The sequence below is a fragment of the Corvus moneduloides genome, chromosome 6 (assembly GCF_009650955.1).
Source record: "Corvus moneduloides isolate bCorMon1 chromosome 6, bCorMon1.pri, whole genome shotgun sequence".
Classification (NCBI taxonomy): domain Eukaryota; kingdom Metazoa; phylum Chordata; class Aves; order Passeriformes; family Corvidae; genus Corvus; species Corvus moneduloides.
Window position 1 is genome coordinate 36,894,515 of NC_045481.1, and position 1,036,756 is coordinate 37,931,270.

Sequence of the window (1,036,756 nt, forward strand, 5' to 3'; positions counted from 1 at the left end):
GAAGAATTTCACAGTTCTTTCATACTACAAAACATGGGCCATCACATGGGGTTATTCATCTTTTTAAGGATAAGTTATTTTGGCCTGCACACAGAGGCTTTTCTTCGCCACAAGTCTCTAACAGCCTCTCACTACTTCTATATAGCCTGACATAGGCACTCTTCACAAACTTCATAGGCACACGAGGATACTCCATCCCCCCATGTTCTTCAAATGGATTAAAGAGACAAACAGTTTGTGGTATTACGGTTTCTTACCACGGCATGCAAGAAGGTTTCTTTTAAGCTGCGCGCCAGAATCGCGGCACCGCCCTCTTCTCTCCTGTCGCCATTTCCAGCTCCGTCCCACGTGACTCACTTCTCTTTCTCTGACTCTGAAACTGCCATGTTGAAGGGTGTTCTTGTTCGGGCTTTACGGTGGGGAAAGCCTCGCTCCCTCTGTGCTGCTGGCTGCACGGTGTCCTCTTCAGTTCAGCACGAAGTGTGCTGGCTGCAGACAGGAGGCTCTGCCGGCTCCCGCTGGCTCCGCCGGCTCCGCATGGAGAGGAGAGGGACCCGCCTGTCCCCAGAAGCTGCGCTGGATGGGTTTAGCTGTGAGCAGTCCATGGCTGGTTTGAGCTGCCTGCGGCTCTGGGACAGTCCCCCCCAGTGATCCAGGGTCCGTGCCGTGGTGCTGAGAAAGGGGGAAAGGGGCAGTGGCCCCGGCCCGGCCCAGCGGGGCCGGGAGGCTCGGAGCCCCCCCACCTTCCAGCAGCCGAGCTCCGACCAAAAAGGGGAAGTCCCGCCTTTCTGTGCGGTTTAAATATGTAAATTGTGAGAAGCGTAATTGGTCTTAAAGACTGTCCATCAACTCAGGGTCAACCCAACACACCTTCTTTGTTAGGTTGCTCAGGACAGCAGCAGATAAACAGGAAATCCAGGGCAAAGGAGGGAGCAGAATCTTGTGATGGGGTAGCAGAGAGGGCAAACCCCTGGTGCCCTGCTGTTTAGTGTGTTTAAGCCAGCTCTGTGGAACAGAAGTCTTTGTAAAGGTCTCAGTGTCCTAGAAAAAGCATTCCCTGGGAAAATGCAGGAGCACAGAACAAAAGGTTGCAGTGTTTGCTTAAGGGTGCTGTACTTTGGAATAGGATGGTTGAAGAAATTTTTCCATTTCTCCAATAAATCTGTTCATAGCCAAGCAATGCGGTTACGTAAAACTTTACTTCTTTACGGTTCTGTGCAAAATCTTCAGAGTTTATTTCTAGGTATGGCTTATCTGGAGCCACACCTAGAAATCTTAAACTGGGACTGAAGTATTGCTTTCAATGTGGCAAATATTACACCAGGCTAGACTTTTAATCACACGTTTGTGTTCAGTTGCTGGTTGAGGCACTTTAATCGACAAAGAAGAACAAATACAGGAAGCAAAGTTTAATCAGAAATGTTTAAAGCAATGTTTAATGGTATTGATATGACTTGGATTTGAAAAAGGTAAGGAGATCTAGAGGTGATGGAGGTTGAAACATTTCCAGTGGAAAAAGGGAAATACTAATACTGTCAAACAAAGTTCTGAGATGGTTTTGTATATAACAGTTTTATGTTGACTGGTCACCCATGTTTGAGGAAAATTAACTCATAGCAGATGTATGGGTGAAGGAGGATGTATGGGAAAGGGAAAACCTGCCATTTGAGAGGACACTGGATGACCGTAGGTTAATTTACTTGTCATGGCAACAGTTGAGACTGGACCTGGCTGTTCCACATGAAAGCAACCTAGAGAAGGGAGATAAAGCTAGAAGGCCAGTGGTGATGTGAGAACAAGTATGTTAGGGAATAAACTGAGGCTGAACTTGAAAAGAATGTTTCAGAGTTTTGTGAAATCTATGGAAAACTTGGCAATGGGTAAGCTAACTTACTGGTGGACATCTAAAGTAGAAGCTGATGAACTGATAGAATAAATGATTTATGCAAAGGTATGTCAATGTAATTAAGAAGTGTTCTTTTGTTTCACATCTCTGTGATCAGGGCTCAACAAACCTGCTGATACCTCCTTAGGCTCCGTACAAGCAAAGGAAGCCTGTATTGTTTTCCCCTTAGAATAAAATCTACTGCAGGAGCTGGAGTACAGTCTGTGCACTGGCACACATACTTGGATGCTTTTTCATACTTGTCACATGTTTCAAATCCTCTAAAGGTAGTAGTGCCTTCTTACATGACACTGCAATGACTCTCCATCTCGTCCTCAACAAGGCATCACTTGCTGCATTTATAACCTTAAAATATCATAAGACAAGACCTTGAGCTAGAGTAAACTGCTGCATTTAGCAGGCTTGCTATGAAATGGTATTTGGTACTAACTTATTTCCTGCAAATGTATCCAACAGAAAGACTTTTCAATTTCAGGGCAAAATACATCGGTTAGAATTGGGTTTATTAATATGGGAAACATATGGGAACATGTTCTGTTAAAAATTAAAAGATTTGTAAATTATTATTATTACTATGTAAATAATATACATTACATAGATAAGACATGAATTATTAATTATATGTAACCCCATCTTTCTTTTTGTAGTTTTGCGGGTTTGTAATCATGCCGATGTTTTTGACTATTGCACTTTTTTATCCATGCTTGCAGATAAGCTCAACAGTGCATCCAGGTGGTGGATTTTGTGATTGTGGTTGTTGTTTTTTGTTTGTTTTCTGAACTGGTTATTGCCTTGCTGATCATCACAGTTAAGTCAGCTAAGAGTTGTATAATGTCACACAAACCAGAAATTGTGTTGAGAATTCCACAGCAACTATGATTCATGCCTTATGTGCTTTCAACCAAGGGTGTTGATGGAAATATCAGGCTGAGTTTACCTTAGGGGTAAACACAAAGAACTGCAAAGGTTGATTAGCTAGGTGTGGTTAAAAAATGCTGCTCAGAAAATTATGGTCAAAAATTCAAATTATTTTCTCTTAAAAAAGAAAATCTCACAATATCATAGGTAATTAAATTTTACATGAGACCTTCAGCTATAAAACAAAAAACCAAATCATTACATAACCCCAGTGGGGGAAAAATATCTTTATAAAAGGCTAATTATGGTTGCTGGTCCCTGCCCAATTTGACCGTCACAAGCATTTCCTTCTGCTTTGTAACAAGTAGAAATTAAAGTGGGTTTTTGCAGTACTGCTGTGAAGTTAACCAGGCTCTGTACCTTTGCAATATGGTCTTTTCCATCTCCAGTGCTAAAGGTTCTTATTGAAAAGCAGCTGTACACCTCCAAATCTAAACTGTAGTGTAACCACTGTACAGCTGTAGCAGTGTTGTGCCCTAGTCAGAATTAGTAGACTCATTGCAGGCACATCCATGACTTAAATGTAGGGTGTGGGGATATTTTTCCTTTAGCATTCCACCACAGTGCTAGTCACCAATGTGGTAGAGCAATGGAGGTTCCATGCTGTTAAGATTATTTCCCAGCTCACTGGGGTTTTTTTTTTTGCTGTTTTGTTTTGTTTTTTTAAGGATGTGTTTGTGGTTTTTGTTCTTGTTTTTGCTCTTTTGTTTTTTGTGTGTGTGTTTGTTTTTTTCCTGTTAGACAATTGTGGCAGTTGAAAAGCAGAGCTGGAACTGAGAAGCTTGGAAGAGATCAGAGTACATGGGACTGTATTTTTCAAGTGCTTTGTGAACGCTTTGCTTGCGAAAGCTAGCCCCTCTTTGTAATGGGGTGTGCTGGAAAATGGCATCTGGACAGCTGCCTTCACTAGTCCATTGTGAAACATGGCAAGTTTAAGCAAGTTTTATCTGCAAATTTCACCTTGGGCTTTTCTGTGGAACCATTCCTGGAATCTGCATAATGATGCATATGATGCTTTAAGGATTATATTACACCAGAGGTTGATTTATAATGTGTCAACAGTATTAAAGCAATATGTCAGGAAGAAATGAGGGTGAAAAAAGTCAGAAAAACATGTATTCTGGTTGAACCCAAGCCATTCTATGATTTTATGGTACTTGGGGTTACATGTGGAGATTGTTGTAGAGTTCACAGTATGCATCAGGAAATGGAAGTCAGCTGCATTCAATTTGCAGCTATTTCAAGTTTTCTTTCCTTTTGCTGTTTTCTATCTGAGTCTCATAGGGTATTTATTATTTGGTCAGGCATTGAAGGCAAAATCCCCTATGTCTCTTAACTGTCAGAGAATCAGGTACTGGCTGCTAATTGAAATGTAACTATTATAGAGACATAATTGTGTCAGTATTCCAAGAAGGCATATTTTGTTAACTCTGTTTTCTTTAGGAAAACAGGTAGGATTATTTGGAAGAATAAATTTCCAAGAAATGGTAATGTTTTTTTCTCTTCTTTTTTCATGGCCTTTTTTTTAAGGCATCAAGACTTAGGAGATCTTATTCCCTATGTATGTGTATCATACTCTAATATTTTTTTAACCTATGGCTAATAACAGAATTTGACTTATTTATCAAAGAAATATCCTTAGAGGTCTGTATAAAAAGATAGCTGGATAGACAATTGAGGTTTTTATTAGTGCCCCTCTCACTCATAGTGACACACACCCAAGGAGATCACTACGGTCTTTGCACCGTTCTGAAATACTGGTAAATCCACTGATTATCAAATTTTTTTTCAACCCAATGAAATCGCTTCATTAATTATTTAAGTAATTCCGTAGGATCTCTGAGGCCCACAGAAATCCTTGTGTTTCTGAGTGCTCTTTCTCTTCCTACAGTCAGCCCTCAGGGGGCAGTGGCACTCTGTCATGGAGAGTTCTGCACCTGGGTACCTGCACCTGAGCTTCATGCTCGACACCACCCTGGAGGCACCGCTTTCTGTTTGGAGGTCTGATGCGCCTGCTTGTCCACAGCATCTGGTCCAGATGCTCCTCCTCTGTAGTCTCCTTCAGTTCTGTAAAGCTGGGGTATTTGGTGATCAAAGAGATAGAGGTTTGCCTCTCCCAAGAATTATTTAAGAGAAAAGTAAAATTAATGAGATGTTACAGTGTGAGTTCATTAAGGAAACTCCGGTTGATCTGGGGCTGAAGCATGGTAATCCTTTAGCAAATGAAGAAAACACGCTTCTGTAATTGGAAAGATTCTTTACATAGAAAAGGTAAAATGTCATTTTCTGTTATGATCCCAGAGAAACTTATGAACATACTAAACACTAATTATTGCTTAGTGGAATCATGGGAAAAACTCTGTGGTATTTTGGAAATTCTCCACGGCTTTTGTTTTTTTGCAAGGTGGAATTGTAGAACTACTGGAGTTTATCTGAAAGTCTGAATTTTTTCTTAAGTCCCACTTTTATGGGACTTATTCCACTGTGGTAGAATTTAAATTGGTCAAAGCCTCTTTTTTACTTTAAGGAGATATTCTAGGGTGCAGTAGAGGGATAGTAATGGAGATAGATCAGTTCATGGAGTTCATGGCTCCTTGCATCTGGAGGACTGACATCTCTCCACTTCCTTGCACAAAGAAGATAAGTACAACCCAATGTTTCCTTCTCCCTTTGGTAGGTGCAGAGCAAAGTTCTGCAGGTGTGGGCAGAAGGAGTGGTCCTTCTCACTGGCAGCTGTTTTTTGTCTGAGGAAACGAATATGATGCACTGTAAGGATTACTTTGACAAGCTACTTCTTGTAAGTACAATAACCCAGACTAACAGACCAGGTACTCCAGGCTTTTTGCATGGCTTTTGAATGGAAGAAATATGCCAATAACTGAAATTAGTACTGTAAGACTTGAATCTTCCTGAGTGATGTATTTTCTTCATTTTGACCTAAAGCAGAAGGTCTAAATGTTCCAAGTCCTAATTCCCTCTGTTTGAGACCATGACCAACCACAGATCATGTGGTCCAACTGTTAGCATAATGCATCCAAATCCAGCACTAAACCATGTCCCTAAGCACCATGGCTATGTGTCTTAAATACCGCCAGGGATGGTGGCTCAACCACTTCCCTGGCAGCCTGTTCTGGTGCTTGACAACCCTTTCAGTGAAAATTTTTCCTAGAATCCAATCTAAACCTGCCCTGGAACAACTTGCAGCCATTTCCTCTTGCTCTGTTGTGTGTTACTTGGGAGAAGAGTCCGACCCCCACCTTGCTACAACCTCCTCTTAGGCAGTTGTAGAGAGCAAAAAGGTCCCCCCTGAGCCTCCTGTTCTCCAGGCTAAACAATCCCAGCTCCCTCAGCTGCTCTTCATCTGACTTGTGCTCCAGACCCTTCACTACCTCTGTTGTCTTTCTCTAGACCTACTCCAGCACCTCAATGTCCTTTTTTTAGTGAGGGGCCCAAAACTCAAGGTTTGGTCTCACCAGAACCAAGTACAAGGAGGCAATCACTGCCCTGGTCCTGCTGGCCCCACTGTTTCTGATACAGGCCCGGAAGCCTTTGGCTTTCTTGGCCACCAGGGCGTACAACCAGTCATGCATATGTAAGAGTCCAGATAAAGTGTGTGAAGAGTTAGAGCATTGTTAATGGGCATTTTTAGACACTCTGTAGACATACTAGCTGCCTTCCTTTGCTGCACTGTGTACAAGTGCTTTCCAAAAAAAACTGGACAAAAGAATAATGCTTCTAATTGTAAATATCTGTCAGAGTGGTGTAGGATAATAATCATAGTCACTGGAGAGAGCTGGGCCCTTCCAAAGGGCAGTTCATCCCTTAGGTGCTATCAGAGAACCTTTCAGCCTGTTTCTTTTCATGAACTAGGGATGGTGACTCAGCTGCAATTACAAACTCATACTCAATACTTACCTCTGTCTTCCCATGTCTTTGTAGGAAAACCCCACAGCTGTAATTAAAAAAGAGTAGTAACAGTGAGTGCCTATAAAAAAAAAGCACTGGAGATGTCTTGAGGTCTTTTGCTTCAGGACCATGATAAATTGCATGGCCTGGAGGCTGTTAACCCATGCACACAATCACATGCTTGACTGGTGGTGTAGGTCCAACTCTAGAGCTTCTAACGTGATAAAGAGGTGATATCTTCTGGTCTGAGCTGAAGGTCAAAGTGGATTCTGGGTGCTGTGACTTGACATTCCTTCAGTGATGCTTGGGGTCACCCCAGTAGCATCGTTTGAGAGGAAGGTGCTGTTGAGTAATTCAGTCCTTGGGAGTTGTCTCCTCAGCAGTAACACAAAGCAGCTCGTTCGTTTGCTGTTGTTGTCACTCGTGTCAACTGGCCTCAGATTGTGTTGATGTACTTACGGAATAACCTGAGAAAATTGATGTAATTGCTTTGTAAATGAGGCCTACATTTGCAATGTGAATGTGAATATTTTTAATAGCCATACTGAATCAGGTATTAGAACAAAACTTTAACAGGATATGAGTACAATTGTGCAACTGTTGTACAGCAGACAATATTAAGTCAAACAGTTTATTTGTTATCGTCTCACTAGAAAGATGTTTCCTGTGGAATTTTCTGTATTATCAAAGCAGGAAATGTTGTTTAATGCCTCTGTTCTTCATTTTACCCAAACACTTTATACTGAAGAATGCATGAAGATTTAATTTCTTAAGGATTTAATTTGATGTCACTTCTGCTTTTGTCAGAATCTAGGTCAAAAAGGATTACTATTAAGGTGTGGGATGGCTTATTTGGGTCATGTAAATGAAGTTTGATATTTAGAGATGGTGCCCAACAGCTTTGCTTTGGCAGGTTATGAAGAACAGAGCACAAGTATTTCTATAAATGAAGTTGGACCTTGTGACTCCACTGGTGCATCAGAGCTCAGATCAAGAGGTCTCTTTGTCACAGCACCTTTCTCTCAGAAGTTACCAGACTTGTGAGGCTTGGGAGCCAGACTCCAAAGGCTTTTCCCCCTTTGCTTTATATTAGATATTAAATATTTGATGTCAAATTACTGTAGAAAGCCTGTGAGAATTTGGAGAAATGATTATCAGTTTCCATTTTCTGTGAGAGGAAAGTGATTCTGAGCCCGTGTCAAAAGCCATCTGGGATCTTGGCGGCAAATGGGCATCTCCAGCTCTTGCAGCCGTCTCTCAAGAGGATGCAGAGCCTGTGCTGGTCCTGCTGCAAGCTTCTGCTCCTCTGCCATCCCAGGCACCCTGCTGCAAGTTATGTGGCCCAGCCCAAGGACCTGTGTGACTCCAGACCCCCTATCACCACACAGCCAATACTGCTGCGGGCTGCTGTTGTTATGAGGGCATTGGTGAAATACCACCTTGTCTTCCTGTGGCTTCCTGACTGTGACTCACCTGCACCATGGTTTGTGATGCACATTATCAAGTCATTTACTATTATTGCTGGGCTACATCTGCTTTTGGGTAAGAGAGTTCTTTAGTTGCATTATTTTTTTCTAAATATATGCAGAGTAAGCAGGGGCAGTGTAGTGACACAGCAGCTTCAGCAGTTAATATTGCTTAATTTGATCTATGAAATCCACAGAAGGCCCAAGTGTGGACATTGTGGAAAGGGTGCATGTTAAGTGGGGAGCATGGCATGTTATCTAACTGGATGGCTGACTTTTGTCCCTAAAGAGCTGAGGAGAATCCACTGTCGTTTAACTGAGACATAAAATGACTTCAGAGCCTCAGCTGAGTGATGTAATGGCTATTGTGTTCAGTCTCTTGTAACCCTGTGAGCTGAATCTCTTGTTTTAAATTAGAGCGTTACTTCAAAAACGTTATTACATGAACAAAGTGAAATAGTTCTCTATTGTAATAACTGTTCCACAATAGAACAAAACAGCCCAACAAAAACCCTTTTTTTGCATAAGTGGTAGTACAACCTAAAGCAGTAACATTCATGTATTGAATGCTTGAGTCTATGAAAGGCAAGACTAATTATAATAATAATTTGAAACTTTATCCAAGGCAGTTCTCATCTAAGGCAGCTCATCTCTACAGGACAGTTTGAATACTCAAATACTTTCATTAGAAATGCTTGAAAAATCAGATTTTTATTTTTTCCTAAGAAGTCCTGCTTTTAAAAAGGGTTTTCAGTCTGACTTAGAAATTTGAGAATTCTAAAAAGTAAAGTTTTAAAAAAACTTATTTCAACTGCAACTTCTTAGTATTGCATAACACCTATTTTTAGTGATTTTAATAATATTTATTGCAATAGCTGGCTTCTGTGCTATTTTTGTATTTTAGTAATAGTACTAGGTCCTTTTGTTTTTATGTGTTGAGTGCTGTTACAGAAAAATAATGGGGAATTATTATAAAATTAAAAGGAAATCAGACTTGACAATTTTAACAGGGATCTTTAAAGACTGAAAAACCTGTAGGTAGCTATTTTTCTTAAAGCTTCTGAGATTCTAATATCATTTAACAGAAAGCAGCACTTCAGCTAAATAACATTTCCATAAGAAAAGTTCCGGCTGGTTCTGCTGACCTCTTAACATCCTCTATGCAATGGAAATAAAAGAGAAGAAAAGCTACAAAGTGATTTCTTTAACTATTTGCCAATGCCTGTGAGATCCAGCCTCCACTTTGTGGCTGTAATTTGTAGTGAACTTGGTGAAAATCCTTGCAGTTGTGCATCTGGCTGAAGAAGTTGGTGGGGGCTGGAACTTCCCCCGGACATCTCTCTGATGCCTTGATGGGGCTGCCTGAAAACAGAGGCTAGACAAAATTAAGAGAATAAAAGCAGGTATTTATTGAAGGGCCTTCAAGGTACACTTTGGGCAGTCAAAAGCCTTCAAAGAGGCTATACCCAAAATGGATGACAGGGTCATGGGTTTTTCACACTTTTGTAATTTTGGTCCATTTAATATTGGGGTTAATTCTCCAATTACAATTTCAGGTAATGAAGTCATTACCCCAAGTTTGTTCCCCCCTTTAGAGGCTTTGTGTACATATTTCGGGGCCTGAGACAGTAAGGTGTCCTTGAAGTCCAGGCCTAGAGAGGATTTGTTTTGTCTGACCAGAATGGGAGAACAGGAGCTAATAGTCTATATGGAGTCATAGAGATGCACACTAAAACATTACAGGATATGAAAAATATAAAAGCTAAAATCCTAATAAAAGCTAAATACCTCTGTGTGTACTTATTCAGAGCTTATGGTGGTGGATAATGACTTGATTCTGGGATTAGCCTATGATAAAATGTTTGACCCATCTCCTTTTTCCCCCTAAATCACTGTGGTGTTAAAAAGAAAAAAAAAAAGAAAAAGCAAGTCTTCATGTGGCACAGAACAAGTGCATCATCTGTGCTTTTGAAATCAGTGGGAGGTGGAGCCATGAGTCAATCTATACAACTCTTCTTCTCTGCCACAGCTGCTTGGAAAATACTGTGGTCCAGGAGCACCTACCAGCTGGGAGACACACAGACTGGAGTGTTACTGTGGTGCTTTTTATGAAACAAAGATACTGATGGCATCGTCAGCCTGTTCACCTTTGGTAAGAGAAGATCAGTGGTGGGGCAGAAGAATCTCTTTGGCTTGATTTGAGATTCATCAAAAGGAAATGCTTGGGAAAAACGGATCCTTAAATTTCAAATGTGTCTACAGTAGGCAGATGTATTAGTAAAAGAAGCAGGTAGATGGTCTTGGTGAGATGGATATATCTCATCATGTAGAGGAGAAACGGGAGAAGTGCTAGGGTCTCCTGATACTGCTGTGGTGAATCTGAGTAGAAACTGAAAATGACTGACTGCTGGGTTTCATCACTGGCCCCTCTTTTGGCTCTTTGTCCCCAGGATTGGTTCATCCAAGCAAACCTGCACAGGAAGATTGGAATCAGGAGGAGGGATCATGAAAGACCGTGCAGCGCTGAAGATGAGGTACTGTATAGAAGGCAGTTTTTGGATTGCAAGGAGAGAGCTGCAGGGCATAAAGGATGGCATTGTTACCTGCAGTCTTTGTCAGCCTTTCCAGTCTCTCCCCAAGCTTAACTGTTACTGTGAGAAGTGACATTTATTAACAGTTAGTTAAGTGAATATTTGCTTCTTCTGTGAGTGTGCTCTCTAGAGTGCAAAGCATTCACTGTGACTTAGGGGTTGGGAAGATGATGAACTTGTGGTTTAAATGCTAGGCAAGGAACTGGGAGAGCTGGATTTTAGTCTTGGTTTACTGTGGTATGATTATATGATGGTAGTCATACCTCATAACACCCAAGGCTTAGTTCTTATATTGTTTTTCCTTTACTTTATGGAGGCAGATCAGCAAATAAAATGGCTTACTCCAATGTCTGCCACTTCTGAACACTGATTTTTATGAAGATGAACTGGTTTTGGAAAGTACTGAATATGGTACATACAAGATACGTTACAAATTAATCAGTTTTATGAGTAATGGCTGGTTGAAAAGATATGTAGTAACTTAAAAATGAAAATAGTATGATATGTTTTTTCTCCCCTGGGTTTTCTCAATCTGTTTCCTAGCTGTATTCAGTGCAAAAATATGAAGCTAACTCTTTCTTAGATCTGGGAGACCAGTGAATTAACTAACTGCTAGCACTATGGAATAATAATTGTGTTTGTGTCTGTATAGTTGCTTAGTACTTAAGCCGTCTCATGAATAAGTTTTCTCCAAACTCATGGATATAGATGAGGATGAAAAATTAATCCTCTGTATTTGGGATGAAATGTTGAGCTTGCAGCAATTAGGATCATGTTCTTCTTTCATTCTCCATCTCCAGAAACACTGCTGTCAAAAATTGTGCTGAGGTTGATGGGCTTCTTTCAGACCTTCTGGTTTTGTTCAAAGGACACTTTCTGAGAGAAAAGTGTTGAGTTGAGAATCTTTTCAGTAGGCTGTAAATAACATTTGGCTTGGTGACTTACTGATTTCTAGATGTTCAGTCTGCTTCTGTCTGTCAGGACAGTGGTGTATCAAAATAAGAGGTACACAAGCAGGTCCTAAGCAGGCAGTTTCTCAGAAATCATGATTCTTTGGAGATTTAATTGCTTTTTTCAATTTAATTAATGGAGATACTGCTTCTGCATGTATTATTTTACTTTTGATGCTCTTCAACACTGTCTTGTTTTTCCTGTAACCAAGTGTAGGGTTGCATGTAGCTGTGATGGGGAGTGGAGTGAGAGCAGAAAAAATGGAGAGAGTTGTGGAGCCTTCAAGCTATTCCCCTGTAGAACCCTACACTGTGGGATGTCAATATTGCTATGCCTCAGTGCTTCTCCTTGGTAGATCAATCAGGTCAGCCTAGGTTTGTCCTGATTAAGCCAAGACATTCTGAATCACCTGTTTGTGCCTTTGTGCCTTTGTTTTTTGTGTATGTGCATTCACATACAATTATAGCTTTTCTTGCTTATTAGTGTTTAATTACATAATCCAACACACTGCCAGTTTTACTTTGTGTTCTCAGCTTTCCATTTTCTTACATTGTTTAGAGCTTTATTTAGTGATTCCTGCTTTCTTCACTCCTGGTTCTTTTAAAAACCCTGGTTTATACACATATATCCATTCTGCTTGCTGTGTTAATGAGGTTTCATTTTGATTAATGTAGACCCTAGTTATGAATGACAGGTCATCTTTATGCAATGTCAAATCACAAGAAAGTATTTACTCTCAGAAAACATCTCAGTTAAAATGAAAGCATATTCACTGTGTTAATGACAGAATGCCCTTTGTGGTGTTATAGGATAAGCCATGTTATTTATATCTGAGTTAATTGCTAATAATTAAGGTATTTTTCCCATTATTCTGCAGCCAGAAGTACCTCAGTTGTGCTGGCTTTCTGTAAAAATTATAAGCATGAGAAATCTCCGCAAAGCGGATCTGTGTAAGTATCACTGCTGGCATATTTATAGCTTAGCAAGAAAATTACTGTCACCTGATTTTATTACTCTTGTACACCTGTTGCTTGGATTACAGTAATATTTCAGGAGGTTTTGGGTGAAGAAGTTGTATTTATTTTAATTTTCATTTAAATTCAAAATAACTTAGAAAACACTTAAAACCAGAAAGGAAATAGACTAGAAATTCTTTGTTGGAGAAGAAGTTATCCTTCCCTTTATCAGCTGCTCTGTCGTATTTCCCTTTCTTCTAATTCTTCAGTGCCTCTTTTTCCAGGTTGCCCAATTCCCTTCTGAAAGGAGCATCTTTGTGAAAGATACAGGAAAAATCAGTAGTTGCTTTGGATGTTGCTGTGTTTGTGTCTTCATTGTTCTGTCAGTGTGGATGACTTGTGCATTACAATTAGATGTAAAACTAAAATTTCCATTTAATTTTAAAAAGTGGCATTTCAATAAGTGAAGTAGTATATGAATTTTTTTGGAAACTGCCAAATATTTGAAAACAGGTGTTAAAAAATCACAAGAGCCAGAGTACTTAGTTCAAATAAAATACTGTTGAAATAAAATACTTTGGCTCTTGTTATCATACGGAATTAGTGGCTTAAAATTGACTTTGTTTGAAACAGATATAAATCTAAATAGAAAAGTTAAATAACTCTAAGCTCAGAATATTTTCCTTTGGGTTTAATGAAATATTTAGGACTCCTCAGAGGTTAAGCTTTTCTTTCCCTGACTGGGCAAAAGAAATAATAACAAAGTTCTGCTGTACTAATCATGCAACTTGTTAACACAGGGAGCCAGACTGATTGCTATGTCAAGCTGTGGCTGCCAACAGCTTCATGTCAGGAAGCCCAGACAAGAACTGTACGCAACTGCAGAAACCCTGTCTGGAATGAAACTTTCCACTTCGTGATACAGAGTGAAGTAAAGGTGGGATCTGCTGCTGGGACAGTGAGCAGGTGCTTGCTAAAGAGGGCATCTTCACCTGCTGTGTGCAGGCTCTTTATGAGACCCTTGAGGCTCACACAGACCTTGAACTCAGTTAACATGACTGAAAGAAATAGTTTAAACTCAGAAGGTAGTGGAGTATCTGGAATTAGGTTGAATGCTTCTTCCTGTCCCAGAACAGTTGTAAAAAACTGTTAAAATGTTTATAGAGTTAGCAGAAATAGATGAGCAGTCAGAGTGCAAGTGATACCAAGTCTAGACTCTGAGTCAACTTCTCATGGTTTAATAGCGCTGCATCTTCTCATGCTTCCATGGGCAATCTGAGCCCTGAGGAACTGTGAGGGGAATTGCTATAATTCAGATCTGGTTAAGAGTTTGGTAGTGTGCTTTAACTTCCGTTTGTAAAGGGCTAAGAATTTCCCCTTTATTATTGCTTTTTGATGAAATGCCAAAATTTCTCAAGGTAGTAATTTTGAATCCACAAATGATCTGAGGAATAGCATGTGTAACTCTGCTCTGCCTGGTGCATGTTACCATCATACATGTCACTTATATTTCCTCTTCTCTGGAGCTCTTTTTGGCTGCCAAATGTGATGATTTACCTCTGTTAGGGTTAGTCCCTGGCTCTGCAGTCTGAGCCACACGGGCTGTGAGCTGAGCTCCATGCTGTCACAGGAGTCTGTCCACATGAACAACATGAGGGCTGAATGTTGGCTCTTGCTGGACCTTCCTTTTGGGCTCAGTAGTGCCAGAATGTGTCATTTACATCCTTCTCTGCCTCTCTCAGAACATCCTGGAGCTGACAGTCTGTGATGAGGATACTTTTACACCAGATGACCAGCTTATGACTGTTCGCTTTGATGTGGCTAAAATCCAACCTGGAGAAAAAGTTCGCCTGCATTTTGAGTTGAATCCAGAGGTGAGTGGATAGAAAAAATAATACTCTTGTTTAGAATTTTGTCTCAAGTTACTACCTTTATTAAACATTTAATTGGTGTCACACAGAAACTTTGTTAAAAAAGATGTTACTAAAAAAAGTTAAATGCTTGGGTTTTAGGAGAAGGATCACAAACATCCCCTGTTGTGACTAGAATTAGATGCAAAATGCTTCTCCTATTCTTAATTTTTTTTTCTTTTTTTTTTAAATTTCAAAAATATATTTTGAAAAATCAGAGAATAAGAGTCAAAAATTAAGAAGCTGATGTTTAGGGGGTCTCATCACTTTTGTAGGAGACTGGCAGAGCAGGGGTGGGAACAACCCTGTTCCCCTTTCCAGGCAGTTGCCCTTACCCTTTGGCAAGTAGCTCATAGGGGTATCTCCTCTCAGCTTTACCAGGGATTTTGGCCAGTTATTTCAGATAATGTGCTTTCTTAATGAAGTATTTCATTCTTGTAATAATATATTAGGGTTTTTTCCTCCTCTAATAAACAACTTGAAGAAAAAAAAATCTCAGCAAGTCTGCTTATGCTCCTTCATTACAGCATTACAAATTTATTTTAGAGGGGTTGAGCCAGCACAGAAGGGGCAGGCCTTGACGAATATCATCAGTATTTTATTTTTTTCTAATTGACTGTATGACCTAAGAGTTTTATTTGCTGCATGTGTCTCAAAGAATATTGTATTTGGTTGTATTAAAGAGGAGATAAAGAGTATCTTATGAAACACTGAGTGGATGAAGTTGCTGAGAGGAGAGGTAGAGAAAACGCACTCGTCTTCAAAGAGAGCAGAATATGTACTCAGATTACTTTCTGCAAAATGTAACACCACCTCTGTTTGGAGGGTGTAGTGACAGAACTTCAGGGCTTTTTCACTCTTCTGCCAAGGGCTTCAATCTTCAGTTCCCGGGAACTGATGTGCTCCGTTTATTTCTATATCACTGTGTCAGACAGGCTCTTTGGGAAACACTCTTGTCTGTTTTTCATATTATTACTGCTTTGGAGAGTGTTTATTAGCTACTCTTTTAGAAGGCCAATCCTTACTAAGGACTGCTTTCTAAACCTGTTCCAGCTGGCTACAGCCTTCCTCAGAAAAAGCCTCATGTGACTGAGATAATTCCAGGTGTGATTCAAACCCTGAGTTTGCTCTGAGGCATGTGCAGAGCTGTCTTAGCCTATTAGCAAGGTGGAAGTGGTGGAGGTCAGACTAGGTGAGCTGTTTCTCAGGAACATCCTGGTCAAGATGCCCTTCTTTGGTTTGTGACAAATTAGGCACCCATGAGGCATCGCAGATTATGGTCTGTACATGGATTTTTAGAAGACGTAAGGGTTGGGTTTTTTTTTTTTTTTTGAAAGTTATTTAGTAATGCAACAGCCTGGGCAATGTTAATAATAGGCTGTAGAGCCACCTCTGCCCATAATGATTTCTTTAATCTACCAAGGTATCTCAGAAGGAGGGCTGAGGAGGTCAGATGGGTGATGTCAGAGCAGCAGGATAGCTTTGCCTCCTGCTCTCTGTGGCGTAACAAGTATTTCCATTGCTATGCTCTGGGTTTTTCACCCACAAATATGTGAGCGGGACTTAAATATAATTTGTGTGAGTGTAAAACAGCATAAGAAGGATGGGAACATAAGGCAAGCACAATTAGGCAGATGCTATGAGCCAGGTTGTTCTGAACCTTGTTTCTGCTATTCTTTGGACAAAGGTGGAATAGACCATCAGATAGGGTGGATAGTACAGTCTGGGCACAATCAGATATTTGATACAGTCTGTCTTGCATCTTGTGAGGTGACTGCTTTCTAAAATCTGTGCCTCAGCCTTCTATTACAATCTTATAACCATTGTAATTCTCATGAAATAGAGACTTTGGGAGAAATTAGCAAGCAGAACTACCTACTGCTGGGTTACATGCCACAGATGCAGCTGTAAGAGAAGCCATCAGAGATGTCTTATTTACTGATATGAACTATGAAATACAAAATTGCTCTTTACTTTTACTGTAAAGATAAGTTTACCATGGCAGCTGCATTGTCAGATTTGGCATGTTTTTCAAAGTCATTTCACAAAGTTAAAGTGTGATGTGCAGCCAGACAGAAGTGATATTTTTCAGTGAATGTTAGTTATTCCGAATATGAAAGAAAAAGTATTTCATCACTTGGCCGAAAGAGATTTGTATCATCCAATAACTAGTGTTTTCCTCCCTGTGGTCGATTCAGAAGATCTCTTTGATATAGTTTTTTAGTGTGGTATTTCCTGGATTAGCTGTATCCCGCAGAGCAGCAAGTGGCTGAAGCAATACAGTTATTCAGTCTCTTTTATATGTTGGTTTGCTACTCTGTTGCTGTTCTCATTCTTATACTTTTCCTGTCTCTCTTCCTCTTGATTTGTCTCTCCTGAGCTCTTTCCGTGATTTCCCTTCACAGCTTCAGTCTTCTCTCTTCTTCCCTTCACCCTGGCAGTTTTTATTTTCCAAGTTTGTCCCTCGTCCCACCCTTTTTTAATGTTTAATCATTTTACTTTGAAAGTTCTTTTGTTTTAACCAAGGCATACTCCCTATTTATTCACTGTACTAGGTCCATTCATTCTTAAGTATGTTCTCCTACGTCATTCACCTGCTAGTCTTCCCTTCCTCAGCATCGATTGGCCCATGTCTTATCCTACTAATAAATAAATAATAGGACCCTTGCTCCCTATTCTGTGATACTTAATCTTCTCTTTCTTGGTGGGGACAGCTGGTTTGTAAACAGCAGAGCAGTGGAGAGGTGAAATCAAAGGGTGGCCACAGAAAACTGTATCCATTCATATTATGATGTAGAGGGTGTGGGAACAGAGAGCATTTTAAAAAAATTGTCAGAATTGTATCAGAGGAAAATGTTTTTTCATTCATAAGTTAAAAGTAAATCCTATTTTCAGAATCAGGAAGAACTAGAAGTGGAATTTCTGCTGGAAAACATGTAAGTAAAGCCTAAATGTTAAAGAGGTTCTCATCAGAAAACTGTATTTTAGAGGGAGTGGTAATGCAGCATTGGAGAAGTGGCTCCATGTACCTGCTTTCAGATGCCCCACCTCAACATCTTCTCCATTGTTGCTTTTCTCGCCTGAATTTGAGTGATAGTCTCACTGTTTATGGCTGAGAATGGGCGTTTATTTGTGATTCAGCCTAAGAGAGATGATACTCATCAGGAGCAATAAGAAAGAAGGAGAATCCTTGGGAAGGTGTGGGACTGTGATCTGGCAGAGGATGCAAGACAGAGGGGAAAGATAGAAGTGCTGATGGTACTTGTCAGCTAGAAAAACTGAGCTCAGAGAACTATTTGCTTTTGGAGGTTTATTGCTTATATATGCACTTTTAAATAAACCTTTTTGGTTTTGCTTTTCAGACCAGGTGTATCTGAGAAGATAATTACTAATGGCGTACTAGTGGTAATTATAATTTTTTTATATGCCAATCTTACAGTAAGGCAAAACTGAAGGATGTGGTTGGAAGACAGGGAGAAAAATTTCTTGTGTTAACTGTTGGGGACTGAATGGTATTTAAATGTAATGACAGATCCCCAGTTATTCTGGTGTTCTTGACCACAGTATTATTCACAAGATTTGTACAAGATAATCAGCTTCTACAAATTCTTCGTGCCCACAGACCATCATGGCCAAGCATGGTGTTTCTACAGGACCCCTACAACCTCAGTGATAATCCTGAACTGTTTCTGTGACCAGTGATTTTACTGCTTCTCTCTTCCAGTCTCGTGAAGTTTCCTGTTTGGAAGTACATGTGAATGAAACAAAAATGAAGAGTTCTCACAAAAGTGAGTTTACTGATTTAAATTGTTTGTCACTGCTTTTTTGTGCTATGGGAAATGCAGCTGAATCTGGATAAATATTTGGTCTGTTTTAGTCTATCAGGGCTGCTTGGGGTTTGAAGGGTTTCCTGAATTACCTACTTGCTGATAGTGAGAATCCTCAGAAGAAGGCTTGACTGTGTAGCTTCTCAACTGTGAAGGTGGCTGGGAGACTTGGAAACATCACTGCAGTGTGATGGAACTGAAGTACCTTTAGCTCTGTTTTCTGGTGAAAACAGAAAGTAAAAGAATGGAGACATAACTCTCAGGAGGAGAAAGACTTCAGTGAAAGCTCAGGGGATGTGAATGCCGCTAGCGGCATCCACTGCTGTAACACACACTCTCTGTCACCAGGCAGGGTGTCACAAATGGTTTAGGTCACTTAAAGAATCCCTGGCAAAGACATCAGCAAATGCAGGTTTAATATAAATTTGTAAAAGTGTGACAAAGTTTGATGGCAAGGTTCTATCTGTTATTTACTTCATACCTGAAACATACAAAGAAAAATCAGATTAGAATCAATCTAGAATTGTTTATGTGGAGACTGGGGATGCAAAAAGATAAAGATGGAAAAGGAAAGGGTACCAGGAGTGGAGGAGATCCTCACACTGAGCTGTGAGTTTCAGGGTGGACCCTCTTGCCAAACTTAGCCTCAGACTTGATCGTTTGTCTAAAGGATTCAGAACCACTTAATCATCATGTAATTTAACATTTACAAAGCAATTCAGTGGGATTTCCTATAAGCACAACGATAAGTAACTTAATTAGGGATGTAAGACGGTCACATTCATACTACACCTGCTATGGGGTATTCAAATCAATTCCCACATGCTTTCACACAAAGAATTATGCACAAAGGTGCCTGCAAAAAATTCCCCTCAGTTTAATTCCCCTTAATTTAAGTTGGTGAAATACTCACAACAGATGCCTTTGCATTTCTCAATGGATGAAGGGTTGAGCCTCGAGGAGTCAGGGATGGCAGTCCAGACTCTGCCACTGGCTTTTGGGATCAGTTCTCTGAGTATCACAAGCTTGAGAGCTGGTCAGTTCTGAGGCCCTCCAGTCCAGGGGAGCTCAAAGGGCCAGGTACTGCACACTAGTCACAGGGGAAGAAAAACACTGTGGTCCAAATTAACCTTAGTTAAGGCTGCTGGGCTTAACTTGGGGCACTTTTATTTGCTAATTTCAGGGCTAGGTGCAGTTAACCTCTCCCTGCGGTTTGCTTTTGTTCTTAGGGAGAGATTTCACATTCACAATGAAAGGATCTTATGAAGAAATCCAGGATATTTCCAAAGGTCCTCACTCCAGACCAGGAAGCAGTGAAACCACCAGGTTCCACTATATCAAGCACAGTCAACCCAGACTGCTCATGACTCTGCCAAAGGAGCATTTTTTCTGTTGTGTATGTTTTGCTTATGGATAATGATAACACCTAACATAAATTTTGGGAGAAGAATCATGAGTTAACCCTTATCTGGTGTTTTTGTGTCTAGGGTTTATAAATAATATTCTCCTTATAACATTTTCCCCCTCTTTAAATCAGCATGGCTCAGGTAGGAGGGAAATGGATGTGAGTAATCCCCTGGCTGTGCCTCTCCATTCTCTGGACTTGGGAAAGAAAGTGACAGTGATGAGAGTGAGTATCCTTTGACAGTATTTGGAATTCTTTCAACAAGGTAAACTGTATGTATGTGATATCTGGTCATGTATTAATTTCGTTACTAAAAATGCATTAGTGAGTTATTTGTATGCTTAGCTCTGCCTACATTTAGAAACATAACTATGATTTGGGGGAAAATAGGATATTCAGAATTTCTGGCTGCTTTAAAAGTAGTTTAAAAGCAGGATGTTAGTGAGGATTGTGTGCTGAAGGCCTGAGAAGAGACCAAAAATTTATCATTAGACTATATATGTGAATAATTGCTAGTACTGTAGAACTTGCTTTTACAAAATTTCAATTCTATTTAAAATTTATGGTGTTTTCATTCTTGATTTCCAGGGGGAATCTTATGAAGTTTCTGTGAATGAGGAAAATAGGTAAATCTTTTATTGCTTTTGAATAATTACTTGGGCCACCTCCTTTCATAGTATCACCTTTAGATGAGAGGAAGCTACATCTTAAAGTAGATAATTTCAAAACAGATAATAAAGATGACTAAAATATGGGGAAGGGTTAATAAAATGCTTTAAAGTTTTTAAAGCTTTTAAATTGGTTTGTAAGAATTTAGAATGGAATAGGTGGTAGCTAGTTATGGGGTATAAACCATCACAATGTTTTTCCTACTGTTGACACTTTGTAATTTTGATACTTAAACATCCCTGTCTTGTAACGTTTATCTAGAATACATGCACGTTTATGTGTACCACATTTCTAATATGTTTCTAGCACTGTTATGAATTTACAAGACATCTACAGGTCATTTTTCAAAGAAACGTATGGGCAGTAATTAATTTATTGACTGGCTTGCAGAGATTTTCTGAAGGGCAACATTACCCCCTGTTGATGAGTTAGCTTCATTGCAAGCCTTAGTTTCAGGTGAATGATAAATCAGAGGTTTTTACTGAATGATATTCAGAGGAGAGACTGAGAGCTTTTTTTTTTTTTTCCCTTTCTCTTCTGAAAAAAACCTCTGAAACAGGAGCCCTGTGGGAAAAAAAAGGTTACAGAATGAATCATGCACATGATTTTTGTAATAGTGTGCAGAAGGCATAAATTTAAGAGACACCTCACTCAAATAGAGCACAAATTCTTTGTAAAGATAAGCCTAACTCGGTATTAGGGTCCTTTTAACTAAAGTGTGTTAAGTTTAAATAAGTACTTAAGCCCCCTTTGTGCTTCAGGCAACAAACGCATAGCAAGAGAATGTGAAGAGGTGTCCAAATACCAGAGTTCAATGTGAAACAGCTTGAATCCAGCTTGTTTGCTTGTTTTAAACAAGCAGAATATTTTATTTATGTAACTTCCTTATCGTTGTGTGAAATTGTTCAGGACATAATTCTGGTCTAAAATCTCTACAGGAAGGCACAAACACAGGGTCTGGGATGTGCATACACCTGCTTTCAATTGCGTGGGGGGACTTTCATGTATATGGAAGCATCGTTACTTTAAACTGGTTTACTGTTGTTGGTTTTGCTGAATGTCTCCAGCAGAAATGGCTACAGGCAATGCTTTGTCCTGTTCTTATCCTCCAGTTGCAAGAATTTAGATTTGCGGTTGGGGTTTGATCTGTGTGCAGAGGAAAAGGATTTCATCGGTAAAAGGAAGAAGGTGGTTGCTGCTGCTCTGAAAAATATTCTTCATCTAGATGAAGACCTGCAGGAGGATGAGGTATGTGGGACAGCATCTTGGGAACTTGAAGTATTATGACCCACTTTGGGACAAGCGGCTGTGATGTACTTGCATGACTGCCCATATAGCTCTTCCACATATTCTAGACTAAATTGTATAGGCCAGGTTGTCATTTGCACCTAAGACCATATCCAAGTTTTTGGCACAGAGGATGAAAGAGGAACTGTCAGTAGGTCAGTTATAGCTCCTTTATTCTCTGCCAACCTCTGTCCTCACTCAGGGGCACCTAAAAGCTGTATTTGCTGACGAGCTGGTGTGTGTATAACCAAGCCTGGTGAAATCTGATGGCTCAGACTGAGACCATTTCTCCTCTTTGTCACCTCTTCTCTGCTACCACAAGGCTCACAGAGAAGGCTGCAACTCTCCCACAGCACACTGGTACAGTAGCATCTGTCTTGTGTGTTTTTTGGTGTTACCTCTTGCTTCCTCCTCTCCTGGGGATCCCTGAACTCAGAGGTAGCTGCTCCATTACTGGTGGACAATAATCTGTTATGGGGCTGTGGTGCTTGGAGCAAGAGTCTGGGACAATGTGCCTGTGTGGTGTTTCCTCCACTGCTCTGTTCAGATCCCGTGTGCGCAGGACAGCCTTTGTCAACCAAATTAAAGTGCTCATGAACTTAAATAGCAAGTAGAATAGGACTTGCTGTTATTAAATGAGAATAAAAGGGTTTTGAGCCATATTAATAAAAAAAACCCCCGAAGCAGATGGTAAAATACAGTGAAGACAAGATTAAAGGTAATGGCATCATATATTCCTAAAACTGATTATTTGTTGTATCAGTTTTTAAGTGCTGCCTATACATAAAAGGGAGGATGTAACAGGATTGCTGCATCCCTGAAGAGCGTAAAACCAAATTATATATAGCACTGATATCAGGGAAGGTAGAGGTAATCTGGGTTAGAAAGAGGGTGTTAAAATAGATCTATAATGCTGGGCATCATCTGTCTGGGAAATGGAAAGTCTTGTATATATACATAGAGGAAGAAAAATTATGCAGGCAGGTTTTGTGCTGCTCTTCCGACCTTATACTCAGAACTTTAAAATGTGTTCTGAAGGAGACAGCTGAGGAAAAATTAAATACATTGAGAAAATCTGAAAATACGTTTTCACATACAAGAACTGTACTTACAGCTCCTGACTTTCCAAAGCATCACTGATCAGGAAAATGCTTTTGGTGTACACTAAATTCCACCAAAGTTTACACAACTCAAACACACACCTAGGCACTGCCCGAAGAGGGTGAATTAATCAAAACCTACCTGAATCAGGTGTTGCTGTTACTTTTTGCTGCATTGCCATCACTCATATGTTTCTTCTGGTGATGAGTGGAGTGACTCTGTGCCTTTGTGCGTTGAGCAGGTGCCAGTGGTGGCAGTCGTGACTGCAGCAGGGGGAGTGCGGTCCATGACGGCTATGTTTGGCAGTCTTCTGGCTCTCCAGGAGCTGGGTGTTTTGGACTGTGTGTCATACATCAGTGGCTTATCTGCCACAACATGGTAAGGAGAGTTGGGCTTGTGCTTGCCATTTGTGTTAGCAAAGTGATAACCTGGTGAACAATTTTGCCTTACTGATGAATTTACTCAGCTTGATGCTGGCACTTGGCTTCCTTTTGGCGCTTGTTTCGTGGGACCACTCAGTGCTGTCCTCCTAGAAGAAACAAATCTAATGGGAATTACAGTATTTCTATAACTGCACTGAAGTGTTTACAGAAACAAAAAGAAAAGAGCACAAGCTGGGATGGTTTGCCTTGGTGACTTGTTATCTAGTTGCATGCAACACTTCAAAAGTCCTCTTGTAATATTTTTCTGGCTCAACTCTTACACATCTTTGAAAAACAGACTTTAAAAGAACAGCCCTGAGAAACACAAAATGTCATTCATGCACTCAGTGGTGACTGCCTTGCACAAACCAGGAGGGGTCAAGGGATTTAAAACATTTTTCCTCTGAAGGGCTGCTCTAAAAGTATGTGAGAGAGAACAAGTGGGGTGGGGATGAGAGGGGATGACTGGAGTCTGCTTGAGCTCTGGGAACTGACAGCTCAAGCCTGCCCTTCTGTATGCCAGGAGTCTGAGGTGACCCACCTGCTGCACGCCCAAGGAGGGGGCTCTTGCACTTGCCAGGGCAATATTTGCTGCTAAACTCCAGCTTAACATTTCACGCAAGGTCTGACCCACCTGAGGGAACTGGCCTCAGACAGAAGCTGTGGCTTGGACAAATGGTAATTCTAGTAAAAGCTTGAGTTAAGTTATCAGTGTTGCTTTATTACTCTTCTGATTCTGAGAAAAAACAATTTAGGATGATTTTGAATGTATCTGTGCAGGGAAAAAAGAAAAATCATTATGAAGTCTAAATTCTGCCTCAGCTTTGAAATGCTCTTCCAAGGTAAAAGTTGGAGGGCAAGAACCTCATGTAGCCTGAAACAAAACACTTATGTGTGTTACAAGCCAAATGAATTGTCATGGGCCCTGTGGTGAACCACGGTATCTTTGTTTTATCCAGGACCATGTCAAAGTTATATGAAGATGCAAATTGGTCACAAAAGGATCTCAGTGGGCCAATTGGTGATATCAGGAAACACGTGACCAAGAGCAAGCTGTGCTGTTTCTCTTTGGATCATATGAAATACTATGAAAATAAGCTTTGTGAGAGAAAGCAAGAGGGGCACAAGGTGTCCTTTACAGATTTATGGGGACTCTTCATTGATTGTATGCTACATGATCAGGTATTTTATATTCTCTCTCTCTCTCTCTTATTTCAGAGGATTTCTAACTTCCCATGTCTAAGGTTGTGGATTCAGTTAGAGAAAAGACTCTCAAAACATCTGAAGAACTTATTGTTTGGCTTTTTAGAACAAAGGTAACAAAGTAACCCTAAAATGTAAGCATCTGGAGGAGATGTCTGAGCATGTAAAAATTCAAGATGTTAAGGAAACCAATTTTCCATCTTTAATTTTGGGTCAGGTGATCATTCTAGTAACACACAGAGGAGACAAGGCTCTGACAGAGCTAAGTTCAGGCATAGCAATATACACCCATAAGCTGTGTTAAAGGAAGTGGATCTGGGCTGACTTTTCTCTGCAGCATCTCCAAGACAGCTAAATATCTTTCTTTCCTTAAAGCAAGTCATATCCCTGTGACTGTACAAACACTTTTCTTGCATTTTTGCCATGTCCCCCACGCCAAAACTCTCATAAGCACAATGCCTTGGCGAGGGCTCATGGCAGATAACACATGAACACATTTGTGTGACCAAACTACTGAAGCACACAGAACAAAACCTGCTGAGGTTTAGCAGATACTTCATTGATAGTTCATGTTTAGATACTGTAATAACTCCATACATCATGTTCATCTTTTAACAATGACTTCTGCTCTTTGTAAACAGGAGAGTACTCACAAACTCTCGGATCAGCAACTAGCAGTTAAGCAGGGGCAGAATCCACTCCCTATATACCTGTCCCTCAATGTCAAGGATGATTTCAGCACTTTGGATTTTAAAGGTACAGATTATCATATACCCTCCTATAACCTGAAGAGTCTCCTTTTAAGGCTGATTTATTGCCAAAACTCTTTACTGTAAGTCCAAGCCAATAAATCTTTTAATTGATTTCTTTTCTCCTGTTTTCATATCTGCTTTCTGATTTGGATGAAAAACATGCGTCCTAATACTATGGAACTACCAGTGCTGTAGATACTGCTCGGTGGGGGGATGGAGATGTCTTTTGCTGGCAGCTTTTAGAGCCACTACTTTTCTCACTCATCCCCACCTACTCCCCACAGCCCCTTTCAGCTGCTGGGTCTTCTGCCCAGGAAGCAGTAGTCCAAGAGAGCTGTGAAGAGTGGGGAGGAAGGCAAGGAAGGGAGGAGAAAGGAAAAGATGGAGAGGGGTGTGAGCAGGAGTCAGCTCCCTGCAGCCAGAGAGGGATCTGAGATGGGGCAGTGCCCTGTGCCATGATCAGCGACCTTGATCACTATTCCCATAGTGTTTCCAGCATAAATGAAGCAGGATGTCCTGCAACTGAACCCGGTCATCTGCTCCTAGGCACAGTTGCAAGGTTTCTGTGTGGGGAGGGTGTTTGTTTGGGTTTTTTATCCTCTTGGCAGTGATTATGAGAGTTTTAAGAACGAATAGTAGCTGGTGTCATTGCTGACTCAGGGGAACTAAAAATGCCACACTATGTGCAGGGCCTTTGCAATCAGTGGACTTTCAGCTCCAGGTTTGGCTTCTTAGTGCAGAAATGGACCTGAATCCCAAGATGAATGGATTTTGGTGGAGGAGATGAATTTGGCTTTTGCATTCATGTATGCTGAAGGGCACCTGTTTGTTTCAAAACATGGTGATTTGAACTGGCTGTCACCACCATGGTGAAGCTGTAGGCCTTGTTTTTCCAGCTTCTGATTCTCTAAGCTGATTTTTACATGTGTTTGGGTAGTTGCAATAAACCCACTTTGATGCCTTATTTGCAGAGTGGGTGGAGTTCACACCTTACGAGGTGGGTCTCCTGAAATATGGGGCCTTTGTTCGTTCAGAGGATTTTGGTAGTGAGTTCTTCATGGGTCACCGGATGAAGAAGATCCCAGAATCCCACATCTGCTTCTTGGAAGGTAATTCATTATTGCAAGAAAACGTGACCTTAAGAGCTGGCTACACAGAGGTGCTCTGCAAGTTGGAATACTAGTACACCACAGAATGTATCTGATGCAATTTCAATCTCAAACAAACCAGCCAAAAGTGACAAAAGAGGAAACGAATTCTTGAGACAAATGTGACTAATTTGCTGAATGTGTTAGGTTAGACCTAAATAGAACACCCCCCCCCACACACACACACCCCCACACAAACTGATCATCTGAAGTATTTAAACTCACAGCTTGACTTTTATAGACAGCCAAGATTCAGAAATGGCCTGATTGTAAGCCAGATATCGTGTGGAATGGCATGGCATTTGATATTTATATGAAAATTCATAATATTTCATAACTAAAACAGAGACTGGATCCAAGTATGTTGCCATAGCTGTGCTCTAAAAATTCAAACTAATATTAAGTATGGCACCTTTTCTTTTTTTCTACACTTTCAAGGCACATGGAGCAATATATTTTCCCAGAGTTTTATGGATGCTGTCTACCTCTCAGGTCATTCAGAACACTTCTGGCACAGATGGACTCGAGACACTGAGCGTGACATTGGTTAGTTCTTTAGATTACTTTTCTCTTGCATCTGCATTTTCTTCACACCTCTCTGAAATGTGAAACATGACATTTGGTAAAGGGCTTGTTTTTGTGTCCTATTTCTGGCTTAGGGGACACCAAGCCCTTGAGAGTGAAGGAAAAGCTAGAGACAAACAGTTGTGCTGTAAAACAGGAAAAAACATTGTGCTGCTCATTGTGCTGCTCACTGTGCGACAGCCCTGGGGAGTTTTGTTAGTCATGAGAGGGTTACCAGAGCCCTTTGGGGAGGGAGAGGCCAGACAGAGAACAACAAGGTGATGGTGTGATGCTGAAACCCACTGCCCAGAACACTCTGCATGCACTCAGTCACAGATGGGGTTGGAGGCCACAGTGATTTGGTTGTTATTGTTATCAGAGAAACACTCTGACCAAATGCAGACATATACCCTCTTCTTGTTCTTCCTGCAGGGGACCATCCTGCTCTGCCCAAGAAGCCTCATGAACAGACAACCTGCTTATCCATTCCCAAAGGTTACCTTTCCAAAAGTCTTCGAGAGATGTTGACTGGACGGCCAGTGGTTTCAACTTACCATAATTTTCTCAAGGGCTTGCAGCTACATAACAAATATTTGGACAATGAGAGCTTTTGCATATGGAAAGGTAATTGTAAATTGCTTTAGATATATCTTTGAAGGAGATTCGGGTGCTGATACTTGCTGAGGACAAGTATTTGATAAGTTTTATCATAAAAGCAAAATTTGACTAATACTATCTGATTAACGTGTTTGTGGAATGGGTTTTGCCAAGCCCCAGATGATTTACTCATGGTCTCAATTCTGTCTTGGAGAAAGCACAGCAGCCTTGCTTAAATTCTTTTCTTTCTAGGAAAATCCATAAAAGAGTGATTTGAAACTTCGATGGAAATTAAATATCCACAAATTTACACGTGTTGAAAAAGCAGAGTAATTTATCACTTTGGATGAAGCTGAGTTTCAGAACTGCTCCCTCTTACTGATCTCAGAGTTGATCTGTAGATACTAAAATTGTGTCAAAGACAAATACTTAACTGTGGGCTTTGTGTCAAGCACTAATATACATCATCTGTCTTTTCTTTCTCCTCTTGTTGCGCTAATTCTGAAAAAAATTGACTTGATCCTGCAGTAATTAATAATAAAAGTTTTTTCCTTTCAGACACAGTGCTGGATTCTTCTCCCAACCAGCTGAATGAAATGAGTGACTATCTCAAGCTGATAGATACAGCTTTCTTCATCAACACCAGCTGCCCACCCATTCTGAGGCCAGAGAGGAAAGTGGATGTCATTCTCCATTTAAATTACAGTGGAGGATCACAGACTCTGGTGATGTTTTGAAGAAGTGATTCTTTATCTGTATGACTCCAGCAGCTGAATTGCCACCACAGCTGTCTGTCTCTCTCTCTCTTTTTTTCTTTCTCTCCAGAAAATGGTCTGGTTTTTATTAAGTTAAATGATTGTATCAATGGTACTATTCAATGCTGTGACCATGATGTCACTGCCTTCATCAGGGCTGTTTCAGTGTCTGTCTGGGACAGGCATATGAGCACAGACATATAGAAGATGTCCTGTTCTATGTATCTGTCATCCTGCTACCAAGATCCTCAACAGTTAGTTAAATAACTTTTACAATGTAATTAGTACATGACACATAATTTTGAAATTTTTGGAATGAAAAGTTTTGTTTTTACATTTGACTCTTGGTGTTGGCATGAGTTTTAGTCAGGATTTTTTTTATGCATTTGAAGAAGCCTTGAGGGGCTCATATGATTGAAATTAATGTAATTTATTTGTAAGAGGACATGAAGGCATAGACAGATGCACTGAATGCAAATATTTAAGAACCTTTGATCTGAGAAGCCACACATAATCAAAGTTTCCTTATCCAAATCCTCTACTGTGCCCACTAAATCACAAAAATTATCTGAATGTCATATAAATTTCAGTAAATAGAAACCTTGCTTTAAAAATACAGTGTTAGCAAATCAACCAAATTTCTGTTGCCCAAGATATATCAAAATTAAGATGGTATGTTTGTTCCAGTGCATAGTTAGCATTATTTATAAACATATTAATCAATCTCAGATTGTCTACTGCAGCAAAACATTATGGGGCTTGGTGGTCTCATTTCAACCTCTCTTTGTGTTGCATCTCTCCTCTCTGTTGAGCCAGCCACTGGACCTATTCTCAGAGTACTGTTTGGAGCATGGGATCCCATTCCCCAGCACAGAGCTGAGCCAGGAAGACCGGGAACACCTGAAGGAGTGCTACGTGTTTGAGGATAGCTTAGAGGCACCAATCTTGGCTTATTTTCCACTGGTGTGTGATACCTTCCAAAAATACAAGGCACCGAGTAAGTTGACAGCATTAATAATTTTTTGAGATTGTCTCATCCAGTTTATCCATAGAATTTGTTCCTCTTCCAAAACAAGACACTGGCAAGCTTCTGAGTTGGCTAAGTTATTATATTCCCAGTCCTGTAGTGATGCGTTTAGTATTGGCCAGCTAATCAGGGATTGGAATGAAGGGGTTTAAAAATAAAAGCATGAGTAGCTGTACCTTGAGGGAAACTCCCTCTGGCACTTAAAACAGGTCATGTACCTTTGCTAATAAAGGAGAGGAGACAGCTACTAAGTTATATCCACTGGTAGCTAACACTGTCACCTAACAGTCTCATAAGGAGATATAATGTTTACTTGGTTAACAAATCTAGAATTCTTCAATTACTTTTTTTACATGAAAAAAAATTGAGAATAGAATGTGCTGAAAACATATAATGAAGCAAAGGCTCTGCCAGGGTAACAAGGCTGATTGAGACCTGTAATTTTTAACAAGTTGCCAGATTGTTTTCTTTAGTTCAGCAATAGAAGAAATGCTTGTTTCACCAGAAAAAAACCCCTACTTGGCAAATTGAGTTTCAGTTTACAAATACTTTTACATGCATCAACTCCAATTTTCTTATTGCTAATTTTGTATGATCCAGGAAACTTTCCTCAAAAAAAGAACAAAAATCCATGAACCATCTTATTGGAAAAGACCTCATGCTGTCCATTATCTTATTTGTTCTGCTGCACATGCTTAAAATCTCAGCCGCCTGATAGAGAGGATTCCCAATCCAGGAGCTCTCTGGTGTAATTTTCTAGCAGCTGGTAGATAAGGAGCTGTCATCTCAGAACTCAACTGAAAAGTTAAACGTACAAAATTCAAAATCTTAAAAAATGAAATATTCTGATGCACAACCTTAATTTAGAGAGGAAAGCATTTTGCATGGAAAGTTGTTCTGCCAGTCAATTCTGGACTGCAGCCAAGCAGCGAACTAGTGGATTTTATTAGTGCAGCTGACATAGTTACTATACAGTAATTAAATCTTGAACCATTTTCAGGGGATAATTCATCTCCTTGTATCTGTAACTGTGTATTTTGCACTGCAGTCTTCCACCTCAATCCCATTGCTGTGCTTCGTTCTGATTTCAGATGTGGAGCGTGGTCCCACAGAGATGGAGCAGGGAAGAGTAGACGTGTCCACCTGTGCTGCTCCCTATGGCACTGGCCTGCTTACATACACTGAAGAGAATTTCAACAAACTCCTTAACCTGTGCAGCTACAACATCCTGAATAATAAACATTTAATTCTTCAGGCTTTGCGAACTGCAGTGGAACGAAAGAAGCGACTTAAAAAGTATTCATCACCTAATTCAAGTAAACACTCTTAAAGCAAGTGATTTGAAAAATCTCATCAGAAGGAGATACACAAATGCTTTGGTACTGGACTAATAAATATTCACCTGCTGCAAGCTCACAGATGTTTGTGATGGCAACAGAATTTGTGATACCAACTCCTTTGACTTCTGTAAGAGTGAGATGGTCGGTGTGTAGCTGCTGCTACAATTTTATTCCCCCTGCCATCCAAATAACCGACAGGGTAGTGTTCATGAGATTCTCACACTTGTCTTAGAAAAATGGTTGCTTAAGAAAGTGTATTTAACTGGTCATTTTTAGATCTTGTTTTCTTATTGTTGTATGCAACAATATACATGCAGAGTAGTAGCTACTGTTCAGATACCAAGTACTCATGCATAATCTTATTAAAAATAAGAATTTTAGAGTTGAAGTAATTGAAGTATGGGGGTTTTATTAAGTCCTATGGACTCATCTCAGCTAGTGAGTTTGGGAAAAAGTTACTCTTCCTTCTGATACCGAGAAATCAAATATCGAGGGAACAATGAGCTTTGTTAATAACCTTTGAGGACGGATGAAAGAAAAGCTGTCATTTCAACTGTGGAAGACGAAAACTGGAAGGAAACTCTGCTTTCAAGAGTGCAGGTGACTGGAATGATAATGCAGGAGATAACATTATCTGGTGTTACCTCTAAGACAGTCCTTTTCTGTGCATCGGTTCATTTAACAGGAGATAACACCAGCAGTATCTGTCAAACTGCTGCAATATGAATCAAACCAGTAAGTCACCCTTCATAAGAGGAAACTGTTGGCAGTAACCTTTTCATCTCTTTTTCATGGATCTAAAATGGTCAAGTCTAACAACTTTCCTTTTTCTCAGTTACTGATATTCTGTTTCACCAGCCCTCTTAAGCAGAAAGCCAGTTTTTCACCTTCTTTCCTTGCCCTTGGTTAGGATAATTTGACGTTATGTGTCACCAGTAAGACTGCAATAGTTTTCTGTTAGTAAAGAAGAAAAGAAAGATGTCAGTCTGACAGCTCAGTTATACTCATAAGTCTATTTTTAAACAATAATGAAATGGGGTTTTTAAGATGTGATTATTTTCTTTTGCAAAGCATCTCTTAAGTATTTTAAAGATTTTCAAGTCTCATTACTAGAGCTCCAGGAAGATGGAATATAAGCAATTCAGTGTGTGCCTGGTGTATTCCACCCACTGGTGTTTGGTGGTTGCAACATTTGGCATTGGGCCTTCAGCTTTACTCACCCAAGGTGTGGTGATGATGTGTGTTTTTGGCAGCAGATCTGGAAAATTAGGATGGCTTAGAATGAGTTGTGGAAAGGGGGTCCGTTTTCAGAAGTCAGGGCGTATTTAGAAAGCTTAGGTTGCCTAAATAGTCTAACTTAGCAGCTCAAACCGACTTAAGTCAGACAAATGCTGGTGTTTGTGTTGGGATCTGGCTCCAGGCATCTAACACTGCATGAGACTAATGTTTTAGCTGGGAGAGCCAAGCTTAATGGTCTTGCCATGATGGCTTGTGAGTTTTCTCCAAAATTGACTCATTTTGTTTCTTGTTTGGGGAAGGAAAGCTTCTTTTTCCATTCTACGAAAGACCATTGATGCTGTTCACATTGCAGCCATACTTCAGAATCTTGCCTGTGATGTGATGGTGAAAGGCAGCATAAAAGGACAGGGGAAGAAATGTTTGTTTGAGTGGCTTGCCAGTTATTCATCAAAAATAACAAAGGAGACACATTCATTACTGCTGGTGATATATTTTAAGGATGGAGCTGAGGCTCATGCTCAGTGACATATCAGCTGGATTTTTCTGAGTGATTCAACATTGATGCAATTGTTCTATTTCAGATCCAGCTAGGTCAGCAGCAATTTTTTTTTTTTTTGAAAACACCTGTTTGTGACCTGTCACACAAGCTCTGTTAAATGTAATGCCATGATCCTGGAAACAATTAGCTGTGAATCTTTGTAGTCTCTATTAGGGCTCAAGCATCTCTCAGGCTGACCGCAGATGAAGTTACCCCCTTAATTAGCTGGTAATATGAGGTGACTTCCTGATATTCTGAGAATTGGTTCACGTTGAAATTCACTCTAGATTTCCCTGTAAAGGTCCTGGGCCATGTGTCTTGCCTAATTATTGGATAATTAGCTGACACATGCTGGTGCTGGTATTCCTCACACCTGTGGTCTGATGGGGTTAGGGCAGTGAAATAGCTGCTTGAACAGTGCCTGAAGTGTTGAATGAACCTGGAAAGGTCAGGCAACCTCAGAGTACTCTTGCAAAGGTAAAGAGAGGTGCTGTTGGGTGCTCAGATCTACAGAACACAGGGAGGGGCAGAGATAAAGGTTTTGAGCTACTGCTTTTTTAGATGAGGATTGTATTTGAAATTCTGTTGCAGCAAATCTGAAGGCAGGGTTGCATATATTAACAGATGGGCCAACACTTTAGTGATGATTTTTGAAAGGTAAAGCGCCCAATTACTTCATGTGAGTGAGTAGGAGTGAGATTTTATCTCCCCAAAACATATCAAGGGCATGTGGAGTTGTTTTAATGCAGTTTCTCAATAGTCTTTTGAAAGCAGAAGCCCTTCTTTGTCTATGTCATAATCAGAATAGTGTCTTAAGCAAAAATGCAACCCTCCCCCACTTTGGCTGGTGTGATCTGCCTCTTCAGTGACTGAGAGAATATTGTAGAGTTTTGAAGAATAGGTGTTTTGAAGGTGTGGTACATAGAAACATAAAAATACAATGCCAACATACTAACGTGAACATTCTCTCTCTATATATGGGGGGGGAGGGGCATATTTTTGTTTGGTTTTGGATTTGGGTGTTTTTGTTTGGTTTTTTTTATACCAAAGAGCTCCTTAAAATTAGTGGCAGGCCAAAAAATACCAAACCAAAGTTCAATTTTTCAGAGTCTGAAATCTGACACCTTGGGGTAGGAAAGTGACACTTTTCATCCATGGTAAACCTTGTCTGTGGAGATTATTGAGTTCAGGCCCTTTGTGTAATTAGAATTTAACTTGAACTGCTTGCTCTTGTTTGACTGGCAGGATGACGTCTTTGTAGATTTTGTAGCTTGTGGAAACATTATAAAAAAAAGAAGGAAAACAAACTGAAAGGCAATGCCCAGGGAAAATCCCCAGCTACAGATCTGACACTACGTTTGTTAAATTGCTTAATTGGTTAATACTGAGTAATTATTTTCTAATGTTACATCTGGCTATCATTTTTTAACACCTCTAGCATGTGCTTTGAATATTTACCCTATCTACCCATGTTATGTTCAGGCTGTGTAAATGATGACCACTCCCGTTGTCATCCCAAGGGTGGTACAAGGATACTCTTCTCTTGCAATACGATGAAGTCCCCCATTAGTCATGCATTTCTGTAGTCCTGGATTATCAGAAGGTGACAGAATGGTATATAAGGTAATTGTGGGGTATTGAAAGCAGCTGTTACTCCTACCTGCAACCTTTTGCAGTTAGGTATACAATTATCTGAATGTCATGTTGGGGAAACTAGTGCTTGCAGCAGGCTAGTTTAGATCTGAATGATATATTTTCTCCACCTTGCCTTAATTAATACATAAATGCAAAATCATGTGCACGTAAATGTGCACTTGAAAGTGCATGAAAAGCAGAGGAAAATTACACCTTCCTTTTTACTCTCCTTGTTATTGCTCAGAGCTTTAAAGAGACTGTTGAGTGTTCCCTCATCAGTTACACCATCTCTCTAATCTTCAAAAATCCAAGTATGAGTGTAAGTAGTACGTATATGATGATCTCTGGCAATTTAAAATTATTACTCTGGAAATATGATTGCTAAAAAGAGTCAGTATATGGCTCTTTAGACATTGGGTAACTTCAGACAAGAATTTGCTCAATGCATGCTTTATGATTGTCTTTGAAATTGTCCTTGACTTGTGGAAGAACTGATGAAAATCACAAAAAACTCGATATAATGCATGAGTCCCGAAGCAGTAATCTTTTTGAAATTATAATCCTGGGGACACATTTCTACCTTTAAAAGTCCAGTGGGACAAACTGCAAATTCATTATTTTTTATTTTAAGCAGGTGGTGTAGTAGATGTCAGTGAACAAGCCATCAAGTGTTCTCAGTGCTGACAAGGACTTACTGTCACAGGTGTTGTGAGCATTCAGTGCTTACTTCTATCACGTATTCACTGCATGAATGAGAAACTGTTGAGATCGTTATTCTTGGCTGGCACAAAGATGCCAGGTCTTTAAAAGATACTCTGTTCCAAAGCCTTCTTGTGGGACTTGGACAGGTAGTTGTTAAGGGAGACAATGCCAGGGACAACACTTGATGATGGTCATGAGCAGGAGAGGGAGAATTATTAAGGAACATATTTTGGGTATGGCAGTGATGACATTATTTTGAGATGAGGAAAACAGTCTGTACATCAGGAAACCACTCAGAGGGTAAGATGCACTGACTCTGGAATAATTTTATAAATAGTGAAGTGCTGTCTCACTTACGGATCTTAAAAGTGTGGGAAAGAGAATGTAGTGTCAGGGAGTCTTGTATTGGCTGTGAAGCAGCTGGGATGGTATAAATGTGTATAGGTGTATATATCTGCTGGGACAACTAGGTGAAGTTGAGCTGGATAGCCTACCTTCTTTCATTTGATAGAGGAGGTTTTGCAGATGTTTTTAATGAAAACAGATTCCTACTTTAAATTTAAATACTGGAATATTTCCAGGGAAGCATTCTTCTTTCAGAAGCTGGAAAGAACTAGTTTTGTGAGAGTGCAAGTAAGTGGTTCTCAGGTGTGACTGCTCCACCTGAATTTGTTCCTAAGCGTTTAACACAAAGTCAGAAGTTACAGGAGATATTTTGTCTTTGGGGTAGAGATTCACATGTTCAGTGGAAGTATCTTTCGGTCGTTCCTTCAAGGAGTATTTCAGATGCTGCAGATTCACATTTAGGTGCCATTTCCCTTTGATTCTCAGAAGACAGTGTAAAGTGTGCCTATGGAGCAAGCAGCTAGCCATTAAATACTTCACATGGAAACCAGAAGAGAGTACCACTGCATATTTTGAATAAGATCTTCTGAAGAGGCATCACGTGTATCACACAGACACCAACATAGAAGGAAGCGACTTGTATGTAAAAAGAGGATTTTACTCTAGTGACATTCCTTGGACAACACCTGCTCTCTTCCTCTATGCAGAATTATTTTGATACCAGCCTCCATGGCGCAGGGGAGTGCACTTAGGTGACATCCACTGCAGTTTGCAAGGTGACTTTCTTTGCCTGCATCAGGTGAATTAAACACTGATATAAATAAGATTGATTTAAAATAATCACTTCATGATGCAAGAGTGAGTACTTGCTGCTTCCTATCATCAGTCAGAGAGGCCAGAAAGAGTCTGGCAGAGCCAGAGTCTGATCTTGCATGCTCCAAAATCTACCAGCCTGCACATGTATGCTAGTTTAGGGCTACTCTAATACACTTTATGGGTAGTGAGTCATGGTACACTGGCGTGAAGAGCAGTCAGGGAGGGTTTTGTGTCCTGGAGTTTCTCACAGGGTGTCTGCTGGGCTCACTGTGAGAGCCAGCACACGCAGAACCCGTTGAAGTAAGCTCTGAGGATGAGTGAAGTGCTGTGCTCTCTGGGCCCATGCAGGAGAGCACAAACCTTTCTCCTGCCTCACCCTTCCACTCCCAAGTTTCACCAGCTGCCTATAGCTCCTCCCTTCCCTCTTCTTTGATTTAATATCAAACTGCAAGATTTCTGGACATGGATTAACTTTTTTCCTGCATATACAATGAATATCCAGGCAAAGAATATTCAGCATGTGTTGAGGTTGCTAAATGTAGCACAGAGATGCCCAAAGTAGCTTCAGGGGAGTGTGGGTGCTGCAGCCACTCAGTGGTGGCAGCACAATGGAGTCACCTTGCTGAACTGCAGGGCTTACCTACCTGAACTGTGCTGCTATGGGAAGACTGCTACAGGTATTTGAGTTTATGGTTTGGAAAGAAGCTGTTGGCATGTCTCTCTACTACCCTGCAGCATCATGGTGGCAGTGTAGAGATACTCAGAGAGCTGTGATTTAATGAGTCAAAAGCACTTTGCTTGGGGGCTAGAGCTGCTGCATAAACACAAAACTTTTCGTTACCAGTAGTATTTCAAGAGAGCAATGCCTGGGCTCAGAAAGGGGCTTCAGCATTCCCCCCAAACATCACAGTGGGTAGAAAAGAAATTGCTCTTCATTCTGCTGACTCAGTTGAGGTGTTCTCATAGGCTGCAGGAAGCAGGGAGGGGACTGCCTAATGACTGGAAATAGTCAGGGGGTGGGGCAGGAGAGCCTCGTCATAAAATCCCTATTACTCCACCCCTAACCTGCGTGAGGAGTTCCTGCCGGCTGTACGAGTTGGTAACTTTTAACATTGGACTTACATGCAACTGGGGCTGCAATGGGATCAAATTTAAGTACAAGTGAGGTAAGCAAAAGAAGGTGATAGCAGGTGTAAAGTGGGTAAAATTGTCTGGTATTGCAGTGAAGTTGATCACAGAGGAGAACGAGTGGTTTGAGTTGTATGGACAATCCAGGGAAATGGAGTTTGCTGTTCCTCAGATCTTGGTGCAAGGATAGCTTTCCTAGTCTAGGCTTCTACAGAACCTCATGGCATGCCTGTATTTTCAAGCTACCTTTTAGGGCTAACAGTGTTGTTTATTGTGCTTCCCTCTAAACAAAAAAGGAAATAAGAAGCTGGCAGAGAGTTGTGATGGTGATTGGTAAAGCACCTGATGATGTCGTTAAAGAACCTAGCTCTAAATATGTCCTTGAATGTGGGATGTTTTGATTATCAACCTAAAGTAAGCATTTGACATGCAGTTTAGTTTTCGTAACTTTGCCTTGTGTTGTTTTTCCTAGACTTTTACGAGCACCTCAGCACCAGCGGTGAGAACGGTAGGTAGCAATTAGCTGGCCCTTCATTAAATGCTGTCCAGTGCTGAATGTAGAGTACCAGAAAAAATTTTAGGAATTCAATGGCTTGGGGGAAAACTGTTGCTGAGTTTACTGAGCATTGTGAGCTGTGACTTCAGCTCTGTAGATGAAATATTGCCATGGCTTTCCATAAGCTCTGAATAGTCTGGCCTCTGTTGGTGTCTGATGCTTATGCTGTCAGTGTTGCACTTTATCTGGGCTCGTTTGTATTTCACCTATATTAATTTTTTAATTCCTCCTTTCTTTTGTGTTTTGATTTCTTTGGGTGAAATACTCCCTTTTCTTATATTTTATTTCTTTTTAAGAAGAACTTTTAAATTGGTCTTTCAGTTGTTCTTAGTGCTCTGGTAGTCCTTGCAGCCTTTCTTTGCAGTGTAATGATCAGTCTTAGAGCTTGCTCTGTGCAGCATGGTGTTTACAGGTAAAACTGTGGAATAAACGTGGTGTGTTCAGCCTCCTGACAAGCCTGATCTCATCAGCCTAGTAGGAGTGGGAGTAGTGCCCAAACTCCTCTGAAGGTGAAAAAAGAGCAAAAGGTGTTTTGTAAAGGCTGAATTGAGAATTAATTCTTTGCACAGGCCAATAAAAACTTGCTGGGCAATTAGCAGACATTTATGTTAAGAGGTATTAGCATAAGGGAAAATATATCAGATAAGCTGCTATGAGCCACTGAATGGGAACAATGGCAGTGGCAGCAGGATAGGGCTCTCTTCTGGCACTTGCAGTGGGTTTGGGGCTGCCAGTATCAGTTGCAACTCTCTGGGGATCTGGCTTTTGCCCCTCATTCAGTGATGTGGTGGTTTCCCAGCTTTGCATCCACGTAGGGAAATCAGAGTGGTACAGAGAATCTTTTAAATGGTAGTAAATTCAGTTTGCCTTGTGAAAGTTTGGTGTTATAAATAGTATCTGATGCCTGTTTGTGCCTGAGAGTCACTTGTTTTCTCTGTTCAAAGTGAAATGCTGTGGTAAAGACTTTGCAAAATTTCTTCAAATGCTAGCTTTTAAAATGATGTTTAGGTCTCTGTGTACAGTCGTGCAGCCCTAAGAGATATGCTAGAATCATAAAAATTCTTGAGTCCTAGACTGTGTTTAGAGAATCAATCTGGGGTTTTTTTTATCCGTAGTGCTTTTTACATTGCTAGTAGGTCCCTAGGTGTGAGACCTGTACAATTGCATGGCTTTAGATTGTTACTCTTATCTTTAGGGTATTTAGAGTGGCAGAATCGACCTGAACACAATATCTACAATTTAGAGAAGGACCAAGAGACCCTTTTTTCTGCCCTGAATCTCCAAGGTTTACAGACATAAAATTCAGGAAGGACTTGAACTTTTTTCTTCTTTTTTCCTTTTTTTTTTCCCCATGAAAGTTGATCTTTATGGTAAGTAAATAAGCCTAGTATACCTGAGTTGCTTTTTGTTACTCAGTGGCTCAGTTAAGGAAATGAATTTTCATTGTCAGAGTGACTTTCAGGGCAACTGATAGGATGTGTGGGATTTCAATTTGAGCAGCTTTATTTGGTGAGAAAAAAAATAATTTGTGAGAATAAAAATTTGGTGAGAAAATTTGGGTGTGCCCTTATGCTGACAGTCAAAAAAGTAACACTTTTTATATCACCCAAATTACTGTACCATATCAAACTGATAAAGGCTGGTGTGGTCTTGAGGAAAAAAACCATGCTGAATGGTGGAAATACTTGACCTGGTTTCTCTTATAAGATTTGGATTCATTCTAACACACGCATTCAGCTGTGGAGCTGCAAACAGGAAGAGGGGAAAAAAAAAGCCCCACATGAAAATTGCAGTCTGAAGCCACAGAAATTTTGCATAGCTCTTGGAAAGGAACAGCCATTGAGTCAGTGCTGCTCCATTTGTTTTTATTCTGAAACAAACTCAGGGACTTCTACTGACTTAATAAGACCCAGCTATGGGGTATTTTAAATGGGTGAAATAAAAACAAAATAGCAGTACAAGGAAAAGTGTTTCTTATGCATTTGACCTTGCCTGAGGTGGTAAACATAGTAATGTAATGAAATCCTGCCTGCCTTTGAGGCTCCAAAACTCTTTGAAGTTAAAAGATGCCACATACCTGACCCAGGTCAGAAGCAAGGCAGTGATCTGTGTTTTAAAGCCCTGCCACTCTTTCTGACAGGGTGAGTGATTTCTTTGTTGTTTTTCACAGTTTTTAAAGTAATGATGAGATTTCTATTCCTTTTTGATGAGAAAGTTAAGGGAAGAGTGCTCTGCCCCAAATAGATACGCACTTTGGTAACTGCCTTTTCTCTTGATGTAACTTGGGAATGTTGCATGAGTTTCACTCTCATCTCCTCAAGAAAAAAGTTCTTTGAAAGACTTTTAAGCTTGGAATTTTACTTAAATAGAGCAGTTTTAGAGACCAGTTATATAACTCACTCAAATGGATGAGTACTCATATATGTGGACATTCCTACTGACTTCCCTTGGACTAGATATGTGAGGATTGCACAAGTGTGCCACAGGACTTAATTGAATTTTTATCTGACGTAGGACAGCGTGACCAAGTCTTGCATTTGCAGCCTCATGTATTTAAGTAGTTTCAAAAGTGATTATTAAAATGCCTGGCTTGTGTTTCCGGTTTATGATGTAAGAATCATGTCTCAGATGAAATAAATATAGAAGCTGAAAGTTGAAGTGTATGTAATAACTGGCCTGGGAGGCTTCTGGCCGCAGAACTCACCTAGCCTGTGATATGGACATCATCCCATTAAAGGGAAGGATGTGGAAGTCCTTGCCAATTGCTGGCAGATTATCCTGTTTAGGACAAGTTTTTCTGTGTGACTTTGAGCGAGTTGCTGACAGCTAGACTCGGTAAAGCATTCAGGCACCTAAAAGTTAGGAGTTGTGAGGTCTGACTTCAAAGACTCTAGTATGGGAATGAACTCCACAACCCAGAGTGAAGCAATGAGGATTGATTCTGTAAGTTTGGAGAGTAAGATACGCCAGAATGGAATTATAAGAGCTGAGCAAGGAATTGCATAAATAAGTTCATCCAGGTAACAGGGACAGCTGAGAACAGAAACAATTTTCATAGCTGCTATCTCCATGTGGCACTTGGCTGCAGGGAGATGTCACTCTCCACTTGAGATTCACAAAGTAAAGGTCTACATGTTTGTTTTCCAAGAGCTGAGCCAAGGTTATTCCTTTAAAATGGTGTCAAGCCTAGTAACTAATAGCATTTCCATGGCATGGGGAACTTCTGCTCAAGTCCATTCTTCTCTATTCAATGTCTGCCCCTCCCCTTCCCCTCATGAGGAAGTTGCAGACTGCAATGATGTCTCCCCTCAGTCTCCTCCAGGCTGAACAGACCAAGTGACCTCAGCCGCTCCTCATATGGCTTCCCCTCTAGACCCTTCACCGTCTTTGTAGCCCTCCTTTGCACATTCTCTAACAGTTTAATGTCTTTCTTATGTTGTGGCACCTAAAACTGCCCCCAGCACTCGAGGTGAGGCCCAGTGCAGAACAGATCGGGACAATCCCCTCCCTTGCCTGGCTGGCGATGCTGTGCCTGATGCCCCCAGGGCATGGTTGGCCCTCCTGGCTGCCAGGGCACTGCTGGCTCATGATCAGCTTGCCATAGCACAGGACCCACAGGTCCCATTCCACAGCGCTGCTTTCCAGCCTCTCATTCCCCAGTCTGTATTAGCATCTTGTTCTTACCAGCTAGTACAGATAGAAAGATTAGATAAGTTTTGGGCACAATAAAACCTGTTTCTGTTCTAAAACAGGACCAGTAAGTGCAAAGCTAAGTATCAATTTGAGCAAGTGTTGAGAGAAATGATATCTGTACATACATTGGCTTTAAAATGAAAGATGGTATATATGAAATAGAGGGGATAGTGTGTGAGAGAGAGTAAGATGTTAAACAGTTATCTGCAAGGTGAAATGGGGAAAAGGTTAATTTATAGCCTGGGGAATACGAAGATTCATTAGTATGAGCTGTGGAGGATATGAGTTATTATAGACTTAATGTCTCTGAGCCCAGCGTTTCTGATATCTAGTGGAGTTGTGAGTTAATCCCCAAGATCAGCTCTGGGATGATTTTTGTAGCTTTCTGTTGGGGATCAGAGCTGAAGATCAGAGGTCCACTGGAGTCTTCATGAGAAGTATCTCATTGCTGTCAGCTGCATTTCTGGCTTTTTTGGCTATGTGCAGGAGCTTGTGCTGGTGCATGGCAGACAGCTCTATTTCACAGCTCCTGTGACAGTGTTTGGTGTCCCAGAGACAATCTGTTCCATTGCAGGAACTGTAAGAGGTGAGGACACCCACACGTGTGCTGTAGGGGTATTTGTTGTGATAATAAGGGAGCAATGATAGGAAGACGTGATCTTTATCAAATCAAACTCTTGTCACCTATTGTCAGCTCAAGTGATTTTGAAGTATGTTGCTTCTACTTCAGGCCCGAAGAGAGTTCTGTGCCAAAAATTTTTACAGATTTTTGACTGCTCCACTTGATTTGATAAATTGTATTGGCTCAACCTCGAAAACCTTGTTCTATCTACGTCCTTAGAACTTCAGGGTTACAGTAGTCTGTGACTACAGACTATAATAATAATGTCATCTTTTTCTTCCTTTTTTCCTTTTCTGAATTTTTGTGCAGGCACCAGTATCTCCTTTCAACTTGCTCACTGTAAAAATACTAAGAGTGAGGAATGTCCGGAAGGCAGACTTGCGTGAGTACTTCTACTATTGTTGGGTGGTTCTCATAATTTTTTAAAGAAAATATTTGAGCAGTGTTACTGTTCTCAAATTGTGTAGGAATAAAAGCATGTATTGCTGTAAGCTTGCAAGAATTATTTTTATTTTGATGCTGAAGCATTGCTGTCTCCTCTTAAAGAGATTGACTCAAACAAGGTGATGCATTTGATGTCTTTTTTTCATATCTTACTGTATGAGATATATTTCCTACCCTTCTGATATCAGCTGCTGATCTGAGGTCTGGTCTGTAAACAGTGAAAATCCTTGTATTTTTAGTAAGAAACCTGAGTATTTCCTGCAGAATTTCTGAATGGAAGAAAGGAGGAACTGGTAATGCAGATGTAACATCAGCTGTAGCAGGAAAGCCTATGAAAACAACAGAAGTACAATCAAAAACATTCAATTACTTCTGCAGACTTTGTACATATGCAGGAAGTGACGATAAAATCCAGTGTGTCTTGGAATTTATTTAACCTACAGAATGGAGCTGTTTAAAAGTCAGAAAAAAATTAACAGAGCACTACTCTCAGCACTTGACAGAAGTTTAAGTGAGGGATAGTGAGGGGAAGTGAAGAAGGGCTATCTAGAATAGAGATTTCAAAAGAAAGGTGTCATAGCCAGATCACAGGAGTGAGAATAATAGTGAGAAGAGCCCAGGACAGAAGAAATCTCTGCAGTAGGAAAGTCTACTGAGTCTGGTGATATCCAGTTGAGGAAGCCCTGTAACAATTCACCTTCTCTGCCTCTGCAGACTAGTGGGCAACAGCTCGTTGAACCACAGTGTGTGATAGCAAATTTAAAATTAATATCCTCAGAGGGAGAATGAGACTTGCAAAAGATGGAAAAAACCAGCTTGGTCACTTTTTACATCTGACACTGACTCACCCAGGAGAGGAACCGGTTTAATTTTCCAATTCACTGAAGATCTTCCTCACAATTTCCATTCCACAGATGTGGGTCCTCAGTAACCCACTCTTCTAGGTGCACTGAGACTTGTTCAGGTGCCTTTCAAAATGCAATTATGCCGCTGAATTACTTTCATGGAGAAATACGAATGATGAAACATCTGTTTAAAGAGGTTGGAAAGGCATGAAACAAAAAGGTGAAGTAAAGACAAAAGAGAATAAGAAAAGTAAAGCCTAAAGACCACATGAATAAATCTAAAAGACATAAAGAGAAAACTTCCACACTATGTTTCCCAAAATCTTGCTGAACATGGCTCAAAATAAATTCTCTTTTGGTAAGCTCAGAATTTCATGCAGCACATCATAGTTCCCAACAAAATTTTAGTTAATGTAATCTATATTGTGAGATTTTAACTTGTGTGATGGATCAAGAGTAGAGGGAAAACTTACCAGAGGCTGGATTTGGTGGTTTCTGGCAGGAGGGATGTGGTTAGATCACATGGAAGTTGTGCTTAACAACAGTATTTTTGAAAGACTGATTACTATCAGGGAAAAAATCCCTGCTGCACTTACCTGTAGTATTCTGGGTTGCTTAAGCATCTTCCACAATGTATTACTACTGTGCTTATTTCTCTTTTCCCTGTGGTTCATTAGACAAAGTGAGATCACCTTATAAGGTATAAAACTAGGAGTTTCTTTAAGTCCTATTTTTATGTACAGAAGCACACATTCTGTGAGCTTACAGTTGTATGCACAACTTTTTATTTATCAAAATCCAAATTTTAAAATGCCTAAATGGTGTTTTGCACCAGCCAGATACATGCTCTGACTAGGCCACCAGTGCAATTGCATCCACATGAACAACTGAATGTGCATTTCTGTGTCCCTGTACTTCTATACTGCCTGTTTGTGTTTAATTTCCTTGTGGCTGTCCTTCTCAGGGCAACTTCCCCACAGTCACTCCTTATCACAGAGAATCATGAGGTCTTTTTTTTGCTAAACCTGTTAGCGTATCTGCCACACCATATGGCTTTCTTACTTGGCGTTCTAGTCTCAAGAGCAGATGAATATCATATCTTGATCCCCTTGAGATGCCCCAAATTCAGAACTTGGGCATCACAATAATTTATTTAAAGTGTATCTGGCAGAGAGATTTGTAAGCTTTACAGAAAGCCTGTTTTCTTAACAGAAAATTTATTGTCTGAAGAAACTGATATTATTGTGAAAAAACTGTCCATTTCTTTGCCTGCAGTGGGAAGGCTACTTCATGCAGTGTTTACTTTTTCTGAGGCATCAGAAAGGCAAACACTTCAGCTAGTTTTCCTTGCAACCTCAGTGTTTTCAGCTATGGGAAAATGTCCCTTTTCAACCTGTTTCTAATGCTACAATTCAGAGCTAGCATTTATTTCCTCCACTTGAGATTTCCAATTTTACTGGTTAAATCTTGCTGTTCCCTATGTCAATTTATTTTTTTTCCATGCATTTTCTCATTATTGGTTTTGATTGACTTATTGAAGTGAACCTTTCTTCTTGTTCATTGACTCTCATGTTCCTATTTACTTTACCAGTGAAAAATAAAAATGCTTTAGAAGTATTCCTCCCTACTGGTATTTCAGAACCAGATAATTTTAATAGAATTGAGTAGAGACCTGAAAATCTAGACCATGTTTTGGATCCTGACATGGACTGCATTGTGGGATCTGGGGCAAAGCATAGAATCATAGAATGCTTTGGGTTGGAAGAGACCTTAAAGTTCTGACCCCCCTGCCAGGAGCAGGGACACCTGCCACTAGATCAGGTTGATCAAAGCCGTATCCGGGGTGGGGGATGGTCTTGAACAGTTCCAAGAAATTCAAGTTTTCTCAATGTACTTATTTGCGTAATCCTTATATTGCCACTGTGGAGTAATCGGTGTGTCTCATCCTCTTTGCAAATGGAAACTGTAGCATTTAATCACCATTAACCATTTGCATTTTTATCTGCTTACATTTTGTGCCTCTGCTGAACATCTGATCAGTCACAGTCTTCTGATCAGGTGTGGCTTAGGCCTCTTTCTGGAAATGCTTTCCTTCCCACAGTCATTACCCAGATTTTGCTGATTGTGGTAGCATGGTTAACTACACAATAAAGGCACAATTTGGCTGGTAGGAAAACCTAAATTTGTGATTGTTACTGAAAGACAAAGAGGAAATACATGAAGTAATTGTTCTTAATATGATGTAATAACACTGTTACACGTTTCGAGCATGACGCAGGGATTGACTATGAGCTGAATTATTTGGCTCCTCTGATTCATGAGGTTGTTGTAAGAACCAGGTGATTGGTTGAGCATTGCTAATGTGAAATAGGGAGATTGAATTACAGGTGTGAGAGAAAGGCCATCAGCGCCTGTCTCATCCTTCTGTTAAGTCTCACTCCCTGGAGTTCTCCCTCCAAACTTGAGGACTCAGAATGTAGGAGAAGCTGATGTCTTCATTGGCACTCATGGCTTCCTTTCCCAGATGCAAGTGGCAGCAGCATCTTTCCTGTCTGGAGATAAAATAGTAGGAAGGAATTGAACAATTAATAATTTAATTATAGTGATGAAACTGGTTTTGTTTTCTGAACGAACTGCTGAGAAAGACACAACTTCTAAAAACTTTGTCAAATATATGAATGAATAAGGAATTGGCACTTTCTGATTTGTGATAAGGAAATCAAACTTTTCAGCTTTGATGGGAGAACACCTTTTGTCAAAAAAATCTGTTGTTCTTCACTTAAGCCAACACTTATTAAAGGCTTTCTTTAAGTTAAGACACCAAATCTGAGGAAGAAATTATAGAAGACAAGTCTCTCTATAGCCCAGATTGAAGGATGTGAGGTGTGTTGCCTGTCCCAGCCACTTGGATAATCATGAAGATAAAGCTAAATGCAGCATGTACTGTATGTGGAGGACAGTGCCATTTCAAACCTAAAGCAACATAAAAAAAAAAAGTATGTCTGACTAAGAGTGAAAAGGTGGAAATGGGCATGGCAAACGTGTGAGGATGTCTGTTTCCCCGTAAGTGCTTCATTGTATTATTTACTCCTAATCCTGTGTATTTTAGGAAGAAGGCTCCAGCTGTGCTATCTTTGTCTTACTAGGGTTAAATGGGCACTGTGCAGTAATTCTCCGGATATGTTTTAACTGCACTCATCTTCTCCCTGCACAGTCACCCTTTCAGATTGTTATGTGACACTGTGGCTGCCTACTGCCTCAGCTGAGAAGGTTCGGACCAGGACCATCAGGAACAGCAAAAACCCCGTTTGGAATGAAGCTTTCTGCTACAAGATTGACCGCCGTGTCAAGGTAACAAACATCAATTGTTTTCACCATTTGGTGTCTGCAGGTCGTCATTAGATTACACGGAACCACAGTAAACCAATACATATACAGCCAGTTTCAAACACTGAAGGTGTTAAAGATTCCTCAGGAAAAAGCCCTGTTGCTTACATCCTCATTAGTTGTTCTATTTCTGTTATTTGCTACTTAAACATCTACTATACTGCAATAAGAAGGAATTAAATGCCCTTCAGAATACAGCCTTACTATCCTATTCCCAGTCTTGACATATACAAGTGAAACCCAAGAAAAAGATCACATAAAAAGAATAGCAAAATCACTCAGTTCTACATATTGTGAGAATCCTTTAAACCATCTTTATGTATCTGTGACTGTTTTATACACTTAGAACCAAAGGCTGTAAAATAAATGTAGAAGCACTTGATGCAGTTATTTATCACAAATGCATGAATGTTTTGCATGACCTGCTTGTCTTGTCTGCCTGCTTCTTTTTTGTATATAGAGTTAACAGTAATGTGACATTTAATAATCCCAAATCTCTTTCCCTTTTCTCTTCCCCTTTCTCCTTTTCCCTCCTTCCCATAAAACTGGAGGAGCAAGGGAAGAAATCCTGGTCTTGAGATTTTCCTGCCTTATAGAGCTCTTGGATATAGTAATAACTCCATTATATTCTTAACCTCTTTGTGCAGAATGTGCTGGAGCTGAAGGTCTGTGATGAAGACACGGTCACCAGGGATGATGAACTCTGCACAGTTCTCTTTGACATAGATAAACTCACTGTAGGACGTACTGTCCGCGTCAAGTTTCAGCTGAATCCACAGGTGAGCAATGGAATTGGTGAGAACAAAAGTAAATTCTCTCCTTCCATCTCAATAGATCCTTCTACAGTGTTTCATTACAGGAAACATCTACTTAAACTGTATTTTGCTACTGTTCTAAGAAAGACTTCAATGCTTGCTTTATACTAGCTTTTGTTTGGGAACAAATATCCATGCTAAAAATCTAGGATGGAACCAGCTAGAACTAGTTATCCAGAGTCTTAATTCTGAATATTTCTGGGATGTTTGTTGGCTCTTGGTGTAAATTCTGAATTTTCAGCCCCTGTTAATTGTAATGGTATTAAAGAGGCTAATTCTTTTTGTGTTGGGAATTAAAATCTGTACAAATGTCTGTTTTAGGAGAATAGCAGTTCTTAAGCATGCAGACATGCTTATAAAGCATTTAGATTTCAAAAAACTAGTTTTAGCAACTGCTTTTTCAATATATTAAAATTCAATGTCTGCAGCTGACATTATGGTTTTCTTACATTCTGGGAATTTTCCTAAGTTCTGTTCTAAATGCATATTTAAAACATTATATGTAAGCTGTGAAGAAAAATAAGTAATCAATCTTTCTTTTTTGTTCTCCTCTCTTCAGGCACGTGAGGAGCTGGAAGTGGAGTTCACATTGCAGAACACGTGAGTAGAGTCCTAAATTCTTAATAAAGTGTTATATTCAGTATAAAAATAGTCTGAAAAGCTGGTTCATGTATGATAGTGCTTCTTAAACCTGCAGTCTCTAAAAGCAGTAGCTATATGTTATCATTCAAGTGTAGCAAAATGGAATTTTGGAATACATCTTTTTAGATTTCAAATATATGAAATGTGATTTTTTTTCCCCCCTGTTTGAATTCTGCCTCTTGGGTGCTGACTTCTTCCTGTTCTCTTTTTTCTCATTGAATCAATGAGATGCACAAGGAAGTATGAGGACAATGACAATATTCAGGAATTTTTGACCCTTAGGAGGAATGCCAAGCCAAAGTGCCTTAATTACCCCCTTCTTGGGGAATCTGGTTTTTCAAAGCCATGACATTATAAAACACACTTCCATAAGCTGATCTATTCAATTCATCTGGCTACACATGGGGAGCTGTGGTAGAGAAAGGAACCAAATATTCTGCATAAAGTAAGGTCCGAAGACCACTGTGGGAGTCTGAGGACTGAGGAACCAGGAAAGCTGGAGGAGCCAGCAGCAGCTTCATTTGATAGGCTTGAAAGATGTTGGTGGAGTTTTACTGTTTAGAGGATGTGTTTGTTTCAGGTAATTCATGCTGTGAGTCTGGGAAACTGCCACCTGAACTGGAAAGGGAATCTGTTGCAGGACCCACGGGTATTCTAGTCTGTCTCCAAAATATGGTTCATGACTCTGAGGAAGACACTTGAAAGGATTTCTGTTACTAGTTCAATCCATGTTATTGGACTGAATGTATCGTTAACCTTAGAGAAGGTACTGCTCTTAGATGGTACTGCTGGAACCTTCTGAAGGCATTTGGGGCACTTCAGGAGGCCTAGCAGGATAATATGTGGGTGGACACCTTGAATTCCTGACAGCAGCGGAAATAAGAACTTGCTAGTGAAAGGACAGTAGCTCAGTGTTAAGAATGGAGAAGGAAAGATATCACAGTGTTCACACACAAAACAGCTATCAGAGCCAAAAGAGTCTCCGAATCTCTTATGGAGAGTCATCAGGGTGGATTGTTTGTTGTTTACTGTGCACCAGAACTGGCAAAACGCCCAGAAGCATGAAGGCAAATGGTGCCTGTCACACCTCAGGAGTGTCACAACATCAGTAATGGCAATGGGCAAGCTCTAGTAGGCATCCCAAATATCCTTTCTAGGGTCCTCCTTCCTTTGCAGGTTACAGGATGGCTTATGGAGTTGGTACATAAAATCTTGATAATCCTATCTTTTGATGGGGGAGATCGAGGGAGGTTGTCTGGCTTGGATGTTGTGCACAAATGGGTTTGCATACGGGAATGGTGGCTGGAACTTGTCTTGGAGCATGTGTGCCATCAGCTCTGCACCAAACTCTTCGGTCTGACCTTGTACCCAAGTGCCTTTTCCTGGAGTTGTATTCAATATAGTCAGAAATGGGACAATTTTTTCAAGTGATGCCTGAGTAGGAATTCTACTGGTTGGAAGATGATGGTTGGAACTGTACCAATAAAAAGGATCCTTTGCAGTATCAAGGAAGATGTTTTAAAAAGCATGACAGTCATGGCTCAGTTGCTCCAGCAAGAAGGTGTCTGATCTACTTTTTTTCATTTGTAGTATGATTCCTAAGTGACCAATGTAATAGTTGTGGCCTGAAGAACTCCACATGCAAAGGCAGGAAGTTGCTGCATTAGAAGTGAGGGAATGTCCCTGTAAGGTCACAGTAGGACTGAGAAAATGGGCTTCCTGTCAGAAGGCAGGTAGACCTTTCTCCTACTATCCCTCATTCATACTTCTTGCATTTGTGGGGTGATCAATGCTGTTCTGCCCATCAGCTGAGTCTGGAATAATGGTCTGAGCACATCTGAATTGATTAAATATTGTGATATGGGTAGGATATTGAAAGGGTGTTCTTTTCACTCAGTTTGGAACATGTGATGTCAGGAGTAAGTAATGAAAGGATTTGTCCATTAAAATTGTAGACAATGGATTGCATAGATAAACTAGAGAGCCCTGGAAGGGTCTGAACAACTGAGGTGAAATAGTTGAGATGGATCACCAGAAAGCTATGGACCCAAACCAACCTTTCCATGTTGAACAAGCTCAGCAGGTTTGGGCAAGTTTTTTTTGTCATTGGTGGATGGGAGAAGTGTTGACAGAGGTTAGAGATAATTGGCAGAGGGAGAGAGCCCTCTGGTAACAAGGAGTACAGCATGTGGGATAGTTTCTAGAAATCCTGTATTGTGATGGGAACAATAAGAAAGTATTTTGGCGGGGGGGGGGAGGGTGGGATGTGTTATATGGCAGTTTATTTCTGAAATTAATAATTAATCTCACGAGCAATTTTTCCTGATACTATTTATCTGTAATTTAAAATTTCTTCCTCATCTTCATTCTAGATTTTACTAATTGCAAAATTTACTACTTCAGCTTGTTCTTTCTTTCCAGCATTTCAGATGAATAATATCACACATGAAGTGTAACCCCAGGCCAAGAATGTTTCCTGGGGTGCACCTATAATAGTGGCTTTGCCACTCCTATTTTTGTTTGCCTGTAACCTCACTGCAAAGGTTGTGTTTTGTGTTACTTTTACCAAAAAGAACGTTATAAAAATTACCTCATGATACATTGGAGGGCTGTACAAAATTTTTTCCTGCGTCCATTCCCATTATATTTTATTTAAAATGAAAGAAAAGCTTCATTTTGGTAGTGGGTTTCCACAACTGCAAGATGAATCCCTCTGTAGTTTTGCCTCACCCTTACGCCACTGCTGCAGTACCAGCAAATGCTCGCCTCTGTGCTGCAGAGTGGCAGGCACTGAGGTCCAGATGTTTGATCCTAACGACACAGAGAGGAAGGCATGCTCCTTCCTCCAAGTGCCTTTTCACCACCAACCGAGTCAAGGGATTGCAAATGCCTGCCCAATGTTTTCTGGGCCCATAACATGAGCCCAACTGGCGTGAGAGCTGCTGCACTTGGGCAGCAGTGACAGAAAAGGTAAGGCCGTTGTACACAGGTTGCTGATTCATGTGCTTTAGTGCTTTCTGTGTTATTTTCTGGTGATTATCAGTGGTAACCTGGGCTTTCTCCCCTGTGTCTCCACTGGCAGAGTCCAGCATCAGAATGAGCCTATCCGTGTTGCTACAGGGACGGGGTCCCGCTGGACTCGGTGGCTGCGCTCTCTCAACATCCCTCTCCCCTCCGATTTCTACTGAAGCCCACACCTGACACCGCGGGGCCACAAAGAGGCTTCTGGTGAATTGCAAGGTAATTTAAGTTTCCAAGGAAAGGTCTGAGAGCCCCAGCATATTTGCTGTACCTGCTGATTTTCTTTCTGGCCTCTTTTATCTTTCAGATGTCTCAAGCCGAGGAAGTGCATCTCTAACAACTCTTAGAAGAATGAAGGACCACTCTTACAAAACCTTTCATCTCTGCTCCCTCTCCCTTTTTTTCCAAATGTGAAAGACTATGTTTAAAACAAAGCCCAATTAACACAAATAAATGTAAATAGGTGTATAAAAAGCTGTATAAAAGTTAAATATTAATTATTGAAATATGGCAAAAGCAGGATTTTTAGAAAATAAAAGTATTTTTTTTCCTTTCTGTAGTTCTGCTGTGTTTTTTTGAGAAATACCCCTCATGTGAAGGGGATCCAGCAGACCATGCTAGCCATTTGGTTTAGACACTGCTGAGAAACCCTCAGGCTGAGTCTCCATCCATTGGGGGCCAAATGTACTGTTTGTATTTCTGTGTGGAGGAGCACTGAAGGCAAAAGTTTTCAGTCAAGAAATTACCTTTGAGGTGAATACAGCTTTCTTTACTGAAACAATACCATCCCCCATGCTTCTCTTGGGTTGTCAGAAAGCTCAGAATAGTAGTCTGCATTATTATGGAAGCTACCAAAGGAAGGGAAAGCTGGATCTGACATGAAAGAATTCAAATTTCGTATAGGTATCAAAAAATACAGATTCTCTGGTGAAATGGAGCACAGTTGCCTATTCTAAATGAGAACTGCAATATAAGAACCTGTGTGGCTGTAAGTTCCTGTACAAAAATGCCCATTTCATTTTAAGTCAAGCATAATCCAAAAAGAAGGCAGCAGTTTGATGTTGGTGTTGGGAAATGATCCTTGAGCTCATAGAGTCCACTGCAGCCTTAGGCACTCCTTCAACATACTTTTAGTGAGGATGGATGCCCAGAGTCTCTGTTTCTGTCTTTCCCTGCTGCAGGCCATAATATGCTCCCAATTCTTAGTGAAACTGAGGTCTGCAATAAAAAAAGGCCACAACTCACAAACTGTAATGGAGAAGAGAATGGGAGCATTAGTCTGTGTAATGAGGGCTGTCTAATAGCAGGTTGGTTGTTAGAGAAATTGTCCGCTAATCTCAACAAGTGGAAGTTATTCAGTGCTCCAAACATAGGCAAAATATTCAAAGGTCCTTGACAACCTGAGCTCTTCTGCACCCAGCTCAGCTATGTTTCTAGCCATGGCTGATTTCCTAAAATTCAGAGAAAGATGAGTGCCCTTGCTCTTCTTAAAACAAGGGTATGGATCACCAGGTTGAAAAAAAGTTAAAAAATAAAGCATCTGTCTTTTGCTGTGACTAGCAGAAGCCTTAGAATTTGGGATATAAAAGTTAAAAGAGCAGCATGGGCAGTAACAAACAAGTGGCAGCAGCTGGGCTTCCTTACAGCGGTGGCAGCAGAGGTGACAACCCAATAGAGACATCTCAGCCATTGGTCCTTAATGACTGAGGTGTCCTGGGTCTTCCCACGAGCCTTCCAAGCTCTCTGCTCTGTTCTGTACAACAGTGCAGTTCTCCCACCCTGTTTGAAGGTCATGCCTTGAACCTCCTAACTTTGAGCCTAACTTTATACTTTGCTGATACCAGTACCTCAAATAATACTACACTTTACTGGATGTTTACCTCCCTGAAGAGATATCTTTACCTGTCTTTGCACTTTCATTCCATCAGGCTATGCAGGCTGAGGTCTTTTAATATCTATCATGCTATTTCTTGCTTTCCTTAATTTTTTAATGAAGTATTTGGGGATGGTGACACCGTATGTCCTGTAATGTTACAACTATTTGACACAAAATATAATTAAGTACAAAAATTTATGTTTGAAACAAAACTTGAGTGGCACTTACACCCTTTACCTGTGTGCAGGTGGAAACATTGAGTATATTTTTACCAATTCCTGACCAATGTTCTTTGAACTCTTTTAAAATACATTTCCAAAATAAAATCTTACAAAATTTTTGAGTGTATAACTGGGTTTTTTTTGACGAGAGGTGTTTGCTTGAGTTTTGTTGTTGATGTTTTCTTATAGTGGAAAGTTTTTCCTGAATGTTCTGCACTGTATTTAGCCAGTTCAAATTTTTCTCTTAAAGGAAAATACTGACTTATAAACAAAACTTTGAACTGTTTATGAGCTTTGCAATTTTGAGTGAATACTATCATGTATGTTTATGCTGAAATCTAATTGTTGTGATAAATTTTCACTTTAAGTGGATAAAAACAATGTCATTTATTTAATTTTGAAGGAATTGTAATGTCTGGTTTCAGCTGAGATGAAATACATACATCAAGTACAGAACTAAATGAGACCTCAAAATGTGTAATCCATGACTTGTAAAGTTTGAATAAATAGCTCATACTCTCTGCAGCAGGCTGGGGAGTCAGTGCTCAATCCTTGTGAAGTTACATATATATGTATTCCCTTTGGAGTAATCTGAGTTCTTGAGACTATATGAATTTACATCTTTTAATTTAATGAAATGGTAAATTATAAGATATCCTTAATGAGACAGTGCTTGATTTTTCCAGTGGAAAAATAGTTTAGAATATAAACATTGTTGGCTGCAGTATATGAATTCACCCCTGCCCTTAGATGTGGAAACACATCTATACATGCAGTGATCTGTTACAATCTCATGTGTGATTTGCAGATCATTTAATAGAGGTAAGTACAATTTCTTCTGCCATGATGGTAATTTTTTTATAAGTTGTGGAAAGCTAGGCAGTTGTATTAGTTTTTGAAGTACAAAAAGTTGGATAAAACTCTGTAATGCTTAAAAGAATCAAGATGGATTTAACAGCTGCAGCTGTTCTCAAACTCAGTATGTCACTCATTGCATGGTTTACTAAAGCAAATGTTTAAGACAACAGGAGTAGAAATTCCAGCTTCATGTTTATCATGAGTGGATGGAAAAAATTGCAACTCAGCTCATCACCTAATCCTATGCTTTGAAGTATTTTTGAGTGAGAATATTAAAGTCAGAGATGTCAAAGGTGATGGGGGGGGGAAAAACTAATGTGTTAACCATAGACTTAAATATTTGTCTGAGTTTTCCCACCCATGACATTATCTTCCTTTTTTTTTTTTTTTTTTTTCTAGTCTGGATTATCCTGATGGCATTATTACAAATGGAGTACTAGTGGTAAAATATATTCATTATGATATTTCTTGTGTCTGAATAACAAGTGTTCATGTTTCTAACTCTGGAAACTTTGAGCTGTGTCCCAAAGCCAGTACTGCCACCTACTTTCTTCTATAAACCCATAGGCTCAGCACTATCAGGAGTTAATGAAGAAAGTGTTACAATGCTCATAAAAACAGTCCCATATCTTAAAACACTCATTAATTTGAACACAGCTCATCTTCTTTGCTTAAGTGTCTCTCCAAGTTCAAGCAGCTCATGAGTTGTTCCTCTTTATTTCAGTTTTGGAAAGAAACACCGTATCATTATTGCCCTCATGTTATCTGAAGACATGGATAATAATTGTCTTGCTCATTGATCAGCCAGAGGGGTTGGTTGGGAACAGTATGAGTCACTTGCAATGACATCTACACTTCTCTCAATCATCATTTATCCTCTCTTCCTGCAGGCACGTGAGGTTTCCTGTTTGGAGGTTAGAGTGGATACAGGGAAGCTGAAGCAGCAATCCACAAGTGAGGTTATTGCTTCATTAGCCTATTGTTCTTGTGTTGTGATTCAGTCATTATAACAGACATGGAAAAAAATTAATAATCCATTGTGCATGTTGCTCTCTGTCACATAATACTTAGTTTTGCCATGCCCCACCTTGCAGAAAGATTGTATCTGTCAAAATTCAAGTTCGTCAAGTATTTAGTTATGAGGCAAATCTTAAACTGATGCAAAAACAGAGCCATGCATATTAGAATGAGAAACTTGGAAAAATTACGTTGGTTCTCTTTGTTTATCACTTGTTCAAAACAAATTTTTCTAACTAAGTGGCATCTTTAAAAATTATCTTATAACTCATATGTAGAAATCTTATCCCATATGTTTGATTTGGGCTTGAGCACGTACAAAGTTTCTGCACATTTAGGGTTCTGAAGGAGGCTCTTTCTTTTGCTTCTTTAGCAAAAGTAATACACCTAAGTTTAAATGTAAAGTTGTATCACAGGGGTCTCTGCAAGTTGCAGGAAAGTACTCTGCTACCATAGGATCACCAGAACAGTACTTTGTCTATAAAATGTAGCTCTAACAAATACAGCAGGATTCTTCACTAGTTTTTAAGTTGATTCAAATGAACAGTAGCTTGTGTAAAGCTGCTCCTGGGGCAAATCTCAAAAACTCATGACTGTTCTGGGTTAATTCATGGATGGAAAATTGACTTGTATGAGGAAAATGGTAGCAATGACTGAGTTGCATTATAGGAAGTTTCAGACTGAGATGTAACACAGAGAGGAAAGGTTAGTGACCTAAAATTATATGTTTTTTGGCCCTGATCTTGCAATAGAACAGCATATGATCTGTCTGTAAACATAAAGGCTTTTCTGTACAAGAACACAGCCTTCAGGTTGTTTCAGTTTTGGTGACATGAGGACACATGCCAAGTAGTCTGCTTGAGTTTTGGGTTTATAGAATTATTTGACTATTGATCTTAATATTACAAAATGTATACTATGAACCAGAACAGACTGCCATCAAATAAATGCCTTTAAACTGACAATCCTTTAAATCTAAATCTTGGTTTAATTTACTAATGGACAGCATCTAATAAATAGCAAGGTAGAGTATTTTAAAAATCTGTGAATTCTGTATATTGATTATTTACACAGATTCACCAAGATATTTTATATCAGTTTTCAGTCTGTTTTGGCTACCTGAAGTCTACTTAGTCATTGTGGTATAAGGAAAATTCAACAAAAAAGTGTGCAGAATAGAGGTGGATTGGGTTTTTTTTATTAGATATGTGTGTTTGCTTGTAATAGTTAAAATTCTGCTTGTTCCTTGCCTCTCTGTTTAGACCCTGAGCTCACATTTACAGTGAAAGGATCCCATGAAGGAAGTCAGAAGATTTTGCTGGACTCTGGCCCCAGCCTTCATATAATCATATTTCACTGCATTATAAATGACCAGACAAGACTGGATATCCTATTGCCAGAAGAGGTAAGTTCTCCTTCTGTCTGTTATTATTCAAAATTAGAACAAGAAGTTAATAGAACCAGTAAACTGAACTAGCCTTCTTAGTGGAGAAGTTCTAGAGATGATAAACCTTTCATGTGTTAATACCCAATGCTTTTTACATTTCTTCAGCTGGCTGATGGAAATGAAACAGAGAAATCTGGGGTCCTTTCCTTCCCTCTGAATTCACTCCCTTTGCAGAAGGAAATAATACTAGAAGAGGTGAGTATTTTTAATATGTGCTTAATATTGTCCCGCTGGAAATGAAGTTACCAAGTAAACAAAACCACTGTATAAAATTGTACAGCTATTTATTAGAAATGTTAAAAAAATTTAAGGTTGTCATATTCACTTTTAAGGAAGAAGGTGTTAACAATTACTTCAACAATACAAAAATCGTTGCAAACCTGCATCCCACAGTTAGGATTAAGTGGATTCAAGGAACAAAAAATGACTGTTATATGCACATGCATTCAAAATAACTTTTTTTTTTTTTTTTAAATATTGGTGTAATACTGGAATGGCTAACAACTGAAAAAAGGCCAATCCAGATTATGAGCTTAGTTCAGATTTTAGTTTGTCTAAGTATTGATATTGGGGGTTCTTTTGTGTGTATTTTTTAAAATTTTATTTTAACAAGGTAACTTCTCTCATTCTTGTTCCCCTTCTAAGTGTGCACACTGGGAACTGGTGTAAGAATGCAAGCTTGTGGCATGCTCTCTGCCCCAAACACACAGGCTTATTAGAGAAGAGAAAATTTGATTCCAGGGCAGGGAGTGACGCTTCGGTTAATTGTATAAAAATAATGTCCTTAGCCATATGATTTATTATTTGAGAACCACCTCTCTTAGTCTGAGCATTGCCTGAGCTTGAAGGAAAGAAATGTTTTAAAATTTGGTGGTAATTAGCTTTACCTTTCTCATTTTCTAGGATAATTCATTTCACTTGTGCTTGACAGCAAGAAAATGGTAAGATAGCCTCTTTTTGTCCTATCATCCAGGACTACTGTAAACTAGTTCTGTAGGCTTTTTCTGTGATAGGTGGAGAGATGAACACAGACCGTGTGAGTGCTTTGTGTTGTGCTCACGTGGTGCATGAGGTAAGTGCAAGTCAGCTGCAGTTACAGGACCGTGCAGTTCAGTAGGAGCTCGTGAGCCTCCATTCAGAATAAATGAGCCTGCTCTGTGCCTCTTGTTCTCACACACGAATAAAACTGTACTATTCACTTACTAATTTTATTTCCCATTTATGCCAATAGTCAGATCTGCACAATGACTGAAATAAATTCTATTGGTCTTTAACTTTGCAAAATCACCAAAACAAACATAGGGTAGCCTGGCTTCTGCCCCTTCTGCTTCACTGAGCAGAATGGGGGCTGAGACCTGACTAGCTGCACCTCTGCCAACCCCCTTGCAGGGACAGAATTGCACCAGTGACAGGTAAAGTTGAAGACAATGAGATTTTATGGTACAGCTGAAAACTTCCTATGTTTCACAGCACCCCCACTATTGGGTGATATACAGAAGGGAAGCAAGGTGGATTTTCACAGCATGGGAGAGCTTTGTGTAAATGGAGAGAGCTACCTGTACAACCTCAGCCCATAACAAAATATATTGACATGTAAATTTAACACACAGAGATATAGAAAGAAAGCAAGAAAAATTTTAATCTACTGCTAAAAGAGTTGTTTGGTTTTTGTAACGTAAATCATTTGACCTTATTCTGTTTTCAAAATGACACTGATAAATCAAAATTGCTGGGGAACAGAGGTTAGTAGCATTAATCCTTGAAACATTAATATTTGTGAAATACTGGTGAAAATTATTTTCAGGACAGAGTTTGCAGCCACCAGAGGGTGATATGACCCAGAAGATTTGGTCGATATTTAGTGTTCTTCTCACTGATAAGGGTATTTATGTTGCTGAAGGCACATAACATTAGCTGCCATTTGACTGGGTTTGCACCTTTTTCCTGAATTTTTTTGCTTGTGCTTCACACTTCTCAAGGGAAAAAATTACATGTGTCTGCACATGTGAAAAAAAGAAGTGATGAATGTTCTTGTGTATTTGCAGGATGAAGCTTGCAAATGCTTATCTAGGAATCTGGTCAGGACACAGGTGAAAGGCTGGATTTCCCAAGACAGAGGGTGACCAGGGCATGATGCTTGATTTGAAGTTCAAGCTGCATCACATAACTCATTAGAACTCTCACTTTAAATGCTGCTAGTGGATTGTCAAAACCTGAGAACAAGTGATGATGTCATCACTTGAATTTTCCAGGATGTCATAGTGATAAACAGGAATGGATACAGAAAAAAGTACTTCTGAAATTACTCCTTTTGGTGCTCTTTCCCTGACTTGTGTGTCTTGTCTTTGTCTCCATGTTCACAAGAAATCTAAAGTACCTTGGAAACTCCTCTTCATCCTCACTGCTATTTCTTGCTGGCAGTAGAAATGTTTGTTTTTCTTCCTTCCTTTATCAATATGCAGACTTGGAAATAACTTGTTTTACAGATTATTTGTTTTTTGATTACCTGTCCTACAGATCTTGAAATCAGCTGTAATTGATGTGTGCATTGATTTGTCCCATTGTCTATTCCAGCTCAGGAGACCTGGATGTACGTTTGGGGTTTAGCCTGTGCGTGGAAGAGCAGGCCTTCCTGCGGAAAAGGAAGAAATATGTTGCTGCTGCTCTGAAAAAGATTCTTAATTTGGAGGAGGATCTGAAAGAACATGAGGCAAGCCAATACAGTCCCTGGTAGCAACTACTCTCAGGATATCAAGGCCTGGCTCACAAATTCAAGCAAATAAAATCCCAGTTTAATTAATCCTTCTGGTGTGGGCCAGGCCTGGTCACCTAGGGCAAGAGATGAGCAAGAGAAGCAGGGGCCTGTTAATGTGGCAGAGCAGGGGAGGCAGGATAATGTCTTTACAGACCCAAAAACTTCTCAACAGCTCCTCAAACTGTCCATTCCTGTTTATTCTTGGTATTGCTCATAGGAGGAAAATTTATAGTGGGCAGACATGGAACAGCTGGGGGATGCTTCCTGAGAAACAGAGGGCCTTAACTCAGTGACAGAGACATGGTGGCCATGGCACACGTGTAAAGGGTTTTGAGAGGAAGAAACAAATGTTTTCACACAGACATCTGAATAAAAATTCTTGGAGGGGTTTCTGCAGCAAAAAAGGTGTATTGTTGGGAAAAATGAGGGATAGAATAAAACCATCAAGCTGGCAAAGAAGAGTGGTTCTTACAGCATCACTGAGTTGTAGATGAAATAGCTGATTTTAAGTTTAGCTGTATCACTCTAGATCCTGTTCCTGCCTCTGTAACTGAGTAATAAGTTTTGCAGCTGCTGATGCCTGACTGGGTTGCTGACCATCAGAAAAGTACAAACATACCAATAACAATAACACTCTTTAGCTGACAGTTAACAAAAAGGAGTTCTGTGGAAAATATTATTCAAAAATATTAGTTTGGGTTCAGAGCAGAGAATAATATGGGAAACAGAGTTTTCAAGAAAGCTGGAACAAACGTTTTTACACGGCTAAGATTCTCCTCACACATGGAAAACTATTTTCTAAAAACATCTAATTACTCTGGCTCTCTTGTTCATGTGTTCAACTTCAGATTTATGGGAAAATATCCCCTCTACCTTGTTAGCTAACTTACATTTGAACTGAAAAAAAATCATTAGAGTTTTAACTTAAAATAGATTAGAAAATGTAAACCCCAGAATATAAATTTTGGAGTTTATTCTGATTTTAGTTAAGATTATGAGATTTTCCTCATTATTATTTTATAAAATTTCTTAGATTTAAGATCTTAAAGAGTTTAGGGTAGGAACAACATCTGTTTTCTGGGTTTTCTGTGCTTTTGTTTTTTCGTAGAGCGGGAGAATTATTTTCTTCATGCTCTATTCATTGACTTTAGAACACAGATTCCTTTATGAAATTGGAAGCAAATACTTTAAAGGTATAAATAGACCTTTTCCATGGGGCGTGTAAGCATCCACACTCTGGATGCCATCGGAAGCAAAGGGTGTACTAGATCAGGAAAAGATTAGGAGACAAATAGTCTGTCTCTTCAATTACACTTGGACCGTGGAGGGGGAAACCCTACCAATGACTGTGCTTCAGGACATAAAGTAATTAATGGCCTGGGGCCAGGAAGGCTTTGGCTATTGTGTGGTCTGGCTGATTACAGGGCGATGTGTGTTCCTCTGTGACACTGGTCATTGTTAGAGGCAGAATCATGGATCCATAATCTGCTCCGGTGTGGTAAATCCTGTATTTTCTATGACAGCTTCTAATAATACACTTTGAGAAAAATTCCAGAGTGGTGAGGCTGATTTCCAGTTATATGTTAAGTAAGCAGCTTCCCACCCCATCTGAGTGGGTAAGACATAAGCCTTCCCTCTCACATCAATCAGGCAGCGGCAAACAAGCTTTTTCCAACAATCACATCCTTTTCATGCCAAGTAGCATCCCTGCTTGTATCAATGCCTGCAACCTGTTATCTGATTTCTGCAGTAAGGGTTGTTTGTGTCTAATACGTGCACAGCTTTTGCTCCTTCTGCCTTGCTGTGTTGAACAGGTGCCAGTGGTGGCCATTACGACAACTGGGGGAGGAACGAGATCACTCACAGCGATGTATGGCAGCCTGCTGGGCCTCCAGAAACTCAACCTGTTAGACTGCATTTCCTACATTGGAGGTTTATCGGGTACCACATGGTGAGAATGACCCAAATGAGGTTTATGTGTTCTCTGCTCAATATTGCTGGCTCTGTATAACACCGTTAGCTTATATGGCACTTAGCAAAGAAAAAGCATTTCCATTCTCCCCACAATCTCCTCTCTGTCCACCTGGAGCAAAGAAACAAAACATATGGATTAAGAGATCAATCACCACATTCATTAACTGCTTTTGCCACCCCCCGACTCAGTCTATGCCTGATGTTTTCATCTAAATGCTCTATTGCCTTTTCATATTTTATCAATTATACCTTAGACTAAATGCAATGAATTTGTCTTTAGACTGGAAATTGAAGAAAGATGGGAAGAAGAATTTATGCCTGCCATTTTCTGGTTATTCTCACTTCCATTTTGGATTTACAGTGCATCTCCCTCTGGTAAAAGATGTATTTGGGGCTAGTGGAATTAATACTATCGCAGAAAGTCCAACAAATTACATCAAGTTACTGACCTTGGAGAGACTGCAGCTATGGTGGCTCGTTGTGAAGTGCGCTCTTCCCTCGGAGGGCATAGAGCAGATAATGTCATACTTAAAATAACTGAAGTATTTAATCAAGTAGGTTCTAGGTACCTCCACTCCTCTACACCTGTTTGGAAGAGGAGAATTTTTTTCACTGAGGTGTGTGTCACTTTATGTAAGTCCAAATTTTAATGGTAGGTTTTTCTTTTAACTTCTTTGTTTTATGTGGAGATCTGAGTGTATCTGTCTGTGTTATGATTTCAAGAAGACAAGTAAGAATGGTCATAAAAGGACATGCCCAAAACTGCGCAGTTTTCTTGTTGGCACAAGCCATTAGCAGACATATGGGAACAAACGCAGGACTAGAGCAGAGTAGTAGTGACTGCTCCCTAGATTTCTCCCCACCTTCCAAGAAACTGATTTGATGAATAATTGTGGAACCTTGTTATTTAATAGCCTTGGGTCTTGTTTTCTGCTCTCCCTTGTATTTCAAGATAAGTTTTGAGCCCATTTTATCATATCCAAACCAGCGAAGCTTGGAGGTTTTGTTTGCTCCTGAAATGAGCGTATTTTAAGTGTGTTTACCTTTTAGTTGTGAACCCCGTAAGAATTAAGTTGCACAAAACTTTTCTGAAAACAAACCACAGCATTACTCTTCTTTCATTATTTTCTTCTAATGTTTCTTCAGGACCATGGCAAACTTATATGAAGATGCTAATTGGTCACAAAAATATCTGGAGGACGCAATCAAGGAAGCTCGCAAGCAAGTAACCAAATCCAAGATCTGCTGTTTTTCTTTGGATTGTCTGAAGTACTATTATAATGACCTGATGGAGAGGACTAAAGAAGGACATAACACTTCTTTCATAGACCTTTGGGGTCTTGTCATTGAATCCATGCTACATGATAAGGTACTCCTTTCTTCCATATAACTGCTGAGCTTCTATAGCTACAGTGGAGAAGAAAATAAATCCTGGCATGCCATTCAGTACTACTAATGCAAATAATTAGTTTAGCAGTTGATTAAATATTATATATTCAGACCCATTATTAAAACACTGATCTGGATTTGAAGAGAGGTTGACCTTGAACTGAAGGAGCCATGTCATACCAGTCAAAGGTATTCTTCCTCCTTAAAGAAAGAAGTACCCTGAGAAAAAATACTTTGAATTGTAAATGAATCACTTTGGGCATAAAATATTCTGACTAGAAGAGGCACTTAAAAATTTGAAATAATTTACTTCTCTATCATAAATGAAGATAGATATTTATAAAGTGACCTAGGTATAGACTGCATATGGAGATGGCTCACATAGTAAGAAAGACCATTTTCTAAATACGGTATAAAGTTTTAAGAAATGTTATTACTTTAAAAATAGTGTATCTTAAGTAGTTTCATTCTGGCTTAAGTTTATACAATGAAGTTTTAGATTGTCATGTTCGATAGAATATATTCATGAAAATGCAAAATACCTTAAAATATGATCAATTCTTTGCAAAGACCCAGCCGAGGAAAGAACTTTACCGTTCACTTAGCTGCATCATCTTTCCTGGAAATGTTTTTTTTTTTCTTGCTGAATCTACAATCAACTTCTCTGCATATCTCAAAATCTGAGAACTCATATAGGGTGCAGCTGCTTCTTCTGGGATACTTGCCAAGTTTGGAATATCCCAGATATTTCTCAACAATCCAGTGACCTGGGAATGGATAAAGCTGATAATTCACATTATATTATTTGAAGTGCAAGTTGTTTTTCTCATTCCATTAACCCTTTTTAATCAAAACCAGAAAGACGAGCACAGACTCTCGGACCAACGGCAGGCAGTGGATAATGGCCAGAACCCACTGCCCATCTATGTGGCCATCAACCTCAAGTCCAATTATAGTGCCCAGGCATTCAGAGGTAATGGTTATGATTTAGATTTCTTAAAAAATTTATAATTTCAATGGTCTAAACTAAAATGATATGGATACAATCAGCTTTAATAATAAAATAGTCTTTTCATTCTAATTGCAAGTAATGCCCCAATAAACCATTATGTTTTCAGATAATAGTGACTGAAACAAACAAACAAAAAAAAATCCAAACTTCTCTAGTGTTTAGAATTTGAGTTCTTCATTTTTCTAGAAGTAGAAATGTAATTATACCACAAAACCTGTCAAAGTCACAGTTTATCCTGTCACAAAAACCTTGTAATGAAACAAATTCTTATGATGATTCCACATGGTCTTATTTTAAACAATTAAAGAAAAAACTTTGAATTTTTGGGTCCAGGGTCAGGAAAATCACTATTTCCTCTACTATTAATTTTCACAGTATTTGTTTAACATGAGCAGCTAAGTACATGACACCAAGTGAATGCTAAGCTCTCTGGCACTAGAGCCCTAAAGGAAACAAGTTATGCATGAGCAACACATACTTTGGGGTAAGATTAACTATATTGAGGGAATGCTTGTGGTTTCATTCAGACCAGGGCTTTTTTGCTGGAGGTTGCTGTATCACAGCCTGGGACTGCCCTGCCATGGTGTGGAAGGACCTCATGTCATCGATACTGCTGGCAGTACAGATACAGCCATGGCTGGTGAATGGCGTGCTATGAATGAGCCAGTGTCTTTCTCATTGTTTGCTTCCTGGATCTCCTCTGTTTAGTGTTAGCTAACATGGTATTGCTTTTTCATGATCTGGCTGCTGTTGCCATAGAGTGGCTGGAGTTCACTCCTTATGAAGTTGGTCTCCTGAAATATGGAGCGTCTATTCGCGCAGAACACTTCGGAAGTCAGTTCTTTATGGGAAGGATGGTGAAGAAGCTCTCAGAGACTCGGATCTGCTATATGCAAGGTGACTATTGCCTAGGGGGGAAGGTGGTCTACTGGAAGGACAGCTGGCATGGGCGAGTATGTGGTCTGTGGTGGACAGCACTGGGAAGACACCGACAGACAGGTTGAGCAGGTGTGAGTTTACATTAGCAAGGACATACCTACTAAGTATGCCCACAAAGGTATCCATACAGACAGAAAGGAAGTATCCAATGGGAAGAACTGAAGGTATGTATCAATTAAGATTCTTCCAAGGCTACTCCATCAATCAGCTTCTCTTCCTCTTTCACGTTGCAGGCATGTGGAGTAGTATATTTTCCATAGATGTGATGTATGTCTGGAATTTGGCTGCTGATTCAGAAGATTTTTGGTGCAGATGGACCAGAGACAGAGTAAAAGATATTGGTGAGATTTTTAATTTTTTTGCACCACTGGTATATATTGCTTATGTTCTGTGAAGATGTCTAATGCATAAAGAAATGCTGTCAAAGTGAGAAAGTAAAAGATGAGGAAAGTGAAGCAGAGATGTCAGCTAAGAATTTTTTTCTGCCTGATTTAAAATTAAATTGTGCTTCTTTGGAAAAGCTTTGGAAAAGCTGTACCTTCTTCTGAAGGTCAGACGGACAACAAAACCAGTCTCCAGAAGACATATAAAAGTCATGCTATATCAAGAACACATCTTAAAAGTCATGTTATATCAAGAACACATCTTAAGATTGTTAAATTAGGATATGGTCCTCCTTGGCCAGTAATAACACGGGTAGAGAAAACGGCTCTTGCAGAAGGCTGTTTTCTCCACTGAGCTGCCCATGGAGAAAGCTTACTCTTGCTGTTAATTGCACAGGGAGCCTGGAGTGACTGGTCTCCTAACTAAGCTGGTGTTGCTGCTGGGTGGCACTGACATGCATTCTGAAAGTGTCCTGTTGAAAGGCCAGTGCTGTCCTCCTGTATGTGTTGGGACTTGTCTCTCCCCTCCACCACATGTTACTGTAGAGGTTGGGCATCATTTGAGGAAACTTAGAGTAGAAGGTGGTGCTTACTGCCTGGCAGCCTGCTGCCTGCAGGTAGCTGTCATTTAATTCACTGTCTAATGCTGAATTTTATTTGGTGGCATAGATCTTAAGGGCTTATAACTGTGTTTGGTTTACCTTTGGAGTGGGGGATGGTGATACTCCATTTTTTAAAATACTGATCATTTCAGAAAACTATCCTAAACATAAAATTTCTTCTTTCCATCTTGCAGCAGAAGAACCCTTTCTGTCTGTGAATCCCTATGAGGTAGACACGTGTCTATGCACTCCCTCGAGCATCCTCTCCTCTACTCTGCGAGATGTCTTAACAGGACGCCCAACAATTGCACAGTATCCTAATTTTATCAGAGGCTTCCAGCTGCATAACAAGTATCTGGAGAGTGAAGGATTTTCTACCTGGAAAGGCACAGTAAAACAGCCTGTTTTTCAGTAATATTCTAAGGAGGTTTGGGTTTTGGAATTCACTTAGGATTTCCAACAAAGAGGAAGAGACAAGATTGACTTCTGAAATGCCACTTCTTCCTTTACAAATGGAAAACATTAAAGCCAGATTTGAATAGCATTTCCATTTTGGTGGGGGCTGTTGAGGGGTGAAATTGTATCTGGTGATCTGGGAATTTTGTTCCTGTGGATAAAGTGAGCTCAGCCGAAGGAAGCAGGAGAGATCTCCCCTTTAGGGCTAAAGCAGTCTGCAGTGCCCAGGAAGAAGGGAAGAAAAAAGCAGTAGCATGTCACTTACTCCTGTAAATAAGTGCAACTAGAGTGAAAGGAAGACAGGAACAATAAGGGACAAAATTCTCCATACTTCACTCTCTACCTTCCTTCAGAGGAGAAATCAATCTTGTGCTTTATTTGTTGTAATGAGAAATAATTTTGTTTCAGACACAGTGATAGACTCCTTCCCAAATAAACTGATGGAAACAGCAGACAATGAGCTCTCCCTTGTTGATACTGGCTTTTTCATTAATACCAGCTACCCTCCACTTTTAAGATCAAAGAGGGAGGTGGATGTCATCCTGCATTTGAATTACAGTGGAGGGTCCCAAACACTGGTAAGAAAAGCCATGGTATCTGAGATGTTTTTCCTTCATGGTCTTTTGGTCTCTAGCACTCGTCAGGTAAAACACCTAATTTTTCAGTACTGGAAGGACAATTGGATTATTGTTATCTAATTTATTATTTAGATCATTAGGTGATTTATTTCTCAGTAACTAAGAAAGATATTAGAAGAAAATGATTGATATAGGCATTTTTAAATCATCATGGTCTTCACTGGATTCAAGAATTTTGAAAAACTGATGGATTATATTCTGGATTATATTATAAAATGATAGAGTGTTCTGAAACTCTGTTACTGATTTGTGTTATCCTTGTACTGAACAAATTACAAAGGCAATGGAAAGTCCTGACAATATTTTAACAGATTAAATGAGAAAACCTGTGTCTTGGCCTTTATACCTCATACCAGTCTTAGGGAAATGTAGTGACTAATGCCAGATTGATTAATAATTAAAAGAATATAATTAGTGTTGCATATATAATGATAATAATATAAAATTAAACATAGGTATATAGTAAATATAGCTGTTGAAGGTTTTTGGGTTTTTTATGAGGTCATAAGATGTGTTGATAAGTGTATTTGTTAATAGGGAGTCATTATCAAGCAACACCAATTATGCAGAGGACAGAAAGATTGGGAGAGTGGTAAATAATGAAGAAGTCAAGACAAGGATGCAGAATAATCTGGACTGATGTGTTGCTTCTCCATTCTTGCAGTTTCTTTGCCTTCCCCTTCTGAACTGGTTTCAATGGAATTATAAAATTAGACCTGTGGCTTTTGGATTCATTTTCAAGTTCAGAGAAAGTGACTATTTTCTTGTTTTGCCTAAAGCAATGTGGAAAATAAGATAAGCTACAATGTCTGGTGTGGTTATGATTGTTTCCATCTGAAATTTAGTGTCTTGCCAGAGGAAGATTCAAACCTTAGAATATTCCTGTTAGCTGCTGGAGTTTAAAATATCCAGGTCTCTGGATCAGTTTTGATTGTTATAAGAATTTTATATATTTTTTTTTTTTATTCATCCAGCCTCTGGATCAGATTGCGAAGTACTTCTCAGAGCAAGAAATTCCATTTCCCAAAATTGAGATAAGTGAGGAAGACAGGGAAAACTTGAAGGAGTGCTATGTGTTTGAAGAGGCTGACAGTCCACAAGCTCCAACAGTGCTTTTTTTTCCCCTAGTAAATGACACCTTCAAAAGATATAAAGCTCCTGGTGAGTCATCTTTGATAGCAATTTTAATAAAAAGTTGTTTTCCTAGTGAATCCTTTCTATTTCATAAAGTATCACTGTCATCTCTGAACTTTCCAATGCCAGCACGGGTCTCATCACTGACAAACATAACTGGTCTGTGTCAGCATGTCTGAACTATATGAACACTTGAATCTTTTCTTAAAGCACTTGAGATTAATATAGGCACTTATTTCACAGGAGCTACTAGAGATAGTATGAAGGCAAAAATTTCAATATATGTACACCATGATGGGTAGGTTCTCAAGCTGTTTTACTCTACAGACATGGACTTGTGCACTCCTGCTTGCCAACAAAGATGAGGAAAAACCTTCTGCTGGTTTTGGTGTTAAGTCCATTCATCCAAGCTTTTTTCCACATATTTAAAAGTGATCTCCCAGACTGAGGCCTGAGAGCTTTGGTTTTAATTGAGTAATATGCTCTGTCTGAGTGAAATAATTTCTCCTGAACTTTCAGTGAGATGGTTATTATTTTATCTAGTACAAGAGTATCTGGTTTCCTTTTTGCCTGTGCTTTTCTAGTTTGAGTAACAAAGACTAACTATGTTGTCCCAGCAGTGGTCTAGCATTGCTGCTACAAATGTTGTTCTAACTTCAAGCTATTTGGGTGATGTAAATGTCAAATGGTGTAAAATCATATTTGGACAGAGGCTTGACCCAGATGCACAGAACTTTTACTTCCCTCTGGCAAATTATACCTCTCCTTCCTTCCTTTTCTACCTATAATTATGTAAATACTGATAGGAGCCACATACTGCAATAAAACCTTATTGGTGAATCTCCCTGTGGTTCGTCCCCTTAGGTGTGGAAAGGAGTCCTGAAGAGATGGCTGAAGGCAAAGTTGATGTCTCCAGCATCCTCTCCCCATTTACGACAAGGGAGGTGTGTTTCAGTGAAGAGAATTTTGACAAACTGGTGAAACTGACTGATTACAATGTCCTGAATAATGAGAAGTTGATTATTCAGGCCTTGCGCTTGGCAGTGGCACGGAGGAAGCAGCGGAATTATTAGCCACCACACACTAGCTTCAAATTTTCATGTGGTATTTCTTGGGTTGTCTATGGTTTGGTGAGGTCAAGATGTTTGGTTCTTATTGGTGATACGTGCAGAAATCACATCGTCCTAAGGACATTCTGGACTCCACCCTATTTACATGGCTCTTCAGACAAAAAGATTGGAATTTACCAGTTGTTTAACCCAAAACAAACTTCAAAGCAGAAAATTCATTTTTAGTTTTGTTACCAAGTTACTTTACCAATTGCTATATATATTCAATATAAATTATTACAATGTTGTGTAAGATAATAATGAAATATGTGGCACATTAAAATTTGTATCAAAATAGTATTTATGTGGTGGATTTTCTGTGTGGCAGAACAACAATCCCTTGAAATGAAATTTCTTTGATGAAAAACTAATCCACTGTGCTGGTCTTGCTTATTTAATTATTGAAGGTTATCTTCTCTGATTTGAATGTCTGTCCACTATGAGATTTGTATTTAACTGTCTTCATAAATCTTTGAAAATAAGCTTCTTAAGTTAGTATCAATGTTGTAAAAATTTATACAGTTTTCACCAATAATAAAAAATACCCCTGAATTAGGTCATCTTTGTTTCAGGAGATCAAACATATCCTCTCTGAGCTGCTGTTCACAGAACCACTTATATTCAGCCTAAGTAGTAGACATGTTGCCCAACTTGCCTTCACTTTTCTCTTGGAGTTTCTGCTGACTGTGCTGTCTCACTCATCTTTACCTGCCTTTACTGTTCCTGAAGGATGACCTTGTGATTTCTCCCAGTGTTTCATAAGATGGGAAGTGGCTGCTAGCTGTCTGCATAGAATAGGGCAAAGCAAGAGACCCTTTAGAGATCCTTTCCAGACATACCTCTTACACCTGTTCAACACTTACAGGCAAATGGTCTTTGCAGGGATTGTCCTGAGAGATTGGTTTCTCATTATCAAACATCCTAGAGGTCTTCTGGGGGACAATAGTAGCCAAAGGCTTCTCTCACAACTCTCCAATGGGCAGGTCATAAGCTCAGTCTTTCACAACATCAGCCTTGCACTGTGGAGCTGTGATTCATGAAGAGATTAGTCACAGGAGCTCAGAAAATGTTTTGGATTATCTTCCTTTTGTTAATAAAAGACTCCCACCATTGCAAGGAAATGCAGACAGAGTCAACAGGGCAGAATTAGTGTTGAGATCAGGATAGTCTTGACTATGGTCAGAAGTGACAAACTTGTTTGTATGGAATGAAGTTCTAGGTAATGGATGGAAGAAAAGGATTCTTTGATTTTTTCCTAAAAAACACCCCCAGCTGATGGGGCATCTAAGAGCAATTTGGGTGGAGGAGGAGAAGGAGTGGGCAATGTTTTTCACTTATGAACATGTTCATTGTGTTCATATACCTGAAACTCTTGAAAGAGCATGGTGTAACCCTGTTCTCAGGTACAATGTTGTATGTTTAAATCTAGATTTTTGTCTCTCCATATCTGAGGCAGCTGTAATTAAGGTTCTGCTTCAATACACTAGAACAGCTAACTCATGGGGTGCCTCTGGGTCCTTTCTAGAGATATATTTGGGTTTACTGTCATGGTTTCCTAGACCTTTTTGCCAGGAATGAAACAGAGTAGGATGGAGGATGTTTCACTCTATTTTACAGGGTAAACTTACTCAACAATAGGATGGAAAAAACCCAGGTAGGTGCAATATGCAGCCTGAACCTGATTAACACTGCTTTTCATTGTGTCCTGCTGGCTGATATGGCACCCACCTTTCCCTTTTTGAGAGTTCCTACTACTCTCAAGCTCTTCAATTTCCCCAGTGTTTCAATATTGTCTTTTTGAAACATAGTACCAATTGTGATTGTTTTATATATATATATTTATTTTTTAATTTCAAGATATTCAAGATCACTGATAAAAACATGCAGACTTGTAACTGAGCTTTTGCCATCCTCTAGGAATATCTTCCTTTTGGGTTACCTTCCTTTGACTACTGCTTTTTGTGATCTTTTAGTTACTTATCTTTAATGTGTTCAAAGTTTGTCTGGGTGACATTTGTTGGAGCTAGTTCTTAGGTTAGAATGTCTTAAAATGCCAAATATTTTAGGAAATTATAATTTATATCATGTCATTGAAATTACCTTTATCAACTTGTTCTCAGTTCATTGCAAAGAGAAATGAGATTATTTTGAAATTGATTGATCTGTTAATTTTTATAATAGCAAGGATTATTTTAAAAAGACAAAACCAAAACCCAAACTCTCATTTTTTTATTTCTTGTGTACTAATTTTGCGTACTCCCTCAATGAGGCAGGGACCACCTCACATGATGTGTAGTCTCCTGTGCAGTGAAGTCTTATAAATGTGAAGACATAAAGAATATGTGAGAACATGAGGAGTAATTAACATTGATTTCAACATTAATTTCACCCTCCCTAATATGTCCTCTTAGAGGTTGTTCACTGGAGCATCTTAATTCAGATACACAAAGTAACAAAATTTTTGAGAAAGTGAGTGAGCTTTTAAAGCTTTTTCTTTACAAGGGAAACTCTCTTACATGTTCTACAGGTGACTTGGGAATTGTTTCATGTGATATTTGTCACTGCAAAATCTGCTTGGCTGAAAGACAATTTACTGCCTGAATTTACAGCATTTGTAAATTTACAATTTACAGCAAAATAGAAGGTGAGATGGGGATAACAAAATTTCTTTCAGATGTGTCTTTACTTAGAGACCACGTACCATCTATAAGCAATAAAAGCTACAAAAAGGCTTTTGTATGCCCATTGGTGTGTTTGGATGCCCTTGGCCGAAGAAGTCTTGGGCAACCAGATGGTCCCTGACTGCTGCCAGTCACCTCCCCACAAGGCGCTGCAGTTTGACAGCACACCTGTGGGCAAGAGCATTGTGGCCTCCTCTAAAAGTGATGAGGATGCTTGAAAGTGTAAAACATTTGCTTGGTGCCTATAGCCATGAAGGGAAGATCACTTTTCAGTCTTCATTTCCCTCTAACTACAACTGCAAAGACCATCCATCTGCAGTGCCAGAACCTGGGTGCTTTGGAGAAGGTGTGCAGCCTGCACTCAGCTCCCGGGCAGCGAGGAGGAGGAAGAGGAGGAGGAGCTGGGGATTGCTCAGGTGGCGGTGGCGGGGTGAGGCTGCGCTGAGTCAGGCACTCACACACCTGCCTGCCGGCTCCTGGCCACTTAAAGCACAAGCAGCTGCCCGGCTGAGACTCCTCTGTACACATCCACTACCACATTTCACACCTGGCTCAGACAGGGAAAAGACCACGATGGGGCTGTTCTACAGCAAGAGCCAGGTAAGAAAAGGCAAGAGGAGACCCTGCAATGAGCTGAGCAGGCTGCCCTTGGGGGCAGAGGGGACCTGCTGTAGGAGCTGATGTTCCACCTCTTGTATCTTCAGCTCTGAGATTTATCCTGACCACCAAGAGTTTCTTTCTGGCTGGGTTTTGTGACTGCTTTGTGTTTTCACTTCAGGAATGCAAAAACTTTAGTGATGTAATAATTTACTATTTTGAAAATTCCCAATTAAAAAAAAACCAAACCTTTTTGCTTCCATCCAGCTGGGTTAGGCAAAACAACACACTGAGGAAAAATAAGTAATTATCACTAATGTCAATGAATGCATAGGGAGAGTCAGGAAACTAGTATTATGTGAGGTGTTAAGTATAGCTCTCTCAAAAATTGTGGCAGTTTTGGGGCATAGGGGAATGAATGGTAACATATTGTTTCATACTGATCTACGTATTTGTTGCAGTGATACTCCCTGCTCTATAGGTAGTGTGCATGAGGTGTCTCTCATATGTGCTTGTTGCATCACTACTCAGTTTTGCTCTTTCCCTTTTGCTCCTCTTGGTTTTTGGTGTGCTTTACTGGGAGGTTTTATGGGATTTGTTTGTCTCTTGTTGGTGGGATTTTTGGCTGGGGTTTTGTTGTTGTTTGCTTGATTTAGGTGGTGGCTTTTTGGTTTTTTTTGTCATTTAGAGCATTAAATGTGTAATTTTTCCTCCTTTTATTCTTTTAAGAAGGTAAATTACCTAGGGAAAAAAGTACCTCAACTTTAGTCCCTACATATTAAGTACCTTGTTTGTCTGATCCTTGCTTAAGATGAGAGGATGACAAAATCAAACCAGTTTCCTCACAGGTTTGTTAAATATCTTTCGGTAACCACTTTTAGGTTTAGGTGGTTTCCCAAAATCATAGAATCTTAAAAAGGCTTGGGTTGGAAGGAAGATTAAAAATCATCCAGCTCCAACACCATCCCCAGGGACAGGGATATCACCCATTAGGCCAGGTTGCTCAAGGCCCCATCCAACCTAGCCTTGAACATTTCCAAGGATGGGGCATCCACAACTCCTCTGGGCAACCTGTTACAGTGCTTCAGCATCCTCTGAGTAAAGAATTGCTTCCTAATATCTAATCTAAATATCTTCTTTTTTAGTTTAAAACCATTCCCTCTCATCCTATCACTAGCTGTGTAAAAAGTTGCTCTCCCTCTTGTTTATAAGCCCCCTCTAAGTACTGGAAGGCTGCAAATATTTCCTTCGATACACTCCTGAGAGTTTTAGTTAAGGAAGATTGAGTGAGCTGAATTATTCACAGAGAAATAATTACAGAGTTGTGGCTTTCACTCACTCCTCCTGAGAAGTTTGGGGTAGGTCTCTGGAAGGCACTTTCCAGGTCATTGTTTTTTAAAAGCCAGCACTGCTCCATATCAGACATAAGAATGTAATTATGTAGCTATAAATCAACAGATGAGCAGCATCATTACACCATGATATCATTATTAATTCCTGCCCTGCTAGATTGTTTGCTGTTTGTTGTGAAATATAGTGGATATATATGACATCCTGTGAATTTTCACAGACCAAGATGTGTGTCAGTTGTATTAATAACACAGCAAGGTTCTCTATCACACATTTCTCTGAGGTTGGGTTGCAAGAGTCAGATACTTGAGGGCTGACACAAGTTTCCTCAGTTGAGGGTTAGCACAAGTTTCCTCAGAATGAAAAATGGAGGACATCAGAGGTTTGGTCTGTGGCCACACCTGGCTAAAAACCTTCTGGGAAGAAGACAATGCACAAGGAGGAAGCTCAGTTTAGAAATGTTTTTGATGGTTGGAACTGAAACACTTAATTCAATTCTATCTCTGATTGTGCTTCTGTTCTTCCTTTTTGCACTCTCATCCCATGCATTTTGTGTGCTGTTCAACAGACAGAACCATCGCCATGCAACTTGCTCACCGTAAAAATCATACAGATGAAAAATGCCAGAAAGGCAGACTTGTGTGAGTATCTTTGCTGTATACCCCTGGAGCATCCTCAGGCTTGTAAAACTACTCTGAATATATCAAGTGTCACAAACACTACAGACTATTTATAAAAGGAGAGAGATAGAAGATGTGTGATTCTGGTATGCTGAAGATGAGGTAACACAGAAGATACTATTCTTTGTTTTATCTTTGTTGATATAACACTGAAGTCTAGCCACCAGTTGTAATGCAGAACATGTTTTTATACAGAATGCATAAAATATTTCCCACCTGAATCTGTAAATAAATGTTCTTCTGGTCACAGGAAAGATTGCAATAAGAACTTTCTTTCTATGGTTCCTTCTTAAAGTCTACCCTGTCCATTGTGTAACCCTGGGCCTATCAAAGAGTATTCGACGTGAGCTCAGGAGTGCACACTTGACATCTCTTACAGATTATCAAATTTGATTCAGCAATAGGCATGGCTCACAGTTAGCTTTTTCTATTCTTAAATATTTTTACAAACTGCCCAGGAATTATAGTTACACAAATATTTATGAATGGTCCGTAAGTACCTGAACTGCAAAACATTAGAAAAAACAGCTTGAATGACAACCACCTCCTCCTGTCTGAGGAGATGGCTGATTGTCTTGTGTCTGCTCATTTATACAAAGGTCTGAATGCAAAAAGTTTCTATATGAACAGGCCCAAGCTAAAGTTGTTCACATAAAAAGATCCAGGACAAGAGATTTTTGTGCCTTTCCAACGTTATTTGCTCCAAGTTCTGCAACAGTTTGTCTAGAGACCAAAGGTATGTGAAGAAGAGTTTCTCACTGATTTTTATTGAAGAGCAGTAAGATGCTTTGTTGTTGATGAATGTATGGGGAAGAAGAGTCCATATGAACCTTCCCACTGGACTACTTCTACAGTGTGGAAACCATATTTGAAGCTCAGTTATAGTCTGGAGAGAAATCCCTTCCTACAGCTAAAACCTATTTGAATGTACAAATGTGCATGCTGAACTGAAAAAAGAAGTGTGGAAAACTGCAACCCTTAGATATCTCCCTAGATAATGATGTTTTATTAAAACATCTGCATGATAATGAGTTTACCAAACTTCCTTTCTAACTTTTTCTCATCTAGACCAATGCTTTTCATTTTCATCTTTAAGCTGGTTTTGTTCTGAATGGAGTTTATTATGTTTTGATGCTGTCCTATTCAATACTAGAAAGTTTCTCGGGCATGGGACTGGTAGTGAAATGCTCAGCCTTTTCTGCTTCCCAGTCCAAGCTGTGTCCTGCCAGCCCATAAAGCTTTCTAAAGGAGCACTTTGAATGACAGAGGTGATTTTGGAGGGGAAAAAGTTTTGCATGAAAAAACCAGGACAAATACTTGCAAAAGGTGAATGCTTTGCTTTTTTGTGGACATTCATCATGCAGGAAAAGAAAATCGTATCAGTCAGGCAGCACTGCCTTGCTTATGTTTAAATGTTGAATCGAGTTTTGACTGACAGCTGCTTAATTCCAGTAACACTTGATTTTACTGAGTGTGACATTTGTCAGCTGTATTTATCAGTAAGATTTTCTTTTAAGCTGTTTGAGGACATATTTTTCTATGCAGACAGACTTGTAGAAGTCACAGATTTCAATGACAGGCTCTTTATCATATGAAAAAAACCTATATTTCGAAAGTCTAAATGAATTAATTTAACCTCTGCTTAACTTTGCTGACAGTGTAAAAGCTAGTGCAAATTGCATGTTCGTAACTTTAGAGGCCTTCCACTGAGAAGCAGCAAAATGGGAGTCTTGAGATAAAAAAAAAACGAACAAAATTTTGCTGGTTTGTGTAAAACCAGGGGAGTATTGTTGAGTTGATTCAGTCGTCTTTACAGTTCCCTAAAGATTAGCTTGACACCGCTTTACAAACTCAGAAGCATGTGTCCTCCATCACCAGCAAAGTAGACTTCTGTATAGGACCATTTTCCTAACACTGATTTTTTTCTCATTCTTTCTTTTCTCAGCCCTGTTGTTATTACTTTCTTTTTCCTGCAAACTTTTATAGATAGAACAAGTTGGCAAGTGTCACCTATTTTTCTTTTACCTTACTGACTTTTGACATTTAAAATCAGCTTCTTCTATCTCTTGCCAATTGTGTCTAACCTTGCACTAGGTTTCTGTAGAGTTTTCAGATCACTTTGTCTAATACTCATCTAGTGCTTGAAAGGTCTCCCAACGTGGTGCTGCAGGTTAACTTCATTATTAGTCTATCTGCTCCATTTTCCAGGTAATGGAGATGGGAAAATTAATCCAGAACAAGAGAATCTCAAAACCTCACTAACATCTCTTATGCAATATATAGTAAAAGACCTTTAATGGGAGTTCAGTGCATAAGAGAGTATTTTTAAATAAGATAATTTAAAGTGTTTAATTCTGCTTTTTAAACCCCGAATCTTTCTAATGTACCCTTCCCACTGATCCTTCGGTGTGTAATTTATAAGACTAATTTCCACTTGTGTATTAATGCATATCTGATATCCTTGATAACACATGTGAATTTAGTGCCTTGTTTGTGTTCTCCACATTCCCCTTTCTCACTGAGCACACCCACATCCTCATCAGGCTCACTGGGCTTCTTGATACTCCCGGACCTGTGATTGCTTGCCAGTTCCCAGATTTGGGTGTGTCCCCCATAAGCATCCTGACACCCTAATGGGGTAAGACTTGGATGTGCATCAGTCCAACCCACCCTTAAAAACACAGCTTTGTCTGCTGAGAATTTTCAAATTTCAAGATCAACTGCTCACCTTGGGCAACCACCACAGCTCTGGAACAAACAGAAGGATGTGGCTTTTCACAGCATGAGGTTCAGCTTGGGAATTCCCCATGGCAGGAGATAATGAATGCCAAAAGTTTATGCAGGTTTCAGGCAGAGTCTGGACAAGTTCAGAGAAGAAAAAAATATCATGTTAAAGTAGGATCAGGAAGCGTGTATCTTGAATTTTGAGGGCTGAGAGAGCATTAAATGATGTTTTCTCTCTTATACTCCCCTTAGACACCCATCTCTAAATGTGATGCATAATGTCCTCTGGCACTGATGTCCTTCCTTGATAAGACCAAAGGTCTTTCCCAAAAAAAAAAAAGAAGTCAAAGAGACTAAAGAATAAGATACTGCAGAGAAGTTAAGTCTTTGAGTGGAACTAGCAAATGGAAAAGCAAGGAAACAGAGTGTTAAGGGTTAAACAATGTGAAAGTATAGAGTTAAAAATATTCTTAATCATTTGCTTAGTAAGACTAAAATATTTTTTAAGCTTTTACAATTTTTTTTTAAACTATGCTTTTTAATTTTGGAAACTTCAAATTTTGGATTTTTTTATATAAGACATAAATTTGGGTACTATCCTTTATAAAATTATTAACTATGTTTTATATTTTTAACAAAACTTTTTTTAATGGAATTGCAGTAGCAATTCTGCCACATATGAGATCAATTCATGTAAAAGTCCCTTGAGATCCTGAAAAGAAATATAGTCAGTGAAATACATTATTGTTTGAGGAACTATGTTTCACCACGATACTTATTGCAGGAACATGCAGACTTCCTCTGGTGTTCTGTCCTCGCACGGTTGTTATTGTTTCATTGTTATTTATTGTTTACTTCACCATTTAAGCAGTTGCAATTATGCACCAGCAGCCTATTGTTCTAGGTGCTGCATGAAATACGGTTATAAAATCAGAGGATGTGGACTGATGAAGGCCAACAAGGAAGATTGTTTAGCAACATCTCAACAAAGGGGTGTTTTAGGGAGGGATGTAAATGAGACTCTTAATACTGATTTAGCGATACCTGTAGGGTGCTCCACCCAGTGTGAAGGGCTGGGTGGGAGAAAGTGTGAAAGTGTTTTCTTGAAGTTTACCTATTAGAAGATTAATATTGAATGCTCCCTGGGGACAGGAACTGATCTCCTTGGACAGAACAAATTCTGATAATCTGACTGTAAATAGCCTTTTGGAAGGCCACAGAAGAAGCCCACATTCTTATTTAAAAAAGAATATAAGAAGTTTCAATGACATCAATTATCTAATATTCTACCCTCTAGAAGACAGCAGTGCTGACCTGTCCACCCGCCCTCAGCCAGATACCTACTCAGCTATGAAGTGGGGGAAAAAGAAGAAAAGTACTTCTCTCAGCTGGTGTTGATAGCTTGTATTTTGTGGCTTGGCTGGATCCAAGTGCAGGGTGACCAGGTCAAGGAGATGCTCTGGGCAAACAGTGTTTGAGACCATATTCTTGGTTCAGCACAACAAGAAAAGACTATACCATAAGTGTCATGAATAATCTACCTTCCAGAAACAGTGAGGAGCTAAAGGCAGTCCATGAGGAGAAAGATGCTCAAGGCTTCTGCCCAGGTTACAGGCAGGCTGAAGGTTGCAGCTGTTAACATCAAAAAAGGAGATGGAATTAAAATTAAAATGTTTGGTTTAGCTCTGCTTGAATTTGAGCTCTCTATGAGGCAGGTGAGATTTCAGCTCGAGCCAGATGAGCGGATGCCCTGCTCTTTGGGATGCAGCATGGGGCTATGGCTGTGGTGTTTTTTAGCATGGGTCATGTTGTTGTAATGCTTCCTAATGGTAAAGCACAATTAAGATCCAGTCCTGCCTGCTATTATCGTGGAAGATAATTAGACACTTAGTGTAATAACTGGACGAAGAGACTGTGCTTTCATAAATACCTGCTGCCACACCTGCTTTTGGCCGGATATTGCCCCACAGAAATACCATGGCTGCCATCCCAAGCATGTTTGACAGCTGTTCACGTGTCGTGATCGAGGGGAGAGACCCAACAGGTCACTGGCGTGATGCTGTGCTGTGTGTATCTTGTGAGAGCGTAGTTGCTGTAGTTAGGTGGTGGTTAGGCTTAAGTACCAGGGTGATGGGGGTTTGCTTGCACGTGGCTGGCAATGAGAACCTCATACGTGTGCATGCACAGGCAGTGGGATATTGCAGGGAGACCGACCAGGTAGGGCACAGGGTAGGCTGAGGAGTGCCATTTCACACATACCTGCTTATAGCTGGAGGTGGTCAGGCAGAATACTGGACTGAGGTATCAGAGATGTGTAAAAAAGTTTCCTGGGTGTTGTAAATGCTTCCCTCTTAACACCTGGAAAATACTTTACAAACAAGAGGTAGTCAGCTTTAAGAGGACATTTCTGGAAGTGCAAAGGGCATCACCAAACACATTTTGAAGATGGGAAGAGGGAAGCATGCTTGTTTAGTGGCTGTGTCAGAAGTCTCCCTGAGAAAGTCAGAGATCTAAATGAGAAGTCAGGGCTCTGATGTCTGACAGGTAGTTATTTCTTAAAGGTGTATGATACAGTGTGATAACAGACAGTGATTACTTACAGAGAAAAAATAATTGATGGAGTTTCCAAATAAGACTTTGTTCTTTGCAACAGATGAAGTCAGAGCATGTATTACTAATTGGGAAATGTCAGCAAAATAAGCTTTTGTTCACCCATAGACCTACCCATTTGGATCCTTCTGATCCTTCTCCTAGTGGGGACAAGAGCCAACAGCAATCTGCGCTGATATCAGTCTGGGCTTCCCAAGAGCCAAAAGAGATTTTTATGTGGACATTTCCTGTATGCACACAGAATTTTGGGAGCTATTAGAATTGTTAACAGCTCAGCTGATTTCTATGTATTTTGATGGTTTTTTTAGAAATCATATCTCTTAATATGACAACTACTTCATCAGTCAAAGTTACTCTTCTTCCATTCAGAGTTACTCAGAAAAGATGACTTAAGCCTCAGAGAAGTCAGAGGAGAAAATAAAGGTTGATTTTGTTAATCCTTGAGTTACATGTGGGGAGTCAATAATGGGCCAAGTCAATTATTTTGTGTTTCCCAAAGTCCAGTCTGCCAATAAAACTGAGTGTGACAAGACTTAGGCCTATTCAGATGCTGTTCAGATGAAGGTGTGTCTGTTATGTGATGGCAGGAATGGTTGAGTACATGGCATTACAAACAGAGGAAATACAATTGTACTAATGGGATTGGCATTTATGGCAATACTCCCCATTGCTATCTTTGGCACTTGTGTAGGTTGTCATCCCTAACTAAGAGATCATGTTCTGTAGGGTGATCATCCCTGACTTTTGAGTGTGGGTCTACAAGCTTGTTAATCTAATGATTCATACTTGCCTTCTATTTCCTAGTAATGATGACAAATGTATTTGCAGGTAGATTATTCTGACCTCAGAATGAAAGTGCTTGTTGATGATGCAAGCATTGCAGACTGCTGCTAACCACTGTTTCCCACTAAAAGCTCCTATGATGGATTTGTAAAGCCACAGTTTACAACTGGCCTCTTCAGCTGAGAAAGGAAAACAAAAACACTGAATATGCCCTCCCTACATCTGGTAACATTAGAATTCATAGGTGAAATTTATGACCTGAACACACATCGAATGGAAACCACAGAGCAATGCAATTTTGTGCAGAGAAGCAATGTCAGCTCACTCTGTGCTGGGAACAGCGGACAAGCTTTCACCTGCACATGAAGTGTTGCAAATACCTTTGCCACCCTGGCTGAGGCACAGAGATGCAGGTGAAAACAGTGACATTAAGCAATACCCTTTTTTTATACAGCTTTATTGCTGAAAGCTCTGCCCCAGTATAGCTGCTTCTCAAAGCAAATGTTATCTATCAAACTGTTCAACCTTTCAATGCTTTTCTTATAATCTTCTTCACAGAAGATTAAATTCAACTGATTTCATCTCCACAGGTGATTACTCTTTTCTTGAATTTTTTTCTTTATATTTTTTTTTCTTGAAAAACTGTGTTGTTGAGTGTTTCCTTCTTTAACTTCCATAAGGGAAGAAAGTTAACTGAAAGCAGATGCCTTTGTAGAAGATGTGCCTTCTGTAACAGCAATTTGGCTTCATGGCAACCTTCAATGCAATGAGCTCTTACCTCCTCCACATTGGCAGCCAGAGGTCCTAGAGAAAAGAAACGATGCTCAGACAGTAGACAAGACAGAACTTACAGCCAGAGTTACTCTAGACATATAAAGGCATGTTCATGCTTACCTGTAGAAGCCCCAGTGTGTAGTAGCTGGGCTCTGTCCATGTGCAGCCCCTGTCACAGCTGCTAATGTCCACGGTGCCCAGCTCCGTGAGGCCGCTGTGTTTATGTGCCCCAATGTGTATGGATGGCTCTTCAGCAACACAACTGAGTATTTTGAATATGTTTTTTCTCAGGAATTGAAAAAGAAGTAGTTCTCAAGAAAAGCACACTGACAGGCGTTCACAATAGTAAAGCAAGATGGTTGTCTAGCAGCAGCTTGATGGTACTGAACTCTGTGTATTGCTTTGTGTACAGGGCTAAAAATGCACACAGGGCACCACCTGACAGGGAACTAGATTGTTTCATTGGTCTATTGCTTTCCTGCTTTCCCTGTCTTCAACAGTAAGTCAGTCTGATTGCTACGTGAGCCTGAGCCTGCCAACAGCTTCAGTGCAGCATTTCCGCACCAAGACTGTGAAGAACAACAAGAACCCGACATGGAACGAGACCTTCCATTTCACAATTCAGAGCCAGGTTAAGGTAAGAATGCAGATACCTCCAGCACCTATTCTTACCAAGCATACCATATAGTCCTTCCACTCCACGGGTCTTTCTGAGTTCCCTTGCGAAGTATTCACACTCTCTTACTGTACCTATTTAGATTTTCATGGTTTGATAAGACTGTATCTGCCTGCATATAAGACTGTCAAATAGAGTACACAGAGACCAACTGCAATGTTTTATTTTTTCATTCTGGAGCTTCTTTCCCAAGGTTCTTCAACTCAAATGAAATATCTGTAACATGTTATATTTGTTAAACCTTTCATATTTATTTTTCCCCAGAACATTCTAGAGCTTAAAGTGTGTGATGAGGACAATATAACTCAAGATGACCATCTCCTCACTGTTTTCTTTGACGTCTCCAAAATCCAGCTTGGAGAAAACATTCAGCTAAGTTTCCAGCTGAATCCACAGGTATGGATAAAAACCAAGGACAAAGCAAAGAGGGTGTGGTCAGTGAGAATATGCTTATGTGGAGAGCACACCAAAAGGGAGCAGCCACCAAGAGGCCCTGCAGTACGTATTCCACTTGTCCTGCAAGGCCTACACTAGGAGTCTGCTAAATTAATGGATAAGATGCTAGAAGAATATGATACTAGAAGTATAACACATACAACATGAAGGAAATTAAGTCTGTGGCATGTGCAGTAACAAAAGGTGGACACTGGTTTATAGAGACCACTGAAGAGCATAGATTCCTGTATGGTATCTCTCTTCACAGGAGACCAACCTGCAGTGACTGCCTTTATTTTCTTTTGCAGGGAAAAGAGGAGCTGGAGGTTGAATTCACAATGGAGAGCAGGTGTGTAAGATGAAATAGGTGGAGGTATAAGATGGAAATACAAGGTTACTACTACAAATCAATTCACACTTGCAGCCCCTTAACACTGTCAACATCTGAATAAAACAGAAGCAAGCACGGGTGCTGGTGGGAGCATAGAGACATCCCTGATGGCAGCTGCTCACCAAGCTGAAAAGCACATTCTACATAGGAGGAAGTTTTAAGTTTCCCCTATTGTTCCTTAGTGTGGGATCCCAGATGTTTAGTCTGTCATAAGAATATTTTCTTTCTGTGTTTCTTTGCTGACTGTACAGTTAATGGAGAGAATAAGCATGTAGATCAGTCCTAGTGCTGCTGTGGATTTTTAAGGCAAATGGTATTTTTTCCCCTTTTTTTAATGGCATGTTGGATGAATTCACCAGCTTTTTAGCTCTGATGCCACAGGTTTGAACTGAACAACTTAGGGCAATAATGTAATTATGCCATTCCTGTGTAAATTTTCTTCAGTGTGTCAGAAAATGACCCTGTCTGATACAGTGATGAGTTCCTCTGTTTAGCAGATGTCCACAAACGTTTTAAAGTCCAGACTCTAACCTGTGAGAGGCAAACTGGATTGAATATGCTGGAATATGTGGAATTTCTGATGCTGTTTGTCCATGCTGCCTGTCCAAAGATGGACTTTTAAAGATAAAGATAATGTAATAATGCTTAAAGAAGAATCAAGAAAAGGAGAAAAATAAGAATGTGCTGATTTTGAATTGATTGTTTTCCATTTTGTCTTTCAGTCCAGATCCTCCTGAAAACATTGTTACTAATGGAGTTCTAGTGGTAATTTTTATTTGATAATCCTTTCCCCTGCTGTATAGGAAAGCATGTTGCAAAGCTGGTGTTAAAGGTACCAGGCCATGTGGTGGCATGGAGGCATTGACCAAGACACAGTTGGTGTTGGCATTGGCTTTCCCCTGTGCTCCCAGCTAGAGACTCACACTGGGAGAGGTGAAAGCTGTGAAGACTGTGAGCTGCCGCCAGTGCTCACCTAAACTGAGCTGGCCTCTGGGGTATGACATCCCTCCCTCTGCTCAGGGAGAGCTGGGAAACCTGTTTGGAGAGCCTTCTCCTGTGGCTGATCCTCCCCCCCCCCCACTGTTGCAGGCAGAGCAAGAAGATCCCTTCTCTTTCCTCATCCCTATGCATTCTGCTATTTCCCATGGGAAAGTCCAATGCCATCTCCCTAGACCTAGTAGCGGGGTTGCAGGCTGGCACCACCTGTCCCCTGAGGTGCATGCCCCAAGACCCTGTGGGCATGTGTCCAGTGGACTGGATGAGGCAGAGCTCTCCTGATAGTGAATGCCTTTGTCTCTTGCCCTGCTTGTCTCTTGCAGTCCCGTGAGGTTTCCTGCTTGGACGTGCAGGTGAATGATGGGAGGCTGAGGAAGGACACTATGGGTGAGCATTGCACTGACTTATGGAGCAAATCAGGTTGCCACTTAATGGCAGAAACACTCAGTGTTTTACACTTGAACATCCTGGTTTAAAATTATTTACGATACAAGACAAAATCTGACTGATGCCAGTGGCCTGTGCAGGAGGTTGTACATGATAAAAAATACTCAGATTATTCCTGAATGTGGTGAGATAAGCATGTGGTATCATTTCCCCACAAAATATTTTTCTCTGCAGTAACATCTTGCCAGATACTTAAAATTTTCCAAAGCATTTGTGCAAGGAATTGATGTTTATTGGGTCCTAAACTGAAGCTAACTCCTGTTGTTTCTGGATTCTGGGACAAAGAAAATGGTCAGAATGAGAATTGGGCCTATTTTACCATCTAACTTCATAAAATTTCTTTAAATATAACAATACAAAAATGCCATTAGGTGAAAAACAAGACACAGTATATTAACAAAGACATTTGCTGCACACTTAAAGCAGTGTGTCACTGCCATGTCAAGCCCATACTTGTGGAACTGTGTGCCTCCTAGGCAGTTTTTAAAGTGTCTTGTCCTGACATCTCATGATGACCCCAATCCAGCACACTGCTTAAGCACCTGGATGATCCAGTTGAGCTCAGCTGTCACAGAGAAAAAGTTTGCTAGATGTGACTGAAAATGCTTAAGTCAGGTAATTCTTTTGAAGGCTGACTACATAATTTGGAGTGTGTATCTTTACAGAATATATTTCATCTTGAACCTTGTGGGTTGATATCTTTCTATATAAAGACCATTTTTACTTACTTGAACAGACATATCTGATGCTTTTTACATGAAAGGAAAAAAATCACTAGACATGGCTTTGTAAGTGCCAGAAGTATTTCAAAAGAAATATTACAGGTTGAAGGAAAGAGAAACATGACAGAGGGACTGAGATTTAAGTGATACCAAAGAGAACTGTGGTCTGATACAAAAAACCCATGTTTTTCCTGAAAGTCCAAAATTTTCAAAGTATCTCAGCAACAAGACAGTATGTAATACTAAAACATTATTCTAGTGTAATGATAAGGTATTTTTCACATTTCAGACTTTCAGAAGAGAGTGTCCCCCCAAACTATTATTGGCTGTGAATCATTACCTAATGATCAGAGCTGTAGTCTCAGCTATCAGAAATATATCTAAGTGCAGTGGTACTATAGGAACAATCACTATATGGCACGTTCTGTATACCACCTCTAAAACTGCAACCCCCAGATAAGTCAGTCTATTTATTCTTCCTATAATTTGCGTAACAAAATGACATCGTTACTTTAGAAAAACATTTATTACATTACTGTGCAAACAAATTATCCCCATTTTTTGAAGAACTTAAGTTTGAAACACCTTTGCTTCAGAGAGAAAGTTTGCATTGACTGTGGACGGGTCGTACGAAGGAACCCAGACGCACACGCTGAGCTCCTGCCTGTGCGCGGCGTCCCCGGCCAGGTTCCACTACATCAAGTACAACCAGTCGGCGCTCACTGTGGCTCTGCCGCGGCGGAGGCGGCTCAGCAGGGTACGTGGGCACCACTAACAAGGGCTCTGCGGTGTGCATTCCATTGGGGACCTCTAACGCCCGAGTGTGTGTGCAGGTCTGTGTGTACTGGGAATCGGTAAGTGCATGTATGTGAGACAGGGGAGACTTTTACCTTTTTTTCCTTTTTTACCTTTTTTAAACTTTTTTTCCTCCTTTTTCTTTTTGTAGAAAAGGTAACTTGTTTATTTTTTGTCTTATCATTTCTTTCAGTCTATATCAAGTCAAAATGAAAGGGATATGAATGAATCTGTGATTCTACCTCTGAACTCGCTTCCTATACAAGAGAAAATAACAATAGGAGAGGTGAGAACAAGTCTTTCTTAACAGTAAACAGCCCAACACACATTCAGTTTGGTGGATGATTAGTCTTAGAGCTCAGTGATTCAGTTCCTGTCAGACATGAAGCATGACTACAGTGTAAGGTGTGAATGACAGTCACTCTGCAATTATGCAATAGTTACTTTTTCTTTTGTTCTGCACGTGGTTCCAGGCATGCTCTGTGCAACCCTGTTCTGAGTTTAAACTAACTTCCTGAGGACATGTCTAATATGTAAGTTCATCACATAGTGTGCAAGCTAACAGTAATGGATATGACAATTAGGACTTACATTTGCAAAGGGAATGCCTGAAGTAGAAGATAAAACAGAGATCATTCATATGTGTGTGGTTCAGATGTCCAGCTTTCAACAACCTTCCCACATAATGAATGTTAAGCTATTAGAAGCTGAGGGGCCCTAAACCCACCTAGCTTATGTGAATGGCTTACTTTTATTCAACCCAGACTCTGCTGGAACTTGTGAAGGTCTCTCACAGTCCAGACCATTGCTGGCCAGATTCTCCAGCCACGTTGCTGAACTAAAAGATAGTGAAACTCAGACCCTAGATGGAGTGGGGGAGGAAGGCGCAGGAGTAACGACCTGAGCATGCTTACACTGTTTGTATTGTACTTTTCAGGACAGGACAATTGACTTGTACACAAAGGCAAATGAATGGTAAGTGAGTCTCCAGCAAGGCCTGATCTTGTAACTGGGAGGCATCTGCTCCTACACAAAGCTCATTTGAAATCAGCAGGGGTCAATGCAGGCTCAATTGGGAGCAGATGTGTGAGTTCATTACTGGGTTGTAGGCTTCTATTTGTGAGGTTCTCCTTTTAAATTGATGGCAAGTTAAATCATGGATCTCCTGTCCTCCAAATATCCAAGCTGCTAGTGCATCTCAGCAAAAGGTCTTGATCTGTGCGCACTACTATGCCCACAGATGGAAAGACCAGCTCCACAAATAAATCAGATTTCTGAATTATATAAACAAAATAACTTCAAGGCATAGGTAACTGTTTTTCTAATCTCACGGCTGCAGTGCCTGTTAAGTGGTTATGTAGTTACAGGATGCATGGCAGCACTACTGAAACTTGAAAAATTAATTATATGAGCAAATAAAACCGGAAGTCTGTTGTAGATACCATAACAGGACAGTGTTATGCTCTGCCTTCCCATTTGCATCCTTGTTTTCAGCTACAGCAATTAGCAGAGGCCTGTCTGCGCTGTTGTTGATTCTCATTTATTACATTATACTGTCCCCAAACTGGTCTGTAAACACACATAAGCACAGCTGGAGTTGTCCACAGTGACTAATAATATAACAATATCTGTGCCCTGGTCTCAGGACTCAGGGTCTGTGTTTCAGGCCAAGAAACCTTGATGCCCGCCTGGGGTTTGACCTATGCACAGATGAACAGAATTTCCTGCAAAACCGAAAGAAGGTAGTTGCTGCTGCACTAAAGGATGTTCTTCATCTGGAGGAAGATCTGCAGGAGCATGAGGTAACCAGTTAAGGGCACTGCTGGAGGATTTTTCTCTCTCCTTTCCCTCAAGCCTGGAGATGAGGGGTGATTTTTTTACCTCTATCTGAATAAGGAATGAGGACTGTTAATATCAGCTTGTCCTCCAGGGCACTTTGCTGCTCAGCTAGAGAGTTCAACTGTCTGTTTAGATGAGCAAAATCTCTGTTTCCACTCAGCTTACAAGTGAACCATTTGAAGATGTTTCAAACCAATAGTTTGGTCTGTGTTTCTTAAAAATTCTCCCTGAAGTGCCAAGACCTAGTATATTCCACAGGGATGTATAGCATAGAGCAATGTTGCTTTATCTCTTAATTTATGTGTTTTATTTTACTAGTGTCTGGATGCTGCTTTTGTGTTTCTGTAATATTTTGACATTATTTGCACCTTAATGCCACTCTTTCATCTATGATTTCTGCTCTTTTTTTTGGTGTCAAACAGGTGCCTATAGTGGCTGTGACCACAACAGGATGTGGCATAAGAGCACTCACTGCCATGTATGGCAGCATTTTGGGTCTCCAAAACTTGCGTGTTCTGGATTGTGTTTCATACATCAGTGGTTCGTCTGGCACAACATGGTGAGGAGTCATTTTGATACTGTTGTTTGGATCTTGTTGTGTTAAGAAAAGTCCATGTTTTATCTTAGTTTCCGAAAGGGTAAAGGTGATCAATGGAGTTATTACTTCCATCTTTGGGCTATGAATGCCAAGGTTACCTGTGAAAGGACTACTGTGCATCATGACCTATCCCTAACCAAAAGAGGAGACTTTGTTGGAAGTGTAAACATCCTTAATCCTATGCAAACTGGTCCTTTATTGTTATTTACTGTTTGACAGAAACAGCATTGACAGCTAGTGTAGCTGCTTGTGTTGGATCTCAGATGAAGTGATTTTTGACTGGTTGCCTTTAGACTTGCATTTCTGCTCAAAGAAAGCTCAAAGAGGAGAGCAACTAAAAGATAAAATGATAAGTGCCCAAAATTCTGCAAAGTGTATTCTCTGAGTTTTAAAAGCATCCTGTTCATTTTTCCCTGCATTCCATCATGTTTCCTGTCTCCAGGACAATGACAAAGCTATATGAAGATGCTGATTGGTCACGTAAGGATCTTGGGGAACTAATTATTGAAGCACGGAAGCAAGCAGCCAAGTGCAAGATGGGGGCTTTTTGCTTGAAAAGTCTGAGGAATTATTACAGAGAACTGAGCCAAAGGACCCAAGCAGGACATAAAACCTCTTTTATTGATCTGTGGGGGCTCATGATTGAAGCCATGTTAAATGATGGGGTAATGTCTACACATCTTTCTTCTCATAAAGTTGTTGACTTAATATTTATGACCATTGCAAGAAACTAGAGCCCTAGGAAGAGACACCTGGTCAGTAACACTGTATTTGGTCCACAGCAGAACACCACTTATTTACATTAATAACTTGGAGACACAGTGTATGTCTACACTGGAGCCTGAAGTGTGATTGAATGTAGCAGAAATGCTCAGGCTAGCTCTAAAGTAACCAGAATGATGATTAACACTACAGCTGTGCAAGAAATTTTTAAGGTTCTTAGGTGTTTTTTATAGCCCTATGCTTTTATCTCTCCACTGCTGCATTATTTGCACAAGCTGCACTCATAACTTGAATGTACTGCAGATGTACCCTTTACATCCAGCTGTTTGTGACTTAGTGATAAGGAAGTATATAGATCCAGAGCTGGTGAGATATAGTAGCTGCAGTGGGTGCCTTTCAGCCACTTTGAATTTGACCTCTCAGGATCTTCAATTTCTAATTTTATTGTAATGATACAAGCAAAAACATTCCAGATTTTCTCCAGACTGGTGATAGCTGGAGAAAAAGCTATTTTATTTCAAATTTCTGTAAGCATGGTTTACATTTTGTCTAGATGAAACAGAAAAATTAAATACTCTCATATCGTATTTCACAAAGTGTTTCCAGCCTCAGTGCTACATAGCAAAATTTGCTAGAATTTAATTTGGCCAAAGTATACTCAAAATCTCCATTTCATGTGTATGTTTTCAGTATTGGACAGCTCAAGAACTTTTCCTCTGTGGAAGTTAACTTTCAAAGCAGTATTTAAAAAAAGAAATCTTGATTAGAAGGGTCATTAACATGCTGCCTTGAAGAACTCGTATGATAAACAGATGAAGTATATGGTAACAGCTTTATTACCCAGATATGCCATATATTTTAACTTACATTTAACCATACAATATTAGAACAAAATGTGAAGTGATTCATTGCTGTCATTGTATATTGAAAGCAGAACACAGTTGGTTATCTTAACAGAAATGGTTCCTGCTTTCTTGTCCTCTGTTATTCAAGGACATGGAAGTAAATTTAGGAGCAAATTCAGGAAAATTGTCTTAGAGTTTATAAGATAATGTCTTTAAGGAACTGATTATAATCTAACTCTTTGGGGTTTTTTTTCCAAATCCAGAAAAGCCACCACAGACTTTCTGATCAACGTCAGGCAGTGAACCAAGGTCAGAACCCACTGCCCATCTACCTTGCCCTTAACGTCAAGGACAAAGTTGCCACCAAAGACTTCAGAGGTAATGTTTGAATTCTGAAAAAGAGCTATATTTTCACCCAGGGAGATACATTGTGGGGACACATCATAAATAATGACGAATTGTTTTAAATTCTCACTCCAAGGCCAGAGAAATAGTGTTCAGAAATGTAAAGAGTAACTGGGTTGGCACATGATACACGTCAAGAGTTCAATATTTTACAAGATCTCTTGGCATATGATTGTGTATTTTCAGGTATTTACTTCAGACTAATAATACAATATAATTCTGTGGCACAGTCTCAGAAATTATATGATTTCTTAAAGAAAGTGATTCATTAGATCTTTAAGTTTACTTAATATATGTTTTGGTCCATGACGGGAGTTGGAACTACATGATTTTTAAAGTCCCTTTCAATCCAAACCATTCTATTATTCTGTTTTTCATAGTTGGCTAAAGGCAATAGAAGACAATGTGTGTTTTAGTCCACCTTCCATGAGAAAACTTTGTACTCACTAGATAAAAAAAAAGAATTAAAATTTTCCCCAGCCCTGACATTGTTCATTCACATACCTGCGCACAGTGTGACAGCTGATTCAGCAGTGGCTGTTGGCAGGGTTTGCTCAGGACATGTGCTAAGCCAGTTTTCTTGTGAGAACCAATGCCTGAAAGGCTTATTCCAAGCCTAACAACCGGACTATTTTCTGTAGTGGAGTTAACCTTGTTGGTGCATGTATTGGCAGAGTGGGTGGAGTTCACACCGTATGAGGTGGGCTTCCTGAAGTATGGCGCCTTCATTCGTGCTGAGGATTTTGGCAGTGAGTTCTTCATGGGTCGCTTGATGAAGAAACTCCCTGAGTCACGAATCTGCTTCATGCAAGGTAACTCACCAAGCTGGGGGAGTGACAAGATTTTAATAGAAACATTAATGAGTCAGGAACTCACTCCCAGAAACCGGCTGTCAGCAGGAGGCAGCAGAGGTACTGGGTCAGTCAGCTGACAGGCTCCCCTGGGAAGTGGTCGCAGCACCAACCCTGCCTGAGTTCAGAAAGAGTTTGGACAATGCTCTCAGGCACAGGGTGTGATTCTTGGAGTTGTCCTGTGCAGGGCCAGGAGCTGGCTTGATGATCCTTGTAGATACCTTCCAACTCAGGATGTTCTATGATTCTGTGTTTCCTGAGACTCATTCAACTGTCCTTGCCAGCAGTGGTGGTTTTATCATTTGGTCTAAGATAAAAATAAACTAAAATGACAAAGAAGTTGTCGTACCTTTGTGACTGCTTTTGAAGCATCATCATTTCCTGTAGCTTGCAAAAACTTTTCAAAGTTGGAAATGTATGACACTCTGTGGAAGCCAAATAAAAAGTTGAAAAGAAATCAGTGGGACAAGAGAGAAGAGAATCAGAGAAGCAGCTGGCTGAAAATATTTCCTTATCAAAGGAAAAAGGAAATGAAAATAGGAACATGACAGCTGAAAATAAAATTTAAAAAAAAAGTTCCAGGTAACCAGGTAAAACATGGTGAGAGGGAAAAGACTGAATTTTATTCTGAAATAAGTTTACCTTTGGAGTCTGGCACTGAAATAGATGCCTGAACGTCTGCAAAAATTTGATAGAAATACGAAAAAGTTAGAGAAGAGCTGGGGAAGGAGCAGAAGGCAGTTTTAAAAGAACTTGTGTTTACATCTGCATTGCTTATTATGCCTCTCCCACTTTCTAGGAATGTGGAGTAGTATCTTCTCCAAAAATCTCTTGGATGCCTGGCACGCAGCTGACAATTCAGAGGACTTCTGGAACAGGTGGACCCAAGACAAAGTGACTGAAATAGGTAAACCAAAACACCTTCCTCCAGGCCCCTCTGTCAGGGTAACTGCACTCACATTTCCCATTTTTTAAGCTTTTCTGTCATCCTGTTTCTCTCAGTCTCTGGGTATGGAACATACCAAAAAAATTAAGTTATTTGGTTTTATTGAATAGGCAGTGGTTCGCTAGTGAGATTGTGACAAGAAGGAAAGGCACCATCAGACAGGCCTTGATGTAAAGGAGATAGGGATGGACACATAAGGTGGTCCCTAAAGTATTGTGTTTAAAAGGCTTGGAAAGAAACACTTCTGTCAAAGCCTCATGTCATCTGTTTGTTAGCCAGAAAGAAGCTTCACTGTTTCCATTTCAACATCTCCTTGCCCTGAACAGCACATCCGTCCCTCAAAATCTGACTAAACTGAAAGACTTAGTAGACATCAAAGTCAACGTAGTGGAGATCTTACACCACCTGAGAGAAGCAGCTCCAAACTGAAAGACCATTCCTTGAAAATACTCATGAGCATCCTCATGATAAAATTCAAGAAAAGCCAGTGAACAGACTTGGGTCCCATTTCTGTGGACTATGTTTTCAGAAAAAACCCGCCAAAGTCTTATGTTTGAGTTTATGTAAGTAATTTGCAAGTTTTGTTGAATTCAGGTGTCTACACCTGAACCAAATAGGACAAACTGGCTTTTTAAAAGTAAAAATATTTAGTTTGAAAGCAAAATGCTAAAATTTTTCTATGCTTTTCAAAATAAGCTTTAAATTTAACCTACATGGAATCGAAAAGCAGTAATCCCTTAAAATGTATTAATAAAATTATTTCCCCTGTTTGTTGTTTTCTTGGAGAAGTGAATTACTTCAGTGTGTATCCAAACCATACAGTTTTATGAGAAAAATGTTCTTTTAGTCATGTGTAACCAATCAGAGTTTAGAAAACACAAGTAAGTTTATACTTTTGTCATGAAATTAACTGGAACTCATAGCAGATCATAGGGAAAATAATGCAATGCTGAGCTGTGAACACATGATTACAGAAGACTCATTGACCCTTTCTCCTCTTTGTGTCTTGCCTCTTCTTAATTATGGTTGTAATTCAATGTAATGCCATTTATGCTGTGTATCTCTAGAGGAGCAACCAGACCTGCCTGAGAAGCCATATGAAATGGCTACATGTGTTTTCACTCCTACAAGCGGCCTCTCCACAACGCTCCGGGATATCCTGACGGATCGCCCTGCCGTCTCCAAATACCACAACTTCCTAAGGGGCTTCCAGATGCACAACGAGTACATCCAGCATGAACATTTCATGAAATGGAAAGGTGTGGATGGCTCTCCTGCCTACATGTCTCATTGGGGTAGGCACAGGGGCTGGGAATTAGTGAGGGACGTTTGCATGTCCTGAAGAGAACTAAGCAGGTTTTGTGGTTACCTGTTAGCGTTCACTGAGAGGAGGGAGAATGAAGGAATTCCTCACACCTTTCACTTTCACTAACACAAATGTTCAATTATTGGGTCATTGGGTATTCAAAGTCCTCACAGGAATAAAAATTGCTAGGGTTTGGGTTCTGCACAAAGTCAACATCTGCATAGGTTTTGGTGCAGTTCATGGGTTTAGAAACACCAACAAAATGTGAGTGGAGAGGCTGAAGGAGCCTTAGGATTGCTGCATGCTACCCTAAAGCCAAGGGGAGATACTGCATGGGAGGGGAGCTCACCTTCCTTTTGCTTTCTAACTTGACAGATGTCTTTCTGCAGTTTGCTAATAGCTCTGAATCTCCACTCTTTAGACACTTTGCTAGACACCTCTCCTAATGACCTGAGAGGCAGCTCGGAACACCTGGAGTTGGTGGATGCAGCTTTCTTCTTTGAAACCAGTTACCCACCCCTTATGAGACCAGAGAGGAAAGTGGATGTCATCATACACTTAAATTACACAGGTGGATCGCAGACGTTGGTGAGAAGTCTCAAAACTGGTTTTTTTTTCCTAACGGCTTTTGCTTTGCTTTGCTCAACTTTCAAACAGATGTCTCTGAAACATGGAACTTAGTGGAATTTAGTAACATTCTGTTTTCAAACCTTAGAAGAAAAAGGGAAATTTCTAGAGGGGAAAATATGTCTATTTTTCTCAAACTACTTTTGAAATATCCCTAAGTTCTTCACCAGTGAAATACAGACAGGCAAAGTGAAGTTAAGAAAGTCAAGCTGCAACATCTATTATAGTCTTATATATAATATTTAATAGCACAAATATAGCCAGGAAACTTTTGTGATCCAAGTGCTGAATTTAATCTGCATTTTGCTTTTAAATGTAAGATTTTTTTTGCTTTTTTATTTTAATGTTAATTTTCTAGCTGTCCAGGAACAGCCTAGTGAGTAATGAATTTCTTAATCTTTATTTTTATCTCTCTTAATAAATATATTCTTTCTCCTTAAATAGTGGACTTGGAGCAAGGTATCAAATGCATTTACTGTGTTTGCAGAAATCTGATTTGATTAAAATGGTTATATGGATTTTGAAATCAGTATTTACCACATATATAGACAGTTTTAGACCTCAAAATACAGACTTGAAACTGTAAACCTGTCCCTGTGGGACACCCCAAAACCCACAAGGTTCAGTGGTTAAGGTTCTCTCCGTTTTTCAAGTGGAAGACATTGCAATGGTGCAATTTCACATGAAAAATACTTGTCTTTGTACTTCAGTGGAAATGATAATATCTTCTACTATATTTCTTTCTAGTATTCTGAAATCTTTTGGAAATACTTAATTCAAAATGAGGTGGTACTTTTTTGTTAGATAATTTAAAAAAATTAGTCATCACAAATGAGCTTTCTGATGAATGTTTTTAGTGCTATATTTTGAGGTCTAAAATATGTTATTTGAAAATCTCATGTTATTTCTAAAATTCAAAGTTACAGATATGGGTAGGTTGGTCTCTAAACCCTGCTGAAGTTTATTGAGGTCAACTCACGAGTTATCCTGCTATATAAACAGACAATGGGACTGGGAATCCTACTGTCTTGGACTGCAAATTTAGTTTTGTTTACATCCACATTTTTTCTGACTTAGTCCTCCTTTAATTAATGGTCTATAACATGGTTTGAATTTATCTGTTCTGTTCCTATATCATATTCCCATTTTAGAGACATGCCTTAGTACAGATTTAAACTCTCTTTACCATCTTGATATTAGGTATTTTCCTGGAAAACTATTTCCAAATGGCTCCTTAGGCAACTGAAAACCAGTCCTTGGATCTGCAGGTGTCCGCATTATTTCTGGGTGTCTGCCTCTCAGTCTGTTTTGTGCAACTTTGCATGAACTACTGGGCTTTGGCAGCAATCTGATCTTGGCTATCTTTTCTGTTCCCTGTGCTGCTGCTCTTGACCAGCCCTTGGAGCAGGCTTGCAGATACTTTGCAGAGCAGGAAATTCCATTTCCCTGCATTGGACTGGTGGATGATGAGAAGAACCTGAAAGAGTGCTACATGTTCGATGGTGCAGACACCCCAGGAGCTCCTCTGCTGCTTTATTTTCCATTAGTGAACGACACTTTTCAAAGATATGTAGCACCTGGTAAGTTAACAGTACCCAGCTAACTTTATTGACTCAAGGAACAATCCCAATCCCACTCCCTGGGTGTTTTTTCCTCAACCCAATACAACCCCTCTTTGTTTGTTTGCTTGTTCATACTAGTGAATAGATTGCAAAACGGGATGATTCAAACTGTTTGCAAAATCTGGTGAAGTCTTGTGCATAATTTTATTTGTGTCTTGGTGCAATTCAGGGAAAGAAGAAATGTGTTCCTCAATTAGAGGAATGGAAACTAATCTCTTGTAATTTCCAGAAGTTTACTTTAGTGTATAGAAAAAACCATATTTTTTAAATTATGTGTGGTTTTATGACAGTCAGATCTAGGTGAGAATCACAGTGTAGAACAGTTCTGTGGAGGGTCACTGTGCCTTCTATTTAGACCATTTAATATGCTGGCTGAATATACTGGAATATCAAAGCAATAGTACATGAAGTGTCCTTCTGGATTAGTATTTGAGATGGAGACTTTGCTTTTAAGATCATTTCCAAGCCTACTAATATTCTGCTTCCTCCGGTCTTATATATCTCTATTGTTACTGGTTTGTGTTGTACTGAAGAACCTGTCTGGTAAGACTTGAGCACCAGTGACCATACAAAATGATGTGCCATGAGCTGGCCAGTAGACAGTGCTGATTGCAATGGAAATGGCATTTAGCGACTTGTTTTTTATTCCAATAGGCTTTGTTCAGAAGTAGATTTTTCAGACATCATAGCACTGCACTTATCTTTATAGCAATTGCATCTGTGATCTCTCCAAGTTATTCTTGACCCATTCTATCAAAGTATCGTGTGAGGGACTATACAAACACATTTCTTATTTCCTCTTGACAGGCATGACACGTAGTGCTGCTGAAATGGAACAGGGGAAGGTTGATATCTCCAGTTTCTCCTCTCCATACTCAACCAGGGAGGTCTCACTGAAAGCAGAAGATTTTAACAAGCTTCTGAAGCTGACTAATTACAACATAATGAACAACGAGAACATCATTCTTCAGGCCTTGCGCGTGGCTGTGGCACGAAAGAAACAAGCCCTGAGCCAGCCAGCATCACAGGCACAGCCCTCTGCTTGAACAGCATTATTCTCTCCCTTACTAAGTATTTACCAAGACAGCACATACATGATAAACACTTCACCATATTGGCAGGGGCCATGTCTTTCTAAGTAACCTTCTTAATCTGATCCAGAGTTGTGGTATTAAACTCAGCAGTTTCTGTTAACACCATCTCACTGTTCAAAAGATGAAGATTCAGCTGTGTGTGATAGGGAAACAGCATTAGCTCTCTTTCGCTGCAATCTCTTATGGTCTTGGTGGCTAGTTCCTAATATTTTTTCATATGCAAAATATTTTGGCATTTCACTGGGACTATTGGTAGCAAATCCATAAAGCCCTCTTCAGACACAGAAGGTGATGACCATGCAGTATCAATTTAAGACATTTTACTTTGTTTTGATAACCTGAATTAGATGGCCTTCTACCTTTAAAGATTTTGTTTCCCAGGTGCTTTTTTTTTGGTCATAAATAGTCATGAAATAAATATTTTATGAAGGATGTTTGATTTTTCATATTTGTGTTGGATAACAGAGATATGGATCAGTAGCCATTTAGGTCTTTGATGACACCTGTTCTTATCAATTAAATCAAGTGTACAAATTTGTTTTGAAGGACTACTGCTATTTCCTCTCACAACCATGTCCTGTCCCAGATCACATATGTGTTCTTCAGTTATCTCCCCAAAATGCAATTTTGCTTTAGCATCATCTGGAACTTGTTCAGTATAGTGTATTGAACCATTATGAAAACAGAGAGCATGTGAAAGGGATTGCAGGATGTATGGTAATTGAACACTGGAGACATGCAGTAAGATACCACTTTCCTCTTCACTGCATCACAGCGTATCCCATGCTCAAACACACTTAAGGCCAAAAAAGGTCCAGCAGAGAGAGATGTGGCGCTTATATGCATTCTTCCTTAGAGGTGAGTAACTGGAGAGAGAGAGAGGTATTCTTTTCTATATCTGGAGCTGGTTAAGAGGTTGGTTTTTGCTGGTTTTAGGTAGTAGCCCCACAGAAGCATTGCGAAAGAAAGGCAGATGCTGGCATCTGGGAGTTTGTGAAGGGTCAGCCAAGATGAGACTTACAGGAGTCCCTCAGAGCCTGGCCTAAAACAAATAAGGAAGAGCTATAGGAGAGTACCTTCTTTCCACAAATTTTTCAACAAGGTACACAGACAATTTCTGCCTTATATTCTAAAATCCCGTTCACTGTTTTATCTGAGCAGCCACTCGTGAGCTCAAACTAAGGTACCTGAACTGCCGAAATGGGTATCGTGACTGACTCCTTAATGCCTGCCAGGGAGGGTATCATTATATTTGTCAAAGTCCTCCTCTGATTGCAAAGTTCTGGGCATTCCATCAGCTTTGCAAAGTCTACAGGCTCCCTGAGGAAATCTGGTCCAGTTTCGCTTCCCAGTTGTTGCTCCCTCTTGGGGATATTTTAGTCAGGATTAGATACTCTGTTTGACTTTGCCTGTGAACTTTTTAATAGTAATGGTGAACATCTGCTCCTTCCTAGTTTTACCAGCCTCAGACTGGTTGGAAAACACATATTCCTGAGACAATGGAAACAGTTTTCTGAAGATGTCTTGTACGGCTTGCTTCACCTTTTGTATGTTGCGTCTCAGATTTTGTGATGCACCCTAAAATCTCAGATGATCCCAAGCAAGCCAGAAATAGTAGTTTCTCAGCCACTGGCATGGTGTTTCATATGTTCAAACTAGATGTTTTGTCCCAAGTGCCTTTTCTGGCACTACTACTAGATTCTCTTCAAGCAGAGGCACTTGAGAGCCAATGTTTGGGATAGGGTCTCTCCAGCTCCATGCCCTGCACCACTTATTGTGGAGAAAATTCCTACAGAGGGAGCCCTTGGGTAGGAGAGGTGACAGAGGCCTAGAGACTGGCCTTCCATTTTCTTTCCTTGTACTAAGCTAAGGCAGTGAATACATTTTTTGTATACTTTCGTTATTAACATTTCTGCTGTTACTATGTGTTTTTCCATTGTTTTTTGCTTTCAGTAAATTGTTATCTCAACCCATAAATCTCTCCTTTTGTCCCTCCCTTACTGGATGGGAGGGGGGAGGGGGAGTAGTTTATTTGGAGTTTAATTTCTGGCTGGTATTACACCACCACAGGGTGGCCCAGTCATTCCCTACCTCCGCTGAACACTGCTGGGTTAGGTCTGCATGGCCAGGTTTTGGTAGCAGAGGTCTACAAGGGTGGCCTGTGTGAGAAGCTGCCAGAAGCTTCCCCCAACTCCAACAGCATCAATGCCAGCTGCCTCCAAGAACGACCCACCTCTGGCCAAGGCTGAGCCCATCAGAGACAGTCGTAGTGCCTCTGGGATAATGTATTTAAAAATAGGAAAGAAACCTCTGCAACACCAATTGCAGCGGGAGAGAGGAGAACATGTGAGAAACAGGCCTGCAGATACGAAGGTCAGTGAAGGAGGAGGAGGAGGAAGTGCTCCCGACTTTGGAGCTGAGATTCCCCTGATGCCTGTGCTAAACAATTGTTAAATAACTATTTAACTGGCTGTTAAATGACTATAGTGAGGCAGGCTGTCCCCCTCAGCCCATGTTGGCCCATGGTGGAGCAGATATTCACCTGCAATCCCTGGAGAACCCCATGTGGAGCAAGTGGATGCCTGAAGGAGGCTGTGATGCTGTGGGAAGCCTGTGTTGAAGCGGGTCCTGGCAGGGCCTGTGGAGAGAGGAGGCCACACCGGAGCAGGTTTGCTGGCAGGGACCCATGTGGGAAGGGTGTGTTTCTGAAAGACTGCACCCTAATGGAAAGGACCCACACCGAAGTAGTTTGTGAAGAACTGCAGCCTGTAGGAAGGACTCAGGTTGGAGAAGTTCATGGAGGACTTTCTGAGTAACCTTCTTAATCTGATCCAGAGTTGTGGTATTAAACTCAGCAGTTTCTGTTGTTAGCACCATCTCACTGTTCAAAAGATGAAGATTTAGCTGTAACTGAAAGGTTATTGCTGCATGATTTTCTGCCAGAAATTTGAAGACTTTGCTGTCATTTTTATATCATAATTGGATGGCACTGCATTATGCTTAAAATATCAAGATGTTAACATTTAGAGATGAATCAATATGTGCCTTAATTAGCAGAACTTGTGGGTTTGTCTTGGTTTCCTTAGAAGTTTTGTGGAAGGCTTCTGAAAGCAGGAAAATGTATATCCCTCTGACAAATACACAAATTAAATTTTAGAAACATCTGTCAGTAACCAACTCCAGCCCCCTCTGTCTCCAAGAAAAGGAGAATAAATACAATTTTGTTTAAGAAAAGGCCTTTTAAAGTTATTTCATTCACAATACTTTTGTTTTCTGATTGGAGTGCTGTGTGCCTACATGTAGCTACTATTATCTTCTCTGGTTTGTTCCTTGCTAAGGCTGCTAGAACACAGATATCCATGCATAAGTGCTATGTGTTATCACTCCCTTATCTTGAATTGCTGATGACTCTTGGCACCTTGGTTTGTACAGCCTTTCCCAAATATACACCTCTGGTATTTAGCTATCAAACCAACTCTGCAAACTCCCTCCCCTCCTCTCTTCATACTTTCGCTTTCATGCAATGAGGAAGGTGGGGCTGGGATCAAACACTTGCTCCTCAGCAGGTGCCTCCTTAAATTTTGCAGAGGTAGTTTGTGAATCACAGCTGTTGCCTCTAACAGTGAAGTGACAATTCATCTCTGAATTGTATGCAGCTGGGAGCAGGATGGGCTCATACTGGAGTGCTGGTCAGGTAGGGGTGTGAAAGCTCAAGGAGCTAGAGATGGCCTGGGGTGGATTTGTGGCTGAGATTCTGGTTGGGAGAAGAGGGTTTGTGAGCTTTTATTTCTGATTTCATTTATGTATTTACTTATTTATGTAAGGATGACTTTACTGGTATTAATTGCCTTGGGGCACTAATGGTAGTGAAGGCACTCTTGGTAGTGAAGTGCAGCCATAGGGGGTGATTCAGAGAGAGGCTGGGAAACATTCTGAAGTGCCTAACAGGAGCTTTCTGTGAATTCGGGCTGAATCTGTGGTTTGAATCAAGCGTTAGGTAAGCTGTGCTCTTACACAGTGCAGCATATGCCAGCTATGACTATAAACACATGTGGTGCCCAGGTAGATGTGCTAGCAGACACCTGCTAGTGATGTACACAGGAAAGTCACTGCCTAAAAACAGTGATTAACAGTGATTGTCCTAGTTCTATATTTGTGCATGACTGAGATTTGTTTTGTGCATCAATCTGTCTGGGAAGTTGGCTTTTTTCATATGTGTTTTTGTTTGTTTGTTTGTTGTTTTTTTGTTCTGTGGAACATAAGTGGGAGGGAAAGCCCTGAAACTGTCTCCTGGGTTCCAGGGAATGTAAATACTCTGTCTTCTTCTCAGTTCTGAAATTAATCTTCAGTTTGCTATGAGCGAGCTATTTGATTATTTTGTGCCCTGCTTCCCTGGTTATAAAATGGAGATTATAGAGCTTCTCTCCGTAACATGGATGTGTGTTAACAAAAATGTGCATCGATGCTTGCAGATCTCAAATGGGACATCCCACTGGCTTAAGAAATAACACACGGGAATGTCTAACCAATCTGGTCAAAGAAACACTAAGGATCTACAAGTTCATGCTTCTGAACAGAACCTGGCAATGGTTTTTGTGTGGAAAGTATGCATACAAAACAAGGAAAGAGACTGTCCGCTCTTCCCTTTGCCCTTAACCACTGAAACAGCATCAAGAGTAAAAGCAGAGGTTTCTTAGAGATTGGGGGGGTGAGGGGAGGGACAGGAGACTTTTTCCACCCAGAACCTAAGCCCAGACAGAAGACATAAAAACACATCCTTCTGTTTTGGAGTTAGACATAAAAAACAGACCAAGGTCAGCTTATCATTCCAGAATGATAGGAGAGTTGGTAACTTCTCACCTCAATACATTTCTAACTGGAAAAAGGAGTGATGTAACTTCCTTAAGGAATTTGATGGAGTCATTTTGCTAGCAGAGAATGGGAGAGGAAGTAGGTAATGCTTCCAGTGAAGCAATAGCTAAAGTTTTAGGTAGTAAAAGAATTAATAATAGTTTTGAGTAAGGTCTGTTATTTGTCTTTCCTTCTGCACTTGATATTTCAGCTAATGATCCTTTTGCAAATACCCAGCATCTGGTTTGGGTGAGGAAATTTTGTTAACCTCTCTTCCAAAGCTGTTTTCTTGCATCTGCTTTCTTTCATGTTCTGCTGCATTGTGCTGATGGTGCCTCACTCACCAATCAGTGCCACAAAAAAATTATTTCTTCTGTCAATGACATATATACACAGCAGAATATTCCCTCAAGCTATTTTCATTTTTTTAAATCTACATAGACATGATTTTAACTTCCAAAGCAGTACAAGCAGTTCATCTTCCAATTTTGCTGCGCGGCTTTGAAAATTGCAACAGGAATTTGTGCATGTTTTATAAAGTATAAAACATGCACATAAAGTATGTTTTACGAAGCATAAACAATTTTACATTAATGCAGATAATAAACTTTGTAATTTTTCTGCAGAGTGACGAATGCCCTTGCTGTTCATTCTTTGTGAAAATCATAAGAATGAAAAATCTGAGGAAGGCAGATCTGTGTGAGTATTGCAATCTTTCTTTGCACTCGCTAGTAGTTCAATTCTGAATGCAGAGAACATGTGCTTGCTACCAGCACTGTAACTGGTATCTGTGTATGAAGTGACACCTTGGTTTCAAATATTGATGTAAATTTGAATTTGGACTATGCTTAGAATACAGTTTAACATAAACAATACCTTTTGGTTTATAGCATGTTCCTATTGTTAGTGGAAACATCAAAGGTCTACTGTGGTGTACTGTAAAGTACCTTAACTGCTTACAAGGTTCAGAGCCAGCTTTGATGAACAAATTCAGGTGTTAATTCTCAGTTTCTGTTTTTGAATTTCTTTTTGCTTTAAAGAAAAGATAGAAGGAGCATTATATATCTTATTGTCAAACAACTTCTTTTTCTGTAACACAACTACATTTCACTGAAATGTATTCAAAGTAGACTTTTCAGGATAAACAAGTACCATTGAAACGTTTCTGAGGACTTGGTGGAACGGGTGAAAGTGGAAATGAAGAGAAAAAAATCTCAGCAGTTACTCAGGTAGGAGAAAGAAAGCTCAATATCTCAAATATCTGACTCAGAAAGAAGGAACAAGTCAGGAACAAAATGGAAAGGAAGTGAATATGAAACTGTATATCAAATAAGACCAAGTGAACACAGGAAGTATATTTGCCTCTATGGAGATTACTACTAAATTCTTGCTTTTCTGCCATTGTGTCAAGCACGGGATATTGCCTTTATTTGAAAACAGCGAATCTTCAGAGAAAAGCGAAAGGATGTTTCAATTCCCACTCTGTCATTTCTATCTCAGCTGAACTGTTTTCTGGCATAAATGTTACCAGCCCAAGGGAATTTCTAAGTTGCCCTGACAGGCAATAGCATCAAGACAACCACTTACAGAGCTGATAACCAAACGTGTGCCTCTGGCCTTAAAATTAGAAATGTTTCTCTCTTTCTCAGCATTTTATAATGGTTGGAAATTATGATCTTTACGTTCTTAAGGACAATAGAACTTCCAGAAATCCATAGCTACTTAGCTGTTTATCTTTTATTAGTCTTTATCCTGTATCTTCATTTTGAGCAGATGATTGATTACCTGACTTCAGGTTTGAAGCTGTAACATGAGATTTGCTTCCAATGCCAGGTGTGGAGGAAGGTCTTTGCTAGCAAGAGCCAGAAGAAGCAGTGCTAGGTGACAAGGGTGAGAGAGGAGCTGCTTCTTCCATTCCCCATTCCGATTGCCTTTCTTTATTGTGTGGTACGGAGCACCACATTTTATTTTCCCTCTGAGAATCAGGACCAAGTTACCAGTGTCACAGCAGAGAGTCAGTGAGTTTTTATCTCCCCTGTACCCATACGCTCTCTCAGAGCAAATAATTTTGCTGGTGGAGCCATGCCACATGGTGTGATACACAGCACAAGAAATGGGACTGTGTTAAAAAGCATTACATTGAATGAAAAAACAGTGTGAGAGTATAGTACAGTTTTTATGTAGCTCACATTTATTTGTTTTGATTACTATTTCCATATGATTTAAAGTTGTTAAGAGAGACAGAGATGAGGACAGAGAGTTGAAAGTTGGCACAGAAATAATTCCAGCTGTAAAGAGCAATTGGTGCTCTGTTGGAGTCAAATCTATTTTTGGAAGACTGCCTGTCAAGCATGAGTACACTTTGCTTTCCTTCAGCTGTGGCATTGCACACATAATGAGCCCTCTTTGTGCAGAGGGACCATGACCTGCAGTGTCCATGTCTCCCGACATCTTGCACGTCATGTAACATAGGACTTATTTTTTTATTATAGGTTAGCTGTGGCAGTCACCTGTAATCATCATCTCTTGACCTTTCCCTTTGTATCAGACAAAAGGTTGTGTCTCTACATGGTGTAAGTGTAATAACAAGAATTAGGGTACTAATATATGTTTAAGTCTGTTAGGAATAAGGCTTACTCATGAACCAGAAGGAATTGCTCATTCATTATGTAGGTTATCAGGTAACTATAATCTGAGTAGTTCATATCATGAAGACATAGCTGTTGCAATTTCTAAGCATCTTTGAGTTTGGCTAAATTTTCCTTGTGAAAATTTAAAAGAATAGTGATACCAGACCAGATCAAAATCTCATTTGGATTGAGACTATGTCCGCAGAACTGACATATAATAAATACTTTGGGGTACAACAAATAGTGAACCATGCTTTTCCCTGCCCCATTCTCCCAAGAGCTCTGTGGTTCTTGACGTCTGTAGCTTAGAGATCTGGCTTCTGAGTCAGCAGTAGTGTTTGCATATAATTGTTATATCCCAAATTATTGGCTTCTGGAGGCCATTAGGGGATCTTATTTTGATACTTGTCATCTCACTTTGCTCTGGACAGGAACCCAGATACTCTTTTTCAGTGTCACAAGGAACCACCATTCCGAGTTTCAGGATGTTATTCTTTGGGGAGGTCTGTGTGATTATATTGCTGCCTAAATAGTTACAGGCATTTCTTTTTGCTCTTTGCCTTGCATGGGCAGCAGAAAAGCCTGCATGAGAAAACTTGGTCCTTTTCTGGCTGGTATGAAAAGGCCTTTTTTGCATATTAGATATATCAGCTCTTGCAGCAAGACAACCTCCCCCTTGTATTTATTTCAAGAATTGCAGAATGCTAATCATTATATGATTGCCTCTATCTCTGGCTTTAAAACTGAGTGACAGCTTTGTGGCTGTCACAAATCTTAAAAAATGCAGCATTTCTGCAAAATCTGCCTGGAGGATGCGATTTCTTTGCAACTGTCCAACAGGGTTTGCTTGGGGCACCAGCAAAATGGGGAGACAGTGATAGCATCACGAGCAAAAGTCACAAGCTGAGGTTCCTGGGCTCTCCATGTTTTTGTTTTCCAAAGGCTTGTCCACCAGACAAGATCACTGGAAGAGGGCATCGTTTTTATCTTCATGTCACACAATTATTTCATAGAAGCCAACTTTATGCAGGGCTCTGCATTTCCACCATTTAACCATGGCACAGTTACTTTCTGGAGAGACTTCTCTGCTGCCGAAGTACCACTGCATTTCACCCCATGTGCTGTTTATAACAAGAGCTAGATGGGTGTTGTGTAGATTCCCTAGAGCAGATCTTGTTTACAGCGTGGCTGCCCAGACCTGCTTTGTTGTGCACAGTCCCATTGGAGCACACCTGGCACTCACTGATCCCAGAGGCTGCCACTGCAGTCACAGCAGGCCATGGGCTGGCACAGCTGGCAGATCTGGTTTTACATGCCGCTTTTCCCAGTGGCTGGGTTCACTGATCTTCCAGGAGATAAAATATCTTCTACACTGCAAATTGACATCTATGGAACAGAAACCTGTTTGCTTCATGGGCTACAATTAAAATATAAACTTTTGTACACATGTGTATTTAACACAAATACTCCATTCAGGAAACAAAAAATGTCTTTAAAATTAGTGACTTGTCCTACATGGTATTTAGAAAAGTCCAAGGCTACAAAAAGGTTTTTTGTTTCTTTAGTATTGAAAACTAATCTCAGTTAGCATTCTCATTAGATAAAGCTTTAGGCTTCTCTTTAGCTATAGTACTAAATCTGGGCCTGGTTAAATCTGAGCATGTTGCTATGTAATTTCATAGCAAGCTCACAATGCTGCACTGCCTATTGATTTTAAAATTTTGAAGGCAGTAGTACCAATGTTTTTCCTTATAGCACCTAAATCCTGCATAGCACCGTCAAAATAACAAAACCCCTTTCAATGCCATGTTCTCCAAAGGAAACTGTTGTGTGTGGAAAGTACTGATTGAAGACATGATCACAGCATGCTGTGTATACTTCCTTTTACTTTACCTCTGACTGTAGCACTGGTGTGAGGGGGTAGCAACAGTCTGTGCAAAGAGGGCAGTCAGGCACCATGGGCAGTGCCAATAGGCAGCTGCCTGGGCTGGCCAGTGCTAATGGAACATTCGCTTTGGGGTGAAATTGTTTCCCATGGTCATTGATGTTTGCAATGGTTAAGAGTAATCTTGGGACGTGGTCCTTTCAAAAAGAGCGCTGGTGTCTTTTCAGGGCACATCATTTAGGTTCCTGATGTCACTACCTGCTCAGACAGGCTGCTTCTGCATTAATGGAGAGAAATCCTAAAAGAGACCAAGACAAATGCTTGGCAAGAAGAATCTGCCCAAGGACGGAGAAGTCATTATGTGGATAAATGCCTGCACAAGGACTGAGAAGTCATTATGTGGATAAATGCCAGCGTGCAACAATCCTGTAAACAGGGATTTCCTAACTGGTTAAGAAACTGAAACAGGTATAAAAGCAGCCAGTAATCACAAGAAGATCCTCCCTGTGATGTCATATCCCGGAGTAGGGCTTTTCTTACTGTAATTGTAAGCAGATTAGATCAGTTTCAAGAAGTAATTGCGTAACTACTGAGGTACCTGTTGAAATGGAGGCCTGGTCTTGACTGATGTTTATAATAAAGTCATAACCACAGTTAATAATAGGAGTAACAAATGAATGGATAATCTCAGTGAATATTATGTGAATCAGTTTCATAGCTGCATTTCTTAACAACCTCTGTTTCTTTCTATTCAATCTTCTTTTTGGTTTCATCCGCTCATGCTAACGAAGTCTGCTCATGCTCTTCCTCAGTTTATTGTGACCAAACACATACATAAACCTAGTTTCCCTCAGGTTACCTGTTTTGTATTCTCTAGTCTACAAGATTAATTACATTTTTTTCCCTTTCTCAAGTCTTTGATAGCCATGATGGAGTGTAGTGTATATTGTATTGTATACAATTTTACTGTGTTGTATTCATGGTAAATAGTGTGGAGACAAAAAGCTTCCTCTGTGCCTTGATAGCAGCATAAGCTGCCACTAAAAAGGACAATGCTGTTTATAATCAAGGAGATCCTTACTTGCTCTGCACATTCCCTTACAGCCGTGGAAATAATTGCATCTCTTCTGCTAGATATCAGTGGGTTGTATGTAGGTGTACATGCATCATCTTGCAGCCATGCTGGCTTCTGCGTGCTTCTGTGTGCAAGAACTGAAAGTTGTTCTGGTGGTCAAAGGTATTGTGTGTGATGCTCCTCCCTGGCTTCCTTTAGATTCTTGCTGTAATCTTAAAGAAGAAGAGTTTCTCAAAACCATAGCTCCTCATTTCCAAAGCCAGGGCTTCAGCAAGGACACTAGGAGCCTCACATAGGCATTAGGAGGTTGAACTGGTTGCTGACTGAGATACTGGTGAAAGTAAAGAACCGTAGGTAAATGGTAGGCTCATCTCTGCCTCAAAAGCAAAGGTGAGAGCAGCTACTGTGCTCTAATACCGTACCAGTGCAGGTGGCATTGCAGCTCTTGTCCTTCACTGAGCAGGTATGAACTTAAAGACTGCTGTGATGGTGCTACGTGTTCCTAGTTGACTTCATTATCCTCTTGTTTAGTGGGGGCTTCTAGTTAACAACTGGTTGAAACAGCTTTCAAAATATTTATAATATTTTAAAATGTCAAAACCTGTTTTAAAACAGGTTTGAAAAGGGTGGAGGCAATGGAAATGAACAAGGGAAAAGCTTGGGTGGAGAAGAGAGGCTGGAATGAGTAGGTGGTGATGCCAGCAATGTAGAACCACATGGTGCTTTGAGAGGACACAGATCCACGTGGTGATTCAAGATCCTTCATTCCTCCTCTGCCATTTGGCTTGCAGAGTTAAAAGGCAGTGGCAGACTCTGCTGAGGAAATACCTTTCTAGCTTGGACTCAGAAAACAGATACTTATGAAGAAGCATGTTCTTTGATTCCTGAATAGGATTTCTATGTTTGCACATTTCCTTGGGCTGAACTGTGTAATGACTTCTCACCATTTAAACAAGTGAGCTGAGCATTGCCTTTTCTCATGCTTATACTCTGCCACATCTTCTTTAAAGTTATTGTACATTGGAATATTTGATCATCCTTGATAAGGACCATATTTTACTCTATATCCTGCTTACTGTTGCACAATTTTGTGTTGAGTTTAAGACAGAAGTATACTTTGCTGGACACTAAACCTGAACCACAAATTAAATATCAATAGATCTGTGTTGACAGTACTATTAGTTGCCATTTGGACATCCAAAGAATTCATAAATAACATGAAGATTGGTAACAAAAGTTTACTCATTACAGGAATTGCTTCAGGATTTTTTGAGGTATTTGTTTGATGGTTTAGGAATGGTACTTCCCAATTTAATGCTCCCACTAATACTCTCCCAACAACTTGCTTCTCCCCTGGGCAGGCTGGAGAGGAGAATTGAAGGCACAAAAGGTAAAGATTACGGGTTGAGATAAGAACAATTTACTGGAAACAGCAGAGAGATAAGAAAGGGAGCAGTAAGAGCAATAATATTAATGAAGAGACTCCCTTTGCCCCTCTCCCAGCAATAACCTCTGGGTCCTGACCATGCTGCTCTTGGCTACTGCAAAAATTAACCCTGTTCTGGCTGGAATCAGGACAGGGGGCGAAGGTACAACTTCTCATGATTGGTATTTTATTGTGAAAAATACATTTAAATACCTTTAGATACATTGAATCCCAATAGATTTTCTTACACACCTCAGTGCCTGTTCTGGTTTCATCAAAACAGCAGTATCTGCTTTTCATCCAGTTATGCATTATGCAGTGTGACTGATATCTGTCATTAGTGATTCATTCTCTCTCTGCCCTCTGAGCAGAAACCTGTTTTATTTTATGCATCTGTCTCTCTTAGCATCCTTACCAATGGATGTAGACGAATGCTGCTGAGGTGATTGGTATGATAAAAGCACAATGCAATATGGCCTTCTGTATACTTTGGTCACTGTGGAGGTTTTGAAGACCTGGAACAGTGCCAGGGAAAGCCTTGCCCACAGGCAAGGTTCTCAGAGCTTGAGGACCTTTATCAGTGATGGTCTCTGGAGCTTTGGGCAACCTTTTTTGTAAACCAAGGACACTGATTATGTTGTAGATAAGGACCAAGAACCCAGATGGGATTTGCTATTATGTGGGAAGTCAATGCAAAGTAGAGAGGCTACATTTGGCATGGCTGTGATAGCTTGCACTGCTGAGAAGATACAGGAGAGTGTCCACATGGGACTGTGGCTCCTCTCTTGGGCACTTTCTCTGACTGTACTCTCAGCAGGAGACAATAAAGTAGTGCTGCAGTAGTAGCCAGTGAAAGTTGAAAGTAAGGTTCACTCAAAAGTTTTGGTGCTTTTGTTTGCATCATATTCTGCTAAAAAATTGACCATATTTCTGAATATCTTCCTGAAAAAGGCATCCATCTTTTCTTACTTGTTCAGGACCAATCTTGACTATGTTTTTTTAGGAGTTCCCTTTCAGTTCAAGAATGAAAATTAGACAAAAGAAGTCGAGGTATGAATGTTTCTTGTTACTCAAATATATCTATTCTTAATGCTTTCATTCATTCTTACTCACTGTAGACTGTAGGCTTCTAGACCAGTTGTGAGTCCTGAAGGACTCCAGCCAGAATATAAGATCATTTAATTTCACTGTAAAAATAGGATTAGTTGTGATTAAAAAAAACCCAACCAAAAAACAAAACAACAGTTTGGAGGCTGTGTGTTTTTCTGTGGCTTACTTTGATGTGAAAGAAACTGATGGTGACATCTTCGTAGAAAAGATGTGTAAAATGTGGAGACTTGGCTGTCAAAAGCAAAGTGCACATTGACAATTGCAACTAAATCATAGCATTTATGTCAGGATGACCCACTGCTGCAATGGAAGCTTTTAATCCAGGCTGAATGGATTATTTTCTTATCAAGTAAACCAAAATAACCAAATTTTAATTTTCTCCCTTGTGTTATGCCCGGTAGGTCCAAAATTTAATTCACAAAATGGTGACTGACATTTACGGACTCTAGGCAGAATTCTCAGGCGCACAAGGACCTATTTACATGGTGGTGTAAACACTCCTGCTTCCTGTGAGTTGTTTCAGTCTGTTATGGCATTTTTCTCACCAAACTAATCTATCAGCATCAGTGTCTTTACCTTCATATTTATTACTGCAAACCATCCTGAGAGAAATGAGGTGGCATATTGCATCCTATTTTTGTTACTTAGTTATAATCATGTGCCTTATTATTTTCATGCTGTTTCCTTAGGCATAGCTCCTCCATCTTCACCATAGAAAAAAAGAACATGTCAAAGTATCTATTTTTATTTATGTGCACAGTAAGCTCCTACAGACCATCAAAGCTAGCTTCTTCCTGTAAATGAGATTTTGGGATATTTTAAACCTCCCTCATCATATTTGTAAATATTTTCTGGTTCTCAGAGAGATCAAACACAGCAAAAGGAGAATACCTCGTGCTAGTCAGCCAACCTTGTCTTCACCATTATATTGAGCTACAGCTTTTTGGTAACTTCTATTCAGCACCAAATTTTACTTGAAAGAAAAAATATCTAGAAGAAATGTCCCTGCAATAAAGGTTATTCATTCAGTAGCAAAGTTTTTGTTTCAAAACTGAGTCTCAATAGATAAGTTCAAATCAGAATTCCTTCTGCAGTGCACTGTCAGTGCTGCAGCTTAGTGTCAGTTCCTGCATAAGATTACATCTCCCACGATGTTTTTCAGAAAAACCCTGGAAGACAGTAAAAGTACCATAAGTGCCTGTTTTTATTAAGCATGTCAGAGGCATTTCTGAGTCAAAATAATGATACTTAAGGAAAAAAAGCTTTTAGCTACACCAAAAACCAGTTTTGTTTCTATTCCCTTACTGGTGAACAACATTCTTGTGAACAGTTTCTGAAAAAAAGAAAATTTGTGAGTGTTGATTTGGTGGTTCAGCTCTTTCTGGTATTGATTTTGTTAGCATCTCTGTTTTCTTTGAAATCCAAGGCATTTGTGTGTACTGCTTGCAGCCTGTTTCCAAGTCTGTTTCTACTCTGTTTTCTTTTGATAATGGTTTCTTTAGATGCTGTAACTACCCTCTGTGTCTGCATCAACAGTGTTGATGTCTGACCAAGACTTATACTTTGGCTAGTTTATTTTTAACAGGAAATGGAAGAACCTTCTTAAAAATCTTACCTAGTGATAGAGCTGAGATTGCACCACATATGACCCCTAGATGGTCTAAGGTGGAACAAAGAAAATTTGACTGTTTGATAATACCTCTTTTCCAAAAATATACAACTTTTTGGGTCCTATGGGCTGATTATCTGAGGGTGGGAACAGTGAAATAGTGGTAAGGCTTTAAAAAAGTCTAAAAAGAGTATGCCTATGGAAATGCATGATTTGTAGTTCAGCTGTGCATGGGATTCTCTGCATTACATTGTGTTGCTTTTTGTGTTGTTTCATTTTGATGATTGTATCATATGGATTTAGGCCTTGTTCCTCAGACACTATACCTGTTTGGAATGAAAAGGTGGCAACTCTTCCAAGGAACTTCCAGTTTTATTTCATATGTGTCAAAGAAGGAAGTTTGGAGCTGTTTTGGAGACAGCACCCAGCTATCTGGTAATTGATCTCTTGGCCTAGTGTACCATATAAGTATATCCTATCACTTCTTTCCCTGAGACTCAACCCTGGCAGGGAAATGGCTTAGTTGTTTTCCATGCACTATAATTGATGTGACATGATTATCCTGTTTTCTGCCTTGCAGCGTAAACATGGCAGCAATTCCATATGACAACCTTGTGGGTTCACCTGGGCTGGTCCTCATCTCCTGAAGCAGGATGAAGTTTAGCTTGTCTGTCACTGTTTCATGCATGTCTGGCTACTAATACAGTCCGAAATGAGTTACCTATAAAATTTACCTTTTCTAGTTGCCTAGAAAATTAATAAAATCTCTTTTGTTAGAGGAAATCCTCTAAGAGCTGGAGCAGTCTTCTAATTTTTCCCTCTGGCCACACAGAACCACAGATCATTATCCTCTTTGTATCAATCATTTGGACATCACAGAATTGACTATTTGACAATGTTTTTTGGTGTTGTTTAATTAGCAAACTCAGGTCGTTCAGCTCTTTTTCGTATGCCAGGCTGCCTAAGTCAATCCTCTTCAGTTTGGGTATGTTTCATAGCTGGTAACAGTTAAAGCATTTTATGATGGAGACAGGAAAGAGTGGAAGAGAATGCAACATGGGAGACACTGAGTGAGCATCCGTCTGTTCCTCTCCAGGGCTAAAAGTGTATGCAAAAGGATGTCAGTGCTAAATCTCACCACCTGCACTTATGTTTAACATTGTGTATTTGGGATCTGGTCCAAAATGTAATTAAATTTGAGTTGTATAGGTAAGTTGTCAGATGCATCCTGCAATATTATAGTTCTGGGGTATAATTTGTTATTCTTTGTGCAGTGTCCTGCCTTTAATTGTTTGTTTTCAGAGTCGGATATCTTTGTCTCCATTCTTGTCTTAGGCTATGTTGAGACTGAGACCTCACTGGTTGCTAACCTAGTTGGTGTTAAATGTGATCATCAGATTGTGGGACTCTGTTTTTGCTCTTATTAAGGGTGATCAGCCTTGCTAAAGACTAGATTAGCCTCTCAGGTCGGGTGTAGATTGTGTTCAGAGAGGATGAAGAACTGAACCTACCACAACTCTATCTAGACACATGAATGTAAGTCACAAGTTTAGCACTTCTTTGATACTCTGAAAATAATGAATGCCTTTCTTTGAAATCAGGAGTCATAGCTTGTATGTGTAAGAAAGAGGTATCCCAGACCATAAATGAACAAATTCTCTAAAACACACATACATCATTAGTGAATAACTGCAGATACAGTTGCTGAAGAAACAGCCTGCTTCTCTGGCACCATCTGAGGAAATACCTATGCAAAGTTAGTATTATCTTTTTCAAATGTTAAAAATCAATGAAAGAATTTTTTAAAAATAGTGTGTGGGAGACAGATAAACAAAATGTTTTGTTACCAATAAATTGTTATCAATAGATATATTGCATATATTCTGCATTTTAAAATTGCAAATGCAGATGTCTCTAATTCTTGTATGTAATATTAGGATATTTTTAAACTTATTGCAATGTTGAAGTAATTTCTTACCTACTTTGGGCAGTAAGGGGGAAACTATCAAGTGTATGCTGAAAAAATGGAAGATGTTTCATGTTCAGACAGTATCAGAAGACTTGAAAGATAAATCATACATACCCTGATTGCACAAATTGCTTTAAGCAACACCTATTTATTGCAACATGGTTTACCCCACAAGTTTAAAGAAAATGTGGAATGAGAACCAAGAGACTGGTAGAGAAAGAATTATATAGTTACTGATCAGACACTCTCTTCCTGGGTCACATCCCAGCAGATTACAAAAGAGGAAAGGATAGTTATCACTGTTTTATGCATGGGGAAATGCAGATGGAGAAGCAAGATAAATTTTAAATTAAACCAATTGCCCAGAGTGACTTAGCAGTCTGGAGCAGAGGTGGGACTAGAGCCAACATGTCATGAGACCTTTTCCAGCATGTTACCTGATTGGTCATACTGCTTCTCAGCATTTATCCCACAGTGCCAAACTGCCTGTTATTATACCCAAGTCTGAGCTATACTGTGAATACACAACAAGTTCTTGAAGCTGGAAACACTGAAGACAGCTCTAGTTGTCCAGCAGACAGAAGAAATGTCCATTCCCTAGAAAGGACAGCAGATTTGCTCAACATGGGAGGGCTGGAAAGGGTGGATGACAGTGTAGAGAGACAGTCCCACCATTCTTCACTATATTATCAGGGTCTCAGTTTGTTACCACAGGTTCACAAGGCATCAATTCTTTTATGCTCTAAGGAGCAAATGCCTTGCATTGCTCCCTGCTAAAAATCAATGATCTTCTTAGCAGTATCAGAGAGATTCCTAACCACCACCAAATACTCTACATACATCAGACTGACACACAGAAGGAAAGTTAGTTGCGCAGGTATACAAGTACCCAACCTGCCTCTCACCTGAAAACTCTGGCAACCCACAAGAGACAATTCATCAACACCCTGTGGCAGTGCCCAGCACACAGAACAACCTGGTCTAGTGGGAGGTGCCCCTGCCCACAGCAGGGGGGTTGGAACTAAGTGGACTTTAAGATCCCTTCCAACCCAGGCCATTCTATGATTTTGTGATAGCTGTGCCCACCAAGCCAGGTGTGGGTGTGGTTTCTGGGAGACAGAGCAAACCCAAAGTAACTGCTGTGTATTAAGATTTAATGCCATACTTACAGCTAACTGTGTGACCTTCTGTTACATTACCACCTTTATCAGAAATTAGAATTTTCTTTCAGGGGTCAGAATTTAAATCACAGTAAGACAAAAGTGCACCCCTATTTTTGCATATTGTTTTTCATGGTAAAGGGATGTGATCATATGTTGGGTGAGACAGTCAGCTCGTTACATGGACTGGATTACAGACATGTGGGGGCAGCAGACCAGATGGGGAAGATCCTCTGTACCCATACCCTTTTGAACTCTTCTGTTCCCCTCTCAAAAGCAAAGAACAAAGTCAGCCTCTTGTGTAAGTGCTCAAAGTAAGTGTTTTACCCTTGGAAAAGGTTCTCTTAAAATGTGTAGGCATTTTTCTTCTCTGTCACAGAAATCTCTTCATTTGCAACCAACAGGGGACATACCACTAACAGGTTTGTTACGTAAAACTAGTTCTGTGTACTCTTTTCTTACCAGTTGTTTGAATCTCCATTAATGACTCGAGATCCCACCTGCAGGAGGGAACAAATAGTAGTGAATGGTATTGAATAAGGAGCTGTCAGAAAAGTTATAGAAACAACACCACCTTTTTGCAATGTGCTGTATATATTCAGTGCTATAAGGCTATGCTTTAAGATACTTGTAGTAATTTGTTAGTTACAATACATCTTTTTAAATACAGTTAGCCAAACTGATTGCTATGTAAGCCTGTCCTTGCCCACTGCTTCCCCGGAGACTGTTCGGACCAAAACCATTAAGAACTGCAAAGATCCAGTGTGGAATGAAACATTTTGCTTCAGGATCCAGAGCCAAGTAAAGGTAAGATGCAGAGCGTGCTTGTTTTTCTTTTGGGCAGAGATGTCATTGTGTGATCAATATTTAGGGTAAATAGAAATAAATATGTGTGAAGGACTACAGGGATACGGTTTAAGGGATTTGGAGTAGAATGTAGCAGCAAAATTAAATTTAATTTTCTGATACGTAAAAAATAACCAAGATATTTCATAACTCTTCATATAGTGTTCTATTGCTTTTTGCTTTTTCTTCTTTTCTTTTCTTTTCCTTTTTTCATCACTGCTTTTCAAGAAAAAATGTGAAAATTTCAGGGTAAACTGAATAGTGTAAATATACGTATGAGCTAGGTAGTGAAAGCATCACAGGGCTTTACTCTTTTACTATTCCTTTATAATGACCAGAAATACAAAAAAGTCACAAAGCAACAGTTGAAGTTTGAAAAGAGAACTTGATGAACTTTTATCATGATGATAAATGTTAAAGCTTAAGAAGATTTGCAAGTCCCATTATCTTCTCCCTCCAAAAGACAGCATCAACATCAGGGTTTAGGAGCCTACAAAGATAACTGGTAGGCCAAGTGAACCAAGCTTACTTCACACCAGGGGCAATCAGTCTCTGCTTTACAGCTTGCACCATTCATTTCCTGGTGCTGGTGCCGGATCAGGACTCTCTCAAGTGACAAATCAGTAGGCCAGTCCCCTGGCTCTCTCAAGCATTGATAAATTCCTCCAAAAGAGCATTCAGAGTAGCTCAATGTGCTGCAATACCACAGGGTCTCCAGTGAACAATCCTCTTGCCTTTGACTGCAGAAGTTTTCCATGGTAGGTGTTCTCAGGCTTTCTTCCACTGTTAGGTGGTACTGGCCTTGCTTGGTATAGCTTTCAGCTTTCACATGTCTGCCCATCTGTGGCCTACAGCCAGTGCTTTCCCTGCAAACCTAAAAGAATTCTGACTTCTTTCAAAATGACAGTGAGGCGCAATTTCATGAAGCCCTGAAGGTTTATCAGAGAGGTGAAAGGCAAGGGACAAACATCTCAGCATGGGAACAAACACTCACTGATCTGCAACTCTTGCACACGAGCACCTGCTCCTCCTGAAAGGATTTTTAAAACTGCAATATCACATAGAACAGCTAAAAAAATATCTTGGCCGCAAAAGCTGCTTGAACTAGTCCTTCAGGGAGTAGTGTTTGGGAAGACCTTATGCTTACTTTCAGTAAATTTGCAGCAGGAGACAAGACATGTGGCATTAGCTGCAGTAATTTTCAGTGTGTGGCAACAGCAGCATGGTGGTGGTGGCTGTGGCTTGAGTGTGGGCTGCAAAAATGTATCCTGGGGATCTGGGACAACTAAAGCTCAGCAGTTAAGTTAAGGCTCTCGCAGGTTTCTCTGTACACACTGCAATTCCTCTGCTCATTAGCCTCTGAGCAGAACCAGAGTCTGCTGGTCTGGTTATTTTCTCCTTTCCTGTCTTGTGTTTTGTTGAGGTATTCATCTTCCCAAATCCTGGTAGCCAGAGCTCAGTAAAACCACATCATACACTCCCATTGGGGAAGAAAAGACCAGTTTGGGCATGTTTGTGCTGGTTCTTACCAGGAAAAACAGTGTTTACTGACAGGCATTTGTTTTGATGAATGTCTCACACACAGTTGGCTAGAAAGAGCTTCCCAGGCTTGCACTGTGGGCACAACTCCCACAGCTGCAGGAGGGTGACCCTTCCCAGAGCTGGTGGCACACAGCCCTGCTAAGGGCTGGCTCTGCTCCTTACCTGGCTCCCAGTGATGCTGCTCTCATATCCTCTGTCAGGAGAGATAGATACCGTGAACTGCCCAGACACCCCTGGCTGCTTCCCACGCAGCATCCCAGTGGCACAGCCAGAGATCTCCCTTGGCCAGCCAGCACCCTGTGCATACCTCTCCTGGCTGGCTGGGAGTAACTGGGACTTCGAATCAGTTGGTCACTCCGAAAATAAGTCAGTCATTTTAGCCAGATAAGGACATTCTCTTGCAGTATCACAGCAAGGTAAACTGATCTGCTCTTCAGTGCAAGCCTGCCTTCTACTAACTGCAGACCATTGCTTTTAAGCATATCACCTCCATCACCGTCCATAATCCTTTACAAGCTATTCATGGCTAGCCTGTAAACCAAGTTGCTGTGGCTGTTTGTCTCTGCCTCTTGTCAATATGTTTCTATTAGCAAGTGTCACAGACAGGGCTGACCACAGAGCAGTGCATTTACATAGGTGGCCTTATAGATCAGCAGCATTTCTGTCTTCGGACAGTAAATTGCAAACTCAAGGTCATTTGCCATCTAGAGTGTCTTCCTTTCAGTGTATTTGTCTAGTCAATAACTCATCATATTTAGGTATGGACCTTTCTGAGACACATTATGAACTTCTAAGACAGCAAAGTTCATGCACTCACCCTGTTTTATCTGTGTGTTTGTGTGGAGACCATGAGCCTAACGGTGTGTCTTTAATAAACATCAAGCCTCTTAGCAAGTTCCAGTTAAATCTGATGCGTAAGTAAGAATCTGAGATAAGCGCTCCCTGTAATTTACATGAAAATGAGCTGCTGAATACATTGAGAGAGGCCTGAATTATTGCCCCACTGAGAAAACAGCAGTTAAAGTTCACTTGCTCAGCATTCTGGGAGGCATCTCTGAGCCATCCCGTGTCCAGCTACCAATCAGGCACCGGAGAGGTTGTTACCCTCTCCTGTCCATCCAAACAGACACATGACAGAGGAGAGAGAAGAGGAGATTTATTTAGTGGGATTTGTGCAATATAACAAAAGCATATCCCTTTCTGTAGATTCCATGGTAATTATCTGCATGTGATCTGTTTAATAATTTACAGGATAAAATTATGCAACCATGAAGTAATTATATGGAGCATCCTAATGTATTTTAATTGCTGCTAATATCCAACGATTTCTTATTCTACCAACAGCAACAAAGTCCTGACCACTAGAAGGTTTCCTACAATTCAAGGAAAACCGGTGACCTCAAACCAAATTAGAGGCCAAACATGTTTTTCAATATTCAGTGATTCTACTAGCCTTGTTCATTTAAATTACTTTGCAGGACCATTCAGCAACAAACCCATCTCTGTGTTAGGTTCAGAATATCTTTCTTCCTCTCTGCATGGATGCAAAGTTGCACATGCTCTCTCACTTCTCCCCATCCTTTCTCTGTTTTCCTTAACATGCTGAGTACATCATCTTGTGCCTCTGTAAGGTGTCAAAATAGGATCCTCATTCTGTACCTCTGTTCACAGAATGTTCTTGAGATGAAAGTCTATGATGAAAATGCAGTCACTAAAGATGAGCTCCTCTTCACTGTTCTCCTTGATATTGCTAAAATCCAGCTTGGAGAAACTGTTCACTTGACATTTCAGCTAAATCCAAAGGTGAGTGATAAAACTGCCTTGACCACAGGAAGAAAATACATTTTTTGGTATTACCTCCTAAATAAGTTCTTTTAAAGTAATTGTAGGTAGGAGAGCTTGTTTCCTCTTGGTATGCACTTCATATACCCTGTAAAGAACCTTCCAAACCGTAATCAGCAAAGTAGACAAGGACATGATCCTGAAGGATTTTGCTAGCTCATCAAACTTCTTAACAGGTGGTTTTTTCTGACACTAGAGTTGCCTTTTTCCCCTCTTTCTTGACTCTGTTGCTCAAATAGGTTTTGTTGGAAATACAAAACTTGGTCACCATTGCACAAAGTTTCTCTGTTAGAATTTCCTTTTCTGGCACAAGCACTTATGAGTTTGGGCATACTCTAGCACAGATGTTACTGTATTCACTGATTCCTTGTCCTGTAATTCTTTTGAACATACCTGAAAATAAACCCAAAGATCCATACTGAGGTGCTAAAACCAGTTGATAGCCAGTTGCTCAAACTGTTTCATTATCTCAGTGTGCCTGAACACATACATGATGACTTCAATGTGGGATGTGGGTATTCAATTTAGATACTTCTATAGATTTGCTATTTCACTGACTTTTCTTATAGGGTGTATGTGGGTATTCAGCTCCACAGTGATTTCAGCAGGCAGTCTACCTTAACTTGTCTGGGCACTGGTCAATGTACTGTCCATGTTATAGGAGTCCTTTTGATCAGAAGAATTGAGAATGCTCTCTTCTATACAGCAGTATCAGTCCTCTGATAACATTATACAGTAAAACCCCAAGCCTTTAGACAGTTTTAAGCCACCAGTTATTGCAGGACTTAGGACTGCCTGCCCTTCTACTCTTCCTCACCACCAAACAGAACAGGGCAGTTGGCCTGGGGACTGATGGTTAACAAAGGAGGGAGAAGACTTCCAAAATCACTCTAACTCAAATGCTTTCTCTCCTCATACTATACCTTGGAGTAGGAAAGAAATTTGATTTGATTGAAGAACTCTTTCAGGAGCCAGAATAATAATTGACAACCATAGCCAATGAGAAAGAAAATTAATTCATATGCTTATAACAAATTAATCTTTTACAGACACAGGAGATGCTAGAGGTTGAGTTTACATCGGAGAGCATGTGAGTAACATCCACATGGAACCGTAGAAGTATCCCTTTGCAAGGAGTCAAACACATGCTAGCATTTAGTATAATACAGTTTAAAATGTTCAGTACAACAGCAAGAGCTAGTGTTGATGAAGTTAGTTGCATATTGGCTAAAACTCTGTCTTCCTTATCTACCAAGAATCATCCTGGTTATTAATTTATCCTATTACTTGATGGAAGAGGGAAGATAATAAGAACTGCAGTCATCATACTTATCACAACTATTGTTTACCATTTTCATTAAAAAAAAAAAGGGAAAACACATTTCAAATGTCTCACATTTCAGATCAGTGACATGGTTGAGACTATGCTGGACAAGACAAACATCAAGGAAAGTATTTTTCCTTGGTGTTAATTTAAGGATGTATTTAGGTGATACTAGTTCTGACTGCATTTTTTTTTTTCCTCTTTCAGTCCAGTCCCTCCTGAAAAGCTTGTGACTAATGGTGTATTAGTGGTAATTTTAAACTATTGCTCTTTTATCTTTTTTTTCATGATAGTGATGGGAATCGTGAATGCGGCAGGTGCCCCAACACCTCACTGCAGGCAGGGCTGAAGGGGAGGGAGATGGGGGTCAGACACAGGTAGCCATCCTGTTGTGCTGATCCCTGTGGGAGGATGTGTTAGGAAAGAACGTGCACAGTCATTTGGGATACCCAGAAACCTGTTCACCACCACAGGCTGGTATCAAGCCTATTGACAAAGCCTGAAGTAGTCTTTCATTGACTTACTGCTGCTGTGTCATTCCTTTGGGGAACTTCTTTTGTGACTCCCTCATGGCCATCCTGTTTTCCCCACTTCCACAGGATGATACGGAAGTTGCTTTCTCAGCTTCCCTTATCTCATTACTTAGAGGAGTTGCACTTGACTGTCCAGCTTCACCAAAGCAGGGTGGCAAGGACAGCCCCGTGATTTGGCCAACCCATCAGTATAACCCTCAGGATGTCTCAGCACACTCCCACTGCTCCCCTGTTATTTCCCTCATCTTCCCAGTCCTGTCCAAAACCACCACCATTTTTCTTTCAGTTGAAACCTGTCACATCTTCAGAGTGACAAAATCTTTCTCTTATCAGCCTAACGAACACAGGGTGGACTGTTTTCCAGATCCCAGGGACTCAGGTGACCAGACAGGTAGCAGTGAAGTGACTTGATATTGCATGTTTTATATACTTTAATCTCTCATTGTTCATTCCTGCTACAGTCTCGTGAAATTTCCTGCTTGGAAGTCCTGCTGGACAACAGATGGACAAAGAAAGAACCTTCCGGTTAGACTCCAAAGTAGAAACTAAAACTGCCTTATTTTATGGTTAACTGATTTTTCCTCAGTTGGTTGGTTGGTTTGGGGTTGTTTGTTTGTTTGGGGGGGTTCTTTTTTTTAGGTGGTTTTTTTGTTTGTTTGTTTGGTTTGTTTTTTTTAGGTTTTTTTTTTTTTTGGCTTGTGGTTTGTTTTGTTTTGTCATTTTCTTATCTGGTAATTTTCCTACTTTGTTCTTACAATTAGAGGACAGGAACTGGGTGATTAGGAGTGTATACACAGGTTCACAGATCCAACATAGTGTGTCTGTGCTAACTAACTATAAAAACTGGACTTTGAAATTAAAGGGAATGATTAGAATGACAATGAATCTTATAAATGCTGTAAAGTAGAAGTAAATATATATTTCTCTCTCAACTTACATTTTGTCCAATTTGCCTGTATGTCTGATTTTTTAAAACATCTACTGCAACTTCATAAGCTTTTTGGGGTTTTGTGGTTTGTTTTTGATTTGCTTGTTTGCTTTTCTTCTCCTCCTATTTCCTGTAATGTTCTCTTGTTGCATAAATAGAGTTTGGAAGCTTTTAAGCATTGTTGAATGGTTTATATATACATTTCTGAAAGACCATTTAGTGTTCCATTTCTGGGATCATAGTCACTAATTTCTTTGTATATTTTTGATGCTTGGATTCTTTTTTCAGAAAAAGACTTCTTGTTTTCAGTGAAGGGATCGTACGAGAAGACCCAGACCCTGTCGCTGGGCTCTTTCTGGCAACCTGTGAAGCCCCTGAACTTCCATTGCATCAAGTACAGCCTGTCAGAGCTGTGCATGGCTCTAGCAGAGAAGAAGCCTCATTTCTGCTTGGTATGTGGTCATTAGCTTGAGCAAGCACAGTAAACTCATGGTTTTCTACACTTGACTGAGGCAAATAGAAAGAGTTTGTATTTTTAATTAAGAGCTATCTTTCATGAACTTCAGCTCTGAAACAGCATTGTAACCTCTAAGACATACAAATATTAGATGCCAACTTGAATACTGCTGGACAAGGACCCCATTTGAAAAAAGTAAGTTGGAGACAGTGCTTTTTTATGGTGTATATGTGAAATATTTTTCTACATTATAATTTATTTTTCAGTGTACTTCAAGTGAAGAGAAAAAAGATTGCCATGCATCCCTCACTATTCCTCTGGATTCACTTCCATTCAGTGAGAAAGTGGAAGTAGCAAAGGTGATTGATACAAACTTCTTAGAATAAATATTAAGCTATAGACTAAAGATCAATGGGCACGAGTTAATTAGATCCGTGTGAAGTAGGGGTTTATATATATATATAACTCTTAGTGCCCTTTGATTCCTAACAATTTCTAGCATTATGGACATGTACATTTTCATATGAACCAAACAGAAAAGAAAAATCACAGGCAAACACATGACAAAGGGATTTCTGTGATCACCTGGGGGACTAATGCAGATCAGAGCAAATGTAAATGATGAGGCAGAATGGAACACACTGGCAGAGCTGGTGTTGGGTTTTGCTGCATACTGCTCTCTTTATCTTTAGTATAAAACATTATAAAGAAAATAAAGTGGACTTGGAGAAGTTTTAAGATTTAGATGGATTCTCTGATTCTTATGGCTTTGTGGCTTAATGTAGCTTTTAGAAAAAGAGAAGGGCTTCAGAGCTGATGGTAAAGAAGGAACATAACGTAATCTCCAGTGTTTATATTGTGGTTTTTTTCCTAGGATGAGACAATCAATTTACATGTGAAGTCAAATGACTGGTAAGAAATTCTGTCTTCGGGTTTTGTGGTTGTGAAAAAAAGATGCTTTTTTTGCCTTCTTACCTATTTCTGTATCTAAGGGAGAAAGTATTTTGTCAATTATTATATTACCTATTCACCCTATGTTCATTACTCATGTCCAGAAGCTGGTTAACTGTGCTAGGTGAATTTTCCTGCTATGCTGCTATATACGAGCTCAGTTTAGATGGGGAGAATAATGTTTTCTGGTTGCAACATCTGTAGAGCTATATATTTAGAAAAAGATGTGTTTACACTTCACTTTCCTTACTTGTAAGAAGTACAAGGTGTTTGTATTTATAAAATCTGGAGGTCCTGAGGCAAGAAATCCTAAATATTCCACTGTTTATAGTATCCATATATGGATTGCAGTATTTATGTTAGATGCTTCCTGAAAATTATTGTAGTAATAAAGAATATTTCTTTCTGTAAGATTTTGCTTTTTGCAGTTTATCAGCCTTTTCTCTACTTTATCTATACCATCTGTGATGTGCTTTTATGGGGCCAGAGTAGCAGCTTTTCTAAGCCTAATAATAGAGTTGCAGCTTGTAAGCAGACATTAATTTTAAGTGATTGTGCACACCCTATTTAACCCTGGACTTTGCTTGAGGTCCAGAAACTTAGATGCTCGCTTGGAATTTGATCTGTGTATGGAGGAGAAAAATTTCCTACAGAAAAGGAAGAAGTTTGTGGCCTCTGCTCTGAAAAAAGCACTACATTTAGAGCAAGACCTACAAGATCATGAGGTATGGGGAAGCATCACAGAGACTGTAACATGCTGTGTAACAGGAATATGTTATGTTCATAGCCTTTTGCCTATTGTTTCTTAACTAGCCCTGATACATTCATTGCACCATGTAAAGCATTTTCTACATTTTGTACTTTAGATGAAGCAATGTGAGAGCCAGGGTTGTATCTCTTGTGTACATCCTCTTGATACACATTTTTCCTGAAAACATAATGCTATAAATCAGCATTTTTTCTCTATTTCTTTTTCATCTGTGCATTATAGACCTGGATAGTCTGACTGTTTTAGCTGATCATTCAGTCACCAAGACCCCATAAGGTATTTTATATTATCAGATTTTTGGAGGGACAAAATCTAACAGTTGAAGTGATGCATAATACTGGCTGATGAGAAGGTGTCTTATTATAGACTCTGTCCTCTGGTGCTCATCATCTCAGCTGTAGTTCCTCAAATAGAACAAAGACATTCAACATTTTTTCTCTCATCTGCTTGTCTGAGTTAGGGTTTGTAATGTCCATGCTGGCATGGGGATGGTTGGTGCTTTAGGGAGGGAGAATGGTCTGTGATCAGGAACTTGAGAAATGAAGAACCAACTTGAGAGTTGGTTAATTTTTTTTCACCTGTATTTTCTCCTTTGTCCAGGACAGGTGGGCCAAAGGCATATTAGGTAAAATATGACAGCATGGTTTTAGACATTATAAATGATATCCCTGCTCACAAACTGATAATATTACTACATTGTTTCTTATTGGCACAGTAATTTCTTAAGTATAAGAATTTTTAGGGGAAGTACTTCTAACTATTATTTTCAAATTTTCCAGCAAGAGAATATTTCCTTATAGTCAGGTAAATCCAAATCAGAATACGTTGCTTTGACCTGAAATGTTCAATTTGAATATAGTCAGGTAAATCCAAATCAGAATACGTTGCTTTGACCTGAAATGTTCAATTTGTTGAGTATTTCTTTGATGCAATTTCCTGGAAATGTGTGTGGAAAATGTCAATTGGAACATCTTCTCTCAGTGGGCTCCTTAGAGAAATTTGTCTTCCGGTAACATAATTTAGATTTCCATACAATTAGGCTTCATCACTGCAATTATATACTCTAGGTACTTTGTAGGAGATGTAATCTAGCTATTATGCTTGACTTACAGAGAGGATAAGCTCTGCTCATTATCAAAACAGAGCTCTCATGAGATATTTTGCTAAGGAAAATGCAGTGTAATATTGAAATGCCTTGAAACAATAAGTTTTGAGCTGCTTTGATAAGCCAGCATGTAAAAATTTACAATCAAAAATGATTGATTTTTTATCAAAATCCTCAAAATCAGTTAGTTACTTTTTTTTTCCTGCGCAAAATATGCAGTTTTCATTTGTTTTTCTTCCCTGCCTGGGGAAATGGTGAAATGTTGGAATTTTTTGTGGGACTAAAATACTACATTTCACTCAGCTCTTATCACTTGTGCTGGTAAACAAAGTGTTGCTTACCACTGCTGTGTTGATGATTAAACAGGTACCAGTTGTAGCAGTGATGACAACAGGAGGTGGCACTCGGGCACTGACATCTCTGTTAGGCAACCTGTTGGGTCTTCAAAAATTGGGTCTCTTGGATGCTATTTCATACATCACTGGGTCATCTGGTTCAACATGGTAAGGAGATCCTGAACAAACACATGACTCATCACCTCTATAGTCTGCTGTGTGAGATATTTCTTCTCTTTATTTTGGTAAAGAAAGGCACACTGCTTTAGTCTCAAGGTTTCTTTATTGCTGCATTAGGAGCACATTGCCCAAGCCAGTGTATGGCCTAGGTGCTGCCTACAGGGATCAAGATTTTCCTTGATACTTTGTTTCAGGTCCAGGATCTTTCCTACAGAGTCACCTGGGTGCAAATCACAGCCTTATGCATAAACCTTAGTAGCAAGGAGGGGCTTTTTGCAAGTCCTCATGCTTCACTAGTGATTTTGGAAAGTCCTCTAAATCAAAAAATCTTTTACATAATAAACTAAGCCCAAAAGATGCTTTTAAAGAACCTCAGCTAGTTAATTTGATGTGGACCTTAAATCTAAGTCTGAAAAGTGAAAGTTTCTCTAGCATATGACAATGCACTTCCTTTCTTTTCCCCAGGACTCTGTCACATTTGTATCAGAGTGCTGACTGGTCACAGAAGGATCTATCAAGACCGATTGGTGAAGTCCGCAGACATATGACCAAGTGCAAGCTAAGCTGCTTTTCCCTGGAGAGCTTGAAATACTATGCAAAGGAGCTAAAACTGCGGAAGCAAGAAGGATACCAGATCTCTAGTGTTGATTTTTGGGGGCTTCTGCTGGAAAAAGCATTAGATGATGGGGTAGCGTTTTCCCTACGTTTTCTCTAACAGCTACTGAATACTATTGTATGGAAAATGAAGCTCCAAGGACAGATGCCTGACAGCATGCCAGCATTATCCAGCAGATGATTTCTGCTTACTAACAAAGGGGTTTTAGAACTGTTAAGGTTAGAAAAGACCTTTGTGTCCATCCATGATCACCATCATGTTCACCACTAACCCATGTCCTCAGGTGCCACATCTACACAAGTTTATAGATCGTGATTCCACCACTTCCCTGGGGAACCTGTTCCAATGCTGACCAGCTTTTCAATGAAGAAATTTTTCCTAATATTCAATTTAAACCTCTTCAGGCACAACTTGAGTCCATTTCCTCTTGTCTTATCATTTGTTACTTGGAAAAAGAGACCAATCCCCACTTGTCTACAACCTCCTTTCAGGGAGTTGTAGAGATTGATAGGGTCTCCCCTGAGCCTCCTTTTCTTCAGGCTAAACAACCCCAGCTCCTTCAGCTGCTCCTTGTAAGACTTTTTCTCCAGACCCTTTCCCAGCTCCATTGCCTTTGCTCCATGTCCTTCTCTGGACATGCTCCAGCACCTCAATTTCTTTCTTGTAGTGAGGGGCCGAAAACTGGACAGAGCACTTGAGGTGTGATCCCACCAGTGCCAAGTACAGGGGGTCAGTCACTGCCCTGGCCCTGCTGGCCACACTAGTGCTGATACAGACCAGGATGCCATTGGCCTTCTTGGCCACCTGGGTGCACACTGGATCATGTTCAGCCACTGTTGACCAGCATCCCCAGGTCCTTTTCTGCTGAGCAGCTTTCCAGCCTCCTTCCCCCAGCCTGTAGTGCTGCCTGGGGTTGTTGTGACCCAAGTGCAGGGCCTAGCCCTTGGCCTTATTGAACCTCATATGATTGGCCTTGGCCCATGATCCAGCCTGTCCAGATCCCCCTGCAGAGCCTTCCTGCTCTCCAGCAGGTCAACAACTCCCACCCAGTTTAGTGTCGTCTGCAAACTTGTTGAGAGTTTTATCCCCATGTATCTCTTAATGCATAATTAGCAGCCAAGGGGCTTCTGTAGGCCAGAAAACCTATGTCTCCTTCTTCAAGTATGAGTACCTGAGTACCTAACTAAAGAGTCATACTGTTGGTTTATTTTCCTCTCTTCATCCCTGTGAGAACTTACATTTCCATGCAAAGTGGATGTATTTATGAGAAAGAACAGGAGACCATTTTTTTAAAAAGTGTCCTACAGCTGTACCTGTAATTAAATAAGCCTATGTAGATATGTGAATGTTTAGATCACTCCTTGGTTAAAAAAATGTTTGGACACAAAATGAGTCAAGAGAATGATGAAATTAAGAGGGAAACAGGGTATGTATTTTGCTGTATTTTGGAAGTCATAGAGTATGCCAAGAGGGTCCCTTGATTTTGCTCTGTCTTTTATCAATTCACAGAAAAATAACCACAAACTCTCAGATGAGCAACAGGCATTGAGTCAGGGTCAAAATCCCCTACCTATCTACATGATCCTCAACATCAAAGAAGATTACAGCCTTTCAGAGTTCAAAGGTGATGGCAAAAATGGGCTCATTTGGTGTTTAAACTATCGGCATTAGCAATACTTCAACCTCTTGTACAGCTGACCCATAGCATTTATAAACAGTTTCTTTTCCTCCTTAACTTCCTTTTCCATTTCCAGACTTTGTGCCTAGGTTATGGGAGGAATTCATCTTCTATGGGGCAGGAGAAATCTTGGGGAAGTGTTTAAGGACATCCAAGGTAGTCACAAGCCTTAGCTCCACATGTGGGGTAACTTAGGCTGACCCCTCTTCATATAAACTTCACTTATGTTCTCTCTGTAGAGGGTCATTGGAAAGTTTTGAATGAACAACACTGTAAAACATTACTGAGTGAGTGGCTGACACCAGCTGAATGATAACTCCCTACCCTGAAGAAGGCCAGTCTATGGTCACCTTGCAGATAGGGCTTATCCTGCAGCTGCCTTTTTGCCTTTTTATAGCTCTGCCAGCAGGGAAGTAGGGATAGGATTGAGATTTAAAAGTTTGCTTTATGTCTCTGCAGAATGGGTGGAGTTCACCCCTTATGAGGTTGGGTTCTTAAAATATGGTGCCTTCATTCGTGCAGAGGATTTTGGCAGTGAGTTCTTTGTGGGTCGCCTGATGAGGAAACTTCCTGAGTCCCGAATCTGCTTCATGAAAGGTGATGTGCTCTATTGCAAAAATTTGAATTGCATTAAAATGTGTTTTATTTTTAATATAATGCAAACCCTGCATTGGACTGAAACCAATTTTACACCAGGTTGTTCTCACCTCTGATTGAATTCCTTAGGCAATGGAGATGGGCTGAAAGTACTGAGAGGAAATTTCAACTCACACTATTCATTGTTGCTTTTGTCTTGAATAGTGATGCTCATCCCTGAAGTTTCAGGGCTGCTTGAAGAGGTTAGGTTCATTTTGAACCAACCAGCAGCAGAGTTCCACGTGAAAACTTTGTATTTTGAAACTGATCTTACAATCAAATTTGTCTATGAATGGCATGATCTGAGAAGCCAAAGTAATGTTGTTACAGAGTTTGTTACAAAATACGGCAATTTAGAGTAGTTTTGTGAACTGCTACTGACACTTTTTTCAAGTTTAATAGTATTCTAAATCCTTTGTAATTTTGCTACCGTGATAAATCATTAAAATTTATCATTCTTAATTCAGTAAATTGGATAGCATCCAGTAATATATGAAAAACAGCTTTGCAGTTTTTATTCAATTGTTTTAATTTTGCTTAATACTGGAACTCTCTACTACAACCCTTGTATGTTGGTTCTCTGGGGTAAAGTTTCTGCAGACAAGTCCGTCTGCTCTTAAACAGATATTTGACATGTAAATGAGCATAAGACACAACAGGACACCAAGGATACGGGTCAAAAATTGTTAACTTCTAAAGTGACAAATCCATACAACCAGCAACACCACATGGTACTCCTTATTTAGTGTTCAGAGAAGCTGTGAATGTCTGTATTATACAGGAGGAGTCCAGAATCATATTGTTCAAAACATGAGATAATAGTTGGGCATAAGAAAGAAAAGACTGTGCTTAGTCTCACAAGCACTAAATCTCACAGCTTTATTAGCTATGCTAAGAGCTTTTAGTGATGTCATGAGTTAAGAAAAGAGATGTCTGACAGAAAAGACTCAGAAGAAAACACAGGATCCAAGAGTATGAATAGAACTGCAAATGGCAGGAAAAATTCATGCAAGGTAAATCCCACTGGTGGCTCTGAAACCCAGTACTACAGATGCAGCCACCAGGACTAGAAATCCCAAATCCAGGAGCTTGAGATACTGGAGAATATGCTGAAGAAGAGATCCCTTCATTCTTCCCTTTTTCTTTTACTTTTCCATTAAGCACTCTGTTAGAGGTAGGTCACAAAGCTAGGTGAGACTACAGAGCCTTCTTCTGAGAATGTTGTGCCTCTGTTGCAGTTCCTCAGTAGCAGTGGGGGTAGTGTGTTCATACCGGAGGTGGCCAGGTAGCAAGCACACCCAACATGTCCAGCCTGCACTGAGCTCTGTTCTCGGCCTTGGCACCTGAGCCTGGTGATCCCGCAGCCACGGGTGCGTCTTTAAAAAGGATAAGGTGGCGAGTTAAAGCAATGTTGCCATCTAGTGATGCCACATGCAATGCCCTCTTGGGTTACTATTAAAATGTACTGTTAGTTACAGCATGATAGTTCAAGGATAAAAGCAAGATGTCATTTGCAGGGAGATGAAAGGCCTTTTTAAAGAGCAGTGGCTAGAGCTGGAAAGACTGGATGAGCTTATGGGGATACAAGACCCTCATGTTTCCAGAAGAAAGTCTGGGGTTCATGAGAGCTTGTCTGTTCTTTTCAACTCTGTCAGCCTAGTGAAAGACACCATCCCTCTTCACAGTTCTTACTTCAGCCAATATAGGTACAAAGAAAATTCAGTGCAAGAGGTTAGGGCAATACTGCTATATAATTATAAACAAGTTCTGAGGACACAACAATGTTTGAAACATATTAAAATGCAGGAACAGTGTGTTACTCCCAGGGCTGAGGGAACAGGAAGAGTTACGGAGTGAAAAGGCACCAAGAGAAGACAGGAGAAACCAGAGGAGTTGCCTTCTCGCAGCAGAGTTGGATAGAAGCTTCTCAAGCTGCTGGAAGAGAAGGTTTTCTTGACAGAAACTGGCCAGTAATTATGTGCAAATGAACTCTGGTAGCCAGCTAACTGTAAATCCAGAGAGCCCCCACTGATTTCTTGATTATGCATTTCTAACATATCTTAAGAGAGTCTATTCTTACAAGGACTTCCTGTGAAGCAGAAGGCCTTTGGCTTTCTGTCCCACTCAGAAACATGCCAGGTTTAAAAGGGAACTGTATTTCTGTTAATAATTTATGGGATGAATAACTATTTTATTGTGTAACTCAAATTATTGCATCCTGTACAATGTATGGCTTTTGCAAATCTTTCACTGGTAGAGATTTTCAAGGCAAAGCACAGCACTGCCTACTCTGATTGAGTTCCTCTTGTTGCCTATGACAGAGCCATGGACGAAGAGATACTTTTCAAGATCTAAGGGACTTTTGAAGATTTCTGCACTGTGGAGACATTTTTTGATGTTCTTTAACCTGGGATGGCAAAAGTGGGAGAAAGACTATAGGAATGAGAACAACAAATAGAAGGAGAAGAGTCTCCCTCAAAAGTCCTTGTGCAAAGTGAAATCATAGAGGGACAGCAAAGACGTCTTGTATTAGAGGACTTTTCTGCAGACTATCCCAAACTGTGGTTCTAACCATTTGATTCTTGACTGTCCAGGAGCAGCATCCAAACCTTTAACTGAGTATCCACTTGCATATGACATATTTTGTGGAGCAGACCCTTGTTTTATAGGAAATGGCATGGTTTTGCTTACTTATGACAGTTGATTATAGGATGGAAAATGTTGGTTTGTATGTGGCAATGAATTACAGTGGCTGAAGGCCTCACACAATGTTTTAAACTATTTAGGCTCCTCCTTGAGGACAGAATGCTAGTTGCTGAAATGAACTTCATATAGTTTTTGGTAATAATTTGGAAACCTTGAGGCTTTCCAATACCCCTTGCAAAGCTGAGAAATTATTTTTTTTAAAGGGATGTTTTCCATTAAAATGTTTCTGAAGAAGTTTCCCTGTTCTCTCCATTGCACAGGCCTATGGAGCAATGTCTTTTCATACAACCTCTTGGATGCCTGGCATTCATCAGATCCTACACAAAGGCGCTCACTGAGGTGTACCCAACACAGCACTGTTGATATTGGTTAGTTATGTTTCTGTTTTACCTGTTGCCTCATAAATCCAGAGGTTTCATGTTGTCAGCTGTATCTAACTAGGTTTCCCCTCTGAATTTATTCACAGCAATATTATTTCCATTAATCTCTCTTAGACTGAATTTATGCAAATATAAAACTACTGAAGGTTTTAAACAGACTGTCTTTGCCAGGGGTCCAGCAAACCTCTATGTTGTAACAAACACCCCAGTGCTGTGTTCTGTGTCTGCCTCAGCAGCTGGTACTTTTCATACATTGTTATTGAAGACTTGGATATAACAATTACGTGCAACTCCATTTCAATTTTCTTTGCTCTTGTTGTAAACCTGTCTTTTTCTAAGAGGCCTTAGTTATTCTTCCTGTGTTCGAAGTCAGTTAGTGAGTTTGGTTTATGGGTTTCTATCACTTTCTCCATGGAAGTGTTGCAAAGCCCTAAGCTCAATAAATGCCTGTGATAAAAAGTCATGAGCCCTCTTTGCCAATCTCATGAGGTGCTGTTTAGCACAACTCTTTTTCTCTGCTCTTTTATGGATGTCTAAGTATCCTGACAGCTTTCCCTTTCTCTTTTTTGCGAAGCTGATTTTTATTAATTTTGAAAGGAACAGGTCCAGATTCTGACCTTCACACAGGGAATCAATCTGTGAGTTCTATCAAAGAGCAGATCACTTTTTCCAGCTTCAGCAAGTTTGTTGCCACTCTGTTTCTCATGGAATATGCTTTATTGAAGATTGATTTTCTTCTTATTCCTATTTTGACATCGATTTATTTGTATGTTGCAATGCCTTATTAGGATCTTCTTTTCCCTAGCTAATGAGAGATGTCTTCTGTTATTTTAAGTATTGCAAAGAATTATATCAAAACAACAATTTTTTCACCTCCTCTATCTTTCAGGAGAAGAGCCTTCTCCATCAGACAGGAGACATGAGTTGGAGACTTACTTGGTCACCCCTGAATGTGGCATCATGGGGATCATTCGGCGGATCCTGACGGAGCGGGTGATGGTTTCAAAGTTCTACAACTTCCTGAAGGGGTTCCAGCTGCACAGCGAATACCTTCAGAGCAAAAACTTCTGTATATGGAAAGGTAAACATCCTTGAAGGTAATTTTTTGCCTTCTTAGATGGTTGGTGTTTTCATCAGTAAAGAGAAGGCAGAGGATGAATGTTTGGAAATTAATATTTCAAGATAACTATTTAAATTTCATGCAGTTAAATCAGCTTCAGGAATTCCCTTGACTCCAGGACAAGAAAATTACTTCTCATTTGGGGTGGAAGAATAGCAACATGAGAAATGAAGGAACTCTTTCTCATTGAACAGGTCATTCTTTTATGTGTGAAGGCTGAACTTCTGTAGTGTGTCAGGGTCTTGGAAAGTAAATGTAATGGAGAGCCAAGAGGCATTTTTTTTCCCAATTTTTCCTTATTAGTCAAACAACAGATACACTGTTTCTTCAGTGAATCACTCATTGTAACAAATATTTCCTTCTAGATACCGTACTAGAGAATTTCCCCAACCAGCTGACAGAAACAGCAGAGTTCGTGTGCCTGGCAGACACGGCAGGATACATCGATATTAGCTATCCACCGCTCATGAGGCCAGAGAGGAAAGTGGATGTTGTCCTGCACTTAAACTATTCTTCTGGATCACAGACCTCGGTGTGAAAAACACTCGATTTTCTTTGATAAACAACTGCTGCCTTTTAGCTCTCCTTAACTCCTAAAGATTTAGAATAATTTATGTAGATTTAACTGATTCTGGGAGAAAAGGATCCTTGGTCTACAGTTCCCTGTGCAGATGGCTAGGTCTTGCAAGTGATGCTGGTAAATCCCCTGAGAAAGATGTAATATCAGATTTCTAAATATTTTATTTGAATTAACCCTCTAATAGCTAAATGCTATCTTCTAGACCTGTGTGCTCCTGTGATCTCCATTTGGCTATCCAGATTACACTCATATGGAGTGTTTATCTGGTACTAGTTACCACCACTGATGAACTCATTTTGGTTGTGTTGTGATAGTCATATAAAGTTATCTACATGCAGTATAATTAGGAAAAATTTTTCCAGCTGTCTTTAGAACAGTAACTGGATTTTTTTGTCATCGTTCAAAATTGTGGAAAAGAATTGTCCTTTGACAATCTCTGCTGTTTCAAATACCAGCTAATATTCCTGTTACTAGATATGGATAAGGCAGAAATTCTTGAAGACTAAAATTTTCATACGTGCCAACCAGACTCAGGAAGAAAAATCCTATTTTCAAAAATTGCTAACACACCTGCAAGGTTAACATTCCAGTTAAGGTGATGTTTGCTCCCAGATCACTGTTTGCTTACATCACTTTTCAGAACCATCCTAAGGCATCTAAGACAGAGGCTTTTAAATACTTTATGCCAAGTCAAAAAAATATTTGTAATTTTGCATTTAAAAACTTCACTATTTCAGATTCTTGTCCATTCTACTTGTTTCAGGATTTTCTTCAGAAGAGGTATCTTTCTGTATCATAAGCTGCTAGGCCACCCTTCCCATAATCATGGACATTTTACTTATCTTGTAGATAAAGGCTAATGAGGAGAAGGAGAAGGTAGAACAATAATCAGGAGTGCAAGGTAGAGACTTGAGTCTTGAATTGTTGTTCTGTTAATAGCTAGTAGTTAATATCTCACATAAGAGACAAGGACAAAAGAGATATTGATAGTGAACCCTGCTCTCACATCTTTGTGAAGATCTTTTAATGGATGCATTGTACATTAGGAAAAGTGGTGGCACGTGGCAGAATTTCTGACCTTTTCTTTTCTTCTGTCTGAATTCAGCCTTTGGAGGAAGCCTCCAAATACTTTAAAAAGCAGGGAATCCCATTTCCCAAAATCCACATGAGTGAAGAAGAGAAGAAAAATCTAAAGGAGTGCTACGTCTTTGAAGACACAGAGACTCCAGAGGCACCAACTGTGGTGTTTTTCCCCCTGGTGAATGACTCCTTCAGAAAATACAAAGAACCTGGTAAGACATAGGATGATCCTCCCACCACCTGGCAGCCCTTTGGCTGTGGGATGGGAGACATGGTGTAGTGTGATCTCCTCCCTCCCCTGCTGTGCCTCCCATTGGAGAGAAATGCAAATGCCAAGGGAGCAAGGAGTAATGTTGTGCCCCACCTGGAGAGTGGGAGGTATCTATATCTATACCCCACTGATGATTTTTCTTTATTTTTCAGGTGTGGAACGCAGCCCTGATGAGTTGGCACAGGGTAATGTGGATGTTTCCACCATTTTTTCCCCCTACTGCTTAAACAGCTTTACCTACACAGGGGAGGAGTTTGACAAGCTGATAGAACTGACCAGCTACAACATTCAGAACAACCAACATCTCATCCTTCAGGCTTTGAATTCAGCCATAGAGCAGAAGCGACAGCACAAAAAATAAACATTCTCCTGAGTTTCAGAAAGAAATCTGCATGATTTGTTTTGGTTTGGATTTTATTTTTGATTCTTCTCTAGAGAAGAATCAAGACCTGTCTGTAAACGAGCACAGTAGACTTTGGAAAGTACAGACTTGTCTCAGCCTGTGGTTCCTCTCTACCACATGGTAGAGAGATCAAACAATCAAACAAAATAATGATTAGACTTGTGCTTTATTTATGTTGGGTTTCACTGCCAGTGAACTTTTTTTCATGCATATACATGTATATGAAGTAAATTGAAGATCAGGAAAGATGAGGTTTATTGAGAAGTTTTTAAATGCATGAATCTGGGACAGTAGTACAAATTCCTTCCAAATTTGCTATACTACTAGAAGTTGTATGTGAAGTAAAGACAAATGAGCTATGGATATTTAATTTATTTCAAATCTAGTGCAGCAGGAAAATACATAATAAATGTGGACAATTTCAAAGAACATGAAAACTACACTTTCCTATAATGTCAGCAAGAAATTTTGCTAGAAATAACCTGCCAAGCTAAACATAAAAGAAAATCTGAGACTTCACATGAAAAATACACATTTTCTATACTTCTGAATTTAGAAGTTTTATTACACCAGCAGTATGTCGTTTTTGAAAATCTCTTGGAAACTACTGTTTCAAGCCATATTGTGAGTCAGGATCAGCTCTTCCAGTGCAGGTATAACTATCTAATCCAGGGCTCTACTTTTCAGTGAACGTTCATGGTATTTAGAGGATCCAGCTCAATTATCCACATCCTGTTAATTTCAGTGGTTTTCATAGTATTTCTTGTTATTATAAGATGGGATGCTGTGAGAATTAAAACATCAAAAACAGGGAGAGAGATTTTGTGGTCAGAAGGCAAGCTAAGTGCTTTACATGGATATCCATGGGTAATTCATGGGTAATCACACGATTTTGTCAGTCCCTGCCTGTCTAAAAGCAACATAGGATATAGCACAAGGTAATTTGTTGAAACTGTTTCTTTTTGAGTTGAAGACCAAAATAATTATTTGTTTTAGGAAATATTTTAATAAGACAAATAGTATGTAAACCTGTTTCATTATAACAAAGATCCTAATCTAAAATAAAAAGATACAATGCTTCAGTCAGTATTAGTTGCCCTTAATCACTTCAGATTTAAATAAAACAAAGCAGCTTGTCTGTGCTGAAGTAACATGTATTGGCAAACACAGAGCTATGAATAATGTATCATAGCCAAAACCGAAAATTAATTCAAAATGAAATATGAACTTCTAAAAGGCTGAAAAATTCTCTTCCCTCTTGCTATAATGATCTCTCACCCTTCAATGATTCCTTTATGCCTTGTCTTCCTCTATCCTTTGTTGTCTTTAGTTTCCCATGCTCACCTCAGATGACCTCAGCCCCCTTAGGTGTGCTGTGTCCTTACCCCGGCTGCTCTTCCAGGCCCTCACACCTTCATCCAATTTGCAGCCTGGGTTCAAACCTCTAGTGTGCTGAAATGGCTGTTTACTTGTTGGTGCTCATCAAGGGCTCCCCTCTTTGTGATCTCCATTGCCGAGTCATCTGGTCCCTCTTGGCATTTCCTCTCCTCTGTCCCAGCTCTAACTCCCTCCCAGGCTTCCCTGGTTATCATTATGACAACCCCATTTGTGTGACACATGTGTTTGCTACTTCTCCCAACTGCCCATCTTACAGCTGAGGTTTCAGGCAGCTTCAAGAGCTGCAAATGAAGTTCCTACCCCTGCCATCTGAGACTTTGATGACACCAGAGTTCAAGAAGCCTGCCTCTCTCTTCCCATCCCCACCTTTAACTATGCTTCCCTTGATGTTTTCTGGTTTAAAAGTGGGAAGCCCTATTTACTTTCAGTGGGCCACTGAGGCATTCTCTGCTGCACCTGCCAGGGTGTTTGTCCCACCTCCCAGCAGAACACTTGCAGAAGATCCTTGTCATCTGTTCTTGAAGGCCAGCAGGGAAGTTTTGTGTGGCTTGGTCTGCGGGCATTGTTTCTTTCTGGTTCAGCTTTTAATGGGGTACATTTCCTATGCTCTGACTCTGGGCTGTACTGAAGCATTACAAGAATGTAGGTAACAGCTGCAGATGTGGGCATTTGAAAGTGCTTTTTGGTTTTGCAGGTTGGGAGTGTCCCTTTTTGCAGGAAAGAGGAGTGACTTCATGGAATTATCCCTTCAAGGAAGGAAACTAACTAGAGGGGAGAGAAGCACTGCAAAAATCTAGGTCCATGCTGTATCATGGTGTTAGCACCAGCAGGAGTTAACCTGATTTTTCCTAAATATTTTATGAGATAGAGCTCTTGGTAGATGTGGTAATAGGAACTACAAACACTAACATGCTGACCTCCTTAGTTGTAATTAATATGTTTTGCATCTTTTCTGTGTCTGCCTTTTCCTTCTTACCTATTCATTATCTGTAGTAAGTGAAGGGATTAGCATGCAATTGCACCTGTGCCCCAGCCCTTCCGATTATCACAAAGGTGCATGAAGAACTGGGCAGCTCCCTGAGGTGACTCAGACCACATGAAACTAAGGAAAGCAGCAATGGGATTCTTTAACTCCTCACAAGGTGTATGAGAACTCGGACAGTCCTACTGGGTGAGTGCCACTGAAGAAACAGGAGCTAATGGGATGGTTGGCAGCAGCATTTTGTGCTGCCCTGTAGCGCAAAGAGTGATCAAATGAGATTATTGCAAACATTCTGAGGGAAGTGAGCTAGCCATCCCTGAGACTACAGGTTGCACCATGTGACTGATGGGAAATGTGTTTGCCACAGCAGATACAGGAGAATGTGAGTGGTAGAACAGGGCTCCTGTCTTAGAAACTCTGTGCTAAAACCTGCTCACATGTAAAGCTCTGCTGTGTATGTGCAACATCCACTGCCTTACTAGAGTGATAATACCACAGAGGAGCCCATTAGGGCCTTATTTCCTCATACCTTAGTCAATAGTTAAAACAGCTGAGAGTTCTGTGTCATTCATGCCACTGAAGCTTTGTACCTTCGAGTTCCTCCTGAAAGTCTCTCCCTTGTAGGGCTCCCACTGAAGCCCAGCACTCCTGCAGTGTTGATAAAGTACTTCTCTAGCACTCCTCCCACACCTTCAGCTCATGATATCAAAACTCTGGGATATGATGTCATGTCTCCCGTTTTTTCCTCCTTGGGTCCTGAGGTCTCCTTTGCACTCCCTCCAACCCACTATTGCTTATCCCCTTTTCTCCATGCAGCTGGATGTCTCATCCAGATGTCATAGCTTGATCCCAGCTGCTCTAGTGCTTGTAGTATTCATGCTTGTTCCAAATATGACCAAACCTCCATCATTCAAACCTGAAGCTTCTGGAGGCACAGTTACAGTACAGAGGTGATGTGAGACAAAGGGGAAAGATTAAGAATGATTAAGACAGATTAAGATGGTATAAAACGCAAGGAGGGAGAAACAATAGAAGGAAAAAACCAAATTATAATACCTGAGAAAAGTGAAAAATGGAATTTTAGCTATGATGTATTCAGATGAACAAAGAAAGAAAACACATACTTTGAAATCCAAGAAGTCAATGGTAAAGAAAATATGTCAGGGAATGGAAAGAGGAAAAGAAAGAGGAAATTGAGAACTAAAAGGTCATGGAGATACTTTATCTCCATTTTAAATATATATATCACTATTTTTTTCAAAGCAGTTTTGATAGGCTGGTCCTTTAAAAAGAACAGCAACTAAAAATCTCTAATCTAGAAAATGTCATGGCACTAAGTCTTAATGCTGAGGTTCTGACCATCTGGCCTTACAGATATCTGATATGCACACTGTGAGTACTTCCTAGCTGCCAGCTCTGTCTTCTTTTTTTCTGCCATTAAATACTGGGAAAAGATGGTTCCTTGGCCCCTAGCAGCCTAACTTCCTGCCAACTACTGCTTATTGCAGCCTTCTCCCTCTCAGCTAATAATCTGTATATTAGTTTGCTCCCTTCCTGTTTCCTTTATTCTGCTGAGAAAATGGAGCCTCCTTAGAGACTGATAACTATCAGGTAAGGAGCTGCAAGTTTCTACATATATTAATATGTACTCTTAAATCTTGAGCAAGTTGTTTCTTCAATTTTGCAATTTCTGCTATTCAGCTGGATGACAACCAGTCTTAAAAGCAAGTCATGCTCCAAATTTCTCCTTGAGCTGCATTTCTTTTAACTTAATATCTACTTTGTAAATATAGGCTATAACTTGGTTTTGACATTTAATAGATGATATGATAGCCTAGAATTTGTTGAAGATTAAATGCTTTGGTCCCACATACAGAAAATAATTCAGAAAATCCTTCACAGATGCTTAACAAACACTTTTTCTGGTCATTCTTAATCTCTAGTCCATAATCTCTGCTGGTGCAGGAGCTGATGGCCTGTAACCCACAGCTGGGTTTGGGCACAAGGAGGAAGGACTGTGATGGTCATATTGCACTTGTGCTGGTTTTCAGCTCATGGGGATATGATAAACTTGCCTGTAGTCTGCAGAAATGTGGAGAATGAACAGTGATGCAAAAAACTTTGGGAGCTGCTCTTGTAGAACTGTAGTCCTGGGAAATTTTCTCCAAGTACAGAACAACATCCCATAGTGAGAGATCTCCAGGCACAGAGGACTTTCTCACTCTACAGGTAACCACTGAGGGCTGTACATTTGCAACATGCATAAAATCTGAGAGAGATAAAACACGAGTATAAATTTACACTTCAATTAGGCAGCTCTAAGAGTGGTATGGTAATGCACTGGGCTTTATCCAGTGCATCAGTAACTGTAACATGAAAGAAATGTATACAGGTATTGAACTGTGAGTGCAAAGTTGTACAAAGTCATTAATGATGGTAGCCTCTCTACTGGGACAGGAATACCTCTCAGTATCAGAGGTTTGTTCTAGTTATATGCTAGATGCATACAAATGCTGATGCATCTATACAATGGCTATAAAGTGCCATACTTTTCTCAGTATGATCTTAACAAGAATACATTCTAGTACTTTTAAACTTTTTGGTTTAAAATTTATTTCTCAGAAGATTCATGCTTACTTGTTTCAGGGGTAAGACAACCAACAGCAGTAATGACAGTCTCCTGTCATTTTTACCTCCTGCTCCACATCTCCTTCCTTCACTGACTGCACAAGTGATGGCCTAAGACACCACTCCTCTCCTGCAGGAAGAGGACATAGCTGAGCCAGAACTCCCATCTGACTTTGCTCTCCAGTGCTGGCTTTTTTGTATAGAAGTATTTATATGTCTGAGAGTAGTGAGGTGGTTGCAGCCAGTCCTGGTTGTGCTTCCACCTTTTTAGAATAATCTCAGGCTCACTTTGCTTGGCCTGTTCAAGGCTAGGCAAGCATATATTTTTGCAAGGCATTTAGTGGTACACTGGTTTTCAATGGTTTTGGTCCAGTCCAGGACTGGGATTAAAAGGAATCACAAAGCTACATTTGAACTTGTTGAAAAATTTAAGTTTGTAGTGTAGCTCCATTTCTCCACAGCTTGTCTCTGCAGTCGGATGTTATACAGGTACCTCTGCCAAGTGAGTGATGCTTCTGCAAACCACGTTGTAAGATGAGTAAGAAACCTAAGCAGTAGAGGAAGTACAAGGTTGTGCTGGTTTTGGCACATTGTGTGTGATAAGCAGATAAGACTGTGATACCACTACACTAAAGGAGTAGTGTGCAATTTGTTGCTAGGGCAACTACATTTACATCTTTGAAACAGCTGGGTTATTTTCCTTCACCTATCCTTAAATGACTGAAACATGTAATGTAAAGAAAATACTTCCACTTGAAGCATCTGCTTTTCATTGTCCAAGTTGAAACCATCCAGCTTCGTACATTGAGATTTTAAATGAGATAGCACTAGGTCAGTTGTTAATGAGAACCTTGCAGTTTTCTTTCTTTATGGTGTTCCCTGTGGAGTGACTCAGATGGGAGCAGAGCACTTTGATTTAGCTGAAGGCTGTACAGATCATTATAGATAGCCAAGTGTGCCTGTAATGGGGAATTCACTCTGCAGACATGGAAGTCTGTACACAGAATTAATCTTTCTTCTCCACAGGCTTCCTTGAGGACAGAGAATCACAGCTTTCTTCAGGTTCACCAACTTTAGAGGGATTTCTTTCACTCATCATCAGTTATGCTAATGGTTCTCTGAACTAACCAGCCTTGGGAAAGTTGTTCTGCTCTAATGACAAGTACCCTGGTATTTTTAGTGTCCAATGGCAGGTCTTCCAAGGTCAACCAGGTCTTCTGTTCTGACCAGATTAAAAAAAAAAAAAAAAGAATGATGCTTGTTGTCTAAATTAAGCTGCAAAAGGAGTTCTCCAGGATGTAGCTCAGAGTGTCCATGACCTGAGGCCAAAAGATGCTCCTGTACTTCCAGTGTGGGCAGAACTACTTTTCATGCTGGGAATGCAGATGCTATGACACAGCCTACTGTTACTGGAGCTTCTAGTTTGTTATTCATTTGTTTTTCTGTGTTTGAAGATGGTAATTTTCACTGGGTAAGCCTGAAGATGTTCATCTGCTCTTTTGTTCATGTTCTTTGGTTGAACAAATCTCTGTAAAATAAAAGTGATAAAACTTAACCACTGGATACTGTATGCCATTCATCTTGACGGGAGTTTCCCACAGCTGCCATTTAAAGTTCAACTGCCTTTCTCTGGAAAATGTATAAAAGCATAGCTCTTATCTGCTTTGCACAGCTATTACATATTTTCTTGTGCCTTTTTTGCCGTATTTAAGGTACTGCTGGGTGCAGCAGTAGTCCTGGGTCATGCCTCGAGCCATAGGCACTGACTTCAAGACCTCTGTTACCCTCTGCAAGCATCCACCTCCTTCTTCCCCCCTGTCTTATCACACTCAATCCAGTGCTGCTGCTCCCAGCACATTGATCACCTCCTCTACTTACAGCTCACCTTTGCAAAATGAAGCCCCGGCCCTGTACCCACACCTTGGCCTCTCTCCCCTGGGAAGAAGGAACGGGAGCAGCCCAGGAGGAGCTGGGAGCTGCATGTCCATGCAGTGATCTCTCAGGCGATGGGGGTGGCCCTCTCCAGGGGTTACTCCGTGGCACAGGGCATTGCCCCTTTGCAGGCACTGAGCTCAGGTTGCCCCACCTGTGAGGAGGCTTTCACCAAAGTGCACAGGGCTGTGCCAGCACACAGGAAAGTCACTGCCAGTTATTTACATGCACAGGCCTTTTTCAGGGTCCAGTTTCCCACACAGGAGATGTCCCTGCTCAGGGCAGGGAAGAAGAGGGTTTGAAGGAGCAGGCCTCAGTGGCAGCGCCCTCCATGCTGGGACTCTGCTCACACAGAAAAGGGTGGCATCAGTGCAGGACCTGTGGGGCAGGTGCAGGCTGGGAGAGGTTCCCAGCCAGAGGAAAGCACCACATTCCTTTTGGCTGTTGTGCTTGCGCTGTAAGGTCTTGCCTGGAGTAGTCTATCCTTGGTGCGCCACTGTCTTTGGCAGTGGGAGGGGAGTCCTTCACTTAGAGAGATGAGATGGGTGGGGCCTCAAGTCATTCTATAAAATAACAAGTCATTGACTCCCACAGGAATACATCCTGCAAACATGTCTTGGGAAGTGCTGCCAGTGGAGGTACCAGGAGCAGATACTGAAAATGTGTCTCTAGAACCGCTGCCTACAGAGGTGCCACGAGTAGATCCTGAAAATATATCTCTCGAATTGCTGCCCGTGGAGATGCCAGGAGTAGATCCTGAAAGCATGTCTAAAGGATTCCTGCCCATGGAGGTGCCAAGAGTAGATCCTGAAAACATGTCTAAAGGATTCCTGCCCATGGAGGTGCCAAGAGTAGATCCTGAAAGCATGTCTAAAGGATTCCTGCCCATGGAGGTGCCAAGAGTAGATCCTGAAAACATGTCTAAAGGATTCCTGCCCATGGAGGAGCCAGGAGTATATCCTGAAAACATGTCTAAAGGATTCCTGCCCATGGAGGTGCCAAGAGTATATCCTGAAAGCATGTCTAAAGGATTCCTGCCCATGGAGGAGCCAGGAGTATATCCTGAAAACATGTCTAAAGGATTCCTGCCCATGGAGGTGCCAAGAGTATATCCTGAAAGCATGTCTAAAGGATTCCTGCCCATGGAGGAGCCAGGGGTATATCCTGAAAACATGTCTAAAGGATTCCTGCCCATGGAGGTGCCAGAAACACTCTATTACATGAAATCAGGGAAGACCATGATGCCATCAGATGCACTAGAGGTAAGAAAACAGCTTTAAAGTTTCGCTTAAGGTCCTCTGCATTTGACAGAAAACAAAATCCTGCTTTGTGGGTGTGTTTGTATTCAAGCTAGCGTACAAATTTGCTGTCTGATGGAACTATACAGCAGTTCCTCTGCCTGAAGGAGTTTAAGGTGAAATTTTCACTACAAGGCTGTCAGTGGCAAAAGTCCTCCTGAATCCACTGGAGCCAAAGATCTCATCTTCATAGACAAAATGAGAGAAGTCAGAGTAGTATGGGGACAGAAAAAGATAAGAAAGGGGAAAAAATGAACAGGGAGGGAAACTTGCTCTGGGGGACTGAATTATCAGCCTTTTTTCTTCTGCAGTTAAATATTACTTTTATTAAAAACTTTGTATTTCTGTATAAATAGCAAGATTTTGACATGTATAATAATGTGTCAAACCCATTTTTTTTTGTTATAGAAAATGGGATAAGGGCAGGATAGAGACCAGGAATGGAGAATTGAATTTCACCTACACATTCCCTTTTGGGTTCTGAATTTTTTCATTTTGCTTTGCATTCTCTGTATTGTTTCAAGATTTGCATTTAGTTTTAACTGTTGTATATTATGCATTGTTCTGTGTGCTCCCTGACTGGATGAAGGTGCACCACTTCAGGAAGTGCTTTGGAAACAGAAACAGAATATTTTCAACATTTTCTTGGAGAAACTGTTCTTTAATGGTGCTCTACAAAGTGCTTCAAAAGGGGGCACCCTAAATTGTAGAAGTATTTTGGAACTTCTCTTTCCTGAAAAAGATTAAAACATTAGATCTAAAATTTTGCAACTGCAATGTTTCACATTCTATGTTCAAACTCACAGAAGATACTCTGGGGTATTTTAAACCAAGGTTTAATATTGCTAAGAGCAGAAGCAGATTGCCAAAAGTACACATTCAAAACAAAAAGCAAACCTTTTTCACAGAATAAAGGCAGAGACACCTTCTGGGTATTTTACAGCTGTGATGGTCTTTCTTCACTGACTTACTGAAAGGGTACCCCTTGGGTACACATGGATTTTGTGCCAGTGTGCACATGTGGTGGTTTGTTCATTAATCTGAGTGTGATAACACAGCTGGGTGTAACCAACAGCCCTTCTAATCGAGGTTTCATCAGAAATTGTTGCAAGTAGAAATTAATTATCTATTGTGATAATGCTGCTGCTGTTGTTTTAATGTTACCAATTATTGTTTCTTTCTTTCTTTCTTTCTTCAGGATGAAAACTCAGGCTTCGATCCCTTGGGAGATGGTGAACAGCAAAAAAGGAGAGATGACAGTACTGTGCCAGACCAAGGTGATTTCAAGGTATTAAGAACAAGAGAATTTAGAACCAAAGAGTGCTAAGGGTTTTGTTTCTCTCAAAAGGGGAGAAGGCTCATGTAGATAAAGAATGATGGCAGCAGCTTGAGTGTTGCGAGGGAAATGCCCCTAAGTCTATTGTTTGAATCATTTTATTCCTCTTAACATTTATGATTTTCATAGAATCATAGAATGGTTTGGGTTGGAAGGCACCTTTAAAGGGTCATCTTGTTCCAAATTCCTGCAATGAGCAGGGACACCTTCAAGTAGACCAGGTGGCTCAGTTTCCCTAATTGCTTGTTTTATTTCTCTGTTGCATTTTATTTGGAGCAGGCTGAATATCTAGTATTTTAATCTCTCACTTACTTGTAAAAGAAATCCACTGGTGAACTTTCTGTTCCACAATACTTTTTGTAACTGAAATGGCCAAAAGTGACAGTGAGGCATGCCCTGCTGCAATGGCTTCAGTAGCGTGATCTCCATCCTCGCAATTTATGAGGAAGTCCTGCATTATTGAACCCTGATCCTTCACCAATTCTGTGCTCCATCAGGAGAGAAACTGTAGTGGGATTCGGTAAAAGGAGTGATGCTTATGACGCCATGATGATTTTTTTGCCTTTTCTTTTATACTCCTTTTTTACCTTTTTATAACTTCTGTATTCTTAGTGGATTTTTTGCCTACATTCTTGGACTTGTTTGTCAAGCTAGGAGACTAAACATTTTAGAAGCTTCATAGTTAGGGATCAGAAAGCCCCAGACCCCAAGGTCCTCTCCAGAACACATTCTGTAAACTAAGATAGAGCCGTCCAGGGGAAGGTTCCTTGGGGAGGGGGGCTCATTCAAGCCTCTCATTGGGGAATTTTGGATAGATATGCTAATTAGTAACACCTATAGTGTTATACTCGATCTATCATGGGTGTGCATTGCAGTGTGCATTTCAGTGCATTCGACCTGGACATGTGCACCTGAAGATCCTTAAAATAAATACTGAGGTAAAACCCCTTTTCCCCTTCTACCCGTCTTTGATTCTTGATTTTAAGACCAGGAAAAAGCATCACTTGAATGTGCTAGGGCTATTTCTTGTGCATGAGCATCAGTCAAAGATTTTTTTTTTGTTAGAAATTACTGGTTTGGGTGGGAGTTCTCATTCTGCTACTGTGCAGTGAGTCTGGGCATTATTTCCTATCTGTCAACAGAGAAGTTTAAGAGTGATTAATATAAAAATTTTGTCCCATGAAGTACCTGCTTCTGAGGCAGAGAGTTCTGTGAAAATTCGTGCTATAATCCATGCAGACAAATTCTATTGAGGCAAAATGAAGCTGAAAAGGAGCTTTATCTGAAAGCTGAAGTCATATTGGGAACAGGCAGACAGGTGAGCTTTGTGGTAAGCTGCTTACCAGGTAGTTCTGCTGCAATTTGGGTGCTCACAAATTTAAACAAATTTTTATTCATAGTCACAATACTTTTTGTTTTTTCACATGCACTCTTCGAAGTTTAGCTATTGTGTTTTCCTTTCCCAGCATTAGGATAATTATTATTTTTAAAAAAATTAGTGGTTTTAAAAGATTATACTGTATTTTCACAGAATATATCCTATAATAAGTCTAGGGTCTTTGTGGCATTTCATCTTGCAAATATTTAGGTTACAATGTCTAGTATCTACAGCCTGGGGAGATACTAAAATTCTGGACCATGTCTAGGATGAAGAATTCTGTAGGTAGGATGAAGAATTCTGTAGGTAGTAAAAGCAGGCTGAAAAAAATTATTGATCCATTTTTTGGTATAATATCTGTTCCTTACAAGGAGTCAGGAACTTAAAAGCATGATGAGAGAAAGAAAAAAGATTTAAGCTCCTGGGTTATAATTACTTATGATAATTATACATATGAGAAGTAATTTCTTGTCTCCATTTCTTAATCACACACAGTGATGTGTTTGTTTTTCCTTTGTGTGCTCAGGATATAGACTTAGATGAAAGACATGTAAGGGTCATGAAGTTTCAAGGGGACAGGCATGACAGTAGTGGACCAAAAGAATCATCTGATATATTCACAACCTTCTTCTAGACCACTGTATTGCCCCTGTCTCACACTGAAGGATTATTTTTTACATTTTAAAATTCCAAAATTCATGACAATGCCTTGTTGATGGACTGAGTTGTTCTTGCGTGTGGTTACAGAGGCACTGTTTTTGTCTGTGTTCAGAATACCACACACTGTCCTAGGCACTTGCATGATCATTACTTGACTACATCAACAATCATATGTTCATGTGAAGGATGCAGATACATTTTTCTCTCCTCCTAAATGTTTCTCAAATATTAATTCTTCATCACCAAAACTACCAGAAGGCTTAAATATGGGGGTCTCTGCCTGCTCAGAGGGATTGTCTGTGAGAAAACTATGACAGCATTTGCCAGCAACTGCATATGTCTTTACACCAACATGCTGATTTTTATCTGCATTAAGAAATCTGTGTTATTTGGGCCTTGGCTGGTGCTTAGCCCCATGCTAAAGCAACAGGCAGAGCCAGCTCTGGTGTTTCAAACATCAGTGTTTATACCAAAATATTTGAGGATTGCAGCAGGTCTTGTATAATAATGCATGTGAGGGAAGGGGAGGGGAACAATTGGATGCATAGTTCTAAATTCATCATGACCCATGTTTTAATAAGGCTGAGATGCATCACATATCAGGTCAAGTCATACCTCATTTCCCTGCCAGACATGGGCTTGTTCTTTCAGGGTTTGTGCAGGTGGGAGAGCTGCAGACCTTTAACGGAAGAGGTGCAGGCTAAGCTCTCACCCTTGTGTAAAGCGGGAGCTCTGGCTTCTGCTGGGTTTTGGAAGTTGGAAGCAGCTCTTGAGATCATGGAAAGAGTGGGGAGCTGCCACACGGTAGAGCAAGATTAGGAGCAAGTTGTAACATCTGCTTCTGGTGCAGGTCGGGCTCAGTAATGTGAACAGGAGCTGAGGCAGGCAGGAGGGCTGGGTCCCTGCTGGCACCAGGCTCTTTGGCATGGGCTCCTTGACTGCCAAAAGGGCCAGAGCCTGCTGTCAGGAACAGCTCCAGCCCCAGGCTCAGCAGCAACTGGAAAGGCAGGAGTCAACAGTTCCTGAGCCACCCCCAGCCCCACGGTGCTTGCAGCAGCATGGCTCCAGCAGCAGCTCTGCTCACCTGCAGAAGCTGTTCTGAGCCCAGGCACCTCCTCTGCCACCCCGAGTGGTGGTATGGAGATGCCTAAAGTACAGACTGCTGGAATTACATGTTCCAGCACACCTCCCACTTCAAAAATGAACCTCATAAAATCAAATGAGGCCACTTCCCATCAGGTCAAAACTTTGAAATATGGTTTGTCTAATCCATATTTGACATCAAAAATGCAAAACATCTGTACCTGAGATAGAGATATGTGCCCTTGTGAATCAGTAGTCAGAAACAGAGATTTTCAGAGTGTGATGCATGTCCTGTGGTAATGTCTACCTTAGGATGAGAATCCAGAAATGTTCAATAGCTGTCAGATGTAAACACTAATTTTACAGCTATCTGGAATTAGGTGTAAAGAGTCTCAGCCCTCAGGTGGTTCATGCTCAGGTGGTTCTTTCTGTCATATTTGTTCTGCTTGGAGAGGGCAAAGCACTACAAAAGGGCACTGGTTTTTTTTTACAGATGGACTATCCTATTGCTCTGGATATAGTTTTGCATATCGAAATAATTTTGAACATGCAGTTGAACAGTTTAAGTTTTCAAATAGACCTATTTTTCAAAATCTGGAGAAGTCTGATTGTCAAACATCTGCAAACACTAAAAGGTGAAGGTAATGTAAACAGCACTGGAAGGGCTATGCACGTAGCCTGAGTTATCAAACAAATAAAACATCTCTGCAGATTTATATAAGAACTAATAGAAATAATAAATAAATAATGCATGTATTTATTTATTAAATATAATTATACATCTCTGCATTTATGGGATCACTGTGCAGTGAGAGTATCCATGTTGCGTTGATCATAATTTGAAGTTTTGCTTTTTGGAAATGTCTATCAAGCACAGTATAATGTGCATAGTCTCATTTCTCAAAAGTTTTATGAGTCCCATGATGGATATATGTATGAGGAAACAATTACCTGAAGGATACAATTCTTGTGACCTTGCATATACCTGTCATGCTCCTGTGGACACGGACAAATTTCCCCTGCTGGAACCAGGGTTACTGTGGCTGTATCCCTGAAAGGGGCTTTTCCATCTGGATATGGGCATTTTTAATTCATCGATATCCAACCAAGAATTCTGCTAATCCTGGTGAAAAGGTGGTCAGATTAGAAGAAGAAGATATGCTACTAATAAAACCCATGAAACACACAGCCTGTGAAAATCACCACTGTGGCAGCAGTGGTCACCAGCATCCCCAGCCCACACACAGCCCCACAGCCCTTGGTTGAGGTGCCCAGCCCCAATGCCTGGAGGAGGTGAAGGAAGGAAGCAATTAGAGCATCTTTTCCATCGTGGAGCCTGATTTTGTCAAGAATGAGGAAGCTTCAGAGAGGTGGCCAAGAGCAGCAGGTCTGGGCAGCCTGCCATGGGGGATCCCGGAACATCCCACAGCATCCCACGGCTGTAGCAGGCTGTGGCAGGGATTGGTGAGTGATGTTCACAGCCTGAAGCATCCTGACTGCAACTGTAAAAAACTCACACACAGTCTTCAAGGAGACCTGACTCTCAGACAGCTAGACTTTCACACACCACCAGCTCTAGATGCACCATCGGCAGGGAATGATTTGGTCCCTGGCCACCATCTAGTTAAATTAGCACCTGGAGATGAAGAAAGGAGTGCCCTGCAACATCCTGGGAGTGATTTCATCTCAGCAGAATGCTTCTCCAGGCCAGGAATGCAGGAGTACCTCAGACAAGGCAAGGAAGCTATCTTTGCCAGGAAAGGCTGCTGAGCTAGTAGATGACATAGAAACACAGAGGAATTACTGCGTGATTGCAGGAAAAACGTGGGGATAGAGAGGAAGTTTTTTTTTTTAATCACATAGATAACATACATTTTTTCAGGTTGGTCTGTAGAAATGGCTTTTTCAGCCACTGCAAAAATAAATTGACTGTCCTAAAGGTATTTTTGAATTTGTCTGATCTTCGCAGGATGGTGTCTGGAATAGTATGCAGTGCAGTTGCACTGAAATAGGTAATGGTACCAGCGACTGTGGCACATAGTTTTCTTTGCTTCTTCATCAGTTTTGCACCCAGCATGACAAAGACCATCTACTCATGAGACCAGGTGGAAGATATTCCGCATTTCATGTAGAAAAGCAGCAGCTGAGTATCTGGTTGGAGGACAGCTGCTTATTGATAATGATACAGTTTTCACACACACAAACTGAATATGATTTTCAGGATCTCTGCATTATTCTTCTGTTAGTTTATAACTGCTTTGGAATAAATACCAATCCAAAAAGAGCAACAGTCAAGTCTGAGAATGTGTTGACTGCTCCTGAAGGTTTAAGAGTAAATTCTCTCTGGATCAGTGTTGTTGGATGACGGGTCTCTGTTTTGGGAAGGCAGCTACAATATTCTGCTATCTGATGGAGCATCTATGCTAAACCAAGCACCTAACACTAAAAAAAAAAAAGAAAAGCATTCATCCAGCACACATTTGACTACCACTGTGGAATTGTGTGACTGGGGTAGTCTACAGTAAGTGAAGGGGTGAATGTTCATACTATTGATATCATAAGCTGGAAAGATGTAGCTAGCAATTGTCCATGCTGGAAGAGTCTGTTAGATGAAGAAGCCTGAAGGCTGAAGAAAGAAAGAAAGCTAGTGAGAGAAAAGCAAGTAAAAAAAAAAAGGTAAAGAAGTAGAGTCTGTGGCTGCCTGTTCTGAGCTTCCCCTCCCCCTCCCAAAGACACTTGCTCCTGCCCATGTGCTCCGAGCTCCTTTGTTCTAAGCGCGGGCAAAACCAAATGTAACTCAGACTCTTTAGCAGTGTCTGATTGGCCGCTCACCCCGGGCCCGCCCCCAGTCCTCCCCTTTCCCCTTCTCCGAATAAAAGAGGTCGTGGAGGGAGACCCCGCCCTCTCTTGGCTCAGCTGTCTTTCTGGGAACATCTGTGGTCGTCTGTCTCATTTGAAAGCTTCTAACTGCAGGGAATTGAGCGAGCAGGGAGCTATATTTCTCCCTCTTTGCTTCTGCTGATGGTATTTGCTTTGCAGCTGATACAGGTACCGATTTTAGAGCTACTAAAGTGCTAGATCGCCCTTGCTACCTCTCTAGGCTGCTTGAGGCTTTCTAAGGCATTAAAGTACTAGCCTAGCCGGTATAAAGCTGAAAAGATACCTTCCACGAGAGTCACCCTCTGGTTTCATGGACTCTTGCCTCATTAAGCAGTCCTGCCATTTTAGAGCCGCTTGTGATGTGACAGGATGTATTATACAGCTAAACTAGTGGAGTAATTTACAGCAGTGCTTCTTGAAGTAGATGCATGCCACACATACCTACATCTGAATATGAGCATGACTTTAAAGAGGGCTGGGATAGACCTGCAAAGGCACAAATGTTCCAGGAATGCAGACAGTCTGCATCACCAGAGTATTCATGACGGAGAAATTTCTGTTTCCCAATTCTTACTCCTCAGCTGGGAGAAAGTGGGGATCATTCAGATGACAGAGGAATCCCTTACTTACACCAACATTGTAACTTACTGCCAAGTATCATATCATGTTGTTCTTTTTTATGGGAAGCACAATAAAATCAGAAGAAGAGACTATGAGGTCTGTTCTACATTAGATGGAGCTGCTGTTTGGAAAATCCCAGTAAAACTTCATTTCCCTGAGACTTCAGAGAAACTAGCATTGTACACCCTGCTCATGCACTGGCATCTCAGAGTGCTGTACCACATGCAGCTGTGTTACACACACAGGAGCACAAGTTAGGAAGCACCAAACTGAGGACAAGCTGAGAAATTGACAATTTGCTGTGGCAGAAACCTCTGCATATATGGAACATCATACATAGCAGCAGCCTTTTTTTTTGTTAAAGATCTCAGGTGTTAAGTAAACAGAATAGCAGAACCTCTGTCTTTTGTTTTATACATGCATGACTGCTATTTTCTTTGTCTCTATAACTAGACCCTAGTACCTCATGTTACAGTTATCACAGTTGCTATTTAAATACATTTCTTTTGTTTAAGATGTTGCTGGAATTAATTAAAATAGCATATCCTCCTGGGAGCAGAAGAACTAGCAAGGCCTGATCACCAGGTGAATTCTACTCTCCCTATTGTCTTTGCTACCGCCACTGGCAGGTACCAGGGCTGCCAGGACAACTGATGCCTGGCTCCTGCCTTTTCCTCGGGTAACTGGCTGGTGGCATCTGCATCCCTAGTGCAAGCACAGGTCCTGATTTCTGTAGCTTCTGTTAAGCCACTGATTTTTGGGGGGTTTTTTGGGGTTATCTTTTGGGGAGTTGTTTTTTTTTTTTTTTTGTGAAATTTCAGTAAATCCTTTTGTGAATGCTGCATCTCTGAGAATTGATTTCCCCATGCCAGACAGGGAAAATCTGGCTAACATGTTAGAAAGTCATTGCATGGGAACCAAGAAGGACGTGATCAGATGGCAGAAACCATCTAATACTCCTTAAAAAATCCCAACCCACCTTTTCTCCTATCTAAGAATCTCAAATTGCTTTGCAAATAATGTATTCATTGGTTCTCACTCAAGCAATGCCACTTTTCAGAGGAAGTGTTGCTGGCGATGATCCAGGAGCTGGCAGCACCTTGTGCAGTCTCTGGAGACAAATGTGTTCGAGAATTTCCCCCATGCTTATGCAGATCCTAAGGAGCAATGAGTTTCTGCCTTCTAGGGCATATGCTGAGGTGCCTAAGCTCATTCCTAACATGTGAGTGTGGTGATCCACCTTTGCTAATTACCCAGCTGAGAAGAAGGGTAAATTAACAAGGTGTAGAACTGTATTAACATGGTTATACTGTTTCTAAACTCTGAACCGCTGTCTTTGCACAGGGTAGCTCTGAGGACATAACCTTCCATCAATTGTTTGCAATTTTTGTGGCTTCTGTAAGGTTTTTTCTATTTTGAGAACAATTGAAATAGAAGGTAAATAGATTTCATAGGTTGAATTTCATGAAGAAGCACTAAAAAAAGAAAAAAGCCATAGAATTCTCGAGATACATGTAAGAGTGGTGGAAACAGCACTGGTTTTTAAGAACTCTGTAAAAAGATTTTAACATGATATGTTAGAGGAGAGAATAGAGTATTCTAATCACATGTTGGAAAAGTAATTTGTTGTGATCAAAGAGGCATAATTATCATTCCATCTGTAAACAAGGCCCTTTTCCTCTGTTCTCTTGAAAAAAAAAAATTGGTTTAAGTTCTTCCAGCTTCTCTACTGTCTTAACATCTATTTCATCTACTTGTTTATAATTGTTATAGGAAGTCTCTGAAGTGCTATAGAAATAGAAGGATGCTCCTAAATGAGAGGAAACCTGTTGATAAAAATAGTTATCAAAAAGAATGATTTGTGGGGCTCTGCAGTAACCACTTATGCAGGTGGAAATGTTTCTAGGAGTGTGAGGAAATAACCATGTGTCACAGCCACAGGAAATGCTGATTTATTTATTGGCTTGGTCAAAATAGTCTTTTGCAGATAGCTCTGAGCCAGAGACAGGTTTATGCAATGAGCCAGCAGGAAATCATCTTCCTTAGATGAAGGAACTTACATTTATCTTCTAATAATAAATAGGAAGAGGTCCCTGCAGCCACAAAACCTGGAGAGACTTGTTTTATAGAAGACTAAGGCTGAGATATTCAAAGGGCAAATAGGAAGTTACGCACTTTCAATCCTCAGGGTTTTTTTGGAGGAAGGTAGTATGCTTTATTTTTCTCCAACCCATACCTAACTCTTTAGATCCTAAATCCTCTGGAAACAATTTTCAGCCATTGGCTTATCTCATAGTTGTGATTTACAAAAGCTCATATTACTGTTACTCTTTTCCCCGTACAGTTGTAATTGAAGGAAATCTATATTTTTAAAGCAGAAGGGAAAAGCACCTCTTAAAGTGGTACTTCAGGTTTATCCCATGGGGGTCCACAACAACTGATACTCTCCACAGCACTTTTTTCAATGCTATGGGACCTCATGGGTGGTTACTAAGAAGATTGACTGTAACTTTGACTAAGACTGATGGCATTTTGACAACTTCATCATGGTGCTCACCAGTGCATTTACTCTGTTCAAGAGACTTATTGTAGTTATGTTTTAGACTAGACTCAGCAGTTTCAGAGCAAGAGGTTTTGCAAGCATCTCACAGGCTGTGTAACTTGTCAGGGATTTATCCCTGTTTTTTCTGCTCTGATGAGCAATCTGGAGTCTCAGAGTAACAAAGCAAAAAGACAGTGAAATATATAAAATGTTAAGACATTTTTAACAGCAGAAGCTTCATCTGCAGAATAGTGAGATAGCTGACCAAATTTTACCAACTGTATTTGTGTTTTGTGGCACCTGGTTAGTTTGCACATTTGAATTTTTTTCCCACCAAAGGCTTATTCAGACCCTCTTGTCACTGTTCTTCTCCAGATAGAATCCTCTCCTTGCTTCCTGTTGACCGTAAGGATCATCCGGATGAGAAATCTCCAGCGAGTAGATGCCTGTAAGTATTGCCAGTCTTAGTGGTAACTCAGAGAACAGAAAAATCATATCTTTTATGATTTTATAACAACCTTTTCTTGGTGTTTCTGAAATAACCCAGTGTTTATGTAAATTACTTGTTATAAACCAGGTCAGTCCTTGCTGCTTGCTGCTGTTTCATTGTTCTCCCTGTGCTTTCTGACTGGTTTCAAGACTTGAATGTATTTCTGAAAATAAGTACTTTCTCTCAAAGAAAGGAGAGTTTCTGACATAGGTAGATTAAGAAAGACTGCATTCTGTATTTTCAAAAACAAAGGGTAATTCAGCTGGTGGGCTGTAGCACCTTGGGAAATGTGGCTGGGAGAAGCAAACGTTATCAACCTCCTCAATCTTGGTTCTGACAAAGACGAATTGAAAAGGAAAAGCTTTTTACAGTCATTACCACCAGGCTAATGCCATCATTAATTACCCTGAAACAACAGTAAAAAAGCCATGCTAACTGAGGGCTGGATGCTTGGTCCTTTCTAAGGCTCCTGCAGCAGACTTGCAGTTGTGCAAGAGTGTGAGTCACGTGGCAGGGAAGTGGTGGGAAGGGAGTAAGTGGGAAAGGAAAACACCACAGTTTTGTAAAAGAACATGGACTATCCACATGTGCACTGAGGAGAGGTGTTTCACACAAAATAGGCAAGTTAACAGTTTGTTTTGTTTGAGTAACTAGAGCTACGTGACTACCTGTGAAAGGATGCTGAAACTAGTTCGAGAGTGAGCATGGAAGGGAAATTATGTAACTCTCATGATTCTCGTGATTCTCCTATTTCTCTGTAAGCAGCAGTGATTGGCTCTATAATGTCTTGCACAGGAAGAGTCAGGAAAGATTTTCTGAGAGACAAAGATCTGGATTTACCACGCAGTACCATTCCCGTCTTACCCCGTGGTTGTCACATGTTTTTCTGGAAGGTGTATCAGAGGACTTCCCCGTGTCACAGCTCTCAGTGAGGTCATATCACTGGGCTGCATGCTCTGCACCTCCCTTCTGGTCCATGGCTGTGGCACATGTGTGATGATGCAAGAACACAGAAAGGTCTCATCAGGGACTCAGATCTTCTGTGTGTCAGGCAACAAGGCAAATAACGAGGCTGTAGAAAGAGATTGTGCAAGCAGAACTGAGGTAATATTTTGCATTAAATACACAGCTGACTAGTTTGGCTGCATCTATTCATATAATTAAGGATTGCTTGATATGCTTTGTATCTTAAAGATACAAGAACGATGAATCACATCAGTAGAATAAAGTACTTGCCAGCCAAACAGCCATCAGTCACTGATCTCCAATGATAAATCCAAAGTCATATAGTAGTTAAACAAAATCAGTTTTAATGCATTTTAAAATCAGTAGCATTACTTCTAGGTTCTCCAAATATATTCAAATACGTATTTTTACAGTTTCAAAATTCTTCAAAGCATTCTTGTCTGCCTGGAATTTCCCAGATTGGAAAAAATAAATAAAAACATTTGAGGAAACAGAATAATGACTGAAACAACTTTTACATCCAGAGGGACTGAATAGGCTACAGTCCTTAAGAGTGGAAGTGAAATTATTTAGGAGGACATGGAAGCTCTCACTATAAAAAGGAAGAGGCGAAGAAGGTGAATAAGGAATCATTTTTCACTATTTTTCAGAAGGAGGCTAAGAGACAAGAGTGGTGGGAAGGTAGAATTAAAGCCGATGATATTCTACAGAAGAACAGTGAAACTGCTGTCAGAACCTTATTTTTAAATCCAAACTAAGATATGAAATGTGAAATAGAGTAGGAAATGAAGAAGGCTAGGGCCTACTGAATATTTTCCACAAAAACTTTTCCATCACAGGAATTATTTTTTAAATCAGTAGGAATATGATGATTTCTCCACAACTTTTTTTAGAAAAAAAATTGACAGAATTAAACTTTTTTGTTGTTGTTTCCACATTATAATGTTAAAAAGTAGAAAACCTATAATTAAGGTGTCTATTGACCTATATCATAATTCATATATCATTTTTCAAGCAGTTCTGAATTTCTGTTTTTCCCTCTCACTTGGACAGAAAAGCATCAAGGCTTATTGAACACTTTCAACAGCATAAAATGCAGCGTCCAACCACTTTGAGACAGTCAGTAGCTGTAGGGTGACACTGGGCCAAACCTGGTGGAGAAGGAAAGAAAAGAAGAGAAAAAGGCCTTGTTGCAGACAGGAAAGATTTTGCTTTTCCCCATAGGTCAATGTACAAGCTCTTGTTCCCTTCTCTGCCTGCAGACTCCTTATCTGCTGCTGAAGGACCATCCTCATTCACTGCTGCCATCACTTGTCTCTCTCAAAAGCCTCACATCACAGGACATTCATTCTCAAAGCTAGTTACCTTTTGCATTACATAGTATCTGATCTTTTTACTGCTGAGAACTGTGTCAAGAAAGGTTTTCAGGGTGCTGAAGTACCTTGCATAATCTTCAAGAAGAAACACAGTAAATGGCATTTTTGTATGTGGCTGTTTGAGACATACCTAATTTAGGTGCCTCTGAGAAAGGGGATGTAAAATGCTTCACTAACTTTCTCCTGGTGCCTTTTGGGAGAAAGACATGGTCCCTTTCTTCCTGGAGGTGGCAACTGGTTAAATTCCAATGTCTAACTCAATGAGCTCCTTCTGCAGGAAGCCTCTGCCATCTCATACAGCAGGAGTAGTTCTGCAGCTCCTTTCACAAACCCTCACAAAGAAAATCACTGAGGGCAAGGCAGAGATGAAGACCTTTTGCAGTTGTTCTCAAAAAGTGGAGGAGGATCCCAGCCCCTCTAATCAGACAGCAGCTCAGGGTTAGTGTGTGTGTGCGTGTGTGTGTGCATGCACACATGAGTACAGGAAAGCTTGTTGGCTGAGAAACTGAAGTGCCTGACTAGAAGAAAAAATGCTCACCCTTTTATTTTAATACACAATATCACTGTTGTCTGTAACTCATGCAAGGAGGAACAGAAACGACCTTCTCTTCTAGGCCATCTTGTGATCTGTGCTTTTCCTCTCTCAGAAGGGAATCTTGAGAAGAGTTACATTGCATCAGACATTTCTATTTTTGAATAACTTATGCTTATTGTTGGTACCAGTTGCTGCAGTAACCTTTCCAGTGTCCTGCAGCACTGCTGCCTTTGCCACATTAGCAATAGTTTTGCCTCTCCCCCTCCCCAGTAAGCCAGGCTGATTGCTACGTGTCCTTGTGGCTGCCAACTGCGACGTGTGAAAGGTCACGCACTAAAACTGTGAGAAACTCCGACAATCCAGTGTGGAACGAAACCTTCTACTTCAGAATCCAGAGCCAGGTCAAGGTAAGGAGCCAAAGTTGTCTGCTTGAAGCAGCCTGAAGATTTTGTATATGTATCTCCTGAACTGTGCCCAGGAATTGTTGAAGAGACAGCACATGATAAAGGACTGCTCAAAGCATTTAATAGCAGAGGTGACAGAGTTCCTATGTCTGTTCAATGGTGCTGCATAGGATGGCCAGAAAGTGAGCTCAGTTCTGAAGTTTTAGGGAAACAAGAGACTCTTATGAGTCAGTGCAAGATGGATACAGAATCTGGGAGTTACCTAAGCTGTTGTATAGGTATAGCCAATGCATTTTGTTACAGCAATTAAAATGAACTCGGCAAGAATGAATATGCAGTTCAAGTATATTTTTCTAAAGGGGGGTGATATTTAATTTCTCAGCTTTTCTTCTCAAGCACATCCTCAGCAATACTTTTTGCCTGGAGCTAATGATGTCCAGCCTGAGAAACTATAAAAAACTCTTCTCCCTCTTTTTACAGAATGTGCTGGAGCTCACAGTGTATGATGAGGATTTTGCTACTCCAGATGACCATCTCCTCTGTGCACTCTTTGATACTGCTAAACTTCCACTTGAAAGGACAGTGATCCTGTACTTCAAGCCCAGCCCAAATGTGAGAGCAGCTAAGCAACTAAAGCAACTAAGAAACCAGTGGAGAGTTACAGAACACTTTCAAAATCTTTCTGAACCTGCCATGGATTACGTATCCTAATAATGAGTACATGAATTGCCATTCAAATTACAAGCACAAAAATGTGGTAAAAAATCTGAATTTGAGAGTCTGAACCCCTCTTTCCAATATTTTATAAATTATTAAAGACCATGGTACTGAAACAGTGCAGTAGGGAGGGGAGGGCTCTAATTGCGAGCTACCTCCGAGCAATACCAAGGCCATACAGCTGTTGTAGGGTGAATAATCTGTACATTTTTCCCCCATGAATTTCATAACTTGAATAATTCCCATAGTTCATAACCCCCTACCCCTTTGCTTGTGTCTACTTTCGCCCCGAAAGGCAAAGATGAAGTTGTCCCTATGTGTATCCCACTATGAATGGAAGATGATTCACTCAGTTTACCAGTTTCCCATCTATAAAATGGGAAAAATAATCTTGATTCCCTTTGAGATCTAAGGATGAGATCAGCAAAGTATCTCATATGCAACTTCTTGCTACCAGGGACAGATTCTGGTACCCAAACTAGGTCATTCACAACCAGCTCGTACAGATCAACACTGCCTGGGGTTGCATAACAGCAATTCTGAATCACTCACTTATACTGTCCTCTGTTTATTACAGAAAAATAATGGGTGTAAAGTTTGTTTAATTTCCAAGATAATAGCCAGTACAGTAAGTCATGGCAGGACAGTGCCAGGAATAGCTGGGAGAAAAGGATGGAATTCAGAAAACAAAGGAAGTTGCAAGTTGTCTTTGTGCAGCAGCTTCACACTAAGAAATAGAAGTATAGGTTGTTTTGATGATATCTTGAAGACAGGAGATGAGGCAGGAATCATTTAATCATCTGGCTGAAATGTTGATTCAGACCACCCACCTGAAATATTTATCACAGGCTACTCATTGCAACCAATAACTTCAATATTGCCTATCAGGGACTCGTGTTTAGACAAGGGACAAAGTATTATGTAGCTACTTCATTTGATATCTTGTTCTTGCTTTCAGGCCAAGGAGGAGCTAGAGGTTGAATTCAAATTGGAGGTCGCGTAAGTGATACAGAGACTATTTTAAAAATGCAAAAATCATTAATGATAAAACAAAGAAACAGTACTAGAAGTCATGATTTTTCTGTTAAAAATTGCCAGCCTTCTCCTAAATCATTGCTGCAGTCTCCAACACCAGACTGATTAGCTTGTTCTGTAGCTTAGCTGCTCTCAAAGACACACATACCAGTTACCCAGAGACCTGTGGATGCCCCATCCCCAGAAGTGTTCAAGGTCATGCTGGATGGGGCTTAGAGCCTGGTCTAGTGGAAGGTGTCCCTGCCCATGGCAGGGGATTGGAACTAGATGATCTTTAAGGTCCCTCCCAACCCAAAATATTCTATGATTCTATGACTTGTCTACCTGGGGACATTTCAGAAGGCTTTCTGAGTGTGCAAGCATCCCTGCCTATCAATTTTTCCTTGTCTATTTCAGGTTGTGTATTGGACACACTTCTAGTGTTGAAACATACTGGTTAGGTTTCCAGTGTATCTCCAATTCCTTCAGTTTTCCCTTGCAGTACTGTTTGAATCCTAGTAATTGTGTTTTCCTTCTGCCTGGCACAATCACAATGTGATGGAAACTCTTGTAAGGATGTAAGGCTCTTTCTCCAGCACAGCCATCCTGCCATCCATGAATCACTATTTTTATCTCTGTGTTGCCAAAAGGTAGCTAAGGCATGGCAGAAATAAAGTGACCAGCCTAAGATCAGCTCTCAGACTACTGGGGAGGCAAGGCCAGAAGTCAGGTCACTCCACACCATCTCCTGACTTCACCTGAATGGTCTGGAAAGTTTTTTTTTCCCCATGTAATTGGTACCCGTTGCCCTGTGCCACTTTGAAACAGGCTTCCGGGGAAAGTGGTCACAGCCCTGCCAGAGTTCAAGAAGCCTTTGGACAGTGCTCTCAAGCACATGGTGTGACTCTTGGGGTTGTCCTGTGCAGGGCCAGGAGTTGGACTTGGTGATCCCCATGGGTTCCTCCCAACTCAGGATATCTGCATGCCAGCAAATACATATAACTGGCTTCCCAACAAGGATATGCTGGTTTATCAGCATGTTACTGCTGCAATACATTTATTTTATGTGTTACAGTGAGAAGAATTTGACTGCCTAACAGTAGATTCCATTTCAGATGATCGTGAGATTGCACTGTAAAAAAATAGCCATGATACACATTGCTCAGCTTTGGTACAGAGATGAGTCCCCTCAGAGCAGTGCTCAGTCCAAGCAAGCAAGGAAAGGAGCTTGTTACGTACCTGCTGGAGTCCCTCAGACTGTTGCTTTTTTTAAGCAGGAAGAAAGGGCAACATCCTGGGTAAAGATGAGTGGGATTTGTTTAACTTTAAAAAAACAGTGTTTTTCATTTTGTTTCCCAGATCTGGTCCTCATGAAACAATTGCTACCAATGGAGTGCTGGTGGTATGTGTCTTTCCCAAGATATTTTAAGAGATTGCTTAATGTAAAGGGAAAGGGAGGCTGGGGGTTAGGAAAGCCAGTAGGCAAGTTCTTTATCTTTCTTTCCTCTTTCCTATTTAGATACTTTCAGAATGGGATATTTTATTTACCTGTTCATTGGTGATATCCCATTTGTCCTATACTTCACCACACCACACACCACACACATGCACAATTTTCTTCTGGTACCAGTACTTCAAAAAACGTTATAAGAACACAATGATAAAAAGGCTGTGAAGCCACTTATTGATAATATACCTAGCCCTTTCCTCCCCTTGGAGATGAGCCATGCTCTGTGGGTAAGTTCTGTGTGAAATACTGACTTATCAAAAATACATTATGTGGAAGAAGAGTGACTGCCATAAAATAAAATCCACCCCCAAAATGCAAATAGCAATGCTTCTTCAGAAAGCCCTGCCTACTGCTGACTCTTTATCTCTCAGTAACATATCTTTATTTATTTATTTCCTAGTTTAACCCTTTGTATTTATGCTATTATCCTGAAAACGACAGGATTGATTTTTTTCCTTTGTATATTCCCCTCACTGTGCCAAATCTTACGTCATTGTCACACATGGGATGCCTACAAGTCCCTCCAAAGCTTTTCCTTTTCTTTAGTCAGTGGCTAATGGGAAAAAGCCCAGAGATGCCAGGGAATCCAGAACTCCAAGTGGCTCCAAGCTGAGGGTCCACAGCTCCCTGTAATGAGGATGGGATGTGATGATCTTTCTCACAAATTCCTGCAATCTGTCTTTCACAGTGTCGTGAACTTTGCTGCTTGGAAGTTGAAGTGGCAGAGAAGACGATGCAAAAATCAAGTAAGATTGCCACTTTATTATCTATTTACCAGTAGTTGCATGCTTACTAATGAGAAGATGCCCCTTTCATATAATGTGTTAGTGTAATAAATAGTGCTTACAGTATTCAGTGAAGTTAATGTCAGGTAAATACATTAGGTTATTATAGACTCCAATGACCTCATCTAGATATATGTTAATAAGGCCTATTAAATGCACAATAAAGTTGAAATCCCAGTTCTATATCACAGCAGGAATATTCAGAGTCCCCCTTCTATCAAAAGAACGTCCACTTTGCTCCTTTTCCTTCAGTGCCAGCACTTCCCACTGGGCAAAGCTGTGCTACCTGCACCTCATTTTTAATCAAGCCAGCACATTTTTCTGGTTAATCATATTAACATTTCTCATGATCTATGTTTTGCTACTTTAGAGAAAGAGCTTTCCCTCACTGTGAAGGGCTCCTTTGAGGGGACACAGGATATTGTGCTGGGCCCCAATGGAGTCGTCAGCCCGTCATGTCCCACCGAGTTCCACTACATCAAGTATGCGGAGCCAACGCTGGATGTCATGCTGCCAAAGAAGAGGCACTACCACCCTGTATGTTGGAGTGGCCTCAGTGATGGAGGGATTTTGAGTGTCTCTCAAGAAAGTGGGAGGAAGGAGAGAGGGTAAACCCGTTACTGGTTTTGTCCTAAAGCATGTTGTTTTCCCAGTGGTCCTGTAGGTACAGTACAGAGACAGGCTCCCCAGTCGTGATGCTGAACTCGCTGCCCATGGGAAGGAAAACGACCATTGCAGAGGTAAGCATCACTTCCAGCTGTTGGGAATAAAAGGTCACTCTAATAGAAACCATTCCTCGTAATGTTGTCCCAGATGGCTGCTAAGAGTGTCAGAAATGTTGATTTTTTATTAGACTTAGAGAAAACAGGAGCTTTGTTTCTCCAGATGTTTTCTCCACAGAGGCAGATTGTCCCTGTATTACTCTCCATTACATGCCAGTAGTGGAGACAGAGACCTACAAGGATGTAAGAAAACATCATACTTCCTTCAGTACATCTCTCCCTGTTTACCCAAAGACTCACTGACTCTTCCTTTGCTTAGGATCCAAACTGAAAGTTGCTCTTTGGGCACAAAAGAGGAAAACGCCAATAAACCTGCCCTTAGTCAACCATATGATTAAGAGGCCAATATATTGAAATATGCTGAAAATATTAGTCACAAAGTATGTATTTTAAATAATATAATGAAAATATTACTTTAAAAAGACCATTAAAACATCTCAGAACAAAACACATTTTGTCACTTAATATGAAGATTGAAATAATGATTTTTAAGAGAGGATAAAGTATTGGCAGAAGCAAATGCAGACTTTGCAGTCTCTTCACTGTGAGACTATGGCCAGGATGTCAAAGATGTGCTGTGTACTAGAGCATAAAGAATGGAAAACACACAAAAAATGGTAATTCAGGATGCCGCAGAAAGCTTATGAGTAGCACAGGAAATGGGACCTACTGCATGAGTCTCAGGAACCTCCTACACCAGGATGCTTATGGTTTCTGCAGCCTGGAAGGATTTAGGATCTGTAGATAGGGATGTTCCATTAATGATAAGTGAATGCTTTTGGAATTATGTGCCGAGATCTCAGACATTTAAGTTTGTGATTGGCAGACCTTGCTGGGGTATAAATCAAGCTCTGACCCCAAGACAGAAAGGGAAAATATAAAATTTAAAATAAAAAAATTACACATTCTTGTTTTCCAGGAGAAAAGATTTGATTTGAATGTGACAGCAAAAACTTGGTAAGAGATTTTCTTCTATTCCTTAAGACTTGGTTCATTGATTTTGCTGTTGTTTCAGCCACATGGAAATGACACAAGCAAGCATTCTCAGTCTGAAAACTAGAGTGTGCTTATAATAAAACATAAAATACATGCACAAGGTATACTACATAATTACCCTTAGGAAGATTTGGCTTTAATCAGTAAATATTGATAAAACATTAAAATAAACGCGTTTATTTCAGCATTATCCCTTTCCTTCTGACTACATAATTTTTTTTGGTTAATGTCAGTCTCTGAAATTCACAAAAAGAACAAAGCTAGCCAACAACAACAAAAAAAAGAATAGTCAGAAGTAAACATTAAATTTAATCAGAAATTAAGATTTTTTTTTCTTTACTGTCAGTATTCAGTGGCAATAAAACTTGTATTCTGTTAGTCCAGTTGTACTATATATTGAGTAGAAACTAAGGTAAATAAATTGGCTTGTGGTCTGACATCTATAGACAGGCTCATTAATACTCATCAGTAAACATGGAGATACTTCAGGTTATCTGTAGTTGTATGGAACACACGGAACTGGGCAAACTGGTATTTTTGTGTGTGTGCCTGATTAAGAAAAAAAGGAAAAAAATTTTTTTGAATTCAAACAGACTTTTCTGTTATTCATTTCAAAATGGCAAGTGGTCGGTAATAACAGGAAAATCAGTGTTATTCCACAACAGGAAAAACACCACCTGCTTATTTATTTCACTTTCAGAGCACTTTTGAAACTGTTTGTGTCTTGATTTACAATGGAAACTGGCTTTTGCAGTTCCAATTACCATTGTGCATCTTCATTTACAAATAAGATCATAATAATTTGGCTGATTTTATCCAAATGTGGTGGTGGAGAAACTCATAATTACATTTCTTTACTAGTTTCATTGAAATTATGGACCCAGTAGAAGAGAGAGGTTCTGTCACTGGAAGAAAAAGCAAACCCCTGCCATTTGACAATGCCTGGCCAGGTAGCTCTGACCAGACCATGCCCATCTCTTGCCTATTGGTGTTTTGTAGGAGCAGGGCAGGAAGAGCCAGGAGGGAGATTAGTGAGCAGAAGAGCACAAATGCCCAGGGAAATAAACTACAACCATGAGGTCTTAAGGAATGACTTAATTCAATTTCAAAATAGATGCTAATGAAACCGTTCTCTGGGAGAAGTTGTGCCTTACAATTTTTGAGTCAAGGTTGATGTGGAATAGAACTTCCAGCATTGACCCCTGAAATAGCCTGTGCAAGTGTAGACACAACAGAGCAGCAGGGGTGGAATCCTGTCCAGTGACCCATCTCTGACCATCCAGGAACTGGATGTCACTGAGGTCTCCCCAGCAAGATGGGCTCCGTGGCCACCCTCCCCAGCGGCACTCACCGCTAGAGGGAGATGCGTTCCCACTCCAGTTCCTCAAAAGGAGAATTTTTCCTCCACGTTGAAAATGCCAACCTTTGAAAATCGGGTGTTATTTTAGATTTCGAATGAGAAAATAACCTGTGAAATAGGAATCTATACTTTCACTTTTGACCATTTGCACGGATTTTCTAAACTTGGCAGTCTTTTAGTTGTAGAATATTTAAATATTTTGTTTTATTTGTAAATACTGTACATTGTTTCTTCCAATTAGCAATAATTGGGCATAATGCCACTAGTTAGTCTTACTAATTAACATAATTTTCTTAAATAGTAAAATTATTCTTTCTTGCTCCTGTCATATTGCATCGTCTTGTTTGAAGGGAAGGGTGCTGTAGATTATCTTTGATCAAAGTCCTAAGATTGATATGGGTGTGTTAATATTTAATATATGTGTCTGTTTTTATCTTAGCAATTGTTCATGCCACCAAGACCTGGACATGCGCTTTGGGTTTAACTTATGTTCTGAAGAGATGGCTTTCCTGGGGAAAAGAAAGAGATATGTAGCCAGTGCTCTCAAAAATGTTTTTCACCTACCATGCGATCTGCAGGATCAAGAAGTACGTGTGTGCTGAGGGGATAGAGCTGGAATCTCTAGTGCTTTCGTGTACTCCTGTAAATGAGTGGTCAGCAAAACAGGCCACACATACCTGCTGTGCAGGTACAAGCTTGTCTGTGTGTCTTAAGTACATTTCCTTCTGCTGGCAAGGTTTGTTTTACCGAGAACACTGGTTGCAGTCATCATGCTTCATTACTATCAATTTGGAATTTGTCATGGTTGAGGTGTGTTCATTCCTGCCATGCTGAGCTATAACTGGCTTGGTTCAGAAATACTGAATACATTACACAGCAAAGATTTTTTTCCCCTTGCTCCAATTTCACCGCTTTGTGAGAGTTTAGGACAAACATCTCTGAGTGCTTCTTATATCTTCTGTTCCTTGCAGTTTTGAAATTCCTTAAAATAAATATAATTTATTTTAAAATAACTTCAAGATACAGAAGAATAACTGAGGGTAGCTTAACAACATTGGCTGTGAACGGAGTGTATTTCTTCATGAGATTATCATGCAGGTTTTCATACATTAGTAGCCAGTGTGTGAAATAAGAAGAGTGGTGGAGTGAGAGATGTAGAGAAAATACATCGTTGTTTCCACAGAAGGTTTATTCTTATTCATCTGTGCCCGTATTTGCCCTAGAGATGGGTAAGAACCCAGGTTTGGCCTAATCTCTGAACCCACGTTTATCCAAAGGGAAATAAGTGGCAGTAGCAGTTGTTGCTTGGTTTTGGAGTCTTTCCTTCTGAAAAGGGACCTGGGCTCAGAGCTCAAGACCTGGGCTGGCTGGGGTGACCAGACCGCACTGCAGTTTGGGATGCAATGTTGAATGCTGTCAGTGTGAACGTCCCATCCTCCCTCTGCCCAACAGGTCCCTGTTGTGGCTATCATCACGACAGGTGGAGGACTGAAGTCAATGACAGGATTGTATGGCAGCCTCATGGGACTCAAGAAGTTAAATCTCCTGGACTGTGTAACATACATCAGCGGGCTGTCCGGCACCACATGGTAAGCCAGCTCAAGCAGGAGGCCTGACCAGGCCTTTTGAGGATCACACTTCTGCTGAGAGTAGCTTCTAAGAGCAAACAGGATTGGGAGATTCTCTTCAACCATCATATAAACAAGTTTCTCAGTAATAGGCCATTAAAGATTAGCTTGACTTGGTGCACACTTTTTCTATAAGCAATTCTTTACTGTGCCTATCAACTCCATGTGTGCAGCAGTTAAATGTGCATATGACAAGCACACTCATCAAGATGCTTTCTAGGTAAGTAGTTAGTGTGGATGTAACTGTGGATGCTCATAGCATCATGCCTCTTCCTTTCTCCACTGATGTCCCAGCTGTTGTGGTTCCCATTAACTTCTGAGACTGGCTGTGATTTCTAACTGGAAAAAACTGCTGGATAGTGCACACTTACCCCTGCAACCTGCCAGTTTTATGTTCCCCTGGCCAGAGTTATTCCCTGCTCAGAGGACCTACAGTTGCCTAATGTCTGATTGTCCCATGTAGAGGAGGTTGGTAAAATAGAGGATGATGTTAAAACAAAGCATAGTGATATCATAAGATTAACACTAAGTTAATCAAAGCCAAAAGACAGCAGCTGATATGAATGAATTTAAGGTTCCGAAAAATAAGCAAAGAAATTTTATTATCATTTTCTGCCTAATTTGTGCTTCACAAATGTACCTATGTTCACACCTGGCAGTTTTATCCCTTAAGCAAAGGTCAAGAACAAAAACTGCACTTCATTCTTCAGGGCAATCTGAAGTCGTAGAAACTCTGGAGTGTTCATTCTGCTGAATGGAGTAGCTAAACCAGAGTATGTGTGAGCAGAAGGAAATGCCTAAAGGTAAACTTCTGTTCTGAAAGCACAAAATTTCCAGCCTTTTTTTGCTCCTTTTGACTTTTGCTCTGTATTGTCTTTCTCCAGGACCATGGCCAACTTATACAGAGATGCCTACTGGTCACAGAAGGACCTGGACTCACATATTGGTGAAGCCCAGAAACAAGCAACGAAGTGCAAGATGGGCTGTTTCTCAATGGATCGCATGAAGTACTACAACAAGCAGCTTTGCCAGAGGAAAGAAGAGGGATACAGGACATCATTTATAGACCTTTGGGGTCTCATGATTGAGTACTTACTGAATGATGGGGTACGATGTATATTCCATTTCTTAAAGAACCATGTGTTTTTCCCTTAGTGGATGGAAACAAGTCCATCATTTCAGAGAATGTACCTCCAAGCAGAGCGGAATTCTGTGTGTTAACAAAATACCAGATTTTTAACACTCCTTTAATAGTTTTCCTAGAGAGAAATGCATCCTGTATGCTAATAAATTAGATTGTGGATGCAGCCATTTGAACTCTGGCTGCTATTTAAATGGAAGTGAAGGCAATCTTGGGAAGTGCATCTAAGATGAAAATTACTCATGCAAAACGAGTTCAAAATGCAAAGCAGAGTGAAAACTATCTCAAGCAACCCTGAAACAGCTAGAATGTTCAGTGAATTGCATCCACTGGCAGGTAACTTGATCTGCAAGTACACTGGAGGCAAGTGCATATTTTACTTTTGCTCAAAAGCACTACTCATATGGTTTAAGTGATGCTAATTTTTGTAAGTAATTACAGATTTGCTTCTCTGTTACCTGAAGGGCTTTCTACCCCTACGGTAAAATAGCCTGCTTCCTTGTCTCCCCATGTGGATCACAGTTCCAGGATGTGTGCTTTGGCACTTGGAAAGTGGGAAAGGGTGAGTGGTTGAGGATTGAGCAGAAGTGTCCTCCAGCAGGGGCAGAAGTGCTGCAGTTGTTCTACCATTCATTAGGGATTATTTTTCTATAAGTACATGTATAGCATTATGTATATGTAAACAGAACATAAATGCATACAGAGAGGAATACCAGGTGTTAAATAAAGGTGTGAGCTAAATAGATGCCTCTCTTTTAATCTCGGATAGATGAGGTCCCCCTCAGAATTTAACCAAACATTTTCCCCTTTGAGCAGTGCTGACTATTGCTATGTAACCATTAACTCTCCCTAATTTTCCAGAACTAGCTGCTGTTAAATTTTCCAGTAGTTCATGAGATTGCATGTTTTTTTATAAACCTCTTCAATGACAATATGCTTTTTCAGAAAAGAAAAAGTGGGTGGGGTGCAAATAATTTGCTGCCAAATTTCAGTCCCCTTGCAAGGCTGGACTGTGATAGCTGTTGTGTGGTAGGGCTCACATGCTCAAGGGCTTCCTTCAGATTCAGGAGAGGCAAGGATAGCTCACTACACTCTTCAGCACAAGGAGCAGACCACCCCTCCTCCTACATGTCAGGGCAGTACTTCCTAGGAAATACAGATGTGTAAAGAAATAGTTGCCTCCCTCCTCATCTTTTTGTGAATCCATGCACAGAGCCAGGCTGGAGCCATGCACTGAGCAGTTCAGTGCTGGTTAGTGGGGCTACCTGCAGTGCTCTGTGTGATGGAGCTGCCGGGGTATGTCCTGCATGCTGGGGGTGGAGCTGCCCGGCTCCTCCAGCACCAGGGCCAGTGAATTCACCATGTGTTGTTTCCATCTCCTCTCACATACCACTTTTTCTTCATACCAGAAAGACCCCCACAAGCTTTCAGAGCAGCAAGAAGCACTGTGTGATGGCCAGAACCCACTGCCCATCTATGTGTCAGTCTGCGTCAGGGACAGTTACAGCACCAATGATTTCAAAGGTAAGGATGTTGTTTTGGATCCTTTGAGGCTGAAATTGGCAGCTGAATTCCTGTCATCACTCTTTTCTTCTTGGTAGCACTTTGAGAAAAGAATCCTGATGTGTTATCTGCTTTTTTGAGAAATAACCATCACCTCCATGCCTTACAATGTTACTACAAGGGTTTTGGGGAGCAGCATTTCACTGTCTAGACATACGCACTAGAAATTCTGCCAGAAAGGCCATTTTTGAAGTATCATCACATCCACCTAGAATGAGAAGTATTGGAATTATCCAAGAATTGCTTTTTCTCAATGGCCAGGTATTGTTTCTATATGAAGAATGACCACATAGTTATCGTACAGTTTGGGAAGGCTTCCAACTTTCCAGTCTCCCAACTGAATCTGTTGTTTTTCTCATTGTCCTCTTTGTTTGGGTTTTTTTTCTGTGGAGAATCAGATGGAGGAGAAGGGGAAGAGGAGAATTCAGATCAATTTTTTTGTTGTTGAGGCAAGAAAATGAATCATTTCTGAATGAAAACAAAATTATGGCCCATGACATTTCTGTCCCAGTCTTCACTCACACTGCAGTTACATCAGACAACTGCACTTCACTTGGAGAGGATATCCAGGAAAGCCAAGAACTAATTTTGTCTCCATTAGTACCACACATAGCATAATTGGTCTTAAGTTATAAGTGAGGCTTTGCAAAGGCAACATATTAAACATAACTCAGACCAATGTGTACCTGAGCTTCCCCTCTCCCCGCACCTGCCTGGGAACCCTCAAAGTGTCTCGTTGTGGCTGTATTGCAGAGTGGGTGGAGTTCACTCCCTACGAGGTGGGACTTCTGAAGTACGGCGCGTTCATTCGCACGGAGCACTTCGGAAGCGAGTTCTTCATGGGCCGCTTGTTGAAAAAGCTCCCCGAATCCCGCATCTGCTACCTTCAAGGTGAGATATAGCATTGTCCTGGCACAGAGACACTTTGGAGGGGTGTAATGCTGTTAACCAGTGGGTAGATAGTTCTGTCCTAACGTACTGTCTGCTGGGAAATGGGAGTGGTAGTTTATCCAAAAGAACACAGTAAAAAAACCTGCATATTTTTTCAATTTCTTGTCACTTTCTTGGTAGATGAGTTGTCTGTGTCTTAGACATGGAATAGATGAGGCTCCTTAATTCTTTCATTGTAAGTAATAGCTCCCACTTCTTTGGTTATTCTTCTGATTCTTCTCTGAACTCCAACTTAAGTACAATTCTGATAGTCATATTTAAATTTACAATGACTGGTGAAATGGTGGCACTCTGTTTTGTCAACAAAGCCACCAGTGCCCCTGTGGGGAGGCAGAGAGGGGCAATCCTGGATGGAGAAAAGAGTGCACAGTGGAGCTGGAGCCCACTGCATGTATAAGCCTTTACAAGTTGTGGTGTGAGATCTTGTCTTACAAACCAAACCTCTGAAAAGCCAGTTCATCCCCTTTTGAAACAATTCAGGGTGTTTGAACGAGTTACTGATCAGAGTATGTGCAGAAAAAGATAAAGTGGAGAACGGAAGGTGGGGATGGAAAGGAAGTGTTTGCTATGTATGTTTTATCTGAATTCTTTATTTTGCCTGTTGAGTGAGTGGGTCTTTTTTATTCTTGTCTCACATTCTTTTCTTTCTTTACCATGTGACAGAGCCATGTAGTAGGTTAGGCACAAAGTTGATGGTAGCATGAACTGAAATAATGACACAGAAAGTTAAGAGGAATTTAATAGACTGGAAGTTTAGAAATATTTGCATTAAGCCCATTAAAAAATTAAGCCAGGAGGTCAAAACAGAAGAAAATGGGCATTTTCTTGTTAAAATGTGTCCTTGTGTTCACTAATTCCTTTTCCAGGTATGTGGAGCAGTATATTTTCGGTGAACCTGTTACAAATATGGGGACTGTCGCACAGTTCTGAGGACTTCTGGAAGAGATGGACACAAGACAGAATAGAAGAAGTTGGTGAGAAATTATTAAGCCTTTCATTTATGGTCATTTATTTTCCTGTATGGCTTTTGGCATCATCTTGTCAACTTTGCTGAAGCTGGTATTGACACTGAACTGTGCCGTAAATCAAATCCCTCCTGATGGGAGAGAATTTTCTAAAAGTCCTTGCAAGGAGTTTCAAAGATAAACTGAGACTTTTCCTTGAGTTTCAATGCTGCCAGATGTTTATTAAGTCTTATCAGAGGAACAGTGCCACTAGCGTGACCCAGGTACAGCATAGAGCACAGAAAAGCAGGAGAGAAGTCTCTTGTTATCAAGATTTGCACAGCCTTTTAAAGATAATTTAACCAATAGTTACTAAAAACGTATATTATTTTCACTTTCCTACCAATTATTCAGTAACGCGGGCAGGAACTGCGGAATTCTCTATCCAATCATTCCAAACTACTTTTACTGCAGAACATGAGGTAGTAGAAGAAGAAGGTTTAGAGAACAACAACAATCCTCCATTTTGATATTTTTTATTCTTATCTATTTACTACAAAGAGAAGCCCAAAACCTCTAAATTTTTCACCCTGTGACAATCTTACATAGTAGTCTATCACCTAATTCACACCACTGTATTTTCTAGTTCTTGTCTGACCGTTGGTAATTTTTTCCAAGGTTGGAGGTTAAAACAGTGTTGTTCAGGGGGGTAAGAACCCTTAAAAACAGGCAGAGAAATATTCTCGGCACTCTGGGTTCCTACATGGTATCACAGGATCTTACTAAGCGATAGCAACTTCCCCTCACACTGTATAGACTAAGAGGAAGAAAGTAATCAGAGAAAGGCTGCTGTAGTTACAACACTTACTAAAGCTCTACTGGTTCCTTCAGAGGATGTTTTAGAGGGGTCAGATGTTTCTCAGGAAGTGTTTTGGCATTACCATTCTCACTTATCCATACAGAACCAAGAACCAACAGCAGAGGATATGGTAATTTTTACTGCCTATGTGGAGAATAAACCTTAGTATCAATTGGTTAATCAATATTTCTTGGGGTTTTATTTTATTACTCAGTACAGTAATAACTGCATTGGATTCATACTGATACAAAGATAAATGAGGCCCAGAGGGTATTTTCTGAAGCAATATAGAAACCATGATTTTATTGCTAAATCACTTAATGTGATTGTAACTATAATTACAGACATCCTGAAAAATGCAGAAATACATCTGTGCAATCATGGAAACCACCAGGTCTCTCCTGCTGCACTCTCAGCCTCTTGGGCTGGCAAAGCAGATTGTCATTTCCAGAAACCACACCTTGTGCCATTTCTGCTTTTCACCCACATGCCATCTATCCACCCCCTAAACTACCCGTAGTTTCTGAATGTGAATGTATGCCCCAGGTTTTCCTGGGGTGCTCTCACTCTGCTGATTAAGCATATGCTCATGTAGTGATTATTGGGTAGCAGCTGTCACTGTTGCAATAGACCCTGTGGTTGCTGTTGTTGCCCATCTGACTAAGCAGTAGCGTATTCATCAGCCCCCTTTTCTCCATGCTTGCATCTGTTTCATGCTATCTTCCTGTGAGGATATTTAACTTCTGACTGAACATTTTCTGAATTGCTTGATTTCCTTAAGGTGTCCTTTTCCCAAGACTAAAGATTGCTTCTGATGAACTGTCTTCAGGCCAAAGCTTAAGACCATCTTTTTCCAGCAGCCATTCCTTTCCTTCAGAAGAGTTTGTGTGTGTTTAGTGAATCATCCAAGAATAGCCCCTGAGAACTCCTTTGTAACAGGGCAAACAACAGGGAATATTAGTTAACAAGCAGTTCACCACTTTTTATCCCCTCCTCTAGATGAAGACCCAGTGTTGCCCACAAGACCCCACGAGCTGAGGACTCGCATGTACACCCCCCCTGGCCCCCTGTCCAGCGCCCTTCGGGGAGCACTGACCGACCGCTTCTCTGTCGCCCAGCACCACAATTTCCTGAAGGGCTACCAGCTGCATAACAACTACATGGAGAACCAGCACTTCTGTCGGTGGAAAGGTGATGGCGGCTAATATTTAACTGGCATCATTTTCAGGTGCTTTTGGGGTGGGGAATTTAGGAAAGAAGCCTGTCTGGCTTGGCAGGGGATAAAAATCCTCCCGAGAGAACATTTATTTTCTCAATGGAGAGGACACACTAAGACTTCAGTGTTGCCAGGTATTTAAGACTTAATGTTTGTATTCATTTGCTTCAGCTGAGACCTCTGCAGTTCAGACTGAGAGGGTAGACTTGAAGCTGACAGAACCAAATTTAAAGTGGCAGAGAGCAGAGTGAACATGGGAGGCTTAATTTGGCAAGATTATACCTCTAGCTTCAGAGGCACCTGAAATATCCAAGAAAATATCACCTGTAAGAGAAAACTGGAAAGGAATGGGGCTTTCTAGTCCAAAGAAGTGGGGACTGAGTGGGAGGCATGAGTCTGAATGTATAAAGGATTGAAACTATTTCGTTCTCCAAATCAATGAGAGAGAAGATGAAACAATGACTGAAATGAAGTAAGGCAGATTTAGGTTAATTATTAGACCTAGCTTACTGGCGCTAACAAGCATGACATCTTAATGGAATGCATTGCCTGAAAACTCAACATAGATTTTTCAGAACAGGAGCTTAGGGGTTTTGCAGTCTTTCTCATGCCTGTTTGACAATCTAGTAGTGTGGCAATTAAATTAGACCAGGCCTCTGGAATGGTCAGTTCCACCTTACACTTCTTTTTCCAGTCAAATTATCTGCAGATCTATTCTTACTCAAAAAATATTTTCCTTTTAGACACTGTGTTAGACACACGTCCCAACCAGCTAATGCAAAATTCTGATCACCTGGGCATGATAGATGCTGGATTTTTCATCAATACCAGCAGTGCACCACTTCTAAGGCCACAGAGGGAAGTGGATGTCATCATATATCTAAGTTATACTACTGGATCACATACATCGGTGAGGACGTTCTTGTTACCATGTGTTGTGTCTCCTTTTACTTGTAAATGCCCAACCTGTAGCATCCAGAACTGCTGGTTTTATCAGCTGTTCAGTTTATAACATCTTCCTTCTCCTACATTTTTCACTGCAGTGATTAATATTGTTCCTGTTTCCTGGACTCTTTCTTGCTGGTTTATTCAAGGGGGTGTCAGCATGGTCTCTTCCAGAATGATGGGAGGAGCCTCTTCTGCTTTATGCTGAATCAAGCAGGCTTCCAGACCCTGCACAGGAATATTCATAAAGATGAGGAAGTGATTTCTTCTGACTCAAGTTAGAATATAAAAAGGGTTAAGTGGATATCAACAGCAGATGATTTCTGGGCTGACAAAGAAGATGCTACAAGTAAAATTCAGTGATGAGCATCTTCCTGCAGAAACCCCATTTCATGGAGATAAAGTTAATTAGCTGTCTATAAGGGCTAGCAGAAAAGAAGTTTGGATCTTTTTATGTCAGAAGCTGAGGTTAGTTGAAAACTCACTATTAAGTACTTTGGCCTGCTTAAGTAGAATTACATTTTGAGAATGAGAGCAGCTGTGCTAATGCTAATAAGCTGTATGTTGCATGAGATAGATGTAATGAAGTTTTATTTCAGCCTCATTCATTGTCTAGATAAAACTTACAAAAAAAAAGGCTGCTACAATTTCAAGTACTTTAGTAGAAGCCTTTTTCTGCTTGGTAGTGTTCACTCTTAGGTGGTGCAGAGTAAATAACACAGTGCATATTAGGACATGATATTTTATTAAACATTTCAGGGAAAAGATATAGCATAGCCCAGTACTTCAGGCTTTCTCAGTAGAATATCAGGCTCAATTAACACTGTGACATAATGCCTACACAAGCAGAGACATAATTGCACATTCAAACTTAACTTTCTTATCTCCTGGCTTCCAAGCACAAAGTAAGATACCTTAAACATTTTCTTGCTGTGGTTTTTTTTCTGTTTAATTCTAGACAATATATTAAAGACAGGCTCTTTCATTTGCTGACACTCATGCTTTACCCTAAACTTCTGCAAATTGTTTCAATTTTTTGAAAAAAAGCAGTGTCCTGGGTGAATTCTTTAATTCTGCAACTGGGTTTACAGCTTCTGATTAGCAATGTGGTTACTATGTGTGGTAATTATGTGTAGAGTAACCCTTGATAAGAAGCAACTCACCCTATGGATCTGAGTCACTAAACCTTAATAGTAGATGACAATTTGGGGTCTTTAGACAATGAAGTTGATTTCCAATGCTGACCATTTTTGTGATCCTCCAGTCTCTAGATAAGGCATGTAAATACTACTCAGAACAGAAAATCCCCTTCCCAACAATTTCTTTGACTGATGAAGATAAGAAAAATCTGAAGGAGTGCTACATTTTCCAAGATTCAGATTTGCCAGGATGTCCGATTGTAATTTTTCTTCCCCTTGTGAATGATACCTTCCAAGAGTACAAAGCACCTGGTAAGTTACAAGTAGTGGCAAAGCACTAAACAAAAGACACCACTGCTTCCCTGACTCAGCCAGAGCTTCTTCTTTGCTGCTGGCCATCTTTGCTGGCTGGGTTCATGGGGGAGCACTTTAGCTAATTAAACTTGTTTTCCCCATCCCTGCCAAAGCTATTATGTTCACTCATGTCTTCCTTGTGGCCCTAAGAGAATAGACACAGCCCGTGTCTTTTGGATGGTGTTTACCTTCACCTCTCTTCCATTTGTTACTTGAAGTGTTCCTACCTAACTGAAAAAGCTTTTTTCCTGTGAAAAGTACAGCTCTCTCAGATTATTTCCCCCTGAATATATTGTCTATTGTCTGGGTATTTAATTCTACGCTTGAGGAACCAGAGTGTCACATATGAATGGTGGGGGAGCAAGAACCTGCCTTTCAGGCTGAACTCCTGCAATGTTAAGATCAGTGTGTCTCATTTTGGTACAGCACCAGCCTGGGGATCATTTTATTGACTGTGCTGTACTCAGGGCCTGTCACTCTTTTTCTGCCAGGCCGCCTACTTTGTATTCCTCTTCTTTACTGCAGGTTAGTAGGATGCATTTGCTCTGCTCCTTGGTAGCAGGGAGGTTAAGTCCAAAATGCTGCTGTTGTGGAATTTGCGTGACACAAGAAACAGAAAGGCAGAGATGGATCCTGTTGGCAGGTGCCCTGCACCTTATTCAGCATTGCAGGAACTCTCCGTTTCCCCATGTTTTTATTGCTCCTTTCTTGTTTAAATTCTATTCTCTTACTAGCAATTAATCTTCCTCAGCTGAGGTTCATAGAAATCCCAGCTGCCCACGGTAAGGCCTGCAGCGCATTGACAGTGGCTTTTGGAGTGCCCTTTCAGGCTGACATCCTTGCCTGACCCATGGCTTTAATGAGACAGATGTTTCCGAGTAAGCTGTAGATGAACATTACAATGCCATCCCTCACGTCTCCCTTGTGCCTTCCTCACTTCAGACCCACAACGTTCTCTTGACTAGGGTGGCAATAGATGGACCTGCATTGTGCATTTAAACCCTATGAATTTTCTTCAGGAGAAAAGCCCCACTCTTTGAGCTTTTGTGGACAGTTTGACACTGATTGAGATACACATCGTGTGACGACAACAACAACTCTTTCCCTCCAGGTGTCAAGCGCTGTTGCTCAGAGATGGAGGAAGGCCAACTTGATTTGACCAGCCGCTGTTCCCCGTACTGCATGTTCTCGGTCAGGTACACCGATGAGAACTACCGCAAGCTGCTGAATCTCAGCGAGTACAACATCCTCAACAACTCTCAGATGATTATGCAGGCCTTGCAGACAGCGATGCAAAGGAGAAGGCAGAAAATGTGCTGATCGCCCGTCCAACTGCCCTTATCTTCTCAGAGGAGTTCTTCATGCTCTAGGACCCAGAAGGGACACAGCTTTTTCAAACACTGGCCATTCTGCACTGCAGAAACTACCCCAGCTGGTGCAGGGGCTTGCTGGGGTTTTTCCATTCCCAAGAAGTGGTCTCTATAAGCAAAGACATTGTGTGGGAAATTTTTACATGTTTTGTTCCATAAATTAAGGTTGTCTGTAGAACACTCTTTGCCTAAAATACTTGTTAGATTTTTTAAATAGCATGATTTTAAGCCTAACTTATTATAATACATGACATAAAGGACAACAATTTTTTACCACCACAGTGCTACAGTTATACAACCCAGCCAACACACCTACAGGCCATAAGAAGGGAGTATAAACACTCTGCTCCCACAGTTCTGCTTTGTGGAACACAAGGTGCAACCAGCCCTGGAAAACAAAGAGAACCTAAGACACAACTGGAAGCTGGTATTGGATCCCTGGGCCAACTCTGTTTTGCAAGTGTCCCAAAGAGCAGCCACAGAGGCTGGAAACGTAAGAGGGACAAGTGTGTGCACACAACCAGCCCCATCATTTGCATCCACATCCTGGGCTCTCTTGGGCTGTGAATGAATCATATGTGATGGGAAGGAGCAACTTAGGGGGAAGTGGCGTAAGACTTTTCGCATAAAATTTTTTTTTAAAGCAAAGGGTGTTAATTTGGGCACATCAAAATTCCCTGTTAATTTATGTCAGTTTTAATTGGTTTATACTGAGACAGTATATAAAACCTCAACACTTTAATTTGAAGCTTTCAAAATAAAACACCCTGGATCCTTTTCCCCCTGTTATTTCTTATAATAAAATACCATTCTTAAATTTAAAAAAATAAAAAAGTACTTGAAAATATTTTACTTCCAATAGACAATGAAAATTTGCTGTCTTACTCCATGAAAACAGTTTAGGTCATATGCCTATCAACAAAACTTCTTATTTGTTTGGTTCTGTCTGCACAAACTGAGCAAAAGTGAGTCAGTAGTCTGCAACAACTAAGACCATCTTAAAACAATCCAAAGACTATGCATGGGATCTAGCACAAAACCACCAATTACATTTGTTTGGGCTTGCATTTTTAAACTTCCTTCATTTTCCATTTTATTGAAAGTGCCTTTTTTAACTGTTCTGAACTGTGCTGAGGGTGAGCTGTAAAAATTATTTATAAATCCATAACAACTTTTGCATTCCAGGAGCAAGTCAAATTGAAAACACGCTTTATTAATAAGTTTTACATCCTAAAGACAGCTGGGAAAATTTTGAAGAAAGTGTCTATTCAGTCAGAAAAACATCTATCAACTAGATATTATAATGTGGGACTAAAATAAACCAGGGAAAATGCTTGGGTAAGTTGAAACATTTCATGTTAATATTTTACAAAACATCTTTGTTTTGAAACATAACTTCTTTTTAATAGACTGCCTACCTCGTCAGCCCAGGGAACCCAACCTGAAAATAACAGGTTTCATTCACAGCCAAATAACATGTTTGGCTTGTTACAGAATGATGCTCTGAGGATGTTCAAGGAGAGATGACAAATTATCTTTACAAATTGGTTCACAATGACTTTTCCAACACTTCAGTCATTTATTATATCAAAACAAAACTTGCATTTTTGTGCAACTGTAGCCTAATGTTGCAAGCCTAAAGATCACAGCATAAATATTAACGTTTGAAACTCTTTAGGTTTTGAACAACTACGCACTTCTGCTGGTATTTTTTTGTTTGTTTGTTCTGTGGTAGTTTCACTAGTCATGATCAGAAATATGACGCTATGTGCTCTGCATATAATCCTGGGAATTGCCTCCATTTTTACCTGAAAACCCTCTTGTGAAAAAAACCCCATAGTTTTTAGTGTTAAACTCGTGCCGCCTCCAGTTCTGAAGAAATGTTATTTATGTGTAAAAATTGTGTGTATACACTACCAGACAATAAAGGCTTGTTTGCAAAATGAACATTCTGCCTTGCTCCGCATATTCAGGCATTTCAGTAATATGCTTCAGGTTCACAGTGTGTTCCTTGTTCCTGGAAAACAAAACTGTTTTTATCTCTGCAAAGAGCATACCAAATACTTGCTTGTATCGTGGATAAAGGAATGTCTCAAGGGACAGATTGCAGGCGTACGGAGTGAGCCATGGTCCCTCCCTCCTGCAAGGGCTGTTTCTGATAAAGATTGCAAATGCTGTTCATGAAAATGAGAGTTTTTTGGTCACTGGCACTATGGGAGTGAAAGCCTCAGAGGGCCCATCCTGGTGGACAGTCTGGTTTGTAGCTTTGCCCTCTAAGCAGATGTCATAGTATAGCACTGTCTTTAAACATGACTGACAGATGCCAATGCTGCCAATTTTCTGAGACCTAATGAAAAATGCATTGCATCAAGCTACATCATTGCAGCTGGCACACAGGCGAAACATGCCAGAGTGTAGACACAACCCTTCATGGTGTTATGAAATACTGTAGCCTATGGCAAAAATTTATTCTACCAAGTTGGCTGTGATGACTGTTGATATTATTTTCCAAGGGAATGTGCAGAGGGGACCTGTGCTGGCCGGTGGCAATGTTTGACCGGTAAACTCAAGAATGCTCAGGGAATGAGCACTTTTTTGTTCATAGACAATGTACTGGGGAAGCAGGAAAGCCAAAGGAATCCCTTTCCCCAGAAAGTTCGATCTGTTATGATCTGTGGATGATGCAACAGTCTTCGGCTGCCTTTTCTAATCCTCTTCCCGTGAGCTGCGAGCCGTGCCAGTTCTGATGGCCCAGGTGTCAGCTGTGTGTGGACAGGGGCAGGTGTCCTGCCCCAGGAGTGGTGTCACAGTTGTGCCGAGGACTTTGGAGAGGTCAGGGTGTGTGGGGACAGTGTGAGGTCAGGGCTGAGTTCTGCATCTGGCTGGCAGGTTTCATTGGGTCAGACAGGAGCACTTAAATGCAGCTCGTTTGCAGCCAGAGTCAGTCTGAGCTGGCAAACCATGCAGAAGTATTCACGGGGATGGAGCTAAGCTAAGGAAAGTCATTGCTTCAGGACTCCAGATCTAAACACAAAAATAATAATAACAAGCCATAGGAAAGAAGAGGGAAGGAGTACAATGACTTGAGGAGATACCCAGCCCTGCTGGACCTTGGCTGAGTAGATATAAACCACCAAATGAGTGTGCTGCTCTGCATGCCTAGACCTGGGATTGTAGGGGCATGTGGTTCAGAAAGCCTTAAACTGTTTTTTGCAATAACCAGGTTAGTCTGAGAGCAATAGTGTTGTGTCTCTCATTTGTTTTTTTTTTCTTATTAGCTGTTTTATTGTATCTGCTTACCATCACAGTTAACCTACATTCAATTTATATACTGTTGCTGTATCTTATTACAGAGTATGTATTTCTGTGGGCTTTGAGGGCTTGCTAAGTTGAAAGTTCGGTGCTCAGGTAAGAGGGCATCCTTCTCTAATGTTTAGTTATAAACCTGCCATTGGCCAGTGTAGAGCAAAGTGACTCAAACACAATACTTCCACCTGCTATATAGGCAAAGGTATTTTTTCCTACTTATTTGACCACAGGGTTCAGCTTCCTACCATAAGAAAATGGGAGGGGAATAACTGGTTTTAAGAAACCAGTCAGAGGTGGGGCTCTGAGTCAGTTTATAATATAGTTGCTCACCTGCATATGAGACATTTTGAACTCTTGGTGTCTGTGGAAGCTGGGAGATGTGAGATTGCATTGCCACAGATAACACTGGACGTGTGTGTGAACGCGAGCATGATGGATCAAGATGGCATTTTGTCTCAGGTAAGAAGGGTGCAGAGCAGAGCAAGGCATCTGGGATCTTAAGCAGTTGTGTTGCATGTAGTGCAAAGATGATACTACTTTCTTGACCTACCATTGACTATAATGACTCTATGGAGGATGAAGGAATCAAGGCTTCAAGACCTCAATATCAAAACTTTAAAAACTATAGTAAACCACAGGAAGAAAATGCAAGCTTCTTGGGGAGCAAGAGCTTATTTACAAGAGGAGCATTTTGAATATTTAGAGGGTTTATTAATTTCAGAGACACGATATACGCAACTTTAGAATAAGTATTAAATAACATGGAGGTGTACTTCAAGGCGAAAGATTAATGATAGGGTGTGTTTATGGGAGACAGGTTTGCTGTTCCTTTAACAGCCAGGGCCAGGACCTGCTTCACCTCCCTGTGTGTCATGAAGGGTGGACCTTACCTGGCTGCTACGCCTCTGCTCAGGCTTACTGGGGCAAGCACAGCCCTGGCAATGGCACCGGGCACCGCAGGAAACCCCAGTTCCTGCCAAGGCTCTACAGCCAGCACTGACCATGGGCTCCCTGTCCCTGTGGCTCTGAAATTCCTAATTCCCAATGAGGATTGCCTTTAAGAGACATGATGGTTTTTCCAGGGATAAGGTTGGCCCTTCTTGTTCCAGGACCTGATCTCCCAAACCTCTCAACAAGGAGACGGAACTATGCAGCTGAATCCTGATGGGAAACAGAGGACTTCTCTTATAAAGGTACTGCAAAGGAAAATTTCAAAAGGAAACTGTAAAGGGGACTTTCCTGCTGGGTGGTGGCTGGGTGAAAACAGATAGGGTTCAGCATCTGCCAAACAATGTAATTAGCTACTGTAACCCATCCAGCTCCCTCCATGAAACACTGTCCCGCTTATTGTTTTGATCATCCCACTTACATAGTCTTGCTTCATGTTACATTCTTAGTGTGGTTTCCTGTCCTTGGCACATGGGGAACAACCTCTGTTTAAACAAGACTAATATGTTTAAAAGGATGGGCTTCAATAGGCTTTCTCTACATATGTCTTGCTAAAGCGCAAGTTTACTGCCAGTGTACATGGCAAGAGCTAGGAAATTATGCCATTTATTCTTACAATAGTATGGCAGAATCTTAAAGTTGATTTTCAACACCTGATTTCCTGAATTAACTCCTCTTCTGGCCTCTAGTAAAAACTAGTAGATTCCCAGGAGACTTCAGACATGAAATCTTTCCTCTAGGAAATGAAAGGACTAGATGTGCTAGAAAAGTTTTTTACCCTTCCTCTCTCTAGTTTGAAGCCATTTATTAGTAATTAGGAACTCTCCCTTGTTCTCCTTTGTGATGAGTAAAGCTGCTGAGCAGCAGGCATTGTGCTCTCAGTTTAAGGAACAGCCAACCTTTTCTTGATTAGCTGAATGGAAAACCCAAAGACGAGAAAATATACCCCCAAATACAACTCTTCAGGGGTCACAGCAATTTCAGAAGAACACACCAAACACCTCAGATTTTTTAGGCAAAACTCACAAAGCTGACAGGATTTTGGTCATTTGTTATTTATAGTTCTGTGATGTCTAAGCCAAGGCTCCTTGGTCAGGAAAGGGCACCTCCACATGCCTGAGTATTTTATTCAATCTGCACTGCCTTCTTGGCACATTGGGATCACCATGAAGGTGGCTTCAGGGAATCTGATCCATGGAACTGAGTTAAGCCCTTCCAGGAACTGCCTTCTCCAAAGCCAGCCACTGGCAGCATCAGTTACTGGTTCTGTAATTACTGAGCACTTTCTGTACCTGCCTCATTTCCGTGCCTTTAGGAGTTAGGATTTAGACATGAATTCAAGTGCCCTTGGTGGTCTGATTCACAGCTACTCTTGGGACCCTTTGCAGAGGTTTCACATCCTTGATTTGCACATCCAGTGACCTGCTGTGCAGCTGAATAGTATGAATGTTCTTGGTGCCTTTTCCTATAACAGGATACTTTGGTTACCTGGAGGCTGATTTTACCTGTTTCTTCATTAGCCTATTTGCTAACTGCTGCCAGTCTCAACAACATGTATTCACTAGCCCTGGTTGCCTGCATTGATACACTCAGGTTAAACATTTGGAGCGACATCACATGGACATACATTCCATTAAGCCTATGAATGCTGATGCACTTCACTTTTTATAATACTATTAACACAGTACACACCAAATTGTTCTGCTCACAGTCCAACTAAATTCTTGCTCTCCTTTCCTGCAGTACCTGTGTCACACTTTTATCTCAGTGGTTTTAATGAAGTCAGTGTCATGCTAATGCCACTTCAGGGCTGGCAATGGTCTTTCATAGTCATTTTGCAGTATAGGTGGAGTCTCTACCTGTCCATGGCCCCGTAGTTGTGCTAAGTGACTTTTAGGTCTTTTGAAGCAAAAGTTTCCTGCTGATTTATATTCCAGCATGTTGTATCTTTCCCCTCCCTATCCGCGGTGGTAGAAATAAAAGGTTATATGGAAGTTATTTATTTGTTTATTTCATGGTAAAGGGAGAGCAGATACAAGGTCATGTTTGGACTCCAATGTAAGATCAGAGCAGCAATACGAGAGGCTAAGAAGTCATGCATGAGGTCAGAAACATGGGCTAATATGAAAGAGGGAAGCCAAAGGGAACAAACAAGAGTTTCTTATCAGGTGTAAAACATTGTTTACACTTCTTATGTGGAACAGTGCAAAGAAGCTTGAGATGTGAAGAGTTTACATACTTCAAAACTAGAGATAAACTTTTCACAATAAAAAGTCAGAGGTGACCTTAGCTCACAAGGGCAGCCATATCCCTGTAAATGAAAACCACATGAATAGTAAGTAGCATGGTAGAAGTGCAAAGCAGCAATCTCTTTCTCTGATCCTAAAATCTGTTTTGGGATCAGTGGTCATCATTTAACTCTGCAGAGTACTGTACGTTTAAAAAAGCAGGAATATGAGAAAATCATATCCCATAACCCAGGCGACCAAATATGTGTAATGACTGGATATTGTGGTAATCACCACAATAATACTTTTATCACTTGAAAAAGGTCTGAAGCATCTCTTCATTTTCTACCTTGGAAATTTAAAAAAGCTGGGACTGAATCTTAGCACTTTGTGCAGTAAGATTTTATATAAGAAACAAATAAATGCTCTAATAAGATAAATCCTCAAATCATGCTACAGAATAAATGAAGTATTTCAGTCTAGTCTTGATTTAGATGTTAGCAGGAAAATAAATGTATAGGCCCTTTCATAATCACATAGAAAATTCAACTAAATTGTTCCTGATTTGGGTGTTTATCTCTCTTGATCACTTCTGTCTTCTAAATATGCTGTCTAACATTAGCATTCATTCCTGTCTTTTGTACGGTTTTTTTCCCCTGCAGATAGAATCCTCTCTATGTTACTTACTGACTGTAAGAGTCATAAGAGCAAGAAATATCCACCAGGCAGATGTCTGTGAGTATCTGCAGTGCACTATATAGTCCCTGTCACCTCCATGGGCTAATAGCTAGTCCTGCTCCAAGAAAAGGTGCTTTCTAGATTTCTTCCATGTATGGAGAAATTTCTGTCGTTGGTGTGCTGGTTCCAGCAATGAACACAGAGTGTTCTTCTTTGCATTAGCCCTTGTTCTGCACAGAGGTAACTCCATAAGGTCACAGCTGTGCCTACCACACACATTTCTCTGTGTCCCCAAAGGGAGCAGTAAAAACTCTGCGGTCTGTTGAAAGCAAAAAATGGGGAAAGATCTCCCATGTTTTCCTCTGGAGTATATTTATGTAACAAAGAACACAAAATGGTTGCACTAATTGAGTAAATACTGAAAGCTGAGTAGCCTTATCTCAAATTTAGCTTGTACTCAAAGCTTTCTCAATGCTAAGTAATCCAAACTACCATACCCTAATTCTCTGTGTGCCAGCATTCCCAAATAAAAGCCCATCAGATGTTGTTACATTTTGTAGCTCCTCATATGCCAGCCTGGAACAAAAATATAATAGAAGATTGTATCTTTACTTATGCAGAAATCAGAAAGCTTTTTTTAATGTTCTGTTTGGCTAAAAGAGAAGATATCACTTTGTTTCCTTAACACTTGCTGTATTTGTCCTGGATTTTTTTTTATCCTTGGCTAAACTGATTGTTTGATGACAAAGAAGGAGGAGAAAACCCTTCCCGTTTAATGTATTTATCATATTTCTAATCCCATTTATTTAAAGAGTCATGTCACCCTTCTTTTTTCTCCATTCCTCCCACCTACATGGTAATGTTTATGTTGAACAAATATGCCAATATGTATCATAGCGTCTCTCTTTGAAAACAAGACTTCATATTGTTCAATTCATTCCTTCATCTAGAGCAAATGCTCATTTTAGAGGTGTTTGTGTTTTTAACATACAGTGAGCCATACTGATTGCTACGTGAGCCTTTGGCTGCCAACTGCTTCAAATGAAAAATTTCAGACTAAAGCCATCAAGAATTGCAAAGATCCAGTCTGGAATGAAACCTTCTACTTCAGGATCCAGAGTCAGGTTAAGGTACTGAACTGGGACTTTTCTGGTAACTGACCGAGGGAGCAACTGAGAGGTTTTATCCTTTTGCAAAGGGACATAAGCAGTTTTCTCAAGAGGCAAGGAAAGATGCAGAAAGATGTGAGAATAACTCATATCCTCATGACGGTTTTCCATGCCATGAAAGACAATTGTCTCTCTCAGGCATGGACAGAATGAGGCATTTGAAATGTCTGTGATTTCCTCTCATTCCACCTCATAGGCTGGTGCCAACGGGCAGTTGATTTCCTCTCTACTTCCTTCCCTTCTTGTTCTTTTTCTTTATGTCTTCCCACTTCTCACAGCAGCTGACTAAAACAGTTGTCCCCAAGATATCCTGCTTTGAATAAAACCTTACACATTTCTAAACTCCTTTCTTTCCTTTCCCAGAATGTGCTGGAGCTGGCACTCTATGATAAGGACGTGGTTACTCAGGATGACCACCTCTTCACAGTGTACTTCGACATAGCCAAACTTTCCCTGGGAGAGGAAGTCTTCATGCACTTCAAGTGTGATTCACAGGTGAGGTCTGAAATAAAAATGGAATAGCTTGGCAAGAATGTGTTTGTTAGCTTTTCTGTCTAAAATACTATTTTTAAAATTTTGCCTTTTTTTCTTCCTGTGTGTCAGCTGCATAGCCACATAAAAGTAAGTTGTTTTTCTCCCTGACATGGGAAAACCTCTTCACACCTGGATCTGTAGGCACATGGAAGGGTTTGGTGTTGGCCACAGAGGCTCACAAATTTCAGGTGTCTTGGCCAAATTGTCACTTTGCTGAGCCTGCCCCCATTGAGGGTCAAGGAGGGTGTCCAAGCCTGTACCTGATGATTTTGTCATAACTTATTACTTAGCCTAATAATTAGGAAGCTAAAACTCTGTGATCAGAACTGAATGTCAAACCAGACTAGTTGCTAATTATGGACTGTGACATGGGTGTTGAAATAAAGTCTAAGCCATGCCACCCAGCTTGGCAGAAAGAAATAATCCTATTTTGAATGTTCAGGGAGACTGAAAGTTGTACATCCCACCTCCCAGCATCTTCTATCATTCTCCTTTTCCAGTTCACTTCTAGTTTCTTGTGCATCTGTCGTGCACCATTCAGTTGAGATTACCTTATCTACACACACCCAAGCTCCACACTGCAGTTCATTGTCTTTAAATGCCTTATTTGACAATTTCATTCCTTGCAAAATACCTAAGCAGTGTGTGGACTTCCACTAAACTCTGGTGAAATTAAAACTTTGGCTAGTTGTAACCCAGCTGATTACTTTGAGTGGTTACAGGTGTCATATCCAAGCCTTTTCTTACTGTATTTGCACAGGTACATCAGTTAGAGCTCATACTCTTCAAGCCTTTGTAATTTTTTTTGTCCTATATTATTAACTTCTTGGTGCCTTTAATTCAGTGGGTAATTTGAGCAACTAAGTAGCCTACAGCATGATCTCACTTCACTGTTCATGATCCCTTCTGTCTCCGCTTTTGTCTTCCTCTTGCCTGTGCTTTCTTTCCCCTGGGGATTATACTCTTTTTCACCACTTCACAGACCAGGCCTTAATGTCAAATTTACATTTGTCTGTCCCAAAGCACTCAACTTGTTGCCAGACAAAGATGTTCTCCTCTTCCACAACTGCTTTGCATGTCACCATTTCTCCTCCTGACACCAGAAGGCTTTGATTCTCCCCGTCAGCAGATCCCCTTTCTCTTTTCTGGCAGACTTGGAATGAGACAGCATCTCCTCCTAGGTCTGTCCCTCAGGCCCCTGCAGAAGCAGGCAAGCCAAACAATTTCGGTGTTAAAAACTGCTATGACAGCCATCCACAAGCTTCCTATCAGTAAAGAATCTTGAGGCTCAAGATGTGAGGTGGTGTGTGCCTCTATTTTAAATGCTCTGCCTGTCACAAATGGTGCACGCATACCTAGATTATGAGAATGAGAACTTGCATTATGAGAACTGCCAATAAACCAAAAACATTTTCCTTTCTTTATTTTCCAGAGACAAGAGGAGTTGGAGGTGGGATTTGCCTTGGATAATATGTGAGTAAACATGAAATGCAACATAATCTGGAGCAAAAAGAAACAGCAATTCAGAGGCATGAAAGAATCTGGTCTGATTGTCCAGAGTGCATAATTCCCAAGGAATCTGTGCTATGAGCTGTGTTGACAAATGGGTGCATGCCAGGATGACCTCCCACGAACTTCAAGCAAACAGGGAGAACATCCTAAATCCTTTTCTTTGTCTACTGTAGTGAACATTATTTAAGACCAGAATGTTGCTGGTTTGTTATGCATTTGTGTTTGAGTTCAGCAAGAGGGTCCACCCCTTTGAAACACAATATGGAATAATGCACTGGACTTGTGATCCAGAGCCCTTATTGTTCCATCATTCAGTGAACTGTGGTTTTTTTAAAATTGGATTCTATGTAACCATCCATGGCCTCAGCTTGGGACTCAGAATAAAATCACTACATGGTTTGGCCTCAGAGCACCTTTGGCATTTTTTTTGCTGAGCTCCAGGACTGGATGAGCCAGTAGGATGACAATTGTCCTTTGACATAGTAGAGTGAGGAAAGTTGTACAACAGGTCTCCTGGGACTTTTCTTTCAAATCCAATATGCAGCTAAAAATATGCAAGAGGAAGATCAGGAGAAGGGTGGGGCTTAGGAACTATACTGTAATTTTAATGAGTTATTATAAATGTATTCTCTCTTTCTGTGTCCTAGTTCAGGCCCTCCTGAAACCATCATTACTAATGGAGTGCTAGTGGTGAGTGTTGTATTTCATCATCTTTCTTGTCCTGCTGCCACACTTGTTTCACTTGACTCACAGTCATCATGACAACATACCCCTTGACTGAGAAAGCCAGCACTGAAACATTGCCATTTCCCACTTCACCATGACACATCCTTGTGGGTGGCACCTCTGGAGAGGTGGACATCCTCCATCCCAAAACCCCTTTGCTGTTGCAAAGGAAACATGTGGAAGTGGTTTAGGTCTGAGACATCAGTGCAGCAGTGAATTGTTTCTTAGACATCACTCCTCCCAAATTCCCATATTGCTGAAGTGAGAGGGTTTGTCCTATCCCATGCACGTCATGTCCTGCATTCATAACTGTGGATTTTACACAGCGACTTCTCACCCCTGACATTTTCTCATTTATTATTTTTGCTTGCTCATGAATTTTTTTAAATCAGTCCTCCGCATCTCTGGGATCCTGAAAGCACTTTGTCCTTATCTTCTCCCTTCTGCAAGCCCTGTTCATCCACACTGCACTCCCACCTTGCCCTGGTTGTGTCCTATTTAGACTAGGAAACAGAATGTCATATCAGAAAATTCCCTGCCATGAGGTATTTTACTGTTCATGTCTCTTACAGTCTCGCAAAATCTGCTGCTTAGAAGTTCAGGTGGTTGAGAAGAAGACAAAGAAGAAAAAGGAGAAGAAATCAAGTAAGGTTATTTCTTCATCAGCTATTTTTAACTGATGCGCTAATGTTATGAACACAATTGGTTTAATGTAAGAATTAAAAAACCCCAACAAATCCAAAACATGAGAACAGCCTTGTGATAGACTCTGTAAGAATTTTTGTTGTCAGTTTTGATGAGAAAACTAATCTGTGTCTGCTTTTGTGTCGTTTCTTTAGAAAAAGAATTCTCCTTTAAAGTGCAAGGCTCTTATGAAGGCACCCAGGACATTATGCTGGGATCTAATCTGGTCTTCAGCTCCTCCTCTCCTGCTAAATTCCACTATGCCAGATACAAGCAGCCAATGCTGGATGTTACACTACCAGGGAAGAAACGACCTCCCTCCTCAGTATGTTACAACTGAGCTTTATAAAATATAATAATGGCATGTAAAATATCAAACACCACAAATAGTAACATTAATTTGCATTGTGGGCAGAGAGTAACGCTCCTTACAATATAAACCTGGGTTTATTTGTATTTTTTCAGCAGTCATATGTGTATGATACACGTTCTCCAAATGTGGAACTTCATTCCATTCCAAGTGGAAAAAACATGATCTTAGCAGAGGTGAGTGCCTTTTTGTGGGAGAGGCTGAGAAACCTGAATGTGGAAGTCTGCATCCCCCTGATGATTACCATGGTACTTTCTGACAGTGAAAGCCTGCAGACAAAAACACCACAGCCTAACAGTGGTAGGTCGTTCAGCAGTTGGGCCAGGTTGTGCCCTGTTCTCTTTGAATAGATGTGGGTACATGGGGCATCTTGCTGCTCCATCCTGATCTTACTTCACACTAAATTTTGAAGCTCTGCTCTTCCCCTGCTCACACACCAGTGGGGCACCTGAACTGACCGAGGTAGCGTCAGACTCCTGCTGATGCTGACCATGCTTTACAAAGCACTTTTAGACTCATGGTTAAAAAAATCCATATAGAGTGAAAAGATCATGACTGTTGTGGGGTATAAGCCACAGAAATGGGGGAACAAATGCTGCTGTGTAGAATCATAGTGTGGCTGGAGCCCAGCTGGCTGCCTAAGAGGTACTGTCAGTAGAGATGGGTAAGGCATAAATTATCATTACTCTGTAAACAGCACTTATCCTCAGATGTTACATTTACTAAAAAAGAGTTAGAAATTACTGAACAACTTCCCTTTCAGTGAAACACAACAGTCAATTTGCATAGGCTGCAGGATTATTCAGAGCTCCTGATTTGTACCCACATTGCTAGGATGGCACAAGCTAAAATTCCTCCTCAGGCTGCAGGGAAGAAGCATGTTGTCAGCACTCACACTGCTCACATTCTTGCTTTCCAGGGTAAAGGATTTGATTTATATGCGAAGGCAGAAGACTGGTAAGAGACTTGGCCCCTCTTGGAGGTTAACTTGTACTTAGTTGAACTCATCTCTCTCTAGGCTCTTTCCTGGGGAGGAGGCACTCACAGCAGGACAGTAGGTTGTGTGACCAGGTGATGTGGCATTCACATGAGCTGGAAGCAACTGCATGTAGTGTAGTGTAACACATGTACATAACCCATACTGAGACATGAATAATGAAAAATATCCATAAAATAGAAAAAATAATACTACAAGCCAATTATGGTACCCAGTGTTATGCTCAGCACAGTCTTTTACCTCTTCTTTAACAATGGGCAAGATCACCTGGCATTGTTGATTATGAAGTAGGAAAAATTTCTGCCTAATTCAAGAAAGTATGAGAAGTTTTTCCTACAGCTCTCAGTGAACACTAAAATATGAGAGAATCCAGAGAGCACATATGTCAGAAATTAGCTGCACGAATGTCTTCCCTTTAGGTTTTATTTCGATAGCTGCTTAGAAATTTATCAGTCCCTTTTTCTATCCTTCTTTCATGTAGCATTGTATACCTGCTTGGGAGTGTAGGAAAGGGACCTAAATGTATTTTGTGGATCAGGTTTATTTTATTGCATTGGAAACTCTGAGCTTGTCTACCAATAATAAAATGGAATATTCTTTTTTTCCTGATCTCTGCTCCAGCCCAGACCACCTTGATGTGCGTTTAGGATTTGACCTCTGCATACAAGAGCAAGACTTTCTATGCAAAAGGCAGAATTATGTTATTCCTGCCCTTAAGAAGGTCCTGCATCTGGAACAGGATCTGCTGGACCATGAGGTCTGTAGGGAAAACATTTAAAACATCAGACGAGTGCTTAGCAGTGAGAGCATAATGGCATAACATGACCTCTTTTTCTTCACAGTTAAAATTTTTCCTTATCTTTCCTCAGCTTAAAACTTCTGTACGCCTCCAGTACTGCCCCATCCCTCTAAATTCACCCCGCTGTTTGTGTCCTTTGCAGTTGCTATCCTGATTTTAACCCTTTTCCCGCTACACCTTCCTTGGAAGCCAGACTAGGTATTCCTTATATAAGAATGGATTCTTCCACAGTCTTTACCCTATTATTGTTATCCTTGTTGATAGTTCCTCCTCTCTTTGACCTGTGAGATTTCTTTTTAATTCCTGCTTTTTCAACTGTTTTTTTTCTCTCTTATTGTCTCTTTTGGTTTGAATTAATGCATTTTTATTTGTTTCATACCAAACATCTATGTTGAACACAATGGAAACAAGTGTCAAGATGTCTACGCAAAAATTGTCATTGCTTCTATTCCTGTTCTCCTTTATAAAATAAATGGTAGCTTATATTTCATTAGAAATAATTTAGAAAGAAGCGTGTGCCTAGGCACACATGGTGGTGTCAGGCTTTATGTATCAGGAGGTCTCTGCTGAGAGCCACAGTCGGGTGCAGCCACTGTGTGATGCCGGCCCTTTGTGTCCCTGTGTTGCACAGACCCCGGTGGTGGCCATCATGACCACGGGAGGAGGGATGAGATCCTTGACCGCACTCTATGGCAGTCTGAGGGGCCTCAAGAAACTCAATGTCTTGGACTGTGCCACGTACCTGACTGGCTTGTCTGGTACTACATGGTGAGTAGGAGCGGGCAGCCCTTGGCTGGAGTCTCCCTGATGACACCGACGTGCTGAAGGAGGCTGGGGCTGACATACAGTAGTCTACCTATAATAACTTCTCAGCAGTCCTACTTTTTGATCTTCTTCCAAAATTGACAGAATAAAGTCTTTCCATGGGGGGAAAGTCACATAATTTGCAACTACATGAAGACAAATGTTTTTCTAAGAATGGTTTATGGAAAATTGTTCAAGCTGTTTTGGCAGGGATAATGACTGGGACTTCAAAGGGAACATGACAGTTTCATAGGGAACTGAAGACAGGAAACCTTAATTCCAAATCCAGAACTTAAAATAGAAACATAAGATGTAGCTATTGCCTACCTCAAACCTTGGCGTGCTTTTTTTGCCTCTTCAATATGTATTTCCTCTTCCTAGGACCATGTCAAACTTGTACAGAGATGCTGACTGGTCACAAAAGGATCTCGACAAGCAAATCAGTGAGGCTCGAAAACATATGACAAAATGCAAAATAAATTCATTTTCCTTGGAATATTTGAAGTATTACAAAAAGCAGCTGTGTCAACGGAAAAGAGAGGGCCGCAAAACATCTTTTATAGATCTCTGGGGGCTTGTCCTGGAATCTTTTTTGCATGATGGGGTACAGTATGTCATAAAGCAGCATTTACAGTGGCATGCCAGTTTCTGAAAATTTATTTCTGGTGAAGATATTTATCTGTTTGCTCTGAGAAAAGCAGTTTGTTACGAGACAGTGCATGTAAATGCACAGCCATTTCCAAAACATTTGGTGCCAGCCTTGTAGATACTCATCCATGGTGGAAATCAGCATGCTTGGTTGTGAAATTTTGAATATGTTTTTCCGAGAAAACTCCGAGACTAACATTTTGAAACAATATTACAGTTTAAGAATTGTTTTTCATATTCTGCAAGTTACTTGTTTAGAAATAACAAAATTGCAGACATTATGCATGCCCATGAGAGATGTTAACAAAAGGACCTGCAGACTTTTGAAAGGTATGAGGTCTTACATAAAGTTGCAGCATAATGCAATAACGTCTTTTATATCAAAAGTATTGCTTTCTGTTCCTTATTGTTTCTTTCCATTTTCATCTTAACACATCATCAAATAATCTGGCATCAGATTGGACGTCTGCAGGTATTTCAGTAACAACACTCACGGGAATTTTGAAAAATATGGAATATTTCAGAAGATAAGCCAAGCACACATTATACATTACAGGCAGGAATTTTTCTGCCCTGCAAGCTTAGATGAAGAGAAAATATTGCCATGCTAATTTTTGTCTCAGTGTAACCATATTTCTGGAATCACAGAAAGACAACCACAGACTCTCTGATCAGCAACGAGCCATTGATCACGGTCAGAACCCACTTCCTATCTACACTGCAGTTAATGTCAAGAACAACTATAGCACTATGGATTTCAAAGGTAATTAGGAGACTTCTGAGAGTCGTTTGTCTTTGTATTTATGGTGGTAAATCGTGGAACAGTCTTTTTAGACAGCCTAAAAAACCCCCTCTCATTTGAAGACCATAACCTCAGCTGATGTGTATTCATGTAATATCCTTGTGATCACGTACAAGTTAGACTGTCTATGCAAGACCCAAAAATATTCCAAAGCCTTTTCATGTTCATGAGTTTTCATTTGTAGCATGCTTATAACTCACTGCTATTAGTCCAAAATATTAGACTCAAAAATGGTTTTGAGGGCTGTAATAAAACATTGCTCTCTTCTTCATGTTGTTTTTTACAGAATGGGTGGAGTTCACCCCATATGAGGTTGGATTGCAAAAATACGGAGTTTTTGTTCGCGCTGAGGATTTTGGCAGCGAGTTCTTCATGGGACGATTAATGAAGAAGGTCCCTGAATCCAGGATCTGCTTCTTGGAAGGTACGCTATTAAAAACAGCAAATTATTTTATTGCTTGTTCTGTTTTGAGGGCTTTGTTTTGGGGGTTTTGTTTGGTTGGTTTTTAACATGAGCTTTATAAACTAAACACTAATAAAGTATGGTGCAGGACTAACAGAGCAGTTTCACCAGAGAGGATAAGTATCTCTTTGCTGAATTAATACTTACTATAATGGATTCAGTTTACAGTAAAGAAGAAAATTCAAAGGGACAGTCAAATAGTTATTTACATTTTTAAACCCAGTTTTGAATTAAAATATAGTATGGCCTCCAGTACAACAATAAAATTGAGGTCTCTGGGAATCCATGGTTCAGCTCATGCTATTCCAGCCTATTGCCTGTGTCACAGGTAGTCAGTATTTTGTATGCTCCCAATAAACATTTTACATGAGCCTTCATGCTGATTCTCTTCTCCATCAGGGTGTGTTTGAGCATGCCAGGCCCCCCTGCTCCAGTCTTTAGGCCACATGTCACTGGCTCCAGTTTCCACACTGCCCGGGCAAGGCTGGGGGGAAAACAACACAGCCATCCTTGAAACATTTTTGCTGTTGACTGAAGCTGAGCGTGGATATGTGTTTTCCTGAAAAAGAGAAAAACTGTCAGAATCATGACTGATTTCACTTCTCTTTGACTGGCCACTCCACTGAGCAGGAAGGAGACACTGTACTATTTTAGCCTGAGTCTGTGATGGATTGTCACACATTTGCACTCCCTGAACCAAAAAACAGTGAGAACTTGTGCCCTAATGGATAACCAAAGAAATTGCTTTTCAAGCTCAAAAATGCATGGTCAAAACTGATCCCTTGGTGTGTTAACAGGCTTATTCTCAAAAAAGGAATCCTACAGAAACAGAGGCTGTAAGGTTATGTTGTAGTTATGCCCTTGTCAATATAATTCCACATCAAATCTCTTGGATTGCAAGCTTTCATCCTTTCTTTTTATACAAGCTTCATGATGCTTGGGGTTTTTTCCTAAAAATACAAATTCCATATTAATTCACAAATTAATTCACAAAGATCTCCATCCCTAAGACATAAGACAAAAACTGGATACCAAAAACAAGGTTTAAAAACCAGCAGCCAAATAAAAATGACACATCATGTTTTTAAAACAAAATAACGAAAAACAAACTTCAAAGTTTCATCTCATGATAACAGTTTTGAGATTCATGATATGTGCATGTTTGAGTTAGAAAGCTCTTTCCTTTTACAGGCATGTGGAGTAGTTTATTTTCATTCAATGTGTTATATATCTGGAATTTGTCCCATTCCTCAGAAGATTTCTGGCACAGGTGGACCCGGGACCAAATTGACAATATAGGTAAATGACCATACTTCTTTTCTCACTGTGTATTTATTGTTAGATGGAGTTAGATGTCTCATACTGCAAAGTACAAATCAATAATTTAAAAATCTCTGGTCCTGTGATCTATCAGGGGTCAGCACTGATGTTGGTAGATGATTAAAATGTTCATAAAGAATAAGATTGATCTGTAAATCATTAATAAAGCAAAATGATTTTGACTGCTTCAAGTGGGAGCTACAGTAATACAAAGGAGCACAACAGCTGTCCTTTTCCAAAGCCTGCATTCAGTCTGTTCCACAGATGATGTCTGGAACAGACTCTCATTGCTGTTTGACACTGTATCTTGGGGGCTTTTATCCAAGCCCAGACTGCGTAAGGAAATGGTATTTGTCTAGTAAGAGTAGCTTCTTATTTTCTGTTTTGTTTCGTCTCTCGTGCTTGTTGGTCCTTTTAAAAAGAGAAAGCATCAGGGTTTATTACTTACCTTGACTTCTTGAGGGCTGACGCTGCTCTAGGCAGTGGAATTTACCCGCTTTTCCCCGGGCAGAGGAGGAGCCCCCGCTGCCGGCGAAGCCGCAGGAGCTGCGGACGCGGCTGTTCACGCCCCCCGGGCCCCTGGGCAGCGCCCTGCGCGCCGCCCTCGCCGACCGCGTCTGCATCGCCCAGGAGCACAACTTCCTGAGGGGCTTCCAGGTGCACAACGACTACCTGGAGAACACGCACTTCTGCAGATGGAAGGGTAACAGGAGACCTGTGGGCCTGGGGAGGGAATAAACAAACTGAACAAAACAACCCCCCAAATTTGATATTAAACCAGTTGTCTGAGGTTGGAGGCCAGGTTTGGGCAGAATCTCTGTTAGATCAATCTGTGATTGATCATGCTGCAGGATGTAGCATGGTGTGGTGTTGAGCTACGTGTCAGTGGTTTTGCTGGTGGCACACACCTCCTGAGGCTGGGCCAGCAGGTCCTTCCTCTCTTCAAAGACACACTCAGTGGGGAGGCACAGTAAACACCCGTCATGAATGTTGTTCCTGCAGGTCCAAAACTGCATGTGACTGGAGCTGAGAGGGCAGAAGAGAAGGCATATGGCAAATCTCCCTTCCCCAAGGACTGTAACCAGTTACGGCTCTGTGGACATGGTGTAAGGGTGGAAAACAAGCTAACAAGTTTTTCACTATTGCACTTAGAGCAAAAAAAAATTTTTCTTTCAGATACTGTGTTAGACACATTTCCCAACCAGCTGACACAATCAGATGAATTCCTGTCTCTGGTAGATACTGGATTTTTCATCAATACAAGCGTCATGCCACTGTTAAAACCAGAAAGAAAGGTGGACGTCATCCTGCATTTAAATTACAGCGCAGGATCCCAGATACAGGTGACAGTAATTGAAACAGTCTTTATTTCTTCTTCAGTATGTGTATACCTAAAATTTTTAACAGGTGCTTTTTATATTGGTCCTACTAAAAGTCTTAACCTTTAACATTTTTAGCTTGATGATGAAGTGTGATACATCATTTATAAGCTGCACGTATTCTTGTTTGTTTTTCTTGTACAATAAACTGTATTGTGCTAAGACTCAGCAAAAAAAAAAAACCCAAAGAAACTTCTCTTCAGTGATACAGTGCTTTCCATCGGGTTTAAGAGCTTTTGCACAACAAGCTTAGAAAATGTCCACTTTGTTACTGGACTCCAAGAAATCCTGAGCCTTATTTCAATCCTATTTTAAGTCTTATTACTGCTCTGTTCCCTGATCCAGGCTTTGGACCAGACCTGCAAGTACTGCTCTGAGCAGGGAATCCTTTTTCCTAGGGTGGACTTGAGTGAAGAAGACAGGAAAAAGCTGAAGGAGTGTTACTTCTTTGATGGTGCTGAGACTCCAGGAGCACCAGTACTGCTATTTTTCCCACTAGTTAATGATACCTTCCAAAAATACAAAGCACCAGGCAAGTATTCAAACATGTTAAAAAGAAGGTTTACATCATGGACAGCCTATTAAAAGGAATATATTTAATACTCCAGCTCTTAAACTTCACTGTTGACTCTTTTCAGTACATCAAACCTTTCTGTTGCTCAACGTTAATTTTTTTTAACCATGCCAGATTTGATGCCAGGGCTGTGATGTTTCAATCCCTAAGCTAGTTATCTTGCAGGTAATTAGTTTGCAGGTAACTTTGATGTATCTACTAATATGTACATCCATAGATACATACTGTAGGTACCTTCAGGTACAGCTAAGAACTACACTGCAGACCCATGTAAGAATAATCACCTTTTTTTCTCCCCTCATCCTGTGAAGCCACTGGTATCCACTTGAGCCAGGGACTGAGCTGTCAATTTGAATAGGAACTGTTAGGTTTTTTACAAAAAATAAACCCAAACGAGTAATTGTGAACTCTCTCTGCGGAGAGATACCTCCTTTCCTTCCTCTGTTAAGAGTTTGCTTGTTTATGACCAGAGTGATTTCTCTCAGCAGTGATTTCTCACCCTTTCCTCCTAGGTCAGAAGCGCTCAGAGTCAGAGATGGAGGATGGCAAAGTTGATCTCTATGGCTGCTGTTCCCCATATTCAACATATTCCCTTCAATACACTGAGAAGGCGTATGACCGCCTGGTTCAGCTGGCTGAATACAACATCCTCAATAATGAAGATCTCATTATACAGGCCTTGCACACAGCAGTGGCACGGAAAAGGCAGATAAAGAAATAATGTCAGACAAGAGAGGGTGCTTTTATGTTCCCTAACCTGCCGAGAGACTGAAGGTCTCTTTCTATTAGCCAGCGGGCTTCAAAGCACTCCTGCTCAATCCCACTAAATGGTAATCTCAGGTGAACAAAAAAGACTGAAGAAAACCTTTTTCTCCACAGAATTTCACTGCAGCAAATCATTGCAATTCAGTTACAACAATGGAGTACGAATCGTCGTATGGTACAGAGGACAGGCAGCCACAAAGAAGAAGGTGCTAAAATGATAATAAATATGGTGCTCGTTGCCCTGAGAAAGAGTTTTAAGTGTTTAAGCTTGACATCTTCAGGGCAGACCACATTAAAAGCATATTTTATTAACTCAGCTTGTGTTTTGTATTTGCAAGGTGGCGGTGAGACAAGCAGCAACCTTTGGGATGAGTTTGTGACTGGGATCATGGCACTCTGCATTCTTAGAGAAAAGCACATGCTGTATGGAGAATAGCACTGTGGAAAGGGACCTGCGGGTCCTGGTTGATGGCAAGTTGGATATGAGCCAGCAGTGCCCTGGCAGCCAGGAGGGCCAAGCGTGCACTGGGGCAACCTCACTTGGAATTTTCTGTGTGGTTTTGGATGCTACAATGTGACAAGAAAAATGTTAAGCTATGAGAGAGTTGAAGGGCATTGAAAATGATGAAAAGCATTGAGGGGAAGCCATATGAGGAGTGTCTGAGGTCACTTGGTCTGTTCAGCCTGGAGAAAAGGAGACTGAGGGGAGCCCTCATTACACTCTGCAACTTCCTCTTGAGAGAAAGAGGATGGACAGGCACTGATCTCTTCTCTGTGGTGACCAGTGACAGGACCCGAGGGAATGGAATGAAGCTGAGTCAGGGGAGGTTTAGGTTGCTGTTGCGGTGCATGAGGCGGTGGCCACAGCAGCAGAACATTCGGAGGACTGGTGGACAGGCCTCCAGAACACCAAGGTCTAATCCTCACCACCATGGTTATGGCAAGTTCCCATGTTCCTAGTGGTTCTTAGTACACATGTTTTAAGTTTATTGGTTCAGGAGTTCACCACACAGTTTTATGTACAAGTTTATGTTTATGTATTTCCCCTAGTTGCTTATGTATTAGTTCTGGAAAGTTCTCCCTTCTTCGACGCCCCATTGGTCTACTCATGTAATTCCCTCCCTTAGGTTATTCCTATTGGTTATTCCCCTGTTATCTCCTCCTCCTCAGTCGATCCCCAGTGGTTGTTTCCTTTTGTTCCACCCCCATATAAAATACTGTGTTCTCTCTCACTGCCTTGTCTTTTGTCCCTGGACCCTCCAGCGGCAATAAACCAGCTGGAACCCATACAAAAGACCCTCTCTCATCCTCTGCCTCTGCCAATGCTTTTACATCATCTTTGGGGCTTGCTCCTTGCGAAGGAGCCAGCTTTCCCTGCAAGCTGCAGCTGACAGCTTTCCCTGCTTGCTGCAGCCGACCCCTGCCTGCTGCAGCTGACACCAAGGACGTCTGCAGCTGGACGCTGTGCAGTCCAACAGTGTCAGGTTGCATATTAGGAAAAGGTTCTTCCCCCAGAGGGTGGTTGGGCACTGGAGCAGGGCCCCCAGAGAGCTGGTTACAACATGAAGCCTGACAGAGTTCAAGAAGCAATTGAACAATGCTCTCAGGAGCATGGTGTGATTCTTGGAGTTGTCCTGTGCAGGGCCAGGAGTTGGACTTTGATGATCATTGTGGGTCCCTTTGTACTCAGGATATTCTATGATTCTGTGCCGTCCTGTGGGTGCAGATCACCTCCAAGGGAGTCTTTAAACAGAGGCAGAGGGGACATGGGCCATGGGTACCAGATCAACCAAGAAAGCAAGAGTTTTGATGAAGTTCTTCCCTGCTTGACTATCAAGTTCCTCTGTGCACTTCCTTACTACTTCTTGGCTATTCGTCCCTCTTCACACTCCTGGTGTGAGTCGTAGTAGCATAATAACTGGAAATATAATCTGAACAGAACAACACTCTGTTGGCTTTAAACTCCCTCAAAACAAGAGCAGGTCCTTGAATTCATCAGCTCTGCCTGTCCTTGCTTTTGGATGGGTCCTGCATGAACTCAGCACCTCCAGAATTAGGAGCACCCACATGGGGGAGAAAGGGTTTTACATGGTCAGTGTAAGAAGGAAGATTTTGTGTTTTGCAGTAGGGCATCCTCCTCCTGGAGGATATCATATCCTGCTCCAGAAGTGTTATTTTTCCCTCTTGAGATAGCAGAAATTTATTTTAACTGTAGTGTTTCTGTTAGCCTCGTTTGATCCAAGAAGACAGCAAGGACAGTGCAGATCTATAAAGATCCCAGGAAGTTCTGGAAAGGTTTGCTATACCAAAGACATCATTCTGGATGACAAGCTGCTACAGGATGATCTGTGCCTCCTGAGCTGTAATTTCTCTCGGACTGTCTCTTCATCAAACCCACCACAGATATGCACATATGTAGCAAAATTTGCCTGTTTGGACCAAATGTGTCATAACAAGAGGTTGTCTAATCTGGGATTCCTCACTCTTTTCAGGAGGGAGGACACAGAAGAACAGTTTATTTGCATCTGTAGCAAAGATCCTCCAGCCTCTCACAAAGATCCTCTGCATGCCTCTCACTACCTGCTTTGTTCCTTAGGATTGAAATGCTTTACTTGTTCATTAAAAAAACCACCAACAGTGGAGAAACAGTCTCATGAGATTAAAAGACCCATAGACCTGGATCACACACACAGCAAGTATGCAAGAGCATTTATCTCCAAACATATGGATACGCTTATTTTGATGAAGTTCACTGCAGGTAACCCATGGCCTACTTTGAATCAAAAACATAAAACACATGAACACTTCACAGACCGAATCAGTTACTTTATGTTTCTCCCAGACCATTCATTTCTCAGTTATTAACAGATGGTAGAAATTCCGTAATTCTTTGTAAAAATCTTGTTGGTTTGTCAGCTTTTGGGTTGGTTTGTTGGTTGGTTTTTTGTGGGTTTGTGGGTTTTTGGGGTTTGGGGTTTTTTTGCTGTAGGGCTTTCAGAAGGTTAGGTTGAATGGTTAAACCTAGGTTGTGTTGGGTTTCTCAGTGTATATAACAGTAGACTATCTACAATTTGTAGCCTACTAAAATCACCTGTGATAACATTTAAAATTCTTTGGAATGCAGAGGATATAGAATAGAATATGAAATGCTGTGCTCGATGCATCCCAAGATGCCAGTGCACACTGCTGGCCCATACTAAGTCTGCTGCTGACCAGCACCCCCAGGTCCCTGTTCTGCAGGGCTGCCCTGTTCTCCAGCCACTCCCCTCCCAATTTATACTTGTCTCTGGAGTATCTTGTGTCTCTCTGTGTTGGATTTAACTGGCAGTGTTAGTAGCAGGTTGGGCTGCTGCTGGGGTGGCCTCTGTGGCTGCCAGCCACATTTCAAGGCTAATGTGGAAGATTTTATCTCTGCTTTCCAAACAAGTAGATAAAGATCTCCACAGTGTGCTTGGCTGAGTCGTGTCACTCTGAAGCTTTAAATAGCATCATCAGTCTGGCAGAGGGAGCAGGACACGGTGTTTCTGCAATGACAGGCCAGCCAAGGACAATAGTGCTCTGTGTGCAGCTCTCAGTTTTAGAATACAGAGGAGAAGAAGTGTCAGTGACAGGGAGGGGTGCCTATGAAATACCTGCCTTGTTCCTGAAAGGGAGCTCTCTGGATATAGTCATGCTTTTATTTCTGTACTGCTGGCAAGTTGTAGCTTGCGTAGTGTGGTTTGTCCAGGGTAGATTCTTGGAAGATGTTTTTTGTGGATTATGAACAGGTTCTGTTTCTCAGCAATTTTTGGCTTTGCACTTATACTTCCAGAATTGAAGTCTGAGAATTGGTGGTGTCATCGGGCTGAACTGATTTTCTCATGACCAGTTCACTTTCTTTGCACAGTAAGTGTGCACATCTCAGGGAATGGTTCTTACAGCTTCAAGCAGGGCAGATGTAATTTCCTTACAGAGTATCACTAATGCTTCCAGCTCCAGCCATTCACAACCCAGTGGAGAGCTGGGTATTTCATATGCAGCTCTGTGCTTGCCTTTTCTTCTAGGATGCCCATCAAATGGATAGGCTTTTTGAAATCATTGTGATCATTTAAAAAATGTCTCATTTTAAACATTTTCTGATAGGCCTAAGATTCAGCAAGTTTGAAGGAGGCTTTTTACACCTTTCATTCAGCAAGGACTGTAATAAATAAAGCTGGAAGGTCCTAGGAGAGATGAAGAAGGCCTGCAAAGCTGTTGGATGTTAAAGCTAAACCTGGAGGGATATCTAGCTTGATTGCATCCTTTGCCTTTGCAAGCCTTGTTTGCAAGTACACAGTAAATGTTTAACAGAACACTGAGGGACAGTTTTCTGGGCTTTCCCACTCTTGCTTGCTAAATGGTCCTACCAGCTTGCACTTCTTTAATAAGTCCATTTTATAACACTGTACAGAGCTGTTAAATTTTTTAACCCCGGTCAATTGCTATTAGGCCGTGGAGGAACAAATAAAATAGCAAATGAGCTTTGTATTGTACTAGATTATTCATCTGATTTCTTTCCATGACCTATAAAAGCCAGAAGTACCATCAGATCATCTTCGCAGACTTGTTAGATGTCAGACTGTTACCTGCCATGCAGTTGCTGAAATGCCAGTCTTGGTCATCTGTGGCTGACCAAAGTCTAACTTGAAGAAAAATGATCCCTCTTCTATTATATCAGGAATGGTGAAGTCACCATATTTCATGGAGCTATATTGTGGTCGGTGATCATCTTCCAGCAATGAGCATGTACCTTGTTTCCAGCCTTGTTTAGTTTGGCCAGAGCCCAGACATTAGCACATTACATCTTTTCCTAGCAACTTAAAAGCCATTGCATAACCACTGTTTCTTTATGAGGATCAATTTTATAAAATATACCTTGTTTACATCACAGTCTTCTTTTTGTCAAACCAGTAGATACAACCCCTCAAATTCTGGTTATAAACCCCCCTTTATTTGATGTATTCAGCTGTATCTCTTCTCTTGCACTCCCTCCAAGTCTTCATTGTCCCTCTATCAAATGCAGATTCCAGTACCCTTCCCACTACTGCTATACACTGAGATTAACATTGCTTTGTTATTCTTATAGTCTTACATATAAATGAGTTCCCAGTTTCTATATATAGAATCCAGTTGTGCTCATAGGCCTTTAGAGACTTCCAGTGTTTGTCTTCCATAAGGTGGTTAGTTTTTCCCACACTCCCGTCCTCCCTTTCGTATGGGGGAGTAAATTGTAACATACATTTGGCAGTTCTTTAATCAAAACTCACACTCCAGTGTGTTGGATTTTACCATAGTTAATCAGGACAGTCTATCAAGCAGGTCTGATCATTCTTTATGATTGCCCTGTCCTTAGCAGTACTCCATCAATCTTTGTTCTACTTCAAATCTGGCAAATCAGGGTGCCTTGTTTATTTCCAAAGTATTCATGAGAATGTTCAGCAGAGTTTGAAACTGGTAAACTTTTTTAAATTCCTCAAAAGAAAACTTTTCAGTGATATTTATCACTGAGGACTACTTCTGAAATCAGTTACAAAAAATGTTCTTTACCTTCCTAATATATACTTTCTTTTCAGTCTTTGCGTTAAAAAAACCTTACTATCTTTGCACAATAGACTAAAAAAATGTGATACTACAGAACAGAAAAAAATCTGTTTCTTCATTTTGAAAAACACTATTTCCTACAGACTGGCTTCCAGAGACAGCTCAGGGCTCACCAAAACTGCTCGTCACCTCCCGGGGAACCTCTGGCTAATGCTAACCCCAGAAAGATCTCTTCTCCATGCAGTTACCTTGCATCACCATTTTGCTATCACATGCAACTTTCTGGGAGGACATCCTATAATTGCTTTGACAGTCTTTGCAGCCTTATTGCTCTCTGGCCACTTAAAGACAGCTTCAGTAACCTGCTGTGTGAGACCAGTGCATCCATAGGACAGGGCACATTTTGGTCTCACAGTGGCATCACCTCTGCAACATACCTAAGATAAGGAAATTAAAGAATTTCTGTGCACAGTCCAAATATAAGTAAGACTTTTGCAAAGTTTAATAAAGAAAGAAAAAGAAAAGAAAAAGAAAAAGAGAAAAAGCACAGTTTTATCTCTTTAGAAATACCAACTTCCAACAGCTTTCCTGTCCTTTTTCCCTGTTCTTTTATTTCCCACATGGCTAGGCATTCAGTTCACATACAAGTGGGATAGGTCCCTTACTAGGCCTTCATGCAAAGTGTTTCAAACATAAATTTTTACTCCAAACCTCCCCAGGTGTTTTATACACACACGCGCACACACACAGACATATATATGGAATCTGATTGGGTGGAACCATCTGCTGTCCAGACAGTAAATTGTACAGTTAATGACTGTCCTAAGGACAGCTAATTACACATCAGAATTGTTTTTTGGAAAAACACTCCCTTGTGTGGTGGAGTGCAGTTTTCAGTGTATAATTGCTTTGTAAGCTGAAAGTATATATAATATAAATATGCATACATTAACAAATGCTGTACAAAATGTATGAAGCATAAATGTAAAGAATTTATGCAACTTGAAATCAACTCTTCGTTTAAAAGAGGTATTTCTATCAACTACTTCAGGGATGATGGAGCATTTGACGTGCATGACTACCATTCCACGTTTTGAGGAATAGCAAGAGAACCAAGAGTGGTAATATATGATAATTGATTTTTAATTAGTCAGATATTGTGTTCATTGTGGCAATGGCAGCCAGGATAAACAAAATACTGGCACATTACTACATCCCCCTTGCTATTTTTAAAAATTGGCACAATATTCGTATTTTTTCTGTAGTTCTGCAGTATACCAAGAATTAAAATAGCTGAAGCACAGATAGTCAAGAATCCTAGACTGTTTTAGGAACTAATTGGTAAGAATGATCTCTGTTCTGTCTTATTACATGTTGTATGACTATGTGTTCATTTTCATTATTCATTGATGAAACATGTGAAGTGTCTTGTTTTTGAATAAAGAATATAAGTGTTTTATTATCACCCCTGCTTTAGCTGCATAATTAGTAATTATTTTGCTTTTTATATGAAGTAGTAAGTCCAAACCTTTGATAGCATTTTGCTTTCTCTTTATATACATTTCCTTTTTATTTGCAGATATGAGCTTATCACTGTCTTGGACTCATGGAAATGCAGCGAATAAGTCATTTTCCTTTAATGTCATATCTGTGCAATGTGATCTGAGTAGGTTTTAGTTGTTGCATCATGTAGGGTCAAAATATCAAACCCATGTGAGAGTTTATGCAAGAGCTGTTTGGACAGGTTTCCACATGCTTTAGTAACGTGTGGCTGCCTTACATTTATTGTAATGGATAATCAGCAATGTTTGCCACTAAGAATTTGTTCTTCTTTAATCTGTGTTTTCTTGACCTGACCTAAGAGTCGTGCTTGACTTTGATGTCTGTGAGTTTTAGCACAGTATAATGTTGCAATGGTGATTTAATTTAGCATGTAATAGGATGTACTTACATAGTTGCCTATCTCGATCTCCTGGAGAATGTTTCTTTCCTTACGCATTTCTGAAACACTTCCTTAAGATGTTTTGCAATGGTTTCTTTAAAGCCTTTCCATACCTAGCTGTCAACATAGTTTAATCTTTGTGATCAGCCCTTTTGTGAGTAAGTGGCCACACTAGATTCCTTCACAGATTTGTATTTTATTCAGCTGGAGCATGTGGAATGATGGTGAGACTCTTTTGCTTACCAGTCCCAAATTCTCCCGTACTTGGCTCCACAGACAGTTGTGAAGCCTTTTGGAGTCCCCAAGAAATGGCATTGTTTTGTTAATACCCATGTGGAGTCATGTATATAGCATCACTGAGACCCCATCCCATGGGCAGCTGGCACGAGGCACGGGTGATAGCTCAGATGGCACAAAGGGCAGCTTTGACTCCCAACAGAGCCTGGGTTTGTTAAGCACTGCTTACATGACCTACCAGGTGCCCTGGAAAGGCTATCACTCCATCTTCCAAGTGACAACATGCTGTATATGGGGCAAGATTGGCTGCCATGCGCCCCAGCTCAGGTTGCACAACGAATGAACAAGGCTTCAGCACATGAGGGAGATACTGGATGCAAGAGCTTCTGCAACAGCCAGGCCTTTCTCATACAGGGAAGAGGCACAGGGAATTTCAGCACTTCAAGACGAGCTGGAGTGAGTACATCACCTAACCCTGTGCTTCCTTTTCCTCTTCAGCCTGCAAATGGGATGGGAAATGCCCATGGTGGATGGCAGCCTTTCCTTATCTGGGTATGCCTTACCTAAGGATGTCCTCTTCCCATAGCTTGTGTTTTCTCACCGGGGCTCTCATACCAGAGACATCTGCATCAGATGTGGGCTGTGGTCTCATAGTGCACTGTCCTATTATCTTTTGTAACATAGAAAATGACAGAAAAGTTAGGAATTTCGTTATACCAAATCCTGAGGCATTAGGAAAGCAGTCTCCTGATGTCTGCTGAAACACGCTGGCTGTACATCTCTTGGCGGAAGAGGCAAGGCACTCAGAAAGGTGCTGTGGCCACTTTTACACTGAGGAGGTAAAAGAGACCCTGCTTAACAATAGGGAAGGCTTTGAGGAACTGCCAGAATCAGTGTTGAACCTGTCACCCCTTGATCTTGCCTGGAACTCTCAAATAACAGTTCTCATGGGAAATGGCATTTTTCTCTCTGCAGTCAGGAAATGCACTCTAGTAACCAACAGATTTATGCATGAACTAGTTTTTTGTAATATACTTTATCCCTTGGAGCTAACCGCAATGAACACTGGAAATTTAAAGCTGATGATAGCATATGATGTCACATATGTTGGATGAGGATAGTAAGCTCAAAGGCATACCTCTCCAGCAGTCGCTGATTTTATTAAGATAGCAAGATACCATGAACTTACTACAGCTGAAAAGGTTTGAAGCCAGTTATTTCTGCATAAACAGCTTTAGCAGTCCCAATGTCTTCTAGTGTTTGATAGGATACTACGGTGATGCTGGTAAGAACTAGAACACTCAAGGCAGGGCATGTCTTACAAAGACTAATTTAAGAAATTGATATATAAGCTCCATAATAAAGAGGTATTGCATTTATGCATATGCACAGGTCTTCTATGAGTCAGATCAGAAGAGAGATTATGTTCTGTGAAAGAATAAACAGACCAAATAACCCTGCAAATATGAGGTACTATCAGTATTTGTCCAGGACATTAAATACTTCTTGGAGAGTTTCTGAAATATTTTCTGAATACTCACTTTTTATGCGTCCGAGTAAAGTTAGCATACATGTAACAACAAATATCTATACTCCCTATTTGTCATGGGGAGGAGCATAAAGAGACCTTTTAAAAGCAATTTAATATTTCTAGTGGACAGAAACACTCCTTTTTCTGCTGATTTTACCTTATGGTCCAAATTTTCTCAAGCCATTTCACTTTTTCTATCCTAATGCCTTCATAGTTTAGTGGTAGACTCGGCAATGTTAGATTAACAGTTGGTCTCAATGGTCTTGGAGGTCTTTTCAGACCTAAAATATTCTATTAATCTAAATTTGCATTACAGATGTTTATGTATACCTTTCTCATTATGACACGTATATTTATCTTGTTCCAATAAAGAGCTTATTGGTCACCAGCAGCAACTGTGTGGATCAGGCAAAATTTCACAGCCATTGCCATATTAAAGCCTGATTCTTCTGAGTAATATCCAGCATTGCCCTTGTGGGGATTGTTATGACCTCTTGATTTCTGACTTGGACTTGAACATTTTTGCCTTTATTCAGATGGGCCACAATGTAATAATACTTTTAATGCCTGAAGCATCACACTGATGCACATTAGCTGCATTTTCCTGTATCCCTGAGTAGAACATGGCTGTTTCTAGTAAAGATAATAATCAGAAATAAACCAGAAGGGCTTTCAGTGAAGCTCCCTTTCTCCTATGTTCAGAAAGGTGGTCTGAAAAATCTGAGAGGAACATGTGCTGAAGCACCTGATATCAAAAGCCCATGGTATAAGGATGAGACATAATGAAGAGTCTGTAGACTGCAGAGAAGCTATAAAGGATGGGAAAGAGACTGAAGAGAGCAGTCATGAAGAATGATTGACAAAAGTGGAAAGAAAACAAAATCTATCTGATCTTTTATTTGTCTGTAGCAGTCACTTTAATAAATCTTTGAATAATTAAATCTGACCCAACCCATTTCTTTGAGCATTAATGTTGAATTCCTAACTCAGTTGTAGTTGTAGTTGTAGAATGTGTGTATTGTAGTCTTAGACACCATCAGACTAGTCAGGAGAAAAGAAATCATTGCAGAAAAAAAACCTTAAATGAAAATCATTTCAAGGCAGAGCAACTTTGGGTGAACTATGTCTCACCACTAGCTCATCAGCTGACAGGCAGACCCCAAAATTGCCATAAGTGTGGTATCTAGGGATGGCCCAGCAAAGCTTCTCTGTTCCTTGAGCTGCACTAAATGCATCATTTGACCACTGGGTCTCTGCCCTACAAGTCGGGAGTGCATTTCCTCAGAGAGTTGTTGCACTCCTCTCCTGTCAGTCTTTTCCTCTGACATTTCCCATTTGTCCCAAACTTGTCTCAGATGCTTATAAAGCTGCTGCTGAACTTCCACAGATTTCAGCCTGGGTTTTCACAGGAAACCCAGCTTAATATTAGTCCCTTAATGCACCTGGGCATGAGCTACTGCTGCACAGCCTGTGCTTTATGGACAGCGGTCCCAAGTCAGGCTGTCTGCTCCACCACCACGGGGGCCTTTGGTGATCCTGAAGATGAATAGGGCTGGAAGTTTGTACTGGTGATGCGTTAGGATTTTAGCTTCTATATTTTTCATATGTCTGTAATCCTGCAATTCTTTAGTGTATAACTCTAAACTCCACATAGACTGTTAGCTGCTGTTCTCCCATTTTGGTCAGACAAAACAGTTCCTCTCTAGGTCTGGGAATCAAGGACACCTTGCTGTCTCAGGCCCCAAGAAATGTAAACAAAAGTGAGTTGGTGGGGAGCAAACTTGGGGTAAGTGACTTCATTACCTGAAGCTGTAATTGGAGGATTAACCCCTGATTTGCAAATCGACCAAACTTAAAAAAGTGTGAAAACCCGTGACCTGTCGTCCATTTTTGGGTGTAGCCCCTGGGTGGGTCTGCCCTAAACATACCTGAAGGCCCTTCAATAAATATAACTGCTTTTTATTCTCAATTTTGTCTAGCCTCTGTTTTTAGGTAGTCCCACAAGGCATCACTGGTACTAGCCACGTTGAATTTTGCATTCTCTGCTACCTTGGTAATCACAAAACCTCTTCTTTGTTATTTGATTGGATACCAGAGAGGATTTTAATTTACATGCTAATAGAACTTTTGCCTAAGGGTGTTTTGCAGCTTCACATTGCGCCAGGGTGAATCATGTGCTAACAACAAAACCAAGATCCTCAGTGTCATGTTCCCTCAGCATCAATAACTGTGGAAACAAGTGACTAAAGGGGACGCGCTGATTACCCAAGGTGGGATTCATCTCAGCTACCTTCAGACATTCAGAAGTTAGGTGTCTAGTGTGGTCTGGACGTTTAGACTTCTCCAGAAACATCCATTACAGAGGTGTTTAGTCACTGCTTGCAGTTGCCACGCTCTCTTTTTCGTCCACTCAATACAGAGAAAACACAACCAGTTTCTAGTATAACTTTTAGATGACTTAGGATGTGTTTGCCTCGAAAGGAATAGTCCTTCATAGCAAAAAACAATTTTGAACTTTGATCTAATTTAGGGAATTCAATACCAGTGTTGCCTTTGAGTCAAAGGTACCTTTGGCTACCTATGACTTGAGCTTAAAGAACAGGTATTTCATATAGGGATGGCTTGAGTCAGGAAAGAAAAGTTAGTTGTTGGGCAACAAGCAACTCTTAGTCAGCTTCCTAAGAGATGCTGAAGGCTTCTTCCCCCACTTCATTTCCTTTTGTCTTAAAAGCAAAGGTGCAATACGACAATGTAAATGAAAACAGGATTTCATGCAAAAATCTCACACCCCTTAGCTTCCATATATTTCAGAAGCAAGACCTCTGACAACCTCTGTGTGGCACAATTACAAAGAGGTTGTAACAAATGTTCTCATTCCTTGGTTGTGGTACTGAAACTCTTCTAGACACTTCAACCATGGATACAGGTAGGTTGTAGCAGAAGAAATAGAAAATGTGTGTGCTTTTGTGGATACAGTTAGTTTCTGTCTAAACTGTTTCATGTCACCATTCTTACAGAAAAAAAGATTCTAAAATTTTTTTTACAGAAATTCAAGTTGTCACATTAAGTAAAGCATCAGCCAAGGAATGGGAGAGACTTTGACTCTCCTTAACCTATTGCTGTAGATTATTTAATTCTGGCTTCAGTTAAGCAGTACCAGAAAGTTTAAATACAATGAAGGTGAGAAAGGAAGTTAAAAGCAAACTTCTCACTTGCATTTTGTGATAAAATAAATGTGCTTATTTCAAAAAGCAACAACTAAAAAAGATAATGTAGATAAAAAATTAAACCTAAGAAATCAAACTTTTGGAAAGATGGAATATTGCATGTAAGATGATTGGATTGTCTTAACTTGTTCTTCTTGTAAGGACAATTTTTCATATTGATTCCTCTGTTTGCGTAAGAAAAGTATGTCATGAGGCTTCTAGAAGTCATTGGGTTTGTGTAGTTTCTGTCAGTCAAGATCCCCATACAAACTCATACCACAGTCAGAGTGGCTGTGATTTCACACGTATGCCCATCTCTAAGAGGAAGCAGGATGCTTTGTCATCCTATTAATCTCAAGTTCTTTCATAAGCACTAATTTTAATCATTCAGGAGGACCTTCAGTACAAACGTATGTGCCCAATAATGCTTGCATAATGTCTTAGAAAATTTAATCACTGAGCTTCCTAGAGGTGTGCTGAACCCATGCAGATCCTCATTAGAGTAAAAAAAAATCCAACAACAAAATGTACAGGATCACTCCATTAAATTCCAATAATCTGCTAATAGTGTCCAGCCAGATGATGATTTGAATACAGTTGCTCAGAAATCTGACTATTTTTGCATCAGAAAATAATATTGTAGTTTGTGGAAACATTGAATGATTTTTCAAGATGAAATGTTTGAATCTCATTTAAATTTGTCAAACTGCATACTGTATTAAATGTGAAGCCCAGAAATAAGTAAGACATTTCAAATGGAAAAGTGATACAATGTGGTTTAAAGAGCAAAGAAATGTTGCTTATCATACCTTCTTTAATTTCTTTTGAAATAGAACACTACAAGAAAAACAAATGATGCTACAGCACTGTGCAGGGAAAAATGTTCCTTCAGAAGAATTCTTATTATCTTCATATGTAAAGGTCTTCATTCTAATTATCATCTCCATATCTGTTTTTTAAATTTATTTTTTATTATGGATGCAATCATGTGTGGAATTCAGGTGTTTGCATGGAGAAGAGATGTTGATGTGTTTATTAGGCTATTGCTATCCTCACTTCTAGAATATCACTGTAAGGCTATCTTGCATAGATGATCTCTATCATGTCATCAGTCAGGTTACAGCTGCTACTGCATTTCCTCGAGCCCCAGGTGGGAACGATTTGGTCCCTCAGCATGCTCTGCTCAGCCACAAGACCTGCTCACACCTTACAGCAGCTGCTCTTTGGACAAATAATGTGGGTGGGAAATTTCCCTGTTTCAGAAATCATGGACGGGTGGAGCTCTGACTCAGTGTAATAAAACACCTGTTCAGCAGCTTCTGACACTTCTTCAAGATTGTAAATTTGTTTCAGGAGGCACTGGCACCTGTGGAGCCTGGTACTAAGGTGCCATTCACAGCAGCTGCTTTTAATGTAGCAGTGATCTCGATGGCATCGACCTCTGCCTTACCTCAGGTAAGTGGAAAACAGAACAACACTGGCAGGAGTCTCTTGAGATTTTGTTTTAGATTTTGCTGTGAACTACAACAGATCAAGTCTCCTGTTATCTGTAGGACATAAATTTCCAGGAAAACAAGATTGCCCTTTCTTGGATATTTGCACTTACCAGGACCTGGAGTCAGAATCTTTCCATATAGCACAGATTGTGCTGCCACATTCCTGGCACATTCATTTTATTCACCACAACGAGGAGGTGCAAATTGCCTGTTCCACATTGGAATGTTACACTGAGGAATTGAAATAAGTAAAAAAAATTGATCTTTACTCTCTTTTTCATCCTCTGTTCTTCTTCCCTCAGCATCATTCAAGCAGAAAATCAAGCCCCTTGGAAAATGAAGAAAGAAAATGGATGATGCGCTATGTAGCCCCAAGTGATGATGCTAAGGTACCAACTTCAACAAAGTAAAAATATTGGGGACTAAACCAGTGCTTTTTTTAGCAGGGTAGGACTTTCCCTCTCCCCTCCCCCCCCCGCCCCCCCCCGATTTGATTATTAAAAATTCACATGGTTATATAGAAATAGGAATATTTAATGAAAGAAAATTTTCTTTAGATGCAACATCTGCATAGTATCAGTTTTTTATTCCTTTATCTATTTACACAGAATGTGTTATTTTAATGGTTTTATTCCTTAGAGAAATCCCTTAGTGAAAATGTTCTTGATTTTTTGTTAAAATGAGACTGACTTTGGCCTTCTTGCAATGCCATTTATTGACTTAGTGGAGCTTTAGTCCAGAATGAATGGAAAATGCTGGCAGAGTCGGAAAGTCAGAGCATGGTTGTTGGTGAACCTTTGGGGTTTGGTCATTAATGCTAGTTTTCAAAACAAATGCCCACTTTGATCTCTGTGCACCTCTTTACAATACAGGAACAACTCTAGCAACTTTTGCAGGGCCTCTGACAGAGATATAGTGGCATCAAACACGTAGCATCTCTATCAGTGATGAGTTTTTCAGCTGGCATTGTGTCAAGCTGCCTCAAAGTAAAACCTGGGGGCTACAAACAAAAAGAAATACTTTTGATGACGTCTTAAATGATGAGTGATTCAAGTGCCAATAGCTCATATATGGTTTTTTGTTTGTTTTTTTTATGGAACCAGACTTCAAAATGAATAGAAAACTACAAGCATTGTTTTGCCTATATATGTCACAACCTTATCAGACTGATTGAGCAAACTGATCTCTTGTTAACAGCATGCTGGCAGCTCCTAAAGATGGATATTAGTGTATAAAAAGGTGACAAACTACCAGTGGGGAGTGAAACTTGCTGTAAATGGCAGTGTAACATAACCAAATCTGACATGGCATTTAGGTGTTCCTAATTTGCTCTGTGTGTGTGCTAAAGCTCAGCAGGAGAATGTACTAAAGCAGGAAAAGCAGCTATTGGGGAAAACAATGACCCAATCTCCTTAGCAGTTTTGTAATGATTTAATGTATTCAGACTGAAGTTGTGTTTTGGTTTAGAATATCCATGGCTAAAAGCAACCAACCCTTCTTTACCACTGACATAGTTACATATACGTAAAGATTAATGAATCCAGCATATGTTTTAGAACATACATGAAGTAATATTAAAAAAGAAATCCTGTGGCCATAAACTCCTGCATATAGGGGGCTATGGGACCCTTTCCACAGCTTCAATTCATTATTTGTGCCATAATTTCTCCCTGCCAAATGAACTTCTGAAAGTTGTGTTTGCTGTCCACAGGTGTTAACAACAAAGATATTCTCAGACACTCTTTATTTACCTCCTGGCTTTCAATATGTCTGCTCTCCTCTGTAGTAAATCTTGGCAGAAAACTGGTGTTAAAGGCACAGACTTGTCTCAACTGGCCAATTTCTGCCCCTTACTGCTACTGGGTTTCCTGGGTAGCTTTTGGTAATTGCCTCAATTTTTGCAAGTCATAGCTTGCCATCTTCAACAGGAGGATAATCATTAGTAGAGAGCTATTAGAAAGGATAGCATGCTTGTAGCAGACCTTGAGTTCCAGAAGTAAACAGGTATAAAGCTTTCCTAAATGTAAGTGCTCAAACATTTGCTTAAGAACTCGTTTCAATTTGAGACGACTTTGCGTAGCTGTGTGATAAACTGAATTACTGGATTTGGTTTAGGAAAACATGCCTGGGGCTGTGCATGGAATTTAGCTGTTGCCTACATGTAGTGCAAAGCCAAATATGCTCCACTGCTAAATATTCAGGAAAACGTAACAACAATTCACAATTTTGTGGAGCTGGCTCAGCCTGTGTTCTGATAATGCTGGGATCTTACCTCCCCTGTTTAGAACACAGCCATGTAAAATATCCTGTGTTTTACATATGACTGAGCAACAGGGATTAATTTATTTTTTAGCTTTGGAATACACCCACTCAGAAGCTGAGATATTCTGTTCTTTGTATCCTGATAAAGAGAACTTAGCCCACTTGTTGTTTCGGATGTGCTGCTTCTGCACCTCACAGCAAAAAGTGTTAGCATTTTAACCAGTCATCTCACTGAAGACATTCTGATATGATTCCTCATCACAAGCTTGAGCTTATGGGCAAGCCTTGTGGTTATATTAGGCACTGGCTATCTTCTATTTAACATGCCTTTCAATTACCCAGCATTTTATAAAGACATCAATCTTGCCATTTTACTGGACAACTTCGTAGCCTGGAAATTACTGCATTTTTTGTGCAATTTCCTTTTATGACCTTCATGTCTTTCATTCTTATAAAGATGGAAATTATTTGAGAGGTTAAGCTAAATTTTGTCATGATGGATTCCCCATGGTCCAACACTCTACACACTTCAGCTGATGTACTGTCTTGTCTCACTGATTTCTTACACTTCGATCTTTTTTTCAGTCTTTGACTTTTGTCACAGTAGCAGCACCTCTGTATGTGCTTTCTCTTATTTCACTCCAGTTTCTCCCTGTAATTTTAATTGAAGTTTCTCAGAAAATAGATAACATCTCCTAGTTATTTCATCATCTTCCAGCAGCTCTCCACTATTTCACTGCAGATTATCTTTTCCAGATTTTGGTCATTAGCTTTCATGACACCTTCTTTCTTTGGCCACCCGTTCTTGTTGATGATGTTTCATGTTGTGACTTTACTGAGAATTAGTGATCTGTTTGTCTTCTGCCATTATCTGAACTTCTCCTAGAACTCTTTCTGAATATCAGTGACCACCTACCTACTGGTCACTGAAGTGGCCACCTATTGCTTGACCCAATATATACTGTGCCTTCAGTATTATTTGTCAGTATCTTTTTGCAAATACACAAATGGCATCATAACAAGTTTGGCCATTTTGTAACTTCCACAGACCCTTGCTACTAGAACTGCAAACTAACACTTCCCTGCTCCTAAATCTGCCTCATTTTAATGTTGTAGTATTTTTTTTTCATTAATGCTTTTCTCAGAAGTCCTTAAAAAATTCCTTATTATTTCATAGCCTGACTAACTCAAGGTGACTTTTTTATATGCCTATTATTTATAGATATACTATTTATACCTTCCCCTTTTATTGGAGATACCCAGTTCAGGATCTGCTGATAACATCTTTGTATGCAGATTAAAGCTCTTCACGGAGGAGTAGCAGTCAGACCTCAGGAATTGACAGTTTGCATTTTCTTTCCAGTGCAAAGCCCCATCCTCAGACATTCACTGCAGTCATTTTGTTACTCCTTCTATCTAACAAGACCTGTTACTACTATAATCATACATCAACTCCAGAACTTATTAATACAATTTGAAATGTCTGAAATTCCTTCTTTTCTTCTGCTTCTGTCCCTGAACAGTGATAGAGGGAGCCATCCCCAGTGCTCATTTACCCTTTTCATTCAGTCTCTTTAGTCCAACCGTGATGCAATTCTCTCTCCTTTCTATAAGCCTCAGCTGTTTTGATAATTTTTTTCCCTACTGTTCCCACAGTTGGGGAATCAATATAACCGTGTCTGCTGGAGTCATAGTAAGTATTGTCTATTTTCTCCTTGGTTTTGCTGATACCCTACTTGCTCTAGCTGCTGCTAGGGGACATGATGAGCATGTTCTCTGAAGATGTAAAATCCATCAAGCACACGTGATTGTCACAACTTTTACTGACCCAGATGGTCAGGCCTGGCACCTTCAACAAGGAATTGGAGATAGCTTTCTTTGAAATTAAGGATTTTAGTCAGAACTATTCCATGTCTATCAATCAGATAACCATCCTTGGTAAGGAAAACCTGTGCTCCCAAAAAGCAAGCTAGGAGTGTTTGTCCAAAGCTGTGTGTTGCGTAGTCCTGAGACATTCCCTAAGGTGCTAACACTCATTCTTCGTCATCTCTCTCTTATGGAAATGATTCTTTTAAAAACAAGCAAGAAAACGTAGAAAGACCTTTTCCCCCCCTTCTCTCCAATTATCCAAGCACTGCATTAAAAGTGGAACCTTTTGTATAGGCCTTGATTCTATCTACAGCACAACAGAGGCTCTTGGTCAATAGCCAACTAAATTTGAAGCATCTCTTATTTCTGGATTCACTGAATTTTGTCTTCATATTGGCTGCTGATGGTCATGTGTACAATTTAATGTTACTGGCTAAATGAACTTTGTCAGCTTATTTACCCCATCTTAACTTTGCTATTCATCTTCTCTTTGTGTGCTTAGATAACTACAGGCTTTCGGGGTCAATGAAGTTTGTGGAGAAAAGTGCATTTTGCTGCCTATTTTTGCTGTGATGCCAACTGGAAGAGACAACTTCAGCAGAACCTTCATTCTTTTCAGTGTTTGATTGCATTACAGTCAACACACATATTCAAAACTTTACATCTCCTTTGTTATTTTTTTTTTTCAGCAGGAAGAAATAACACCTTACTCCTTGCTTACTGTAAGAATCATAAAGCTGAAAAATGCTCATCAGGCAGATATTTGTAAGTACCAGATTTTCTTATTGATGTTACACTATTCTCAAATTACTGTATCAGCCCCTGCTTGTGCTAGATACTGCACAAATACAAAACACCAAAGTCATACTAGCTAAGAAATCACAGTTGAAGGCAATTTATGCCACAGAATATTTAATTGCAATTTCAGGGGTTTCTTGGGTTTTTTCCACATTATTTATCTGAGAAGTTGGCTTTTTAGGGGTTTGAAAATATCTTAACATGAGTTTTAACACACAGATGTTTATATAACATGTCCACGACAAATGCACAGAATATAGAGCTGAAATACTTACACACCAGTCTGTCCTGATTCTTTGGTTGTCCTGAGCATCATGACATCAGCTGACTCTTGCCCACCAGTGAAAGACGTCTAACAGAAATCTTTTTAGTACATGGTATGTTACAGCTTACATGCAAAGTGTTCTGAAAATGTGTGATATTTGGCCAGTCCTTGCCTGGTGGCTCACATTCACAGAGGTTTTTCTCTAGAGAATTTTCTCCTGCTGTTCCTACGTGTGTCTCATGAACTTGACACATCACTAATAGCACAGTTTTGCATTTCCCTTTACCGTACTGTTCTTCCTTCCCTTGTTTTGCATTTTCTTTCCTTTTTGGGAGATCATGATGAAGTTTGCTGAATCCATAATATCTTATAGATAAAATTTCTCACCATCTCTTTGTATTTCACTCACTTTGGTGTTTCAAGAGCATGGATGTCACCCTTGTCAGTTTTCCAATCAAGTGGAGAGAAGGGTTCAGTTCATGTTGTCTGTAATATTGGTTTGCAAAGAATAGAAAAAATATTATAGTATAACAAAGAAAGTTGAACTAATTTCTGTTCCTTTTGAGAGCTGTGAAACACTGCATGTGTATGCAAGACCTCACCTTCATTCCTTCGAATTGTTGATTTAACTTCTCTTAGTATCAACTTTGATCTAGAACGAAAATTGAACAAGAGGATAAGAACTATGATTCAGCTGCTTATGCAAAGGGATTGCATGAAGTAAAATGATGCTGCAGTTTCAGAAAATAGTGTTACAGTTGTGACCTTGAGGACAGGGAAATTTCTGAGAAGTCTCACTTAGTGAGATGTAGACATTTTGAAAATTCTGGTTATCACTAAAATGTATACCCCTGATGTAGAGCTCAGGATATGTGGGCTCAGTTTTTAGCTCTGTTCACAGACTTGTTGCATAAGAAGTTTAGGCAAATTTATACATCCAAACATTCTGTGCCTCTGTTGTCCTGTCTACAAAGCATAGAGTATCTTCTCCAACACATTTGGTCTCTCTCTCATCTATTTAGATGTGCTCATATTGAATCTCCTGCTACTGTAGAGAGATTTTAATTTAAGATGTGAGGTAAGGCCTAGAAACAGTGAGAAGTATTCTCAGGTTCTTTTGTTAATTACAGTAAATAAGACTTGGGGACCAGCTGGTGAAGAAAAAGATGTCTTTTCTTTCTGTCAGTAATTCCCAATCTGCTCTGTGAGCCTGTTTGGACCTCTCTGTTAAGGGTGTCATAGAATGAAGCACGGTAGACCAGGATGCTGTTGAACAAGGAAGACAAATATCAGGTAGCTCTTTGTTGACTGAGCAGCAACCTACCTCTGCTTTCAAAGAAGTTAGAGTCTCACAGGAAAAATAGTGTGATACACTGTGATTTAAAAACTTCAGGACAATTCAAGAAAGATATATTGTAGCTTTCAAGTGCTTGATTTTGCACTGCTGTTGATGTTCTTTTAGCTTAGTGTTTTGATTTTAACATTTGAATGCATTTGAAGTATCAGAAAACTGAAATAACTACACATGCTAGCGTGTGCTAATGAGAATAATGAAATTATGTTTACTTAGCCTTTTCTCAGCAATATGATCTTCCCCCTGGAAAACTGATCATAAGCATCTGATACAGATGCTAACTAACTGTGAGATATCTGTAGAAGACTGACAATTTTTGTAATAACGTATTTCAGACTTCCCTAGATTTTCATCCTCCCTGAATCAAATCCAGGAACAAGCCACCTTTTTAATCAACTGCAGACACTTCTATGACTTGCTTTTACTGCCTGCATTCTGGCTTCCCATCTTTTTCAGTATGTGCAGTGCTCCATTCCACAATTTTCTCTCAGTTTGTTGCAAGTGCAGTTACACCAGTTTATTTGGTCATAAAGTTTCTACATTTTTCCTTGACTTACTTGCCAAATCCTGGCTTCAGGGAACACCGCTTCTGTATATTTCCACTGACGTTCCTCATTGTCACGTGCACCCAACTTAATCTTGGCTGTTTTTTTAAATATGCACCTCAGGATCCATGGGATGTGTGTTTCATGAGCCTTGGATGAAATCCAAGCTTATCCTGAAATCTGATGTTACACCTTTGCCTGTAGACAACACATGATGGTGGAGCTTGGCACACAAAGAAAAAAATTAAACCGAAAAGAAAACAGTCCACTCCTCCTCACTGGATCAATTGGCCCCTTTGATATCCCTGCTGTCACCCCACCCCTTTTGTGGTCTCCTCTATACTCCAGTGATGTTTCTCTCCAGCATCTGCTTCATGCTACATATAATTGGTTTCTGTCCTGTCTTATCTTACCATGCAAATGCTCTTGACAGACCTGGGCTAATTATTTTCCACTGTGCTCCTAAATAACCTTTATGCCAATTAGTAATCATGGGTCAGACTCAAATGTTTCTGGCACTCCCTGATTTCACTGTGGGCACTGGAGAGGGCACCCAGATAAGATCACTCACACTCATCCTGCTGCCCTGCAGGCACTGAGTGTCATCACCAGGCTCCAGTGCTCTATTTGGTTTGGCTGTGAAGGTGGTGGGGGTACTAGAAAGGAATAAATTCCATTAAAGTTTGAGTCTCTTGCAGTCTGGCACCTGTTTTGCAGTGATATTCCCCTCCTCAGTCCAAGACTGCATGCAGCCTTGGGTAAAAGAATGACTTTTTGGGTCATTGGTGTGTCTGTTTGCTCCTTTTCAGCTGGAAGTCGCTGCTAGTGCTTTTACAAAAGCTCGTCTTTCCTAACTTTATTAATGGTGCCACTTCTTTTACAGAACTCCCTATGTGTGGGACAGATATCTGGTCAGGATGAGATGGCAGGGAAAATGGTGTATTAGCTTCTTTTCTTGCTGCTGACACCCCTTCCAGTGACTGTTTCCCAAAAGAATGGGAAAGGAGAGGGGTGATGGGAGAGGAGGGCCATGGTGGCACAGACTCTCCAACACCTTCCAGCTGCTCTCCTTAAACAAGTGAGTTACTGGGTGGCCACACAGACCTGCACCAAGCTCCCAGCCTAGCCCGCTTTCACCAGCATTAGCACTTACTTGGTTTATGGCAGCCCCTAAACCCCACAGCTGAAGCTGACACCTTACCCTGCTCCCTGGGCAGACAGGGATCCGTGAGGGGGATCTGCCTCATCTGGCATGCCTGGAGCCTAGGCACCAAGAGAGGGGATTTGCCCTGAGGCAACACAAGTGGAAGCAAACCTCTTTCAGCTCCTTAGCACAGGTGACAGACCTGCAGTGATGTCATCTCTCCACCACTACTTAGTGCCCTGTGAAAGAGCAAAACTCTGCTGGACTCCACTGGATCTCACATAATCCTGAAGACCTGAGTAAAGAGGTCTCTGTGACAGCACTGCTCTCTGAAACTGTGGCAGCCTACATGGGTACCAGCTGATTCCACATTCCAAGAGCTGACCTTTGCTGCTGGAGTGCAGGTTCAGGCTCATTAACACAGATGAGGAGAAGAGTGGTGGTGTCAGGCCTGGTTTGGCATATTTGGCCTCACTGGTGCTGAGTGTTTGCAATGCTCTTCCTGGACTGCAGAGGTGAATTTGAGCTCTGTGTCCCAGTGAGAAATTACTTGGAGCGAGCTTTAGGCTGACAGGTGTTGTTTTTTCTAGGAGATAGTAACTTCTCTGAGAAGACCTGTTTTGCCAGATCAAAAAGCTGTCAGAGCTGAGGTAGGAAAGTTAAAGTCTTGAGTTAAAATGTGACTGCACTTATCAGGTGTATTTTCTACTGTAGGAAAGAGGCACATGTGGAAACTTTCTCAGCTGTGGAAACAAACCTATTAGTCTTAGCTGGGTTGTCAGAACAATCACTCCTCTCCCTCGACTCTTCCTTTTGTTTTCAGAAATTCCTTTGGTTTTCCACCTTTGGATGAAGAGAGACCTTATATTTATAAAAGAGGAGCTCAGAGACTTTGTCCTCTAAGACCTAACGAAATAATTTTCTGGAAGCCTTTGTATTATCCCTTCAGAAGAAATGAGTCAGTTCTGCAGCAGTACACTTGGAGTCTTTGCAAATCAGAGTCGTTCTCCAGAGACATTAGGGGTTATTTTTGCTACAGAAAATAAGTGCAAGCAAATTAGGGAGAGTACAGCTAGTGCTAGTGGTACTAATGGTCCTGTCCCAGGAAAGCAAGTGGTGCTGGTGGGAGCACAGTGGCGCAGGAGCGAGTGGTGATTCAGGATGTGAAACTCTGAGCTGGGACAGCAGCAGGTACTGCACCCGCTGAATCTGCTCCAGGGAGAAAATCCTACTTTGCCACTTGATGTAAATGGCTGGACTGGGTGAAGGGCTCATTCACACGGGGACTCCGTTCATCCCTGGTCAAGGACATCACTGATTAAGCATGGTAGATCTATGAGCTTTTGTTATTTGCACACATAGCAAGCCACAGAGAGTAATATTGTGCTTACAGATGGGTGTTGCACCTGGATGCTGGTAGAGACCTGAGCCAAGTTCAAATCATCTCTTAGATAAACAGCAGTAGGAGGTAAATTCTTAATACTGTTTGTATTGTACTAAGCTGGTGAGGGAAAATGTTCCCAAATATCATGTCCAACAATTGAGAAATGGGAGCGGTGAACTGTAGTAAACTAGGATTCAAGGAGAACCTGTCTGTGCAGGTGGAGAATATTTCACTAGAAGAAAACTATTTCTTCGTTTTGGTGTTACGAAATGCAGTACCAGGACAGGTGGGATTTTGTAGTTTACATTCATTTTTCTTATGAGACTACTTTTTCATATGTGCTTTGGTTTTCAGTGGTGAAATGTTCTCCTTACCTGTGATGCAGATGAGTGATTTTAGCACATTATGGTTCATTTCAGGTACACCTTACAGGACTGTACAGAGTAGCACACATGCCTGAAGTTCTGAACTACTTTTGGTCTTGTATTTTTAACCCCATCTTTAGCTTGAAGACAAAGTTGAGAAGCAGTCTCACCATCATACAAATTAAATCAGTAGTTACAAATTGGAAAAGGACATCAGGGTCACTTAGTGCTGATTTTCAAAGAGACTGAGTTCAGATGTCTCAGTGTTTACATGAGGTGACTTTATGTCATCAGGGAAGTTGCAACACTGAAATAAGGGCCTGGCATGGCATGAAACTGCTAACAAAGCCCAGCAACTGCATTAGAACTAGAGAATGAAGAAAATGCAAGTAGATTTTTTTTTTTTTTTTGGTATTAGCTCTCAGGTAGCAATGAATAAACTGGAACATTTTCAGTAGCTCTCTTGTACACTGTTTTCAGGGATAAGAGGGAGCAATGTAAGCTGACTAGTCATTTCAAGGGCTCCCATGTATGGGTAGTCATCATAGTATTCAGCAGACATTCAACTATCCTATTTTTATTTATCTCATTGTTTGCCTCACAGTTTAGCCTTGGTTCAAGTGAGCTGCCACTTCTACAGAAATACATAAGGTCAGTTAGAGTCCCAGCATGGGGATACTCTCTGTACACTTAAAGGAAAACAGAAAATCACAGGAATCCTATGGAAAACAATAACCTCTCCACGTTGGTAGGGACTGTAGATGAATTGTGGCAAAACCACATGTGGCATAGTCCCCTTTCTTCACAGGAAGGGAATGTATTTTGTCCTAGTGGTATCACCTCACCCCATCTTCAAGGTGAAATTTACATACAGCAGGAGTTACTGACACTACTGTGTAATTTGTCTGTGACCACTGGCCTTGTTACGGTAGAGTCACACAAAGTGGCTGCGGTGTGAAGGCACTTCTGGAGATTGTGTAGTCCAGACCCCTGCCCTAAACAGGAGTAGCTTCAGCAGGTTGCTCAGAGCCATATCCAGTCAGGTTTTGAACATCCCCAAGGGTAGAGGGTTCACAACCTTTCTGGGTAATCTGTGACAGCGTTTGACAGTGTCATGGTAAAAATGAAGTTTTTGCTTATGTGTCAGTGGGATTTCCTGCATTTTGGTTTGTGTCCTTTGCCTTTTACCTTTCACTGGGCACCACTGAGGAGGGTTTGACTCAGACTTCTTTATTTTTCTCTCCCCTGATCAGGTATTTACACAAATTGATAAGACCCTCTAAGCCTTCTCTGTTTCAGGCTGAAGAGTCTCAGCTCTCTCAGCTTCTCCTCATAGAGCAGATGCTCCGTTCCCCCATTTTCTTTCTGGACTTTTTTGTTCAGCTCCCTTCAGCACATCCTTACCTCTCTTGTACTGGGGAGCCCAGAGATGTGGCCTTGTCAGTGCTGAGCTGAGAGGAAGGACCACCTTTCCAGCTGCTGGCAACACTTCCGATGCAGCCTAGGAGGCTGTTGGCCTCGCTTGCCACATCACTGCCCTGTGTTCAACTCAGTGTCCACTAACATGAACAGGTGCCTCTCTGCAGAGCTGTTGTCCAGCTGGTCAGCCCTTAGCCCATCCTGGTGCTGGGGTGTTACCTCCTCATGTGAAGGGTTTTGCATTTCCCTTGGTGAACTTCAGGAGGCTCATGTTGGCTCTGTTCCCCCACCTGTCCAGGTCCTTCTGAATGGCAGCACAGCTTTCTGGTGTGTCAACCACTCCCCCGAGTTTTGCTCCACCTGCAAACTTGCTGAAGCCGAGCTCTGTCTCATCATTAACATTGTTAATACAGATGTTAAACAGCATTGGCCCCACTATCAGCCCCTGGGATACACCAGTAGTGAGTGGCCTCCAGCTGTACTTTGTGCTGCTGATAACAATCACTTGATCCTGGTAGTTAGACCAGTTTTTAATCCACCCCACTTTCCATTTATCTATCCTGTACTTCATCAGTTTGACAAAGAATTGTCAATAGCTGATTTTTGCATAAATATTTATGAAATCAACACACACACTGAAAAGTAATTTTAGAAAGTAGCCTCACTAAGCTATCTTGTCAAAGAAAACACTCCTGAAAATCAGTAAATTCCAGCTAAAACAGTAACAAAAGACATTCATAAATGCTGCACCTGTCCATTCATGCTTGGCTCAGAGATTTAGCAGTGCCAGCTTTCTCAGTTATATCACGAGTCTTATTTTATACAGTGTGTGATGGAAAAAATGGAATTTAAAATAAGGGCAAAGCATTTTTGTTTTCAAGACCATTTTGATTTTCTTTAAGAAGAAGAAAGGAAAAGAAAAAGATATGCTTTTGCAAGTACAGCAAAAATATGGAAATGTGTCCTTCCTGCACCATATGAAAGCTAGAAACTAAAAGGAAGAGAAATTATGTCTTAAATCAGTTCAGAAATGTTGATTTCTGAATTACATCCCACCTTATCCACTTTGGCAATTTTGGGGATGCTGGATTCATGTTTCTGGAACACTTGAGATAGGCAGTGGTACGTGCATTAACAAGAGGAGGAATGGTCCAGATGCCCTGAAGCCACACTTAGTTCTTGGCTATTGTACAGGCTCTGTAGCTCAGAGGCACTGACACCATTTGTCAGGATGAGTACATCACAGCTCAGCAGCCTCACTCCACTCCCTTCATCCACAAGATGCAACTCCTTTCTGCCACTTCACTTTTCCTGAGAAGAGATGTGAAGAAGGGAATTAGATTCCAGGTCTTTCAGGCATCAGCAAAAGCCAGGAAAAGGCTGCAGCTCCTACTGACCTCCTGAAGCAGCAATTGTGCTGCTGGTAGGCCTCTCCCTTCCTACCCCACCTAGGGAGACAAAGATCAAGGTCACTGGAATAATTAATTTTCTGTCATAAAAAGTTAATAACCAGGTATGTCAGTCATTTACTGTCTGAATCAGACTTAAATCTGATTCTTTTGATATTTCTCACAAAGTTAAATTGCTACAGAGACAATTTATGTACAATCCCTCTCAGGGTCTGAAGCTCACACTGTGCTGCCTCTGTCATGGTTTTGCCTGCCAAATTTTGTTGATATGGAGCAATACAAGACTCCTGAATATACACAGTGTTCTATTTGCTAGCTAGGATTGTATTTTTCCTTTTAATGTATAAGATTATGCATAATTGTTTGAATGCACGGCTTATTAAAAATAGTGTTGTGATGAACAACTTAATTTTATCCAGCTGTGTGATTTCTGTCTTCCTCATTTGGCCAGTGTTTATCACGAAGAACTGGCCATCTCTCACCCACGTTGAAGCTGTAGAGCATTTCAATGTCTCCACTGCTTGTATCGTGCTTCCTCTGCCAGATATTTTGTGCCTATGTTTCTACAGTAAGCCAATCTGATTGCTATGTGAGCCTCTGGTTGCCAACAGCTTCAGATGAGATATTCCACACCCAAACCATCCAAAACTGCAGAAATCCTGTGTGGAATGAAACTTTCTATTTCCGGATACAGAGAAAAGTCAAGGTAAACAAACCAAAAACTCTCTTTCTTATCTCATCTCTACACAGTGTCTTTCAGTTTAGCCCCAAACCCCTAAACTAGAAATGTCTTCTCATGCATTTCTGGGTTTACTTAAAATTCCCCATGCAAGTTGAAGCAAAAAAATTCTGGCTTTGCTGGAATCCAGTTTGCTCCTAACAGATATTTATTATTTATTTATGGGTAATGAGAGTCTGACCTCCTTGGGGAAGGCTGGTGGGACCCATGACAGTGACAACACAGAGAAACTGAAATGAAAATACAAAATTACAGTATAACAGAAAAACACATCTTCTTCTGAGAGGACATGAAATAATGGCAGGAGATAATGCTAGGAAGCTGCTAAATTCTAGCATGATTAAGATGTTTACTAAGTTTGCTGCTGATAACTGCACTACACTCAAATACCTCTGAACAGGTGGCTGAAAGCGGAAAGTCCAAGGACCTAGAAAGGTGATGATTGATATGAAGTGTTCTCTATTGCCTGTGTTGATATGAAACAATATAGGACTTTTGGCAATCCATATTCCTCCCTAGAAGACTGCATTTTTTATGAGAGCTACCTAAAAGCATAACAGCTGACCCAAAAGAGATCTCAGTTCAGCTTTAATTGATGAGACTAAGAGCTGGTTCTTTATACTCACTTTCTTACTCTTCCTTCTGACACTTTTTCATCAATACTTTTCTACTTCCTCTCTGTAAAGCAGACATTAAGCCTGGAAGAGCTGCAGAATGTCATACTTCTTGTATGTCATACATGCTAGTGAATTGGATAATTTTCATTTCTTTTCCCAGAATGTTCTAGAAATTACTGTTTCTGACGATGACATCATTCGTGATGATGACCGTGCAATTGTGCTTTTTGATGTAGCTAAAATCCCCCTTGGGGAAAGAGTTTTTACATCATTCCCACTAAACCCAGAGGTAAGAGCTCGGTCAGACATTTAGTGCAGCTTGGTGTCCATTATCTCCCCTCTGTTTAAGGAGGTGTACTGTCTCTTCTGGTTTTTACCACTAGGACCAGCTTGGTGGTAAAAATGTAGCAAAATTTATTAATATCCTGGAAACTGCACATCAGTGACAAAATAGATGGCCTTCTCAAATTCCTGTTGGTTTCCTCTGGCACAGATCATGGCCAAATTCCCAAGCCCCAGAGTAGGTGCAATTTTAGGGAAGCTTTGCACTTTCAATAATCTGATAGAAAATGATAGTTTATCTAATCCTCACAAAGACTATAAAAACCAAAACAATGCAAGCACAGGGAAATGGCCTGTTTCCACAATATTTTTCTTAACACTAAACCTTAACATATCATGTTCAGCTGGCAGAGAAAGAAAGTGTGTTAGTTAGGGAGAAAGGTTTGTTACGGAGATTTATAAGCACCAAACACCTTTCGTTCTGCGAGTAAAATTGAGAACTTTTCCTTGGAGAAGAAACAGCTGCCTCTGTCATTTAATGCTGATAATAGCAAGCACAAACCAGAATATTTTTGCTTACTAAATGTAAAGGACACTGTGCTTGCAAAAATTAAGATCGCTTTGAAAACCTCTGCACATGCTAATTGAGACAGAGTTTTGTTTTATTTTCAGGGGAAGGAGGAGCTGGAAGTTGAGTTTGTATTGGAGAGCATGTGAGTAAAACCCCATTATTATTGGAGTAGTGGCTTGGAGTTATGCATTAGTGCAGGGAAACCTTTTGTAGATGCAGTATCGCCTCAATGGCCAGAAACAAGTTTTTCCAAACTTAATATGTGCATTAAAAAATCATTGTATGAAAGGAAAAAATGCCATGATGTGGAGAGGAGTTGAGAATTTTTAATTCTGTGACTTTCTCTTAAGATTTTTGTCTTACATAGTTCAGAGTTGGCTGGCAAATCCCACTGCAGTAAGTCTACAGATTTACTGGACAGTGTTCTCTGGGAAAGTCATGGCTGAGGAGAATATTGCTACCCAACTTGTGTTATACCATGCCTGTGCTACTAAGGCTGTTGCAATGACTTTCCAGGTGCCTTATGGCAGTTTAATAATTTCTGCTGGGTCATTACGGGGTATCTAGTATCAAGGGAGCATACTTACAGAAACAATAAGAAGGAGCAAAGAAAATAATAGTAATAAAAATTTTGAGAGAATAGTATGTCCTGTTCAGGACCAGTATCCAGAACATATTGTTTATAAAATGCATATTTTTTGTTCTTGTTTTCCAGCCAGGGTCCTCCTGAAACCATCATCACAAATGGGGCAATAGTGGTAAAATAATGTTTTGTTCTTTTGTGTTCTTTCCCACATCATTCCTTACCATAGCTGACTATAATGTCAGTGAGGGAAACAATGCAAATCTTTATTCTTTAGTGATACTTTCTCTTAGGAGCTTTATCTTTAAGGAGGCCAGCATGATCTTAGAGGAGCCTTCTGACTATTATAATTTTCCCTCGTTTTGTCTGCATCCATTGAAATTTACAATGTGTTTAGCATAGCACCATCTTCCCATGTGACAACAAATTAATTCTCACTTTCACTGTGTCTGGCAAAAGTGTCCAACAAAGCTGCCCCCCACATTTAAGCAATGACCTTTTGTACAATGACTCTTCCAACATCTGTCACCACTGGTGGTGAGATAGTGGGATGAGTTATCTAATTCTCTGTCCTCATCACACCTACTGTAGTGTCGTGAAGAAGCCTGTTTGGAAGTTTACTTAGACGGCAGGATGCAAAAGAAGCGTTTTTCAGGTAAGATTATAAAGTCTTAAAATTAATGTTAGTGATTTTACCATCCCTAACAAGGCCTGGACATTGCATCATCAAAGTACTAAGGCTTTAACTGATCACATTTAAGGTGATTTGTAAAAAATTTGCAGTAGGGAATGCCACCAGTCCTGCAGCAGGTATAGATTCAGGATTCTGACTTCATGGAGAGTCTTGTGCCAGACTAGAAATTACTAGAATCAGATGCTTATACAGAAGGTATCTAAAACACAAGCTGAGATTCTGCAAACCTCTGCTGCAGTACTGCTAAACCCTGAAGAAGCTTAATTCCTCAGGCGTTATAGTCCATGATGTTAACTTTGCTCAGGATCTCTGTCACTTCGACTTATGCATATGCACAGAAACACCTCATTTTTTGCAGGGGTTAGCCACTCAGCAGCTGGCTCCTGCCTGACCCTGGTCAAGATCCAGAATCTAGAAGTTCCTCTGCCCACATCCCCTGAGGGGCTGGATCTGGTAGGCAATCTCAGAGCATGCGTAACACACTCTGGCAGGATTAGCTAAGCTGTTTATATTAATAGGGTCATCTGCTGCAGAGTCAGATCTTATTTTAGGGGACTGAGAACTTCTTCAGCTCGTTATTTGTCCTGGGATGAGGATGATTTACCATGCAAAGTACCTGAATGTATTCACTGTGTCATGATGCAACTGCAACAGAAAAGCAGCAGTCTAAAATTCCGTGCCATTCATGTCACATTCCCATCTGACTTCTTGCTCAGCACATTGTAATGATACAGTCACCTGAAATGTTTGTGATTTGGATCACTTTTAGAAGATAGCTTTCCAAGTACAAATGAAGAGGAGAAGGAATTTGCTCAAAGCTACCTTTTGCTTCTTTTTTTTTCTCTCTCTCTTTTCTTTACAATTATAAGTAACTTTGTGTATGCATTTTATCTCATTGTTTTAGAGAATGAGCTAACATTTACAGTGAGAGGATCCTTTGAAGAAACCCAGACAGTTTCAGTGGGCTGTGACTCCCACTCCCCTATCCCAGATCCCACTTTCTTCCACTATGCCAGATACAAGCAACCCTCCCTGGATGTTGCACGCAGAAGGAAGAGGAAGCTTTCCGCCTTTGTACGTTACCCCAGAACATGGTAGACAACACAGACAGTCCTATGACCTGACATTTACGTGTGAGTAGGCAGCAAGAGGAGAACATTTCTGTTTTAACCAAAAAGCACTCCATGCTCCCTTTCAGTGTGCTTGCATGTCATGTGGAGCAAGGAGGAGAAGTGTCCCTCTGACAATCCCTCTGAAGTCACTCCCCTCCGAGCAGGAAGTAGTTGGTGAGGTGAGTGCCTGCTGGCCATGGGGAATCCTTTGCAAGCTTTTTGAAATTCTTTCTGATTTGCAAGAAGCAGAAACCAAGGGCCACTTCTCTTTATACAGAGATAGCTGTTTTCTAACCTCCCTCCAATCTAGGGCAATGCATAGTGAAGTGAATTATTTGGAGCAAAATAAAATGGGAAATCCAAGGGAGAAGGGAGAAGAAGAAAAATGTCTAAACTGTTGCTCATTATCCTTCTACTGTGCATGCACTTAACTAAGCTGGAAGTGACTGGGTGCCACTGGGACAGAGAGGTGAGGCTGCAGCCTGGGCCACTGCCACGGGAGGCAAACCTGAGCCACATGGATGGGGTGCTCTGTCTCTCTGGCTTCCCCTTGTATCTAACATTGTTACGTGAGAGGCTCTGGTTTCAACACCTATCTTCAGTAGTGGATCCTGCCAGAGATCTGAGCTGTAGCACTGCAGCTCTTCTGGTATTTATTTGTGTAGCTAATTAGTAGCAGGCAAGCTACACCTGAGTTTTATGAGAGAGAAGATGTGGACTACAGATGATAGTACTAAAGTCTTAGTCTACTAAATCAGTGCACATCTCTGGGTACTGTTGAAATACTGAGAAGGGATCTCAGTTTTTTGAGATTTGGAGTTTTGTAGGTGTAATGATGACTCAAAAGATCGATATCTGAGCGGGGAAAAGGGACTGTTCTGAACAAAATATTAATATTCATCATTTTACCTTTTCGATTTTCAGCACAGAAAATTTGATTTACTCCTTAAGGTGAAAAAATGGTAAGACATCTCTGGTTTTCCCCTTGCTTCTTTGTATTTAGATAGTTGTCAGACAAGTTCCAATCCCTTTGTTACTGCCTTTGTCCTGAATGCTGGTCCATCCTCATTTCAGACTACAAAATAAAATGCATTCAGTACATAATGTGAAGATTTTCAGTAACCAAGTTTTTGTAATGGGACAGGAAGTTACGAAATTATGAAGAACACACCAATTTTCTATTCATATTGTGCTGCAATCAATATTACATGGTAAGGGCCACTGTACATACTCTGATACCTCTACATTTTGCTGAAAAATGCAGATTTTCAATAAAAGCAACATTTCAGAACTAATTGAAAAAACCCTTTCTGTTTCCCAAAAGGTCTCTTTAACTGTTTTCTTTCACTAAAAGATCAAAATCAGAGTATCTGGGTACTTTAGGATGCCAAAAAAAAAAAAAAAAAGTACCTGCTCTTATTGTTTTAATGTCTGCTCAAAGAGAAAAAAGCAAATAAATTCAATGAAGTGATTGACCATTTCTAGACCAAGGAACCACACTGTGTGTTTTGGAATATCATTCAGGCCTTAGTAAAATTTATAAGGTGAATATGTTACATTATGTACCATATAGTAACAGGAGAGAGCTTCCAGAAAAGCAGGCGTATCTTCTATCATGCTGTTTATTTTCAGTAAATATGCTATGAAACATACATACAGTTTACAGCTGTCATTTAAAAACTTCTTCCTTAGAACGGCTATGCAAGATTTTCATAGCAGCTTTCAAACCCCATATGTACTGCTTAGAAACATCAAAAGAACATCTGATCATGTAAATCTACAACTTCAGTAGAACGTTTCGCGGGTTATCAGTGGAAGTTTGCAGAACTTTTAAAAGCCACCTTTAAAACACTGCCCTCTGCAGGCGCCTGGATTTATGTCTGAAAAGAAACGACTGTTATTTGCAGCTATATTTAATTCCAGGCATCTTTGACAGGGAGAAAAAAAAAAAATTCCTTTCAGTTCAAAGGCAGACGGACTGTTTTTCTCCAAGAACAAACCAGAACATTTAATATCTTCCTGCTTTGCTTTATATAGACCTGGTAGTGAAGGCATGTCTATTTATGAGGTAAAGCAATTAAAATGCTGGCTTAGACTACAGATGTGATGTATGATACCTGATCCGTGTTCCAGCCAGGATGACCTAGATGTACGCCTGGGGTTTGATCTGTGTGTCCAGGAACGGGATTTCATTCGCAAGAGGAAGAAGGTAGTTGCAGCCGCTTTGAAGGACATTCTCCACCTGGAAGAGGACTTGCAGGATGATGAGGTCTCTGAGACATAATTATTCTCTGCTTTCTGCACAGATGAGTGTCCAAATATAGCATTGGTGGTCACATTTTCCTGGAAACCTTGTAGTTTCATGTACAAACTATAGCTGAGTTCTTTTCTCTGTGGCTGACTTCTCTATTCTAGGGAAGAAATGAGTATTCATCAGAAACATTAATAAAAAGCCTGTAGCTCTGAAGCTAAAGAATCTAGCCTTGTGTTCAGTAGTAGCTTGCACCATAATGTAGAGAGAGGCTAGGTGCTCTCAGAACCAAAGCCAAAGTTTCTTTTACGCCAGATCTACACAGTGGATTCAGCGCTTCATTCCCTCATGGCTAAAACTGGACTTTATTTTGTTTATCTTTTGTGCCACCGCTTAGGTTCCCATTGTGTGAGCACAGCACACTTCCAGTCTGACTTTGTCTGCTGTAGCATGTTCTTGCTCAGCAAACAGGTTTGATAACAGAGGTTTAAGGGCAGGGGAAAATCAGGTGTTGTTTTTTTTTTTTTGAATTAGGCACTCATGACTGCGGTGTGAAGCCTAAACTCAAATGCAAACAGGATAAATTTTGCTTGTTTTGACCTAAACTGAGTTCAGCTTTTTTTGCACAGCTGGACCTTTCAAACAGAAGACCTTGCCTTTAAATGCCAGCACTAAGCCATGGGTTGTTCCCTTCCCCTCAGGTATATAGCCACCCATACTTCCCTGCAGAACAATCTCTCTAGATTCTCCTGATGATTTGTACCTGACATTCCTTCACTCCAGTGTACCTGTGTTTACTGTTAAAGGAGCCAATTCATATTTATGAAATAATTCTTTTTCTAAGACTTCCATCCCTATATTTCTATATGATCACAGAAGCAAATAATTGCAGCTCTCTTGCATACCTAGTACTGTATATACATATGTGGTAGGTGGAGTGAGCATGGTTTCTCTTTTCCTCCAGCAACTGTAAAAGGGAATGGTGTCACCAGCCTCTGGTTTCAGGGATTCTGAACTGGCCTGTGCTCTTAAATCCATCAGTCATGACATTTCTAGTATGGCCTGTGGATTAACTGTACAATAGTTTCAGCAAAGTTCAGGATAAAGGAGGTTATCACTGCTTGCATGGAAACCGTGAGACAGCACTGATATTTTCTGGTCTATTGTATCTGATAATAATCTGATTCAGATGAAAGAAGGTGCAATTTCCTCTAGTTTTTTTGCAACTTTTTGTTAATGGTTTTGAAATAGAGCACTGAAAATGTGATAATGGATTTCATGTTCTAATGCAGAGTTGCTTGACAGAGGTAAATATGAAGTATTTCTTACTCCTTACATGCCCCATTATTAGTTCATGTTTTTCTTCACATTGAACTGGTGGCATTTTTTTACTACTTTATCAGTGCTGTCTCTGTGCCTTCTCAGACCATGTCACTAAATGCATGTATTTTGGGATTGAACAGGTACCTGTGGTAGCAATCATGACAACAGGTGGTGGAACCAGAGCTCTGACAGCCATGTATGCTCACCTCCTCAGCGTGCAGGAAATGAATGTCTTGGACTGTGTCTCATATATCACTGGCTTGTCTGGAACAACATGGTAAGACCAAGATAAGTACACAGGAATTTTCCATAGATGACATCAGGAAGTGATCTTGAGTTGTATGATCTTAACTATCAAGAAAAGGCTTTTTCTTTTTCTGCTGTTTTGTTGTTGTTGTTGTTGTTTCTTTTAGTGGGTATTTTCCCCACATTTGGAATTAATTAAATATGTGGATAGTACCAAACACATGGTGTTTTTTCATGTAAATGAAGACATAATACACAAACCTTCATAACTTCCCAAAGCTCTGCTTCAGAACTCACACTTTCCCTGTGGTTTTTTTGTGTGGTTTTTTTTAGGACCATGTCAAACTTGTATGAAGATCCTGACTGGTCCCAAAAGGATCTCAAGGAAACACTCAGTGATGTCCGAAAGCATGTACTTAAAAATAAGTTTGTTACTTGTTTTGCCCCTGATCGTCTGAAATACTATTTGAAAGAGTTGTGCCAGAGGAAACAGGAAGGACATCAGCTGTGTTTCACAGATCTCTGGGGACTCATCATTGAAAACATGTTACATGAAAAGGTACAATAACAGCACCTTTCTCTTCAGATTTGAATATCTAGTGAATACAGCAGTGAGGAAAGACATTAAATCCAAAAAATAGTTGAGATTGGAAGGGACCTCTGGAGTTCATCTTGTCCAAGCAAGATCAGGAATGGCCATCTACCCTGAACTATGGGCTTTGAATATCTCCACAGCTGAAGACTCCACAAATTCTCTGGGTGACACATGCCAACGTTTGGCCACCCCTAGACAAAAGAGGTTTTTTGCTTGTTTGTTTGTTTGTTTTTCTTATAGATGCCTAAAGCATGTGCCTTGGCAGTACCATTCATTATGTTTGTTGGCTGTATTATACAGATCTTAACATCACATCTGGTACAGAAAGGATGGGAATGAAAATAAGTAATAGGAAACTTACAGTATGAACAACTTCTAATTTATTCCTCACAGAATCTAAAAGAGGCTTACAAGAAGGTTGGAGAGGGACTATTCAGAAGGGCATGTAGGATAAGACAAGGGGGAAATGACCTTAAGCTGAAGGAGGGGAGGCTTAGATTTAGGTATTGGGAAGAATTCTTCACTTTAAGGGTAGTGAGGCACTGGAACATGTTCCCAGAGCAGTTGTGGACTCCCTATCCCTGCAGGTGTTTAAGACCAGGTTGGATGGAGAGCATGGTTGATCTCCATCCAACCTGGTCTTGTGGAAGGTGTCCCTGCCTATAGCAGTGGCATTGGAACTAAATGATTTTTAAGGGCCCTTCCAACCCCAACCATTCTGTGATTCTGTGAATTCACACAGAATTCAGGCTCTATTTTAATCTTCATGAATATTTCTTTCCCACTAGGCCATTTATACTTTGGAATGAGAAAACATTCACCCTGTAATATGAATAACCCCACACACATCCACATTTCTACTTCCTGGTCACAGCACAGTGGTAGAGACTCCCTGGGACTCTGTTCAGGAGGGAGCTGCAAGTGTCTCCACAGCCCTGTCCCCTGACCAACAACAGCCCAAGGGAAACCTGGTGGCACTGGTGGCGCAGCCATCCTTCCACAGGCTGCTCTGGTGAGCAGGAATACCTGCAGCTCTGCTTGTAGGATCACACAAACCTTGGTTCTGCTCCCAAACCATCCTACCCTTTCCACCCTGCCTGAGCTCTGCAGCAGAAGGGCCAAGGCTCGCTGAACCTTAACTTTTCATGAGCCTTGTCTCTGTCACAGGTCTGATGAAAAGGCATTTTTCTGGGAAGTCAGGGATGCGTTTACACTTTCATAATGAAATATTTCCTGTCAAGAGTGCTTTTCAAACGTTTCCAGACATTTTTTCTGAAATAAAAAATGTGGATAACAGCATTTTCTCCTTACCATGTTCTTTCAACATGAATTTAGGATTATTTGTGTACTGAAGGGTTGGGGCAGGGGAGGGGCAGGGATAGGGATGTGGCAGCACCTTTCAGAACTAAATGTGTGGGGAGCATCCTAGTTGGAGTCATGTGTGCACTGCGTTGTCAGAACCCAGGTTTAGATGAAGTGGGAGTCTCTTTGTGTCATCCAATTGTCCTCAGCTACTGTCATTCTTCAAAACAGGAGGACTGCCATAAGCTCACAGATCAGCAGCAGGCACTAAATCAGGGTCAAAACCCCCTGCCCATCTACCTCTCTCTCAATGTGAAGGATAAAATCAGCGACCAGGATTTTAGAGGTAACAATATTCCAGAAGTGTATTTAACATTTAATCCCAATTGGAGTCAATTTAGGATTAGATAAGGATATCAATTCAATGTACAAATACTCTCAAAGGCTAATCCACCTCAGAGGAGAAATTTAATAGTTAGTATTTTGAAGACCTTAGTGTAATTCAGTATTCAGGATCTAAAGCAGGACAATGGAAGACATTATGCACTTCTATAGAAAGCGTCAGAAAGTTTACAGAGACATATAGATTTAAGAGGACAATTTGTTCTGCATATTCACCACTGCGAAATGTACAGTAAATAAATGCCTGCTTGCAAAGTGTGTTAATTAGAAACCAGTCTGCCTTAACCTGGCCAATATCGTATTTATTCAAATAATTGTTCCTCTGCTGCTGTAATCAGTCTGTCTTATGCCTTTTCTTTTAGAATGGGTGGAATTCACCCCTTATGAGGTAGGATTTCCAAAATATGGAGCCTTCATTCGTGCAGAAGATTTTGGCAGTGAGTTCTTCATGGGTCGCCTGATGAAGAAAATCCCAGAATCCAGAATCTGCTTTTTGGAAGGTGATTTGTTGTTCTGGGAAAATGTAATATAATATAATATAATCTGCTCCTGCACAAAGCCCTCTTCTGAAATTAAACAGTTAGTGTGTTTTTTATCTGCCTGGAGCACTATATGGTAAAATACTAGGACTGGTAACAGGTCGCTATCTGCAGGATTTTTTATTTTCTCTGTGATCTTATTCATCTTATCAGATGTATTGATTTCATCTATGGTTATGCTTACTGACATGAGACCTTCACAGTACTTATATATCTTTGTCAGCAACAAAAGTTGTGTATCATTGCTGCTGAGTTAAATCATCAGTTTCTTTTGCAGCCTGAGTCTCTAAAATACACCTTTTTATCTACAAAGTTCCTGCCACATCTTGCCCTGATTAATTCTTAAGATAACATTTCCATTTCAGAGTGCAAATAAGTCGGAATGTTTATCTTTTTTTCCGTCTTGCATAAAAAAAGTGAAAGCAGTAAGGAAATCTTTCTTCACTTTGCAAAAGCAATCTCTTGCCTCATTGTTCTTTCTACTTCCACCAACTGCATAAAGGAAAAAGGAAGTTTCAGGGGTTTTTTTGAGAAGTTGAAACTTTTTGCTTGTGTGGAGATTTCACTACAGCTCAGGGTGAGGCATAAGGAAGCAACTCAGAATCTCTCTGTCCCTGGCTGCAATTTCAGATAGGGACCCAGGTCTTCCCTTGCATAATCAGAAGTGCTGTCAGGTCACCAGCCCCTTTCTACACCTTGGCACTTTCTTCCTACCTTCTCTAGAGTGATGCAGGGACATTTCTGTCTCTGTTCCCTGAAGTGTCCAGTGACACAGTTATTTGACAGCAAATGTATTGCAAATTTAGGTTTACAGCAAATTTCTTTGCACCCCATTTATTTTCAAATATGTCACATATATCCTATGCCACAGGGGTCTGGAGCAGTGTATTTTCCTTGAATCTCATGGATGCTTGGTATATATCTGTTAATTCAGAAGACTTCTGGCACAAATGGACCCGAGACAAAATTGCTGACATAGGTGGGTTATTCTTATTATTTGATTATTTTGTTTTATTTTCTCTTTTCTTTTTTATTCTTTTCCTCTGTGCTGCTATTCTCTTACTGAATTTTACAAAGCCCTTTTGGAATGTTCTCTTCAGGGATTTCCATTATCCACATATAAACCAGAAGGAAATTCATGCCATGTATTACATATGGCAATTATTTCAGTTGTATGTGAAAAGAACTCACAGGATCCATCGCAGAAAAATAAAAGAGACAATGGCCCTCTTATGAGATGTTTTCTGAGCACAAGGGTAAAACTAGAGAAAAATATCCCCATAAGTGGAAGATGCTCATGTAGCATTCCACAGTCTTCCAGATCCTCTCTCAGAAGTTGAAGCATCAGGGAAACAAGAGCAAACAACATCTTTTCATCTCTGAAGTCTACAAAGCGTTGATGCAAACTTCAGTACTGTTGGAAGTCATTCCAAACTAGTCATGAGGATGAGATTTGCAAAACATAATAGAAAATTAGGAAAGATATGCAGGGTCAGATTTGAAGGACAAATACACAAGACAAACACATTACAAAGAGAAAAGATGGCAAAGAAGAGAAGTATTTTGAAAAGGCTTATTTGTTTTATCTTCTAGCACTTGTAAGGAAGTAATTTCTGGTTGTTAAAACAAGGAGTCTGTATTTTCTAGCAAGGAACATTAATTATGTTTGTGTGGCTGAGAGATTGTTATTGTGTGGCTTTTCATGTGTCTGAGAGAGAAAGTGTGGCATGGACTAGCAAAGGAAGACAGTTAAGTGCAAGATATTTAATGGATAAAATCATAGCAAAGCAAAGAAATTTCTAGTAGGTGAGGTGAACTCTTTTTGCTGTACAAACAAAGCCTTTATCACTGTGAAGTGAGAAGAAGAAAGGGATTTTTCAAAGCTCAGCCAAAAAAAAAGTTGAGATTTGTGAAAATCCTGGAAGTAAAAAGAGAAAGAAGTTCAAGTTTTCCAAACATATTAAACCAAAGGATGACTGCACAGGTTGACTTCAACAATGAAACAAACCACATACATAAACTGCTTTTCTTTCTTCTGCAGATGATGGAGCCCTATTCCCGACGAGACCAAATGAGCTGGATACTCGAGTGGTTTGTCCTACTGACAGCTTTTCAGAAATTTTCCGAGATGTTGCAATGTTACGTCCAGCAGCCTCAGAAATCCATAACTTCCTGAAAGGCTTCCAGATAAACAACAACTACCTAGAGAGCGAGTTTTCCAAGTGGAAAGGTATGGTAACAGCACCCTGCTTCAAGTTACAGTTTAAACCATCCTTGTGAAAAAAAAAATCCTTAAAAAGTTATCAAGCTAACTGCTTTTTTTGTTTCATTCCGATGTTCTGATAGTATTTGAAGCTGTTTGTCACTGAAAGCTGAAATTAAGTAGCAGGGGAGGCTTCAAAACAAGTTTTTAAAAACAATTCATGAAGTCTCACAACTGGTAGATGAGAAAAATCCCAGTTAGTCACCCAGCACATCTGCTGCTGTGCCAGCCAGCCAGCCTGCATGCCTGCAGCAGGGCACTGGTGCTATCATACACTATCTCTTGCTCGGCCAATACTCAGGGGATGTGGGAGGGAGCTTCGGTTCCTGTTACATTTTTACTTCTAAGTAAGGTACAACCTTTGTAACACTATTCCCTGTTATCCAGGTAGGGAATTTTTTTGTTCAGTCTGGCACCAGATGTTCCACATACGATTGTAGCTGTGGGGCCACTCTCATAGTGAGGAAAGCACACATCATATTTAGTCTTTAGTGTGTTGACAGAGAGAGGTGCCATTTAATTTGTTTCATATTAATAACAAAAAGAAAAGAAAAGGAAACAAAAAAAACCCCACGCCAACATGATCAGAGTCACACACAAGATGCATTAAGTCTGTTCTCCTGTGCCCCAAGTTAATCGCTTTTAGTCAGAGGAAAGCCAAAGAAATTGCAGAGTAAAGATGAAAAGGGGAAGCCAGATGAGGAACTGAGAAATGACTGAACTGCAGCCATCAGCTATATAGGTAGGTCTAGGACCCAAGAGAAGTTGAAGTCTCTTTTTGTTAACAATAGACTTTCCTCAGCACCTCCCTTGCGTTGGGCACCTCCTCTGAAAAAATGTGCTTCTTTCCTAGACTGTGAGCTGGACTCCCAGCCCAACTACCTGACAACAGCAGCAGACTACCTCATCCTGATTGATACTGCATTTGCCTTTGCTACCAGTTACCCACCCCTTATGAGGCCAGAAAGGAAGGTGGATGTCATTTTGCATTTCAATTACAGCTCAGGTTCACAGACAGGGGTGAGTCTTGCACATTCTTCTTTATTGATTTCTCTGTTTCATCACTGAGTTGCCAGAATGGCTGATCCTCTACTCACAGAAACTTTTTTTTTTTCCGAATATCTGGGAAGTGTTAATAAGTTAACAGTCTACTGTTAACTGGGGGTCACATATCTTTATGGAACACTGCAAATGTTTTCAGGAAATAATAAGTTAGTAAACTCTATCTGCTCATTTTTACATATAAGTCGTTTTAGCTGATTTGAAGGCAGTCAGATGCGGAATGAATGAAGCTAATTGTCTTTAAACACTGTCTAATATTTTTCAATGCAATCATACATATTCCTATGCAAGGAAAAATGTACCTTCAGGACAATATAACTGCAACAATAGAAGGGTTTGATGCAAACCCAGAAGACCAGATATGCAAATAAATGCAACAACAGTTTGTGTTTAGGAATGTTAAATTCCTTAGGAATAAAAAGTTGTCTAAGGCAACTTTTTGATGGCCAAATGTGGCATGTAGCTTTTCGAAGACAGGCACATATACTCAGATCCATCTCACTTAACTCTGGCCTTCCAAGTCTTGACTCCATAAACAACCTACACCTAAATTGGGTATGTACCATAATCTGTCAGAACCTGTCACTTACCCCACAAATATTCCCAGTGAAATTAGGTTTTGGTCAAATTCAAAGTTCTTCCCATATGTTCTGATGTTTTCTTTTGTTTTGTTTTCCTCTTGTGGCAACCAGCCCCTGAAAGATGCCTCTAAATACTTTGCAAAACAGGGAATTCCTTTCCCTACAAAGGTGCCAGATGATCAGGAAACTCCACATCTGAAGGAATGCTACATTGTTGGTGATAAAGAGAGCCCAGAAACACCTATTGTGATATTTTTCCCTCTAGTAAATGACACCTTCAGGGAATACAAAGCACCTGGTAAGTTTATGGTTACCCATCACATTAACAGAGGCAGCAGCCACTTTCTTTCTCTTTTTTTACTGGATAATAACTGCTCTTCAGATCATGCTGTAATAACAGACTTGAACCCTCTTTGCTTAGATCTGAACCAGATAAAGAAACTTAAAATATGTGACTTTTCCTAAACAGTAGAGAAGCATCTGGAATCAGCCTTTGGCAAATATTTTCCTCTTCAGATTTTTTTTTTGGCTTTTCATAAGCAGACTGTACTTAATTGAGGAAAAGAATATTCTGTTTATCGGCAGTAGCAGAAGTTAGCAGCGGTAATTTCCTCTCACACTTGTCATCCGCTCCTGTTAGAGAATGCTCTGAGGAGCCTAAGGATTTCATTGTTTGAAATAATTTCCAGGCTTACAGTTAGGCAGATGACCTTGTAAAAAAAAGCATGCAGAAGCAAAGTGATGGAAATGTAACATGGAGGTATAGCGAAGTGATGAAAGTACAACACTGAGCCATTCCAACAGTGTCTGTTCACTTTGAAATTTAAAGAGTTTCAGTAGCAACATTGCCAGTCACTTCTAAACAGGTGAATTCTAAGTTCTGGTACCATATCCCACATGCCATACTACTCTGTTGGCACCAAAGTCTCAGTTACTCCTTCTCCAGATGCTAAAATTCCTAACTCACATTGTGAGTTCACTTCAAAGCCCCACAATGTACTTGAAAGCCAGAAGTTCTAGGTTGGTACATGTACATTAAATTTAAAACCAAAACAAATGCAGAAACTATTGTCCCAATTGTATCAATTCTTATCCTTTTATATTAAGTAAGTTGTAAAAAATAATATGGTACTTTTGCTTTGTTGACTGAGCTCATTTCATGTTTGAGGTGTACAGCTGGGGTTTTGAACAGGACTCAAATAGACCAAGGGTATTTATGGAGGTACACACACCATTCTACTCCAGCTCCTTACCACTGATCAGATAACAGAAAGGTTACTTTCTGCAGTTGCCCTTTGTAGAGAGAATTAAAGAAAGGAGAAAAGAAGAAAGAAGTAGAAGAAGAGCTGAGAATTAGCTCCTGTACTGCTCTTCTATACTGCACTGCTCTTTTGTACTGCTCTGTGAGGGAGTTTGCCTGCCTTCTTTCCCTCAATAATTTCCAGAAACGAGGGATGATGTGCCTAAGTCAGTTATCTACTATCAGGTGTATCTACTATCAGGTGTACATCAGATGATGTGCGGATGTTAAATGTAAGCATATATTATCAGGGAGTCTAAAAAGGGGTGTTGCTAGCTATGAAGAAAATTAATTTGAAGACCTGCATGCTGTCTGCATATTGCATACACTTGAGGCATGCTTGTGTTGCCCAACCGGTTCAGCTGGTAGCTGCACGCTGAGATTAAAGAGGAAGAGAAAGAAGGGGTCCTCCTTGTCATGCCCCCTCAGGCAAAGTGTCAGCTGAGCTGGCATGAAAGGGCTCTGTCCATGCAGCTTTTTGGGAGAACTGACACCTCACAGCTGAGACCTGGCCTCCACAGCAGCAGGATGGATGCCACAGAAGGTCCTGTGAGGCTGGAAAAGGATGTCTGCCCTTTGTTAGTGACAGACAGAGATCAGCTTAATTTATAGTGCTTCAGTACCATGCCCTAGCCCAGATCTAAATTGTACAGCATGTGAAATATTAGTACAATCACATGAACAGGCAAGTTTTTCATAGGCAGCTCATCCATCAGCTCATTCAGAGGGGAATTTAGAGTCTGAGCAGTAAACAAGTAAAACTGACATATTCAAACTGGTTACATGCTGTACTGTTAGGCTATTCCATGATCAAATAGAAAGAGGATTCTCTGTGTAAGATTTACTCTGCTTCAATTGAGTGGTACCAGTTCACTGTAACTCTGTCTGCAAAGCTGAGAGGAGTACAGCTTTTGGACTCAGACAGACCCTTCAAGGAAAATCAGAACCCTTTCTTCAGTGTTGTTAGATCCATGTTGGCAGAGAAGATTCCCCGAATGCATGAGGTCTTATCAGTGAGATGCTGACTTTTCCCAGTGCCTACCCCCTTGCCGTGGTTCAGGTGGTGCTGGTTATCTGTGACTGTGGAGGGTTCTTGTTTGTTACAGTAACACCCTCTTGGGCAGAGTGATGGTCTCACTGGAGGCTGACAGAAAAATTCTCATGTCTCTGATACTTTCTCTGAGAGTATTGCCTACTATTTCTGTGTTGTTAATACTCTCTTTCCCTCATGCCAGCTGTCAGAAAACCAAAGGGTCTGTGGAAATGATGAGGAAGCATAAAAATGTATGTGAACCCTCATGTCAGGCTGTCCTGATTTCATCTGGGAAAGAGTTAATTTTCTTCCTAGCAGCTGGTATAGTGCTGTGTTTGGGATTTAGAATGAAAGTTATGTTGTTCTTCCTTTTCTGTCCCATTAAACTGTCTTTATCTCCACCCACATTTTCTCTCTTTGCTCTTCTGGTTCTCTCCCCATCCCTCAGTCAGGGTGCACTGAGCAAGCAGCTGTGTTGCTTAGCTGTTGGCTGGGGTGAAACTGTGACATGGGAGTACAGACTAACACACAGCACTGGATCTCTGTGTCTTCAGGTCTCTGCCCCAGACAGGGATCTTCAGCCATCCTGTAGCACTCAAAGGCATCTAAATCCAGTAATCTTCAGAATCCAACAAAATTAATTGACCTCTTCCCTTCCAAGAACCTGTTTATTCTATATACTAGCAGATAGATAGAAGTTCAGCCTGCTCGTATGCTGTGTCTCATCGGTGCAAAGTCGAACAAAAAACTAATATAGTTTAGGGTTGTGATGCACTATTTGTGACTGAGAAACACCCAGACCCTAATTGTTCTTTTGCGAATTAACCATATCACTGCTTGTCTGCTAGGTGTGAAGCGTAGTCCCTCAGAGATGGCAGAGGGTGAGGTTGATGTTGCCAATGCCTGTGGCCCATATTACATAAACAATCTGAGCTATTCAGAGGAAAATTTTGACAAACTGGTGAACCTCAGTTACTACAACGTCCAGAACAACAAAGATTTGATTCTTCAGGCCTTGCGTACTGCTGTGGAGCGGAAAAAGCAGTGTAAGAAAGAGCAAGCACTGCAAAAACCACCCGATGGCTGTGGCATGTGTGTGCCTGACAGAGAGGGAACCCAGCACTTGGCTGACTGCCCAGCACCAGGGAATATGAAATAAAGTCTCTATGAGTCCTGTCGATGAAGAAGGAAAGGAATTTTATTAGGAAGTGAAGAAAAGCCAAAGAATGCTAAGAATAGCACTTCATTTGTCATCAAAAATGTTAAAGCCTGTCTGTCAGTGGAGGGAATAAACTCAAAAAACCAGCTCTTCCTTAATGAACTAATGTGCTTCCCTCATTGACAACCTTAGGAGGGCAGCTAGGTGAGGCTGTGCTCCACTGTACTTGCAGAAGTGACCGTCCAGGCCAGGGCGAAACTGCGTGGACAAGGAAGCATGAGGAAGTTTACACTGACTGTATCTGTGTTCTACCTGTGCTATAAAAACAGAGGATTGCCGGTCCAGAAATGCAGCAGAGAACAAAATCCATTGTCTCTAAAACAAAATCAAAAGAACCATTTGTGAACTAAGGAGTCTTTATGTGAATGTAAATAAATATTAAATTTATATAATATACCACTTCTTTTGAGTAGGAGTTAGAGCAAATAAACATTTTTCATACCAAATACATGTTAAGGCCATTTATTTTAGGTGCTTCTTCCTCTACTAGCAAGACAAAGACAATGGGCAGACATTTCATAGCTGCTGAAAAATTATTGAAGAAGAAAGTATATCTGCTCCACACCTAGCTGTAAAGTGCTCTGGGATCCTGGGACCCCTTGAGTTTAGAATTACAACTACGACCCATCTCTACAAGAACCAACTCATGTTAATTTATTTTAGTAATCTGGGTTTAAATGCTATTGATAATACCAAATGTTCTTTAATATTAATAATATTAAAGTCTTTGAGCCTATTACATAGAAATGACACAAGAAACACAGACAAAGCAAAACTGCAATTGTATACCTAATATCATTCATGCAAACGTGATTTTTTTTTAACTTGCTATAGAGTATGGCAACTGAAGTTAACAGAAGATAAACTTTCAGTTTTCTGACACTTCGGTTGTGACATTAACATGGCTCCTTTCCAGTAAGCAGTCTGGGTTTTTGACAGATGGAATCTGTAAAAGTCTACATTTATTCTTCTTCTAAATTTTTTAATTCAATGCTAGTGGTTTATTTATTAGACAGCTTATATCTACAAGCCCATATTTCCTACAGCTTTCCCTGCTCCTCAGTTCTGCTGTAGTATTCTTTGTCAAGAAACCCTGTTATTGTGGGCCAAAAATGGAAGTCTTACAAATTCCTTTGCCCTCAAGGTTGAGGGTCTCCTCCTAGGTGGTGCACAGAGATGTAATCCTTCTGTTTGCCACTTAGGTCAGTGAACACTTTACCTGCACCCTACAGGAGCCCATAGAGCTCCTGGACTGTATGACCAGAGTTTATCTCCCATGGAAACGAGAGAGCAAAGACAGCAGTCCTGCTGATGAATGCTGGATCTCATCACAATATGGGACAGCATGTAGCCAGAGGGCACAGCCAGACCTGGGAATTTGGAAGCGCTCCCAGGTTCCCATATACAGTTAGAGCTTTGTTGTCTGAAGGGCAAAAATTATTTCACCGACAGCAGGAAGCATGTAGGCAGGAAGTCTGAAGACCAGCAGAATGAGGTGTGTGAGTGCAAACACTTCCCTGCCCTTCCTGCTGCTTTCTAGCAGACACGAAAGGGTCATGGAGAACAATGAACACTTTACCCCATTTCAAAAATCTTGCATGGAATACTTACTCAGTATCTCAGTTTTCTCTGTTCAACAAGAATACAGAGGAAAATGTCAGGCCTGATCAAGGAGGTGGAACTGCTTCCACACAAGGCATGAATAGATAAAGAATCTGCCCCCTAGAAAAAGCACAGGAGGAATGAAAGGCAGAGAAGAGAGAGATGCACGAAGTCAGTGCACCTCTCTTCTATCACAAGACCTGGAGGGGATCAGACAAAACTAGCAGGCAGCAGGTTTAAAGAAAGTGAGGTAGTTCTGCACACATGTAATTAAGTTTTCTTGCTGATAAAATTTTATACATTCAAATAACTGATTGATGCGCTCACTGGAAAATTTTTGGGGACTGAAAAAATATAATGCTTCTGCATCTGCCTCAGTCCTGCACTGAATCATAAATTCCCAGAGACTCAGTCTGAGATAGTATTGTACCTGCCCTGTGAGATATGTAAGGTTCTCCAGTCACTAAATACTGGATGTAGCACCACAGACAAGGGGAAAAGGAACCTCACTTCACACCGCAGTACTTAGGTTTTCCACAGCTTAGATATTTTTGCAGATAATTAATAGTTAGGAACAGTCAGACCTCAAAAGTTGAGGTGATACAAGGCTAATTTAAAAGAAATCACTGAAGTAACATGTGATTACTTAATTACCTATGAATTAACCCTCAGAGAAAAGTAATGACAATTAAAGAAATACAAAACCAAACTACGAAAAGGAGATTTTAAAAAATGAGGAAACCAGTCAGCAAGACCCTATGTGAAATGGTATAAAATCTTTAGACTCAGCATGGAAATTGCAACAAAAGAGTTACAAAACATATGTGCAGCCCTAAATAAAATGCAAAGCAAGGAACCAAAAGAAGGCAACGAGGTTAAATGCCCAGAACTGAGCATTGCTAAAGTCTAACATCTGTTCTTTGAGGAACAGTGTAGAGAGGAAGGAGATGAAAAGAGCACATCTAAACCTGCTAATTTATTTAGAAAAGACCTGGACCATACTGAGAAAATGAAGTATTCAATATGGAAATGAGGAGGAAGAAAGGTACATAGATAAAATGTGAAACAGTAGATGTGCTGGACCAGCAAAAGGGGATTTAAATGATACGGATGCTGAGAAGGAGCCATAAGTGTGTAACACAAAAGATACATTTGTAATATAGTGTTTAAATACAGTTTCAGCAAAATTTCCCACTCCTTTTTTTTTTTTAACTGAGATCCCAAGTTTTTTATTTCTATGTAGTTAGCGAGCACAAACTTTAATGTCAGAGGATAAAAAAATATTTGTTTTATTGATTTTCCCAAGGCTGTAGTGAATCTGGTATTATACTCCACTAAAACCTCCTGTAAAATCAATGGGCAAGGTGATCCTCCTACGCGGCTTAACACAATGCAGGACCTAAGGTTAAAACTAGTGGCCGTACCTGCTACACACGTCTCGCAGAAACATTTCCATGTTATACTAAGATTTTTCATTGTGTTTAAAACGGTTGCCTGATGTCGTAGCTAAACACCACGGCGCTTAGTCACACACTTCTTTGGCATCCAAAGACATCAACCATCAACAGAAAAACACGAAAAGCATTTGGGCGGTTCTATCTTCAGATCGGAGCTGTCAAAGTGTTTCCGGATTTCATCGCAAGGGGTTGAGATTTTAGCGCAGAGGACCAGCAGGTACAATTAACCTCCAGAGGCGGACTTTTGGCAAAAAAAAAAAAAAAAAAAAAAAAAAAATCCTCGGATTCTGAAAAAAACTCGGACCAACTTCCTCTTCAGAAAAACCCCAAACCCACCCGGCTCCGAGGGTGTGTGCTGCATGGAGAGGGCCCCCCCCGGCCCCGCCACTGAGCGGAGCGCGGCAGCGCTGCTGGCACCGCCTCTCGCCGGGCCGGGGCGGGTCCGCGCCGGCGGCTGCGTGCGCGGGAGGCGCGGCGGCGGCAGTGGCAGTGCGGCGGGGCGGCAGCGGCGGCGGGATGTTCAGCTGGCTGGGGAAGCAGGGCGGCGGGCGGGAGCGCGGCGGCGGCACCGACGTGGTGCAGACGGTGACCGGCGGGCTGCGGGACCTCTACCTCCGCAAGCTGCTGCCGCTGGAGGAGCACTACCGCTTCCATGAGTTCCATTCGCCCGCCCTGGAGGAGGCCGACTTCGAGAACAAGCCCATGGTGCTGCTGGTGGGGCAGTACAGCACCGGCAAGACCACCTTCATCCGGTAGGTGACCCCCGGCATGCGCGGCCCCTGCTCCCGCGGCCCCGCTCGGGGAACGCCGGCCGGCGCCCTGCCCGCCTCGCCCCCGCCGGCCGCTCGGTCATCCTCGCTCACCTCCTGCCCGGGGTGGTGCTGCCTGCGGTAAATCCCTCCCACGCTCTGGCGGCGCAGCCCGCGGCGAGCCCGCCCGTGCGGGACAGCGCTGCCCCGCGGGTGCGAGCCGAGGCCGGGCAGCGCCGTGCCGGTGACAGGCGGCGGGGCGGCCCCGCAGCGGGGTGACAGGGCTGGCGCCTGCCCGCGGCCGGCGACCCTCCCGGCCAGCGCGGCTTACCGAGAGCCTCCGTGCTGTGTCGAGGATGGTGCCGCTCCCGACCCTGTTACACGCTCTGTAGCTCGCCGCTTGCTTCCTGTTCAAGAATATTATCTCTATTTCATGTTCTGCTGAGAAAGCGTACCCTCGTTGTCTACTTCCTCTTAGTTCTTTTAATCTGTGAGTTGTTTCAAAGGAAAACCAGGAGCTTCGTGTTAAAACGGTATGACTGCACCGGCCATGAGGGATCATTTAACCTTACCTCCTCTCCTTTCTTTCCCGAAAGTAGCTTAATGCACAGATCGGATGTGATGGTAAAAGCGTAACGTGACAAGAGTTTTGGGCAAAAAACACGTGGTATCTGGAAAGTCTCCCCTTCCATGTGCCTTTATTTTGATCAATTAGATTGAAGAAGCAGTATCACTACTAAGGCAGCTTAACAGTGTTGTCCCTGTTGTAGTATTTTCTGTCTTTCCTCTGTTCCTTATTTCTAAGTTTCTTAGTGACTCATTTTCAGGAAGCTGAAGCATATCTCGGGTAAGCACAATATTATAAACCTGCGAATATTTTGCATATGTTTGAGTTTCCCTCTCACCTGCGCCTTACAAATCAGTCTAAGGTTGTGCCCAACTCTGCAAAAGACACTGAGTGGTCACTTGGTTCACATTTTGACGTGCTTATATCTGAAGTTCATTACAGTCCTTCTGTAAAATTTTAAAATATTTCTTTCAGTTCCAAAGACTACCGGCAGCCTTGCCATAACAGTGTTTTCTTCTTGCAGTGCAAAATACCTACCTCCCCTCTCCACTGAAGAGCAATGTTTACCTTTAATCACCTGAGAGCTTTTCAGATGTTTGCAGAACTAATCATGTGTCTTTTCTGGTTTTACAACTAGCTAATTGAAAGCTTGAAGCTGAACATGGTTTCTTTACTGATTATGACTGAATTCCCAGAAACACATAAAGAGGTGTTGCTCAGAGGAATATTTTTAAAATAGAAATAAGGCTGTAATTAAAAGAAAAGAAACTTAGTTTCAGGATCTCCACAGACAGTCACAAGGTGGTGTGTGTGGGGGGTGTTTGATTTGGATTTTTCTAACATTTCTCTAGGCATACTCATTATTTTCTTCTTTAAAATTACAGTTGCCTTGTTAGTCTGTATATATTTCCAGATAAGTGTAGTTACTTGGCTTATGAACAAGGGATGGGGAGAGCGTGGGTAGTACAAAGGGAGGCAGAAAGGTCCCAAATATGTGCATACCAGAACTTGTTCTGCCTGTCAGCAGAGTTGTTCTGTTATTTGCATTTCATAGAAAACTTTATTTCTCCCCTCCTGTAAGAGTTTGCCTTGATTGAGAACACTGGTTCTTGATTTATGAACATTCAACTTTTCTGTCCTTTACAGTTGCCTGCATTTGACTGAAGTGCAAGTCAGTATTGTGCTTAGAAACATTAATATTCCTTGCAGTGCCTTATGTGTCTTTTTGCTACTGTTGCTTTGTGAGTAACTTATTATCACTGTAACAATAAAATACCGAGCAAAAGGGTTGATTGATACTAATGTACAGTCGGAACGAGAAAAGACCTATAATTTATTACAGCTCTTTCCAGCTTTTTTTTTAGCATTTGTTAGTGCTGGATGAAGATGCCCAGACAATTTTGACAAAGATGAAGTTTTCAAATATGGTTTCTCATGTGTTATATTAAAATACCTGACTTGATGCAGGAGGTGGCTTCTACTGTGATATACCCTTCTATTCACCCTCTTACCCTTTCCTCCTGTCCACATTTTAGGTAGCTTGCAAAGCAGTTTAATCTTTACAGAAGGTATTGGAGAAGGCAGGTATTGAGTGTTGAGCCCAAATCAGTGGCAGAATATCTGTTATTGCTTCTAAAGGATCTCACTATGATTAACATTCATTACCTCAGTGTTCTCTATAGTGTAGATAATAATTGGTTGAATCAGCGTGAGAAAATGCTCCATTGAAGATGGGCAGCAACTTAGACAATAGTGTCACAGTGACTGTTACTCAAAATCCAATTTAGAGGAGAAAAAGAAGGGCAAAAAAAGAGAAGTTCTCGTATGCTGTGTGCAAACTTAGAAGAAGACATGGGAAAATATTATAGTGTCCAGATCAGCCAGAAATAAATTTCCCCTCTGGTAGGCTGAATCTCCTATGGAAAAATATCATGCCCTCTCAAGATTGTTTTAATTCAATCTTTGTCGTAGATTATTTTTTCTTAGAATGAAGTAGCGCTACAGGGTTTTTATTCCTGCAAACCTTTTAATAAGCAAACATTATTTTAAATCTTAATTAAAACTGCTTTTTGTTCACATTTCTCCACTTCATAGTCAGGAGGGTATATTAGGTCTGCCTAAGTGTTTACTACTGGGTTTATGTGTGAACATAATAATTCTGTTTAGCTGTCAAATATTCATTTGGGATTTGCTTTAATTTAGACATTATCGTGAGAACTTCACATTTTCATACCTCTGACACATCCATATCCACCCAGTTCCTTCCACTAAGTCTTTATGGAAAGCACGGATCTACCAGTGACTAAAGGTCCCTGGGGATTAAGATATGCAAACAAACACTTCCAGGTTTCTTTCAGCTCTTATGTTTTTTCACTCAGTGCTGTTTATCCGCTTTGGCACTTGGAACAATGCAGTGAAACCTGTCAGTTTTGCTGTCTAAGGTGTAGTGTGGTGATAGTTTTATTCGAGTATTTGACAATGCTGATGATTCAAGCAAATATATCCCAATGTGAATGCTTGTCCAATTGTGTTTAATGAAGTGGGAGCATGGTGAGAGCCAATTGCTTATCTTACTCTGAGCTGCTTGGCCTTGCAGCTTCTGTAATTGTCTCAATTTCTCATGCCTGTTTTGGAAAAGAAATGGGGAAAGGAAGGGGAGGAGAATTGTACTGTATGAAAAAAAGATAGGAGGTAGTCAATGCAAATAGATAGTTTCTTTTCTTCTAACAGTTAATTAAACTTCTAGTCTAATAGTGTTTAACTTGTCATTTATTTTTCTATTTTAAAAGTGTAGGAGACTGTTGTTTTTTTTAAAGAACTTATCAACATGAGACAAACCAGAAGTAAATTCCTCAGAGTGCCAGGCTGTGCCTTTACTTTGCTTGCAGGTATTACTCAGAGGTTAAAAATTGTAAACTTCCTGCGATTTAACTCAGCCAGAGCTGACTTTTATGAAAGCACCCTTTTGCATGCATAATGTCTAGAGTCTGCAAGTGGGTGCAATTACTTGTGCATCTGCATCTGTTTCTTCAGGGGTGAAGTGGGGGGAAGGTCCGTCTTAATTTCTTTGGGTGAAAGCTGTACCTTCTTTGTTACATGAAAGCTTTGACTTGTTTAGAGCAGAATTCTTACACTATAGCGAACATCTGCTAGTTTTGCTGTTTAAAAAAAAGCAGAATATTTGGTGCAGTATGTAGCGTGGAGGTGAGCAGCCCTGTAAAGGAGCCATGAGTTTATCTCCTGATGCATCACAGGGTATCCCCGTTCAGTGCTGCTCTGTCCAGCTCGCATTTGTGCATTAGCGTGGCCTAGCTAATGCATTTAGACTTCAGATGATAATCAGTATTTGCAACTGTGAGTAATATTTTCTGTGTCTGGAACTTTGTAAACTGGTTTCCCATAGTCTGGCTATACATCTTGCAGAGGAACATAGATGAATGTTTATTGGCAAAGCTGAAAGGTTATAGCCCAGGTAAAAACAAAGGGCGAAGAATCAACAGGATGTCTGTTGTTTGATCTAGACTGTCTTTGGGGCATTGGCTATTTTTAAGCATTCTTCCTGTGAACCTTTTTGAACTCCTTCTATGCTGAAAATTCCTGAGAAGAGCATGTAGTTGCTGATGCTGAAAATCCAGGTATTTTCCTTGCTAATGTAGCATTTGGTACAGAAACATTGGCAGCTTTTCAATTTACAGAAGACTGCTCTTACTTTTTGTGTGGGTAAGTAAAACTGTTTATTCATGCTGAGGAGTGTGTTGAGGCTTAGCTCACCCCACAACTCCAGCTTGCAACCAAGCACCACACAGCCACTCACACCCTGCGCAGTGACATGGGGGAGAGAATCAGAATGGTAGAAGTGAGAAAACTCATGGCTTGAGATAAGGATGGTTTAGTAGGTACAGCAAAAGCATCACAAGCAAGGCAAAGCAAGGAATTCATTCACTCCTTTCCATGGGCAGGCAGGTGTTCAGGTATTCCCAGGAAAGCAGGGCTCTGTCATACATATGAGTGACTTGGAAAGAGAAAATGCTATCACTCCAAGCGTCTCCGTCTTCCTTCTTCCCCTAGCTTTATATGCTAAGCACGTTGCCATATGGTACAGGATATCCCTTGGGTCAGTTGGGATCAGCTGTGTCCCATCTTAACTCTTTGTTCACCCCCCGCCACTTGCTGGTGGGGTGGGGTGAGAAGCAGAAAAGGCCTTGATTCTGCCTAAGTGCTGCTCAGCAGTAATGAGGACATCCCTGTATTGCCAACACTTTTCAGCACAGATCCAAAACACAGCCATATAGTAGTTATTGTCCCAGCCAAACCCATCACACTTGAGCACAGCCAGTGCTCAAGAACAGGTTTATTTTAGTCTGTACTAATTCTTGATGTGCAACTGTGAGCCAATCTTAATGGATAATACCTTTGTTGCAAAGCGATTGGTGTGTCTGTTGAATAGTTGTACCAGGCAGAGCATTGTGACTGTTGGGTGGGGCTTGGTATTGGAAGGAGGTCTTGCCTTCCTGGTTTGTTATCGCTGTAAAAGCCTGGTTTTTAACATGACATTATGACATTAACTTGGAAGTATCATTGCAGTTCAGTAGCACTGTATTCTGGTTTAGTCATTTCAATAAACACCTAATCTGAATTTGCGCTATCAGAGCAGCAAATAGAGATGTTGGAAATCCTGAAAGTACTCTGTACTTGTAACTCTTTAATTTTGCAAGTGTTACATGTGCAGCAAATTCATGAGCAGGCCATGAAATTACTTTTTAAGGCATCTAAAAAACTGAATGTCCTTATTCATGCCATGATTTATGAGCTTATGATAGATGGCAATTATCCTGTTACCCTGGAGGTGTCTGCTCCTGTATTCAGATCCCACAATGTAGTTTTCCTTGACCTGGGATGTGGGACTTCACTCCTGGCCATTTGATTCAATATATGTTCTTTACTGCTGCTCTTGCACCATCTTCTTGTATGTGTTGTCTGTCACCTTATGAGTTGCTGCTTCTGTCAGCAGAAGCCTGGGAATGAGAGTTTGTGTCAAGAGAAGAGCTTATTTACGAGTTCTTAGAGATCCCTTTTAAAAGAAGGACAATGAGAAAAAGCAATGTTTGAAGTAGAACATTTTATCATGGCAGGTTAAAAACCTTTTTTTAAAAGACGAAAGTGTAATCGATCTTTCAAAAATCAAAGCCATGGGTAACTCCAATCTGGAAAATTTTAGTGGCTCTTGTGAGTTAGCCTTGGCATCCTGTTTTAGAGAACCCTGGTCTGCAATGATGTTCTGTGAAGAGGCAGGAACACACTTTCGTGTTTCAGGTGTTCCGCTGTTTGCCGCAACACTTGAAAGTCCCGGATTTCCATGAGAGGTTCAACTGGTGAGCAATTAAAGGAGTTTTGTCTTCATTTCATTATGTGATCTAGTTTGTACAGTGAGGGATCTGCTGAATTTTACAGATCTGTGTGGGCAGAGAGGTTTGAGTGTTCTTTCATTTGCTTTTGGAGAGGAGTCAGTTTTATTTCCCTGTTACTGTGCATTAGCTGCAGCTTATTCTAGAGATAAAACAGATTGGCATGTTCTGGCATGATTGTTCTTATGTTCCTCCTTCCTCACAAGTTTTAATATTGGCATTTTTTAAATTTCTTTTTTTTGGAAGCAGAAATCTGCAGGAAATCTCATGTAAATAACTGTTCCATGCTCCCTGGTCATAGGTTGAGCTAGTTGGAGCCAGTTTGCTAAGACTAGTGGAAAACAGTCTTTAAAATATGTAATATATATTTAGTTCCTTAAAATCAGCTTCTGTGCACTGATCTATGAAGTTTGTGAATGCTTGGATACTTTATTTAAAGACAGAGATTGTTCACAAGTATAGGTACTATGTAAAATGTTTTTTGCAGTAAAAGCAGCCAGGAAGTCCTCTCAAATCAGTATTGATTTAGGAAATTATAGCTGAATAAGCATAGCACTGTTGGATTAAGTCCAGAATAAAACTTTATTAAAAGAGCAGCATTAATATAGATGCACTAAAACGTAACTGTAGTTACGTGCTGTAGTTGTATGTAGGACCACCACCTGTGCCTGAAGAAGAATTCTTATGTAAATCCAGTTTTGATTATGTAAATACTTAAATTGTAGTTGATTAAAATTGTGGTGGTTTTTTTTTTTAAGAACTGCAGGGTGACATTGTTTTAGTCTTGAGTGCCAAGATGGTGCTGTTGTGACTGAAGACAATAACGCTCATGCTTTAAAGTTAAGCAGAGTTGTCTGTGTCTCTCTGAACAGTGCCAGTTGTCCTAGAATGTGGCTTGCTCGAAGGACTAGGGGCTGCTTTTACTTCGCACTTGCCATCCATGAAGGGATGCAGACAGGCTTTTTATGTAAATAAATGCCCTGGTTCCATTGTTTTAATACTTAAATACGCACTTAATTAATTTCAAACCTTGTTGTCTGGAAAGTCAAGGCTTGGTCCACTGAGTATGTGCTGTCTGTGTCTTCTGTCAGTAGACTACTCAAAGGGAGATGCAAGATGGTTTCTGGTGGCATAGCACTACCTGACTTGATGCCTTTTGGAAGGTCTTTACTGTTAGGCCTAAAGTTCTGCACATCTGACTTAGTTAACAATTACTTTTTGATATGCAGGTCAAAAGAAAATAAAAATTTCCCAAACAGCTGTAACTTTACTGTCTCATAACAGCTCTCTCTGCCTCTGGTAGGATGAGTTAAAGTTCGTGCGATCATACCAAGTTATTAAAGGGTTAGATCTGTCAGCCAATTGGATCTGCTCACATGCAGTTTCAGACCATTCCCTTCTTGTACCAGCAGCACTGGTATAGGCTTGAAAACACTCAGAAAAGCAGCCATGTCTTGTAGTGTAACCTACAGCACTTGGATCATTGACAGAAGCATCCACTTAAATGGTTGAGGCATTTGAGGGAGTGCTTTCCACACTGTCTTTGTGAAGGGATTTACTTTATCTTTTTACCTAGATGTTGTGAAAAACGAATGCAGTTCTCTTCCTTCTTCCCCAGTTAACAGAAATAATGAAATGCAGGAAAATGTAATCTTCTTATAGAATGTGCTTATCCTTGGGAATTTTCAAGCAAATTATAGGTATTTGCTTTTGCCATGGATCCCAATCATTCATTCTTTTGGAGTATTTATGTATAAATATAGTTATTATGTATAAATACATTTATGTATTCTTCACGTCTAGATATCTGCTCGAGCAAGACTTTCCAGGCATGCGGATTGGTCCAGAGCCTACCACAGATTCCTTTATTGCTGTGATGTATGGAGAAACAGAAGGAAATGTTCCTGGAAATGCCCTGGTTGTTGATCCTAAGAAGCCATTCCGGAAACTCGGCCGCTTTGGAAATGCTTTCCTGAACAGGTGAGATCATCTTGCTTTCTGTCTTCTGATGATTCAGTTTAAATTCTGGCATGTTTTGTTTTGAACAGCATGGAATAAATATTCAAACAGAAGCAGGAGTGGTGGTGGTTCAGGTGAATTATATAAAAAAAGGCGCTACTAGGTAGGGTGGCATTAGGATAGAGATATTCAGTTACCTGAATAGAAAATAGTTGTTAAAACCAGTTCACAGAAAACTGTAGAAATGATCCACTGGGCTACTTGTTTGTGAGGCATTATGCCGGATGGAACAGTTCAGGATCAATTTATGCAAAAATTCTGCTCAATGAAACTGAGAGGTTAGTACTATTATTAAAAACTACCATTCAAAAAAAAAAAAAAAAACCGCAAGCAAATATTTTTCCTTTGATGCTGTCTTGTTCCTTTCCACTGATTTCACTGGATGTCTTGGTATAGCTGTTTAAAATTGTGAATTGTTGGGATATGTAAAAAGACCTACAAGAATGGAAAAGATTTAAATGTGCCCCATGGATAAAATAAAAACTCCAGCTGTTAAGTGTTTAATATCGACTGCCTGGTGTTCAAGTAGTTCCATAGACCAGGGAGATAGTGTTAGCTTCTGCTGTGTATTTGCAAAAAGGGAAGAGTTGTTCAGGGGCTGTGAATATTTTCATAGGAAACTTGAGTAGCATGCTAAATATTTCCAGTTGAGAGTTAGTTACTAATAACTCTGTTCTTATTGTCCGAGCAATCACCTTGTTTTCTTCCTGTATTTGATGGTAGCTTGACATGGAGGCCTCAATTTGCAAGCCAATTAATCTAAATTGGTTCTTTTTAACAATAAACTTTCCTGTTTGGCTGATAAATACTGGCATGCGTGTGAGAAGTTCATCATGTACAGTTTTATCTCTTGCTGTGCTTATTCAAAGGAGAAAGTTTTTAGCTGCTTACAGTTGACTTGGCTATCGCTTTGCAGAGATAAGAATATGTGCTCTGGGAAGCTGTAGTCAAGTCCCTTTTAAATAACAGTTTTGAGATTATTGGCTAAGTTCTGTCTTCCAGATCACTCTTCTGTTTCTCCCTTTCCTCACCATTGTGCTCTGTCTACAAAAAATTAATATACTGTAAATTGTATTTTGCTTAATATTCAAATATTTGCACAGATCATTGCAATGATACGTATTAGGATGAGTGGTGATGTAATTTTTTGCCTGAATCATCTAACTAGCTGTGTGACTATTATGAAAACAAGATTATTGGGTGGCTAAAGAGATGTACTTTCAAAGTAACTGACTAAATTATTCCAGTTCTTTTGGTGACTGTGATATGGCTATGTTGAAGTGCTGTGAGCACCCTTATCTTCCCCAACAGTCACTCTCACTCTTTAGTTGATAAGTACCTAGATCTCTGCTGAATCTTTCCCGAGCATTTTTCAAAACTTACCAACTCCTTTCTCTTTATGACTTCACTTAGATGAAATTGTCTTAGGCTTCAGTATCTTTGAGTTCCTACTAGGTTACCTGTAATCATACTACATATTTTACTTCGCCTTCTCTCATTTGCCATACTGACTTTTCTTTTTATCTGATACTACATTTTTCACTCCTGCCTTAATAGACTTTTCTCTACTTCCCCCCTCCCCTGGCCCCATTCTGTCCCCCCCTTATTTTTTAAGTGGCTTCCCAATCCTAGTGTTTTGTTTTGTGGAGGAACTTAAGACTATGAACACTTAGATGATTAAGTTGAGTGCCCTTTTCATTCAAGTGTAACAATCCAAATGACAGGAAACAGGGACTGAGGTAATGGAAAAAATGAAACAAACAAGAACATGGTATCACAATCAAGGCTTGTACTTAGTAATTAGCTGCATTAATTTATTGATGTTACCTTGCTTTTGTCTTTTTCCATGACCCTTTCTGATTGCCCCCTTTATCTCAGTGCTTGTGAGAGATGTTCCTCTAGCAGTCTCTTATTTCTCCTGTATACTTTTAAAAGAAGTTGGGGAGGAAAGGGAAGGGAGACAGGACCTAGTGTGCCCATGGGTGCTGGTGAGGGAAGAATATTGCATTATACCAGAAAAGCATGTAAATGAATTAGTGCTACTGAGAAAAAATGCATGGTCCTGGTCTATTCTCATGTGTCATAAGCAATTACCGTCCTCTCATTCATACAACTGTTTTTGTAACACTTTTTTTTGGTTTAAGTCTGTTTGTCATTTGGGTGGATAGTATATAGTTCTGGTTTTTATGATGCAGCACTGTCATGACCTGCATGAAGTGAGATGTTAAGAAATAAGTCTCAGTGTTGAAAAGAGATATTTAAATACCACTATCATTACAGTTTTAAGTTGTCTGAAATATTAGTTTGAGGTAAGATTTTTAACCCATCTGTCAGCTTTGTCTTAAAGGCATACTCTAAAAGTTAACAGCCAGTTAATTCTGAGTTCATGCTTCTATTTCACATGTGTTTACCATGTACTTTTTTCCCACCATTGCCACTAATGACTCTGCAAAGATGGCAGTGTCTACATTTCTAGGCCTGTAGTTCTCTATTTTCTTGCATGGTCTTTTCCAGCTGTCCCAGTTTGGGTGGTGCCTGCGTCACGACACTGCTGTATTGTTCTGCTGGCATAACAGTGCCTTTCTTCCCATAAGATAGGTCTAGAAACATCTTGGTGATACTGAACAAGCACTGGGCTTTCTAAGGTTGAATGAGAGTGATAAGAAAAAATATACGTGAAAATTTAGTCTTCACACTTCTAAATTTATGAAGGCATCTTCATGCTGTACATACTAGTGATGTACATATTTTTGTAACAGTTCATGTGATTAAATGTATTTTCTTTGTCACTTATGCACATCCACTATGCTTCCACATAATGTGTTTGCTTTGATATAGCACTGCCTTTAGGTTTTGGCAAGTTCAAATAATGTAATTTTCTCAAAGAGTACCTCACTGCTCTTTCAAAAGTATTTCTCAAGCTAGTAGGAAATTAGCCCTAATGGAAGAATTTCCTTAAGGTATGAGGTATTTTCTATAGCTGGTGTCCCACTAAAACAAACATTTTACATTATGTTTTACATACCCTAAGATTCTATCAGTCTTAGGTGGCTGCTGTTTCCTTATGCCCTCTTGGGTTTCAGAGAGAGGCGTAGATGATGCTGCCATTTCTGTTTCATCCAAGAAGGGACACTGTGTGCTTTTGTTAAAGGCTCATTGCTACAAGGTCTCTTGAAGAACAAGGTGAAGTGAGGTGTTAGGACTTCTTTTCTCCCTATTTCCTTTGAATAATTTATATTGTATAAAATATCATCTAGATTTTGATATAGTTTGCATTTTTTATCTGATGTTTGACTGGCTGAACTCTTCCTCACTCAGATCATCTTTGGCCTTAAAGGTCTTGTTTGACCTTGTCACAGCTACAATTTGCTGTGATACCCTGTGTTTTAAGGAAGTGTGCTTTGTGAACCCATAGGTTGATGTAGGGCAGCCCCATCTTAGAGCCTGAGGCTGCAGCTTAACCCTGTGTGGGGTAGCCTTGCAGGAGGAGGGTGGGTTACTCTCTGTGCTCATTAGTATCTTCAGCTGCTCCCTGATAAGAAGATTAAACTCTTATGCAAGTCTCTTAAAGGCAGGTTATGATGAAGGGCAGTGAAGTTCTTCAGTCATGAACTATCCCAGAAGCATCAGAGTAGCTTGCATGTAACACACCAAGTGTTCTGCACAGCTCTGAGTCCTCGTGAATTATTTATTTTTCCATAATACCACCATTGAACTTGTCTCCTGTTGCAGAGGCAGGAGGTTATTGTTTAGAGCATAATGTGTGTAATTTGATAATTTGAGCTCCTGATTCCGGCAGCATGATAGTTTTGGCTGGGTTTGTGGGAGAAATACTGGTGTTTTTCACTGGTGCCCCAGCTGAGGAGGGTGGTGGGTTAGGGAGTAGGAATCACTCAAACACTGCTGGATCAGGCAAGGGGGAGATATGGCAGGGACTGGAACATAAACATATTGTCAGTATGGCTTTCTGCATGCTCCCCTTTTCAGTCTTTGAGTTTGGGCATAAGCTGGAATACATGAAGAATTTTCTCTTGTGTGTACTTGTTTTGGTCCTAGCAAAATGCTGGTTTGATGGAGTCTTTTTAATGTTGCATTTAAGGCCCAAGTTGTCAGCTCTTGTAAAATTCAGAGTCTTACCAGCACTTAGACATAGAGTTTTACAATGTTTCCCTGTGTTTTCTTTTTTGACACACTCTCTTTTTATTTTTTTTTAAACATGTATGGTTGCCAAACATAGAGGTTTGTCAGGATTCAGCAACTTTTTTGAATCTCACTTGAGTCTTTCTAAAATCAGGTATATAATGGGGAGCGCTCAAGCGACAATCTGTATGTGAGCAAGAGCTATTTTGAATGGGTTTTTCCCTCCTTTCCTGCAGGTTCATGTGTTCTCAGCTACCAAATGAGGTCCTGAAGAGCATCAGTATCATTGACAGCCCTGGCATTCTCTCTGGAGAGAAGCAACGCATCAGCAGAGGTGAGTTGCAGAGCTTTACAATAACCAAGCTTACTAAATTTTTTCTGCTCTACTGGACAAATTAGTATCCTAATCTTTAGGGAGCCTGTTTTAGTGATACTGTATGGTGATCTGTCCCACAATTTCTTACTGCAAGCCCTGTACAACCCATATTTTATGGCTGGATGTAGGGTTTGGAATTTTTTCTCTTGGAAGCTGGTGGGGGTTGGTATTTCTGTCATCCTGCTGCTGTGGCTGCAAATGGCTACAGTTTCATGGTCTGTTGACTAATTCGTGCTTTGTCACTCCTGAGAAAAAGCCTTATTTTCATCATTTTAATTGCTTTCCTTGAAGTAATAATGACTCATATATACCATTGAAGTTCATGAATGAAGAAATGTTTCATAGTAGTTATAGGTTGGTCATGTCTAAAAAATTCGGGGGTGGGGCTATAAATAATGTGGGTTTATTTTGGGGACAGCTGCTAGAGTTGTTTCTTAAGGTTGTTCAGTCATGCCATAATGTAATTCAGTCAAAAGAGGAAGTCAAATGGTAGAAGGAGGAAGAGCGAATGAGAATATTAATACTATGAAAATTCTGCAGAGACCTGAACACTGTTTATAAGCTGTTTTAAACATTAGCCTGTCTTGAGAAACTATTTAAACAGAACAGTGTAATGTAAACAACTTTCTTCCTTGCAGTCTTCAACTGTATTTAAGTGCATGTCACTTTTCTGTGGAGTTGTAAATGGTGGTGATGCAGGGTGTGGCTTATGCTGCCCTCTGTTTTCAGACCTTTGCTTAAGAAGTGGAAACTTGTGTTTCATGCCTCTGTCAGAGGAAATAAACAATTCTTTAACATATCACACCTGGGATTTTTTGAGGAAGTCCTGGTACAAGCACAATATGTGGCAGCTATGCAATGATAGTCTTGGCTTTACAATAAACTGCCAGAATAAGGGACTAGCTTCTTAGGACTGTAATCTAAATTATGCTTACTTAGTAAACTGGTCTACCAGATGCTTCTGGATTCTTTGTTCAGTGATGTTTTGTCCTCTTTATTACTCATAGTCATGTAAAGCATTCATCATGGGCAGAGTGCTGGACTTTCCTTTATGTGATGTGTTGGTGAAATAGTAGAGATGAGCAGCATGAGAGCTCTATGTCTCTACAAGCAAAGGCTGGAATGTTGTGAAACCAGAAATAAAACAAATACTGCCTGTTGGCACTCTTATTTTAGACAGAAAAAAATGAGTGTATAACTAATGATTTTTAGTCCTGAAAAAATCTTTTCATAAAATGCCCACAAAATATTTAGGTCCCAGTTTTCACAGTCTGATAAAATGAGCAGTGGTCTGCTTCTCCATTGCAGATTCCAGCTCCCTTTTTCCTCCTCAAGTTAAAACTAGGCATCTTACCCCTTCTTTGCTTGTTAAATCAAGAGAAAATTATGTTTGGCAGCATTCAAGTATCTGTTGCCACGTTTGTAACAGTGTGGAAGGGAACATGAAATAGGCAGAAAACTAGAATATAATATTAATATGCCACTGAAAAAGTGAGCAATTGTGTAACCAATTCGATACCATTAGGGAATGCTGTGGAGGTCTCAGACTTCCAAGTGCAAGACAGAGTTGTGTTTCTCGCCAGGTTATGTTTCAGTGGTAGTCCTGTGTTGCCTGAAGGACCATGACTCTTCATTACCATCTAGAATTGCTCCTGTGGTTTAACAAAACGTGGCTCTTGCTCCCTTATTGTTCAGAAACTCCTTGGCTTGATGTTATGTGCCTTATCAATTGTTACAGCCTTGCTGGCCTGCCCTTTGATATGATAGACTTTCACCTAATTTCACATGGCTCAGTGATAACCTCAAACTCTTACCTGTTTCATGGGCTTTAACTTGATTAGATTGCATTTCATGAAATTTTTTTCTGTGTTAAAGATTGTCTTGAATGTGTCACTTGTTGTAATTCTTTTATCAAAGTGTGATTCTCCTGTATGCTGTTGGGTTTAATCAGTGTGGTTGTACCAAATATGAGGTTTTGGGAGTTGGCTTTAGAACACTATTCTCTCAGTGTTCCAGGCTTTCAGGGCAGGTTAAATAAAGGTTTCAAATACTTAGGTATCAGCATACATGAAATTATCTACAATGACTATGGATTTATTGCATGTACCTATTCCACACTATCATGATTAGGAAATACTACACTACCTTTGGCTGAAATATTGCATAGTCAGATACATTTCCTGTAAATGGCTTTTGGGCTGCTTATGCATTTGCATATAGGTGGTTTTGTGGAGCACAAACTTGACTTGTCCTGTGATGCTGCACACAGCAAGGTTTATCTGACCTGCTTCCTGAAAGGGTCACTCTGACTTAAACATATTTATGCTAGAAGTCTAATTTAGCACCTTTTGCAGAGTTGCTTTATTGGCTTTCTGAATTATTATGTGCAAATATAAGCAGGATCGTACAAGGTATTTTCTGCTGTTCCTAAATGTGTCTCTGTCAGAGAGGGTTCTGCTTTCTAAAAGTTTAGCTTGTGTTTAACATTGGTAAGCTGCAGCTTTTCTTATTTAAAAATGTTTGATGGAAGAATAACGTTACAGGGCCCTGGTGTAAGACCTTGTCTCTTTGTTGTTGGTGTTTTTTCCCATCTTCTCGCTAGCTACTGCTTAATAATTTACCTATGAATGAATGTAACATCTGTATAATATTCAAATTTGACAGGTATCACTAGGAGTAAATTGAAGCCTTCTGAGACCATGAGAGGACTCAAATGTTAACTCTCATTTTAACACACAGGAAAACCATAAAGGGACTATATAAAATTAGAGAACATGCACCATTTCCCAGCATGCTCTATTTTTAGCTCTGGAAAGCATCCAGGTCACAGATGAAGGAGCTGATTGCTTGAAGGGTCAAAAATATACACAGAGTGCAACATTCAGAGATGTCTCAAGACACACCTTTCCCGCTCCTGTTGTCGGCAGGAGGATGTGCCAGAAGCTTCCTGCCTGTCAGTTCGGGGTCTGTGTAAGTGGCTGGAGGAGAATGTACAGACATGTGCCAGCATTGTCCCCTGGCCAGACAATGCCTGTCCCTGTGCCACTTCTCCAGCATCACTGGTGATGTTCACAGTGGCCTTGGCAGACAGCAATGTCTGTGTGGTCTGCAATATTTGGAAGGAAAAATGAGTGTCTGGCAGGATGTGGGGAGGGGGTGTTTGGTTTATGATTGAGTGGTGTGAAAGCAAGTGTTTCAAAAAGTATGGGGAAAGAGTTCTGGGGAAAATGGATATTAGTTAATTTGCATTGTTTAAAACTGGAGTTACTTAAATACAGTTCATTTTCTCAGTTCAATTTGCTTGTAAAAATGTAGTTATGGATTAGGTAAAGTGGTATATATTTGCAGCCTTGTGCCAGGCTTTCCCTTGCAGTGAGATATTGTACATTCTCCTTATTAGTCCACCAACAGGAGTGTATTAAGATTGTTATCCAAGAGTGCTGGAGTGAGAGAGGCTTTCATTAATAGAACTGGAAACTTGCACTCCTGATAGCAGAAGGTGCATCTTTCTGTATGTGACTGAGCTCTGTTTGAAAGAGTAGGATGTTTAGAAGCTCATTTGTGGCATTAGAAGAACACCAGATTAGGCAGGGAAGAAAGGCTGCACTCGTTCATGTCCAGGTTGTGTTGCAGCTTTGGTTGTGTGGTGCTAAGACAACAGTGGCAGGTGGGAGTGCTCCAGCACCCTGCACACACCTGATTGACCTTTTAAGTGGGTGCTGTTCCCTGAGCCTAGAGGCTCCTCATTGCAGCACTCACCTGAGAGGTACCTCTCTGCTGCTGTGCCAGTGTCATCAGCCCCAGGGGTGTAAGAACTGGGCACTCTGCCTGTCTGTGCTAAAAGAGGATGGGTGGAGCCCATCAAGCCTCCCTAATTGTTTTCAGAATTGCAAAAGCTTTGGAAGATATTAGGGCAAGTCAGAAATTATTTTCCTTGGGCCCACAGGGAAAGACTACCATTTGTTTAAGTCTGTGTCACTGACTGGCACAGACCACTGGCCAGTGCTCATACTGTACGACTGCAGGCTGTGTCTTTGAGTATGGCTGGTGGCTGCCAGGCACAGGGCTGATGCTTTGCTCTGTGCTGCTGACACATGATAGCTCATGATCAGTGTTTCCAAGGCTGGTAACCATGAGCAGTTTCTTGTCCAACTTTTTCATCTCTTCTGCACTGTTTCAGTTTGTTCTCCTCTGTGGTCTCTGCTCAGCCCATTACTGGTGCCCAACAGTTACACCTCTGCCAGAGGCACCAGCTCACTCCCTGCCCACAGCCTGGGACAAAATCAAGAGCTCTGTAGTGCTGCAGTGTCCCTTAGCTGGGTACAAGGGTGACTCGTGACTTTCTAATATACATTTGCAGGTAGGTGTTGCACCTGGTGACACAGAGGTCTTCTCTCTGGATATGGTTGTTGGCATCAGTCATTGGGAACAAACATTTGAAAAATTTTGAAAAAATAGCAGTTAGAGCAACCAGAGGCTGAGAAATATCAGCACCAAACCGTTTTTGGTCAAGTTTTCCAATCTGATCAGTGTTGACCTAGTACTGCTCAACTTGGAAAGGCCTGATCCATACACCTGTATGGAAATACTTAACCATATATTACTTCTCTGTAGTTCAGATACACTCTAGTGGAAAACTGCTGAATCGGTAGATAAATGAGGTTCACTTCTGATGACAAATTTTCATTAAAATCAATATATTTTCAGATTTTTTAAGTCTTTCTTAGCCATTTTCAACAAGCAGACTTCTATCTCAAAGCAAATGCTTCATTAATATTTAATGGACGTTTAAAAGAAAGTCATTTTATTATACACTTATTGGCTGTACAGTTGTTTTTTCAGTTCACAGTCCAGATGTGTGGTGGGAACTTATATGCTTATGTAACCCAACTTTTAAGTCACCTTCTTACATAGCCATTTGTGTAAAAACTTAGTAAAATTTAACCTGCTTCAATTTGCAATTTTATTTAATTTTGACCATATTTCCTTTTATTTGAATGAAATCAGAACAGGCTGTTTTGTAGCTCAGTATTAGTGCCCTGTTGCAACTATGCTGTGACATGCAAATGACATTGGAGATCTTACTTCTCCCTTTCTTTCTTGCTAAATTTTTATAAATTACTCATACTGATTTTGATTAGATTTTTAGGATAAAGTGAGAAGACTTCTCTGCCAGAGATGTTCTGTGCAGCTTTCCTCCTTGTCCCCTCACATTGCATCTCACATCCAGCCCTTCAGGAGCTCGTCACAGGAAAGAATTTATGAAAGCCTCAGAGCAGCATTATCAGCTTTTTAACATACCCCCTCCTTTCAGTTTGATGTGTCTCTGCTGGAATTTTAGCGGCGTTTTATGACTGGTTTTGTTTTTTGGGGGGGGGAGGGAGGCAGGTAATTGGGGATATTTTCTTACTTTTAACTAGAATTTCTGGATTTACTATCATATGCTATTTGTAATTTTTAAACAAAAGGTTTAAGACTGAGTTATTTCCCATGTTGCTAACCATGCACAAGTATGCTCCATGACAAATCTGGAGGGTTGTTTTTCTTGTTACATTCATGTATGCCTGCTTTTCTTGATGTTGGCACCAGTCAGGTTCTATTGGAAAAGAAAAAAAAAAAAAACAAAAAACCAAAAAAAAAACGCAAGCAAACAACCAGCTGATTTGCTTTTGGCTTTCCTGTTGAAGACCAGCAACTTGAAGGTATAATGAGTAATGACTTGACTGAACCAGCATTAAGAAAAGCTAAGCAACTTTACAATGTTCCCTCCTACACCCTTTTATTTACACTGGTTAAAAGATGCTAGGGAGAATGAGGAGTGGTGAGGGATCTTTTGCTGTATCTGGAGTAGGTGTATGAAGTGTTTGTTTCTTGTATGAGTAATCTAATTGGGTTTTCTTGTTTGGAGGATTGGAGATTTAAAGATTTATCTTGCACAGCTGAGAAATAATCAAAGACACTGTGGACGGCTTAGTGGTGGTAACTGAGCTTTCTTTGCTGTTGGCATTTAAATATATGCTGCTGGGATATATTAAATTGTTGATTCTGTGTGTATTACTTTATACCAGTCTTTGAATTGTGACTGCTCCCTCTTTCAGGTCTGATCTGTTTCTGAGAGGAAGAGGAGGGGTGGGATATCAGCTTCCAGTACATGCTTTGCTGTTCCTTACTCATACTAGATGAGTCACATCCACGCCAAACCCAAAGCCAGTGGTTACTCTGTGGAATAGATGTGTCACTTCTGAATGAGGAGTTCCTGGATACTGTTTGTTGTGTGGATTAGGTAGCATCTGAACCTGTAAAAGCATTTAGACAGGTGCTATGAATAGGCTTTCCTTCAGAACATGATAAAGCTTGTTTCAGTCAATCAGAAAGGTCACTGCTCATGTTCTGTAACCTGCCATGTCCTCAAAACCATCAGCAATGCAGTCACGTTACTTGTAAATTGTACTTCTGAGTCTGCTGTGGCAGAAATAACAGCAAGTGTTCCAAGATAAGGAGAGATGAGTTTGAAAATGGTTTTAAAATCCAAATATTTCTGGTTGTTGGCTTGCACTGGAATGCTGCACCTGCACCATTTTCCTTGTTAATTCAGATAAGCAGTGCTACAGAAGTGACCAATATTAGCAGTGATGAAGAGAGATTGTGATCAGAGCCCCACAGTCCTGGTTAGCTTGGGTGCTGTGCTGGAACCAGACTCCTGGGAAGAGGCAAATGTGGATGTGAGACAGAAAAAAGGGCAGTGATAAAAAACAAAAGATGTTAATAGTGAGACTGGTCTAAGGAAATGCAGGATACAGTTTTCCTGACCTCAGTGTCCACAGATACTGTCGTCTGACTGATCAATCTCCTCTTTGCCCCCAGATAGAGGCTATTATCCCCTTGTTCTCTATCCCCAGCCCTACCCTCTCCAAGACTCAGGTTTCTGAATGGTAAGACTGTAACAGTGTGTTCTTCCTTCAGGCTACGACTTCTGCCAAGTCCTCCAGTGGTTTGCTGAGAGGGTCGACCGAATCATCCTCCTTTTTGATGCCCATAAACTGGATATATCTGATGAGTTTTCAGAGGCTATTAAGTCATTCCGGGGCCAGGACGACAAGATTCGAGTGGTGCTTAATAAGGCTGACCAGGTGGACACACAGCAGCTGATGAGGGTCTATGGTGCACTCATGTGGTCCTTGGGAAAGGTGATTGACACGCCAGAGGTCCTGCGGGTCTACATTGGCTCCTTCTGGGCCCATCCTCTCCGAAACACAGACAACCGAAGACTCTTTGAAGCCGAGGCACAGGATCTTTTCAAGGATATCCAGAGTCTCCCACAGAAGGCTGCTGTGAGGAAGCTCAATGATCTCATTAAAAGGGCAAGACTTGCAAAGGTAAGAAAAGATAAGAAAATAAAATTGAATGAGCAGTCTCTGCTGCTCTTTCAGTGTGTCCTTTCTCACCCTTCCCAGTTTTTCTCTTGCCATAAACTGTGTCTTTTTAGCAAATGGATTGAATTGTAATTTTTTCAAGGAAAAGATAGCCATTTGGGGTGAAAGCTATTGGTAGCAGACAGGAATTCTAATTTCCTGTGCAGTTATCAGACAAAGTGCATTTGCCTTGAAACACATTTTAGTGTGAACTTCTAATCAAAAATGAAGAGGACTTGCAATTCCATTGGTATATGAGTAGTTGTTTGGGGATGTGTACAACTTCCTATGTTGGCTTATTTAACTTTCTGAATATGAAGATAGACTTCTGGGGGTTTTTTTTGGTGGGGTTTTTTTTTGAGTTTGAAGGGGGGAGTGGGAGGGGCTCTTTGGGAGTTTTTTGTGGTCTGAGCTTTAGGGCACCCTGTAGAAGTTGCTTCTTTGAAAATTCCAGTTAAAATCACAAAGATGTTGTGTTAAATGTTGCTCTGATCCCAGAGCAACCTCAGATCCAGTCTGTTTTGTAAGTGTTCACAGCATTTTGTTTTCATTTGTTACAATCATTTTGGCATTGAAGGAGTGTCAGTTGAATAATTTTTAGATATTTCTATGAAATGTAAAGTAAAAATGGATCTTTATCCATTCTGTAAATACAGAACTCAGTGCTCTTAGGGATACATTAGACAGTCACAAAGGGGAATAAACTGTTTATCTGCAGGAAAGCAGCAATGTAATCCAGTGTCGTCTTTCTGCCTTCCAAACTGATCTCAAAGTACTGACAGTCAAAAATCACTTTTTACAGCATTGCATGGGGGCTTTCTTTTATCCTCTTTTTCTGTGCTACCCTCTTCTTAATCTCTTCTAAAGCATTTACAGTAACTAGAAACAAACACAAACTCTTAACATGCTGTCAAATTTGGGCATTAGGCTTTTTTCTTTTTTTTCCTCATAAGTCCTGTGACTCACTATGCCATTTTGAAGATGGGGACTGTTCTTATCTACAAGAAACACATGTGCATACTGGCAGACCTTAGGCCACTTAGAATACACATGTGAAACTGTTAACGCTTGTGAATTATAAACATACTTTTCTGGGTTTGATAGAAGTATTATTTTAGACATAAGATCCATAAAATTACTTACAATTATTTATAAACTCTCTTAAAAATACCATTATTGAATCCATTCTGTAATTTGGAGAAAGACTCATATCTATACTCTTAGAAAATGTCATGGGTTTATGCTTCTTTATGCTCGAGTTTTTCTCTCCTCTATAGAAATGTAAATTTATTTGCAATTAAAATGCATACGCTCTTTTTAGATATAAGGAAGTATTGTTGTGTGAAAGTTGTGAACTTAAGATGTGCACATAAAAACTGGTTACATCATCTCTCCTTTAAAAGCAAAGATTTTTTTTCCCAGTTTCCTTCTTAATAAGTAAGGAAATTAATGTGAAAGCAATTGCTGTGTGTAGATTGTGCAAGGTTTGTATAGAATGCTATAATACACATTTGTCATGGTTTGGTAGGTATTAAGTATTATACTTGCACCACACCGAAGCAATAACTTGTTTTACTGATGCTTTTTAATGGTAGTTTGTCTTCCCCCAGTCTTCAAAATTTCACCTGTTTATTGCTCAACATACCTAATTTTTAACTCCTTTTTTCTGTGTGTGTGAAAATTGTAACTTCTGTTTTGTGGACAGCTGCATTCTTTTTAAATGAACAAGGACCTGAGTTCTGTAAAGACATCCTGTTGTGGGGGTCATTTGTCTGCCATGGTCCTGGGTAGGTCAGAGCTTAGGGCAGCAGTTTGATAACATCAAGTTGTGATAGCCATGCATTACTTCTAAAAGAAGGCTGCCCTGGTGCCTTCCCTCTTGTGTGCAAAATGAGTATCAATGTCCACACAATGAGCTGGATAAGTGAACTGACCTCAGTTAGGAAGTGCAGCCATTGTTTCTGTTCAGGACCTGATCACTTGCTCTGTGGCCAAGCAAATCCTTTTGGTGGGGAAAGGTGATGGGAGAGTAGCAAGGGGGAAGAGATGAATGGTTCAGAATAAAGGCATAAGGAAGGTGGCGTGGGCAGGATGGATATTTTGATGGCAATGCAAGAACCAATGTTTTTAAAGACTTGTCATCCTAAATTAATGTCTTTCCTTATAAGCTGAAAAGGCTTTACTTCTCTCCCTAAGGCTTCACAAGGCAGCCATGGCATGCTGTTCCTATTGGAACTGGCTGCTCTGTCATCTGCATAGGTGGCTGCATATAGACTACAGGTACTCACTTTTCAGTGAGTAAATAGGTAGGAATGCAATGTCACTTCAAATAGATAGCCCTGCCACTTAGCATACTTAGATTACTGGAGGAATTATCCCATTGATTCCCATGGGATGGTTGGTGAGGCAAATGAGTTACAAATCATATGGATGGACCAGTATGGCTGGAGCTCTGTGTATTGTGTCAGGACGTGGGCTTGGGGTCTTGCTTTTTCTCTTGCTGTTGGTACTCATAGAATGCGGTACCAGGCTTCTCCTTAAAAATGCAAGTGTGCATCTGTATTTCTATGAAATGTGTTTCCTTTCTCTCTGCCCCTCAAAGGAATGGTGAAAGCAGCAAAAGCTAATAATAACTAACTGATACCTAACTGTTCGTGTAAACACAAAGTTCCAGAAACAGTAGTTGATAATATCTTTTCCTTAGGGAAACATATTTCTGTTTCTTTTTATGACCTAGGTGAGGAGCACTGCTGTTAAGTGTCAATAAACAGTAGTTTTGATTTCAGTTTTGCTTCTTTTCAGGTTCATGCTTATATCATCAGCTATCTGAAAAAAGAGATGCCCTCTGTATTTGGAAAAGAGAGCAAGAAGAAAGAACTGATCAACAAATTGCCAGAGATCTACATCCAGCTGCAAAGGGAATACCATATCTCAGCAGGCGACTTCCCTGAAGTCAAGAAAATGCAGGTAAGATGGTAGCTTACCATTCCACTGAAATAACTTTGTAACAGGATTGCCAAATTGGACAAGGTAGAACAGAGTATCTCAGTGTTATAGCTTAGGGTCTTCAGCAATAGAGCAGTTGAAGTGACAGTCATGTCTGATATGAGATTTGAGTGACTTGGAAGTGGTACAGACCAAACCAAAAAAAAGGGTAACTTGCTTAGTGTGCATTCACTGATACAGGACTACATAAAGAATATGAAAATAAGGAATAAGGAATCTGACCTTCTGTCCTTTTAGTCAGTACTTGGTCCCTTATGGCAGATAGTACTAAAGGCTTTGTGCAAAAAAAATGGCAGTGAGCACTCACAGGTTAAGGGGCTTCTTGTTTTGAATCCTAAATGTGGTTATATTTATCATTTTTGTAATGGTATCAACTATTTGTGTAGGTGAAGATATTCTTATTCATAAGGATATTCATTTTTACTCTACTCTGTTCCTGTTTCTAATGGTACTGTTAGCTGGTGAGTAATAAAGGCAATGTGTTACTTGAAAAGTCCAGCTTAAAACCTATTGCTTCTGAAAATAGCCTTTTGCTTCTTTCCTGTCCTGTTAAGATTATATTCTGTGAAGGAGAGAGAGAGAAGTTCTTGGTTTATACTCACAACTAACTTTTAAATACCTTTTGTCTCTTCCTCTTTTGGACTTTCTGCAGTGTTTCAACCAATTTTCTGTCACTTTCTTGCCTGTTTATTTCTGTTCTCTGATTTGAGATGAGTTGTTTAGAAAGTATCCTAGGGAAAAGCAACTAATATTGTGTTAGCAGTGATTTCAACTTTATTACTCAAGCCTCAATTGGCAATTTTTGGATCTCAGGTCATAGGCTTCTTGGGTGGCCTCTGAATTAGAGGATAATTCAGCTTGGAAGCTGAAGAACAAGAGATCAGGAGCGTGCGGTTTTCTCTGACCGTGGACTAGTCATGAGTGGGATGGAGGATGTTTTCCAGACGTATCGTTCTGGCAGTATATGTGGTACACTTGAATGGCTAATCACCAGGAGTGATGATTGGCGGGTTAGCTATAGGAAGGCACAAGTTTCTTTCGTGAACTGAAATATTTAACTTGGGAATCAACTATTGGCATGAGATAGCAAATCACAGATGAAGCACAAGATGTATTTTAGCTAAGTTTTCACAGACAGGATTGTTGGAAAGGTTTAATGAGTTAGGCTTTGAAAGGGGACTTTGTGGTAAAAGCTGTCTCTTCCTTCCCTTGCTGCTTTTGTTTGGGATGCAAAATGAGAGAATGAGAGATTTGAATATTGAACCAAAATTTGAATGAAACTCTTCCAAACTTATAGTGCATGTCAGTTAAGCCTCAGCAGCAGATGGCAGCAAATATGTAAAGGAGAAATCAGTCACTTCTGTAATGAGGAGCAAAATTGTGTGAAAACAAAATTGTGCCAAAACAGATAGCAAGTTGACCTTTGCTTCCTGAGACTTATTGCACAACATATTCTGATCAGGTGCTGTAAATCAGGTGGTTATGTATAAATGTCACCTGAACAGAGTTGCTGCTTGACTGTTTTTACCCCATGGTCCAGGTTTGGGTTCATGTCATTATCATTTTGATATGTATAGGAGCAGCTCCTTCATCTATCCAGTGATAAATGGGATTTGTTAAAGCAGTTTAACATCACATTACGGAAGGTGGGAAGTGGTAGTGGTGGTGATGTTTGAACAGTTTCCACTGTAACTTTTTCTTCCTGGCAAGCATTTTGCATGTAGAAATAATTTAATAACTGCCTAAAGCATTTTTAATTTTTGAATGCTGTGGTGTAGAACATGCTTGGGCTTGTGTTGGAATAGTGCATATCACCTAGGTAAACATCTCGCTGAGGTTAGTAGGATGAAAACTGCACAAATTCTGCAGGGACCATCTGACTTCATGAGTTCTGGCAGCACTGCTATAGAACACAGCATTTCTTCATTGGTAAAGGACACCTCTTCCTGACCTAACCACCACCAAGAAGTTTAATCTATAGAATCAGATCAGTCCGCAAACATTTGATTTTATTTTTAACTTTAAACACTTGCACAAGTGCTAGCAGGACTGAGGACTTACTTGTATGCTTTCTTTGACATTTGGAAGAAAATCATCAAATGGAAGGTTGCTGGGTAACACTCATCAGCTGCTGTGGTTTAATCCACTCTGCATTTTGAAAATTGTATTGTAAATGTAATTTAATAGTCAAACTCGTACGTTGTTGCAAAATTGTCTTAGTGTGTTTGATCAAATATATTGGTTGTATGGTACATATGTGTCCCTTTTGTTCCTCCTTCAAGAGGAGTTTCAGCTATAGAAACAGCTTGAAAAGATACTTATTTTAATTGAATTATTACTTGATTATTTTAATTTGAAGCCCATTCTTTAAACTTTTCAATGTATTGGAATAGTTTTTAACTGCTGTCACTGTGTCATTCACAGGAGCTGTTGGAGAATTGTGACTTCACTAAATTTCATTCTTTGAAACCAAAGCTAATTGAAGCTGTGGATAACATGCTGGCCAACAAAATTGCCTCCCTGATGAACCTGATCAGCCAGGAAGAGAGCAACATGCCCACAGAGATGGTACATGGTGGAGCATTTGATGGCACCATGGCAGGACCTTTTGGCCATGGATATGGGGAAGGTGCTAAGGAAGGAGCTGATGAAGAGGAATGGGTTGTTGCCAAAGATAAACCTGCTTATGATGAGATTTTCTACACTTTGTCACCAATCAATGGCAAAATATCTGGGATTAGTGCAAAGAAGGAGATGGTGACTTCTAAACTACCCAATAGCGTCTTGGGGAAGATCTGGAAGCTTGCAGACTGTGATGGCGATGGGATGTTGGATGATGAAGAGTTTGCCTTAGCAAAACATCTCATCAAGATTAAACTGGATGGATATGAACTGCCTGGCACGCTACCTTCCCACCTGGTGCCACCATCTCACAGGAAACCTTTCCAGACAGCAGAATGAACAATAAAAGGAGAAGAATGAGGGTTTTGAAAGTCCCACAGGAAGTGTGTTGAAAATACCAAAATTGGAAATGAAGCTTAGATCCTTAAACCTTACAGCACATTTCACGCAAGCTACTGAAGTTGTAAGCATGGCAGCAGGGAAACATTCGTGTAGCTGTCCCTGCTGACCTTCACTCAGACATGCTTATCACAAGTGCCTTATAATAGCTGTCATAAGGTGAAAATGTTTTTGTAGTCCTGTGTCCGTGTCTCACTGCCTTTACAACCATAAAGCAGAAAAGACCATGCATAAAAATTGCTGACCTTCACCAGACCTAAATACTCATCAACCCCAAGCTTCTCCAAACTATTCTAAATAGCACACTGAAGCTCAAAATGTTAAATTCACCTGCCTACGCAAGGAATATTTAGATGCTAAAAATGTACTTAAGCCATTGAGTGAATGTCAGCATCTCTACAGACTAAGAAAAGGCTGATATAAAAGGAAATTTTATTTTTGTTCTTTTTATTATGTAATTGGAGTTAGAAAGAGTGATGAGGAGAGTCATGTAAGTGCTCAGAATATGAGCAAACTTGTTTTAAAACTTAAGATTCTAGCTATAACTGCAAAATACTAAAATTATTTTTTCAATCTGTCATTGTGTCTTATCTGAAGAACAGCTTCTTCAGTTTTACACAGCACTGTATATTCAGTATTATCATTAGAAGAACTGAGATCTCCTTTGTTCCTTGAATTTAGTTTTCTTTGTGGTTTAAGCTTAGCTTCTCTGCAGACAATGAATTCCAGAATGGTTCAGAGTGACAGCAGAATGGTTTCTTAAGCTAAAAAAACCATGTTTGCATTGAAATTAAGCCTCACTTTCTGTTCATAAAAGGTGTGTTGCTCAAAATCAACCTCTTCAAAGCACATCAAATTGTTTTGGGATATTTTTTTTGCTATTTAATTTCTATTTGCAGCTAATTATGCAGTTATGTCTGTGTATTTTTTAATATATAATATATTTAAGAGAAGTTTTTAACTCTTCCTTTTGCCAACCATGTAGCTGACAACCACAAAAGAGAGATTCAGTTCCCATGGTGGCAGAATTGAAGGATGGGGAGGCTAACAGGAACTGTTACATTGACTAATAAGTGATAGACTCATCCCTCCAAATATTACTCCTTTATTGAAAACAATCCTTGAAAAGAATGGATGCTTAACAAACATTTATTTTCCAACAACACACAATCAAAGTTGACCCTACTGTCTGCTTACAACTGATTTTTATCAGTACCTTAAAAGAAGGCAAGTTTTTGGCCCTGTGAACTTGAGTCTTTCAGGGAGGGCCAGTTCTTCCTAAAATCAAATTTGGTAGTCAGTTCTGGTCTATGTGTATGAGCAGGAATCGACTTGTATTGCATTTGTAAGAGGATATACCCTACACATCAAAGGTACTGTAGTTTTGAGCACTTTTTTGTTAAGTCTCAATAAGTGGCAGCAGTAGTGCCTTCTGAGACAGAGCAAGCCAAAGAGTGCTTTAACGTCCTTGCAATGGGGGTGGGGAGGGAAATAATTTGGATATTGTCTCCCAGTTAAGGTTTTAGTCACACTTCTGTCTTCGGTTCTGTGGGTGATCTAAGAAAAGCCTCAGCTTCTTTTTTCAAATCATATATTTGTAGGTTGTCAGGTTTAATACTTCACATCTTTCTGGACCTCTCATCTTTCTGCATCTGTTCTGTTCTGAGGTGCGATTTCCATGAACTTTGTCAGGGCTCTTCCATGGGAAAACTGTGATGCTATTTTAAGTAATGGCAGAACACCACCTTTACCTTGCCAGGTTTCTGGACCTGTATCAAGGACGTCCTGGCATAGCTAAATTGTTCTGAGGACTTGATTTTTTTTTTTTTTTTTAATTCTTAGGTATTTTTCCTGTCATTCAAGCACACCAGCTTCATTTCTGTTAGACCTAAATTAGGAGCCAAATTAACCTTAGTGCACCTCTGTGCACTTTAGTAGAGCTGTGAAACTTGACCCTGAGTCTACCTGTGTGACTGTACATCTGCAGAGTAACTATTTTCTATGTAATTTATTTTTGATTGAACAAAAAGTAGTCTATAGACATTGCAGGTGTTAAGGAAAAGAAAAAAGGCTGCAGAAGTAGTAATGTGTGTTTGTGGGTAGTGTCTGCAGTCAGCACCACTTTATACACTACTGACCAGCTTAGTACTAGTGACTAGCTTAATCAGGAAAGCCACCAGGAGGAAGAATGCTACTGTAGTGTAGGCAAAGCTGAGAGGATCTGGGAAGCTGCTGATCTTCTGACTCTGCCTTACCTTGCTGTGCAGCAGCACAGGGCTACAGAGGTGGACTGTAGCTTCCAGGGGTGATGCTCCAGACATACTGGAGCCATGTGATCCCATGCCATTAGAAATATCCCCCTTCAGTGAGAAGAGCAGGATAGTTTTGGTGGTTTTATTTTTTTAGTTTTATTGATAGTAAAGTGTAGAACACAGCCTTTTCCTCAGTCTCTGTGACAGTATGTTAACTCGGTCTTAAGGCAGACAAATTGAAATGCATCATTTTGATAAATTAAAATATTTTGTCTAGGTGGGATTGTAGCATTTTGCTTTGTGTTCCAGTAGAATTTGGAAGATGAGTGCATGAAGCATGTATAGCAGTAGAGGTGGATTTTCTCTGGCTGTCTGGAGGAATAGAAGTGTTTCATGGTCGGCATCCACAGCTAAATAAATGTATTTCTAGGTATGTGGTACAGTGAACTAGCATCACAGTTAGATGATAGGAATAAAGTACATTTCATATGAACTTTAAACAGCAGCTTCTTGCACAACTAAACTGATGGAGCGGGTTGATGTTGCCCAGGGAAGGGGATCTCTTCTCACTGCATCCTCACAGGTCCATGGACCTCCCCCATTTGCCTTGCTGGCTGTCTGCAAGCCCATTCAGTTAGTTACACCAGCCACACACAACTGTTTGGATGATGTTCTGTGGAGTTAGTGAATCCATGTGCTAAAAGCATGAGAAGTGAGCAGGATTGCCTTCTCTCATGATAGTATGCTCTAAGTAGTTATTGGTAACAGCAGCCTGAGGTAATCTTTGGTGTTCAGTTTGTTACTAATATCAGCTGAAGAGAGGTGGAGATGTTGGATTTATTGAATGTTTTATGCCTAGGATGCTAATAACATTTTCTGCAAGATCGTTCAAAGCTGTCTGTAATTTATCCTGTGAAATCTGTGCCCACTGATGTAGCCTACTGTCTTAAACTAAAGTAGAAACTGCTGCTTTTTATCTTTTCTCCAGCTATTCCACAACACAGTTTTAGTTGGCAACTCTAGTTCTGTTCCTTCAGAAATTATGAGGTTTTGTTGTAGATTGGAGCAGAAAATGTGGGGCTACCACTCATAACCACAATACAGGACACCAAGAGACTTAAAGCTGTGACAGCTTGAAACTGGAGAGTTCATGAAGACTTTTAAGTCAGGGTGAGGTCCCAGTTGTTAGTTGGGTATGGTGTGGATTTGTGTGGAACCTGGTCTCAAAGCAGCAAGTATCTGGTCCCTGGCTTTCAACATTGTTTATTGCCAGCTCTTGAAATGCACCCTCTTTTTCTTTTTGTCACTTCCTTCCCTTCACAATGTGCACTCATTTTGATGGCTCTTTATATTGATGGATCTCAAGCAGAGTTTGAAGTGTATGGTGTGATGGATATGTGTAACTTAGCACTGAGAGAATGAACTTGAACTTCTTTTTCTATTTCACATGCTCATATTTTCTAATATTTTTGTTAAATACTGTTTTCATTTCAATGGCACTCTGATTTTTGAGGAAAGGCTTGATCTGTGCAGTGTGCTTCAGTTTGGCCAACTAGGCAAACAAAGTTGTAAGTTCATTATTGTTGCACTTTTATTACACAGTGAATTCTTTGCAGATACTGTAATATATTTTAATATGCTTTGTAATCATTTTTAGAAAGCGGTGATAAAAATTGCTGATTTAATAAACTAATATTGAACTACCTGAGATTTTGGTTTGTTTGCTTCTTTCTGGAAGATAATCTTTCAGTTACTCAAATTTTGTAATCCTGCCTACTTAAGGTCCATAGGCAGAGTAGCTATTTGGCAAGCTGCTGATTTTCCCACCTCAGTTTGTGTCCATAATAGGTTCTGGCTATTTCTTTTCTGTGCCCTTGAACTTCTTGCTGAAATTACCGCTTGTGGCAGGGCTTGATTCCAGAATTAAATTTATCTGTAAAGAATTAAAAAAAACTTGCACAAACCTCCAGCACCTCTCTGTAATTAGCATGTTATAGCAGAATGTAATTTTGGAGCTTCCTAAATGTGGAAGTTTTGTAAAGTCCAAGTGTGGAAAATAAATCTAAAACTTCCTGTGTGGATTGAAAGTTTGAAACTTGAACTGAGACGTGGTACTATTAACTTCAGTGGGGGTGCTAACCTTGAAATGTAAGAGTAGATTAAATAGCACCTTAGCAAGAAAGCACTTTGATGTGTTTGTCCCAAACAATCAAAAGACATCTTCCACACCATGCTGCCAACTACCTGAGAATAACCAATTGTATCAATAGAACATTCATTGTTACACTGTGTTTAAATGATTTCCTCGTGCCCCTCTCTTTCTCCTCTATGCACACATCTTACTCGAGGCATTTCCAAAGATCCATGTGCGCCATCAGGATGCTACAGTTTAGCTATTGCTCCTGCTGTGGTCAAATGTCACCTGCTGTGGAGTTCATATGTAGCAGTGTTGGCAAACTGGGCTCTGGCTCATGGTGCCATATGTCACATGAAAGCAAGTGTTTCACCTGCAAACAACATGTGGGGGTTCCTGGAGGCTACATAGCTCTTGAGCTGCAGTGACTTGCTGAACTGCTCCTTATGAAAGTGAAAAATAATCTGAAGGTGAGGCTTTAGTGGGGTTTGGATGTGGGAGGGGTTGCTCTTTGGGTTTTGGGGTTTTTTTAATAGAATGTTGTTTTACATGCTCGGCATATAAGACATTTCAGACTTTGAAAAATTTGCAGCACACTTCAGCAGTTGTTCTCTCTAATCCGCAGTTTGCATTTGGATAACATGAAAAGTAGATGAGTGTCGATGCTATCAGTTTATAAGTTTTGCAGTAATTGTTGCTTCTAATATTTGGCACTCTTAAACTGTGAAACATTTATGTTTTAACTCTGGTGGCAGTAGTCACCTTGATAAATAGGAGTGCTGGTGTGCTGCTTAGTTTCTCCAAACCTTATTTGCTCCCACGTCTGGTGCATTTGTAAGGTCTTTGGAGCAGACACTGCTCTGGGTTTCTCTGATCTTGCCATGCTGCAAGTCCTAACTGGAAGTGCAGAGGACCTTTTGAAAGCTTGGTCCTTGGGCTTGCCTGCCTGACCTGGGGAGGAAAACACAGGAGAAAAAGTTGTCTGCCTTGCCCTGCTCAGACAGGTGAAAAAATGCATCTGCTGAAAGTGCCTTCCATCCCTCAGGGACCAGAGCAATGAGCTGGAAATAAATATCCATACCCAATAAACACCTGTTGTGATCAAAACACATCAGGAGGATGAGGTTGTTTTTCACCAATATGTTCAGAAGTCCTGAATCTATGCAGCTTTTCTGATCTGAGGGAAAAATATGGATGGAAACCATGGTTTTGAGGCAGACTCCTCTCCTTTTTCCCATTGGAGGACTTCATGCTAGCACAGATTTGTACCTAGTGATAGACTGTGGACTCTGTTTCTGGCCCAGTGAATACTGGAAGTTCACGAATGCAAGGTTTAACTTATTCTCCCACCTATTCTTTTCTCTGAGATGGAGCTTGTCCATGTCCTTTCCAAAGTCTTGCTAGCTCAGCAACCCATATCCCACTTCAGTCTGGAGCTCTGAAGAATTCATTGTAGTGAAAGTAGCTTGTGAATGGTATGTACCTGGCACCAGGTGCTGTATTTCAGAGATACTGTAAGATTTCTGTGTTCACCATTTTTAACTTTTGTAAACAAGGAACTGCTGAAACATGCTGCTCATGCTTAGTGATTTTCTTTTCAGATAATTCTTTGAGTTTTTCTCAAAATGCATTCATTTTGTGTCTAGTCTGAAAGTAAGAAATTAACAATGTAAGTATAACTGGTAAGCTCAGGGCTTTGCAATTTTTGCCTACAGTGGAGAGTAATTGCCATTTTTCTTTATTTTGTATTACCATGTCCTAGCTCTTGTCTTCTAAAATTCGCACCTCTAACTGTTGATACGTTTTTGTTAAATGTTTATACAATGTTTTTGCCAATGACCTTCAACCATTCCACATAACCTTCACAGGGAAACTGGGATGGCTGGGCTGGTTTGCACTCAGTGATCTGCTGGTCAGGGCAGTGGGGGACCAAAACCTGAGAGCACACCATGGTGTGCACTGCCCCTGAGGGTAGGTGCTGTGCTCTGGCACTAAGGGTGCTGGGAGTCATTTCCATATGTGAATCCCACAGTTTTGTTTCATCAGTAAATGGAGCTAAATGCTTTATCAGCCCAATATACAAACAACCCCCTACAATACAGCTGTGAAGAAGAAGTTTCATGTTCATGCAAGAGTCTTCCTTAGTAGCAATAAAAAAAAAATGGAAATATTGGAATTAAATGATAAAAATACGCTAGTTAGATCTAGCATTGCCAACACAGTGATTTCTAAGGCCCATTTTCAGTTTGATGTTCAAAATATTAAGGATATTCTGTCACTTGAAACCTTTTATCTATGTTTGTATGAAATGGAAAGAGACTGAAAGTCTTTTGTTCCATGTGTTGATCTCAAAAAGCCTTTGAAGCTCTTATGTTAACTATTTGAGGTTCAGAAACAGAAGGGAAATTTCAAGATAATATAAACAGCTCCAAGGAGAAAATGTCTTTAACTCATGACTAAACAAGCAAACATATATTTTCTGTTTCAAAAAGATGGCTGAACTTCTTCATGCCAGGAAAAATAAATCCATCTGATTTTGCTTTAAGCTGTCCTCTTTTTCAAATGCAGCGAGGGGCTCCAGTTCCTTTGGATGATGTAATTCGACTGTTCTGCTTGAGTTCTGCTCCCTGTTGATGTCATGTCGCTGCTAGCCAACTATTCAAAGAGAAAAGCAACTTCTAGTTTAGACTAGAGCATGAGGAGGCTGAGGTTTATAACAACCCAGCATCCTGGGATGCTGGGTTAGATCCTCCCAGGCAGAGCTCAGCTTTAAGAGGAGCTGGGGCTCCATCCACCGTGGACCCCCCTGCCTGCAGGTGGGTGGCACCCCGGGGTGGCTGGTGACAGCAGTGCTCACACAGCAGGTATGTAGGGGGCAGGGAAAGGGGGTGCCTGGGGGTGGTGTGCTGAAGTCCTTCGGGGAAAGAAGCTGAGAGATGTATGTGGCTATTTTGGGACAAAGTTCAGCTGAGAAGCCTGTGAAAGCAGGGGATCTGTGCAGACTGAGCTGGAGATTGCCATGCCTCTCCTCAGCTGCTTTTGACTAACTCCTCCCAACTTTTCTTCAGCTCTAGTATTCCATTCCCAAATGAGTGAACAGCTTCTTGAATAACTTACTGTCTGCTCCTCTCCTTGTTCTTGATATCCAAAGTATATTGCCTCTGTGCCGCAATGATGTCTGAGATTACATGTGAGTACGTGGTTGGAAATGTGGTTAGATGTGGTTAGGAAACATTCTGGGATCATGGTTCGGCTCACCTGTGTCCACACTACGTTGATGAGACTGAACATCAGCTGTTTGCTGGAGCTGGGGAGGGAGGCAGAGGGAAGGGCCACCTGTGGGGCCCAGATTGCTGGCCCCAGGCAGGGGGATAATTTCTGTACTTACTTGGCACATTGTGGGCTACAAGACTGTAGCCCTGGGAGGGGGCTGCCTTTATACCCCATAGAGTCAATGTCCAAATGTTTTGAGACTCTTACATGTGGAAGTAACATGGCTGGAGACACAGCGGGGGATAAAGGGCTGAGCTGTCACGCACGTGTTTACACGTGACATGCTTATTCTCTTTGAGATTTGGGGAACCCTCTCCTTAGCAGGGATCAGACAGGATTTTCATGTACCTTCAGAAAGGTGGGTATGCAAAGCATACATAATGGAGGGCAATGGGCTGTGTCTAGCCTTTCACCTGAGCCGTGTGAATAGACTCGGTCCCCTGCAGCAGCAGGCATGAGTATGGTCACATGGCTTTGAAATCGGAGCTGGCTTTGCTCGGTGGCAGCGCAGAGCACGGCTGTAGCAGCTTGGTACAATGAAGGGCTCATGGAGCTACAGGACTGTCAGCTACAAATGGCCTTAGTGGGGGTGCTTTGGCCCAGGAAGGCGTCTGCACCTTGCTGTGTACGTATATTCGTCTGTGGCAGATCCTCCATCCGCGTGGGCAAGGGCAACGATGAGGGGAAGACAGTGCTGCTGCCTGGAAAAGCTGCCCTGGGAAAGCTCATGGTGATCCACCCTCACTTGAGGTCAGGGGTGGGAGTAGGAGCAGCAAACTCAGCATCTGCAACCCTGTGACTGTCACTTTTATGCTTTTTATGGCAGGGGAGTCAAACATTTCTTCCCATCTTGGAGAGGAGCTGGGAATTCACATGCGTGTTATGAGAGGAGGACAATGATGATATTAAAAAAAAAATTCAAATAGATAGAAATAAGCATCATGTCCCTCTTTGATTTACATGGTGTTGCCAGGAGTGGAGGAGCAGTGGGGGGAGGGCTGGGAACTGTGGAGTTTTGGGGCTGCAAGACAGGCTGCTTGTTCATGAGGTCTGTTTGATCTCCATAGTCTCTGTTTTCCTCTTAAGCAGAACAAGATTGTGGGCAGATAAGAAGGGGTGTTAAAAAAAAATCCTAACACATCTGACTGACAGCTATTTTGCAGAGGGAGATCCTGCATCAGGATCCTTCCTGTTAAGAAACAAAGAAACACATCTTCCATCATGGAAAACCACTTCAGGCAAACAAGACAAGGGAAGGGTACTCTTCAGGCCCTTCTCCTTCCTGAGGTCTGTGGCAAGGCTTCCCTTCTCTGCAAAGGCAGCAAGAGAGGACCCATAATTAGCCTAGAGGGGTGATTTTTTCCTGATCCCTCCAGGAAACTGCACATAAATATTGTTATGCCCTTCCTCTTACTTTGTTAGGATATAAATAACTGAGGAAATGGCTTTATTTATCACTGTCACATAAGTGTCCACCATTTAACTTTGAACCCTAGATAGGTATTCAGGAGTTAGTGAAATTTTATACCATATCTTTGATTGCCTTGTATCATCATAAAAAACAAAGTGACTTGTGCATTTAACCATATAGATAATAATTAACTTGCAGTAGGGAGAAATGCCTACATTCAGGACCCACTGGTCCTCTGCCTTCTATTTGAAAGGAGCAACAATGTTTTCTCAACACACATAACCTAGCCAACCTGTCCCAGATTCAAATCAACAGCTTACAATCCTACCTTTTTAAGAATATGGGTAAAACTGAAAGTTAACAGTGGGTATTTTCTACCTTGACTTCAGCAAGGCTTTTGACACTGTCTCTCATGAAATCCTCATAGACAAACTCCAGAAGTGTGGGTTGGATGAATGGACATTGAGATGGATTGAAAACCAACTGAGTGGAGGATTCCAGACAGTTGTGATCAGTGACACAGGGTCTAGTTGGAGGCTTGTCATTACTGGTGTCTCCCAGTGTTCACTGCACCCAGTGTTGTTTAACTTGTTAATCAGTGACTTGGATGAAGGGGCAGAGGCCTCCTCAGAAAGTTCACCGATGATAGAGAACTGTGAGAAGTTGTCAATACCTCAGAGGGCTGTGTTGCCCTTCAGAAGGACCTCAACAAGTTGGAGAGATGGGCAGGGAAGAACTGTCTGAAATCCAACAAAGGCAAATGCAGGGTCCTGCACCTGGGGAAGAACAACCCCAGGCACCAGCACAGGCTGAGGGCTGACCTGCTGGAGAGCAGCTCTACTGGGAGGGACTTGCAGGTCCTGGTGGACAACAAGCTGTCCCTGAGCCAGCAGTGTCCATGTGGCCAAGAAGGCCAGTGGTGTCCTGGGGTGCATTAGGAAGAGCATTGCCAGCAGGTCCAGGGAGGTGATTCTGCTCTACTCAGCCCTGGTGAGGAGGCCACATCTGGAGTGCTGTGTCCCATTCTGGGCTCCTCAGTACAAGAGAGACATGGAGCTCCTGGAGTGGCTCCAGTGGAGTGCAGTGAGGATGAATGGCCAACTGGAGCATCTCTTTTGTGAGGAAGGACTGAGGGAGCTGGGCCTGTTCAGCCTCAAGAAGAGACAACTGAGAGGGGACTCATCGATGTCTATGAGTATCTGAAGGGAGGGTGTCAGAGGACGGAGCCAGGCTCTGCTCAGTTGTGCCAAGCAACAGGACAAGAGGCAACGGGCAGAAACGGATGCGCAGGAAGTTCCACCTGAACATGAGGAGAAATTTCTTTACTGTGTGGGTGCGCGTGCACTGAAACAGTTCCCCAGAGAGGTTGTGGAGTCTCCTGCACTGGAGATCATCTGGATGCAATCATCTGCCCTGTGCTCTGGGTTGATCTGCTTGAGCAGAGAGGTTGGGCCATTGGACCAGATGATCTACTGTGGTCCCTTCTTACCTGACAGATTCTGTGAAAAACAAGGCAGAAAAGAGCAGAATTACAAGAAGGAAATGAGTTTACAGAAGAGACAGTTGCTGAATTTGTATCTCTATTTTCCGGTTGTCTTATTTGCATTTAATGATGTTTAAGAATTGCGTTGTATTAGTTACATTGTATTTAGATTACAGACGTTGTGATACAATATATTGCATTGTTTTAGTTGGCTAGTCCAGGTCATGAACCAAGGAATTTGGAGGGAATATTTTGAGAAATACCTATAATATAAATATATATTTTTTAGCAGTTTTGTGTGACATTATATATGACATTTCTCTAGGATGCATATGAAGACGCAGATTTTACTGATCAAAGTTTTATCTGTCCTGAGTTTGCAGGGATTCTTAATTTCTTCTTGTGCTTCCTCCTGTCCCTTTTGGGTGCTAGTTAAACTACACTTGCTAAAAGGGAAAAGACTACTATTCCCTTACCTCATCTCTGAGCTTGACATCTTTACTTAAAGCCCCTGATTTCAGATGCCTGCCCATTTTCTAGTACTGATTCCCAGCAGCAACTCTGATTTCTGGCAATGATGCCAGGTAAATGTGTCCTGTGCATGTGTGACCTTGTAAAGGCCAGAAAGGCCTCACTGCTATCTATATAAGTCACCAGAATTATTTCCCCTTTTGTTACTAAAGAAAAGCCCATGAATGATAAACTTTGGAATCAGCTGGCACTGCCAGCTTGACTCCAGTTTGCCCTGCCAGCAGCAGGTATCTGTGCACAAAAGCTTCCTCAAAGCAGTGCTGAGCAAATTCCTAATACTTCACTGTTTCACCTTCTCATTGCTGTATCCCAGTTTAATCACTTGGCTATCACTCTGATCTTTGTACTCTCTACTGTGCTTTCATTTTCAGACTTCATTGTCAGGTTCAATTTTCCAGGGAAGAATTCCTTTAGAAGAGCAGAACCTCCAGTGAAGTTGTGCAAGATGTTCTTTACCAAAGCATCAGAGCTATGCATGACTTTTCAACTGGTTTATAGCAATTTTGGTGAGGTTCATATATTAATTTTGAACGTAAGAATTGAACAAGGCCTGTGACGACCTTTACTCATTGTGTTCTGATGGGTTAGTTTCTCTCAGATCAGGTGAAAGGTTCATAGGTACATCATAAATACTTGGTCTCTGTTCCTGAAATCAAAGGTCGCTTTGCATTAAAGCAGTGAGGTGAATGTAGGAGTGGATCTAGTGGAAGTCATTCTTCAGAAAAACCAGCTACTGAGTGTTAGAAAGGACTTCCTCCAGAACTGGGTAAGTCCCTTTTTTTCCACTTTCTTTGATCTTTTCTTTCCTTGTGATGAAACAATTATGACTAGTTTTGGCTCTTAGCACTGTTTATGCATCCTGCAAATGCAAATAATCTATTACAGATCTGTCTTTAGGTAGTTGTCTACCCATAAAGGGAGAATTTCTAACTTGATGAAAGAGGTGAGCTGTTATATGAGGCCATAGCTCAACAAATAAGCTTCCTTTGTACCTGAATGAAACCAGTTCCATCATTATTCAGGGTGACTGCAGCGTTTGGATAACAATCCTTAAAAAAAAGCCTGCAGATGTTCTGATAAGCATTTGGTAAGCTCCGAAATGGCATTATGATATGGGTTACCTATATGGGTTATTACATGGGAGTGAGTTAATATCACGTCTCCACCAGGGAAAGGCAATTCTTTGAATATCTGCTCTTCAAATGGAGAAAGTAGGCAGTGCTGAACTAGCCCACAACATAAGAAAATATCGTGAGGACGTTCTCCATAACTGTGTCAAACTTTGCTAAATTGTTCCTTCCATTAGGCTTTCATCTACTGTCATGATCTACATGACCTACATCTTCCCTGTGTTGTTGCTGAACTGTCAGGCTTCAATGCTGTCCCTGTTCCGAGGAATTCAAGCACTGAGGGTTAAGAAACATCTGCCCCAGAAAGAAATAATAAAAATGCAGTAACAAATCATTGCTTCTGCACTTTCCATGCCTTTTAACATTGTAAAATGGCAATTTTTTTATACTAAATCAGGGCATGGAAAATTATCAGGCAAGGGATTTCCCATTTGCAGTGGCTGCTGTTGCTGGTTCCTTATTGCTGTCTTCTCATGCTAGGACAGACAAAGTCTTCTTTCCCAGTATTTTATGTTTTATGAATTAAATGAGTACAAAGCCCATAATTGTTCAGAACTTCACCTTTGCAAAAGAAACATGGAATTTTGGGAACTAGGTCACCCTGCTCCATGTCTCAGAGTTTCTCAGATGTTTCAATTTTTCAGTCTCTTCTCTCTTTTTAGTGGGTTGACAGCAATAGACATGTCTCTCCTCTCCCATCGCTACAACAATTTTCTTGGTTTCCCAGCCAGGCTGATACCCAGGTAATACTTATAATTATGGCAGTAGTTCAAGCAGATGATGTTTGGTCACTAAAGGTGTCTGTAGCCACAGATCTTACACTGATTTTTCTCTTTTTTTTTTAAGTGATCCTCTTGCCTTCATAAAAGCAAGGTCACTGCTGTTAGAAATTTACAGTGTAAGCCAAGTGTCTTCAAATGAACTCATCAGTTGAGCTGAAATCTATTTTATTGTGTCACAGACTCTAAAGGGAAGACTCCTCCCTTCTATTCTTTCTGAATATTCAGCTTGGGTGCTATGAGGAATTACAAGCCTGGCTTTTCACTGGTATGGATGAGGTAGACAAGAGTGGGGAAGAGGAATAATGCTTCCTGACACCCAGGCTGGGACCTTGTTCATGTGATTATGGACCTGTGTAACCATCCTTACTGTGATAGATGTGCAAAAACTGAACCTATGTGAGGAAAGAAACAACTTGGTTCCATTTCCTTTCTAAACAGTTCTTTGATTTTTGTTGGGAATACAGTGGTCTGAAAGCCAACAACAGCCTCTCGACCAGTCTTCAGAGAATATAACACATTTTCTTTTTGGAAGCTATTTGCCAATTCCTCCTTCTGGCTGTGTCTAAGACCAGTTCTCTGTGATGTGCTTTCAGCACACACATAGAAGTTATTGATGGCTTTCAGGTAGTGGTGGTCCTCATGAGATCAAGGAGTCTGGGTGGACACCAAGAACAAGAAAGTAAATCTGCATAGATACATGTCACATTTTCATCCTGAAGCTAGAGATTTGTCTTAAAAGGGTCAGCTAAAGTAGGTAAAAAATAAAGTTGGTGAAATTAAAGTGCAAAGTGCAAGCAAAAGGAAATTCAGGTATTACACTGGGTGTGGTATTGAATCTTGTACCTGTTGGTGCTGGGTTTCCTATATGCACTGGGCATGTGATTTTTTGTAGGTGGCCTGGCAGATCTCTTCAGCTCTCAGCAGCCTACTGAGGTTTCTGACTTCCTAGGTGACCATGGATACTGAATATGAAAAAGACCATATCAAAAAGCTGCAGGAGCAGCGTATGTCCATGCAAAAGAAAACCTTCACCAACTGGATGAACAACGTCTTCTCCAGGAATAATGTAGGTAGCTCCTTCAATTTGGAGATTTTTTTTCTGGGGTTTATTTTATTTTATTTCACCCACTGTATCCTTTTTTACATTATTTTTAACGTATTTTTTCTGAATGTTGTCACATGCAAACAAGGAAGACTTTGACTAACCAGAGTGCTCCAGCCTCTATCTTCTACCTCACATCTGTCTCCTTTGTCCATGTTACCAGTCTTCACTGAAATCAAGGTTTACTTTGTAGATCCATCGTATTGTAATGTCCATTGTACATTGGAGATCCTCTCAGAGGAAAATCCTTATTTGCTTCTTTTTCCTGCAAGTAAATTTTCTGCGGATGTCAGGATTTCCCCAAGCGACGCTCAGTTCTTAATTGCCTGGCCAAAAACTCAGACTTTGTGCTTTGCCTGATCAGTTCATTTTGAGTTGCTGCTCACAGGCTCTGAAGAAGTAGCCTTAATTTTAGCAGTTTCAGGCATACTGCCATGCAAGTACAGACTAGTTTGTTTTCAGTGCCTCTCAGACTTCAGAGTTAGCGTGCAGTCGATCTGTGTGTGCAAGGTAACACCAGCATACTCCAGTCTCCAGATTTACTGAAGATAAAGTTTCAGGCACAAATGATGTAGCTGTAGCAGAAGAGAATGACATCATCCAAAGCCAATTCCGCTTTCTAGAGTCTGTAGTTGATGGTAATGAAAATGGACGTTGAGGCCACCAAGCAGGACCCGGTCATTGGGTCCATTGTAGCTCATCACCGTGTTTCAGTGCCAGATGGCTTTTTTCAGTGTAACATTTTAAGTTTGTGATTCATACAAAGGCAGCTGCAGAGCACAACAAACTTTCAAATTTTTTTTTCTTAGCAGGAGAGAACAAATGCAAAATACGTTCGCATTTTGCCATCTGCAGAAGGTTCAGTTTCTATGGTGTAGGAAATTAGTTCTGTTTAGCTATAGACATATACTTTCTCATTTTAAAAATGCCTTCAAGTTCAAAGATAAAAATGTCAGTCTTAAGTTCCTGCAATGTACTTGCTCATGAATCATAAAAGCCTTGGGAGCAAAGCCTGTGAGAGCTTTCCGAACCATATACGGTAGAGGCAGCAGAGCCGGACATCTTATCTAGGTCTGCCTGGCAGTGTAGTCCCAGCTTTCCAAGGCATGCTTTAAGGTGATTGGATCATGCTACAGGGCACTGCAGTGCCCTCAAGTGTACTCTTGACCACTTCAAGTCTAGTACTAAGGATGCTATTGGATTGAATTTGTTAAACTATTTGTGAGTGATGTCTTTATGAGACGAATGAGGCAACAAAGCTATTAAAACAACAGCTGGGTGAGACATAAAGCAGATAAATGAAGTCTGCCTTTTTACGAATTCAAATTGAACTATTCTTCATTTATAGAAGTGTCACAGAATATAACAGCTTTTTTTTTTTTTATTTTAGTACACTATAGGCAGAATTTTAAGTTTTGTTTAATATGCAAAAAGAAATAAAGTTGGCAACTAAACAGGGAGGTTTTTTTGTGGAGGTAAACAGTAGAGCACGTTGTAAATCCTTGTTCCATGCACAATACAGACTTAAAAATTCTCTAAGTTGCTTCTACACTTTTAGTGTTTTTTCCTTTCTTTGGAGAAAAGATCTCTTAAGCTAATTAGTAATTGATCAGAAATTAGAAGGTGCATGCCTGTTGCCTGTCCTTTTTCCTCTTAATATTCCCTGAATTAAAAATATACTGGCTTAGCTTTCTTCTTTCTCGCTCTCTCTCTTTCTCTCTCTCTCTTTCTTTTTCTCTCTTTATTTCTTTCTTTCTTTTTTTGAAGGAAAAAAGATTATTTACTGTAATTTCAAAATCACAGTAAATTATTCTTAGGTGTGTGGTATGGTTTTAATGTCAGTTCTAGACGGTAAGTGGCATAAGGCCAAAAGGAAACACCCAAGGCAAGTTCTTGTTAGGTCAGAGTACAGACTGTGTCATGTTGTATCACCTAAGCACTGGGTGACCTCATTACTGGCAGCAATAAAACATATTTTGTAAATGATCTTAACCTTTCACTTAGTGTGAGACTCTGGCTGAAAATATGGAGACTTTGGGTGGTAGTGCAGGCCTAAGCAGGATATGACAAACTTTGTTGAGACTATGGAGTAAAAGATGAGTCATTGAATGGGATTATCAGCTCAACTTTGAAATGAAATGCATTGCTCAGAATAAAATTATTCTGATAAAATAAAAGGTTCACTTGAATTGAAATAAAAAATGTGAGCATTTCCAAAAGGTTTGATTTTGAAAATGCTCAATTTTTTTTATTTTTCAAAATCTCCTGCTTTTTTCTTTTTGTACTCCATTGTGGGTTTGCATTTTTGCTTTGTTGTTTTTTTTAACTTCAGACTACTTTCATAAATAATGTCAGTCCTCCTGCAAATCCATTTGTTCTGAATTAAGACTTACTACTATGTGTAAATATGCATTGTCATAGAGAAGACTCGGTGAAACATCAAGAAGGCGTTGTTTGTTTCGTTTTAAAAGTAGAGGGTTCTCTGTGCCAAATGTTAAGCTGGAGTCTGTATTGTCTGGCTGGTCTTTACAGGTAAAGATTGAGATAGAAGACATCTACACAGACTTGAAGGATGGCATCTCTCTCATGAAACTCCTGGAGCTGCTCTCTGGAGAAGCTTTGCCCAAACCAAGCCGGGGAAAGATGAGAGTGCATTTTCTAGAGAACAACAGCAAAGCCATCACATTTCTGAAATCCAAGGTATGTTAATACTGATATTAGAGATCACAACTGCTTATGTATGGTACTAATTAATATAGCATCATACTCATTGTAGTTTCTCCGTCTAGTACACAATAACATATCCTCTGAAAGCAGGCCAGGGATTTTATTTAAAGAAAAAAAATTAATCAATTTTTAATTTCTTTGTTATTTGAGTAATATGTTTTAGAAACAGCTAATGTTCCTGTCCTTTGGAGGAAAGGAGCACTGAAATATGTTTCTTTACTCTCCCTAACCACCAGTTTTCAGAATATATATAGGAACTTTAAATCTTTGAGGCCACTATCCCTTTGCCAGGCATTTGCTGAAACTCATCATGAGCAGATATAGGAGCTTGCAGGTCTGTGGACCTATGAAAAGGTGTAAACATAAAACCTTTTTGCTTAAGAAAACAGCCTTAACACCCTCTCCAGCAACAGTTTGTTACACTGAGAGCTGGACACGAGTGCTTTTATGCTGAACAGATACTGGTTTATTAGCAGGTACAAGTAAAAGTTATTGGTCCTGAGAATATTGTAGATGGCGACAGAACCTTAATCCTGGGCCTTATCTGGATCATCATACTTCGATTTCAGATTTCATCTATCAAACTTGATAAGGTAAAACTGTATCTTTGTCTTTTTGCTTGTGCAATTGAATCCACTTTTTTTTCTCGAAGAGACAAAACAGTGACTTGGAGATAGAAAGTACATTCATGTTCTTCACCCTCTCCTACAAATTTTTTACAGACTTTTGACTTCATGTTGAATTTCTCTGTCAACAGTTCTCTCTAGATTTGAGTCCCATGATGCTCCTTTGCTCTTTCTCTGAAGAAGCATCTGCTTTTTTAAATTATTAACATGTACTCTAAGAACATGAAAAACAAGATTCTATAAAGGTATTATGAAATCAAAGTCAATAACTTCTAATAGCACACCTGAATACATCATATTCAGGATCTGTGAACTGGACAAAAGTAAGACAAAGTGATCTTTGGGAACATAAGCTTAAACTCACTGATACTACTTGACACTGATTTTTCTTTTCCCTGCTCTCTCTACAGGAAGAATTTGGAGGCAGAGCTGATGTTCTATTTGCCAATGAAGCCTTATTACTCTGGTGTCAGCATAAAACTGCAAGCTATTCCAATGTGAGTGTGAAGGACTTCTCCAAAAGTTGGAGTGATGGGCTGGCCTTCAATGCACTCATACATGCTCACAGGTAAGATCTGATGGATCAGTTCAGGCAGAGTTGCTCACTGCTGTTTCTAGCTCTGAAACCAGTTGTTCCAAGGTCTGAATTACAGTTTTTGTCAAGAAAATGTCAGATTCTCTCTGCCCTTTCTCACTGAAGACTCTTCTTTCTTAAGTGGATATTCTCTCCTTCTTGGAAGGAAGAACCAAAAGCTCCTGCTTGGTAGCTCCTTTAGTTGGATAAAGAATTGAATTGCCAGGGGAATATCACATATCTGAACAAAGCTGCCCATTTGGTCTTAGCCCCTCAGTCATGTTCCCATTGCTCTTATTCTAAAATCGTTCTTTTAGGCGCTGGTTTTATTGTATGAGCTTTGTGAGCATGTATATCTTCCTGTTCAATTGTAATAGAGTAAGCAACTTCTCAGTCTTTCTCCCTTCTCTTTTCCCTTGAAAAAGTGTGACAAAAGCAGCCAAAAGCAGGAGACAGAAATGACCTATGGTAACCTCAAACACTTCTTTGTCCTCAACAGTTCTGCTACATCTTATACAGGATACCATAGTGGGATTTTGTAACTTCCCAAGCTGGGAGTCACCTCACTTTTCTGGAGGTGCCTCTCTAGTGGGCTTTGGCTTTCACCCATCAGGGAAGAGGAGAAATAAGAGAAAGGCAGAGATTTGCTGGGAATAGTAATTCAATTGCATAAAGGACAATTTTCTTCCTGCTATGTAGGCAAGGGGCAATGCTCTTGAATGAAGTTCAGGGTCAAAGTAATTTCAGCATTAATGTCACATTAACAGTTACATGACTATTAACTTAGTCTCATAAACAGTTTATGATTTATGATCTGAAAGAACTTACTGCAAATATAAATCTTTCTTCATCTCCATGCCCGGTTTTTCTCCCTGCCCAGGCCTGATCTTATCCACTATAGCTCATTGCGGCAGGACCAGCCTATTAAAAACTTGAACAATGCTTTTGATGTTGCTGAGAAAGAGTTTGGAATCAGCAAACTGCTTGATGCTGAGGATGTGGCAGTGCCCTATCCAGATGAGAGATCCATCATGACTTATGTGTCACTCTATTACCACTACTTCTCCAGACTGAAACAAGGCCAGACAATACAAAAGAGACTTACCAAAGTAAGTGTGTGGCTATCTTTGGAAGGTGGAAGTTAAAAACTTAATTTGGAAGTGGGGGCAGTTTTGTGCAAGCTCAGCTTCAGGATCACTTGAACGAATCAAAAGGCACAGCCATCTGAAAGACCTTGTACCTTGAGACTTGTACCTGGAGCCTGTACTCTCTGATCTCCAAGAAGGTTGCAATTATCTCACTGAAAATCAATCCCTTTTTCACCTCAGTTTCTGTTTGAGAGCTGATGGGACTCCAAGGAAGCTTGAGGCATACAGATCTCAATAATATTGGGAGAAGATTAAGACTAGGCAAAAGCAGACCTAGTCAACAATTTTCTCATTTAATAGGAAAGATGATCCCTTATTCTGTGGAACTATGGATTTTGATTTCCTAAGAAAATCCTCATCCTTTCTAACTCCTTAGGTAGAAAATGAAAAACAAAAAAAAGCAACAAACAAACAAGCTAAACAAAACCAAACCAACTCAATACCACCACCAATAACAACAACAAAGAAACCTGAGAGAATGCTAGCTAAATTGGCTAAATTTTTAAAACATTTTTATAAAATGTTTATTAAATTCAGCTAAGCTAAATTTTTTTCTGTTTCCATATACACTTCACCTCACTTAAAATTGTGAGTTATATTAAAAATTACTTGCATCCTGCTGATGGAAAACTAAAGGAATTTTGTAGTTGTTCCACTGATGATGACTTCCCTTGAGAAAATTTCTATCTTCAGAGAAATCTGTTCTTGTTTTGAGAAAAACACAAAAGAAGTAGCCTGCAAAAACCTGCACGTCCAGGATGGGTCCCACATGAACATCTGGACCCGGAGATCTGCCTGTGCAGTTGAGAGGGGGAATACATTGCTTAATGGGAGGCACAAAAATCCAGATGATGCTTCCCTGGTGGTGACAAGGTGAAAAGGTTTTGCAAAGCAGGGTTCAGTGAGCTAAAAATGTGGTCTGGGGCAAGGATTAGATGATCCTGTAACATTGCCCCTCATAGCACCAATGATGGTGTTGAGGGAGTGTCTGGAGGATGCTCTTTGTCAGAAGACTCAATGCAAGGAGCAGGGAGTTGGACTCGATGGTTGTTATGGGACCATCCAACTCGAGATACTCTAGGATTCTATGTATTAGAACAGCATGTTCTCCAAAGAGATGCATTAGATGAGAGCAGGACTTGGGATTCAGTCAAAGTTTGGGCATCAGTGAGGAGAGTGGGCAGTAGGACTTCACTGCCCTACACGAGTCACTGTATTTTGGCCAGGAGACATTATTTATCTTTTGATAAACATGAAATGGTTTTTGAGCCCACAAGCATATATTAGAGGAACTATAAGGAGCAATTAGGCCATAACTTTTGTATTTTATGAATAAACAGTTTGTTTACTCTGTCATTTTTCGATTCTCTTTGTGCTCCACTGTTTTTTTCCATTTTCTCATAGTTATATTTATTCTTTCTTTTCTTTCTCTCCACTTACCTACTTCTTTTTCTCCCTTCGACTCCTTCCCTATTTTTAGCCTGTCTCTAATATTGCGTTCCTGTCTTCCTGCATTTCTGGCACACACAAACATTCAGAAGGAGAAGGAAACAGATGTTAATCTCTTCATGTCCTTAGTCCCCTCAAATAGGCAGCTCTGAATTTACTAATAGGATTGGGAGGGAAGCCTGAATGTATCAAGGAAGCCTTTGAGTTCAGACTAAGTGTGTGACCAGGATGGCAGAGAGAAACAGCTCGGGGAGGCAAATCTCCTTTCCCTCTCCCATCTGAGGTGACCATGCATTTGCTAAGATCTTTCAGCAAGAGCTGGGTACGATGACAGAAAATACAGAAGGGAGCCCAGATGTCACAGGGCTGCTTTTCCTGCACTAAAGGCTGGTGCTATTTTACTCCTGTTACAGGACTGCAGCACTTAGTCATTGCCAAGTGCACTTTCTGGTAGGCAAAAGCAGATTACCACTTGGAAAGTCTGGGTCTTTTCTCAGTGCCGTCTCCCTCACTAATCTGCCTGGCTGGAGCAGGCAAACTCAGCAGCATGATAGAGGCAGGCAACATTGTTCAGTACTAAACCTGACATTTGCAGGAGTAAAGATCTGCATCTTTACTAAATTAGGGTAAAGAAAAAAATAAGAAGAAGTAAAAAGACAAAGACGGAAAAAATGTAAAATGGAAAGAAAGGATGATTTCATTCTAACACCTTTTATTTTATTAGGGATTTCATTCTAGATGTTTGCTCCAGTATTTACTTGAACTTGAAATAAAGGCAGGTCAGGCCCCAAATGAAACAGGTGAATGTCTTGGACTTGAAAAGTTAGTGTTGAATCAGAGTTAACATCTTTACCAAAGCCCTGTTTGGCCATGAAACATTTTCTAAAAATTTTTATAAAGACAAACAGTTCCAATAGAAGAGATTGAGAAGAGGCTGTTTGACCACAGTCTGCTGTGTGCATGTGAGAGAACCAGGATCTTGTCAGATGGTCTCCTAAGATCCTAAGTGGTGAAGCTAAGAGGGTGTAACTTCGTATTAGGATAGAATTGTTTGGGGTTGAGGAATGATACTGGAAAAAAAGTCTGGGTTTTTCGATTGTGAAAAAAAATCTGAACCCTCAGTCTGTGATTCTTGCTTTCTAGTCATCCCACACAGGAATTGCTAACAGTCTCCACATACATGCTGTTAATTCCAAAATTAATGTTTTCTTAAATAAAAACTGATAATGAGACATATGATATTTATTTATCTGTGTTTTATGGAAAGCTGTTTTAGGGTTTCACTTGACCTCAGACGTGACAGCTATCACCACATCACTATAAAAATGTGACCACTTCTGAAGATGCTGCTTTCTGTTCACCCACCTTGCTTCATTCTGTTCCTTATGTGGCTTGTAACTTTATATTCCCACCACAGATTGTGTTCTTCCTGGAGGAGATAGATGACTTGAAGCTTCAGTATGAGCAGATGGTCTCTGACCTCCTGAAATGGATTAAACAGAAGGTGGTGGAGCTGGATGACCGTCATTTCCCCAACTCTCTTCAGGAAATGTGGCTGCTCATGGCCAGCTTTAAAACCTTCCGCACTGTGGAGAAACCCCCCAAATACCAAGAGAAGGGCATGATTGAAGCTCATCTCTTCAACATCAGGACCAAGCAGAGGGCCAATAACCAACGGCCATACTTGCCCCCAGAGGGGAAGATGCTGCAGGATGTGGAAAAGCACTGGATCATCCTGGAAAAGTCAGAGCACAGCCGAGGAAAAGCACTGCAGAAGGAGATGCTGAGGCTAGAAAGGCTGGAACAGCTAGCCCAGAGGTTCCTGAAGAAGGCAGCCCTGCGTGAGTCCTACTTGGAAGACATGAGGAAAGTGATCGGGAAGCAGGACTTCTGGCCAGAGAGTGTGGACAGGATGGAGGCTGCCAGTAAGAAGCTGGAAGCCATTGTGGCAGATGTCCTGCCCAGGAGGGAACGCTTCACAGCTTTAGATGAAATGGCCACCATTATCAGCCAGGAGAACTATCATGGCAAAGATCAAATCTTGCAGAAGTGAGTGATGGTTGTGAGGTTTTGTAGTGGTGGAGGTCAAAATTAGTTGAAATTCTGTGGTGTAGTGGAAGAAAATTAGTTATAACTGTGAATCTTGTCTCTGCTCCTCATGAGTAGAACTGTCAGGAATTTCTTCTACCTGTGAACAGTTTCAGCAGATAAGGCAGACGCTTCATCTTCAAAATTCTGATTTTTTTCCTTGAATGGTCAAGTCCTCAGACTGATTTAGGGCGAGAAATAATTTTGGGTATTTTTGTTATATATGAGAATATACCTAAAAATCTCTACCAAATATTCCATCTGCCATCAAAATGCTTAGAGAGATACTTTTTTTTTCCCCAAATCAACACATTTCTATTTCAGTCTGCAATTTGGGGAGATGCAGATTGGTTAAGGCAATTGGTTAAGTATTCTCAGACTTATTCAATTTTGGAGCAAATCTTGAGAAATTATAAATTCTCTGATTATCTCATGTTATTATGTAACCTGATTTGTGAGTATCTAAGGATGCCATATGAATAACTTCTCTTGTGGCATTTTAGTGGTTTTCTAAATTAAGACAAAAGCAGGACCCTCTGTGAAAACTCAGAAAAAGAGTTATAAAAGAGTAAATCAAACTGTGAGATCAGACTGTGACTTATTATGTGGTTTAGGTTGAAGTCTTACTTTAAGCAGCCATTTCAAGACCACTTCTTTGTTTCCAAGCCTTTCCACTGTATCAAGGAAAAGCACTGTAACAAAGAAAAGGATGTTTTATGAACATTCTTAAAAACAACATCTAAATTTTAAAAAGTCAATGACACTTGATGTGCTAGTCAAACCTCCTATAACAACATTGCTTTGACCTGCTTTGTGTTCCTGGCCTGTCCTCTTGCACTGATGTCAAGAGTCGTGTGTGTTCATTTAGCTCCTCTAAAGCCGCAAGCACTGAGAATCCTCCAGTGCTGCCCAAAATCTTTGGTCCAAACTGGTCATTTCTTTCTCTTCCTTTGTAGGCAAAAGAGCATTTCAAAGCAATGGCAGGATCTCCTGGATCAGCTGCAGAGAAGAGAGCAATCCCTGGGAACAATGCAGGAAATTCTGGGCCTCCTGAGGGACATAGATGCCATTACAGAGGAGCTGAAAGAGCTGCAGGTACAGAGCCCTCTCCACCAGCACACAACTTGCAGTACTGCCAGTGTGTGTCCCCATGTTCCAGGGACTGTCTGGTGCCAACAGGAGATAAGCCTATCAGCTATAGAAAAATACACTATTTTTACCTAGATGCCTAACTGAGCATTTCAGTTCATCATCACAGGTAACTACACAAGAAAAAACCAGGCTTTGCTATAAGGAGTTTCCCTAATCAGAAAGCCAGGTATCCTACTACGTGGAATGCACTACAGGTTCGAGTTACACAGTAAAATAAAGACAGGAAATAATATTTTCTAAATTTACAAGTGCAAAAGCAAAAGTGGAATAAAACCATCTTCTGTTTCCATTCCACGTAATTCTTCTGAATTAGCTTCTGGAAGTACCTGCAGTAATTATACAGATGGGAATTAGCTCAGGCTTACAGGTCCGTAAGATCATGAGAAAGGAAAGTTCCACTGTAAACGCATAGTGATTGCTCTTAGAAAGAATTTCCAACTGTTACCAGAGTGTCAGAGTGCAAATCTTCTCTTTAGCATGAGAAATAACTGGGTTCATATTGATTTTGTAATGAAAGGAAGTATGTATACATCCTTTGCCTTGAAGACAGAAAAATCCTTATGACTACAGGTTGCCTTGTACCCAAGCTGAAAGAGTAACTGTGCTATATGAAGTTGTGAATTTCGAATTAAAGATAAGAGCTATCTCTAAGTTATAAATATTTCTGTCCTAGTGTTAGGAGACAAAGAACATCTAATGGTAATAGTGTCATTGGAACAACAATAGCCTGAGAATATGGGAAAAGATTGGTATGGAAAGATAGTACCCTAGGATTAGTAGTTGTATCCATCGATACAACTAGAAAGAAGACAGACTGGTAAGAGGTTGTCATCAGTAACCAATTAAATACTATAAAGTACTTATTTTCATTATTTAGATAGACAAGTAAGCTCCTCAAATAAAAGAACATTGCAGTTAGGACATACCATAGAATGGGATATTGTAGAATTCTTCAAATACAAACTGTGAATCAATCTGCCTACAGATGGGTCTATAACAAAGGGATATTCATTGTGTCTGCAAATTCTGAGGCCTTGAGTGCTTAATCAGAAGAAATATCTTAGGTGCAAAAACAGATGCTTATTTGATGAGCCTTTTACTTGCACTGAAGCAGATAGAAACTCTGAATTGTTGCCATTAGCTTGTGGAACTGAAAGAAGAGTGTAATTTCTCTAAATAGGCAGCATTTTAGCTTTACCTAACTGACATTCTTGGACATTTAGAAGCTATGAGAGAAAACAGGAACCTTTCAACTGATTTATTTGCACTGAGACCCTGGATGCACTCTCTGAAAATGCCTTTTTTTTCTTCTCACTTTGTTTGTAGGTGCTAGTGAATTCCCAGGACTGTGGGAAGCAGCTCCTGGAAGTAGTAGATTTGCTGCAGAATCACAACTTGGTTGACTCGCAGATCTCTTCCTATGATGGCAGATTGTCACACATCACCCAGAGGACAGCAGAGATCAGCAAGGACAGCACAGTTAAATCAGAATTGCTTTATGCAAAAGTTCAGATGCTTCGTCAGCTGTACCAGAAACTTACAGCTCAGAGCAAGTCACGGTAGGGCTGTAGTTGTGGCTCTGTTCTTCCTGATTAGGTTGCCCAATCTTAATTCTTTAATCAGAAGGCACAGCTCCCCAGCATTTGAAAATTTTTCATTTCTCTAATTATGAAGACATAACAAAAACAACTCGATTGTCTTGACTGCAATTGACTGAAAGGATCGTTCACTTTCATAGATGAAGATTAGCTGAATTCTCAGCATTTATTAAAACTTGCTTTATGAGAAGTCTGAATAGAAAATTATTATCTCCTCATCTCCTGGAGAAAGAAGGAAAAGTAATTTTGTTTCTTTGTCTTATTCCATAAATATGACATAGTATATAACAAAGAGGAACTGAAGGCATTCAAATTCTGGATTTCTAAATTTTTCTTTGATTATTCTACCACTGTCTTCATGGAGTCCTAATTCTGACTGTCATACACTGTTTCCCTCAGTAAATCTCAGCTAGAAGAGGCTTTGAAGCTTTTTGAATTCTTCCGTGACTGCAAAGAAGAAGAATCATGGATCTCTGAGAAATGGAAGCTGGCAAGGATGACAACATTAGGGAAAGATGTCAGCCAGATCACAGCCTCTATTCAGAAGAACAAGGTATTGTACTTTGCTGCTGCTGCCTTGTCTTTGTATTAAAGCGAGATTTTAGAACATCAGTGTCTTTCAGTTCAGTCAGTGCAGCACTTATAAGAAAGCTGTCACACTAATCCTTATCTCAAGTGTCATGATCAGAGTTTTGAATTTTAAAAAAATGTACAGGGTAGGGATTTTTTTCCGAAAGAGGGGAAGGAAGGGGTAGAGAAGGAATATGCTCCGTACTGGACTAGAAGTGGGGTTTCTTGTGAAGACACTGGCTTCCATATTAGCTAACATTTGATGGGTGAAAAAAAAGGTTGCTTGTTTCCATGTTTCTCACCTTCTTTTCCTGGCCAAGAGAGATGAGCGTAAAGAGAGAGACAGTGAAAAGATAAGACATGGGTCTGGTCTCTTGGAAATGTATGCGTGACAGTAGCAGAGAGTAGGATCCACTCTTTTCTCTTGGCTGGTAGGGAATGAGCTGTGCTGACATGTTTCCTGTCCTTGTGCTAGGCTCTTGAAGCAGAGTGCAATTCACACAGGGCCATATGTGCAGATGTGATGAGGAGGGGCTGGGAGCTGAGCCAGAAGAACCCCATGCACCAGGACGACATTCTGAGGCAGACAGACAACCTCCAGAAGCTGTGGCAGCAGCTCCAAGATGAGGTGGCTGATCGCAAAAGCCGCCTGCAGGCAGCAGCCCTCATCAAACAGGTAAGAGGGTTCTGCTGGGGTGTGTGGTAGGGGGGACATGGATGTGGCTTAGTTCTGCCCTGTGCCCCGACCTGGAAGGCAACAGAGGCAGGAAAGCCTTCACCTGTTGCTCTACAAAAAGATCTCTGGCAGTGAAGTCTCAATCCTCTGGCAAGCCAGGCAGGCGGGAGATTTGAGCAGCTGGGAGTTGCTCTAAAGGTAAAAGTGCTAATAGAAATAACTCACATGATAGTGCTAATGCAGAGTCTTTTTAGAGGGTGGGATCAGGTAGCTGTGTGACATATTTCTAAAATGAAAAAAAATTCCAAAGACCACCAACAAAATAATGTGTTGTAAGACTTAGATTGACCATGAATTTCACAAATCCTGCAAAGTGTTTGACACTTCCATTATGACCAATGGTTTTATTCCCGCAAACATTCACACATCTGCAAATAAAGAATTTGTATAAAAGCAGTGTTCTTAAATCTTATCACATTATCTCAGGCATTCTCATTCTCCCCTTCTTAAGAAGATTTTGCTCAGTATGTTGTTTCCATGAAATGTTTGAACAAAACTGAACAGCTTTTCTCTTGAGAAAGTCTAAATTTTCTCTTCTCTCTAGCAAGATTAACACCATTACGGTGTTTAAGTTCTTTCTTTGTCCATCTTTACTATGTGTTTTCTTTTTTTTTCTGTTGTACCTTTATTCTATACCTAAAAACCTTGTTTTACTTTTCTACAACCATAGCCAGGCAGACTGCAAATTCTGGAAAATAGTAAACTTCTGTTGTAGACCAAATTCATTGCTTGTTCCTTAAACATTTAGAAAATATCTGTTGGTATTACATTGTGCCTACTAACATCATACATTGTTATGTATGATGCTGCTGTTATGCACCATGAAGTTTTAGCTAGTTAGGAGTTTTTAAAGAGCTGTATAGGCAATCCTTGAATCTCTTTACTCACTGTGATTCTGTGAATTGTCTGTGTTGTGAGCATGAAATACCTCACAGGTTTAGAGCTACCTTATCCATAGCTTTCACAACACCTGGAATTAGCCTTACAGCTACAGACCTAATGGTGTTTCTCCTTACTCATAATTTTACAAAGAGGAAGGAGCTGGATATGACACTTTCAGGATGAATCCAAGTGTTTTTTTCCCTGTGTTCCTTCAGTACTTTGCTGACATCGATGAAGCAAACTCCTGGTTGCGAGAAAGGCAGCCCCTTCTTGCCAGCAAGGACTATGGCAAAGATGAATCAAGTGCTGAAGCACTGTTGCACCGTCACTTGCGCCTGGAGAAGGAGATTGCAGCCTATTCCTCTGAGATGAGGCGCCTCAAAGAGCAGGCTGACGTTGCAGCACAGCAAGCTCCAGCTGCAGTAAGTAGATGAGGGATTGTGTCACATTGTGTTGAAGAATGTAAACAAAATGGGTTTTCAATTATTTATTTTTTATTTGTTTTGCCAAAATAGAATATTCCAAGTTAAGTTTTTTACTAGAATTGAGGCAAATTTTTAGGTGACAAAGAGGGTCCTTGTCTGCTCATAACACACCTAGTTAGTATTTTTTGAAGCCCTAGAAATATTCTCATATATATTAGTTCCCTCTACTGGTCCTCATAAATACATTCTCAATCTTTATTCTCATAAAATTACTAATTTCAATAATCTTTAAAAGCAGACATTTAACCAAAACATCCCAACAAATTCTTTTGGTACCCTAATGTAGTGAAGAGCTATCCCACAACTCCAGAAGCAATTCATACCATCCCTTATTTTTAAGGCAGATGAGATGAAATCAATCTCTTCAGGTGCCCCTCTTTTTCACTGACTAGAAAGGGAACTTTGGACTTGAGATCAGCTCATTTAATAACAGAATTCAGGGAACATGAATGAATGAATGGCATATTTCATAGCTTGCTTCTTTTAAATGTCTATATTCACTCAATGTTTAGCCCAATAAATTTGAGAGCAGTGGGCATCACTTGTGGTCTTTACTTCATCAATCCAACATTGTTACTAGAAAAAAATTTTATTACTTTGCTATGAAATGTGAAAAAGCACATGACAAGATAGTGTTGATGCACAAATAGAAGTATTGATTCACAGGTTTTGAAACTGGAAGTGTTCAGGTGCTAAAACATCACCACAAAGAGAATCATGAGCATAGTCAATTGTCTTGCTTTGTTGGCACTTCTAAAAATAAAAAAGAGCCCTTACAACCAAGCAAATTTGATTTGGGCAGAAAATGAGAATTTTTACCCAATCCATATATTTTAAAATGAGCTAAATTAAACTTCTTCTTTAAACAAAACCAAAATGTTTTTCAGTTTTTTGATTTATTTTTTCAGAATAGAACAGTGGAAACAGTTTCCAAAAAATACTGGAAGTTTTCAGTTTCAAGGGTCAGAATGTTGTATTTGAGCTATCAAGTCCAAATTTTCCTTCCATGTGAAATTTTTATCCAAATCAGAAATTTACATCCATTGATTTTGTTAACATTTTTTTAACAGATGACAAAGAGGGAAGCCCCAAGTGACTTAAATCAAAAGACAGCTAAGCTGCCATTCAGTCGAACCTGGGCAACATCTGAAACTGCATCCACTGGAACCTCAAGTCCAGATGATCATTTTCTTCCAGAGAACATCTGGAAGACCCAGGAAGAAATAGATTCACTTTACGAACATCTACAGAGCATGGCTGAGGTATAATATCCCCTTCTGCTTTGCAGTTCATGGAAAAGTCAAGTCCAAATCAGTTCAAATTGAAATTAAATGCTGTGCTGGCTTCTGCTTTTCAGTTCAATAATGTGCCTCATCCTCTTAATTCCTGTAGGGCTTCAAGGTTTGAGATTATCATTGAAATTTTATATCAAAACACAATTTATGTCAGCAAATTTTCCATTTACAGCCCAGTATTTTTAGTCCATGAAGAGAAGATTCTTTTGTATAATCTTCCCCCCCCGCATACACCCTTTAATGCTTGCTTGCTGTAGCTCCTAAATCACCGGGCTGTCTTGCGTGACACCAGAAAAAATAAACTGTAACCTGCATTTTCAATTTGCTACTTTTCACTACCAGCTGCTCTAATCATGCCCTAAAGACCAACACAAACATGCTGTATGTGACTTTTACATATTCTAGAGACCACTGCCTTAAGTCTTCAGCCAGCAGCAGCAAGTAGCACAGCAGCCTCCCTGCCTGTCTGGGGGCTGAGCACTCTCCAAATTATTCTCTTATACTTTTAAACCTCTGTTGCTCTGGGAAGAAGAATTGTGATCTTAAAATTTCATGTTCTATTCTCTTCCAGTAGTGTCTGGGAAAACTACTAAGCTACCACCTGTGTATTGTAGCTTAAATGCAAGGATCTTTTTTCTGTTGCTACAAATGGTAAGGAGTTATTACAGCAATAGTTAAGTCTTCATCTGTTTTACAGAGCAGAAAAAAGGCTCTGGAGGAGATGATTGGATATTATCGCTTCTGTAGCTCTTGTGAAGAATTTCAGTCATGGATGAGAGATAAAGAGAACATTTTCCGGACTCTTCAACCTCAAGCAGACAATGTGGAGGTCATGCAGCAGAAATATCAGGTACCCCTTTTTTCCTCTTCACAGATGACACCTTTTAAATCAAATTGGCCTTTAAGAGAAAAGATGAAGTTGAGAAATGATGTTTTGAGAGCCTTTTCATTAATTTCAACTTAGAGAGTCCTGCATAGATCAGATATTTCTTTTGTACAGACTATGCCAAATTACTGAAGCTGATGTGACTCTGTCCCTTTATATTCCTGTGAACATGGTATCCTGTACAAATATCATGGTACAAAAGGATTCTTTCTGTGGTTTATCTTATATCATTTAAAAAAAGTACCCAATTATGAAAAAATCCGTCAGTGCACTTGTGTCCCAGTGGAGTGGGACATATGTTCACAGATGTAATGTGCACACCAGGGAGGTCAGGGGGCTGCATGGGACTTGTGTGCACAGATGTGCATGGAGTCAGCAGGCAGGCAAATGGAGAAGCCAACTGTGAAAGTGGGACATGAGTGGATATAAGAGATTATTGAGAATTGTGTCCACAGAAACGGAAACCCCCCAAGTTCTTGATTCTTGTATTTTTCCATTTTAGAGATTTTTAACAGAACTGGCTGCGGGGAAAGGCCAGCTGGAAGACATTGAAAACTTAGCTTCTAAATACAGAAAGATCAGTCCCAGCAAATATTTTGAGATCCAGACTTGGATGGAAGAGATCAACATCAGGTAAAAGTGCTACAGATAAGCAGAGAGTTGCTCATGGGGGCAATTGGAGAGCTGACCATTCATATCCCTTCTAGACAACAGTGCCACCAGCAGGAAATGGGCAGCCCTCACCTGTCTGTAGTCTGGCCCTGAGCCCAGTGCCATGTCTTCAGGACTGAGGAGTGCTCCTAGGACCCTGACACCAAGTCACTTAAACTGTAGAAATTTGTGTGTGCATGTTAAAGCACAATGTGAATTCGTCCACGGGTGATAGTGATGTATTCAGAGTAGTTCTGCAGCACTGCAGCTGATTTGGTTACTTAAGCATCAGGGTGAGGACACACTTCACAAATCTTGAAAGGAACATCAAACCATGTTTGACTTCACCAGGAGTATTTAGTACCTGTTGTGAATGCATTCCTGGCACCCTGTCACTCAGTGGGCACACCCAGGTCCTTACTTTAACCATAGTTGTTTATTTGCATCATGTTCAGAGTGTCCTGGCCACCTGAGCAAGGTCCCCTTGTTTGAGATGGCACTGATACGAACTTTGCTGTTGTGAGGGAGTGCTAGTTTTCACCCCTGCCCAGCCTACTTAAGTCCTGATAAAATCTTTATACAAGACTTTTTCTGAACAGAAAACAGATATCGTTCATGTATAACAATGGCTATAAATTTTTATCTGTCTTCAAGATGGCAATGCATGGAAACTCTGAAGGAGGAGAAAGGCTCTGAGCTGATTGGAGTGGCTGATGTGAGGACATTTCTTCAGGACTGTCAGAGCATAGGAGTGCTACTGCAAGACAAGATGGTCCAACTCAGGGATCTGGAACCAGGGAACTCTCTTGCTGGACTGGAGTCAGACAAGCGCAAACTGTACACAATTGAGAGAGAGGTCTTGGTGATAGAGAGGAAAATTGAATACTTGAGGAGTGTTGCAAAATCGTAAGAAACATTCTCTTTGTTTCCACTTTCTTTGCTAGTTCTCGAAGATCATGCTGTAAATTATGGCTATAAAGAGAATGAGTAGCTTTTAAAGTTTTTCTTTCTAGAAACCCAAAGAACTCACTTGCCTGCTGGATTGAGCTGATTTCTCTTGAGTGTGGCTGGGTGACTAGGGAGGTGTTTGTTTCCAGACTTCACAGCTATAAGAGGATGAATACCAAAGGATTGTTTGTGGCTCTAAAAAATTATCTTTACTAATGTGAGTTACCTAATTCAAAATGTGGAGGTATCACTTAGGTCCTGAAAGAGGGTAATCAGGGGAAGTAAGGGTGATGGTAGGAAAATAGCAGATAACTGTGCACAGGAGTTCAAATTTGAAATATTAAAGTTTTTTACTTCTTTAAGTTTTCTGCACACTCACAATGGGAATATGTTGCCTTAGCTGACTTTCTTTTTAATGGAACTGTTAATATCCAAATCCATTCCTTTTAAAGAGTCCTGGTTCAAGCTCTAAATAAGTGTTCATACAGTTGAATGTATTTTATTGAAGGATCAAGGACACCAACCCTGCAGAGAGCAGGACCATCACTGAGCAGGTAGAAAACATGGAGAGGCTTCTGGCAAAGCTCAAGCTGGAAATCCAAAAGAAGCGGGACATTCTGCAGTGGGCCCAAAACCGACAGTCCTTCCTGCAAGACAGCCGTAGGCTCCTACTATGGGCAGAGGGCATTCGGGAGAAACTGAGCAGTGAAGAAATGGGTCTGGATGTGGGATCTGCAGAGCAACTGCTGAAGGAACATCAAGACCTGCTGATAGAAATTGGCTCTCAGAATGAAAGGTAGAGAGATTCTGTCAAGGTGGGCAGAGTGTGGTGATATGACAACAGTACTGTGAAAATGAAACATATAAATCATGTATATAAATTGTGCATGAAAGTGATACCGAAATTTTATTCACATGCACTTGAACTTTAGTGACAAAAGGAGACTGCAAACACAAAATCCCATCAGCTTTTGCATACTTATCCTGATGGCTGATGTAGGGGGAGGGAGGAGCTCTATGTTTGCAGTGGTAGAATTCCACAAACTCTCCTGACGCTCTCAGAGAGTGCCATCTGTACTTTATTCCAGTTCCCCCATTTCTTCTCAGGCCTTATACTTCCACTTGCCATCATTTTCAGTTCTTCTTTTGCACTGTTATAAATTTCCAGATACTGTTGGCCCTCTTTTCCGTTTTAACATGAAAACCTGCTTATGTGGGCTTTCAGTCCAGATGGGGAAATCTCACTGCCTCCAGCATGTATCCCTGAGCAATAAAACAGCTGTACTTTGTGGTGCTTAACCAACAGGAAAAAAATGAAAGGGAGGGAAGGAAACTTGGTGTATGGGCACTGCCAAGAGAGCAAAGAGCTGTGATGAAAGAGAATTCATATTCCCTCATGCAGAGAGGTCTCTTTTTTTTTTTTTTTTTTTTTGACTCTGGGAAGATTTCTGCAACTGGAAGAGCTTGGGCGCACAGTAATCCACCAACAACCCAGTAACAGTAGGACCACAGATGTCCACCAGACCATGGAGAGGCTTGCCAAGGAGAACAAAGAGCTGGAGGAAATGTGGGAAAAGCGATGGAAAAAGCTGCAGGATGGCCTGGAATTGCAGAAGTTCAATAGGGAGGGAGACCGTATCAATGCAGCCCTCTCTGGCCATGAGGCCTTTCTCCGGGGGGATGACCTTGGGGTATGTACAGCAGCTGATCTTGTTTTCTCCTACTTCTTCTCCCCATCCAGAGACTAGCAACAATCTTCTTTATTCGATTGGCTTCTTCATTCTTCTGATCACAGCATTTCCATACTTGGGAACCAGATTTTCAGGATCTTATTAACTTCCTTATGTTCTTATTCATCTTAATAAGAACAAAGTTCATTGTCCCTCAAAAAAAAAAAAAAAATTAAAAACAGCTAAAGCTGTGATTTGTTGCTGTTTGTACGTGTCATATGGTTTATATAAAATTGACTCATCCATGGAAAAACAAGGTTTCAGCTTGAACACAGTAATTTTTTTTTCCAGTAAAAATGTAACCTTTTTTTAAATAAAAGCTTTTCCTTTCATTAATTTAAGAACATTAAAGCATACGAAGTGAAAAAACAAATGCACACAATATTCGCAAAATCACTGAAGAAGGAGGTGGCTGTCTCTCACTGCCTATGTTTTCAGCTGAACCCAAAACATTGATATCTTAGGATCAACTGAGTGGAATAAAGTTTTGCTAATTAGTCTTTTGTATTGCTCATCCCTAGATGGGCCAGAGTGCTGGCATAAATTTAGAACACAGATTTTCTTAAAAGGTGAAAATTGAACCATAATGGAAACCTAGAACAGAGCAACCAGATATGTTACAAACCTGCTGCTTGTTTGTAGCCCTTGAACATCCTTGGGCTCATGCAGAATGTACACTGTATCTCCTGCCTGAAAGAGAAGCGGGAAAGTAAGGTCCAATTTTTTTTTCACTGCTACAGAAACAATATGAGCAAGAAAAGTCTTGATCAAATTTTCTTTCTCAAATGCAGGACCATGTAGATGCTGTTCGAAACCTGCTGAAGCAACATCAGGAATTTGAACAACTGCTGATGGCACTGAGGAGACGAGTGGAAGCACTCAATGAAAACGGGGTGAACCTACTAGAGAGCAGGCACTTTGCATCTCATGTGTGAGTCCAAACCTACTCCTCTTTTATTGAGCTTTAATAAATGATCCAGTGTGATCAGGGTGAAGGGAAAAACTTTCTCTGAGGAGAAATTAGTTGACTTCCAATCCACAGTCTGGTGGATGAGGGGGCAAAGGGATTTTTTTTTAAAAATTTAGATTTCCTGTGCTCTCAGAACAAATAGGTGAAATGCTTTAGGTTAAAAGTGACATTTGGCAGACACTAGAATAATTTGTCTTGTATCATAAATTACAGTGATAAAGCTTTCTTAAAGTGAACTCATTAGATGCCTGTAGAAAAAGAATTCCTTCATTCATCAGTATCGTATATCAGAAATATTGTTTGCTTTTAAAAAGTTACTGAAGACTTCACAAGCAAAACTCTTCAGGAGCAGCTCCTTTGTGTTTTTGTCAAAGTTGAACTGTTACCTGTAATTCCTTTTTCTGTGTTAGAGCCACTAGGATCTAGTAAGGGGACCCCTTTGCAAACAAGAATTAGAAATAGAGTATCAAAAGACCATGTTCTTGTGATCATAAGTGATAATGTTTTGAACACTCCCCCCACAAATTTATAAAAATGCCCTTAAGATCTGATTTCTTGCCAGCATTACTACCATCAGAAAGCCATTCCAAAATCTTATTGCACTTACAGCAAAGAGGAAGTTAGTAGTTATTTATAACTGATATAACAATATTGTGGATTATTAGGGGCAGAGGGAGGTTGCAGCATTCCAGTGTATGACTGCAATTCACTAATGTGACACAGCCATACAAGAGGAAAATCCAGAGCAGCTGGTAAGCAATACCTGCTCTCCAGGTAAACCCAACATGGTGATGGGACAGGGCCATATATCCCTTCTTCCTGTCAGCAAAGTTGTTGAAACTAGATTACATTTATATCACAGTCATGACTGCAGCATAAGCAAGGGGAACCAATATTAGTACAGCATTGGAGTTCCTGTTTTTCTTGGTAGTATTGAAGAGAGAATGGTCACTCTCCGGAGAAGGTGGGAGCAGCTGATACAAAGCAACGCCAAGAGAAAACAGAGGTTGTTGGATTCCCTCCAGCTACAGGTAACTGATACAGCACATTCGGTCAGGCATCTGTGAATTTTGAATTTTACCCTTTGTCTTAATATGAGACAAAAACTGCTGAGCATTCCTACTGCAGCTCACTTTCTTTTTGGTTGTGGGACAGAGTTTTGTTCTTCAGAGAGCAGGTGATGCACTGGTGACAAAACTTTAAAAGGTATAACCATAGCAAAATTCCAAAACAAAAATGGAGATTTTGAATGAAATATATCAACAGAATGTTTTTTCTACTGGATAAGTTTATTCTGTTCATTACTTATTACTGTTCTGGGCCTTAATAATGTAGTACAGTTGCTCTGAATTTTGGCACCAAACTTAGCTTTCAGTGGTGAGGTACAAAGTTGTGCTGGAGGATTGGTTCTCTTCTGGTTAAAATATTTTATCCATGATGCAAACCTTCGCTGACAATTACAGGCAACAGATTAGTAAATGTGATAAGAAAGGGATCTATTATGATGTCTTAAAACCTCATCTATGGTTCAAGATCATACTTCTTCATTAGTTAAATCAACTTAATCCTGTTTCTTTTCTGTAAGGAGTTTAATCGTGATGCTGCTGAGCTTTTGATATGGATGGAAGAGAAGTACAAGATAGCGTCAGATGAATCCTATCGTGATCCAACAAATGTTCTACGCAAACTGAAGTGGCATGAGGCTGCTGAGAAGGAAATGTTAGCTAACGAGGAGCACTTTACAACACTGATAAAGGTGAAGGCACTCTGGAGCTAAGTTTTCCATTTTTTACCAGAATTCATAGATGCTGATCTGCTAATAAAGTGATGCACTGTGTTTCTCCAGAAAGGAAATCAATTGATTCAAGACAACCACTATGCTGCAGTTTCTGTCCAGAAGAAGATGTCAGAGCTTCAAAAGAACTGGAAGGAATTGTATGGCAAGATGATAGAGCGAGGTGACAAGCTGAGACAAGCTGGACAGCAGGAACAGCTCATGGAACTGCTGCAGGTCAGGAAGTCATGAGGAACAGAGGGGAGGAATGGTCTAGGAGCCTGGTTTCTCTATTGTGTGTACACCACATAATGGAGGAGAATACTATCCTGATAAAAGTGGTTTTTAAGGTCTCCATTTTGTCTGCAGTCCCAGGAAAGAAACCCCAATATTATGCCATCCAAGCTCACTTCAAAGTTATGATCATGGTAGCAGTGCCAGCAAAGCATCAGGCTGTTGAAGTCGGGCTCAACACTGCATCTTGTGTGCCCATCCAGTACTGGGAAAACAACCCAGACTCTGTAGGGGTCAATGCTGTGCAAACATAACTGCTTGCCTGGAGGCAATCTGGGGCCTGCAGCGATGGCACTGTATTAAGCACATGGTCATCTGGTCAATTTTTTATAACAAGAACAGTATGCTGTGAAGCTGTTTTGAGACCATTATGAATGGAACTGCTGTTGTGTTATAGCTACAATCTGAAGTCTTTGAAGATTGTTTTTTTATATTATGTTGCTGAATATATTTCAAAGAGACTATTCTCAGTGATGTGCTTTAGTGTCTCAGAGAGAAGAATACTCCAAAATAGTTTGCAAAACAAAATATTCCCAGAAGATGTCTCTTAGAGACATCCAGCCATCATATTACCAAGAAAGGACAATTGGATTTAAAAACTGTGTCCAGGAAGCTGTCATAGGAAGGAGTGAGTGAAAGAAAATGTTGTTGAAAGGACAGTATGAGTGTGTAGTAATCTTTTCCTGGCAGGATGCCAAAAAGAAGATTGAAAAAATTGAGAAAATTCTTCAGGAATCTGAGACAGGCCACGATTTGCGCTCCAGCCGTGATCTACTCAAGCAGCACAGACAGCTGGAAAATGAGACACGTGAGCTGGCAGAGAAAATGAATGCCATTGTATCTCATGCAAGGAAAATGGCCACCACTCACTTTGACTCCCAGAGGATTCTGGAAGAAACACAGAAATATCTGAAAAGGTATGGTGTCCGTCTGTTTTTTGTCTCCACCCACCTCCAGTGACAAATAGCATTTTTTATTCTACCTTCTGAACACTTTTCTTGGTTGATTAAGTTTAACCCATACTCAGGAATGATTTCTCCTCCCAGCTGGAGCATAACTATGCTTCGATCTGCACCTACACAGCTGCCTGTTGACCCACCTCAACCTCAATGACTGAACATTGCTCCTTGCTAGCTGCCCTCCTCCTCTAGTCCCTTTCTTATGCACAGGTCATCCACTGCTTTGGAAGAGGTACAGTGATCCAGCATTCAATACATCACAGGACAAACCTAGGACTTTAAAAGTGTAAATAATTTTTTCTCTGCTTACATTTAGTGTTATCATATAGGTCTGCTTGCCAAAGGTAGCCTTCCATAGAAGGGCTCCTTATATGTGCAGCCAGTACTAATCACTGAAATTTAATCGCGAAGAAGTGTCCAGTGTTTTGAAATCTCCACAATGGTATCATAGCCTAATTCCCTCGGCAGAATGAGGACAAAGCTTTGTTTTAACATATATTTAATGGATGATCCATAGGTTTGAGTCTTTGCAAGCACCTCTTTATGAGAGGCGTAAGCTGCTGGAAGCTGCTGTGGATCTTTATGAGTTCTACCATTATCATGACATGGAACTGAACTGGATCAATGAGCGCTTGCCTATTGCCCATTCCACCAACTGTGGGAAGTCCTTGGATGTGGCTCAAAACCTGTTGCAAAAGCACAAGGTAACTCCTTTAATCAAGTGCATTATAGCATGGTGGCACACTGCACTTCACCTCAGCCTGCAAACCTGCACCTGCACGGTCAACACTTCCAATGAGTACATTCACTGATTCCAGCTCTAGCCCAGCTAAAATGGTTCAGTGGGTCGGCACAAATCAGCAGTGTGGTGATGGTTTTCAGAACAAATACAACATTCCTGTGAGAACCGCAAAAATTTGTCATATTATGGAGTATTATTAATCTGAGAAATTGCATAACTCTTCCCATTAAAAGAGGATAAAAAGCTAGTGTATCTGACACTAAATAGAAAAAAAGAGGGGTCTTCCCTATGTAAGTTGAGCTGGGTTGAGTATTTTGACTGTAACATACTCATCCTATTGTAGTTTTCTGCTTGCTGCTTCATTATACATGCAATCTTGAGGTTTGTCCATAGTGGATTTTGTAGGAGAGCATATAACAGGCATTTAAAAAATATTTTAAATCTGTACTGCTTTTAAAATGGTTTGAACAAGATACAGTGACTGTATTTATAAATATAGGTTAATACTGATTTCTGGGGAGTTTGACTCTTTGTAGCAGTTCCTCACAGCCAGAGGGGCACCTCAGCTGTCCTGCACCACAAGCAGTGCTGGATTTTTCAGCACCTTAATTGCAAGTTTCATGAGAAAGGTTATAAGACCAGTGGGGAGGATTCATGGAGCAGTAGTTCAATAATTTTCATGGTACTGATGACAATGTCTTTCTCTGCATCATCCTCAAGACTCTTCATCTTCTTGGATATTTTATTTTTCCATCAGCAGCTCAACACTCTTTTCCGATTCCCCCAGCTTTGTGTCTCACCCTGTGATCTGCTCCATCTCCCAAACCTCCCTGGCTGGACAGGAGAAGGAGCATATTCATGGTAAAGAGAGGACGCCAGGAGGACTTTGGTGTGGGGAAGTTAAGGGATGTGTGCTGCTTCCTTACATACCCTTCCCTCCTCTCTCAATGGCAGTACCAAAAGCAGAGCATTACGTGAGTGGGGCTGGCACCCCAGCAAGTGTGGTAGAAATAAGACAATCCTGGTGTCCACTTGCTGTACTCTGGTCACTGTCACCAGCTGCCAGTTTTGCTTAGGATTAGGAGCACACAGAATTTACTTGTCCTCACATTTCCTTCCTTTATTCCTATTTTCTCTTTCGTCTCATTCCCAGGAACTGCAGGCAGAAGTGAATGCTCACAAACAGCAAGTCCAACGGGTCCTGGATAAAGGAAAGACAATGATTTTAGGCCAGCACCCATCAGCTCAGAAAATAAGTGAGAAATGCCAGGAGCTTGTGACTGCCTGGCAGGGCTTGGAGAAGTCCTGTGAGGAAAGGATGAAGCAGCTGCAGCATTCAGTTGGCTTCCAGGAGGTACAAATTAAAGCAAAGAGTTTACACAGTAGCTTCTTCAGCAAACAAGAGGACCAAAGTGTTAAAGTGAATTAAAAAACCAGCTTTGCTGGGCCTGGTATTCTCTTCAGTTGCTTGAGTCCAGACTCATGGGAATGAATGAAGGGCTGGATTGTATAGTTGAATGTAGCCCCCACTCCAGCCCTGCTGCTCTACAGGCTTCCCTTGGGTTCTATACCCAGCCCCTGTGGCTGTGGACAGAACATGCTTTTCTCCTAGTAGTAGCTCCTTTCTCTGTGTCTTTATACAGTCTCTTTGACTTAATTAATGTAATGGATCCTGAACTGGCCCTTCATACTGGAGAATTATGACATGGAAATCAAAAAAGAGGGTACTTCTTGTGCTAGCTGTTCTTTACCTGTTTCAGGCAATAATGTTGCAGGCAATAAAGTGTTACCGAGGAGCACATAACATTCATTCACCGTCAGAGCAAGTTAGGGATTTTGGCTCTATTCTTTTCTATGAGCTTCTGGACCTTCATGCTTAGCTTGTTAAAAAAAGAAAAAAAAAATTGCACGCAAGTACGTATCCAAATTTTCTGTCATCAGTGGGTCATGTAGGGGTGCAATTATTCAGAGAGCACATGCAGTTTTGTAGGCATAAACAACATTTGCACAGAGTTCACAGGCCCAGCTAAAGTATGTTCCCTGGAGTATTTGATCATCTGGCTCTTATTTCATCTATCTGTAAAAACACTTTTCAATACTCTAGACTTTATGAAGCCTGGTTCTTATAGTGAATTGAACTTCTCAGGCAAGGGAAGGAGAAGTGTAACACTGATATTACACACTTAGTTATCCTGCACTGAAGTCTTTCATCTGTGACCCCTTCATTGTTTCATGTTTTCACAGAGAACAGTGAACTAAATATTTAATAAAACATAAACTTTACAGTGCACCATCTATTTAGAATTTATTAGGTAAAAAAATGACATGAGTGTTTTGAAAGTTGAAGTAAAAGTTCACCTGTTTTCTCTTTAACTCATAGTTTTTAATGAATACTTCAGATCTGGAGGCTTGGATAGCAGAAAAATATCCACTTGTGACAAACAAGGACTATGGTAAAGATGAAGATGGAACACTGAAACTCATCAAGAAACATAAGGTATTTCTCTGCTTAAATTCTGTAGGCTAGCCTGATCTTTTGGTCTCTCTGCTGTCATAAAATTTTTTGTCGCATTGGTAGTTGAGTGCCCAGCCATCTACAAGATATTTTGCATTGATATATGTCTACATATGGATAGACTGATAGAAGAGATCAGTGCAGTTTACTAACATGTTTGGAAAAATGTAGTTTGGGGAAAAAGGAGGATGGTGAATATTTTTATATTTTTCTGAGGCCAAAGCTGAGTATCTGCTTTTCAGTTTCAACAGATGCATGCAGAAGCCTTATAATATTTTCCTAAAATCAAAGATACAGATAAAGTATTAATCCAGGAATGCTTTACTTTTAATTGTCTTAATCCATCTAATTTATTTTGATTTCTGTACTTTTTTTTTTTATGTTGCTAGAAAATACTCTAAAATTGATCAAGTCTTGGAGATGCCACATCCTTCCCAAAAGTACTTCTCTTTCAATGGCTCAATCACTACACCCTAGGCTGTTCACTAATGGTGGATATCTTGGGCACCTGGTTCTCAATTCACTGTTTTACTTTGTCAGGCACTGGAGCACGAGATTGCAGTTTATCAAGATTTGTTGAAAGAACTGAGTGAAAGTGCCCAAACTCTTCCTCTTGAGAGCTCCATCCAGTATGTTGAAGTTGATGCACCAAAGGAACAAGTTCATTCAAGACTCCAGGAGTTACAGGAGTTAGCAGCAGCAAGGTATAAAACAGAACTACCCCTTGGGTCCTAAATTAGATTCAAAGCCCACTGAAATCTATAAAGGATATCTCCAGTTACTTCACTGGAATTTATATTCATTCTATTATAAATAATTTATTAATTATAATTATAATGGGGTTTTATTAATAATTACAATTTTATAATTAAATTCTATTAATTATCTCCTCTTTTTTCAATTTTATTTAGGAAATTGCTTGTTTTTTATTTATAATTCTGTGCATTTATGAGCTTTTCATTTTACTAAGCAAGACCTCTACATTTTATTCAAGGAGTTTTGCTACATATTAAGAATTTGATACCTACAAATTTCCTCTTTACCTTTAATCATCCTCCTGTAAAGTGAGTTGAGGTGCCAGATTCTGACTTGCATTTGTGGGATTTAGACTCTGCTATCAATGGGAAAAAATATTTTAGAAGGTTCCCTTAATGCTATTGAAAACTACTTAATTTTTACATATAGTAAGGGAGACAATAATGGATACACTTATTTATATGCTCAGTGACTGTACTAGTATAGGAAGGCTTTTATTCTTGAATGAATAAATATTCTTGAATGAATGAACTTTTCATTTCACTTTCTTTCAGTTATTATTACAGCAAGATGTTCACAACAGGAGAGTTGGCTTGTACGGAGAGTGTTAACATTTCTAGTTTGTTGTCAGAAAGGAAAAAATGTCTGAACAACTTAGATTGTTTCCCCACAAATATTTCACTCAGAAAAGGAATGGGGCTCTGCAAGCAGAATAACAAATAAATTAATCTGAATACTAGAATAATCGAGCCTAAAGAAAATGCTGGTGTTCCACCTTTCCTTTTTATTCTTGTTTACAGTTGAAAAAGTAAAAGCATCAATAGAAAGCCCTGTGAAAGAAAGGTTCAGAAAAAGAAATAATCTAGAAATATCAAAACATTTGTGCGTGTTGAACACAGAAAGGTTTTGTTTTCATTCTTTCTAAATGTTAAGCTGGGTCTCATGGTGCCTTATTGGTGCTCTGGTTTGTACTGCTGGTCTGCGTTCTCCTTGGGCTGGACTCTTAACAGGTTGCATCTCTTGTGATGAACATTTGGGATTCAAAGTGGGAAGCCAGGTTCTTCTTTCCTGGAATATTTGCACAATGGCCAGGCAGTGCTAGCAGATGAAAAATTGATGTATTATTTGTTGTGGAAGCCCTGTAACATGTCTGGTTGAATTATAAAATAATCTAGACCATTTGAAATATGTGACAGGTTGCAACAATTCTGCCAAACAGGCAATATGAGCAGAATTACAGCAAAAGGCTTTCATAGCATCTGCTTTCCTGATGCACCACCCTCAGAAACATTTCCTTCTTGTTTTCATAAGCAATTCAATAATCTTTAGAAAGACAGATCAGGACAGATCTGGAAAAAAAAATAAAGGGTATACTTTGTCATGGGAAGAAAAAAAACAGCAAAAGCAACAACAAACCCCAACTGAAATCAAAAACAGAACAGGGAAAGAGCTCAGATAGGCACAGTGCTCTTCTGGGAAACCCAGCTAATGAGATGAGCGTCACCTGGCTGACATCTGTCATCCTACAATCATAATTTCCAATTTTGAGAAATAGTCAGCTCTTTCATTAAAGAGAATGAGTCTTGATGGTGAGAGGTTTCAGGGAGTCACTGGAAGAAAGTTACTGACTTCTGTTCTTTTACATTGTTTTGGTCTAATTATATTATCTTGTCTCCTTCCCCCAACAGAGGGAAGAAGCTTGATGAAACTCTTGTCTTGCATGAGTTTCTACGAGAATATGAAGACCTAGAGGACTGGATCACTCAGCAGAAACAAACAGCCAGCTCTGAAGACTGTGGAAATGATTATGAACATGTCTTGGTGAGTTTTTTGAGTAACAGATCAAAAATCAAATGAATTGCATGTAGTGAGACTGTAAATAGATACCAAGGTTGTTCTTGAAAACATAAAAGACAGAATAAGGAGTAAGTATAAATAACTGAAGGACGGGAAGAGATAAGGATGAAGAGTGGGTGGGAAGGATTGAAGAACAGGCAGCACTACATCCTGTTATCATGAGGGCTGAGGTGTCTGAAACAACTGTGTGCTAAAATGTCTACACCTTCAGAGAGCAAATCATTTCTATTTTTAATAAGCAGATATTTCTGTATGGTATTCATTTAGGATTTTATTTTTTAAATTGTGATTGCTGATGTACAGACATCTCTAGGTATACCTTTTCACATGGCGCAGAAACCAATCTAGTGTCAGCCTGTTACAAATCAACAGCCATTCAGAATCTTCATTCTTATAATTTATTTCAAAATATCTTGTGTCCTAAACCTTAAAATCAGACTACATTATCCATTTACAGTACCGAATACACATTTGCATTTGTTAAGTGAAAACACATAATTAATAATTTATATAATATATAATATAATTAATATAATAATTTCATTGCACATAGAATGTTTGTTTCTATTCCTAGTAATAATGTTTCTGCCTCCCATCTGCATCACAAACCTCATCTTTTGCTAAGAGTTTGAAGCTCCTCATGGTCTTTGAAGGTAGAATCCAATCATTCTCTGCAGTTTCTCCATCTCTAAGTATTATCAGCTTATTACCTGGCTGTGCTCTGATAGATGAGCAGGTGTGTTTGGAAAAAGAGAGCACTCAAAAGAGTTTTTTTTGGTTATTCTTGTTTTCCCTTCAAAAGCAACTTTGTGCCAAATACGACACATTCCGACACCAGTTGGAAGCGGCTGGGAAAAGAGTTGTGGCTTTCCAGCAGCTGGCAGACAACTTGCTGAACCAAGGGTATTCTGAGTCATGGGAAATTCGGCAGATGCAGAAACAACTAAGGTAGGAGCCTTGTGTTAGCTCTAAAACGCTTTGTTCTTTCCATTTGCTCTTGAGGAGGAGGCAGTAACAAGAAACTAGACAAGGATAAGTCATGTCCTCCTAATTCTCTAATTGCAAACTATGTGGTTGTCTCACTGGTACAGAGCTGCTGCCAGCCTCACTTAAAATTAGCATCATCTACTTGCTGTTTTGGGTTCTTCTAAATTGCTTTGGAGGTGCTTTACAAGTAAGGATGAGTGAACTTCCTTCGCCTTTTGAAACAAGATCACCAGCTGAAAGACTTGGAGTTTAGATGCTTTTTATTTCTTCTTGTTTTTGAGTTTGAATGCCATGACTGTTCTGCAGAATAACATTAAAATGCTCTGAGCTTCTTAGTTCTGGTATCAGTCCAAACTGGCCCAAAGGAGAAGTATGTCTGCAGGCAGTTGTGGTCACCACAATGTAAAAGAGTTATTAAGCTATTAGAGAGCATCCAAAGGAGGGCCACAAGGATGATGAAGGGCCTTGAGAGGAAGCCATATGAGGAGCGGCTGAGGTCACTTGGTCTGTTCAGCCTGGAGGAATCTGAGAGGGGACATTGCAACCTGCAACTTCCTCATGAAGGGAAGAGGAGGGACAGGCACTGATCTCTTCTCTCTGGTGACCAGTGACAGGACCCGAGGGAATGGCCTGAAACTGTGTCAGGGGAGGTTTAAATTGGATGTTAGGAAAAGATTTTTCACCCAGAGGGTGGTTGGGCACTAGAACAGGCTCCCCAGGGCAGTGGTCACAGCACCAGCCTGACAGAGTTCAAGAAGTGCTTGGACAAGGCTCTCAGATGTATGGTGTGATGCATGGTGTGATGCATGGTCCTGTGCAGGGCCAGGAGTTGGACTTCAATGATCCTTGTGGGTCTTTCCAACTCAGGATATTCTCTGATCCTATGACTCAGTCCTCCAAGTACTGCATAAAAATCCTGAAAAGTGCAATTGAGAGGGGAACTCTTAAATAGGACCATTTCTTTAAGTTCCTAGAGCAAGCAGGAGGACAGAGCAGGGTGAGAGCCATGCTGCCACTCAGAGAATCACTCCAACAGAATTTAATGGCAGGGATGAAAAACAAAGCAATAAGAGGTTTTGTTTTCAGTCTTTCTTCAGACTGTTGGTCTCCTTTGTTCCTAGTTTAATGTTTTACATGGTTCTTTTCCCCATCCTACCTTGAAGGAACTCTTGGGAGGAGTTGTTAGAAATTACCAGATTACGAGGTGAGCGGCTGAGAGATGCTGAGGCGGTTCACAAGAGTTACCAAGATCTGACAGATGCTCTGGCCCATATTGAGGTAAAAATTAATGGGGAAATCTCATATAATGCAAAATTTATTTCAGCTTTTTTTATGGAATATGCTTATGATTCTCAGCACTCTTACTCCTGACTTCAAAAAAATTCTCAGTGAGAAGCCAGTGTGGTTACTCACAGCATTAAAAAAAAATCCTGGATAATCCTTAGACTCTTGACTGGTTACTTTAGGAGAACCATTGGTGAAACAAGATAGAACTGGAGTTGCTGATCTGTGAGAAAAGTTGAGAAGATCAGGGCTTGAACTAAGCTGCCTCACAGTGCAGTGCATACAGTACTGTTGTTTGCAGTCATCGGGCTAAGAAACTACTGCCTTACCGCGGCAGTTCTTTGTACACTGTTGTAATTTTATGTGTGCTGAAGAACTGTCCTGTGAAAAAGGCATTTGTGTGGGTTACAGTGACCATTAGCCTGGAAGGCTGTCAAGCAATCATGTGACCTGATGTGCAAAGCTGGGCCAAAAATCTTTTCCTCTCATGCCAGTGCCCCAGTACTGGCAATAATTTCAAACAGTCCCAGTGTGAAAACTAGGGGCAGAAGTCCCCCAAAATAATCTTCAGCGTTCTGTTTTATCTGAACATCCTGAAGAATTTCACAGAGAAACCACATCCTTGCTGTAATGAGAGGTGTGGTTTCCCTAATGCAGATGTTTATAGGAGGCAGTGATCCAAGGGGTTACACTGTTTGCAAGGCAATAGGGCTTTGTTTGGTTACATGCGATGAATTTTCTACTTGTTTGTGCTGGCAGAGGCTGCCCTATTCAACCATGTTATTCCTGTTTTCTTCCCCTGCCATGAATAGAAATTCAAACATAATATTTCACTGTATACCAGCTGGGATTTTCCGAACCTGGTGCCTATTTAACTTCAGTGATGAAGTAGTTAATGCTGAGACAGTGACAAGTAAGGGTTCAGAAACACTTCACAGATCAGCTGCTGGTTTATCCCCATGCTTCATTTGGTCCAGGCAACGACTACACCCACTACACCCTTCTTGCACTGCATATTGTTAATATCTTCACACCAGGGAGGGAGCGCAGTCATCTCATCCACCCCTTCCTGTGTATGCTGGTCAGAAGTGTATAAGGGAAAGCCCATTCTCACAGGAACATGGTACGAGAAGATCTTGCTTAAGTCACCAACTCCAGTGCCATCATAATATAGGCAACTACAGCATGCATCTCCTTTCATAGCACCTTACCGAGATGTGTTGTTGGTGTCCCAAACTAGTGATTCTGTTGCAGAAATGCTCTTCTCCAATGGTGAGAAACGTTCTGCTAATTTTCTCTAAACTGACCTGGAAAGAGTTTCTAATAATTTTATTCTAGCAACAGTGCTGTTCTCCAGCTGAAATGACTTTTCTTTTTTCATGCATTTCCAGTGCATGTCTGGGTAACAACTAAATCCCCTCAGAACCTTTGCTGAATTAAAAACATGTTGAAGTTTCCATTTATGTAACGGTCCCTCCATTTCTCTCATCTTTACAGTGATCTTTCTTGTGCATCTATAGCTAAAATCTTATCTAAAGATGGTTCATAGGAAGACCACCTGTATCTCAAAGAATGGGCTAAAGCTGTTGCTTTTAAGAATTTGCTGTCACTGCAGTAGCTGTTCAAGATTGATTTCCAACACAAAGCCTCTAAGACATTTTCTTGTATTGTCTGATCAAGAAAAGACACGAACCTTCATTTCTAACCATCCATTTGAATAGCTTAACCATTAAGATATTTAAAAGTGAGTTACTAGGAGAGATTTTTCTGCCTTCCTTTTACCTATCATAGTTGAGTAACTCAATGTCCTCAACTGTGCAGTATGAGTTAGAGTACCCAAAATTATTCATGTAGGCTTGTAGTGATAATTGCTTGGAAGTAGGAAAAAACCAAAGCTTTCTCTAATTGCTTCCTTCTAGGAGAAGTCCAAAAGTATTCCAGATGATGTTGCTAAGGACATGAGAGGTGTGCAAACCCAGCTCCGAAATCATGTAGCCTTGGAGCATGAGCTCTCTGGGAATGAGCAGCAGGTAATGACAGTCACTTGTGGTCTTCAATGTGTAGCCAAAGTTTAGGTTTCCAAGATGAGCATAATAATAATTTGGTATTGTGAACCAAATTATTACTGTCTCTCACAGGAAGGCTGGAAATCTCATGGGATTTTCCTTGATTTTCTGGGGCTTTTCATATATTAAAGGTCTGATGGCAGTGATAAACTAGGTGTTTAAAACTTTTGAAATAAGGCACATACTGTAAAAACTACTGACTATTGAAGTGATTCATGGGGATGTTTTTGAACACGGTTTGAAATGCAGGATTATGCCAGGTTTTGTGATATGCTTATCATCTTCTTCAAAGTGTTCCAAGTGATTACAAGGAAAAATCCAGAAGCAGAGAAAATTAACATTGATACAAATTGGACTGTGAGAAAGAAGGATAGGCATCACAACACAAATATGTAAAGAATTTAGCTCATGAGAACACCTATCTTGTATATGGGAGACTTGATTGTCTTCAACAAGACCAATAAACCTAGTATGAGTTTTCTCTTCACTGCTTTGTTTAATGCATATAAGATTATACAGTAGTATATGCAGTATAAAGCATAGCATGAGTTATATTGAGATTACTGAAATAGTTATCCAAGTATTATTTATCAGTGGCCTCATATATTCTGGCTTTGGGGCAGTAACATTAGACTTGATCCCATCATCTGCTTGTTAGTTTAAAGGGAAAAAAGCATGAGACATGCATGAAGAGAATGTAGTCACAGTTAAGCTATATGGTCAACGAGGAAAAAAGAAATGGTTGGCTATTACTTGCATTATAATAGTAATTATAATACTACTTGTATTATTCATATAATAAATGGTATAGTAAAAATGGAAAACAAAATCTGGCTGCCTCTGAAAAATCACTGTTGTGATGAGCCTTGGCAAACACTGGATGTCACTATTACTCCATAGAACAGAAATTATAGAAGTTTTTGTTTCATATGAGAAAAATTAAGTAAGAAAATGTTGCTTGAATTGTATTTTCATGAACAGAAAAATAGCCCTTATCAGAACTTTTCTAATACTAGCAGGATCTCCGTGACACTCTCCTTCTTACCCTCTTCTTTCACCCCTCTGTACAGCTGCAGGAGCTGATCCACTCTGCAGATCAAGTGCTGCCCCATTGCTCCAAGAAGCAGGTGGAAGACCTGAAGGCAAAGCAGCAGGCAATAGTGACCAACTGGAAGGCCCTGAAGTCCAAAGTGGAGCTGCGCAGGAGACTGCTGGAACAAGCCTACAAGCTTTACGAGTTTCAGGCACATGTAAGTGCTCACTTCTGCCCTCTGTCCCTCGCTGCTCGGGGGAAGGTTGCCTGCAGTGGGTGTGAGTCAGAGGTGCACTTCCAAGCTGCAAAAAGCTGCAGGTGCTCTCTGTGTTATCAGTCAAGCATCCAGTGCTTGTAGATGTTTAGAAGGGTCTTATAGGATAAGGATCTTTTTTATAGGATAAGGATTTTTTACCTTCTGTAAAAATGGAAGCTTACATCTAGATGTGTAAGGAATAATTGTCAGCTTTCAGAAGTGGTCACTGCTTTGCAGGTGTAGCAGTAGTCTTTTCAAAGACTTTTCAATTTCCACTGAGTAAGAGTGACAGAAAGAGATGTTACTTTCCCGCTTATAATGCATAAAAGTTTGTTCTCTCTCTGTCAGGGCATGCAATAACCCTTGGCTAACTTAACTCATGGAATGTATCAAATACAACTCACTGATTTTTACACTAACCTCTCAAGTTGCTCAAACAGTGACATGGGTGTATCAGCATAACATCATAATCAGCAATGCACAGTAGATTTTTCTCCAAAGAACTCAGCAGGTCACTGAGCTATGATTTGCCATGGAATACTCTGCAAATGTCAGTAGTCTCAGTGAAGACACTTGAGCTACACCACTGCAAATCAGTAGATATTGCTGCAAGCACTGCAGGTGCTAAACCAGCAAATGTCCCCTTATATCATGAAGGGAGTTGCTAATGTAGATTTCTAGAATACATTTACATTCTTTTATTCTTGAACTGTTCCAGGTGTAACTACTGTGCTATTTCCAGATACCTCTGGTAGTTCACATTTTGTTTCTATTTTTAGTGGGAAGCAGAGAGTGTCTAGAGTATGTTCACCCGGAAAAAATGTGCTGCAAGTTTGTCTTAGGGCTGTAATCTGGGATCAAGGCCACAACAGAGTGTATGTGGTTCTCTTTTTTAGCATGAAAGGCATCTTCACATTTGATTAATCCACTTTAAGTCTCTTACAAGTGTTTAAATCAGCATTACTTGTCATATTTTATAAAAAGAAATATTATATAGTTAGAGAAAAATTATGTTTATGGCAGTTGGGGGTTTTTGAGGATTTGCTTGGTTTGTTTTTTAACCGTTACAAATTCCATTATCATACGCAGAACTACTGATTGGGAAAATTAGTGTGATTCTACTGATGTAGGTGAAAAGTTCATTTGCCCACTGTCTTTCTAACGTCTCTAGGACTGATAGGAAGAACAAGGCAAACTTTTAGAATGTATTCTTCTATCATAGATTCTTGAAGTCTTCAACCTGGAGGCATCTTCATCAGGAGGTGGATCTTGGTGGATTTAGCCATTAAAATGTAGTCACTCAGAGTTCACTTCTTTATTGATTTACTTCATAACTTACATCATAAATTTAGGTTTTGACTTCAGAGAGAAAATGTCAAGTTGTCCCCATCCTGTGGGAGTGTTATTCTAAGTTTTATTGATAGGATGATGTAAAACACCTTTGGTTTGAATTTTGTCTGAAACGTGTGATGCATCCTGTGATATGAATGACAAATCTACAGCTCATTTCTCACTCTGCCAGTGTGTCCTTTGATCTTCATGACTCTTAACATCATAAAACAAAATGACAAAGCCAGGTGACTGTATTCTCAGTGACATGTCTAGATGGGACTATGCCTCAGGCAAATCCCTGTCTCTTTGATGTCAGTCTGATGGCAAAAAGTATTCCCAATCCTCTCAACTTCCCAACAATAATTCCTGAAGAAGTGAAGAGCTGGTTCTGCAATTTGGTAAGCCTGCCTTTCTGCCCAGATGGGACAAGGCAGAACCATGCAGCCATGGCTAATAACTGTAAGAATTTCAATAACTCTAGGGTAGGTTAAAGCAACTTTGCTGCAGAATATCACCCATACTGCTGAATGCAGAGGCAACTTTGCTACCTTTCCTCTTTCACCTGTGCCAAGAGGTACACAAGCTTAATGTTAGTCACAGCTGTTCAGAGTACTTTTTTTTCATTATATTGTTCACATGCAGTCCACAGTAAAAAAATTATGCACAGATTAAGTGAAACTAACAAACAAAAAAAGAAATTTCCATAAAATGAGAATTCTGCACAATCATCTAGTGTATCTCCTTACACCCCATCAAGTGCAATTTTAATGTGACCAAATAGCAGAGCTGGTCCTAACTTAAAACACACAGCACAACAGAGGGTTTCAAATCTTCCATGGAACTTTGTCAAGGAAGATGAGTGTAGACACAGACTCAAAGTATTTCTGAATGATCTGAGGCTCTTATCCTGAAGTTTGTGCTAGGATCTGCATGATGTCAGTCAGGCTCTGCTTAGGAGTTTCCGGCAGACTGATGCCTACTCTATCCTTAAATATTGCTGGCAGTGGCAGTCTAGTAGCCTCTTATTGGCTCTTGACTTGTTCCATTGCATGGAACAATATATCCTGAGGTTTATGGAATTTTTCCTAATGCTTAGCTTAAAATCTCAGGGAGTTTTAGACATTTGCAGTGCCAAGTGCAATATCAGTGTCTACAGTGACATCCAGCTGTGTGAACGAATTAGTTCCACAAATCAAAATAGTGCCAACACGTGTGCACTACATGGGCCCCTTGAAAAGGACCACAGTCTTTATAAAGTCATTTAGTATCTGTGTTCACTGGCTTTAAAAAAAGCAGTATCTTGGCTTTAAAGCCTAAACTCAGGACCCCAAATTGGCCGGTTTCAATTTTGTGCGGTGCTTTTCCGAATTTATTTTTTCCTGGCTGTCTTTACAAGATTTTGATGATATGAACAAAAATCTATGGGTAAAATGGAGCAGCCAAGAGTCTATTTCCATTACATAGTTTCCTTCAGTGGAAAAGCCAGCAACCATTTAAAAGAGAAAGTTTTTAGTTTTCTACAGTAAAAGAGAGCACTTACTATAAATAATAGTCTTTTAAAATACATTTTAAAAACCTGAAAGACCATTAAATACCTCAAAACTGAATCAACTAATCCAAACATACTTAAACTATAACAAAACTTAAGCATCATATATAATCCCTTGTCTATTCCTTGCAGTCCTAGTTTTTACCAAGAGCAAAACTCCTACTGCAGATTCAAGTACAATGCCTAAAGTAAGCGGCTGTTGAAGGTGTAGAATCAAATGGAGGAAAAGACATACAGAGAACATCAAATTATTTTTACTTGCACAATTTTCTTCAATCACAGTTAGACAATAATCCTCAGGGATTTGTTTTAGAATTTTCTTGCTCATGATTGCTTCATAGCAGTACTCTAAGCACTAATGGAATATTTTATTTCTTATCTATGATTTTATTACCTATTATTCACTTAAAGTTGAGGAGTCAGCCTATGATTTTCCTGCCTGCTAACCTAAGCTTGAGCCCTAACCTCAACTTTCATATTTTCTTGGGTTCCAGGTGTGGGACTATATCTTATGGACAGCAGAAATAATAAGGGAAATGAGAGCCAAGGAGACTATCCGGGACATATCTACTAGCAGCCTGAGACTCACCCAGCATCAGCAGCTGCTGGCAGAGATCGAAGCACGAGAGGAGAAGTTCAGTCATATTGTACAGCTAGGACAGTCCCTCTTGCAAGATGAGGAAATGCCATCAAAAGAGGTAATTGAAACTCCTCTGAGTGCGGTCATACATATTCAGCTACTGGACCCCAACGTAACTACAATTTTATATTGTATCACACTGTGAGATAACAAAACGTGTACACTCACTTGTCCATGTGTATGACCCACATTTGCCTCAGTGTTTTACCTAGCTTGGGCACAAAAACATCTGTTCCATTTCCTACTTCAGCAGTAGATGAGTGGAGGCATCTCCTGAAGGTCCCCTGCAGCAGAGCTGGACTTATTCAAGAAGTTTACGGTGTTCTGAGAAATGGAGTCAATTCTACCAACTTCCCAAACTGGATTTTCACACAAATGCTACACTTCATATTACAGTGGTATATCCACACCAGAACAGTCTGGACAAAAACCTGTCAACCAAAGAATGAAAACACTCAAGCATATGAGAAAGTTTAAAGATTGATTGAAACATTTTCTGTAGTCAAGAATTACACTAGTAAAATATACTCCCTGGAAGTGAAAGATTTAAGTCAAAATGTCAGTTTACTCATGACAAATAGCTTCTGAGATTCTCACAGCATTTATTTCTTTTCCAGTACCTACCAGTTCATTTCTCCCCTGACAATTCATTAACACGTCTCTTGAGTATCTTCAGAAAAATGTAGTTTGTGCAAGTTACTCTCCCATCTCACCAAGCTATTTCCGGAATATTTGCTGAGTATTGCACTGTATGAGTATGGTAACTAGAAATCTTGCTGACTGTAAAGTCCTTTGCCTGTAGAAAAAGGTAGGAAAAATCATTTATAGAAGGCCTGTGATATACAGTGTTTGAAAGCTGAAATTATATGAAGTCTAACCTTGTGGCATGTATTCACTGGCTAGAAGAATATGCTAAGTTGATAATTTTTATTTTAATATCTGTCACATAAAAATTTGAAGTGCTGTAATAGCACACAATGTTTAGCGACAATGAAGAATTAGGATCCGATTCTAGAAGTCACACTTGAGAAACAGTAACCTTTCTTTGCTCTTGGCTTGGACTGCATATGTGCTGTAAGAAGCACTTCTCCATTGTTGAGATGAGGCACCTCTGATTATCCCTCTGCCCAAACAGTAGTGCTAGAACTTGTTCTACTTTTTTTCTGTTTAATAATTCTGTTGCAATTTAAAGGGATTATCCACCACTTCACTTAATCCTTTCTCCTCTCAACTTACCCATATCCATGGAGTATAAAGACCAACATGAGTTTTTAACTGGAAATTTTGTTCAGATTCAGCAGAAGCTACAGGCTTTGTTGGAAGAGAAGAAAAATGTATACAATGCATGGAGACAGAAGAAGGAGTGGCTGGAGAAAATACACCAAGAACAAATGTTCTACAAGGATTGGGATCACCTTGACATGCTCCTGAACTCACAGGAGGTGAGCAATTTATAAACTCGAAATAAGCAGTTAAACTCTTCAAGCATGTAAACTCTTTCAGACTAAAAAGGGCACTACTGCTCACCTCGAGCTTGAAATCCTTGTGTCTGTGTACAGACAAGACAGCCTCTTTGTATTGTTTGTGTTGTGGTATCACTTGGAGACTGTAGCAATGTACGAGATGCTCTCCATTCTCATGGGGCTTAGAAACAAATAGATGAACCTTACCTGAAAGGTAATTCACTGCAAATAAACATAAGAAGGAACATATGAGAGTCACAACAGAAGAGGGAGACAAGAGTCTAATATTAGTTCATTTTATAAGCAGATCTCAGCATGCCAGCTGCTTAACCACTGGCTTCAAAGAGGAAGGAAATTGTAAAGAGGGTTTGAAGGGAGTTTACTTTGCAGGTGTTGCTGGAATTCTCACCTCAGGCTGAGAGTTACACTGGGAAAATGCAACTAGTGGAAAATGGATGTTGGCAGTGTGAGTTAATACAGGAAAGTGAATTGACTTCTCAGTTCTACAAGGGCATTGATATGAGTGTGTAGAACAATAGTGAAAGAGTTTGTAAGGAGTATTAACTTCTGTTCAATGCAACTGAGAAAAACAAGCTAGTGAAATAGGCCCTCTCATGAGAAAAGAGGGCAGATATAATTAATGCAAAGAGACAGAAGGATGTTCTTACTATCATCATTTTGCAGCTCTTGAAATAGATTGATTTTTTCACCATTACTGAATTATATTTTGTATTTCTTGCACTTTCTTTGATTCATGCAACAATTTCAAAAGGTTCCAGTTCGAGGTCTGGCATTTGCTATTACAGAAAAGAGTGCAGTCGCTCTGCAAATTCATGAATTGATAGATTGCTGCAATTGTGCAGAGACTTGGCATGCAAGCCACATCAATGGGTTGCAGGCTGCCAAACTGAAGGATTGACACAACGCTGGAGGAGGTTGCACCTCTGGGTCATTTTTCATTAAGGAAAATAATCCTTGATTCTCCAAGACCACTGACAGCAAAATATAATGGCTCTCATTTCTTGCTGAGCTCTATTTTCCACTAGTGCTTTGCCCCAGCACTAAATCCTTTTGGAAACTGACTCTGTGCTGTGCCATGCAGTGAAACTTAACTCTTTGTGGCACAAAGGAACTTTCTGCTACTCCTTCCTTGAAGGAAATGCATGTTTGCATAATTCCTTGTAATTGGTTCTTCTGGCAAGTGTGACCTGCATTCTGGAGTTTGTGACATGAAACAGAGAGTTTTACCTAGGTTCAGGTTTCTGGAATAAAATATTACACAGTTCTGCCCACTCTTTGTTGCTTATATGGCAAATGACATGATTTGCGTTATATCTATCTCAATTCCCTACCAAGCAGTGGTATATCATTGTTAAGCTCCTGCATAGGAGCTTACCAGGGAAAATTTAAACTCTACAGAAGTTAGGCCACTGTATTTTTTCTCTTTTCATTTAATTGGTATCAGCAAACACACAGAAGCACTCTCACTACAGCATCTGTTTGCTCTATGTAATGCACAGGTAAATGTGTAGGAAGCTGCTGTGGGTAGGTGATTATTTTGCCCCTCAGTTGTGAGTCCTGGTTGCAAAAGTCTGTATTACTCATACATGAAGCAGTAATGCACCTGACACTTCTGGTATGGCCCAGCACATTCTCTACAGGTAAATGGCACTTCATATTACTTCTTTGTACAGATGAATTTGCTATTGCCACAGGCTGTGACGTAGACTGCCACAAAAAGGGTTGGGTGTTCTTCAGAGGCTAGGTAAATTCTCCTGGTGAGATCAGAAACCACAAGTTTCTTTAGCCAAAGCAAAGCCTGAGAATGAAGATTGTGACCTCCAGGACCGTGAAGCGCAGTTCTGTCATCAGAATCATTTTTCCCATAGTATCCTCTCTATGAACTTCCAAGGAGTCTGGTCCTCAGTTTTCCTCACTGACACTGAGCATTCAGAAGGTGGAACTTTTACTATCCAGTAAAGTGTGGATACTCGGCTGCCCCTTCCAACAGCCCTTCACACACTTTACAGTCAAGCTGTCTTCTGCAGCTGCCACTATCTGCTGTGTAGACCAGTATAAACAATTTGATAGTTGAGTGAGGTTCCTTAGTCACTACTTGTGTTTCACTTCTGTGCAGTTGAGCTCTTGGAAGAAAAATCTGCTCCTTTTGGATTGAACTCTGTTACTACTATATGGAGTTAAATGTGGCTGCACAGTGATGCAGACAAGCAGGATGATAGGAAAGCAGTTCTTTGAAACGTTTTCCAAAAAACTCAGCCAAGGCATCAAGTGAAGACACTCAAACCATTTTCCCAATTTCGTCATTTGCTGCTTTCAAGAAGGACGAAAGGAAACACACATTCAAAAAGCATTCCTGTCAGACAAACAAATAGAACCAATGTTTCCACCCTTTGAGTTTCTTCTCACTTTTGTGTTTGGGTCAAGGCTCAGTTACGTGCATTTCACTTCTTATGTCTGCAAAATGTCTGTGTAAGAAAGAATGTCATAATTTTTCAATCCTATTTTGCCAGTACTTCATATGCCACAGACCAGAAGCAAGAAACAGGGGAAGGAAGAAGGTAACAGAGGAATATTTTAAACTAAGAGCTACTACTGAGAATTGCTCTTTCATTCGCTGTCTGTGCCACTGTGACAGGTTTGACTTTAAGCCAGCATCTTATATTACATCCAAGTTACTTAAGCCTTCAAAGGATTTTTGCAGAATATTGTCTACCATTGTTCTGTGCTAAAGAAAATAGAGCAGATGTGAAGAAAATTAGGCAAACATCTATCTTTTATATTTTTTTTATTAATTCAGTTGTGCCATCAAATGGAACTTCTGTAGGAATCTCTTCTAAGACCTGCAAACTGAGATTTCGTCATTCAGAGTGCAGACAATTAACAGCTGAAAAAGGGAAAGAAGGAAAAAAATCATTTTTGCTTCGAGCAGAAACTGTGTCCAGTACTCTCTGCTCTGTTCTGATCTTTTCGCAGCAGCAGATCCATTGCTCAGGTTAGCTGCTTTTCTTTTTTTCACAGACGAAATAACAGCGAGTTTGCAGGCTGTCTCTGGCAGACGCTTTTGGCTCCCTCCTACTCTGTCTGCAGTCTCACTGTCAGAACACTCCGGGAGCAGAGCCGTATGCTCTGTAATTTATCTTTCAGCCCATCCCACGCTCATATCGCTTTGCAGACATGACAAGAAGTGGTAGCAGTTTTAGAAGAGCTGAGACTTTTTATTTTGAATGCGGATTTTTTTAGTTCTTTTTTTTTTCCCCTGAAGAATGTTTATTCATCTCTCATTCCTTTGCTTCAGAGGAAGAATGGAAATTTCCAGTGCCAAAGGAAAAAGGATTAGGACTTGGTTTTAAGCACAGGGGGAAAGGCAAGCTTCTGAGGCTTTGAATTTTGCATCACTTAGGACTAAGCTTCAGAATGTCATACAGGGACCATCGCTGCAAACCTTCATCTGCAACCTATGTCTCCACTGCAGAAGTGCTGCTTTCTTCCTGTAGAGTGAGCCCACCTCCTCCTTTTGAATCTGCTGTGCGGGACAGGCCTTTCCAAAAGATGCCAGCACCAGCTTGGCATCCTCCCACTGGTCAATCGATTGCAGAGCTTGCTCCTGGAAATGCCATCTCACCACCCAGCAGTAAATCTTACTGCTCAAGGCTAGATGTCATCCTGGCACACACAGAGCAGAGGAAAGGTTTTGGGAGCACTATTCACTGTGTCAGTCCTGATGAAACATCCACATGTTCCAGTGCTTGCAAGGATCCTTGGGGCCATGGATATGAGAGGTCTGGCACTCAGTCAACATCTGCATCTTACAAGCAATATTCAAAAAGAGAAAAAAGTGTTCGTCGTATTTCTCGCAGAAAAAGTGATCCCTTGAAGCTTGCTCTATCTTTGCCCTCAGATGTTCTTCCCTGCAAAGCTCCATCAAGCTGGACATCACGCCTAGACGTTGATCTTTCTGCTATTCCAGCTGCTTCTATGCTCCACAGCAAAAATCTGCATGCATCCCTGGACCCCTGTGATTCACTGCCACCCCAACAAGGCTCTAGCCAATGCAGTGTCCAAATGTCAGACCTCCACACTTCAATGAAGCTTTACATTTCAACGTGCAGCTTGACGATAAAGCCTTTTCGAGCAGGTTCCCATGGAAGCAGTCACGCTCATTCAAGTCTGCTCATGCCACAATTAGACAAGGTGCCTGAAACTCCCTCTGCTCTTCCAACACGATCCCAGAAACCAAAACAAGGTTTCCCTTCAGGTGGGTCTCCAGCCCTTCAAATCACAAGATTTCATGTGACTTCCTCGAAGTATCCTGGCCTTCCCCAGCAGACTTTATCCAGAGATATATGGCTGTCCCCAGCTGTACTCACTGGAAGAGAAAGTTCAATCAGTGGGAATGAGGTCGTGAGCAAGGATTTAAGTCCAGAGCTGATTGTCTTTCAGAATTATCCCTCATCTAGGCCAGAGTTTAGGAAGACTCCATGTGATGGTCTAACACCTGCTCACCACAAGGTTTCCAAAATCACCCTGATACTTGCCACACCTTGGACTGCTATGCCTATCCAGGTGGTAAGAGAATTTAGAAGGAGCCCAAATTCAACAGTCTTCATCAAAACACGTGATTCAGATAGAGCTGGTCCACCCTTTCACCCTGTGGAGATTGGGGCTGGCCTCTCTCTATCAGTGAACCCAGTTTGCTGCTCAGGATTGCTTTCTAGCCATTGGACAAGATCTGGTTTGAGACCTTCCCAGGAAGCATGCACTGTGAAAAGTGTTTGCCCTGACAACCTTGTGACAAACATACCAGCTCACACCACAGCTTCAACTCACAGAGGTGCAGAGGGTCCAGGGTGTCCATCTATCGCCGTCAACATTGCATCCTTTGGATCTGGGAGGAGAGTGGTGAAGATTTGCATTCCATTCTAGGAACACTTGCAAACAGAAGATCTACGTTGTGTTTAATCAAGTCATGTGGATTTCTTTTTGTGTGCATCTTGCCATGTTCCAACTCCCTAGAGATGACTAGGAGACAATGAGAAAACTACTTGTGTTCTGCTGTGTCCAAGGCTGCAGCTACAGCTTGATCCATCCTGAGTGAAAATAAGGGCTCTGCTCTGATCAAGCACTTAACAAGAGTTTCATTTTAACCATTAGAATGCTGTTGTTAACACAGCCTGCAAGTGCTTGTGGAGTTTGCATGATTGGCCATAGTGCCCAGCACTTTGAAGATTCAAGACTTCAGAGCCAAAAACTGCTTTTCTCCTCTGCTAGGTTGGACTTGATGATCTCAAAGGTCTTTTCCAACCTACTCAATTCTGTGATTCTGTAGTCAGTCTGGGACCTGGAAAAAATCCTCAGTGTAGTTTTTCTTAGTTCTTTTCTGTTTCACTGTTTTCATTTTCCTACTTGTCGAATTATGTTATATTTCTAAATGATTAATTCCTGGTTTTGTAACTTTAGAAGCAAGGCTTGTTTTCAAAAGCCGAAGTATTTAAGTGTGTAGGAAGACATCACTTTTTTCCCCTCTTAGAAAAGGAGAGGTACCACCCTTTCCTGAGGGAAACAAAGGGAATTTAATGTCCACAGCACATCAAATTTGGATATCCCAGCAAAGTTTCTAGCAGTGAAACTATGGGAAGTTTCAGAGGAATTTAGTCTGCTTTCAGACAAATGTTTCAAAAGTAAATATTTAAATTATGATGTTGTATGGATGTAGGATTCTTGTCTAACACTTAATACTTACAGGGTAGGGATCAAGAGTGTGAATTTTGAAGAAGGAGGAAATAGGTGTGAGGAAGGAACCATAGCGGTTACTGGGAAAACACCAGTTTTATCTCTGTGTTTTTTCCATATACATTTCCAATATGGGATAACTGTATTCTTACGCCAAGGAGAAGCATGCAGTGGGGAGAGGGAAGGAAATTGTAAATATATTCAACATTAGAATTTTGCATATAGATGGTGAGGACAGATGCCAATAATACACGTCAGTATGATAGAAAAAAACGTATGTTTTCTTTTCATAAACAACTTCAGTGTGTTTTATTCCTCTTGTGTTTGTAGTATGATACCTTCTTATAACTTTTACTGAAATGAAGCATAGTAAAACATTTTTGTGAACCTTATATAGTCATGGTATCGAGAACATTTACTTTGCTAAAGCAAATTTCTGATTATTTTCGTTAATTCTTTTTAGTATTTACTTTTATCAGAATTAAGTAAAATCAAACCTTATTCTTCTCTGTCTTGCCAGATAGTTTGGACTTGATTACATGCTTTAATTTTTTAAAACTGGGAATAATTCAGGCTTTTAGTACATGGTTAGAGCAGAAAAATTTTTTGTGGAGTTCCAGCAATCTCAGCAGTAAGTCCATGGCAGGCACTGAGGGGCAAAATCTGTGGAGCTTGTTATACTGTGAAGAGTAAAAGCGGAAGAAGGAAGTGGATTTGCACAAACACCTAAAATATATTTTATTCTAGAGAAATAAAAACTTCTCTTCTTGGAATACGAATTTCTTTTGGGGCTGTGTCATTTTCCAGTGAGTATAAATGCGAGGTTGTGGCATTCAGGGAACATAGTTATGATACTGACTAAAATGTTTCATTCAGTATTTCTCCAAAAGCTTGAATTGGCAGATGCTGTCACATACCTGTGTATATAGTATTGGTTTATTTTAAATGATTTTTTTAAATTGGACTTTGCTTTTAATTCTGCATTAGCTTGTATGAAAGAGGTCTTTCTGGCAAAAACTATGCAATTATCTCAGAAATAGGGGAAAATTCCAGTTCAGTAGGGTTAAAACCTCTGTTTCCATGCTTTAAACTGCTAATAACTTGAAAATTTATTCCAGAAAATCTCAGAAATCTCAAAAACCATTTTGTGGTTTCAAGCATCTTTGGAAGTCTTCATTTAAAAATGAATCTGTTTTATAGTGAGCCGCCAAGTCTTTTGTGCTTTTTGTGGCTGAATATTAAATTTCCAATGATGGGCCATGATTCCTAATAGAAACAATCTTGAGAGAAAGCTTATATCTGCTGTATGCTGTGGGAGACCCTGGTCTGTTGCCTGAGGAGAGCTATGCAGGGTTCTGTACTTGAAATCAATGTGTCTCATTCAAAGCAGGAGTCAGGAGGACTGTCTAAAAATATGCCAAAAAGTGATGTAACTGGTGACAGGCCAGCACTGTGGCATGGGAGCCAATTTTTATTCCGCTTTCAGACTGGTATAACACATGCTTACATGAAAAAAATGTTGTGGTTCTGACAGCAGTGGCTGTCAAAAGATTTCTGTGTAAAAGACAAATGGAAAATTTTTACCTCAGCAGCTCTCCAGGCAGCAGCACTGTTGGTGCTACAGGGGCTGCTCTCCTCTGAGCACATTGCCATTGCCTCACCTGCAATGTATGCAGCCACTTCCCTTTTGCAGCAATTTGCTTTCTGAGCACCCGTTTTCCTACTCAATGTCGAATCTTCGGTTGCCAAGAGCATTGGCACTGACTTCTACTTGGAGGACTTGGTCCCAAGCTTTCAATAGCCAGGAGGACTTCTTCCCACTGCTGTAACCTCCGAAGGAATTGATCTTTGAATGCCCAGTGTCATTTGTGCTTGGTGGATTTCAGCAGGAGCAAGGCACTGAGCTCTCCAGTGGCAGCTGCTTATGAGTCACCACCCCATGCCCCTGCTCTCAGATGTCTCTGTTCTCTTTCTCTAAGGAAAATAACCTCTTTACCAGCAGATGTCCCTTGCCTTTTTCTTCCATCAGAGATATATGAGCAGGAAAACAAATAGCTGAGCCTTTCTTCAGGTATCAGTTTCACTGCTAACAGTTACTAAATAAAAGTCCTGGAGGTAATTCCTTTTTGACCAGAAATGGTAGATAAAGCACAAAATATATCAAGAAGCTACAGTATTTTTAAAGCTGTGTTTAAAAGAGATGCAGCGTGTCTACCCCAAAGAGCAGTGGGCTAGATTCAGCTAACCTTTTATTTCTGTGTTAACAGCAGCAGTGTAAATATAGATGGTAATGATAAGTGTTTTAATAAAGCATTACAGTAGGCAGACCTGGAGCCCACACATTTTTCTTCAAAAGAGAAACTAAATCCAATAACACTCCAAAAAATATATCTCTCATAATTGCATAGACTTGATGAGTAGGATAGATCAAAGGATTAAAGTCTGAATGACAGAGTATCTGCCTTCTGATGGGGGTTGTGGATAACACAGAGGCATAGCAGGGGCATTAATCTATTTCTTTAGACATTCTGGTGATTTATGGGCCGGACTTACTATAAACTTAGGCCTTTTGTACAGTGGCCTTTCTCTCTTCTTGACGGTGATGATTGTGATGGGAATGGATTAGCATAGAGAAGTTTGAAAATCTGGCCTGGGCATGATATTTATCTGTGCATTTTTCTGTATATGCAAAATATTCACACCCCAAAAATGGGCCAGAACATCAGATCAAGTCTGGCTGTCAGTCCTTTTATCCACAGCCACCAAGGAGGGTTGAGAGGTGGCAGCAGTAAAAAAGTCCATCAAGCAGCTGAAGATCAAATCATCAAAGCAAGGTAGTGACTGAAATGAGGGTCTGTCCAAGGCAATCAGGGCAGGATCAGTGCAGCTCAATGCAGCTCAGGAGGCACTGATGTCCAGGGCTGAGCCTCAGAGAGATTCCCACATGGGAGCAGGGGTCCATCCAGGACCTGTTAGTGCAGTCAGATCCTGACAAGTAGGTGTGGATTACCCTGCACATGGGCTTACACTTGGGAAGCCTCTCCTGCAGAAGATGCCCTATGGGATGAAACAGTTGTCCAATACTTCTGTGCAGAAATGAATATCATGACTGGTTTTCTGAAGTAGTTGCCAAAGAATATCTTTTCCCTCTTATAGAAAACACTCTGTAAGACTGCTACAGGACTGTGTTGTTTTTCAAAGCAAGAGTGATCTCTCCAGATGTTTTTTTCCTGTGCACATCTAGGGCTTAAAGGCAGAGATTTATCCATGTCCTTTACTAGCCCTTTTCCAAAACATTTAGCAGTTGTGTTGTTTCACTGATTCTGTTCTGTTTCTTTCCTGCCTCTTAATTCTTTCACACTATATCATTGATCTCAAATTCTTCTTCCATCTCTGTTAATTGCACTTTACCCAGGCAAAGTTACTGATTGGAATTTCTCATCCTTGTCCAAATACTTGTGGTTCCATGAGCTCACAAAATGGATTCCACATTACACACTGCTGATAAATACAATCCCTCACAGCAATGTGATTTCCCAAACTCTGTCCAGCCATAGTCTCTTCAGTGTGAACCTTATCCATGGGTCTTCTTTGCTCATGTCCCATCAGAGCCTGTAACTGGGGATTTTATCCTTCTGTTGTCTCATTGCTGAACAAGAAAAGAGCCTGTGGGCAATTACATCCAATGAAAAAGAATAAATTCCTGCCAACCTGCAGAAAAGCATAGTTTTTTCTTGTTAATAGATGACTATATTCTTTTGCCTTTGGTAAAACTGAGTATAACAGAATCTATGGGACAAGTAATTGGGCAGTCATTTTCCTTAACACCAGAACAGAGTAAGGGAACACTGCAATGCCTTTGAGACGTGTGTGAATTAGTTAGAAAACGTGCACACTTGCACAGTGTTAAAAGGTGCAGAGGTCAGATTCCTTAAAACTGCATTTGTTATTTTAGACTAAAATGTTTCTGCATCAGAGATTGGCAGAACAGACAGTAAATAAAATTAGTGCAGAGAAGCTGGAATGATGGCCTGGAAAATAACAGATGTAATGCACTTGGTACAGGTGCAAGCAATGACATTTTTTCAGGAACAATCAGCTGCATAAATACAGGATAGGGACAAGCTGGTCTGACAGCAGTTCTTCTGAAAAGTTTCTGGAAGCTCATAGTAGACTGCAAGGTGAACTTGAGTTCGTGGTATTGTATAAAAGACAAGCATTACATACAGGCACATGCTTAAGATTGCAGCTTGGAAGGCATTCTGCTGTCTTCACAACCTTCACTCTGGCAGCCTTATTGCTTATTGACACTTGTTACATCAAGTCTCAAAATAAGTGGAAATGGAGAAAACCCAGAGGGGAGCAATAATTGGAATCAAAAAGGCACAGCTGTTGTGGAGTGATTGATCAGATCACTGTTATTTTAACCTAGAGAAGACAGAAATCCCAGTATGCAAAAATCTACAAACATGTTCAAGGCTGAAGCAAACATAAAAGGAATGATCTCCTGAGTGTGATGAAGAGGGCAGTATATAACAAGGTGTACTGATATCTAGCCTGAAAATGCATGGCTATTTAGAAAATCCTGCTAATGGCTGAGGTAATAAAGCACTGGAATAAGTTGCTCAGGCAGGCTGCAAAGTATCTGCTATGGGAACTCTTCTAGGAAGGAATCATATGGACATCTGTCAGACATGACAGTGATCTTGCTTGGGATTACAAGGATAGTTTAGACCTCTGGAATTCACTGCCTTGTGACTTAATGATTGTGATAAGGACTGTCAGGTCACTTTCCTTAGCTAGACCTGTTAATGCTTATCTTTCTTGCACAAGACCATGGACTTTTACTAATTAATTTCCATTTTCAGTTGCCTCCTGTTCCTTTTTTTCCCTCTCAAGTGCACTCTCAGCAGCAGAGTCAATACCTCTTATCCTGTTTATGAATCAAGATTATGGGATAATTGATTCACTGAGAAAAATAATATATATTTTTAATAGGTTTATTTGAAAAGCAGTGACCTCGGGAGGTCTGTAGATGAAGTAGAGCAACTGATAAGGAAACATGAGGCTTTTGAGAAGCTTCTGGCATCACAGGATGAGAAGGTAAAAACATCAACAACTAATATTCTGCCAGCTATAATTCTATGAGATAAAATTATATATATACTTTTTTCTTTTTAATATGGTAACACATTGACTTGGTGACTGGCATGAAATGCCTGATACGCCTGATATGCTTGAACCAAAGATAAAATGGGGAAACTTAGGGAAATAAGATGCAGAGCATTGGAGAACAACAGTCAAAACACTCCATGCCCAAGTCCTGTCTGTATTGTCTTGCAAGAGATAGGAAAACCACTCAGCAAGCAGAATTGGGGGACTTACAAGAAGAAATATTTAAAGCAGGCCATATTGTGTTATGGATATCATAAATTTCTGCTTTATTAATTTAAAAAATAGTGACTTTTAAAGCAAGTAAAATAGAGTAGGCATTTTACAAAATGAAGTAGGTATTTTGACATTAAAATTTGTTTAAGTACTTAAATATGCATTTGGTATACAATGGCTGTACCAAATGGGCAGCCTCTCTGCACCTTTGGAATAGAGACTGAATTGCCTACCTGCATGTAAAGGAATCTGCCTGGCTGGTGGCCACAGCTCTAGCTCACCCAGGCTAGGGCTAAACTTGAACCTGGGACTGTGCCTGGGTTCCCCAGAAGGAATCAAGTCCCAGAACACTTGCCAGCTCTCTGCCAGACTGATTGCTCATTTTGAGAGCTACTTTCCAACACGGTTTCCAGAAAGTAATAAAATCTGAGCACTTGTGGATGTCATGCTTGCTCCATGACTCCTTGCACTGGGTAATCAGTGGCATAGGGATTCCTGGAGCTACAACTTTGATTCATTTATGTAGCCAGGATGCACCATAAAGTCCAATGATAGTAATGTCATAGGTGTAACATAGTACAGGGTGAGGGGGAATGCTGGTTAACTTGTCCCTGCTGCTCTTAGTTCATTACAGAAAAAAGGAGAATCTTTTGTCTATGGAAAGGAACTTGATTTTGTTTCTTTGACATCACTTGGAAGCATAAAAGTAATTTCAGATCTGTTGCCTCCTTAGATGATATCTCTTCAAGAACAGGCAAGAAGGTTGGAAAAGGCTGATGGACTGGAAGGGCAAAAGATTCAGCGCAAACTGAATGTCATTTATGAGCGGAAGCGGCAGATCAAGGATCTGTCCCAGAGCAGGAGAGAGAAGCTGCAGACTGCCCTTCTTCTGGCACTTTTCTACCAAAACTTGGAAGAGGTAAGAGGGTTTTAGACTGGGATGGGGATGTAAAGCAGAGGAACTGCCTACCTCTATTGGATGAAGTGCTCACTCTTGCCAGACATTATTAGGTGGATGTATGATCTACTCTGGTATGGCAACTCCTGCCACACTCATGCAAAAGGATGCTCCAGTGCCATTCCTGTTACTGTACTATTGTTGTGGCATTGTGCCCATTACAGACACTTTACTCATCAAAAGCTCTACCAAAATAAAACAGTTGAAAGGAAAACTGCAAGCTACTATGTATTTTTCCTTTGGTGGTAAAGAAAATATATTTCAAATCAGGGCGAATACAAAGCGGAAAGCATTATGGCCTGGGCACCAAACTTTATTAGTGGATGTTCACTGAAGGCCTTCAAAACACTGCTGTGGCTTAGCATAGCTCTCGAGCTCCTGTGACCTGGCCTCTGCAGAACATGCTGGTCTCTGTTCTGGCCTTAGTCCTGTAACTGAGTAGCTCTGCTCTGTCACTACTGTTGGAAAGACAAACTAGGTCAGCCTTTCAAAGGGCAGCACCACATGTGAGAACTGTGCTGGCATAAACAAGAGCACACAGACCCAGGGGCACTTTTTCAAACACTCTTGCTGGTGTGGTATCCACCCCTTCTGCTGCTGGGTCCCATGGAATGTCCTCAATGGTTTAAGAAAAATCTGCAGGTGTTGGTCACCTCCCAGCCCATGAAAAAGACACATACCCTGACGCAGGTCAAATTATGATTGTCGCCAAAGGAGAATGAATGCCTGTAGTGCAACTGCTGCTGATGGCCAAATATTTCTATTTTCCTTTTATTTTTAATATTTGGGACTCCTCACCACTCCCAAATAGTCAGACATTTAAATATCCTCTTCTTTTTCTTTTTTTTCTCTTTTTCTTTTTCTCTTTTTCTTTTTCTTTTCTTCATCAGAAATTATTTATACACCCAAACATTAATTTGTATTATTTGTTTATACTTTTACTATCACATGACAGAAAAGTAATGAAAATGCACCAGTAATGGCCTGTCCACCTTTTGGACTAGCAGAGGGGAGTGGATGGACTGGATGGTGCATTGCACAGGGCTTATAATTTCAAAAGAGAAATGTATCTCTGACAGAAAATTCACAGGACTGCTAAAATCCTCTTGGTCGAGAAACTGTCTATGTCCTTCTAGAAATACATTCAACCCATTAGGTAGGAATACTTATGCATTTCTTTCCATCTCTCTGTAATTGTCAAATCAGTGCTTGGGCTGGTGTCCCCCTTCATTCTTGAATCACAGAGCAGAAGATTTAGCCCTGCACAGTGAGGAACATTTCCCTATTCTCATCCACTTTCTCCACATAAATTCAGCCAAGAGTTCTTTGGGGAGTTTTTGCTCTCAAGTCATGTGTTCATTTACCTCACCAATCTGGAGTCATTGCCTGCTGCTGTAGAATGCGAATGTCACCAAGGAATTAAAAACAAAAAATCTTACAGTAATATCTTTCTTTCTCTTTGTTGCATAGGATGGAATGTTTAATTTGATTTTAATTATATTCTAGGTGTGTACAAGTTCATGTGTGAGAATGGTTCCCACAGGAATGTTAGATTCAGAGATGAGTTTTGAGTTCAGTTGTGAAATCAATTAGGTCATTGCTTATTCTTACTTATTCAGAGAACAAGACCCATAGCTCAGGTCCCACTCCCCTGAAAACTCTATCCTGCAAGCATGCTAAGTAATTTCTATTGATATAACAGAATTTTTTGTGTCAGCAGAAATTAGTGATCCCTGTCATCATTAAAATTCTCCTAGTTACTCTCTAGAAGCATGGAGAACTACACACATCAGTACAATGACCCACAATGATTAACTCAGGAGATCACACACAGTTTACAAAATAAGACTCACCCTTCTAGAGTAGAAATATGGTGCTTTTGTCTGACTCACAGAAGTCTGACAGATTACCCTATTGCCAAGAAGTCTGTAGCTCAGTGTTAATGTGGAAGGCAAATGTGCAAGTTGCTACTTAAAAATATGTGTATTTAAACTATTGCAGAGAGAATATTATAAAGTTAAAAGTTTTGACTTCTAAAGCTGGCTCTGAGTTTTAACACTGACTCTGAAACTTGCTCATCATAGTAGTAGAACTTCCTTTCCCTTTCACCCTGTACATAAGAATAAAAAACCATTTACATCTTTATCTTAGGGGAGTGTGAGAGAGAATTAGTTGTTATCTCTAGATGTCTGGAGCAGGCACATCCCTTTATATGCTTTACATACTTCTGTCATTAAAAATCAGTTTAATTTACAAACAGTTTGTGCTCACGAGGTTACAGTAACTCATAGTTTGAAAATGTAAGTTTCTAAATTGGTAGTGCCTACATTTTTTATGATTCCCACAGAAATAAGCCTGGTCTTGTGCCTATACTGAGCATAACACTAGTCTTACTGTTGTCTTCAATGAAGTGAAAATGCCTGTCCAGACAACCATTAAATCTTTCCATAGAAAGATCTTGGGAAAACAGATCAGCTTTGCTTCACATCTGAATGTGGGCACGAGGCCAGCATAAGGATCCCTCACTCTCTAGAGCCATCTTAGACAAGACTTAAAATAAACCAAGCCACTAAGAGTGCAGATGTTCAGTCTGTCATTAAAGCCACTGCTTCTAATTAAAAAGTAGGAGAGAAAATGACCTTAAAGTGGCTTTATCCTGGGGATTGGTTTGTTTCTCATTCTGACTGGATGGATGAGCCTCCCATTCAAATGAAGAGTCATGTAAGTGACACTGAAGCACTAATGTGTGGCTGGGAACAGGAGAAGGCCATCAAGGAGGGTGTTGGAAATGAAAGCAGCAGATAGCAGTGTGTAGTCCTGGGCAAGTTTGAGTCTCTAACTGTGCATTGGAGGGAAACAGTTTCTGGAGAGCATGCTGCTAGTGAAAGCTATTTCTGTTATTGTTTATAGAATCTCAGCAGCTGAAACAACATTTCAAATCATTAATTAACAGAGAAAATCCTCCAGCTGACAAGTCTGGTGTGCATGTAGTGCACAGTTCCACAAGGACAGCCAAGATATTTTGAAACTAATAAAGCTGCCCTTCAATTTGCAGCTCTTGTGTTGTCAAAACATTACATTACTTCAGTGCTCTGAGGACAACAGGATCAGTTACAACATTATGTCAAGGGTTCAGTTCCCAGTGTTCTGATGGATAGAAAATATTTCCTTCAGTGCTAAGGGTTAAAGTTCAGCAGAACTTAAGGAAAATTGTGGAAAACTTGCTATCCTATTTTTCATTTTATTCTGCATAATTTTAAATCCCCTAAAAAATAATTTCCTAAGAGAAACACATAACTTTTGCTTTGTTAGTGTTCATAAATCACCTGCTTTTCTGAATCTGATATTCCTGACATTTTGAATTCTACGAAGTATAAAAGCAAATACAGTTGCATTTCCTTTCAAATAATCTGACTAGTGCTTGGGCCCCCAGTAAATCTATATTTGATTTGCATTTTCCATTTACACCTCACAACACCACTGATATGAGGAAATGTTAAGTGCTGTTTTATAGGTGAGGCACTGAGCTCTAAAGAATCTTTACCCAGTTTGCAGGTAGGTCAGTGGCAGAGATATCAGATGAAACTCAGCGCCCTAAACCCTCAGACTCAGTGGTCATAATCTCATTTTAAATGTGTACAGAGTTAAGCCTCAAGGATTCTCTGTATATAATCTAGAAGTTTGTATAATCTGTTTATGCCTTGTGAAAAAGTCTGAGGAATTCAAGGAACTTTTCATTACTCCAGTGGTCAGATAAAAATTAGTTTCTCTTCTACCTGCTTTTAACAAAGTAGAATAAGTTCAGAAACTGAAGAGCTGCCTCAGCTGCCACCTCCCACTCAATCTATCCAGCCCAGGCACAGACACTTGCACAGAATAGTGACATATCCTGGGAGGGGGCCCCAGGCTCCCAGGTAGTTGTTGTGCTGACTTGGGTGTCTCTCACTGCTGCAGGCAGAAGATTGGATCAGTGAACGCATGCAGAAGCTGGAGGATCCTTCCATACAAGACCCCAGCAATCTGCAGGACAAGATGAAGCTGCTGCAGAAACATCAGGTCTTTGAGGCAGAGATTCTAGCAAATGAAGAAATCATCACAGCTGTTAATAAGGTAACCCTCTCACTCTGTTAGTGTTTTTAGAGGTTATTACTGCTCATCTAAAGAAGGACAGATTGATGAAATGTAAAGGAAGAGTAGCTTCGTCATCACTTTTGCATCAATTTTCCTACTTGTGTCACAAGAACACAGTTGCTTTGCCATGGAAATGTAACACTGTTAATTTACAAGCTCCATCCAGGCAGCTTCCATCTTTCCTTATAGCCTAAATAGGAAAATACACACTGACTTATTCCTTGCCTGATGTGATTACTCCCACAAAAGGCAAATAGGATTTCATGCCCAATTTGTGAACATTCTTGTTGGAACTTGGTGAATCATATAGCTAAAGGGCACAGTCATGTGTAATACTTGGTGTTCCCATTCCATGAATACCTATCTTGACAGGGAAATATTAAAATCCCTGTGTTCTATGATTCTAAATTCCCTCCAGATATAAAGCTTTCCAGCTGGCTTTATCATTTGGGTGATAAGAATTTATGTCAGTAATCTATTGTTCAGTCCAGGTTAGGAAGGTGAAAGAGTCCTCCTAGGAAGGTCATGTAACATGGTAATCCCATTAAAAATTAGTGGTAACTTTAATTTCTAATTTCTTCCTCTGCATGTGAAGAAAGGAGAAGCCCTGGTATCAAAAGGCCACCCAAAATCAGGAGAGATCCGTCGCCAAGTCCGCGTGCTTCAGGAGCACTGGGAGAAGTTGAAGAGAGCCGTGGCTGCTCGTGGAAAGATGCTGGAGGACAGTCGGGACTTCCTAGAATTTCTCCAGAAGGTGGACCAGGTGGAAGCCTGGATCAGGGAGAAGGCAAGTGGATTTTGGTATTTAACCCAAGCAGCACACTAAAGACTTGCTATTCAGCAAAGACATTCTGAAAAATGTGTCATCTTCCAGGACATTTGCTTAGTGATTTTTGCCTGGAAGAATCACGACATGTTCTACAAACAATATGAAAGGAATGATTCAACAAATTCTGTGGAGTCTCTCCATGCCAGAGTCAGTCGGGCAGTATTAGCCCAGCTTCTCATGTGAACTATGCACATGAGCAGTTTGTGATTATTTGTGGCCATCTCATGTGTCTCTACTGAAACAGAGAAATGAAAGCAGATTAGAATGGAAGAGACTTGATGAATTTGGCAACTGGCTTTCACTCTCATTGTATATCAAATCTGAAAGTTTCTCTTTGTAGGAGTGAAGGAAGAATCACTTTTATTCAGAGGTTGCTTCCATAGCCAGCAGTAAATCAAAAAGAGAGTTAGGACCAAGTCTCATAAATATTTAAAGATCAGAAGAGACTATTTCAGAAGCTGTAGGTCAGTGATTTATATACACATCATAGAACTTACTGCATCAGGATAAGCACTGTGAGTTGCTGTGTTCTTGTACTCTTCACCTAAATATTTGTCTGTTTCCTGCTTATTTCCCCAGGAGGTCATGATTAATGTAGGTGATGTGGGAAATGACTACGAACACTGCCTGCAGCTCAAGAAAAAGCTGAATGAGTTCCGTGGAGCAACATCAGGGGTAAGAGGTGTTTTCCATGCCCGTGCCTTGTGTGGCTGCAAGCAGCAGTTAATTTTCAGTTCAGTTAGCAAATACAGTTCCAGTACTCTGAGGAGGTGTAAGATCAAAGTGATAGGAAGCATCATTACCTCAAAAGTCATTTAAAAAGACAGAATTTTCACTTATGCCTTCTGCTTTGAAGATGCCTAGGCAGAGCTGTCAGGCCCTCATGACACAACCTAACATTTCAGACTGCATTAAATGGCTGGAAAACTTGCTGTGTGAGCCTGAATTTGTGCAATTTTTTTTTGATTCATGTGGTCTGCAAAGTCCCAGTGATTTCCACCCAAAAGTGGTTTAAAAATGGCTGCTTTAGCCATGCTTGTTTGAATCTGAGGACTGACCTAGACCTCCCATGAACAATCCTAAAAAACAGTTTTCTCCATTTCTATCCTTCATTTCTCCATTTCTCTCCTCCTGAGGAACAGTCTCATTCTCATACTTCTTCATCCAAATTAAGCACATAAATCTGGGGGGCCTTTGTTTATACAGCACACGTGGTTACTCATGAATCATAACATGAATAACCAGACATTTAGTAAAATAGGGAAATGGTTTACACTTCGGACAACAGCCACGTGACAAGACAGCTGCACACTTCACCTTTCAATGCTGTGATCTCTGACCCTCTTTCATGGTGCTGAGTCATGCCAGCTGCCTCTTCTGCCCCCAGTGAGATGTGCTAACTTAGGCACCAAACCTGGGGAACAGGGACCTCCTCGTCATGAGCTCAGTTCCCACCGTAAGACTGTGAGGTTGTATATTGAGGGGGATGCATTTGCAGCAGCCTCTTGTTCCCTCTGTTTGTGTGAACTGCTGCAGATGAGGAGTAAGAGGCCTGTGTGTCACACAGGAAAGATTACTGTGCTGATTTGCTAGTCAGGAAATTGTGAGAAAGATCTGGAAAGAGATGTGTTAGGAATCTGTGAGTGATGTTTACTCTAATGGAGTCTCTTTATCCTTTGTTTGCCTGTTATCTCATTGTTGATTCTTGTTAGGGCAGCTCCTTCTACTTTTGTTGCCTAATAGCAGAAGGAGACAATCCTCTTCTGTGCAAAGTAGCAGTGTAGATATGCCTGACACCAGGGAGAAAACCCTGAGCTCCCTGTTCCAGAGCCCAGCAGGATTTCGTGACCATGCATTCACACTGGATTTGGATAGACAGCCAAGTTACTTGGCTACAGCACCAGGGAATTAGTAAATTGAAGAGGCATTCATTGTACTCACCAGCTGACTGTGAGCTAAGGGATTGAGCAAGGGCTCTTCTACAGCTTGTACCAGCCAAAAGAAGGATGATTAATAGGGCAGAAACAACCCAGTGCTCCAGTCAGCATAAGCCTCTCAATAGGAAATTAAGGTAGATCTTACATGCCACAGGAAACTCTTGGCCTCAGACACTATCAGCTTGTAGCCACCACTCCTGTAACACTCTGAACATGACTCCTGCAGATGAAAAGCTGGGACAGTTATGCAGTTATGCCCTGATAGCTGATGCTCAGTTATGCAGTGCTTCCTAGGGTGATACAAACAGGAGGAGGCAGCTTCCGGCACTGTGTGTGCATCCATCCAGTCTGGGTTTTCCCACCAGAAAAATCTGAGATCAGGGTAGGGAGCAATCATCCTGCATTGATGGCTGCCAGACTTTCTATTCATTGTGCTGCTATTTTTTCCCAGGCGAGGAGACTGCAGGGTTTCTGAAGAATATCTGGCTGTCTTCTGGTTTCTCTTGTTTATTTTATGGCTGTGTATAGTAGGAAAGCATATATGGAAGCACACATATTGGTATGGATGCAGCATGAACAAAATACACAATGGAGTGAATACTTATATTAGCAGTGCACTGGCATCTTGCAGCTGTGCTTCTTTACACCAGTGATTGTCTCCCTGCTAAACTTGTGATTTATTTGTCCCAGAAAAATAAAAAATGTTTTTGAATCTTGGAGCAGTGTTCAGTGTTGGCCATCCGTAGTGCTCCAAAAGAAAAATTATTCCACTGTAGTCCAGATTATATGGGCAATGTGCAAATATTATCCATTCCATGGTATGTGCATGGGAAGCAAGTCACCTTGAAGACTTAGCACATGTTTTAAAATGCACTGATGTTGCCTTAGAAGCAAACACAGTGGCATAGGTTGTCTGGGATTCTCAAGGCTGTGTGGATTTTGAGCCTGTTGTCTACAGTACAGAGGGCACTCCTGGACAGAAGCTCATCAAGATAAAACAGCAAGTATGCCCAGGAGCCCAGGAGCCACAAATCACTACCTGTCTGTCAGAGGAACAATCTGCCACACATCAGCTGTTCCACAGCAGCCACCTGTGTAACCAGCACCTGCACCTGTGTTTCTTCTCCAAATGAACCCCTGCTGGAATATCTGGCTTAGAAATGAGTGTCTGAGGGTCTGAGGGCTCTTACCTAGACCAAGATCATTGTTGCATCTAGAGCTATTAATGTTCCTTCTTGCTTTTACTGTCTTCTCATCAGGGACATGGTAACACCAGCAGTTGTAGTAGAGCAGACTCCATGTGTCTAAAATGTTAGTGAGGTAAAACCCTTTCTTGTTGCTACTTCTGTTGTTTTTCACATTTCAGTGGAATACTCAGTCACAAGCAATTTGAACATGTACCTCTGTTCCCTTTCTCACTTTACAGGAGTCGACAGTGGACGATGCTCACATCAGGGCTATCAACGCCCTGGCCATGAAGCTGGAGAGACAGAACAAGGAAGAAACAAGGACAATCTATGAGCGCCGAAAGCAGCTCAATGAGAAGTGAGTATGCTTTCAAACGTTCTGTGTAAAGCAAAAGGAAGGCTGGAAAATTAGGTGTCTTCAGCTGAGATAAATGGAGGAACTGGAACATTTGTTTACTACTTTAATATCATGACTACCAAATATCAGACACCGCAGTTGTCTTTCAAGACTCCCAGAGCAGGTAGCTTAGAAGGATTTTTAATCCAGAAGTGCCAAAGTAATGTTTCTTGCCTTGGAGGCAAATACTCTGTTTCACATCACTTGGCACACAAGATTCATGAAGCTTAGACACTTCCATCTATTTGCCCAGCTGTCCTGGTGAATTGCCTAGGGCTTTTGCTGCTCCACAGCCCACTATCTAACAAACAAAAACATGAAGGTATTGATGTGAGGTTATCGAGAGTTTAAGGAAACTGCATAAGTACTTTTTAGCTTTTAACCCCCATGCCATCCTGAAAACATGGAATAAATACAACCAGATAGTCTTCTCAGGCTAGTGCTTTATCCCTGTGACGAACCTCCTGTTATGGGGAATTAGGAATCAATACATGAGGTAGTTCAGAAAACCTGTGTTTTTGTTTAAATATGAGCGTCATGAAACTCAGTTGCAGAAATCCTTACCTCTGAAATACATCTCTAAAATATTATTTCCAATTAAAGGTGGAACAGTTTTCATGGTAACCTGAATGCATACAGGAAGAAGTTAGAGGGAGCCCTAGAGATTCATGCCTTAATCAGAGAAATAGATGACATCACAGAAAGAATTATGGAGAAGGTGAGTTTTCTGATTTTGATTAATTCAAAAGGAAAAATGTTCTAGCAATCTTATTCATTCAGAAAATTGAGGTTAAAATGCCTATCCTGAATTATAATTTTGATATTAATGGAATAAAAAGCTATATAAAAACTAATTATTTCATCAATGTAAGTAATTACATTGATGGCAAGTGGTACTACTTAAGGTTACAAGACTGTTGGCTTGAAATTTTTATAACTTTTAAAATATATTTCTTCATTTTATGGGATTAAATTTCTTAGGATCCTGAGGGTCAAATTTATTTTTTATATTTTAATAACACACAACTGACAATTTCTGTGCCACAATTTATTGGGAAATATTTTTCTGGTTTGGGATATGAAAAACAAAAATGAAAAGAAAGATTGAGAAATGCAGGGAGGCACGCCTGTCTTTGTTTTACGTGTGAATGGCCAGAGGCACCTTGAGCAGGATTATGACTGTTCAAAGAGATGTGGATTCTTGTTTCATCTCTGTAAGGGGAGCAGGCACTGTGCTCTACTGACATTTAAAAAGACAATAAGAACATTCAAATGGCAATGCAAAGAGGTGAACGAAGAGACTCTTGGAAATAATTAAGATACAGATCCTTCTGTTTGGTGTCATCTTCACCATTTGCTCATTCTACTGCCTTCTCCAGAGTGTCTTGATACAAGCACTGGATTATGGAAAAGATGTGGAAAGTGTGGAAAACCTGATTCGAAGACATGAAGAAATGGAGAGAGAAATCAGTGTTATTAAGTCCAAAATGGAGGTAAGAAGTAGGGAAGTACAGAGGATACCGAAAAAATTTCACTTTTTCTTCTTGAAAATATGGTGCAAAAATCATTGTTACTCTTCAGATGGATTGGCAGGAATTTTCAGCAGTGCAAGAGCAGCATAAATTTCTTCTCATGACAATACCATGCTACTTAATCCTGCTTTATCTTATCAAATATTATTCTTCCTGATGCACCAAATCTAAGAAGAAAAGTCCCTTTTTAATGTTATCTGATTCTCTGGCCCTCACCTACAAGCCAGACCAGACTGTCCTGTAGACTTTGGAAAGTGTGGACTCCATTTTTCCTCCAGTTCCTGTACTGAGTTGAGCCAAAATCAAAACTTTATTTCTGTTCAGAACTTAAATGCAAGCCCCGCGCTGCAGTAGGTTCCTGATGCAGACATCAAACAGAAATTTTAGGTTATAATAGCCTGCCTGATCCACTCCAGCTTTTTTTTGCATCATTTAGGACTAAACTTGAGCATTAAATATGGGTCTGAGCTCCTTTATACTTGTGTATTTTTAGTAAAAAGAAATACATTCTGTCGAATCACAGTAGTATAAATCCTATGACAGCCTCTCACATTTTTTCACTGTTGGCCAGTGTTAAGCCCTTTCATGTACAAAATATGAAAAACTTTTTCTTCACAATAGTATACAAATAGTGACAATATGTGTGATACCTTCAACACTGCTACTTTGTTAGCTAGTTCTCAAAGGAAACGTGGGTGATTACTAGAAGGCATAAGCAAGGTTGTATGGGGGAGATGGGTGAGGTTTAGGGCTGGGTTCTTAGTATAGTAACTGTACTTTTTATAAGGATTAAAACCAGCCTGGCATATATTCCTTTCTGCATAATTAAAATTCCTAATTTTCATCAACTTGATGGAATTTTGCAAGAAAGTTTTCAACTTTGAACCTGGGTTCATGAGTGTTCATTACTGTTCGCCACACTGCTCACAGAAGTTAGAATCAGCACTTCATTTTCCTATGTTTGTCCATATTCTGCAAAGCTGTTTTCTTAATTGTAAATTAACATTTGTGCATGCAAAGCCATGCACACAGATCTTTCCTCAAACAGATGTTTGCTCACAAATGCATGTGTATTATTTTTTCCATATTACATGTCCCTTTGTATATTTTGTTATCGTAATTTAATTACATGTATTTGAGAGCCAGGGTCTTAAAATGAACTATTTTTCCTGAAAGGCAAACTCAGGAATGAATATAAACCCCACTATAAATCTCTTTCCAGTCATTGGAACGGGAATCTTTCCGCCTTTCCACAAGGAATCCATCCATAAATGACAAACTGACTATGAAGCAACAGGAGATGAAAAACAACTGGCTACGACTCCAGGCGCAGGCCAAACAAAGGTGAAGACTTAGAGTGGTTTGAATATCTCTCAGCAGGAGCAAAGCTGCTCCCTGGGGTCTAGACCCTACTTGCCAGAGGTCTTTTAAAGGTTTTTAAGGATTTTGTACTAAGTTTATAGAGGCAGCTAGACACCTGCATTGGAAAAAGTGCAACTCGATGCACAAAAAGTTCCACTGATGTGACTTTGGGAAAACAAATACAATGTTTTTGTGGTTTATCCCATTAAATAATGTTACTAAAATACCTTCAGACTATCAAATTAAATCTATCATAAAGCCTTTGCGAAAGACTTATTTTTGGATGGTTCTAGAAGATTTTTTTCTCAAATCTTACCAAAACAAGAAAGGCTTAATCCTGATCTGTAATCGCTGTAAGCAACAGCCATGAAGGCTTTTTTACCTCTCTTGTACTAATGAACTGATGTAGAAAAGTTAGTAAGCATATTGTCTCCAAGGCAGTGTGCGTCTCCTGTGGTTTTGGTTAACATGAGGATTCTTAGGAACTGTAGGGGAAAGCTTGAATTTATTTCATTTGGCTTCTGTTAAGACACTTTCCTCTGCAAATGGGGAGGGAGAGGCAACTAGAAAATTCTGTGTCAGATAATGCTGAACTGCACCTTGTGCGGCAGGAAGGAGAAGCTGGCAGCCTCGTATCAGCTGCAGAAGTTTAACTTGGAGATGAAGGAGATACTGGACTGGGCCCAAAACACCAGAGCTTTAATGGAAGCAGGGGGGCTGCCTAAAAGCGCAAATGAAGCCGAAAGTATGATTGAGGAGCATCAGGAGAGAAAGGCAAGTATCTTCTGTGGTTCCAGTTGAACATACTGGGAATCTTTCCCATGGGAATTATTTCCTGCAGACACAGCAGAATTTTGGTGCATACATCTGTCAATAACATGGTGAAAAACTGTTTGCAGTACCAAGCTGGGGCTAGAAGTCATATATACTGACAAAACTGTCTCACGGGTTGTTTGACAGCTTGTGTCTTTTCAAAAAGGCTCAGAAGCCCTATGAGCTCTCACCTGTACTGCTGTCCAAGCCAGATGGTGAAAAACAGGTTCAGTTTCACACCATGCTCACTGCTTATCTCTTTATTCAGATTGCCAAAAAAGTTAATGCCAATTAATCCTTGCTTCGAGCTAGATTTTTTCATGAGAACTTAATTTACCTGAGAAGAAAATAAGAACAGACGTTTGTTTCACACAGTAAAGTAAATTACCACTGAATGCTACACATTCAGCTCTGAAACACTTCAAATCCCAGTAATAATTACCATACTAATGTTTTGGTGGCTAATTTGGCTAATACTTTTGGTTTCTTTTCTAAAAGGAGTGATATTTTAATTAACATTAGGAAAAAAGTCAGTATTTTACTTTTTCCCAAGAATCGCTGTTGAGCAACATTCTCTTTGCAATTAAGTTACTTCTAAAAACCATGAATCATTGCTAATACCCAGTGCTTTGTGGGTCCCATTACTAGCACAAACAGTTTGTAGATTCTGATTAATTTTCTAAACCTGAATTTAGTATGAAGTACCTGAAATCCCCTCCTTCTTTAGAGTCATCCATTTTAACAATAATTTCTCATACCACAGGCTTAACAATGTTTTTGCTAATAATTCTTTGCCATATTAGAAATATCACAAACCACTGATGTAGTGCGTTCCAAATTTAAATGGTAGCAAAATCTAAGTCTTTAATATCTGTTAGTCAAGGAGCCCAAATGCCTCTAAGGAGACAGTCACAGAGAAAAGAAGGAATTCAGGCATTATATTCTTATGTTGACTAAACTAAAATTATAGACAAGACAAGAAAGAGGGGGTTTTTTTATTCAGGTTAGTGGCTCTAACCAAAGTCCTTAAGAGAGACTAGAGCTGAACAAAATATGCTAATATGAATTTTAAAAAAATTTGAATTACTGTTTTATAGCCGTGTTACCTATGATTGGGCAACAACACCACCCCAAAAATCCCTAAAAGCAGCAGTTCTAACTTCAGAAATAGAATAATACATGCCCTAGTGCTCAGTGAAGTCTATGAGTTAACACATGGTATTATTTCAGTACATAGTTATTTTCATTTTCAAATGCATACATTAGAAATTCCACATTCAGTTTGGAGGGGTCATAATTGCTTGTTATACTTTCACCTTCAGGCCAGTATAGGGGTATAACTCATTCCTCAGAACAGCTCCAAAAGTTAAATATGTTTCCTTTTAACAGGACAAAATAAAGTAAAATCATGTATTTAATGTCAAAATCTGATGCCAGCTTATTTGTTGGGAGAGGAAAAATTCTAGGCGCTGTTTCTTGAAAGAACCACTTTTATGTAGGAAGACTGGGGGTAGGGGTGTGATATTATAGATGTTAGAAATTGTGTTCATTTATATCTCAGCATTTTTTAATCTGTTTCTAGCTAAATCCCAATTTCCATTTGTAGGAAAACAGCTGTTCATAGACCAGTAAAGTCATTTATTGTTTATGCTTATCTTCTCTTAGGCAAGTCTATGCTCTTCCAGTAACATAGCTCAAAGATGAATGATTTTCCATAAAAATACTAGTGCCAGAAAGTTACAGCAGAACTCTTCCCCTTAAGGCTTGTATTCTGAATAACTGGCTTTTCATAAACCCTTGACATCAACCTTAGTAATGTATTTTAGGAGGAGATTGAAGCCCGAGTGGAAAGATTCAATGCTCTCAGTGACTATGGTAAAGAACTTGCCAATGCTGGTCACTATGCAACCCCTGAGATTCACCAGTCCCTCTCCAGACTACAGCAAGCCTGGTCTGAACTGATCCAAGCATGGAAAGAGCAATATATAAAATTGTTTCAGGCACAAGATTTACAGGTGAGTAAAAAGACATTCAAGAGAGAACGCACATGCCACTGACAGTTTTTCTTGATATACATAGCAAATTTATGAGATGGTAGGATGAAAGATGTGCTAATAATACCCAGTGTTTAATCTACATTTCACTGGTTTCTGGAAGGCATGCTGAGCGCCAAGCACATTCAGTGGTGACAGGTCTTTGAGAAATTTTACCTCTAGAAATCATAGAAATTTCTGTGGAATATGTGCTCATTTGTTTTTCAAAGACTGTAAAACTTAACAAAATTCAGTCAAACCCTCATACATCTGGAAAAAGACACATACTTATAACGCAACATCACTACTCTTCCAAATTCTATAACCTTCCCAAAAAAACATGGAACCAGACAAGTATTTTAAAAAAAAGAAGAAACATTTAGCATGGACAGAATAATGTATTTTTCCTGGCTTTTTTTTTCCTAATAAAAGAACTATTTTGGCTGCAGTTTTCCAGAATTACTTCCCTGAAACAGTCATCTCACTTTAAAAATTTCTGCTCAGAGATTCTACAACGGAGAATGTCAAATACTTTAAATGAGAGCTGGGCTACTAATCCCATCTAAAACCACCATATACATGAGAACTTAAATTTTATTGTGTGGGCAGTTTCTTTATGTGTTACATTAATTTTTAAAATAGCCATGAATGTTTGGTTTTTTCAGTGTTGTCTGCTGAAGTCAGGTTAGCTTCTATTTTACAGCATTTCAGCATATTTTCATGTTTGTGACTGTTGGTTTTTTTCCCCTATACAGAAATTCTATGGCTACGTGGAACAGATTGAGAGCTGGCTCAGCAGCAAAGAGGCTTTCCTAGCTAATGAGGACTTAGGGGTATGTGCTCTGAGAAATTACAATTTTCTCTGCCATCAGTCTGGAGGAGAGGGGTCTGTGAAGTACAATTATGTGCTCTGAATCTTCCTGTGCTCTTTCTCCATCTGAAGTTACTGCTCTACTGTGTTGGTAGTTTAGAGCCAGATTTCTTTCCTTGATACTTTTCACAGGATGGGAATCTCAGTCCTAAGAGTAATGAAACAATCCAGCTACTCTGATTATAAATGAAAATGAGACTGCATAGACACATAGAACCCTAGAATAGTTTGGATTGGAAGGGACCTGAAAGATCATCCAGTTCCACCCCCCTGCCATGGGTGGGGACACCTCCCACTAGCCCAGGTTGCTCAATGCTCCGTTCAGCCTGACTTGTCTTACCTGACCCAGATGCCTTTGCCAGCAGTGTGCAAGTCATCACTGCTCTCACTGCTGGCATAGCCAGTGTAGCTTAAATTACCTACCACAAATATCAGTAACGCCACAATAACTGAGGCTGCAGACTGATGCCTGGGTTGCAAAAGCTGTGCAGGATGCTGGATATACATTCAGACACTTAGCTCACCCTACACCTGGTGTAGGTAGTGCTACTAAATTAGTTGTCTCTGCAGGAGCTACAATGATATCTGAGTTCAGTGGATTTACAGCCCCTTCATTACAGTATATGAGACTTAGGAGGACTCACCCAATCATATTTAGCTCAGAAATGTGTAGAAAATGCTCTGTGAGTAATTTCCCATCCGATGACTCATGTAAGCACCCAGAAGTTTAGATTTTTTTCTGACACCTTTGATGTGAGCTTTATTGCTTCCTTTAGAATAGTGGAGAAGCAGAGTTTACTGCAGTAACAACATTTTGACACCACTGATTCTATAATTAAAGTGCAGAGGGGTGCTGAAAAGAGAACTCTGAGTCATTAAGCTTGGGATTCACAAACATTACAAGAAGTGTTTCTCTCCAGATTAACTGTAATGTCAGACTTCAGTTCTCAGATTCAAATCTGGATCTGAGCTCTTCCAAATTCTGTGAGTTGAAACTGAGACTCTAATTTTAACGTCTTTCTGTGACATATTTGTTCTCTTAACTCTGATTTCAGTTTGGCATCCCATATTTGCTTTCAACATGGCATCTCTCTTAAGACTGATTTAAAACTGGGTGCTGATGTTTTAATTCTTGAGAAGTTATGTGTTCTATGCAGCACAACAATAAGCATGAGCAGCTAAGCATCCAGCACAGAAATAATGGCCTCAGACCTTGCATGGAACATTATTTAGGTCCCACGTGTCAGATCAATGCAAATCAATTCCAAAGAACAATAAATTTTCTTGACAGCTAATTTGCAAATGTGGGGTAAATGCCATTTACTTCCTGGATTATCAGTGTTTTGGATGGAAAAACTCTGACTGAAAGCAGCTTCCCTTTGTGAATTCTATCTAGGACTCAGTGTCTAGCGTGGAGAGCCTGCAGCGGAAACACGCACAGTTTGAAAAAGCCCTGGAAGCTCAAATGGAGAAAATCAATGAGATGGCTTCATTTGCTCAGCAGCTAACACAGGACAAGCATTATGACTCAGAAAATATCAGCAACAGATGCCAGGCTGTTCTGAGGAGGTGAAGTCAAACCCTTCCCATGCCAGCCACCAATCCCTTCTGCAATGAGACCCTTCTCATGTGATCGTTATCTTTAAATGATTTAAGAGAACTTATAAGCTGGTTTGCATTTGCTCAACTCCATGCTTTGCACAGTGTCTTCCCAAATTGGCCATATTTCATTAGGAGGCTTCCAAAATGCAATTAAGTGGAGGGGGAGCAGGATACAGAAAAAGGCAGTTTCTCTGTAATTCTGTATTCTGGCCTGGCCTTAGGGACAGTGCTGCAAACAGAAGGCCTGCCATGCCATTAAATACCTCATTATCATTAAATACCATCAAGAAAGGTCATTGGCTAGACAACCGCTTTTCTCTGCTCCAATGGGGTTGATCTTTAAGCCCCACTCAAATTATCCATTAGAGCATTTGCAAATTTTCTGATCAGATCTTGCTCTTTCATGTGAATTACTTTATTCCTACTAGCAATTTGCATATTGTTCATCTTAAACAAGCTCTGACAGTAAAAGCAGTTGTATTCACTGCTGTGGTAGATGAAAAGAGCTAGGTAAACGTTATGAAAAGAGACTGGAGATCCCTTATGATTTAAGTGAACATACTGATTTATTAATATGATCAAATTTGATATGATTTATTAATATCTCACATCTGCATTAATACAAATAAAGTGCTGCAGGTCCAAAATTGGAAAAAAAAAATTGAAGGATGGCGTAGCTTTGGTTTATCAGTGACAAACAGCATCATACTTGCAAGGTTTCCTCATAAGAAACATGCTGAGTTTACGTTCTCTTGAACCCTGAAAAACAATAACAGTGATTTCTAGAGGCAGATGTCATATATACAAAATTTGTGTGTAGTTTAAACATATCTATCTGCTAGCAATCTTTCCTATAGTGTCCTTGGCATCTTCTCTGACAGCCCAGATCAAGGGGGTCTTCATATTATGGACATCTCCTTCCTAGGGAATGGAGGATTAGATCATGTGTGTTTTAGAGGTGAAATTTGAAAACCCTTATCTATATAATTCACTCTGTGGCTTTTACTTCACACATCTGTCTTCATCTCAGAAAAGAGAGACTGCTGGAGAATGCTGCTGCTCGCAGACATTTGCTGGAGGAATCAAGGCTTCTGCAGAAATTCCTGAAGAATTCTTTTGAGGTACAATTACACAAAATTCATAATATTCTGGTTTCTTAAAACATACTGTGCTGCATAGATCTGAATCTCCAGACAGATTTACTGTGAGAAAAATCAAGGAACTGAGTCTGGAATGAGATAATATTGGGAAAGATGAGGATAAGAATGGATATTTTTTCATCTTCCCTCTAGTCTAGTCTAGTCAATGAAAGCTCTACTGTACATTGGATTACAGCAAAATACGGAACAAAGAAAGGCATTAAAAGGGAATTAAAAGGGAAAAGTGCCATCATTAAACAAAAACATGAGAAGACATAAATTAGTTCTTTTTTTGTGAGATACTGACAATGGGTTAGAAATAAGGGGATCATTGTGCTCCCCCATGCACACAAGTGCCCATGAATTTTCTCACTACATGGGGCCTGTCTAATGGAGACAGCTCCCTTTCCAGGCAAGAGGACTGGTCAGCAGAGATACAGGGGTGACTTCATGAAGGACAGGAGGAGCTTAGGGAAGCAGAACCTCAGAAGGACAATTCACTTAGGTCCCCACTCACTATTTCCCTGTTTTATACGTATAAGAGGAGAACCTGGCAAGCTGAAGAAACACTGGTGATTTTTTAAAATACTGTTCTTCCCTCCCCCAAGGTGGCTGCCTGGATTAATGAGAAGAACAGCATTGCCCAGGATGATAGCTGGAAGGATCCAAGCAATCTGCAGACCAAACTGCAGAAGCACCAGACTTTCCAAGCAGAGATCATGGCCAACAGAAATCGTCTGGACTCCATCAAATCTGTGAGAGAAACAGGGGTTTTGGCAGGGGTGGGCAACTGGGATGAAAGACTCTGCAGACACTGTGAGTCACAGTGATCTCAAACAAGGGAGGGGGAATCGCTGTACCCTCACTGGCATTGTCCATGTTGCCTCTGAGTATTCTGGGAAGCTTATTCTTTTAGTCCATCAAGAATTTTCTGTGTCCAACTGTTTCTTCACTCTCTTACTATCTAGCGTGATCTTGCTATGCATATTCACTGTGCATGCAATGGAAACAGATGGGTGCTTGCAATAAAAGATTGAATCCACTTTAGGGACATCTCTCTGGGTGAATGACACTTTAGAAGTATCCTTGTTTATTTCCAGCAGAGAACCTACCTGATTGGATGTACAACTTTAACAAGTCTTATAAGATGTATCCAGCAAAAAGGATAAAGAAGAGTTTTCAAGTGCTTCCTTTGCAGAGACATGCTAGTAGGCGAGATATGAAGGAAGCCTGAAGAGATTTTTCAGATATTTGGCAGAAGCTGTGATCAGATGATAAGTTTGGAAGGACAGACTGTTACATGTTTATTAATTTTATTTTCAGCACAGTGCTTACTAGATGTATTTTGCAATAGATTACTACATTAAAGGTAGATTCCCCCTCCAGATTCACCTGCATCCAGTCTTAGAAACGCCTCCTTTTCTCTTCTTTTCTCTTCTTCTCTCCTTTCTCTTTTCTTTTTTTTCTTTTTTCTTTTCTTTTCTTTTCTTTTCTTTTCTTTTCTTTTCTTTTCTTTTCTTTTCTTTTTTCTTTTCTTTTCGTTTCTCTTTTCTTTCTTTTCTTTTCTTTTGTTTTGTTTTCTTTTGTTTTGTTTTGTTTTGTTTTTTGTTTTGTTTTCGTTTCTGTTTTGTTTCTTTTCTTTTCTTTTCTTTTCTTTTCTTTTCTTTTCTTTTCTTTTCTTTTCTTTTCTTTTCTTTTCTTTTTTCTTTTCTTTTCGTTTCTCTTTTCTTTCTTTTCTTTTCTTTTCTTTCTTTTCTTTTCTTTTCTTTTCTTTTCTTTTCTTTTCTTTTCTTTTCTTTTCTTTTCTTTTTTTCCTTTTCCTTTTCCTTTTCCTTTTCCTTTTCCTTTTCCTTTTCCTTTTCCTTTTCTTTCTCCCCTCTGTGTGCAGACACAAAAAGAGGGGGTTAAAGGGTAGAGTTACAATCCTCAGTAAAATTATCTGCCTTCAAAGGCTTGTTTGCACAATCTCTTTCACATTTTTTTATTATGTCCTACCTTCTTTGTTGGGAATAGTCCTAGCAGTTGCTCTTTAGAACACCTACTGACCTGGTACAGCAACTTTCTCTTGCTGTACCTCTTGCTAGCCTTGCTGTGCAGTTTTTGCCCTGATTTCAGTAATCCTTTTGTCTTTATTAGATTTTTCTCTGTTTCTGCAACCTCCATCTGTTATGTCAGGAGGTGGTGGCTGCAGCTGGCCCTTTACATAACAGTGCCAGTAGACTTTGATTATGAAGGCAAAATTGATATATTCTGGTGCATTCAGCAAAGGAAGAATACTTTGCCTGTTCCTTCTGATATAGGAAGGGGAGAAGATGCTCCATGAAAGGCACTATGCCCCAGAAGCCATTCAGTCCAGACTACAAGAAATGGAAGAGCTATGGGAGGAACTGCTAGCAAGTTGCCAGGATAAATGGACCAAACTGCAGGATGCTTACAAGGTAATACAGGGATGCCAGTCGTTTCCAGAGATAGCACAGCTGCCTTGCTATTTGTCTTGCCTACAAGTGTGTCACTTGATACAGTCCAGCTTGATTCCTCAAGACCAGTAGTGCAAAGAAATTACTATGCAGAATGGAATTGGCAGGAGAATTGGAGATCTCTATGAAGGGAAAAGGATTTGTAGGCTGGGCTCCATTCTGCTTTCTGCTGCTGGTTTAGATTCAGATTCCAGAGAGAGATACTGAGGAAAAACGTGTTTATTCATTTGTGTCAACTCTCTGCAACTGTCTCAAGGGCACCTTTTCTCCAGCATATTGAGAAAGAAACCTACAGCTGCTTTTCATTCTTCTAGCTCCAGGCACATGAATTCTCATGACTGTGAGTTATGCTTAGGCTATCAGAAAATATGTGGTTATAAAACAGAGCTCTTCCTTTAAATGGTTTGGGGGTTTTTTAAGATGCTATGTCCATGATCTGCATTTGTGCAACACAAGTAAGATAAACTCTTGATGTTTTATGCATCTGTTATTGTCCTCACCAAGACTGAATTCTCTTCTTCATTTGCACTACCATCATATATGGGAAGAGTTCACTGAGCACTGGGAAGTAACTCCATGTTTCTGTGTAATCTTTACTGAAAGTGACTGAGATTTTTACATCACACTGTCTGTCTTAAAGGTTTGAATTATTTTTTCTTCTTGCTTGTTCTCAGGGTCTTCATTTTCAGCGAAATGTAGAGGATATGGAGAAATGGTTGGAAGGTGTGGAAAATGACCTGAAAGCACCATATAGTGACAATGATCTGGTGGTTTTGAACAGTCACCTGAAGAAACAAGAGGAGCTGGAGGAACACATTGCTGCCCACAGGGACCAGCTGCAAGAGCTTGTGGTCACAGCTCAGCAGTTCCAGAGGGAGAAACATTTCCTTGCTGATGAACTAGAAGAGAAAGTGGATGAACTGGTGCAGAGGTGTGCGATGAACTAGAAGAGAAAGTGGATGAACTAGTGCAGGCCTGGCCTGTCTTCTGCCATCTTTTTCTACTTTTATCAGTTTTTTTCTTCCCTGAATATTCTTTTTTCTTTCCTTCTCTACACTATTCTGAAACGAGTGTTTTGCATTCATTCCTTATCAGTCTGTAGTCCTCATTGGATTATCTTTAAAACCTACAGATACAAAAGGCTACGTGATCCTCTGCAGGAGAGACGTGGAAGTCTGGAGGCAAGCAGACTTCAGTACCAGTTCTTCCGAGATGTTGATCAGGAGTTGGCTTGGGTTCATGAGAAGCTCCCCATGGCTTCCTCCAAGGATTATGGCAAATCCCTGGCAACTGTTCAGAGTCTACAAGAAAAGCACCAGGTAGTGTTATGTGACGATTCACAGTCTTTAGAGTCAAATAGAGAACATTGAATTCAATTTGTCTCTAATAAACTTCATCTGCTGTGCTTTGGCTAACAGGAGTCATGATGCCAGGGATCACTTTTATCCTTTTCTTTTTCAATAATATGTCCATAACTTGGCAATATGTGAGATGCCATCCTGCTTATCATTGCAGTGGTGCAAGTACCACACCATAGGCTCTGCTGTGGACATGTTGGCTCCTTCTGTGAACTGAGCTCAAACCTGGCCCTTTTCAATACAAAATAGACTTGACAAACTTGAGCATATTTTCATAGGTTCTTTGGTCCTAACAAAATGCTTTCAAACTCAGTAAGTACATCCAAGAAAGCTCATTCCTCAGATGTCTCAGGATGAGCTCCCAGGAAAACATTTTTCAAAAAAATTTTTTCTGCTCTGATGGGAGGGAGTTAGCAGGGAATTATTATGCCAGCTGACCTTCATTCCAGTGGTAGCTTTCAAGACAGCTGCTGAATTATTTCACAAGGTTCAGATGGGCCATCAGAGAAAGCAATGCCTGGAATACTGTCATCTCAAATACCAATAAACACCCTCCTGATAGTTCCCCAATAAGGAGCATTGTCTCTTTGCAAACACAAGGTGGAAGAAAAAATGTTCCTGCTAAAAGTTTCCAGCAGCTATAGGTATTTAATATTAATATTAGCATATGACATCCCATTCAAATGCCATGTCAAGTGCCTTTAGGGGAAATCCGTGCAACCTGCATTAGGACTGGGAAAGACAGAAGATCATATAAATTTCCAGTGTGTGTGATACATTACAGTCAGAGAGAGAGAAAGCCCAAGCATCTGGTGCAATCATTGTGCAACAGTAAGAAACGAAAACTTGTTTCATCATGATTAAGTATAAAAGTTGTTAAGTGTGAAATTACTCCTAAAAATTACAAGCTCATTGGCATGGTAAGAAAGTAATTAAGTTCACAGAAGAAAGAATGCTTGAGCTGAATTAATCTGAGAAAATATTTCAAATAACTGAAGGAACAGAGGAGATACTGCTTTAGGCTAAGATTATTTTTTGTCAATTTGCTAAGTCTCAAAATTTTTCAACTAACTGTGAGAATGGGAGATATATACCATAAAATCAGTGCATAATAAAATTCTCTGACATCTTACTTACTATTCTTCTGGAAAGAGGATTAAAATATAAGCTTTTAACTCTCAACATGTTATTAGCTAGAGCCTCTGCACCTTCTTTTTAATGTTGCTTTACAAGCAAGCAAATGTCAGAGCTAACATAACAATCAAGAATTGAATAAGCTATTAGTTCCACCTTCTATTGTTTGTCCTAATGAGCCAGATTTGCAAAATTCAGTCCTTGGTTTTTTATCACAAAAGAGATTGTGTGTGAACTGTATTAACCTAAGAGAAAAAATAAAAAAGCTGTCAAGCAAAACAGAATTTACACACAAATATACTATGCCTGCAAACAGCTGCTTGGCTTGGAACAGATATGGTGTCACTTTTCAACAACATCTTGAAATTAACAGGGGGAAGTTAAAAGCAAGATTAGAATCAGAGCTCTTTTCCAGCCAAGTTTGCCACTTGAATTGAAAAAGCAGCTCCTCTCCTCATAGAGGGCATCTCTTCTACATTAACACAGCACTGCAGTCTAACTCCAAACCTTCTTATTCATAGCTATGAAATTAAACAGAACAATGATAGAATTGTGGGGCTTGTTTCTGCTCAAGGTGCTCAGGCACAGTCAGCCAAAGAATGCATGTATGCTCACAGAAAAATCACTGCATGGGCCTTGCCTACCCAGGCAAATATCTTAGGGGAGGGTATATGGAGGGATGTATATAATTTTTAAAACTACTCAAAAGTGTTCAAAAATTAATTTCAAGTAAAGTCTTTGAGAATTGGTTCAGGTGGTTTTCTTCTCTCCTTGTCCTGTTGGCTGCCTGGTACTCGTGTACCCACAGTGTTTACAGTGGCTGCTATGCAAAGCTGCATCTTCTACAAAGGCATTGGCAAATGATAAATATTAATGTGCAGGCAAATTGGTCATTCTTTTCTAGACATGTTTTAATTCAAGAAATGCCATCTAATGAAATGGAAGTAGGTATATTTCAGTGGAATCTACAAATAAGAAGTTTGTGATTAGAACCTCTTCCCTTGAGACTCTGAGGCAGATATACATCAAAGTTCAAACTTCATGGCTAAATTTGATTTCTATGATCACTCCTTCACCCCCAAAAATTTCTCCACTCCAAGCATGCACTAATACTTTGTACCTCCAATGCACCTTCGTGAATAGAAAGCAAATTTATAATGGGATTACATGACTACATTTTCTGGAATAAAAATTCCATAACTTTAATTTTTGGTCTATTATTTTACTCTTTACTCTTTCCAGAACCTGGAGAATGAGATAAATAGTCGGGATGCTTTGACCAAAGCAGTGCTCAGTACGGGACAGAAACTGGTAAGGGGAGGCCACTCAGCCTCTCGCAAGATTATGGAGCATCTGAAGGAGCTTGAGACTTCTGTAGAGACCTTGAAGGCAGAGGCTCAAGAGAGGAGACAGAGGCTTATGCAGTCCTATGAGGCCCATCTGTTCCTAAATGAGGTAATGGTTCCTGAGGGATTTATTTTGGCCTTTCTTTTTTTAAAACATCTGACACCTACATCGTTGAATGGATGTAAGTGCTGAGAAAGGAGCAGAATTCACACTGCCCTAGTTTTTCATATCTGGTAAATATGGATACAGTGGAGAAATGACAATTATCTTCCCAGCTAATCGCAGTGAGTAACATGTAACTGCAATTACTGGATTCTGGGTACACATTTTTTGGAACAGTGTCTGCTAGATTGCATTACAGGAAGACACCTAAGGTGCTCTCTGTTTTCACTGATGTGTCAGTGCACCACTGCTGTCAGTTTTCTTTGTCTTGACTTAAATGAAGCTGCATTAAAGCTCACCCCTGTATTTTATACAGCTGCTGGAGGTGGAGGCATGGCTGGCAGAGAGGAGTTTCATCCTGGAGACCTCTGATTATGGGAAGAATGAAGAATCCACACAAATTTTACTTCGTAAACTTGAAGCTACCAAACTGGACATGGATAGTTTCGGGTCCCGGATTGAGAAAGTACAGGAGACAGGTGCCAGCCTGATAAACAAAGACAGTCCAGAGAGGTAGGATCTCCTCCAGGTCTAGCAGAAATGCCCAGAGAATGCAAATACAGAAAAGTTCAACTATGTTTGATGGCTCATTCAGAAATAAGACTTCAGGGGACATCCATCCCTGCTTTATCATCATCACACATACTGAGCTCCCCAAAAGCTTTTTGATTGTTTTAATGTTTTCATGAGATTTTTTTTAACAACAGACCAATTAATGCAGATCAGCTTCTTTGTCCATTGTCTTCTCCCAGGAACTGTCATCTACTTCTAATTTACCACAAATGTTCGAAAACCACTGTGTTTGGGAAAGGAAATTAACATTCCTGACTGTTTTTCATTGGAAGTTCATTTTTATATCTGGGGAGGAGGAAGTGAAAAGAGCAGCCATTTGTATGATATACTTTAATTTCCTGAACTAGCTGGCTTTAATGGCACAGCATAACTCACTCCATGATGTTATCTGGTTTATTCTGTATTTTAAAGGTGTAGCAAATTAAATGTGTCAGAAAAAACTGTGTTCAAAAAGAACAATAGGACAAAACCATACCTTCTGGTTCTTATTCTTTGCAGTTCAGTAATACTTTCAAAGCTCCAGGGGATCCTAGCAGACTATCAGTCTCTCCTACAGAAGTCTGACACCCAGAGAAAACGCCTGCAAGAACAATTCCAGCTCTATCAGTTTGAAAGAGAATTCCAGCTGGTGGATGCCTGGCTTTCCAGTAAACTGTCTGTAGCAGAGTCCGATGACTATGGGCAGGACTTAGATGATGTTGAGGTAAAAGAAAATAAAAGGTTCTGCATGTATTTTGTGGCAAGGCAGGGATATATTTGCTGCAATTTTTGTGTAGCTGCTGACAGTGAAGCATGTTACAGTGACAAAAAATAAGCAGACCAGTTATCTCTGCGGCAAGAAATCAGACTGACTTCTGTCTGCTTATACAGACTCTCTGAGATAGCATCCTCCAACAGAAAAGTAGATGGATCAGAAAGTCAGGTTTTTTTGGGATAAGGTGAGGTCAGCACACTTCACTGCTTGCCCTGCTTATAAATTTGACAGGACCAAAAAATTTGATGCCCTTATAACAATTTTGGTCAAAAACACTGGGCTGTGGCATTCATACCTCCAGCTGCTGATTTCATTGGAGCACACAGTGCAGAGAGGTATAATTAGTAGTGTCCACTCCTCAGTAATTGCTGCATATTGTAGACAAGTTCTGTTCATTAGCTTTTGATCTGGGCAACTTCTGCTTGTCAGGATATGGTTAATTTTTCTCTGTGACACAGGATGTTAGATGATCAAGACAACAGATGTCTTCTTCTGACTCCAGATCATTGGGTTTATCAAGCCATTTGCACTTGTAGATTGCAGTGCCTAGCTTTTGTGTTATACAGAGCAGAGAAAGCGATTCCTTCTGTCTCTCTCATAGAGGTAGGCAGAAATTCTTATATCTAAATCTGTGTCCCCATTTATTCTGCAGGTGCTGGAGAAAAAGTTTAAAGATTTTGTAAATGAGATGAAACCTCTGGGACATTCCAAAGTTGTCTCCTTAAATGAGTTAGCATCTAAACTGGATAAGGAAGGCCACAGCAGGATGGATGTTATCCAGACAAGAACTAAGCAAATCAATGAAATGTGGGAGAAACTATGCAATGCCATTCAGATAAAAACAGAGGTAGGAAACACATGAAAAACTGGGACATTGATTTCCCCGAATTCTCCCATTCCCTGCTTTCTTTTCCAAACCAGTGCATTGCTCATGTTGAAACACAAGGTTTACAGGGGCAATGAGTACATTTTGTTCCATTTTTTCTAGATTCATTTCCCTTTTTAGCCACTGCTTACCCTACTGTTCCTGACAAGGCTTAAATTTGAAACATGTTTATCAGCTCCAAATAATTGTTTTCCTTAATTCACTGCTAACTCTGGTTTCCTGAAAAACAAAGCCAATCTAACAGTTTACCACCACTAACAGGACTCTGGCTCTGACACTTATTGGTCTCTTTATGGAACTACTTATTAAATAGTTGGCTAAACAAGATCAAAATTCTCCAGGTTTTTTGCTGAGTTAGCTATTTGAAATCAAAGAAGGCATGTGGGAGAGAATGAGACGGAGGACACAGAGCAAACCCCCTACCTTTAGGCAGCAGTTGGGTGTTAAATCAGCTCATGCCCTCTCAGGAAACTGCAGTTACAGATGTATTTGGAAAAGCAGAGGTGACACACAGAACTCAACTTTTTTTTGTTTTAAGGAGAACATAAAGCATCAGATGTCCTCAACCCTTTTTTTCACTACTGTTTGATATACATGTTCCTTATGAAGCAGCTCAAGCCTACTAATGTCTTTTAGCAGAAATAAATGCATGACAATTGCTTATATAGAGTTTGACTATAAAGTAGTATTAGAACCTTTTTTTTAATCCTCTCATTTCAGAAAAACATTATTTTTGTTCCATTCCTTTTATTTTCACTGTTTGCAGTGTAGACCTTTATTCCAGCAAGTATTTTGGGACACCTTCTGTGGTGTAGAGCGCTACCTTTACAGGGCAATCCATGCTCTCCATTTTGATCATTCTTCTTACATAGGGATAAATTGCTCATTGGAGACATCTGTTTCTTTCCATTGTCCAAGAGAACTTGGGGGAATTAGGGTATCTTAACACCTCACTTTCAGGTGACTTAACGGGAAAGGTGTTTCATTCCCTCTCCTGGTCATTTTGTACTGCATTATGACATATTAAGGTTACCCTTTCCCATGTTGTAGACACAAAATGCTATAGAGTATTACCATTAAATTACTTCTTTACTCCAGAACCTAAGAGCAGCCCGTCAAGTTCACCAGTATGACCACGATGTGGATGAAGTAAAGGGCTGGATGCAGGAGAAAGAGGCAGTGGTGGATATAGAAGATTATGGGTATGATCTTCCAGGTGTACAGACACTTCTCAGCCATCTTGAGGGAGTAGAGGTAAGAGGATCTGTGATGAAGCAGTAACAGAAAAGCACGGAAGGCAAAAAAAAAGAGACTGATGCCTGATGCTTGACTGATGCCTCTCAAGGGCCTTGCTTGCGAGACAAATTTATTGCACCCTTAAATAATCTTTGTGCCTCAGAGAAGAGGGTCTTTTTCTCCTATTTATAACATTGTGATATTATAGTATTAATGCTTTTGCTTCTAAGGATGAACTTCTCTTCTAAAATCTATTCCAAGCTGCTATTAAAATTGCAAAGGTGTCATCTGAACAAAGGAAACTTCAGCACCACATTTACCAAAATAATCTGTGCATCACATCTAAAGTAGCTTCTTTTATGTTTGATAACGAATGTTATAAGGCATTGAAGGAAATCTGAGAGGCATTAATATTTCCAGGCCTTGTACAGCCAGAGGGTAGAAAATCTATGCATCATAGCTAAATCCACTTTTGATAGAGCTAAGTAGTGACTTGGTCTTACAATCCATTCTGTCTCTGTTCCAGAGAGATCTAGGAGTCATCATGAAAGAGCTGGAACGGATTCGAGGAGAGGCTTGGCACCTCTGCCGCACATACCCTCAGGTTAAGGAAAACATCATGGAGAGACTCACGGATGTGGATGAGTGCTGGGAAAACTTGGACAAAAAGTTTCTGGAGAGGAAAGCAAGACTGAGCCAGGCAGAACAAGTCCAGCTCTACTTCAATGACTGCAGGGAGCTGATGTATGTGTTGGGCCTTGAGTTTGGCCCTATTTCTTGTCTTTCCCATATAGGATTTTCTAAATTATACCTGTTAGTTATTTGATCCCTTCCCCAGGTGCTCTGCAGCTTGCTTTCAAACCTCTTTGAATAGTAATCCATGGCATCTCCTCAACAGCACTTCACAGAATTTACCAGATATCAGAGGTGACCACGACACCTCAGCACAGTGTGCATGACAAAGCCACTTTTTTAAACTGTTTCCTAAACAGTCTCGGAGAGTTCAGTCACTGTGGATAAATTTGATAGTTTCACAGTTCCAGTTGAAAATACTGTTGATTCTGTAAGAAGACAGGGTTAGTCTGTGTTAGTGAAGTAACTTGTACACGTGCATAGACACTAGTGCCCCTTTTTCTGAGAGTCAAAGCAGCTGCATTGAAGATAATCTCCTAGAATAGATAATGAAAAAGTTTACCTATGACAGGAGTAGAAATACAAAGACAGTGAAGTGGTTACCACTGACTATTGGACATTTACTGTGCTAAGGGATAGATCCTGAGCTCAGGTAAATCATGCATTAGTTTGTGCCAGTTGAGAGTTATGGAGTAGAAAATGTTTCTTTAAAAGTATCTATCAATATACTTCTTTCCATGAGTGCTCTTTGTGCATATGAAGTACTTTGATGCGTGCTGGTAAGGTTTTGATGGGCATCTGAAAGTCTCTGTGTTCCTGTACAATGTATAGAAATACTGTTACCGTGGGTAGCCTAGTCAGCTGCAGTGAGCTCTTTCTGAGAACTTGAATGCACAACGCTTCAGTACATGCAGATGCTGCAGCTGTCTTTTTAATAGGCTATGTATGGAAACAGCACTGGGAATATTATAAATCCCCTACATGTTTGAACAAACCTTCATCAATGTATTTGTGTATTGCTATGGTTTAACCCCAGTCAGCAGCTAAGAACTCCAGAGCCACTCACTCTCCCTGATTCCCAGTGGGATGGGGAGGAGACTCAGAAATGAAAAACAAGCAAACAAAAAAATACCAACACATCTGTTGAGATAAGAACACTCTAATAACTGAAATAAAGTAAAATATAATAATACTAATAATGAAGATAATACTGTTTAAAAAAAAAGTAAAATAACCCCTCCCCCCCACCCCCCCCAAAAAAAAAAACTATTGATGCACAATACAATTGCTCACCACCCACTCACTGGAGCCCAGACTGTCCCTAAGCAGCCATTGGCCCCTTCTGACCAACTGCCTCCAGTTTATATACCAGGTATGGTGTTCTGTGGTATGGAGTATCCCTTTGGCCAGTTCAGGTCAGCTGTCCTGGCTGTGTTTCCCCCCCTGCCCAGCTGCTTGTGCACCTCCTCACTGGCAGAGCCTGGGAAACTGAGAAGTCCTTGGCTTAGGGTAAGCACTACGCAGCAACAACCAAAACATCAGTGTGTTGTCAACATTATTCTCATACTAAACCCAAAACTCAGCATTGTACCAGTTACTAAGAACATAATTAACTCTATCCCAGGCAAAAAACAGGACAATATTAATACCTTTTCTGAGCAAACGAAAGTCTGTGTGCATGTATCCACAGCCATGGGATGTGTGCATTCCCAAAGGTCCAACAGACTCAGATTCCTTGCCTTTTTACCCTCTGTTCTGTAGGGCCTGGGCCAATGAGATGCATGCTCTGGTGATATCTGAGGAACTGGCAAACGATGTCCTGGGAGCGGAACTGCTCATCAAGCGCCACGAGGAATACAAGCGTGAGATAGAGAAGCAGTGGCTGAAATATGAAGAAATGCAGCGGGCAGGAGGTGACCTGATGAAGAATGGACATTTCATGTCTGTGGAGGTGTGTTGAAGAGTTACATGTTCTACAAACAAGAGTGAACAAAGACATGAAACAGACAGGAGGTGCAGCTTTGTCTCTCAGAACAGAAGGACAGGACAATCAGGTTCTTTACTATTACAAGCTATGTACTTCATGTGATGCATAGAAAAAGAAACACATTTAAAGTTCTTGTGCTACATCACAATCACCTTGCATTGATGATGCCCCTGAGTCCACTAGAAGATACGTAATCCTTCAGAAATGTCCCAAGGGGCAAGAATGTTAAAATTTCTGTGACTCTGTTATCTGTGTATCTTTAGACTGCCCAAGACACTGTCTGTAGATCCAGAGAGCACACCATCAAAAACATCTTCAGAATTTATGCAAGATTACATTACTTCTGTTGTAGAACAAACAAGAAAACTTTCCACAGTTGAAGTCTCTCCATTGCTGCCTTGCCATAAATGGATGTATTTGTTGAATCTTCTGGTTCTCACTAGTTTCATAGTACAAATTGCCTGGGTATAAAGTTTCATCTTGGGAAATCATATGGCAGAATATTTGTCATACAGTATGTGGAATATGCCTAAAATTGTATTATCTAGCTACACAATTTACATGCTAATTCAAGTAGGAAAAATGAGGACTCAGACATTTTTTCTAAATTATGCTAACACCACAAAGTTATCTATAGGTTGTCTTCTAAATCATGAAGGCAGATTACATGATAGTTGACTGTCATGTGAAAGTCTGATTGGATTTTTCAACTTCTGTCATTACATATGTTCTTTTTCTAGATTGAAGAAAAACTGTTAGAGCTGTCAGAGCTGATGAAGAAGGTAAAGGAGAGCTGGGACATGAGGAAAGTGTTGTATGAAGAAAACTGGGAAATCCAATTGCTCCGCAGAGAGCTCGAACAAGCAGAAGCGTGGCTGGCTGCCAAGGAGAGCTTTCTTTCAGATCCCTCCTATGGGGTGAGTAACAACCATGCAGCACTACTGAGCAATGTGTTCCTCTCAGCAAATGCAGAGGGCCATGGATCAGCTCAGGCCTGAAATTAACCACAATCTCAATAGCAATGCATCCTTGAGATTAGAAAGGGCAGGAGCTCTGTCCTCTTGCAGAAGTGAGCCCAGGGCAGTTGCTGCATTTGACATGGTGATGGGCTCCTGGAAGTGAGCCACTCCCTGGTGGCTTCCAGGGAGTGGTAGAAGACTTGGGAGAATTCTAGACCTTTTTTTCACTTTACTTGCTGAGGATTCAACTTTCCCTGTCTTGCTGAAGAGCCTGTTTCAAAAGGAAAAAAGGGATTTTTCCCACCTTGTTCTTCCCATTAAGCAGACAAGGTTTTACACAATTTGATAGCTAGCTTGTAAATTCTTTTTTAAACACCAGCATCCATATTTTTGTTTGTTTTGTTGGGTTCTTTGTCATTGTTGACTGTTTTCTGATAGTTTATAAGGTTGGAAAACAAAGTCATGAACTTGGGTATCAGAAACTAAGCAGAGGACATGACAGAAGTCTCAGATGCATTTGTTGTAGGGCAGGAACAAACTCTGTGTCTAGCACAAGCTAGAATCCAAGTACTTAATCTGCACGTAAACAGTTAGAGTCGGTACTACATGGTACTACATGGCCTTGCAGAAAAGGGAAGGTTGGTATTTGAGCTCTTTTTCTCCTGCACAGCAGACAGACTGCAAGACACAGGCCTTTACTTTAAATGTAAATTCAGATTTTTCATACACTAGCAGGGGTTTAGACATTCAATTACAAAATTTTCAGAAACCTCACTTGGCTAAATGGAATGGATAAATCTGAAAATCTTAGGCATAATCTCTTCTGATGGACTTGATTTTGGACTTCTGTATGTGGTAATTTTTCCACTCAGGATTCAGTGGCTGAAGTAGAGGAATTACTGAAGAAACACCATGATTTTGAGAAGATGCTTGCAGCACAGGAGGAGAAATTTGCTCAGCTCAGCAGGAAAACTAAGGTGAGTAGTTAGTGAGGCTGATGAGCTGTGTATCAAACAGGATGATGTGGGTCTTTGATAGTTTGAATGGCACTCCATGTAACAAGGAACTCCTGTGCTGAGATGGGATAAATGAGTAACCAAAGCTGAGATATTTCAGACAGAGCAAGACCTATATGTGGATCAAAAGAGATCAACTACCTTGAAAAAGCTATAGGTGAGAAGTGGAACTTTTCTTGTGCCTGGACAGTGAAAAGGGTATGAGAAACAGGGGGATCCCTTGCTGCACAAATGGAGAGAGAGATTTTGCTTCATTCAGGATTTCAGAAAGGAGCTGGCACCACCTGAAAGTGATAGAGGATAGCAAAGGGCTGAAAAGAAAGGGAGAACAAGGCACAGATAGGCCTTTTTCCTTCTGGCATAAGATTTTTACAATGGATTGTGTTAAATACCAAAGATATTCAATAACCCTCTCAGATTCTCTTTCATTGTGGGGGAGGTTTTTTAAATTATTTTCCTGAAATAACCAGTAACACATAACAGTTGTGTTTGACTTCAGGCTGAAAATCATTCCATCTTTCGTTCAGTGATTTGCAAATTGGCTAAGTGAAAGGACAAAAGTCCTTCCCTCCAAAATTTTCCACAAGAACAACCCTGGATACTCAGTGTTCTTACAGAAAACTTAAAGAAGCAGTGCCACAAGAGAAGGAGCGCAGTTTCCCTTGAGCTTTTTTTAAAAAATCAGCCTCCAGAGAACTTAGCAAGGGCAGGATTAACCATATTTGACGTTAACTGCCAGGAGTATTCATGATTTGGGCAACAAAATAATGCTTAGCACATAGCAATTAGATTCAGAGCTAACTCTAAGAATGCCAGTGGAAGTACAGGCCTTAAGATTCAATGCCAGGAGACAGTTCATTTGAAAAACTATTCCTGTTTAAAATAACAAAATCTTAGGTAAGTAGTCGTGAATGCAATGAAGGTGATTTTAAAAAATGTAATACTTCTGTCCTACAGAGAGAGATGAATCTTCTGAAACAAGTGGACACAGAAGAGAGTGAGCAGAAGGATAAAAGCAAAGTTGTACGGGTTCCTTCTCTGAAAAGAAAAACATCTGACAGAAGGAATGCACCACCAAAGGTGACAGAGATAAAGAGCACAACGCCACTGCCACCTGTGCCTGTACCCAACGTGTCCTGGAGGGTCCCACTTGAAACTATTTTCTCCCCCGTTGAAAAATCTCCTACAAGGTTCCAAGAATTCACTTCCGGGGAAGTCCCTGAAGTGCTGAGCAGCAACAAAACAGAAATGAAAGCTGAGACGAGGCTTGGTGAGATTATCACTCCAGCTACACCAAAGATGGTGAGCCCACAAGCTGCATCTTTTGAAAGTCACAGTTCTTTAGGCTCTCCTTTATCTCCTACTCCTATAAGCCAGCAACACAGCAGCAGTTTGTCAGAATCACAAGCCACAGACCACACATCTCCTCAAGGAAAAGGTGCAATAGGCTCCTCTTTCTCCAACCTGCAGACCAAGCTACCAGCAACACCACCCACGCCTGGACAAAGGTCACTAGATAACTCACCAAACATATTGCTGTCTAACTCCTCTTGGGAGACATTAAAGAACACATCTTCGGTAAGTGCCAGAAATTCCTGGCTCTCTCTTTACAAAACCACTATCCTGTGCTAGTTAAAGTAAGGCAATAATAGGAGGTTCTGTGAGAAAGTCACAAAGAGCACCATACAGTGGGCATTTCAGTGGGTACACTCCTGGATTCAAACAAGAGGCATTTTATGTGCCTTTGCAGTTCAAACAGTTTCCACAAAGACAGTTGGCTTAAGCAGTTATGTACAGCTTAAAACCATTTTTAATTTGCTAAGCTTTATAGCCTAGGTTTTAACAACTGTATCGGTTTCTGTTTTTCTTTTCCTGAACTAGAGGCTATTCCTGCTGCTCAATATTCAGCAGAGCACTTAACAACAGCCAGGAGATGGTGTCTCCCAAAGAGGATGATTTACCTACACCCTCTGTGTGAGGTGGCAGTGCTTAGTGTCCACTCTGTTTAAAAGTCAGAGAGAGGAAGGACTTCATGGCACACTTGTCAAAGAGCTGACCTGGTACAAGACTGGAACCAGCAACTCCTGTTTGCTCACCCTTGCAGGAAATTCACTTTTAACTCACGGGCAGATAAAATTAGAATTTCTTTTTGCTCCTTTACTCTTGAGAGGAACATGTTTGTCACATACCCAAGTGTACCAGTACAACACCATACATTGGTGTAACTCAGTAACTGTGGAAGTGGTATGAATAACTTGAACAATTTATGTTGTAAAATGTATGTAATAATATAAAAATAATATTAGTTAATTAACACACTATGATAGAGTAATTTCCATAAGCAAATTGTTCAAGAAGGATTTGAATTCTCTTTGTTTAGGGGGTCTAACAGAGATACCATTGCAACCTAGTGAGGATTTCCTGCTGTGCTGTCAATGTAAAGGCTAAAGAAACCAGAGATCAGTCTCTTTGCATGGAGTTTATCTAAAAAAGACCTTCAGAAATTTAACACAGGCCTAAGGGCCATTTTAAAGTTAAGTAGCAATGTTCTTGTATGTCTCAGGTTTCTGCAAGTCTCCAGCACATGGAGGGTTTCCTAGAGAAGCGAGACCAGCTCCTTTCTGGAAGACAACAGGTAGAAATAAATTCCATCATTCTGGGTTATTTAGCTTTTCCTTGAGTTATAGTCCAGATCTGGTCTGACTTCTTCAGGATAAGCTCTTGCTGAAGAGGAGCTGAGTAGTGTGGGTTTGCTTCAGCTATCCATAAAATGCATGGGGAAGTGTCCACTGGCTTTGGCAGTATCTGATCTTTAAGAGAAAGAGACAATGGAATTTTTGCCTGTCATGGGAATCATGCAGAACAGGGTCTGTCTAAAGTTAATGGATTTATAAACCAGAGTCTAGGCTGTATGAACGTGTTAACTACATTTTCCTAATTACAAACACAGGTTTCAATATATCAACTGAATTGGGAAAAACAAACAAACAAAACAACAACAACAAAAAAACCCCAGCAACCAAAAAAACCCCACCACCACAAAAAAAACCCTAAAGCTTCATGATCCTGTAACAGCATGCGATAGTTTGTCAGCAGTGGAATCCCTCAGTCTCATGCCCCCAATATTTGTAATTTCTAACTGTGCTAGAACAGAACTAAGGTTCTGTTTATCTTTGAAGAATTGGTTTGTTAAATAGAGGTTTGAATGAAACTGAAATCTAAATTCTTACACTGGGAAATAACACCACCTCAGGTCAGTAGCCTAATGATCACAACAGGCCAGGAAATTTTCTAATATTCCCTACCAATCTGCAGACATCAGTGTTTCCTGAGTGTTTGCACATAAACATGTTGTCTTGGATTATTTGTCCCATAGAATATTTCCTCTGAAATTTTTAACTTGAAAGACCTCTTTTAAAAAGTGACTCTGGTATGGGCTCCATCTTCTGGAAGAGAAATTTAGTTTTTCTTCACTTCTGGACACACAGAATTTAGTCTTCAGGAATACTGAACTTCCATATTACCAAACAAGAAAAGCTATGACTTATCTTCCTCTAAACTGTTTCCTTCCTTTTCTCTGAATGACCAAATTGTCAACTTGATTCACTGGTATAACAAAATATGAATATAAGTTATAGGATCCTTCATCAAGAAGGGTCTCATGGCACCAGGCTAAGCTTTCAGTGGTACATAGTTAGGGCTGGAAATAGCTGCTACTTTTGCACATTGTTCAGTAGCATTCTACTGGGGTTAGTTCAGCAAATGAAGAATTCAGCAGCCACATTAGATTGTAACCACACACTTGATTTAAGTAACCTGTGACCAGCAGGCAGGGGCTGGTGTTCCAGCTACGGAAAAAAGTGGAGTTTTAGTGGCCAAAAATTAAACAGAACTTTGGTTGTCACCCTCCAAAGATGTTGCTGACCACATGGTGTAGAGCTTGCTTGAACCAGGTTATGTCATTTGTTCAGTCCTGACTCATAGAGACCCTTTCTTGAATCACTCACACAGAAACTATAGTAGGTTCTGTTTCTCTAAGAGATAACAATGACTGTGACAACTTCTGTGATCATAAAATAGACAGGTCCTGGCTTCCTGTGGAAGTTGTATATGAAAGATTTCACTACTCCTATAAAATATATACTTCGTAACTGAATTTTATTACCATTTCTATTCATGTAGCCACACTCAAGGTCTTGGAAATCCTTCTATGTAAAACTTGATGGATTAAAGCTTGATTTCTATAATGATGACAAAGAAGCATCTAAGGTAATTTGGTTTTTTAATCTTTCTAGAAAACTTTGTGTCTACATATGTCAAAAAGAATTTTAAAATGTCACCTTTGGTTTGGGGCTGGGGTGATCTGTTCCCTTTCAAATGTCAGCCGAGTGAAAATTCAGCAATTATTCAACTGATGCAACTAAAAAACAGAATAATAAGCTTCCAGAAAATTTCAAAGATATGCCTTAAAAGAAGTATCTTATTCAAGAATTGCCTTCAAGACATAACGCAATTGTCCATGGTTCCTCTGTGGTTGGTCCTATTCAGTGATCCTAGTTATAAAGTTAGGAGCATAAAGAGATGGGTGTGTAGTCTGCCTGCAGGTTGGTATGGAATTGAATCCTAGCAGAAAAGACATAGAAGACATTTTGTTTTCATTTTATCCCCCTTCAGAACATATCCACAGTCCTGTCCCTCGGCATTTCCGGTGCCAAATGTGAGAGGCTGGTGAATTACATCAGGAAAGAGAACGCCTTCATGCTGCGGTGAGTCTTATGGAGAAGGGCACAAATAAAAGCCTATGCAGTTCCCTGCCCACGTCACCTAAGGCTGAATGTTGTTAGGAGGCATAACTGAAGTGTCTTACACTCACAAGCACAGAAGGTATAAGGCAAAACTGACTAGAATTCACCTTTTCCTATCCTTATTTACAGGCTGAGAGATGGGGCAGAGTATTACTTTGCAGCCCCTTCTCAGACACTGATGGAGGACTGGCTGCAGTCGCTACAGAATAATATAGGTATGTTCTCACTTCCTCCAAGAATGAGCTGTGCTTTTAGCAAGTGACGGTGAGAGAAAGAGAAGAGAATGACAAGGTGTCCTTAGTTTGGGGCATTTTGAGCCATCCTTTTTGGCTCTGTTAGAAAGCAATACACAAGTCACCTGCTACCTTGTGATGTAGTGACCTGGCAGAAGAACATCCAGGGTTATTTGCAAAGCAGTCTTTCAGTTGTACTGTGCCAACATCAGGTTATTGCCTGGGAGAGGCATAGGGCTGTATTCATCCTTCTATTAAGGATCTTTGGATCTTGATCAACAGCTTTTTTTCTGGATCTAGATATCTTTCTAGACATCTCTCTAGGCAGTGGCTTATTGGGAAGGAAGCTATAGCATAATTATAACTATGGTGGTCAGAAAAAAATTGTTATGGGCCCAGAAGTGGAAAACTCTGCCTCTAATATTACTTTTTTGTTGTCGTTTTTTTTTGACTATGTAGGACACGGTAACAGATCTCATTCTGCAGTGATGGTGCAAACTTTCATTTCAAACACAGAGACCTCCCAGAAAAGAGTGTGGGACTTTCCAGACAGGGACTCTGCTGAAAGACTAAGCAGCAAAAGCTCACTCCTGAGGTATGGGCTCTGTGCTGCAAAGCTGAACAGATGTCAGTGCTGTCTGTGCTCAGGTAGCAGTCACCTACAAAGAGACTGCCCTGAGGTCAAAAAGTCCTGCTCCCCTGTTACTAATGTCACAAAAATAATGTGGCCAGCAGGATCAAGGCAGTGATTGTCCCCCTGTACTTGGCACTGGTGAGGCAACACCTCCAGTGCTGTGTTCAGTTCTGAACCTCTCACTTCAAGAAAGCTGGAATGTGTCCAGGGAAGAGCAACGAAGTTGGAGAAGGGTCTGGAGAACAAGCCCTACCAGGAGAGGCCGAGGGAGCTGGGGTTGTTTAGACTGGGGAAAAGGAGGCTCATGGGAGACATATATGGAAAATATAGCACAGCCAAATTCAGAAATTTGGCCTGTTTAAATCAATTTTACTTGGTTTTGTAGTCTGTACAAATCTTACAGGCTATGATGTGAAATCCTAGTCCTGCAGCTGGGCAGACTTCAGCTGCTGAGCTAGAGGCTTAACAAGTCCTTACATATAGACAGTGACTTAAACTCCTCTAGATTATACCTGATTTTCTGATGATGCATTTTGTTGGTAGGAGAACACCCTCCTTCAAAATCAAACCAGAGAGAGAGTCTGCAGAATTTTCCAGAGATTTTAAGGAAGATGGACCTACGGTGATACGAGCCTCAATCACCACCCGAAGTCTAGAACAAAGTGAAAATAAAACAAAACTGCTTCCATCTCTACTAAAAGCAGGAAGAGAAAAATGACATTTGCCTCAATGAATTCCAGACAATTGTAACTTAACTCAGCCCTCTAAAAATGTATTGATACTGTAAGTTAATTGCTTCCCTCTGAACTTTTTAAATAATGTATTAAATCGCATTAAATCTTTAAATATAATTAAACAGGATTCAATCTGGTATACTTTTGTGTGTACGACAACCTTGTCATTTGCCATTATCAGCAAAGTGTTATCTACTCCAAGGGACTAAACCAAAGGGCAGGGGGACCTTTAAGCCAGACAGCTCAAATGAAATGATTCTGTGAGACAGGAATGGAGAGCACTGAGCAGAGCATGAGGTGCAAACCATAAGTGAACTACAGCCATGTATAAATAGATCTGCAGAGACCAACAGAATAGATTTAAGAGGCTTGGGTGGTCTGTGCACCCAAAGGTAATGTTAGATCCTACATCACTTTGTGGTCTTAACAGTCTTTCCTTTTTACAACACATTAACCAACAATTCTCTATTTGCCAATTCTTTCTGGATGAAGCTACCAGGAAAAAAAAGTCCTGCAGTGTTACTCATTTTTAATGGAATCTGAAACTTAAATAAGGCATGAACAATCAGTGTTTCAGTGTAAAAGGAGAAGAAAAGTAGGAGAGCAAGGAGGAAGTCAAGTCCCCAGACAGCAGGCTTCACATGCTAAGGTATGGTGTAATCATGGGAAGGAATATATATTTTCCCCCTACTCATCTCTGTTTCTGAGCCAAAGGAAAGTTACCTAGCATGAAGCTGGAGAGAAATGGCATTTTTTCCCCCAGGACAGTAGCTGGGGGCTCTTCCCTGACAGGTGGAAGATAAAACTTCAAGTCCTTAACTCCTCTGGCAAAGACTTCAGCCTTCATCCCTTTTTAGGCAGTCTGACGCATGACTCTCACTCTCTGAATGCAGTCCTCTCCTCTGCACTGACTGCTTCTCCAGTGGTAGAGAAGGGGAACACTTTACACCAAGTTTACATAAATACTGTATGGGTACATGCAACATCTAGAATTCAAATTTGTGTTCAGTCTGATTCAGATCAGTCACAGGCATCCAACAAGGTGAGGTAATAATTTCATTTTTTTGGCTAGTCCAGTTCTCTCCTCTGTTGTACTCCAGCTGGAGCTGCTGCCTGTCACAAAAAAAACCCCAAAAACCAAAAATCAGCACATCAAAGTAATGGGAAACTGATGCACTTCATTATTGTTGATCATTTTAACTGATTTAAAAAAAAAACGCAAACAAAAGACAAACAAAAGCCAAACCAACTCCAGTATTTTAAACTTACCATTTAACTGAACAAAGCTGTGCCTTGGCTGTGGCTCAGAACAGCTGCCTCCTTGCCCTGACTTGCGCCTTTCCACTGAAGAGAATTTTATCACAGGAGGTAGATTTTGTTCCAGGCTCTCCATACCTTTGTAAACCAGAAGATCTTCTCCCAGATGTCTTTCATTTAATCTTGAAACCAGTAAATGACCTTTGAAGTTCTCAGCAGGCATTTAGCATAATTAGTGCTTATACAACTGGAAAAAACCTTGTCTTGTGTTTAAGCACATAAAGACTTTCATGGGTCTGGTGCTCTTTTGCAATATTTTATTTTTAACGAATATATTACTAAACAGTTAAAAGACACAAGCAAGCGATTTCTATGAAGAGCAGCTAATAGTTATAAGAACAGTCTCATTTCCTTTGTGTTTGGCAGCAGAGAGCAAGCTCTGTACTCGTGGGGGTTTTCCAGCAAAATGTTCAGCAGAGAGCAGTGATCTGGGGCGCATTTTGGACAAGGCTTTGGCGGGCATGCAATCATCTTCAGTGCTTAAGCAAACACAACACCAGACCAGCAAGGCCTGGTTTATAAGTATGGCACATGCCTATTTTCGGTGAGATGCAGAGAGGCAGCTCTCACCTGGAAGAGCCTGCTTTGGTTTGCATGCACTCTGCTCAGTCACAGCATAGCATGTGGCACTAGGCCAGGCAAGAATGGGGCCAAGGAAAAAAAAAAAATCCACACCGTCTAAAGAACAAACATACAGAATTTCAGAGGCCAAAATTTTAGACTCCATGTTTACTCTAGAGGGAATAAGGACCAGTCTTGAGCACAGATTAATGATCAGCCTTATGTCACTGAAACGATGCCCTATATTTCTGTCATTTGGGGGCAGTGCAAATCAGTATGCTCTGAACCAGAGCTCAGGAGTGCTTTGGGGGACAACCTGTGCCAGCCACCACTTCCACAAGCTGCACAGACAAGACTGTGCAAGGTGTAGGTCCCTCCAATCTCCAGAGTTCCCCAGCAGCCTCACAAATGCCCCCCAGGTCCTCCTACTACACCATCAAGCCAGCAACACACTCCTCCAGTGTCATAGAATCATAGAACCATTTAGGTTGGAAAAGACCTCTACAACCATCCAGTCCAACTGTTAGCACTGCCACGTCCACCACTAAACTGTGTTCCCTTGTGCCACACCCACATCATGTTACAAAAACAAAAAGGCAACCAAAATGAAACAAAAAGGCACTCTGATGGGCAATGATACAGCCCTCACATAACTTCAGGCTCTGAAATGCAAAAATATATTTGAAAAAACTGTTATCATTTAAGGCTACAGAGGTACCACATGGGACACCAAGGAGATGAAGGGGCACATCTCTGTGCCTCTGGCTGCAAGATTAGACAGCAGTTCCCAGCCTGACTCTAAGTGTTGGCAAAACCTTTGGTGGCAGTTCTCCTAGCAGAGTCACACCACCTTCCCCACCCACAGATCCCTTCCTCCTACCCTCCTTCCCTTCCTTTATAAAAGGATTTAACAGTCTCTCAGAACAGTAATTCTCCACCAGCTGTGGGTTACCTGAAAACCTTGTGGTTTTGTGGCTCCTTCACATTTTACTGGGCCTTTCTGTTTGCATTAGCAGCACTATGAATGCACCAAACATGCCCCAATTATTGGTCTGTGGAGCATTTTGAGAGACCAAATTTTCTCAATGTGGCTGAGCTGCCTTGCTGCTGGGCATGTGCTGCCAAGGTTCACAAGGATTACAGATGGTTCTCTGTAGACCATGAACACAACAGGGTTATCTTTTCACAGCAGCAGAGCTTTCTAGGACCAGCCAGGGGAGCATGGAAGTGGTGCACACCCTGTGCACATGTGTGCACAGAGCCATGTGGGCTTGTATGTGCTACACATGCTGCTCTCTGTGTGAAGGTAACAGATCCAGCTGGATCAACTCTCAGCTCAAAATGGCTCTTTATGTTTTGTCTTGCAGCCAGAATCGGATTAGTTCTTATCTTCTCATGACCTGAATCCCACAGTACAGTTGCATTCCAGCTGTTAAGACTCCTCAGGTTCTGGATGGTAGTCCTTAGCTCAGCAAGTAAGCATTGTACAAGAAGCATTGCTGAGGCTTAGCATTGACATTGCAGCAGAAGCAGCATTTAGGAGATGCAGGCTTCAGGCAATCGACTCTTTTATAAATGCTCTCCCTTTGAGCTTAAATATTGCCTGTGCATACCAAAAAGGCAGACCCCTCTTTCTCTTTCTTTGTCTAATTTTGGATTTCAAGTACAACTAATTCTAGATCTCAAGTAAATTTCCAGTGCAGAAGAAACATGTAAGATTTTCCTTGGAAGTCCTGATGAATATGCTGTGTTTGGAATAAATAATCCAGAAGCAGGTCCAAATCCTTCAGTGTGAGGAAGTCCACAAACTTCTCTGACTTCTGTGGAGCTCTGTTTTATATTGCTCAGCATCCTTTCCTATCACCTTTTTAATTTAGTAAAAGGCTATAAAGATGTTCCAAGCTTCTAGTTCAAGGCAAAGTCTCTCACTGCATTCCAAAGCAAATGAAAACCAGGTGTCATTTTCCAAATATTTTCCTCCAGCAAGGAGGAAAATGTGTGTCCTATTTTTCTCAATCTGTGCTCTATTTTATGTAGCACCTACTAAAAATACTTTGCCTGTGAAGTTAGGGATGGAAGACTATAAACGGAAAAAATCTTCTGTGTGTGAAAATACAATGGCTATGGACTCTTTTAGTGACTGATGTTGTCCTACATTCAGTTTCCATCTGTGAGGAGAACCAGCTTATATCTCTGTCATTATCACTAAATTGAATGTACTTGAGTCTATGGTAATTATTCCTCTCAAGCTTCTGCTATGAAAAACTTGTTTCAGGCTCTTGACATTTTAATGCATAAAGGCACTGCTGGTATATATCAATACGATCAGTTGTGCTTTATGCAGAACTTTTCCTCCAGCCAACGCTCAAAAGAACTGTGCTCACTCACTGCAGCTACCACCCTCTCTCTCTTGAAATGTAACCTTCCCCTTTGTGGCAGTCTGGAGCAGTGTTTCTGTGCCAAACTCTTGCAGGGCAATGGAAAAAAGGAGTAACTTCTAAACCAGCAAGGGGAATCAGCCAGACAGAGTGCAATTGTACACACTGCAGTTTGGCCACTGTTCACATATATATGCCTGACTTCAAAGCTGAGCCCACCAATTCAGTGCAAATTCTAGTTGCTCAGCCTATCTGAAAATCTGGACATCATTGAATGCAAATGGCCAGGACTTGATTTGTAGTGAAGTATTGAAAGGACACTGACAATGGGCTCAGGGTTGAAGGGACAGGCTCTTACAAAGAAATATCACCACCACCAAACTCTGTAACATCAAGGAGATCCTGGGAGGTCTCCGCTAACCAGGACCTTAATTTCTTCACAAGTAAGAACACATTGTGAGGCTCTTGTGGGCTGAAAATGTGGGGGAAGGAGATTAAATAAACCGTTTTGAAAGCTAGGCGCTTGAACATGGCAAGGTGAGAAATGTACAGGTTTCCTCAGTTTTCTGCAAATAATGAACACTGTGATGTGTGGTAATGTGACTGTGATGTGTTGCAATGTGCTGCCATAGCCTTCAGTGGGGAACAGTACAAAAACCCAGCCTAGGGGTATCCAGAGTAGCGGGAGAAATTCCCAGTCCTTCTGCTTCTCCTTCGTTCTACAGCGCTCCTGATTGCCTGGAGGAGCAGGTCTTTGTTGTTGAGGATGTTGTATTTGCTCAGGTTCACAAGTTTATCAAAATTTTCAGAGGAGTAGATCAGCCTAATGAGGTAGTATGGTGAGCAGTTGTTCTCCAGGTTTACTTTGCCTTCTTCCATCTCTGAGTGGCCACGCTTTACCCCTGCAGAGAAAGACAAAAGCCAGCACAGTGAGCTGAATCTGGAGTACTATCACATGGTGTTGTAGGGGGCTGATCTACCTGGCCAGACCCACTGTTAAAAATAGCCCCCAGGATATACTGCAAACCCACTCCACAGCTTGAAAGAGCCATTCCTGGTCAATTTTCCAAGCTACTCCTCCTCCCCCTCTTGCTAAAGCTCAGACCTGGAAATCCCTCAGTAGAGCTGGCACAAACTCTTACATTCCTTCTTGTCCTGCCCCTGCAGACACCATTCCTGGGCAGCATGTCCATGGGCCCACATCCTTTCCCAAACCCTGTAAGTCTGACTCTCGGACAAAGACACACACCTGGAACACTTTTCAAAATCCATGATCGCCCCTGGATTAGTGGTGACAAGCGCACAGCTGCCAGCTAGAGTGAGTGGACAGCCTAGTCCATACGAGGAGGCCTTGTGGTGCTAACCACAGAGGACTACCTACTGCAGAGTGCAGAGGGGCAGAGGGACCAGAGCATCCTACATCAGACTCTCAGCAAACTCCAGCCTGGCCTCAGGTTATGCCTCTTGGAACTGGCAACATCCACACTCCCTGTTACGTCAATGCTTTTGCTGAAAAGGACCCCCTAATTACCTGCACCAAGGACTTTGGCAGTCTCATATTTATGTTCCTACAAATTTTTTAGCTACATTTCTTTGCTGGTTTTTTTGCCTATCTCCTTGCAGTCTGAACCAAATATGCGCAAAATACTAATGTAATGTGAGATAACTATCAGCAGGTCTACAAACAGACTGCTGAGATATTCCTTATGATGTCAACCAGAACCTCATGAAAAAGACACAAGAATTGTGCTTGAGACACAGCAGGTTTTAGTCTAACAAAGTGGTTTCTGAGCAGTGTGATCTCAGGGTGCTGGGCACAGGCTACCACTAGAAGTGGCTGAATTAAAAATATCCAATGTTGCTTCACTGAGCCTCACAACATTCAGAAAGACGTATTATCTATGCTGTCACATCCATAGCCACATCCATAACTGCTGCACTGCAAATGGGCACTTCACAGGCTGAGTCTTTTTAGAATTTAAATGGTTAAAAACAAGAAAAATAAGTATCCACATTCCACAAGATATCTCTCATCCACCTAGAAACAAAAAGCTCCACTGTTAAACTTGAAATCCATGAAAGCAGGTTGCCAAGGGCCCTCCTCCTCCAACCACCCCCATCCGTTGCTGGTTGTTGAACATGTTGTCAGCTTGATGGATGACTCACTGACTGCTCAGAGACATACAGGTGAGTGTCAACTCTCACCAGTTTGGGCCTGCAGTACTGAGCAGCAGCTGCTCTGCTCTGTACCATCTCATCTATTTTTCATTCAGAGACATTCCAAAATCCTCACCTGCTTTACCTGCCACCCACTGCTCAATGGTTGGATCTCACCACACATTGCCATTTGGACCATTTCCAGCCTCCATTGAACAAGCCTAGTTCCCTCTACAGAGTATCTCCTCTTTTCATCTACAGTTTCTAAATGTGATTTTCTCAATTTGGCTCTTACTGTACATATTCACTGAGCATCACTGAACATCAGAGCAGAAAAGTACCTTTACTTTTTGCTGCTATTCCTACCACTCCCAAATGCTCCCACAGAGACTTCCATTTCGCTCTGGCACCACTCAGGGCCACAACAGAATTTTGGGTAAAGCTGGAAGGAGCTCACCCCAGGCGCTTGAGCAGAGATAACTGCACATCCCAGGCTGGCCCCACATCTCTCTGCTCTGCCCCAGCTCCTACCAAGCACCAGATGGAGCCTCTCCCACCACAGCCACATGTGCTTCCCCTGCCCAGGTCCCTGTGCCCAAGCCTACCATCCCTCGAGGCCTGGGAAGGAGGTTCCCTCCACCCCTCCCTCTCCACCACAGGCAGCCTGCCAGAGGAAGGCAGGGGTGCAGAGCCAACCCTAGGGCTGAATGGCCCAAGGGCCAGCTCCTGCTGCTGCTGCTTTCCAGCCCGCCAGCAGGTCCTTCAGGAGGCCCTTATCTCCCCTGCTCTCTGGGCCTTTCTTTCCAGTGCCAGAAAAGCTCCAGCACCCTGCACATCTCTCTTGGCAGGATGTGGCATCAGGCACAAGTGAGGAAGACCTGCAGCTCTGCTGCAAGGGACAGTGACAAGAGCCATCTGCCACAGACAGGTTGCTCTTCTGCCTGCCATCAGTGGACACATGATACATACCAGGGGTAGAACACAGTGCATAGTTTGGTTGACTGCATTTACCTGGCTCCTTGAATTCCTTAAAGGTGTCATTCACCAGGGGGAAATGGATTACTATGGGTGCTCTGGGGTCCTCTGCATCCGAAAATATGTAACATTCCTTTGGGTTCTTCTGCTCTTCTGGACTTAGCTCCACTTTGGGGAATGGGATATTTTGTACCTTGCAATATTTGTATGTCATCTCTAATTGCTGTGGACACAGAATGTCACGGAGTTAAAGCTCTAAGACAAGAATCAGGTTTACTCAGGTATCCCGGAAATACTATGGCATCTTAACTCCTTCCCTAGAAACACTATGAAATGAATGTGTAGTCCAAAGTAGCCACAGTACAATGTTACTTTTGACCACCACTCAACGTAAGTCAGACAATGCCTCTTATCACCCTAGAATGCTTTTTACAAGCCCAAGTGAATGACCCAAAGTCACACTCAGAATTTGTCATGACAGACCAGGAGAGATCACGGACAGGTCTCCAGCAAACAATTGTTACTGCAATTCCCTGAGGATTCTAGGAAGTATATGATGTAATCCCCTACAGAGAAAAGGGCCTAAGAGTTTCTACAGTTCCATTCTTGAAGGAAGTTTCTTTCCTCCTTCAAGGTACGGTGATATGTGACTAAGATTTAGACAGCCACTTACTTAAAAGTTTTAATAAGACAAGAAGAGTTTTACTTTGCAAGGAGCAGAGTAAGTCAATCTTCTCACCTTGAACACATTCCCCAAACCATAATCAAGGGATATAATGACATCTACATTCCTCTCTGGCTTGAAAAGTGCTGCACCACTGGTGTTGATGAAATAGCCAACATCTATCAGACAAAGATATTTCTGTAGCGGTGTCAGAATGTTAGGGAAACCGTCCAGCACAGTGTCTGAAAAACATTTTGAATATAGTTAGTGGTGCATGGTTAGGAAAGGAGGAGTGAGTAATTCTGTCTGTGCTACATGCTAAGGGCAGCTCCTTGGTTACCCTCAAAACCAGGGTCACCTCCCTCCACAACATGAGCCCACAAACACGGCCCCAGGAGCATGCCCTTCAAACTGCACATCTGGGCACACCTGGCCTGTTTCCACACTCTCCCAGGCACACTCACAAAGGCAGGCTGTGGGGCAGCCAGACAGAGGACAGGTGAGACACAGACTCCACTGACCTCACAGCTGCTCTGGGGAGTCATTTTTCACAGAATACAGACTTCAACAGATTTTTTTCCCCCTAAGAACTGGGAAAAATGCAAACAACAAAAACAATTTCACAGTGTAGCAACACACCTAACAAATGCAATACATCATTGCACTTTTGCATTGCTCTTTTTGCTTTTGCCTTCTCAGGGTTAGACTCCTCTCTCAGGTCTGACTTCAACTCACTTTTAGTGATCTCATATGAACTATCTTAGCCATGCTGTAAAAAAATACCACATCATGCATACAACATTGCCTACCAACAGCTTAAAATACTGCTTGAATTAATTAAACCTCACATAAATGCCAAAAGGGGATTATACCAACCAGTAAGTTGAAATCTAAAGCCAGTTTCTGATAGCTAGACTCTTACTTCTCTGCTAGCAACCTCACCAGCTTGCCCTGTAGACAGCAAGTCCTCTGTTGTTCCTTTAGTATGCTTTCAGTCCCATGGAACAGGGAACATTTTGCCATGGTTTTAGATATCAAAGTAGTGGTTTAAGAGTGTTCCTCAAGTTCACAAAATGAGGTAGCAAAGCCCAGAGCAGAATACTTGAGCCTTAAATCATCGTATTTAGGCATTTTAAGAAACTGTTGGTTACAGAAATACTGCTGGTAAGTTCCAGCATTTCAATTCATTCAATCGCTCTGCTTCCTTGGCCTCATTCTGTAGTGTTGATTTAAACCATGCAGAATAATTCTAGCTTGTTCCATAGCCTGGAATGTTTCACACCAGCTTGAAGTAATAATTTCCAATTTTTCCATTCCCTCACTGTCAAGTCTTCACAAAATGTGCTTATTATTCTCAGCAAGGCTGCTGAGAATTCACAGATTCAACTGTAACAAGAGACATTTTCTTGCAGCCCCTCACAGAAGAAGCAGCATACTTTTTAGTTTTATTTGGCCCGGTGAACATTTTTATTACATGAAATTCCATTACCCCTGTTTTCTTATCACAGAGGTGGAACTTTGCAGCATTTATTCATGGCTGTATATGTGAACTGGAAGTAGATGTTTTCTTGTGAGAATCCCTTCTTCCATCCCCCATCCAAATAGAGACTTTAAAGAAATCCTGTCTCAGAAATACCCTTGAAAGCATGAACTCTACTGTAAATGCATGACACTAATTCCAGACTATTAGTTCAATTTCTAATCAGGAAAATTAGGCATTGAAAGTCTTGTTTTAATGTCAGATAACCTGAGCTGCAGCTCTATTCTCAAGACTTCATCTACCACAAGACTGTCATTTCTGTTCACAGACCTGGCATCTCCTCTTGCTCCTAGAGATGGATCCATACCTGGGTTTAGCTTGGTCTTTTGCAGGCAGCCAAAAGAAGATAGAAAACCTGATAATTTTTCCCACTCCAGACTTCCAGTTTCCCTTTTCCCACTCTGGATTTCATGCTTTCCACAGACTTTACTTTATTTGTAGAGTATCTACCCTGAGATAGTCACTAGTGTTCTTATGCTCACTTCCTCAAAATCCTCCTTGAAATCTCCTTCTACCCATTTGTCTTTACAAAACTGATAGTCAGCAAATGTAATGACAGTTATGTTTTTTAACATTTACTGACTGACAATTTCATCCTTCATCCACCTTCTGAAGCTACTTGCTTGCTCCTTCTCTCACCTACCCTTCTTATGCTGCTTGGTTTTTCTCCTTCTTTCATTTGTTTTCTTAGAGCAGACCATTTTAGGACACAGACTTTTTGCTTACTGAACATTTTAAAAGCAGACAGCACACTGTAGGCTCTGCCTTAATCCACAAAAAAGCACCACCATCTCTCACTATTGTCAGCAAACTGTGTAGCAAGGGTGGAAAGGGACAAAGCACATTGTAACCTGCATAAAATGGGAGAGAAAACACAACTTGCCAAAGAGAGGGGCTCAGAGAAGGCAGAGAACACATGCTTTCTTGCTGAAGTCAGATTAACCTCCATAATGTGGGGTCCTCCCACATTGCTACCTGTTCATGGAATAAATGAAGATGCTGGGATGATAGGAAGGTTTCTGATGCAGAAAACGCTCAGCTTCATCATCTTCCTATCATTTCACAGATTGTTTCATAGGTTTTGAGGTAGAACTATTTTGGCTGTTTACTTTGCCTGCCTACAGAGCACAGGGCACAGAAAATCGCTGTTCAATTTATAGATCAAGTCTATGTGTCTGTTGTTTAATATATACAGTGTAAACCTATGTGACTTTAACTTTCTGTAGTTGGATTTTGGTATTTCTGTTTCTGAGGGGTTAAAGAGAGGTCTCTGGATGGATAATTCATCAGGCAGAAATACCAGACATATGGGCAACCACATGCTTGCAACTAGTCCTTTCCTTCATCTGATCCACATAATAACCTACTATTTTATGCTTCTGGTGTTACCTCTGCTTCTTGACCTCAAAAGATTCTGCCCTTCCTGAATCTTTTGACTACTGTACCTATGCAGGGTGACAAAATTCCTGTAGAAAAGCATTTCTTGACACAAATTACAGGTATCTTCTGCAAGTGAAAGAGCAGATCATGGACTAGTTCATTTTAACCTGTTACCCTAAAGAAACAGACACCATGAACATAGGTCCAACTCAGCTGATTTCCAAACCCTGAAAGAAATATGAGTTTTCCAAAGACTAAAAAAAAAAATCTGAGATGTTACCTGCAAAGTGCAGCTAACTCTTTGTTGCAGTTACCTTTCCATTCAATAAATTTTTTCTGATGAATATAATCCTTATGAAACTCTAAGCCTCTCAGGAAGTTATGCGACTGTCCCAGTAGTGGACGCTTGGTCATAATGTCCTGAAACATTTCATACAACTTTCCTGACAAACAAGATGGAGGCTCAATGACAGTAACATCTTCCTCAGGAGAATGTTTTTCTGAAATAGAGAAGAAACCATGAAATACAGAAAAAAACATCAGCAATCTGCTCCGCCAGACACCTTTGCTGGCTAGCTGCCCTTGTTGTCTTCCTGTGGGTCCCCCCCATCCCTGTTTCTTGCAGGCTGCTGGAAAACATGTGCACATGACCCATGTCATTTTAAAAAAGAGATCCTTGGTTTTCTTTAAAGCAGGCACAGTTTTTGTGTTTTACTCTTTCAAATAACATCCTGGCATTGTACTTTTGCCCACAAGTAAAAGCCACCCTTCTCATTTGCAGTCATGGGCAGTCATTTAACAGACCACAAGGAAATTTTAAATGAAAAACATTTGTACTAACATGAAGCATGCCTCTAGGGAAAAGAGAGAAGAGAGAAGAGGACATAGCAATAATTCTGATACAGATTAACATCATGCTGGAAGATCCACAGTGAGGCAACACTTTAGAAGCTCTTACCTATATCTACCATATCTTGGGACCATCGTTCCCAGAATTCATTTGAATTTGAGGACCAGTACAAGCCATCCAGCAAATTCCTAGTAAAGATGTTTGTCCACAGACCTGCAAGTCAAACCACATGGGAGAAGTACTGCACTACCACATGTTAACCACTGACTATTGCAAATATCCATGCTACACATAATTAGTCCACCCAACCTGACCCCAACGTGACACAACTTAAACAGCAGGTCTCAGAGAGTTCAAACATAGTGGTATCAGCACTTCAGTGCTCTTTCTCAGGAGGTAACTACACACAGAACATTCACTGCATAGTACAGAGTAACAAAATAAGAAGTATCAGTCACCCAAATGATGTTGTAGAAAGTTTCCTGTGTACCTGTGAGAGAAAGTAGGCTTGGAAAGCATGGTGAAGCCATGTAAGTATAAAGGCCTTCTTTAAACTGATTTATTATTTAAATCGACCTAAGACTCATGTTTTCCTTCCAGGCATGTTTTGTTTCTGTGGAGTTCAGCTGGTTGAGGTTCAAAATACAATTGGCTCCATATGTGAGTCTGCTTTTGGAAAAGAAAGAACGATCCTTTCTCATTAAGCTCTATGCCAGGTACTCACATGAGGAACAAACTGAATCTCTAGCAGACTCCACAGTGAGAGAAATATGGGGTTTTTCTCCTCTACCCTTGTTTTTGGTTTCAAAACTAAAACACTTCAAAGGATTTTAAATCTGCCTGGGACAGATGGGTTCCTCTGACTAGCTGCTTTTTCCATTTGCTTCACCTTTGGTGGCAAAATGGCCAGTCAAAGCAGTTGTTGGAGGTCAAAAGGGCTTCCTTCATCCTTATGGGCAGAGAAGATTAGTGACACCATCCTCAGCCTACAAAGCTCAGGTGGCTCCTGCCTTTGTGGGTTGTCCTAGATGACATATTTTATCCTCAGCTCCTTCCAGTTCTACCTCAGTAATGCATTGTCTAGAAATATAGTTTATGAAGAGCTAGAGACTGGTCAGGGAAGGAACACTTACTGTTTCCTCAACTTGCCTCTTCCACCATCTTTTTTGGTTTAGAAAATGGAACAGGAACCATGCTGCAATTTTCCCAAATCTACCCAGGTGAAAATGGACAACAGAAGGAAAAAAGATATACAAAGAGCAGAAGTATATGAAAGGGGTAAAAAGCCCAATGAATTAAGACCTAAAGCAGACCCTCTGGCAAGGAGTGTTGTGCCTGTACCTAGCAAATACCATGCTTTCTACGATGCTGTGATTAACTACATTGCACTGCTATGTCACCTTCCAGATAGCAGATCCGAGATTCTGGCAGCTTCTTCACTCGCCTTCCCATGAAGAACTCGCTGTCGAAATATTCTGAAGGAATGGAGGCTCCGTATTTTGGTATGGCCACTTCATAAGGAGAGAAATCTGCCCACTCTACAAAAGAGTTGACATATGGCATGTTTGCTGCAATAAAAATCAAACCCCAAAACCTTCCCATGTGGATAAAACTACCCACAAGCTCCAAGGATCTTGCTTGTCTCAGCAGCTCTGTACTATCTGTACCTTTGTACTGCAAGCTGCTACTTCCATACAAACTGAGAGACTATGTGCAACCTAAAGGAACTAGCTTTTTCCACTCAGAAAAAGTCTAACATTAGGTTCAAATGCTTAGATATCTATTTCTATATAAAGACTCTGGGATCACACTTGCCTCTCTAAATCAAGAGCATCAACTGTACTACATGCAATAGTGATATGAATTGCAAGGAGTGGTTGGCATGAGAGCTCTACTAACCCAAAACTGCCAGTCTACAAGATACCACAAAGCAGCCTGAAGGCATATCAACATCACACTGGAAATCATCACAGTGTGGCATGGATGTGTGGTTTCCTGGCTCAAGCTATCCTGCACAGGCATTACAGTAGAACAGTAGCTATAAACCTAACCAAATGTAAGGATTAATTGCTTTTCTTTCCAGTATCTGCTGCTTTTAATACCTTCTGTTGAATGTGGCCTGTGTCCATTCAAAGGATGTCATATCACACCCATCACAGCAATCATACTCCACTCCATTTTCATACCTTCATCAGTGTAGTATTTAGGAAGAGACAATTACATTTCACAGCACCCCTAGAAACTAAGGAAGTGTCAAAGCTATTTTATAGGCATGGTAGAAGAAGATCAGATGGTTTGCCCACACTCACTGACAATGTCTGTGGCAAAAATAGGACTTCACCCCAGATTTTTAATTAATGTCCTGTTTATGGCTGAGGATGTTATCCAGCAGATCTGTTCTTTCTAACAAACAGCCAACAGCTTGCAAAAAAGACAAACACTTTATTAAAAGATGAATACTGAGTCAGGGCAACAACTAAGTCAGGGCAAGCAACAGATGCATTCCCCTTTCTTTCTCCACACATACACACCTCCCTCCAAGTTCTCTTCAAGCCATATCCAGAATGAGAAGAAACTCCAGGACACTTACCTCTAAATTTGAAAGTACCAAACTTCTCCTCTTTCACATTGAGGACTGCATAGAAAGGCAAGGGGTTTTGTCCATGCTGCAATGCCTTGCGCTGGTCTGTGAGTTTGTATTTTCTTGGCTAATCAGTGAGATAAAAAAATCACAGTAAACCTCTGTAAGAGCACTGGCACAATCTACCCAAGTAAAGACCAATAACAGATATTTTACAGCACAGAGGAATCTCGAAGTCACATTTTTGCAAGAGACCTTTTCCTTCGTGTTCCTGCATTTTCCTTCCCAGTTGCCTTGTGGATACCTAGTAACTTCTTCATTAGAATATCTAAGAGCCTTAACTGCCTGCATCCCACAGATCTTTACTAAGGCTGAGATTAATATTCACACAAGGACAGATTACTCTAACTTTTAAATGTTGAACTAGAAACAGACTTTAAAAATCTGAGTTTTCAGGGAGGATGGGAGGTGGGAATTCCTCCGTTCTTTCTGGAAGTTTGCCTACTGAAGTTACTAGCTGTTGGGCACCCTAGGACAGAGGCACCTTCAAATTATTATCTACTCTGGAAAATCCTGGCTACAAGATCCCCTGTCATAGTTTACAAACCACACCAGGATGGCTCAGTCTCTTTGGATTTTTTACACACACTACATCATGTCCTCAAAGAATAAAGCTCTAAAGAAAATAAATCGCTGTTTTCCAAATGTGTGGCAGGACCATGTACCTACCTGTTCATGTAAGAACATCTCCTGAACAAGTGACCACAGAGTTGTAAAAGATGACACATGTCCTGCTTTTGCCCTTTCAGCAAGTTCCTTGTGGTAATACTTCAGATGGTCTAGAGACATAAGGTTGAGTTTGCATTTTGTCACTTGTTCTTTTACTGCCTTAAGTGGCCCCTCCAGAGACTTCTGTGACCAGTCAGCATGCTCATACAGATCTGCTAGGGTCCTAAGGAGCAGAAATGTTAGAAAATCATCCTTTTATTTAGATGATTTTGGAAAATTCATACATTTACACAATCACTTTAATCAATGAAAGAGAATCAGTGAGCCTGAACGGAAGTTATAATTGAGAGCCAACAGTAAGAGGTAATTGAGAGCCAACAGTAAGAGCTTAATGAAGGAATCATGTTAACTTATTAACAGTGTAAGCCTCTGAAAGAGATGCATCTCTCACTGTGTGGAAAAGTAGCCACAGTCATTCCAAATCCAATCTCATTTTGTATACGCACCATGTTGAGCCAGAAGCCCCGGTGAGATAGGTGACACAGTCCAACAGATTTAGCTTCTGAAGAGCTAAGAGATGGCCAAACATAGCTGACATTGCTCTGAGACCTCCACCTGTTGCCATAACAGCTATTACTGGGACCTGTTCAAAACACAAGTATTATCCTCAGAGAGTTACTCCCTTGCTACTTGGAAAAATCTGATTACAGCTCTCAGAATTTCTTCAGCAGATTCATTAGAGGACAATGAAATTAAATCACCAGTTAGCCAATCTTTACCATCTTATTTAAATTAACCTCCAGAGTGTCTTAACCCCAAGGCTTGGATGAGTTTGAATATGCAGTCCTTTTAACCTTCCTTCCTATTTTTGATCTTTATAATTGGAATTGCAATGCTTAAAAATAGATAATGATATGATTTTGTTATAAATAACAACAAATTGCAATAAATGCAATTAAAATGGGTCAAGGAAGTTCTTTGAACTCTGCTGATTCTTTGGACAGCATTCATTCAAGAAACATAATTCCAGCAAGAAAACAAGTTTTTCCTTAAAAATTCACCCTGGATCTTGGCAACAAAACATACTTCAGCTTGTTATAAAATGTTCTAATGTTCTTTCTTCACCACAGATAATTTTTACTTTTTGTAAGAAGTGTTCTGAAAATGAAGAAAAAAAAGTAAGCCTAAAGAAGTGACATTATACTGATTTAATAAATATCTATACGAGGTGAATTTCCCATACTCCTGTTTTCCTACTGGTTTGCCTGACTAGGCTGTATCTAACACAATGCCTCATATCTTGCTGACTGATAGCACCATACTGTTGGAAACTGTCTTTGAAGAGTGGTACATTATGTCCTTGGTAATTTGGCCCATTGAAAAGAATGGAGGCATGAATTGCTGAGCTGTAATTTTACATGGGTATGGGATATGTCACACTGAGAGCCTCTGTTCTGCTGCCATTCAAATCAATGGGTTTGTTATCGCATGCAAAAACTATAGAAATTTCGAAGGAAGTTGTGCAAATCCTAATTCAATAGACCCACATCCCATGCTTGGATTCCAATGCACAGACCTCATGTCCATGTAGATCTCTTTCCAAATGAAGAACCCTTTTCAGGGCACCGGCAACAACTCTCTTCCTCTTATGCAAGAACTCTTGCTCTTCTTGGCACAGATCATACCCTAAGCGCACATCTAGTTTTTCTGTGCTGAAACATAAATAAATCCAGAGGCACAGGATTGGTGTTTAAAATGTATATGGATCTATTTTCAGCAACTGCAATCTAATTAATTCATAAAAAATCTTGATTCCTTGTTCAGATTTCTGCAGAAATGCATCTTTCATTTGCAAAGAAATGAACTGCTTTGCTTCTACATGGTCTCTTTATTGTTTCAGTGTAAGACTTACCATCAGCAAAGGATAATAAATATGAAAACCAAAGAAGGGCTTCTGTGACTTTCAGTAGCTTTGTAAGCTGAATCCTTTCTATTTCTGCGCCATATGATTTCTGAGCAAAGGGTGACTTACACCTAACAAAGTCTTTCCTGGGGATTTGCACAGAAGATTTATACAGAAACTGTATAATGAAAAAGATACTTGAATAATTTTTGTTTGTTTCTTGTCTGACGCATTATTTTACAACTCAAAATTTTCTCTTCCCTAGTTTATACTTCTTTCTATTGCTATAACCAGAGCCACAAGTCTGTTTTCTTAAGAGTATGTGGGTCTTTTGGGTAATGTATGGACGCTGATGTTTTGTTATTTCGAATTCTCTTTTCCCTCTGCCTTCTTCCTGTGCCCTTTTTGAAGAAGCCTCCAGTTTTAGTCTTTGGTCCTTTGATGCAAAGGACACTCAGTGACTAAGTTCCTCACCATCTGAAACTCTCCTAATTTTTTTTGCATCTTTGTGGGACTCCTCTGCCCCAAGGACATTTAGCTTTGCTCTGTTGTGGTGACTCTTTAATGGTGACTTAACTATTGTTATATTTTGCCCCTAGTCTTGTGCATTCCTTATATCTAAATAAAGGACACTCTGTTCTAGATTTCACAGTTCAAAGAATAATAAAAACTACAGAAAAAAAAACCAAACCAGTCTTCTTACCAATCATTTAGTTGGAGGTACAACTGTAGTGGCACATTCTGTAAACAAAAAGATGAGAGCAGGAATATGAATGAGTAAGAAAAAGAAAAGTTTTGAATCCAGATTTTCAGTGCCTCCTGGAATGTCCCACCACTACCACTACCCTGCATACGTTGTTTTTTTTTTTTTTCCAAACTGTAGCAGGAAAGACTAAACACCAAACATATTCTACAAAGAAGTAAAAGAGGCAGGAGGGGTCGAAGTGGCTGAACGAATGTGAACGAATGTGAATGAATGTGAACGAATCCTGTGAACCAGGATTTCTCCCCCACTATGAATATTCATCCACAAAACAGCCTAACCCAGCAGCAGTATCACATTGCCACCCTCTGCCCCCAAAGCATTGCTTGCATTTACTGCCACCCAGTAAAATCTACACTGAAACATTCCTGAGGATGAAGATAAAGACAGTGATAGAAGAGGAAATACAAGTCACCACACCCTTCCAAAAAGCTGGTGATAAAAGAGTCCAAAAAGAGGAGGTGGGGAGTCACTGGTGGCAAAACAAACATTCAATCTCCCTTCTCTTTATGGGAAGGGCTGCTAAGAAATCCTTCTCCTCCTTTTGCCTCTCATTTTCAAGGTATGGAAAAGGATGTCTGGCTATATTTAACAGAGATCACATAATATTCTTAGTTGAAATGGATTCTCAAGGAATATCAAGTCCATTTGTCCACACAGCAGCATTACTACTGCCTTTAAAGCAACTTAGAGTTGTATCTCTCCACCAGTTACCGTCACAACTGTACACTTGTAAGAACATGACAGCATTGTTTCCTGAGGGCATAATTCAACACATCTAACTTTAGCCATCTAAAGTTTAGGTACACAGACTGAGCTAGCACCCAGGCTTGATAAAGAGCAGAGAGGCATCCCAAAACCTTGCTAGGGTATAGAATATTCTCCTTTAATTGTAAAAGTACAGCAGAGGTTGATCTGAAATCCATCTCAAACTTGCCAGGTTGAATCCCCAGTCATTGATTTTATTGACAGAAAATTCATATTTCTCTGAGAAAATTAATCTTTTTCACAGAAGACCTATATTTGCCCAAAATTCTCACTCAGATTTACTACCTGGTTTGTTTGGGTCTTTTTTTGATAGTGAGGGTTATTCTACTCTTCTCTCCAGAAGATCATATAAATTATGAAACACTTACATGTCTTATGGGAAGGGTTACTTTCACTTTATGTCCAACGGGGAGAAATTTCAGGGGTACTGTTAAGGTGTCACTTAAATTGTTGCTGTCATCTTCCTTATCAGAAACTTTCTACACAAAACAAAAAATATGGTTTGTATCCACAGAACAGATACAATGCAGTTCTTTGCTGGTTTGGTCACACCGGAAATAAGCAAGCAGTATGAGCAGTACCACTGTATAGTGCCTGTTACCTGCAGCCTGACTTTTAGAACTGGCTCCCAAGCCTTCACACAATGGAAGTAGAAAGTATCGGTGTCCTCTGTCGTCTTCTGTGTTCTCTCATGAGATGCAGGCACCGTAAGTACGAGATTTTTACCCTCTAGTAAAAACAGATTTGTTTAGAGAATAATAGTGCTGTTCAGGCAAAATACCTAACAAAGTTGGCAAGCTTTCTGCTGGAGTAATTTTCTGTGGTAGCTCCTCTGTAATATACCCCACTGGCCAGTCTCCTACAGCACAGGACCTGGTATTCCTGCCTTTACCCCATGGCTTGGAGTGCTCCCAGAGGCAGCACTCTCTCTTACTTCCACCAGCAAAGTCTACTGTGTACAGACTTAATTGCTTCAAGGAAAAGACACAGAGATCAGCTCAGGGCAGTTCAGGGCATTTCAATACATTACATTTTATTGTTTAGATCATATATCATTATCTATATTTAATTTAGAACATTCTTAGCTGTCTCTGTACTTTAAAATGCCTCCATCTGGGTCTGCATGACTATAATAGGGTTGGTTTGGTCATGTCCTCAGTTCACAGAGAAAATGCCATACCTTTCAAGTATTTCCTGCTTTCATTAATGTCCATATGCACTTCCAAGCAACAAACCTCACGGGACTGTAAAAGGGGAATGGAAAAGGGTGAAGAAAGCAAACAACACATCTGCTGCAAATAATGAAACATCATGCAGACAACCACTAACTATAATATAGAGACAACTGAACTGGTCTCAGTGCTGGGAGCAATCGAAGAGAAAATTCAGAGCTCATTATTCCAGGACAGTAGCCCAAGTTGCACTGCTTCAGAGTGTCAATACAGTGGTTCATTGTCAGAGATTTTTAACCCATTCAAATTATCCCAAAATCAGGAAATTCTGTACAACACATAGGTGCCCAAACACATATATCTAGTAATTACTTAGGAAGGGTGGGGGAAAATACCTGACAATGAGTTTCTGTGTATTGTGGCAGTGATTAGTCTACAAAGCATCTCCTTACTGGCCCTGATGTAGGGAAATCATGGATTTATTCCACCCTACACACCACCTGAGTCACTCCAGTTCACCTTTAATAACTCATGCCAGGACACTTTTCCAAGTCATTTCAGGAACAATGCATGCCAATCATTGCAACTCTTACACCTCACACAGAAAATGAGGGGGAAAGAATAAAATATGTGTTACTTTGCCTCAGGGGTATCAAGGGCTAGCATCTGGGAACCATGCACAGGCTTGGAGTTGGCATGAAGTACTTGGTACTCCTTAGCTGCTGGGCCAGCCTGAGGAGACAGGTAGAGTACCACATGCTGACTAATACCAAAACAGGGCTCTATGTTTCAACAACTAAAATAACTCTTTATTAAAAAACTCATTTCCCAAAAAGCTGTTACATAGGTACCCTTCCAGTCATAAGCACACTGAATACCTACTATTGTCTCCTACAGACCTTTTGTAACCTTTGTTTTTCCTGCCAAGTGCCATACTGTGTTACATGAAACACAGTTCTCACTTTGAACACCAACAAATACAGGGTTCTGCAACATTAACAAACCACAACTAGGCAACATATTGACATCTGTAATAGCTGAGGACTTCAAGAAACACAGCTTCTGCATGGAGAGGGCAACAGCTGAGCTGGAATGAAAGGGAACTGTCCCATATCTCTGACTTTAAAATGCACACCATGCTCTTATCTACCATGGTAGTTGTGTTCTCTCTATAAAATGCAAGAAAGAGGGGAGGATCAAAATGAAGCAGAAGTCACTTCAAGATAAATTCTCATGTGAACCTTACCACTAGGACATCATTGGTAATGAGACGCTCTGGAGGGCCGGCACTGAAAAGACAAAAACAAATAACAAACAAAAAAAGCTGTGTTAATATCTGGTTTTTGTTGTGTTTTGTTTAATTTTTTTAAATAGCAGTTTTATGACCTTTCCCACTTAAAATTGAATATAGTTATGTTATCACAATTTGTTTTCTAATAAGGCAAAACACATGATCCCCTGCTAAGCATGTGAACCAAAATATAGCAGCCAAACAAAAAGAAAGATGGGAAAGCCCATAAAAGTACTAATGCTTAAAACTATGTGCCAAGTTACAGCAGAACAAAGGCATATTGAAAATATATACATGAAATCATGTCCTGCTATTAAGAAATGACCATATGACTTGGAGAAAGCAAAGACTAATATTAACATGCAAACATTTATTAAGAAAGACATTTCTGACTAGTCCATATTATAATTTATGGCTGATCACAAATAAATGAAAAATAAGAACTAACTCCCACTGTGCTATATATGTATGACTGCAAAACACAGAGGTAAGCAACAAAATGTCTTTGTCCCAGATATTTTACCTTGTAAGACCTTGGTCTGTCACTGAATGGATGTGGTTATTTAATAATATGAGTAATCTGTAGAGTCTACTAACAGCATCTTTCACTAAGGCAAATATTCCAACACCCCTATGTTACACACATTCATAAACGCTTTCATATATCTGAAAGGACCATTGAAGTTACGTAGTACATAACCTTTGTATGCCCAGGGTATTTTACCAAACACCATTTCCAGCCTTAACACTTCTGTTTCAGCTGTAAAATGTATTTAAATAACTAGGTTTGATTTCCAAGGATGGACATTCCCCACATGCCCCATAACTTGAATGGTGAAAGATGTTCCTCTTATTTCTAGTCTGAATCCAGTTCCAAACCCTGCTCCTCATTCTGACCTTTTTATACATCTGGCTCTGATTACCGAGATGATTACCATCATCATACATGATACCATCTCTTAAGGTACCTCTCACAGGTAAATTAAATACATTTCCTTGAGTTTCACTGTGGGAGAAATTAACCAAGAACACAAGTGATTTTCTTCTGCAGTTTCTTCATGTTTAAGAATAAGAAGTCTTATTTACAGTTCCTTCTCCTGATCATGCCGTTAGCCAGTTTTCACTGGACTACTTTTTTTATTTTTTCACTGATGTTAAGCTTAAATATTCCAGAATGTGTAGTTTAGGGGGTTTTCTTCAACCAAACGTGATAGGATTTAAAAGACATATGAAGTTTAACTTACGGGACTTTTTCTCCTCCAGACAATGCTGATTACCACTTTGAGGGGGATGGTCTTATTTTCATTATTTGTTGATTGTGTTTTTTCAGTTTAACTAAGCTATTGCCTGATGGATGACTTTTCTAATTCTGTCCACATAACTCCATGTATATATTGTTATAATAATACAAGACAAGTTTTATGGTCTCTGAGAGATTCCACAGTGTTCTAGGCATTGTTCAATTAATATCAACAATTTGAAGAGCACTCATGTTAAGTTTCATGTGCATCTTGTGTAAAAGTTATCACATTGTGACAATTTTATTACATTTCCAGGATCTAGATATCCATGTTCAACAGAAGCTTAAGATTTGCATGAAATATACTGAAAGGTGGAATTAGCTAGGGAAGGTAAAAAAAAAAGTTTTAAATTGTAATTTAGGTTCACTGCCTGGACAGAGAGCTGGAAGAAGTTTCTCATCCTCTGAGATATTATTACTCTCTGGTAGATCTATACCTTTTAAATTTGGAATTTTACTCACATTCTTTCCATCCAGAATTCCACTTCCAAACTTTCCCATTTCTTTGAGCACCTTTCTGTCTAAAAAGAAAAGGGTAAAATAAATATATATTATTGGAGGCTGAAAGAATTTGGCAGCACAGACACACTTCGAAAGCACTTTGAGGGCTGACATCTCTTCTGCTAATGATACCAAAAAAAGTTTTGTGTTGTGTCCTTCCAAAGCTGAAATTGCAACAGAAACCACAAACTTCTGAAAGGCACATAAGATTAATAATCTCCCATTGTGTGATATGCAGAATTATACATATTTCCAAAGATACAATCAGAGAGGGAGAGCTTGATTGAAAAGCAAGTATAATGGCTTTCTGCAAGATAGCATGCATGGGGGAAAGGCATTGAAGCCCAGCAACAAATGTGTCTAAGACCAGAGACATTTCCACATACAAATAATCTAAATCACATTTGAACTGAATCCAGAAGAGATGAATTAGGCAAGTGACTGAAGTGGTTATTGAATCATTGTATTTCCCAGTGACTCACCCACTGGCTGAGAAGTGCACAGCACCAGCTGGCAGGGTCACAAGGAAAATCCATGTCAAGAGCTTTCAGCATGTGGGAAGTAGCTGTTTCTATGGACTGTCTCCTTCCTGCAATGAGTGTGTACCAACACCTCAGCCACAGCCCAGACAAGCCCAGGAGTTGTCACAGACCTATCCTGGCTTTGTTTACTGGACAACTCTCTTTCATGGGCTCCTTAATAAAATACCAAAGATGTTAGCAGGACAGACGTTCCTTTACTACGGGCTAGAGAAATCTGAATCACCTAGAAGGAAACCCAGCAGGAACACCAACAGCGAAAAAAGCATGAAAGAATCATTCCATTCAAGTGATAAGTGAATTGTCCTCAAGTTTTTAATAAATAAGTTGTCATTTAAGAGGAAATGTCCCCTAAGCATGGCAAAAGCAGAAAGGTAAGGAAGTATTTATTTGGAACATAAAAGATAAAAACTATTATTTACAGATGCTTCCTGTTAAAATATTTTGTGCTCACAGAGCATGAGAGAAAAGCTGCTTCATTTTCTGAATTTGTAAAAAGAGATTCATGAAGTCACAAAAATACAGCAAAATTGTATCTGTTTTGATGAGGTATTGATAATGATATATAAGGCTACCTGTTCATGAAGATCCAAACCCTACTTAACATGGAAGACAATGTGTACAATGAGGTCTTGTCAATCTCTCCCTGTGTTTTCAGCCCTTACCTCTGATTTCAAGGCAAATGTCTCATGGATTTTCTCCCCAGGTCTGATTCTAGCAACATTAAAAAGAACTGTGAACTGCATGTCATCTTTGGTGAGTGGATCTTCATCACACACTGCCAATTCTAAAACATTCTGGTAGTAGAAAAAATAAATAAGAACACTTATTGAGCTTCTGTTAGGTCAGAAACAAATAAAAATTGTTATAGATTATTGCAGCTGTTTCACTAGCAGAAGAGTAAGAACAGAGAAGCATGTCCTTTCCTTCAGGAGTCTGCTAATGCAGAACACTATTAAATCCAGTCTTGGGAAACTTGTGAAATAGAAAACAACTACCTATAAAAGAGGGTTCCCACTCTCCCAAGAGAGTGCACCACACAGATAACCCACCCAAAGAACACACTTAGTTTCTTCATTCCCAAAGTTCTCCAAATTCCATCATTTAGGGAAGGATTAAATTCATTGCCTATACCACAGCAACTTCTCTACTCTTCCCTTAGAACCAGTAGAGGGAGAGCTCTTTTGAAGCTAGCCATGCCGAAATAGCACAGAAGTATGCTACAACAGTGCTTATTTCACTCAGGTGACAACAAAGGGAGTCTGGACTAGCTTAGATACAGGCATTTATATCACCAATGTCTGTAAATAGCTGAGAAAAACACTACTTATGTCTACTGTTCTGTGCTAACCAGCCTGTTAAGCAAGCATTTTCTTAAGTTATTTAGCACAGCTGATCAACATGGTGTCAACTGAGGATTCACCGCTATTCAAAATGGTGACATTACTATTTTTTTGCTACCTCAACTTCTCTCTGGATCCTAAAGTAGAAAGTCTCATTCCAGACAGGGTTGTCAGAATTCTTGATGGTTTTGGTCTGAAGCTTTCCAGGTGAAGCAGATGGCAGCCACAAGCGTACATAGCAGTCTGATGCAGTCACTGCAGCAGAGAAAAATTAAAAACCTGATGCCAATGTTATAGAGGAACAGTAGGGCTAGGCCACAATCCTGGAGATTAATAAATATTTCTACTTTTATTTTTAATTAGTAAAGAGATCACCATTTGGAAACAACCAAGGAAAACCATCTAATTCTTGAGTAACTACAAACTGCAAGTGTACACATGCACACACAAAGTACACTAAGCACCATGTTTCCCATGTGAAGAGAAAGAGGAAAGTGGACTATGCCCACTGAAAGTGGACTGTGCCCAATGGGAATTCCTTACAATTCCAGTCAATGATGTTAAAAAGTTAAATTGAATCTGCAGCTGGCTCCAAAAAGGGCTGTTAGGATGATTACAGGAGAATGCATATTACAGCAAAGATCAGAGTCTGGCTTGCTCAATCTAGCCCACAAACATGCAGAGGGGACATAATGGCTGTCTAGAGGTGTTAGGCACTAGGGCAGATGATCTGTTGCAGCTCAAGGCCAGCGTGGGCCCAAGAACAGGAAGGCAAGTTGGAAATCTTCATTTCACTTCCAGCCTGTATCTATTCCTTATGGTTAGTGCAGTCAGTGCCTCGAGCAGCCATCCTTTGGGGAGAGCCGGGGTGGGGAAGCACATTTACTTTGTGAAGCTTGACAACGGTGTGAAAGGAAATCTCCAAGGTGATGTCTTTCAGAGCTGGAGTCAGGACTTGACGGAAGATTTCTACTGCAGCCCGAGATGCCTAAATACTTCAGACTGGTATCAAGCAGTGAATAACATTGCCCCGCAAGGTTTTGGCACGAAAGTGGAACTGTCCCTTCAATAGAGTAGATAGAAGAGATCATTGAAATTCAGAAATACAGGCCTTTGCGCACTAACACCTTTCTAGTGTCCACCTCTGGATGGTGCTATGTGGCATTTGCCACTGGAGCACAGGAAGCCTTTGGCAGGCAGTTACTCAACCAACAGGGGATTCACTCCCTCTGGTCTCTCTCACATGCAGGCTTGGCCCTGCATGGCAAGGCACAGATGGTGTCAGCTGTAATTCAAGTAAATCATTGCAAAGTGATGGATTTTTTTGCTGAATGAGTCATTTTTTCACTAGAGGAATACACAGACCAGAAGTTTCAAAACTGACAAAAAGGCAGCTCAAGGTCTCTGTCCTAACTGAGGAACTCATGGGAGACCTCTGCAAAAATGGCAGCTGAATGGCTGGTCCACAGCACACCTGGAGAAGGAGACATAGGAGGCTGTGAAGGGGAGATAATGAGTTAAAGACACTTGAACACAAAAGTACACAGAAAAGTGTTTTGCCTGCATGTTAAGCATGGGCTTAGGGCTGGACCTGCAGAGGTCCTCCTTAACCAAAACTATCAATATAATTTATTGTGACTGGTCATCCAAGAACAGCAAATACCCTGAAAGATAAGGTATTTTAGAAGGCTTAAAATTCTCTAATTTATCTTTTATTATTATGTATATTTGGTACATTTCAATAAAAGGTCCTTAAATTCACAGCCTGCGTGGCAAAATTCCTGCCCAAGCAGATTCAGAGATTATGGTGTCCTAACAAAGTCTACCTTCCCTTCTTGGCCCAGAAAATTAATCTGGGTGTCTTGGTTTATACCAGTACCCTGAAACACCACTCCAATCTAATGATGCATCAGACATATGATCTAATTATAGCCCTGGTATTAGTATTTCTATTGCTGTGCTTTATGTACATTGCTTGCATACCTTCAGAACTTAAGAATATTGCTCACTGTGTAAATTCTGGAGGTGACTAAAAACACAATCAAACCACAACTCACACAGGTCTCTTGACTTGATGTTCTTAGCTTGTATGATTCTTACAGAAAGCATGTGGATGGGGCAAAACTTCATCTGCAGAGAAAACAAATGCAATAATTTTATCAGCTCAGAACACAAAAACAAGATGTATTTTGAACAGTACAGGGGACAGTCTCCCCTTGTCTGAAGTGAGGTGACAGCCCTCAAGTGGAAGTACACCATGCTAAGATGAAAACACAACGTCACACTGCGCTGTTTGCTAAGGAGCCTGAAAATGAACACAGAGAGAGAAAACACGGGCTCAGACAATGGTATGGAAAGCTTTCATAGCCACCCCAGAGGCACTTGTTTTCAGGCTACCTGACACATGTATGGTCACAGTGATGGTTGTACTGCCAACACCCCAAGGGTCCTGTGCCATCGGTAGGTCAGAATGGGGCATTTGGAAGGGGATACTAGGAACTGCAGTTGCCTGCCCAGGCCATGGCACAGCTGACACTAGGCCAGGACATGGTACTTACCAAAATGCTCTATAAACTTCTGACTTTGTATCTGAACTATGACTAAATTTCCATGACACCTGCAAGGAGGGCAAGCTCACCAAAGGGCCTTGCTGACTTTAAAGGAACAAATCACAGATGCTTCAGACAAAATAAAAACTGCCCTGCTTTGCAGGCATGGTATCACAGAATTCCATATCATTATGTATCCTGAAAATACCTAATGGGAATGGAAGCACTTCCCTTCCAGACGTGAGATTTATTTCTATCACAGGCAAGCTATCATTTTTAACACTATTGCAAGTTACTTTGTTCCTAACTCTTAACAGTTAAGCTTTCCACCCTAAGCTGTTCAGAAAATACTTGCCATTTTCAAAAGATGTTCTGATAAGCATGAATGAACACATATGTAAATGTAACAGTCTTAATAATAAAAGCAGGGAAAATACTCAATTATTTTTTCAAATTGATATATTTAAATTTCCTTTTAATTTTCTGTTGGGTTTTTTTTTTTTTTTTTTTTTTTTTGCATGCCATATTAGCATGGCTTGTCAGCAATACTAAGTAACAATAACATGCAGTTATTACAGTCCCACTACCACTAAGAAATTAAAGCTTAAATTACCAACTGAAATATTGTCTCTATTTGCCTAAATGGGAAATTTCATTACACTGTCACTAAATAATTCGAAAATTTTCTTTTGAAAGTTAGCACCATGATTAATTTTCCTGACAAGTAAATTATTAACTTTGTAGATACAAACTGTTGGGGCAGGAAGAACCTCTCTACAGAAGGAGTCACTCACTCCAGTTAATCTGAAATTCTTTTAAAATGACGTGGAGACTATTGGACATGTCTATTAGAGATGAGAATAGCCTGCATTCAGTTTCATTCAGGCTTGTTTAGAAGTAAATTACGTTACATCAGATGGATATCATCTGAACTGTGAACTAGCATGTTCAAATACAGGCCTAATATTAAATTTTATTATGTCACTTAAAAGGTTACATACTTTTTAAATTCAGATTAATATTTAAGAGTTGCCCTGAGCAGAGAAACCCTTATTAAACCTGTAAAATCCCATTAGTCTGTTGCTTGGCTTGTATAAAAACGCGAAACAAATCTGTTCTTGTGTGACAAGAACTCTTTCTAGTATGTCTTCCTCCAAATTTAAAACTGATAAATTTAAAACGTTTTTAGTTTAATGCATTGTGGACATTACAAGTTCCAGTTAGGACACTTCCATATTTTTCCAGTTGCCCAGTGAAAGAATTTGACTTTAATTTTCCCGTGCAAATAGTTATTTAATATAGAACTACAAGCTGGAACACTCATTCAGCATTCCTAGTGGTTTTCATTTACATGAATTATTGGATTATGTAGACAATTACAGAGGTGACTGGGTTTAATTAATATGTTAATTCTCTGTCATTTTGTAATCAACTTCCCCCTTGCTCAACAGAAGCCCAAACCATTTTCAGAATCTGCCTTCACTGAAGAAACAGATGCTGGCATAAATATTCGCTTTGAACCTTTTGTGATGAAAATTTCCTAATTGCTTATAAAAATGGTGCATCAGCAGGTCATCTTCAGAGTACTCTCAGATGGGATCAATGTCATGTTTTCATCCTGTGCCACTACATCCAGAGAGCCTCACTCCTCCTCCCTTTCCCTTCCAACAGCAATCGCTTTCCTTAAACATCTCAGGGTTTGCCAAATGATGGAAACACCATCAAAGATGACTTTTCGCTCCTGATTCGGTGCAGCTTAGTCCTGGTGTTGTTACAGGGTAAAAGGCAAACAGATTCAGGTGGGAAAATGTGGCCATAATAAACCCTGAGGGCTGTGTAAATCCCACAAGGAAGCCAGAAACCATCCCTCTCCCAAGACTGCAGTTACTCCAACCTGTGATAACCATTCAGAAGGGGGCTAATTCCTTTTTTCATCAGATAAAGGCAGAGCTAATTTTCTTCAATAGTCCAGAGCAGACTCCTAGGGTCTGGTTTGGATGGTCTAAAATAACATCTTTGCCTAAAAGTGCTGGTACTCCAGAATACCTTTCTACAAAAAATAATTACAGTTAGAGGTACCATTTGCTATTTTCATAACATGAAAAGCAACATGTAACTTCACAATTAATGCAACTTGATGAACAGAGACACCATACCCAGACAAGCCTTGACAGACTTGCACCTGTATTGGTCTTGCTGGTTTTAGTTTCCTTGGGAGAAACGTGGCTATGGTTTCTTGTACAGCCATGCAGAGAGTAACAAAACTCCTCTGTAAATATCCAGAGTCAAAGGCAGCTTTCCCAGAAGCGCATCATTCTATTTTTGCTGGAAAATTAGTAGTATGACATTGAGGCCAACAACAGAGTGCAGGATTCAGCTACCTGTGTATTGTTGCATCCTAAGCAATAATACTCCAGGCCAATAAATAGTGGCATCTCCAGAGTACTAAAGGGAAGGCTAAAAGTTGGCAAAAAAAAGAAGAAACCAACAAACATCTTTTCACTTGATAGCATTTAGCATTAAACTATATTTCTGTGCTCTCAAACCAAGCTTTGAGAGAGTAATTTCTGTTAAAAATACAGAAGACTCAGTAATCAGGAGATAAAACTAGCATATCAGAATTGCCACACCTGTATCAAACCTTAACAGACTGAAAATTCACATCTGTTGCCAACATCTCACTGATTGTAATAATACACGCTCACTGACTTCCTTCCATAGGAATGTTGATCAGCTTTGGCAGCATAATTCTCTTGTTTACAGCAGTTAGTCTCTTTAGGTTTCATTCCAAAAAGACAAATTTGAGTGTATGAAATCTTCTCAAAGCTCATAAATATTGAGGAGCCCACCAAGACAGTCTATGGATGGCAGTAAAAGAAGAAAAACCTACCAAGAGCTCATATGTTTGATTTCAGTCATTGCCTCTCCACACTGCTCCTAGAACAAGATCTCATGGCTACCTTCACCAGAAAGTTAGTATTCTAGTGAAGTTTCTGCAATCTGTGAACCTCATCCCATAACTACCTCCTCTCTTTTTCTTTTTTTTTTTCAAGTAAGTCCTTGGTTTGTACATGTTAGCAGGCTGATTGGAACGTCAGTGTTTCACTCTCCCTGCACCAAGCCTAAGCAGTTCTCTGAGCAGAGGTATCACCATGGGATAACGCCAAATTATATTAAGCTTTACATGAGGATTTTGCTGTCTTCTGACATTTTGAAAATAGCTATAGGATTTATCACTCAGCTTTATAAATATCTTTCAGACATGAATAATTACTTTCTTTGATGGATTATTTCTTTCTTCAGTGGTGTACTAGAAGCTGTACAGTATCTTGTCTACAAGATCTCATGCCAAATATAGCCATTTGGCATATTCCTACCATTATTTTATGTTAGATACTGAGAATTTGGTCCAACTACAATTTGGAAATCTACCAAATTGAGATTAAATCTATAAATTTATAAACTATAAGAAAGCTTCATTACAAGCCTGTTTCTGAAGCACTCTTTTCCACATGGATCCTCTAACATCTAGTATGGGCTGAGTTTATTAGCCCTTCCATCAGTGAGAACACTGCTAGCAATTTGTCCTTCCAATCTGCTGCCTACTTTCATTAAAATTAAAGGGATGAAAAGTTCTAGTGGAAAAAGTGAATGACTGAAGAAATATAGAAAACTATGAGAGTCTCATTTTGCTTGGGAATCACAATTGTCAAAAATTTTATCATTGGAAGTTGAACAGTTAGTGAGGAAATCTAATTTGTCTTACAAACATATACTGTAATTTCATGTTATCACTGACAGATTACTTCAAGAGTCATTGTGGATTTGGGACGTATCGCCTGCTCATATCTATTACTCACCCTTTTACACATATGAGTGGGTCCCTCAGGACTTTGTATTGACAAAATTTCTGAGTATTTTACCAGATGAAAATTATTCCATAGTCCACAAAATAAAACTTCTAAAGAGGGATTATTCTTGTCTGAGCAGAAGAAAAGACCTTGTTATGAATATGAAAAGTTGCAAATTAATACTGACAATCACTTCTGTGTCAATTTGGTAGCTTTCTTAAAGAGCAAAAAACTAATTGAGAGATTAGGAGGTCTTCCTAGCTAATTCAAAGTATCACACATTTCTAAACATGTGGGGTTTTTAACACAAAAGAAAAAAACCACAAAACACAAAACCACTCTGTTCTTATTTCCATATCTATTTGCCAATTTACACATACTGAAACACACACTTGCCTGACACAAGAGCAGAGCTACCTGCAGTACTGAATTAATCTCTTTCCTTGGGAATGGATGCTTTCTGACCTGAAACTATGCTTCCACTCAAACCTTTTGGCAGCGGTGCCTGTTAACCAGGAGTCTGTCCATATTCACAGAACAGCAGCTGCAGCATTGGGATGAAATGCAAGAACTTTGTCATTGAAACTTTCTAGATAAAATTATACCTGAGCTATCTACCCATCTACCAGCTCCAGAACTGTCTTACTAGATACAACATTGATCTTCGATATTGACAGATAATATTCATATCCACAACAGATAGATACATGTGTATCTAACCTGTAGATGGACTAGATACAACTTTTATCTGGAAAGTACATGACATTTACGACTTATTTTCTTTGCCTGAATGTTTGAATATTTTTAATCTATCCCTTGAGCTATCCATTCAAGCTACTGATATTTTTTTAATCCTTAACTTTTTTCTTTTATTTGCTGCAAAATTTGACACAGCGTTCGATACATAAAGAATTATTATCTGTAAATAATTCATGTCTTGCATTCAGACAGCGCGTCCTTTTTTTTTTAAGATATACACGAGAAAAGAATTTTCAGCTAATAGTTCTGTTGATTTATACTAAAAGCTACCAGTTAAAATCTCTGAATGGAACTTACGATTAGAAAACTCAAGTCCAGACACGAAATACTTCCACTAGAATTGCAAACACCGTAAGTATTATGTTAAAAATAGCTAAATCTAATGAGCCAAACAGCTCATTAGATGTCTCCCCTGCAGCTAAAGGAATATAGATTATGCTTTGTTGCTAGATAAAGCTGTTGGTTTCTTTCAGCTGGGGCAAGCAATGAACATGTGCTATCCAGAGAAAAGCACACAGGAGGGCTAAAGCACTTTCATTTTATGGGAGGTAAACTCTTCAAGACCAGCCTCCTCCTCCTTCACGGACTTCACTCCGGCATGTACACCACAGGAGAAAAGCAAAGGGCCCCATTTTCTCTGTGTTTTCACTGAAGCTCGCCTACACATTAGTTACTGCGCGGTGGAAGGGGAGAGCGGTGAGTCTGCAAAGTTCAGGATGCCCCTGCCACTCCGCACCAGCCTCGGCATCCCAGCACATGCACCGAGGAGGGAGTTTGCTCAGGAGAGCTGGGGCAGAGAGGCCCAACAGCAAGGTGCCAGGCCAGAGCAAAGCGCGGGGCTGCCACTCTCTTACCTTGGCTGGTGGGCTCCCCATGGCACGAAAGATGGCAGCAGCAACCGAAACCCCAATTTGGTTAACAGATCTGTCAGCTGACAAACACGCCAGCAGCTTGTTGTGCTGCTGCTGCTCTGTTGAAATAACCTGAAGGACACATATAATTTATACAGGCGCCGAGCTCCACCCTCTGCCTCCTCTGTGTGGAGAGCCTGCCTACATCTGAGAGGGAAAGATCTGCGATGTCGGAGGTGAGCAGAAAGACTAACACTTTTTTATTATCTCTCACAATGTGCTTGTGCCCCAACATCCTCCCACCAGGTTTTTGGGTTGATTCTGACATGTTCAGAAAGTCTTCCTTCACTCTCAACTCTTCTACGTATCTAGTCAGAAGATTAATTTTTAGTAGCTTTTTAATTCTTCCACAAAATACTCCAGGGAAAAAAAAAAAGCCAAAGGGAGTGGAGAGCTGAATCTCACGTATTAGACTCTCTGATGGGACACCAACCCACTTCCAAGTGCTCTTTTCAACTTTTCCTACAATAGGGACCCAATATATTCCCAATATATCATTGGGAATCTTTCTGACAATCAGTAAATCAAGACTCCTCAATTGAAAGTACCTACTGGCTGATTACCTGGCCAATACAGAGATGCTGGTGAAATTGAGATAAATATTGGCAGAGAAAGGGAAAGCTGCATGCCTTCTGGGCTTTTCCCCTCTACCTGCTTCTTATATGAATGTAAAAACTTGACATCTCCCAGCTTCCCATTCTGTTCTCCCATCAACTTGCTGTTGACAGTGCTGGGTCCTAAGGCATCCCCTGAAGATGGCAGAGGCATGGCTTACTCCACTTCTCCCATACCTACTCTGACCTGCTGACAGGGTGCCTGTCAGGACATTGCTCCAGGCAATCTGCTCTGCCTGTACCTTAATCCACACTTGCAATTCCATGCTGTGCAGACCCAGACTTGGAAAAGGCCTGGAGGCCACCACAGGTTTGCAGTAAGGTATGTTCTCACTGTGGCATAGTAATACCAGATAGGATCAAGCTTCACAAAACAGCCAGTGGACACCTTAAACAGACAGAGAATGTCAAGAGTTAATTTTCATCAAGTAACACTTATGAATTTGGCTTTTGACAAGAGAAGAAAAAATTAATTATAACTACAATAGTTGTTTAGGAAAATAGGTTTACCTGAAATCTAGATTTTTCATGAAACTCAGGTGAACACTGTGGATCATCCTTAAGCCACTTTAAAATATTTTCCACAAAAAAACTGTCACCAGTTAAAATCAGTTTTAGGCAGATGCTTCTGGGCTTCTGCAAGTGACAAACAACCACTCAAACTGACATTTCACAGACTCTGCTGTGGCTGGAAAGGCAGCCACCATGCTCACCACTAGTGAGGACTAGATGCAGGCCCTTGCAGGGTGAGAACCTGAGTGCTTAGCCAGATTGAAATCTTTGAAATACTAAAAAGAAATCTATCTCAAACAAAGGTCTGCTGTTTAAAGGTCTGCAGCAAATCAAAAGGCAGTTAAAACTCACAGAAAAATCAACCAAAACTCATTAGAAACCAATCTGGAGTTCAGAGCAAGCCTGCAGGACTCCTGCCATAACACTGTTTTAACAGCCTCACTTGGGTATTTTTATAGGACCAGTTAAGACTGCAATGCATACATTCATCTTCTTGCTTCCACGGACACAGGAATCTGTAACATCCCATTTCCAGAGATAAGGAAAAAAAGCAGTGAATAAAGGAAAAAAAGCTCTTATTCAGAGTGTTGGTTTTCCACTTTTGTATTGCTGTTGCAGCTTTGATCACACATTCTGCTGCTATAGTGAACTGAGTGTACATCAACAAATTTACCTCCTAAAGAGAAGGCAAGGGGAAAACCAGCCAGAAAACAACAAACTCCACTCAAAGAGTGGTATGTCTGCCTGGAAACAGAGCAATGCATTAAAAACAGAACAGCTGCAGCAAGGAGACCCGCATCTTAATGGAACAGGAAAGAAGAAAAAAAGGTCCCAGAATGCTTTCAAATCAAGGTGCAAAAGTTATTTCGGAGAGCTATGGAACTAATTTTTCCAATAGCCCTTCCAAGAACTTAATGTTTCCAGTAAATCAGCATGGCCAAAATACATAAAACATTTTGTGTTTCTTGTCAACAAGACACGCTGACAAGTACTTCCTCCATTTCCTCCTGGACATCAGGGAGATGGGCTACATGACAAGACATGAAAAATGTACAGCACAGGCAAAGCAAGACAAAGTCAACTGCGTAAGGAAGGAACGACAAAACTAAAGGCTAAACCTGAACCAAAGAGGGCAGAGCAGAGTATGTCAGTGAACTAGCTCATAATCAGGCAATATCTTCAAGGGGATACTGAAACTCCTCCCCCTCCCGCTTTTAGAGGGAGGATATAGTCATGCCAGGCTTATACTAGTAGAGGTAGAAAATATGATACTGTACCTGCAGTATCAGATTGTAAAAGACTGTCCAGGAGACAAAGAGAAGAGGTTTTCTAGAAAGATTTTATGTGTTAATTAGGCCAGTCTCATTCCACATTTGTGACTGAATCTTACTTTTTTTCCAAACTAATATTTTGTAAGTACTTGGAAATAAGCGGGGGGTGGGGGGGGTGGTAAGGGGGAGGGGGAAGGGATAAAAAGACACATCAAATTACACTGAGGTTAAATTAGTTCATACACTACCTGTTGGCACGTGGGTAATGCACACAAGAGACTATGTGAAACAGAATCAGAATGGAAGGAATGCAAGCCCATGCTGCAAGCTCAGCATGAAAGAAATTAAAAGTCAATTAATACAGTGTTCAGCTACATGTAATTTACCCAATGGGCTGCTCACTAACCTACTGAGCTGCCAAAAGCTAAGCAGCAGAGTGGCAGCAACTCCAAATGATTGTGAACTGGACTACCCTGCAGATGGCATAAACTAAAAAGCTAACAGGGACAGAAACTACAAAAAATTCAGATGTCTCATGGAGATCATTATTTGCCCCAGCAATGGCACTGCAAAATTTCCAACTCAGCTTTGGTGTACAAAAACTGCCCTCACCGAGGCACTTGCTTCACAGTTCTTCCACCCCTGGTCCTAAGAGCTTCATGAGGAAGGATAGCAGCTACCAAAACACTCTCATACAAATATAAACCACCCATAACTTTGTTTGATTAAAGATTTTCGTTCATTCCACAAAAGCTTTTAAACTGAGATAAGTGATGGGTCTTTCTAGAGCTAGATGCAGCCACACCACTGAGTAGGTGGAGGTGGAAGACTGTGCATCTTTGAGGAGATGTATTGTTTTGCCAGATAGAGACAATGGGACATAACAGTCACTCTCTTTTTGCCTCATAAGTCAGTTTGTACCTTGTTCAGCTCAGTGCCTAGGTTAGAAAAATTACAGTTATCTAAAAAAATAAATGTGTATAGTCAAATTCAAACCAAATTTTTTCAAAACATTCTCAGAAATTGAGAAAAAAAGTGTTTTTTTCCCTATCTCATCCCCAAAGTATTTTTTCCATATTTATTTTCTTTAACCACTGTAAAAAATAAGCCAAACAACAAAAAATAACACTTTACTAAAATCTATCTCAATTTTTCAATTCAAAATTACCATGTGAAACTAGAAGCTATAAAGCAAGCTTCAGAAATGCCATATTTAGGACATGTAATATTTAATTTTGAAATAAAAGCATTCTAATTTTTCATTTTTCCCCCCTTGCCTCATTCTGAGCAAACAACACAGATAATCTGAAATTATTTTAGATCTTTGAATACTTTTCAAACAACCATTTTCAGTACCTGATGTTAATTAGAACAAAATACCAGATTGTCTATCTGAGCAGCAATCAGGGGGTAACATTTGTAAATGAACTGTCCTTCTGGCTATAATGATCTATACCTGTTTCAGAAAAGTAAAAGGTGTGATATCCTCTTACCTATCTCCTGAACCACTGTAATCTTAAACAAAGACAGCATACAGTAAATCCAGTATCACTGGCTCTTTTTCCTGGCCAGAGTAAGAGAGCTACTAATTTCCTTAGGTGCTTTGCAGGTGTGGTTGTAAACATGGCAAGATAGTGATCTTTGCAGCTTCACGATGGGAGTAAGCTGCTTATTACTTACCTGGGGTATCTGAGGACTGCAGTGTTACCTTTCCAAGACACGTCAATGTAAAGCCACACATTGAAACCTACTGTGTTTATGTTTAGAAATTGTTCTTTTATTTTAAACCAAGTGATTGCAGAGCATCTAATTGAAATAATAATTGAGTAAGATATTTCAATGTCATTCCACTCAAGCCAGTTTCTCAAATCTTTATCTTTAGATCTTATTCAAATAGCCTGACACTGATGTCAGTATAAAATTGCTTGTGCAAAGACCTCAGAAGAGTTAGGTAAGTATTACACTTCACCACTTGGCTGACAGGAACACTTGACTTATGGTTATGGTATTCAGCTTCAAATTATCAAGAGAAAGGTTTCTTTCTTAGTTGCCACCTACCTCTCATATTTATTTAATGGACACGTTTTTAGAATCAAGAGAGTAACTCTTGTTTTCTGTTATTGTTTTTCATTCTTTTTGACTACTTTCGGGCAGGATCTTCTAAGGACATGTTTGCTACTGAAAGTTATTATACTGGGCAAGAGTAATTAAAAAATGAAGTATGATTGTAGTGATTGTATGACACATACAGCAGTACTTCCTTTCTGTTTCTGTCCAATCCTCTTTCAACCCTGTATGTGGGTTTTTACAAGGTTCTACCTTTTACCTGAGCACAGCCATCAGATGTTGGCTGAGAAATAAATAAAATATATACAATAATTTATTTCAAATAATATGGAAGTCATTAAGGGTTGAATTAATGTGCTCCTGCCAGTAATTTATTGTCTAAGTAGCCCTCCAAAAAGGACAAGACTAAAACAGTAGCAGGCATCCTCACTGTGCTGTTCTGTAAGATAGCATTGCCAATGGGTAGGCTTCTTAACTAAAGCTAGCATCAGCCAACCCATGTCCTGGCTTAGGTAACCTGGATGACTTTATTGAAGTGTAAATGTAAGAAAACCACTGAACTGAGCATAGAGACAAGGCAAAAAAAAAAAAATAGAAGCAGCCAATTCAGGGAGAACTGAATACATTCAAGTATATCACCAATAGCTCTGGAAATACCTGCAAATTTATAGAAGGCACACTGATCATGAAGAACAAGTGAATACTGTCACAGAGTCCTTGGTAAATATCTGAAAATGCTCAAGTCTTAAAAATAACTAATGGCAAAGTTTCATGTTGCAGCAGGAAGTCTAAGAGCTAGCTGTTGCTAAAACAGGAGGCTTTTGCTCCAGTCCAACTCCCAAATTTAGAAAGCCCTGCTCCTACATTGCAGAATTGGCTCTGGAACTCCTCTGGCAAAATGCTATGCTCCTTTGAGGGGCTGAAGCAATAGAAAACTACTCTTCTCCTTTTCCTGAGGAATTTCCAGGACTGCCCTTCTGTAGTGGCACGTAGCCATTACCTCAGCTTGAGCTCAGTAGTGGGAATCTGACCATGGATGAACACCATTGTCTGCAAGAGCTGTCTAAAGCATCAGCACTCAAAGGGAAATGAGTATCAGAGGTGGAAAACAGATTAGACAATTCAATTGCACATTCCTGCAAGTGGATCATTACTGTCCACTGACCCCAGTATCAGAAAGTCACAGGGCTTTTCACGCCCCTTTGGAGGCTTCTTCTAAGGTTATTGAAAGATCGTCAAATTTGAAAACTGAATTTTTTCCTTCCTTCACTTTTGTTCTTTTTTTTCCAATACAAAAACTCTAGACTTCAACCAAGCTATATGAACAATTTAAAACAGAATAACCAGAGTTTGACTTAGTCATTAGAGTTATTATGAGCCTTGCAAGCTTATTTACAGCAATTAAGAGCCCTGTGACTCATTTGTGGTGGATTATACCTTCTGACAGCAGAAGACAACTTCAGGGGTTCTACAGAGGATTTTAATACAAAAGCTCCTTCTGCACTGATGCTTATCCCCACAAAAAATATTTCTGATGAGAAATATGTCTCACTTAGGTGTGTCTCTTCTTCTATTCAACTTGTACCATTTCTGTGACAAAAAGAAGTCAAAGTTTTCCTAATAGAGCAACTGGGAATTTGCCTTGCTGAAAGCACTCTCAGCTTAATTCCAGTGGTATGAAAGCATCTTTTTCACCTGCTCCTCTTAAGCCAGTGGAGAAGGCAAACAAGCGTAAGCGGGGAGCCTGGCACTTGAAACACAGTGAGCATCTCAGCTGGTCTCAGGAAAGCTGCTCTAACCTGTGCCAAGGCAGAGTCATCCACGGAGCTTGATATTATCTCTGAATGTCTCTGTGCACGCATATTAGGTCAGGGTTAATTCCTCTGTTTCAGCAGCACATAAAACATGACACTTGCATAACACTGCAATTTTAAATGCTTTCATTATAGTAGAAAAAATATTTTTTACTGGCACAGATCCTTTTTAACCTCTTAACTTATATAATGCCTTGGGAATTCTGAAGCTCCAAAGATTTTTATGAAGTGCTTCTTGAAATCTGAGAACTTAGAATAGAAAATCATACCAAAGCCAAGAGAAATGTATAGCCTTCAGCATCTCAAGGAACTAGGGTGTTTTTAACTGTAGGCCTCCCACATTCATGGTCTATGTGGCAGGTAACACATGATATGGCCAACAAGAGAAAATTTTTGTGTAGGTCATGAAAGGCACTGCATCTGTTCAGAGCAGAACATTAAATTAAGCTACGTACACTGCCTCATTTTCCAGAGGATTCCAGACCTATGTGCTAAAGGCCCAAAATTGGATCTCCTGGACCGAACCAGGGAGAGTCTGGGCTGGGGGAGATGCATTCACTCAGAGACTCTAGCTCCCAAGGGCAGAGATCTGATGGAAGACTAGATTTCAGATGGTCACCTCTTCCATAAACAGGCCCAGGAAGGAAGCCTCACCCACAGCCTGCCAATGCAGCAGAGCACAAACCAGTACTGGTGCCTTCCCTGCAACACACACAATTTGTACTCTGCAACCCCTCCCCATGCAACAGACACATTGCAAAGTGGCAGAGACCCTTGCTTTGTATGATTCAAATCCACTAATTGTTGGTCTTCCCTACTGTGTAGTTACACACATACTGAATGCATTTGTCAGCCAAGTACTAGCAAGTAAACTGTGAACCACAAAAAGGCAAAATGTCCTGCACCAGTGCTGGGAACTGGAATGCTCATCCCACAGAGGAAATCATGTTGGCACAACTCCCTAAAAAGATTTCACTCCCATATATAAGAAAAATTTTGAAAAATTTCTGGGTTGATGCCTCAGCTGGTATGCCAGGACCCTGACTACACAGCTGTTTTGGCTCAGCAGCCACCTGGGCAGGCTGGGAGCTTCAAAGCTAAGAGATCTAGGAAGCTGGAAGCAAAGGAATTGACCAACAGCCTAGGAACATCTAATGGGCATCTCATTCACCTGCTGACCAGCCTAGGGGGTAGCCCCTGGTAAGTGGGAGAAGCCAGCGGTGTCCTGTCATCACAGAATGATGGGTAGCCAGAGGAACAGGCCAGGTGGGTCAACAAGGCGTACAAAAGCATGACAGCTTTCCAAGCAGGTTTCCATGAAGCTGGAGAACCAGCCAACCCAGCAATACTGAATCCAATCAACATTTTTAAACGGAGAAGTGTTGCATCAGAAAACATATGATCAGCTCTGTTCATCAGACACCGCTTCCTCACGTACGCTAAAACTGGGAATGGGAAGTACCTGACTGTTGATAACACACCGCATATTTCCTCCTCCTCAGACTTGATACACAAACAGCTGACAACATGGACAGATATGTGGAGCATGGAATGCCTTGTGCAATGACTTGCTTACAGTAAAAAGAGGAGAGAGGAAATAAGATTTAAAATGGTAATGTAGCCCCTGCTCTTTGACTTTGTCATAAATCCTTTGTACATCTTAGGTAAGTCAGTGAGAAATTTGTAGAGTAAAATGAAAGTAGCAACAACCAGTTCACCTGAGATCACAGAAACTGCTGCAAGTCAGAAGACAAACTGATATTGTAAAGAAAATATATAATGATTATATTGTTGTAGAATACACCTTCAATTTATAAACACAAACATTTTATACTAACACTCTCAATGTTCGGAGAAATTTAGTATATTCCCCATCAAGTGTCTGTATCATGAAAGGCATCAGTTTATCCAAGGTCCAGAAAGCACCAAAAGGTCCAGTAGCCATGGCACAGATCAGAAATGTGTCCCACCCTCTGAATTAATACTTTAAGACGCTTCTTGTTCCACATAGAACATTGTTAAACCTTATGTGGCTCTGAATCAAATGAAATGAATGGTTGCATTACATTATTACAGATGCAGCTAAATGCTCTTCACTTGTCCCAAGCAAAACATCCTTCAGCTCTGGGGGGAATAACCTGGGAGTCAAAGTTAATTAATGGTTTCACATGGCACCAGGGACAGTCTGTAAGAAGAAGTGAGCAGGGCAGCTTAATTTTCATTCAATATACTCATGTACTAGGAAGTCTATATTAATAACTCCAACAGAAGATACTATGGTCTCCATTGCAAAACCGAGAAACAAAGATACCGTAAAGCAATTTGATGCTTTCCTAAATAGCAGTAGATCTTAACAGCTATTAACAACCCCTTCCGTTTGAACATTTGAAAGAACTGTACAGGTGAATCCATGCCAATCCATTTCAGCCTCTAGTGACAGGAATATCTATTTGATATCTTAATTCTAGTTCTGGTCATGATCATTTGAGCTGCACTTCCTTCCTTCTGACATATGTAGTCATCACCATTATGTGGTCTGTCTGTGTCAGGACAGGGTTTAATGAAAAACATACTAACAACAGAGCATCTTGGGGTTTTTATTGCCACCTGTGTAGAGCTCAACACAGGTAAAATCCCCATCCCTTGCACTGTCTCCTGTCCCTCACCACTCCAGATTACTGAGGGAAGCTAGTCAAAATTCAGACAGTCAAAAAACAACCCATAGTAAAATGCTGAAAGTTCAAAGCCATGTCTTTGCTGTTGGAAAAAAGATGTACCAAAAAGATTAAGAGACATCTTCCTGATCTGCAGCCACTGGTAATTCACAAGTAGGTCTTGTGCTTAGACAATTCCAGCTTTTCTGCTATCCATTTAGTAATCATATGCATTTAAAAGCCAAAAGCTTTGATCGTCTCAGACACTTGCACACATTCCTCTCAGGAACAGTGTAATTGATATTAATAGGATAATTCACAGGTGAAGTGCCACCTCAGGTGCACCAGTGCTTTATGAATTGGAGCACAACCAAACAACAAAGGAATAGGCACAAAACAGCAACCCATTTTCCCCTCTCTGCTCCCCATGAAAACCAAACGTATCACATTTCTTCATAGGTTTAATTATTGTTAAACTCCTGTTCCTTTACTTCTATTTTTTCGTATGTGTTGGTGTTTGTGTTGGTGTTCATGTAATCTATTTAGACTACAGATCTTTTTCAGAGCAAGGTCTACACCTTATCTAGGAACTTCTATCACTTTTAATAAATCACTTCTCTCTTGGCTTTTCACTGTGCCACAGTACCATAAATGTCAATAAATTCTATTTCTGATCTTGAAACCTGTGTTAAAGCTAAACTATGTATCTTCCCTCCTACACCTTCCTTTCACATGGTGACCCCTGACTTTTCTCAGCCTCCACACCACATTTCCCTCCCACGTGATAACTAAATTTAAATCAAAACTGGATGATTCTCCTCTATGTGTAGCTCAATCAAACACCAGGAATTACTGGGAAAAATGCATCTATTGGGTACGTCCAACTAAGTATTCATAGATGGCCTCTGTTTTAAAAATCTCTTTTTCTTCCATATTCAAGATTTTCCTTATATATCAAACATATTTTAGAAATCTGTAGTTGACCTAAATCCACAGGCAGTGATGGTCTGTGTGCTTCATAAAAAAGCTTCAGATGAAGAGACAAGCTGTTCCCATTATTTCAAGAAGACTCGCTCTTTAACCTAATAGTGTTAGAAACTAATACTGAAATGCCCTTGGCACTGATATACAGTGCATCTCTTCCAAAAAATATGGAGCACTAGAGCTTCCCAGGTAATACCTTGCACGAGACAACACATACAAGTTTCCTCAGAAGGAGCCTTGGTTCCAGGGCCTGAGGTTCATAAAACCACAAGGGGAGGAAACACCCATCCTGCTACTGTTCCACAGCTTTCTTTCCTGAGCAAACATTTTGAAGGCAGTTCCTGAACACAAACCTTGAAGGATTTCCTCAGCCAGTTTCCACTTCTTATTGGTAATTCCTATAGTAGAGGCACCAGCCCTTCATTTGCATCTCATCTGTGTCAGAGGGTTTCAGTCCTTCCTGTTTATAATTTATATACCATCATGGCAGCAGTGCCATTAGGATAATTATAGTTGTGTTAGGACTTCCCTGCACACCACCAGGAGACGCTTTGTGTCTTAGATAATGAGGTCAGCAATTTCCAAGATTTGCAGAACAAGGACAAATTGTTTTGGCAATAGGCCCAACTTATTCCCAAGTTTGACCTACCACCTTCTCCAACAGGAGACCCCATCTGCTCTTCTCCATTACTGTTCATACCTTCTGCTTGAAGCTCTTCTTCCTCCAGGAGGAACCATACCATGTTTTATCCTCTGCAGAAGCTCCCATACTAAAGGCCACCACCAGCACAGAGGCCAATGGAGAATTCTTCCAGTTAAGATAATCACAGAAGCAATGGTGAGGGGAAATAGGAGATATCATCGGCCAAAATCATATTTTTTCTAAATAAACATCAGTGGAACATACTTCTAAGCTGGTTTTACATTGCAAGTAACAAGAGGAAACACAAAATAATCTGCTGTTCACAAATGTACACACAAATGGACTCACAAATGGTCTTCCAAACCCACCTATTGCACTGTTGCTGTCTCTGCAAGGGACAGGACATTTCAGCTCTACTGTAGCCTGTGGCATCTGACAGTCCAGGTTTTATTTAGCATTTAATCTCAGGTCACATTCAAGACCAGACTAATGCAGCTAATTCCTCAGTTTGTACCATTGCACTGAAATTCATACTGAGGCACCTGAATTTTCAGAGCACTATGCTTTGTAGACCTAACAACTCTAAATATGACTTGACTATGCACTTAAATTGAAGACATGGCCCTCAAAACAGGCACATTACAAGTGAATTCCTGGTCCAAACAGAATTGGTAACAAAACTATCACTAAGAAATACACATTTTAAACCAGTGCTATCACTCTCAGCAGCTATGCAGTGAGTAAGCTCCATACAAAACAGAGCAACTGGCTTAGGGAAAGCATTGCAACTACCTAATGTGCTAACAATCAAAACAAAGCACCGTGCACTCTTCATGGGTGTTAAGCCATTGTCAGACATGTAACCTTCCTATAAAACATTAATCCAACCTACATGGACTGCCAGGGTGTTAGCACAGGGCCTGCTACTCCAGGCTCACTTGCCATTCACAGAAGAAACAGTGCACACCAACACTTAGCACTGCATGAGATTTTGCAGCTTTTCGACACACCCTGAGCCAGATATCATCTGCTCAGCTAAGGCTCCTACTGTATCTGTACACAACTGTTTCTCTCACTGTTGCTATAGCTGCACATTATGAAACTCCTTAAATACGCAATACATCAGTTTTTGGCACAGCTCTCTTGAGCAGGTGGGTTGTGCAATGCATTCTTCAGAGCTATCAGGGATTAAATAGCATTTTGTGGGTCCCAGGAGCTGCAGTTTACATTGCGCTGAGCACCATAAAGCCAAGTTTCCTCTGTTCAGCAGAGCCAAAGGGTGTTGCAAATTCAGATATACAGAGACAGAAGGAGAAAAGAAGAACTATGACTGAAGTTCAGGATGAGTCCAGCACAGATGAATTTTTAAATTTCTAACTTGCAAGAATTTAAGATAAAGCTTTCTATACAAGCATGTTCCCAAATTCAGACATCTGGAGAAAAAGTGCTTCTGGGCTAAAAAATTTCTGATGTATTCCAAGAAGGTACAAGAAGCTGAGAAAGAGATGTTTTGTGTAAAATATCCTCCTAAAACTCTCCTACTGTGAAGCTTTTGTGACCTTGGCACTTTTGCTCAAGTGTCTCCTTAGATAATACCACATGGTTGGGATACTTTGAAGACTTGGATTTGCTAGGCTTTAGTCCTAGAAGGTTTGGTGCCTTAAAACACAGTGACACCATGTGGCCAATTGCTTGGGCTGGAAACGATGTGCTAATGGAAAGAGCAGTGTACAACTTCCTCATTTTTCTTTGGTTTTATTGAATTTGTCTTAAGCATGTTTGCAACTATATTGACTAGTGACAGTAAACTAGGTTAGAATCGTCATCTGGACAGGTAAACAAAGACAAAGCCAATGACTATTTGGGATTTCAGCATATGTTCAAATGTCTAAAGTTTGCAAAATTGTCCAATAAAACCCACCTGTAAGTTCAGCAAGTAAAATACCCAATAAGAACAGTTTGCACGTATGTCAAAACATCATATTCACTTGGCAGATGCAAGAAACTTGTAGAACTATGATCCAACATTCTCAAAAAAGTGCACCTGGAAGTTGCACCTAAATATCTATGGTTTAATTCTGCAGTAATATCACAAAAACTTGCAATTTATTTTGAAAGTGGAGATATATTTGCCTTGCTCTTATGGCTTGTTTTGCTTCCAAGTAGATGCAGACACCCCCATTTATTTTTACAGACATTTCTGAGCTAAGTATTTAAAGTCACAAGTGGGAATATTGCTGCTAGGAATGTTCTCAGTAGTTTGTTACTGCATTATATAATATGGTGACTGATGTGATGAATCATCTCTCACTAGCACAGTCCTTTTTTCCAAATGAGGTGCTGCACATTGAAAAGGTTCAGCTCACAACAAATGGTAAGAATGGCAGATCTCTTTGAAAGACACACAGGCAGGCAAACAGGCAGATGAAAACTGACTATGGAATATCCCTCAAACAGAAAGAAAATAATCATTAATTAGCTCTTCACAGGGAATATATTCACTCAGTAGTACTATCAAAAAATTAATGTTCATTAAGAAATGTGTATTTTGAGGCAGGGTTCAGAACACCTTGCTCTCAAGAGCAGAAAGGAAGTGAAAATACAACGACTCCCAGTTTTACAGGCTTTGCAAAGTCAGTGCCAACATTGCTTTTTTTACTGATTAGTTAGCTAACATGCTGGTGTCATTTTCTTTGTTGTATATTGAACTCCTGGTGAGCAATTTATGTCATTACTATCACAGTGCATCAGAATGCAAATGAAATAGGTTATTTTGCAAGGTGATGTAAAAGGCTATTCACATACATATATAATAGTTTCACCTATATACATAGTAGTTAGAGCCTAGGAAGCACCAGCTAGTTAGATACAGGACTTTCTAACTGTTCAAAACAGGAGTTTGAGTTGAGGAAAATAACTGACCTGACCCTTCAAATTTTGTCACCCTGACTAGTGAGATTATGCTGCCATCTTGTGACCTGTAAATTTTACTTAGCTACAAGTCACAGAATTTTTTCCCCTAGACTGGGAGGATGGTGTACATGATCTGAGGTGCAGTAATAATGCTTTGAGCAGCTGAGCCCTCTTTTATATTCAGATCCACATAGTCTCTCCCTAGCTTTTTTATCTGTCTCTCATGGGCTGCACCCTTCAATGTCAACGTGGTTGCTAGAGGAAGTGCTGTCCATGGACAGGCCTGAGTAGAGAGTAGAGGCAACCCTGCAGAGGGGATGAAACCCACAGTTTAAAGGACTAGGGGTTTGTAATAAAGGCTACAGAATGTCCCCCTGCTGCCAAGAGAATCAATCATCTGTTCTGGAAACCAAAACACCATTTAGCCAGCAGCTGAAAATTACAGTATACACTGAAGAAAAAAAAAAAAAAAAGACATATTCTTTACCGCTGAGAAGCATAATTATAAATGATTACATAGTTTTGTACAATGAGGATAAAATTTTCTTCTCCATCTTCTCAAGCTTGTATATTTATGGTAACATTTTTCATGCTTGAAAAAAACCCGTGTTACAATTCGCTGTATTCTGAATCTAAATAGGGTTGTTCCATCTGGTCACATTAAATAAAATATCTGTAAGTCAAAGTGGGTATGCTGTTCCCTGAACAACACAGACTTCAGCTGCACAGTGACTGCTTACACAGCATTTCAGCATTTTGAAAAACCTGGGAAAAGGTTAGTATGGCTGCAATGACATTGAAAAGCAAGCTGGGATCCCCTCTCCTAGTAACAGCCCATTCTTTCCTTACACCCCAACTACATGGGCTTCCATCAGTGCGTACTCCCAAAGCACTTTCGAATTGAAGACACAAAATGAAACCTCGAGGTGCTGACAATCCAAACTGCATGTGCAAGGCAGGAGCAGGGACATACCAGGAACAAGCAGGCTTGAGGGCTCTGAGCCAACAAGGCAGCTGCTCTGAGCTCAGATACATCGCTTGGGAGAGCCTACAGATGGCATGCATAGCTAAAAGGTTCCCTCAACACCTCTACCTGGAGACAAACCATAGGTCTTTCCTCACCACCAAAGCCTCAACCATCATTATACACCCAAATCATATTTTCCTTCAAATCTTTGTTTGCCAAACTAAACCAAAGCATTCTGCACTTCAGTTCTGATTAGAGTTTTCAGGACATACTGTATTTTCTTCAGAGTATGGCATAGCAGAATAAGAGCTCCCAACTAGCCACTGAAGGTAATGTTTACCCATCCAGTAAACCACAATTCTAGCCTATGGAAAGAGGAAAAATGAATCTCTATACTCACCCAGCATCCATTTTTGTAAGATGTTGATCACTTTGGCACCAATCTAATACTTGTAGATGCGTAAAATCCCACTGATAACAATAGGAAGTCCTTCAGGATATGCGCCATTTTTTCTCATAGTAATCTCGTGGTCAAAAATCCTGGAGACAGTGTTCAGGACTCCACCTAGTGAGCTGAAACAAGAAGTCTTTGGAGCAGACAGATATTGCTAAAGAGACCTTTCCTTTCCTCTGACAGGGGTAGAAGAGCAACTTAAAAGAGCTGAAGATACTCTGTTGTCAGAAAACTTTTATGAATCCAGACTAAAGTTCAGGGATTGCTGATGTTTTTAGTGGTATGGAAGTAAACCAAGGATACATTGGAAATCCACAGCTGGCAAGGACATACCCATTCTCTCTCGCAAACTTAACCCACATACAGAAATGGGCAGCTACATGTTAATGAAAGAGGTAATATTTCCCTGCAGGTCTCCTTGTCATGTCAGCATATGCATCTCCATATTCTTAGAGCCCAGCTCCAGACATACAGATATTTTATTTTTCCGTAACACCCACCTCTGCAACAAGAGTTTGTGCTGAGTCTGCCATTTCTTCCTCATTTCACAAGGAGGGCTTAAGAGCTACCAGAAGCATTGAGCGAGCCCTTCTGCCCTGAACCAAATATAATCTTTCAATCTTTCTAATATATAATCTCCTCTCTGTTGCAGTAACATATCAGGCTCTTCCTTCTCTGATACAGTCTGCTCCCAGAACAGATTTGGGTTGCAGCAGCAGTCCAAACAGTCAGTGGATTAACAGAGGAGTTAAGCCCATATCAGTGCTAAGTGAAGTTGTAGTTTGAAAGTCTACTAATCAAACTAAAGCCTGAGACCTGATAATTAATAACTTTCCTTTCAACTAACTCCATCACAATAATCTGATCACCCGTATCATAGGAGATCCAGAACTCATTTTGCAAAATTTGTCAAGAACTCAGCAAAAAGCTGGCATTCTTCTAAAGAGAGACATGAGGAAAGAAAGAAAAGCAGAATTCAGAAAACCTAATAGAGGAAAATAAACTAAAATAGGAGGAGAATAAAACAAAGGACCGTGAAGAGATAAACTGCAGAAGCTCAGACCTTTGGTTGCCTGGGGGCAACTGCAGAAGAGAATTTTGGTTTGGTCTGTGGCTCTTCCCTGAAAGTGGAGGTAGGTACATGCTGTGCCTGCTGTTTCTATGGTACAGGCAGGAAGACAGAGCTGAGGGTGCTGCAGAATTACCAGCCAAGCAAACAGTATCATGACATCTAAGCTCATCAAAGCATATCTTGTTTCAGAGAAACATTTTTAAGACGATTATTGGCTTTTCAGAAAATAGAGCTTTTTTTTTCTTCTCTTTTTCAGCTGAAAAATCTGTTTGGAGGCACATAACCACATATTATCACTTTCAGAGGCATGAAAATATTGAAAACATCCTCAAATATGCTTTCAGTTTTTACACCTCTTCAGTAAAAACCTAAAACCCATGAAGAAAAATCTTGCAAAGATAAAAGTATTCCTGACTGTCTCCACATGGACTCTTGCACTGGAGAACTGGGGACCACAGCAAGGAGAAACCATCCTTACTGTCCACAAACACTCATCTGCTCCCAGAGCAACTATATTTCACATACTAAGTAACATTCCATCTAGAATCTCCTTGACTCTGGGATCTGTACATGCGGTGACCCTCAGAAAAATCACTCCCTATTTTTCATGGGTAGCAGGAGGCTCTTTCTTCCAGGAATACCACCTCATAAGAAGAATTCTGCACAGACAGAATAGCAGGAAAGCAGCTGAGACATGCACAGGCACTGCTCAAGTCACAACCATATGTACAGTGATTTACCCTGAACAGCTTGCTCAGAGGTCACAAAAGAAATGTGTTTTGCTGCGTGAGTGCTACATGAAATGACCTGGCTGCCAAACCTGGCTAAGAGCTGGAGAGCTGCAGAGTGTACAGAGGATTTATGAAACTAACCTCTGCATTCCTTTCTGAGCCCAGGAAATTGCATTCCTTTGAGGTCTGGACTGATGTTCATTGATAACACAAAATCATGTTCTTCGGAAGGGAGAAAAAAAGCAAAGCAGAAGCACTGGAAAGCCAAATAGCCTTATGTGGAGAACTGAGTGGAATGAAGAAGGATAACAACTGTCTTTAAAAAATTCTACTCTCCTCTCAACCCAGCTGAAAGGAGAACCTGCACATGCAAAGTACTGGGAGCAAATTACTTAAAAATTCAAATGTTCTGAAAAGTTCAAGCTCTCTTTCTTAAATTTGTGAACTGAAAGGGAGAGTAGTATTACCTGCCTCAGCCCATTATCCTCCTCTGTGTGGTGACTGTCATATGGCTAATAGGGCAGACACAAATGATAAAAACACCCAGAAAGTGAATGGAACAAGCAGCAAATGAAGCAGAGAGAGAAGACAGCTCTGGCCTGAGTATGACTGAACTCTCACTGCTTAGTAACTACTAGGCACTAGCACCTTTCAGGTTCAAAGCTTTCTCTCAGGCCTCAGAAGAGGAAAAAGCCATGTAAGGAGATGAATGGGGTTGGCTTTTCCCAAGCAGTTCTTTTGCTAGTGGACAGTGTTTTTTAGGCTATACAAAACACACCTTAGTAGCCAGACACAACTGAAAAAAAAAGAGAAAAAAGTTGTATCTATCTCCAGTCTTCCTCCCCCCTCTTTTGGGCAGAGTATTCCAGATGCATCAGAGGAAACACAGACAAGGCACAGCTTAAGCCATATATCCTAAGGAAGCTAAATTAGCAAATGCCTCACTTTGCTTTGTATTATCTGAAAGGCAGCCCTGACAAAATAGAGCTCTCATCTCATGAAACAATACCAAGACTTAAAAACCTATTGGTCTAATTTGGAATAAAATTTAAGCCTGTCTGCTGAACCCATCATAAGCACTCGTACTAACAAACAACAAGCTGCTGGTCAGAACACTAATCTGGAAAATGGGAGAACCTCATCAGGCATAGCCAAGGCAAGAGTTCCGGCCTTCTAAACCCCATGGAGAACCCCAGCTTTTAGGTTAATGGCTATTTCAAGGAGACTGTTACCACCAGTCCTTAAGAGGATAAAATGGAGTTATGCAACATCGCTAATCTTTTCCCCAGTGGGAGAAAAACTATTTTTTTTAATACCTTTCTTACCTCAGGACTCTCTAGTGGTTAGAGAACAAAAAACTACATTATTTTCAAGTCTGATGAGTGACTGGAAAATCTGAATGGAATCAACAGGAAGTAAAATAAATAAAACTTGTTCCTCCGTTTCTACATTGACCTCAAAGTGAGAGAATTTGAGAAAACTTCTATAACCTGTCACTAGAGCTTCAGCGATGGAAGTTACTACCTCTTCATAAAAGCATTCATTCTCAACGTCCCAAGACAGTAAGTGTACTAATAATAACTGATTACGAAACCTCTTCATTCAGAAAGCAAATAAAACACAGGTTTCAGTGACTTGTTTGTAAGTAGATCCTGTGTCCTGTGTTAGCCAGGGATACCATCACACATTGTCTTACAGAGAAAAGTGGATTCACCTCGTGGCTGAGCAATGGGAGCTGTGCTGATCCCGAGAATCCCAGAGCAGGCAGGGGTCACCGTACGCTCACCTCTGGCTCTGCACAGTGAAACCATCCAGCTGGAACCTGAGCCACGGTGCTTTCACTTGCACATGTCTGGATTCTGCCAGAAGGAGATTTATGCTGGGGACCCTACATTCACAGAAAAAAACAATACAAGTTATTACAAAATAGATTTTTTTAGTCACATAATATCTCTACTTGGAAGTGACCCATAATCTTCTGGTTTTCCTTTGCTTTACACTCTCATTCCTCCCCTCCTTTCCAACAGACTTTTACATGTGCCCACACTCTCACATACTTCCCTTTATGAGGGGGAGAAATTTAAGAATTGTCACTCCTTTAATGCGCACTTTTTCTTTCTTTTCTTTATATGCACAACTTATATCTCTACTTTGGTTAATTTTTGATTTGTCTAGATGGGTTATGATTTTGATTTTGGATATTTCACATACTGAAACTCCACTGCATGTACTGGACTGGAGTGGAATATTTCTACCTATTTTCCCATCATAAAGTAGAAACTAGGAAAAAACCCACTCATGAGACAGTACTGGGCAATGGGACTTGTAATGGATCACTTTTTAAAAGCTACCATGTTTGAGTTGTATATTTTCTTCCACAGAGATAAAGGATGATTATGAAATTATTTGATAAGAAGTATTAAAAATAATTTGTGAGAGTGTAAGGCACAATAAACTAGTGACTACAGGCATTAAACTTTCACTGATCACAAGAACTAGATGTAACTCAGACTGAGATGGACAAGAAGTCTTTCAGGAGCTGTAACAGGAATATCACTATGGCAATCATAATCAATTTTTTTATGGTCACATTTTAACAAAATTACTTTTGTGGTGAGTTTTGATTTAAAAGGCAAAACCCCTGACCCTGATAAAATCTAGACAATTTTGAAATAATTAACTTCCCTTTTCTATGGGGATGTTCCTGACAAATTAAATCTACAGATTCTTCTGCAGGATGCTATTTTGCCCTTTCTCTTTCCTTTTTTTTCTAAGACAATGGGAGTCATAGTCAAACTATCTGATTATTGCAGATGTTACTTTTAATCAAGTACAACCAAAGCTGTCCCATTCATTACTTTTAGTAATGGCAAACTCAACTCGAAATGAAAAATGTGAAAACAACAGCTATCTCAAGGTCTCCTTGGAGTAATTCTCAAAAACTAAACTAGGCCAAAACTTAAACTAACAAAAACTACTTCAAGTTAACCATTAGTCCACACTGAATGACCCATGTAAATGGCCATCCACTCCCCAAATCTCACTTTCTGCTGCTAAGGTGCCACACATGGTGCACTTTTCAGTGTCCCTCATCACACACAAAACATGCTGCATACAGTCATTAGCCATGGTAAATATACTGAGCATGTCCCATTCTCAGTGCTAGTAGCAGAGTTCCTCTATGGTTTTACAACTCTTAGACTGGCAGAGACATTTCATTGTACCCAATCCGCACTGCAGAGCTGTCCTTCTGACCTACCTAGAGGTTGTTTGCTAGAAACAAAACCAATGTGAGGTAATTTCTCAACAAGATGACACAATATTACCTAGTCTTCAGTAAAAGCATCGTGGTTTCTCACTGCCAGTGTTATCACACACCCTTCTGGCTTTGGCCTTAGGTACTGCTGAGAGTGCTCCCCCTCCACCAGCACATCATGCAAAGTGGTTGGAACTGGAATGGCCTGGTTTGTGGTCAGTGGGACAGAAACAAAACTGTCAAAAAGAAAGGGGAAAAAAAGAAAGCAGACCTTATGCCCTCAGGTGAGGGAAGACAGCCATAGAAAGAACAAGGTTCCCTAGAAGACTTGCAAGAGCAGAATTGCCCCTGCACACCACTGATCTAAATGGAGCCTAGGAGGTCTCAGCTTTACAGGGAGTGGTATGCAGACTGCCACGGAAGCAGTAAATTCTGGGCTGTTTCAGCAATTCATTGCGATTATTTCCACCAAAAAGTACAGACCACTGACCTCTTTTCCTTCTGCTACAACACTAGTGACGTTGTTAGGTATCAAAGGAGTCTTCCTGCATCAAGATGATGTATCTCTGATCTGAAATGATCCAGAGATAGGAGAATGGCTGGAGTCAGAGCACTGTGCAGCCAAAATCAATCCATTTTGAGTTAGTGCTGGATGTTTGAAAATGTCAGACTGCCACTGTCCAGGGACAGACTCCTCTAGATGGCATAGGATTATTGATTGAACACTATCTTGCTAAATTCATAGCATATTAAAATTATAGCAGAGCATTTGAACTTGCTCTTATAGATGAAAGCAGAGATATGCACATGCTCTGTTCCTATCCAGGACATTTCCTTTGAACTATCTATCCAGCTCATCTCTAATCTGACATTAGTATTTCACAATTTTCTCTCCACTGTCAAGGATCTCAATCCTTCAGGACACCAGATCCACTGTAAACAGGGGCAGCACACAATGAGCCACCAACCACTCACTTCACTGGATACAGAAATGGATCATGATTTAGAATTAGCTGGACTAGTTATTACAAACATAACTAAAAACTGTACTTACTTATCTTGGCAGGGTATTGCTCACCCCTGTTTCTCTTGATAACCCCCTGCATGCTCCTGCTGTTTCCTTCTTTGAGCCAGCAGAACATTTTAACCTTCTTTTTGTTTTGTTTTGTTTTCCACAGGATTACCTCTTAGTTAGATCATTAATCAGAAAAAAAAGGCAAGGCTGCCCCTCTGTGCAGCACGGTATTCTTAAAAGAATTAAAAAAACATAAACCCACACCTTTCACTGAAATGACTTTAATGCAAACATAAATTTCCAGTCTAAATGCAAAATGTTGAAAGTTCAGCAGCTTAAGTAATTGAAAAGATACAATCCTAAATAAAGAGAATGTAACTAATTTAATTATTTTTCTCTAAGTGCTATCCAGAGTCAGGTTTAATGCAAATTTTGCACAGACAATTTTTTAAGACTCAGCATTTCTAATTTTTATCCCGGACAATGAAAAATAGCAGGGATATTTTGCAATAAATTCTGCAAGGAACACTAGTTCATTGGAAATAGTAATCTTTCTTCTCCCTAAACTTAAACAAAGCATCACTTTCTTTGTGCTTAATACTACATTTGGCTCAGATTCCATTTCTTAATAACATCTACAGAGCACTAAAAAGTGCAGAATAGTGATTTTTTTTTTTTCTGCAATGGTAGAATTATAAAGTTTTTTAGCAAAATACTAATATAGAAAAAATGTTTACTATTTGTATTTTGTCATTAAACATTGTCCCACATCATTATCCCACAGCTTGATAACAAATGATCTGGTAATGTATTGAAGAACTGACTAAGCTTTGAATTTAAACAAAAACCTAAATCTTTAGACTTTCAAACACAAACAGGGAACGGAAACCAGAAATGGAGAAAAGTGACTTCTAAATTACACCACACAACATATATTCTCATCTGTCACTTCATTCCTCCTCTTCTGTGGCCATGAAACAACCTTGCTGGTAGATGCCACCCAGAGACACTGCTTCACCTGAGTCAGAAGCTCTGTCTTAGAGAAGCACATTTGCACTGAAATCTCCTTGCTCAGCACAGGCCCTATTAAAATTCTACTGAAGTCTCAAATACCCACCACTTCTGCAGAGACAGCCACTTTTTCAAAGATGTTTCACCTCTTATGCACCTGTGGTTCACTTTTTGCTAATAAAGGCATTTTGACTACTTTCCTCCTGCAGTTTCCTCCAAGTTATACTGTGTGCATATCAAAATGCTTCAGGGTCGGTTATCAATGCAAAGATGGGAAATTTTACAAATGTATTGGGCAAATCAGCACTTTCCATTGCTGCCTGATTCCATAGTAGCTAAGGAAATCATCCTGCCCTAAAAAAGCATTGCAAGATACACTGCTCCTTTATAGCAAACTTGTTCACAGCAGCTTACATGTGGAGAGATTCTCACTTCTTAAGAGACTTGTCACGAGTTTTTCTTATTCTCATAAAAGCAATGTAGTGCAGAGTGCTAAACAGGGGGTAACAGAATCAAGACGAGATCTTTTAGTTCAAGCTAGTCCTCTGATACTCTATTTTATCTGAAGCACTTTTTAATTACAAGCAAATTACAAGAGTGGCTTTTCCCATCCAATTTCTATTAGATTCATCAGTTGAGCTTGGCAGAGGATCTCTTGCAGCTGAAGGTCTATTATCTTAAATTAAATAATAACTTTCACATTGTTATTGAGTAATGTTGTCTCTATTCAGCAGGCCTGGAGAAACTATACAAAGCACTCTGACTCAACAGCCTGCAATTAGTAGAATATTGTCTTGAAAAAAACCCATGATCTTAGCCCTACTGGTCTAAATCATCTCTTCAGCAGAAGAAACATCTAGTAGTCAAAGTCTTCAGCAAAAGGCTGAAGAACATGCTTAAGAACAAGCAGAAGTGTTTTATTGAAATTAAGCCATTTCCAGTTATTTTGTATTAGTCTGACACCAGTTTCCAGTTTCTATTTCCTGAAGATTAGTTTCAAATTTGAGCTTAATTTTAAAAGTATTCCCAGTGCAACTGAGTTGGCTTGAATATTTTCCTGTATGTGACACAGAGCTGCTCACCTAAATCAGCCTTTTCAGTCTTTCTTGTCAGATGCAATCCAAGTGATAAATAAAGGGCTTTTAAGTGGATAGCAATGCTTTCATTCCAGAGCAACAAAAGAAAGAGGTCCTGTGTGCTGTCGTCGTCGATGGAGTCACCAGTTAGCTCCCTTCATCCTCTATTTTCAACACTGTTTTCCATGAACGTGACTGCTGAATGTGACAACACAACAACTGGATGAAAGCATCACTGACCACACTGTTGGTTTACTGATGGAAAGTATTTTTATTTGTAAGGGTAGTTTCCTATAGATAATGTATTTTCTTGGAAGCTCACAATTTTGTAATTCAACATATAGATCTGTAAACTGCCCATTGAAGGCTAGGAAAGCTCGGTTTCCCCTCAGAAGGGATTAAAATAGACGTGAGTTATCCCACAGACTAGAAGACAGCATACTGTTTTGTATAAACCTCACTGTGTTCAGTAAAAACAAAAGAACATAATTACTCATACCGCAGAGAAACTCACAGCCTAAGGCCCTGAGTCTGAGGAAAATGTGGATGAGCAGCCCAGGGTTTTTTGACTGCTTCAGTAAAACAGAAAAATGAGGGAAAAGAAAATGTCCCTTACTCAGATGGAACTGCTTATATGTGTTTGACTTTCTTTGTTGCTACATGTTAAACTGCTGCCAGGTCCAACCCACTTGCTAAACATCTGGAACAACCACAGTCCATGCAGGACATAGGCACACAAGGGACAGACAGAAATCAAGGAACACGCAACAGCATAAAACTTGATGGAAGACCAGTATGGGTGAGGAGGAGAGGGATATGCCCACTCTAACCTTCAGCTATGTGGTACCCCATGTACCAGTCTGAGGAACAGGGGAGGTAAGAAAAATCAGAAGCACCTGAAGGGGCACAGTCTGTGTTGAACATATTGTATGAGAGAGTCCCCGGCCTGCTGAAGCTCAACATGCTCATTTTGAGTAACCATTGCTCCCTGAAGCAAGAAAACTGAGGACATGGTTCTTCCCTCAGCAGGATCCAGGCTCCTACAGGGCTTTCGTCTCAGCAGGAACTGGAAACCAGGGACTACACTGTGAAAAGCAAAATCTTGCTGTCTCAGTGCAACGCAAGGCTTCCAGTTACTGTTGTCAGGGTGCAAGTCTTGACTGTTGCAGGAGAGAAAATTTGCTCCATGGATGCCATTTGATATATAGCTGCTGTTTGCCACTATCCCACAAAAGCACAAGGTAGATTACAGCCCCCTTAGCAGGTTTGGACACTGGTAAAAAGTGAGAAAATGCACATTCTTCCCAGAAGGTGAGGTCAGTCCTCTCTTGAAGAGTGGCATTTCTTAGCTGTCACTGAGCCCACAGCTGTCTGCTATAGTGGCAGGACCACTGAGAGCCCACCTCACTGAGAATTCAGCAGCAGCTTTATTGTTCCCCCCCAAAATGGAGACAAACTAACTTTCACCATATGAGAGCAAGTACTTGGCATACATGTATCACCCTCATCTTAAGCACTGAGCAAAACTGCAGACTCCATCACTTCTCTTCCCAACAGGAGGTGAGGACTGCTGCTCATGAACTCCTCAGGCGGGTGAAGCAACAGCTTGTGGCTACACCAGGATTGTTCCTTAATGTATTGACAGGTGTAAAGATGGTTGAAAGCTTCATTCAGATAATCTCAAGCAAACAGTGCATACACACATACAGTGCACATTACACTTACTGAGCAGCGCAGCGAAAACTTTACCCCAATATATAACTTACATGGAGTCAGCAGGAGATACAACCAGAGTAACCTGGGTAAGATTCACTTCTGGGTTTTGAGGTACCAGAAAAAAAATGTTACCACTGCACTTCAGATTAAGCCAGAAGAGTGCCTCTTCCCTTAGCTGAGATCAGAACTACTGTGTGGGAACCCAGCGTGCCGAGAATATTTCTCTGCCTATTTTGAAGGGTTCTTACCCCCCTGAACAACACTGTTTTAACCTCCAACCTTGGAAAAAATTACCAACGGTCAGACAAGAACTAGAAAATACAGTGGTGTGAATTAGGTGATAGACTACTATGTAAGATTGTCACAGGGTGAAAAATTTAGAGGTTTTGGGCTTCTCTTTCTAGTAAATAGATAAGAGTAAAAAATATCAAAATGGATGATTGTTGTTGTTCTCTAAACCTTCTTCTCCTTCTTCTACTACTCCATGTTCTGCAGTAAAGTAGTTTGGAATGATTGGATAGAGAATTCTGCAGTTCCTGCCCGTGTTACTGAATAATTGGTAGGAAAGTGAAAATAATATATGTTTTTAGTAACTATTGGTTAAATTATCTTTAAAAGGCTGTGCAAATCTGGATAATGAGAGACCTCACTCCTGCTTTCTGTGCTCTATATACCTGGGTCACACTAGTGGCTCTGTTCCTCTGATAAGACTTAATAAACAACTATCTGGAAGCATTGAAACTCCAGGAAAAGTCTCGGTTTATCTTTGAAACTCCTTGCAAGGACTTTTAGAAAATTCTCTCCCATCAGGAGGGATTTGATTTACGGCACAGTTCAGTGTCATTACTGCAACCTTTTTACTATGAAATGGGAGACAACAATATAGTAGGAGGAAAGGTAAGTGTACTAATGTGTTGTCCAACAAAAGTGCTGTTTGTATCTAGGTTAGTTAAAGGTGCAAGACTAAACAATTCAATGGAAAACTCCTGTGAGAGTACTTCCTTTTATGAAAGGAGAGGGTTGCAGATTGAGGGCAAAGACAGCTCAGCACAAATGCGATACAGATAATGGGATGCTGGGTTTTTTTTAGACTACAGCACACAGAAAGACCAGATGGTGCCAATATACAGTGAAGTTGGGGCCAGAAGTCAACTGAAATTCAACTAAAAACTGGGAAATTATTTGGGGAATGAAAATAAGCAACTATGCAACAGCAGGTTTTACAGGAAGGCAGTCCAGGAAACTTCTGGTGAGTTTTCAAAATCCAGCAAGTGCTGAAATCCCAACCCTGGCCAGCACCTTTGACAGCTTCCACTACAGCTTGCTCTTAGGGATGTCTGAGTCCATCAAATGTTGCCAGAAAAAGGCCTGTATCCTGCACCATGCATCTTCTTGGGCTTTAGCATGCTCTCTCCACTGCCCTCCCCAATGCACCAACATCCCAAGCACCCTGTGGATGGAAACTTTGCACAGAGGCAAGTACGGTGGCTCCAAGAGGTGCCCTGCTCCAGAATAGGAGTAGAACTCCACTTCCCGACCGTGCTGCCGAAGGCGCTGAACAGCATCCCGGCAATAGAGGTCACTTTTCCAGTTCATGTCATCCAGCCCAGACAGGAAGAGGAATTTGGCTAAGGACCTCTCCACGGGAATGCGACAATCCCAAGTTGCTGGGTCCGTGTGATCATCTAAGACATCTGAAAAATCTACTAGTCCAGACTCATCACTGATCTTCATCCTCCCCAGGTCATATGGGTGGACAGGAATAGTGAAGCCATCCCCCTTCAGGGGAATGAAGGAATTAAAACTACTTCCAGATATGCTGACAGCTGCCTTGATGCCAGGTAGAAATGTGGCCATGGAAAGGGCTAGATCGCCTCCTTTAGACAAGCCCAAAACACCAATCCCAGTATCTTTCACCTGAAACAGAATTATGGAAACAGTATTATTAACTACTCTTTATCTCCAGTTCTGCTTTCTCACTCCTTATCCAACAAAGACCACTCAAAATTTGCCCCTTCCCTCTCTCTGTTCAGGTTATATTACTCCCTCATCCATCCCACTGCTGTGCCTCCAGAAGAGTGACCATGAATTCTACAGCTCCTCAATGTTTCTCCTCCTGTAACACATTTCCCTCCTGATGACCTGTATAGACAAAGTGTCTTTGCACCCTCCAGATCCTGGCTTGACCAGCTCTCTGTATGGTGTCTTTTACAGCTCCTCTCTCCAAGCCACCTTTTCCTGGGTTTGCTTGCATTGAATTTCTTTATTGCAGTTTCTTCTATACTCTGCCACAGCTGACCTCTTATTTTCTGTTTTGTCTTGGAAGACATAATGTTCATTATACCTCAGGCTAAGTGAGCCCAATAGCTGTTTAAATCAACTTATTTCTAGTGAAGGCCCTTCACATTGAATTCTAGTTTTTTCAGAGCTCTATGAGGAACAAGACAAACAAGCAAGGCTGAATTCTGCTCTCACACTGCCTACAATCCTGGTGTCCATGTGACAGAAAGTAAATAACTTTGCAAAATAAATACGCTTTAAATAGCATTCCATTAAAATTGATTTCTACTTCATTTCTTTTGGCCACTTTTGGGTTAAGTATGATGATACATTGCCATAAAGTGTCTTTCTTGTCCTACACACTTGTTCAAACACAGCTTCAGCTTCTTAAGATATGCCACGCCTCCAGTGCTACAACTGTAAGGGATTCTGTTGTTATATTACTGTCCTGCAAAACTTACTCAGAATCAAAAGCACGTAATGTCTCAGAAACAGTAGAAAAGCTAATAGATTTTTTTTCCCTTCTAAAATTTTAAAAGATGCAAAACTAGTAAAAAATTACTATTTCCTCCTTAAGCAATTTTGTACTTCTAGTCCAGGAACCAATAAGAAAACTGGAAAATAGTTTCCAACAGGAAGAGCATCATAATTTGTCTATTACCTGCTGCTGCTTCTGCAAAAAGTTCACAGCCTCCTCAAAATAGCTCAGTTCAAGAACTTCTGGCATAGCAGGGATATCTTCAAAGGACATGTAAGCAAGAGCCAGAGTCGCAAAGCCTCTGCTAGCCAGGAGACTTGCTCTGTATTCAATAAGACCTCCTCCAGATCCATACAAATCAATAAGTCCAGGGAATGGGCCAGGTCCTGCAATGAAAGGAGGGTGTATATATAACCAAAAAGTTCCTACAGGTGTCCTTTTGTGGTGCCCCCTCAGCACACATCAGGAGCGTAGATATCAGAAGAAAATCATCCTCTGAAGCTTTCCATGGTGGCTATCATTCTCAGGAACACACAAAATGACTGTAAGGACATGAATTTGCATCTTTCTTTTCTCTCTTAGGACCTCATTATAGGAAGCTCATGTTGGACATTCTTCTCTCATCCTGAATTTCATCTGTCATCGGCCTACAAGTCCTCAGGCCACTGAGGATCAATGAACAAAGAGTATTACTGCACGAGTGGTAATCCATCTTCCTTAGGAACTATGCTAGCAGATATGCCATGGAGGGGGATACTTGGGTTATGAAAGATACTCAAAAAAACACCAGCACCAACCCGTGCCAATTCAGGCTTCAGTAAGATCTGGGTAACTACCCCTGAGCTCCTCAGCTCTCCTGCAGCAATAGGACCTTCCTTTCCTGATGCTGCTCTACCCATTCTCATGGTCAGATTTCCCTTACAAGATGTGACATTGCTGCAGCTGCAAGGGACTGTTTGTTAATTACAAAGCAAGATAGCCATGTTTAAGTTCCATTCAAGGAACAGAAACACTTCAGAGCTTAAAGCAGCTTTGCACAGGATCCATTCTCAGCACTATTTGTGTACAGCGTTGTGAAATATGGCACCTGCTTAATTAAAGATCATGCTTTTCCCATTTGTCTCCCATCTTCCTAAGTATCCCATGCAGTCCAGCTGCTCAATCAGGTCAAAACTTCTTTTTTTTGGCTTTTCCTTAGCTAAAGAGAGACAGAGAGAGAGACAAGTCCAGCGCCTGCAGGAAGATCTGTAGCAGCTGCTGAGCACATGGTTCTTCAGCCTAGGCTGGCTGCAGCCTGAGTCCAGTGCTCCCACCATGCCTCCTTATTCACTCCACGGCCAGAGCTGTCATGCATCACAGCTCTGCCAAGGACCAGGGGCCTCTTTGTCCTGTCAGCTAAACAGAAAAGCTAAGAAATAAACAGAGGTCTCACTGCAGGAGACGTCAAGACACTCAACTAGAACAACCATGAGACACTCTGTGTTAGCACTGCTGCCCTCCCTTCCTCCCTGCACCACCATACCCCCGCCTTGGCCCTTGCCCCGCCGGGCAACACCTGCTCCTCTTTGCTCTGCTGTGAAGATCCAAGTATCTGGACCAAGCACAGGCTGAGGGAAGTGTTAGCTGAGGCTTTGCTCTGGGTTGCTGAGTGCGTTCAGGGACCACGGGGCATAACACATGGTGTCAGTCACACCTGGAAAACTGGAATGGAATTAAAACTCACCAGGAGGGAGGAAGAGGGTTGCTCTGAGACGACCTTCTCTGACGGAAATCCTCTTCACCCCCTCTCCTAAAAACCATCGTTCATTGGTGCATTTTCCCAGCAAGTGGCTCATGTCCCCATGGCCCTCGTACACCTCCAAGTCCACACAGAAAGGAGTCAGGACGTTCCTCTTTGCCAGCCGCTTATGGGGCGTTTTGGACTGCAGAGCCCAGAGCAGCCCCATCGGCTCCACTCCCAAATAGCTGCCCCCCAGCGCTGGGGAGCGGCTGAGGTCGAGCTCCCCGCTGCTCCCAGCTCTGTAGAGCGCGTGGGCTTGGAAAAGCTCCCCGCTCTCGTCCACCAGGCTGGCTCGGAGGGTGACCGCCTGCTGCGGCTGCAGACCGGCCACACGGATCTGCACAGGGTCATCGAACAGGCACCTGGGGGAAGGCAGGACGGACACCCGCACCGCCATCCCAGCTCGGCTGCACGGACAGCTGCGGCCCTTCTCTGGGGCGAGGCACGGGCCGCCGAAACTGCGTGCGACACGACCCGCAGCAGCCCGTCCCTTCTCGGGATTAAAACCTGTGCCCGAAGTCCAGGAGGAATCACCGTCACCACTTCCTTCAGTCGGCCAGCACGGGCTGCTGGGAGACGTAGTTCAGAGCACGCCTGCCTCCAGACCCTCCGGCACGGCGGCACGGTGACACCTGCCACTTGCACGGGCACAAGCTGTCACTTGTTCTTGGCGAGTGCTTTTACTTTTGATTAGAGAGAGAGACTAAATTAGAAACCCCAAGGCAGCAAAAAGAGATATCCAAATTGCTACGTCCCCCCCACCCCCCAGCTGCTGGAAATTCCAGATTTGACTGCAGAACTAGCTTGGGAGCCTTTGCCAAGGCACAGTAAACACAAGCTGGAAAGCCTAAGAAGCATGACATCTTAATCTAGCCACAAAACAAAGCCTGTTCTTAATCCCTCTCGAGCTTTCTGCAATTTTTGGAAAAGCACCACAAGTTCAAATGAAACTTTTTGCTATAACTATGGTTCTTTTAAAAAGCAAAAGAAACAAAGTAAAACAATTACTATATTTTTCTTCCCAATAATTAGTTTCCCCCATACGCTAATGTTTCTAAGGAACTGTTTGAAGATTTGACAATAAACACCAGCTCTTGGTTTTCATAAACAACAATACTACATTTTTGCAATGCCTGTGTATTTAATAGCCTTCTAGTCCTACCCTGGAGGTCTCAGACATGTGAGTAGTCTCATCCCATTCTGTGGAAATTATGTGGAATTATGGCTGTTTGAACCAAACCCCTGGTTCAAACAATTCGCCTGACCATGCGCTAAGCAGCAATTAATGGCAAAAAGAATGAAACAATCAATGAGTTTACAAGCTGCAGAATCACACCTCATGCCATGAGACCACAGATAATACGCAGATTGACTGCAGATCTGGCAAAGCAACTCTAAAATCGTCCCTCAGGATGCAAGAGAATGCAGTTATGATTAAATACAACAGTGAAAATAAATAAAAAACAGCAATAAAAACATGTAGCTTAACACGGAAAATAGCCAACATTGACTTTTACATGTCCTCCAGCCATTATTTACATTGAAAAAAAGAAACAAACTAGTACAGAAATAAGCTTTTAAACTGACCTATTTATTGCAGAAGTTGTAGTTTCTCACCATCAAAACACCACAGCCACTGAACTTAGAGAATTATAACAGGACAAACTTTTGCCTTAAGTAGAATGCATATGTTGGACTGATGCAGTCTGATGCACAGGTGGGTGACAGAGCAGATCCTTCCTTGTCCACTTGGGTTGTTACGAAAACAGTCTGTAGATCTGAACAAATACTCAGGGCTTCCATTTTGGGATTTTCAAAACCTGGATTGCCTCTCTTCAAATTTTATTTTGCTTACCATCACTGAGGCAACATACAAAGGTCTAAAAATCCTATTATCAAAGTTCTACTTACAAGCCAAAAAAATCTGGCCAATTGGTCTGGAGTCTGAAATCAAGCAAAATAGCCATGATGTGTTTGGGAGGCATTGCTGACAATAATTTAATGTTCTGTTCTTTTTGTGGGAATCATGTTTGTACTCCAGTCACAGGTGCTGATGATTGTATCACATCAGAAACAGACATCACAAGCTCAAGTCTCCCACCTTTGCTATAGCATTTTCACAGTTTTTGTGAGACAATCTAGTAGTTGATAGTAGCTGTACTTAATGTCATATTCCATGTCATACCAATAATTCACTGAGGAGACAAGAAAAGGGAAAAACATTTTAAGGCTAGAATGCAATGATTTACGAATGTGTTCATAGAGTGCTTTACACAGTTCAGTTAGCACAGGCTTTTCCTTATTACTGGCTGAACTTTGAAATGAGCAAATCTTTGACTGCAGCCAAAAATAATGTTAGCAAACAATGGAGTTCTTCAGTAATGCTGCCAACACAACTCTGTCTTAACCCAAACCAACTTCAGACTGTGTACTGGAGATTCATTAGAGCAGAAGCTGGAAAAATGCTTAGGTACAGAAAATGTAAGCTTCCATTTAGACAAAAAATACCAAACTGCCAAGTTTAATATCTGGATGGGAACCTCTCTTCTTGTGTAAAGGATGGCAAATTCACCACTAGTTCACAGTGGTCATCAAGTAGACAGTGCTTTAATTCTGCTTCTCGTGTTAATTTTGGGGTATGTCTCCTAGGAAAATTAGGCTATCCACTGTAATATTGTACTGTAATATTGTACCAATGCTTTTTGGAGGAGGATATGCTCTAGCTTCAGACATTCACTGGACCAGACCCAGAGAATATTGATTTTTCAAGACTGTACTGCAGTTAACAGACTAGAGGACAAATAAACTCTGTGATTTCTGATAAACAGAGGAAAAAAAAAAAAGAGTGGCCAGGGGCTTGCAGCTGGAAACAACTCTACTATTTCTAAAAATTCTTGAAGGAAATACTGCTTTACTGCTAGCTTGTCTTTTTATCACAGAATCACGAGAACTGAAAAAAAGTGTTTGCAATATTTGCAGTGTTACACAAATACTGATGTTATGCTGTTCAAAATACTTTTTTTCTTGAACAGCATCATCAGGATTATTCCAGATAAAGGACAAGCAAAAATTCCAGCAAAATCTCTTCCTCAAACCTTGCAAAACTTGCCCAACATAACAATAATACTTCGCACCATCCCCACCCCTCCATATGTACCAAATGAGCAATGCTGGAAATTCTGGAATTCACTCGGGGAGAGAGGGGAAAAAAAGAGATAGGGAGATTATGATAAATCCTACAAAGAAAGCGATAACAAGACTTGTGGTAAGTGCAGGGGGACAGCAACACAAACACAACCTTATCAGCAAGGCAAGAGACTGCGTCAGAGCAGATTTCAGCTCATGAAAACAGAGTATCTGTTGTGTCTATATTCTTGCCTAAGTCGTTCACTTTCTAGTTTCCTTTTCTTCCTGCAGCTTCTCTTTTGCCATATGACAACAGCACATGCAACATGCAGTTTCTTTGCAAAAGGGATGTAGATAACCAGTTGCAGTGAGCAAGCTAGACAGACAAACTGCTTAGCTGCATGTCTCAAACAGAAACTGGATCAGGTTCACTGCATTAGCTATCCTTCTCCAGACTTGACAACTAGAAGACTTTGTCTTCTGCTACATCCCTAGCACTTGTCAACATAGCTACAAATTATAAGCAAAACAGGCTGCAAGAAGGCAGTCCCATGGGACCAGTCAAGATTGTTATTCCCTCCTGCAGAGAGGCAGAAAACCTTAAAGGAACCTTTGGTCCCACTGTTGCTTTGCTGTGAGATACCTAGCTGCACACCCACCATAGTTCAAAAATGGATCTGGAAATTGTGTCTATTTTACCTGCGATACAGCCATGTGATTGCTGAACATGATGGAACCAGAGAGAAGGCAGATACAACACCTCACCAGCTTTCACTGTACACTGCAAAGGTTTTGCCTGAGCATACTCTGGATACAGTTCTAGATCTGGGTTCAAGGGGTCCAGAGGGATCCAGGGCACCTAAAGGCAAAAGATCATGTATATGGTACTGACCCTGACAAAAAATTACAGCAAGCTTCCAGAAAAACAACTGATAATCAAACTCACTAGGTTACAAAATATGTACTTTGTCTAGCAAAACATGTACAGTTACACAGTTTTTCACATTCAACTGGGAATAGGCCAAGGATGCAAAAATGTGCCTCCTTCAGTGACACATTTCTAATTAGGGAAAAGGCAATAAATGTCATCCATGAAATTGCAGTCTCGTGGCATACTTTCAAAACACCTTCAGCCCCTGAAGTTACTTGTTCCTCCTGCATTCAGTACTTAGATATTTTATCTGCACCACTCTTTTTAGAAATTCCTTTCTTCTTCTTAAGCTCTCAGGTCTAATTTTTACTCACAGCAGCTAAAACACCCCTTCTTGCTGGGAAGTCCCTCTAGCCTGCATTAACTTTTTCTCTGCCCTACAAAATTATAAACCTCAGCATTCCAACCTTACTGCATTACAGCAATGAGATTCCATAAGCACCACTCTGGAAACAGAGAACAAGCCCCAGCTCAAGTTCTGTTGTAGCATTACTCATACTTTGCAGAGGGATTAGATTCTAGTGAGGTTTGTAAAGTAAATGTTTAGTCCAGATCTAAACATTTTAATCAAATAAATATTGCTACTAGTAAGAAAATACAGTTTATTCATTCAGAGAGGTATGTTTTATTGCACTGAGTGATTCCACTGTAGACCTGAGTAGAGGGCCAAAAGAAAGTGAATGTAGAGGGGTCTACTTCAGGGATAATGCAATCACTTCCTTTATTGTTGATGCATTCAAAAGTTCTTTAGTGGATCTGTTTAAGTCTGGTGCAAGGCAACACTTTATGATATTAATGGTTTCAGGTGTGCAGTAAAAATTTTTTTCTGGAAGCTGAGTATCCTTTGCTAATAGTAAAATACAAGTGAAATATCTGGGCATTCTCTTTCCAGTAATGAAGTATTTCTAAGTATCAGTCAATATGCTTAGTTTGAGGGCTCAGCAATGCCCCAAACTCTCCCTACTGTATTAACTGCATTCTTTATAAAATTTTTACCTTCTCTGCAGTCTTCTCATCCACAATTTCAAATGAACCATCTTCTGATACGTGGTAGGTTGCTGGCTGATAGAGCTCTGGAACCAGAGAAAGAATTAAATGACACAATTCAGAGCAACAAACGGCAGTGCATGTCACACTTTCGCCAAGTAAAAGAAAAATTAAGACAAAACCATTTTCAACTTACAGTATTCACTATCCTTCCCTTTTTCCATTTCAAATTTTATCTAGTTTCTTAATATACTTTTTTTTTAAGTCAGTCTGTATACTAAGCTGCCTTCCTGTTTGGAACTCTAACCTTCTTTCTTCTCAGAAATTACTCTCTTCCAATCCCATTTGTACCCCAGTCCTATTTTGTTCCAGTAACTGTCTTCTTTCCTTTTCATAAGTCATAAATGCACCCCTGACTTACACATCATTCTATAGTTGGGTATATCTTCTTAGGCCAGTCTACCAAAGAAGAACTCACAAGAGTTATTAGTTGCTTGTGGCCAGCCTTTCACTTCTAATTTTAATTGATAGGGCTCATTAACTCCTTCAGATACTGCCGGTTGCTTTTGTTTCATTGCTTCAGCACATGTGGTTTCCTAAGCCCTCCCTTGGGAGAGTTTCTCTCCATTAATTAACCTAATGCTCAAAAAGATGGAATTCTATTTTTACTACACACTCTGAAATGTAAGCATTATCTCTGTTCTATGCTATAACAGTAATTTGTTTTACAAAGCAGGACTCCTATCACACGCATGGATTTCATACATTCACATATATACGACACCACCTGTCCAAGAAAGACTGCGGAGCTGGGGTTGTTCAGCCTGGAGAAGAGAAGGTACTGGAGAAACCTCCTTGTGGCCTTCCAGTACCTAAAAGCGGCTTATAAGAAAGACAGAAAGACTTTTTACCAAGGCCAGGACAAGGGCTAATGGTATCAAACTGACACAGGGTAGATTTAGATTATATAAGGAAGAATTTTTTTACAATGAGGGTCATGAGGCGCTGGAACAGATTGTCCAGAGAAGTTGTGGATGCCCCGTCCCTGGAAGTGCTCATGGTCAGGCCGGATGGAGCTTTGAGCAATTTGGTCTATTGAATGGCAGGGGCATTGACTCAATGATCTTCAAGGTCCCTTCCAACCTAAACCATTCTGTGATTCAATGACTTCAAGGTTGTAAACAAAATAAAAAGAGTGTAAATAAAATATTGTAGCAGCACAGGTCTAGGCAAAATTATATTTGGGTCATAGAGCACTCTGCATTCACTTAAATCTGATAGTTTGAAAGTCAAGGAATGGGAAAATTAAGGCATAAACTTAAGCTATCTATCTTCTAGACAACACAGCAACAAAAACTACTGCTGTGCACATAGGAAAGCAACATAAAGAAACAGAAAACAGGCAGTGTGAAGCAAGAATGCTGCCACAAGAATCTCTTTTTTCATTTCTCAGTTTTCAGAGATTCAGTTAGTAGCTTGAATATTTCATTAAAATACAGCTAAGTTTTTAGCTTCCTGGCTTTTTTTCCTAGAGAAAAGCAGGCAGGAAGAATCCAAACTTCCAAACCTGTAAAACATCAAAGATGACATGCTACAACACTGACAAAATACTTAAATAATTCAAATATTCTAAAGCTGAAGAGACTGCCATGAGTATCACAGAAACAATTAGGTTGGAAAAGACATCAAGAGATGAGATCTGAGATCACCTGAGATCATCAAGCTATGACTGAACACCACCTTGTCAACTAAACCATGCACTAAGTGCCACCTCCAGGCACATGTCTCCACCACCCCCCTGAGCAGTCCATTTCAATATCTAATCACCCTTCACATGAAAAAATTCCTCCCAATGTCCAATCTAAACCTGCCCTGGGCACAACCTGAGACCATTACCTCTCATTCTGTTACTGGTTGCCTGGGAAAAGAGCCTGACCCCTACCTGACTACAGCCTCCTTTCAGGAAGTTCTAGAGAGAGAAAAGGTCTCCCCTGAGTCTCCTTTCCTCCAGGCTAAACAACTCCAGCTCCCTCAGCTGCCCCTCATAGGACTTACCCTCTGAAACCTTCACCAGCTTTAATGCCCTTGTCTGGATTCGCTTCAGCATCTAAATGTCCTACCTGAATTGAGTGGCCCACAACTGGACATAGAACCCAAGATGTGAATCAATGAGCCCATTACTTTACTGGACTGGAAAACCTAATCTCAGAATAACATTTGTATTACAAACTACCTGCTGCACAGGATAGAAATACACTAGAAAGTGTAAGACTGCATAAACATCAAAATGTTATCACTGCTTCCTTTTTTAACATCTTTCAGTGTTTTAGTCTGTCCTCTTTCCAACCTCCAGACATACTGCACAGCAAAATGCTATACCGTATGGGATGAAGGGACGGTCACTTGGTGGATGCAGCAGAAAATATTTCTCTCCAGATACCACACAGTACAGGTTCTCATAATGATCTTTATGTACTAGGATTGAGAAAAAAAGAGAAACGTGGAGAAAGAAAATCAGTGCTATTTCCTTCTCTGCAGAACCTATAGTAAACTGAAAGTGTCAGCTTCCCCTATTATTATCAGGCTGCTTCGTCCTCTTGCAGCAAGTGGGAGAGGAAAGTCACAATATCATGCTGAAGCAAATTGTCAGTGCCTTGCCTGACACAATGCCAGGTAGATGCACCCAGAGACACAGCAGCAGGAGGCTGCAGAAGGGCGGAATAAAAAATGCAAAAAAAGCATGTTAAAATAGAATTGCCTTGTCAGAAAAACCACACCATCCTCCTGAGCCACTAACTCAAAACATGCCAGCTTAAACCTGTGCTGAAATCACCAGAAGATTTACGGTGCCATAGGATACATACAAGATGTCACAGCAGCTGACTCCCCAAGCCAGAAATTCACAGCATCAGGCTTCTTCCCTGTATGGTTAGGGAAAAGAGATATGACGTCAACAACAATGAAAAATTGTGTCATTTTAAAAAGCTCTTCAAATAATTTTCTGCCAATTTCTGTCCTGTAACTTCATTCATAACTATGACAGGTTTCATTGCAAATAGCGCTCTGTGAACAACAGCAACCTCCTTCTACACTGCAAACACTGAGCCAAAACACAGCTCTAGATCAGAGAAAAGCCACTCCATGTAAAGAAGTGTTACATGATGTTTTTTCAGTTGTGAGGGTCCCAATACACAACAGAGATACTGATTCCAGAGTAATCCAATGCCAAAACTTGGATTACACTATTATGTATTTTACCACTCCTGCTTTCTAAGAGGATGAAACCAAACTGAGCTGTGGCATTCAGAAAGAGAACAAGCATTCACCATGTAGTACATGTAGTGTGGTTGTTTTAAAGTTTCATGCAAACTATTTACTGAATATGTGAGAAATAGAGGGTTTACCCAGTGCCTCACTCATCCATGGTATGTCAGGCTGCACATCACAAACAAGTTCAGGGAACTCCTCGGTGAGGTTTGAACACTGCTTCTGCACATAGAATACGTTGGGAGAAGTCACCTTCTTCTCCACAATGTCCAAAAAGTCCATAAAAGGCATTTGGCGCTCCTCTGGCATGACAAAACGGTCCTGAAACACTGCATCTGCATAACCATTTGGTGTCACTGCCACACTCACCACCTTGGGACCTACTACCTCCCTGCAAAACAAGTCAAGGGTTTATATCCAGACCCACAGTTAGCTCATACAGCACATACTGGTTATTTTAAAAACATGTTTCAAGGGCAGCAAAAATAAGATGCCTGTCTTTCCATGGATGGGTGTGTCTCTAGATTAGATTTTCTGCTGTCTGGTAAGGACTCTGGCATTCTGCTCCAATTTCTCCCTGCACTCAAGGCAACTCTAGTTTCTTTTTCCTCTAAATTCTCTCCTAACAGGACAGTTCACAAAGGAGCTCCCTTTTCCTCCATGCAGACAGAGGGCCGTCTTCAGCTACTTCTTTTCATCAGTCATGGCAGAGCTTGATATTATTGGGGCCATTCAACCCAGCCAAGTCCAAGGGTGCACATTTTCGAAAGCAATTGAGCAGGGGGTGGACAGAAACTGATAGATACAGACCCCATGAGGCTAACACTCCTTAGTTCCTTAAGATCTTTAGCTTTAAACCCCACAGAATTAGATCTGCCCCACAGATTTTAGGTCAAACCATAAATTCTCTCTTAAAGAAGGAATTTTCTTTAAAATTTCAGTCATTGTTAAAATGCTCATCATTTAGTTTTTTGAAGAAAACAAGCCGTGCTCAGTCACAAACAAGCCAGTCTGTTTTTACAGCGTTACAGCCCCACTCCAGCTGGCTGGGTTTCAATAGCTGAGTCTTTTGTCTGCACACAGCCAAAACACCTACCCCACCTGCCAGCATTGGAACTGGTAGGGCAGTAAGTGTGCAAGGAAGACACTTACACCTGATCTTGGGAAGACTGAACACCCTCACACAGAGCCAGGAAGGAATCTGAGCTAATCTTACAAATAAAAGCAAAGATTAACCAAGGGGTTTTTAGTGAGGTCACCTGAAATTGAACACCAGTCCCGCTCCACAGCTCGCTCATACCTGAGGTACACTGAGGTCCATTTCTTCAGAGCTGGCCAGTGGCTGATGGCGTTGCGAATTATACAGGGTTTATTCGGACTCACCCACTCTCGATAAAACTGCAGCGGGGAAGGAGGCCTATCAAGATAGGGTATGGACTCCGGCCAGCCCAGCTCTGTCCAGGCAAACGATAAACAGTGTTACTCAGCATCCCGAGACAAGCACCTCCTGCCAGCACACAAGCTTCATGCGCCACACCACGCTGATACCAAGCAGTGCCCCCCACGGATCCAGAAATCCCTCTGTTAAAACCCAGAGAGTATTAGGGGCGTTTCAAAGCCAGATGGAAACCTCAGGCCAGCGCCTGAGGATAAAGTGATAAAGGGCCTGTGCTATAGGAGGTGCACCTCCCATACAGAGGTGGTACCACAGGATCGTTTTTTGGAAGCTGGAATAGTGCTTTGTTTTGCTATTTTATACTCGAGAAACAACCATTAAAAGACCGTTTTCTCGGGTTTCGCTTTCTTTTTGCGGCAGCCTTTGCTTCACCTTGACCTCGCAGCCATCATGCTGGCAGCGGAGTGGGTGCCGCGGTTCGCCCCCCGCCGCTGCCGCTCGCTGAGGCGGCCGCGCCGAGCTCTGCTCCCATGGGCGGGCGGGCCGGGCCCCGGGGAGGCGGCGGGGCCGGCCCAGCACCACTGCCCGCCCCGGGCGGGGTCACCGCGGCCTCCCCCTCCCCGCTCCGCGCTCCGGCGCTCACCGCGGGCCTCCCGGGGGAAGGCGGCCAGGCAGCCCCTCACGGCCCGCAGCGCCGCGCCCTCCGCCATGCACAGCCCGGCCCCGCAGCAGGCGGCCCCGCCGCCCCCGCCCTCCTGCCCGCCCCTATCCCTGCCCACCCCTTCCCCCGGAAAACGAACCTCGGGCGCAGCTCCGAGGGAGTCCCGCAGCTCGGTAACAAATGGTCACGTTTTTATTGAAACAGTTTAAGACACGAAGTACAAATGGATACAGAGTTAAAAACAGCTCCCGCGGGAGCCTCACAGTGGAAAAAAAAAAAAAAACAACAACAACAACAAAAAAAACCCCAACAAACGGAATTTTTAATTTTTTCCCAAATAATAAGTAAAAAAAAAAAAAAAAGGACAAAGTATTATTTTACCTAAAGCCAAAAGTATAAAAACACGCATTTATAAATAAAGCGGGGGGGGTGGGGGTGGGGTGGGTTGTTTGTTTTGTGTTTTAGAAGAGGGAAGGAAAGGGCAGCGCGGGGGAACAGGGGTGAGGAGGTGCCTGCCTGGAGCGAGGGCGCAGGAAGGACACGCGGGGCGGACATGGCTTGTTCCGAAGGCGGCCGCCCGCGCGTGTCCCCCGTGGTGACACGAACACAGCCCCAGCGCCCCGTGTCATTCACACGCACGATCGCAAACATGGGACACGCCGGACCCACCCAGAGAAGGAAGCACCTGCTCTCTCGGGGGACTGCTAGACCTGTCTACCATTTCAATGAGGTTTTATGTCATTTAGTGTCCTGGATGCTACACATCCAACGGGGTGGGGGGAAGACACTGTATACATGCATGAATTTACCAAGGGTGTTTAAATACCTGCATTTCATTTTTTTTTTTTTCTTATATATAATTATATACATATTTGTTCTTTTTAAAAAATTAAGTTGGTATGTTTCTACTCCCGGAAAGAAACGTCCCAATTCCTCTGAGTCATGATGAAGTCTGCAAAACGGGGAGGCTGGGAAGGGGGCTGCTGTAAGGCCATGCCCCATTCATCACCTGGGAGGTCGCATGGAAAGGAGAGGACAACCTGAGAGAGGAGGTGGAAGAAATGCGGACTCCCATACACACAGCTCCTGGGTGCTGCTGAGGGATGAGGAGGAGGAAGGTGTTACCTGCCTACAGCAGGAAATAAAAGAGTTTGCTGCCCTCTCAGGTTGCAGCCCTTCCTACTGTCCCAGTTCAAGAGAGCCCCAGAACAAACTGAGGCCTTCCACAGGCAAAGCAGTACTACTTACAAGATGGAAAAGAAACCTAAAACTTCTCATATAGATCAGGAGTGTTGGGTTGAAGGGGGAAAAATATATGTAAAGAGGATAGGTAGGTCAAAATTATTTTTTCAGGCTTTATGTTAAACAAATAACTTATCTTAATTACAGGTATCTTGCTGTGCCTATGCTAACACCCACACAAACCAGTAAGAGGGATCATGAACCATTAAGAAGGATAGACTCAAATTTATTACCTCCTCCAACAAACCTCCTCACTTCCCAGGCAGTTACCATTCATTATTTCTCTACCTGGCCCAATGGACAGCCTGTGGTGAAACATGTTCACAAGGTGCAAATGCAATGCATTTATGCTCTCTTTGTTCTGTAAACTAGGGGTTTTAGGAATATTTCCTACTGCCAGCAATAGGAAGTTAGCAGGGAAGAATTAGTTGGATCAGTCTTAAATCATAAAGAGCAACACTATCTCCTCACCCCTCTCAGCAACAAACTTGTGGCACCAGCGTCTCCTTTACTGGGCTTCTACTACTAAATTCAAAACATCAAAGCCTTGAACAAGCAGCTCATGATTTTGCCATTTAAGAAAAAAATAGTTGCTTAGAGAACCACAAGAAGCAAGAGGCTCAATAGAACATATTTTAAAACAAACTCCTTCCAATTCATTCTTCAATTACAGCTCACCATCTCCAAGTCCTATATCTACTTTCCCAAAACCTTTTGGTACTGTATCCTTCACAGGTATTGGCCAAATGGTGTTCCTCGGACCAAGACCATCTCTACTTCTACTCTATTTTCCTAAGTCTTCTACATATACTATTCTAAATTTATTTTAAACTACACAACTATTCTCCAACTGATCTACTTGCCCAATACTTTTCTTGCCATCATTCTGATCAGATTTTACCTCTGGTTTCCTGTATACAGCCATGATCTCAAGTAAAATCCATTCCAGGAAACAAAACCCACTCTGATCAGCTTAAAAATCAGATTTGCTTCACACAACTTATTTCCAAGGAGCTTTGTTTCATATGTCTATGCCAGCTTTGCTGGTTGTTGCCCTTTACCTTCGTGGTAATTTCATTCTCGCCACTGGCTCTTCTGTATCATCTCTGACCTTTTTGTCACTATCTCAAAGTTTAAATTATAAAATGGTATAAAATTGCACAAGGAAGTACTATAAAGAACCCTCAAACCATTATCAACAGTACCGAAATATACCTGGGTTCAAGGGACTGCTATTTTTCCTGAGTGTCTTGTGGCCCCAGTACAGCAAGAAATTTCCTGTATACTAGGACATATGTTCACAGTCTGAAAGTGGAGGAACTGGTCACCTCAAAAGCAAGCTTGACCCACGCTAACTCCCATCACAGATCCAACATGACTGTCATCACACATTCCACTCATGGCATCTCCAGCTCACCTTTTCACTCAGAGAAACTGCCAGAAATTTCCTCTCTGGTTTCCAACTTGCCTTCCTTTGCAAAACCTGTCTGTGCAAGAGAAGCTGCTCATGGGACCAAGCACACCAGCTGATTCAGCACAATACAGTGCAGAGACAGGACTAGAAAATAACCCCTTTAGAGTTTCAGTACAAGACCATGGAAGTAAAGGTTAGCAAGGACACCTGAAACATGATTAGGCAGATTTCAATTACAGGCAGAAGTAGCTGGAAAGCTCTCCAAGAGTTCCCTATACTGCCATGTCCTGAAGCACTCAGTAGTGATCAGGCAGCAAACCTGGGGATCACAGAGAGATCTGGGGAGAGACAGAACTGCAGATTATTCAGCCCTAGAGCTACTCATGAGAAACAGGTTGTCCTATGCCAGCCTGGCCAGACCAGTAGAAAGAAAGGCTGCACTGCAGATCTGCAGTCACAGAAAGACAGAGAAGCCAACAGACCACATTTCCAAGTGCCACAGGATTTCAGACAGAAGCAGCCAGAACAGTAAAATGAAAGAAAACTGCTTCCACCCTGTAACCTGTGCAACCAAATGATGCAGTCTGGCTGCCTCTGACTGACTTCCACAGATGCTAGCGGTCTGTCTCCCACCAAAGGCTTGTTGCTTGCATTAGGTTTATGAACTGGGATTACACTGCTCTGCCTTAAAATAAATGCAAGACAGACTGGAGATGGAAGAAATAAAACATTTTGTGTATTTGCCCCTGTTGTTGAAAGGAGTGGGAGTAAGGGGGAAGGTGCTGAAGAATTTCATTGGTTTAATTTTTTTTTTTCTTAGCTTATATCATTGACCTAAAAACATCACTGGACAATTTTAAGCCACAACAGACACAAGTTAGCATGGGTTTAGAGAAGCTCCACAGGGCAAGAAGAATATTGCACATAAAAATGCAAGAAGAGAAGATTTTCTGTTTCTCAGACCAGAAATTCATGAAAAGCAAAGAGGCTGGAGAAATGGTCTCATTTGAAAATATCTCATTTGAAGTTCTTAGGAAATAATTTTCTGAGGGGATTTGAAACAGCTTTACAAAAGGCAAGAGAATCCCAGCCTTCTTGGGATGTAAATATCCTGTTTTCCTGTAAAGGCAAGGAGAATTCATTTTCCTGTCACAGAGAAATGAACAAATGACACAGATGACCCATGGCACCAAAGATCTCTCAAATTCAGAGTCACACTGTAAGAGATGGAAACCAGCTTTTTCATGTCACTTCTCCACAAATAAATCATAACATCAAAGTCAATATCCAACTCCTAATCATGAAAGGTGGCTGAAACAAACTTTAGTATTGTATCTAATTTCAATTTTTAAAATGTCTGCAGAAAACCCGGTCTGAAGTATCAATGTAACATCAAATTCCAGATTAAAAATACTACTAATGAATTCATAAAGTAATCTCCAAAGCACGGCCCAAGGCATACAGAGCCTTTCCCTGGAGGTGAATGCAGATAAAATACAGTGTGGGGACTGTCTTGACACAAGAGGAAAGCAGACAGGGTTGTCATAACAACAGCAGGATTACTACAGGGAACAAAACTAAGGCAGGAAAAGCAAGAACAGCAAGACAAGATCTAAGCAAAGAACAGTTCATTAATTGCACAGACACTCCAGCCTGTCTCTCTGTTGGGGGTTTATAATACAGATTGTTTCTCGCTGGGATATGGCAAAGGGATTGACAGTTTTTTTAAAGGACAAAGATAACAGCCACAAATGTGGCATAGAACAACAGTCAAGAGAAATAAATTAATAAATAAACCCATTAAAAGTCTGATTCTTGATTCTCATGAAGTCTCGGAGAGGAAGGGATTGGCTTCACATGGACTCCTTTGCTTTTAGTCAGCAGTTCAGAATTTGGATAAACTGGATTTTCTTTGTCTTTTTAGGTGTCAAACATCCTGACCTCCTGGCTATGAAGAAATTTCAAGGCAATTTCTCCAAACTCCTCTTTCAAGACTTTGTTTAGAGACAGGAAGTTGAAGACCATTGGGAAACAAATGCTAAAACTGTGGCCAGCACATTGCTAAGAATTGGAACAAGTCAGTTGTTGGAGCCTGAGGAAATCAATTTATAAAGGTATCCCCACCAGCCCTAGACCAGCTGATGGTAGGTAGCATTGGTCTGAAGCTCTCTCTGTGGTCCTCTCTTGTGATTACTTCTGTGTATTCACAAACACCTGAAAGCCACCCCTCTTAGAGTTTTTTGTCCATGCGCCGTTCCACAGCTTGCAGCAATAGCTCCGAGTACTGTTCCAACAAAGCTAGTGTCTGCTCATCTCCTAAGCTCTTGGGACTCGGTAGATTGGCACCACATCCCTCATTCAGTGGGCTACTGTTATCTTGTGGCTTCACCGGTGCCTCCTTATCTTTTGGAAGCTCTTCTGCATCCTTCAGAGAGTCCAATTCTTTCTTCATTGAGGAGAATGTCTCTGTCAGGAGGCCTGCTATTTTATCTTTGTCAGTAGAAGATTCTGTATCATTTAATACCTGAAAACAAAGAGGGGGGGAAAAAAAAAAGAATGCATTGGGGTTTAGGTAGAGCACCAAGTAAGCCATTTTAGCCCTTTAGGGAAGTGATGCCATAAAGACTTGCAGACCAATCAAATCTACTTTTCTTCAAAATTTGAGATTGCCTATTTAGACATATTAGCAGGATATGCATCCAATAGTCCTAGCTGCAAAAAATCCAAAGGCATTACTCCAATAGGACAGATATGGGAAGCACATTTTTGGGTAGTGTTCCCCTTATAGTGGGCTTAAGGAGGTACTATGTCTCCCAGCTGCAGCACAGGGCCACAGTCTCCAAATGCAGCTGGTCCCAGGAACAGAGCAAGGTCAGAGAGCTGATGCAAGTGCTGTGGCCAGAGCTGCAGAGGACCATGTGGCAGATGCTCACCATCAAAGTCTCACACTCATTACAGGAGACTTGGCAGATCAGTGCTAAGCAAAGAAACAAAGAGCTGTTATATTGCTCTGCATGTAACTGGTCTGGTCGTGACAGGGACAGGCAAATAGCTGCATGTTCCTATCACAGCTGGATTCCCATCATATCCCACATTTGCTAATCCTTTTCCCAGGCATCAAAGACAAAGAACACATGAGGATAATAAAACTCAAAGCTCCTATAATATTTCATATTCCTGAAATACTGTATAACCATTAATTAATTCCCTAATACCCCTTTGAAAAAGAGCATAGTATTATCTTCAGTTTACAGATAGGCTAAACAGACTGAACACTTAATTGATTTGCTCAGAGTACCATAGCAAACCATTGGAAAATCCAAAAGCTGGAAATCAGGAGCTCCTGCATCCCTGGTTCAAGTTGAAGATGCGGTCAAGTGGGCAGCCAGGCAGCATGTGTCACTGAACACACAGTCAAGAGAACACCTTGAGGCAGCAAGCACTCACATTCTGTGTAAGATGTCTGTGGGCTGTACCAGAGCCCGTGTCTGAGGTCACTCACCCTGCGGTAAAGGTGAAGGGCTCTGCGCATGCTGTCCTGGAGCTCGGATACCACGTGCTCACACTGCTCTATGCTGATGCCTGATTCTGGATGGGAGGAAAACATAAAAGCTCAGGTTAATGCACAGACACTCCACTATCTGCAACCTCATAGTTTCATAAGGAAACAGGTTTTTCAGTGCGTATCTGAAAGATCACATGCACACAACTTCTCATTCAATCTTCAGAACTGGTTTGAGCAAATCATTAAACAGGCACATTCTGCATGAGCTTTTCTTCAGACTAACTAGACATGCTGCTTACTTCAAACACCCCTATTTTTCCAGTCTTTAGACTCTCCAAAGTCAGCAATGTTTTTCCTCAAATTGCACATTTTTGTTACAGTCACAGAGAGTCACAGACTACCCATGTGATTTCCAATTACAATTAAAGCCATGTTTGTATGAGGGCTTCCAGTGGCAAGAGGGACTCATCCAAGGGGCCTCTAATTTAGCTTCCACCTAGTGAGAAATCTACAAGCACACCCTCATGCATCCTTCTGCACAGTGGACAACTAAAGCACGGAGGATGATGGATTATACTGAATTATTGCAGTGTTCTCTAGCAAGGACTGAGGTCCAGAGGAGTGGTGAGAAGCAAACTCAATCACAACAGAATTGCACTGCTGAGCAACCCATGACACACACTGCTGATACACCATAATTCAAAAATGAAAAATAAGAACAAGCAACTGAGGGACAGCATCTTCTGCCTGTCCTCACCAGATATTATCTCCAAAACATGAGTTGAAGGCCTGCAATCTTTTATACAGTAAACACTTTCATGAGTTAGACACAAACCACGAACAAAGACACAGACACGCAAACACAATCTTCAATTTGCAAAGGCCTGGACAAAGGCCATTCAACTTCTTTTAGTTACCCAAACCCATTTGACTTCTTTTAGTTACCCAAACCCAATACTTTGTCACATTAGCACTGTAATTTCTGCAATTCTAAGAAAACCATCTTTGAGCAGACTGGAGAGGACCTGAGCTAATTTTATGAATACATCTAGATGATCTATAAACAAATACAGCTTGAAAAACATCTCTTTATACATAAACAAAAACATCTACAAAGAACAAAGGGGTAAGAACAAATCCTTCCATCTGCATTCTTTGATCCTACATCACCCATGGAGTCCGAGCACAGCGGGCTTCAGTGCAATCCAAGATTCTTGCCTTCTGCCCCCCTCCTTTCCTCTTTATGTTTGAAACCCAGCTGTTTCTTATCATGATCATTTCTGGATTTCTCCTCTGATCATTGTTTTTATGCTGGTCTCCAGGTCTGGGAAGTGCCAGTCAGGAGAAAGGTCACAAAACCTAATATAAATGCTTAAGTAACAGGCATTTTCTGCCTCTCGGGTGTGCAGAGCAGAGCTCTTCAGAAACCAGCAGAGAATATTAAACACAGCAACAGTATTAAGCACATCTACAGCATATTAACTGTAGATGTCAAAATGCTTTAACAAGAACAATTAAGTCTCTTTATTTGCAGCCACTACACAAGCAGGAAACAGAAGGACAGAAAAATTAAGTGGAAACCCAAAGTAACAGTGCAAGTCAGAATCAGAATGAGTCTCTATCAACCCTATAGCTTTAATCTAAACTGCCACATTGTGATTTCCAGAAGCCACAGTAAGTTGTTCACAGTGATGGCCAACTTGGATCTAAACAGCTTTGCCAGCATCTACCACTAAAAATTTGGGAAATGTGGTCTGCAAGAAGCTTAAGGCTGACAGCTGCCTACTGAGAAAAAAACATTGGGGATCCACAGTGCTACACCATTCTAACTCACTAAAGGATGCTGTTAAATATTCTGTCAGGGTGTGCTATGTCTTGGGAGCCATTAAAAAAATAAAATCAATACTGAAAAAAACCTTGCTCTTTCTCTGTGCTACCTGTGTTAATTCTGCAAACTGACCAAAAACCATTTGCTATGTAGCCTGATTCCCAAATCTAGAAGAGAAAACTCAGCCTAAAGAGTACAGACAACTACAATTTTGCTGTAGAATGTGATTCCACAGCTTCAGGCTGCATCTGGTGCTGGAAGAAACCTCAGCCCTGTAGGGGGAGTGTCTGAAAATTTCAGATGCACTCACTGTTCCTCAGAGCAGCTACAGTATGGTAACTGCAGGTCCCTTAGCCAAAACATCACATTCCCTGTTTTACATAACAGTGCTTCAATCTTAAGGTGTTTGATCCCTCTAGAAATGCAAAAAGAAAAATAACAATGCATCAAAACTAGATTATCCTTCTACAATGCTTTGGTGCAGAAATATTGTGCTTCCCCATTCCAATGAATGGTGCAGCAGCCTGGCACCACAGAAGGTAATTGATCACAGGATTACAGAGCTATCCCTTCCCAGATATGAGTAAGAACAACATAACAAAGGAAGTAGAAAACTGTATAGCCCCTGAATGTACAAGGTATCAGTGCAGTGGTTAACATACAGCTTTCTAATGCACAACTCAGAAAGGCGTATTTCCTTTCAGATTGTGACTCAACAGAAAAACCTCAGCAGATTATGTGGGACTAAACAGTCTCTTCTCTGCCACTGGAGGTTTTCCTGCCTTGGAGGGCAGGATTTTTGCTTCAATTTGAACTTGCCTGCTAGTTTTCATTTGACTGAAGTACCTTAAACTGAGGCCTGTAACAAATCTTAGAGCTGTTTTCAGCAGATGAAAGTTTTTCAGCTTGTACCTTTTTCTCCAAACTAGAGATAATTCAAAAATTAACCCACATTTTTTAGGTTCAAACCCTGCACATGCACTGCATACTCAGTTTGCAGACATGTCCTCAAAGCAGGGTGATAACATCACAAAGACCTGCTCGCTCTCATAGGCAGCTACAGCAAGGAGCTCACCTCCATCAAGCCTTACCTCAGGGGAGAAAATCGTATGCAAACCCTTCTGGACCCTGTACACTTGCATATTAACAAAGGAAAGTTTGAGCTGCCTGGCATAACTTCACTGTCAGTATTATCTGTGCTTGCTTGGTTCTGCTAGCACATGTTTGCCTGCACCTTTATTTGCTGGCCAAACATGCTCTGAGAGGAGTGTGGGGGATGTGACCTACACACTCAGGGATGTGTAGGGGATTCCCAGCATGTCAGCTTTTAGCATTGACCACAAAGAAGTTTGACCCCCTAGAGGTAATTGTACAGCTAAATCACTAAAAAAACCGTGCTGAGGTCTACAAAACATTCAGCTAAGAAGGACTGTCAGACATAAGACCCAGAGGAAATGGAAACTAAAGATGGAGAAAAAGATGTTAGATTGAAGAAGTGTCTCACCATTGAGGGGATGGTTTATGGAACGAGACAGGTGCAGACAGGACGAGACAGGCCAGAAGCTGGACGTAAAGAAATGTGATGGGATCATGAGGCGGTTCACAAAGACAGGAGACAGAAGGGGGAAGATAAGAGATGGGTATCCATGCACACCTGAGACCTGTGCCAAGGCAGCTACAGATGTAGGAGACCTCGGCCTGATGGGGTCTAGTGGGCAAAGTCCAGGTTGGCTGTCTAGCACACAGGCGATGCCGGTGATCTGCTCCCTGCCCCTGGGCAGTGTGCTCTCAGGAGACCTTAGGGGCTGGCCCTCTGACACCTCCCTCAGTTTTAGACTAGTGACCCCTGGCTCATCCTGGCAATCTGTCCTTGAGACTGGATAATCCACTGGGCTCTCCTTAGCAACTCCTGTTGGGATCTCTCTACCAGGAACCAGAGACCCAGCAGTTTGATTCTCCCTCTTGGAGGCTCGGACCTCAGGAAAAGAGGGTTTCTTTTTAGAGGCCCCAGCAGGTGACTGTGGAGACTGCGGCTCAAGCAGGGCTTTTGTTTTGGTAGTGGGTGAGAAGGAGGCCAGTGTGGGTCTATCAGGCAATGGCTTGGGAATGTCAAGAATCAGATGTGCTCGGTTTGATGATGCCAACTTGCTGTGGAAGGACTTGGGAGATGAGCAGTTTACAACTGGCTGGAGTGCAGGTTTCACTGGAACATTTTCTTTCACTGGTAGCTTAATCTTCTCAGCATCTGGTGTGGAACTAAATTGTGTCTTCTCTGTCACTGGAGGACTAGTCCTCCCATCAGTCAACATTTCAGTGGAGCAACCAAGGTACAGATTTTCCCCTACAGATACGCTCCTTGACATCTTAGCCCGGAAGCTGGTTGTGGGGTTCATGTAGGACTTTGGTTTTGCGGCCCTGACATCTTTGGCCAGCAGAGCACCAGATCCATCCATCTTCAACATACTGGCTGATAACACCCTGCAATTGTTAGGTCTGGGATCCTTCTCAACCACCAAAAGAGTCTGAGGACGCTGCTTGGCAGAGGATATCACTCCAGGACCCTTATCTGTGAAAATTAAACAGACAAACATACCAAAAATAGACAAGAGCCTGTGAATTTAGGAGTGAATTCCTAAATCAGAATTGAATGTGGCTCAGCTCAGCCCTGTGAGATGTGTACAAACATAACCACTCGTTCAGGTTAGTATCACCAAGCCCCAACATCTTTCTTTTTTTTCCCATCCCTCATCCTGCTCACACACTGCTGCTTTCCTCATGAGACAGATTTGTTCTCAAAGTGTATGGTCAGAAGACCTCGGACCACTGTGACTCTTAAGAGAGAGGCCAGAGGAAGCAGGCAAAAACTTATATATGCTGTTGTGGTGATCAGGTGGGGTTTTTTGGTTTTTTAAAAAAACTTATTAATGGTTAGTAGGTTGATTGTTTCAAAAATAGAGTTACTTCACATGGAAGACATGGATACAGTAAAATCCCTGTTACTGTCTCTTCCTTCCCTCTTTCTCTCCTCCTCACCCTGGGGAGCTTCAGTCTTAGCTTGGAGCAACCACCCACAGCAAGAGAGAATTTCTTTGCAAATACATCATTTCACCCTTGCCAGTGCTCCTCCCACAGCTGCCAAACAAATATCAGGGACTGATAATTAGAATACCAGTATCTGCATTACAAATTAAAAATATTAAATTATATTTTAAATTAATACGGTTATAAATATTTTCCCTTGACAGGCTAGGAGTTAGAAGACATGTCAAGCCTGTAGCTCAGAATGCAGAAAGACAAGCTTAATTTAATTCCTCCACTCAAATGTCCATTTCATTCTCAGGTTCATACCATTATTCCAACCTGTGTCCTTACCCTCATGCACGAGGTCATGCACTGACTGTGCCTTTCTCATGACTGCATTCACAGGCCCTTCTGGAAAGGAGGCAATAACCCGTCCAGGAGCCATACCAACTCTGCTGGCCTCCAAAGCTGATCTGCGTTTCTTCTGCACATAAATAGCTCGATTTGAATTTACACTCTCCAGGAGCTGGCTGTTCTCCAATGCATCACCAGGATGGCTGCTGTCATTTTTCAACAGGTTTGGTGTAAACTGACTGGTCTGGGTTGGTGGCTCAATGGGCTTTGAATCCAGTGTCAGATTTGATGAAGAGAGTGACAGTCGTCTAAAGAACACAATAAAGAAATCCCAGTTAAAACAAGTAAGTGTCTTCCCCTGGATAGACAGGAACATGCATTAAGTTTCTCTGGAACAAAGAGCCCCTCCCTGTCTGGACTTTCTTGAGTCAAAAATGCCCTAAGCTGTTACCACTTAATTCTACTCAACCCTGCAAGCTCTGGTCTTCAGGCATTTGACTATAGGCTGCGCAATCACAGATACCATTGGGTTGCTGTTTCCAGGAAGGACACTATAAAAAGTGAAGACAAAAGAGAAGGAAAAATTTCAGGCATAGGAAAGACTAGGCAAAGTCAGGTCAGGTCTTTTCTCTCAGCTCACCTTACTAAAATTTAAATCTCTTCAATTCTAAGATAACCCTAAGAGGAAGTAAATACACTTTCCTAACATTATGAAAGCATAATGACTTGGAAAGCTGGTCAGTATCTTTAAGAGGAAAACCTAATTTCCTCTTCGTCTCCACTTCAGATAAACACAGTGGGCTTACTTCAGAAAGGAGGCAACTTTTAATCTGTCATGTTTAAACATCTGAACAGATTAAAAGCACAGAGGTTTTCATAACCAAACAACTACTTTCCTTGTAACATCTCTAAAGCACCAGTGACTTCCCTCACTCAGCACTGCAACTCTCCAGAAGCTTACACAACAGCTAACCACTGGCTTTCTTCCCAAAAATACAGTCTCAACATGAGACAGACTAAGAGGCGCTCCTGACAGCAGCAACAGCAGCTGAATACAGTAATAACAAACAAATTCCCTAACATGCTGAATCTGGATACAGCTGGTGAACCTTAGAAGATGTATTTGAATCTGCTTAGTCCTACGTAATGAAATTCATTCGAGCTGAGATTTTACGTAGTCATTTTAGAGGAATACAGGAGTACTTTTTGTTTTAAAGACTTATGAACCCAAATCAATAAAACCACTGACCTCATTATTTTTTAATTTGTTTTGTTGGGTTGTTTTTTTTTTTTTTAAATAACAAGGAAAACAGCTTGCAGAGGCCTTTTGGGGTGCTTTAGGGTTGAGGGGGTTTTGGAAGAGTAATATCCCTATGGGGCTTTGTGTGAGACACCAGAACACCCTGTGAAGGCATGGGATCAAGAAACAAAGCTGAGTAAGAAAGGACTGTAAAACAAAGGAAAAGTTGACAAATCTACTTTCATTGTCCAAGCTGAATGAAATGCAAAAGAATAAACAGAGCATAAACAGTGAAGAGTAAATTAGGTTATTAGTAATTCCTCCAACTTAATCAACCAAGGCATTAATCATGAAACAATTAAGCACATTGTTGAAAGAGGAAAAAGAACAAAACAATAGTGTTACATCAGGAAGAAATAGAACAGCTAAAGTGACCCAGGATAGCTTGTCCAAATCACAAGAGTCTGCAAGCAGCCTGCCAGGTGCTGTGCTAACACTTCACTGTGCCTAGGCACACCAAGGCCAGAAGTTTTCTCAACTATTTTCACCCAGGACCTAGCATAAGACCGAATCATATTAGCATAAATAGACAGACAGAAACACTCAAAACAAGCAGAGCCATACCTGAGAGCCGGGGACTGGGAAAGAAAGCGAGAGGAAATGCTGAGGTTTTCGGTTCTTTCCAGATTCCTACATGAGCCACCTAAAAATTTTGGTTAAAGGAGAAAGAAAAATGAGCAGTTTATTTACAGAACATTCTCACACATAGCTTTTCTTATCGTAGAGACTATAAAGTGTTCCCTCATATCCAAAGGGATTTTTTTAAGCTAAAGCCACAGAGAATGAAATAATTATATTTCCTTTGCCTTTAGTGTTCTACTTCGATTACTCTGCCTTAAGCTGCTACTCTCCCTAAGGGTACGCCTCCTCCTTTTTTGCTTCCCTTTGTGTCCTATCCTGCCTGTAGGACTGAGAGGCACTGGCATCAAGCAGAAAACAAACCAATCAAAGAGGAAAAAAAATAAAACGAAAAAAGGAACCCAAACAACTCACATAGATATTGCTGCCTTCAACCATTTTAAATTCTAAAAAGATATGCTTTTTTCTGGAGTTGGTCGATAAAGACAAACCAGCTCCTTTGCCACTCTGATGTCTCCTCTTATTCTCTCTCTCCACCCAGCATTTCAGCCTTTTCTTTTGTGACATTGGCTATGCCTTGATGCACCACTAGAGGCCACTGCGTGTCTCCTATGGGGGGGGTGAACGCGCAGTCAATACCTTCCTTCACAACAGGAAAAGCCAGTCCGGGAAAAACGTAACAGCTCTTCAGGATTCCAAACTGACACAGAGGCCAATCTCGTCACAAACGTACACACAGACCGATGAAGTTAACAGATGTCACTCTTCTTTAGGCCTCTTACGCTGTTTTCCATTTTTGTCCCCCTGCCCATTTACACACATCCACGAAAGCCTAGCAGAACTTGTAGCCTGGTTTGGCTTATACAGGGGAAAAATCAGGACTGACCTTACAAAGTCTCCCCACTGAACATAGAGAAGTACCTTTTCCATCACTGTTGCTCAGGGTCCCAAAATGCTCCTTGAGGAACTTTTCCTGATCAGGTATCTGAGGAATTTCTCCCTCCGGCATGCTAGTACCCACATCCTCTTCTTCTTCTTCTCCATCCAGGTCTGAGACACCATCTACACTTAGAGGTTCAGTGCCTTCAGAATCTGGGAAAAGACAAAAAACCCGCAGTGTTGTAAAAACTTAATGAGAGTAACATTAGCAAAGTTCAAAAAAACCAAAAAATCAACCAAGATGCTAAATTGAACCTAGAATGTTAAAAGTTAATCAGCATTACATGCAATAATTCTCTAATCTACCATATCCCACTAACAGCATAGGCTATGGCATAATCAGTACTAAACCTGCTTCCTTGGCTAGCAAGGTAAGAGAAAGCCAAAGGTGCACAAGGAAAGAAGTAAAGGACATCAATTCCTGCTTCACTGAGGTGTCTGTTCAAATGCTCCAGTACCAGTGTGATTAATAGGAGTGTGACCTCAGGCCAGCTCATGGAGAGCTCACACATAAATACATTTATAAAGTCTTTGCATCTTACCTTCATTTGGATGGTCTGGGCTGGACAGACGACTGCTGCTGTAATCTACAGAGCAGGCACTGTCTGGGCTGTGTTTATCTGGACACCCACTACTGTGATAACCTCTGCAGAGCTTCCCATGGGGCAGTGCTTTTACCTGGAACTCACTACAAGAGAGACAGGAAGATACAGCACTAGAAGAGAGATTTTTTTACATGTAAAGAAGCACATTTTAACTGTTACAAGGCCTTACCTGTGTCAGTAACACCTTTTATTATAAATGTAAGGCTTTAAAGAGAAAAAGAAGTTTATTTCTCTCATCATAATACAGTATATTTTTTGCATTTCATTAAGCTTGGACAGTGAAGTCCCAAGGGGACTGTCTTGATTTTCTGGGTGTTGTCAGTTCCCATGATTACCAGGCACCAGCACCACACTGCCCTGGCTTGATTTCCAGCACAGGTGAGGAACAAATGTACAGGTTTACATAATGAAAAAGGGACTAAAACCACGCCTATACCTGCAGGAGAGAAACCCTAGTTTGCCATAGATTTAAGCTCTAATACACTTTTTTCCCATGTTCATAACCTGCTTCTTTGGGCAAATTCTGTGATGCAAAATATACAAGATTCTGGCTTTGAGAAAGACTAATTTAGTGAAGAACATCATACAAAAATACAATCTTGCATGACAGGGTTACTGATTTCTGTTGTGATCTCATGAATCTTATTTTGTCAAATGTCACCAGCACTGTTCTTTTGCCTGATGCCTAAGGACTTCAGTTTTCCACTTTTTGAAATACTTTGGTTTCCAATGTACTCCAAGGCAAGGTAGGATGCAGAAGACAATCAACAGAACTGAATAGCAACTACCCCTGGCAGCGCCCAAACTCTGTAAACCTTGCCACGTGTCCAGTCTGTATCCAACATCGCCAGAGGGCCTCCCTTTCTCACATGATGGAGCAGCACATGGGTCTACTCTGTCCAAATGTTATCACAAAATTAAAAATGAAAAATAAAGATAAACTAGGCAAAACCTAGCAGCCTCAACTGCAAAATCTTGGCATGCACTCTTGCATAAAAGTCTGTCTAAAGCTATCAGCCCCACTCTCTAAAACATTACAGGAGAAGAGAAAGGAAATCAAACAGCTACTAGCATCAGGTTAAGAGGGAAATGAAAGAATAAAATTCAAGGAAAGGGAAAAAATGGAGCACAGAAAAATTAAATTATATAGAATTAAAACAGAAGAAACAGCAGAGGAATAAAAAAAGGTTTCCACTGTCTCCAGTGTCCTTTTCAATTCCTTCTGTAGCATGCAAGTCATTCTATTTCCCATAAAAGAGTAATCACACACTACATTTGCTAAATTCTTGCCCAGTTTTCATAAGTAAGCATCCTGTCATTTCTCCTGGGTAGGCATTTCACAGCCACATACGTGTCACTGTCAGTGAGTTTTCCAGCTTCCAAGTTTTCCCTTGCTATTTTCAACCCAGATAAGAGAGAAAGCAAAAAGGCTGCTCCCAAGTTGTTTATTCAACAACAAAAAAAAAAAAAAAACTTGAAGGAGACTGCTAATGTGCAGTTTCCTCAGAGGAAAATTATTTTAATGGTGCCTTCTTAGTTTCATATTCCTCTAGCATCCATCTGACATAAAACTCACAACTAAACATGCCTGACATCAATCAGGCAGTAAGTCAATTCAAAGTTACCACACAAGCTGCAAGAAAATCAGAACAGAAACATCTGAGCCATGCACAGCAGAGAGATTATTTTTAACCTGCTAGAGTCTGTGGGATGGATTTCATCTTGCTCAGGATAGATTACACATTCCCCACTCTCAGAAGGTTCCAGTTCCTGAGAGAAAATCCCCTCTTCACAAGACACAAGCCGAATCACTTGGGGTCGCACACAAGACCCGTTATCTTGGGGAGGTATTGAGCTGCCAACCTGGTTTAATTAAAAAGAGAGAAAACTAGATATAACCAGTGTTTTAACTTACATCAGCAAGTGCTGTGCAGGGTTAGAAAGTATGCATTACAGCACAGAATATGATCAGCAATCTGAGATCAGAAAACACAGCAATCCTATGTCTTTTCTGCTCCTTATTTACTAAACTTGTCAGACTACTGCTGTACTTTCCTGTTTTGTTCCTTGTTTGCAATTCCTTAAAATTCTTTGGTAAAGTACTCTTTGACCACACATCAGGAGTGTAAGCCATGTGGCAGCAGGTTCTTCCATTACCTTCTATGGACTGATCAGACAATTCACTAAACTGGCCCACAGCTGAAAAACTGAATTACTGTACACAACAATCTCAATCCTCTTCTCAGTCACACAGTTATAGGGGAAAGAAAACCATTAATGAAGCTAGGCACTGGGACAGACTGCTACTGGAAAACAGGCACTAGCTTTCTGAGGATGAGCACACATTATTTGCTGTGATCCATCGATACAGAGATTAGAGAGAATTTACTAATCTAGCACAGCCCACAACTAAGGGAATCATGAGCCACATTTCAGTGGCTACTGGAGTCAAGAAACTGCATCCCAGGAGAGTGAGCTAACAGTTAACTAGGTTTTTACACACCTGTAATTCCAAGCTCAACTTCTCAGCTTGTTTTTGACATAAGTATTCAAAGAGCTAAAAGAAAACATGAGGTTGTCCTGTCATTGAAGAGAAGCCTTGATCTCATATGGTCTCTGCTGTAAGACAGCAGAATCACACATTGCAGGAGTACTAACTACAAAAGAGTTATCTAATAAAGTTCCTCAGAAGTCACTTAGAAAACCTTTAACAATAAAAAGAATGGCATCAGGTAGTAATAAATGTAGGTAATAACAAACAGATGCAGGACAGACACACTCAGAGTGGGTTCACCTCCTCAGGGTACTACTGTCCTTACTTTGTTGATGTGCACCGGAAGGTCAGTGTGCTCTTCTCTGTCATCCCCATTGCTGTTTTGAGACAGCGAGTCTCGACTTGGAGAACGGGAAACAGAGAAGGACTCCAGCTGGCGCAGGTCAAGCATGGATTTCACAGTCATCTCTATGTTGCTGGTTGGCTGGGACCAGCGACCACGCTGCCGGGGCATCTTGCTCATTGGTGCCTCTGAACGCTGGATTGCTGCTATCTCTTTGGCCTGAAGGAAATTAAGAGACAAACTATCTTAGGGACTGAGTTTTGGTGATGGAAAAACAGGAGAAAAAACACAAGACCCACAGAAAAACACAATTATGTCCATCTCCATAAAAGTCTCAAAACTGAGAGACAGCTTGAAATTGCACCATTAATCATAAAGCATCAAGTAAAAATTATACTTTTGTTGTTGCCTCTTGCACAGTTGAACAGTTAAATGTCTTGCTCAGATCCAAGTATATGAATAGCTTCAGCACCACATGAGATTCAAATCAAAAAGGAAAAGACAAAAGCATAAGATCTGATGGAAAGACACTGATGTAAAAATCCCAAGTGCAACTCTAGATTCTAAACACCCTAGTCTCTTAAACTAGGCTCTATTTTGCCATCTCCAAATCATTCTTCAGAGAGGCTTCTCAATGGTTTCCCACCACAGCTGCACCTTTCCCACACATGCAATGAAGATTTTAATCTCTCTGGGAATTTCTTCTTCAGTTTCCCTATAACAAGAAATACAATCTGAAGGTTTAGTAACTCACCCTCCTCATTTCCCATTGGGAAAGGCTTCTTGAGAGGGTAAGGTCTGGATCTGGAAAGGTAAACAGATATGCACCTAGTTGACATCCTAGCCAGCAGTCTAGCTTTTGAACAAGCTCTTATGTCATCTTTCCATAAAGGCAGTATTCCTACACCTTTTGAACCACTGTCAACACATGCTTTCCCATGGACTGTGCAAATCATTGTATCAAAATTTTAATGGAGACATACAGTTTTATGTAAGATTTTCATTGAATCAGCAGACCACTGCAGAACACTTGCCATAGTGCAGTGCAAAGGCTTGGGAAAAAAGTCTGCTCCAATACACTGTAACATCTGTGGTAAAAATACATCAAATTAATAATAGCAATCTCTAAGTTTTTATCAGACATCTCTAAAATGCTCTCTTTTGAGAAGATTTCTTGATCTCTTTTGGCTTCTGCAGACTTTTAATAGCTTGTGGACCCCAGCCCATGAAACTATTAAAAAACAAATTTTTTAGCCAGTTGGAACTAGCAAGAAACTTGCCAATTTAACAACTGTATTTCTAGACAGAGAACTCTGAAATGTACCCCTCTTCTGATGCAGGCATAGGCAGCTTCACATTACCCACTGGTATCTATCCATCTGCTTCTTTTTTGGTCTCTCTCTTTCTGCCTGTACCTTGTTATCCCCAAGCAAGTCTCTCTCATCTTCTCCCTTCACATCCATGCCATTTTCCTCCATCTCTGCCCACGCCCCTCTCCCATTTATACCTGAGTCTCTCTCAGTGTTGCAGTTGGACTGAATATGGAAAGACTGCAGCCCTCGTAACTCATCTTCATCATTCCCTTCATCTTCACCATCCTTGTCACTGTCTGATGAGAGTGCAGGCACAGAGGACAAGGCAGAGATGGACTCATGCCTGAAAGGTAGGAATTAGGAGGAGTATTATGGTTTATGCAAGAACTGCCCACCATTTCAATCCTTACACCAGTTCTCCACCTTATCTCCATCCGTATTCAGGAGGCTTCCTCAACTCTCTCAAACAGCCCTCGCTCTAGCACAACCCACCTCTGAGAGACTGGGCAAGCTAAACCCTGCACAAGGACGTGCAGAACCTGCCACAGAAACGTTCTCATATGCATGGAAGGTTGACAGAAGTCAGAAGTAAACAAGTCTGAGAAAGACAAGTGGAATGAAACTGGGCCTTCCATTTCAGACTCTGCCAGCTGATAAGGTCAAGATGGTAGATTATATTTGAAAGGCAAATATTTTTCCCACCCTTAAGCATTTCTTCTCTGGAACTGATTTACACATCAAAAATGTCAGAGATAGTCTCTGAAAGTAATTGGGTTTACAGCAAATTATCCCATAACAGAGGTTCATTTCAAGGATTGCTCCAGGCAGAACCTGAAGGCACAGCCCACACACCATAAGAGCACCATGCTGACTATTCTAGCTTTCAAGCACAAGGATCACATAAAACATATCTTGGGCAGATCTTTGATTAAAGTAGATCAAGACAAGTTTTACCACAGACCTCAGAGGCACTCCCAGCACAGAACAGCCCACTACCAATCAAGGACATTCAGTAACACCAAATTTTACCCTCCCTCTTTCTCGTCCTCTTCCCTTTCCTCCACTCACTACTTCAGCCCACAGAACCAAATGAACAAATGAACCTTTGGACAATACTTAAAGAAAGAAAAATCCCCAGCAAACACATTTGAGTAGCTCTCACTCCATGGCCTTGTGCTAGAGTGCCAAATTCATCATTAGTGACATTTATAGGATATCACTGGTGGGTGTTGAGTGCCAAGCATTATTCATGAAATAAAAATAGCTCATCCACCAAATACAGAGCAGTCTGGAGAGGGACCAATTTCTCCAGCAGCTGACAGACAGCAGGCAGTATTGAAACATGGTAAGACACAGCTAAGGTATTTTAATCTTTTCTCTTCCTGTGTAGTGGCAGAACACTAATTTCCATTTTTTTAGGAGTAATAACTACCCAATAATTTCAGATGAGCTTTGAAGTGTTCTAGCAAAAAAAAGTGAAAGTGACTGTAGCCTGCAGAGTTCTCAAGTGAAAAAGTTTCATTTTGGTCATCCACGTCTACTTTTGACATTTGAGTTTGTCAGTCTCTTCATCTTTTCTACTGTCTCCTTATATGCCCATCTTGTCACTCTCAGGTTCCTGTGTCTAAGCAGGGGAGTCCCAACAAAGCCCAAGCACTACAGTATGTTTGAGGTTATGCCATGTTTCATCCTATGACACATATTAATTACGTTTATTTGTGGTAGGCAATATTAACTTTGTATCAGTAACTTTGATAGCATCCATCTGCTTGTATTCATCACGGTTGTTTGAGGAGTTTATTGAGACAGAAGGGTTGGATTATTAGACCTGTAAACATCTAGCTGGTTGAATACCTCACAACAATGAGGTGATATGGCGAGGCAAGATTATGTGTTTGTCAAGCTCCTATGGGAACTGTCATTGGCGCAAATGGAGGAGGGAGGATTGCTATCCATGTCTTTTATGTTACAAATAGAAAGATGGCCCCTGTCCATCAGATGGTGACTGAAAACATTAGCGAGGGGGGAAAAGGTATGTTCTAGTATCCTTAAAGTAGCAGAGTAAGAGAATGCAAAACATATTTTGGAAGCCAGATGGGTGTTTATTCATACCTCACAGGAAGTGATAAACAAGTTATGAAGTAACGTATTCAATACACATAAGGTTATCTTGCATTATCCCAGCAAAAATTCCCGCTCCTCTTTCACATCCTTCTTTTTACAACTCAGGTATGCTTTTCAAACTCAGTTCTGTAACTTGAAGGGAGACAGATGAATGAATGATATTTTCAAAATGATCCTAGGCCCACTGACTTGAAACTGAGATACTCCTGAAATGAAAACTAGGCTCACAAGATCTTGAGTGTTTTAACTGTTGTTCTTGCCCAAGTCAACCCTTCAATTCAGACTTCACTAATTCAGACTTCACTATTTCTCCTTTCTTTCCCTGCCTTCCCCCATGTACTTTGCATTTTCTCCTAAGTCCCCTGTTGCACACATCTCCTCAATACTCTTCCTCAGTTCTTTTTCATGCTTAGATGGGAGTCGGTGTAATGTACAGTGAGTTTTCAAGCACAGAAGCTGTTTCCAAATAAGCACCACATGAGAGCATTTTGAAAATTAAGGAGTAAGACTTCTGGGGTTTGTGGAATTCCTGCTGAGAGCCAAACCCCAAAGCATCATTATATGAGAATGAACGTTTCAGAGTAGCTATTCCAGAACAGCATGTACAGACATGTCCAATTCTCATGATACATGTGACTCAGAGCAAGTGTTTTAATTGTACTTGTTCATCTTCTTTGCTGAGGAATGATCCCATTCTAGCATCATAGAATCATAGAATCATTGAGGTTGAAAAGACCTCCAAGATCATAAAGACCAACATCTGACTGAATATCACCATGCCCACTAAACCATATCATGAAGTGTTATGTCTATTCATTTATTAACACTTCAAGGGGTGGTGACTCAACGATTTTCCCTCGGGACCCTGTTCCAATGCTTAATGACTCTTTCAGTGAAGAAATTTTTCCTAATGTTCAACATGAATTTCCCTTGAACGGGAAAGAGCTTGAGGTCATTTTCCCTTGTTCTATTGTTAGTTGCCAGGGAGAAGATGCAAACTCCCAGCTCACTACAAGCTGGATCTTGTTCTATATGGGGCAGCAGTGTCAGTGGCCCTTCAGCTCCCAGTTTTTGAAGGGTCAGACAGTACAGGGTGAATGGCAAGGAAGAACCTTAAATTAGAAAGTCTTCAGGACATGGTATAGACTTAAAAGCACCAGATGTCATAATGGAGTTCTAATATATCTGATAATAGGTACTGTGTATTATTTTGCATGACCTGAATCCAACCCTGTTTTGTTTTCTCAAAACAAAACAAAGCAGACAAGAATGGCAATTATCCATTTAAAGAGGTATGTTGTCAGCATTCCTACTCTGATCTTGTGCTACTTAAACCCTCAGCTTTAGGGATGTATTTATGAAACTGTAACATCCTGTGTGGTAGGTATCACTGGCAGATTATGTCCTCCTGCTTCCCCTTCAAATGTTGAAGTGTTTTAAAAGGAGTTATTCTGGTTTTCCCCACAGAAGGATCACAGCCCACTGACTTCAGAGTTCACCTAGTGTTATAATTGCAGTAGTTCATCACAGACTGAAGCACCATTTCTGATAAGGCATCAAAAGCCTGCCCCGGGGAACAAGGCAGCTTTCCTGGACTGGACAAGACCCACTGAGAATTTGATAAGGAGCTCTTCTTTCCAAATATATCTGACAGCACACCGTACTTCTTCAGCATACATATATAACTTTTATGCAATTTGCATAGCATTTTTATCTCCTGCTATTTATAATAGAGAGTCGAGGAAAGCTACAAATATAGTGATTTTTAAAATTAATATGAAAAAATAGAAATGCCCAGATAAAAAATTACTATAAGCCTTGCAAACATTCCACAGTAAAATCAGTTTAAAACTTGAGACAAGCTTTTCTAAACTATAAATGCATACTTGGATCAAAACCAAAACCCTGCTAAATGGCCTTTACATGATCCCTTCACTGAAAATATAAAAGCCTTAAAACCAAAATGTACCAGCAATATCAGCGGAGTACAAGTTCTGTTATCCTCAACTATCAAAGCTCCTCACGTTCAGAAAAAAGCACACATCTGCAATGACCACAACCAGAAGCAGAACTCAAAGGCTCTCAGGCACAATATGGAGAACTGTGGGTCATATAGATCAGAGCAGTTCTAAGATAAAACAATATCCCATAAAGGTGAGTCAGAGGAGAAACTTTAGTGTCTAAAATTCTTGGAGGGACTGAAAATGCTGGAGCTCTTCAGTTCAAAGAACAGGCTGGATGAAGAGAGGTTATGAAAAAGGTTTACAAAACCATGGGCACTACCAATAGCTGGCAGCAGAACAAAAGATCACAATATTCAGAATCAGAGGACTTTCAATAAAACTAGTAGGAATGTGTTTTAACAGAGACAAAAAAAGTCCTTTCCACAGAGAGCAGTGAACTCCAGGAACTTGCCACCAAAGAAGGCTGCAGAGGCAGGCAATATTATGAAGTTCAAAAAGAATTTATACAAACTCAATGGACAATGGTCCATGACCAGATAGTAAAGGGAACACATAGAGATGTACCTCCTAACATCCCCGATGTAACAAAGGAGCATGAGGCAAATGGACCACAAAGGCTCATACAGCAAGGCTCACAGAGTGTCTCACTAAATAGCATCTTCCACTGCCACGATCACAGGCAGAATACTGGGCTTTGTGAAGCACTGGTTTTACCCAAAAAGGCACCTTCTGTGTGTTTACACTGCTCATGTTACTCACCTGGGTCAGCTCCTGCCCTGACAGTTGCAACTGGATAGAAAGCACTGTCCTGAATTGGAAATCTTCATCTCCCACTGCCTCCTCAGATCAATTTTGTTACCCCAGTATTATTTTGATTATTCATCCTGTAATACGCTCATACCATGGAACTAGCAGAAAGTGTTACTTCCCCCACCAAATTCTAGCAATACTGTTCTAAAGAAGATCTAGTAGAACAAAGGAATTATCACCAGGCAGGGAACTCTCTCATACTACTGGCAGTCTTTTGAGACAACAACTTTACACCACAAGTTGCAACTCAACTCTCTACTGCAACCTACACAGACAGGCTCTGGAAACAATCAGAACAGATGCAGGGCACCTAGAAAATAAATCTCACTCAAGTTCATTAGTTTTCCTTCTCCCACCTCAATAATGCTGGTCCAATAGGCTCTTCTTCCATCGTCAGTACCAATCCAAAATGCTCTGAAGTTATGTCTTTGCTGATCTCCAGTTACCACAGCAGACAATCAAAACTGAAAACAAGCTTTCAAAGCTGACAAGCAGATTCAAGGCTTGCAAAGAGGCTACCAAACAAGTTTAATAAAGTTCTGGGCTTGGCGTGGCACTAGCACCGCCCTTCAGCAAGCGTCTGTGATGGAAACAAGTATCACCTCACGTGGAACAGGACTGGGATTATCTGTAACAGGCTGAGCTGTGGTAGGGTAAGGCTGCAGCTGCTGGAATAATGGAGAGACTGCTATAAAAAGCACATTGCTTGACAGATCCCGAACTTAATGTAGAAAAAAGGCTTCCTGAGTTTTCCCAGCATCGTTACCAAAAGCACTTACTAGACAGGACTCATTTCAAGAATGAGCAGATCAAGACTTTCCAAAACAAAACTATGCAGACAGACTTGTTACAACATTGCTTGCTCCCAAAGGGGGTGGGACAGTCCTCGTGATACTCAACAACCAGTGTGGTAAATCCTCTAACGCTTTGGGTACTTTTATATCCAGAACTCCATTTGTAGTCATTTGGGACATAGGAACAACAGCAACAAAAAAATCTGTGTTTATCCTTTTTTCCCCCACTGTGATCTCGTATCATTTTGGTCAGGACTCTCCCCTGCATTGCTTACAATCCAACTAGTCTCAGTTACTTACAAACTACAGAGAAACCAAACACATTGCACTAATAATCAAAAATGCCCTATCACTCTTGTTCTGTTTAAAAACAGAAGCACTACTTTTTAAAGAAAGGTCACCAGATAAATTTAGATCTATTTAGCTTGTAGGCTGCAGTAATTTGTTTTTAGATACGTTGTTTACCAAGCAAAAAATAATATTATTTAGCTAGCAAGAGCTTTTTCTATTTAAATTATTTTTGTGTTTATTATTCATATTATAATTATTTTAGCTGGGTTTTTACAAAGCCTCCAGAAAATAGTTAACAAAGAAACAGCAAAACTGTAAGGAATGTTTTAGAATTATGATAAACATAGCCAATTCATACAGCTCACAGGTGTACTTCAGTACTGACACTGCAGAAAGCAGCCTTTAAATTGCATTCAGCTTAGATCTAGAGAACTTTATTCAAGAAGGATCACAGCTTCCCTGGTAGGATTCTGTGTACCATCCTCACTATTCCTAGGTGAACTACTTATTAAAATTTCTGACCACATCATTAAACTAAATTAAGACACGAGAGGCATTGCATACATATTGCAATTAGTGAAGCACACTAAGCCTGTCTGAAGATCCCAGTCTGGTTTCTATATCCAAAGAAGAGGGGTACAAAACCCATGGCAAATTCAACAGAGGAATACGAGAACTTTTGGAAGACACTATCAGTGAAGACAGCAAAAACCTTACAGTTGAATCCCAGTGCCACTCTTTCACATTCCACCCTACAAAGCCAGCCACCTCTTCTCAGTCTGCTCTGCTCACCTCATGAGTCCAGCTGCCTTGTGAGGAGGAGACTTCTCCGCCTGCTTCCCTCTCTGTTTCATGTCAGACAGTCGCTGCCGCATGTTGATGGTCATCTCTGAGCTCAGACGCCAGATGAAGATGCAGCTGAAAGAGGGAAAGGTGAGGCTGGCACCAAGTCTCAGTTAAGTTTATTGGTACTAATTCCCACTGCAGAGACAAACAAGAGCCCTTCTGTCTGCAGCAGAGAGACACACGCAGAAACAGCTTCAAAAAAACTCAATCCCATCACAAGCCTCATGACAAAAGGGTTGAACCTGCCTGTCAAAGACTCTCTATGAGCGAGAGCAACTGCAGAGATATTTACACAGACCTGTCTCTGATCCCATACCTTTATTTGACTATCTGACCAGCTGCTAAAGGAAATGCTGTAACAAGTCCCTCCATGGTCACCAGGGTAAGTGGAGCCTACAGATGTCCCTTGCATCCTCTACCAGTGGATGAAGTCTCTGACTGCCACTACCCCCACAAAGGCAAGGCCTTCCTAATGCCCACCATCCCATGGAGTCTCTGTGCTGTAATAACAGTTAAGCTCATGTGGCAGTACTTTTTGCAGTCAGGGTGCTCCTAATATTTTACTTGGGACTCCATACAGGACACTTGCACAGAATTTACGCAGCCATTAGCTCAGCACGTCAGAGCACAGTGCTAATAACACCAAGGCTATAAATTCAATCCCTGTATGGGCCATTCACTTAAGAGCTGGATTTGATGATCCTTGTGGGCCCCTTCCAATTCAGAATGTTCTGTGAAATTTGACTGAGTTTGGTCAACAGATTCAAAAGCATTTGAGAGAAGGAAACCAACAGTGTGGTCTCATTTCATGAATTTCTTCAGAAATTCAGCTTAAAAAAATATATTCCTCATCACATTAAAGAATACCATATCTCATGTTCAGCTACTAGAAAGTAAAATGACCAGCATTGTCTTTGAAATTTGACCCTAGTGCTAACTAATTCTTTTCATCTCAGTCATCTTTCCTGTCTAGCTGGGTATACCTACACTGATGTAGAAACAGAGATGGTGTTTTGGCTATCACTTATAAAATCCTGCACCCTGCTTTGGAATCCAAAGAGGATTTAATTCAGTTTTTCAAGACCCATCAGTGCCAGTACTCCAATACACAGAAGACTTTTCAATTACTGACTTCTCCCTCTTTTCTTGATAGAATGTAAACATTAATTTGCTTTGCCATTTTGAACAACGACCATGAACTTTGGTCTCCCTGACCTGAGGCAAATGTCAAAAGTGCTAGGATACTGAATACCTGAATGTTCTTCATTTTTTTCTCTCTCATGAGGAAACAATTTAAAAGGTTTTAACCATATCACACCAAAAAAGCCCATAAACCCCTGTCTGCAGTCTGTGGAGATTTTAGAGCAAAACTAAAACTTCCCTTCTTGTCCCCAGTGCCATGCTCAGGAGCACCACTCCCAGCTACTGAAATCACATACAGACACTTCCCCCATTGCCTGTGAACACACTGTCATCCTCCCACTGGAGCTTTTCAACCAGGAGAAAGGGCTGAGGCACTGTGTCTGGGAACCATGGCAACCCAGGGCAGCCAGCTGTTTCCCCTCAAGGAGCAGCTCTCTGCAAGTAACAGCAACCATAATCTGCTGCTGAAAAGGTACTGAAATGGAGGAAACAAAATTCTGAAAGCAAATCTGGCTTGTTCGTTAATCCCACGCCCGCAGTTATCAAACCTAGAGATAAGCAGCAAACAACGTGCACTCAACATAAACTCTACAGAAACGAGCACCCACCTACCCCTTATTTTGCTGGGGTTGGGGAGGGGGTTTTGTTTTGTTTTTTCTTACTTTGCATTACTTTTCTCACATGAATCTCACAGTCCTTGTGTCTTTTCTCATCTCTGTTTTTCTTTCTATTCTCAGCTCTATTCTTTGCACATGCTGCTGTGTGTGAACAGACTATTTTCCCTGTTCTCCTTTGAAAAAGATGCTTTCTCATCTCTTTATAGCAGACTTCTTCATGCATCCTTTCCTCACTTCTCATCCAACTCCTGCATACCCTTAGTGAAGAAAATGACCCTTTTTCTCATGGAAATGTCAACAAAAGAATGTTGCACTAAATCACAAGGATCACTAGGGATTTCAAACCTTCCATGTTTCTGGAATTTGTCAGAAGTTCACAACAAAAGGATTCTCTCTCCTGCAACTTTTTTCCCTAAACTATTTAGCCACATGAAAGGAAAAGAAAGAGGAAATCTAAATAATTTGTTTATTACTGAAAGACAGAAGCAACCAACTGATGAGATTTCATGTGATATATTCTATGTTCTGTAACAACACCCTCTAAAACCCTCTTTCCAATTCAGTTGTGTTTTATTAATTAAAAAAAAAAAAAAAAAAGAGAGAGAGAGAGAATCTGGGTTGCTCTGAACTTGCAATAGCACCCCAGGAACCATCTTTCTCAAAAGAAAAATTTTATCCAGTTCAGCTGATTTAAGCATTCACTGATTCCAGAAATAGTGGCTCCACTCACCTATACAATCATCATACTAGGCACATATTCTCCTTTTTCCCTTGGGCTCAGTCTGGTGATTACTTAAGCTTTTAGTGAACTGATTTAGCTCACTAAATGTGCAGAAACTCATCTCAGGGGAGTAGTGATGTAGTGACCTGAATCAGCTGAATGAGGGGTCAGCTGCACCACTGCTGACTCAGGGGAGCGGGAAGAGGACCATATGGACAGGATCAAAAAGCGGGGACAGGCCTGTCCCTTTTGCTGCTAAACAAGCTCTTTCACCTGGTGAAACCTCACCAACAGGAGTAGTGCAAGAAAAAGTTTCGGCACTACTAGCAAAAATAGCACAAGATGCCTTATATTACAGACCTGAAGGCTGGTCAGGAAACAGGTCACGTCTCTGTCCCCTTTCCAGCAGAGAATAGTATTTACACTTAGAAAAGGAAAATACTTCACATGGGTATTTCATAACATAAACTCTGTGAGCTTTGCCAACAGCACACATTTAGGATTCAGAAAGCTATCAGATTTATTTGGAATTCATAAAACATCCCTAAAAAAAAAAAAAAAATATACCTTTCTTAAGGACATCCTAGATCCAGTATGAGATGGCATGAGCCAGTATTACAAACAAGCAAAACCTCTTACCTGTCACCAGAAACAGAGATCAGATGTTTGCAGTCATTACTGAATTTCATCCCAGTTACAATCTCTGTGTGAAGTAAAGCACAAAAAAACCAATCTTCCCTGAATTATTGAAATGGACAGAAGAGATCATTAGCCAAATAGGCTAGCTATATTCAGTAATTCACACTTCACAGATCAATATGCCCCAATTACTATAACCATTTAACCAAGAATCTAGGCTTGACATAGGAAGGGGACCCCACGGCAAAATATACATGAAGACTGAATTCTCTTTTAGCCTATAATAGAACAGCTCCTGCATGGTAGGAGCTGAGGGTATATCATAATGAAACTGAATACACTGAAAAAAACACAGACTACCTTATAGGCTATTAGAAAAACTGTGTAAGTAAATACATGGCTTGACATTTGTGTGTGTGTGCACTTGTGTGCAAAATGCAAAAATTGAACTTGCAATAAAATAGGCTATTACAATTTCATCCAACTACAACCTACTCAAAAATACCAATTAGGTAAACTTTGGTGGGGAGGAATCTTCAGAAAGCTTTGACTAGTATCAGACCCTACTATATAGTCATCAGCAGAAAAAAATGCATTTCTAGAAGGTTACAAGCCTTACCTGAGTGTCCATACATGGTTGCAACACACTCGCCAGAATAGAAATCAAAGATGGAGAGGTTCTTGTCAGAACAACTGGTTGCAATGTAAAGACCAGAAGGGTCTGTTTGCACCTGGTTTAGGAGACCAGAGGAATGCAAAGATCTGGTGAGAAACTACCTTCAAACTACATGAAAATAGTCCAGAACACCCAAGACAGTCAGAATAAAATGCAAGTAGCGCCCACAGGATTCCAACTGAGTACCACCCTATCCAGCATTCCAGGACAAATCTCCTACCTAATCCTGACTAGACTTCTAGGAGTCTCTCCAACCTAATCAGAGACTGAAGGCACTTAAATTAAATGCCTTCATGACTGTGAAGGCATTGCCACCAGTGGACAGACCTCTACCTCTCTCCTACTTTCTTCTAACCATTGGGGTCTTACTTTCTTCTATGTTAAGATCAAAACAAAACAACAAGAACACCCCCAACCCCAAAACACACACACCATAAAAAAAGAAAAAAAAAATCACATCTGACAGAGTTAAGTGAAATATTACAGGATTCAAGTCTTCAGGAGAGAAAGCAAAAAAGAACTCAACACTGCCAAGGAACTTCAATAATGATGCTGTCACAACTCCAACATTTGCAACTCCCATTTTTCAGCTATTTTGTTCATTGTGTGTTTTTTCATATGCACCTATTTGTTGCTTTATCTTGGATCAAATAGAAAATCCCCTGAAAATGCCTGACCAGGTCTAAAGCAGCACTACACAGCAAATACAGTTACTGTCACCCAATGTCCTGCTCTGTCTTTTATAGAGTTTTAAGGAACTGAGAGGGAAAACTATGTTTTTCAAGGGAGACATGGTATTTAAATAATGGTAATTCTTCTGGTTCCTTATGTTTATTTTGTTGATGTTTGCTTCCAGCATCACTGTTTGGGTTCTACTCATTAAACTGCAATGTGTATTATGATCTCAGAATAACATGCCAAGGAAGTTTAAATTCCAGAGACAACCATAATCCCTTGGTTACATAATTGTCTTAAAAATGAGCAAAACAACAGTAAAAGTAATTGAGATACACATTAAAAAAAAAAAAAAACAACACCAAAAAGGATATTAAAAACAAAAAATCCAGCTCTCAGAACATTTCATGGTTTCTTGTCTGAGAAAGATCTAATCAAGCACCTAAGCTTATCAGCAATTTAAAGTGTAGCATCAATTTTTCATTTTCTTTACTCTGGCTTATAAAAAATTTGTAGGAATTATAATAGGCAAAGAGAAAGAATTTTTCATTCTCTGTAAAACAGAAGAACTGACACTGAACAAAATTGTTTGTTTTCCCCTCCCTTTTTACCCAGTTATTTACACCCATCAATAATTTCAACTAGAAGGGAACTACAACTATCATCTATTCCTGCCTGACCAGTTCAGAGTTGACCAAATTAAAGCTTGTTATTAAGCGCATTGATCAAACACATCTTCAACACTCTCAGGCTTGGGGCATTGACCACCTCTCCAGGACATCTGTCCCAGTGTTTTACCAAACTCTCAGGAAAGAAATGCTTCCTAATGTCCAGACTAAACCTCCCCACTGCAAATTTGAACCATTTCCATATATCCTGTCACTGGATCCCAGGGAGAAGAGCTCAGCACCTCCCTCTCTGTGTCCCCTCCTCAGGAAGCTGTAGAGAGCAATGTGGTCACCCTTCAGCCTCTTCCTCTCCAAACCAGGTAAGCCCAATGTCCTCAGCTGCTCCTCAAAGGACATTCCTTCCAGGCCCTAATAATTATACTACTGCATTATAGCAGTAGAAAAATTATCAGTGAAAAATAAAAATACAATGAAGAAGCTTATTTGGCAACTTAACCTGAGAGATATTTTGATTTTGTCAACTGGTTTTCCCTCTTTATAGATAGACAAGAATGCAGTTCTTCCACTCAACTGTGAATCTTGTACACATCAGATTTACCAGGGTAAGCCCTGGATAGTGGCAGAAACAGGCATGCTATGCTGGCCCAAGGCCTGGATGCACTCAGCAGGTAGAAAACATCCACAGACGCTCTCTAAGAAGTACCAGGCTTGTCCAGAACTCCAAGACCCAAGCTTTTCAGGGCAGATGCTATTTAATTTTATCAACTCAAAGAGTTTCCCTTGTATTTGCCCTCTGAAATCGACTTCACAAACACTGATCAACAGGCATTTCCACTTTAAAAACTAACTAACAAAACTAACTAATTCCACTAACAAAACCAGTCAAGAAACCCAGAATGAGGTCTCTGGAGTAGAAAGTAAAATATCAAATTAAATGGATTAAACCATCTCCTGACAGATATTGGTGCAGTTCCACTTGTTTTTACAGCATGGTCCAGTGACTCACTTCAGAAACAGGACAGAGAGAAAAATCATACATCAGCTTCAGCATTCATTGACTCTTTTCCTGTTTTAGCCTCATGAAACCCAAATACATTACCAGCCCTTAAGGGTGGAAATAGAAAGAAGCAGCAGCAGCAGGGTAAAGGACAGAGTATGGAGCAAGTAAAAAAAAAAAAAAAACAAATTACTGTATTCAGATTTGTATTTCATTTTCTTGCCCCTGAGCTGCATTCAGAGAAGCTGAAAAAAAACTGAAAATGGAAGGAAAAGAAAACAGCTTACTTTGATAAGGGTGCCATCTTCACCTTGGGATCCCTTGTAAAGCTTCTTCTGCTTCCCACTGCTTATGTTGAAAACCCTGAGGGAGTGACATAAGATAACATGGCTCATTTTTGCCCAGGTACTGCTCTGGGGCTCTTGTCACCAGGATCCTTTTCTCTCCCTGTTCCTCATTCCACATAAAATACAGGAAACAGGGCCAAGCTACAGGAAGTGGAGAAATTATCTCCATGAAGTATTATCACCAATCAGTTAAATGGTTCAAGAAAAAACCTCAAAAGTAATGCAGAGGCAGATCATCTGAATTAAAATTGATGATTTATTCCCAAGCCAATAATCAATCAGTCCTCACTGCTGTAAAAATACCTGGCCTCCTTCATACTAGACCAAAGAGAGCAAGACACTTTATTTATGTTAGAATACAAAACCAAATCACATCCAGTAGGAATATTTAGCTATGACCAAAACTCGTACCATCTCATACAGCTATAATAGGAGACACACAACTACAGAGAGACTCCTTTGCTTTCATTCAGACTGATTGGAGAAATGGATAAAAAAGGAACAGAGAACAGACTCCACTTGTTCAATGACAGTCACATCTAATTCAGTTTTAGGTTCCCACAATCCCAGGTATTTCACAGGACCTCACAGCTTTTCACTAAGTACCTTCAAAACCAAAATTACCACAGTGCAGAAGTTCTTGCCCCACAGCTCAATGATGTGCCAAGGAAGGCACACTTGCTCTCCCAGTAGAAAACCTTTGCAATGAGTAGCCAAGAGTCCCATGGGCATTGCACATAGTCACAGCTTTTTATCAGTGAGGGGAAAGGCAGAGTTCAACCTCACAGTGCCTCAGATCTGTCTGAAAATGCTGTATCAAAGAACTGAGAGGAATAATGATGGAGATGGGGCTCCCTTGTTTATGACTGCAAAAATATTTTCAAGATGAGAAGGAAACTAACCTTATGTTACGATCCTGGCATCCAATAGCTGCGTATTTCCAGCTGGGGTCCACATCCATGTCATAAAGTGTGGTCTTCCTAACAATGTGATGTGTTCGGGTAAACTGGACCCCTTCTCCTGTCTAAACACACAGATAAAAACTGTGTCAAAATCAAGTAGGTAATCCGTTTTTAAAAACAAGTAAATCCAGATGAGTCTTCTCACACAGCCAGCACAAAACAATCCTTCCCAGGGAGCTGCTGGGAACAGATGAGACTGGAGGCACATGGAACTCTTCCCTCCAGCACATACTCTTTCACCAGTCCTCACAATAGGTCTGGCAGTGAAAGAAAAGCAGATATCCTAACAGTTCGGTGTTTCACATCTTGCTGGGAGAGGTCAGGCTGGGAGTAGCTGCGTGCTTCACAGAACTAGTTCTCTGAATGTAATCTCTTCTATCGAGTCAGCAGGAGGCACTGAGGCTGAAATAGCAACAAGCTCATACAGAAATTCTGATATCATTCTTTGAAGTAACTCCTTTGTGGAGAGATTATAAATTAGAACTGTAGAAAAAGCTGTGATAAGGTTACCTTCTGCGCAGTGCGGAAATAGATGCTCTTGTCCGCCCCACAGCTTATCATTCTCACTTTCCCATCGTTGGCTGGAGAGAAAAGGCAGGAGACAAAAGATAAACACATACACAAGGTGGAGGAAATGTTTCAATTTATACCACTGCTCATTTATTCCAGTCTTGATTAGCTAAGACTGACTCCTCCCCAAGCAGCAAAACAGAAGCCCCTTCTCAGGGACATTTGTCTTTTATGCTCAGAGTGCATGAGGCCTTAACACAGAAGCTTTACAGGACAGATTAGGATGTAATTCTGTCTTCTCCCTCACCAATATGCTCATACCTCTGTGTGCCACAGCACTCTGTGGCAACATGGCACATGCACACTCTGTAAAAGCAATAGGCACTTTTCAGACCTTAGACTTGGTCACACGTTTCTTGCTGCCCTATCTAACTGCAGGGGCAGGCTTCCCTTCTTCCCTTAGGACTCTTATGTAACCAATCAGCTCCTTCATCAAAGCAACACCTGATAAAACTCTAAGCAGCGACAATGCATCCAACATCACACAGGCCCTTGGACTGCACCCACTTAGAGCATGCCTGCACTTGGCTCATAGACCAGCACAAAGGCTTTAGCTGCCAGCCCTTGAGCCCACTTCCCTCATCTCCCAGGAAGTCAGCTGGCTGCATTCAAGGCCAGCTCACTGATAAGACAGATCTGTCAGAGCAACTTTTGCTGGCCTTGGAGCTCCTCCAGAAAAAAACTTGGAAAAGTCACACAGTTGTGTTGGGGAGCCCGTGCTGTGAAGCTTCAGAGAATCCCTTCACTCAGGAGCAGTTTTCAAGCTGAGGTTCTCATCCTTGAGCCCCAGCTGAGCTACACGGCAGCAGCATTGCAGCCACAGCTGTGCCTGGACACATACCCACAATGATCTGAATCCTGACCCAGCCCATGGACTCACCTTCCTGGTCTGAACTCCATCTTGCCTTGCTGCTGTGAACTTGCCTGGCAGGCACTGAACTGTAGCTGTCCCTGACCACTCCAGACTGATCAAGACCTTGAATTGCTTGAATTCATAGTCTTATCACTATGGATTTGTCTGGTGACCTGGACTACTGGCTGTACCTAGTTACCGCCACTGGACTTGATCTGTTCCTGTTCACATCCTGTGGTACTTTCCCACTACCAGTGGAAAAGGCCACTACCTTTGCCTGCCTTCCTGTCACTCCTGGCTACTGGCTTTTCCTGACAGAGCAGCCAACTCTTGCTGTTCCCAACTGGTATCTGACCATCAGTAGCAACTGGGTGCTGGGGATAAAATGTGCTCCATTACCAGGAATGCAGACTCTTACAGTGGTTTGCAATGACAAATTTACTTTACTCAAAACTTTTTTTGTGTGTGTTTGGGGATTTTTTTTGGACAACTGTTCACAGTTCTCCTAAATAAGAGCAACATGTAGTCCTCTGAAATTAGTTAAAGGGAGTAAATAATTAGAGAAAACAGTTTTCCAAAGAAATGCTGAGGACTTTCAGGAGAGGTTTTTTCTGGGAGGAAGAAGGAGAGGAAAAGAAAGCAAAACCAGAAAAGAAGGCAAGTATCACCTTCTTTCAGGACTGCAACTAAAAAAGATGACCAAAAAAAACCCCCAGATGCAGCTTCAAATTGACCTAGCCCAGTATTTAAGTAGCTGAAATTACTTTACAGACACAACGGGACAACAGCAGTGCTCAAACCCAGTTTTGGAGGGAGGCCATAATTTTCTACCTGCAAACTTCACTGCAGTGATGGAAGAAGAATGTTCATCCAGGGTTTGCTGCAGGCTATAGTCCTTCCCAGCATCCAAGACATGAATCAATCTATCCCGACTGGCTGAGGCTAAGAGCTTTAAACCTGTCAGAAAGTTAAAAAGAGTGCAAGATCATGACTTAAAGTCATTTTTAAAACAGCTTCCCAAGTCATCTTAGGGACAAAACATTATACTGTAGCTAACTGCATAGACAGACACAAAGTAACACCCTTGAATTGCACATTATAATACTAAACAGAAAAAGTTTCAATCTCAACATACAATATTCCAATACAAAGTAAGAGAAAGAAGACTTTTTTCAAAGGCTGGCCCTACTGGCCCAACACTACAAGCCTGCTCTGAAATTCAGGAGTAGCTCACCATGATAATTCTAACATACCATAGTTGGACATTCTGACTTGATCAACATTACATTTATAGGCAAAGGGGAATCAGCTCAACTGCATTTACCTGTGTCGGGTTTGGAGTATTCCAGACATAGGATCTCAGAGTCATGGGCTTCCACCTTCAGCATTTCCTTCAGAGACTGCAACTCATATATTCTAAGACACAACATGGCTCATTTCAGTACGTTTATTAAATTAACAATACCTGTTTCTGATTCTCATGTCTGAGCAGACTGCAATCTGCATAAGAAGGTTTATGGGATTACCTGAGAGTGCCTATCCTGTCCCCTGAGGCCAGGTGCTCCCCGCTGGGACTCACACAGACCGTGCGTATCCCCACCTTTGTATCCAGCACTTGTGCATCAGCTTTCTCTGCACTTCCTGCTGAGTTGTAATCAGTGTCCAGAAGTACCTGAGTGTTGTCATCTACATAGATGATTTTCATCAAGTCCTGGGGACACAATACACCCAGAAATATTTACTAGTTACCAAATATTAAAGCAAAGCATCTGCCTTAGAAACTGAGCTCCTGGCCAACATAAACATTTTATTGGCAATAATGGTGTAACTGGTAGGACCTCTTATCTAGCAGCAAGCACTAAGCACCTTCATATTGTAGGATGAAAGTTTCCAGCTGTATCTCACGATCACCCTTTTCAAAAGACTCAAGCTAGAAACTAACAGCATCTCCTGCACTACTGATGACCTCTGGGATTAGTGATTACAACATATTAGGGCATGCAGCAGGAATCTGAAAGACTTCTAGGGATCATCTAAGTCAGCCTTCTGAGAAGTGACAGAAAAAGCAAGAATTTTTTCCACTTGCTTCCTGAGATCAGGACTGCTGTGTCCACAGATCTTCCATGATCTGAAGCAAATGTCCATATGTAGTCACTGTCCTCTATGATTATGCTCCCTCTTATATAGATGAAGTGAGTGCAAGCTGTTTTTCATTCAGTTCTCCCCAACCTCTGCTTCATTTAATGCACCTTTTCCAAACAAATCTTAAAAGTGGTTACACATCACAGAGATGCAGAAAAAGAGAACCAGCTCTCCTGAAGCATATGGCCCTTATGGAAGAGACTAAGCTTGATGAATCCATGGGCAGTTTATGAAAACAGCAATAGTCCCCAGGACTGCTTCAGACAAACTGTCCTTCCACCCAGTACTCCTTTCATGTTTCTTCAGGTTCATACATGTAACCAGATTTGTGCTCAGTTTACAGAGAAACCTGTGTTGACTTGGAGATCCAAAGAAATTTGGGCCTTAACTTGGGAATACCTGTGTGTGAAGAAGAGCAACCCCAAGGACAAGGAGGCAATCCAAACCTAGGTTCTTACATTGCTGAGGATGTTGCGGTGCAGGGCTGTGCCATGGATGTTGGAGCTTTCAGTGTTCCACAGACGAATGGTGTTGTCAGAGGAGCAGGTGATGAAAGAACCAGGGGGGAGGCAGGGCTGATTGTTGTCCTTCACCTCTGGATACATCTAAGGGCAGGTAAAATCAACCCCTGAATAATACTGCCTGGCATCTGCCATTCTAGATACTGGTAGCAAATTTCAAAAAAAAATGAGACAAAAGGGTTGTCTTCTGTTTTCTAAACATGAAAGCCAGACAGTTCTGATAAAAACCTCTTTGCAGACCAGAGTTTCATACTGACTTCAAACAAATGTTCACTGAGCTTCCCTGATCACAGAAAAACCTCCTTAAGAAGCATGCAACAAGCCAGTATCCTTTGTTTCTAATAGTTCAAAGAGAGCACCTCAAATCCCAGACAATGACCATGCAATAACCACCTTGCACTGTTGTTTGCAACTTTCATCTACTACTGTCTATTTATAATTCAGAAGGAAAGGGTGTGATGCAATTAATAAATAATAACAGAGTTCTCAACCTCTTCCACTTTCTTTCCACTTTCCCCTTTCCTGACCACCGTTAGACATATTTCAACATATTAACAACTGCACTGCTTCCTATACCTCCTTTTCTTCCCTCTGTCCCTCTGAGGGAAAGCCAGCTAGACAGACTGGAAGATGACAGACACTTGAGAGACTATTTCCACATGTTCTGGTGAATATGTTAAGGAGGACCAGAGTTCAGACTTCATCACTGTTTCATGGTTTTTTGAAGCACTTGTTCACCACAGATCTCAAGCAATTTTTTGAGGTCAGCAATAATCTCTTTTGCATCCTCTAAAAGGAGGCTCTGTATTCAGCTTTGTTCAATTCTGCTTCTTCTCCCACCTCTCACTTTTTAATGGCGAGATTTTTTTTTCAGTAGCACACTGCATCTCACACAATCAGTCAGCTGTTGCAGTGCAGCCAAAGAACTGTTCTCAGGCCCAGTAGCAAACACACCAACCACAGGTGAAAATTTGAGTCAATTCTTTCCTTCTACAGTAAGTGTTTGCATTCAAATTTGGTAGTTCGTCTGATGACTTTCTCAGCTGCAACTCACAATCCAACACCTGTGTCTGCAGACAACATACCTCAATGTTCCACACACAGGAAGAGTGATACAAAGCAGAGTACACCTTGCCCACTTTCTTCGGGTCTTTGACATCCCACACATACAGGCTGTGGTCATTGTATACACAGGAAAGCCACTGGTTGGTGGGGTCAAAGGTCAAGGCAATTGTGTCTGGATACTTCGCATCAGCCACACCAGAGAAAAGACGGCTGCACAAAGAGAGAACAACAGCCTGGTTAATTTGTGCTCTCTAGGAGTCAGGGCAAGGAGCTCAAACAGGAGAGCTCAGATTCTCCACAGGGCACTGTTGAGGTGAACAATACACTGTGGCATATAGAGAGAGAGTAGCTGGCCAGGAAGACCTGTCTCTTGAACAACCGGAGTCCAAAAGAAGCCTCAAAGTCCCATTGCAAAAGTCTTTCTCCTTGCCATCCAACACAGAGTCCCACCACATGTGACTGATTTTCCCTGAAGAAGGACCAAACAGGACACTTGATGATTACTGGAAATCATCGTAGTTTGCCCTGCATAATCATGTGGCAAAATCCAAGTCAAATAATCTCAAAACAAAGAGAAAAGAGAGAATCATCTTTTGGTGGGTACTATATCTTGTTTACTAATAGCAGGAACTGCTCTTGCCAAGTAGAAGAACAAGCACTGCACTCAAAACACAGGAGCACATCAGCACGAGGGACAAAGGAATGGTTCATTTCAGTGGCCACTTGCCTGACCTGCTTCCCTTCCACTCCCACCCCACACACAGGCCAGCATGGTGCTGCTTGCAGCAGCTTGTGAGATGAGCAACTGCAGATGGATATAAAACATAAAATGCAGATGTCCTTTCTAGTTAGGCAAGCTCTCTGATGGTAACTTAGAAAGGAATTCTGTAGAGCCAGTAAACACCTCTTTGCCCAGGTGTGGCCCAAGATCACATGACCATGTGAACCCTGTATCTCTTCTACAGGCGTTCTCTGTTCAATCCTGCTGCCAGGCAAACAAAGGAGCTCTCTGTTGCCCTGAGGTGAACTCAACCATCCCACAGGCTGCTCATGATATTGAGCAAGGTAATTACAGACAGAGTGCCAGGGTGTTGAGAACTGGTAATTTTAAAGCACCCATGAAGCCAAAGTGCACGTAGCACACCAAACAACTGAAGCCCTGCTTCTGCACTTGCAAAGATTTGAGGGCTGGAAGAGCAGAAGAGCACAGCCCAAATTCTACTGAAAAATCAAGTAATTGATACAGTCGTGGGCAGTTCACTGTAGGCAACTGGCATCCCACAGAGAGGCTCTGGCATGCTTGGGAACATAAGGAGTCCTGTGTTTTAAAGCTTCTTTGGAAGTAATAAATTCATTTTAAAATGTTGTTAGATTGTAATCAGCACTACAAATACATATTTAAGATGCATATGAATATTTCTGCTTAACTGATGCATGAGAATAGCAGAGTTTTTCAAAAAGTCCATATATACAACTGCTTGATTTTAGCACTACCAGAAACTGTTTACATTTTAAACTGAAGAGAGTTCCTTTTCCAGCTCCCTTACTGGAACATCATTATCTCCCACTTATCTTCTGGAGGAGGATTATACAGTTCACTGTTTGAACCTTTACCTAAAGTTCCCAAGAAAAGTTTAGAGTATATATCTGTAGACATGGAGACTCCAGATACCCAGTGGCATAACGGCTGGTGGATTCGTATCGTTTTTAGATTTCTTTCCCCACTAGAGACAGAAGTGAAAGAGGGCAACAGAAGAACACTGGGAAAGCCTCCAGCCAGGACTGGCAAACACCCTCTACAAGAGGCAGACTGAACTGCATAGAAATCACATTACTCACCTCAAAAGGTAAGAAATAGAAAGCCAAGACAGAAGATACTGGAGCAAGATAGGAAAACAAGACAGCAGAATGCACAAGATTGAGGGAGAAGAAATATTACAGACAATAGTAGATTTAAGTCTATAAAAGATTGCAAGAGAGCCTTTGAGAAAATGCCCCATGAGAACATGGGCATCTCTTAGCAACATCATTGCTATGGAGGAGAGTGATAAGCAAAGGATGTGCCATGGTACAGAAACAACTGAAGCGTGCCACAGCATCTTGTGCCCTCTGCCTGCCTGCTCATAGCAACCAATGCCAAAATGCTCAGGTGTGGTGGCAATGTCAATGCCACCAGACCTGAGCAACCCCAGGGAGATGAAGAGCAAGATAAGCTGTGTACTCCAGCAACCAGGTTTGGGCTGTAGTCCAGTCATACAGGGCAAGGCTGCAACAGCTCAGAGAGATCTGCAACAGGCTGCCAATTTTAATCCATAAAAAGAGCATGCTCCAGATGGCAAAGGTCTGGGGAACAGTTCTAACCCCCACAAGCCTCCCTTGCTCCCTTCCACCCTTCTCCACAGTACCTGGCCTCAGTCACACTTGCGATGTCTGTTCCCAGGAAGTGTGGCTTTGGCAGAGTGGTGACAAAGTGAAGGTTCAGAGGGTTAAAAATCCGCACGGTGCCGTCAGCGCAGCCACAGAAGATGTAGTCATGATTCACAGAGATGCAGTTTGCCACAGTGGTCTAAGGAGGACACAGCACATGAGAGGGCAAATGAGAAACGTGCTCTCACATCAAAGGTCACCAGACACACGACAGGGAGAACAGCAAATTGACAGACAAAGGAGTCATGGTCAGAAAAGCTGTAGTGAAGTCGAGCCCTGAGAGTAAGGAAAAGCCTAAAAATCAATTTTTCCTTTCTGAAGAACTTTCCAGCCAAGGTCCACTACAGATCCCAAGTAGTTAGAAAAAAGCCCAGTTTCTCTGCCACCCACTATGATGGGAGGTCAGCAGAGCTACACATTTGCTCCAGCTGAGTCCTACTCTGAACATTGCTTTTGTTCCGGTGACATTCAACACCACTGGCAAGCAAGCAGCACCTCACCCTGTACTAGCACGCCAACACATTACCTGTCAGGAGAAGACAAGAAACAGAACAAAATGGATTTTCTTCCCCTCCCTTTGGGATATGTACAAATGGCAGAAAACAGTACAAAATGGAGGAAAGGGGATGAGTTCAATGCAAAAAGTTTTTTCAACTTACTGTGAAGCTGTCTGTATTCTGAGCGAGAGTGAAAGGCAGATTTTAGAGAGGAAAGGAAAGGAAAGGAAAGAAAAGAAGAGGCATTTCACTTGAGTGAAAGCGTGGACAGACTTTTTCCCTTGATTTTAATACACTGGATCCTTTCAGGTGGGCATGTTACATTCAGTTGAAAGGAAAACAAGCATGATCATATTCTTAACTATGGGCCAACCTGGTGGTTTAGAATAGCCAAATCAACTAGTACCTTGGCAACCTGCATTTGAGATGCACAAGCCAAGTAAGACACTGCAGACTGGACAGAAATCAGAACCCTTCTAAAACTCCTATTTGGCCAGGCCAAGGCAGGAGGGACCATACAGGAGTTGCCATAAGGACATTGCTTTGCCAGTCAAACAGTCACTGCAATGCTGAGACAAGAGAATAAAAGAACCTCAATGATTAATAAAATCCCTTTGCCAAGAAGTAACGCTATTTTTCCTGGCCTTCCAGAGCAAAGCACAGGGTGGCAGAGGCACAATTACTTTCATTGCTGGTGGTCAGCTTGTACCTCTGAGTGCCTTTATTATTTGTTGCTCCTGCTCTGCTTCAGCAGGCACAAATACTGCAGAATAAGAGGATGTAAAACTCACCCTCAGCTCCACCCACTTGTCTAGCAGCCTTTTTTCATTGAATTCACAGAGCAGGCCTGAGGATGTGATACAGAAAGTGCTGTCAGCTTTTTTGCCCCTTCCACAAGCCACGTCTGCAAAGAAGTTGTTCCTCAGTTCTCCAAGCAATCCCGAGCGACCCAGCAAGGGGACTGTGGCATTGACCTACCAACGGAAAACACTTTGTTAGAAATTCAGCAAGGCACTTCAGGCAGACAGTGATTTTTTTAGAACATCAACCCCTGAGTGCTGAAGTGATTCAAAGAAAGAACTGTCAACAGCCTACAAGGAGAGGTTTTACTTGCTGTTCATGTTTGCAATTGTTCATGAGCACACAGAAAAATCACGATAGGTGGATTCTGCCCCCCAGAGAATAGCAGAACAGCTAAAAGTTTAAACACTTTGGTTGATGCTGCAAAATTACACTCACAACCTTCTGAGATGCTCATACCAATGTCAAATAGCTCTCCCTACCTCTGTGCTCCAAGGAGTTAAATGACTGCAGCTCTTTTCTGGTTTAGTTGTCCTTCAGTATATGTGACTACTAAAGAACAAGCATGCTTCTATGCAACTCCAGGAGCCACAGCCCTACCTCAATGCAGGATAAGACAAGCTTTTGGTGTTATCAGCCCATGGGGAGACTGAGACTTGAGAGCCAGAGGTGGAAGGCTATCTTTGCATCCCAGCAAAATCAAAAAGTTCCCACTTCCCACAGCTCACTGGGGCAAAATCCACCTTGCTCTAAGATGGAAATGGCTGTTAACAGTTCGGCCTTGATGCACTTTCTCTCACCTTGGAGGTTTTGCTGTCATCCAGGTACCAGAACTTGATATGTCGATTTCCAGCAGTGACAAAGTAACTGCAATCCTCAGAGAATGACACTGCCGTCACTTTACTTGAGACTTTGTTGGCTGCCACTACAATGTTTTTCTGGAAATATAATTGTTTAGATTACTTAATTTCTTCGCTCAGAAGCAAAGGAACTAATTTCAATTACAGGCACGTATCCAGTACAAGCACTGCAGCAGGGAAAAGATGAGGCTCAAACTATTCCCCATTCACCTCCATATACAACCTCCCCAGCATTAGCTGGGAACACTGATTTGGCAGACAGTACAATTCACATTTATATTCAATTCCTCTTCCACATTGACTATGATCAAGAACAAATCAGCAGGCACCAGTGCCTGCAGGAACTTGGTGTCTGAGCCATGACAAACATGTTGGTTTCACAACCACCAGGAGCTCAGAGCAAACTCATTTCCCATCAGCAAATGCAGATGTAGGCCACAACAAGGAAGAACTCTCCCAGCCCCCAGGCAGCAATGAGGGCACAGCACTCAAGATCAGGAATAGGTATTTTCATGGAGAAAACAGTACTGGTTCTTCCATAAATTCTCCCTTCTCTTTAAACACATTATACTTTATCAAAAGACCCAAAATACATAAAGACCATGCTTGTACTGGAAGAGAAAAAGCAAAATGTGTTATACCTCAAATGTGCACCTCAAAATGTCAAAGAGTTTGGGAAAGGAGGAAGAAGACATAGGGACAGAAAAGAGGATGGACACTGCCCAAGCAGAATGGCCAGATAGGAGGAGGAGCTCCCTGTTCACAGTGTCATTGCTCAGTTTTCCTCCCCCTGCCTTGCCCAGATAGAAGTGAGAATAAAAAAGTTTTCTGCTCTGTCTGTTGTGGGTTTGCAAGCATGCAGAACATGGCTGACAACAATGCAATCCTTTTCATTCTTTCTGTGTTTCCTTTACCCTTCCCTTCAGGGATTCAGTTGCTCCCAGTCTTCCAGACACAATTCCCTCAGCACACAAACCCCGCCACTCAAAGGGCCCCACTGGACTGTGTGCTGACAGAACTGAAGAAACCAGCACCACAGGAGTCTAGCCTGCTGCACCATCACCATGGAGGATCCCCCAACCCAGAATAAAGGAAAAGCAAGTGGGACAGCAATTATAACTTCTTTCAAAACAGCACACAGAGAAAAGCTTCAGACCCTTGCAGACCTCAGCATCGGGATCATTGCTTATGGTCTTTCTTTAAGGAAGCAAGGGAATCCTACAGACAACAGGGATTTTCTCTTCCATCCCAGTCAAATGACTAGGTCTACCACTCAGGAAAAACAGGAAAATCCAAGCAGCAGCATAGAGGATAGACAGGTTGTGGTTAAAAGTGCAGGAAAATGCTTCAGGAGAGCTTTAGTCTCAGTCTTTATTGACTTTGGTCAGGTAAAGTATCTCTAGTTTTGGTGTACAGCCTGCAAAATAAAGGCCAGCTGGACCTCCCATCACAATCTGGAACATAAGCTTAAAGTGTGTGTTCCTCAGCACAGAAGAGTCAGACAGTCCTTACCTCACAAGTTCTCATGTCCACAATTATACAGTGAACAGAAAAACCTGCATAAGCAAGGGAAAGCAAAACTACTTGTACTGTTCCACATATGCCATGCATTGTGACCCTGTCCAAGTCACTACTTTCATTTGTATAACTAGAAAGAATCCAAAGGCTGAGCACTCAATTTTCAACACAGACATAACACTTATGTTCTCTCACTACACACACAGTTCAGCCATACAAAAAAATAGCAACGTCAAACTTCAGCTCATACAGAAGACAACTAACAGTGAGATCTTAAATTACAGCACAGGAAATGAGATGAAGAGAGTAACATACTAAATGTATAATACAAGAGAGAAAAGAAGGCTCTGGGGAGACCTTATAGTGGGCCTCCAGTACCTAAAGGAGGCCTACAGAAAACATGGGGAGGGACTCTTCATCAGGAAGTGTAGTGATAGGGCAAGGGGTAATGGTTTTAAACTGAAAGAGGGTAGATGTAGATTAGCTATTGGGAAGAAATTTTTTACTGTGAGGGTGGTGAGGCATCAGAGCAGCCTGCCCAGAGAAGTTGTGAATGCTCCATCCCTGGAAAAGTTCAAGACCAGACTAGACAGAGCTTTGATGGGGTTTCCACCTGGTCTAGTGGAAGGTATCCCTGCCCATGGCAGGGGGATTGGAACTAAGTAATCTTTAGGGTCCCTTCCAACCCAAACCATTCTATGATTCTATGATCCTGTGAGATTTAACAGATGCATTGATTTATTTCCTTAAATCATATCTCTTTTAGAGAGGGTTACAGCACTTGAAGAGGTAGCAGGAGCATCTATTACTACAGAGGACCCCTAGCCTACTAAAAATAAATGTTTATTTTCTTATCTACAAACAACAAATGCTTAAACGTTTACTAGAGGAAAGACACAGGCTTTGTTTTTACCAAGTGTTGCCTCAATCCAGTGACAGGCAGAGTGACTTTCATCAGCTTTCACCCATTATGAATTCCCTATGTTCCCTTTCTCGCCCATCAAGGATAGGATCAGAGTACCACAAACTTCGACATAAAAAAAAATCAAAACAAGCCAAGAGCATCCACTACACTACAAAAGAAATCTCTGGCCAATGAGAGTTTCCTTCCTTAACCTCATAAATTAGTTTTTAACAAGCCTCTAAAAAAATCACAATGGTTTGGCAAGGTTTCAAAGTCCAGGCTTTTCTGGCTGGACAGCAAAATGTCACACATCTCCAACCATAAAGAATATCCCTTCATGGAAATTACTTAGACCTTCCCTAAAGGACCATAGCTTTCTCTCATGTCCAAATTTGTCTGTGTCTATGAATGTCAAAAACCAAACAAAAACTACAGAATTAAAAAAAGCAGAAAGCAAGATAGAATTGAAATAGTTTACAGTCAGACTGGAAGCTCTTTTTAATTTAGCAACACCTTGTGGTCCACCCAACCTCCTGGAAAACTTACCTTCCATGACCACACGTTGACAATCATGTCATGCTGGTACCCCACTGAAACAATGTACTTGGAGCTGGGGGAGAAGGCCACACAGGCCACACCATACTTGTGCTCCTGGAGCTCAGCCACCTGGGTTCGCTCAGCCACATCCCATACCCGAACTGCTGGCATGTGCCCGCTCTGGAAGGGACAAGAACAGACACAGAACAGGAAATATAACCCCAAGGTCACTTCTGACAAATTTGAGCATGTAAATGTGCAGAAGCTTGGAAAAAGATGTCTAGATGGTGCACTCACAATAGGTTTAGAGGTTCCTTTGATTCTTTAAAGCCCAGATTTAGACTAAGAACCAAAGGAGTATATGCATTTCAACAGGTGTGCAAATTAATACCACCTCCCCCGCTTTAATCCTTTTCTTATGCTACTCACAAAATGCTAGTCCCTGTTCTAGCCAGGGACTAGAACAATACTTTTGATGCACATCCCTGGTCTTTGTAATGGGAACTTACAGCCTGCTTGTGAAAAGGATTGTAATAGATTGTTATCCCTAGACTCAGTGAACCAAAAGCCCTCACATCCTCAGCTCGTAACACAACATGGACATCTGAGATATCAAGCCAGGTCCTGCCATGCAAAAACATGACATGGCTTTTGTGGGAACTCTCACACACCATCTGAGGGAGGCCTCTGACGGAATAGCAGCATCGTTTCTGTCACAAGGTAACACACGGATGCATTCTGCCGAAAAGAGTACAGGCAGGGTAATGTCAGAGAAAAAGACATGGCAGGAACAGAGCCTCTGGTTTTATGTTTGTTCTCCAGAGAAACAAAAATGCCAATTCAGCACTTTGTGCCAGACAAATCTTTTCTTTTGCTTAATTGCTTGTTATTAAGCCAAATTAAAACAAGGCGCACAAGATGAGCTGAAACGCTGGCCAAGAAATGTGCTTGATGGGCAAATCTTACTCCAGTAACTGCTCACAATTTCACATTGAAGTCTGTCAAAACAGTAGCTTGTAAGATAACATATCCATGGCAACATGGCAGAACAGTACCTTTTTGATTAGTTTTAAGTTAGTCATTCGATTGTGTGGGCGAGGCAAGCCTCATCACAAGTAAAAGCCAAAGCTTTAAAAGCTTCAAATTGTGCATGTTTTAATTGCCTTGTTCAAAAGCTCTGCTAAGCAACTGCTTGTGGCCTGGAAAAGTGCCATGGTGAGATTTAACTGCAGTTGGTACAGTTCTCCCTCCTGCAACGCAGAGCTCAGGTCTCAAGGTGGCTAGCAAGATGTTACAATGAGCTGAATCAGCTGCTCTTCTAAACAACTTCTATATTTAAATATGTACATACATATAAATATTTCCCAGTACTTTAGCATACACCCCAAGACCTTAACAAACTGAACTTGCATTTCATCTTTTAAGAAATGCTCACCAAAAGGGTGTGTGTGACCCCCAGGGACAAGGACTCTACAACTCCATGTGGAGAAATAAAAAATAATAATTAAAAAGAGAAAAAAAAAAAAAAAAGCGTTTTCTTATGAATTTGAAATATGTAAAAGACATTTAATATGTATGGCAGCCAAGGACTAACCTCCATGTTCTCCTCTCTGAAAGGCCAGCCATGCAGAAAACTAAGGTGTTATTAGGCAGAATTAGCATAAGGCAGCTAAAAGGGAGATTGACAAAGTGAACTCAGAAAGCATCTCCCTATGGGACAGAGGTTGAACTAAGACACGACTGCTGACACCAGCAGGGGACACTGCTACACTAAGCAATAATTCAAATGTCAGACACGTGGGAGGATACTGAAAAAAAGAAACGGTTTTACAACAGGGTAAGACGAGACATGCTTTGCAACAAGGGAAAAACAAACAAAAAAACCCCAACACAAAACCCAAAAAAAACCCACAACAACAAGAATAACAAAAAAACCCCCACAAAGTTAGTGTATAACTGGAACAACTTTTTCTTTTTTTTTCATCATTTGAATTTGCCATGTAGCCCAATGAATCCTCAAACAGGAAAGTTTGTTAGCAAGAAAAGTACCCCACATGAAAAGAATCAAGCACCAGAATTTTTTTTAAAAAAGGAAAATAAAAGAAGGCACCGGAACTGAATACCATGGAGAAAATATATCTATTAGAATTTTATATTATTATTATTATTAAAATATATATTAGAATTTTAATATAAAGGGGGTTTATTGTATTAAGATTTCTAGAGAGTAAGGAGGCATTAAAACATATTACAGCTATAAAACCTCATGTTTTCACTAAAAAACTAATGACAACATCTAATGATGGAAAATTTATGCTTTTTCTGTGTCGTGGTAGCCTCCATCTAAAACAACTCACTCTTGTTTCTACCCTTGGTCTGATCCATACAGGATGCAGGCCCAGCTTTGGAGCCACCCAGTGACATGACAGCTGCCATCACAGTGACCACACTAGGGACCGCTGGAGCAAACAGGCTCCACCTTGACAGCTCCAGCACAGCACTTCTCCTCCCTGTGGCTGAGGCTCAGGAGGAGACCTATCTCACACATGCTCCCTCCCCATCTCTAAGAGGCACAGGGACTAGTGGTAAACTGCCATTAATCACACACAGGAGCAAACCGAGCCCAACCATATGGAGGTCAGCATTTCTGTGGATTTTTAACATCCAGCAATTCCAGCCTCATGACACAGCCCATGTCTTGAACTTCTAATGCAGAACAGACACACACTGCACTCATCCTCATTCTCCCCCTTGGGCATGTTGGGAAAGAGGAAGCAATTGCTGCCCCTAGCCAAACAAACAATGCCAAACCACAGCAACAGCATCTTCTGTGACTATTCCTAAAACTCCACTCCACATGCACTTTTCATTTTTTCCACAACACTGTTACTGGCTTCAGTTACTTCCTGAAATCCTAAAGGGACAACGCTAAGCTCAGGCTGAGATTCAGGACCATCTGAGTACTCTTCATTGATGCTAGAGTAGAACCATGCTGTGTGTCTTTTCACTTATTTTCACTCTACCTTCAGCCCACAGGTGCCACCCCAGAAGACCCATGCCCCAAGCTGACATGTTAAAAAACTCCCAGCAGGAGCACCTAGAGCCACCCATAAGCCAGCAGGTCCACTGAACAGTGAGGCAACTCTGAAACTCATTCCTCTGTGTGAAAGCAGCTTGTTTCTTCTAAGCCCCTCTGCCCTGCTTCAAAATGCGATGGACAAGGTGCACCCTCTCTCCTCTCATACTTACCTCTCCTGTAACCAAATACTTTCCATCTGGAGAGAAAGCAAGTGCTGTAATTGTTTTCCTAAAACAGAGAAAATAACACTGAGAAACATTTCCAACATGTGACTTAATTTCAATACATCATGACTGGGGCGTAGGTTGGGATGAACTGAAGACACTACAGTCACTCATAATAGCCTGACATAATGGTTTTGCTTTGCCATGGGGATTCCCTGCTGCCCAAGTGTCAAGCAGCAGCTTATAGCAGCAGAAAAGCTCCAAAAGTTGAGGTTCATCACTGCACCTTTATTCCAGGTGCAGGACCATGTCCCACTGCTGGCTTCAATAATGAGGTCATCCTTTTAGGTGGAGAAAAAAAAAAGATACCATGGAGCTGTAGTAAGATCTCCTTCACATCGTGACCATTCCTTTTGGGATCACAGTGCTTATGAGGAGTACTTTATCAGCAATAGCACCTCATATGAGATGGAGCTGGAGTCAAAGCAGCAGGCAGCCTGTCTCCAAGGCAACTCTTTACCAAGGGGAATTAGCCTGGAGCAACAGCAGCTCCTGCACTTCAGTCAAACCATAAAAGTCTTGAATTCACCTCTCACAGACAGCAAGTCCAGCTTAAAGCTTTACTCACCTGGAGCTGTTTAGAATATGGTGTTGCTTATTTTTTCTAGGATTGAACAGCACAACAACACACCTAGATGGAGGAAACAGAAAACCAAAAAGAGATGACATCACCACATGCATAAAGATAACCAAAGAGCTATTCTTACTGGAAAAGAAAAAAAAAAGCAGCAAAAGTAGCCCCAAAAGCTGTTTTATCCCCTAATCACAGGCTGAGCTGAGGTTAACTAGAAAACACAAAGCAAAAGAACAGTCCAGAGGGAAATCATAAGTCTCTCCATGTTGAGGAGTACCATTTGCTAGTACCATAAATAATTACCTTTCCAGCCTACAGGAGCCCTGAGTCTGATTGTTCAAGCTGGACAGAAAGGTTGACCATGAAAGCTTGTGCAACAATTCTAATGGATTATGTCTCCAGCCATAAAAGTGACCCTGTGTACCTGGACACCAAACCAGCCTGTTTGGTGTAAGAACAAGAAGGTAAGGAAGAAGGAAAGAGGGAATCTTTTGGAAAAGATTTAGGGGGAGGACAAAGGGGAAGTAAAGGCACTAAATTTCTGTGCCTGACTTTAACAACAGACAGGACAGAAACCACTGAGTATGGCACAATAAGTGACTGGCCAGTTGAGAAATGAGACATATGATGCCAAAAAACGATTGACCCAAGAAGTCTATCTGCATAAACAACTTGCTCAGGGGCCTTGCAGATATCTCTCAGTAAGATGAACTGCAAAAGCAAGCAATACTAAGCTCCTGGTAAGCAATATAATCACCTCCACTGGGAGCAAAACACCTCTATTGCTGACTGGGGCAGGAAGGAACGAGTAGAGGCCCCGTCTCCCACTACTCTTGCCCACGGCATATTGCCTCTGTGCCTCAGCCCACCACAACTAGACCTACAGCAGTCACAGGTACTGCAGCCTCCCCCACTCTCCACAAACACCCTATACACCATTTTTAAATCTTCATGTAACAGCATTTGTCTTGTAGCAGAGCACAGTAACAACCAGTAACTGAAAATGCTGTTATGGGAATAAAAGATAGAGTAACAATTGCTCTGATGACCTATTTTTCACTTCCCCTCTGAAATAGAAACTGTGGGTTTTGCCTGTCCCTCTACAAGAACACACTGCTGGAGTTTGGAGAGTCCCAGCTCCTCCTTCACTGCAGTGTTGGGGGAGCACTGCAGGATGCCCCTGCTCCACTGCCAGCAGCCTTTGCTGCACTGGGGATTTCACCCACACCATCCTGCTGGGGCTTGCTTACAACACGTGCCAGGCTACAGACATAAATCACAGGGAGAAGAAACATGCAGGACATGCAGAAGTGGAGGAGCTGGCCTGGAGTAGAGGAGTATGCCTGAAACAGCCAAGCAGAAGGGCAAAAAGCCGAGGCATCACAGAATTCCACTTCACCTACAGACCTCACCAACATTTCAAGATAGGTAGCACACACTCATGCACAGGACAAAGCACACCTTGGCACCCCACTGCCTAGAACAAGAGCCGCATCCTTCCAGGCCCCACTCCACAACCCCAGCAGCAGGCAGGGCTGGGAGGGTTACAGGCATAGATAGCTAAGGGTTGACAGAGCCCTGCAACGTCTCTGGCATCTCCTCACCTAGCCCTGGCAGCTGACCTTTCCCTTGGTCTGACCAGGCTACACTGCCAGAAGCAGTGGAAATTTTGAAATGGAAAAGAGAGCAGGAAAGAGGAGAGACACACCAATACCATGAGCTGAGAGTCCTTGGTTGAAGCTGCCACACCCCATTAACATTACTAGCTCAAAGCCAGCATCAAAGCACCAAGGATGCACAGGATATGCCCTCCCCTCCTTTAGACTACTCTACTCCTCTCCAACCACATCATTTCACCCACCCCTATCCACTCATGCCTTACCCTGATGACCAAGGCAATAAAGGCAACAAACTGTCTTGATAGTTAAAATTTTGGCAGATAGCCATGGTTTGAGATGTAACCCTGGGGAAGAGCAGAGAAAGTGTAGGTAAGCAGTTTGTTCAGACCAGGATTGATCCTTTTGCACTTTTTACCCTAGTGAACCAAACTGGAGAGTTTCAAGTCAAAGCTATGCTACATATTTCTAAGGGATTAATGCAAAGAAACAGGTGGTTTGTGATCCATTAACAAGTCAGGGAAGGTTAAGCCTTGCAAATCACAAGATATGAAATAGGAAGTTAGCAGATGTGAAAATCTATCTAATCCCGAGCTTCCAGCTAATCAGAAAAGCAAAGCAAAACCCCATTATGTGGAGTTGGATAGGGTTAATGGACCAAAATCCTGCAGAGTTACAAGGATGAATTGTGCTTAAAATAAGCTTCAAAAAACCAGAAAGAATAAAGGGAAGACATAAAAATCTTGGCAAAGACTTTCCTATGCAGCTCTTAAAATTAAGTTTCTATTTTATTGTGAGGAACTCAGCAGAGAAACCAGACTTCAGAGAAGTGAACACAGTTTAAAAAACAGAGGAAAGATATAAAATATAAACCATGGTCTTCAAACCAGGCAAGCAAACAAACAACTTCCTAGAATAGTGTAGTGAGCCACAAAGGTCCAGGGCTTTGCTATTATCAACTTACAGGACAGAACTTCTGGCAACTTACAATCCTGAATTTTAGCTCAGTGGCACCCCAGAACAGGCTGTCTGCCCGCAGGCTTTCTCCCCCCTCCCCCAACCTTGGCCAAGTCCAGAGCCTACAGGGAATGTAAGAGCTACCACCCAGCTCACACACCGAGGCAAATCAACAAACCACTCCAAGAGCCACGCAGCCTCTAGTACCAGAGCAGCCACCACAAATGTGGGTATTTTAACTTTATCTTAAGACAACCCTATGCTTGATTCCCTAAGTTTGACCCATAATTAACAAACGCTGTCTGAAGGGGCAGGGGGATAAATCACAATATCTCCTTACTGGTGTGCAACCATTGGTTCATACCACAAAACAGTAATTTTAACTCATAAGCTCAGCAAAAGAAGACATTTTGATTTGTCAGTTAATAATTAACATAACTTACTAATTAGCTATGATCTTCTTGCCAACAAAGCCATTTGTCCAGGATTAACTAGTCTTCTGAACTTGCTTTCTTAAATTAACTTCTACCCAACAAAAGCTACCCTACTGCAATGCTGTCCCATACTGATTTTCCACCATTCCTCTCCTGTCTGCCACACACAAGGGCAATGAAGACTTCAGCCAACTCCAAGGACACCCTATTCAGCAAGATGGCAAACCACAAACCATCAGTCATACAGTGCGGCACAGATACTGCTCTGGGAGTCAGGAGCATCCAAGTTTGAAAACCAGCTCCCTCTCAAAATGCTTGGGAAGGTTTCTAGTCCATTCCATCCTAGAGAGTACACTTCCACAATGGGCAGAAACTATTTCTAGCTCTTTAATCTCTTCAGAGTGTTCAGAAAACGGCCTCAAGTTACATCAGGGAGGTTTAGATTGCATATTAGGAAATATTTTTTCACAGGAAAGCTTGTCAAGCACTGGAACAGGCTGTCTAAGGACATAGTTCAATTGCCATCTCCAGAGGTATTTAAAAGACATGTAGATGTGGCATTCAGGGGCATGGTTTAGTGGTAACTTGGCAGTGTTAGGTTAAAGGTCCATGATCTCAGGCTCTTTTACCTGATTCAATGACACAGGGTGGCCTCCATTGCCTGCTCAGACACTCACAGCTCCGCTCAGTCCAGCAGAACCTGCAGCAGCTTCCTAAACAAGTTCGTTCAGAGCCCATTAATACTCTGGGCATGCTCCATTTTAGCAAAGGAAATCAGTCTAGCAAAATGAATGGAATGGAGACACTGGATGATCAGGTTGCTGACCCACCATCTCCACAATGCCTCCTAATCCAGTAAGGTTATCAAGCCCTCAGGAGAGTCAAAGTATCTACTCCTTTCCATTTATGCTTGTTTTAATCTTACAGTAGTTAAAATAATAAAAACAACTACCATGGAAAATTAATTGCATCAAAGAGCATACACCCATCCAACCATCCTCCACCTTTGTCTGCTCCTTTGTAAGACTGCATTCAGTATTTTACAGCCAGAGGGATAAGAAAGGATGCATGCATGGTAAGAGAGCACTGATCTTTTTGTCCACAGCTTCCAGCTGTGCATGTAGACAAAGCAAAGTACTTCAAAGCCAAAGTTCCACAATGGTCACATCACCTGTTCCACACACTCCACCCCTTTCCCAAACTGAAGCTTTCAAAACAAATTCAAGTTCTCAAGACACCTTTGTCTGAAGAGATATTTTTGAATGCTAGTACCAACATGCAAACTAAGGCTAGCTCCAGAAACACCTCACGTGAGACCTACAGAGCCTGGCACACATTAGCTGTTGAGAATATCAGCATGTTTAGCACTCCTGTTTCAGCACAAACCCTACCTCCTCTACAGCTGCAGGCAGGGCTTGATGATCACAGCACCTTTTTAATCCACAAGTATATTCTGATTTCCAAGACATTTATAGAAACTATTCACTGCTGTATGGATTACTGCTGTATAAACCATGTATCAGCCAGCTGAGATCAAGTGTCCTGGTTGTTTGCATGCTGGTTCCTGCAGAGGCTGTTGGCAACAGCACACATATTCAAAGGTATTATTTCTAGGTCTATGGTGCCACCTCACAACTTTTAAGTACACCTTCCTGATGCAAGCAGCTTTCATAAACAGCTTGGCTAGGGAATCTTTCCCAGTATGCCTCTTTCTTGTGGGACATTCGGGTAACACAAGGGAAGGACAGAATTAGCTCTCACAGCAGTATCAAAGGTTTTTACAGACAACATGAGCACTGTCCATCAGGGAGCCAACAAAAAAGGTTCCTTGCAGAGCTTTCCAAACCTCCATGAAGGCACTGTCTTGCATGTTCACAACTGTGCATCATATGCACAGATGAAAAACAGGGAGGGAGGGAGGAGAGGGAGAGGAAAGGAGAAGGTAGGCAGGGAATGTCACAGTAGTTTCCATTGACTCCAGCAAAAGCAAAAATACCCACAAAATATAAAAAATAAGCAATTTTCCTAGGCTAAATATAGTAGCAGGAATGGAGAGGAATCAGACGTCAGTATCACATTTACACAAAGTATCTGACTCACTTAAGTCAGCAGCAGTGGGTCACTCCATGCAGCTTCCCCCACCTTTACTTCTGACTTTTCTCCTACTGGCATCACTTCTGCACTTACCAAAATCAAAGGTTCTGGGCATTTTACTCTTCTCATTGTCCTACTGTTTCCCAGAACATCCCTTTATTATCAGCTGCCTTACCCCAGCCATCTCCTTCCTCACCCTTCTTCAGCAAGCTGACAAAAACCAAATTTCTGCAGAAGTGTTTTCCCCTTTTCTTCCTCTGCAAGTCCCCCTTCCAAGGGATTTGGGAACATTAAAAGGCTGCAGTAGCATTCCTTTCCAAGCTACCAACCAACTCAGCACCAGCATTGCCCTATCTCATGGGACACATGACTGTAGGCGAAGTTCATGTGTCAAGTCCTCCTCTCCCAAATGCATGGAGCCTCTGCTATAAAGAGGATGCTGTACAGAGGAAAGAAAACTCCACTAAGACATCAAAACAAACATTAGCTTTCTTTCCCCCCCACCACAAAGTGGCCTTTCATGCCACTGCAAGAATAAATGAAAAGAGCAAGCAGTCCCATCCCTTCAAAATTTCTCAATTTCTAGCTCATACGTTGCTCTCTTCCCCCCACCCAAAGCTATTGAAATGAGAGTGCAATAGCTTCCTATGCACTAAATGCATGGGAAAAAAAAAGACTTTGATAAGAACAAAATCTTTTTTACACTGCATTGGTTGCCTAGGGAAGCTTGATCAGAGCAAAGCAGTGTCTACAGAAGCTGGTGTTAATTTTCTATGTGGCAATTCTTCCTGCCAAAAAAATTCTTTAATTCACAGCCAGTACTGGGAGAGGGTTAACAGTGATGAGAGGATGTGCACACTGACTATATAACTGAATAGGTATTTTCATGCAAACTGTATTAATTACATGCATGCTGAGAAGAAAGATCTATCTGTTGAGAGGTTAAGAGCTGGGTGTCACTGCCTGAGCAGAAAAGCCTCCAGGGCCCCCTGTACCAATCCGTGATAGAGAGAACTAAAAAGGTGGGAGCCTGAGAGGTGCAGCTAAATTCACACTTCAGAAACCAGTGCAGGCTAATGAAAAGCCAAGAATACTGAACAAGGAACCCACTGTGAAAAAGAAAGTCAGTGATATATTCAGTGTCACTAAACTAACAGTGTAGAAATTTCTGACTGCCAACCAGGTATATGCTTGCTCTATTTAAAAGGCTGCATGGCACCCCAAATCTGCAGGAGTGGGAGCTCAAACACATCACACAAGAGGCTCTGCTCCAAAAACCACAGGAAGAACTGTGACAAACTGAAGTCCGACTTCTTGGCCTCCAATAGCCCAGCCCTAGGGAAGAACAGGGCATATTTTAAAATACTTGTCCAGACTCTTCTCTCAGCCTCCAGAAGTCTGACTTTCAGAGATACCTTAAAACAGTGGGCACCCACACCCAGAGGAGGGAGAGCAGCAAGAGGAAATTGTGGCAGAGCTGAACTGACAAAGATTTGAAGGGATAATCCCCAAACAGACAAGGGCAGCCTCTGTTCTCCCCACCATTTCAGCTACTGAATTCACCTTGTCCATCACACTAACTGAGCCTCAAAGCTGAGGGCCCTGCAAAATCTCCACCAATACCTATGTGACCTAATGACATCCACAAAAACAGGCAGCTTGCTCTCCCTATGATCTGGCAAGGATGCTGCCATCCTTGTGTTCTTCTGCTGCTAGTGTGTTTTGTGCCTGTCTACCTGAACAGGTCCTGCTGCAGATGAGGGGACAGGGCTGAGTGCCCAGAAAGTTTCTCCTCAGCTCCTGCCCCACACAGGGAGGGCCAACACAAACTCCTGCCATGCACAGCCAACAGCTTCCACTGGCTGCTCTCAGCAGCCCCTTTACACCTGCCAGACTATATCTTTAAAACAACCACCTGTGTCTCTGGCCTCAAGCTGCAGATGGCAGAGAACAGATGCACAGATCTGAAACAGCACCCAAAACACTTTAAAAATACTTAAAAAAAAAAAAGAATGGATAAAAAGATCCCAAAAGGAGCAGGGATTGTGACTGTAACATTGACCAACCCAGGCCTCTCTTCTTGCATACATGAGGCACCACTGAAGTTTCAGCTTTACCAGGACCACAGATGAGAAACTGCAGAAGTTTTCATTCCTGCCTCCTCCTACAGTGAAGGTGCTGCCTGTCCACATGGACTGGCTACAGTGATTTCTAGCAGGTCCAGCTCATCTCACTGCAACATATCCTCACCCCCCTGGAACTATTGCATGTGGAAAATTCTTAACCATTGAAGGTTTTCATGCTATTTCAAGGTCTATTTTTAAGGAGGCAGAGCAGAAGAAGAGGAGGATTTTTAAAACTGGCAACCCTTCTGACCCTGGGCAAATATAAGGCAGGGTGATGACTCAGGAAAACACTTCGCATGAAATGGATGCAGAGAGGAAAAACAGCCTGGGTCCTGTCTCCCACCAGGTAAGTTGTACACAGCCCCAGAGCAGCCAGACTGGAGCCAGCGGCGTGTGGCAGTAGTGCCCTCAGGAGAGTGATGGCTTTTTACAGAGCTGCGCAATAAGGAGGCACCTTTTCTGGGAGGCAGAGAGCTAAGCCAGACAGAGATTGTGAAAGACTTGGGAAAGAAGTGCATGTAGGGAAAGCAGAGGGGAAAAAAGGGCTCAGAGGAAAACCATGAAATTTAAACCAGCTTACTAACTGGGAACCATTACAGTTGCAAGGAAGATGAAAATGTTTCCAGTTAATTGTTATGGCTCACAGCTACCTAGTCACCAGTGATTCAGCAGGAACTTCACCTTCAAAACAACTCCATTCCCTTCAACACGTCAAAGCCAGGAGAGGCAAAAAAAAAAACCCTCATGAATGAGAAACCCTGTCCTAGCAGTACCAGGGACAGACCTGCATTGCAGAATATTCCACCTGTCCTCTAGCCTGCAGCAAAGGTAGGTAGAAAAATGAAGCCATGCAAAGCAGCAGCTGGACTTACACAGACTGAAATGTCTGTCAGTCTGCACATCTGACAAGCTTCAAAAGACACAGGGCACTGATGACAAATGCCTGTGCAGACACACACACATATATATGCAGGTATATACACACACACGCATGCATACACATGGCTCACAGCTGACTATAATGTACACATGCACATAGAGGGTGCACATTTCTCCCTCCCTCTCTCCAAAACCACTCACTTCCCTAGGGGCAGGGAAGCAATGCCAGCAATACACCTACAGGAAGTACCAAATCAGCTGGGCTAGGAGTTGCAGAACTGCATTTTATTTCAGCACTCTCGGCAAACACTTATGGAATACTGCAGATGAGCAGCAGCCTCAGGGGTTAGAGACACGGGCAACTGATGATAGGAAGACTGGAGGAATAAAAGGATCATTGAGATAGTTCTTGACTAGAAAATGTGCTGATCAGACAGACAAGAAAGACTGAGAAGCACTAGGAAATGGAGCCTCGAGCAGAACCTGGCTGGTTCAAAGCATGAGCAAGAGAGATGAAACAAACAGCCAGAACATGGCTGGAAACCTGAAGAGCTTTGCATGCAAGGCAGAGAATGCAAATTTTTCCAGGATGAACACTACAGAATCACAGCATACTATGTTAATTCTTGGGAAAGGACCTGTTTCCATATGCTGAGGTCTCCCAAAGTTACAGCTGTCCTAGGCACAACAACAAGGAGAAAAGAACAACTATCTGTCCTGACAGACCAGCCAAGACACCTGCTTTGGGGATCTCTTGCTCCCCAGTTGTGCTCCACCCCTCCACTTGCTCTCAAGATCCAGTCCCTCTTCAATCAGAATCTGGCTGACAGCCCCAGATTTGCCATTTTCAGCAACAGGCCACAAGCTTTTTACTGAGTCTCAAAGGCCTTGGACTTCCTGGGTTTTTGTGCTCTGAACTTTTCTTGACCTGCTTGTAGCTCTGTTTTACTTGGTTGAGCTGTGACAGTAATTTCTCTAACTGACCAGGTGTCTATAGATGATTTGTTTTACTTCTGTTTATCTTTTGTGGAATACAACCACAGCTTTATATAAACAACATTGACCAACAGCTATTTTATGTAGACTGAGATATTTACAACTAAGGAGTGCATAGTGGAGAAAAATGCAGGCATGGTATGAGAGCAGAGGCCTTGAGAAGTGGAAAAGCAGGACACAGTGCAGAGGAGTGCAGGAATGGGATGATAAGAGAGGAGGTACATGCTGGGCCTTGGAGACCAAACGGCTGCGAGCAACTCACGCACTGTCTGTTAAAAAAATACAGACCTGGAGCTGAAAAAAAAAAGTTTTAGGGGTAGCAAATAAAATAAAGAAAAATATCCAATGTGCGTTAACAACACCATACATAGCGAATTCCAGAAGCAATGTGGAGCTCTATAAGTGCAAGATGTGCAAGTATATTAGCTAACATATAAAAAATTACCCAGATGGACCCTGGAGTAAGGAAGAATCCAACAAAGCCCACATCAAAGCCCTTCCCAGAGAAGGGCTACAAAGCTGAAGATTTACCCTCAACAACTCACTTAAAGATCCAGAGGAGTAGCATAAAGGTGAGCATAACACCAGGAAAACCAAACAGAAGCAAAGAAATGCATTACAGTTTTAGTTGCATTATCACAATTATTGAAACATTTCTATATAGAATTACCCTGATGCATTATTATTCCTTCTTTTCCTGTCATAATTAGTGGTAAAGTAAAATGATTCTTGAATTAGAGTGTTACAAATTCAGTTATACCAACAATAAATCCTGCCTTTCTTTGTTTATGCACGTACACAGCCTGTAAAGAAGGGGTGCTTTCTCTCTGCCCATGAACAACAGTGGGTATAACAAAGCCCAAGGGAAGCACCTCAGAGAAAAGACAAGACACAGATACAGGGGAAGAGAAAGCAGTGAAAGACAAGTTGAAGAAAAAAAATCTTTTAAAAATTAAAAAAACAGGCAAAGAGCAGTTTAGAGGGAAAGGCAAGAAAAAGATAAAGAGAAGCAAAGTTTACAATAAAATTCCTGCAGGATAATCAAATCTGTCATCAAGTGCTGAGCAAATTCAGCTCTCCAGCCCAATGGTATATAACAAGAGAAGATGGGAGTTCTCTCTGAAGGTACTCTCCTGGGAGCAAGCAGCTCCTTGTAGAGATTTGCAGACCCAGCTGGGATTACACGGGGAAATCTGTCTCTACACTTCAGGTTTGCACCAACTTCCCTGCAAGAGCAGCTGACACCATGCCATGAACTCTCAAAAGCTGAATATGTGTCTTCCTTTAAAATCAAGTCCCAAAGGAAAAATATATCCTGCTTTCAAGCAATTGGCCAACACCTCTGTTTCCAGCAGCATGCACAGCCAGAGTATTCCCTCATTGTGCCTGAGCAATTCAAAAGCAGGGAGAAAGATCCATAGATCAAACTAATCATCTGGGGCAGACCAACATGACAGCTCACTGCTGATGCCTCAGGGCTTTAACTGTTGTACCATGAGCAAAAAGTGTATCAATATTAAAATGGCATCATTCAAAGGAGCAAAACAAAAAAGTAATGAAATTTAACCCTGTCTGCTAGCCCCCTCCCCACCACCACCTCCCTGGATGGTCACATGTGGGGTAAGGTACTGGGCAGACCCCTCCAGGACCCATTGACCCATTATTGATCTCTCCTGCATTCCAGAGCAGGCAGCAAAAGCCCCCACTGCAGCGAAGAAACTGGAGCAGCTTTTCCCCTTGAATGCTTCAATAAGCATAATCCAGGCCATATCTCTGCAAGACAGTCAGAAACAACAACAACAACAAACCAAAAAAAACCACCGAACAAACAAACAAAAACCCACCACAACAAACAAAAAAGCTCTACACCAAACACACACAGAGGAAAAAATGCTTCTTGGAAAGCACGAAGTTAAAAAATCACTTTCTCAGAAAGCCAGTTGTTTTCTGCTCCTCTAGGCATGGGCAAAGCTCACAGTTGCTTTGGGCAGCAGGCTGCCAGGTCCACAAAAAGGCACTAAAGCCTCCTGCCAGCCTTGCCTACTCAGCACCCTACAAGGTCAGGCTGGCAGATGCTGAAAGAAGGGGCAGGGGGGGCCTGCTTCTCCCCACAACTGTCCACACCACAATGCACAGGAAGCCTGCTGCAGCTCCCAGGCCCAAACATCCAGAGCTCATGCCAGCTCCCTGTCCCAGCCTTGCCACTTCTCACAGAAGGAATAGCTCAGACACTGCCAGATTGGCGAAGTTTAATTCTGCCCATGTTATCTTTTTAGAAGCCTTGTGACATCTCTGCCTTTAATGAAAGATGAACATTTGCTTCTGCTTTACCTCTATCTCAGCATAACACACAGCATTTTAAATGCATTGAAATTTTTCTTCAGAGTAGTTAATGAGCATCAGTTGTCAGGAGATCTGAAAAGACGGCTTTCCTGAAAGGAGAAGCAATCACCATAAAACTTAGTTTTGCTTGTATATCTACATCTCCTGTCACAGAGAAATGTTCTCAGGTTAGAGTCCAAGACTAAGAGTACTTCCTAAGAAGTATTAGGTCAGCATTGCAAAAGCATAACAACTGACTCCAAAGGCAAGAAATTGGCCAGTATCACCTCTGTCAGTCTTTGGCTGCCAGAAAGAACCAGGTTCAGGTACACAACAGGCCAATGTGTGCATGCATTGCAGGGCACATCTTCCAGTGCAGCTTGGAGGCGGCCAAGTCCTACATCTGGTTCCTAAGCAATAGTCAGGGCATGCTTACAATAAACAAAATACACCATTTCTTGGCACTTCTTAGCTATCCTAACACGACGCTCTTTCACCTTTAACTCATTGCCTTCTGAAACTGAGTGAAGCCCAAGACCATCTACAGTGCCAGATCTTCCAGAAAGAAGAAAAGGAGTGACTCCCTGTTGTTCACACCTGGAGATGGGATATGTCCTTTGGACTGTATGTACTTCTTTTAAGTTAAACTCTATGATTTGTGTCAAGGTTGCCAGGAGACACAGTGCCTGTTTTGAGATTCTTAGAAAGGGTGGAGCTCAGCTGAGGCAGCTGATATCTCATTTTCATCCCAGACTTTGCTATTCAGCCCCCACTCCCCCCCCTCGCTCTTATGCAAGCTCAGTACTTGGCTCCCAGGCCAGTGGTGTTGCTGCACCAAGGCACTGGTTGCTAGGAGGTGCAACTGGAGAGACCCAGAGCAGGTGGAGCAGAGAGCAGGCTGCTACCTGCTGGTACACAGGCATTTGGGTACTCGTGCTCTCCGCCGTCCCCCTCCTTTGTCAGCTAATGGGCAAACCCCAGCAGGTTGCAGAGCTTCAAGCTGAGAAAAGGCCTATGTGTTCCAAAATAGCTGAGGCACAGAGAGCTTTGCAACACTTATCTTCCCTATTTCACCAGCATGCAGTACCTTTCCAAACCTGTGAAAGCTTCCCACTTGCAGAGCTCTACCTGAGTGTTTAGATCTGTTATTAAATAAAGCAGTCTTGCTTATTCTCTTGCCTCCATTTCTTTGCACATAAATTGCAAGTTTATGACCCTCACCACAGGACTGCTTCCCTGACCTCCTCCTCCCCGGCTTTTCTTTTTTTTTAAATAGAGACTTCCCTTTAGTTCACATGCTGGTTAATGAGATCAAAGCACAAAGTAACAAACCAGCCATCTACATGGGATTATTACTAGCTTGCCACCCAATTTAAAAATCCAGTTGACACACTCAAGGATTGAGGATAGTCAGGGTTTCTCTTAAGGCAGGTTAAAGTCAGATATGACCAATATAATCATTAAAACAGCAACTGCTGTAGCTGTTGTGACAGGCACGATGGCACTTTCCTTTTGAGGGAACTGGAATATTTGCCCTGGAACTAGGATGGCAGCAGTAAGAAGAATGTACTACATAGTCTTCTTTAATATGGTTTGTTAGGCAACCCAAACAGCAACAAACTTGCAGGACTCCTCCAAAAACCCCTACCTTTCCCTACTCACAGCCTCAGGAATCCAGCACAGAGAAATTTCAAGGGCAGTTAAGTGCTTCTGCAGTGACAAGAGTTTTCATTGCAGCCTTGCAAAGATAAAAGCATTCCCATTTCCCTTTTCTCACTTTCTTCATCACTAATATTTTTGGCAACAGCAAGAATCCACACTAACATTAATGTTCTTGAGGACTCAGCTAATACTCTTAGCCCCCCAAGAAACACTGCACAGGCAGTGCCTGGACCTGCCACACCAGTTGTGTGAGACAGTGTGGGACAGAAGCTACCTAACTACTTGCCCTACCCACAGTACCAAACTTCATTTACAGCTCACTCACACCACTGCAGCATCACACACAGAATGAAACCCCTCTCCAAGATTTCCATCACTGGTGGAAAGAGCACATGCACACTGCCTACAGACAGTGCAAGCAAGGAGCCTTCTTTGACCCATAGTAAGGATCTTGCAATTCATTCTTACACTAAAAACCATCACCAACTTCACCATAAATTAAGCTCAAAAGTTGCTTACAGTTAACACAATTGTGTGTCATCCTGTGGTACTGAAGAGTCAGAATCCAAAGGTAATTAGTAATCAAGGAATTTACACCACTGAAGAGATGCTTACACAAACTCCATCCTATTTTCTTCTACAAACCATTCTGAGAGCATTTCTTTCCACCACTGCCCCATTTTGCTCTCCTCTCTCTCTAAGAACCAGGCTTGCTCAGCACTTGGAATAGGTGAAAACGAGGACACAGAAGGAGTGGAGCCAGTAGCATCTGGTGTTTTTTGCCATAATCATGTCCTTAACTTTCTGTGTCTACACATACCACAACATCAGCTGAGCATGTCCCATCCATGGAACCAGCTGTGGGACTCTGAGCAGGAGCATCACACTGCAGAGGCTCTGAAAGGCAGCACAACATGTCTTTGTGGGCTTTAACATCTTGAGGGATGGGTAGTGTGCGGTCTTGGGAGAAGAGTGTCCAAACTAGCACAGGTAAGGATTGGTGTACAACACAGCATCTTTCACATTATTCCTTTTTTTTCCCTTTTTTTTTAAATACAGTCATCTATTTAATACCCAACTCCTATTATCTATAGCTCTATAAGGGAGAAAATAGACAACTGTTACTTTTATTTTTAGAAAAAGGTGAAAGCTGAGAGAAATAAAGTGATTTTCTCTACCATCCAGTCCTGTCACTGACTAAAAATATAAAGAAAAAGAATCTATTCCCTATGCCCTACAATACACTGGCTCTTCCCCATTGCTGGCTGTTTTCAGGAAAGTCTTCCTGTCCTTTGGACAAACTCTCAGTATTATTCCAAATATAGAGCAACATAAAGAATACCAAACAACACACTTCTGGTGAGACCACACCTGATGTACTGCATCCAGGTCTGGAATCCTCAGGACAGGAAAGACATGGACCTGTTAGAGCAGGTCCAGAGAAGGACCACGAAAATGACTAGAGGACCTGAACGCCTCTCATGTGAGGACAGGCTGAGAGCTGAGCCTGGAGAAGAAAAGGCTCCAGGAGACCTTACTGTGGCTTTTCAATACTTAATAGCAACTTACAAGAAAGATGGGGACAAACTTTTTAGTAGGGCCTGTTGTAGTAGGAAATGGGGGGAATGGCTTTAAGCTAAAAGAGAATAGATTTAAATTAGAAAGTTTTTACCAAAAAAGTTATGTGGTGAAGCACTGGAACAGGTTCCCCAGAGCGGTGATAGATGAGCAAACAGTTGAAGATGCCCCTGTTCACTGCAGAGTGGGTTGGACTAGATGGCCTCTAAAGGTCCCTTTCCAACCCAAAGTCTGTAATTCTGTGATTTCCCTGCCCCCAACTCTGCAAGTTTGAAGGTGGGAATGGGAAAGAAGAATAGTTACCAGCTCACCTCTGAACTGAACTCAGTTTTCTGCTCACCTCAAAGCAGGATTCCCAGATCCTAGGAGATCCTCAGGCTGCTCTTTCTGGGGGAAGACATCTGCCTCCTCTCATATATTCCCTTTCTCTACAGATTTTCTGTGAATAAATTTGTGAAACACTTCCCAAAATGTTTCATTTCAGTGGGACCATTCTCTTGAAAAATTCTCAATTCAATCTATCAAAAACCATCTGGTAAAACAAGTAAAGGCTTCCTGTTGTGGCTTTTAGGGGTTTGGTTGGGGTTGGTTGGGGATTTCTGGCTTGTGTTGTTTTGTTTTTATGAACAGCAACAAACTTTTACCAAGGGCTACCAGACTTCAACTTTGATTCATCCTTGAGTGTAGAGAGTGGGTACTGCCTGTCACAGGTCCTGGCACTGCAAAAGCTGCAAAAGGAGGCACAGATTGTGCTCCTTCTGGGACAGGGGGTTCTGTAGCCAGATGGGGATGCAGCAACACGTTCCTACACTGAGCTCAGCTGCAAAGCCCAGCTCCTTCCAGGCGCCTGACAGAAAGGAGGAATTACAAAAGCATGGACGAGCACAGGCTGATCCCAGATAGACTGGGGTACACAAAGAAATTTTTGGGAGAAAGGGCTCATATCACATGGTTTCTCTTGAAAGACAGGGAATAAACAGATACATTGGTACCTGGAGCCTTGAAGGAGGATGTCATATCAGACTTATTGCTGATGCCAGATCCTCAAATAGTAACTGTAGGATAAAGCATCACATTACACCTCTATTTGTCCCAAGCTGTAGCGCCTGGCTACAGAACAGCAACCCACCCCCTTGTAACCTGAAGGCTGGATTAGCATATGGCACTCTGGACAAGTCCCCAGAAGTTCTGTGAACAGGAGAACAGCACTCTGTGTACAGCACAGCAGCAGCTTGTCTCAAAGGGACCTGGCAACACCAAACATCAGCACTGCCCTGACTAGTCTTTCAATACCAAGAGTGACACAATGTAAAAGTCACACAAGGTCTGAAGCCAAGCATTCCACAAGACTCCCGCTGTCCATCACAAGAGCCACTCCACAGCTGGCAAAGATGGCATTAACCAACTCCCCATCCAGCATCTGAGCTCTCAGACTCAGGGGCTCAGCTCCCAACACGTTCCCTCCAGCTGTCTGACAGCACCCCAGTGCTGCAGCCTTCAGTGCATGCAGCAGCACTTTCGGCAGACTTGACACAGTCTCCCTCAGGTTTAGTAAGAAGCTTTTCTGTCCAGCTATTTTGAGGTTTTGTCCTATTTTTCTCCCTTTTCTGCTGGGCAACAGGTTTGCTGCAGGTCTGAAGCTCCACAGCTAACTCATTATTTAAGATTCCACCAAACGCTATGTCCTCCGCTGGTTGTTGAAGCTAAAGAATTTTAATTAATTAGACAAGAGATCAAAAGCAGCCACACACACACACACCTGGGGACTGGCTGAAGAAAACTGCCTGGAAGTCAATTTGACAGGCTTGACTCCAATTCTGATAAAGACTTAAACCAGGGGAGTTTGCCCACAGCTCCAGGTGATTGCTAGTACTGTTTTGTTTGCTTATTCATCTTCTCTTCTGTCAAACCAAGCAAGATTACAGCTGAACTGATCAATACACAACTGTTCAGCAAACAATTCTACTTTTAAACTGTAGTTTTATTAGAGAGACGTCGATTAACTGTGGAAGAGTCTCCAGTACTCAAAAAAAGGGAGACCAAGAAAAAAACAATGTAGAAATTCCTGTCTAGCTGTTACGAACATGTGGAAACAGCTCACACAAGAAAGACTGCCCATACTCCAGCTGGCAGGACCTTTTCTGTCTGAAGTGCTGTGATGGGGAATCAGAACTGGATCCAGCTGCTACCTAGATTTGAAGAGGGCAATTGCTCCAGACTGCATGACTGTTACTTGTGAACGTCATGGGTCAACTGCAAGAGAGCAGGGGAGAGGCCATAGTCCCCTTAAACCCACCTGTGCAAATTAAACTCAGTTACAGTTATGTGGCCTGAGAATAAAGCACTGTTGCAAAGGATATCTTCATTCTTTGGTCCCGGGTGCAGGCTTTACTCTCTTGCCAGAAACTAAGACTGCATCAGCCTTCTTCAGCCCAGCCTTCTTCTCTAACAGCTACTTCTTCAGCTACATCCTCCCCTCCTCCTAATATACATTAATAAAGGCAAGTAGTGAAAGGAAGTACGTTACATCTCAGGTCTTCATGCTTTCTATCCACTGGATATTTAAGACAGGGAGATGTGAGAGACAAAGTATCCCTGCTTATTTCTGAGAAATCTGCTATTGCTGGGGAAGGAAACGGAAGGAAGGACTTGGCTACTTTTTATCATCTTTTTGGACACATCTTTTTGAAACCCAGTGTTGCTCACTTTTGACACAGAAAATTTTGTTTGGTTGGTTGTAATGGCCCAACTCAAACCAATCTGAAGTACAGATTCAAATTATGTTTAATGATCTCAGTTAAGGGGATTTTCTTATCTTCATCTCTGAGCCCATCACCACAATTATGCCAGCTGGAAAATCTCCCCAGATGGCATGTTAAGCACAGTAGCCTCACAGAAGAAATGTTTTAACAACACTCCAGGTTCCTGGGAGATGAGAAGGGAAAAGAGATCTAACTCTTGAAAGGCAACTGTCCTGTTTCAAAGAGAACAAAGCAAGCTGCCTCTGATGTGACCAAAGATGCTGAAATTTGCTTTGAACCATACACAAGAACTTTTCTTCATTTTATGGTAGGTTTCTACATCTTAACAACACCACGGGATTCTCCTTTAGAAAAAAAAAACATAAAAAGAAAGCACAGAAATTCTCTTTCAGAGCTTTGGGTAAGTAAACTTGAAGGAGGCAGCACCAGCAGAAGTGGATTTATCTACTGGCAAGCAGCTCAAGTATTTCAATATCCCTGTACCAATTCAGGCTGCATTTAGGATACAGCCCAATAGCACTAGCGTTTATACTAAGCAAAAACCAGTGAAGAACTATACCTGCACAGAGCAGTAGAGCTTTGCTCAAACTGCACATGTACCATGTAGTGGCTCTATAAGGAAGTGGATTCCTTCTGTGCACCCACAGTTTTCTAAAGGCAGCTACCATTATGGCACCCAAGCAATGTGATCAATCAATTAATAAAAACAGGCACTGAAATAAGGAATACTTGTTATTTTACAAATTAGGATTTCACTGTCCATGTCATCACCAATTTTAACCCGGCCACAATGGTCATAAGTCTTGCAAAGATCCCAGTTCAGAACAACATTCTGCCTCATTCACCATCAGTCACCTGTTAGATTTGCCTCTCACAATTTGTTACTGTAGCTCACTGACCAAAAACTTCCACTTTAAGGAAGAAAGAAGGAGCAAGGCAACATCATACCTGGTAAAATTACTCAAAGTTTATCCTAAATGTTATTCTTCCATTGTGGGTTATATACAGCTTAAGGTAAAGGGAAATTGTTCTAAGCTGATAATTTATTACCTTGTGCAGTAATCTATCTATATAATGATGGAAAATTATGACTAAAACTTTCCAAGAGACTCCACATGTGCATGGGCTGGAAACCACTCAGCCTTACAGCCTATCTACCAAAACTGGAAAGAGGTATTTGAGAGTAAACCAACAATCACTTCTGGAAAAGAAAAATCCTCATTCTTTCAGCTTCCAGAGGGATTTACCACTCAGCTATGTGAGAGAGCTACACATGTGTTGAGCTGGCTCCTGAACAGATTAAAACCAATTCACTCATTTCCTGTTCATCCCCTTCCTCCCTTTGCTGTGATAGAGACCATCATCACTGCCTGTCAGTGCAGGACCTGACAGCCAGGAGGAGTATGACTCAGAAGGGCTGACAGAGTTAAATGGCTTCCACTCCGTACTGCAAATCAGCTGAGGATGAGGGATGGAAGAGGGGAAGACACAGTGAAAAGAGATGGGACTGTGGCTGGATGTTGCTGCAGTGCAGGTTGGCACACGAGAGGCTGCTGCACTGACATCCAGCATAACTGCATAAATTGCTTAAAATAAAATTTGACCCAGACATCTGTGCAGTTTTCTGATTTGAACACTCATACAACTATTTACTTCTGAATATTACTTGTCCTCTCATAAAAAAAAAAACAACAAAACAAAACAACCAAGGTGATAAAACTGAAGAAGGAACAAGTCTAACTCTTCAATCAGATCATGCAGCAAGAAGCAGCAAGAAAAAGACTCAGTATCTTCATTTTAACTTTGATCATATAGCTCCATCTTCTATTGTCCCTCCCTTCCTATCTACAAATAAAGATGATTCATTCCGGAATAGGACAGAATACAGGCGTATCCAAATCATGCGTTCAGCAAACATACTGTGCACACACACAGAGCTAGCCAGGGGCCTGTGCTCATCCTGGCCACAGTAATTTCTGAGAGAAAGCCAGAGAAACTCATTTTACTATGTCACAGAGAGAATTCTCTATATTAAACCCATATCTGCCTTTAGCAGGAGCTGCTGCATGCAAAGAGCTATGCAAGAGCTGAAAGGGGGAAAAAACAAAAGAATATGCAGGTTGAGATTGATGAACTCGGCACACGTGCTATGTATCAAATACCAGTCTTCCCAGCAAGGACCACTAAATGTGAAAAATCCTGAAATGTATCAGAGTGGCTCCAAATTGATGAGCAGAGCTACAGGGATGCTTAAGCTAACCAAAGCATAACAGCATAGTGTTTAAAAGACATTGCACACTAAAGGGACGAAGTGCTACGTTCCCGCTCCTCAGAAGAAAAAGCACAGGCTGCTTCCTCAAGCAGACAAGTGCCTCATCTGAAGATCAGGTTCCCAACCAGCTATCAGCATCAACTGAGAGCCAAGAAAAGAAGAACAATGAGAAGTAAAATAAATCAATCTGTCACATGAACCTACAAGGCTTAAAAATCAACAGTAAACAGAACACCAAAACCAAAACCAGATAAGCTGACTAAAGCTATCTCAGCAGCTGGTCTAGAATTTAAATTATAGACATTTCACACACTCTTTTTTTCCTTTTTTAATGTTAGTCATCCTCAGCCGATTGTCTTCGTTTTGTTTCTCTTCTTGTTTCTAGGAAACAGAGCCCCAACTAGCTACTGCAAAAAACCTCAAAAAAGAATAAACTGAGAGAAGAGCAGGGAAAATGCAAAGCAGGGGAATAGAAACAAAAAAAGGACAAAGCATTGGTCCTGCCACATGAGGTAAAAAATTTGGTACATTTCTGTGTTCCCCCCCCCAAGAACAGCTTTGTTACTGCAAAACACAAACAGAGATCAAATTAAGCTACTTTGGGTTTGTTTCACTTGACAGTATAAAAACAGGTGAGTGCAGGCAGCAGATGCAAGACCTTTGCAGACGATACAATTTTCTCTCATATGTTGTCTTATTTCCCAAGACAACAGCTTTACATCAAAGTGGTAGCCTGGAATATCTGCAGCACTCAGTGCCTTTAGCCCTTTACCGCTGACATGAAGAAAGGTCTCCTATAACACAAGGATCCCACAAAAACATACCAGGGTCAGCACAGATGCCATCACACACTGCCAGAGAGGGAGCCTCATGAGGGTCAAAGCACAGAAAGGATCATATGTGCAAAAGCCAGTGGGAAGAAAAGGAAAAAATAATGTAACACTCAGCTCTTTGGCACCACAGTGGAGTTGGAATAAGTTTGGTTGCATTGGGAATTGCTTCTTTCAGTTTAAGAAACGTCCCAAGAGATTCAGAAACTCCAGGAAAGTGAAAACTCAGAAAAAAATCACCTTTTTTTTTTAATTATTTTTTTAAATTATTTTTAAATTTTTTTTTTTAATTATTTTAGGCAAACCAGAGACCCAAATTAAGATTATGCTCAAAGAATGCCAAAGCTTTTTATGCACAAGTCCTCATTCACATAGTTGCTTTATACCTGATGTGGATGCCTGGGGCAACTGTTTTGATCTCAACCAAATCAATCTAGGTATGTTGAAAGTGTTCTTAGGAAAATACAGAGTTGTTACGTAAATTCAGCTTTTAGGGGTAGGACAGACTGGAGGAGCAAAGCACCTGCATGTCAGCATTGCAAAACCTCAGTACATGAGCAGTGGGATGGGGAAATCACTGGACCACAGTTGAGGATGACCAAGTTGCATGGACAGGTCATGAAACAACTGTGCATGAGCCATGCCCAGTCTGCTACATCGGACTCACGTAAGTAGTTTGGCATCCAGTAAATGCACAGTTCTGTCTGAACAACAGAACCCAGATTGTCACTGATAATCACTGTCACAGGGTCTGGTTGGAACCTTGTCACTAGTGGTGTCCCCCAAGGTTCAGTACTGGGCCCAGTGTTGTTTAACTTGTTCATCAGTGACTTGGATGAAGGGGCAGAGGCCTCCTCAGCAAGTTTGCTGATGACACCAAGCTGGGAGGAGTGGCTGAGATTTCAGAGTACTGTGTTGCCCTTCAGAAGAACCTCAACAGGTTGGAGAGATGGGCAGGGAAGAACTGTCTGAAATCCAACAAAGGCAAATGCAGGGTCCTGCACCTGGGGAAGAACAACCCCAGGCACCAGCACAGGCTGAGGGCCGACCTGCTGGAGAGCAGCTCTGCTGGGAGAGACCTGCAGGTCCTGGTGGACAACAAGCTGTCCCTGAGCCAGCAGTGTCCATGTGGCCAAGAAGGCCAGTGGTGTCCTGGGGTGCATTAGGAAGAGCATTGCCAGCAGGTCCAGGGAGGTGATTCTGCTCTACTCAGCCCTGGTGAGGAGGCCACATCTGGAGTGCTGTGTCCCATTCTGGGCTCCTCAGTACAAGAGGGACATGGAGCTCCTGGAGTGGGTCCAGTGGAGTGCAGTGAGGATGAATGGCCAACTGGAGCATCTCTTTTGTGAGGAAAGGCTGAGGGAGCTGGGCCTGTTCAGCCTTGAAAAGAGACAACTGAGAGGGGACTCATCGATGTCTATGAGTATCTGAAGGGAGGGTGTCAGAGGATGGAGCCAGGCTCTGCTCAGTTGTGCCAAGCAACAGGACAAGAGGCAACGGGCAGAAACGGATGCACAGGAAGTTCCACCTGAACATGGAGAAAGCTTCTTTACTGTGCAGGTGGCAATGCACTGGAACAGGTTGCCCAGAGAGGCTGTGGAATCTCCTTCACTGGAGATATTGAAGAACCATCTGGATATAATCCCATGCCATGTACACTAGGATGACCCTGCTTGAGCAGGGAGGTTGCATTAAATGACGCTCTGTGGTCCCTTCCAGCCCTACCCATTCTGTGAGTCTGTGTAATTCAAATAGAAACAAATATAAACAAAATGAAGCTAGTGTACCAGAAAGGTCAGGATTCTTCCAAATGAAGAGACATTCACTGGAAATCAGAATGGGGGGGGGAAAAATCCCAAACTGAACAAGATGAAACTTGCATCAACTTAGTAAGGTCTGCATCAGTACCTCTCTCACGACTCCTTAACTAAAGCTCATTCTAGATTGTTAACTTGAGATTGTCTTGACTGCAGCAAATCACAACAGTATCACAAAACAGGCCAGCCATGGCACAAAAGCAGCAAGTCATATAAGCCATTAAACTTTTACAACACACATCTAATATACTCCTGCCCAGGCCATGAGATGTTACTACCAACAAGTAAGGACAGGAATTCCCCTGTAAAGCCCTAAGGAACCACATAACCTTTTAATTAGCCAAAAGAAACCCCAGGTATACTCACACTTGATTAAATCAACATCAGGCATGCTCATCAAAGGACATTGCTATTAACAAAACTAACCTATCTTCAGCTATGCAAAGGCCCAAAATATCTGTTTACTGCACTCGTTTTCTTCTCTCTCTCCTTGCCAACTTCAAGTGTAAACATATTCAGTGTCAGAAAAGATGAAGAGGAAGAGGCAAAACACACTGGAATATATTTGCCTGACTCCAAAGAGTTCAAGCATAACGGATGCTGTTGAACACTGATGTGGACCTCAAATTGTCTACAGATTAATAGACTGTCCACTGACAGAAAAAGAGACAATAGGCAGAAATTAAAACATATGAAATTCCATTTGAAGACTTAAGAAAAATAAAATTTTAAAAACCCTTTAATTTCATGTTTTTATTTTGTTTGTATTACTGTCAGAGTAGTTAAACACTGGAACATGATCCCCAGAGAGATTGTGGCATCTTCATCTCTGGAGATACTCAAAAGCTGTCTGGCCATGGTCCTGGGTAACCTGCTAGAGGTGACCCTACTTGAGCATGAGGATTGGACTAGATGATCTCAGGAGGCTCCCCCAACCACAACGATGCTGTGATTTGGTGAACTAGGATTATCACCAGGACAGGCAAAAATTCTAGCCAGTTTCACTGACTCCATCTCTCATTTTAGCCACAAACACAGAATCTTTAAATATTGCTAGCACACTTCTTGTATCCTTGAAAACATCATCTACAATTGATGTGGAAGTTCTTTTCTTCTAATTCCAGCTTTCATATCTTAAGGGTATGTCCACACAATATGAGTTGGAGATAGTGCCCTTGGTCTTCCCTTTTAGCTTGCTGACCAGCAGAACAAACAAATTCGAAGGAGAGCCAAACTCATACTGATACATGCATTCCAGCAGACCTCTCCAGCCCTCACCTATGTCTCTATAGGTAGCTCTTTTGCTTTCCATCAAAGTCTCCTTCTAGATATCTCTATTTGAACTGAGACTACAGCTGACAGATGTGTTTCACTCCAAAGAACCCACATATAAGCAGGTTCAGGCTATAAGCCTGAAATCTCTCCTCATATTTGGCTGAGGAACATGGTAAGTCATAAATTGCAGGGAATCTACAAGAAGGCTTTTGTCAATTCATTGAAAGCATCACTTGCTCCATTAGGTATTTATTGGATTGAGAATTGCACTGAGTTATGCTTACATTCATCACACTACAGAACACAGTGAAAAGTCCACAAAATGTATTTAGCTCCCAGCTTAGAGCAAGAGGAATGAGAGTAGTTCCATTAAAACTTGATAATGCAAACCCTTTCCCTTGCCAATTACGCTAACAGCGCTGAGTCTCATCATTCTCTGGTGTTTAAAGAGCAGTAAACAGGCTTCCTATAGAAGATGATAGTGGAAACACCCTGAATCCTTATGTTAATGCATCAGTCGTGGTTTATTTTAGCTTTGAGGAATGTGGTTAGTGACTCACCCTGCTGGATAAGCAACGAGGCCAGTTCTGGGGTCACAGGCTAATCCTCTGCCTCCTGACACGGTTATGCCCAACACCTTCTCCAAAGTCACCTAGAACATACAAGAAAGAAAACAAGAAGTACCATGAAACGTGACTGTAGTTCAAATAGATCCATAACACAGATGCTGATGGTCTGGTTCACACTGGTTCCCTGGCTCTTAGAAATCCACCAAGAAGCACCCAGGTACATAAGGTTGTTCCCATTCAACTTTCAATATAGGCATAGGCAAATACTGCTAGGGTACAGAGAAGGAGTTATCAACCCACTTATTACTTTCTCTATGCCAGAGCATTGCAAACAGAGGATTGCAAGTAGCAGATAGTACTGTGAAAAGCTGGGATGCATATTCATTGACCATGGATTCCCATCCTCCCAGTAAGTGCAACATACCACTATCTCTGGATATCTCTAGAGATACCACAGTCTCTAGAGCTTGGCTCTTTCCTGAAAACTGTTTCCAAGTTGACCCATTCTCTTTGTTGCTTCCATCCAGTAGTGGGTTGTTCAGCCTGGCCCCAGTCTTGTTTTCCTAGGAACTAAATAGTCAGTTTTTCCTACAGTGCTTGAATTGGAAATCACAACTAGTGGTCGAGGGCATCTCTTGCCAGGAATCATGAGACAGAATGCCATAAACATTCCAAGCCTGTTGCATACCAATGACCCTTGCAAGAGACTGTTATCTAAAACGTCCCCACACTCCCCTCAGGCAAAGATATCAACTATTTTTAGGAAAAGAAAAGAAATGCAACTGGGAAGATCTACTTGGAAGATATAAAGACCTCTGTGGTAAGTAGCTGATAAAAGCAAAAAAACCAAAATGGGAAGGACGGGTGACAAAAGGACATGACACAACGTTTTGGGGAGCACTCCCTGGCATAGAAAGCATCAGAATTCAGTGATTACCCCAAAGCAAAAGGTTGCAGTGGGATTACACTGCACAAAACCTGGTTAGTGGCATGAAAGAACTCAGCCTCTGAGCACAAACCAGTTCTTAGCCCTGGGGCTATTTTGAGCAACACAAAATTATTCTCTTTCCTTTACATTTGCACAGCTTGATTTTATTTATTATATATTTGATGCATGCATTCCTCCTCAGTATTGCTGTCTGTGCCAAACTCAAGGATTTTACTGGGTCACAGTCTTCTGGTTTTAATTATCATCATCATCTAAGTTATATTTGGTTAAGGCCTTAGAGGCATGGACACAGCATAAGAAGCTACTATTGCAATAATTACTACTGTCTTTAATAGCTGCCCTGAAGACGAACATCTTGCATTTATACCAACGTGGTGCACAAAAGGCAGGGGCGGGGCAGGTTTCCCACGCCGCCCTGACCATACACCTTACCAGACCTGAGGAGTTCTGCTGCAGGGTGACACACAAGGCCTCACTGAGCTCATGGCTCAGGTTACTAGGTAAGGGGAGAGAAGTAACCCCACACAGAGAACCACATTGATTCAGCAGGTTAAGCAGGGCTGAGGTGCTGCCACTTAACATGAGCCATCCATGCTTGCAGCTAGTTCAAATATGGCCCGCCTTCAAACCAGTGACATGGACAGTGGAAGATTTCATATTCCAATCCCTGGAACAACTTGGTCTTTTTTTCCCCTCTTATTAATAATCTACCCCAGATACTTTAAGACATTATGAGAAACCACCAAATTGTTCCCTTCTCTTGCAAATTGAGAATCTCTGAAAACATGGCTTTTACAAAACTCCACTGGATTTTTGTTAATTAAGAACATGCAATTAAAAATGCAGTTACAAATTGACCAATAAAGAAAGGAACTAGTTTTGTTTTAACTTAATATTGGAACAAAAATGCGGGGGTTGAGGAGAGGAGTGGGAAAGGCCAGGAGGATATCTACTCTTCCAGACTTGTTAACAATACTTCAAAACACATATCCTTTTAAAGTAGCCTCAAAAATGTACAGGAAGAACTCAGTGCTTCTGCTGCTGAGATTCTGGCTCATATCAGCCAGTTCCCAGACTAGGAGAGGTTTAAATTCCTACAGAAAATACATTCTTGACAGCAAAGGAGGAAGTGGAAGAGACGTGTGCCATTCAAGTAGCTCCATCTACATAAGGCACCAATCTCTTGATGCTGACAGCAAACATCAATTTAGCAATGCTGTTATTACACTGCTCAGCACAGGCTTTAGCTCCGTCTGGCTGTAATTGCCACTATCCTAAAAGGCACTGCTTGACCTTGGCTATGCAGATATTCAGCAGCAATTCAGCAACCTACTTTCACCAACAGGTATGTTTTTGCTCTGCAAGGACATTTATTGAGCCTCTCAGTGTGCAGTCTCACACCGCAGCTGAGCTGATCTTACAGCAGCCTGTCTTGGAGGAGACCGTTCCTTCCTCCCTCATCCTACTCAGCGCAGTGACACCCCCCGCCATTTCCCTCACTCCCGACAGCCCTGGCATGGCAATTATCTGTCCAGAAGACCAAACCAGCAGAAAACCGTGTTCTACTTTTTGTTTTCTGTTTGACAGCCTGGGAAAAACCACAGGAAGCCCAAATTCAGGGGAAAAAACCAATACCCTTTCCCTAGCAACTGGATCAATCCAGCTGCACATCCAAAGCCCAATCTGACTCCTCCAAGTCTTTAAGAGGAAGAGAAACCAAACGGGAGCACTACCTGATTTGTCTTGACACTCTCACCTCACCATCACCAAAATGTCACCCTTACTCCAGCCTCCTCTCTCACTCTAGAGTCAGTGGAGGTCCCCTGCTGCTCTGCCAACAGATTTTTTGTGGCAATGCTAGGATGTGGAAAGTCTACCTTTCTCCTATGGTCAGCACACAGCTTGACATAAAAGGAGTAACTCGTTCTTCCAGTCTAATTATTTTACTGTCAGTGAGTATCTTCTGGCCTCCAACAGATCATTTGTTCCTTTAGAAAAAGGCAACTGTCAAGGCCACACCTCTGGTATTGACAGACCTAGTGCCACAGAAGGAGATACCTGTCTCTAGACTAAAGACTCAGAACTAACTTTCTGAAAAAGGCTTTCCCTCTTTTGTTCCTAGTCTTAACTTCAAAAACTTTCTAGTGTAAAGAACCTGAAAGGCAAACCCATAAAGCCTATCCAAAGGCAGCACCTCCACATAATAATACTCGAGTATTAAAACCAACTTGCATTGAAAAGGAGTGCGTATAAATCTAAAATGTGATCTTACAAGACTTGTGAGCTCTACTCCCATGAACCTGCCCACAATATACCACAGCTTTTTCCCCGTGACCAGCTTCCAGACTGGGTGACATAAGGGCAAGAGACAGTCAGCTTGTCACAAAACTTGAGAATGAAAAACATGTCAGAGAGAAAAAACAATAGGTAACAACATAGTATGAACTGGATTCTTCTCAATTTGCCAGCTAAAACAAACGAATGCTTAATATGGTTAATTAGGGCAAAAACACATCAACTTTAACTTCCTAATCTGGAATTAAGATTTGTCAGCAAAGGGCAGATCTGTTGATACAGGTCTGCTGTAATCCCACTTCTGAAGTTACGACTTAAAACAAGGCAGGAACCCACTTCCTCCTGTGGTAAAGGCAGTCTCCCAGTCCTCCACAGCCATAAACACTGCCATTCAGACAAGTCTCCCAAGTCGTACTTCAGCACACATCAGTCAGAAATGCATTATCTTGCACACCTTCCCAAGTCTGACACGAGCTGACCACAGGACCTGGAGAGTTCCCCTGCAGATCTGAGACACTGTTCATTACCAATAGCTCCTGTGTTTGCCCAGTTTGCATCCTACAGTTGTCAGACATGTCACTGCTTGCTCAGGCCTTCACAGGCAACTAATGGGCCACCTCAACACCCTCATCCAAACCTGGGAACAACTGCAAGACTAAACCTGTCATTTGTACCTAAATTAGAGGCAGGAGAGGAGGCTGACTAGCTGCATTTGTTTCTTCATCTTGAGGCTTCTATTAATAGCATTTGGCACTTTCAGTCAAGGTTCTCTGTGTGACTTGCAAGAGTTACTGAATTGATCCATACACAAGAAACACTTCTGCAGCTCATTTTGCACTGCCACTATGCTATCTGGAACCATCCCATCTCCATTCCTTTAAGGTCAACTTTTATTCGAATTTCAAGGCTCAATACACACTTAGGCATCAAAATCTGTGCAGCTAACACTTGTCTTGCAAAATCTGATATTCAGCCATTTTAGAGGCTTAAATCTAAATTTGGTTACTTGGAACTGCACAAACGTGTAAAGAAATTTTAGCACCTAAGCAGATCCCTTACCCTGTTCCTTCCACATCAAATTCCAACAGATAGGTAGGACCAAACCAGCAGAGTCCTGAATTGCAGGACTCAAGGTACCAACAGGTATTCACGGCAGCTGGGCCTTTCCAGAAAGAGGGGTCTCACTGCAGCCCAATCCCACCTGGAAGTCAAAGGGCATATCTGAGAGCAGCCCTTGCTTCTATCAGGCACAGTCCCACACAGCACATGGGGAAAGCCCATGCCTGCAGGAAAAAGCCATGCCATCGCTGCCTTCCTACTGAGGTGCAGATAATCATTTTGGAAAGACTGATCTAAACAGCCTTTGCCAGCCTCATTTGACTTTTCAGAAAACTCAATGTCTGACCAGCTGCTCCCAGGTCTCAGAGTGAGTTTTGTACTTGCGTGAGCTCTTTCTGTTGTTTTGAGGAAGTGACCACAAACAGTTGCTTCCATATGCTGTAAGGACAACACAGAAATCCTTGAAGGATCAACCCAACTTCACCCCTCTGCAAACACTTTCCTCTTTCCCATCATTTGCATTCTTTCGGGACCATCTACACTTGCAAAGCCATGCAGGGATACAGGAGACAAACTGAGGCCTGCACATCCAGCCAGGATGCTGTTAGAAAGCAGTAGTAAACACACCCAGCACAGCAATAATTTCCACCAGAACGGGTGCCAAAAGGGACAACCCAGTCACACTGACAGTCCTGCCTGACCTGTCACAGGTGCTCTGCCTACAGCTGCACTGCTTTACTACTGAACCACTGCTGCTGGGTAGGAGCTCCTGTATCTGTGCCTGTTTGCACACCAGCAGATTTCTGTGGTCTACCTTCATCTTAAAGAAAGAGAGTAAAAGAAATTTTCAAGAGAAAGCCATCTTTAACACCAGGCATCCCTCAAGGAGTCTTGACTGTAGGCTGAATAATGCTGCTACTCACCTCATCATTCTCCCCAGACCAGCAAAAGACTAAGCAGGAGTTGAACAGTATTTCAGCCCCTCATCCCCATACTCATAAGCTAAAGAAATTAGAGTTTTCTGACTTGGTTATCTCACCTCCTGCCTTCTTACAGTATCTTCATTCTCTTTTGGGCCCAAAATCTCATCATTCACTACAAGCACAATTTATTTAAACATGGAAATAAAAAAGCAAAGCATTTGAGAGGATTTGTGCTACTCTCCAGCACTCAAAATGACAACCAAGGGGAGAAAACTGATGTTACTGTACAGGGCTGCCCACACGCCCCAGTAACTACAACATTAGGCAGGAGGCTACAGCCTGAGAAAACCATGTGCAGCAAGCAGATATGTCTGTTCCAGACTTCACGAGATCAGCCACCTTGGATCAGAGACCAATATCTAGCCCTGGTTTCTTTTTCCATTTGCAGCCAAAAACAAAGGAAGAATGGTATAAAGAAATGTATGGATAAAGTTTAAGAACAGGGAAAATAAATTTGATTCTTTCTCACCTCCTGTCAGTCTTCCAGTCTCGAAATAGATATTCTCCATTTATAACTTATTTCAGTAGAATTCTCTACCATCAGCTTATCCACTCTGTCTATAAAAGCTTAGCATTCACTGCATCTTTTGGCAAGGAACTCCACCAGTCCGGTATATTGCAAGATGAACCATCTTTCATTATTTGTTTTAAACCTCACTTCTAATAGTTTTATTTCACGTGCCCCAATCCTTATACAGGAAGAGACAGTGAACAGTCAGTCCCCATCCACCACCTCTAGGTGGTTCATGATTTTGTAAGGAGCTATACTATCACCCCAAGTCATCTGTGTTCCAAGTACAAGAGTCTTCACTAAGTCACTTTGTGGCTCTCCTGAAAGCCATTGCATATCCTTTCTCAGCTCTTCTGTGAAGCTACTTCCAGGCCCACTATATTCTTCCTGAGATGAAGTGGAAACACCAAGACCACATGCAGCTTTCCAGGCATGGCCACAGCAAGTGTTTACAGAGCAGAATAATATAGTCCATTTTATTTTCCTTTTTTTTTCCATTAATACCTTACTCTCAATCTCTCTTTCTGACGCCTAAGATCATTTACAGAGCACAACAAAGAGGTCATCCCTGCTCAGCAAACCCACAGATAAGAACTGCCTGCTGCTTTGCATTTGGAAACTTATGCTCCATTCTGTCCTGTCTGCTCCCCTATGGAATGGGAAATCCTATTCTTGAATTAATAGTTTGATTTCAATGTGCCCCTTTCTCTCCATGCCATTGTGAGCATTTATGATGAAGAGCATCCTCAGAGAGAGCTCTTGCAGCACAACTATTCCAATCCATTCCAGAAGGGCTAGTTCTATAAATGTCCACAACCAGACAAGTTCTATTTTAAAAGCCTTCCCATGGGCCTATGTATAACACAGTTAACATTTGAATCCATTTAATTAAGTAGCGGCATCAAGTCAGCATGACAAGACAACATCCATCAGAGTTCATCTACCATCCACTGCACAATGTGCCTGCCTTCATCCCTCTCTCCTACCTCAAAGCAGGCATATTAATAATATATGTGCAAAGGCACACGCTCCTGAAAAAGCGGAGGATGCAGAAATCCCTGAGATACATGACCCATGAGGGTTACTTTGAAAAGCCTTCCGTAGCACATCAAGTAATCAGTTGTAACTAAGTAGCGATCTTGCATGAGAAGTGGCTACATACTCATCTGTTCTTTTGTCTTAAAAGAAAAATGCCTTTACTGGTTGACTTGAGAGCCCAGTGGTCCTTGGACCAATACACTGACACAGCGAGCTCCAACATCAGGCCTGAGTTCCACAACAGCACCGTGGTTTGCACGTCTGTCTCTACGTTCTGCTTCCAGGGTTTTCAGCACCTCTGCACGCACTCCAACATGTTTTCCATGCTGCTACACAGCAAAGTCGTATCAATGCACTCAGGCATCCAATACATGAAAATGCTGAAAATGTAGCTGTACATTGTCAGTGTCAGCATTTAAGAAATAGCTGTCTATCTTACATAAGTGAAATTTGATACAGAGCGCCAAATCTCACAGCTGGCCCTGTTTGTACATCTCTGCTGCTGCCCCCGAGCTCCACTGCAAAAAAGCACGTCCAACCTCCAGGGACCAGTGCACACGTTGTAGGCTCTAATCCATCGTCTGAACACACTGTCTGATGTCCTGTTACTGCTGCAGAAAAACAAAGGCTTGAAGTTTTACATTTAGTTCTGCTGAGCTTTGTCTGGCACATAAAACACAGAACACTAATTACAGTATACTGTTCTACTTAAGGGGCTGTCAGCATTTCCACTGCAAAGCCTTCATTTCAGGGCTTTATAACACAGCTGTGAAATATTCATTTTGCACTTCGGCTTAACATGCAAAGGTCTGGCTTTGGACCAGGTTCCTCTGCCTGACTTTTTTTTTTGGGAGTTAGGGTTTTTATTGTTGGTCTGGCAGGGGGAGGGCTGAAGATGGGTGGATGGAATTAACTGCAGGAGATGTTTGACTTACAAAAGTGCACAAAGAATGAACAAAACCACTCAGCTCCACAGTTGGTTTCTGTCCCTCACCTACCCAATGTGTTCCCCTGCTTTTGTATATGCATATAGAATATGCACTTTTAAATTTCTTTTACATATATATAATACTATATTTTTTAAGAGGTTTTTCTAGCCTCTCCCTCTTCTCCAGCCTGAGTCTTTCTTCCCTCAGCAACCAGTGCTAGGAAAGAGCAATGTCTTGACAAGCCTGGAGACTGAAAATATTCCACCTGCAAAAAGCAACAGCAGCAAGCCAAGCTCCAGCACACAACCCATTCAGAAGGTCTCTGGCTGACAGAGCAGTCTCCATTTCTCTCGCTGCAAGCCTCCTAAGCCTTGCTCACAGCCACCATTGCACACTCACACCAATTGCCCAACTGACCCTCCAGGAACTACTCCAAGACCATCAAATTGGTTTCAGGCAACCCACTACACAGATATGTTCCAACATTTTAAGGTGTTTCCAGCCAATGCCCAGTTTAAAGCAGTATTCATGAGGGAAAAGCATTCAGAGCTATGAACAAGCCCTCACAATTAACCCATTTAAAAAAATAAAGTGGAAGAGAAAAAAAAAAAACAAACACAAAGCAAAACAAAACACAAAAACACCTGACCAGAACATCATAGTCTGACACAAGCAGTTGCCAACTCTATGCAATTTGATTTCAAGATAACCACTTTAAGAACATTAGGGAACAATCTCCCACAACATAAGTAATGAATGGCACTCCTTGGCACAAGAGTGGCAAGGGTAGAAACAAACTTGATGAAAGGTTTTGAATCACTGAGTTTTGGGAAGCATTACATTTGTAAACCTGCATAAAAGGAGAGGTGGAATGGGGGGTATTCCAATGGAAGCGCTGAGCCTCAGCTCTAATAGCTCTGCCAGGTGTGTTGCACAGGGGTTGCAACAGGAGTGTGCACACATTTATTAAAAATGATCCAGACAGTTGGACAAATGGAACAAATCAGGGACGAAGGTGGGAGAAAGGGAACATAAGCAACCCAGGGTCCCCACAGGCTGTCTTTCCACAGCGTGCGTGCATTCATCCATCTCTCCACAGAGCCTCTCTGGCCTGCTCTCCCCTCCTGTGCTGGCTGCTTTCAGTCCAATTCCAGCTGTCAGGGCTGCATTCCTGACCCATCAGCCCCAGCTGTCAGGGGCTACGTGCTGAATCTGCACTCTGCCTTCTTCTTCATGCACCTGAAGAAAGGCAGTCCCAGGCAGGCCATAAATACCATTGCACAGCCCCGGGGAGTGGGTGGGAGGCTATTAAAAGCACCTCTACCAGGAACCATAGCGAGGGAACTTAGAATTGGCAGCAGAACACACCTGCAAGTGTTCCTGCGGCCTGCAAACAGGACACGTCGATAATTTCCTACCAGCTTCTGCAGCACAACATAACCATCATTAAATAATCTTCTGTTTCTTCATTTAACACCAATTTTCTCTTCCCGACCACCACAGCAAGTTCAATTTCTTCCTAAATACTGCAGGGATGAGGAGAGGCCCGTGTAACCTTACCAACTCTTGGCTAAACGCGTGACAAGCAGCAGTTTCTCCTCCTTCTACCATTCAGTCATCATTGTCACTGTACAAGCAACACCAACTCAGACTTTCGTGAGATTTCACAAAACTTGCACAAAATCTAAGCTTCAGAGATACAAGCATGATGAATGGACAAGAGACAAAACATCTGTAAATTGTCCACCATTGCTGGTGTTGTCACGATGCTATTTTGACTTTGGTGTGGGAAACTCTTTTTGTTGATGTAAGCAAAGTTTGTGAAGACTGCGTGATGAATGTATGAAATGAATGTAAAAAAAAAAGCGACATCAAACAGGTTACAGGTATTGCTGGTACATAAAGAGTCAGTCCTGATTTGTTCCAGACTAAGCATCTGCACATGGAGTCAATCAGACCAGCTCCACAGGTAGTTAAGCCCCATGGAACACAGTAGAGACACCTCTGTGTGGGCAGGCTTCAAAGAAACCCTTCCTTGAGCTCTTGGGACCTGGAATTCTGCAGGATCGGTCCGCCACAAGAACCAGATTTTTCCACTTTGCAAATGTGCATTACTTTTTCATAAGGAAAGAGAGCAGACAATATACCAGGCTTTACCAGGGTATGCTTTTGCCCTCCCACATAGGCAATTTGTCTGGTGATTTCTTTTCTTTGTAGTAGAAGATGGAGCCAATTCACCTTTCCCTGCATCAAGAACTACCTATACAAGGATTAGGTACAAATGCGAACTTGCAACACTCCCCTAGTCTGTCCAAACAGTGGAGATCAATGGAAGCAACTTCTGACTTTCTGGCAGTCTTACATATGGGTCTCCTCCAAATCCATGCACAGGGGCCTGAATATAGGAAAAGAAAGTGCTTCAGTGAGGACAAATACCAAAAAAAAAAAAAAAAAAAAAAAGCCAATACAACTCCCTTGGGCAGAGTTTCAGTTACTCATATAAGGGTTTGAAATCAAGCAGGAACAAACAGTTCTCTTAGTGTAAGGGTCACTGTTCATCATCATTAATCACCACTTCCCAGATAGGAAAGGCTCCTTCCCCTCTGTTTTGCCCAGGCTTTAGCACTCACAAGAAGCAAGAAACAAGAATAAGAAAAAGAGCCAAACAGCAATGTGGGCACAGGCTGGCAAGGCTGCTCCCTCTGTGGCTCTGCTGAAGTCCCTCCTCTTGGTCCCAATCCTGAGCTGAGCTTGCTCCTAAATGCAAATAGGCAACGGTTAAAAGTCCATAGCTCCTCGGGCATACACTCCAAGGAAACCATGGCAGAACCACATAATTCTTGACTCTGGAGAAGTCAAACACAGGGGCCATAACACGGCACTTCTAACACTGATACCGTCATGGCAAGGAGCTCTATCCTAAATCACCTCCTGTTGAACTCTATAAACAATGCGTACATTCAAACTAAACTTGGACACAGAGAAGACAGACTGAAAGAGAGGGAGCAGAAAGCCTTCCCCACAGTTAACCCTGCTGAGGGGAACCACAGAAGAAAGCCACATCTCAGCACTTCAAGAAAAGCATCATGTTACAATCTCCTTCCCCTTAATTTCTTCTCTGGGGCTTATTTTTGGTATAAACGGATCTGTGAACTGTTTGACAAGGCTCGGGGGAGAATTTAGTGGCTGATCTTGAGTCCAAGAGTAGAAACACACAGAGCTGTGCAGGATGAAGAAAAGCCTTTTGATCAGCCTGGCTGAGGCAACACACATAATTCATTTGTGATTTCTTTATTCACCCATGACCCCATGCCAAATCAATTAATTTTTATCCTTCACCAGTGATTTACACAGCCATTCTGTCCTAAAAGTCTTCGACTGCCAGACGTCATCCCTACCTACCCAGCCCGCGTCGTCATGAAGGCAACTATGCGTTCTAGAAGGCACAGCTGTAGGAAGTCTTGAAGAAACTGGAAGTACTGTCTTACAGAGACTCTCTGTATATAAAAGGCCCACCTGTTCATGCCCAGATTCCTTACACAGAGCAGGTATCTGTCCCTGCCACAGGAGGTCAGAGAGCTGACCTCCCCTGACACCTGAAGGATCTTACCTGTAACACCTGAACCGTTCCAGGACTAGACACCTTGTCCTCCCATGCATGCATCTCCCTAAGATTTCAGTGATGTTATGGGGGAAAGTACATACTTGCATCCTCAGGGAATGAGAAAATGGTTTTGTTGTGAGCTGATTTAAATTACGTTAAAAAATTACATATCAGCAATTTAAGATGGGAATAAATACAACAGGAAGGACAGAGTAAGCATGAAGCATTTATCACACAGACAACATCCCTATGGAAGGAGGCAGGAGGTAAAGAGATTAGTATTCCATCTCTCCCTGAACATGGTCTGAGCTATTTGTTATTTGTTTCACAGTACTTGCAAGAAGTCCCAACAAATGCAAAACCCTCCTGTACTTACAGCAGGCAGCAACGTGTACTCTCGTACAGCTGGCAATCTACAACCAAGTATAAGAGGACTGGCTGGCAATACCACACAAACACTGAGGGTAAATGTCTTGAACATGCAACAAATTAGCAACAGATCTGGGAATAATCTCACTCCTTCCCAAATTCCAGCAGCTATCTACTGTGTAGACTATGCTGCACCGTTGCAGTACCTCACTCCTGCTTGAGACCAAGGACAGTATTTTTAAAGAATGCTTAAAAATTAATCAAAAGAAAACATGAGAGATTTCTTTATTTTGCCTGAGCCAATCAGTATATACAGAAGGAGACATTCAAGCTCCCTGCCCGCCCCCCACCAACACTCACTGCCTAGCTCTAGGCAATCCCTTCCTGCACTCTTCTCTGCCCTCTGCCCCAAAGAATAAGCTTCTTACAGAACAGCCTCTATCAGCATCTTGCCCTTCATGCATCCTGGAATTAAGAAGCTCTTCACATCTGTCCACCAACATGCATATTGAGCAACCAAGAGATTTGTCCTGTCAGCCAGAAAGGACACCACATCCCCCAGGGGAAGTGATACATAGGAACATGGGCCAAAGACTGAGAAAGCAAGCTGAAGAGAACAGCACAAGCATCGTCTCCTCAACAACTCTGCTGCCACTTCCTCCTGTTCCAGTACAGGGGAAAGCCCTTCACTGTACTGATGGTGATCCCATCACTGCCCCTGCTGCTCAGTCACCACCACAGAAAACTCCAGCAAACCTGTATGTGCTCACTCAAGTACCACTGAGCCATCTTTCTGCTGCAAAGATGCAAAATTGTACTCCAGGAGAATCAATCTTTATCCACAGTCACAGCAGATGCAGAATTCAGTTTAGTCTTTTCCAAACAGTCAAAATTTCTTACAAGTTTTATGACCTACACCCAGCATCCCAAAGACCTGAATACTCTTCCTGTAAGTCAGCATCAAGAAACACCATCAATCCTCTCACTTTTGCACACACACAGGAAACCACCACTAAACAATAAACCACACAGAGACAAAAGGTTATAAAGGTAACTACAACGCAATCCTAAACAAACTCATTAAGTTGTTCATTCAACTCACTTTCCTTCTTCACTTACTCTGCCCTTAAATCACTTCTTCCTGTGATTTTTCCCAAGCACCTTTTCAGTTTCTTTTCCTGAAGGAAACAAAATCTGTAAATGAGGGGTACAGCAGTCCAACATAAGCTGACATATTTGAGTAGCTGTTAAAGGTGACTTAACAGAAAAAAGAAAAAAGGAGTAGGCGGCCATCTAAGTCCCTTAAAACCCTAAAAGAGAGGGAGTAGCACTGGAAAAGAAGTCTCCTCTAGTTTGCATTTAGGCTCAGGAGCATGGGTAACTGGTAGAATTACCAAACGTTAGAGCTGAGGAAGTGAAACCATACCCAGAAGAAATAATTTTTATCCACAGACTTTAAAAACACTTGTTTTTGTTACCATGTGGTTTCTGCCATATTTCAAGAAAGCAAACCTTTGCAATAACCACCATTTCTTGTTGAGAAATTCAGAAAGCCCTAGATCCAGGCACACAACCAACTCTTGTTGCTTCGACACTTCACAAAGCACTGCTGCTTTTACATGTTTAGTTCTTAGCAAAAATCCCTGTTGTAAAAAGCAGAATGCAAAAGCAGAAATTATGGAACTCCAGTCTTCAGCAGAGAGCCAACACTCCCAATTTCCTGGTAAATAGCTTTAGACACATTCACTTACTCAGAAGCATTTAGCAGAACTTGTCTGGATAAGAAATACCTTTGAGTGACACATGTAGTTCAGAAATAGCTGAACTACAGTCCTAAGTACATTTCTGCAGTTAAAACGAGGAAGATAATAACACTTGAAGAGCAAAGCAGCACAAGAGAGAACATCCCTGTTGACTGACATTTGTGCTGAACCACTGTGCTCACCCTGCTCAAATTGTATTTTTCTCCAGCAAAAAGAGAGCTATAAAGCTTCTATGCAGCTTGTGTCCACTCCCTGCTGCAGTGCACTGGCAGACAGGTAGTGGGCAACTGCTGGATACAAGTTTTACTGTCACCCCTGCACCAGAACTACCTCCTGCATGAAGCCAGGCTGCAATTCCCATCATGAACCAGAGAAGAGGTGTTGGATGAAACGGAGCTGATGGCCTGTCAGAGTTGAAAGAACACAGCTGATGATTTGGACTCTTTAAAAAAAAAAATGCAGAAAGAAATGACTGTAGAGAATTGTTCATGGAGCACTGAACCCCGGAAATGTTCCCACATGTACGCAGTCTTGTCTCTCCTCTTCTAATTGCATCAGTGTGTTTAAGAAAAGACATTACTTCCACCTGCAAACTTTGCTGCAGATTGATACCTGCAATAGAGCATTTGGGAGACAATATTGTGTAAGGATCTATTTAAAAATTAGCAAAGTCAAAACAAGTACTTAGAGTTTAAAGATGGAATTAACCCACAAGCAAAGACTGAAACTGGCTGCTCAGTGCTTATCAGCACTTTCTGCTTTTTCTACAGAGGTCACTTCCTACATTCCCCTCAGGTGAGATACAAATCTGTTAGTGACAGAAAGGACCACAAAAATTGGCACAAGCTGTCACAGCAGCTGAATTGACCAAGCAAATACTAGCACTAAACAATCTCAACAAAGAACCAGAGAGCTACTTCTAAATTGCAAGAGTTATATTTACAAGTACTGCCTGGGAGAAGTCCTGAGCACACTCCCCATAGTTTAAAAGGTGATAGCAGCATCCCAATGCACCTGTGAAACCACAAATGATGCCACTTCAAAATACTGCTCCCTCCAATGTGTAACAACATGATGATCAAGGCAGCTCCACAAGTACCCAGACTATCTGTCTAATAGTTTGAGGAGGAAAACATCTGACAATTCAAGCAAACTCAGCAGCAGTTCTGGAGTCAAAAAAACTAAGATTGTCACAGACCAAACTCTGTGGCGCTGGGCCACCAGGTTGCTGCGAACTGAATCCTATGGAATTTCTCACAGGTATTCCACCACAAGAGAAAAGAGCTGAGATCTTCAAGCACGAAGCCAATGCTCCAGACCCAAGTACCTATGCTCTTCCCTGAAGGCATGCTGTATGGCATTTTGTTGTTGCTTTCAGCCACCTTCCACAGCCTTTTCCACTGCAGATAGAGTATCTGGGAAGTCTTCTTGAATCAGCTGTAAGGAAGGGAAGCCCTGGGTCTACCACTTTCTTCTATTTATACCAACAACATTACTGCAAGAGTTCAAATATATTTTATATATAGCTCTGTGGCTTATTTCCAGGCAGAAGTAACTCAATGCTGGTGTACATATGTTTAGACCACAGCAATTGGAAACAATGTCCCATAAACTCTGTTAACTGCTGCTCCACTGTAACCAGAACAGGCTCTACAACTGCAGAAACACAAGCCATGATAGGAAAAAAAAATTTTAAAGTTATCCACCCACAAGATAAGTAAGCCAGTTGCCACCTGCACAGCACTGACAGACTTCCACTGTAGCCCCAACAGATTTATAGCTGTAAGTTAACAGCCAGCTCTTGTCACATCAAGATATAGTGCCTGACTGCCAAGAGACCACATGGAGGTGACCAGGGTGTGGGCCAGCATAAGGGCAGACATCTAATACATAGAGCATCTGCCAGTATCCGCTTGCATTTTGTAAACTTAAGAGTGGGCGAACAGAAGATAGTTAGATTTGCACAGCTCTATTTGCAAACCATGTACTGAAAATATCAGCAGTGCTACCATATTTCAATGAGTCTGATTTGAATCCAGAACCCGTAAGCTCACACACTGAAAAGGAACAAGAATGGAAAGGAGTACAGCCCTGGCCCAACACCCAAAGGGTACTTAGATCAGCACTGCCTGCAGGGACCTCAGTGACAAGCAGATGAGGAAGACACTTGCTAGAAACCTCTCAGGTTACTGATCCCAGTGCTGAGCCTAGGCTTTAACACGGCCTCAGGTGAGCCAAGCTTCAAACAGCAGCCCACATGTAGACAAGCACCAGGTGATAATTACCATGCCTTTCATCAGCTTATCCCTCTCACAGGCTTCTAACACGACCCTGTCAGTCTTCCCAATACACATAAAAACAACCTTTCATCACATTTTTCTCTGTGACAGCTGAATACCGGTAGGGTGGAGGGGGAACAGATATGTGATTAACACATTTTTTAAAAAAGCTTGCCTTTCTTATGCCTGAACCCAATGGGACTGAACTTTAAAGAGGAGGGAAGCATAATCAACACTTCAGAAGTATCTAAAAATGCATGACACTTTTGGTTATGGGAAGTGGAAAAGTTAATGACCACCATCTCAGGTCTCTGAAGAGACAGGCGTCTCTTCTCCTGGGATATAAATAACCTAGCTTTATTCCTGCATAAACCTGTTTGTAACTTCAGGGATGGAACTGCCCTTCCTGAACATGCCAGGTCAGCATCTTGCTTGGATCAGAGAAGGCTCCGTCACTCTGTCAGGAAGCTTCTAGATGGGGAGAAAAAGGGAAACCAATTTCAGGGATGATGATAGGGGTATAAAATAAAAATGGAATTTCTCCGGTTAACTGTTTATTTGGGGAATCTGAATGAGGGAAAGTTAAACAGTCTCTGTTCCAGGCTTCACAGGACTGGTTAGCAACACGTTCAGGAAATATGGATTATTGGACAAAGCACAGCTGAGCTGGTCAAAACACCATGATGAAGACAACTGCATGATATACATATAAGGCATGCACACAGATACAGTTATGTGCATTAAATGAATCATCACACATAGACTCTGATCTTGCAATTGGCCACAGAGGCACTTATCTTTACATCCTTTGGGTGAAATTAACTACTCATACTTCCTCACCACACAAAATTAAGCTGAAGCGCCCACAGGAGTGGTGCCAGAGTTTGCATTCAGTTTTCTTTTAAACTTTTCAAGGTCATCACAACTCTAAAAATGCTACTAAGAGTTGTGTAACACTGTGTACATTACAGCTGTAACACAATACCACTGTCACTTTATAAGCAGGGGAAAAGAGCAGCCTGTAAGTTACTGTACTAACAGGCACACTAAGAAAAGTAACATACACTCAACCAGAACACAATATGTTCTTCCTATTAAACACACACACACAGAAAAATAGAAACATAATCATACCATCATCCAACCAGGCCTCAGCATTTAAGTACGCTCTACAAGGCAAAACCCTGCTTGGCAGCTGTTTACAGTACTTTCCTTTCTGGGGACCTGAGAAAAGCATCCAAATGAAATCACAGTAGAGAGTGGGAGAGCAGGACACGGGACAAAACGCAGGCAGCAGACCTGGAAGTAAATTCCTCTTTCAGAGAGATGGCCGCAATGCATAGGCGGCATTCCCTCTGCTGGCCAGAGACAAGACCCTCTCCCCAGCAAGGGAAACCACCCACTTTGACATTTTATGATGGATTTTGTTTCTAAGCCTTTCCTTCTGTCCTAACTGCTTCTGCAGCTACAGAGATTGCTAATGATTTATGGTTCTGCCATCTCCTCAGCATGAGAGCTCCACAACTCAACTAATCCCAAATGCTACACAAGTATGTTTCAGGCCCACAACTCCGTTCCCAACAACCCACGGCAGGAATACCAGCTCGTCTCTGTCTAGACAGTTACAGTACTCTTTACACAGCCTCCTTCTCTCCTCAGCTAAGGCTGCCAGCTAAGGAGGGCTGGGTTGCTCCTCCCAGTACAACAGGCCCTAAGTGCCAGAAAAAACCAGGAGCAGAAAGAAAGAGATTCTGTTGCTTGCCAGCAAACCTTTAGGCAGTAGGTGATGAGTGTTCCCAATTGTTTTAAACCTCTGGAACATACTGACAGCAAAACTAAATGCCTTATTGCAACAAGCGCTCTTCTTTTCCCAGGGGAACATCACATGTCTGTCCACAGTGAGCAGTATTTCTCAACCCCTGGTAACCTCAGAGATCCCCAGGTGCCCTGTAAAACACTTGTCTTTCACCAAAGAGGCAGATTTTTCCAAACTAATGAGACAATTCAGTTTCCTTGGCAGAAATGCAAAGCCAGAAGCTGCCCAGTGCATCATATCCTCTACCACGGAGGGCAACGTTACTACCCAGGGCAACCTGGTGGTCTTACCCAGCCTTGCTGGTCAGCCTGGAACTTTGGTCACCAGAGTTCCACCATGAAGGTCCAGGCACTGTATGGGACAATGCAGACTCTGAGCATATTATAGAGGGTTTGTCTAGACTGGGAGCTTGGTTGTCTCCTTTTCCCAAACGTGTGTTTAAGTGAAGCTTTGTAGGCTTACCAAGGGCCACAGGCCCCAGGCAATGCAGGGCCCTCCCTAGGCACCGGGTACCCACAGAGCCAGAGGCAGGGTCACAGTGCCCCTTCCCAAGCACACCACAGCATGTCCACAGCCACAGGAGGCTGCAGCACCTGGAAGAAGCCGGGACAGAAGCCATGAAGTTGCCAGCAAGCAGGCAGGCCAGGCCATGCAATTGCAACCCAAGTGCTGTGCGGCCCACTGGCTCTTGCCCCAGATCCAGCAGGCTGTATAGAAGGTCATTAAGCAGCCCCCTGGCCATTTTATTAACAGCTGTGTTTACACAATGACACTCCTGGGCAGAGACATTCATTCCAAGGGCCTGGAGCAGCTTCAACACACAGCAGAGATAGTCCAGGCACTGTATCTTCTCCCCCAGCACCACACTCATTTTTCCACTGATGGCTCCATCAAAAAAGTATTTTTTGCAGGTCTCAGACATCAAAAAGCTTATTTGCAGCCCTGCTACAGAAAATGGGCCAAGAACTTCACAAAGCAATGTCCATAAGCCACTCAAAACAGTGACACAGGAGACCTGCTCTTTCAGAAGTTACAGCCAAAAGAAGCAGCAGCAAGGAAGCTGAAGAAAGCTGCCTCTCACCCAGAGCACCTCATCCTCCCTCAGCACCAGTTTTTCACGCTGCTGATTGCATGCTAATACATCTCAACAGCTTAGCTTGGGAAGGCAGAGACAGGCAGCACAAACCACGGATTATCAGGGAGGAAGATTATCCTCCCACTGCAGAGGACAGTAGAATCCCAATTCCAGCCTCAAAAGCTGCTCAGGCTTCTAGAAACAGCTCCATTCATTGAGGCCTACCACACACTCATCAGAAATATTTGTTCATACATTTTATTAAGAACACTTTACGTCATCTTGTGCCCATTCCCCTCAACCACCACTCCCATAGCAGGGGTTGGAGCACAATCACTGGGCAAACACTCCCCAGCCAGCCCTCACAGTTTGGAAAAATACACAGAACCATTTCTGAAGCCTGTCTGACCATGATTCAGTCCAAGAAAACTAGATAAGTTCGGACACGATGGGCTTAAGCAAAAATAGCAGATCCCAAATTTGTCAGTTCCAGTTTACAGTTAGCAATGCTTTTGGACCCAGCTGCTCGAGAAGGATGACACCCGCGAAGCAGGTTTGAAACAACTGTGCACAGAACCACTATATCTAGTTCAAAACTGGGAGATAAGCCACACACAAGCCCAAGTTATGCAGCTGTTTTAAAGCCCAGGATGCTGGGACACTTTGCAGTAAGTGGAAAAGTATCCTGTCTGCTTTACATTGAAGGGAAAAAAGAGGCTCAGAGACTGAAGAGCAGAGCACAGAACCCAAAAATTTTAACTGCATTTTAAAAGAAAATTACACAGCTCTATTTCAAGGTTCACTCTACCTTCATACAGATCAGCAGCACAGAAGCACTGGTTAAGAGCATGAAAAACATCACTCTTAGCCCACACAAAGCTCTTGCAGAAAAGACTAGTACTAATGAAATATAACTGGCAGAAAGAAGTCATTTCACTGGTGTAGCCTGTTTCTCTGAGGGACAAGACTGTTCAAGAGACTCTTTTGATACTGTGTTACCATTAAGACAGCTTGTTTTTAGATCTCAGCTTGCAAATTATTTCTAGCACAGGCAAGTGCTTAGCCAAGTACACCCTGACACTCATGCCCCCTCAGGATACCTCCAACACCATCCCTATCCCCTCATGGTTCCAGTCACAGCATGGCCCTGGCCAAAGCACAGAGTACAGCAAGTTCTGAACACCAAGACCTGCCACCAAATAAGGAGGCAGGTCTTGCAGACACTCTTTTCACCCTCAGTCTTATTCAAAGTTTCAGCATCTCCAGTATCTAGACTGCATTAGGGACTGTGCAATGAACTCAAGCTCCTTTGGTGCAAAGCCTGGCCTGAGCAATGGTGCGCTTTTTTTTGCAAATGAAAGCATCCCTAGTACAAACAAGACTTCAAAGGCAAGCAGCCCCTTATGTGCTACTCAAAGGTGAGCGGCCAATTTCAAAGCCCTTGGGAGACCTCAAAGGCTACCACTGTTGAGCACAGGAGAGGTAGCTAACACTTCAATACTGGCACTTCAAACAGCTGCCCTATGCTGGGCCTGTCTGTCAATAGGGAAGGGTTTCTGAACAGGCAACACTGTTTTTCACAGTGCCTACTTGGGAGAAAAACAGGAGCAGAAAGCTTTACAAATCTGTATCCTTGAATCCATGGACACTGCCATAAAGTTGCTTTCTCCTTTCAGAAACCCCTCCATCTGCCTGCTCTCAAGACATTTGTTAATGTTATGACTCTCTACTATAGTGCAACCTCCAAAAATCTACTTTCTTCCACAGAAAGGAGTCTCTCTGGATCCATGATGGGGCAAATTTCAGACTAACTGTGCAAAATGTCAGGGAGATGCAGAAATTAAAGAAGCATCACAGTAAGGAAGGAATGTCATTGTTAAAATTTCATGAGGTAAGAAATCTCCTATTAGTTGTTACATCACATTAGCCATCTTGACCAAGTGTGAATTTTAACACTGTATTTGGGAGAACAAGCAGGTCTGATTTTATTTCTATTGACTTGGAAACTCTGAATACACCAGCAGTTCATAGTCTTCCACAGTACTACTTTCAATCAGTTTCCCCACAGTAACTAACAACAGTACTGGTCTCCTGGGACACTAGCAAATTTACAAGGCTTACTGGGGTTTCCACAGCTCTAATTCTTATGGTGCTTCATCTGCTTCAGCTCGTTGGAAAGCCATCATTACCAGCGCTACTGAAATCATTAGTGACAATAGGACCAAGTCAGCATTTACAACAGCACAGTTTGGGGACTTCTAAGCAAATAATCTTAAATGAACACAAGTCCCCCTCACATGGGAGAGGTGAGAAACATCCCTGGTAATCTGCGAGAGGTTGGGCTTTGTGACTAAGGCTAGGACTTGGCCTTAGAGGATCAAGATTCAATTTCTAGGTCTGCCTCAGACTTCCTATGTGAGTTTGGAACCATGTCTGTATAGAAAAAGCATGTTCCATTCCCTTCATATCTTTAGTGTTTTAAGCCTGAAGCTCCTCTGGACTAGGTCTACTTTATCCCTTCTGTCCAGTGCTCACCAAAGCAAGGCAGAGAGATGGGATGCTCCTGCAGTCTATGGTCATACAAATATGAGACACCTTCGCATCGGTATTTTTGAATACAGATCACACAGCACAGCTGATTTCAACAGCTGCAGGCCTCAGTTGCATTTTCCTTACACAACACACGAACATGCTCAGGGCAAGGCTAAGCAGCACTGTGGTGAAAGGAAATAGTAGGAGGGTTTTCTGAATTGCAGTAGCCAGCCTTTGGTGGGTACAGCCTCAGCAAAGCCCACAGGGTTTCAGGAACAGGGACCAGCCCACACCTGGAGCTGGGAACCAGAGCAGCGAGCGTGCCGCAACCCTGCTACGCACATACCAGAGCTCATAAACTTCCAGCTATGCGGAGGCAGGTACACCAGGCACAAACAGCAGCCTGAAGTAACTGAAACTGGGCTCGGTGATAGTTAATTATTCAGTCCTTAGCTGGGATCACTCAGCATTAATGTCAAGACTAAGCACTGTTTGAGTGCCATGTAAGCACCGCTCCTGGCACCAAACATCAAAACCTTTGAAAAAAGCCAAAGAGTAGCTAGTACACGTTGTTTGCTTTCACACTCACAGAGAAAATTGTGCCAAGGCTAATCAAGCAACTTCTCCCTACGACCTGATCAACAGGAAACAAAATATCTACTTCAATTTTCCAGGCCACCAAAATGCTGACCACCACTTTCTCAGCCAGAAATGGAGGTGGTGCCCTGTAGTTACTTTCCACTAGACACAGAGGACAGTAAAATAATATACAAGTCATTTTACAGGTGCTTGCAGATCCTTGATGATAGAAAATCAGATAGTGGCCCAGCCTGGTCTAACACCCAATCATCACTTCAACTGTTCTGCCCTTCTGAAACAAATGAGGTGATATACCACAGGTAGGGCCAAGCACGAAGCTAGTGAAACAGATGATATACTCTGAAGGAGGTCTCTTTCCACTGTGTCTGAGGATGTCTTTCTCCACCAGCCCCCTCAGCACCACACTGAACAACAGCTCTGACTAGCAAGCAGCAAATGTACCACCTGCAACACCTCTGACCAGCCCTGACCTCTGCCATCTTACTATCCCAGCCAGGTCTTTGGCAAATACTACACGCTTGATGGCCATGGGCAAAAGAGGGGCTGTGTGTGCAGAGGTCACCCAGCACAGCAGGGACAGCAGTGTAAAACGTGGTTACGAGCCTCTCCAGTCAGGTTAGTCAAGTCCTACATGCCCTCTCAGAGGACCCAGCTCATCTGAAGGAGGTGAAGAACAACATTCAAGGCAGAACCACAGCAGCTCTGAAAGGCTATCCAGGTAAGCAGTGTATGACCATCCACAGGAAGCAAGAACCATTTAAACCCACCCGGCAAATGACCGGGTTTGTGTTATTTATACTGACTTCACCCCAGCACATCATCATGCTTCCCCTGCCACAGAGATGTCTTCCTGCTATCTTTCACAGTAAAGACAGCACATAATTTAGGGATGGACAGAAGGATGGATCTTGCCAGTAATCTTGCCTCAAGATTGGCAAGAAGTATCACAGTGTTCTATAGATACAACTGCAGGCTGCAGGACCAAATATGTTGAATTGTTATATGCTTTTATATCCACCATACTTCAAGAACCAAAGTCAACTGGCTCTGCAGTCCACTGGCAGAAAAACTCTGGCTTTGATATTCTATGTGTATGTAAGTCACATTTAACACTCATGTTTAGACCAGGAGAGCTAGCCAGATCACCCTGTATTTTCAGGACAAAGCATATCATTCACAGAGTGAAGAATGGAAAAAGAAAACACTGTGTGTGAAACTATTAACAAACACAGAGTCATCTCGAGCACCACATATCTGAGGATGGAATAGGGGACACCAGAGCAACCCAGCAGGGAAGCATTCAACTTCTGAGCTATGACACTCTCAGTTGTTCCACTGACTCTACCTACAGATACAGACACACCACTGAAATGCAGGTCTGGCTGTGGAGAAGCCAACCAGCCTTTGTCCTCTACTTTAAGGGACACTGTTATAAGCCTGACCAGAGACAGACATGAAATCCCTTCTATCTCTGGACAGCAGGCCCTAAGCTGTTGAAGCAATTGGGTGTGTTTAGACTGAGCAGTGCAGAGCTGTGAGAGAGATCCCTAGCTATCAACTGGGGTCAAGCAGTATTCATGGATGCTGAAGTAGAACAGGCACAGCAGCAGACAGCCAGACCATTCCCTCAGCTGTGCCCCTGGCTGCCCTGTTTCCAGAGATGGTGGGCTGAGCACCGCTCAGACTGCAGTGGAACGAAGAGGATGAATGAGGCAATACTGCATTGAACAGCTCCTCAAAAGCACCGTCATTTTGTAGAAGACCCTTCCAAATCCTGCCAAAAGAAAAGCTTATGCCAGCATCAGACAGGCTGCTCTCTAACTCCCCCACAGAGTCAGGCTGCTCAGCCCCACACCCAGCTCCCTTGGGAACCCAGCAGGTTCTGCTGCTGCAGGACCAAGTTGTTCCCAAAGACTTACAAAGAATCCCACTCTGCAACAAGCCTCAGCTGCACCTGGAGTGATTTAATAAGAGGTGATAATTTTTGATGCATTTATATCAGTGAACCAAATTTGTGTGGTTTTTTGGTTCTGTTCCAGTTCAGGTTCAGCAATTCTCAGCTGATCCAGTTAAGACCGGCAGTGGTCTAACACTGATTCATGTTGGAAGCTATGATCTTTTCAAACAAAAAGGACTGTGTGCTGAAAGCAGGAAGCTACAGTCAGGACAGAAACATTCCTCCATTCTCCTGTGTCCAGGACAGCCTGTGGTCCTAGCTGAGCCCTCCAGCTTCTCAGGGGATTAAGCAGCTGGAGAACTTCATTGGGAATGACAAGACATGAGAGGTCTGAAGCTTCCATGGATGTGCTTTCCTCTTAAATCTGGGCAAGCTCACTGGCAAGACACAGAAGTACAGGTACTTGTTTCTACTGGCTGGCAGTAAGAACAGACCATGCCTCACCAAAGGAGGACAGGAAACCCTGTCCCACTAGGAGCAACTTAGTCAGGGCTCATTTTCAGAACAAAAGCTCTCAAGAAGGTTTTGCAGAGCCACGCAGTCCAACCCAACATCATGGGGCAGGAACAGGCACTCCAGCTGCACATGTCTGCGTGCTGCTTGGAGAGGGGGAGACCACAACACAACAGTTCCCTGCTGAGGAATTCAGGTTTTAGTCAAAGCACTCTTTTAAACAAGCAACTTGAAATATTTCTGGCTCAGAAAAAACAGGAGAGATCAAAGAAACAAGCAGCAAATTCCAAATGTGTTTCTTTGATTCACTGACTTCCCGTTTCAGGGAAAGCCTGTAGCAGGTTTTGTAGCAATTTGTTTCTACATTGACATTCACAATCTCATTTGACTTAGGATACACACCAACCCCCTAAAACAGGCACACCTACATCGATTGAAAAGAGGTTTATATTTACAAGTGTAGAGCTCAACAATATAAACAGCCCCTGCAAGAACTGTACTTCCTTAGGTACATTACTTCTGTGAGCAGGGTACTACAGCAACCAGGACATTTTAACAATGGGAGATGGGTCAGCCCTTAGTTTCCCGACTCTCCTGATAGTACTGCTCTGCAGGGTGATTCAAAGGCACTTAGTGCCCCGTTTTTAACCCCGTGTCTCTACTGGAATCACAAGCACGGTGACCAGATGCACGGCTGGATTTCTGGCAGGGCTAGTAATCCTCTAGAAATTGAATGCAGGCCAATCAACTTATCTGAGGAAATTTTAGCTTCCAACCGCCACACCAGTACATTACAAATCCCAACAGTCAACAAGCCTTAGACTTAAGTCACAGTACTCTAGGTCTATATTGGTTCAACACAAAAAACAGGGATCTGGAGAGCACAGCAAAAGTGGATTCAAGCCACGAACACCAGAAAACACACAAAAAAAGAAGTCTAAACACAAAACTAGTCAGGCAGCAACAAAAATCAGAACTCCCACAAAACAAAAGCTGTTTTCAAAAAGCAGCAACAAAACCAAACACTACATCCAATTGGTCAACAAGGTTTACTTAGAGCTCCCATTCCTTGCCCCCCTTTTTCTTTTTTTAATATCCATGATTAGCTATTGGCTCCTTAGTTTTGCTCCCATAGAGATCTCCTGGAGCTCTACAGTACAACCATGCATTAATTATAGCAAGAAATAAGTCCTAGTGGAAGTCACAAAACAAGTTCTCTCTTGTACAGATCCCAAGTAACACACTGCATGTCCTGCACAGCCATCATGCAAAATATCTCTACTTACCCACACTCCCCCTTCCACAGCAATGCACAAACAGGTCTCTACAGAGCCAGCCTCCCACAGCCTGCCCACGGCCAGCCCAGCACGATGCAGCTGCTTCGCTGAAAGGAGCCAATTTCACAGGCCTTCTCTTCAGCATGACAAACTGCCCAAGGGGTCTGTCCCTAACCACTGAGACAGCCTGGCAAGCCTCACATGCCCAAAGGGTTCTTTAGGAAAGAGCCAGGACACTTCCCACTGGAGGGAAAAAAAAAAAAAAATCACAGCTCATGGAAGTTTAGGCAGTGCCACTGAGGGTGCTTGTCCGTCTTAAACTGAGCACCTGGTTGCAATAAAAAACTTGAGGGACTCAGAGGACTGTTGAGGGCTGGTTCTTCACCTACATCTGCATATGCAAAGCACGATATCATCTTCCAGGGATTAATTTAAGGCAACAGTCCAGCTCCATCCTACATAACCAAGCAGTATTCAGTTGTGATGACCAACTTCATAGGCCCTTCCACTCTTCCACCTGACCAGTTTCATACAGCTCTTGGAGCAGTCATTTCTCAAAAAGTCCAAGAGACAAAGATGCCTGAAAGACTCCTTCCTGCAGGTCAAAAAAGACCCTTCAGGGGTGATGTGTATGACGCTCAGTGTTAGTCCCAGTGGCTTTTACACACACACCAAATAGCAGACTGAAATCTGTTTTCTGCTATTTTAGAAAAGTAGAGCTGCTTCTCACCTTGGAAAGCAGAGGAGCACACATGTAGCAGAGGGAGCATCTCCACAGACACCCAACATATGTCAGAACTTTGATAAAGAGCCCACTCCTTTTCACCTTTCCCACTCCAGCTGGCCCACTGATGGCAGACCCTAACTCATTTGAGCTAATTCAGAGCAGATCACTTTAGGAAACCAACACCTGTCCCTAACTCCTCATAATGTCAAACTGATTCTACCAGCAAACTCCCCATCAGTTCCTTTGCATCTCACTGATTAACGGCTCTTACTCATAAGATAGACAAAATCCAGCCCTGAAACCCTAATTCAGTGGTGAAGAATGAATCCACAATATCCCTCCCCAGGGGCTCAGACAGCCCTGGCTGCACACTGGGAGACAGCACAAAGGATAAAATGGAGCTCTCCCAAAAGGCACGTGTAAGGAAAGCAAAATGAAACATGTACCAGAGAATACCCAGGATACGTAGCAGCAGGTCACAGCCCAGAAAAGGAGTGTGCAGACCACAGAGCCAAAATCAAACGCTATCACATGTGGGGTACAAGTACTACTTCTTCCAGTAGAAGTCTCTGCAGAATACGGACCAACAAACTGCTCTTCAGCAACACCAACAAAGTACGTTTCACTGGCAGTCCACTGGCTGCATTAAATGCACGTACACGTACACAATGAGGTCAAGCACAAGCACCAAGGACTTTCCCCTAGACAACTTTAAGGAAGCCATGCAGGTTTTTCTCTTGCTTGGCAAGAGAAAAATACTGTGTTCCTTGGTATTAAAGAGCCATCTAAGGGAAACTCTGACCTGAATGAGAGTTCTGAGAACAGGATGTCATCCTGGGGAAAGACCATTTTTAGGTACAGTGTCATTTACTTCCCCTGAAGTTTTATATACGCTCTTCACTTCAAGAAATTTTGAAGCATTACTGTTTTGAGACCAAGGAATACACTTTTCAGACGTGTATTACATTATTTCTTATTTATTAGCAAGTCTTCTCAAAAGGGGAGGGATTAAGTTTTCTATTTGTGGAGACAGAGAGCTACACAAAGGCCGAGTGATTTGCCCAGGGTTAGAGGTGAATCAGTGGCAGGGACAGAACAAGGTGCCCTGACTCAGAGGCACCTGCTGTCAGCACAAGGCAATGCCACCCAGCTCTTGTGCTCCCTGAAGTCAGGTTTAAGTCATGCTCTCCTCATAGTCAATTCCCAGTGAGTGAGTGTCTGTCAGGAATTCTCCAAAACACCAAGAAGAATGATGGATTTTTCTGGTAGAACGAATTACACCCAACAGAAGACAACCCCAAGGAAAGATGGTCTGAGACACACAGATGAAAGCACATCCAGACCTATGGAACACAGACCCTATCTGTCTTGAACAGACACCTCTAAGACATGTTTCACAACTTTCATATCATCCTTCCCTTCTCCATAGGCTCACAGAACTCTGCTTTGCAGGGTGAGAACAATTGCTTACACAGAACAGGTGTTTCTGTATCCTCAGCTGCCGGTAATGCAGGTTAGCAGCTGGTAACATGGAGGAAGAGGCAGCACTGCATTTTTCCTGTCAGTCATCTGTAACAACTCCACACACCACAGTGTGGGAAATCCCAAAAAGCTTTCTGATACAGACTGGGTTCATATCACACAAGCAAAAAGAATGCTTCAGAAGAGGGGTACAGGCTTTAGGAAGGATCTGTAGCACAGCAAAGATCCCAACTAAAAGACAGACCAGTCATGCATCAGTTCCTCTGCATAATCCTACAGTTATACCACGTCTCCCAAAGCAGCATTATCAGTACAGATGGAAACTTAGACAACAAAGTTAAAGCATGCTGGCTGCACCACACAGCACTCACCTTGCTGCCTATATCTTCTCGCTTGTTCCCAGGCTTGCTTCTCCTCAGCTTAATGGAAGGCGAGCGAAGCAGATTTTTGATCCGACTTGTTATCGTAGACCCTTCGACTGACATCATCTCCAGGTGCCACGGAGGTATTCACCCCACACACAGACTGTGCCTGGGGAACGAGCCCAGGTTTGAGGCAGAAACACCACTGTGCTCAGCTTTGCTCCCACACATTCACATATCTCCCTCTGCTCGGGAACTCCACTCCTGTTACACTGCAAAGCTATTCACAGAGGCTGGCAGACTTTCCTTTTGCAGATTCCAGAGGATCAAATCAGCAGTAATCTAAACTGAAAGATGCATCGTGAGTCAATACGATATTCACAATAAATTCTAGCCTCATTCTTTGCAAGAAATGTAAACGCAAGAGCTTATAGTGATGCCTTAGGCAAGGCATAAATAGGCACGGACGCAGCATTATTATTTTCAGAGGTTTCCACACAAATTATCATCCATTTAATATCGATTAACACATCCACACCAATTCCCAAATCCAAAATTTAGATTTTGCACTTCAGTATCATCTTATGACAAAGAAAAAAATTGCCACCCCGTGTTTAGCTTCACACACATCCATTCCACCTTATGCTTCAGAGCCTGGAAAGCATAATGCTGTACTTGACTATTAAACGCTGAGTCGCAGAAGAACCCCGACAACACACACGAGGGAGTTTTTAACTCTCACTGATCTATCTCTGTTTTAAGTCCACACAATTACATAGTGTGTGATACCAGATAATAAAGGCATATGATGTTCCCACGTCCCCCCACCCTCTATTTACAAAGTGGATCAAGTAGGCACCTATAGCTGCTGCCAAGGATTACAGACCCCCGGCCAACACCTTCACCTTTCCCGAAGCGCCGCTGGTGGCCGGGGGAAAGCGGGATGCAGTCAGAGCCTGCAGTGAATTAACCTCCCGGCTTCTGTGCAAAATGGGGACGGGGGTAAGAAAGAGAGAGACAGAGAGAAGGGCAGAGAGAAGAGAGGAGAGAAAGAGAGAAACGTCCAAGCCAGCACAGCCAGCAGCCTCCTCCCTGCGGCGGCAGCACTGCGGGCGAGGGGCCGCGCCTCCTCCGCCCGCCCCAGCCCGCCGCGCCGCGCCGCGTTGAACCTCTCCTACCTGGCGCCCAGGAACGGCGATCTCGGCGCCCACGGCGCCCCGCAGCGCCTGCCCATGCAGCCGGCCTGCCCCGAGGAGGGGCCGCGGCGCGGGCCGCCCCCGCGGGCGGGGCGGGGGCTGTACCCTGGGCGGCGGCGGCAGGGAGGGGTGGCAGTGAGGGGGCGGCCCCGCAGTGCCAGGTGCCGGCCCCGCAGTGCCAGGTGCCGGCCCCGCAGTGCCAGGTGCCGGCCAGGCGCTGGGGCCGAGGCCGGGCCCCGCCCGCCGAGCCCGGGAGCGCAGGGGCGCGCGCGCCCGCCCGTCCCGCCCCGCCGCTTCCCGGCCCCGGCCCGGCCGCCCGGCAGCGCTACGGCGGCCCGCGCGGGCCAAACCGCGGCGCCGGGGCGGCGGAGGGAGACGGGCGGCGCTGGCGGAGGGATCGCGGCGCGGAGGGCGTGCTGGGCTGTGCGGGGAGCGGCCGTGCTGCGCTGGGCCTCGGGAGGCCGCCGGCACTGGTCGGGCTCCGGCGCGCTCTAATGGGGGACCCGAGGGCGCATCTCCGCAAAGACTTGACACGAGCCAAGTGAGACCCGGGAGAAGGTCAAAGGCACGTAAGGGACCCGTCCTGCCGTGCCCGCCGCCCCTCAGGGCCCATGATAGCGGCCCCCGCCTCCATCGTGTCCCGTAACCCTGTCCATCATTTCCCTGGTTGAACCTGTTATTGTAGTGTCTCTGGCAGAATGGAACGCGTGTTGGCTTAACATCCAAACTTAATATAGTCGTTCCCAAGAATAACCAAACTACCCTTACTCTGACACCACCACCAATAGCTAAGCAAGTATGGAGCATGCCTTGGACAGTAACACCAGGAATTTGGAAAATTGTGCCATACATAAGACAAGAGGTAGGATGACAACAAATGTCATTTAACCCATCTTGGTCTCCTAACTGGGCTGAACTGTTGGTGCAAATTAGTGTGTCTACAATTCCAACCTCATTGTTTGTGGACCCTCTGACTTTGGTTGTTCTTTCGACCACAAGCGTTGACAAATCTTGGGTGCTTCCTACCCCTTCAGGGTGGGTCGTCACACCGTGCCTGGGGGTGTTGCTGTCGCAGGGGGTGTCACACTGTCCTGACTGCCCCACACACCTGTCTGGCCATTCCTGGCTTGTCACCACATCCTGCCTGTGCCACGACCCGAGCCCTGTGGGGAAGTGACAGGGAAGGGGACCGTGGGACTGTGTAACCCTGCTGCTCTGGGGTGGGAGAGGGGACAGAGGATGTCAGCTTGTGCCCCCACAGTGTGGGATGGCCAACACTTCACATCTAGTGTGTGGATCTTTTACTGGGGCTATGATGTTCACACAGGTGGTGTGGAGGCTGCTGGCAAAGCCAAACCCATAAGCAGCTGAGCTGGGTATTCCTGGATGACCACGGGAGTCCACAACCATACAATGGCATGGTAGGACCCCACTGCATAGATTTCCACCTATGATGAAGTCCTGGAGCTCCTTCTCAGCTCTTCAAAGGTTTTGCTAGGAGGCTGGCAGCCCACTGGCACATCAAGACGCCCATGGAGTGAGAAATTTGGACATCTGCTGGCTCCTAGCAGGTGAGAGCCTAGAAGCAAATATACTTCAGGCCAGCAAGAGGGTTTTGCCTTGGAGCTGTCTAGTACCTGTTCCCTGTGGAAAAGTTCAGAAGCCACTATGCTAATTCCTGTGCTTCCAAGTGGGAAGAGAGACAGCTGCCCTACCATGCCATGGCAGCTACTAAGCACGTGAGAGGAGGTGGGGAGGCAGATTTCACAAGCCAGCAAGGCTGAATTGCTGTCAGAGGGCATACATTTAGGATGTAGTTCCCTCTCTCAGTTCAAAGAGACTGTGCATATCGACACTGGTCACACCACAGCCCTAAAGGGGGGAAAGGAAACCAGCCTTTCATAGCATGGAAAAGTCCTGCTAGCTCCCTCTTCCTTAACATGCCCTGACATTTATTGCAATTTGTCCTATGTCCTTGGAGTATCTTTCTGGCTCCCTATTGCCTACTGTGGGTGACCTGCTCCCTTTCCTGTCTTTGGTGACTGCCCTGTCTTCAGTGATAATTCAAACCCAGAGTATTCAGCAATTGGAGATGATCCTTCCAAAAATACAGGCCATGAAAATTTGCTGAAGTTCAGGCAGAGATTTACCATGACAAATGACCCACGTGGGTTATGGTCTTCCCCATTGTGGCCAGCACACTGCCACCATCACAGCTTGTGACTGTGTGAACCTGCACCACCAGAATTTCAGGAAAAGTTTGTTTGCATTCCAAGTGGGATTCTGAGCAGGCACAAGGTCTTGCAGGGCTAGGATCTTAAGGTTTGTCTGGTCAGACTGCATAAACTGATGAAAACACCCAGAGGCATAACAGGACATCCTTCTAATCTCTATCAGTAACTTGCAGGAAGTGAATTTAGAATGTCAGTGTCTAACCTTTGATAATTTTTGTTTGGATACACGTGCCATAGAGAAATCCATGCTTGTTGCTGTGTCAAACTGTCACAAGGTTCTGGGAATTATGGTTTTTTGAAAGATACCAAATTTTGTGAGATTTACAATAAAATTGTCAGAGTTGGTAATGTTGCAATTGTTTTTAAAATAAAAGTATTTGAAGTCCATGAAGCTAAGAGTATATGTATAGAATCATGGAATCATATATGTGTCTTAGCTTTCGGCCCCAGACGTGGTCTGCAATCCAAGAGGTGGAACTTAAGAAAAGGATTCTCTTAGAAAATGTGAATATTGTCCATTCCTACCAAACCTCTTGTCCTATTGCTCAATAACAGTGTGTTTTTGCTAAGGGTGAGGAGAAACTCATGAAGGAAACCAGACCTGCTGCTGCAGCAAAAATAAAATCCCTCTTCTGTGAAGATTTATACATATGCTTAGTTTTATCCAGGCTATCAACTGTAGTGAGTGGAACTACTCACAGTGGATATGGAGTTTGAAATGTGCACCAGCCTGTACAGGACTGGGACCTGGCATTGCACAGGAAAAAAAATGTAGTCAGTAGTTCTTAAATTTCTGCTGTTCAACACTAAAACATCAGAGTCATCACATTTGGGAGAAACATGCATACATTTGAGAAAGAACTGAGGGATGTCTTTGAAAACAAAGGACAGCTGAGATGTATGCTTGGGAGACGCTGTTTAAAAGCAACTAGAATTGTTCGTCTTTTGTTGGAAGCTGAGCACAGCATAATGTGATTTGTGATTACAATTCTTTGTGTCTGTGAAGTGACTGAAGAGACAGGCTAACTCTGAAACATCACTGGACTTCAAAATTCATTGAAAAGGAACTGGGACAGGGAATGGATGTTCCTGATTTTCAGACTAAAGCATACTACCTTTCTAGTTATTTCTGAAGCAACATGAAATGTCACAGTTTTTCATTTTGTCCTAAAGAAAAAGATCTTGGCAGTGTTTTTTAAAGAAACTTTTTCTATGGTTTCATTAATAAAAACACTTGCTCTTTTTCTCTTTGATCTCAATAGTACAAAAGGGAAACAGGCAGGAAACACCAGTTTCCTCTAGGTATTGCAGTACAAGTCTTACCACACACCTGTTTCATTGTTAGAGGTATATGATTTTCCAATTGTAATATCAAATTTGTGAAAGGTTAGTGCAAAACCCTTGCACTGACTCTACAACTACTGGAGCTTTAGCTGGAATGAAACCAGAGAAGATGATGCTGTCCTGCATGAATTCTGTTCTCCCAGCCCTATCCTCCAATAAATACCAACCACTTGAAATGGAGAAACTGCTTTTCATCCAATGGCATGTCTAGAATCAATTGGTAAACCTGCTGCTCCATGACAAGCCTCCTGATGTTGCTCTTGCTCATGGTGTCCAAAAGCTCTCCCATGGCAGCAGTCAAGCTGGTAATCTGCTGGCCATTGTGCCAAAGCTCATTTAAGGTCTGTGTGTGGCTTGTGCGGGGGCAAGCACTTCGCTGTGTGCTCACCCACCCCAGCGACTGCTGCTGTTTCTTTTGTTATGCCATTATTGCCTCCTCATATATTACCTTTATTTCCAAATAAGGCTTGTATTTTTACAGTATGTTCCTGTAGGGCCCATCTCCACAGGGCAGAGGCTTGACTGACATCAGTTAATGATAACCAAAAGCAACAGGGCTTTCAGCTTCACTCTAGAGGTCATGAATTCTTCCTTGACAGAAAGGATAATGTACCATGAATAAATTATGTCATTTATCTTTGGCATTTCCAGCATTTGGTCTTGAATGATGTGTTCTTAAAGAAGTCTTCTGAGGGATGCTTTAAATAATGAAAGAACAGATGCCTCAACAAATTAAATGCCATATTTTTAAGCACTAGGTAATGAAGTATCTGAAAATGTTATTCTCTGTTGCAGAAATCCTCTGTGCTTTTCTAAGAAATAGCATTTTGCAATAGTTCTGTAATCCTGTAGAACTCCAAGCAAAAGGAACATTTTGGAAGTGATTTAAAAAGAAATTATTTTCCTAGTTAAAAATATGATGTTAAAAAAAAAACAAAAAACATAAAAGAAGACACAAAGCAACAGAGTAGAAGTGCTACATGAGCCCTCTCAGTGTGATATTAAACCTTTCCTTGAACTTGTTCTCGTTACAAAGCTCTTCTCACTACCTGTGGCCAGGCAGGGAACGTGAGGTGAGTCTCCAGCCAGCTGTGCTGACATGCTGAGGGCAGATATATCCCATGACTGCATCCACTGAGTGCTTCCCAAGCTCCCTGTGTGATGGGGGCTGCAAAGTGCTCTGTGCCTCTGAAACCCTGATGTGCTGATACCACACTGCAGCCAAGCCCCTGAGTGGTAGCTTGATCATCTTGGGGTTTTGCCATTTTAAATTTGTTCTCTTAGTCAGAGAAACAGATCCAAGAAAGGATTTCATTTTTTCAGACACTGGTGTGCTGGAGCTGACCTGCTCTTCTGGTACTAGAGGGATCTCCAAACTGGAAGCTGTGGCAGCCAGCATGAGCAATTGAGGCCAGCTCAGCAACCAGGTGAGTTAGTCAGGGACCAGCGTCACTCTCATGCAGATTCAGAGCTCCCACACAGCTCAGAAGATGGGTTGACCTTGCTTCACGTGTGCCTGCAAAAATAGTGGGGACAGACATTTTGCGCCACACCCTCACTGCTACGTTCCTGAGCAGCTTTCAGGCCAAGTGAAGAGCAGAGAACACATTTTTCCCACAAACTTTAAACTCTGTGGAAGAAGAGCATTTGGTCTTCTTCTGTAAGAGCTGCCTACCCAAGGACCATAGCAGTGCTTTCCAGTTAGGATAATGACTACCATTTCAGCCTCACAGGATGTTGATTCAGCAGGGTCATTATGCCTTTTTCCTCCTGTTGACTTCTTGTTAGAACAGTGAACAGCAGGCACTCAGATGTGGAGAGAGGGTGGAGGAGGAAGGATAAACAGCTTTGGTCTAGTCCAGAATAAAAATAACTATATGAAAAACTAGACAGGTAGAGAGAGGGTAAGAGAAGAAAAGCAGCTACCAGGCAGTATATAGAGTGCACTTCACATTTAACTTCTCTCCAACTAAGAAAATGACTGTGAACTTAATAATAATTTCATTATTAACCTCTTAATTATATACGGATTTGCCCTGGCAAAATGCGCTGAGAATTCTTTTCTGGACACACAGAGGCCTCCAAAGCTCAATGTACAGCGTATCAGGTGATGAAACCCAAACAGAGTTAGTTGCTTTTGTTGACTTGTTTTCTGGCAGTGAGCTTTGTCCTTCCTCTCTCTCGTTTATTGCCACAGCTACAAGGGATAAGCAGAATGAGTTTCTGGAAATTGTTTCCAACCACATCTTAGGTCTTTTTATCAGGCTCCTGGTACCTGACTTGAAATGTTTAGAATTCAGCCAGCAGTTACACAGGACCTTTTCTTCATGTGTTCCCATGGAAAAGTCATGTAGACATCTATGGTTTATAATGCATCCAAGGAGAATATGCTTATATCATAGATCCCAGCTGTGCTTTAAAAAAAAGAAAAATATACATGCATGAATGCCATTCAGCTGGTTGCCAGGAAATTGTGCTGATAAAGAGAAACTATGGGGAGTACAAACAAAATGTGCAGTGTAGAAAGTCCAGCTGAAGATAGAAATTTACTGCTTAGAAAAGGCTTGTGTCCACTAAGGATTGATAGTTTCTGTAATAAGACAAAATGTGCACAGATGTACTTAGAAATCCCAGGCTCAGCTATACTCACTTTTTTTCTGAATTAGAAGAATGTCCCCTAAAATAAAGGAAAAAATTACAAATCCATTTAAATTTTGACTCTGCTATGGTAACAGGTGAACTAGTCTGCTTATGTCTCACTCCTGTATTTCAAGGGATCAACAAAACCCATGCCCTCAATTAAAACTATTTTTAACATAATTAGCGAAGTGCACACAAGTGTCCATTCAGCTGTCAAAGCAAGGCTGTGTTCTGACTCACCTGGTGCCTGAGGCACGTGGGCCTCCAGTGTGCAGTGAGGTGTGCTTCCAAGCCTGCTGTGGCGTGGCAGATGTGATTGATAAAAAAATTATGTGCCAGCTGACTGAAGCCTGGATGAATGGCTGCTCTACTTCCCACAGCCACCTTGGGCAGCATGTGTGGTGAACGGCCCTCAGGAGAGCCTCACCACCTCCTGAGTGCTGCAGGGGCAGGCAGGCCTGGCAGGGCACTGCAGGGGCCAGTGGCTCCTCAAGAGCAAGGCCACAGTCCCCACTACTTCTGTTCCAGTCTCCACTAGTTCAACGCTAGTTGTGTGAACACCTATCCCCACTAGCTGTGATCTGGCCCACACATTTGTGCATTAGCCAGCTTGTGGAGGGAGATAAATGGTGTTACAACCCTATTAAATTTCCACCAGAAGCAGGACCTGTCTTTGCTGTCCATTTTTCAGGGATCAGAATTCTATGCGGTAGCTGCTGAATGTAAACGTGTTGTGCTTCCTGCTGGCTACGTGGAGGTTATGAGGGAGGACATATATCAAGTACTGAGGCAAAACTCAGCCTGGACACTGCCTGGGGCCAGTGAACTCGCCACCATCACGGCTTTGGCTGGTCAGACAAGCCACGACGTTACCCAGGCTAATCCACAGGGGTCCTTTCGAGTTTAGATCTAACAGAGTCTGGGCCCATTTACACACAGAACCAAATGGTTTGGCAGTCTCAAAAGCCCACGGTGGGACTCCAGTGTCGCATGAACTCTGCCCTTTTTAGAGCATAGTTATATGGGACCTTAGGTGTGGGTAGAGACAAGAGCAGCACCATGCAGATAGGAGAAGGCTGTCTCCCATTGACTGGATAGGTGCCAGTGCTGGCAGGCACACAGAGATTGGATGTTGGATACTCCTACTTGCAAGGGGACTCCAGAGCTGAAAACCACATGATAGGAAAGCATTTGACTCAGCTGGTACTTAAATAAGGGATGCCAAATCCTTGTTCCCTTTTGTAGGAGTTGTGTTCCATTGTTCTCCCTAATTACTGCTCTCTGGAAATACATACCACAGGATGAAATCACCATTGAACTCTGTGAGGAAGGATAAAAGCTTCCCTTAGAGCAATCACTTTATACTTTTCCCAGTTTTGGGCCCATAAACCTTTTGCAGTGAGTGGGGGTGCAAACATCTACAAACTTCATCTTGTTAGCAGTGGGCTTAAAGGGTTTGTGAAAGGTGGTCGAGAAGAGCTACTTTCCACAAATGTCTTAAAAGTACTTGCAAGGGCTCACTGAGCAGAGGCTGAAAGCTGCTGCTTGACTGCTCTAAGATCACCCAGAGGCCTGTTCACTGTAGAAGGGCTGGGTTGGGCTACGTTATGTTGGGCCAGGTTAGGTTAGAGAGAGCTCCTTACTGTTACAGGCACAGAAAGGGATCACAAAATAGGGTTTTCAGTATGTGTCTAAGCAACTGATTGTCCTTCACTTGTCCTCCCTCTGGCAGCGTAAGCAAGAGCATACAAACTAACACCATATTCACTCCCAGACTGTTCTGCAATGGAAAGCAGTTATTTTCCAGGTTCTGCCCTCACAGAAGAGACTTTGCAGATTTCTATGGGGCTAAACATCACATGGGAACAATGCCACTGCATCGCTTGGCTGATGTCTCCCTGAATGTTATGTGTTTAGGCCAGCTCTGCACAGACTGCACGGATGGCACTCAGCACACAGGCTGGCCCTGGCCCAGGGGCCTGAAAGCAGAGACGCTTGCAAACCCCTCTCTGCTGAGCTGGTGTTCCCAATGGCCTGCTGTCTAACCTCCCCCTGCTCCCCAGGAGTATGTAGGTCACTGTTCACATTGTTTTCCTCTGAGCCTCGACTGCTCCTGTTTTACCACTTTGTTTGCAATTAGCCTGTACTCTTGTAATTGACCTAAATAAGCCTGTTTGTTTCATTTTCCTCCATCCTATGCCTCATGTTTCCAGAGAGCTGTAATTAATAAGAACAATGCAGCATGAATATCTTCTACAAGCCCAAAGCAGGCAGTGCCCTGGCTGGAGTTAGTCTTGCTCTTGGTGCTCTGTAGCAAGATGACAATGTAAACCAGAACTCATGCAGCTTTGGATTTTGCCCTGAGAAAAACATGGCATGACAGATCTTACAGCTTGACTGTGCTGTATGGCCTCCACAGATGCCTTTTATTATTACTACTGTTAGCAAAATTAAAGAACTAGAGAAAAACTGTGAGCAAGCAAATATGAAAGTCCCTCTGATGGCAAGTGATGTCAAAGCGTTATATCACAAGCCATGAAACCCACCCATTTGTATCAGTTCTCGCAGCTGCTCGCTTTGTCTCCCACAATCACACTTAGCACGGTGATGATGTTCTAAAGTTCCTCTCATGTCACAACCCTGTCCTCCCCATGAGGTCTGAAGTGTGAAGAGTGGAAAATCAAATGCAACAGAGCATTCAAATTACCTCACTAAATCTCTCATGCTGTTGGGCAATACTCAGCTGGACGGGTTTCAGGCACTGCTTTTTGCCTCAATTTCCCCATCTGTTCTCATGAACTCCTGCTTGGAGGGAAACATCTCATGAATGTATCATTTACTTGCACTATTTTTCACCTTTCACATCCTTAAAAGACAAAAGTAAATATCAAAACAAAATCTTGCAAGAGAGCTTTTTCCAAAACTTCCTGTTGTGTTCCAGACCCTCCCACAGAGATGTTCTGCTGCTTCCCACTGGGGTGTCCATCTCTGTGTCCCCCTCCTGCAGGCAGGGCTGTGTTGGGGTCCATATGTCAGGTTGGCACAGAGGTCAGTAACGAGGCCCACAGGGGTTCTTACAGAGCCTGTAAATAGGGCTTAGCACTGTGGCATCCCTGAACACCAAGCTCCATCCTCTCACCTCAGAGATGCTGGAGGAAGGCACAGGGAATGAAATGCAAACTACATGTCATGCTGTTTGGAAACCAAATACCAGAAATGCTGGCACGGCATCTATTTGTAATTTTCCTGACCCACTGCTGGTATCCTGCCCAGCCCTACCTAGGAGTATGCAGTCAATGTCCAGTCCCTTTGCTTGTGCTTGGTTCTCTAGAAACGACTCTGAGAGGACTTTGGTAGGTGTTAACAGGCAAAGCACAACTCGGTCCCAGGGGAGACTGGGACAGCAGCAGCAAGCAGGGAGACAACTTGGAGATAAGCACAACAAGAGCTGCAAGCAGGGAGACGACATGGAGATAAGCACAAGAGCTGTGGCACTTGGTTGTGGAACTGGGGTTTTCCAATAAGCCTAAATTTTGTACCGCTCGAATGTAATTTCCTTGGGAAGTAGGGCAACAAATTACCATAAACCCCTTCTTAAATCCCTTCTGTTTAACCTCTGGCTCCTTGACACAGACTTTGAGATCCAGGTTTTCCTCTTCCTCTGTAACATACTTTGGCTTGCAAAATTCACCACACAGAACAAAATCCGACCTTTCCACTCCCCATGGCAACCATAATTCAATTAAACAAGACAAACCTTGGACAGCAGTTGGTCCTTGGACAGGACGTGGTACACTAAATACGATACCAGCAGGAGGAGAGTGGAACACAAAACTCATGAAACAATCCTGTTAAAAGAGAATTGGCAAGAGGGTGCCCTTCAGGACAAGGACACACATACACACACACTCTCTCCTTTCTTCAGTCCAGCACACTTTACATACACGACAACAAATAAGCAGGACTGGGATTAATGGCAACATTTGCATGCTTGTAAGTCTATCTGAAGAGCACTCAAGCGCACGTTTAATGTGTATGGATGGATGCATTTGTTCCCATTGCTAACGTGCAAATACAGGTCTGACTAGGGATGCTTTCCTTAAGCAGTGCAAATGCGGGCAGAAAACCATGTCAAATACAAGAAAACACAGCCCATTAGTCATCTGGCAGGACGACTGACTGAGAGGGGAGTATAAAAGTATAGCCAGATCACACTCTCACGGTGGTGAAAAACAGAAAACACGGTGACTAATTACCAAAGTCACAGCAAACCCAAATATTATTCTCAGAAAGACTAGAATTAGGAAGGCTAGAAGGCTGGTAGCAACAGCCTAGAAATGCTGCCCAGGAAGAGGCACTATCTCCATCCCTTGAGGTTTTTAAGTCCTGGATGGAGAAAGACCTGACCAGCCTGGTTTAATCTCATGACTGCTCCTGCCCTGGGCAGGGGGCTGGACTACAAACCTCCAGAGGGCCTTTCCTATGTGAATTTTCCTATGATCCTGTGAGTGCCTATGATCTGGCATACAGAGGAGGCAACTACTGACATTGCCATGACAACAAACTGGGTTTCTGCTGGTGTTGCAGCTTCCTGAAAAGAGAAGAGTGCACGCTTCCTTGAGAGAAATGCTTCCAAAACCCCCAAGATTTATAGCACTAGATTCATTCGAGCTTTGCTTTCAATCTAATGAAAGAATTAATAGGTTATCAGCTTGTTGCACAGTTCATTTCTGCCTCTGCTTCAATTTTTTTTTTTAAGGCACTGAAGAGAAAATTACATGCAATCTTGCAAAAAGAAGATAATTACATCCTCCCCCTTGGGGAGACAACCAAAATGTCTTCAGCAAACACTCCCAGTGCCAGTGGGAGGCAGCCAGTCAGCAGCCAGGGCCAGCTTCATGTGGCTCAGCACAACCAGCCCCGTGCTGTAAAGCATATTCCTGCACTGTTTGCCCTGTGGTCTTCCTAAATAAAAGCACACGAAGCGAAACGCATCCCATATTTTGCTCAAATACTGCAAATGAAATCTCAGCTGCAGTAACTGGGAGTTGGGCAGACTCGAGGCAGTGGTGCTGCTGTGGCCAGTCACACACCCGGGGTGGTGGCAGGGCTGTCTGACCCATGGGGGATACACTGTGCTGGCCTGCCCAAAGCCCCTGCAGGCTCCAGAGACAGCAGGCTGAGGATGGGGATGTGGGACTGCCCCAGCTTCTGCCCTGGCAGTGCCCATGGGGGAGCCTGGAGACACGAGAGCACCGTGGCCTGAGGCGGCGCAGCTGCAGCAGCAGCTCTGTGTCCAGCCACACAAGGGCTCTGCTCTCTGCCACGTCCGCCTCGCACCCGAGTGCCAGCAGCACAGAGCACCTTCAGAGGCACAGGACTGCTTGGTTTCCTGCACACTTCCCACTTCCACTGTCTGCCTCTCAGCCAGAGCCAGGGATCCAGCCCCCTGGGACCCACCTTCAGCCAGGAATAACTTCTGACTTGAGGCAATTTTAGTAGGTCACCAACGCCGCTGGCTTTTTCCTTTGGCAGTTATGCTTTTCTTCCTCACCCTATGAAAATCAAGTTTTCTTTCAAACATGAATGTGCCCCTTGTAAGCTGATCTGCAATATAATTATTTTCTCCCTTGCTCAGCAAACTTTGTGAAACTGGACATTTTCCCCATCAAAGCCAGACAATGAGGCCTTGTCTACACTGGAGCACAGTAGTAACAATTCCCACTGTGGCTGCCATCAGTTCAGCTCGCCTGGTGGGAGCCGTTTATTAAAATTTCTTCCTGAAGACTAAGCCTTCCAGCTCAAGTTGATTGCCCCACATGTCAGAGCCACAAAACATATGTGGGTTGAGACTTTTTTGCCATGGACATTACATTCAAAAGCTGAGGAAGCCAATTCAAAGCTTTGCAAAAGCAGTCACAAGCTGCAAGTCTGATTGAGCCATTTTTTAAAACCAAGTAGCCATTTTAATCTAGAAGTGCAGACACTGCTTGAGGAGCAGGAGTTAATCATTGTTATTGCAAAAGGTTTGCCACCACCTCCTTTTTCTGTCGTGCTTTTATATCCAGTCACCTTAACAGAAGTTAAAACATGATCACCTCAGATCTACACCATTAAAAAAGGTATCAAAATAACCAGAGCAGGAAAATTGTACTGCTGTGTTATCCATCTCATATGTGGAAACCTTCACATGTGTTTGAAGTTTGCTGAAGCTTAGCCCATCTGAAGTGATCCAGCCCCATAACCCATCTCCCCGTCAGAGAGACCACACCACCACCTCCCACACACCCCAAACCCAGCCAGCCCTGGCCAAGCCAGCAGCTGCCCCCACCCTGAATCCAAGGGGCACGTGCTGTGGGACTCCCACAGGCCCCCATCCCAGTGTGCTGCTCCCACACAGGGCTGCCCACACACCCATGTAGCTGTGACTGCCCATTGATACCCCCATCACATCCACATCTTACACAGAGGGAACCTTGTCCAGGCCCTGCTGCCTTTCCAAGGCTGAGCATACAATTGTAGCTCCAGCCAGGCCCCAAAGGGACACCAAAGGTTGATCAAATCATGTTTTACTCTAGCTACATAACATTTTATAGTAACATCCAGGTCCAGCACATCTCTGAAATAAGGCACAGCATTAGCTCACACCTTTTCAAAGCTCAGTGCTGCCCATGCCTCAGGCTTAGGCAGGGACAGACAAGGCTGTCTAACCAAGAGCTGTGGCCCCATGGGGGCCAAGGGCTCGTGGCTGAGGACAGCACAACTTCACCCGTGCCAAGCAACAAGCAGCTCTTGCAGGAAGAGGCACCTTTAGCTGCTGTTTACACAAACAGCTCCAGCCTTCATTGGATACCAAAAGAAACCAGACACCTTGTCTCCACTGAGGTTTTTCCTTCAGGAGAAAAGAAATTCAGCAAGGAATTCCAGGATCCCTTCAAAAATTTTACTGCTGTTTTAGGACATCTGAGGCTAGAACATGTTTTGTGAATAAAACACACAGCTGGCAAGCCCTCAGCCATGCAGAGGGCAGGGTGAGCCAGAGGGAAGCAGAAGAGAGCAGAGAGGGATCGGCATGACACTGCTGCTCTTCAGAAGAGAAAACCCAGCATGTGCTTAGCAGTTGCCTTGGCGCCAGAAGGCGAGTGCAGCCGCAGGCCTGGGTTTGAGGTGCTGGTGTGTGTGTGTGTGTGTGTGTCCTGGCAGGCCAGGGTGCAGTGCGGGAAGCAGCAGGGTCTAAGCCCCTTTTCCTTACACAGAGGATGGGGCTCAGAGGTCCAGGCCGGAGCAGGCAGAAGGACTGGTGGAAGAAGGGGAGAAAGATGAGCCCCTGCCTCTCAGGCCAAGAGCAGCTTGTGCAGCTCCTGCAAGAAGGTCTGGCACACAGGGCACTGTGAAGGCAGCAAGGGATGGCTGGTGCAAGAGCTGGCAGCAGCTTCCCCCACTGCTTCTGCCAAACTACTCAGTCAGCTCCAGTACAGACCCACCCTTCTCCTCTCGCTGCTGCAGGAAATCCTGGCCAGGCACTGAAATGGAGGCTACAGCGGCACGTGCTGCTGCAACAGCCTTCAGAGGACAGTGCTGTGCTGTCCTAAAAACACCTGTAAAGCTCTTACTGTCCTGCTAATGGACTTCTTGTTAAACAGAACAGTCAAGTAGCTACAAATCAAACAAGTCTTGATCATATTTTCACACTGCAGAAGGTCCAGGGGAAGCGTGGGGGTCATCAGTCATCCCATCCCTATGGGCTGAAAACACACTGTGCTATTCCATAAACTAGCGAGCTTGTGTCATGCATTCATCCTCACTTAACGTTTTTTTATGTAGATTGGGTCCAGCACAATTTAAAAAACAAACTCTGGCCTCTTTTTTTTAAGATGATTGGTATTTACACTGGGGTTATTTTACAGTTTTTGTCTAATAACAATCACAGGTCACTGGATTCCGAAGTCCAGAGATCCAAAGTCCGTTTTCCAGGACCAGTGGCACCTCAGGGGCATAAAGAGTTTTATATCCTTACAGTGCTCAGTAGCCTCAGCTGCAAACTGGAGCCCACTGCTCATGTAAGCTCTGCAGACCCAGGCAAGCCTACAGACCTTGCCCAGCAGCTTTGTGCCCTATAGCTCCGTGCACTGGAGAAGCCAGGGAAGAGCTGTACACCCACAGGTTTTGCTGCTTTGCTGGGGGCAGCCACAGCCCTGCCCCAGCACGGCCGGGGTTTGACCAGAGGGACAGACCGGGAAAAGCTGGGCAGGCTGTTTCATACAGCTGTTGTCTAAGGAGTTAATCGGTGCTGAAAGCCACTAAAAATGGCACACAGCTTATGTCTGCGGATCTTTTTTTAGCTGCTATTTAATTGCCTGCTTTCAGCCCACGAGGCACAGCACGCTGCAGCACTTGCCAGGGGCACCGCTCTGCGCCGCTCGGGGGAACTACAGGGAGCCCTGCGCTCGCCAGGGACGGGAAAGGAAGTCAAAGGCAGCAGGAAAGCCTGTCTCCTCCTCCTCGGAGCTGGTCCCAGCAGGCTGGCAGAGAGACCGAGCCCTGCTCTTGCAGCCCTCCCGCTCACACCCACGTAGCTGTGACTGCCCATTGATACACCCCCATCACATCCACATCTTACACAGGCAGGGATCTGATCCACCCAGCAGCTACTCCCATGCTGAGCTGATGAGTGAGGAACGCAGAGAGAGATGGGTGAAATGTTGCCTTCGGGTTCAAATCCCTCCACTCTGATTTCCAGCATTTGCTTTTCACTAGAGAGCCAGGTGCAACAGCTGTAACCTCGAGGAACCACAGTCCTGTATGCTGACAGCCCTGCAAAAAACAGGGAACCCTCACAAGAGCAAGATGAACCAGGTAAGTGACCACCATTACAGCAAGGACAGGTCTTCGAGGTTCCTTTGTGTCACAGGAACTCTGCCGGCAGCAAGGGGCTGCTAGAGAGCAGCCCCACCAAAACAGGGGACAGCAGGGACATTCCCAAACACACCAACACAGGCCCGACAGCCCAGGCTGCTGGGCTGGATGCATAATTGGATTAGACAGACAACCATAGGTCCCAAAGACCTCACTGGCACCAGGATATGCTCATGCTGTCGAGTGTGTGGGAGGTTGTGTGGCTGGAAGCCTGGGGCAAAGGGCTTCCCAGCTGCTTCAAACACTGCACGGGAGGTTTGTCCTGGCAGCCTGCGAGGCCCAGGTGGCTGGTCAGGAGGACACACAGAGGCTTTCCTCTTCATCAGAAAAGACTCAAGCAAGTGGAGACTAAATCCTTCTAGGGGTACAATTCTGTTGACAGAATGAAAAGCTCTCACCTGTCACCTCCAACTCCCAAGAGACACAAGATGGACAACTGAAGTGCGAGCTGAGGCAACACAAAATCCAAATGAACAGGAACAGCCAAGTACACAGTGGTGTAATGATGCCTTCCTGGTCTGTAGCAGCAGTTAAAAGGGCAAAAAGATGAGGCACTGAGCTTAAGTGACAACAAAAGGCATTACAATTCCTCCACTACCACGACCCCAAATGACAGTTATTAATTGAGATTCCATTCATTGCTAATTATGCACAAACTGCTCCTGCACATTTTTGGATTGCATTTATGGACTCAAATCTGACTTTAGCATCAGTTATTGCACAGGCTCCCTGTAACTTCCCTGTCTGTTAACAGAGTTTATTTGTTGCACCATCTGCATCTCCAAGAACACGACAAATATGCTGGAAAACACAGATCCCCAGCACAGATTGTTGGCCTCTATTGGAAAGTTCTTTCCATTGCAAGCCTGACTGGATATACTTTATGCTTGTATTCCTTTCTATTCCAAGAAGTAACTTTAACCTTTAAAATAAGGAGTAATAGGATGAGGCCTTGCTGAAGGGTTGCATGAGAAATTTGAAAAAATACGTTCATTCTTTCCTGTGAGGTCTGATGTTCCTCTTTAAATAAAAATAAATTCTGTGACATCTCTTCTCCAGTCAATTGCTTACCCCCATGTGCAGTGTTTCTCTTCATTGTATTTTCTTGTATTTTCTCTTCTCAGGTCTGTAAAACTAACTTCTCATTTGTAGACATTTACTACATAACAAAGAAAAAATCCCCACCCCCCCTCCAAAAAAGCAACCAACAACAAAAACCCACCAAAAAAAACAAAAAAACAAAAAAACAACAAAAAACCAAAAACAAGAACAACAAAAAAAAAACCCCACCAAAACCAAACCAAAAAACCACTAAACCAAACTAACCTGAAACTCAAAACCAGAACAAACCAAAACAAAAAAACCCAACAACAAACCCCAAATGAACCCCCACACACTTGCAAGTGTGTTATCTTCCATTTACTGCCTACGGAAGCAACAGCCAGCTACTCGCTACAAGCATTTTATCTATTTCTTTTTAAAAAGCCTCTCTCCTCTGACACTTCACTTGAAGACAGATGTGCAAACCTCTTCCATTAGGACAGCCCTCGCGTTCAACTTCTCTAAAGGAAATCCATACAAAGGATAAACCCAGGCTTGGGGTTGGGGTAAGGAATCTGGAGAATGCTTTTCTGTGGGCTTAATCTCTCAGCTCTCGGGTTAGTTTTCTTTTTATGCCATGATCAAATGTTAACCCCCTTGGCTTCCTACTCAGGATGCATCTCATCAAAAATAAAGTCCCTTTGGTACCTTTTCCGCACTTAGCAAGTCAAAATCCCCTCTTACAAGCGATGCCATTTCCTGCATACTGCTAAGACTGAAGGGAGAAGTCTCCGAGCTGTCTGATCACCAAAACCCAGATGTTTGCGCTGCCAAAACTTCTGCCTCACAGCATTCGTGTGTCACTTGCTCAGGTCCAGTGCCACCTGTCACCAACAGCACACCACCACATCATTTCTGCTCCCTCTCTCAACCCTGGAACAAACTTTCAAAGCCAGTTTCTAGTTGACCTTGATTGGTTTATTTTAGTTTTACACTTTGTCCCTCACATACAGGTAAGAGTCTTGTACTGTTAGATTTCTACAAAAATATCAATTTTTCAAAAGCAAAAAAGAGGGAAAGATATATTTTAATATATAAAAGGAAAAAAGCTAAATCTGACATTTCATTATATTCTTAAAAACATTCCAGTCTATTTACAGATGTGTAAAAAAACAAAGAAAATCTCCAGGTCTCTTGGTCTAGCGAGAGCGTGCGCCTTGCAGGGGTTTCCTTGGTTCTCTTGTTTCCAAAATCTTCTCATTAGGTGACATATTCTATGATTATTGCCTCAAATGACAGTATATATCATTTTCAAAAAGTTTGGGAGCTTAAGGGAAGAGCAAAGAGTCAGCATTTAAATCCATAGCAAAATACTGTGCTGCAGACACACGACAGTGAAACGAGCAAAACCCAAGAGCATTTCAAACATGCTTTGCCGGCTGGTAGAACCCATCAAAGATCTTCTTTGGAACCGCAACAAATGCCACCTTTTACAGCCAGGCTGGGGGCTGTTCTTAGTTAATTTACTAATAACATTTAGGGACCAAAAGGTTTTGCTGTCATCTTGACACAGTACATTTTTTACTGCAGTAAAATTTTTTTTACTGCCCAGTGCCAAAACCGTAAATTCACATCCAGAAATTTTACACTACCAGATAATGAACGGAACATCCTCGAAAGTACAGCATTTATTTTAGATCATGTGCGATCGGTTATCATGTTACAGCCTTCTCTGTCCCACAGAGAGTACACAATTCTGTGTGCTAATTAAAATTGGCTGTTTGGAACCATAAAAGGGTGAGGTGCAGAAACAAGGGTCAGTGATTAGGAATTTAAAAGTTATCACAGCACATGTCTTGTTGCTGTTTCTCACACAGGAGGAATGAAATCTATTGGCAAAACAAACTGCCACAAGTTAAAAAAATAAGCAACTTCAGCCTATTGGAAATGCTCAGAACCAGATTCCCAGGTAAATACATTTAAGTCTGATGTAGTGCTAGTAAAATAATTTAGTTACTCCAGATTTCGACTAGTTTAAAATAAGGTCAAAATTCCTTAACAAAGAATATGTCTAAGTACTTACTGGGATTGTAAATCTCCTTTCCTAAGGCAGTCAGTGACAACTGTAACATCCTGCAGGACTCTCGTAATGACCGAAACTCTCTTTTCCACGTCATTAATGCGAGACTTGTATGAAATATTAGAATAGTAAATATGCAAAAGGCAATAGAGAGTTGTATGTAACTACTTTAAAACACACTGCTTAGAATGGCCAGGTGAAAAATCTTTTTTATGTAGTCTCTGGAGTAACTTTACACACACTGAGCTTGAAGGGCTTCTCTCCTCTGTGGCATAATATAAATAACAAAAAGATGAGGAAACACCCAAGGTACTTATATTCCCTGATAGATCTAACCTAGACATGGATCCAGAAGATGCAGCATACTGCACAGGGTGTATGGTTGTACAAACACTGCTCCCTAACTGTGGAAGAACATCACTCACAGCACCTGCACAACCTCAGTGCTGGAAGGATGGAATTCCTGTATTACTGCATCACTGAAGATGGGTAATTTAGAGGGCAGGGGGTGATCCCAGCTGCTGTGCTAGAACAGTTAAGACAAGGAATTACATTCCTAAACATAAAACAGAATGCACCATCAAATTCTGTATAATTTTCACGGCAACATTTTTTACTTTTTCAGAGCAGTTAAGAAGCCCCCCAAGCGCACCGTAACTTATATTTACAAACTTGATAGGAAAAGATTGTGTATACACTCATTAGCAAATCATCTCTCCGAGGCTGAAAACTTCATTTGTCAAGAAAACTATGAAAACAGAAATTGTGTACAAAAATATAAATATCTTTACAGTCTGCAGGCCCCTCACATCCAACAGCTGAACAGTGAAGAGCATCTACAGGTTATTGAGTAAGCAGTGGCAGAGAAGAATAAAAATACATCTTGTGATTCAATACTGCCCTATTTCCCTGGTAATGAGCATTTTTGCTGACTTTTTGCTATACACAGCTTGTGCAAATGCAGTGAGAAACCTCTGAGTACCTTTCCTGAATTTATAAAGAAATGAAAGGTTTGGAAAGCTATATACATATTTTCATATTTACATTCACATGTACACCTCGCTCACTTATGCCAGGCTACAAGACTCCTGAAAGCATTCTGCGTTTTCACAAAGCAGTACTTGGTATTAACATTCCCAGCCACCACACACATCTTGAAGAATGACAGAAGGAAAGAAAATAGGACCTGGGAAAACACTCGAGCTACTTCAGCGATGTATTTAAAGATGCAGCAATAGGGTGCCCACATTTTCTTTCAACTCTCTGCAAGTTTTCCTTACAGATGTCCTAAGCATCAAAGGGGGAAATATTCATGTGGGGGCAGGAGGTCAAAGTGAGGGCAGTATTATTAAAGTTAACATACTGTCCTACTTCCAATTACATTGGGAAATATATTTTTCTTCCCCAAGCAGTGGAAGTTAGAAATGTTTATTAAAATTTTTCTGTGCATAAGCTCTTAAAAAGTGTCTGCTAGAGAACTATCTAGCACCAAAGAAAAAGCCTTTTCAATTCAGCCCCCTCCAGTCTCAAATTTCCCTTCTGCTGCTCTAGGTATCAACCTTGAGAGTAACTACAACCTGGTTTCTGCACATTTCTCATATTCCAGAAATATTAAAACAAGCAAATGTGAACAATGCCATTTCTGCATAGATAATTTGCCTGGTACAAAAACAAACAATCCTTTTTTTTTCCCCAACATGATAGCTGCCTCCCTACTGGGGAGAGAACAAGTCTCTTTCAACAGCCTCAGTTTCTCAGTCCCTTGACAAACAAACTACTTCTGTGAAAACCCAATCCTGGAAGGATACCATCTGCCCAGCAATGGTTATAGATCATCTTTTTTGTCTTGAGAAGGGGAAGGAGAACACCCAGAATACAACAGTGAGGTAAAAATATATCAACATGCTTAAAGTTTCACAACACTTATTTGTCAGTTTGGGGCCTGCCCTTCAGATGAACACAGTGCTGATGCCGTACAGAAAACAAGTGTTGCAGACAATGGAGGCTGCTGAACAATGACACTGGCTCACACTGCTCTAGACCTCTGTTCCAGTCTGATAAAAAATATCTGCACTTATTTGCCTCCTGCTGAATTTGAAGGCAAGGTCCCAGTAGCATTCAACTTTGCAACCACAGGTGCTAATGCGGGCATCACTTTGTTATCTTGTCCTTCTTGAAGAGTTGCAGGTGATGAATTTTTTACCCCACTAGGTGCCACTTTTGCAACTACAGGTGCCAGTAAGGGCATCACCTTATTACTCTGCCCTTCCGAGTCCACTGGCAGACTTGCCACTTTTAAACCAAGTGGTGCCAGCTTGGGCATGGGCCTCCATGACGTGTCAGCATTACTGGCTTCCGGATTAGTCTTCATCTGCAAAACTGGTGGAGTCACATTAGCAGCATCTGACAAGGCTGTTACTGTTTTGCCATTCCCACCACTGGTTATGGACAGATTGGAAAGTGGTTTCTTCACTTCAGTACCTATCACTATCTTTAAGACATCTGCCTCAGATGAAGGCTCCCCAGAGTTCTTGTCCCCATCATTAAGGTCATCATCTTCCAGGTGCAACAGGAGAGGGCTTAAAGAGCCACCACCTTCTGGAACTTCAGAAAGGTCCTTAAAACTGCCTCCCAAATGGCCAAACTGGAAGGATGACCCATCTGCAGAGGAGAGATCACTGGCTGTTCCCCGACGAGCCTCTGCATCTTTACGAGAGAAATCTGAGCTGAGGGCACTGGGCAGCTCTGGCATGGCTGAAGCATCATCATTCAGCTGCTGGTTGAGGAAGGCGATTTCATTGAGCAGTGAAGTGAGGGTTTCATCCATGTCATCACTCTCCTCAATGCTGCTCAGTATCTCACTTGTATCCAGGTCTGCTTCCTCCATTGCCGATGCTACTTTCCTCAATTCCATTTCTATCCTTGAATCTTTGATCTGGAGCTTGCGGAATGACAATTCTTTGCATTTTAATCTTTCCCCTCCGGAATCACCATCTTTCCTCCTGGCTTGGCTTCCTACAAACTCACCAATGCAGAGCTGTTTGCTGAAGGACTCTGAAGGTTCCTTTTTACATGGTACGTTCCAGAGCTGTGGAAGGCCATCTTTATGTTCAAAGAAAACTTTTGTTGGACCTGCGGTATTTCTTCCATCTGTGCCACTGTCTCCCAGACATGGTTTGGCTTTTTCTTCTGAAAGGACACTGTCACTCTTCATAGGTTCAAGGGGTACTACAGCCAAGGATTGCTCAGAAGCTGGAGTACTTGCAGCTGCTGTTACATTAGAATTTTTGTTTCGGTTTGGGTTTAGATTCATGCTTGCTTCAGCAGCCAGCGATGTCACATTAACAATCTTTGGCATCATGAATGAATCTTCGCTTTCTGCAAAAGCACACAAAGCAGCATCCATCAGGATACATGTTAACTGCAAGCTAATTCCTAACTAAGCATAATTTGCTCACCTTCAGGTCTTCCTCAAGTAAACTGCAATTTAAACTAATTACATAACTCTTGTCAAGTGAAGCTTTAACACACCAATAGTTTAACTTTCAACTTGTGGAACAAGAGCAAGCTCCAGTGCAACTAACTGCAATGCTTACAGTTCTGATGGTGATGCACAAGGCAAACAGAATGAGAATTTTCCCTCTTACTGTTTTTCATCCTTTCTTTTTATGATCGCATTTTGCAGTACTGGTTTTGTGCACTACAGAGGCATTCCAGGGACTAAATGATTACTTATTTTCTGCCTCCAAGCTGTTGCCTGTTAACAGCACTTAGATTTTTCCCAGCCCCAAATCTGAAGTGAACTTTCCTTTTTCATTATGACCAAATGACTACAAGGACGCAGGAAGTGAGCAGCTTGCTTTTAGCACAACAGATGGCAAGCAGAACCCTGCTGGCAGGAACCACCCCACACCTAGATCCAATGTACAGCACAGGGTTCTGAAAAACAGCCCTCCCACGGGCAGCAGAGCTGGCAGGGTATGGGACAGGGTTGTGCCACAATAAGAGCCTGGATGTTACAGGCAAAGATTTTCAGCAGTCCCATCACCACTCTGCACTGAAGCTTCCCCAGTAGGATGCATTACAACACAAACAACCCAGTATCCACTTATTCTGTCTTTCCTGAGGGCAAGGACGCTCAGTGGGATGAAGGAAACTTAAAAAGCTCTAATCCATAATCTCCTAGAGGCCCCTCTACACTGTTCAAAACATTTAATAGTGATTTTCTTTGAACAGCCAGATAATAACACCTACCATTACTTCCTAGTGAGAAAACAGTTTACCTTCAGCTTCGCAAGGATAACGTTCCCTGCATGCAAGCACAAAGATCCATGAAAAACAAAGAGCTTACCTGAATGGGGTGCCATAGCTGATACCACTGTTGAGGGCGCTGGAGTTCCAGCAACAGTTGACAGTGTAATAGGAACAGTAGAGTTAGTAAGGATTCCTTTTACTTGGACAGGAACTGTTGATCCTGGCAGCTGAATCATCACTGAAGTAATACCTTATCCAAGAAAACCGGAAGAGGGGATGAAGTGGAAACCAAAGCCTTTCAGATACTCAGATACAGTACTTTCAGGTACTTCAGATACTCCTGGAACACAGGAGCTGTGCACTTCAAGGCAAGACTTTACATTATAGTAACGTCTTAAAGTAGAAGAAACAGAAATGCAGACTGGTTGTGTGATTAGGAATTATTCTCTATGTTTCCCTCATTTCTGAATAGCAAAAATTTAACATGTTTTACTTAACCTGTTGATAAACTAAGTTTGAGTTAATGACATCAAATCTCTCTTATCAAAGTTCTACCTCAGTCAAGTTGTAAAAAATCTGAAATATTAAAGCAAAAATTCAATAACACGTTACTTCATAAATTGCTCTACACATCTAGGAACAGCATTATACTGATTTTCTTTAACATCATCTCACATGATCCTACCTGGCTGTGTTGTCATGGCAGTACCGACCCCTCGAGGCTTTAATTCAGCCTGCAACAGTGTGGAAGGAACAGCTGCCACCTGCCCTGGGACCAGGGGGCTCTTCAGCGTAAGCACCTGCCCCTGTGGAGTCATCACCACGCTTGCAGCAGTGAGTGTGAGAGAGGCTGAGGAGTCCTCTGCAAGAAAAGAAATGTGTAAAACACTCATTTATTCTGGCACAGCACCCTGATGGCAAACAGCACCCTGCAATCCAGCATTAGGTACAGCTCTGGAAGGAGTCATTCTTTCATTCCTTCCTACATTTATGATGTGAAGATCTCCACAAATGTTGAACACTTCTCTACAAGTCCTCAGCTACAAAAAACTCTCCAGTGTCTGACAACTCTGCCATTTAACTTAAGAGCAAGCCTCCACCATACTGAGAGCTAGCTTTTTGAGGAGGGAGGTTTTAAAAACTGAGTCTGTTCTAGCAACTCCAGCATTCTGGGGGTTGAACTTCAGGTTTTGAGTCAGCAGAAAAAGAACCACCTCAACTCTCAGAAATTACTGCTGGATTGCAGTGAAACTCCTTTAGATCAAAGGACAACTTAGTTAAGTATTTTTTTCCCATCATTCTGAAACTGAAGTCATGTTCACCTGAAGACCTCAGCCATGCTGGTCTCATCCTTACTGAAAGCAAGTGGTTTCCACACCTATCATATGGACATTTCCCGGTCCTATGCACAATTCTGTTTCAGGAGTGAGGCTGCCTGCACAAGCCAGCTGGCATTTTGCCCTCCCACAGGGTGCTGCTTCAATGGCTGTCTCCCCTTGATGCAGAACATGCAGCACTTTTGGCCCACCTGTGGCCCGGACTCCTCTCCTTGCAAGGATCAATGGCTTGCCCCTTCTGTTTGTCATCGCTATTGGGGTTGGCTCTCTGGTGGAAGCAGAGGATCCTTGCTGGGTGCTTGCAGCTGAGGTTGCAGCTGGTTTCTGTGGCTCAGGTTCTTTCTTCTTTTTTTGTGCTTCTATTGCTTTTTGTTTAGCATAAATATACTCCAGCTTCTTCAGGACAACCTCCTCTGTCTTTCCTACAGAAAAATTATCAGACAGTCAGCCTACCTTCAAACTCTCTTCCCAAAACTAAAATGCTGAAGGCAGAACTAATAACCTGTTAAGCTGACATTATTCAATTACTATAAAACAGATAACCATCATCCCCACCAAGTAAATAGCACACTTAGTATCAGAGGGAAGCAACTACCTATTTATTCCAATTTTTCTTTTCTTTCAAAAACCTCCACACATTTTAGAATTTATCTGCCACTTTGATAAGCAGAAATCATCCAGCACAAGCACAGGCTCTTGCTGAACAAGTTCTAGTTGAAACACTCACAGCTGTGAAAAAATCCTCCCACCTCTCCTAACGATAAGCATACAACTACTGGGCAAAATGTTACCTTTACCTGGCATGACATTTCTTGGACTCAGGGATCCTGTTACTCAAATGACATTTGAATGCAAACTCACATACAGTTTACCACTGCCATGAAAATTCTAACCTTGGACAAACACACAGATTTTATAAATAATCTGGTTTCTGCATATGCACACAGTTTAATATGACCAAAGTTCAAGTAACTACACTAGCTTGTTTTCTGCCTAGCGTTTACGTTTTAACATCATGGTATATCTTTAATTAAGTCTATATTTAATTAATTGTCTTGAGAGAGGACTTTTTCCTCATCAAATCTGATGTCTTCACTAGGAATGCAAAAGATCAGATAACTACTTTGTGAAGTTATTTACTTTCATTATCTGCTCAAAAGGCCTCTCATATATTTCTGAATTACTAGACTTCACTAAAAGACTTTTTACTTTTTATAAATAAAATACCTCATAAATGCATGAACCAATTCACATAAGTACAAAAGATTTAAGTATCTTTCATTTCTACTTTACAGGTATTCTCCTGTTTATATTCCCAGACTGTAAGACGATTGGAAGAGTATTTTGTTCACACGTTTTGGCGCTGGTTGAAAACGTGTCACAGCCTTCCTACACTTCCAAATGAGACAGAACGACACAGTAAGTACAACATGAAATGTCTGGATGAGCAGCAGCTTAGAATCTACTGCAGTTTTGTTCTGTGTACAAAGCTGATGCCTTCTAGCCACTAGGAGCACTGGTTCTTGGGAAAGCAGCACAAGGAGTCATTTGCAAAGCTATGCAAGGAGTCGGGAGTTTTCAGTACCGACCAAAGACAGCTGTGTGCGACTGTGAAGGGCAGAGCAGAAAGGGCATTTCAGGAAGTGACCAATGACAGAATGAAGTGACACCATCACCCCACCCTTCCAAAGGAACCCAAGCCTGTGGCTCACAGCACAGAGAGCATTCTACACATCCTTTAGGCACAGAAAACAAAAGCCATTTTATCAAACTTTGTTTGGCACCATGAGTCTGAACTTCATGCGAACCAATGACGCACCTGGATCCACCAATTATTCCACCCATTCTCACTCCTAAAAGCTTTTTCTTTCATTATTACAGAGGGTTTGCATCCAAAACCAGTCTCACCTGAAAGCGTGGATACTTTTCGAATCAGACCATCTCGTTTGCGTGTCAGCAATGTCTTCTGTCCAAGAAACTTATCTGCCTGATCTGTCAGTCCTTGGATTTCTTCAAAGGCCTAGAACAGTATCAGGGAACTGATTTATAAACCAGTGACACACAGAATAAAAATTTTCCTTCCCAGAAACGTGTACAAGGTTTATTTACAAATATTTGTAATCTTGAGAAAATAGGATTGAGAGAAGGCATGTGAAGTACCATGAATGCCAGCTTTCCCTAAATGCCAGTTGAAGACTGATAAACATCTTGTTTGTCCTTCCTCCAAAGGTCAGCAATTTTTAAGAAAAATCCCAAAATTTATCTCCTAGTTTCTAGGTACAGCTGTTAAGCATAATTATCTGTCTACATATGTCTACCATTCATGTTTGGTTTCCTGTCCTTTACATCTTTACAAATAAGCTTTTAATGTCAGTAAAATGTCTAATGGAATGCTATCTTCTCAAGCATTAAAAAAGTAAGCCTTCAATGGATTTAAAAATTTCCTGATGTACACAGTCAACCCCTAAAGAATTAAGACATAACCTTCCATGATTCACAAAGAATACACAGGGAGGGCTAATCCAAAAATATGCGTGCATGTCATCAAGACTAAGCTTTTAGGAATATAGATTCTTTCAGGTATTGTTCTCTTCTAGAGAGTCTTGCAGAGATGACAAAAGTTCCCTCTTCACTGGAACTCGCTTGAAGAGTTCATACTAGCATAATCACTCTGTCCAGATTAAATGATTCTCCTCCTCACTTAAGCTCCAAAATACCTACCTGCTTGAGAATGTAGCATTTGGAGACCTTAGGAAGGTTCTGCAGCCCCAAAGCTTTCTTCAGCTTGTCAAAGAGACCTCTCATTTCATTACGTCGCCGACGTTCGTTTGCCGTGTGTGTCTGGCGGTAGTGAGCAAAGGCTTCTGCCTGGGACTTCAGCTTTCTTTTCCAGGTCTGATGCTTTTGCTGGAGAAGTAACCAGATTGACCAGTTTAAGTAAAGAAGGCAATGCGATGGCAGACAATGTTCAAATGCACGTGAGATTTACAGCCTTTCTACAGACACCTGAAGATTCCATGTCATGCTATCCTGCTACTATGTCTCCCCTGAAAGTTCAGAATCAGAAGCACAAGCAGTAAGAAATGAAATACTGACCAAAGAAGTGACCAACACAATCACATCAACCCTAACGGAAAAGATCGTGAGTCCCTTCTGTTCATAAGGTTTTCTTCTTGCAACACAAGGCTACATAGATAAACCACAGGATTACAACAAAATCACACGTTTGAGCCAAGTATTTTTTGTTTTTTGCTTGTCAAGAAGGTCTACTAATGAATGAAATAATTACACCAACACAAGAGACTTGAATCTTTCCTGGAGTTAAACTAGTTTGATTTCCATTTTCTTTCATAGGTTCGTATGGGTTGGTGCCAAGAGACATTGTAAGTCAGAATGTGGAAGATGGCATTGACAATTATCACCCCAGACATCCAGCAACAAACAGAATGTGGCCAAGAGCCTCTGGTTTTGAGTTTGCTTAAGTTTCTAAAAAGACTGCCAGACAATAAGCAAAATTACTGATCTCTACAGATTTAAAAGTTCGTTATGTCATCATTACTCTTCCAGGTTTTGTACAACTACGTTATTTATTTAATGGGGAAGTAATTAATGCCGTTTTTTAGATATTTTTAGGCCTGCCTCAAACCCCAGAGCATCAGTGGAAAGACTCCTCAGATTTAGTGATACTATTTCGGAGCTTGATGGCCTTAGGAGGAATCTGAAGACTTGTCTCCTGAGAGCCATTTTGCCCTCACAGGCAGACATGAGCACAGTACAGCTGCATCTGCTCCTATGTCAGCGGTGGGTTCCTGCCAAAGGAGGGCCTTGCAATGTAAATTCCAGGGCAGAGAAGAGGATACATGGAGAAGGTGAGGCAGACAGAGAATCCTGGAACCCATCCCTGTCTCAGGCAAAGGCATACATCCCAGTCTGCTCTAATAGGTAAGACTTACACCAGGTTCCCACCACACTCAAAGCCCCACCCCACCACAGCAGGAAGCTCTAGAGCTGACGTCAAGTATATCACAGTCAGTTATGGACAGAGAAGCTGGCTTCAAAGACACCGGAAATACAGCACAAGATTCTGAAGGACTGCAGTGAGTTTTGGTTTGAAAAGATTCTGTGGTATCTTTAACTTGCCTAAACACATATTTAAACTTCTGTTTTCAGAAACCCTTCATCCAGTGCTGTGCCTCTATAATCTTACATACTGTCTTCAACACATAAAAATATTTCTTATTATTTTAAGTGTGCTATAAAAATTATTCATGCGAAGAACACAAACCCTAAGCAAACGGAGTCATAAATGAAAGGCAGATCTTCCTCCCATAAAGCTGAATCTGAAACCCACTGACACCAGCACCAGCCCTTTTGCTTTAAGGAGATTTGGACTGAGCACCTCCCCTCCCAGCACATTTAGTTTCTTGCATTTAATCACAAGTATCTGCAAGGCAGATAAATCACATTAAGAGCTGCATGTGAGATGAAAGTTTATCTTTAAAATGGAGATGTGATACTAAAAGGAAAGAGGAGAGCAAACATATACCTTTGAATGTTTTTCTGATAATGTTTCATCCGAAGAATTAGGAGGATGGTATCTGGAAGAAAGGTAAAAAGTTTTTCCCAATGCTACTCATCTCATACACTCTATCCTCATTAACTACATTCCAGCAGTCTAGAATTGCTCATTTTTATGCCTTGAAATTAACTTTTCTGGTATAACGGCATAAAAGCAGGATACTGTTGAGTTCTCTCAAGAAAGTGAACTCTTTTCTCCAATGCCATCATCCTGGAAATAACTGAGCTGCGCTGAAAGTTGTGAAATTATCTCAGTGCAAAAGAAACTATTTCACTCTATGCTGAAGAGAATAAATTCAGCTTGTGACTGTGAGCTGCATAAAGTATCTTCTTTAATTACGTTTTGGTTCTGTTTTTAATAAACACTGATTTAATATAGACAGCAGAGTAATCTCTCCCCCACCAAGAACCACCAGTCAAAATCTTCACATTTATTACTATCCTAATATACAGTAACAGCAGCTTCCTCATATCTCAGGAGCTGCAAGAAAACAAAGAAAGCACACGTTTGAAAATTATTTTTTATAAAACACGACATCTGTTTTTCTCTCTCTCTGAAAGATCTTCAAAACTTAAAGCAAAGTCAACACCTAAGGATAAAAGTTGAGCTGTATCTTTAAAGGGGAGAAAAAAAAAAAAAAAACAACAACTATCTGGTAGATAGCAGCTTTTTCAAAGTTTCTAAAAAAAATTCTACAAACAAAAAGAACTATAGATGCAACATTCCCCATTCTTTTGTTTGATGCAACTGAGAAACAGCCATGACTATCATTACATTCCTCAAGTAAGCCATGTTTTTATTTTGCCTTTGTCATTATAAATGCAAGGGCAGCAACAGTAACAAAAACAAACCAACCAAAAAAATTAAGCCAAGCTATCCAACCATGGCAGACTATATGTCAGTAAGAAAATACTTTCTTTGCTGGGGCAATGGTCCCAAAGACAAATCTTTCATTTACAGGGTCAGGGATTAACCTAATGACTTTTCCTGCCCAGAAGTCCACCAGCAAGAATAAACAAAGCTTGCAAAATCATACTGAAAACAAAGACAACCCTGCTAATTTTCAGTTTGCAGGAAGGGAGGCCATTCACTCATTAAGTTTACATTGCAAGATCCATCTCCATAAACAAAGTAATTAGAGGGGGGGGGAAAAAAAAGGCTAAGACACCTTGAAACTACTCTTAGTTCTGCCAGCACCATTCTCACAGACACTGGGAAGCACCAGTGCTGAGGAAGGCCTGACAGAAGCCTTGCTTTATGTTGCCATCACATTACACCCGTTGTTTAATGGGATCACTCGACGCCAGCCCAGCAGTAGGATACACAACTGTATGCAGTGCTCTCCAGGGGTGCTTACTTCTGGTCGGAGGGTTCGATATTAGCAGCTGTGGCCTTCAGACGGGCAATGTTAATCTTCTCTGAAAGCTCCTCCACGGTCTCAATGTCCACCTGCTCGTCATCCTCTCTGTATTCACACGCATCCTGGAACAGGTTTTGTTTTGTTTTTTTAAAATGAGTATCTACTCAGCAATAGCGCTCAGGCCAAAACAGTTTCACTTTAGTCTCAAAGGAGATTACATCATAACATTTAGAACCACCAAGGAATCAACATCTCCAGCTACACTGGCCAATAAACAGTGCTTAGCAGGGGCTTACTTTAACTGTCGCCTCCAGGAATTCCTCCCACTAGCAACTCTGTGAAATGCATTTTGGTAAGGGCAGAACCCATCTCTGTTGTTTATGCTTTTATTATGGGTGAGAGAAAAGCTTTCAGAGAGTTTTCCTGCCTTTATCTCCAAGTAAGATTAAACTGCCTTTACAACCTACTACCGTAGACTTTTTCTAATTAATTTTTTTTTACAAAATTTGAAACAGTTATCACCTTAGTAATGGTCTCTCATACCTGAGACAGGGTAAGTCAGAACATCATACAGTCAGGCTTCTTTGGATCATACAGTAAACCGCTTACATGATGAAGAGTAAGATTTTGGCTCTTTCCAAAATGCTACCAAATCATTATTTTAAGTATTTATTATATTCTGAAGAGTATGTTTTCTCCATGCTTGCCTGAGCAAGAAAACTTGCTATTTTGCGAAGAGAGAGATAAAGAACAACTGCAGTTCTGTAGCAACAACAAGAGTTAAATATCAATCTTGTGACCATCTGTAGTTCCAGGTGATACCCCCCTCTCCCAAGAACACATGCCTATTCAACCAATTGTTTTGTATTATAGTTTTTAGTGAAGTTTTTTTAATTATAATCTTTGGTCTGATTACAGAATGAAGAACTCTTACTCCTTAAGCAAGAAAATGTAATTACACTTCCACTCTCTACTCTATTTCACCCAGTTCCCTGAACTATCCCGACTAAACTGTTTCAAAACTATTCAAATAAAGATAATATTTAAATCACAGAACTACTGAACAGATTATGTTGAAAATACTGCATGTACAAGAGGTAGTCGCAACACTGATCTATTCCTTTATACAAAGAGCACTTCAGATTCCTGCCTGCTCTTCTAGGTCATTCATAAACCCACCTTGATGCTGAAAGCCTCCTGATACTTTCCCTAGCTTTTCCACTTTATACAGTTTCTGTGACCCTTACATGCAAGGGATGCATACTGGTTTTGTTCAGTGGGCAGGACCACCCTGTCTAAACTACATTTGGACACCATTACATTGATGATGGGAACGTGGTCAGGCAGGGTAGTTCAAAAAAGATGCCACAACCCAGAGAGTAAGAGGAAAAACACACGAGGAAATTCGCTTACCATCGAAACACTGTCTTAAAGCTTTTCAGTGCTGGTAAGTTATATTGGGCTAATCAAAGGGCTGATAGCAATTATCAAGCTAGAACTGCTCTAGAACTAAAACTTTCTACATGCTATCATATTAGAAAAACGGTATTCAAAACCCAGTATATGGCATCCTTTTCATGAAAGATGGACAAAAAAAAACAGACGTAAAAAACTCTGCAGCCCACCAAGAACTTCACATCTTTTAAGTTGACACATTCTGAATGTGGACATAGGAAAAACAAAAGTAATTCATTTTTTCATTCTTACATCTAGCAACAAAGGGAAAAATGCTTCTGGTTGGCAATCTTTCCTCTTTACCCTTGAATTCCTATCAAGACGAAAAATATCACAATCATGATCACCAGAAGTAAGTCCACTTAAGTTCTGACATTAAGAACAGCTATTCCTATATAAGTAGTGCCAACCTGCCATAGGCTGAACCTTATCCACAGCCCAGCATGATTCTTGAAGATGCTTTTGGAAGCCCTACCTTTCTAGCATCAGTCAATCCATACTACTTTCAGTCTTTCCAAACTACTTCTTGTAGTTACATAAATTCTAAATGCCTTTGAGTAGGAGTAAAACACCATATGGAATGAAGGCATAAAGAGGAGCAATACCACCCTAACAACAGAGTTCTAAAGTTGTTATGGAAATAACAGCACTTTTCCCTCTCTGCATTTCAATGTCTGGTTCTAAGCCCTCTCCTCTGATTTTTCTCTCTGTTCCTGGCAGCCTAAACCCCTATTGCTGATACCTAAAGAGCAAATTGCCTGATGGTAGAGGATCCTCAGAGACAGTGCTGAGGAAGGAGGTTTGATGACAGTGGATGTCATTACACATTACCCAAGTAAACGTAATTTCTGGAGCTGCTTTCTATGCTACAGTGTCTGCAGGTTTCACACATGGTCTGAACTAAAAGCTGAGAACATGCAAGAGATTGTTAGAACTTGTACTGACCACAAAATATATTACTTGCACTTTTTATTAAACTTACCGTTTTATAATAATTGGTAACAGTCCTTTTAATTTCAGTGTTTGGCTCACAAAAAGAATGACTGAAAAACACTTTTAAACAACACTTACAACACAGTGCCTTGCCAGACATAGAAGCTGTGTTTAGACTAGTAAGCTGAACTGTGGGACTCTTATCTGTAGCATTACAATACCAGAACCCCTGGCATGGTTTTGGCTTAAGCCAACAAGGACTCGTGAACAATTAGAAGTCTCAGTCTGTGACTTAGCCCAGGCCAAGCAGTCCTTCTCAGCAGGAACTCTGTGTGCAATCATCATGCCTTGGGGATCAAGAGTTTAACGTCATCTCCCAGACCATCACACTTGAATTTGTTCAGACAGCAGGTCCTGATACTCATTAGTCTGCTTCTGTAGATATCCCCAGAAGGTTTTATTCACATCACCAAACCCACAATGATTCACCATCCTAAGCCTCTCTTGATGCAACTCAGGGTAGGAAATGAAAAAGGGCAAAGATACCATCCCAGGAAGCTTCTTTCTGTTGAGTAGAGGAGACTAGAAAAGTCTCAAAGTCAAGGACACAAAGTCAGCACAAGGTAAGAAGGTAATCTGAAGGGCATTGATGTGCGAAACTAAGAACAATTAACCAGTGTGGAAAAAATATGCTAAAAAATAAACAGTAATAGCTACTACAGCTAGGTAGCAATCATCCTGACTCTCACTGGAGTTCTCTGAGGTTTCAAATGGCCATCTCCTGAGCAACTAAAACCAGTACACATTCCAAACTAATAGAAACAGAGCTGTCTTAAGTATTTCCACTAAACCAAACTATTAGAGGACATGCACGTAACTCTTTGCGTCTTTGTTTCCACTAAGTTAATGAAGCAGATAAACATCCTCTACTAGCCTGTTTATGTGCTCTGACTTCATCCAGTCTGACAAACAATACCAGTGCAATCTGTCTTGTAAGCACTACACTGAGGAAAGAGTACATCCCAGTGAAAAATAACAGATTTAAATCCAAAACTGATTTCTCCATTAGGCACTGACATGCTAACTCAACTTGCAGGCAACAGAGATTAATAAATCCAAATTCCAGACAGGTTTTTACAGTCCTCTGAGATCTCATTCCTCAGCTTTACTGCTCTAGAACCAAGGCTAGCTTATCATATTTGCGTGAGCTTGTGGTGAAGACATACCCTTAGACAGCTTTCCAAACCATGCTAGTCAAAACCTGCGCAATACATTTCTTCCAAAACAAACATTTCTTACAATATCTAATAATTACTCTTTTGCTTCATCAGCCTTTAGCAGGATCATCAACCTTGATAACAGACTACTCTGTGACCTAGACACTATTGTTGGTTTACCAACAAATTCCTAAGACTTGTGTCTGGAAAGTCCATCTGGCATCAGGAATGAATTAACTGCAAGTCTCAAAACTTGGTGGTAACTCTGCTCAAGTTACTGAAGGACATAGGACATATGAAACTGCTACCACCTGATGGAAGACAAGAGAGCAACAATTTCGTTTTCAACTTAAAAGAACTTCCAAAAATAACATCTGTGTTCAGTTTTGTCACTTCATACAGCTGAGATGCTATCATCTTGTCTGAGAACAGTGAGCTGGAATATGAACTGATTAGTCTGTTTTTCTGGAAGTGGAAGAGATTCTCTAAAAGCCAGAGTTGTTCACTTGGCTATCATGGAATAATAGAATATCCCAAGTTAGAAGAGATCATCGAAGTCCATCTCTTGGCCCTGCACAACACCATCCCCAAGAATCACACCATGTGCCTGACAGCATTGTCCAAACTCTTCTTGAATTCTGTCAGTCTTGGTGCTGTGACCATTTCCCTGGGGACCCGGTTCCAGTGCCCAACCACCCTCTGGGTGAAAAACCTTTTCCTAATATGCAGCCTAAACCTCCCCCGAGACTCAGCTTCATTCCATTCCCTTGGGTGCTGGCACTGGTCACCACAGAGAAGAGATCAGTGCCTGCCCCTCTGTTGGGGCTCCCCGCCCCGGTGTGGGGTCCAGGGGGAGGAGACCCTGGAGTAGAGGCACGGCCTACGGGATTTTCCTACTCCCTGGTCAATCCTGTTCCCATTGGTTATTTTGTGTTCCCCTGCAAGGAGAGGACCCTGGGGATCCCGATTGTGCCGGTTCTTCGGCAGGACCCCGGCCATGCAGCTGGAAAATAAAGATCTCTGAAACATCTATCAAGAATTGGTCCTTATTTCTTTCCACGGGCCTCGCTGTCTACATGTCGCAGAAATCTCCGCTGCAACACCCCTCCTTTTCCCCTCATGAGGAAGCTGCAGACTGCAATGATGTCTCCCCTCAGTCTCCTCTTCTCCAGGCTGAACAGACCAAGTGACCTCAGCCACTCCTCATATGGCTTCCCCTCCAGGCCCTTCACCATCTTCATTGCCCTCCTTTGGACAATCTATAATAGTGTCTTTTTTATATTGTGGCACCCAAAGCTGCACCCAGGACTGCAGGTGAGGCTGCCCCAGTGCAGAGCAGAGCGGGACAATCCCCTCCCTTGCCCAGCTGGCGATGCTGTGCCTGATGCCCCCCAGGACATGCTTGGCCCTCCTGGCTGCCAGGGCACTGCTGGCTCATATCCAACTTGCCATAGATGAGGACCCCTAGGTCCCTTTCCCATGGCACTGCTCTCCAGCCTCTTGTTCCCCAGGCTGTTTGGACACCCAGGGCTGTTGCCCTGTCCCAGGTGCAGAATCCAGCACTTGCCGTCATTCAACTTCATATGGCTGGTCTCTCTGCAGGGCCTCTCTACCTTTGAGAGTCAACAGCTCCTCCTGGCTTAGCTTACTTAGTATCCCTTCCAGTCCTGTGCCCAAGTCATTTATGAAGATGTTGAAGAGCACAGGGCCAAGGATGGGAGCCCTGCAGAACCTCAGGAGTGACCAGTCCCCAATCTGCTGTTATCTCATTCACTAATCACCCTTCATGCCCAATCTGTGAGCCAGTTGCTTGCCATTACATGATGTGTTTATCCAGCTGAGTGCTGGACATTTTGTCCAGAAGGATCCTGTGAGAGAAAGTACCAGAAGTTTTACTGAAATCAAAAAGATTAAATCAACTGGTTGCCACTGGTCAGCAAGGTGGGTAACCTCGGGACCTTCCTAACTTGCTCCTTGAGTAGCTGGAAGTCTGCTCTCCTCATATCCACAGCTGAAGTTTTTGCTGGCACTTTCTCCTCCTGCCACCAGAGATTTGAACTCAATTGTTTCATGGCTGCCATGGCCAAGACAGCAGACAATTGCGATTTCACTCACAGGCGCCTCTCTGTTACCAAGCAGCAGTTCAAGGAGGGCACCATTCCCAGCTGGTTCCTGTAGCACCTGTACCAGGAAGTTATTGCCCAGGTGTTTTAGGAATCTTCTGGACCTGTTTGTACCAAAGAACTCTGATTTTCAACTCCAAGAGGAGTACATTAACACAAAAGAACTAAAAGAATTCTATACTTTCAAAATCCTGAAGACACAAACATTATCTCTCCTATTTTAAATTTGTCTGTTCTTCAACTCTTCTCCAGCTTAACCCTTCTCTTTCCACTTGTATCTCATCCTGAGAAAGGCTTGATTCATATGTCCATTTGACTGATTCATGAAACTACAGTTTTGTAATTTTAAGTAACAATGCACTGTTTCTTAAGTCATGTAGTGATACGTAAGAAGTAAAGGAATTACACATTGGATTGCTTTATTTTAATTTTTGGGTTAAATTTGATGAGAATTTTATGAGCATTAAAATCTGAACATAACTACACTAACTACAAAGTTTTACCCTTATTCTGTGACTTTTGGAGCAATTTGTTTTCTATCAAATAAGGAATGACAGCTTTCACATACTATTTAAATGTATTATTAACTTTAAAAATGAATTTAAGGATGGATTCAAACATTCCTTCCAGATATAAATGTTAATTAAGACTACGAAAACTAAATAGAAGAAAACACCTTAAAGTAACAGAAATACTACACTGGCCACTACATTTTTGGATCATTAAGTCACATTTCAAGTAACCAAGTTATTTGAGTAAATATCGGAGGAAGACAACCTGCAACAGTTTTATTACAGATGGCTCAATGTAACTCCTGTTATCTGAAAAACAGGCAATTTCTACAAGGCCACTACTACCTAAAAAAAGCATGCAACTAATAAAAGACATTTCCATTTGGAACCCAATTTACACTTCCTAAAGAGACTGAAGTCCAAAACACAAACATCATACTCTGTCTTGCAAATCCATGGGTTATGACACATTAGTCAGGCAATTAAAAAAAAAGTGTATATATATATCCTTCCATAGAAAGTTAAATGCTTACCACTTTTTCAACATCTATTTCCTCTTCACTTGCGGAGTCAGAAGCACCATCCAGCATCTCATCAGCAGAATCATCAGTTTTATCATCCTCTTCTTCCTCCTCCTCATCTTCCTCTTCATCCTCTTCCATATCATCAGCAGTTATATCAATAGTGGGCATGTAACCCTTTCTGTGTGCCCTCTGTTCTGGTGCTGTCAGGAAGTTACTTTTCTCTGATGTATCAGCTTGGCCATCCACTTCACTTCTATTTTCTAAAGGGGGTACAATGCTAGATATTTTGCTCCAAGAACTGTTGACATGTGTTAGAATATCGTGGCCTGTTTTCATTTCTTCCAGAGAATCAAAAGCAGCTCGTTCTTTGCTGTTACTGCCTTCCTGCTCAGCTATGTTTCCTTTGCTGTCCTCAGTATCGACTGTATGCTTCTCTCCTGAAGCATTATCCTGCCCTTTTGCAGAACAAACTTCAGGCCTACTTCTTGTTTTCCCTCCTATGTTTTCCACTTCTATAGAGCTCTTGTACTCCCTCCTTTCCATACCTGGCTGTGCAGCATCACCCTGGCATTCTTGTTTGTTCTGAAACAGTTCCATCTCTCTCTGTTCCTCCTTGATCTTCAGCTGTATATCTTGCTCTTGTTGACTATGCAACTGTCCAGAACTTGCTCTGTTGTCCTCCTCCATCTGTGTCTCTGCATCTCCTTCCTCCTCTTTTACTGGTTTCTCTTCATGTTCAGCATGTGTTTGTTCCTTCCCACGGTTCTTCAACTGGGCAGTCTCCTGATTCTCAAGACTCTGTGAATGTGCATTATTATCCAGAGGAGCAACTGAAGACTGATCTGATGACCCACAAAGAGTTTCAGAGTTAGCTGAAACTGCCTCCACAACAGTTTCGGAACTGACAGAACCCTCTTTCTCTTCAGAATCCCCTTTTTCTTCCTCATCATTTGGCTTCTCGCTGATGTATGAATGGTCAGATGATACAACATCTGCAGAAACATCATGCTGAGAAGAAAAGCTATCATCACAAGAACTCTCTAGCACCTTTGAGTTCTTCTCCACCATCTCTAATGTAGTGGAATTTGTACCACCACTAGGTGTGACTGTGCCAGATGCTGACTCCTCAACAGCATTCACCTGGTTAATCGACAACTCATTTTCTTCTTGTTTCCCATCTGGCACTGTGACCTCAGACTCTGTAACTTCAGGGTCACCTGAGCATGGAGCCTTCCCATTCTCCTTCTGCTGAGCAGCACCTGAGTCCTCTTTCTTGCATATTTTCCTGTAATCCTTCTTCATCTGAAGAGATGCAAAATGGTGAAGAATAGAGTTGGGCACAGTCTTCTGTCCTGGGAGCTGAAGTAAAGCAAAACTTCCGGACTGTAAAGGTATGAGATTAGCAGTGGTGGCTGGCAGACCACCTGGGCTGCAGGTTATTTTAGACTCGGAGGCTGCTTGGTTTGGGACATTGCTGGCAGCAGAGGAGGAGATCCTCAGAGTCAGAGTGCCTGCCTGTGATACAAAACTTGTTACTGAAGGAAGAAGAGAAGATGCTTGAGTGGCTGGGTTGGATGGGGGGGATAACTTGGGTACTGCAGTTTGTACAGCTGAATTTGTGGCAGGAGAAGTGGAAGACACAGAGGAATTGGGAGAAACAGGTGACTCAGGAGGCTTAGAAGGCGCGGGCAACCGGATTCCTACAACAGATCCTGTGAGGAAAACAAAACATCAACTGAGACTTTCTCGAAGCAACTTTTTTCTTTCAGTTTTAATGTTTGATGCTGTACTAAAAGCAGACACCACTCCCAAGGATCATAACGGAATCAGGCGTTTGACCACAAGTTCTCAGTGGAAAAGTTGGTCCTGCATAAAGACATACAAATTTCAATTTTTTTAAGTAACACCCCAATAAAACCAATGAATTGGCCCCTCTAAAACTAACAGATTTAATGCCAAGTTCTAGCATTAAGCTTTTTAATCAAAAAAGACACAGCATTGAAAGTCCTGCATTTTACTTTCCCATTTATTGGAAAACAGGGAAATTGGGGTTTTGCAAAATAAAAAAGTAAAAAAATAGTATTTAATTTTAACTTTTTTTTTCCTCTCAGAAAAAGACTTGCAAAGAAAAAAACTACGTCAAAATTACAAAATTATACCACCATCTTTTTCACCTTTATGAACTCTTCTGCAGTGTTTCAACACTCCGTAAACAGGGAAGAAAAATATTACTTATGGCAACTAGTCTCTCTTGTTCAGCAAGAGCCTCAAAACAGAAAGAAATGAAATAAATTTGTTGACTGATTCTCTACTACACCTCATGCTCAAACCTCAACGAAAGCTCAGCATTGTTTTCTCTCCTCCCCAGAGTTTTATCTACTGTGCTTGCTCTCGCTCTCCCTTCCACCCCACTCTATCTCCCTCTCTTTGAGGTGTGTTTTGATACAGAGAGAACAGAAGAAAAGGTCCTACTACAGAGTAAACATGCATTTAAAGTACATTTGGGTTAGAATTTACAAATACATACAACAGCATACCCAACCTGCAATTTCTAACTCTTCCAACCCTGTCTTCAACTGTGCACTACAGAAACAGCTGAAAATCACACTTATTTTTCATCTCACACTCTCAAGGAGGAAAAAACCTGGCAATTTTGTACTGTAATGTAAAATTTCATCTGAGTATCTTCTGTAAACACACTAACCAACCTGAAAACCTAACAAAAACAGAGCAGCACATCCAACAAAACATGGGTAACAGGTAATTCTTTTTAAGAGAATCTCCAACAAGAATTATTTTTGAATCACCAGGTCGAGTGTCTCTTAAGTTGGGACAGTACGATGGACATGGCTTCACTGCCACACACACACACAGGCCCTTTTACTTGCTGCAAAGAACTCCCGAATTTTGGTGACTTAGCTATTAACTGCACTTTCTGAATATTATACACATGGTATTTAAGTTGCACTGCATCTGAATAATTACACTATGTTCTTCAACTACTCACACAGAACCAAATTAGACCCTGTTCAATTACTTTCAGCAGGTGAAAGGAGCATCACAAAGATATGTCTCCTTGTTCATTTCTGAGTAACACACTGGTCAGTCATGAAGGAAGCACTGGACTTTGTACCTGGATTGCGGAGCATCACTGGCTGCACACTGGGCTGGGCACCCGCAGCTCGAACCTGCTGCAGGGGAACAAGCTGAATGATCTGCCCATTGGGATGTCTGAACAGGTTCACAGCCCCAGGGCTCCTGAGAGGCTGAAGGACCATCCTCTGCCTCTGTGCCAGCTGCGTGTTGTTCAGCGGTCGCAGTGCAGAAGGTGCCTGGTGCACTGGAATCAGCAGCAATCGAGGTCCAACACGTTTGTCTGTTCCAGGAGCTATCTTTGGGGGAGTCTTACTTGCAGCTTGTGGAACAGCATCGTCTGAAATATTTTAACAAATTACATAAAAATCAGTTTAAGAGACTGCCTACTGATCAGGCATTATTCTTAATAAATACAAATGCAAATATTTTGCAAACAACTGAATCTCTTAAGTTTATTTGAAGGCAAGTTTTACTCTTTATTCACAGAACGCATAGAACCAACCAGGTCAGGAGAGTTTTGGGTTTTTTCTATGTAGTTCCACTGACATTTCTCAACCACGACACAGGAAGAGTAAATCCATACCTAATTCCTGGACTCCATGCCAACCATGAAATTCTAGCAGTTGTAACTGTGCTATACATTTCTATAGGTCAAGGAATGGTGTGAGGCTTCCAGCTCACTTCATAGCAGTCACTGACCAGATAGTTACATTTTTTCCCTTCTCTACCAGTTCAGGTTGGAATACAAAAAGCAACTTAAGAGATGACATTTCTTATCCTGCTTTGGAAAGGGGGACGAGGCAAGTGAATCCGTATTTAAATTGAAACCAGTTGCAGACTGTATTACAGCTATGAAAAGAGGCAGAATTAATAAAAAAAAAGCATTTAGAGTAATAACCCAAAGCACCTAAGCATTCATTACCTCTTTTTGGGTTCTGTGGAGGACTTGAATTGACTCCTGACAGTATCACTGGAACAGAGACAGCAGAGGAAGTTAGTGTGGTCACCACAGGTGTAGCTGCTGCAGCTGTTGTTAGTACAACTGTCGAAGTGGATGTTGTGACAACAGGACAAGTAACAGTTGGTGGCGTTACTACAATTTTTGGGAATGACGTAGCTGCTACTGCTGCAACCACCTCTGTTGTTTTTGTTGTGTTCACAGTAGCAGTAAGAGTGGTGGATGGAGTAGTACAGGTGCTGATTCCAGGTGTTGCAGGAGCAGCTGTGACTGTAATTGCAGGAGGAGAGCAGGGAAGTTCACCAGCTTTTGTCTGGTTAGGAGTGGACACAGTAGATGCTGCTACACTGCTGCTTTCCACAGCAACTGGAGAAATGGTGCTGGCCGTAGTGACCCCAGGAAAGACTGTGCACTGAGCTGGAGATAGCACTGAAGGAACCACGGGAGCAATGACCGTGATCGGTGTGGGCTTGATACTGAGCAACTGTCGCCTTGAGGCAGGCTGGCGTGTGCTCGCTCCAGGAATCTTCTGCTGTAGAGCTCCTGCTTTGTTTATCACAAACTTGGTAAACACACCACCAGGTGAGGGTCGGGCAGCTGCAAATAAAAACTTGCAGGTCAAAATTTCAATAGATTTCCTCTTCGTCGTTCATGAGGTGCTACAGTTGTAATTTCAGCATGAATTTGAGCCTCCTTTTTCTATGTACCTTACAATTAAATCAAAACCTTTATGGCAGTCCTGGATATGCGTTACATGTTAGAAATATGTCTGCCTTATTCCACTACTATAGCTCTTTACTGCATTTCTTCCCAGACACACAAAAGAATCAGGTCTTGAAGGCTTGTTCTTCATTGTGAAACTATGGACAATCCTAACTAACAGTGCAGGACAACAAACACCTAAATGAAACAATGAGTTCCAATTATTCTCTAAACCTCAAATTCTTTGTGTAACAGCTTGTGTCATCTTCCCCTTTATATTGCTTCTTGGTTTTCATCCCCTTCTACTGTATTCGTCTTACACAGCCACAGGGGAAAGGGATGGGAGGGATATAGAGTTTCCCCTTCTAACTGCAGCAACATTCAGACTGCACACTGGATGGAACAAATTTAACTGATGGAAATTAATCACCGTGAGGAAGATCCTTTACCTCATCCCTTGCTCTCCAAGGGACCAGAATTTACTGCATTTACATCACTCCAGATGCCTACAGATGAGTACAACAGCACTGAGATTATGGAGCAAGCCCAATTTAAACACTGCAGTTATTTATGCATACAGCATGTCTACCCCAGACTATGCCAGAACTGATACTTTTTACTTAAATCACTATGCAGCAATGACTTCACCCATCAATGAAACACAGCCAGCTCTTTCAAATTGCATAAACACACGAAACAGCAAGTTTTATTACATGACAAGAAAAACAACACACCCATTTACGTAGCAATGAAAATTTAGGCAGAAAGAAACAAAATAATCAATCAGAAATTAAAGTTTTTCCAGGACACAGGTAACATCCTTTTCCCTTGCAAAGCTTTTTCAGATCTTTAAATTATGTGTGGGATTATGTGGATGGGTACTAGACTTCTTTTTTTAAACTCATGCAAAATGTAATAGTTAAAAGGCAACTTCCTCTCCTTCCATGCTGGGGTAACCATTTCAGTACCAACTCAGATAAACAAGTAACTCATGCATCTTCCAATCTTTCGTTTGTTTTTTTTTTTTGAACTCAAAGTGCTAAGTCCAACCCTGTTTAGCTTGTGAAATCCAATGAGATTAGAGGCTGGCGTGGTTATTGGCTGCACACCTGTTGATTTGCTAATCCAGATTTGGACCATCTTGTCTTTCACTGCTGCTTCACACATCTTTGGTGGTCACAAGAATTATGAGTGCAACATCAGCAGAAAATCTAACAGCGAAGAACCATGTATTAGTGATACTCATTTGAAGTTAATCTGTGTTTGATGAAAAGCAATTAAAAATGATAGTAACGGAACTCCAAACAAAAATCCCGGTTAATATCTGGCGAGTCTCCATCCACTCTCGCCTCTTGAAAATATGCTCTAGCAGCATTAATAAAACAACTAATAGTCAACATCTGTAATCTTACTCTGAAGTCAACATAAAACTTTCGCTTTAAAGAGGTTATTTATTGCAGAGGCATCTTAGGCAGGCAATGCAGCCAAAGGCAGCATGCACCGTTGCACAGAAATCAACATTAATGCTGTACACTCACTCTGTACTTCAGCTTCACGCAATTTAAAACACAGTAATAAGTTCCAACCTACCTATCTGTCTCTGTGCTGGGACATGGGTTTTCAGAGTCGTCTCTGTGGGGGTTGAAGTAGTGCTGGTGGAAGATGTAGTTTTAGGAGCTGATGTTGTGCGCCCCTGGACTGATGGTGTCCCAGAAGCAGGTGTTTTAGCACTGGGTGCTACCTTGGAGATCACAGTACTGAGGGCTGCGATATCAAGTACTGTGGGCTGCAGCCTGCCTGTGATATAAGCTGCTAGCCGACTGGCAGGATGTAATGCCCCCATCTGTCCCAAAAGCAGTTTGGCCTGAGGATACCTTTTATCATTAACCTGAAAAAAGGGGAAAAGGGAAACTTTGTGAAAAGAATGCTAATTCACCACTTCTGGAGAGGTGTTTCATTCCATGGGACTCTTAAATGTCCTTTTCAAAAACCATTGCAATTCAGAATGGGAATTCCTAATTTCCTTATTGCCCAGGAGAACTTCAAACAACTCTTGTTTTATCTTTGTAATACAGATTTTAAATGCTGCTCAGACTCTGACATAAAACCAGAGAGTCCAAGGAACATGTGAAATCACTAAAATTAGCTAAGAGTGAAGCTAGCATCTGTTTCTCCTATCCCTTACTTATGCTGTAGTAGTCCTGAATAAAAATAGGTTCCCTAACTTAAGGACAACTTTGGATAAAATTCTCAAACCTAATTAAGACCTAGCATCACAAAAGAAAGAATACTGATGACATATACATTGAGACAAAACTCTAAAGAGCTTGTAAAAGCTGTACTAACTTTTTCCTTATCCACACTGTTGTTTGATACTGTAATTAAGGTATGATGAGCTCACTAACTTCGAATTTCAAGTTGTAGTGGTAATGGACTGCACAGGAAAAAAAACCAGAACATCTTTCTGCATGTCAGGCTTTATGCCTAGTGGACAATGCAAAGTTTTGGTAGTGCTGCATTCTGCTTTCAAATTGTTTATTAATACCTTCTAAAAGCCAAATGCATTTAACACACTACTAAAATAAACAGTAGCTTTGATGGATCAACTTTTACTGAAGGTAAGAAATCTCCTGATTTTTTTCTCTCCACTAGTTTCTCTTTCTGAGAGTGTAACATCTGAAAAGTGTCATGAAAATATATTTTACTCTCATTTTCGGTTTTCCCGAAAGTGGTTTTACTATAATCACAAATAGCTATGATGGAAAAAGATCTTCACCCTAACCCTGCAGTTCCTACTACTAATTCTTACCACCAAGCCAGCAACACAAAACTGCAGGGAAAAGAGCCTTTGAATTTAGGATTATGAAGTCTCTTGATGAAGAACATATATTCTACAAAGAGGATTCAGGATGTTAGTGAAGATTAACAGTAAGCTGTAGCAAAAAGCAATTTACTGTTTACATTTTCGTTTTAAAGTTTTGTCCCAGTGTATACTTCGACAGAAAATATTCTTTTTGTGGACTCATAGAGTCATTCACTTAGAAGCATTATGTGTCAAATGCACCTTCATGGGGTTCTAGAAAGACTTAAAAAGATCCTGAGAGAGATTCCGCACTTGGGTCAACAAGACCCAAATTACCAAAAAGACAAGTTAAACCATCAGATTTCAGAATTCCAATCCGATTTCTTGTTATTGAGTAAATCTTGAAAGGGACAAGCTTATGGAGAGGAATGCCACCAGATTCTAAGAACTCCTGTCCAGACAGGCACAAGACTATGTAGACAAATTAAAGAGTGTTCTCCCCTTCAAGGAGTTCTGGGATAGTACTGGATGAAGATGCATCTAATCTCCACAGTAAAGGCAGAGGGACCCACCTGAATCAAGCCCGAGGGGCTCGTATTAGCTTTGCATTTGTAGACAACCAGCTTTCCCGCAGGAGAAACCCCTGCATAAAAAGGCAAGCCTTTGCCCCAATGCAGCTTCTCCCGCAGTTTGTCCACTGGCTCTGCCCGCATGACCTTTACATTTTCTGAGTTATTGCATGACGCCACTGCGCTATCAGGAATCTCCAAGACAGGGATCTCAGGCTTCTCGTCCTTGTGCTGGTAGGACGGCACTGAAATTTTCACTTTGGAGGAGCAGACAGAAGGATGGTTCTCATCCTGGGCCTTGTATTCCGAAGCCAATTCAATAATGAAGCTACCCACTTTGAGGCACTGTGGCGCGTTACTGTTGATATGCTGTGATAAGATGGTCAAGATCTTATTGTGATCTTCCTCCAAGTTGCAGTCAGAGATAATCTCGATAAGTTTGGTTGGTTCACCTCGAGTGGTGTGATGAACATAGGAGGTGGAGAAAGAGTCCCCCTCACTACGGGAAGACCACCAGCTTTTCTCTGAGAAAGAATTGAAATAGGTTTCTGCAATACTATGGCATTTAATCACCTGGATAGTCAAACAATTTCATTCTGCCCACACCTCCACCCTTGTCTCAGCTCAGCTGTAGGCCAACAGCAAGTAAAAGAACTGTTCAAAGCATCACCTCCCCTTGTAGAGCTTCACAAGCAAGCCAAAACTCACTGCAAAACTAATGTAATTATTTCTCACGGTTCAATCCCTGCAGCCATACCACGTCAGGTTGTATCCCATTGCATCACAAGCTAAACAAAGCTGGGTTGTTTCAATACATAGGTAGAAGTTCTCCAAACACACCAACACAGTAGAAAGCATCACTGGTTATTCAAGAGACGGCACTTTTCTCTTGGAGTCAGAAAAGCACCCGTGTCCTATAATGGCATGAGAGGACACACAGCTAGCAGAACTGTCTTTTGCACAAGATGTGTGAACAGAAGCATGACCTTTGATGTCATTAGAGATACAACGTCCCTTTTTGCAAAACTGTAAGGATGTTGAGCCCTGTGTCCTGGCCATTTTAATTTCACCTACCAATGCATTGGCATTTTCAACTAACTGTATTATTTTTCCATTCCCATCCTTAAATGTAGAGTGTGCTGTTGTATTCATTAAACAGTAAAAAAATAAGCTCAAAAAGGCAGATATAGTTCATTAGCAGATGACATAATGCCTCTAGTAAATGTCTCATTTTAAGGCTTGTAACATGATTTGGGCCGCTTCAGACTGAAAGAGAACACGGATGTCTAGCCTACTTCTTCATGAACTAGAAACTCAAACCCAGTATCTGTAACATAGCAAAACTTCAATCTTTCAACTTGAACTGAACAAATTCAGTTATCAAATAATTCCAAATAAAGCCCAGGCACTTCCTTGTCCCATACAATTCTACGTCAAGAATATGAGGGTCCCATCCTCCCAGTACTACTTGGATATTTAATTTTTCAGTAACTACAAAGTAATAGTAAAGAAAAGAAGAGGGAAAAAAAAATACCCAGACAAAGCAAAACCATTCATCTCCATTTCTTCCCAAGTACCTAATCAACTCTCTTGAAGACAAGTGTCGTGCAGTTTTATCTCTTATTGCTAAACAAGCTGCTGCAGCACAGGTCATTTTACACTTAGAGCAGCAGCAAGTACTGGATATTTAGTCTGCTGTACCTCCATGTGCCTCCCTCCCCCCCAGCTGCTAAGAGAACTGTATGCATATCATAAGATTTTTATTAACAACTGTAGTAACTCCCCCAGCAAACAGACTTCTGTTTCATCAGTAGCTACTTTTTTCAAGAAATACCACAAAAACGTGTAACTACCAAGAGGCCGAATTATACTCACGACTCAGCTCTTACCTTTGGATTTATTAGTGTCTTTGTCTACCTCACAGGTTGCCTTCACAGGAGGCTGAAGCTCCGGTTCATGCTCCTGCTGGAGGAAAGAAATGCAAGGAAATATTCACCCTATACATCTCACTTCCACACTAAAAATTACAGCACAAAATGAACTAGTTCACCCCAAATCATAAATATATGCTGTGTTTGACAATGTTACAGGTTTCATCTTAGAAGGGCTCTATTAACAATGAACATTTAAGCCTTACATAATAATGTACTTGTGGCAGCCAGGCATTTCCCCAGATGAGACAATGTGTAGCACAGTAACAGCGTAAGTTTACCAGCACTGCAAAGCGATTTAGGCTCCAGCTTCCACAGCCCTACCACCATCAAATGCAAGTCAAGCCCTCATGTCATGTAGGAGTTTCTGGGGAAAAAATTACTTAAACATTTTCAATATTTCTGCCTGCTCTATAATACACACTAGTTACAGTATAACTTCGTACCTTTACACTACAACTCTGTGAATCACTTTTGTCTTTTTGCTGCTTTTTCTCCTCTCTCCTGTGTGCATAGGCTCGCACCCTTGCACAAGTCATCAAACTTTCAAAGTACATGTAGACAGGATCCTTGTCCTCCTCTCGAATCTAAAAGAAAAAAAAAATAGACAAAAACTTCTCCTCTCTGTTCGAGATGCACATTGGATTCACGGAACAGCTTTGCTTTCTAACAACACTTCAACATAATTGCTTCAATAGTAAGAGTCAGAGAAAAGTCCAGCATTTAAAGCTAGATCTGCCCTCTCAGTATCATCACATAGTCCAGTCTGCCACCACCAGCCTCCAAAAATTAAAAAAAATTCTTCTAAGTGAAGAAACAAATCCTAACTGTCATGCATTGTTTAACATTATCTGGTATACATTAAATAACTACTCTGGTATGTTTGTTCTTCAGATATAACTACACTCAACTCTATGGCTGTTTTTCCTCTACTGCTGTTGTTGCTTTTTTCTGATGCTAAGGTGAGAGGAGACACAAAGCCAGATTCTTAGAACACTGGCAGTGAAACCTCAAGGACAAAAAAAAAAAAATTACAGAACTACACTGAACACACTATGTCTGTATCCAAACATTTTTTGCATGTAATTCATACTTAGATAGGCTACATTATGTAGCTAATTACTTTTATAAATATTACAGTACTAATAATAATCTCGACAAAAATAGCATATAATACTCTATTTTTAAATGAGGCTATTAGTGAACCATAATGACTTTCCACCATCTCCATATTGCTACAGTAAATTCTCAACAGAAGAGGGACATAGTTAAAGATTTGTATACAATCAATTCATCCTAGCTTATCAACACACCTATGGGCAGTCAGTCCTAGGCTTTCACCTCAAACTTCTCTAGAATTGCCTAGCACAGAAGCTTTTGGCAGTATTTGTTTTAATTTTCAGTACAAAGAAAAACATGCATCTCTTTTTTTCTCTTACCACTGGATTGGGTCTAGGAGTGTACATTCTGCCTGGTTTTGTTCCACTGGAAGATCTGTTCTTACTAGAAAGCAAGACCTCTGGGTTGGGCAGTACCATAGATTTAACTGGTTCAATAACAGATGGTGTTGGGACATAAATTGGCTCTGGATCTACTTCACCTTCTACTTTCACCCACAATGGACAATTCCTAACAGGTGGTTCTGGCTCTGAGTCACAGATAGCTGAAAAAAAGAGAAAAAACCAAAAATTACTTACAAGTGAAACACCATCTATCACAGCAGTAACAGAATTTTTTGTTTGCGTTTGAGGTCTAGCCATGCAGCTAGTTCAAACTGCCAGAAAATTCTGCTGGTTGCTTTTCTTGCCTCAAATTCTAGTCGAAAGTGACTGGGATTTGTCTACAAGAAAGAAGAAATAAAAATAAAAATGTTTCTACACTAGTCCTCGTTTCTCATTTTTACTGTGATAGAAGATACACAAAAACACTGAAAATTAGTGACCTTCACTGATGGTGCATACTGAAAAACTGGGTAACACCCAAAAAAATCCCAGACCTGTATACTGCAGTTGTATGGAAGAAATAATTTATTCCAGTAGAACACCACAGAATACTTTGTTTTAGCTATTCCTAAAAGTATGGTTAGGAAGAAACCGAAAATGTAAATTCAGACACAATTTCTACCAATTTGGTTTTCTGAGCATACCTTAGGCCAGATCTGAAATTACCATAAATAACTGTATTTTCAATGAAATCCATGAACTACACAGCTACTTACAGCAACTGAAAACACAGCTCTAGATACTTAATTCATTAACAGGGAAAGATAACAGCACTGTAACAGTGAACATTACCAACAATGACAGAAGTAATTATCCCGTATCCATAGTCTTTAAAGACATTTGGAGAGTTGAACAAGAGTTTAAACTACCAAAACGAAACTCCAGCTATTTGATTCAATAAATAACTACATAGTGCCCAAAATGCTGATCACGTAAGTAAGAATTTAAAAAAAAAAAACAGGAAAGGTGTTATTTCCTGTAAGTCAGCTGGATTTAGAAATGGCATCACTACTACATCCTAATAAAAAATGCCCACCAAGACTGGTTGTTTGCTGTAATCTCCACCAATACTCACTGTATTCCACCCTTTTCCTCTTCTTCCTGTCTTTCTGCTTCATCTCCTCTTCTTCCCCATCACCCTCTTCTTCCACATCTTCATCCTCTTGCTGTTGTCCTTTTGTTCCGAACAGCACAAGCTTTCCACGCACAGCCTTTTTCATCATTTTCTTATGTTTTGATCCTCCCTTCACCAGCATGACCTTTCTCTTAAGGCAGGTACACCCAAACATACAGTCTGGCCTGCGGCAGTGGGTAGGCTGACGTTTCTCCAGTGCCAGACTGGCACATATGCAACCCAGTCGGCAGAAATCATTGTTGCACGGAGGTGCTCGTCGTCTTATTATTTTGTGGATAGGTTTGCTTTTAAGAGATGCCTAAAAGAAGTTTTAAAGAAGCATAGACTTCAAATTTTAGTAAGAGAAATATTTTAGTAAAATTAAATCAAGCATATGCAAAATTGCTATTCAAAGTTCATTTAGAAAACCCCTCCAGTTACACTGTCTACATATGAAAACTTGTCCTCTATACAAAAAGAAAACCAAAAAAACCCAACAGAACAGAGTTTGCATTTGAAGTCTTTTGAGAGGCAACTGGAGAAAGCAAAACCATCCTGGTAATAAGCAGGATGTGAAAAAAGCAAAAGAAGTTATCATATGACAGGCAGATTACATGACCAGGATTTTCTTGCAGTTAGCTCAACAGAAAACATAAAAAGGAAAATAGCAGGGAAATGCAGTTACTGAATAACAATTGTATTAACCCAAATTTTTAATGGTGAAAATTTTAAACAATTCAAATTATTAATAATTTGTATCAACACACTATTATCACAAGTAGTTTTTTCACATACTGCTAAGTCAGCACTCCTCAAGTTTCACTGCAAAGACTACACCACAAAGGAATCTCATGCCTTATCATGATCCTTAGCAGCTTCGGTCTTATTTTCTGCATCTCTATGCAACATCCGTAAGTGGGCAGATTAAAAAAAGCAACAGTACAGAAAAGAAAGAACCATTACAGATCTACCTGAGCTGTAAGCAGGGTTGCCAGAGAGATGTCTGCTCGCTCTTCTGTAATATAGGTCCGTGGTTTCCCATCCCAGAGAGCACAGTCTTCCAAGTCCATTAACTTCACTTGAGATTTAGACAAACCTGGTGGACGAAGTGCTTGTTGATGCTGTGGTGCTTGACGCAAACTGATCTGCTTTGGAAACGTGTTTTCATCCACAGTTGGCAGAGCACAACCATCTGCTTGGTTACTCGAACTGCTAGCAGACTTAGCAGCCTTTTCCCCTGATGAGTTCTGTTTCTGCTTTGCAGGAAAAGGTGAAGGCAGAATGGGCTTGTAAGATTTTATTCTACTGATTGTAGATGCCTGTCTGGTTTGAGTCTTTGTCTTCCTAGAGGTAGATGATGGAGGAACAGGCTTGAATGTGTAAGATGTTGATGGAATTACAGTGGACTGCTTCTTTAAAACACTGTCGAGCGTTCGAACATAGCTAGTGCTCTTAGTGGGAAGCTGATACACCACAGGAGAAGTGGGAGTGTTAGAAGAGAATCCCATACTTGTTTCCATCAATTTCCCTTCATTTTCCAGGTACTCATCCAGCTTGTCACTACAGAATGCTGAGCGATTCTTCAAAGAACCTTCTGAACTGCCACCTAAATAAATGAAGAGTACTTTAACTCCTGAAGTTAAATCTTATCATAATTAAACACCGTAGGATAGGTAAATACATCTCCAAAAAATGCACTCCTCTACAAGAACTGTATATAACATAGGCACACCAAATATAATCCATTCTGAAACACAACCAGCAGCCTGCACAACTGTTTTTGTGGAGATCTTGCACACGTATTTGTGGTGGGTTGGCCTTGGCTGGACTCCAGGTGCCTGCCAAGCCACTCTTATTACTCCCCTTCTCAGCAGAATAGACGGTTGATAGTAAGCTGCAAAAAACCTCATGGGTCAATATAAAAGCAGTTTAATAAAGTAAAAGCAAAGGCCATGTGTGGAAGCAAAGGAAAAGAAAAGATTTGTTCTCTACTTCCCATCAGCAGGTGATGCTCAGGCGCTTCCCAGGAAGCACGGCTTCAGAACAAGAAGCAGTTACTCCAGAATACAAACATCGTAAGTAACAAATGCCCTCCCTCCTTCTCCATTCTCTTAGGCTTTTACTGCTGAGCAGACATACATCATGGAATATCCCTTTGATCAGTTTGGGTCAGCTGTTCTATGTTCCCTCCCAAGACCATGCCCACCCACTGGCTACTGCTGAGGGGGGAATGTTAAGAGGCAGTCTTGGTGCGTGCGAGCACTGCTCAGCAGTAGCCACAACACTGGTGTGTTACCAACACCTTCCCAGCTGCCAGTGCAGAGCACAGCACTGAGAGCGCTGCTGTGGGGAAAATGAACTCCAGCTCAGCCAGACCCCACACAGCATTCATGCACGAAACCACTACAGGGCTTCTGTGCTTCTATTCTTACTTTGTTTGTCCTAAGCACCTGGCCTATCTGGTATAGCATGACGTATCTGGAATACTCCAACACAACACTGCATAAAAGTGCAGAAGGTACCATTTAAATATTTGATCTAAAGTAAAAAACTGGCAAATTTTCAACAGTCCATTTGACATATGGCAAAGTAATCAAATATGTGAGGAATACGTGCTCTAACTGGAGTTTAAGATACACCAATATAAACGAAAATTACTCAGGTTCCTTAGGGTCCCTGAGGCAACAGAATTCTAGAATTACCACACTTCCATATAAACTTAAAACACAAACAAAACCAAAACTATTACACCTTTGCTCTTCACTTGAGCCTTCTGTGTACCACAGAACACATATTTTTATCTTACTCAAAGTTTCTCTCTTCCCTCATTAATCTCCATTCTGACTATGGAACCAGTACTAAAAAACTCTTTAATCATAACAGTTTCAATATAAAAAAAAAAAATCTCTCATTAAGACACACAAATACCAGATTGCAAGGTCTATGGAAGGTCAAGAAAATGGCCACATGTTGGAAATATGTACATTGATCTCTCTCTTTTTACTTTTTTTACCTTCATTTCTGGAAGCACCATGAAGCTTCCCTCGCCAGCCTTTGATTTTTGTGAAATCGTTTGTCTTTCCTGTCCTGGAAACAAAAGGAAATCCACTATCTGGAAAAGAAGAAATCTAGCCTCAGTTTATGAACCAAGTTTGATTGTATTAGTGTCTTAGCAAACTCTGCTTATTCCTTTTCAGGGATAGGTGAACAGTAGCAAAATCAAAAGGTTTGAAGCAACTTGATTTTCACTTTTTTTTTAATTAACAGAGTATTTAACAAGGCCAAGCTTCCTGTAGAGTTCTGCTCTATGGCCGAGCATCTGCTATCCCATACAAAAAGTGTTTCCTTTATTTTCAGTTTTAATCTCCTTAGCAATGTGCAAAAGCAGTTGGCTCCAAGAGACTAATGGGCCAATGAACTAATTAGTAGGCTAAAATGGAACAGGCAGGTTTTGAGCTGATACTACAGCCTCACTCAGCAAGAAGAGTAATTTGATTCTCTCCCCTCAGTTGAGCCAATGACCTCTATGACACCTGCAGAAACTTGGTTTAACGTTCAGTGTTCTGACAAATTCAGATGAGTTTCAATTAGGGGCATGGACAGTGAATAACCACAGAAGGAAAACAGTAACATCTCTGTCAAGTTATGCATCAACTGTGGGAACTAAGATGGAATGTTACAATATTAACAGGGATCTGTGTGGCCATTTAACATATTGTTAGGCTAGAAATAATTGCACTGGACACTAAGCTGACTGAGGTCTTCTGAACTGAATCTTCTTCTCCTGCAGTGTAAACAATCTGAAATTCAACGTCTGCCTCTACCAGCTCTTAAAAGCACTAGACTAAGAAAGATCTAAGTAATCAGAACATTACAGTGGGAGAAGCAGTTAAGTAGAAGGCAGATAAGTATATAAGATGGACTTTGTCCATCCAGTTCACTATTAAAAACAGTACCTAACAACAGTATGAGAATCATAGTCACAGTATAATGAGAAATCCACTTGTTTGGATACCAAGCAAGTTTAAAAAAGAACAATCAGTCACAACTCTTGTAATAAATAATTATCATGAAGTTATAGGGTAGCCCCTACATGGCATCTCAAGGTCTTCTGGAAAATTCTGATACTCAGCTCTGTTAAAAACAACTTTTTTTTTTTGTTTGGTATGTGAGCAACATCAGACAAATTCAGATTGCTTAAGCCTTTTCTGAGCAATTTGAGAGGTCAGTATAAAATAGATACTATTACCAGACCACAGCCATTCCAAAACGGCAACCCCAAACACAATCCAGCTGCAATTACTCAGGACTCCTTGCCCAGTAACCATGTAATGATCTAAGGAAGTTCTCCTATTTCGTCACTTTAGTTTTAATCTCTTTAGATACCAAGTTGAACTAAACAGCCCTTCTCTTCTTCTCATCACTGATAACAAAAAAGTGACACTTGAGATTACAGCAAATTCATATTCTACACACCTGGAGAATTGGGGTTGGTACCTGGATAGCTCCACAGAGAGTAATTTGAGTAGGAAAGTGGAAGCTGCACACCCAAATACTTCAAGTCGATGCTCATTGTTGGGTCCACAGAATTCAACTTCAGTCCCACTACAAGAAGCAAGCATCAGTAAATATCTCAATGCAGCAAGATGTTAGAAAAAAGAAAGTTAAGATATTTACTAAAAGATAAACCATTCAGTTACCACGGGCTTTTCTGGCATTCACCCACCATTTTAAGAGACTTGAAAAAAAGCATTAGTGCTATAACAGTTACACTGGATTTATAGCAGGTATAAATTAAAGAGCATTTTACACTATGGGAATTTGAGAAAAAAAATTGAATTACTTTTCATAGTTTTTTTGATTGCTACTGAAGTTTTCAAAGAAATTTATTAACCACAGTGCCAGTGTTGTAATAAATCTCATAATAAAACCTTTTGTCTGTTTTTCTGAAGAAGTCAGCACCATTTACATCTTTGAAGGCTAGAGTTACTCTCTGAACCGAACACAACTGACTGACACTTCATATCCCTAAGTTACCAAGCCTGCCAGCAGTACTTATACATCCCCGTTTGCACAGAGGCTAAAACTCATGCAAGAACACATACCAAGCATATATCAGTTTCAACCAGCAGTAAGAGACAACAAACCACATTTTAGGTCTGAAGAATGTGTGTGTGTTTGATTGACTGTTATGATATAAAAATGAGTTTAGACAGCAATTTCAGGACTCGGGTTAACAAATTCTCCAAAGCTCAGCACGTTACGGTTTTCCCCAGTCTTGGCGCTTCACAATAAAACAGCTTCCCCCCCCCCCCCCCCCGAAACAGGTGGGAAAATGGCTATAAAGAAACTAAACAATCTCTGTTGTTATAGGCACTGAAGTGTTTGTGATGGCAATCAACATGTTCCTTCACTAACAACCCCCAATACTCAAATGAAAGATTTACTTGTACAAAAAGCTATTCTTTGTCCAATGGCAAAACAAATATAGATATAGAAATGCTGAGGAAAGCAAAAGCTAGGAAAATTGATATTGCACCTTCTCAGAAAATATTGTTACACTGAATTAAAGAAATCACTGTCTATCAAATTCAGCTCACAGCTGGGAGCTGAGAACATCTGTTTTGATCTTTAGCTATAGAAACTTACAAATGTTGCTCCTGTTGCCCACAAGTTTGAAATGAATACATTAAATGTATGCATCTTGAAACTGAAAATGTATGACTTGACAAGGCTCAAGAAACAAAGTAGTGTTTGCATGTACAGTAGAAACCTTGTGCTAGCTGTACATGTTTATGTTCACAAGTGGAAACACAGTGACCAGATTACTAGCAGCCTGAAAACGATTGACATGAAACAAATCTCAGGCAGGGTGGTTTAAACAGATACTGTTATCAAAGACAGTCTAGTGAGATGTAATTTTCATATCTACATAGGGAAAATGAGAAGCAAGTCAATCTGGCATTTTGTATAAAAACATGTCAACTGACAAATGTCAAGATGCCAACCATTTCTTTTCTCTACTCAAGTACAATGGAAAGAGTAGAGAGTTTATTTTTCTTCACACTCCTTTCTGTCACCTGCAAAATCAAGCCTATCTTTGTTTTACACTCAAAAATAAGAACATCACGCATGCACAATATCTATTATTTCAGTTCAGAATCATGAAATAAAAAACACTGAGACAAAACCCAAGAGCGATGAGTCCAAGAAGTGCAACGTCTAACGACGGCAGACAGTATGAACAGAGTACGAACAGTAACAGTTAAGTATTATGTCAGTAAAGACATCCCCATACACAACAGGTGAACTATCACTTTTTAAAATTTCTATCATCTCCAGAGCCTTGCTAAATTTCAGTTGCTGTAAGCAAACAGTAGCAAATGAAGAACTTTAAGAACTCTCTCCTCCCCATCAGCTGCAGCTGATTAATCTGAAATATGAAACATGGCAACAGTGCCATAAGAACATAATCAGGGATTCAAATTAGCTCAGATAAAAGAAGCATCCCATTGCATTTGCAATGCTCCAGCAGGAGCTTTCCTTTTAACACATTTATGTTGGATTTCCTTCTTTCTGAAGCATCTTCCTGCAATTCTGCCTCTAAGATGTAGACAGCCTTGATTACCCTGTTATTAACTTCACAGATCAAGAGCAATTGTGGGGCTCAGGTACAGCTTCAACATTTCATTAGTGAATCTCAAAAAGAATCTTAAACTTCTCAACTACACTGCTGAGAATCAAAACCAGAGTTAATATCAAAACTGCTATGTCTGTTCCTTCCACAATCTCAAATCTGCAAGGTAAGAGATCTGTAACTATTTGGTAGATGAAGGTAATCTGGAGAAAGTCTGGTTCCTTGTTCACATGCAGCAGATGAAGTCTAACAACGAAAGTATTCATATTGTAATTCACTTTACAGCCTGATCAGACTACATCTCTTGTAGTAACCTCTTGCTGCCAATAGTTTTCCCATATCTTCTTTTCCCTCTAAAAATTAGAAGCTGTGGTTCATCTCCATCACTGCTGAATTGCAATTTCACTATTTAACAGGCTCAGCAGATTACCATCCAACACTGGAAATGATGGTCATAACCACGCAAGAAAATCAAAATTCTTCAGATGTCTCTTTCTTAGCCTAATGCTTGACATTTCTTGTCCATTTTGTAGTATCTCTGAACTGCTCAAAACCCTTCAGAGGGCAACTCACACTTCAGCTGGAGAAAAAGCACGTGGGTTGTACATGTTCCCAGCTGCAGGATCATCTCATAAGTAAAACAGCCCTCACTGGTGCTGTACTTGCCAATCTATCCATGGTTGCCAACACACTGTAATTTTATGATACTTTCTTGGTAAAGGTAACACCTAGGAGGTCCACAATAAAATCCTAAAAAGGCTTAACATTGCTAGTTCTCATCATACCCCATGCATAAACCATTCAAGATAATCCAATGTTCTTCACCACAGAAGCTCTGTGAGGGCCCAGAACAGCTCGTATCATAGTCAAGATCAGTACCTGGAGTCTCAGTCCCTACAGTATGACAGTTATGTGTTTGAAACACTCAGTGCCAGAACCTCAGGAGTATGAAGTACAACACTTCCATGTGTATCAATAATTTCATCACCTGCTCTGATGCCTATGTTAATGCCATTGGTCTCAGGACTACTATTGCTGATGTCTTTCAACATCATCAGTAGAAAGAACACGAAGCTCCGCTCTGTGGATCCTTGACTTTCCTCCATCTACCTCAAGATAACATTGCATATAAATAGATCACAAACTGCAAGTACCTCAGCTTGGCCCTTTTACATGGCTAGGGAACAGGATGAATAGGGACTCAAAGAAATTAGGACCCAAAACACAGTAAATGTCTTAGTTAAGTGTTCCTGGATCTCTAGCTATTCTAGTACCAGGAAATGCCTACTTTTATGAAGGAGTAAAACCAACTCCATCTGCTTTCAACCAGGTTTACATCATTACAAAACAGGCACTGTTGGAAGGCTCAGCAACTTTTGCAAGAGGCACATAACATGCAGACTCTTGCTCTCCTGTTGGAGAGTCAGGATTCACCTTTTGACACCTCCAAATTTTCTAGTTTGCAACAGAAATGTGTGCAAATGAAAAGACAGGTCCCAGCTTTATTAGGCATATACAGTATTGGCACCAGTAGGAAATTATCAGCTCAGTATGACTAAGTGTAATGATCAACCAGGTGCAGCAGTATGTACACCACCACTCCACCACTTACCTTCCTGAAGGCTAGGATGTATTACTTGTTTATGCCTCAAGGTCTTCAGCTCTTCCATCAACTCCTTTTCCAGTACTTGTATCCTTGCTTGACAATCTACTCAAAAAATAAGAGAACATAGAAAAAACATGTGCCATGCAAAAAAACTGACTTCATTATTAATTTTTCAGTGTATCTTTACAAATTCCCTTATTGCAGGGAAGAGCCACTCACAAAAAAAAAAAAAAGTACCTGGATCACTTGTAGTCGACAGGGGAGCCTGAAGATTCTGTGATTCTTCTCCACCAGCTCTATCAACAGTGTTAATGTCAAGAGCTTCCTACATACATGAAGAGCCTTGAGTAAGTTAAGATACCTTAAAACACTTAGATGCAAACTAAGCCACATCAAATATCACCAAATTACTCAAAACATGAGACTGTTTCATAAACAAGCATGCATTTTTTTTATACAGAACTCTAAGTTCCACTACTTTTTCCTAAGCTGCAAGAAGAAGTAAGACAATGTTATAAGTAACACAGGGTCAAAATATGAACAGATTTGGAAAGAGGCCACAAAACTCCAAACTCAGGTTAAAAGAACATGTAACTTCAGCTTGTAAGCACAAAGGGCTTTAAAAGGTTTTTGGATTTTACTCACAACAGTGAGATTTTACCTTTGATGCAAAGGACACAAAAAGAACACCATCAACATCTTCAAGGTCCGGTTTAACATCTGGAAGGATACTGCCAGGCCCCAGAGAAGTGTTCTTGCTCGTTACTACAGTTTTCCCTATACCTTTAGGTGGTCGACCAGCCTTGGAAATTTTCAGTTTCCGTGGCCTTCCTCTTTTATTTGTAACTGATGATAAGGTGGTTTGGTTGCTACCAGAGCCTTTGAGGGACATAGGGTTCTTCAGTATCCCAGGCCTTTTTCTGCCACACATCTCCTTATCCGGAAAGTCACAACTTACTGAGCCCCTGAGATTAAAATTAGGTGATTTGGATACAGCCCACTGGGCCGCTCCGATTGAACAGTATTTCTGTGACATTTTACTCCCAGGAGATTCTTTTTTCATAACTAACTCCTCAGGCACAGGGACTGTGCCTGAGCAGGAGTCTTTGTGATTTTCAGAACACATGGGCAAGGAATCCAGGACTGCACCCAAAGGTGATTTCTCCTTTTTGCAAGAGGAAAGCATGGTCTGGGGCAGCTCAGATATCTTCACTGTACTCTTTGTGACTGCACAAGGTTCCAAATAGACCACAGGCATCTTACCACTATCCAGTTTTAACATTTTTGCTTTGGCAACGCCTGAAGGACTGGTTAGCATACGCTTTCTAGACCTGAATTCTCCATCAATTCCATCTGTTTCATGGCGTCTCATTAGGTGTTTTTGTACAATGGGATCATCATCCTCAGTGTTGGAATACTCATCAGTTTCTTCATCTGTGTCTTCCTGTTTCACAGTTATTTCTTGTGTGCAAATATTTGACCCGTAGTCATAGTCATCTACTGGCTCCTCTTTAACGACTACATTGAAGTGTCCATTTGGGTCCAGTGGAGATGCCACACGGGAATTGCTTTCATAACTGCTAGCAATGGAACTGGGGTGGGAGGGAGGGGACAAAACCAAAACACAACGTAAGATCTTTATGAAATCTCCTTCACCACAATTCCGCCATCTCCCATAATCCTTTGTTACATATTGTAAAAAGCTTCCAAAATGCTCCCAGACATAAGTCTGCTAAATAAGCTGTCACTTACAAGCTTATGTTTTTAGAAGTAAACACTCAAGAAACCCCAAGAAGTTGCCATTATTAAGAACAATCCAACTTCTTATCTGAAGGCAGCAGCACAACTTCCTTCCTTGCGAATATCAGGGTGACATTTGCACTTTTTCCTCTTCTACTCAGCATGAACTCACGATAAGCTGTCATATTTGAAATGCTCAACAAGTGGCCTTAGTTTGCTGTGTATCTCGTTAAGACACTAAAGCCATTGTGCTTGCAAGTAAGAAGCCAAGTGAGCCCTTAATGCACCAAAATTTTAGTTAATGCATGCTGAAGCCACATACTGACAACTCCTAAATTCAACTGTTATTTGAACACTTACAGAATACTAATATCCTACTGAATCCTGCTGCATTTTCCACTAGGTCTGAGTACTAACCTAACCAGAATTCAAAATAGCATGCATTAGATACTGAAGACTAACAGTACAGGCAGCTACACTCTGATGATGGGCTTCTCTGAGGGCCAGACACATCACTCAAAGAACTACAGTCACCAGTTTTGTTTAGTGTATCAGAACCCAGCTCCTTGTCATAAGAGAAAACTGCTAAGGTATGAAGCCAGAAACTCACATCCAGAATAGAACTCAGAAAAAAAAGTCAGGACTTATTTACTCCATGTATCACACAGTATTCCAATAATACCTTAAAATTGATTGTATGATACATTGCATATAATTTTAATTACATTAAATTATTATTGTCAATTTCATGGTATTAAAATGTTATTAAAAGTAAAATTCTTCATTAATGATGAAAATCTCAAATAAAATTTAACATAACTGTAGTACTAATATATTATATAGAGTGAATATTACTTTACATATATTGGATGTATATATGTATGTGTGTATATTTTATCATTAATATTATCCACCCCTCCCCCTTTAAAGTGCTATGCTCAGTTGAACCCACAGCTGGAATCAAGAAAGGGGAAAAGAAGTGGTTCCTTCCAGTGTAGACTGAGGACATACTTAAGGGAGAAAAGTTGGGACACAGGGAGCTAGGAGTATTCCCCTCATGAAGAAAGACTGCAGTATTTAAACAGGGCGCTGACAGTCAAGATACAGATTTATATATTTACATATGAAATTCTAAAGAACAAGAGAAGCCATCTAGAAAACTTGCTGCAACTCATAAGGACACTAAGTAACCAGCATTAAGCTTAAGTAAAAACATGACTTGTGAGGGAACAGCAGGCAGCAGGAAAGTAGATACCCGTCCTGTTTTGTCTACTGTTTTCTCTGGACAGTGAGTCGTCTATTAGAAATTTTCTAGCCTTCATTTAATTAATAATGTGAAATGTAAGATTAAAAAGCTTTTCTCGGTCAGTGAGTTTACCATGAAAGAAATGCAGACAGACTACTTATAGGTTATTGGCAGCTGAAAATCCAGCCACAATACTAAGCTAAGAGGTTGATTCAGTACAGCTGATCCACAATTAAAGTAAATATAGTTTAGACGCATCAGCTCTGCTACCTTAAAATTCTTGAAAATAAAAAGGCAAAAAACCCTAGCAAACTTGCAAGCCACAAATAAATTTCTCATCTGAGTTTTACTGTTTCCAGTTGGAAGCCCAGTAAAGCCTGGACTTCTCTAGTAATTTTCCTTTATTACAAGGTGTGTACATGCAAGCTAAGGATCACGTTTCTATTAGGGATCTGGACAGTATCCAAACCAAAAAACCATGCTGTAACACTGAAACTTCTAGACAAAAACATTGTTTTATTCTGCATAATGCAACCATAAGCCAGGTGGTGACAAGCGTGAGGTATGACCCATGCATGTATATGCACGAGAAGATAAGGGATTTGCACAAAATGCTGTTTTTAAATTCTGATGCAATAACCACCTTCTCAAAGAATAAAAAAGTTGCTTTTTAACACTGAAGCAATTTCATCTGGCCCTTAGTTTGTAAAGTTACCGGTAACATAAGTAGTCACAGAAACTTCTCTTCCTCTAATCTATGGGAAGATGAATCAAAGTTTGTCCTCTCAAAATACTGAACTTAATCCAAGATCAGGTAAAAACGGTGAAACAGTGTCTTAACTAGCTCTTTCTTCACCTGATATGGAATAATGCTCATATTTAAACCAACTTTCTTATAGCCCAAGTAATGTATTTTGCACCCTTGCAATATGACAACAAAAGCAGAGAAATTGCCTTTTTGGCGTTTTCCAGATTAAAAACCATTAAGATGCTCATTCTTTGACAGTACCAAGACACTTTTTTTTTGTAGGTACATCATTTTAAAATGCACTCGGGAGGAGTTGGAGGGGGAATCTGATTTCTTGTGGAATTAATCTAGCAATCTATGGCAGAGGTTTGAAGGATAATCACTTTCCTTCTTCTCCCAAAACAAAGGCAAGAAAGGAAAAAAACCGAACTGTCAAGACTAAGCACAAGACAACTAAATTAGAATAACAAGACTACTGGAGCACTAAAAATCCCACAGATTTTTTATTTTTGAAGAAGGAAATTCAAAAGACCTTGGAAAGGAGAAAGAGTACATTAGCCTGTAAGACCTAAGAACCAGTAAAGTTTGTTTGTGGTACCTTCCATGGCTTAAACGTCTGAGTGTGTCCAGGCATAAGCATTTCTATAGAAGTATCCACAACTCAAACATTTGTTTTCTTTACAACACATCTAATTAAACTAAACATACTATCAGACCACAGAAGCAGGAGGGAAAGAACCCACATAATACTGTGGATAAAGAAAATAGTCCTTTATTTCTGAAGTCCTCTAATAACTCAGGATTAAAATTACTCTTCGATATATGCAACCTTTAACGTGGTTCTACTCTCAAAAACGCCAGAAGAATTGAGTATTGGTGGGGAGTATCACCCTCAACAGCACTAGGAACTCCACTTCTTTCACAGAGGATTATCTGACAGGTAGCAGTTTCCAACTTGCTTCTCACTCAAATCTAAGCTCAGCAAAAATCACTACCCTGCCTAAAAGCAAGATAGTGCCTATCAAGTACTACTAAGAGCTTGCCCACCACAAAAAAACCCATACTGCCCAGACTTCATTAATATGTAAATATTAATGTGTTTGGTTTGAGAAAGAAAAATGCCACACTCTCAGCGCTGTCCTTGAAAGGCTGATATACATCTAAACTCAACCATATGGCATGAAAACACTGTGAACAGATTCAGAAGAAAGAGGAGAATTAATATTCTGAAAAACTCCAGCACTTACAAAGATACTGTCACCATTTCTTGGATAAGATCAATTTTCTCTTTCCAAGTAAAGAATTTGACTTTTTCACACAGATTACAAGAACATGTAACAAAAAGCTGGACAATGCTTGAAAGTAGTTCTAGGACAGTAGTATCATTTATTCATCAAGTGGCAGGTGCTTCCAAGCCAGACAACAGAAAGATCTTTTGCAGCCTTTTCCTGTCTGCGCAGCTTTTAGCACTTTTCAGAGATCAACTGCCTTGGAGGCAGAACCAGAGAAGGAATCTAACGTGCTCTGCACCAAAAGAAATTACATCTGCCAACTTGCATCAGCTATTTTTAAGGAAGGTCGTTGAGTCCTTAAAACAATGCTTTTTATTCCTTGGGAATAAACAGTTCTCAAAAAAATTTGCTTCAATGACCCTCTCCAGGCAAATGAAATATCACTATGAAAGCAAAATAAAGCTGACAATAATTATTTTCTGAGTTTTACTTCCAATATGCAAAGTTATCCAAACCCTTCTCCATGGTCTTAGGAACTAAAAAAAGCCCATCCTCTCTGTAATTGGTGTATTTTCAGTATTTAAGATGGCTTAGAACAGCATTTTTTTGAGAATGAAATAAGTCTAGAAGACCTTCTTTCTAATAGACTGACACACGAAAATACTGCAAAAGAAAGGCCTGGGCACTCTAGAACTCAAAACTAGTCTAGTACTCTTAAGAATTATTACAAAAATAAAGTGCCAAAGTATGGATAACTTCGTAACTTGAAGTTTTTCTCAAGTTACTCAAAAGTTACTCAAAAGGCAAGGAGATCCTTCTTGCCAGACAAAAAAACAATTGAGGGAACCTCTATCCTCTCTAAAACACAGCGCAATTGTATAGTAATACAGCCTTTGTATAATACAGTTGTACAGTAATACAAATACAATTACATCACAAATATAACTTTTCTCCTGTAAGAACTGACCTCTAATTTCACCATTAACATCATCCTGATATCCTGCAGTTAAATTATTCTCTTGTGTACTGGCCTATGAAGGTTGCTTTTGTCACTACATCTTTGGCAGATTAAGCCTGGTATTTTAACAAAGTGACATGAAGCAACATGGCAGAAAAGAAACCTCTATTTTTTTCAGTCATTTCTTTGCATTCAAAGTATCTCTACATGCACATTAACTATTCACTAAGCCTGCTCTCTTCTATTGCTTGGATTTTCATAACTAAGTGAAAGTGCAGTAAAATAATAGGTTTTGCCAGGCTTGCTTTAGAAAAACCAAGTTATTCTGAAGTACTTCCCTTACCTCACAGCAAGTATGAGGCAACTGACTACAAACAGGCAGGCTACCTCATACTTCTTCATGGAATAAAAGAATTCACACCAAGCAGTTACTGACAAAACAGTGGCTTGCTGCCAGTTACAACTGCCTTGCAGCAATCCCTACATGTGCCCAACCTAAATACCCACACACCATTCACTTTCACTAATGAAAACTGAAGCGATAGATAGAGACAGCACGTCACAGTGGTGAGCAACCCTAAAAGCAAAGGCAGTGTTTTGATAACTGCAATGTGCTGTCTAAAACGCTGAAAAAATTAATTTAGCCTTCTAAAATGCTAAGAGGGTTAAAAGAAATCCCTCGGTGCTTCTCAACAACGGGAGCTAAAGCAACACAGAAAATAATACTGAACTCTTGCATTCCTCAGACGCCTTAGATAGTCAAGACTGATACATGACTGAGCAAAGAAAAGCTTCTAGTAATATTAACTGTTCTGCCATTTCAGGTCATGCAACCTTTAGCTGTAAACCTGTACACTGAGCATCCTGTTATTTATTTACAAAACATCCCACTTAACCAGCGGTTGTACTAAAAATGCAGTGTTAACCCACCTTTCAGAGACTTCTTGTTTTAGCTTTGGCATAACACCTGAAGGCAGGTCACTGTCCAGGAGACCCAGGAAGTCTCCTTCTGCATTAAAGGACTCTTTATCCAGCTCAACGTCTGATGGGTTTTGACCAATGAATGAAGAATCTAAACTTCTCTGATGCACTTCTAATGCATCGACTTCAGCAGGGTGACCACAAATGGCAGGAGTGCTAAAAACATCACCTCCTACCAATTCTAAGTTGCTGTTCTGTTTCACATCACGCTGAGGTCGACTATTCAGCCCATCATCTCTGAACCCTTTAGCAAAAGGATTGTAATCTATTTTCAGCTGGGTAATCTGGATGTTCTGGTAGGCTGTAACTGCGAAGAATTCTGTCTGTGGAAAGGTAAACGTATGGACATCAGGGCCATTAAGCTGAATGACTTCTGTGGCTTTGTTTGCAGGCACCAGGTGAAGTCGTGGCAGATAACGGTGCATAGAATGCAGAATTATGTGACCTTCCTGGTCCAGGGTATTGTTGGTAAGTTTTAGTTTGTAGAAGGATACTGGCTGGTGCATCCAGAACTGGCCAGTGGAAGGGGATTCTGGATGAATAAACACTCGCCCTAGAACATGTGGTTCTGCCTTTCCACTGGGCTCCCACCAACGGCCATTCCATTTGTATCGGTGATTGTCCACAGGGGATATGTCCATGACCAGGATGTATTTCTGACTGGAATTCAGCCCTGTAATCCAGTATCGGCAGTACGGAAACATGCGCCTCCCCTGCTTCGTCAGGATCATCTCTGTGTTACGATGGTAGAATTCATTCCACATGTTGTTGTTATCTAGGGTGACAGTGATGCCCCCTGAGACACAGTCAGCTGGGAGGCAGGTCTTGACTCTGGGTTTGACTGGAGTTGATACACTGCTGGCGAGAGCACAAGCATCACTGTTTGCTACAAGGATTCCTTGGTCAGCTTTTCCATTTCCCTGCTGTTGTTTCAAGATGACAAAGAAAGCAGGCGCTACACCAGACACAGTCCCACCATCCCGGCTAGCCAGGACAATCTGCTGTTTCTCCATGATGAGCACTCTCACAAGCTCTCAAACCAAATGCAAATGCTACAGAGTTCTGATAATCTTTTATGTGTGTTCACCATTCTGGAAGAAAAGGAAAATACAGTTAAAACTACTCCAACACAGCCTAAAAAAGTAATTAAGTCACGTAAGATATCCTTTTTGCAATAGCTCTCCACATTAAGAACTTAAAAAAATAATCAGTACTGTAAAACACAGTACAATCAGGGTGTAACAAATCAAGGCTGCATGTGTGTATATAATTTTGACCATACAGACATGGGGGCTATGACACCTTTAAATTGCTTTTTCACATAGGCTTTGCAACATCAGAACTCCTTACTTTGCTTGGTATTTCTATGCAATCTGTTCTGACATTACCTCTACTCTGCAGATCATTCGCTTAACAACATCAGGCAAAACATGCAGGAGTTTTCATGAGAACGAATGGCATATTTCTGACACAACGGCGAAAGTCTTGCCAGAAAGAAGAGTTCCCTGAGGTCTCCAACTTGTCAAAAATTTAAAGAGAGAAAGGAAAAAGGAAAGTTAAAAACATTTTCTCTGAATTTCTTTATTGAAATCATCTAAGTTTGTGTTTGGAATTTCTTTGCTTACATCCCCCACCAACCCCAAGAACTTCTAATTGCCTGTCAAGGGCAGAGAGAAAAAGAAGGGACAAAATACTTCAAATGGATAAGCTTTGGCGAAAGACACAAGCTAACCCCCAAAAGGCCATGCAGCTAAGATTAAATGGACAAATGTGAAGCATTGGGCTGCCTTAGCTTCCTTTATCTTCTCAATTATGGAAATAATTTAAATCAAACAAAAAAACATTTGTACCGTTATGATTAACATAATCACTGTTTAGGGAACTAAGGAAGTTACTTTTATCTGCATATACACAATTCCACCTTTGTGTGTCTACCTCCCAAGTTAAGGATTACGTCAACACTGTAACAAAAGATCATAAACTACTTCATTTTTCAAATAGCCTGTATATTTCTCTATGTGAAAATTTAAAATATGCACTTCTGGTAACTCACAAGAATCCTATTTTCACATCCAGATGTTTGTATTTTGATCCTTATTGTATGTGGAATACAACACTGACAAAAAATGATTGATTCTTATATCAAGTATCTAGCTGGTGGGAACCAGAGACCAAAATTAATCACCACTGCTAAAAGCTGAGATACATCCCAGTGTCCTGAGGGAATTGGCTGATGTGCCAAGCCACTCTCCATAATATTCAAGAAATCATGGTAGTCAGGTGAAGTCCCAGGTGACTGGAAAAAGGGAAATACTGCATCCATTTTTTAAAAAGGGGTAGAAAGACGTATTCTAGGAACTACTAACCTGCCTGGGAAGATCATAGAACAGATCCTCCTAGAAGCTATGCTAAGGTGCATGGAGGACAGAGGTAATTTGGGCCAGCCAGCACAGCTTCACCAAGGACAAGTCCTGCCTGACCAACCCCGTGGCCTTCCACAACAGAGTGACTGCACTGGTGGACAATGGAGGAGTTACAGATGTTCTCTATCTGGACTTCCATAAAGCCTTTGAAACAGTCCCCACAAAGTTCTCTTCAAATTGGAGAGAAATGGATTTGACGGCTGGACTGTTTGGTCCCATCCAGAGGGTAGTGATCAACAGCTCAGAGTCCCAGGGGACATTAGTGACAAGTGGTGTCCCTCAGAGGTCCATACTGGCAAGGTAAGTGAAGCTAACATTTGTATAGTAAACATACAGTCAGAAAGTGAGTTCACATTAATGCTGTGCAGTATGCACCAGAACTGTATTGGCTCATAAAGGAAACACACTATCAAAGGGTTTTCAGACATGGTTTAAGATATGTGGAACACCTGTAGCTTTATATTTACTTGATTACTTCAAATTTACTGGATTAAATTACCTTACTTAAGACATACCAGAAAAAAAATGACAAAAAACTTCAACAACCATGCATTTAGCTAAAATTCTATGCATATAAAGACCTACAGAGTAACAGTTCCTCTTCTCCAACACCTAAAGTTCTTACATTATACCGCTGCATCTATTTCTACTGCAGGCACCACGCACAGTATCAAGTCAGTCTGAGACATGCGAGGTTAAAATATTATTATGTGCAATTAGAGTCATCAAAATGTACATTATTTCACCACTAGTATGGTCTGTTACCAGAAAGCAGTTTCATACATTTTATTACATCTGGTGACACACAGTAGCCTGTTTCACTATAGCACGTAGACTCTAAACCAGTATTTCAGGGGAAACACGTGTATTTGTGAAAGCTAAAGTTCTAAACAGCTTCAGAGATTTCTCTACACGCAGACCTTGTACTTGAGAAGCAGCAGCCAAAACCACTCACAAGCCGCACTGAGACCCGCCAAAAGCGGGACGACACTCAGACGCGAGAGCGTCCTTCTCAAACAAACAAACAGCCCAACTCTCCACCCGGCCACCGGGACGCGGCTCCGCGCACGGCACTCCGGGGCGGACGGGCACCAGGAGGCACCGTGGGAAGCGGAGCGGCGGCAGCGCGCGAGCCCCGGGGCTGCCCCGCCCGCCTCCACCCGCCGCGCGCTGCCGCCGGCAGCCCCATGGCGCGCGCCGCGCCGCCGTTCAACACCGACCGACCGAGCGGGCACCTGGAGGGGCCGCCCCGGGCGCGGCGGCGAGGGCCCCGCCCGGAGCCGGTGGCGTCACGGCTGCGGGCCGAGCGCAGCATTTGTCGTTTTGAACGCCCTCCCCCCCCCCCCGCCTGCCCACCGCTCCCCTCCCCGGCCCCGCCGGTCGGACCCTAACCAGAAGTCTCGGGATGGAGAGCGGCAGCGGCCGCCTGCGGCGGCCGCCTAGGAGCAGCGGGAACCGGAACCACCGCCCGCCCTGGCTGGCGAAGGGCAGCGGGACGCGCGCACGTGGGGAAGCCGCGGCGCTCTTCGCCGGGACCCGGCGCAGCCCTGCCCGGCGGGACGGACGCTACCGGCGCTCCCGAGGCGGCCCGCGCGCAACGGCGCCTCGCGTGGCCGCCGGGGCGCGGCCGGCGGGCCCGGGCCCGGCCGCCTCGTGCCCGCGCCTGGTGTCAATTTTCGCAGTTCGAGCGGCGGGCGGAGGGCGCGCGGAGAGAGGCGCGCGGGGCTCGCGCGCGAGGCGGCCGCTGCTCCCGGCACGGCCCCGCTCCCCGGTCGTTACCGTGCGCGAAGCGCGCGCGGCCTCCCGCTTCCTTTCTCACGCGGACCGTGTGTCCGCCAGCTGGGGACAACGTGCGTGCGCACCGTGCTGACGTCATGGCGCCGCAGCGCGCGCAGGCGTATAGCGGGCTCGCGTCCCCCTCCCTCCCGCCTGCCCGTCACGTGCCCGCGCCGCGCGCAGGGCCCGGCGTCCGGCCCGGCCCGGCCCGCGCAGCGCCGCGCGCGCGGGGAAGCTTCTCGAACGGGCGCGCGCGCGCATCGCTCACGCGCCGGCGGCCGTCGAAGGCCCCGGTCGCGCGGCTCCGCCTCCTTCCGCGCCCGCGCGAGGAGTGCGCGCGAGGCCCGCGGCGCACGGCGCCCCCCGGCGGTCGGGGCCGGCGCCGCCTCAGCCCCAGGAGCTTCCCCGGCGGGCCGAGCAGGGCGGCACCGCCCCGCCATTCCCATTCCCAGGGCAGCGGCCGCCTCCTCCGGGAAAGGAGCACCGCTCTCGGCGCAGGCAACGCGCACCGCGCCTCTCCACATTTCGGAACGCTGCCGCCGGGAGGAACCGGCCGCTTCCCCGGGAAACCCTCAGCTGAGGAAGCAACGAAGTCAGCGGTATTTCCATCGTCTGAGCAAGTTCTCTGACCGGCCAAAGCGCGGCTCAGACCCTGACCCTCGCAGCTGAAGAAGGGCCCCGTGACTCTGAGAGGGCTGACACAGACCTGTCACACCGCGCCCCGGAGCCGGGCTCTGGCCGCTGTTACGGGCGCGCTGGCGAACGAACAGCCCGGGCTCAGCGCAGCTCTGACACGGCCTCGACAGAGCCCTCCCGCCCGCAGAACTGCACAGAGCAGGTGCCGCCCCATGCCCAGCCCGGCAGGCCTTCACATACACCATGGGAATTACATGTTATAAACACCTGACAATAGGCCTACTAAAACAGAATTCTGGATGTTAAGGGAATTCACACTAAAATGCATCTCGGCTGCAGACAGAAACGCCTCCATGAAGCCCCCCCCCCAAAATCCCTTTTTCCATTAAGGTTATTTATTTTACAACACTGCATCCATTATGAAATGACAGAGGCTTACACATGGTGCCAGAAGGCAAAGACATCAGTTATCAGGGTGACACCAAGGTCCAGGCTCACCCACAGACCCGAATTTTGCACTGACTGTTACAAAACTTTAAGTTTGTCAGGACTGTTCCTCAATCTATTTGGGGTTTTTTGCCTTATTTGAAAACGGGCAAAACAAGAGCAACATTACAAAAGGCCAGCACCTCTTTGGAGATTTCTTGGCAACATAAGTTTATGCTATAGGAAATCATCTCAGAAGCACAGAACTGAAGAAAATACATTTTTAAGAGACTTGATAAATGTGCATCAAAACATTAACATAGGTGGGTCTGTATAGAGGCCCAGGGGAATGCCACTGGCTCTGTGCATGTATGCACACCTCTGTCTCTAACGGGCAGGGTCATGTGGGTGGAGGGTTGCTGGACATCAGGTAAGCAGGGTAGTCTCAGCCACCTGAGAAAGAGCACGTGCCAGCCCTGGGAACAGCACTCTGGCCTCTGGAGCTGCCGTGTCCACATGCCAGCAACCAGGGAGACTGGGATTCAGGAACCAACCTAGAGTGCCTAAGCTCAGCTGCTGGAGGGTATCTACCCAGTACATACATATAAATATATAAATTTATATATATACACACACAAACATATATGTGTGCAACCTCCTCCTGCTCAGATAGGGAAGGGAACAGGATATGGCTGTCTCTGCTGTGCTCCTGTATCTATGTGTCTGCCTGATCCGTATGACCAGACATGTTTACATGTAAATGTCAGTGTGCATGTGCTCTATGGGCTTGTGCCTACCAGCAATTTATTTTCAGCCTTATTACTGGTCATATTTGGGGGTGTGGAGCTGCAACAGCCTCAAGCTGTTGGATCCAGCACAGTATTTTTCCTGTAACAAATCCAGTCAGAAATAATCATACCAATTTCAGGAGTAGTCATTTTATACCTACAGTCATCATGTATTCTGTAGAACGGTCATCAAGTTTTAGGGCCACAGGATAGCAACTCTGTTTTTGTATTAACCAATTTGCTTCTGAACAATGACAGTACAAAAATAAGTAGGTTTTTTTTCAGCAAGAAAGTAATTTGTACAACTGAGAGCAGACACAGAACTGAAGAGCAGACAGTGCCCCATGTTCATGGCCCACAAGCCACTTGTTCCAGTGATGATAAAAGAAACAAACCAGAGACTGCTGACATTGCCAGAGATTTTGCTACAATTTTACCTAAGGCAAGTAGAAATGCTTGCCCACACCAAAACTGAACCCCTGGTTTATCAAGAGAACAGATTCATCGGTAGAAGTCACAGCAGTACTACAGACTCCCACCAGCTTAAGTAACCCAGTTCTAAGAAGCTTAAAGCTGATAAGAAACAGCAGTACTGCAGTAAAGAACAACATCTCATTTAGATCAGTACAAACACCAGTTTTAAGGACTTGTTTGTGCTGAACATGAATTGGCAGCACAGAAATGAGCTGGTTTGAACCTACTGAATACTGTCCTCCCTGATCAGAGGGAGTTACAACCATCCCCTCAGTGGCTGGTATAAGGTATTTGAGATGCTCAAGTTCACCACCAAGAAGTACACTCTTCCCCCAAATGCTCCTTTCAGACATATTCCCTTGAAGGTATGAACTACAGTCTTTACAAGCTGCATTTCAGCACCCAGTAAATCACACTCCTCCCTTCAGTAACACCTACATAGTGCTGTGCTATAAAGCACCCATTCAAGCCTACATGCTACATGTAATAAGAGACTGTAACTGCTAGAGCTGCAGTAACAAACTGTTCTTCAGCCACTCTTATGTCTAACCTGTGGTAAAGATTCAGTAACAAATCAGGAGTTGGAGGGTCACAAGTCCCAAGCTTTGCTAAAGATGTTCATGTGAGAGAACAACATACCTTGTAGAGTATATATACATGTAACTATACATAGTTAAGCAAAACAGAACAGCTGCCGACTTGTGAAAAACACAGAAGAGGTGTCGATCACATTTTATGTTAGCAATCCCCTGAATACAAAGATTGCTACTACACAAGTAGATACATGACAGGACATTTCTGTCACACAGTATAGTCTGAAAGACACTACGGGAGCATTACTGGAGCATAAAGCTCTTAAATTCAGTTGCTAAAAACAAGCACTAGCTGAAACTATGCTCACTAGCTGGAAACAACAGCTATCAAAACCAGCTGTGCCAGTGTAACACACCCACAGCGGCAGACAGCAGTTTATTACAGCAGGCTACAAGTTTATCACTCACTATGACCAGACAGCCCTGACTGGGCTCAAAAATCCAAAACTTTGGCCATTAAAAAAAAAAAAAAAACAAAAACCAAAACCAAAAAACCAAAATCCACAAGCATTTAAAGAGCTGAAAACCTAGTAATGTTACAGTCAGAAGTGTTGTGCAATGTGCACACTAGAAGAGTTAAAATACAAAAAACATACTTTCTTTAGACAATGTTTTGCCACCTTGGAGAATGATTAACAGCAGCACCCCACAGGAAATTCTGTTAATCCAATCAAAACTCTGGATTAAACTGCATATAGAAAGGTATCTAGTGCCATTTTCTATGCTGTAGCTAGCCCCACTGGCCTCCAACTGCTTCTCCGGACAAATAGTAGTCTCCCAGAGTTGAACGTTTGCTGTACACGGATGTCTTTAGTAATTAGCAGCATCTATGTCAGCTCCAGACCTGTGTCCTTAAGCAACAGAACCCCAGCCCAAATGTACTTTAAAAAAAGTTTACATAATGTTATTTTTGATAGGAAACTAGCTTAAATTCTTTCTTTAGCTTTAGTGAAGAAGTATAATTCAGTGCCAAGAAGATAAAAGATGAAAGTGGTGGCAGAATCTAGCCAAAAAATGAGATTAAGAAAAACAATATTGAAAGAAATGGACTGTTGCAGGAAAAAAATATTTTTTCAGACATTTAAAAAAAAATTTTTAGCTTTCTTACTGATGCAAACATGCTGAAACACAGCTGCAGTCAGAAAGCCTTATCCCCACACAAAGTCTGACACAGCTTGCGCACTGCCAGATTTCAGCCCAGAGCATTGCTTTATACTAAAACCAAATTCACTTCACACTCAGAGCCCCAACTATTGCAGGATGAATAGGTGGTAGTTCAGAAAGTGTTTCACCAACTGAGAGGTACATGCCTGCAAGAGCAGCAGCTGCTTTTGGAGGAAGAGGGCACATACCTGAGGGGTGAAGGGGAGGGAGAACTCCTGCTTCACCTCTCCAACACCCATACCATGCCACGGAGCCCGAACTTCCGCTCCCCATAAAGTCAGTAGTTTGTCAAACAGCATTAATCCTGAAACGTATAATGCACAATATTTTGCATCTCTCAAGAGTTACCTGAACTTTTGGGAAACACTTCCCAAACACTGAGGACTGCACAATGGAAACACACCAAAGTGGATGTGGCACTCAGTGCCATGGTCTGCTTGGCAGGTGGTGATGGGTCAAAGGTTGGACTCCATGATTTTGGAGGTCTTTTCCAACCCAAATTATTCTGTGATTTCTGTAAAGAATGAACCACTGGTGAGAGGGCAGGGGGAAAAGCCAGTGTTAACTAGAAATAAATGCTCATTTTCATCTGTATACAACATGGTACATTTGGATTGAAGTTTTTTAATTACTTCCCATATTTCATCACTCAGTGATATGCCCATTACTCATACGTTCAGTGAATGCTGTATTTTTTAATATACTATTATTTTAACTACCAAAAATCACAAAATAAAACAATAAAGCAATGCTTTATGCTTTTTGCTGTGCAACACTGGCAGAAATTAGCTATAATCAGCAGGAATAGCAGCATTTTGATGAATTTCAATCCCTTTATGACCATCATGAGGAACATTTATCACATACATGAATGTTCAGCTGGGGATTTTGTCTATATCATAGGACAAAAAAAATGAGGCAAATAAAAAGCCCTCACCTGAGTTCAGGACTATCCTACATATTCAGCTCTTTTATAGCAATACTCATTGCTACAGTCAACAATGGCTCAGCACGTTAGAACTGCCAAGGAACCTGTACTCCCCTTCTAAGTTATGGTAAAAAGGAAAGTGACGCAATTAAAGCCCAGACTGCTGGCAATGTGTTCCAGGTTTATATCCATCTTCATTACTGTTTATTGACTTACTCTGTGGTCAGGCAGACCACACCACATTAGCAGAAAGCACTGTACAAGAGTTAGCAAAACAGCACAATTCCAGCATCACATGTATTAGTTTAACAGTATCTGGGTCACAGTCTTGTCATTCTCCAAATTGGCTTTTCCTGAACATAATGATTGGAACAAAGAATGCACTTTTATTGTACATAGGTTTTATCTGTTTCCCACATTCATTTTCTCTCTTTTATGCTGTTCACATTCCTTTAATGCCTTTCTGTTTCGGGCTTGATTTTTAAAAAAAATTAAAACAAAAGAACTTTCTTCTGGTTGCTTTCTTCTCATGACATGCCTTCATCATCCTTCTCACACACATCATTCTCACTGCATTCTTCCTTATCCAGTTCAGCAAAAGACATATCAAGGATTTATTCCAGGTACTAAAACTAGCCAAAATCCAACAGTGAAAGCACGTTCCATTTTTGTGTGGAGACAGAAGAGCAACTCCACCATCAAAACTTGATTCTTTGTTCTAAGGTTACCCAGTCTTAAAAAAGATTTTAAAAAAAGCAAACCAACACAGCACAACACATCCTTAGTTAGGGAAGGATAAGACACGAAGTAAGCCCTGCTGGTGCCACGGCTAATGACACTGCTCCCTATGCACATGCGATGGCTGAATTTGTTTTGTAGATCCTCTGCTGTCTATGAAACAGCAAACAGACAACAGCCTCCTCATAGGGAAGAGCTCTTTCTCACACCACTAGGCAGAGACCTACTCCATCTGTTTGTAAGAAAAATGTCTTGGACTTCCCATTCCTTAGGAAACCAGGTTTTAAAAACAACCACGAACTTCAGAAATGATCTAGGGGATTTGTGTATAAACGAAGAAGTGGCCTAAAGTCAAAGAGAAAGAACTTCCTTTTTTTTTTTTTTTTTTTTTCCTGGAAGGTGACCAAAAAAGTTTATTCACAAGTGGTTTCCTCCAGTTGTACGTTTCCCCACCATGGCAGGCTCAACAGCATCTGCACCAAAACTGAGCCAGCAATGGGTGAGGTTAACAGCCAGCTGCTGTTAGATGAAATACAGAAGTGAATGAATGCTGCCCATCTCCACCAGACCTAAGAAATATGGGGGTTTTTTGCCACATAAAGGCGCACAAAAATGCTCACCTACAGGAATACTTTTAAAGCAGAATCAATTTCCCTTTCCAGTCCTCAGTACAAACTCACAAGGCACTGTGCCTGAGGGCACTGAAAGCGTACTGCAGCTGCATCGGGCAGAACACCTGCAAGCGACAAGATCAAAGCATCAGTCTGCCCTTTTCTTTACACCGCCCTCGCTTTTCAGAGTCTGCAGCAACTTCAAATCTTCAGGGCTCTAGCCGATGCCATCAAGTGCGATTACAGACGGCCCATGCCTTCACACAGTTCACGTCAGGAGCAATGCAGCGTGACTGTTGTGTAAGACTTGACAACTTAACAAGTCGGGCAATACACTCCAACCACGTAATGGGAAACCACTCATCTCCCCGGGCTACTGAGACAGTCGCAGACCCTCGTGCCTACCTCCTCCTCACTGAGCTCGCCTTCGCGCTTCGACTCCCTTTTAAACTCATCAGCTCAGGACGAGGAGTTTCAAACGGGATGGTACTAAAGGCCACCAACGAGGGCACCAAGGAGGGCATCGCTGCCCCCCGCGCCCCCGCGGCCGCCCCCCGCGACGTGCCGGGGCGCACGCGCGCCGCCCGCGGGCCGCCCCGCCCCCGGCCGAGGGGCCCCGCTCCGCCCCCGGCCAGCCCGCCGGCCTGTGGCACCCCAGGGGCACCAGGGCCGCTTCCCGGGAAAGGCTCTCCCGGCAGCCCAGCCCCGTCTCACAGGTGGCGCCGGCCACGCCCCCACGGGGGGGCCGGTCCCCGGGAGAGCGATGGCTTAGGGAGCAGCGGCAGCTGCCCAGGGCCGGGCCCTCCTCGACCCTTCCCGGCTGGAGAGCCCGGATGCCGCTCGGTCCCTTTAACAACCCCCCCGGTCAGGTGACCGCCGGCCGCTACCCACTACCCGCGCCCCCGGGTCCCGCCCGCTCGCGCCCCTGGACGGAGCGCCGCGGGGGCGCGCGAAAGGGAGCTCGCGGCCGCCGGTCCCGTTCCCGTCCCGCGCGCGACCCCCTCGCCTCAAAAGCGGGCGCGGCGGCAGCGCGCGGACAGGCAGCGCGCGCGCGCGTGATTGGGCGGCCGCCGCGCTCACGTGACGCGCGCACGCCTCGCGCCACCTCGAGTGAAAAACTTCCAAGGAAGGACGGACGGACGGAAGGAAGGAAGGGGGGGCCGGGCGGCTCCTACCTGACTCCGCGCGCCGCCGGCTCCGCGCGCCGCCCGGCAACGCCCCGGCCCACGCGGCCCTCGCCCGCCACGCGCGACCTCCTGCCGTCCTCCTTGGCCGCCGCGGCCCATCACGTGGGCGGCGCACGCTCCCCTGCCCCTTCCCCTGGCTCTTCTCCCGCCCCCGCGAGGCCGGTACCGGAGCGCGGCCGTGCGGGCGGTGCGCGGGGGGCCGTGAGGGCCGGCGGCGGCCGCCCGGAGCAGCTGCCTCGCGACGCCCCGCCAGCGGCGCGCCGCCGATTGGCCGGAGCCGCCCGCCGACGCAGTTCCGCTCCCCGGGTGCCGCCGGGCCACGCCCTTCCCGCCCCTCCCCCGGCCGTGCGCGAGGGATAACACGCCGCTCGCGCGTGGGGCCGCGCGGCAGCGCCTTCGGCGGCTGTGCCGGGTGCGCGCCCTTCCGGAGGGGTGTCCGGGCCCTGAGCGCGTTCCCACGGCCACGCCGGCCCCGGCCCCGCGGGCGCGCTCCTCCCGCGGCACCGCACTCCCTTCGGCCGCCCGCGGCGCCTTCCCGGGACTCCTCGTCTTTCCTCCGCCTTCTGCCCGGCAGCATTTGTAAATCACGGAACAAGGGTTCCTGTGCGGCGGGGTGCGATGTTCCGGCGGTAACTAGAGCTACGAGAGAACGCCGACGGTGCGATGCTGGGGTTCATAAGGATTTCCCACGCTGTGGATGCTGCTGCCGCTCGCACAAGGCTCTCGGACCTGGCAGGGCTCCCGGGAACGGGCGTGTTTGTCGAGCGCCCACGGAACTGGCACTCACACCAATCCCCGAGTTACCGGGAAGCTACCTGAAGCTACGTGTGAGCTGAAAGAGTTAAATAAAGGTCCATCAGCATAGAGGTGTATTCACTAATACCTCTTAATATAACAGCCCTGCGTGGTTTAGGCAAAAGATGATTCTGGAGATTTTTATCCAGAAAGTCTGTATTTGGTATACAGAGAAATAATGAAACAAATGTTGAAGGAAAAAAAAATACATAAAGAACCCCCCCGAGCTCTGGGTAACATGGGCATGTGCAGGTTGGCTGAACTGTGTGGCAATTGTAACCAACTGAGGGCTATAACTGTGTCAATGAAAAAGGCCAGGCCTCTTGTTCAGTCTTGAGAAATAATTTCATGTTGGCTAGGGGAAAGGAAGATCACATGTAATGGAAACTAATTTAAAATTTAAACAAAAGCTGGTGGTAAACAGCACCATCATGTAGCCCTGGGCTGAAATTTCTGTGTTGGAGGTCTTGGCCTCAAAAGGTGCTCAGCAATCTACAGCAATCTGCATTCCCTAGGCATTGTGACATTACTGAGAATGTGTGACAATATGGCTGGGGAGTCCATGAGGGATGTAAAAAGGGAAGTGTCTAATTAGGTGTAGATTTACACTTCTGCAAAATTGAACTTCATGTTGAATTGATACTGAATTGAGTGGTTGGTTCTCAGGTCACTGAGAAGCTCAAAGATAACTTCCCTCATGTCTTAGATAAGTATATTTGAGGAATCTGTATACAAAGGTTACAGATATTTTAGCTGGTACATAAGCTAAACATTTGTTGGGCTTTTACAATCTTACAGCTGAAGTTCAGAAGGGTTTGGGTGTCAATGGAGAAAGCGCTGGTGGGCTTAGGACCTGTCTTTTTGGAATTTCTGAGCAGATTGAGGGATAGGTTCTTTGAAATTCCTGCTGCTATAAGGGATGGAGTGCCCAATTCCCAGCTGCAAGATCTGTTTTAGTTAATAGGCCAAACGGAGGAAATGTTATGCAAATAAAATTTATTGTTTGGCATTAACTGTAATGATGTTGCAAACATAGAAAAGGATAAAGAAGTAATGCCAAGGCAATCAAAGATATTGGAGTTTTGGACAAATAAAAGATAACACATGGAGGGGAAGTAGGTCTTTGATAACCTCTCAGGAGGAAAAGACATTATGACTAGAGTAGTTTTGCAGGAAACCTGATGGTGTTTATGAATATCACAGAAATGAGCCAACTGCATGTTACAGCTAAGGGGGAAAAAAAAAAAAAAGTGTTGTTTTGGTCTCTAAGTGCAAAAAATGTCCTTTATTGGAAAGAGGTAGATCTCATGAATGCTGTGTTGAAGAAGTTCCTATGCAAATTAGATTGGGAAATCTCAACTTCAAAAATGTGCACATCATATAAAGCAGAGATGCCCAAATTACATAGCGAGGTTTTGCAGAAAAATCCTTCTGTTTGTTGGCTATTCATTTTTTGTGGTTTTTTTTTGTTTGGTTGGTTTTTTTGGTTGTTTTGTTTTTGGTTTTGTTTTTTTGTTTTTTGTTTTTTTTTTTGAAAGCTAAGTACTGGGAAACTGAAGTCCATTAGAGATTTAGGAACTTTAAATAAGCAAGAAAAATAATAATCCTCCTCTCCCCCTCCCTTCCCTTCTGAATAAAACCTTTAAAAGGGGAAGGTGGAGAAAGAGCAGTCAGTACCTGTTCTTCCAGGGGTGTGCTTGCCCAAGGACCACACTGCTCTTCCACATCATCTGTTTACCCAGAGGCTCCCACTCACTATCCCAGTTCTCTCCACCCTCCTGTTCACACACCGCTCACTGTGGGCCTCTTTCCTTCACTTGGAATCAACACCCAACTTTTTCAGTTCTTCCATCCCCACCCATCCCATTAAGAGTGATAAAATGCGCCTGGAAATCCAACAGGAGTGTTCCCACTGAGGAGCATATTTAGGAAATAAAGGCTTTAGAAAACTGAGCAGAAACAGGCACATCCTTTTATAGGAAGAAATTATGCAGGTTTTGAGTGGGCTGAGCTCGTGGGAGGAAGGAAGTGTGATACAAAGAGAAAGGGTGGTGCTAAATCTGGTCTATGCCTAAGGCTGGCATTTTATTGCCAAACCCATTACCTGCTCTGTTTATTCCTGATGACTGTAGAAATCAAACCCCTATAAACAAATTTTGTTCTCCCATTAACAATATCCATTTGTAATTAGTCAAAATGTAAAAATAATTACATTTAAACAACAATAATTGCATTTAACAACCGCCACCACCCTTATGTTTGAAGTATGTTATTTAAATGCTTTAATCAGTCATTCAAAGCCTGCAAAATGTCAGAATTAAGGGTGCAACTTCCTGGGCACTGAGCAAGTCAGGATCATATGAAGAAAATAATATGTGAATTTTTCATGAAATCAGCATTGCACACATAGGAACCAGATAAAGGTTGCTGAGATAATTGTGAAGCTGACATTTACTAGCTTTCCAGCATGGATTTTGGATTCCAAACAATGACTTTCTTATCTTAATACATGGAAAGGGTTCATTTATGATGGCTGCTTTCTAAGAGTTTCCCTAATGTTTTTCTTGTTGGGCAAAGTTTAATAAAGATCAGTTGTCTTGGTTACATTGGAGCCGCTGCTGTTGTGCATCCTCATCACGATTTAAACCTGAACCTTCCCTTTATGCCGGTCACCAGGGCTGCAAAGGTAGCAGTGTAATTGTACAGCAAGAAAGGTTCTTTCCAAAGCCAGAGGCCAGGAATTAGGCACTGGGACTGGAGAGGTAAGGTTGGTAGGACAGCCTGTCCAGGTTTTCTTAAATAATTCGACAAGGAAAAATGGCAGGCAAAGTAGAAGACCTGCCCCTAGCTTTATTGCTGTTTTTGTTTGACAGAGGTGATAAAGCCCCCCAAAAGCTCATCGAGGTCTCCAGACCGCTCCCCCTGTTGGAAAACATACCTGTTTAAAAACTTCTATGTATGACTTTCGCCAGGTTTGTTCATCTTTGCTCCAGGGGAAGGGAACTGAAGCTTCTTTCCAGGGCATTGTTTCTCTAGGTGAAATGCTGATGGACTCAGCATTTCAACAGACTGGGAGCAGCCCCAACAAGATAAGGCCATCGACGGAACATCAACAGAACATCAGCGGCCATCTATGAACATCTACCCCAGACTCCGCCTCTGGCAGAGTTGGAGGAGTCTCCTCCGGAAAAGACTTATCAGAAAATCAAGCAATGAAGATCTAATTAACATCGGAAGTGAAGTAATCTGCATCCAGTAGGAGACCAAATACTAAGAACTACACAACTTGAGACCAATGAACACTGACCCAATTAGTTTGTATGAGTTTTGACCGTATAAAAGATCTGAAAAATCTAGTAAATGCAATGTGTCATGCAATGATTCTCTCTGCACACCCGCGCTATGTGTGGATGAGATGATTCCTGTGGTACATCCTGGCCAGATAATAAAGTAATGCCTTGACTCTCTAACATTAAAAATGTTGTTGGAGAGTTTTTTGTTTTTCCCGCAGTTTCACTGACACCCCTTGCAGCCTTCCTTCTTACGTCTTCCTGTCTCTGGACACTTGCAGGAGCCCGTGCTTCTGAGGCTGGGCTTCTGCTCTCTTTTACAGAAGACTGCAAGGTGGTGGCCAAGTCCTCTTCTTTAGAGGGATCGTCCCAGCTTCCCTCCGCGACGGCCAGGGACAGTTGCGACTTCTGAATTCCCAAGCTGTTGCCTTCCCCAGCCCAAAGACGGCAGGGTGAAACAGGGCTGCACTTCAGCTCCTCACCCTCAGTCATTCTACAGGGAGGAGGGAGACCTGCGGCAGTACCCACAGGAAGGGAGCTGCTGGCGCCGGCGCGTCTCTCTGCAGTTCACCCCTGGCACGGTGTTTATTGAACCCAGAAACTCCCTGGGAACGAATCAGAGACGAAACACTGGGATTTAGCTTTCTTGCTGTAGGCGAGCTCCTAACGGGCACAAGCTACCTTTGGAATGCGGCCAAAGATCATCGCTCGCCGAGGGGAGCAGCCCCGACCATCCCGGCGGAGCTCTCCCAGCCTCGCTTTCCCAACTGCTTTGTTTGCCGCAGTTTTGGCTTTTCTGCTGCCACAAGCCTAGCTGACCCGTCTTTTTTCCTTCCTTTTCCCGTTCTGAAGGGACCGCAGCCTAACAAACCCTTTCCTGCCCGAATGGTTCAAACCCACCGTCCCCAGGCCTTGGGCTGCCCCTTCCTCAGGGTGACGGGCGACACCGGGACGCGAGGGGTTAATGCTTCCCCCACCCAAGCCCCGAGGACGGAGGCTGCCGCGCAGCTCCCGGGGTCAGATCGCTGTCGCAGCGCCATCGCCCCGAGCCCCGCTAATAAACGGGGGCGGGGGCCGGGGCACAAACCTGCCCTGAGGTGCTGCGGGGGCGCGGCGCCGCGGGGAGGGGCGGCGGCTGCACGGCCCCAGGGGCCCCGGGCGGGCGCGGCACCTCCCTGCCCGCGGCCCAGGGCTCCTCCTCCGTGGCCGTACACACGCCGCGGAACCCAAACGCCGGTCGCTCGTCATCCACGTGAGCACGGAGCTGTCCTGGAGCCCCGGCAGGAAGCTCCAGCTGCAAACCCCTTGCACACGTCTGCCGGCAGCAGTGCGAAAGCAGCTGCGGCGCGGAGGCACCCGATGCCAGCGCTCCTGGCTGACTTTCCCGACAGCATCCAAGCCTCTTCCTGGCTCCTAGAATTATTTCCTTTTAAACTGAAAGTGGTGTTTTCTCAGATATGTGAAGCCAGTAGTTCTCACGCTGCAACATCCTCATTTAAAGCAGTTTTGAGAGCCTCAAACGATATTACAGATCTAACAGACAGACTCTACCTGTGCCCTGCAGCCTCTCCCGATGAAAGGAGACATGAAGCAGGCACAGCTCGTCCCTCCTGCAAGGGGCAGAGCTCTGCCCCTGCAGCCCAGACTGCCACTGGCACAGTGGGGCCAAGGCCTTGGACCTTCCCCAAAGCAGGAGGCCTACCCGGTGGGTAACACGGAGGAAGAAAAAGGGAGAGAGTGGAGTAGGGGAAAGGGAAGAGGCAGGCACCAGGCACTGGGGTACTGCTCAGAGGGCGAGCAGCGGGGGCACAGGTTTTCTGGGTGGGTTGGAAACCATTCATAGACCATTGCGGACCATCTAGAGGTTCCCACGCATTTGCAAAATTTTTGCCCTCCCCAAGGGTGTTTCAGTGGTCAACAGCAGGTGAGAGGAGACAAAGCCATTGGCTGGCCCACTTGAGCATGAGGGCACCCTCTTCCCTCCCATCTCCTGGCCCCAGCAGCACTGCCCTGGCAGGACTAAGCAGCAGGATGGGCAGTTTTGCCATCCAAAGCAACTCGCTGCCCTAGGCACTTGTCTGCTGCCCACGTCCTACCTCTGAGACTGATGCAAAGCAAAAATAAAGCTCCTGAGGCAGGCATGCAATGCAGAGACCAGCTCAGACACCTGGCAGCAGAGCACCAGATCTCACGGTCTGGCCTGAGGCAAGGAAACTTACTTGAAAAAGCTACAGCTGCATCAGTGTGCAGTGCAGTCAGAGCATGTTCACAGACCAGAGCAGCTGGCATTAGCAACCTGCTGCTTGTGCTTTACCCATTTGGGCAAGGGTGGTTTCCTCAGTCCAGCTCTTCACCAGGCCTGGGAACTGGCAGCCCTCGGGCAGCCTGTGAGCAGTAGATGCATTCTCACAGATACCTCCCAGTGTGGCTTCAGCCAAAACTCCCCCATGCAGTCAGGAGGGACTGTCAGGACATTCACTATGAGTGCAGCATCCTTGTCTAAAGCAAGGATATGCTAAGGTGTGTGCTTCAAGGCAGTATTTTCATGTTATATATTTCACTGTCATGCATTCAGAGAAACTACTAAAATGGCACAGACAAGGCAATCATCAAATATGCAAAGCAGTTTCTTCATAGATGCTGCTGATAACAACATAACCACATCACAAAACTGCACAAGCAGCCTAAGGAGCAAACAAGCAACGAACTCTGTGTGGTCTGAGAGCTGGCACTTGAAGGTGTCTCTGCATCTCTCCCAAGCCTGCTTCATAGGGCAGCTCACCAACTCTACATCCAGAAATTTCATCAGGTTTTGCATGCTGAATGTCAATATGAGAAAAAAATTACTAGTTTGGGTCCAAATTCTCATTTCAGATGCTTCCTGTAATTTTGCAGGGGTCAATAAGGTATAACTGAGCAGAAGTAAAGTCTGGCCAAGAAAATCTCCCAACTCTTAAGACTGCATGGAGCCAGAGAATCAAATTTTCTCTCACTCTGCAATCTGCCACTCCTTCTTGACAGCTGAATTACAAGAAAAAAACATTCATAAACATAAGCAGAATTACTCTTCACTGTTCACCGGCAAAGCCACTAAGCAGAGTAAAGCACTGAGGCTGTCTCAAGAAGTGTGCCTGCTGCCAAGGACCCTCAGAACAGTTCAGTGGCATGGTGGCAAAGATCCTGAATTGATCAGCAAGGGGAAGGATCCAGCTGATCATGCACAGCATCTTTGTGGGTCTAAGTGCTAGCAGGGATCAGGGGCTGCTGGTGGTACTGGGGCTGCCCCAAGTCAGCCAGGATGGTTGTTCTCAATCTGAGTTGGGGCAGGGACTGGAAGGACAGTGTGGTCATAGGGAGATACTGAAATTGCATTTGTGGGATGCAAAATAGGATTTCATGGCTGAGCTGGCAGCAGGGAGAGCTGCAGGGGAAAAAAAACCTGCAGGGAAAGGTTTCCCCTACAGACCTGTAGATTATTAAATGACTGTCTTCAGCTTTCTGAAGGGCCTATGTTCAACTGCCTTTATGGGCATATTTCTGAGGATCATAAACAATCAATGTGAGGGATTTTAAAAATCAGGCAAAGTCATATGAATCTCAAGAGCAGCTCCAATTCCCTCTGTGGGAGAGGAGACTGATGTTTCTGAGACACAAATGTCATGCTACAGAGTCAAAAATGTCCCCAGCTTGCACATTATCCCCAGCTCCTGTTCCCAGCATCCTCCCTACAAGCAAAAGCTCAAGTGAGAAGTAACTGCGGTAACAGAAGCCATTGTCGGTGGGATCACCTGCACTGAGGGAAAGGCGTGTTGTGCCCTTTAACCACACCTGGTGAAAACAAGGCAGTGCCTTGCTTCCATCTGTGCTAGCAGGTCCAGGAAAAGAGAGTTGTGGGAGAGACAGAGATATACCTCATCCTACTACTGTATGGCAAAACCACAGAAAGCCTTGTCTTCTTTAAGATTTAATCCCCATTTGCACTAATGTTGAGCTAAGAACAGCTTTTTCTTTGTTTGCCATATTCAGTGTCAGTGACGCCCTGTAAGATGTTTATGGAAAAAATAAATCCATTAATTGTTTCTCATGAAATTTTAGAGCCTTCCTGGAACAAAGGAAAGCACATATTTTCTACATTCACAGATTTCTGATAAACAGGCAAGCTGTAAAGCACGATGTTGAATTCTTGCCAGCCTTGTGACGGCATCATCCCCTGGACTTCCGTGAGCTGCTGCGCAGTGCCCCTGCTGTGGGATCAGCATCAGGGCTCAGCAGTGCTAAATAATGCTTCAGCAGCCGAACAGGCTCAAGGAAGAAAACCAACGTCATCCCAGCAGATCATCTTCACCCAGGAGAGGTCAGGGCATGGTATATAAGCAGACTGGTTGTATTTCCAGGTTACAGACTACATCCTTCCCTCAGTTGTGTTATTTTCATGCCAGAAATCAAGCTCTGATGATCTCGGTGCCTGTCTCACTGATTTATACCACTATCAGCAGTGGGTGGTTCAGACCGGCAGTGCAGGAGGCCTCTGGGATGAGGTCTGCTCCACTGAGACAACACTGGTCAAGTGTGTGAGCATAAATCCCCCCAAAACATCCCTGTGGGCCAACTGCGTCTTTAGTTCCAGCACTGCAGCTCCCTACCCTACAGCTCGACAGAGCTCAGCATACTGGCAATATTTCCTGGAGTATATTAAGAGAGGAAACAGAGAAGTACTGAGCCATGCTAATTTCTGCTATAAATGAATGGGTTCAGCCCCTCTCATTTGGCTCATTGCCTGATGATGCCTGCAGAAAAACTCACTGGCTGGTAGGGCAGCAGCCCTGAGCAATTTCAGTGGTGACCCAGGGAGACTTCATCAATAGGTGGAAAATATGGGAAAGATTTCACATAGTGAGCCTGATCATTGCCTCAGGTACAGCCCAGCATATCAGCTTCAATGGAAGTGCATTGGTGTAATTGGGAGTGTTGGCAGAAAAGCTGGAGTGAATCAGACAAGGGGGAGGGAGTGTGAGAAGTCACCGGCTGTTTGCTCTGCCAGAGATTTCCACCCCCACAGCAGTGCTGGTAGAAACATGTGCCTGTGCTTCATCCTTTTCTGTGCATCATCAGCTACATCTTCGCTACCCTCAGCAGCGCCACCCTGGCTGATGGGGTCCCAATTACAGCAGAGAGGGAGCAAACAAATACTGGGGAGAGGGTCTTAAACTGTCCCGGCTGTCTGATGAGATGCCAAGCCTTGAACTTCAGATTTGACACAGGTTTGTTTTTTTACTTAGCAGGGGTTCTGGCAACAGCGAAGTGTCTGCTTCTTTCTGGAATGCAGTTTGGGTCCCCTGCATAAGCCCCAAATGTGCATCTTCCTTTGCCCTTACACCCTGCAGCTCAGGTTTAAGGTTCATGGTCAACAAAAGGCTGTTAAAGCTCAGTCCCTCCTCATATGCCCTGCCACATGCCTGCACAGTATTTCTGCTCCTCTTTCTCTTTGTGTATCTTTGTGTAAGAAGTGGGATTCTGTAGACAAATAATACCAGGAAATGTATTAATTAGCCCTGAACCTTGCCTGATGTTGGGGAGGCATGCTGCTTTACATCATCTAGCAGTGTGAACCTTGGGGGGTTTTAGCTTCTTTAAACGTAATTTAATAAGAAGGAACAGTGAGAGGCAGCAGCAAGTGACCAAAGGGCTCTCTGCTCTGGCTAGCACCGTGTCACACAAGCTAAAGTCGCTGTCGCAGAGGCATTCATTGGCAGAACAGAAGTAGAGAGGCAGCAGCAGTCTCCCACTCAGGTAATGACAGGGTAGCAGCCAGGATCATTGTCTTATATATTAACTAAGAAAGCAGAGACCTTCTGAATTTGCTGCACTGCCATGTTGCAGTGTACAATCTGCTTCTCTCCAATGACCCGCTGCTTCTTTCAGCTCCCCCTTTCTGTCACATTTACTGGCACTGTATGTTTATCATTGCAGCATGTGCTGCAATCTCCTGTACTCCAGCTGGATCATCTGTGCATGCAAGCCCTCTTTCTTTGTCACGAATTTCTGCTTCCTTACGCCACAGGCTGGCAAGAGCCAGCTCCTATAAAGACTCTTCTGGAAACTAGTCCAGTTCCATAAAATCTACACTGAACTGAGCAAAGCTTAAATCAACAAGTGCCATCTATTTCCTGGGGTCACACATTTCTTTCAGTTCTATTTTGAGCCAATGAAAAGAATCTGGAGGAAACAAAAGCTGTTTAGATACCTTCTGTGCTGCTGAAATACCTGTTTCCTAATTTCAGTCCTACTGTCAAATATAACCAAAAGATGTTCTGTTTCACGTAACTGCAGTTGGGAGTGACTTGGCTTGGTGTGCCTCAAGCTGGAGGATCCATGGAGTAATTAGGAAGTGAGGAGTCAATCATCTTTGTTGTTGCTAGACCTCAGTGCAGTGACTGAGGTCTGATTCATACTGACGCTGAGTTCCTTTCGTATGACAGAAAATGCAATCAAAACCCATGTCCATCAGTCTTTTCTGTTCTTGGACTAAGTAATTGATTTCTAGCTCTGTTTCCCATGGTAACAAGGCTCTCTGATCACCAGCTGCATGTGTTGGCCCTAATAGCTTTTGAATCCACTGCTTTATTTCAGCCAAATGTGATGGCAAGATTGAGGTCTGAAGGATAATTAAGTTCCTACAAGTTTTCTGAGAAAAGTCTGCATGTGGCAGACCTTATTACTTCCACATCAGTACCTTCACTGCAGATGGAAATTCAATGAGTATTGGGCACCAGAGACTCCACCAAGGGAAAAGGTCATGTAAGAACCTTACGTAGGGGCAAGCTTCACCCAGGGCTTGCAATCACCCATTGGATCCAAATCCACAGGAATACAGTGTTTGTAGAAAAACTTGCTGTTTTAAGGGAGCACAGCAGGTGTGAAATAACAAATCAGTTCCACACAGAAATCCCTGGTAAAAAATAAGAGGATTTACATAAGTTGGTGATTGTTGAGCATCAGAGGAGGATAAATACTACCAGCAATGTACAGAATGTAAATCAGGAAAATATCTACGTGCAAATATTGTTCCTTTCACTGATCAATGAGACTCAGATTTTTACTCAAAATTAATTGCATTTCACTTCAAGGGAGTGTTTTTTACAGAGTTAAGACTTCAACACTTCCCTCCAAACACAGGTCAAGAAGGAAGGTGGCTGCTCGCAGGGTAGTTGTGCAGTAGCTCCAAGGTATATCCATGCACTCACTGCAAGCACCTGCTGAGCTGTCAGCCCTGAACACAAGATTCCCCACACTGATGAGGTACTGGATCAGGCTGGAGCATCCCCATATCTGCAGGCTGACCTCCCAGCACAGCCCACAGTCTGAGGCTCATCAGTCAGCCCTGGCACTGGAGGTGACAGGGGCATGTCTCCTCATGCACTAACTACCCCTACACAACACAGGCAGTGCTGTGAGCTTCTGCTGTGCTCTTGCTAGGTTCTGTGGGGTCATGCTGCCTCACAACTTAGCTGGTAACTGCCCCGAGTGGCTTGAGTCTCTGTTAAAAAGAAGGAGACCCTGCCTCATCCTCCAGGAGATGTGGATGAAGGAGTGTGGTCAGGCTTACCCGTATGGGACAGAAGTTGCTTCAGCATAAACATGCACATGTCGGCCATCCCACTGCCCCAGCAGACTGGGCAAGGGCTGCTGCTTGGGAAGATGGGAGGGACTGCACTGTTGTACTGGGATGGTGGAAAAAATGGGTGGTTGTGGGAGAAACATTTTGTTTATTTAGGAAACGGTGTGCTAGGCTGGTGCCTCAATCAGAGCTGTTAGGCTGGAGCTTCCCTGGGGTCAGGATCACAGTGATGTCTCCAAACAGACGCAGGGCCAGGCCAGCTCTGTACATCCTCTTTGTGATTTAAGAGCAGAACACTGCAGGGCACCTGGGGTGGACCAGAGCACCTCATCCTTTACCAAAACACACAGCCAGCCCCCACCTCCAACACCTGCTCGGTCCCATCTGAGGCAATGCCCTCGCTGTTCTGGTATGTCATATATAAAATTTCACATTCTGCTTTCCAACTCCCTCTTGACAGCTCATCCCATCTGTCCCCATTTTAAAATCTCCTTCCCTCACTCTTTTTTCACTAGTTCTTCTGGTGTTGCCTCTCCCACCCACAACACAGCCTCATTTGTACCTGGTCTGTCCAGGCTTGTATGCAAAAGGATTAAATCATCATTTGAACCAGATCTAAGGGACATCACTGGGCACTGGAACCCTAAAATATTAACTAAATCATCTGCTTCATGCTTCAGAAGTCGTTTTTCCTGCATTGCAGATGGGGGGTGAGCGCTTGTGCAGTTTCCCATCACTCTTCCTCTCTGTGTGAGCTGCAGGCAGAGGGCGTGCAGCATGCTGCTTGCTTGTGAAGAATAAAAGCATGAGGTACACCTTTTCTTCTCTGCAAGCTGGAAACCCAGGGGCTCTTTTATGTTGTGCTTGGAACATTTGAGTCAGGAGCTGAATTTTACCCACTGCCCCCAAACCTCTCTTCCACTGAGAGTACTGGCAGCAGTTGGATGGGTGCACACGACAATTTTCAGGGAGGAACTGATGCAAAGGTCTTGCATTCCCGGGTAGGAAGCAGCACATCCCAGTAAGGGCTTTTCCGCAGGTTCCTACAAAGCGGTGGCCACAGAGTCTGTCTCTTTCTGGAACCTATGGCCCGTACCCATCAGATTTTGGTCTTCACAATCTCAAGGCTGGAGCAATGCAGAGTAACTGTCCCTTGGGCAGGCCAAACATGTTCTCTGCCTCCAAGAAGTAGCCCAACCATGCTCAGTGAAGGTAGAAAGATGATTTTCAGCTGGGGCTGACTATGACCCCACACAGATAGTGAGCATCATCACATGTTCTGCCACCGATAAGAGGCTGGGACTCAAACACAGTACAGGTTTTATTATTAAAAAATGCATAAAAACTAAAGACATGCTTCCCAGAGTTAGAGTCTATATGTACATCTGCACTTCCTAGGCAGCTGCAGGGAGCATAGCCTTCTGCCCTCACGGCAAAAGTGCACTGCACAGGTTTTTGTCACCCTTTGTTAGGTGTTATCTTCTCTCCTGCATTTACAGCATTCCAGCTAAGTGAAGAGAAAACCCTGCACCGCCTGGGGTGTAAGATGGCAGAATTTTTATCTGTGACTGAGAAACCATACTGCATTTCTGGAGACACCTGTAGGACATCTCTGTTCAGTAGGAAACTTTACAGAAAGGACCCATGCCCAAGTCCCAGGCTGAAATTCCCCTTCCCTAGGAAGAGTTCTCACTAAGGGCTGAAACGTGACCTGAATTTTATAGTTAGACCCCAACCTTACAATAAGCAAATACTGGGTATAAAAGGGTGGAGTGTTCTCATACCAAGTCTGCAATCTCATTTGACTTTTTGGTCCCACCTTTGCCAACTCAGCAAATGCTGACATTTGTGGTATTAGTTTGAGGAAGTGCAATGTGGAATCCTAAGTAATACTGCCAAGTTTTCAGCGCAGTGAAAATAAAAGAAATTAAGATCTAGCAAATATTTACGATAAGTAGAGTAAGATGTAACTGCACTTCCTTGCTGGGAACCACTGCACAAAACAAATGCTGATTTATAGTAAAATATTAAATTATTAAAAACCACACAAGCACTTGCAGTTACAGTGAGTCAGACATGCTGATTGGAAAACAAAACAAAACCCAAAGAGCAAACCCATTAATTTTGCCCCATCTGGAAGGCTGCAGTGATACTACTCCATGTTTTATGCGACTTTTACAGCATGCCAGAAAACCTCCTCAATAGGAAGGCCAGTGGTTCTCAAGCTTTTTCATCATGAAGCGTCTCTCTTCAGAAAGAGATCTCCCACTTGATCCCTTCTCCCAACACGCACATCTTCCTGAAACTGATTTCGCATGTCACTATAGCAGCTACAGTTCCTGGTTATTTGAAGAAGTCATAGGACTAATAAAGAGAACGATTTAAAGGATCCAGTTTTGAAGCAAATGCTGAATCCCACTCCTGCTGAAACTGAGCAAGTCTGTCATTCTGTATCTCAGTCTTCTTCCTCTCCTGGAGGGCAGTACTTAGCATTAATTAGCACTGTTTCCCCATACTGCTGTTAAGTCCTCTCTACACTGCTTCCTTTCCATCCCTTTGAAGTTGGATTCTGCCTGCACACAAGCCAGCTGCTCTCCCTCCCTTTGCATTTTAATGTCAGCTGCAAGTCTAGTCAGGCCTGAACTGGCATTAAACAGAAGAAAAAGAAAGACATAAAAAAGGTACATGGGGAGAAGAGGAATGCTGGATTTTCATTTTTTTTCTGATTTCCTTGCTCACCAAAATGTCTGAGACTCTTAAAAGAGCCCTGGACTGAGGAAGTGGCAACTGGCACTGCATGGAATGAGCCAGATGTTCAAATTCAGTGCTGGGTAGGAGCAGATCCGCTGATCAGTTTGAGAACCACTGAGGTAGGCAACAAGTCTAGGCAGTACTGCTGAGTGAACACGAGGGGAATTTTGCCCTCTTGTCCTGAATGACAGTATAAATACCCACTACTGTTTTCAGAGGTACCAGTCCCAAAGTCACGCAGCCAGGACTGAAGACAACATCTACACAAGAGCAAGCACTGACTGAACAGAAGGTATATTGAGCTCTGCTCCAGCATTCAGTGAGAAGGAGCAGAGCACAGACTCTGACTGCTGCCTTAGCTCTGAACTCCTTTCACCAGGATGTGGTCACCCTGTAATCCTACTGCCTCCCTCCCCCAAATCCAAGGGGTTGTTTGGGTTGCAGTTCTTCCAAGCTATTTGCCACTGCAGCCCACACAGGTGGTGAAAGCTACAAAAGCTGCCCAAGAGCCCTGGCCAGTGCTGTTCAAAGCCATTCCAGATCTGGCATCAGAGCTCCAGGAGACACAGCACCATGCTGCACACATCCAGTCCCAGGGAAACAGAGTGTCACTGTTATGTACAGGCTAGCAACTTTTCTCTCCTTCTGTCTCTAGCTCATACAGAAGGCTTTTGTCCTCCCCTTCTTGTCCATCTGGATGCCTTTCACTGTCAGCATCATCTCCAAGGCACAAGGGGCTCATAATGTAGCGATAGTCACTTGTGACAGCAGCAGCTGCCCCAGCAATAGTCTCTTCAGCATCCGTATTTCCAAAGGAGGTGTGCAGGGCAGGGTCACTTGCAGATGCCTCTTTGTCCTTCCCAATGTTGACATAGAGAGGATCTTGACTGGAAGAGAGTGTGGACATCCTCCCACGAATCATTTCCAGCTGGGACCGGAGCACTCCAAAGCTGGGGCGTAGCTTGGGCTCAGGATGCCAACATCTACACATGAGATCATAGCTGCAACATAGAGGGAGACGAGAGCACTGAGAAGCGGAGCAGCCATGCCCTGCACCTCTGAACAGGAGCTCTGGGCAGTGAAGCTTAAAAAAACACTGATGCTTCCCCCAAAACCTATCAGCTTTGGCCTTGCACAAGTGGCACAGCATGGATGGCCATTATGGATCTAATTTCTTGTTTCTTTCCATTTTCAAGGGCATTCTCCCTTTGGTCAAAATAGTTATTTAGACAGTATCAAAAACCCCAAAAGCCCTGTCAAAGTATACTGAATTTCGTGGTAAGGCCCTTGTTCTGCTGTCTCTAGGGAGCTAGAATAGGACCGCGAGTGTGACATCACCTAGTAATAGCTTTTGAATTTATTCACAAAATAGCACACTCACAATCTCTGCCACAGCTGAAGCCATCCCTCCAAATTCTAGTTTGTCATATATATATCAAGAGCAGATAAATCACAGGAAGAAAACAAAGATCAAGCTGTGGGAGGTGCATGTTATTTCCAGAGTATTCTTTCTTTTGTGCCATGTTAACTCAGCACTCCCAGAGTAACAGAAGTGTGCTGCTGTTGCTGCCTGACAGGATGTCAACAGGACTGGAAAAAGGCACACTGGGTTTGTTTAGAGGGCTATTAAAGAATGGACAACGCTGGAAGAGGGATGCTGAAATGGCCTTTCAACTACAGAGGTACCACCCCTGCGCAGAAGACATGTTCAGGGCCATTACCAGGCCCAGGTCCCATCCTGCAGCCTTTCTCCTATGGTCAAACGCCAGCTACCTCAGCTCTGGCTGCCCCAGGGCCAGCATGAGGAGACAATCACTGGCTCTGCTGGCCCGTGCTTGGCCAAAGGAAGGGGAGCTCTTGTGCCCTGCGGCCACGTTCACAGCTCAGTGTCTGTGCTGGCTGCCCTCCTGCCGGCCAGGCCTCCGGCCGGAGCACTGCGCTGGAGCACGGCCAGAGCCATTGTCCTGCTCCTCTTTGTGCATCACCCACAAGACTGGCAGCTGCATTCCTATGGTGTTATTGTTGCCAGTTTTTCAGGGAACAGGAACAAAGCACAGTGCTGGCACTGAAAAACACTGCATACAAATGAACCTCAGTTAAACTTGTAAATGGAAAAAAATCTGATATGGCCTTTACTGGGAAATAAAGCATTTCATGATGGGTTTTATTTTACTTCTTATATTCCTTGCTTGTGATCAGATTCACAAGACTGTTGATCTCACACTACTTTTACAGAAAGCTTCTATGATTCAGTTGCCTTAATCCTGGTTTACATCCCTTACAAACAGTAGAAATAATTCTAAATGCTGCAGATAAAAGAGAAACTTCCAATTCTGTGGCACCAAATTAAATACTTTTTTTCACCCTTGCTGTCATTCATTTGAAGGAAAAGTAGAAAACTACTGACTGTACTGAATCAGCCCAAAAGTACATTTGCCCCAGCACCCTATGACTGACAGAGCCCAGTAGCTTGGGGAAAGCATGTAAGCTGAGGGTGAGTATGTAGTGAGATCTTTCTGGTATTCTCTCAGGTCTCAATAACCTACAGCTACAGGACCTCACAAAACAGTGGTTGTACCTTTTCAGTAGTTTTTGATGGATTTTTCTCCAATGCCTACCTAGTAGGTTTTTGAGTCTCTTCTCTACTTTCTGCATCTCTAACATCCTACAGCCATAAGCTCCACAACTTGGAACCAAAGCTACTCAGAGCAGTCAAGATGCAGACATGTAATGAATTTAAGCAGTGATAAAACAATGTTTTCATTTATACTCAGTAAAAGTTAAAACAAACTGCTGAGAAGGTAAAGTGTACAGCTTCAGTAACAGGAGTACAGATTATTCCCTATGTGGAAAAAAAGAAAAATGAAAAAGCAACCACATGAAATAATCCACCATCAGAGCAGGGGGGAAGAGGGAGGAAAGAGGACTTAGATCACTAAAGTCAGTGCTTATAGTTATGTCTTGCTTTGGGCACAACACACAGAAAACAGACTTGCTTGGGCCTCAGTGAAATGATTTCACCTTGTCCGGACAAGGCAAGTTTTTACCCTGGGATAAGTTATGGTGACACTCCCTGGGAGACCTCAGCCCTATGTGAGGAGACCAGGAATCTCCAACCAACACTCATGGAAGAAGGATTCCTGAGCAAACACTTCATGTGACCTGCTGGCCAAGAGTGATCCCTTGGCAGCAGGATTAAGGCAGGAGCACAAGCTGCAGCATGTGGCTACCTGCTGCCCTGTGAATTACCTAGGTCCTTCCTGTAAGTCTGACAATGTCTGCAGTCAGAATCTTCAAGACTGTCCTGGATTAGTTTCCAGATGTAATTTAAGGTGGGACACTGATCTACACAACTTTAAGTTGTCTTATCTGCTCTCTTCTCTTTCAGCCTGCTATTTCTGAGAGCAGTAGATTACAAATTTTGAAAACAGGGCCAAGCTTTCAAAGACACATGAAGGCCACTGCCTCCACAATCCACTTTCCTTATAGTCTTGCTGGATTGCCTCTCTATTCAGCCCTCAGGGTGTGCCATGGAACTCATCCCTTTGCTCAGATGCTGGCCTGAGAAGGCAGGGTTCAGTGATTCTGGAAACACAGTTACAGTTTCCACAAAGCCAAGAACTGCTAATGCTGACACTGTTTAAACCCTTGAGCCAAGTTAGCTGCTTGTGCAGTTACTACAGGTTCCTGGGAGCTCTGCCAGCAAAGAGTATCTAGTATCTAACCCAGAGACTTTCTAGTGAATGGCTCTGTGTACTGGAAAGTGGATAAATTCAGATCAGCATCGCAGCCAGCTGCCCCTGTTTCCTTCCAGTGAGCCAAACTTCTCAAGAAATCGTATGTCAGCAGGGTGAGGAGTACTCACACATCTTCCAGGCACTCCGGGGGCTGTTTCAGCCTGTTTCCACTGATGAGGTAGTTGTAGATTTCTGCATTCTCAATGCCAGCATAAGGGGTTTGCCCTCGGGTCACAATCTCCCACATGGTCACCCCAAATGCCCACTGAAAGAGAACAGCACACAAAACAAGTGAACAGACCGTTCCCTGTTCGCTGGGGTTGGTTTCAGTATGCTCAGACCGTGCTGGGTAATGTCATCTGAGCAGCAGTGATGCAAGGACTATCCAAACTCTAGCTGGAAAACAGAAATGACCCACCAGATGCTACTGATGCTGACACATCATCTTAGGAGACAGCTGAAGGCCCTGCCCGGCCCCATCCTGCAGTGGAGCGGGGGAAGATTTGGGAGCTACTCCTGTCTTCTACCTGCAAACCTCTCCTACTTATGGTTCTCTAAGGTATGTGGTATCAGTTTGTTGGTTCCCAGCTACAAGAAGATTTTGGTTTAGGGCTCACAAGTCAGTTTCTTAATTCATTTAACCAGATTCTGAGTTCCTAGTAATATACAGGTACAACTGAAAGCAGAGTTTAGCCAATAAGCAGGGCAAAGAACAAGCCACTTATGGCTCACATTCATTCCTGCTCTACTCTGCACAGTTGTACATTTCATCTAAACTGCAAGGTTTGTGAGGGTAAAAAATTATTATTTTCATAAGCAAACCCCTGTCCAGTGTCTAGTGTAAACTGGCTGAATTAGTGACCCCCAATCACTAAACACCGTCTACAGTGAATGCAGCAATGGCTGGGCAACACAGTAGCCACATTAGAAGGCGCTCCTGGTTATCTGTTCAAGGACATTGTGACAGGGATAACTGGAAAGGCAAGTCCACAGGACTGAAGGACAAAACTAGTTTGAAAATAGATCAAAAGGCAGCAAGGAAGAGGGAAGATGGTATCAGAAAAAAAAATCCCAAAAGAAAAATAAGTAACAATTTCAGATGAATGGGTTTAGCCTCGCTCCCCAGGGGCAAAGTTACAGGGAGTGTCTAAGCACTGATGTATTCAGATCTATGGAGTTCTGCCAATGCCTTCTGCAGCACAGAGTACCTTTGCTGCACTTGTACATAAGTGTGTGGGTTACATGCATTTCAAATGTCACCTTCAAACTGTCAGGCAGAAGAGAAAGGACAAAGAGTAAGAGAGAAGAAACTGCATAGAGAGAAGAAAAGGAAGAGAAGGAGGGGAAAAGTGAAGAGGAGGATGGGGATAAACACTGAAAAATAAAGGACAAAAGGACAACAAGAAGAAAAGGGTTGATGTCTTCTGCCATTAACCGCTCTCCTATATTTTTAGCCTTGAGTTCTGACAGCACCCAAGGCAGAGGTAGCACCATCCCTCAAACACAAGGTCAACTCCCTTTCCTATCACCAGGGCCTTTTCCTACCCTCAGAGGGACTCCTCCACTTTAGCAGGAGTACAAGTGGTCCCCAAAGGCACTAGAGCAAACCTCACCACATCGCTGTGCGTTGTGTACAGATTGTCTGCCAGACTTTCCAGAGCAAGCCACTTCACTGGCAGCTTGGAGGCACAACCCTGGCGGTAATAGTCTCCACTGTAGATTTTCTTAGAAAGTCCGAAGTCTGCAACACTCACGTTCATGTTCTCATCCAACCTATGGGAAAGTTTTCACAATTGAGGAAAGGAAAGCATTTATTTGCTACCTTAGGCAAAAAAAAAAAAAGTTCAGAGAACTGAGGTATATAGTTCACCAAGTATTACACAAAAAGAGAATGATTTCATCTACTTGGTGACCAATGTGAAGTAGCTTAGTGGTCTCAAACTAGTTCCTTCAGACTAACAGGGAAATAATTATGAGTAAGGAAGTGGCTATGTTCAGATGGTCTACTCTCTTACACACACAAAAGAAATTCAGCTACTTTCTGTCGTTTCCAAGATTATCAGAGCACATCTGCAATACTCACTGCTATCACCAAGGCCTGCATCCCATATCGGCAATAAGAAAACATCATAAGGTGATTGCCTAGACTGCCTGTTAAAACTGCTTGAACTAGATCTGCAACATCTTCTCTCCAGGCCTAGTTACTGTCCTAAATTGCTCTGTCACCCTCTTAAACCTATACACGTTGGCAGATAGTCCAAGTAAAGCCCACAATGACTTCATGCTCCCGGGCCTCATAAAGGACCCCCTGCTTTCCCCAGAAGATATGCTGAAACAGGCATTCGGCTTCCTCTGGAGGATGTCTACAAAAATAGAAAATCAGTATGGGTTCCTCATAAATGTCAAAGCAGGCTAACCCATCATTTTTCATCATGACTTTATCAGGCTCTTTGTCTGTACATCTGGACATTAAAATGCCTTTGGAAATCTGTGCCTCACCATGGATTTTATTGGTTGTTGTGGTTTTGTTCAGAGGCAGAGTTCTGTTCTCACAATGAGTTGTTCCTTACTCCATTCTCAGGGAAGAAGCCAAGTGGAAAGGATAAAAAAAGGACTTTTCTTCCTTTCAAAGCAGTCAAGGTAGTTTGGTGTCAAGAACAGTGAAGTGGGGTCATACGGTGTGCTCACCATGCCATTATTTTTAAAGGCATTCTCCACAAGCTTTCAAGGAAACTACAATTCTTATATTGTGATAATCAAGTCCTCAAAATAGATACCAGAAATACAGACTTCAGGATACCATGAAAGTTCTTTTCTACTAACACAGCCAAACCCATTCCCTCCTGTTATTTTATAATGTGGAACAAAAAGCCTATGCTGACACACAGCCACTAGAGTGGCTAATTACAAACATGTATTGTAATCAGCTCTATGAAACTTTATGTGCAGACCAATGATGGCAAAGTTCCTTATAAAAAGGGTCTGTTTGAAAGCTCAGTGGGACTTTAGGAGTTGCTCCCTGCTCCCAGCAGCCCCACCACACACCCCACCACAATGACCCTGACTCCCCTATGTCTATTGTCACTTAAATGCAAAGATCAGCATTCTTAGACAGGACCCCTCACGCTTCTGTCATGCAAAAGGTTTTTCATCCCTCCCTCACCCACTGTGGTCTTTCTCTTCTCTGAAACTCATGAGTCACTTACATGCAGTTCCGAGCTGCAAGGTCCCTGTGTATGAAATTTTTTGAGCTTAAGTACTCCATCCCACTGGCAATGTCAATCATGAACTTGAGGAGTGTCTGAACAGGCAAGTTCTGTAAGAAAGAACAGTTTAGCTTCTGCTACTGGAGGCTTTCAAGCACGTATGACAAAACTGCAAGGTTTGCTGCCACTTTACAGAGCAGGGATGGGGGACATAGGGAGGGGATGGGATAGAACGGAGGAGCTGGGCCTCAACATGCATGGAAGGAAATGCTTTAAGATCACATCTCACGACTTTCTCTGGTATTAAAATCCAATCATCTGCCAGTGCCTTTGGGAGACCAATCCTGAGCTTCTCCAAATACATTCTCCGAAAATCCCTACCCTCCCAGAAGGAATTCTACAGTAAGACAGACTTACAAATGGGTTTTCCCCAATTCGTGACATCAGCAGAAAAGCATGGAGGTCTCCGTGCTTCATGAAGGGCAGGATCACCATGGGAATTGGGAGACGGCCCTTGGGACGGCTTCGTAGACTGACTCCTGATGAGGACACACACAGCGAAAGGGCGTTAGCGAACAGATCACTCCCAGGGCCATCTCACAGGCTGCTGCACCTTCCTCTTACAGATCTGGAGGAAAATGTGCCATTTTGGTGGGTAGATTCCATGCCCCAAGCTTCTATGACTTTATGCCAGGAGGTGGTAAAATGCCTCTAACCCTGTTTACTTCAGAGGCTGTACTAAGAGCCTAGTGCCTCTCAGCTCGTCTTGCAGGACCAACTACAGATGTTTCTAGGATCACTCCAGACCAGACAGCCCCAACCCCACGCTCTGCAGAGCAATCTCCACTTCTGGAAAATACCCGCACTCCAAAGTGTCCACCCACAAATGTCTTCTTCTTACTCAGTATTTTGGAAAGGCACAATCTTCCCTCCTATTTATAGACTACCAGCCCACCCGCTCACATTTCACAGCAGTTTAAACATGCCTCAGCCAGCCAAAGTCTCCCTGATTCATTTGCAAGAACCAAAGAAATGGCTTAAATAGGAGATGGTTGTTACTGGTGTGTGAGGGCAGGTGTGGGGAGCATTGCACACACTCCAACTCCCTCTGGGCCTGGGAAGGAGCAGTGCTGACCTGTGCAGGACTCCAGGCAGCACAGAGGAGGCTGCACCAGCACTGCTGGGGGGAGTGAGGCTGTGTGGGATAATGCAGGAACAGGAGGAGCCCTGTGGCACGAGCAGCAGCGCTGTCTTACCGATCAGTTTGGTGACGTGAGGGTGGTCAAACTCCTTCATACAGGCAGCCTCTCGCAGGAACTCCTCAATGTCAGTCGAGGTGAAGATGTCCGCTGGAAAAAGTGACTGTAAGTTTGCTTTCTTTGTAGGTGGCTCCAAGGGACTTTACAAATAATGATTATCAAAAGCTTGTTCTTTGTGGCGCAACACATCTTCTCAGACCTATAGCTAGATAAGCCATTTTACAACAAAGCAGAGCCTGACTCTCTCTCCTGGGATGGGCAGCAGTAAGCACATTATCAGGGACATCTGGTAAATTGGTTCTTGGCAGAGTAAAGACCCACTGGTTAGCAGCTCTTTTCTCAGTAAGAACTTTCCTTGGAAGCTGTGCAAACTGTGTGGGGGTTAAAGATGTAAGAATTAATTAGGTAAAAGAACCTAAACAACAAATGTCAGGGAGAGGAGACACCACACAAATGAAAGAAAATGTTGAAACTGAGGAGATGGTCTTGGAGCCCCTGACTGGCACAGCAGGGCCCAATTCATCTCTGACAAGGATGGCATGAAGGATCAATGCTTTTATGTCTCTTAGCACGATTGAGTCTTGTAAGGTGCTAGAGCTAAGATTTCTTAAATAACCACACTACCAGACAGCTTGGGCCAAATTCAGCAGTGACATACATCAGAAAAATTTTGGACTAAATTATTTCTCATTGCTATGAGTCCAGATTTATGGAAATATATCAATATAATCAAGAAGTATCCCAGTCGACTAATTCCACCACTGCTGCTGAATTTAGCAAGAGTCCTCCAGTCCTGCTGCAAGATCAGACTCAGACCTGTAGGGGAGTATTCACATTATCTGCTTTAGGCAAGTAATTTCAATATGATTCAGAAGACAAAACAGAGATTCCCTTTTTACAGTCAATGAAGAAAGGAAGGTGCCTCTGGAGGCTGACAGATTGTTCCTAAGTTAGATGCCTGAAGGGAGACATTCTAACTACACAAAAGCTTGCAAACTGATTAGAATTATTGTTGAAACTGGATAAAATGATACAACTTACACTAGAATGGTATTAGTGTATTTAGTACAAGCTGTTATTCTATGAAGCAAACTGAGCTCCAGAGATAAGTGAGTGTGACTGCTTTCACTCAGTCACAGTTAATTTTTGCCTTACAGGCAAAAGGGATCAAATAAGGTAGGTTAACATATATAAACACATATATATTCATGTTTCCTTTGATTTATACCTATCTTTTAATTGCTTTTCTTGTCACAGACTTCTGCCTGATGAAAGTGTTAGTTGCCCTTGTTAGATACACTCACCAAATGACAAATCAGATGGGAGCTGGACTGCTCAGTCAAATGTGCTGACTGAGATGAGTTAGCTTGTCACTGCATTCAGCCCAAACACCCTGTTTATTCCAGGCTACGTGCTTGCAGGAATACTGTCCTTTCACTGCTGAATTATTAGGGCAGAGCAGACCTGTCTGAGCTGTCTGTGCTGCATGATGTAGTGGTTTTGGTTGCATTCACCACGTGCTGTGTGCTGTAGAAGCAACTAAGGTGGTATAGGTCCTTTCCTGAAGACCGTCCACTACGAAAAGACTGACATGAAAGGGATGGGAGACAACATGGGTAGAATGGCTGAGTGGGAAGCTCAGAGAGGAATAAAGAGCATCAGGGATATTTGCTGAGAATAGGACAGACAACATTTAATCTTTCCAAGCTCTCTTTTCTTAAGTAATTCAGGCAGCCCTGCTTCCACATACCTTTCAGCATCTTCACTGCCACTTTCTGGAAAGAGCCATCATCTAGCTTCAGTAGTGCCTCTCGAACTGACCCAAACTCTCCTGTAAAATTATCAGAGTAGGCAATGAGGGAACAGCTTCTTGTGAAGAAAGTATGATTCACAGCAGGTTCACTTCAGGGGTCACTAGCAAAGAAGCTGAGTAACCATAAGAAATGCTTCATTTTTCATTCTGCAGTTCCAGACAGCAGCTTTCAGCATATGTGTGTCTAGAAGAGATATCACTACCAGCAGACAGGGATCACAGTGCTGGCAGTCCAGAAGGCAAAGGAAAACAAGAAGAGAAAAAAACAATCCCTGACCAGATAGATGATGCAGAGACAGAGTTTAGGCTGGGATCACAGGCAGACATTTCTGGGGAAGCCATATCATGAGGGACGAGTCTGAGTGAGCTTCTGTTCAGAGAGGAGGCCATTAGGTGGAGCAGCAAGTGGATGGGTTGGCTGAGGAAGCTCTCAGTATTGACAGCCATCAGAGCAGAGCAATGGTGCCAGGACTCAACCATTTGAGATACAGTCAGCCTTATCTCTCAGAACTCAGAGAATGACTTCTATGAATCACAGCTGACCAGAGAAAACATAGGAGTACCTACTTGTGTGTGAGTGATATGATGATTCACAGAAGGCAGTGTTTGCCCTGGTGTGTTCTCTAAGGGAGATAAGAGAAAATGCAACAGGCCAAAACTTCTTCAAAATATTTTAGCCTGAAGAAGCTTTATACCACAGCCTAACAGCCTCTTTGCATTAGATCTGCTCTCCCTAATTTTGTAACCACTTATCCCACCCAAAATGCACTAGTATGAGGAACTCTGACACTGAAAAGAAGAAAGCAAAATATGGCACTCAGGACACCTACCCCAGAAGCATTATCTTTCCGCTAGCTTTTCACCAATGTCCTTCACTACTCTATGGCACGTGCTTACTTCACATAAACCATGAGCAGTGGATCTGACCACAAACCAGGAAAATGGGAAGGAACAAAGGTATTTTGTGCTGCTTCCATCCTATGGAGCTGTTGCTCAGCTGTAGAGTCAGCAGAGCCCAAGGTAACGCAGTTATGTCATCTTATAACCTGTAACCTGGGGTTGTGGGAGTGAGGCTGACAACTCAGACCAGATCCTGCCAGCTGGCATCCCCACACCAAGGCCATGCCCTGGGGCCCCTCTGCAGCCAATTTCAGTTTGTTACCTGCCATGGGGGCAGCCCAAAAGGGTTGAAGCAGGATCCCAGAAACTGGCCAAGAGCTAACACTCACAAACAGATGACACAGCTGTTTAATTACTTAGCATTGTTATCCCTCTGAGACCACTTCTGCAGGAAGGTCATCTTCCTGCTCTGAAAGAAACACATTTGTTCTAGGAGGGATGGAATGGAAGAATGCTCCTTATAGGAAAGGGTCAAAAAAAACCTGCAATAAAACTAGTCTTATAAAGGAAAAGGAAAAGGTGAAGTTTAATTGAATATTCTTTTGTTTAAATGTCTGAAAGAAATTCACACACCAGTGAATTAACAGTGCTTTGGAAAGCTGAGCGTAGACTGCAGTTCATGATTGTGTAGAGCCATATTACAGGAATGGTTTAGCCAATATCCTCTCAGTTATGCTAAACCTCTGAAACATTTTATCCCAGTGGAAGGGATATTACCATTTAAATTTCCATCTACAAGCTGGAGAGAAAACAGGCTGCTTGTAATTGCTTCTCCCTACTCAACAGTAAAAGTATCACAAGTGGGATTTTCAGTGTAAGCCTTGTTTAGTTTTGGTTCTTACCCTTGCCCAGCATTCTTCCCAAGGTGAACTGCTGCTCCTGGATTAAGACATCTTTGAGTTTTGTCTTCAATTCATCACTGATCCCTATACTCTCCACTGGAAAAAAAAAACCAACAACAAAACAAATGAAGCATCAAATAAGGGATATTTAAATATTCCGTCACAACATCAAGAGTCACCTGTTCCAATCTCCATCTCCAATCTGATTCCCACACTGTAAGGAGGAAACGCTGAAAAAGACAGAATTCTCTTCCATGTCCTCTAGCCTCAACACAGACAAGAGGCCAGCAACTTTCAACCATCAGAAAATGTACTTAGAGTACTTAAAGGGAGAGGGTGTGATAATACCACCCTTAAACACTCCAAGAACAACAGGAATACAGAAATAATGTAAATAACACTGAGAAGACAAAAATCCAATCCAAAGAGCTACTGACAGACACTGGTTCACACAGCTTAATTTAAGCTGATGGAGCTGCACCATTTTAATGACTGGAGCATCATCCTAACCCAGCTATGCAGCGCTGTCACAGGGAGCCATGCCCTTCCTGAACCAGGAGACAGAAACGGATCACCTTAATGGATCATCTGGCCATTCCTGGGACTCAATCTCCCGTTTGATAAGTTACTAATTCCTGGCTTTCTAAGACTGATTAATTGGTTCATGCTTGTAGCACAGCTCAGCACACTGAGTTTAAAGAGTACTGCTAATATTGTTAAGCCATATTTATCTCACCACTGGATTATAGTCCAGTCAAAGGAGTCCCTGTAGAGTGAAACTGGGGCAGGGGAGCGGTGAATTTGTGTCTTGCATTAATATACACAATGACCGTAGCTGTAATTAGCAAGGGCTATGTAATTGGCATGGCAGCAGCAATTCTGGCCCTTCACCTCTGCAATTCACAGTGTCTAAGCCTCATTGTAAATTAATCCTATGTTTTTGATCAAAAAACATCAGTTTCAGTGAAAACAGAGAGAGAAAACATGCAGAACATTCTTCCCAGGCAGAATCACTCAAGTCACTTTACTTACATGTTGCTTCAATGAGCTCTGGGCCCTCCCTGTTGAAAGACCTGGCAGCTCTGAAATGGACTGCTGGATCCCCTCTGCCAACCACACTGCCAAAGGCATGGCTAGGAGGCAGAAAAGACACACAGAGCCATGATTACATGGGCCATTCACTTCTAAAAGAGTGTGTTGGACAGTAGGGATGATTTCTCACCCCTTGCTGTGTAAGTACTGCAGACTGTCTTGTTAGAGGGTGTATCTGGAGAGGGGGAACAACAGGTTTATGCTGCTTTGCAGATGCACCTACAGCCTTCCAAAACAGGGGAATCACTCCTCCCGAGTGCTTGGGAGAAGCTGCGGGTTGGGACAGGTTGCAAGAGTCACTTAAACAGAGATGCTGCTGTGACAGGGAGGTCTGGGAGACTGGAAAGAACGGGAACCTTGTTTACAGCAGGGAGCAAACTGCAGCCAAGTGTCAGAGGTGATGGAAAGGAAACTTTACTGCAGATCCAGAGGGTTCTGGGCAGTCAGGAAGTTACAATCAGCTGATAGACTGAAAACCAGCATGGGATAAAGGGCTCAGCCTGTAAGAATACAGATGTTTCATCTGTGGGTCTTTTCTCTTTGAATCTCCTAAGCAGCAGTGCTAAGAATTACCTTAATCAAGTTCATATTTCTATAGTCTAATAAGGCCTAGCTATTAACATAACATTTTTTCTACTGTATTTTTGGTGTTCTCATTTTGAAGAAAAGGCAGGCACCCCAAAACTGTGGAAAAAACCCAGTAACAACAAACCCCCCAAAAAATCCCAACAAAAACCCAACCAATACAGTTTTCCAAAAAAGCTGCCAAAAGTACTCCATCCACAATGCTTTTTTGAAAAATAATTGAGTCAGAAACCACAATAGAAGAGAGAGCAGAGAGCTCTCTATCCAGCACAAGAAGAAACTCCCTTACCCAAACCGAGTTTCCTTTCTTCTTTTTCGAAGGAGAATGAGAGCCAGGGCAACAGCTGTGACCAGAGCTGTGAGAATGCCCAGTGCCACAGGAACCCAGGACGTCCCATAAGGAGGATGTCTCTGGCCACCTAGATGATGGAGAAAACACCAGTCAGGAAACAGAAGACTATCAATGGTAAACAGACCAATTTCTCCTTTTGCTTTTAAATGGGAAACTCATGCTGCTGGACCTGGTGGATCTTTGTATACTGGAATTTGGCATAAACAGGTACTCAGCCAATCATCAGGAAAACTAGCTCTTTCTCATAGCAAAGGCAGAGCAGATGCATCTAGTTATCAGAAACTACTGGTTTTGGGCCTCGAGAAGGTAATAGGTGCTGCACCAGATTATACTATTTCACATGAGCTCATGATGTGAGGCACTTCAAACTGGAGCTTCATGACAAAAAGATTGCTTAATGTGAGCATTCTGTGTGCAGGTTTCACCCTGTCCTGTTTGAGACAGACATTAGAATCTTGACCAGGCTACTCAGCACTACCTGAATGTCAGCCAGGCAATGTTTTGAAAGACCACTGAGAAGGACAATTGCCTCATGGCAATCTGGTTAAAAATATTTACATTTTTCCTCTAACCCCTCCCACAAAGAAAAGCACCCTGAGGGACTTGGTATTAGCTGTAACTTCACAACGTTGTTTGGTTGGTTGCAGCTTCTCAGTGTCTCTCCCCAAAGAAAAGGTAAATTTTAAAGTCCCCTGTGAGTCAAGAAACAAGTTAGTCAGCCTACATGTTCCAAGACTGAAATAATACTTGCTCCCAGAATATGTATACTTTTGAGTACAAAATGTCTACAGAAAAAATGGAGATGCTGCCAATCTGAGCAAGCTGCCAGGCAAGGAAGATAAGCAATACAGTTATGAATAAAAAGAATATTACGTATGCCTGGCAAAAAAAATGATAAATTAATCCAATTCCCCGAGAGACTTCTTCTCCAAATGCAATTACTGAAGATTAAATGTGAATTTGAATGGGTTTATTAAAATCTAGGATAGCCCTCATATCTCCAAATTGTTTAAGAGCTAACAAGAAAAGGTACCAGGTCCCTGAGCACTTCCTTCATCTCCATGCTCACTTGCTCACCCTCAGCAGCTGACTGCCCTTTACCAGAAGGTAAGGAAGAGTCATCTTTGATGATATAAGTAATCCTGTTATACGTCATGACAGTATAAATAAACCTGTTCCTAAAAGAGATGTTAGGTTGATGGGCTGGAATTTGGATGAATCTCTGCACAGATGCATATGAAAAAGAGTCAGACAACCCTTACTGGCAGAGTCCTGGCAGGCAAGAGGCTTCTGAGGCTTGATTACCAGCTGCATTGATGAGCCTTATCATTCAAGCTTTTAAAGAAGTAATATTAGTCTAATAAACAGATAGAGTTTAAGGACACAGAATCGTGGACCAGTGAGGAAGCAGACTAGTACTTCTCCACTTGAAGCAAATTATCAGATCCTTAGTACTTATTTTCCAGTATCTTATCTCCTTCAGTGACTCACATATTCTTTTACCACCCAGAAGGCTTTATAGACTCTGATCTTATGATACTCCCTCTTGTTGCAACTTTCAACCCAGCCTTCAAGGCTGTTGTGAAGAGGGAGAGATCAGAAACAGAAGCTGTATTTCTCAGATATAATAAAGGTAATTCCAACCCTCTCCACAATTCCCAAGCCAATCACTTGGGCTGTTCCTGCCTAACAATCAGAAACAGCTAACAACACTGATGTAAAAGGTCCTTTCTGCTAGTTAACAACAAGGTTTCCTTCCCCTGTGGTGAGACAAACCTCTCAAGGCTCATTTTTCTAGTCTCTGTCTGTTGGCTGCTCTGGTGAGAGAGCAGGCATTTAGGTCAACTTCTGGGGAGTCCCTCCAAAAGGAGTGTGGATGAAAACAAAACTAAACTAAATTATTCTCCCTGTTTCTGAACTGCTGGAAATCAGGAGCCCATCCCACAGTTTATAGAAAATGTGTCAGAAATAGAAATTAATGTTGAAATTCGCTGCTTCTCCTCCTCTGCCCCACACATCATTGCTTCCCACTCGTGTCACTGAGCTTGAGGGAGGCTGCAGCCCACAGGTTGCCTCTTCTCTCTCAACTCTGTCTCTCTCCCATCTCCTGCATCCCCTTTTTCAACCAGCATGTGCCTTAAGAATGCACGAGGCAGAGAGAAGACTATTATTAGAAGAGTTTAGAAGAGTATTTAGGAGCCCCTTGATGATGAGTCCTTCTATTTTGCAGGAAGTTTATGTCTCAAAGGTGTGCAAAGAACATAATCCAAGTCTTCTCCAGCCTACAATCGTGAAGATTACAGAGAGGAAAAAGCTATGAAACCATTCTGTTCCTTGCTCTGCAATGAAAAAAAGAGGTTTTGACTGAGAAAGTTTCTGAAAATATTAAAACAATCTTTGTAAACAGCACATAAGATCTCTGCATAAGTAGGGTGGAGCTCCCACTAGCTTCACTGCGATGACAAATTTGAGTTAAAGTTTATACGAGCTTAGTCATCCTTATTGCCGCACTGGGAGCTGGTCAGAAACCACCCCTGGCATTTCTCACATAAAGCAACCAGTGCCAGTTTGCTATTTTAGGAAAGCAAGCGATTTATGTTTTCTACCAGGCCTGAAACAAAAATGCAGTCTTTCTGCAGCTCTGCTGCCTAAGGCCTGTCAGTGTTTCCACAGTGAACTTTTACTTCCTGCCTGTTATGCTTGCGAAGAAATATATGTGCTTCCAGACAACATATGGCCAAAACAAGGACCACTCCTGATGCTACTTTTTTTGAAGTGGTTTGTAAATAAAAACAATCAAACAACAACAGATAATGCTGTCAGGATTATCCCATTCCAGCTCCCTGTAAAACGCAAACCCTAAACATTTCCTGGGGCTTCTTGCCAGTGATGGCCATTTTCCAAATGGAACTCCTAGTTCCTTCCGATACATTTATCTGTATTTGGGTACCACAGAAAATACCTAATCAAAAAGTAGGAGGAAAAAACTGATGGAGCCAGTGACCAACCTCAGTAGGCTCAGCTCTGAACCTCCACATCCCTTCATTCTGTTTTAAATAATTTGAGGGCTTCGATCCCACAGTGACTGTGTGCTCACACTTGACCTTCAGTGCTGACTTCATCACAGGAACTGGGCTACCAAAGGACCTGAGAAATGTGCATGCTAAAACCAGCACTAAATGCACTCCTGCAGGTAAGGATGCAGTTCTCTACTGGTTGCCTGTACCCCCCACCTCCTGCTTGCCTGGGAGCTCCCCTCTAGAGTCCCCCTGCCATCCCTAAGTGTGGAGGGATCAGGAGAGCTCAATGTCCGTGTGATTCCTCAACAACGTGTGGAGTGGGAAGATAGCAACAGCACGTGGGTCAGCAGCAGAAATTAGAGACTGCTATCTTGTCCTGCCATGGGCACTTGGAAACAAAACCTCAGGAGACTGGGGGATTTTTTGTATGATCACACCTCACTGACTTCTCATCACCAATCCCCATCTTTACTTGGAATGCCTTCCCCTTAGTTCTGTTACAGTTTCCTTCACAAGCAAGAGCATTCTCTTCCTTCTACCCATCTCCCCATGTAACATCCTGCCCTGCTTCATAGCCTGACTCCTATTTCCCATTCACTGTGAAACACAAGCAGGAAGCAAATCACCCCAGGTGAGCCTAACTGCCCTTCAGCACTAGGAGTGCACTCCACACGCGCATGTTGCTCCCAACAAACCCTTCCACGTGGTCCAGATTTCAAGGTACAGCGTCTGTACCATCATCTTCCTCTTCTACCAGTAGCTCAGCTTTTCCTTGGAGACAGCTAAACTGGTTCAATAAAAATACATTCAGAAAAACCATTATGAACACCCATGTGGCCATGGTTTAAATCACGCTTCACTAAAACTAGCAGGAATGGCATAAAACTAAATCAAAGAAGAGAATCTGTGTTAGAGGAGTTTTCTGTCACATTTACTTGTGTAAATCTGTATAAACCTTCATTTGCATATTTTCTTTGTGTCTGCCCTTCTGCTCTGCACTAAGCACAGTAAAACACTGTTCTAAGAAGACACAGTAGAGGCCAGAAGTGTTTTGTTTATACTAGCTCTTTAAAGATTATTGAATTTCCAGTCTCCTTGATGAAGTGTGCTGTTGTATAAGCCCATATGTCTCAGTAAGTTGTGAGCACTGAAAGAAAAAGACTCAGAAAAAGCAGCAGTCCCAGTATTTCTGACTTTTCCCCCAAAGTGAAGAGAAAATAGTAGACACTCACCCATGACCTCCTGGGCTTCAAGCAGGAAGAGGTCACTCCACGGCCCGCACCCTGCAGAATTCAGCACACACACCCTGATAATCAGGTCTTTGAGAGGATTCCACATGGTGAGATTGGCTTTTGTGTCCTGCACGACCATCTCCCCCTGAGTGCAAATGACAACAAACTGTGAGCTGTCTTAAAAGGTATCTAATGTAAAACTTCACCTTTAAACCAAAACAGTACCATGTACTTCACTGGCACTACAACAAGGGTTGGGAATTGTGACTCCTCAATCCTTAGCTCAGTTTTGCCTGAGATTTGGGCTGTTGTCTTGGGTTTCTCTTCCCAAAAATTGCTAGCAGTTTCCCAAGGCATAAGGCAGATAGGAGGTTTAATAATTTCTTCCTTTCAGGTCCTCCCATGCACGTTGCTATAGAAATATGGTTTTCTCTGCTATTAAAAGATATACCTCCTTCTTGTGATTTACTGTAAAGCATCTGGTGGTTTTAATCCAAGGGAGGAGTCTGTCTGTCTGTTCTAACTTGTTGACCAAATCCTAAATGGCTTCTGAATTTCGGCACCAATTTTCACTTAGGATGGCAAGGCCAACATATTTTCAGTAGTTTTGTGGATCTTCTTCATACAGCAAACCCATGAGTATTTGGCTGCCACCACTGACACAGTGTAAATTCAATGAGAACTCAAAACACCATCACTCAAAGTCAATGATGCTGACCTAGTATGAAATGGGTCATACAAAATAGGAAATAAGTCTCTTTTTCCTCCAGCTGTCTATTATTATAGGCTTGCTCTTCATTAATAAGCACTGGGTAAATACCTATTAGGAAGCTAGAAACCATAAGAAATGCTGTGAACTTCAAAGGCTGATAGATACCTGGGAAAGGTCAATGCCAAAGAACAAATGAAAGGCTCTCATGCTGTCAGGGTCCTTTCAACTCCCTAAGTATTAAGAATCCACAACCTTCCTTCTGTGATTTACAGCACAACTCATTCACTTGTTAAATACACCTTTGCTCCTAGGATTTGGAAAGCCAAGGCCCAGTCACAGGAGAGAGAAAGCCCAGATCCTGCACTGTCTGAGCTGGACAGCCCAAGAAAGAGTCAGAGAGACACAAAGTGGATTCTCTCTGTGTTGTCCTTCTTGTACAAGGAACGGCAGAGAACTGGTCTGACTGCAGAAGAACATTCAAGTGAAGGAATTCTGAATATGCCAGGAAGGAAGAAATGGCCCTAAATCTTGAAGTCAAATACCGAGGCATTCCCTAAAGTCAGAATAGATCCATTTACACAAAAGCAGTGTCACCAATCTAATCCCCTGGTATAGATGAGGGACCTTAATGCCTAGCAAATTTAATATAAACCTTCTGCAGCTCTGTGTTCAATGGCTCAGTACCTTCTCAGTCTGTTACCTGAGTTACATTATCCTGAATCCATTCCAGTCTGTATCCCAGGACATTTTCTTTCAGCACATCTGGAGCCACACCTTCCCACTCCAAAATTAGACCAGGATCTCTTTGAATAACATGGATATTTTGAGGGGTGCTGTTTGGAGCTGAAAGCAGAGAACAGAACACAATCACTCTGTGCAGGAAAATAAGGCACTATCCACACTGAAAATGGCATTTTCACCCTCTTTCCTGAGATCATCCAGAAAAGAGAGGGTGTGAGGCGAGAGAAGAACTTCTGCAAGCCACCAGCACTCTGTGGCTTCAAGTGGAGAAGACAGGTCAGCAGCTCTCACTTCTCTCAAGATCCCAAGAATCTCACAGAGCTAATGGGACCAGCATGCAGAAGCCCCATGGCTGGGTCAGCTCCTGCATTATGCATCATTGCTGTTAACCACACTTGACTGTCTGCTCTTGTTTTGTTCTAGGAGACCCTTACAGCGGATGAGCAATCCAACAGCATAATGCTTCCCATATTTCAGAACTAGCAAGGAGTAAATGACATTTATAATCATCTCTTTTTCAGGTTCAGAACTGCTGTCCTGCTCCTGTCTGCTGTTTCTTACCAAGCTCCAGGGTCTGGAAATAAACCCTGTTGGTGAAAGGGGAGCTGCCCATCTCATTGCTGCACTGCACACGAACGCTGTAGTTGGTGGAATGCTTCAGGCCTTGCACGCCGTAGGCAAAGGGTGGCACTGGGGTGACTTCAGTGGAGACCTCCTGGCCATCTGGTGACTCAGCTACCTGTGCCAAGAGTGAAACAGAGATGACTGGTACCATAAACAGTATGACTAACATGTCCATATGGGTAACAACCCATTTAATTGTCAGTTTAGGAAAGTGTAAGAATAGATATAGTACCAGTGATGCTTAAAATACTGAAAAGGGAGTTGTCAAACTAAAAATCATGAAGTGACATCACTCGGGCAGTACAAAAATTTTCCACCAGATGAAAATTTGGTTCCATATTTTAAAACATTTCCTCCCTTATGTTACAATTTCTACAGTTGATTATTATTCCTTCAAAGAAAACTAAATGTGCTTGTCGTTTTGAGTGGTAGCAGCCAGCTTCTGAGGCTTGTTTAAATCTGGGCAATGAAAACTATGGAAACTGGTAGAGCAACTTGCCTGTTGCCTACTGTCACCTTTTGCCAACCTCTTTTTTCCAGAAGTTTGTATACTTTCAATTTTTTAGTGGATGAGAGACATGGTAGACATGTTCAACTAACCTGTTTCAAAATTAACTGAAAAGAAACTTCTCACCACTCCTGCATCCCTTCTTTTTCTTTTGTTTCCAATTCTGAGCTTTAAAGCAGCATGAATGTCAATTTAAATCTGATATCACTGTGTGCTTTTAACGCACAGGCAGGTTCAGTGTTCCTACTTTTGTACTGACAATAGCAGAAATCACTGCATAGCTCCCAGGCTCAGACTTTCTCCTCAAGTGCATATGAAATAGCAAAGCTGAGAGTAAAAGCAAGATGTACTGACCAAAGCAAAAGAGTCATATGGACTTTATATATTTTATATGGCAGCCTTTCTCCCTTTCTCACTGCCCCTCCGCTCACTCTCACATACACTTTTGGCACACTGATTTATTTGGCTGGTGGAAAGGAAGAATCTCGACTTTCCTGAATAGAAAAGCATGTTGTTAGTCATTATCAGTCTCATCCAAAGCAAGGAAAAAACAAGACAACTTTTGTGTAAAACCCTGTCTGCTGGACGATGAGTTTCTGTTCAACACTCCCAAGAGCTAGTGCTCTTGCACCTGCCCCTTTCACACCCTGGAACGTGGCCTGTGTTAAGTCAGAAAACGCTGCCATTCCCTGCCCTGTCCCCAGAAGCAATCTGTTTGTCTGAACATGGTGCTCCTGGGGCACCCGCTGCAATGCCCGAGTGCCAGAAAAACACAGCAAACTTCCAATTCCCCTTCTCTTTCTGGGAGACTCCCAGCAGAAGTGCAATCATGAGGAGCCAGGAACACGTGCATTTTCACATGGAAATGTAGGTCAATGCCTCACACAGAATGTCTCAATGTGGGAGTCAGAGGAAGCACGGTTTTCTGACAGTGCAGGGTCATTGCCAAGTTACCCTGCTCCCAGACTCCGTCCTCCCCAAATAGAACAGAAAAGGCTTAGAAAAGGGGTGAGAGACTGCTGAGTGGACAGAAACTGGGCTGCTCTGATTCAACCTCTTTTCCACATGCCCCATCCCCCACCCCTGCCCCTGCCAAAAGTGAGAGGGACAACTTAAACCCCAGAATGATTAGCATTGCAGCATGCAAGCCAGAGAGAATAGGCTGTTCCAGCTGGAGATAACTGGCATTGTAAAACGGAGGAAGAAAACCATTTTCAACTGCAAGCAAGAACAGAAGCAGCAACAAAACCCAGAGACCAGGGCCAGCTGCCTTCAGGAGTTCTTTCTACCAGTTAAAACTAGATGATTTATTTTACTTCTGAAATATAATAAACATCAGAGCATGAAATCTCTGTTCCCCCCCCCAATAAAAAGAGGACTGCAAGTAAATTATCCAGACTGCTTCCAGCATACCTTGAGTTTATAATCCTCCTCTGCATAGTTGGCAACACCCCATAGAAATTCCACTCCAGATCACAATGCTGCTGTAATCAGGTAGGGAAAGCATAGGGGCCTGGCAAATAAATCCATGGGGAACGTGCCTAGCTGTGTTTGCACAGCCCGCTTTGGGTATCACCATTTATTTTCTCACTTGGTTACCTGTTCTTTGATCTGATTCTACAGCTAAGTATGCAATGACAGAAACTAACTCTGCCTGAGGTTGGACACATACCATTGTTCTCAGGAACTTCAAGAAGCAGACCAATTTTTCAGATGTGGAGTACTCTGCACCTGGGAGACCTACAGAATATTATCAAGCTTGATTTTCTAGGAAGAACTGGTCTTTGACAATGGAAAACCAATCAAGATTTAGAGACAGGGCTTCAAATTGCTCTGAAACATGCAAATAGGCCTGATCTTGTATCAAAAAGCCCAGTCTGTCTCCTACCTCCATCATTCCTACCTTTCCTGTACCACATCCTATACTTTGCAGGCTCCTCATACCTTGGATTCATTGGTATGTCCAATTTCCTCCACTTCCTCTGGCATCCCACAGCATAGGCCTGATTTGGTGTGGGATTCACAGGCACCTGCACTGGAACAAGCTACCATGGGCCGCCGCTCCATGCAGGAAGGGTGCACACCCTGCAGCCACAGCTGCTCAAGGGCACTTCCCACAGAGTGCTGTGTGCTTCATGTGTGCTGCAGTGTAATGACCTGCATGGAGTAGCTGCCACGAAGCAACTGATGTGATAACCTGCTGGCAAGGAGAATGTGGCCAATCTTTAACACTTAACTTTTGAGCATGAAGTTCATGACCTGCACTTTGGCACCTATATACACTCCGAGTTGCCTCCTGTTAAGCTTTTATGCTTTAAGGCTGTGAAGTAAGAATTGAAACACTGCTAATAAGATGGGAGAGCAAACAATGGCCCAGGAAATGTTGTGGCTCAGGAGAGTCCTGTTATTCATGCAGGGCAGGGCACAATCCAGAGAGGCCATACCTGAAGAGTGCAAGAATGGAGGGGTGCGCGGCCATCAAATCCTGGCACCCAGACCACGCTGGCATTGCTGCTGGTGACTTGGCTTACAGTTACATTGAGAGGCGGGAGAGGCATAGCTAGGAAGGAAACAAAGAGACCTTTCAGTGTACACAGAACTGAGCAGGTATTCACATGGAAGTGGAAGAGGCTTGAGGCTAAAAATTATGCAATGAAATCACTAACAGAAATGTGGTACAATATCACATCTTTAGAGAGTGTCCCTGACTGCTGTGAATGAAACTATTATCTTAACATTGAACAAGCTATTGTCAGACATTCTCTCATTGTCCAGCACACTTGCTGGATGCACACAGGTTGACCTCTCTGATAGCAATGCCAGTGTGTGATGTTCACTCCTTTGCTACTCAGCTCTCTTTCCTGCCCCCTCCATTGCAGCGCATGACTCAGCCCTGCACACGGTTGCCTGTGGACCCGCATTGTGAACTAAGTCAGGGCTTTAAAATCCCACCTCAGGTTCTCAGTCCAGCCCCTGACACAAGCTCTGCCAGCACCAGGTGGAGTATGGTTTGATGTAGTGACCTGAATACCCTGGAGCTGGATTTGCAGTGGACTGCTTTGTGCTGCCTCCAGGTGTCCATTGCAGACTCCCACTGAAACACCCTGGGACAGAGCCTCGACTGAAAACTGCCTCCTCAGCCGTGGGATGAATAAACTCTGCTTTACAGAGGGGAAATTCAAGCCAAAGGGAGTGCCTGCCACACGATTGATACCACTCTACAAATTAAGGGCAGGGCCAGGAACAAAATCAGGATTCCAAGACTGGACAGTTAATCAGATGCTCGTGCTTCCTGCCACCACAGCACAGCACCAAACTGTTTGGTTTCCTTTCGGGATCCTTGATGCTTCCCTTTGACTTCTTCTTTCCTCTCACTGTAATTTCACATAGTTAATTCCTATCCTTCCACTCACCATCTCTTTTTCACCTCTGAGTTTTCATTCAGGCACCTCCTGACACTCCTGACAAAATTAGCAGCTTCATGAATACTAACCTCTCCCCTGACCTTCTTCTCATTTTAAAAAATTCTACGCTGATGCTGTAATACTTTCCCTGCAGCACTTCAACAAATTGTACCCTCAGGAGTCTTCTTTCAAAAACCCATCCTCAGGATGAGGCTCTGCCTGCAGATCAAGTTTTCCACGTCTCCTGAGTTGCATCCATCAGAAAGCAGCAATGGAAAAGTAATTGCAAGCCAGGATTTCTCCAGCTGCATCTTCTATCCTGCCAGAGCACCCTTGTATTTCATTGCACCAAGGACAACCTCAGTACTGCTGCCTTCAGCATCTCCACAGGGCCATCTTGCAAGAGAAATGCAGAGCCCAAAAGCCTAGGTCTCTGCAGAGGGCCTGGAGGAGAGGAATAGATGGTGACACAGATTAACTCTATAAAGCCTTTGTTGGCTGGTTAACCAGTTACCAGGACCCAGGGCAGTGGCCTGCCACCTAGATAAGAACAGAGTGTGTGGGTGTGAGGTGGGGCAGCAGACCAAGGGTCTGAGATGGAAGCTGGGCAATGAGTTCTTTGTGAGTTAACTTTCCTGCATCTTCGTTTCATTCTCTTTCGATGTCAGTGTTCAGGTTTGTAAGCTCTTTATGGCGAAAAAATCCTGCTTTTACTGCTTACTTGGGTACTGCTGAAACATTGTCCGTAACTCAAAGTTTTGCAGACACACTCATTAACTTTTGGGCGACACGTGATTTTCAAGGCAGGATGGCAGGCCCGAAGGAGCTACGTGCTGTGCCAACAGGGAGAGTAAATAATCAGCAGCTAACACACCCCCTCCCTCTGTAAACGAGGGGCTGAGGAGGGCAGGCTTGCTAGCACCTTCCCCTAACTCTGCAAGCTGTAGAAGGGCCAGATGCATTTCCCAACCACCTCTTGGGAAAAAACTGTGGGCGGCTATTTCCGGTTGTGCTCTGAAACACGGGATACAACCCTAAAAGTGTTAGCTGCACATATAAAGGAGAGCAAAGGCTGTCAGAAAACAGGACCTTGAGCGTTAACATAATGAGAGTTAACTTCCTCTGTGCTTAGAGAGTGGCTGAACAATGGGGCTTTGTACATGGCTGGGGACTGTGGGCTACAATAACAGTAATTTTCTGCTTGGAGTACACCCAGCACATTGTGGGCACTACAGAGAATAGATAATGAACAACAACAGGAGCAAATAGGAAGAAATGTTAACAGTTTGTCAACGTCCTAGCAAAAATATTTGCCTCTGGAAACACAGGAGAAACTAATTGTTTAATAAATGGTAGAAAGATTTAAGAGTCCTCATTAGCAGATGGGTTTGTGTAAGAGAGGAAGGCCCTGAACATGCATGTGCACACAACTACTCCCAGGAGCAACTTCATTGAATTCTGTATGTTTATAGGATCAAGAACGAAATAAACATTATTTGAGCCTGCCCTATTTCCGCTGCATAGGAGCCTTGCTTTAATTTTAACAGGTCTGTACTAGATCTTAGAACTTTTTCTATTCACAAAAGCCTCATCACTTAGGTAAATGTATAACTACTTTTTTAGACACATCTTTGAGGTACTACAGATGTAACTTTTATGACTACAGCACTGAACTTGCTTCTAGATTTTCTGTCTCTAGGACATGCCACACATACTGGTGCAATGTTAGTTGAGTCACTTAAGCTTGCTCTTTCTCAGCTCTAGAACATGTGTCTGTGACACAAGTGTGTGATGGCAGTATGTCCCTCTTAAACAGGTTGTGTGGATTCATTAGCTGATGACTGACCCCTGAGGAGCACTTTTCAGCTAAACATAATTGCTGGGAAATGAGAGACTTCTGAGGTCTTTACTCCTTCATCTTATTAATGGTTAAAAAAAAAAATAATCTGTATTAACACTAAAAAATTAAAGAGCTTGTTTATGCTAAATGTCTTCTCAAATTATGGCTTGACGAGATTTTTTAAAGTGTAATAGCTTTGTGAACTAAATTCTATCCCAGGATAAAAATATGCATAGAAGATAAATTCCACAATAACTAACTCCCCTGGGTAGACAAGCCTTCAAGGCAACAACTCCAAATGGCTTTAAATTAAGTTATAAATCTTACTAGTCCAACATTCTGCATTCTTGGCATAGCAGTAACCACAATGTCCTGAACAAAAACACACTCCAAGAGTAGTAGATTACAGCTGGATTTTGATCTGTCCTTTAATGAACATTAGCTACTACAACTGTGAGTTCTGATACTGATACAGACATAAAGGATTGCTTGTATTTGTGCTGAGCAATAAGCTACCACTCGGAACAAATTATTTTTGTGCCATGCCTCTCCTGGAACTGATGATTGTGTAATTAAAAGTGCATTAAAGCATGACTAAAAATTCAAATGCAGAAGCATCTCAACATGAAGAGGAGGGGAAGAGCTGATTGCTCTGATTATCCCTGTTTCAGTCACCTGGAGGAACAGAGCAAATGTCACATCAGCCTGGAGACTTCCAAATGGCAACTGGTCATGCACAGGCTAGGAATTACTTGTTTTCAATGAGCTTTTAAAGAGCAAAGAATTAAAAAAATAAAATTCATAAACTCAGTGTGGATGAGCAGACCTTACTGGCCACTGGTGATCACCTTCTTTGATTTTTTTCAACATCTAATGTGATGCTAATAAAAGCAAGCAGAAGTAATGGCCTCTTCAGCTCTAACAAGACCCATCTATTCCCAAGAGGGAAAGATTTCCCTGCTGCAAATTTATATCAGCTTCATCTCTCACAAACAACTTAACTGCCCCAGCTCTCTCCTTTTCAAGGAAAAGTTGTCATTTGACATCACATTTCCACTCCTGAATCAGATGTGGATTATTCTCAACAGCCTGGGATACGGCCCTGCATAGGAAGTGGGAACTGCTGTTAGAACACAAAGCATTGTTTTGATTGCTGAGAGCTCCAACTGGTGCTGGCAGCTTTGAGGCAACTCCTTGCATTAAGGAGCCCTACTTTCCCTCCCCAGAGAGCAAATCCAAGGCCCTTGCCCAGTCTCTTGCACCCAGTCTCTCACCTTTGATTTGAACAGTGGCAGTCCGAGATGAAGACAATCCCTTTACATTGTGAGCTTCGCAGGAGAAAACTGTGCTTTGATTAATACCTGGAGATCAGCCAAGAAAAGGAAACAGAAATAGCTATATAATCCAGCTTCAACTTCAGCAGAATTTAAATTATTTGTGACATCCAGCTCAAGCTCCACAGGCAGTTGGAGGGGTGAGCTGGGTGCCAATCAAAGGCATGCAGATTTCAGTAACTAATGTGCTAAACACATTTTTAATGGAGGGACTGTAGCAACATAGAAAAGATTTCATGGAAGTGTCAGAAAGCACTGAAAAAGAGGGATGAATCTGTCAGGACAGCAGCTTACAGTGCTCAGGTAGTAGATGTCTGCTTCTCACATTCTGGTGAGCATCTTTGGAGCAAGGATTGTGCTGAACTGGGAGCTCACACAAAGCCTTTGGGCCTCAGCCTTCACCTGAGCAACATTCATCTTCTAACTGGCCTATAAGCCCAGGCAAACTTGCAATCAGATGCTGCCTATTGCTAGTCAGTGCCCACCTGTCCCTCACCTTGCATCAGACTTTTGAAGACACACACAAAGGAATTAGAAGTTAAATGCTACTGAACCAGCACTGAAACACTTTCCAGGGGTGATACAAGTAAGAATGTCTTCTGTGAGCATCCCTCCATCCCATGGCATCATACTGACGTCTGGCTGCCCCAAGATGCATATAGATATTGCAAATTAATCAGAACTGAGATAGATTTGCAAGGCTGCCTGGAGAACTGTGTCCAGCAACTATTGTCACTTGTCTGGGCCCTCAGTTGCCTTAAAAGGCTCTATCCGAGAAAAGTTAAAGATTGGCACACTGTGGGCATACAACTTAGGAAGGAAAAACATTTCAGAGCTGCAGAGAGCAGCTTGCACAGTGTCTTTGACCTTTGATTTATCTCCCAAGCCCGAGACTAACAGCATTGCAAAGAAGGTGTAATGGAAGAGAGGAGGGAGTGCTATTCTCATCCCTGTGAAGCAGAGGAAGATGCTGCCAGCAGGCTGAAGGCCAGGCAGAGCAGCAGAGCAGCACCTGCTGTGGTAGGCCTGTCCCAAGACAGAACCTAACACAGCCCTGCCCTGAGGAAAATCCAAAACACACCACAAACCAGGAACTGCATGTTCCCTAGCACCATGCCAGCACTGCTTTCCAAAATACAACATTGCTGAAGCTTCTAAATGCTTGCTTTCTATCCAAGTACTTTGTTACTATTTTCTTCAGAGCGTGATACTTTCCTCAGCTAGCAATGCTCATTTTCTTACCAACTGTCTTTTTTGACACACTTTGGTAATCCAGCCATGCAGGTTGTGTCCTGCTACATGTTTTCAGCTGCAAAGACAAGATATGCCCAAGGGACACCTCAAAGTGTACTGGAAGAGTGTGCCCAAGGGACATCCCAAAGAACACTGAAAGCAAATAAAGGTGCCGATGACACTTAATATATAAAATAGCAGTTAATTTGGAGAATCACTAGGAGTAGATGTCCTTCTTCAGACCTCCAAGCCACTGCTCCCCAAAACCAGAAATTTTCTGAGGCACCATGGGATGAGTTTAGTGGAGAAGGAGTGACTTATTTTTTTATTGTCTTTTCCCTCTTGCCTATCCATCTTTTCCATTTCCATTTCAACAGGCAGATCATATCATAAGGGAGCAGTTTTAATTTCCAACTTAGAATAGCATCAGTGGCTATGTAAGAGAGGGAGCAGATGATTGAAACCATTTCAAATCACAAATCATGTTTTGATTTGCATTTAAATATGGTTCTAAGGGAAGCCTGAATAGGACTGGATAGCTCAAAGGATGGCCAAAAACATACAAAAACTCACCCTGGGTGTAACTGTATTAACACTGATAAAGAGGCTCCAGACATGGTCTTAGTTGTAAAACCTTTTCTTTCTAAATAACTAGTTCAACTCTGGGTCAGGGCTGCTGAGAATAATAAAACAGCAGCAAACAGAAAACATAACACAAGGCTGTTGGACAACTAACTAGAATCAAGTTACTTTTAAGAGGTAACCACAAGAACAGTTGCAGTCAGTTCCTGGTAGAGATACATCACCCTTTTCTAAAAGGGGTCTGAAGAGAGGCCCTAACACCTACTGGCTCCTGAGTTCTTCTGCTGACCCTGCTGGGGAAAGCTCTGCTCTGGGGCAAACCTTGGTCTTGAAGGGTATCAACCAGCCCACTTCAGCACTGATACAATCACTCTTGAAGTGTCAAACAATTACATGAGGCAGTCAGATTTTAATGATAAGAGCATCCAGCAAGCCTGCAAGAACAGAGATGGGGGTGGGTAAGAGAGGGGAAAGCAGTGTGTGACAGGGCTGTGCACAGAAGGAGGGTATGGCATCTGTTACATGTGAATGCTTGGAGAATTCCAAGAGAAATGGCACCAACAGAGTCACTCAATACAACCATGAACACCCTCCACGAGATGGAACAAGAGACACCCAATGCATCATCTGTTCAGTAGCATCTTTAACAAGAGTGCCAGTCACACCCAAACTCTGTGTGCCTCAAGAGCCTCTGTGCCTCAGGCCAGCAGAAAACACACTGAGCAACCATCACCCCTTGAGATAATCTTTGTATGTGATCATGACCACTCAACCCTTAATGCAGAGTTAAACACCACTCCCACACTATTTGGCTATCCAATGTACAAGGCACGATCAGAAGAGAGCTCTTCTCCTCTTCTGATGCTCAAAGTGATCCCCTGCAGTGCCAGCAGCCTTACCTGACACATTTAAGATGGAGGGGGAGACGTCTGGAAGCCCCACTCTGGAGTCTCCCATCCACCAGACAATTGTCACTGGTTCAGGGGGACCAACAGCAGCACAGGCCATATGAAATGGGGCATTAGGGGACACGGACACATCCTCAGGTTCCACAGTAAAGTAGGGCACACCTGGAAAAGCAACAGACAATTGACAATAACTGGAGCAACTGCCCCTTGTTTATTTCCACTAATACCAGTGCTCAACACTGGACATCCATCTGTCCAGCTGCTATGCTGAATCCGACGCCCTCTAAGCCCTTCACAAAAACCAAGGGTCAGATATGCTGGATCACCTCAGGGCATGAGTGCCTAAATACTACCACTAGAAGTCAGAGAGAAAGAGTGCTTGCTTCCCACAATGCCTTTGAAAAACCACTTTCAATTCAAGACTCCCTTATGAAACAGCTTTTAGTGGTAGTATTTTCTCAATTTTTCAGCTGGAGAGACTGGAGTTCAAAGAGGCAACAGTCAAAAACTTCAATGGTGGCAGACACCACTTTAAAAGACAGCTAATCCAGCTGCAGATACTTCTTGCCATGCGTTAAAAACTGAAGCTTGAGAAAGTGTTGAACTACTGGCTTTAACAAACCCATGAATGAGGAAAGAATCCCCGCAGTGAGAGACTGGGAGCATTTACAATGCTCTCTCTGGAGCTTAATTGACTGGAGATGCCTTCCAGCACACTCTGACACCACGACAACTGGGCTGCCTTGGAGTCAGGGGTAATTTGTTTCAGAGCTGTAGGCTACCCACGGACACAGCTCTTTTGGTAATTATCTGTTCCCCACCATGGAAAGACTCCTGGCTGGTACAACAGGTCTCCGATTAGGCCCATGGGGAGCGAGATGCAGCTGCAATGCTACCTACCTTAGGTCAGCTCTAAGTGGCAATAGCTGAGTGTAATTCGACCCATCAAGAGATGTGGTTCCTCTTGCGGGAAACATGAAAACTCTCACGGTTTCAGTGCTCCAAACCAGGAGCACAAATTTCACCAACCATGCAGGACAGCCAGTATGTACTTCTGGTGATTGGTGGAAGAGCTGAAGGCCCAGAGAAATGTTCAGTTCCCTTCTATACAGAAATCTTTGTGTGTCAAGCACTGCTACTACCAACTGCACTTACCCCAAAATCTGGTATTCTCAGTTGGAAAAAATGTGTTCTGGAAGCTGATCTGTTGCCTCACAGAAACAGAGGAACTGACAACATTGTGCATTCACATGCTGAAATTACACAAGTCTGTCCCTGGCCAAAGGCCCAAGGGCTTGCACCGGTGTGGCAGATGCTGAACACCTCCACCAGCAGGCAATTATTTAGAAGCCTAACGCTAGATGTTTCCCCCAAGCTACAGCCAAAAGTGCTTTCCTCAGTCTTTCACTGACTGTGCAGTCACTGTTTGTGTCTTTCAGGTGGCAGTTCCGTTGTGCCTTCCTTGCCTCCTTCCTTTAGAGTAGTAAGTAAACGAACAGACTAAAACAGGTCTAAATCCAAGTCTGTTGAGGAATGACAGTGCCTATCTGTGCAAAGGCTAATGTTCAGGACAGGTATACCCATCGTCATGGCATACTGCTTGTTTTTGCTGACGTATTTTACTTCATTTATTTATTGCATTCACACATAAACAATAAAACTGAGTAAGCTTTTGAGATACCAGCTGTAACACCACTGCCTGCTTTGCCCTCCTTCTCTGAGGAAGATTAGAAGGGAAAATAATCACCATTTCTCTACCTGTGAGCAGGATCCCTGCCTCCTGTCCATTTGTCATGACACCCAAGGTAAACTTTCAGGAAGATCCTGCCCAGCTCGGCAGGTTTTCTCACTTTGGGAGCAGCTAAACAGAGCAGACAAGACCACAATTAAAAACTTTCATAATTGAGGGAGTGACTCATCCAGCTGAGGAACTCACACTGCCTCTGTCCGTATGTTACCTGGACACCTCGCTGCCTGTGACACATTTAGCCTCCCAGTTCCTGGTACAAGAGGTGAGTGCCAGCACGTCCCTTTCACAGATGTCCCATGGAGGCACTGGGCAGCCGGCAGCCAGGCAATCAGTGGCGAAACAAGGAAATGATCCCACCTATTCCTCCTTCCAAGCCAGCATCTGACCTATAAGGCTGATTTTTATGTACAGCTCGGTTTTGAGACAGTGCTAATTCAGGGGAATGTGTCCACACGGGTGTGGCTTGGTCTCTGACTGTAGCCACAATGGGTCTAGCAGCCCCAGGAGCAGCCACATAGTCAGAGGTGTAATTTCAGATGGAAAGTTCCGTAAGAAACATAATCCATTTTTTTAACACTCCACAGTGCGCCTCTGAGATCACCTCTCCAGGCATCAAACACTATCATATTCTCAGTAAGGCCTGAGACTAGTTTCTAAAGCAGGAAACAGGTTCAAAATAATTTTGTTCATGTAAATTCTAAGAAGTGTTTAATAAGATCAAACATTTTTATTACAAAGACAGTTCAAATACCATTGCTAGAAAATCTGGCAGATACAGATTACCTAAGCAGATCTCAAGGCAGATATTACACAGCATAGAAATCCAGTCAAGCTGACTTAAAGTTAGATCACCAATAGTCCACATTTGTTTGTGTGCCACACTGAAGTGTGTCAGCACTTTCTGAAGGCTGCAAATCACCAGAGTAAAGATCCTCTCTCAGTCAGAGGACAGTTGTCATCGATAGAGCAACCACTGCTACACAAAGCTGGCACGTCTCAGGAAGAAATACATAGAGGTAACAGTGAAGGTGGATCTGATAGGCTTTTGTATTCCCAGGTGTTTTCTTATGCTAACAGCTGACACATTTTTTAAACTCCACCCCTTATCACTACTTGTTAATTTTTAATTTTATCCACCAAGTCCCTTTACACATGACTACATGCCCAGTTCAAGTTTAACTACCTTCTGCCATACTTGCTTTTCTCATAAAGGCAACTGGTTGGATTTGTTTCACTTCTGCTGTAAGCTTTGGCCTTCATTCTCAACACACTCCACCTTACCTAACTGCAGCTGGTTTTCTGTGACTTTGATACTTTTTGCCCGTGCAGTCCAGAAGGGCAGCACGTTTTCTTCAGACAGCTTAGCACACTGAGTTACCCAGACACTCCTAACACACCCACCATGCAAGTGCAGCCACCTCTGGAGCAGGCCACGATAATTGGATAGAAATAGAAACTCTGCACAAGAGAGTGTTTTAAGCTGTAAACAACATTCTCCAGTTGACACTGCACCTGAAAATTTAGGTGGACAAAAGCCTGGGATTGATGGAAGGCAGAATGTGTTACTCTTCTTGTGAGAGCTGCTATGAATGTTTCCATGCTCTGAGTGAGCAAGACCTTTGCTGTAAAATACCCAGACCACATGACCTCCCACGACACCCTCCCTGCTCCCCCCTGTTTAGGACTGTCAATTCGCCTCTGGCCCAAAATGTTACCAAATACATCCAAAAACCTACTTCTTGCTGCAAATGCACTGTTCTTGTCAATTTCTTCACCAAATACAAAGCCATCCTATGACTAGTAGCTTCTGAGGATCTAACAGAATCATGGCTCAAGGGAAATGAAACTAGAGAAAGTAAGAAGCCACCAATCCACACTGCCTTGGGTGACTTTTGGGCAGCCATGCAGAAGCTATTCTTACCAGACAACCCCGGACAGAAAAGTGGCTCATGGAGCAGTCACAGCTATGAAGTGTTGATGTACAGCACTTCTCACAAAGCTCACAACTGGGTTAACTGTACCTTGCCCACAAAGACCTGTTTGGCTGATACACAGAAACGGGCTGTGACCCTGCTTTGAGAAGTGGGTTGGACCAGATGTGCCCCATGGATCCCTTTCAACCTGAACTATTCACCATTCTATGAATTACTTAGAGATGAACGCAACAATGGATTTAAAAGCTGGAAAGAAAAGTGTTTGCATGAAAAGAATTGTTTCCTAACATGCCAAAATAAAACCAGAAGGCAGTGAACTGACAGCTCTGCTCCTTGAAGCAGTTCTTCTATTTCTTACTCCTGCTCTGTAGCGATCTCCCTGCAGTTAGCAGCAATGGTTCAGAGCCAAGAAGCCTGTCACTGGAGCAATCTGCTCTCACCACTTCAACCTAGAGCATATTGGTGGGTCAGCCCTGAAAGGAAACCAGCACTACTACTCCTCCTTACCTTCCACTATGAGCCACACTTGTTGTGATTCTTCCTTCTTCCCCCCGTTCTCAACCTGGCACCAGTACTTCCCAGAATCTGTCCGCTCGACGGATTTCAAGCTGAAAAAAGTCAAAAGCCATATCGATATTTTATGTGGATAAAGCATGTTTTTGCCCCAAAGGACCCTCCAGTGTTTGGCAAACCAGATGCATGGAAAACACCCACTGAGACACAGCCAGCTCTGAGGAGGAGATCAACAGCCAGCCAGCACAAAGCACATGGCAAAACAGCAGAGATGGGAGGCTCCTCTCTAAAGTGGGTGGAGAGAGTCCTCACAGAGCAGACAGTCTTCCTCCAAAACATCCTCGCAGAAAACCAGTCATCTGTGTCCTCTGAGGATAGGAAGGGGTCATCTCAATCCTGAATCATGACTCTAGCTAGCCTTTAAGTGCAACAGCTTGGCCTACAACATCTGAGCTAGCAGGAAACTCCACACTGCAAACCTCCAGTGAGCTCAACTGCTTTGCCTCAGGTGACAGGACTGGCAACAGCCTCATGTGGGAACAGATGGGTCAGAAAAGAGCCCCCCTTGCCTCAACTGCGCTCAGTGCTATTCTGATCCCAAGAGTGGCTGACTCTGCAAAACTCCTTAGGCCTCCCAGTTTGTGATTTCAAGGGGTTATGCTGGTGCATGGTGAGCAAGGGCAGAATTTAGTGCCAAAGCAAGAAGGTTTCAGCTACCAAAGGCACCAGTGTGACTCTGAGAGCCTGTCAATGCACCAGTGCTGACTGCTCCCCACGGGACGCACAGCCATGAGCCTGCTGCCATGCAGGGATCCTCTGCAGAGCTGATGCCCACCTTTCTAACGCTAGCAGTCCTCCTTGGAGAAGGGGAAGGACGTCTCAGGAAGGAAGACAGAAAAGGGAGAGTGTTTGCCGAAATGCACAAAATGGACCCACTACAGCCCGATTTTCAGAGCTGGACCTTCAAATGGCATCAGCTGTCCTGCCCATATTCTGAAACACAGTGATCACAGCAGAGAGTCACACGTGGGTGGTAGAAATGATTTCTTTAGGAGAAGAAAGGAAAAAGGAGAAAAATGCATCGAGATTTAGCACCCTAACTTATCTCTGGTGCTGCAGAGAGTTCTCAGTGGAGTAAAACAAGAGACAAGAAAGGAGAGTAGACTGAGATTGTGAAGGGCAGCATTAACTAGTGGAACTGGGGGGAAGTAAACAGTATAGTTTCAAGACAAACTGTTTCCACAACATAATGTTATGCAATAGTTTTACTGTGCACAGATGTTTTTTCCTACTAAAATGTTTCTAACAGACAAGCTTTAACACAGAGACTTTTAGTTGGTGGAACTGGAGACTCTGTGCAATGTCAATCCAAGAAACCTAACAGGAGATGAAGCCAGAGCTCAGCAAAGAGTGATTCTCAGTCAATCAACAGCTTTGAGCTCTCATGGTGTTGGTATGTTTGCCTGTACAAGCTCTTTTAATGCATAAAAAAAGACAGAGCAGAACCTTGGGTCTTGTTTAACTCAGTACTTCCAGAACTAGCTGACAACCCTCTTCTGCCGGAATAAAGGCACAGAGATCTGCTTTGCACAAGAGTTTTGTGCCTCTGAATAGGGCAGGACTGATACTATGTAGTGTAAATGTATTAGGAATGAATTAGAATTCATTGCAAAATGAATCAGGGATGGTTCAGAGGACGAACACTCCTCCCCAGAGAAAGGAAGGGGATGTAGTCCTGGGAGTCTCATTTCAATAAACAATCCTCACCCTTCAGGCAGACTGACAGCTCAAAAGAGAGAGTAAGAGAACAGGATGAGTGTGAGAGAGAAAACCTATTTATACTGCTGCATGGCAGAACAAGATGAGCAAACAAAGCAAGAACATCCTTTCACCTTGAAGTCACGTCTCGAGCATTGCAAGCATTAGCAAAGCACCTGTCCCCACAGTAGTCAGAAAACCAGTATGGTTCTAGTGGATAAAATCTCAGCTTTCAGTGGCTTCAGTTCTGCTCTCAGTTATGCCCTTGCCACACAGTGAACTGCAGACCACAGGACCCTGCCCCACTGAGGGCACTGCAGTTGCAGAGATATAGCTGACAGCAGAAAACTGTGCAATAGTTTCCATGATATTCTTCCTTCTCTGCATCTGTTGTACCTGAGGAAGCCGATCCAGTGTTCTTCATCTACTGGAATGTACACCTGGTCTATGCTTTGCACCACTGCTCCGTCCTTGATCCACAACATCTCAGGATCTTCCATCCCCTCGAGGCTGCAATTTAGTTTCACGGGTTGACCCTGGGACACCTTTAATTTGATTGGAGGTCCTGTAAATTTCATACCTAAAAAAAAAATACTACTCCGCCCCACCCCCAGAAGAAGGGGGGTTGGAGTACAGCAAATTACTCTAGGTTGGTGGTCTGGAATTGCATACCCTACCAGCACACGCTGCAGAGGAGTGTGTTAGTCTCAGCACTGCTCTACTATGTCTGCTAAGCAATAGGCAAATGCAAGCACTGAAAGCACAATTGTTGGAGAAAAGTGGTGGTTCAGTGTGTACATGGGGATTTTTTCAACTCGTGTAACAGCAGGGTGATGTTCTGCAGAGCAGTGCCCAAGCAGAGACGCACAGAAACGCCAGGAGCTTCGCCGTGCCAGTGATCCAGCAGTGCTAACTGCATCCGTTCAACACGCTACCGCACCCCCCTCTTTTCCCCAGGCCTGAATTTAAGCTACGGTGTTCTTCTGCTGCTACAAAATCATCATGCTTGCTCCATTGTATGCATTTGTAAAGAGCTTGGATACGAGAAAGAATCAATTATGTCTTGTTATTCAGCATACACTGTTCTCCTGCATTACAGAAAGCTTCTCTACAATTTGCAAAACCCATGAAAGCCTATTTCACAGCATACCTCACTGAGGAGCAGAGCTGTTTAGAGAACAGATATTTCTGTCGCGTGATGTGGGTGTGTGCTAAATGAGCTGCCTGGACGACCCTTCAGTCCAGCCAAAGGACCACCTTGTACCCAGAGCTACACCACTGCAACCCCAAAGCAGCAGGGCCAGAGCTGGCGAAGCTGCTCAGGTTTATATTGACACAGAAGCGATCAGAATTTGGCCCGGAGCACTGTTACATGTGTGGGTGGATGGGGAGTGTTTCCCTCAAGCAGAAGCAAATGTATGGAATTTGTTACCATGAGAAGACACGGAAGCCAACTATCTAAGTGCATTTAAGAAAGACAGGCATATAAAGGAGGAACCAGAAGATCAAAGGAGACCATGGGAAAGCAGGAAGGTAGAAAATAAATGTAAAGGTAGTTTTGTTAGGGAGAGTGGCTATTCCCTATGCAGTGGCACAGGACTGACAGACCAGAACAGGTCTAGCCTTGTCCAGTATTATGTCCTGGCAGTGGACTCCACATCCTTCAGAGAAAAATTACTCCATCCCTCTCGCCTGGCCATCTATCGCAGTACATTACAACTCCACCCAGTTCACTGGTTGGTCAGCTTCTCACAGGATGCCTTGCTAGCCCACAGAGCCAGTCAGAAAGCGCTGCTAAGTGAGCAGCCCTGTTGCTCTCAAACTCTGTTAAAGCCTTACCAGTGATCCAACACAGACTTCAGATGTGCCACTTCCCTTCTTGCCAAAATGCCACCCTCCCACAGCCACAAGGGCACCACCTCACAGGGCAGAAGAGCAGCAGAGGAACTCATAGCGCGGTTGTAACAGCTGGGAGAAGGGGACCCAGCACTGTGTGACCAGCCAGCGCTCTGCCACCAGCAGCCTGTACCCAGATGAGTACCAGTAGTCTAGGAGCAAACGCGGAACACAGGCAGAAGGTCTTTATTCCTTTCCTTAATGAGACTCCCCAGCTGGTTTCCCCACACTCAGTCTTTTGCCTTTCTATCTGCTGCTATTCATTTAGCAAATTCACAGAGAGCACTGGAAAATGGACAAGCTGATCATTTGAGTTTAGTTGCTACAGATCGTTTGCTGGGCTAACAATTTAATCACCTTGGGTGAGGATGATCTAACCTTGCATTACTTAACTCCAACGTAACACAAACAACATGTCCCAGTGCATGCCAGAAAGCATCCTCCCTTTCACCACTCACAATACTGGAATATAACATGAAAGCTTCATAGCAGCTCTCTCTGTGTTACAGAAAACTGATGTAGTCAGGCTGCTGAACACACACACAAACTGACAGACATTTTCATTACAGGTGCCTTCATGGAAAATCAAACTACTCAGCATCCTTCAGACTGCCCTGCTGAAAGAGTTAGCCACAAATTAAACAAAGAAATATTGTTAGAGACCCTTCATGGTTTTTAGTTTGCATAGAAATCAATGATGTAGGAAATTAACATACAGTACAAGTGTTCAGTCAGAGTTGTACATATTGTCCAAGTATAATCCTCCATCAATATCAACCAAAATGAAGAATTAGAGATCAGGTATCTTTAATAACTTCATAGGTCAAAAATGCAGTTTTGGCTGCAGCATCTCTTCCTGCAGGTATCAGGAAGAATCACCTAGGAGGCAAATAGGGATTTTAATTTCCACCTATTCCTCATTTTACTCTCCCACTCACTATTTCTCACCTGACAACATTCTTGACTGTGCAAGAAATAATTTCATCCAAATAGGTTCTGCCAAGCCTACCTGTAAGAGCTGCAGATTGTGACATGTATAGATAGGAAATAAAACTGTATTAAATTTCTTTTCAAGCAGTTGTCTGAATTGACAGCAAGTGAACACACTAGTTGTCAAAATACATGACACATCTGTTTGCTTGTTTTTTCAACTTGCTACCTCTGAATATTTTAATTCCTAGGAACAGAATATGTTGTTTGTGATGTTGGGAGTGGAAAGAGAGGAAGACGTCTGCTCATGCATGCCGGGGTAAAGGCTTTTTGCTCCTCAGATTCCTTAGGACACTGATCTAGCGATCCAGCCTGTGCCACAGCCTCCCCAGCTCCGTCTCACTGCGCGCACATCGCTCCACATACAGCGCGGAGCCCAAACTCCCGCTGAAGTCGGGAGGAGGTTGGCCGGGGCGCCGAGACGCTCCAGCACGCTGCCTTTCCCTGCCGACTGGGGGGTGGAACTTCGGAAAATGAGTTCACGAGGGAAAAAAACAACAAAAGCCACTCAGGAATGCGTTAGCGCCCGGCTTTCCTCGGCGACGGCCCGCGCTAGGCACACAGCAGAGCAATGCCTCCGCAAACACCGGGGAGGATTACTCGCTACTCTACTCGCAGGTGGGAGAGGCTCGCACAGCCCGGGCTCCCCGCCGGCACCGCCGGCTCCCGAGCGCCACGTCGCTGGCTCCACAAACGCGGCGGAGCAGCCCGTGCCCGGCCGGGAGCGGCAAAACGCTCCGGCCCCGACCCCCACCTGTGGCTGCCCGAGGCCCCGCGGCCGCCGCGCCGGGCGGACCAGGCACCCCGGGGCCGCGCCCGGCCGCTCCTGTCCGGCGACCCTCCGCGGGCTGCCGACACTCGGAGAGGCGGCGGGACGGGGGCTGCCCGCGGGGATCCCGGCCGGCGGCAGAAGCCGTGCCCCGCAGCCCCTCCCGCCGCACCCGGCGTCTCGGGGGGCAGTGCCCCGCCGCTACCCCCCGCCGCCGGCGGGCTGTCAGCCCCGCTCACCTGCCACGGCAGCGACGTCCCGGAGTACCGCAGCCCAGAGTCCCAGCACGAGGAGCCGCGGGATCGCCATGCTCCGCTTCAGCTCCATCGCTCCCGCACCACCATCCTCCCCCCAGCTCCCGGCGCCGCGGGGGGCTCCCACCGCCCGTGCGGGCGGCGGCGACAGCAGCTGGGGCTGCCCCGCGTCGCCGCCCGACACCGGGCTCTCCCGGGAGGCTACGGGGACGCTCAAAGTTCTGGCTCCGGCCGGGGCGAGCCGCGGGAGAACCTGCTGCGGGGCGACGGCGCGGGTCGGTGGGTCGGGTCGGGTCGGGTCCGCTCCGGTCCGGTCCGGTCCGGTCGCCGCCGCCGGGCGATCTCCCCCTGCCGGCTCGGCCGCCGCGGCGCCACTCTGCGGGTCCGTCCGTCCGTCCGTCAGTCAGTCAGTCAGTCAGTCCGTCTGTCCGCCCCTACCCAGCCGCCACCGCCTCCTTCAGGAAATGGCGCTCTCGGGCGGTCACCGCGCGCTGTGCTCCCCCTCTGACATCACGTCATGAATATGCATGAGCCGGGCGCCCACCGCCCCCGAAGCGGCGAATCACCGCGCCCGCCGCCCCCGCTCCGCCGCCCCGGGACGGGGCCCGGGCTCCGAGCCCCCGGGAGGGCGGGCCGGGGCGGGGCGGCAGCGGTCCAGGAGGTGTGTGGAGGCGGCGCCCCTCGAGAGCTGCTCCGCCGGGCGGCCTGGTTTCCAGAGCGCCGGGAGCGGGTGACCCACATCCGCGGGAGCTGCCGGGGCGCCGGTTATCCCCCTACCTGCATGTGGCCCCTCTAGAGCCCCGGCGCACCATCCAGCCCCCAGGGCAGGGGGACTTGGGGCCACCACCGGGACTCAGCCCTCCCCCAAGCCGAGGCTCTGCCGGGATGAGCAGAGCCCCGCTTCATGTACGCAGCACCCCCGGCCCCATCTCCCTCGGCCGGCCCTCTCCAGCTTCAGCTCCTTCCTTCGGCCATACTCTCCTCACCGTTCGGCCCCTGGCTCCTTGGATGTCGGTCATTCCATCCCGGCGGCTGAGCTGTGGCTGTGGAGGAGCACCGGCAAGGTGAGGAGATCCACCCGTGCCCTTCAAGCAGGATCGGCTCGGCCTTGACCACTTTTCCACTAGCGGAAAAGTGGGGAGAGAACTTAGGAGGGAGATCTCCGCTGCCACAGGGTTACTATCACGGCGTGGAAAAAGTCACTTACAAACAGTACTTAAAAAAATCTGGCGCTGCCTTTTCGTAGGAGTTACGGTGAGAATCTGGGTTGAAAGGCGCCATAAGGAGCAATATCATTACAACACGATGCAGCTCTTAGCTCTGTCACAGCCATCAGCGTGCAGCACTTGCCCAGCAGCTCCTGCGACACCCTGGAAACCTGGCTAAACGGAGGAGTGCAGGGAAACTACATTATCCGCAGGAGGGGGATGGAGAAACTGAGGCACAGCAAACTCATATAATTCCATTGCAAACTCTAATCTTCACTCCCCCCCAAGTCATTTGCATTTCTGATAGGAATTCCTGGGGGACTGGAGCAATGCCAAGAAGATTTCATTACTGGAATGGAAATGTCACTCCCTCCCCGGTGCCTCCTGCTGCAATGAGGCAGCTGGGAGGAGACACTGACAAAGCCATCCATTCGAGTGCTTGTAGGAAGTCTAGTTGCACTTGGGGATAGTAAATCGCTGGCATCACTACAGCTCTTGGGCTGAGAGGTTCTGTGCTGGTGCTTGCTAAAACCTTCATGCACACTTGCTGTTGCTGCTGTGTCTCCCCCATGTACCCACCCAGCTACATGGTGTGTTTCTGCACGTATGGCAATAGCACCCTCCAGAAGGTAGCTAGTTTTGCAGATTTTAGTTGTCTCATGAGAAAAAAATAATGGCCATTAGAATAAGGACATGTTTCTATGGTATTTTCTCGTAAGGATTTCTTCTGCCCTACAATTACAGAGGCTTACACTACACTGGTCCCATGGGCTCCGGAAGTACTCCAGTTGTTGTAGCATGGCACAGGCCAGATTCTGGGCTGGTGTAAGAGAGCAAAGCTTTGCTGGAAGCAGTAGACCAAGGGGAATTTTCCCCATCAGGGAATCTGACTTCAGCTCTTCTTAGAAGGGCTTTGTGTTAACAGTGACAGGCAGGAGAGCCGTAAGAAAGCTGGACTGAAATCCTGCACACACTGCCAGTTGGAGTGCAAACTGCAGTGGGAAAACTTACAGAGGAGTGCAATATTACCACACAAAAATCAAAGGAACTGGTGAATCTTAAATGTTTTTAGGACCTGAAGATAAATAAACTCTTTTGGCCTCTTGTGGCACTGAATCAAGCACCATGGCTTTATTCTTCAAGCTGTAACATCAGTGCCAGTCCTCACTGTTCACACATACAGGACACAGCTGTTTGCTCCCTGGATTACATTCTTTCCTTACTTCTGCTGCAATAATGTGTTGCCACATCTCACCAGACATGCTGGGAAGTGTAGGTATATTCCAGAAAATGCCTGAAGAGCTATACGATAATCCAGAGGTGAATGCCCAGTACTGGGAAACTTCTGAAGATGAAGGAAAAGAGAAGAAAGAACAAAAGGGAGGAAGGGGAGAGAAGGCAGAAGGAAGAGAAGTGTTTGCTGGACTTCCTCACCTTCCTCTACTATTCAGCCTCTTCTAACTACTGAGACCCAACAGGACATCTGGGACAGGTTAACCCAGTGAAAAAGCACCCCAAACCCCCCATTTCCACATGAGAAGCCATAGCCCTAAAAGTTCAACAAAAACTGCTGGCACATGCCACTGTTCCATTGTCAAAGTAGTCACTCTGCAACTAGATACAAAATCCCTGTTTAGTACAAGGTGTTTTCCATAGAGCTGCCTGGTTTGCACTGGGATTCAGGAACTTGTCCGTTCCATCCTCTGAGTTGGGATTTGAAAAGCAGCATTAACCCCTCTATTGCTAGGGGGCAGATCCCTCATCCTGCATTGGGAAGCCATGGCAATGGCAAGAGCAAGGATGAAGTGGCATTCAAGGGTTGCAGGAGTACAGGAGTAGCTCTGCTCTACAGTGTAGGAGACCCAGGATGGCTATTCAGGTGCTTCCTGAGTGGGACATCTGTGGAAGCCAGCATATTTAGTCCCAGACTAGAACAAGAGCTGCTCCCAGCTTTTTGGTCACCACCAGAGGCTACAGCAAGTGACAGGAGGAAGCTCCATGTGTGTGAGGGCTTTTGCAGTTTAGGGATGGCTTCTCAAATTAATGCCCCAAAGCTGGGCCAGAACACAGTGACTGAGGAAGCACAAACCCTGAGGACTTTCCAAACCTTGCCAAGGACACAGCTTGAGATAATACTGGATAATACAGTGGCTTTTCAGGTCACTGAAAAAGATTAAACTGAGAATAAACTGTCTCCATTCTCTGCCCAACCCATCATAATGGATTGTTCATGTCAGATAATAACAGTGTTTACGTGGCCACTTCTGAGGACCCAAATATAACTCTCCATCTTGGCATACATGTGGGACAAAACTGGTCATCCTGAGACCTTGGGTACGATACTTAAAGTCACATGTGGCTACAGCAGCAACAGCAGCTCACAAGAAGGCTGAAACTCATCCTGCCTGTGTCTGGGCTAAGCTTACCATAACTGAGTTACACTGCTCATTTGGTAATTATCTTAGCTACAGCTGAATTCTGTTCCCTTTTAATTTATATTATTCTACCATCTCTTCCCTTCTCCCTTCTTGTCGTCCTCTTTGCCACCTTCTTTAGTAAGCAACTGTGTTGAAATATTCCAGCCTCTCTGTTTCAGCCTCCTCTATCTCCTACATCTTTCATATGTGTTGGTTTTAACTTTCTGTGAGAATAAAGAGAAGGACAGGGAACACTATTAAAGACTTGCATTTACTTTGTCTTTAGAATACAAGGATATCAGGTATGAGTCAGCTTTCAGGCCTGATCCTTTCCTAGTTCCCAAACTCTCCCAGCTCTGCCTGGGTGTGGCAGGTAGCATGGTGTAAATGGGAGACTAGGATTGGGTCACTGTATGGTGGATCTAAATTTGGATTTTTCTGTAAGTTTCAAGGTTATCCAGTTTGGCCCCAGCCCAATCATAATCATTATCCCAAGCCCAAACATTGTTCCTCCACGTGTCTGGGATGGTTATTTTTTTTAGAGGTGATAAACTAACACATCATATGTGTTATCTGTCTTTTATGATAAATGCCAAGCTGTCAGAATGAAAATGTCACATAAATCACACATGAAGTATTTACATTTAAAAAAGATCAACTCATAAGAATTTTAAAAACCTTTCTGATGGTGCCATCATTTGGAGCAGGTTAGCCAGGTATTGCCAATGTTTCCATTTCTGGTGTTGGAATAAACAGAGCACATTGAAACAGACTCATCAAACAAAACCAAATTGTATTTAACATGGTGCAACAGTCAATGCCATAAGAAATCACCACATAAGTATGCAGAGTTACATATAATCTACACATATCAATATGACTTTACAAATTTCATATTACATGTTGATACACACAAAATGGACTTGGGAGGAAGCACTTGTTGCCAGCCCCTCTGGGGGCTCAGTTTCTTACCTGCTTGTAAGGTAGGGCGAGACAACACTTTGTTTTTGAAAGTGACTGTATGTATTGCGATCGATCGTATTGCATTCTCCTGTGAGTCAGAGTGGACAATAATCTCCACCAGCCATGTGACAAAATGGTATGGAACTTGCTCAGCATACAACCATCCCTCGTGGGACGGAGGTTTGGCAGGTGCGAGGTCCCTGGTGGGTCCTCAGTGTGGCCACAAGCTCCTTCGACCAGCCCCAGGCCCTCGGAGGGGGCCAGGCCAGCAGGGCAGAGCCCCCAGCCCAGAGTGCAGTGGCATGCTCTGTCAGGACCAGACACCTTCTGGATTCGGAGAGGCTGGGACTAATTCTGGAAAGTGCTACACCTGCACCAGGGGAAGCCTTGCAGGGAGAGCCTGGAGCCCCAGCAGGAGTGGCCAGTGGGGCTGGCTCCCAGCTGTGCTCCCTGCCTGGGGCTCGGGTGGCACCACATCTCGCCTGGGAAGGTGGAGTGGGCTACAGACCAAAAGCCCTCCCCAGGGCACACAGAAAGCTGAAATAATGTAGAGCAGTCCCACAACTGCTGTAATAGACACTGTGGGTGGAAGAGCTTCCTAACAGCTCCAGACTCTCTGTGGGTGGGTTAATACCATATTTACCTTTCCCTCTCCAGCCCCTCTCCCCTTGTCAAGCCTGCGCTGCTGTGCTCAAGTTGAAGGAATGAAACAACCACAAGCCAGGCCTACCCTCCTAAAAATAGTGGCATTAACAGGGCACTAATCTACATTATGGCTCTCAACGATTCCTATTGGGGTGGAGCTGGACAAGGTTAACCAGTGTCTCTGCTGCAGACCAGGCAGGGCAAGGTGAGAAAGGGCATTTTGCTGCATCAGTGTATGTCACTGCTCCTGAAAGAAAGTCCTCAGCATTTCTCAGGGGCCTCATTTGTGAATGTGTGAGCAGTCAGTGACATTTGTTCTGTGAATACCTCACTTTTGCCCAATGGAAGATAATTACATCCTGAAAGATATCCTCCTCACTGGCAAAACCCCAGAAAAACTGGAAAGCAGAAGTGAGAGAACTGAAAAAAAGGGAAGATGAGGGTAAAATGAGAGAAGAACATGAACAAAGGAGAGAAGGAATGGCAGAAGAAGAGGAAAAAAAGGCTGGGGAAAATATAAAAAAAAGCACCTTGTTTGGGGTTTGCAGGAGGTGACTCAGTGCCTGCAGATCTGAATTCTCCTTCTGACTTGACTCTGGCTGGCCGTGTGCCTTGTGCCTTGCTCTATCCGGGCTTCGTACCTTGCAAAGCATCTAGGAGGGCAAATGTACTGGCAAAGCACAAGCATTTAAAATCCTCCAGCAGCCACAACAGTCAAATGCTGTGACTGAAATGTAAAAAAAAGAATGAGAGTGGGATGGGAGGAGAGGAGAGGCAGGGAATCAAGGAGCAGAGAAAGGGTGAAGAGTGAAAGAATGAGAGGAATGGGGAATGAAAGACTTGGGAGACCAGGTGGAGGGGGAGAGAATCTTGGAAATGAGGTTAGGTGTCGGTCAGTCTCTATGTCCTCTCGCAATGGCAGGGGGAAGAGCTGAAACTTGTCCTGCTGACCTGCTGTAGAGACTGATGCTTGCAGACTCCCCACTGGTGTCACCTCTGCAATCCCTGCCCCAGAGCAGAGGAGCCAAGTAACCATGGAGGCCTATCACAGAGAGGTTTCTAGACAGGAGGAACGCCTGACGTAGAAATGCTGCCGGTCCTGCCCCTCTGGCCTGTGCACGATCAGGACAGGGAAGAATCGGGCATCGTGGTAGGTTGGGGGGTTCTCGTTGACAGCCAGCTGGCTGGAGTAGGAGCAGCACTGCTCATCCTGGCAGCCCCGGTCTGCAATGCTGCTGCTGCGGCTCCTCCAGAGGCCTGTCCTGTGGGAGCCATGGATGCGGCAGAGGGAGAAGCGGCTGGTGTTGAGGGAGAGGCGGGAGTTGCCACTGCAGCTGTGGAAAGCGTGGCGTGAGAAGATGGAGGAGGTGCTGGAGGCACGGTTGCAGCGTTCACAGCCGTGGGCCGTTTCGCCGTACCGACACACCGTGTAGCTGTTGTAGGCTGGGGAGTTGGCCAGGTCCATGAGCATGGCCTCCGAGTAGCTGGGGATCAGCTGCCGGTTGGTGCAGATGTGCCACTCCAGCTCGGTGCTGTCCTGCGTGGTGTCCCGGGGCATGCGGTACCGGTACAAGGGCTCCTCTGCCGTCGTGGGCACCGTGTACTCCAGGCCCAGCAGCTTCTCCACGTGGTAATGGACGTAAGCAGTCCGATACTCTATGAGTACCCTGAGCGGCCAGGAGATCATCAGGATAGCTGCCACCCAGAAAGCATAATGGGACACGTACCATGGGAGGTGATCTGGGTCTCCGTAGGCCATCATAAGCTCTTTAAAATCCACATTTTTGAGCTGCATGCCTTCCCTCACCTCCATGTAGTCATCTAGCCCCTCGATCTCCGTGAAGAAGTGAGCTCTCTGAGTCAGGTAAGAGTTCTCGGACTCAATGTTGGCAAAGCTGAAGCACTTGGTGAACCTCAGTTTGGTGGCTGTATAGCTCTCCAAGCCCAGGAGCTCCTTGGAGATGTCCTTGTATCCACAGTGAGAGTAGTCAAACTCGGCTTCAGCCACGTGTGTGTTGACCCTCTCATGGTAGACCTGTGTGGTGGTGTAGGCATCACCGTTGCGGTAGCGGGTCACCTGCCGGGTCCGCCGTACGAAGTGGTAGCTGATGGCCTTCCACCAGATGCATGGAGTGGCTTGCTGCATGCGGTTGATGCACTCGTACACACTGTCCACATCTGCCTTGTACTGCAGCTCCCTCTTGACGTGGCAGTGCCAGCACTCCACCAGGTACACCACATACAGCATGGAGAGGAAGGCCAGTGGGATGTAAACATAGCCGTCCGAGCATGGGCTGTCATGGTAGATCATAGACTTGCCCTTGAAGGAGCTATCGAAGCTGAGCTTGGTGACTCTGGCCAGCTGACACCAGGCCACTGCACCCAGGCAGCCATACATGAGGATGGAGAGGAGGAGGCATTTCCAGTGGGACTCTCGGCACATGCAAGCACTCAGGGACTGTTTCACGGGGCGTTGCTTCAATCACACCGCCGTGCAAGGGGAGAGAAAGACAAAGAGAGAGCGAGGAACCCATCAGTCACGCTGCTTTGCACAACACACACAGTGGTTGCTCCCTTCACGACTGTGTCTGGCTTTTCTCTTGACTGCCTGAGGACTGGGACACCTCCCTACTTAATATAAATGTCAATATAAACAGAAACACCCTGCCAGGGACAGAAGGCTCTGGACAAATCTCTTTCCTTGCTTCCTTCTGGATCTGGGGAGGGAAGTTGTTCATGCAGCAGTGACTCACTGTGCCTGCACCCTGGTCAGATGGACACCTCTGCAGGGGCAAGATAGGGCCACATCTCCTTCTCCCTGCCTGCAGCAGCACCATTTACACACCCTGCCATCTTCAGAGGTCGAGAGCTCTTCACAGCAGGTGAACAGCCAAAAGTGTGGGGCTGTGGAATTGCCCCTTTGCTTTGAGAGTGCCCCGTACTTAAGTTCCCACAGGCTCCTGCTGGGGAGGCTCGGGAGCAGCGTCTGTCGCAGAGCTGCGGCTCCACAGGTTGTGCCAGCATAGGAGGACCAGCACTTCTCGCAGCTAAAGCTGCTGCCTGACTCAGAGCTGACTCACATCCAACCCTGAAACCTACCAAATGATCGACACAATTTTCTTGGAGATGAGCCATCGGGAAAATGACTAGATTCAAGCACATTTAGTTGAAAAAATTGTCAAGATTACAGCACGATGCAGCATTGCTTCAGGCTAGTTAGACTAGCTCTGACCTAAAATACTTGAAAGCTTCAGTGTTGAAGCTAAGGGTGTATGTGTGAATATTTAAAACAGCATACCCCTCTCTTTCAAGTCCCAAAAGTCGGGTTGGGAGCAGAGCTGGGTTCACACTCTTGCACTCCCACTTGGTCCCCTGAGAGGGCATGATTGCAGTCCTTACCCCAGCCCTGGTGCAGTGAATCAGCTGCATTGTCATGCGATGTTCAGCTATAAAGAAAAATGCCAAATGGAACCAAGCAGCTAGTGGAAACAGAGCTGTGTCCCTGCAAAGAGCAGCAGCAGCAGGAGTTACACCACTGGCTGGCAGCTGTCTGTCTGTAGAGAGTGCATGAAGAGAGACCCCCAGTGCCCTAGCAGGTAATGAGGAGGGCTGTTTGCATCCCTTCTGTTACTGCCATCCTCTGCCTCTCTCCTAACTGAGGAAATGACAGTGAGAAAGCAGATACGCACTGATACTCATGCATCATCATGCTCTCTGCCGAGCCTGATTTCATGCAAAAATAGAAGCACACTGTTACTCCTTCTCCCAAGGGGCCACCTCTAATGCATCAAACTGCTCCATAGATGCCAACAGATGCTAGGTTCAGGAAATGTCTTCTCTTTCTTTCTTCACAGATAAATTTTTCCCCCAGTAAAGCTTATCTTGGACCTACAGCAGTTAGGATTCACTAAGTGATCTTGAACCAGCAAGGAATTTAAGGAGCAGCATCTTGTAACTCAGGAAGTAACAGCGCGGCACCACTGGTAAGAGGAGTTTGCTGTCTCCTCAGTGAGATGGAAGCATTGACATCTAACTTTGCAGGGCTGTAGGGTCAGATTTAATACTACTTTGCTTTTTTTTTTGAGACAGAAATCCACTTCTAAGTAACCATAGAGGGTTTTACAACTTGCTGTGAACACTGCAAAACTAGATTTCATGGGGTTTGGTTTTGATTTCATAGCTTTTAATCTTACACTGTGTAAGTGCAGAGTAATTTTATTGATTTTAGGAAGCTACACCAGTATACAATTGCAGGCATGTAGGGCAGAACCTGGCCCCGGATTCTTCCTGATGCATCCAGAAGGAATCTGTAAAGAATTTATATTCTTATCCCAAAACTTCGGCATGTGCACATGTGTCAGAATAAAGTATAATTATTCTGGGCTGTATTCTGGCTTCTGTATTCTCTTTACATCAGCTAAAACAGATATAGAGAAGCTAAGTGGGTTATAAAGTACAGGGTACATAACTTCTGTAGATAGGGCAGTGAAAAAATCTCAGTATTGGTAAGAATAAGGCTGTTTTTCTTAGCCTTTTGCAGGAAACTTAAGAGGAAAGCCACAAGGTAGCTTCAGGCAGTCCCTAAATCAGCTAAAAATAACTAGAGAAGTTTTGGGAGTGAATCCCCTATGTGCAGTCTATGTGCAGTCATGGAGAGTTTCATCTCTTGAAACTCTTGTCAAATGCCCACTGCTCAGTCTCACTGTGGTTACTGCCCCAATGTAGGCTTCTGCCCCAGCTGTACACTGGACCCCAGGTCAGAGCCCCAGGCTCTCCTGACTCATGGGAAATCCACTGGAAATTACTGACTTTTATTCTTTGTCTCTTCTTGACATGAAACTAGTTTTTAACTTCTACAGTAATGCAAAAATATAAATTGTAATGAAGAATTGCAAAGCTCTATCCTTTTATTTTTTTTTCTCTGAAGGTTTTCTGAGGTGAAGAAAACTCTAAACATTAACATCTCTCTACTCCAGGTCCTGAGATTGTGCAGAAGGACCAGCAGGAAGATATCCTAACGCATGAATTTGTGTTCACATTCAAGCTTCCACAGGTACCTCTCATTTAAAATCGCTTACGGTTCACACAACGGAGAGGGCCAGTGGACCCACCAAAAGTGTCCAGCAGTCAGTTTTAATGCAAGGTGAGTGCTTAAGTCATGCATGCAGCTCAAGGAACCCCATTTTTTTCTATGACTTGTTGGAAGTGCTGTCAGCCTGGCCCTGGGCACAGCCAGGCAACAAGGCTGTCCCATGCCAGTTAGGGCATTTTTTGCCAAAGGCACTGCAATCCCACCTTCCCTTTATCTCACTTGTCTTGACTAACAACCTCTCTGTGGTCCAACCTACAACCCACAGGCTGGCTTCTGCCCAAGGGGTGGTTCAGCCAGCCCTGCTGGTTAGGGTGGCTGGCTATCAGAGGCCATATCAGAGTGGGCAAATGCCTCCTAATGTGCTTATCTCTGTGAAATGCCATCTCCCCTTTGGGGGATGAGATAGCTCTGGTTCCACCAGTCCTAGAGCAGCACCCAGCTGGGCTGGCAGTAGAGGTTTGCAGGTCCAAGATGACGTTTCTGTATGCATCCTCTGGAGGCACTTAAAAAATGGTCTTCAATCCACTGCACTGAAAGGGCTGGATCAGCCCGAGACAGATTTTCTCCGCTATTGTCACTGCAGACTGCAAAAAAGGCAGCTTCTCTCCTCTTTGCATTAGTGAAGATATGCAGCCATGGAGCCCACTGCCACATCTGATTCACACACCTACCAGTCCAGTTCAGCAGGGCCTTCATGTTCAAAACCCTTTGGTAAAATACACAAATTTTTTCACCTGGCTTTTCTGACCCACTGTGTCATTCCTGCTGTTGCTCCTAAGCAAATCCCAGTCTCTGCAGGTTTTCAGTTATAAAAGCATCTCTCATCCAGGGTCTACCCCCACAGCTGTCCTGCCTATTTCAAGTTCTGACCACGTTTTATCTGGCCTGTAACCCCCTATTTCTCCTTCCCTTTGCTGAAATAATTATCTAACACAATTATACTATTAGAAACACTGTAGGAAATACATGAAATACAACATAACTACAATAAAGGTATCAGACATTTTAAAAATCTAATAAGGAAATATATCTTTTCATCTCTCTCTGCACAACAAATTCATTAACATCTTAAACCAGTGCTCCCAGACTTTATTAATTAACATACCACCTTCTTACAAGAATGATGCTTGTGGTACTGTGTGGAATTTTCTCCTTTCCGTGCATAGTGTTTTAGATTGAAACAGGGCAAGCTTGTATTTCTGGATGAGTACAATAAATGCTTAAGGAAACTAATAATTTCCATGATAACTTGGGCTAGCCAGTGAACAGGAGTTGCATCCTTTGAGGAATGCTGTGGCATCTGTGTTGTTTTGATGTGGAATAGAAGCATAACCCCTGGAAAATCTTCATAGAGAAACATCATTGAAGAAAGAAAAGACAGAGAGCCTGACAGAAAGCCAGAGCTAAACAGAGACTAGAATAGATGGAGGCTCAGTTGCCAGACACTTTGTCCACCAGCTAGGACTAAAGGGCTTGGTTCTCTAACCCAAACCAAGAGAGCTGTCCTCCCTCTCCTGCTTGCGGAGGGCTTTGCTTTGGGCTTTGCTTCCAGCGTTGACCTGAGAAATGTCCTGACAGATTAAATGAGGCACAGGCTGCCCACAGAAGTTGTGAATGACCCGTCACTGGAACTGTTCAAGGCCAGGTTGGATGGGCTTTGAGCAACCTGGTCAAGTGAAACATGTCCCTGTCCATGGCAGGGGGCTGGAACAAAGGGATCTTTGAAGGTCCCTTCTAACACAAACTGTTCTGTGATTCTACAGCCATGTATTGTGAACAGGAATGGATTTGTTAAATCAAATGTTTCACCTAAAAGGTCCCAACCTGCTCTGATGACAGCACAAATCGTAAAGATCTCCTGTTTTGGATGGAATGCCACGAAGCAGCACAGCTGAGCTGTCAGTATCACTGTTTATGAATTTCAAGTTGTGTTAAATACACACGCTGTAAATAACATCTTGCTAATCTCTGGCATGCTGCTGAACTGCTTTCAGAGGCCTCCCTTCTCATTGCACCTGACTGGATTGGAAACTCTTACCAAAACTATTCATAATCACAGGCCAAAATTCACACTTAAAAGCAGTAACCAAAAAATATTTTCCAAATTCTTTGGTAGATCTCAGCATGAATGAGCAAAATGCCATGAGAGAGAGATGGTATGTGCAGGGAGGGTTGTGGGTGTCTGTGCTGTGAACCTTGTGGAGAGTGACAAGGTTTAGGGATAGCCTGCCCTGAGCTGTCCCTGGCCCCAGGCAGTCAGTCAGCCCCACAGTGCTGCTCTGTGTTTGATTTTTTTGACCCATCATTTCCAGAAAGCTCAGACAGAGCAAAGGACCTGTGTACCACTCAGTCAGCTCCATATGGTCTGTTTGCTGACTGGTGGTGTGGAGCATTCTGAGACACTAAAATGATAGATGCTATTTAATTTGTGGCCACAGTTGCTGGAAAATAGTCTGGAAAGCCCCAGCTGCTGATGGAGAACTGGAATTTCAACTGACACCTGTAGCAGACAGGAGTTTCCAGGCTGGCAACATTTTGATTATTTCTCCTTTAAGAAACTTAGCTTGCAAATGATAAAACATCCAGGCAGTGGCTGAAAAGGCAATTGCCTTCAAAAGCACCCTCTGATGGCAGATGCCCCAGATCAAAAGCACGTTTGCAAGGGCTGAGGTGGAGCCTCCTTTGCACAGGCATACCCACCCAACTCCTCCTGGCTCGACAGCAGCCAGGTCAGGTTCTGGCTGCAGCAACCATAATTAAAACCATCTAACCGTGCTCCGTGTTGTAGGAACGTGCAGATTTGGGCTGTTGATCTTGCCTAGTGTGAAGGGGTAGAGAGAGCCAAGGGGGCACGCACAGCCTGGCACATCCCCTGCTTAACATCTGGAGCTGAGCGTGCTCTGGTGGCAGGAGCAAAGGCCTGGTGGCCAGGGTTTTGGCTCTCTGACCCATGCCCTGACTCCTCACACGTGACCAGATTTAAGACACTGGTAGGTAAGTTGTAGGTGGTAACTAGGCTAAGTGAGCCTGAAAGTGACTGCACTGGGGGTGGCCAAGAATGAAAAAAAATTACTTTGCCTCAAACTCTGTTTTTTTGTTAAAAGGCATATTCAAAATGTAACACTGATGCTAAAGAATGAGAACAACACATTTCTGGATAAGCAAATTGTGCTTGTGACTCTAGGTCCCCTTTCTCTTGATGGGTACATAGAACAAATTAATTCCTCAAAGCACAAGTTAAGGTGATCTGGCTATCCCTGTTCTTCTAAAGGAGCTCCCCACATTGCAGGAGGAGGAAGGGCCACACTCAGAGAAGCCCATCCAGACTGATTCCACCAGCCCAGGTTTTTGAATGCCTAACCTCTGGTGCCTCTGTTTTGCCAGTGTTGGCTGGCTGCTTTTGCTGGCCTCTGGATACAAGCGCGCCTGATAGCAGGACTCACCCCACTAGCCATCCACTAGTGGCAGCGGTTCTTACTAGAGAATAAACAACCAGACAGTTCTTCAGCCCTTACAGGTAGTCACAGAAATTTCTCCTACCAACTTTGCATGGTTATGCTGGGTCTGGAAGGTTCAGCTTATATTACAACCCAATTTACATTTCGACTTTAAGACTGGGAGACACTATGCCTCCTTCTTTCTCATAGCTCCGGTATCTCACAGGCAATGCAATTGCACTCTACCATCCTATGGACAGCCCAGAAACTAGTGGCTGGTAAAAGCTCATCTTCCATAAAGACACTCTGTTTTAACTGATAACTTAAAAGAAATGAAGAACCTGCAATTCCCTTTGAAATTTGTTCTGGTGATGAACTTCTATTGCCTTTGTTAATTTTGCCTCACTTCAGCCCCATTCATGGCAGTGAGGATGCCCACTCTCCAAGCGATGAAAGACTCCTTTCATATGACTGCCTTCTCACTCTGAAGATACTTCTCCCTTATAATTATGACATCTTTTAGCCTTCTTTTAGAAAATTTAAAGCAGCCAAGGTCTTCAAGTCCTTCACTTCACTGCTCTAGCTCTTTCTGGTGCTCTGTTCTCTCTTCAGCACCTTGAGATTCTTCTTAAGTCTGCACCTTGCAAATAAATACAGGACTTCAGCACTTAGTTCACTGGCATCATACCAAAACATAAAATCACCTTCCACTCCCACTCATTCCCCCTTTTTTACTGTCTTCAAGGGTTGCATTTGCAGATTTCTGCCCAGCAACAACCCAGGAGTTCATGTTCAACCTCTCACTCCCTTGGCTCCCAGGTATTTTTTGAGTCACTGTTTCTGAGGACAGCTGAAAAGCTGGCTGCACTCTCCACCCTGAAATGTGTAACTTCAGATTTGGCTTTGGACTGAGTAACTAAATTATCAAATGAAGGAGATCCCTAAGGAGAATTGTGCTCATCTCACCATTACAGACCTGCCTGCAAATGTTTGTGCCAACTGTAAATGTTACCAGCAGTGATGTTTTGCCTAATTCCAGTGAACAGTGTCAAATGTGGTAATTATTCCTGCAGAACTCTGCCAGTCTAATGGCTAAATACCGCATTAACTTATACAAGACAACTGTTTTCACAAAGCTAAGCGTCAAAAACAAAAACAAGGCTGTAAGCATTACGTGGACACTGAGGTGCTCCTCATATTTCCAGTGTTCACTGCCAGGAATAATTCCATGAGCAGTCCTGCATACCATACTAAAAGAAACCCTCCCAAAGCTTCAGTAGAGCACATTATCACCTAGCTTGCTGTTACTGTATGACCTTCATCAGTAGCTGTATTTTACTCCAGAAGTAGCTGTGTAGCAGTGTGGGCTTGGAGCATCTCTCTTCCTAGCTGCCTCAGTAGTGCTCATGGCATGCAAATGGTTATGGTGACACTGAAAAAACTCTTGTTTTGTCCCCTGCCAATTTTGACTGGCACAATAAATTTGAACTGAAAGTTGCCAAACTGACACCAATAGAAGGGGGAGAAATAGCCTGTGATGCCTAGAGGAAATACACCAAATTAATCTGGAGTCATGTTCTTTAAACATTTCATCTATAATTTTGCCTTATCCTCGCTATTTCTCCATATGTGTCTATTGACAAAATGACTTTTTCATCTTCTGTTAGATTTTATTCTTCAGTCTCCTTGAAAACTCCAGCATGAGCTGTATAAGCAGAAAATATGCTGCTGCAGCATGAATTTATTCTGTTTGTTTTGTGGACAGTTTGGGGCCCAAGCTTGATTGTCTATGCCTGGTTCATGGACAGGTACCTGTGTTCCCCAATTTCAAAAGCATTAAAATTCTCCTTTGGGGAAATCATGTCAAAAGCATTTCCTGTCCTTTTAAATCCCACATGTGTTTGTCCTTGGTGGCTGACATCAAGAGCTGCAAATCTGCTGAAGGAAAATACTATCATGTCTAAAATAAAAGAATGAGAGAAAACAGAGTATAGCAAAGACATGGCCTGAATGGAATTAGAGAAAGGAGGGGGAAATATGGAAGGTGGGAAGAAGTGAAAGAGGGAAAAGGATAGCCAAGACACACTCCAAATGCCAGTGCCACTGAGGCAGGGGGAGGGTGCTGGCAGGTGAGGACAGAGACCAGTCAGCCTGGGCAGGGGCAGGAGGGCCCAGAGAAAGGACCTGGATGAAGAAAAATGGAGGCAGCACTGAGCCTGACAGCACCAAGCATCCTATGAGCCACCAGTTATCCCGGCCCATCCATGACCTGGAAAGCAGATACTCCTGAATGGCTGCTTTCTCGCTGCTGGGAACTTCTCTAAAAAACAGACCTGTGCCCCTCTCTCCTCCCCACAGCCTGGGGGGTAGGATAGGGCTGTGATAAATCAGACCAGAGATTCCCATGGAGGTGATAGCATGCTGCAGGGTCAATGCTGCAGCTGTGTCTCAGCAGGATGTGGCATCACAGCATGCTCCTGCTTTCTGCCAAACCTGACTTTGGGGCTACAGGGTGACTTTACTGTCTTCAACAACAAAACGACCCCACATCTTGGGATTACTCAAGTAAACAAGGAGTTAATATTGTATTTTTTTTTCCCCTCTTATTCAGCAAGAATAATCTTCCTGTCCATGGGGAAAAAGGAGTGGGGGAAACAATGACAGAGGACTGCAAAAGAAGAGATTAAATCAGGTAAGAAAGAAGAAAAAACGGTGGATAAATAAACACCAGTCATAACTGAATTTGCCTCTATAGATTTATGCTTGTGATTAATATATCCCAATATGATACTTGAGAGGGAAAGAGTAATCAATAACCACAAGTCATACACTTTGGCAAGTGGTGACCAGAGTCTGGATGAAAGCAGAGCTTTTTCTCTAACTATGACAGACTCTGAAATCTTGGTCAAGACAGGGGAAAATGTTCCACCTCTTGATGGCAGGACAACACAGAGAGGACCACTGAGTCCTTGCTAGACAAGCCCTAGGCTGTGCTGTTAATCAGAACTGAAGAGAGCCCTGACACCAGGACCAGCCTCTGGTGCTGAAAAAGGCTTCACCACTTCTGCAGTGGACAGGAGTGATGCAAGAACAAGGAGATTTCTATCCACTGTCCCCAAGCAGTCACAACAGATGTGGGTGCAGCTATCATCTTCCAGCTCCTTAGGTGATCCTGCTGAAAGACCAGCCTAAGAAGTCTGGGGTGACCAGGAAAATGACAATTGCAGGAGAAGTGCCACCTCTCACTGCTTTCCAGGGCTAAATGAACTCCAAGGTCAGATGCTCATTATTACAGTGAGGAAGGAGCCTGACGGGCTGTGCTAACCCAGACGTTGGTGTAATGATGGGCAGAAGTGCTCCTCCACCATCTGACCCAATCTGGGCACTGCATGGGGTATCAGTAATAAGGCCTGGTAAGGAGAAAGGGAGATATTACAACAGTCATCTCATCAATCCCCTCCTGAGGTGCCTGAAACAAAATGCCTCCTGCCATCCATCTTGAACGGCAAGAAGCCCATTACCCCTAGCTCCTGCTGAGCCAGTAGCAAGGAAAGGGAAATACAAGGGATAGAAGGCAACCAAAAAAGCCATTTTGCATCAAAGATAATCTCCCTCCAGTCCCTGAACACATAGCAGATTGGTTGCTGCACATCTATTTGCTCATCTGCCACGAAACTCCTGTGAGAATAAAAACTTCCTGCAGGCGGGGGCCATGATGTCAATGCATAGCAGAAATGCTGTTACTGGGTTTGAAAATAAGAACCTGCATCATGCACTCCACGTGTTTGTAGCGTCACTGGCTCAGGCGTTCGCTTTGGCAACTGCCCTCCTGTGGTGAGCAGGGATCGCCTGGTTTCTCATTGTTTAAATCCCGGCGGAGACATAATCTCCTTCTTCCATCAGCGGAGCTGCCAGAGGGAACACCTCAGGGTAGGCAGGTGCACAAAATGGTGCCATTAAATCCTTTCTGCAGCAGAGCCTATTGCAGGACAAGTAAGAACTATGAAAAGACACAAATCTTGCTGATCCACCTGAATTTCAGATCCTAGGACACCCCTGAAACACCACACAAAGACAGTCTGTTATTTCATACCAATCATCCTCATGAATTCAAGTCAGCATCTGAACAGGAGGAAAGCAGAGGTCAAGACAGAAGGAGCTACAGTACTCTAAAATGTCAGATTCAGGATTAGGTCCTGCAGGATACTTCTGAGTTCTCCAAGCAGAATTAAAGGAAATCCCAGAAATAAAAGACATTTGGATCCCTGCCAACACATATGCTGCTCATTGCAGCAGGATGGGAAAGCCACTCGTGACAATACAAGGGTGCATATGTGATTGTTGTGAAGAATTTGGCCCTAAACACATCCATAAGTGATGCTTCCACACCCTGCTCCAAGGAAAACTGTGCAGTTCCATCTTCAGTGCCAAGGAATCCTAGCAACAAAATGGTCACCATTTACAAAATAGAAATTAAGGCTATTTTTGTGGCAGCTTTTTACAAGATCACCAAAATGCTGCACTAACAAAATTACTGCTTTCCCACCCGAACTGCTGATGTTGCTGCCACTGGCTTTCGACTCTGTACCAATACGAAGAGCCTATTTGGAGGCAGAGGATTTTTCCCAGTAATGCCAACACTGGGTATGAGTCCATCAGGAAAGGAAAGCTGGGGTTCAAGCTGCCTCAGAGCAAGACAGTAACTCCAAGAACAGTTCTTTTTTCTACATTTTAAGCACCCATCATACTTAGCTCATATTGCCTACTCCCCTGCCTTGAATATTGGTGGTTTCTAGTAGACACGGGGTAAATTTTACAGGTATAAGGCTTACCTCAACACTTATCAGTTAACTGATAAAAGCATCACATAACCACAGGAAAGCTCCTGGGATGTGGTTCCCACCCACTGTTGTATTATTAAGGCCAAGTGAATGACATGAGCCATAGGTAGCTGTGCCACTTGGTATTTGGCAGCCCGCCTCATGCCCCACCACAGCCAGCCGTGCTGCACAGAGGTGTCCGGGCAAGTGCCCTTGCCCCTGCTCCCACACTGCAGGGACATCCTAAAAAACGGCTGATGGCAGCATCCATCCATCTGTTTGTCCTGTAGCTGCAGAGTGGAGTGATCCTCAGCTGTGTGCTCCATCCTGTGAAAGCCAGACCCAGCTCCCTGCACCCTTGGCATGCTGCTGGCAACACAAAAGCACCACAGCCCCCGGGATCAGCCAGGTGCAGCTTGCTGACTGGTGCACTGGTATTACCAGTGGCTTTGCTGAGATAAAGAGAAAATTGACACCAGTCAAGGGAAAACGGGAGGGATAGCAGGACCAGCTCCCACTGCTTCAGCCCTTGAGGCATGGGGACAGAAGGGACAGGAGAAGGGGAGAGTAGCTATCAGCCAGCCTGTGCTTGTCCAAGTTTCAGCTGGGTTCAACAGGAATCCTGTAATGTTCGCTTTGCTCCCACCTTTACCTAGGAGATGCAGCTCCCCAGGGGTGAGAGAGGAGCAAACAGGGAGAGGGGGCTGGCTGTGCTCAGGCAGGTATGTGTTCTCCTGTGCTGTGCACACCATCAGCCTGCAGCTCAGGATCTTAGTGCCACAGTCCAGTGGTATATGGAATCTTGTTCCTTCCCACTCCCAGGTTCCTAGGGTCACTGGTGCTCTCTTCATCCTTGAGGAGCATGTCCTGTGTCTTAGTGTTCTCACCACTGCCACAGATCTTGTGTCCTGCCCAACCTTCCCTCAGTCTCAATGTGGGGAAGTGACGGACTGATCTAAAGCCAAGCTGGACAACAGCTATGGACCAGTTTCTCTGGCAGAAAAAGCAGAGAGCCAGGAAAGATATCCTTGTGAGGAGGAAACTGGAGGAGTGTTAGTTCCACACCAGTTCTCTAGTTTGCAGCCTAGTCATTGAATGCCTGTTTAGAGACTTTGCAGATGAGAAAAATAGTTCATAATTATGAATCCCTTTTAATCTTTGCTTGGTCTAAAGGAACACCTTGAGATTTAAATGAAGGATATAGAGGGAACTCTCAAGTCCTTAGGAGAAATACGATCCAGGACAGATCCAAGCTCCAGTGAAGTCTGGGGAAGTCTTTCAAAGGGACCTGTGAACGAAGGTTAGCCCAGAACCATGGTGTTTTATTTTTATTCTCCCTTATTTGCAATGCCATCGTTATATTTAGCAGAACAACATGGCTCTGTGATTTGAACTGTCAACTTCCAGCCTTCCCATATGTGACTTCCCAGCCAGAGCCCTTTGACCACACCTCAGCAGAGGCAGTGCCAGCCCCACGGTGCTGGGCTGCTGCAGCTCAGGCTGGGGCCATGCCAGGTCCCTCATGCTGCTGAGCTGAGCATCCCTCGCAATAACACCCAGCCACTACTCAGGCTTCAGCTGCTCTGCTAGATTTGGGGAGTTTGCTTAGCCATCTCTGCACCTTGCTGAACACAGCTGTGACCTCAGCACCATCAGGTTTTTATAATGGTGCTCTGGTTAAGATAAGGGAGTATCCCAGCAGCTAATGCTTCCCTGGGAGAAACAAGTTTTCATTATAAATATCACTTCTCTCTCTCACTTCTCTGTGACACATTCTGCAGCAGTATGTGACAGCACAGCAGGTGAAAACTTCACTGAAAATTCATTTAAAAACCTAATGGTTAAAAGGGATCCTGAGAGCCAGGACACCTGGCTTTTATTTCTTGCCATGACTTTGACCCATGTCATGCTGTCAGCACACTTTCTTACACCTCCTGAAGACACTGAAAAAATAGCACTTATAAAGTGATTTCACATGAGCATTGCAGCAGCACACTCCAGGAAGTGAGCCATTGCACCCTGCCACTCTGAGTACCAGGTGCTGGGAAGCAGAGGATTTAGCTCCTGCCCTGGCCTGCTGACAGGCAGTCCCCTGCAGAGAACCATGGAACACCTCTGTCATCCCCACCCTTTCAGCACATGCCCTCACTACACTCCTCTTCCACCAGGTAGTGGCACTTTTGCCTGGCCATCTCATCTCCAGGAAGCCATAAGGGAGTGGTTCTCTTTATTTTTGGTGTTTAGAGGAACTCTCATGCTGGCAAGACTGTACTGGCAGATGCTACCACCCCTGCCTCCATGGTGCTCTGTGCTCCCTCTGCCCATTGCAGGCTGGGGGAGATGGCATGGTTTGTTCCTGTAGGCCTGTTGTACTCCACAATTCTCAGGCCAGCTCCTAAGGGCAATCAATCAAACGGGTATGAAGAAGGCCTCCAGCCATAAACCCATTACCACAAATCACTTCTCTCCCAAAGCCATGACGTGCAGAAGTCCCTGACTGATCCCACTCTCTTCCCTGGTAAAGTCACGTTATTCAGACTCCATATTTGCCAGTCACCTCAATTACTTATCCTTGGCTTCCTTACCAGGAGTGGGACCCTTTGTGACCTGCTCTTTGCCGTTTGCTGTCAGCTCCTACCTTGCCAGGCCTTGCTCTCACCAGCCGGTGGCTGTTTCCAGCCCATCTTCCCTGAGCCCAGTAACCAGTCTTTCCTGAACAAGGCCTCTGCTGGCTGAATGCTGAACTGGGATGTGCAACACCTCAGCTGTATAGGAACTGTGCTCTGTGTAAGTTGGGATTCTCTGTACATTATTCACCTGATGTAAAACCACAGAGGTCAAAACTTCACGCATTCCAGGGGGTGTGAGCCCCCTCTCCCAGTGGCATGTGCAGCACCTTGAGAGAGGCTGCCAGCTACATCAGACACTCCTTCACAACCTTAACTCCACACTGGGAAGGCTGCCAGCCTCCTGTGCCATGCACAGCCAGGCTATTCCATCCTTCCCACTTGTCATCTGTCTTGCCTGTTTCAGGCAGGACACTCTTCTTCCTTGCTTTTACTGCAGGGGAGATGTGCTGTGGGCAGAGCAGCCAGAACTCAGAGAGGAGCAGGCAGGGGTGGCTGTCAGAGGCAGCCTCAACCCCTGCCCTGCCCGGTGCTCTTGGCAGAAACCCAGCCAGCTGCACTGTGGCAGCATCCTCACTGTAACATATAACTCATGGGTGGCTCCCCTGTGCAGTGCTGATGAAATGAAGCTGCCCCGTTACAGTTTTGAGGCGTTAACAGCTGTTAGAACAACTGTGACCTCGAAAAGTTTCACTATGTGCTATTTTTAACTTTACAGGTCTTAAGCTCAGAGGAGCACAATGAATGATTGGAGTCTGAAAGTGAACTATATTTTCCATTATTAGAACTTAGAAACTAATTAACTACTTAACCATACTTTATCCAAAAAGTAGAACTCCTGAAAACTCAGACACAGCCTTATCTGCCGTGTCACTACAGTGTCACTAACAACTGAAGGGCCTCACAGTGCTCATGATAGCTCAGCAGCCACTACTTTTGGTGTAGACTCATGACAGTGTGTTAAGGCACACAAAGAAACAAGCCCTACTCACTATGGACTACTTGGGGATATTTTACTCTCTGTTTCCACAAAGTCCCTGGTCACTGGCAATGATTTGAGCTATTTTCTTCCAAGGTGTAGAAACAGATGAGAGGAATTAAAGCGCACTATTCCCAGGGAGAAGATACCTCCTACCTCACTCTTGCAATGGCTTGCACTGATTGCAAAGCATCCTTGGTATCCACACTTCCCTCTTTGAGGGACATCATCCTCTGGGGTCTCTGAAGTGAGAAAGAGAGAACAAGGAGAGTATTTGGGGCTTCCAAAAAGTGTGCAGATGCATTGCTTTTCCACCAGTATCAGGTGACTGTCTGTCCACCTGAAAGAACAGCATTAGAAACCAAGTCTGAAGGGGACCTACTACCAAGTCATCTACTCTGTTCCTTTCCCCTGAAGTGACATCTACACATTTAACATCCATTTGCCTAAATTGTCCTTGTAACCCTCCAGTAGCTGAATTCCACAAGCTCGACAGTTGCTGCAGCTCAGTGCTTCATTGAGAAAACTCCCTCGCTGGAGGGATTGGAAAAGTCAGCCTGAAGGAGCAATTCACTTCATTCTCGGCCACAGTGGCGAGGAGCAGAAGACTGTTGTCTGTAGAGGCCCACACAGCTGGAGCCCAGGCTGCCCTTCAGAGCTCAGATACATTCACTTGGTATTTCCTATCTATTTTTAAAAAACTCTTGACAGTTTCTCATGTGAACTGCAGAGAAGACAGCCAACTCCAGAGCACCAAGAACAGACACGTGATCAGAAGATAAAGTGGGACAACAAAAAGAACAAAAGCAGAAAAAAGATGCAATGGCTCAGCACGGATTTTCTTATGACAGAATCTGCAATGCAAATACTGCCTGAAACTGTAGGATCATGAAAAATACTGCCACTCCTGATGGACATTTTCCTTTGTCTCTACAAGACAAATAATTTGGAACAAGGAATAAGGAGCACTCTTTGGTTTATGTCTGCTGAATAGACCAAGGGCAGGAGGGGAAGAAAGGGGCCTGTCCTATTTGACCTTCGTTCAAGAGGGGGAATATCATGCACCTTGCCTTAAAAAGATAACTGGTCAATCATACTCACTTGGGATGGTGACAGCCTTCCACCAGGCTAACCAGCACTTATCACTCAGGGGATTAGCTGAGCAGGTTTTTGCATGAGGTTTGGAAGAGTCAAGGAGAATGAAAAGTGCAGTTTCCCTTGGAATCATGTCTCCCATTTCCTGCCCTTCTCTGGGCATCAGTGTCTGTCGTGTGAGTGCCTTGTGCAGCTTTTCAAGGGAGAGGTTTACAAGGAAATGGCTCCTCTCTGGAGATTGATACTCAATGCTCTCTCTGCAGCTTTTGTTTAACCTCTCATCTACCTTGGTACAACTCAGCCCACAGATGGGGACAATTTAAAGCTAACTGAGGTGAGAAAGGGAGTGTTATTAAGGGCTTTATGCCTGGTGTTTTCAATGCCATAAAATAAGCCTTGACAAATAAAATACATGTTGGGGGAAAATGATAAAAAAGCTGGATAAGTAAATGGAGTCAATGCCCCAAGCAGAGGGTGTCTCTACAGTGGCACACTGAAGAGGAAAGGTCCCAGCTATCTTTTGACCCGAGAGCCTGTAAAGCTGTAGCCTGCAAACAAGCACTGTGTATGTTTTCTTAACTTGTAACACCCCTTTGGCATCGTTGTGACCACAAGTACCACTTTACAAATTCACCCCTGTTGCGTTTTGCAGTGGTAACATGAGGCAAATGAGGCAGTTTTAAGTGGTTCCTCTTTTCTGTAAAATTTCCATCAGAAAGCCAATGACTGTGGGTTTCACGAACATTGACCCATGAGGTTTTCCCTTTTATTTAAATAGCTTAACTGATTACATTACATCATACCCATTTTAAGTTCTTAAATATGGAAGAGAAGATAAAAACAGGCATGGACAACTGCTGTTTGACTTTGCCAGTACAGACAAGACAAATACATATTTCAAAATGTCAAGTAGCTGCTGCTTTCAGCTTTCTTCAGTGATTACTTGGCTTTGGAAACAAAAAATGAGGTTTGTACTGAGCAGCTTTGTTTTCCTGAAAAAAAACCCTTTCGATTTCCAACTAAGTTTTAAAGATTTATATATTTAAGACCACTTCCCTATTGAGTTATAAGTTGTCAGAAATTAAGAAAAGTCACTATCAACTCTTCAGTGTAAGTATAGGCTGTCACAGTAAAAATAAAAATAGCCAGCCTACTGCTTAACCAGGGCAGTACAGAGCAGCAGGTTCTGCTATTTGAGAGAGGAAAGCAAAGGCAAGTATCTCCAGAGAACCAATCTTCAGCAATAACTGCTGAAACATTTGGAAAAAGGAATCTTTTGCATACCCTCCCCTGAAAGATCTTGATTCCTCTTCACAAGAGTTGGTGGAATGGTAGAATCCTACACTAACAACAAAAGAACATCTATTCCGGACATTCAGCTCAAGAAATTAATGTTTCAGTAGAAAAAACCCAAATCAGAACACCATCAGGTAATCTGAGGGCTTGCTCTGACATTCAGCAAAGTCAGCAGGAAACTTATGTGGTCCTTGGCAGAAGAGGGCAATGGCTGAGGCAGGTAACTGAACTGCTGCTCTCCCTCCTGCTCTGCAGCTGCACCTTCGCTTGTCCTTTTTCAAATATAAAAACTTAGACTTCAGTCACATTCTCTGTTACTAGCTCAGGGTTGTATCTCACGTTGATTTAATACCCAATAAAGGCAATTTTCAGTCATTGTTACCATTTAGGTCCATGCATTTGATCTAAGTGAAATCCATAAATGACAAGGCTTAACAGAGGAGCCCATGAAATGCCCATTTAATACCAATACAGGGCATTTACATGCCACTGCAGGCCCAAGTGCAGAAAGACTATTTACATGGTGATGGGGAAGGCATGAGGAAAGACCAACATTGTAGGACTGTAGTGTTAGGATATCACAGGCATTTGACATATAGACTCAAATGTGCAAATGTTTGTGTTGGAACAGAAGAAAAACTGAGAACAGGATGAATGAAGCAAGATACAGATAGTGGTTAGCAGAGAGATCAAGTGCTTTCATGTCTACAAATGGCTTAGATGTTTTTATGGTGGACTTAATACATTGGAAAGCCTTCAGTAGCTCCTGGTCCTAGACCAAATAAATCAAAAAGATCCCTTCCAGCATTAAATATCTATCGATCATCTGCAGGGCTGTAATTACATTGGTGTGCTCTACTGCTGGAACACCAGCTGTATCCTGGATCCAGCCACAGCTCTTCATGGCGAATTGTGTCGCATGTGCTTAAAAAGCAATCGAACAGGAGAAAACCCTAATTTTCACCCATGGATGACGGTTTTTTCAACCTGAGCTGTAAAGTCAATTTTCAATTATAGGTAGTTTAAAAACTGCTATTTGCTTTTAGGCAAAGTATTCTGCAGCTTCACATAGACTTAGTTGAGGCTACTGGATTTTGAGTACAGGATTATGTGACTGTCGATGAGCCATGGGACCTGTTAACAAAAGCTTTAAGCAGACTAACTGCACACAGCAATGTTCTAGGGCTGCTTTCACTTCTGTTTTCAATTTTCTCTGCCTTTTTTAAGGCTGCTCTCTGCATTCCTAGGAGCAAGTACATTCGTTTTAAACTCCATATTATGAAGAAAGTTCACTCGCTTCCATGAACTGCACATGGATTACATGACGTAAATGGCAGACCTGTTAAAACTGTTGGAAGCAAAGTCTACATCAGGCATCGAAGAAAATCCCAGGTATTTCTAAAGCAGGACAGCTTGCTGTCTCAAGTGCGCAGGATAGTGCACATACATTGTCACCCACTGTCAAACAGCCCTGCAGTTCCATCTGGCCAATACCTTGTGGCTCAGGATTCTGTGTCAACACTCAGACACATCCATTCTTCCCCCTCTATGATGTGCAAGGCCACAGTAAGCATTTCACAGACGATCTGAAGAAACCTATTACGCTGTATTTTCTCCACTGTTTTCTGTTGCAGATTAGGCAACAGGAGTGCCTAGGCCCCAAGGAAAAGGAAAGGCATGACCTCCTCCTTTACCCCCAAACACCTGAAAGCACAGAGCCCCAGACCACAAGCCCCTTCTCATGCTCCGTGCGCCCCTCCGGCCACCTCCACCAGTGACACGCAGAGCTGCAGTCTCCTTGACCATTTCACAAGTCCCAGGGAAGAGGGAGGCTCTCCTAGGCCAAACCCCAAGGGGCTCATTTAGCCGAACTTCCACTGGGCAGGCCCCCTTTCACCCCCGCTGGATCGTTTCGGTGCAGAGCCGCTGGCCCAGCCGCCGCCCCGAGGCCGGCAGCCTGGGCAGGGCTGGGCGCCGGGGGCCCGTCGGTAAAACCCCGCAAGCAGCGGCCGCCGGGCTGCGGCCGCCTCGCCGGCCCGGGGGGCTCGGGGCGGCCGCGGGGGTCCCGCCGGCGGCCCCGGCACTGCAGGGCGCGGCGGGGCAGCAGCGCAGCGCACCGTGGCTGCAGGTACCCGGGCGGACTGTAGCTGCGCTCCTCGGTTCTCCCCGCGTCGCAAACACCCTCAGCCGGGCACCTCCGCCGGTGGCTCCCCACACCCCACCGCCCTGCACCCCTCCCCGCGGCGAGGCTGCCTTTGCCCCTCCAGTCTCCCCCGGCCCGGGGCGGACGCCCCCGCCGCCGCTCACCTCCTCCCGCTCGGCGGCGGCGGCCGCCGGCGCGGGGGTGCTGCCCGGCCCGCTCTCAGCAGCCGCCTCGGCTTCCCCCTCCGAGGACATCCTTGGCCATCACCGGCAGTGGCGGCGGCGGCGGGGGCTGCAGGACCCCGAGTCGGCGGAGCCCCCCGCGGACCGCGCCCCGCGCCGTGGCCGGGGCTGGGGCGAGCCGCCCCCCGCGCCCAGGGCCGCCCTGCCGGGTGCTCCCGACTCCCTCCACCATCCCAGGCAGGCGGGCAGGGAGGGAGGGAAGGAGGCGGCGGAGGGGAGGAGAGAAAGACGAGGCGGAGGAGGGGGGTGCCCCTGTCGCTCCCGGCCCCCCCAGGTGGGCAGGCGACTGCCCGGCGGCTCCCGGCGCGGCTCTGCGGGCGTCTGGGAACTGCCGGGTGTGCCCCCTTCCCGGGAAACGACCTCGCAACCCCTACCCTTCCGGGGTGCCCTCTCTTGTCTTCTTCTCAGGGTGAGCCTCACTCCCTAGCCCCGGGTGCGAGCCGCCCGCCCCGGGTGCACCCCCGCCGCCGACCACCCCCTCTCAGCGCATCTTAGCTCCTCCGCCGCCCACAGCTCAGCCTCGGCCACTTCTCCCGCTTTTTCCCAGCGCCCGGACTTCGCCCGGGCTGGCGGCGGGACGCGGCCCCGCAGCAGCAGCAGAAGGGACAGGAGGAGGAGGAGGAGGAGGAAGGCTGCTCCGCGGAAGCGCTCGCTCACGGAGCAGCCCGACTATGCCCCGCTTCCCTCCCTGGTCGCTGGACCTGCGCACCGGGGGCAGAGGGCAGCGCTGTCGGGACGGAGCTCTGGGGCTGCCCCCGCACCCCGGCCCTGTTGCCCACCTTCACCTCCTTTTTCTCGGAAGAGTAGCTGGCAGTAGAAATGGAGCCACCCAGCTGCTTCTGCCCCTTCCTACCCTCCCTGCGGCCTGAGCCTCTCCTCTGATTTTATCTGCATCCTGCACAGGTCTTCCCCCACAAGTGCAGCCTCCTGCAAACTCCCTGCCCTGTCAATATTTCTTCCTCCTGCTAGCATCCTGTGTTCAGCGTATCCAGTCATGATTGGCTCTCCTGCTGATCAAAACTGGTGTACTGCACCATCTTACCTTGGCATGTTTGCTTCATGTTTCATTTCACTCTTGTGAGGCTCATCTCATTTGATCCATTTCTCTCTCTGCCCTACAGCAGCATATATTTTAAATCCTTCATAAAAATCTTGCAAACAGGCAAGTGAACACTCTTGAAACATCAACCCTCACTTTAATATTCATCAAATCCTGTCACAACATGCTTGCTGCTTTTTCAGGCATGCTGCTCTGGAAAACACCACTCCAGTTTCAAGGCACTCAGGCTGCATAAGAGATTGTTTAGAAGGACTGTAGGGCAGAGAATGGTTCTTGGTGTGTGAATGCATAAAGCAAAAAACCCCAGAACCTGGATTTTCTAAAACTATTGGGTTCTGCTAAATATGAATTTTAGGATATTCACTGCATTGGAGAAGCCTTGGCTGATGCTGGATTGAGAAACCTACCCATTCTTGGGGGTGCAAGATGTCCATGAGAAACAATTAACAAACTCCCTTTGCCTCACATATTTCTGGCTCACACTGCAGAGCAGCAACTGCCACTGCAGCTACAGATCCATGTGCCTTGTCCTCCCCGATGACATATCCTCCTGGCAGAAACGGCATTTGTTTGGCTGCATCCAATATATGTCCAAAGTAGTCTGGCTTTTACTTCTCTCAGACCTGGAGAGGAGCTGCAAGATGTACAGTGGAAGGGACTACAATGCGGGTTTATAAACCACGTGAAAATGCACATTTAAAATACTTAATTTCCTTTCTGTAAGTGATACACTGGGAAATCTCTGGAAGATAAATTAGTCAGCCGATGGGCAGGGAGTGGGTCACATCTAGGACACAAAGGAGCCAAAAAGAATGCATAAGAAGTGCCTGTGACATACCCACCAAGATCTATAGGGCAAGAGAGATAATAAAAGTGTTCTGCCTTGTCAGCTTGTGTTTGTCTAGGTGGTTTTAATGGCCCCTAAATAGGCTATGGAATGGGTGCTGGGGCATGATGAGGTGTTGTGGTTAGAAGGGAAATGTGCCAAGTCAGAAAACTGTGCACTGAGAGACGGGATGAACTTTGTGCCAAATTTCTATTTGTAAGGACTGTTTAAGAGCCCTAGTTAAAGGCAACATGAAGGAAGATAGAAAAAATGGGCTTTAGTGTATCACTAAATACAGCTATGAAGAAGCATCCCCATTCAGTAAGGCAAAAGGGTTGACAATTTTCAGAAGATGGGGCCCCCATTTGTACAGACAGGAGGGAAAGGCTGTGCACCAAAAAGGTGTCAGCTGGGCAAGCCACTCAGCCAAGGAGTAAGAGCATCATATTCAAAAGCTGAGTCAGACAAGGATAGAAAACAAAGACCTGGCAGAACTCAGCCTGTCAGATTTGTCTGCCATCCCAGTCCAAATGGTTGCTTTTATTTATTAAATACATCCAATACCCACTGGACTTCGCGGCTGCCTGAACAGCTTCATGAATTTATTTTCATTTCCACAGACACTCTGTTTTTGATGTTGAATAAACCGTGATTTATTTAATCTAAACCAATCCTGACGGCTGTTTGGCTAACAGCTGCCAGCAGTCTCAACGACTGGCTAATTGGCCCTTCCACCTTTAAGAGATGAAGTTGTCTCTGAGGATATGTAGCCCCCAGTTGAATTCGATCTGGAAGGCACATGCATACACATCTTCCCACATGCCATACCGTCAGAATTCTGCTGGTACCTGAAGCTAAAATATGGGAAAAAAGCCTAGAGATGAAAGAGATCTGGAGAAGGGAAAATGAAGGTTACTATCCCTGAGATTTAAGCTTTGGAAATGTCATTTCTCACTGGGTGTCCTTATTTCCACCTCTGTAGCTCCAGATTCAAGGTATCAATCTCTGCTATCAAGGTCACCCTCACAAACTGAAGGAACAGGGCAAAAAAGGAAGTTTGAACTCCAGAGACTACTGCAAATCTATGCAAAGAAGCTCATTTTTAAATTTCAGAAATGCAGGGGATCAGTGTCACTGCTATGAGATGCCTGAAGGGGCTATTTTTGGTCTTTATACTCTATTCTAACACAGATTAATTATGAATATTTATGTATATAGCACCAAAAATGGGATAAGCAGTTTGCGGTCTGGCTTGCAAAATATGTGTATCATATTGCAAAAATCAGCTCTCTCTTCTGGGATCTGTGCCTGGTCACTCAATCTTTCTAAACAGCATGTGTAGCTTTGCTGCCTCTATTCAGAGCAAGAAGAAACTGGTGCAGTCAGGAACTGCAGTTTGTGTCAGTTTAAGATCAGCACCCTGTCATTCAGAGCATGCCACTGTAAAAATGTTGATAATCCTTTCTCTGAGCTCAGCTGGGCCATTGCACTGACTTAGCAGGCAGATTTTTGCCCTGCTGTTTAGTGAGAGATGGCATTTGGGCTAAATTTGCAAAGAGCTGGTACTATTTTTAAGACATACCTGGAAGCCTGGTATTTGTCTTTAAGATGAGACACACATGAAGATCCTGAGCATTTCTGGCCATCAAAACTTACGGAGTACTTTATTGAAAGAGAAAAACTAAGCCTTCTGTTCCAGGGGAACTCCTTCCAAGAAAACTGCGGTATGAGGGCTTCAAATTATGTCTCTGCTGCTCCAAAACCAGCAAAAATTAATATATGGTGTTAAGGAACTGCCACATACTGTCCCAAAGCTGACAGTAATGTAAAGACTATTTCCAATACAGATGGTTTGTTAGTTCACTTATGCAAATAGGCATATTGGAAGAGAGGAGCTATTGCTAAATATAAACTAAGTCTTACTCTCCTATGACTTGTATGTGCTGCCAAAGAACTATGCAGACTATCTGTAAGGAGTAAATACAGTGATCTCAACAGGCTTTCAATATTAAAAAAAGTGTATTCCTAGTTAATAATAAGCTCTGCTTTTTAAAAATTACAAAATCAAACATCTACTGCAGTTACAAGTGTCATATCACTGTATCTATTTATGAGTCTGTGTAATCCAAAACATGTCTATTATCTTTTGCTAAACCTGTAAAGAGAGAACACTGTGTTGCTTCAATATTAACGCTTAGTGAAATATTTGTGAATCAAATTGTGGATATAGCAAAAGAGAATCTGTCTGGACCATTCACAAAATGAGCTTTGATATCCTTTTAGTAAGTAAAAAGCTGAAGGGAGACATCAATAATTTATTAGCACTTGGATTACATCCTCCAGTGCTTGTAGTTTGCTGCCTTCTTGGAGGAAAAGAGGACAAAGGCAATACTGGCTCTTAAGCTGTAAAGTCTTTGTATGCTCTTATCTGTTGGTGCTGACAAAGGATGCCATATATCGAGGGGCATTTTGACAATGAGTGTGATGATCACAGCTCAGAGGATCACAGGGGGATGAACCACCAGCCTATTGTCATGTGATGCCTTTCCAATTATCAGCATGAAATGAGCCGGGGTGGTACCACCTGGTACTGGTACCACCCTGGCACAGGGGCACCCCTGCTGTAAACACCAGGCTTGGTGTCCTGAGGGGCCTGAGTTTTAACAGCGCATCTCTACACTTAAGGCTTTTTGCTTCCCTCCTGTTCTTTCAGATGTCTGTGCCCTGTCTCCTGCCATCTCTCTCCTGGCGGCAGTGATGCCTATGCTCAATCTTTAGATTTAGAAATGTTACTGCCAGAAATTGCACTGCCATTCCCTCTTTCCTTTCAGAATGAAATGTTCTCTGCTCTCATCTATTTCTCTGGCTTGTGTCTTTCAAATTTGGCAGCTGTCTCCTATTTCTCTCTTTCCCTTATCTCACTCCTTCTGATGTGCTCTTTCCAATACCTGAACAATCACCACCCCCCACAACTCGTTTCCCAGATTTTTCAACCTCTAAGCCCTGAGAAATCTTTCCTAGTTCTTTCCCTATCACTGTCACCAAGAGCTTCATCTTCCCTCACAGCATTCTCTTGAGTTGTTCCCAAGAAGCACTTAGGAAAAAGCAAAGGTTATTCCTCTGCTGTATTGAAGCACAGTCCAACATCTCCTTTTTTCTGCTTCACCAACCTTCACTGATGGAGACAGAACAGATACTCTCCATCCCAGGTAGGACAGGAAGGGCCATGGGCAACTGTAGGAACCCAGAGTGCCGAGAATATTTCTCTGCCGGTTTTTAAGGGTTCTTACCCCCCTGAACAACACTGTTTTAACCTCCAACCTTGGAAAAAATTACCAATGGTCAGACAAGAACTAGAAAATACAGTGGTGTGAATTAGGTGATAGACTACTATGTAAGATTGTCACAGGGTGAAAAATTTAGAGGTTTTGGGCTTCTCTTTGTAGTAAATAGATAAGAGTAAAAAATACCAAAATGGAGGATTGTTGTTGTTCTCTAAACCTTCTTCTCCTTCTTCTACTACTCCATGTTCTGCAGTAAAGTAGTTTGGAATGATTGGATAGAGAATTCCACAGTTCCTGCCCGTGTTACTGAATAATTGGTAGGAAAGTGAAAATAATATGTTTTTAGTAACTATTGGTTAAAATACCTTTAAAAGGCTGTGTAAATCTTGATAGAGAGCCTTCACTCCTGCTTTCTGTGCTCTGTGCTGTACCTGGGTCATGCTAGTGGCTCTGTTCCTCTGATAAGACTTAATAAACAACTATCTGGAAGCATTGAAACTCAAGGAAAAGTCTCGGTTTATCTTTGAAACTCCTTGCAAGGACTTGTAGAAAATTCTCTCCCATCAGGAGGGATTTGATTTACGGCACGGTTCAGTGTCAGGCAAACTGAGGGGTCTAGATGTGCCTCTGCCCTTCTCTGTGCACAGGGGCATTGTTTCCCGTAAGTGTTGACATTTCCTGTTCGAGGTGTGCTGAAGAGACCTGCACAAAACTGGACAGATGTTCTGAGAGACAGGCACTAGCAAAAGGTCATGTCTATGATAGTCCACCAGCATCCTATGAGGCTGATGCTTGCTGCTCATGTCATTCCAAGCCTGAGCTGATGTACCCTGCTTTTCAGTGGGACTTGGTAATTCAGCCTGATGCTAGCCAGGTTCTGTCCACAAACTGTTTTGGAGAAAATGAGGACAAAACTCTTTTTACAAATACTGTAAAGACATCTCAGTATTAATGGGGTGCTATGGACAATCATGAGGAATTTGAGCCCCCTGATTCTTCCTCCACAGCACTGAGGGGCTTTGTAAATCAAAGGGAATACCAATGAAAGAATCTGTTTTCAATATTTTGTTATCTTATATAGGAAAGAGAGGTTCTCAGGCACAGTGACTGACCAGAGGAGCAATCCTAGGCTAGGCAAATGACCAGCAGCTTCAAGCACCAAAATATCACGTGTGGCTGGAAGATGAGGAAATACCTTTCATCCTTATCAGGAAATACCTAACTATCATAGGCCTTGGTCAACTTCTTTCCCAAGATGAACTCAGAAGCCCAAATTCATCCATTAACCTCCACAGCTCATGACTTCTGATGCAAAACAGCCATCTGGTCAGTGTCATTCCAGAGCCAAGTCGATAATTTGGAGAGTTACCAACATTTTCCCTTGGGAAGAAAGCTGGGCAGTTGCTGCTGCTGTATGTCTCTAGAAGGCAGTCTGCCAGCACTAAGGGCTGTTGTCCAGTGCCAAACAGACTTTTAAAAAGCATGGCCCTCAGTGGCAAACCATAATGGAAAGGTGCAACACATGCACCTGAGCATTCAATGCTCCCACACGGTGACACTGAGCAAGCACTGCAGTGATCTCTGACATTTCTCCTGTAACTGTGCTGCCAAAGGGCTCTTAAATGTTGGTGTTGCTAATGGTACTACTTGCCACTAACAGGAGGGGGGGTTCTCTTCCAGTGAGCTTTACTTTGGTCCCTGTCATCTTCTTTGCTCCTGATTTAGGCAACTGAGAGATCGCAATAGCTATAAATACCTCTGAAAATGAATTTTAAAAAACCCCAACCCACAACACTGAAGAGAACTAGTTGTCAGGCAAAAAACAAGCATAAGAGAGTACTCTAGAAAGGTGCCTACATGTCAGCCTGGTAGAAAAGCATGTACAGGTGAAGCTTTCTGCTGATTTCACTTCCATCACCAAATACCACCAGTGAGGGAACAGTCCTGTCCTGCTGCCATACATACACCAAACCTCACAAGCACGGAGCCTCTGGAAATACAGGGTACAAACTCCTATCCTGTGGAAGACTGGCAAAGTAATTTCTTCTATTTATATGGTGGCAACAGAATTTAAAAGTGATGCAGCACTACGTATCAGAGCCACCTCTAGGCATGAGATATCTCATGTGATAACAATATAGTTCTGGTAGCTTCCTTAGAATATCTCTCTTCCAGGTATCTCTTCCATTTTGCTTAGCTGTCCTTTTGTTTCTCATTAGGCTGCTTGTCTCTGCCTACCACAAAGCTGGGTGAAGCAGTGTGTTGCCATGTGAGAAGCAGAAACGCACACCACTGGCACGCTCCTCTGGGAATCCACAGCTTTTCACATCACTCCTAAAGAAATGGGAAACCTGCTCTGGCCTAATAAAGGTTCATGGAAAAGTACTTAAGAAGATGAGGCACAGCTACCCATCACAGCCCTTGACATTTCCAAAGATGAAGGTGAAAACCCAATTCTGTGTGACTGCAGTTAGTTCTGCCAGATCACTTAAATCATCAGGATATTGTGATCATCACTGTTAAAAACTCTTGGCAGATCTAGCTGCACTAGTACAGCTATTTAGAGTCAAATACTTCAGGCTTGGGTCCACTGGCAGTAGGAACTGCTGCTGTGCAGGCATCTACATCAAATATTCACAGGATCATTGAATGCTTTGGGCTGGAAGGGACTTTAAAGACCATCTAGTTCCACCTGACCTTCCACAAGACCAGGTTGCTCAAAGCCTCATCCAACCTGGCCTGGAATACTTCCAGGGATGGGACACCCACATCTTCTCTGGGCAACCTGTTTCAGTGCCTCGCCACTCTCATAGTGAATAATTTTTTCCTAATATCTGATCTAAACATATCCCCTGTCAGTTTAAAGCCATTTCCCTTTGTCCTATCACTACTTGCCCTCATAAAAGTCCCTCCCTAAATCAAGAGCATTGCAGAGGCCGTGCTTTCTGTTCCCAAGGTGTGAGAGTTGAAGCCTGGGAGAGCTGAGCTTCCCATGGCACTCCTTCCAGTGTATACGCTCGCTAGTACAGATGGGTTTTGGATAAAGCATGTACACATCACTCTCATCCTGTTCAGATGCAAAAGTATAAGGTTTGCCCCATGATACAACAGTAAATAATCTGAAAAGAAAGGAACAAATTCTAATGCCAACAAAACAGCCAGTTCTTCAGGAGATTTGCCATGGAGAGTAATCATGTGAGCATATCCAGTGCTTTAAACTGTCTCAATTGCTTGAAATCTCAGGCTTAGGCACTTTGACAGGCTTCCCTTAAAATCTATGACAGTGGATTTGAATGCATTGACTACATCACTCAAATTTTGTCAGATAGATCCCACAGCAGCAGCCAAGGGAGACACTGTCGTCAGCTGAGAGAAGCTGGATTTCAGAAATGTTGTTTTCCTCACCGATAGCAGGGGCAGAGGGCATTGTCAGGTAAGGTCAGCTCAAGACCATTTTCATTTAAGCCTTCTGTGAAGCAGTGACTGTCAATGACAACACATTCACCATCTGTGCAAATACAGATTTTCATCTGCAACACACTTCAGAGGCAGTGTCTGAATGACCTGAGAAATACATTTGCTTGACCACCCATTCTAATTTCCACAAGAGTATATTCTCTGGAGTCCCAGTTGTACAGTGACTTGCTTTTAACTGCATTTTATTTGCATGTTCTAATGAGGAGAGGAAAACCCAGTATGATAGGGATACAATATATAGACAGAGCAAGAAATATCTGTATTTGCTGAAGAGGTGTGTTATTTCAGGATATTTTCATCTAGTCTGATAAAAATGGTATTTCTATAGAAACAACTGATGAAAAAAACAACAAAGAGGAAATCCCATGCTAACTTTCTAAAGGCAACATAATGCTCAGCAGATGCATTACTAGTGATGAGTAAATACTCTGCTGTTTGGGGTTTTTAAAATACACGATCCTTCCCTCTCACTTACATGGTTAAATCACTTCACATTAAGCATGGATGTATGCTTTTTATTGGTGAACAAGTAGAGATTTCATTTAAAATATCCCTGCTTCACCTAGTCCCAGGGATGTCCTTTACTCAGTGGGGTGTTGCTGTCACAGAATAGCAGAGGTGACAACTTACTACTGAGCATTTTGTCCTACCAGACTCAACTATTTTTTACAAGGACTACAAAATGAATAGCTAGAGTGGACAGCCCATAGGTCAGGTACATGAACAATAAAAATCATGTTAAAACATGAACTACATAACTGACTGAAGCCCCCACACAACCTGACCTAAGAGGGTGTGAAGGTGACCACATGGCAACCACTGGGTAACAAAACAGTGAACCCATGAAAAGCAGGAAGACCCCAGACCCTAATATTGCAATTGGTCCAGACTGTCATGTGAGGGACGAGGAGTTTAGATTGTACGGGTATAACTGTCCAAGGATTTCTTTGTTCGGGGTCCCTCTTTTAAGGCACCTTGCTCAGGTTACCAGATATAGTGACTGATCTGTGCCAATAAATCTATCTGATGAAGGTAGGAGCCTAGTGTCAAAAATTTCTCTAACAAAAGCTAACACAAGTAAGGTTTATATCTTGGACTGATGCCTCATGATAATTTGTTTTCCATTCACCAGCAGCTGCTCATCACACTGCTCTCCAGCTGCTCTGTTCTCAACTTCAGTCTCTGCCTTCTGGGCAGAAGAATGATGTGCTTCCATGGTCACCTGCTTTTTAAATAACTCATCTTAATATTTATCATCTCTGCAACACAGATAATACTGCTACATTTGCAGATTTACGTTTTTAATCCCACCAAGGTCATTGCCATATTGTTTTCCTTGTTCTGATCCTTCCCTGTTATAATCCAATGAGAAAGCATTCAGCTGTAGGCACTCCTGCTTCTCTCTGCTTTGGAAGACCAAAACCATGTTTTAGAAAGTCATGTGAAACTGACTTGTGGCAAGCTAGAAGGGGATGAGAGAAATTTTCAAGGCTTGTAAAAAGACTGATGATCTTCTAAAATCTCATAAAATAGTTCTCGTTGAGTGAGGAATATTTGAGTTCACCTCCAAAGACTCCAAGAGATGCCCTGCTGGGAATTTCGTTGCTAGAATTGCTTAGCAAATCCATGCAAATGGGTTGGTACTTATAATTTTACAGGATAAAGATATGAAGATATGAAGACACACAAGCATGATTTATTGATAGAGCATAAGCTATATATAGTGCCCTTAACTGTATTATTAAAACTGAAGGTAAATAATTAATGGAATGAAGGAAAGATACATACAGCTCTGGCAGTTTTGATGGGAAGCATTCCTGTCTTGCGGTAATTAAAATTGAATATATTCAAGAGTATTTTTGTATGTCTTTCTGGCAAAAAAGATTATTTCCTCATTTCACCTGCATGCTAAGAGACACTGTGTGTGGCTGCAGAAGCTGTGCAGCCAGTGTGAGAGGAGTCAGGGAAGGAAAATGCTTCTGGCTGTCAGGCTTGAATGCCACCCCCCACTCAGGGTAGGATTACTGTCCGTGGTGTTGACCAGTTCTGTCTGGTTGACCCTCAGAGTAGTTTCAGACAAGGTGTAACTCAAAGAACACGTGTTAGTTTTGCCAGGTTCAATGCTGCCATGCCCATGAGAAGCATTTCAGAAAGGTACAGGCTGGATTCAGTAGCAAGCAAGAGACAAAGTTAGTGTTTTATGATTAGAATCAGAGGACTACTCAAGCAAAGCAAAATTCAGCTAGCAGTTGGTTATGGTCTCCATAAACATTTTTCCTGGCTTTGAGAGGAAAAGATGGGCTCAAAGCAGGCTCTTTCATGACTCAGGCCATCTTGTTTAGTGAACTGACTCAGTTAAAGACAGGGAGGGTCAAATATCCTGTGACACCTTTAGGGTATCCTTTCCCACTGGATGGAGAGTCATTTATTTACACCATTTCCATGCTAACAACGTTAGTGAGGTGAAAGTGACCTTACAACCAGTTGTTAAATTCCCTGGAATCAGAACCATAAGCAGTTGTCAGACAGTCTAAGCAGTCCCAGTGCTTCACCCAAACACATTCCAACACAAGCACTGCCACGCCCTCCCTGCCTTACTGTCCAGGTGGGAGAACTGAACTGTGTTCATGGGGTCCATGGGAAACCATTCCCAACTTCAGCCCCAGGGAAGCCTCAAAGCGGGAGGGAGAAGTCTTCTACTCACACCACTGCATCTGCCCCACGCTTTTGTAAAACCAGTGGTCCTCTGATGCTCGGTCTGAAGATGAGTAGTGCAAAAACTAAAACCTTGGTTTCTCATTTTGCTTCAAGCAGAGGCACAATCTGTTGATTTCAATAGATTTTGGAGCAGCCCTACACGACTTCCACTGCCCCAGAGGCAATGATACACAAAAGCCAACACGGTGCCAAAGGACACATTAAACTTCCCACTTCAGTCAGCCAGACCTGCGGTAGCAACAGTCCTGGAGCCATCAGCATGGTGGGTGGTTCCACATAAAAAGGATGAGAAGCTTTCGCTCTTGATGTTTAACTGCAAGAAGTCTGCACAATTATTTCAAAGTGTTTCTTGCATCCCAAACCAGCATAAACTGGGAACAACAGTATTAAGTGGCAGATGGTGGTGGTAGGGTAGCAGTTATTTTCAGTGAGACGGAGAATTTGACACCCCAGTTCTCAGCAGGCACTGCTATTCCTGAACCAGGTTTGACTTTAATATGATTCCTTTTGCTTTAGGGAGTGCAAAGCAGAGCTCCGCCAGCTGATGAACTGCAGTCTGGCAGGGCAGCATTGGAGAAGCACTCCGAACACTCTCGAGGTTCCCTTCTGCAGAACTCCAAATGTAATTAAGAACACATCTATTTATTTCTCCTGCTAGGAGCATCTCTAAGTGCACCAGATGTAACAGCAGTAACTGCTCAAACACCTCTGCCAGAATCGTATGTCTGACCATAAGGTTAGAATCATGGTCACTCTTGTTATGTAGTAAGCCTAATGGGGCATCTTCAAGTTGATTCCTACTTCAAGGAGTGTTCAACCACCTAAAATAGTGCAGTTGTCCACTTTACCATGTCAGGAACATGGTTGCTCATCAGAAGACACGAAGCTGAGGGAGATGTTTGCTGCTCAGCATTTTAAAAACTGAAATTTTCGTTTCAATTTTTATGAGTTAATCACAGCCCTGTTCCCTCACAATGTAGTTAAGGCTGGCTGTCTGCTGACAGGATGAAAGATTATCTTAGTTTCTATAGATATAAGTGCTTTCAATGACCATAATGGATAAAACTTGTTCCTGACTGTAATTCTGCTTTAGTATCACAGCTTTCTGAAGGGATAAACCCCCCCGGTGCTTCATTTGTTATGGCATCAGAGACCTTGTGGTGAGTCCTTCCCAAACAGTGAGACCACCTGCTCCAGCCCAAGCCCCAGTGAGGGTCTGTGCCTGTTCTCATCCTGAGAGAATTCATTTCCCAGGTAAAAACGCTAAAAGTTGACCAAGCACTAAAATCAATAGCCAGCATTAAAATCAAAGCCCCTGCAAGTTCCAACAGTTCTCTCATAGTTTCTAATAAAGCTTGGCACGTATTACAAATGAGCAATCAGATATGAATAATAAATTACAGCCATGTTCGTAGAGCTTTATGTATCTGCTCTCCCAAAACACCTCCGGTCTCTGACATGGCAACTGTGCCGACGATAACAAGGCACAGCTCCTGCCTTTACACAAATGCATTTCTGTGTGCGCAGAAATGGGGTTGTGGGATGCAGCTGGCCTCTGTTTGGACCCCAGGAAAACGCCCTGGGGAAGCTGCCTTGGGCCGCACAAGCCCAGGGCGAATTCACAGCCGCGGCTCGGCGGCGGGACGTCCCTCCAGGAGCCCCGGGCCGGGCGGAAGCAGCGGGCAGCCGTAACCACAGTGCCGAGAAACAGGGCCGCGATTAACGCGTCCGGAGCCGAAACGCGAATCCAACTCACTCCGTCCAACTCCCCGCGGCAGCGAGGGCCGGGGCCGCGCGGGCGGAAGTGACGGCGGCCGGGCGGAAGTGCCGCCGGGGCAGGGCGGAAGTGCCGGCGGGAACGGCGCGGTGCCGGCGCAGGTGAGTGGCGGCTTGGGCTGCCGAGAGCAGCGGCCCAGCGGGGCAACGTTTGCCGCAAAGCTTAAACGCTGCTTCTGGAAAGCATTTGGGAGAGCACTGTGGAGCTCCGTACTTTACGGTGTAAAGTAAACGCCGTTCGCTGTGACACACTGGTGCTGCCCTGGTGCTTAGGGTCCCTCACTGTCATGACTGACCTTCCTGCCCAGGCTCACACTTGGACTGAAGTTGGGTGATTCAGAAGTGGATCTTGGCCCTTGAAGCAACCTGTGACTTTTTTGCCTTCTGTGCTCTTGTGTTTTCTTTTAGTCTGACTGAGATCTCTTGTCCCAACCATGCCTGTAAAACTTCCTGCAGAGCTGATGGGTTTTTCAGACAGTATCCACGGCAGGTCCAGAGCATGACAGAAAGCTCTTTTTTGAGACTTCTAGTATAGACAGGGTGCACAACAGCAGGTGATAGTGTGGCCACATAACAGTCATTATGTTGTGCAGTGTAGAAGTGCTCACGGACCTTGGACAGCCTTTCTGACCCCTTACCTGGGTTCCTAGGACAGTATCTCAGTGTGGTGCTTATGCTGGCTGGCTGGCAGTCCCTCTGGGCAAACAGGTTGTATATGGTGAGCTTTTAATAGGCAGATGCAAGGCTGGAAGTAAGCAGGCTGCAGGATGCTGGGGTTAGTGCTGATCCTCAGGAGTTTGTAGTTGTCCTGCATGTTTTCTCTGAGCTGTGGTGGGTAGGAATGACTCCTGCTGACAGCCAAGGGAGTGTTGCTAATGTGCTTTGTTGGCTTCCATGGGACATGGAAAAAGGTCCCCTTAGAAAGCAAGGTGTTTTCCCTACATTTATTCTGTGTGCAGGTCCCATGTGTGTTGAAGCAAAGGCTTTGAGGAAAGGCTTCCTGGAGGAACACCCAACCTCGTGAAGAATGGCTGCTTAGTTGTGTTCTTGTGCTGCCAGTTTCCCAGAGAAACAAAGGCAGTTTCAAGACCCACTGTATTCCTTGATTAAGTGTTTTGATAGGGAGAGACTTGGAGAAGTTTATGTAGAGGTCTGTGTGGAGGAGGCTTCTTGCAGAAAGCTTAGCAGCAGCCTTTGCTTCCAACTGTGTGTTTTGTGCCTGTTAACTCTGGCATCCTCCTCTTTTGGGCTTTGAAGCCTGTGATGACAGGACATGGAACACTTGGCTTGGGATGCGTGTTCCACTTGTTATGGATCTCAAAGAGGGAGCAAGCAAGTGAAGTCTGGCTGTGGGAGCCCCGTTGTGGCAGCAAGCTCCATAAATAAACAGCAAGTAGGTGTGTGCTTTTGCTAGGAGTACACAAATAAAAAAGGAGCTGTCTGTGGGGGTTGCAGTTTTTGCTGTGCAGTTGCAAGGGGAGTGGGCTGGAAGGGAACGTTTCGCATTCTCAGCATCAGTCAGAGCCGCAGTGAGATCCCAGGTACTTTTGTGTTAGGCCCTTCCCTGACAGTAGCAAGGTACCACAGCAGGGTGCTCCTTCCTGCCTTCCTGCCCTGAAGTGGCCTTTGGTTGATGGTTTTACACCAATACCTTGCAGAAAACCAATCAACAAATGTAAAACTTCCTGGCTCCCTTTTTTCTCTACTCAACCAACCTTGGTCAAGAATGAGACCCCTGCAAACAGTATAAATATTCCAAGTGTAGGTCATGAATCCTGCAGGCAGTAACTCTTGTGTCTGTGAGCATCTTTCCCCCAAGGTTTCTCCCCACATATTTTACAATCGAGTATGGTAATAGTATAAGAGAAACCATGGCTTCAGCACAGTGGCTGTGCCTGCACAATTATTGAACTTTGTTTTTGTCTGAGATTTGGACAAACAAATGCAAATGCTTTGCATTTTCTCATGTGTTCTGCCTATCCCTATGGCAGATAACTGCAGTTTTAAAAATCCAAGTCCACTTTCCAACTTCACAATAAATCATGCCTGAGTCCTGCTGAGCTTTTGAAAGTGGAAGAGATCAAATATGTACAAACTATTTCAACATACTGAGGGTGGGAGGGTGCCAAGTCTGCAGTGCTAGTGCTGATCAGTGATTGAAATGAGTGTGAAATGTATTTGCAAACACTTTACTTGCTGCCTGTGAGAAATGGATTGCTGGTCCCAGGCTCTGGGAATCAGAGGTGGGGAGTAAGAGCCACAAATATTTTAGTGCCTGGTAGATGGGAGGTGGACTAGTTGCCTTCCTGGTGAGTGTCATATGCAGAGAGGTAAAAGTCTGTATAAATCTCACCCTTGTTTTTCAACCCTAAACTGGCCTGGGCAGTGAATGAAGATGCTTGGAAATAGCCCAGCTTCTGCCAGTAAGAGGGCAGTGAAAGAGAACTGAAGCAGGAGGTCCACATCAGGAAGAAAGACATTTTTCACTTGGGAGATCTGAGTGAGAAGGAGAGCAAATAGAGTCAGTGAGTGCATTGTCCAAATCTGTGTGGACCGGCTCTTGCATCCAGGTTACTGCATCCATAACAACAGGGATGTTAATGCTGGGATCTGAAGATGGCATGCTCTGTAGTGATGCCTGTGGAGGGAGTTAAAGCAGATCGATGCATTCACAATATAGTGGTGGGCAGCCCCAGTGCCACAACAGTAGGACAAACCCAAACAGAGATAATTATTCACCCTGAAAATTTAGGTTTTCAAATTTCAGCAGAAAAGGTGCAACCCCCCTCTTCTGAGGTAAAGTTCCTGGGAGCATGGTGGAGGGGAGGAACAGTGTGTGTTCACCCCAAATCCTTGAGCAAATTAAAATTCCTGGATCGAAGAAGGAGCTATAACATGCCCTTTCCCTGCTGGTAATTTGGGGAAAACACATCCTGGCTTTCTCCATCATAGCCTGCCCTCATCATGATTTAACACACCAGAGGACCACCTGGGACAGGACCCCTGTCCATGTAGAAGTTCTAAAATTGTTAATATTTGAGGCCAGGTTATATCAGGTTTTAGGGCCAATACATCCAACAGATCCACTTCATATCAAATGGGGCTTTGTAATTCATAGATTGTCAATGCATATGTGGCAATGGGGACCTGGGGGTCTGATTTGCCTTCTCAGGTTTTATTTGCACAGCTTTAAAGATGCAAAAAAACTTTATTCGGTTTGGTAGCAGTGTCTCTGTGGCTAGTCTAGCTCTACAGGGAGCTGAAAAAGTCATATGGCAAGAATCAGTTATTCTAGTGGGACCTTTCAAGGTTTTGAAACCCATACTGGCCAGAACCCTACCTGGTGTGGGGGTTGCACAGGGAGAAGCAGTAAGAAGGTGGTATGAACAGTTACAGCATCACTGCCATATGCCTCAGATAGATGAGGGAATAACCAAAGTGCTCCAAATACAAGAAATGCCTGTCAGTCTACTGGAGCAGGAGCCTCACTTCTTATATAAAACCTACCCCTCAAGTTGAGCCCCACCTGAAAAGTGTGTGATTCCCTGATATATCCTCCAAAAGAGAGGGAAATACTGAACAGTGTTCCTGCGTGTTGTTTCAGGGGGCAGAACTGTGCAAGGGGAGAAGAAAGTGCTCAGATGGGAGATTTGCTATCCATGTGCAGGGTGATTGTTAGAGAGGCTGACACTAAAGAACCAGTGTTTATATGGACCCCTCTGCTGTTTTTAAGGGATGCCCCAAGTGGCTCCCATTTTGCGAACAAAACCAGTGGGCGATCAGTTGGGTTGCCAGTGTGGCAGTGAGAGAAATGGGAAGATACCCTAAACTTGGCTAAGCAGAAGAGTTCCTTGGTGGGATGGATTCCTGCCCACCTGTTGAATAATCAGGTAGATTCACTGAGCTGTGTGGCAGGTATGGCAGTAAAGGGAGAAGAAAAATGGGAACATCTGCTAGAGTGGTCACGTGTCAAGGGAGACCACTCAGGATTTAAGGACCTTTTTAAGGGACCTGGTAACACAGGGTGGCCTGTCACTTGGGAACTGTGTAACACTGTCATCTGAGTCTGCAGCCCGTGTTCTACAGGACTAGAGAAACAACACCCCTTGCAGGAGGCACCCCTTCACTAATGACATGGAAAAGGCCTTGGGGAGACCTGGCAGGTGGACTGTATAGAGCCTTGCCTGAAGTCAGAAGGAAAGCAGTATGTTCTTGTCAGGGTGGAAGTAATGTCAGAGCTCACTCAAGCTGAGGGAGTAGCAAGAGCAGCAGGGCACAGCACTGTAAAGGGACTGAAGCTGTGGTTTAATTATTTGCCATGGCCCCAGTCCCTCCAATCCTACAATGGTAGTTACTTTACTGCCAGGGTGGTTCCAGACTGGGCATGGGATGAAGGAATACAGTGGATCTTTCACACTCCATACTACCCCCAGGCACATGATATTGCTGAATGCAGGAATGGACTCTTGAAGAGGACCCTGAAATCTCATGAACCTGGATGGGCAAGAGGGTATGCTGGGGAGTTAATGGGTGCCCATAACTCACAGCCTTTTGTGTTCAATCCCCACCCATACTCCCTGGAACAAAAGAGGCCAAAGACCCTGCAAATCCTCTCCATTACCTAGGACAACTGGTTTAGGCAGAATTACCAAGAGTGGGATTAGTACCCCTGACCTTGAAAAAGCCACTTAACTTGTGTGCCTGGGTGGTGGATTGTTCCCTCCTTTTAATCATGTTTTGTTTTTATGCATGTATATGTTTTGCAGATTATCTGGAATCCACTGGTGGACCTATGCTTTCAACTGTTGAGTGAACAGATCATTTTGTGTATTTTTTAGTTTGATTTTTCTAAGCCTATTTTGCCTTTTTACTAGAAAAAAAATGGTGTGGGGAAAGTTTTTACTCTTATGTTATGGATGTATGATTTTGTCTCAAGCGACTGAGAATCAGAGTACTGAACCAAATTTAGCTTGGGAGTTGATACAAGGATTTATGCATATTTGGAATCATACAAATCAAGGAATATGCATTAACCTCCCCAACTCTGCATCAGAGGGGTTTAGATTTATGATGATTTGGTTAAATTTTTCAGAGATATTAACAAGAGAACTGGATAATCTTAAAAAAACAGGAGGAAATATTACCTGGGGAACAGTCGAGTCCCCGTTCCTAGAGCAGAAAGAAGGACAACAATGGGATGCAAATGGGACATGGGTAGAATACAAGAAAGCCTTTTACCAGCTCCCACGCGACTCTACCTGGAGCCATTTATGGAATCAGACATGCTATCGGTCATTAGACACCCACCCTACTGAGACCTTGCACAATGTCACTTCTATCCCTTGCACGGTGGTACCATGGTGGGATTCTCCGGCTGAGGGCGGGTTTTTCGAACATGAGTACAATTTACATTGGGATGCAGGATGGTGTATACAAATCCCTGATAACCCAGGAACCGCACACCAAGTTAACCGAACAAATTATGAGTGGGCCTGGTCTCTGAAACAAATCTTTGACCCTATATCTACCCTACAGTGGGCCTCCAGGGCCCCCACAGGGAAAATAATAGAATGGGAAGTGGAGAAATCAGACTGTAAGTACCATCAGACCACACTACCTAATGGGGAGAGCATCTGCTGGAAAGTGAGGAACCATAGAAGCATTATCCAAAGTAAATCAGAGACCTCCTTTCTGAATTGTTCCCGTATATTAGATTGTACCACAGGAGCAGGTGAGCCTATAGAAACCTGGTACATCTCAGAGCTGAGAACTTTTATCCGGGACATGTGTACCTGTTGGGATTATCCCAACTACGGCTATCTAAACCAAGACACCCGATGCAATGGGTCTTATGAAAATTCGGAGACAGCACTATCCTGTGGCATTCCCGTTACACATGGCCCTGACCGAAGAAGGGTCTGGAATTCAAGTAGCGAAGCACAGGAAGTTCCCCAAGGTGACCTGTATCAGTGTTCACAAGCCAAATATCCAGCTCCACGGGGAACGGTATGGGCATGTTCAGATGGGAAAATGTATTCCCACTTGAACATGTATGATATGGCTGGACTCCAGTGTACTATTGGGTTTCCTACCATGTGTCCATCTAAAACATTCAATTATACACTTTATCGTAACAACAAAGTGCGGAGAGAAATCCACAATCCAACAGATGAAAAAGGGTGGATTGGGGGGATTCAAGTCCCTGACTATTATACCTGGAGACAAAATGTTGCGTTAGACTTAGAATCATTTTTTGTGTCCAGTGGAGTTATCCAACGGCACAAATACGTCTTGGAGAACTTAACAAGGCAAGTCCATGTGTTAAGCAACTGGACCGGACGTTTGCTCAGGGAACCAAGTTCACAGGTCCAGCAGTCACCGAAAATGGCTTTGCAGAACCGATTAGCCCTAGATATGTTGTTGTTGAAAGAGAATGGAGTGTGTGGGATGCTAAACCTAACAGATGGAGAATGCTGTGTCACTGTCCATAACGCCACCACCACCATAGAAGAGGCGCGTCAGAAGTTGAAGGAGATTGCTGAACAAACGGGAGAACTGTTTCAAGCAATGCAACCGAAGGACTAGTTTGATGGACTGAGCCTGGATTGTGGATCACATGAATACTAAAGTGCCTTGGATTTAGGGGATGGCGAAGGTGGCTTGTGTACATTGCCCTTATGATACTGTGTGGATTCTTGGGTTTGATGATAGGTTGAAAAGTCATGTCAAACTGTTTGCTTGTGATGAGTTTATTACGGTTATAGAGGAAAGGGATAGAGTTTCTAGCACTGTATAATTCCACACCATTCACGTCATGGCAGGGATGTGGCTGCAGCAGGAGGAAGCCAGGGGCTGGAAGTGGAAGGCTGGCCATCTTTTGCCATGCTTGGGGGTGTGCAGGATTCAGGGGCAGCCTGACGGACCTAGCCCCTGTCTGCTGCTGGCAGTCCCTTCCCTGTTCCTCTGAGCCGTGGCTTTTCTGGTTTGGTGCTCAAAGACAGCGCTGGTGAGCCCAAGAGCTGGTGAACTGCTCCAAGAGAAAGAAAAGAGAGAAAGCAGCAGCGCTGCAGAGCCCAGCTGAGCCACGTGGAGCCCAAGCCGCAGCTGCTGTGACTGCAGCGGCCACTGGAGCTGCCACGGGAACCACTGAGCTCTCCAGGCCCACTCCCACAAAGTCAGGCCCAAGAGGAGGGTCCTCTGACCTGCTTCAGAGCCCTGTCAGGTCCCACCAGGTTTTGTCTTGTCCCTGTTCTTCTCTTGTTTTTGGTCTGAGGGGGGAAAGTTAAATTGCAAGCCTCCCCGACATTCTGCTTTTGTTTTCCCACATATACCATGTTGCCAGTGCAGGGCCAGTCAATGTTTTACCTTTGTCTGGGAAAACCACTCTGGATGTGGTCTTCGGGAAGTGTTTTTGTTGGTTCAGTAGTGAATACCCTTTTGTGGGTAAAACACTCTCTTTTGTATACTCTTTTATTAACATTGTTGTGGTTATTGCAATTTTTCAGTAAATTGTGATTCCAATTTATAATCTCTCCTAGTGTTTACTCCACTACCAGAAGGGGGCAGGGGAAAGGGGGCCGCTCAAGTAGGTTTAATATTCCTGCAGGGTTTTAAATCAGCACAGAGCTATAAGCAGGGGATGAAGGAGATTGTTGGGACTTGTGAAAAGACTGGTGACCTCATCAAACAAAAAAAATCTCATAAAAAGCCTCATAAAATAGCTCTCGTTGAGTGAGGAATATTTGAGTTCACCTCCAAAGACTCCAAGAGATGCCCTGCTGGGAATTTCGTTGCTAGAATTGCTTAGCAAATCCATGCAAATGGGTTAGTACTTATAATTTTACAGGATAAATATGAAGACACACAAGCATGATTTATTGATAGAGCATAAGCTATATATAGTGCCCTTAACTGTATTATTAAAACTGAAGGTAAATAATTAATGGAATGAAGGAAAGATACATACAGCTCTGGCAGTTTTGATGGGAAGCATTCCTGTCTTGCGGTAATTAAAATTGAATATATTCAAGAGTATTTTTGTATGTCTTTCTGGCAAAAAAGATTATTTCCTCATTTCACCTGCATGCTAAGAGACACTGTGTGTGGCTGCAGAAGCTGTGCAGCCAGTGTGAGAGGAGTCAGGGAAGGAAAATGCTTCTGGCTGTCAGGCTTGAATGCCACCCCCCACTCAGGGTAGGATTACTGTCCGTGGTGTTGACCAGTTCTGTCTGGTTGACCCTCAGAGTAGTTTCAGACAAGGTGTAACTCAAAGAACACGTGTTAGTTTTGCCAGGTTCAATGCTGCCATGCCCATGAGAAGCATTTCAGAAAGGTACAGGCTGGATTCAGTAGCAAGCAAGAGACAAAGTTAGTGTTTTATGATTAGAATCAGAGGACTACTCAAGCAAAGCAAAATTCAGCTAGCAGTTGGTTATGGTCTCCATAAACATTTTTCCTGGCTTTGAGAGGAAAAGATGGGCTCAAAGCAGGCTCTTTCATGACTCAGGCCATCTTGTTTAGTGAACTGACTCAGTTAAAGACAGGGAGGGTCAAATATCCTGTGACACCTTTAGGGTATCCTTTCCCACTGGATGGAGAGTCATTTATTTACACCATTTCCATGCTAACAACGTTAGTGAGGTGAAAGTGACCTTACAACCAGTTGTTAAATTCCCTGGAATCAGAACCATAAGCAGTTGTCAGACAGTCTAAGCAGTCCCAGTGCTTCACCCAAACACATTCCAACACAAGCACTGCCACGCCCTCCCTGCCTTACTGTCCAGGTGGGAGAACTGAACTGTGTTCATGGGGTCCATGGGAAACCATTCCCAACTTCAGCCCCAGGGAAGCCTCGAAGCGGGAGGGAGAAGTCTTCTACTCGCACCACTGCATCTGCCCCACGCTTTTGTAAAACCAGTGGTCCTCTGATGCTTGGTCTAAAGAGGAACAGAAATCTAGAGATTTAAGTGCTTTCAGTGGTCATAATGGATAAAATTTGTTTCTGGCTGTAATTTTTCAGTAGTATTGCAGCTTTCCAAAGGTATGAAAAAAAAAACCAATTAAAAAGTGCTTCACTTTTTACAGCATTAGGGCACTTGTGGTGAGTCCTTCCCAGCCCACCTGTTCCAGTCCAAGCCATAGTGAGAACCTGTACCTGTTCTCATGCTCAGAGAATCCTTTTCGTAGGTCTGTCACCTTTATCCATCTCACCAGTGTCTACCGGTGTCTGAAGAGGGGATGTCAGAGGAAGGAGCCAGGCTCTACTTGGTGCTGCCAAGCAATAGGACAAAAAAGAAAGGGCAGAAACTAATGCACAGGAAGTTCCACCTGCACATGAAGGAGAACTTTGTTGTGCCTGTGACCAAGCACTGGAACAGGTTGTCCAGAGGGTTGTGGAATCTCCCTCACTGGAGATACTCAAAAACCTTGATGCAATCCTGTGTCATGTGCTCTGGAATGACCCTGCTTGAGGAGGGAGGTTGGACCAGATGACCCGCTGTGGCCCCTTCCAACCTGATTCTTTCTGTAAAAACGCTGAGAGTTGACCAAGCACTAAAATCAATAACCAACATTAAAATCAAAGCTCCTGCAAGTTCCAACAGTTCTCTCATAGTTTCTAATAACTCTTGGCACGTATTACAAATGAGCAATCAGATATGAATAATAAATTACAGCCATGTTCGTAGAGCTTTATGTATCTGCTCTCCCAAAACACCTCTGGTCTCTGGCATGGCAACTGTGCCGATGACGACAAGGCACAGCTCCTGCCTTTACATGAACGCATTTCTGTGTGTGCAGACAGGCGCTGTGGGACGCTGATGCCCTGTGTTTGAACGGGGGCAGCTGCCTTGGGCCGCACAAGCCCAGGGCGAACTCGCGGCGGGCCTCAGCGCCGGGAGCCGGGGGGCGCCCGGCGGGGGCGGGGCGGGGGCCGGGCCGGGCGGAAGTGACGGCGGCCGGGCGGAAGCGCGGCCGGGGCAGGGCGGAAGCGGCGGCGGCAGCGGCGGTGCCGCGCAGGTGAGTGGCGGCCTGGGCTGTGGCGGCAGCGGGGCCTCTCCGGCCCGCGGGAGCCCCGGGGCGGCGGCGGGGCGGCCTCGGCCCGGCCATGCCTGGCCTCGCCTCGCCTCGTCTCTCTCGGTGTAGCCGGCAGGGGCTAGCACTTCGCCTTTACCCTGGTGTAAAGAGGAGGACGGCTACAGGCGCCGCGCGGTCCCCGGTCCCGTGGCAGTGCCCCCTGTGCACGGAGATGCTGCGGGATCTGTGCCGCTGTGTTCCTCCCTCTCTCCCTCATTTCCCCCGTCAGAGAGGCTTTGCCAGGCCGTGTCGCCGTTGCCTGTTTAAGACTTGATTCAGAGTCGTTTGTGAAAGTCCATGACGGCTGTGAACGCGGTGGGAACGCATCAGTTCTTCAGTGTGTTAATGACAGGTTGTTGCTTTTCATTTTATTTTATGCTGTTTTGGTTCCTGTTTATTGCAGAGACTCTCGAGACAAGCTGGGGACAGCAGCGTTTCTGTTGGCAAGGTGCTGCGTGCATGCACACGGTGTGTGCCCGACACGCAGAGTCACTGAGTCTTATGTGACCAGCATGAGATGTGGAGCCTCTTTGAGGAGAATTTCTTGCAGCTGTTGACTCATGTGGCTGGGGTTTTGCTTCTGGGAGGAGTGTCTTTCCAGTGTCTGCCTTCTCTGTGGCAACTAAAAGTCTCAAGAAGACTGTTGGCCATTACAGCATTGTGTGCAGAAAGCATTTTTGTGACAGAGCAGAGATTGCACATCACCATTTTGCAAAGGAGCCAGTAATCCTGAGTGAGGCTTTCATTGCCTGCTGATCTCAAGTGGGGAAATTGTACTTTTCCCCTGGCTGCTGGGCTGCCCAGGAGGGACTGAGATTTGACTCTCTGCTTCTCCTTTTAAATTCTTACCACAACCAACAAGGTCTGAAGAAAGAGGTTAATTTGAGGCACTAATTGTGACAGCAAGGCCTTGTATTCCTCTTTCACCCAAATCTGATAATTTTATCACAATAATGCGAAGTTGTAGACTTGTGAATGGGCAAAAAGACCTTCCCCAGGGCTCAAAAATGACAGTAGCAGTCAGAGATTATTTTTTTGCTTCAACAGATACATCTTTTCTCTTTTGACTATTTCTAGTTCATACATGTTACTGTGATGTAAAAGTCTCCCTTTGCATGTTGGGCTCTGCTGCTGTAGAAGAAAAATGCACTGTAAATGCAGATGAGCCAGAAGAAATTAAAAAGCCTACCAGTATTGGATTTTATCAAGTAAGTTGATAGTGTGTCCACATAGCAATCACTATGTGACTGCTTGTAGTCCTTGGACAGCCTTTCTGACCCCTTACCTGGGTTCCTAGGACAGTATCTCAGTGTGGCACTTATGCTGGCTGGCTGGCAGTCCCTCTGGGCAAACAGGTTGTATATGGTGAGCTTTTAATAGGCAGATGCAAGGCTGGAAGTAAGCAGGCTGCAGGATGCTGGGGTTAGTGCTGATCCTCAGGAGTTTGTAGTTGTCCTGCATGTTTTCTCTGAGCTGTGGTGGGTAGGAATGACTCCTGCTGACAGCCAAGGGAGTGTTGCTAATGTGCTTTGTTGGCTTCCATGGGACATGGAAAAAGGTCCCCTTAGAAAGCAAGGTGTTTTCCCTACATTTATTCTGTGTGCAGGTCCCATGTGTGTTGAAGCAAAGGCTTTGAGGAAAGGCTTCCTGGAGGAACACCCAACCTCGTGAAGAATGGCTGCTTAGTTGTGTTCTTGTGCTGCCAGTTTCCCAGAGAAACAAAGGCAGTTTCAAGACCCACTGTATTCCTTGATTAAGTGTTTTGATAGGGAGAGACTTGGAGAAGTTTATGTAGAGGTCTGTGTGGAGGAGGCTTCTTGCAGAAAGCTTAGCAGCAGCCTTTGCTTCCAACTGTGTGTTTTGTGCCTGTTAACTCTGGCATCCTCCTCTTTTGGGCTTTGAAGCCTGTGATGACAGGACATGGAACACTTGGCTTGGGATGCGTGTTCCACTTGTTATGGATCTCAAAGAGGGAGCAAGCAAGTGAAGTCTGGCTGTGGGAGCCCCGTTGTGGCAGCAAGCTCCATAAATAAACAGCAAGTAGGTGTGTGCTTTTGCTAGGAGTACAATGAAATGTATTTGCAAACACTTTACTTGCTGCCTGTGAGAAATGGATTGCTGGTCCCAGGCTCTGGGAATCAGAGGTGGGGAGTAAGAGCCACAAATATTTTCGTGCCTGGTAGATGGGAGGTGGACTAGTTGCCTTCCTGGTGAGTGTCATGTGCAGAGAGGTAAAAGTCTGTATAAATCTCACCCTTGTTTTTCAACCCCAAACTGGCCTGGGCAGTGAATGAAGATGCTTGGAAATAGCCCAGCTTCTGCCAGTAAGAGGGCAGTGAAAGAGAACTGAAGCAGGAGGTCCACATCAGGAAGAAAGGCATTTTTCACTTGGGAGATCTGAGTGAGAAGGAGAGCAAATAGAGTCAGCGAGTGCATTGTCCAAATCTATGTGGACTGGTCTTGCATCCTGCCAGGGAGGTTAATGCTGGGATCTGGAGAAGGTGGTATGCTGGAGGGGGAGGTTTATGTGATACTGTGGCTCAGAGATTCTTGATTGGCTTTGATAATTGAGCAAGTCAAATCTATTGTCTTGGACAAGATGTTATTCTGACTTTGCAAATCCAAGGCCATGTTGTTGGCATTCTGGCAGTGATGCACTTTTTGTCTGGCTGTTTGCTGGCTGGATGCCATTCTGCTCCTAGCTGGCTGACAGACCTCATGTAGGCTTGTCTAGTAGTCTGTTGTTCAGCGATGAAGAACAAGGTTTTGTTCGTGTGGGACTCCAGTTCAAGTGGATGTGTCTTTGGGTGATCCTGAAGTTGGGGATCTGTAGTATGTACAGAAACATAAGAGTGGGACAAGAATGCATAATTTTCCCATGCTGTCCCCATTCTATCTCCAGGAAATCCGGTTCTGTTACCAGTTTTCTATGTGTTTGGGTTCTATGTGAAAAGCACGTGTGGCTGGGCTGCAAGAGCAAGAAGGCAGGATGTTGTCGAGACCAAAGCCTGGGGAGTCTGAGGCAGACCTGCTGCACTTTCAAAACCAGTTCCTGGCAGCCAGAGCTTCTCCTGCAGTGAAGATTGTGAAGAAAGCAGACAAGAGGAAAGGGAAGGAAGGGAGCACAGATGCTGAGAGACCCCCGCTACAGGACAGCAAAGATGTAGTCATGTTGGATGGTAAATTTGTTTGTTTCTTTGAACTACTAGGATTCTCTGCACCTTTCACTGTTCCTCACTGCTTGCCTTTCACCTCCCTTTCGATCCAATGCTACTTTTCCCTTGTATTTGTGCCCTTCTTGCAGTATTATTTATTCCTTAGCCTTGGAAAATTAGCTTGTCCAATCTTAGTAGCATCCAACAGAACCACCTTTGTTGCCTTAGTCCATATTTATAAGCTGTGGTACCTTGCCAGCAGGAGGTGTTTTCTGTAATTTGTACTGTTTGGACATTGCTTATTTTGCTGTCTATCCAGACCTTGTCCTCAGTGTCTTTGAGATTTACCTCTCCTAGCAGCTCCAGTTTTCAGCCAGCAGATCTGGCTTGCTTTTGTTTTCTCCATCAGTAGTAGCTATAACACTTCTGTCATGTGCTTTATCTCAGAAGCACAAGGTGTTTTTTAAAAGCAATAATGTAAATCTTGCAGTACTTTGTTCCAGGTAGAGGAAATATGATCTGTTCATAGTAGGTGGAAACATGTTTGTTCGTGATCATACAAATCCCTCACTTTTAACAGTTTGCAGTGGAAATGTGCTTTTCTACGCCTCAACACAACCTGCAAGGATGGTATTTGTTTCTGTACAGCCTTGCTTCTTCCCTTAATACTTGCAGTCAGACCTCATTATCCTTTCCTGCTTATGGAGCTCTTTGGAAGGACCTTGTGCCAATACATAAATAATAAAATCTTCAAGCATGTTTCTCTCCACTACACACTTCAAGTTAAGAGATGGGGACTCTTAATTGTCTTATTGCTTCCTCATCTTTGTTTCTCATCAGAGGAATAAAAGGTGCTGTTAGGAAGCCTTGGTCTGGTACCTGTTGCACAGTGGTTATACAGCAGTAACTTGACTGCTTTGTTTTTCTTCTTGTTGCTTCCCCTCCTCAGGTTTTCCTGATACTCTCCCACCTCTAACTCCAGCTCCTCCAAAAAAGTCCAAGATCAAAAGTGCTAATGTCCACTTCGAGGATGAAGATCCAGAGGAAAGATTGGAGAGTCATGATCGACACATTACAGCAGTTTTCAGCAAAATTATTGTATGCCTGTTTTTTGTGTGATGATCTAGTGTTTGTTTTTTTGAATGCTGTGAACTAAGCAGGGATGAAGGGCTCTGTTGCTGCTTTTTATTTCTACAGTGTAATGAAGCAGCACCATAGACCAGTGTCCTGGAGCACCTTGAAAGAAAAAAGCTCTTTGGGTGTATTTTTGCTCTCAGTTAAATATAGATTCAGATCTGCTCTCCAGCCCCAGCTGTCTACTGGTCACACTGCTTGTGTGCAAGCATGTGCTATAGTGTGGATTTGGGTGAATTTCGGGACTCTAATGGGGATGTTCTCATTGCTTTGCACTGGCCTAGGTTTTCCTTTATCTGAATCTTTGAGTGATGTGTAGAGTTTGGCAGCCCAGTCTTTTGGAAAATAGCCTTACTTTGTCTCTAAAAAAGCGCAAGGTGTTCTGAGCCTGCTGACGATGTGAGCTGCAGAGCTGAGAGATTTTGAGTCTGCTTTCAGCTAAATGATACAAACATGTCTGGCTGTTGCAATGGTTTTACAGGGTTTGAATTTTTTTCTTCAGGAACGAGACACAAGTGCAATAGCAGTGACCATGCCAGTGCCCACAGGAGACCCATTTCCAAGGACATTTCACCGCTCTGAGATAAAAAGCGAGGTAAGATTAGGAGCAGATGTTTTATGCTACCTTCATTAACAATTAAACTTTCTCCCAGTAAAGCTTAATGCTTAATGGGGCTTGGTAGGGCTCAAAAAAACCAACTTGGTGTTGCAGTGGGACCCCAACAACTTGGTATGCTGGAGATTATGAACTAGCTTAATGTATTTCTGGCATTGCCACCTGCATGTAGGAGAGAATTCTTCTACCAAGCTGCCATCAAGTAGGTACTCCATACCTTGCAGTTAAATAACATTGGAGTCTTCTTGGTTTAGCCTCCTTCAGCTGACTTCACTAAGGTGAATCAAATCTGCAGTGCTGTAATAATTGCTCCTGTTCTGCTTGTTTTTCCCTGAGGAGCAATCTCTGTTAATTTGTCCAGCAGGTTCTTATCGAAGTTGCACCTGATTTCTCCTGGCTTGATATTTGAGTATGGTCACTCAGGTTGTCTTCTGCAGCTTTTTTGATTTTGACATAATTTTTTTCTGAGGCTGTAAAACTGGAAGCTGTGGTTGCTATTATCAGTTGCTGCTGTAGTAGCAAGGACTGCTAGCTGAGTGGGAGTCAGATGCTGGGAACTGATATGTGATTGACAGCTGTGGTTGCTTTGAGGAGGTAGCTTATTTTGAAGGACAGCTTTTTTGAAAGTTTTAAACTACCAGTTTTGTTTATCTGATGCAGAAGTGCATAAAGCAGCTACCAAATGTTCAGACTGCCTTTTAAGTTGCTTCTCTGGACTGGGGACATGCAAGCGATTTTTAGCTTAGTCTCCTTTGGATTTCTTGTGTATCCCCTGTGCAAGGCTGTTCAGAGCCATGCCCTTCCATCACCTAGGCAGGCAACACAGTAATTTAGCCAGGATTATTTTAGCACCACTTGCCCACTTCTTACTGTGTAAATCTCTTCACCCTGCTGCTCACTAATCATCTTATAAGAAGTCTGTTCCAAGCATGTGGTGAGCACAGTGAAGTACAGCCCCATTTATACTCAGAAATCCAAGGTTTTCAGCTATGCAGAGCTTCCACACAGCAGGAAGGCTGGAATTGTTGTGTTTGGCGACATTTTCGGTGTATTTGCCTTGCTTGAATTCACTTACAATTAATCATCTTCCTTCTCTAGGTGCCAAAAACATCCATGTTTTTGTCTCTCTGTCATAGCAGTGAACTGTATGTTAAAAAAGAGTCACACATGCACAGAAAAGGTCAGCAGCCTCCCTGTATCATGTCCCAAAGTCTGGTCTGAGGGTGTCTTTAGGATCAGATCAATACATTTGTTAGTGGCAGGTGTGCAGAGAGACTCTGGAGAGGAAAGTGGACACATGGCTTCCCTGTTTGTAGGTGCAGCTGGGAGCTGGAAGAAAAAGCATCTTTGCACAAAAGATGGCAGCGAAAAGAACTGCTGAAAAGGCAGCGACGGCTCCCTCTGCTGCCGAGTGCGTGCAAGTAAAATCAGCTGCTCCGGATGCCTTGGATCCTGGGAGATCCGTGGAAGAGCCACCTCTCCTCAGCAGCAGGAGAGGTAAGTGGAGAAGGTTCTGCCTATCCCGCCGACCATATTTACATAGCCTTAGTAACCATAACATCAGTGCTCCATATTTTTAAATTAGGGTAGCATTGTTGTCCTCAGTTTAGGAATCTCAAGGTCAGTTGGAATGTCTGTATTGTGGCAATGATTTGAAATGGTCTGAGATGCAACTAAAAATTCTAAAGAGAAAATTCCAAGATGCATTCTGAAAATTGGGTTAGCTTTCTCACTGATTTCCTTTTTGCTTCACACAGGGAAATAGATTTATTTTTCAAGGTTCTTGTCCTCCTTTTCCCTTCTGTTTGTTATATGTAAAGTTTTTCTTGTTTCATCACTGATTTCCACAATTTTAGGAAGAGGGTGGTTCTGTGTTGAAAGCGTTTGAGACCACTGTGATGTGGGTTCTCACTCCTACTTAAATGTTTGAAAGCTCAGTTTTCTGTCACCAGATCTGCTGCCATGAGACTGTGGCTTTGCTCCATAAGGAGTGCTGTGAGGCAGTGCTGATGAGTCAGTGCTACCTCCAGCAGTTACTTGTCTGACAGCAACGTGACAAGGCAAGATGAAGCCAGTTCCACTGTTACCAGCATTTCCAGGCTTTTTATTTTTAATTTGTGTTGTCTTGGGCAGTCCAATTTTCTTAGGACCACCCTGTGTCTGGGTTTTACCCTGACACAATATTTTCACATTGAAATAGAGGCCAGATGTCATTTGAAGATTATCACCATTTGTCTTAAGTTTGTGTCAGCCCTGCTCTCTGTCAGAGAATTGGTAAGAGAACTGCCAGCTGTGCTGTGCTGTGCATGCACAAATCCACCATCCAGGTCACTATACTGTGCTTACTTTATGTCCTATTACATTGGGCATGTGTAATTCTGTCTAAGAAAGCTGAAAGGGAAATAGAGAAGCCTTATAGCTGTGATCCTCTTGAACATGAATGCTTCTGAAATGTAGTAGCACGACAGAGAGATTACAAAATGGCTTGGCCCCTTCAGCCAGACTGTTGTGGCAGGATCACTAGAAGCAAGAGAAGAGGGAGAGCTTAATTTCTTGTTGTAACAACGTTTGTCCTAGGTAACCCTTAGTTTAGTTGCTGGTGGTGGGAAGCTTACTGAAGCTTTTGCCAGGTCACTCTGTCTTACCTCTTTCTGCTCAATATGCAAAACAACTGCTGTGGAAATGACATCAAATCTTCCTGGTGTTATGTTGAGAGTCATTGCTGCTGTTTGAACAGGGATTTGATGCTTTCAGGGCTGGCTGTTTTAGGGGCATAGGGATGTTCCAAGTCAATATATGGAGCATATGAATAAAACATAAGCAGTAAAGCCACAGATCCTTGTCTAGTGGGTTACAGGAGAGCTGGACGGTGTCACGGTGACCAAGGGAGCATGTTAGCTGGCACTATGGTTAAATGATATGGACATTTAAAATGGGTTTAGGTCAGATGGTAAAGGGGACTCAGTTTTGTTCAGGGTGTGAAAAACGCCCCTTGCTGTAACTTCTAATGTGTATAACCCTTAAAGGTGAGTACAGGACATTGTTAGAGGTAAACATGCCTGTGTTGAGAATTGATCCTGTATCACTCTGGAAGCTGGTTTACCTAATAATTTTAATTTTCTGTCTTACTCAGCAGATATTTACTAGGTCATGGTTGAGCTGACATAGAGATGTGGGTTCAGGCATTCTTGGGCAGAGAAATAATCTAATATTCACTAGCTTGGAAGAATGCTCTGATGCATCAGTTGTGAATTATGCTCCACTTTACATTTTCTTGCTGTTGCTTTGCATTAAAGAAACATAATTCCTTTCCCCTGCCATCCCTCCTCAAGCGCCCTAAGAAACAAGCTGGAAGTTATGTCAACATATTTGTTGTGACATGGGATTAAAGCACAAATGTTTTAGTTTTGTTTGAAGCTAAACTAAACTTCTTTACTCCTATTCTAACTTTACTACCAAGGAAAAAAAATTAAAGGAGAAATTATTCAAGCCTGTTAATGACAGAATTGAGATTTATTTGTGATGCTGTAGACATAAATTACTAACTGGTTTTTCTGCTGCTTCTTATAGATAAAGATGGTGACTTTTTGACCTCTCAGCGTCCTTGTCTCATAACGGGAGAGGGTCTTGGAAGCCAAAAGAGTGAGCAGGAAGCTCAAGCTATTCACAAAGAGAACTTGGAGAAGCTGCAGTCCATGTCTGAGGAAGAGATCCTGCAGGAGCAGGCAAAGCTTCTGGCTCAGCTGGGTATGTGCTTCCCAGGGTCAGCTCTAGAGATGAGGCAATTTATTGGATGTGTAGGTGTCCTGAAGTCTTAGCAAATTCATGGGGCAACGATGGGAGCTTGGAATTCCTGCTTGGAATATCCATGTGTGGATAATCTTACTTCCATGTCGTGTCAGTAGCTTATGAGTAAGACCTAACTATGGAGGAACTGAAGACTGTTTATTTCTTGGTGAGGGTTGGTTTGGCTTAAGTCTTTCTCGTCACCCCTCTGTGCTGTGGGTTAAGATGATCCGTGCACTTAATGCCTTGCACTCCAAATACATGGTTGCACATAAATGTTTAAGGTCCTAAAATGTGATTCTCTGAAGCTGATAAGAAAGCGGTGTCATAGCAGTGCTGAGGTGAGAGAGAACCTTTGGTCTTCCCCTCCAAAATACCTAAAACTCAAGCCAGAACTCTCAGTACCCAGTTAAGGAGAACATATGGGCATGTGGGAGATTTCAGTTTAAACCTATACTTGGTAGAGCAGAAAACCTTGCAATTAGCCTTGACTTTTTGAAGAAGTGTTTTAATTATCAGGCTGTTGGGTGCAGGCATATTCTGGCAGGAGTCTGGTCTCTGGTTTGGAGCCCTGTCCACAGTGGTGCTCTGGGAATGCCTGTCACTGGCAGCTGATGACAAGGTAGAGGAGAACACTGAATGTGGTATGTTTGATAAGACTTTGTGTGATCTGGGGTACTGCAACACTTGTTGGTGTTGGTTTGATGAATTTATATGCTCAGGAAGAGCAGATGTACAGATGTAGGTGGCAGACAAGGATTTTTTTAAGTTCTCATGATTTCAGGTTCTCTAGCATCAAATTTAGCTGTGAGAGGCATTTTAGATGCATAAGTCTCTTGTGGGTTCAGCTTTAAAGATCGTATTAATGATCTTGACTTCATTGCAAGCAGCATGGGTATAATTGGAAAGGTGTCAAAGAACTACACAAAATAATTGCAGCCTGATTGTTTAGGTACATCCTTCAGAGACCCGAGTATTTTATTTGGCTTCATGGCTTATAACAATGGCATGTGTATGAAAAATACCCTGTTTATGCACTTGCTTCTTGTGACTGATTTGTGATCTTTGCTCCTTGTCCCCACCACTCCGTCCTTTGGGATATTAGTGAAGGGAATACTTAAGGAATTTAAAAAGGAGGGGGTGCATTTTAAGTAGTTTTGAACAATATTTTCTGAAGCAACGTATTTTTATATACCTTATAGATTAAAATTGTAGATATTTTAGTCTTTTGAGGCCTTAAAGAAACTGGGAGTAATTTTGGAATTCCCAGAATATCTGTGACTAGAGAATTATACATGATGAAGCAACTCCTAAACTAAATTGCTGACTTACAGATGGATTTAGGAACCGGACAGGCATAGAGCTGTGAATTAAGGAGACTTTTTCTCCGTATTCAGGAGTGTGAATGATTTATGGGTGTTAAATACTGTCCGGTCCCTGAATTAACTGCGTAGTTATGAAGCAGATGATACTCCATGGTGTGAAGTATGAGAATGGGTACACAGTTCTGTGCTGGGCAGCATCTTGTTGTTGGTACTGTTCTGGTCTTGTTCATGGAGACTCTGGACAAAAGTAGACTTAGTTTCTGACATACCATACACAGATTGACATCAGTGACTTTTTTGTCACTGTGTGAAATGATGAAATAATGAATACAGTCTTTCCTTGCTGTGTACAGTGAAGTGTGAGAAAGTGAGAGCTCTGCTTGCATTCAGAAAAAATAGGAATACTTTAATGAGACTGGGCTAAATGCCTGTCCTTCACCAAGGACAGTTTAAACTGCATCATTGAGGAGAGCATGCAGCAATCATAACTGTGGGATAGATGTTTCAGAGACATGGAAGTCATTTTCGAGATGACTTATCTCAGGTACAGAGCATTTTTCAACTACTTGTCCTTTGTCCTCAAAGAATAAATAACCACTGTAGGTGTTATGTTCTTTTACTTTATATATCTCTGACACGGCTTACTGGAGTATTTCTGTACCTGATTGAGGCACAGTGCACAAGCTCTTACTGTTCACCTCTGGCATAAGCATCCCAACACCATATTCTAGATGAAGAGTATTCAGAGACAGCGCACTCCATCCAAAATGATGTGGGATATCTGTAGCAAATCTGAAAGTAAAATGGTGATCTTAGAGCCATATGAATATAATCTATCCTTCAAAATACATCTACCTCCCAAATGTTTCTCTTCAAAGCATGAAGAGAATGGCTATGTCTTTTTTCTGGGTGTTGTCAGACCATAATTGGAATGGGGAGTCAGTTCAGAGCAAACAAAGGTCACCTTGTAACATAATATCTGAGCTATGACTTGCGGTTCTACTGCAGTTCAATAAAGACCAGGTAATTCTTTTTGTGGTGTCTGTCCTGTGTGTTCTCCTAGTGTTCAGATTGATGCCACTGAGTGGTCCACAGATAGGGACACAGACCAGAATTCTCTCCACAATAGTCTTGTTTGGATGTGCCATTTGAGTGGCAGTGAGGGGAAAAGAAGCAATTATCTTTATTTGTAAACTGGGAAAACAGAATTTTTGTGGTTGCTTTACCCTGAAAGACATTTGTCAGTTCTTTCTCTGGTGTCTCCTCACCAGTCAGTTGCACCCAGCTGATGTGCCTAAGAGGTCATAAAGCAGTGAAGTGCCTCAGTTTGAAGAGAAGTGACAGTTGGTAGGAGAAAGAGACATGTGGAGAAGACTGAAACATAAATAGCAGGAGCTATAGGCATATGAACTATTTTGAGACTTTCTGTCACATATCTGTCTGTCTCTTTGTCAATACTTGCAGATCCCAGTTTGGTTGCTTTCTTGAAATCACAGCGTGGTAACAATGAAGGCCAGAAAAAGGAATTAAAAATGGAACTGAACAGACCGGAGGAGTTTATGGAATCTCTGCCTGTGGCTCAGCATGGTGTAAGATCATCTCTTTCCATGCAGGAGTCAGGTCTGGAACCTGTGAGGAAGGAAGAAAATATGAAGGTAGAAATTACAGGTAAGAAACAAAGTGCATATTGTTAATTGTCTGAACAGAAATATTTGTATGGTGTTTACATCAATCCACATTGATGGTTGTGCTACTTTGTAGTCATCCTAATCTGAATTCTATCATGATAATTAAAAAATATGTATTTTGAGTTCAGAAAAGAACATCTCTAGATGGGCTCCACAGATTAGAAAGGTGATACACTATGTAAAGGAAGTGAGCTGTTCATTGGGAGGTCTTGCTTTTTGAAATTTGTTCTGAGGCCTCTGAAGGGAAAATGTGTGTTAAACTAGGTGTCATTGCTCTTCTGTTCAGTCCTGTGAGCAGGAAAACAGAAGAGTGTAGTAATGAGATTCAGCTGGTGCCTGGATAATTCGTTCTAACTGGTACTGGCTGGGGACAAGAGAGTGTTGGGTGGGTGATTTGTTCACAGGATAGCACAGAGATGACAATCACTCTCCTGTTAGGGAAATTGCTCACATAAAGCATGTATGTCTTAGCATGACACTGCTCCTGAAGGCCCTACTCTGTATCTTGTATCTCAGAAGCCACACAGTGATTTTCACAGGGTAGAGTTATTTCCTTTGTGCTTTGGATGGAGGGGGAAGTATCAAGATGTAGAATGTCCTGCTTCTTGTGGAGTGCTATGGAGCGGTTGCCTCTTATGACAGAACCCTTTAATGCTCAGTATATGTCTGTATGAGGAGAAAGCTGCTTTATCTCCAGCAACTAGAGTAACCAACCCCACACATTCTCATGGCAGAGAAAGGAAGAGTTTTCCCTTTAGGCTTCTGCTCTTATTGTTGCTTTTCTCACTGCGTTTTTTCTTTAGCAATTTCTTTTTCTCTGTTGTGATTTTTAAGCTCTTATTGTCATTTTCCTCACACTTTTGTTCCTAACATACTTCTCCCCCAATTTCATGTCAATTTTTGCCTTCCTGCATCTCTCGATTCTCTCTTTTAATGCATTGTTTGTATTCCAGTATAACCTGCAGACTGATTAAAGAAGTCTCTGAATCATTTTGGGATTTCAGCTTGATGTTTGCAAGAGATTACAAGCATTTACCATTTTTTTGCTGAGAGGGATGAGTCTGTCAGTGTATGTTGTGTGTACACGTGCAGAAGAAGTAAAGCTCAGCCTCTTTTTGAGGAAGACGCTTCACTGAACAGTCCTTTTGCAGTTTCTCCCCTAGTTTTACTTTTCCACAGATCCATCTTAGTCAAAAGGACTATTTTCAGTTCTTTTTAGTCCCAGAACAAGTGAGTGCACAAGTAGCACCAGGTCAAGTGACATCTCTTCCTCTCCTGGGAGCAATAGAAACATGTTGTTCAGCCTGTAATGGTAATAATAGCAATGCTCTTGAGAATAGCTCCGTGTTTAGAACGTTGTGTGCTGACATCTTTTGCCTCCTATAGAAGACAGCACAGGAAAAAAGAGGAGTTCTCCCAGGATATTTGAAACAACAAAAAGGGTGAGCTGAAACACAGTTAAAAAACCAAGGGAAGCTTTTCCAGTACTTTAGTTTATGCCTGCAGCCCATCCTGGCCAACAGGAGATGTAAAAATGAATTTAACATTAGCGCTTACTGTTGGGATTTCAGCATCTGTTTATACTCAGAGGTAAACTAATCATGAATAGCCCAGCAGAAATGGTCACGCTGAATTTCCAGTGATGACACAAAGCAATAGGATTGCTCGAAAGTCAGACCTCCCTCTCTAATGAGATAAAAGGCTACTGTTTATTAGAAACAAGATGGTGAAGCATTTATCCAGCAATGTGTAACCTTATCAAATGGAAAAGTAAATTCTGTCACTGAGAGAAAAGGGGAAGCAAAGCAAAAAGTGAAGAGGTTGGGTGGTAGCCTTTAATGTAGCCCAAGTCTGAAAAAGTTCAGTGTGAATGTTGCATTCACACTGCCAGCTTGTGCTTCTCTAAAGGGTTTTCTCAGTAACAGACTGCTGATATCTTGAAATACATATCCATCTTTTCTTGTTGACAAGATCATAGTACTAAGGGCTGGTAGTAACATGCATAATCTTATTCACAGAGTGATTAGCTCACCCCTATCAATTTAGTGATTAATAGAGAAAACATTTTGTTAAATTACAAATGTCGATATATTTTGTTTTTCTGCTGATTTTATTTCCTCTCGTGTTGCATCTACCACCCACAAACATTCCAGTTTTGTACATTTCAGATGCTTTTTCCTTCTCTTCAATTAAAATGCATGCTGAGCCTTTGGCTGAAATTCTGCAGAACAGCTTTCTGGCTGAGCAAGATAACTCTGTGCTTGGTTCCTTGCCTGATTCAATGCCACATTGATCATAAGGGTGAAGCTTTATTCTGGAGAGGATGAGTGCCCTTCTTGAAAGTTTATCTGCTGATTAGAGGAAAGTAAAAGGTTAGGTTTCAGGCCAGTTATCAGCAGGAAAAGATCTGATGAAAGGAGAGCATCTCAGTGGGACTCGTTGTTCCTTGCAAGAGAAGACCAGAGTACCAGGATTAATAGCTGCAATGCAGATGAGTTCTGGGCTGCTCCAGCAGGAGTGATGCTAATGCTTTTTATGTTGTAAGACTGCCTGTTATTGTCCTTACATGTGGTTTTTTTTGAGATAGCAAAGACTTCTTAGCTCATCTCATTCTGGTTTGGGGTAGTATCCTAGTAGCAAAGCCTTACCTTTCCTGGTTATATTTCTTCAGTCTCTTCACTTGTGAGATTCTTCTACGTGATAATTTGTCTCTTTCCTAGGGCAACTCTCGTGATGTCAGGCACAAATGTCTTGTTTTTCAAATTCTTGTAGTCGAAGCTCTTTATAAAGTTAAATTAGTAATTTCTTCCTGTATTACTTGCACCTTTGAAATTCTTGTTGAGCTGTCCAGTTTTCCCACTGAGCTGTCTCTGGAAAGCTGTGCAAATTGTCAGCTGTTTTGATCTTCTCTTCCCAAGCTGATCTTCTCAAGCCTTTAGGGAGGGAAACTAAAGAGCAGCATCACAAATGCAACCAAAGCACAAATATTGTGTTGCCTTCAGTGTATCTAGGCTGAAATCATACTGGCTTCCGATAATTTGCTGGGACTTTGTGTTAATACTTTTCAATCATTTCATGACCCCCCTAACACTCTCTTCCTTGGATGATATTAGTTTGCTTTTTCAAAAGTAGGGCTGATATTTTTTCTGCACTAGTTCTGATAATTTTGCCTTATTTGTGTCCTGACTTCTGTTCAACTTCTCCTAAATTAGCCTTGTCTGTGAATTTCATTACAGTGCTGTTTACTTCCTCTTCCTGCTCTCATGAAAGATGAAAATAGCTTTAAACCTTTGATGTTCATGCATCAGACAACAGTCAGTTTGAAAATTGTTTTCTTTTTATTTTACATAATCTTGTATTTGAGTCTTTAAGCCAAGTAGCTTGGCAAAGAAGAAGTAGTATTTCCTTCATCACTGCCTTGGAAGGTAGCATTGACATTTCTTTCTCCCCACAAAAAGATGATGATCTGCCTGTGAAGCCCAGGAAGGAGTGGATTCACATGGACAATGTAGAGTTTGAGAAGCTGGAATGGATGAAAGATTTGCCCTCACCTCGGCAGAAGAAAACCAAAAAGGTTGGAAAGCAAAAACTGATACTTTGCGTGTTAGTGTCTGGATTATGCTTCTCAGCAGTAACACTTTTGAAGGCTTCAAAAATGAGTCCTCTGGCTACTCAGTCTGTAGGATTTCATCAGGTTGAAAGATTCCCCATTTTCTTTCACAGGATGGGATGATACATGATCAGTTCAGTCCGTAGCACTCAAGAGAGCTAGGAAGTGAGAGTCTAGCCATTGTAATCTGGGATGAAACAGGTAAAACTGAGAAAAAAGGAAAGATAGGAGTGCTTTTTTTTTTAAGAATTTGAGGCCTGAGGAGTTTTTGAGCTGCCATCTTCCAGCAGGTGATGTAAAAAGTGTTATTTTAAGGGATGAATGGAGTGGACAGCAATAGAAATAATAGTTTTCTCCCTCCACCCTTTTGCTGTAGGGAATGCAAGCTCGATTCAGTTTAAAAGGAGAATTGATTCCCGCAGATGCTGATTTGCCAACACATCTAGGTTTGCACCACCATGGAGAAGAGGCAGAGGTAGGTGGGTGTAATGTAATAGAAAAGGTACACACATTTCTGTTTCCTGTGTTTGATTGGTAGATTCCTTTTGTGTCAAGCTTTTTAGTGACAAAAAAACCCCTTTGAAAAGTGCATTTTTCTTGAGAAACAAACTCCTGAAGACAAGTTGTGTCTGCATGCATTAACCGCATTACTTCCAGAAAACTGTTGATGTTTTTTCTCTTTAATGCTGTTAAAGTTCTGTGGTGTTGGAAAAAGGTGCACGTACTTTCTTTCCTTAAGAAGTTCAATTTTCTCCTGTGACATCTAAGATTAGAATCTCTTCTGCAATTGCCACAAAGTGGCAAACAACCTTGGCTTGCACTTTATCTTCTGTTACGCAGTATGTTACAGTTAATCTTATTTTAAGGGGCCTGTTTTTACCTGTAGCTGATGGGTGTTTTTGGTTTCTTTGTTTTGTTTCCCCCTGCCGTTTAGAGGGCTGGTTATTCTCTGCAAGAGCTCTTTCATTTGTCTCGCAGCCAAGTTACACAACAGAGGACACTGGCTCTGCAGGTCTTAGGTCGTATTGTTCAAAGGGTAAGTCACTTTATGGAATTCCTCCCCATAATTCAAGTTTCTGGTGAGTCAGGGTCCAGATTCTCTGATACTAGTTGTTTGTTTTTTGCTGTTCAGTGAAGATGAGCAAAGTCACCAACAGGGCATTCTGTTTCACTGAGGATCCTCACTGCTAGATAAGCTAAATGTTGGGATATAACAGAGATGCAGGTTTCTCTGGATGGTTCCAGAGTGTTGTTCTTTCAACAAGTTGTTTCAAGTGCTGTTCAACAGCAGTGGTGTGATTTCAGTTCTCTTGTTAATTTGGATGCAATTGGGTTTTTTTTAACGTTACTTTTGTGACAAACCTATTCTTGGCATTGACCCTTTCACTCCTGTTGTCTGAGCCAGCTTCATGATGTGCATTTTCTGTAGGAGGTGAGAAAGAACTAAGCCTACTCACAGAGCAATGTGCCAAGAGCAGAAAGCAAAATGAATGCTTCTGTGCACATTTCCACCTAACTTTTGGGGGAAGTGCTAACATTCCCCCTAATGGCACTGGCGGCAGAGAAGAAGAAACATGGTGGTTTTGAGAAGGGTGATGGGGCAGAACAGGATGAAGTCAAAAGATGGGCTTAGACTTTAGTAAGAAGGGTTTCTTGCATTAAGGAACTGTAGCTGTGTGCCTCTGTAGAATGAATGGAGGATAAAATAAGAGGAAGAATAACCTCCACACAGCTTAGCAGCTTTACAGTCGAAGTGGAAGGAGGCAAAGATGCAGAATGTTGAGATGTGACAGCCCAGAGATGTATCCAGCTGAGATGAGACAGCCTTAACCCTGGCTCTGTTTGGCACACTTTCCAGGCCAGGGCTGGAGAGTTTGCTTCCTCACTGAAGGGTAGCGTTCTGCGTCTGCTGCTTGATGCTGGCTTTCTCTTCTTGCTGCGCTTCTCCCTGGATGATGCAGTGGATAATGTCATGGCAGCATCTGTTGGTGCTCTCCGGGCTCTGCTGGTGTCACTTGATGATGAGGTAAAATAATCATTAAGAGCTTGGGTTTGATTTCATGCTGAGCTGTTTACAGGAATCAGAATGAGAAGACATGGTAAGTAGCTTGAACAAAGGTTTACTGGATGTGTTAGCTTAATGGTGAATAGAGTGCCATTGCTGTGCTTTGAGACAGATCATGGAGTGTGTTATCCCAGTTTGAGAGATTCAGGTATCTTTTTTCCCTCCTGTTTGAATTAGCTCTGTCCTATGATTAAATTCAGTGCATGCTGCTAAGTTTCTTCTTCTTTTGGTATCTTTGCAATCTGGATCAGGCCACTATTAATGTGTGTGCCGAGTTTTTTTTTTTTTTAATATGGCCTTTTATGTTGTTTCTTATTTAATAGTTTTTCTGCTTCTTAACAGATTAAATATTCTCCACACTTTCCCTTATCCCTCATAATAATGCTCTTTTCTTTTTCTCTCATTGTCCATTTTCTGCTGTTCCCATGTGTTTTTGTAACACTGATACATACATAATTTTGCCTTTTCATGTGTTTATTTTCTCATTGATGCTTTTCACCTGTTAGAAGATTAAGACTTCTTTTAGATGTTCAAGGCTGCTAGACAGTCTGGAGCAGCCAGATTAAGATGTACTCCTGGTTGGACAGAAGCTGTTATAGTCTGTTATTGGCAGAGCATGCTGTGGACTGTGTTGCAAGTTCCTTCCTTGAGAGCTGCTTTTGTGTTTGACTGCAAAGGGGCTGGTGATAGAAGAGATGGGGTGGAAGCCCCCTGTGACTTCTACCAGGCCTATAGAGCTATCCCTAGTGGGAGGCAAGAGAAATGAAGCAGTAGGTAGCTTTCTCCACATTTTGCTGCTCTTCTATCTATGAGCCTAATGAAGTTCTGCTACATGAGGCCTGCCCACCCATTGTAGGTAATTAGTACTATGAATCAGCTTCTTAACGTACTTTTCTCTCTTCTGGTGTTACTCTGGTTTGTAAGTGTTGGCAGTGCTCTGATTTTTCAGGTCAAAGCTTATGGCGTGATGTTTTGTGTAAGCAGGGCTTGCTGACTCTTGCTGTCAGAAGCAGCACTCTGAATGCTGTGTCAGTATGTTCTCTAACTCATAGAGTCCTTCCTAGAGTCTTATTTTGCTGAGTTTCAAAAGGTCTCTGAGAAAGCGACAGGGTTGGAAGCCTGGCCTTCTGCTCCAGGATTTGTAAGACAAATAGGATTTATCTGCACTATGAGCACAGAAGATCGGCACACATAAAAATCGTGCTGTCTGAAAGTTTTGTTCATCCATCAATGGCTATGGGAAGGAAGCAACTTTCTTTTTGTTTCCTTTGAAGATCCATCTACTTCATCTTAGTTCTTTTCCTTCTCTTGGTGGAAGGAAGACTATAGTCCCAAACTGTATTCCAGATAGACTCATGGCTTCACCCCCTCAAGTTAGGCCTCTTCTGACCATGCCATTCACCCACCATCTTTAGTTACTATTGTGTTGGGGTTTTTTTGGGTTTTTTTTAGTGTCTAATAATAGCTTGTGCTTCCTTGGTACTTGGCAATTGAAGTCTACCACTACTTTTCTGACTAATGTGGTATTTGTTTCTGATTGTGGGTGCAGGAAATGGAAAATTATGGCAGTTATTAAGCAGTGCAAGCATTTGATTTGGCTGTCTTTCATATTCTAAAACATTTTGGGGGAAGTAGGTCTGTTATGGGAGCAATCCCCTCTGAAGAATTGAAACTATTATCGTAGTTGGACTATTACCATAGAACTTGAGAGTACCTGACACTGTCATTAGCTGTGAACAAAAAAAGAGGGCTTTCTATTTGCTTAAGCTGAGGGATGTTCAAACAAAAGTGAAGCAAACATGAACAAATACACCAAGCAATCTTTATTTTATCATATGAATTTTTGCGTGATCTTTCTGTGTTACTTGTGACCTAAGTTCCACACAGATTCAGAAATGGGAATAGAGCCAATAAATACCAAATTTCAGTTTAATGCCTAGAGCCTTGGTGGTTGGTTTATTTATTTATTTATTTACTTATTTATAATCTTAATTTTTTTCCAGCTAAACTAAATTTCTGTTATCTATGTAGTGAATTTAATTCACATCGCGGTAATTCTTTATAATGGTGTTCCAAGTCTGTGTGTGTCAGGCTAAAATCATTTCCCTGAAAAAGCACTGAATTCCACTTGTACATGTTTAGAATACCTTTTATTGTGTTCACATTTTCTTGGGATTATATGGGAATCAATAAAGTATTCCATATTCAAAAGCATCCCCGAAAAGATTTTGTCCTTGTCTTTTTGTTATTCTTTGTGAGAATTTTATTTTATATGCTTCAACATTCCCTATAGAAATATCTTGATTGGACTTTCTCATGGTACCAAGGGATGGCTGCATTCCCCTTTGTCCCTAACAATGAGGAGGAAGAAGAGGAGGAAGAGGAAGAGTTAAATGGAACAGAGAAATCTCAAGATAAAAAATTAAAGGATGAAAACAAGCCAGACCCAGATGTGGCCCGATACGATGTTGTAAAGGTAAGCACAGAGTTAGTTTCTTTTTATGAAGGTAGGCTCAGCACAGTGCAGTGTGTGCTGTTGAAACACCTACCCTCCTGTGCATGCTGGACAAGAACATTCTGAACAAGAATTAGAACTCATGCCTGGCTCTTGGTTGTTATGTTTCTGCTATATATTACCAGGAGGATAATTTTATCGGTTTCTAAAAATGTTGAGACTTGACTTGTGGGATTTCAGTGTAATTAATATCTCTTAATTTCCTCTCGGGAGTTCAGCAACAAACGCACTGATAAGACTTGCTGAAAGGCTGCACAGAGACATGACTTTCAGGCTCATTTGCTTGGGTTAAAAATGAAAACGTTCCAGCCGTTATTAAAATGTCTGTATGCACTTTCTTAAAGTTAAACAAGAATATTACAGCTAGATAGTTCAGAACTAGCAGATTTGTACAGTGATACTCTTTTTTTATTTGACATAAGGTGGCTGCTTACCATTTCCCTAAATGTCATATTTGCATTTCTCAGATTAAGAGTTTTACAGCATTCAGAAGGAATTCCTCCCACATTTTAAGCCTAATCCCATATTTTTGATATGAGATCTAAAAATAGCAAACTTTGTTATCTCAAACTCAGCCTTGGTGGAGCGAATGCACCCTGCTGCAATCATTAAAATATGTGATCACATCACTTATTCCTTGTGCTTGAGCTTGTGTTTGAGTGGCATGTGGTCTAAAAGCATCGCTGGGTGAATTAATTCCTGTACTTGGGCATTTGGTCTTGTTTAGAGGCTTCATGATTTCAGATGTGTTCTGCTAGGTGTGGGGCACTTTTTAAAAAATGTAACGAAAAAATTGTAGATAGACAGGAGATCAGTTAGTGATTCTGTAAGCAGTTGCATGGTTCAGCATAGTTCAGCTTGTTCCAAGTGGCCTGAGCTCAGAAGGTATTTGAGATAAAATTCCCCTCTGTTCCCATTACTGTGCAGTTCCATTTCACACCTGCTTAATGGCTGTTACTACCCAATTGTTCCACACAGTTGGAAAAGGAGTATTTAAACTAGCTGCTGAACATGGTCAGGCCTAGAGTTACAACTTGCTTGGCTGCAAATTTTTAAAAGTATCAGTAATGCGAACTCGGGTATTATGGATTTGCCTTTTCCCAGAACCAGGAATGCATCACACTGTTTGTTACGTAAACTGATGATTTTTTCCTGGCACCGCCGCTGATCATAAAAAAAAAATCACATCATCCCTATGCATCTCTTTTCTTACTGCAAAATAGGAATTCCTGTCTGTTCTCTGTTTCTGTCAACTTCCTCTGACATGACAGGTACTATCAGACGGAGTGCTGCATTAGCTGGAGGTGGTGTCTAGCCAGAATTATTCAGAAGCATGAGAACCTTCTTCACCAGCAGTAGGTTTTAACAGTCTTTTATAGGGAAAGTTATTTCCCTGTCATTTAGAGTTTTATACTCTGGGAAACACAAGTATCCAAACTCTCCATTGGTCTGATTCAGAACAGAAGTTCAGTTGTTCCTGCTCAGTTCAGATAACTCTTGCTCATTTGCCAGCATAGTTGCAAATCCACAGAAACTTATTTATTTCATGACTGCTAATTTTAAAACAGTCTCTGCAGAAGATGTAATCTGCTTTTGGCTTCCAGCAACTGAAGTGCAGAGAGTACTTGTTTAGAGCATAATAGGTTGTTTTTTTTTTTAACATCTTTCAGGGACTTTTGAAAACACGGATCCAGCACCGGCTGAGGTACATCCTAGAGGTGGTGCGACCTGTTCCAACAGTAGTTCTGGATATACTGCACATCCTCATCCATATAGCAAGGCACTCCTCTGAGGCGTGCAGCCAGGTAAATCTCCCACTGTATAGGAGCTTGGGAATGATAGAGAAAGGTTTGGAAAGGGGAAGAAAGATCAGGTGAAGTTATGGCACGGAGATCAGACAAACATGTCTGTTTTGCATGTCTTCTGCATGTCTGCATAACTGCATACCTTTAGTTATTTGTGCTCCCTTCCATTTCTCTCCAGCTGCTTGACTGTCCTCGGTTGATTGAGACCATTGTCAGGGAATTTCTCCCTACTCAGTGGGATCCCAAAGTGGCTGAACCAGGGTTTTTACTTACCAGTCTCCACGGAGTTGCTTGCGCCAGTGCTATGAAGTTCATCAGGGTGTTGGCATCTGGAGGCCGAAATGCAACAGCCAGGCTGGTGAGTGGTTCTTGGAAGAGCTCTTCCGATTGCAAAGGCCTTTGTTCCTTATGCCTTACTTTCTAAGTAAAGACAGAAGACTAACTGGAGGTGACTCTGAGCTGAAGCTGAAGAAATCAGTGTGAGGAAGGTGCATCAGTGTGTTTTGAAGGAATTGTTGACAGCGTCATGATAATGATGCTTCTCCTAAATAATGGTAGAAGAACTGTGTCAAGCTTTACTCTGCTTTTTTATGGTTTGCATAGTGCACTCATGCAAAAGTCACAGAGCCTAGCATGGTAATACTGACCAGGAGCAGATGTTTAGAGCATGCATTGATGTGTGCTGCTCTGTACTCTCCCATGTTTCAGTGATAGGCAGCATAAGACTGTATAAACCAGGGACATAATCAACTATCCTTTTGTTTTACAACCCTGGTTGAACTTTTCTGCCATTAATTTGACATTAATTAACTCTGAGATAATTTGTCAGTGTTTTCAGCTCCTCTTAGCTTCTGGACAGGTTTTCCACTTCAGAGATAATTGCATTCCCTCATATAGGTTGTCATGCTGATACTATAAGTGCATGAAATCTACCAAGAGCAGCACTCATTACAGTGCAAAGAGCACTTCTTAAGGGTTTTGCTTCGGTATTGTTAACAGCACCTAACAAATTGACATCCAGGAAATTGCTAGTATCAACAGAACACCAGCCTGTGCTATAAAATATAGGGAATAATGATGGATAGTGGGATATTTAAAGACTGTAAGTGGTGCTAGGAACATAACAGAGTAAAATTCAGATGTTTTTCTACTTCAGGCTTTGTGTACTCCAGGTATTTCAAGGCATGCAAAAATTGCTTAGAAGGTTCCTGACACTCAGGCTTTGCTGCTGTTACACTCTCATATGTTCTGTTACATGCACTTAAACGTGGGAGTGGAAAATCATAAAAAACTAAATCAGAACCATCAATGTAGGAATTTATTTTAGCTAACAACAAAGTTCTTCCATCTTCCTCCTGGAAGTAAATTTGACTTTGTCCTCTGTTCTGTAGGAGAGGTGTCAGAATTTATAGTTTTGACTCATCATCTCCTTTGCTTTCTTGCTGGTGTGCATTGATTTCCCTACAAGATGTCTCTAAAGCATTTGAAATTTAAATTACCTATAATATGTCCTTGTGCTGTGAAAAAGACCTTGTTACCTCATTTGTTTAGACAGAGGACATAGAAGCTTTTGTATGTGTGGGAGAAGGAAAGTGAAGCTCTTTTTTATGGTTAAGTAAAAATACCCAGATGTAGGGGAGGATAAAAATTATTTCTAGAGAACTGCAAATGAGTCATGTCATGCTTAATTGAATACCAAAATAACCTCAGAACATTTCTAAGGCATCAAAATTCTATAACCTTATGAAAGTAATAGGCAGGAGGTACCCTCTGCATAAAATAAACACTGAATTACAGACAGACTTAGGTTGTAGAACCTCTGAAACCCATCTAGTGTGGCCTCCCCAAAAGAATGTCAGCATCAGTTCAGTACTTTTGTAGACATCGTTTTACACAAAGTGTATCTTTACATGTAATCTTGACTAAGAGAGTTGTATTTACGACTATTTAAAGAAGGATAATCATATATTTTTTTAAAAAATCAGTCAAATGCTGCAGAGAGCATCCAAAACAAGAGTGTGTGGGGGATAAACAAACCTCCATCAGAAATTATTTAGGTGTAGTTGATTTGTGTTAGGAGTGGACTAGGTACCCCTAGGCATCCCTTCCAGGAATACTTCTCTCTAAATAGCCATTGACCATTTAGTGATCCTTTGTAGTCTGCTCCTTGAGATTGCACAAAATAAAAGCAGGTTTGAGCGGTGCAAGAAAGAGTTCAGAATGAACTGAACTGAAATCTGCAGCTCTTTGTGTGTGTCAGAGCAATGAGGTAATGGTGCATGCAGCTGATGCCCCTTATCCCTTTGTCTTTTTTGTTCTTCATCCTTTTCTTTTGCTTTGTTTGTTTTACAGCTTAACAAATTTGAAATGAAGAGTCGGTTAAGTCGCTTTATTGCTGAAGACCCTGTGGATCTGCTCCTGCCGAGGGAGGAAGCCATCAGGCTGAGCACCGAAGCCTTCCGGCTGTGGGCTGTGGCTGCTGGCTATGGGCAGGCCTGCGACCTCTACAGGTACAGCTCAAAGCTGGAGAAGTGGGGGTGGAGGGCACAACAGAGATAATGGTCATCCTGCTCCAAAGGGGCAAAGAGAGGCATCTCCAGGCTCAGTCTCTATTCCCCTTCAGGGTATCTTACTTGACCTTCTCTTGCCTCCTGCAGTAAAACTCGGTTTCTAAAGGTATTTATGCTGAGTATTCCCTTTTTCTGGTTGTTCACTATCTCCTGTGTTTAAGCAATGCTATTTTGTTGTTTCTCCTTTACAGTGGGAGACCACTGTAGCTTTTTAGGGCTGCATCTTTTTCCCCTTGAAGGGGTGAATAATCTATGCTTATATGACGTCAAAACACATGGTTTGCAGTGCACGCAGGACTGAATCTGCTTGACCTAGGGGCAGTCTGTGGGCAGCAGTCACCATGCTGAGTGGGGCAGACTGGTGCAGACAAACTGCACGATACATTGACTTCCAGTTCAGGACAAGTGCTTGTGCTTGACTGCCAAGGTCTGCCCTGGTGTAAGTCTGACCTAGCTCAAGCATTAAATCTTCTTCGTGTAATTACATTGAATTGGAAGAAGAGGGATGGCTATGGAGTTGCTCTGAAGTAGAGTAAAAGGGAGGCCAGTATTGGGTTTCAGAAGGGAGATACTCATCCACAACAGCGTTTTGTTTTCTTTGGCACAATCTGGTGTATGATTTAAAAAGAGTAAAAACTGTATATACTATTTTAGCACTGTAAATAATGTTGAGGAAAGAAACAGCAAAAGATTCCTTAAAGTTGCAAGATTATAAGTGTGACTGAGAATCTGAGAACTACTCCCCAGCAAGAATAAAATAAAAGTAGTTTTTTCAAGAGATAATCAGAGTGCTTGGAAGCAGTGTATTAGGTAGGTCCCATTCAGATGAAATTGGAATAGCAGTAGTCTTCCTTTGTCATCTTTTTTCTGCGTCGGTTTAATTTTGTTATTGTGGTGGTGGTGGTGATGGTTCTCATAATCACATTTTAGCAATCTTTATAAATAAATGATTTGAGAGTGTAAAGAAGATAGAGCCAGATTCTGCCAGTGGAAAGTGAAGAACCAATGGGCGCAAATGGAAATACAGGAAATTCCACTGAAGTGTTTTTACTGTAATCTTTACTAACTTTACTGTAAAAGTGATCAAACACTGGAGCATTGCTGCACAGCAAAATACTGAACTCTCCGTTCTTGCAGATATTCAAAATCTGACTGGACATATCCCTGGGCAATCTTGCTCTTGCTGACCTGGCTTGAGCAGGGAATTGAGGTACAAATGATCTCCAGAGACCCTTTCCAACCGTATGTGTTCTGTAATTCATACTACAGTGATCTCTACCCTGTGCTGGTGAGGATACTGCAGTCCCTGCCGGAGTTGCTCAGCAGGAAGAGCCCTGTGGTTGAGTTGTCTGTGCAGCGAGCTGCGGCAGTGGTTACTCTGTTGACACATGTGACACAAACAGCAGGCTACACGGCAGAGCTGCAGGCCAAGTTGAGCAGGTAGGCGCTCTCTGTCACCATTCTGTGCACCTCAGTTGTTGGCATCCTGTCTTTCCTTTCTTTGGTTTGGAGACCTGGCTGTCACCTTTTTCCCCCACCCCTCATTTGGAATCATTTACTGTCTCACATGTGAGCCCCTGCATGGTGGGGTGTATTCCCTCTGACACAAGCTCAGAAGTAGTGTCTAGTCTGACAGCTGTATGCCTGCTGGCCTGGCCAGAGGCAGGAGTCAAAATCCACATGAAGCTAGAAAGGGCAGAAAGGGTGCTGTTAGCCAAATGCCCTGCTGAAGGGAGCTAGGAAGCTGCTTTGATTTTCTCTTGGGAGTAAAGAAAGTAAATGCCCTGAGGTTTGGAGGAAAGAACCTCTCTGTAGAAGCTAAGATGGATCAGGATTAAGAAGTGATTTGTTTTGATAGACATTGAAGCAGTAGGATTTGCTGCAGACACAGGTACTTTTTCTGGTGGAAAGCAATAAACTCTTTAACTAAAGCTGAGTACTGAGATAGCATTTTTGGTAAAGCTAGAGCATGGCTCAGGGCAGAGTAATGCACAAGACTCTTCAGCTTTTGTAAGTACTTTCTACATTTATCCTTTCTGCCTAAATTATTTAGTCTGGGTTGTGGGATTATGGAAAGACATTTCCCCCCTATTTAAGCTGTTGGATATAATTTTCCAGACTACATCTTTCTATTAATATTGATAGAGAGACAGTTGTTTGACATTTATTTGCTATCCTATGTCATTCTTCCATTGTGTTTCAGCAATAACTCAGAAGATAGTGAACCTATTCCACCTCCTCCAGTAGCATGGAATCAAGTGTCAGGCTTACAGCCCTTCCTTGAGACAAGTCTGAAAAAAATCCTTCAGGAGATATCCCAGATAGAAGCTTGGCAAACTCTCCAGCCTCTGACCACAACTTGTGTGATCTTCTTGGGAGTTTATTACAGTGCTTACAGCCAGCAGGTAAGGCCTGAAAATACAGGTTGTCTTCTCATCTCACCAGCATCAGCTTGTGTATTACCTCTGAAAACTTGAACTTACAGGCAGTGCTGAAAAAGACCGATATTGAGGCATCTAGCCGAGCAATGATTTTGTTTACCACAGCTCATATCTAGGCTGCATGACATTCAGGGTTACATAAGTCTGCTGACCCTATATGTTAGCAGTGCCAAATACCTGTCTTCCTTTTTTGTCCTTTCATCCTTTGCGATCAGAGTCTCAATCAAGGTATGTGGTAGTGCCATGATTGTTCTGATTTACCACAGAGATCCAAAGCATGAAGCAAATACAACCTAATTTAATTTGGCAGTCCTTTTTCCTAGTGGGATAAATCAAGTCATGCATTTTTGCATTTGCTTTGGTCTGAGAGCTTACATGTGGACACCTACACTGCAATCATCTGGGTGGAAGATTGAGCATTAAGGGTCATGCCGTATGAACTTTGGATAGGAAATAATAAAGATAAATTTATTTGTTGCCTCACTGACATTCAAGGTCAGATTCTGTAACACACAGCTGTAGTATGTGATCATCTTTTAAAGTGAGTTTTCTGAAGGTGACACATCGGTGTGATGCTGTTGAAGAATAATGTCTTACATTTTAGCTACCTTAAAGATTCATGTTCTAAGGATAAATGCAATTTTCCTCTTTACTGCCCAACTGACATGTCTGAGTTCCAACTTGGGAGAGCTGTGTTGAAGGTGTTGGGGTAATTTAATGGCTGTAGTTATTCACACTTGTGCAACTCCTCTGAAACTTGCCAAAAGCAACTGAGTTTATTAGCTATGGCTGGGGTGGAAACTGCCAGTATCTCTCAAAGATGTCTTCAGTGCCCCAAAGGTTGGTGTACCTTTCACATACTGTGATTATGTCCTGAGCATTAGAGAACCAGGACAGCCAAGAGGTTAATGCTCATTTTTAACCTTTACAGATATCCCAGAAGAGTGACTGAGGAAACAATTTCTTGAGTTCTTGAATTGTGCTGGGTTTTTTAGTTTCCACTTAAAAAGAAGTTCAGTCATCTACCTGTGGTTAGATGATTAAAAAAAAATTGTACATAGCATGTTTGAATAGATTAGTGCAAAAAAAATTAACTTGTATAGTGATTAGATTAGTGTATACTGGGACCTTCTTGGAATATTTTTGTTAGACTATTAAAAACTAAGGTTAACACCTTCACAAAGGTTTTACTGATTTCTGGAGGTGGATTTCACCTGGGGAAAATCATATTTTATGTAATAGAAATGAGTATTTCTGTATCCCAAAGCATGTGGTGTTAAAATTTGCCAGCATGTTCCTTCAACCTGGAATATTGCTTACTAGGGCCAAAAGAATTTGAATGATTCTCTAAAAGCCACAGTTCCTCCTCTGTGCAGTGTTCATCCACAGTCATGCTTTGGTGGGTAGGTCAATCACACTTTATGCAGCTGATTTTTTAAAAAATTTTTTTTACTGTTTTTGGAGACCCTTGTGGTGCCACTCAGCTTTCTCAAGGTAGTTTTGATCACCTTTGTGTCATCTTCAATTTAAATAGAAACATGTAGATGGTATGGGGAGGGGGTTTAGCCAAGTTTTCATTTAGGGGGAATCTTGATTCCAGGGATCCCGTATCTTGCTTCCAACCAATTAAGAATCTCTGGCATGCGTTTTAATATTTGAGTGTGAGAACACCTTGAGGTGCCAGCTGTCAGCTTCCACACTACGAGCAGTGAGGCCAGCTCTAACCTAGAGCAGTACCACTATGTACGTGATGGGGTCTGGCAAAAAGATAATAAACACAGAGGAAGCAAATAAATCAGTCTGTCTTTTTGCTATCACTGGATGCTGTGGTCATTCACTCTCTTTTTCTGTCATTCTTCATGTCTTTTACAGCCATCAGTCAATCCAATTGACTGCTTAGAGGAACTGGAACGTTTGACATCAGAGGTGCTGCAGCCCCTTCTCAGCCAGCCAGCCATAGACAGCATGTGGGACTTGCTCAGGTAAAACCATTCCCCTGCTAAGATGTTGTTGTCAGAAGCTAAGGGAGCCCCATTTCTATACTGTACTGTGTTACAGCTCTCCCCCCTCCCTCTTCTTCTCCCTGTGCAATGTGCCCCACATATGGGAATTGGAGTAGAGTAAGGCTCTGTCTACACCCTGCTTTGTCCTCTCCCCCCTTAAAGAAAAGGCATGATGGCTGCAGAGGTTCTGCATCTCCTCCTTTTCTCCTGGTGCTGCTGCATCTCTGCTTTACCTTGTAGCTGGGGTTTTCATATCAATTTCAGATTATTTTAATCACTCTTGGCTTTGATTCTTCTTTGGTTTCACCGGTCTAAAAAAAAAAATAAGCAACACGACTAACATTAGTTGAGTCCCTCTTACATGATGAGGTGAGTGTGTGTGTGCATGTACTGTTTATGTGCTCTGTGTGGTGCTGCTTATATAAAGGAATGTAACTAGATTCACATCTTTAAGCTCCTGCAGAGCTTCATTAGGGCTGTGAAAACCCCTGCAGAGAAGTGCAAGAACAGATACCAAACTGTTCTTGCAGACATTTGGATAACATAAGCTCTGGCTCTGGGAACAGTTAAGAACTGCAGATATTCTGTCTTTCTGCTGTAGAGGGAGCCTCCTTACTAGGTTGTGATTAATCTTCTGGAGTGGGGATTCTAAAAGGCCTAACTTACAGTCAGGGAGGCATCCATCTGCCTCTAAGAACATCTGATACAAAGGGCACTTGAAATTTTTGGTTTCAAGTGGTATTTGAATGGTCACCAGTTTAGCCCATGTTCTTTCATGACTGAAACTGAGATCTGAATCTTTGGCACCAAAGCTTCCAACACAAGAGCACTCATTTGAGCCTTCTCTGTCTGTCCTTGAGGTCTGAAAACAATGGATTTGGTCAGGCTATAAAAGCTCATCAGCAAGAATTCTCCCAGGCTGTTCTTAACACTGGCTGGTAAAAACCATGGTCAGCTAATCTCTGCTCTAATATTTTTGCTATTTTGTCTAAACTTTCTGGGCAGTTTAGGTCCAGGAGTTCAGGGTGCTTCATGAGCCCCACATGTGTTTATGCATCTCGTACATGTAATACCAGTGGTAGAAAGAGCAATGCATTTAAGCAATTACTTTTCTCCCATAGAGTAGTGATATGGATCTTTGACAGGGTTTGCCCTATTACCCCATTACCAGTGAGCAACTTGCTTGTGGTCACTTTTCCTTGTGGTGGTCTTACCTGTACAGACATTATGTATCTACTGTGGGCCCCGCAAGCACTGCTGGTGTGGGAATTTGTAGTTCCACCTGCAGAGAACACACGCACCAAGAGTGATTTGCACAGTCGTGTTCATGTGTACATTAAAGCTAGGTTCTTTCTGAATACAATTTAAAAATCATTTCAGTAGTACATGAAGGGCAGCATTTTTGCAATGTCAATTTTAGATATAATCTGGCTTTTTGGCTTTGCCTACAAGTTTATTATCGAAATGTCTTGAGTGGCTGGGCAGCCCTATTAGTCTGGTGTGTGTATGTATGTGGGGAAAGGCGTATTTTTTAGAAATCAAACATCCAATGCTTTCAAGTATTTGACATCAGAGATGCGTCACTGCATCAGTATTTCTGCTCATCATGACCAATTCAGCTGAAGAGAAGAGTTCCTGACAGCTCGCTGGCATTAGCGCGTATGGCAGTAGTGCTTAGTGTACCAGCTGTGACACTGGCTTTTTGCTTTCACTGTCTTCAGGGCTTCCATTTTACTGCAATGTGTGGTACAGTTCAGATAGATAGCAATGTTTCAACAAGATAATTCCTCAGCAGTGTGAATGCTTTTGACCTAACTCCTCTCTGTTTATTTGTTCACACAGGCCATGTTCTGCTTTGTGCAACCCTCTGTCCTGTTCCCCAGCACCAGAATCTGTCGTCAGCATTGCATCTCTGAGTTGCACTGGAGGCAAACCTCCTTTGAGCCTGGTTGGCTCGAAGTCACCTTTCCCCTTCCTCACTGCCCTCCTGTTTCTCATCAATAACATCACTCACATTCACAAAGGCCTGACCAGCAAGGTGAGAATAGACTTTTTCACTATAAATTCTAGGTAAATGATGATAATACTTGTGAGTGAGGTTAGTATTTGTACCTGCCCAGGCATCAAAGAGATGTTAGAAGGACTGTTAAAAGCAAATTGTTGTGCATTTTTATTTTAAAAATATTAAAGTATTATAGAGAGAAACAGCCCCACTTACAGAACAAGTGGGATGAAGATCAGAAAAATATCTTGTCTTTGAATTGCAATATGCAGTTGGCACCAGGAAGCTGGAATTACAGAGCAGATGATGCTTAAAGGATGGATTTATAAAGAATGTTGAGAAGAGTTGAATAACTGTTGTTTGAGCAAAATATAAAACTTGAGTGTCAGTGGAGGGAAAGCATAGTTGAAGCATATATAACAGAGAAAAATGGTGTAATATTAAAGAAGAGAATGAGTGCTACAGAAGAGGGTCCTTCCTACTTCGGTTTGTTCTGAATTTTTAGAATAAGTGAGTTATGGAAGATTGCAGACCCTAAAGAGCAAATGGCTGAGCCCTTGAAAGATGGAATACCTAGCATGAACTTTCTCAAAGCCTTCCTGTTTCACCTCATGTTGAATTAGCTGATTGGCTACTGATGGAAATATCTGGCCAGATGAGGGAGAAACACTTTAAGCCACTGGCCAGGTTTCTGCCTTACAAAGCACTATGGAAAATGTAGGCAGTGACTGTCGGTTATCTGTGATGGGGATGATCATGATGGCTGCAGGTGAGCCCTGAGGCAGAAAAGCAGATATTTATAAGGCTGTTTTTAAATATGCCTTTTGGAGTAGCCAACAGGAATTCTCTCATGGGAGGAGGTAGGGGGTGGGCCTTGGAGAAGGCTGTGTTTTGCTTTCTTCCAAACACAAACTGTCCTAATACTATTTTTCTCCACTTGTGATTCCTTTACAGTACAGCTCTGTGCTGGGTTTCAGAGGCTTGAAGAATTATCTGCATCAGAGCTGGCAGACTGGACTTCCCTCTGTGACTTCCTCATCTGCGTGGATCTTACGCCATGAATATCACCTGCAGTACTTTGTGTTAGCGTTGGCTCGGAGAATGGTATCCTTATTAGTCCTTTCATTTCTTTCCCCTGAGGAATTGACTTCACTGGCAGCTGTCTTTCTTGTATCTGAGTTAGGTCTGGTGACTCTTCTGCTGACTTTTGTGCCCCATTAGCAAATAATGTCTTTCCAGTTACTGATGTGGGGATTTAGTTCCAAAATACTTTGGATGAAAAAATCTGCTTTTGCCTTTCTTTGGGATAGAGTAGGAACAAAGTTTTCAAGCGTGTTGCTAAAAAATTGTCGACTATCTAAGGCAGTCAGGGGAAGCAGAAATATCTCTTGGTACAAATGCTGACAGCTCTTGCAGTCTGCCTCAGTCTTTCACTTTCCAGTGAGATCTGTGTCTTGTTTGACCCTCCTGTCCTTGCTGAATGTCTTGTTGACAAATGATACAGTGCTTTTATATGTTGTTTTGTTTCCTGTGCAGGCAGGCACTTGTCCGGATTACACCCAGCATGCCTCACTTCATCACTGTGTTGCCATGGCATTGCTAAGCCGTCTGTTGCCAGGGAGTGAGCATCTGGCTCACGAGGTCCTACTGGATCTTGCCTTTAATCCAGAGTTTCTTCCGTAAGCTTTGCATTTTTTCCTTTCTCTAGTCTGATATGTGGGAAGACATGGGGAAAATAGAAAAAACACGTTGGCACTGCAATTTTGTCATAATTTTTGGCCTGTAACAGGGCCTGTGGTTAAGTTTCACTTACTCATTGGCATATTCTCCAGGCACAGAGCCTTCTAATCGGGCAAGCAATGTGGTTGCATATTTTTCTCTGATGTACTGGTGTTGAGAAATGTGATGAGTTTCTTTTGATTTCCTCTGTGACAAGGCTTGTGTGATTCCTGATAGAACTGATCCTCTCTAAGGCCTAGCATCTGCCATCCTGAGAGTAGTGAGTCTAGAAAATAAATGAGAATTTGTCATAGCCTGAAAAGCTTAATGAATCTTCCTCAGACCCTTATTATTCAAGTTCTTACACAAATATTTGCTGATTTGACAAATGCCATGTCTTCCACCTTACACTGGAAGAAATCATGAGCATCTCAAATATGAATCCTCTCATATCTGGGCAAGAAATGGTAGCAGTTTATCTTGTTCATTTCAATCTATTTGAAATTAGCCATGGTGTATCCCTGAAGGAGGTTGAACCAAGGTGCTATAAGGAGACACTATGTTTTTTCAGAAAGAAGGAAAATTTGTTTGTGGATTTGTTTGTGTGGTGGTGTTTTGTTCTTCTTTTTGGGTCAACAAAATGGGGAGTCTTTGGTCTGAGATTGTGGCATATGGATTTGACAAACACCTTTCACATGCACAGTTTCTGTCAGTTCGTATGGTTCCCCTGACCTTGCCACTGCCAGCTGCAAAGCTACTGTTTTGAGCATTGTCTTAGTGGTTCGTGTAGGCCTTATCTGAAATGCAGTATTTAGTCTCAGCACTCTCCTGTCTGTGTTGGTAAGTAGGCTGCCTCTCTGGACAGGGGGTTTCAGCCTTCACACTAGACTGGCATTGTGTGGAGAGTTTTCATGGCACAGCCTGTGTTGTTGACTCCAAATGTGGTTCTCTGAATTCCCTGTAAATGCCAAGGTAGCTGATGCTTTACAGGCTTTCTGTATTAGAATAGCTTGATGATGTAGAAAGTGCTGAGTGATCTGCATATACTACTCCTCCTGTTCCAGGAAGACTGTAGAGATGAATTTATGTGGTGTGTTGTTTGTTTGGCATTTCAGGTTTTTGTTTGTTCATTTGTTTCTTAAACTGTTTGTTGTCTTTACATTACAGTGAAGGGAAAGCTGGAGGGCCAGAAGCAGCTGACTTCTCTGATATTCTGCATCTAGGCACCAGTGCCAAACTGGCACAGCCTGGCTCTGCAGCAGCATTTGTTCCAAAGGTTACTCGTGGTGCCCTACTGAGAGAATCATACCAGAATCTGCCTTCCATTCGTTCCTGCTACCTCTCTCACTTTGCCCACTTGCAGCCCGCCCTTATACGTTCTCAGGCGTCCTACCAAGGGCGGAATTACCTCATCCAGTCAATGCTGCTTCCTGAGGCCAAAGGGCCCATCCTGCCTTCGGACTGGCCATTCTTTCCACTTATCAGCCTCTACAACAAAGTGACTAATGCAGAGACACGTGGGACTATACTGAACTCTCTCCCACGTGATCTCATCAACACTGTGACCTTGAACCTGCAGTGGGTCTTGTTGCTGGAAACCTGGCGATCTAAAATCCTTCAGAGCATCCCGACTGCTGCCAAACTTGCACGGCTCATGTGTGTCTTCCTCACAGGCAGTGACCTCTTTCTAGAAGCACCTATCCACCGCTACACAGCTGCCCTTCTCTCTGTGTATTGCCAACCCAAGGCCCTGGACTCCCTGAACTTGGATGCTCCTCTCCCTGGTTTGGCATCCTTCCACGATCTCTATATAAGTCTCCTGGAGCAATTTGAGGGTGTCTCCTTCGGAGATCCACTCTTTGGAGTCTTTGTTCTTCTACCTCTACAGAAGTGTTTCAGTGTTCATCTGCGTCTCTCTGTTTTTGGGGAGCACACAAATGTCCTGCGGGCGCTGGGAGTGCCGTTACAGCAGGTAATCCTAGCTTATGGTAATTGCCTGTCACTACGTATTTCTGGCTCACTGGGCTCTTGCTTGTGATTCTCCAACTTTGATTTGTGTGTATATGTGGAGGGCAGGAGCTGTGAAATAGCTCAGCCTTCAGTGGAAACTGTCCCAAACCTTGCTTGGTCTAACCATTGAGAACCTTTTAATTTATAGGTTGTGTGTTTGAAGGGCTGGTCGTACCCCGTGTTCTGCTACCTTTCCCTTATATACGTGTTTTCACACCTTGGTAGGAACTTTTTCCTTGCCCATGCATAGACAAATGGTCATTTTTCCTCTCAACGATCTTTCCACATATACTGGAGTTGTGCTCTGCTGAATAACTCTGCAAGAAAATTTGGTGTGTCAAGTGTAGGACTGCGTTTCTTTTGAGTGAGCAGAGCACAGGAGATAGAATTTAGTGGTGCTGTCGGAAGTACCCTGTCTTCTTACTTTATATGTGCTCATCTGTGCCGAAAATCAGCTGCAGTGGTAGGACCAGTAAAACATCTCTCCATGAAGCTGAAGAGGTCCTGACAAACACTTCGTCAAGGCAGGTCGCATCAGTCCGGGTGGGCCATAGCAGCTCTGCTGCAAATGCGATTCATGCCAGTGGGGTACATCGCGTTGTATAGGTGGGCATGCACAAGGAAGGGCACCCTAGAAGTCATGAACTTCCTCTCACTGCTTAGACCCTGACAAAAGTTGTAATGTTGCCTCTGGATGGGTTTGTTGCAGTTTCCTGTGCCTCTTGAGCGCTACACTTCCCCTCCTGAGGATAACCTGAACCTCCTGCGACTCTACTTCCGAACGCTGGTCACTGGTGCGCTGCGCCACACCTGGTGCCCTGTTCTGTACGTGGTGGCTGTGGCTCATGTGAACAGTTTTATTTTCTCCCAAGAAAGCACAGCGCAGGTGGGTAATGGATAGCAGAGCTTCAGGGCTGCAGTCTGGGTTCTGCATCTGCTCTCCCTGTGCATCCAGTGTGGGTTCTGATGAATCACTGACCTTTGGGACTTGAAAACAAAAATTGTAAGCAAATGCATTGAGGACTGGTCAGCTGCTTGAGAACCCACATATGAGGCAGCAGCTTTTGTTCATTATACCCTAAAGCACTTGCATTAATGGTAGCCAGTTCTACTGAAATCTTGGAGGTCAGCAATTATGCGTTCTGTGGTGTGGGGGGAAGAATAAACAGAAAGCATAAGGAAGGTGATCAGGCAGAGAGAGCTCGTAACAGATTTGGCCTCTGCCGTAGCAATCTTAAGGTGCAAAGGACTTTTTTCTTTGACTTTGCTTGAGTAACCAAGCAGAAGCCTCTCTATGGCCTTGGGGCCTCTATCAGTGAATAGTTGTGCTAACAACACTTCACATCTGATCTGTAGTTCTACCTGGAGGTTGAGAAGTCAGCTGACATTCAGATCAGGGAAAGGAGCAGAGAGGCAGGATTTAAGTGATAAGACATCTCAAGCACTTTCTGCTGGAACAAGCTGGTCATCATTATAATGAACAAATCATCCTGGAGTGCTGTATGCCCCTGGGCAAAGGTATTACTGCACCATATTAAGGAAAGTACGTGTTTTGTTCCCAGGAGACAGATGCTGCTCGGAAAAGCATGCTGCGGAAGACATGGCTGTTGGTGGATGAGGTAGGATTTGTAAGATTCAGTTTGTGTCTCTGGGAATTAAGTTTTCCATACATGGTGGTTTTACAGACTTACATTTGGCTTTTGAAATTTGTGTTTAATTACCTTGCTAATTTGAGAATGAGAGGAGATTAGCAGTAGGATTTTGGCCTGCAATAATTATAAATACACTTAACCAGTTCTTGTAGTAATTGACCTCAGAACACTGAGCCCGTTGGAACCTAGATGAATCTCCTGTACTGTGTTGTCCATGCCTCTTGTCCAAGCAGCATTATATCTGGATAGCTAGCGATACTAGAGGAATGATTATAGCACAGTTATGAATAGGTGGCTAGCAGTGATCTGTCTTAAATCTTAGTTGAATGCTACCCCTGAAAAGAACAGGACAGATGTAAGGTTTCTCTTTTTTTCAAGGAGCTTGCCAAGATCTATCCTTTGTGGGACAGAGCTGGATCATTTGGCCCTGGGTGATTAGTGTCCAGGGTAAATTATTAGATCACACTCAAAAATCCACTTGGGTTTCTGGCAAGAAGTCCTTGTGAGGGGCTGTTGAGGAGACAATGGAGTTGTGTTTAGAAGAGGAATTCTCATGCCAAAAAAGGTGAATTTTACTGGAAGAAATTTGCCTTTTATAGCTCTTCTATTGAAGATGATATGATTAAATATCATGGGCATGATGGAATTGTACTATTTGCAGATTTGCTGTGTTGTGTTTGAGACAGTGGAAAAGATTGGATACCTTTCTGTTTCTTTCTTCAGAACTTGAAAAAGCACCTGCTGTACTACAGACTACTGAATGCAGAGAGTCCTTTGGGATTTGACCTTTATGAGCAGCTCCCTCCCATGCGACTGAAGTACCTCCAGATAGTGACACAGAAGGAAATTATGGAGAATGCACCAGCAGTAGACTCATAGCAGAGCGCTTGTGCAAGAAGAGGGCCAAGGTGAAGAATGGAAGAGCTCAATTTATACTTCACTGATGAAACTACTTGCAGTTCAGATGATTTTATGTCTTACCTGGACATTCTTGGCATCTTTGCCTAGTGAAGCACTAGTAGAATGCTCCCAGCCCTGCAGAACAACAGACAGGTTGTCAAGATATGACAGCATGTGTGTGTGTGGCCTCTCTGTGATGGATGCTGGAGCATTTTCCTTCATTCTCCTTCAAGTTGTTCTGCTTCTTCCCAGGGAAGGTGAGAATGTGTCTGCAAGGCACTGGACTGTTGAATAAACTGAAGGAAGTGTAAAAGTTGTTTTGGTCAGTCAGGCTGGAAACTGGGTTCTCCAGATAGTGTCTGTTTTCCCCAGATCCTTCCATTGCTTTTTTTGTACCTTGGATTTTGAATGGTCCTTTCCTCACACTGTACCCTGCAAATAGAATGACGGTGCAACAGGGAGGAATCTGATCCTGAGAGTCTTTTTTTTTTATGTATAAGCATACATACAAGAAGTTTCTGAAAGATGGTGTTCTGTGCATACACTCAGTAACACAGATGTATTGTATCAGACCTCTAAGAAATACGAGTTCCTAGTGCAGAGGTACAAATAGTGAATATCCTCTCTTGGCTGTCTTTTGGATGGTCTCTAAACTGCTTTCTTTTCTCCCTTAATTTGGTTACATGTATAACAAGATCAAAAATAATTTCTTTGCAGGCCAGAATGCTTGGCAGTAACCACCCCTCATTAGAGAAAAAAAAAAAGTATCTGCTTGTTTAGCTAGAGTATGTATTGGTTGCCCTCTCAGGAGAATGCAATTTCAATTTGGAAGTGGAGTTTCCTAGCTCAAACATAATTTTTAAAATGTCTAATTTGATTCCACTTCTATATCCAAATTCTGAATTGCAGCCTCAGACACAAGGGCTGCAAATATAGGCGCCTAAAAGGCTCATCACATCAAGCCCAGAATTTACTCTAGGTGTATGATCTCACCGGATGTTTTCTTTATATCCAGTAATTTTTGTGTGGTCACTCTGGCAGGCTTTTGTTTGGAGAAATTGACTTTCATGAACAAAACTTTTTAAAGAAATTTCTGATGTTTTGTTCTTATGAATAAATGCCTCTGGAAGGCGCAGGGTGATGCCTGGTCTGAAGACCTAAGCCCCTGTCTTTACCTGTCAAGCAGGCCAAGCTAGCTTCCCTCTGAAGAGACCGCGCCTGTATTAGCCTTGCTCCAGTGAATGTCCCAACAGGAGTGTGAATCACTGTTAATAGGCCTACTTGTAATTACTGAAATTGTTCAGACAAGAAACAAATTCCAGACAGCAACTTAATAGCATCAAAGAAATCATTTAGTTAGGAGAAGAAAAGACCTTGTGTCCAACCGTAATACAGTATCTTTCTTTCACCTGACAGTCAAGTGTTGCTGCCCCCTCAAATGCCCGCACAATCACATAGGGCTTAGGGCATTTGTGGCTGATGCTGTCTTTGTATTGGCAGTTTTCTAAGTGTACCAGTCCCCTTAGGTTGCCAAAAAATAGTCAGTTTCATCTTTTTCCCCCTTTATTTCAGAGAGGACGTGGGCAGAACTGGTGTTTCCTTCCAATCTCTTTTTTTTTCCTTCCCTTTTGATCTCTGGTTTCTGTCTGCAGCAGATCAATGGCATGCAAAATAACAAAAGCACAGTAGTCTAACAGGATTTTTTTATTGTTGCTAATTATTTTAAAAGTATTTGATGTGATTAAAAATTTCATCAAAGTCATTCAAGTTTTAATTTGTCTAGATAGTGAGAGCCCAGCAGTTGTCTTTCAAGAGCAATGGATAGTAAAATTTAAGGACTCCTAGCTGGCCATTTAAGAGCAGCCTTCATCAAGGACTTTACGTTTTGCTTTTCAGACCTCTACTTATAAAATCTCTTCCAATCCTTTGTGGGATGCAAAGTTGAGTTTTGTAATGTGTACAGGATGTAAATAAATATTTTGATAGTTCTGCAGGAGTTTTTTTGAACTATGAGAATGCTGTCCTTTGAGTCTTTCTTGTATTTGCGTAGTTCTGTTTGCAGTTTATCAATATCTTGGAACAGCTGCCACCTTAAAGAAATCTACTAAATTTTGGAGCTCTGTAAGAAAGCTCCTCAAGCCAAAAATAACAGCCTGCTTGTGTGATGGGTCAGTAATACAGGGTACCAAATGCTGTGTGGGAAGGTGCAGGGTGGTGTGATGTGATTTGACACATGCCCCAGGTGGGAAGACTGTCCACAGATGGTATTTGAAATTATGATGCAAGTATCACCAATGGAGGGAAGGAAAAGAAAGGATCCCAAGGAGTTCTGCAGGCCACAGTCATAAGTAGAAAATTCCAAGGATGCTGCGTGTGAGCTGTAAGGTTTCAAAACGTTGACTGTCACTTGAGATGGTACATGAATTTTTTAAGGCTTTTGGCAGCCTTGTATGGGATTCCTCCACAGAACGCTAGAGGGCATTGCTTTATCTAGTTTAAATGCAAGATTTCTCAGCTTCAGTGCTATTGGGACCTGAAAAAAAAACAAACAAAAAACTAACCAACCCTTATACATCGTTTGAATTTTCTGCATTTTTTATTTTTGCATATACTTTTGAAGCAAGTGTGGAGGACTAAATATTTTATTGATGGGTTGCTAAGAACCATACAGTGTTTTGCCAGCAGGAGCAATTTTGAAAAATTATGGTACATTGAACATAAGATTTAAATTTAAGCTGAATGCAGTCTGAGGCAGGACCAAAGCATGCCCATTCTGTTAATCCAGTTTAATCCTGGTCAGGGTAAGTGAGGAGATGAAGAAAATTAAAACTGTCCAAAAAAGTGGGTGTGACTTCTTAACTTCTTACTGAAGCCTTAATATTTCTTTGAGAAGAAAATAATTCTGCTGAAATAAGACCCTCAGATAGGTTTCTGGTGTTGAAGGGATTCTAACTCGGAAGAACATACGTTTTCTGATAACTCTCATCAGAAGTCAACAAAACCAGCTACAACAATTCCTGCCTGTCTTTTAATTCTTAAAAAGAGCACCCCATCTTCTGGTCCTTTGTGGCTAGAATATGCTTGCTTTCATCCAAGTTACTGATGATGTCCCATGTGAATAACAGTGGGATCTCTGTTGATACAAATTTAGCATGGACTGTGCTGAAAGGCAGGAGCAATGTGGTTTTAAAAACAAATGGTTGATTGGACTGAAGATGAGTTGAAGATAATCCTTTTAGCATTGCTGTTGAGTAGGCAGGTGAGAGGGTGGGGCTGTCACAGTTTTGCATCCTATGACTTTGATGGCATTCTACTGAATTTTCCTTTCCATTTTGAAAGGGAACAGAGAGCTCTTCCATCAGCTTGGAAGCTCACTCTTTTCTGCCTGGAAGAAATGGAGTTGATTTGTGATCCCTCAACTGCATGAGTGGTTTGAAGTCCTGGAGTTTAGAATCCAAATGTGGTGACTTGGCTCACTTTGCTGAGTAGGGGCGGTTCCCAAAAAGATGTAGGCAACTCAGTAGCTGGCAGTACTACACACTGAGGTAGGATAAGACCTGACCAAAGAAAGTAAAGGGTTAGGCAAGGAAGAAATCAAAACAGGACTGAAATCATACTGTATGGGAACTTTTTAACAGTTCACACAGAGCATTATATAATTGAAGGACTCTAATTCCACTGTATTTATTGACTACTTCAGTTTGACAGTGGAATTTAATAATCCATTTCTAGACTAATGCATTCTGTCTGGCCACTTAATGCCAGGCAAACCCTTAACACCTTTTGCTGATGAAGTCATGGACAGAGCAAGCCATAAGATGGGGATGTATAAATATACTGTGGGTCAGACAAACACGTTTCTTTTGGTGTCAGACATAAAGAAGAGCAGAAAGGCGTGTTAATCATTGCTTTTGCTTCTTCCTAGTTTTACAAAGTTTTTGGAAACTTCTCACTGATGAAGTGCTGCTGCCTCCAGCTGATGATCATATTTGGGAGGCAAATCATGTATATTCCCCTCAGCTTACAGAAGCTCACATAAGCTTTACGTTCACAAAGCTGGCTTTCTGGTGTTCCTTGTTTAAATAACGTTGTGGTAATTTACTGGCCTTTGCCCTAGTTTTTAAAAACTGGCTTCCATCCTGCCCTTTTAATGGAGAATGTGCTGTGAAGCCCTGCTCACAGAACTGCTGTGTTTTGCATGGTGAGTGGTGGTTGTAAGCAGAGGTAAATTTGCCACAGTGCATTCCCCTCTGTCCCTTTATAATCTTGAGTCTCAAAACAGCTCAGCAATGCTGTGTTTAGGCTTCTAGCCAGCCCCAGCATAAAGATCTCCAGCTCAACCTGAGGACTGTGCTAAAGGAGCAGGCATTGCACCAGCTGTGTTGTGAGCCTCCAGCCACCCCTGGCCCCAGCAGCAGCTCTTTGCAGGTTAAGTGAACAGAGGATATTTTAGACAGAGTGACACTTGCCCCATCTTCAGGTTCAGTTCTTTATTTGTAGGTGGGCTGTAATCGACACATACCAGCAGACACCTGTGGCTCCAGAGACAGATGAATGTCCTCTAAGCTGCAGTATGTTGCTGTCTGTTGAGCATCCAGCTCATAAGCCCAGTCAGGGTGATGAATATTCCCAGAAAGTACTGTATATGGACATTAGAATGCAGTCTAAGGCATATGGAGAAGGCTTGAGTCACCCACCCTCTGCATTGCCCTGCCCTGATCTATGGATGGATGACAAACCAGAGCAGTGATGTTACTGCTCATTACAAAGCAGCAGCTTGTCCTGGCCACAACGAAAACAGGTCTGTGATGTAGAAATACCACTGATGTCAAAGCACAGCCACATAGGTGTCAGTGTATGCTGTAAACTGAGGCATTAGTTGATGACTAAGGCTGGAGGGAAGGTTTGTGGAACAATCTGGGTGCTGGGAGCCCGTCCTGAGGGGCAGCAGCTCAGGGGCTGTACAGGTAACAGGGAACACCTGGGCCCAGCACCGGCCCTCATGGAGCGCGGGGAGGGGCGGCAGCAGCAGCGGGAGGCAAACACTGCGTTTCATACCTTTTATCTGCTTCTCTGGAGCGGGGGTGTCTGCCTAAGGGCTGTTGAGGACACAGATCAGGTTGGTAGAGTATCCATGTGTTTCTTGTGCTGGGACTGATGTGCTTGCTCTCCTTTTGGGTCTGTGCTGACAGCACTGCGTCAGGTTTACCCCCGGGAAAGAGGGAGGGCTGCCCGAGTCCTGAGCCTTGTGGCCATCCTGCCCTCAGCAAGGCCTTGCTTTGGGGTGGTTTGTGAGGCCCTGGGTGCAATGAGGGGGCTCTGGCAGGACTGCTTGCTGTGGAAACAGGAGGTAGGAGAAAGCCAATCTTTGTGGTAACTGAGGGAACAGGAGTGCAGGTGCTGGAGGTACAGCACAACCTTGTTCCCTGACCATAGTGACCAGTCTGAAGCTTTGGAAAGGGACAAAGGGAAGGACTGAGTGAGCCAATGGGCTTGGAGGGTAGCTCAGCTTTTGCTTCTGGGTCTCTCAGGTTGAGAGGAATTTTGTGATTCCTCCCCTCTCTTCAGTGGTTCCTCCCCTCTCTTCCTCCTCCCTTTCTTCAGGACTCCATGTGTTCCATGTCTTTCTTGTTCTTCACTAGACTCTCCTTCCCTCTGTTTGCCTTTTTACTTTTATTTTTATTAAAAGTTCAGTGTTTTGGCTGTTTGCAGAAGCAATTGGTAATTCAACAGTTAAACTGGAGAGCTGAGAATTTGAGGTGGAAGCTCACATCTCTTGAGTTGTTCATCTGAGGGTCTGGGCAGATGTCCATAAATAACATGTACAACATGTCCATTTGGAAACCTTACAGCAAAGAAGACTGTAACTTTACTTTTAAGACTCAGATTGCCGTCTGGTGTAAGCACACCACACCATTTGGGTCTGATCTGTCGGATATTTGATGACACTTTAGCAATTAATGTATTGGATCTGTCTTCTGAAAGGGAGACTGACACTTGTGTATCAAGTGACTATTTACTGTTACTACTTCAACCACGGTAAATTTTTGCCTCAAAAATGAATGAACTTATCTCCAAAACAGTATTCCAAGTTTCCTCACTGTACGTGGACTTTTCTTAACAGCTTTCAGCACAATGCATGTTCAGGGCAGCTCTTTAATATCTTCCAAGCAGCAGGAAGTGCAAAGAGCTCTGAATTAAGTTCAGGTGTTGCATTGCTGGCGGTGAATTTTAGTTTCAGAGGATGTAACACACCATGAGGATACAATGACAGCCACTGTGAAGGTATGTTGTCAGCATAGGTCAGAAAAAAGCAGCTTGCTACTCCTGGCATCAATGTATCTTTCAATATAGATTATAAAACACAAATTTAGAATGATACAAAAGTTTCTTAAAACCATCATGTATCTCTTGTCTCTGACATGAGTGTCAGCTCACTCAGAAAATGCTAGTTGTGCTGCCACCCAGAAGACACCACAGATGGTGGCTCGTTTTTGTTCCTCTTGTCTGCTGCAAGATTGATCATGTTTGGATCGATGAAATTATTTGGGCAGGAGCTGCCATTGCTCTCCTCCTGTCTGTCCACTGTTAAAAGAAGTGGGAGGAAAGGAGATGTAAGAAATACTTTTTCGTGTCTTTCTCTCTTTGGTACTGTTTTATTAACACTTAAAATATTTATGGAGGAGAGTGTGGGCTTGCTGACCATGCTTCCTTGCAATGAGCTCTTATCATCAAGTTTTACATTTTATAGCCTTCTCTGGGCTTATATTTTTTTGGTAGCAGTACAATTTGCAAGTTAAAATTAGGATGCAGAACTTTGGGTATTTGTATTCAGCAGTGACTAAATAACTGCTCCTGTGCAATGCGGGTCAGAGGTTTTCATTCTCAGCATGCACAGGTGCCACAAAGGCCAACCACTGTGCTGTTGGGAAAGTTAGCAGGTGCCCACCTGCACTTTGCAGAGCTCCTCTAGATTCAGTATATAAATGCCAATGTTGCTTCAGGGACAATAAATTGTCTTCTTGTATGAGTCTCTTCTGCTTCCAAGATACTCACGGGATTAGGAAACTTCTGAATTTTGCTACTTAGCTTTCCCTTTGAACCAGCAGTCTTTGCTTACTGCTTTCTGTAGTTACTTATTTTGGTAGTTCCTATCCTAGCTGCAAATGGAAGAAAGAAGCAATAATTCTACAGCTAGCATGGAATTCTTGGCCTCGATTTAAATAGAAAATGCAATTTTATAGTCAGACTAAACCTTTGCCAGGAACAGATCCTCCTGGGAACAGTGTTAAGGTACATGGGCTATTAAGTGCGTGATTAGTGACAGCCAACACAACTTCACTAAAGGCAGATGGTGCCTAACAAACTTGGAGGTCTATGGTGTGGTTACAGCATTGGTGGATTAAAAGAAGAGCAACTGACATCATCCACTAGGACTTGTGCAAAACATTTGACACTGTCCCTCATGCCATCCTTTGTCTCTAAACTGGAGAGGCATGGATTTGATGGATGGACCATCTGGTGGATAAGGAATTGCCTGGATGGTCATGGAGAAAAATACGAGGCACTCCAGAAAGACAAATAGCCCGAGGTTAAGGTAATTTTTCGTTATGTGGGAGACCCTAATTACTGTGTTAACAGCTCTTCTAATGTGAAAATTTTTCCAGATTTTCTGAGGTTTTCACTTCTCATGTCACTGACAAAATTGTATCCAAAATGGAATTCTTATTTTCTGGTTCATCCTCAAGAGACTATTTATGAAAAACTTATTGTTTATAGGAATAATGTTTTTAGAGTGTGATAAATGTATTTTGTGGCTTAGTTCAGGCTTCTTTTTTGTTAACCACATACTCTTCCAACAACTTGTACTAAATCAGTAACTAGAGAATATTCCCACAGTCTCGTTACTGCACCCTGTAAGCTAAACTTTACCAGTGCCTTTTTGGCTTGCTAACTTTTCCCCAGTGTGAGAGGAATAAGAAAGACTGACCATGAATCCTATTGGGGTCATGTTTTTTCAGCTCCAGTGCACAATGTTTTACCAGAAAAACATTGCATGCATTAAAAAAGCTGTTGTGTGCTCCTATTCTGTAGGCTCATCAAAGACATGTCACCATGAGAAATGACTTTTCTTGGATCCTCTTTCATAAGTTGTATTTGGCTTTTGGTTATGTAGTCAGACTGCTCAAGTAAATAACGAAGATCAGGAAAATGGTAACCTAGTAGGCTTTTTTGGTGAAGAAAACTTGGATGTTTTTCTTTGACAAGATGCAGGTGAGAACATCTCTGTAATCATCTGCATATTAGCCTTGATCTTTTTCCCAGGGAATCTACTCTTAGATCTCAGTGGGAATGGAATCGTGGCCTCTGATTAGTAAACCCAAGGATTGTGAGAGGTACCTGCTGTAAGTAACCATAATTGAGTGCTGCTTTGATAAGAAGCTTTCCTTTTCATCTGCAAAATAATAACATACTTGCCTTGACAGATAGGTGTGAACAGAGAGCTCAATTCAAAATAAACCTTGACTGTTAGTACCCAGAGGCCCACCCTGACACAGGCACTCTGTTATGTGTGTGCAGGCATGCTCGTGTTAGGACACTATGTCTCTCAAAGCTTAATCTTTCTGGTGACAGATGTGATTGTCCTCTTACATTTTTATTACAGTAAAAATCCACACTATTTTACTACAACCATATTTTAAGTCCTCTGTGGTTTGATCTCTATGCCTTCAGGGTTTTATTGCTGCTTTATTCTCTGAGAGATAATTATTGACTGTTTTGGGAGACTAACTCCTTACTGAACAGCACAGTTGATGCTTCTGTTGTTTGGTTTTGTCTGCTCTCTCATCCACTTTAATGGATATCCATATGGAATGCACCCCAAGGAGTTTTGGAACATCTCGTTTTGCTGTTTATAAAGACCTTTTGAAAACATGATATGTTATTAATCCTTCTGGGTGGAAGCTGGAAGTTCTGCTTGGGAAGGACCTGTGTGTTTCCCTTAAATGCTGATCAAAGAACTCTATCCTTATGTTTTGAAAATTTAGTGGTTTGGACCACCTTTATTTTCACCTGCTGACCATTGATGTATTCAGTGGTCATAATTCAGGTAATATCCAATGGTCCCAGTCTTGTCCCTGTCTCTCTTTGAATTTTGTCCCACAGGCTTATTCAGTGGCACAGGTATAAACATTGTGCTTTTCTGCTTTTTCATTTATTTGTTAGCTCTCAAAATCTGGAAAGCTCTAATTTCTAGCCACTCTAGTGTGAAAAAGGTTTAATGGAAACTGAATTGTGTTACACATGGTAATAAATGCCTTTTCCATTTGTTGTGGTTTAGGAATGGTACTCCCCCATTTAGTGCTCCCACCAAGACTTTCCCAAACCAGATGCCGCTTGTTCCCCTTCCTCCCCTCTCCGATTGAAAGCACAAAAGGCAAAGATCATGGTTTGAAATAAGAACAATGCTAGAAACTGCAATGAGATAAGAAAACAAACAAGAGCAGCAGCAATATTAGTAACAAAAGGGGTAGGACAAAGAAACGACAAATAACAACTGGCTCTTCCCTACTGTGAGCCAGAGTCCCTTTTCCCACCCTGCTAATTATATGAGTTGGTATCAAATACCAGTAGAGTCTGGCCACACCAGGCTCCTGGCTACTGTAAAAAATTAACACTGTTCTGGCTGAAACTAGAACACCACTGCACTTTGCATCTCCAAGTTCCTTAACATCTACCAAGGTTCACAACCCCCATGTAGGAGTGGCAGTGAGTGTATATGAAAAGATCACTTCACCTAATGCTGAGATAGGGAGGACTCTCTTAGTGTATTACAGCACACAGAAATGCCACACACTATTTTAGCCTGGAGAACAGAGTGCTGTATTTAGATAAATCTGCAAGATTGATTTAGGTAGTTACCTAAATTGGATTGTCTCCAGGCCAGTGGGATTAAGAACCCGCTTTTTGCAAAAAGCTTTATGAGATCTTTAATGATCATACAAGGTCAGGACCTGGTTTTATGTCTCATCTGAAAGACCATGAACTTAAAACTACTGATCTGTCACTGTCTGATCTGACTATCTATTCTAGAGACTGCTTTATTTTAGAAGAGATTTGTGTAACCAGGAGTCTAAATGCCATCAAAGCTTTTAGTCCTTGCTCTATTCCTTGCCTGAGGAGGTTTCTAACAAGTTTTTACTATGAAATATCATCTTGGTTTCTTTTTCCCTTTTCATGGCAGACCAAAGTGGAGCTGTAAATAATATTTTGCAGCTTGTGTATCTTTCACTTCCTGCTGTGCACAGAACTGCTTACTGATCTGTGCCTGAAAATTAGTTAATTCCTGGGTTGATCAGGAGGGTATTCAGTTCTCAATATTTTTTCTGGGTAAGTTCATCTTTCTGGCTATATGGCCTCCTCCATGTGGGGCCCCTCATTGCCCCTAACTGTAAAACTGCAGCCACAGCAAGCTGTAGCAGGAGTGCATAGACCATGCCAGTCCTGCTTTAACCATGTCACAGGTAGCTGGTTTGTGTGTGCTTGTGTACCCATGTTAAAAGCCACTCTGGAAAAACCCTCGTATAAGCAAAATCCTTCTGGCACAGTAGATGCACTCTGAAAAGGCATTTGTGAGCAGGTTAAAGAAGCTCCCCTTCCCAACTATTCTTGGCATCTTGTATGTAACTTGGCCAGTTTTCTCCTTTATAGCAGAGGTAGAGTTGGGACCTGGCTCATAACTTCATTGTTTATGTGGTGTGGCCGTCTGATTCCCACCCTCTTGCATACACCCTTTTATGTGCCCGAAGACTTCCACATTGCCCTCAAAAGCACACCCGCTGTAGTGCTGCTTGATAGCACAAAAGTGTGTATTCCTGTGGTTCCTGTCAACAGCCTGTTTGGCCTGCAGCAAGGAAACCTGCCAGATGTTATCTGAGACAGGAGAAAATGGACAACAGAAAATGCTCTCCTATTTCAGAGTGCCCAATGAATGAGCTGTGCCAAGTCTTTCCATCTATTTATTAGGAAGTTTTGCTTAGCTCAAAAAGGACATGGCTCTGCGTCATCCGTGCTTTTAGCAGCTTCATTTAAGCAGCAGCAGAGGAGGTGAAATTGAAATCAGAAGGTCTTAATTTGAAAGAGAAATAAATCTGTTGAGAAACAAAAAGCTTTTCTCTCTCGAGTCACCAATATATTACTACTTTTGATTTGATTTGGAAGCTATTTAGGATGCTGCAGTTATATGGCTAGCTGGCAGTCTGGGTAGCCTCATCACGGATGTGCCTGTGAATGGCAGACGGTGAGTTGGTCACACCATGCTGTTTGACTCATGGATTCTGAAGGTCAAATGCAACAGCCTTGTTTGAGGGACTTGGTTGGCACCAGCAGTGAAAAGGGATGCATGAGTTTGTAGTGAAATATAGCATCAAATCAGTCCTTTATGAAGAGGTGGGTGGAGAAGGAAGCCAAGTACACAAAATGAAAATATATCTGGTGGTACTGTACATTTGTCAGAGTTTCTGAATCATCTGGGGAAATTAGGTCAGCCAGGCCTACTTGTCTAGAGAAAACTTCTTGCCTCAGATCTGAGATGGCACAGCAAACTTGAAAAGGCTTGCTTCAAGATTCTGTGACCTGTGCATTCTGCTGTTTAGAACAGACCAGAGTAATGCAACTTCCTGGCCAATTCAGGGCTGACCAAAGTAAAGCAGGTTATTAAGGGCATTGTCCAAAGGCCTTTTTGGCAGTGAACACCTCTCTAGGAAGCTGTTCCAGGGTTTGACCAAACTCTCTTGGTAAATCAATGTTTTCTAATGTCCAGGCATCCTTTGGTGCAGCTTTGAGCCATTCCCACATGTCCCTGTCTCTGCATCAGAGGGAGAGGTGCTTAGCACCTTCCTCTCTGTGTCCCCTCCTCAGGAAGCTGTAGAGAGCAATGCAGTCACCCTTCAGCCTGTTCTTCTCCAAACTAGATAAGCCCAAAGTCCTCAGCTGCTCCTCAGGACATTCCAGCCCCTTTACCAACTTTGTTGCCCTGTCCTGGACACATTTGAGGACCTTCACCTCCTTCTTAAATTACGAAGCCCGGAACTGTGCACAGAATTCAAGGTGAGTCTGTACCAGTGCTGAATACAGCAGGGTATCTATGTATATTCCCCTGCAGGGCCTCTTGTCCTTCAGGAGTCAACAGCACCTCCCAGTTTGGTACCATCAGCAAACCTGCTAATGGTGCCTTCAACTCCTGCATCCACATTCTTGATAAATGTATTGAACAGAAATGTTCCTGGAATTGAACCCTGAGGAACACCTTTAAAGTTGATGCTTCAAAATTTGATCATTGACTTGCCCACCCTCACCAAGTTTTTGTTTCCCCCTGTGCCCAATGTACCTCGAGGCAGTCCATAAACACTAATGCAATGAGTAACTTGATGCCTGTTTGAAGTGGTTTGCTTCTTCCTCCTGCTTGACAGATGAGAAACTACAGCACAAACTGCCAAGGTGGCTCCCTAAGCTCTCACTGAAGCAATTGACAGAGGGATAGTAATCCCTGTGCAAGTGCCCCATCATTGCTTTTGTGGAAGTTCAGACTTCACAGCTTTTGGACATTCTGGTGACTCTTAGGCTGGGATACCTGAAAAAAATCTTTTGATACTCACCTCAACAAAAATACACTTTTTCAAATATATTTTCAATCCAATGTATTTTCAAACTTAAGTCCCTGGCCTTTAATGGAGCCTGACTGCAGGGACTGCTCTTGCTCAGCCTTTAGGATCCTGATGAGGTGAATTTGCCACCATGACTGACTCCCAAGTCACTGTTGCTGCAAGTGCACACAAGTGCATTCCAACTCGAGTATGTTGATAGACTTGTTCCTTCAGGAGGGAGTTCTGGGGAATCCTGCTATCCAGTCAACCTGAAACCATGTAACAGAACAGAAAGCAAATGTATGGAGTACCTATGTGTTCCGTGGGAACTGGTAAGTGAATAGAAGAGAAGTGGGCATCTATTTGTGTCTCTGCTGAGAGAACAGCTCTGCTATTTCTGCCGTGTCTGCTCAGTCTGGTTGGAGCCAGCCGGCCAGTTACACATCCCTACTGGCAGGGGCTCTGTGAGTCCAGACTGGCCAAGGAGCATCCTGCTCTTCTGGTGTGCCCCTCCATAAAACAAGGAAAGGCATGGCAGCCTGAAATTGCCAAGTCAGGGATGCATATGTAGGGAAATGGTAAATAGCAGCAATGAGGCTGAGGAGCAGTGTCCTGGGCAGGCACGAGTATTGCTGAAGGGCTTGCTGTCTGCAAGGCCTTGAATAATGACTGGGGAAACAGCAAATAGCCCATTAGTTCACTGATGCTGCTAATGTGGAAAGTGGTGTTGAATACCACATAAATACAAAGGCAACTAAAATGTTGAAATCTGGACAGAAGTCAATACAACAGGATTCAAACAAGAGAGATCATATGAAACATGGCTTAACTAAAAAAATAAGCCTGTACAAAAAGAGGTTGAGTGGTCAGCTTGACTTCCTTAGGAACAAAGTGCCAGTTGAAGTTGTTGGGTTTGGGTGTGCACAGTGGCCTCTTTCAAGGGATTGAGGTGCCAATAAGATGGGTTATTTTATGAAATTTGGAGCTGTCACCCAAGTGACATTCCATGACAAATCTCTCCTGAAAAAAGCTGCTCTCTGAATGAGTAGAGAGAGTTTCAAATTCAGAGTCCGGTGCAATATTTCAAATGCAGTGATGTGGTCTTTTGGGTAGAGTTCAGAAAAGAGTCAGAGATACTGAAGAACTGTGAGGATCAGTTTGGGAATGCTGAAAAGAACAAAGTAGGTTATTGCTAGACCCTACACAGATAATGATAATAAAATAAAAAGAGCAGTTTTATAATAGCTTGTAACCAAAAGAAGAGGAGAAATAGTAAAGACAGAAACTGTCTAGGGAGAAGTGTTCCCAGAAGAGTAGTGGGGATTAATGGGAGGAAAATGTGCACAGAAACCATCCCTACTTTTAGTTGTTTTGTTTTGAATGAAGGATTTGTACAGAGAAGGCCTAAGGCATCTTATGCTACAGTAGCCAAAGTTCCAGAAATTCACTGATCAGCTTGAGACTAGGAGTAAACTTAAAGATGCAATTTCCTTGTGTGGAATGTGCTTGGAGGCATTATTTGCTTCTGCTTGAGAATAAAAAAACTTTAAAGAGCAGTGACTCCTCTTGGATCTCTCCCATTTGCACTTGGTTTTTGTTTGTTTTCATTCTTTTCTGGTTGGAACAATACCTCCCCTACAGTTTATATTTTGATGGGGTGTTCAGGTACAAATGTATTTTCCCAGAAAACCTCAGGCATGTCAAGCTGCAGCAAAGGGACATGTTGTGGTACCAGATTGCATGGCACTGCAAGTCCTCTCTGGACTGAAGTGCACAGTTCATGCTGATTTTCCTGAGTGATTCCTGGAGGCAGTCCATACACTTCAGAGGCTGTGCTGGTAAGTAACACCACTTCATCTCTTCAAAGGATCATGGACATATTTGTTTTCTTAACAAGTTATTTTCTCTGGCTAGGAAGGGCAATGCTTTCTTTCCTTTCAAATGTCCCTGAGCTTTTGGTTGATTTTTTAGCCATCTGTTTTTCCAGAGGTGATCTTACAGCACTTGGCCTCTCCCAGGTTTCTCTGCTCTCTGTAGCCTCCTCTGTGGAGTGCTAGGATGGAGGGATTGTGTCCTTGTGCCCCAAACACCTTTCTGTCAGTCTATTTCACCTAATTGGTGCAGTTGCTTTTGTTTGATGGAATAATTACAAACTCACTTACTATGCCTAGAGGAGGGGCAGGAAGAAATCCATCTTTTATGTCATTAAAAGTACAGACAAAAAAACCCAATCCAAACCAGATTCCCTTGAGGGTATCTGTGGCTTTTAATGTCATTTACATGTAGCTTGATTTTTGCTAATGAATGAGTTGTTTGTTTAGGGCTCTTAAATGAACCTTCAGCTTCAAGGGCTGCTGCTGAAAGAGGGGATGGGAGAAAGGAAAGGGCAGAAGAAGAATGTATAATGCCAAGAGGACGCTCATGTGAAGTGTCCTTTTTTTTTTTTTTTTTTTTTTTTTTTAGCTCGAGGAGCTGCTCTACTTTGTAATCCTGCAGCAGCTCCTCTGTCATTTGCAAGGTCAGGATTTTCTGGCTCACTTGGAGAGGATGCTCTCTGACCAATGAGGCATGAAATAGCAGTTGGAGAAGGGCTTGATAAATATTGATTCAGAAATTGCCATGGCTGCTGACTTTGCTATTGGCCTGTTTACCCAGCAAATGGAAGAGGAATGGGAAGAAGTTGTCCATGTCTCAGTGATGGTGGCACATGCATTTTTCAACACTGCCCTAGATATTTGAGGGGAAAGGGTCTGAAAGCTCAGCCCAGTGAGATTTTCAGGACGGCATTAATCCATTACAGCAGATTAGGCTTTGGAATCCTTCCTCCTACCAGGAGCCTTCCCTTCTTAGTTTCACTAGACTCTGTGTAGATGGTTACACTGTCCCTCCAGGAGGAGGAAAGTTTTCCAATGCAAGCAGGATAGGCATTTTGCTACTTTGGGGAATATCTGTACAGTGTTCTGTTAGGCCTGAAATGAGTACACACTATCTGTGCTCTAAGCTGAATTAATTATGTCCCTCTTAGCCAGCTCTGAGCCTGAATCTGTGGTTCCCCTTCGAGTGGTTTATATCTCTTACCCTGCTGCGTCTCAGCACTATAAAATGTGAACCAGCAGTGTGATACCACACCACTTCAGTATTTTGCATTATGCTGTTGTGCCACTGCTAACCTGCTATGAGGAACCCAAAATTCAGGTTTCCTGTATTGCCAACCAAAACCTGAATTAAAAGCCAGAATTATGGTAATTAATTCAAGCTCAGTGCTATGCTAATGCAGTTGCCAGATTGTTGAAATGTCTCAGAGTACAGGTGAAAATGAGCTCAACATCTGACAGCTGTACTCAGTGGAGGCTCCCCTGGGTGAACTGTTTCCAAATGCCACCTGAGCTTATGGCAACCCTGGCCAATGTTGCAGGGCAGTCCCTTTCCTACACACTTGAAAGGAATCCTATGCTTATGCAGTGATTCCTATCCATAATTTTCCTGTTAAATATTAAATTCACACACAAATTTTAGGAGGCTATCACTGAGTCTGTTCTGCCACAGGAATTTTAACACCTTCTGATCCTTCTGGTCTGTACTTTCGGTGTGTTCAAACCTCTGCAAGATTAATGGGTATGATTTTGTTTCCGTTTAATTTCTGCTGCTTGGCAAAGATACTTCGATTACAGAGGTGGCTGGGGACTTTTGTCAGAATCAGGAGTTCTCCGGATTAAGTGTGTTGAACGCATGTAGTACTACAGAGAAGGCTGGGAAAAGAAAACTTTTGTTCTGAAGTTCTTGTGGTCAAGACAAACAAAAAAGAAAAGGAATGGGAGAAACTGTGTGGAATCTTTTTTGTGTATAATGGGTCAATTGAAAAAAAATGAAGGCAACTTTTGTAATATCTTCATTAGTCAGTTTGAATCTTCTGATGTGTTTTGACTAGATTTGTTGTTTGAAAGCCCTAAATTCACAAATAAATTGGAGTGATGAGACTGAGAGCTTGTTCCTCAGCACTCCCCTGTCTGATAGCTCAGTTGTCCTATGACGGCAGTAAGTTCTATTCTCTAGCTCTTTCTGCTTGTGCTCTCAATACCAGACAGAGCTCAGGATCCAGAGGAAAAGCTCATCAGTATGATCTGTGTGTAGCCTGTACTATGACAGCTCCCCAGGCCCAGAATCACCATCCTTTGACATACCAGCCCACCAGCCTCCTCCTAAGCCAGCCCAGCCCTTTCACAGCTGGGACCCCAGGCCTACAGGGACAGAACTGAGGTTGGTTCCTTTCACCACAAGGCATCATGGTGGCTTGTGGTCTGGTTGCAGAGCTCTCTTTGCTTAGCCCCGCTCACCTGGCACACAGGTGTTCCCTACTGCTCCTGTATCCTTGATGTTGTCAGCAAGTGCTGCCAGTCTTTCTGGCCATACACCTTGCCTTTTGCTGCCTGTGGGGATTTAGCCCTTTTGTACCCTGCTGCTGTGTGCTCGGAGACATCCCTCAAAAGCCAGTGGGTAACTTCATCCTGACCCTCTAGGGAAGAAAGGGAATTGAGGAACAGAAGTGTACAAAAGCTGGTATAGGCTGCATAGTGACAGGGCTCTGTTGATGCGCCTCCTCATGCACCCGCTCCTCATGGTTGCTCTTGGAGTAATAACCTTCACAGGTCACTGTGCAGTAATACCTAATTCCTGATAACCTCCTTCAACCTGCTTGGGTAATGAGTTGCTTCTAGGGAGGGACACATTTTTATTGAAGTCCAACTAAAAAGAAATATTGCTGTGGGTTGGGGCAGGGCTGAGGGAGAGCAGGGCCAATGGCGTGTGGTGAAAACAGATTCAGGAGGCTTATGGATGTATCTTTCAAAGAAGCACAGGGCATACAAAATTACCACTGGAATAAATGACACTGATACATTTTGGGAAACCCAGGCTGTTAAAACATAGATAAAGTGACAGTGCCTGGCTCCTGCTTTCTAAAAGAATTGGTTTAAAAAAAAATAAATTCTATTTTGTGTTACCCGGAGGTCAGAACATGAAGATTTTCTAACTGACTTATCAGTTTTATTTCAGCTTCATATTTAACTTGGAATGATTCTAGCAAACATATGTTGTACTCAGCTGTGAGAAAAGTTCATACGGTATTGTCCTCTAAGACCACTAGTCAGTGCATGCTGAGTTTTCAGGTGGTTTATGATGCATTTTGTGTTTTAAAAAAAAAAGACTAATGTAAAACCAAAACTTTACTTTCCATGAGGCAGCAGTAATGTAGCTGTGTATTGCTTTTGAAATTTCATAGCTACTTTTTTTTTTATGGCTGTACTACTGAAGGTTTTCCACAGTCAGTGGGTTTTGTACACAGGAGAGACATCTCATTACTAGGTATTTCTGCAAATCAGCTTGGTGGTCTTTTACAACTTTCTAACATTGCTTATCAGATACTGTAATGGTAAGAAACCACTTCTTATCCAATCATGAATTCTCTGAAATTGAAAAGAGGGGGTTGTGAGCCTGGCTGATATGATATTATGATCATGCAAGTGTGGTAGGAATGGATTAGTCTATTTAAGACTTTCTGTTGCAAGACTGTGAAACTATAGACTAAGCAGTAAAAGCTGAAGAAATGGCCTCTGTCAGAAAGACGGTGTAGGTGAGATGTTAATCCCCAGATTGTAAAATAAATATGGTAATACAAGAAGTCAGAGAACCTTTCTAATATTTTAAAACAGGGGACTAGGTGCTTCTTGTCTTCATAGCTGGGACATTATCAGATATGTTCACAGAATCTCCATTTTTTTCCCAAGAAGTCCCTGTCCTTTACGCTAAAGATTCACTGGAGTTAACAAGTCCTGGCCATTGCTTTTCTAGATTTTCAGTTTTCCACATGCAAGAATGTCACTTGATCCAGCAGGCCTTGCTGCAATGGATGGTGTTTCTGTGGATCAGGTTTTTTGGGGATCATTTGGTTATCGTAATTGAGCTGTTACATTAAAAGGAGGCTCTTATTAGTATAGCTCCAAGTTCTAGATGCTGTTCACATCAAGCTCTAACCTTTCTGATACAGGTGTGGCAGGTGCCTGTGCAGTGGTTCTGTCTCTGCTTTGAGAGACTAAGAAACCAAGGCAGGTAATAACAAAGTGACTTCCAGAAGTCAGGTTTGAAGGAAGTAGCAAGTGGACCTGTTGGGAATGGTTTGCAGGTGTAACAGAATGATGTGCTTCTTCAAGCCCTGCATGCGCACTCATCTCTACCCACCAGGGAACTAAAACTGGCCCATGGTGATGGAGAACACGTGTTCCCAGGCTGTGGTGATGTTTCCCAATCATTCTTAACACACAGTGAAGAGGAAATGGTGGAAGGACAATGGGAACAAAGGCAAAAGACCTTGAGCCATGTGTGTATCAGAATAACCTGCTCCACATGTCCGGTGGAATGCTGACTGCTTGTTGCTCTTCTTTGGGACAAGATGGGGTGGGGGTTCCTAGTGTTCATCAATAGTGTTCAGCAGCTGGTTCAATTCGGATCTTTGATTGCTTGTAGCCCTGGAGCCCTTGAAGCGTGTGTATGTTTGCATGCAGCCTAATTAGCCCCATTATCATTGTCATTAATGGCTTTTAATGAAGAACAGATGATTCTGTCAAGGTTTCAAGCTGTGAAGTTCACTGACCTGTTTGTGCTAAAAGGAGGGGAAAGAAAACAACAACAACAAAAAAAAACCTGGTTCCAAATTTATAGTGGTAGAGGAGAGTGAAGATGAAGATCATAAACATAAGAAACATAAACATTATGTTTTCCTATACAGCCTGATCTGAAGGCATATGCAGATGCTGACCAAAGCCCTGCTTTCTCTGGGGAAAACAGGATTTCCTGGCACATATCTTCATGAGGCTCTGACACATCAGTTATCTTTGTCATGTTTGAACTGAGACCTCCCCATAAAAAGCATGGAGGAAGGAAGGGATTATGATGATACACCCACGCCTTGGAAAGGGTCATGAGGATAGGTCAGTACTATGGAATTAAGGAAAGGTAGAAAGAGAACATCAATTTGGAATGATTCTTATTAGTGTCCAAGTAACCCAAGTGAAGAAACCTAGAGAATTTTAACTTTACCCTCTTACTCTCTTTTGCTTTTTCTCCAGGCTTGATTGTCACTCACACATGGCTGTGAATGACACTTCTCTTCAGGGCTATAGCTCCAACTTTTTATTCCAGAAGAGGGAATGCTGCTGTTCCTCATTAGGCATTCAGATGGTCAGCAGTAGACATGGCATCTTGGTGGAGAAAAATTGGAAAAAATGAATCCTAAGCATAGATCATTAGCTAGGATGTAATTGTCTATCCTGGTAGCAGCTTTTCTTGTCTCCTAATTTGCTCAATAATTATTGAGCAAAAGGAGATGTGTAAATTATCATCTCATGTTGATCAGTGCAAGGTCTGGCTTAATGAACAGAATCTCCTTTTAACTGTGAGGGAAGCTTTTAGTCTGCCTATGATTCAGGATTAGCTATCCACTTTTGGCATGGTGTTCTCCATCTGAACAAACAGTATACAGACACTATGGAGTGTGTTCTTGGTGTTCACCGCTGTCTTCTGTTATTGAATCCACCCCGTTTATATAGATCATTCAAGAGTATCTGCACAGCACAGGAAGGGCCTGATCAAAAATCTTAGCATTATCCTGGTCATGCTCAAAAGGTTTCCTATCAGAATTCCAGTTAGAATCGCCAGTGTAATGAATGAAAGTTGTGTTAGTACTTTGTAAAGGAGCGTCACATAGGACCATGTGTCTGTCACTTTAGATCCATGTAGGTCCTACTCTTCAGTGTGGATAGATGAGATTTGGTGCTTGAAACAGTTGTTGGCTCAATTGAAATATCCTCAAGTTGAACTTGCAACATGACCATTTCCTTAAAATTTAGAAACATTTAAAGACATTGCTGAAAAGTACTGTAAGTAAGAATAATAAATAATTTTATCCTAGTGTTGGAGGAATACACCACAGGAGTAAATAGTAGCTGCAAATGCATCTTCTCCTCTGCCAGCCCTCTCTTTTCCCCCCTCCCCTGGTTTCTTGTTTTTATTTTTTTTTCATTTGGAAGAAGGAAGAAATTATATTCATTAGCACTGATCCAGTGCCATATTTAATTAGCTGCAGTACGGAGCACATCTGTAATCTTGTATCACGCATACCATGAGTTAAGAGGTTTTGTTTAGTTTGGTTTTTTTTATTCTTTCCCCTGCACTAGCATCTATTAAGGATTAAGTAGTGATATATCTGATTAATTTACGTTGCCTTTATTAGGCTGTGGAAATAATTATCTCTCACTGGGAGAGTTTTCAAACAAACGCAGTCATGTCCATGAAGTAATTTCCCAAGGAGCCTCTCTGGAGCTGCAAAAGGAGATTTAGAGCATTAACAAGCAAAGATTATACTGCTCTTCCCTGGGTTCTTCCCAGCTGTTTTACAAAGCTTCCCCTGCCTTCCTGCCTGGTCAGAGCCTACCAGGAAGAGGTAAGGCTTGTAGAAGCGATGACTCCTTATCTCAATGCGATGTGTAGCTGACTTGCCACAATCCCTTAAAGTGGGCTGTGTTTTAGCTGTGTGCTTTGGTGTAATGTACCCTTTATTATACTCTGTCCTGAGGGAGTTTAGAGAGGAGGGCTTGGGAAGGCAAATGGAAGCAGCTCCGGCAGAGCACCTGTATGCAATGGCTTTAGGTGCTTAAGCTTTCCTATGTAACGTGCACAGGAAACATGGCTGGTTGTCTCATTAGCTCCCATACCAGGCAGCAGCTGAAGACCAAGGGTGAAGAGGAAGCGTGGCAAGCTTCATTAGGCTGAATGGAAACATTTTCATAGGGGTTTATGGAGAGTGAGAATGTCACACTGGGTTTGCAACCAGCAGAAAGTTTAAAGGCTGCAAATGTCTGTCCTCATTCCATTTCAAACTGGACTGGAGGATTCTTTCTTTTCCCTCCTTCCACTTAGTTAATAAATGCTTTGCTACTTACATACACAGCAAAGCTTTTTAATGCTTCTTTTTAGTATTTCTTGTATCTGTCCATTAATTTAGGTTTTCCTGGCTTTTGAGGTAGTCAGGGGTGTGTGTGTGTGTGTGTGATGTTTTTTCAGGAAGTGTAAGCCATATAGGAAAGTGAAACATTGTCCAGTTAGGAACCTTCAGGAGAGATAGGGATGAGAAGAGCTTGACTGGCTACTGCAACAGTCAGCTGCTGAAAACAGCACTGACTGCCAGTGGCAGGTCGGAGCTTGGCAGAAGGAAAGGTTTGGGAGCAAAGGGAAGGTCTTGTCTATGCAGACTGAAAAATAGTCAAGAGGCTAGTGAGAGATGAGGTAGAGAAGCACTCAGATATGAGCCAGTTTTGAGAATCATCTACTTGAATGCATTGAAAAGTTCAAAAAGAAGGAGGAATCTCTGGGTAAGACAGCTAAAGGTGTGGAGGCTTTCTAGGAGGGTGGTTTGGAAAGCACAGGAGTGAGACAGAGAGATGAGTGAAAAGCGGTTTAAGGAAAGAAGTTTGGGAAGAGTCAGGACAGGGAAGGCTCTTGCATGGGGTTGTCTAGTGCTTGGAGAGCAAGGTGGTTCCTGAACAGGTTTGGATGGATCAGGGTAGGAGTCTGAACACTTTTTTTTCCAGAAATAAGGTAGTTCTATTCAGTGGCATCAATGTGCTTCTTTATGTCAGTGTTGGGTGTTTTTCCTAGGCCTTTTAATGTACTAACAATTTTCTTTTGAACGGCTTTCTCACCCCTGATTAATACCTGTATATAAAAAGCATAATTCTAGTACACTCAGATTTGGTCACGAATGTGATTTTCAAGTTTAATGTTAATTAGTGAATCAACACCAGCTGCAGTCTTAATTGGTTTCTATCTATCCTTTAGTACCTAAATATTTAGACAAGGGTGTAAATACAGGATCTTCATAACTTTGTCTTCCAAGAATTAGTCACTTTACAGTGCTGGCAAATCACTTTTCTAAAGTATATCCTGAGGCAACAATAGTCAGTTAAGATCTTGCCAAGTTAAACCATTTATTATTTTACATCTTTGATTTCTTTCAAAACTGTGCCATCACTACTGTTTTCCACACTTAAGGTTAAAAAAAAATTCAAATACATAATGGCCTGAATGAAGTCTCTCACTTGTATTTTTCTCCTGTTTTGAGATGCACGACACCATTAATTTTAGAGGAAAAAAAATTTTGATGCAAAATTTGTGGCTTTATAACAGTTTCCATGGGAACCAAGTATGAGATACAGAGGCCAGGCCTGTGGCTCACCCACCAGCTCTGCCCAGGGAGCCTGAGCAGGTGACAATGAACAGGTGATGCCATGTGACTGTCCTCGCATCATGATTTAAGTTATAACTGGACACATGCAATATTTACAGAGAAATTTGAACCCAGAACCAGTTCAGCTGGCTTTGTATTCTGTTACAATTCAAATTACCAGTTTAAACATGCCAGTACAAAAATGTCAGGTTACAGCCATGTTTGCAGAGTTGCAATAGGAAATAGCACAAATAGAGCAGATACTGAGGGTGTGTAATGGCAAATATTACTTGACATGTTTAAGACACTTGACATTTTTTTAAGCCATCTGTAAAGTGCATCTGAATGTTCACTTAAATTTCATCCATCTCTGGAGAGTCCTAGACCCAGTTTTCAATGCTGTCCTATTTTAGGGTGTTGTACCATAATTTACATGCACATAGTATCTGCATACTATTTTGAAGCAAAACCCAGGGAGAATCTGGTAGAGGTCAGAAAGGTTGAGCATATGGCTTGTATTTAGAAATCACTGAAGTTTCATTTAGCTGTACTTGGTGCCTCATACGACTGTGAAGGGGGTAAGTACAAATGTATATGTAAAAGTGATACCTAAGGTTATGATTTTAAGGTTATTCCACAGTGAAGTACAAGGTGTACAATGAAAGGATTTTTCCTTTTTTTTTTTTTTAAAGTGGGAATATATATTTGTGGAGACTCTTGTTTGTTAGCCCCCTAAATATCTTTGGTTTCAGCTGCTTCTCTTTCTGGAGTGCCACGAGTATTTGCTGAAATTACACCTGCAAGGCAGATGATATTCAGGGACATTACAGCATCTGTACCAGCCTGGAAATCCACCTGGATCTGTTTAATTCTGCTTTGTGTCGGGTTTTTTTTGTTGTGTGCATGTTAAATACCTGACTCAATCTAAATATTGTGTTTCTTTGCCTTCTCTTTCATTCTTTCTTCTTTCTGTGTTGGACTATACATCCAAGACAGTAGTGGCAATGTACAACAGAAGTTGTGAATTTCGGCACTCTCCCACAGAAACTGGGCCACCCAATAGAGCCTAGGTTGGCTCCACCTATGGCAAATTACTGTATCAGAGGAAGGGCCACAAGATTGCCTGGCAGGGTCTGTGGTCGCCTGGGCTGGGAGCTGTTCTGCTTTTCCCTTAGCTTTTGCTATGGAAGTGGCTGAAGGCTCCTTAGCAGGAGCCTGACAAGTAAAGGCTCTTCTGCTTCTCTGGATGCAGAAACTTTTCAGCAAGGTGAACTGCTGTGTAATTGCTAATACTCACTCACTCCATTATCTTTCCTTGGTTGCTTAAGCAAACGGAAACTGAGTTAGAAAACTTCCATTTTAACTCATCTTTTTGCTTTTGCTGTTCTATATCCCTAAAGAATGAAAAGATGGGAAAGTTTACACTTTCTGTTAATGTAGGAGTCACTGTGACAACTTTAAAGGGAGATGAGAACTTAAGAATTTGAACCACAGCATCTTTCAGTCCCTATATTAAGGTGCAACAGGTGTTCCATGCTGAAGGTTATCCTTAAAGTCCCAAAGCTACAGAGAGTGCCTGATGTGATGTGTTACTGTGGATCACTGGGAAAAGAGTGAGCTGGTGTGCTGGGGACATGACTTTTGGTGGGGTTTGGAGTAGGAATGTGCTGTGCAGGACAGCACAAGGAACAGAGCCAGAACAGGAAAGAGATACTTGACCATGAGCTTGAGGGATGAGCTTATTGTTGGAAGAGCAACAAGAGGGAGAAGGAAGGGAAAAAGAATAGTCATAGCACCAAGGAACTAAACCATATCTTTGGATATGTAGGAATAGCAACAGACTTTCACAACAGGTTGGTGAGGGTAAGTCAGAAGACACAAGAAACACAATAGAATTCCTTTGAGAAAAAGAAATCTGCAGAAATAACAAATTTCTTCATAATTCTGAGAGTGAAATGAGCTTCGTGGGCACCTAACTCCAAATTCCCATGTATCAAAGTCCAGATTTTGCCCATTACTATCGAATTGAAGTATGTGGGATGCAACTCAGAGGTTTCCCCAACAACTAGTGAGTGTCCAGCACAGGGAAGAGGCAAATATGTCTGAAGCAGGATTTCTCCCTGCTGGGCACAGGCTAAAATTCTGGTGGAAATGTTGCAGCGCACTATGCTGAGCAGCTGAACCCATGTGCACCTGTGTGACTGACCATTTCTGATCAACTTGATATTCAAATTGATTTCTGGTATAGCTTAATTAGTACCAAAGCTTGAAGCAGCAGTGTTCATGCTTGTCAGCCTAAAGGACAAGTAGATGTGGCAGCTGTGATGTGTCTTGATTTTAAGTAAGGCTTGGCACAGTGATGTGTGGCACTCTTGTACACAAATTTGGGAAGCAAAACCCACACAAGATTGGCACAACCAGTGGAAAAACTAGACTGAATAATCTATCAATAGTTCCTTGTCAAGCTGAGAGAACATTCAAGTGTGGTCATCAGAAATCTGTCCTGGGTCCAGAACTATTCAATATTTTAATTTGTTATTTTGACAATGGGAGGACAAGCGTGCTTATGGGATTTGCCAAAAGGGATTGTCAACCTTTTGGAGGACAGAATTAAAATTCATAATGATTTCTGTAGACTGAAGAAATTATGTAAAATCCAATGAGATTAAATTCAGTAAAGACAAGTGGTTGGAAAAAGGAAAAATCAAATATACAAATACAGAAGTATCCAGTTTTGGCACCATGCTTTGAGAGTGATAGACAAATGTGAGAGAGATCAGAGTTCTAGAAAATATAGCCTGTGTAGAAAGATGAAAAGAACTGTGCGAAAAAAAATAATATGATGGATAGAAAAATATATTTAATATATTAATATATTTAATATAATAAACAACACATTATAATATATTATAAAACATAAAATAATATAGTAATAAGTATAATTAATAAATATATATGAATATGATTGTTAATAAATGCCAGGTCGTTGCAGTGAAGATTAGATATTCTCAGTATCTAACAAGGTAAGAATATGATGAATTTTATTTGCAAGGAGAGTTTAGGATTAGATTTTAAGGGAAAGCTGTTTGTATATTTAAGAAGATAGCACCATAAGGAGAGCTACTTTGAGAGGTTATGAAGTCTGAAGTTTTTAAGCATTGGTGAGATGGACATCTGTTTATGGTGATTTTTGCATACCAATCCTACCTCGTGTGAGTGGATGTATTAGGTGGTAGGTCTTCAATGAATCTCTGCTAGACAGGGATGCAAAATGTATAGGAATGAATGTGTGAAAAACTGAAGTATCTGTCTTTTTGTTCTGTAGTTTACCTTCACCTTTGCATTCTCATTGCTCCTCATGGGAGTCTGTCTTGTCTCTGTGGTCTTCAAATAATATGGGCAAGGCCCTGTGCAATCTTATTCAGCTTCAGAGTTATTTCTGCTTTGAGAAGACTGGAGGAGTTGACTCCAGAGTTGCCTTTCAGCCTCGGTTAATCTGTGAATTTGTTTTATATCGCCTAAGATCTATCAAAGCTCTTGCTGCAAAAATTTTAAGGAAAAAGATTTGACAATTTCTAATGCCAAATAGATAGGAACTTCTGAAAATGTTGATCTTGCTTGGAGTTGATAGAACAGCAAAAGACAGATAAATAGATGCTGAGGGTTTATCTCCTTTTTATTGTATGCTAAACTGATATATTTTAAAATATGTAACTAACTCCACTAGGAAATTATAACAAACATTCTCTAAATATCATGAGCCATAAGTTGTATGCAATATTTGCATAAAAAGGGGCAGGTTCAAATTAATTCAAAGTTGTCTAAAAGATTTGGTAACTTTGCCAGTATAGAGGGAGCATGGCAGTGGAAACTATGAAGAAACCATGTCTACTTGCAGGTATAAGAAATGTGATAGCATTCACTTGCTCATATCTGCAGCAGGTCAGGCAACTATGATGACTCTGTGATAATCATTGTACTTTGCAGCAACTTTATCCATTTAATTACTTGAAGCTGATCCCAGAACAAGGGGACGTATATTGCTGTGTTGGTGGACAGCTAAGTGTCTCCCATTCAAATGTAAATACAGAGATTAAATTTATAGCAGGATATGGCACAGTAGACTGTGTCATGAGTCAGAGTGAGACAATGTATGAATAGCTTCAAGGTCAAGAGACAAAATGTGTGATGAGCTTATCTTCGTGTTTAGCTTATAGCTAGAGAAGCTTGAAACATTTGTGAAAATGGCTTTTGTTTCTAAAAGGCTGTTTCATGGAGCTGGTGGAAACAGTAGTACCCTGTCTTTGCTTGTTGCTTCAAAAAGAAAATCAAGTTGCCTGGTGATCTGTGTATCATGCACTCTCACACTGGTCTCCTGGCCTGCCTCTGGTGTGTCAACTGGCTGATTTCCTGTCCCCATGACTTCTGTGATGCTCTGGTTCCTTCTTACCAATGTACAACCACCGAAGGTTTGCTGGTATGTTGATCCAGTTGCTTAAGATTTTGAAGTTCCCAACAATGACCAGTTGAGTGATTGTCTTGCAGTACAGAATGGCTGCCTTCTCATGCCCACCATTGCAGCATCCATTGGGGAAGCTCCACTTTAGTTTCCTGAGGAAGTTCAGATATTGGGTAGCAATATGATCCTCATGAAGACCAGAACAAACGCATCAGTTAGTGGGCTACGCACCCAGGTGCACAGGCTGGCTGAAGGAGACAATTTATGAATTCTGCTGTCTCCCAGAAAAGGAGTCACAGCATTTGCACACTGGTAGACAGCACAGCCTGAAAGAACAGTGTAGTTGGGAATGCAAGGCAGACTGAGAGGTAGAGAGAGCATGGCCCACAGGAACACTGGAAAGCTATATTTGCCTTATCATATGCAACCACACACTAGTTTCCTCTCCCCACCCCCATCTTGTTTCCTTAAAGGCAAATTATAGATTCTTGAAGACCTTTTAAAGCAGGATATGACTGAATTTCAAATCTTTTCTTTATTGTGCATTGTGAGAAGGGAAATTGATGGTAACCTCCCTGCATGACTTTTGTTCAAGCAATACTTTTCTTGGGCTGGCTGCAGATTTGTCTGCCTCTGTGTGATATTTCCTGCTCCAGTTCTCTATGTGAACTTTAATTAAGCTGTAGCAAGCATGACAGTGCATGGGTCCTTTATTTTCTTGAACAAATGGCTGGTCTCTAAGACAATCTTTACTGTCCTTTAGCTGTGCTGGTCTAAATATCTGTTACATGTGGAATGTGGAAGAGGCATGTACAATGTACATTGAAGTTGAACACTTATTAAAAAGGTGAGAGGCCTGTGTATTTATTTACTCTGCTGGTCCACTTTCAAAAACTTGCAGAGCTTCCTTCATCCTGACATGCTCATGCATCTCACGTGAGCATTAGCACTGCTAATCAATCCAGACTCTGACTTTTTGAAATTACAGACGGCCTCTTTGCATTGTTTTTGCAGGCAGCGACGAGCATCTCTTTATTGATTTCACAAATACTATATATAGTATCCAACATAAAGACAAGAATAAATCAGTGAGGGATTTGCCCGAGCTTAAAGGCTCAAAGTTGTGAGAGGGACATTGCCTTCACAGTCTGCCCCACCATGCTGCAGTCTACTGCCTGCTAATAAGTTTGTCACATCTCTGTGTCCCAGTTACCATTGCTACTGCTTGCCTGTGGGAAGTTGGTGATTTCAATGGCTGACCTGTGAACTGCAGTGATTAGAATCATAGAAGCATAGAATGGCCTGGATGGAAAGGGACCTTATATAGATCATCTAGTTCGAACCCCTCTACCCTGGGCAGGGACACCTTTCATTAGACCAGATTGCTCAGAGCCCCATCCAGCTTGGCCTTGAACACCTACAGGTCTGGGGCATCCACAACTTCTCTGGGCAACCTGTTCCAGTGCCTCACCACCCTCACAGTAAAAAATTCCATTCTAATATCTAATCTAAACATACCCTGTAGTTTAAAGCCATTCCCTCATCCTGTCACTACATGCTCTTGATAAAGTCTCTCATCATCTTTCTTGTAGACTCCTTTCAGGTACTGGAAGGCTGCAATATGGATGGCTTGAAGCCTTCTCCAGGATGAACAATCCCATTTCTCTCAGACTTTTCTTGTAGGAGAGGTGCTTCATCCCTCTAAACACCTTAGTGACCCTCCTTTTAGACTCATTCCAACAGGTCCATGTCCTTCCTGTGCTGAGGACCCCAGAGCCGGATGCAGCACTGCAGCTGGGGTCTCATGAGAGAGGAGTAGAGAGGCAGAATCCCCTCCCTTGCCCTGCTGGCCACACTGCCTTTGATGCAGGATTATCCAGGATATGCTTGGCTTTCTGAGCTGCAAGTGTAAATTGCCAGCTCATTGCAAGGTAAATTGTTCAGCCCCTCATCCACCATCACTGCCAAGTATTTCTCAATAGGACTGCCCTTGATTTGCTCAGGATTGAAAACAGAGGGATACACCAAACATTTTGAGGAATCTCCTGTGGGAAAGGTAATCATGGGTAGGGAGTATGGTAGTAACCTGGGAACTGCTGTCCTTATCCCCACAAGTGATCTCTAGATCAGTGAAGGCTTGTGAATCAGAGCCCTGTGCTAGTCTAAGGCCAGTGCAATTTTCTCTTGTAGCAGAATCCATGGGATTGCTCACTTAAAGGCACATTCATGATGGCTTTAAGTGGAAGGTGTTCATTGCAGTAAACTGAATCCACTCTTGGATTTGCTAATTCAGTGCAATTTACACCCATAAACCTGAGCCAGTCAGTCAGTCCAGCCTAAGTCAGTCTTTTTCCTACACAGCCTCAAGCCTGCGGGAAACATCAGCTCATGAACTGTCTGTCCACTCTATGCAGAACATATTACACTACAGCTTCCAGTTGTAATGCTGACTGCGTTCACTTGTTTGCATTGCCGTAATAAGAAAATGTGACTTCTCTCCAAGACTGGGTAAAGACATATGTTGTTAACAACTCTGGAACTCAGCTAAAATAGGTTTGGTTGGTTGGTTTCTTATTCTTCTCATGCCTACTGAAGGTGAGATGTTGTAACACTGCCTGTGTGTAACAGAATGAACTTGAGAGCATGGCTTCCCAATTTGGTTTCTCTTGCATTTGCTACTTCAGGCTTGAAACCCAGTTTCTGTGGGAAAGGGAAAAAGTGCTGAGTGGTGAGGTGATATGCTGTCAGAATGCTGGGAATGGTGCAGATAGGCGAGTTCCCAGCCTTGCCCCTGCCTGTGCAGTCTCTGACATGTCATGCAAACTCTGTGTCTGCTTTGTAAAGCTGTGCAACAAAGCTACTGTTTCCATGCCCCCCGTTGTGTGCTTGTTCTGTTTGTTTAGCTGTTGCCTTTTAAGCTGATTCTTTCTAATACAGTTGAACTTACTGTGTTCTTTCTGGTTTTGCATCTCACTGCTGTTGATTACTCATCTGCTTTCCTCCTCTCCATGTCAATATGTACATAATATCACAAGATGATGGCTGCTCAAACTAATAGCAACTATTTTTCAAGATATACAGCTAGGTAACAATTTTTCTTCTTATATTTTGCTTCACAAAGCAAACATGGACACTATTCCACAGCTAAATTTGTTGGTCTCTTTCTGCTACCACTTTCAGGCATGGGTATGAAGAAGACGCATGAAAAAGGGAAAAGATAAAGGAAGAAACTCTCAAGACCAAAACAAATCTCAAAATGCCTAGGCTGAGGTGTATCTCCAGTCTGCTTCTGGCCCTGAGGTTATCACTTCTACAACATAAAGCCAAACTCTGCAGGACATGTCTACAGCCTTGGCCTGAGTTTTGTTTGACGTTTTGTTACAGGTCTTGTTTTACCTCAAGCCAGTGTACTTCTATTTTTCAAGTCCTACAGCAGTTCTTAAGCAGTCTCTCCTTTTGCAAGCTTAGCCTGCACACAAGTATTCTCATATCTTGACTTGTTTTGGTGTTTTTTGGTGTGGAGGAGAGTTACTGTGCATCAGGTGCCAGTGGTGCCTCTGTGGGTTTATTTGCCCTCCACTGTCACCCTGATCATAGCTCCATCTGGGCCTTTTTAAACAATGCCCAGCTCACTTGCGGTCTCACTTCTTGCTGCCTCTGTCCCACGGCTGTAGCAGCAGTTACCAAAAACAGAGTTTGCAAAACTGTTCTTCACATGCCAGGTTAAACCTTACTTTCCTGTGTTGGCAGGTGCCCATCTGAATGCGAGGCAGCTCTGGCTGCCTGGCTTGCTCTGAGTGCAGTAGTAATCACTCTGCCTGTTCCTCACAGCCCTTTCCCCAGCCAGCATCTACTTGCTTAACGACCTGGCCAGACTGGTGTTTGCCTATCCATATCTGAGGGCCAGTGTCTTAATTTTGCTGCTGGCCTGTTCCAACTTCCTACATTTATTTCCAGTGGTGATAATGGGGGGAAGGCAGACAAATTATATACATAAATGAATCTGGATGATGCCTCCTCCTGGCTGCTGGCAGGGTCCTGTTCTCAAGGATAAAACTCTTCATAAGGCTATGAAATTCTCCACTTACAAGAGAAAGGCCTATGTGGTGGCAGAGGATATGAACAGAGGGGGAAATCTGGGGGTTTCTTTTGATGGTGCTTTTCTTTTTGTGTCTCTTGTGAGGTCAGTACCACTGTATACTTGACTGGTGTTTAACCTGGTAACGCTCTGAGCTGGTTCTGCAGTTGTTAAGTGCAATACAGAAACAACAGACTGAGAGAAGCTGTCAGACTGACTGTACTGAATTTCAAAATGTCCATGCAGTTACTCTGATGTTTTCCCCTGATGGTGGAAAAAAGATTTTTTTGTCCTTCTGACAGCATATCCTTCAATTTGTCAAATACTGTATCATGGATAGACAAGTTGGGTGCTCAGCTTCTCCAAGGAAGAAACTAGTTTAGAAGAGGTTGATAGTTGTACTTGTTGCCATAGCCATCCCTCTTAGTGATTCCTCACATTTGAATAAAGGTACTTTGTCCTTTGAAGCACAGGTGAGGTACATTTTACAAGTAAGGAAACAAAGGAACAAAGAGAGTTTTCTTTCAAAAATCACCTGATGATCGTGAAATTAAATCAGAAACCTGGGAACATGGAAGCAAGTAAAACTCCCAAACTCTCAAAGGTTTCCATTGTCATTAACTTTAAACTACATTTTTTATTTTTCTTCAGGTCCGAGGGTATTTTAGGACTTAAAAGCTAAGACTTGGGGTCAGGAGATGAGAGTTCTGCTCCTGCTCTGATCATCGTTGAAAGAAGGGTTTATATGCAACTATGCCTAGAATTTGCTTTAGAAATACTACTTGCATTCTTTATCTGGAGAAAAGAATTGCCACTCCTCCTATGCCTTAATTCCATGTAGAAGCCTTGCATGTAACTACATATTTCTGTGGTTTTTCAGCATTGCTTTGTGATTGTTTTTGGGAAGTATTTTGACATCAATGGAAGGAGAGAGACGCTGAAGGGAGAAAGATGCAAAGTCATGCGTTTCGTGTTTCACAAGGGCTAGTTTTTGATTTATCACTGTCCAGGGATAGAACTGGATAGAATTCTGGTTAGGTTTAGTTAATAACAATCCAGCTGAATCAGTAGTATGATGTTTCAGCATCTTTCCTTCCTCTGTCTCCAGAACCTGGATGTGCTACTTAATTCAGTAGACCTACGTTTTCACAGGTAGGGGAATGGGACAGACCCAGGAGCAAGACATGGTTGGACAGAGGTTACAAAAGTTATTTTGAACAACTCTTAGTGACGTATCTTGGTTGTAGGGGAAAATACATTCCACATCACCTTTGCTTGCTATTCGAGAGAGCAGAAGTGAAACTTTTATCTAGTTTAGTCCAATATGCAACTCTGAATGGGCTCTCTTATTAGAAGTGAGTGACTTACTAATGATATTCTACAAATTAGGAAGAAGGATGGATTACAGAAGCTGGAGGCCAAGGCTGCTAGGAAGTGAGGGAACATGACTGGTGTGGAAAAGGGCAGGCTGTCAGCATCCTGGTGTCTGGCTTAGTACCTTGCCTAACAGTGATTCTGGCAGGCTATCAGGTTTCAGTGAAAATGAACATCAAATTGGTGATTCATAACCAGTGCCTTTAAAACATCCTGCTTGCTTCCAGATGGAGTATGAGGAGAGTTGTGGTTCCTTCATGCTTCCCTACCTTGCTTGCAGTCAGGTGCTTCCTAACTTCTCACTGCTGGTGCCCACTGACTGTGCAGTACTTCAGTCTCAGCTCTTTAAGACATTTACTGCCCCTTCTCCTCCTCTATCACTTCCTTTGCCAGCTCCCAAACTGCAGGCAATGCTTCCTGTAAAGATCTTGCAATTTCAGTCCTGTGGCATCTTCAGGGTTCAGGTTCTGGCTGTTTTTAACTTTGTTTTGGAGTGGGGCTCTGCAACAGGACCACACTGATCTTTTCTTCCTGTTCAGTTGGGGTGGAGAGGTGTTTTCTGGTGATGGACCAACAGATTACTTAGAGAAGTTATCCATCACACGGACAGAGAGAAAACCTGCAGATTTTCTTACAGAGCCAAGGATTTAAAAGGATGCTGAATGCATCAATGCTAATCCTGCACTGGGCAAAATGCCAGACTCTGCCTAATGCCTTTGCTGGTCTGACATTTGAGCCCCTATCCTAATGGATGCCAAAGCGGATCCCTCCACCTCACAGAGCCATTAATTAGAGCTTAATGACTTTCTGAGAGAAAGACCTCGGAAATGAGATTCAGAGAATTTCCTACTGATAATGTGTGGCGTAAGTACCAGGTTGGCCTGCTTTGGTCAGACTCTGAGGTCTCTTAAGTCTAATGGTCTGTGCTTCTGTTCACAGTATCTACCTTTTATTTCTGTCACTGTCACATAAAACATGAAATCTGTTCTGGGTAGAATGACAGCTTCTCTTACTTCTGAAGCTGTGTTAGATCTTCTCTGGACATTAAATGTGTTTTACACTCTGCTGATACTGGCATGACTCTTGGAATGACGATTCTGTGTACACCCAAAACTCTTTTCCATCCCAGTTTCATGCAGTTGTGGTTTCTATGAATTTTTGCTTTATCTAAAGTTGGGTCTGATTGTACACAGATCTCATTTCTGATTTTTATTTTTCTTTTTTTTTAGATAACACCACCTCTTTTTTTTTCCTAGACATTGAATTCAGTGTTCATTTTCCGTCAGTTCAACTTTGAAACTCCCATTTTCTTAACAGAACTAAAATGTTCTGCATTGAGAGCAGTTTTTCCTTCTTAAATATTAATATATTGGGGTTTTTTATGTATATTCTTTAAGATTCCTAGCTTTAACCTCTGGCTGTGAACTGTATTTACCTGTTGAGGACAGAGTATATGAATATGGGTGTCTGTTTTTTGAGAACTCTAGTCAAAATTATGAGGGTTGGATGCGTCATTATTTTGTATCAATCTGTTTGAAAGGTGATTGGAAGTACTGTGAAGTTCAATTCATACTGGTAGGAATCAAATATATTTTCCCAGTAATTTTCTTAAAAGTAGCTGTGTAGTCATTTACATAATGCTTTTGCCAGATATTAATTTGCTGTTGCTACAGTGGAGTTAGTATTGACTTGCACGAGAACTGGAGGAAAAAAGCCCCCTGAATTTTGACTTGAAGGCACAATCATGTCATTTTGCCAGTGTCGCTGGCAGTTACACTAACTTCGAAGTGTCTTTCTAAGAGTTTGGATTCAGGTAATGCAATCAAGTTTTAATACGGACTTGGTTCTCAAAGCAAGCCTCTTCCATTTTCTTTTGCTCTGTTGGATACATGTATGTAAGAGCTGGGTACAGTAGTCTTCCTTCTAGAAGGCTATTTAGGATATATTACGTGTCAGCTGCTGTACCTGCAAGGCTTTTTTACTTTTTATATTTAAGTGCTTCTACGTGTGTTATTTTTGCCAAGCCAGGATCTTCAATTTCATTATAAAGTGAACCAAAGCTGCAGAAAATTTGAATGAGTATGGCTTTTCATTTCTTCATCATAGCATTTTTTTTAACATGTAAATTAACCTTTTTTTTTCAGATTTTCAAACTTATACTGAGAATAAAAAGTTATCGTGAGCTACATTTAAAGTCCTAGTATAATCTTACAGCTGAAAACATGTGTAGGAAAAGAGGAAAACCAGAAAATGTTGCCCTTCCACTGTGCACTTTACATTACAGGTTGGTGCTGTACTTCAACTCTCAAAAGAGAGCAAAGCTGTGTAGGAGCCATGGGGCGCACATGTGTGTACCTGTGCAAATACGGGGCAGCGGGCTGATTTAACTAGAAGCAGGATGGGAGGTTTTAACTATGGGTGGGAGAAGAGAGGGGTTCTGGGATGTTTCTGACAGGGTCTGCACACTCCAAATCCTCAAGGAAGGACATGGGAGTTGTGCCTTCTGTAGCTGAATTGTTCACAGTGTGTAATGCCAGGAGCACCCTTCTGTCCCTGCACTGCTTCATGACCACAGGGCTCAGTTTTACTGTCATCTTTGTTTCTCTCACCCACTTATTTCCTCTTTTTTTGCATGAATTACCCTCTCTTTTTTGAGCTTAGAATGTCATAAATTTTCCAGTGTGACTCACAGAATTAATGTCCCTCTCAGTGCTCTAAGGAAAAGAGACTGGCACCCCCCAGCTCCAAGGCAGGAGTCCAGTTGGACACGACTTCATGGTGTGACAGGACATTGTGATCAACCCACTCTGGTGATGGCCCAGCATATGACTGACTGGGGAGGGGGCTGGTTCAGAGAAGCCTTTGGCTCAGGCTTGGGAGGGAACAAGGGATGCCCAGGCTGTTGCTGTGCCACATGTGTGTTCAATGACTACTTTAACCATTTTGTTGGCCGCTGCACTTGGTAGAGGGGTGCACTCTCTCTTTCTTTTGGTTAGGATAACTTGGTGCTGGAACAAGAAGAGCATTTGCTTTTTGGAATTTCAACTGATTTCTAGGATGGGAAACTGTAAATTGTGGTTTGGAGTGTGTATTTAATAAAGACAGGGGACTGATTATTTGAGAAGGCTGGTAGATTGCCTCTTGCTGTAGTACCTACAGTACTTTCATGTGGCTTCATTTAAAGGTTGTAGATTTGACCAGATTTCTCTTTCTTCCTTTTCTCTTATGTTCTGAAAAAAAAAAAAAAAGAAGCCTCTTTTTAGAATTATTTTCCAGCAAGCTTTGAAAAATGTTTAGGTTTTGTTTAAAAATAGTTGCCTAATATTTTCACTTTGCTGCATGATCATAAAACTACAGACAAAGTCTAAGTCGTATCACTTGCAAGGATTGATATCAGACTGGAATTCTCTAGTCCTTAGGATACAGCTGGTAACCTGGGTCTGGTCTCAAGGCTGGTGCCTTGTAAGACTGTGGCTGCAGTACAACAGCTTTCTTTGGGTAACATGAAATAATTAGAACATGAATAAAATATATGAAGCACATATATGTTTCTTTGGTGTGCAGTGAGAATGATGGGAACAATTAACCGCATACATGCAAGGCCCTAATTCTTGGCCTTTCAAATCCCTTAAGCTTGAGGAAGCTGGAATAGATATAATTTAGGAGGAGCATATAGGGGAGCATTCACTGAGGATGACTTGTACAAAAAATTCAAAGGAAACAGGTTTCTGGTTCCCTTTGAGCAGGAGGGGGTGGGGACAGGGAGAAAAGTTGAGAGAGTAGAGAATGGCATGAGAATAAGGTGAAAGAGGGCAATTCAGCAGTCAGCACTTTCCCATCTCCGGAGGCTTGCATTTAAGTGCATCCATCCAGTGCAGCTGCAGCTTCATTTTAGGAATCAGGAAATAAGCTGAGTGGCAAAGAAAGATAGGAACTGACAGCTCTCACTGTTCAGGCTCTCCCCTTTGCTCTGGGAGAGCAAGTAGAGAAGAGCTTTTCTCCTGCGGAAGCATGTACCATTCACCAGCAGGATCATTGCTTAGTGGAGAAAATGGGATAGAGAGAGAGGGACTTGGGAACTGTATGGTCCCAGCTGCCTGGGTGAATTAAGCACGGTGCCTGTGTGAGTTTTGCTGACTCTGTGCTGCCAAGGCATCGGTGCTGGGGAGACATGGGATGGGGAGAGAAAATGACAGGTGTGAATTTGCTGACATTTTGTTTCCAGTGGCTTCGCCATTAACAGCTACGCTCGTGCTCTCTGCTTTAACAAAACCCTTTTAGAGCCCCATTAGTGCTGCCTTTGTTTTTTCTAGCCTGTTTCATATATAATTGTATCTTGTTTATGGAAAACCCTGAGGTGAAGTGGAAGCAATTTCTCTTCATTCCAGGTGGCAGCAGAGTGGAAGCCAAATCCTGCTGATGCCAAAGACCAGTGTGTTCCTGAGGTTTCGTGCTTCTCCTTTTTTCCCTCCCATTATATTTCGCCAGGACCAAAAAACCCACCAGCTTGGTGGGTGGCTTTTCTTGGAATTACTGAAGATGTCCTATGGGCTCTTTTACCCCATTTTGAATTGCACTGCCTTTTGTGGAGCCTGGGGTGAGAGGGGACACCTGTACGCAGGCAGACCGTGTCCTTGACTGTGCCACAGCAGAGTGCTTCCATCACGTCTCTGCTCCTATGGTAGTGCTTTTGGCAGCTGTACATACCTATGACAGAGCTTCTCTCCCAGCAACTTATGGTCTTTTGTGATTGTCTGTCAGAGGTTTTTAAAAGCTGTAGTGCTTCTACTATCACAAACCAAGACTGATTACAAATTATGTCCCCAGTGGGTAGCAAGTAGAAGTTAGCAGTTAGTGGTATCTGCTTCTTGGCTTTTTAGAGTGCACATGTGGTGGGTAGCACTAACTACCCATCTAGCTGTCAACTAGCCCATAAATAACACACGTGTGGGGCACTGAATGAGGCACTGAATATGCAAGCTGACTGAGGTGTACCCCTGCCCTAAAAATGTTTAGTTACAGCAGTAGCAGAAGTCTAGCAGTAGCTAGACTGAACATATTTTTTTCCCTGTGTTACTTTTGGTCACTTAGCTGGTTTCTGTTGGGGGTTGCCTGGGTAACTTGTGGGTTACAAGGCTCACAAGCGGCCAAAGCAGCCTGCTCATCATTTCTATAGTGCAGTGGACTGTATATGGTGCTTCAATGATAAACCTACATAATCCTTTAGTTTCTAAGAAGGGGTGTATAGAAATTGGCCTATTGGCTTATACTTTTTCCAAATTCTAAGTCTCGTTAAGCAAAATACTGAAGTAACTTTTATTTTTGATTCTCCCCCTCCCCCTAAACTAGAGCTAGAAATATTTTAATTTAACTTCAGTTTAGTGTTTCATTTAGAATGAAGTATTTTTATTTCCAGATAATTACAGTTAAAGCCAGTGAAAAGTAAATTTAATATGTCAAAGAATTGCCTGATATCCAAATTATTTCATATTTGGTGTCTGAATTGTTCAGGTATTTTCTCAGAGTACAAGAAAAGGAGAGAAGTTCAGCTTGCTCTTCTGGATCAAGACCTGGACTCTAAATTACATTCTCTGTCTTTGTCACCACTACTGTGTTTCTAAGTTTGTTTAAATTACAATTGCTGTACTTAACTTTGTTTGTGAGTCTCATCTTCATTCAAATGTGACCTGTGCTGTGAAGAGGCTTGCTGAGCCCATCCTGAAGGCTGGTTAAAACCACAGTACTCTGCCTTGCTTGTGTGCTGGTGTTCTTCTTTCTTATAGATTAGTCAATCAGGAATATTTTCCCAAGCGACTTCAGTGAAAGTAAAATCAGAGAAATGATAAAGTGATTGAGGAAGAGTGATGGAATATGCTGCAGTTGTTAGTCTACTTTAAAAAACAAATAGTCCTTCCAAACAGCCTCACCGCAGCTACACCAACATCTACTTGTCACTATTTCTCTGCAGTTCCTTGGTTTAGTCCTGTTTGTTTCATATTCTCTTGGACTTTAGGAGCACCTAAAGTCAAATATCCTAGTTGTGACTTCTTTTTTTGCTTCATTTATTCATACCTTGCCACCTCCGGTTGCTGCCTGACTTAAGACCTTCCCAGTAGATCTTGTTGGGGGGCAGCTTACTCAAAAGGTGGCCTGATACCAAATATCAAGTTGTTAAAACAAATTGAATGAGAAACAAGGAACCTTTTCTGTCTTCAGAGGAGAGCACTGCAAGTGCTTCAAAGCATTGACAGAATAACAATCGCCAGTGAGAAACGATGTGCAGGGAATTAAACATTCAGACAAATTATGGAGGCTGCTATGCATAGAAAATTGTGTATAGGATGCATAACTACATGTAAGTCTATGTAATTGCAGAGTATTAGAATGAGAGAAGAAATAACTTCCTTAGGCAAGGTGAAGTGCTGGGGTACAGGCAGTAGCACATTACCATGTTCCTCACCAGAGACAGTAGCAGAAGAAAGCTGTCATGTAATGATTTAAAATTTCTTTGTGTGGGCAAGCTGTCTGAATTATTGATGTTTCACCTTGTCACCAGCAGCTTGTGTTATGGAGATGTTATAACAGCTCCTGTAGGTCACAGAGATCAAGTAACTTCATCCTCAAGAGATTACTTTACTTGTTCTTTCTTTTCCAGGTTATTGATTGTTCAATTCATGTGGATGTGTGCTGCGTCCCTGTGATTTTGTGTCTAATTTTGAGGACTATCATTACCTGAAAAAACCATTTTTTTTTCTGTGAGGCACATACAAGAGTGTGTGAATAAGAGCTGTGGCTTTGCAATTGTGGATTTTCCTGAGTTGGTTTTCCAGTGCATATATGTATCACTTTGTATAGCTTACAACTACACTGCTGTTTGGCTAGAGATGTGTTCCTGTGAATTTCTTATACTGAGCTTTTCTTCAGTTTTATCTTTTTCATGTAGCTTTTGCAATAGTCCTTCACTTGATCTCTCATCCCACTTTGTAATCTTCCATGCCTATGTCTACTTTGCATAGTCTCCCATCAGTTTCATCTCCCATCACAGGTTCCCCTACTCGTCAAAAATATACTTGTTGCTCACCTGTTTGCTCTTGTCCACTGATTTTAACTTAAAATTACTCTTCCCCCTCTCCTGATAATTTTGTCTTAATTTTTTGATTAGTATTTTTTTGACTTTACTTTGGATTTGTGTTGTGTTTGCTTGGAGTGTTTATTTTCAGTCCATAATTGTATTCAAGGCAGAAAATATGTCTGCATTTAAACCCTCTGTGTAAATCCATGATGCAATGTATATCTGATTTTAAGAGTTACACAAACTAATCCATAGATTCAATACAGGAAGGCAGCACAACCAGTCGGGTAAAGGTTTCAAAAGAAGTATTCTGCTTCCAAGGCATATGGTCCTAGGAAAGGGTCAAAATGCAGTACCTCTGTGCTTCTTTCTAACTTTCATTTGTGTTCCTCAGAAGTTGTTCAGATTCATGCTATAGCTGGGCAGGGGAAGGATTCAGATGATATTAATATTAAGATTGTTCGCAGAAAAGCAAAAGGTCTCTCTTGGAGGCTTCTTTTGCTGTCTGCTTACCTTTACTAATGCATCATGTAGCATCCTGTAGACACCAGCTATGACCCTACACATCTGCCCTGTGCATTGGATAAATGTAGAGAGAGACCTGTGCTTTGTTAGCAAGCAGGACTTTCTTCCTATCAAGGTTGGAGAGGATAGCATGTGCGAGGGACCAATCAGGCACCATCCCGGGACCAGAGCACTTGATCTCATTTGGTGACTGATACTCCTTCAATTGTAGCCCCCAGACTCCCTAAGAATCCCTTACAGTTGGCAATATACAAATCATGACACAAGTTTTCATAGCTGGAAGTGTGGAGCATGAACTGGCTTATTTAGGATTTAGATTCTGCTGTAGTTTCCATTTAAAGTGTCTTTTTTGTGTTGTGGCTTTTTGTACTTTGGGTAACCCATCAGTGCTGTTCCCCCAAGGCCAGATAGAAAGGGCTTTTGATTGTCATTAACCTATCCTGTATGTCAACTCAAAATGAAAAGTGAAAGCCTGATAGCCTGTTAATGGTCCCCTGGGATGTCCATTTATTCCATGTGTCATTTTCTAGTCCTTAAACACTTGGAGTATCACAGAACAAGTCTTGAATGTGTCACTGGCACCACTCAGAGAGGATGCAGCAAGAGATGATTCTGACAAGCACTGTGGCATTTGCAGCCCTGCTATTGTGACCTAATCCTGTGATAACATGAATCATTTTAATGGAGATGTCATCTGCAGTTTGGGCCCTCATCATCCAGTCTGACCCATTGTTACATCCACCAAACACAGCAACATAATTCAGTGATGCTGTTCCATTTATACCAACAAAATTTGCAAGGCATTAATCCTGTAAAATACTCAGCTACAGCCAGAAGTGTTTAATTAAGAACCGGTATTAAATAGTTGAAAACTATTTAATATGTCTTCTTGTGATCAGCTTGGAATGAATTAGAACTTCTGTCCTAGCATGCACCTTTTCTGGTTTATATTCCTCCTCACAAATAAATCTCTGCCTCCCTTAAATGAGTGGTCAGGGATGTCAGGAAAACATTAATATTTGCATGGCATTAAAGTAAAAAAAGAAGGATTTTTCTAAAGCCCACTTTCCTTTAGGGCAGGCATGTGTAGAGTCTTAAACAGCTATTTTATTATTACCATTAGCTCTCTTTTCTGTATGTTTAGCATAGGACAGCCTAAAAGTTGTCTATTCAAAGGCAAAGTATGTGGCTTTTTGTTGAGGTATTTTGCCTACACTGGTTTTTGTTAGTGACGGAATTCATATTTCTTCCCATTATCTTGGAATAAAATTCTCTCATTAATTCCAATAACCTCAAAGAGCATACCCGGACTGCATGGATGCTGTGGACTGGCACTGGTATTGGGTTGAACACAGCTTTGGGCTGAGTTGGAGCTGGTGTAGGTCCCTTAGATGTTATTTTGATCACTCTAACTTAGTATTAACTTATATCCCAACTGTAGAGAAACTGTTCTGTATCCTAAAGAAAATCCTCTTCAGGCTTCTGACAGTGGCCTGAAATTTAGACACATTCTTTTCTTTAAATAAGGTTATTCTTATTTTGTGTCCTCAACTACTGGTGAACTAAGGTGTGGAAAACCTTGAATCCTAGAGATACTTGTGAAATGGGGTAACTTACCTTAATTGCTTCTAGATTCTTCTGCAACAGCTTGAAGGTAATTATAACTCACAGGGTATATTAGAGGACTTCCAAATGTTTTTGTATTTTCCTTCTATTTGATGCATTGTCAAAAGAGAAGAAAATCATAGAATTTGTTAGTGTCAGTGTTAAACGATTAGGAAGTGTCCTCCCATTTTCAGGAGTTAACTGTGCTCAGGTTGTTTCATTTCTGTCAATGGGATTATTTAAATCAGTAATAGTTTCAGATTTAGATAAAGGCTTTGAATGATAAAAAGGTTAGGAATAGAAGAGAGCGGTTTCACACTGTGATTAGCAGTGAATGGACCAATCATCCTGAAACATGGATATAAAAGATCTGTTTCTTAGAATGCAGAAGAGAGGGTTTTAACACTCAGGCATGCACACAGACAGGGAAGAAAGAATGATAAATAAAGTGGAAGCAGCAGAAATGTGAGACAGAAAGTGAGAAAGTCAAGCTGGTTTTTCTGTAAACTCCTTATTGCTCCTCTTCTCTGTGGATAACTGAGAGAGAATGAAACAAGTGGTGTAGCTGAAGACTTGTGGGAACTGCCTGACCGTTGCATTGTGCAGTGCTTTGTAGGATTTATCTCTCCTTGTTTTGGTATCCTTATCTGCTCATGCAGGACACTATTTTGAGCTGTGGAGTCCTTTGGAGCAGTAGTGTGTTGAAAATGTCCCAATGGCTAAACGTCATCTCTAAAGTCTAGCGGGGAAGATGATTGATTTAACCCAACCTTTTTTACCTGTGTTTTATTTATTAGTGGTCCTCTTAATGGAGATGTTAAGGATAAATAAGGATCTTGAAATATGCTATTCAATTTTTAGATGCCCTCCCTTTTTATCACCCCTCTCTGTGGTGTATGAGGATGAGAAGTCATAAAGTATTCATCAGTCTTGGTTTCTTTCTGTGATAAGAGGATAAAATTCTGACGAGAACAGGGATAGAAACCTTTAACTGACAATGAGGTTTATATTTACCTATAGTCTTCCTCAGCTTCTTAAGGTATCTAGCCTGAAGGCTAAATGCTTGGCATATCTACTCCTGAGTGCAGGAAAATGTGCAGCCATGGTTTCAGATCTCACTGGAAAATGACAGTTCAGTTTTAGCACCATAAAATTGAGGAGGGGAAAAAAAAAAAAGATAACAACATGTCTTTAGCTGTACCACTAGCATCGTCCAGAAGGTGGCAAAGAGGTAATTCGGTTCAGCCCCTGCAGAGAGCTGGCACCTGTTTTTCAGCATTTCTACACTTCTGTCTCTTGGTACACAGCTAGGCCTTGAGATGCTTGTGTACAAACAGCATAATAAGTTCAGCTCTAACACTGCTGGTGTAAACTAATTGAGACCATGAGGCTGTGCCAGCCTTGGCTGAGGTACCGCTGGCATTGAGGTGGCTATGTGGATGGGTAGGATTTCAGGATGATGGGCAAAGTGCACGCCTGAGCATTTCTGTACTTCCTGGACACAAGAAGGACCATGCAGGTTATCAGAGTCCATTGATTCACTGGCTTTTTGGTCCTGTCTAGGCCATACTGCTATGGTGATGAATTCAGGATGTGCATCTTTTCTTCCCATAGGCTGCCATGTGGATATTTCTGCACAAAAAGTCCAGCAGTAAACCGGGTCTAACTTACATTGCTGTTGATAGCAAAAGCTGATCAGGCAAGGTTAGAGTAATTATAAGTATATAAGAGGCAGTGTGTGACCATCCTTCTCAATTTAGGCTAAGAAGCTCTCTTTCATTAGATTCAAAGACTGGCACTATTGATCCTGATAACTTGTTTTCAAAACATTTATTATGAGCAAGCTTTCTCACAGATGTTCTCTGTGAGCTTGCATGATAGGGAAAGCAAGACCAAATGGGATGGTATTCTGCAAAAAAGAAAACATCAGGAAGAGTAGCTCCCTATTAGCTTTGCTAATTTACATGCTCATCAACATCCAGTTTGGGCTAATTTCTCAAACCAAGATAGTGAAAAACGACACTGCATGTGTAAGGCACAGCTCTATACATCAGCTGCTGGCTCCAACTTCGCTGTCAGCTCTCAGTTACAGCTTTGATTAGGTGCTAAAGGTTTACCTTGACAGCCTATCTGTTCTTTTTCATTCACTGAGCCTCTTGCTCTAGAGAATAAGCAGCAAGTGATGTTTGTGGGTGCTTGTGTGATTCAAGGACAGTGAAGAATTGGTCTTTACAAGATATGATTCCAACAACACAGGAAATGCAGAAGTAGTGGAAGGGAGAGTGGAAACCATTCTCTTTTATATTGTCTGGATACATTAATCTCAGGGAAAGGAGTCAAGAGAATAGCTGTTTCTACATCTGTATAGAAAATGGTCCCCTGACTGCAGTGACGCGCTTTCAGCTGTCTGCTTCCTGCCTTGCACCTCTTGTGTCAGTGGAGTGGTCATGTACTTCACTACACTCCCTCTTCAGCTCTCAGACAGGAGAAGAATCTGCCTCTGCTGGCACTGAGGCCGTGTTTGGGCTGAGAGAGCAATTTGTGACTCGCATTCCAGAAGCACAGTCTGTCTTGTCTAATGCACTACTGCTTAAAAGTTCTTGCCACTGGCTGTCCTGCTTAACTTTGTAACTGGTAGCATTGAATGAGTATTTGGAAAGCATTCCTGCCTTAATTGCTTTGCATGAAATTGGACAATTGCATCAAACACTAATCTTCTTAAAATAATGTATATGCTAAAAGCTAAAATCTGTTTGTAATACAAACATTGACATTAGAATCAACATCTCTGTAATCAGAAATATTCCATGATTAAAAAGATCTCTCACAAAGTTTCATAGAAGTCACATCAATTTAAATTTTTGTTTAGTGTGATTTTTCTGAAGGTCATTAGATGCTGTGATTTCCTCCTAATTCACTAAGCTCAACTGTGATTCTTTTTATGTTTTCAAGACAAATTTTAGCTTAATTGCTTTTTGCAGAGGATGCCTATATGGACAGAAAGAGGGTCAGTATGTGGTGTGAGTTGAGGCTTGCTCAAGTTCTTAAATTTTCCACATTTCAGTTTCCTAACATTGTTCGGTTGCCAAGAAAATAAAGGAAACTGGGTTGTGTCTGAATGAAAAAAATATAGCAATTTATATGTGGTTTGGGCTCTTATTTAATGAGTTAAAGATCTCCATGAAGGGTTTAATAATTTATATGGCCAGTATTAAATAAACCCCATGTTTGAAGAAAGCTCCATTACTTATAATTGAATAAAACCACTGAGAAATGTCACTGCTCACTCCTATTTGTCATGAGGATGCCTCTAGGGATTTGGACAAATAGCAGAAATGTCTTCTGAAGGGTGAAGTCATACACATGCCAATGAGAACGTGCCTCTCTGAAGACAGTTTTAACTGCAGTGTGTAGTAACTGGTTAATTTTAAACCTCACTAAGATTAACTTTTAAATGAGTATATAAAAGAAATAATATTTTTATATTTGCTAGAAAGAGTTGACATTTCAAACCCACAGGAAATAGTCTTTTATGATCAAGAGCTAAAGTAACAGCATGCATAGCCTTTCAAGTAACAAGCTAATTGAGCACAGCATCAGCTTAGATATACTTTTTTAGGGACAACCTTAAAAGGGAGAACCCTTTTTTAGGGAGAACTCTTTTTTGGAGAAATTTTTTTAGGGAGTCTTTCATAACAGCTTTTGTGTTTTCTTATGTGTGCAGCTCCACTGCCAAATCAGGCATCATACTTAGTGTACAAGATAATACATTGGTTTCAGCCTGTACTGCAGCAGAAACACATAGAGCTTGCTGTTTTAGTCTCAAAATGATAAACAAGCCAGAGATAGAAAAATTCTTCTTTGCTGAATGTAGGTGTGGGAGAATTTTCCTTCCTGGAAGTGCATTTGAGATATGCACTCCCTCATGGCAAATCTCTGCTGTATATAACAAGTACTCTTGTCAGAGTTTTTTTCCCCCCCAAAGGTCCACAGAACTACCCTGTATTTAAACTGTGCAAAAGATGCAGTAGTCAGCATGAGAAGAAACTTAAAAAGGAGCTGTCTGGAAAGTCTGTGCTTTAGATGAGCAGATGAGCATCCCATGATTGATTGTTCGATTACGGGCATCCAAGGGTAAATATCAACAGGTTAGGCTGTGCAGCAGCTTAGAAGACAGAAGGCTTAATTTATTTGTGTTCTGGACACCAATTTGCCATGTGCCTTTGGGACAAATGTCAAACTGTGGTGCGTGAATGTGCCCATTGCTCTAAGTTGAATTCACTTTGTACTGACTAAAGCATTTCCAATTCAGAAACTGGTATTACTGAACACAAGGGAAATATCAGAGTTTAAGAGTAACTTTCTGCAGGCAGCCTTCCATTGCTGGAACACCCTTAAGAGGTTTGGGGTTTTTGAGGACTGGTTATTGTATTTGTTCAATTTGTGTGGTGTGCTTTATTTGATGTCCGCAAGCTATTGAGCTGTCTGGTGTTTCAGCCTCTTCTACAGACACACCTGCTACTGGAAACTAATTTAGTGGACCTCCCTCTTCTATTGTATGTATTTTTGAATTATGACTGGTGGCTGGTATAGCAGCACTGTGCTCACCGCTCTGCAGTGTATCAGAGAATGGTTTCTTTATAACTGCTTTAACTGTAGTTGACATTGGAAGTTAGTAGCTTGTGGAAAACCTTGGATTTGTATATTATATATAGATTTTTCTTTGTTTGTTTTACCTGAGTGGTAGGACCTTTCTTTTTTGATGCATCTTTTAAAAAATGTTGATAAAAACATAATGTTAAAAATTAATTAGATCTGGTCACAAATGTTTACTAAGAAAGCAGAAACAATGCCACAATTTCAAAATTGGATGGCCATTTTTTGTTAAAGAAAGAAGGACTGTTTGTATCTCACTTTGATTAATTGTGGTTAACTGGATTTTTAAATCTTAGCAGTAAGGTTGTATTGATTTTCAAGTTTCACCGAGTGAACATGTTGGCCAGTATTAACAGTTGTCCTGAAGATAACAATAGATTTTAAATTAAAGAGATTTTAAGTCCTAATTCCCTAGAGTTGTTCCAGTGAAAGCATCTGATTTCATTAAGACTACTTTTGTCGGTAGGGATTTACAATTGTGTCTAAGATACTTGTGGCTGAAAAAAGTGTCCTCAGGTAGAAACATTGTTCTCAGCTCACAAACTTAGTTTGCAACTTAGTTTGGTGTTGAACATCCATAGTCTCTGAATCCTCAAAAAAACTGTCTGCGTATCTCTGGAGCACAGACTTTCTGCAAAGCATTCTCCTGAGAGATTTGTTGTGCAAATGTGTTAATAACTTAAATGACTCGCGGATGAAGTTTTTGGAGCTACCATTTAATGCAGACTGATACTAAGGTGAAAAAGGAGAATTTATTTGCTTGAGAAACCATGTCAGTATCTTTTTAAAGCTACATTAAGTTTTTTTCAGAGCAATGAGGTAACTGAATCAGCATAATTTCCTCTTTAGAGTCAAATTTCAAGTAAAAGGAGGACCTCTGGGATAACAACAACAAAAATCGCACAGATTCTTTGCAATTTAACAGACTTTTAAAAAACTGTGAAGTTCGATGAAGAAAATCATTCTATAATGGTATTGGACAATCTGGACATACCTTATATGAGGACATGTATTTTTGAGAGCTACATTTTCATGTAATTGTCACAAAGTTAAGTAGGTGATTTCATTTGTCTCTTCTGAGGTCATAATTGCACACTTCACATGTAAATACTACCCTGCAGCAGAAGTCACTGGAAAAGGTATGCATTAAATTAAAAAGGTGGGAGGGTTATTTAGAATGATCGATTAAATTTTCTGCTTAGCTCCTGCTTATTGTGAATGATAATGCTTGTCCTATGCTTTTCACCTGCAAGTGTCCTCACCTCTGCAAAGCACGTTTAAAGGAAAGAGATACCTAAAGCTGCAAGTACAATAAAGTCAGATCTTCAAAGCTGGATCACAAAGGTTGATTCAAGTGCCTGAGCTTTATAGTTCTCTTAAATACCTGGCCTTAATATGGATTTTGCAGTCAGTGAGGCCTCTGCCGGCTAATTGTCTCAGAATGGTGCTATTTTATCTGATGTCTTTTTCCTCAAACCTGACACTGGCTCTACACCTGCACTTGGCAGAAGGAGACCTGTCTGGAGGTGAATGAGGTACTTGGCAACTCCACCTGTTCTCAGAGGCTTATGCAGCCTCTTATATACAGTCCACAGCATAATCTTACAGCCCTTTGACCCCAGCAGCCTTCCCTCCTGCCATCCTTAGAACTCTGCCACTTAGGACTGCTGCTGCAGTGTTTGTCGGCCTGCCAGCAGCACACACAGCATCCGTGGCTGTGATTTTTGTCTCTCAGGGGTGATGAATGTAGTGCTGCTATCACCTCAACCTCCTCTCTTGAGTGGTTGATTTCAGCAGTGTCTGTGTGCAGCCTACACTGCTCTGCTAGGTTTCATGACAGGCTGCCTGGGCTTTCAGTGGCCACAAGTCCATTCCATCTTTCTCAGCTTCTCAGGCAAATCAGCAAGGTCTTGACTTGGGAAACTCTACAGCCTCCGGCGCATGTCATCCATGAATATTTGCATGCTGTAGGTTTCTGGGCCCCCATCCCATGGATTCAGGATCTTCATTTTTGGACATGCTTATGTAAGCCCAAACTCAAAGTTTTTGGGGATTCTGCTCTAACTTCAGGTCCCGGAGCCATAACTGAGGTCTTGGCTTCAAATGTGATTTGAAATTAAGAAAGAAGTTAGGAAAACAGCTGTAGGATTGGTAATGTTTTTCACGTCTATAAAATGATGCATTTTAAGTCCACAAAGATGGAAAACTGTTTTGTGTTTCTAGTATATTTTTCAGTGCCTATTGATGCTGTTAAATCCTTCATCACCTGTATGAACCACAGTCTCCTTTTTCAGATTTGTCTTTGAGATTGTTATCATACATAATTTCAGGGTAGTGTTAGATGGTTCTAGTGGCTCACCCTGTGTTTGTCACAGAACTTCATTAAAAGAAATGTTCCTAAACCTAATTCTGTGTTCTGGGGTTTGCGTTGTGGGTGTCAGGAAAGGTTACAGGCTCCAGTGCCTGTGTGTCATGGAGTTAAAGCTGTCAGTGTAGCTGTCTTTGCTAACAGGTGTGTTTACAAATCTGAGACCTGAGTAAACAAACAAGTTAAGGCTCTCTAGTGAGATTTCCCCAGTCCTTTCCATTATGCTACTATATTGTTTGGTGCCTATTCTGAGTGCAATTAAAAGTGATAAAAGTTTTTTTGTGAAACTGAGGCACAAGCACACTCCTCTGTGCCCTGAGCTTTCCAGAGGGGGAATCTGGAGCGTTGGAGGGAGAATGGAGGCGTTGTCAAGGGGACCTTCCCAGCCATATTGATTGGCTCTAACACCAACCCTTTCACAGTGTCTTTACCCTCCTTGAGAAGAACATTGTATGCCTGATATAAAGAATTTTAAAGCTTTTTTTTTTTAATTTCTTGACAGTATCTACACTATTGTGTTTTACTTTCTCTGTGGACTAACAAAAGCATACAAAACTTGGCACAAGACTGTTAACTACTTTTTAATTACACTGATTAATAATGTACTGAATGATGAAAGATTTCCAGATTCCTTCTCAGCCCTGTTTCCCACTCTCCCGTTCTTTTTTAATTTGCTATAGTTCATTTCCTTACTTTTCATTAGCTTGAGTGATTTTATATTTTAGCAAGTATTTTATTCAACAGGGAATAGGTCTTAGGCTTCCATAAATAGCAGCTTAGCTCCCTGATTATCTTTAGTCTATGGAGAGAGATTAAAAAACAAAGGTTGTACAAGTCATAAAAATTAAGTCAGGTAGTCTGGGGAAAGAAACAGGTGCTGGAGGTAGTAGTATTGCCTCTCCCATTTGAGACACCAGAGACCCAAGTTCAAATCCTGTATTTGCCTTTGAAAGTGTGACTCTGTCTCCCACAGGATTGTTGTGACAACCAGACTACATAATATTAGGCTTTGTTTCTCTCATTGTTTCTCTGACACTGCTATGATGAGGACAGAAGCTGTTGCCTCCTCAGAGGTTCTGTGGTTATTACAGAAGATAACACAAAGCACACACAGACTTAAGAGAAGCCTAAAATCAGAGCAAAATTCTTTTGGAGCTAGTTGTACAAAATGTTTTACTCTTCATAAAACAAAAATACTTAAGTTCACTGCTCTCCAGCACCAATGTTTTCTTGATGGTGAGAAGTGGAGAGAGATTCTTTCAAACAAAGGTTATTCAATATTGTCCACCCTCAGAAACACCTGTTTCTATATTGCTGCACCCCACTAACTTTTGGGACTATGTTGCTGCTTTGGTTTGTCCCTTAGTGATGTCTGGAGAAGCTTGGCACTAGACTGGAACCTCAGAGCTGTAGTACTTCCCTCTGGATCATTAGCCCTAGGCACCAAACCCAAATATTTCTGCACTCTGGGGAAATGCAGACAGCTGCATCGGAATGCTGTAGCAATGAAAAGAGCCCTGGTATGCCAGAAGGGTGCATTTGTGGACCTGTTACACCTGAGAATCCAGTTGCAAGAGAAACATTATTTGCCAGGAAAGTTGTCTCACAAGTGGCTGGCCTGTTAGTACCCAGTGGTATTGGAAGCAAATCTGTCACAGGTGAATCTCTTCAATGTAAAGTTGACTGACCTGATCTTAAGACCAGATTTTCCAGGGAGGTAGCCTCTACTTCTTGGTGCAGGAAAAATAACAGGTAGGACATTTCTGTCAGAATTTTGGCATTTTTTTCTTCTTAATGCAAAAGTATGTAGAAATAAAATTAGCTTATTTGCAGAGATTAATGGAACTCCTCAGAGCTGCTACAAATGGTTTATCTAGGATTTGAGTGAATAAACAGCCTAGATTCTTACTACTGCTAAGCATTTCTTAAACAGTGAGCTTAATGATTAGGGGAAGTTATTGTATCCTTCTTGTTCAACAATGAGAAATTAAGAGAAAGCTGGAGACAATGGAGAAGTAAAGAACCTGACCAGTTTTTTTATTAGTTACTGGATAATACTTGGGTCCAGCTAAAGTAGAGCCATCTGCCACATGCTAAACATTCAGAATGTGAGGTTATAATTCTGAGTATTAGGTGGAAAAGGACCAAGAAATAAATGACCAGATCACCTTTCTCACTTAAAAACAATGCTTATAAACTTTGCACTCCTGACAAAAATCCTCAACCCACAAAATATTTCCTTAAGCCTAAGTTTTACTTCCTGTTGGAAAATTATGACAGACTGAAAATATGATAGGAGCTTTCCTGACACTTTGGTACCTACACAGTATCCAAACCACTGCCATCTGCACATGACATGGACATCAAGAAGTTATAGGGTTTGAGTGCATGGCCTTTTGGATTGGAATGGTGAAGAAGATACAAGTATTTAGGGAAACAACCCAGGGTATTACAGCACTCAGAATAAATATCATTTAAGCAGATGAATAGAGTTTGTGAAGATATTTTGCAGCCACAGTTGTTTTTCCTAGCATTTGAGGATGTTGAAGACAGTACTGTACTCCTATTAATGCACGTGCTTCCTTGCCTGGCTACCTACACCCGATAGTTTTTTGAGGTAAAGCTTTGTTTGTGGTTTTTCTGCATGAATGATGGTCTGTCGCTTCCAGATAATCAAATGGTCTTCTTTAACAAGTGTTATTAGTGCACACCTAAATTCGGTGTAACCACACTTGCAATACACACCCCTGTAATCACTGTGACTATGCAGAAACTTGCTTTTTAAAAATTGGAGTTGGAGCAGGTTTTGCTTTGTGAGAGAATTCCAAGGAGGCAGTGGGGTGGTGGTTTAAGGTTCTCAAAAGAGAACACAGAGTAACCCTATCATAAAATCAGGGTTATGCAAATTTGAAAAATAATTTTTGTTCACTGTAGCCAGAATTTGTGCCAAAGAATTTCTTATGCAAGGCATCTTGCTCTTTGAGGAGAAAGACCTGTTGAGTATTTGACATTTGGCCAAATGATTTCTTGCTTTATATTCACAGCTTTTGGGAAAGACTCTGGCTGATTATTCTGTGCAAAGTACAAACCAGCCTTAACACTCATTTTCTACAATGTATCTGAAAATGGAGTTGAATAGAAAATCATGAAAAAACAGACGTTATAACAGAAGTTGGCCTTATGGCCAGCTACATTTTCTTTTTGACACTTAAGTCTTTTCCTGGTGTGATAGAAAATTCTGGAATTTATTTAATGAGCTTGAGAATCTCATTTTGGTAAAATAAGCATGTAAAATACAAATGCATGTCATTATGTTCACCAAGCTTTTGAAATCTAAGAGTAATTACTGGTGTCTCTTGTAATTCGGGAGAGATGACAAGTTGCTGTAATTAATTACCTTAAGAATATGTTACAATAATCTACACTAACAGCTGATTTTCAATGCATTTCCTGGTTTCTCCTCTGGTTTAGGAGAGGTATGTCATTGTCTCTGAAAAATAGAGGCCTGCAATGGAGGACAACAGGGTCAGTGTTTGTAGCCCACTTAAAGGATGGTAGTAATTAGCTTTTGACAAATTGGAAAGTTACTGCAGAACAAAGTAACCATGGAGAAGAAAGCAGGTCCCTGAAACTTACCACTGTATGATTTGTGTGTATAAATAGTGATAGCAGTCAACTGTCAGTCATTTATATTGCATTTCAAGATGTGTTTTTGTTTTCAAGAATGTCTATATTGTGCTATGCACACTTGAACTCAAGAATTAGAATCCACAGGGAATGTATGCTCACATAGGATCGTTTCTTCCCATCAGAATAACAGGGCCATGAGGAGATCTCTAACATAGCACAGAGCTTTGAGAGAGCTTTGACAACACTGAGGTAAGGATCAACAGAGAAAAGATGTAGAACTTCAGTCTTCAAATAGAATATCTTGCTCTTTCTTGGCAGCATATTTAGCATGGAGTCATGTGATACACCCTGTAGTTTACTAGCTATGCATACAGAGAGTACTGCAATAAAGTTGCTCCTCATCAGAGGGAAAAGCAGTGTCCTCAGTAGCCATGAAAACCTGTGTTGGACATCAGACTGACTTTCTGCATAGTTCAGTGTAATGTTAATGAAACATTGACAGCTCTGTAACAACCAACCAGCAGAAATCCGGTGCAACTTAGTGTAATGGAGGCATAAATGACAAGCTATGGTGTAACATTCAGGCCTTCACTTATGTAGCCTAGGGCTTTTTTGCCCCTTTCTCCCCTCCCCCTCCACTACCCTGATTTAACACAGCATTTCTTGAATCCTGTTCAGGGTTGCAGGTGCCACTGTATTGGAATGGGATCATCAAAGGCTATGTGTAAGTTGTTATGGCTGCATTCATGATGATCATGGTGCTTGTGTTCATGGTATTTGGATTAATCCTGCTCAGTGATATTTTGAGATTTAATGTTTCTATCAGAAAAATAAATGCCTTTTATTCATTGTTGTTTACCTGCTCACATAGCCTACATACTTATCTGGGCCTGAGAAGGTCTTGTGAAGTCAAGACCACAGGCAGCAAATCCAAGATCATTTCAGCAAGGGATTAATTCTCAGTGTACATGAGAGCATTTTCCTGACCATACCAAGCTGTGAAGTTCACTAGGAACCTCTACAGCCCTTCTAAGCCCCCATGTGACTGTTGTAGTTAAAGCAGATGCTTTAGGAACCAAAAAGTGACTCAGTGCTACAAGAGGCAAGTGAGTGTACACTAAAAAATCAATTGTTTTAAAGGCAACATTGCCAGAATCAAGTGTGAAGCTGCACTCACAGGCTGCAAAAATAGCCCAGTGTGTAGAATACTTTCTTATGGAAATTCTGTAAGAGATGAGATGTATTCTCTGCAGTTCTATGTCACTCAGAGGTAATGCAAACAACTTTAAAAAGATTAGAATATGGCTTTGAATTCACTTGAGGACTGACTGAAATCTATTGACACGTGATGTCTGCTCAGTGCAAATAGATGCATGTTTTTCTATCTTTTACACTGAACCAAAAGATGAACTGGACATGTCATGTAATGGCATGGCTGGGTAGGAGTTTATTTCTCACCCCTCAATGTGCATATTTCCCTGTATTTAATTTCAGGTTGCAGAGCTGTGCCTTACATTTAGGATGGAAAGTATAAAACCTATCTGTGCTTAAAAAACACAGTAACAATTCAATACAGTACAAAAGACAACAGATTTACAGAGTAGGCAGAGAGAGAGACCAGTGCTTTGATGGACCCAGAGACTGTTGGTCACTCTTAACAGTTGTGCCTTATTGTCACAAATGTCACAAAAGTTGTAAGATGCTAGTGTTGTTCAAGTATGTCTAGGAGGGTAAATCCTTTTTCAGGATTTCCAGAGCTACTTTCTCTCTCAGGCTATCAGTCCAACACCCTCCAGTTCAAGTTCTGGCAGAAGCTGGAAGAAATCTAGGAGTTCTTCCATTAACTGGCAATAGCAACATCTGAAGGGACCATTTTCTTTGCTTGACTTTTCTAAGGCCTAAATCCTGCTGTGTATCTGTCTGCCTAGATATCTAAATGCCTTTAAGACTTGCTTGTTCATATCTTTGTGCTTCAAGTTTCTATTTCTTCTAAGAAAGAACAATAAGCACTTTACTGCCCCATATATAAACACCAAAGTTCTTGAGGACTATGAATATTTCTTCTCAATGGTGAAATGAGGAGAAAAAGAAACAAAAGAAAAGGTTTTGAAAGAATCTTCACAGATAGTAAATCTCTGCCTATGCAGAGACTAGGTTTATGGTATCATTAGGAGGTGACTAATGAGCAGTCTGAGTAGAAACTGTTGTTACGATGGATGCTTAATATAATAATAGATGCATTAACAGCCTCTACAGGAAAAAGCTTGTAAGGGCTGAGAGATTTTTGTGTAAAATACAAAAGCTGCTGAAGGAACTTGCTTGAGGCAGGGTGTTCTAGAGATCTCCAGGAGTCACCTGAACGGCACCCTTGAATGTCTCAGTAGTAACAGGCAGGCATCACTGTTAGACATGTTGCTCTCGCTCAAGAGGTAGGACAAGGAGCAGGCAAGAGCATAACTAATGCTTATCCTCACTGCTTTCTGCTGGGCTTTGTGTTGATCCTCAACAAAGCAAACTGTGAATACTGATCATCTGCCACATCTGTCTCTTGGCACAATCCTGCACATGATGATGATGATGCAGCAGATTGAGTGCTGATGACTCAACTACAAATACTGAGCCACAAAGCTAAGAATGAAGCAGCTAGTTGCCTCCTCATAGCCCAGAAATTAAATACCAGAAGAATTCCTGGAGGAATTCAGATATGACAGAAATTAATAGTGATTCTTCAAGAAAATTTTGATCTTGATTCCTTAGAACAGTGCACAATTACACACCACTTAGCCACATGATCAGTTCAGAGCAGCAAGCTTATAAAATCCTTTCTCTCTTTGTGCCCTTTTTTCCTACCATTTTTGAAAGTCTTTTTCTGTCTTTTGGTCCCCAGTCATCAGATGCAAATGAGAAGAGCTTCTCCTCAGACTCCAATATGTAATTGTCAGTCACACTCATAGTTGTGTTTTTCAGCCAGGACAGGCAGACAGCTGGACTCATAATTGAAAGGGGGAGAGAGCAAAGAGCTTGTTTTCTGCCTCCAAGCTGAGTTTGTACATCTCAGTCTTCCATGGCATTCTGAATTCAGGCACAGCTACTGTATGTCCGCATTACTTCTGATACTTTCCTATTGATATTCTCACGGAGAAAGTCTGAACTGATGAAGTTTGGTTTGATCAACTGCTTGGACTTCTATAGTGCTGCCCATTTGTAATGCAGCATTTTGTGGGCTTTTCAGTACAGAAGCTGAATCTTGAATATGTTGTTAGACCTAAAGGAATGTATCGATTTTAAACCCATGGGATTTAATAAGACATTAAATGGGTCTGACAGGCCACACGTGGAATATTGTGCTCAGTTTTGGTCTCTGCCATGCAAAAAAAGATGTGGACAGGCTGGAGAGGGTCCAGAGAAGGTCCAGAAAGATTATCAAGGGAGTGAGAAGCCTGCTGAGTGAGGAAAAGCTAAGAAAGATGTGTTTGTTCAGCCTTGAAAAAAGAAGGCTTAGGGGAGACCTTATCACCATGTTCCAGTATTTAAAGGGTGGCTAAAAGAAGACTCTCTTTTTGCAAGAGAGATCTTTTTACAAGGCATCACATGGAAAAGGTGAGGGGTAATTGGTACAAGTTACTCCAGGGGAGAGACTTATTAGACACTAGAGGAACATTTTTTACAGGAACAATCAGCCATTGGAATAATCTCCCCAGGGAAGTGGTGTATTCCCCAACACTGGACACTTTTTAGGTTTGTCTGGACAGGGTGTTGGGTTGTCTTGTCTAGATAGTGCATTTGCCAATAAAGTTTGGACCAGGTGATCCTTGAGGTCCCTTCCAGTATTCTTTGATTCACTTACCTGCGTAAGTAGTAACATCTGGAATCCATTCAAGAGTATCCAAAGCTGGAACAATAGATAAGCATGCTGGAATGTTGGAAATATGCATGAAACACTAATAAAGTATTAACTTAGAAGGGTGATGGCACCGCATCATCTGAAACTGTCAAAAATGTATTACTTGAACAGTAATATGACTGGTTATAGAAAAGACTGACTCGGAATTTGAATAAAATTTTGTGACTATATTATAGAGAATAAAAATGCAACACACCTTCTCTTTGAACTCATTTAACCTGTCTAATCCACACCAACAATCAACAAGACCACTCAACTAATGTTGCTGTTAAAATGCCTGCATTGTTTAGTCACTGCATAGTCACTATTTTCCCATTTAAATATTTTTACAGCACGTCTTGACAGCTTCTTTAACGAAAAACCAAGGCAGGTACTGCAAACACCAAGTCAAGTGTCCTGGAGAAAAGGTTTAAACCCTTAAGAAAAGGTTGCATATGACTCATGGGGTGGCCTTCCTTGTGTGACGTACTCTTGTAGCTTTTGAACTGTCTTGGCATCCATTCTGTTGTTTTGGCTGTTTTGCTTTCACAGGTATGAGTTTTCTGTCTTGGGCAAATGGCATGGGCTCCAGGTACTCCAAGTAATTTTTGGATTGCTGTTTTTCCTCATCTGTCTCCTTAGGTAGCTACAAGTCCCCAAGGGCTCTTGACATCCATTCCTAGTAGCACAGGCACTCTTGTTTTCAATTTTCCATTGAATGAAATGTCAGCAAATGACAAGCCGTGTTTTGCTGGTGTCATGCTCTGATTTAACACAGCTGAATACGCTCTCTATAGTTTTTCATTAGTAGGTGCTTTATTTTGACACTGCTTTCTGCTGACCTGTTGTACTGGAAATAATGGGGACTTACAGTGACATGCCTTGTATGTACTTTGCTGCAAACTGCTAAATCTCATGTTTATTAAAGGTGTCTGATTGTCAGACGTTACTAGCACAGGTTCTCTAAAATGCAGCAAGGATAGTGCTATCATGGACAAATGACTTAGATTTTCTCCTACACAGGAATGGATTTGATAGTTAAGGACACCAATAAGTTTGTTTTCTCCTAGCAGCAGTGAAAATATATCCTGCCTTTGCTATAGAGCATCATGATTTTTTCCCTCCTTCCACCACCTACGTCTTTACCTCTCCTTCTCTCCTGTGCAACAAGCATTGCAACAATTTCCTCAAACTTGCTATTTATCTGAAGCTGGTGTAAAACATCATTGGTCCTGGTTTTAGATTTTAAATCCGTAAATGGTTCTGTGCATGTTCTTTTTTTACACTTTTTTGTGTGATGTCTGAGGATTTAATTTTCATTGAAACAAAGTCACACTTAATTAAATTCAACCCCTTTTAACCTATTATAATTTTAAGGGGTAAAGCCTGACTTTTAGCTATTATGCACAACTTGGAGCAACTGGTGTTATCTGTGGCACTGGCCCCAATCACTTTTTGCAGGGGTGTGCTCTCAGCAGTGTCTGTAGCAATCAAAGTTCACATTTTGTCTGACACCAGATAGATATTTTTTCTTAAAGACCTTGTGTGTGCAACAGGCATAAAATCTGGGTCTGGATATATTTTCTTCATAATTCCTTTGTAAAGTAATCCAGAGATCAAGCGTCTAACCATCATCAGATCTTGCTTAGTTTTTATGGAACACTGAAATCATATATTTGAAACCAAAATACTTTTGTAGCTTTTTTGCTTATGGGAAAGGTTATGCTGAGAATTTCCAGGTCCCTTAGGCTGTAAAGAGTTTTATGATCAGTTTTAGCTTACATAGTTCTTCCATGCATGAAGATGTGAAGCTTTAATGGCTATGGAGTAAAGCCAAATCTTCTTTCTTTATTTATGTACACTAACACCCAGTTTGTTTTATGGATAAGTGACCAGTCTCAAAGTCTGACAATACAACTTTAAAAAAATGATCAATATTCTCAGTAGAAGAATCCAAGAACAAGTTAGTTTTGTGCTTAGATACCATCTCTGTCACTGAGATATCTTTGGTTAATGTCTTCTGTTTCCAGATGTTTTCATAGTAGTCAAATCCTATGTCTGTTAAAGATTTTGTCGACCAGTATTTAGGGTGCTAAGGCAGGCTGACTGAGGACAAATTTCTTTACATGCTTTGTGTTTGTTTGAAACGAGTCTGTACTCCTTCACCTTAGTGTGCCCAGTCTGTACCATCTCACTCCATTCACCTTGCTTTCCTGGATATTACTTCCATCATAAGGAATTTTTGTTTAGCTTTTGCCCTACAGCTTGTTTCTCATGAAAGGTTTATGAAATCTCTGCTGCATTTTTCTCATCTTTTTCTTAGATTAAAATATCATGATACAGACTTTTGTACTGGATATACTATCAAAAATGTGCTGTATATTTCTATGCACCATGCAGCCCGAGACAGAACTGTATGGTGGTTCAAAGGTGGTGTTGGAGTTACATGAACATTTGCCTTGCTTTGTGTCCCATGTAGAAATGTATTTTGGATCAGTCACCTCTCCAATGTTTTCTTCCTTTATGTGGGAAATATTTCCCACTGTTTGTAATTTTTGTCCCCTGAGTGTACATGTAAGTGAAAACTCCTTCTTTTTTTCTGGCACTGACTAGACCTTCATTGCTGAAGCTCTGCTTGCTTAGCAGCTGAGTGCCTCATCTCCCTTCAGTTCTGAGGCATTTTCTTGGTAGCACGGTGGCAACTTTTCTTGCAACCCTATTCCAAACATTTTTGAGATGGGTTAGATTCCTGTGTCATGTTTACAATAGTGGATGCCCTCAGACAAATGTAAGAATAAGCATAAGCACATCTGCTTCCCTCTCCTGGGCTCCAGTAGGTTGTTCCTGTGTTGCTGAGCCAAAGATGGTACCATTATTCAAGACCAGTGGGTTTTTTCAGTTGCTAGTGTCCAGATTCTGGCAGTGCTCTAGTGAGTAAGTGCCCAGTTTAAAAGCTTGTAATAGTCCCAATTGCTTCCTGACTGACAGTCCAGCTTTCTGATGATGCAGCATTGTCCATTGCTCCTAATTACTTCTTCAGAGGTTTCTTCTGCACTAGCGGTGTTGCTGCCATTCCCTTGTTGTTGTTGGGCTTTTTCTGTGCATGCTCTTGTATGACTTGCACACTGCTGGTGAGTGGTACTTGCTTGTAATTCCTGTCCCCCTTCCAAATGCTGGGCATTGTTCTGACTTCTATTGTTTTCATACTCTGTATATCTTCTTGTGTTTTTCACTGCGCAACATTTGTTTTTTCTGTATCCTGTCCTTTATCTTTAAAATCTTTGATTCCCTAAAATAACAGTATTTGTCTGGTCTGGGTGAAGCTTTACTTGACAGATATCTTGTTGAGGATTAATTATGGACCTTCCCATAGACCAAGGTCTACTTTGCTTAGTCAGGGCTCAACCTCTCAAAAGTGTCTAATGAGGCAGTTGGCCAGAGATTAGTCACCTTATCTCCTGCTTTTACCCTCTGCTTAAAAGCATCACAAGCATCTATCTCTTTTTTATAGAATGCCTCACATTTCTGTAATGAGCCTCGGAATTCATCTCTCTTTGCCAAACTAAATGAAAATCAGTTGCATAACCATGGAAAATACAAATTTCTTTAAAACTGAGTGTTAACAGAAACAGTGTCTGCTGCTGCTACCAGTTCCTTGCAGATACAGATTATTTACATTTCTCTTCATGGGAGGGTTTAGATAAGTATGGAAATTTCCTGAGGTGCCTCTACTTTTTACCTATTGGGAGTAAAAAATTACCTGCTTTGCAACCCTAGAGCCTCAGCCAAGAAATTTATTTATGAAGAGATGGAAAGCTGGCAGCTTTTTTCTTTTTTTTATATCTGGTCTTGGTCTATTACTTTGCTTGGGAGACAGTTAATATAATTCAACTAGTAAGCAACAAATAATATCTGTCTTTATTGCTACCATAATTTTGTAATTGATGTGGCCATAGAGGAAAGCCTCAGAATGATGTTTACTTCCAAACCATCCAGGTTGTGTTCAAAAATAAGCCTCTGTAAATCTGCTGAAAGTAGCAATGTGTTGCTGAACAAAAAGCAAGTTTGTAGATCCAAATACACGATTAAGATACAAAAATAAAGTCTACCCTTGAGAGCTGCATAGATATTGGTGGAAGACTCAGAGAAGGTTAAGTAAATTAATTAAATTTTTTGTCTAATCTGTGAACCACAATTAAATATGGAATGCAGGCTTCTGCTTTGAAAGTGCCAGGCCCACCAGACCTATAAGGGCTTTAGTTCATGTCAGCTCCAAATCTCTCCAGCTCCTACATATTGAATGGTATTGTACTCAAGACTCAGATAATACCTGATAAATTCACAACATCCACAATAAATTATGCTAATTTGGACTAAATCACCCCTAATTCAGGGTAAGAGTATCTACATGGAGAATTAGTCATAAAGAATGCATTCTGATTATAAAAATAATATCAATTTTAGAATAAACTCCCCATGAAGGAAAGACACACCTGCAAAGCAATTGAAGGCAGAGTGAACTAGTGTAATTGAAATGCTGATGGTCCAGAAGAAAAAGGAGTTTTAATTAAAGTGTTTAAAGAGCGAATGCCTAAGCTCGCAGGTGGAATACCTACACTTTGCTGCGCTACGGGTCCTCACTGTGTGTTTCCAACAAAGGCTGTCCTGCTCTGGATTTAAGTGGTTATAAGTGAAGTTAAGGGAAGAAAGGTATCTAGGTTGTGTAAATAGGTTCAATTTCTCTTTCAGGGCAGTCAGTGAACACACTTCCAGGCCACGGGGATCATCTTAAATACAAGCTGAGTTTAGTCCAGCATGAATCTCGTGTGTGTTATTGAGCCAGCTGCAAGAGAAGAATGAGAGTGGGGAACAACCCAGTAAGATTAGGAATTCATCTTGTCCTCGTGAGTACTAATGCCTGCAAATTTATAGATGGATATGTTCATGTCTGAAGCAACTGCCTTTTGGATTTGCTGATCGTGCAGAAGCGGTATGCAAAACGGGAGGAGGAGGAGGCAAGGAAGGGAGGGTGGCTCTAGGACCCATACGAGCCTTCCCGAGCAGGAGGTGGGAATTTTCCTCCAAGGCAGCAGGAGCCCAAGCCCGGTCTCAGAGCTCCAGCGGAGCCCGCAGGAAGAGCCTGGCACATCCCCTCCATAGCCGCGCACCCGGGTGGGACCAGCCCGCACCCCGCAGAGCCATGAACCGGCTACCACAGCTGGTGCTGTGGGTCACCGCAGTGGGTAAGGAACTTATTTTTCTTCCCCCTTATCTCCTTATTTTGCAAAGTCCCTCTTCTGCCCAGAGACTCAGACTTATTGCCCCTTCCCTTTTACCTTTAAAACCAGAAAAATGTTCTTTTCAGAACAGTAGGGGGAAAAGGGGAGATGGGGAGTGAAAGTACATGCATGAAACATATATAAAGTGCGTGACATGAGGGAAGATGAATCTTGATGGTTATTGATTGTAAGTAAATTTTGTTCACTGAAATGAATAGGTGATCTGTAGTTTTAGAAAAGCTGCTGCTGTCGAGGCTCTGAGGCTGGATGCAGGCAGTAGTTGTACAAGGGTTCAGCATGAAACTAACAGCTTTACCCTAGGACCATTTTGTTTCTCTGGCTATTGGATTGTTTTCTTTGGGGCTGTTTTAGAGAGGTGGGTGAAAGTAATGCTCCAGGAGTAGAGAAGGTTGCTTACAGGAAAGGGTGTCGTTTGGAGAGGATGCTTTGTTTAAGCAGGGAGATGAGGGACAGAGATAAAGAGAGAAGAAAATATTTGGACTATAAAAGGTGGACTTAGGAGCTCCCACCTGGAAAGTGGTTCTCAGGCTAAGTTTTGAAAGGAATCTTTGTGCTGCTGTTTGTCACTGTCAGCTTTGGTTCTGAAGTACAGCAAAAGAAATGAAGTGACAGTAGGAGAGAAGAGAGATGTTAGGAGGGAAGCTGCAGGAATAGGAGAGAAGTTGGGAGGTGGAAGCATGCATGCAACCAAAGATAGGAGAATAAAGTAGGAGTGGGACACATTTACTATATGTGCACAGTGCCAAGCAAATTAGGAAAGAAAAGCCTCAATCAGGACATGCTGAACTTCTCAGAGATCTGCAGTTACAGTAGTACCACCAGTGTAGATACAGTGACTACAACTTGACCCTTAGACAAGGATCAGGAGACACTTTGTATTTCTCAGTGTAACAGATCATGTAACTTCCACGCAGGAAAGGAGGAAAGGCAAACAGGTTGTTGGCCGCTACAGCTAGCTCTTGCTAGCGCAGTGCATTTCTCTCTCTGACTAAATGATGAACTTGCATATATTTACTTTTATATGAAGACACACTGGGACATTAGTTTCTAAGCAGGTTTCATGATTTAGTTCTATTTACAATTGTATGTTAAGGCATAGCACAGAGTTTTTGATTTCAGGCTATTTCTGGCCTTTTATTTCTATTGGGAGGAAGGAGGTTGTTTTACTTTCAAAGGGTCCCAGGACAAATGTGCCTCATGCTAGCAGAGCTGTATGTCCCTAAAGCCTCAACTTTTATGGCATGTGGTCTCATCAAGAACTGCTAAGTATCTTTCCAGTGTTTTTGGTGGAGTGGCTTTCAACATGCAAGTAAGATTAATGTAAGGAACAATAATTATATTTGCTGTATATCCAAGTCTATGATATGAAGCATGTCTGTATTAGGAAAGAGATTTAAAAAAGGGTGTGTTACAGAAAGAGTAAGTAAAGAGCTAAATGAAAATAAGCGTACATTTTACAATCTCTCTCCAATCTTCTGCCAAAAATAATCTCAATCACCCAGGGTGAGACTTCAATGCGTGAGCATTTAACTGTGTAGCTGCTGTCATAATCTTCACATGGGGGTTCCTTGCCTCACTATGAGGGCTATTATGGTCAGCTCTCAGACTCTATAGTCAATTAATTTAAAAACCACTTGTATTTCCACTGCAGAATTTTTACTGCAGCATATTATTGGAGTGGCTTTACATTTCCCTCTTTATTTAGAAAGCCCAAGGTCCAAGTGATGAGGGATTTGCAGGTCCTATTTTCTCTCTTTTATTTTCCTGGCTGGCATATGAATTTCTAATGAGCTCTGTCATAAAAGAATGATTTCAGAGTTCCCATCCACTGACAATTTTTGGCACATCGAAACACTGGGGGATGTTGTAACTCCTCTTGGTGCAAAAATTAAGACACTATGAGAAAATTCAGGAAGTTGTAGAGAACGACAGTAGGAAAAAACCCTCAGAAAAAGAACCACCAAACCGAAGGTAACAAAACCAGGAAAGGACTCAGGGCACAGGTATGCATTGCATTGTTCAGTGTGAAAGCCACTTCACAGTCATTTGGAGGCTCAGGTTGCACACTAACCTCAGGTCTCAGGAGGTGGTTAGGAATAAGGTGAAAAAAGCTGCCAAATGAATGTCTGGGAGAATTTCCTTTATTTTAAGCACAAGTGTTACTTTGGGCCTTCATATTGGATTCTTTTCTTTTGATTACTTGAGCTTGGTGAGGGCTGGGTAGGTCCGTCCTTTCCTCTTCTGTGAGAAACCAGGCTGTGCTTGGCCACATGTCATACTCTTGCCTTTGATTGTGTAGAGCCAGCTATCTGCAAAATTACAGCAGAACATTCATACTGAGCAAACCTCAACCATCCTTCTGAATGTGTGGTCAGGTTTATGTCATTGCTCAGAGTTTAGCTATTGAGTATAACCACAGTCCGTGAGATAATATTAGCAGAGGCATTTTGTCAGGATTTCTTTACAGTCCCTTCCAGCACTTGTAGTGCAGATGTCACAGAATAGGGTAACTTACATTAAATTTCAGCCTGGTGAACAGTTATGGTTTTGGGTTTTGTTGAATCCTTTCTAAGGCAGAGAAGCATAGGAAGCTTGATGGTGGGTTTAGGAGTAAGACAGCCAGCTTTTTGTTTGGGGAATGGTGTATCAGTGTGGCAATGAAGAACCCCCCATTCCTGGACGCTTGCATCTGTCTAACAAACAGTTTTCAGAAGCCCTAAACTTTTTGTGTCTCGCCCTGGGTTTATCTGCCTCTCAGAACTGAGTTGACCTGTTTTGTAGAAGGAGTATTAACTGGCTTAAGTTTAGTTAGTCCACATGAGCATGAAGATATGGAAGTACCTTATTTTGTTGTAAGCCAACTTAAAATAAACCAGTGCCTCTATTTCACTTAGACAAACATTTAGTGCTTTGTGAATCCCTTTGTTGGAGGAGAGCATGTCAAGCATGAAAGGGATGGGACCCTGTCTTCTCTTTTGTCTCTTCATCGAAGAACTTCTCTCTTATTTTCTTCTTCTTGTGCCTATCTCTGCTCAGTTAAAGTAGCACACAGGAGCAGTAGTGGTTTCACTTACATGGTTCCAACCAGAACAGCATCGAATGATCCTTGAAATTTGTCTTAGGAGTTGTATCCACAGTGCTTTACTGTGCAAATGACAGCATGTCTCCATACACTGTGCCCAGTCCGAATATCCAATTCAAGGCGCTATGGCTGTCACTGAAAGTCAAATATTGGGTGGATGCCTTGAAATGAAAACAAGACAGTTCTTTTTAAGTCATGGACATTACCAAGTTGAGGAGTCTTTGAAATACAGTGGAAAAGGATATGATAAATCTATGGGAATCCCACAGTAAGGGAGCACATGCAGGCAAACACAGGGATTTCTAAACTGCATCAGGAGGGAGGACTAAGTTGCAGGAGGCAGAAATCAGGTAGTGAGCCACCTGTACTTTTACTTTAGAGCTGAAGTCAATGTCTTATGAGCAGCCATAGAAGAAATCCATCTTTCTGTCCATGTCACATAGCTGCACATTTTCTAATTAATCCATAAGATCAAAGTTGGAGAAAAGGATGCCTCACTCCAGTGAAGTTTCAAAAGCATTCCTCTCCCACTCCCTGGAGTACTAAACAGATACACAGGATAGGAGGGTTCCTGTATTCAGCCTGCTTGTATACGTGAAGCAGTGCATGCTGGCTGTGCTGGTGTGTGGAAGTGCATCTGTGATATCTGTGACAAGAGTGGAGAGAAATTTTCATCTTGAATTAATTTTAGTGAAAACTGCTGATGTGTGACAATAAAGTGAAATGCTTCATAAAGTGGTCTAGGTTTTGAGCTGCTACATTTGGTCATTTGTTTTGTGTGTGCACCAGGTAGTTCGTACTGAGACATTCAAATATATCTACATGTTTTAATTATTTTTTTTTTATTTCACACTTTTGCACAGAAAAGCCTTGCATTCAGAAATCTGAAATATTTATTTCAAAAGCATAAAACATGATTAGTTATTAAATGTTTCGTTTTGACATGAGCTCTTCTAGTCCAGCACTCCCTGAAGTGTATTGGTCTGTGCAATTTTATAAAACTTCTGCTCTGGAAGATTTTTAGGTTGACCTGTGACAGGTTTTTGCTTGGTTTGCTTTTTTAAAATCTCTTTGGGCTTGCCAGTAATTTGGAAAATCCTGAATTAAAACTGTCCAGTTATTTTATAATATCACATTCCAATCTGTACATGGACTTGTGCATGCAGGTGATTGTTCTTAGGCTGATGCTCATTACTCTACATGCAGACAGTGACTGTACTGTTTGTAGCTTGGTATTGGGTCAAGTTTCTCAGAAATAAAAGAAACAAAAGTAACTTTTTGCAAACCTTTAGTAAAAGCAGAAGCACAAAGTGGCTGCTGAAAGGAGAGGCAGGCGAGCTCTTTCCAGAAATATATGGAGAGGAAGGAGCCCACAGGGTTCATAGTTAACTTAAATTGATGGATGTCTACGGGAATACAGTTACAGCCATGCAACATCTTGCCTTCTGTATCTGGAGACTTTTATCTGAGACTCTTACGAGTAAGCATGATTCCTGTATTGAATCCTTAAATCAGAGGAGGAAAATAATGACATTAATTATGTTAATTAATTGGATCAGGCTTATAGTCTTTTCCTGCCTCTCAGCATCAGTCCTTCCTCTTACAATTCCTCTTCCTCCCATTCCATTATAATTGCTCCTCTGCTTCTCTCGTCTACTGGCATGTAACAAACCCAGTGCTTTCATGTGGCCCGCTAACGGCATGTCCAAAGATGAAACCCATGGCAGGTAGGAGAGCAGGCTGGCTTGGAAAAGGAGTGAATTGTAGTGTTTGATGAGAGGTGACTTGTAGCTGACAGATGTGCTCTGAGTGTGTAGGGAGAACAGCTCCCTTATGAGAGTGCTAACAGACCACAGTGGTGTGTTGTGTGTTGCAGGAGGAACACAGAGAGCCTTTGTTTCAGATTGTGACTTGTTCAGCACCACTAGGTTACAGAGGGTCTGTGCCTGGGGAAGGTCAGCTTCCCGCCTTTTTGTGCTGGATGCACAGGAGGGAAGTCAAGGTGTAGAACCTTTACAATTAAGCAAATGTGGTGTCAGGACCTCTCTGGGCCTCTGCAGTGCTTAAAGGATTACAGCTTCCAGGCAAGCAGCAGGGTGTCACTGAAACATTTTGCTTTCCTCAAGGTGGTGTATCTCCATGTTGTGGCTTCTCCCAGTTGTACCCTACCAGCACAACTGGACCCGTGAGCAGAAATGGAAACAGAGAGAAATGACATAAAAGGAAACAAAGGTGACATTCCAGTCTTCCTCACCTAGAAAAAGCAACTCTGCCATGTGTACTGAGTAAATAAAGAGCTCAGAATTTCAGTGAGATATTCACCCACAGGCCAAATGCTATCTTTTTAGGAGAATTTCAGGTTGATTTTCTATATGTGCTCCCTAAGAAAAAGCTGGCTGTAAAACCATGAAACTTGACACAATTTTCCACTTGTTGGTGAAAAACTTAAGATTTCCAGCTGGCTTTATATTTATTTTAGGCATTTGGACTATGTGATTGTTGTAGGTCCCTTCCAACTGAACTATTCTATTCCCTGTGAAGGTATAAACCTCCCTGACATTAGCACTGATTGAGTTTAAAAACCTATTGTACAACAACCTCATCAGAGTTAGTCAAGAATAAGAGTGAAATATAGAATTATAATATAAAATTAAAAGCTGAAGTCTTTTCAAAAAGCACAGATTTATCCTTGCAACTCAGATGAACTTTTGCCCTGTCTAATGGGAGAACCATGTCTTTTAATAAGACATCACAGATTTTCAGCTAATTGGTATCTGAAATCCCATAAGCTTTGGCTTATCAGCCAAGAATGATGCATTTATTCATGTACTTCAGTTGCTCAGTTAGGTTTTTTTTTTCCCAGTTTGTAGCACAGCATGTGTTTGAGGGCATAAACAGCCGAACTTTCTGGAGTTAGAGCATCCACACCTCTCCTCTGTGTCTATGTTTATGGTGATACATATTTACATATTAAAAATACAGGAGTGATGAAGTAACTGAGAGTGACAGTAGTAAGTGACATGAAAGGATGTGATGGTGTTCTGTTGCACAGAATTAAGTACAGGAGGTGATAAGTATCTATTCCTACCTTGTTCTGGTGAAGAGTTTTGTGCTATTCAGAAGCCAGTAGAAACCCAAACTGGATGTTTTTCTCCTGCCTTGAAGCAGAACTGAGGGTCATGCTGGAAATTCAATGAGAGCTGCACCAGACAGGTTACTGGTTCAGAGTCATAGTCGGCTGGAATCACAATTCCCACATCAGAGGTGCTGTTGGAAGTGCCTGCTTCCATGCAGTCATGCAGGGCTGGTTTGAGTGGCTCTGTGGTTGTGACCAAGACCTTTTTCTATATGCTGAGGGTGAACTCTGCTTGTGCACTTTCCCTTGTAGCTCTGCCTTACAATATCTGCTCTGCTTTCCTGGCCTTAGGGAGGCAGGAGGAAACTGGAGACACACACAGAGGAGAGGAGGTGGCCAAGGCTGGGCGGCAGAGCAGGATGAAGGAATTCTTTTCCAATGGAGATGAGGAGCCCAGCCAGTGTGGTTTTGGATTACCAAAAGAGGGGTTAGCAGCTGTCAGCCTGAACTCAAGCAACCTCAGGCAAAGCTGAATTCACTCTGGAACAGAACTGAACAATGGCTTTGCTTCACTGGATAATTAATTTGGTGGTTTTGCAGCCCCCTGTGCCTTGACTAATATTTTAGACAATGCAGGAGCATGGATGATTATGCTTACACACTTCTAATAACTCAGATGTCTTGATTTTAAAAAATTTTCTGGGTTTGTTGTTATATTTAACTGCAGTTTAAATTTTCCAAATATTTGCTCTTTATATTTTTTTTTTTCCTACTGAGCTCTGAGTGATTAAAGACCTATTTATTACTTAGGCTTCAGCAAATAGAATCACATAAAAGCATGACTGCTTAAAATTTCCATGGTCTCTAACATGTTTTTAGAGTTTTCTCTGTGGTATTTTGATGTGTACTGTGCTGGAATTCAAATCTCTTTACATGAGTAACACTTTTAAAGTATGTAGTTCACAACAGGAGCATTTTCTGTGTTTATAGTCACTGCAGGAACCCAAATAGTATTTAAAACCTCGGAAGGAAGCTTTCTTTAACCCCATGCAGGCAAACAGTTCAGACTAGAGTTTAGTGAGAAACTGGACTTTATGAATCCTATAAGCCCTGATAGCATAATCATTGCTATTACTAATTTTTTTCAACTTTCCTGAAGTCCCACATGCCTCCTGGCCCTTCAAGATCTATCAGGTTCTTAGAAGAATCTAAACTTTCCCAGAGTTTGACATTGTGTTCCTCAGTCTGTTGCAGTCCTACAGACAAAAGTCAGTAAAATTTGCAAAAAATGAACTTGTGAATTAATTATAAGCAAAACAACGGGAGTAAACCAAGCTGGATTTTATTTAGCTGTGTTAAAAGGGCTTGTGTTCTAGCCGTTTAGATGGATAGAAAACTGGGAGATGTATGCAGATCTAGCTCTTTTCACCTCATCTAGGGCTGTACTAGATTGGTCTGATGAGACACAAGCATTTAGCCTACCTTCCAAAAGCTATTTTCATTTTTTATTTGCTGAATTTTGGACAGGGCATAAGATTTTTATTTCTTACCTTCATATTTTGATTCCCACACAATTTTTTTCCCTCTTGTACGCCTTCCTGTATATATATGTGTGTGTGTGAAAATTAATGAAAGGAAAAATATGGTGGGTGGGGTTTTTTTGCAGATTATTTGGAACTTATTTTAGAACCTGAAAATATGTGGAAAACCCCTTTGCTCTAAACATGTTGTCTTCCCGCATACTGTACACTACTCAGGGGCTGCTTTTGATTTTGCATGATAGTACATTAATTGTTTATTTTATATAGTGATTACAGTTTTTCAGGGATCTGTGCAGCATGTGAGTGTACAGGTTATCAGCTTTGGTAAATCTAGCCAGTAGTTGTTTTCAATTGAGTTTCAGAAGAAATTACAATCACTTTTGTACTAAGGTATACGTAGGGTAAGATGGAGAAGTTATTTCATTACTGGTAGGAATTGCTTTGTGGCTGCAATAAGAAGGATTGATGAGAAGCAACAGCCCAATTAATACTGTTATTGATATTCTTCCACTGAGAAAGGTGAGGCGTAACTTATACCAAGTTGTTGTGGTTTAATCCCAGCCAGCAATGAAGCCCTATGCAGCCATTCACTCACTCCCCCACCAGTCGGAGTGGGGGGACAATCAGGAGGGCAAAAGTCAGAGAACTCAGGGGTTAGGGTAAACACAGTTTGATAGGGAAAACAAAAGCCGTGCACACAAGCAAAACAAAACAAGGAATTCATGCACTGCTTCCCATAGGCAAAGAGGTGCTCACCCATCTCCAGGAGAGGGGCCCTTATCACATGTAATGGTGACTTGGGAAGACAAACACCATCACTCTGAACATCCCCCTCTTCCTTTTTCTTCCCCACATTTTTTATGCTGATCATGAAGCCACACGGTCTGGAATATCCCTTTGGTCAGTTGGCATCACCTGTCCTGGCTGTGTCTCCTCCCAACCTTCCATGCACCTCCAGTCCCCTCACTGCTGTGGCAGCATGGAAAGCAGAAGAGGCCTCAGCTCTGTGTAAGCTCAGCAATAATAAAAACATCACTATATTGTCATCACTATGTTCAGCACCAATCCAAAACATAGCCCCATACCAGCTGCTGTGAAGAAAATTAACTCTGCCCCAGCCAAAAGCAGCACACAAGTAAATGCAGAATTTCAGAAATATAAGTGCTGATTCTTCTACTGGTTTCTTTGGGCTCTTGAGACTGAGTGAACATGGAGGTCAACATCCGGGTGATCTGGTCTCTCCAGCTTGCATGCTTGTCTCAAACTCTCTAGGCAACCCCCAACTGGTTGCAGGGTCTCATCTCAGCTTTGTCAGTTGTACTGCAGGGATGCTTTGAAATGATCTAGGTTAAAAGCTTTCTTGCTTTGTACGTAATTTTAATGTTTCAGTTACGATGTGACCTTTTACAGCTTGTGTTAGGTACAACTGAGGGTATGGTGATTGCCGCACAAGGACAAGAAGGGGATCAGTCTCACTGTGGGGCTAAAAGCAAGGCGTGCTGGGGCAGAAGAAATTGTTCTGGGAAACTCTTAGTCTGCTGGGGTTTGTTTTCTGAATCTCTCCCAACAGTCTTGGAAATAAGTATCTTGTGAAACCAGCCTGTAGGATTAGACATCTGAATTCAGACTATGTGAATACAACCTGATCTGACTCAGGGATGGCTGCTTTTCAATCTCTCCAAGGGAGCAAGTGCTCAATGCCAGCCTAGTCAGCTTGGTGTCAGTGAGCTGGCAACTACCTTATGAATTTGTACCACAGTGAAAACACCTACAATCCTGTTTTACTAACCAGAAAAATATTTGGTTTAGCTATCATTTAGTTCTGGTTTTGACAGTTTCTTATTTTTGGAACGTTAGGTTTTTTGCATTCAGTTAACAAAACTTGTAACAGTTTTAGGGGACAAATTTGGGCTGACAGTCTGAATCCTACCATCGATGCTATGGCACTGAGGAATAAGATATACACCATGATGTTGTGTGCTGTTCAAGTCTCCCCCTAGCCCTTCAGACAAAATAGTCTGCTTTCAACTTTGATCCACACCATGTACAGAGTGTTGTTAAGAGGAGGTACTCTTAAACATTTATGGATAGGACTGAAACTGTTCTGAAGGTGGAGAGTGAGGGTTTGCATTTATCATCTTAAAGGAAGACAGTAAAAAAGTTTTGAGAGCAGGCTTAAATTTTATGCACAAAATGTTTCATACTCTCTAGCATACACAGAAGTGCTCCCATGAGCTTTTAAAGAAACATCAGCTACATACAGGAATATTCTTCAGCATGTCCTTTCATCCTTTGTGACACAAATACACAAAGGGGCAAGAAATAAAGCTGGTCAAAGTATCTTTGTGTAATCTTCCTGAGAATGGCAAAGGGAAAAAGTATAGCAAGCACTGTTTTTCTGTTTTTTGTATTCTCTAAGCTCAGGTTTCACAGATAGGGTTAAAAATCATCAAATTAAACATATTTATGAGCCATCTGGTTTCTGAGACTTTCCAGTTTGTGTTTGCTATCCTGGGTAACTATTAAGTCATTTTTGTTGCTGTAATTTTCATGTCATTACATGGCTCCAGAAACTGCATGTTTAAGAAAAACACTGTAGAGAACTGAATTCAGAGTAGAATTATAAGCACTGGCAGCACTGGAGACATTTGTCATTCTTTCAATCAACCTAATATACTACTAAAAGTAAATGTATAAAATAAATAATTTTTTTCTTTTAGCATGTATTTAAGTTAGGTAATGCAACCTTCCAGCTCTCTTTGCCTACCTTTCTTATAATGTGGCAAGGGGAGTCAGATTTCCTAGGGCTGGTTTTCAGCCACAAGTTTTCTCTATGACTTGGGGAAGACTCCTTAGCCTTGGTGCCTTAATTCTTGTCCTATTTTACCTATTTTATCTCCCTCATTCAGATGTGGTGAGATATAAAACAGTAAATGTTCTAGTTCCTTCAAATAGATCTAGTGCACAGAATTACAGAATTTTTTTTCCTTTCCTTTTTAAAATAAAATATAATTAAGGAGAATCTATAACTCCATTTCACTGGAAATTTGCTTTGAAGAAAAATTTATTCTTTCACATTGAATGTTGGGTTACCAATTAAGTTTTCTACCAGCATTGGCTTTTCCATTGGTAAAGGGCAAAAAAGTGTTTTCCATAAAGGTGTATATATGTATTACTTTTCCATAAAGTATCCTTATTTGCTGCTGAGAAGGCACAACACTGATGAATAGATGTAAAATTCCCTCTTTTTTGTCTGGTGACCTGATTGATATTCTTCCTGCCAGCTTGGTCCTTTGTGACACTGAGTCAATTTTCAGAGTATGGTTTCATCTTAGGAAGAAAGAGAGGAGAGAAGATGGCTGTAATTGCTGGTGTTTGTTTTCTAGGTGCAACCAAATGCTTGTGCTATTTGAAGGAAATGCATTTTGTGAATGCTACTAAAATACACTAATCAGCTTCTCTTTCTCACTCTGCCTTATTTTGACAGAGCAGTGTTCTGAATGTTATTTCCGAAGTCAAATTCAGTTTTATGGGTTTTAGAACCTTTCTGGCTGTTTTGTGTGCTGTGCAAAGCCATTCCCAATTCTCTGCAGCCCTGCTGCCTGCCTTGCTCTTCTGCATGTGGCTTGGTAACTCTTACACACAGTGGATAGGAGTACCTGGCATGGGGAGCTCAGGGAAGGCTGCACTGGCATCTTTACATCTTGTAAGAAATACACAGCTTATTTCTCTGCTTTTCTTACTTGCACCTGGCATGAGCTTTAAAAGGATGCAGAACAATCACCTCATGCCTCTATGCCTTTACTTTCAAAGCCCAGATTCCCAAATGCATAAAAAGGAAGGAATAAGTGTATGCGAAGAATAAAGCACACACTACTCTGGCTGTGTGTGCTTTGGAGGCAGGTATTACTTACAGGAGCAGAAGATTCTAGCCGTGATGCAAGGGAGACATTTGAAATCTTGGCTGACAAACTGTTTAATACACTGCTTAAACTTGTGCTCACTTTAACATTCCACCTTCTTAGCCTCCTCCAAGTGTTTGTTTGACTGCTTTCCTCTTCTGGAGTCCAGCTGGCATTGAGAGACTCAGCTGTTAGGAAGCACATTTGGGAGTCTCAGCTGGCACTGGCAGACTCCACACGCTACTGGAGTACTTGTTGGCAAAGCTGTGGTCCCTACCTTGGAAGCTGGCAACAATTTCTAGCTGAGGCTGTGAGGAAGATGTCTGAAAGGTGTTTGACTCTAGGGCTGCAAGGTTGTGCTGGGGAGATAATAGGAGGGGATGGTGTTTGTCCACCTTCACTGTCACAGTAACCACACCTTCTTCAGACACACAAGTCTGGGCACTGCTCTGCATGCCCTCAACATGTGCAGATACAGCAGCGTCCGTGACTGCCTGCAAAGCCAAGCACAGGCCTCCCTGCGCCCTGCATGCTGCAGCCTGCTCCTTCACAAGGTTGTATCAATGAAGCTTGCCTTAGTAATGTTCTGGGAATGGAGCTGGCTTCTCATCATTCATCCCTGAGAGTAACTTCAAAACCTAGTCTTCTCTGAGGAGGCTCTGAGCATAGAAGACAGTGAAACAGATATTCAGTGTCCCAACAACAACTGCTTCTACACAGCCGTCCAAAAATACTGAGATATAAGAGGATATAGTAAGAGATTCTAGCTTGGCTACTTCAGATATGGTTATGACACTATGGCAGGGTACATGGCACTGGTTTTTTTAACACAAGATGGAATTACTTCCTGTGTGGAGGAACACACAAAGATATAGATGTATACATTTCTTCGCCTCTGTGCATGTGTGTGACTTGATTACGTACGAATGTTGTTAATGTAAATCTATCATTAAGTCACTGTTATAATTATAGTAAATCCTATTGGATGGATTGCTTTATAATTGTTAAATCAGTTAATTATTAAGTGCTGCTAAACCCTTCTGCATCCTTATCTTTTGTGCTTATGTCCTTTGATTCTGATTTGATTTTCCTTTTTATGTTTCATTCATTTGGTAAGTAATAGAGTGAAACTTGCCCCTGAACTCTGTTAAAGTTACAAATTCATGTGAAAATCTGCTTTTTGCCAAAACATTTACCTCTGATTCTTTAAACAGCACAAACCATTCATTTGCAACACAGGGCAATGCAAATAAAATCATATAGTTATTTAGGTTGGAAAAGTCCTTTAAGATTGAGTCCAGCTGTTAATCCCGCACTGCTCAGTCCACCACTAAACCACGTCCCCAAGTGCCACATCTACACATCTTTTGAACACTTTCAGGGATGGTGATTCCACCACTTTCCTGGGCAGCCTGTTCCAGTACCTGAACATCCTTTCAGTGAATAAACTTTTCCTAATGTCCAGTCTAAACTTCCCCTGGCACAACTTGAGGACATTTTTTCTTGTCCTGTCACTTGTTATCCGGCAGAAGAGGCCAAACCTCACCTGACTAGAATCTCCTTTCAGGTAGTTGTTGACAGAGATAAGGTCTCCCCTCAGCCTCCTCCAGGCTAAAACCCCAGCTCCTTCAGCCCCTCCTTGTAAGACTTGTACTCCAGACCCTTCACCAATGCCACTGTCCTTCTCTGGACATGCTCCAGCACCTCAACGTCTTTCTTGTAGTGAGATGCTTCAAAATGTGCTTCCAAAAGGATATACTGTCTACTATTGACTGTGCAGTTCCCTCAGAGTGCGTATGTTGTGCTTGGTCATACCTTCTCATTACTGTAAATAAAGAGACGTTCATGCTCTTCTTGCAAAGAAGCAGTAGTTTTTGTTGACCATGTAGCTGACTTTTGTGGTGATAGGGATTCTTGGAAGTTCTTGGGACGCTTCTGGTATTTACAGGTCATTTGCAACTTCCTGACGCAGACATGTTGAGGCTTTTTCAGGGGGAGCTAGTACAGAAAGGCTGTTTTGAGATGTGTGATTCTGTGAGAGCTCTGGAATGACTTCTGTTGAACACTCTCTCCTCCATTGGGATGATATCTAGTGTAGTACCAAGTGGGCAATGAGAACTCTTGACAATCATATACAGAAAAAAACAGTACTACTCAAATATGTATTTGATCTTTTCCTGTGGATGATAATCTGCTAATTACAGCTACAATTTCAGGCTGTTTAGAACGGAAAAGGTAAAATGATAAGCTGGATGGGTAGTCCATGCATGGTCTAAAGGTACAGAAACTGACAGGTGTGCTGTATTTGGTGGGCATGACAAGAAACCCATCCTTGGTCTGATAGTGCCTTTCTGGATATCAGAAGAGTGTGCACTGGAATCATAGGAATTGTGTGGAATTAAAGAGCCTTTCAGGCAATGTCTGTGTTAACTGTTATAAACTACATGTCACTGTGAGTAAAGGACTTAAGTCTTTTATAAAGGACTCCATGTTGATATACTGCACTGGGGGCACTGTTCCTTTAGGGACCTGTGATTCAGGCTTTTAATGAGGATGAACAGAAAGAAAACGGTGCAGACTTTTGACCTCATTTTGTTTGTTTTCCTCATTGTGCTGGCTGGTGTCCTGGGAGCAAAGAGCTACGGCTGTCTGCTGTTCTTAGGTTGCTCATTTGGGGACTGAAGAATAGAAATCTCATTTTTCTCCCTTGTATGGACAGGTCTGGACTGACCCTTCGCCAGTGAAGAAACTGTAGCCCCAGGCCAGCAGTAGTCAGACACTTTAGGGTTCTCTAGGGACACTCTACTGGAGTATGTAGTATCATTCATAACTCTCTGATAAAGGCCTGGTTAAAGCTGAAGGGAGCTGATGTTCTCCTGCCAATTCCCCTCCTATCACCTCCAGAGACTGAGTGCTCTTCTTGGGATTCCAAAATAACTTAGTGAATCAGAAGATAAGTAGTAGTGAAACAGGTCTGGCCTACAGCACCCACAGTGTTTCATGAATTCACTCTAATAAAAGATGGTTTTCTTTTCTCTTGCACAAACATAAGAGCCTGGTATGAGGCATCCAGAAAATTCAGTATTCATGTCTTCTGTTTATATACAGTAGTTTTTATGTGCTTGTTTCTCATGCAATAAGCACTTTTCAGTGATACCTTTTCCTGGTCTTAAAATCAGGAGTTAAACACAGTTAGAAGGGAAAAAGGGATTTTACCTTGGTATTTATTTTAAGGATCCTTAGGTGTACCACGTCCAGGTCAAATGCACCAAAATGCACACTGGAAAATGCACCCCCAAAAGATCTGGTATAACATTATAGGTCTTACTAATTAGCATATCTATCAAAAATTCCCCAGTGAGAGGCTTGAATGAGCCCCCCTCCCCAAGGAACCCTCTCCTGGATGGTTCTATCTTGGTTTACAGAATGTGTTCTGGAGAGGACCTTGGGGTCTGGGGCACACTGATCCCTAGCTATGAAGCTTCTAAAATGTTTAGTCTCTCAGCTTGACAAACAAATCCAAGAATGTAGGCAAAAAAGCACTAAGAATACAGAAGTTGTAAAAAAGGTCTAACAGGGGTATAAAGAAAAGGCAAAAAAATCATCATGGCATCATCTTAAATATCCAGAAATGCATCCAATTATGTTTCCTTACTGCCTGTAAATGAAATAGCTCAGGATTGTCCCCATTATCTTTCAGGCACTACTTTTTTTATTAGTGTTTAATCAAATTACCCATGGTCTGAAAGGAAGTCAGAAATTTTTCCAAGAATCTTTGTTGCTTTGCAGACACCCGTTCTGGTTTCTCTTGTTTTGATATTCTTGCACTGATTTCTCACCAGGCTGGTGTTTTTTTGTAACATTCTCATCTCCATCATGAATCTTAAGATAGACTGAAACATCTTTGATGAATAAGAGTGGCCCCCTTGTCTTAAAACGGATCAAATCAGCGCTGGTGTGGTCTATAAGCTATCAGTCTTTTGGATTTTCTGCTACTCATTCCTTTCCATGAAACCACCTGAATGTAAGAACTGGAGGATATTTTCAAAGCAGTTAATGGGTGATAAAAGTGTCAGAATAGCCACAATAGTGTTGGCTGTGCCAGCCTATTGAGTGATTCATGAAGTGGTCAAACCTCAAGCTCACCCTTGCAATAACGAGAGACAGTAATCTGAGGCCCTCTTCCTTGGCAGGATAGACATTCCCAACTTCACCATTTCTATCTTGGCACTGATTCTGAAGGGGTCCTTTAAAGGAAAGGAAGAGTTCATAATATTTAAGGACTTCATGTCAGAAGTAAAATAAAAGGCTTTACAGGAAATATTCCCACTTAGCTGCTTTCCAGTTGTGAAATGTAGTATTGTAGCCCAAAGATCTCACCTCTAAACCACACTTTATTCTCTTGGAAGCCAACAATAAAATAAGATGAAATGTAAAGATAAGCAAGGTTCTACTCATTCTTTACAGCACAACTGTCTGTCTTCTGTTTTTTGTGTTCTGAGAGCAGTGGGAGCATCTGACTTATCATCCCCACTGCCTTCTACATTTCTTTACTAGTGGGGAAAACAAATGATAAAACTGAGATGCAGGTGATTGCTCTTCCGTTTGCAAAGTTAGTTTCCCACCACAAACAGAGTAGTACAATTCATGCATCTTGGTTATGTTGTTTTAGGCCATGAGCAAAAACTGTGTCATATTTTTTCAACACAAGGGTGATTTTTTTGGACCAAAAAATAAAGTTCAGGTCTTGGCACAAATGACAGAAGTGTCTTTGAAAATAAAGAAACAGTTTGCCAAAAAGCCATAAGGTAGTCTAAGTCATGCTTGACTTTTAGTCCTTCCAGGAAGTTCTGAATTCCAGGGCTGTCCCACCCACTTGAATTCTGTTACACAAAGTTCACTGCTCCCAACAGTAATTCCAATTGCAGTTTGAGAAAAGACTCTGCACCTCTTTCGTTGTACTGGCTGTGAGTGAAGGTATTCATACTGGGGAGTCATCTTTCAGATGGTAAATGCTTTGAACAGTGTGAATGAGCTGAGTCCTAATCCTTTCCATAAGAGAACTGTACAGATCGTAGGAGACTGCCCAGACTCACCTGCCTCAGAAGGCTTGGCTCTCATGCTACTCTGAAGCAGGGGACAGTGAAACCATCACTGTTTTTACCGTTCAGCATACCATCAGACTCCATGCTTATTGAAGTATCTCACTATTAGGAAGACTGTTTATATTTGTGCTGAGATTCAAGTTAGCATCCCAGCCCTGTCTGCACAGTTTGATTTCCTGATGATTACTCCAATTCTTATCTTTTTTTTTCTCAAGGTCCCTGCTAGTTCACATTTTTTCTTTCCAAGAGAGGTTTCACTAACCTCATCTATACTATACCCTAGAAAGTGGCTTTCTAGCCATGCCACTGTGGCCTGTCAGGCCTCTCATTGACGAAGAACATCCAAACCATTTTCATACTTCTTGCATGAAGTTGCTGTTGAGGAGGGCCTTCTTGGTCTCTGATGTACTTCTTTGACATAGTCTTCCCTCTGTCTGAGGCCTTTCCTTTACCTTCTTAATTTTTGACCTCCTTAGACTGGAGTTGATGCCTGCCCGCCTGCCCCAGCACTGTCATTGTCTTCAGCTTTGCCTGCACTGCTGAGTCCGAGGTTGCCTTGTAAGTTGGTGCTCTTGTAGTTGCTGCTCTTGTCACTGCCTTCGGTAGCTGTGCACAGATCTGCTCCTCTGCATTCAGTGCACTTGTGTCCAAGGCCATGGCAGCGTGGCCTTGGGCAGCTTGTGTACCCTGACACCTCCCTTTTTTACACTCTGCTCGGCTCATCTTTTTTCCCTCTGGGCTGTAGCACTCCATGATCGTGTGGAGCTGTCTAAACACTTTGGGTGCACTGATTTCTGCTCTCTACTTCTGAAAGCGTGTATTGTGATGACACAAAACTACCAATTAATAGTTCATCCTCATATCTGGTTTTGCCTTATAGTCATTACTTTCTGGTGTTTTTAGTTATTTGTTGCCTTTCAAGTATTTTTTCTATTTCTCCTTTGCAGTTAAATCTGTGGCACTTAAGACTAATGTGACATGGTCTGTAATTTAACTATGGTGCTTTTTTTGTCAGTTGTGCTGGACTGTGCAAAATATTCCTCCAGATTCTTAACTATAATTCATGTAAACACGTCCACTTCTGGAGAGTGGCTGAAGTAGCAGGCCATGGTGCTAAGATAATTTCTGTCATTAAAAGTAAAAAATATCCATTCTTACTTTGCCAAGTGTTGGGTTGGGATTTAAAAAATTGTGAACTGTCATCTTGTTTGACAGGTATATTATTTGCATGTCTTACATTGTTTCATTTGCATCTCTAATTAAATACATGCTTTTATGTACAAATAAAATTGGAAAATTAGGAATTCTTACTAAGTTTCAAACAGATCCTCTCTCTCCTCTTTCATCATATCTTTACATCCCTCTTCTCAATTCACATATTTTGGTTTAGTCATCACCTACCTTGCAGTGTTCCTTCAGAAATCAATAGATGTCTGATGTACGGAGTCTCTATTCTGACTCTGTTCTGATTTTCAATTTATGCGCACATGCTTAACATTTGCTTCTTTATGTCTCTTTGTTAATTGTCATGACTGGGTTTCATGATATTGGTTTGTCTCCTCCTTGACATGATTTCTGCCCACTTATCTCCATTCAATAAACAGGAATGTCCTAGGCATTAGGTGGTTAGGGGTCAGTGCAGATTAAGTGGAAACACTTTTCACTGCAGTTAGCCTAGTCACAGTTGAGTGGAAATTGTGTGAGCTCTTTTTCTTCCACATTTGCTAATTCCTTTGCTGGGGACTGTGCCAATACTGATAAAACTCTGCATTTCCCTGGGCTGCATGTAGAAATCTTTTTTTAACTTCAAATTACTCCCTAGAGATCCATTTCCTTGTAAACCATTCTTTTTATGCCATGTGACTGCTGGACAGGGTCTGGTCCTTCATCTGTATCTTTTATCTTCAGGATTATTCTTCAAAGTTACTAGTTGATGCCAAAGTTCTTCACAGTGTAATATAAACATCCTCTCCCTTTTCAATGTCCTGACTTTTTTGTGGAGGAGGAGAATACAAGGAGTGAAAGAATAGGATGTGACCCTGAAGAACTTACAGGAGACATCAAAGGACGAGCAGGATTAAAAATTCCTCTGCCCTCTTCTTACAGATGGTAGTCTGGGCAGTAACAGAAGGAGCCCCAGGTAACAGAGAGTGTTGGTAATGTGCTGGGGAATTTAATCCGAGGTCTTGAGCGTGAAGAATGCAAGGGGTATTGACAGAAGATTCAGTTCTCAGTCTTCTACTTTCCTGCAACCTAGTTTAGCTGCTGAAGGGCTGTTTCAAACACCAGTCTTTTACTGTCATGTCAGAGGTTCTTAACACATGTTAAGAGGCACGCAGTGAACACGTGACAAATCGATTCATTGCATGGCACTGACAATAGAGTTCCTTTGGGTCAGCTTGAGCCATTCAGAAGTGAGTAGTTTCAGCTAGTCTTCTCTGTTAACTAGGTTAGAGTTTACACCCAAGTACTAGGTGCTGGAAGTCATAAATCCCACTCTTATATACTTGCTGGACAATTTATGGTAAGACATAGTTTAATTTCTTACCAGTATTCTTGTGCACCCTACCTTTTAACAACTTATGCCTAAGAAAACTAAATTTTGGCATGGAGCAATTGGAATCTCTCCTCCTGGAAAGGAATTTGGCAAATAGTGAGAGGAGGTTTGTGGCACTGCTTCCATATTTTCCTGGCAGTATTGCAGAGAAATTATAGAGGATGGAATCTTCCGTGCTGCTCCATACAGCTGCTGCCAGGGTACTGGTGGTAAGCATACTGCTAGATGAAGTTTAGCAAAAAAATCCTGTATTCATGGTCTCATGTAAAAATATAATTTGAGAAATATGGTGCTTTCTGACGAAGGAAAACCACAAGACTACAAGCTCTTGTACAGTTGCATAAATCTGATATGTTAACTGGAAAGTTAAGCTAAAAGTTGAAATACTTGTGTTGTAAGGAAAAAGTAGGATGAAGCAAGTTACTGGGAACAATATATTAGGCACTAGAAAGAGATTAGTTGTTTGTAAGGTTATATGAGCTGCATTTCCCTGGTATTAAAATCAATTGCACACCTATTAGTAACCTGTGTCTGGCAGAGTGTAAACAAGAGTACATAAATATCAGTGATCAGATCTAATTGTTTCAAACATGATGACAAAGAATTCTCTTAAAAAATAGGAAACAGAAAACACAAAGTTTGTATGCTTCTGGAACCCGGTGTCCATGAACAGAGCTGGAAGGTCCTTGTCAAAGGACATCAGTTTATTATTCATTTCTGTTACATGAAAAGCCTCTGAACATCACTGTGGAAGGCAGGATCTTGTTGCCTTAACACTTCCTGGTCTATTCCCTGGAGATCTAGCATGTTCTTTAATATCTGTACCAGAGAGCGGATCATAAAGAATGCAATACCAACAAGTGAACTGCTAAATGCCTTTAGAAAGGAAAATCATGAGTAAGCAAGAATGTGTTTTCATACAGATTTAGCCCAAAACATCTCAGAAGTAAATTTTTTGCCATGTTTTGGAAAGCTGGTGGAGTATGTCCCTGTCATTAGAAAATCACCAGCTGCAGGTGTGATTTTAAATTGGTGGGTTTGTTGCAACTTTAGGGTATAGGAAGACTGCAAAGTGTTTAGGATCTGTAGGAAATGTTCATGTGGGCAATGCCATTAGAGTCTCCAAAGATTAGGGTGGGTTTAAACCACGTTTTATTCTATGAAACAGTGTGTTTTTATCTATATTTCTATTGTTAATTAGTCAAACATAAAACAATATTTCCATTATTTTCTTCAAGATTGTGATCAGGATCCAGCATATCATTTGCCTCTCCTTTTACTGTTTCTTAAATGTCAAGCAAATGCTCCTGTTCTTTGCATACTGAGATCCTTTAAACATTTTGAGACTTTCTAAAATGAGTGTTATGGCTAAGGCACCACCAGCCACTTTGTTAAGAGCTTTTGAGTTCCAGCTCTGGATCTTTAAACTGTTTATGCCTGAGGAGGTAGTGCTCTTACATTCTTACGTGGCATTTATGTGCTGTGGGCTTTTTCCCCTCGTTGATACTGAATCTTCTGTTAATGGAACAATTTGCCTTTTCAGCATAATTATTGAGAATTACTCAGAATTACTGAGAATTTTATGACTTCTATTTAGTAAATATTTAGTATAATTTAGTCTTTACCTCCTCTTGTGCTCTGTGCTATCTAATACTAAGCCGAGTGCATTCAAATCTCCCAGATCTGAGGCACCAGTGATGTTATATAGCGTGTCACTGATTCATCTCCTCTTTTTCTAACAGAGCCTTTCCTTCCTATGCAGGTTTATAATCTCACAGCAGCTTCCCTAATATCTCAAAGGTTCTGGAAAGGTGTGTATCCAGGAGCTAATTACAGAGACAGATACACCAGTTGCTGGATCACTGGATATCTGTTAATAATTTGATACTTCTAACCTTGTTGATGACCTCAGATTCTCTTTCTCGTCTGTATTAGAGAGCATGTATTCACTTCTTTTATTTCTGTACAGTGGTTATTTTATTGCTCATCTATATCCTTGTGGTTATCTGATATATATCACTGTCATATGAGGAAAAAAAGCATCAACCATGACTTTTTAAAATCAGTCAAGGAAGTTTTGTGCATACATCAGCAAAGAAAAGGGTGAGAGGTTAAGAAAAAATGTAGTAGATTTGTCAGATAGTACTTACTGCTGTTGTGTATCACATAGATATTGGAATTGTGTCAGTCACTAAGGTGCATCAAAACACCAGGTGTTTGATCACTACAAGCTGTGCAACACAGAAATGAATGTTAATTCTTAACTGATGGGAAGAGGATGGATGTTGAATTCTGTGCTGCAACATGCCACCAAAAAAGCTTAAAAGTGACCAGGAATGGTGAGACAGCATCTGCTATACTTTGTGACAGAAATATTGCCAAAATACACAGTTTACGTAGAAGCAGGTGAATTAGCAGTAAGACCTCAAATGGAGAAGACAACAGTACAGGGCATGTTAACATCTAAGCATGTTCGTTTTTAGGTTACCATAATCAAAATTGTATTAAAAGAAGTTCTGTTAGTACAACAGGGCTTTGATGTGCCTGTTGAAAGAATAAATTAAGCAAGGTTTTTAATTATCTTTCACGAAACATGTGGAATTGGGGTAATTTTGAAATTAATGGAAAACATTGAATGGAACATAGAGTATTAACTGCTGGCTTCTTCATGAGGATAGATTCTTTAAACATTGACAACAACAAAATAGCATGGTGACCAGACTGAGGAAAGAAAACTCTAGAGACTAAGTGATAGGTGTTTGTTTATGGGTAGAAATCACTAAACACTCAAAACCTGTGTTATAGATACTGTAACAGCATCTACATCTCAGAAAACAAACATAATGTTGCAAAAGTACTTGCTGAGAATAGAGATCATAGGTTGTCTTAGAAGCATGCTTGAAAACAGACAAGCTACTACATAATGGAAGGATTAACATGAATTTGAAGTTTGGGTTTGATTAGGCTGATGCTTAGCTCCAGGAGCATCATGTAATGAGGAGTGCCCCATCCTGTCTTTCCCAACTCTTAGGCCTGCCTCTCCCTCCCAAAATAAATTTGTGTCTGAATGATGGGAACAAGTTTAAATAGAAGACTTGGAAAGAAGGCTATTTCCAGCAGTACCCGTTTCTGGAGAAAATGGCAGTATAAGAAACATAAAATGATCGAATATAGGCATTTAAAAGAGTATTTTATGCAACTGGCTGTACTTCCAAGCATAAAAATGCACTGTGCATAACAGGATAAAGTTGCTGAATATTTAATGAGAGTATACAAATGATTATGTGAAAACATAATATAGCACACAATCAGAAAACTCATATCTTACCTTCAGCACACAAATTATTACTGAGAAAAAGACAGAAACTTCTAAATTTTGTTAGTGTCAGTTCTGTTGATGTTGCAAGTAGTATCAAGGTTAAGAAATATGTAGCCAATTCAGGAAGCTACATTAAATTCCTAGCAGTGTTAGCCCATTGTGGGTGTTAATATTCTTGGAATAAACCGGAAAGATTTCCTTTTATTAGCTGTTATTCCAGTTTATTTGCAACTGAGTTGGAATAATTCCTATCCAAATGCATATGGGTGAACTTTAATTTACATAAATTAAATGACACGCTGAAAAACTTGAGAGCAAAATTTATTTTCTCTTAATGCAGATAAGGTTTTCTCTACCTCCCTCATTTTCTCAGGTGCAGTGATAGGATGGTGGTTAAGAGGTGTGTGAACATGCATATGAGGTTTTGGGAAGGTTGTTTTATTTCTTTTCAGAGCTGCTAGTAGGCTGTATGAATTTGGGTGAGGAATGGCAATCAGTGGTTCAGCTGTGAGTTACAGCCATGAACATTCTTGGATCCTTTTAAATCGAGTTCATACTGTCTGTACTCTCCAACTGCTACTCCAAAGAAAGAAAAAAAGGAGCATCCTCAACATTGTTGTCTGTTCACCCCAGCTGAATAATGCTTTTGTCACATCCATGGCACTGTGGGCTCTTTTGACAGTGCCATTGGGGTTCTCTGTGGAAAGACAGGCCAAGCTTTGACAGGCAAGTGCCAAAGTACTGTGGTTTTTTTTGTTTTAGAAGTGTTTTAAAACTCTGGCTAAGGTAGCCAAAAGCAAGCACCTTAAAAGAGAATTAGATCATACCAGCTATTTCTAGGATGCAGAAGTCACTTAGCTGTCCCTGGATTCGATATAACAAGGTTCCTGAACCCCTGAGCAAGTGGAAGTTCATCCCAGCCCTGATAACTTTTATTTATTTTTATTCTTCAAAGAAAAAGTATGCTTATTAGAGAAAGGGATTCTTTCTCATGATTCACCACTTATATCAGCAGAAAAATATCTCCAGCTCACTTTTGATGGCTGAGAAGTTGAGACACTTGTCTTTGGCTGTATCAGTGTAACAGTTCAGTCCTGCAACACTGATATTCATCCCACCTAGCCTGTCCAGAGAGGATTCAGTTCTGTCACTAACCCACAGCTGGCAGACACACAATGAACTGCTTTTTAGAGGTTCTCTGCCCAGTGAGTATACAGGGAGCATCTAGATGGACCATGTCATTTGGAAACTTCTCCATTAAGAGAAGGGTAATCTCATTTTACTTCGAGTTTTTGTTTTCATCACAAGCTACTGCACTGTTTAGTACCAGTAACTGCAGTCATCTGCATTGAGCTTTCAAGATAGCAAAGAAAACCCCTCCAAACTTAAGTCTCATTCTCTCTTTCTTAACCTTGAAGGATAGAAACTTCCTTGTTCATTGCAGAGGGTGAGCATGGTTGAAGTGGTGGGAAACAATGCTGTTAATAGTTCCTTGCATGTAAATGAGAACTGGGTGGGACAAGCCAGTAAGGAGATGAAGAATTGTTATTCAGAGCTAGTACTGTGAGCTAACGGCCTGTTTCAATAGTGACTTTCATTAAACATTCAGGGTTTTTTATACCACATCAGAAGTAAGAGTAGCAGAGTAAGAGTTTGTGTAACAACAATGTGATACAAGAAAGAAGCTTGCTGCTCTGTCTTAAAACTCCTTTAAGAGTTTAAATTCATCCTGGAATGTTGTGTTCCACAGCAGCTGCACCATGACCACTGTGCTAGATCAGAACCAAGATGCAGCTTCTGATCAAAGGAAAACAGCCATCACTTTCAATCTCCTGGTAGAGGATTGATGAAAAACACTTCAGTGTGTGTTAACTTTGTGATTTGATTTGATTAGCTGATGCATTTATTTGGTGATTTCAGAATTTGATTATTTAAGACACCGCCATTAACCTATTTGATTTATTGATCCAAATTCATTGTGACCTAGACCTGGCTATAGTTAGATTTTAATTTAGAGAATTAAAACTAGTTTTGGCCTAGTGATATCTTAGTTTGTTCTTAATGTTTTCTTACTAATTTTTAGAGAGAAAGTCTCTTCAGAGTACATAGTTCTATGTTTTGTGTATTATTTGTTCTTTAAAACCCAGAAGCCTTCAGGGAAAAAATGTAATTTAGGTCTGGCATTTGAAAGATATGGCTCTCTTTAAATTAAATCCTTTGTTCCCACATATTGCACAATATTTCAAGCAGCAGGGAAGTAATACCCTGTAAGTTGCAGTTGCTCATTATAAAATCCAAAATTAACTAGTAGCAGGTAATTATCCACAAACTGTCAGTCACTCATTTCAGTAAATCTCTTAAATACGTCAGTTCATATGCATAAACCCCAGTCCTTACTGTACTGTGAACTGAGTTAGCAGAAATATAATTAGCTAAAGAAAATAGCATCTAAAATCCCAACATTTGGTTCCACTGAAATATCATAATGATGCTCAAAATGAATCATCAAATTCACTTATTTGGAGACCCGGTTGGAGGTCAAAAGCTTTTATATTTAACGGGCTTCTTCAGTGAAAGTCAATTAATCCTGAAATGGTTGCGTGTGAATACAATATGCTAAGGAGCCAGAACAGAGAGAAAGCTACAAAAATGTCATCTGTGGGTGGGAACTGAGGTTGGATTTCAGTAGAGAGGTGAAAGGCTCCTACAGATGAGGGTTGGTTCTGCAGGAAGTTGGAATATATTATATATCTAGGAGAGCACTTTGTCTATTGCTTGTTCTATACGCAGAACATTGGAAAGTGTCACTAATGCTGAAGCAGCCCCACAGCCTGATTTCTTCATGGCTCTTTGTCTGGCTTGGTGTTCACGCCAGGCTACATGGACTTAAGTAATGGCGGTATAGCCTGCCAAGGCAAGGAGTCCTCAAGTGTGTGACTTGCTGACAGCAGATTTACTTGAGCAGCCAAGCCTGCTGCAAAGCACCAGAGGACTACAGGGCCCACTGAGTCCTTTTGGTTACTGAATACAAAGTGCCACAGATCCAGGCAGCCCTGTCATGAGAATTTAGATGAGAAAGGACCACAAAACATTCAACCTATGCCAGGAGTGCTGGAAATGCAAAAAAAAAGAGCAAGAGCTGCCTGAGACGCTAAACTATCAAATCTGAGGCAATGGACTAGAGCTGCCTGGTGGGTTTTCTGACTCAGGCCAAGTGTCAGGGCCAAGGATTAAATCTGATTATGTTTTCATGTGCCAATTCCAGCATTCCACCTGAAAAAGATAGTTGCCTCATTAAATGGTGATTTGTTTTGAATTGTGTCACAAAAACTGCTGTAGTATTGCAGGAGTGTCAGAATGGGTAACTGGACGTGCTCTGACTGTGGGAGTAACAAAAAGTAACAGATGAGTTCTTTTCTCTGGCTTGATTTTTCTAAACATCTCAAATCAATTTTGGACAGCTTAAGTAAGAGTAACCCACAAGCTAAGATTCTTCCTTTTTAATGGAATATGCTGAAAGGAAATTACTTTGCTTAATTTTAAAACTCTGTTTAAAATTTTCCAAGCAAATTGTTCTGTATACCAGTCCTACCAGCAAGGAAACAAAGTACTAACTTTGCAGCGTGCCTGTTGCCCTGATTTTTAAGATAATAAAGAAATTAGGGTCATCCTTCTTTGCTCCCCTGTAACTCAGTTATTAGACTGATTTCTAAAGAAAGAGCAGGCTTAGGATCTAATATCAATAACAATATTTTCTGTGAATGTCTCTGCTAATAGCATAATACAATGAAAAAGTAAGATGTGCTTTTTTTGCTGATCCCCACCCTATGAGCCGCAAGTTCAATTGGATGTTCACTGATCTTCCTCTTTCCTTCCCAGTGTCAAATAGCCATATTACAGGAAATGGCAGAAGTGGCATGGGCAGAAGAACCTACATTCAGTCTTGGTTTATGTGTTGAATGCAAAAAACATCAAGACAGGTTAGAGAAAACTGATCACATGAATAAAATTAGCCTTTGCTTAACTGCATATTTTCATTACTTTCTCTTTTGCAAAAAGCACAAGTGACAGAACCTCAGTCACTAGTATATGCAGGCACACACGTGCATATTTACATGTGTGCTCAGTGATACCTCTTGGTAAAGGCTATAGTAATGTGTGAACTCAAGTAACAATACCTACTCAGATACTGCCTTCTTGTGTGGAAGCCCACCATAATTACAGTGTGGTATATTTTTCCCTTATCCGTGGGTTTTATAAAGAGTGGCGGGTGGGGCTTCTGAGCAAAATAATTCTGAGGAAGTCAGTATTGTATGGCAAAATGCAGATGCTACTTTTCTGTACAAGGCAGAGGTCTTGTACTCCTTTACACGGCTCCCCAAGGTCTAGCAGCTACAGCCTTTGGCTGCCTGAAAATGAGAACCTAATGAGTGGCTGCTTGTGAATGAGAATGTAGCTTTGCTACCATATAGCAGTCAGTTTTATTAAGTGTACTTTACCACTAACACTACTGTTATGTTCTGCAATTTCCAGCAGGTACCATATCTTCTCCTCGGTAAAACAGGCATTGATGGCACAGCTTGTGACAGCTGAAGACTATTCATTTTGGGACTCCACTGACGTAATCTTAAAACAATTGGCATCACCTGAGGTTGATTTCTTATTTCTCCAGGTTTTTAAAATCAAAACAAAACAACTCCAAGCAAACAAACACAACAACAACAACAACAAAAACCCTAAAAGACAAACAAACAAAAAAAATTCGTATTTGAGTGCAGTTCCGTTGCCTATGGCTTTTTTCTCATATGTGTTTATTCCTTTTCTCTCCATGCATCTTTATTTGCAGCGCTATTCCTTCATTGTCTCTTATCTGTATCTTATCTCTGAGAATGTGAGGTGTGAGCTGGGAATTTGGCTTCCTCTACATTAGATAGAGCCTGATTCTATTTATCTGTGTTATCTCTGTGGAATGTATTATTGATCAGCGCTTCTGCCCATGCCTACACTCTTAATAATCAATGGAAAAGATGAGAATGGGACCCAGCTCTTCAGGTCTTAAGGGTTTCTCTTCCCCTCCTGAATTTCATAACAGATGTTTTATACAGCTCTAAGAAACCGCAGTCCCATATAGATTAAAAAGATGTGGCCAGCAGCCAACTTCAAATAAACAACCTCTGTTCTTTCATTAAAAGAAAACATTATTGTAATATTAAATTACAAGTCAAATGGTGAAGGTATCTTTTCTTTGAGTACAAGATATTATCCTTTGAAGTCATAGAGCCCAGAGTGATTGTCACACAAGGGTGACCAAATAGGAAAATGGGAAAAAGTAAATAAAAAAGTAACACTGGTTGTTTTTCACATTCCTCTCCTGGTTATAGAAACACATGTGTTTGGATAACAAGTTTCTTGTTACCCACATCTTCTTCTTTCCCTGAACTTTAATGCCCTATATTCTTTATTTGTTATCTAGCATATGTTACCTTTCTGGTGTGCTTCTCCATATTGACAAAAAAGGCTAACATTCCAGCTGTGCCTTGGTGAAATATTTTGAAGTCAGGCATTCTGTTCAAACTCTTACTGATGCTGCTGAGGGAAAGATCAGGAAACTTGCCAATGAATCTAGCTGAGATAAAGGAGAAATTTCATGGAAGAGCTGATGAAAGGTCAGTTTTTATCCTGGTATTATGTAGCAAGCCTTTAGATGAAAGAGATGACTAACAATTAATCCTACTGACTATTGCTATTTTCCTTTTTTTTCAAACAATACAAATAAAACTTCTCACTCACAAGCTAACACGCCAGCACTTTGCAGAATACAGGACAGTCAGGAAAGTGACCTGGCAAAGCAGTGTGAGTCTACCTCATCCTCCATTTGCACCAACAACTTATTTGGGCTTTGGTTTCACACAGTTTCTTGTCCCCAGCCCCTTCCAGCTCAGCTAGGGGTTATTTTTGGGGCTGACAAGTGTTTTTGTTGGCAGCTACTGATTGACTGTCTGGATCACCCAATATCACAATGTATTTAGCATTCTAGATGCTACAAGAAAACTAAATCTGTTTTGCCTTAGAGTTTACTTTGGCTTTTTTGGTGCCGAATGATCTCTTAAAAATCCTGGAATTGTACAGTTGCTACTCTTTAAAGCTTGCTTTTGACTGTGTCTTGAAAATTCTGATACTCACTTCTGCTAACTGGGGAATTGAGTGACATTCTTAGTGAAGTCTTGCTGTTCTGGGTTCCCAGAATGTTAATATTTTAACTATCTCCCAGTTCACTTTTCTTTAGGTGTAAAGACATCAAGTACAGGCAGTAACAATTGTATTCTCCTTTCTTTTTTGAGTCTGAATTGGTAAGTGATGAATGATATGTTGCAATCACTATCATGTCAAAATACTTGCTATTTGTTCAACTAACCTTGGTACATTTGAAATTCTTGTTCAAATTAATTAACCGAAGCAAGACTATAGCCATAACTTAAAGTAATCAAAATGCAGTTTACAGTGCTTTGCTCTGCTACTAATGTGAAACTTTGCTGCAGAAAAAACTTTGATAGCAGTATCTCAGTATAATAGGTACCATTTCTAAACAGATCTCTACCAGAATCAGACCAAAGACAACCAGTAATGGCATGGTTTTAGCATCTCTCTCATTCTACACTCCATGGTGTCTACCTACTGCTAACTCCTCCTTTGGATGCTTTTTTTCATCAGGGGTATTTGTTTTATGTTATAATAAGAATTTTGAGCCTCATTCTTACACTTTCATACTCAGAGCAGTACTTTAAATCACACATCATGCTTCTGATAACAGACTACATTTCGGTACTCTCAGGAGGACTGTGGCTGGGAGCTTTTCCTGTTGCAAGAATTTCTGTCATCTTTACAGAGGTTCTTCATGTACCAGAGCAGCATTAGATGTAGCCATGCAAGTGTCCTTAAAGAATTGATAGTTTAACAGCATTTTTCACGGTTTCCTCGGAAAAAAAATCAAATATCTGATACCTCTGCATCTCCTTCCTGTTTATTAACCACTCTGCTCAAGCTGTATGTGGGTGGGTGGGTTGTTGGTTTCTTTCTTATTTTAAAGTTGCTTTTGAGGAGGGTGGGGTTTCTTTGGTTTGATTGATTTATTTATTTAATGTTGTATTGCAATACCTATGAGTTATACTTTTGTTAGGTTTATTTAGACCTTTCCTAATCCCTTGCTCCTCCTTGGATTAAGACGAACATCATCTCTGGGGAAGCCTCTGAAGTGATTAAATAAAGATCAGTAGAAGTAACTAGCAGGCTCTTTCAATCTTTGGTCTTTCTATCGGGGTGCTATAACTCTTTCTTCTTTCATCTTTGTTTCTCATTAAAAGAAGCTGAGAGGAAAGACATAAAAATAATAGGTAAAGGCAATGATAACCTAGTCTTTTTAATAAAGCAGTCAATCATTATTAAGGTTGTTGAAAGAAAAGGAGCTAGGGGAAGTTAAGTGTTATATGATTACTATTAATTCCATATGGAGGATTTTGTAATTTAGTAGAGAAAATAGAATGTGCCCAATAGCAGGAAACTAGCAAACAATATTCTTAAAGATTGGTATGGTCAAATGAAATGCATACTTAGTATTTACAAATGGCATCGTGTATTAGTCTGGGTTTTTTTTGGTTTTTTTGCTTAAACATGACTTTTTTCATCTTAAAACATGTCATCTGATGCTTTCCCAAAGGGGCTATATTTGTCACTGCCATGTTTTGGAAACAACTGTATATGTTGATCTGGTTGGTTTATATATCCTGTATTTAATTTAATACCTGAGTGTATTCTCATTGTTAAAAAGAGTTGTGGTGAATTATGTTTCTTATTTCACTGCTAGGCAGACTTATCTAAGTGACTTTGTGCATGTGAATAGTGCATTTGTGTGTGAAGGTAGAGTGCAAAACTGTGCATGACTTCTTCAAGGTAAAACCATTGAGAAGCACTTGGCATGCAGGTTCTGCATGGGGCTTTGAGTATTAATATGGGAGCCATTCAGGAGCATGCAGGTTTTCAGGCATTTCTCTTCTGTTACCAGGACCCTCTCAGTGCTGCAGAATTCACTGGTAGCCATGTGCTCTGCAGCAGCTGAGTGGATTTTAGTAGATTTTAATGAAACTAGGAGATGTCATTGTTTCTGATACAAAGTGGATGGAATTATCTGTTATGTATGAATTAGTTTTTGATCCTTCAATAATCTCCAAACAGATTCATCAGAAGTTAAATGTTGGAGAAAAGCTTGTAGGATACAATGACCAAAAGACCTGGAGAAGAAAATTAGTGTTGGCTCTTCCTAGTCCAGGTGAACCAGGAGAGCTGATAAGACAACAATAACCAAGTCTTTGCATCATACTTTTCCTTTGTTTTGCTAAAAACTCCTTCCCCAAGAGGTTGATCCCATCCTCTGTATTATTGTACACAGTGGCTCAGAGCATTAATAGCAGGATGGGAATGGGAATCATTCTCCTGAGTAGTGTCTGCTAGACAATGCTGTACATTGAGAGCCTCTGTTCCTGTCTGAGAAGAGTTACCAGACAAAGGAGTGTATCTAAAAAATCTGCTTGCAATGATACATGGGCATCCTTGTAGCTGTCTTGCACTGCTGCCTGAGGGTTTAAGTACTCAAAGGGGAATCCTTAAATGATGAAGAGCTGTTGACAGTCATCCTTGTGTCAAAAGTAGACCAAGAAAAAAGAAGTGTAGGAAATGTGCCTTTGTGCTTGGATAGCCTCTGTGAGCAAAGCAGCCCCGGAGGGATTCTTAAAGCAGCGCATACATTTAGAGCATTCCTAAGGCTCTTACTAGTAAAACAAAGATGGAAAGGGACATTAAGTAAGCTCGAAGATCAATGGAGCTCAAGGACAGATTAAAGTCACTTTTGTCCTCCCCACTTACCTTGTGTAAGTTCACATTCAATTACTTTCACGTAATTGAAAATAATTTTCTTTTTCCTAAATTGAATTTTACAGGATCAATCTCATATTCATTGTAATAATTAAATCAAGACCTGAATCCGAAAATTATATTTCTCTCACTTTCTTGCTGGCACACAATTCCTCTTCTCCTGTGAAATGTTGCACTGCTGTTACATGGAAGTTGAAGGGTGGGGAGACAGAGCTCCTGCCACAGGCTGCAAAATGCAGAGGCATCCTGAATTTGGCAGCAGAGCATCGCCTGAAGGACAGCTGTCTAGCAATTAGGTATCCTGTTTCTCTCTCACCTGATTTTGTTGGTTGCTCTGGGCAACATGCAGAAAATTTTTTTGCATCTTAGCATACAAATTGGTTGAAAACTAGATATTCTCTCTCATGGGAAGCTAATTTTAGAAATAATTTTTAATTTCTAATTGTGATGAAGACTCAAAATTTTAACATTTTTTCACAAAGCAAATTGTTCCAAATTCATGCTTTGACTTAATCAAAATTAGTCATTCAGTATGGCAAAGAGTCTGTTTTGAGAACATTAAAGTATTTCCCTTCAGCTAGGTATTACATCATTTTACTGCATTAATGTTAAAAACCCTGAACTCAGAGCAGATTACAGAGTGAAGACGACATGTTTCAACCTTAATAAAATGATATAATAGTTTCCACGTGATTATTTGGAAGATACTAGTATTTCCTATTAAGTAATGGAACTGGCATTTCCATACAAAAACATGCCATGAGAAAATGGTCACTCTGCATTTTACTGTCATCAGCAGAGAGTGGCTTCAGGCTTTTGAGGGATCCCATCCCTTCTGCTTTTGTCTCTGCACCCACAGGCTTCATATCTTCCTTCACCTTCCCTTGTGACTATGCCTGTCACACTTGCACGTGTGAATTCACTCATACCTCCTTTTAAGCTGCAATTGAAAAACACTATGAGTGCTGTTCTAAAGGAATAAACCAATTATATTTCTTCCTCTATATTTATGTGTAAGAGCAGAACAGTTTTGGAGAGCTCTTCCCTTGGAAGGCAAAATGTATTTCCATCATGTATTCTTGCTTCTTTGTAGCTGCTTGAAATCCTTTATTAAGAATTGGACACATCCCCCTGAATTTTCTTCATTTCAGAGTAATACATCTAATGTAAGTCAGTCATCCAAGTTATGTTCCCTCTGGGAGGATGGCTCTTCAGCAATTTGCTGTAAAACAGGTGTCTTAGGGTGCAATTTCATATCTCTTTTCTCAAATGACAAAGCCAGGTTGAAAGGCTTGAGTCCTTCCTCACTCTCCAGCTCGTCGTCCTTCTGATTTTGGAAACAGACAGTGTGGCCTGATGTGAACAAGACTGAAAATATTGAAAGGTTAATCTAAAACACTTAACCAATGAGAAAGGAAAATTCTCCTTAAGAATGGAGAATGTTTTTATAGCAGAAAAATGAAGAAGTATCTTGAGGTTTAAAAAGGAAAGAAAAGTTCTTGAAGAACCAAAGGATTTCACTTTTTGGTTCATTTAACATTTTTGATTAATTTTTTTTTACTTTGCTTCTTTTTCCCACCTCTGTTTTTGGCCAGTTTTCGAGAATCCAAAAAGATCCATATTCCTTGCGGGGAAAACACAGTTATGCATTTCTTAAATGATTCAAATCTTTTTTTCCCCATTAACGTGAGTGGAGGAGGAAGGGAGGAAAAGGTGCCAGATTAAGAGCTCAGGATGCAGAATTCTGCTGTCTCTGACACAGGCATGCCTTTTACATGATGTCACCCCAGCGAGGGCCAACTTTCAGATGCAAGGCTGTAGTTAGGCCAATGGAATTCTACCAAGAAGAACAGAAGTTGACTGCCAGTGAAGCTGCAGGTCATATGGACAAATCTCTCTTATTCAGAACTGACATTGATACAACCTGTGATAGCTGTCAGGATCAAGTCTGTACACAGGTAGCAGGAGCGCAGTAGGTGCCTCTTCTACCACTCATCCCAGCCTGAACAGAGGAGAGAAAATAAAAAGTGGAGCAGAATGGAGTTCTTCCAAACACTACATCTCAAATATCCTTGGAAACCTTTGTGCTGTTGGGCAGCATATGATTGACTCTGAGCAGCCTCAAGAGAGGTGAAATGCAATGCAAAACCCAGCCCTCATTACCTGTGAGTAATGAAGAGTTAGTAGTATAAAAATAGACATATGGGTATTTAGCAGCTTTGCTATAAAAAGAGAAATCTTTCCAAGTTAATGTGGCAATATGTGCACACATAAGTATGTGCATGTACGATACACAATTAGCAGGATGAAGTAGATGGCATATTTTTGGATTTCAAGAAGTGTTTTTGTCATCCTATTTCTCAATGGTAATTAAAATAGAAATTCAGATCTATTTCTAAGTCGGTTTAGATGTACACTGAAAATTGAATAAGAAATCATAATTAGCAACCTGCTGTTCAAAGGCAATATGCCAAGTTCGGGAAGTAGTATTGAGAGGAGGAGCCAAGAATTTAATCTTGCATCCTATTCAGTAGGTGAGGTTTGTGAGAAAAATATAGATGGCACGGGCAAAACTTTTCCTGGGTGAGCTCAGTCTAGTAGCTGTAGCACAGGGGTGGAAACCTGCAGTGTACTGTGCTCAGTGCCAGAGCTTCACAAGTCTTTGTTTTTGAAGGGAGGCACAGTGATTTTATTAGAAACAAGTGTTTGATGCATGAAGGGATGAGGATGCACTCTACAAAGCATTGGGGAGAATAAAGAGTAGTTGCACAAAATGATTCAGGAAACACCACTATCCAGGGAAGGAACTGGCCACTGAGTGACTGAATAAAGAAAGTGAGGAAATGTGAGACAAAGCAGCATTTTGTGTATCTAGAGGCAGCCAGGAAGCAGCTTGCTGTGAGCAGCAGGAGAGGGGACTGTCGGAATTTCGTACAACCGCAAATGTCTAGTTGTTCATTATGTCATGGAAACTGCAGATGATCTTTGCAATCCAAGTGAATATTATAACAGGGACTTACTGGTGGTGAAAATCTCTTTGGATTGATCCACTTACCACCCTTCAAGGAAGATTCTTGTCAGAAGTCAGCAGGTGGGCATGGACGTGGCATTCTGTCTCTTTTTGGATGCCAGATGGGATTGCAACGTCTGAGAAGGTTCTCTGAAGTAAATAAGCTACCAAGACAGCTACCAAATCTAGTCCCAAGCATAAATGACTGGGTTTAGTTTTGCAGAATGTAACTAATTTTTAGAAATTTCATAATGGTGCCAAAGAAGGACGAACAAGGTGTGTTCTTAGATATCATTCATGTTCTGCATATAAAGCAGGAAGGAAGGTAAAAACCAACAAAACAAATAAAAGTCTTTAAGTGTTCTGCTAGTCAGATAAGTTATATAAGACTTGGGTGTTATACAATGAAATGCATGTCTATATTCTCCTGTGAGAAGAGACTGTGTTGTGTGACTGGCCTCCAGCTCACTGGAGAGGAAGCAATCTTCCAGACTTGTTAGGACAGACTTTTTCACACGGTGTTAAATTAGCAACCAAGGGAAATGATAGAAAAGTAAGAAATAAAAACACTTACTTAGCAGAGAGACAAGATATTGAGAATAAAATTAAACAAGGCCCCAAGGACTGAAAGAGGAGTTCTTCAACTGCCTGCTACCAACGTGATGAGGCTGGCTAATAAGCAAGCGGCAGTGGAATGCACTTACTAACTTCTGAATGTAAATGCTGATAAACTGGAGTTTCTCACACTAGAAGGGAGAATTCCTGTGATTGGAATCAAAGGACAGAAGTAAGTTTAGAACAGCATTTTATGGCTAAAATGACATTGCGTCTTTCCCCAGCCATTGCACAAAATGATCTTGAAGATCAATCAATACCTAAAATAAATGTTAATGGGGTTGCTGATGACTGCTTACACTGTCAAATCCAACTAAAGATCTGGATGAGATAATAAGTAGCCTGTTGTGTGTAAGGGGAGGGGGAAAAAATGGTTTTTTTTCCGTGTGTGTGTACATGTATGTGAAACCTTCAACACAAGTGGCATATTGGTGGTTTCGTTCTGCTAGCATGGGAGCATATTTGCAGATATTGAATAGATGACAGTATCAGAATGAAAATTCTCCTGTCACTTATTAGTATAATATCTTGGATCCATTCTCAGTAGGTAAAGAATTGAGATAAGAATTGAGCTCAGAACTAAACTTGGATGTTCCACAGATGGAAGTGGTTGTGGCTTGAAAACACCTTTCTTGGAAATAGAATAAAAATCTGAAGTGTTCTGATATGTACTTCAGCTGAGATATTCAAATAAACAGACTTTAGTGCCTAAAAAACATCTGAAAGTGCTGTATCTTGGTAGTTCCAGAAGAGGTAAATTTCTCAGAACTTAAAACAGTGCCACAGTAGCTCAGCTGAAAGAAAATCTGTGGACAGAAAGATTCCGATAGTAATTGAGTTGCTTGTGTAAACAGCTAGAAAGCTACAAGGCTATAGCTGATAGGGGAGACTGTGCTGTTATAAAAAATAAGGAAAATACTTCATTGCTTACACTAAAAGGAAGTTGAAAAGTTGAAAGCTTAGCTATAGATTAAAAAAGCAAAAGAAATTAAGAAGAAATCAGCAGGAAGTCTAAGGAAATCTTCCAATTGCATTAACAGCAAAAATATTTTAGCCATTATATCTATCATAAATGCATGTGGTAGGTTTGTCAGTAATAGAGACAAAAAGGAAAAGTATCCAGTAAATATTATTATTCTAGGAAAAAATAAAACAAAAAATTGATTTTTCACTCTCACATAGAAATAATGTGATGGCTTTCATAACAACCAAAAAATATTGTGAAAAAACTGTTATTAAAACGCCTACTTTGTAAAACAGCTGGTTGAGACAGCTTGTATTCAAGAATTCTGAAAGAACTAATTAAGGAACTTTGATAGACATCCATGTCGATATTTGCAGTAAGTGTGTCAGGATACTGGGGAAATTCTGCAGAACTGGAAGAAAGTTAATACTGCTTTTAAAAAGGGTAAATGGTATAAGCTGGGTGACAGTACTTAATTACATCTGCTCTACTCCTGCCAAGTAGGACTGCTTGGTAATACGAAGATTGCTGCCTTAACATCAATCTGAGTAAAAGTATCAGAATACTTTATATAGGATCAAAGAGCTGGAAAAGGGTTTATAATTACTTCATAATCTAAAGGGCTTATTTGAAAGGACATCTTGTTGCAGTGTCAGTTTTTCAAATGAGTTTACCAGTTTGACAAAAGTCATGTAGGACATCCCACCTCCAGTCATGTTCTTAAATTGACAACTCTACACATGCACTTAAGTGAGTGCCTGGTACAAATGGCTATGTCACGTTTGGTTTTAAACAAAAGTATAAACAGGAATTATTGTCAATTAACTCTACCTATAATTGTCCTGTAAGTTCTGGTTTATGTTCTATATAGGAGTTTAGGAGTAAGCCAGAAGACAGCATTAAAATTGTACTGATGATCTGCTGATAATTTAAAGATTAGGGTAGGAAAAAAAAGGCAGAGTTCAACTCACCAATGGAGCTAGGTATCTCAAAGGGAACTAACTAATACAGTGGAGGGTGGAAATACCTGGCAAGAAATACATCACAAACAGACTTGATGTCATGATAGACAATGAACTAAAATAATTTATTTTGGCCAAACTGTCTGATAAGATTGTTGCATGGATTAACAGGGAGATCTCAGGAGAGAAGAGGAATGGCCATTCTGCATTGAATGACAGTAGTGTGCGCCAATGTCTGCCTTTCTGCCTTTTTCTCTGAAAAACTGGAAAGGGCTCTAAAAGATCCTGAAGTAGCACCTTGTAGGCTTTGGAAAAACTGTATTTCGTTGTGTTGCTCCCCTTTTGACCATTACCCACAATCTGTCTGGACAGAGTACAAGAGTGATGAAGTAAGCAAGGAATTTGGGGTTGAACCAACTAATGAGCAAAGAATAAAAGAGTTTAATAGCAAGCAGTTGGAGCTCACAGTGACATTTTCAAAGAGCAAGACTAATAACTTAATGCTGTAAATATTCTTGAAGGACAGAGATTATTTATTGAGCTGAAAATGGAAGTTTTAGGATCATTGAAAAATACTTGGATTGGTGGTAGACAAAGAGTCTTCTTTAGGCTTAGTGTGACTTCCTGACAGTCAGATCTATTAGTCTGTACATTAGTTTATGTTCTCAGAGAAGCAGTGAGAAATATTGAGTTGTTATTTTGATATTAGATGGGGAATACCACCAGAAAGTGCTGTAAAGGAAATTCCTGTTTTGTCAGAAAGATATCTTGGCTGGTCTGGAATTCATTTCCCATCATGAGTTCTATAAGTATTTCCTGTAATTTTCTTCTCTTCTGCAAGGTAACATCAGGATTCAGGAGAACAATCAGCCCTGCAGGTATCTTAATGCTTTTTTTGCTGTAAGATAGTGAAAGAAATGGAATTACCTTCTCACTGATGGCATTTTCTTATTTTACTGAAAAAGAGACGGATTTGAGCTGTGTTGTTAAAAGATCCCATATTTTTCCTGTGACAGTTGAATATGTTACACTGTTTCTTCCTGATCATTTCATGTTCCTTAATTACAGACTTAGTTTAAAATCATTAATCTCCTTCCTCTCCATCTTATATTTCTTTTCACTTAAACAATTGACTTTTGCTGATCAAAATAGAGAAATCATGGAGGTGAAAAGTAATAGTCATTATTTTTTTCTACGCTGAAATTTATGTCATACAAAAATTACATGCAAATATGTGTGAGAGGACATGATGTGGGATTATTAGAAGCATCTCTGGATTATCAGAAGCGTCTTAGTGACTGTGTGCACTAGATTTTCAATTCAATCAAATAAGTTGAATGAATGAGAAAGAAAAATAATTGAGATTAAAAGTAAGAGCATAGGCTGGACTAGAGGCTGCTAAGCTGTTACTGTGAGTCCTCTTCTCCTCAGCAATAGCCAGAAATTCTTTGTTGTGAGGAAATGAATGAATAGGGACATATTTCTGTGGGTGCCCATCAACAAATTCCTTGTCCATCACTGAGTCTAGGATCTTCTGTCCAAGTACACTTTGTCTGTCAGTGAAATTGGCTGTAATGACTGCCTTTCCTTCCTCTCAGATGTCTTACCTAACCTCTCAGGTAAATGACATCTTCCCGGGGTAGGTGAATAGGGTTGTTACGTGCGATAGAAGGAACCCTTCCAGCTTTTTGCCAAAATTGAGTAGGGTGTTACTGTTGTTTTGTATCTTATTTGTCTCAGGCATCACCGATGGCAGTGGAAGTATTTTCCAAGTAGCTTAGGGCTCTGTTCATGGTAATCTGCCGCTGGATCTTATGCTTGTTAATGAGAAACAAGAGGAATATCCCAAAGGTGTTTGTGGGGAGGGGGTGTGGGGTTTGAGTGCTTCAAATATTTTGCTTAAGTTTTAGTTTTATCAGGACAAATGTCTCTAGCAGAGCTTGTGCTATGACTGTACTATGTTTGTGGGTCCCACGATACTCAGGATATTTCCAAAGTATACAAGCAGCTTGAAGTGTGTGAGGAGACGAGTGGGTGGAACAGACTTTACAGAAAGCCCTGAGGGAAGTAAATACTGAAGCTACAGCAGTGCTTAGCAAAGACTGGGAGATAGAGAACTGAGCAACATCTCAAAAGACAGAGAACATAAGCTGGGAGGAGCAGACTCTAGTTGTCAAAAGCCCTTTCCATAACAGAATTTCTTTTAATATAGTGAAATAGATTTGTTTGCGATATATGATTGTTTATTAGCATGGATTTTTCAAAAGGCAACACTTTCATAAGACTGGCTAAACTTTGGCCACATAATTCCCAGTCTTTTTGAGGATTTCATCCTGTTATTGAAGACATCTTGCTTATCAAGGCAGGGCCTGTGTCTTATATGCAGTTCAGAATCAACATTTCCAACATTAATGTCCCTACATATTTGGAAGCAGAGGCAGGAAAAAATCTGGTGTTTGACAATTGGTCTGTGGAGACCCCAAATCTGTCATCAGTACAGCATGTGTCTGCTGCAGCATAATGCTGTTCTGTTCTAAAATTACCCTTCCTTGGAACCCCTTGAATGACTGTCTTTAGTAACATAATGAAAGATGGAAGGATGCAGCATTTTCATGCTATGAAACATTTCACAGCATTTTACTCACTGTGTGATGCATTGTCATCTATACTAAAATGAAAATTGTTATAGCAGTTTAAAATCAGACCAGATATTGCTGAAAAACTATATGCAATAGTGAGGGAAACATGTGAACATATGCTCATGTTTGGGGGGTTTTCCTTTTTATAGATACTGATGCAAGTTCTCATAATATTATTGTTCAAATTAGTTCTGCTGAGAATATCTTAGATGTTATCAATGGTGCGTCTGTACATCCCTGTATGAACTGCAATTCATGTGAATAAGATTTCTGTCTCCTCTGACATGATTTGACATTTTTATATTGCTGAACTCATAACCCAAATGGCCAAGGTTTGAAAGCAATTCATTTTGCATCTTGCTGCCTGTGAACACCTTTTGAAAACAAATACATTTGTTTTTGCCAACTTTTTCACAATTTCTAGAAAAGGCCAGCGATAATCTTAGATACAAACTACTGCATGCTTAGTTTGGGACTTGTGTGTTTTCACATGCACAGGTTAAATAAATAAAATAGCTGCTGTTGGTATGAATTGTTCCAGAGACATCAGGATGGTACTGCACTGATGCATTGCAATGAAGGTGAGAGTAATATAGCAGGGCTTTGTCATATATATGCTCATGCTTTATTATATGGGAGCATAGTTTTGTATGGCAACATCAAACACATCCCTCTTCTTTTTATTTTGGTATAGCTGCTGTCTGCTGTTCTGGATCACATGAAGAAAACTCTTCTGCATCAAATCCAACTCAGAAGCTCTCCCTGATAAAAAATAGGATGGTTTCATTGCATCAGCCTTCTAAACCAGGTACCACAAGTCCTCTTCCTTACATCCTCCTTATCTCTCCTTCAGAATCTAGGTGTAAGATAGATGCTGGCAGTCACAAGCACCTCTCCCCAGAAAGTTATGACACTGTATTTCTGACTGGAACTAGAGCAATGACTCAGAAAGGCCGCTGTAAACTTAAGGCAATTCCTTATTTCTGTATGAAACAAAAACAAATAAACAAACAAACAAAACCCAACAAACAAAAACAAAAACCAAAACAAACAACAAAAAAACCCCAAAACCAAAACACCCAAACAAAGCAAGCAAACCAAACCATAAAGAACCCCAAACAGCCCTCCACAAAAGAAACATAACTCCCTTCCCGCTCAATAAGCCAAAAAAACCCAAAACCCAACACAGCAGGAAAAGGGAAAAGAAAGAAAAAGGAAAGAAAAATAAAATCATCAGCACACTGAAATCCACCAGATTTGGGGTTGGGAGTTCTTGACATAAAAGCTAATTAGTGGAGCTGCTTTCCCACCCCTCTAGAACAAACTATCTTCTTTGATATTGAATGAAATTTTTTTCCAAATGGAGTTTTATTTTCACAGCATTGTGAAAACCAAGTGAGCTGTGAGGATTTTTAACTTGTGTTCGCTGCCTCTTGTCCTGTCAGTGGGCACTACTGAGAATGTGCAGCTTCCTCTTCATTCCCTCTCATCCATGTGTTTGCACACATTGATAAAATCCTCCATACCGTACTTTTCTACAGACTGGTCAGCCCCAGCTGTGTCAGCCTCTCCTCTTGTGAAAGATGTTCCAGTCCCTCAGTCATCTTTGTGGACTTGTGCTGGACTTGTTCCTCTAAGTCTGTGTGTCTCTTGTATTAAGGAGCCCAGAGCTGGGCACAGCACTCCAGATGTAGTCTCACCAGTGCTGAGTAGAGAGGAAGGATCACCTCTCTTGGTCTGCTGGCAGTGCTCTTCCTAACGCAGCCCAGAAAGCTGTTGGCTGCCTTTGTTGTAAGGGTGCAGGGCTTGCTCACAGGGAGCTAGCTGTTCACCACTCTCCCAAGTCCTTCCCTTCAGCTGCTTTCCAGCCAGTCAGCCCCCAGCACAAACTGGTCTATGGGGTTATGCCTCCCGAGGTGCAGGATTTAGCTATTCCTTCAAGGATTGGGATTTCCTTCAGCCCAATCCCCAGCCTGTTGAGGCCGCTCTGCATGGCAGCACAGCCCTATATGTGTCAGCTGCTCTTTTCTTTCTGTAACCTCTGTGAACTTGCTGCGAGTGCACTCTGTCTCCTTGTTCAGGTTGTTAATGAAGATGCTAAACAATAAAGAAAGACCTCTGGGGATTAGAAAAGCCACACGTTCCTCCCAGGAAGTGGCAAGGTGACCTAGAGGAATGTTCCTTATAGTAACATCTTGCAGATGGTATCTAATTCTTTGAAGTCCTTTCTGACATACCCTGGACTGTCCACGAGCTTTTTTCGATCTAATCTTCAGAGCATTTTTGTCATATCTTAAAATATGTCCTTTGCTGATTGTAGTAATACAGCTATATTTCTCTCTTATACCTTTTCTTTCTTTTAATTTGTCACGTTTTTCCTTTTTGCTGACTTGTACTTGAGGTTCTCCAGGTTCATGAGCAAAGCTGGATATGAAACATGTGTAAGGTGGTACATAGTGGAGTTAGAGGTTTCAGCTTTCAGTGCTCTCTTTCACGGTGCCCACGAGTGTACCCAGTTTTTTTACTCTGTGGTTTGTGCTAAAAACCAGCTTATTGTTGATCCATCACAATACAATTTCTTCAGCCTCAGGTTGTGGTGGACAGGCCTTATAAAGCCCAGAGAGTTGGGAATTAGGTGCTTTTCAAGGGGAAAGTTGTGCTCACCTATCTCAGTTGTGAACCACCTTGTCACATGAGACACACTCAAAGGATTAAGTCTGCATTGGTACAGTCCTTGTCACTGCAAGCTGAGGTATTAGTAAGGTTTGATGAAATGATTTTGTCATAAACAAGAGTTTCAAGCAACCGTCTATTTGGAAAAGGAATTTCTTCTTTCCTAAGCTTTCACTTTTCTCTTTCACTGTTATGCTGTTGTAAGAGAAATTGCTTTCTGGGTTTTATGACCAACTAAAAAAATTATCTGATAAAAATATTACTTCTACTGACAATAAGTCTGTGGATACTTAGTTAACCTGTCAAACTTCAATAAATTTGAAACAGCACAGAGGGTCTGCATCAGGACTCTGCTTTGTTTCACACAGCCGTGGAGTTTCTGAGCTATTGAGATCCCTAAAGCTGTTTAACTGGATCATCAAACTATAGCCTGGAGCTGTGCACAGACATTTTTTCCTAGATCCATCAGAGCGAGGAGAATGGCTGTTGACCTCGTTCCTGTGTGCTGCTGGAATCTGGCATTGTATACACACACACATATACACAATTTGCCAGTTCATCTGCTTGTGGCTTCCATGTGAAAATGATGGGCTGGACACTGCCCAGACCCTTCCTATGCTGTATGCATTTGATGAATTGGGCTAAGAAGATATTTGGATGGTTGGCCCAGGTGTCAGTTTTAGAGAGGCAGCAAACTCCAGTATGAGCAGGCCAGAAAGAGTTGGGGAGTGTCCAAAGGAATGGAGGAGGAGAAGTGTTTGGGTGGGAGACCACAGCCTGCGCCAAACCACAGTTATGTGCAACTCTGTAACATCCGTGTTTCTCTTACCCCGGCACACTGAAAGTTGTTTTATAAAAGTGAACTTAGAATTAGCTTCAGTAATTAGGAGAAAATTTGTTCGTTTTTGCTGTTGCATTCAAAAGATGCTTCCATTTCTTCTTTTTTCTGAAAGTTTAGTTGAAGTATCGGCAAACTTCTGGAGGCTCTTATGTTTCTATTTTTGCTCCACCTGTGCAGCTACACTTCCTTATTATATCTGAAAGTTTAGTTGAAGTATCGGCAAACTTCTGGAGGCTCTTATGTTTCCATTTTTGCTCCACCTGTGCAGCTACACTTCCTTATTATATCCCTGACCTTAATTCTGTCCTTCCTACCTACCTGTTCTCCACAGGAACAGGGCTACCAAAGGGATAACTTTGTGTCATTCATGGTTGCAAGGTTTGAATACCCTCTGAACATCAGGATCCTAAACATGAATGTTTAGTCTCATTATTTCTCATTTGGCCTGGGGACATTCCAGTTATTACTGTAATATTATTATTACTACTGAAAATAAATATAATGCAAATTAATATCAGCTCTATTCAGCTCCACTCTGTGTGGGAGAGCTTTGTGCAGCTAACATCCCTTCAGGGAGTTTATATTAGATTGATGAGACAACAGTGAATTCTTGTCTGGTTTATAATATGCTGATTATGAAAAATTCTGGCCAAGATGATCTAGAGTTTTTAATGCTTCAAGCAGACTCTGGAGTTTGTTAAGAAGGTATTCTTATCCATCCTGCTAGAGGAAAGCAAAACTGTTTAAAAAAGATAAATAAAAAAAAATCATGTTAAGCTTGCATTGCTCACCTATTTGGCTTGAGACCCTGTCAGGCTCTTTCTACTGCTAAGAGAGGATTGACCTTTAGATTATCAGTTCTTTCTCTCTGCCAAAATGCTAAATCCATACAGTTTCAATATCCTTGTTGATATTATTGGTATTATTCTCATTTGTGACTTTGAGTACTCATGGCCTAGACTTTCCACTGATACAAATTCACTGTTGATACCAGTGGGAGGAATCTGACTTACATCTGCCAAGAATTTGCAGGTTAGTTTTCATTCTTACATGTTCCTTGATCTGCTCTGGGAGAGATTCTGTTGTTATTGACCAGGACAAAATTTCTTTTTTCTCTTCAGTTCTTCCATTTTTTGGGAGATATAGCCACCATACGCTGCACATCTAATCACTCACGTGCCCCTGTTACCTCTGCTCCCTGAGCTGGGATAGGCCTCACTGAAACCTTTGGTTTCTCACAACAGAAGTCTCTTGTATCATCGGCTCAAGCTGTTCATGGGTGACTTCCACAGACAGTTTTGGCAAACCAGACTGGGTGTTATCTTCCATTGGAGTCCTGGTGTCCCAGGAGAGGCAGCAGATGCTTCTGGAAAACAGTTCCTCCCAAGGAGATGTTGAAGGTAGGCAGAGCTGCAGTTCCCCTCGAATGGACACCTTCCTTTGTCCAGCTCCGGCTGCAGCTGTGGGTGGCAGCAGCAGGAGTCAGCAGGCTGAGGCTTCAGGCCCATGTCACTAAAAGTACCACCATGAGCTGGTTCTGGTGCAGAGCTCCCAAAGGCACAGTCAGCACCTGAGAGTCAGTAAGAGCCAAGTAATGCATGTGTGCTGCCTCGGTCATGTATGGATGTACTCTAAACAGCTGGCCCCTTTATATACTCATTTCCTATCTCCCCATTTTGGGATAAGCTACTTTTACTTACAGAGACTGGATTTTTCTTAGGAAACTAAATCCTATACAAGCCATAACTGGCTCCACATGCCTGCTGTCTGACTGGCAAGGTCTCGGGCTTTTGTTTTGTTGGACATGTCTTCATCCTTTTTTTGGTTCCTTCTGTTCTCATTTCTTCTATAATTTCCTTACTTAGACCCTTAATTTTTACTTGATTATCTTTGTTTTTGTTTGTTTTGCACATAGTTATTTCTTTATTCTCATGACTCCTTTCTTCAAACTCCTTATCCATTTTCCTTTTATTATCTCTCTTCCATCCATGCTGTGTGTCTCTTGTTTTGTTGTGGGTTTTTTCTCTTCACAGGGGACATTTTCCTCCTGAACACCAGTAGACTCCCAGATAGATGTGAGTTCAGCCTGCAAAGCCCTATCCTGCCTGGGAGCTTGGATTCTTGCTTGCTGGAACTGGCCATATGTTCTCAGGATGCTGTCACTCTCCTCCAGAGATTCACAGTTGAAATCAGATATGTGGAGACAAACAAAAATACAATAATTTCTCTGAGAGTTGGCCATGAGGAGAATGCTGGGTAAGACAATCAATTTTCAACTGTTGAGCCTTTGAATTGCAAGGTAGAGTGGAGTTCCTCCAGGCTGCTGTTTATCAGTGTCTTTTGCCTTCTTAAAGTCATTGTTGCTATTACAGCAGAAAATAAAGGTATAACTAACTGTCAGGACTGAAGCATGCAGCCTCCTGACAGGATGCCTGTAAAAGACACAGGTTTTGTGTGTCCCCTTTGCAAAAAACACACTAGCTTAGATCTCACTCTTCTTCCCTCACATTTAGAAGAGTGAAGAGTGATTAATGCTTTCACCAGTTCAAGGACTGCAGCTGTAAAATGCATTCAGTCCAAAATCTGCCTTGGTAACATGACTGATATCTCTATGGATTCAGTGGGTCCTATCATTGCTACAAGGGTCACAGCTCTCATTTTGAGGTGGGGTTAATTTTACCTCTTTAGTAATTTCCTCCTTTCTAGTAGGTTCAAGAGCATCCACTTCTGCTCCATTTGTAAAGTTCAGGGAGGGAAAAAACTGAGGCTAGAGGTAAGAAGAGGTAAAGGAAAACAAAAGAAGGTGTAACAACCCCAGATCTTGTCCTGTATTCCCTTTGCTCTTGTCAGTGTTTTACTTTTTCATTCCTGTGTGTAGCAGAATGCAGTAAGGAAGTGAAATGGGTAAAGGGAACAAATCACAACAGGAAAAAGAAAGAGAAACGTCCACGTGTCATCTAATTTTGCCATCTTCCATGTGCTTATTTTTCCTTTGCTGCAATCCGACTTATAAGAGCCTGGGTCAGACACGTAACAGAGTTTTTTATTTCCATCACCTGACTGACTCCCATGGAGAACTTAAGCAATAGATCCCAGTTCTTGTTTTCTTTGAATTCTTTGGCACTCCCCAGGCTGCCATGGAGATCTGTAGCCAAGACTCCCAGTCAGCCAAAGATAGCAGAGTTTGACTAAAAAAACTTATTTTTCCTTCTTTCAGATCTTTCTCTCTCTTTCTCTCTGATTTTTAGCTGTTGCTCAGTTCGTTCCTTGCTGTTCCTTCCCCATCTTCTTGCCAATTTCACTGGGAATCTGTTGCATTTTCTGGGATTAGTTTCTAATATCCTTTTTTACCTACTCAAAGCTGCCTTTGCTGCTTTTTGTACATTTGACAGGCCTCTGCAGCTGTGACTCCATTCCCCTATGTAAACTCATAAAGTACCCTTTTTCTGCACCTTACCGGTCAGACCAGGTTTTGCTGATAATCACTGCAGCATCTCTGGAATGGATCATGGGTGTTGTTTAGCAGCTTCTTTGAGCACTGCAAAACAATTCTATATGAAGTCAAGATTATCATCTCTCTAAAAGTGATGGCATTTAGATTTATTAGAATGAAGTTAGCTTTACTGGAAGTTGGCATAGACACTGGTATTACTTTTTCTTAGTGAAATGAAGCACTGGTAAGCTCAGAGAGTTTACTCTTAAGATTTTAAACAAGGGAGGTGATCAACTGCTGTTTGAAATCAAGATAGAAAGGAGGGATACAAAAGAGATAAAACAAAGTTAGGAACCATGTTGGTCAAATACCCTTGGCCTTTTCCCCCTCATTACAGGGAAACATTAAAATCTCAGTACAATTAAAAAAACCTGACCATGCAGGCAGAACAGAATTTATTTCTAACACAGTGATTGACCCGCTTCTTGCTAGGCAGGTAGCCTGAAATGAACATTCTCTCCATGATTAAGATTTTAACAACATTGGTTGTTAAGGAGAGACCACCCTGAAGTGCTCCCACTTTACAGGGACTTTCCACAGGGAGGAGGAGTTCTACAAGCTTTTCTGTGTTAACCAAACACTGATGCACAATTTAGAGCAGAACAAGGAGGACAATGATGCAGCGACCTTGAGATAGGTGCCTATGTGTGGTTCATAGTGTAACCAGAGAAAATTACTACCAAGGGATTGTGTTCAGGTCACAGTAGAAACTTGGACATAGGAAAAAGGCTAGGTGTCACTTTTTTTGGATAATCAGACACTCCAGGAAATCATGCTTCGGCCCTTTTTGTCACCTCTCAATTCCATGACCAAGCTATACCTCATCATAAACTCCAGCTGCGCCAGACTACTTCAGTGAACTGTCCTCTTTCTGGACCTAGACATTTTCTACAGATGGTGCTTTCTCCTTCAGGATCCATCAGCTACATAGCTCCCAAAAGCTTATATATATGTCATGTGTAAGAGAAAGCTTCTGTCCTGTTCACCTCACCAACTAGTAGGATTTATCATTAAATTGGTAGTATTGAAGCTGCCACTATTTTGTCACACATAAGCCTTAGTGAAAGAACAAAGAAACAGATGGACTTTCAGCACCACGTTCTCTGAACACGTCGGGCAAAGTCACAAAGTGACAGTGTTTACTGTTATATACCACACCTATAGATCATGTGTATTCTGAGTTATTACCGTTAAAAGGAGAACTGCTGAGGGAGTGAGGTGTTTGAAATTCTATGTATTACAAAAAAGATATAAAATTCTATTTCTCATTATGTCAGTAAAGCTCAAACATCAGGAGCCCATAGCCTTGCTTGCAAGGCCAAGCCTTCTTTGTCTGGCACTTAACTCAAAAAACTGTCTTCACTTTCTCAGGGTTATGGTTATGATGCTTATTCAGGTCACATCTAATATATTTTTCACCTTTTTTTTTAAATTTTTTTTAAAAAATGTTTTCACTATTTTGCTTATCCCACCTTTTCATCTTTATGACACAGACCCAGAATCAGCCACAGTTGAAAATTCTTGAGTCCTTTGTGGTTTTGAGTGGTTTCACATGCTTGTGTTTGTTGTGGACCACAATTATTTTAGTGTTCTCAACTAAAACTTTTTCAGTAAGAAGCTAGTTTCTCTCAACTCTAAGTACTCACACTTCAGTGACAATTAAAATGCATCATTTGGGGCAGGGATAATATTTTCCCTTTCTGCAGTCAATAAGCCAAGCTGATTTTGTTCTATTTTCATTCTAAAATGGCCACAGTACTCTTGGTAGATCAGAAAGCAAAAAGTTCATTGCCATGTGCACACATGGGTTTTCAGGTAGCCAACCTCACAAAACTGTTTATTGCTTAGTTTTTTGTGTCTTCCCCCCTTTTTCTTGGAGGAGTGGTGGTGATAAAATACTCCACCATCTTCTGAGACACTTGTAGTAACTTGCCATCTTTGACACTTATACTCTACTAATGTGGTTGTTTTCATCCACTAAAGTTATTTAACTTCTACTGTACAGATGACAAGGGAGAAGCCTGGTAAGTGTTCTCAGAAAATATCTAAATGCTTGCTGACAACAATGAGCAGAGCCATTTCAATTAAAAAAAATGTATCTACAAAGGGTGAGGCTGTCCAGCTGCTGTATAAGACTATGATTTTTGAACACTAATATGGGAGCATGATTTAGTTAGAGCCTCTTTTGCCTCTCTTGAACTTGCACCCAAAGATACATTGTGTCAAAGAATAACCCTCTAACATTTTGGTGAAGGCTGGAGGGAGAGGCATGTATTTTGCTCTGTTTCCTTTTAAGTCCAGTGGTCAGCACTGGATGTTTGTGAGGACTTGCAGACAACAGCTTCCTGTGTGTATAAAAGTGATGCAAAACTTCTAATTTTCATGTTCACTGATTGAGTCTAGAAGCACCTAGCATATGCAGCTTTGTGCAATAACCCATGCAGTGGGTCCCCCTAATTTAGAAAATGTTTCAGCTTTCATGTTCTGCTTTGTTTAATTTTTCAGTCCTAATGAAGAAACGGTTATTCTTTACATTAAATCTTTCTTAAAATTAATCATCAGTTACCTTTGTTGGATATGAAAAATGACATCATAGAAAGGATTGGTAAGAAGAGGGTGGAAAACATCTGTTCAGCAGAGAAGGCTGAGAGGCTAGTGAAAACCCAAAGTGAACACTACAAATGAAAATTTGAAATTAGATATTTGCAAGGTGAATCTTGAATTCTCTTGCCTTAAGCATTAGATGGCTTGCAACTTCAAACTTTCCATCCATGCAAATTTCTCAAAATTATGTCAGACCCTGATAGTTGTTCCATGCATACAGATCAATTTTAACATCTCTTTTTAGAAGAAGAGTAATATTGCCTCAATACTTGAGATCTGGTTTGACGTAAAATCAATAGTAAAGTTATTGCCAAGCTTGGCTTATCTGGAAGCCTGCTGCAATGATTCATCTTCTGCTGGATCAACAATGGGCTTCATTCCTGATTCCATTAAGAAAATTACATTGGCTCTGACTAGCCTCCATTTCAATGGTGGGACCAAGCAAAGGAGGTGTAATTATTTAGAGCATTAGAAATCTTACTGCAGTTGGATCTAGGGGGTGAGGCTTTCTATGAAGGGGAATACCTTGATGATTAAGAGACTTCATACACAAAAGCACTCTGTGTGATGCAAAGCTGCTTGTCATTTTTGCAGTCTTTGGATGCTAGACAGCTTTTTCTACAGTGTTATAAATGGAGAAAATGTCAGTAGAGATATTTCAGTGCAGAACTAGGATGTTTTGTGGGACCTTAGTGCTCTGACTCAGAAGAGCTGCCAATTCACAGAAGTAGTGTCTTTAGATGGTGGCCTTGTTCTTCTACCAGATACCACAGCTCTCCCAGCAGAGATGGCAGAATGGACAGTGTGTCTTCCTAACTCATGGCACTTCAGAACTTGGTTTATTGACTTAGATGACCAGTAGTTTTATTTTGATATACCAGTCTATAACCAGCAAGCTCCAAAGTGTCTGGCTGACAAAGCATATAGGATTAAGGTGCAGCAGCTGAACTAGTCATTGTTTTCAGCTGTGGGGCTCCTTAGTTGCTACTACTAAATGTACCACTGACTGTGAATGAGAGGCTGTGTGCCACAGGTTCCTGCACTCAGTGGTGTATTAATACTGGCAATACCATGATGTCTCAGCTGGAGGGTGGGTTGTAACTTGATAGAGGTACTAGAACTATGCCTCAGTGCTTGGCAGATCTAGTATGCCTAATAAGTAAATACAAAAGATTTAAAGATTGTCCTTACCCTTATTGGCTCATTGAACCAATTTGATTATGGCCCATTTGTTCTTGTGGTCAACAGGATGCAATGGAGTGATGAAAAAAGCTGTGTTATGTAGCAGAAGTGACTCAGTTCTCGGTTAGTGCTGGATGGTCTTGGATGTTGTCCCACAGTGTGGCAGGGGGAATATATTTATAAGAATATTTATGAGATATATTTATAGGTGATGGATGTTCCTGAAGCTGCACTGTAATACAAAATGAAAGCAAAGCAGCTGTTCTCCTTTGTTGGGAAGTAGAGATGGTGCTGCTGGGATTCAGGGCTGCACATTTCTGAAGATGAATTAAATTATAATGAACTACTGAATATATTATGATGGAACAGGAAATAGAAGAAATAGGGTCTTCTTGATAAGAAGAGATCAATTTCATATGAGTTCAGGTTATCTGTGGGTATTCATGCATATGTACAATTGTGAAAGTGAAAGGTGGGTGGATGCCATAGAAGGGATAGTAAAAAAATATCCAAAGGTATATAATTGGTTTGTGAAGGGAAGAATGCAAGAGAGGGTGATAAAAAATTAGTGTTGCTTTGGATTTTTTGCAAGTTGCTGATAAGGTGGTCTGTAATTTTCATATTGAGCCCAGAAGAGATGTGTTTGTAATCTGGGTGTTGCCTTCTTGGTGTTTCTGGTGCAGGACAAGGGCTACATGACCACTTCATGGCAGCTGAAGGCGTTTCCTAAGCAAAAAAGTAATACTGGGAGCAGAGATGATTGACATCTCTTAACAATGTGACCTGGCCTTCTTATTATTCCATTGGCACTGACTTAGGTCACGTGTTCAGAGTGGCCCCAGTAACATCAGCAGTGTGTAGAATGTGGGTAAAACTATCTCTGTCTGATACTTTCTCAGAAAAGGGCTTAGAGCAAGGATTCTTTTGTCACTATCATGGCTCCAATCAATTTACAAAATAATAGCACATAGATTTAACTGTATTTTTCTGTCTTGTTTACATAACATACAAGAACAGTTTTTGGAGACAAAAATAAAGTAAGAGTATTTTTAAGAATTCTGCTGTATTTTTTAAACGACACTTGGGTACCTTGACTTCCACCAGACTTAATTTGAATGAGGTACTTTGAAGATTCCCTTTTGGTATCTCTCAAGCTTTTGATATCTGACAACCATCTTTAAAATTAGAGTGCATAGGACCATTTGTCTTTCTCCAAACTGCCATGAATGCTGCACAATTGAGAAACCCTTGCAGTCTGGAGATTATGGCATTTGCTGTGCAGTGAAATGTAAGTGGCATGAGTAATCTGCATTTCCTGGAACAGCACTTCTCTTCTATCCCTTGCTTTGTGGGTGCACTGTAGTTTGCTAAGGTGGAAAATGAGATAGATAACACACAGATAAAGGTTTTCATTGTTGACACAACCAAGAAACATTCAGGGAGGGCCAGACATTTACTTCCAGAACACACAATGTCAGCGTTGGCTTGAGGAGATCCAGAGACTTGTGCAGCTTGTTGGTTGATCTGTACTTTCAAGAGCAAACAGAACACAACCATGTGTATGGAAAGCACATATTGGGGTGTGGCATGTCCAAAATTGGGGATAATTTAAGTCCAATTTAAGAATCATTGGGAATGGTTGGATCTAGTCACCATTAGCAATAAGCTCTGCAGCAAAGATAACCTAACATGAGCTTGCTAGGCTGAACATCATCTCTTTTATATTAACACCCATTTGTTATCTTACTATTTACATCCATTGATCCATTTCCCATGCAGATACTATTACCTCTCTTTGGTACAATGCAGAATCTTTATGCTAAAGACTCCATGGATTCCAGTGTGCTGTGTGTATGTCTCCTAACATTCTGCTGTCCTCTAGGATGAAATGGAAATACCTGGTGGCCCAGATTGGACGAATAGAAAGACCTTTCACAATCACCCTGGTGTATTCAAACTGTGGAGCACAGGAGGTTGGAGTAGTGGCAGTGGGCTCCTTGCAACTCAGGAACTGCTTTCATGGTATGCTGCAATACAGACAGGTTTGGAATAATCAAATACATCCTCACCAAAATGGATGAGTGTGATGAGGGATAGTTGGATAGGATTTAAATGAAAGATGAATAACTCAGAATTACAGAACTGATTTAAATGATCCTCTCTGCTTTTCAGCTTTGCTTTGCTTGATCTTCATATGGGAAAAAAGCAAAAACAACTGGACTTATGCTGAATCCAACAACAAGGATGAAAAAGTCTTTACCTAGATTATTTTAGCATTTAGTATTTTTCTCTCTTAAATAATCGAGGACAAAAGACTGCCCTGTGTAACCAAAGCCTTTTGTGTTCTTGGGCTTTATCTAACAAACCTATGAAGAAAAGAAATATTTATCTGCCCCTGGTGGGGTCTATTTGCTACTGCCAGGCTGAGAATTTTTATCTAAAATGAAAATAATTGGAATGTAATTATTTCCTCTAAAGTACTGAGTGCTCAGCTAAGATGTCAGTTTTACCTGGAGCTTACAGTTTTGTTCTGAATGTTGTGCAAATGATCCTCAGTGGCTATGCAGAACCTTGCTAATGTCACTGAGGCTTCTTAGAAGTGCAAGAGTCTGTCAGCACAGGCAGCCTTCAGGTTGGGGACATAATCATCTCCATTTCCTGAAGTTTATGAATTAATATAATGTTATTGCTTCCATTTTGCAGACTCTGTAGAAATAACTTGGAATGTAATGTAAAAAGAAAACACTATCATGAGTATGGTTTTGATCATATTAGAGATTTAATTGTAGTCATTATTCTTTTAATTAAACTGATGCTATATTTTTAATGTAATATTTTTTTGACAGTCCTAGAGTTCTGAGGAGATACAAACAGCCTGAAGCACTGTGCTCTCAGTCTCTATATAACCTGGTGCATGTATCTGGCACAACACAGTGTCATGAAAAAATACTGGTTCAGATTCTGTACCTGGATTGATGCAGAGGTGTTCTTTTCTCTTTCTCCTGCAATTGGTTCACTAATTTTGCTTTTTTTCCAGAGTAGTAATAACCCCAATGGAACTTCTGTGCAGAGCTCTGCTAAAGGGCAGCAGGTCCATAACAGGCCTGTGCACATATGCATCCACAGGACAGGCTGGCTGCATTAAGAGTCGTGCTTTTGGGAGATATCAGACTTAAAAATCGTGTTCAGCCTGGCTGATGGGTACCTGTGCAATCAGTCAAATGCTCCCGGACTATAACTGACTAGACTAGTTAGTGTGCATGAGTAAAGTTTGTGTACAGTGGGCCCACTTGCTGGGGAAGCAGCTACTTCATGGGCTGGATGCCACAGCTGGAAGCTGGCACAGAAATGAGTCAGCAGCTGAAGTGCTGTTAAACCTGAGCCTCAACAGGGCATAGCGATGTGTCTGTCAGGGCTGGAGATAAATGGGTGCCCCTGCCTCCAGCAGCAGAGAGCCATGCAGCATGTCACAGCTGCCTGGCAGGTGCACAGTTGTGTGTGCAGAACTGAGGAGCACGTCACGGTCGAAAACTGCAAGGCTGTTCATTTAAAAAAAAAAAAAAAAATCTACAAACACAGCAGAAGAAGCACATGAGAAAGAAAAGAGCAATAAATTTGGTCCGGGAATCTCATGCTGGATAGAAAACTACACAAAGAAAGCAGAGGTGAACATCATTTATCATACAAAGGACAAGGTCCTATGTGTGAAGATTGATACACATGAAGGGTCATACACATTCTGTCAATAAATCTCTGGGCTTTGTTCTCTTTCTTTTTTTTTTTCCATTAGATAAAGAAAACCAAGGTCTTTTTATATATGACAAAGGCTCCACCTTCCCCTGCATTCATGGAGGCTGTGTCAGCCACCTACAGATCTGTGAATTCATCAGTGATTGCCCTACCAAAGAGGAGGAAGGAGTGAGGTGTGGTGAGTATGTGGCATGACACTTCATGGGAACGTTCATCCCATTAGAAGAAATAATTAAGAATAAAAAATGCGTTAAATTGGTTCCATCTTTAGATTAATTCAGTATTTTACCTCCTGAATTAATTTGGCCCATTTACGTTAAGTGGATACCAAGATTCTCTTTGAAAATACACCCTGTATAGAATAAACCGGATTTTTTTAAAATTGATTTTGTTTCGTAAGTATTGCAGTAAGGAGGTCAATGACCTTCCTTTCACAGTTACTGCTACTTCAGAGAAAGTCAAAACCTCATTTACATGTCTGCAGCTGGGTGATAATTTCCTTCTGGACTTATGATCTAAACCTTCCCTTCAAGGAATGATGCTAATCATCTTTCCACTGTCAGTGACCAACAGCATCATAAATCTGTCCTTCCAAGATCCCAGTTCAGAGTTCTTGCACATCAGGACAGAGAAATCCCCTAACAGTATATGTGGTGCTGAGAGGCAATGTTTAGCTTTGTTCCAAGTACAGTGGTGGAAATCTAAAATAATCCGATTTGCCTTCCTTTATGAGGACACAAAGCTTTGTGATGCCTGCAATTTTGTATGCAGCAAGACCTTTACAAACATGTGGCAGTGATTTGCCATTCCTTAGATTACAGGGGCTGCAGTTTTGCACAGTGTTTAGAGTAGAACAGCACAAGGAAGTCTCAAGTATTTCCAGAAGCCAAGTGTTGGCTTTCTAATGGTGACTCTGGAAATAAACAAATGAGACCTATTTTGACAGTGTAGCATAGGTGGGGTAACTTGGACAACTACAATGGATTTTCATTTTTGTTACTGTTTGTGTTCTTCCATAATCAAGTTTCTCCTATTTTCCTACTCTTCCTTGTTTTCGATTGTAGACCGTCTCCCAGAGGGTTCACACTGCTCTTTCGAAGAAGGTCCATGTGGCTGGACACTGAATGAAACTGCAGTATCTCCTTGGTCTATTCGGGGCTTTTCTGAAGTAATTCAAGATGACTTATTTGTAGGGTCTACTTTGCAAGCCACTGGTGGTAGGTTCCTCTTAGTTCTCTCTCCCACTCTCTGTGTATGCATGTACACAACAGCCTTGAATTTAGGTTTATTTAAATTGGTTTTAAAATTTTGGCATCGTTGCCAAATGAACCTCAGCATCAGTATTATCTATAACAACTTCAAATGTAGCTAAAATTAACTTTTGAGCATGCCTCAAAACTTTATATTAAACATGTTCTGCAGAAAAGTTAACATAAAACTGTCAGAGACAAGGATTCTCTTTCACCTTTAAAAAATCATGTAGTGTATACTTCTTCCCTCCTCCTTTCTCTTATGAGCTAGGCAGCTGCTGAGTTCTTCAGCAGTTATACGATAACTGCTGCATCACTAGGTAAAAATTGCCCAACAGAAATAGGCAGCTTGAAAAAAGAAATCTTTTGAAGGCCTTTGACAGACTCCTCTAGTGGGTTAGGAAGAGCATCACATATAAGAATATCCCAACTGATCATACACATTCTGTGCCATAAAATACCACAATAAAAAAAGAGTCAAATAATTCCCAGAACTGCAGAACTGTCAACTTGCTAAATAAGAACGAGGGAGGCCAGACCCTCACCTGTTCAGAGTAAAAGTCAGAAGTGATAGCACATGAGTCTTGCCTCACAGTTGCCTGCCAAAATGAAGGGTTTCTATACAACTGTCCTGTTTGTCTCTCAAGAGCTTGTATTAAGCTCTCTTTGGAAACAAAGATTGCAAATCAACTCATCCAGCCCAGTGTTTGTCTCAGCAAGAGTCATTGATGCTAATGGTGTAGGAATTAGGATTGTGAGTGGTGTGTGCTTCTGTATGGGAAGATCTTGAGTGGTATCTGAGGTTTATGCACTCACCTTCCAAGAAGAGGTTTGCGATGTTGACTTTTGTGCTGCTGAAACCTACCAGAGTGTTTATTATGGCCTCACTTACAGATTTGCTCTCAAGCCATGCTTACACCTACATATGCTTACTTATCTACAGTAACATTAATGATGTTAAATTATTTCAAGAGATTACCCAAAACAGCAAAAGATCATTTTGTCTTTTCTGATTCACTTTTGTGTTCACAGGACACTTCCTCTACCTGCGAGCAGACAGCACTCAGACAAGTGGTGTGGCTAAGGCTTATAGTACCAGCTTGCCACCCAGTCTTGCCACTGAAGACTACCAGGTATGTCACCCTGTCTTAGCACCTTTGTGGAGTAAATCATCAGACTGTAGGCACTATTTGCGCAATCAGTCCATTCTCCTGTCCCTCCACACACTCTACAAAACTCTGGAAAGCAGAAGAGTTGCCTAAGCTGCCTAGCTGGCTGCTTGTTGAGAACTGGAAAGGAGATGTGAGGTGCACCCCCAGTAAGTTGAAAGCAGGAGCTACTCATTATGGAAAACTCCCCAGCCAAACTGTACCAGTTAGGTAAAGTTACTCTTTGGAGAGGTGCCAAGCAGCTGAATTGTATGGGGCAGCCAGGGTTTGTAGAAAAGAGAGTTGTCTGGATGCGTCGCTGAGCCTTTCAGCATATCTGCTGCTGAGATTTCTCTTCATAAATTCTGCAATACCTTTGCAGGAGTTAATAAACTTGATAGTTTCACTGAGAACAGGAGTGTGAAGTTAGGAGGCATTAGATTTTCCAGAAATAGATGAATGTAATAAACTTCTGATCACATTCTTCAGTAATTTCAAAATGTTGATGCAACGTGGCCTTGATAAAATCACGTAACTTGCCTTGCAGCTCTGAGATGCTGGAATTAAAAATATTAAGTAATATTATAGCCATAACACTTAGGAAAATTAAGCTGCAAGTTTCAGCTGGAGTCCTGTCTTGCTAGGGGAAAAAGAGAAAGCTTTGATGCCTCCTAATTAGAGCTGGGAAAATAAATACAGTGCAGGTGCCAGAAATGTAACTTTGGCATTTATATTTATTTGTAAATCCAGGTAAAATTTGCTAGATACTTCTAACAAAATAAAATGTGATTGGAGATAGGTTCACAAAACCAGGAGAGGAGAAGCACAGTAGCTGTTGGTTGTTGTGTAGAGGTCACAGGAGATCTGGATCCATTCTCCCCTCCACTGGCAAGGATTTGAGCCCACATTGCAGGAGCAAGGAATTTCTGTGATTGTTCTTTGCAGAACGTGTGTGTGCTCCCTTTCCTGCCAGTACTGGACCTCTCTGGAACATAAAGGGCAGCTGAACATTCAAAGCAGTGGTAGAAATGGCACTTTTCTCTTGCTCTGTTGCAAACTGGAAGTGGTTGCTCCACCTGCTCCACAGAACAAGTCCTGCATCAAAACACTCTTTGGCCACATGATTTTGTTGTTCGCTTGTCTTAGGGGTGCTACAATGCAGGGGGTGCCTATGAGTTGGAGCAGGTATATGGACTGAGGTTTCCTGCCTCTAAAGACAGTCCTTGTTTCAAAGGTATTTGGAGCAGGACAGCTTTTCCCTCAGAGAAGGCAATAACAAGGAAACCAGTCCTCTCACCCAGATGGTGACAGAGACTGTGGATATTGTCATCAGTGGTTGAAAAACAGCTGCCCAACAATAGTGTCATTTAGGGTCTTCCCTGAGAGAATTCTGTGCTAATAATGGTGCTGAGTCAAATACAATCAGTGAGTGGGGGCTTAGTAATCTCTGTCATTAAACAGTTTGACCCAGACTCAGAGGTTTCTTGTCTCAAATTCCCAGGGAGGGGAGAAGTGACTACCTTTCCCTTTTGTCAAAGGTTACCATTCTTTTCCTCTTGTTCCTTTGTTACAGATTCAGTTCTCAGTGCATGTTTTTGGTAGCTACAATGGCACAGTGTCCTTCTCTCTCAGGGAAGAGATAAAGGGAGCTTCAATCACCTTGCCAATGTGGGAAAGAGCAGGGAGCTGGAGTGACCACTGGTTTCTCATCACCTTACCAATGCCAGTGCTTCAGAACCGGTAAGAGCTCAACTGTCAGCAGTCAGGGTTATCTCTATAGATTTAGTAAATCGTTACTGTCTTTGTTGTGAAGTGCCACTTTCATTCCTGCCTTCTTCCAGGCCCATTTTTAAGTGACTCTGCTTGCTCAGGAAGTATTCTGTCATAAGTGCATATCTTTGTGCACATGCACAGCTTAGCTCAACACAAGCCCACACCATGTGGCTGCACTTCTGTGCAGCCTCAAACAGCACTTAGGTTTTGGAAGAGCAATCATCTGTACCAAAAACCTTTTAGCAATCTGAGCAAGCCAGTGTACTCACAGTGTCCAAGTGCTCCCAGTAGGGAAACAGCTGCATTAGTATGGCTGCACTTTGTACTCCCACAGTAAAAAGCACGCCCGTGAGTCAGATGGTTGCTGATCCCACAGTGTAGCCAATTCAGCTGTCAAGTTTAGGATCTGTATCAGTGCAGCTTAGGCAGCAGGAGATCCTTCGTTGCCACATTACTGATGCAATGATTTCAGGAAAAGACTGCTGCCCAAATGAGCCTTGCGCTAAAGTTTTCATGGGTTTAGATGTGGAAATACAGTGTGATATTGGTTTTAAAATGAAGTTAAATATTGAATATTTAAAGAATTTCAATGCAATCTAATTTTATTCAAGTGTTTTTCCTCCCTCACCTAATGTCACTCAGACTCAAGCCATTTAGCTGGTCTTGATAGCTGGTTATTTTGCACAACATAAACTTTTTTTTTTTCAAGTTCTCCAATCTGGTTTTATTTGCATATTCCTGGGGAAGGGCTGTTTCACATGAAACTTAAGATAAAAAACCCCTCCAAGTCTATACAGTGAATATTATAAATGGAAATATATCTACCCAGCATTGACAATAAATAATATCTCAAAATTCATGGGATAAAAAGTGTGAGAAGATTCCAAATATTCTCTGCATCTTTGTGTGAAAGGAGAGGATTTGGGTCTGGAAGTGATAGCTATTCAGACCCAAGCAGCAGTAAAACTCAGACAGAGAGAGAAAATGTTGTTCTACCCTCTTTCTAGTTTAATTTCATTATTACCTTTGGTCTTAGTATTATCATGTGTTCACCATACACAGCTTTGCCATGAGTGATTCCTTTAGGGTCTGCCTGCTAGCACTGTATTTAATATTCTTGTCTGACACAGTCTGAAGTCCTGTGGATTAGCATCTGTTTAGTTATGCATATGTAAAGTATGACCAGTGAATTACTGCAGAATAGCTCTTTTCTCTGGGCACTTTACTGTGAACCTGTCTGCAGCAGAGATCAAGGGGCTCTTCAGAGATATCTAAGACCTTCTGCCTCCTCTGATATACAGTCCCTTATGCTTGTTCCCTGAAGCCTCCAATTTCTATATTGGCTCTTAGTTCTGAAGCAAAATGGATCTTATGTGGCAGAAGGGAATGGACAGCAAGAGGCTTTTTTGGAGCGCTAACCAGCATGGCATGAAAAATAATTGATATACAAATATTCAAATATTGCAATGTTTGAAAAAGTTGAGCACTTAGGCAAAATGAAAGATGTAGATAGGTCATGCATGCATGTGTTTATTATGACAGTCTCTTTCAAATAGTTCTATCTTGTTTTACTTCATGAAACCTTTTTGTATGACATTTTCAATTTTAAAACTGAGCAGCACAACAGCGACAATCACTGTGAGTAAGGATGGAACTGTTCAGTCTAGAAGGCAAATCTGTACTACCTGTGCTAGCCAGGTGCCTGACAGAAATAATAGGTTGTCATTTGCTACACTGATCTGTAACAGACACAGAACAAGTACACACTTTGCTAGAAGGTGCTGCAGCTATTTCCCCAAGGGAGGAAACCCTGATCTTTGTGCTCCCAGGACATGGGTTCCATCCCAGTCCTCTTGTCTTGTTCTTTCCTTGATCTACTCCTTCTGTCCTGTCTTACCTGCTTCTGTGGGCATTTTGTGCCTTTCTTCTTTGTTTTCATATACTTGGTCTCTTTCTTCTGCTTCAACCTCCCTTTTGGGAACCTGTTTTATCTGTCTCATGCTTCTGGTTGTAATTTCCCTTTCTGAACTCCTCCCTGTTTCTTGTTTCCATCTGTCTTTCAGCAGATGCCATCTCTGTGTGTTGTTTTGGTTTGGTTTTTTCATTATTAAGTCTGAATCCCTTCCCTGCACTTCCCTTCTCCTAGCGATCTCTTGCATGCATTCATTTCAGTGATCCCAGACCTACAGTAAAGGTTTATTCCCAGTATTCCTGTTTGATTGGCTATTTAATTCTCTCTGTAGATCTTGGGTCCAAACTCCCTGCACACCAAGTCCAAGCTTCTCTGCTCTAGAATTCCCAGTGAGCTCCCAGCCTCTCTCCAGGATGACACCTTGTTCACTCTGGATTCAGTTTAGGCAGCTTTTTTTTCTCCTACTTCGCCAGGACCAACAGCAGAAACAAAGGCTGGGTCAGAAAATATTTATTCATTAATTTGGAAGGGCAGTTCTTACCTCATGCAGCTGAAGCAGGACCTGACACAGTTCATAACAGCACTGCATGGAAAGCACCATTTAGCCTGAGACTTTCAGATATCCAGGGAAGACAAAACTAAAGGATTAAAAAATACCAGGCTTGGAAGTGCCAGGGATTTAAAAATGTCAAATATATTTTCTTAAATTTTTGATTGATTCTCATTCACATGGAAAAAAAAGCTCATGTCTGCCATGTGACTCTCTTCCTCACAAATTTCAGATCCCACCTCAAATACACAGAGTGTTTAAAAAGTTACCAGCATTTTTGAGCATGGTCAGAGTCATGAATCCCTGCATTGTCTCATCCTCAACACTCACAAAATGTTTTGACCGCTAGAAAAGTCATACTAAATCACCCAAAATAGAAAAGTTCAGCCTGAATTGTTTTAATGTTGGTGAAGTTGAAAACAATTGTAAAGAAAGGTGTGTGATGAACATTCCTGGACAATTTTACTACGGTTTGGTATAAAACTACATGAATGACTATTCTGCATATTTATGGGTGTTGTCAGCTTTCCCCAGTAATGTAAGCTCTATCAATGCTGTGCTTAGGGTAATTTTTAGTGCAGATTTTGAGCTGGCATGTTGTTTTTCTGTATCCCAGATCTTCGGGAAACTTCTGTCCTTCTCTTGCTACAAGCAAGGGCTATACTTTCCCCTGGTTCCTTAAGGGTATGGTAGGCAGTAGTAAAGTGGGTAGGAAGGGGACAGACCACACAGGGAGAAGAGTAGACATGAACTGAAACACAGGAAGTTGCTGTAGCAGGTCATGGACTGCTTGATGGGGCCAGCAGTAGAGAAACCTTAGCAAAAAGAACAAGGAGGACATGAAGGCTCTATTTAGGGAGGTTAGCAAGACCTTCATCCAATGAATTTATTTCTTAGGAGAGAAGGAAGACAGTTTTCTGATCAGCCTGACAGCTGGGCATCTATCTACTTGGAAAACTGCTTCTGGTGATTGGCTGGCAAATTCAGTTACTTGGTTCACACACACAAGGAAAAAAAATGCTACCAGGAGAAAACCAAACAGACAGAAGACCAGACATCAGAGAGCTGGAGAATGTAATTTGTTGGAGTCAGCAGAAAGAGATCAATGGACAGGAATAATGGAAACCCCTCTGGCAAACACAGCACTGAGTTCAAAAGGCAAATTCCTCCCCTTTTTCTGAAGTTAAGAGGAAGGGGAGGCATACAGAGCCTAGAGGTTACGAAATGTCAGTTCTCATGCACTGAAGGAGGAGGGTCATTCTTCAAGGTCCCCGTTGTACTCAGCTGGAGCAGAAACCTACTTTGTAATGCAGTGCCAGGGACCCTCATCTGCTCTGTCTCCACAGACCAGATGCAGCAGATTGACCTTACCAAGGGTATAATGCCATGTGAGGGCCTTAAGTAAGGGGTAAGCTGTGCTGCTGTGTCTATGCCTGTGGGTCCTAGAAGTGCCCTGGTTCTGGGCTCAGGGTGCTCTGACTCTCTTCCGTCAAACAGCTGGGGAGTTATTGTCATGTGTCAGTGGAGTTATACACAAGGTTTGAAAATGCAAAGGTCTTGGTAAGCCTGCTATTGAAGAGGAGGGTTTCTGTAGGAAGGGGATCTAATGACAAATTTCCCCACTAACACCACAGCTAAGAGGTCGTTCAAGAGATCCTTGATTTGCATTTGCTGCACTTACTCCCAGAGTGCTCAGATACTGAAGGTGTGGTTGCTTTCATTTAAGCACAAGGGGTCATTCTTGAGTTGGGGTGAAAGCAGTTTATCCCTAAAGATTTGTATGCAGCTATGCAACTAACTGTGGATATCAACTAACATTTGGTTGGTGGGTGGAATGCACACACATGCTTTATTGGCACTAATTTGGGACAAGTGTGTTTCTGGATTGAATGATTAATCTGTTATGCAGGTCAGTGCTTGATCTCTCGTAAATCATCACTGAGCTTTACCAGAGACAGCAAGAGAGGTCCTGCCCATGTGCTTTTAATAAGCTCTAAATGGACTGGACATCAGACATCTGTTTATTTCTGAAATGTAATGAAAACAATTCAGTCCTATCCATTAGAATGAGATCCTTCAGCTCATTTTCTTTCTTCCTTGTGAAGTCAGAAGGTGGCAAAGCACATGGGACCTGACAGAACTCCTAGATAAGCAACACCTGGTAACAGTGGAAAAAAGAGGCAGTCCAGAGAGCTAACTCTTCAAGGAATTATGGCTGAAATTTAAATGTCCTATCCTTCTGAGATAAAATCATGTCACCTTGTTGAGTTACACTCATTGAGGATCAGGCCCAAGACATTTGGATATTCTGTTCAGTTTTTACTCTATCTCTTTGGGAGTGGAAAGGAGGAGATTTCCCCCCCCCCCAGCCTAATTCCCTGGCTGTTTCTGGTAACTGAATATGGATGGTTGTTTGTGTATAACAATTAGTGGGGGACAGTTGCTTGCATGTATGTGCAGGTAGCAGGGAAAGCAGGGCTCTCATTCTTGTTCCCCATGAAATGTGAAATTATATGAATGTTGTGGTGCTTACAAGGGGTTGATGTGTATCTAAGACATATAGCAAGCCCTTTCAGCTGCTCAGCTGGGCTTGTCTGGAGGAAGAATTGCAAATAGTGATGATCTTTTTTCCATGATGAGGGAACATTGTATTTTTAGGGGGGGTTGTTTGTTTGTTTGTTTTGTTTTCCCCCTCCTTACTCCTTTGTTGGTGTTCTCTAAAACATCTGTCTTATTGCAAAGGTTTCAACTGGAACTCCTGGCAACTTGGGGCTGGAATTCCCAAGCTGACATTGCTATCGACAACATTACATTTGGCCTGGACTGCTTCACTGATGGTGAGCCACAAATGTTGCAGAATCCCCTAAAAAATTTGGATAATGTAATCAGCATCCCACAGATCCAGGATGTTCTGTTCTCCCCACAGAGTGTGCATGGATCATTTGTGTCCGCTTTTTCAGCACAATGCCATTTTATCTCAGACCTACTGAAGATTGCAAGTAGAGGCAATTTTACTGTGTGTCAGTCTCCTAGCACCCTTTTTTTCTCTAAGCTGGGATGCTCTGTATCACATAGTTGAGACCTGTCTGTGTGTCTTGGCAAGAAACGCTAGGCTTATTCCTTAGCTCCTAAATGGAAGGATTACATCACACTGTTTTCCCACAGTCCCTGCTGATCTATGCACCCTGGTAATTGATAGCTGAAGCAAATTTGTTGAAATCAAAGGGGAAAGTCACCATATTTTAGTGGAGGAAAGGAAGAAAATGAAGGAATATATTGACTCTCTGACTATAAAATTTAGATTACTCCAACAAGTTTGTTTTAGTCTGTAAGGAAGTACATCAGCTATCACTGCCAGATATATAACAGCTTTCCTTTGCTTTGTTACTGAGAAAGCAACTGACAACTATTACAGAGAAAAATGGAGCCAGTGCTACCCTTTGAAACATGTTAGAAGGAGTTGTAGTGGATTTTAGCAGACAAGTGGAAAGAATTTAGATACTCGAACTACTTGCAAATATTAGAAACTGTCTTATTTTTGTCCCTGGGGAAAAGACATGCTCTGTTGTAAAGGATCTGAAAGATATGCAACACTTGAATGGTGACTTCCGTTGCAGAAAAAATGTGGATTGGTGGTCCTGTGCTACTCTACGTGTCACCACAGCCAATGTGTCAGCATTTAGGGTAATAGCATGTCCCTGCAGTGGCTAGCTGTAGCCTAACACAACATATGGGAAGGCTTATGTCGAAGTAGATGTGTTAAAAGCCCATCAAGAGAAGCCACTATTCCTTCCCATCCTTGTCTGATCCAGTGTCCTGTTCTTTGTTTCTTTGTTCTGTGGGCACTGAAGCCACTCCTCTATAAAATGCTGACTATACACATTTTCACTTGATACAAGAGGAAAGGCTGTTCCTTGATGGTTATTTAATTTTTTCACTCCAGCTCCTTAACAGCCCTATCTCCCAAACGCTTTGGGACCTCCATGCTAACACTTTGTTTTGAAATCTTGAGGAAACTGAAGGGAGTGACTCCAGATGTGCTTCTGCCCACTGATGTGCACCCAGCTGCTGGAGTTTACCACCCTGACGGGAGCAGATAGATCCTCCAGCTTACCCACAGACATTTTGCTGGCTGTGGTGTAGGTACACATCCTTTGGCAAACAGGTGGGGTGTAAGCCCCCCTGCAGTAATGTTATCAGAGCTTGTCCATCAAACCGCCCAAGTTACTCCGCGTTTTCCATTGGGATAAATTGCACTGATGCTCAGGAACAACTGGCACTTACCCCATCTGAAGGCATGACCCAGAGATGTGTGAGTCATGCAGCAGAAAGACATCACGAAGGAAACATGTTTCTCGGAAGCCTTGCACTTGCCACTGTTCCTTGAATCCTCTTTGCAAATTGACGTTTTCTCGCCTCTGAAAGCAATCCCCTTGTATTTGTCTTCTCATGACTTTAATTCAGTTAGGTTGCAGAGAAACCCAGCAGCTCTGCTGTGGTTTTAGTAATAAAATTACTTCTCCCTGGCAAGGACAGGTTTCAGATGTCAGAGACAGAGCCAATTAAAATCCAAGCAGTGAATTCTTTTCATGAGGGCAGCAGGAAGGATGTATGGCAGGAAGGAAGGATTTGCTGCTTGCTAGGATGTAAATATTATTTTCTCCATATCTTTCAATCTTGTAGTTCCACTCTCTACAAAACCCAGTGCTGAATGAAAGCACTGTTTGTGTATGCAAGATGAGAAAGAAGGTAAGGTTTTCCATATACCTCAAAATCGAGAGGAAAGGTTCAGTAAGATTTAAGAGAACAACTGAGTAGTGAGGGCAGCTCAAGAGACATCAATAAGGACAAAACCCAAACAGACCATTCTTTGGATGGCAGCTCCTGGGCACTGACAGATGTCTTTCCCTGTGGAAAAGGTGAGACAAACCCACATTTTGGCTTATACAATCACCTTGTGTAAGACAGTGTCACAGACTGGATGACATGTCTGGTTCATTGTGAGAACTTTAGGCAGACAGGCATAAAGATACTTCATAGTTTCAGTGAACTAGAGCTTACATAGGAAGAGGTCTGAATTTTGGGTGTCTTAATATGAAAATGTGGACTGGCATAGCAAATAGAATGCCGATAGTTGCTCTTTTCACTGCATTTGCTATTACCTTTTGGTGCTCTCAGCATTGTCTTGTTCCAATTAAGATCACAGGTCTGTGGTCTATCAAACTCTGCTGCCCTGGCCTAGAAATTGCATTTCAGTCTGTGCATCATTTGCAATTTCCCAGAAGATTGTTTTATAAACAACAAGACTGTCCAAAGAGAGCTTTTGTATAGCTTATCTCTACTTCTTGATTTTAGAGTCCCTGACCCAGCAAAGTCTGATTCTGTTGCCCTCCCAGTCCCTTCTTGAGGTGAATGGTGGGGAGCAGTTCAAGCCTCATTACTGCCTCCTTTCACTGATTGAAGAAGGTGTTGACTAGAAATGCAGTAGATCAGCCAAAGGGATGGAGAAGGGGGAACCTGGTGCAGCCTCCCCCTTCTCTGTCCCACTGCAGGACAAGCTGGAGAGGCTTCCAGGAATACTGCAACCTGTAGGGTTGAATCTCTGAGGAGGCCATTCACACCCTGAGGATCCTGTGAGGCATCTTACTCAGATTAATCTCAGCCACCAGACCTCTCTCTCTATTTTCATTACAGTCACAGAGACATTGAAGCAGGAGTGAATTACTTTAGCTTTCTGCCTGCAGAAGATGCCCTGTCTTTCTCCTTTACACTTCCCTCTGACTCTTTTCCATGGGGAAATCAGTGTTAGCTAAAACCTGGAGAAAGGAAGTCAGTGCTCTTCACATTATTCTTATATAAATATACATTAATATGAATTAATTCTTGCTCCCTTCCATTCACTCTACAGTCACCATGTTGGCTGTTAGAAGAGGAAGTGGAAACTATAATAGACTGGAGCACCAGCCCCTGGATCCCAATGTTTGTAGAAAGTGCCAGCCTTAAAAGAGTTAACAGCTCACATGGACAGGGTGGTGCTCAGCCTGTGTTGCAGCTCCTATGCTCACTCCTTAGTACAGAGGAAACAGAAAGTTTCTTCTGGAGAGTAAGAGTTTGAGACTGTTTGGAGAAGGAAGAAAGATTTTTGGTTTGGGAATGAGGCATTGCCTTAGGATACTCAGTTGGGATGCCACAAAAAAATCCATGCAGACACACAGGTTGACTGTTTCAGAGAGTGATTTTACATTCCTTTGCTCCGGCAAACATAACCAGACTTCTTGTACATTGCTAAGATCTGAAACTGTTGTGACCTTTGGGATTTGTAATTCAGTGCAGGCCTTGGGGAGCATCTTTTCTGGCCATGCATTGTATTTTTCATTCTGTTTTCCTCCTTGCATTTGATTAAATTCATTTGTTTTGGATTAATTTCATTTTTCACTGGCTTGACAACTTCACCCATTGAAGTTCTTCATCTCAGTATGAACAGAGTGTGTCAGTACAAAGCTTTCTTTTACTTCCATGCATCAGTGTGCTCTCAGTCAGACCTTGGGGGAATGTTCTCAGGAGTAAAAGCTCAGCAAGGTCTCCATACTTCAATTAGTTATTTGGCCTTTCTGACACAGCTAACAAGGGTGTTAATTATCGCTATTTAGAGCAGCGGCTTTGTGGCAGAGATCATTTTCCATCTGGAACTGAGTGAGTCTCTTTTCAATAGAGCATCAGACAGCTGTTAGATTCTCACAACTGGAACAAATTGAAATATTTGTAATGTTTTTCAACTGATGAAAAATGTTCAGTATTAAATTAACTGAGGGCTCAGATGGAAATAAGCCGGTCCTTTTTCTTATAGAGATTTTCCAAGTAAAAATCTGCATAAAACCAGGTAATTTAACTATTGAAACAGGCTGCTTGCAGGTTATGAGGCAAGGGTTCAGTTATTACTTCTTCCTGTTGTAAGGCAGCATTGGTGTTGTGGTGTTCTCAACGCATTCTGATGTTTTGGATCAGCAATTGATTTGAAATTCCTCCCCTCTGAGAAAGGGCTGGTTTTCAAAGGCCAGTCTCAGTGGTCAGAAATGTAGAGTTTTGCTCCGTGGTTTTCAAAAAGATTTGTCCAAAGATTTACATTTTGTGTCAAGGGTATGCTTCTGTTTCTTAACTGTGTATGTTAGTGAGGCATGTAATTTTATTTAGTATTTTGTTCTCTAAGGGAGGTCTCAGGTACTCAAAGTTGATTACTGAGAGGGGAGTGATCTGTTAAGCTGGTTTACTTGCCATGACACCGTTCAGAACCAAAGACAATGATTTTTGTCACCACTCTCCTTTACACCTCCTGTCATTTGACTATCCAGAATTGTCACCTACCGGTTTGACCAGCAGAACATCGATACCTGCTATCTGTTCTCCCACACTACATTTTTTTCTAAAATCTCTTGTAATCGCTAGAGCAATTTGCAGGCCAAGGAGCTTATCCTGCATGGGATAATATGCAGAGTCTGTGTTCATGTGAAGACCCACTGACTTCAGCACAGACACAAGTAGCTAACCCAGGACATGGGCTCAAAAGAGTAATACAGAATTATGATTTTTCAGAACACATTTTCTACCCAAGGTAATATTCACTTATTTTAACCAAATGGTTGCACTTAATTAATTAATGTAATCTTTAAATTTTCCATCCCTCTTTTCTACCATCTTCCCACCTCTTTCCACTATTCTACAAACTATTACAGGAAGACAACTGAATCATTTTGGTGGGAAACGCCAGTACCCACGTGAGATTAGTATCCTGGATGAGCATCTTCTGAACCCCCTGGAAGAGCCCTCCCTCCCAGGTACCTGATTCAGTACAGAAAACCTGTCTCTTGACTATAAAAGGTGGCTCCCCTCCTGTCTCCTGTGTGTGATCTGCCTGCCCTACAGCAATAGGGCAGCTATATGTAATCCGTGCCAAAGATGTGGAAACTGTGTCAGGTAGTCTCTGGCTATAGGGAAGCAGTTTGCTGGAGCCCAGCTCACCAGTCCTGAAATAGCAGGTTCTCTTTAAAGAAAAGCAGAATCTCTTTAAGCAAAAACAGAAAAGCTGCATGACTCAGATTCGGAGTGCACAAATAGGCAGCTTAGGAACAAAAGGTGTAGACCTGTACAGAAAGTTGGGAATAGAAAGAGTGCTGAGCAGTGAAGCTGAATAAAATATGTGTAGAATGGTGGTGTAAAGATGAAAATCCAGGGAGGAGAAGTAAGTGAGGAGAAAAAATGGATGAGAAACTAGGAGAACAGGGGACACTGGGGACTAATTTACTGATAGCGGTAGAGATTGCCACTCTGGCGGACAGATAAGAACTGTGTGGGTGAGAAGAGCTGTCTAAAAGAGGAGATGAGGAGGAGAGGTTGTTCTTGAGGCTGTTTTGCGGCCAACAAATACCAGTGTGTGACTGTACCAGCTCCTGAAGGCTGTGTCCACCTGGAATGTGACAATCTGTACTGCTGTCTGCTCCCGTTAGCTCAAGGGAATGCTGTAATGTAGCTGAAACTCATACTGCATTGATCCATCTGCATGTTTGCAGGAGGATGTCTGTTGGGGATAGTTTTTCTTGCCTTTTCCTTTAAACAAGATCGGAATTTTTCTTTTAAAAGTTTGTAATTTTTACCTCTATTTTAACCATTCGGCTCTTAAACAGTTCTACTTTTGACCCAGGCTTTTGGCAGTGCACACACTGCTTTACACAGTTTTTAGATAGGTTACTGAAAAGTTTTATTCTTAGGCTTCAACTAATTATGTGAAGAAAGTGGATTTGTTTGGGTCTTAGAAAATTACTGTGAAATGGAGGACATAGTTATCTGCTGCACTGTTGTAGAAATAAAAGAATAATGCTTAATGAGAACCAGGAAAGAAATTGCTTGGGGGAGAAGGGTCCCTGCTGACAGGAGCAAGAGGCTGTCCCCTGGCTGTTTCTGCTGCCACAGGCTTCTTGGGCAAGCCTGAAACAAGTCCCTTGAAACTTTCACTGTGTTTCATAAACGGTCACTAGCTGTAATGACAGATACTTTCAACTCATGTTTCTGGGTACATGGTTTAGTTCTCCTCTGGAAAGTTGAACACCTTCTTCATTCAGACTGCCACTGAGAAGAGGAATTTGATCATATCTGTGAGACACTTGGATAAACCCCTTCTTAGAAGTCCAGTCCCTCTTCTCTTTTCCTTTCCCCCCTCACACCCAATCAATAAAGTTTATCTGCAGTCCAGGATTTATCATATAGTGTGCAGGAAATAAGATAAGAGAGGAGAAAAGCAAACAGTGACCGTAACAAAGGAGTAGTTGTGCTATGACTAGAACAAAGTGGGTATAATTTAAGTACTGAGAAATACAGGGAAGCTCACATCAGACTCAACTCTTGCTGTTTTGGTCACAGGGGACACAACTGTTGTTCTGTGGTGGTTCTCAACATGTGGTGCCAGTGGTCCCCGTGGGCCAACTCAAGCTCAGTGCGACAGTGCCTACAGGAACAGCAATGTGTCAGTGACTGTGGAGAAGGAGGGCAGACTCCGGGGAGTGCAAGTCTGGAGAGTGCCAGCCACAAACATATACAGGTGAGGATCAGTGTGTGCTGGAGGGCAGCCACCTTTAACTGCTTTTTGTTTCTGGAGTTTCAACAAGCACAAGTGTGGGACCATCTGTACTGAGTGGGTGGAGAGTGAATAAATAGGAGCAGTAGTTATAAGGATATATGTCTGAGCTACTGTGAAGCATGGGAGGGTGAGCAGTGACTCAGAAGAGATCAGAAGAGGAGTGAGAGTGGGCATACAGTCAAGTAGAAGTGGCGCCATCATCTCAGTCCTGTAGCCTTAGACTTCTAGAGTGGGCTATACCAGCTCATGCTATTTGCTCCTGCAGTCTCTGTTGCCAGTACTCTGGTGAGGGTTGGTCTATCTTCCTGAGCAGCCTACCTACATGGGTCTCAAAGAATAGCCACAAGCTACTACAGCAGGGGAGCATGCTCTGGAGAAATGTCTGTTTGGAAGTGAAGGCTGGACAGACCTTGCAGATGCATTTATTTTGGGGATGAGAAGTGTGAGAGTTGTTTCTTCAACTATTTACTATTTCTTGCAGGATTTCTGCCTATGGAGCAGCTGGCGGGAAGGGAGCCAAAAACCACAATAAGAGGTCCCACGGGGTCTTCATCTCAGCCACCTTCCACCTGGAGAAAGATGAGCTGCTGTACATCTTAGTGGGGCAGCAGGGGGAAGATGCCTGCCCTGGGGTGAGGGCCACCAAGCATGTGTGGGCAGAGACCTTGTAGATACTATTCAGTGGGTGGCTTGGGGTTTGGTGATAAAAGATAGAAATCCCAGAATCCAGCAATGAAATCCAGTCAGGAGACAGGAAATAACCAATAAAAGTTAGAAAGAATCTCAATACAGATATAAAGAACACTGAAAAGAAAAACAATCCCAAAATGGACAAACAAATATGAAGCCCACAGAAACTTTGCTTTAAGCTTCTGGTGTTTGAAATAAGTTCTTCATCAGCTTTCTTGTGCTTATTTTAAGCAGCAAGCTTGTAGGCGAGTGATATGCTCTCTCTCTTGTTTTTCCACAGCCTAGGGTTTTTCTGTCTGCCAGGATTTTCAGAAAATTTACTATTATTTATGGAAGCATCCAGCAGTGTTGTGGCTGCACTGTGTTAGATACTCTCTAAGCTTAAAGACTAAAGTCTGAATCCAAAGTCTACCAAAACCAGTGAGAATCTTCCCACCAACTCCAGCGGCCCCTGGATTAGGTTTTTGTAATGGCAAAAAAACCACTCATGAGAAATGGAAATTGGTGACATGAACACTTATATATGTGTCCTCTAATGCTAGACCCAATGATCTGAAAGTCCTTTTGCCACTTAGGCTCAAAAACTACCTCTTTTCAGCATCAGCTTTTGATACTGCCTTTTTCCAGAAGTGCTATCTGTTAACCCCTGTCTGGGAACAAAGCTGTTTTTTCCCCACAGAATGGTGTGTTTGGGGATGCATAAACTATTCCTGTAGGCATTTGAAGTTACTGTTTACTTTCCTCACGGGACATGAGATCTTACCCAGATGCTGCAACAGACTCTAAACCCACCTTTTCTTCATTTTATATTGTACAAGAATCTTATCTATCTAAATAAAACATAATTTTGCGTGTCTGCATTTCCCTTTTCAGTGCACTCTCCAGTCTTAGGTCATAATCTGAAAAGTTTCCATTAATCCCTTTCATTTCATGATTTTTTCTCCAAATTGCAAATTATAAACCACCACTGACTATCTCTCTCTGGCAGGTGCTGCTGGAAAAAGTTGCAGTTAATTTTTCCCACTTCCAAAGCCCAACTTTCTTTGGCTTTGGAAATCACGATGAATCTGTGTATTGGGTGACTAATGTTTGTTTTCCTTTCTCTGCAGAAGTTCTGCAGCTCCAAACCTTGATTCTCTCTCCTCAGATTTACCCCAGTTGCTTTTCCCTGGTCTTCATCTACCTTGCCATCTTTTGTCCTCCTGTTTGAATTAACCAGACAAATTGCTCCACCAACTAAGAAAGGCCATGCACCATGGCTAACAGAATTGAGAAAGAGCTCTCCCTCTGTCATTTTCAGTCAGTCTCAGTCTCAGTCTTGGGATGAGATGCAATGGGCAGTAAATGGAACACATTCCAGAACACATTCTGAATGTGAAGAACTTCTTTGCTGTGAAGGTGACTGAGAACTGGAACAGGTTTCCCAGGGAGACTGTAGAGTTTCTTTCTTTGGAGACAGTCAAAAGCCATCTGGACACAATCTTGAGTTACATGCTCCAGGGAAGTCTGCTTGAGAAGGGAGGTTGTACTAGAAGACCTCCAGTGGTCGCTTCCAACCTTCCCCATTCTGTGATTCTGCATGAATGAGAGGACACAGCCAGTAAGACTGGTGCCAGAATAGGAAACTGGGTCTCCAAATTACTCTTCCAAGATGTGTCAATAGATTATTCTTAACTATGTGTGGGTCACCCATGTCTGCTTTGTGCATTTATCTTCTTGAGAAATAAATAGTAAATACAGCAGTAAGAAAGTTCTCAGAATTAATCCCTAATCCAGAATATTTTAATGGTTTTGGTTATAAGAAGTTCTAAATATGCAAAATATTAATGACATGAAATTAATAATGAGTTATTACTTTTTTTTCTATGCATCTTTATTTTCATTTGCATATGTGAGTTTGCTAATCAGAAGTTACAGACAGATCTATCCCTCAGCTGTCACTCCTAGTAGAAAAGGTCAGTTTCTCCAAAGATAATCTACATACTGGTTTATATCTGTCTACTATGCATGACAAACATTATGACATTATTAAACTGAAATACACAGACAACTCTCAAGAGCTGGACTTAGTGATATCTGAGTCCATCTCTTGTCTCCTTTCAGGGCAATCCTGAAACCCAGAAGATCTGCTTAGGGGAGTCATCTCTCATTGAAGAAGATTACAAAAAAAAAAAAGGACCTGAAGGAATGGGCTGGAGGAGGTGGGGGTGGAGGAGGAGCAACCTACATCTTTAGAGTAAGTATTTCCTTTTTGCATCCTGCCTGAGCAGTGTCCAGCAGAGCAACTAGCTCTCACTGACAGTCATGGCATATGATAAATAGTTCTTTAAAACAATTGTGAAAAAGGAATCTTACTCTTCTGCCTCTCTCTCCCCCTCCTCTTTCTGCTTTTCTTTGGTTTTTGTCTTTTTAATTGTTTCTCTCTTTTCATATCCTTGTTCATATTTATCACTGTCACTAGGCTAGGTGAACTGGTTCCTCAGTCCTTAACAGCTCGGATGTGGGAATTACACCAGGATCCCACTTCAATGCTGGCAGCAGTCCTAAAATAAAAATGAATCCCAAAACCTTGATGTTCAGTTAGTTACTTTTGTACTCAGGAACATGATATAAAGTAATTTTGTAATGATTCTATGAGACAAGCAGTAACATTGCCCTGGCCTTGGGCCACTCTTCTTTGGGATGCTTTCATGATCTTTGATGAGTTTATGTGAGTTCACATATCCAAGGGATGTGAAATTTTTCTGATGTTTGATGGGGGGTTTTCCAGCAGAAGGATGGGATTTTCGAACCTTTGCTCATCGCAGCAGGAGGAGGAGGAAAAGCCTATCTGAAGGCTCAGGACATCTCCCTGGATGATGTACCCCTGGAGCAATTTGAGAACAGCACTGCGGTTCCTGGTGTCAGTGGAAGGACTGGGGCAGCAGGTGAGACGCTAAAACTGCACAAGGTCTGAATCAGGTGACTGAATACACTCGTTGTCCTGTAGGCATGAAGTGAAAGGCTACTTCTTCAATTTTTGAATTCTTCTGTGGCAGTAGTTGTTAGGAATATGTTGGTAGTCTGTAAGTCTTCTTATATGGCATGTCATGAGATAAAAGAGAATGCATATGACAGGTGATTAGTGCTCCAGTAGAGGCAATTCCATAGGAGGACTCCTTTCTTCTATGAACTGAACCAGGGAAATTGATGTTTGGGGGATGGAGCCCACTCCTTCACACTGTAACAAAGGCCTTTGAAGGGAAGACTTTTTCATGTTACTCCCCTTAAACCCTTACAAAAACAATTATATTATGGTAATCATACCAGAAATGGAAGCTTATTTATAATATTGTGATGGCTGTGCCTAGAATCCATTCCTAAGAGGCAAAAAAAATTCTGGTGGTTGTTCATTTCCTGCTGTAGTAGGCTTACAGAGAGGCCACTAAAGTGAGATGTAGAAAACCAATTTATTTTTATTTCCCTGGGGAACTCAGCATCTCACATGGCTGACTGCCCTAACCAGTTATCCTGAAGGGGAGCGGTTGGCTCCTTATTTTCTTAATGCCACAAAAAATTGGTGCTGAGGTGTTGGTTTATGCAGCACATACCACAGGCTGTGCATTAGAGTTCCTCTTTTTTATTGCCCATGGCAGCAAGGAGCTTGTCTGTATATTCTTTTAAACTTAAAGAAGGGTTTACCTTGAACTAGGCACTTAAGAAATTAATATGGGCTAATCTCTGTCTCTCTACAAAGAATCTCTGCTTGTGCTTCCCTCACCTGTTCTTGTTTTCTCACTCTCTGGCTGAAGGTGGAGGTGGTGGCTGGCAAGATGAGAGTCTGCTTCCTCAGGCTGGGAAGTCCCTTCTGGAAGGTGGAGAAGGAGGTCAAGCTTGTCCCCAGGCATTAGCCAAGCTCCAGTGGACCACCTCTGGTGGTTTTGGTGGGGGAGGAGGAGCTTGTACTTCTGGGGGAGGAGGTGGAGGGTACAGAGGTAAGTCTCCTGGGGAATAGTCATGATGACTAATTTTGTGCCCTTCAGCGCACCTGCAGGTCAGGGCTAGTGCTCTTAGTGCAGAGGACACTGCTGCAGGAGGTGAGGCACAGATATGAAACCCACCCTATCCTCCACCATCTCTCTGTAGCTGGGGAAATCAAGGTTATAAAGGTGTTCCTATGTGATCTAATATTTGGAAGGTGTGATGAAACATCCCTTCACCCAAGTTACCCATGGAAAATGTTTCATTTCCTTTTTCTGCTCAAAGCAAATATATTTCTACCTTGCTGAACTGAGACACCTACATCAGATAAAGTCACTTCACTAACTTTGATACTGGCTGGGTCAAGTGAGGGTTTTACATTGTAGAATCCAGTATCACTGGAAGATTGCAGAGTGACTCCAGGTGAATGGGAATGAATGCAACCCTTCAGAGACATCACATTTTTTGCAGCATGCAGCACTGATCAGCTGGCCGTACTCTTCTCTCCCCAGGAGGACATGCCTCTGATACTGATGATATCACAGCTGGTGGGCAGGATGGCATCTCTTTTGTGAACCCCATTGGAGAGATCTTCTTGCATCCCTTGGCAGGTACAATATGGTTCTTACTCTCATTTCTTTTCTTCCTCCTTTTTCTTTCTTCCTCTCTATCTCCTCTCTTCTCTTCCCTCTTCTCCTGTCTTTGCTTTTTATTCATTTCATTAAAGCTTATTTCATGCTGCAGGTCAGATCTTTAGCTGTGGTCATTTCTTTAAATATTTCCATAGTGCTCTGGGACCTTTTTTCTCTCAATCTCTAAACCAGGAGAGTCACCAGTCATGAGGTTCAACCGCACATCCTCAGTCCCCGACTTTTCCAGGTCAATTCACTTCAAGGCCTCTCTGTTTGCTTAAGGAACCAAATATCTTCTTCCCTACTGATCCCCATCAGGCTTCTGACAAGTCCACACTGTGTTGGACTATCTGCTCTCCTGCAGAGAAGGAGAGAAGTTGTAGGTACCTGATGGGTTTTGTTTTGTTGGTTTTTTTTACCTTACTGGAACAAGATAGGAAAAACTGAACTAAGCCCACCTGTTGTGTCTGATTCCTTGTTCAGCCATGGAGAGTCATGGTGAGGTGGAGGTTCAGATCTATCTTAACTGCAGCCACTGCCACTCAGACAACTGCAAGCGGGACCCTGACACCAACCTGCCAGTCTGCCAATGTGAGATGGGGGCTGTGCTGGCCAACGACAATGTCACCTGCACTGGTAAGTTGACAAGTTTTAGCCTCATTGGATAACATCTCTGTGCTTTATATCATCTCTCCTTCTGGCTTTTTTGATGTTCAATTCCCTAGTTAGAGTGAGTGGCTCCAGTGGACAAGGTGTTGTGAGAAATGTCAGTCAAACATAGGGCTGAGAATTCCTTATGACCTTTGCTTATGTGCTGAGCTGCATCTCTGCCACCATTTCCAACATTCCCATTTGGATTAGGCAGGAGGTAAAATATCTGTAAAGAGACATGGTGTGAATTTCCTGAATGGGCTCAGTGTATCAGATATTTAAGCATAAATACCTCTCCAGGATAACGTACCACCTACTGCTGAGTTATTTAAGCCACAAATTACTTCCTTCCACAGCAGTTTCCCACTGTGCCTGTCAGCTGATGTTTTGTACTTACACTTATTTCCTCTCACAGTCTCTTGGAGCTCCAAAAGATCAAGACTGTAGAGATTTTCAGCTTATGAGTAGTGATGTTACCCATTTATAGAAAACTGAAGAACGGATAAGAAATCTGTGTTTTATCAGTTAGTGTTCTTTCTTCACAATGATTTCTAAATTATTTAGGTGTTTTTTCAACTTTCAGGGCTATAGAGGGATTTGCTGTAATTTTTATAGGATGCTCTGACCATGATCTCTGTACTCTTTTCTGAAATACAAGCATCAGAGGGATGCTTTACAGTAGCTCTTGTTTTTTTCTGATTAATGCACCTCTATTTTTATTCTTCCAGTGCCCCAGGGTCCTACACCAGAGGGACAGCTGCCTCTCCCCCTCCTCTTAGTTGTGGTGTCTGTGATTGTGGTGCTTGGAATGATCCTCACTTGTGGCAGCCTGTCTATCAGTAAGATATATTACTTCTTATCACCATTTGACTTGGCTTTTCCCAGTTAAATTTGACAAAAGGAGACCACCTGGCCATGTGCCAGTGCTTTCAATACTTGGAGCCAAAGTGTTGTGCTCTCCCGAGTGGATTGGAGGAACAGGGAAAAAGAAGTGATAGAAAACATCACCACCTACAATTAGGCACAAGCATAGTCCCAAAGGGTAAGGACTGCTCTTCCCTGGTATTTGCCACAGGACACAAGAGCTAGGAAAGCCTTCTTAGCATGTGTTTCTGTAGCAGCCCCTGCAATACAGGATGAAATCACAATCTGTAATCAAATATATAATTCATTCAGGGAGACAGTTTGATTTTTGGGACTCTAGGTCAACAAGATGTCTTGTGGAGGACTCTTCCTCAGCCAGTGCATAAAGTAGCATAGGAAACCTAAGTTGTTCCTAGGTGATTAGGTGCCTGCAGGACTGTTTGCATATCCAGTACTTAATCACTGAAGAGTGTGAAGAAGAGCATGATACTGGCAGGCTAAAGATGTTTCCAGACCATTTGTAATTATGGGATTTGTGTTGCTCTGTTCTGTGTGGCCAGCATTACCTTTTCTATCCTGTTGTTGATCTTGTTTGTGCATTTTTATTTGTCTCCCCACCTGCAGTTTACCACCTGAAGAAGCAGCAGCTGGAAGGAGCCAGAGCACGACTGCAGAGCCCAGAATATAAACTGAGCAAAATTCGTACATCTGTCATCATGACTGATTACAACCCCAACTACTGCTTTGCAGGGAAGGCTGCCACTCCGAATGAGCTGAAGGAGATCCCACGGAAGAACATCTCTCTGCTTCGGTGAGAAAACAAGGGCTGCCTCTCTGACTAAACTGCAAAGCACCTAGTGCAAGTCAGCCAAAATACGACAGATGTGATACTTGCTATGTTCTCTAAGATAATTTGATTCCATAAAGTTCTCAAGCAGAAGTATAAGATCATGAGCCTCCTGTTCTGTGTTCTATTATAGCTATTTCACCTCTACTGTGATTGTGTTTTTGTTGCACTTTCCTCCTGGCAGTAGCTCCCTTCCAAATTATAGCAGTATGTCTGTTTCAGCATTTCATTCACAAGGAAATTTCCTGTCACAAGGAGATACTAGGTTGCTCTTCAACTCCATGCCATCCAGATGATACTGATCAAAGTTATATAAACTTCAGAAGGAAAAATTTGATCAATCTTATGTCTTACAGAATCTCCTGAAGACATCAGTCTGCAGTCACCTTTATTCTGTTGTTTTACATTTTTCTCTTGTCTTGCTATTGCCATACTTGGTGATAGGCCCTAGGACTGAGGAGGTCTATTTTTTGTTCAGAACCATCAAGGATCCAACCTTGTTATTTTAGTGGTAGTAACAGAAATACTGATAAGCTATTTTCAGAAGTTTTGAGACAAAAACAAAACTCTGTTGTTGATTTGTCTTGGACTGGATGAAGAGAAGAGCTTGGCCAACACTGGATCCAAGAACATAAAATGTCTGTTCCCTCTCTTCTTTTCTTGCAGGGCACTAGGACATGGTGCATTTGGTGAGGTTTATGAGGGAACCGTGGTAGGCATTGCTGGGGATCCCAACCCTCTACAAGTGGCTATCAAGGTCAGTACCCACAAATTTCTTATACAGCAATAATTACCCATAAGAGCCATGTTATCTTATCACTATCCCAGCTGAAAATTCACTTTGATCACATGCTTAATGTCATATGCATATGTGTGATGCAGGCTCACACACATTGCTGCATCCAGGCATTATCAGCTTTGGTTTGAGTGCTTTATTTCTCCTAAGTTTATCACATGATATATTTAAAATTTTATATTGTTTCTCAGTTCCCTTTATACCGAGAGTAATGTTTTTCTACTCTATGTGAAATTTTCAGATAGTCCCTTGATATTGCACAGTGTTAAAGATGCTGTTGTAAATATATATTGTTATATCACACTAATTTCCCTATCATTAATGGCAAGAGATGACAGGCTGGTTTTCTCTGAAATTACTGCTATTGCCTCAGGATTTGTCAGTTACTCAGCCCTGAAGTTAAGGATGCTCATAGTCTGCTTCTGTTATTTTATAAGCTTGTTACTTAGAGAACCAAATCTCCTTCTATGAGTTCAGCTCAAGAACACAGCCTTTGTTAACAAAAAGAAGTTCTACTCTTATTAATCCTGTCTTTTATGTAATGAATTTCCCTGTGCCACTGTGGATGAAAACCCAGGACATTAATAAGCAGTTGGACCTGCCCAACTCAGTTTCACTATCCAGACCGGAAAAAGCACCAGAGCACAGTGGCAAACAAAAGAAGATCAGCATGTTGTTCATTTGTGATAGTCCAGTTCATCTGTATCAGCAGAAGACGCTGTCCAAATCTGATGGTAGGAAAGAAAGCTATAGGGGCGTGTGGCACACATGTTTAAATCAAGTGGCTTGTATGTGTCATAGGACATGCAAGCATGTGCTGCAATGTGGACACAAAGAAAAGGGAGAATAAATGTCATTTTAAAGAGCTTTCTAGGTCTGTAAGTTCCTACCTAATATTTCTCTTGATGTGTATCTGAAGCTATTTTTGCTCCAGAAGTATGCATAGAGTTCAATTCACACAGAAAAATCTTCAGGTAAGTCAGTGGTTTCCTGTTCTTACTTTAACTAGCAGATGGGTCACATGCAGTGCAACAAACTGCACACTGAAAGGATGAGCCCCTGGTCATAGGTTCCTGGGGTGATTTACGTGTTACATGCTCACTCTTTTTTTTTCCTTTTTTTCCCTTTTTTCTCTGGTGGACATGCAAATATTCTCAATTCTTTGGTGGGGTGGCCCTCACTGCATTTACCTCCCAACAGACCCTGCCAGAAGTCTGCTCTGAGCAGGATGAGATGGATTTCCTGATGGAAGCATTGATTATCAGGTATAGTTTAAGGGGTTTTTTTACTGATGGTGGGCAGGGGGAAAAAGAGTAATGCAAGTTATCATAGAATCACTTATCCCCTTGCCAGTGTTCAGAAAAGAAATTCAGTCTTATTTTTCACCAGAAGGTGTTTTGATAGCATATAAGTTACTGGTTTTAGCTACTTGTTTATCTCAAAGTAACTGAGGTTCTTTTTTTGCCCATCTCTGGTGCTTGGCAACTTGGCTGCACAGCAGAGAAGAGAATCAGGACAATTCTCTTCTTCACAGAGAAGAGAATCAGGACAAGATGGCTCATGGTTGAGATAAAAACAGTCTAATAGGTAAAGCAAAATCTGTGTGAGGAAGCCAAGCAGCATTAAAGAATTCATTCCCTACTTCCCATGAGCAGGCATGTATTTAGCTATCCCAGGAAAACAGGACTCCATCATGCACAGCAGCTACTTGGGGAGACAAATGCCAAACTCTGAATGACCCTTTCCCCTCCTCCCCAGCTTTCATTGCTGAGCATGACACCATCCAGTATGGGATGTCCCTTTGGTCAGCTGGAGCCAGCTGTCCTGGCTGTGTCCTCTCACAACCTCTTGTCCCCACAGCCTTCTCACTGCGGGGGAGGTGGGTGTATGTGTGGGTGTGTGTGTGAAAAACCTTAATGCTGTGTAAGCACTGCTCAGCAGTAGCTAAAATATCAATGTGTTATCAACACTGTTTTGATCACAAATACAAAATATAGCACCATATGAGCTACTGTGAGGAAAATTAACTCTATCCTACCCAAAAATCATCACAACAATTAAACAAAGATTTCTGTTGATTGGTTCTGCTGGTCCCATTCAGAGGAGTAAGAAGGTAAAACGTTTTCGTACAGATGTGTTCTGCATTTGATTTGATGTCTTTGTAAGCTGACAGAACCTTTATAAGGTCCCTTCTGACAGTGACCTTCTGACAGTGAATTATAAGATCTATAAAACCTTCCTGGAGAAGATAACAGACAGCCACTCCTATTACCACCTGTACTTTAAGTATTCCAGTCTTAGAATTTACTTCATTAACAGAAATCCATAACCTTAAAACAATAGTAGGGTTAAGGGTGACTTTAAAATGGTAGCATAGCCGGGGTTCATTGTAAGTGTTCAGAATTAATCCATTTTGAATTTGTGCAATGTGAAGTTCCTCTTCTCATTGTCTGGCCCATCTCATACTTAGATGCTGGTTTTCTGCTATTAAAACATGAATCTCATGACTCCCTACAGTCTGCAAGAACTTTGGTAGCTGAACAGGAGGTAACACTGATGTATGCTTTTTTTAAAGAGCAATTTTAATCAATTAAGGAGTGCCTTGATTCACTTAGTAGCACATGACTCTTTCTCTTCCCCAACTTCCTTTCTATTTTTAGTTCCTTTATTATCTAGGTAATCATTATCTAAGGGAAGATGCTGCTGTCTAATGACTGAGTCTTACTGTGTCTCATGACAACCTCAGCTTCCTTTTGTAAAAAGTAGAATCACAAAGGCAGCTGCTGCAAAAGGTATTAGCGGAGTCCCTCTGGCAGACTAAACACTGAACTGAGTCCCCTAGCTAGACAACACCATGTCTAAAATAACCAATGCTGAATTAAAATCCCTACCAGTCAGGACTTTGTATCACAAATGCCAATGAAATTTGCATGCTTAACTTTCTTATCCCTCTCATGTCACTCTCATCTTTCAGTCAGTGTGTCCATTAAATTCTCTCTTCACAGACAGAAGGCTCTGCTTTGCTTTTAGTTTTTCATACCTTCTGTTGAAGGCTTTTCATGGGCAAAGCCAGGCATAACCCTGTTCTTGGAGCTGTCATAACCAGAGAGGCCTTTTGATATGTCTGAAGTTTTTTTTGGTAACAACATCAGGATTTGCTTCAATCCAGGTTGTCAAATCTCAAGGCATAATGAGAGTGTGCCAGATGTTGGCCAGGTACTAATGCTGTGTTTCTCTTCCATGTGCTGTGATCTTGGCTTTCAGTAAGTTCAATCACCAGAATATCGTGCAGTGCATCGGTGTCAGCCTACAGACGCTGCCTCGCTTCATTCTGCTGGAGCTCATGGCTGGAGGAGACATGAAGAGCTTTCTTCGGCAGAACCGACCCAGGATGGTGAGAGAACTTCCCTGCTAGGCTTGTGGTTGATTTCAGTATGAGTGCTTTTATGTTTTTATGAGTTGGAAAAAGGCACTGGAGCCAAGCTAGGCTGTGCGTGTGTCCCAGCTGCCACAGACTTCCGGATACCTGTGTCTGCTTGATGCAAGCAGATGGCAGTGAGACAAAATGAAAGCAGGGCCAGAAACTCCAGTTTATTAGTAACTGAGGAGGAAATAGTAAAACCTTGTCCTACCATTCCAGACTTCTCTGTTAATTAGACTACAAATTAATGGGCTTTCTTTCCTCAGTACCTGCTTTGTTTTCAGTGTACTGAGACGGCACGTGAGGAGCTAAGTTATAATCAGAATTCATAACACTAAGTCTTCAGCAGGTGTGCATTGGCACCATATGGAGAGGCACAAATTTATACCAGTTGAAGAGCTGAGCCTAATTTATTTGATATATCTCGGGCTTTGATTAGCAGCGTAGTAATTTCTCCTCACTCTTCCTGAGAGTAATAAATAAGTTCCTAGAGAAAAACTGAGAAAATTTCCCCATGGGTAATTATATAAGGGAGTGAAAATAAGCAGGGATCCTGGAAAAAGTCTTCTTCATTGTTCTTAGGGAAGTGAAGATGGTGAAGGGTTAGTACCAGTCCTGGAGTCCTGTGGTAAAGCATCCCTTTTTTACCCTGCTCCTGAGGGTAATCACTGTTCTTCTACCAGGACAGATAAGCTGATGAATGCTGATGTTGGTGTAAAGATGTGCACTTGTGCATCTTTACTGTCTCTCTTTCTCTCTCTCTCTCGTTCATGCACTAATTTCTATTGATAATTTATTGACTCACTCTTTAAAAGTGGGTGCCTTTTTTTTCTATTCCATCTCACCTTTTAAACCTGCTTGTCTTTTGGTTTCACATAACACAGTAGGGAATAGCTCTCTCCCACCCCCTTTAACAGGCTATTCACACCAGGCCATAAATCTCTTGCTAGTTTGCACTCATGTACTGTGCTCAAGAGAGGTGAAATCTCCTGAAAGTTTTGGGTTTTAAATAAGAGTTTACTTATTTTCTAACTCTTTGCTTTGATCTGCTTTATGTTCCTCTTTGCTCCTGACTCATTTAACCCTTCCCCCGTTCTCTATGTATGTCTCTCCCTTTCCCATCTTCTGTCCCTCTCTGATTATCCCCTGCCTGAACTATATTCTTCTACTCCACTATCCCTCCCTTACCATTTCCTGTCCTTTTCCAGAATCAACCATCCACGTTAACAATGCAGGACCTGCTGAACATAGCTAGGGATATTGCCTGTGGCTGTAAATATCTGGAAGAGAATCATTTCATCCACAGGTAGGAGAAAAGTCTCTTCTGATGTGTCTCAAGGTGCATGAGGCTCATACACTTTCTATTTGCAGTGGATTAGACAGGACTAATCTCCACAGGGGAGACAGATTATTTCCTCTACCAATACAGGCTTGTGCTTAGATGTCCAGGTGGATCTCCCTGGTTTTTGTTAGGAGTTAGGCTCTGCACTGTTCTTTGCACTCCTGGAGGGAGAGGAATGTTCTGTTCCAAGAGAGAGGGTTTACGTATTAATTTTCGGGTGCCTGCAATGTAAAGACAATTGAGAGTAGCCCTGTAGTCCACTAGATGGTAGTGTCACTCTGTGTTGGCTCATAAGACAATAAGGTGTTTATTTGCTTCCTCATCTCCCCATCTTGACTTAAATGCTTTCCCTATTCCACCAGCACAGGACAGTCCACAATATTTGAGCCAAAGACTAGAGGAGAGTAGAGCAGGGATAACAGGACATAAAAACACATCTCAGGCTTCTTTCCCAGCTCAGTGGCTGAACTGCTGCATGGTGTTGGGAAGCCTGTATTTGTCTCTTCAAACTCCTTTTTACTCATTTGTTGAGCAAAAAAATGTTGATATAGCATGCTTCAAATAAAAACAAAATATTATAGAAGAGAGAAAGGTTATAGTTATCCTTTTAAAACTCCCAGTTGGGTATTGAATCCTTTGTTTTTGACGAAGAATTTTTTCAGCTCATAATGTTCCCAGGCACAGTGGGCAGCTGGATACCTTACTATGAAGTGCATGCTGTGTTCAGCCCTTGCGTGTAAAGGAGAGGAGAGCTCTTGCACACCAGAGGGACACACAGGCTCCAACCAAGCCAAGGTGCAGCCTGGAGATGAGCAAGCAGGCAACAAGCTCACCCACACGCACAGCACGCATACCTACGTGTGGGCCTGCACAGCACGGAGATGGGCAACAGTGTGCAGGGGCTGCAGAAACCTAGGCAAACAATGGCAAGCAGCAGCTGCAGCACAAAGCCATGAGGCTGAGATATGGTAATATGTTATATGGCTTTACGATTGGAACATGTGAAACAGTTTTCAGACTCATTTATATTGCAACAATAAGGAAGTTCCGGTGGAAAAGGGTTAGAGTTTTCTGTCGTTAAAAGAGAGCAGTAAAAATGTGCAACAAGTTTTGGCTCTTGGATCTCTTAATGATTACATGAGAGGATCAGTATCCTAATTGGAAACTTCTGAGTTAATCACTACAGCATTGTTTTTTAAGAATCCTTACTGTAATAGTAACAGCAGCATATCACTTTAAAAAAAAAATCTCTGGGTCAATCTTTGCACTGTTAGATCTCTAATATAAACAACTGGAAATGGATTCATTTTGTCTTAGCCAACAATTCAATAAATCTGAACACAAGGAATTTCTCTCAGGTTTTGTATTAGTATTTGTTAGGGATGTCCACATTACTTAGAGTGGGTTGGGAAATGAAGGTTTTCATTACAGATATCAGGAATCCTAGGGGTAAAAGGTAGTGTAGTGGGGTTGTAGAGAGGTCTCTACAGCACAAGAATTGTCATCTAGGAATTACAGCTGATAATGGAAGAGAAAGTTGAACCTGACTTCCAAATCCTGAGAGATTTTTCAAGGCTGGCAATGCGAAGAAACACGAGTTGTTCAAGGAGCTTATTTATCTTGGCAGTCAACAGGACCCCCACAGTGCTATGATTTTAATGAGTTTCTTTTCAGAATGCATATTTTAAATGAACAGAAATCTTTTAGCCTTGGCCACAAAGGCATCACTTCCATTTCTCACAAGCTAAACTTGCACCCAGCAAACAGCTGCTTCCATATGGAGCTTTGCTTGATTCCAGGGGAGATATCCAGAAGTAGCAAAGCAACAGATCACCAAATCTGGTTCTACGTATCTTTTCAAGCAGTTTACTAAGATTGTCCAACAGCATCACATCTGTAACTGATGGTGACATTGCTGAGATGTCCCCCTTTAAAAAAATAGAGCAAGAAAGATATCTGTCATAATGTGGTTGAAACAAAAGAAGTTGGATCTGTTCCTCTTCTACTGATGCTGTTTTCTGCTTTTGTGAAAGAAGGTGTGAATGGGGAAAGCTTGGCAAATGCTGGGTAGAAGATATAACTCAAATGCAGTTTAAGAATTGTGGTTAATAAAAATTATAATGTAACTGGAATTCTTTCTCTTTTTAACAGGGCTCTGCTCATTTGTATAACGATTGCTCAACTAACACTTGCAGGACTGGGTCTAATATTTTTTTTTTATTCCTTTAACTACCTAAGAGTTTAGAATTAGAATTAATTCCTTAAATTTTTTTAAGAGATATAGCTGCAAGGAATTGCCTTTTGACCTGTACTGGAGCAGGACGAATAGCCAAAATTGGTGACTTTGGAATGGCCAGGGATATTTACAGGTAAGTGAAGGGCAATTTCAGTTCTGTGAGTAACTCAGTAATCTGTATAATTTTGGTCAGTCTGAACTGTCTCATGACATGCGAAGCAGTGGAACCATCCATTAGGTGTCTGAATTTGATGACCAGTTAACTAACTTGTGTTAACAGACTGTAAATTAGCACATCTATGCTTATGAACCAATCCACTTCGACTGTGGTCCCAGGAAACTACAAACACTTGTGGACACTAAACCAAGCATAGGCAAATTTATTAGCTACTTGATCATGAATAATCTTAAATTGAAATAAAATTTAAAAACCCCAGAAACCACAATTCTTACTTTATGATGTCAAGAAGACTTGCTGCATTAACACCCTGTGCAAAGCACTAGCAAGTTTGGTGTCTTTAGCTGCGCACAAGAACATCCTCAGTTTCCATCTCAGTCGCAAAGAGGATATAAAATCCTGCTTCAATGCACTATTTGTGTTGATGACTTTTCCTTCTTCTCACTTGGCCCCCACTGTTACATGCAATCCCCAGCTGCTGTTACCGTGGTGATCTTTTCTGTATCAAGCCCTTTCAGGCTGCGTGACTTTCTCTGTGCATTTTGTCTTTCCCAGAGCAAGTTACTACCGCAAGGGAGGAAGAGCCATGCTTCCTGTCAAGTGGATGCCACCAGAAGCTTTTCTAGAGGGCATTTTCACCTCCAAGACGGATACCTGGTAATAAATGTCTTTTAACCACTTCTGCTACTCACTGAAAAGCATCAAGAAATGTACTGCTCAAGAAAAAAGTGTGCTGAGCAGGAACCTTAAAAAATGTCAGAATTTCCCAGAAAAATAAGAGAAGTCTTCCCACTGCATTCAGAAGTATGGCTAAAGAATCCCGAATAAGAATTTAAAAGTCTAATGTAAATAGAGATAATAAAATTTGCTATTCATAAATGCAGAGTATCATATAAAGCCAATCAAGAAGTGAAAAGCAAAAGCGGATTAGATTTTGAAGAATCTCAGTTAAAAATCCAGATAAATATTATCAAATACTTCCCTTGGCCTTCAGAATCTTCCAGTTTCCATCAGTGACAGGGTCTGCTTATATACCTTGTAAATGACTGTCTCTGTACCACCCATGATTACTCTTTTGTATATTTTTTCTTGCTGCATATAAAATGACAGCAGATTTAATCAGAAGTCCTTGCTGTTTGCTGAGGAAGCAATATTTATGAATTGATTTCTCATGCAACTTGAGCTTTCTTTAAAATAAGCACTTCCTCAACAGTGGCACATTCATGCACAGGTGCTGGGGAATGGAAGCTTTCCAGTTGCTTAAGAATGCCTCTTTCTCTGTACAGTAGATCCTTCAATATGCTGTACTGAGACATTCCCTCAAATGCCACACTGACCCAGTTTCCTGAAGTTGTTAGCAATGCCGGAAGACAAGGGATTGCTTATCAGCACCAAACTGTGAGCAGCCAGCACTAAATATTTTGAAGGAAAGTGCTACAGTTCCTGTAATGGGCTATTATAAGTAACATGCATATACTGAAAATTACTTTGACCTTTGTAGCAAAAAGTGGCTCTGAAAATTCTGACCCTGCTGATCTCCTGGCAGAACTCTATTGACTTCCTTGCGTCTAAGTCACACATAATTTCTAGTGGCACTGACTATCTGACCTGTGGATGTAAAAAAGCACAACCATATCAGAAATGCTTCTGCCTTTCAGTTTCACTGGATGTCTCTTCCTTGATGTTGTACTTGAGCATCTTGTTCTGAAACACCGATCCAAATATTAAGGAAACAATTGAAAGTCCCTGCCTGACCGTCCAGTCACACTCGCGCCACCTGAGCTGGGTAGAGGCCCTTTCACAGCTACATCCCCCACACTCACAGTCAAGCCAGGTTTCCTTACCAGCTTGGCCACAGGTTTCCCATAGCAGGGGCTCAGAGGTCGGGACCCTTAAAATATTTTAATCAAGATGCAACAACAAAACAACTACTTGAGCTCGGTCCTCTGAGGAGGGACCCCAAGCAAAGGAAGCCCTGGGCTTTTTACTCTCACAGTCTAAGCGTGCCACAGTCTGGAGTCATTGGCTCCTGCTGTGTCTCTGAGTGTCCAGTCACCTGGCAGTGCCACAGGTCCTCCTCCCCTTTGTTTTGCAAGGTCACAGCTTCTTGCCTTGGGCTTCTACCACCCAGAGCTCAACCTGCAGCCAAGTTACCGGCACCAAAAGTATTGGTCTAGACAAACATCTCGAGTTTTCCCAAGTAAGGCAAGAAACATCCATGCCATATCTAACAGTTCTTTTCGGTTAAACCATACACAGCCAAGGGCACTCTGGCATTTCCTGCTGTAGTAATAATGAATGCAGCAGAAAGAACACCTTCAGAGTTGTTAAATATTTTGAAACCTCTGCAAAACTTATTCTGGAGCTTGAGCAAAGGTTTTGAATGATTGGGGTGTCTTTTTATGTACACATTGACTCATAATCACACTAATTGCACATTACTGTGGTTGAATTGCAGCTTTGAAAGGTCATTGCTGCTGTGTTGCCTACACAGCTGCAAGCTAGGTTTGTGGGGCACAAATGAAACCTGATTGGTATTGTTGGCTGGTTTCTGACACAGGTCCTTTGGAGTGCTGCTTTGGGAAATTTTCTCTCTAGGCTACATGCCCTACCCTTGCAAAACCAATCAGGAGGTGCTGGAATTTGTTACCAGTGGAGGAAGAATGGATCCACCAAAAAACTGCCCAGGACCAGTGTAAGTATTTCTTTTCTCTCACAAACCAAGGTATAGTAGGTGTCAGACAAGTAGACAAAGACACCTCTAGTCAGGGAATGGTGATTGCCCTCCGTGTTAGGTGGGTATTGCTAAACGTCTCTTGAGCTGTCTCCTGTATACAGCTTAGAGCACTACAGGATTTGCTTGAAGTAGTGGTTCCCTAATCAGACAGGATCCAGGGATATAGAAATTACATACCCACTTTTGCACTCCTCCTTTGGGCCATGTACCAAGCGTGGTTCCTTGGAGCCCTGATCACTTCATACTGAAACACTTTTTACAAAATAATCTTTCTTGATCAATTTTTTTTTTTTTTGCTTACTTTAAGGTACCGGATCATGACACAGTGCTGGCAGCACAGCCCAGAGTATCGGCCAAACTTCTCTACCATCCTGGAAAGGATCAAGTATTGCACACAGGTAGTGGTCTTTGGTATCGAGGTAGATGATAATCCATGGAATGCCAACTATCCAAAGACATTAGCTTTAGTCCCTAAAGCAAGTGAAGGGTCCTGACAGACTGATGTAATTACTTTACTAGTGTGATGGTGCTGTTGGCTCTTTTCCAGTGTCCATCCTCACTCTCCCATCTTCCACCCAGCCAAAATGAGCATACACTGTACCTGTGCAAATGGATGCTTTTAGCTCTCAGCTTATTCAATAGCAAAATGTTCTTCACCTTGTGATGGAAAGGTACTTAGATCTCTTTCAGGTCCATATTCTGACCTTGCCTAATGTTTCTCAAAAGCCACAGCTGAATAGTTATGGAGTGGAGAGGGGGAATGAAATGGCACAGTGAATTCACCATCCAGTAGCATTTAATAGCTACAGGTCTGGATCCAACCTCTCAAGAGAGAAATTTTATACTACAGGCCCACATCTTAGTCACTGATTTCAGTGAAGCACAGTCTCTTCTCAAAGGAAGCATGTGAGTCCCAACAGCACATGATACCCAGATGGAACGGAGCACCTTGTATGACGCGCAGTATTGCCCAAACCTGTGACAGTCACCCTGAAGGTGTAACAGATTCTTGTCTCTGTTTTTCAGGACCCTGATGTGATCAACACTGAGCTGCCCATGGAGTGTAGCCCCACACCAGAGGATGAAGGAAGTACGGTCATGCGCCCAAACATTTCCAGTGGGATAGTGCCAATGCTGGTAAGCCCTTCTCTCACACCTCAGACAACACCTAAGACACTGGAATCCCACCATGCTGGGCACAAACTTGTACAATGTCCACAAGAGCTACTGGTGGAGAACCTGAGCAACTGGACTGCCCGAGGGCCCAGCCTGCCATGCCTCAGTGATTTCAACAGTGGGTCGTGGTTCCAGCAGACCTCAAACCAGAAGTTGGAGCTCAGCAATCCATCTGCCCACAGACTTAAAAACAAAACAAAAAATCTTTGGAACCCAACCTATGGATCATGGGTGCTAGAGAATATCTGTCACTTCAGCCCCAGCTCCAAGCTCAAAGCAAATCCAGAGCGGGAAGACTCAGGCTTTGATGGGAATTGCAGTTCTCCTAGCTCTCGGGCATCTCCAGCATCTCCAGGTCGAAGTACCTGCCCTCACCTGGATATCAGTGGGATTGAACTGGTGAAACTCCAGACTTTCCCCTGTGGCAATGTAAATTATGCTTATGATGACCTGTGCTATAGCGCTGAGCACCAGCCATCAGCCTTAGCTGAGGTCAGAGCAGCTGTGCTAAGGAGCTCCAGTCTGCACAGAGATGAAAAGCCTTTTTGTAAAACAGAGAAAACGTCAAGAGAGAGGGACTCTGGTCTGTCTTTATCAGATGACCTGAGTGTTACTCCAGTATAGTAGAAATGGTTCTTCCAAAGATCAGGGAATGTGTGTGTCTGAAAGGACTGCTTCCTGTTTCACTTACTTCCTCCACTTTAATTCCTTCAGATGGGTGAAGTTTCAACATCAGGAATGTTCTGCTTCCTCTGTCTACCTACTGGATCCCCAGATTGTAAAAGACACTTGCATTTCTATCTCTGTCCTTCAAATGTGTTCCACTGAACCAGCTTAGAAGTGGAGAACAATGGCATTGCTTGTCTGATTCAGAATACAGTTAATAAGGAAATAATTCCTTCTCAATCTGCTCAGGTGAAAAGAAATGGACCTACCATCCAGCTGCAGCATTTGGATGGAAATAATGACCAACACAGCTTATGCTTCTTTCTGAACCAAGAATCCAAAAATGTGTGCTGTTGGTTGCAAGCAGCAACATTCCCAAGAGCTTTTTACAGTTCTGGTGAATTACTAATGCTTATGCACTATAAGGGAAGTAAAAAAAAATAGCAGCCACATTTGCATCTGTTTTATTAGCAGACCTTGTGGAAGCTATTGCTCAAATTGGAAGCAGTAAGAAGAACGAAAGAAAAAAAAATCAGGCTCCTCTGAGCATGTGCTTTGTAAACAAGCAATGAAGAGGAAAACATTTACCATCAAAAAAGCAGTTGCTGGTGGAGCTGATAGTAATCCTTTGAATATTGAAGGAAATGTGCTGCTTGCCTCACGGTGTTGCTTTCCTCACAGCTCCGGGCATAGAAGGGGCAGGTGGTTTTTCAAGGAAGGGTGAGCTGCATGGCATGATGAGAAATGGACTGTCTTTATCTTTTAATGGACTTTACTTAAGATGAATCTCATTTTTGTAAGTACTTTGATATTCAGCATTAGTTCCCTGTGCTATGTTGGTAAGCACTAAGCTGAAGTTCTTGGATAACTGTCTAGCATTTGGTGTGCTGGAGTTCTTGGTTTTAATACTCTGAGGTAGAAAGTAATGCAAAGGAGAGGAATAGTGAAGGGAAATCTAATGTAAACCCTACTTCGGGTGTTCTTTATACAGGAAGGTTGAATAGCTAAATCATTTGAGAAAGCCAAAACCATGACTTGGCTTCACACAGCTGAGCAGGTTGTAATTGTTCCTTGCCTTGCAAGTGCAGAGACTTGCTGGTAAATGTAGTTGTTTGTTTCCAAAACAGCTCATTTCTAAGGCTTTCTTCAGTTGTTTAGGATCTAAATGGGTGTTTATGGATTAAAGCTGCAAAATAAGGAGACTGAAAAGGCAAATAGTTTGGATTGAGTCTGAACAGTCTTGGAAGCATTCTATCCTTGTATTACTCCTGAATGTCAACACTGTCAACCTACAGTGGCAAATTACATACTTTGTGTGTAATCAAGTTGTGTGGAGAGATGCCAGTTGTAGAATTCTCTGGCTCCTTTCTGAGGCAAGAGGTTCTCTGGTACGTGCTTTATGCTTAGTGATCAGCTGCATGTACAGTCTGAAGGTGTGGGCCAGCAGGCGAGGATTTGCTTTGACCACACAGAGTTCCTGTCCTTTACATCAGTCAGGGTGGACACGACTGAGTTGTGGTAAAGAAAAGCACAGAGTGAAGAGTCTGAATCCATCCTCAGTGAAAGGCATCTTTGACACAGGTTTATGCTTTTTTGGTCTGACTTGATATCTGCTCCATGCTTTCTATAGTTTTAGACCTTTGACTTTAGAATGGACAGTTTTGTACAATGTCATTTCAGAGCATACAAATATCTTATGAGCAGGTGTCAAGAGGACAGGAGCAGACTCATTTCAGTGGTACCCAGCAACAGGTCAAGGGGTAACAGGCACAAACTGAAACACAGGACATTCCACCTGAGTATGAGAAAAAAAGTTGTTTACTTTGATGGAGACAGAGCACTGAAACGGGTAGCCCAGAGAGGCTGTGGAGTCTCCGTCTCCAGAGACACTTGAAACCTACCCAGACATGATCCTGTGCAACCTGCTGTAGGTGAACCTACTTTAGCAGGAAGGTTAGACTAGATGATCTTTGGAGGTCCCTTTTCACACCAGCCCTTCTGTGACTTCCAGACACAAAGGGTGATGATGGCCACCTTTCAGCAAAGACCCATATGGTGTGGAAATAATTCCAAATCCATTGTGTTGTAAAATGACAGATGGTCAGAAGAGAGGGGTCCCTCAGGGGGTCCCTCTGTGTGGGGCAAATTTCAGTAGTAGTGAGCTGAGGGGTTTAGTGACCAAGGGAGATGGATGACCTTACCTCATGCCCTTCCTCCCATTTCACCTTTGCTTTAGCTCTCTAGCTTCTCTCCCATTTAGCTCATTGCCTGTCCTGTCTTACATCCACGAGTTGCTATAGCCCAGTTAGATGAGGCAGAAAAGCCCATTTAGCTGGAAATTTTCTCATTCTTTCCTCTTGCAAAAGCTAACATTTTTGGTCATATTTCAGACTGGCTAATAAAAAATAAATGCATTTACTTTTAGCTAATTGGAATTTCATCAGTTTATCCTTACCTTTCAGATTTATTACTCTTATGGTTCACGCATTAGTAGTTTTTTTCCCCCAAAGGTGACCTATTAAACTTTACAGCAGTTTTGACTTGGCGCCAGCATCTTGGCCCCTTCCTCCCTGAATATAAGGCCACAGCAGAGTGCAGTGATCCTGGTTCAGCAGCAGTGGACATGATGCCAGCTCACTCTTCAGCCCGTGTCTGTCCTGAGCAGAGCACTGGTGGTCATGGCCATGCTTTTGCAGGCCCATTATGAATCTGCTTTCAATTCTCCTTAGCCATTAGCAGGGGCTGGAAACTGGTGGCAAGAGAAGTGAAATACTGGCTTGTTCAGAAGCCATGGGAAGTTAACTACACCACCTTCTCTTTCCAGAGACTTTTAATGAAGCAGGAGACACAAGACAGTTCTTCATATTTTCAATGTGGAAATGACTATACAATACCCCAAGATTCCAGTGAGAAGCAGGAGGATCCCTACTGTCCAGATAGTTACCCAGCCTGAGCTACCATTGTTTTCCCCCTGTGTAGCACTTGCCTCACTGCCACTCACAAATTTAGAAAGGCCAGTAGTGATAAAACCAGGGAAGCCATTGAAAAGTGAAGTGAGAGGAGAGCACAGTTCTATTACCAGTGCCATGGGCAGTCTTGGCTGCAGCTCTGCCTTCACTTTATAAACAAAGTGCAAGTCCAGCACATTGGACAAATACCTGTTTTTACTGAATAGCTGCATCAAGGTACTCATTTACACGAAGCACATAGACAAAGCTGCACTGAGACTGAACAGAATTCCATCCTGACCAGGATCTTATCCCTAAGAGTGATCAAGAAAGGGGTGTTGAAGAGCAACTGTAAGAGTAGGGTAAGCATGTATTATTTACTTCTGAGACTCTGAAGGTTTACAACAGCATTTAGCTCACGGCTGTACTGAGCCAGGTGCAGTCTCTTCTAACAAGACAAGACTTGGAGCTGCAGGTACCAAATGGGCACTAAAAGAAAGAGCTGGGAATTTTAAAAGAATCTGCATTAGCAACCTCAATTTTGTACAAGCTCTTAACTCTCTCAAATGGAATTATCTTGTCAACATATTGCCATGAATCTTTGACCTGTAATAGTCTTTTTTAGATGCTGTTTAAAAACCCTCACAGATAATGAATTTTTAATTAATATCCTGGAGGAAATAATGTCAATATTGCTCCTGTTGTGATGCTGAATGCTACATGCTGTCCAAACCATTTTATCTCAAAAGAAAAAATAACAGTTGCAGTGATACACAAGACAACCTTCAGTCCTTCAACTCAGAGACTGAAACTTACTGTTTGTACAGAGATTTCATAGTGCTCAACTGCTACCATTGCAAAATATAACTTACTTGAAACTGCTTTTTAAGGAGACATTTTTAGTGCATAACCAATGAGTTAAAACTATAGTGTTAAAATTAGATTACTTTGGCAACTGGGAGCCAAAACCCAATTTTGCTTCCTAGAGGAATGACATGAGCTGGAGATCTGGGATTAATTCGGTCCTATAATCAACATGAAAAGTCTTCCAACACTTCCCTACTGCAGAATCAGCCATTTATAGGGTTATAAATTGCTCTTCCTGATAGGTGTCTGTCTTTTAACATTACCAAAATGGTTTTGTAATTGTGTGTATACAGTTGTTTTATGACTGTGTTTAGCATTAGTACTTTATGTTGCTTCATACAACCTCGTACTCACATTTTAACGAAGGGACTGATTAACAAAAGATGAAACAATAATGGAAATTTCAATTTGTCTTTCTCTGCTTTCTTTTCACATTTGTTGATATTCTTGCTTCTGATTGCTTTGTTATCCTTTCTCTCCTCAACGTAAATGCTTTGCATCTTCACTTTTTCCTTTAAACAAACAGAATTTTTAATTGCACAGATTTAAGGTGCTCCCCGTCATATCAACCCTTTTCCTGAGCTAAGTTCTCAGCTGATTTGCCCATGGGCTGGTGTGCACTAAGAAAGCTTTCCAAGGCTGATAAAATAGTTATGGGCTTTTGCAAGTGTAACTTATTCCACCTCCAAAACACTCCCCCACCTTCCTGAAAGAGAAGAAAAATGCTGCTGCTGGGAATACTGTTTCCCCTACTGTATTTGCATCTCCACAGCTGTGTCAGCCAGGGACCACACTTCCTTAGACCCTTGAGCTGTGTGAGGCAGTTTCTTCTGTAGGCATGGCTGTGCTCTCCCCTCCTGGCTGTCCACCCTTCTCAATCCCATGCAGCGACCTTAAGTGATGCCATACCTAACCTGTCCTCCTCACATCACATGACTTTTCCATTTACGTGAATAGGTTTTGATTTGTCATTACCTCTGACCATGGCAGCACTTCTGCCAACTTACCTTTCTGGTAACTACTGTACATAAGTAGATGACATGCCTGCTTCTATGCAATTTAAAGCTAGACAAGTGTATACTTCTATATTTGCAACACAAAATAAAGAGACACTAACGGTGGTTATTTGTTTCCCTCTCTTCTAAGCACTCTTTGCACACAGGCAAGAATACACTCTCTCTTGCTGAGAAGTGCTGCCAGTACTAGAATGTCGAGTGCTTCTTGCCCGTGTCCACACAAAACTGCCCAGGGGAACAGTTAAGTGCTCTGAGTCTGAAAAATGCCTCTTGATGCACATTTTTTTATATGCTGTAGGCTATTCACTGAGATTTCAGAGACAGAGCTTACCATGAAGGAAGCTGACAAGCTTTGTGTGAATCAGGTTCTAAAGGTAATGTATACAACAGGTTTTGGAACCAAGCTCCACCATTTGGCTTCTAGATGTCTTAGAATTGGTTTTGCTTTAGGAAGTACCAAATGCTAAAGACTAAAAGCAAAAGAAACACTGAAATATATTGTTTTTCTCCCTTCCCTCAGGAAATTCTTGAAGAAAAGGTATTATTCTCACATGACCAAATCACAGCAGACGTCTTTTTCCCTTCAGTCTCATTTATTTAGTAGCATACACACTTCAGAGTAACACACTCATCCAATACAGTCAATGTCAGCATTGCATTGTAGTGTTCAGAACAGATGCATGTAGATGATACAGGCCATTTGATCTCAGTACCTTAAGAATAACAAATAATAACAACAGCAATAAAAAAAGTAGCAAAAGCCCTCTGAGATACGTAAGGGTTTGGTCCAACTCCCAGTGAAATCTTTCCCTTTAACAGGAATGGGATCGGATATCAAGTGAATTTCTCCCTGCACAAAATTTAGAGGGATTTAATTTTTACCATTTCCGTTAAATTTCAGCCAAATTTATATCCCTGTGGGGCCTCAACACCCATAATTTTTTTATCCGATTTATCTCTCTGCATTTCTTTCTATATTGCACCTTCCTCCAAAGAATCTCACAGCAGCTTGCAGGCAATAATGAAGGACAGCCTCACACCATTCCTGTGAGGTAAGGAGGTCTATTCCCGTCTGTAAAATTGGAACAAAACAATGCCTAGGATAGTTGTCCAAGGCCAAAAAAACCAAGTCAATAATGAAGTTGAAGGAGAGAAGTCCTAGTCCTACTTCTCGATTCACACAGGAATGCAGCAGCTACAGCACTGCTGCATCTAACTAGTGAGTTTAAAGACCTTGGAGCCTAAGCCAGAGGTCATCTGTTCAGCACCAAAGTGCCTCTAGGCCAGCATCTCTGACCCTGCTGTGGAATCACGCGTGCTCAGTGTCTCCAGAGTGAGGCACTACTTCTGCAGATGCATTACAACATTCTGGACTTGTATGTGAACAAATTCCTCAGTTACCATACATCAGCTCCTCCTGTGTTACATGCCTGTGCAAGTGCATCATGTTGACCCTCTGGTAAATATAAGCTTATTCAAGACAACTTACCCCATAGTGAAAGAAGGCCATGCTGCTTCCTCACACTAGCAAGTGCATGTCCACAGGCACCTGTCCCATCTGATGAGAAACAAGGAATCTAAAACGTACCCTGGGGCAGTTTGCCCCTGAGCTCACAGCCTCAGCTCCTTAGAGCTCCATTGCTCAGCTGAAGTCCTACACCTGCAGTTTGCTATGGAAAGCTGCCTCCTTCTCTTCTTTCCCCTAACAACAACAGATGATTGTGATTTCTTCCTTTCTAATCCCCTAGCAAGACAAAGAGCCATTTCAAAACTAACTTGCTAGAACTATACATCATCCAGAATGAGTTTCCAGATCAGTGTCTGCTACAGCAGAGATTTTCCTTTTTCTCTGACCTTTCCAGCTACTGCAGTGGAACAGACCTTCTCCAAGTTTTCCCCCAAGACCACGTACTGCAAACCATCCAGGTGCTATCAGGAGTTGGTTTTTTTGAAGCTACTAGTACCACATTGCTTTCAGTTCTCCTTTAGAACTGGACAGTCATTCTAAAAGTTTGTCTTAAAATCTCAACTGACATTTGAGCACCAACCTCTACTGTTTAGATCTCCCCTCCAGAAAACAGATTACATTGGTGCAAAAGCTTCACATATGCGGTAACAGAAGAAAGAAATTTAACTCTGAAGCTTAATTAGACAAACCACTAAATGAATTCTATCATAACAATCTTATTTCTTACTTTTATAATTCTTTTTAATTATGGTAGGACAGCTTGCAATTGCAGTCTCATAAAAAAGGCAATGTCATTAAAGTCCTGACTGTGAGACCTATTTACTTGCTATTGTCCTTAAGCACTGCTATTCTCTTTACGCACTGCTATCCAATGGCTTGCCTGTTGGCTGCAGAAAAGGAGAAATACTTTTTTTTTTTTAAACTGTATGGAATTCACTATGGATTCATTTGTGATCTCATAGCAGTTCAAAAGTTAGGAGGCATCTGGAATGATATAATCTGTGCTCACTGTCACTTCAAAATAACCTAATGTAAACACTCTGGAACTTCAAGTGAAAAATTCATTAACATACAATCATAAATATAAAACAGAGAGACTCTGGGAGGCCACAGAAGTCATCTGAATTTGCAGTGAACTGCAAAAGTAATTACCAGTTTCAGACAACTTCTGGTTTAAGATGAAATATTTCTACGTCATTACTTCCTATGCGATACCTACTCTATGTCATCTAACTTTTACATCACAACTGACCTTCAATTTTCAACACTGCTGCTTTGTTTAGAGGTGATAAAAAGTAATTAAATCTGACTGATCTTTTAGAACAGTAGTGTGTTACCCAAAGTAACTCCTTTTAGAAATTATTTTAGGCTCTCTAATTACAACTATTACAGATTTCATTCCAGATCTGGACTCTATAGGGCTTTTTTTGCTCATGATAATTATTACTGAAACAGCAGTTTCCCAAATGTGGAGTCACCTGCATATATCCAAAGTTCTCAGAATGTCTCCTGAGCACAGGACACCAGCAAAGGTCAGGAATTTCTAATCAGCCTGCATTACTACCTTTAGATGTTGAAAGGGTTTGACCATCAACTGGTAATGAAAGTCTTACCTGCATTGTGAAAAGTTCATCACCATGTTATTGATGTTAAAACCCGAAATGGGAGTGAACGTGTGACTAATGAGAGTACTTATACTGCCAGTATTTAAAAACTGTTCCAGTGACTAGAGGCAACCATCGGAGAAGGTAGGTGAAGCCACTGCAAGAAAACAATTCAATCTTTCTTGATTTTAACCTAAAAACTGAATTTTCTGTGGCTGTGCCTGGACCACAGCAAAAGAATGAAGCACAGATCACCCTGTGATTCCAGATGGGGACTGGAGGATGTAATATATTGATATTCCTTCACCCAAACTGCTTGGAGTTAACAGCTGATACTTTGGAGGAAGGATGCCTGGGAATTATCTCATCATTGTGTAACACTGTGAATGCAGAAACATTACCCTCCTGATTGCTGTGCCAGTTTATATGCTTAAGTGGCAGCATCATATTTGAGAACAGGAACATGGCCAAGAAGTCACGTGCATTAGGAGACAGACAAACCATGATCTTAAGAGATCACACTGGTTGCTGACTACTAGTGTGTGCATGTGTATAGGGGTTTTATCTTCAAAGATAAACAAGCCTTGGAAAAAAACTTAGCTCCCTGACCAGTTTGTGAAAGATCATTAGTGATTTTCAGAGCTGCAGTTCAGCTGCAAGAGACCAAACTCTCCAAGTCAGTAACATTTCCAACAGCCCATCCAGTCGGAAAGTCAAAAGTTTTTGGAGACAATAGGCTGCTATTCTCTCCCTAGAGTATCTGTAATCTCCTGAGTGGCTACAGAAAAAGCCAAGGCTGTTCTTGGATAGAAGCAAGGCTAGGGTAGGGAAGAGGAGGAATGGTCAACAGCAGTTAGTCACATCAAGCCACTAAAAACTGCTGTCTCTCTTTGCTCCCAGTTTCTTGTGATTATCGCCCATTTGCACCTTGTTCACACTGTAACATAATGCAGCAGAAGTCGTTGGTCCAACCTATAGTGTACACAGGAGCAAGAGGACTTGGAATTAGAGAGGAAAAAAACCAATCTGGTTTCAAAACTATGCAGTTCCCTGAAAATGTGTTTTTCCTGCCCTGAGTTCCCAAGCATCTGCCCTGGTTCACTAAGAAGTAATCTGGAGTCCCATTTTGCCAGAAATCAGAATCATTCTGGTTTATCACACAGACTCATGCTGGTGTGATTCCCGAGTATGGAGGTCTTCATTCTCTGAGGACCAGTCTCAAGTTCGTCTGGTGCAACACAGACCAATCTGGAGTGATTTATTTAGGTTCATAGAGGGCTGACGCAAAGTTAACTTTGATCACTGACTGCTGGGTTCTGGATGCAGCTCCCTCTGCACTGACGACCTCAGGAGTTTAAGAGTTAAAGGTTTCCTGCTGAGTTTCCTTCTACTTCAGTAAAGCAGAAAGTTACAGAGAAGCCCTGCAAGTTTTTTGCCTTTCTCAACTCATCTTTCAGTGATGCTTTCCAAGATGCCAATCAAATTGTCCAATCCCAACAAGTACCCATCCTCCCTGTTGCCTTCTTGCCAGGGGATCCTGTGATCCAGTGTCTGCCCATCAGGAAGAAGGGTAGTCTTTCCAAAGTCGATCAGCCACACATTAGCATTCCCACTGCCATCATGTACAAAAAGTAGTGAACTTCCTACGACCTGGAACACAGATTGAGACAGTGTGGTTAAAAATACACCTTCAGCCCTCCCCCATCACTTAACACTTCCTGCTAAGAAGATGATCTCCTCAGCTCACCTGTGACCCAACAGACTTTTGGGCTGCACTTATACATTGATGATTTACATGCCCCATTTGCACAACCGTATCAATCAGTTAGGTATAAATGGGCGTGTAGATAAGAAATGGGACTCAATAAAAAACAGGAAGAAAAGTAATTCTTCATCTTACTTAGCATCAGGTCTCAATTTGAACAATTCAGCAAAGGCCAGTAACTCCTTTCAAAGACAGATCATGACCCATAATTAACAAAAATATCTCTATTGATAAGGCAACATCAACAAGGCAAAATAAAATGTCTAATCTCAAAATCTTGAGCTGTTAACAAGCAGAAGTTACAATGCTAATGATGCCTTCTGCACAGCAAAGCACACAGAGAACATGCACAGCAGAATTAAATGGTATTTCAACATAAATCCCTTATAACTAACACAGCCTTCATTGTCAAACTACAACTGAATGCTACTGTACTGCTACTGTACCAAATGCAAGCTTCCATGTTACCATTCCCCTGTAAATATTCCATTGGAGCACATCAAGATTAGAGAAACCACAGGAAACTGGTACTAATAAACTATTCCATGAAGTGACCCAGAGCTGTAAGTGCTGGGATGTCATAAAGATAGGAGGATTTACTATTCCTCAACTAGTTTAATCTTCTGTATCACTGTGACACAGGCTTTGTGGTGTCTGTGTTGTCAACATGCATTAGCTTCCTTCTACAAACCACCTTCTACTCATACAGCAGGCTGTTCCGAAGTACACGTGAATGACCAAACAAAGAAGCAAAGCACCTCCACAGCTTAACACTCCCTGCTCACCTCATGTCGCTTGAAGAAGTCTGAGGATTCAAGAATGACATTAATTTCCTGCAGACGCTTGAGGTATTTTTTCTGGAGGAAGAAGAAAAAAAAAACCCAAACCAACCCATAAACATTTCATTGAAAACTGAATAAAGATAATCTGTTTACAAGACTCAATATAATGAAGAGACCATATTCATTTTAGGCTAGAGGTCCTTCAAAACAACAGTTTCATCATTTGAAAGTCAATCTGAAAATACATTTCAAGCTTTCATAGTGAATTAACAGACTGGAGTTCATCTGCTGCATGTGTTACACCAAGAATATTTATCTGCCTTGATTTGGATGTCATGAGGCTTTCTGCAATTTTTTTTTTTTCTTTTTAATAAAGAGAAAAAGTTTCAAGGAATTAAAAATCTTCCAGTTCCCCAAAGTGAAAAGAAAGAAACTGTGTTAGAAAAATAAGGAGCTCCAACCATGGTGGAGGCAGAGAGGAGATAAAAAGAATCAAGGCCTAATGTATAAAGCTCTAGTGCAGATTTTAACGCCGTCCTGAACTACCAAGCACACTCCTCCTGAAGTGCTAATCTGCCTTCATAATGGCTTCCACAGTGCAGCAAAACATTACAGCATCCTTTGAAGTTCCAAAGACAAGACATGTGTTATGCCATCTACCACATGCCAGCTGTGCTACCCATGAATTAGCAGACAGGAATTCCTCTTTGAGATAAGTTTCACACATGGGAGCACAGCTAGTCACCAATCTCACTTCCTGCCTCCACGCTCTGATTTTATCCTCTCCAGACTGAATTCCCAAATCACAAGTTTTCCTGCCAACACAATCCTTGCTTAGATATCACCCATCTAATGCATCTAACATCCATGGTTGAAGCTGATGGCAAGCCATAAGTTAGTTGGAATAGCATGTTGATAGCATGAGGCACTTGGAGTCAACTCATGTCAAGAGCTGACATGACTGGTCTCAGTCAACTTCTCCTCAGCAATCCACCAAGTCCCCAAATCCACCCCACCTCCTGAGAGCAACTGGAAGTCAAGACCACTTACTTCCTTGGTAGTCTAATTCATATTTCATGTACCAAAGAAAGCATGGACCTGAAACAAGCGCATTGGTCCAAGATCAGTGCATGTGAAGAGCTCAGACTCACCAGAATAGTTGTGTTGCCCTCAATGAATTCCACAAAAACCTGTAGAACTTGCTCCTGTGTCTTTGTCGTTTTGAAGTTTGTGTTACATGTTCCATCCGCCTTCTGCACAAAACCACACACAGACAGAGATTATTTATACTGCACGCATATCATTCCCCTCATCAGTCAATCCTCTTGAACCACCAACAGCTCAGCCCTCGCTAACCAGATGAAAGCAAGTCGTTGAACCGGAAGAGAACAGATAAACCAAGCAAGAGAAGAGAAGAGATACAAAAGCTGATTGGATAACTTTAAATGGCGCTGGCAGCTCATTTCCTGTTGAGTGCAAGTTTAAAAAAAACAATTCATGATATTACCAGCTTGCAGGAGGGTTTTCTCATGTCAGTGCTAGCAGTTCAGTGGGGCAAACCACAGAGACCTCTTTGGTTGTACTCTTGTCTAGCTAGTGAAACCCTGGCTGAGGGCGTAAGGGAACATTTCCAAAACCAATTTTACTAGTCCTTTTAGTTTGGGGGCTTCTTTTGGGTTTTGGTGAGGATTTTTTTTTATTGTTATTGGGGGGGGGGGGTTTGGTGGTGGTGGTGGTTTTTGTTGTTGTTTCTGTTTTTCAATGGGAAATCAAAGAATCACAGTTAGGATTCAGTTCCAAACATACCTTTGAACATACAATCTGTCCCAGAAGACACAGAACAGAAATCTGTTGCAGGCAGGAACAACTTGGGATTCACAGTGCTAGCAGTGACAAAGCAGGTGAGTGAATTTTGGCAAAGGACACTGTAGGCATGCTTGTTCCAAGTGTGTCCTGGAGAAATTCAGAGTACTTTTGTGCTAGCAGTAAGATTCAGTACAGAAGCACCCTGCTACTGAAAAAAATGAGTATTTTTATGTGCTTCTGGAGCTACAAGTAAATAAGAGCAGTGCATGAATTGGAGGTATCTGTAAACATAGAATATATGAATATGCATGTCTCCAAGAGCATCCCTGTTGCTTCAAGAGACACAAACAGGAGATTTTATGATGTGCATGTAAAATACAGCAATTATTACAGTTGGTAACAAAAATCCACTAAAAGCCTGCAGGATTATCAAACTGTTTTCCTCTCCATTTTATCAGTCCAATCCTCTATTTTCATTACGAGTAAATCAGCAGGTTAATACAATATGTTCTCTCCTACATGTTAAATCACTGCACCAAAATGACAAATTCAGGTGCAGTCTCAGCAGGTGAAACACTATTTATTCCACAGCTGAACTTGGTTTCTAAAGTATACATGAAAAAAATTCAATAATGCTAAAACTCCAGAGTGCTCATGCAACAGAGCGCGCGTTATGCCAGATCAGTTCAGCAGGTAGGCAGTGAAAGTTAGAAGCCATCTGATTTGATGTGTGTCAATACTCAATAGCACACACAAATCTGGAACTTCATCTCGTACCTCTTCACTGGAGTAAGGTTGTTTTAAAAATAATTTCTCGCTATGCTGCGGACTGTAGAGCAAAGTCTGGAATAGCTGCTCAGTGTTCCCTTTCTAACCTTTTGTGTCTGGACAAACTAGTTGCTTGCTTCCCTGTGGTTGAGAAACACTTTTATGATTTTGCTCCTTTCCAGTGGTTGGCAGAAAACATAATTACTGCCTGTCTTTACTTGCTGTAAACAATATCCAGATTTTGAATGGCACCACGCCAGTATTCTAAACCAAGGATCTGCAACAACTCTGGATGTAGTTGATCCTCAAGAAGCACTTGCCTGACTCACTCCTTGAAGTCACGCCTTTGCTAAAGACTCCGCATACGTTCCCGCACAGCAGGGCAGTCTGTCACACAGTGCAGCCTGTGGGCCGTTTGCAATACTTCTCATTAGATGTGACAGTGACACGGCTCACAGGAGGGCAGGTGTCACAGCTCCATAAAACAGTGCTATCTATCTTAAACCATGGGGTCTTGCTCAGAGCCCTCTGCAGACTTCCCTTAAAGGGCTCTGAGTTAACTTAATGGATTTACAAAGATTTATGAATCAAATCTGATGTCCTCCTGGGAAAATAGCTATCCCTGATCTACAGCTAAAGAAATGGTACCAAAGGAAGAGTAACTTTTCAAACTGCACAGACATTCACTGTCAGAATGGGAAGACAGAAATCCCAACTCTGAGCCCCAGGCATCTCTGCTCTGCAAAACATTAGCTTAGTATTGTAGACAAAATATTTGTGATGCCTGGCCTTCAGACAGCCTCTGCCAGAGAGGCAATGTGCATTTGGAATCAGGCAGCCCCAAGATACTGAGCAACAGGTTTCAACTGTAGGGACACCAAATGGTTCAAAATATTTTTGACAGGAGGAAAAGTGACAAATCCCATAAATGAACTTGACTTGATTTCAGAGATCCAGAAGCAAGGCAAGGAAAAGAAATGGATCAACCTAAAGAGAACAGGTACCCCACTACTGAAGGAGTGCATATGGTGAATCAGATCTCATTTATCAGCAGCTGCTTCACAGAAGGGCTTATATGATTTCACTTTCTTTGCTTTCGCTTCTTATTCAAGCAGCCACAGGCCAGGAAAATTTCTGAATGACCACAGCCAACATATCTTATCAGCTAACTCCAGAAGTTACCAGCGCAGTTAGGGAGAACATCCCCTTATAACCATCAACCACTAGCTGGCACCACTGACTCTTACAGGCTTTCCTACCAAAATGGGGATCCCTGCAGAATGGCTTTGCTTTTCTGCAACAATACAGAACGGGATGCGCTGTTCACCTCCAGTGGAACAGTGTAGGGAGTACTGACTACCTGCATTGCCTGAACAATTCAGTTTCTGCCACCTTTTCTCCATTTAAAAAAATCATTTAAGAAAATGATACCTACATGCCTCACAGCACAGGGAGATAAAGGGAATGTGCTCCAAAGTACTTCCTGTGCTTAATCAAGGATTAAGTATTCATGTTTTGCACAGTTACAGCAGTGTCTCCACAGTGGGAAACACTACACAATCTGTGTGTCATACTGCTCCTACCTACCTCTGACAACCAACAAATCCACACAATTACAAGCTAGGAAGTTTTTCTGAAGCTCCCCTGTGCTCCCTTATCTCAGTCACTCTCCAGGACTCAAATCTGTACATCTTCACTCACCAACGATCTTTCCAAGAACATACTTGAAAGGCCTCAAGATCATCTGGGTTTCTGATTCCATTACACAGAGGAGCATACAAAGACCTAAGGTGTATAGGAATAAAACAAGTATCTTGATAACATCATTAGCTGGCTAAAGGGCAAGACAGGATCACATGTTTGGGCTGCACTGGAGACAGATCATCTACTCATCTACCACCCAGACAGTTCTTGCATGAGGGTGCCTGTGTCTAACAGCCAGGAGTGGGTGGCACAGCACATGGGGCCAGCACTGCATGAGCTGGAAGCCCCAGTTCCTGTATCACAGCAGGAGAATCTATGAATAAGGAAGAGAGAAGACACACAGGGAAGCAGAGAAGAAAGAAGTATTTAAACAGCCTCTGTTCATCAGCATCGCCCTCTTTTATCCCTTTCTTATTTCTATGTGCTTGAACTGTGAAATAGAAACAAAAGTAATCCAGGTTCTGGAGTGGTGCAGTTGACACACCAGAATGTGTGTCACCAGCATGTGTGTCATGGGATGCCATCCAGAAGGGCATGGGCAGGCTCAAATGTAGGCCGATGGAAATCTCATGCAGTTTAAGTGCAAGGTGCTGCACCTGGGGCAGGGCAACCCCCAGTATCAATCCAAGCTGGGGGATGAACAGATCAAGAGCAGCCCTGCCAAAAAGGACCTGGGAGTGCTGGTGGATAGGAGGCTGGACATGACCCAGCAACGTGTGCTCACAGCCCAGAAAGCCAGCTGTGTCCTGGGCTGTATCCGAAGCAGCGTGGCCAGCAGGGCAAGGGAAGGGGTTCTGCCCCTCTGCTCCTCTCTCATGGGACCCCCCCTGGAGTGCTGCATCCAGCTCTTGGGTCCTCAGCACAGAAAGGACATGGACCTGTTGGAGTGTGTCCAGAGGAGGCCACCAAATTGATTAGAGGGATGGAAAACCTCTCCTATGAGGAAAAGCTGAGAGAATTGGGATTATTCAGCCTGGAAAAGAAAAGGCTTTGGGGTGACCTAATTGTGGTTTTCCAGTACCTGAAGGGAGCCTATAAGAAAGATGGAGAGGGATTTTTTACAAGAGCAGGTAGTGACAGGACAAGGGGTCCTTTCTAAGTGGGAGTAGGTTTAGATTAGGTATTAGAAAAAGATTCTTCACTGCAAGTGTGGTGAGGCACTGGAACAGGTTGCCCAGAGAAGTTGTGGGTGCCCTATCCCTGGAATTGTTCAAGACCAGGTTGGATGGAGCTCTGAGCAACCTGGTCTAGTGGAAGGTGCCCCTGCCCACAGCACAGGGGTTGGTACTACATGATCTTTAAGGTCCCTTCCAACCCAGGCCATTCTATGATTCTATAAAAGGTAAGTAAGTAATAAGTAGGAAAGAAAATTGCCCAGGTTCCACTGTGGCTTAAGGTAGTATCCTAGGAATGGTACAGGGGCACAAACTTATCCATCAAGAACAGCAGATGGACTTGGCTGATGGAGAAATTTCATTTTGTATTGTTCTGGCTTTATTCCAGCTCCATTCATACTGGATCTCATCATCTATTTAAAATGAAAAGTGGTTTCCTTGATCCCATGGGTATCTAAGCAAATGCTTTTAACATGCCTTGCCAATAAACATAACTGCAACAAAACCACTCTACCGTGATTCACTTGGAATAAATATGTATAGTTCCTGGATAAAAAAAGTAATTGCATGCAGAGAGGGAGTTAATACTTCTGTTCTGAATTCCTCCTGACAAGAGTCTCATTTTCATTCTATCTGCACTGCGTACCTCCTTGAGTCCTTCCTGCAAGGTCTCTGTGATATGTACTTGATTCAAGTATGGCTGACGTATATTTGAAGCTTAAATTCATTGAAACTCTCTGTTACAATTACAATGAATGCTTTAAAACTACAATAGAGTGAACTCTGTGGTTTCAGTCAGTGCATTTTCACATAATCCTTTGGAAAAGCTGGAGACTGATGTGCACAAGCTTTTTGATTTAATTTTGATTAATTTTTGATTAATCAACACGTCCAACAAAGTTCAGTCTCCAGGAACAGGCAGAGGTGAAACAATTACCTTAATCCCTTCAATCCTGAAGCCCAGGTTGGCACTAGAGCTGATGGTTTCTCTCCACTGCATGTACCGGGGTTTGGTGACAGCATGCTGGGCGTTCTCTTCAGCCGTGGGAGCAAGAGGATCCACTTCAATCATTTTCTTGTACATGTCCTTACGCAGCTTTGGCTTCTCTCGTGCCTTAGTCAACTCTTCCTCCAAATATGTTCTGCAAACATCACATCCCAACATGACCTTAAGGACTGCCCCGATATTTCTTTTTACAGCTTACAAACCGGCCTCAAGAAACATCAACCAGGAAAGTAAGCCTTATCATTGCCCCAGTTTTGCACATGGGGAAACCAAAGTACACAGAGCAATGACTGTGCAGGCATATTTAGTGAAACAGCCCCAGGAATCAGGAATTGTAATTCACTTCTTGTTCTAACTATACCTTTACTTACTGTTACAACTTATTGTTATTTCCTGGTTATAGAATAGGAGAAAGCTGAATTCCCACCGTGCCATAAAATAGAACTGCGTTTTCAGACGACAGTTAGGAAAGATCACTTAACATGCAATCAAAAAAACAAATAGGGCTATTGAAGACTTACTGCATTCTCTCTCTTCAAAAAACTTGACATCAGTCATTGGTAATTTTTATAGGCCCAGAAAGTTTAAGTTTTACTTAATGCATCTCAGTGAAAGACAGAATCACTCTTCATATAGAAAAAACTAAAGAGTAAAGCAGATTATCAGAGCAGTTCCAAACCAGAAGAGGTAACTAAGAACAGGAAGGTGAAGGGACACAAAACTTCCACATTTTGCTCTTATCACTCAATCTGTTAAGCCAGCAGCCATTAGAAAGGCACTATCCATGTTCTCCACATTCCACTGGTTTTGTAAAGCTTGCTACTTTGTCAGGTGCCTGAATGTTACTTTCTTCATCATAGCGTAACAAACCAGGATGGTATTTAGGAGATGATGTCACTCACTGCCAGAATGTCACCCACTTTCAACAAAATGTGTACTGTTGCAAATCCTTTTCTTTCTTCTGAACATACCAGTGCTACATATTTCTAATTCATTTAAAATTTTGCATCTATTTGAAAAGGTGTATCTGCATTCCTGTAAGTAGAGTAACTAATTTATGACAATAACTCTTGAGTATCTGAGCTGACACCCAAAAGATTACTATGACAGCTCATACTTCTGCGTACTGTTACCTTACTCCAGGATCTCAACAGATCCCTATCTGGTTGTTATGCTTAGATAGTACTTTTGATGTTTTCATCTTCATCACAGACAATGAATGGAAAAGAAAGTGGGAATCTGGAGAACAAAATGATGGCAACACTTCAAGATGTCAGAGTAGGGAAAAAAACAGGTCAGTCCTGAGCAAATTGTCAACTCTTTACAGAAAAGATCAATACCAGTGAAGACTCATTCAAGCATTGGAAATGGGCTTTCACACTGCTATTCAGTCATTTACATTGGGAGATGGAAATTTTACTCTTTGTGAGGCCTTCTGAATCACTGCACACACAAGGATTCAATGAACTGGAGGTGAATAAATCATAACATTTTTTTCCCACGTATTATCAGGCCACTGCAGAGAAACTTTGTCTTAAATCACCCCTGAAAATTTCTTGATGTGGATAGTTTTTGAGCCTATAGATCAGTTAGTTTCCAGAATCCATGTACAATCTGGCAATAATGGGACATACTGCCCTCAGGTTGTCCAAGATGACTTATGAGCAGGACCATATGTCCCCCCTCCTTCAAATGCAGGGAAAGCACATTCTCTTTCATTCACCCCACCTGATCCCCATCTTGCAGTCCATCACACTTGGCCCTTCAAAATCAGTAAGCAAGTCATCCAGCTGGATGTAGCTCTCGCCATCTCTCTCCACCACACCATGGAAGCAAGGGACGCAGGAGCGTAGTGGGTCTTTCATCAGTCGCTCAAAACACTCCTTTTCATTCTCTGAGAAGCGTTTGAGAATCTTCCCACTATCAGCTGCCTTGAAACTCCCTAAAAAAAGAAAATCAAACATTTGCTGACAAGATTGATGTGCAAAAAAGAAAAACCCCTTCCCCCACCATTCCAGTTTCATCTGTCTCAGTCTCATGGCAGCAGTTAAAGACTTCCCCTGAAGAGAAGAGATAGGTTGCTTTTCATAAAAAATAAAACATACAGGACAAACAGCTGTTAGCAGTTAAAGTCCGTTTGGATACATTCCCATGTCAGAATTTATAGCTTTAAGCAGTGCAGTTGCTTCAGGCCATTGGGCTGTTTGGGTTTTTTTTCCATGTTAATCTTTGCTAGGTTATTAAACAGTACTATACTTACTAAAATGCACAGGAAGAAGCCACGAACCAGAATTCATTAATCCTCTGACAGGCTATTTTAAAGCTGCATAACACTGCCAGTGCTGGCTTTGTCCTTAATCCTCACACAAGTTATATACACCTGCTGAGCGTGTCCGGACAGAGGCAGCGCAGTCAATCAGTGATAGTTAAACAGCCAGAACAGGCCAGAAGCCAAGCACTGCCCTTTCCAACCACACACACACAGGCTGTGACTGCCTCTTTGTCTGCCTGCAGGTACTGCCTCTCCTCTGGAAACCTGCTAATCTGCTAATGCCCTGCAGGTACAGTCTGGAGGGTGATAGTGCTTTTTACAGCCCTGTGTCTGAATGGTATCTAGGACAAATGACATCTGCAGAGGCCACACAGTAATCAGACTCCACCTGCCCAGAGTTTCCAAATGCTCTCCTGTCTTGCAGCCTGCCGACAGCATCTGAAGAAAGTACACGTTTCATTCAGAGGTATCCTTTAGATCTATATGAAATAAATTGGGCACCAAAGTAGAAGCCTCACTAATCCTGGGGATAACACTCAACCTTTACCACAGCAGAATCCTTCAGCCATTCCCAACTGGTTCTCCTCTGACAAATCCTAGAACTGGCACGGCCTCGGCACAAGGGCAAGGCTGGTAACAGCCCAGGTTCTAGTTCAGAAAAACACTGTCGTATCAGAGAAGAACAGCTGCAGAAAGGATGGAGTAAACCCAACCACAGAAAACTACTAAAAGGAAACTGGAACAGTATCTCTCCTAATCAGCTTCTAGTAAACTCTTAACCCTCCTCTTCCACCCTACTACAGGAGTCTCCAGAAGGGTTATGATTACACGACCAGTGCATCGCTCCACACAGATGAAGCCAACTCCATACATCTGTGACAAAAACTGCATTAAGACTGGGTCATCTTGGCACTTTGCTACAAATCAGACCCAACAACAACACTGTGCAAATTGCAGCTACTCAGTTTCGAGGGCTCAGTAAATTTCTCAGCACAGCTTTGAAGTGCACCGTATTAGTGCATTAGCATACACAGAGGTGGTTCACGCACTGCATTACAGCACGATGCAGCGTAGGTGCCTGCCCACATGTGTACTAATAAACCCCCACTAGCACCGCACAGGAATGACATGAAGCAGGAGAGACACAAACCTGATCACTTCCCTTTATTGTTTTTCTGCCTGATAAATGAAACTAAGCCTGCATCAGCCTGGTGTGCTACATCAGGAGTACACCTACCAATTTTTACAGACACAAAACTAGAATCAACCGAGCTGCTCCTTGCACTCATACAGTGAACAATGACAGATTCACAATGCAAACACCTGGACAGCAAGGCAATTTTCATATTTGTTTTCCACCCAAGGACCTACATTCAGATGAGGGGTTTGGAGTGGTATTAGAAACACTGTCCTTCTCAAGGCTGAAGCACATACAGTCATGAACAGTAATCCTTCTCACTAGAGAACTAACTACTGGCTACTAAGTCAAGCAAAATGATCCCATACCACAACCAACAGCATCAGACAGATTAGGGCTTTAACTCCCCAGTCTCTTGCTTCCCTAGGTATTTTACACATATCACCTTACAAGCCTGGCCCTTCTCCAGAGTCTGACCACTGCTTCCCTGCTCATCTCATTATTCAGGTATATCACTCCCACTTCCCTATCCACACCACAACCAAAATATGTTTTAGGTCACAGATTTATGTGATATTGTCTGCTTCCTTTTTACCTGAAGGAAGGAAGGAAACAGAGAAAGACTGCTCTCCTTGCTGCAGTCATCCTCACTCCAGAGACAAACACATTGAAGATCCCCCTCTCACCTGTATGCCCAGCCAGCTGCACCCATGAGTAGCGTTTCTTGAAGGGGCTGATGACTGGTAAGTTAACCATGGTTTTAATTGTATGCCATGCCTTTTTCTGGAAAAGAAAAGAAATCTTAAGTTGGGCAAAAGCTGAAATCCTGGCATGCCACAAATACGTTACATAGCTTCATGCACATTGAGTTGTTCCTCACTAATTTGTAAGTGCTCAAAGGTGGAACCACAAACCAAACATTATCATCATTGTTGGAAAAATATGCACACAAACCCAAGAATGGACAAATAAAGATAACACCCTGCCATACACAAGAAAGCTGCCTGTAAGAAAAAAAAAGACTGCACGTCACAGGCCTGTTCTTAGCCACACCTCGCCCTCTGTGTGTGAGTCACCCAGTATGTGGACAGCAGACGCTGAACGAACACACACATGCACACATACGCACATTTAAGTTTCCATGAGACATGCACATAAGCTGCCTGTCACTGTCAGCAACACTTCCTTTCCCAGGGAACTTCAGCATCACCTCGTGATTAACAGCTTTCCCTGAGTCAGCAGGTGAATCTTACTGTGATACATGCATAGAAAGCGCTTCTCTAGTTGGACACAGAGCTCACCCAAGTCCCTCAGCACCTCAGACAGCCTGCTGCAGAATCTACTCCAGGTCATGAATTTTCCTAATCCCTCCCCTCCTTCCCAATCCTGTTACTGTTTAACAAAGCTGGGCATTGCTCTGGCGACCTTTGAGTGCAGCTGCCTGGGTACCCCTGCAGGCAGACAGGGAAACAGAACAGCTGCTCACAAAGAGCAGCTGAGTGCTCTGTTGCAAAGACAGAAGGAAAAAAAAAGTAGAAAGTGAAAAAGTCTCATGCTCTGGAACTGAAAACAAGGTGGGAGAGAACCACAGCCCACCAGCGTTCATGTTACAGCTGGAGCGATCCCAAAGTGCCTTACAAAGAAGGAGAGCAGGCTCAGTTCTTCTATCACTAGAACACAATACCCTGCTGGAGAAGAAAAATGGAGCTGGATGATACTTATGCATGACAATTTAGTGCTGAGGGAGTTTTGTTGAGATCAAGTGTAGCTGGGGATTAGGCTGCATTTACAGAAGTGTTTATCAATGGGCCAACTGGAGTTCACCAAAATCAACAGGAGGCATTAATGTCACTGAAAACAAGTTTAAGTGCTTGCTCATCAACTGAAAAACACACATTCAAAACAACCGTGTCTTCTCTAGCAGGGATATTGATCTGGAGATTGGGGTGCTTAGGATACCTAATTTTTATTGTCTTCTACAGTCTAAGTGAAAAAGAGAAAATGTGAAATTGCAGGCAATAACACACAGGCAAAATGTTGCTCTCCAGATCACACTCTGACCTGGCCAGCTTCCCCGAATTTATTAACTTATACCACATTTCTTATAAGGTACCCTTCAGCAACACTGGTCATCATGTGAGGGCAAAAGCTTGCAGTGATCTTAGAATGTGTCAAGAGGATATATGAACCCACAGACACAAGCAATTTCTTTTTTAAAGATTTGTCTTCACAAGAAAGCTTTAAGTTATGCTTCAAATTAAAATGGACATAACAATATAATTACCATATAAGCATACTTACTCTGAAATGAGGTTGCTTCTACCTATTTAACTTTGTTTTTTAATGGAGTTCAAGCTGAAATTAAGTCTTGGTCAGACATGTGCCCCATGCAGTGACAGTACTTTTGAAAACATACTATGCCAGTGAGAGGAAGCATCCAGAGAAAATCCTGGATGTTTGAGAATTCTGAAGACTCAGCCACACTTACTAGAACTCCACAGATGTTACTAGCTCTAGCTAAACTCCAGTTTCATAACTAACTTCTGCAGGTTCATATGCTGTATTATTTGGATTTGATATTTCTTATTATTTGCCTTAAGCTGTTCCAAACTGCAGCCTTGCAGTGCTGAACAGTGACTTGTGTCTATTGCAGACTCAGCCGCTGTTCTGCGAGGACGAGAGAGACTCTTGTATACCACTTAAACATGTCTGTAGCCTCCTTCTGGAGGAAAGTGCAATGTAAATACTGTTTTTCAAGTAGCAAAGAAATTATTTTTGTATATTTATTTGTCAGATTTCACCGATAGCAGAAGCTCTTCAGTCTACTCTGCTGTTTCTACTTCAGAAGGACAGAGTCCCAAGTTATTTAAACAACAGTTGAAAATAAACATTGTTATGAAGTAAAATGACCTCTTTGAATGTAGCTCCTGCCAAAGATTTAGTTTTTTTAAGATTCCAGACCAGTTTTCAGGGCAACACTGCTTTTTCCCCATCCCTTAATCAGAAGTCAACATTGCTCCATAATTCTCCCATAAAGACCCCACATCATAATGTTCCACTCCTAACAAGCTGCATCCTGTCTCCCAGTGACTTGTCATACTGTTATATGCATCAGTAACGAGAAGCACAGATTCTCAACGAATGCACATCAACTGTCAATGCAACATCACACTCCAGTGGCTCTCCTACCTCCTACCTCCTCCCTCCCACCTAACGCTAAGAAGCTGAAGCTTTTATTTGTATTGTGGGCGTGAAGGAGAGACAATGGGCCAAATTCAGCCCCAGCTCAAGTGGACTTTGGCCGCTTAGGTTACAGCTGCCCTGGATAAGTATGTTTAAGTTACTCATCCAATAAATAGACACCGACAATTTTTATTTACCTTTTTAAATTTTAAATAATCTCTTCACAAACCTTTCCTCCCCCTCAAAACAGGGAAAGCAGAAGGCTCAAACTAGGAGAGAAAGGACTGCCTTCTGACCCATCCTGTGGGGAGTGCTGCCATCAGCAGGGGTTCAGCAGTTTCACTTTCCTCTACCTCAATTTCTAGCCTCCCAGCTCACTCAGCCCAGGGTACAAATTGCCAGGATGCAAGCAGGGCTGCATGCTGGTAGAGCAGTGGTGTGAGTGGGAAGATGAAAACTTTGTGTGCTTGCTGTAGGAGGAATCATTCTCACTTCTATTTCTAAAGCAAGATCTCTTCTTTGTTAGCAATGGCATTATGTGCTTTTCAAATCACTGCTTTATGCTGCCATGGCAAAGAGGGCTTCTACCACTGCCCATCTGTATTTGCAGTCTTATCTCCCTCTGTCACTGTTTCTTCTAGACTCCTGCTCAGTCTTCCTTGATGTTTTGCTCTGCCTGGGTTTCTCCAAGACCTCACTTCTTCTAGATTCCCAGGGGAAACTCAGTTATCTCTGTATTGTATCTGTATTCAGGATTGCCTGAATCAGATGCTCTTGACATCACTGATGCTGTTTTATATGCCTCAATATGCTCAAGAGTTTTCCAACAGTAAAAACAAAGGCATTCCAAAGGAGTCAAGAAGCAAACATGAAAAATATTAACATTCTTAGACTCGGCATGTAAGTTATTCAATGTGACCTTTAAGTGACACATGATATAAACCCCCCTGAGCAATAAAAGGTGTGGGGCACTAAAGAGGGAAAATCAAGCTTTCTGCCAATGGGGCAGGCCATGTGACAGTCTGTGCCATGGCAAGTGTGTCCCTGGCAGTAAATGGACAAAATTTCAGTGAAGAGAATGGGAAAACCCATTCACACAATGCAGCCACAATGCACGCAAAGGAGCTGTGGTTCTGTGTCTGATCTGTTACCTGAATTACTCTCTTGACTCACTTTCCTGAATCTGAAGCATGGCTCCGAAGAGAAGAACACATCCATGCAGCAGATGTGGAGCCCTGCTCTGTGCATATGCAGACAAGATGCTGGCCAGGTGAGGTATTCCCACCCTATTCAACCCTGGACAAAGGCGGCTGCTGCCATTGTGTCCATCCATTAAGGAAGAGCAGCAGTAACTGAGCGCCACTGGTTTGTGTGAGCACAGCTTTCTCCAGGGCTTTTCTCATGATGAGCACACAACTTCACACGTGACCAGTGTGCAGAGGCACAGCCGTGATGAGCCTGCACAAACTGACTTGCCTGACAAAAATCCATTAAACTCTCTGGGAGGCATTTCATCCATTTCAAGGGATTTGGGCTCAGACCCCACTGTCCCCAAGAATTCATCTCCAGGAACTACCAGGCTTTCCTGAAATTCTCCCATCACTTCAGGACAAGGGCTATAACATTCTAATAGGCAAGCTCACTGAAGAGATTAGTGCAAACTCCCTGCATTGGATGGGGCTTTTTGGTTGCTGTTGTTGCTTTACAGGCAGTACAGAACAACTAACATCTCTCTGAGCATATGCTGACTCCCTCAGGAATAGGAGAGCCACTCTAATTCCTAAAGGGAACAGTGGATAGGGAGCTGAACCTTCCTCTGCTGTTCTGTAGAAAAATAAATAAAATCTCTCACTTATTTAAGGGTAAAAAGAATAATATCCCAGTTCTGTGAATGCCTGAAACACATGTAACTACCCTCAGGCAATAAATAACAGGTAACATACACAAGAATTTGTTCTACTTGGGACTTTTCAGCAATTACAATAAATAAAATCACCAGTCACACCTAAATTAGGACACATTGCGGGTAGGGGGAATAAGAAAACCCTTTTCTTCAGAAAAATGAAGTAATTCAGCTTTCATAATTCTAGCATATTGAAACTATAATGAGTTAAAGAACAAAAGAACACTAAAACTCAATATAAATCAACAGGATCTTTAAAAACATCCGTGATTCCATCAGCAGCAGAGTGAAGGAATTGTTTCTTGCCTGAGCTGGTAAATCACCATGGATATTCTGCTAGACTATTGTAAACAATGACCCTTGAATCCTTTTAACAGGTACATTTCAGCTGTTTCTTTATCCAAGATCCTGTTGTCTTTTTTTTTTCGTGTGCACTAGTACAAAGCCTGCACAAGAAAGCTATTATGACAGCAAGAAACAAAAGGATAATGAGAATTTTTTTTAGTAATCCTTTTTTTTTTCCCCTAAAAGGCTTTAAGAAAGAGTACTTAATTGTCAGTCATCATTATCCACCGTTCTTTTAAAGTCTTTACATCATTTAGGCTAAATTCTGCCACTCTGGGACATGGGGGCTGAAATCTAATCCATAATGCTGGTTGCCACTGCCTACTCAGTGTCTCACCAACTCCTAGAAGGAACAAAGTTCCTCCACAGGGACTTGTACGGAGTACAGAAAACTATAATTATCAAAAGTTACTATATGCATTTCAAAATAATCCTGTAAGAGCCATGTGCCCAAAATGCAGGAGCGCTGAGCAACACCTTGCCCAGGGATCTTGGCCAACGCAGTGAGCAGCGAGCACATGAGAAGGTGATGGGTGTTGGCCTCTTTTGGGGCACAGTAACCACAGCAATAGTGCCTGGAAAAGTAAACAAGTGCCTGGGAACCCATCAGACCAGTCAGTAATTGGAACTGCCTTCTATGAGCAGGCCCAAAAATAACACTAAGAATTACTAAACTGGGTATCAGTTATGACTTATCCAGGCACAGTATTAGTCATTCTCCAGCGGCTCACCTTTCTGCTGGGTTGTTTTTTTTGCCCCTCTTCTCTTCCTTCCTTGTCACACACTAGCATGCATATTACTCTGAGTGACACAACAAGTCCTCACAAGGTCCATATTACTCACATGGGTGTCTTAAGTATCAGTGTGAGCAGGTGGTCACTTTCTGTTCATAACTGTTCCTTCTAAACTCTGTGTATCTTTTACAGGTTTATTATTGCTTCACAGAATGGGTCAGGTTGGAAGGGACCACAGTGGGTCATTTGGTCCAACCTCTCTGCTCAAGCAGGGTCATTCCAGAGCACATGGCACAGGATTCCATCCAGATGGCTCTGGACTATCTCCAGTGAGGGAGACTCCACAACCTCTCTGGGCAGCCTGTTCCAGTGCATGGCCCCCAGAACAGTAAAGAAGCTTTCTCCATGTTCAGGTGGAACTTCCTGTGCATCCGTTTCTGCCCGTTGCCTCTTGTCCTGTTGCTTGGCACAACTGAGCAGAGCCTGGCTCCATCCTCTGACACCCTCCCTTCAGATACTGATTGACATCGATGAGTCCCCTCTCAGTTGTCTCTTCTTGAGGCTGAACAGGCCCAGCTCCCTCAGCCTTTCCTCATAAGAGTTGCTCCAGTCTCCTAATCTTCTTCAAAGCCCTTCTCTGGACCTGCTCCAGGAGCTCCATGTCTCTCTTGTACTGAGAAGCACAGATGCAGCCTCACAAGGGTTAAGAAGAAGGGTAGAATCACCTCCCCAGACCTGCTGGCAATGCTCTTCCTAATGCATTCCAGGATACCACTGGCCTTCTGGGCCTCCAGTTTTACTTTTTATAGTATATACACTTACTTAAAATATTTTTTAAAACCTCTGAGTTAATTTTATTTACAAAACCCTTGACTGCTTTATTTACCATAGTTTATTAAAACAGAAATCAGTTTGAAAGCTAATTTGTTTTCTTAATTATCCCATTTTATTCAATTATTTAAATATTTTGGAAAATGAAATGAATATACTTCTTCTCTGCTTTCATAAGTGTTTGCCACTTTATTTGAATTGGCTTTGACCTTACATATTGTACCTACACAGGTAAAGAACTTAAATGTAGGTCTAAAGCTATTAACCATATTATTTTAATGGACTAAACCTAGCCCAAACAAAACTTCGTTCTCATCTGTTTCAATACAGTCAATACCTGCCACTACTATAAAAAGCTTCCGTAAGAAATAATTTTGAGCCAACCACAACCAAGAAAATTACTGGCCTAATGTAATTACTGTACTGTGTAATTAGATATGCTTCTTTCTCTGTGTGAATGTAGTCAATAATAACAGTTCTGTAATTACAACCTACTAAAAAAATAATCACACAATACCTAAGCAAGGTGTCTACTGCTTTGTCAACATCACAATACTCTACCAAGACAAGTTGTTATCAGCACAATTTCCCCCAAACCAATGACTTTTCCATGGGTGCAGCTTCCCAGCAGCCAGCTTCAATGGTTATTAGGAGTTTAATTTTTTCAAGGAGTACACCTCTGGGACAGTTCACCATATGGTTTCACCTCATGGAGAGAACTGGGGATTTGAGAGATGTTATATAAGAAAACAAAAATTTAAAAAGATAGTAAGAGTTGCTGAGCAACACAGTATCTTTCCAGTTACAGTCACAAAATCTGCCTACCAAGGGATTCTGGTTTTCAGTTCTTTCAGTTTGAGGCTGAGTGTAGTTGCCTTTGCAAATCTGAAACAGGCAGGCAGTTGTCTTGGTCAGATCCAGATCCTGAAACAGCTGACATTTTTTATGCCAAATGTAAGCAAATTATAATTATCCTCAGTGTTTCCTCTACTACTATATACAGATACATACGTACACATAAATGCCGGCATCTAAAATATCTAAAGCAGATAGTAAAAGCCTTTGATTGCAGATGATCAAAATTCTATTACTTTTTTTTTAATTGTCCAGACTATAACAACTCCTAGGCTTTGGCATCATCTGGTATTTGAAGAAGCTTAAAACACCTAACAAGACATGGACCCAGTGAGGAATACTTAATATTTTCCCCCTATTTGTTGGGAGAAATATAACTTAAATATCCACAAATGTTCTGTGTAGGGAAGCAAGGTGGAAGATTTTCCCATAGCTAAAATAAAAATGCCCCAAATAATAACAACAACAAAAACAAAACCCTGAATTTGCCATTGAAGGCACTTTATACTTTCAGCAGCCAGCTTCTGTGCTCTTACCCCTTATTAAAGGTTCCTGGAATCCTCAAGCTCAGGAGATTCTTGCTGCCAAGTCTACTACCCACTTGGCTGAATCACACATGAATCACAAATTGAGACAAAGATCTCAATGGGTGGGAGGTGAAAGAGCAAGTTAAGAAGAAGAATGCTCCTCAAGTGTATGCAAGCAAACCCTTACACAAACCTTTATCACTGAGCTCCTGAGTGCAACACTTAATTCAGCTCCCAAGGTATGGTAAGGCTCCTACAGCAACTCACTTAGCCCTGCTGTTACCACGTTTCACCTTCTCTTGGTCCTGGCCAGGAAACAGGTTCCTGAAGCACCAAACACTAATCTGCACAGGAGTCAGTGTTTATGACTAGACAAAAAGCTACTTAGGGCCGGAATGCTGCGCTGTGCTAACTGACATCTGGGCAGCCTGGTCCAGAGTCCGGAGCTGCGAGCATCGGCTTTAGAAAGTCTGTGCCCTGACATGTAACAGCATCATTCTTCACGCTGTCTGAGGTCTATGCCAACCAGTGCCAACTGATAATTTGGCCAAATCACAGCAACTGGCCTTCTGCCAGGGCAGCTGTGTTACTTCAAATGTTGTAAGCTCTTGCTTAAGGAATAAAAAGAGTGTAATCACGTCCCTGGTCAAGGATATCCCTGAGCAGTCTCCACGCGCTCGATGCCTTGGCAGCCCTGACCATCCTTGTACCTAAGTCCCCAGGGGAACTTAACACTCCCTGCTCTGTCACACAGTTGATCTTCCTGGGATGTACGAGTGCCAGCTGGAGCTGTAAGACTGATAATCAACACCAAGGGAGAATTTGCACTCCTAAAGAGCAGCAGTTTGCATGCTACACAAGCAGCCTCCTGATCAGCACCTCTCATCAGACTGCCAGGCAAACTGTGACTACACCTTCATCTCTCCCTCCCTCCCTCTCTTTCACCCTCCAGCCTCCAAACCTTAGAGGAGAAACAGTGCTCAGTCTGTACTTAGCCCTTGATGCTTCTGGCTTTGCACTCAGCCACGGGTGAGGGCCACAGCTGCTCAACCAGTGTTTGGCAGGTGTATCCTCTGACTGCAGGGTTTCCATTTCCTGTTTGTGCTGCACTCATGATGGGCTGGGCTAAACCTTCAGAGTCATGAGAAACACTTAATGCAATAAGCAGAAACAACACTGCAAGTCGGAAGCCTCAGGTTCCTGTGTTTTCTCCCCTGTGGTGCCTCACCAGGCAGTGAGATGTATATGTAATTTGGCTTCGCAACCCTTTAGGATACTTGGTAAGCTTGCTGGTGTTCATTACGTCTGGACTAAAGGCAGAAGGGAAGGGAAGAGAAATGGATGGTCAGTATCGGACTCAATTACCAGGAGCACAAAATCCCATGTCCCACTCCATAGCTGGATTCTACTTGTACACTCCAGGAGCCGGTCCCTGCCAAATCAGAGGAAAATGAACTACAAAGAAGCAAAAGCCTTGCTTGCCTTCCTTGATGCAAACAGCATCAAGAGCCACAGTCTGCTAACTATTCTGCAGGAATCTATGTCAGCATTTTGTTTCTGGTTATTACCAAATATAAGAAATATCTACAACCTCTACATTATTCCTGGGGCAAAAGACAAAATAATAAAGTAATTAGACGGCTTCAAAGCTGCACTGTCACAAGGGTTTCCTTCATTCACCTCACAGATATGTTGTAAAATCCAACACTGTTGACTAAAAGACAGATTTCACTTCAATAAGAATAAATGTTACCTGTCCTAAGGGATACTAAACTGTCCACCTTCCATAGCAGGTATTAAACATGGCCATTATCCCTCTTTTCACAGCTTCTGGTCTGCTCTGAAAGACACTGGTTCTCTAACAGGATGGAGCTCTGCCACCTGTCCATACGGAGCACAGGAAAGCTGAACCAACGGCATTCTGCCCCTACCAGGGTTCTGCCAAAACATCAGTCTTGCTGGAAACTGAAATGTTATTATCCAAGAAGTAAATGGAAAGTTCCTCACTACGAAAGTTGACTCAGAGCCCCAGCATTCAAGATTTATTCAGGCTGTCCATCACCCAGAACAGATATGTGGTAAATCAAATAACACTTTAGCAGATGGTGTGGCAGAAGGAAAGAAAGCTTTCTTAACCTCCAAAACAACTGCAGTTTAAATCTTCAGAAAGTCTAGCAATTTGACAATTCTCTGCCCGTCCTCCACATCTCATGGGTCACTGATTGACATCTCCAGTCATGAGAAGGGGACATCTAGAAAGACAACACTCTTTACATGATAAAATAAACCAAATATCCTATCAGGTAGGACACAGAATTATCAATTCCAAAGAGGATGAATATTTGGGAATACTTAAAACCCAAACAGATCCACATTTCTCTGTGCACAGACCAATAAATAGTTTAGCCTAAAACATAACTGCAACTTGTTAAGGCGCGAATGTGTCATTTGTGAACTGTGCATGACCTCAAATCCAAATGTATTGCCAAGTGCCAATCCATTTACATCAGGTGTGGTTTCTGCAGAACATCAAGTGAGACTGTGTTCCGGCAAGAAGCCAGGAAATAACTTCAAGAAGCTAATCTCCCTAGAGTGAACTTGGGAAGGAAGCTGAGCACGTGCTTCATCTTATTTGCAATGGTGGTGCAGTCTGTTACCTGGAGACACAGCTCTGCCCAGCAGTTCAGGGCTCGGCTTACCACCACTTTAACGTCCCAGTAACTCAGTGACCACAGCAGAATCTCCAGTCTGAACAGACAAAGAGAAATAAAGAAAATTTTAATGCTTATCCCTTTTTACACTTTCCTATTTGCCAGAAACCACTACCATCCAACAGGAATTGCAAAATTGTTTTCTACTAACTGGTCAAAGACCCCTCTCTTCATATCCCTGGCAGTTTGAGTTAGTGGACACATTGAAAGCCTACCCTGCTTTCAATACATCCTCCTATAAGGGCCCCAGGAGCTGCATCCCACACAGCTTTGAGATTCTGCCTGAAAGAAATGTAACAGCAGAAGACTACTACATGGTAATTCAGTTTTTCTATAGAAAAGGATAGGAAGAACAAGGACAGAATTAAGGTTGCTGTAAGTAGCTGTTGGTTACCTGAGATGATTGTGCTCCATTTTAGTCACTCTTCCAAGAAAGTTTGGACATACTGAGGGAAAATTCAGGGACAAATAACAAATATATTGCTGAGGTAAAAATAACTGTTTATCCTGAGAGCATGGCAACTGTCTTCTAACACACAACAAGGTTTCATAATTATAAGAGCAGTCGATTGTTCTCCATGACCACTGAGAAGGACAAGAACAAATGGCTTTTATTTGCAACAAACCCAAAATATTCAGGCAAGGTTTAAGAAAAGGGCTTTCTGAGGTATCAATGAGTTTTAAAACAAGCTTGACAAATGAGTGTAAAATCATGGTCTAACTCAGTCACAGGAGAGACCTGCCAGCAAGACAGAAGTGGGCTGCTCCCAGTGTCAGTGAGCTGCAATACTTTTAAAGGAGTCCTTGTCATAAGCACCAAGATGGTTCATCATCAATGGTCTTATGACACTTACGTGCTGCAGGACTGTGAAGAAAGTTACATGAACCCTTTTTGCTCTGTATTTCCATTTCCTAAAAATATTAAAACATTCAATTAGAAAATTAAGTTCCTCATACCAATACTTGTCTGCAAATCAAGGTTTCTAAAATTATTGTACACATGCAGGTATATATCTACATATATAGAGAGAGGTTACTGACAGGTATTGATTTTAAAAATGTTTTTACATAACTTTTCTTTCCTACCATGATAATTTAGCTTCTAACATCCTAAACTGTCAGCCACTCGCTGAAGATCTGAGCAAATTTCACTGCTTCAGTATGGAATCTAGGTCCATATATGTGCCCTTTCTCTGCTCCAGTTCCCACAACTGCAGGTTGTAACAACTCTACTTCAGAACACTGCTGAATAATTTAATTAATTAGTGCTTGTAAACTAAATTAGAGGCACTCAAATAAGACAGTCAAGCAGTAATACAGTGTTAAGTGAAACAGATTATTAGAGTCTAAAAATATGTCATGTAAAAAACAGACTGGACATAAACTGGTAGCAGTTTGCCATCTGTTCTTCTATCTATCACAAGACAAAGTCCAGTAGTCCACCTCTCCTTCCTTGTCTCCTCTGAACTGCCTCTTCCATTATCCTCTAAAGAAGCATAAGGAGTTACTGCTTCACCTGTGGTGCACTGCACTGTTCAAACAGGGCCCACCCCTTGCAAAGGAATGCAAGTGTCAACATGCGACAGGCACTGTTACTGAGCGGGGTGTGGTATTTACCTAGGGGAAAGCCACATCCTTCAACCACTTTAGTACCCCCGAGCTTCAACCTGGTAACCATGAGATTATTCCAAACCACTCTGTTGAAAGGATTTTGAAACAAATAAACAAAAAAATAACAACCCCAACCAAACAAAAACCCACACTCCTATTAATGGAATGATGAAGAAACCTGTACTTCTATGGAAATGAGTACCCTTCACCTTATCCCACTGGAGCAAGAGGCTTACAAGGTAGTTGTTTGTTTTTGAAGCAAACCTAAGATTAGAGAAACTCGTCCTTCCCCAAGGCAGCCCTAAGAACTATGTAAGGAATCCAGAGAAAAGATGACTTATCCCTTGAGCAAAACTACAGGCTCAAAAAAGACTTTCTGTTAACAGAGCAACATAAGAGAGGCGAGTTGAATTCCTCCTCTGTATCAGTAGCAGGTAGTCCCAGAGACAAAGGATTATTTAAGATTTTAATTTCCATAATGTAGCCTTAAGAAAGGGAACCAAATTCAGACCTTACATAAGCATGAGTGACTCAACTAAAGACTGAAACTGAAACAAGGCATCTGTCTTCCTGAAGAGCTGTGGGTGTTTGAACAATAGTGTATGTGTTTTATGGAGCATGTTTCCTCTGCCCTGAAGGTAAACGTGTGTTCTCCATCAGGATACTGGAGATTCCACCTCTGTAGAAGCACAAACCTCAATTGCCAATTATTAAGATGCAAACCCACCTAAAAATAAAGTAAAATGAACACGGTGTAGTTTATAAAGACAATTTATCTACCAAAATTTTTCTCTCATAGTAAAAGAGATAAAAAACCCCCATAAAACTTCAAAGAACTTCATACTGTTGGCTCCTAGCAACAGAACTGCAAGCCACACTCCCATATCTTGCACAACCACCTACACCAGCCTCCTGAAATATGGAGCAGGCAGCAGCTTCCGTGCCAGATTGGACATAGGTAGCAAAACCAAGAGCGACCAATATCCATTTACCAGGGCTCAACAAAGAGAAGACAGACATTGAAATGTCATTTGCAGATGGGGGATGACCTATGCAGGACACAGGGGAATAGGCCATGTAGAGAAGTTACTTCACAAGCCAAGACTGATTTTGCTGCCCATCTACTCTTTTTCTTGAAGAATGCAATGTAAAAAGAATATTGGTGACTTGGCTACATTCATCCTATAGTCCGAGACAGGACTGTTGTCTATAAAATCAGAGGACTGAAAAAGCCAACTAGGATCAAGACACAGAACTACAGCAATGGAAGAGGACATATTTCTACAGATGACACAGAAAATCCCAATGTATAAACAAGGACAGAAGAAAGATAATTAGTTATCTGTCACTCCAGTTTTAATATTGGAATGAGAAACCATACTCAAGATATCAGCCAGTCCTACACTGGAAAAAGACTTGGAGACTGTTGGCATAGTGATTAATAAGCACTGGACTGTTAGAGAGCTCAGGACTTGCTCCCTTTCTTGGTGTCTTTGCTGAAGGCACATAATTCTCTTTGGTCTTGCTAAAAATTTTTGGTAAACAACTCATGAAACTGTTATAGGGGCCTGATTAGTGCCCAAATACAGGCAGACCATTAGGCCAGAAAGAACTCTAGAGGCTTACTTCTTCCTAACATATAAAATATGGCTTCATGATTTCTAATACTGACTGTCTTTGGTAGTCCTGCTGGCAGCATGAGCAAGTTAAAGGCAAAAGCACCTGAAAGTCAGGAGTCTCTATTTTAAAATCCTCCCATAGATTTTTCAACAGAATGGCAAGATCTGTCCTGAAATGAGTACCTCAGGATTTAATTGCTTACTCCTTCTGGGTTGGTACAAAGAAGGCAAACAGGGTCCTTCTTTAAATTCCACAGAGCAAGACAATACAAACTGTATCAAATCATCAGCTCAAAATTCTGATACTCAGGATTCTGCACTATTAAAAGTGAGAGCTGAAGCGTAGGAAGGTTTCTTAGTTTCTTCAGATTACATTTTCCTCTAAACAAAGCTGACCCTTTGTGGGGTCAGCAATGCTGTTCCTACAGAACATACACGGGTGGCAAAGGAGGGAGCCCACACCAAGCAGAGCTTATCATGATTAGAATATTCAGGTCAAGTGCACTTAGCCAACAACCCACTCAAACCCTGCACAAGATAACAGCTGATCTGCATGCAAAAACACTGTTCACACAGATTTTTATCCTTTCTGCTGCATCACGTAAGCATACAACGATGGAGAAGAGTACAAAGGCCATACAGGCTTGCTCCAGCCCTGCCTCTTTCAGAAGATCAGGGTCTCAAAACCCAGATTTCCTGCAAAACCACCAAAGCACCAGAATTCTTTATATGTTTCATTCTCTGGTGATTTGCTCTAAGTTACCCACCTCAAAAAAGATCTAAAACTGTTTGGTTTGCTTCAGATTGAACAACTCTAACAAAACTTGAGCTGTTCCCAAGGCTAGAAAAAGATTCATATTGACCCCACAACAAAATTTCTAATGAATCCTCTCAAAAGCTTTTTAACCTTGAGTTTTGAGGAAGGAACCCGAAATCTAGGAAGAGGAGAGTTTTCAAAGGAGGAGTAAGCAATGGGAAGAGCAGAAGTCAACCTGACAAAGTCTAGCAAATTGTAAGAACCTCAAATTAATTTGCAGTAGAATCTTGTTAGGATTTAATTACCTTCTGTGGAGACTGCTGGATACAGCACACACAAGGGATCAGTGTAGCTCAGCTGCGAGGGATGTGTTCAGCCATACACAGGAGGTAAGCTCGAGGAGGCTCAGCTGTGAACCAGGTTTTCCCCATACCAGAGGGCACCTGTCACAGGGCCTGCAGAGCCTGTCCAAGTGCAGCCTTCCTGTGAGTGCCCTCTCTAGCACGGGCACACTACCCAGGTCAGGCAGTGCCACCTTGCTCCACAGCAAGCACTTCGGGAACAGAGGGAGGATGAAACATCACTGCCAGATGTCAGTGCCTTCCGCCCTGGAACACATTCAGATTCAAAATTACATTTGTGATGGATCTTTAATAATGTCTTAAATGCAAAACTGAGTACTCAAAAGTTAGGAATTTTCAGAATTGAAGTTTTTGGTATAAACTTAAAGGCAACCATTACTGCAGTAATAGACTGTTTTCCAAATTTTAGTGAATTTGTTTTCACAACCTGTTAAGTGAAGTGTTTTAGTCATATCTTACAGGGAAAAATACTGAAGGAAAGATGGGTTAATATGAAAAGTACCCACTAATTTTGAAAGCTTAATCTAAGGTGTCGATTTTTGCTTTTCCTAATACCCAGTGTTATACAATACTATAGAACAGTGTTGTAGAACAGCTCCCATTAACTTTGGTTGCATGTACAAATGTTCCGTGTTTCTGCTAGTAAGGCTCACTTTCAAGTCAGTCAAAAGGAAAATGAGAAAAATACGATTATTTTCTATGGTGAAAGTCTGCATAAATAACTTGCCTAGGCTCTTCCCAGGCAAAGAGGGACTGTGAAACTGTGAAAGGCAGCAGTTCTCCACATCGGCATTCAGCAGCATTAAATTGGGAAGCCAGTCTTCCCCTTCCTGTGATCTGCTGCAGAGCTATCTATGAATAAACAGAGGTTCTGCAATACATATCATCAGTCACTGTGGAACTGTAACTTGTCCTTTGAGTTGATTGGAAATATAAAACAGTTGAAAGTCATTAATTCTGTGCATCAAGTGCTATGCCTGCTTGTAATGAAAGACAGCAGAACATTAACATACCCACACTGCAGGCACGTGAGTTCTTTCATTACATATACTTTCAGTGTTTGACTGATGATTTCTTAACACAGTTGTCACATGTTCTCCTGCTTTTTTGAGAATGTATTTTCCTTGATTTTTAAAGCAATAGTCTGCTTGCCCATTAAGTTTTGCTCTTCCCTCTAGTCCTTCCTCTTGCATTTCCAGTAGCCTTCCCAACCACTCCCAGCCACTCCCCTTCTGTCTGCCTGTACATAACCTGTACCTATCACAATCCTCTTACTTCCCTCCTCTCCAAAGTTTTGCCCTTGAGTAGCCTGCATTAGAAGCTTGCAGCTACCCTTTGCAATGTGTGTACCCATAAGACTGGTCATCTGAAAGCACCAGACAGTACCACCACCTGTGCCACATGCTCAGAGGATCTTTGAAGATTTTCAGCAGAGTGGTGATTTCAGAGCATCTGAAGAGGTTCCAGTAGTGGAAGGTGCTGACACATGGCAACGATGCTCCCTCTGTTTCCAAAGTGTGTGCTGCAGAGTGAGCCAGCACTGGCTGGTGCTGGTAAGAAATGCCTTCTTGTATGGCAAAACCCAGTTCACAGCTGCCTCGTGCACAGCTGAGCCTCCTCAAGCTCACCTCCTGCGCCTGGAGTGGGATGGCTGCACACATCCCTTCCAGCTGAGCTCCACTGATCCCTTGTGTGCCCACAACACAGACTTTGACTAGCACCAGCACTTCAAAGGTGAGAAGTAGAAGCCTGCATTTGATTCAGCACTCCACCACAGGAAGCAAACAAAGTAGAGCACAGAAAAGATGCGCCGTCTCGAGTGAACATCACTAGAAAGAACCGCTGCAGTGTTCTCAACTGTATGGAGCTGCTTGAAAAGAGCTGAGACACAAAGAAAGCTGTGTTCTCTGTAGCAGCTCAGAGTAGTGAATGCAGCTATAACTAAGAGTGAATCACTTTATGCTGGGATGTGGCAGAGACCAGGAGACAAAATCAGTTATATTGATAATGAATGATGATTTTCTACCATCACTGAAAACAGAGACCTTCTCTTTCTATGCAATGTTCAGTGTAATTTACCAAGAGGCGTTATTCTTATCACATGAAAGTTGTATGAAGTATGTATGAAGCTATATGAAGCAGTTTCTGCTGATACATCCCAAGTGAACTGTGCCATTCCCACTAATTTACGCAGTTCAGCAACATCCCAGCTTCCTGTTAATCCTCTGGATGAATCAGACACATTTCAGTACCAATGACAGACATAACATGTTTCTATACGTATTCTTTATCACCTGTAACCACACCTCTGTTACAAATGTGGCTCATGTTACAGATGAGGTCAGAAGGCTGAATAAGAATGGCAGACTGAAGTTGAATGTGAGTAAAATAAAGGTGGTATTAATGGGCTGACATAAACAGTTTAAAGTGTTTGCATCACTGCATCACCTTACTTGGATACTTCAGCCTGTGAATATGGAGTGTTCCTGGATTCTGGGTTAATGCCAAGCTCCCATAAAGCAGTGTTTGTGTCATGCTTGCTACAGTCACTCTGGCTTGGAGAGTCTGTCCCAAGCTCTAAATCTGGATCATGTCAAGTCTATGATCACTGCTTCAAATGACTGTCAATTCGTCTTTGGCTAACTTCTTCCCAAGGAATAGAAGATTTGCTAACGAGCAACAATAGCCAGGCCTGATGGGTTCAGGGCAGGTTTCTATAGTATCGGTCTCACACCCCCGTGTTTTGGAATGTAAAAGATTTCATCCCTTGTGAGAAACTCACCATTCATCAGTACAAAAACCCACTCAAATGCTGCTGGTTATGCGTTATCCCAGAAAGCATTCTCCATTACTGACAGGAATGAGTCAGTTAAGCACTGGAAACAATATGCCAAAGTATTTGCTAGTCTGACACTGGATGAGCAGGTAGCCTCTCCTCCTTCCCTATGCTTCTGTTCAGAATGAGTTGATGGAGTGTAACACCTGCTCCCACTCCCCTCCTTTTTTTTGTGATATTTTTCCCCAGGTATGCTATGCTTTGGACAGACAATGCCATCTTACCCAACTTGTGAGCTTTTGAGATGAAGCTCTGCTGGTAGAGAAGAGCACTTAAAAATTCAATTTAAACCTACACTATGCAAGATCCAAATTAACATGGACTGACAAGCCAATTTTCTCTGCCTCAGCCCCCTTTTGGTGCAAGAACTACGCTGACTGAGAAGGAAGAAGAGAGACAGACCCGACTGCTGCTGTACATAAGATCACTTTTTCCTTCCAAGATGTGTAAGGTTAAAATTACTTTTTTTGCCACCACATTTTATAGATAATCACTACAAAATGCCATTTGATGATCCTTAGTTTTTCTCTCAGCCACTGCTAAACAAAACAGCTATTTACCACATAAATACAGTGCATTCTCAGCTTCCAACATTAAATTGCATCACATTGTGAGCAGTTAATCAAACTGATCCACTTTAACACACTCCATTTATAATAAACTTTAGATGTGAGTTGAGGTAATTTTTGAGTATGTTAACTACTGCATTAATTACACGTGGTAATTAAATTAATCAATTAAAAAATATTCACTCTAATCAAACCAGTCTAACAGGGTAACAGTATCAGCACCCAAAAAATATACAGACATGCAAAATTTCCAAACTGTTGCTCCAGCCATTACCCTTATTCCTTTTGAGACTGACATGGGTTTTCACAAATAAATCTGGTGAGTGAATGATAGCTTGAGAAAAATATACTTAGGTATGACCTCTTTAAATATGCATCACCCAGTGATGAGGAGTTGGCTGTTATTTTTTTCCCACCTTTCCAGTTGTAACAAGCATTATAAAAATGCACATACAGAAAAACTTCTACAACACACCCAATACAGCAGGAAATACAAGTCCATAAGGAAAAAGTTATCACAGAGTTCTTTCAATTTTAGACTGTATGCCCAAACAACATGTCCTTTAACATATGAAAAATGAAAACTATCAGAGTGAAATTGATTCAGAAAAGAAGAATCTTGTAACCTCTAAGTCACCATTTCAGATATATCCAGGATTAGAAACTCTTATCTGATAAGACATTTAATTGCCTCTCAACTGATTTGGTAAGAGCTAAGTAATTTCCTTACAGACAAGAATCCACATTACTAATAAACATTCACCATTAGACCTGATACTGCTGATGTTTTGATATACTCCACCATTGCAATGTACAGTGGTGAAGAATTCATCCTCAAACTGAGAGAAGGCTCCCAGTTCAGAGTTTTGTTCCAAGAACTGTGCAGAAGTGGAACATTACTGCTGTTCACCTCAAATATGTTCAGTATACCATAGGAGGATTTCACTATTTGGGACTGTCATTATAAATCTGCATGTTTTTAGAAGCATGAAATGTATTCCATTAAAAGCAGCTGTTTCATGAGCAGCACACTAGTGAAGCTTTGTTTCTACTTGACTGGTATCCCTGCACTCTTTATCAGAGTATCCACAGCTTGTCACTGTCCTCTATAAACTCATTCCAAAAGCCCTCCAACCTCCCTAACATTTCCACACCTCCTCATAAATTCCTCCCTTTCTCCCCTGTGCCTCAACTAGTGCCTTCCACATTCCCTAACCTCACCAGCCCACAGCATTGTATACTTTCTCCTAATTACCCTCAGGACAGGAGACACTACCTACTGCAGCTCGATGCAGCATGGAAGCACCTATGGACTAGCCAGTACGCACATGCCAATTTTCCAGTCAACACACAAAACAGAAGACAGCTGTTTAGCTCCTCTGGCACCTTCTCCCCCAGAGAAGAAGTAGTATGCACTTATTTTGGTTTCCTCTCTCCCACCCAGTCTGACCTTTGTGAAACTTTAAAGAGCTCTTGAAGAAACTTTGAGATGTCTATGCCATTGCCAAATTTGGCTGAAACCTACTAAAGCTGTTGAAATGGAATTGATAGAGTGATTACACAAGCTTTCTTTCCTTTGTAGAGTAGGCTAAAATCCCATTAACAGTCTTACTTATGTCATCCCGTCATTCCTATTCTTCATTTAAAAATAACAGTTTTATTCTACTGCATTAGCTTATGTAACCCACCCCTGAGCCAAAGTAGTTGAAACTTTCATTCTGTATTTATTAAATTATTTAGTTAGTTAGCTATTAAGTGTGTGTGCCTTTCTACATGCTTGTCCATTTTAAGGTACTTGATGTTACGAAAAATAACATCAAGAAGATCAGTGAAACCAAACCAAATGCACTTCACTAATGAATATCCCCCCGAAGTTACCGGACTGGTATCATTGCAGGCAAGAACTGAACTGCTTTTTCTCTAGCAAACTGTCAGCTGTTCTCATGGTTACAGTTCTAGGAATTTGGAATGACAGGTCACAGTTATGAAAATGAGTAGACTTATTTGGCATCTTTCTATCTAGTAAATAACATTCTCCTATAAAGAGGACGAGAGGCTGCTGTACATTATCAGGGTGTTCATTCTCTGTGAAAATCACTTTTTAAAGCCTCTGTCCCAACAAAGAAGGTGCTAACCAGACTTCGTGTTTCTTAAAACTGCTCATTCACAGAGTGAAGACAAAAATATGTAACTCTTGTACTCTCTCCATTACTATAAACGCACCACTGGTGTTTTCACTGCAAGATTCAGCTGTGTATATACACCTCCCAGATGGCATGAAGCAAGGCTACAGAAGTGCTTCCCATTTAAATGCAAGCGAAGGCAGGAATGTTAGCTTTTGCCATAGGGTAAAATCTATTCTGTCAATCGGCTATTTAAAAAATAACCAGTATTTTTTCTTTTAAGTTAACTGCCAAGATTTACAAAGCTCCAAATAAGACATTATGCAGTTTCCATTAGCACAGCTTTGCACAACTGGTTTTCACTGAACCCCAAGCTGAACAAACAGGACAGCAGCAGAATAGGCTTCTCTCATACTTCTATCCCTTCACTGTTGGAAGGGGCTTCCTTCAGGAAAGCCAGGACAGCCCAATTTCCAAGCCTCTGCTAATTACTGCAAAATGGCATGAATAACTTATGCAGAGAAACTGGAACACCACCCACTGAGCTTCTCTCAAAGGTGGGCCTGCCCAGATGCAAACGGCACGTGGTCCCAGCGGAGCCAGGCTGGGACTGCGCTGTCACACCGTCAGCCATCGGTCCCAAGGTATTCACTGCCCCCACACGGGCCCTAACACTCCAGGGACATGCCCACGTACTGTGCTCAAAAAGAAACAAAAATTTAACATTGTCATGAAGTGTCAATCCATCCAACCCAGAATGCTCTGTGAAACACTTAACTGAATCACTCATCCTCTGGGAAAGTTGTTTGCCAGGTGAACTGCCAAGGAGAACTGTCCTCCAAGGAATACAGTCAGAGAGACAGCACACCCAGGCACCATCCTGGGGTTTAAGGCTTGAGAACTCCAGGGCAGCAAGCCCTGAACACAGAGGCTCCTGAGCTTCCCATCTCACACACAGTCCTGCACAGGTAGCTTGAGAGCCCACAATATTTCAGACTCACCTGGGTCTTGATCTCCAGGTCAACAGTAGAGAGGCCTGGGAGGGCCTTCTTCAGCTTAGGTCTCAAGTTCCTGGGTCTCCAGATGGAAGCCTTGAAGCTCTGATAACAGGAACATTATCAGAACTTCTACTCCCACAGTTGAAGACCTGGGCAAGTTTCCAAGGTCCCTGGTAGGCACTGGGGAGCCTGGTAGGCTTGACAGCCCAGCAGTTCTCTGAGCACTGGTCTGAGCTTAATCGTAAGGTGCCAGGCTCCAAATTAAGTTCTAACATTTCCAGAGAAAAGTCTCAGGGAATTCCCCAACAGAAGAGAAATTTCAAAATGTCAAAATTTCCCATGAATTAGGAAACAGTAACTTTGGCCCACCTCTGATTTCAGTTTCCTTCAGAAAAGTCTCTATTCTTTTTGTTCCATTCTTTGAACAAGCCTTCAACTATTAAAATACACTGAAAACAATAAATATGAACAAAATGTTCCAAATTGGCTCTAAATAAAATCTTCAAAATATAAAACTGCTCCTTAGGTTATCCTAAAATTTGCAGTTATTTTCACTTGCATGTGCCTACCTTGAACCCAAAGCCTTCCATTCTAAACCAAACATTCATCCTGCCTCAAGATTTACAAGCTGAAAGGACACATCCTGTAAAGCTGAACCCCCAGAGTTTCAAAGCATAGACTCCAACTTTGGCATGGTATGAAGTCACTGCTTTGCTAAAGAAACAAGTGTGGACAGCTGAGTGCAGGGGTCACAGCATTGCCCAGTAACAAAAGACATCAATCACAAGAACTGTCCTGGATGCCTCCAGGCATTGGGGAGCAAACAGTGCGGCCACCTGAGATGACAGGCAGAGCACCTGACCACAGGAGAAACAGCAGATTCCTGGGATTTGAGCTCTTGGTGGGTAATGCAGAAAGGAAGGGAGGGATGAACCACATAAGCAGTCACTGAGCAGGTGAGCCCACTTAATTTATTAGGTAGTGCCATGAAATTCTGCTGGTTTGGAGTCCTAGGTACCAGTCCCTGCTCCGGTTTGACAACTTGCCAGAGAAGGGATAATGAGGTAAAGAAAATCAGTCAGAATGCAAGAATGCAAGTTTGCCCCATCTTCCCCTACACTGCAGGTGTGAAAATGTAACTCAGCCTTTTAAAACATCAAGTACTTTACTTGCGTTGAGGGAATACCTACTTTACCAAGGAGGCATTAACCAGTCCTGCACTAAACTTTAGAAAACTACAAAAACCTTTTCAAAAACTGAGTTATTATAATACTATCAAAGTTCTCAATTTCACACACACCTAAATGAACAGGACAGTCTCTCAGAGTTTAAAACATTTATAATACAGGTATTTTTAGTTTGTCTATAAATCAATGTTAAAGATCTTCTTATTTTAATATTTTATTTTCTTGTAATTAAAAGGTGGCTATAAAAACCTCCTAAAAGAAAGTAGTACCACTCACATCCACTTATGCTGTATTACATACATGCATGTCAGACTACAGGGAAGGATATACTCCCAATCATTTAGGTCTCAATATTGCCCTCAGTACCAATGACTTCAAAGATGCAGAAGCATAATCTTTGAGATAGCACAGCTTCTTATCTGAAGAATCAGTTTTGCTTCAGTCTATATTCACAGTTTAATCAGATGCCATGATGCCACCTCAGAGTTCTCTTACTGCTGAAGTGTCATCACTTAATTCTTGCTCCCCATTAAGCAAACATAATGCAATAGCAGGGATATTGAATAAAATGATCCTATGGCCCTTTATTATCTTTAATTTCTATTCTCCTGCTATTTCCACAAAATTCCATAGCATGTATTTTAGAAAAGAAAGCAAAAAAACCAGTAATTTTTTCCCCTGAAAACCAGATTCTATCTCAGAATCAAAAGTACAAATTAAGTATTATTATTACAGGTTTCTTGATACTCAACATGACGAAGTACAAAACCTTGGAGTTTTTTTCTCTACCAAAATGAGGCCACAAGTTGATGCAAACAAAACCAATATTGTGCACAGCATTTTAGTTCCTGTACCATGTGTCCTCTAAAGTAGCAAACCCACAATTATCATGAGAAAAGTCCAGCTGGAGGTATCACCTACAAGTTGCATTACGTCTTCATTATACATTTTTTATCAAAACATATGTTCTGCTTGAAAACAATTCAGCACCAATGAGTTGGCAGTAGAACAACAATTTAAGCTGCGGTGTCAATGAAGGTGGGAGGGGGAATTCACTAAAGCTACATTTTTCAGGTACAAAAGCCTGAGAAGCACGCTGAATGGAGTCAGGCAAATACACATCAAAGATCACGAAAAAGCAACTAAGTATATGCCTTTCATCCACTTCGTGGATGAAAGCAGCCAAATTACAGAGGGGATTTACTGAGAAGAATGTGCTGCTGCCAGAATGGACAAAAGCATGCATTCTATCCATTCCAAGCTCCTCCCCATCTCCTGTCATGCTCACAGCAAGAAGCGGCTCAAAACTTGACAACCACAGACTCAGGACTGAAAGAGACAAAAAATACCTGCTGGGAAATGCCTGGAAAATTTTTATTTTGAGCATCTGACACAGGAGACTGGAAAAAAGAAAAAACAACCCACTTATGACCAAAAAACATCTCCCCATATTCCTGGGACATCAAGTACAATTCCACAGCAGAAAGAAATAGCGCACACCTGGCCGGGTTTTTGAGGAGCCCACGTGCAGACGCGCTTTTCCAACAGGCGCAGCAGCCTGTGCACCGCAGTGCACTGCTGCCGGCCCAGGACAGGAGTTTCCCGGAGTTTGCGTGGAGTTGGGTCACAGAAACCTCACTCCAAGCAGGAGCAACTAGTGGCCCCTGAGGAGCCCCGTAGGCGCCCAGCTGCCCGGCCAGGCTGGCCCGGGGAGGGGGCAGCGCGTCCCGGGCGAACCGCTCACCCCGCGCCCCTACCTGGCTGGTGTCCTCGCCGTGCTCCAAGTGCACGATGCCCTGGCTCCTACACTCCGTGTCGCTCAGCACATCGTCCTCCGAGTCCTCCAGGAGGGACGAGGAGCCGGTAGAGGAGACCGAGGAGTTGGACAGCCTGCGGGACTGCAGGTGCAGCGAGCTGCCCGTCCTCAGCCCGCCGCCCTCCGGCCGCGCCGGCCGCGCCTGGGGGCTGCCCTGCGCCTCCTCGCTCTCCTCGGCGGTGACGGTGAGCCGGGGGATGACGGGCGGCAGAACCCCGTTCGGGGGTCGGCAGCCCCTCTTCGGCCGGTCGGGCAGCTGACGGGCGGCGGCGGCGGCGACGGCGGCGCAGCGAGCCTCGAAGAGGGAGCAGAGCTCCCCCACGGTCAGCCGCTTGGCCCGGCTGAGCTCCGGGCTGCTGTGTAGCCCCGCGCGGGACTCCATGGCGGGCTCGGCGCCGGGCTCCGGCCGAGCAGCGCTCCAAGACCGGCGGCCGGAGGCGTGCATGGGGGAGCGCCGCGCCGCCGCCGGGGAAACTTCTTTGTGGCTCAGTCAGTCTCCCGCGGCTGCCCGGAGCCCGGCGGAGAGGCGCATCTCCAGCCCGCCCTGCCCGGGCAGCTCTGAGTCACCCGCGGCGACAGCCCGAGGCTGCTACCGTGCCCGCTGACCCGGCGCCAGGGCCATGGGGGCGCGCTGAGCCCGCCCGCCCGCCGCCACCGCCCCGCTCCGCCTCGGCGCTGAGGGGAGGAGCGAATAGAGTCGAGCCGCGCCGCGGGAGCCCCTGCCCGCCCCTTCCCGCTGTCGCCACCACCACCACCCTTTTGGTTTCGCTTTCCCTGCGGCGGCCCCCTGGGAGCGGCCTGGGGGTGTCCCGGTGCGTGCCCGGGTGTGGCGCCGGCGCCCGCGCCCGCCTTACCTCGGCACGCCGCCGCTCCCGCCCGCCGCCCCTCGCCGGGCCGCGGCTCCCCGGGCACGGCGGCTGCGCAGCGCGGCGCGCCCTGGCCGCCCGCGGGCCGGAGGGGCGGCGCGGTCCGCCCAGCCCAGCCCCGGCTGGGACGCGGGGGAGGTGGCCTTTGGCGCTCTCTGGGGATCTCGACCCCCTCAGGGCTGCCCGTGGCGGTTTGGGGGCCGTGTGTGACCCTCCCCTCCGTTCGCGTGACACCGGGGGGCACCTCCAGGCCTCCGGGACTGCCGTCGCGGGACCGCGGCATCCCGGGGTGGCTCGGCGCACCCCGCGGGGGCGGGGGTGTGACTGGGCTGTCACCGGCCCGCGGGGACCGGGTGGCAGTGCGTGAGTGACCTCGCGGTGCCAGCAGCTGAGCGTGTTCCCCCGGCCGCGCTGGGCGTCCCCACGCCTCGCTGTAGCATCCCCGGCGGGCTGCCAGAGCGTGTGACAGGGGCTTGGGGCCTCTCGGAAAGCCCGAATTGTCCGTCACACCTACTGAGCAGTCCTTAACCAGGTTGCCTTAAGCCGCCGGTTGCTGCGATACCCCATCCCCCTCTACGAATGAATTTCAGCGTTTGACACCCCCTGCCTTGGTACTTCTTGCCTGCTTAACTCCCACTCTTTACCTAAAATGCAACCCGTGCTGGGCTGCGGCATGTGTTGTAATTGTAGCTATTAAGACCTTTGGAACAGGAAAGGCGTTCTACCGTAGGATTACATCAGTTGAAATGATTACTAAAATTAATAATTTTGGAACCAAATGCTGAAGTCTTCAGCTGAGTTTTTGCTCATTTATCTCATTGTTTCCTTGTACTCTCCCATCTGCCTCTCACCATCTGCTCTCTCTTGCCTGGTGCTTGGGTTGGGAGCTCCTTGGAGAAGGGGCTGTGGAGCTCCACACACAACACAGTCCCAGCCATGGCTGGGAGTCCTCCCTCCGGTGATGCTATAAATAATTTTTTAACCTGTTTTGTGATTCGGTCAGATTATTTGACTGCAGCTGATTATTTTAGAGCCTGATGTTGCAGGTTACCTTTGGAAAAGCGTGTTCCAAAAGGCACCACACAACATGCCTTCTCCTGAGGTGGCTGCTGTGCCTCTCACAGGGCCCACAGCTTGTGAATGTTCAGGAAGGCAGCTGGGAAACTTAATAAATAATCAGTGACCTTTGGATACTTTTGTGGAATTAGGTGGTGCCTAGACAGGAGTTTGGGCAGTCTGAAATTTCAGCTGAAATGGCCCATTCTTGTGGTGGACGTAGTCTTGTGTAGAAGCAGTTGTGGGAGTTCTCCTGAGGTGGCGGGGAAGGCAGGGCTGACAGCTGCTGCCAAATATGTGAAAACACAACCAGTAAAGTGCAGAGTAAAATGGTTGGCAGTGCAACTTTTCTCCAACAGGCAGAGAGAAAACCAAAGCACCTGTAGGAGGGTATTCCTTCATGGTAGACTGTAATGGATTTAAGTCCTTTCTGAAAGAAGATAGTCAGCACTTTTATTATTAGTTTTTGCAATTAGTTTCAAATTACACGTAGCAGAAAGATAGTCTCAAAACATGAAAATTGATTAGACCTAGTATATACCTAAAGTCATAACTGTTTAATCAAAACCATGACTTTATAATTGATGGTTTAATAAGAATACTCAGTGGTAAATTTATAGATAGAGCAGAAAATGCAGAGGGCATTTTTAAATGGGTATCCAAGATTATATGCACACACACAGGTTGGACCCACGCAACTCTTTTATGTCACTGTGGCAGCTTCTGTCTCTAGATAAGCAAGCTGGAAAAATATATTTATTCACAGGAGAGGGGTTGCGTATGAGCTTTCACATGTCAAACAGGAACCCTCCAGGAGAGCCCTGCTGCATGTGGAAGGACATTTCAGTTTCCAGTCTCTTTTAGCCGTTGCTCTGTCTGCTGATTCTGCAATTACAAGATTATGTGTGGTCTATGATTAAGAAACCTTATTTAGGAAACCTTAACCTTGGCAACGGTTCTGGGACTACCAACTCAGTTCAGTTATAAAATACCATTTTTAAGATTTTACTTTCAACTAATGAAGATGGAAACAAAAACACGCAATGCATTTTTGTTTTAATAAATACATGTATAAAATTTGTTCTTTTAATAATATTGATTAGTGATGATTGCTTGGATAAGATTAGATAGGTTTAATTGACTTCTTTTATAGCATAGCAGCTGTAGAAAGCTACTGACCTCTGAAGTCTGCATAAGATTTAACTCAAAGTCTTTCAAGGCTACCTGGAAAATAAAGAGATTCTTCAGTCAGTATCACCAAATATCCTTTTAAGTGTACAGCTGTTTTAACAAAAGGAATGGTACTCTGTGTCCTGGCAAAGTGCTAGTGACTTGTACTTTTCACTTGTGAAATCCTGCACTCCTGACAGGACAGGGCTGCCAGCGTCCACTAGTGATGCTTGCCAAGAGTTGGCTCTGATAAGATACAGATAAGTATGTCCCTGTTTTACAGATGGGTAAACTGATAGACAATACATGAGTTGGCTACAGACATACAGCTAGTCAGGGGCAGGAACAGGGAGCTTCAAATTTTCTCTGTGCTACTGTAACTGCCAGATCACTTTCCCACCTCCAGGGGTGAAGCGTTTTGCTTATCGCAGTCATTCTGATTCATATCGGTACTGCTGCGCACTGCCAGGGTTTCACATTTCACACATGCCTGCTACAAAAACAGCTTTCTGCCTTTATTTATATTGGCAAAAATAAAGGTCTATTTCATTCCCATGAAATCCCTTTCTAAACATTCTTATCCTTAACATATTGCTTATTTCTACTTCCTTTCAGTTTGCACTCCCATAGGGTGTCTAAGCCTTGACAATACGGAGGCAAAGATGTGATGGACAATTCTAAACAGATTAGAAAGATTTCACGAAGACAGCAGTTTAAATATGATCTAGAGGGGAGCTTTGGGTTTAACTTGGCCTGTGCAGTACATACATAGTTGTTCACTGCCCACATGAGATTTCTTGGAGACCTTAGAGCATGACAGCTGAGAAGCGCCACCTTCTTGAATTCCGTGCTGAGCATGACCTCAGAATGCCTGGGAAGTACTTGAGAGCTGCAATTCACAAGTCCCTCTTGGATGCAACAAACACAAGCATTTATTCCTAGGTGTAATATCTCTGAAAGAGATATAACTGGGGGGAAAAGGAGTTGGGTGTGTTTTTATACAGGAAGGCCCTTTTCCCAAAACTGGAAGAAAGGCACATGGCCCGAGTGCTGGCTGTGCCTTAGGCAAGATCCCAACTCACCCACAGCCCTTCATGCCTGAGGCAGAGGTTCCCCTCCGTGGCTGAGAAGAAGAGCACATCTCTTCCTGGGAAGCCAAGAGGGAAAGCGGTGGGTGGGCTGCCTGCCTCTCAGGAGTGGTGTCAGGAGCAGCTGTGCCGAGGGATGTTGCTTCTCTGCACAGAGGAGGTGGGAGCAGAGCAGGTGATGGGGTGGCCAGCCCAGTGGAGCTGGCAGAGGAGCAGCAGCAGGGACAGCAGGCAGCTTCAGAGGCTCATCACCAGCTCCAAAGGGGCTGGGAATCCTGGCTGTGTGTTTTAGTTTTCTCTCTTTGCTGCTCCTTGCTAAGTGAGCAAGTTAGTGCATGTTACAATCACATCCTCTTTTTGTCATACAAACACAGCCAGATCAAATTATTCGAGTACTCAGCTACTGCATGCAAGAGGAGACTCCAAACACGGGTCATATGATGTGAAAACAATTGCTGCAATAAGTGGGAGCTCCTTATTTTTGGGATTAATTTTTGTAGGTTATTTGCCAAATTTCTCTGTGCAAGGCATGGGGTCTTTTTGATATTAATTCTCGTCACCTAAGAAATGAAAGCCATATTAAAAAAAAAAAAAAAAAAAGGAATGTCTTTTTACCTAAGAAGCAGCAAAACATTAACTGATCTAAGTTTAACTGATCTAAGGATCAGACGAACCGGCAGGAAAGAGACAATAAACTATGAAGGTCCCCTCGTGGCTGGAATTAAAATTACATTTCCAAGTCATGCCTGCACAAAGTACCCCCGACTATTCAGCTACCTCACATACTTAAACCGAAGAGAGGGAGACAACACACCTCAGGTACAGCCAGATTCCACTGCCCCCTGGGAAAAATGGTTGCAAGTGTTTGAGATCATGAGGTGATAGCACCGTGACAGTGAGAAAAGACACAAAGGACGAGGCTGGAGGGGAGGAAGGAGTGTGCACAGCACACTCAACAAATGACTCACAGTGGTCTGCTGGTGTATAGAGCACAGGGTTACCCTATAAGGAAGGATAGGGAAGTACTCTGGGAAGAAACAGCTACACAGGAGGTGAAGATTACAACAGAGGGAAAACTTGGGAGAAAAAATATTTTTCTCCCACATCTGCACCAGCTCATGCTGCAGGCAGTTGCTGTTCTTCACCATGAAAGAGGAAGAGAAATGCCTTTTAGTCTCACTTCCCTCTCACTACTTTCATCCCTCACATTCTTACCGCTGGCCTGGGGGCCAACATATCCAGGGAATAAAATAAAATGGGGAAGGAGAAAGCGCCCCAGGTATAGTATTCATGATGGGAAACCTGTGCCGAAAGGAGCAACCAGGTAGCAGCATCACTGGCTGCAGGTTGTTGGTTTGGCATGTGAATTGTGTGCTCCCTCCTCAAAGTCCCCGTAGATCTGCAGAAGAGCATCTGAGATTCTCTCATGGTTTCTGCTTATGTTTTCCTTGTTCTTGCCTTAAATAAAGGATTTATCTTCCACAGCTGGAATTTTAGCAGAAAATCCACACAAAAATGTTGTAACAAAATAAAAGGAATTCTTGCTGTCATGTGTTTGAGATGATTACAGGTAACACTCCCTAACAAACATGTTCCTCTTAGTTCCCTGTGAACTGATTGTGAGAACTTCAGAATGAAGGTTTGATTTAAAGACAATTACTTCAGTGAAGCCACTTCTTAGCTTTACACTTCCAGTAAGCACAGTTGTTATTTTTGACCAGCCTTTTGTAACCCCTCAGAACACTAGGATGTATTTGCCTGTATTTGTAGTGACGCTTACATCAAATTTTGTGGATTTCCTCCTGGTTTATAACAGTGTAAAGAAGAGGGGGGTATGTTTCATTGTGAATACAGACAGACTGTTTCAAGAAGTTTAATTTCACCTGTTCATCCTGCAATCTGTGGGCGTGCTTAAAGAACAAATCATAGTTCTTCCCTGTCATAAAAAGACATCTCAGCAAAAGGCTATTCCAATTCCAAGACATTTAAAGGAATAAACTGTTGTGGTGGTTTGGCCCTGGCTGGATGCCGGGTGCCCACCAAAGCTGCTCTGTCATTCCCCCTCCTCAACTATACAGGGAAGAGAAAATATAATGGAAGGCCATGGGTTGAGATAAAGCCAGGGAGAGATCACTCACCAATTACCATCATGAGCAAAATGGACTAAACTTTGAGAAATTAATTGAACTTGGAGAATTAATTGAATTAATCCTGCAAGTCCAATTAATTTCTCCAAATTGGACTAGGACAACAAGAAGTAAAACAAAACCTAAAAATTACCTTTCCCCACACCTTCCTTCTTCCTGGGCTTTATTTTTTTCTCAATTCTTTACCTTCTCCCCATCAGAGATGCAGAGAGATGGGAATGGGGGTTATGGTCACTTCCTCACATGGTTTCTGCCACTGCTTCCTCCTCAGGGGGAAGACTCCTTCCCATATTCTAGTGTGGGGTCTCTCCCACAGGAGTCCTCCACCAAATTCTTCAACATGAGACCTTCCCATGGACCACAGTTCTTCACAGACTGCTCCAGCATGGGTCTCTTTCCATGGGGTGCCACTCTTCAGGAACAAGCTGCTCCAGCACGGGTCCACCACAGGGTCACAGGTCCAACCAGCAAACCTGCTCCAGCATGGGCTCCCCTCTCCATAGGTCCATGAGTCTTTCCAGGAGGCTCCTTCAGCCTGGGCTTCCCACCAGGTCACAGCCTCCTTTGGGCATCCACCTGCTCCAGCATGGGGTCCTCCAGGGCTGCAGGAGGATCTCTGGACCCCCGTTGATGTCCATGGGCTGCAGGGACACAGCTGCCTCACCATGGTCTGCACCACGGGCTGCAGGGGAATCTCAGCTTCAGTTCCTGGAGCACCTCCTGCCCCTCCTTCTGCACTGACCTTGGTGTCTGTGCAGTTGTTTCTCTCACACTTTCTCAGTTCTCTCTTCTCTGGCCACAAGTAATTCTGTGCAATAACACTTCTTTCCCTTCCTGAATGTGTTATCCCAGAAGCACTTCTGCCATCACTGCCCAGCCCAGGCTCAGCCAACAGCAGGTCTGTCTTGGAGCTGGCTGGCGTTGGCTCCATCAGACACAGAGAAAGCTTCTGGCATCTTCACAAAGAAGCCACACCTGTAGCCCCCATGTATTGCAAACCCAATACAATTATAAAAACCTCAGTAGGTTATGGAAAAAAAAACCCCTGAGAGTCTGAAATAACTAGATTTTAATGAAGATTAAAGCTAAATATAGTATTTTCCTTAGAAACCATCACTACTAGTATTTATTACAACTATATGGCATGGCAGCTGGATTGAAATAACCTTTTAATGAAGGGTGTTACTACATAAATGTGGTGAAAACTTATATCTCAGCAGTCACAGGCTTCTATTTCCCTTTGCAAGAGGGAAATTTCTAGAAAACTCTTAAAACTTAAAAAATTGTTCTTACTGAACAATTGGCTACCTGGAGGTTGGAAGTAGGGGAGCTTAGTACACTAAATATTTCTTTTCCCACAAAGTTTCCTTTCCCAGTTCGTTTGACAGTGCTGCACTAAGAATCAGGTGCATCCTGAAAAGTCATAGACACACTCTAGTGAGATTAATGATGCCACATGAGTGTATTTTTAAGAAAAAAGGTAAGCAGGAATAACTACTGAGCAATGAGCAAGTGGCTTTGTTTTAATGTAAGGGTCTGGTTTGTGCTTGTGTAAAATTGCTCAAAGTGGTTTGTAGAGGGGTTTTTAGGATCCAAAGTGCTCTTTGGCATGACCTAACTCCAAGTTAGTGCCAATGTGTCTTTTACAAAGATTACTTTTTCCTCTATATTCCCAGCATCTGTTGGCACACGTATTTGCCCAGCTTTGTGGACTAGACTACAGTATGAAGAAGAACTTGACAGAGATTTTTGTTCACAAGATTTGACTGTTTGCCTCTGGAATCAAATCAAATATAGAATAAAAATAGTAATACAAGAGAGTAAAAAGTAAAATAATTTTTTAAAATACTCAGGAAACCTTTTCTCTGCTGTTTTTGACATTTCTGTTTCCTAAAATCAAATATTTGCATGCTTTATATTTATTTGCCTGTGAGAAGTGCCTTCTTCACTTGAAGTCTAAGAACAGATTTTGTACTAATATAAGTATGTCCGTGCTGTCCCAGTCTTGAAGATGTTTTTCACTACAGGTATCTGGAAATTTTTTAGGCAGAGAGTGTTGCAAAGGAGCGCATTCCATAATGACTTCCTCCGGTCAATCATGAACGTGTCTGGGAACAGGGTGTCCTATGAAATTCACCAGAAGCAGAAGAAATGAAGTACAGGCCGAGAGGCAGCTCCCCAGCCCCGCAGGCAGCGCGGGCCGGGCCCGTTCAGCACCGCGGACAGCTCAGGGCCCCGCTCCCCGGGACCGCGCCGCGGCCGCTTCGGCACCGCCCCGGCCGAGCCTGAGCCCCGGCCCTCCGTGCGGGCTGCGGAGAGCTCGCTTCGGTAGCGCCAGGCACGGGAGGGCCATTGGTACCACAGCAGAGTTTAAAACCAGCCCCAAACCTAATGGTTGTACTCAGTTACGGTAGTAGTTCTGTCTTCAAAACAGGAAACCCGTATTTCGCCACCATTTTGAAACCCCTAACACCACTGTCACCAGTAATGCCTTTACAAGGTGTCTGATAAGGCTCTTAAACAGTGTCTTGGTTTTGTCTGGGCTAGAGTTAGTTTTCTTCCTAGTAAGTGGTACAGTGCTGAGTTTTGGGTTTGGTTGTGAGAATAATGTTGACAACACACTGATGTTTTGGTTGTTGCTGGGTAGTGCTTACCCTAAGCCAAGGACTTCTCAGTTTCCCAGGCTCTGCCAGTGAGGAGGTGCACAAGCAGCTGGGCAGGGGGGGAAACACAGCCAGGACAGCTGACCTGAACTGGCCAAAGGGATACTCCCTACCACAGAACACCATACCTGGTATATAAACTGGAGGCAGTTGGTCAGGAGGTGTCTTTGTCTTTGCTGCTTCCACCCTCGCTAAGAGCACAGAGAGTTCTCTTCAGTAACTAAACTGGGATTGTAGATCATCAGATTGGGTTTCCATCTGTTTCTCTTTCCAAGAGAGCAGATTGCTAGAAAAAAGACACTGAAAACAAGATGAATAAACCAACCACTCTTCCTTGTAAGGAACTACATTACTGTGAGTCAGGGGTAGCCAATCTTTCAGAAAATTCTTCTGATTCCTCTGACAGAATAAGTGGCACAGCAACAAAGCATTCCTCCAGCCTCCTGAACTCTAGGTGTTTTCCACTCTTTTGTCTTTTCCATGGGACTAGTTGCACAATTTGTCAACAGTGATAAACAAAGCAGCCCTACAGAAGTACCGGGGGAAAATACTCCATGCTTTTACTGGTATAAATAGCTATTAACATGACATTTAACATCAAGGAAAAAAATACAGCAAAATGAAGAAAAGTTGTCAAAGGTATTTTATTCATGCATCCAATGCATTGTTGCCTCAGGTAAGTACAATTTTGCAAGGCTGCCTGGTGACTACACAGAAAGCAAAGAAAAATACACATCCTCTTTGAAAATGCAAGGAGAAGACCTCTGCTTCCCTAACGGGGTTGTTATCAACCTGAGGAAATATTGTTTGGGTTTTGCTCTACAAAGCTGACAAGTGTAACTATTACTTAGTTACAATATTTACTAACTGGAACCTAATATTTTTGTAGAGTTTTTTCTCTGTATATCCGTTGGAGTAATAATGAACCCTATTTCTCTTATAATGTTATTAAAGTTCTTGCCAAAGAGCTTGAGAAATTGCTTCTGAGAGCATAAGCACCTTCAGAAATGGAAAGACTGGGCTGAGATGATACAGAGAGCACAACTGCAGTTTGTTTGTTGGATTTCATTTTCATTCTAGGAATTGCATTTCCACCATAGGCAGTTTTTTGTAATTGTCATGAAAACATTTTCACTTTGATACACATGCATATGGATTCCTGGAAAACAATGTTATTGCAGCTTTCATCCTGTTTGTCAGAACTTTGGCTGAAATTAATAATGGAGGTATTGAGTTGCCCATTACACAGATAATGCCTGGTGACAGGTTAAATGTTCATATATAACTATGTATCATACCTGTTTTTCATGTTGTCAAATGAAGATAAAACTCATAAAAAGATATTCAGAGAGATTGAATGGATAAATGTCTCCCTGAAACAATGACAGCAATTAATCACAGCACACAAAAGAAAATGCTTTTCTAAATATATTTAAGTGAATAATAACTGTCTTTGTAAGTAATTTTTATATAAAATTGAACCATAAAGTTCAGTTAGAGCTTAGTTATAAATTAAATCCATAATGACATATTTTTCTGCCCAGCTGCAGGCCAGAACAAGATTTTAAAGGATAGGCTCTCACCATGGAAGAAGCTAAGTGCAGTACAGAAACAAGACGCTCTTGCTGGAACATCACAGTGTAACTTCCAGTGTCAGCAGCTGGTCAGTCCTCACGACCAAGCGAGTTAGGGAGGGAAGCTTGTGGCAAACCTGTGAAAAAACTACTGGGACAAGAAAGCCACTAGTGGCCAAGTTGAAACTGAATTCTTGTTCCAGGGAAAGTGGAAGATAATCAGAGAGAGAAGGGGAGAGAAGCAGAGGGACAGAAGGAACAGGCGTGAGAGTCTTGAGATTCTCGACAAGACTTCAGGAAAAAAAGAATTGAAACATAGCAGCCTCCAAGAATCTCTCTCCGGGCGAGCCTCCCTTGCGGAGCCCCTTTCGCCACCAGATGGCCCCATATGGACGCGGATAATTGGTTACTTGCTCCAAAGACCGAGGGAGTTTCAACGTCTAATTTCCAAGGATCCTAGCTGTCAATAGGGAAACAAAACAAAACAGAACCAAACCCAAACGTCCAAAAGTCTGGTCTCGTGAGCCTGGAGAGTTTGAACAGTCCAGGTCCAAAAGCTTGGATTAGAATCCACATCCCAAGTCCTGGGATGTTTTTCATGGACTATCATGGTTCAGTCTTTAAATCATGATAAGTCACATATTCCTACAAGGGTTGGCCTTGAAATAACATTGAATTGACAATACAAATGGGAACTTAATAATATGTGACATACCTGGTTCATACTTTCAATCTACGTGGCATTTGTAAAGTCACGGGGTTGCACCAGCTTTGGCTGCTGCAGAAGAGCTGGAAACCACCTGGAACTGTAGAGAATTCAAAGAAGAGCAGTACAGATGAACAGAAATGAGACATTATCAGTGTGAAAAGCCTGAAAAATTGTCTTGCTTAGCTGCTTGAAAAAGAACTTTGTTGGCCACTTGCAGGCAGCAGCTGGCATTGTGGGCAGGGTCCTGAGTTAATGTTCCTAGCCAGAAGCTATCTTCAGGATAATGATCTGCTTTTATTAATCTGAGTGCTTTTTCCCTGTGTTTGTTTCTTACCTGTGCTGTCTTTCTGAAACAGGATGGACCCAAAATTAATGGTTTAATATTTAGGTGTCAAGTGGATTCTCTCCAAAATTCATCACTCTTCTTTTCCATGCTTATTACAACCTAAAAATCTTAAAGGTCTCTTTGACCATGCAGACACCCCTGAGGACAAATCTTAACAGATCTCTGAGGGTAAACAAAACTTAACCCTGCAGTGAATGATAGCCCCTCATGAGAGAGGGTTCTCTGTTGCTTTTGGTGTATGATTAACAGAGGCCTCTGAGACCTGATGTAAATGATCCCAAAAAGAGCTTTCTTCCTTATCCATTAAACCTATCTGAATGGAAGATGAGTTTATTTTTAAGGGGGAGAAATAACTTCAAAATATATTTATATTTATATTTATATTTATATTTATATTTATATTTATCTCAGCTTGTAGTAGGTAATATCTCACTGGAGGAGCAGGTGCTTGTAGAACTTTCTCACACAAAAAGCCTTCTTGCAATACCTCCAGCAACATTCACCTGGCAACAACCTGTGCCTGAATAAGCCAGCATCTGAAGAACCTCTTCGGAGGCTCCCAACTGTGGGAGCTCAGCAGGAGTCCATACATGGAGTTCAGGTGAATACTGAAGAAGGGATCTGGGAAAAAATGGAGGACAATGCAATCAAGTGAGGTAGGAGTCAGGATATTAGTCATAGATTTGTAGGTAAGAGGCTCTCCCCCTAGTTCTGCTACACCACAGTAATATAAACTGGAGTATGCCCACCTGGCTTTGGGTACTCATGCTAAGTTCTGCTCTGAGCTCCACTGTGGTTGGACTGTTGTACCTTTGGTGGGACTCCACAAATGCTGCATAATCTTGTTAACAATGGCTTTACAGGCTGGGATGATGGCACTTTTTGAGAAAGCCCTTTCATCTTGCTAAGCTTTGGTACATCTCCAAAAGAAGCCATTATCAGGGTCCTGAAGATGTAAAGGAATTGTTCTTGTAGTGGTGAGCAAAGGTGAGGTGGAGATGGGTAGTGCTGAAACAAAGTGGAGCCATTTCCTTTTCACAGACCTGATCCTGTGATGCATCACTCATTTTTGTTCTGCTGATTTATTTGGAATTTCAATCTCAGTATACTGACTGACATTTATGATGACTTGAGCTTTTTCTATAAAAATAGTTCTTACTAGAAGCAGCATTTTAGCTGCCCCCTGTGTACATTTGATACCTGTCCAGACTTGCAAGAGGAAGTTCCTGAAATTTCAGACACTTCTGTCAGATAAATTCTCTGCCTATTTTGATTTTATTTGGTTTACATTGATTTATGTATGTCACTCAATTCAATAACTTTTTGTTTTATACTAAATCATGTCGTAATTTATAATTCTGGAAGGAAGGGAGGTAAGAACTGCTGTGACAGAGAGAAATCATGTCAGGCCTACAGCACAATCACGGAGCATTGGTGCCTTTTTCTTTTCCTGTTTCCTTTTCTTTTTCTACTTCTATGACAAACAAGCCAAAAAACCTGGTGATCATCAAGCTAAAAGCTTTTGACTTATTATCACTCTGAACACAGAAATGGAATCACCTTCTAGCTGTGAGCAGTGAGCACTGCAGTTTGTCTGATGTGCAATGACTTGCACGGGTGGTGTTTCCTCTTCTTCCCATTGGTCAGAGACACTTCTGTGGAACAGCAAACACTTGAAGTTTCATTGCTCACACCTTTTATTCTGTTCACAGCTGTCCTGCTCTTTGAAATTCTCTGAGCAAGAAACCACTAATCACAGTTTACCTGTTAAGACTCACATTCAAAACTGTGTGAAAAATTAGGACTGCTTGCAGGCAGAATCATTGTTTTTAAAGTGGAGGAAACGTTCAAGGAACAACTGGTGACATGGTCTCCATTGCTGACATACACTGATCATCTGTTAGATCTGTTATGCTTCCATGAAGAAAGTATGATGTCAGGTTTGTGGATACCTATCCTGAAAGTGTGTGTGTGAATTTCCACGAGAATGGGAAAAGTCTCTTATTTTCTCTCTGCTGATAGATAGATTTGTGGGAAAGATGCAAGCTTGACTTTGCAGGATTTTTTCTTTCTCTTCCTTTTTCAACTTATTTGCATTTTTTCTTCAAACTGGAGCACACATTAATATTTGCTAATTCTTTCAATTCTTTAAAATTTCTGTGAGGCAGTCTTATATTAATGTAGCAGATCAGAGGCAAGCAGCTTTGTATGGATTATTGTCTAATAGCGTGTGGCTTTTTTTTTATTTGCTAGAACAACTTTGGGTTGGGTTTGTTTTTTTAAACCGATGTTATTGAGAAGGATGAACAAAGAGATTAACATGTTAACTCGCTACAGTTTATTAAGGTAATCAGAAAAGAACATAGCAATGACCATATCACAGGCATACAACAATAAATCAGAAGATGAATTATGGCACTCCCTCCCCCTTCAATTCCTCCCTGGGGCCTAAGCCTCACCACACTGCCTCCACCATTGCTCCCAACTGCAAGAATCCATTTTCCTCCCAGGAACACATCACCAAGAGTCAGCATCCAGAGGAAGGACATACCACTGGGGCCTATTCTCTGGGCAAAAGCCAGGAGGGAGCCCAGCTCAGCTTAGAGCCTTGTTCTGGACAGTGCACTTTTAGGGAAGACAGTACAGGAAACTTCTCTTAGATTCCATGAAGAGTTGTAAATTTCATCATAAAGTTTACAGGTGTCTTGCAGATCTTGTGGGCTGTCTAGGACAAGGTCCAGAGCCTTCATCAACTTTTATTATAATACAGTATCAAGAATGATTTTTTTTTTTTTTCTCTTTTCCAACCCATTATTCTCATTTTATTACTGTTGGTAATCCACAACTTATACCTTTCTTTTATGATGCCGTGTCCTAAAGCTGTTGCTACATGAGCACACAGGCACACACATGTCCTCTGCAGCTTTTCTTTGTTCAGACCCACACCAGCTAAACAGCATTACAGCAGCCAGTGACCTGAGGAATGTGGTACTTACAGTTCCCTATAGGCAAATATCAAAACTCAAAATCTGCTGTGAATAGTTACAGAGATTTTTCTGCTTTAATAGATACCCTTCTGCTACTGACTAGTGCTTGTGAAGAATGAATTAACCATCAGTTTTCTGTCACCACTGTAGGAACAGTATGTGAACCTCTGTGAAGGAGGAAATAAGAATAGAAAGCCACTCACATCTAACAGCAAGAAACTGGAGGGGGGTGTTAACACTGAGTGCTGATAGCAAAGACACCCATCAAACTCTGTCAGTGTCACTTCTTCCGAGCTTTCCTAGGCTGCCTGAAGGTGCCAGAGTACTCATGTATTTTTAGATATACTTACGGCTTCAGATATAGCTCTGGAGGGATCTATCATGTAGAAGTGAGTTATGAAGCAAATCTTATCCCCCTCTACCTCTGCATGATCTATCAAAAAAAGTAGAAGCATGTAGCTCTGGTTCAGGAAAAAGAGAGAGACTGCATCCTTCTGCATAGCCTTAACTTTGATGGGAGTCATTTCCAGCTTCCTCTGCCTAAGGAAAACTAACAAGCAAAAAAATGAAAAACCTACATGAACTACAGGGTTGCCAGGGTGGCATGAGCAATCCAGTATCGGGGAATAGTAGGGTTATGGGGACACCAAATATGGTGGTGGTGAGGGTAAGATCCAGAAACATGAATCATTCTGCATAAAATCATAAATTTTTTTTGTTTTTTAAATTGTTTTGCTGTTCTTGCTTGGTCTTCTCACTTTGGATCTCTCCTTGTGCCGGAGCTGCACAATTTATGAAATAGTCAGCCAGGCAAGACCTGCCAGATGCTAGTCCTGGCTTGTGTACAAGCTGCTGTCAAGGGGGAGAGAGAGCACTTCTTTCTAGGCCTTCTCTTGTCACCATGGCCTGATCACTGTCTCCAGCCGATGTCATATATCACTGCACCTTCCCACTGGAGCAGATAATCCCTGCATTTTACTCCCTGCGCTGGGAGGGCTCCTTAAAACCCCCATAACTTAAGTTCCATTGTGTCCATTTCTCATAGTCTCCTTTTACCTCTCTCTCGGCCATGCTGCTGGCACCAAAGGCTGTACAGATTGGTGGCTACTGTGTGATTAACTTATTTTGTATCTGTTCTTTTCTGTGTAATGAGAAGCTGAGAGCCAGCTTTGGGTCCAAGACTAGCCTGCCAACCTTTACACATCTGCAGATTTGGCTGAGAAGAACTAAGTGCATTTGAGAGATTTTCAAGTTAGCTGCTGAGAGACCAACTGCCCCTTGAGGTGGTGCTAATAGTCACAATTAGTTGCTAAAATTCGTTACTGTTAATATGGTCACAAATTAATATTTGAACATAACTAGACAAGAGATTTCTTTTTTTTAAGGGACAAATCTCATGCTTAATATAATAGCAGTTATAGACCGCTCAGTGATCTAAAACCAAAGTCACCTAGGAATATAAGGAGTGGCTAATGGTTTGAGTTACCTCTCCCACATGTTTCATTGTTCCCCTCACCATAAGTCCACAATTTATTTGCACTCATTCTCCTTTAAGGTGAGAAAGCCACAGGTAGAACAAATGTATTATGTAAGGTTACCCAGCTCCTCCCAAGTGCCATGTTCAGGTAAGTCCCAGAGGCTTGTGGATTCCAACGGCACAAATGGGAGAGCCCAAACATTGTCCCCACTGCACTGACAGGCCTGTCCTTTGACTGGGTGTTAAGTGCTTTTGGAGAATAAATGAGTCACCTTTCCAGTGAGATTTTAGATCATGCACCACAGTTGTACAGTTTAGAAGGTATCTCTAACTACTTCTCTATAAAAACCCAATGCATTTTTCAGACCTTCTGCTAAAATCAGACCATAATGCTTACAAAAGTGATGAAAATAATTTGGAAAGTCACCATGAATACCAGATCTGCTCATCAGAAGATTTTTAAGAGCTATAATGGAAACTTTGACAGGATTGCTGACAACTGTGCTACTTGAGGGATGAGGCTGATGGGCTCTGATGAGAGCCCTGCTAGATGGGAAGATATTCTGGCATTTAGGCTCTGTGTAATGCAGCTTCAAGCACCTGAAGCTATTTGCTCCTTTCCTACAGTAACCATGATCAAGGCTCTTGCAGACAGAGTGGTTTAACTCTCAACTAGATTATTTATTGCTTCTTATGTCTTTTTATAATTAAAAAAAACCCAAACCATAAAAATGGTGTTCTAAAATATTCATTGTGACATTCTTCTTCCTTCCCATGTCTCTTACCAATGGATCATTTATCATAAATCTATCATTTATGAACAGTTTTCATGAAACAAACACACATTGTTAAAGATCAACATGAAGACAATCTTTTTAATAGGTAAAGCCCTGCATGGTACAAGAGATTATGGCAGGGATTTTTTATAAGCGTGCTTAGGATGATAAACCATATCTACAAACTCCAGGATAATCTCAGCAGCAATCACCAGCCCACCAATCAAGCACCTGTGAGGACAAGTTCTGCCCATTTTGTACAAAGGAAACGTCTTTGCTTAACCTACATTAGTCATTCAGGGAAAAATAATCCTCATATTTCATAGTATAGTTGAACAAAAAAAAATCCATTTCATATAGTTTTTTTATCTTCTCAATTTGTTCCGAGGTCAGTTGTCTGAGGTACTCCAAGGTGATATCACCATAAGTTCGTTTCTCTGACCCATATCTCTTCAAGCTGGGGTATTGCAGACTCTCTGGTGCACCAATGACCTCCAGAACATGCTCAGAGTCCAACCCAAGAGTTTCATACTTACCCAAAATATCATAGTGAATGTTGCAAGGATCACAGAGCAGAAACATTGGTTTCCAGTGAATGTCGAGAGTATGTGGTGTTTTTGCTAGAATGAAGTTGACAAACTCCTGGAAACTCACTTTTTCAGTAGAATTTTTATTTTTCCTGAACATTGCCCTAATCCTATTAGCAACAGTGATACTGTAGAATGGCTCAGAGTGCAGGAGTTTGTCTCTGTAAGCTGAAACCAGCCGTTCCAAGGGATGTCTGGTGAACATCACTTTGGTGTAATTGCTTAGAAATTCCTTTTGTAAGGCAGGAGGGTAAGTCGCCAGCCTTTTGATCAGTGAGGTTTGGTGGATGTCATCATGCTCAATTTCAGAAGGTTTTGCATTCAAACCTGATTGAAGAAGAAAAATAGTTCTCTTCCAGTTGGAGCAGCCTACCTTGGGTACCTCACAGTAGATAAATTTATGCTTGTGCTCCACAAAGAGCTGGTTTGCAACCTGAGAATCCAATTTGCTTCTTGGTTTATTAAGGTTATTCTTCAGGCAGACAGAACCCAGTGTGTTTTTGCGACTGTTTTGAGTTGCCAGCCAATATTCAGTAGGATCAGGAAAAGCATCTGTAACCAAGGAAGAAATTTAAACCATTTCAGTGAAATAGTCTTATATAGATCTCTTTATCTATGACAATCATAGCACTCAATCTGTCACCCTGCATACAAAATTTAATGAAGATGATAAAATCAATTTTTTTTTTTACTGTAGCCAGACTAGACTATGGCAAACATGCAATAAACTGCCCTCCCTAGTGAAACATTTATTAAAATGAAAACTTTCAATATGTTAGCAGTATTAGTCTAAGCAAGTTTGGTGTTCCAACATCATGGGTTTTTTAGTGCTCGCCTCTCAAATATTGCTAAGATAGATAGATACAGTGACAGGACCTTGGATATTTTCACAGTATTGTTTGTATCTTGGGCTTCATAGTCACTTTCTAACATATTTGGAAAAGATGTCTCTCTTTCTATAAAACATTAAATCTTGCTGGTAATTTCTTTACTCACCTGTTAGGTTTTTTTGTCTCTTAGAGAAAAATCCATAAAGAAATATCCCGAATAAAAAATTTGGGAGAAGGAAAACTACCACCTTCTGGTTCATGTTATTCTCACAGGAAGGAAAATGACGTGATCACTAAAGAGTAAACCTGTCTTTCTGTCAACAAGGAAAGATAATTCAGGTTAGATTTTGTATGACTGATATGACAAAGATAACATGTAAATCTCTTACAGAATTTGGGACAGCAGAAAGACCTTTGAAGCTCTATAAAAATAGGCTTTGCTAAAAAGTAAAAATTCTCTTATGGAAAAGACTCACCACAATTATATTATTAAAACAAGCAGACAATTAATATGACCATTTAGAAGTATTCCAAAAATTCCCTCTATTCTCAAAACAATGAACTGCTTATGAGCAAATACTTCTCTCTTCTCTTTTAAAGCTGTTGGGGAACAATAACTTCATTTAGATTACAAAGTTGTATTTTTTTTATAACCTTTAGAATCTGGGAACACAAACTTCTCTATAACCTGTAACAGGTGTATCCACAAAGACCATAACACATTCAGGATAAGTTCCTTTCGATTTGTTGCCCTGAAGCTTTCCACTTTGTACAAATATATTGCTGCAGGAGAAACTCTTCTTTATTCCTGCAGAGAATCTAACCACTAACTTGAATTCTCCCATTCTCACTCTCCAAAGACGCTGCATGGTATATATGTTTGCTGCCATTGCTGCTGCAGCAGAAGAGCCCCAAAATGGTTCAGTATGACAGGAAATGTATAGAAGAGGTAGAGAAAACAACAGAAAAGGAGTTGTTCCACGTTACTGGATAAAAGGAGAGAAGGCAAATGCAGTCCAACACAACATATTTTCTCTCCTGTGCTCACTCATTCTGTCTCCTTGCACTTCATGGAGAGAGGCCTATCTAAATCCCCTGTGCAATCTTACTCTGTTTCCCCCAGTAGAGAGTTTTCATCAGCATGCTTTTATTGGAAGTTGCAAAATTAAGTGCAAAACAATAACTACTGGCAAGCATGACATTCTCTTTCTGTTCCATAAAGTCTGCACAATCAAAGAAGTCAAACAGCACTGTCTTCCTTTTCCACTTCTTAAGTTTTCACCCTGAACCTGTTGGCAATAAACACATCATTGCCTGGATTCCTTGAAGATGTAAATTCTTTTTTTTTCAATTTTTCGTATTTTGTTTTGTTCTTATAAGATACAATAGGACCACTTTGGAAGTTGTTTGTGTGCCACCCATTGTGTGGACATACATAAGCCCCAGCTGCCATAATGGAAACTGGTTTCTGGTGTGTTCTGAGACAGCGGTAGAGGCAGCACCAGTTACATTGCTGAAGCTGTACTTGAGCACAAGGCTTCTTCCTTTCAGGGCTGACATGGTATTTGATATTACACACTTTTACCAGAATATCTGCAGACTCATACAGTTAACAGCATTACTGATAACTAAATCTCTCTCAGTGTAGGTATGACCTGGGGAATGGAGAGGGACACTGTTCACTACCTCTGCATTAAATATTTACTTGTATTTACAATAAAATGTTACAATTCTCATTCAAATTAATGCAGTATTCTTAGACACAATGGCATTTAGCCTATACTTTTTCATTTTCTTGGCTGCATAAGATCGTTGTAAAGGCTACAAGAAAAGTTTCAGGAAGATTTGCCTTTAACCTTTTCTTCACTGTACATCAATTCTCATTTTACTGTGTGATCCTCGAGTCCTAATGCACCAGAGGCTGTTTTCAAGGTCAGCTAAAGTCAGTCAGGTTGTTCATTGATCTCATGAGGGCCAAGATTGAGTGTTCCCTTTTTATTCTTTTTCAGAAACAGTTTGAAGACACAATTTCACACTGTGTAGCAATTGAAATCAATATGACTAAATTATTCTGTACAAGGACTCCTTGTTAGAGTGTGCTTAGGAGAAGGATGCTGGGCTTCATTCACTTTACATGCTGTCACTTCAGAGAAGTAATGTTATCATACCTCTCTCAGGAATCAGAAAATGAACTAGATTATTTTCACCCTATTTAGATACTTGTATCATGCATATTTACTAATTACACTATTGCTAGAGAATATAAGATCTGCTATAAGACATATCTCATGTGGAAATATGTCAATGAGTCACCACAGGGAAATAGAAGAGACTTGCTTCCTCGGGGGGAAGAAGCTGTTTAGGACCTAGTTAAACACAGGAGACAATTCCTCTTCTAAGACTTATGTATATTTGTGGAAGCAAAAGAATCTTTAATTAAATTCAGGAGAACAATCAGACCATAAGGAGGGATAGAACAAGCTCCAAGATGACAGGTGAAATCTTTCTGGACTCCTTAGAAAACTTCACAGAACAGACTGGCAGTAAGAGGTAACACTGCCCCCAACAAGGGAGGTCAACGTGACATGAAGCTACCTTAAGGTGAAGTCCAAAGGCTTCTTCGGAAGATGTTTTCAGATGGGAGGCCCCAGTATGCAGTTCTGTGTAATGCAAAGTCTCCAGTGATCAAAATCACCTAAGCGAAACCTGAGGAAGAGGAGGAAAGAAGATTCTCAGAGCCATTTTGTCAGAGGGACAAGTCACCTGGAAATTAAAAAGGAGGGAAAAAATCCAAAATAAAAAGCACCTTTGTCAGTAGGTGTCAGAGGTGTCTGTCAGTAAATCAGATGAACTTTTCCTTATATTTATTATGGCTTTTCCATGTACTTGTAATTGTGTTTGCTATGTAAGATGTAAGGAGTTAATACTTCTCTTTGCATTTTCCCTCATCCTACCTTGAATTAAGTGTGATTTTAGGTAAAGGTATTCCTCAGTCAAGGAGTGGTGAGTCTGCTAACATAAAAAGTCCATACTAAATAGACTAGTTCTGCTGTAACCGAAGGGCAGCAGTATGGGCTGTCCCGGGCAAGATGGAAAGACAGCATCATAAGACTCATAAAAAAAACCAGAAACCCCTTCTACTGAAAAGTAACAAAACAGGAAGACAGGGATCTAAATGTCTCTTTGGATCTTACATACTCCCAGAAAAGAAGATCCTAAAAATTAAATATAAGGCGTTAACCTTCTTTGTTCTTGTCATACATAGGGAAGGGCGGTGGAGGGGTAGAGAGGAGGTGGATTTTTAAAATCTTGTTTAAATTTTTAATGAAGCATATAATCTTCCAGATAACAGCCTTACACTGCACTGTTGATTTTTCCTTGTTCTTCAGATCACATCATTATAAATGAATTATACATAGATATGGCTTAATATTTTCAATATCTGCATGTGTTACTGGATTCTGCCAATTACATCAAAAACTATTGTCTGACTCTTTTTTGCTCATTACTAAAGAGTAAACCAGAAAGCAAGAATTATCCTCATAGAATCCTTTCTTGCAGGAGTCTTTCAAAAGGATTGCTATCAGGTGATAAGACTTTTTGAGGCCTGTCAGTTAATTAGTGTTTAATTTCTTCAGTGTGTGTCCAGCTGATTTGATGTCTTTCTAGCTTCTTAGCCAAAACCTGCTGTCAAATCAAGTCAAATCCTTTATACAATTCTAAATCCACTATATCAGTGCTATTGCCTTAATCGACCAAAGCCATACAAAAATAGTAAGTCAGTCTGGTGACATCCATTTCCTATAACAAAAGATGTTTTAATGTTACACGAGTACATGACCTAACACATCACACTCAGACTGAAGTTCTTCCTCCTGCTGAGCAGATTTATTTCTAGAATAGGCATCAAAGGAATAGGTTGCATTGCCTTGCACAGGTATCACTTAGTACACTGTTCTGTCCTTCAACTGCTGAAGCAAGGATTCATAATATAATTTAACCCTAATCCTTCTCCTGGAACTTCTGAACCATTGCAATTGAAAAATCCTTAGTATTTAAAGAAATATTTTTTAAAAAAGACTTAAAAATAATATTTTGATACTTTCATAAAAAATAAGAAGTATTATAGCTGGTAATATTGACTACTGTTAAGTCTTTTTGTGTGGCACCTCTTACCCAAGTACAGAAACACATGTACACACAAGTGTGTACATATGTATACACACATATATGTATAGTTCCAAAACACATTAGTATCAGTTACATTGGCATATTATTTGCTTCAAGTAAACTAACTAAGCTGATAATGATTTAAAGTCTTCTGGTAGTAAACTTACAAAGGTGCGCCTCAAGCTAATTTTTTCACATACAGACCCTGGTCAGAGCTGAGCATGTGGGGTGATCCTCTGCACCCACTTGATAAGTGGAACTTTCCAGATTAAAAGAATGAAATTACAACAATACTTATTTGTGTTCCTGACATATTTGAAGCCAGAAGTAAAAAAAAGTACCTGTAGGGCAGCTCAGTGGAAGGTAGGGAAAATCTCTGAAAACAGATAACATTCTCAGTTGCTGAACCCCATTCTGTACTTAAGCCCTGTTAATCCCTTCAAAAAGACAACTGCAAATACATACATACTGATATGTGCATGGGTACATAGAAGGTGAGGAGGGGATGACGTGTAGAAAGCACCCAAGAACAGCCTGGGCAGGAAAACCAAGCTCTGGATTCAGTCCTGCATGTGCCGTTCTATCAGAGTGAATTGCAAGAGCGAGAGCCTTGTTCGACCAAGCCTGAAGCACCCTTGCTTGTACAGTTTGTGATGGGTGGACAGGAGGGAGAAAGACCCCAGAAAGTGGAGCCTTAGCAGCCGGGCTGGCCTGTCCATGAAATGGAAAATCAGTAATGGATTAGGAAACTCAGACAAGTTACAGACAGCCAAGGGCTAGAAAAAGTATCTGACCTGGGTCATTTTGCCAACAAGAGACAGTATTGAACATCATCTTATTTGCAGCACGGGTTGAATGGTGTTAAGTGAGAATGGGTACAAGCCCAGTGGGGAGACAGCATATGGTCTAGGCTGGGAGCTACAGAGGAAAAGGCTGACAAGGGCGTCCCACAGAACAGCACACTTCACAGCACTGAGGTGGGTACAAAGTAACAATTTCCATTACAGGCACAATCTAAAAATCTTGTTCTGTGCAGTGGTCATCTCAGCCCTCCATTACTGCATCAGACTTCTTTCTGGTCTCAGCAACTGTTGTGATAGCTTCCTCACTGCCATAATGAATCTGCTTATTATTCTCACTACACCACTTCTTCTGCCTGCCTTTTAGCTTTTCCTTCTCTACTTAGTTCCATGTCATCTCCTTGTCTTACCTTCCAAAGTTTTTCTTCATCTATCATTTCTCATACAGTATTAAAAGCTCAGCTTTACTTTCTGATCAGTCATATTGGTAGCCGCTGTTACCATTAGCCCATGATAATAAAAAACCAGTTCATGCTTTCTCCTCTGCTGCCCCTGCTTTTGAACCAAGTTTATGAAGCACCTAGAGAGCCATTACATTTTTCACCTAAAATCACTCCTAAAAGTCTTCCCTTTCAGGGATGCCGACACCAGTTATGATGCCAGTGTGCTAAAATTGTTACCAACCAGCCCACAAAAGAGCAAGCGAAAGGAAGAGCCAATTTTGGCTTGAAAAGGACAAAAGTGAAGAGGAAAAAAAGAGTACATGGGAAAAAGGCAGCAGCGAGTCTGACAAAAGCTCCCAGAGAGAGGCAGGAAACAGAAACCCAAGGAAAAGTGGCAGAGCTGGGGGCCAAGGGAAATAGAAAGATTCTGTAGCCTGCTCTAACAATGTTGTGGAAAAGGGAGGTTGAGAACTGGACTGAAAAAGACACAAGGTATAATTCAGTGAAGACGAAGAAGAACAAACTCAAAGAAATTCATAGAAGGCAATATGCTAATTATCCAATAAACTACCACAGACATTTAAAGAGGAACGAGACTGTATGCAGTGCAGTCACTCATGCACTGGAACCCGGCCCTTACTAAGTGATCAAACTTGTCTCTCTTTTCCCTCCTGGAACTGCAGCCAGAAAGAAATTTTTGATTTTCTAAGCAGAGATAGATTCAGTGAGGAGACCTGGCTCGTGGGTGGGCCCAGCTTGGCTGGGACCTGGGAATCTGCTGCAGCATCACTGGGTCAGGGACTGGTGGCCTCAGGAGGCTGACGTGGGGTCCCAGGCTGTGGGCAGTGGCGGGCAGCCCCAGGGGACTGGATGGTGCCCTGTTACTGCTTTTGGTGCCTGACATCTGGTAATGGGCTGTGGGGCCTTTTTATCTAAACACTTAATTCAAAATTCCATGCACTTATCAACTGCAATTTAAATCACTGCAAAACCAATCACAGGAGAGAAAACTTCACCACTTTCTTTTAGGGAATCTAGATGAGTCTAAAAAACTTGGAACGAAGGAAAAAGGGGAAAAAAAGAAGTACAGAAGAAAAGTTTAGAACAATGCACACCAGCCACGATGGCAATGAACGGTCTCCTCCTCCCAGGCTTGTTTCATAGCAGATGGGTCTCGCAAAGTCCCTCTGCTTTGTCATGTATGTAACTAACTCTCTGCCTTTGCATATGTCTTACTGTCCCCTCCCATGTTTCTCTTCTCAGCTAATGTCAGTAATAGCAGTGTTTTTCTTGCCATTCAGGTCTACCCACCTTGTCTCAGACCTAGATCCTCTTTGTCCCCTCAAGCTTTTCACCTCCCAGTACGATCTTGATTCATGAATTCCTGCCACTGCACACCAATCAGCCCCGTCAAAACTGTTTGTAAAAGTCCCAGTTCTTTGCACACCGCCCCCAGGCAAACTCCTGTTTGCTGTTCACGGGTTTATACCCTTCTGTCCCCACCCCTCAACCATAATTGATGACAGCTATGACCTCTCTCTTTTTACACTCCAGTGAATACAAAGCATTTCTGCTTAAATTGTTTTCCTTTTTGCTCCTATCTCATTCAGCTTCTCCTGTCATTCTAGTCCAGATTTTGAACCTCATTTTCAGGATCCAAAACTAATTTTGTCTGAAACCATACCTCTACTCTCATTCCCCCCCACTCTTTCTTCTTTATACTCCTTCAAAGACTCCTTTACAGGAATCATGTACAAGTCCTAACACCAGTGATTTGGTGTCTGCTGTTTGACAGAAATAACCTCTTTGCCTGAAACATCCTGACACTTACTGACAAACTGTGTATACCTTTTTCCCTCTTCCTACATGAATCTAGGCCTATTTTTCCTTTCCTTTCTGCTCTCCTCTCTGTTTCAGGGCAAGCTGTTCAGCAGAAATGTTATGTTTTAAGTCTGTTTCTATGAACCATGTTTTTATAGCATACTATGACACATGCAGTATCAAAAATTAAGAAGTTTGGAGACAGTAGGATTAAAATGATAAGCTAAATCATGGAGAGCATGAAATGAAGTGTCTGCTGCCTTTTGGCAGAACAGTCTTGAAACTAAAGACTTGACATTTCAAAGCATTTGACGTTACAGTACACTCTAAGTTCAAAATAGTCTTGTGGATTCAGTTGCAGATAGAAATGCTTGAAAAATCTGCAAATCTGGTTTCCACAGTCTGCTCAAGTATCCAGAAAATGAAGAATGGAGAGTCAATGAGTCTCTGAAAAGGTGGGCACCCCACACCACATGGGATTATCACAGCAGACAAAGAACACAAACTCTCATCCTAAAAACTCTTGCCTGGTTCACCGTACACCTTCCTTCATCTGCCATAGGTAGTGGGGATCCTACTGCACAGCTCTTGAGTGTCTCAAGAACATGTTTTTCCTGTGAACCAAACATGTCAAGTTGAGCGGAGTATCTTGTTTCTTTAAAAACCAAGTGTTGAAAAGCTGCTGAAAAATGTATTCATGAATATCATAACAACATGCACAAAAATCACTGTCAGTGGTGAATCAGCTCCCCTGACCAGTCTCATGATACTCACTCTAATAGAATAACCTATGGTGGCAGTAGGCTGCTATCTTCTGAAGAAACCCAGCATCAACAGTGACAAGTCCCAAACTCATCAGTCTTACCTGCTGGCAGCAACAAAATGGTGAGACTTGGCCATGTGGGATGCCATTCCTGGCACTGAAGGAAAATGATCCATAGGACATCTTGTCCCTGCTTCCCCTGCTCCCACCATTAGCATGGCCTGCCCAGAGTCTTCCTCTCCTGGTACCCCCCTCTCTTTGCACTCCACTCTCCAGTAGCACTACAACACTCCTGCTTAACACATATTTGCATGGGCACCAGAGCTTTTCCCTTAGCCCCCATCCCAGGCGTGACCCCATCTTTCCCAGTCCCTGCTTCTATTCCTCAGGCAAAATTTTAACCCAATCTCCAGCAAATTCTCACCTCCAAAAGCCTTCCTCATATTGTCCCCAGGCAGCTTGCCCAGCAAATCCTGTTCCCCAGCTTCCCAAACACCCATCAGATCTCACCCTGATTCTGCTGTTCAGCCTTCCTCACGCACAAACCAGCTCTTTGCTGGCTCCCCCTGCCAGACTCCTCCCTTCATCTCCTCAGTCAGCCTCACAGCCCCCCCTCCAACAACCCCACTTCTGAGCCCAGCTCATCAGAACTGTCTCTCCTTCTACTTCCAAGATTCCCACGCAGCCCCACTGCTTCTCACTCTCAGTTCTGTACTCAGCTAGTCCCAGGCTCTGCACTTCAGCTTCTGTAGTTATTTTAGTATCTCCCAAACTAAACTGACGCATTTCCCTTTTCTTTCCCTCCCACATCAATTTTCGCACTAGGCACCAAGGCATATTTTCCTGCTGATTTTTTTCTTGAATCTATTTTGCTAGCAATCCCCAACAATTTCTCCCTAGAGGTCTTGCTCATGTTTGCCTTGTTCTTTAAAACGGATGTTTTACTCTACAGTGCAGAAGAGGTTCCACTGAGAATGTACAAGAGGAACCTCTTAACCTCATTTTTCAAATGCTTATTTCAAAGTCTGCAATGTACCTGAACTTCTTAGAGGAAAGGTCACTGGAATCATTTAAGATAACAAAAAAGAGCACAGATTTCCTGTATAAAAATCTATAAACTATTGTTGCTCAAAGGATTTCAAAAATATCCTGAGGCAGATATCTAGCCTGAAAAATTTCTGCTGAAATGCTTGAAATCTGACAAAATCCTACATAGCTACAAACTGTATTGAAATTAGAAGAGTCAAGACGCATACTACCCTTAATAAAGCCAGAAAGTGAATGAAAGCCTTTGTCATTTCATTTCAGGCACCAGAATCCCTGTAACATCAACTTCTTAACTGAGGAAAGCCATAGCAATGAATAATAGGCTGACAAAAAAATCTTCTGTAGATTCATTTCACCATAGTGTGATTTCAAAAGCTAAACAATGTCTCAGTTTATGCCTTAAAATATTTTATGTCAATTTTTAGATACATAAACAAATAAAAACCCCAACGAACTCTGAAAAAGAAATCTCCCTTTGCAGAGATTTGCCCACACTTACAAAATCATGGTAACATAAAAAGCCACTAACAATCCAATTTTACTCACCAATCAGACAGCCTCAGTGGAGATTTCCCATGCCTCTGAGTGATGGTAAATAAACAGCAAAGATTCAGACAAAGAAAGATCAGTCCAGAGAGACATGTCATTTAAATTTTATGCCTAGGTATGCAAAGGAAATAGGGGAAAGATTTTGTCTTCTCCTTACCTGGACTTCAAGGCTGGGCAAAATGTTTCTGTATCCACACAGATGCTTTCACAGGAGAGCATCTGAAACACTGTACACGTAGTACTTGTCTGTTTTGATTAAATGCCCAGCTAAAAGTTGCCAGTGTTTCCCTGAGAATGTTTAGGTGAGCATCTCCAGTTGCACATTACAAAGCACTGTGCTGTGTCTGTCTCTAGGTATAACGAGCAGCATTTAACCACTCCCTGCAGGGTCTACAGCAGTTGTTAGAGCCTGCCAAGTGCTTCAAGAGAAGCCTGCCAAGAGGCTGCCTGCTAAGCAACCAAGAAAGGGGATGGTCAGGAATAGGAGGGCAAAGGTAATTTGGTTGAGAGTAACTGTGTTGTGATAATATGCATTATTTTTAGATGAAGAACAAGAGGCAAGATCAATTCTAACCCAATGAACTCTATACAAGAAGACTCCAATAAACTCTGGGAACTGGAAGGTAAGTTCTCATGGGAAACATGGCTAAAGCAGAAGGAATTCAGTAGAGTTGGCACTTCCTTAAAGAAATTATGTTTAGGGTACAAGCACAAACAATCCTACACAGTAGGAGGATAGGAAGTATAGTCAGAGATCAACTTGGCTACTTGGCTAAGCAGCACGGTCTTCAATGACCTGAAACACAAGAAGAAAATGTACAGAAAGTGGAAACCAGGTCAAGCTCCTAAGCACAAGTATCAAAGAATAGCACTAGATGCTGAAACAAAGTCATAAAGGATAAAGCACAAATTTAACTGCAAAAAGAAATGGAGACAAGAGATAGCAAGAAAACAAATCTGGAAGGAAAAGAAAACCCTAGTGATAGTTCACTTGCAGAAGGCTGATGTACGTTTTCCATCATTCTTCATAAAAGGGTCAACTGTTATTACATGACTAATAACTAAACTCAGTAAGAAAGAATCTGTCTAGAATAGGACAGGAACAGGACCAAAAATAATTTGAAAATACTGCAGTTCACCTCATCCTCAAGTATACCACTACAGCGTGTCTCCAGGAGAGCTCTCTAGTTGTTGATGCATAAGTGTCCCTGGACTGCAATAGGAACTGACACCCCTGCACAGATACAGACGGCTACTTCACAGGCTGCTAAAGAGGTGAAAAGAATGCTATACATAGTGACACCTGAGCCTGAGGAAGTACATGTTAAGATACCTTGGCAACGGAGAGGAGCAAGATCAGATCTGTTAGCTTTGTCTGAAAACTCTCAGAAGTTGTGTGAGAAATGTGTGAAGTGGTGAACACAATGCTCACTTTTATAAAGTCGAGAAATGAAGAAGAGATCAATTCTGGAAAAACACTAGAATAAATGAAAATATAGATTATTCATAAAAGGTTGGAGAGAGTTGAGCTATATTGCTTTGTATTTTTTGGCATGTTGGCTATTAATTTCTGTAACATGGCAACAAGTCTTCCAAACACAGAAACAGTAGGTTACATAATATGTTTTTATTTTAATAATGTTATTGACATTATAGCATTGACTCATAGCATTTTCAAAAGTATATTAAAGCGAAACAATTTCTGGAAGAGTGAAAAACTACCTGGGCTGGGGAACAAACAAGGAAAACAGAACCAAGCAAACAAAACCAACACCAAAACCACAGGCAAAGATTAGTTTTTAATCATTCACTATCAAACTCAAAAAACATAATCAGTAAGATTCTAGCTGGGTCCATTCTGGGCCAAGTAATGGCCCAGATCATTAATGATTTGGATAAAGGAACAATCCTTCCACCTCGTAGATAACAATAAGCCCACGTGAACAGTAAACTCATTGCACGGTACATTAAACTCAGAATGCTTTTGACAAATAAGATAAATTATCTGTAGGAGAAAACACATTGCAATGCACTTGTGTTTAGGGGGAATAATAAGGGGGAATAATAGTTCATAAAAATGGAGCAGCCATTCTGCCATAAAAGGGATAAGAGGGGTACCAGTCACTCACAAGTTATTCACGAATAAGTAGCGTTTCATCGTATCAAGAATGCAAACTACATATTAGGAAGAGAAACTGCTCTGATTGTACATTTGCTTGATACATTTAAGAATACCTCCTATTATATTTCTGTCTAGCACAGCAACCAGTAGCACTGTGTCCTGTTCAAGTAAAACTGTTCCAAAAGAAGGCAGACCAACTGGAAAGAGTCCAGAGAAAAGCAGAGAAAATGGTCAGTTGTCTTGGGAAAAAAGAAAAGCCACAAGAAAGAAAGATTGAAAGAATTGGGCTTACTCCGTTTACAGAACAGAAGGACAACTGAACACATGAAAACTATCATCTATATAAGTTACCTCTAAGGAGGTAAGGAGGGATGGTATTTTTTTTATCTGTAGTGTATAAAGCGGTGGGTTCCAAATATGACACATGAAGGTTATGCTATATATTAAGAAAATCTTATTACCAATAAAGACAATTAGATCCTTTTTCATTTCTGAGGCACAGTTGATTTCTTTTTGGAGCTTCAGAATGCACAAAATGAAGTTTTGAGGTCTTTTCCAGTCTCCTTTTCTTTGAGTCTGTGGTTCATCCTGTTGTATAATTTAGACACCCCATCTTACCTCTCTACAAAAAGTACATGTAACAAAGTTTTCATGCTAAATTATCCAAACTCAGACTGTTATTTCAATATCGTGACTCCAAACCAATGAAGCCACCATGGGGCTTAACACAGCCCAGATTGGCATGATGTCACTTTTTTTTTCTACTGTAAATCCCATTAACTCTCGTAAGAAATGTGAAGAGTTTTGGTGAAATGATTGCTATCCTTTTAGAGAGTAGTGTGTCTGATATTTGATGGTTGTACACTGCTATCTCAACTGCCAGAAATACGTTCTTTCCTCAGGATTCCAATGGAGTCTGCTACAGAAGTCTTCTTATCTGCTGAAGCCTGCCCTCCTGGTGAGCTACTACACAAACTGCTAACAAGACACAGAGCTCATTTGCCTCAGGGGGCACTTATTATGATGAGAGATGAAAGACACAGAATTGAGTGAAATGAGATGTGGGCAGAAAATATGGAGACATACTTTGTTAGAGGGCTGCAGAATCAGGTTGCTTCATCTAACAATTTTTTAATGTGCTCCTTCTTTGTATTAATCAAACTTCAAGATCACACGAGTTTATAATAAAGTATCCTCACTTGGCAGAAAAGATTAAATTCCTTTTGCCTGCCTTCCACCAAAGGTCCAATTCTGTCGAAGTACAGACATTCTTGGCCAAAGAACTGTATCCTGTGGATGACCAGCTCAAGGAAAATCTCACAGAGCGATGTTTGTTGTACTACTGCATTACAGAAGATCCAAGGACATGTGACACCATTGCCAGCAAATACCAGTGTTAGTCATTACCTGTATTGCCTCTGCAATTCACTTAGAGACACGTGTTCAGGTGATTTTGTACAGAAAAAAATCTCCTTGAAGCAGTTTTAATCTTGCAGAAATATTACAGTTTTCACATTTTATAAACTATTTGAACCAGGAACAATCCATTTGATACTCCTTTCTGGCCTTCTGAATTTCTATTGAACACTGGATTTGTCTAAAATATACAAGATAATCTGTTTCTGTGAAACATACTTTTGAAACTCAGAGTAATATCCAGCATACCATGAAATTCATGCTTGCCCTATATAGCATACTGGAGGAGTCATACAAGAAATATTTTTTTCCATAAATTCACTAGCCTACGACTTTTCTCTGGGTAAACTTTTCAGATTTTGCTGTAGTAAGCTTTTGTTGAGGGTTAGGTATTTCACCTCAAATAAGGCTGAGAATAAAAGAACAAACTAAATCATTCATTTATACTATCAGAGTTTTAAAACTTTATAAAAGCAGGGGAAAAGTTTACATCTATAAGCAATATCTGTCTCCCTGTTTGAGCAGCTATAACCACATCCATCTAAACCCATGAAGCAACACTAGTGACTGAATCCCAAAGGAACTGCCAATAGCTGTGCTTCTGAGCCCATCTTCAATTGAAATTAAGATGGAATAAAAAGTTCAATAAACTTAATAAACAGAGTCCCAAGGGCCAAGGCTTCAGTACATGAAGCAAATAGCTGCCATGAGGGAAAAGTTGTGTTCCCTCAAAGATAAAAGATGTCAATGACATTTTTGCATGTGAGATAGCCTTTTTTGACAGCGTGGAATTGTTTTATAATATCATTGTTCTTATAAGGGTTCAAAGATGGGAGATGTTAATTTAAAACTTGTTAATTAGTAGCAACACTATCTAAAACTAAGTAGCAAGTAAGATAAACTTGTTTTCTCACAACTTCTACTCTTCCAGAAAGAAAAGAAGCAATAGCAGCATCTGGATTTCGGATAACTAATGTAGCCTTGGAAAAGCAGTTCTGCATGAAGACTTGCAATGAAACTACCCAGAAAGATCATCACTTTTTAAATTATTGATTCTTCACGGTGTTTTCTTTCCCCTCAGATCCTATTTCAGCCTGAATATAGTAATAAAAATAAAACATGGCTTTTAATGATCCTTTTAACATTTATTTAAGAAACAGGACATGGTATCATGTTGTGTAACCATAGTATGGGTTGTACAAATGTGGCTAACCATGCCTATGCCCAAGTGCAAGCCAGGGCTCACCACGGGAGAGCAGAATGAGGAATGTCTACATGAATGAGGAAAGAAAATGGCAGAAGCACTTTGTACAGTCACAATTAAGTAGCACTTTCACAGCTATCTCTTGCTTGGTCCACACAGGCATGACTAAATGTACAAAGCATGTCTCTGTTACACATTTACATGCTTACTCAGAAAATCTGCCAATACTGTTCACAAGAATTTCTAACTAGTGAAGCACTCTTAGTATACGTGAAGCCTGAAGAGGAAAGAAACCCCAAGGTGATCCTTCGTTTCAGTTTTCTTTGTTTCAAATTTAGAACTATTTGGATCTTTCAAAAGGTTGAAATTTTAAAAAATATTTAAGCAGAGTGTGAAATAGAAGAAATAGAAGAAGCTACTAATTAATTTGTATTGTTAAATGGCAACCCCCATTCAAATGCTACAAGAGCTGAACAAAAGAGGCAGTTTATTGCTTCCAAAATAGTGTAGTAGAACTCATCCTACAGGTAAAAGTGCTCAGAAGTTTAGGATTTTTATTGTGGAAAGATTTCCCAAGCAGCTTCAGATTTTGGCATGTAAGAATCCCAGAGGAAAGAGTATTCCAGAAATAATCTCACAAATAAAATGACGGTAAAAGAAACTCGCGTGCAGTTTTGTATTTTCTGTATGTTTTCAGAAATAAGAGTCCTTGCACTAGTAAAAAAATAGGTCCATACATCATATTGATAGATAAAAAAATTCAGAAATTTGAAAGGGCAAAAAGTATCTTGCCTTAAGAGGCTTTTCTAGGGTTTTGAGGCCAAGAGTTTTAGATATCAAAGGAGAAACTGAAGAAGTTAAATAAGACCATTTCAATTGAAGCAGACAGAACAAAAATACAGAAAATGTAGACTGTAATAACCTATGAAGTTCAAATTTGTCTATAAACAATATCAACATTTCTTCTTACTACTACTACTGCTTTAAACCTATTATCTAAAAAATATTTCGCTTTTTAGGTGATTGTGTATCTCCTTTACATGGATAGTTGCACATAATAATTCCTAGGTAACAGGAATTAATCCTGGATATCTGGCTTAAATTCTGTGCTTTTCGTTGTTTTTTTCCCCTGCAATTAACGCAACATAACAAAAAAACTAACAAACCACATGAAAGCATTAACAACTGTAAAATTATTTCTGCATCTGAAGAGACCAGTTGAAAAGCCAATTACCCTTGACATCACTAAACCTAAAATCAAAACTCAGTATCTTTTAAAACACAAACAGAAAACACGGAAGTTTTAGTTTACTAACAAAACACCTAGAAGATTTTAAAAAAAGAATCCTACTATTTTCTAAAAGGAGTAAATTTAAAAAAAGAAGTACCTCTACAACATTTTTGTCTCTGGAGCTTCCTGCTGGATACAGCCTTGTGAAACTGTGGCTGAGTTTACTGCTTTCTGTTTACTTAATGCCTTAGCTCAAATAAAAAGAAGGTGTATCCTTGAATACCATACACACAGCACGACACATTGTGGTCTTTCTTTGGCAGGCAAGTTTGAATTTTTCTTAGCAATATTTGACTTCTGAAAAAAGGGAAGAAAATATTTAGGCTGACTGACCTTTAACTTTATTTTTAAGATTTCCTTGACATAGAATTTCCTTCATCCATGCCCTGTCCCTGCACTATGAAACCTTTCAATTTCTACTTCAAAAAAGATCTGACTCAAAGCTCACAGAAGTCTGTCCGAGATGTTTCAGTCACTGATGTCAAATACATTGATTTCTACGTGTTCTGGAGTGGTATGCAATCATTTCACTTCGAGCCTGTCTGGGTGCCAAGAGCTGTTTGGAAACCTAAGGCTGGACAAAAGTGCGTATGTGAAGTACTCAAAGGGATGAAAGTGTACGTGTTGGATTCACCCTGAGCCTAACATTTATAGAAGGATTGAAGAAGATGGAAAAAGGAATTAAATACTTGAATAGAATGCATTTGGAAATCTTTTTAAAATATCTGTCCTTAACTCTCTCACAGCTGACTGATGATACTATGAAATATCCCTTTTCAAGGGGATGCCTAGAGCCCCTGCCATCCAAAGGGACTTGACAGACTTGAAAAGTGGGCCTGTGAAAATGTCATGGAGTTCACAAGGCCAAATGCAAGGTCCTGCACCTGGCTTGGGGCAATCCCAACCACAAAGACAGGCTGGGCATAGAATGATTGAGAGCAGCCCTGAGGAGGACTTGGGGGTGTTGGTGGATGAGAAGCTGGGCATGAGTAGGCAATGTGAGCTTGCAGCCCAGAAAGCCAACTGTATCCTGGGATGCATCTAAAGCAGCATGGCCAGAGGGGCAAGGGAGGGGATTCTGCCCCTCTGCTCTGGTGAGACCCCACCTGCAGTGCTGTATTCAATGCTGAAGACCCCAACACAGAAAGGACATGAACCGATTGGACTGAGTCCAGAGGGCCACGAAGATGACCAGAGGGCTGGAGCATCTCTCCTGTGAAGATAGGCTGAGAGGGTTGGTGTTATTCAGTGTGGAGAAGAGAAGGCTCTAACTGCAACCTTCCAGTGCCTGAAGGAGGCTTTTAGGAAAGATGAGGACAAACTTCTTAATAAGGCCTGTAGTGATAGGACAAGGAGCAATGTCTTTTAACTGAAAGAGGATATATTCAGACTAGATATATTGAAAGTATTTTTTGTTATGAGTGTGGTGAGACACTACAACAGGATGCCCAGAAAAGCTGTGGATGCCCTGTCCCTGAATGTGTTCAAGACCAGGTTGGATGGGGCTTTGAGCAACCTGATCTAGTGGAAGGTGTCCCTGCCCATGGCAGGGCAGTGGGAACTAGATGATCTTTAAGGTGCCTTCCAACCCAAACAATTCTATGATTCTATGAAAACAGTTGTTCAACTGTAACAAATATGTAAATAGAAAATGGGCCTATCCTATGCACAGCAACCTGTTTATTGCAACTGTGCCTTTGTCATGGGCAGGAAGGGGACTGGAAGAAGTGAGCTAGACTTTGAGTATAACTTATTACCTACTGAAACTAACAGCAACTTGAGCTCATGAACATTTTAAGTCTAATTTGAGACACAGTAGTGCCCTGTAGTTCTGCATCATCAGCTTTGCCTAGGCTCGTCTTTTAGTTCATTTCACACCCTGGTACCTCAAAAGTGAGACTTTGCAGTCTGCAATAGAGTTCGGTGTTTATTTTGGAAGACGAAAATCAGACCACATCACTAGACCACAGTGACTGCCTAAAGACATATATCACTAATACCCACCTATCCAAAGAGAAGAGCAACACTAACCAAGTCCACACCATGAGCCTGATCTCTTCAATTTCTTTAAAGCCTAAAAGTGGTATTGTTGCTATTAAAAAATGCAAAAGTTCAAGTGACTTTCTAGATAAATCAGCTGATTTTGCGCTTTCTGCAGGTATAACACTATGTTACCTACTGTACATTTAAACAAAATGGAAGAAAACCACCAGAAGTTCACTGGAAGTTGCCCCCCCGTATGTTTCTTTGTTGTCAGTGACCTATAAATGTACTGGTGAATTATGGACTTTATTGACTATATTATCAAATCACAATTAAAAATATTGTAAGATTTGGTACTTTGATCTTTGTACTTTTTACTGCAGAACAGCAACTTAACAAATAAAATCACAAGTGCATCAGTTATCCATCATCTTTAAAAGTTAAACCACCAACAAAAGCAGTTGTGACAAAAGTATGAATACAGGCAATAATTTTCAGTTATGACAGTCTTTAGGAGAGCAGTACCTAGAGAAGAATCAGAATATAATTGTTCTTGTCTGCTTGTATAACAGAAACACAATCCCTACCCAGGAGGCCTTACAAATTACAAAGGACTACTGCTGATAGAACAAACTAACCTTGATAGAGGGTGCTCGTTACTAGGGAGGCTAAGCAGAAGCTTCCAACATTTCAGCAAGAGTGACTTTGGTAATAGACAAATAAGGCGGGGGGGGTGGGGGGTGGTTCTTCCCTTATCTTACTCTCTTATTTTTATTAAAAGCATGGGGCAACATGGTTATGGTACAGGAAAAGAATAAGCAGATAATGTTTGCAGGTGTGAGGGAGATAAGCAAATGCTGATATTTTTACAGAATAACATGGTGCAAACTGAAGAGAATCTTTCTATCTCAGTCTTTTAAAACAACTCTCTGGTGGAGCTTTTTTTAAAATTTACTTCTGTTTCTACCTGTGGTGGAAAAAGAAGTTATAGCGAAGGAAAAAAGTGCCAAATTCTGTTTTCAATTGTGTTGCTTTGTGTTACAATGTCCCAAAGCTTCTGCAAATTTGGAAAATCCAGCTTGTCACTGACTTAAGAGACTTTTTAGAGAGATATAAAGCACTCCAATACAGGTGTAGTATCATGAAGACCCATGCGCAGAGCAATATTTGTACCCTCCTGGTTCATATCCAAGATGTATGAAAGCTTCTTAGCAGAATTACTGAAAGCTTTAGTTTGGGGAAAACATTCCTAGATCTAATAGGGCAAGGGACTCTGGTTTTCTAGGCTAGTCTCTTGCAGAACTCAATGTCTGATTTAGTTACCGCTTGAAACTAAGTACATATGTTTGGGCTAAAACACACTTCAAAAAGCACCCAACCCGGATTAAAAGGTTTTTTAATGATAAGGAATCCATCCTTCGTTTTTCTATCTTAACTCACCATCACTTGAGTCTTTCCTAATAAAAATTGTCACCTTTTTCCCAGCTTGAATTTCTGAAAACTCAGTCACTAGCCCCAGAATCTTGTTAAACATTTCTCCAGCCAGATTGAACCAACTTCTGCCATCAAGCTTTGCTCTGCAACGTGGAACAAAGACAGGAATAAAAGAGAACCAAGAGCAGCTGGTAACTTTGAAAGGTACTCTACATAAACATATTTCAGGTATTTTGGTTATTCTTATGACCCTCCCCAATCTTCAAGATCATCCATAAAGTACAAACAGAAGTACTGGAGCTGGTGCCAGGAAGGAGCATTGTCCTGGGGTGACTGTATGAGTCGAGCAGTTTTGTGCTCCAAGGGCACACACTCCCCTGCATGTCTGGCTGCTACAGAGCAGAGGAAAGCACCTTCCTGCTTTTCCCAGCTCTCAGCTCCTTTTCTCAGGAGAGAGATGAAGGGTTAAACTCCTTTTCTTTTATGCTAGTCTGCTGGCTGAGGAAGAGAGGTTTTCCTTGGAACTTTGGCTTCTTCTTCTTCTCTTCTTGACTGTTCAACAACACCAGAACATCATTGGGAGACCCTACACCATGGCCTAGAGGGGCCCACGCTGAACCCAGCTCCAGAGAGGAGAAAGCCACACCCACAAAGGACTCTGAAATCTACCCAGGTTCTCTCCGCAGAGAGAGGTTTTATTATTTAATGCTATTCTTTTTATTCCCGTGCCTGCATGCACTTTACTTGTTAAATAAATAGGGTTTTTTTCACTTTCCTCCGAGGAAAATTCTTTCCGAACCTGGTGGGGGAGGGATGGCTGTAACCTGCCTTCTATCAGAGGACGTTCATTTCGAATGTTCCTCCGAATTTGTCTCAAACTGGGACAAGCATATATCAGTATCACAGAGAAAAGTTTCAGTTTCAGTTTCATTAAGTCAGTATTTGAAATGCAGTTTTTTCCTAGAATATAACACACTGGAGCTTGTAGGGCTGGATTCATGCTATCTCGCCATATGATGGCTTGTAGCAGGCATTAGTCATTCCACTCTTTTATCCTTTATCTTCTAGAACAGTGACCTGCAACATAGTGCACTTGGTCTTGCTTTGAAAATATCAAATAAACTTAGTTTTAATTGCAAAGATTAACAAGTGAAAATCAAACTTGAACATTTTCAATCTGAACAACAAAATTTGGGAAAGATTATAAGAAAGAGATTCTTAAAATACTAAAAAGTTGTACAAGTTTAAAGTAGGAGTATCTGTATACCCTTTACCTCCATACATGGATAAACATTAACACACTCACATGGTTGTTCAGAAGCATAATAATATCAGTCACACGCAAACCACTCTATTATTTGTTGCAAGCAAACTGATGAAAATGGGTGATACATATTTAAATCTCCTGGAGATAGATTTCTAAGTGCAGGTGTGTCTCAAACAAACATTTGGCAGGGAAAAATCTTGGTCACAGTCAAACAGGGTGATCTTCAGCACCTGATGTAGGGATAAGATTTTCCATGTAAGAAATAAAATTACAATAATACCCATATGTGTTACTGATATGTTTGAGTGTCGAGGCAAACAGGGGAAGTGACAGGGTTACCTAATAAAAGACCAGCAAGACCTCTGGAAGCAGATAGCAAGAATAGCGATTGGGCTACACTCTCTGCATAAGCTCTCTTAATCACTGGATGGTTGACATGCCAGCTGGCTCTTCCATAATTCAAAACTGTTTAAATTTGATTATTTAAATAACCATTGCAAAATAAGGTTTGTTCTCATTATTTTGTAATCAAACTCCTTCAAAGGCCTTGAAAAGAAACCAAACCAACAAAAGAAATCAAACACACGCACACACACAAAACCCCAAAACAAAACTGTTGATGCTGTGATCTGAATTTGGAAGAGAAACATTTTCTATCTTGATGGGAGAAAGCAAGGAAAGTAACATACACTTGCTACACATAAAAAAGCAATATTCAATGAGGAACATAAAACGGAAAAGAGAATATGCATAGAAACTTCCACGGTCCCTCAGTTAATATGGCTCAGAAATATAAAACTCATAACTAGACTGTTGCCCTTCACACATCAATTAATCACAGTGCTCTTCTTAGACCTTAATAACTGCAGTCTTATCTTGCTGTAATCACTGTATTCAGAAATCGGACATATTATATCCACTGTCTACATCTCTTTTCAATCCTACATTTCAAACACACATCAATTGCTTGTCTGTGTTCTGAAGATCCTTTGCTGTGTTCATCAGAAGCGCAGCTTTCTCAGCTGCAAGATTTCCAAACTGGTACTGTATTATTGTATTACTGTATGGTTCTTCTGGAGTTGAAGAAAATGAATTCAATAGCATTCCTCTTAACTAGATAATTTATTTTATCAAACGTATCAGATCAGTACAACATGATCTACATTCCGAAAAATGTATGTTCCATTTTATTTTCCTGCTTTAATTACTTCCTTCCTTTAAAATCTGTTCTAAAGCTTTGCACACTGTTGAGTCATACTAATGACCTTATTATTGCTTGGATCAGTTTTACTGCCATTACTGGTCCTTCTTTAACACAGGTACAAAATCTACTAGATGAATAACTGATAGTCCTATAAAATGCATGATCTGAAGCAATCCAGAGCTGCAGTGAATTGAGCACAGCCCATTCCCCATAAGCACTGAAAGAATTTGTATGCCAGGATACTACAAGCAAACTACAATTTTTCAAAGGCTTATTTGATCAAAGTTAACTATTTTCCTTCATGAAAAAAAGTCAAATCATTGACCGAAGCCTTTACAGTACTACATCTGTTCAAAGAAAATTCACTATAACTTTATTTTCAATGTGGGCAAAATGTGGTCAAACACTTGGAGCGTTTTGGCTGGCTTGAAAAGAAAAAAATAGTATGTTTTTTCTTCTCATTTGAACTATTTAGTAAAATCATGATGCTTTAATTTCTGATTTTCTACTTTATTGCTCTTCAAAACAATTTGATGTGTTGATTAACTCAGTGATGAATTCTTAGGTATAATATCCCTATACCCAAAGTTCTTCCATTCCCAGGGTACACATACTAAAGGAACTAGCATATGCACTTGACCAGTTAGGGATATTCCTCCTTACATGGAATTTGAATTTAGTTTTCTTTGACATAGGCTAAAATATTTTAATATGTTACCAACTGGAACAAAAGGCATTTTTCCTTAGAGTCCCAAGAGAAAGGCAGAACAGGGTAGATCTGAGGCTCTTAAGGCATTGCGTATCTTCAGGTACTAACATATGCACAGCACCAAATACACCTGCCTTGGTAGGTATAGGTAAAAAGTTCCTACTTAGAGTTTTCTTTTTCTGGAAGAATTAACCCTCTGGATTCAAACACCCCTTGGTGATTGAAACCTCTGTGGCCTATTTTCTCCTTTTCTGTGTGCTGGCAGAGAATAAAACAGTATCAGCAACCAATGGATACAGTGAAGGCCATAGATTTTCAAAAGAACTTTGGTAAAATGTTTTGCTTCCTTACTTACACATAATATGTATGTATTTATTTGCATGTAGATGTATAAGCATCTTGTTCAAGCCTGGATATAGCAAGCTTAGTGAAATTACATTGTGAACAAGAACTTCCCCCAACATCAGAAAATCACATCTGATTTCTATTTCTGCTTTATGCATGTTTATATCATGATCAAATACACAGCTATGACTCTGCTTTACCTGTGCTTCTCCATACATATTTTCCAGCATCCATCTGACAACCTCTTCCTAGGTAAATAACAGTTCACTATATTTAAGGCTCCTCTAGGATATTCTTAGTGCCATTGTATTGGAGGAATGTTTCTGGGTTTAAGTTATGTATCCAAAACCTCATTCCTGAAAGAAATCATACATTTTAAGGTAGCAAACAAACAGGCAGAGCAAGAAACAGCACCAAACATACAGCACAGGAAGTATCAGGTAAGCTCACTCTAACATTACAGTTAGTTTTAGAGAAAACACCAAGAATTACAATTTTCAAGAAGCTCTTGATTAAATCATTAGAGTCTTGGCCAACTTTATCAAATCCATGTTTTATTCACTTTTCTATCAAGAGAATTGTAAGCCTCCAAATGGGGTCATTCAGTAAAACCCCAGATTTATTTTATAACACTTTTTAAAGAATTATGAACTTTCATGTCTACTTGCAATTATGGAGAAATAAACTTATTCCTGTACCTTTTCTGTTAGTTTTTAACTACATGTACATATTTATGTGTATGCATGTGGGGTCCAATTCTTTTTCATACAGTTCAGTTATACTTTTACATTTCTAAATGAAAAATTGCACTTTTTTTTATTTCTTTACTCTTTCTCTGTGGACATGGCACAAGGAACATCCTATTAATCACAGAAAAACTTTCTGCAAAGGCATCTTTACTGTTTTTATTTTACTGTCTAAATTCTGAGATTTAGTAGTCAGTCAATTTCAAGTTGAAAAATAAGCTAAATAAATCATAAGAAATTCAAGATACAATTATCTCAGGGTACAAGCAACATAATATGGGAGGGTCTCCCTACAGGCTCTCACTTCAAAGAGCACTCTGGGCAATTAATGAGCAGCTGTATTATTTTCGTAGCCAGAAGTCTTCTGACAGCAGGCTCCTGATTTAGGTCAGAGCACACAGATTACTTATTAAATTCCACCAGCATCTACTGATGTATGCAGATTTTAAAGTTTGTCAGAATAGTCTTGCAATAAATTAATACTTTACCTTTGTTCAAAATGTAGAATTTTCAATAGATTAGTTGAAAAGTGAGACATGTTTCACATTAATGTATTTCACTCTGTGGATTCCTTTATCATGTTTGTCAAGACTATTCATAGAAGTGGTGAAAGAATGCACAATGGTCTATGATTCCTATATGGGGTTGGTCATTGTTGGCACAAATATTTTCCTGCTGCTTCCACAGATCATTCTGGTGTACCTGAAAGACATTCACATCCACATGGAGCTCTTTTTGGTTTCCCTTGATCACAAGTGCCAGATCGCACACCCAGGAGAAGTTACTGTTTTGCTGAACTGTTCATATTACCCAGTAATTGTTGGACATTTCTACTAAAAAGAATGACAAATAAGAAAGTTTGATTGAATTTCAGAGTTGATCAATCTAAGAAGCAGATTTTTCCTCAGTGATATTTTTCTGGATGAGTTCACTCTGAGAGCCATCATTCTGGAAATCTGTTGTACACTGGGTCTCATACCTAGAAATTTTATGATACTTCCTGTGGAATAGTAAGTACCATTGTTCTGCAATGGTACCTTTGCTATTGGGGAACGTTGTATGTTATTCTTCCAGGATTTTTTTTCTAGACTCAATTTCCTCAGTCTAGATGAGCCAAGGGAGCCATGTTCAGCTGCAGAATAGTTTTATGTTTGGCAACTACAACACAAACCAACCAGGATGGAGAGGAGATTCTAGTGTTACTTTACTAGGATATGCACTGAAGGGTTCCCATTATAATAATGAGTACCTGATATTATATTCCTGGACTGAAATGTTTGGGGAATAAGTTGCTTATTCTTGTTGGGGCTAGAATTTATAAAAGCTCTGAAAATATTATCTTAAGCCATTTTCCAAACAAAAATAAAGATGGGATTTGCTGAAATTCTCATATGTTTAGTTCAATTCTGAACACAGCAGTTCAGGAAAAACACTGCCAAACAAAAGAGGCCCCAGGAGAGAGATGTAAACAATTAGATATCCAAAGATAATATCCTTTGATAAAGAAATGTAAAAGCTGAAGTTGTTAGGCTCAAAAAAGAGAAGACTGATACAAAGTTTCAGTCTTCAAGTAAAAGATATTTTTTGCAAAAAAAAGTACATAATCTCTTGTCTTTGGAAGGAATGAGAAATAATGTGTGTACTACATTGAGAAACTTCAGTTAGATATTAGAAATAAATGTTTAGTGACAATGTTGTTAAACTCCAGCAAGAGACTAAGTAGGCTGCAGTTTCTCTGCCAGCTGGGGCTTTGGTGGCTGATCTGCATGCCTCCCTTCCCTACTTCTCTGTCATTCTCTTGATGTGGTTTTCTTAGTTCTCAATGCTTCCCCTCCTGTAAGACCAGAGTTTATGAGACCCAGCCCTCTGCATGAGAGGATCAGCTCTGGTTTTCACTTTCATGAGGGAGAAAGAGGGATATTTTTGCTGATCTTAGCCCCAGTCTATGCAGCCACACAGTATAGCAGCCGCAGAGTTGCCTCTGGAGCACCATCACTACTTTCTTTCACAAAGAAGGTTTGTTCTGCCCTGGTAACCTAAAATAGGGACCAAAATTCTGTTCTGTTGTGGAAAGTCTATGCACACACCCACACACATGCCAGGATTGCTGCCTTTTCGTGCTTGACAGTGAGTACCACACAACGAGCACATCAGTGCCCAGGGACAGACAAGAACAATGACTTTCTTCCTTCATGGAAACAACTGCTAGGAAAGTGCTTCCAAAAGCCCAAAGCATACACATTAAGCTCCCAGAAAAATAAAGCTTTAGTTTTTCCCGGCTTTATGAGCATTTCTCAGTCAAGTCAGGGTCATGATTTTGTCAAAGATCACCTGTTTGCACACTAAGATGATTATCTTGTCACATACCTCTACAGATGTGGATATACCACCAAGCGTGTATTATGCAACAGGTGAAGAAAATGCATCTGTCAACTAGGCAAAAAAATTGGGATGTGCAGGTTATGAATGCCAAGGAAATAAAGGACAGATATTCTGTAATTGCCTTCAGACTCCACAGAAGTCTTAATCTGAGCCCATTGTAGTGACGTTATAACACGAAATAATGTGGTTTCTTTTGTTCTAAGAGATCAGACCACTCTGAAATTTCCTGGCCACCAGAGAAAAGGGAGAGTTGTTATAGAAAGGTATGGATGCAGCTCAATTCTTAAAAGTCAATCATCTGTGACTCAACTGCAATAATTAAAATACTGCTGGCACCAGACAGTGTAATAATTTTAGAGAGCTTCTGACAGCGCTCCTCTAGCTGCGACAAAAACATAGCAATCAAGAATGGGGCTGTCAGAAGTTAGTGCAATCTTTTGTTCCTTCATTTTACTTATTTAGTACTGATACAGTGTAGGTGAGCTGTCCTTGGATCCTAGCCTTCAGACCATAATTCTTTATCTATCCACAAATCGGTTCATTCTTTTAAAAACATGTCTCCTCATTGCCTCAACTCCACCCACATTTTTTTTTTTCACCTAAACAGAGACCCAAGTTTCCTGATAGTCTGTATGCTTTATTTGGAATATCCCATTCTCTACTCAAATGCTGCCATTGTGCTGATAATAACTCAAAGACTACGTAATTTAAAAAAGTCAGAAGGGTCCTCTGAAAGTCACCTAGTCCAACCGCCCACTCAAAGTGGGACAATCACTGATACCAAATCACATCACCCACAGACTTGTCAAGACTTGAAAAACTGAAGCATAAGAAGGTGGAAGGTCCTGTAGGAGGGTACTACTACGGCTTGTACAGTGGCTGTGTTCTTTCACAGGGAATGTTTCACTGAGATCTAACAATGGTAAGGAGACAAAAGCCTTTGGACACTGTTCTGAACACACACATTTCTATACTTTAGTCCTTGTAATACGATATAAGGATGTTTGAAGACATCTGAGGTAAATAATCTCTTTTTTTGTCTTTTGCAATACAGAATGAATGACAGTTCCCATTACCTGTATGTTTATGATTGCTTTGACAAAATCCCAGAGGAACACGGATCATTTAACACAAATCTGTCATGAGCAAGGTGTATAAAGTTAAGCAATACTAAAAACCAGCTGTCTTCTTCTCTGTTCCACAGTTAAGTTTTCACCCAAACAATTGCTCCAAATTAAGAGCTAAGGCCTCATGAAGAGTCACAGCTGATGTTTCACTGCTAGCAGAAGTGTTAGCTGTGAAAATAGGATAGAGGGGTTGGGAGTGAAATCAAAGATATGGCTGTCACCTAGAGGGTCTGGAAACTGCTATCTGGAAGTTATCCCTGACACTCAGAATAAGTTCACCAACTGAGAGGGGATCAGTGCATACTCACTAAATTCAGGCAAGTTCAGGAAGGAATTGTGCCTGATGAATCATAAAATAGGTAGGGTTGGAAGGGATCTTTAAAAGTCATCAGGTCCAGCCCTCATGCCATGTTCAACTAGACCAGATTGGCCAGAACCTGATCAAATGAAGTCTATCTGATAACCCTAATACACAAGGAAAGTAGTGCACCCATACCACCTCTGATAACAGTTGTACAGGCCTTGGCTCCTTACCACCTCCACCTGCCTCCATATGAGCGGACAGGTTTTTTTTCTAGAGGCACCTCCTAAGAAGGTCCCTGCAATTTTCTTAGCATCAGCATGGTCATTATGTCTATTTCAGAGGCAGGAGGGTATCTGCATATCTGACTCTCCTGGGACCTTTTCCACAACCTCTTGCTGTACAGCTGAGAACTAAGTAATGGGTTAAATGAAATTGTATTTATATTGTGCAATGCTAGTGCTTACAGCCAGCTATGCTGACTGGTTTTCATGCAGCGTGTCTTGACTCCTTTCTTCTGCTTTGTATTAAGAGTAAATTTATCACCAGCTTTCTGATGATAACTCAGTACAGTGACATACAACATAGCCATTGTGCAACCTATTCTCAGATTCCACTATACATTTACAGATTTTTACATTTACTCAGATTTTTGATAACTTGGAAAGAGATTTGTATGAAGTTATTTGTCTTAACTACACCCTGCCAAGAGTGATATGATTTTATAACGTTAAGCAGTGCTTAAACAGCACTGAAAATGTACACTAAGAGCTCAGGCCTGTCAGCACTTACCATACATGTAAACCCTTCCTGCTGGCTTGTGCTAAGCAGCCCAGGTCATTCTTTGTGACAGTTTGCTTCTACAGGGAGCCTACCCCTGCCTATGGCTGCCTAGTCTGCAGCTGATGTTTGTGGTTAAGGTGGCCTTTCCTCATCAGTCCTTTGCCTGATTCTGGCAAGAGTGAGCCACTGTGACACAGCAGGGCCGCCTAAATCAGCTGCAGTCTAACAGGAAAACTACTCTGGACAACATGCTGCACCTCAAAGAATTGGATTACCAGGAAGCTAATTAAGATGACTTACAGGGAGTTTTGCTATCTGCACTGCCACATCCCCACTCAAGACATGGAGAAGGACTTCTGTGCAGCAAGAAAGCAGGTATTTCTTGAAGGACTAGACCAGCTGTCCACAGGCAGTGCTCCTGATGGAATCTGGCAATGGCACGAAGAGGGAGATTTCTGAGGAGTAATGGAGAAGGCTCTGGGAAGGCCAGTCTTAAGGAAAAGGCAGACTAATATATCTTGGTCTATCATCTCAAAACTGCCAGAGAAGCCATAATATTTTAGGGATAAAGAATTGCAATAATCCCTTCAAAGAAGCACAGAGAATGCTGCTTCTTCCTGTCAACAAAAGTTTCACAAAAGTAGTGGTTTTTATTCTGTCACACTAAAGACTCCAGCCTTTGCAGAAGACTGGAAAAGGAGTCCAAAGCACTGTGTAATCTAATACATAAAAAACAAGTAATTGGGGAAGAAGAAAGTTTATGATTTTTTTTAAAGGCTATCTTCCAACACCAATAATTGAGTGTCTTATAATAAAACAGTATAGCCTGGGCTTTTGCCCACAACTTGCAAGAAAGCATTCAAGAGACTTGTGTTCAAGAACTGCTGGTTCTTTCTTCCTGTATCCTATTTTTGCTTACATTTTTGTAAAAGTAACAACATACTATAAGTACGCAAAGAATTAGCCCTCTAGACACATCTCCTAGTTGGAGACATCCAAGGATGGCCTTCCAAAACTCTAATATTTCCCCACCTAAAGCAACACTTGAGCATTCTTTAGAAGTCCATCATTTCTACTCTGAAGCTCACAAGAAAATCCGTAGGACTGGAAAATAAGTGCTTCTCTGCACTTATGCTGCTGAGAAGGATTCTGAACTCAGAGTACATGCTGTGGTGTGGTGTATACGGCCCAGTATGAGCTCCACCAGTACTTGTAGCTGCCAACATCAAGGACTGCCATAGAGGACTTAGGGGCCTCTGCAAGAAGAGATCCCTTTTTGCCTCATTTCTCTCCTTGACATCACTACTGCAAGCATGCATGGATACCCAGATGTTCCAACTACTATATGTACTCTTGTTAAAGATGCCTTAGCATGCTGTTTTCACAGAAAGTACTCTAAGTTTCCCTGCCAGAAATCTCAGCAAAACTGAAGAGGTATTGCCAGAGGAACTCCTAAAGGAGGAAAGATGTTACTTTTGGCTTCAAGAGTAGAAGGTGAATGTTTGGACTCCACAGAGAATGATAGCATGCTAATCACTCTATCTGATATTAAGCACAGTCTTTATCCTAATTTGAGGCAATATAGCTAATAGAAACAAATGAATGTGGAGAATCTGAGCAATCATCAGATATTTAAATGCCTAAATTCTTGGGAAGCTCTGGAACAATAAAGGTAAATCAGGCTAGAAGTTGCTGATTTTAGTCCCTGCCCTCTCTTTAAGATTACCTCCTTAAGGCACCTAAACAGTTTCCAACCAGAAAAAAAAAATTACAGGAAGTCTGATTAAGATTTCAGACTCTCTTTGCAGGGATTTGGCTGAATATTGATTTGGGAAGGCAGATGAAAAATATGGAAACAATGAGAGGAGGAACTGCGCTGAACACAGGCCCCCCACATTCCAGGGAAAATCCTAAAGTAGTAAAACACTGTAAGTGCCTCCTGAAAAAGTATTAGCTGTGGAAAGTTACCTGAGAGTCTTTCTGTACTTAGGAATGCAAGACTAGGGTCTTTACTCACAGAACCAGGCAATCTTCATATCTAGGTCTTCTGCCAGTTTTTCTTCCTCCTACATGACTCTTAACTCTGGTATCTGCCTGGAGATAAAAAGTGAGAATTTCAGGCATCTTGCTCTTCTGAATGTGATACATGTTCAGAAACTGCAAGTTTTTGGTTTCTCCTGGTCTAGCTATTCCATAAAATTCCATATTATGTGTAATAAGGAAAACAGATACATCATTTAAAAATGTTTTGTACTGTAAATAAAATATTTGAACTGGTGGACAAAGATGGGTAAGAACTGACTAATGGATGGTGACTATTGTGTGTTTTTCTGATCACGCAGAGCTCAGCACTGTATTTTCAGGAGAGTGAATCAGAAAAGCAGTTACACTCCAAATAGACCTTAGTTTTGCGGATCACTGTTCTCAGACCATCATTTCACCATGGTTTTCTAGAAATAACCTGAGCTGGGTCTTCTGGTATAAGACTGACTAATGATAGAGATTTTTTTGCAGACACTAAAGTGTTAAATTTAAAGCTTCCCTGATTAATCTAGGGGATATTGGCTACTTTTTGAGGAAGAAAACAAGAAATTTCTTGTTAACAGAAGCAATAGAAGAATTTCAGGTGAAGCAGTCTATCTGTAGTGTCTTGGGAGCCACCAGTAACCCATCAGTTAAAAAAGAAGTAGGGAAAAAATCTACATCTTTAAAACACAGTATATGTACTAATTTTACTGATCAAGGCTTTTAACCTAAGCTGGGCCAAAAGAGAGCTAAGGGAAGGGAGAGAGTTAAGAGACAGACACACTACCAGCACAGGCTTGAGCTCTGCTCTGCACTGGGGCAGCCTCACCTGCAGTCCTGGGTGCAACTTTGGGTGCCACAATATACAAAAGACATTAAGCTATTAGAGAGCATCCAATGGAGGGCCACAAGGATGATGAAGGACCTTGAGAGGCAGCCATATGAGGAGCAGCTGAGGTCACTTGGTCTGTTCAGCCTGGAGAAGAGGAGACTGAAGGGAGACATCATTGCAGTCTGCAGCTTCTTTGTGAGGGGAAAAAGGAGGGGCAGACACTGATCTCTTCTCTCTGGTGACCAGTGACAGGACCCAAGGGAATGGCCTGAAGCTGTGTTAGGGGAAGTTTAGGTTCCATATTTGGAAAAGGTTTTTCACCCAGAGGGTGGTTGGGCACTGGAACAGGGTCCCCAGAGAACTGGTCACAACACCAAGCCCGAATGAGTTCAAGAGGTGTTTGGACAATACACTTGGGCACATGGTGTGACTTCTGGGGATGACCCTGTGCAGGGCCAGGAGTTGGACTTGATGATCCTTGTGGGTCTCTTCCAACTTGGCATATTCTGTGATTCTGTGATTTTACCTTCCACAGGCAGAACTGAGATCATGAGGGAGCTGGGGGGTTCAAGTACCACTAAACACAACCGTGAGGCAAAGGTGTGACCTGTCTGGCACAGAATTCCATTAAATGCACTACTCACCTACTTGCATGTTGGTCATAGCACAGCTTTGCAGTAGTGACTGGAGACTAAAGCCACAACCCTTCATCAGGGCAGCATTCCTGGAATGAAGACTGAGTGCATGGAGAAGGTCCTGCATCCAGGACAGAGAGCAGGATGGCAGCTGCTCCTGCAGGGCTGGGCCCAAGGGGGTCCCCAGGATGTCAGGGCCTGTCCCGCTGACAGAGACAACAGCTGGGTCCTACTGACAGGACCAGGCTCATGGTCCTGGGCCAGGGCTGGACAAAAAGCCAACCCACAGGGCTGGGCTCAGCTCCATCAAGGCCATGGGGAAAGGCCATGCCAGGGCATTGGCCCAAACACAGGTGGAGGCCCAGAGCCAAGCTGTTCCACAGGCACAGCTGTGGTGGAGGCCAGTGCCTGCCAGGGCAGGCAGAGGCTGAGGGCCCTGGGCTGGGCTTACAGTGAGCCCCGGAGCCTCTGGCTGTGGGGAGGCTCCAGCTGAGGCAGGTCTGGGCCAGGTGGTACCCCCAGAGCTGGCACTTGTGGTCTGGAGGGGCCCTAAAGGTGACACTGGTGCTTCCAGCGAGCTGTGGGCCTGGGCCCTATGACAGTCTTACAAAATACCAGAGCTAAGGTTCTTCTTTTTATACTCCTATATTTCTTTTTTGTAATCATTCTTTGCATTATTTTCATTTGTTTGCTGCATTTTGTGAAAAAAATTTTTAGTAGAGTTCCTTAAACTCAGTCTTTTGATTGAGCTGGTTGGTCATCAGGAGGATTTCACTCACCTGTGGGAGCCACGGCTTCCCTAAATCTACAGCTGAAAACAATCCTTGGGCTATTTTCTCACTAGGTCCCCACACTTGGAGACAAACCACTCATCCCCTCTAAGCCCTGGTGAACACCAGCTCCCTGGGGCTGCAGCAGGCTCCATAAAGCACTTCATGCAAGTTCCCCCTGTCCTTGCAGTGCTGCAGCCATGATTGCATGGATGAGGCTTATAGGGCTTTGGTTTCCCATGGAATGCTCATGAGTCCTTGTTCCCTTTTGTGCATGTAGTTAATAATTTTTGAAAAGCAACCTTGCCATAAAATTTCATATCTGCTGTTGGAGCTTTAATCTCATTTGCTGGAGAAAGAAAGATAAATAGTGAATGGAAATAATCAAACTGCTGTGTCATAACTGCATATTTTCTTTACATTCAGCTTCTAAAAGACCCTCAGCCCTCTGAAATGTTCAGTTCGCAATTCAAGTTTAAAATCTTTATTTTTTGTTCCTCATCTTGTTTGTTCAGTGCCTTGCTCCCACTATTCTGCTGAAAAATGGGTGTGTGAGTAACTAAGCCAGAAATAGCACATGCACCAAGCTGCTACAATTAATCCACCAGTTAGACTAATATAGCCCAATTTTAAATTCTAGTTTTCCTGATTTATTTTCTGTATAAAACATTGCACTTTTTAATCTATCACACCAAAACTTCTGCTCGGAATCAAAAACTTATAAGAAGGGTGTATTTTTACCAGAGTTAAAAGACTGTAGGGGATAAACACGGAGCTTAGGACAGAATGAAGAATTAACAGAAATCTGGTACATCTTGCACTTCCACACATCAACAGCTGATCTGGGTTGATCATGCCACTTTCAGAAAGGAACAATTATCTTTACAACTCTCTTTTCCATAAGAAAAAAAGATTACACAAGGCATTTTCAAATGTCATTTCATGATTTCCAAAACAGCTCCTAGCATTTGCTCTCTACAGTGATTGGCTCACTCCTGTTCCTCAAAGATGTTAAATTTTAACAGCCTGTTCTGTATTTTAACTTAAAAACTAAACTCCTACTTCTCTTTTTCCCTCTTCCCCTTTTTATTCAATAATTCAAATGTTCACTGTAACTTTTATATACCTGTTATTGTTCAATAGTAACTTTGCACCTACCTGATGAAAACTTAGAAAGGCCTCTAGTCTTTCCAGCTTGTTTGCCACTGTCTCAAGTCTGATTTTTCTAGAACATTTTCAGTTTTATTTTTTGCTTGTGAGAGTAACAGATCACAATATTCACATTTTGAATATTGCCCATTGTATTGTAAAGAAGTTTAGTTCTCAAATTTTTATTGAAAACTACCTGATTTAAAATATTTTTAGCTGTGCCAATTAAGAGTTTGGGCCTAACTCTCTAGTTTTAAAATGTTTGTACTTTTTCTTTTATGGGAATATTGGATTGTGGATACTCTACACTCAGTAAAAAATGGGTACAGTTTTATCCTTCTGTAAAAAATTTGAACTTACAGTAATCACATTGGGTACTGTTTATAGGCAATTATCACATTTAGCACGATATCACAAACATACCAGATATCACTTTCAGCTTTTTTAAAAATTACATTAGATATTTATACTTGAATTGAACTGTTTCTGTGAATTGAGAAAGTATCCAAACTGGAAGAGAATTTCAAGCACGTGCAAGGAAATCCAGACCATTTTTCAACTGCTGATCTGAAGTTTCTGCAGTTATCTTTGCAAACCTTTCTGGGGTATTTCTGGGGCTTTTTTTCACATTTCCCATTCTTTGTTATATTTCTAAATCTACATTCCTTTGAGGCTAACAGCATACAATTTTAGCCTTTTTTAGGTTGCATTACTCCCTGGAGCTAAACCTAAGCAAACTTTTACACTCACATTTCCCATAATTACTACAGAATGAAGCCATTTAATAGACTTTTGTTTGCTGTTCTATTTATCAAATTCCTCTCTACATTTCTGCTGGAGCACTAAAGAAACATTTGTAGGTGTGTTTGAGGTTTTTGGCAGTACACCTACATCTTGTCTTACAGCAATTTCCTTCTCACACATTTTAAAACATTTCTACATTGATCATCCTGATTGTGAATATATGTCTACCTGATGTACACATTCTCCTAACAAGCCCTGGCACATTTACAAGCATGGAATAAATATTTTCTTTTCTAAAACAATTGTAAGCTATTTATTTCCAAGATTTTATTTTATCTTTACACCTAAATTATTTATGCCTGGCAAATTATTTCTGTGCAATATATTCTCAGTCGTGTTTAACAAGAATACATTTTAGTCATTTTTTTCTTAATGTACATTAATACCTCACTGCCTGATAAATATGTATTAAGATTTCAGCCTATAAGTAGATGTTCCAGGCTCTTGACATAGCTTTTCCTTTAATGTTTTCAAAATAATTATTTTGTGTTGCACAAAATCCATTTACTAAGTTTCTTTGTAAGCATTTTCAGTCCTTATGTTTGGGCTCTGTAAAATAGTTTTGTTTATGACAGTTGTACTGTCACTTCAGACAGGCTGGGAGTCACTTCAGCCTCTGTTGCTTCCTTGTGCAGTCCTGCATGCTGCTCCCTGTCAGTGCATGCTGACTGCCTTTTGCAGACTCCTTGGATCTTTTAACCTTCATTCTTCTGTGCTTGTTCGCACTGTTGCAGTTTCAGGTGTTTATTTAATACCATCCAGGATAGCATAAGCTTTTTGCCTTCCAACACTTGGAACCTTATTGGTTTTATTTTGCTTCCTGGTGCATTTGATTGTTGTTTAGTAAGTATAAATGGGCAATTCGAACAATATTTTCCTCAGTTGTGGATATTGACATGTTATTGCAAAATGGCCTTAGACCAGATAGCCTTTCTCCAACATCTTTTTACTCATGTTTATTGTAAGGACTTTATTTATTCCTTTCTGGAAATTCTGTATTCTTTGGTACCCAATTGACTTTTCTTAACTTACCTTGTATTTTTGACAGATATCTAGCCTCTGAATCAGCAACCTTTTCTAACGGCTGCTTTACTTCCCTTCCTCATGGTGCTCAGGGTTAAACATGACTCGTGCACATGCACCTCCAATTTGCCTGCCACACTTCTGCAGCGTTTCAGGTACCTGGGGGGTTTGGTTTCTTTGTCTCATATACACAAGCTCTTATGCAGCTTCTTGACACACTCTTTTTCCTACCCTGCTCCTGGCATAACTGCCTGTGTTTGGCTGCTAGTGAAGATGATGCTCTGGTACCAAGGAGCACTCTTCCACCGTAGCTAGAATGAAGTCAGCTGGTGACTTGGAATCCAGAGGAGACCTTAATAAAACACCATCAGCTTCCCCAGCTGGACACTCCTGTGTCTCTGCGCCTCTTTTCCCAAGGTTTCCTCTTGGCAGGACAGGCAGGAGGGCCTGGCAGCAGTGCAATGGTGGTAGGGTGATGAAGTAACTGTGTGAGCACAGTATGTGCTCTCTGAATAGACAAAGCACATTCCTCTGCAGGGTTGCAAGATGAGCAACACTCACCAGCAGCATGTTTGTTCAGAGTATAAAAAGGCTAAGGTATTGCAGATCAAAACATTAACAAATCAGGTTGTCACAGCATTAAAATGCTGAGATTTCAGCTTATCTTGAGTGAAATTTAAATCTTTCTGTAGTATAATTTTCCTTCATTCTGCACCAAATGCACCGTCTTAATTCCATTATCGTGAGCCTGGACAATTGACTTTTTTTTAATCCAAAAGGATCGGTTTCTGTGGAGGACAGTCATAGTTTTCTTCATTCCTCAGTTTTCTGTGAAAGTCACATTCTGTGTGTCAGAACTATTCAGTTCTAACCCTAATGCACTTAATGTCTTCATTTAGGCCATGAAGTAAAGCTGAAAGCATGTTCAGGCTTGGAGAGAGAGAGGGAAAGATATGATGAAACAGCCATTGTGGTATACCCATTGTTTGACCACTTGAGAACTGTATGACCTTTGAGTTTACTGAGAAATATGAATAAACATGTGAGCATAGTGAGCCATTTCTCTTCTCTGAAAGCTTATTGTGTGTTCAGGTTTTTGGAAGAGACTTTTGTAACATTTGTTTTTGTCAAAGGACAATTCCTCCTAGCTACCTTTACTCAGCTCCAGTGCACATAGTGAAGTTTTTTCTGTACAGCATGAAAAGAAACAGCAACTCCAGTGAGCATAAATATTTGAGGACAGATTAGAATTTTCTGTCCCTATCATACATTCTTAAAATAAGCCTGACTTGTTTTTGTTCATGTTTTTCCTGGAGGCACAAGCAATTCTGCAGAAGTAATCTAGATGGAACAGAAAGTTATGTGCATTATGATGGGGAAAGAAGAGAGTTACCAGCAGTCCTGTGAGGACATGATGGACACAATTATAAGCAAAGGACCCAGGATAATGTGTATGAAGAGGAACACAAAATCAGCAAAATAGAGTTAAGCAAGGTCATCTTAATTGCTTACAAGAAATTGCACAAAAGCAAGGAGTGCCTACAGGGCACAGGAAAACACAGCAGGACACCAGTGTGCCCCTCAGGAGTGCCTGCACACTCATGCATGCAGCACGGGGAATAACCATGAGGAGCTAGAGATCTGCCTGCCATCACAGGCCCTGATCATTTTGGGATCACAGAGACATGGTGGAATGGCTGTCATGGCTGAAGTGCTCCAAGATAAGGATGCAAGCTCTTAGGAAGGACAGGCTCAGAAGGTGAAGAGAAGGAGTTGCCCTTTGTGACAGAACAGCTTGTGTGCATGGAGCTTTGCTTGGGGATGGATGATGAGCCAACTGAGAGCCTAGGATATACTCCATAGTCCTGGGTAAGGAATGAGGAAAAAAAGCACCATGAAATGTTTTACTGAGCACTGGAAGAGGTTGTCAAAGAAAGATTGTGGAATCTCCATATCAAAAAATAATATATAAAAATAAAGCCTCCTGAACATGGTCTTGGGCAACAAGTGACACTGCTCGAGCATGGGGATTGGACATTTCTTCTAGCCTCAACCACTTTATGATTTTGTGATCATATGAAAACTGAAGACAAGTGTTGACTGGCTAATCCAAAGGGAGTCTTTGCTTTAGTATAATAAAACAGTCAAAACCAGGTGAATTACAAATTCTGTTGGTATGAGTGCTTCCAAACCACCACTCTATGAAGTCTGGAGATAAAATGGGCAAGGAACTTCTTTTCTTCATTATAGGAGAAATCTCTGAGCTCTAATCATAACAACTTCATGATGACTCTAACTGTTTCATAATGAAAGATAGCACTTGGAGTTTGAATGGACAGCACTGTCTTCCAAGACCACAGAATGCAACAGTTTCTGTATTAGACAATGTCCTCTGCCCACACAAAGATGCCTATTTAGCATGCTGGAAGTGGGCACAAACACAAAAGAAGCAATGTTTTGAGACAGAAGTTTTGATTCAAGTCCTGTGATAAATGCAAGGAAGTACTGGAATTAATACTTTTAATAAGAGCAATCAAACAACTCATACATTGGAGTCACATAAAATATATTCACACAAGACATTTGCTTTGTTGATTCAGATGACAAATACCTCAGTAAAAATTCTTGAATGTTGAACACAGTAAAGGGATCAAGTCATCGTGCCCCATCTGTGATACTGATCTGACACTTTTTACAGGACTTCCTCTGTGGGCTTGGTTGTGCTTATAAAATGTTAGCAACACTGGAAATATTTGTTTGCTTCAAACTGGATTGTCACTAGCAGACAAGAGATCAGTATCTTCGAAATTAACCTGTATGTTCATTACCTATTGGAGTGGTAATTGAAAAATAACTCACCTGGTTTACACTACCAGTTCTTCTTCATCATAAGATATAGAGATTTTACTTTCTTGTATTCCCTTTAAAAACATCCTGAGATTTAGGGGAAAAGAGAACATTCTAATCAGTTCATCTCTGTACTTATTTACTCCTAAGAAGAAAAGAGAATGTGTGCTGCACATAATTTTAAAGTGGACAAATGTGTAATACGGAGAGAGGACAAGATTATTTAAAAGCTATCTAAGAACAAAAAAAAAAAAGAAGAAAATATTTATTTATCCCATTTTTCATCAAAAAATTAAGTTTTCAAATGTCTTTACAAAAATCTCAGGTTTGAAGAAAGGAAGGAGAATATATGTGGAATGTAATACAATTACTCTCTTTATGGTAGATGAGAAAATAAATATTCTGAAAACCCAGTGTATGGATGTAAACTTTTCATCTGGAACACACATTAAGACTTATAGTTTAGTTTCCTTTTCGAACACATTAAAAGAATAGTAAAACTAAAAAATAGCACTCGTGAACATTTGGGGAGGCCAGTCCTGTTTAATATCTTTATCAATGACATGAATGAGGGGATTGTGTGCCCCCTCAGTCACTTTGCAGGCAATACCAAGTCAGGTGGGAGTGTTGATCTGCTGGAAGGCAGGAAGGCTCTGCAGAGGGATCTGGACAGGCTGGATTGGTAGGCTGAGGCCAGTTGTGTGAGGTTCAACAAGGTGAAGTGCCAGGTCCTGCACTTGGGTCACAACAACCCCAGGCAGCACTACAGGCTGGGGGAAGAGGCTGGAAAACTGCCCAGCAGAAAAGGACCTGGGGGTGCTGGTCAACAGTGGCTGAACATGATCCAGCGTGTGCGTCCAGCTAGCCAAGGAGGCCAATGGCATCCTGGTCTGTATCAGCACTAGTGTGGCCAGCAGGACCAGGGCAGAGACTGACCCCCTGTACTTGGCACTGGTGGGACCACACCTCAAGTGCTCTGTCCAGTTTTGGGCCTCTCACTACAAGAAGGACATTGAGGTTCTGCATGTCCAGAGATGGGCAATGGAGCTGGGGAAGGGTCTAGAGAGTAAGTCCTATGAGGAGTAGCTGAGGAAGCTGGGAGTGTTCAGCCTGGAGTAAAGGAGGATCAGGAGTGATCTTATCACTCTCTACAACTTCCTGAAAGGAGGTCACAAGTGATAGAACAGTGGAAATGACTTCAAGTTGTGCGAAGGGAGGTCAGGCTAGTACTAGAAGTTTCTTCATTGAAGGGTGGTCAGCATTGGAACAGCATACCTAGGGAAGTGGTGAAATCACCATCCCTGGCAGCATTCAAAAAACATGTGGATGTGGCTTTTAGGGACATGGTTTAGTGGTGAACATGTCAGTGCTGGGTTAACAGTTGGACTCCATCTTAGAGGTCTTTTCCAAACTAAGGGATTCTGTGATTTTCTTACCCTGCTGCATTTGCACAGAACTGAGCTGCTTTAAGTTTTCAGTGATGGGTAACAGTAATTTCATATTCTCTCCTTTGAGACGTACCCCTTAAACTCCACAGAGCATGCCTAAAGCCTGTTTGGCATCTTGTCCCAAGGCCCTCTGATGTTGTAGTGAATGTTACAGTGATCACAGAAAGGGAACACGAGCTTCTAGCAAACAGCCGAACACCTGAGTAGGAAAACCTGCTTTCTTTCATCTTTCAGCCCTTTACATATAGTGATGGTGGCTCCATAGGTTCTAAAGGATCAGGAAATTATTAAGAGGTTTGAAAAAATTTCCTCTCTGCTTTACTCGCCATGGTTTGTCACAGAGGATTAAATTTTCTGCTTTTCCTCCCATATCTGCTCCTTAAAACAGGTCTGTGCTTTATTCACTCTGTGTTACCTTCTCTTCTGCACTTGAGGAACGTTCACCTAGCAAATTCACAAAAGTCACCTAGCAAAATATCTTCTTCTGACCTTATCTTAAAACAGAAAACTAAAGCAAAGGAAAGGAAAGCTGCACCAGGTATTAACAAACTGAAGTGGCAGCTCAGCAGCATTGCTTTGCCAACTGGCAAGATGAAAATCCAAATGGCAGTGAGTCTGTAGCCTGGTCCCAGTCTGGAACATGATTTCCCTTTCAACAGGCTGTTGGAAAATTCTGTCAGTGACTTGCAGCTCAAAATAAGACTGCAGGAGCTGGTGCTGCACTGGCACCTGCCACTAAATACGAGCTTAACAATACAATGGGAGAAAAAAAAATCTCTGCTGCTCTCTCCTGCTGGATGGATCTAGTGCACTGCCCAAGGAAGAGCTGGGGGAGAAGACTGAGCCTGACAGGCTGGGAAATGAACACAAAAGGAAGGTAATGTGGCTGGAGGTGCCAGGGTGGGGAGCTGGGGCTCTGTTGAGGAAACAGAAGGATGAATTGGTACCCTTGAGAGTGTTTACATAAAGTACCTCAAAACTGGAGAAGCAGTATGGTGAGAAAGCATGGAGGAACTTGTCTGAAAGATATTTAAGTCAGCCATAGAGATCAGAGGCAGGAGTCAGTACCTCATTAAGAATGAAAGATAATTAGTAGGGTGGGGATAAATAGCAGAGAGCCTTAAAAATGAAGGCATATAGCCAATGTCTGATGTAATTAGGAAAGTATATCCCAGAAATGGGATCAGAAGAGAAACGGAGAGTGGATTATATACTATCAACCAAATAAGACCTTAGGACAAGTCCCAAACAGAGTGATCTTGTCATCAAATTAAGATGGCAAAGTCATGTGGACAGCATCTGACAGACACTATAGCAATTTCTCCCAGTCATTTCTCAGGGCAGCACAGCTCAGACAGCCGAATCCTAGGAGCAGAGGAGATTGCGAACACACGTACCTGCCAGAGGAATGCTGCTTGTTGCCCCACACCAGCAAAACTCCTGTATTGGTTCTGCTTATGCCTCAGCAAGGAGCACATGCCAGAAAGCCAGCCAGTTAAGAAGTGTGATGGTTGGGCAGGAACTCTGCTGCTAACACTGCTCATGTTGTAGTTTGTTGTCTTGATCCAAACAAAAAGTGGAGGCTTTGAAAAGTGTCAGTGACACCTGCTCACCACATACTGTTTCCTCCAGTACCACTCTTTCTCTTAGCTCCTCTTCACCTCTTCATTGCTTGAAATAACAAAACCCCCACGATCTTTAGCAACAAGTCAGCTACTTTAAAAGTCTACAATCACACTACACAATTTCTCTGTAAATTTTGGATCCAAAGACCATCACAGTTTCTCCTTGGCCCTTGTTCCTCCTCCAGTGGTCTCTTGACCAGTGAATCTCAGAGACTCCTCTTTATGGATCTTAGCTTCTATTGCCTGTAAAAAATGCCGTGCTTTCTGCCACTTTAGTCTTCTCTTGCTTCCAAAAGAGATTGTGAACAAACAGAAAGAGGCTACATCTGCTGATGGTTACTGAGCAAGTGTAACAGTTTCAAAATCACCTCTGGCTCAGGATGTCCCTGAACTGTGGATGCTAAGAAGTTCTCAAAGAACAGTTTCTTTATGGCCTGTTTTTTATGTTTGTGTCCTAATCATCCCACACTGGCTGTTGTCTGAGACAGGATAATGGCTCAAAGGGATATTTGATCAGACTCAGCCTGGCAGCGCTGATGGAAGCCCTTCCCCGCCTAGAAGAGGAATGCTGCTTCTCCCTCTAAAGAAGCAATGGTGTATTCCCTGGCAAAACTTCTGACAGTCTAACTGCCTTCTTGTGGGAGCCCTTCCCCACCCAGCACATCTTTGTTTCTCCACTGGACAGGTTTGCAGTATTTATAAGACTGTCCTGTTGGGAACCTGTCAGAAAATCTACTGTATTTCTCCCTCACCACACAATTTTATTGTGAAACTTTCAGTCCCCTGACAGAAAAGAGAGAAATCGATCTTCTACAGCCTGGTCAGATAAGTAAGAAAGTAAAGCTTATTACAGTTGTACACCTGTCCCATGCAGGATGTCTTTATTTTTTCGGAGATCCTTGCAAGGGATGGTCCAGTGTAGGGCCAGGAGTCAAACTTGATGATCCTCTTGGGTCCCTTCCAACTCAGCAAATTCTGTGATTCTGTTTCTGTTTTAAACAAATGCCAAATCAATTTCAAGACCAAAAAGAGACCAGCAAAGATTCTGCAAAACGCTTGTCTCTCCAGCCTGATTACCAGCTTCAGGAGTGTTTGTTTAATTCTTGGAAACTGAATTTGCAGTGTTCATGTCTGATGCAAGTTAGCCCTGTAGCCTCATGGACTGCTATTGCCTAGAACAAGAAATTTCACCTTAAGTGTTCTTTCATGACAAGTAAGTGCTCCTTCTCTTTTTTCTTTATAATACAAGTACCACCTTTTTGAGCAAGTTGCCTTTTCTCTTAGCTTTGTTCATGTCTGAAGATAAAGTGTGAGGTAAACGAGACAAAAAAGAGCATGTAACCATTTTGACAGGTGTAAGCTGGAGCACCATCTCAGCCTGTTTGGCCAGTGAGACACTAGCTCCTTCCAGGCAAGCAAATCAAACAATTTCATTCGCATCCAAAGATTGCAGTCTTAGTCCTCCCACATCAAGAGAAACTCCTTAGGAAACTCAACTTTTGCTGTGCTTGTTCAATGCTAGAGCTAAAAAAGCACCTAGAATTGTAACAACAGCCTGGTTGCTAATCCATTAAAAGGAAATTGGTCAAATCTCATGGCTCAATCCACTTGCAAAAAGTATAATTTTTGAATGTGCTTGCCCAAGTGGATGGTTACCATAGCTCCCTGCCACGGCTGAACAGTGCTTTGCCTTCCTGAACTTGACAAATCAGTTCTTTTTAATACTGAATGACTTTCTACAATACCATGTTGGTTTTTCCACAGGATTAATTTTCAGTCTTGGTAATAAGTTAAGAATAGGAGTATGCATAAATATGTATATTGTTTTATAAAGAAACCAAAGGCAATAGTAAACTACAGACACATTTTTTCCAGAATCTAATCAAGTACAGCTGTTTCATTACAAGCTTGTGGCAAAAAGCCAGTGAAGGCATTTGGAGAAGGGTTCTTATGAGATGCTCCTGAGCTGTGGAAATTGTTCAGCATGCTTGGGAGCAACCTTACCTTCCTGCTCCTCTGAGCTCAGGGGACTGGAAAGACAACCCAAGAGACCACAAGTGGAGCCAGGCCCTGCTTCAGAAGCGCAGTTCCCAGGTTTGAATGGGCCAGGCTTTGAGTCACTGCCTTTCATTCTCTTTGCTCCCCAGGCACTGCAGCTCCAGCATCACATCTTTGGTGTTTGAGAAAGGCCATGCTGAGACACCAAGAGTTAGAAACACTTCCATGCAGGCCAGACCACTTGCTCTGTGACAGCCCACTCTGCCAGCCCCTCCTCTCAAGGCTGGGGTTCAGATAACATTTGTTGTATTTTTGTCAAACTCCCACTTCAATTCAGCCCTATTTTAACATCTGAAAAAATATCTGTTGTTCTGCTGTGGCCATCTGCTACCATCCCCAAGAAGCCAGGCCAAAAATATCCAGGGACTTTGAAGAACAGTGTTAGCTGAAACATACTTATGTTAAGACAGCCCAGCAAATGGGTTATCTTAAAAACTTACAGGAATGAATGCAGCTTAGTTTCTACCTCCAAGGGTAAGTTATCATCATGATTCCCTTTGAAAAGGGACTGCAGCAAATGGAACTAATATACCATATAAATACACAAGGTGTGACAAAATGAAGAATTTATTCAAGGTGGAAGTTCATGACCAGGAACAGAGAAAAACAAAGGGGCAATAATCCTTCAGAATTTAAATGCTTTCTAATTTTATAGTAATAACTAATGGTTATTACTATTAACCAGGCATCAACAAACTTGTTATGAGTGATGAGTCACTTTATGGTAGATTATAGTGGATCTCTTTATGCATTACTTTTTGAAGAGCGCAGGACCTGAGGAACTACCCAGGCTGTCTCTGCCCAGTAGTCAAAATCTTAGTATGTGGCAGTCCACAAAGAGCTCTGCCTTCACTTTCAGTAAATAACACAAAATAGTCACCTCAGGAACAGTCCTGCCCTGTGACTTTGCAATTCAGGTCACCTGTGAGTGAATATATTCTTTATGAGGACTCTATCCAGTTCCCACGCCTCCCACAGAGTCTTCCCTTTCACTGTAACACTGGCTAAATAGACCATAATATAATATTTGGGATTGTATGTCTTCAGGCTTCTGGGCATTCAACCCTAAAGTGTTTCAAGATACAATTTATAAACAATTTTTTTCCCCTCTGTACTCCTAATCTGCCCCTGGAAGAGCACTAGCTGCTGTGAACAGATTGTGCTAGCTGAAACAGGCAATACAGTGACAGGAAACCCAAGAGTACACTGTAATATTAATACTCTAAAAACTCTTCATTGTTAAGCAGTAAGGGGATGTTAGCCTAAAGTGAAGGTTTTTGTTAAAGATCATATACCCCATGTTGTTATAATAGTTCATTCCCACTTCCAGACTTTGGTTGCTAAGCTAAACTGCAGAACTCTTCATAGCAAATCCTTTACCAGGAGCAGAGCTAGAAGAGAATTTTACAAAATGCTAAAATGGTACTCAGCTTACACTTCATCTCAAGCTTGGCCATCATACTTTGCTATCTTCAACTTCCTGTCTTCGATCAGGAATATTTGGGAAAATATCGCAGAAGTTTGCAATGGAAATAAAAATCAATAATCAATTTAATAATTAAGTAACCCTGATTCAAAATTGAAAATAACTGCTTTGTGTTTGAAATTCATCTAGTCTTTCTCAGATGAAGACAGCATTTATTCAAACATTTAAGTTTACTTCAATAGTGGAAAACCAGTTTGCCTCCACAGTCCATTATAATATTTCCAGGGGGAGAGCTTTATTACAGGAAAAATAGCTACTCTCAATTTTTGATGACTGGGAAGTCTTCAACAGCAAAGCATGAAATAAAAGTCTGTTTTTTTCCTTTTAAGTATATATGCTGTATATGTATATATGCTGTATGTAGATTATATGATCTGCTTTTTCTAGTCACAGATCAGTCTTTTCCCCCGATCAAGGAAGACTACATGAAATCAACTGTTAGTGTCCTTGTGCTAACTGCAGCCAGAAAAAACATTGCATTAGCACCATTCTTGGGAGAAGCTGTAATTTGTCATAGTAACCTTCTAAAGCACATGTGGGATATGAGCAATAACTTTGCTCTGCCATACCATTATCGGTACAAAAAGTCCGTTGTTTCTTGAATGAGAAGCACCTGGCCAGGCAGGCAGCAGCGGCTTCACTAGAACTGCCCTATCTGAAAACAGCCACACAAGAGCTGCCAGGCCACCAGTGCTCAAATTACTTCTGCACATCAGCTCGGACTCCTCCGCCACTGCTTTCAGCAAACAGCCTAAAAACTGGTGGCACATTGCTACTTTCAGGAGTTGAGCTTTTACACAGCAATTTCACTTTGAAAAATACTGGAAGCAAGTTACCCATTGGCAGATATACCACCAGGAAGAATTACAAAGGGATGAAGTAGACACCACTTACACTGTTGCACTCAAGGCAAATATTCTTGCATGCCAGGTGGGGTATCTGACAATTGCATGTTTATCTGTAGTCTTGAAGGAGAGCCAACAAATGATTCAAAAAACCATCTTTTAGTAAAGCCCAAAGTCCAAATCATTTGAGTCTCAGATAAAATTTTCTGTTTTAGTGGCACATTTTACAGCTGAAATACTCCCCTCCCCACCCTAAAGTTTGAGCTTTGAATTTCTTTCCTGAAGCAAGCACAGTGAAACAAGGCATCGTGATCTTGTTTATGCCATTTATAAAGGCAGATCACTCCCAGCTTCTAATGTTCTACTCTACTGCCCCTTCCTTCAACCCACTGAATCATAAATCCAACCTCCCCAAAGACGTGATGTCTTTTGGGCATTGTACATATATACTCATGCCAGAAAATAACCTGTATTCTTTGCTTCCATTCCAATGCTCACTTAGCATTAAGCTGTATTTATGAATCTTGTTGAAGAGGGTCTTTAACAAGTCGACAAAGTTACTCATCTGCAGTGTAATTTATTACCCTATCCAGCCTTGTATTTTTTGCAGAACAAACTGACAGAGGTTTAGTAACAAAAAAAATCTGCCTCAGGAAGACTGAGGAAACAAAAAGTTTTTACTTGAATATTAATGTGAGATTTAGGACACAAACCTGAGACTTCCAGCAAGTTTTTTCACCAATGACTTTCTTTCCTTTCTCCTTTTTTGTGATCATGGGTTTCTGCACTGACCTACTGTAATTTCTCCAGAATAGTACTCAAAAACCATAGCTCTGATACAGCAAAATTGTATACATTTACTAAAACCAAACAAACCTGCGCAGAATCCACAATAATTTATGCACATTCAATTAAGTCAGGGAATTTGCTTGTAAGCATTTGTATGAGTAACAACTTTGCCCAATTGACCAATCTTGAAACTTTACATTCCTTAAAAATAATTTCAGAAAATTACTTGCTGCATGATGGTTTTCTGCAACATGGGTGAAAACACTCAAACCTGGTGCCACATTTGGCAGAAGTGGGAGGCTAGCCATCAGAAAGCAACATATTGTGTCTCTCACAGTATTCCTCCTCATGGGCCAGAAGTTCCTGGTGTTTTCCAGGCTCTGACCACTCTTTTCCTACCCTCCTTATGGCTCAGTGTTTCTTCTGTTGCCAGCGGATTACAAATGTGTTGAAAGACAGAAGCTCAAAATGGCATATAAAGAGTTTTAGTAGAGCAGAGAGTCTGCAGCTAGCTTTCAGGAATCAGACATTAGCTGTTGTCATGATCAAACACACAAGGAAATTCAATCAACTCTTTTTCTAAAGCTTGATATGAAGAAAAGAAAAAAATCCCTCAAAGAATACCCCTCCATAACTATCACTCTTAATACACTCCCTTGCTTCATACTGCTTAAGGGTATTGAGTCTCTGAAAGTATCCAGCTCATGCTTTGACACCAGGTGCCAGCACTTAAGAAAACAATCCTTTTTCATTTCAAATAATTATTCTCATGTTCCAGTACTGACAACAGAGTGCAAAGTTAATGATACAGAGTACATTCTACCCCAACTATGTTCTACCCAACCTAAAAACACTCAGGTATATTATTTGCTCTACAGAAAATACACTTAAACTACTGGAAAGCAACATGTGGAATTCAGGAAGTGACAGTTATTAAATTCCAGGATTTTCCCAACAAGAGTTGCTGCCTGCACCAGCAGTGGGCTACAGTAACAGAACTGCTCTTTACATTTTGCATTCAATTAAAGGACAAAAATTAAGACACTTATGTGCAGACTGTATATTTAGAGAAGCCAGACCTTAAAGAAATCAATCATTAGCCAATAGCCAAGCCCTGTTTGGCAACCTGGGTAACTCCTATCAGTTTCCTTAAAGCAATTTCGCTATGGAACAGAAGCTACAGCAAAGTAAACTCAGGCTTCACTTAGAAATTACTGTAAATACAGTCATAGCATACTGTAAATACAGTCATAGTATAATTTAGATTGAAAGGGACCTCAGGAGGTCCCCAAGATTAGCCTCCTACATCCCAAAGGATCAGATCCAAGGCCACATTGCTCCAGCTTTATCAAGTTGGAAACCTCCAAAGATAAGCTCTTTGGGCAGCCTGTTCACTGTTCTCATAGAGGAGTTCCACCACATTTAATCAAAACCTCTAGTTTTAAATTATGCCATTGTCTCTAATCCTCTCAGCATCCACAACTGTAAAAAGCAGACCACTTTCCTGACAACCTCTCCACATTCATTGGAAGCTGCTATTAGATCCTCCTGAAGTTGCATCTTCTGTTACACTGAAGATCTTGTTTATGGGCAAAGAGGAAGCCTAACATATATACAACATGTATACAATATATACAACATATATACAAGTAAAGCTAAGAATTAATTGTTAGCATACAGAAATCTTAAACCAATTAGTCTACTAGTCTAGATGTAATTACTATAGGAAAAGAATAATAACGCAGATGGTATACTTCTATACAGAAGTTGCAGTAATAGAGTTAAAACTGTAACACACATTTCTCAGTTTCTCTCCTTTTTTAGGGTTAGTTTCACCCTTCTGCTCTTACTTTGCATCTCAAAATCAACATCTCCAGACTGCTGAAAAGGATAACATGAAGCTATCAGCATCTGAAGTCCTTTGTTGGAAGGAATATGCTGTTGCTTTCTTCTTTCTCCCTCTAGGATCCACTTGGGGTTTTTGTTTGTTAACATGCTTTTACATCTTTTTCTTTCCTTATTGGCCTTCAAATCCAAATATATGATATATGATATATGATGCCTTTCACATATGTTAGATGGGATTTCTTTGTTCTGTTACTTCCTAAACACAATTTTGTCCAGTTCTTGTTCTGCCTTCAACAACCAAACCAAGCCAAACAAAAAACCAACCAACCAACCAACCACAAAATCAGAAAAACCTACAAAAAATCAAACCACAGAAAAAAACACCCCATATTTGACTGCTGGTGACTAATCGCTCACCAATACAAGACTATGGGGTCTCCAGTTCCATGTATGTACCCCATCATTAATCTGTAACTCCTCTATTCTACATCCTTTGTTTCCAATTCTAAAGGCCTGCTACCATATAACATGCTCGGATTTCTCTCCACATCCTTATTCTGGTCATAAATATCTTATTGCACATAAAATACCTGCTTATTACTCTTACATATATAAAACTATGGTTGTGCCACACAAAGGTAAACTGAAGTAAAAGAAATTAGCCACAGACATCTGACCACTTATAGAAATTTTTATAACAAAACTAACTAATACAAAGATAGAGGCAGGCCAAAGAAAGCCCAGAAAGGGAAGTACGATAATCCTCAGTCCCAAGGCCTTGCAGACTTAGTACTAAGCTTATGGCCTGTTACTAACAACCACAATATACTATTACAGTGCTACACCATGACCTTCTTGGAAGAAGCTGAACAAGCCCTAGTCCATGACCATCTTGGTCTTAGCCTTTCACTAAATTTGTTCCAGGTGGCTGAAATCTTCCTTGAACTGGGAAACCCAAAAATTAGACACAGTATTCTACATGCAGTTTAATACAAAATGCCTGATACACCATCCTAAGTACTATCAATACTCACCCTGCCTTCTGTTACTGATAGGTAATTGCAATATATTAGCTATTTCTGAGAAGTTCCTACTTGAATTTACCTTCTTTAACTTAGCAGGATACTGCTTCTTCTCAGTAGAAAGAAGTATGCTAAATAAAACCAGTCAACTCTCCAAAGGCTGGAGTTACATGGGTAACACCTACCTGTTATGGCCTGACACAGCTGGGCCACAGGAGCCTTTAACATCTCAATAGATGTCAAGGCATAAAGAACCCCAAAGGAGTATTGAATGGCTGGCTTTCCAAAGAGCTGTAGAAGTTTAAGATATTACCACTACAACTCTCCATGTTTACTAGCCCCACAGTCCAACTGACCAAGCAGAAACTTAAGCTGGCGGTTGGGTTTTGTTTGGGCTTTTTTACCCAGCTAACTCCACACACAATGAGACTTAAGAAATTGCTCACATGAAATTCCTTCAGCTACTGAGTGTGAGAGGCGACCTAAAATCTGAAGCAATTGATGATGGTGGTAAGGTAAAACCAGTGAGCTCCAGATTAAATTTAAAAAATCACGTATTTATTTGGCTACTTAAGCATCTCCCTCTAGGAGATCAAGCTACTGTGCTGAAAGTAAGACTGCATATGTATCAGTAGCTTAAGTATCAAATTTACAACTCACAAGTACAGCAAAGGAACACTTTGCTAAGCAAATCTGTTACAGCTCTTCACTCAAACTTCCAGGCCAAGTCTTCCAGCCTGCTCAGTGGTTAATCTCTAGGAACAATTGTGTTTCACAGACAGCCCTAGCAGGAACCCTATAGGTGCCCACAACCAGGGAGTCTCAGAAAGGACATGTGTGTTGGGAAATGCTACACTGCCCATTGTAAGCCACCATGTCTGTGAGAAAAATTCTGCATGCTGCATTAGTCTGCATGTCAAAAGAGGGATGGGGAGGAGACAGTACTTGCAGGGAACACAGACAAAACTGGAGAATGCAGTATGAAATTACTCATAGAATCATATGTTAATTCAGGTGAGAAAAGAGCTCAGGGTGATCACCAATCCACCCTCCTTCTCATAGCTGGGTAAGCTACAAGATGGGATCATGTTACTTGTGGCTCAATCTAGCCTTCTCCTGAAAACCTCCAAAATAAAAAAATCTCTCAGGGCAACCTAGTGCACTGTTTACCTGTCCTAAGGGTAATTTTTTTTTTTAATCTTACATCTTGGCAGAA

The 1,036,756-nt window shown here is 41.8% G+C and overlaps 20 protein-coding genes and 2 long non-coding RNA genes across 69 annotated transcripts; 12 read left to right on the top strand and 10 right to left on the bottom strand.

The window, feature by feature from the left end:
• The first annotated feature begins 10,199 nt into the window (after window positions 1–10,199).
• On the top strand, window positions 10,200–31,089 carry LOC116445231 (cytosolic phospholipase A2 epsilon-like). Of its 3 annotated transcripts, XM_032111624.1 has the most exons (21): window positions 10,200–10,348; window positions 10,647–10,730; window positions 12,616–12,688; window positions 13,495–13,631; window positions 14,437–14,568; window positions 17,500–17,540; window positions 17,967–18,009; window positions 18,329–18,392; window positions 19,661–19,827; window positions 19,969–20,061; window positions 20,425–20,462; window positions 21,618–21,753; window positions 23,135–23,271; window positions 24,275–24,497; window positions 25,160–25,274; window positions 26,242–26,379; window positions 26,857–26,964; window positions 27,415–27,606; window positions 28,138–28,304; window positions 29,151–29,331; window positions 30,453–31,089. In XM_032111624.1, the coding sequence occupies exons 1-21, from the start codon at window positions 10,322–10,324 to the stop codon at window positions 30,689–30,691; spliced, it is 2,535 nt and encodes an 844-aa protein (XP_031967515.1). In that variant the 5' UTR covers window positions 10,200–10,321; the 3' UTR covers window positions 30,692–31,089. The 3 variants fall into 3 exon arrangements, with proteins under 3 accessions (XP_031967515.1, XP_031967516.1, XP_031967517.1); XM_032111625.1 differs by lacking the exons at window positions 17,500–17,540; window positions 17,967–18,009; XM_032111626.1 differs by lacking the exons at window positions 10,200–10,348; window positions 10,647–10,730; window positions 12,616–12,688 and having other exon boundaries at window positions 13,581–13,660.
• A 5,085-nt stretch (window positions 31,090–36,174) lies between these two features.
• LOC116445232 (cytosolic phospholipase A2 epsilon-like) lies at window positions 36,175–69,310 on the top strand. 2 transcript variants are annotated; one of them, XM_032111629.1, is made up of 21 exons: window positions 36,176–37,142; window positions 37,577–37,612; window positions 42,285–42,357; window positions 46,479–46,615; window positions 47,299–47,430; window positions 48,026–48,066; window positions 54,484–54,526; window positions 54,975–55,038; window positions 56,364–56,506; window positions 56,654–56,743; window positions 57,452–57,489; window positions 59,123–59,258; window positions 61,118–61,254; window positions 62,424–62,646; window positions 63,525–63,639; window positions 64,438–64,575; window positions 64,851–64,958; window positions 65,797–65,988; window positions 66,467–66,636; window positions 67,671–67,857; window positions 68,695–69,310. In XM_032111629.1, exons 1-21 carry the CDS (start codon window positions 37,116–37,118, stop codon window positions 68,901–68,903), a joined length of 2,439 nt encoding a protein of 812 aa, XP_031967520.1. In that variant the 5' UTR covers window positions 36,176–37,115; the 3' UTR covers window positions 68,904–69,310. The 2 variants fall into 2 exon arrangements, with proteins under 2 accessions (XP_031967521.1, XP_031967520.1); XM_032111630.1 differs by lacking the exon at window positions 37,577–37,612 and having other exon boundaries at window positions 36,175–37,142.
• Window positions 69,311–72,074: 2,764 nt separating this feature from the next.
• LOC116446113 (cytosolic phospholipase A2 epsilon-like) lies at window positions 72,075–96,994 on the top strand. Its single transcript, XM_032113358.1, has 20 exons — window positions 72,075–72,220; window positions 74,136–74,208; window positions 81,639–81,775; window positions 82,079–82,210; window positions 82,558–82,598; window positions 83,363–83,405; window positions 83,960–84,023; window positions 85,402–85,562; window positions 85,794–85,886; window positions 86,538–86,575; window positions 87,246–87,402; window positions 87,862–87,998; window positions 88,480–88,702; window positions 89,869–89,983; window positions 90,685–90,822; window positions 91,661–91,768; window positions 92,875–93,066; window positions 93,535–93,701; window positions 95,137–95,320; window positions 96,170–96,994. Exons 1-20 carry the CDS (start codon window positions 72,194–72,196, stop codon window positions 96,406–96,408), a joined length of 2,469 nt encoding a protein of 822 aa, XP_031969249.1. The 5' UTR covers window positions 72,075–72,193; the 3' UTR covers window positions 96,409–96,994.
• A 2,988-nt stretch (window positions 96,995–99,982) lies between these two features.
• LOC116446112 (cytosolic phospholipase A2 epsilon-like) lies at window positions 99,983–135,535 on the top strand. 3 transcript variants are annotated; one of them, XM_032113355.1, is made up of 21 exons: window positions 99,986–100,150; window positions 101,934–102,006; window positions 111,346–111,477; window positions 114,842–114,978; window positions 118,231–118,362; window positions 119,451–119,491; window positions 119,933–119,975; window positions 120,720–120,783; window positions 121,475–121,638; window positions 121,910–122,002; window positions 122,518–122,555; window positions 123,184–123,319; window positions 124,835–124,971; window positions 125,449–125,671; window positions 127,109–127,223; window positions 127,737–127,874; window positions 130,880–130,987; window positions 131,889–132,080; window positions 132,485–132,651; window positions 133,805–133,991; window positions 134,203–135,535. In XM_032113355.1, the coding sequence occupies exons 1-21, from the start codon at window positions 100,124–100,126 to the stop codon at window positions 134,409–134,411; spliced, it is 2,556 nt and encodes an 851-aa protein (XP_031969246.1). In that variant the 5' UTR covers window positions 99,986–100,123; the 3' UTR covers window positions 134,412–135,535. The 3 variants fall into 3 exon arrangements, with proteins under 3 accessions (XP_031969247.1, XP_031969246.1, XP_031969248.1); XM_032113356.1 differs by lacking the exon at window positions 130,880–130,987 and having other exon boundaries at window positions 99,983–100,150; XM_032113357.1 differs by lacking the exon at window positions 111,346–111,477 and having other exon boundaries at window positions 99,988–100,150.
• A 1,356-nt stretch (window positions 135,536–136,891) lies between these two features.
• On the top strand, window positions 136,892–197,261 carry LOC116445975. Its single transcript, XM_032113170.1, has 44 exons — window positions 136,892–137,022; window positions 141,988–142,655; window positions 143,890–143,979; window positions 153,567–153,639; window positions 156,829–156,965; window positions 157,443–157,574; window positions 158,638–158,678; window positions 160,053–160,095; window positions 160,892–160,949; window positions 161,359–161,525; window positions 161,642–161,728; window positions 162,690–162,727; window positions 164,566–164,713; window positions 165,579–165,715; window positions 166,639–166,861; window positions 168,305–168,419; window positions 169,212–169,349; window positions 170,276–170,383; window positions 172,212–172,403; window positions 173,172–173,338; window positions 174,638–174,824; window positions 175,978–176,184; window positions 176,613–176,729; window positions 179,826–180,004; window positions 180,655–180,738; window positions 183,384–183,456; window positions 184,393–184,529; window positions 184,932–185,063; window positions 186,535–186,575; window positions 187,262–187,304; window positions 187,913–187,985; window positions 188,180–188,349; window positions 188,490–188,570; window positions 189,314–189,351; window positions 190,013–190,148; window positions 190,822–190,958; window positions 191,376–191,598; window positions 192,291–192,405; window positions 192,731–192,868; window positions 194,099–194,206; window positions 194,739–194,930; window positions 195,230–195,570; window positions 195,952–196,138; window positions 196,693–197,261. Exons 1-44 carry the CDS (start codon window positions 136,998–137,000, stop codon window positions 196,899–196,901), a joined length of 6,135 nt encoding a protein of 2,044 aa, XP_031969061.1. The 5' UTR covers window positions 136,892–136,997; the 3' UTR covers window positions 196,902–197,261.
• A 7,577-nt stretch (window positions 197,262–204,838) lies between these two features.
• LOC116445135 (cytosolic phospholipase A2 epsilon-like) lies at window positions 204,839–242,892 on the top strand. 3 transcript variants are annotated; one of them, XM_032111360.1, is made up of 23 exons: window positions 204,839–205,139; window positions 210,774–210,875; window positions 211,219–211,305; window positions 215,737–215,812; window positions 224,300–224,436; window positions 225,247–225,375; window positions 226,041–226,081; window positions 226,655–226,697; window positions 227,114–227,177; window positions 228,121–228,290; window positions 228,415–228,507; window positions 229,253–229,290; window positions 230,462–230,597; window positions 232,043–232,179; window positions 232,482–232,707; window positions 234,277–234,391; window positions 234,810–234,947; window positions 235,858–235,965; window positions 237,028–237,216; window positions 238,103–238,269; window positions 239,004–239,190; window positions 241,428–241,476; window positions 242,074–242,127. In XM_032111360.1, the coding sequence occupies exons 1-22, from the start codon at window positions 204,966–204,968 to the stop codon at window positions 241,457–241,459; spliced, it is 2,589 nt and encodes an 862-aa protein (XP_031967251.1). In that variant the 5' UTR covers window positions 204,839–204,965; the 3' UTR covers window positions 241,460–241,476; window positions 242,074–242,127. The 3 variants fall into 3 exon arrangements, with proteins under 3 accessions (XP_031967251.1, XP_031967250.1, XP_031967252.1); XM_032111359.1 differs by lacking the exon at window positions 241,428–241,476 and having other exon boundaries at window positions 204,846–205,139; window positions 242,074–242,892; XM_032111361.1 differs by lacking the exons at window positions 204,839–205,139; window positions 210,774–210,875; window positions 224,300–224,436; window positions 241,428–241,476 and having other exon boundaries at window positions 242,074–242,892.
• On the bottom strand, window positions 230,554–248,190 carry LOC116445138. The gene is made up of 3 exons (XR_004240664.1): window positions 246,584–248,190; window positions 232,047–232,166; window positions 230,554–230,739 (listed from the first exon to the last, which is right to left on the bottom strand). It is a non-coding gene; the product is annotated as an uncharacterized LOC116445138 (long non-coding RNA).
• EHD4 (EH domain containing 4) lies at window positions 246,001–276,159 on the top strand. Its single transcript, XM_032111362.1, has 6 exons — window positions 246,001–246,255; window positions 254,029–254,205; window positions 258,621–258,718; window positions 265,724–266,136; window positions 268,975–269,139; window positions 271,603–276,159. The coding sequence occupies exons 1-6, from the start codon at window positions 246,020–246,022 to the stop codon at window positions 272,137–272,139; spliced, it is 1,626 nt and encodes a 541-aa protein (XP_031967253.1). The 5' UTR covers window positions 246,001–246,019; the 3' UTR covers window positions 272,140–276,159.
• Window positions 276,160–286,150: 9,991 nt separating this feature from the next.
• Window positions 286,151–377,318, top strand: SPTBN5 (spectrin beta, non-erythrocytic 5). The gene is made up of 67 exons (XM_032113171.1): window positions 286,151–286,261; window positions 288,830–288,997; window positions 289,501–289,617; window positions 290,061–290,218; window positions 291,105–291,333; window positions 294,239–294,870; window positions 295,866–296,004; window positions 297,388–297,620; window positions 298,059–298,212; window positions 298,705–298,905; window positions 300,063–300,269; window positions 301,403–301,594; window positions 302,325–302,477; window positions 303,016–303,146; window positions 303,819–304,070; window positions 304,621–304,908; window positions 305,557–305,803; window positions 306,634–306,773; window positions 307,744–307,843; window positions 308,398–308,568; window positions 308,659–308,823; window positions 309,571–309,797; window positions 310,357–310,543; window positions 311,735–311,935; window positions 312,962–313,078; window positions 313,637–313,800; window positions 315,541–315,673; window positions 316,512–316,657; window positions 317,860–317,974; window positions 319,900–320,010; window positions 321,117–321,296; window positions 324,711–324,914; window positions 326,149–326,298; window positions 337,069–337,173; window positions 338,192–338,377; window positions 342,371–342,526; window positions 343,143–343,334; window positions 343,956–344,051; window positions 346,740–346,858; window positions 347,501–347,615; window positions 348,277–348,390; window positions 349,652–349,773; window positions 350,403–350,565; window positions 352,431–352,619; window positions 353,393–353,470; window positions 354,905–355,077; window positions 356,141–356,231; window positions 356,858–357,004; window positions 358,550–358,687; window positions 359,401–359,657; window positions 359,859–360,045; window positions 362,461–362,673; window positions 363,044–363,240; window positions 363,799–364,003; window positions 364,707–364,901; window positions 366,039–366,194; window positions 366,703–366,920; window positions 368,571–368,760; window positions 369,537–369,713; window positions 370,628–370,732; window positions 371,729–372,349; window positions 373,335–373,406; window positions 374,954–375,040; window positions 375,446–375,537; window positions 375,706–375,791; window positions 376,269–376,404; window positions 376,987–377,318. The coding sequence occupies exons 1-67, from the start codon at window positions 286,151–286,153 to the stop codon at window positions 377,159–377,161; spliced, it is 11,676 nt and encodes a 3,891-aa protein (XP_031969062.1). The 3' UTR covers window positions 377,162–377,318.
• A 1,411-nt stretch (window positions 377,319–378,729) lies between these two features.
• Window positions 378,730–428,430, bottom strand: LOC116445111 (cytosolic phospholipase A2 beta-like). Of its 5 annotated transcripts, none has more exons than XM_032111259.1 (21): window positions 428,371–428,430; window positions 403,947–404,019; window positions 402,776–402,952; window positions 402,008–402,144; window positions 401,212–401,343; window positions 399,969–400,027; window positions 398,162–398,204; window positions 396,924–396,987; window positions 396,345–396,472; window positions 396,112–396,222; window positions 394,916–394,953; window positions 393,886–394,021; window positions 392,816–392,952; window positions 392,310–392,532; window positions 391,590–391,707; window positions 390,400–390,537; window positions 389,108–389,212; window positions 388,464–388,649; window positions 385,305–385,471; window positions 384,602–384,788; window positions 378,730–382,335 (listed from the first exon to the last, which is right to left on the bottom strand). In XM_032111259.1, the coding sequence occupies exons 2-21, from the start codon at window positions 404,017–404,019 to the stop codon at window positions 382,097–382,099; spliced, it is 2,598 nt and encodes an 865-aa protein (XP_031967150.1). In that variant the 5' UTR covers window positions 428,371–428,430; the 3' UTR covers window positions 378,730–382,096. The 5 variants fall into 5 exon arrangements, with proteins under 5 accessions (XP_031967150.1, XP_031967149.1, XP_031967148.1 ...); XM_032111258.1 differs by lacking the exon at window positions 428,371–428,430 and adding an exon at window positions 409,903–410,030 and having other exon boundaries at window positions 402,776–402,946; XM_032111257.1 differs by lacking the exon at window positions 428,371–428,430 and adding an exon at window positions 409,903–410,030.
• Window positions 428,431–428,457: 27 nt separating this feature from the next.
• Window positions 428,458–439,850, bottom strand: LOC116445112 (acyl-coenzyme A thioesterase 1-like). Of its 2 annotated transcripts, XM_032111263.1 has the most exons (4): window positions 439,212–439,765; window positions 437,672–437,874; window positions 436,018–436,647; window positions 428,458–428,544 (listed from the first exon to the last, which is right to left on the bottom strand). In XM_032111263.1, exons 1-3 carry the CDS (start codon window positions 439,663–439,665, stop codon window positions 436,045–436,047), a joined length of 1,260 nt encoding a protein of 419 aa, XP_031967154.1. In that variant the 5' UTR covers window positions 439,666–439,765; the 3' UTR covers window positions 428,458–428,544; window positions 436,018–436,044. The 2 variants fall into 2 exon arrangements, with proteins under 2 accessions (XP_031967154.1, XP_031967155.1); XM_032111264.1 differs by lacking the exon at window positions 428,458–428,544 and having other exon boundaries at window positions 435,564–436,647; window positions 439,212–439,850.
• On the bottom strand, window positions 439,758–449,710 carry JMJD7 (jumonji domain containing 7). Of its 2 annotated transcripts, XR_004240649.1 has the most exons (9): window positions 449,619–449,710; window positions 448,880–449,033; window positions 447,717–447,970; window positions 447,177–447,233; window positions 446,692–446,787; window positions 444,322–444,398; window positions 443,094–443,253; window positions 440,856–441,463; window positions 439,758–439,951 (listed from the first exon to the last, which is right to left on the bottom strand). XR_004240649.1 is itself a non-coding variant. In XM_032111265.1 (8 exons), the coding sequence occupies exons 1-8, from the start codon at window positions 449,683–449,685 to the stop codon at window positions 441,375–441,377; spliced, it is 954 nt and encodes a 317-aa protein (XP_031967156.1). In that variant the 5' UTR covers window positions 449,686–449,710; the 3' UTR covers window positions 440,839–441,374. The 2 variants fall into 2 exon arrangements, 1 of the variants encoding a protein (XP_031967156.1); XM_032111265.1 differs by lacking the exon at window positions 439,758–439,951 and having other exon boundaries at window positions 440,839–441,463.
• A 96-nt stretch (window positions 449,711–449,806) lies between these two features.
• MAPKBP1 (mitogen-activated protein kinase binding protein 1) lies at window positions 449,807–552,915 on the bottom strand. Of its 6 annotated transcripts, none has more exons than XM_032111254.1 (32): window positions 552,808–552,915; window positions 551,639–551,976; window positions 523,561–523,652; window positions 499,375–499,437; window positions 498,753–498,810; window positions 495,513–495,683; window positions 492,485–492,622; window positions 491,675–491,857; window positions 491,046–491,063; window positions 490,365–490,525; window positions 487,980–488,169; window positions 486,832–486,978; window positions 485,758–485,942; window positions 485,556–485,647; window positions 485,063–485,188; window positions 483,319–483,389; window positions 482,749–482,870; window positions 481,787–481,862; window positions 479,142–479,253; window positions 478,523–478,586; window positions 475,349–475,474; window positions 468,768–468,916; window positions 468,015–468,064; window positions 467,243–467,479; window positions 466,117–466,286; window positions 464,361–464,506; window positions 463,801–463,971; window positions 462,865–462,943; window positions 460,998–461,308; window positions 459,280–460,191; window positions 455,795–455,880; window positions 449,807–454,816 (listed from the first exon to the last, which is right to left on the bottom strand). In XM_032111254.1, the coding sequence occupies exons 2-32, from the start codon at window positions 551,753–551,755 to the stop codon at window positions 454,523–454,525; spliced, it is 4,917 nt and encodes a 1,638-aa protein (XP_031967145.1). In that variant the 5' UTR covers window positions 551,756–551,976; window positions 552,808–552,915; the 3' UTR covers window positions 449,807–454,522. The 6 variants fall into 6 exon arrangements, with proteins under 6 accessions (XP_031967145.1, XP_031967142.1, XP_031967143.1 ...); XM_032111251.1 differs by having other exon boundaries at window positions 459,130–460,191; XM_032111252.1 differs by having other exon boundaries at window positions 459,130–460,191; window positions 551,639–551,971; window positions 552,808–552,911.
• Window positions 552,916–553,216: 301 nt separating this feature from the next.
• On the top strand, window positions 553,217–578,585 carry LOC116446145. Of its 4 annotated transcripts, XR_004241061.1 has the most exons (5): window positions 553,217–553,687; window positions 554,153–554,396; window positions 557,727–557,830; window positions 567,801–567,899; window positions 577,967–578,585. It is a non-coding gene; the product is annotated as an uncharacterized LOC116446145 (long non-coding RNA). The 4 variants fall into 4 exon arrangements; XR_004241063.1 differs by lacking the exons at window positions 567,801–567,899; window positions 577,967–578,585 and adding an exon at window positions 563,803–564,037; XR_004241062.1 differs by lacking the exons at window positions 567,801–567,899; window positions 577,967–578,585 and having other exon boundaries at window positions 557,727–559,109.
• On the bottom strand, window positions 569,957–628,959 carry MGA (MAX dimerization protein MGA). Of its 11 annotated transcripts, none has more exons than XM_032113424.1 (26): window positions 628,930–628,959; window positions 618,586–618,715; window positions 617,147–618,288; window positions 610,954–611,884; window positions 610,530–610,617; window positions 610,299–610,394; window positions 606,526–606,654; window positions 605,063–605,161; window positions 603,021–603,655; window positions 602,011–602,368; window positions 600,873–601,096; window positions 599,880–600,020; window positions 599,392–599,467; window positions 597,506–598,026; window positions 595,721–596,018; window positions 593,393–594,025; window positions 592,508–592,807; window positions 589,384–591,086; window positions 582,608–582,732; window positions 581,218–581,269; window positions 579,393–579,578; window positions 578,580–578,691; window positions 576,863–577,093; window positions 576,020–576,196; window positions 575,432–575,584; window positions 569,957–574,458 (listed from the first exon to the last, which is right to left on the bottom strand). In XM_032113424.1, exons 3-26 carry the CDS (start codon window positions 618,208–618,210, stop codon window positions 573,155–573,157), a joined length of 9,636 nt encoding a protein of 3,211 aa, XP_031969315.1. In that variant the 5' UTR covers window positions 618,211–618,288; window positions 618,586–618,715; window positions 628,930–628,959; the 3' UTR covers window positions 569,957–573,154. The 11 variants fall into 11 exon arrangements, with proteins under 11 accessions (XP_031969315.1, XP_031969317.1, XP_031969321.1 ...); XM_032113426.1 differs by lacking the exon at window positions 628,930–628,959 and adding an exon at window positions 628,160–628,265; XM_032113430.1 differs by lacking the exon at window positions 628,930–628,959 and adding an exon at window positions 621,400–621,498 and having other exon boundaries at window positions 599,392–599,464.
• Window positions 628,960–641,947: 12,988 nt separating this feature from the next.
• TYRO3 (TYRO3 protein tyrosine kinase) lies at window positions 641,948–683,360 on the bottom strand. 2 transcript variants are annotated; one of them, XM_032113529.1, is made up of 19 exons: window positions 681,887–682,049; window positions 679,671–679,854; window positions 677,511–677,611; window positions 673,311–673,481; window positions 670,537–670,623; window positions 666,463–666,578; window positions 663,448–663,625; window positions 662,846–662,988; window positions 661,434–661,578; window positions 657,119–657,248; window positions 656,185–656,285; window positions 655,153–655,248; window positions 653,348–653,428; window positions 651,595–651,687; window positions 650,756–650,877; window positions 650,339–650,448; window positions 648,746–648,905; window positions 647,261–647,397; window positions 641,948–644,396 (listed from the first exon to the last, which is right to left on the bottom strand). In XM_032113529.1, exons 1-19 carry the CDS (start codon window positions 681,936–681,938, stop codon window positions 644,021–644,023), a joined length of 2,583 nt encoding a protein of 860 aa, XP_031969420.1. In that variant the 5' UTR covers window positions 681,939–682,049; the 3' UTR covers window positions 641,948–644,020. The 2 variants fall into 2 exon arrangements, with proteins under 2 accessions (XP_031969420.1, XP_031969421.1); XM_032113530.1 differs by lacking the exons at window positions 677,511–677,611; window positions 679,671–679,854; window positions 681,887–682,049 and adding an exon at window positions 683,169–683,360.
• A 4,221-nt stretch (window positions 683,361–687,581) lies between these two features.
• Window positions 687,582–711,273, bottom strand: LOC116446180 (transmembrane protein 151B-like). Of its 3 annotated transcripts, none has more exons than XM_032113532.1 (2): window positions 711,190–711,273; window positions 687,582–690,892 (listed from the first exon to the last, which is right to left on the bottom strand). In XM_032113532.1, exon 2 carries the CDS (start codon window positions 690,857–690,859, stop codon window positions 689,462–689,464), a length of 1,398 nt encoding a protein of 465 aa, XP_031969423.1. In that variant the 5' UTR covers window positions 690,860–690,892; window positions 711,190–711,273; the 3' UTR covers window positions 687,582–689,461. The 3 variants fall into 3 exon arrangements, with proteins under 3 accessions (XP_031969423.1, XP_031969424.1, XP_031969422.1); XM_032113533.1 differs by lacking the exon at window positions 711,190–711,273 and adding an exon at window positions 710,927–710,945; XM_032113531.1 differs by lacking the exon at window positions 711,190–711,273 and adding an exon at window positions 710,070–710,582.
• Window positions 711,274–723,329: 12,056 nt separating this feature from the next.
• LOC116445771 lies at window positions 723,330–730,813 on the top strand. The gene is made up of 2 exons (XM_032112748.1): window positions 723,330–723,390; window positions 728,055–730,813. Exon 2 carries the CDS (start codon window positions 728,170–728,172, stop codon window positions 729,871–729,873), a length of 1,704 nt encoding a protein of 567 aa, XP_031968639.1. The 5' UTR covers window positions 723,330–723,390; window positions 728,055–728,169; the 3' UTR covers window positions 729,874–730,813.
• A 2,449-nt stretch (window positions 730,814–733,262) lies between these two features.
• On the top strand, window positions 733,263–772,369 carry RPAP1 (RNA polymerase II associated protein 1). 3 transcript variants are annotated; one of them, XM_032112152.1, is made up of 25 exons: window positions 733,263–733,305; window positions 736,265–736,541; window positions 737,467–737,615; window positions 738,154–738,246; window positions 739,584–739,764; window positions 741,838–742,014; window positions 744,843–745,046; window positions 748,525–748,640; window positions 749,053–749,151; window positions 749,611–749,712; window positions 750,535–750,702; window positions 753,035–753,217; window positions 754,927–755,061; window positions 755,240–755,419; window positions 757,414–757,571; window positions 758,901–759,071; window positions 759,835–760,036; window positions 761,945–762,054; window positions 763,918–764,113; window positions 765,032–765,181; window positions 765,614–765,756; window positions 766,964–767,768; window positions 768,516–768,692; window positions 769,369–769,425; window positions 770,182–772,369. In XM_032112152.1, the coding sequence occupies exons 2-25, from the start codon at window positions 736,352–736,354 to the stop codon at window positions 770,335–770,337; spliced, it is 4,302 nt and encodes a 1,433-aa protein (XP_031968043.1). In that variant the 5' UTR covers window positions 733,263–733,305; window positions 736,265–736,351; the 3' UTR covers window positions 770,338–772,369. The 3 variants fall into 3 exon arrangements, with proteins under 3 accessions (XP_031968043.1, XP_031968044.1, XP_031968045.1); XM_032112153.1 differs by lacking the exon at window positions 733,263–733,305 and adding an exon at window positions 733,363–733,714; XM_032112154.1 differs by lacking the exon at window positions 733,263–733,305 and adding an exon at window positions 733,762–734,570.
• A 59,675-nt stretch (window positions 772,370–832,044) lies between these two features.
• On the top strand, window positions 832,045–927,861 carry LTK (leukocyte receptor tyrosine kinase). Its single transcript, XM_032111365.1, is given in 30 exon segments — window positions 832,045–832,171; window positions 872,620–872,733; window positions 876,684–876,839; window positions 877,473–877,695; window positions 884,601–884,740; window positions 886,509–886,646; window positions 887,533–887,685; window positions 888,751–888,851; window positions 890,440–890,606; window positions 895,844–895,938; window positions 900,832–900,933; window positions 902,513–902,690; window positions 903,211–903,361; window positions 905,523–905,579; window positions 905,581–905,655; window positions 906,190–906,346; window positions 907,211–907,393; window positions 907,892–907,990; window positions 908,495–908,647; window positions 909,391–909,501; window positions 910,151–910,337; window positions 911,040–911,130; window positions 912,370–912,434; window positions 914,434–914,563; window positions 915,799–915,896; window positions 918,209–918,301; window positions 918,902–919,003; window positions 920,907–921,041; window positions 921,391–921,481; window positions 922,110–927,861. Coding segments are annotated over 30 exon segments (4,362 nt in total). The 5' UTR covers window positions 832,045–832,128; the 3' UTR covers window positions 922,884–927,861.
• A 467-nt stretch (window positions 927,862–928,328) lies between these two features.
• Window positions 928,329–968,806, bottom strand: ITPKA (inositol-trisphosphate 3-kinase A). 2 transcript variants are annotated; one of them, XM_032111366.1, is made up of 8 exons: window positions 968,093–968,806; window positions 967,685–967,735; window positions 943,871–943,967; window positions 941,503–941,716; window positions 939,706–939,910; window positions 934,527–934,628; window positions 933,379–933,450; window positions 928,329–932,478 (listed from the first exon to the last, which is right to left on the bottom strand). In XM_032111366.1, exons 1-8 carry the CDS (start codon window positions 968,594–968,596, stop codon window positions 932,275–932,277), a joined length of 1,449 nt encoding a protein of 482 aa, XP_031967257.1. In that variant the 5' UTR covers window positions 968,597–968,806; the 3' UTR covers window positions 928,329–932,274. The 2 variants fall into 2 exon arrangements, with proteins under 2 accessions (XP_031967257.1, XP_031967258.1); XM_032111367.1 differs by lacking the exon at window positions 967,685–967,735.
• A 13,279-nt stretch (window positions 968,807–982,085) lies between these two features.
• Window positions 982,086–1,002,213, bottom strand: LOC116445873 (carbohydrate sulfotransferase 9-like). 11 transcript variants are annotated; one of them, XM_032112970.1, is made up of 5 exons: window positions 996,178–996,394; window positions 996,018–996,052; window positions 989,023–989,133; window positions 986,594–986,741; window positions 982,086–986,149 (listed from the first exon to the last, which is right to left on the bottom strand). In XM_032112970.1, the coding sequence occupies exons 4-5, from the start codon at window positions 986,685–986,687 to the stop codon at window positions 985,299–985,301; spliced, it is 945 nt and encodes a 314-aa protein (XP_031968861.1). In that variant the 5' UTR covers window positions 986,688–986,741; window positions 989,023–989,133; window positions 996,018–996,052; window positions 996,178–996,394; the 3' UTR covers window positions 982,086–985,298. The 11 variants fall into 11 exon arrangements, with proteins under 11 accessions (XP_031968861.1, XP_031968862.1, XP_031968864.1 ...); XM_032112971.1 differs by lacking the exons at window positions 996,018–996,052; window positions 996,178–996,394 and adding exons at window positions 994,436–994,526; window positions 994,849–995,007; XM_032112973.1 differs by lacking the exons at window positions 996,018–996,052; window positions 996,178–996,394 and adding an exon at window positions 1,002,151–1,002,213.
• Window positions 1,002,214–1,036,756: the final 34,543 nt, after the last annotated feature.

Bases quoted from the DNA above. Each gene is read 5' to 3' on its own strand.
- RPAP1 (XM_032112152.1), top strand. From the start codon at position 736,352: ATGTTGTCGAGACCAAAGCCTGGGGAGTCTGAGGCAGACCTGCTGCAC. The intron at 755,420-757,413 runs GTGAGTGGTTCT...TTTGTTTTACAG, and splicing joins GAAATGCAACAGCCAGGCTG to CTTAACAAATTTGAAATGAA. The intron at 757,572-758,900 runs GTACAGCTCAAA...TTCATACTACAG, and splicing joins CAGGCCTGCGACCTCTACAG to TGATCTCTACCCTGTGCTGG.
- SPTBN5 (XM_032113171.1), top strand. From the start codon at position 286,151: ATGGATACTGAATATGAAAAAGACCATATCAAAAAGCTGCAGGAGCAG. The intron at 352,620-353,392 runs GTGAGTAAAAAG...TCCCCTATACAG, and splicing joins TTCAGGCACAAGATTTACAG to AAATTCTATGGCTACGTGGA. The intron at 375,792-376,268 runs GTATGTTCTCAC...TTGACTATGTAG, and splicing joins GTCGCTACAGAATAATATAG to GACACGGTAACAGATCTCAT.
- JMJD7 (XM_032111265.1), bottom strand. From the start codon at position 449,685: ATGGCGGAGGGCGCGGCGCTGCGGGCCGTGAGGGGCTGCCTGGCCGCC. The intron at 447,971-448,879 runs GTATGAGCGAGC...CTTGTTTTGCAG, and splicing joins TGGACCTCAGTGTACCTCAG to GGAGGTAGTAGGTCCCAAGG. The intron at 441,464-443,093 runs GTAAAATAGACA...TTGTCTCCTCAG, and splicing joins ATCACATGGCTGTATCGCAG to TGAATTATTGGTATGACATG.
- ITPKA (XM_032111366.1), bottom strand. From the start codon at position 968,596: ATGCACGCCTCCGGCCGCCGGTCTTGGAGCGCTGCTCGGCCGGAGCCC. The intron at 941,717-943,870 runs GTGAGAGGGGGA...TTCTTTTTTTAG, and splicing joins GCAGCTGGCTGGGCATACAG to GGAGTTTCAAGGCAGCTGAT. The intron at 934,629-939,705 runs GTAATTGTTTCA...GGTTTTGTGCAG, and splicing joins TCAGGATTGAAGGGATTAAG to AAGGCGGATGGAACATGTAA.
- LOC116445231 (XM_032111624.1), top strand. From the start codon at position 10,322: ATGGCATCGTCAGCCTGTTCACCTTTG. The intron at 20,463-21,617 runs GTAAATCTTTTA...CTTATCCTCCAG, and splicing joins TCTGTGAATGAGGAAAATAG to TTGCAAGAATTTAGATTTGC. The intron at 26,380-26,856 runs GTAATTCATTAT...TACACTTTCAAG, and splicing joins CCACATCTGCTTCTTGGAAG to GCACATGGAGCAATATATTT.
- LOC116445232 (XM_032111629.1), top strand. From the start codon at position 37,116: ATGGGATCAAATTTAAGTACAAGTGAG. The intron at 42,358-46,478 runs GTGAGTACTTCT...CTCCCTGCACAG, and splicing joins TGTCCGGAAGGCAGACTTGC to TCACCCTTTCAGATTGTTAT. The intron at 64,576-64,850 runs GTGACTATTGCC...TTCACGTTGCAG, and splicing joins TCGGATCTGCTATATGCAAG to GCATGTGGAGTAGTATATTT.
- MGA (XM_032113424.1), bottom strand. From the start codon at position 618,210: ATGGAGAAACAGCAGATTGTCCTGGCTAGCCGGGATGGTGGGACTGTG. The intron at 605,162-606,525 runs GTGTGTAGAATA...CTTCTTTTCCAG, and splicing joins TACCAACCCCAATTCTCCAG to ATAGTGGATTTCCTTTTGTT. The intron at 600,021-600,872 runs GTAAGAGAAAAA...TTTTTCTTTTAG, and splicing joins CTCCTAGACCCAATCCAGTG to ATTCGAGAGGAGGACAAGGA.
- LOC116445112 (XM_032111263.1), bottom strand. From the start codon at position 439,665: ATGGCGGTGCGGGTGTCCGTCCTGCCTTCCCCCAGGTGCCTGTTCGAT. The intron at 437,875-439,211 runs GTGAGTTTTAAT...CTTTCATTGCAG, and splicing joins AACCCTCTTCCTCCCTCCTG to GACCTGGCCCATTCCCTGGA. The intron at 436,648-437,671 runs GTAATAGACAAA...ATTCTGTTTCAG, and splicing joins TTTTGCAGAAGCAGCAGCAG to GTGAAAGATACTGGGATTGG.
- LOC116445111 (XM_032111257.1), bottom strand. From the start codon at position 409,923: ATGGGGAGCCCACCAGCCAAG. The intron at 401,344-402,007 runs GTAGCAAAAAAA...TTCTACTACCAG, and splicing joins GGATCCAGAGAGAAGTTGAG to AATGTTTTAGAATTGGCAGT. The intron at 394,022-394,915 runs GTAAGAAGACTG...TTTATGTTTCAG, and splicing joins TACCTCCAACTAAATGATTG to CACAGAAAAACTAGATGTGC.
- LOC116445771 (XM_032112748.1), top strand. From the start codon at position 728,170: ATGGTGTGGGGAAAGTTTTTACTCTTATGTTATGGATGTATGATTTTG.
- LOC116446180 (XM_032113531.1), bottom strand. From the start codon at position 710,159: ATGTCCTCGGAGGGGGAAGCCGAGGCGGCTGCTGAGAGCGGGCCGGGC. The intron at 690,893-710,069 runs GTGAGCGGCGGC...GTGTGATTGAAG, and splicing joins CCGCCGCCGAGCGGGAGGAG to CAACGCCCCGTGAAACAGTC.
- LOC116445873 (XM_032112973.1), bottom strand. From the start codon at position 986,687: ATGAACCAGAAGGTGGTAGTTTTCCTTCTCCCAAATTTTTTATTCGGG. The intron at 986,150-986,593 runs GTGAGTAAAGAA...CCTTGGTTACAG, and splicing joins GAGACAAAAAAACCTAACAG to ATGCTTTTCCTGATCCTACT.
- LOC116446112 (XM_032113355.1), top strand. From the start codon at position 100,124: ATGGGCTCATACTGGAGTGCTGGTCAG. The intron at 114,979-118,230 runs GTAAGATGCAGA...CTCTGTTCACAG, and splicing joins GGATCCAGAGCCAAGTAAAG to AATGTTCTTGAGATGAAAGT. The intron at 122,556-123,183 runs GTAAGAAATTCT...ACTTTGCTTGAG, and splicing joins CATGTGAAGTCAAATGACTG to GTCCAGAAACTTAGATGCTC.
- TYRO3 (XM_032113529.1), bottom strand. From the start codon at position 681,938: ATGGAGGATTATACTTGGACAATATGTACAACTCTGACTGAACACTTG. The intron at 679,855-681,886 runs GTATGTTAATTT...TTTTTTTTTTAG, and splicing joins TCTGACTGAACACTTGTACT to GTATGAAATTTACAGGACCT. The intron at 653,429-655,152 runs GTAAGAACCAAA...ATAATTTTACAG, and splicing joins GGGAAGAATGCTGGGCAAGG to GAGAGTTTGGGTCAGTTCGA.
- LOC116446113 (XM_032113358.1), top strand. From the start codon at position 72,194: ATGGGGCTGTTCTACAGCAAGAGCCAG. The intron at 83,406-83,959 runs GTAATTTTTATT...TGTCTCTTGCAG, and splicing joins TTACTAATGGAGTTCTAGTG to TCCCGTGAGGTTTCCTGCTT. The intron at 95,321-96,169 runs GTAAGTTAACAG...TCCTCTTGACAG, and splicing joins TCAAAGATATGTAGCACCTG to GCATGACACGTAGTGCTGCT.
- LOC116445135 (XM_032111359.1), top strand. From the start codon at position 204,966: ATGCTGTATATGGGGCAAGATTGGCTGCCATGCGCCCCAGCTCAGGTT. The intron at 232,708-234,276 runs GTACAATAACAG...TCTTCAAAACAG, and splicing joins AAAACATGTTACATGAAAAG to GAGGACTGCCATAAGCTCAC. The intron at 234,392-234,809 runs GTAACAATATTC...CTTTTCTTTTAG, and splicing joins CAGCGACCAGGATTTTAGAG to AATGGGTGGAATTCACCCCT.
- LOC116445975 (XM_032113170.1), top strand. From the start codon at position 136,998: ATGAGAACTCGGACAGTCCTACTGG. The intron at 168,420-169,211 runs GTAAGGATGTTG...GCTGTATTGCAG, and splicing joins CAGCACCAATGATTTCAAAG to AGTGGGTGGAGTTCACTCCC. The intron at 187,305-187,912 runs GTGAGTGTTGTA...TGTCTCTTACAG, and splicing joins TTACTAATGGAGTGCTAGTG to TCTCGCAAAATCTGCTGCTT.
- MAPKBP1 (XM_032111251.1), bottom strand. From the start codon at position 551,755: ATGATGTCAGTCGAAGGGTCTACGATAACAAGTCGGATCAAAAATCTG. The intron at 488,170-490,364 runs GTACTGTGGAGA...CTCTTTGTGCAG, and splicing joins GCAAGTGTGACTGAGGCCAG to CCGTCTTTTCTCTGGTGTGG. The intron at 460,192-460,997 runs GTAAGGACACAG...TAATTTTCACAG, and splicing joins GCATGACCTCGTGCATGAGG to ATAAGGGTCCTGGAGTGATA.
- EHD4 (XM_032111362.1), top strand. From the start codon at position 246,020: ATGTTCAGCTGGCTGGGGAAGCAGGGCGGCGGGCGGGAGCGCGGCGGC. The intron at 246,256-254,028 runs GTAGGTGACCCC...CTTCACGTCTAG, and splicing joins GGCAAGACCACCTTCATCCG to ATATCTGCTCGAGCAAGACT. The intron at 254,206-258,620 runs GTGAGATCATCT...CCTTTCCTGCAG, and splicing joins GGAAATGCTTTCCTGAACAG to GTTCATGTGTTCTCAGCTAC.